Genomic DNA, 1,153,433 nt, shown 5'->3' on the forward strand with positions numbered 1-1,153,433 from the left:
TATGACAACTACACCATAAAAGAGCTGAATGATATAATGAAACTGAAGATCTTAAAATGATATCCAGCATAGAACAAAAGTCTCAACAAAAATGTAATCATTAATTATTAATAATTTTAGCAATACATGTACAAGAGGCAGTAAGGTGTGTAAAAAAACTCCTTATCTGTTGTGTTCTGTCCCCATCCCTGCTTAATTCATGTAACAGACAAATTAGGCAGTGTATGTAAAATATCCGTGTAAACCCTATCAGTAAGTAGCCTGTCATGTACAGAGGATCACTGATCAATACTTGAGTGGATTATTTCTCACAAAAAAGTTGTACAGTGTTATAGGTAGCTCTTGAATACACCTGCCCAGCATACAGATGGATTTTCTGTTGTCTTTGTGCCACTCTGCCTTAGTTTCCCAAACTACTGGAATTCAAACTGGCAGAAGTAACAAATGTCAGGTGAACTAAAACCCTTGCAGACACGCATTTCATTTTTTAGAATGAAAATAAGAATTCTTTATCATATTCCTTCAGGAAACTTAAATAATTAGGGGTAAAATTAAATTCTCATTAGTAAACATGATTTAATACCATGACTAAATGTAGCTTTCAGTTACACTACTGTGAAATCTGTGAGCTGGATGATTTTGTGAAAACGTAAGCATATGAAGGACCTGAAAAAAATCCCAATGTACTTCTTCTTTGATTTGGGTCTGGTTTTGTTTGTTTGGTTGGTTGTTGTTATGGAGAAGTGTGCTGTGAAACAGTAAACCCTTTATTATTTTGATCAAGCGCAGTATGGTAGAAAACATATCTTAATAAGAGCTATAAAGTTTTGTTATTTTGTGTGCCTTGACCTCAGACTTCTATTGAGCAGATAAGAAAACCCAGGCTCTGGGAACCTAAGAAATACACCCCAGAAATCCTAGCACTATGTGTTGATGGGGAGCTGAATGATGGGACTGACTCATTCTGCAGTGTTAGTTTTTTCTTTCCAGCTTGGCAGTTGAGAAAACAAAGGCTCAGAGGGGAAACTGATGGATCCAAGACTTCATTGCCAGGTCTAAGTTAAAAAAGAACCAGACCCCCAGGCCTCTTGAATTCTTGGTTTCTCTTCCCTTCTTTGTGTTGTGTTTTTAACACATCTCTCCCGTGGTGACTGTCATTGAATAAAAGTTCTCACAGGTTCCAAAGTAGAGCAGGTTTGTCCTGGTCTCAGGTTATTTTTCTTTGTTAATTATTCAGTTTACTTTCTTAATCTTAAAATTTAACAATTCTTTCATGCTTTGCCCCATCCATTTCAAATGTAGACATGATCTGCCTACACACAGGCTTCTTTTCTTGAAAACAGATGATATCACAACGTAAGGGAATCATAATAGTAATCGTAATCTATGCTGTCATGTCCATTGTATGATCTGGGCTTTAACACAGGCTCATGGAGAGATGGACTCGACTAGGAAGTAACACTCTCCCACTGCTTGGCACAAATCACAAGTTAACCAGGGATCTGATCCACTGAGAATCTTTGTACTGTCTTCACATGATGACATGATGCCTAAAAATTAACTGGAATGCAGAAGAATTAGTTTGGTGAATCCTTATCCCACAGTGGGAAAATCCCATTTGTAGAACCATGTAGAACTAGACTGAAGCCAACATTTGCTGCTTAATTGTTATGCTATTTAATGACTGATAGAAAGATTTTTTTAGGTTGACTGTGCAATCAGAATAATGATTGTTCATTCTGCATTTCATGATTAATCACCTAAGAGCAAAAATCTGCTAGACTAATGGTCAGGGCATTATATATATAATATTTAATATATATTAATAAATATATATTATAAATTGCATTATTTAATATATATAAATATATTGTGTAAAGTATGTATTATATATAACATATATCCTTATCAGAGAAAGAATATATATTCTATGTGTATAATTCTTACCTTCCATAATGCCCCTTCATGTAGCCACACTCTGGGCAGTGTTTCCTACAGCATGAGTCGAAAATGCTTCCTTGTGTTTCTACCTGAGGTTGATCATAAGATACACTTTGACAAGTGCAATAAGATAGACTGTGACATTACTCCAGTTTCTGGATGATGCTGTTTTTACTCTGGCTCTTCTGACTTCACTAAGAGGACATGGATAACCTTCCTAGTCTCAGGGCAAGAATGTGGAATGTGTGGAGTGGAACTGCTCTAGCAAAGCTTTTCTTACTCTGGAGCAGAAACTCTGCCACTCTCTTCCGCCATCAATTCATTAGCACATGAGTATTCCAGGCCAAGATGAACTGAGCCACCTAGACAAGCCTAGCTGCCATTAGCCAACTCCCAACAGCATGAGCCAAAATAAATGGTACTTATAAAGTTCTAAATGTTTTAAACCACAGAGGAGTGAGTTGGTTTATTATAGAGTAGTGGTTATCTGAGACATCCATAAGTACTCATTGTTACCTAATGACATCTTGTCTAATAAGATGTGAAATTGAAAAGCCGCAGTACATGAACCTGTGATGTATCAGTTTTGTCTTTTAATTGAGTTCTGGGTGCATCCATGAATAAGTTCATAGACACCCTATAATAGGCGATTGGATATTGTTTTCCTATAGATCACAGTTGAGCTCCATTCTCTGCTTTCTCTGATAAGGAATATTTTAGCTCCATTGCTTAGTAACTGGATTCTTCCCCTTGACTCAGACATAAAACGTTTCATCTTAGACATCCTAGCAGTGTGGCTTCTTACTTTAGTTGCTATAAGTCACTTGATACTCTGCTTTATGCTGACTGTGCCAAGGGCCCAATGTACCACATTGCAATTCTTAGCCCAAGCCCTGAGACAGGAGTTCAGAATTCTGATTTGTCAAGGAAGGGAGAAAGATCAGGAAGTATCCAGTATGATAGCAGCAAAAGTGACACTCCCATTATAATTCTGCTGGAACTGCTTGGCTAAAACATTTTGGTAAAGGCAAAAATAAGGCGATCTCTCATGTCAAGGTTCTCTTCTCAGACTAGTGATAGCTCACAATAGAATTCTAGAATCCTTCACTGACCAAAGAGGATCACGAGATTCATTTTTGAGTCTATAGATAACAGAAACAAAGGCCAACAAACATGAGTAAAATCATAAATCAAAAAACAAGTAGACACTTTAACCAAAGTAGTGACACAAAGAACTTAAGCCAAAAAGAAATAGACTCGTTAGGAAACCCAGGCTGTGTGGGAGTGAAATGATTTCTGCTAAGGGAAAAAATGGGACCAAAACTACTCATGGGGCTCCTGAGAGCTCACTTAGGGCCAATGTCACATGAGGACCCCAGTTGCACCTCTAGGGAGCCACCAAGTAACTGTAACTGTTTTCTAGAGCTGTTGTGAGTCTCATCCAACCATCTTGTGGTAAGTTGTCCCAAACATTTCTAAGTACAACAGAAATTGCTCCACACCAGCATGGCTTTTTCATTTTCTAGGATCTCATTGGGACAAAGAACTTCAGGTAACAGTGAAGAAAACTACTGTCTATATAAGAGAAAAAAAGCAGTTCTTACATGCTATGGACCATGTGAAATGTAACACAGAAGTGAAGGAAAAGGTGGGGGCACTTGACATTGAAGGACTCAATTTTCCATTGGGTTGAATTAATGAAGATCTAAGTAGTGATTGAATTCAGTTGCCTAGGAAATCCAAGCATCTTTCAATATGTGTATTGCATCTCCATCTGAAATGAGTGTGATACCATTAGAGATTCTTTTACTCTGTTAAAAATCATACCTTAAATATTGCTCCAAGAATATTCGAATACTGTGATCCTTGGAAGAGGTAAGACTCCACCTGCCACTTAAGCTTAACTTAGTGGCAATTAGCCTCATAGAAATCTACCAGGGAAAGGCAACACAGGACTAGGGTGGAATTTCACAGAACATCATAAGGCCCTGAGTGCTTGGCTGTAAAAATTATGATAGGTTAGGGACCAGAAGGCAAAAAAAAAGTGAGAAAACACAAAGAGTGAGAGAAAATTCACACACTTAATAATTAGTATGTTTGAAATAGGAAAGGAAAAAGGAAAACTAGGGTTGTAATATTAACTTCTCCCTCAGTGGACTGCTTGAGGTAACAGTGGAATAATGTCCATATGGCTACAATGGACAATGCTTGACACACAGGTAGTACTCACAAGGGATAACTGCTTCTTATGATCATAAGTGACACTCATTTCCTTAAGGAGATGCCTCTGTTTTGAAAGCAGAGACCAGTCATTGAGGGTTATAACCTAAATCTCTACAACCTCCCCTGGGCTCGTCAGTCTTCACTCTGCTATATCTTCCCAGGTACCAAGCCTATTGCCCATTTCCTATGTAAGTTGTCTTGACTCCTCACCTTCTATTTGAATATGCCACCTGGATCCATGAGGCTTCCTTACCTACACTCTTTTCCTTTCTCCCTTTGCTTTATTCAGTGCGGACATGAGCCTAGCACCATCGCTTCTCATGTGTGCGATTCCTCTGTGCAGGGTTTCTATCGTGAACTAACAAATACAACTTTACAGGAAGAAACTTGAACTTTGAGGAAATTTGGGTGTAAAACATACTGCTGTAAGACCAGGAGACATCCACTTCTACTCTTCCCAACTCATTTGTCTCACTTGTACGATGAGCATAAAAATATCTTACCCCTTCTATTCATGCAGCCAATAATCTATATTTGTTGCACGGTGTTGCAAGCAATAAATGTACTATTTTATATATATATAATATATAATATTATAATATAATATATAACATGTAAGCACAGTCCTTCTCAATGGTCAAACCATGAAATAATAAAGGTGACGTGAAGCTATTAGCTTAGCAGGTGCTATGAACATGGATACAGGGCACATGATAAAGAAATTTTACATATTTGTGATGTCAGTGAAGTTGTACTTCTCTGGAGGAAGTACAACTATAATATAAAGAAAAATGTGAGAAAACTGGACAAAAAGAAGGGCAGGAATAGCCTCATTAGCAAATGGATCATTATGCAAGCATCCATGGCTGTGAGAAACATACTGGCCCTTCTGATGTCCTTGAAAATTTTAGAAAAACACTTCTGCTTTATTGCCAACAGAAGAGTTTTGAAATTTTGGAAGAGCATGACCTTAACTAATGATCTCTTAAGTGTTGTGGAGAGCAAACCTGCAAAACACCAGAAGGTAGCTCAGATTAAGATATAAAAAATGTTTGTAGGGAGTGATGGGGAGACTAATACAAGGTACGTCACGAGTAAAACATGGTGGCTATGTAGAAGAACCTTGTCTATGTCCTGTAAGTTATATAAAGCTATAAGGTCAGGTCCACATTTTGTGAGCTGCTGTGGCTGCTGGAGGAGCAAAGGGTTAGAATAGAGGCTGAGGAAGATAAATTAGGAGGCATTAGAGTCATTCATTAAATGATGTGGGAGCTTAAGCTGGGATGGTAGGACATTAGAGAGATAATTAGACTAACCCATCTGCATTGGATTAGTTGGCAGGACTTGATGTTGGATATATGGAAAGGTAGGGAGATGAAGTTTTTTGAGAAAGGTCCCTGCCTACCTTGTGCTAGATTAGTTGGAGTTCCATTACTGTATGGCTGTGAAGAACATTAAATATCTGAAACTTAACCTGGCATGGAAGCTAACAAGCCATAGTTTCATGGATATTGACAGGGCGTCTGAATGGAATTGGAATCAAAGTACTCCATTACTGATGGTGTGGTCACCAGCCTCAGCTTTGTGGCTGCCTCACTTTCTCTTGCCCTCAAGTCCCCTTGGAATCCACAAAGTAGCTCAGGTGGGTTTTGAGCTCAGGTGGCTTTAGATCATAGCTGAAGAATTCGTGGCTTAGGAAATTCAAATTTTTTATAGCATGCTATCAACAGATATGCCCTTTGCTTACAAAGAAGGCATAATCTTTATAATACTAAACATTAAAGTATTCCACTCTTTGTTCTATAGGTTTGACATTCGCTGTAGAAATATCCTTAATAAGATAGCCCACCAGCATCAAAAGAGTGGCAGTGCTTCTATTTACAAAAGACACAGAGCATGGAAGATCCATGAAAAATTGTTCCACGATTTTTTGACAAAAACCACTTCTGAAATACTATGAAATATGGCTACAACAGAACACCATGTGTGCTAAACTGACTACTCTACCTTGACCTTTTTTTTAATTATATGAATTTTATTTTTATAATTTTTACATATTTGATTAGGGTGCAAAGGGTCAAGGGCTGGAGGAAAGTGGATGAGACCATTATTTTGGCATTCTCTTTTTCCTTGCTTTATTTGGAGGGAGATGAGACATAAGGGGAGAAGCCACACCCAACCTCTCATCCATCCCAGGGTCCCCAATATGGGGCATGTTCTGAGGGCACTTCTCAAGTGGTTTTGGTAGTTCAACAGTTTTGTATTGCTGCCAATCTTGCAACTCGAATCATAATAAAATCTTTCCAGACACCACTGACTAACATATTCCACCTTAGAATCTTCATTTGCCCAGGTATTCACTGCCAACTCTTTGCTGGGGTAGTTGATCAATTTGTTCTGTTCTTCATCCTCTGTTGTGGTGCAAGGTGTCCTCTGTAGGCTCCAATGTACTTTCGTATCTTCCATGTGTATTGGATATGCTGTCCACTGCTCTGTCTAAGCCACTGAGGAGGCCCATCCCTGACATAAGCATTCCACAGTCAGACCATGCACATTTGCAATCTCCTTCATGGCTGGAGTTCTGAGTCCAGTGGTTCAGCTGGGGGGATTCCAAAAAATACTTTGTGTGAAGTGATTCCAGACCTGATTCTTGTGTGTGCATACTAGTACAGGGTCCAGCACAGTCCATGGCTCAAATCGGCCTACGTGCACACTGTTAGTTGCAATTGTGAGGTCAGTTGTCTCTAGCCCTGTCTTCTACTTAAAATAATGGGTGTTGCAGTCCAACCCTATCCTCCCCACACAAACCAGTGGGAGCTGAACCCAAATCATAGTGACCTGCAATAACCCCCACCAGGTTTTCCTCCTGCCCTGGTTCTCATGCTTGCTAGTTTGTGCAACAGACTGGTTCTGTCTATCCCACATCCCATTCAGCTCTTACACATGTCAATGGACATTTAAGCCTAGTTCAGTGTCCCACTGTCTAGCCCACAAATGTGCTGGTGGTGCCCACTAACCAGCCTCACTATCCAGCCCACACATGTGCTGGTGAGTGCCACTCTCTGTCTAGCCATGCCAGTCCCAGTCCTGGTTCTCATGTTCACCAGTGGGAGTGGCACCCAAGAGGGAGGTGCCCACTGTTTCCCTGCTGGGGCCACTCCCACTCCTGGATCTTGCACTCTCCAGGTGGTACTGCAGTTTAGTTTGATGAAATTTTCATCATGCCAACATCTGCTAGCTGATGCTGCAGCAAAGTCCAGTAAACCATCATGCGCTCTGGCTTATGCATGCACCAGTGGTACAGTCCGCTCAGCCTGGCTTGTCCCAGATCCAGCTTCCATGCAGGCCAACAGTTGTTGTAGCCCTGCCCAACCTGGTCTACCCCTAATCCCAGCTCTCACACTCGGCACAGGTACCCCCAGCCACAGCCACATGGCTGTGAGATCCAGGCACCCGCACCGCTGCTCAGACTTACTTGGACTCTGCCCACTAACGTCTGCCGTGACCTTTTTAAAAGAAAGTTGAAGTGTGTGCTTCATGGGAAGGTCTACAATTTAAAAAGGAGGAAAGAGAATAGGAAGGGAATTAACACTAGCTAGGAGAATTTTTGGACCTTTCATACATGCCAGGTCAAATGCTAGAATATTTTATTTCATTTTTCATAATCACATTATGAAATTAACATTTCCATTCTGTGTATAATGAAACTGCTTGGGAGAGATTAATGAACTTTCTCAGGTTCACTCTTTAGATAAGTGGGGAACCAAGCATTCAGTTTCAGGTCTGTCTGATCCCAAAGTCAGTGTTCTTTTCTGCTGCATGACCCTGCAGCCCATTTTAGTCCTGTGAACTCTGAGAGTATTTGAAAATGTTTTATGGAAAAGCAAAATCAAAATACAGGCTTATTTGAGTGCCAACAATGATTGAAATTCATGCATATTTTTGTCAATATACATTTGCAAAGATTTTTTATCCTGTATATTTTCTTTTAATTTTGAATTTTGTGGTACAATTTTATAGGCTCCGGGATTCCCCCTTCACAAACCCCCAAGCACGATCAATTTTCCCCATATTATAATAGTATAGTCGTTCACAAGGAGTCATGATTCCATCAGTCTGTTATTTAAGTGTGTCCCTACATTGCTGGTATAGACAATGTCAGAGAGCCCAACAACCCGTTATCTGGATATGTCCAACAATTTCATTGAGAGTTCATCTTTGATTTGGAAGTAGGGGTGCATGTTGCATTGTATCTTATCATCTGGATATGGTAGTCTCTACTGAACAGTCACTATATTTTCCCTTAAATGAGAAACCACCAAACAAAGTCAACAACCGGTATAAAGTTAAAACACCAACACCACCAACAATAAAATTATAGCACCATGGAGTCAAAAAAGCATGCGACTGAATAACCAATGCATGGGTGATGAAAAGAAAACACAAAAGCCTCATGGGTAAAATGATGCCACTGTGCAATCCATGAGCCAGCCATGAATTCAACAAGATAAAAGAAACTATTGGGAAGAAATGAAAAGAAAATCAAAAACATCAAAACACATGGGATGCAGCAAAAGCAGTATGGAAAGGGTTATTGAAGTGACAGTTTGCATGGTGGCTTCCTTATATTAGAGAGAACATATGGTATTTGTCCTTTGGGATTGACTTATTTTACTAAGTATAATGATTTCTAATTGGGACCATCTAGCTGCAAATGGTATAGTTTCATTGTTTTAATGGCTGAGTGATATTCCATAGAGTAGGTGTATCACAGTTTCTTTAACCACTCTTCTTTGATTGTTTCCATGTCTTTGCTATTGTAGATTATGCTGCTGTAAATATAGGGTGACAGATCCCTTTCTCATATACAGTTTTCGTTTCCTTTAGATATATTTCTAGAAGGGGGATAGCTGGGCCATATGGTAGGTTCATTTGCAATTCTCTAAGCACTCTCCATACTGATTTTCACAGTGGTTGTATTAGCCTGAACCCCCACCAGCAGTGAAGGAGTTTTTTAATCCTCACATCCACACCAGCAGGTGTTGTTAGTAGACTTCTGAATGTAGGCCAGCCTCACTGGAGTTGGGTGGTACCTCAATGTGATTTTCGTTTGTATCTCCCTGATAGCTAGGGAGCCTCATCATCTTTTCATATGTCTGTTAGCCAGTTGAATCTGTTCTCTTGAAAAATATCTGTTTATTCCTTTGCCCATTTCTTCACAGGATTGTTTGTTTGTTTGTTTGTTTGTTTGTTTTTTACTGCCCTTGGGTTTCTGAAGCTCTGTGTAAATCCTGGATATTAATCTCCTTTCACTTGTGTAGTGTGCAAAGATTTTCTCCCATTCTGTTGGTTGCTTCTTCACTTTGTTAATTGTTTCCTTTGCTGTACAGAAGTTTTTTAGTTTGATATAGTCCCATTTGTTCATTTTGGCTTTGACTGCCTGTGCTTTTGGCATCTTTCCTAAGAAGTTTTTCCCCATTTCTATAATTGGAGAGTGTTTCCTATGTTTTCCTTTGATAGTTTGATGGTTTCAGTCCTTGAACCATTTAGAGCTGATTTTTGTACAATGTGGCTGGTGCAGGTCTTACTTCTTAATTCTTCAAGCTGCTATGCAGTTGTCCTAACAGTTTGTTGAATACACCAAGCTTTTTACCTAGAGTGTTTTCAGTTTTCTCATCAAAGATTAGTTGGCTATACATGTGTGAACTCCCTTCTGGTGTTTCTATTATGTCCATTGACCTTCTGTGTTTCTGTACCAGACTGTTTTGATGACCACTGCTCTGTAGTATGACTTGAGGTCTGGAATTGTGATTTCTGCAGCTTGACTTTGATTCTTCAGGTTAGCTTTGGCTATTCATGGTCTCTTATGTTTCCAAATGAATTTTGTATCATCTTTTCTATTTCTAAGAAGAATGTTGTTGGGATTTTAATTGGAATAGCTTTGAATCTGTATATTAATTTTGGTAATACAGACATTTTGATGATGTTGATCCTGCTGATGCAGGAACATGGTAAGATTTATTTTTTTGAAAGTCAGATTTACAGAGAGAAGGAGAGACAGAAAGATTTTCCATCTACTTGTTCACTCCCCAGTGGCAGCAACGACCAGAGTTGAGCCAAACTGACACCAAGAACCAGGAGCCTCTTCTGGGACTTCATGTGGCTGCAGGATCCCAAGGCTTTGGGCCGTCCTCAACTGCTTCCCCAGGCCACGAGCAGGGAGCTAGAAGAGAGAGCAGGCAGAACATGAAACTGTGCCCATATGGGATCTCAGCGCATGCAAGGCAAGGACTTTAGCCACTTGGCTAAGATGCCAGAGCCCTACATATTTCCTAAATTGCTTTGCCCCATATTACATCATACACATACAGGTTTTCTGATTAATTTACATGTTATAAGGAAAGAATATTCAAGTGGTATTTAAGTATTATATGAAATGGATTTTATATATTTTCACTATTTGTTTTACATAAAAACAAGTAACAAAGGTTAATTTTACAGTTGGATATGTGTGAATTCCAGGTTTACACTTCCTATCTGAGCCTTCTTATTAAAAAAAAAATTTAAAAAAACAGCAAGTACGTTTTTTCTTTGAAAGGCAGAGTTGGACATCTCCCATCTACTAGTTAATTCCTAAAGGGTCCACAATGACTAGTGCTGGTCAGGTGGAAGCTGGGAGCCCAGTCTTGTCTTAGAGCCTCCCACCTGGAGGAGGACACTCGGCTATGTGAACCATCACCTTCTGCCTGACAGGATGCACGTTGATACTATCCTGTAACTGGGAATGGAGCTGGGGCTTAAACCTAGGCAATTCAATCACCTCCACTAAACACTTGGCCCTGATTTTCAAATTATGGACCCAGTGTGCTACCCTAGTGGCTAAAGTCTTTGCTTTGCATGGGCCAGGATCCCACAGCACGGATCCCATATGGGCACCAGTTTGTGTCCCAACTGCTAAAATTCCCATCCAACTCCTTGCTTGTGGCCTGGGAAAGCATTCAAGGATGGTCCAAAGCCTTGGGACACTGCACCTGCATGAGAGACCCAGAGGAGGCTTCTGGCTCCTAGCTTCAGATCAGCTAGCTCTAATTGTTGAGACTATTTGGACAGTGAATCAGCAGATGGAAGATTTTTCTCTCTGTCTCTCCTTCTCTCTGTAAATCTGACTTTCCAATAAAATTTTTTTAAAGATTTATTCATTTTATTACAGCCAGATATACAGAGAGGAGGAGAGACAGAGAGGAAGATCTTCCCTCCGATGATTCACTCCCCAAGTGAGCCGCAACGGGCCGGTGCGCGCCGATCAGAAGCCGGGAACCAGGAACCTCTTCTGGGTCTCCCACGCAGGTGCAGGGTCCCAAAGCTTTGGGCCATGCTCAACTGCATTCCCAGGCCACAAGCAGGGAGCTGGATGGGAAGTAGAGCTTCCGGGATTAGAACCGGCGCCCATATGAGATCCCGGGGTGTTCAAGGCGAGGACTTTAGCCACTAGGCCACGCCGCCGGGCCCTCCAATAAAATTTTTTAAAAAAATTTTAAATGTTGAAATTACTCATTTATGACACCAATGCATGTATCTTACAGAAAAGCGAAATAAAGGTGGATATAAATAATCTCATAGGAACTCACTCTCTAAAAGAACTGTTACTTAGGTCATATTTAGATGGAAGGGGTATATAGACTAAAAGATATGGAGAGGCATTCTTATACCCTAAAAGTATCAGAGGGCATTTCCTTTTTTGAAATGCAGAAATCTAATAGGACTGTCTCTTTGCATTCCAGTGACTAGAATGCCAATAAATTCTGTGAGAAGTCATAACCAGGGCTGCCTGGGTTCAGCCAAAGGAGCAAAAGTGTCATGTACTGGTTCTTTTGGGACTCCCTTACTAATCGCAGCCCTAAGAGAGCTTTACGTTGAATCTTTTCAAAATGATACGTTCTGTGGTGTATCTTGGAAAGTCAGAACTTTTTACTATAATTAGTCATTGTGAATACCATGGATTAGACACTAGCTAAATAGATTATGGAATATGTGTGCTTTGAGGTAGCATGTCAGACATTTAAAAATAGATAAATATGTGCTAACATGAACTTAGCTCCCAGTGCCTTGAGATGAGATGAGCAAAAATGAATGAAACAGAATTAATGTTGCTGTTGTATACATTTTTGGGAGAAATACAAACAGAAACCTAAGTACCGGTGTGACACTATCTCTGAGTAGATGAGTAGCAGGGTCATATGCCTACACACCACACAAAGCACCCGTTAGCATAGCAGGAAATGAACATACAGGAAAAGAAGGGCAACAAGGAGGGCATATTCCTGGTCAGTCAGTGCCACAAAGGCACATTTCTATTTATTTTTGCCTGATGCACATTCAGACACTGTGCTTGAATTCTGCATGTGTGCAACTGCCTTGTAACATCGCCCATGGAAGCACTGTCATATAAAATATATTTTGTACTGCTTTTGAACCGCATTTCATCTTTCTCTATTAATCTGCTTTCCCTAAATCTTTCCCTAATTCTCCTCAAGGATTTCCCACCTGCTGTGCAGGATATACAACAGAGTGACTCTAATCATGTTGGGAATTATTTTTATCAATTTAATCCTGATTTGGCAGTTATTTTCATTCAGAAGTCTTAGACGTTTTAGGCTGTGTGCTGATCAGTGCCTCAGTGTTATATGACTTTGGCAACAGATAAGATACTAAATGGATAATTATCTTCTGAAAAATAATAGTGTGTCACATGAACTAAGCTAGCTTAGATCTATCTTCTGGTTATGTTTTAGGCATTCTTACTAGGGAAGTTCTCTACCAACTAAGAATATTTCCATTTTACCAGTCTCAAGTCAGGCTGTGTGTTTTTTAAAAAGTCATTCTCATGCAAGCGTGTGCTTGCATTCATTGTTTTTGCTAGTATATGAGCTCCCTTTGTTACACAACTCCCTTTTAGATTCTAAATAGAGAAAGGCCAAATGGTCCGAAAGTTGGGGTGCATTTCTCTAGATTTGACTGGCCCTCCATGTTGTGTTTGAACACCTGGGGGTCAATTGTTTCTGGAAATAACAAATCCTCTTGGCTATAGACATTCTGTTCCACCCTCTCACTCTGCTGGGATTCCTTGGCATGCCCGGCATAGTTCCTGAATTCCCGTGGACTGGCAGCCATTGAAAACATAGGGCTTCACTGAGCACTTGGACAGTACTGTGCAGTGTGTTGCTTGATTTTGTTTCCTTTTTAGCACTGTGGTGGCAGGGGTGGGAGCAGTGAAGTCCATGTGGCAGTTTAGATAGAAGTCCTGTGTTTTCGTAACCATCTCACCTGTGGTCTGTGTGGTCTTGACTCTGCCTGCATGGTCTCTGCCCAGTAATTCTGACGTTCATAAAATGGAAATCTCACTCCATAACCTTGTTCTCATAAAGTATTCCAAATCCTTACCACACCCTTCAACCCTGATTCTTCCCTTTTCATCCTTGTGATTTTGGAATGAGTCATTTAATCTCCCAAAGCCTCAGTTTCTTCATGCCTGAGAAATTAACTTCTATCATTTGATTATCACGAGAGTTAAATGTGGCAAAACTAATCTAACCTGAACCCACAGCTAATTCCGCACCTCTTATTGTGTGAATTGACAATGTCGTCCGTATCTTAAACATATCATCTACTGATTTGGTTACTTGCAATCAAAAGGATTCTGGTCAGTATACTTGATCTAGTGAGATTTATCCTGGAAGAGCATAGTTTGGACTCTCAGAATCATAATGTGGAAAAACAAACAAACATGGCTGTGCCTAGGCCTTCGTGCCTCTCTGTCCACATCTTGACAATTAACACCTGGAATAGTCTGAAACTTTGAAATTTTTCTTAAAAATCTTACGTATCAGGTCCTCAGTTCTTATTGTACATTCTCTTTAACTGTTTCCAGGAGACAACCACATGATTTTTTACCCTCAAAAGCGTTCTACCTGGAATGCAAATCCTGAGGTTCACCAAGGCTTCTCGTGTTTGTGCTTCAGATTTGACCCGAGGCCTAGGGTCTGCATTCATGATTTTCTCCACAAACAACTGCTGCGACTTTACTTACAAATCATGTCTCTACAAGAAGGGTTTAGCTTCTTGTTGCCAAATGCCACAGGTTCCCCACTCGACACGAGCAAGACATCATGAGGGGAAAAGGAAGCGAATCGTTCATCTCCTTTTCCGGTTTCTTTTTCCTGTACTCCTCTTTGCTCCACTTCTATGATAATGCAGTCACACTGATATACATGAAACATTTTGATGTAAGTTTGCCTGTAGTTCTAAGGCACTTTGTTGGATTTCTTCAAAATTTTCCACTCCTTGGTCATCACTTCACTTGACTGCAGAGTGTGTGACACAGCCTGTCTAACCCTGAAGCGCATACTCTCAACCATATTTAACTGGAGTAGAACTGTTTGCTGGCTGTTGCATAGATGAGTAGCTTTCTATTCCCTAATATGGTAGCTACTAATGTGAAATCCAATATAGCAAAATACAGTTAAAGATTAAGCTCTTCACTCACACTGAACACTTTGTCAGTGCACAAATCCACTTGTGCCGCTGCACAGTGGCCTTATCGGACCACACAGAATATAGAGCATCCTTGTCACCACAGAAAGTTCTACTGAGCAGCACTGCCCTGGATCATGTGGTATCAGATTTCAAAAGCAGAGTGTCAAAATTCCAGGTATGAAAGAGATGTTATTTTAAATTTGATGATGCTTTTGAATCCCAGGCTCATATCTGTTCATGTGACCTTGGGCTAGTCAGTTTAGTTCCTTGACTTGAGTTACCCTGAATCCATAAAATGGTACTGAAGTGTGTTATCCACTTTCCTGAGCTATTGTGTGTGAACATACTTACAAGTACAAAACTCACTGTGAGTGTAGTAGAGGTCATTACCATGAGTTCACTACCACGTGTTAAAATGGAGGTGACTATTTTAAACTAACCCTTACCACAGATGGGGGACGAGGGTGCGTCCACAGCTCTACCAGCCCCTGGTTTGGTCCTCATACTCTTTTTGGCAAATGTAGCATATCATCAGCATCCTTCCCCACTGAGCAAATGAGCGTACATTGATGGGCTATATTTCACACTTGTCTTCCAGGGCCACATTCCTAACCTGCAGTCTGACTCCTAAGATCTGAGCAGCACGGAGATACTGATTCTAGTCCTGGCTCATGGCCTTTTCAAGACCACACATAGACACCACACTCTTCTTTGGATGCAGGTGCAGAGGTCCCACCCTCATCCTGGGATCATGTTCTCATTGAGCATCACCAAGCTGCTTTTAAAGAATTGCATCACAAACAATATGTAAGCTGTTTGCAAAGTCCCACAATTTATGCCATTTTTTTCATGGAGGAAAGTAGAAACTCAGCCCCATTTCGTTATCCATCTGAGTAACTTTTTCAATTTTGAGCTTGCTGCCTAACCATAAGGACTGAATTATGACTAGATTCTTTCTCTCTGGTTCATGCTTTCTCCCTGCCTAGTGGAAACACTAAATAGATGGATAGAAATCAGCACAGAATAATTGTAGGTGCCATGGGAGAGTTGCCAAACTGGGCTGATCTCTGGCCTCTGAGGCCTCTGAGGCTTGTCTGTCTGGGACTTTTTTTGGCCCCTCATTATAGGGGATTCAATTATCTCCATGAGCACAGTGGAAGTTTGCATACACCAGCCCTGGGGCATGATTCATCACAGTGCATTTTGAGAGTGACAGAAAAAGAGGGAGATGTTTCTGGTTTTCCCTAAAGCTGCATTTTTTTTCCTTTGGAGACTTGGTCAGATTTTAGCAGTTTGTAAACCTCCACAAAATTCCCTCCTGAGGCATAAGCTATTGTAAGAATGTCCACATGCAAATATTCCTGTGTGAAAACTAGGCTTGTTGGCATCTGCCAGGGAGGGTCCTGCTCCAGAGCAGCCAAGCAAGCAGAAAAAAATTTAACCCTGGGAATCAGTCCTTCTCCCTGCAGGCTTTTGGGACCTTGAGATGACATTGGGGAAGGTTTCTACTGAGATACACAGCAAATCTGTAGGAATTTGATGACTGTTACCTGCAACATCTCCTAATATTTGCAATATCTACAGTTGAAGGCTTCCTGCAGGCGAGGCAGTACTCTGAGTTAATCCATTTGAGGTCTTAGAACTCCTTTAAGGGAAATAGCATAATTGCTTGCATTTTTGCAGAAATAAGCCTAGAGAATTCCTAAACTTCAGTCCACAGAGCAAATAAGTGATAGAGATGGGACTCAAAATCTAGACAGCCTGATGAAGAGCCTCTGCCTGTGGTTGCTGAACTGTCATGGCTCCTGTAGATCACATGTCATCCTTTCCCTTGCCTCTTGGTGGATTGGCCAAGCCCCAGTCTGCAGCTGTTCAATCCCTAGTGAAGGAGGCACATGTAATAAGAACTCCTTCAGGCTCCGCTTCTATTGTAAGTGGATCAATGCAAATGAAGGCCACACACTCTGCCCAATTATTTAAAAACTGTAAATCATGCATGAAAACTGTTTTTACAAAATCTGTCCTCCTGTTTTAAAAAATATGATCTTTGTAATATCTGGGAGGAATAGATGGGGTGTATATTTTCATGTTGCCATGAATTCTTCTCTAGAACTGGGTGGTGCAGAAGAACCAATTTCTGGGTCTAAGCCACCCCTACCTTTTTTTCCCACCCCTGGCACTATTCATCCCATAAGAGGGCACACTTACACACACTAGTATGGCTTTGCTCTTGTTTGTTTTAGCATAATGTGTACAACATAACTTCCCTGCAGGTAGCTGTCAGGACTCTGGGTGTATATACTGGCTCTGTCATTGGCCTTTAGATGGATATCCTAAGAGACCTAAAGGATCCCATTTAAGCAGGAAATGTAATTCCCATGTCCCCAATATTCATAGTCTTCTCAGAGGGCCACGGGACCAGGTGAGCACATCTCCTAGTTCCTATGATCCTATCCCACAGTAAAGGGTGTTAAGAGTATCCTCTTTTTTTTTTTTTTAATGCATCAATGAAATATATTTACCAGTGCTAAGCATTTTGGTTTAGTTTACATGATGGAAAGTAAATGGAACAGTCAAGAAGAGTCTATTTTAAATCCAAGTAATTTAAAAATCTTTCTATTGCTTAAGTTGAAATACTGACATATACGTTCATGAAGTGGTCTTTATTACATCTGTAATGAAAATCCTTTTTTGAATACATAGACATTTTAACTTTTCTTTTTTCAATTATTAATTATTTTTACTTCATTAATTACATTGTATTATGTGACACAGTTACATAGGTACTTGGGTTCTCCCCACCCCTCCCCAAACCCTCCCACCATGGTGGATTCCTCCACCTTGTTGCATAACAGGGCACAGCATAGTACATGGCTACTGCAAAGAGTTTCTGTAGAAATTTCTTCAAAGAAGATGTAAAGGTGGCTAGTAATATGCTAAGAATTTCTAGCCATTAGAAAAGGAAAATGAAAATCACTTCACACCCACTAGGATGTCTGGAATAAAAAATGGCCAAAAATTACAAAGGTTGGTGAAAGTATGGTGAAATGTGTGACCCTTTCACACTGCTGATGGAAAGGTAAGACAGTTGTTTTGGAATGGTGTGAAAATTGTCCCATTTGTTCAGTGCGAACTCACCATGAGACTCAGCCATTTCACTCCTAGATACACTGAAGGTCTTCACAGGGTTCATGGCAAACACACTGAATGGAACAGCTGTGGGTGGATTTCCAAATGTTTTACACCGATGTCATCTTATTTAATTCAGTTATTTCACAAATTTTCTCATGTTTCCTCCTCTGTGGAAGAAGAGTGAAAACATACATCCACACAAAAATGCCCACACGGCAGATTGCAGTGCTTGAGTTCTTGTTCATTCTCTGCTTCTGATATCCACCTTCTTTCCGGCTTTTCTTGAACCCTGAGCATTTACAAGCTCACTTTCAGGTTACCTAAGTGACTTCTGAAACCTGCTGCCTCTGTTCACTCCCATTTACTGAGTCCTCCACGCCAGGTGTCACTTCTTTGACATTAACCCAGTGGGGTTGATGGTCTCCTCTTTTGTGGCTAACAGCAGAGTTCAGCGCCATCACCCACATCCTCCTCAGAACACTTCTATCTCTGTGGTCATTCATTAGGCATCTTTTCTTGACTTTTGAATATAGCCATTTCAAAGTTCGTTCTTAGTTTTCCTTCTTACTGCATTTTTTCCCTATCTCTTCCCATCCTCACCATGAGCATTGCTGTCAGGTTGACCCAGGACATCACAACCTCTGTGTCTAACTCTATTCTCTGCTGTACACCTGAGATCCTTGTATCAAACTGCCTACAACCCCATTTGGATATTTCAAAAATCTCAGTCTGTCAAAAATTATCCCCTCCCCACAAGCCTTAAACTTTAGCAGTGCTTATCACACAATAGATAAGCCTCAGTTATCTTCTTCAGATCTTAGTTCAAATGGTACTTCAAGGAAAACATGTCCTGACCCTTTCTTTTGGCTCTGTGCTTTCCCTCATAGTGTTTATCACAACTTGTAATTACAATGCTGGCGTGAGTACTTGACCAGTACTGCTGTGGAATGTAACCACCACAGGAGCAGGGACCTGGGCTATTTTGTTCACAGTTAGCTCTGTCTCAGCTAGTACAGTGGCAGAAACTCTAAATACTGGTTTAATGTGTAACTGAAGTGGAATTATTTTTTCCTTACTGCTTTGTTAGGCTGATGTATTTCTGTCTGGATATAAGCAGATTTACCTTGCCTTCTGCAGACTGGTGCTGCTATGATTCTATCTTCATGTTTTGCTCTTTGTAAATTCCTTTAGAAATACACAGTGAATAAAGGTGCCTACAGTCATTTCTGCTTGAGTAAGGAATTATAGCTGAAGATCTCATTTCTAGCCTGAAACATTTCCCTGTTGTAGGTAATAGCAGAGTATTAGTGTTAGAACATGTTGAGGTATAAAATCTAATTACCTCACTTTACAGGAGATGCCCAGGAGAATGAGATGACATTCCCAAGGTAGTACAATGTGTTAGTTGCAATGATGAAGCCCTACTGCATGTTTTCTTGAATGCTATGCCATGATATGCCTTGTGTGACATGTAAATAATCTGTCCAGAGTCACCAGGCATATCAAGAAGGCAAAGTTATTAAGGATACATGTAGTTTGAGGTTTGGAGGAGCAGATAATCATGGGCCAGAGTGTCCTACATTGTAGCTGCAGTCTCTGCAAGAGGTTAGAGACACTACAGACACTAAGTCTGCCTCCAGAGAACGTTGGCCATTCACATTTAGCGTAGTGACCTATTTGGATGCAGGAATGCCTTTATCTATCCCTTTCTCAATCTTACTTTTACATAAGACCATGAATAAGTTTTACCTTAAACAACTCATCTGGATCATACTGGTGATCGACATATGTGTGTCTACCTCAAGGATTTTAGTCCTATTTAAATGCAGAGAAATCAGCACTTGGATACCAACATGCTGGAATTAGGATTCTTAGTTAGGGAACAGGAGAAGAAATACAAAATATCATTTGTCCTGTTCTCCACTCACCTGAGAAAGAGAATAAAAAGGCACTGCAGGTACTCAGGCTTCAAGGCTATTTTTTTTTCCAACATAAAGGGGGATGCATATTACTCTTGTACATGATTAAAAATAAAATTAGGCTAAAAGACATGGTGAGAAAACAGCATCACCCAAACCCAATGCTTTATATGTTCCTCTGCCTTGCTCCTCATATTTAGCCCTTTCAACTTGAAAGCATTTCTGCTGTTTGCCATAGTTTTCAAGATGTTCACCTAAATGGCACTTCTCATGTTTATTTTCTTCTTGGAATATATTATCTACCACCACCCTTTGCCCATTCCTTAGTTTCCTTTACTGACCACAATTTCTTTTTTTTTTTTTTAAAGATTTATTCATTTTATTACAGCCAGATATACACAGAGGAGAGACAGAGAGGAAGATCTTCCGTCCGATGATTCACTCCCCAAGTGAGCCGCAACGGGCCAGTGCGCGCCGATCAGAAGCCGGGAACCTGGAACCTCTTCCGGGTCTCCCACGCGGGTGCAGTGTCCCAATGCATTGGGCCGTCCTCGACTGCTTTCCCAGGCCACAAGCAGGGAGCTGGATGGGAAGTGGAGCTGCCGGGATTAGAACCGGCGCCCATATGGGATCCCGGGGCTTTCAAGGCGAGGACTTTAGCCGCTAGGCCACGGCGCGGGGCCCACTGACCACAATTTCTCTCAATTCCTTTAATGTATGTGTTAAAGATACAGCAACATTCTTCCCCACTGATTCGTACAAGCCACAGAATCTACCAGTTCTTTCCTTCTCCCTTTCTCCCCAGCAGACTTCCCTTCCTTGTGCTCCACCCTATAGCCACGGACTGGGCTGACTGCGCTATGACTGGCCCTGAGACATTGTTTTTCTTTATCCAAAATACTGTGGCTTCCTCATCTGTGGTGTTTAGCTTTTTACATCCTACATTCTAAAAATTTTTATTTTCCCTTCACACTTGATTGTTTAGCTGGGTATAAAATTTGGGATTAAAGGTAGATTTCCTTCAGGATCATGTGCCAGTCAGTGATACTTCGAAGAAATTTGGTTCCCTTGCAGTTTCCATTCCTTTGCCTATTAGGTACACTTTATCTTTTGAGGATTTTTCAAATTTTTTATCCACTAATTCTCAAATATATTGTGTTCTGGTATGAATCTCTTCTTTCCTAGAAAACTAAAATTTATTTAGTTATCATAATTTGAGTTTTGAATAGTTTTTTCTCATAGGGAAATTTTATTTTTATGTCATATATTCCTAATATTACTACCTCATAATGTCTTTACTTTTAAAATTTCGTACTTTCTATGTAGTGTTTCTTCCCCTGAATCCACTTATTTCTGAATGTTTTAACTTTTCTCTTTCAACTACCTAATGATTTTTGATGTTTAAGAGCAGGGCAAGCTTTCTGGTAAGATAGACATTGAAGATGTGTGCCAGACATCTGGAAGGCTGTTAAGATGAGATTTTCCAAATGACATTTTGTGAAAGTGTTTTCCTAGAGGTAGATGAAGATGCAGCTCAGTGTGTCCAGACATGGATCTTCCAGTTATCTTCCTGGAAGGGCAATGATGCCTGGCATCATGGGGACTGGCAAGGAATATGCAGATCCATCATTTGTTTGTGTGTTTTTAATTGATCTATTTTCCATCCTCCTGCCATGCTGTCATTTTCTTCTGTGATGAGAATCCTGGGGTTCAGAGCATTCCCAATCAATTTCTCTGGGTAATGATAAAATGAGAGAAGGATGCGTCCTTGCTGCTTCGCCCTGAGCCTCCCTCCTGTTTTCTGTGTGACTTTGAGTACCAGGAAACTCCCTGGTTCACTAGTCAGAAATCTCATTTCTTCAATGCATGTGGACTGTGACTTTCTTAGGTGTATTCAGTAGCAACTCCTGAATCTACATGCCCTTCTGTAAAAACATTTGAAAGTCTTTCTTGTGCACTAATCCTTTTTATTGCCTTCTTTCTTTGGTTCAGTGTCCTTATATTCCCATTATTAATACTTTCTTTTTGCAGAGTATGGATAAGTAAAGTGTAATGGGGGGATGTATTGGTTATCCATTGTCACCTAATAAGTTGTCTCAAAACGGTGGTTTAAAACAACAGTAATTTATTCTTGTGATGTTCCAATACATGGTTACTTCAAAAATTCTAACATTTTAAAAGATAAATTCATTATAGTGCAAAAGAAGCGGAAATCTATGCCTGTTTCATAAGGTCTGTTTTTAATAATGTTTCTAAGGACCTCTTATATGCATGAATTTCAAAAAGATTTGTACTAAAGTAACATTAAGACTGAATTCTGTTTTCCACTCATCTGTGGAAGTACTATTCGTTCCTCTCCCCCTCCGCTTTCTTCTTCTTCTTCTTCTTCTCATTCTTCTCCTCCTTTTCCTCCTCTTCCTCCTCTTCCTTCTCCTCCTTCTGCTTCTCCTGCTTTGGTGGTGTTTACATAGTTAATTAGGGCAGGAAGGATCGAGGGTCAGGGGAAAGTGGATAAAACCATTGTTTCCAAAATATATTTTTCTTCCTTCCCTTATCTGGAGAAAGGGGAGAGACAATGGACAAGCTGCACCCAGCCTCCCAATTGCCCCAGTACCCGGGGATGGGGAATGACCACCTGATGTCAACCCAGGGTCCCTGATGTGGAGAATGCTCCAAGGGATCTGTTTAAGTGGTTCTGAGATGCTGTTGATCTCGTGTAAAAGTACCATTCTGTGGCTGTTGGGGAAGAGAGTGTATCCATGCTAGGTTTTTCTTGTGCTCACTCACATAGCAGCATTCAGCTAACATGGACTGCGCTGGGAAATACAAATTATGCCTTTTCACATCTGCTGGTGGATGTTGGCTTGGGATGATTCCATTCCACAGCACTTCTTCACCCTCTAATAAGCAAGACTAACTTATTTAAAGAATGATGTTCAGGCATTTCTGCAGAAGGTTAAAGCCAACATTGGTGCACTGAATTCTGTCAGCCCAAGCAAACTCAAATTCAAGACTTACACTGTTGACTGGAGTAGAAAAGTCACATTAGAAAGGGTAATCTGTACAGGAAAAATCAAAATTGTTATACAAATAATTTCCCTGTGGAGAGATTGTGCTAGATTTTGGAACAGTGATTACAGCAACTGAAAAGTCCTAAAACAGCTTATCTTCAAGCTGTAAAGCCTTAAATATAGCAATAACTTGAGTTTAGTCTAAGTCTGAAGGCCTCAGAACTTGGAAAACTAATGATGTGACTTTCAATTCAAAGCTGAAAACCTGGGTTTGTAGTGAGGAGGCCACTGGTTGAAATTCTGGAGTGTAGGAAATTAGTGTACCCTGATTATCAGAATTGAGTGGTAGAACTTCAAGGTTAGTGCAAAGGATGTAGTGATCAATGAGAGAAGCATACATTGTGAGGCCCAGGAGTTCAGGCTATTCTGGATCTAAGCCTGCAGGTGCCATTAATCCATCTCTGGGATACTGAGGCAGCAATGCAGCATAGTAAAACTACGCCATCCACTGAGGATAGAGCAGCATAACACAGAGGTGTGGGGCCCCCAAGAAAATAACAAGTGGAGCTGACGCCAGATTTCATCTGCAATTACTATCAGATTGTTCCCATGTTGGCAGAACCTGATGAAAACATCAAGAACTTGTTGCTTATTTCTCTGCCATGACCAGATTCTATTAAGGAATCCTTTGAGACAGTGGGACAAGTAAGTTCAAAAATGAGTGGATGGATGCCTAAGTAGAAGCTTCTCCACTAAATAAATGTAGGGAGTGTGGAGGTGATATTATCAACTTGAAAATATGGGGAGAAAAAACTAGAAGAATTACAGGAGTATGGCAGAATGAGCTTGCAAAAAAGCATTCAATTCCTCCTCCAAACATATACAAGGCTGGGAATTATTTAATAACTATAATGAAAGTTACTGAAATGCATAACTGCCTCAATCAGGGCTCAAGCAGAGAGCAGAAATAGCCAAGAATGACAAGTGTAGGGGATTTATTATAAGAATCTGACCTTGGGTTTGGCACATAGCCTAGCAGCTAAGGTTCTCGCCTTGCATGCCCCGGGGTCCCATATGGGTGCCAGTTTGAATCCTGGTGACCCTGCTTCACATCCAGCTCCCTACCTGTGGCCTAGGTAAGCAGTAGGTAAGCCCAGTGCCTTGGGACCCTGTATCCACGTGGGAGCCCTGGAAGAGGGTCCTAGCTCTTGGCTTTGGATTGGCTCAGTTCTAGAGGTTGCGGTCGCTTTGGGAAGTGAACAGTGGATGTAGGATCTTCCTTTCTCTTTCCCTCTCTGTATATCTGACTTTCCAATAAAAATAAATTTAAAATCTTTAAAAAGGAAATAATCTGACCTCATATAATTGTTGGAGGCTTTGTGTCTGCTGCCTGAGCTTAGAGGAAGAAGGGTAGCCAATCAGGAAAAGAAAATAGACATGAAGTGGTTGAGAGTGAAGATGAACCAGAACTCATGAGAGTAGGCTGAGCTCAGCATGAACTCTTCCAGTAGTCAACTCCCAACTTCAATAATGCAAGTGTACTATATGATAAGGCAGTGCCCTTAGTGGCAGAGCTTAACAAACACCTGACCCAGGATTTGCAGAAGTTAAAGTCCACAATCTGAGTTGTTGCCCTGTATCATTCAGATGAAGACAAACATACAGCAGCCACAACAGCACCGGCTGCATCTGGTGTACCATGCTATGCTCTTGTGTTCGTTTCCTATTACAACTGTAACAGAGTATCATATGTTTAGTGGCTTAAAATAAATCAAGTTGAGCTGGTGTTGCAGTTTAGTAGATCATATTGTACCCCCCGCCCCATGACACCAGCTTCCTATATCAGAGCAAAGGTCTGAGACCTGACAGCTTTGCTTTCAATCTATCTCCCTATAAATGCACCTGGAGAAGCATCAGAAGATGGCCCAAACACTTAGACCCCTTCCACCCACTTGTGAAATTGGGATGAAATTATTATCTCCTGGCTCTGCCTTGCCCAGTCCAATCATTATGACCATTTGGGAAGTAAACCAGCAGATGGAAGATTTCTCTTTGTCCCTGACTCTGCCACTCAAATAAGTAAAAACTAAATCTTTCAAAAATCAACTCCGCTTGCTCTGGGTGCTACAGGGCTAACCTCATGCTGCCAGCAGGGCTGTGTTCCTCTGGCTATAGAGGAGAATTCATGTCTTTTGTCTTTTTCAATTTTCAGAGGCTATGAACATCCCTAGCTCCTAAACTTTGTCTCCACCTTCAAAGCCTGAAACGTGGAGCAGCAAGTCCTTCCTCCACTCGCTGTTCCTCTCTGGTCCTGTCTGTCCTATTTCACCTCTTCAGTTTTAAGGTCCCATACAATCAGGCCCAAGAGGATAATCTCAGGTCATCTTATTTTAAAATCAGTTGATTAGGAACATTAATTTCATCGGCAAAATTACCTCTTTTGTTGTATAAACTAACACATTTCATTATTCCAGAGTTTGGGAAATTATAATGTTAACATTTTTAAGGAGAGGAGAGTACTAGTCAATAACACCCCCACAGAAAGGATACAGAGACCCTTTTCCCATCCTAGATGATTTCATTCTTCTACCAGGGTCATATTCCCTATACAGTTTCCTATTATTCAAATACCAACCTAAGAGTATAACTGCTGTCAGCATATCATGTTATATGGTAGGGAATTTGGAAAAAAAAAGAAGACAAAATGTGGTTCATAAATGTACGTAATTCTTTTAAAACTAAAAAGCACTACTAAAATTCACTCCAGTCTTCATGTCTGTCTGCAGCTGGTCGGATGTTTGCAGATGGCCTTTGCAACTATTGTCTTGTACCCATTTTCCCCTGCCTTCATGCTCAGCAGGAGTGGTGGAACTTTGTGTTTCTTTGGTGGGAAGATCCAAGCCTTCATTCCTGCAGGGTTTCAATCACAGGGTGGGGATTTCTTACATTCTGGTTATAGTTCACTTTTCTTTCCTTGGGTTCCAGTAGCCTAACTTCATCCTTATTGTCAGACTTAATCATCCCTGTCGGGATAGTAACTCTTCTCTGTCTGGTGGTTCATAAGCTTAAGGACCCCACGATGGCCAGGTGGCAGTTCCAGCTCCCACTTTCACAGAACCACTCCTGTGCTTCCATGCTACAACATTAATTTGGAAAGAAGACAGAAATTGCACATCAATGGGCATAACATTCAACCATTTCCTCATGGGTTACTGGTGACAATACAAGCAGTAACAGAGGTCATTGTTGTTCCTACCACACAACATGATCATGTGAATCTGTGTGAGAGAAAGCCATCATATATTGGTTACTGATTCAAAGCATACACTCCCTCAAGAGGAGGTTGTCCCAGCTTTGCAAGCTTTCACTCCTCAACTTGCACTCTGTCTGCACTTTGTAAGTCAATAGTGCATTCTATCAAGCCAGCCACAATAGGGATGATATTGAAGCAAGGGAAGACCAGATACATAAGCCCATTTTTGCACTGCAATTTCTATTGAATAAGACCTGTGGCAAGATGCTACTTTGTTGATAATGAATAAGGCTTGATGGTGAATAAGGTGTTCACACATCAGTGAATGGTGATTAGGAATAATGCCTGCACAGTGGAAGGTCAGTGTGTATTCAGAGTATCTGTTTCATTGAGTCTGCTCCTTCCAAGGTAGGACTGCTCTAGTATAAACAGTTTACCAGCCTGACCGCTAGCTGTTCCTCTTTGGGAATGAGACTGAAGCAGGAGTTCAGCAGGTTGTTGGCAGACTGAACACTCTTCAGTGGCAGAAGCCAGGTTGGGCTTCATGAGTAGAAGGCCTGAGCATAAAATCCATCCATGTCGCCATGGCTACTGTGTCAACCTGCTGGACAAGGATAAAGCTGGATGAGGAAAGAGGCTTACTGATGTTCATTGCAAGAATCTTGTTTACCTGGTTATGTTTGTGATAATCTGTGGCATTCTGTCCTATTTGCACATCTTCTGCGTTGTTAAATAAGGTTGTGGCAAGGATCACCATGCTTATATCTTTCATGTGGATTGAGGATGTTACTGATCTTTATCACTTAGGACATGTGGCATTGTGTTTCTCTCACTTCTTTGACAGCTAAAAATGGTTTAAGTTGCTTCCATTCCAACTGTCATTCTATGGATCAAACAACTGTGTTTATTAGATTTCTATTTTGATTACGCATTCCAGGAAGAGCTGTATGACAAGGGTAGGTTTATAAACCCACCAGAACCACTGTGAGATGAACCAAAACCCCACTGGCCTAATGACATTCAGGTAACTCTGTGAGTGTTTGGCAATTGGACTCTGCATGACTAGTATCAACTCAGAGCAAGTATCAAATATTTCACAAATGTCCTATTTGTTCCTTATTCTCTATTTTACAGTAACCGGGGAAAATGTCCATGGGTTCTCTTGTAGATGCCAAATAAGATTTATACTACATATTTGTAGTTGTAAAACAGGGATTTGCCTCAGAAAAACATGAACTCCCCTTTGTTCACAGGATTCCCAGTCTGTGCCCTGGCTCTAGTCTGGGAATTTGTTGAGGAGCTATGGAAATCCACTGTGGTGATTTACTTCAGACTGCGCACCGGTATCAGGGGAACTTTTTTTTTCTCACGCAGATCACATAGGGCTCTAGTAGTTACCCATCCGTTTCCATTACAAGGACACCAGGAACATAGTTAGCAAACAACAAAGATCTCTACAGATCAGTCTGTCCTTGTGGTAACATAGACTCTACTGCTCATTCCAGCAGCCATCCTCGCCAAGTCCTTCAACTTCAGTGCCACTGTGTGTAGCCTGCCACCTTGAAATCTCATCATCTCCAGTGAATTCAGGAAGCCTGTCTTATGGGCAACAGCTCTTACTGCAAAAGAAAAAGCCACTGCAGCATTCTACTTCTCACAAGCACTTTGAGTATCTGCCTGTGTAGTATACCAAGGAAATGTGGTCGTTTGTACTTTATTTATTATTGGTCACACAGTAGCTGCAAAAGGTGTATACAGTGATTTGACAGGAAACAATAACAAAAACCAAAGAATTCATGAAAGATTCCTAGAAATACAAAGTAACCAGTAATTTTTAAGGCACTTTCTTGGAGATAAATGATGTTGCAACACAGAAGAATCAGAAGAATGAAAAAAAAAGATGAGAGCTTAGGATCAGTATCACATGATTTAATCTACTTGTAACTGAGATTCCAGAAGCAAAATTGAGGGATAATGGAACAGGAAAATATTCAAGGCCTGGCTGATGAATTAAACATTTTTCAAAATTGACAAAAGATACATTTTACATGTCCAAATTATTTTGTATACCAATACAAGACAGATTAAATCAAATCTAAACATACCATGTTCACTTAAGTATAATATACTACAGCAAAAGAAAATCTTTAAAATAGCCAAACTGAAAAATAGTCACATAACATGTGATAGAGTGGTCAATTAAATTGACTTCATTGTGGCTTTTCACTTGGGAAGAATTATAGTGTTTGAAGGTAAACTGAGATACATTAAAGAAGTGGTTTGAATCTCTAATACAACTAAAAATAATGATGTATGGAAAAAAATCAACTGAAAGAAAAGTGAAGTTCACTCAAAGAAAGAAAGGTATAGCAAGATTAAAAATGGGAAAGTAGACAAATGGAAAAAGAAATACGAAATGTCAGTTTTCACTCAACTTTATCAATGACTTTTTCAAAACACAAATACACCAAGTATTTTAATTAAAAAGTAGGAATTTGCATACTAAGTTGAAAGGCAAGGCCCAGCAATGTACTCTTTGTAAGTAATACAGTTTAAAATCAAACATATAGAATGCTTTGAAATAAAATGAAGAATACTAAGCATCAGTAAGCCGAAGTAGTAAATAGTAGTCGATACCGATATTATTATAAAAGATATAATTAGCAGAGGATCAAGTTGTCAAGAAAATATAAAGACCCTAAATTTGTTTACTACTAATAACTGTGATTAAAGTATGAAAAGAAAAAAATCAATGTGACTAAACCAAAAAATAAATAAATTCTTAATTATAGTGGAAGATTTTAGCATCCTTTCTCAGGAATAGTCAAGCAATCAGTAAGACTATATGAGATTTGACAGCAATAATAACCCAGTTGACCTAGCTGACATTAGTGCACTATATTATGAGAAAATGATGCATGCATTTCAATAATTTTGGTACCAAAATAAATATCTTTCAGTTCCATTTTTCCCTGAACTTTTGAAAGGACTCAAAAATACTCCAATAGCTGTCTAGTTACATATTTTTTATGTTGTACCACACAACATTTATATTTCAAAATATGTAAATCATGATATATGCTTTCTGACCATGAGTACTAAATTAAGAATTAATAATGAGGGATCAGAAATGTTCCAATATTTGGAATAAAGTAACATTTTTTTAAATATCCCATGGAAGGGCCATCATTTTGGAATAGCAGGTTAAAATGTTAACTTATGATCCTGGCATCACAATACGGATTCCATTTTAATCCTGGCTCTGCACTTGATTTCCAGCTCCCTGCCACCCATGTGGGAGACATGGATGAAGGTCCTGGCTCCAGGCTTTGGCCTGACCCAGCACTTCCTTTCACTCAGTAACACTGATTTTCAAATTAAATAAGTCTTTAAAAAAACCCCACAGTTTAAAGAAGAAAACACATTAACTATAAGTAAATTTTCTGATTTAAATATAATGAAAATATAAAAATATATTGCATGCCTAGAAAAATACCTATTTAAATGACTGTGTTACTAATAACAAATGACACAAAATAAATTATCTGTTTTTTTCTTATTAAGTCGTAATATGGACCTGTGTTTTAGAGCTGTGGGTTAAGCCACCACCTGTGACACCAGCATCATATGTAAGCACAAGTTCAAAATTTGGCTATTTCTCTTATCATCCAGCTCCTAGGGAATAGCAGAAGATGGCTCAAACACTTGGGCACTTGCTATCCATGTGAGATAAGGAAGGACAGCCAAGTTACTAGCTTCAATGTGGTCCAGTACAAAGTGTTGCCATTTGAAAGGTGAACCCATGATGGAATCTCTCTCTCTCTCTCCCTTTCAAATAAACAAACATATTTTAACCAAAAGAATTTAGAATATTAGAAGTATGAAAAACTCAAAACGCATGGAAGAAGGTAAATTAATATAGCAAACAAATTGTAGAGGAAATCTGGGCCCAGCACAGTAGCCTATTGGTGAAAGTCCTCGCCTTCAATGCACTGAGATCCCATATGGGCACCGATTCTAATCCCGGTGACTCCTCTTCCCATCCAGTTCCTTGCTCGTGGCCTGGGAAAGCAGTCGAGAACGACCCAAAGCTTTGGGACCCTGCACCCATGTGGGAGACCTGGAGGAAGTTCCTGGCTACTGGCTTCAGATCAGTGCAGCACTGGCTGTTGTGGTCACTTGGGGAGTGAATCCTTGAATGGAAGATCTTCCTCTCTGTCACCCTTCCTATCTGTATATCTGACTTTGTAATAAAAATAAATAAATCTTTAAAAAATTGTAGAGGAAATCAACAGTTAGAAGATAATCCTTAGACTTTCAAATGAATTCTCATGTATGTATTCATAAGAACCCCAAACTGGAAAAACTTGCATTTCCAGCAACAGGATAATGTACAACTTATCTGGAATAGACTATTGATATAACTGATATGTGCAGTAGTAGAAGTACACTTCAAAAACACTGTACTGAATGATAAAAGCCAGACAAAAAAAATGCTTCATGATTCGATTTGTATGAATTTTAGGATAGGTAAACTAGTCAGTGTTAGCATTAACCAGAAGACAAGGCAAAGGGGGCTTGGAGGAACAGGGGTACAGGGGAATTTTGGAGAGTTGAAGGAAATATTCTATATCATGAATGGTGTGACATCTTTTTCAACTGTACCTTGACAGTGGTTCTATTCATTTATGAACAGCTTTGTTGAAGTTGAATTACCATACAGTTCTCCCTCCAGTAACGGTGCAATCACAGCACTGGAAGAATTGAATTGCCCCAGATTCCCCCTTTTCTTTTTGTAATAGATCCCCACTTATATTCATAACGCTGAAATGATTACTATTCATTCACCCCACCCCCTGGAGTTCTTGCTCTTCTTTCCTCATTTTTAAAAATATTTATCTCAAAATAGTCTTAGATTTAAAAATAAAAACTGTGAAATAGTATATAAAGAGTTTCCATATGCCCTGTACCCAACTTCCCCTATCAACTTGGTACTCACATATTTATCAAAATCTACTAACCATAGCTGGCTTTTTGTATTGCGTACATCTCATGTCAGTGTGATTGTCATTTTTATGACTGACACCTGGCCTCCTCCATTTTTAAACTTATACTTTGTTGCAGGCACACTTTCCATTATCTGGCTATCAACATTCTGTGTACAAATTAAGGTGTTTTTTTAAGCTAGCATGTATGAGGTAAAGTATGTAGTATTTGTTTTTTGTGTATCTGGCTTATTTCATTCAACATGAATGTCCTCCAGTTCCACCCATTTTACACAAATGGAAAAATTCCATCCTTTTTGTAGTTGAATAGTATTCCTTTCTGTGTGTGTATCAAATTTTTTATCTACTCATCTGATGCCTGATGCCACAACTGATTCCATATTTTGACTATCGTGAAAACCACACAACAAATATGGATTTCATATATTTTGAATATATAAACAGTAGTGAGATTGCTGGATCCTATAGCAGTTCTCTTTCCAAAATTTTTAAGAAACCCCCAATTCTTTTCATCTCAAGTACTCTGTGCAAACCTTCCAGATTTAGGAAGACCTGGGAACTTGACAGGCAGGTGAGCCACGGCTCAGGCACATGGGCAAGCAGCAGGAGCACCCAGGAGGTTGGGGCTGTGTTGGTGGCAGGTGTCACCACAGGATCTGCTTTGAGAAATGTTATACAGGTTGACTTAGGAAGGCTGTATAACACATTGCTTCCTAAAAGGAACCAGAACTTTCAGCCACCATCATCTTTAAATTGTAGACCTTGGTCATCTTTACATTGTGGACTTAGTAGACTAAGGTTTTTTATTTAGGTGTTTGATCCACCTTGATTTGGCTTTTGCATATGGTGAGAAGTAAAAATATTTCATTTTTCTACATATCTTTGTCCAGTCTTACCAGTACCATTTGTAGAAAAGACTCTCCTTTTCCTTTGATGTTCTTGGAACCTTTGTATAAAATCAGTTGATGACGTGTACTTGGGCTAATTTCTGGATTCTCTGTTCTGTTCTATAGATTAGTGTGCTGATTTATATGCCAGTATCCTGATGTGTTAATATTACAGCTTTGTAATATGCCTCCAAATCAAGGATTCTTCAGATTAATTTTCTTCATTCAAGGGCACTTTGTCTGTTCTAAGTCATGTGGGTTTCTTATGAATTTTAGGATGATTTTTTCTCATGCTGTAAACAATGTCATTGGTAAATTGATCTGCATTTATTGAGTTTGTAGGTTCCTTTAGGTAGTATGGGCATTTTAAATGATATTAGTTTTTTCCTATGCATTAACAGACTATTTTCCATTTCTTTGTGATTTCATCAGTGTTTTATGATTTTCACAAAAGAGATTTAGTATTTTTTTAAATTATCTCTAAGTATTTGTTACTATTGGGAATAGGATTTTTGTATTGATTTTTATTTTCAAAATTATTACTGTATAGAAATGCTACTGGATTTTATATGCTGATCTTATATTCTGCAACTTTATTTATTTGAGTTATCAATTCAAACACTTCTGGTGGAGTGTTTAGATTTTTCTACATCCAAAATTCATGTCATCTGTGATTATAGATATTTTTAGCTCATCTTTTCTAATTTTGATATCCTTTATTTCTGTATCTTCTCTAATTGATCTAGTGCTTGCTATATTGAATTGAATAATTATGTTTAAAGTGTAATGCTTGTCTTGTTCCAGACCTAAAAGGAAATGCTTTCATCTTTTCAATGCTAGGCTTAATACTGACTGTGAATATGCCTTTTAGTTTATGTGGTTTATGGTATTTATTGATTCATAAATGTGGACCTCCTCTTACCTTCCAGTGATAGATCCCATTTGATTGGGCTGTATGATCTTTTTGATGTAACATGGGATTCAGTTTGCTAATAACATTTTCATCTAATATGTTATTCTGTAGTTTTATTTTTTCTTGTCTTGGTTTTGTCCCCAGAATAATGCTGGTCTCATTGAAAGACCTTGATGACTTTCATCCTCTGATCTATTATTATCCACTAGTTTGAAAAGTTAGGTTTAGATCCCCATACTGTTTTTAAATGTTTCATAATGTTCAGCTATAATACCATTAGGTCCTGGACTTGTTTATGGTTTTACAATTTGTTAAAATATAGATGTTCATGGTAATTTTTTATGGCTCTGGATTTCTGTGTTACCTGTTACAATGTCTGTTCCTCTATCTCCAATCTTATTTGATTTTTTCTCTTTTTTTGAGATCTCAAAATCATATAGGAATTAGTATTTAGTGTGATGATCTTCTGAGATATTTTTGGTTTGTTAATTTTTATTAATTAAAGGGATCAAATTGTGTGTATTTTATATGTACAATTTTAAGAACATAATTATATTTCCCAGTCTATTCCTTCTTTACTTCCCCCTTCCTTTATTGTTCTTTGTTTTAATATTTGCGGTTTGTTTATATAATCATAAGATTAATCCTTAACTAACTAAAGAACTCACCTATTAGTAATTAGAAAAACCAGTGTTCCTGATGAATATAGACAAGAATAATACCCAATAATTGAATTTCAAAATCTCAATTTTGCTCATATAAATTACAAATGTACTCAGTTTATATTTGTTGCCACAGATTCGGGAAAGTATGTAATATGTCATGTAGGTTTATCTCACTAAGCATAATGATATCTAGTTGCATCTATTTTGTTGCAAATGATAGAATTTTGTTCTTTTTTATGGCTGAGTATTATCTCAACATGTATTTATACCACAATTTCTTTATCTAGTCATCAGTTGATGGACATCTGGGTTGATTCTGTATCTTCACTATTGTAGGTTTTGTTGCTATGAATATGTGGGTATAGATAACTCTTCAGTGAGCCTATTTCATTTTGTTTGAGTCAATTCACAGGAGTGGGATGGCTTAATCATATGTTAGATGTATCTTCATAATTTTGAGAAATCTCCATGCTGTCTTCCATAATGTTGTACAGGTTTATATTCCCTTTAACAGCGGACTCAGATAACTTTTTCTCCACATCCTGGAGTGTGTTGTGTTTTTTTGTGTGTTTTTTGTTTTTTAATAATAACCATTCTAACTGGGTTGAGGTGAAATCTCATGAGGATTTGTAATTGCATTTCCCTGATGGCTGACGATCTTGAGCATCATTACATGTGTCTGCTGGTCATTTATATTTCATCCTCTGAAAATGCCAGTTCATATCTTTACATCATTTCTTAAGTAGATTTTTTGTTTTATTGCTGCTGAATTTCTTAGGATTATTATATATTCTTAATCTTTTATTAACTGTATAGCTTGCAAATACTTTCTCCCATTCTGACAGTTGCATCTTAACTTTGTTGAGTCCTGTTTTGCTATGAAGAAGTTCCCTAGCCTGATGTACTACTGTTTGTCCTGGTTTACCTTTATCTCTTGCGTGTTCCAAAAGTCCTTGCCTATGCCAGTGTTTTGGGATCTTGATTCATACTTCCACATATGCAGATTAAATTTTTCATTACATTTGTTGAAGAGATTATCCTTTTCCAGGAAGTGATTTTATTTATATATTTTTTATTTTTATTTTTATTGGAAAGTTAGATATACAAGGAGGAGGAGAGATAGAGAGGAAGATCTTCCGTCCGTTGATTCACTCCCCAAGTGAGCCGCAATGGCCAGAGCTGAGCCGATCATAAGCCAAGAGCCAGGAACTTCCTCCAGGTCTCCCATATGAGTGCAGGGTCCCAAGGCTTTGGGCCATTCTCGACTGCTTTCCCAGGCCACAAGCAGAGGGTGGGTGGCCACCAGGATTAGAACCAGCACCCATATGGGATCCCAGCACATGCAAAGTGAGCACTACAGCTGCTAGGCTACTGCTCTAGGCCCCAGGAAGTGATTTTAACTTGCTGGCCAAAGATGAGTAAATTGTAGATGTGTGCATTGATTTCTGAGGTCTCCAATCTATTGAATCTGTGTATATAGATATGATATTGATATAGATATAAATATAGATATAGATATGGATATATAGATACAGATATCTGTGCTATACCACACTGGTTTAGTTATAACTACCCTGCAATATGTCTTACCATCTGCCAGTAAATTAGAAAATGTAGAGGAAATAGATAGATTTTAGAACATGTACAATCGACAAACATTGCCGTAGGAAGATAAAGTAAAACTAAATAGACATGTAACCAAGGCAGAGATGGAATCAGTAATGAAGAACCATCTCAACAAAGGAAACCTCAGAACTAGATGTTTTCACTGCTGAATTCTACCAAACTTTTAATGAAATAATCCCAACTTTTCTATAAACTGTTTTATAAAACTGTAGCAGGGAATTCTCCCAAACCTCTTCTGTGAGGCCAGAATTGCCTTAATTCCCAAACCAGAAATAGTAAAGCAAATAGAGATAACTATAGGCTAATATCCCTGTCGAAAACAGATGGAAAAGTCCTCAAAGAAATACTACCTACTCAAATCAAGATGGACATCAATAAGATTATTCACCTAGAACAATTTGGATTTATCCCCAGGATGCAAGGATCATTCAACATACACAAATCAATAAATATCTAATTAGCAAATTGAAGGATAAAAACCATTTGGTTATGTCAATAGATTCAAAGAAAGTATTTGATAAAATATGAAATCCTTTCATGATAAAACCTTAGGCAAGATGGGTATAGACAGAACATACCTCAATACAGCAAAGGCAACATGCCAAACCTACTGTCGGCATATTGGATTAGGAAAAGCTGGAAACTTTCCCACCAAGATCTGGAGCCAAAAAAGGTTATCAATCCTTGCCATTGTTATTCAGGATAGTTCTGCAAGTTTAAGCCTCAGTCCTTAGACAAGAAAAGTCAAAGGCATACAAATAGATAAGGAGGAAAGCAAGTTATCCCTATTTGCCAAGGATATGATGGTATAGGTAGGGGAACCAAAATATTCCACTAAGGGATTATTGGAACTCATAAGAGACTTTGGCAAAGTTGCATGATATATAGCATCAACATCCCAAAATCAATAGTATTTGTCCACATAAATAATGTCGTGACTGAGACAGAACTTGTAAGATCAGTTCCATTCGCAATAGCTACAAAAATACCAAAGGGTAGTATTTTTGATGCTCATCCAAGTTGTCAAATATATCAATCAATCCTAACTATTGATTTCTCAATAGTATCCTGTTGTGTGGATATATCACATATTATTTGATTACTCACCCACTGATGAGCATTGGGATTTTGTGTGCTTTTAATTCATTTATTTATTTTCATTTTATTTTAAAGGGAGAGGGAGAAAAAAAGACGAGAAAGAAAAAGAGAAGCAGAAATACATTTTCCATCCTGTGATTCACTCCCCAAATACGCATAAAACCTGGAGCAGAAGTGTTTTGAAACCAGACTTAGAACACAACCAGGTCTTATACTTGGGTAGCAAGAGTCTAAGTCTTTCACTCTGACATTAGGACTGTTCCAGGTTTGGGATATTGTAAACAAGCTGCCATTATAGTCTGTGTGAAGGCTTTGTGGGTATTAATGGGCACAAACTTTCACTGACATTCAGAACTGCTACTTGGTAGCAGAATAGTCCTGAGAATGACATTGACTCTTTTTTCTCATCTACAGATAAAGGTTTCAATTCAAATATTTTATCAGTGTTACAATAATTAATCAAGACAATGTTTATAAGATACCTAGTAAAATTTAATAAGAAGAAGCTAAATAAAACATTGCTTAAGGTAGTAATGAAAATAGTAGAATGTCTTTAGGACTTTAGGACTAAGTAGGACCTAACAAGAACAGAGTCACCAGGCACCCATGCAGGCTGCACACCAGGTACACATGAATTGAAGTATCTGCCTCTGTTTACTTTAAATCTTCCCCACTTTCTGGAACCTCCCCTGACCTGTAGACAAACAGCTGCTGCAAATGCAGGTCATCAAGTAATGTTGACAAGAAACCAGAGGAAAATGAATAGCAAGGAAACAAAAACTCCATTAACTGGGGTTAGAGAAAAAAAAAACTGCCTGAGTAGCTCGAGACTCTAGAGAGTCTTACGTAAGAAAAAGAGAAGTAAAAATGTCAGGTGTTCTCAGCTAAGTCCATTTACTGTAAAAATTGTGCCTTTGTCCTTATTTTGTGCCTAGGAATAGGTTGTTGGGATCTCAAGGCATTTGAACGGACTGCAAGATTTCCCCAGCCTCAAGAAAATTCCATCCTGTTAAGAAAGTAACAGTGAAATCCATAGAAGCTAGCCATCAGCCTGTGCAGCACAAGATGTGATCCACTGCTCAGTTATGTGATTCAGCTCTACAGGAGGAAGAAATTTGTGTAGGACTGATGGAGACCTTCCTGAAGATGTGGAATTTGGGTTGTATGCCAAAGATTTCCTCTTTCAAAACAGACCATTTTAGTGAAGATTTAGAAAAAAAAAGAAATACAGAAATAGCAAATAGATATTTGGACCGCAAGAGGATAAAGATGGTTATCTGTGAAATTATCACTCGATTCATGTAAACCTTTTACTAGAAGGCATGGACTCATACCAGTATGGTCTCTTGAAATGAAATTAACACTCAGGTTAATAATGTTCACAAATCAAACAAGGATAGCTTTCTTCATGCTTTGAGGCTAGGTATCGAGGAAACAATAGAAAAAGTGGAAAAAAATTTACAATCAGGTACAGTTTAGTCCACACTGTATTACACTGTATAACAGGCACTTTAATTGATGAATGCAGTGTAAGAGTGTACCCTTAAAGACAAATATAAGCACATACAAAAACGAAAACTAACCTCAAAAACTAATTACAGGGCCTGGTACAGTAGCCTAGCAACTAAAGTTCTCTCCTTGAACATGCTGGGGTCCCATGTGTGCACCAGTTCTAATCACAGCAGCCCCACTTCCCATCCATCTCCCTGCTTGTGGCCTGCAAAAGCAGTCAAGGATGACCCAAAACCTTGAGGCACTGCACTTGTGTGGGAGACACAGGAGAGGCTCAGGGCTCCTGGCTTTGGATTGGCGCAGTTCCAGCCGCTGTGGCAGCTTGGGGAGTGAATCATCAGATGGAAGATCTTCCTCTCTGTCTCCCCTCCTCTCTGTATGTCTGACTTTCCAGTAAAATAAAATAAAATAATCACAAATGTGCTTCCTGCTTAGGGTAAAGTGCACTGAAGTCACAAATGGAGTTCTGCATTCTTGTAATGCTCCTAAAGCTTTCTTATCTTCTACTTACTTGAAAACCAGGTCACCAAGGGTCATGAGAAGTCTTAAGTTACTTCGGTTATTAAGCAGTTTGATTCAGAATTGTTCTGAATTCAGAGTACTGATTCAGAGATTGTTCTTAATTTTAACCTCTATTTAAATGTAAAAGCCCCCTTACCACTTTTCTTACTTGGCCCTTTGTAGACCAACTACCTGTCCTGGGTAAGGAGTATTATTTCTTAACCTAACTCTTTGGCTTCTTTGATTTTTCCACTTAGTTCTTATCTATAGCTTTGGAGAATGGAAAGGATAAGAATAAAAGTGTATGCTGAGGTTGTCATGAATGGATCTTGATATCTTGTGGTCCTGGCATGTATTTAAGTTTATTCTTTCTCACTGAGGGCATTCTTTTAAATATTTATTGATCCATTTGAGAGAGAGTGAAAGAAAGAAACAGACAAAGGGAGAGATATTTCATCTAGTGGTTCACTTCCTAAAATGACCACATTGGTTGGGTCTGTGCTGGGCTGAAGTCAGGGACCCAGAGCTTCCTCCAAGTTTCCCACACTGATGCAGAGTCTAAGCACTTTGTCCATCTTCCACTGGTTTCCCAGGCACGGTAGCAGGCAACTGTCTTGGAAGTGGTGCTGATGGAATGCAAACCAGCATCTGTATGGGATGTCAGCACTGTAGGCAGTGGTCTAACTAGCTGTACCACAACCTCAGTCCTCGGGAACAGTTTTTAAAGATTTGTTTATTTGAAAGGCAGAAGGGGACCTGGCACATGACTCATTTGCCTTACTCTGCCTCCAACGGTCAGGATCCCATATAGGTGCTGGTTCATATTCCAGCTGCTCCACTTCCTATCCAGTTCCTTGTTTGCAGCCTGGGAGGACAGTGGACAATGTCCAAATACTTGGAACCCTGTACTGTATGGAAGATCAGGATGAAGCTAATGGCTCCTGGCTCCTGGTTCCAGATCAGCTCCACTCCAGCCATTGCAAGCATTTGGGGGATGAACAAGTAGATGAAAGATCTTTCTCTCTTTATCTCCTCTCAATAAATCTGCCTTTTCAATAAAAAGAAACAACTTTTAAAACAAAGTAGAAGGGCTGCAAGAGAGGGAGAGAAGACAGAAATTCCATAGTAGCTTGAGTCAAACCAAAGGCAGAAGCCATGTCTTCCATATGCGTAGCCATGCTCTGCTGTTTTATCAGGTATTTCAGCAAGGAGCTTGACTGGAAGTTGAATAGCTGAAACTCAAAACTATTTTCCATTTGAGATCCAAGATTCACAGGCAGTGGTTTAACTCACGTGCTGTAGTACTGACCCTCAGACTAGAGCACTTTTATGAATTCTTGGATAGCTTCTATATCATCTTATGGCTGGGAATTTATCATTTGTAATTTTCTTGATATAAATATGAATTTTCTTGATGTAACTTTCTTCTAGCTTTTCATTGAGGATGCCATGTTAAGCCTCGTGAGCACTTGTCAGTACAGCATCAGTATGCTTGATTTCTATACTGTTTCAGGTCAGTTGTCCTGCAGGGAAAGAACCTGAAGTAACTGCTGAAAAGCTCTACCTAGCATGTGCCTCAAATTGGCCCACAAGAAACACAAAATCTTTTACTGCTGATATTAGTTGAACACCACTAAGGCTGCACTTCCAACTCACTTCCATCAACTATTTATCCCACTTCTTTATATTTTGGCCTTCCTGAATGGGTCAGATGCTTTCTGAGGACATATATGTACTCTAGGTGATCTCATGAACATCTCTTTCCTAGGCTTAAAAACCAGGGTAGAGGCCTGGTGCAGTAGCCTAGTGGTTAAAGTCCTTGCCTTGCATGTGCTGGGATCCAATGTGAGCACTGATTCTAATCTCAGCAGCTCCACTTCCCATCCATCTCCCTGCTTGTGGCCTGGGAAAGCAGTTAAGGATGGCCCAAAGCCTTGGGACTCTACAACCATGCAGGAGACATAGAAGAAGCTCCAGGTTCCTGTCTTTGGATTGGCTCAGCTCCGGCCATTGCAGCCACTTGAGGAGTGAACCAACGGATGGAAGATCTTCCTCTCTTTCTTTCTCTCTGTATATCTGACTTTCCAAAAATATGTAAATAAATCTTACAAAAAAAAAAAAAACGGGAAAGGGAGGGCATCTGGCCTAGTGATGAAGATACCGTATCCTATATTGAAGTGCTTGAGTTCAGATCTTAGCTCCTGATTTTAGCTTTCTTGTGAATGTGGAACCTGGGAGGCAATGGCAATTCCTCAGGTGGCTCAGTTCCTGCCATCCAAACAGAAAAATTAGATTGAGTTCCAGGTTCTTGAGTTTGACCTTGGCTCTGTCTCAGCCTCTCCCATCTTCTTCTTCCCCTGTCTTCCTGTTAAATATTTATATTTTATATTTTATTATATAATATATATAGTAGGAAGCAGAATATAGTTATGTGTGTGTGTTGTTAAACATAAAAATAATAGTTGGTGCCTCTAATGCATGAAATTTAGTAATTTGTAGTGGCAGAGACTAGATAGTTGCCCACTAACCATTTCTACTTTCTCCTGGATGCATAACTCTGCACTCTTCCCAAGCTTCCCTTCTTAATGTTCTCCCACAGGACTGTGATTCAGTTTTGGTTCACAGAATGTTTGTGGATGCTGCATATGCCTTTTGCAGGCTTGGCTTGTAAAAAATCACTGATATATTATTTTTCTAAAATCTTTCTCTCTTATCAGCTTGTGCAGGAGGATGAAACTCTCTTAAAAGCTGCCTGTGACTTTCTCATGGGGAAATGGGGGAGCCCTGAATCTTCATGAAGACTAATGCCTCCTCCTGGGGGGCAGCACTTAATGTCTTGGCCCATCGGGTAGCTTATACTGGGTAGTTCATATATGATAGAAAGTGAGTGTTTACAGTTGGAGGACAAGAAATCTGAGTTCAAGGTGTTCACAAATGGTATCTGAAAAGGACTTTATACACTTATCACATTGTCACCATCTCTCTGTCCTCAAGAGCACAAGGACACAAAAGGCAAACCTGCCCCCGAGACCTATTTTGCATGAACACCAGTCCGGCTACAAGGGGCTGTATCGTCAGGGCTTAGTCACCTCCATCATGGCTAGCCCACCTGTGAATAACAACATAGCAGGGAATAGATTCTGACACATAATTTCTGAAGGAATAAAAACCTTGAGAACATAGCACTTACATTAGGCTTTATGAGAGCAAGAGTGTCTATTGTAATGAGTCATTGAGAATTCGCTGTTCCAGTGGTTAGAATTACTCATACTAATGAATACCTTTTTCACATTGAGAAACCAGGTTTTGTAACAGATGTGTAAGAGTTCTGTATTATTACATAGATAGTAGTAAGTTGCAAGAGAACAAGGTGTCAGAAGAGGGTAAGGACATATTAAAGTGAACAGAGAAGGATTAGCAGAAGAGTAGCAAGAGAGAGCACTATCCTGGGAAATAGGAGTGGGCAGGCAGGCAGGCAGAGGTCACCTGGAGACTCGTGGACAGAGACAATGGAGCAGTCCTGTAGCAAACAGATACCCGGTGGTGATCAGAGCTCCACCAGTGGTCAGGTGGGGAGGGACAATCACTGGGAAAGCAGGAGGTGAATTAAGCGATATCAATTGTGAGCCCCACTGATTTTTTAATTTAATTTTTATTTTTAAGCCAATCATGAGCAGACACAGTGGTCCATTGGATGGGTGTGGGAATGGGGTCATTTCACCACCCAAACACCCACCAGTGCCACATCAGGCACCATTTTGAGTTCTGTGGCAAAGGCCCTGGGGAAACAGCAGTGAGCTACACATTTGCTAGGCCAGAGGAAAACTCAACTTCTGGCTCAACACATTACACTGGTCCCACTGGGAAAATAATACTGACTTAGAGCCCTATAGGTTCCATCCAAAATATGTCCAGACCGGATTGCTCCTAAACTAACTGCCAGTAATTCCGGAAAGAAAAGGAAGGGGAAAAAAATGTGCAATGGGCACCTCTGATAGCACTGAGATCTAGTTCAAAGTCACAGCTGATGCTCTCTAATCCTTGGTACTGCTGGAACCGTGGATGGGATAAAGGATGAACAGACAGTGTTGCACCCTCAGCATCGATCACAGTGGGTGGAGAGTGGTGACCCAGGAGCCCAGGACTGAAACTCACTGGAGGGAGTGGCATGAGTGGCACACATGGAGAAACAGATGCTAAATGGGATCAGTAAGACAACCTGTAGACCTGTGGATGACACAAATCAAAAGGAGTAACTGGAGAACATTTTAGTAAAATATCACCTAAAATCAAAGAATGTTAAAATGATAGGACTAGATTATTACATGCTGATACTAACCTGAAAGGATGGAAAAGGATATTCTAGACTAATAGAAAGGAAGAAAATGCTGATATACCCATTGTAATATCAGATAATATAGACTTGGATATGAAAAACATTAAAAGAGATGAAGGACACCACATAATGACTAAGGGATCCATTCAGCAAGGGGAAACCATAGTAAATTTGTGTTCACCAAATGCCAGGGCACTTTCTACTTACATTAATGGATTTAAAGAGAGAAATAGACTTTAATACAGTAATAACAGGGACCTTAATATCCCACTAATCCCAATGGACAGATCAGTGAGACAGAAACTCAGCAGGGAAATAACATAGCTCACCCAGGCAAGAGAATGGACTTAATTGATATCTACAGAATCTTTCATGCTGCAGACATAGAATGCACTTCTTTGCATCAATGCATGAAACTTTCTCTAGGATTAATCACATTATAAGCTACAAACAATCCTCAGCAACTAAAAAAAAATCAAAATCATACCACGTATCATTTCAGAATATTCTGACTTGAAACTAGAGGCCCGTAAGTCAAAATACCCCAGAAAATAATCAAATAATTGGAAGCTGAACAGTATGCTACTAATGTTATAGAAGAAATCAAAGAGAAAATTAAATTCCTTGAAATGAATGAAGGCACCAACACATGTCAAAACTTGTGGGGCACGCCCAAGCTGCTAAGAGGAAATCTTAGCACTGCCTGTGTCAAGAAACTAGAAAGGCACCAGGTAAATGGGCTAACCATATGTCTGAGGGAGCTAGAAAAAAATAACATAAAATAATCCCAAAGTTAACTGAAAAAATAAATAATTAAAATAAGGAATGAAATAAACCAAATAGAGACAAAAAGAACAATATGTAAGATCAATAAATTAAAGTGCTGGATCTCTGAGAAAACCAACAAAATAGATTCTCCACTAGCCCAAGTAATAAAAAAAAAAAATGGGCAAAGGAAACGAGCTGGCATTTTTCAAAAGGACAAATTCAAATGGCTAATAGGCACATGAAAAAATGCTCATGTTCCATATAGATATTATGGAAATACAAGTCGAAATCACACTGAGTTCTGCTTAACTCCAGTGAGATTGGCCTAGATTCAGAACTCTTCCTACTCGGTTATTGGTGGGAATTTAGGCTAGTACAAACACTATTGGAATCAGTATGGAGAGTGCTAAGACAATTGAAAATTATTCTGCTCTGTGACCTAGCTATCCCACTGCTGGGAATATATCCAAAGAAAGTAAAATTTGCATATGAGGAAGTGACCTGCAACTCTCTATTTATAGCAGAACATTCCACAATAGTAAATACATGGAAACAACCCAAATGTCTGTCAAAAGAGGAATGGATAAAGAATCTGTGGTACATCTACTCCATGGACTACTACTCAGCAATTTAAAAACATGAAATTCTACCATTTGTGACAAAATGGTCTCAACTGGAGATCATTATGCTCAGTGAAGTAACTTAATCCCAAAATAACAGATATCATATGTTCTCTTCGATATAAGGTAACATTCATGAAAAATATAAAACAGAGATGCATAGGTAAATATAAATATATTTTTTTTCATAAATAAACTGTGTAATGGAAACTAGCATATCTGGAAGTGAAGATACATTGCAGCTTTTCAATGAAAGCCTTGGCAGTAGGATACTAGATTTTCTATCATTGCCTGTACCTACAATGCCATGAAACACTTAAAAAGCAGAATGTTAGACTTATGAATGTTGCTGAAGGACTATACTATTGTATTAATATGGGGGGAAATAGTGTGGAGAGATATTGGGGAGGGACCAAAGGAGGTGAAGAGGGAGAATCCCTACACCTACAAAACCATATCATAGAAGATAATAATAACAATAAAAATACAAAAAAGATAGCCTACCATTGATATTATACAAAGATCACCAATTTGTAATCTGCATTTAAACATTGTTTTTATGACATTTTGAATTCCTGAAAAATCACTAAGTTTTACACACTGAAATCTGGTAATCATTGCTTCTATGGTTTGTACCTTTTGTCATTGTGTTGCAAAAAGGTATTTTGGAATGTTGATAATTATAAGTTAGTAATCTCTCTGCTGTTATACTAAGATTCCCAGCAACTAAATCTCTGGTTCGGAGGCTGCTCATCCAGAGAACCATGATGATCCTCAAATGGTTCATTTGAAGCTCACTTTGAGACACTGAGCAAAAGGACCCTTGACCAAAGGGGGAAAAGACTAATGTCATAGCTTCAAGAAAATATCCTGTCATGATTTACACAATTTGAACTCAAGAATTCAGGTAGTCTTTGTCTTCATCTGTGTCTCTGCCAGACACCTACCACTTCCTGCGCCTGGCTAGCTGGAAATAATCTTGTTATTCTTGGCTTCTTGAGCCATAATTGACACATCCAGGTTCTCTCCCACAAAAAGTCTGTTTTGCCTTTTAATTAATATATGCCAACGTTGCTTCTGTTCACTTACCTGTACTTCAACAGAAGCAGTAAAGAATGGGAAATTTTGTGCGACCTTGGGAAGCAGGGAGAGCTAAAGTCATCTTATCTCAGGCACTCTCACTTCATTTATGGGTAGTGGTGACCTTGAGTTAGACAGTGTTCAGTGTAGTTATGCAGCTTCTGATTTGATAAACCCATCAGTGATTTCAGTAGCCTAATTTCCAGCACAGTATTCTTGTTTGAATTGTCTTTACCCTCCCAAATGATTGCAGGAATTGAGTCACCATCATGAGGTATTATGGCAGAAACTCAACCAAGCTATATTATTTACAAGTGGGACCTTTGTGAGTTAACTGGGATTCAGTGAGGGCCTCGGGATGGTGACCCATTTCTTAATACTAGTGACTTTCACAAGAAGATAGAGGGGCACCAGAGAATGTACATGCATGCTCACTGTCTCTCACTGTTCCTGCTTACTGCCTAAAGTCTCTGTCAGCAGCAAGCCCATCACCAGATATGGCTCCTAAATATTCAACCACAACTTTGAACCCCAAGTCAACTTCTTTTTTTAGGAAGATACAGTCTGTGACATTATGTTATTTAATCATAGCAGATGGATGAAAACAGCCAATAAGCCAAGATTTCAGTAGAATGTGAAGTGTTACCCAGGAAAACTGCTGCATGTTGATCACATCTGCCTTCCCAGTGTAAACACAGTGCCTCAGGTGCAGATATGATTCAACACACATGCTAGGTGAGTGGAAATTTTTGCCATCATAGAGCCCACAAAATGAGTTGTCTTTTAGAAACAAGAGGATCCAGAGAAAAAAACTCATGCTATGGCAGTACTTCTATTTAGTGTCCAAAGTAGAAATCTGAAAAGGATACAAGCTCAGGGAAAGAGGATAGGAAAGAGTAAGGTCAAGGGTAAGACCAGGAAGGAGACTATGGAGCCTGATACAAGAACTAAAAAGGAAATGTACCAGCCTGAAGGACTCCCACCTGTGAGAAGATCCAAGAGAAACACAAATCTCATGGAATGGAAGCAAAGATTCCCATGAGCTCCACTGTCATTCCCTGGAAAACTGCAAGTTGTTCACGAGTCACAGGGCTTTGGGCACCCTCTGCACACCCTTAAGCTACCAGACACACACACTGTCCTCTCACTCACCCTTCAGAGAACTGTTTTCAGTTAGTCCTCCTGGTAATTTTGATACAAGCCAAAGACGGCCATCAGCGAAGAGCAGGTGTCCTAGAACAAAGGGAAACCAGGGCTCAGCCAGGCTCTGGAGATGCCCTTAAGTAATCACGGTGACTGACTACCTAAACAATTGCCAGGGGAAAATGAGGAACCACACATGGAATACCTGAGACCATTTTGTCCACTTCAAACTTCAGGCTCAAATGCAAGTCAAAGTATCCCACAGAATATTTCTATAGAATTTAACCTGGAAAAGAGAGTTGTTCTTAGGAAAACATCAATGATCCAGTGAAACTAAGCTGGAGCTCCAGCTTAAGGCTGAATCGGGTAGTTTATTGACCACTTTTCAGCTTTTATTTCCATATTTAGAAAATGGAAAATAAACATATCACAAGATTGTCCTGAAAATTCAGTAGGAGAGTGGCACGTGAAAGTTAACTGACAAAGGCCCTAGTATATAATAGATACTCAGTAAAGGTGGTGGGCAATGATGTGAGTTTTTGGCATTGCCGTTAAACTGAGCCACATGAAATAAATGTTGTGCAGCTGCAGTTGGCCCTCTACATGTAAATGTTTCTCATATCCAAATTTAACCAATGACAGATGCAAAGTGTTTGGAGTAAAAGACATCTGTATCAAACATGTACACACTTTTTTCTTGTCATTGTTCCCCAAATGATACAGTTATCAACATTGTATTAGGTAATTATTAATAACCTAGAAATGATTTTTTGTATATAGGAAACATGTGAATGCAAGTGACATGCCATTTTCTACTGGGTGCTTGAATATTCACAGATTTTCCTATCTGCAGGTCGTAGAATCCATGCCCTGTATATGCCATGAGATGGCTACATTCTTAATGTACAACGATAACTCATACGGTTGAGCCTACTGTGCCACATGCAAGCGTGGCAACACCCAGGGTATCACTCTTATGATTACATAATGAGCTCCTAAACAGAATTAGAAATAAGTGATTCAAATCTTAGCTTCGTGGCAGTATTGCATAATCTATAATCTAGCATCCTAGTTTACTTCATTTTACAAAAGAAGAGCCATGTCAAGTGATCTTAGAAATGCTATGACATAGCTGAATTCAAATCCTTGCAAGATGAGAGTAGGAGTCTGTCATGGACAGTTTCTCTTGATCTAACTTCTTCTAAGATCCATGTGATACCATAGATCTACCCAGGCAGCTTTTTTTTTTTAAATTTTGTCTCCCAGACTGCACAATTTACACAAGACTCACCTTGAATCTTGTGAAAATGCAGATTCTGGTTTGGTATGTCTGGGCTGCAGCGCTAAATTCTCTTCTGTAGCCAGCTTCCAGGTGATGCTGATGCAGCAGGATGCACTGCTGCACTTGGAAAAGGCTCCAGAGGAGATGCTAAAGATATGATGCTGAATTGGTTTTCTGATAGGTGGAAGGAGTTTCTGCTTAAAGAGGCAAAGAGCACCTGGAACTAGCTAAACACCGATGACAAATGGAAGCATAAAAAACAAATGAAGACGAGACTCTATTAGACTACACCAGGAATCAGAAAACTAGAGCCTTCCACCTGTTTTACAAATAAAGTTTTATTGGAACACAGCCATACTCACTCATTCATGAATTGCCTATGGTGTTTCCACCCTGGTCTGTCAAACTTGAGTAACCACAATGGAGAATGCAGGTTTCACAACGTCTAAAATGCTTACCAGTTGGCTCTTTTTATATATTGCAACACCTGAGCAAGAGATGTCCCCCGGCCACCACTCCCCTCTACTAGGGAATATCCTTTAATGCAAGCCCTTGCTTCCTCTTCAGAGGTCAGTCTTGCGGAGTCTCATAACTGAAACCAGAACCAGAGGCTACCAGGCCATGCACTGGATGATTTCCTCTGTTTTCATTGTATGCCCAGGTCCAAGTGAAGCTCTGTAGGGTATATAAGAAAACAGCATTATCTCTGTTTGAAAAGTTCAGTGTCTTTTTCAAGATATTTTTCTTTTTCCTTTTTATAATTTTTCCTCATGCGTTGTTTTTCCCTGAAACTCAAACACACCAAAACAACTGAGCAGTTAGTTGATCCCCAGGCATATTTGGAAAAACAATTACTCCATTATTTCATCATGTAAATTCATTTTGCCATCTGTATTTAAACTTTATTTTACTGCAACTATTTTAAAATTCATGGTAAAAATGTGTATACCATTTGATGACATAATCTGTTGACATGAATGTATCTCCAGGTTGCTTGGTAGCTTTCAGCTCTTATTCTTTAAATATTTATTTTAATTGCAAGACAGGAGCCCAGTGACAGAGAGTCAGACAAAGAGGGTCTTCCTATTTATTGATTCATTCTCCCAGCAACCTAGACTGGTCTAGGTTGAAGCCAAGAGCCAAAGACTCAATCCACAGGTGGCAGGGCCACAGGTACTTGGACTCTGATCTCTTCATAGTATCATTGTATAGATGAATGGACGGAAAGACTGGAAGATGGGTGGATGGATATTTGGGTGGAAGGAAGGGAGAGAGTGAAGGATAAAGGGAAGATGCTGGGTTGGAGGGAGAGAGAAAGGAGGGAGGGGAAAGAGAAAAAGAAGGAAGAGAGAAAAGGAAAGAAGGAAAGCAGGGTATGACCAAAATCTGGGCACTTCAGTATGAGAAGCAGGCAGCCCAAGCAGTGTCTTAATAGTTACATGAAATACCTACCCCCGTGTTCAAAATATTCACATGAAATTCAATCAAATAATATATACTTTATAAAATTTACTCAACTATTGATACATTATTGAATATGTACACATTCCCTAATTGTTTTAATAGTTTTAAATATTTGGCAAAGAAACAATATGTTTTCTACATTTTGGACTGTTTTCTTCAGACATTTTCACGGGAAAACTCTTTTGGTACCAAAACAAACACATACCTTAAGAGTTCTGTGTATTTAATGATTTCTTTCTAGAAAATTATATAAATTTACTTATCTATCAGCAATTGAAATAAGTATGCTGTTTGACCGCATGCTTCTAGAATAGGCTATCTGTGTTTTTGTTAGTTTGGAGCAAATACTAAAAGACAATTATGGGAGAAGTAAGTAGGTAATTTTATCCTCATCCCGAATAATAATCTTTATTCTGTTTTCATCCTTTGTACTCATAAGTAGAAAGTGAGTTGACATACCCAATTTCTTTCACTAAACTAACACCAAACACTAGAATCTTCTTACAACATTATTTGCTCAGGATTCAGAATGGATACATGCATAGAGACTCAACTCATAGAGTCAGAATCATGCTTGTCTGATTTGAATCGTATCTAAGATTTTAATGAATTTGGCTGTAAAAAGAAATCTCAATAACACCACTTAGAAGGTGATACCAAGGTATGATACCTGAAATTTTAAAACTTCAATATGAAAAAGGAAAAAAATAAGATAGAATATGCCACATTAAGTCTTCACAATCTTGTCATTATAGGAAACTTTGTACTCAACACTTTTGCATCTGTTACCTTGTTTATGCCTTCTCAAAACCTCTGTGAATAGAGTTAGTTCTGTTGTTATAAAGCTGAAACAGCTGCAGAAAACTAATCCTGAGGAGATCCTGGACTTGCTGAATGTCACAGAGACACCCATAGCTGAGACTGTTGAGTCTCTATGCATGTATCCATTCACTCATCCATCCCATCACGATTGAAATAAATACTTACTGAAGATGCTGTATTTCAATACAGTTGTGAGAATGGAGCACCGAGTAAAATAGAAATGGACCTTGCCTGCCAAGAGCCTGTGGTCAGACAGTAGGAAGCAAGAAAAGTTCTCAATTATATAGTAAATAAATCCATCAATTATATGAACTGTGGTAAATACTCCAGAGAGAAGGAAATAGGGAGACAATAACATAAAGTAGATCAGACAAAGGCTCTGTGGGGAAGTCATGCATAGCAGCAATCCAGTTGAGTAGGATTCAAGTGTTTGTGTGCATGCATGCGTGTGTGTATGTGTGGGGAGCGGTGAGGGGAGAGAGGGTGAGATGGGGAAAGAGAGAGAGAGAGAGATTCATGAAGAGCTAGATGCAGATAGATACTGCTGTCCAAAAGCCCCTGAGATGGAAAGATACTGACAAGTTTCAGTAGCTGAGGAGACAACAGTCTGACCGTGAAACCTGCAATAAATTATACCAGGTGACAAACCTCACCGCCCTCCTAGAGCTCACAAACTGCCTGTGCTAGCTATGTTTTATAACACAAATAAGCAAGAGGAGCAGCCCTTTCAGGAATATCTCTAAAATAAAAGAGATAGCAAAGACAACTTCTATAAAGACAGGTGAAAATTATAGAATGGTGAGATGATATTCATGAAACAAGGATCGGATGTTATGGAAACAGAATAGAGAATAAATAATTATTTTTATCTTAAAAAAGATTTATTTTTTAAAGGTTATTTTTATTGCAAAGGCAGATTTACAAAGAGAGGAGAGACAGGGAAAGATCCTCCATCTGCTGGTTCACCTCCTAAGTGTCCACAAAGGCCAGAGCTGAACTGACCCAATCCAGGAACTTCTTCCTGGTCTCCCATGTGAGTATTTATCCCAAGCACTTGGCCCACCCTCCGATGTTTTCCCAGGCCACAGCAAGGAGCTGGAAGGGAAGTGAAGCAGAAGGGACACAAACCAGCACCCAAATGTGATGCCATGTCTGGAGGTGAAGGATTAGCCAGCTGATCCATTTCACTGGCCCCAACTGATTGTTTTTGTTAAAATCTAACAATCAAATTTTTAAAAGTCAGTAAGAAGTTTGGCAGATAAGGGCCATCTCATAGACAATAGAATAGCAAGGGATACAGAATGAGGAAAAAGGATACTCTAAGATTGATGCAAGGATTCAAATTTCTAGACAACTTGATTTAAAAAAAAATATTGAAGCTAAAGGACACATGTCTCAAATTTAAACGAGATCATCAGTGTGCAGCAGTTAGTAAAAGAAGCTCTAAAATATTGTATATTCCACTCTGACGTTTCAGAACACAAAATTGGAAGATCCTGAAAGCTTTCTGACAGGGAGAAAATAACCACATAAAAGTAGAAAAATCAGTGTTGCATTGGACTTCTCAACAGTACCACTGAAAAATAGAAGAAAATAGAACACTGCTCCGAAATACTGAGTGTCCGTGGTTGTAAACCTAGAGTTGTATCTCTAGATAAATTATTAATCAAAAGAGTAAAAGATTAGTGCATTTATTTACATGATTATAGACAATCAAATGGATGTGCTTCCACAGCTACTGTAGGATGATCTACAGCAAAGCAAGGTTGTGATCCAAGAAAGGAAGGGACTTAGGAGAGACTTCGCTTGACACAAGAAAGTGGGGAAAGAAAATCCTGGGATGTGAGTTTGTAGGAAAGAGTTAAACTGCATAGAGGCAGAGGACAGAAGGCTATGGGAAGAGACTCCAGGAAAACAATGAAACTTAAGACAATCTGATAAATTTGTTGATTGGAGAATAACACCCTGGATTTTAAATAGTAGTATTTACCTATTTAATTCTAGGCCCTTACTTCTTTGAATCATTTTTCTTGAAGCAACGTAAGCTGATTGACTGAATGAGGTTGTTCCAGGAAACAGAAAAGCAGCTAAGACTGAGACCTGGAAATATTCTAATTTGGAGGTCAGATAAAGGAGAACTGGTATCACAGGATCAGTAGAAGCTGTTTACAAAAAGAGCAGTTGACTGAATCAGATGTTAAATAAGTTGAGGGCTGAATGTTTTCCATTTTATTTGCTGGCCGCAATGTCTTGGAAAACCTTGATATGCACACTTCCTATGAACCCTTTGAGGTCCAAGGAGACAAAGACTAGACTGCATGTGGTTAGAATGAGTTTGAAGCCACTTTGTAGACAACTCTAGGAGAACTTGGGCCATGAACTCAAGAAAAACAGTGGCGCATGAAAAGACAAGGGGTCAGTAGGGACTTTTGTTTGGGTAAGTGTGAAAAGTTAGAAAAGCATGTGTGTTTATTCGTGCAGCTGATCTGGTAGGAGAACCAACAACTAAGAACATAGCAAGAGGGAGTAACTGAAGCAGGACAGTATGTGAGTGGATGAGATCCAGAATATCCATGCAGGGACTGGACTTTGACAGGCTGAAGGGCAATCTTTCTGTTTTTACCCAGCACAAGAAGGAGGAAATGGATCCTGATGAAGATTGCAGGTTTGGTGAAGGGAAGATGATTTTTCAATTTTTATCCATGAAATGAGAAGTCATCATCTGAGAGTGGAGGAAGGGATGTGGGAGGTTTCAGAACAGAAGAGGAGATATAAAGTAGTCTTTCCAGGGAGCAGGAACATAAGCCAGCAGGAGGAAATAAAAGACCTCCTGGGCAGTTTCAAATGGCCATTTTAGGCTGGAGGTCATGAATTGAGGGGGAGTCAGACAGCTCCATTGTGTTTTCTCTATCTGCATGGTACAGTTCTGAAACAAGCTCAAAGGAGATGGTCTGAGCAAGATGGAAGAAAAAGGGAACAGAGCATTGTTTTCTGAAGGAAGAGCCTAGTAAGGAAATTTCTGAAATCCATACTGATCAGAGAGGAGAAATGCTGACCTACTGAAAAGAAGGATTAGGCAAGAAACTTCCCTTTCGCAAGACCTTGCAATCTCCATAGAAAGGGACCGTAAGTTATAGTTCAAACGTGATTCTTTTTGCTGGAACGGGGCTTAGTAGGATAAGATTGCATGTTTGTCAAGAGAACCTGTGTGGTTTTCCTTCAGGTTGGTGCTCCAGGGTAGTGCTCAAAGTGCCAGTTTGGGTTCCTTAGTTTTTCTTCAGAGTCCAATGGAAATAATTCATTTAAATGTAAAACCCCCCAGGTCTCTTCCAACTCTTTCTTTTGATAGGATAGAAGCAAATATTTAAGCTGTGTACATGCTGGTATCTCAAATCTTGAAGCTACAACTTCCTGAACTGTGAGGTCTCATGGAAGCAGAAGAATGTAAACTGGAAGGACACCCTTAGCACTTTGTGTGTGTCTCAATGACCTATTGCCCGTTTTGAATGGACAAAATGTATGTGTCCCATTAAAGAGAAGAGAAAAATCAGGCTTCACTACATCACATGAGAAGTGTTCAACTAGCCTTATTGCAAAGAACAATTAGTCTGAGATAGATTATTTTGTCACTGCAAGGCAGTTACTAACACGATGAGACATAATCATTCAGTTGTTTTCCACCTGTTCCTCTAACCAGCATGCTCCCTCCAGCCTAGGGTTTGCACGTATGTATCAGAGCTTCTCATTCTGCAGGCTTCTTTTGATTACTGCTCCCTGAAGCTACTTTCTTGTATTTCCATCCTCAACTCGACTGCCCTCATTCTTTCTTATAGGCACAATCTACATTATTTTCCTCCTAGAACTCAGTTTCTTGTCTAATTAATGTATTTATGTGTGTGTCATTTATCATTGTATTCCTTGTTTGGTGTCCAACAGGTAGAAGATACGAAATTGGTATTGAATGTTTGAAAAAAGTGAAGAGTTGTATTATCTGGGGCATGGAGACTTATTGTATATAATTGATTAGGTGGCTATGTGGTTACTCAGGTCTGCAGTCTTAGTTCTTGTCCCTTGTATAGGCATTGATCCCCTGATTGGATTCCCAATAGTACATATAGCATATGACAAGTGAACCATAATATACACTGGCTCTACATATGATGGCTGAATGTTTATTTGCTTCAAAAATAAATTTTCTGGTAAAAAATAACATAGCTAAAGATACGCATTTGATAAAGGCTTTGTTGAGATTTTGTTTCTGCCAAGAGAAAGATCCATGACAATGTTGATAGATAGATAGATAGATAGATAGATAGATAGATAGATAGATAGAACGAGCGATAGAGCCAAAACTGTATAATCTTTGGTATTTTATGGATGACTTATGGCCTCAGTCATTCAATTACCTGGATTCAGTAGAGTATTTCTGGGGGAGAATCCTGTTTTTTCTCAGAATATTTTCTGAAGCTCCACACAAATCTGAGGTGGTTTTTATTCAGGTTGTATTCTTGTTGTAAAAACTGTGTCCAGTCTTAGGTTAACTCATCTGTGACTCCGTTCAACCCAAACTCCATGCTGTTACACAGTCACTAACTCGTTGCTATTTAGCATCTTCAAACACTGAGCTTAGGAAAGTGAAACTGAGGGATAACAATAGAGAAGAAAGTTTGTTGAAGGACACACAGGCTTCCCCTTCCTCCAAATTATCTGAAATAAATTTCTGAACTAAACCAGAGCAGCTAAAGGATGTGTCCTGTGTGTTTGAGGAGGACTGCATTTCTGAACTGGGCTTGGTTTTGATACATCCACCTTCACAAAGGTCACTAAAAACCCAACTCCAAGAAAGCCCTCCTTGAAGCAATTATAAATAACTTTTGAGAAAGTTGTTCATGGCAGCACAGTGTTTCCCCTGTAGCAAAGGCCACAGGTGATATCTTTGCGTAATATAAATATGAAGAGTGGTTTTCTTTATTTGAAAAGTGTGTCTCATGCATCATGTAATCATTGTGAAATGGCAAACTGATTAGATTCCTTTATTGACTGCTGGAAAGTTGAGATGCATGTATAGTTGACAGACAAGCAAGTGTGCAACCCTTGCATGCTCAGAGTAATATTCAAAGTTTGCTGTACTCAGATTTTTCCTTTGGTGTCCCATATTTAAACTTGTGCCCTTTTGTCCTTTGTCAGGCAATCTTGCACATTGTTCAAAGATTACTTATCAATGAGAGTAGACTCACAACTAAAATTTCATAGTAATGAATTCTGGCTGAATTGCTTTAAGACTTATCTGTAAAATACACACACAACTTAAGATGTAAAAGGCATTCTATTAATGACACTGGTGCAGTATTACTTCTGCTGTGTGCACCCCTTGATTTCCACCTTGAATTTCCTTGCCCTACTAATCCAGTGCTGCCTGCAGCTTTAAATAGACCCTGGTTAGATTATTATTTTAGCTTCAACTCTCAGTTCTCCCACACAATTACCCTAATGGCACATACTAGATAACAGCTGGAGAGTATTAGGGATGTCATTCTGGTTTTTAATTTCATTAAAAGCTACTTGGGACTGCTTCACAGATCTGGTCACTAACTACTCAAAAAACAGGAAGTACAAAGTTCCAAAGAGGGATTCTATTCACAGCACAGTGAGCAAGACTCAGGTACAGGGAATCAGCCAGCATCTTGCTTCTCTATGTGTGACCAGCAAGCCAGCAGCAATAGTACTACCAGGACACCTGCTTCCCAGGCTCAACTCCACACCTACCGAATCAGAAGTTGCAAGTTGAACAAGAACCCCAGGGTATTTGTATGTGGACTAATGTTTGAGAAGCATTGAATAGAGCAAATTGTGAGAAAGGCAGTCCCAGTAGCCAGCATTCGATATGGGTGAAGCACCATGATGCCTGCCCAGCAGACAAAGCTTTGAGAAGACTGTGGGAAGTACCTATAGGTTGGCACCTAATGGAGGTGTCAGATCCTCACTCTGTTTCCTATGCAGTGTACATCCTTTGATACTTAATTTCACCTCTTGGAGACTCCATTTCTTCATTCATTAGGCATAAATAATAACACAGCATTACAGGGTAGCCACAGGGATGAAACAAGTACTCCATGGGAAGCTGCCTCTGAAAGGTAATAGGAAGGCGCAAGTATAGCATTTCCAAACAGTGCCTGGAAGGTGAATGGCTACAGTCTTCCCCTTCAGGAAATTGTATGTTATAGGGCACCTCTAGACCATAGCACCTGGTAGGTGAATACTCCCAGACTGGAGGTCAGAATTCACCAGGTACTGTGGAGGAAGTGGAGAACCCTCCAGATGGTGTACACCTGTCCTTCAAGTCTCCCAACAGCAGACAGCCAGGACTTCTTTGGTTCATTCTACGCTGGAAGAAACCTGGAAAAGAGTGACCCACCATGAAGAATAGAAATCAGGAATCGCATGTGATAAAGAAAAGGAATTGGGGCAGGCATTTGGCCTAGAGCTTAACCCCACAGTTGGGACACCCAGGTCATATATTGGAGTCCTTGGGCTTTCATCCTAGCTCTGTTCCTAACTCCAGCTTCTTGATCATGCACACCATGAGAGGCAATAGTCATGGCACATATGATCAGATATCTTTCCCCCATGTGGGAAATCTGGGTCTGAACTCTCAGCTTCTGGCTATACCATGGCTCAGCTCCAGCCATTTTAGGTATTTGGGAAGGGAAGTGGTAGATAGAAGCTCTTGTCCTCTTTGTCTTTCTGTCTTTCAAATGGAAGAAGAGAGAGAGAGAGAGAGACAGAAGAGACAGAGAGAAAGGCAAGGAGAGAGGAATTGATAGGCTCAGAAGCCACGCCTTTGGTGTTGGAAAACTGTTTATTGGTCAGATAACAATGGATACACTGATGAACACATTGTTGTAGCTGAGAGCTAGCCTAGATCCATCCTGGGTAGGGGACCCTCCTTCTTATGCCCATACATGGTACAACGTCCATTTGCTACAGGAGGAAACTATACACAGTTGTGCAAGTACAAACACCTTCTTGATGACCCCTCCCTTGAACTCCCTAGCTGTGGGAATTTCCATTGCTTTGGCAGCTCTGTTCTTGGTAGATGGGGTCTCATCTCTTACTCAATGGTGATTTTCCAGAAGGACAGTGACCATTGGCTTCCTACAGTCTACTTTTTTTGGAAGGAACTTGGTAATGTTTCACCCCTATCTTCCTTGGCTAAAAAAGAAAAAATCAACATTTCACATCAGGACCTTGATTTACTAACCATCTGCTCAGAAGTCTGTCGTCGACAGGGATGATTTCTTATGCGCTCCAGACTGCACAACTTTGCCAAGGTTCTAGTGAGTTGAGCCCTGACCTTGGAAGCAGGGCATACAGTACCTCATTCCTTAATTGGTTTAATTGTCTGCCTGGAACAGTAGGCAATGAGCGTTTGTGGGTTTTCTTGCCAAATTCCTTAAATATTGGAGAAGATACTTCAAGGCAGGCATATCTGGAGATCTCTGAGGAATTTGTTCTTGACTGAGGAAAACATCATTGTTAGAATACTTGATACAATGATCTTCGAGTTGGAAAGAATAGATTCACTCGGGTACCTTGGGAAGGAAGACTAAGTGATTTAATGAAGTGATCCATGTATATACTAGCCCACAAAAAACTGGAGAAGATAGCAGTAAAAGCATACACTGGGATGTCATTGGGAATGCTTTTCTCATGTATCCAAACTTTTTTTTAAGGTTTTTATTTATTTTTATTGTAAAGTCAGATATACAGAGAGAAGGAGGAGAGACAGAGAGAAAGATCTTCTGTCTGATGATTCACTCCCCAAGTGGCTGCAATGACCAGAACTGAGCTGATCCAAAACCATGAGCTTCTTCCAGGTCTCCCATGCAGGTTCAGGGTTCCAAATCTTTGGGTCATCCTCGACCACTTTCCCAGGTCATAGACAGGAAGCTGGATGGGAAGTGGGTCCACCAAGACACAAACTGGTACCCAAATGGGATCCCAGTGCATGCAAGGTGAGTACCTTAGTCACTAGGCTACCATGCCGGGCCCTCTTCTGTATATATCTTATAGGAGGACCTGCTTAGTTTTGTTTCTACTGTGATTAGCTGTCATTTCCTGCAAATTTCATTCCTCCCTCCCACCATGGGCGTCATTGTGACTGACAGATCACCAACTCCAAGAATTCTTCCCCACTCAGGTCTCACAAATGGGCAACAGCCTCTCAGTTTCCTAGTTTCAAAATGTGTTAAAGAGAAATCAGAATGACCCAGTTGAGTTGTGCAGGTCAGGTGTTATGTTGCCTTGGAATCAGGGTACACATCTTGGTCCAACCCAACTGTGAATCCCTTGTCTCCCCCCTTGCACAGAGACCCTCTGGAGATTGTTCGGACATGACATGAGCTTCTTATTCCAGGGCACATCCTTGTGATTCTGCAGAGGCAGAGCAAACATGCACAAAGCTATCCCAGGTGCAAAAACTGCCTTAAAGCGCCTCCATCCTAGTGACCTCAGAAGACCCAAACACAGCAACAGTGGACAGGTGATGTCCTGTGTTGAGGGAGGCTTCATCTCTTATAAACTTGCCTTGGCTGGTCATCTTGCCTTCTGTGTTGGATCCTCAGGGTGTGTCTTTCCTGGCTTCCACACTTGCCCTTTTGCTTCTGGCGTTTCCTGACATTTGATTCCACAGATCCATGCCCAGCATTCTGGGATACAGCATTTTGATCTACAGATCCTAGCTTCTGTTTTGCCTTTTTACATGGCTTCTCTCCATTTTCTTATTCTCATTCTGAAATCCAACCTGCAGATACTCAGTCTCTACCTAGGAAGTTCAGCACCCAACTAGTTAGTAGAGAGATGCTTATAAGAATAAAATGGACTTTGTTTTTAAAAATTGGGTGATTGTGACACCAATTTTATAGACTCTCATGTCACCATAGATACCAATAAAAAATTTATGTGATGAAAATTCTAACAGTATTAACTTAGTGATACAGTGTTATTCTTATACTAAGATCATTATTCTTATGCTGTTGTTAAAATAACATGGCTATTGCCATGTAACATATGAGATCTGTAGATTAGGAAAGAATAAGCTTAGACAGGATAAGCCTTATGATTTGACACTAGACTATTCACATTGAGGTTGTTTTAAAACTTCCTTGCCTTTTGAGTTTTTTTCTTGCATTTTGTTTGCAAATGAGTGAGAAAGATGGTGAGAAAGGTATAAGCTTCAAGAACCAGCAGTCAGAGGAAAAGGAAGTTCTTATAATGAGCCAGGCACAACAGGACCTGACCAGTGACCCCCACTTCCTCTCTCAAAACAGCAGCAAAAGCATTTCACAGTGCTTGGCCAAAAGCAATCAATAATTTTTTGTTCAAGTCTGCTTTGTCACACTAATGCTTTAAAGAATGGTTGGTACTAAGCAGAAGCACGAAAATGAAGTGGAGAGAGTAGCCTGCAGTGGGAGGTAGGGCTGGGCTTGAGGGTTGCCTGTAAACAACAGAAGCATCCTGGCCTATGTTGGCAAGAAGGGCCCACAGAAAAACACTGAATGGACTCCTTGGGTGATGCGTCTGAAGGTTACTGAGCTACCCAGAAATCATTGAGAACTGGGGTGGTGCTCTCAGCTGCTGGTAGGAGGACCAGGGATCTGAAGCTCTATAGCCTGTGTGTTAACGAACCAAGATTGCAGAGCCCAGATATCTCAGGGAGAGGAGGCAGGCAGGGCAATAATCACTTGGCCACCTAGCAGAGTAATTAAAGCTGACTGTACCAGCCAGGTACAGGGCAGGGGATGGTTGCCTTGGTCCCATGTTGGGAAACATCCCTCCACATCTGCTTTCCAGCAGGGTGTTGTGGCTTCCTTCGGTCTTGCTATACTGGTCCATAAAACAGGGAATGCAGAGAATGTGTGTGTTTTGATGCTGCATGCTAACTTGGTCTCTGTCATGTGTAAGATACCTTAGAGTTGGCTTTCCGTTAATGACAGTCATATCAAAATCCCAGAGAACGTGCCTATAGCACCATGGCTTCCCAGTGAATTCTGAGCTTCGAGAGTATCCCTTTTGCATTGGCAGCTAGAGAGGTGAGATACAGAGGCTACTGGATGAATGTGTTGGTATACCAGAGTAAGGTCGATTGCCCTGTGGAGGCGGACACAGAGGTAAAGCAGTATGTTAGATTAGGGCCAGACATTATCATATAATAGGTAAAAGTAACACCTGCCACACAAGCATCCCTTATGGGTGCCAGTTCAAGTCCTGGCTGCTCTGTTTTCAACACCCTGCTAATATGTCTGGGATAAGTAGCCAAGGGCAGCACAAATCCTTGGGCTCCTTGTACCCTCAGGAGAGACTCGGAGTAAGCGCCTGGCTTCAATCAAGCCTGGTACTGACTGCTGTGGCCTCTTTAGGAGTGAATTCTCTGTCTCACTGTCTATGTCTCCCCTTCTCTCCATAATTATCTCTTTCAAATAAATAGAATCAGTCTTCTAAGAGATGGCAGATTTGAGAAGATGTTCACTGAAGAGTACACAGGTTCTGTCCTCTCGCCGCCCTGCAGCTCAGCCCTGCACCCTCACGGAGGCACATGGCCTTTCAGGATCTGAGTTCTTCTATCATGGGGAACAGAACCATTTAGAATTTGTTTGAAGTTGTATTTCTTATTACCCAGTTCTACCCTATTACTGTAAACCAGTCACGATATTTCAGATTCCCCAGCTAGAACCCAATGGACATGAAGCCCTGGGTGCCAGTGCGAATCACAAACATTATCCTTAGTTGTTCCATCCTGTCAAGACTCACTTGGTAGCTGCTCACAGCTCACATCCTCTTGGCTCCTCCCATTTCATCCCTCATGAACCGTGATGAGCCAAGCCTCCTAGGGAACAGAAGATTTCAGTGTGCCCCTTCTCTGCACATTTTCCTCTTGGACTTGGCTTCCTCTGGACCCTCCCCCATGGCAGCCCAGCCCACCAATCCTTCCCTAACGGCACTTCCATTACATCTCCCATGCCCATCCATGAGAGCTGCAGACTCGGTACTTCATTTTTAATGAGTTTATTCAGAGCTTGCCCTTAATCGGAAATCATTGTCAGTCTCATGGAAGGTCTTGTCAGTCCAAGACAGGAATCGGGCCTTGTGTCTGCTTCTCTTACTGATTAAGAAATATTCCATTTAGTATTTCACAGCTGTACTAATATGGAGATTAACAAGATTTGTAAAATATGAACAGCAACAATAACAATTATCTGAGTAAACATTAGAATATTGTGTTTCAACATTCATTACATACAAAGCGAGCCTTAGGAAATATGAGAATATGCCCATAAACAAAATTATTTCCCCCCCAAAAAAACCTGGAAAATGCTGACCTATGCATTAAGCATATTTAAGTCTCTGAGAAGTCCTATGTTAAAGAAGTCTATTTATGTTAATTTCTGTTTATTTTAAAGTCAGTAAAAAAAAAAAAGGAAGACAGAGATCTGTTGGTTTACTTGTCAAATGCCTCTCACATCCACGGCAGACCAAAGCCAGGATCCCAATTGGGTGGGAGGAGCCCACTGCCTTCATCAACTGCTTCCTCCCAGAGTACGTGTTAGCAGGCAGCAGAGGCAGGACTTGAACCCAGGAAGTCTGAAATGATCATCAGTTGTCCAAAGCAGGGTCTTGACCACTATAACAAACACCTTTCCCCACAAGGAGCTTGTTTAAAGTTTCAACACTCAGTGTTGGCCATTAATTTGACCAAGAATCTGTTGTTTAGGGACAGTTGTTCAGATGGAGCAGGGCACTGGGGTTTCATGGAATTCATTTGGGAAGCACCACTTTAGAAAATTAAGACAGCTGCAGTATTCTATTTATCTCCATCTTTCAACATAATTATCATTGTGATTTAATAAATCTGAAAATGGCTCAGATTGTAGCATATGAGTGGTCAGAAAGCAAATTTTGTGTTTATATGTGGAGAGAGCCGCTTTTGCAGATGTAGTATGTCACTTAAAGATGACCTAATAGCTGCCCATAGGCATCAAGTGTTACAAATGTGATCTGTCACATGACATAATATAATTTGAAATTACTTTTCAAGCAATGTGTTAATACCTGACTATAGTAAAATATAGGTAAAAAAAATTGGTCAACATAAAGTAGAACTGATATTAGGAAACAAATGCAAGTATGAACAGAAAACAGTAGAAATTTTGGAAGCTGAAAAGCACTTGATCCAAGCATAAAAAAACTCAACAGATCCAATCAGACTTAATCTAAGCCCCCCAAAGAAGTTGCCTAAGACCCATGTGATTTCACTGAATCCTCATGATCAGGAACTGTACCCAACTTTTACCTTGAAGTCTTAAGAAGCACATAGTTTCTCAGGCCCCCTCCCTGTTTTGTAGCCCAGTAGCCCTCTTCACTCCCTTGTAATACTGCTTTACTCCGAAGGGTAAGACACCATTTCTGATTTTAAAGTGAACATAGCTGAGAATGGAGGTACTGTACAAAAAGTGAGGCTATTAAGCAAACATGGACATAGTCAATTCTGAGAACTCTGGTCTCCTCTACAATCTCACCCATCCTCTTCTAAGACAGTGGTAGGGCAACAGGGCAGGGCATATGTGATTGAAAACTATACAAGAGGAAATATCTAAATATAAAATCAAGAAGCTGGCTAAGATACAAGACTTCTACATAGCTAAACACCAAAACAAACAGAAATGAGCAACTCACAGGAAACCAAGACTAAACATAGATGGGAGAAAACCTCAAAACATCATCATCAATACCTTAAGATAAACTAGAAGATACTTTAAGAAAGTGGACAACACTGGATAGAGGAAGCTGCAACACAGGCAGAAGGCGAAAAGGAACCCCAAGAATAACATGGAGGAAATCCCAGACAACAGCTGTTTAGCAAGTATCTACTTGAGAGCAGATTAAGGTTCTCAGGTAGACCTTGAGACCTTCTGAAGCACAGAAAAATGTTCCTATAGAGATTTTAACAATACAGAGTAGGGCCTGGAGCTGTGACCTAGCGGCTAAAACCCTCACCTTGAATGTGCCAGCATCCCATATGGGCGCCGGTTCTAATCCACGGCAGCTCCGCTTCTCCATCCAGCTCCCTGCTTGTGGCCTGGGAAAGCAGTCGAGTACGGCCCAAAGCCTTAGGATCCTGCACCCGCGTGGGAGACCCAGAAGAGGATTTGGGCTTCTGGCTTCTGATTGGCTCAGCTCCAGCCGTTGCGCTGACTTGGGGAGTGACTCATCAGATGGAAGATATTCTTCTCTGTGTCTTCTCTCTCTCTCTCTCTCTCTCTCTCTCTCTCTCTCTCTCTATATATATATATATATATATATATATATATATATGGCTTTGCAATAAAAATAAGAAATCTTAAAAAAAAGAATACAGAGTTGGGGTAAATATTGTGGTGCAGTAAATAAGCCATCTGCTGGGACACCTATACTGAATTGCCAATTGAAGTCCTCTTCCAATTTAGCTTCCTGTTAATACGCTTGGGATGTAGCAGGTAATAGCCCAAGCATTTAATCTCTGCCATCCATATGGGAGATCCAGGTATTTGTTGGCTTCTTACTTTTGCCTAGTGCAGCCCTGGCTGTTATTTGGATAATGAACCAATAGATGGAAATCTCTCCCAGTCACTTATCTACTCTCCCTTTCACTTTCATTTCCTGTAGGTCTCCCCTTTTTTTCTTTTTGACTTTCATATAAATAAACAGATCTTTTTTTTTTCTGAAATGCAATATTTTCAGAATACCTATTGTATCTGAATTCCCTTTTTGGAAGATTTTAGAGAAAAATGTAAATTGAGGATTAAATTGTTTATAGAAATTGAGCAAGGCAAGGCCAGGCCAGGTGGGAGGGAGGGACAGATGGTAAGTGGGAGAGGGAAGAGAAGAAAGGAAGGAGAGAAAGAAAAATAAACATCAATATTGAAGAAGGAAAAGCAGTCATTTTTTTTGAGTGACCCTAATGTAGTTATACCAACCAACATTTGGACTCTGTTGGAAGGGTAGAGAGGTAGAAAGAAAAGTGTTTGTGTAGGAGCAAGGGGAGTAACATCCTTTGTATTGGAAAATGAATACTTATCACTGTAACTGCAATATCAAGGGCAACGAAAGATGAATTATTTAACTCTTTAAGGGTGTATATTCATACCTTTTATTTAAAATAAACTAAGCGGAAAATGAAACAAAGTTTTACAGCTCATTTTACAAGGCTATGATAACCTTGATATATATGAAAGTGAATATATAGAGCAGTGGCAATTATTAGTATAATACACAAATCACTATACACTATTAGCATATCTAATTTGTTATTCTGACACTCAAACATGTTTAATTTCAGAAATTAACAAATAAGCAAAAGATAATTTTATATAAGATATTGAGTTAAGAAATCAAAATGGAAACATGACGATTTTATTAGATTTAAGAAGATTATTTAATAAATTTAAGTGTTTATTCAGAAAATAGATGCTTAGCAAGCTAAATCTCAGAGACAGTTTCCTTAATTTGATGTCTATTCAAAGTCACAGGAATATATCACACATAAGGATAAACCAGAAGCAATTCTGTTAAATGGAGAAGTATAACAAGAATACTAATATTATCATTTCTAAGTGTCTAGTCACTGCATTAAGATAAAATTTCTCAAAAGTATAAAAATTGGAAATTTCTAGAGATTATATAAAAAGTTCAGCAGGGTTTATTTAAAAAGTCTTAATAAAGCTCAGCATGATAGCTGAATATCATCTTACCATGTTAAATTCAGCATTTTATGTGCATTAGCAACAGACTGTTTCCAAATGAAAGATACAAAAATTCCATTCATGATATCAACAAATCTGTAAAGTAAGTACTACAGTAATGAACAGATAAGATGTGATTTCTATGGAGAAAATTCAAAACGCTGAAGCACATGAGAAGTTATTCTGAATCAATAGGAAAGTATACCATGTTCATTGGTTGGGAAATGAATTATCATTGATCCATATATGTATGCATAATAGTTATCAACTTAAAGCACAAATACAAATATTTCTTACTGAAATCCTGGGAAAGTTTTCAGATTTTACATCCTAAGTTCAGGCAGAAGAGAAAAATAATCCCAAATTGCATTGATTGCAACATGATTGGTTGGAGGTAGTGCCTGCTCTGCCACATACTGAAAGGCTAAATAAGGAAGTGTAGCATCTACCATAAAAGCAGGACAATGGACCAAAGGGGCACACAGAGGGGTCTAACAATAAAGCTATCAAAAGTGGGAAAGCTGTTACATAATAGATTGCATTACGCATTACAAATCACAGAGGTATGGGCTGTTAAACTTGGAGACGATTGCCATCCCTGTGTCACCTCACATAGAAAAATCTTAGTGAATTAAAGACTTCAGTGTGAAGTAGTACAATATTTTAAATCTTCTGTAAGATCTGTAAGAACATCATCTTGAACTTATATAAGGAAAGGCCATATCAGTGACAACAGTGAACCCATAAAGGAGAAAATATTGATCAGTGCAGCTACACAGGACTCTGAATTTTAACAACAACAAAATAGACCCACTAATAAAAATAAAACATTCCCAGTCAGGAGGATATTATTTATGAGACACATAACTTACAAAGAGCTGATGTCCAGGAAATAGAAAAACTCTGGAAATGATAAAAACAAGCAATCCAAGCAATGACAAGGAAAATAACAAACATTCCAGAGAACAGGAATCCCAAATAAAAACAAGCAAATGTAACAATGTTTAGTCCTACTAGTAATCAGAGCCATCCAAACAAGAAAATTATATCCTAGATACTAACAACCAGTCTGGCCTGACAAAAGTCAGATGTCTGCAAAGACGTAGGTCAGTGCTGGTGAGCGTGCAAGTTGTTACTGCCCCCTGAGAGGGTGCTTGGAAACTCTCTGAAAAATGTGCATTCTTTAGAACAGAGGTCCACTTTTAGTATGAAACAAACAAAAATAACCAGTGTGCACAAAGTCAGACAGAAAATGTATATCCCAGTGTGATTTGCAATAGCAGACAGCTGAATGAACCAAAGCATCTCTCCTCTGGTAGAAACATGAATGCTATAACATGTCCTGCGTGGCTGCATCAGATACCACCACTGTAGCAGCCCTGGAGTCCTGTCAGTCATTTCACACCCACTCTCCTGTGAGCTCCAGGTCCCCTAGAAATCCCTCTTCCCATTCCACGCCCCAAAATCATATCATTGTTGAGAGCAGAGTTGGGGACACCTTAGCAGTGCCTGGTTTGAAGTGAGACTTTAACATGTTTCTGTGAAGACAAATGGGACATTTTGGATATGAGTCAGCAGAGATGGACAGCTGTGTTCATGACACATGTGTGAATTGGAATTATGCTTTTTGATTTTCTGTGTTTCTATTTGGTGAGAGCTACCAGGCCTCGAAGTGTCACTAGGTTTGGTAAAGATACATACAAGCACTTGCCTGATAGTGACTCCTCCAATCCTGTGCAGTGACGCATCTACTTTGAACACTTAGTACTTTTGGCGAGAACTACTGCTTGGACCAGGCAGCTGTGCTTTCCAGAGGCCCTGAACATCTGTCCAGATTGTGGCACAAAACTTGCCTGTCCCAAATTGACCTCATTACTCATTTATAAATATACAAATAGATGATGGGGAGGTGGGGGGCTTCATCCTCATGTTTCACAAGAGACTGCTCATTAGTGTCCCCATAAGCTCTGTTGGCTGCCTTGCCTTTCAGGGAGACCTGGCGAGCTTTTCAAAGAGCAGCCTTAACAAACACCACATTCCCGCTTTGGAAACAGTGAGGACACAACAAGCCTGGAAGCAAAGAACAGCCTTTGTGCCTCCTGTTCAGAGATGATTCATACATGTCACATGAACACATCGTCCAAGGAGCTCGTTCTTTGATGCTTGTTTCCTGTTTCCTCTTTTAATGAGCAGCCCAGGTTTCTCTGTGCGCTGTGGGCTTTGGGAGCCCCTAAATGGTTTCTAGGGAGCTTCCAGGAGCATTAGTTGGTTTGATAAAGCATTTGGACAATTGCCCAGTTTCCACTTCACCTTCAGATGAGAAGGAACCCAGTTGGAAGCCCTGATCAGACTCTGGCTTCCTGTAGCTCTTTTTTTTTTTTTTAAACAAAGCCCAAGGGCATCCCACGAAGAGTGAAATTTTTCTATTTGATTTTCAGAACAAATCCAAGTAACAGGAAATGAGTATTGCTTGCCACTAAGCATGCGTTCACATTTTGTTCAAATGATGCTCCATTTCTAAATTAGTTCTTCATCATTTTAAAGACAACATCAATTCATAGGCAAGTGTTAAAGACACGTAAAGATTACCTGGCATTGATTATTTGGCAACACACAATGCTCCACGGTTAGATGCATGGGTACCCTGTCTCTCCCACTGTTTTTGTGTGGCCTTGGGCAGTTCACAGACCTCTCTTAAGCCTCAGTTTTGTCATCTGTAAAGTGGAGGTCATATGGGTGGATGCTTCATAGGACTGCTGTGGAAAGTAAATGCGTTGCCATATGCAAAGTGCTTAGGATAGTGCCCAACACATGGCAATCTTGCCATAAATGTAGGGGAATAAGATGACTCAAAACTTTGCTGCATATTTGGGGACAAAACAAATTATGCCATACTATAGCCTCCCAGGTAGAAACCATGTAAGATAATTGGTGCACAAAACAGTTTCTTTGTCAGTAGCATACGCTGAGGTAAAGGTTTTGATTAAGTGATGCAGGCTACGAAGAAATAGGATCACATTTGTTGTGCAGTATTGACCCCACACAACAGTCCTCGAAGAGTGAATAGTAAGACTGCACCTGAAGAAAGCTTCAAGGACAAGGTAGAGCTAGAACTAGGCCTTATAGTTTCAGCTAAATAAGGTAGGGAGAAAAGACACAAGGAAAGACATTTCAGAAGAATCTTGTGAAGAGATAGATGGTATAACCTTGCATGCAAGAAGACAGGATGGCAACCCTTAAATAGGGTTTGGCCTTCTCTGACTCCCCAAAACATCACTTCTGGACTGTGCCCCTGCTATGACATTGCTCATTGTTTTCCAAACCAACCACACAGTTTCTGTCCAATGCTGCTACTTTTCCCTTTATGATTTTCTGTTAGCCAGCAGACCTGACACTTCTTCCAGCTGAGTGGATTTTGTAGGCTATTTTTTATTTTAAATGTGTATTTATTTATGTGAAAGAGTTACGGAGAGAAGGGAGAAACAGAGCCAGAGAGAGAGAGAAATTATTGTAGAATTATTGTAGAAACACTATGAAGACATTTCAAATTTAATCTGCTAAAATAAGCATGTCTTTTAATTCCTTTTGAAAATGATTTTCATTCTATTTGGAAGGCAGAGAGACAGAAATAGACAAAGCTCATACATCTACTGATTCACTCCCCAGCTAACTCCAACAGATAGGATGAGGCCATTCTAAAGCAAGAGCATTCAGTCTCAGATCAACACGGGTGGCAGCAATTGAACCACTGCTCCATCCGAAAGGATGCATTAGCAGGAAGCTGGACTCAAAAGGGAGTCTTGGATTCACTCTCAGGCACTGATGATATAAATGCAGGTGTTCCTAGTCAACCTAGCTAGGTGTTCCTAGCTTAACCTCTGCACCGAATACCTCCCCTTAATTTTTTTTCGATAAGCTTCCTTTTTAAAGTTCCATCTCAAACACATAGAAGGACAAAAGAAGTTCTAAGGCAGTTCCAAGGATGGGAAGACCTCATATTTTGGGAGGTCCTCAGAAAATTCTGCTGATTCTTTGAAGGATGCATCCATTAGATGCATAGATATGGATTAAAGAGTGTTCCAGGCACAAGAAACTGAGTTAGCTATGTCATGGAAGTTGAGAAGCTCTCATCTGTATGTGAACCCCTAAACCAGTTTTTGGGAAATGTGAGATTGGTGAAGAAAAGCAAGTCAAGCTTGTATAAGGTGCTGGTACTGAACTATGGGGACATTGATACAGTAAGGTGCTTGGAGAATTTGGGGGGAAATGAATGATTGCTAAATGAACAATGCTTGAGCTGGAATACAAGGCTGCATGGTAAAGGGCAGTGCGGTGAACACTGCTGGTGTTCTGACCAGCATCCACATGCTCTAAGATGCTTATTGCTGTCTCAGATTTGCTGTTTTCCCACTAACAGCTCACCCCTGTCACTTTCTTCCAATGCCTGTCCTTGGGCTAAAGGGTGCTTTGTTTGAAGGAGCACAGCACTGAAAGTGTTGGGAATTACATCCCTGGGGGCATCCTCTAACCAGTGATTGACAAGAGATAGAGAGGCCCAGATTCTTCATCTCCAGTTGATAAAAACTCTAAGGTCTCATTTATCCTCTGAAGCTCTCCCACGGGGTCAGAGTGAGCCTTAGAGTTCCCATGAAAAATCGTCTCTCCAAAATCCCTTCCCTTTTCTCATCTCAATTCCTGCACTTGCTCACCAGTTCATTTCTGAAGTATGTCCTTAACACAGTACCCTGCCTTTATCCACACTTCCACACATGGTACCAAACCTTACATATGATTTGTGTTGTCCTATCATACTTACCTACAATAGTTTCATTACAAATGAGGCACAGTAAAGACACTAACAGTAAATAACAGTAAATAAACAGTATAATATACTCTTTTTTATTATTTATTATTTTTAATTCATTAATTACATTGTATTATGTGAGACAGTTTCATAGGTACTTGGGTTCTCCCCACCCCTCCCCAAACCCTCCCTCCATGGTGGATTCCTCCACCTTGTTGCATAACCACAGTTCAAGTTCAGTTGAGATTCCCCCATTGCAAGCATATACCAAACATAGAGTCCAGCATAATATACTCTTTACAATGTTCTTAAAATGCTATGCGAGGATATAACATGTAGGTGATGGAATGAATTTTGGTGAATGATGTAGGCATCATGGCAAAGCACTGAGCTGCTATTGACTCTATCAGGCCCTACCATGTCATCCTGAATAGTGGATGAAGTCCCTTACCATTCTACTCTGTCACCTCAGGATATGCATGCAACACCTGTCCATTAGTCACTTTGGTAGTCATCTTGGCCATCAGATCAGCTGTCATGATGTCCCTATGCTGTGCTCAAGTAACCTTCAGAATAGCATGCAAATTTATGATTTGAGAATTGCGTGCTTTTTGAAAATTTCTGTTAGTATTTTAAAAAGTGCAGATGACCTTAGAGCAGTGAAGCCACAGAAAGCAAAGCCATCAATGAGGAGGGACAACTGAACCCTCCTTGCTTATGGGTCCTCATCTCAAAGTCTGCCTCTGAAGGACAGGAAGTTTGGAATGAGAAGATTGGTAAATTCACAACAGTTAGGACAGTGGCAATGAAACAAAGGCAAGCAAGAGGGAGGAAAAATATGAGGACACTTTAAAAGGTTCAAGAAAAATGAAATTAAATGTTGCATTTATTCTGTTGCCAAGAATTGTTGAAATTCATACACAGATTTTTTTTCTCACTGTATACATCTTAGGGAACTTTTTGGAGACCCTCATCCTCCCCATATTCCAGAAACTGAAAGTAGCTTTAGTATTGAAAGTAGAAGGAAGAAAGAATTAAAAGGGAGTACACAGTTTCAAGCCCAGGTAAGAAGAATCTGTTAAATGAGCAGGAAAAATGCTCAAAGAAAGTGTACGTGTGGGAGAGGAGAAAAATTCCATCTGGAGACAGAGGAGGATGCAGTGTGTGTGCTGAGCAGCTGGCAGAAAGTGTCAGCGCTGGAGATCTGATCTGGACAGATACAGCACTCAGCTATGCTCTTGACTCACTAAAGAGTAGAAACTTCAGAGAGAGTCCTTAGCTTTGAGTCTATGTATGAAGGCCCCCAAAGAGGAAAATCACCTATTCAGTTCTTGGTTTTGGAAATCCATTCCAAAACCAATGCCAGCAAGCAGTAAGACAAACTCAGGGGTGAATCTGAGCTCAATTCTGTATCCACACCTATGTTGTAAAACATGATCCATGAGCACAAGCCTAGAAGTTGATCTCTACTCTACAGACCCTTCCCTCAGAGAGTTGATCTGGTTTATATGGGACCATAAGCTGGGACAGTTCTTAAGGATGTTGACATTTATTTTGGAAAATCACCAGGGAAATATTTTATCTAACAGGGGGAAAGATCTTCTATCATCTCACTCACTCCACAGAAACCTTCAGTGGCCAGGCTGAACCAAGTTTGAAGCTGGGAGTCAGGAACTCATTGGAGGTCTCTAACAGAGAGGCAGCAACCACACTACTGGGGTGATCACCACCCCCAACCCACCAGGGTTTGCCTTAATAGGAAATTGGAGGCAGGAACAAAGTGAGGAATCAAATCCAGGTACATGTGACACAGGCATTCTAACCAGCATGTTAGCCATTAGTCCAAGCAGCTTCCCCATGTTTAATTTAACTTAAAAGCATTTTCACGGTTTTATAAGACTGGAAGAGATTTGAGAGGTTAGCTTGTTTGTTTCACAGATAAGAAAATGAGGCAAAGAGTTACATGGTCAGACATAGCTGGCTCATGACAAAATAACCCATGCTTCCTGTGTCCAGGGCTGGGCAATGCCCTACCTGAAGTGCTGCCCACCCTATTCCAGGCTCTCCATCCTTGTCGTAGACTGCATTTCATACCCTGACCACTGTGTGGGAGGCCCTAAGTCATTCTTCCAAATGATATGCTGAATTATAGTTACCCAAGAATCATTATGTGTCTCCGGACTGTTTTTAAGGATTTACTAAGATCAAGGAAGTGACATGATTTAATGTAATAGGATACTGTTCAAATTTACAACAGTGTCAAATGTCTCTACTTTATAGCTCAGTTCCTATGAGCTGATTGGAGATGTAAATTTTGCTGTCAGGATCCTGGAATAAAATGAAGTCGCTGTATCTAAGAGACTTAACAACCTTTAGCTTCATTCATATGGAACTCCAACCACCAGTCACTTGCCTTGTGTATCTGTAGCTGGAAAATCCTGTATAATTTCAAGCTCAAGGGTAATTAAGTTCATCCTGTGTCCCTGCTAACATCAAACCCGCAAACAGACTGGCCAATCTATATGGGCTAGGCCTTCTAGGACATTATAGAGTTAGATATATCCAAATTGTGTCTCAGCAAGTCCCAGTTGAGCAGGGGCAAACACTTGTAAAGAAACTAAAGTAATGCATGCTGTGATGGAGGTTTATGCAAAAGATATTAATGGCCATATGGGACTATATGTTCTCACTAAGGAAGGACTTGATTCCTAGTGAACTGGGCATCTGATACAGATCTTTAAGGCAGATAGGCAATGCTGGATATAAAGCACATCAACAACAACAATGAAATGTAAGGAGGTGGGTGGGACTTTGCTTCTTGCAAGAATGATAAGTGATTCAGTCTCATAGGCATATCTTTGCAAGTTAGTGAATAAAAGAAAGACCAAGCCACTGGTCAGCATGGAGCAATGCAGATAGAGTTGCAATGTGAGAAGGCAACTAAATGGCTAAAGCTGAACAACATACCCCAACAGTTTGCTGGCCCTTTCAGGCCAGTGATTCACAAAGTGCAGACTTTGGCCTGGCAGCAATGTCATCACCTGGGGGGATGTCAGAAATGCAAACCATCAGGACCTCATCAAGAGCTACCAAATCAAGAAATCTGGGAGTGGTACCCAGAAACTGAATTTTAACAATTTGCTGCTTCTAGTGGATGCTCAAGTTAGCAAATCACTGCTACAGGCAGCTGAGAGCAAGAAAAAGTTGAGTGATTCTTTTACAGGAGCAAAGAACAGCCTTCACTTACTGGGATGAAGAGAAAGAAGAATGTGTTGACTTCTCAGTACAAAAATGCCATATCAATCCTCCAGAAGTGCTCAGCCAGAGACATCTGGGGTCCTCGATTGGAGAAAGGAGCCCTCCCGTCTCATCAGGTAAGTAATCTTGTAGAAACAGCAGCTCATTACCCTCCATCAAATGAGCAGCAAGGAAGCACTTTTCATTTGAGAGTTGGATGACTGAAAAGATTCATCCAGGGCAATCGTGGTAGATGGCAGTGATTTAAGCTAAATTCAGTTCTGGAAGACAGCTGAGCTATGGGACAAGTTGTGTAAAGTTTAGACTGAGGTCTCAGCAGGAATGTTGAGCTGTGCACTCACGCCTGAAATGGTAGGAATTAGATTCATTCCGGGTCCTGTTTCAGACCAATTTATGTATTGAGGAAAAATGGAAGTCTGCACCTGGCTCCCCAACTGCGGGTGAAGTCTGATAGCCCATGACAGGGTTGACTGAGAAAGCAAACAGTCAATGGCCACTATCGCCCTCCCCTAACTAAGGAAAACACTAATGAAAGAAGATGGAAAAATCAGTACAGAAGCCAAATGATTCATAAAAATCAATTTAAAGCAGCATGAGATAAGCAGAAAGCTTACATTTTAAAAAAAAATGCAATGAGGGCATCAGACAATTCCAAATGAAAATAAATATCTTTAAACAAGATTCTGTATAACCTTGGGTAATTGTATTGGCAGGGTTTGACCACAGAAATCCATGGCTAAAATACAGAGAGATCTCCTTGGCTAGGGGGCATATTAACACAGCCCTTTAAAACAGTAAAAACAGCAATAAGAAAATCAGCAGTCTGGAATCAGGGCTTGGGGAAAGCGAAGGGAAGGGAAAGGTGCAGAAGCCACTTCTTTGTACGCGTCGGAAAACTTCCTCTTTCAGCATCACAGGAACTGCCCACTGCTCCCAATGCTGACAGCTGGAGCTGGTGTGGAAGCTGGCAGAGCACGCAGTCAGTAGGCAATTACAGTAATCAAATCTTGGAGGAAGTGACACAAGTATAAACAGCCTACTCCCAGTCGGCCTGCGATTAAGGTGACAACAACTTGGATGTGTTTCCCTCCATGCAGGCAGAGTGGCCAAGTCACCAGGAGTCAAACTGATAAAAGAGTATCCTCTTCAATCTGTTTTTCCCAGAGTTGCAGTGAGTGTTGGCTGCAGTGGAAACCTAGGAGGGAGAATAATAAGTGGGGTCTACTCCAAATGAGAGAAGTATGTGTTGGAAGTGCCACATATTTGCAAAAGGCCTCATATCTACATGAATTCACTTACTTCTGAAGTAGTATGAACCTTTTATGGATTTTTATTAATTTGTTTATATTGAAAAAATAGAAGAAAAAGAGAGAGGGGGTAGAAAGAGTTCTTTCAGAAACTAGTATTATGATGTATCAGATTATGCTGCCACCTGCAACACCAACGTCTGATATGGGAACCAGTGTAAGTCCTGGCTCCTCCACTTCTGTTCCAGTTTTCTACCTAGGAAAGTAGTAGATGACCCAAGTACTTGGGTCCATGCACAAATGTGGAAGATCTGGATGAAGCTCCTGGATCCTGGTTTTGTCCTGGTCCAGCCCTGATCATTATGGTTATCTAGGAATGGATCAGCAGATGAAAGATACTTCTCTACATGTCTCTCCTTTCTCTGCAGTTCTACCTTTCAAATAAATAAGTAAATCTATTTTTAAAGAAATAGTTGCTCTGGCTTCTGTTTCATTTCCCCAAAAGGACACAGAAGCCAGGGCTGCGTCAGGACAAAGCCAGGAACTAGTGATTCTATCCTTGCTCTCCACATTGGTGGCAGGGGCCCAAGTACTTGGGTTCTCCTCTGCTGCAGTACCAGGAAGCTGGAATAGGTGGGACTCAAACTGGTGCTCTGATATAGAATGTCAGCATTACACGCAGTAGTGTAACCCATTTTGCCACAATAGCCCCAGAATAGGCCCTATTTTATGATCCTTTTTCAAGGACATCAGTTCACTGTAGTGAAATGGTCTTTCCAAGCAACTGGGCTAGCAGCTTATAACCTTTAAACCCACAAATTTTCTGAACTTGAGTCCTAAGCTTTTCCAACCACAGCCAGAGTCAGATAATTAACAGGAATTTCAGAAGAGGCAAAGAAATACTAGGTGCGCAATTGCAGATCCAACCTTTGGCCCCCAAAGTCGCATCATTCTCACTCTCTGTAATTTCTGCTCAGGCAGGTGCTCAGAAAGGTGGGGATTTTGCAGATCTTGGGGGCCAATGGGCCTCTAGAAGGGGGAAAATGGAAATGACACCATTGGCATCCTTTTGGAATTTAGGAGACTATGACAACAAACCCAGATATAAAGAACATGAATGTAGAGCAAGGCTTGGAAGAATTAAATTGGAATGAGAGTCATTTATAATACATTCTAAGACTGACAGTCCTACCTTAAGATGTAAGCAGCAATAGGACTTTCCCGGGCTTTTAGTGAAACTGGTTTTGACTTACAACAGAAATGAGGAATGGTCATGCAAGTCCTCAGAGCACCAGATCAAGTAAGTTGGAATCAGAGTGCCCTGCCAGAAATGAGGGAGATGGAAAAGCAAACTTTCCTAAGGTGAAGAAGTAGCTTGGGAGATTGGAGCATCTCATCCTCTGGGTAATGGCTGAGGCAGCAGAGACAAAAGTCATGTATTGTTCTGCTGCAGGGCAAGAGGCACAGGGTGGGTGCTGACTCTGCTGGAGGGAGTGAACTGCTGCACAGTGTGGTGAAGCCTCCAGCTATGTGTTCAGCCATTCTGCAGCACTGTGATGCCAGACTCAGGTTCAGAGAGAGTGCAGGTCCAGGTTCATGGACATGGAGTAGGGACCACTCCTCACCGACAAGCAACTAAGTTCAGGGAGAAACTCAAAGAGATCTCAGAAGCAAGCAGGTGCAGAGCCATTAGGAGAAGGTAGGAGAGGCTGGGACTGTGTTTGGGGAGACCCAAATGTTACCATTTTTTGTTCATTTTGTTTCTGTTCTACCACTCACTTGAAGGGAGAGTCATAGAAAAATGTGCAGAGATGTAGGAGGCACTGACATTTCCCTAAACAACCCAATTTCATGGGGAAAGAAACAACAGCAATGAAGAGAAGCTGAGGGGTGGAGACACTGCAAAAAGCTGTTCATGCAGCTTGTAGGATGAGAACCAGAGGCAGGCTCAAGTCACAGCAAGGTAACTTTAGGCTGGGGAAGTTCAGGAAGGGGAGCTCCCCGCTGGAGCCCATTGATTTCCAAATGTCATAGCAAGGAAGCAAGAAGAAAGGCTAGGAAAGAGGCAAGTTACTCTGCATTCCTCAACATGAGAGAAGTTAAAATTGGGAGCAGTGGAGGTAGGATATCCAGTGACACCAGGGAACTCTAAAGTATCTATGCTGGGATTGAAAGAACATGGTCAAAAGAACCATGGTGGGTTAGGGGGAGGAATATGAGAAGAACAGTCACGTGGAAAGGATTCAAATAGTTGGTTGTGTGCTGCCATGTTGACTCCTCTCTGTGTCTGCTCTGCTACCATCTCCAGTTTCTCAATGCTATTAATGCTCTTCTCCACGTGAATGTTTGCTGGAGGCAGCAATGCTATAGGAAAGAAGCTGGATTCTGTGATTTGCATGAGTACAAAAGGGGTAATGTTTTGGGGGATGGCTACCCCATGTATTTTATATGGGTAGTCTCATTTAATGTTTTTAACAAATTTGTGGAATATATACTATCATCACTTTGAAAATGAGCTAGCCAAACCTTTAGAAAGTCTAGTCAAAAGTTTCACCAAAATCTTAGAAATACTAAGGCTCAACTTGTTCCACCTCTGCCTTGAAAGTTCTCTTGAGTGTGGTTTCCCTGGCTAGTGCCACCCCTTGGGAACTTGTTAGAGATTCAAATATGTATTCCCCATCCAGACTTAATGAACCAGAAACTCCAGGGGTAAGGCCCAGCATCTGTGCCTTAGCATGCCTTCCAGATGATTCTAAGGCACACTCAAGCTTGAGGACCATTGATCTACCCTGTGAAGCCTCCCAAAAGCCCACATAGCACTTTAGATTTGGTGACTCTGTAAGTTGTTGCCAGGGAGATGACGTGCCACTTGACAGCTTGAGGTGCCTATGTGAGCAAAATCTGCCAAGTCTCACAATTCAGTAACTGAGCTGAAACGTGAGCTACAACACAAAACCTCTAAGGAATGGATGTGATCTCCTAAGTGGGGCAGGGGCAGACCTGGTTCCAATACCAGCCTGCCTCCAAGCCATTTCATATTCTGTTATTAAACATGGTTATCTACTCCAAACTTTGGTTTACGATGCCAATAGATTATCTTGGAAGATGGAAAATTGCATCAGGCAGATTTATGTAGCTATCTGTATCTATTTATCTGGGTTTTTATATATACATATATATACATATATATATATATCTACATAGATATGTTGACATATCCATATAGGTATGTACTTATGTATTTGTGTGTGTATAAATATAAATATATATATATGTAAGTATATGTATGTGTTTGTACATGGAACACTAAACTTTGGGCTAAGCTATTGGATAAGCAGGCAGTAGAGAATAGCTCCCATCTATTGAATTCCAAATTCAGGTCTTATAGATACAGGATTTTAATCTCTGTAATCTGAGGCCACTCACACCCATACCTTTTAATGACTTCTGTTTCTGAGTCTGTCATGAAAACAGAAGCTAATGTATGGCACAGTCCTTTGTAAACTATAACATCGTGCATGATTTATCCAGTCTCCTATGTCCAAACTTGCAAAATTTCATGGTCCTTCAAAACACTTACGGGAGAATTGAATTACAAGATAGAAACATTTTGAAATTCACAAAGTTTTATCATAATATTCATTTCATGAACTTTGTAATAAGAAAACTATACATGGATATCAAAAGAATTTTCACCAAATTTATTTCAATTCCACTCCTCCATAGACTTGTTGACAATAGGTATTCATTGAATGAATGATTCCTTGTCTTCTCTTATCCCTCACAGGTAAATTAGTGCCTTTGCACAGAGCATGCTAGAGAATGCTGGAACAGTCAGAGATAGAAGGCACGCTGCAGTCCCGTGAGTCTTTTAGCCCGTTTTCCTGTACAATAGTCACACTGGTTTGGGGGTCAGGTGTGGTACTTGGAACTCACGGATCCATTCTTACCATCACTAAACCTCTTTATTTTTGGACGAAGAAAGAGAGCCTGAAAAGGGATGAGCTCAGTCCAAATAATCTGTTTCTTTGCTTGTAAGTCCTGACCTGGGGTGTCTTCCAGTAAGTAATGGCAGGAGACACTGGGAGAACAGCAGCTGCCAAAATAGCAGGAGGAGCCAACTTTGGAGGATGTGTTGGAGTGGACCGAGAGCACCTGTCATGGGCAGTAACATCAGAGCAGCCCCTCCCCTGAGTGCTGACACAGGCCATTCCTGGGCAGCATTTGTATGTGACTGAAACTAGCTGCTGGCCTCTAGTGTATTCTAATTACATTGTATTTAACGCGAGAGCCTACTGAATTGCAAGTCAATATGGAGGCTGTTTCAGTCCAGTACCGTTGCAATATCTTTACAAGCTCTGAAAGGGGCTTGGTAGTAGAATGCTAGCCTTCAGAAAAAAAATGAAGAAAGTTGAAACGTAAAGAGTGTGCATGGTAACACTTGAACCTCTTGGGTTCTTACCAAGCCTAACGTAAAACTGCTCAGTGTTTTCATGGATATATCATTTTGATCCTTCAAAGATTCCTGTGAAGTAAGAATGAACCTTAGCCTCATTTTAAAGATGAGAATATGGATGCTTACTTAGGTAGGGAAGGATGAGGTAGTTGACTGGTCCAAGGCCAAGGGACCTTGATATGAACCGAGATAGGGTCTAGACTCCAGAATTTGAAACTACTTTTCTCACCGTTATGTTGAGTTCATAAAAGCTGAGTGACTTTGGGTAAATTAGTTTGCTTTCCCAAATATCATTTGAAGACTTCAAAGTAGTAGTGGTCCAGCAGGCCTCACAAGGACATTGTAAGGATGAAAAGAGAATATAGAAAGCACTGTTCACTTAGCAGACAGAAAAACTAGTGACTATTATTGTTTGTTCCCTTTTATTATAAAGAGTAAAGAACACATTTACTATAGAATAATTAAAATAGGGAGAAAGGATAATCTTAGAAGGCCTAAGATTAGATGAATCACCACAGTCTATGAGCAAATTCACTTGGCATCTTCCCTTAGGCAAGGCAAAAGGAGGTTCTAGTTTCCATAGCTCTCTTACTAGCTAAGAAGGAACAAGGCATTATCAGAAAAGACAAGGTGGTTTTTGTACTACATTTGAAGAAAAATTCATTATCCGGCTGCTTAACAAAGAATATTAACATGGTAGCAGTTGCTCATTGTGATGCTGTACAGAAATTTCCAGAAAGTTATTTTGAGTGGTCTCTTTTATAGGAATTGAAGTTTTTATTGTCATTTTTGGAAAGAGTTTCAATAAGTTAGAATAATTAATTGATGCTAAGTTAGAGAGTAAGTTAGTGGTAAATTTGGAAATAGTAAGTCACTGTATGAATAACATTTTGATAACAGTATAATTTTTTGAATAGATATATTTGTGGTTGACAACATGGAAAAATGTTGAAAGCATTTACCTTCAAGGATATAGACACCAAGTTTTCTAAGCCTATTCTGCTTTCTGTCTCCCTTTGTGCAAAAAAAAGATGGAATTCTCTAACATGATTGCCTTTTTCTAAGAGCAGTGCGCATCAGATTACATATCTAGGAAAGAGGTCTGTTCAATGAAGGCAAGTTTAATGCCAGCCAAGAGGCAGCCAAGACAGTGAATGTTAATGAGGTCGGGAAACATGAAAGGAAGAGGCAGTGGGAACTCAAGGGGCTATGTAGTGGTGAAAGGGACAGAATTGGTTTGTGAAGGCCCAAGGATCAGAACTAAGATGACCAAATGCACACTGCCATAAATCAATTGATTTTTTTTATCGCAGTGTAAGATACTGGTTATCCCACCCAGGATGACCTCTTAAAAAGTTCACTTGCTTCCTGACTTAAATGATTGTGACATCTCTAGGGCTATAGGTATGCTCTGGAAGAGGATATGGTTTGGATATTTTCTCCCCTTCTGCCTCTATGATGAGTATTTGGGAAGCCATGTAGCATAGTGCTGAGGGCATGAGCTATGCCAGTGAATTCCCTGGGTTCAAATCCAGCTGCTTCATTGATTGAGAATAATGGGAGTACTCGCGTGTTGGGGTTGGCACTGACTCTTCTATGGTTCATTTCCACCCATTGTCCTTAACACCCAGGAGCCTGAGGTTTATGAGCTGTATCACCTGGCTGTTCAGCCCTATCACTTCCACTGAGAATCCACCAACAGAAGGTAAGAATAGAGGAGTCAGGGCATTTATTAATTCCCCAGTAGGATGGTACTTTAAAATATTTATGGGAAATGACATTGTGGCACAACAGGTTAAGCCATCACTTGCAACACTATGTTCAAAACCAGGCAACTCCACTTCCAATCCAGCTTTCAGATAATGCACCTGGATCTGCAATAAATGATAGCTCAAGTACCTGAATCCATGCCCCACCCCCAACACATGTGAAAGATCGCATGGACTTCCTGGGTCCCGGGTTCATCCTGGTTCAGACGTGGCTGTTGTGGCCATTTGAGGAGTCTCTCTCTCTCTCTCTCTCTCTCTCTCTCTCTCTCTCTCTCTCTCTCCCCCTCCCTCCTCCTCCCCTCCTGCCTCTCCCTCTCCCTTTCCTCCCTCTCTTCCTCTTCTGTTCTTCTCTCTTCTCCTCCTCGCCCTCACTTATCGTTCCCTCTATCAATTATACTATGTACTACCTTCAAATAACTATTTTTGAAGTTTCTAGAGGAAAATCAAATTAAAATTTTAATTTGGTTTGGTGCAAAACAGGTTAGAAATTCATGCATGTATTTTTTTCATAATATGCCTTTTTGTGAGCTTTCTGAAAACTCTTGGGACCACCACGCACTCTATAAGTGGTAGATTGGAAAGTGAGTGAGATCTTCTACAGGCAAAGCACCTGTAGCAGAAGGTGACTTCCCTTCTACAACCACAGCTCACTCTGAATTCTGAGAATGCTGTTTCCCTGCCATTTCCTAGTGCTGTAATGGTAGCGGGGATTCCATTGTTGGTGGTCTAAAGGTGCCGCACCAGGGGGACAGGAGGAAGCTTGTATCCCAACCCTCAGGACTCCCAAAGCCTCACCAAGGACTATCAGTATGACCACCGAGGACTACATCCCTACTGCCAAGGAGACTACTGGGGAAAAGGAGTGCCTTCAGAGGCCAAGAACTTTGAGGTCACTCACCCCCATTTGGACCTACAATGTGGGATGGAAGAAGCCCAATTCCTGCCTTGAAGGATCCAGGGTCATCGGAACGACAACCAGGATCCCTGAGCGGTCCGCAGAAACAGAAGAACAGTAAACTTCCTTCAGGACGAGGGAGAGGAGCTTTCTCTGGTCCTTGTCTGCTTGCAACTTTGGGTCCCCACCCTCTTTTGTAAGGACCATCAGGATTGCTCCAGAAATCCCTCACAACAAACAAACATGAACAAACAAATTAGAATAGATAGACAGAGAACAACTAGGAAAGTTTAGAAACAGACAGGAAGCGGCCAGCTGGGATGCACTTATAACTCACTGGGTGGGACACAAAGATCAGTTACTCCTCTCTGGGGTGTTGAAGATTTCTCTGCACACCGCTCCCAAAAACGTTCACCTAAACTGTTGACATTTGTCCTGTTAAAGTTATAGAGTTAGACTACCCGAAAAACAACCAGGTTCAGCAAAATCATGCTTCAATGCTATAAAATGCTAAATACTAACATTGAAATAGACAAGAGACAGCTGAATAGCAATATATAGCCATTTTAAGGTATATAGAACATGGTTAAATATAAACCAAAATTGAAATGTCCATGAGGAAGTCACAGGTTGTGGCCGAGAACATGCATTTCTGTAGTAACATATTGGTTAATCAGTACCATGCCAATTAATGCCATAATGTTGTAAATGGCTGTAAATATTATGTTGGGTTTTTTACTTGATTGGGATGATACTCTGTTGGTTCTACCTTCAGACCAGAGATGGTCTCACCAAGAAAACTTACCAGGACAATAAGATGCTGGACTTTATGATTGGTCAAAACCTCCAATGAAAGAATCTCAACTGAATTTGAACTATGGAAATGCAACAAGGTGGAGCAATCCACCGTGGGGAGAGGGTGTGGGGAGGGTTTGGGGAGGGGCGGGGGGAATTCCAGTGCATAAAAACAAATGTGTCACATTATGCAATGAAATTAATAATAATAAAAATAAATAAATAAATAAATAAATAAATAAATAAATAAATAAATAAAAAAAAATAAAGGTGCTGCACCGTTTCTAGCAGGGCTTCTTAATCCTGAGTAAATGCAACTTCTTTATTAAACTCTTTTCAATTCCACAAAAAAAATACTGAATATGCTATCTATTTTCTGGTAAGAACCCTGATAGATATGATGGTTAAGGAAGCTACTGTTTGTATACAGTACCAGGCCAATAATCAGTGCTCCTTGGACAGGGAAGACGGGTATGACCAGCAGCAGCACCAGTAAGTATAGTATTAGCACCAAGAGGAATAATTGAGCATCTCCTTATGTCTATTTTTGTAGCCATCCCAGGGCAATCTAGTTGATGAACCACTGAGTGCCCTTATGATACCAAATAAGCTGAAAATACTTGTTTGCTTGGAAAGGATGAACCTAAAGGGAAAAAATAAAGCAATGCGAGTGGGAAGACTCCAGAGCCACAAATGCACACAGTGACATGGAGTGCACTGGTGATGTGAGGCCCAGCAGAGCTGAAACCAGAGGACGGGGAAAGATTACTGCAGTGGAGCCCTGGGACAGTGGATGCTGGAGCAGAGCCATCCCAGATCCAGGAAGGAAGGTTTGGTGGAGCTCGAATTGGACTGCTGCTGCTTCAGTGATTGTATGAACATACATCTCTACCCCAAATGCCATAAATCATTTTTTCAGTGCTTAGTTAGAGAGAGATGAGCTCAAGCAATTTGCAATTTGAAATGAACTGGCTGTATCATTGTATGCCATGCACAGAATCCAGGGAAGATGATAACTCTTGGGAAACAACTTCTGAGAGCATAAATTGATTAGAGATAAACTATCATGGAGACTGACACTGTGATATAGTGTGTGAAGCCCCCATTTGCAATGCCGGCATCTCCTATGGGAACACCACTTCAGAAGTCCCATCTGATCTACTTCTTTAAGATTTTTGGGGCCCGGCGGCGTGGCCTAGCAGCTAAAGTCCTTGCCTGAAACGCCCCAGGATCCCATATGGGCGCCAGTTGTAATCCTGGCAGCTCCACTTCCCATCCATCTTCCTGCTTGTGGCCTGGGAAAGCAGTTGAGGACGGCGCAAAGCTTTGGGACTCTGCACCCATGTGGGAGACCTGGAAGAGGTTCCTGGTTCCCGGCTTCGGATTGGCACAGAACCAGCCGTTGCAGTCACTTGGGGAGTGAATCATCAGACAGAAGATCTTCCTCTCTGTCTCTCCTCCTCTCTGTATATCTGACTTTGTAATAAAATAAACAAATCTTTAAAAAAAAAGATTTTTGTTTGGGTTGACAAAAACTTCTTAGAAAAAAAATACCAAAAGCAAAAGAAGTCAATACCAAAATAAACAAATGGGACTACATTAAGCAAAGAAGTTTCTGCACAGCAAAGGAGACAATCAACAAAATAAATAAGAAACCAAGAGAATGGGAGAAAATTTTTGCGCACTACACAGAAGACAAAGGGTTAATTTGCAGAATATACAGAGAGCTCCAGAACAACAATAACATCAAAACAAACCAGTCAAGAAATGGGCACCAGAAATGGACACTTTACAAAGGAGCAAATTCAAATGGCTAACACACATGGAAAAATGCTCAAGCTCTCTGGCAATAAGGGAAATTCAAATAAAAACAACACTGAGGTTCCACCTAACACCTGAAAGAATTGCCCATATACAAAAACCTACCAACAAAACCTGCTGGCGAGGCTGTAGAGAAAGGGGAACTCTACTTCACTGCTGGTGGGAATGCAGGCTAGTGCAACCACTAGGGAAGTCAGTATGGAGAACACTTAGGCAATTAAAAATTCACCTACTATACAACCCAGCAATACACTTCTAGGAATATACCCAAAAGACTTGTTATATGATAAAGCAACATGCACCCCAATGTTTACTGCAGCACAATCAACAATCGCAAGAACTTGGAAGCAACCTAAATGCCCATCAACAGAGAACTGGATAAAGAAACTGTGTTTCATCTACACTATGGAATACTACTTGCCAATTAAAAAAATGAAATGTATTACTTTGTGGCCAAATGAGCCAAACTAGAGACCATAATGCTAAGGAAAATGAGCCAATCCCAAAAGGTCAGATATCATATGTTTGCTCTAATATAATATAATATGATGTCAAATCTAGTGATACCAAATGTGAATTTTACTCTGTGTTAATCAATGTTACCTCATACTTATACCTAATGCAACAAGAACTTGTGATGTAATTCATTAATTAAGCACCCATAAGAGGTGGATTGTTTATAACCACCTGTGATTGCCAATGTCTACATATAACTGTTAACAGTATGGCCCATAGGCAATTAAGGCCTAATCCTCACTGTACCTATATTAGGACCCCAGGATACAAGAATTAACCTACAATGAAAAGTTATTCTCCTGCATGGCTGAGAGATACTCCAGTGTAAGCATGATGGACTTGGGAAAATTCATGATGGACACACATTATGATTCTAGAAAGGAAAACAGGGGGAAGGGAGGAAATTTGGGGGGGGGGAAGAAAACCCCACTGCCAACTAGATTATATCAAAAAACAATAAAAATTTTATATATATATATATATATATATATATATATATATATATATATATATATGTGTGTGTGTGTGTGTGTGTGTGTGTGTGTATATATATAGTTTTGCCTGGTGCAATAGCCTGGTGGCTAAAGTCCTCACCTTGCAACCACTAGGATACCATATGGGTGTCAGTCCAGGCTGCTACACTTCCCATCTAGCTCCCTGCTGTAGCCTGGGAAAGCAGTAGAGGATGGCGCAAAGCCTTGGGACTCTGTGCCCATGTGGAAGACCAGAAAGAAGCTTCTAGCTCCTGACTTTGTACTGACTCAGCTCTGGCCATTGTGGCTATTTGGGGAGTGAACCAGCAGATGGAAAATCTCTCTGTCTTTCCTTCTCTCTGTAAATCTGTCTTTCCTATGAAAATAACTAAAAACTTTTAAATAATTTATTTTGAAATAAAAATGTTTTTTTAAAAAAAAGCTTTTTTTAAATTTGTATTTGAGAGGCAAATTTGCAGAAAGAACAGGAGACAGAAAGAGAGGTCTTCCATCTGCTGGTTTACTCCCCAAATGGCTACAACAGCCGGAGCTGAACTGATTCAAAGCCAGAAACAGGAGCTTCTTCCATGTTTTCACACAGGTACAGGGTTCTAAGGCCTTGGGCCATCCTCTACTGCTTTCCTAGGCCACAGCAGGAAGCTAGATCAGAAATGGAGATGGAGTAGCCAGGAAATAAACCAGTGCTCATATGGAATGCAGGTGCAGCAGGGCAGGGGATCAGCTTGCTGTGCCACCATGTTGCACCCTCCCCCGTCCCAAGTCTAAGTCTTACCCAACTGCCTACTAATGTATCTGGGAAAGCGGCAGAAAATTTTCTAAGTCCCTGGGCCCCTGCTACTCATATGGGAGATCCTACCCAAGTTCTCGGCTCCTGGCTTTAGCCTGGGCCAGCCCAGCCATTGCAGCCATTTGGAAAGTGACCAAGCAGATAGAAAAATATTTATGTGTGTCTCTTGACTCTGCCTTTATAATATGCAAGTCTTTAAAAAAAAAAGGATAAACTGCAAGTGAGATGATTCTCCATCACTGCAAGTGTTTCATTTTATAAAGCCCCACTTTGGAAGAAGGTCCTCTCAGTCTGGACCCTGGAAGAAGGTGAGGGGTAGTGGAATGGGTTGTCAGTGCGGCACTGAATGAAGAGGCTGTTGGCCCAGGTATGTGCAGGTTGTGGACAAGCAGGAGTGCTGAGGCAGCCACAGCACCCCGAGGTATCTACTGTTCTTGTCCCTTCCTAGCCCTATCTGAATGACGTCATGTCGGTAGCTTGTAATCAAACATGGTGGAATTACAACCTGGAAAACAGTAAACACTATAAATCTGGATTTTGCTTGTTTTCTTCCATTTTATGTTTGTGGTTTTTTTTTTAAGAGTTGATGTACAAGGTCATCATTTAGAGATGCATCCCGGGGCTTTAGGAACTGTGAAGGGTGTGGAAGGAACTAGAGGGGGCAGTAGCCTACAGAACTCCAGGCAGAGAGCCATCCAAGCAAGGCCTCCCTGCAGAAGCTGAGATCTTTGTTAGAGATGACATAAATGCCTTGTAACCCAAGAGGGAAGGAACCAAGAACTGGAGAAATGTTTACTGAGCTCATTCTGCTCCCTCCTGCAGTGTCTCACACTGGCCAGACCCCAGGAGAAGTGGAAGGACACAGAGCACACGTGTAAGACTCACGCATGTCAGCTTCCTGCGCTGGGAAAGCAAACACGGCAGAACAGAGCTGGATAGCAAGCTGCCTTCATGCGGTTCCTGTGCTGTGGGAAAGTCAAGGTAGGGTTCACCCCTAAAGTCTGTGTGCAGGTGTTTCCAAGGCCTCGTGGGCCAGACAAGTGCTTAGATGTTTGAGGTGAAGGACTGGGTACCTTGGTAGGCTCAGAAGAGAAGCCAACCGCGTGGGGATCCATTGGCCAGCCCTAGTCTGCTGCAGCCCAGCCCCCATGTGGAATTTTCCGATGTCCACCCTCCTCCAGCTCAGGAAATGCAGCCCTTTAGCCCTTGGAATTTGTAATGAATCCCTTTTCTTTGGCTTCTGTTATTTAGCACATTTCAGCCTAGAAAAGAAACATAAACATTTCCATGCCACATCTAATACAATTATAAGGTCATTACATATTGTGCAGCATGAAACAGCTGTTTCAAAAACCCTTATTAGAATCTAACAGAGTTTTGTTTGTTTGAGGCCAAAAAAAAAAACCCAGTCTTTTAAATTATGACTTAATGAGACTATTAAATGTTTGTCAAGAAGCAGTCACTTACCAAACCTGTATAGAGCTTGGTTGTTTTGGGTTCCTAAGAGGTTAACTGAACATTTTTCTCCTCCCAATGCCACTTTTATATACATGGGCATAGGAACAGATCCACATAGTTTGATCCAAACCATCATTTCACTCAGATTATAGCCTACCCTTTCAAAGACAAGCTTCCTAAATCTAAATAGATCTGAACTCCAAATTTCTGTGGTTCAGTTGGCTTTGACGTCAAATTCATGAAGAGTCTATGTAAAAATACCTTGGCTTCTGAAAAATCTTCTTCCCAGCAACTTTGAAGAGGAATATGCTTGTGTTGCAGTTTACCACATGAAAAACAAAATCAGTGTCTAGGTTCGGTCTTTGGGTTTTGTGTAGATTCTGTGGGGTTTTATGTCATTTCTCAATGAGTTGAGAAACATGTACTCAAGCCCATTTTCTGGGATGAGGCTTGGAGGTAGAGAACGAGGAAGGATTTTTTTTCCTGGTGACCCACCAGTGATCTAATACAGGTGTGTCATTTTGCCAGCCTGCCATATCGTGGCAGCTAATCCCTAAGCATTTATCATAATTGCTGTATCCTGCGGAAGCCTACTGTGACACAAATGTATCCCTGGAATTCATAAGTAGGTTGTTTAAATGCAAAATAATTATTAAGCACTCATTCTTGGAATCCATCCTGAGATAAGTAGCCCTTAAGAAAATGTCTAATACAAAATGACACTTGGGTTTTAGAATGTATAACCTTTTGTATTAATGGTATCCCAAGGTGTTTTACATAGTAATTGGATGGTAGTGTGGTAAGTATTTCAGTAAGTGAAATGGCTCTTGGGACTGAAGTAGAGGTTTAGCTATTCTTGGATTTCAGGTTGGATTTCATTGATTATGGGAAGGTAAGGTGAATGCCATGCTGTTTAAAAGTTGCTCAAGGCCTTCTTGTAACTTTACTGAAAATGTCCAGAGGCAGAGAGAGTCACATAGGTGAAGAAAAAAAAAAATCCCTTGGTGGTCGTTGAAGAAGCCAGGTGCACAGGTGATTGTGGGGCCACATAAACCTGCAGACCAAGGTCTCCACACAAGAGGTCCTGACATGCATTAGTTCAGGGTTCAGTCTGCTCTACCAGGTGGTAGATGGTTTTTTTGGGAGCAAGTGACTTAAAACTGCATTGCTTCCATTTTTATGTCTGCAAAATGCGAAATATTTGCTAAGGTTGGGTAGAGAATAAAAATAATGCAGCAAGTATACTTCCTGGAAGAGAGTAGATATTTTTCATAAATGGCAATTATCATAAATACCACAAATCTTCCCTGTCTGAATGTTTTCAGTATCTATTTGTATCACTTGCCATAGTAATGCTATTGTGCTTTACAATTATAAGTTATAATTAGGCAAATATGACTCATCTGACTTTCCATGTCCAATTTGAACACTGTAACAGCACATCAAGAAACAAATCAAAATGCAATTAGATGCTGACTCAATGCTAAATAAAAAGTTTATAATTGATTGTCTCATTGAGGATCATATTGTGAAAGTGAATTGATCTCTTGTCAGTCATGGGAGGGTTGGGATTGGGTCTGTGGCAAGTATGAAGATGATGAATGGAGATTCTAATTTGACATGTTTGGTGGGAGAATGTGCTAAATTACAATGGATGGGTTTTTAAAAAGAGTACAACCACGCAACAACAGGTGGAGAGAGACATTGCCCAGTACATTTGAACATATCTTATGTGTTGTTTTGAATATTAAAATATGCATGCATATTTTATATAGGCCACACCACTCAGTTTATGTAGGTAGCAGTTCCTATTTAACCCCTCCAGAAATTTATAATCATTAATTTTACCCGAAGAGTCAAAACCACAGGATTCTTTGAAATGCGTCTCCCTAGTGTGAGTAAAGTATGATTTGACTCATTTTAAAATCAATTTACAAGTAAAATGTTCAGGAACACATCTGCTAGGTAAAGCATATTCTGCCAGTATCCTGCAATAAAAAGTGACAGTGATATGTTCAGTTTTTATAATAGATAAAATTGTAGGAGCAGAGAGCATAATTATGTATTTTAGAAAGAGCATAATAGTACTTAAAACATAAATTTTAAAATCACATTTTAAACTCCTGAATCAGTTTATCAAATCACTTCATAGTTACATGTTTCTCCAGGTCAGCAGTCCTCGAGACTAAAAGTAGGGCCACTCCACAAATTTGCAAAAGCTTGTGACAGCCGCCTCCATGAAGTAGCTGGAGAACTTGCTAAGTGTTTGTGCCCTTGGAACCTGGCTTAATTCGCCCCCCCCCAACCCAACTCTGGTCTGTGAATCAATCTTCCCATTCTACTGATGAGGAAATTAAGACTCAAGAAATGAAGGATTCCAAGGCTCAAATTCTGGGCTAATTTCCTGTATATGTGTTGAAGGGAACCATTGCTTCCTTCTCCTGTTGCCCTGGCTCAGCATGACAACATCTCCCACATCAACAGTTGCCAACAACTTCCTCTTCCTGCCTTTGTCTCTGAACTTACTCCAGTCTACATTTCAGTAGTTTTCCCGTCTGCTTCTGTGGCTTCTCATTCACAACAGGCCAAGTTCAAACTCCTCAGTGTGTACCTGAGATCACTACACATCTCCACGTGCATCTTCACTCTCCTCAGCTTTGCAGGCTGAAATTCCAGCCATGCAGACTGGATGTCAGTACCTGTAAATGCCACCTCTACCCTATGGCTCCTGTTGTCTCTCTTCTTTCAAATGCCTTTCCTCTTCTTTCCCTCTCTGATCCTACGGACCCTCAAGACCCCATTGCAGTGTAACTTCCAGAGATTCTTTCCCACCTCCCTTCAGCTACCTTTGCTATACCTTTCAACGGCATTCCTAATCTTCCATGGTCATCCTTTATGCCTTATTGGATAGAAATTGGCTGATCAGCCACCACTTTGTGATACATTGGGACACTTCTTTGTCTCCTCAGGACCTAACTCAGAGCCAGATCTGTGTTGAGTGTTCCACAAGCGTTTGCTAAGTGAATAAATGTATCAGTGATAAAACATAACCCAGGGTTATTTCATTTTTTTAGTCTAATTGTCTTTTTACTGCACCAGTGCTAACTAACCAAAGATAACAAGTTCCCCAGTCTCCCTGGGTGATTCACAACACTCAGAGACTCTGTGAGCCTGGGACATAAAACCCAGAGCTACAGAAAACAGCACCAAAGGGTGATATGGTCGTTTTTTGGGGGACTACTTGCAGCACTGCTGTCTGTGAAAGATCTAAGGAAGATGCCTACCTTCTCTCTCTCTGACTTCCAATGGATCCTCAAGGTTCTTGATGTTCCTTGATCCATAGCTACACTTGATCTTAGCCAAAAAGACTGAGAAACAATCCCTGGTTCATAGCTATCTCATTCCTGTACCTGCCTCACCCAGGCTCTTTCTTCCCATGAGTCTTCACATGGCCTTTTTGTAAGGGTACTGAACATTGTATAGAGCCATCCTCATCTGGTATGACATCAACTTAAATAATTACATCTGCAAAGGTGCTATTTCCATATAAGGTCACTTTATGATATCACAGCAGATATGAATCTGGGGGGTAACAGTTAGGCCAGTACAGATAGTATCAGAAAGTCATTTCTGTGGTGATACAATTTACAAAGTAGCTAGCAAGACCCATCTTGATTTTCTTCCTAGGGGTCACTAGCTGGTAAAACTGCCATCTGCAATGCCTGCATCCCATATAGATACTGGTTTGTATTCTGGCTGTTCCAGCTCTCATCCAACTCCCTGCTAATGGCATGGGAGAGCAGCACAAGATGGCCCAAGTGTTTGGGCCCCTGCACCCATGAGGAAGAGTTGGCAGAAGCTCCTGACTCCTGGCTTTTGCCTAGTCCAGCCTCAGCCATTGTGACCATCTAGAGGATGAACCAATGCATGGAAGATCTCACACTCTCTTTCTCTCTTTCTCTGGGTGTGTATGTATGTATGGGTGTGTCTCTCTGTCTTTCTCTCTAAAGAAAGAAAAAATAACATAAGTAAAAGTGTGCATTTCCTCCTGAGTCCTTGATGGAATGTCTACAGAAGTTAGCTGGACTACATGATGTCCTTACTATCCAGTTTCCCCAGTTTCCCATGACCAGGACCCAATAACCTATGCTCGATGACTATGACATGAATCCTCCTGTCTCCAGTTGCATGTCTACCCCTTCCTGTTGGGGGGAACTCATCTTACTGTGGACTTCTGTCCAATGGAACTTTGCATCCTCCCACTGTTTGTCTCACAAGCTGACTCCCACATTCAGCACAATCTTCAGACTCACATCTCTGCATGTGTCCTTCCCCAGCCTTGCTGTGGCCCCCATACAGCAGTACCTAGCCCTGCCCAATCCAGCATCAGCTGGATTTCTAACCCTGACCCTCACAAAGGCATGACTGGAACAAAGCAAAACTATTTTTCTGCAGTAGTTTGTCTCTTGCTGAAGCCCCCCGGAGCTGTTGTAGCTATCATTTATAAACCAAAGTAGTCTGCATGACAAGCTCGAAATGTACTAACACTCCAACATCATAACCCATTAGAAGGATAAACATTCTTGGTGATGTTCCTCTCCTGAAGATGTGTTATGTTGATCGGTCTGCCTGCTTCCCTCTAGGGCACCTCTCTGAAATGCCTGCAAAGGCAAAGGCAGAGAACTAGGCTGTATTTGTACCATCATTGCTGGCATGCTGCATGGGAGATGGATGTATAGTACCTATGATATTTTTAAAATGAACTTGCTTGGAGATGTGAGGTATGAAATCCATTGAAATATCCTCTTCACCTTAAAAGAGAAAGCAGAAAATTTCACACTGATAACTTCCTCCTGTATCAGGCCATGAGGTGAGATGAGGTTTTGACAAAAATGGTACTTATTACATAACACTCCCGCCATTGACAAAATGTGTGTACAGCTTTAAAATAGAAACTGGAAAACTGCATATTGTCTGCGAAACAAACTATCTGAAGGCAGATAGACGAAATTCCTATGGCCCACACATAGGAAATTAACAATTGAAATAGGGAAGAGGCAGATCCCCTGCTGGGCATCTTAGGGAAATCTCTGAACAACAATGGCAGGCAGTTCATTGGGTAGGGTTGTAGAGGGTACCTGCAGGGACCAGCTCCTTTGAAGCCTACAGGATTGGTCCTTGTACCCACAAGATGGGTGAATCATACCACCTACAGAAAGGATTCAGTCATAACATTCTGCTGGACTAAATGAACTCTTTTCTGTAAGTTCAGATCCACTTAAAGCTATGAATGGTGTTCCCTAGAAGTTCATATTTGCCTGACCTATGAATTGTGTCCCCTTAAAGTTCATATCCACTTGAAACTTCAGAATGTGGGGCCCTTGCAGGTGTAATTATTTAAGATGTGGTCATGCTACATTAGGGTAGGCCTAACCCCAATCACAAGTGTCCTTGGAAGAAGTCTTCTATGTGAAGATTTACAGAAAAAAAAATTAATAAGGTAGTGGGGACTGGGACTGGAGCAATATGTAGCAAGAATCCATGGAACACGAGGGTGCCTGACAACTACCAAAAACTTGAAGGAATGACAGGGTTCCTTCCCTCAGAGCTCAGGGGAAGAATAGCCTTGCCAACACCTTAATTTGAGACAATAGATACTTCTTTTAAATTCTGCTTTTTTGAGTTTTATTAATTTTAATTACAGAGTGAGAGCAAAAGGCAGGGAGTGACATGGGAAAGAAGGATCTTCTATTCACTGCCATTCTCCAAATGCCCACAATAGCCTCAGTGGAGCCTGACTGAAGCCAGGAACCAGGAACTCCATCCAGGTCTCCTATATGGGTGATAGGGTATAAGAACTTGGATATTAGCAGAAAGCTAGATTGAAAGCAAAATAAGCAGAATTTGGACTGGTACTCTGATATGGGCCACAGATCTCCCAACCATCAGTTTAATCTGTTCTACCACAAATGCCCACTCCATCACACCTGTTTGAGCCATCTTATTTGGAATAATTTATTACAGTGGTCTTGGGAATCTAATAACCTATGTAATCCATTTGTATAACCTGGGAAAACTGGGCTTTCTGGTTGTTACAGGTCTAGGTCACATGAATTCACTCTCAGAATGCTCTCATCTTCCAACTCTGCTTTATTCTCTGGCTCTGCCATTTTTCTTTGCCCACCACCAAGGAGCATTCTTTCAATGCCCTAGCTTTCAGAAGGCCATCAGTGTCCCAGGCTGTCCTCCACTCCTCCATTAATGATATAAACCCATTCTTGGGGCCCATACCACCTTCTTCCATGTCAGGTTCTTCGCTTTCCTCCATATGCCACCAGTTCTTGCAGCCCTTGGGAGGCCCTGAACAAACACATAATACTTGCTGGATTTGTGTTAAGTAAGTGTTCACTCCTAATATGTCAATAGCCCAACAACAACACAAAAAAATAGTAACTGTTTCTATAGCTTTCAGTAGCTTGCTCTGAGGCTGGAATGAAGACCCTCACAATGCTGGGAACACACCATAGTCTCAAAAGGTGGTTTGGCCCAATAAAAAGACAAGTCACCTTTAAGACCTCAGATGAACTTTAAAAGCCATTGCTATGGAAGGGGAGTTGTTAAATGAATTAGGGATGTTGGAAGGCCAGTAATTTCTTCCCTCATTGGTGATTTCTAACTGGATGCACATCCCTGTGTCCAGATCCCTGTTCGATTGTTCACTCTTTTTTCCCCTAAATTTCTTTAGATTTATCTTTTGTTTATTTGAAAGAGTTACAGAGAGAGGAGGAAGAAGGGAGAGAAAGAATCTTTAACCCACTGGTTCACTCCCCAAATGGCCACAATGACTAGAGATGGGCCAGGCTAGAGGGAGAAGCCACTAGCTTCTTCTGGGTCTGGAACATGGCTGCAGGGGCCCAAACACCTGGGCCATCTTTCACAGCTTTGCCAGTTGCAGAAATAGTTAGCTGGATGAGAAGTGGAGCAGCCAAGACTCAAACCAGTACTGACATGGGATTTGAGCACTGCAGGTAGAGGCTTAGCTTTCAGCACCACAGTGCTGTACACTATCCTGTGTACATTAACTGCTTAGGCAAGAAGAGTGGGTAGGATATGCTACTGAGGCTCACATTCCAGATTAGGATCTTGACAACATTTTAATGGGACAGCAACACATCCCTGGAAATGGAACCTCTGTGAGTTGGGGAGCTAAGAGTTTTCTGCCTGCGATGAAGTCCTATTTCTTTCTGATCCAAGCCCTGCTCTCCATTCTCATCCACTGCTGCCTATAGAGATAGACTAGAATATGTAAAGGCAGTAGCACAACTGCCCCCATGATCAACCTGTCCTCCCTTCTGGCCTCCTGCTTCTGGCACCCACCTCTCCCAGATGTGCAACATTCTTAACAGCACTTCAAAACCTTCAGCCAGGAGTGGTACCCTCCACGGTTGTCTTCTTCAAATTGAATCCTGCTGTTTTGCTCAGATATTTCTATCATTTCTTCTAGTCCATCAGAACTCCCCATCTTATTTTTCAGTGTTGCTTCTGTTTTTGAAAAAAAGAAGTTTCATTTTATTTCTTGGGATTTATATCAGGAAGGGGAATCCTGATGTATCCATCCCACCATTACTGAACTAGAGGGCCCATGAAAATGGCTTAGTTTCTCTAGACCTTGCTACTTATGAGGATTTTTTTTTTACTTATTTGAAAGGCAGAGTGACAGAGAAAGTTAGAAAAGAGGGATTTTCCATCCACTGGCTCTCTCCCTAAATGACCACAACAGCAAAGGCTGTTGCCAGGCCAAATCAAGGAGCCAGGAACTCTATCCTGGTCCCCAGGCTGGAATATAAATACTTGGACCCCAAGCAAATGAGCAGAGAGCTGGATGGGGAATGGAGCAGATAGGCCTAAGCAGGACTCCAGTGCGGGGTGTAGGCACCCCTACTACAGCCTTAACTAGATATGCCACAATCCCAATAGACCTTGTTATTTTTAGTCATTAAAAGTAGAAAAGTAATGCTTATCTATCTTAGATAGTTGCAACATGGGATAAATGAAGTAACATATAGAAAGGTACTTCAGCAACAAATTGTCTGCATGTTGAGCACGGATGTGGATCTATTCATGCAGAGACTTTAATAAGTCGCCTTGCTTCTTTGAGATTCAGGTTCCTCCTCTGCAAAGACATGACAATGACTTCATGTCCTCATTTTGTCTTCCTCCATTTCTTTTTTCCCCTGAGAAGCCCATGATCTAACCACAGATTCTGTGGTGTTCCCCAAGCAGTCCATTCATTGCCAGGCATTTATCATTATACTGATGATTCTCTGTGCTTGAATCGTCACACTGTGCTCATGTGTCTCTGCCTAGAGAGGTCCTTCTCCTCTCATGAGGCTTACTCAAGCTTAGCAGTCGTTGGGAAATCTTCCCATCAATAAAGGCAGAGATTACAATTGACTGTTAGTAGATCAAGACGTATTTATTGACCATCCCTCAGTGCCAGAAGCTTGTACTCTAGCAGCAAACCTCCACTCTTACAGTGCTTTCTTTTTTAAAATATTTATTTACTTACTTGAAAGTCAGTGTTACAAAGAGACAGATAGACATAGAAATCTTCCATCCACTGGTTCACTTCCCAAATGGCCTCAACACCTAGGGTTGGGCCAGGAGGTAAGAGCTCACATGGGTGCAGAGGCAGTTGAAGTATCCCCTGATGCTTTTTGCAGGTCTTAAGCAGGGAGCTGGATCAGGAGTGGAACACCCACTACACAAACTGGTGTGCATAGAGGATGCCAGTGTCACAGGTGGCAGCTCTATCCACTCGCTCACAGTGCTACCCCTGTGGAGCTTTCTTTTCAAGAACAAAATGCATTTTATCCTTTAATTTAGGTTCACAGAGAAATTTAGTGCAAGATACAAAGAGATCCCATATATCTCCTACACCCACACAGACTTGGCCTCCCTCATTGTAAGATAGACACATTTTTTTTTTACAATTGATAAGCCTACATTGATGTGTCGATGATATTCTTCATCATATTCCAAGGTCTGTAGTTTACCATAAGGTTCATTCTCACTGTTGTTTGTGGGTTTTAACAGACATATAATGACAAGTATCCACTCTGACAGTATAGAACAAAATACTTCACTGAGCTAAATTGTACTCCAATTATTTGTCTCTCCCTTCACCCTGGGCCCTAGCAACTGCTGGTATTTTCATATACCCTGTCTATAGACATTTCAGATGGGCTTCTCTCACACTTAACAATATTCATTTAAGACTCGTCTCTGTCTTTTCATGGATTGGTAACTCATTTCCTTGCAGTGCTGAATAATACTCTGTTGTGTGGACACACCCCAATTGTTATGTATTCATCTACTAAAAGGTAGCTCCCAAGTTTTCCAATGATGAATAAAGTTACTATACATATCTGCATGCCAGTTTCTGTAGGGACATCATAAGTTTCAACTCTTCTGTCATAGGTAAAGGTATGTTTAGTTTTACAACAAACAGCCAAACAGTTCTGCAAAGTTTCTGCATTGTTGTGCATTCCCACGAGCAGTAAGCTGAAAGTCCTGTGGCTCCACAGCCTCCTCAGCGCTGGGTGGTATCTATGTTCTAATGGCTGGCTATTCTGATGGGTGTATAATGGTATCTCAGTGCTGTGTTTATTTGCATTGTCCAGTGCCTTGTGAAGTTAGGAGACCTTTTCATTGGAGCTGAATGCTTAAGCCTGATGGTCGAGTTCTCTCTGTAGTCAGAGATCACTTGACACAGCCTTCAGCAGGAACATGCTGTGTCTCACGGGCTGGGGGTTGGAGGTGGGACTGGGAAGGTAGTATTGAAACAGGACCCTTCACATTGTTTTTCTAAATCCCAGAACATTTGACACGCGATAAACACTCAATACATGTATGTGAGACATTTGCACATCAAACACAAACCTAAGCAGTCCCATGGCAGAGAGAAACCATGGCCATGAGCAAGGGTACAGAAACCCGCAGCAAGCACCTGGCATGTTCTGTCCGTGTCAAGATAACTGCCGCTCCCAAAATTGCACCCTGACTTCTGGCTAGAGCCCTCCTGGAATTTTCCCCATTCTGCAAGCACAGCTCTTTCCTCTGCTTGACAAGGCAATGTACTGAGCACTCCCAGATGGGCTTTTCCCCAGGCAGGGCCCACTGGGGCCTGAATGAGTCAAGCTAAAGCAGAGCAAGCAGAGTCAGCAATGAGACGGAGACTTAGCTGTCTCAAGATCAAAACCTCCCTGAAACAAGCATTATGGGAATCAGGAGTTCTTCTTGGGTCACTGTCCAAGGGAAGGGCTGGGTCATTCCTTTGCTGATGCCAGCCTTTTCCATGTGTGCCTGTGTGGTGCAGTCAGGGTTGATTCTTGGTCTACTGTGCAAAATTAGTCCCAAGGGAATGGTGGCAAAAATCAGATCCACTGTGACAGAACACAGGTTCTAGCCCTAGGTCCACCCCAGACCATTCAAACAACCTTGAACAGCTAGTCTTCCTGTGCCTCTGTTTCCAAATCAAATAAAATGAAATGTAATGAAAACTGCCTTCTGGCCAGGCAATGCTGAATAGTGTCAGTAAATATGAAGTGTTTTGATTAATTATAAAGTGTCCTGCAGAAGCAAAGGATTCATGTGTTCTTCTGAGATCCTCTTCTCTGTCTCTGTCTTCTGCACTCAAACCACAGAAGGAGAAGGGTAGAGAATGCAGAAGTGAGGGAGCCAACAGCCTTCAACGAAGTAATGGAATGAGAATAAGGATGATGAAGGCACCAGCCATACAACACAAAGGAACCAAACAGCAGGCTTCCTAAGGGTGTCTTGCATTATCCAAAGGGCATTGATTCCAGTCACAATAGCTAGTGTTGTCTTTCCAAACTGGATAGACATCCTGTTCCCCTTTGGAAAGGATGAACAAACTGAGACTTCAAGAAAGTCAGTGCCACGTGAGAAGTTAATAGAAGTTCAGAGTAGAACCAGGACTAGAATAAACATCTCCTGGATCCCAGCCTAGGGCTTTTTCTAGTCTAGTGTGCCATACAGAGATAAGACAAGAGGAATGCACTTTGGTACTATGGTCCATGAATCAGAAATTATCCCAAGAGAGAAAGTTTGAGCTTCATGACTCTGCAGAGATGGTTTTAAAAGCTGTTGAAGATCAGATCTCTCAACAATTTTACACACAACATTTGGATGTCTGCTTGAAACTGTCAATCAGTCTGGAGTTGAGAGTCTCCTAGTGTATGTGGGAAGCATATTCTAAGCTCGTAAGTCAAACATTACTGTTTCATAAAGGAGCAGTAAGGGAACATAAGGAAATCATTGTGGCTTTTTCCACATACAGTACTTCTGACAGGGTGTTTCAAAATTGAACTGAGGGTGAAAAACAGGAAAATAGAAATCAGACTTCAATCCAAAGATACTGTTCCTAGGACTAACAAAAACTTGAGAGGTGCAAAGCCAATTTTAAAGGACTTCAGAATATATTTCACGGGTCATTAATTTGAGATTGATGATATTAATGAATTTCTACTATCATCATAATTCCAGCAACTTTATTCCTACTTTCTTCTCAACCTAAGTTTTTTCATAAGTAAAACTAAATAAATAATACTAGATAAGGATTCTAAAAACAAAAAAAATTAATAGTTTAAAAGTTCAACTACTAACAGGAATGGTTCCATCTCCTGTTTGTGACTTGAAACCATGACACATGTGGAATGGATTATAGTCATGGTTTCCTTTCAGGATATATAAGTCTCAATATTCATTCCCTTAAAAATATAATTTTTTTAATTTATTGGTATCTACTTGAAAAAAGGAAACAGAGACACACAGAGAGATACTTTCCAGTCCCAGGCTGGGACAGAAGGAAGCCTAAAGCTCTGAGCTCCATTCAACCTCCAAGCTCTGGCCTCCCATTTGGATGGCTGAGCCTAATCCTACAGCCAACATCTGCTATGTCACGAAAAGCATTAGCAGAAAGCTGAGAAGTTGGAGCTGCAGTCAACACCGCTGGTATGGGATGTGGGCATGGTCATCTGTGGCTTATCCCATTGCTCCACAACACCAACCCCTCCATTAAGCCTTTGACTTCAAACATTCCTGAACCTTCCTTTTTAAGATTTAGCTATTTTTTTATTGGAAAGTCAGATATACAGAGAGAGGAGAAACAGAGAGGAAGATCTTCCATCTGATGATTCACTCTCCAAGTGACCACAATGGCCAGAGGTGAGCTGATCCGAAGCCAGGAGCCCAGAGCCTCTTCCAGGTCTCCTATGTGGGTGCAGGGTACCAAGGCTTTGGGCCATTGTCAACTGCTTTCCCAGGCCACAAGCAGGAAGCTGGGTGAGAAGTGGAGCTGCTGGGATTAGAACTGGCACCCATGTGAGATCCTGGCATGTGCACGACAGGGACTTTAGCCACTAGGCTACCACACTGGGACCTTCTGAACCATTTTTAAAGCCATATACAACAGTTAAGTACAAAACTTTGGAACTGTACCTATGGAATATACAAAATCTGGCTCCATGATGTTAGAACACCATAATCAAAGACACAAAGTAAAGAAATGTTTCTTTACTAATCAAAAATTCCTAACAATTTACATATTGTCATGAGTCATATAAAGATATTTTAGTGCATTTGGGTCCAGAAATATATCAGTGATCTGTGAAATTTTATTATATGCGAAGTTGGTTGCCTCAGTTATTTTGTTATAGGAACAAAAGCTGACAAATACAGATGGCATTCCATATGATTGCATTTATGTAACATCCTCAAAATAACACCGGTTTGGCACTGGAGATCATATTAGTGGCTGTCAGGTAGTATAGATGATGAGGGAGTGGTAAGTGGGGATGTGCCTCCATGGACTAGTCTCTGTGGAGTTGCTGTGCATCTTGATTGACCTGTTGGGCACAAGAATCCACATGTGACAAAATCACAGAACTATGCACACATGTTGCAAAGTCCATTTTCTGGTTGGATATTGTGCTGCACTTACCTACATTGTAAACTTTGGGAGAAACTGGCTGAGAGATATATGGGGCCTCTTTGAAACTCGGTTTAAATCAATAATGATATCAAAACTAAAAGTTGCTAAATAGATGAAATTAATTTAAGAAGCAGTCTGAGCATCTCTGGCAAACAAAATGTGATCACACACTCCCTATGGCTCTCGGGGGTGGAGTAGTCTACCTAATAGGACGCTCTTGTCATCACACCACCTCCCTCGGGACCCCATCCCTGCATCCCCTGGCTCTCAGAATTCCCTCCATTTCTGTTTTCAGCCTTCTTGATGCATTAGGAGTGTTTCTCGTTTAAAAAGAACATGTTTATTTTTCTTGATAGAATTCTAGAATTTGTGCATATGAAGTTGTAAGTCTGAGCCATTTACACTACCTATCAGTACAGTTTTAACCCAAAGATAGAGAACCAGTAGGAGCTATATATTTCAGGGAGTTAGTATAAGAACTTGGACCACAGATGGGCTGGATCAGGGAATGCTGGCTAGGCAAGTCTGAAATTCTAAGGCAGGCTGTCAGAAAGGAAAGGTTCTTTTGGGTGGGCTGAATTTGTAATCCACACATTACATGCCCCTTCCTGAAGGAAGCTTTGGTCTGTTCTTAAGGTCTTTCAACTGGCTGTCCCTGGCCCTCTCAAGTTATCCCATCAATCTCCTTAAAGTCAAGTGAGTGTGGACTTTAATCATATGGACAGAATATTTTGTCAACAATATCTAAGTTAGCATTTGAATAACTGGGGACTGTGACCTAAAACGGATAAATAAGACACCATCAGGAATAGCATACTGTTACATGAACACACTTAGGTTTATGTCAACATCTCATTTCAATTTTCTGTTGATTATTTTACATGTTGTCAACCACTTCCATCCCCTTCTCCTTTACTTCCTTCCTTCTCAATTTACAATGTTCCATTGAAATGAGAGCTTTTCAGTTACCTTAAAGTTGCTTGCTATTTTACAAATTATACATTTCTCCTTTATTCTTTACATGTTTAATCTTGAGCTTTTAAAGTCCAATGTCTGACTTGGTGTTTTTCTAACAAAGTCTAAATTTAACATTCCTTTTCACCCCACCAACATAGGGAAAATAATTTTTCTACATCTGTCTGAACTACTCCCACAAACAACATAATTTATGTTTCGTGAAATCTGATTTAAACTATTATATTGTTACTTTTCTTATCATAATTATTTTTTAAATTTTGGATGTGCTTGCTACTATTTTTGTTTACTGTGCCACTAGGATTATCTTCCACCCATCTAGATTCTATTCCTCTCAACAGAAAGCTGTTTTGATTTTCATAAGCTCTCATTGTGTATCTTAAAATATCTTCACTTGATCTTCATTCTTGAGTAATATTTAGGTAACTGTAGGATTCTGGATTGGCTGTTACGTTTTCCTCTTTGACACAATGTCATATTCTTTTTGTTTTTTCCAGGTTAGCTTTCGGCTGATAACAAGTCCATTGTCAATGTGAATTTTGATCCTAATCGGTTGTCTATTCCTTCAGGTTAAAGATTTCTCTGTTATATCTGATGTGGTGCAATTTCTCCGTCATTCATCTTTGCACTCAGTTTCTATTGCTTTCTTCTGACTGGGACTTGGTGCGTGACTTTTCAATCCAAGAACTCAACATCTAAATAGAAAATTTCTTTGACCTAGAACTATTTGCATACAACTTTGTTCCACTCTTTCTTCCTCCTCCTCTCTTCTCTTCTGGACTCTTGCAAACACATACACTGGAGTTTCCTAGTTTGTCCTTCACTTCTCTCAGTGACTCCCTTATGATGCATCTTTTCAGGTTTCCAAGTTTCATTTCTAGATTTATTTTCAGGCTGATTAACTAGTTTTGATCTTCTTTGACAATATTCTGTCAAGTGTTACAATAGCGATGTTTTGTTTTTCATTTCTAAAATATACTCACATGTTTATTCTCAAGCCTGCTTTTTCTGTTTCCACATGCTTTTCCTTTTAACACGTGAGATCAGTTGATTTCTTTTTCCTTTGAAGTTTTTAATCAGGCTTGTTTAGAAGTCCCTTGGAAACAACTCCTCTGTTTCTCAACTTGGAATTCTTTGTTTTATCTCCTGCATCTGTCTTATGGGAAGCAGTTTTGTGAGGTGCTTTGTATCATTTTTTCTTAGCTGATTTCCAGCTGTTGTCTTCCACTGTAGTTTTGCAGGAGTGCCATGAGGGTACAGGTGATCTCATCCGAAGTTCAGCACCTGCTTCTACCAGACCCCTTCAGATTTGCCAGTTCTGGAACATGCAAAAATTGTTTTCTAGTGAAATGTTTCAGACGTGCTAAAAGGTATAAAGAATAGTAAAATGGATCCCCATGAAGCCACCATCCAGGTTAAGAAATAAAATATCACCAGTCTCAGCCCTCTCCCACTTCTGGAGAGAAACACCAACCTGAATGTGGTGGGGTTTGCTTTCTTACTTGGCCATATGTGTCCAAACAAACAGTATGTGTATTACCTGAAAGAGTTTTAAGCATGTTTTTATCACACAGCTTCTATTGCTACTTTCAGATAAAATGTATGTACCATACTGCTACATAAATCTGTAGTTTATTTAAATTCTATATTGTAGTCTGTATCATGAATATTCTACAGTAATTCATTTTGGGGGTTTCTGTGTATTTGGGTTTTACTAAATTTTTACAGTTACTAAAAATTACGTTTTCAGCTGTCCTCCACCTACCAGCTTGTACACCTGCACAAGAATTCCTCCAGAGAAAATAACTAAGGAAGAAATTGTTGGATAATAGGAATCTCTGTTGTCAGTGTAATAGATTTTATTAAACTGCTCTCCCAAGTTACCCATAATTCATCCTCCCACCAAGGGGCCATCTCCCTCTTCATCTTCATCACTTCCTGAGATCATCAACATTTTAATATTCACTGTTCTGATGGGTTTGGAATTATTTCTCCTGGAAATTTCCCTCTATGTCTTAGTTCTCTACTCTCCAGTAAGATGTAGCAATCTTTTTATGCTTTTAATGCTCTTGCCATTGTTAATAAAATCAAATTGCTTTATTTGCAAGGAGTTGGAATTCTTGTAGATTTCTTCTTTTTTATCTTTTTATTAGAAACATTTGTACATACTGATGAAGCGCAATGCAACATTTCAATACATGCATACAAATGTTTGCAAATCAAACCACAGTAGTTCCTGTTTGTCGTTTCTTTTGTGATTGGACTCTTGGAGTTCCTCAGTCACTGCCTCTCATTGTCTTCTTTATTGAATCTCTTTCTCTTAATTTGTGAGATGCCAGAAAATCATCAGAATGCTCCTTAATTCTAATAGTATGCACTGAAAATGTCTTCTCTCAGTTTGGTCTTATCTTTCCTTTTTTGTTGGTGGTGGTGGTGGTGACTTTTAAGTTGTAGAAATGTACATATTATTACACTCTTAAGTTCTGAATCTATTACTTTAACATTTATGGTTGTTTGCCTGTTTTTTTTTTCTTTTTATTGATTGCATTGCATTATGTGACACAGTTTTATAGGCACTGGGATTCCCCCCACCCCTCCCCAAACTCTCCCCCCATGTTGGATTCCTCTACCTTGTTGTATTACCACAGTTCAAATTCAGTTGAGAGTCTTTCATTGCAAGCATTTATCAAGCATAAAGTCCAGCATCTTATTGTCCAGATAAGTTCAATGGTTTCTTGGAGAGACCACCTCTGGTCTGAAGGTAGAGCCGGCAGAGTATCATCCCGATCAATTAAAAACCCCGACATAACATCAGTAACAGTTTATAACGTTATGGAATTAATTGACATGGTATTGAGTAACCAATATGTTATAAAAAAAAAAAAAGAATGCAAGTTCTGAACCACATCCTGTGACTTCTTCCTTGACATTTCAATTATTAGTTTATATACAACCAAGTTCTATACACCTTAAAATGGCTATAGATTACTATTCAGCTGTCTCATGTCTATTTTAATTTTAGTATTTAGCAGTTATAGCATTGAGGCATGATTTTGCTGAACCTGGCTGTTTTTCGGGTAGTCTAACTCTCTAACTCTAACAAGACATATGTCTACAGTTTAGGTGAACAGTTTTAGGAGGGGTGTACAGAGAAATCTTCAATACCCTAGTGAGGGGTAACTAATCTTTGTGTCCCACCCAGTGAGATATAAGTGCATCCCCGCTGACCGTTTCCTGTCTGATTCTAAGCTTTCTTTGTTGTTTTCTGTCTATCTATTCTAGATTGTTTGTTTGTTTGTTTGTTTGTTTTGAGGGGTTTTTGGAGCGATCCTGATGGTCATTGCAAGACAGGGTGGGGACCCAAAGTCAGAACCAGGCAAGGACCCGAGAAAGCTCCCCTCCCTAGTCCCAAAGGAAATTTACTGTTCTTCTGTTTCTGCGGACCACTCAGGGCTCCTGGTTGTCATTCCAATGACCTTGGATCCTGCAAGGCAGGATTTGGACTTCTTCCATCCCATGTGGTAGATCCATATGGGGGTGGGTGACCTCAGAGTTCTCGGCCTCAGAAGGCACTCCAATTCCCCATGTTCTTCTTGGCAGTTGGGATGTAGTCCTTGGTGCTCATACTGATAGTCCTTGGTGAGGATCTGGGAGTCTTCAGAGTTGGGATACAAGCCTCCCCCGTCCACCTGCTCTGCTCTGGGGTCCTCCCCCCCTCCACTCCACGCGCATGACCACCTGTTAAGAGGTTGTCAGGATCGCTGCTGATTCCCCCCATATGCCTTTGTAGTTTTACTATTGTTTGATGCTGATTCAAGTCTGTTGTCTATGAGTTATCAGTTATGATCCTGATAGGTTATACTTCACGTCTTCCTCACACATTCTAGGGTGATGGAAGATTTCTCTGCTCTCCCTCCCCATTACGGAATAACATAGGGTATTAAAAGTATATTAGGTTTGGTGGGGGGAATCCCAGTACCTATGAAACTGTGTCACATAATGCAATGTAATTAATAAAAATAAATAAATAAATCTTTAAAAATAGTATATTAGGTTTTACAGTTCTTTGATGTAGATCATAAGCAGTCTGACTCACATTGTTGATTCATAGATTGGTTGTTTGCCTGTTTAAGCAATCTTGTTGGGGTCAAGCATTATGGAACAACATTGTGCTTGCAATGCCAGCACCCCAGATGGGAATTATGTAATCATGGCTGCTCCACTTCTGACCAAGATCCCTGTTAGTGCACTGGGGAAGGAAGCAGAGCATGGCCCTGACTTCCAGGCACTGGGCTTTGACATGGCCCAGCCTCAGCCGCTGTAGCCTTTCAATAAATGAACCAACAGAGAGATCTCACTCTGTCTCTCCTTCTCTCCCTATAATAATAAATAATAATGAATCCTTAATAAACCAGTAATAATATTATAAAAATATTATTTACACTATGAAAAGATTTTAAAATATAAATAATAATATAATAATATGATAATGCTAAATCTTCAAAAAGTCTTTATCTAAAGAAAAAAATTTTCCATACTTTGGATCATAAAAATATTATTTTTTTGAAAGATTTAGTGGTAGTTTGGCCCATGCATGGTCACTTTTATTGAATGCTGGACATTGCATATAACAATAACGTTTGTGAGAGCTCAGATAAGACTTGTTTTGTTTTCTGGCAAGTGGATAGGGCACAGACAGAGCACCTTGATCCAATTGAGTTTGAATTTTGAATTTGGGTAGAGGAGAGGTGTTTCTCCTTGCAATTTACTTTTTGGTACAGCTCTGATTTTTAGAGTATATCCTTCAAGGATCTCACTCACCCGGAGAGGATGCTACAGAGCCCCACCAGACAGGAACCAAACTCCCTCACCAAAACCTCCATTCCACCTCTTCAGCCTCAAAGGAGCTATGTTCTATTTAGTTTTGGGGTGTCTTGTGCACACACAGCTTAGCAGTCAACAAATAGCTCTAAGGAAAACTGCCTGTTCCAGCTCCTTTATCTTTGAGCTCTGGGTTCTCTAGTCTTGCCAACCTGCTGTCTCTCCAACTCCAACTTCAGCTTCTAGCCTCTGCAAGATCTGACCTCTGCCTCTCTAGTTCAATGCCAGCCACAGTGACATGCTACCGATGTGCTTACCTTTGCTTCAAGCTCTTAGGCTCCCCAAACCTGTCTTGGTCGATCTTTAATGTCAGCAAGCAGTTTTCTCATCAGGACTTTACCGAACTTAAGTAGTTATTTCTAGTGATAGCATAGTGTTACATAATCTTTCTTTTTTTTGAGGTTAATTTTTTATTTTATATATATATATATATATTAATTATTTTGCATTATGTGACAGTTTCATAGGCTCTGGGAATTCTCCCCTCCCTCCCCCTCCCCTCCCCCCTGGTGGATTCCTCCACCTTGATGCAGTATTACAGTTCAAATTCAATCAAGATTCTTTCCTTGCAAACATATACCAAGCATAGAGTCCAGCTACTTATTGTCCAGATGGGTTGAACAGTTTCTTGGGGAGACCATTTCTGGTCCGAAGAATGACCATCGGGATCACTTCGAAAACCCCTCTCTGCAAACAAACAATCATACAAACTAAAAAAAAAAACCTAAAATAAATAGACGAACAACAGAAAGTAGAGCTTGAAATCTGACAGGAAAGAGCTGGCGTGGATTGGCTCATGCCTCGCTGGGTGGGACACATAATCTTTCCATTATAGACAAGAGCACAAGTCATTTTATAAAATATTTTACTTAATTTTTTAAAAATTTTGGAAGGGGATACTTGGGTCATCATTTTTCATTTTTTTTCCTAATAGTAATGTTAAAATGTAGAGTTCTTGTGTTTATGTCTCTGTAGCTGTACCTTTCTCTCTCTTTTTCTCTCTCTCTGTCTATATATATAGAGAGATAATGTTTCTGTTAGTATTGGATCCTAAATATTTTCAGTTGTCCACTATGACTTTTTTAACTCACAAATTATTTTAAATAGTGTAAGTTTCATAGTATGTGCTGTTGTTTTTTCTTTTTCTTAATGTTTTCTAAGTTACTTGTAATCTGGAACTATAAGCTATTTCATGGCAATAGAAGGTGAGGTTAGGTAAGTTATACTTTTTTAAGATCTTTTTATTTGAAAGAGCAACAGAATGAGGAGAACACACACACACACACACACACACACACACACACACACACGCCTTCCATTCACTGTATCAAATATCCACAACAGCCTGTAGGGTCAGGCCAAAACAGGAGCCTAGAGATAGATCTGGGTCTCCCACAGGAGTGGCATGGGCTCAGGAACTTGGGTCCTTTTTTGCTTTCTCCTGTTTGTATTAAGAGGGAATCTGATCAGAAGTAACTGGCACTCAAATATGGGTGCCAGCTTGCAGGTAGTGGCTTAACCAGCTGTGTCACAGTATTATTCCCTAAACTGTTTTATCATTACAGTCAGTGACACATCAGTATCTCCATTCACATTTTATTCTCTTCATGGAATCCTGCCAATTATTGTTTTTTTGTTTTTGGTGTTCAAATTTAGAGTTGTTATGATTTTCTAGTGAGTTGCATGTTTTATTATTGTGTAGACAGTATATTTTGTTCTTAAAAATCTCTTCTGTCAGTTTTTTTTTAATTTTACTTCTTTTTATATTATTGTCATTTTGTTATACACTTCCATAGGCCCTGGGATTTCCTTTATCCCCTCCCCAGTGCCCTCCCCCTTCACTGAGATCCTCTGCATCATTACTATAGTGTAGTGTCAGTTTTTAATAGAGCTCTTAGCTTTGATTTCATTAGTATTTGCTTAAGTTACACAAGCGTGTATTTATCTGCAAAAATGAAAACATATTTATATTTAATTATAATTAATTAACTGTTCATGTTTAATCTGTTATGCTTATATTTTATGTTTGTGAAACATATCTCCATTGTATTATTTATCTTTTTAAAATTTTTTTTCTTCATGGTCTGTGTTCTTTTTAATCAATGATGGTTTTTTTTTCTTTTCTTTACTGATTGTAGAAGTATATGTTCTTTATGCTTCCATTCTGTTAAAAATGCAGCGATGCAAATTTCTTAAAGAGAAATTTGTTTGTTTAAAAGGCACAATGACAGAGAGGAAGAGTTTTGGAGAGAACAAAGTTTTCCACCCACTGGTTCACTGATTAAGTGGCTGTGGTACCTGGGATTGTGCCAGATTGAAGCCAGAAGCCAGAAATTTCACCCCAGTCTCCCACATGGGTGTCAGGGGCCCTAGTACTTGGGATCCCTTCTTTTGCCTTACCAAGTGTGTTTAGGATGGAGCTGCAGTGGCAGTGGAGTAGCCAGGACTTGAACTGGCATTCCAAAATGAAACGCTGGTATCACAACTGTTGTCTTAACCTACAGCACCACAATGCCAGACTCACAGTGGGACATTTTAATTAGATTCTGGGATGATGCCTCCTCAAGTTATCTTCAAGTTAGGTCCCTGTGTCTCTCAACAAGTGTAAATTTGGTCCCCACACACCATATGATGCATGGCATCTAAAACTGCATTGCACTTTCTGGGCAAATGCTTTATCATTCTCAGCCACCACTTAAGGCACTAATCTGAGGTTTTTAGAATAGTAGCTAGCTTCCCAATCCCTGCAGCCTGCACTCCAGAATCCCTCCTCATCAGACATTCCATCCCTGGTCTGGAACCTCTAGCAGGTACTCAAAGCCCACGCCTCTCTATCTTCTCATGACTTTAATTTCTAATTCTTTACTCATTTCTAGTTGTCATTACTTCTGCTGTCATCATTAATGCCTGAGGTATCTAGTTCTATCAACATTTGATATTAGGTTAATATTTGTACTTCAAGGGCGGGTGTTGCCAACATAAGGTTCAGCCCCTTCTTGGGACGCCTGCAGCCTCTATTAGATTGTTTGGGTTTCAGTTCCCCACTCCACTTCCAGTCCAACTTCCTGCTGTTGCACATCATGGGAGGCAGCAGGTGATGTGTCAGGTACTTAGGTTCCCACAACCCATGTGGGAAACTCAGCCAATATTCTTGGCTCCTCATTTCAGCCTGTTCAACATCTGGCTACTGTAGGCTTTTAGTGGGTAGACCAATGGGTCAGACGTGCATTCTTGCTCACTCTCCTTCCCCCTCACTTGTCGCTCTTCCTCTCAAAGAGAAAAGAAGGAAAGAAAAGAAGGAGGGAAAGATGGTTTTTTTAAAAAAAATTACATTACAACTACATTACAGTTTCTAGCATAGTGCCTCAAACAGATCATTCACATAAAAATTATGCATGGATCATTACACAGCAGGGAATTCATAACGAAATTTATAGACTACATTTTTTATATGTGTTGGAAAGTTCGTTCATTTTGTTTTAGATCCTGTGCCCTAATTTGAGATATTTGGTCAGGAAATATTATCTGCGAATTGCTCCCTAGAGTAAAATTCAAGCAAATACAAACATTTTCAGTTATTGGTAGACACTTAAGCTTTTAATAATGGGTGTAAAAATCTTACTCGGAATGAATGATTGCCTAGATGGCGGAAGTGTAGTAAAGCTTAAATAATACATTAACTGATTGCTTCTTCTCTCTCATGTTTGCTGCTAATGGGTTTTTAATTGTAACATTTGAATTTCAATTCATTTGCCCCCAGAAACTAGAAAACAGGAAAGGTAACCTTGGTGAATACTACCTACCCACTCCAGGAGCTAGTGAGGTCACTTCATATTTCACCTATTTGGATGATATAAATTGAATTCTCTGCATGAGACTGTCAGACACGTTCTTTGCGATGGAGACGCAGTGTGAGAAAGTTGATTGCAGTAGCTAACCTGGGAAGTCTCTGAATGAGCTGTTGCCCAGTGTTGCCAAAAATGTACGTATCTTGGTGTAGATTTTGGTCCCAAGGGATTATCATAGGCCACCAACCTAAGTGTCCTTTGGCCCAAGAATGAATAAAGAGGATGTAGTATATATGACAGATACCTTTAAAATCCTGCCATTTGCACAAATGTGTATAAACCTGAAATATATCTTGCTATGTAAAATAATCTAGGCACAGAAAGACAAATGCTGTATGATCTGACTTATGCATAGAAGTAAAAAAAAAGGTAATCTAACAGAAACAGTATAATGAATGTTGCATGATTTTCTAAATTTTAGATGTACCCTCATATAATTACAGTTTGAGAGGAGGAATATAAGATTAAAAGTATACACAGTAAGTAAACACATAAGGACAGAAAGGAGATAAATGAATGCAGGGGACCCCGGGCAGAGAGGAGAGGACAGACATAGGAAAGGGGAAAAATGGGCAGTAACTCCTAACGTTTTTGCTGATGAAAAATGCTTCAAAGTTGATTGTGATGTTAGCTTCACAATCCTGAACAAACTAAACTATGAGTTGAACATGTTAAATGGATAAATTATCTGACATGTGAATTATATTTCAAGAAAATAAGAAGATCTTGAAGTTCATATCCATGTTGTATTTTTGTTTATAATCCAACAGCGATGTGTGGTGGATTCTAAAGAAATAAGAAATCATCACAATGCTAGTGTCTCTGAACAAATTGTCCGTTACATGACCCCTTTGATGATGATTCAGAGCAGTGAAAGACCAAAGTAAGACAATATAATAATGTTTACTAAGGCAAGAAGTAATATGACCATACTTCAAGGAGTATTCATTGGTTCTACAATTATTTTTTTCTCATTTACAGCTGTATTGGATGAAAAAAGACAGAGGTGATATTATGATTTAAAAATTTTTAAATAATTTGTGTGGTGGGTGATTCAATTCACATTGAAAATCTACTGTTTTTCCAAAGCTTGTTCAAGTCCCATCTTCTGCATCCCATCCCGATGAGTCTTCTCAGTGTTTATTAATCTTGTTGGTTTTAGATAAAAGATAAAAGCTTGTCAGCATGGTATTTTCAAAACCTGAGAAACATAACCTTTCCAATATGAAAAAAATCCATATCTCTCTTGTGTTAATTCAGTCTTATGATTTTAAAATATGCAAACATAAAACATACATCCTTTAGTTTTATTTTCTGTAAGAAGTTAAACATTAAATAAATCTAAACCTCACAGTCAAAATTAAGAACACACCATGTCACAGACTATCATTGGGTTGAGGTTAATGATAGCAGATGATGCATCACCAACAAAAATGTGAATGTGGTTCCAGCCCATAGTGTAATTTCTTCTGAGTTTGGCCAGTCTGTTGCCTATTAGTTGTATGAATTTGTGGCTAAGCTGAGACTCAGTCTCCTCATCTATAAAAATATATCAGCAGCTGCATCATAAAGTTATCATGAGACTTACATCTGAAAGGTTTTAAAGTTTAAGACAGTTGGAATATTCCACATGGGGGGAGGTGGGGGGCGGGGTGGGGTGATTCCCAGTTTCAACGAAACTGTATCACATAATACAATGTAATCAATGAATAAAAAAAATAAAATAAATTAAAAAAAGACAGTTGTGAGGAATCAAATTAAACATATATGCAAAGTATTCTACATAGATTCTAGAAAGGGGTAGAAGCCCAGAGCTGTTACCTACTGTATCATTAGCACGATTATACCATTATTTTAATTTTATAATAAGATAAGTAATTGAGTCTTCATCAACTAACTGTCCATGGCTTGACACAGAGCTCTCGATATCAAAACACTTTGGTTAGAGCCTGCAGCATTGAGAAGCGATGCCATGAATTTAGTTAGGCCTCTTTCTGCTTACGGATTGACTCAACCTGAACAATATTCTAAATACTAAAGAGTATAATATTGGTGTTACAGGGTTATCTCATTAATTAACTTAGCCAACCAAAAGGATTTGAGGCAGCTATCAGGTATGCAATGCAAAAATATAAAACAAACCAAAGAAAAATGAAGTATGAAGTTAGAAGTATCAGTTAAGCCTACCACATGTTTCAGTAGAGTCCCTGAAAGTAATGTTAAGGTTGCTGATTTCATATTTGTGCTGTTGTCACCTAAGGTATAACCACAGGGGAGAATTGGAGGATGGGTATATGGGACCTCTCTGTACAGCCTTTACAACTTGCTATCCATCTATCATTATTTCAAAATTAAAAATCAGGGCCTGGTAGTTAGACCCCCCCAGTGGCTGGGGTCTCTGCCTTGCACAGGCCAGGATCCCATATGGGTGCCGATTTGTGTCCCGGCTGCTCCACTTCTCTTACGGCTCTATGCTTGTGGTCTGGGAGGGCAGTGGAAGAAGGACCAAGGCCTTGGGACCCTGTGTTCACATGGGAAATTCAGAAGAAGCTCCTGGCTCCTGGCTTCAGATTGGCTCAGCTTCGATCACTGTGGTCACTTGGGGAATGAACCAGCAGATTGGGAATCTTTCTTTCTGTCTCTCCTTCTTTTTCTGAATCTGACTTTCCAGTAAAAATAAATCTGAAAAAGAAAATCAGAAAATCCAATGTTTCAGTCTGGAAGTGGTCTGAACTTTTAGCGAGTGATATATAAGGGACTTTTTTTCTATGGATTCTCCAACAGAATAGAGAAGCAGTGGTGGCTCTGCTTCCCTGATTGGAACAACTTGTTTCGTCCTGTGCAAGCCATAGATTGAGTTACTCAAAGTCTACATGTGTTCTTAACTGGTCATTTATCCTGCAGTTGAGACCACCATGAAAAATATCTTTCACCTGGGGCCTTGATCAATGCTGAATCCCAGACACTTTTGATTGATCAAGATAAAAATTGCTGTCTTTAGGATAACACTCTATGGTCAAATCATCAAATGCTTTGCGTCCTCTATCTCTAATGCTGGCAAATACTACTAAAGTCTTATTTCGTTTCTGGCAAGTTCTATGTGGTATTATAGCCATTCATTTTAGCCTACTGTCATTCTATCTCACATTCAGGAAACCAAGGCATACAAGGTCATTTAGCTTGCCTAAGGTCACAGGGCTAACTTGCAGCGAAGTTCAGAGTCTAACCCAGATGGACCATAAAGCCCACGTTCTTAACCACTAGGTCATATTGTACAGAGCCCCAGTTCATCTTTATGCTGCTGGGAAACGACACAGGACAGGGCCTGACTTTGACTCACTGAACAGTGCAGTCACACTGTGTATTATATGCCCGTGGGTATTTATTGTAGTAGTGGTACTGTGTACCAGTGTATTTTAAGTTCAGTGTCTCACAAAAATCTGTTAATCTAAAAATTAATAGGGAGATATCAGTGCTGTCATTCCCATTTTATAGATGAAGAAATTGTGTGTTAGTAAGATTAGCTCACTTGCCCAGACTCACAGGGGTGGTGGTGCCAGAATTTGAAAACTGAGGCTTGTGTTTGTCATTGGTCCTATCATACTGCGTAGGGGGAAAGAGAAAATATTGTCATAGTTTATCTTTAGACAACCCATGTCACATGGTCATGCAACTGTGAGTTCTCAGACAATACTGGTTGATTAACTAATATACAGGGAAGTAACATATTATAGATACAATGATGTCAAAAGAAAGAAACAGATCATTCCTAATCCCAAAATCCAGAATACTCCAAAATCTGAAAGTTTTTGAGAGCCAACATGACGCCACAGGTAGAACAGTCCACAGTCAAAAAACAGGTGCATCAAAAATATTGTATAATATTACCAACAGCCTATGGGATAACTCTGAAATATAATAATGAATTCCAGGTTTAGACATCAGTCCCTTTCCCAGGATATCTCATTATGTATATGCAAATGTCCAGACTCTGAAATCAGAAACACCCCAATTCTCACGCAGTTCAGATGAGAGATATTCAGCCTTCAGAAGGGATAGATAGATTGTTAGTATAATATCAACTCAAGTACTTTATCTTCAGGGATAACGTATTTAGAAAATCTGACCATCATAATTACTGGTCACTTTGCCGAAAACAGTGTGCTCTGTGGTGAGGGTAAAAGTACATAGATTTTATGTCAGGAATTTTGAGTTGGGAATTTTTCCTTTCCCTGAACAATCCAGATTTTCATGTATTTTTAAAATGAGGTCATAGGGGAGAAAAATTACATTTGACATTTAATTCATCGAGAAATTAGTCCTTTTTCTCCACTTCTCTTCATAAGGCTAGACCTGGCCAAGTTGTCCTCAAACATCCTCTCCCAACCCCTGAATGCCAGCCAAACTCCAGGGCAGAAGGTAACAGATTTCTGGAACGAAACATGTTTGCACCAGCAGCCAATCATGTGGGAATGCAGAAGAAGGGCTCTCTCCTACAACTGAAACCACAAAGGAGTTCGAACAGGAGGCAAGATAATTACCTACCTGGAGGACAGCCAGGGAAGCAGCCCGGGCCTCTTGTGAAAAATGCCATGGGAAATGTAATGACCACATGTGGTCAGGAGGACCAGGGTTTCCTACCTCATCTGATAAGCAAGGTCAAGGCAGGACACTAATTCCAGAGACAGAAGGGAACTGGTATTTATTATTTATCCACTGCTTGCAGGCAGACAGGCTTTGCAGGAGGCAGCCGTGGGTCTGGGCACCTACCTCAGGGCTCACCGTTTGTTCTCTAAGGATCTTGGATGCTCGAGTCCTCACATTCCCCATTGCCTGCTACTCACTGTGGAAGTTGAGAGGGTCTTCTGTGAGCTGCAGGCACGGGGCAGCTTACATTGGCTATCCACCCCACATCCTCACACGTGTGTTTCCTTAGGTTTCTCTTTCCTGATACCTACCTCCCTGGCTCATTCTTCAAGCTTCATCTTCCATATCTTCTCCTGATAACCCCAGAATGGATGGAAATATATATGATATTTTTTGCCATACACTGCAAAGATCATCACTTCACTGAACTCTAAACTGGTTTTGTCCTAGAATGGAAGTTTGTTCCATCTGAGACAGACTCATGTATTATACAAACGTTTTAGCCCCCAGTTTGTTCAGTTTTTGGATAACACAGAGTGTTTGTAATATAAATGATTCTTATGTATGATTCACAAATAGGGCCAGGATCCCATTATAATGCAGAAGTCTCATTAGTTTATAGTCAATTTGGAAATTTCTAACACTCTGAAGATTCCTCACACCAAACAGCAGCCGATAAAAATGAACACGATTGACACCAGCAAGCTGTGAAAGAATATTGAACCAACTTTGTCCACCATCAGATCCCATAGGATCTATGTGTGGTTTCTCAGGCTGCATATCTACCCTACCCACTTGTACAAGATTCCAGAGTATGTCATCTTGCACATCTTTCTAAGCATATTTTTAGGCCGCCAGGAGGCACTGCTTGGCCTGGGCATACAGCAAGAATTACTAAGGAGCCAGGAACTCCTTCCTGGTCTCCCATGGAAGTGCAGGGTCCCAAGGCTTTGGTCCATTCTCTATTGCTTCTCCAGGCCACAAGCAGGGAGCTGAATCCAAGTGGAACAATGGGATAGGAGCTGGCACCCAAATGGGATACTGGCATATGCAAGCTGGGGATTTTAGCCACTAAGCTGTCACGCCAGGCCCTGGTTAATTTTTAAGTGTGTAATTTTTGTAGAATGTGAAGTTTGATAGAAAATGTGTATATTACATTACTACTATTACTGTATGTAGTAGAGTAGCTGACATACATTGATTAGTAAATACATGGTGAACAAATGAATGGCTGAATGAACACGCTCATTATCCCACTTATACTTCGAAGAAGCCACAATTTTCTGTGTGACAGAACCTTCCATATCCAATCCATATCCATATCCAGACAGAACCTTCCATATCCAACTCACGCACAATGCCTGTAGCCTTCAGAATTATCTGCACTTTTTTATTACAATGATTGCCTGGATTATTGGATATAGTTATGTAACTTGCAGGTATTGAAAGAAAATTTTAAAGTATGAGGCAGAAGCATAGCCAAATAAAAACATCCCTTCTTGAATCTGAATATGTGTGTTACATTATCTCTAATTACATAGGAATTTCCACAGAAGTAACACAACCTATAAATTGGATGGCAGCTCTTTTGCTGTCTACATGTAGGTTGTCTTATTCCTGCTATTTCTACATTTCAAAAATCATTACACCGACCACATGCTATTATAGAGTACACTCAGTTTATACAATTTAAATAAGTGTATTTCAGCCAACAAGATGGAAATGGTCCACTTAACTCCATAGAGCCGTCAATTAATCAGCATGTGTGGAATTGATTAAACATATTTTAGGTAGAAGGCACTGTGTTGTGAATGCTGGGACCATGTACAAAAAGAATGATGGTATTATTTTTGCTGAGTTGGCCTTCAACCTCCTGTGACCAGAAATACACGACCCCCATTTTGGGATGTAGATGATGTAACAACCTGATTAGTCCTTATTTTCTGTGATTTCCTGGGGAAAGACAGACACGTGGGAAGGATGAGCTGAAATAACAGTTCCAGTGGCACAGGTCAGCATCCTCTTCTTAGCTGTGTTCCCTGGATGTCCTACAGGATCTGGGGGAGAAGGGAAAAGGGCTGAGTTTGAGGCATAGTGGAGGCCTCACAGCTCTACCTCTCTTGGATGAGATTTCAGTCTTTCGATAAGAGGAGGAAAGTTTAGAATTTTAAGCAGAATCCATAACAAAAGATTGTCCAAAAGAGCTGTGGCTAGAGATTCCTGTGAGACAGGGCAGTGTGGGAATGCTTCTGGGAGAAAAGGAGGAGACAGAGTCTGAGTTGGCATGGAGGGAGCGCTGAAATGAAGACAAATGATGGAGAGGGCAGATGTTAGGCTTATAAAGTGGCCCATTATCAGAGATAGACAAGAATGGAAAGTTGAAGCCATTTTAAATTTTATTGCTCACATATTTTGATAGACATGTAATATGGAAACATTTTTATGGGGTACATATCCACAACACATACCCACAGAGTTCATCCATTGTGCCAGACAACCTACTTTTCTGTGCACCCACTCCCCCCCCAAAAAATTTGTTGCTTAAAATGCCTATGTATCAGAAACAAGGTCTGCTCAACTTAAACTTCCAGAGAGGTAAATCTTTTTTTTTATTTCATTTTGGTAACAGTAATAACTTATTTCAAGAATAAAAACCATGTGAGGTTGGACTGCTGCATTTGAAATATGTCTCTCAAGACATTAGTTTCCACATTTTGAAAATGCAGAAAACTACCTAATGCATGTTAGAATTATGTGTATGAAAGGCATAACCCGTTTAACACTATCTCCTTATTCAACAGGCTTGAAAATAACTAAGTATGACATAGCTAAGTTTCATGTTTGTGAATATCTGGTGTCTCACTGGTATTTAGCTCCTGCCGGATAAGAGCAGTGTGTGCCTTGTTGCTCCCTATGTAGGGCAGGAGAAAATCTATGCAAAAAATAAATGTAGTAAAGAGGATAGTAATTAGGCTGTATGTGACAGAGGATCAAGCAAGTGTCTGATTTTTTTAAGAGAGAGACTACTGTGGTGCTTTGGGTATGGGTACATTTTGTTAATTTATTTGAGAGAGGAAAAGAGAAGAGGGGAGAAGGAGAAGAGGAGGGGAAGAAGAGAGAGAGAGAGAGAGAGAGAGAGAGATTTCCTGTCCCCAAACTTACTCCTCAAATGCATGCAACAGCTAGGATTGGAGTAAATCCTTGAGCCAGGAGTTCAGGTCAGGCCTCCTTTGTGGCTGCCAGGGCCCCAGCTGCAGTGGTTATTACCTTCTTTCTCCTAGGATCAGCTTTAGCAGGAATCAGTAGTGAAGTCAGGACACAGGAATCTTAACCATTAGATCAAATGCCCAACCTTTTAAAAATTGATTAATTAATTAATTAACTTAAATGATATTGTACATATTGTGATATGTAATAGAATTCTATGGGATAGAGTGTCATTTTGAAATATTACACTGTAGCTTATTAAAAATTGCAAGTAGTAATGTCAACCAAAAAAACTCCAAGAATGTAAAAAGCAGTTACTATAATAATGTCAAGGACTATACTTAACTGTTTGCTCTTGTCCACTTACACAGGGCTTCCCCCAAACCAACATGCATATGAATCATCTGCAAATTATTTTTACAGATTTATCTATTTTTTTGGAAAGATATATAGGGAGGAGGAGAGATAGAGAGGAAGATCTTTTATCTGATGATTCACTCCCCAAGTGGTCGCAGCAGCTGGAGCTAAGCCGATCTGTAGCCAGGAGTCAGGAACTTCCTACTTGTCTCCCACATGGGTACAGGATCCCAAGGTTTTGGGTCATCCTTGACTAATTTCCCAGGCCACAAGCAGGGAGCTGGATGGGAAGAGGGAGTGTTGGGATTAGAACTGGTGCCCATATGGGATCCTGGCACGTGCAAGGCGAGGACTTTAGCCATTAGGCTACTGCACCAGGCCCATCATTTCCAAGTTTATCAGAATGCAGATTCTGAGTCCACGGTCTAGAGTGGGACCTGAGATGCTGCAGTACCAACAAAGCCCCCCACGTGATTCGAACGTTGCTGCTTTGTAAAAAGAGCAGCTATTCATTTCCAGTCTTCATTCCCTATCCCTGGAATTTTCTTTCAAAAAAGCCTGTTTGAGAGCTAATATTGTGAGATGCCAGGTAAAGCCACTGTCTGCAATGGCAGAACCCCGTGTGGGCACTCCCAGTTCAAGTCCAAGCTGATCCATTTTTGAACTCTATAAAAATGGCCCACAAAAGTGATTGAAGTTTGGGTTCCTGCCACTCACATGGCAGACCTAGAAGCTCCTGCATCTTGGCTTCAGCCTGGCCCAGTGCTGGCTGTTGCAGCCACTTGGTAAGTAAACTAGTTTATGGAAGAGATATTCCTCTCCCCTGTTCCCATAATTCTAAAGTTAAAGTGAAATAAATACATGTTTAAAGGAGAGAGAGACAGAATGAAATAAAGTTAGTTTCTAACTCTAGCACTGGTTCAAGATTTGGTAAAGTGGTAAGTCAACAAAACCATCAGGCAAGTCTCTCACCATCAGATCTACCACATAAAATGTAGGATTGCCAGTTAAATTAGAACCTCAGATGAATAACACACACACAAATACTTAGAACATTGCAGAGGATACACTTGCACCAAAAAAAAAAAAAAATCCCTTGCTCTTTGCTATTCACATTTAGCTTGATGGCCTGTAGTTGTGCTTGTGGACTCTGCCAGCCCATCTCGCTGACTGTGGATGGTGCTCCATTCTCAGCACATGCCTGCTCGCACAGCAGCCACTGCCTCCTGCCGCCATGTTCATGAGAGCATGGGAACTCAGCCCTAACTCCAGCTTGTCACCAGGCTCCCAGAGAAGAGCTCACTGTTGATTCCAGATCTGTTTCCCAACTCCAGTGGGATCTCCTCAAGGGGCTAAGGGCATTTGTACTGTGCCCCTCTCCCACCCACCGTTTCTAGCAGAGAGAAGAAATGCAATCAAAATTTGCCCCAACTGCTGAATTATCTCAGTTCTTGAATCAGCTGCTTTGGTTGATGATATGAAATTGCACAAACTAGAGGCTGGAAAATCTGGAGGCCTTGAGCCCAGGAGCTGGAATGGTTTCATAAAAGAATATTTTAATCTCTTTAGCAGAAATGTTTCCTCTGGGGAAAAAAAAAGTTGATTAATCCAATCGAACAGCATCTGTCTACATATTAGCACCAAGGATAGGCCTCTTTCTATATCAACTGCTTCACTATGCCCAAATAGTGTCCCTGTCTCTTCCTTTGTAGTTCATCATCTGTTTTTCTCTTCATTTTCCCAAAGACTAAAATCTCATACACTTATATGTGTGTTATGTGATACTAATTTTTTTTCCCTTTGTGATTTACAATGAAGATGAAGAGTTTTCTTTTTTTATAACCGATTTCTTCTTTACCTGATTCATTCCCTAAATGGGTGCAATGGCCTGAACTGAGCTAGTCTGAAGCCAGGAGTCAGGAGCTTCCATTGGACCTCCCATGTGATCTCAGAGGCCCACGCACTTGGACCCACCTCCACAGCATTCCCAGGAGCTTTTGCAGAGAGCTGGTTCTGAAGTGGAGTAGCCTGGACTCAATCAGGATGCTTACCACAGTGGCAGCCAGAATTGGGGGGTTTTTTACAAAATAAAATCAAATATACAGGGCAAATGTTGTGGTATAGCAGTTTAAGCCGCCTCATGTGATGGCAGCATCCCATATTGGTCCCATTGGAGTTCTGGCTGCTCTGTTTCTGCTACAGCTCCTTGATAATGCACTGCAGAGGGGAGCTGAAGATGGCCAGTGCTTAGGCTTTTATCACCCTCATGGGAGACATGGATGGGGTCCAGACTCTTGGCTTCAACTAGCCCCATCCCCTGGGCTTCAGCCAGCTTCAGCCCCAACCAGTGCAGCTATTTGGGGAGTGGGCAAGCAGATAGAAGACCTATCTCTCTCTTCACTGCCTCTCTCTCTCTTTCTCTCTCTCTCTGTCTCTCTCTTTCTCTGTGTGTGTCTTTCTGATGGATGTTAGCCAATGCTTTTTACGAATCCCTTCCCAAAAGTGTGTTTGAAAGTTTCTTTGCTAATTACTAAGCAAGCCTTTGAGTATGTCCTCTATGATGTAACTGTTTCTCATATATGGTGTTAATATTCAATGACTGTGCCTCAAATATTTGAGTGTGATGCCCCCACCCCAAAGCAACTTTTCAGGAGAGTTGCTGGTGGCCAAGTCAGAATTTGGACAGCCCAAATTGGCAGGAAGTGGCAGCTTGTCAGGGGATACCCATGCTTTTCTGCCACACTGCCTTCATTTCCCAGCTGCATGGAACTGTGATCAGACTTGCTCTGTCACAACCCCGACCTGCTCCTTCATGGCACTAACACAAGGAACTGTTGCCTGCAAAACCACAGTAAGTTGTGGAAGGCCTGTCACAAGCAGCAATTTCATTTTAATTCATTATTCAACATTTGCACAAGCGTAGGCTTCATTTAGTATATGTAATAGCTCACAAGTCCAAGTTTCTTTTATGAAAACGGAGTATCCAAACACAGAGTAATTACTCTGTGCAGGGAAAAACCACCGTTGGTCAAATAGTGCCTCTCTAAATATTGACACTGTGGTCTTTCTGCTCCTGGTTAACCATTCAGATCCCTCTAACCTCCCCATATAATGCTGCTTTTGGGAGAAAAGATCTGCATGCGGAGGAGGAGGACAGAAGGTACAGGAAACTCAGAGGGGAGAGGCTGGAAGCCTGTGTGGCAGTGAAGGAAGCAGGAATGAAGGGGTCGGTAAGATGAGAGGGAAGCACAAGAAAATAGACCGCAGGTATTACGACCAACATGCCCCACTCCCTTCCAATATTCAGCCCCTGTGCCAGGTGCTTTATTTTCTCTTATTTACTGTTCACACAGAAGTCTGTAGGGGAAGTGAGATGAGGCCGATGTTGCCCCATCTACCTGAGACCTCCATGAGCCACCAGTAACAGCAGAGCTCCTCCTGTCACAGGAAATCAACTTTCAACCCCTCCTCATGTTGGCATCTCTGTCATCCTGGTACTCAGGAGGAATCTGTTCACATCTGCTTTGAAGAATCTTTTTCCCCAAGAATGGCTGACCCTGAGTACCTTTTCGTGTGAGAACTCTGGCCCTCTGGCTGAGCCCAGGATGCAGCACAGCATGGCTATCCCCAAGGCTTTTCCGACCCTACAGAAGTGATGACTTGGTGTGTAATAGTCACATCATTTTAAAAAATCAATTATGGTTTTCTTGTGTTAAGAAATCAAACTCAAAAAGAGAAATCCCCCAAAATTTATTCTAAGCAAGAACTTGGAAGTCACAGATCCCATTGCCTTGTTGTACCAGGGAGGAAAATTTCAGAGATGTGACCAAGCATGTCCACAGTCAGGGAGCCAATAGCCTTAAACCTAACCTGTGTCCTTTTCGTCTCCCCAGTCAGCTAACTGGCTCAGGTGGTGAGGCCACAAGTACCTGGAGTGAAAATCTGTTTTGAGTCTTGGAAGCCCAATCACTACTTATTAGAGCCTTATCATGAGTGACAGTCTAAGATTATGAATTCTCAATACTCACTGCTACAAAGATGTGAAAAATGCAAAGAATGTATTCAGAGACTGAGTGCCATGTGCTAACTGCTCTTCCCCCTCCTGAGGTCTGCGAGCGCCAGAGTGACCTTCCTCATTGAAACAAGGGTTCTCATGCTTCCAGTATAGCCACAGTTTCTATCTAATAAGAAGAAAAGGAAAATGAAATAGATACCCTAAACTGCCATGACCCAGAAGTAATCACTGTTGGTATTTTGTCTCTCTTCCGTGCGATTTTTCTATGGAGGTATGTGTGTATATATGTATATATATATATGTCTCAATATTTGAGTATATTTCCCTTACAGAAAGAAGGTATTATTGTATTTTTACTAGGGTTTTTTGGTACAATTAAAGAAAATTTGTGTGTTATATAGCAGGTTAAAGCTGCTGGTCATTATACCAGCATACCATATGGGTGTCATTTCTGGTCCTGGCTGCTCCATTTGCAATCCAGCTCCTTGTTAATGGCCTAGGAAAACAGCAGAAGATGGGCCAAGTCCTTGAGCCCCTGCACCCATGTGAGAGACCCAGAAGAAGCTAATGGCTCCTGGCTTCCATGGGTCCCACTCTAGCTGGAGCCACCATTTGGGAGGTAAATCAACTGATGGATATGGATCTCCCTCTCTAACTCTGCCTTTCAAATAAATGCAATAAATCATGTGTCTTTTAAAAATTAAAATAAATGTGTTGCTAAGACAGGTTATCTGTCCATGTCTGAAGTTGCTGCTTCTGACTTCAGCTTGCTGTTAACGCAGACCACACAGGGCAGCAAAATATGGTTACATGATTAGAATCCTGCCCCCCATCTGAGACACCTAGATTGGATTCCTTGTTGCCAGTTTGTTTTGGCCTGCTGTGCCATTCTGCCATCTCTCTCTCTCTCTCTCTCTCTCTCTCTCTCTCTCTCTCTCTCTCTCTCTCTCTCACATACACACACACACACACACACACACACTCACTCATACATTCACTCATAAATAAATAAATCAGAACACTCACAATTGAAGGTGTGATACAATTAAAAAGCCATTTAATAGATGCATAGTGCTTTATGGTTGTGCATTCAGTTGCAGAAGCAGGAGTGCTGGTTTCTGAGTGTTTCCTTTGCCCCTGAGTACTAGGCTGGCACCAGGGCTACAGGGGCAAATAGAGCAATCAGCACCCCGGTAATGGAGTCTCACGAGCTTAGCATCACTCCATCACTCCTCAGGCAACTTCCCAACACATTCTGAAAATGGAACCCTTAAACCTTTCTGAAACTGGCACACACAAGGCTGTGATGGCAGCCCAGGGATACAGTTGCAAAACCAAGAGGAGCTTTAGAATTCGTTTCCAAAGAATATGACATTCTCATGTCTCCCGTACTCTTACCTTCTGTTCTTAACATAGAGTCTGGTATATATTAATTGCACAATGAACTTTTATAGATCTTTTCAATCTGATATAGGGATTTATTTTTATTTATTTATGTTTTCGAATAGTCCCATTTTTCTATATTTTATTTATTTTAATATTTCATGATACAGGTCCTTGGGCTTAGGGATAACACCTTTCACCCTTCCTCCACTATTTTCCCCTATATTGTAAAAATAGTATAGTCCTTCAAAAACAGTCACAAGTCTGTCATTCTGCTGTTGAGGCCTATCCTGATGTTGTAGGTATAGACAATGTTAAATGGTATATTTAACAGTTTCATTGGGGTCCATCTTTTATTCAGAAGTAGGGTTGCATGCTGTGACGTTTCTCCGGTTCACGTTATACTTACCTACGTTATACAAAGAACTTGTTTTTAATGATGCATGATAAAACAATTTACTCCTCAGTCTTTTAAGATTAGCATGTAGATAATATTGCACAGGGGTTGTCTTGCTGTACATTGCACTGTACCACACTAATCAATACCTAATAAAGTATGACTCGTCTTTTCTTTGTAATACCACACTATGCTCTTTAGAACTGTGCTGGACTGTCATTGCTAATGGGTGAACAGTTTGCCATCTGATTACAATGTTTTGTCCTTGCAATGAGCCTACCCAAAAGCAGATCCTTTTTTCAGGCACTGCATTTGGGAGTGTGGTAGTGCTGCTGTCACTCCAAGTATGGAGAAAGTGGAGCTCAGAAATGTGAGGGAACCTATTGCACATCCTTCAGCAGGAGCTGTGGGAACCCAGGAGAGAGTGCAGTCACACTCAAGTGGAGGAAAAGATGACAACACACTTCTTTTAATCCAACGGGGAGGACAGAAAACCAAGAAAGAGTTTGAGAATCGCAAGAGATTTGTTCAGATATCAGCTCCTGCACCTGCAAATCCTATTCCCTCAGCAGCTTTCTCAAATTCTGGAACTCAGTTTCCTCATCTTTCAGGAGAGATTTGCATAGTTTTGTCAAATATTACAGAAAAGCCATAGGGAAGTGCATTTGTGTAGGCTTGATTAAGCCTTGTTCACTGAGGTGATGTTGGTGCTGGTAGCGTCATCTTCACCATTACTACTGTTAGTCTCTCCTCCAGAGGCCTCTGCTTCCCTAACTCCTTCGTTTAGAAGCTGGAGAAGTTCTGTGCTGCACATGTGCCATGGGACAGTGTTTACATCTTGAATTACTCAAATGAATGTAAAAGCAGTTCCATGACGTCTTAAAGTGTTCATTACTTTAATTCACATAGCACACAGTTCCCCTACAAATAAATGACTCTGTCCATCTGTTTATTTCCCTGTGCTAAACTGATTTCATGATTTTCTCAGATGGAAGGCAACACTTGAAAGACAGCTGATGTAACAGAAGCAGGGCTGTCTGCAGTCTGCATCCTTGGACTCTCCAGGGGCTGAGGCAGCCAGAGAGGACCTGACAGCAGGTGCCTGTGAGGGTGCCAGTGGTCCTCAGGCACGGCACTCTGCTCCATTGCACGAAACAATTCATTTGGATGATAGGTGGTTTTTTTTTTTTTCATTAATTCCATTTGTATTTTTGCTTTAAAATATGCTCAGATTTTATATGATTGAATGTAGCTTGCTTTTGATCCTTCAGGTCACTGCTGTCATAGAATATAATTTAAATATAATTTTTGAGAAATCGGGGAAAAGACCCCCCCAATACCTTCAGTGATTAAACTTAGTTGTTCAGTAACAAACTTGATACTTTTTTATTTTCAGTCATGTAAAGCCATCAATTTTCACATATTTTTAAATTCTGTCATGTTTGTCAAAACATGTTTGATTTATCTGCTGATGAGACAACTGATGGATGCCTCTTAGTATTTAGATGTATTGTCTGTGGGCCTCCATTCATAACTTGCTCCAGGTCTACCCAGTGTAGGAGCAGTTATGTGTCTGGTACTTGGTGATCACAGAGAGACCATGACTCCGGTTGTCTGAAGGGGCACATGTCAGAGTGGCCAGGAAGACTGGGCTGATAGGACAGATTAGTGATTCTGCACAGATTTTCCCATAGAGTCAGCAATGCTGTTCTTAATTGTGAATCTCAGCTCTGCCGTCCAATGTTTTCATATGGCTCAATTCTTAAGCAATACAGTGTTCTGTGTGAAACTTAGGCAGCCTTATACCTGGTATCAGCCTGCTAATCCTTGAACACATGTATAACATGTGGACCGACCTAATTAAATTAGAAAAATATTTACCTAAAATCTTGCCATTTCCATTAGTCACTTTTTATTTTTCATGCACCACTCTGCCCATTATATTGTTATTACTCAAAATAGTAGTCCATTTTAGTGCTAAACCAGTTTGAATGTTTATATTCTATTTTTTTCCACTTAGCATTGCTGTGCATGTGACTTTGGTGCCAAGAATCAACACACATAATCACTGATAGACCCTGTTCTATATGATCATTTCTTTAAGGCAAGTTCAAGTTGTTCCCAATTCTTACAAAATGTTGCTAGGTATTATTCTCTCTCTCCCCCTTGACTCTATTTTGGAACTAGCAGTGATGGTGGTAGTAGAAGACATATGCCACAATCCATTATCTGGAACCCTCAGACCAGTTAAATTTTGGATTCAAATTCATTTGGGCTTTAGAATGGCCATATGGTTGAGTATATTGTTATTGCATAAAGTTCTCAGCCATGTCTAAAGCAACACCTCATATAATCAATCCCACTGATATTTTAGTAGTGAAATGTATGAATATTCACTTCGACTAGTAGGAATGGAGACTAGAAATAGCCTCTTCTCCATTTGGGTCCGATTTTACTACCAAATGAGTACAATTCAGTTCAGGTAGTGCCGCCAGATAAGTTATGGAGAAGAGAAACTTTGAGGTTTAGAATTGAAAATATGAAATTGAGGAATAAGGGCAACTATAATTAAACTAGCTATCATGAATTTAGAAGTTATTATTACGGTCTCAGCAACTATCTGAAGTTCTTTCCAAATCATCTCTCCTTGTGAAGCTAAGTTGGTAACCTTTACCCTCATTACATAGATAAGGAAACTCAAGAAATAGAAATTCAGTAATATCATCAATTCCCACAACTAAGAAGTTGTAAAGCACAAACCCAAGTTTATGCTTTATCTAATCGAAAGCTCTTCTTTTTAACCACAGCATTACAGTGACCACAGTACTAAGTTGACATTGTATTAGCATGGTCATCGTGATGGATGAGAATGGTTTTCCCTTCTTTGGTAGCTGCACAAATGGCCCTGACTCTTTGTTCCTCTTTGAAAATAGGGAAGGCCTGTCATCTTGCCATGATGGCCTCATCATCCCATCTCTTCACATGAATTATCACATCTTCATAATGTGAAAATTACTTCATGTAGCATGCTCTAGTACTTTATTAAACTCTAGTTCTCTCTACCAGATATTACATAAAGTAATTCAGTTGCCTCTTAAAATATTTACATTGTAAAATGGAATTTTCTTAATGAAATAATCATTAAATAGAAAGTGAATAATTAAGTGGTGAGGAAACAAAAGAAAAACAAGTACTGGCCTGGCGCGATAGCGTAGTGGTTAAAGTCCTCGCCTTGACTGTGCCTGGATCCCATATGGGCGCCGGTTCTAATCCCGACAGCCCTGTTTCCCATCCAGCGCCCTGCTTGTGGTGTGGAAGAACAGTCAAAGACGCCCCAAAGCTTTAGGATCTATACCTGCATGGGAGACCTGCGGGAGGCTCCTGGCTCCTGGCTTCAGATTGGCTCAGCTCCAGCTGTTGCAGCTGCTTGGGGAGTGAAACATCGGACTGAAGATTTCCTCTCTGTCTCTCCTCCTCCCTGTATATCTGATTTTGTAATAAAAAAGTAATAAATCCATAAAAAATTAAAAGAAACGAGTACCAAAAGAACTCTTATCCTCCTAAATGGATTCTATACTCATTTATATAGAATCCAAAGTTTAAGGGAAAAATTCAAAGTCAAATTTCAGCACTGGTGTGAAGACTGTAAAATCTATTCTTTACAAGTGCTGGTGATTTGGCCTGGTGCAGTAGCCTAGTGGCTAAAGCCCTTGTCTTGCGCATGCCGGGATCCCATATGGGTGCCGGTTTTAATCGCAGCCATTCAGCTTCCCATCTTGTGACCTGGGAAAGCGGTTGAGGATGGCCCAAAGCCTTGGGACCCTGTGCCTGCGTGGATGGGACTCCACGCTCCTGGTTTCAGATTTTCACAGCTCCGGCTGTTTCGGCCACTTGAGGAGTGGATCAACGGATGGAAGATCTTCCTCTGTGTCTCATACTACTAAAAGTAAAAGACATTCTTGCTTTGCTATTAACCTCTATAGTATTTCTTTTCAGCTTTCCCAATGATGCAAGGTGCTGACTTTATTACTGAGAATTTAAAATATATATGTTTAGGAGCCACCCACTCATTTATATTTTCTCGAAAATTTGTATTAGGTGGGGTACTGAATTGTAAAAATCCTATGGGGGTAATTACATGGTTTTTCTCCATAGGTATAATTATGGTGAGTTCTATTAATACATTGAACCACCCTTGCATTCCTGGGATAGAAGCATTAGTATGATGTCTTATTTTCTTAATGTGGGAGTCTGCACTTATTTTATACAAGGTTTTTATTTTAAACGATGTTAACAAGTGATGTTGTCTGTAAGTATTTCCTTTCTCACAGGCATCAGTGTTGTATTGGCTTCATAAAAATTACTTAAAAGTATTATTCAGTGACTATAACCAAAAATGATCTGTAAAGGTCTCATAGATTTCCCTGTAAAAATATATGTGCTTCATTCATGTTTCAGGGTGGTCCTTGATAGCTTTTATTTTCTCTTCCATAGAAATGCATCTTTTTGTTCTTCCTGTGACAACTGGGGGTCAGCTGGTTAAACTGTACTTGCTCAACGTGAGTGTACTTCTCAGGTTTTGTGGAAAAAGGAGATGAAAAGATGTTGACTTTCATTTCCAAATATATTGAAATCTATGCACAATGTCTTCATAATTCTAATTTTCCATGAACTTTTTCAAGGGCCCACATATGCTTGGATGTGAATTTTTGGCACCAAAAGTAATGGATCATTTAATTGTATTTTCCATGAACTTTCCAAAATACTCTCTTATTTATGTTTTTCCTCTAGCTTTTCACATTTGCTGTTGTGTAGGTATTCAGAACATCCATAGAGGTTTTTTAATGAGTGTTGTTTTAAGGATTGATTGATTGATTGATTGATTGATTGGAAAAGCAGATTTGCAGAGAAAAGAAGAGACATAGAGAAAGATCTTCCATCTGTTGGTTCACACCCTAAGTGACTGAGGCAGTCTGAAGCCAGGAGCCAGGAGCTTCTCCCAGTCTCTCATGCGGGTACAGAGTCAGGCTTTGGGCCATCCTCCACTGTTTTCCCAGGCCACAAGCAGGGAACTGGATGGGAAGTGGAGCAGCCCAGACACGAACCAGAGTTCACATGGATCCCAGCATGTGCAAGGTGAGGATTTAGCCACTGGGCCATCACATTGGGCCCACATCCTCAGGTTTTAAAATTTTCTGTTATTAACAGAATTAAAATCATAGTATCATTTCTTATTTTGTATGTTTATCTCTTCTCCTTTCATCCTTTGATCAATAATTTTTCTGTTTGTTTGACTTTTTTCTCCAAAAGAACCAGATTTTTAATATGTGAATTTTTTTTTAAAGATTTATTTATTTTATTACAGTCAGATATACAGAGAGGAGGAGAGACAGAGAGGAAGATCTTCCATCCGATGATTCACTCCCCAAGTGAGCCGCAACGGCCGGTGCTGTGCCAATCCGAAGCCGGAAACCAGGAACCTCTTCCAGGTCTCCCACGCGGGTGCAGGGTCCCAATGCATTGGGCCGTCCTCGACTGCTTTCCCAGGCCACAAGCAGGGAGCTGGATGGGAAGTGGAGCTGCCGGGATTAGAACCTGCGCCCATCTGGGATCCCGGTGCATTCAAGGCGAGGACTTTAGCCACTAGGCCACGCCGCCGGGCCCTAATATGTGAATTTGACTTCATTTTCTGTTTGCCATCTTATAAATAACTACTTTTAACGCTGTTATTTTCTCCCTCATCCTTTCTCTTGGTTTTTGTGCTGTGCTTCTCTTCTAGCTCTTCAGAGCTGGATAGTGAATGCACTTCTTGCATCCTCTCACTTTCACATTAACATGGCTGCCTAAGGTCATGAATTTTTCTGTTTCAGCTATGCCAAGGGTATCCTACACTCAAATGTAATGCTTTCAGTGTCATAATTTTCCACCATGTCTGTGATTTCTCATTTTAAGAAACCTACTTTGTGCCGTAGTATATAATTGTTGGTGAGGTTTTCAGATACCCTTGGGACAAAAGCATATTCTTCTTGTGGGGTTTCCCAGGTGAATGGCAGGGACACAGTCTCTTGGGCAGTTTCCACTGCTTTCCCAGGCCATTGGCAGGAAGCTGGATAGGAAGTGGAGCAGCTGAAACATGAACCTGCACCCGTATGGAAAGCTGGAATCAGGGGCAGTGGTTTTAACTTGCTGCACCACAACTCCAGACCTCCCATGAATTGTGTGCTCACAATCTATGATATTAGCTACATCGCATAGACACTTTCTGTTCTTGCCTCTCTGCATCCTCTTCACCTATCTTTATACGGAACCTACTATTTTAAATTCTTTACTTATTAGTACATTTCTCATTGCATTCCTATGTATTTTGTGATAACAAAGTAGATTTGCAAACTGGTTATACTGTGGAATATGGCTTTAACATTATAGTATCTGGGCCTGGCACGATAGCATAGTGGTTAAGGTCCTCATCTTGCATGTGCCGGGATCCCTTATGGGTGCCAGTTCTAATCTTGGCAGTCCCACTTCCCATCCAGCTCCCTGCTTGTGGCCTGGGAAAGCTGTTCTCAACAGCCCAAAGCCTTGGGACCCTGCACCCACGTGGGAGACCTGGAAAAGCTCCTGGCTACTGGCTTCAGATTGGCTCAGCTCCAGCTGTTTATTCTCCTTTCCAACAAAAATAAATAAATCTTTTTAAAAATCATTATAGTATCTACTAGTATCAAGGTAACAACTCCTGGTATCTTATTGTTGCATTGTCTGATAAGGATTTGTCTCTCCCATTGAACCTCTTCATTTTAAGAGTGTATCTTGTAAAAGCTATTGAGCTGATTTTATTTTTAATGCAAATCTTACAACGTTAATCTTTTAGCGAGAGAAAGACCCCCATTCTTATTTATTAATATGAATGGGTTTTTGTGGTCTTAATTCTGTCATGTCATCTTGTTTTGTAATTATTGGTTGTATTAAGTTGTATTTATTGAGTTTCTGTATCTATTTGAAGCAGTTTTCAAAAATATTGATTTTTAGTACTCCAGAGGACTTGTATTTTGAGTGTAATGGTTATATTTATATTAGTATTTTATCTTCATTTTAATTACTTCTTTAACTTCTTAAACTCTTCTTTAGCTTAAGTGGTACCGATTGACTCCTAATTATCTGCCTAACACTCAAATATCTTATTATGTGTTTTCCCTTTTCTCTTCCCTTTTATCATTTTTAATTGCTTGCTTTCTGCTCTTTCTCAATGTAGGTGGGCTGATATTCAATGTTGTGGTTTAGAAACCACTCAGGATGTTCACCCTCATGTTGGAGGGCCTGAGTTGGACTCCTGCCTCACCTCTTATTCCACTTTCCTGCTCACGTACAGGCAGGCAGGCAGCAGGTGATGGCTCAGATGTTGGGCCCTACCACCTGCATGGGAGACCTGAACTGCATTGCAGGCTTCTGGCTTCTACCTAATTCAGCCCTGATTGTTGTAGAGGAGGGAGCCAGGCAGTGTCACTCTCTCTCACTCTTGCTCTTGCTCTCACTGTCTCTCTCTTTTTCTCTTTGGCTTTCAGATACAAACAAGCAAAAATAACCAAATAAATAAATGTGTAACAAGAACATATGCTGTTTGCACATTAATCTTCAAAACATGGCACATTCTTGGTGTAGTTTTAGATCTGTAGTTAAATATATGAAACAGGAGCCCAGCACAGTAGCCTCGTGGCTGAAGTCCTCACTTTGCACACGCTGGGATCCCATATGGGTGCCAGTTCTAATCCCAACACCCTGCTTCCCATCCAGCTCCCTGCTTGTGGCCTGGGAAAGCAGTCAAGGGCTGCCCAGAGCCTTGGGACCCTGCACCCATGTGGGAGACCCAGAAGTTCCTGGCTTCAGATTGTCTTAGCTCCAGCCATTGTGACCACTTGAGGAGTGAATCATCCGACAGAAGATCTTCCTCTCTGTCTCTCATCCTCTCTATATTCTAGTAAAAATAAAATAAATCTTAAAAAAAAAAAAAAAAAATATATATATATATATATATATATATATATATATATATATATATATAATGAAACAGTTACCATCAGTCCTTTTGTAGAGTTTTGTCTTTTATCCTTTGGTGGCATGATTGATATAAATTATCCCGTTTAATCCCCTAATAATCTTATGGGGAATTTACTGTGGTTATTACCATCTCATAGATAAGGAAATGGATACTTAGAGAATAAAAAGTCTAACCAGAGAAATTACAGAGTTAATTAGAAACTAAATAGAATGAAAAAGACAGAAAGGTTAAAAAGAAACATTTTGGGATTGGCATTGTGACATTTTGGGATTGACATTGTGACATTTTGGGATTGACATTGTGGCAGTTAAGTTAGGCTGCGCTTAGCTTAACTTGCACCTTGTGAGTACAAGTCTCAGCTGCTCTGCTTCTGACTGAACTCAGTTCCCTTCTAGTCAGCCTAGGAAGACAGTGGAAGATGGTCCCAGAGCAGGGGATTCTGACACCCACAGGCAAGTCCTGGGTGGAGCTGCAGGCTCTGGCTTCAGCCTGGCCGAGCTTTGGTTGTAGGCATTTGGGGAGTGAGCCATTGGATGGAAGATATGCTCTTTGCTTCCCTTCTTTTTCTCCTTCTCTCTCCCTCCCTTGCTCTCTCTATGTGTGACTCTTGTGTTTCAAACAAATAAATCTTTAAGAAAAGAAATGTTTTTAATCACCTGTACTTCCATTCTCTTGAGGTTATGAATATCAATAATTTTCTATACTCTCCATAAATATGAGTATACAAGAGAACATACTGAATTATTTCATAAATTGTTTTTCACTTAACATTTAGTAAAAAGTTATCCTTGTCAAAATATGTCTATATAATCATATTTAATCATGATAACAGATGTCTCATGTGCATGTAGCATAAGATATTTAATTTCTTCTTTATTTCTGATAAGTTAGATGACTTCTTTTTGTTTATAAATGATACTGTGATGAATTTCCCAAAGAAAAAATGTTCACGCGTGCCTTGATTATCTCCTTTGGTGGTAAGCATGTGGCACAATGGTGAAGTCTCCATGTGAGAGTCTATGACCCACTTAGGAGTGATCGGTTTGACCCCAGCTACTCTGCTTTCTTTCTAGCTTCGGGGGGGGGGGGGCGGCTGGGAAGCAACAGATCACAGCTGACATACCAGAGTCATTCCACCAAGGAGACACATACTGAGCTCTGGGTTCCTGACTTAGGCCTGGCTATTGCAGGCATTTGGGGAGTGAACTGGCAGGTGGACAAACCTCTCTGCATTTCTCTCTCTCTCTTTCTCTCTTCTCCCTCTTTCTCTTTCTACCCCACTCTCTCTCTTTCCTAAAAAAGATATAATAAAAATAAAACTGAGTAACTTCCTTTGGATTTAACCTAAAAGTGAACTTTTTGTTTCTAGCTATGCATCTTTTGGAGCTCCAAACGTAAGCATATTTAAAAATATTTAATAAACATTACATTTCCATGAATCTAGCCCATTGCAGATCTTTTAAAAATGCCCCCTTTATATCCCAGTTTAGCTTTCACTCAATGCACTGTGATATGTGATCACAGAACTCTAAACATAGACACACATTCACTCCTATTCCAAGTGGAAAGCAACATTTAATAAAACATTACTATTAAACTAACTCTTAAAAATTTTGTCACTGAAAAGTTAGCCAGCATTTCTGTACACTAGAAACATTCAAAGGTAAATGGAAGCTGAAATATTGGTCGTGTTGGACTTCTGGAATAGGAGTAGAAAAGGGAGCCCAGAGTTAGCTCCTGAGAAGAAGGCTCACAACATTGGGACCAACATTGTGGTTCAACAGGTAAACCTACTACCTGTGATGCCGGCATTCCGTGTGGGTGCTGGTTCAAGTCTCAGCCATTCTTCCAGTCCAGCTCCCTATTAATGTGCCTGTGAAAGTAGCAGGCCATTGTCAAAGTGCTTGAGCCCCTGCATCCATATAGCAGACCTGGATGAAGCTCCTGGCTTCTGGCTTGTGCATTTGAGTATTGAATCAGCCAACAGAAGATTCTCTCTCTTCCTCTTTCTCTTTCTCTGTCTCTCTCCCTCTCTCTCTCTTTCTCTTTCTATTCCCACTCCATCTCCGTAACTCTGTCTTTCAAATAAATAAATACACAAAAATGATGGTTTATGATTTTTTTACAAAGGCACCCAACATGGGGTGCCATCTATCATGGGGATAAATCATGTTTGGACTCTCATTGTGTGCAATTTTGTAGGATAAGGCTGTCCCAGTGGATTATACCAAGAAAAAAGTTTAAACTGCTGCCTGCATCCACAGATGGTATCAAACTAAATGGCTGGTGGGTTAAAAACAGGGTTTCATAACACAAGAGCACAGGGCCCAAAACATGAGACCTTCCTCTGAAGTGTGGACCCTGCAGTGGGAGCTCTGTTGAAGGCTACCGAAAAGCAGATGGATAGAGAAGGTTGAATGCAAGCAGCAAAGCAGAGCTCTCACATAGAGTATGCCTGAATGCAAAATGAGATGCATGAGGAAAGCCAAGGTATGGACCATCATTCCTTGACCAAGAGTTACAATTCTGAAGAAAGAGATTTTATTTTTTTTTTTTAAAATTGTTTATTTAAAATGCAGAATTACAGAGAGAAGAGAGGCAGATCTTTAGTCTTTCGGTTGACTCCCCCAAATGGCTGCAATGGCCAGGGCATGGCTGACCCAGAGCCAGAAGTCTGGAACCTCCTCTGGGTCTCCTCTATGGGTGCAGAGGCTGGGGGGCTTGATCCTTCTTCTGTTTTCTCAGGCCCATTAGCAGGGAGCTGGATTGGAAGTGAAGCAGCTGGGATTTGAACCAGCATCAATATGAGCTCTTAGTCCTCTTAGATCATGGCTTAACTTGCTGTGCCACAGCACCGGTCCCCAGGACTTAACAGGGGATTCTGGAAAAAAGATTTTGTAGGGTTTTTTTTAAGAAGTAATTTTTTATTGTCAGTCAATGATTCAAAAAGAGAGGAGCAGGGGTGGAAAAGAAGGAAAGTAGGGGCAGGAAAGGCGAGAGAGAGATAGAGTGTGTGTGTGTGTGTGTGTGTGTGTGTGTGTGTGTGTGTGTGTGTGTGTGTTTCTACTCACTGATTTGTTCTCTCAGATGACTGCAATATCCAGGAGTGCCGGGCCACAGTCAGGAGCTAGGAGCTTCATATAGGTCAACCATATGAATACCAGGAGCCATATTCCACTGCTTTTTTCAGGGCATTAACACAAGGCTTGCCCCTCAAAAAATTTTAGAGAAACATATTTAAGGTATTTTAAAATGGAAGGGAGCAACAACTATCATAAAATAGCATAAGTAAGTTATAGAAAATTATTAAGGGACTAATTAGTTAAATTAAATTTAACTATATAGAAACACTCGGGATTAAACATCAGACTGATTGATACAGTTGAAAAGAGAATTAATGACTAGAAAGATAATACTGAGGAATTTACCCAGATTGCAAAAATGGAGAAATTACAGAAAGAAAAATAGGAGAGAGAATGTAGTGTTGCAGTAACAGATTGGCATATATATACTCACATTTTTCTGTGAATATTTCAGGAAGTGAAGAATAGATAGAATGGCAGAAAAGTGGTGTGGAAGAGATGTTATCAGATTTTACAAAGGAGAAAGATTTCAGTTATCAGGAAAAAATCCTACTGAATTGCACTCAAGATAAATATAAATAAAATAACCTATGAACATATCAAAATGAAACTTATTGTCACTGATTTTTCTAGCAAGGAGTATTGGCAAGATCACATGCTTTTAATCTTAACAATTTAGTGACTAGCAATGGTCTCAATTTCTTTTGAAGCGATTATGCAATATGCATGGCTGAATTATGGGAAAATATCTTGCTATAGGACATGATAGCTTCTAAGATAGATTTTTTTTAAGACTTATTTATTTTTATTGGAAAGGCAGAGAAGGAGAGACAAAGATTTCCCATCTGGTAGTTCACTTCCCAAGCGGCTGTAGTGGCCAGAGCTGAGCCAATCTGAAGTTAAGAGCCAGGAGCTTCTTTGAAGTTTCCCACACAAGTGCAGGGTCCCAGGGCTTGGGCCATCCTCCACTGCATTCCCAGCCTACAAGCAGGGAGCTGGAAGGGAAGTAGAGCTGCTAGGACAGGAACCAGTGCCCATATGGAATCCTGATGTGTGCAAGGCAAGGATTTGGTCACTGAGCCATCGTGCTGGGCCCAAGACACAGATTTTTTTCTTTCACATGAAAGAGCTTTTGTATTTATCATCTTATCTCCAACTTTTAGCCACCAAACACCTCCTAAAGGCTATTCTTCATACATGATGATAGCCTATTTGGAGTTAAGCTTTTAAGTATTTATCAAAACCTTTATGCCACATTTGTGTTGATTGTCCATATGTTTGTATCAGCTCCACTATGAGGATCATAGCTGTGTTGTCACATACTCAGCCCCTAACCAAGTTTGTGTTGCATGGCTACATATTGGTTGCATAACCTTGCATTCCCAAGCTTACGAAGCCTATCTGCTACTGTCAAGCTCCTAGCTAACAGGTCCATCCGTGTGCTGGCAGGTGGCAGGGAAAGGGCTCTACAGCTATGTACTGAACCCCTAGGGATGTTAGCCTCTCCAGTGCTGGGGCTTGGATAGGCTGGACAGAGAGCTGTCAGCCCTTCCCAAGAGCTTCCAACTGTAGAAGAAGAGGAGCCAGAGGATAATCTGTCAACTTTTCTCCCATTTCCAGGCCTCTTTTCACCCCACCCCCTGCCTGCAGAATTACTGTGAAGCATTTAACATATGGTCTCGATAGTATGGTGTCTCTGAAAATACACACCTAACTGTATTAGGCAAGGGATTTGGCCGTCTTAGTCATGCACACCCTTCTGTTTGATCTCTCTCTTCCCTTTAATCAATTCCCCTTTTTCCCTCTTTGTTAATTCCCTGGGATTATGGGCCCCCACGAAGTGTTAACAGAAAATCTTCTGCCTTAGGCTCTGTTTTCTAGGGAACCCAGGTTAAAACTATATTAATATCTGACAGATAACTTGAGCCATAGGCCATGTTGCCTATCTAATCAATTTCTTTATTTTTTTATATTCACTATATTATAGAATCCAAATTTACAGTCACAGAATGTCAGGCATGGCAGTAAGTTTTTGGTGGCTTTGACAAATGGTTCTGGATTGAATGTGGACATTGAAATTATGAAGAGATTTTCCACTGAAGACTGCTTTCATCATTCAGTCAGATGCTAAATCAATGAGCATATCCCATTCAAAAGCCAGAAGGTTGAATATTTCAACTTGAGAGATGGCAGCAAATGGATTCCCGATTTTGCTCTTACTGCATTTGATTTTGGAAAGTATTTCTGCATGTCCTTATGGTTCTCGTTCTCAGATCAGTGTGGAAAATCAAGTGATGGAAAGTGTCAGATTCTTGAGGATTATGTTTTTTTCACCATATTTTGGTCTTTATAAAACATCCTGACACTTTATCCTCAACATTAAAAAACACTTTTAAAAATGGGATAGACTTATTTCATGCAAAAGACATATACTTTACCAAGAAATATCACATAATTAGACACCTAGAATCATGGAAATGATCTATGTAAGTATCAAGAAACTTGTGGTTTTCTTTCTTTTTATCAGATTTTTGTTTCTCAGTGTTCTATTATGAATATTTTTAACTATACAGGAAAGTTGAAATAATTATATTGTGAACACTCATATAATCCTTTTGTTCTATAATTAACATTTTATTGCATTTGCTTTATCTGTTGTTTCTCTACTCAGCTGTACTTCAAGCCATCAATTCATCTCACTTTTTATATAACATGTTTCAAAACTTTGCATAATTCCAGATTAAAAATGAAATGTAAAGGGATGATAATTTGGTGCAGTGATTAAGGTAACACTTGGGAAGTCTGCATTCTGTATTGGAGTGCCTGAGATGAAGTCCCAGTAGTACTTCCTATTCCAGCTTCCTGCTAATGCATATCCCAGGAGGCAGCAGATGGTAGCTCAAGAATGTGGGCTCCCGTTGTTTGCCTGGTAGACCTGGATTGAGTTAGTGGATCGTGGCTTTGGGCCAGCCCAGCCACAGCTACTGAACCAAAGTGGTGGATGGAAGATCACTGTCTGTGTGCTTTCCTCTATTTCTCTGCCTTACAAGTCAGTGAAAATCAATCAATAGATTAAAACATGCAATGAATGATTGAATATTAAGCTATTATTTCTGCGGGTTTGGTAATGTAAATATTTGTGTTACCTAAATTTGTACTGCTGCATAAAAAACTACGGACAACCAGGAAGCTCCTTCCTGCATAGCTATTCCCATGAAATCCCCCATGGATACCCACAGACAATCTTGTCCTGACATTTTCATTGTGGATTAATCTTGCCTGTTCTGGAGCTTCTTGAAAGTGTAGCAAGATAGAATATACTATTCTTGTAAGGTCTTTCTTCTTATAATTGTAAAATGCTTTTTTGATGTTATGACTTTTAGAGTGTAGATTTAACTCTGTAAAATTACCATTTTTCTTTATTAATTTTTTGTTTGTATCAGGTAAACAAATTTCATGTATTTCATGTATACAGATTTAAGAGCATAATAATATTTACCATTCTATCCTAACTTCTGCCCACGTTCCCACCCTCCTTCCTTTCTTATTCATTCTTTTAATTTTTATGTCATACATCCAGTTTATAATCACAGGTTTACCCCGCTACCAAAAGAAGAATTTAGCAATTAGTAAGAAGAAAAACCATTGTTCCCCAAGAGTTAATGCAAGAGCTTTAAAATATAATCAAATTTCAATGTCAACTTTACTCATATACATTATATTTTGGGGCTCTGTATATTAATTACCATAAATCAGGAAGAGCACATGGTATTTGTCTTTTAGGGACTGGCTTATTTTATTAAATGTATGGTTTCATTGTATACATTCTTTTGCAAAAGACAGTCTTTTCATGAATTAGTGGTATTCCATAGCGTATATACACCACATTTTCTTGATGCATTCATCAGTTGATGGACTCTGGATTGAGTCCATATATTAACTATTATGAATTGGGCCACAATTAACATGGGGGTATCAATAACTCATATGATGATGATTTTGTTTTCTTTTGATAAATTCCCAGAAGTGGGATGGCTGGGTCATATGATATATCCATGTTCAGAGATCTGAGGAGTCTCTATGCAGTCTTCCATAATTGTTGTACTGATTTAACATCCCAGAAACAATGAATTAGGGTATCATTTGCCCCACATCATCACTAGCATTGTTATTTATTTTTTTGGGTAACAGCCATTGTAACTGGGATAAGATGAAACCTTACTGTGGTTTCTATTTGCATTTACTTTATAACTACCCAAGCTGAGAATTTATTCATATGTCTGTTGGCCATTTGTATTTCATCCTTTGAAAATTGCCTGTTCATATCTTTTACCTGTTTCCTGATTGGATTGTTTCTTTGGTTGTTGTTGAGTTTCTTGAGCTCTTTCTGGATTTGGGGATTCTAGATCAGTCACATAGTCTGCAAATCTTTTGTATCTTCTGTTGGTTGCCTCTTCACTTTGTTGTGTCTCCTTTGCACCACAGAATCTTATTAACTTGATGTCATCTCATTTGTCTAGTTCTGCTTTTTGCCTGTGTTTATGAGGTTTTTTCCAAAAATCTTGGCCTATGCCAATATTTTAGAGAATTTCTCGATGTTCCTCTAATAATTGGATCGTGTCAGGTCATGAATTTAGATCCTTGATCCTGTTAAAGTCTGTTTTGTATAAGGTGCAAGGCAGGGGTCTTGCTTCACAGTTCTGCGTGGTAAAATCTAATTTCCCCAACACTAGTTGTTGAACAGATTATCCTTCCTCCAGGGATTGATTTTATTTTATTTATTGAAGATTAGTTGGCTATAGATGTGTGGATTAACTTCTGGGTTCTTCATGTCTATTTTGGTGTAGCATGAGGTTGTCTTGTTGTAACTGCCCTGTTGTGTGTTTGAAAATATGGTATTGGGATTCCTTTGGATTTTTTTTAAGGTTGCTCTAGCTGATCAGGATCTCTTGTGCTTCTATATATTCTGCTATCATATTGTTTTTTCTGTGTCTTTGAAAAATGCCATTGGTATTTTGATGGGGTTGGCACTGAATATGTTTTTGCTTTCCATAGTATGGATATTTTAATGATATTAATTCTTCCAGTTCACCAACATGGAAGATTTTCCCGTTCTTTTTGTGTCTTTTATTTCTTTCTTTAATGTTTCACAATTTTCATTGGAGAGATCTTTCATATCTTTGGTTAAATTGCTTCCAAGGTATCTAAATGTTTTGTGGCTATTGTAAATGACACTGATATTGCAAGTTCTTTCTCAGTGATGGCATTATTTGTACATACAAATGCTGCTGATTCTTGTGTGTTGCTTTTATATTCTGTAACTTCATTAAACTCTGTTACAATTTCTGGTAGTCACTTAGTGGAGTCTTTTGGTTTCCCTGTATATGGGATCATTTCATATGAAAAACAAAGATAATTTGATATCTTCTTTTCCAATGTGTATGCTTTTAATTTCTTTAGCTTACCTAGTGTCTCAGGCTAAAATTCTTCTGTATCTATATTGAATAGCGGCAATGAGTGTCTGCAACCATGTGTGAATCTGGAAATATTTTCAGATTTTCCCCATTCAGTATGATGTAGGCTGTGGTTTTGTCATATATTTCCATGATTCTGTTGAGGAATGTATTTCCATACCTATTTAAGTTTTTCACAGTGAAGGGATGTTGAATTTTATCAAATGTTTTCTCTGTACCTTTTGAGATAATCATATTTTTAAAGATTTATTTCTTTTTATTGCAAAGTCAGATATACAGAGAGGAGAAGAGACAGAGAGGACGATCTTCTGTCTGATGATTGACTCCCCAAACGGCCACAACAGCCAGAACTGCACCAATCCAAAGCCAGGAGCCAGGAACTTCCTCCAGGTCTCCCACACGGGTGCAGGATTCCAAGGTTTTGGGCGTTTCCCAGGCCACAGGCAGGGAGCTGGATGGGAAGCAGGGCTGCCAGGATTAGAACCAGCACCCATACGGATGCTGACGCGTTCAAGGAGAGGACGTTAGCCACTAGGCCATCACGCCGGGCCCAAACATGAGTTTTATTTTTCCATTTGTTATCAGCATACTTTTAAAACATTAGGAGTACGTAAGGATTTTATTTGTTTTACCTCCTTGCCAACACTGGTGTACACAATTTAGAAGATGATTTAACTGTTTTAGTGGCTCCTGTTTATTTTAGCTTTTTCTTCTTGTATCTCTGTATGATTTTGGTATCAAGCCATGGTAGGCTTGTAGAATAGATTTAGAAGTGCCCCCTCCCCTTCAGTTGTTTATTTAGCTTGATATTATGTGTTTAAAGTTTTTCCTTAAATTTTTTTAGAGTTTAGCCCTGAAGCCATGTATTACTGGACGTTTCCTTTTCTGAAGACTTTTGAATACTGATCAATGTCATTACTCTTTATTGGTCTGTTCCAAGTTTCATGTCTTCCTGGTTCGATTTTGATATATGCTTCATGAAATGTATCCATTTCTTCCTAGTTTGCAATATTTTGGCATACTGTTGTTCGTAACAGTCCCAAGCAATGTTTTATGCTTTAGTAGTATGAGTTGTAATATTTCATTTTTCACTTCTGGTTTCATTTATTTGAATATTCTTTTTTAGATTAGTTAAAGGTGTATTGTTTATTTTTTAAAAAACTTTATTTCACTGATTCCTTGTGTTTTTTTGTTTCCCTTATTTTTGTTTTGATCTCTAATATTTGTTTTTAATTTAACTGATCTTGAGTTTGTTTGTCCTTGTTTTTCTAAGTCCTGGAGATGCTTTTGTTGGGTTGTTTATTTGATATCATTGTCTCTTTTTCTTGATGTAAGCCTCTTTCTTAGTACAACTTCTTACTCCATCTTATAACTTTTGGTATGTTTATTTCAATTTTTATTAGTACCAGTGAATTTTTTTTTTGTTGTTTCTCTTGCTTTCTTCATTGGCTCAGTGTTAAGAGCTTGTCTTTCCATTTGCATGTATGGGATAATTGCTACAACTTCTTTTATGCCTAATTTCTAGTTCCCTTCCATTACTTTCAGGAAGTATGTGGTATGATTTCAGTTCCTTTGGAGCTATTGAGGTATTGTGTTTTCTCTATGATGTTGCATCTGCTGATGGGAAGAACATGTAATCTTCAGTTATGGATGGATTATTCTGTACATGTTGGATGGAGTTAGTCTGCTGTGTAGTTCAACTCTGATGTTTCTTCATTGATTTTAAATATTTCAGCTAAATGGTCTCTACTAATGAATGTAGAATATTGAGATTCCCCTGGTTATTGCTTTGGAGCTTGCCTCCCTTTAAATCTAATAATGTTTGTTTTATAAAATGAGATGCACACTCATAATCATCCTGTATTCTTATTGAATTGATCTCTTGATCATTGTAGTAGCAGTGTTCTTTGTCTCTTTTTACAGTTTTTGTCTTCTAGCCTGTTTTGTCTGAGCTAAATATAGTTATTCTTGCTTAGACTTGCCCTCCATTTATGTGGAATGTGTTTTTCCATCTTCTCATATTTAATCTGTGTATGAGTTTCTACTAGTAAAATTAGTTTCTTGCAGGAAACATTTTTATCTATATAATGTGCTATATTGAAGTTTTTTTTCTAATCATGTATAGTTATAGTCACGTGGGCCTTCTATTCCTGATTTCAGATTAGGGAGGTTTTCAACTACCACATCACCAAATAGGATATTATTTTACCCTCTACTCACCTCTTTGCCCTTGGAAAAACCCAAAATTCAAATATTTCTTTATTTGATGCTTCCCCAAAGATGTCAAAGCTATCCTCATTCTCTCTTATCTGCCTCCCATCCTCTTGGAGATATTTCAGAACTGTCTTTAATTTCAGTTGCTTTTTCTTCCCCTTAATCCGATCTATTGCTGAAACTTTCAGCCATATTTTTGTTTGGCTTATTGAACTTTTTGTTTCAAAGATTTCTGTATGGCCTTTTTTTTTGTAAAGATCTCTATCTCTTGGCAACATTTCTTAATCATATCCTGTGTTGTTTTCCTGATCATTCAAGTATCTGTCCGTATTCTTATCTTTGGGCATCCTTATCACCATTTTTTGAATGCTGTTTCATGCATTTAATCAGTCTCTCTTCTTTTTAAAAAGCCGTTGTTGTTCCTTTGGGGGCATTGCATTGCTTTCCACTTTTACATACTTTCTCTGTTCCTACATTGATATTTGAGAATCAAACAAATGAAAGGTTTCTATTACTTTTAATTAGTGGCTTTCATCTTAAAAATGGTTTTCTAATAGGTATGTCTTCAAGTATTGAGTTGGCAGGCCATTTTGACCTCACTTTCAGTTCATTGCTGTTTTATAGTCTCGCTGTATCTTCCCACACAATAATTAATGACATAGGTGGTAAGGGCATGAGATACTCTGTTCAGTCCTGGATGGGGTGCCTGGGTCTTAGTCATATCTGGGTGCAAGATTCAGAGTGAAGGAAACACCAGCCTTCACTCTACTATGCCCTGAAATGAGACATTGTCAACCTAATTACCTTCAGGGGATTATCGGGGCCCCCAGATGAAGCAGGGATCCACAATTCTCCATAGTCTCAGACCCAAATTTCTATATTTTGTCTTGGTACCCAATTGCCTTTACTCCTTCAAAGCAGTCAGCTACTCTCTCCATGTTATACAACCTGAACTCTAAGGAGGGATAAAGTCAATAGGCACTTACTCTGCTATGCTAGAACACACCTGAAGTTCAAGCCCCAGCAAGACCAGCACAGCACAGCATAGGACCAAAGCTGGATTTACAGCCTGAGGATGCTGCAGTTGATGCTGGCCTTGACCTACATCGAATTGACTGGGACCATAGGTCTCCCTGGAGACCAGAGCATGTCCATGGGCTCTGTCCACAAGCAGTAAGCTGGAGGCAAGGACCATCTGTAATAAGGGATGGTAGCTGCCAGCTTCAAAATGCAACCCTATATCCAGTAGCTGCAATCTTATTTCTTGCTGTCTGCCCATGCTTGTGAGTGGGTGGTAAAGGTGGTCCCTTTGCTGCCAAGACTAACATTAAGCTAAGTTTCACTTGAATTGCATAGGTACAGGATCCCACTTGGTCTTGCCAAAGTATGCCAAACCCATGAGAGGTTAGGGTTGATGGCAGCTGAAACATTCATCCATTTAACCAAAGCACAGGTGTCCACCTAGCAGTGGGGATGGTCTGGACATTCTGATTATAAGGAGTGGTTTGGGAAGAAGGGGTTTCTGGTCACTGTCTGAAGCTGGGTCTCATTACAGCTGAATTGGCATTGAACATCAAACCAAAACCTGGAGCTCACTGTCCTATGAATCCCCTAGAAGCTGGAGTGTTACTCATGGCTATCTGTGCAAAACTGTGGGAGAAACAGCCTATTGGCTGGCCAGGCTGACCCTAAGCATTGTGGCACCTGTCAACATAGCCAAGCTCTGTGCAGTCTCAGGGTGTGTGCTAGAGCTGCAGAATGCTGGCAAGAGTACAGGCTAAAACAAGTCTTTTCTACCAGTGTGAGGGTCACTTCCTGATGGCAAAGGCTAATCTCCGAGACTGTGTCTGTGAGCACCAGCCTGGGGAGAGAGGCCTCTGGGCTCCCTCAGCTCTGAGTTTCCCCCAAATGTCATAAATTCACTTCCGTAACCTGATCTTCTGTGGCTGGAGTCCTATTCTGCTCTACTATGTTGTAAGATGGAAGCTGCCCCAAGTGGCTGAAAAAATCCCAATGGCTCAGTCTGCATAGCCTGGCTTGAGGGTAGAAGCTATAGGGACGATCTGAATCTAGCTTTCCCCGTAGCAGTCCTGATAAGGGTTGCATTCAATTCCCTTCCCCATCCTCAACAGAGGCATTTCTCTTCATGCTGTGCCCCTGGAGCTGGGGGGAGATGACTTCTTCAATATCTTTCTTATTATCACATTAAAATCAGACCCTGTGGTCTCTCACCTGGATTCCCTTGGCTTTTGCAAAGGTGGCTTGATCCATGAACAGCTGTTCAAATGGATGCCCATGGTGTGAGTTCTGCCAGAGTGTCTTACACCCCCACCATCCTGTCCCCGCCCAAGAGTGCTATGATCCCATTTAGTTTCTTAACCTCTTTTGAGGAACAGAAGTTTTTGACTGTGAGCAGGTCTGATACAGCATTGTTTTTCTCTTGGAAAGTGTTGCTAACTCTCAAATTCACACACAAAAAAAATTGTTTTCTACTATATGGTGGAAGGCTTTATCTTTTACATTAGTCTTATGAATTATGGATTAACTTTTGTGTGTAGTGCAAGGGAGAGATGGAAGTTCGCTTTTTCTCATGAGCATCTACTTGTTCCACATTGTTGAAATGATTTGGCTTTCTCCATCGGATTGCTTTGTTGCCTGTTAGAAATGGATAGAACATCAATACAACATCCCAACTAGGAGCAGCAAAACACACCTTTTGCTCTAGTTGCTCAAGGAACTTTTTAAAATGATTGCTTGCTTATTAGATTACAAAAAATAATCTTGATGATTGAAAATTATTGGAGTCATGCAAGTATGTCAGCCAACCACAATGCAATGAATACAGCCATCAGAAGAGAAAATTTTGAGAATTCACAAATATGTAGAAAGTAAGCAACAATAGTTCTAAATAACCAATTTGTCACAGGAAAACACACACAAACACACAAGAAAAATCAGAAAGTATTTTGAGATAGTTACAAACAAGAAGAGTTTCTATGAATCTATAAGATGCAGAAAAGTCAGCACCCAGAGAGAAATTTATAGCTACACATGTCTACATTAAAAAGAGGGGGACAAGGTTGTGGTACAGTGGATCAAACCATGCCTTAAAATGCCAACATCCTATGCTGAAGTGCTGGTGTGTGTCCCTGCTTCTCCATGTCAGACCAAGCTCCCTAACTGGAAAAGCAATGGACAATGGACAATGGACAATGGACAATGGACAATGGCCTGGTCGCTTCAGTGTCAGCCACCCCTGTGGGAGACCAGGATGGAGTTCCTTGGATTTGACCTGATCTAGGACTAGTTACTAAAGCCATTCTGGAGGTGAACTGGCTTTCTGTAAACTCCTTTCTCCCACTGTTCCTGTCACTTTGCTTTTCAAATAAGTAGGTAAATTTTTTTGAACAGATCGCACTCTTGGAGCCAGTGCAGTGGCAAAGCAGCCTAATCCTCCATCTATAGAACCCACATACCATATGGGCTCTAATTCATTTCCCTGCCACTCAACTTCTGATCCAGTTCCCTTACTTGTGGACTGGAAAAGCAGTGGAGGGTGGCCTAAGAGTTTGTGCACCCGCTTAGGAGAGCTGGAAGAATTTCCTGGTTTCCAGCATCAGAGCAACTAGAACCAGCCATCTGGGGAGTGAACCAGTTTATGCAGCGTATCTCTATCTCTCTCTTTCTCTATAACTCTTTCAAGTAAAATAGCAATTCTTTAAAAACAATAACTCTCTGTTTCTCCTGTCATTTTGCTTTTCAAATAATTTCTAAAGAAATAGTTTTAAAAGACATCAATGATTAAGCCTGTTACTCTACAGAGGTAGAAGAAGAAGAGCCAGCTAAACCATAAGCAAGACAAAGTACTAAAGATTAGAAATGGATAAAGAAATCAAGTAGAGAAAATCAACCAAGACAGAGTTTACTTGGCAAAAAAGCACCCATAAAGATACTCAACACCATTAGCCTCTAGAAAAATTCATGTAGAAACCACAGCACAATGCTGCTATTAATGCACTAAGGTTGCAACAATATTTTTTTATGAAAAATAACTGTTGGCCAGAATTTGAAGAAATTAGCATTCATATCTATTGCTACCAGGATTATAAAATGGTACAGTTGCTATGGAACAGAGTTTAGTAGCTAAAGTTACCATATGACCCACCAGTTTGTTTTCTATTTATGCATCGAAAAGAACTGAAAAGGGTATGTTTACATGAAAATGTGCTTACAAATATTCATGGCCTTGTTATTCATAATACTCAAACAATGGTGTCTACCCAAACTTCCTTTATTGGTTCAATGAATAAACAAAATGTTGTGTAGCAATACAATGAAATAATAGCTGTGAGAAAGGACTGAAGGAGCTTTGATACATGTACTACACGGATTAACCTTGGAGACATACTTAGTGAAAGAAGGCAGGCACAGAAGTCCACATAGTGTATGAGTCTATAGATACCAAATGAAAAGAATGGGAAAATCCACAGAGATTGGTCGAAGTTAGATTAGTGTTTGCCAGGAACCTGGGGGACACATGAATGGAAGAGTGACTGCTAAGCTATTCCTTTTTTTTAGTCTTGTTTATTTATTTGAAAAATGGTTTAAGTAGTAAGCAAAAGAGAGTAAAAAAAAAAAAATCACACCAACTCTGAAACTCCAGAAATGACAACAGCAAGGTCTCTGACAGGCTGAAGTCAGGAGCCTGAAACTTTATCCTAGTCTCGCTTGTGGGTGGTTAGAGGCCCAAGCACTTGCACCATTGTGTTCTGTCTTAGGCACATGAGCAGGAAGCAAGATCAGAAGCAGAGTAGCTAGGGCTTGAACCAGCACTCAAGCTGAGATGCTGGCAGTGGCTTAACCCACTAACACTACAAAGGGTTTCTTTATGGTGTGTTAGAAATGTTCTGGATTAGATAATGGTAATGGTTATACCACCAGGCCAATACATTTGAAAACTGTGTCCTTTATAAAATTGTGCACCACATAATGGCAAAATTTATATTGTCTGCATTTTATCTCGATGCAGATAAGGTACTTAGGTAAATCTGGTTCTATGTCTGGGCTTTGTAGCCTGCCCCTCTGAACAGTTTCTGCTTCACCCCAAACCACAGTATCTTGCTTTCCAAAGCTTTACTGCAAGCTGTGAAGTCAAGTCAGACTGATGCAGTATTCTTTTCCAGCATTGCTTTGATATTTTGAGTCACATGTCTTGCTTTTAAAAACTTTTGTGCATACCTTTTAACTTTGACAACAAGTATGCATCAGCCTAGAAATAAGCATTCGGCTTGCTTCCTTCTTGGCATAAGAAATTGAAAAAACGCACACATGTTGTAATTTGCTGGTGTTCACAGCAGTCAATATTTCCTTCAGCATTAAGTCAAGATCAGAAGGAACATTGTTTGCTCTGAATTACCCTCTTTGACTCAAGCAGCCAGGGAATATGTGTTCAGATAAAACCTCATATGCATGTGGCAGTGCCTTTTCTTGCTGCCCACATCACTGGTGCGGCATTCCCAGGTCTCACTACACACCTTTTTAAACTTTCTGATTGGCTCGCAAAATGTCATGACCTGAATTTCTGGGAATGCATTGTTCCATGCTCAACAACCAGAAGCTCCTCAGCATTTTTCCCCTATGCATGTTGCAAAATTCTGGGACCTGATGTGCTTGCTTACATACCAGTTGGGTCTTTTCGCACCATAAGCCTATAGAGGAGAGGGAGATTGTGCTTTTCCATGGCGTGACACCCTCTGTCTCACGTCATAAAGGAATTTCACCAGTAGCGTCTCTCTGGGTGTAATATTTGTTATTGGCGATGGTGGTGTTTGATATGTGTTTCTTTTTATGCTCTAAAGAGTGTGACTTTGAAGGATGCCACTGTAGTTTTGGTCTCTGCCTTTAGCAACAATGTTCATTGATTTCATGCTGGGAAACATTGGGTTTTTTTGTGCTTATTATGGCAAATATAAATTTATTTACTGGAGTAGTGGCTGTGTTTAAAGAGAATGTTTTTAATGTAGTGGTTTCATATCGCTATTTGGAAGTTTCATTTCAGACATTATGCTTAAAATTGAGAGTGAGTGACTGGCCGACTCAATCAAAACTAATTTACAGACTCATCCTGATTCTTCCTACTTGCTTTTTCTCTTTTGTATGTGAGTAAAAACTCATTATACTTGCAAATACATATGTCCCAACTTGCATGAAACTCACATTATCCATTTACACTGATACGGCTCACTGCACATTTTACACATTATTTAAACTGTTATTGTATCAATACTCACACACTTTACTCAGTGACATATGAACTATTGATCCTTTGGGTTCACTGATAACAATATAGTGACAACAATAAGTACAAACTATACAAATAAAAATTAAAACACACAGGGCCAGTGTTGTGGCACAGCACATTACGCCACCACCTACAACACCAGCATACCATATGTGTGCTGGTTCAAGTCCTATTTCACTTTCAATCCAGTTCCCTATTGATAAGCCTAGGAAAACAGCAGAAGAACTTGAATACCTGGGCTCTTACTACCCATTGGCAGATCAGAATGGGTTTCCTGACCCAGAGATAGCCTTTTGCAGCCTTTTGGGTAGTGGACCAGCAAATGGAAGATCTGTGTGTAGTGTGTATGTGTGTGTCTATCTGTCTCTTCTCTGTGTCTCTGTCTGTCTCTCCCTGTCCCTTTCTGTAACTCTGTCTTCCAAATAAATAAAACAAAGCACAAAATTCAATGATTATGTACAGGAAATGTCAAATGTTTTAGCCAATCTTAACCACACTGATTATCCAAAATTAGCCAAGACAGAATAACTAATAAAATTCTAGTAGTGCATAACCAACATTTAGAATATAATGATTATTAACAGCATAAGTAAATCCCTGGGAAATCATAATTAAGCTCATATGACAAACACGTAAAGACAAAATTGCTTTAACCTTCTCCCTCTGAAATTATGTAAATATCTGGAGAACATCTGATACTGCCCAGGACCACCGAGATCCCCCATGACCTATTGAGAAATACTAATTAACAGGCCCACATCTCTATTGAGACGCATAATCAAAAATATTTAACTATGGCTTCCAGCAATTCTGTCTTGTGGAAATGCTTCACTAAGTTGTTACCCAACTCTGCCAGCAATCTGTCCCCTTGCCTGGTGAACAAGCTACAGTTCTCAAACACCTCCCAGGCTGTTGAACTTCACGCATTGCCAAATTACCATCAAGAAAGATTTTCACAATTTCTACTTCCCACCAGCTGTGAGTGAGAAAGTCTGTCTCCCTAATTCCTCACCAGCTCTGAGATGTTGGATTTCACGTGACGTTTAGCTTGTAAAGATAGCATTTAGCGCAAAAATTCAGAGGTGTTGCAGAGAACTCTGTAAGATTCTTTACATTGTCAGAGAGGTACAAGAGACAGGGAATAATGCCTCGCCTCTTGTCTCAGGCACTGTCTAGAACTTAAGCTCAATGAGTGGACTTGCAGACAGAAAAACCCAGCTATTTCCATTGTGATTTTTTTCTCTCCAGTTTTTATTTTATTCTTACTTATTTATTCGAGAGTTGGAGAGTGACAGAAATCTGCTGGATGACAGCCTAAATGCCTGCAATGGCTAGGACTGAGCCAGGATGAAGCCAAAACCCAGGGGCTCCATCCAGGCTTCTCAGGTGTGTCATAGGGACTATTGCTTGAAGCATACCCTGTCTTCCCAGGGTCCCCATTAGCAGGAACTTGGAAAATCGACAGCTGAGAATCAAACACAGGCACTCCAATATCTGACATGGTTGCCTTATTGCTAGCTCAAATACCCACTTCTTTTCTCTCTGTTTGTTTTTACCTAAATTATGTCTGAACTCATGTAGATTAAATGTAATTGCTTTGTAAATTATTTTTGTCATTTTTCAATTTACAGTGTTCATCTTTTTCTTGCCTTAAGGGAATTGTAACTCTTTTATTATACCAGAGTATTTCAAAAAGTTCATGGAAAGTGGAACTAAAAGTGATGTTTATTTGGGCACAGGATTTTTTTTTAAGATTTATTTATTTTTATTGGAAAGTCATATATACAGAGAGGAGGAGAGACGGAGAGGAAGATCTTCTACCCAATAATTCACTCTCCAAGTGGCCACAATGGCCGGAGCTGAGCCAATCTGAAACCAGGAGCCCGGAGCTTCTTCTAAGTTTCCCACACAGGTTCAGGGTCCCAAGGCCTTAGGCCGTCCTCAACTGTTTTCCTAGGCCAAAAGCAGGGAAATGGAAGGGAAGTGCAGCATCTGGGATTAGAACTGGTGCCACAGGGACATCAGCGTGTGCAAGGTGATGACCTTAGCCATTAGGGTATTGCGCTAGGCCCAGGCTTGTTTTTTTAAATTTGTGCATTTGAGAGGTCTTCCAAAAGTCCACAGAAAATATATATAATTAAAAGTATGCATGGGTTTAAAAAAAAATCACTACAGCAGAAAAAAAATATGTAAATATCTATCTTTTAATTCACTTTCCATGGATGTTTGGAAATACTCTCATAACTTCATACTTTTGAATGTTTCCTAAGATACTATCTCTTTATACAATGTTGTGTGTTTGTTTATTGTGTATGTGATCTGTTTATGTCCCCCCACTAAATTAAATATGTAATATCCTGAATTAAAATGCAGAATATTTTGAAGTTGTCATATTTCAGGATTTTTTAAAAATCTTTGTGGGATTTTTTCATGTAACATACAGCATAAGATAAACATCTAAGTGTGTTTTTCCTCAAGACATTCAGCAATTATATCCTGGACGGACATCCTTAAAATTCCTCTGATATTTTTATATTTTCCTGTTCTGGTTTTCATGCAAGACTTTCCACTGCTATTAATTTGGATGATAGGAAAACAATCAAGACAAATTTTCCCTGTTGTCACATGCGCGCCCAGAGCTTTGTCTCCCTCTTGGAGGAGAATGGTACGACTTTAGTGATTTGATTATAAGTAACACAGTGGAGAGAAGAAGGGAAGCCAGCTGTTTAATCCTGTGGCAAAGCTGTTAATTATCCTCAGTATCAGTTCTTGCCTTCCTAATTCTTAGCTGAGTCCATGACCACCTCAAAGAAAGGCTGTGTAGCATCTTAGCGGTCCTTGAAGCTGAGAAGTATCCGAATATTAGGAATCACACTTCAACGAAGGAAACATAGTACTTCTTCCCCTTCCTCTTCTGTTGCTTCCAGGATGTGGATGTGGTGGCTTGGACCAAGGCAGCCAGATTGGATTGTGTAGCCTGAGTCCCTGACTTCATAACTTCAGGCTCTGGGTTACTTGTTCCTCTCCTCCTTTGACCAAAAAAACAGAATGAAATCTTCAGTAGTGGAAAACAGTGCTATCTTGGGTTGAATTTCCATTATATGTAAGTGAATCTAATTCTGAATCGCACATAGTCACAAGGAAGGTGGAGGCTTTCGTTTTATAGTCACAGGACTTGACACCAAAGCTCTAGCTTCGGTAAATACCCAAGAGCTATTTGTAGAAGGCCCATAGTTACATTTGCAGGAAAAGATGGCAGTAATTCTGAAAAGTTCAACGAAGTGGATACATTGGCACATCCCTTGTCATGTCTTTTGGGTTTGGACCCATGACTTTGAAATCCTCAAGGAAGCAATATACCATCTCATCTCTATTTTCTGATGTTGTCTCCCTTCCTAGACAGGCATTGAAAGTGACCCCTTTTGTTTGGCTTTCATTTTTTTTTTTCAGAATGAATGAAGCCAAGATTGCTTACCCCCACTGAGACTCACTTTCCCTCATAGCACACTGTGCATGGGGGCCAGTGCACACTCCAGAATACATCTCTGCCAAGTGCTGGCACCGCCTTGACAGCTCTCTGCAAGGTTTATGCACCTATTTAATTGCAGTTACATCCTTCTCCATTCCCTGGGGGACCATCTTTGTGGAGGAACAGGCAGTTGGCTGAGGATATTGGAATTGAACATTCCCTGCTAATTATTTAATTTTCATCTGGCACAAGCTAAAGTCTCTTAAGTTTAGTGGGAGCTATAAGTCAATTACCTTCCTTTGCTACCAAAGAGTGTTCCACTTACAGTAAACACACAGCTCTACTCTACTGCCCTGGTCCTTGCTCCTGACCAGGGAAACTGTGTTCCATTTGGACTTGCTCTTCATGAAGTCATGACAGTGTCTCATATTTCCCTATGTCCAACTGAGGCAGAGGTAAAAATATAGGGTGGAAGACAGAATTCTGATTTATTAGATTTCTGTTGCTTGTACAGATTCAAGCCTGTTTGTATTCTGTTATTTTTTATTTTAGTATTATTTTTTGTCCACCATTGACCACATACTGGCTTGGAATAAAACATTTATAATGCCCCAGCAAAGACAATGAAGAAATTGAGGACTGGAAAAAAGGAAATTCTTCACCAGTGATTACACAGCTAACAAGTAGCACAGAGAGAGTTTGATTGTGGTCTAGACACAGTGGGAACATTCCCCAGTGGCTTCGTGCATTGAGTTGTTCCTCATGGTGAAGGATCCAGAGGGTGGAAACTTACTTTGACTCTGGTACTTAATGGTAGGGTCTTTGGGAAGTTATTTGCACTAGAGAAGATCATAGGTGGCACTACCCTTCGCTCTTGATTGAATGCCAGTGGCTCCCTGAGAATGAGGGATGAGATAACATATGTGTGTGCTCTCTGTCCCTTGGCTGAGATGCTCTGTACCGACACTAACTCCCTAGACCTACACCTCCAGAATTATGAACAGAGCCTCTTTCTTTGTAAGCACCCTGCCTTCAGTATTTGTTGTAGCCACAAAAGCTAGACTTACATAGTTTGAGCTCAGCAGTGCCCGGATCCTGACTTTGAACCCAGCCCACGGATGTAAGACCTTTGCCGTGGAAGTTTCTAACCTCCTTTGCTTAACTCGGGCTTTCCTTTCAAATCACAGTGCAGGAGCCCTGAGTGAGGCCCCCTCTGGGCCATCTCTGACAATCTGCATCTTCATTCCAATGCCATGGCTTTTCAAACACTGTGTTTGTTATGTGCTGTAAATGTTTCACATGGATTATCTCCTTTAATTCTCTCCAGCCCTGGGAAGGAGGCCTCAATGGTTATGTGCAATCCATAAAGAGGGCAATTCAGTAGGTGGAATCAGCAATGCAAATTCAGTTCTTTTAGGTTCTAAAACCTACACAATTCACCCTGATGTTCTACCACAGTATAGTGAACGTATTTATTAATTTTATTATCTCCCTTATAGGCTCTAAGTTCTTTGAGACCAAGTATAGTCTCATGTTTATTTTTATACTCTAAACATGCAGTATAGGATCTGAAAGATGAAAAACATTAGCTCATTTGAATTTAATTTTCCACTCCCTTGATTGTTCTGAAACAGGTTACTTCTACCTGAGATGGACACTTTAATTTTTTGGAATGGCTTTAGCTCCCACAAAGTACACATACTGTTGAAAATATAGCACCATTGATTCATCTTCCTATGGTATTTACCCACTCACACCGTCACTGAACTCTTCTCTAGGTATTTCTAGGTATATGATAAAAAATAGCTTTCAAAGAATTTCCCACTCAGGATTGTTCCTTGATTGACGCAGAGAATGTGCTGACTTACCAGGTATCACCTGCACTTCCTATGGGGAACATGTTACCATTTCCCTTCGCAGCCTCCTAAGTTAGGTGTGTCCAGTAGAGTCTCTTTGACTCATGCACTATGAACAGGAATGGTAAGTGTCATTTCTGCAAGGAAGCTGGGAGAGCCCATATGTGATTTCCTACTGGTCTAGTGACTAACAGAGTTTGTAATAGGACTGTGAAGGGCAGAGCAGATCTGCTGGGACAATTCATGAGGTAAGCACACACACAAACCTTCATGGCTGCTGGACTTAAAGTATCTGCAGCTGACAGTGCAGTTCCCAGAGGGGTAATGGTGATGGTTCAAGTGCTTGAATTCCTGCAGCGTTTGTGGAAGACCTAGAATGCATGCCAAGCTCCTGCCTCCAGCTCCAGCTCCAGCTGGGGCTTTTGAAGGAACCTAGAGAGTGAACCAGTTCTCTGTTTTTCTCTCTCCCTCCTTCTCTCTCTCCAGCAGATGGGAATTCTTTCTGCCTGCCTGCCTGCCTCTATCTTGCCTTCTCTCTATCAGATCAAAGCTTTCTCTATTTCTCTCTCCCTCATATTCTCTTTGTCTCTCTCTCTTTCTCCCCAACCCAAAGTGTATGATAATGTAATTCTTGGCATATACATTCTACACTGAGGAGTGAGAAGGAGAGTTGTTCAACTGGACTGCACCCCTAAACCTTGAGAGCCACTAGAAGTTCCATGACTCTCATCAAGCTCAAGGTGATTTTGAGTCAAAAGGTGCAGTGGATCATCTGTTCCTCATCTCTACAGGCCCCTGAGAGGGTAGAAATGAGCTCAAGTTATCACTTGGGTCATGTAAGTTAGCTGGGCAGAATTATCCTGAAGGTCAAAGAGTAGGATGTCATCCTGGTGCACCACTGAAATCACCAGAAAAGAACACCGACCTGAGACTGTGTGGTGAACACGTGCTGGGAAAAGGGATGAACTTGCTGTTGCCAGGGAGTGCCTTCTAGCTTTATGATTTTATGATACCTTCCATCTTGCCTGGTTATAAGATTCGTTTATTCATTTAACCAGATTTTCCCAGGATGCAACTATCCCCCAGAGACAAATTAAACACTTTTAGGAATACAATCTGTCTGGGAGGCCACCAGGGTACCATTCACTGCTTTGAAAGCAGCAATTAACCAAACGGTCCCCTGGTGAGTTAGAGTGCACATCTACAAAAAGCCTCCCTCCACGTTGAGGGTTGCATGCTCAGATTTCTCCCACTGATGCATGGACAGCCAAGAGTGGCAAATAGGGGGAGAATGGTCCCCGGCATGCTCTGAAGTTCTCATCCCACCGACTGGACTGCTGTGTCAGTAGAAGAAAAGCCAAGGTTAGTGAATGAGAGAGAACTGGAGCCCTGGAGTGTGTCCCATTTCCCTTTGCTTAGAATCAGCTCCCGGGGGAACTTTCTGTAGGAGGCCTACAAGGTGTTATCCCAGGATCCCCAAGTGACTACATCTTTCCCTGGTTGACCATATCTTTAGGAAACTGGGTCATGCATAACACTGCCCTGTCTCTCTTAAGTCACCAACATTACAACATTATTTTTCCTTCTTATAGTATCTTTCATTCATTCACCCATCAACAAACCGCTAGCAACCACTGGTTATATTCGTGATAGTTTTAGTTAATGGCACAGGTCTTGATTTACATAAATCTCAGTTTGAAGCTTAGCTTCACAGTTTATTGACCCTCTGCCTCTAGCCTCACTTTATCTATCTGAAAAGTAGGAGGGATCACAAGATTTCTTTTGGAGGGGTGTCACATAAAAGGTTAAAGGAAATGATCAATGGAAAAAGCGAAGTGCACATCATAGTATCAGTATTGCCTGCTATTGTTACTTTTCTCCTGTGTGCACCAGGCACTGAAGTGCTGCACATGTAAATGAGACGTCATTCTAACCCAAGAAACTGCGTCAAGAGCAGTGGTTCTCCAAGTGGGCCCTGGCCCTCCTGCAGCCACACCAGCGCCAACACCAGCACCATTTTAGACCAAAGAATTGTCACACTGCACTTGAGCTAGTGAATGAGAAGCTCTGCCAGCCAGCAATGTGTTTTTACAAGCCTGCTCTCTATGTGACACCTGAGGCTCTGAGCCTTCCTCAGTTGGAGAACCTCTTCTTTACATATATAGAGGGATAAGGGTTCCTTACATCTCCCCATGGTTTAAATTACACAAAATTTTGCAACTTGATTTCAATGCTCACAGCAATTCCACAAAGCAGGAAGGGTTCCCTGCCCGTTTACAGGTCAACACTGTTTCTTTTTTTTTAAATTTATGTATTTTTATTGGAAAGGCAGATACACAGAGAGGAGGAAAGACAGAGAGAAAGATTCACTCTCCAAGCAGATGCAATGACTGGAGCTGAGCCAATCCGAAGCCAGGAGCCAGAGCCTCTTCCAGGTCTCCCACACAGGTGCAGGGTCCCAAAGCCATCCTCAACTGCTTTCCCAGGCCACAAGCAGGGGGGACACGGGGATTAGAACCGGCGCCCATATGGGATCCAGGTGCGTTCAAGGGAGGACCTTAACTGTTAGCACTATCTTGCTGGGCCCAAGGCTGAGTTTCTAACAGAGATACATTTCTGCTTTGGATCCCGGAGAAAATGACTCTCCAGTTGTTTAGGAATAGATCTCCATGAGCTCAAGTTAACCCTTTGTAACTAGTTGGTTCAGGGCTTGTGACTATGTTTTTGTGGAAAGACACAAATTGAAACCTGTTAGCAGTTCTAAAAGTTGATTTATCTCTTAAAAATAAATCTGCTAGGGCCCAGTGCAATAGCATAGTGGTTAAAGTCCTCACCTTGAACCTGCCGGGATCCCATATGGGCACCGGTTCTAATCCCAGTGGCCCTGCTTCCCATCCAGCTCCCTGCCTGTGGCCTGGGAAAGCAGCCAAGCACGGCCCAAAGCTTTGGGACCCTGCACCTATGTGGGAGACCTGAAAGAAGCTCTGGGCTCCTAGCTTTGAATTGGCTCAGCTCCAGTTGTTGCAGCCGCTTGGGGAGTGAACCATCGGATAGAAGATCTTCCTCTCTGTCTCTCCTCCTCTCTGTATGTCTGCCTTTCCAATAAAAATAAATAAATCTTAAAAAAAAATAAATCTGCTGGGGGAGGTGGCTTATCCAAGAAATCAAAACTGCTGTAACAGGTGCACTGAGTATTCACAGGTAGGCTTGGTGTCAGCCTGAAACTGGAAGTGGGAGCAAGTTGTCCCATGTCAGTCATGCCACCACAGGTGATGTGATCTTGGTCACACTTGCTCACCTTTTTCCCTGCAGTCCATCCAGCAACCATGATGAGAGTGTGATACCAATAGCTGCGCCATGGCATGGCCTTGTGGAAACATGTATCAAATACAGGAAATAAGTTAAAACATATGAAGGGCAAATGTGCAGCGTTAAGGGTTAGTGCATGATAAGGATGAGATCAAGAAGAAACTGGGCATAGGTTTCCAAAAATCTGTCCTTTCCCCAGCCTCCTTTATTGCCCCTTTATTTTTGCATACCCTGAAATTTTAATCCCGTTTTTAGTTTTCATTGTGTTATTGCTTGCATTTGAGAAAAAGAGTATTATAGAAAGATCATGGGCATTGGAATTAGACCTGGACATGAGCCTTTGTTTGCTTAATATTAACTCTGGAGGGGCCTGGTGTAGTATCCTAGTAGCTAAAGTCCTTACCTTGCATGCTCTGGGATCTCATATGGTGCTGGTTCTAATCCCAGTAGCCCCACTTCCCATCCAGCTCCCTGAATGTCTTCTGAGAAAGCAGTTGAGCATGGGCCAAAGTCTTGGGACTCTGCACCCATGAGGGAGACCCAGAAGAAACTCCTGGCTCCTGGCTTCAGGTTGGCTCAGCTTTGGCCATTGTGGCCGCTTGGGGAGTGAATCATTGGACAGAAGATCTTCCTCTCTGTCTCTCCTCCTGACTTTCCAGTAAAAATAAATAAATCATTAAAAAATATTAACTCTAGAGCTTCAGTGAAATCCCTTAATATACTAGGGCCGTGTCTTCATAAAGCAAGTACGTCATCCCTCAGGTCCCAGCCTTGAGCAGCATACCTGGTGATGTTGCAGCCACAGTGTGCTCAAGATGTGGTGGTATCTCCCTCTGGTTACTCTGTCTCACAATGAACCTGGGTCCACATTCACAAAGAAAGGAGGCTGGTAACAACATGTTGCTGGCTGGCAGAGTTTCTCATTCAATAGGTCAAGTGCAGTCAGAATTCTTCACTGACCTCGCTGGTTCCCTTGTATCACTTAAGGGCCATGGCTGTCCTTTCTGGTTCACAATATCTGTTTCTGTCTAATGAACTCTTCCATCCTGAGCCTCTGCTTGAGTGCACCTCTTGCAACACAATTCCCTCTAACACAGCATCCTCCATAATGCCCTGTGTGCTTTGGGCCATTAGATGTTCTTTCAGAAAGGTTTCAGAAGTCATCTAATTCATCAAATGAAAGCACTGAAACCCAGAGATGTTCTGCAACTTCTGAGGAGTCACACGGCTTTTTGGAAGCAGTCCTGGGATGCTTGTCTTCAGCCCTCTGAAGACTAAAAGTGTGGTGGGTATCTGATGATGCCTCCTAGTTTGGTCATGTCACCCTGGAAAAAAAAATCACTAGGAGGGAACACAGCTGTGTGGACCCAAGTCTTGATTTTCTTTCTTGTGACAACATGTCTCCTGGAAGAAAATATTTGTGGATCTAACTTTTGGATGTGAAGTAAGTGTCAAAGTGAAATGTTACTGACTCTATACTGCTTCCTGCTCTGATAAATGTATCCAATATGTTCCCAGTGACTCATGCACAGAGCCAATGTCTTCTTCCTTCTTTCTTCTCTGATATTTTTGTTGCTCTACACAGAGTTCTCCCACCCCCAGAATTGTGCATAAGCATTAATACTTAGCCACAGGCATGTCATCTAAAATTTAATCATCTGATTGGTTGTTCAGAATCTCAGGAACCATGAAAGCTGTCAGTCAGCATGGGGGAACATAATATGCAAGCTGGTGATGTATTTTTTTGTTTTTCCCAACCCATGCACTTGTCTATGACACAGGCAACATGTTGGGAAATTTTGGGGAGGATGTCTTGCTTGATCACTGTATCTAGAAGATTCCTGGGAGATAGGAAGAATTTTTCTGTATCATGGGGTGGTCCTTAAAATACTGTTTGTCTTTTTCCCACACACACACACAAATTTTTTAAGGTATTATTATGCAATAGTTTTTATTTTCTTTGTTCTAAAGAAGCTTAAAAAGATCCCAGACTTAAAATTGTGAAATAAAATTGGCAGTGAAATGAATGACATGAGAGTTTTAAGACCAAACATATCCTCAAGTGGCAAAAATTCCAGTGGGAAGAGGCCTGGCTTACTAAGGAGAAGGACACCAATTTTAATCAGCCCGACATCCTGTGTTCAAAATGTGCAGCAAAACACTCCCTTTCAAAGAGATCTTTATAAGGGCCTCAAAAGAGTTGTAAGGTCCTTTGTAACTTTCATGTATTCATACAACCTTGAACGCCAGAAGGTACCAAAATAAAAGGGAAAAAAATTGGCTCAGTGTACATACTTAGGGAAAATATCAAACTAAATGAAACTTATTATCTGTGCAGGTGCCCCACGTCTGGAGAAAGGAGATCTTTTCATAATGTAGCAGGATTCTTTTCTCCAGAAAGGTAGTTAGCAATTAACACCCACATCGGTGTTTTCACTGTAATGATAGATAAGTAACAAACAGAACCACCAGTGATTCTTAAAAATCCAACACTCAGAAAAATCTCTCCTGATTCCCTTTTATTACTGTGACCCAAGGCTCATAGAAGGTAACCAAATTTGCATCTGATACACTTTCCTGCTTTCATTGTTAAAGGTCTGGAAAGATGAGAACTCCTTTCCAAAGTAGAGATCAAAACTGTGTAAGCTGAATCTGTTGCTCTGGGTTTAACACCAGGGGTTTTCAGATTTGACTGCTCCTTAGAATCACCTGGGTGGCTTCCAGTACCACCCTCTCCCTCTCCTTCCAGTCTGGGCAGCATCCCAAACCAATGAAACCACTGGTTTTTCAAGAGTCCCCTGGTGATTATTATAGGTGGCCAAACTTGAGAACCTCTGATCTAGAAATAAACCATCCCAGATAGCTGAATTATTGGCTTCATTTACTTATTCCCCTGTAGTGGTACAACACTTTCACACCTTGGTCATGGATTCTTGGGAGGCAGAAGATCCTTTCCCTCCTCTTGACTTACAGTTTCACTGTGTGATTTGTTCTTGCCCATGGGATGCTAGGAATGGGCTGGGAACAAAGGTCTGACACATGGATGCATAAACTTAATTTCTTATGTACTTGTTCAGCACAGTAAGAAGAATGTTTCTGTTACCTGCTGTCCTAGGAACAGAAGATGCATAGAACAGAACTCAACCCATATCCCTGGGCCAGAGTCAAGGCCACATCAACCTTAGACTGCCTACGGACTGCTGCTCTTTGTTATCAGTCACTCAGTTTTGAGGGTGATTTGTTAGATAGCATTTTTGTTTAAGAGGTAACTGGCAAACCTAAAATAGAAAAAAAATATTGAGTGAGATGGGCAGCTACAGTGTGGCAAGTGAGCCTTTCTTTTAGCATGTCAGAAGGCCACGTTTGACCCAGAACATCTACCATGATGTAGCTTTTTGGAACACTGCTACCGTCTTTGTCACCCTTCTGATCTGTTAAGCAAAAAATATTTCTTGCTGATTTCTTACTCAGTTTCACACAGGGCCTCTATCTAAATATCTGTCTTCACCAGGGCAGAACTGGCATTCTGAATCATCAGTGCCTCAGGCTACTTTGGCAGCATTAAAAAAAATTCAAATTTAAGCTCTGCGCAAATTTCTGTGGAAGAACAGGGAAAAAGAGCTTCTCTATGTAACTACCACACAAATGGTGAGACACGCAGAGCCTCCATTGTGGTGGGGTGCCTTACCCAGTGCTGGAAGTCTGAGAGCATGCCGTGTCTCAAGTCAAAAAGCTTGTTAGGTGCACCAAGCATGGCTCTTCCCTCCCCAGAGAGTCCTCATTTAACGTCCACAGTTTCCACATTGTGTATTTATGAATCAAGTAGTGTTGGATGTAGAAGGGGGAGTTTTATATTTCAGCATGCATCACTTTCTACCACACAGAGAGCTGGACATACCTTCAGACACTCTAAATCAGACTTTAGCTGAGACCTGGGAATCTGCAGTTCTAGTAAGTCCCCAGATGACACTGACATTGGTGCTGCTCTCACAGCCACAGTTTGAGACCCATAGATGACAAGGAATATATGTGTGAGATGTGTTCCATCTGGGATATGGCCTGGCACAGGACACATTCTTCTGTATTTCTTTAGTGGAAAAATGTTTGTGTGTGACCATCTGGACAAAACAAATGGAGTCAGACACTTCAGCTCTCTTAGTGAAAGACTCATAACCACTTTCCAAGTTAGTATCTTCAATCCTGGTTCCAGTTCAGGAAACATTGCTGGTGAAGGAAGCCTGCATGGATTTCTCCTGCAGGACTCACTGACTCCTCCTCACCTAGTCCTTGCTCTGAACCTGTTCTATGGCATTTGCTATTTCATCTCTTAAACACACAATCACATAAACTACCTTACTCCTCCCAGGAGACACATGCTGTACCTGATTCACTCACAATTCCCTGCAGAATCTTTGGTGGAATCCAACATCTATGAGTGAATGTCCATACCCAGGAGACTCAGAAGTTCAAAAGAATATGCTTTTTATTAATCAGTTTGCACTGTTAAGTAATGACCATTGGCTAGATAGAGCTTAGTAACACCATGTTAGCTAAAGTTAAAGAAAAAAAAATTTTTAAATACAATTTCAAGAAATGGGAATGAAGACAGTGTAGAATTTATAAAAGAACAGAGAATTAGATCAGTGGAACCAAATATCTCAGAAATATATATATATATAGCGCCAAGTATAGGTAATATAATAGAGAAAAGAGTAAAGGTAATGCATTAGATAACAGGTTATTCTTCCAACAAATGGTACATGAACAGCTGGAACTTCATTTAAAAAATTAAATACAGACTTTATAAAAGTTCATTGACTAAAGTTCATTCAAAATGAATTGCATACCTAAGTATAAAATGCAAAACTATCAAACTCTTATAGCATAACTGGACCCAGACGCTAAATCCTTTACTTGCATGTTCCAGGATCCCATATTGGCACTGGTTCATGTCCCAGCTGCTCCACTTTACATCCTGGCCTGGGAAGGCCTAGGAAGGCCTGGGAAGCAGTAGAGGATGGTCCAAAGCCTTGGGACCCTGCGCCCACGTGGGAGACCTGGAAGAAGCTCCTGGTTCCTGGCTTCAGATCAGGTCAGCTCTGGTCATTGGGCCTATTTGGAGAGGGAACCAGCACACAGAAGGTCTTTCTGTCTCTCCTTCTCGATCTACCTTTCCAATGAAGATAAATCTAAAGAAAAAAAAATTGTAAGATAGGGGAGATGCCTTAGCCTGCACTGGTTTATTCAATACACCAAAGGTACAGTACATGAAAGAAAAACATTGGTAAGTTGATCATCATGAAAGTTAAAAATTGCTCAGTGACAGACAATGTCAAGAGAATGAGAGAACCACCCATTACTGACAGGAAATATTGGCAGAGATTCATCTGTTCAAGGACTGATAAACAAAATATACAAAGAACTCAAACTCAGCAAACAAATGTACAGATACATTTTTTAAAATTACCAAATGTGGCAAGTACATAGGAAAATGTGCATTAAGGTATAATAACATATGCACATTAAAATGAAAACGAGGCCACTAACCTGCCTGTAAGAATGGCCCAAATCCAGAACTGTAACCCTGGGTGCTGATGAGGACATGGAGCAACGAGGGTTCTGATTGTTGCCAGTGGAATGTAAAATGGTACAGCCGCCTAAGAGGACAATTGGCCCATTTTCTACAAAACTAAACATTTTCTTACCAGTGCAATTCGGCAATCACACTTCTTGGTATTTGCCCAAAGAAGTTGGAAACTTGTGTCTACATAAACACCCACACACCATGCTTATAGCAGCTTTATTCATTATTGCCAAAACTTGGAAGCAACCAAGATGGCCTTCAGTAAGGGAATGGAAAAATAGTGTCGTTCACTGAGACAGTGGAGTATTATTTAGCACTCAATGAAATGAGCTATCAAGCCATGAATACACAGAGAAGAATCATAAATTCCCATTATTAACTGAAAGAGCCAATCTGAAAATGTTATGTATTATATGATTCCAACTATATGGCATTCTAAAAAAAAAAAAAGAGGCAGGGGGGCAGAAGTATTAAGACAGCAGAAAGATTAGTTGGTGACCAGGGTTTGTGGAGATAAACAGTTGGAGCAAAAAGGATTTTTAGGGCAGACAAATATTCTGTAAGTTGCGGTAGTGGTGGGCATGTGTCATACATCTATGAAAACCCAGAGAAGAAAGACTATGAGGAGTGAACCCTAGCATTAACTCTCTGCTTTGTCTGCTAATGGCATGTCACTGCAAGTTCACCCATTATAACACGTATACCTCTCTGACGCAAGATGTTGACAGTGAGAGAGGCTGGGCATTGTGGGACTTGTGATAGAAAAGAGACTTCAAAATTCATGGAAAAATAAAATTAAAAGATAATATGCATTCTCCATTGAGGTTTTGATAACCTCTCCTATGGGATGTCTCTGCATTTTCCACTTAATTTTGTTAACAGTAAGAGCTAATTTAAAAATAGTGTACTTAAAAGGGTGAAAAGCTAGTTCCTTCATTACATTAATCATATCTTTATGGCTCAATGATCACACATGGGTGTTGGCAATCACAAGTACAGTACATACATAGTTCTATTGGAGACAGTATTCTGGACTTTCCAAATCGCTTTAAAAAAAATGGTTGTGTCTTGCCATCACTAACTCTACTGATGTTATTGGCCAAACAAAAGGCTACCATGTCCATTTTATGGGTGGAAAATGGAACCTTAGAAAAGTAAATTACTTTGTGGCAAAGTGCAGGCACTTAGTGTATAAAGTAAGTATGAGGCATGAGAAAGGAGCTAGAATCTAACATATTTAGCAAGTGGCATATTATTGGAGGATGTAATTAGTTTACACTCATGAAGTCAATCAGCATGGCATTTATCATGTGTTAGACCCAGTACTTGGCACTAGGGATGCAGGAAAGGCCCTTTGCTCAATGAGCTTACCGTGTGGCCTTTATTACCTTGTGTTTTTCAAAGCTAGTTGAGAAGGCTAGTGAACTCATTGGCAGGCTCCTGTGGCCCACACAGTATCACTGTGCCCCACCCACATGAAGTTCAGATGAAGCTGTCCTGAATCCCAGGCCACAAAAGACCTGTTACTTGGTATTTATGTGTTTGTAGCTGCCTTTCTTCCACAGAGGTGCTCAGCCTGAGTCCCAGAAGCTCCCAGGGGGAACATCAGCAGCCAGGATGGAACTCTTCCTGTCCACATGCTGAAATAAAGACACCTAGTTGCTTTGTGGAGGTCTCCATGGCAGTTAAAGCCTCATCTCTCAATGATTTTAAAAGGTGTATGTAATTTTGTTTAGCTGTGGTGTGCACATCTTACTCTCCATACAAGAGCTTTCTGTTTTCCTTACCATCCAGCAAAATACCCTGAAATAGCAGCAGCACAATTAAGATTTTGTGAAGTGACAAAACGGTTGTTACCTGGCCCAGGATTGCCTTTAGTGGAGCCCTTAGTGATGACTAATACTGAACTGCTGGAATACCCACTGTGTGCCCCAACTCAACTCTCTATTATTCTTGTCCAAAATCCCTGTAATGCAAACCACACAGAAGTTCCAAATTTTCTAGTAGCCAGATTTCAGAAAGTTGAAAATGAAGAAATTAACTTGAATAATGTATTCTGCTTAACCTGAAACATACAAACATCCAATATAAGACTACTAATTAGCCATTTTACATTTTTATAGTAAATCTTAAGAAATACATGTGAATTTCAATTTCAGTTTGGACTAGCTGCATTTTAAGCAATCAACAGCACCTTGTAGCTAATGACTATGGTGCTGGTCAGTGCAGTATTCACTATGTCCTGTAAGGTGCAAAAGAATGCTGGTAAAATTTGAGAGGTCAAGCAGTTCAGAAAATTTCCCTTCATCTAATTGCCCCCACTAGCCCTCACCCTTGTTGAGGAGGAAACACAGGTATAGTAACCGCTAATGAACTTCCCTCAACCACACAAATCATGTCAGAAAGTGTAAGGTCTTGAATTTGGACAGCTCCAAAGCTGTCGCATTGTGCCACTCATCATCTCTCTCCTGCATTGGTTTCCTCGCTGAATAATAGGAGAGGAATGGATCATCCAGGCAGGATGAGGTGCACGTCAACCTCTGGTTTTATTTCCAGTGTCTGCCAAGTCTGGATCTCCTGTCCTGGCCCAGAAGGGGCTCAGGTTTGTCCATGCCTCTGTGATTTGGATGCAGAGCTCTTCTTCTTCTTCTTTTTTTTTAAAGATTTATTTTTATTACAAAGTCAGATATACAGAGAGGAGGAGAGACAGAGAGGAAGATCTTCCGTCCGATGAGTCACTCCCCAAGTGAGCCTCAACGGGCCGGTGCGCGCCGATCCAAAGCCGGGAACCAGGAACCTCTTCTAGGTCTCCCACACAGGATGCAGAGTTCTTCTTACACTTGACATGCCTGGCTGAGGCTCACGCTGAGGAAAGCTGGAGTCCCTATTGGGTCCCGGAGCTGGCCTACACCTGCTTCTAAGCTCCTTCTATCTTCACCCTATGGCCTAGCTTTAGCTTCCTAATGGTTTCTTGAAAGACCCTGGTTGGGTGGGCATTCAGGTTTAATTTTCTGTCTTCTTTGTTCTTAACGACTGTAGAAAACTCCACACTTCCTGGGAAATTCTGCTATATATTTCTATCATTTTCCTTCCCTCTATCACTTCAAGAAATGCAAGAAAATAACTGTCAACTTTTTTGCATATATAAATTTTAACAGCCTCTACATGTCAACTAATGTTTTATCCCAGAAGGAAAGGCTTATTTCAAGTGATTGAAAGTCGAAATGTTCCCATTTCCATTCTGTTTGTGCCATAGCATCACTGCGTAGACAGGCTGCTTTATGATTTGCACATCAACTCTGTTCCCCAAATCTACCAACTCTAACAAGCACCTACTGTGTGCAAGCCCTTGTGATCTAGAAATGGAACTTTTGCCAAAGGCAACAAAACAAATGTGCAATCATTGCACAGAATGGAGTGCCTTAAGAGGGGTATGCTACAGTAGGAAGCCAAATATTTGGTTTGGAGTCAACCAGAGAAGGTTCATTAGAGGGGTTGTCACTGAGAATGGGCAAGAAAGGCAGATTTCAGCAAATAGAGAAGGCATTTGGAGAAAAGAGGCAGGCAACAATGAGTATCCTGAACTCAAAGAAGGAGACGGCAAGAGCAGCATGTGGCATGGCCTGAGGGACAACACGTGGATCGTGGGGCTTATGTAAGGATAGAAGACAGTTGGCTGACTCCTGGTCTGCATTTTATACTCCCTAGGTTCCACCCATGAGAGGCAGCCTTAATCAATCACAGCCCACTCCTCTCCAACCAACTTCAGGAGTTCATCCATGAGATGAAATCAACCTGCCATCCTTAGCGTGGGAGTGCAGCCATAAGTGGGGAAGAGGCTTGGATACTGTGTTGACTAGTTAGTAGTTAATTGGATAGGCAAGAGGGAGCCATTAAAGTCTTGTAAGCAGGGGAGTGACACGGTGGGAAATGAGAGCTGTAGTTCAGGGTAATTAACTTGGCAGTGCTAGCAGGAATGGATTAGACGAATGAAGGCCAGATATTTGGGAGGGTTGGGGAATAGAAGTTGATCAGTGAGGTTTGGCACTGGATGGATGGCAGCTGAATGGAGGGTCACATGTCAAGGAGGTACAGTTGCTAGCCCTTGGCTAATTTGAGAGAATATGAGGAACTGGGAATACGAGCCAAAAACTAGAATCAAAAGTAACTCTGTGATTCCCAGAAATCATCTTAAAGGAGGAAACGTACAAACAAAAATTAGTGCTGCTGCCATGAGAGGAACTTAGGACCGGCAAGGACAATATGGTAGGTCCTTGCGTGGATGAGGAGAGAAAGACAACACTGAGTGGTGGAGGGTTGGGGGCTCGATTTATGCTCACGTCTTGTACCAAACGTAGCCTTCTTGTATCTCTGTCAGAGAACCGAGCAAAATAAAAAGATCATCTTCAAGCAGACACTGTTGGCCTCTGTCAACCAGCAGAGTCTAAAGGAGGCTCCCTGCTCTGCAAATGTTTGGGAAATTGGAAAGCCTTAATTAGTCATCTGGAAAGGGGCAGGAGGAAAGGAAAGAAATATAAATCTAATCATCAGGCTTTTCAAGTTTCAAATGCTTCCCCAATCCTGGTAATTTACGCTTTAGTAAGGATGATTGACAGTCAAGGAACGTAGCTAACTCACTTTTATTTTTCCCTTGGGGAAAGCACTTGCGTTCTGGATTGTTTTAAATTGCAGAAGCAGTAATTGTCTTCCACTGTTAGGAGAAAAGGTGTTTGCAAGCCAGGCTCCCTCTATGAAGGGAATATAAAATTGATCTTCACTGATTAAGGTCACTAGGGTCATTTTCTGGAATGATGACCACATTTCACCTTGGCTAGAGAAGGAAGAGTGAAAGAGTCAAGTGAAGGCCCAGGGGAACACACCCAACCACAAACCACAAACAGGTTGTTAGCCTATCCAAAGCATGTCAGGGATTTTATTTTAAGCCCCTTGGATCCCATATAGTATTATAGGTGAAATACAAAAAAAGTATTTTTCAAAATCTGGCACAATATATACAGTGCAGTTTATATATCTTAGGATGCTTGTGGTCCCACAGGAAGTTGTTTATTAAACTGTGTGCTAGTGATATATCTGTGGACTTGGAAAAGTCAAGTGTGACAAACAAGGCCAGTTGCATCAAGAACATGATTAACAGGCTCACCAAATGGTAAAGGATGTGAAGGTTGCTCCTGAAGACTGTGGCTGGGTGCTCAGGGAAACCCGTTTACATCTGATTTGGGGTGGAGGACATAATCGTGGCATTGTTTGTAGGCGCCGACAAACAGGTTGAAGTCAGGGTTCCTTGCAGAGCCTGCATTAAGGTATCAGAGCTGTTCACATCTGATTTACATCACTCGGAAAAGTGGGCAACAGGTTTTGCTCACTATCACGGAGAATTGTGTATTTGCAATCAGATCAAGGTCTGTGACAGTCATACCACCCAAGTGAGAGTCGGCAAACATACAAGTTGCTCTTGAACTAGTATCTAACTAGGCATTTTCCTTCTTTCGTTAAAAGAAAAAAAAAAGCATTTTTGCAGACTAGGAAATTGGTGGAAGCAAAGTGTTCTCCAGTTCCCTTCCCTCACCCCACCCTCTTCAAGACAGGTGTTTATGCCACCTTCTGGCACATAATAATACTGTTTATTGTCAAAAGTTGGAGCCTTTTGAAAGGAAGGTGGGGAACATATGTTAAAAACTAGGACTGATTAGGGTCCTTTGCAGGTGAGAAGAAACGATGGATTCACTTCCGAGGAAGACCAAGGGGGCTACCTTCAGTGGAGTTTTTCCCATAAAGTTGGTATTGTTGCTCCAGTGCTCAGCTCAAGGTAGCCTCTACAAGGTTCGGCTTTCCTTGGATTTCAGGAAGCACTCCTTAGCCGATGGGTCTCCATTAGAGGAGGGAGCAGAAGTGATGTGACTTCTTAGGAATTGTTAATGATCTGAATTCTATCCTCAGACATTATTCAGTCCTCTCCAGTCCATCTTTTATGGATGAGACCGTCCATTTAATAGGAAACGGACCAGTGCGGGTTGACAATTAGCAGCTACCCAGGAGATAAGATGCCTCACAGCTGATTTCATCCACCCTGCATGGCAAGGACAAGTCAGGCCAAACTTGACTTGTAGAAAGTGCCCTGACAAATGGATTCTGGATTCTTCGCGGAGGAAAGGGCACGGGAGTTGGAAGGCATTTCCTGCAACCCCACCAAAAGACTGGTTGTCCACTGCGAGTGTAGACTCCACAAAATCTACCAAGACTTGTCTAACCGAGATGGGAAACCTTTTCATCCCAAACCAGAAAGTACCACCTCCTCCCAGCCTCCCCTCTCCCTGGGGGCGGTCCGGCCAGTTCTAACTCCTTTCTTAGTTTCTCTACAGTCCTGGGCAGGGTCGGCCACAAGCTACCTACCAAGCCTGAGTGCGGATAATCGGATTTGTCTCGTCTCTGGCTGGCTTCGGAGAGCGACAGTCTCAGAAGCAGGCGCACAATCAGCTCTCTGGTGTCAATTTCTGTTCCTGGGCTGGGACGAGGGAGAGGACTGGGGCACCCAGGACGCTCCCCCCACCTCCTTCTTCTCCTCCCCTCTCTCCCCCACCTCCCCAAAATTGGCAACCAGTGCGCGGCTCTCGGTCTGGGGTCTGGAGGGTGGGGAGTGCGTGTGTGGGGGCCGGCCGGGGCGGCTTTCGCTCGCGCTGCCTGTGGCCGGCGCCGCCTCCCCGCGCCTCTCGGCGCACACACGCGTCCACCCCGCCACTCCGCGCGCTCGCTCGCGCTCTCGCCGCCGCCGCCTGCTCTCTTTCTCCTGCTTTCGCCCGGTCTCCTTCTCCTTTTTTTTTTTTTTTTTTTTTTTTGGTACCATAGAGTTGCTCTGAAAACAGAAGATAGAGGGAGTCTCGGAGCTCGCCATCTCCAGCGATCTCTACATTGGGAAAAAACATGGAGTCAGCTCCGGCAGCCCCCGACCCCGCCGCCAGCGAACCGGGCAGCAGCGGCGCGGACGCGGCCGCCGGCTCCAGGGAGACCCCGTTGAACCCGGAATCCGCCCGCAAGAGCGAGCCGCCCGCCGCGGTGCGCAGGCAGAGCTATTCGAGCACCAGCAGAGGTAAGACGGCTGCGAGCGAGGCTGGGGAGGGGGACAGCGGGAGCCCCCCGGGGCGGGGCGGGGGGCGACCGGGCGCGGGGCGCCCCATGGGCACAGGGTCCAGCGGTGCGCGCGAGCCTGCGGTGGAACCCGGAGCCCGCGGCGCCCCGCGCCCCTCCCCCCTCCGCCCTCCGGCAATGTTGCAAACTTTTGCAGCGGGTTTCTGGGCTTGCGGGAGCACGAGGGGGCGGGGGCGGCGACTGGAGGCTTGACAGCCGGCGGACGGAGCCCTGGCTTTGATTTTCCTGCAAAGACGCCAGGGACAGCAGCGTGGCCGGGTGGGAACGCGATCCCTCCCCACTAAAATAAGGACCCGCCACGGAGTGGGGGGCCCTGGAAAGAAACTTTTAAAGCGCCAGTGTCCTTTTAAGATGGGGAGGTGGGTGGGCGGGGTGGGAAATCAGTGTTGGGCCACTCTTCTGCCTTTACCTTTTTTCCTCCGGACAATTTGGGCACCCCCTGCTGCCCCTGTCCTGGGTGATGCATTTTCAGTATCCCGCTGAGCCGGGGGTTGAGGGGGCAGATTGGGAGAGGGGGAGAAGGTACATTCTAGGGTTGCAGTGGGGGCGCCCCGGGGTCTGGGAGCTGTCTTCTGAGCACCTGGTGAGGTGAAGAAAGCTAGGTGCGAGCGCGCCAGGTGCTGGCCAGGTTGGGTGGACGCAGCGAGGGCGGATGCGCAAGTTTGTAGTCCCGGGTTCGGAGCCCCATACTGGGGTTGACGGAGTGGGGTGAGGAGCTACGTGTGCGCCTAGGAGTGCCGGCATTCCGGACCTATCACTCCGGGCACCCAAACTTACTCCTGCCCTGGGAACCCTGCCCTCTCTCGCAGGTGGCAAGCTTTCCATGAGCGAGCGTCTGGGCTGGCTGGTTGCTGGTTGGCTGCGGAGCCAGGGAGGCTTGGTTTTGGTGTTGGGAGCGCTCATGTGGCTGTGGGAGGGGGCTCTGTGACCCCCTGCTCTGTTTCTTCCTAATAAGTAGGCTGTAGAGGGAAGCCTAAAGGTGGCAGTGGCCTGATTGTGGGTCCTCCCAGCCCCCCCTGCTGCCCCGCCTCACTCCGCTCTGGGGCGGGGTAGGGGCTATTTATTTGAATGCGTCTGGAGTTTGCTGGAGGAAACCACAGCTTTCATTCCTGTTGTAAATAATGCATAAATCACGCCTGTCACTCCGGAGGAAGCGGCTTGTGCGAGCTGCCCCGGGCAGGGGAGCCAGCAGAGTCTCCTCCAGCCCAGCTTGGGCTCTGGCCTGGCAGGTCCCCTCCTCTACCGTATAGGTTTCGGTTTCTGGGGGAGCCTTGGGGAGGGCTGGGAGGAGGCGACTGAGGGCCCATGGGGCCGCTGCCTGCCCCTAAATGTCAAGAGTTGGAGGCAGGAATATGGCTGATCATGTGCTGGCTGTTTTACAGTATCCCCCCTCCCCTAAGCCACACCCCCTGTCCAGCGATTCCCCATTCATGGAATTCGAGTACAGTATAAGCCATCCTGATGACACATGCGAAAAACATTTAATTAAAGGCGATTTCTGAAGAGTGCCCGCGCTGATGCTCGGTTTGCGCGGGAGGGCCAGGGAGGATGGGTGGGCTGGCGACTGGGGCCAGGAGGAAAGGAAAAGGGGGCAGGAGGGTTGGGGGCTGGACCTGCCGCCGGCGTGGTGAGTTTGTGTGCAGAGAGCTTTTGGCTGCAAAGAGTATATTTAGACCCTGAGACGGTGGATTTGGAATGCGAGCGGGTTATGTAACAGGGTTAATCAGAAACACTGGAGAAAATCCCCTTCATGTGTTTCTGAAGCTTGCTTTTTTTTTCTTTCTTTCTTTTCTTTTCTTTTGTTTTTTTTTTTTTTAATGGTGATGACAGAGGGGCAGGGGCATGATCCAAGGGGAATTGTATTCTTTACTGGTTGGACCTTCCACCAACCCCCCCCACACACACACACACTTGTGTTATTAACATCTTCAGGTGTCATTCTTGCCAGAAGGTGTTCTTGCACAGAGATCAGGGTGGCAGGCTGCAGAACCAACGAGCAAATCCGTAACTTGCTGTTCTTGCAAATTATGTAACTCTGGGGCATCCAGTACCACTGGCCCCCTAGGCTCCACCAAAAGGGGAAGAGGGAGGGAGTAGGTGCCTAATACATCTTGCACAGCTGACCTGCTGACCTATATCCCCTCCATCACCCTCCCCCGAAGGGCCACCTCCTCCTACATTGTTTGCACAACCCCCTGCCTGTCCATCCTTGTTAGGAGCTTTTAATGGGAGGAGGGAGGTGAGGCCCAAACACTCCACTCACATCCTGCACGCAGGCACTAGGTTATGTAACAGTCTGAGTGGAAAAAGGAAGGTCAGGGATGGAGGCAGTCTTTCGCTAACACAGCAGTAGTAATAGCTTCCAGAAATTATGTGCACGTGCAGACTGTAACCTCAGATGTGACGTCTGCTCCTCAGGGATATCAGGCTTTCTGTGTATGCAGGCGTGTGTGTGTAAGAGCCAGGTAGAAAAATAAAGTGTACGTGTGCCTGGTAGTTGAGAGGGATTTGAAAATGGGAAATGTTTGGGTTTTCAGATGATGTAATGGAGTTGGCAGGATATGCAAGTCGGCTCCCACAGTGTAAGCAGTAAGAAAATTGGAGCTGGCACCCAGTATTAATGTTGCATAAATTACAATATCGGAAAGAAATTAACCTACACACTAGGTGATTACGCCTTTTAAATACTTAAAATCTCGCTGCACGTGACTTGAAAGGAAAAAGCAAACATCATCACCGTCTCATTTGCATTTCAACCTCAGGGAGTTCAGAGCAGGACTTGGCATCCAGGGAAATGGGAAGTATTCTGATGATTTCCAAAGAGGGTGGTGGGGTTCACCTCTGGCCAGACAACCCTGCAAGTCTACAGAGGTTTGGGTCTGGAATCTCATGACGTTGAGGTGACCTCCAGAGACGGTTCCTGGGTAGACTTGGAGAGGTTGCTGAATTGTTACCTCTGGGGAATACAGGTGTGAAAGGGCTGTGTACTTTTCATGCCTGCCATTCCTGAATCTGATGTGTGACTCTATCATCTGAAACACCATTCGCTTCATCCTTACAGCTGTGCGGGGCCTGTTAACAGTTTTAATGAAACTCTTCCGCTGTCTCCCTGGTAGGTATTAAGGATGTCTGGTGTCGTTCAAATCCCATCGGTACAACCCAGCAACAGGGAGAGAAAGAAAGGCAAGAGGCGACAGGGGAAGAAAGAATGAGGCGGAAACAAACCCACAGCGAATCTGTAATTTAACAAGGCTTTCAGGGACTATAGGGAGCCATGAGTGCTGTAACATAACTGTTGTGAAAAACGCGTTTTGCAGAATCTTGTTATTGGCTGTGTGCCGGAAGCTGACATATTATGTGTTGTCTTCGCCGTAGCCGGGTGGGGCATGCAGTCCTTGGGAACACCAGCACAGCCCGATCCAGAAACACTGAAACCGAAAGATGGGATTCACTTGGAAAAGCGCACGGTTGGATTGACATGGCACCTTCTAGAAGCTCAGTGTAGGCTGAGTTCACATGAGTCCCCAGGGTCTGCAGTGAATTTGAACCCCTGTGAACTTCCCAAATCTCGTTGCATCTTTGCTTTGCAAAGTGTGGTCTCCTACCCTCCTGCAATCCTGGGCTCCACAGCAGGTGCTTCACCTTCCCTTAGGCACAGAGATGAGTTCTCGGATCAACTCAGTGCTGCTGAGGTGGACATTCCTGTGCTGTGGTTGGCATAAGCTGCTGGCTAGGAGAAAAATGATTTGCCAGAGAGATGAAATAATTATTTTTTAAACCTAGGGACTTTAATTTTCCAGTAAATTGCTCATAAAAACATTTATAATTATACCCTTTAAAAATGTAATAGAATGCTTTTAGAAAATGCATATGATGATGGTTATGATAACCTTTTTCTGTTGCTTCTCCTTTATTTCTTAAAAAGAATTGAATTATTAATCTAGCATTCAAGTACTGAGTGCTGAAAACATTTACAGCAGACACTTGGCATGTTAGTCACCTGCTGGAATTTTCCAGAACCTGTGTGGCTTGAGAAAATGTCTATTTCTGCAACCAAAGCACACAGCCTGCCCTGAAGTCCTCCTGTGGCTGAGGTGCTTCAGCTTGTATGTTCGCAGTAGCAGGGGTAAGAGCACATCATGCACTCTGGGTTGCACACCCAGGGGACGCTGGGAATGTTAATGGCAGGAATTGTGCCTCCAGATGAAAATGTTCCAAGGAGTTTGGGTGACAGCTGAATCACTTTTGGAAGCAAACCGGCCTGTGTCCGGAACTAACCTTCCCTAGTCCCAGTCAGATCAGCTGCTGGCGGGTTCTTTTCCTCTGGCCATCCTCCTGTGACTGCAGTTTTCCCCCAGCGTCCCCCATGTTTGCTTTTAGGGACTTGGTGACGTGGTGATGGGACTGTGGGGTGTCAATGCACATTCCGCTGGAGTGGCTGCTTAGTGCAGATCGTACTTTTTTTGGTCCTGTGCTCTTCCTTCACAGGCTGCTTGAAGAACTCTGCTTCCTAAGCTTATTCAAAGTACACTTCTCTGTTCCTGGAGCCAAAACTCAACCACAGACCAGGGGTTGGGGGATAGAGTTGTAATGTGACCACTCTGTGTGTAAAGTAACAGAAGTATGTGGGGATTTGGCCTTTTCCTAACGTGAAACATCCCACCACTCACCCTCTGCACCTTCCCGGAGCCAGTGGTGTGCAGGGTGTTTGTTGAGGTAGTGGCGGGCACCCCCTACACACTCCCTCCTGGACTCCTGACCCATTCCATCCCAGCTTCCTGATAAATTCTCCCAGACAGAGCAGGGGAACACTTTGTAAAAGCCTTCAGATGCTGTCAACACTAACTGGAGTGTGAGATAGTTTTGTCAACGTAGAGACTATCTTAGAGCTTCTGTCTTCTCTGATTTTTAACTTTTTGTTGTTGTTATCTGTAATCCATAATAGAAGCTTTCATTTGGAAATATCCTGGTAAATTTGTCACTTGACTTTTTAGATTATATGCTTTACAAGATGTATCATTTTTAAATTTATGATCTAAAAAAAATTTCCTGATAGGTCGAATACTGATTAATTTACAGCACATCATAATTTTTATTTCCTCCAAGGGTACCCAGAGCTTACCAATGAATCGGTTGCTCTAACAATGGTCTTTTGCTTGTCGAGTCTGTTTTCAAAATGTGTGTTTCCCCTTTCCCACCCAAGAAAGAACACTGAGAATGTAATTGAATCTTTCTTCGAGGTTAGAGGGTCTTATAGTACCATGGGGGTACTGGTCTGAGTATCAATTCTGAATGTATATTATAGAACTGTAAATGGAGACAGTATCCAAAGCTGGACCAAATCTGTTTTGATCCCAGCCTGCAAATTGTTTTCCTTTTTCTTGTTAAATCCACAGCCCCTGTGTCTTCTGGTATTTGCCTCTCTTGTTATGGAGGTTTATTTTCCTGATGGAAGCATTTCTACCAGAGCTGGGAAACAGGAATGGGGAATTTTAATTTTTCCTGCTAGAGGCCATTTGGGTATTTAGAACATTGTTTGCAGGCCACTTGAAATTATCAGCTTAAAAAATGAACGTGCTCTAGATTTATTGCATGTTGGGTCCCACCTGAGCTTGCTTTGGCGGGGCTGGGGCATGTGGCTTTGCAGGCCTGATGAGTTCCCCACAGCCAGTCCTGAGCCTTGCCTTTTTTCTTTTGAGTATTGAGGATGCACAAGTGACCTTAGAATAAGAGTCGAGAAACCATTACATTTACAACTCAGCTCTGTGTTTTCTATATTATCACAGTGCACTGTGATTTCTCCCTAGTGTGGTGGTAGACAGGAACTCCAGCTAGTTTTGCCACCTCTTTCTATGTGCTGAAGGGATTATCTTTGGCAGGGGGCCTTATAGATTCACAAAATGCAAAATCTCTGTGGTGAGGAGGAAAAACTTTCTAGCAATATCTATAAAGAACATTTTGAGTTCTCTAGCAGAGATGCTGCTCTGCCCCTGGGTCTTTCTTCGCTGGTTCAGGATACCCAGTATCGCTGGAGCCACATGGTCAGGGGCTGGCTGTGTCCTGGCTCTCCCTCCTACCTTAATGATGGTATGCAGTTACCTGGTAGTAGCTTCCATGTTGTGTTGCAGATTTAGCTGGAAAGTCTTGGTGTTATGTTGTGACAGCCCGATTATTATTATTACTGTGATGATGATTGTTATTTGTCTTTTGGAATAAAGACCTGAAGGAGTTTGCCTGAAGAAGTCTTTAGAAGAGGGAGGTGGGGCATGGTGAGGGTGATGTACCACACCTCATGATTTGGGTGGATGGGTTGCTCTGACATGTGAACGCTAAGAAGAATTACAGAGAAGCAATTTTCTGGTATTGCTGGGAGAACATTTTTTTTTCCCTAACAGATTATAATGGCCTTCACCGACATACTATTTTTGCAGACTCTATCCCATGACATGCACTGGCATATTAGCAATGGCATTGGCACTGTGGGTTCCTAGAGGTCAGAGAACCAGGGTCCTGTTGGCCTCCTCGGAGTTGCCACTGGTAGCTGAGAGTGCAAGTTTTACACATTCATGAAGGCTCTGGGAGGTTCCAGGGAAACTGAAGTAGAGGTTTTACATCAGAGGTATTTTCCCTGAAATGCCGTCAGAAATTTGGGATGAGTAGGAAATGTTATGGGATAAATGAGGGGTTTTGTAATCTGCCAGTTTTGCATCATCTCAATGATATTACTGGGTGTCTGCCTCATGATCATGAGCTGCCATGAAGCTTCCTGAAGTAATTAGGACTTTTCCGCATTCCTGCACAGATCCTCATGGCTGAGCCCTTCCAGGGTGCAAAGAAGGGGGCCACTTAGGAACAACTCCTGCAGCCCGTGAAAGAGGCAGCACACTGTTAAAAATACCTAGCTTACTTCGGGGGAGGATTTGGCTGAATACTGATGAAGTTTATGAAATATGAATGTAGTGAAGTTGCTGTACGTAAGTGGTAGGCGTGTGTGAACGAAGTAAGAAGAAATAAAATTGTGTATAAATGACACTCGGAAACTTGATGGAACCGTGCACGTGACAAGAATGGTGACGTCTTGAATCTGTGCTTAATGGGGGGAAAGAAACAGCCTGGAATCTGTCAAACTCGACGAGGGACTAAAAAATGCAGAATATAAAGTCACTGAACTCATTTTGTAAGTAAAGAATGCTACCAAGGATGAACAGGCAAGTTGCAAAGAATAGAGGTGAGATAGAAAAGGAGAAAAAAGAAAGAAAGAAAGAGGGACCAGTGTTTGAATCTGTAATGAGGAATGGTAATCGCTGCTTTACGTCTGCCAGACTGTCAACTACCGTGCGGTTAGGGAGGGAATTAGTTACAGCCAAACAGAAGGCATAAATACGAGTGTAGGTTATGTGGGAGAGATCTTCTCGGTCCCCCAGACATCAAGGTAAGACCTGAGAAGTCAGGCGGCACAGCACCGGATGTCTTCTGTCTTCTGATTAATTGGCAGCCAGCTGTAGGCTGCTTTCCCAAAGGTGACTTTACAATCTCTAGACTCAGATATTTCTCCCCCAAGTGGAGGGACGGAAGGAGAACCACAAGCTCAAGTGGGTTTTGTCAGGTGAAGTATTTGAAGGGGAAAGATCAGAATAGTGAAGCCAGACAAGGGAGTGGTGCCCGTGGAGATGAAGGTTGCTGGTTTGGGACTGGGGCGTGGGGCTGCAGGTGCAAGAAGGGAAGCTCCTGGGGGGAGCAGAGACCTCTGCATGAAAGCAAAATGAACTTAGCCTTGACGGTGCAGCGGCTGGCAATGTGACTTTCTAATTTTAAATTATCTTTAACAAGGGCAAGGCAAAGAGGAAGTTGATACTTTGAGAAGTTATGATGAACTTGTTGCGCATGCCAATTGACTAAGGCAGGTAAGGTAATACTCAAACCCAGCCAGAGCAGGTGTGAAGGGTGTGGCAGTGTGCTTGCCTGGTGTGGGGAGGGAACTGATGGACATGTTGGCCAACTCCTCTGGTGGCGTAAAGAAGCCTGAAGGAGTGAGCAAAAATCTAGGAGAGGCTAGTGCACGCGGGCCTGCCTTTCCAGAATCTGTGAGGTGTCTGCCATCCCACGTGACACATGACAGCCCGAGAGAAGAGAGACTGTGGAAACTAGTGAATGGCTGCAGCCAGTGACAGAGGAAACGTCTGTACCTTGACCACGTCCTAAGCCTCCTAAGTAAATGGCACTGCTGTTTGTTTTCCCTTTCCTGGTCCATTTCCTGAATGCCAGCATCGGCTGGGCTAGGGCTGAAGCTGGAATCTGTTAGCTGAATCCAAGGCTTCCATAGGAGTGGCCTGGAGCCAGTGGTTGGAGTCGCTACCTCATGTCTCATGCATGTGCGTTAGTGGGAAGGCCAGGGATTCAACTCAGGTACTACCGTGTGGGACAAAAGCATCTTTCCCAGTGTCCTTACCACTGGGCTAAATGCCCAAGAAGAAGCCTTGAGAATCATCTTGCCCAGTTCGTGCTCCCAGTCCTGCCTCATTTAAACTGATGCTCAGAGAAATCTACTGATGTATCTGATATGGTGTTTCCAATGGAAAACAAGGCGATGACTAGAACCCAATTTTTCTGCTTTCTTATCTAATGTTGCCTGTACATGTATGTGTTCAGAAGTCCCAGTGCAATTCAAAATCAAGTTCTTGCTCTTCAGGAAAACTCCATTGAGGACACTGAGATATGTACCCCAGTTAATCCTATACAAGATATACATAGGTATAAAAGTAAATGTTCAGTTATAATGATCAGTCATCAGTAGTAGAGTATTGTAGTCGTCATTACCTTTTTAATCCCACTGAACATTTTAAAATTGTTTGTTAAAATTCAGCCAGTGAGGCCATTCTAAAGCTTGGGAAAAGAATGTCTAGGCCTATGTTCTGATTTAGCAAGAAGGGAAATCCAGGATGTAGAGTGGAGTTTGTTACAGCTAGTGCTTGCTGGAGCCGGGCGCAGTCGGGCAGCGTGGTGGGGGTGTGTTTCTCTGCAGCAGTCCTCTTTCCTCAAAGCAAAGGTGTGGTCTGTGTCTTTCCTAGAAGAGCTCAAGAGAAAACCCCACTGGAATACTACATAGCCATTAAAAATCAAACTGCAATAGAAAAATATTTTTTTAACATGGAGAGATGCTTATGATTTCTTGCCAGATAAAACATTGACAGCTTTCTTAATAGTGTACAGAGGACAACATTTTTTGTAAAAAAAAAGAATGATAGTGTGCACATGTGGACCTATGAAATGTACTTATATGAATAAATTCAGTTAGATCCATAAGTATAACAAAATTATAATGATAAGGTGGTAATCTGAATGATGGAGTCTGTGTGGGTTTCTTCTTGTATATATTTTTCCAAGATTTTTGTCCCATATGTGTATTGCTTTTGTAATTTGAAAAAAAGCATCTCTGTTTTTTTCCTCCCAGAAAGGTTGTTTGTGTCTTACTAAACTGGGCAGCGCTGAAAGAACGTGTTATGTGACACAGGATTTCTTGGTGTTCTAAAATGGGCCAAGTTTACTGGCCCATAGAACAGTACCTTTTGACAGTCACATTCAGCCAGGAAAACAAGGGTCATTCAGCTTGAATCTAAGAAGGAATTCAAGATTGGAACATCATGCCCCTCCGAAGTGATATTTTGAAACCTTTATACTACCACATGTAATGAGAAAAACATCATATTGTGAGCCACCATGCATACACAGAAAAAAATAAACTTTTGTGTAAAATCTTTACATTTCCATGATTGATGTATGCACTGCTCTTTGGAGTTAGGAAGGCCCTCTCCCAGGCATGAGGTAGAAGCAAGCTTTTGGGGGCTGTGGGAGGTTCTCATGGGTGTTGCCCAGTAACAGGGTGTAGGACTGGAGGTGTTACTCCATTCTCTGAAAGAGGAAAGGTACAGAAAGCAATGCATATGTACTGAATATGTACTATTTATAAACATGGGACATCTCTGGGCACTTTTAGCATGTGTTTGCTAGTGGCCTATTGGATATATGCGTTCATCTGTCTAGATTGACTTAAACTATGAATTCTGGGGTTCCTCCTATGCCTGAGTTGATAGCGCTCTGGAGATGGCCTTCGTTCACTGCACAGATGGTACTGAGGCGTTTCTGTGTGCCACGCACTATGCTAGGCCCCTGGGAATACACCTGCAGATGAGGGGCATCCAATTCCAGCCTTCCTGCATCCTGTGTTCTAGTGGTTTTGCAATGTGGCACACTGTTGGGTCATCTTGGACCAGGTGGCTCTCCTTTATGTGTGTTTTGAACTTGACTTTTTCCCCCTCTGTATTTTATATGCTGTCACTCTCCCCTCCTGCTTACAACCCAATCCTCATCTGTATCTCTGTCTCTCTTTGCTTATATGAATCCTCGCATCGTTTTAATCTCAGGTAAGATCCACCTTTCCCTCCTGAAGGTCCCAAGACCCTGTCATTTATAGTAGGCAGTCATGTGAGCTTTATCATTCCACAAGCACAGACCTCCTTCCTCTGCCAGTTCCTGTCATGCTATTTTGGGGTGTTATTGGCTAGGTGAGAGCCTCCTCTCCCCAAGGCCAGTGCTATGGCTATGCCTTTGCCCATGCGCACTGCCTTGCATGAAGTCCACACTTGTTCACTGTGCTGACAGTCTCACCTCCATTGCTCCACAACCTGAGCTTCCAGGAGACCAGCTCAGCGCTTCCTCTTCTATAAGCATATCTGTCTGCTCATCCTTCTGCCTGAGCCTCAAGTTTGGACCCTGCCATCCTCATTCATCACATCCTTAGACCTGTTGTAGTCTTGAGCATCTCAGACTCAGGCTGGCTGCATTGGACAACATAATACAGGGACATGGTAGTTCTGAGTCAGGGGGAAGTGGGACATACCTGGGACAGGGCCCAGGTGGACAGTGAGCTAGCTAGTGTGACCTTCAGTCCATTTATTAAACACTCTCCATCATCCTCCAAACTTGGCCTAAGGGTGCAGGCCTTGCAAGGTGGTGGGGAGACCCATGTGTGATTGTGGTTGCTTGGCATCCAGGAAATATCTCTCCAGTGACATTGGTGATGAAGGGGCACATGCAGAGGTGGGAGTGTCCTTGTGCCACTTCTCCCCCTTCTTCTGCCTTCAGGTCCCACTGTTTGGAGCGTTCCTCCCAGGTTCTGGTGGCTGCTTTGTGAAATAAGAATCTCAGGGCACAGGCAGAGGCCCTGACGCCTTGCCTTTTACTGCCAGTTCCTGTTCTGGGACTGGCTCCAGCCTCAATTCCTCAGCTCAGCTACCACGGGCTGAATCCTGCCAAAGGAGGATAAGTCACTTTAGTTCATCGTCATCAGCCACTTGTTGGGCCTCTCTGGTGTTTCTTCCCGTACCTTGAGCTGCACCTGAGCTGAGCCCATGTCTGGCTGCTGCCTTCCTTCCCAGGTGCCCCTGCTGTTCCTGTGGTTCCTACTGGCTGCCCTGCTGCAGCACTGTAGGCTGGGGGAGCTCCCTGCCTCCCACTGTGCATAGGCGTTCACTCATGCCGCAGTACTCATCAACCCATCAAGACCCTCACCTCACATTCCCTTCTTCCTGACTTGCGTCTTCCTCCTTGCAAAAAAAAAAAAAAAAAATCATGTTGGAGAAGCTTGCCTGCAAGGGTTCCATTCAGCTTGTTCTACGTTAATGCTCCACTATAGTCACACACTGCTGAGTCTTTCACTTGAAAATAATCTAATAATTTACATGCACTTTGCAAGCAGTATTCCCAGAGACTCATAACCTGTTTGGAATTGCTATGCTGTTACAGGGTTGGAATGATGAGAGTGTAGCCTGAAAAAGTAGCTACGGTTGCCACTACAATGGGACTGGAACAACCTGGGCAAAGGATGTTAGCATAAGGCGAGAGCGAGCTGACGGAATCTAATATCCTTTCCTAGAGAATCAATTAAATGTGTTGAGGGTCTTTTATTGATCTGAACTTATAATTGGGCTTGTATGAGTTGAAGTATAGAAGGGGTAGAGACATAGCAAGCTAGAAGTGAACTGAGACTGGAATCCTGCCTTTCTGTGCTGTGAACATGTGTTGGTTTTGATATACTACATGACTTTTACAGAATTAATTGGCGCTGTGATTAGGTGGTTTTATTTCTTCACTCAAACTTGTTGGAAGCCGAGTATAATATGCAGCGGTAATGAAAATAGAGTAATGCTGTAATAATAGTGCCATTGTCAAGTGAATTAGCCCATTAAGCATCTATTTTGTGTAATTTGTATTGTGATCGTGTGGGTGATACACACACATACAGAATTGGAATAGTTGGTGTTTAAGAAACAGTCTAGCTAGGGAGAAGCCCCCACCCCCATCTTTCAGTAGTCAGTAGCCACAGAATGAAGATAATCCATTAATTTTTCATGGAAAGTGAATTCATGTGTTTATATATACATGCATATATAGGCATATGCATGCATACATACATAAACTGTCATGGAGATCAAGAAGCGTGGGCCTGAATTTGGCATACAAATGCTTGTTTTTATTGCTTTTTAACAAGGTGCCTAGCCTGAAGGGGGTCCGATCTCAGTTACACTAGCTCAAGTAAGCAATTGTATTAAGACGAGGGTCTGAACACAAGGCTTTGTGTGTTTATGTCAGCCTCATCACCCTCGGTAGTATGTACAAGAACTGAGATTTCTGAAACTGTGGAAGAAACATTGAGTGTTCAGGAATGTTGGTAATTTTATTTTGCCATTTTTCTCCTGAGGAAAGACAGATGAAATGGCTCCTCCACAGCAGAAAGATTTTTTTTTTACAATGGTTCATTTCTTTTTATTTGAATAGCAGAATGATAGAGAAAGAGAGAGAGCGAGAGTGAGAGCAAGAGAGATCATCCATCTACTGGTTCCCTCCCCAAATGGCCAGTGTGGGTTCAGTCTGAAACCAGGAGCCAGTAGCTTCCTCTGAGTTTCCCAAGTGGGTGAAGGGGGCCAAGGACTTGGCCCTTCTCTGCTGCCTTCCTAGACCATTTATCAAGGAGTGGAATTGGAAGAACAGATGACAGTACTTTAACCAGTGCCCATAAGGGATGCTGGCACTGCAAGTGGAGGATTAGCTTGCTATGCAATGGTATTGGACCCAAGGCTTGTTTTTTTATGCATTAACTCAGAACCCAAAGCATCCTGTGGCTGCCCTCTGCAAGGATTATAATTGAATAGAATCGCCATTGCATGTATATATTATATGCTGTGCCCGTAGGGCCTGCTTTGGGGGTGTTTTGGCAGCTAGTGGCCATGAGTTTCCAACCATTAACATGCTGCCTCCAGGGAGGTCCTGAAAACTGTCCTGGTGCAAACAGCTTTTGGGTTGCCGCCTCTAAAAACATTCTACTGTTAGCCTCCCATCTCTCATCTGCCCCCACTCCACAATTATGCTGCTCTGACATTGTCAACACTGTCACAGGCTCATCTGGATCCTCAGAAAGATCCTGTCCCAAGAATTGAGGCTCTGTGTCATTTAGGTGATTAAATTTCCTACACGAAATCATCTTCCAGAAGTTTGTGGAAGACACCTATTATGAAAAAAAACTATGTATGGATTTTAAATTTGTTTGCAGCAATGTAAGCTTATGTTTTAATTCCATGTTTCCACCACATTTTCAAAGAACCCTCACATATAGTGCTTGCTCTGAAGACCAAGGTATTGGAAGCAAATTTACTTTATGAGTGCCTTGGCACTCGTTGGATCTGCAGTCACTGCTGCCGACTTTGAACTCCACAAGGTGTAAGAGGAGAGTAGGCAGCATCAAAGCCTGTCGTTTGGATTAGGACTATATTTAGTGGAGCAATTTTATTGTAATTTCTCAATAAAAAAATATCAGTAGCATAGCGTGCTTCCTAAAACATTCTAGTGCACGTTACTATGACATTTGCCAACATCCTCTTCCTAACTGGTCTTTTCTGTTATTACTGGTGGCAGGCGCCTGCCGGTTGTGTCAGTCATTGCTGTAGTCCTTACTGGATTGATACATTGCTGCGGTAGCTGTGTTTCTCTCCTCAGTGGTCTTGGTTCCTTGGGGGAAAGCCTTAGAGGTTGCCTTCAACCTTCTGTCTTCTTGCTCTCTGTCTTTTACTTGGGCACCCAGTGAATGCCCTCAGCTTGCTTTAGCATCAAATGCAAAAGACAAAGCTACCAAGGGAAAAGTGGGGCGAAGCACGATAACTTCATATTCTGCAGGATCTTTGAATATTTAGAGGAGGTGAGGTCTACCATTCTCTTGCATGGCCTCAAGTATTTATTGAGCCATTACTGTAGGCCAGCTCCCACGCTGGTCAGTGGAAGGACAAAATTGAAGTCAGGAAAGACATATAAACCAGTGAAGAAAATACGTGGAGTGTTGGAAGCAAGGTATTTTTATGTAACACTGAAGAGGGAGCAAATGCTTCAAGAGGACTTAGAGCTCAGTGGAGTGATTTTTGTTTGCTGAGGTTTTAGAAAAATGAGGGCATTCTCTAGGCATGAGGTTCCGGGTTGAGGCACATAGGTGAATGTTTACGGCACATTCACATCATGGATATGAACCATGGCATGGAGTGAACATGGAGTTGGGGTAGGTTGGCGAGGAGTGGAAGATGAGATTGGAGAAAACAGGCAGGGGCCAGGCTGAGGATTTTGGACCTTTTCATGTAACCACATTTTGAACAAATTGCGCAAGTTGGATTTCTTTTTGAGAAGGTGTTGAGGGAGAAATACATGAAAATGAGAGTAGGAGAGTGGCAGCGTGTACAGGAGCCCCGTGTGGAGATCTTCATGATGGAACTGGATACAGACAGATTGCTGGCTGGAATTCAGTGGCAGGTTGGTGGTAGCCTCTGTCCTAGAGGTCCTCAGGAGGCAGAATTGAATGTGCATAATGGAAGGCAACTGCCAAGTCACACTCAGGGAGTTTGAAGTGATGGTGGTGGACAATGAGTCTAAGACTCCGGTGGGTGGGATAAGGATTTGAAGGAGATGGATTGATGCAATGCATACAAGCAAGTCTGAAAGAAAACCGGAATGAGACCTTTAGATCTGATGTCTCCTTAGGAGTCAAAAACATTTGCAAACCTGGGAGTCGGGTTCTGATCCACTCTGCTGCGTGGACCTGCATTTGGATTTTATCTGCTTTGGTGGTGATATCCTTCTCCCCGCGTGGTGATATGCTTCTCCCTACATGATTGATGATTGAGAAGTTGCTGCCTTTTCTTTCTTTTTTGTGAGCTTTCTACATGGCCCAGCATTGATTTATCCTGTCTCTAAAGGGAATCTGCCTCACACTTGGCAGAGCCTCAAGGCTGGGAGAAACGCAATGAATAGCAGCTGTGGGAAGGTCTCCGCTAGTGGCCCTGGGAGACAAAATTGAAAAGGGGTACTTGACAAAGGGTGTGAGATCTTCAAAGGCTGGATCTGACCATGGGAAATGTAATGGAAAAATTTTTTTTCATATTGAGCAGGAGGAGAACAGGAATGCTCAATGTTTGTTGGTGAGGAAGATGCTGTGGGTTATGGTATCAGAGAGATGGCCATGGCTGCGTGTTTACGGCTCCTGCTGTTTCTATGCAAGGGACTATTTCATATGCAGCGGCCTGGGGGAGGCCAGGAAGGAATTGTTGATAATTCAGGCAGTGGAGGCGCTAGAGAAAGATTGTGTGGTCCACAGAGACCTGATGACTTTCAACAACCTAGATCCTCCCTGTCCATCCTTCTTGTCAACTCCAGCTGTGTGCTGAAGTTTGGGGAACCATTCTGTCCCCCTTGTGGGGTGGCAGCTGAGCGCTCTTGTTGTTGTCAGTGAGCGCCAACTAAATGCTCTCGTTGCCCTTAAGATTGTGCCAGTATGGCCCGTGAATGATTTGTGTTATCTCCGGGCTGTGAAATTAGAGGCCTGCGCCCACAGTGTGGTAAGTAGATTAAAGCGAAAGCCTGTTTGGTATGGTGTGGGGAGACCAGGCCCACGTATCAGGGCTGTGGTTTGAGTGTGTTTGATCTGACAGAGGGGAGGCCTTCGGATGCCAGTGTGGCCTAATACCTGAACGCGGAGTAGCGGCTGGAGTTTTCTTCAAAGAGGTTTATGTTTTATCTCTCGGCAAGGGATGCTGGGAGTGGGTGATGCTGCAAGGATTCTTTTCTTGCTGCTGTTTTCTTCTCTTTTTTAGCTTTACCGACAGCTCTTCCAGACCCTGTTTGGGACAACGGTGGCCAAACAGGCCTCTTTTGTTAAGCACACGTCCTATTTTTGTTTCTCTTGAAAGGTGCCCTTCAGGACAGCAGAACCTTTCTGTGGGCTGTGTATAATCTGCCCCGAAGAAACTGACACAGAAATGATTCTCAGCCCACGCCAAGTGCCTCCTTGGCCTGGCGCGGCAGAGCTGACCCGACACAAGATGAAATCTAACCAGCAGGTTACCTGAGAACCACCTTGGGGAGTCTGCAGCCCCACCTGCCTTCCTTGGCCACCATCCCAAGAGCCAGGCAAGCTCAGGGTCAAGACCTTTCTCTGGAGAGAAGGAAGGAGCAAGCTAGGGTTCTTGGTGGAGAAGGTTGGGTCGGGTTGTTTTCTGGGGCTCTGTGTCACCCTGCAGAATGCTCGGAGCTATAGGCATCCCAGAGAAAATACCTGTAATTGTTGGCATTTAAGGCAAGCTTTTCTTCTTGATTTCCTGTTCAGTAAGTTTCTTATTTTTTTTAAATTTATTTTGTTTTATTTGAAAGGCAGAGTTGCAGATGAAAGGACAGAGAGGTTTTTCCATTTGTTAGTTGGCTCCCCAAATAGCCGTAATGGCTGGAGCTGAGCCAATATGAAGTAGGGAAGCCAGGTGCTTCTTCCAAGTGTCCCATGTGGGAGTAGGGGCCCAAGGACTTGAGCCATCCTCCACTGCTTTTCCAGGCCATAATCAGGGAGCTGGGTGGGAAGTGGTGCAGTCAGAACATGAACCAGCACCCATATGGGATGTCGGTGCTGCAAGTGGAGACTTAACCCATCATGCCATGGCATTGGCCCTTCAATAAGTTCCTTTTATTACACACACATACACACACACACACACACACACACACACGCGAGTATGTATTTAAATTCTTTTTCTTTTTAAGATAAAGATATTCTCAGCTTTAGTTCATCTTGGAAGCACTACTGTCATTTCTGTCTGCCCCTTTTTCTTCTACAAATGAGATAAGCTGAGTCATTTGAGGACCTTGTGGTGTAAGTGGGACTTATTTTGCAGTTTGAGACTATTTTGTTCTGTTGTTACAGGTACAGGCTTTACCTCTATGATCTGAAACAGAGTCTTTGCTTCCGGTCTAGAAATCCATTGGTTTAGAGCTGCTACAGTGCCTCACTGCCTGCAAGAACTGCTTGCTTCAGTGGTGGCATTTTCCCACTTTAGGTATCAGCTCAAGGGTCATTTAAGGTCATTTGGGTGGAATAGGGAAATTGTGCTGGGCTTTGTCAGAGCAAGAAAGACCAGCTAGAAAGTTCAGATCTCTAGGGACCGGTGGGCTCTTACTTTCCTGAAGTATGAGGTTGCCGATATATTGAAATTTGGAGCTTTCACATGCACCGCTCAGTGGAGCTGTGCCCTTGGTAACTGCCTGTGTTTTCCTGTGCTCCTGGAAGGCGAGCCCCTGCCTGCTGGGGCCACTGCAGCATCAGGGGACTTCTCAGCCCAGCCCCCAACACAGACAACTGAAGGGTTTCCGGGATAGGCCTCCTTTAAAGGCTCAAATACATTTTAGAATGTTAGGGGCTGATGCTATGACAGGGAAGTTGAGCTAAATCTGTACTTCTATTTTAATTTTTACTTTGTGCCAAGGCGAAAGTACTGGGAAATAAGAGTGGAAACGTATAAGTAAGGCATTGCAAGAATAGCCCCTTGCAAAGGCCCATTTAGAGAGGCTGCATGTTTTGTCACAGACTTGAACGCACGTGGATAGCTCAGCCCTGGTCGACTTCCCGCCTAAGCAGTGTTGTGCAACTGCTTAACCTTGATGGCTGCCATGTGTTCTACGAGGGTCTTCTCAAAAGTGAAGCAAGGTTTTTGGTTGCCCTCGTTGATGCTGGCTGCTATGATAGAACTTCATCGGTTGGGAGTCCGATGAGTTTTGTTAACGAGTTAATGTGTTTTGTTGCAGTTCTGGGGGTTGGGAAGTCAGCAGCCAGGTGGTGGCAGATGGACCTGTTGAGGGTCCCCTTCCTAGCAGAGAGCCACCTTCTCCCCAGGATCCTTAGCTGATGGAAATTGGAAGCTCTGGTGTGTCTTCCTCTTCTTAGAAGGGTACTCCTCTGATCATGCCCTTCCACCCTATGATGTCACCCAAACATCATTGCCTTCGGTGGCTCTGCCTCCTTGTTCCATTGCACTGGAGGTTAGTGTTTCCATGGGGATGCGGCGCACAAACGTTGAGTCCATAATGTGAGTTTGCTGCTTGTAGCATAGCCGTAACTTCCAGGTGTTGCTTTGTCTCCACAAAGTTCTTAAGAATTCTTTTCTGGCTCATTTGTTTGAGGAAGCAAAACCTTATTTTTCTGTGTCTGTTTTCTCATCCTATTGCTGTACTGTTTGAAATCCACAGTAGGAAAGCCCTAGGTAATTAAGGCTATGGTAACATTGTTTTAAATTAGAATGTGTGATTTTTTTTTTTGGTACTTCAACAACAAGTTCTTCATATTCAACATAATTGGATCACATTTTAATTTTGTGGCAAATAAAGATCTATTTTACATTTCTATTAGAAAGGCAAGCCCCTGTGGCTAGGTCTGAATTAGGATGTTTGCTGTTGGATGCTGAGGCAGGGAGTTGATTCAGATGCTTAGTAAACAAAAAATAAAAAACAAAACAAAACAAAAAACCCGAGCAGGCTCCTCTATGAATCTTTAGGGTACAGAAAGAATTTCCAGTCTAATCTCATAAGCAGACACAGATTTCACCTAAAAACAAAGATTGAGAATTCAAGAGGATGGAATTATGCAAACACTAATGCAAGCAGAGAATCACAAAATTGTGTTACCCATTATATCTATTTTTTAAAAACATTGATTTTTGATTGAAGCACATCTGTTTGGGAATATATTTTATCATCTGCATGGTTAATGCCCTGGGTATCCTCATGATGTGAAATAATCAAGACAAACTGAAGAGTGTGCTGGATGAGCAGTGGGGGAGGGGAGGAATTGTGCTGATACTGCTTGGCCACTAATTATGTACGTGGTGCTGAGCAAATCAGTGCCTTCTGCCCCAGGACCTTGCTTCTCTATGCTCTGGAGAAACACAGGTGAATGCTCTGGGGCAACCCCACCATTTTCTTACCTCTGTTGAGATTCAGAGTGTTTCAGGAAGCAAACACATGAACACTGAGCTTATTAAACTCACCCATTCCTTTTTTTAAAGATTTATTATTATTTTTTTTTTTTGGAAAGTCAGATATACAAACAGAAGAGACAGAGAGGAAGATCTTCCATCTGCTGATTCACTCCCTACATGGCTTCTATGGCTGGAGCTGTGCTGGTCCTGAGCAAGGAGCCAGGACTCTCTTCTGGATCTCCTACACTGGTGCAGAGTCCCAAGGCTTTGCACCATCCTCAACTGCTTTCCCAGGCCACAGGCACGGAGCTGGGTGGGAAGTGGGATTGCTGGGATTAGAACCAGCACCCATATGGGATCCTGGCATGTTCAAGGTGAGGACTTTAGCTGGTCCCTAAACTCACCCAGTTCCGATGCTCTTGAGCACACTCAGGGCCTTGTGCATCCCACTACCACAATGTAATTGGGCATTCCCATCACCCTCAAAAGGTCCCATAGGCCTGTGTGACTATCATGCAGCCTCTATGCCCTCAAATCAGAAATGACCAATAATCAACCATCTCTCCATGTATATGTTGCTTTTCTGAATGTTTTCTTGCAATGGAATCGCATACTGTGTGGTCTTCTGTGTCTGGCATAGTGGTTTCAGGTTCTGTGGTATACTCCTATCAGCACCTTGGTCCTTCGTATTGCCATTCTGTTGTATAGATGTGCCACATTTTGTTTATCTGCTTGTTAGTCTCTAATTCCTTTTTTTTCTCTGTCTTGTAAAATACTGAGTCACACCTTAGCCTGTTCCATACTTGGGAAAAGAAATCTCTCTCAGAGAAATGTAGGATCTTTCTCTTAGCTCTTCCTTTGCAAAAGCAGGCTAGAATAGTGGGTTTTTTGTTTGTTTAAGATTTATTTTTACTGGAAAGATAGGTTTACAGAAAGATCTCCCATCTGCTGGTAAACTCCCTAATTGGCTAAAGCAGCTGGAGCTCAACCCATCTGAAAGCAGGAACCAGGAGCATTTTCTGGGTCTCCCATGTGGTTGTGGGGTCCCCTTGTTTATTTCCCAGGCCATAAGCAGGGAGCTGTATTAGAAGTAGAGAAGCCAGGACACAAACCTTTGCCCAGTTGGGATACTGGCGCTTGGAGGTGCAGGATTAGCCAGTTGAGCCAACACACTGGTCCCTAGAGTAGTGGCTTATTCATCAGCTTCAGTCATATCACTTAAAACTTTTTTCTCTGAAAACACAGCAGAATTTTCTGAAACAGCAGCCCATCTGAAGAAGGAGATAGTTTCAGGCTTTGCTAGACAGCTGGAAATCACAACTGCTAAAAGGTAAATGGAGGTAGATGAGGACTGAGTGAAGTGTGGGGCTGCCGATGGCTTTGAAGGGAAGCCTGGACAACCCTCATGTGGTCATGGTTGGCGCTCCTTTCACATTATGCAAGAAGACAGGATGTGTATTTCCACGTGGCAGGCTCCTGCTAAGAGGATGCTCCTGAGATAGCTCATTCGTGTAGACTTTCGCTCTGGTTAAAGCTTAAGCATGGTTAAGCTGTGATGTGTTTCCATCTTCAGCCTCTCACGGGGCCATCTCATTTCCTGGAGCCCATCCTTGGCTCGTATGTCACGTATGATGAAGGGCAATGGGACTCCCTTGCCCGTCTCATCTGCATGCAGTCGGTGTGTTCTGTAGTCATCCTCTGTTCTAATTTCAGAAAGGTTGGGCCCAGGAGGTAATATGCGTGCAAGTAACACACACACACACACACACGCACACACATCCTTATTCTTCCGCCTGCATACCAGGATTAGGCCTGTGCAAGTCAGCAGCTTGCTCGGGTTTTATTTAGCATGCTAATTATAAACAGTATCAGTAATATCTTTTGGAATTTAGAAGTTAGACTGTTTACTATTCCCAGTGCAGCAGTGATGTTTAGAGCATCACACCCTGCCTCTTGGGTCCTGGGAAAGCTTTGCCTTGTTTGGATCCATATGGTCGGGTTATTGTAGGGAGAGATAAGCCGGGACATTCCTCAGCAAGCATCCGACCTTCCCTGTGCGGAGCCCGAGCCTGGTAGCTAAGGGCAGAGGAGGCTGCGAACTGCCAGGCCTGCCTGGGAATGGACAGGATGCATTCGGGCAGGAAAACATTTTTCTTTCCCTCTTGCAGCCTGTAAGAGGGGGCATTTCACATTGCTACATCAGGAAGGAGTCAGATTTAAAACTGGTGTTCTTCGACTGTGAACCTCGGGAGTCTGGGATAGTGACAAGTTCTGTTTTAACCTGTCTTATTTGAGCCTGTGCTGCAGGCTTAGGACAGCTGACTGTCCTCAGGAAGTTTATCATAGGAGTCCCCAAGCTGTGAGATCGGAGAGGGCAGGGATGCCACGGAGTTCCCGCATGTTTCCCAGGGACCCTGCCTCTGTGCTTTGTCTGCAGCAGGTACTCAGCTCTGGTTTAGTGGGTAACTGAGAAGCGTGTATGTATCCATTCTGCAGTAGACAGTATTTGCAGTTAGGCTGGTGTTCAAAGTAGAGAAATTGAAAGTCCCTGGCTCCTTCTCTCCCTCCTCACCCCCATTGCAACCTTCCTCTCCCTTCCTCCCTCCTGTAGTCAGATATTCCATTCTTAATGCTCACCAGGCATTGCTGGGGTGGTGGGAGGGTATGGCTCTGAAGTCACAAAGATGATACAAAGTATTATCTTCAGCGGGTTGTGTTTGTGAGTTAACAGGTGTTAGTCATCATTCTCCCACTTCCTGATCACTTACACACCTTTCCAGGGCCTGCATACACTGAGTGCACTCCATAAGGTGCTGCCTGTGTTCCTCTGGGCAAGAATTAGCATCCCGTTTGTAGAGAAGAAGACTGAGGCCTGGGGACTTGGTTCTGCATGTCCAGCACAGGGCTTAAAAGCATGGCACCATCTCCCCCAGCTCCCGGTAGCCTCCTCCTGCCTGTGTTAGATGTGTGTGTGCAGTATCCGCAGGGCCCTGTGTTTCCTTTCTGTCTCTGTACCTCCTCCACCTGCATTGGAGTTGTGTAGCGTTCAGCCCCGTCAGCCAGACACTCGAGACTGTTTTTCTACTTTCTCTTGCCCTTTGGCTGTTCCTGTGGCAGCTTCTTCACCCTTCCAGATTGCAGGTTTTCATTTCATGCCTTAAGTATCTTGTTGCTCTTCCCCAGGCCTGTGCTACTGCTGCGGCTGACTTCTGGCTGACTGGACACAGTGAAACTCCCATCTTGCTGGAGGAATTCCTGCATGCCTTTCTGATGAATGCCTTTCAGTGATGGTTGAGCACACCTGTGATGGTGGCAGAGCAGGTGCATGTGCGACTCACTATGAATATTAAAGCGGCAGCGTTGATGACATGAAAACAGTGCATTCCCGTAACCTCTCACTCCTCTGGTCCCCTTACAGCCGCAGCAGGAGCTACTACAGAGCTTGGCATTGACTGCAGCATAGCTTGGAGGCATGCTGTCCCTTTCTGGAAGGCCGTGATGATGACCATGGGCCTTTCTCTGGTTCACTTGCTTTTGCAAATAGGGAAAACCTTCAAAGTGCATGGAAGTGAAGTCAGCCTTCTCTGGGTCCACACGTGACATGTTGATATTTTGGGGTAGGATTTGGCCCGGTGTAGGCCAAACACAAGAACAGCAGTGGTGGTGACCAGCATGCTGAAGTTTTTAGATAGAAGAGCCTGAACAGAATGTTCAGCTGGAGCTGAGGACGTATTCCTTTCCTATTTTATCTCTGCCATAAGCCTTGGGCCTGATTGGAAAACACACCCACTGCAGGATTTGACAGCCGGGATATTGTGTTTATTTCTCAGATTTCTCAGACTTGTACGTGCACAGTCTCTCTCCCTCTGTCTCTCTCTGTCTCTGTGTTTTGTGGGAGTTTAGAAGCTATAGTCCCTATTACTGGAAAGGAGACATTCCCCTCCCCGAATAATGCAGATCTCTGCAGTATTAGGACCTAAGTGACATCTTCAAAATGCACATGTGTCATGTCACTGCCTGACTTAAAACTCCACACTGGATTCCAGTTCCTTTTAGAATCTGATCCAAATCCTGCAACATGGCCTCAGTTAGCCGCTGACTCGCCATCCAGCTGTCTCCCATTGTCCTCAGCCACGCTGAACACTGGATCTCAAACATGTCTGGTGTTTCACTCCATGAGCTTGTCCTGACATGATTGTTCTTGCCGCATCCTGGATTTATCCACTTTCTCATGCTCTTCAGTAAGTCCTTCTGCAGCACCTCTTAACTGCCAGGCACTGTTCTGAATCCTGGAGATACAGTCGCGTTCAGGTGCACAGAGGCCACCATCTCATATAGTCTCTAGGTCTTATTTGCGAATTTGCACCTATGAGAAGAATCTCAGCTTGGATGTGCTTCCTCTGGGAAGCGTCCCCTCACTTCTCCTCTTTGGGGTTCCTTTGCCTGCTGGAGTACAGTGTTCACAGCACCAGCCACTCATCTGAATCCAGGGTTTAAGCTCTTTGAGACCAGAGAAGTCCTATACCCAGGCTGGCCCATAGTTGGATATTCAGTAAAACCCCAGTGTAGAATTGAATGAAGGATGCCTTTGTTGCTGAGTGCCTTAGTCACAAAAATATGTTCTCTCTGCAGTCATTTTGCACAAAATTCATGCTCTCTGTGTTTAGTGGTTTGGCAATGCCCCTTGACTGACAGGTAGCATCTAGTGTGGTAAGTTCGCTGTCATTCAGATCATTGTGGTTTTATGGATAATTTTGTTTCTTGTTGCTTTTAAGTTTTTTCTCTTTCTTTGGAGTCATGCAGGGCCACTATGATATGTTTTAGGCATGGATTTATTTCTATATCTGCTCTGAACTTGATGTGCTTTTTCATTCTGATAACTCATGTTTCTCTTTAACATTTTTTTTTCTTAATCTCTTTTTCTGAAGCTCCTGTTGGTATGTAGGATGAGCATTCTGTCTTGTTTCATGTCTCCTTCATACCTTGTATCTGCATGGAGCTGTGGGAAACCTTGGTACTTTAAGTTTTTGCATTCCCTTGGTCTCTTGTGGCCTTGGTAAACTGCCCATTGAATTTGTGAGTGATGATTTCAAGTACATCCAACGAGTGATGATGATTTTACATATAAACATTCTCGTATAACCATTGCCTGTGTCAATGTGAGAACGTTTCCACCTACCTGTAAATCTCAGCCCAGGCCCCTGCTCCTGGAGCCAGCTGTTCCCCTCACTTCCATTCTCAGGGATTTTGTGTCAGTGGAAGCATGCCAAATATGATCTCTTGTGCCACTTCTTTTGAGTTTTTCACTTTCAATGATTGTCATTTCTAGAATTTTTTTTCCTAATTTCTGTATTTTATGGTCATCTTCTTGTATTTACTACATTGTATTTTCCATTTTTTTTTCTTTTTTAAAATCTCTTCAGAAACTTAGGGTTGCTGCTTTCAGAGAATCACGCTTGGCCTTCTGTTGGACTTGTACCCCACACATTGACGTGTGGCTCAGTGAAAGCGCATGTCTGTGATAGTGAGATGATATCGATGAGTGACCTCACGGGCCTCTTCGCTTGTGACATTGTGCTTCGTGGTGTTCCTGCAGTGATGCAGTCACCTAAGATTGCGTTTCTCAGACTTGTTCCTGGCACTATGTCAAGTTGTTGTGGTGCTAGGTTTGGTTGTTTATATTTTGTGTATAGTGAATCTTTTGATTTTTCAATCATAAGGACTGTTTTTAAGTTTTAGAAATTTACTTGAGAGAGATAGGGAGAGCCAGAGAACTGTTACCTGCTAACTCCCCCTCAGATGCCTGTGACAGCCAGGGCTGGGCCAGCCTGAAGCTGGGCACTCACTCCAGATCTCCCAGGTGGGTGGCAGGCCCCCAGTTATTTGACTCATTACCTGCTTCCTCCTAGGGTCTGCATTGGCAGGAAACAGGAGGCAGTAGCTGGTGCTGGGAATTGAACTCTGATACTCTGCATTGGGACACAGCAGTCTTAACTGACTAGGCCAAATGCCTACCTGTCATTGTAGTTGCCTATTTCATGGCTTTAGGATTTCAACTTCTGAAAGCTTATGTCGGTTTTCCCCAGCTGGAAGTTCAGGTAGGTGACAGGTCCCCGTTTTACTCCCCTGAGTAGAATCATCAAAAGCTAGAGCTTTTTCAAAAAGAAAAAAACTGTCCTGAAATCCCAAGGGAGACTATGAGAAAATGAGCTGTAGTAGCACAGTGAGTAAGCCTCTGCTTGCACCACTGGCTTTCCATATCAGAGTGCTGGTTCTAGTACTGGCTGTTCCACTTCTGATTCAGCTCCCTGCTAATGCTCCTGGAAAACCAGGGGAAGATGGACCAAGTATTTGGGCCTGTGCTACGCATGTGGGAGACCTGGAGGGAATTCTTGATTCCTGACTTAAGCCTGACCAGGCCTTGACTGTTGAGACCATTTGGGGATTGAATCAGCAGATAGAAGACTCTCTCCCCTACCCCGTCACTGTCTTTCAAATAAAATTTTTTTAAAAATAAAAATAAAAATAAAGCTAGAGCTTTTCTAGCTTATATTTCACGAAAGAGGCTGTTGCCCATAGACCATGCTTTACTAGGCCTCTTGGTTCTGGCTTCTGTCCCAACATGAATGAAAGTCCCATCTCCTATACCTGTGAGCGTGTTAGCACTCCAGGCTATCCTTCCCTGCCTGCACACGCACACCACCCCAGGGTGGGTATAGAAAGAGATGAATTCCTTCTATCCCAAGCTGTCATTACATCACCTATTGATTTTTTTTCTGATTCTTTTTGCTATTCTTTTTCTTTGCGTTTTCCACGAGGTTTGGGCCTCCAGTAAGGAAGGAATAGATTTAGTGAGGCCCAACCCAGCCTAGTTAATTTAAATCTCCAGAAGAAGGACTTAAAGATCCTGTTTTAATTAAATAAATGCTCCAGGTGACTATTAAGAGCAGGCAAGGTTGAGAAATATTACATATTTGAGAGATGGGAAGACTGCATTATGTACATAAATATTACATAGAAACTAATAGTGGTTTTATTTAGTCTGTGTTGAATTAAGGACCTAGTGATTCTCCATTACTGTCCATCTTCCTTTATCTTATGTCTAACATCATGTCCCTGCAGAAATAGGCATTGAAATATCTAATCTGGATATCCAGGCAGAAATGAGTTAGTCTCATTCTATTTTGAGTTAAATTAATCTTTGCTGACCCACGGTTGAGCAAGGCCCTGTGAGACAGTGTTCATTGATGTCTTGGCTCTGCGTCTCATCAGAAATACGGTGAGAACCAAGAGGTGTGTGAACTGCTGGAGAGCAACAGCAAAGAAATTACTAAACACTTTAGTTAATTCAGAAATATTTCCTGGAAAATTCTGAGTTGATGTGTAGTGTTTGGAAAACCTAGTGCGGTTAAGTGCCCACGAGACTGACTCTGACTCCAGGCAAATCAGCCAATTACTGGCAGGGAATGAAATCATGTTTACAGAGAAACGCTCCGAAGCCCCTCCTGTTTCATTTCTTGACCTCTTTTTGCTTGCAGCGCAATTGCATTGCTTTGGGGGCCTGGTTGTAGATTTATCTTTCACTGGATTATTTGACCTTGCCCCCTTTGCATCTTGCCTTTTCCCAAATGTGACTGCCACAGGATGTCCTACACTGCCTATAATTCTTTCTTTGTATTTTCAGTAGGGAGCAAGTTCAGGATGTGCCAACCAGTGGCTTTTCACAATCCCATCGTTTAGTAAGACTGATCAACCCGATGTGGCCTCACCTGGGCCTCTGGATCTGTCAAGTCGCTGCCTGTCCTTTGTGGGTACTGAGTGGTGCTTCCAAGAACTTTCCCAACAAAAAACTGAAAATAGTGAGGAGAGTGGAACGGACGATGATGATGGTTGTGAAGTTTGATTTAGGGAAATCATGTATTGTATAAGTAGTCTGCATTTGTTAAAAACAAGTTGACTTTGGGCCTGGTGCGGTAGCCTGGTGACTAAATCCTCATCTTGCATGCACAAGGATCCCATATGGGTTCCAGTTTGTGTCCTGGCTGCTCCACTTCCCTTCCGGCTCCCTGCATGTAGCCTGGGAAAGCAGGAGAGGATGGCCTAAAGCCTTGGGACCCTGCACCCATGTGGGAGACCTAGAAGAGGCTCTGGGCTCCTGGCTTCAGATCAACGCAGCTTTGGTTGTTGTGGCCGCTTGAGGAGGATGGAGGATCTTCCTCTCTGTCTCTCCTCCTCTCTTGTGTATCTGACTTTTCAATAACAATAAAATAAATCTTTAAAAAAAACAAGTTGACTTTTTTTTTCTGGTCTCAGAACACACTTAGCATTTTTTTCCCATTGGGATTGTCAGTTTAATTCAGAAATGATATAATTATGAGGAAGTGAATCTAGTCCTGTGGATGGTGAGTGTTTACTGCCCTGGGAGAAGCCCTGGCAGATGGTCAGTTCCGAGTGAATTTACCTGGGGATTGGGGCTTTAAACTGACAGCTTTTTTCACTCAATTAAGTGCAACCACTGCCAAAAAGGACAGCCTTGAACCTGATGCAAATCACCACTGTTGCTGACACTGATGAAGCTGGACCCCAAATCAGCCAAACCTGTGAGGATGTGTGGTGAAGAAAAAGCAAAGCTGTGAGGCGCACAGCAGCCTGGGAGGGCCCTCCCGTACCACGTGAGCATTGATTTCCTTTTCCAGGTTACCGGCTTTATTTAGGACCTCTGTTGTGGCATCTTCCTGCAGTTTGCTTTGCTTTTGCTCAGAGTCCCATGCATCCTACAGTGACTCGGCATTCCAGAAGATTAATTAACTGCCCTTTCATTTGATGTCCAGCGTGACCCCACTCCGCATGCCATAGCGTGATGGCCTCTGCAGCACCCCATCTTCTGACTCCCCCTCCCCGCGAGAAGGTCTGTCTGAAAGGGAGACAGACCTTTCTGGCGTGTCTGCACTTCCACCCTAGAGAAGCCCTTTGTAGCTTTCTAGGCCATTCCTCAGCAACTCTCTGGCCCCTGTGACTGGGGGTAGGGGGAGGAAGGGGAGGCCCAGCAGCCTCCAGTCCTCCCCCACAGTGCCCAGTGTTGACTTCTAAGTGCCTTCCTCTCCTCTCCAGAGCATCTCTTTCTCTCACCTGCATCTTTCTGCTTTGTCTGTGGCATCCAAGGTCAGGCCATATGCACATGCTTTCAGGGTCCTGCAGAATAAGGGCTTAGAAGAGAGCCTTCCGTCAGAGCTACTTGGTTTCACAGGCTCCAAGCCTCGTTCACCCTGCACACTTGGCCCAAGCACCACACAACTCGTTCTCTGTTGTGATTTCTGTCTTACAAGCCTGGGGCTTCTGAGCCTGAGATTCCTCAGTCAGGTACCTTCCGTTGTCAGCCTGCTATCAGCTTCTTGATTTACTGTGTAAGCAGTTTTGATAATCCCTGTCATATGTGATTACATTCCCCTCCTTGCCATAACATCACAGTGTAATTGGTTTGATAAACTCGACCTCAGTCCAGTAGCTTGCTTGGAATATACTTTCGCCTTCTATTTGTGTGACTGAGATGGTTGCGAATTGCTTCGCTTGGAGAAAATCAGGCTGGGAGCCCCAGGTCCAGCAGTGCAGGAGTCAGCCATGCCAGGCAGGCACCATGAGCCAGGTGGGAGGGCTGGGGTTCCAACTGAGCCTGAGAATCAAGATGGGGGTGGAAGGGTTGTGCCTCTCCTGCTCAGGCCAAAAGTAGCATGTCTCTACATGTGTGATATTTCTGCTGGATTTGAATCCTGGAGCCATGATAGTGACTTCCTGTCCATCTAAGGTTAGCTCTGTTTGCTCTTATTTGTTGGACACCTGCTTCCCAGGGGGAATTGGTAAGGAAATTGAGTGAGTTTTTTTTTTTTCCATATTTTTAATTTTCTTTCCCAAGTGGTGCTGCTCCCCAGGGTGGAAAAAGGATCCTCAGTCAACTCTGACAATGGGGAATTTGGGGTCAGTCATATGTTTTGGTTACTTTGGAGTTAAACAGAAATGGCAAGGGTCATATGGAACTCTCCTTGGCTGCCTTTAATTTGTCCAATTATTTAACACCCAACACAGCTCCAGGGATTCATGAAGGAGGCAGTTACAAGCTGGAAGGAGGAATGACAAATGAGCAGAGGAAAGCCAGTTGGGTCAGAGGAGAGAAGGATTTTCTAGTTTTTAATAGAACAGCCCCAGGATTGGCAGGGAGACTGGACAGCCCAGGAATGGAGCAGGGCCAGGCCTGGTCGCAAGTGGGCAGGAGGAAGGGGAACCCCAGGACATGGAGTCCAGGGTGAGGCTCTTGCTGGGTGGGGCTTTGGAGTGTGGGTTTCCATTCGTAGGCCATCAGGAGCCATAGAAGGCTTTTGAGCTGGGGCTATCGTCTTCAGGACTGTACTTTCAGGAAGTAAGTGCTTAGCAGTCTGTAGAGTCCTCTGTCCTTTTTGGAGGAGAATATCTTGCAGGTCAAAATTTTCTCCTTCAAATACTCCTTATTTTAAGGAAATTATCATTTGAGAATCCAATTTTCCTGTGGTTATCCTTGAAATGTTCAGGGCCCTGGCTGCCTAGTTAACTGCCAGGTCCCCTTAACTGCTGTTCTCTTTGTTTAAGAGTTGACCATCTTGTTCTTCAGGATATATATATTTTAAATATTGCACTAGATATTATTTATCTCCATTGCTTATTTTTCTGCAGCCCCTTAAATTTTTTTGTCTAAGTTGAGTGCCTTGCTGGTTTCCTTTGAGTCCAGCCCTGTTGCATTTACAAAACAGACTGGAAAAATGTTTGCAGTGCTGTAAGTCATTGGAGCATCTCTTGAAAACTGGTTGCAGCTATATGAAACATCATGCACACAAATGAGACAGTAAGCAAACCAAGAAGCTCTTGGGGCTCCGTGGGGCTCATGACAGGTGTCTGCTCTTAGAATATACCACCTTGAGCTCTTCTTGGGGTGTTCCCATTAATGGCAGGTTTTGAGATTTGGGTCAGGAAGAAGCCCTTGCCCTGCCTGCCTTCACTAAGCCATTTGTTTGGTGCCCAGGGTAAACCTGCATCAAAGGGAAGAGTGTTGGAAACATGGTCCACTGGGTTGATGTCTTGTGACATCTTGACAGTTGCCTGCACACAGCCTCCTCCCAGCCTCACCGATCGAGCCTGCTATGGCGTGAGAGGTGACCTGCTGAGGTATTCCTTGCCTGTAATGGTTGTAGATCTGCTGGGGAAACCACAGGGAGGAGGGATAGGTTTGGGAGGCTGCTGCAGAGTTTGTCTTTGTCCTTGCTGGTTTTGCATTTGATAACCCCAAGGCGAACGGAGGTGACTGGACCCTGGAGCTGCGTGGCTGGCAATGTCAGGAGCTCAGGCCACTGTTGTCTTCCCCATGCTATGGGTGCTGTGGGTGCTGTGGAACCCTCACCTATAGTTGGGGATCCACTTTGCTCACCCTGGAAAGCAACCTGATAGGAAAGCCTCCCCTGATCCTTGACCTCAGCCCTGTCTCCTGTGAACTGCGTCAGGCCCCCATAAGGGCCTTGATTGCCCAGTAGAGAGAGGGGACGCAGACAGCTTTGTAATTGAACAACCATGCTCTTGTCAGTATTCATTGCTTTCAAACTGGCTATTACGTGGGACTAATGCTCCTGGCCTGACTGTACCTTGCCGCTGGAACAGCTCAGCAGCCGCTTCCCCCTGTGGTCCAGGGGGCCAGTATGTCTTTAAATTTTTGTTGTTATCTCAGTTCTGCTTTGGCAAGCCAGCTCTGCCTTAAACCTGCGGAGTTAAATTTACCCAGACTGACAACTGTATATGCAGGGTTTAGTTACATAACAGCAGTTGCTGCTTTTTACATGGTGCTAATCCAAACACGGTGCTCAGAGAGACCAGGAAAAAAAAAGCCGCCTTCCCCCTCGGTGCACTGCACGGGTGACTGGATTATATGTCTTTAAGAGCTTTAAATTTTTTTAATAATTATCCCATTATGCTGACTTCAGTGCCATTAGGTGACTTTTTTAATATCTTAATTACTAGGTTAGCAGATGCTGTGTGCACATGTGCAGTTTGTTAATTTATGCTATTTGAAAGGAAATCCAGTTGTTTGCGGCACATTTCATAATATTATGGCTTACAGAATCGTAGTGCTGCTGGAATCACCAAGCTGCTTGCAGGGAAAAGGTGTGTGTTAGCCAGCAGGTCCCCTTGGGTAATCACCATGAGAGTGGCTTGGGTGCCTTCTCGGTGGCTTCCACCTCCCTGGTTTCCATCTGAGCAGATCATTAAACCTTGGTGGCCTGCCGTCAGCTGGCAAGGCTGGGAATAGACCCTTCAGAGCAGCTGGGCTTCTGGGGAAGGCTTTCCTTTGTGAAGGAGCTCAGGCTTGCTGGCTGGACCACTGATCTGCTGAACTCTTACATGGAGAGACTCAGGGACTGAAGGCCTGACTGGTGGGGCGTGCTGCTTGTTGGATCTGAATAGCAGTTATTCAGCAGCAGAAGGTAGGTGTTCCTGAGCTGTACAAGTAACAGGAGCTGGTGCATACACCTTTCAGTAGATGTGATGTCATGGGGCAGGCATCATGACCTTTGGGCTCACATCTGGATTCAGATTGTGGTGTTTGGTTCACTGGTGGTGCTGCCTTGCTCTGTAAGTCATTTTTTTTAAGTCTTCATAACAATATCTGTCCAATGAAATGACTGATGGGGCTGTTGGAGGGATCTCTGTTGTGTACAGGAGGACGCACAACATGAAGTTCATGCAGGATAGGCATCCTGGTGCAGTAAATGGAGCTGCTGCTATGGATGCTCACGTTCCATTCGGGAGTGCCTGGGATCCAGTCCTGCCTCTGCCTCCCATCCCGTTTTCTGCTAATGTGCTTAGGAAGCAGCAGGAAGCCTGAGTACTTGGGTGCCTACCACCTACGAGGGAGGCCTGGGAGGAGTTCCTGCTTCTTGGCTTGGACCTGGCCCATCCCTGCTTGTTATTGGATGTTGGAGGAGTAAACCAGTAAATCCCACAACTTTGTCTCTCTCTCTTTTTTCTGTATCTGTATCATCAGATTAAAAGATAAATATGCTTTGGTACAAAAAAATCTTTTGAATCTGTGAATAGCTTTTTGATAACATGCTTTTTTTTCATGAAGTTTTAAAAAATTTGAAAGAGAGAGAAGATCTGCCATTCATTGGGTGACTTTCCAGATGATTACAGCGGCCAGAACTAGGCCAGGCAGAAACCAGAAGCCAGGAGTTTTGCTTGGGTCTCCTGTATAGGGTACCAGGGGCCCAAGCACCTGGACTGTGTTCCATTGCTTTCCGAGGGCCATTATATACGAGCTGCCAGCATTGCAGGCAGCAGCTTAATCAGCCACACCACAGCATCAGCCCCTCCCTGAACCTTTTGAAAGCCGTTTGTATGTTAGGTGCTCAGTGATTGCTCAGATGTTCCTTTTCTTCCTTTTGTGGGATGAAAAGACATATGTGCCATTAGGAGATTACTCTGTTTGGAAAAGTAAAATATCAATGGGTGATAAATTAAAAAGGTGGAAAGGAGTCATACAAGAAAGGCCATAGACAATCTGTGATGTATTGGCCTACCAGTGGTATAGATTGCAGACTCTGAGAATTTGAAGAGAAAGCTAAGTTGTGAAAGAGCTGGATCTTGAGCCTTCTTTGAAGGTTGAATAAGAACTTTGGTAGCTGGAAAAACCTTGTTTTTTTTTTTTAATGTGTGTGTGTGTTTATGGGGGGTTAGGGGGAGTGGGAGGCAGTGGTGATCGATGTGCCATATCGTTAGTATGAAGACATAGAGGTGTAGAGGCTTATGGCCCATTTGGGAATCAATGATAGGATGGGTTTGTTTGGGAATGATGTGTATGATGAATGGTGGAATAGAAAGTTAGAAATGTAGGTTGGAACTGCACTGTGGAGAACTGCAAATGCCAGGTAGAGGAAATCCTGAAATAATCTGGTGTGGTTTAGTTTGTTCAAACATTTGTACGCTGGGTTAGAGCTGCTGGCTTGCCAGAAACCCAACCTGGTAGCAAACCCATGGATGAAGGAGTAGCCCTCTAGTGGCTAAGGGAGTTACTGCAACACTTGACAGTAGGACGTGCGTAAGGCCAGACTCTCAAAGGCTTGGCTATCTTGCAAATTGGACGAAGAATGTAAATAATGAGCAGGCTGATGACAGTAATGGGTGTCTGCCTAAGATCTTACAGAACCAAAAGAACTACAGAAAGTATTCAAAATACTTGGAACTCAGAAGGGTGTAATGAGGATCATGAATGAGGACCACTGCCTTCCCCCCACCCAACCCCCAGCACCGCCATAGGGCCCAAACTATCAGATCCTCACAAAGACATGCTGACTGATGATGTTGAAATAACAACATTAACAGTATTTTTATTATCACTCTCATTATTGATAACAACAAAGGGACTCCTATCTTTTGCCTGGCCCTATGCTAATCATTGTTGTTTCTTTAATTTTTATAGTGTTTGAATAAGAATGGTACTGCTCTTAGCTTTAGCTCTTACACTGTCACAGAAGTCAGCAGTGTAGCTTAGAGAGGTTAAGTCACCTGCTCCCAGTTACAGAGTTGAAAACTTGGGTAACTAGAAGATAAACTCTGTGATTTAACAATCGTGCTCATACTACCTGCCAGCTTTCAATACTTAGGTCACAATGAAATGATGTTCCGGAAATCCTTTTTGGATTGATTTTTACTGATTTAAAAGGCACAGAGATAGAGACAGATGATATCTGTAGCAGGTGTGGCTAGACTTGGCTGAAGCCAGGAGCCTGAAACTCAGTGAGGCCCTTCCGAGTGCATGGCAGAGACCAACCCAGTGGGCCCGTTACCTGCTGCCTTCAAGGATGTGTGTCTCCAGGAAGCTGGAATCCAGTGAAGCTGAGGCTTGACCCCTGGTGCTCAAACAAGGGTGGACAATACTAAGCAGTGTCTTAACTTCTGGGCCAAATGCCACCTCAGAAAACCCTTTTCATGATACACTGAAATCTACAGTGTCACATCCAGACACACTAACTGTAACAAAATAAAAAGGTGTTTCCATTGTGTGTGAAATTGATAGGGAATAAGCCTTCTTCAACAGATAAATACAGGATGGCTGCCCCCATCTCCCACCCGCTAGTGTGTGCTTTCTCTTTCTCCTCTGGGAACTCGCGCATCTCTGAAAGCCATTCAGTTTACCATTTGCTCTAGAACCGGAAGCAATTTCGTTAGTGCTTTCATTGATTCTCATTGGACACGGCACATGTCCCGGTGGCCGTTCATTATCCTAGTCTTGGCCTGGCTGCAAGAGCCAGTGAAGGACAGCTGCAGATATGGTGTGTTGGCGCTGAACTGGGTGGTGGGAGATTCCTGCGGAGCTGCTTCCAAGGAAAGCGCGTCTTGAAAAGCGGCCGTTGGGAGATCAAGGACCGTTTGCACTTGCCCACAGAACCATCCGCTAAGGCTGAGATCTCAGGCTGGCATATGGTGGAAATGGAGCATAAACGTGGGAGTCGTGACACTTGACACTCACTGCTAGGGTGGCTGTGTCTGTGACCTTAGGTCACAGCTGTGGGGCTCAGTTTCCAGCACTGTAGAAGTGGAGGATTTAAAGTTGTAATGCATAACAAGCAGTTTATGTAATGAGTGTTCACACTCAGGTGGAGCTGCTATTGTTTCGTTTTTGGGCACTGGTTTTTTGTTGTTGTTATTATTGTTGTTTGTTTTTGAGAAAAACCAGAACGAAACTGTCCTAAGCCAAAGTAAGCAAAAGAGGACTCATTCTACTCCTGTAGCTGGAATGTTGAAGGGAAAGACGAAAATTTGAAGAACAGTAAGGATTCAAGGGATTTATCAGTGGGTCTTTTGTGCTCTGTGCACAAGCAAAAACATCCCACCAGCAAAACATTCAAGTGCAACTTTATCGATAGGAATCCTTAAAGGCATGCTCATTGGCTCAGACTGAATCATGTGACATATGTCCTCTCTCCACCCTCCCACACTTACTATCTTGGAAGGGTTAGTTGCAGTGTTCCCATTGGTCAGCCTCAGGGGTGTGTTCTTGTGGAACACGTGGCAGATTCAAAAAGCACATTACTGCATTGTGAATGCAGGAGCTTTAGATAGGCTGAGCTGAGGTGGAAGAGGGAAATATTTGAGAATAATACAAATTAAAATAGAAAGGATTAGACTGTGTCCAGGGCTTCATGAAATGGTTGGCATTTACAGTTCCAATGGGGAAGTAGGAAGAGAGGAAGTGAGGGCTGGAGAGAGCCTGGAGTGCCTGGCTGGTGGCTGTGTGCCAGATAACACGGAGCTGTGGAGAGTTACAATAGTGGTAGCAATACCTGCCACTTACAGCCCCTGTTCCGTCTCCAGCCACTGCCGTTGGCCCCTGGGCCGTGGGACTCCAGCCAACCCCTGTGTCGCAGCTGTTTGCTTTCTTCTACAGGTTTGAATATGAAGACTGTGCGGAGTTAAGAGACATTCTTGAGCTCTTGCTCAACCAGTCACATAGAGCTGCTGGGACATGGGGCTTGAGACTGTGCTCCCTAAACCGCATCCTCTGTGGGAGGAACATGGTAACTTGGGATGTGGCAACAGCACGTGGCAATCTCACACATATCCTGTGAATCCTTATAGAAGGAATAATTATCCTACTAAGGAAAAACAGTAGACTGACTTCTTCACTGCCTGAGTGGCCTTAGGTTGCAGGGAAGTGCACTGTGGCAGGCCCCTGTAATGGGGGTGTTTCCAGGTAGATGAAGCTGGGTCCAGTACTGAGCTGCAGAGAAGTCCCCAATTACTGAGCACTGGACACCTTATGTTGTAGCAGATGTGCCTTTGTTGGTAAATGGTGTGTCTGGGGGGTGGGGGGTGGGTCTCAGATAGGGAAATAAATACTGTTATCGGATGCTGATTGAAATTCATTTCTGCTAACTCAAGTAGAGAGTATGCTGGAGCCCTTGAAAACTGAGGAAGAATCATGACAGAGTTATGCCCCCTTAAGCACAGCTGGTATCACATGTCACTTTAGGAATCAAACACGTTAATTTGCAGACTGAGTATTTTATGGTGAAGAGAGGCCTGTCTAAATGAGAGGAATTAAAGGCCAGTGGTCAAGTCCTCTGTATTATTCACATCATCCTCCTCAATAAATCATGATTGCTGGAACTGCAGGTAGCACTTATTTAAATCTCAATGTGTTGGTTAAGGGTGATGTGCGCTGACATGGCCTCTGGCTGGTGGCATACAGCGTGTTCAGTGGAGGGCTACCCCCAAAAGCTGCACAGACCCCTTAACTATCAGATACCTCGTGTGCTAATTATTACGGAAGGTTTAGGTTCAGCCTGGGCTGCAGTTGTAATTTCATTCCAGGCAGTCTTTTCCGAGAGAAATGAAGCTTGAATGGCAGTAGTATTTGGCATTCAGACCTGGAACATTCTGCAGATCTGATGTTTAAATATTTTTGTTCCCACCAGATTTTCAGGACAGATGCAAGATTATAGAGCATGAGGGAGCAGAGTCCTGGGTGAGCCCGGTGGCACCCTGGGCCTTGGAGTGCTGCCTTGATGGGCACAGCTAGACTTTGGGTTTTCGGGGGAGTCTCTGTTAATGAGTATGGCCTCTTCGTGGGGACCAGATAGCTGGTCACTGTCTCGATCCCATTGATTGGAAGAAAGGATTTTTTTCTTTTAAACTTGACAGTGTTCTGATCTGCAAAGCACTGGCCTTGTCTAAACTGCATTGGATCCAACCTGAGAAATATAATACCCAACCCTGTCGTGTCCTGGGATGCATCTCAGTGAATGAGAAAGGGGTTGGCCTGGAGGTGGTGTCATCTTTCCATTGTACTTTTTGCTCTCAACCATTGGGTGTAGCCTAATTCAGAACCAAATTCAATTTTTATCTATTTTTTTGCTACATGGAAAGAGATAGTAGCCTGGGTGTGCTTTCCTTTAAAAAAAATACTAGCTTGCAAAATAATAATACAGGTAGCAGTTCCTGAGTGCGCTGGGAGAGCCTCATGAGAGGCTCCACGCATCATGTTTCCATCCTTTGTGGGGATCATGCAAGGAGAGTCTGCTCAGCCTATTTTTAGACAAGGAAACAGGTTCAGAGCTTTGCCCAGAGCCACAGCAGGGGAGCCAGCCTTTCAGCAAAGGTCCCTTCCACTCTGAAGACTGTGTTATTTCCACTACGCAACACTGCCTCCCACATGAAAACCCAAATGTACAAACTATCTCTCTGATGTGCCGTTGTCTTTGTTTATTAGATCATTCATTTCTCAGTTTCAAGGCTCTGAGTCTTAGCTTATGAGCTATTAAAAATCAGGTGTTTTGGATTTTTTTTTAAAAGGGAAGCTAGTGGGAAAAGAAGATTGATCTATACAAACATAAGTCATTATAGTTTATAAAAATTCTATATGGAAGTGTACGCATACACAGGCACACACACACATGCTCGCATGCGGGGATTCTGTGCTATGCCCCTTGGGTTTTATGTTGGTTCTCACTTGAATTCCTTGTGTAACTGACTCTTGTGACTTTCTGTGCTGGGAAAGGATGCTGAAGAGTAGGCCTCATCTTACACAGGTGATGTTTTTGTAAAGTTCCTGAGTTTGGTTCCTACTGAGCCTCATCTTTTCTCTGTACCATGGAAAGAACTATGTTTTATGAAAATCCTTGGTGTCCTTTTAATGAATGAGAAAATGCCCTATGTGAAGTGAGGCATTATGCCTGCCTTTGTGTGTATTTCTTGATTGTGTGTTTCTTGGTGTTAAGTCTGGGCATACCGAAAATCCCAGAGCCAGACCCTCTGGAGTGTGTGTGTGTGTGTGTGTGTGTGTGTGCATGCTCTACTCATTGATGGATTAAACTTGTTTGTATTGGAAAAGTGTTGGCTACAACAGACTTTTGAAGTTGAAGGAGCAGATGAACTGAAATGTGTTATCATGAGTTGTACTTCAATGTACAAACGTCTGAGTTACTCTTGTTATTAAGCATTACAAAGTTGTGTGTAGTGTTGAGACTCACCAATTTATTCATCCCTGTTGATGAGTATGTAGATGGTTTGAGGTTTCTTACTGAGTCTTCTGTTAGAGATACTGCTCGCGCCACTATGGGCCCATTTTCTAGTTTCCATGGGATCTCTTTGAGGCCGCAGGCCTTCTTGCTGTTGACACTGTGCTGGCCTGACATGGTTCCTTCTCCCACCATCCTTTGAATTGTGTGCGGCAGAGCTGCTCAGGGCTGGACACTGATGGGTGGACTGGAGGAAACCCTCCCTCCGGCACAAACCAACAGGTGTTGAGCAGGAATGCCAGTAGGAGACCTGCCTCTGGTGCCCCTGGCTGTTGCTCATGACTTCCCCTCCCATCTGCTCCATTAATGTACCATCAAGAGTAGGAAGGCACCTGCCATCTCATATTCATCTTAAATCTCATAGAGATTCTAGCCTGGTTATGGAAAATGGTTGCCAAGACATCTAAGGACTGTGTTGAACCCTGAAGGGTTGAAGATGAAGATGTGCGTTACACAGACTTAGTGCATCGCCTCTGATGACCCCACAGGGCGATGGAAGAAGCGAGGTCTCCTTGCTCTTGCTTTGTCTTTGTTCTTGTTTTCTTTCCCCAGTGCCCATGCACTGTTTCCTCTTGTTCTAGGAAATCTGAGATTGCACGGGTGGTGCCTTTGGTTCATAAACCTTTTTCTTTGCCAGTGAGCACTCACAGCCTTGTTAGTACCTATGTTGAGAATGAGGGTGAGGCTTTTTTCACGCTACTTGGGTCACTCATGTGTTAGGAGAGAATGTCCTGAGATAAAGGGTTTGGAGGTGCTTGAGGAGAGCTCCCAGGGAAACACCCAAGCCAGGTGCCTTGGAGCCCTCTTGTTTCTGTCAGTGGTGGGCAGAGTGCAGTGAGGTCATTGTTATTACCTGTCCTCTCTCTGCGTTCGTGACCACCTGGTTCAGAAGATTTTGATCATCTCCCTGTATAGATGAGTGATGATTTCCCAGTTTTTCTTTCTCAGATGAGTTGAGGTAAGTATGGGTTCTAGCCAAGAGATTTTGCTTACTGAATGTAAACCTGGTGAAGACAGGTACACTTTCACTACCAGGATGTTTGGCAAGCTCTACCCAACTTTACAAAACTTACCCTTGTCTAGATTTCTGGATTGGGTGCTGTGCTGTGGCGTAAGGTCAGCCAACTGCAGCCTATAGGCCAAATCCAGCTCACCCATCATCTGCTTTAGTAAAAAAAAAAAAAGTGTGTGTATATATATATATATATATATATATATATAGTAATGCAGACACACCCATGCTTCTGTCTTGCCACAGATACTGATTGGCCTGCAAAGATGGATGTATTTACCTCTGGTCTATTATGGAAAACATTTCCCCAGCCTCCTCTGTAATCTAGAACATAGTTCTAAACTGTACACAGGCAGCTTGCACTTGGGTTATGGGATATTTGTGGGGAGACCAGAAGGAACAGAGGAAGGTCATTTACAAACTTGATGAATAGGAGTTGATGTTGTGGCACAAAAGATTAAGCTATTGCATGCTACACACATGCTTATCAGATGGCTGGCTCCTGTCCTGACCAGTCTGCTTCCCCTCCAGCTCCCTGCTAATGTGACTGGGAAGGCAGCAGATGTGACCAGGTGCTTGAGAATCTGCTACCCACATGGGAGACCCAGATGAAGTTCCTGGCTCTTGGCTTTGGCCTGACTCAACTCTGGCTGTTACAGCCATCTGGGGAGTGAACCAACATATATAAGACTTCTGTTTCTCTGGTGTTCTGCCTTTTAAATAACCAAGTCCTTAAAGCAATTCATTGATAATCAAAAGATGTTTATTTTGGTTCAAACAAATCTTGAGGGTGGTTATTTGTCATAGCAGTTAAAAGACCACTGGCACGCCTCTGTTCCTATATGAGAGTGCCTTATTTTTGAGTCCCTGTTCCACTTCCAACATAGCTTCCTGCTGAGAGGTGGCAGATGATGGCTGAAATACTCGGTTCCCTGCTACCCACATGGGAGAATGGGATTTAGTTCTAGACTCCTGGCTTTTACCTGGCCTAACCCTGGCTTTTGAGGTCATTTGGTGAACGCACCGGCAGGTGGGAGATCTGTCTGCCTACTTGCCTGTCAATCACTGCTTTTGTAATAAATAAAAGAAATAACTAGAAAAGATAGCTTGCATATCAAAATTCATTAAGCTGCTTCATGTGCATGGATTTCAAAATTTCTCTACTCTCAAATAACTTATTTAATTTCATTTCCACAAAAAATGTTCTGAAGTTCCTTATAGGAGAGCTGCTTCAAGAAAAAGGCGTGGGGAGAAAGATGGTGCTGAGAGCCAGCCTGGCTCCTTGGTCCTGTGCGGAAGGGGAGGGATTTGGGGGGTGGGGGGCGCGGTGGGCCTGGGGCTAGGACTGGAGTGGTTTCTTAGCGGAGGGTTGGGGGAGGCTGGAGGGCCTTCCCATGAGCACCTATGGTAGGACCAGCGCAAGGGCAGGGACGCAGGGCAACTCTGTCCTCCCCCTTACAGAATGTTCTCCAGAGCCCCCCAGGGTGCTTCTGGGGGAAGCGACCAGATAAACAGCAGCTCCTGCCAACAGTGCAGGCTTGTAAACTTTTTTTCCCTTCCTTTTTATGCCTGTGGTGATAAACATATGCTTTGAAGCATGAGATTTGATTATCCTGTCTTAGCGCTTATAAATACAAATGTGATTAATGGTCATAAAAAACAGGTTGACAGTGGAAGACTAATTCTCAGAGAAGCAGCCCTGTGCCATTCTCTGTGGCACTGGCTGCTTCCTGCTGGGCCCTGCGAGCAGTGCTGGGGGGCTGGGCCCCTTCCCACACCTACCAGAAGCCTCCCTCCTGTTCTCATGGCTTGTGCCTGACCTCCCCAGCTTCCCCTTAGGGATCCTGTGTCCTGGATCACCGAGCTCCATGCACCTGCCCCTGGAGAGCTACCTGGGGTAGTCTCCACCGAGTGTCTTTGTTGAGCAGTGAACAGTCTGCAACTGTACAGCACGGCACTTGGCTGCCTCCCCTGCTCCCCACTTGGGCCTGGCGGGCCGCCTGTGCGTGTTGGGGAACAGCACAACCTAAATCTGGACAATTTGTATTTCACTGGTGACGGGGATATTCTCTTGCTCCCTATGTCATTTTGCATTAAGGACCTGCCACTAATAAAACTAATTAATAACTGCTGGCTCGATGTGCGATCACTGGACTTCTTAGACCTGGCAGGCTGCCACCACCACTTTTGAAAGAGGCACTTCATCTCTGTCATGGACAGGATGAATATTTCTCCACACTTCTAATTGGACAAAGTGCCTTTCAAACTCGCTGGCATTTCAGAGGGAGCAGATAAGCAGGCTGTGTGCTCTCCGGATACAATCTCCTTTCTACTGCCTGCCCCAGTGGGGAGCCAGTTCCCAGGAGACACCAGCCCAGAGGACTCCCATCTCTCTCTCTCTCTCTCTCTCTCTCTCTCTCTTTCTCTCTCTCTCTCTCATTCTTCTTTCTTTAGCGGGACTGTTTCAAACTTCACTTATGACCTATGAGCCCAGGAGGAGGGAGCTGAGAGGAGCTGTTCAACCTGCAGGGTAAAGTGTGGGAAATGGCGTGGTAAACGGGCAGGAGAGGGAGCCAGGGGGAAAACATTGATTGTTCTAGGACCTGACCCAGTCTTCCTGAGTCAGATTCTGCAGAAAGACATCCAGGGCATCTGGGTTTCTGTGAAGCTTGCCAGCTGCTTCGGGTGCACACCAGGATTTAAGGATCACAGGAGTAATCCCATACCTTGCTGTTCTGGTGCAGCCTGATTTTTCCTCTTGAATCACCCAACCAGCACATCTTTTCAGGCAGACTCTTCTGCAAAGTGTTACGCTAAGAGACACCAGTTGGGAGGAGGAATGTGCAGCGTGTCAGAGACGTGGCAGCTAGGCCCACAATAGCTTAAGTGATAGTAGTGAAATGACAGTATAGTAAACAAGTTGTGTTCCACAGACAAAATGGCATGGGTTAGCCCCAGAGGGAGATCCACTATTGGGTACTAAATAATGCAGTGTGTGTCATCCCGGGGTGAAAGTTGACCAGTGTGGCTTTAACAGCGGGGTGGGGAGTAGTGTGTAGGAATTTCTGGGGTGGAGAGAGAGGGGATGGAGCATTCCAGGAAGGAGGAATAGTCCCAAGGCACGTATCTGTCTAGACATGGCAAGGTGCTCCTGTTGAAGGAGCTGCTTGGGAGATCAGGGTAGTCCCAGAGAAGAGTTGAGATTACTTTGGACCACAGGTGCACATAGGAAGAGCCTGGTGTTAGGGAAGCAAGCCAAGTCCTTATTGTGCTCTGGGCAGGAGATGGTGCAGGTTGGAAGTTGAGCCCTGCCACAGAATGGAGAGTAGCCAATTGCCATATTTCACCCACTGGTCTAGTGCATGATCTGTAATTGGCCAATCTTAAGAGATTTTTCACTTGTACATGAGACTGAGAGAGAGATGAGTCAACAGCTGATGAGTCTGCAGTTTCTAGTTTGAAGGAACCAAAGAGAAGGCAATGTGTTTTTCCAAAAGTTGAGGAGCCACACTTGGCATGATCAATGTGAGGGGCAGCCACGGCATAACACTGTGGGCAAAGGGTCTGCAGAGGTGAAGTTTCTGATGCGAACATGCTGTGAATAGTCTGTGTCATATGAAAATAATCAGAATGTCCCTAGAGATTCTTCTGCTGTCGTTACCAAAATGTATTTCCTGCCCCTCTCATTGAGTATTAATCTGCATGGGGGAAAATGAATTGAAGCCACAGGTTGGAGGCTAAATACCATTTAGTTTCCTGCAGAGACACGTGACATCTGTCAGCAGATAAGCCCGTCATACTTCACCAGATGTTTGCCAAGGCTTCAGTAACAGAGAAAAACATACAGACCTATGGGCTCCCTCAGGACAGTAGTGCAGAGGCCCTGGGGAACAGCCTTTCAGTCTGCATGCCTTTGCTCTAGGTAACTCCTGCCTGTCCTGTGTATCTGCCACCTTGGTAAGTTCTTGGGCGATAGGTGCCAGAACATGGACATAAGCACCCTTGGACTCAGCCAGTGTTTCCGGTGTGACTGACTGAGTGCCAAGTGTTCTCCTAGATGCTAAGGATGTACAGTGACTAGAGCCAAATTGCTGTTCTCAGGGAACTCCTGTTAGGCTTGGGGAGGTGGATTGTGCATTTAGATCATTAAAATTGAGTGCTGTGAGTCCTGAAACAATCACTTACCCGTAGATTGTACCACAAAGCAGTATGGGATTTATCCTAAGGAGGAGTCTTGTCTAAGAGGAAGATTGAGTGGTATCCAGAGGAGGCTTCCTGAAGGTGACATAGAATTTGCAGTTCAGTGTTTGAGCTGAGAAGGGATACCAGGGCTGTCTACAAGAAAGGTGTAGAGGGGCTCAGCAGCATGGCCTAGTGGCTAAGGTCCTCGCCTTGATCCCATATGGCTGCTGGTTCTAATCCTGGCAGCTCCACTTCCTCTCTCTCTCTCCTCTTCTCAGTATATCTGACTTTGTAATAAAAATAAAATAAATCTTTAAAAAAAAAAAAAAGAAAGGTGTAGAGGCTTTCGATTAGCCTTTGCTTCCAAGTAGTTAATACATGAGGGTCATGAGCTTTGTTTTGTGCTTTGAAGAGATACACATGCAAACGTAAACACAGTTTAAATGTTTTAACTTCTGGAATGGAGGACATGGGGCAAAGTGTTGGAATGCGGCAGAATGCATATGACTCAATTAGAGGAGCCATCCACTGTTCAGAGGGGCGTTTGTAAATTCTGTAGCTGTGGAAACTGCCTGTGACAGGAGGTTGCTCTGTGTCATTTCAACCCCCAGGTTATGACAGGCTTGTGGGAGCAGCAAAACCCTCCTTCCCCTAAATCCCCGTGACTGTGACATGATCGCAGGGAGGAGAGAGGTGCACAATGGGACAAGACTATGGAGTGGAGTGCATTCCTTCATTTAGCAGAGGGTTTCATTGACCATCTGCTTTGTGAAAACAAAACAGTGGTCAAGATTTCACTGTGGTCTCTGCCATTACAATGTTGCTATTTAAAAAGATAGACTCATCATGAGAATAAATGAGAAAAAAAAAAGATTGTCAATTGCTTGCAAGAGAAAAGGAGTGAGTGAATCATTTTTAATAAGCGCTGAAGAGAAGCAGTCCTATGTCCTATCTCCTGCTCCTTGTTGGTCCATGGTAGTTCATTTTTACTCTGAAGTTTGCAATGGTTTGTGACTTACACAACAGTTTTAGGGATGGTGCACTTGCACACGTCATCCAACTTCCCTCCCAGTTGCCATCCCTCTAACCCTGGTCCAGCTCTCCCTGGTAAGAAGCCGACATTGCCACAGTGCCCCTCCCTGAACTGCAGCCCTTGTTTCGATTCCATCCATCTCTCCACCAGGGGCTTTTTTCTGTCCCAGAGTCCCATCTCAGATTCTGCCTTGCACATGATGGTGGCCTTGTCTACCCTGGATAGCTGCTTGGCTTTCCAAGGTCTTAACTTGTGAAGAGCGCTCATTTGGCTTCTAGATGGGTTTTCTTTTGGTCAGACGGAGACCGTGGGTACTGGGAAGAACTTTTCTGAGCTAATATGCCTTTCATAGTGCATTGTGTCACAGTGCCAATAGATTCCATTTATAGTGATTCCCCGGCGCAGGTGATATCTCCTGCCTTCGCTTTTCTTTTTCTTTTTTGACAAATGTCTTGTTAGAGTCACAAGCCAGTCTAGATTATCCTAAAATCTGCCAAGATCAGCAAAATTATACTTCAACACAACAAATGGCTAAATACTAAAATGAAATAGACACGAGACAGCTGAATGGTACCTTATAGCCATTTTAAGGTATATAGCAGCTGGTCTGGTCCTGTATATAAACTAAAATTGAGATATCAATGAGCTAATTATAGGTTGTGGTTAGGACTTGCTTTTTTTTTTTTTTTAACATACTGGTTACTCAAAACCATGTCAATTCCATAATATTGCAAATTGCTGTTGATGTTATATTGGGACTCTTAATTGACTGTGATGATATTCTACCAGCTCTAACTTCGGACCAGAAATGGTCTCCCCAAGAAACTGTTCAACCCATCTGGACAATAAGTAGCTGGACTCCATGCTTGGTATATGTTTGCAAGGAAAGAATCTTGATTGAATTTGAACTGTAATACTGCATCAAGGTGGAGGAATCCACCGGGGGGAGGGGAGGGGGAGGGGTGGGGGGATTCCCAGAGCCTATGAAACTGTCACATAATGCAAAATAATTAATGAAAAAAAAATATATATATATATAAAAGATTTATTCATTTTATTACAGCCAGATATACACAGAGGAGGAGAGACAGAGAGGAAGATCTTCCATCCGATGATTCACTCCCCAAGTGAGCCACAACGGGCCGATGCGCGCCAATCTGATGCCGGGAACCTGGAACCTCTTCCAGGTCTCCCACGCGGGTGCAGGGTCCCAATGCGTTGGGCCGTCCTCAACTGCTTTCCCAGGCCACAAGCAGGGAGCTGTATGGGAAGTGGAGCTGCCGGGATTAGAACCGGCGCCCATATGGGATCCCGGGGCTTTCAAGGGGAGACTTTAGCCGCTAGGCCACGCCGCCAGGCCCTGCCTTCCCTTTTCTGATGTCACTACTTTAGCCCTGGTAATCAGCAGCTGCTTTGGGAGACATGTGGAGGCTGGGATAACCAACCCACTTGTCTTTTCGTTTGGGCAGGGCCTGCTTTCTAAGCTTTCTAAGCCTGACCCTGCCTCCCCCTGACACAACACTTCTGCTTCATCACAATGCTCTCTCTTCTGTCTTCCCATGGTTGGCTTAGGGAAACACACACACGCGCGCACACACTCCAATGGACCGTCTGTACTTCTTTGCCTTGGTGTGGTGCAAACAGCAGGCAGCTGGGGGCAGGGAGGCCTGAGGACTGGACTGCTCCTGGGGTTCAGTTTGTCCAAAGTGAGTGAGGTTAGATGAGTCAATTCCTGGGGTGGCTTTCAGTGCCGACGTTCTTTGGTTCCATGGTGAGGTGTCCCCCTAGGAAAAGACTCTGTGCCTAATGAGGAAGACTGAGTGACAATAGGGTAAAAAATGTAGGGATGGGCCCGGCGGCGTGGCCTAGAGGCTAAAGTCCTCGCCTTGAATGCCCCAGGATCCCACATGGGCGCTGGTTCTTATCCCGGCAGCTGCACTTACCATCCAGCTCCCTGCTTTTGGCCTGGGAAAGCAGACGAGGATGGCCCAAAGCTTTGGGACCCTGCACCCGCATGGGAGACCTGGAAGAGGTTCCAGGTTCCCGGCTTCGGTCTCTTGGGGAGTAACTCATACGGACGGAAGATCTTCCTCTCTGAAAAAAAAAAAAATGCAGGGATGAAGGGTTGTCTGAGTGTTAGCTGACCTTGGAGTCTCTGGTAATTAAGACATGATAAGGGTGATTTGGAATCAGTCTAATGAATGAGAAATAAATTGCTATTTTCAAAGGCTAACAAAAAGGTACACTTCCAATTATATTGGATAGTTGCAAGAATAGACAAGCCTTTTATGCTTCAAGATCTTTTCTCTGTTACTTGTAACATTCAATTGACATTAGTCACTCCATCTTCACTTGAGCGCTGTTGGTGCATCTCTTTCCTTGGGTATATGTTGACATTTCTCCCATTAGCTTCTGGGAAGCATCTTCATTCTTACCAGATGTTCATATTCTTAAAGTTAAACACGAAAGTTACCCTCTTTACTCATTCCTTTGACAAAGCTCACGCTAGGCATTCAGATTCTTTTTCTGCATACTAATGAAAATGCTCACTCTTAGCATTTTCTCTCAAGGTGGGGACCAAGTCTGATTGATTTTGGAGCTTGTATTTCCAACCCTCTCTGATATCCTGTAAAAATTCCAGATGGTCGTGCTTGCCCCCTCCCCTGATCTGTCTCTGCTCGTTGAGTCTTTTTTGCATAGTAGTACTTTTGGCTGTGTTGAGTTTTGATCTTGGCATTCATTTGTCATTTGAAATACGTGCCTAGGCTGTTGGCACTTTGCGTTCTCTCCAAAAGATGAAAGGATCTACCCACACTTCCAGGAGCCATGTGTTCAGGAAAGAACTCACTGTAAGTGAGCAGCGCTTGTTCTCAAACGTGGCAAGCTGAAGCCAATCCCACTAAGGCACGCATGCTCTATTTCTACCTGGGCTGGAAACCAATGGAATGTCATGGATCCCCTTAGGCTGTTTTTCATATTGGTTTAATTCTGATGATAGTCTCTAGCACCTGAAAAATGATGGCAGTGGGTTTTGGAAGTGTCTGCCATGGTAGGGCTCTGCAGTGGGTCTTTTCGGCCATATGAACAGGCCCTCCTCTCAGGCCACTCATGGTCCAGTGGCAGTGATGGTGAAAATACAGAATGTCAGTGGAAAGCACCACCTGATGCTGCAGGCTTGTGTGTGGCACATGGATGTAAGGCAGAGAAGGGAATTTCTGATCTTCTATGGAAAAGAAAAATTCAAGGAAAACATTTTGGAGATGATGTCCAGAGTAGCTTTTGCAAGGTGATTAAGACATAACGAGCAAGGAAATTGAGAGAAGGGTATGCACACTGTGGCCGTGGAACACAACAAGCCAGCTAATTGGTTCACAGAAATGACCCCGTGACCTGTGGGGTTATATGCAGTGAACTGTGTAGGATGTTGTATAGTTTAATTAGCTGGTGTGTTAAATCTCTTGAAACCCTTTAAGCATGATGTCTGAATTCATGCAAGATACGTTTTGCTGAAATGAGAAGTAAGCAGTGTTAAGGTAGAAAAAGGAAGTGGGAAAATCAGAGCCTGTGCACCAGTATCTATCTGGAGAGCCCCACTACTTGTGTTTAAAGCATAGGAACCCAGCATCTACGATGCAGCAAGGGTGTGCTCTGGTTTTGTCTTCTACCATATTCTTTTATCATGTGTGAGCAGGTATACAGGCCATAGAGTCTTCAGTGGCTGTAATCATTTATTGAATTCAGAAGTCTCTATCACATTGTGCAATAGTCTTCAAAGTTCTTTATGCAAACAGGTTGTATCTTTGCTACCTGTATATTTCAGGTCTGTTATGATGTGTATCAGGAATTATTCTGTATCACTGGTTGTCAAACTTTGTGGTCCCAGAACCCCTTGATATTCAAATGTTGAGCATCTAAAAGTTTTCACTGGCATGTCATGTATCTATTGATATTTGCCACCCTGGAACTGAAAACAGAGAAATTTTTAAAACCGTGTTTATATTAAAATAATAAATCCAGTGTACCCTAATACAAATAACATTATAATAAAAAATAAGTATTTCACAAAACAAAAAGAGAGGAGTGGTGATCTTTTTATGTTTGCAAATATCTTCTTATGTCAGGCTTAACAGAAGACATCTGGACCCTGAGTCAGCTTCTGCGTTCAATCAGCTGTAATCTCACACATCATTTAGCCTTTGGAAAATTCTAGTGCATGTGATAAATATTGTTCATAAAATCATTTTGACCTCATGGGTTCCCTTGAAAGGGTTTGGGAATTCCGAGGGGACTGTGGTCCATGTTTGTAGGAGCCGCTGTGCAGAATGGAGCAGGGCCCTGGAGCCTGCAGAGGGCTTAAGGTGACAGAGTAGCATTGGGCTGACCTGCGGGATGCATCACCTGCTAACAGATCAGCTGAGATAACTCATAGGACTTAGAGATTGGGGTTTGATTCCATATGACAGAAGACTGCGAGTTCGGGGGATTTTTTTGTGTGTATGTGTGCTAAAGGCAAAAAGCATGTAGATGAGGGAGGGCCATGTAAATATATATATATATATATATATATATATATATATATATATATATAAAATTAGGTATTCCCAACTGTTTTCATTCCCTCCAAAGTTTTCAAAGTTGTCTGAGTCTCAGTAGTTGGTCACTCAAGGATTGGGCCGTTGATATAATTCTTCTGTCTGAGTGTGCTTTAACAGGTGTCTGTCACCATGTAGGTTTCTGTTTGTGTAGGTAAGCTTATTTTCTGTTGTAACTAATTCACAAACTCGCTTTTTTTAAAATTGGTTTTCTGCTTATATGTTGAAAAAAAATGGCTGCACCATGTTAGTTTTTTCAAGTAGTGTTATCTTTTTATTTTTAAGAAGCTTTGTGGAATCTTAACTCATTTTAGAGTTAACTTAATAAAATTATGTAAAAAAAAAACTTTTCCTGAGAAACATTTTGCTAGATTCAGCACCACCAAAATTTTCTAGTGTGCAAGCAAGAAATGGGTATGAGTATTCTAGATAAAATGGAGACATTGATCATTACTCTTACGCTCATAAAAGAAAGTTCGATCACTTTGGGTTTATATTTTGAAACATGGAGGGCTGTAGTTTTCAGTTTCAAAAATTAACTAGAAAGAAAAAAGATATTTAGTTTCCTTGTATCTAAACCATTCAAATTTAAAGCTTCTATATTCACTTTTCCTTGCAATAGAAAGTTGGTTTATTTGGGATTTTTCTCGGATTAGGACTGAGCATTTCCTATCATTTTAGGAAACTCAGGATATATCTAGATTGTAGTTGAGTGGATTGAGAACAAAAGGACTCCAAAATACACACTTTGTGTTCATTGCAAAATGTTTCTCATTTATAGTGAATCAGAGTGTCTCAATATACTTTGCATTGGATCCTTGGAGTCTTTTTTTTAAGGCTGAAATTAAGAAAATGGAAGGAAGATTTCCGCCCCCCTTCTTATTCCCTCCTTTTCCTCTATCTTTCCTTTATTCTGTTCCTTGCTTTTTTGTTTTATTTTGAAAATTTCTTTAACTTTCTGCTCCCAGGATCTGCGGCACTGGGAAGACCATTAAAATGCAAAAGCAGTGATGTGATGGCAGTGGGGCCCAGTGCTGACAATGGTATTTTTCATTTGTTTGTGAGCATGTGGGCAACCGCAAATTAGTCTTTGTTTCAATTATTGGTAGTAATAGCACAGTGATTTATAAAATTTCCCTTTCAAAACAAATTAAAAACATGTTCAAAGATATAAAAGTCAAGCATGAAAAACACGGGCCCCTCAGTGTTTTTCAAAAATGATTTCAGGAAACATGTATCTTCAAACATGTGTTTCTCCAGTTGTATTTTCTTTGATGTCCCCTGTGCTCCCCCTGATTTTCAACTTTAGCTCAGCGCAGCAACTCTGCCAGAAGTAACATTGGTGGATAGTAGAAAGTTCTCAATTTCAATAGCAAACCTCATTCCATCATCATACACACTCAGTGGCCTGTAAGAGTTTAATCTTTGAAAATCTTTGAAATCTTTGATATCTCCAACCACCATTACCCACCTAAGGCCGGCCAACTCAGCACCCTTCTTTGCCAGTCTTCCTCATCCCATCTGGGGAATTGGATGTTCAGTAATTGTTGGATGACAAATGCGGTTGAAGCAGGTAGCTCATTCATAGGAGCTCATGATATATAAAGCACAGGGATCTTTGGTGCCCATTTTGGTAGTATATGATACCAATCATTTCTCAGTAACGATAGTAATACATCTGGAAACACAAGAGACCACAAATAGCCAAAGTTATCCTGAAGATTAAAAATAAAGTGGGAGGAATCACAATTCCAAAATAAACAAATGGCACCACATCAAACTAAGAAGCTGCTGTACAGCAAAGGAAATGATCAACAAAGTGAAGAAGCACCCCATAGAAAGGAAGAAAAGCTTTGCACACTATACTATCGATTGGGGACTAATATATCCAGGATTTGCAAAGAGCTTCAGAAACTCAAATACAGCCAAACAAACAATCCTGTTAAGTGTGAGTGAAGGAAATGAGCAGGCATTTTTCAAAGGCACAAATTCAAATGGCTAATAGACATATGAAAAAACGCTCAGGCTCCTTAGCTATTGAGAAAATACAAATAAAATCACAATGAAGTTCTGCCTAACTCTAGTGAGATTGGTCTCCATTTGGAACTCTGATAACACCTGCTGGAGTGGATGTGGAGAGAAAGGTAACTCTACTCCACTGTTGGTAGAAGCGTAGGCTATTGTAGCCACTATGGAAGTTGGCATGGAGTGTGCTAAGACAATTGAAAATTAATCTACTGTATGACTCAACTGTCCTACGCCTGGGAATGATTCTAAGTGAAGTGAAATCTGTACATGAGAAAATGACCTGTAACTCTATTTTTGAAGCAGCACAATACACAATAACAAAGACATGGAAACAACCCAGATGCCAGTCCAAAGAGAAATGGATAAAGAAACTACGTTGTATCTACTCCATAGAATACTATTCAGCCATCCTAAAAAGAATGAAATTCTACCATTTGCAAAGAAATGGTTCCAACTGGAGACCATTATGCTCAGTCAAATAAACCAATCCCAAACAGGCGAATATATATTCTCTCATGCAACCTTTATGCAAAATATAAGATAAATAGATACATACATGTATACAAATATAAATGCAAAAACAAGGTAAATATATATACATGTACATATGTATATACACATATACATATACATAAATATATGCAAAATATAAAATAGTTATATATGTTCATGTGTGTATATATTCCCATAGATGAAATGTAGAGTGGAGACTAGCATGCTGGAAAGTTGAGATACATTGCAGTATGCATCTCTATTCCCAAGTAAAAGGAGGACTCTCAATGAAAACTGTTAACTGTACCTTAACAATAGGATATTAGATTTTTCTACTGTTGCCTATCCCTACAATCCATGATACACTTAAATTGCAGAATGTTGGACTTGTGACTATTGCTGAAGGACTATCTTTTGTAATAATATGGGGGGAAATGGGGAGAATTGAGAGGATGGCAAAGTGAAAGGGGGTATGTATATATCCAAAACTGTATCATGGAAAATAATAAAAAAGAATATAAAAAAGAAGTTTATGCCATGATATCTTTATATATCAGAAACTTATGCTTGGTGATATGAAGGGAGTGAATGCAGTATTGTAATAATTTGGGGAACTAAAACCAAATGAAACCAAATGTGTGTAGGGGCAGATGGGGAAGATGGAGGGACCTCTATGCTTTTAAATTTGTATCATGAAAAATGTGAAAGCTACTCATTTTATATAAATAAAAAGAAAAAAGCAATAGTAATATCAGTTATTGCTTATTAAGTGCTTTTAATGTGTCAAACATAATGTTAGGCACTTTATCCCACTTTATACCAAAATAAGCTTGTCTTTGAATCCAATTTTCCATGAACTTTTTTGAAGTATCCCTTTCATTTAATTAATCATTTTTCTTAATTATGAGTTCACAGGTAAACAAGGTAAAAACTTGTTTTCCCATTTTGCCCACAAGGAAGCGTGTGACTTGTCTAAAATTATACCAGTTAATGAGCAGATTTTGTTTAGAGAATTGTTCAGGATATTTCAGTTTCGCATATTGGCCAAAAGGAACTAATCAGGTGGTATTCAGTCAGTGGAACTGCCTGAAACCCAGTGATGTCCTAGCCACTCCCATTTAGGAGGCCAGATTTAACTTTTGATCCACATTAAACTAAATGAGTTAAGCTACATGGCAAGGTTCATTGCTTCCATGCCAGCCACACCCAGCAGTTTGTCTACAGGGCGTTGGAACACATGTGGCTAAGGTGTGTTAGGAAGCACTTAATAGAACTGGATCTAGCTACCTGAGAATGCCTGCCACACGAATCATATGCTAAATTTCAAAATCAGTACTGTTTGCCTGTGTTCCGGTTTTGTTAAAGATTATCCTGCATACATTTGGTTGTGGGTATGTGGATGAATTTAGGAGATAGTCTGATCATTTGACGCTGATGACTTCTCCTAGGCCAGAATCTCAGGTTAGAGTAGCATGAAAGAGACTTTTTTCCCCCAATGTTTGTTTATTTTCATTAAATGAGATGGAGAAGAGAGAGGGAGAGAGAGAGAAGCAATGAGAGCCTCCATCTACTGCTTTATGAGGCTGGACCAGGCTGAAGCCAGGAGCCTGGAATTCCATCTCTGTCTCCATGTGTGTGGCGAGGACCTGAGTGATGAGCCGTCATCTGCTGTCTACAAGGGTATGTGTTAGCAGGAAGCTGGATCAGGAGTGGAACAGCCAGGACTTGAACCAGGGACTCTGGCAAGTTTAAGCAGTCATTTAACATGCTATGCCAAGTGTCCACCCCAGGCAGAGACCTCTTGTTCCTGTTCCTTTTGTATATTCCCTTAATGTTTCACTGCTCCAAGGGATCCTTTCCTCTCCTATGATTAGAAAATGAAAATGAAGGATGGGGGCAATCTCAGCCTCCAGGTGAAAATCAGAAGCGGGACGATGAGGTTTTCCGTGGCCTGGGCGGGTGGGGTCAGGCTCAGGAGTGGTTTGCTCATCTCAGGTTTGAGAGGAATGATAATGATGACAAATGCAAATCTGAGAGCTTTTTGTCAGAGTGTGTGACAGGGAGTTTTTATCACCGTGATGTACTGGTTCCAGGGAACGTTGGTGCGTTATTAATCCTGCATCGTGTTTTTAAGTGGGGGTGGGGGAGGAAGCATCCTCTCTTTCATTTTTTGCTTTCTTTAATTTGTGTCTGTAAGCCACTCCCCTCCCTTTCTCCTCACTTCCCTCATTGTTGCCAGTGGCATAAGCAGCTGGAGAGGAGAGAAATCTGTTTCCGGGACAGTGATGACTGCTGGTCCCCAGTGACAAATTAAATCTGCTAATCCTTATTAAGAAGCTTGTGTGCCCAGCGCCCTGGCCAAGAACCAGACGAACAAGGGTTGGTGAGCACCAGGCCTGCCCCTGAAGGGGTCACTGGGTGAGATTTGGCTGCAGCTTCCCCTTCACTTCCACTGCAGGGGAAGTGAAGGGGAAGCTGCGTGCCCTGGGAGCAGGTGGAACAAGCACTTTCTAACAGAAGACAACATGTATGGCTTCCCAGAGGAGCGCTTCAAGCCAGGACTAGAAAGAAAGCATGCGACATGCATTTCGGGCTGTAGAATGGACACGAAACAATGACACAAAGATTAGAGATTAGGTGACGTGCCTTGGAAATGGTGAGGGAATTGAACAGGACAGAAATGTTTTCCGAACTTCCTGCCAATAATACTCTCTGGGGAAGCCAGCTAAGCCTGGATTCTCAGACCCTCACCTCTGGACTCAGGCTCAGTGTTTGTCATGTAAATGTCACCCAGCATCCACACTCTTTTGATATCGTAGTTGTGATAATCCAGTTGTTTTTATGTTGTCAGGGGTGGGGAACCTCTTCTACTCAGGGCTCTTGGGCTATTTAGAACATCATGCACAGCTCCTATAAAGTTACCCACTTAAAAGAGCGCATATTGGTTGAATTTTGAGTCTCACATACAATAGGGCCAGGCCAAATGATTTAGCAGGCCTCAAACAGATGGTGGCGTGGGTGTCGCTGATCTTGTTAGAACATCCACATTGCAAATCATGTCATAGGTCCATGGCTCCTTAAATGAGAGCTAAGGTAGCCAAAGGTGCATGAACCTGAAAGGGAAGAGTGCTATTTTAGGTGTCTTGATAAGTCTATTGCAAATGATACATTCACCTGTTCTAAGTTGTCAACTAGTGAAACTACTTTCTTTCTTCTGCTGCTGTATTAACACAATGTGGTGACATTGATGAGCCCAGGCAGCACTTGGCTGAAAGCATGGCTGTTGGAGGCTTATCTGAGTTTTTATTTGTTTATTTGAAAGGAAGAGAGGGAGAAGAGAGAGATCTCCCATCAGTTACATAGTCTTCACTGCTACAACAGCTGAAGCCAGGAGCCTAGAACCCAATTTGGGTCTCCTGCATGGGAACAGTGTCTGTTCAACTTTGTGAGCCATTACCTGTTGCCTCCCAGAATGTCATGAGGAGGAAGCTGGAATTAGAAGTAGAGCTAGGATTTGAACTCTAGGCCTCTGGTACAGTATGTGGGATTCCCAAGCAGCTCCTTAACTCCCCTGCCAGCCACATACCCTGAATTTTAGATCCCTCCACTTCTATCCAGCTGCCAGATGTTGAGCGAGTTACTTCTCTGTGATCCTGTTGCTTCTGTGTAAAGCAGTGGTCTGTAAAATCCATGTAGAGGTGCTGGTATAATGAGTTAAAATATTAGTATGCAGTTAGCTCAGGGAAAAATCACTCCATGTAACTCTAAGTGATTTTTGCTTCAAGGTAACACTCGGTGTTGGCATCCCAACATGGAGGTTGGAAGGTGGAAAGTTTGCAAGGGCTTCTCTGAGGACTTGTTGGGGCACAGCATGGAGGACAGAAAGCAGGGATGAGCCTGGTCTTTGCTCCCCACAGAAGTGTGCTCCTTAGAGCACCTTTGAACTTGTAACATCTGCCTTGAAGCATGAACTTAGTCTGCAAGTGGTTCTAAGAGAAAAGAGAAGAAAATTCCTTGCTAGGAGAAGAAGAGTCAAATGAGAGTGTGTGTTTCATCTGGGCTGGTTTCTCATTGCTCTGGGTTACCTTGCCAGGGAATTAAAAATCGTTATGATAAACACCCTGTAAATAGGTCCCTTTTGGGATGCAAGGGTCAACCAGAAGTAGGATTGTTCCCCCCGGGTCTCTGTGAACTCGTTGGGGGCTCCTCTTGGAGCTCCTACTGGCAGCTCTCCTGCTGTCTTCTCATCTTCCATATTTCACTTCTGTCTTATCAATTCCTCAGGATTGGTCTTGACAGTCTGGGGTAGAGCAACGGGTTTCACATGCCCTCATGCTTTAAGTATGCTATTTATAACCACTAATTTATATTTTCATGATCCCCAATGCAGCAGCTGGTCTTTGTGCCTCTGTAAGTTGGGGGAGTGGAGTATGTGGTGTTTATATGGGTGGATGTGGTGTTGGGCATCCTGTACGGAGACTGCTCTGAAAAACTGCCACGACTGCAGAAGGGCGTCATATCGGGAAGGGTATTTTTTTTCTTTTTTGAAGCCCCAGGATATTAAATATTCATCTGCTGAGTCAGAACGTGATCCCATATTTTTGTTTCCTTCATGCTGATTTTCTCATGGAAATATATTGAGATATCTGCCCTGCATTTTGTTCTCATGGAGCATTCCTCACTACAATTGATCCCCGGAGTGAAATTGAACATCTTTGTTGACACCTGTTCTAGGATGTGCCGGAGACTTGCCATGCCCTTTAGCCTGTGGGGTCATACCAGAGCACATGTGAGAACTTGAACTGTGGCAAGCTTGTGGCTCAGATGGAGTCGTGGGCTAGGTGGGTCTGATGAGTCTCTGTCCTCTCACAGCGCTGGCTTCTCCACCTGCTGTCTCATTTTCAGAGACACCATTTTATGTCATGTGTTGTGTTCCATTGTCTGGCTTGCCTTGAAGGACCTTGTAGAGGTGCAGTCGGGAAAGCCAGCCTCACCCACCAGGCCCACCTCCAGGAGCTGTGCAGGCATGCACAGGAGGTTGTGTGGAGAATGTGGCCCTCTCCCTGTTGATGAGCAACGGAGAGTCCATTGGTACCGGGAGCTGTGTGGGAATCAGAGGGAGGAAAGGTGGTTGGGGACCATTGAGCTTTGCAACTGTGGCCTCTCCTCCAGTGAGCTTGCTTCTAGAACAGTAGTTCTCTAAGCATGGCCTTGCAGCCGCCGAATCACCTGCGTGCTGCCAAGTTCAGCCCTACTCAACTCTTTGCTGATACAAGTACAGGGAGAGAGTCATTGTTCTAGAAGTACTGCCCCTTCCTTGGGCTGCCATAATCCTTGCAACATAACGAGGAAGACACCATCGCACACCTCCCACGTGCCTGTGGGTGAGCATATGACAGCAGAGGGTGTTACAGAAGCATGCACTTGCTTCCTGGCCGGACAGTCTGCCCTGGCTCAGGGCACAGCAGGCCTGGTAAAATCCAGAGGGTCAGGGTGCATGCCAGGTGGTACATGGCCAAGACCTTGTCCCTCAGAAGACCATAGAATCAGATAGAAGAGACCTTTGCTGGTCACTCGTTGAATAAGCTGAGCAAATTCTGGAAGCTACACTGGCCTATCTTGGGCAATCAGAGCCTATGTTAAATAGAACTCTTGGGAAGAAGGAAAAATACCAGTCATTAGTGGCTGCCAAGTAAACATTAATTTTTGAAAGATTTTTGTTTATACTTGAACAAATTAAAAAGAGGGAGAGAGAGAGAGGGAAGAGGGAGATATTTTACTTTTTCTTTTGCTCCCTCAGTGGTCATTACAAGCAGGGCTGTGTCAGGCTGAAACCAGGAGTCTGGAACTCCGTCCTGCATGAAGCACAGGGGCCAGTCACTCAGGGCATCTTCTGCCTCCTTTGCAGGTGTATTAGCAGGGAGCTGAGTCAGAAGCAGAGTGGCTGGGACTTGGGCTGGAGCTCTGATCTGGGAGGCTAGCATTGCAAACTGCAGCTTAACCTGTTAGACTGCAACACTGGGTCCTGGCAGGGGGCTTTGTACATGTGATTTGAACAGGTCCATGAACTCAGATAGGGTCCAGGATGATGTGATGAACACATTGTCATCTAGCACTTTGCAGGAGGGAGCCAGTAGGTTCCGAGTGGGAGGAGCTGATTTTATGACAACAGCAGAGGATACACACACGCAAGGGGTGGGAGAGGAGAAATTTGGAGATGCTGTACTACTTCAAAGATGAAAGAGCCAAGGTATGCAGGTGGCTTCTGGACCCTGGGAAAGGCATGCCCCCAACCCCCCGCCCCAATCTTGGTATCCCCACACTCACACCAAGCCTCTGGAAGGGGAACTGGCTGTCAACTCCTGAAGTGAAACTCCCCTTCTCGCCAGTTCAGGAAGAAGACAAGTTTGTGCTGATTTCAGCCACCATGTAATCTGGGGCTGTGGCTGTAAGTGGCAAGGACAGGGAGTCCTATGCTAACCTTTTGAAGATGAGAAAACCAAGGGATTAGATCAGAACAGCAGAGTCGCTACCTGGGGGCATGTGGTTTGCTCAGCAGCCATGGCCAACAGGGACTAACACCCATGTCGGATCCCCTGAACCCCCACGGAGGATACTTGGGATGAATGCTGCCCTGCGGGAGTCCCATGTTGGGGTGTCCTTCTGGGTGCTGTTTCTGGTGCTGCCAGCAGGGTGCAGCGTGGGGAGCCCCGGGGCTTTGTGAAAGCAGGAGATGACTGCTCTTGCCAGTTGCTCAGTGGTTTTGAAGGATAAGTAGGAAGTAGCTACTGTGTCCAGTAGCAATCACTCAGCTGAAAGGCCAGCAGAGGAATGTATTTTTTTTAAATGAACATGGACAAGAATTCCAACAGCAACTGGAAAGAAACAGGGAAGGCCAGGGAAGGCTTCTGAGGGATTGCTAGAGCCTCAGTGTGGTCTGCAACTCATTTCTTAGGTGAGGAAGGGCCAGGCACTGGCAGTGTGGAAAGAGGACCTGTGGCTCCACCTCTACGTTTGCACAGATCACAGAGGGGGAACCACTGGGACCGGAGCTTCCAGGGGTGAGGGGAAGGATGCCTGGCACAGAGGCCTCATCAGGACCCCAACGCACTAAGTTCCAAACTGGATGTTTTTGAACATCAAAGTGAAGGCAGGACCTGGAAGGAACCCAGACTGCCTTTGAAGCCTTCTACAGAGCTGCAAGAGCAAGGAGGCAGGCATGGTGAAGGCGAGGGCCAAGGGTTAGGCTTGACACTGAATTCATTTCAGCAGCGGCTGAGGCAACATCCACCCGTGGGAGGCCCAGCTTGTGCTAGGAGCTGCTGGGTGAGAGGCGGATGTCAGGCCAGTCCTGCCCTCGTGGTCAGGAATCATGCAGTTCCTCTAAGGTGAGGTTGGGTGGGAGGGCACAGATGGGGGTATACAGCGTCATGGCAGGGAGTTGGGGGATGATGGTAGGAGACAGCCATCTCAGCGTCCATGAGGAAAGCGATGATGTCTTTATTGTGCAGTCACTCCGATGTGGCTCCAGTTGTGTCCAGATTGGACACAGTTGCCTTGATTGTCTTCTGGAAGTGTCCAACATTCAGATGCATCTCAATGCTACTCATTGCCCAGCCAGAGGCCCAGAAAATTGCCCAAACACAGTTGGGACCTTCCAAGTTCGTGGTTGAGACTCCGGATTGGTCTGAGTCTGGTGTCCTTATGACCACCCTGAACTGATTCCTGGGGAAAAGGGATGGGAGTGGGGGGCATCATCAAACACCTCACCTGTTATTTAATGATGTGCAGAAATGTTCCCGCAATCCGACTGAGTGGATAGGGCTGATGGTGTGATCCAGCCCTAGGAGCACACACACTTATTTATGCCAGAAATCCCAAGATCGATGTAGCCCACACAGCTGCACCATGAGGTCGCCACCTCTGAGTGTGCAAGTTGGGGACATTTTTATATTTAACCATTTTCTACAGGAAACAGCACTTCATGTGTTTACAAATGGCAGAGAACTCTGGGTTTTAAAACCTCTCTAGGTGGTGTTTGGTCTAAGTGGCAATTTGAATGCATATCACAGCAGTGCCCAAGAGGATGGGCGGACATCGGGGATATCCGGGAATCTCTGACAAGCGAGAATAAACGTGCAGAAGCAGGAAATGCTAGGACTATTTTTGTGACTGTGTCAATGTGCAGGAAATGTGGGTTCAGCATGGCTGGGACCTGAGGACTGTGTCGGAGAGCTAGGTTGCAGAATGTGTTAAGTGTGGGTGCTGCCAAGAGAGGGCCCTGAATGCCAGGTTAAAAATGGGGCCTAACCCAGAGGGGCTGGCTTGAGGCTGGATGAGGAGTATTGCGGTGCTATAGGGGATTAAGTGAGAGGTTGTCTTTGAGATTGTGAGAGTGAAGAATCCTAGCCTGGTTGGTCCTAGGTTGTGGCATACTGTCACCACCTGGTGGTCACCTAGCCAAATTGCAGGGCTCATGGACTTCCACAGAAACAGTGAATTTCTCCATCAAAAAAAACAAATCGTAGGTGAGGCTATCTGCATTCTGTAATAATTCTAGAAGCTTATAAATATTTAGCTGCAGGTACAGGCATTTAGCATGGACCTAGGCATTCCTAATGATGGAGACACTTCTTAGAACACTTCAAAATTGTTCACAGCCAGCAGGGAAAGAGCATTGAAATTTCTGTGTAGAATGCATAAATCTCTGGGTCTAGTCAGAAGCTGAGAAGACTCGGACACTTTGGGACTTGTAATGAGGTGGAGGGGAAAGCTTTCTTAATAATTCCTTGGGGGTTGACATTTACGGGACTTAACTGTGAGTACCAACTGAAAAATGCTGTCTTTTTCTTTTCTTTTCTTTTCTTTTCTTTTCTTTTCTTTTCTTTTCTTTTCTTTTCCTTTTACTTTCCTTTCTTTTCTTTTCTTTTCTTTCTTTTCACAGAAGTTCTTGTTCTGCCTGGTTCTGCAGCCTACTGCACCGTCCCTGCAAAACGGGACAAACCTGGAAACTGAAGAGCTATTGGGGTGCAGCCGATTCTGTGATGTGTGTGGGCACCACTGCAGCCAATTGGAGTCCTTGCCTGGCAACTGCTGCTCCTTGGCCATTCTTTGCTGTACTTGTAGGAGAGGGATGGTCTGATTTGAAGGCAGGTGGAGCCGGGGAACCAGAGATTGTTGGTGAAGGAGAGTGTAGGCATGAGGCTGAAGACAGTACATTTGATTGTGGAGATAGAAGAGGGAAAAGAGTGTCACCCTCTTGGCCATTGGTAGGAGGAGTCCTTGGAGGTGCCACACTAACACACAAAGGTCTCTTCCGTCTCACACTTTGTTCCTGCATGGTGGGAGTCCCTGAAATGGGGAGGGGACCTAATGACACACAGCCACTCTCCAGCTGTGCACAGCAGACAGGGAGTGCCTGCGGATTCCATGCAGTACCCACAATCCACTGCTCAAATGACAGCATCTCCTTAGCTGTGAGCTGACCAGGGTCCATGGAGACAGTTGTTGTGTGGGCACAGGGAGGCTGAGCTTGCTGCAGCCTGCAAATGCCCATATTTCACCCTTACAGCCATTGGTTCCTTGGAAAGAAACTGGACAAGGCCCCTTAGCAGGAGCTTTTTTTTTTTTTTAATTTTATGGTACAATCCCATAGAGTTTGGGATTCCCCCTGAAACTCCCACCCCCTGACTGATTTTCCCCATATTATTACAATAGTATAGTCCTCTATAAGGAGTCATGATTTCATCAGCCTGCTATTTATGTGTGCCCTGACATTCCTGGTACAGGAACATCAGACAGCCCAGCATCCCGTTGTCTACATATGTCCAACAGTTGTTCTCTACCAAAACCAAAGGCAAAGGTGGAGAACATCCCAGTAAAAGACCAACAGAAGACTAAATCAAGGAATAACCCACTGCAAAAAATGACAGGACCAAACTACCACCTATCCATATTAACACTGAATGAAAATGGTTTTTAGCAGGAACTTTGCAGTGAAGACTGCCAGTCTTGGAGTGGGGAGGTGGGGAAGGTGGCTCCCAGTCTGCCTTAGAGTAGAGCCTAATGCTGTGGCCAGCAGGATGCTTTGTTATGGAAACTGACCCCTAGGAATCACTGGTATTGCTGGGGTGTCTTGCAGCAATACAGTATTCCTTAGTGTTTAGGGGCACCTGAGTGGGCAGGCTCCTGGCAGGCACTTTAAGATGACCTTTCTGTTACACCTGCTCCTCTGCCTTTACTTTCTAAACATAGTCTTTTTTGTGCCAGAGTTCCTTTAGTACTTCCCAGGATCTAAGTAATCTACAGACCTGGTATAGAAGTGTTAATTTAGGCCTTAATGGCTCAGAATCTGATCAGAGTATCAGAGATTGAGAGAGTGGAACAAATACTGTGTGTGTTTCAAGTGTGTGTTCCAAGTACATGGGGATAAAGGGTCCCCAATATTTAAGAGCATGTAGAACAACTTCCTGACTGCAACCCCCCTTGCCTTTTCATTAAAGTGAGATCCCTATAAGGTGATGCTTGCATGATTTGGTTTGCCTTAACCTTGGTTTTTAAAAATAATGCCTGCATGGGGAAACAAATTTCTTTTCTCTCTTTTTGAAACATTGCTGGTTTATCTTAGAGGCAGAGTGGCACACAGGACAGAGGGAAAGAGACCTTCCTGTACTGGTTTACTTCCAAAATGCCTGCAACAGCTGGGGTTAAACTGAGTTAGAATCAGGGTCCAAGGACTGTATCCACATCTCCCACAAGGGCAGCAGGATCTTAGGTTCCTAGGCCATCATCTGCTGCCCCCCTAATGTGTTAGTAGGAAGCAGGATTATAGAAGCAGAGGAGTTGGGACTTGAACCAGGCACTCGGGGAGGTTGGAGCCCCAAGCAGTGACTTAACCCTCTGTGCCACATGCCCGCCCATTTCTTTTCTTCCTGTGTGCTTATGCACCTTATTCAGCGCGAGGCAGAATGGTGTGTCTTGTGTGTCCGTGGATGAGAACTGTCAGCTTGCCAACCGTTGCTGCTAATTTAAAGAATGACAGAAACATCGAGAATATGGATGGCACCTCTGTAGTTCTGATGAAACCTTACACTCAGAACCAGGAAAAGCACTTGTTAATACATAATTGGACTGCAGTGACTTGAGAAAAGGCATGAAATGGTGGCCTGACTGACTGGCAGTTCTGTTGTTACTGAGCCGGCTAACTCCCTTGAGGAAGGGAATTTGTAGTTGCAAATCTTGTGGTTTGGGGGATTTTGTTTTCCTGGTTGCCTAAATATTGACTTTCATTTGGCATTTATTGAAGCCCAGTGATGCTAGGACACAATCCTGTGTCACATACCTGCTCTGTTCCCTTGGGAAGGTCATTTTGTCTCGACCAAGCCTCAGTTTCCCCAGGTGTGACCTGGAGGTGCCAGCCCCGTTAACGAGAAGATAAGGCCACGTGGACGTGTCGGCATGGTTGCTTGAGTTCAGAATGCTCTCAAGGAGTGGTCAGCGGGATTGCCCTTGAGCTGCAGGATGGATTTGGGATAAGAAGGCAACTCCAGGCGTCCTGTGACAATCTCGCAGTACCTTGTCCCTGAGCTGACCAGCAGCTGTGTTATCTCCTTAACCAGCAGCTGTGTGTCTCCTGCTGCCAAGTTCTGCACACATCTGTTCTCAAGCTCTGATCTCCTATCTCAGTCCTACCCCAGGAAGAAGTGTACATATCAGACTGCTTGTGTTTGAAGATTAAACTGTGTGTGTGTTGTGTGCTGGTGGCATTCTCTTTTGTATCTTTCTAGGACCTTCTCTATGTCCAGCCCTCCGGGGCCTTCCCTGCTCCTGGAGGCAAAGGCTTCAGGAAGCTCAATTACCTCTGAACAGAGAGGCATAGGTGCCCTGTCCATCATGACCTGGGTACTGGAATTCCATGGCTCTGATAACCTTGTGTCCACCAAGCACTACTCCTCTTAGCTTTTCCTCTGGGTCCAGGCCCTTTGCCTGTTGGATTCCTAAGGAGCTTTCCTGTCCTTGATGTTAAAACAGGTCAGGTACACATACAACCCACAAGTAAACAGAGGAGTAGTTAATTGGGAAAACAGTCAATCAAGTTTTCGTAAAGCCCCGCCAAAGAAGGTAGAAGGAGAACATGAGGAATAACTGCTCAAGGTGTGTGTGTCACCACTAGAGGCACTGGCATGGAGCTATTCATTTCCCAACTTACCACACCACGTGAGTCAGATCCATGTGTCTTCTGAGCGTCAATCCTGTGTGCAGTGAGTGGGTATGTGGTCAAGAAGACTAGCTCTGGCTCTATGAAGTGGAGCGTACAATGCATCTGTGTTCTTCCAGATCTTCAATAATGTTGGCTTATTTTTAGTTTGGTGTTGAAGACATGTAGGTAGCTGGAAAGTAGTGGAAGAAAGCTCATTCACTGGCCAAATGGCTTGCAGGGCAGCAAAGGAGGGCTGAGCTGTATGTGTGTGGAGGACTCATTTATTGTTTCAGCTCTTTAGCTAACTCACTGTGGGGCTGTGAATGAAACGTCGAATGATGTCCTACTCAAGTTTCTTTAGCCATAAAAGGAGGCAGAGCTTGAGATAAGCCCGGTCTAAAATGCTGCTTTTTATAAAATCTAAATTTTTAATACCAGGGCTGAAAGAGAGTGCCGTACCTGGCTGAGCCCTCATCCCTCTCATGACTCCAAGTTGGCGGATTCTCTTGCCGAGGCCACTGTCCATGTGTCTAGTGCTGTGGGGAACCCTTAGGATGTGTGCACTGCGCATGTCCGCACCGATGACGTCACCTTCAGGATCCTCGCAGCTCTTGTGGCTGGTGCTGTGTGGGTGTGTGACCTGACAACACTAGTTTCTGTTAAGAATGCAGAGGAACTTAAATATTTCTTCTTTTGCTTTTTAAATGTTACTGGTTTTTACAAAATCAGCTGCTGGAAGCCATCCGCAGTATGATGACCTGGGACTCACAGTGACCCGAGGCACTTGCACGTGTGCGTGTCATAGCCTACAAGCTACGCAGGACGTGCTGCTGTCAAGGAAGTTGGCAAAAGTGTGTGGGAGCTGCATCGTTTTTATAATGTGGAATATTTAAGGGCATCTTTCTTATCAAAGATACAATATATGCTCCTATTGGAACAGAAAACAATAACAATAAATGATCCTGGAAACATGCACGGTTAACATCTATGCATGTTAATAGAAGTGTTAATGCGCTTCTATTTTTATACATTTGCGTCTGGCTTTCACTTTCGCTGTTTCTGCCTCGTGCAATTTCCATAGGATTAAAATGGCCCATGACCATCCTTTTCAGCAACCACATGTCCAGTCCATCATGATAATGCCATAATTTACTTAATTGTTGCCACAATATATAACTGTATTTATTTTTATTCAGACCTCATGAATTTACATTCGGAGGCGGCAAGACAGATATGTCTTCAGATAATAAATTTGAAGTTCATATTGACTGTGGGAAGAAATTGCCTGTCATTAGCGTCTTCAGATTTTTTATTCTGTCCATAATCTAAGTTGCTTCATGTTGAAAGATTCAAATAACACATAAGGACTTTTGGGGGGAGGTTCTATTTTTATACTTGTGCATGCCCAAGCCCAATAGTCGAGATAAGAGCCATCAAAACAATAAAACATTAGGAAGAGATAGGCAAGGAGTAAAAGTGACATTTATGGAGCGCATACTCTGGCCACACATGCACATACATTATCTCGTTAAGTTCTCACAGCAGGGCTTTGTGGTAAACATTCCTTCACCTTGCTTCACAGATGACAGAACTTGAGCTCAGCGAATTTCTGTACTTGGGCAAGGCCTGTGGATGTGGAAAATGGCCGAGCCGGCCTTGAAACCCTGGTGTGGCAGATGCAGAATCTGAGTTCTTCCCGTCTTGTTCCCCACTGCCCCTCCACAATGAAGCCCTGCATGGAAGGATCCACACAGCTCTCAGCATCCTTCAGTGGAGAGTCTAAACCCGAGATCTCCTGCTCCAGGGAACCCCTCGGGAACTTGGCCACGAGCAGGTGGATGCAGGTCTGTGCTCCCTGGAGCCTCAGCATCCTTTCTCCTCCCCCCGCCTCACCCAGAGCAGTGCTGCTCTTTGCTGCTTCACATACTGGGCTCTGGGCAGCAATTTGTCCTCTATTGCCCTCACCCCTTCTGCCACATGTACTGAAACCACCACCTAACAAGCTTCCCCAGGACGCAGCTGACTTTCTATGAGAATTCGGCTCCAGGGACATAATAAGGACCTGGGTGTGCTGTGGGCTGCCAGGTACTCACTCCTGCACCCTGCTTCCCAGAGCTGCAGTGGTCTTATGCATTAATTGGGCAGGTTTATTGCTGGGACCTTGGTGAACAAATAGAAAGAATTTTCTAATTATTAACTGCATATTGTGACTTAAAAAAAGAACAACCCTCTTATTAAAATACACTATATATAGCAAGAAATGCTCATATGTATACAGATATAAATATGATTTTTTGTCATCTGACCATGTTCATGACCAACAGGCAAATTGAGAACAAAGAATTATTAATATTCCAATATGCCTCAGTATTCTCCCCCTCCATTTTTTGTTAACGTGTGAAATATTGTTGGGGCTAGCACAGTGGCATGCTAGCTTAAACCTCTATCTGCAGGGCTGACATTCCATTTAGGCAACAATTTGAGTCCCAGCTGTTCCTTATCTTTTTTTTAAGATTAATTTATTTTTATTAGAAAGTCGGTTATACAAAGAGGAGAGACAAGGATCTCCCCAAGTGGCCACAATGGCCAAAGCTGAGTCCATCTGAAGCCAGGAGCCAGGAGCTTTTTCTGGGTCTCCCACGTGGGTGCAGGGTCCCAACGCTTTGGGCTGTCCTCCACTGCTTTCCTAGACCATAAGCAGGGAGCTGGGTGGGAAATGGAAAGCAGGGATATGAACGGGCACCTATATAGGATTCCGGCACATGCAAGGTGAGGACTTTCGCAGCTAGGCTACCATGCTGGACCCAAGCGACTCCATTTCTGATCCAGCTCCCTGCTAATGGGCCTGGGAAAGCAGTGAAGGATAGCCGAAATCCTTGGGTCCCTGCAACCACATGGGAGAACAGCCTTGCTTCCTCCATTGCAGACGTTTGGGGAGTGAACCAGCCGATGGAACATACTCTCGCTCTCTTTCTCTGTAAACATGCCTTTCACATAAATATAAATTGTATAAATAGAGAACATCTTGTCATTTATATGGTTGATGCATAGAAGCCCTATTTGTGACTATATACTGGACGGTATGACATGTATGCAGTTTTTATACTCTGTCATTAGATATCACAAATAAGAGAAAACATGCTGTATTTCTCCTTTTGGAGTCTGGCTTATTTCACTTAGCCTTGTAACTTTTATCAAGACAGTTCTCTTCATGACCCCCTAAGATTTCCCACTCAGAATTCCCCATATTTTGTATGATCAATTATGACAATTCTTGAGTCGTTTGCAATTCTCTGAGTCTCCACTCACTGCTGTGTCCCTTACCTCTTCTTTGCCCATCTGTGTATTCATCAAGCAGGTACTGAGCTGCCCACAGATGCTGAACGCCAGCAAGAGAAGCAGGCCAGCTTTGAGCCCTTACTTCATTCTCTGCCATGAGCCTTTGTCCACCTGTGTCTTGTGCCCCACATTCGCAGAGTGCTGGTTTTAAGGGGGTGTTTACATTTACATGGCATGCTCATAAGAATAAACTCATTGACTGAATAATTAAGCTATTACAGTGTGACATGTGGTTCAACGGTAAAACAACAGTGCTGTGGAAAATGTGTCGTGTGATATGAGCTTGTAAATTATGAAATCGTTATCCTTCTCACCTCATAGTTATTTGTCATCTATTCTGTTAGGCTGGACACCTAGCAAGCTAAGATCTGTAAACAGTGAACAGCTTCCTTCGCGCCGGTGCTATTGGAAGCAGATTTGTGCAACTTCGCTGTGGTTCTCCACTCACTTGGATGGGGTCTTGTCTTGGATTGGAGGTCACTTGTCAGGAACAAGAGTGCTGATGTGTTGAGCTGATGTAAGATGGTGCAACAGTCCCACATCCCTTCTCTCATCCTTTCTGGCAGTCTTGTGATTTGGTGTGTTATGACTATTCCCCTTTCACAGACAAGGGAGGTGAAGTCACAGAGTTGGTGACCATGGGTAATGGACTGGAGCAGATCCTCTTTTGCTTTGGGGTTCACTCTGTGACAGTGTGATTCTCAGACTACTGCAGGGATTGTGTCTTGTACCATCTGATGTACCTATCTTTGAATCCTCACAAGATGAAACTTCTCAGCAGTTTTACATATTCCTGCTTGAACAAAACAGCGCCTTTCCCTCCCAGTGGAAAAGGAAACCTCAGTAGTAGCATGGATTTGGTCATGTCGCATCCCTGTGCCTGGGTGGCTGCCCAAGCTGAGCACACCTCATGGCCGGTGTACGTTCAGAACACAGTGTGATGGTCGCCAGACTGCGCCGCTGCCCGTGCGTGGTGTCATGCACGCGCATGGGTGTGGTGGTGCAGGGTGGAATTTTTGGAAGGTGATGTTAGGTTTCCTGATTGGAAAATGTTCTGGAACTAAAATATCCTCTGTGACAAGCTTTTTTTTTTGTGGTTATAAAAAAAGATCAGCATTGCACAGGTTACGTGAGATTCTAATTACTTAGTATTCCAACCAGGTATTGGTGGTGAAATTAACATACATTACCCTCTGGTTTTTGACAAGGCTTCTGATGGAAGAAAGGGACGGCGGTAGGTGATAAACTGGTAGGGGAAAAAAAGGTGAGCAGTGTATTGCCAAGGCTCAGTTTTTTCTTCTAGGTTGAATGAAAGCTTAATGTTTTCCTGGTTTGCCATAAGGATAGATGATAAACAGGGTAAGAAAGATGGTGCTACTTCTTTGTGGGGAGAAAGATGTCTTCAAAGGGGTAACTTTGCCTGGTACCTAGAATTTCTGATGTGAGTTGTTACCCTCTGCATGCCATGTAGTGTATGGTTGTTTTCACCCTTTAACAAAGGGTGAGAAGTTTTTGTTAAACTGGAAGCCTTGGTTTATCTGTATCTCTGTTTAGGTGTATGAGTACATAACTGTATGTTGTAGGGTACAGCATGCATATGTTTGACTGAGGTCTAACCCTAAAATGACTAAGGTTAGATACGAGGAAAATTGCCACTGCGTCTCCAGCTTGTATGCATCCAATATCCTCTGTCCTTGGTAAAAGGTGTGATATGCATGGGAATGCCAAAGCTTTGGCCTTACAGCTCTCCCTACTCCATCATTCCTCTAGCCTTTAAAAAGATTGTTTATATAGTTAACTGTTTCAAAGAGAGAGCAAGTGCGAAAGAGGGAAACGGAGATTTTCCACCTGCTGGTTTACCTCTCAGTGTGCACCACAGCCAGGGCTGGGCCTGGGCTGGGCTACAACTTGAGAATGGAATCCATGTCTCACTTGGAGCCATCACTGCTGCTTTCTGGGCTCTGCATTAGTGGGAAGCTGGAGTTAGGATCCAGAGCCTGGATTTGAACTCGGGCACTACCGTGTAGGAGGCAGGCTATTTGACTACTAAGCTATATACCCGCTGCCACTGCCTTTTTCCTTGAAATGGCACAGAGAGAACTTCAGAATGACTCACTGTTGGAAAGGAATGGAGTCCTTCCATTTTCCAAAGAGCACCGTCTCTCGCCAAATATTGTTTCAGCTGACATTCAGCTGCCAGAACAATCCAAACTATGGACTATTCCTTGTCCTTCTTTGGTCTCTGTCACCACATCCTCAATCTGGGAAGAATGGTAGTATCTATGACCAAGGCCTGGATGAGGGATAAGTAAGAAGATGTTTGTGAAGAACTTAAGAGAGTGGTTGATGGCTAGTAAGTTGTCCAAAATCATTAAATAAGGACAGAGCTTGCCGCCTACCCTGGAAAGAATGAGCTCCACAGCCATGGAGACACAAACAAGAGTTTTTAAAGATGTGTTTGGCCTATACGAGCTACCAAAGGAGAGGACTGGGTGGGAAATGTCCAGTGAATCCCTTCCAGTTCTAGAAAGTTCAGCACTCGGACCTTGTGGAAATGTCCTGGTTGATCTCCAGGACAGATGACAGTTGCAGGGGACAGGGGATGTCAGACCATCACGTACTTGCCTGCTGCATGGAGGAGTGGAAAACTGCATGCTGTCACTTCCAGCACTCTGGGAGCACATCTGTCAGGATGGAATTGCATGACCCACGCACTGTGGACGAGGACTTGGCGTCCAAGCGTGACATGTGATCAGCACTCCGTTTGGGAAAATGGTCACAGCAAACTCTTCTGGAAGGGAGTTTTGTGAATTTTCCTACAAGTCAGTGTGCAGCTGGGGCTGGGCTTTGGCGTGTCTCCCTTGGAATCGAACTGTGGCTTTCCGAGCTCTCTAGGGTTTGGGATTTGGCTCCAACCAAGGAACAGACACATACCTCAGAGGCCTGACGCCGTTGCCTCTTTAGTTCCTCAGATCATGGAATTTTACTGATCCAGGCCTGAAGCATGGGGAGGTTACTCTATGCTGCATTGGTGCTCATGCATCCATCCCACCACCATGCATGTGCCTATCATAAGCACCTGATGGCAGTCCATTAAGCTGTGGCTGCTCACTAGGATTGAGGGAGAGAGCCAAATAATGTGTGAAACATCTACAGTTTTCCCTTGGTGGGAGATGGGCATGGTTACCAAAAAACTTATGTACTCAAGTCTTATGTATTAATCTGTTTACTTCTCTCTTATGTGAAAGTCACAAAGACATAGACAGAGAGGCAGATCTTCTGTCTGTTGGTTCTCTTCCCCAGACGGCTGCGACAGCTGGGGTTAGACCAAGCTGAAGACGTGTGCAAGTCTCCTGCACCGTGACAGGGAACAGGTGCTGGAGCCTTCACCTGCTGCCTCCCAGGGCGTGCATTAACAGCAGGCTGGAATCTAAAGTGGAGCTGTTATATAAGATGGTGTCATATTTGCTCATCACCTGTACACATCCTCTGGTATATTTTAAATCATCTTTGGAATACCTAATGCAGTGTAAGTTTCTTATGGGTAGTGTTAGATCTCCTTGTACAGGGAATCATGACAAGGGAAATATCTGCATTTGTTTGGTGATTATTTGATGTAGGACCTGAGGATACAGAGGCACGCAAGAAGGAGAGCTCTGGGTGCAGTCGCACAAGGCGTTTTCTTTTTGCTCTCTGGGCATGAACAGTACCTTTTCTAGTGCCTACCATGCAGGAGGTAGGGTGTCCCTGAAATCTCTTTTGGAGGTCCATGTGACATTACAGACAAGCTCATTATGGAGTGCCGTCACGTAGTACATTTGTGTAGCACAAATATCTAGTTATGTCCAACATTGTAACTTGGTAATTTAGTTTCTAGTTTAGCATAATATTTAGTTTACACAAATAATGTGTTGAAATTGAAGAATCTTCTCTCATTTCATTTATAGATGAATTGCAAAGGTGTCAGCTTGTCTCCCCAGCACAGCTCTTGGGTTTCCACGCCCAATGCAGAATTTCTTCCTAGGCTGATGTCCCCTTGGAACTCCACCCACATTTATGCCAAAGAGGTTGTTGTGATTGTCCTCAAAGGTTTCTTTTTTTTTTTTTTTTAAGATTTATTCATTTTTATTACAGCCAGATATACAGAGAGGAGGAGAGACAGAGAGGAAGATCTTCCATCTGATGTTTCACTCCCCAAGTGAGCCGCAACGGGCCGATGCGCGCCGATCCGATGCCAGGAACCTGGAACCTCTTCCAGGTCTCCCACAAGGGTGCAGTGTCCCAAAGCTTTGGGCCGTCCTCAACTGCTTTCCCAGGCCACAAGCAGGGAGCTGGATGGGAAGTGGAGCTGCCGGGATTAGAACCGGAGCCCATATGGGATCCCGGGGCGTTCAAGGTGAGGACTTTAGCCGCTAGGCCACGCCGCCGGGCCCTGTCCTCAAAGGTTTCTAACCCAATGTTTTAGATGTTACCATCTGCTCATTTTTGGCCAGAACACTCTGACATTTCTTTATCCGATAAAGACTGAACATCTACAGTATGTGAGTAGGATGTCTTGATTATATGTTCTTCTTCAAATGAAGTACATGTGGCTCGGGAGCTTTGGAGGCCTGTTGAATCTCGGAGAAGGATGAATTAGGCCCTACCTTGAAAATGCATTGACAGTCTGGTCACTTAAGTGATGTAGAAGAATGCTGCGACACTGGTGTTACCCAAGTCGTCCTCCATACACTTCCTCCTCATTATGCCTTGCAAATGATAAATGGTGTTGTGCTGAGTGTGCACTGGCCATATTTCACATCCTGCAAAATCTTTATAGAAATCAAATCCTTGACTGGGGCCAGTGCTAGACCACACAAGTGTGATCTTGACAGATGTCGTCAGCCCTTTTCACCTCAGATATGAGGTGAGGGGATGTGGAGGAGTTGATGCTGAAGGATCTTGGTGGTCCCAAGTCCCCCTACCCTACATGGTGGCTTTGAAGATGCCATTGCTACCAACATTTCCCTCCTTCCCAGGCTGCCTATGCCTGCTAAGGTCCCTGGCTTCCTGTTTGCTTTTCCCTCCCACAGATTCCTCCTGCTGGGCTGTTCTCTGGCGCCATCTCCCCAGTCTCTGGGGAAGATAATAGAGGAAGCTGAGAGGGCTGGTGGAGATGGCTTTTCCCCAACTAGCTGATGACTCAAGTACTGTAGGGGGTGTTGGCCTCTGGCGAGAAAGGATACATCCCCTAGTTTCTTCCTTTGTGTTAACTCAGAGAACCCAGGATCTCAAACATCTGCATGTGTGCATGTACACACACACACACACACACACACACACACGATGGACCCTGTACAACACTTTTGAAACACAACACTCTAAAAGTGGTAACAGGAAGAGATTTTTAGATAATGCATCTGATGGTTCCCTTCTCTTTTTTTTCTTCCTTTCCTTTTATTCTGCTTTCCACTCTTCAAAAGAAAAAGAAATGACCCTCAAATGTGACTTTGGCTTTTGAGCCACTTATGAGATTTTTTTTTTTCTTCTGCAGAAGTTGCAGGCAACTTCTTCCAGAACAGTCCTGGTTGAGGAGTGTAAACAGTTGCAGCTGGACTAACACTCTGGCAGTTGGGTTCAATTGTCATCTTTTCTTTCTGCAGTGGGTCCCCTTTTCCATAGCATAGAGGCTGAAATGCAGGCATGCCTGATGCTGCCCATGACTTGCTGCCAATTTCAGGGTCTGCCCCTGCCTTCAATGTAGGGCACAGAAAGAGCTGCTCTTCCGAGGTGTCTAGATCCTTGGACCCAGGCCCGGTGACTCACCACATTCGCTGTTTCTAAACACATCATCCGCCTTTGTCAAGTTTCTGCTGTGGCTGGATAATTAATGTTATTGGAGGAAACGATGCATTTTTTTCCCCTCACAGCTGAAGATGAGACAATTTGTCAGGCATCACACAAGTGTGTTTTGCTCAATCTTTCCCATTTAAACAGTGTCTCTTGCCCAGATAGCCCATGAGTTCTTCCAAAGAGCTTCCCATGGCTAAGGCCGCAACTCTCCAAACCATGATGACTTCAAGAGGGGAACAACACCGTTCTCCTAGCATTGCTCCTTAACTTTCTCTTTTTTCTCACTTTTCCTTCTAGATGTAGAAACATTTTGGTGGCGTCTTCTGAGTTGAATTTGGCTACTTTTAAGGCTCAGCTTGCAGGCCTAAAGAAGTTTCATTTCTTCCAGCATCTTGAATTGGGGGACTGGTTGTGTGTACATCACTGATGTGCCAAGGATTTCACACCTGCATTCTTGCCCAGACTTCTTTCACAGTGCCAAAAGCAGAACCATTTCTCCCCGCACCTCATATTCAGCCCTTTTTCTACTCGAGGCAGCCAAAATTTTCAGCCTGTATTTTCATTTTGTTTGAAAATTGTCAACTTTTTTTTTATTTGAAAGGCAGAGAGACAGAGAAATCTTCCATCTGCTGGTTCACTTTCCAGATGCCCAAGCAGCTGAATCTGAGGGTGAAGCTGAGAGCCTGGAACATTACCTGTGTGTCAGGTATCCCCCATTGTTGGCAGGGACCCAAACACTTGAACCATCACCTACTGTTGCCTGGAGTGTGCATTAGCAGATAGCTAGAGTCAGAAGCAGAGGTGGGACTCAAACCTAGGCGCTCTGACATGGGATGCTGACATCCCAAGTGATGTTTTAACCACTGTACCAAATGCTCACCTTCGTCATGTGTTTTCTGCTAAGGCCAACCTACACACCAACATTTGTGTGCAGGACACACCTGCATACTGAGGAGTAGACATCCTTGTAAGGGTGCCCTAACTTGTGTGCCTCTGTGTTCTTTCTCACTAAAGAAAACATACCAAAGCAGGGCTGTGTGAGGCTTTGGAGTCTGACAGTACCACCCAAGCTGTGGTTTGGTATGTGATGTATAAATACCAGGTCAGCTTGTCTTGGGTCCTCACTGACTTGGCCTTTCCTTTGTATCCATTTCCATCTCGTTAATGGAATGGGTGAAAGGGAAGAACGTCTTGTAGAGACCCTCAGAGTCATCATGCGCACAGGGATGAGTGCCTCCAAAATGAGTGTTGGGCAGGAGGAAGAATGGACTGGACTTGAGAAAAGGAGTATGTTATACCTCAATGTTTGTGTTGCATAGGGAGTGTAGATATGATATAAGCATTGGAGTTCCACTAATCAGACAGTGCCACCTGCTTCATGCCAGTATGATGTCTGAGCTTCTTGCAGGCCAGAAGTCTGAGTGGCTAGAAGTGGGTCATCTTTCCAAAATTTTTTCCCTGTGAAGAGATCAATAAATGCTGGCTAGCCTGAATGACAATGGCTGTGTCCCACTCCAGCCTGGGCTTCTATGTCATTGTGTGCCCTTGCGTGACACTTTGTTCCTGAGGGTTCTTAGCAATTGAAGGGGAGCCCATGCATGAAACCCACAATCCAGAATGTACAAGGTCATTACTAATGCATGTAGCTATAGAGAAGAGTCATGGCACTTTAGAGCCAGCAGAAAATTTAGCGCATGTCATGCCCAAATCCCCTCATGCAAATCAATTAACTAAAATTATATAGCCAAACATTCAAATGGATGCCCTGTAATTAGTAACTGGAGCTTGAGGTACACAACAAGGTAATAAAGCCCATTAACAGCCATCAGCCCCACGGAGTCTCTCTGGCAACGCCAGTGGATTAGCAGCTGCTCACGGATGGACGTAGTTGAAAGGAATAAAATACTCCCTGGGTTTGTTGGGCTCCCTCCAGTCTGTTGCAGTCACACCATCTCCTTTCCTGATAATAGTGAACACAAGTTCCCTTACTTGTCTGCAAGTTGGAAGGGGATTAAGACATGGAGAAACAAGTCATTCTCCTCCACTTTAGGGGTACATTATGTAAGCTTTTTTTTTTTTTTGAGCGGGAAATGGATTCATCATGGATCCCTGGAGCAAGGAGAGTCTCCTGGGCAGAGCTTTGAGGCTCAGCCCCTGGCAGCCTCTGCCTGCCATTTTGGAACTCTCCAGGGACTCCTGTGGCTCTCCCAGCCTTCACTGCTCCATCAGGACTCTTATTCGGACCTTTCTGCATCAGGATCCCTTTTCTCCCTTGGTGTGCTTGACTCACACACAGCCTTCCCAGGCCAGCTTAGCTGTGACTTCTTCATTCCCTTCAACCTGAGCAACATGGACTACCAACTGCCCATGAGGCTTTGTCTCTACTGCCATAGTTCCATTTTGAGTTACTTATTTATCTGAAAGAACCAGGCTCTTATATCCTTATAAGAGCTTATTGTAGCTCTTGGCATGAAATAGTTACTGATAAACGCTTTTGGATTGATGGACGGAAGTGGGCATGCAGTTCTAGGAAACTGCTTTCCTTGTTTTACCCTTATGAAAATGTAAGCTCTATAAAACCAGAGATGCGATTTTTATTCATTAAATGCCCTGGCTTCTGCAATAGTATTTAGCACACAAGTTTTAGTCAATGTGTGTCCCATGAATGAATGAAGCACAGTAAAAAGATGTTTTTTAAAGTTTTAACTTAGCTAAATAGAAAAAAAGTTTTTATTAAACAGATAATGATTCTTTTTCCACTGTTGTTTGGTAGGTTTCTCATTTTCCTTGGGACTTCCTGGTGCTACTTTCTTCTAGTAGCTGCTTATTATTAATAATTGGGAAGCTCAGCTGTTTCTCCAACTGGGGAATTGAGGAAACATGAAACGAATGTGTAGTTTAGGTGTTGACTTCAGAAAAATGTCCACTTTATTATTTGTTTATAACATTTCCTTATCTCTCATTTCCCTTCTGGGATTATAGGACTCCACCAGGATGGTTGGCTAGGGGGAGGTGCAACAATTTTTTTTCTTAAATTTTATTTTTAGTTTGCACATGGATGGGGGATGTTGTTATGCTACTGAGTGAAATACTCACAGCACTGCGATATTTTTTCTGAAACTGCTCTGCTGGTGTGATGGAAAAACACAAATAACTCCTTCCCCCAACCTGAAAGTCAGGTGGGCCTGCTGTATAAAATGCATATGGAGAGTGGGTGGCAAGACAGACTCCATGCTAGTGAGCAGAGAAACTGGAGGGTGGAATCCAGAATCTTTGTTTTGTTTGTGGTTTTGACCTTGAACTTGTAACTGTGCCTTGCTTATAGTGTTCATCTACAATAAGCCGCAAAATTTGAAGTAAATTTGATAAGCTTTATCTTCGAATAGGGTGTTTGTGATCAGAGTTTGAAAATTTTCATTTCTCTGATGGTGACAATGGTGCCCGGCAATGGGAACTTTTGCTTTATAATGTCACAGATCCTTGGAACAACATCATAGACTGTGAGATTTTACATGTGAGATGTCTGGAATCATGGGAATCAAGAGATGTGTTATCATGGGGTCCTCTGCCATTTTTGAAACAACTTTAGACTTACTGTATTTTTTAGAGTTATTTTTAATTGAAAGGTTGATTGACAGAGATAAGGAAAAACAAAGAGAAAGATCTTCCATCCACTGGTTCACTCAAGTGACCATAGAGGCCTAGCAGAGCTGATCTGAAGCCAGGAGCTTCTTCTGGGTCTCCCATGTGGGTGCAGGGTCCCAAGGCTTTGGGTCATCCTCTACTGCTTTCCCAGGTCACTAGCAGGGAGCTGGATGGGAAGTGGAATAGCTAGGATATGAACTGCTACCTAGATGGGATCCTGGCACATCCAAGGTGAGGATTTAGCCACCGAGCCATTGCACTGGGCCCTAGAGTTTCAGAATTTTTTTATTTACTATTTAAACTCCATTTAATACCTAGATATTATGACTTGACAGCTTTGGTCCAAACAAATCTTCACAAAAGAAATGGAGGAGGCACTAGAAATTAGAAGACAAAAATTCAAGTATTCACTGACCTCTTTTGCTTATTAAGTGTACAGCAGCGCCTTTAATGTTTCGTTGAAGAACAGTGGATAGAGTTTGGGGCTCAGGAGTTAGCCTAGTCCCTATTGCTTAGCTACTGTGTGTCTTATCCTGCTTGAGATTTTGTGTCCTAGGTAAACTTTAGGCTTGGAGGGTATTCCAGAATACAAAAAGTTTCCGTCTCATGTGTGACCTGTTGGTATCAACTGTTCACAGTACTGTGTTGAATAGAAATCCTATGGCCATGGGTTTTAAAAAATGCTATTCATGTGATCTGTTATGATGTCTGATATGTACATACATAGAGAGTTACCTCAAGTGTACAAGTTGACAGCCATTCTGAACTAGATACATCATGAAGTTCTAGTGCCTGTATTCTGCTACCCAATACACAGGAGTCTGCCTTCTAAGAACCGAAAACTTATGCAGACATGCATAGTTCTTTGTAATTTAATTCTTAAAAATGAAAGCCACAAAGGGAAATAAGGCTAGGTACAGATTACCAAAGTCTTTAGGTAAGGAGAAAAGTGACAGTTTTCCTGCAAATGCTTATTTTGCTTTTGTTTTGTTTTCAGACCATTGGTCTTCAAAAGAACAAAAGAAAGGTGTAGCTTCTCAGGGTCAAATTAGCCTCCATATGTTTCATGAAGAGTTTTGAAACAAGTCCAAATCCACTGGTAGGATTCTGAGTAACTCTAGCTGAAATGAAATGCAGTCATCTCTGCCTGATTTCAGCGAAAACCTTGGATCTTTAAATAAGTCACATGAAGTTTAAAAATATAAGCAAGAGCCTTTTTATACGTTTTGGTCTAGGAGACAAATTTAACTTGAATTTAAAATTGTGGTTCATTAGGGATGTTTTCTTTTGACTACAGGTTTAAATCGAAGTTGTTGTACTGTCATAAGGGGGGCCTAAAGAGGTCATTCCATACAGACCTATTTATGAGACGTCTCTGTGTCTGCATTATCTGTGAATGTTTGCCTCTGTGCAAATGGAGGCTCTACAGTAATTATTTCTAAATTGCACACCTCATTTTCAAGAATGGCATTTGATGGAGAACTTCCCAGGGTCAAAGAGAGTCAACCAGCTGAGGCCAGTAATAATTCTTGTGTGATTTGTCTAATGATGTGCTGCTTCTGCTTCTAGGAAACACAATATAATGCCCCTTATCAGGTGTGGTTGACCACTACACAGAGCCCTGGATGGCTAAGTCATTTTTCTCCAAAAAATAAAAAATAAATCAAAGAATAACTTCCTACTGTATAAGATTAAGAGTTCATTGATAGGATGTTGTCAGCTCTGTCACTCCACATACGAAAGAGCTGAGTGTGACTTTTGTAAGCTCTTTAAAAATGGTTGATATTTATGTTCAAAATCATAGTACATTAGAGTTAGAAGGGCTGCGTTCAGGAAGGCCTCCTGTGTCGCTGGATAGATGAGAATGTCTGAGAACCCCTAGCTAGCTCAGTATCAGGCCAGGAATCCTCGATCCCCCAGTCCAGCGGTTGTTCTTTCTACGAATTTGTTAAGATGATGCCAAGTGAGGGCCTCTGGATGTGGAAGAGAAGCAATGGGAACTCTGAACCAGCAGTTTGTCCTTACCAAGTCCACATCTGGATCACTGCTCTGAGACTCTGCCCCTTGGGAATATTGGTGCGTTTGGTCACTTCTGTCACTCACAAGCAGGTTGTTGCTCCTTAAGAGTTCTGTCCCTTTGGTTGTGGCTGCCTGCGAGTTCCTGGCTAGTGTTCACAGGAAGTTTCTGTAGCTTTATTAGTCACTGTGTGGTGAGTACACTCACTTCCTCCTTTTGCCAGAACTGATTTACGGTGTATCTGCCTTTTGTTGTAAGCTTCCTCAATCTTCTTTTTGGGGAGGTATGAGAGGCCATGAATAAATGACCGGGAAGTGATTTAGAGAGAGTGGTGTCTTCTTAGCAGCTGGAGGAACTGTGTGTTTGTATTGGCGCTGCAGCGCTGTCGGTGGAAAGCTTTTCTGATGGATGCCTGGTAGCAGACAAGGAGGCCACTTGGGTGTGCAGGTTTCGGGGTGAGGTTTCTCTGTGGGTGAAGAGGAACCAGAGGGACCACACATGGGGTTGCTGATTTAAGAGCGATATGGAAGAAACTAATGGACACATCTCCCCCAAGGCCCTACAGAGCTTTGGGAACATGGACAATGATGAGCCAGAGTGTTGAATTTCTCTAGTAAGTTGGTGTTGAGATGGCCTTAGCTCTAATTGATAGTGTGGGAACAGAGTCAGCCTGCTGGGTGAAGTTCCTAACACAAGTTCTGTTGGCTTATGTAAATTCACCTCAGCATTTGGAATCCCTGGATGTAGCTTCTGTTTATTTTCTCGAAGCAAGGGGAACAAAGCTAGTTGCTTGATGGGCAGTCCCAATAGGGAGCCCCCATCGTGGGTATTTGTGGAAGCTGTTGTCCTCTCCTCTGCTGTTGTCCTCTCCTGTGCCTGGCCCCTTTGTTGAGTCAGCTTGTTAAGAGTGTCAGCTGGCTATATTTTTGCTCTTTTAAAGACCATCTCAGGGCAAGTGTTTGGCACACAGGTTAAGACACTGTTTGGTCACCTGCATCTTTTCTCAGGTTACTTGGGTCCGAATCCCAGCTCATCTCTGATTCTAGCCCCTTGCTAGTGCACACTCTGGAGGCTAACGCAGGTGATGGCTGAAGTAGCTGAGTCCTGCCATACATGTTGGAGACCTAGATTGAGTTCCAGGTTCTTGGCTTCAGCCTGGTTCCGCCCTGGCCTTTGTATTTGGGGCGAGAATTAGAAGATGGGAGTTCCCTCTCTGCATTTCAAAATAAACAAATAATAAATCATTTAAAGATAAATATCATCTAAGCCGTTTTTGCACTTAGAGTAGGCAATCTACATGATCCTGTTATGATCCTGTTTCAAGTTAATTGTTGAGGAGTTTTCAAAGCCCTTCCTAATTATGTTGCATTTGATTATCTGCTCTGCTTTCAAACTTTAGTGAATTAACTATGACAATTGGTCATGAGTACATGAATATCGTTAAACAATTTCTCCCCACTTTATTTTTGGGAGGGAAGGGAGGAGAAGTTAATTTATTAAATAAGGCTTTATTATTACTCGGTAAGAGTGACTCCATTGTGTTCCATGTTTTGGTCAGGGTAGAGGGGATGAGACTTCTGCTAATGAGTAAGGTAATGCTGTGACCCAAGTAAAAGATCACCCATTTGTAGTTCAGGGAATCATTTAATATATAAGAAAATGAAATTACAACCAGCAGTCTAGTGCTGGATTTTGAACACCTTTGTTTGGATACGATTTAGGCACCTGTTCCCCAACCTCCAATGCAAAGCTGACCTATGGCTTCCACACTCCTTTCCCACCCTGAAACTTCCAGTCCACTGCCCTTCTTTCTCTTTTTACCTAAATCTTAGAAACCAGCATCTCTTCCTATTGGGTGCTCCGGCCTAACTCAGACCCTACTGCCTCTCCCTTGCCTACTCCTTCAGCATTGACTGACTGACATGACAGCCTCCTCATGGGTCCCTCTCCCCTTTCATACCTTGTCCACCTTGCTGCCAGAATGACCACTCCAGAAAACAAGTCAGATCCTATCTCCGATGTTTCAAAAAGGTCCTGATTAGGTCTCCATATCCTTCCTGATAAAGAGTATTTCTGAGGTGACTCTGTCAGAACTGTCCCTCTGCCCTGCCATATCTTTGTGTATTTCGTCCACATGATAGCCAGACTGTGAGCAGCTCCAGTTTATACAAAAGAACAGACAGGTCAGGAACCTAAAGATTGGATACATGTAGACATACACATGCATGTGCGCGCACACACACACACACACACGTACACAAATGCCAAAGGACCTAGAACTCATATATTAGGGTTGATAAATAATGGGTTGCCTTCTCTTTGCATGCTTGAGCCTAGGAATGTAAGAAGAGTGTTAGATAGTCAAGGGAAGCCTGATTTTTGTGCTTGTTTGCCTGTAGCTCTTTCTAGCACAAGTTACCATTTCCTCAATTTCACCATTTTTCTGCCTCCAGTCTGGAATGGGTGGAAACAGAATTGCCTGAGCTAAACTCAGAGAATCCCTATGAGTAACTGGAAACCGTACCCTCCTCTGTAATACTGGTTGAGTTACTCCAATAGCTCCCTGGAGGGTTTGGGAACCTGAGTGGAACTTGCTGTGCCCAAGCAGCTTGGCTTCCAGCAGGGACTGAAAGGGCCATGCTTAAGTGGGATAGGCAATGCACCACAGAGAACCTAAGTCATAGCTGCCCAGCATGAGAACCCCTTCTCTACCCCTCCTGGTCCTCATGGTTCCTTCTCTTGGGCAATGAAAATACCCATGGTTCTGTGTTATTCCAGCATGGCCGTGACTCACTCATGTGAATATTCTGGAGACTAAAGGCGGTATGACAGTGGCCAGAATGCAAGTGGCTTCGGTCAGAATTAGACCTATTGTGATGTTTGGCCTGCATGGTGCTCTCCAAGCAAGTGCCCAGGGGTGGTAAAGGAAATGGAATCCATTTAGCTCCCCTGTGACTGTCCCCCACCATGAATAGCCTGGAGAGGGTTTGCTTATGGAAGCGTCTGCTTCAACCTTCTGTTTCTGTGCTGTTTTATTATCTACCCCCCTTCTCTGCTGCTATTTCGCTGCCTCCACCCTGACAAAGCACCGGGTTTATTCTCTCGCTCTGTGTGTTTGCTCGCTTGGGTGTCTAACCAATGTATCAGCCTCAGCTAATACATTAGAATTTGAATAAATGTATAACAGCAGGTAGCAAGTGACTGGTGACAGGGTGACATATTGACTTAATATCTGGTGTAATGTGATATGAAGGATGTGTCTTTTGGTGTGTATTTTCGTTTTAATTATTTTCTGTTGCTTTTCTTAGGCAGGCACTTGTAGGCAGTTTTGAGTAATTGTCTGAAATCATTAACATGTTTATTAAATAAGGAAGCAGAGTGCATTATCTAGCGAATCAATTATGTAAATGCACAAAAGGCATAAGAAATTAGTCTTTAACTGTTGCTGCCCTGCATCCCTTTCCTAAATTATGGATGGAAGTTGCCCTGTGCGTGTGCGTGTGCGTGTGTGTGTGTGTGTGTGTGTTGGGAGGAGGGGGATAGATTTAGATTCATTATACTTTCTCTAAGTTTGAAAGTAGCAACAATTAACCTGCGGTTTTCTTTCGGGGGCATTTTGGAGGGGCAACAACTAGGAGAGATTTATATAGGTCCTTCAAGTGGCTGATGACAGATGGTCGGTCAACAATGAGAAACAGAAATCTCTCTTCAAGGGTCTAAGTAAAGTGATAAGTGGTGTCAGTGAAGAACAAGTAGCACTGTGCCTCTGGATGCCAACCACATCAGATAAAAAAGTCTGGATGGGTATTTTTTTAAACCTACCTATTATCCATTTTGATGACTTACGATTAGATATTTTCAGAAACAGATGGTTGCCATTGGCATGAGTCTGATTTTCAGTAGCACTAGCTTTTTTTTTTTTCTAAGATTTATTTATTTTTGTTTGCAAGGCGGATTTTGCAGTGAGAGAAGGAGAGATAGAGAGAGAAGGTCTTCCATTAACTGGTTCACTGTCCAGGTGGGCACAACGATCAGAACTGAACTGATTTGAAGCTTAGAGCCAGGAACTTCTGGGTCTTCCCACATAGGTGCGGGGTCCTAAAGACTTTGACCATGCTTTGCTGCTTTCTTAGGCCATAAGCAAAGACTTGGATCGAACGGGTGTCCATAAGGGATGCCAGCACCACAGGGTGGAGGATTAGTCATTGCACCACCTCATCAGCCCCCTAATGGCTGTTATCATTTGAGAGGCAGTTGCATGAGATTGAGATATTCAGAAACACAGTCAAAGTACATGCTACCTTGTGATTCATTAGTTCAAGACAGTATCATGACATCTGAGAAAAGCATTGTTTGCTTTATCTCACTGTTGCTTCTGTGTTTTGAAATTTGGTGGCACTTTCTATAGTTTCAAATAGCTGACTCAATAATCAGTTTCCATCATGTGGTCTTTAGTCTAATGAATGAAAGAAACACAAGGGTTTTGGTCTCCAGCCCTCTTTTCTTGCTGAATGTTGATGCTTCTGATTGTACCTGAAGCAGACTGGGGAGGAGGTCCCACTTGCTTTGAATTCTCACTTAATGATAAGGTTATTATAATTAAATTGTACCCAGAAGAGGTGCTAGGAGGATGAAGGTATGTGAGACTGTAAATTTCTAGAGAGACATTGCCTATTGCCATTTCTTTCTTTTATAAAAAGGAGTGGAAATCATACTATTTGTTTTGGGTTACCTTATATGAGAATACTCTAGGAGTAAGGGCGGGAGGACATTGCACAAACAGGTCGATCATCTAGCTCCTGTCTAGATGCAGCCACTGTGAGTTATTTATGTTTCTGAGAATTGCTGAGTTCACCTTTGTGCCCTCTTGTGTGCCATTTGACTTGAGTATGACTGTGAGGATTAAATTAGAGATTACATTCTAGACTCCATTCGCCAAATAGGCATGTAGCTATAGCTTAGTAGTGTTTTCTTTCTAAAAGTGCTTAGGACACTAGCATTTCAAAAAGGTTGGTTAGTGTGTACTGTAGAAGATAAAAGCATCTAGGTACTTCTGCATAGATTCCCTGTGCACGGGAGTAAGTTAATGATCTTGAGTGTGAAAGTATACAGAAACAACTCTTACAACACTCAGCATAATGTAGAAAGGTAGGCAATGATACATAACTGCTCTACCCACTTTGTGCTTCCAGATACACTTTCTCGTTCCTACCAGAAGACACCCTGGGGCAAAGGTTACGTGTACTTACAAGTTAGAAACATGAACCAACTTGTCCTCCAAGGGGTCATAGGCCCCTCACACTCACTCTGTTGGCACTTATGAACATCTGTACTAACACCTGTGTTGGTCCAGTTGTATCTTGGCTCATCTAATGTGACACATGATACCCATTGTTGTTTTAATTTGCATTTTCTTGGTTGGGACTCAAGTGGAGCGCATGCTTGTGCTTACTAGCCACTTGCTTTTCCTTTTCTAGAACTATCTCTTACTCACAGTCCTGGAAGCTAAGCTCAGCTGGCAAAATCTCTTTTGAGAACTGAGCACTCATTCCCTCAACTGCTGAACCTTTGCTTGTGGTCAGCAGAAGGAATCAGATGTCAGCCCCTTACCCTAGCAAAGTCCCACCCTCTGCCAGTCAGTGGAAGACTGTGAAGGTGCATCCCTATGGCTTGCAGCCTGTCCTATCTCTGAGTGGTCCTTCCAGGTCCAGAGCTGCCCACAGAGCCAGCTGAAGTCTTTATTGTGAGTTCCTCGCTGAGCAGTGCTGGTTTCCTTCCCTCCCCACTGGGTGTGGATTCCAAGCACTGACCCCAAAACCCTGAGCATCCTTCATCATTGCTACATCTGTTACCCCCAAGAACTTGACACAAGACACAAACACCACCCATTTTTACACAGGACCCTTGTTCTTTTCCTCATAGTTTGAATGTATTTGGTTTAGGAGATATTAGCCTTATCTTACTGAATACAAAAACTTAAAAGTATGTTTGCCCACTTCTCAGTGTTCTTTTGTCTTTGTTGTTTGTTATCCCTTACCTCACAAAGGTCTCAAGTGCTGATGTAAGATCTGTTAGATTTTTCTTTTTTATTTTCTTTACTAATTTATGGTGTTTGGTCTTTTTCCATTACTCAGTAGAGTCTTCTTTATGCTAAGACTCTTGTTTTTTAAGGCCCCCCTCCTTTTTAAGATTTATTTATTTTTATTAGACAATCAGATATACAGAGAGGAGGAGAGACGGAGAGAAGATCTTCCATTTGATGATTCACTCCCCAAGTGGCCGCAATAGCCGGAGCGGAGTTGATCCAAAGCCAGGAGCCAGAAGCCTTTTCTGGGTCTCCCATGCCGGTGCAGGGACCCAAGGCTTTGGGCTGTCCTCCAGTGCTTTCTTAGGTAACAAGCAGGGAGCTAGATGGGAAGTGAAGCAGGTGGAACATTAACCGGCACCCATATGTGATCACAGCGCATGCAAGGTGAGGACTTTAGCCACTAGGCTACTGAGCTGGTCCCCACCCTTTTCTTTTAAGAATTGTGTTTTCTCCCTAGCAACTAGCCCCGTCAACATATTCACTGGATAATCCAGTATTTTTCACTTTAGCATATTGAAGTGTCCACTTTATGATATACATTTCTGAGTGCATTACACCTGTTTCTGACCAGTATTTGCCTCACTTTTTGTTGTTTTGCCAAAAACAAACTGTTCTGTTTCGTACTTAGAACAGTTTTACTCTCCTGTGGGGATAACCTCATATTTGAGAGGTAATTTTCACATGTTAGTTTTTCATAAGAATTTAGAATTAATTTTCAGAGCATCACAATGCTCTTGTTGGCATTTTTGTTGCTATCATGTTAAGTTTATAGAACAATTTAGGAAGAAATAATATCTTTACATTGAGTATTTCCTTTGAAGAACAAAGGATGTCTTTTCAGATATTTATTTGCTGTGTTTTATATGTCTCTGTAGGATTTAAGTTTCTCTCTAGTTAAAATACTTGTAATTTCTGTGTGTGCCTCTTTTTGTAAATTATTATGTCTTCTGTATATTTAAATACTTCAGTTTGAACAGGGAAAGATGTTTTTGTAGACTAGTTTTGTTATCATCTACCTTACTTGTGATAATTCCATTTATCTCCAGTTATTTTCCATGATTTTCTAGGCATATATGCCTATCATCTGTAAATGTAATTATTTGGGTCCTCTCCTTTTTTGTTTGTTTTGTTTTCAGTATTTATGACTTTTTTCATCACTGCATTGGCCAGTTCTACTTGGAAAGGGTAGAATTGTAGAGTGTGGGGGTAAACTTTCTTGTCTTAACAGAAATGCTTCTTCTGTGTCAACCTAAAGTTCGTTTTGAGCTTATGCAGACAAGATTTGTTTGTATTTCTCATTTCTATGTTGTAAAACATTCATGGATTCCTGTTTGATCAGGGACTTGATCCTGATCATCTGACTTTGTCAGTTGTGTTTTTAGTGTATGTGGAGATGATAGTGTGATCTTTCTCTTTAGTTCATTGATCCTGTTAATTATGGAAGCAACATTCTGTTCAAGTGTAGTTCAGGTACCCCCAGAATTAGCCGTGTCTGTGAAGCGTGCTGCTCTATTATGATGCTGGTAGATTCTCTTTGCTGATGTTTTAGTTAATATTTTTACATCATTATTTGTAAGTTACTTTGATCTGAGTTCTTTTTTCCTTGGGTAATGTTTATTGGGTTGTAAATTAATGCTATGGTTGTTTTCACAAAGTAACTTGGAAGTTTTCTTTCCTGAATGCATAATTAAATATTTTATTGTAAATCTGCATGAAGTGGCGTATTGTTTGTGGCTTTGCTGTTTTTCATGAAGCATGCTTTTTAGAGGAAATCTGTGATGAGTTACAGCTAATAACTGTCAAGACTGGACCTGTCCTATTCAAAGAGAAAAAGAAGAGAGGATCTTACTGACACATGAGGGGAGATTAAAAATTCACAGAAAAATGGAATTAGAAGGTGATTTTTGGGGGGGGTGCCACAATAGGGACAATGTGTACTTTCTGTCTCCATCTGACTTGGTGTGATGGACTCCATTTGTTTATTCATTTGATTGCAAATGACAGGATTTCATTCTTTTTAAAGGAATGTATAAGATTCCATTTTGCATATTCACTGCCATTTCATTGTCCACACATCTGATGATGGACACCTTGATTGATTCCACAACCTGGCTAATTGTGAGCAGTGCTGCAATGAATATGGTATGGCAAGTATCTCTATCACACAGTGACTTCCTGTCTTTTGGAGATGTATTCCCGCTTGTGAGATGGCTGGATGACTTGGCACTTGTCACAGCACAGCAGGGTGACTGTAGTTCACCATTACCTAGCATGCATTTTAAGAAGAGATAGAAGAAAGGCGCTCCAGGCCTCTGGTCATAAAGTAATGTCAGAGAAGGGGAACTATTTGATAAGAACCCTGACATGATAAGAACACTTTGTATACATATATTGAAACAACACAAAGTAGCTCTTGTATATGTACAGCTGTTAATCAAAAGTTTAAAAAAAAACAGAAATAAAAGATACTTGTTTTGTTGCAAAATCCATGCATATGAGGCATGTTCAAAAAAGCCATACAAGATATAGATTATATATCTCAAAATTGTGTGTACTAAAATATTTTTATTTAATTTATTTTTTATTTTATTTTTTATTTTTAATACATTTTATTATTATTATTACTATTTTATAGTACAGTTTCATATTCCCTTATTCCCTCCCCAGTTCCCTCCCCCCCCCCAGATCTTCTATATCATTACTAACATACAGTTCTTCATACTCAGTCATATGTCCATCATTGCGGGCCTGGACAATGGCAGAGAGTCCAGGATCCTATTGTCAAGATACAGTAAACAGTTTCATTGTAAGTCCATTTTTGTCTGGAAGCAGAAATGCATACCACACTACATCCTCACATCTGGATGTTAGTCTCCATTTCTACTGTACATCCCCTTAAATGAAAAGTCATAATACAAAATCAACAATAGAAAGAAAAGAGGAAATTTACAATGCCATGAAGTTAAATGACATGTTACTAGATATGACAGTCTCCATTACACAACTACTGTACATCCCCTTACATGAAAAGTCATGATACAAAATCAACAAATAGAAATTTACAATGCCTGAAGTTAAATGACATGTTACTAGATATGACAGTCTCCATTACACAGCTACTATACATCCCCTTAAGTGAAGAGCCACAAAACAAAATCAACAACAGGAAGAAAAAAGAAATTTACCACACCAAGAAGTTAAATAACATGCTATTAAATGACTAATGTGTAGCTGAAGAAATGAAAATCAAGAACCTTCTTGAAGAAAATGATGCTGTCGTATGATCTACGAGTCTCTCTAATCCTGGGACCTGCTCCAACCGGAAGTGGGAGAAAGGTTGCAGAGACAACAGTGCAGCCTCACCACAGTATCACAGGAGGTGGTGAGTGGTGAGCCAAGAGCTGGGGCTGTGGAGACCACAGTGGAAATCTGACATAAGAACCCAGACCTGGAACTTGCTGGAGGTTGTGGCACAGATGGCTGCAAGAAAAGTTGTGTACCAACCACAATAAGTAAAATCGCATTGTAGACCTGTGGGTGACACAGCTTAGAAACCTACCCCAAGGAGAAGACTCTGCTAACCAGAAGTACAATGATCAAGAGCAAAAGAAGAGACAAAGGCACAATGAATATTGCTGAAAACTCTCCTGCAAGGGAACAAAACCCTATGCCAGTCTCAGAGTTAACTGAGGAACACATCGACAAAATGGGGCACACAGAATCCATAAGACTCATTTTCAAGATTCTGATCAACAATGAGAAGCTCATGCAAGAGTTCAAAGAATTTAAGGAAGCAATAAAGCAAATCAAGGCTGGTATATCAGAAATTAAGAACACAGTAGAGAAAATCAAGAGTACAGTGGAGAGTCTCCAAAATAGAATGAAGCAAGCAGAAGAAAGAATCTCAGAATTGGAAGGTATTTCCTGTCATCAGGGGGAAGCAAACAAAAAGCTGGAAGCCGAGCTGGATCAGGCCAAAAAAAGTATTCAAGAATTGAAAGACACTATAAAGAGGCCAAATCTAAGAGTTATGGGAGTCCCAGAAGGTACAGAAAGAGAAGCTGAGTTTGCAAATGTATTTAATGAAATAATAAAGGAAAATTTCCCTAATCTAGAGGAAGAATTGGGAAACAAGTTCCAGGAGGGGCACAGAACTCCCAACAGGCTTGACCAAAAGCGATCTTCACCACGACATATGATAATCAAGCTCTCTTTAATTGAACATAAGGAAAAGATCCAGGGCTCGGCAGCGTGGCCTAGTGGCTAAGGTCCTTGCCTTGATCCCATATGGCCGCTGGTTCTAATCCCGGCAGCTCCACTTCCTCTCTGTCTCTCCTCCTCTCAGTATATCTGACTTTGTAATAAAAATAAAATAAATCTTTAAAAAAAAAGATCCTTAAATGTGCACGTGAAAAAAATCAATTGATATATAAAGGAAAGCCAATTAAACTCACAGGAGATCTCTCCCAGGAAACTCTACAGGCAAGAAGAGAATGGAGTGACATATTCCAGATTCTAAAAGAAAAAAATTGTCGGCCCAGGATAACATATCCAGCAAAGCTTTCTTTTGTCTTTGAAAATGAAATAAAATTCTTCCACAGTAAAGAAAAGCTAAAAGAATTTGCCTCTTCCAAACCTGCCCTACAAATGATACTTCAAGATGTTCTCTTGACAGAGAAGAGGAATAGCACCTACCAAAAACAAAGGCAAACGGGAAGAACATCCCAGTAAAATGACAACAGAAGACTAAACAAATGAACAACCCATTCCTAAAATGACAGGACCAACATAACACCCATGTATATTAAACTCTGAATGTAGATGGCTTACGCTTAATCAAACATCATAGAGTAGTACACTTGATTAAAAACAAAACCCATCTGCTTATTGTCTGGAGGAGACACACTTCAACAAAGATTAGCAGAAACTACATCACATGGGTTTTGTTATTCTCTGTTAGTTTCATCTCTTCAAAACACTTCCTTCGGATTAAATCATTCAAAATATTTTTATTTAATTTAAAGGCAGAGTCAGGGACAATGAGAAAGAGAAAAAAAATGCTGGCTTAACTCAATGCTGTTAATATCCACCCCTAAACTTGGCTTTTGATTATGTTTTCTGTGACAATTTTTGAATATCCTTGCATCCCTGAATTGTTGGGAGATACCAGAAGGAATGGGAAATGTGCCTGCATATGCCAAAAGAAGGTTTGGAGCTAAGATATTTGGCCAAAACCTCTGGGAATTTACAGAAAAAAAATCTTGAACGTAACTTTAAGACAGCAATGTTATATGTGTGTGTGTGTATATATATGTATATATATATGAAATTTGTGTATATATGTATATGTATGTATATACACACATATACATTTGTTTTAGCAATGGAAAATTTGTGTTTTACTTCGCTCCTCTTTGTTCCTGATTCGGACCTCCACCTCGTATTTAGCCTCTTGTTCCCACCTCTTCGCATTCTCCCGGCAGCTGCCTGGCAGCCCTGCTGGTTCAGACTTCTGGATTCCTACTGCACATAAGAACCTCCCTATTGGTGGCAGCTGCCTGTGAAGGACTTGATGTTAGTCTAGTCCAGGAATAAGAGAAGGCTGTTGCTGTGCCTCCTGCAGGTAACATGCTTGTGTTTTGCTGAAAAATTTCGTGGTCCTTAAACCCCAAGCAGTAGGTGGTAGCCTTTGGCAGGTTTGAGGGGCCTTTCTGTGCACCTGCTGGAGCCTCGCTCCAGCTCTGCTGCCATGGGCAGGTCAGCTAGTCTGTGTGGAATCAAGCTGCGGCACCATTGCTTTTAGCCTGTTTTCTTCCCTCTCAGAAGGTGTTGACTCCTCCTAAAGTCTTTCTGAGATTTCTGTTCCAGTACGTTTCTAAAACTTTGAAACATTGCATTTCTCTGCTTTTTTTTTTCTTGTTATCATGCTGGATAAAGGGATAAAATTGGATCATTTTGCCACTTCTGAAAAAAAGATTTTTTTAGTGCTACCCAAGTCCCTCTGCTAGTTCAGAATGATTGTTTCGGACTTTCTAACAGGCAAAAGATTACATAATAGCATGTGTATTGACTCAAATTGCAGCAGACATTGCCCTGATAAATTCTTCATTCCAAAACCTGCATTTCTCCTACACTTAAACTGATCATTGAAAAAAAAAACACTTACTTACAGTATCATAGGTTGAAGAATATAGTATATGATATATAAGATGACTCAAGGAAGCATACATGGAGCTTAGCAGTCATTATGACACGCTTTGATAAAGTCTGCAAGCTTATTTCAAACATAGGAATTCAGTGTTTTGAAATGTAGACAGCACTTTTTCATCAATCTTTGACTTTGAAAATAGAGAGGATTATTTTGGGGGGTGCCCAATTTACATTTTTCCATTGTGATCCAACCAGGTAAAAGTTCTACAAATAGAAGAGAAGTTGCTAAGATTTAGAGTTCTGAAAGGAGGTTACTTGCGTGAGAAACAGCTTTTCTTGACAAGCTGCTTCTCAAGGGTTTCAGCAGCCTCTATCTTTTCATTTATTTATTGGGTTTTGGGAAGTTACGAAGGTGTTTGGTGTATTTTGTGCTGGCAGCTCACATGTCAAAAACACAAGACTAAAAATAGTCCCAAAATATGAATATACAGTAGTTTCTTCTCCTTTCCCCACCAGGGGACCAGTGTTAAAACCCAGAGGAGAGGGTGATCTCTGTAGGACTGCTATGGGTAAGCCCTTGCACCTTTACTCGCTAAGATTTTACCCCTCACCCCCATTACCTGTCCCATTGGTTGGATCATTCCTCAACTCTCCTGTCCCTCATTGGAATATGTCTTTCCTAATGTTCTGTTTTAAGACATTTGGGAGTTCAAGCAGACCAAGGGAGCGGTCACATCTCACTGGGTGTGTTATAGAATTTTTGTTGAAGAGGTGGCATTTACATTGAGTCATTAAGGATAAGTTTTTTGGTTTTGTTTGTTTGTTTTGAGAGACAGATATCTCCCGTCTATTGTTTAACTTCCTAAATACCCAGAAGAATCAGGGCTGGACCAGGCTGACCCTGGAGCTGCAAACCCAATCTTTGTCTCTGGGTAATAGGGACACACATATTTGAGCCCTCACTGCTGCTTCTGAGGGTCTGCATTAGCAGGAAGTCAGAATCTAGAGCCAGAATCATATGCAGCCCAGGGACTCTGTTGGAGGATACGGCATCCCCACTGGTGGCTGCACCATGAGGTCAAGTACAGCCTTACTAGGAGGATGCTAATCAGGCACACCTATGACTGCTGCTGTGTTCCGTCCCTCTACATCCTTAGCCTGCTTTAAAATCACTCATACCCATGGAACTTAAATGGGCTGTGGAATGGTGTTTGTCATGCCTAAACATAAAGCAAGCAAGATCAGAACCCACATTCCTTTCTCTGTGCATTTGTAGAAGTGGACAGACATTATGAAGAGAAAATTGTCTTTCCAGGGAAAGTTTGACATTGTGTGTGCAGGCTGCTGTGAATGCATGTGCATAGCAGGGATTGCATTTATGTCAATGTGAGAACATGCAAGTGGCAGCTGAGAGGTGCCAAATGGTGTCTTCCAGCAACCTCTAGAGCTTTGATGGTGTGAGAGCAGCTTCCAATCAGGAAGTATAGCTATGCTTTTAATTTTGTTTAATTGCAAAGTCAGATTTAGAGAAGAGAGACAGAGAAAAAGATCTTTCATCAGCTGGTTCACTCCCCAAGTGGCTGCAATGGCCGGCGCTGAGCCAATCTGAAGCTAGGAGGGTCTCCCTTTGGATGCAAGGTCCCAAGGCTTTGGGCCATCCTCTATTGAATTCCCAGGCCACAAGCAGGGAGCTGGAACAGAAGAGGAGCAGCTGGGATACAAACCAGCGCCATATGGAATTCTGGCACACGCAAGGAGAGAACTTTAGCCACCAGGCTACTGTTCTCTACAAATAGAATAGCTATGTTTTCAAAGCAGCTAGAATTTTGGAAAAGCAAAACTAAAAACTTGTGGGTGATATCTCTTTATTTACCATGGGATTTATTTTCTACATCTTTTCTCCTATCAGATCTGAGGTTTTTTTGTGTCCCATCTGTACAGGTGCCAGCCACTGAGGCAGGACAGCAGATGGTTAGCTGTTATGTGGTTGAGTTGCTGGATGAGGTTGGTGAATGGGGAGTTCACCTGAGAGTTTCCCTGTAGAATGTGGTCGATCGGATCCTGTAAACTACTCAGACTTCCACCTTCCCCACACTTCATCCTAGCAGCAGGAATAGAGCTGCAGACCTGGACCCTCAGGCTGCCAGCTAAGTGGCCTCTGGTTTGACGTGGTTACATGTTCTTGTCTGCCCATTGAAAAGCTTTCTAGGAACTTCTCCAGGAGTTGACATGTTAAGATCTTCTGCCTTTTGTCCCAGTCTGATTTATGTTGGTTAAATACTTCTTGTTTTTTTATTTCTTTATGGGTTTGTCTTTGTCTTCCAAAAGAAGCAAGCAATGGATATTTGGGAATATGCACTGATTTTTCTTTGGTAGATATTTGGGAAAATGTAATGATTTTTCTGTAGAATTATATAAATGTTTTCCAAACCATGCTGTGTGGAACACTGGTGATTGATTGGGTTGTTGTATTTGTTCCGTGGAAGGTATTTCCATGCCCTATTTAGTTTGCTGCATTTCCCCACACTTGGTGCTTCTCAGTACATATTATTAGCACATTAAAGAGGGAGACTTTCGCAGTTAAAACAAATTTTTCAATTATTTATTCATTTATTTGCAAAGAGAAGAAAAAAGAGCCGTGTATATATGCATGGTGGTGGTGTTCTGCACCCCAGGGGGACCATGCCAGCCAGCCTTAAGCAATTAAGTTTTCAGATTACTGTAAACCCAAACGTTTACAGTAGCCAGAGTTAGTCCAGACTGGAGCCAGGAGCTCAGAGCTCATCCCCAGTCTTCACTCAGGAGACAGACTCAAGTACTTGAACCATCCCATGCTGCATCCCAGGGTGCACATCGGAAGGAACTTGGAGTCGTGAGAGGAAATGTGTCTCAAACCCAGGTACTTTTGGTAAGGGATGTGGTATCCCAACAGAGGTCTTCACCAGGGAGTTCAGATACCTGCCCCTAAAAAAAATCAGTCATTATGTTTGTTCAGTCCTGCCTTTGTGAAGCATTTTCCATCCGCAGAATACTTTCTCCCCCTCAGAGCACCTCCTTCTATGCCAAGGGACATGAGTGTTCTACCAAGTGCAGATCAGCCTACAGAGCAAGACCCTCTATGTGTCATCCATGGTCTTGCCTATCCGTGTCTTACAGGCTGTGTGCTGGTGGAAGCCTGTGTGCTGGAAGCATGAAGGGAGCTTGGGTTTCTTGCTGTATAAAAGTGCACATATGTTCTGTCAAACAGCTTCCAAAGATCTGTGTTTGAGACTGGCAGGCATTGCAACTGGAGCCTTTTCAGAGTGGTGTTCTGCACCCCAGGGGGACCATGCCAGCCAGCCTGAAGCAGTTAAGTTTTCAGATTGCATCAAGTCTGCTCCCTGAATATTTTTATTCAGACATCATTCAGCACACACCAAACCAGCTAGCTCCATCCCACGTCTACATGAGTCATTTTTTTAAGTACTTCTTTTTAAAAAAAGTGTTTCATGCACATAGATAATTAGAGAAAGAAGGGGAAAAAACAAGTAAAAATAAATCATATTGTTTAATTTAAAAACCCAAATGAATCTTAAGAACCAAATACATATGTTTCTCATTTTCTTGGATTACTGAGCACTTCCACCTTTGCTCTAGTCCTATTCCAGGCGTGTGAGTTAGCATTTTTTTTCTTACCATAAAGCTAACAGATAGGGAAACAGCATGTCAAATTAGGGCTGATGTTATATGAAATTTTCCCAAACGACTCCATATAAAGTACAGCACGAGAGAGGTCTGCTATGACCATATGCTACAGATTAACAGTCCCCTGTCTGCCTCTTTCTGGAGTAATGATGGTGTCTGATGAACCTTAGTTTCCCAGTTGATATGCTCCTCTTTTAAGATTACTGCCCAGAAAATGGAATGCGTCAAGTTATTCATTATTGCTGAGTGGGTTTACCGATTGAGGGATATTTATGTCAGAATGGGTACGCTGTTATTACCTATTATTTCATCATTAAGTTTAATACATGAAATGTGTAATTTTATAGCTGTCCATTACGATGTTAATTTAATGCAAATTGATTGTTCAGCAAGAGTGGCACTTTTCTGCACACATTTTAACTATGAAAATGCTAAAACAGGTTGTGTCTGTTGTGTTCTGAGGTTTCGCTTTTCATTTAGATTGAGAAATGTTGGCTGTGAATATTTTGTTCTGGAAGGTAAACATCCTTCCTTCACCTAGTCGTTTTTGTGATTGTCAGCTTTCATCTCTGTTCAGTAGCTCCTGTAAGACCACCGCTTTTTGGAGTGAGTGGACGCCAACGTGGCAGATTCTAAGTCTTACCTTATGCAGAGATGAGACCGGCTTAACTTGGAACTGAAAATAAAGGTGATATTCATGAGGCCTATTTTAAGATAAGAGACTTTGGAAAGAGATGGCATCCTTGTTTGACAAGCCTGTGAACAGCATTCCAAGTGCTTTAATGACGGCAGTGTCTGTAATTGACAGAACCGTACAGTCAGCATCCATGTCCCAGTCTTGGGTTCAGCACCAGTCCTGCTGCCTCCGAACTGTACTGGTTGACAGCACCCTAGTAACTATTTTGGACTTGTGCCTACTTCCCTTGTGTTTAGGTGAAATCATCTCTCTTTGCTTTTTCAGTTCCATCTTGTGGTGACAATGTCCTCATGCATTTATCTACTAGAGTATATTGCATGCCTTTTTTTCTTTCGTGAACAACAAAACAATGACCTTAATTTGCTTTCTTTTCTTTAAAAAGTGGATTAAATGATTTTGTTTGAATTGTTGGTAGTAATTGCGAATGGGAACCCCAACAGTTGATACCAGCTTCAAATTTACTCACCTGTCAACTTGACTACCACTAAAATGGACTCAAGTGCAAACCTCCAATATTAAAACTAACTTCTCAACACCCATTAGCATTACATAACGATGTGTGGCAGAAAATGGGGGAAAAAGTTAGGATAACAATTTAGGTTGCGGAAGTATGAGTTCTGAGAATGATTTTGTGGATTAATCATTCTCATTGGGGGCACAGGAGTTGGATGTCCAATAGGAGACAGAGGGCTTCTGTGCTTGTGTGGGTGGGAATAATCTGCACCCTTTGAAGAACAGTGGGCACTGGATCCTGGACATAACACGCCAGAGTGAACTCACAGTCCGCCCCAGGAAAGGAAGAGAGGCAGTAAACAAAGATGTCAAAGCAAATACCACATAGGCCTTTTAATAACTTTGCTCTCTTGCACTTGGAATGAGCCACATTTTCATGGGTCTTTTTTTTTTTTCCTTTCCATTTTCTCACCCCAGTCTTGTTGTACTAACATGTGTCAGTTTTATTGGAGATTCACAAGTAGCAAAGATGGCCAGTTGGGTTGCGGTTGTAGTGTGCGTGTTCGTGATTGTCTCTGATTAGAGCTGAGATGAGGTGTCCCTTGGATCTTGTAATGCAAGAGCTCATGGCCTTCAGCTGTCTGCGCCTCACCAGCCATGGTTCTGATAGGTCTGCTCGCCAAGCAGAAACGACTGTGCCCAGAGCTAGAGATGCACTGGAATTCTTCAGCTGCCTGGTTTGAGGATTGGATGGTAGCTGTCTGCTTTTTTTTCCTTAAATGAGGAAATGCAAGTTGTTGACGTTACCAATGTGAGAAGAACTTCCAAGTGTGAGAAAAACTCTCTCACTTAGATTTTTTTTTTTTATTCTCACACCATGGGGAACAAAATAGGCTATATTGTAGGTTGTATCTGTACTTGCTGGGAGCGGGATATATCATATTATTCCTTCCAAGTTGTGATGAAAACAGATGACAATGCAGACATTTTACAGGAGTCAATTCTTAACTGGAACAATTTGCTGGGAACAAAACAAGATAGAGATGAAAGTGAACTTGTAACTGTTAGGCAAAAAGAGAAGTAGAGGGTACTTCGGTGATACATAAGGATTTGTACCTTCATTCTCAGGAGTGGCCTTACCCTCAAGAAATATACAGCAAAATTGAGCTCGTCTGCCACTGAAGCAATGCAAGTCGAGGTCCCAGGCAGAGTCTGACTGCACTTAGAAGCCATTGCCTTTGATCAAGGTGCTCTTGATCTACTTCATTTCAGCCTCGAAAAGGATGAAGATAACAGCTTTTTTTTTTCTTAATGATTTTTTTTTCAAACTTACAAGTAGGCAGGCTAAGCTCATGTCACAAATAGATGCCTTCAGTACTACCAGGGGCTCATAAAAAATGTGTATTTTGAAAATGCTATTTATGAGTTTTAAGAAAGTTTTGCATAATAATAAATCTACCTTTGAATCTCATTTTCCCCAAAACTTTTTGAAGTCCTTTTGTATTTGATGAATTAATTAAAAAGCAAGCAAGGCAGGCTGTTTGTGTCCTGGTCTGTAAACAATTTCTGGTGTCCTTTGTTTGACTTCTGTTCCTAAGAAGGGTTTCTGTCTTTAAAAGAAAGCTGATTTCTAACCAGAAACGTCAAATTTCCTGTGCACCCTGGCAAAACAAAGGAGAGAATCAAATAATTGTGTAAAGATTCATTAAAAGAATAGAAACATGTTTGCCATTGATTAAACAATTAAGACCAAATACAGAAGAATCTTGAAAATATGTATTCCCTGACAGGCTAAATATTTGTTTAAATTTTCTTCTTGACTGTCCTAGGACAAAGCCTTATGCTGTGAATATACTTGAAATCTCATACGACAGAGTTTGGCTGGAAAGATGTCCTTGCTTCTACAGGCAGTGATCTGATCAGTAGAGGATTGGGGGCCAGGAGAGTGAAGTGCAGATGAAGGAACTGCCTGTTCTTCTGGAAGCCTGTACAACTCCAAAAATTCTCAAGGTGTGCTCACACCTGCCATGCACTTGAGTGTGTCCTATTTTGGCTTGGGGACAATCAGCAGTAGGTCTAAGGTTTGAAAATTGTGGGTGTGCATTTAAATCATCTAAGGTGGGAAGTTACTAACAGTTTTGTAAACCGAACTTGGGCTGCCAAAGAGTTAAGTATTATTTTTTTCCCCAAAGCATTGAAATTAGGATGCTTTTCTCAATTGCTTATGGGTTCATAATCAAGGTTAACACATACACGGTACCTGGTCTCTTCCTAGCGCCTTGCAATAATCGTTTTTGCCCCACCTGCATTAGTGTGTACGTAGGAAAGAAGCTAGCCTCACAACTAAACCAATCACCATGTAGTATTGCCTGTCAGTACTAACAGATGGCCAGTATGCCTGAGATTCCTGCAGACCCACAGGTTCAAGCATGGCTGCACTTTGGAAGGGTCTTGAAGGGGGCCAGTCAATCCAAGTGCACACTGAGGGTCTAAAATAAAAAAGTTGTGATGCTCAAGTAAAGGAATCCTAGACAGCTCACCGTGCACTGTAGTTCCTGAGACTGTGAGCCACCTGCTGAGCTTGCCAGAAAAGAAACAAGGCACTGGCTTCAGCAGGCCAGTGTGGCGTCTCCTTGGAGTTGCATTGAGTTGTTGATAAGACTTTGCCCTCCTGTGGGAGAAATTTCAGTGTACTTTGCTACAGTTAAGTTTCTTTTTATTGCACCTGACCATGCAGTGGGTAGAAGCATAGCTGGTCATGAAGGTTAGCAGGCAGCAGTGAAGCACGCATTTCCAGATTCCTGGGGCTGAAACAACACTGTACATATGATGCCACGGTGAGCAGTCAGTGTCAACACGTGGCTGGTGTTCTTCAGGTTGAAGGGGAGCAGAGGTGATGAGTTTACGGAGTGACCGGATCTGTGTATACAGCCAGGGCCCGAGTGGACCTCTGCTGGAGCCAGTGAGCCTTTTGTCTGTGCTCTCCTGCTGGTGACTCATGCTTTCCCCTGGGCTTGCCTTGCCTGATGGAGTCTGCTGACTTCCTCTGATCAGTTAGCTGTCAGCTCGCTGGGTTTCTTCATCCACATACACGCTTCTCCAGATTCTTGTTGCTTGGAGTCATTGCTGGTGGAGTTGGCTTTGTTTTCCCTATAAGCTGGTTATGTAAACCTGCTCGAATCATAATGCTTAGTCTTAAGAGAGTGATGTCATACAGTTTGTAGGTATACTGTAGTTATAAAGTTCGGAAGGATGTTGAAACTGCCGTCTCAGTATGCAGAGCATTAGAAGTTGCCCTGCAGAACCCCACAGAAGGGACTGTGGAAGGGGACAGTGTGGCACCACAGGTGGAGTGGCAGCTTGGGACTCCCATGTGGGCTACCACAGGCTTCTGATCTGCCCTCCTATTCATGCCTCTAGTAGGGAACAGCAAATGGCTCAAGTACTTGAGTTCCTGCCACACATGTTGGAGACCTAGATTGAGTTATTAGCTCCTGATTTTGATTTGGCCCAACCTGAGAATTTGGGGGCAGTTACAGAGTAATTATAAACAGATAGGAGAGTTCTTTCTGTGTCTTTCTGTGTCTTTATCTCTCTCTAACACTCTGCCTTTCAAATACATATATACATACACACATACATAAATACACATACATACATACATACATTTTATATGTTTGTGGAAAATAGAATTGAAAGGTAAGTTTTTTTGGATGCCAACACTTTGGCAAGGCATGCAATTATTTTTCATAATTTGTATTTTCTACCCACCCTTTTGAAGAGTCCTTATACGCTTGGATTTCAAATTTTACAAGATAAACTTATCTTTTAATCTATTTTCTCATATGCATTCTGAAGTATCCACATAGATTGTATGATTGATATTCCCTCATGTATACATTCATAATTTGGAAAGTGCTTCCTTTTTATGTATGTTTGGGGATATTGAACTAAGTGGGGTTTTTTTCCTAGTGTTTACAATTTCAGTTGTAGAGAATTTATCTTCTGGAACATGCTTAGCTGTTCCCATAGTTGGGTGAATATAATAAAAAAAAAAAAATCAGGCTGTTTTCATTAGCTGCCAGATTTTACAAGAGTAAAGTGCTCCATTTTGATGCAAAGAGATATACAGCAAGGTTTATTCAGGGAGTTCTTTATAAAAGTGTCAACAGAGAAAATAGCACACTTTTATACAGGTCAGTCATACAGATGCGCTAAGTGAATGCTGAAGCTTAACTGTCAGGCTACATTTCCCGCCAGCAGCCTGGTTCGACCTTATTTATAGAACAGCAGGTAAAGTCCTGTTTGTTCTTCCAGCTGTTTACTTTTCTAACAACAGTACTGTTACAGCAGACTTAGAACATCTCAGGAAGCCAGAGAAATTTGATTTATGCTTATAATTGCTAAAGAACAGCCTTGAATTATGATCTTTTATTTTGTTTTAGAATTGTAATTATAGAACACTGAATTTAGTGCATTCATCTTTTGACATTATTTATTAGACTATCATGAGATTACTAATTAAACATAACATCAGAGGGCTGGTGTTGTGGTACACTGGGTTGAGCTTCCAAGGCCAGCATCTCATTTTAAAGTAGAGTAGAGCTCTGGCTGCTCTGTTTCTGATTCATCTCCCTGACAGTGCACCCGGTAAAGCAGCAGGTGTTTGGGCCCCTGATACCCGCTGGGATAATCCAATGGAGTTTTTGGTTCCCAGCCTCAGCCCATCTCAATCCTAGCCATTTAGTCATATGGTAAATGAGCCAAGAGATGGAAGATATCTCTCTGTCTCCCTATCTTGTTGTTTTGCCTTTCAAACACTTAATTAAATAGCTCTTTAAAAAATAGAATTTGAACACCCAGAACAGTGGTTTAAGGCTAACTCCTAAACTTACATCCTCTGGGATTCCTTATGGGTTCGTGTCCCAGCTGCTCCACTTCCCTTCCAGCTCCTTGCTTGTGTTTGGGAAAAGCAGTTGAGGATGGCCCAAGGCCTTGGAACCCTGTACACACGTGGGAGACCCTGGAGAAACTCCTGGATCTTGGCTTTCGATTGGCTCAGCTCCTGCCATTGTGGTCACAAGGGGAGTGAACCAGTGGATGGAAGATCTGTTTCTCTGTCTTTCCTTCTCTCTGCAAATCTGCCTTTCTAATCAACAATAAAGAAATTGGAAGGAGGAAAATGATTCTGATGTTAGATATTCAGTCCCCAGAAACTGGTGACAAAGGTGAATTTACTTTGTTCACTTTGAAGAGTCAAATCTTAAGATGGCAACAACAATTTAACCTGGACAACTTTGCTGAATTATCTGTGTTGCCATGATAGAGGTCATGGCTTATTGATCATTCACAGATTTATAAAGTTATAAGCAATTAGCAATTTTCCTGTGGATTTGTATATATGCTAGCATTTAATATGAGTATCCTTTGAGAAATTAAGATGAATTAATGTATTTTTCTGAAATTTCATGCTTTCTATAAACCCCTCTGTATTTCAGTGAATTCCCATTTCCATTTTATACCAAAAATAGATTAGGGAACAAATTTCCTGTTTCTTAAAGACTGAATGGGAATCTGATTTCTATTTTAAAAAAAGAGTAGGAGGGAGGACATGGCGCATGCCCGGCGGGGCGTGGATTCGCACAGCGTGACACCTACCCAGTGGACAGGTCTGTAGCATCTATTCCCAGCTCCAGGGCAGTGTCAGTCTCCAAAGAAAATGTTGCTGAGGGCTCGGCAGCGTGGCCTAGTGGCTAAGGTCCTCGCCTTGATCCCATATGGCCGCTGGTTCTAATCCCGGCAGCTCCACTTCCTCTCTATCTCTCCTCTTCTCAGTATATCTGACTTTGTAATAAAAATAAAATAAACCTTTAAAAAAAAAAGAAAATGTTGCTGAATTTCCAGAGATGGACTGTTTCAAAAATGGAGAAATGACTTGGCTGGAATTATAAATATTTTGGTGGAGAATTTCTATTCTTTCCTTTTTCCTTCCTTCCTTCCTTCCTTCCTTCCTTCCTTCCTTCCTTCCTTCCTTCCTTCCTTCCATTCTGTCTCTCTTCCTTCCTTCCTTCCTTTCTTTTTGCTTAATTTATTTTGTTTAGAAGGTATGTGTGTGCACACACAAACACATAGAGAGAGGGCGGGAGAGACAGAAAAACAGAGAAATCTATCATGTGCAGGTTCACTTTCTAATGCCAATATATGATGCAGTTGGAAACCTACAAGTAAACCCTGCTTTCCACATGAGTAACAGGGAATCGGGTACTTGAGCCCTCATCTGGTGCCTTCCTGGGTCTACAATATTAGGCAACTGGAATCAGAATGGAGCCACAACTTGAATCCACACACTCTGTTACAGGATATGGGAGTGCTAGGTTTTCCCAGTGGTATAGTGAAAGCCCAATATCCAACCTGGAATGTCTGCTCAGGATTTTTCTACTGTATGGATTTTGGTGTATCTACTTTCATTACATGGTTAATAAGTGAGTATATTAATTGTGTTTACAACACTAGCAGTGAGTAGTGTCATGTTTGCCATTGGTGATACTCAAACTTCTGTGGCATGAGTCATCAGAACTGAGTTTTTTGAGCTTTGCAGTGATGACCCAAGCCCCCTAATAACCTCCCTCGGTCCTCCTCCAATAGTCTTCATTCGTCACCCCACTTAGCACAGGATTAGTAACCAAAAAGACAGCCTCTGGATACCCGATGAAGATGCTAGTGTCAACCTACCTGGCAAAGTGCTGTCTAAATCAGCCAGAACTCTCTTTGATCAAAGGTTCCGGATTTATTTTCTGTACACACTCTGAAACTCTTAGCTTCCATAGTTTTATACAGAAATGTGGAGACGTTTTTGCTGTGGCATTAGTTGCAGCTAGCCACCTGAATAGTTACTGATATTGGCCTTGGTGGGACAGTCAGGAATGTTAGCGCGTGTAGGTGCCCAGCTACCATTCAGAGTGGCGTGGTCCAGAGCCCCACACCTTTCCTCTCTAGGGTGACATTAGGCTCTCTATATGTTGCTGACCCCTTCGTCTTTCTTCCTTTCAGTTTTTAATGACCTTTATAGCTAGATGCACTTGTCTCCATGTTATGGATGAAGAAGTCAAGGCTGGAATAGATTCAGGGACTTACCTCAAGTGCTTTTCACTACTACATGATAAAGCACTATTTGACCCCCCATGTGTTAATGCTTGCTGACTTTGAGCACTTAGCCACTCACCCCACTTCCAAGACACTGCATGTGGCTGACAACAGGGTATCCACGTAGGACTGGCTTCATTCTTCCATTTCCACGGAATCCACCACTCCCAAGCCACCAGGAAATGTAGTCTTTTCAGATACTGACCTCGCTGGGTCTCTCCTTTTGGCACCTGCGAAGGGAGAGGGCTGTTGCCAGTTTCAGAGCCCCTGCTGCTTCTGAGACTGGGTAACACTAACTGCTATCCTCAGTGAGCAGATGTGCCCCTCCATGTCATTCTTTCCAGAACAAATGTGAGTTCACTCCCTTTGGTGGATGACGTAAGCAGCAGGTTGTTATACCAGTGTTGTTCTCCCTGGTGTTAACACACCTCTGCAGAGCTGTGGAAAGCTGTGCCTTCGACCCACACCAGTTCCAGGAGGCCTCTGTAGCTATTACCCTCTCGCTTCTCCTGCTTCCCGCCCCCCCATTTCTTCTTGGTGAAAAGAGAAACATGATCAGAGCATTTTGGAGTTTGGCAATAGTAATCTTACTCATCTTCAACTTCCTGTTGTTTGAAAATTCGCTTAGCAAAAGGGATGCCTTGGAAAGCTTCCTCACCATCTGTGGTTTGGTTACTTCCTTAGCTGAACTTTCTCTGTGAGCACTGTGACCTTGTCACTCTCTTCTTGGACCAACATTCCTTTCAGTTGCAACACTCTCTGAAGAGTGTGCATGGCCAGATGGGTATGGGTACCGTCACCCTCCTCATCACCCCGAGGTCTGCTAACCAGGAGCCACCTTCTGTCTCCATACTTGGGTTCACGTATGCATGCATCTGCCCCTGTAGGATCGGTGCAATAGGAGCCATCCAGTGGTAACTGTCCAACAGGAGCCATCCAATAGAAACCATCCAATAGGAGCTGTCCAGTAGGTGGCCCTCAGTGACTGTTTTTTTTTTTTAGCTAACTATTTTTTAATACTCAGTCATTTTACTGGTTTTTCCCCTCTTTTTACCCTCCGATCACAAATGTTACCCAGTATCTTTGCTTCGTGGAATACCTGCTGTAACACAGAGGAGGAACGTAGCTCCGCAGTGTAGAAGGTATCTGGAAACAGAGGATGAAGTAAAGAGTAGACATATTTCCATAATGACTTGTAAAACCGCCAAATGCAGATTTTTATTTTCTGCCCAGCTGGAAAGTCATTTCGTGTTAACGAGACATGTGAGTTTTTAATTATTCATTTAAAAAATTTGTTTTCAGCTGTTTTAACTCGTGACACTAAGTCATTGTTTCCTAAAGGGTTAGGGGCTCCCGAGGAAGGCTGACAGCCATCAGGCCCCTGCTTGGCTGCTGGTGCTTCTTGTGGAGGGCTGCTGCAATGAACGTGCAGGACCAGGTAGCGGGTTCTCCTGTCCAGGCTATGGTGTGTGCAGGCTGGTTGACGTCACCTGAACTTGGCGTGCTTTCCTCTCGGGAGGCCTTGCTGAGGATGCCCTGAGAGAACAGCTCTCTTGTGATCTGCATTGACTCCCCTGGAGAACATTTAGAAATAGCTCTGTCTCCTTCCCCGACAGCTATCACAGCATGTATGTGCATCCCTGACAGCTGAGAACTGGAGAAAGAATATTTCAACCCTTCCCTAATGCTGGGAAGACCAAGGGAGTATATGTGGCAAAAACGAATCGCACACCCCAGGATTGCTGTCTCCCTCCAGCCCCTGAGATATCTGTCCTAATCACCAGCCTCCCAGGTCTTGCTCATGGTATCTGTAATTATATTCATTTGTATGGATGCCAAGGGAATTCTAGTGACTGGCCCTGTAAGTGGTTAACTGCAAATAGGAGCCAACTGGAAATTACAGCATTGTTTTGTTTCTTGCACATTTCATTTGATTAATCTTAAACTTACGCACTATTTGGATTTATTTATTTGCTTGCATTTTTGATGTTTAAAAAAAAACAAAGAGAAGCTAATAATTCTCAGGTCTACTGACTCACTTTATTAACACTTTTAAAAATATGTTACTGGGGGCCCAGCGCGATACATAGTGGTTAAAGTCCTCATCTTTTATGCGCTGGGATCCCATATAGGCGCTGATTCTAGTCACCGCGGCTCTGCTTCCCATGCAGCTCCCTGCTTGTGGCCTGGGAAAGCAGTAAAGGATGGTCCAAGGCCTTGGGACCCTCTACCCACATGGGAGACCCAGAAGAACTGGCTCCTGGCTTTGGATTGGCTCAGTTCCAGCCATTGTGGCCGCTTGGGGAGTGAACCATCAGACAGAAGATCTTCCTTTCTGTCTCTCCTCCTCTCTGAATATCCACCTTTCCAATAAAAATTAAAAAAAAAAGTTACTGTAGGGAAATGGCCCATCCCCCATACACACACACACACACACACACACACCCCTGTGATATAGAAGAAATGCATGCATCAGTGCAATGAAAGTAGAAATAATGCATCAGCTGACTTATTTTTTTAAAAAGATTTATTTTTATTAGACAGTCAAATACACAGAGGATGAAAGATAGGAAGATCTTTCCTCTGATGATTCACTCTCCAAGTGGCTGCAACAGCTGGGTCTGAACCTATCCGATGCCAGGAGCCAGGAGCCTGTTCTGGGTCTCCCATGCAGGTGCAGGGTTCCAAGGCTTTGGGCCATCTTCTGCTGCTTTCCCAGGCCACAAACAGGCAGCTCGATAGGAACCGGGGCTGCCAGGATTAGATCTGCCACCCATATGAGATCCCGGCGCATATAAGGCAAGGGCTTTAGCCACCAGACTACTGCGCCAGGCCCAGCTGACTTTTTAAAAAATTGTGTTTATTTTTATTGGAAAGGCAGATTTACAAAGAGACAGAGATAAAGAAAGAAAGATCTTTCATTTGCTAGTTCTCTCCCCAAATGGCCACAATGGCCAGAGCTGAGCTAATCTGAAGCCTGGAGCCTGTTACGTGTCTCCCATGCAGGTACAAGACCCCAAGGCTTTGGGAATCCTCGACGGCTTTCCCAGGCTGTAAGCAGGGATTGAAAGCGGAGCAGCCAGGACATGAACTAGCACCCATGTGGGATGCAATTGCTTGTAGGCGATGGATTAGTCAGTTGAGCTATCGTGCTGGCCACAGCTAACTTATAAAGTTGAGTTTGCACTTGAAACCAAAAGCATTTCCCATATTTCTTTTCTCAGTTTTTTTTCCCCCTCCAGGCTTCAAATCCTGTGGGTAAACCTCTTCTACTGACTGCATAATTAGGTAGATTAATTAGCACTTGTCCGGTGGCTGGAGGAAGGAGTTGATGCATACAGAGTGGACTCATCGTCTCTGCCAGACCACTTAAGAAGAAACTGGGGCGGGGGCGTTCCATGGGTGGCCATCCGACATTTTCACACATAAAAACCTCGTGAGCCAGCACAAGTGCAGTAGCTTCAGTGGGCGCTAAACTGTTGATTGCGCCCATGTTGGGTGATCTGGGTGGATGGCCTGTATTAATGATTGCAAATGAATCTGAGGACAACTGTTAGGAAATATGGGAACTAGGGAGACTGTAGTGGGAGTGTCGAAGGAAAGAAAAGTAACTGAATATCAACTGGCCAACTTTTTTAGGAGGGCAACTCAAAGAAAATTCCTGGATCGTCGCCAATGTTGCACAGTTCGTATTGCCGTTATCTTAGTGGCTGACTCCTATGGTAGGAAACCCTTGGCAAGGGGGAAAGGACGGCACTTTTCTTTTGTAGGAATCAGGTCCACATTTCAAGTCATGGAAATCACTTGTCTGAACAAAGGACCTCAGGGGTGTGAAGGCCACGCTTGGACCAATTTTTTTTATGACTCACACAGATCCCATCCGTTGAACATTCCCAGTTTCTTAATTTGTTTAATACTCGAAATGAGGAAGATCTAATAATCCTTACAAGTCATCCTCTAGAGTCAATTGGTCGTAATATTATTAAAGGTACTCCGTCATGAGCCCTCTGTTGAGCCCTTTCCTGCTCAGATAGAGGCTGGTGAGCATTGTTTACTGCATGCTCGAGGTCAGAGGGCACAGTCAGAAGCCCGTGCGGAAGCCGTTGGAAGGCTGCGGCACTCCGCCTTCAGACAAAGTCCCCTGCTGGCTGGTTCCTGGGTAGGTGTCTAATCTAGTAATATATTTATAATTGGATTTTAATTGCAATCTGATTTTAGTGTATTGCTTCAGTTTGCCACTACCAGAAGGACAATGCTCCAAATGAAATTATACAGTACCTCTCCCAAGGCAATTTGTTCTCCGCCAAAAAAATATATTGGAAGAATAAAATGCATGCAGTGCTGTTTACTTTCGTGTGTTGACTTAACAACCTAAGTGGCTGCCTTCTTTGGTGTTCAGTCTTGCTTCCTGGTTCCACCTCAGCAGTGTGGATCCCTGAAGAGACAAGGCTTGGCTCCTGTCATGGTGCTGGGTTTCTGTGCCAGTTCCTTACTAGCTGGAATGTTTGTTCCCTTCTGTAGAATGGGCAGAGCTGTATCCATCAGGTGTAAGAGGGCACTATGAAAATGAGACATGAAAAGAATCTGGCATCTAGAATAGGAGGTGAAAAGGTCATCACATGTTCATTGTAATTGTTTGAGTCCTGTTCATTTATTGCCCCTGTATGTTAGTCATTTGGAAAAAGGCAACAGAAGAAGAGATTCTGGCCACGGAGAGCATAGTTCCAGGTAGCATGAAAATGTTCTGGATGGCTGTTGTAGACCATGCTTGCTATTGTTGCTCATAATGTACTACGACATTGAAAATAGCTCACAGTAGATAGAATATTCTCGCTCCCCTCCCCAGGAAAGGTACATGTCAGTGAACCTGATTTAATCATTTTGCTGTGTGTGAAGGTATAAAGGATCGTGTAAGACATGGCTAACATATAATTTTGAGATACCATATATTCTTTTCTTTATTAAAGCTTATATTTGTTTTTATTGGAAAGGCAGATATATGGAGAGAAGGAGAGACAGAGAGGAAGGTAGTTCATCTGCTGCTTCACTCCCCAAGTGGCCACAACAGCTGGAGCTGAGCTGATCCATAGCCAGGAACCTAGAGCTTCTTCTGGGTCTCCCATGTGAGTGCAGGGCCAAGGCTTAGGGCTGTCCTCAGCTGCCTTCCCAGGCCATAAGCAGGGAGCTGGATGGGAAGTGGGACTGCTGGGATTAGTACCAGCAACCATATGGGCTCCCAGCATGTGCAAGGTGAGGACTTTAGCCACAAGACTATCACACCAGGCCTCCAAATATTCTTTAATAAAGCTGAGGCGTCATTTGGAGACCTGTTCTGGTAGAACATACCATATCCAGGTCTTTCTAGTGACTGTGGGAGGTAATGTGAGGCCAGTTTAATTCTTTATTATTATTACTATTGTTATTAAAAGAGATCATGCATGTGCCAGTTCACTCCCCAAATGCTTGAATTTACCGGGGCTAGGCCTGGGCTGGAGCTAGAGGCCAGAAGTCCAGTCTAGGTCTCCCACGTAGTGAGAGGAATCCATCTATTGGAGCTATCACGGGTGATCTGCCAGTGTGCACAGCAGCTGGAAACTGAGCCATGAATCCAGACACACTGTTAAGAGACCCAGGGTATTTTACCTGCTGGGCCAAACACCTTCCCCCACCTCCCCAACCCCTATCCCTAGCTAATTCTTTTATAGCCACAGATAAAGGTTTTCTAAAGAACAGTGTCTAAAAATCATGTCAGCACTCATTATCCAATTGTACAAGCCTAATTTAATGTCATATGAGATTTGAAAGATATCCCAACATTAATAGTCCTGTCAGCTGGTATTATAGTAGTTTTGCCTGTCTGGACCTGGTGCCACGGTTCCTGTGGCTATTATAATATTGCTTGCAGTAAATGTGCTGGTGTTTTACTGCCTTTTAGCTAATTGATTTTTTAAAATGGACTGGTGGAACTGATTTTTTTCCCCCAAGATGAAAAGCATTTGATATCAGGGTAGTAATGGGAAAGCAGGAATTTTAGGTTCATTCTGGGTAGCCCTTCTGATAAAAAGCTTGGTGGGGGTGGCGGAGAAAGGACTGGAAAAGTAGTGGAATGATAACAGCATATGCTAAAGAAAAGAATCCAAAGCATTTTCAGTTTGAAAAGGGTGCTCATTCATAGAAATTCCACTGAACTAGGGTAATAGTGAGGCATTTATCATCTAATTCTTCCAAGAGGAAATATTTGGGATCAAATGATCTCACAGCATGCTTACTGTGATCTAACAGTCAGCATGGTTTGATGTATCATTGGAATACGCACAAATTCAACAAAATTAGATTCTCTCTGCCATTTATTTGAGCACCATTGTGCTGTTTGTATTAGCAAGTAGTGTAGCCGAATTTTGAAACCTAGCAGCATCAATAAAGGAGCTAACTGCTGTGTAAATAAACCAATAGCAACCTTCTCCCAATTTTGTGGTTTGATGAAACCCCTCTACCAAAATACCAAGAACCACAAAACACCATGTGGTTACAGAAACATGTACTGTTTTTATTGTTGGGTGTTGTCTCATTCTTAGCCCTTTTCATATGAACAAAATATGCTTTTTGCAATAATGTGATAATTGTTTTTTGACACAAATCGTGTTAATAAATATGAAAGATGATATTCAGTAGATGAAAAGATAGTTTTGTATTTTATAACCAATTTATTCTCATCACTGCCAATGCTCCAAATATTGGAATGGTTGGCAGTGATTTATAATGTTTAAAATTTTCAGTTGTTAATCCTCACTCCCATAACACTAATGATTTCCTTTCATTTCACTCACTCACTCACGCACTCACAGGATGTGCAGGAATGAGGGGTATATGGGAAGATAATGCCAATGCCTGCCACAGAGTAGAAACTGTCAAAAATGTGCAGTAATTCCAAGGGAGTAAAAATGATCACAGTCGTGGAACAGAAGGCTCCCAGTTGTCCTGTGAAGTGTGTGTCATCTCTTTATCAGATGGAGAGACAGGTGTAAGCAGGGGCTCCCGTGCAGCCAAACCTGGGTTAGGACAGAGATGGCATTACTGCCAGGCTGGAGTTAGAAAAGAAAGGAATGAGGGGAAAGTTAGGCAGAGAAGAAACAAAAGGCAAGTTAAAAGTGATGGAATAAACACCATCCAGGCATGGCTTGGAAAAAAATGCCTATTAGCAGAAACTGTATTTTACTCAGTTTATTCTTGAGATTCTCAGGTTAGACACCCATGTCCGAGTTCAGCCTTCTTCTGCTCTGGGTCTGTTGGAGTTCTCTTCTGAGAAGTCTGCCTCTCAAGGCCAACCCCACTGTCTGCACTGCCACAGGACACTGCATCAGCATGAACAGTGCTCAGGCCAGGCTGCCTGCTGCCTCCTAGGTCATCCATTTGGTTCCTGCCTGGAGGTAGACTACAGTTAGGACTCCAGCATGCAGGAAACAAAACCGACCAGCATGAATTATTATCAGCCGCCCCACACTAGAATATAAAAATAGTATTTTCCTGGTGTTTGCATTATCTTGGAGTCTTGATAAGGGAAATGCTCCAAGGAACAGATGCTGATACCTAAATGGCAGGGGGGCTGCTGCATAAAAGGCTGAGAGGCAGGAGGCTGCTGGCCCAGAGGAGGGAGGAGCGGTGAGCCAGATCTGCTTTCAAGGGAATCAGCATTGCTGGCCTGGTGCTGGGTGCTGGCAGCTAGGAAGGGTCACTGGGCCAGCAAGGGTTGGTACCCAGCACTCTGGGAGTGGACATATGGTGACCCTGTCCCCTCTTCCCTTGCAAACATAAGCATAGAGAGCCAGAGGACGTTTCCGGTTCAGGGCATGCTGGGTAGTCTGACCGAGGTCTGAGCTCCAGCTGTGTGTTATCTGGGCAGGCAGAGCAGGAGCAGCCTGAAATCCTAGTACGCATACACTATGCATCACACAAATCCCCCCACGGTTTCTGAAAGAGGCGGGAGGTTGAGCATCAGTGTTCTTTATGATTGCCTAGCAGAGCTGGGGAACCTGTTTTCTGCCAAGGGCTGTTCAGATATTTTATAACATAGTTCATGGGCTATATAGAATGGTGAGCTTCAAAATGAGCCTGCTATAGATTTATTGCATTTCAGATCTCACCTGCAGTTGTCTTGGCAGGGTCAGAACACATGATTTCACAGTCCTTCTGTGGCCTAAGAACCAGACATGCTTCATCTCTGTAACGGGCTTTTCAGCACAGTTGTAGAACCAGTGGCCTGGGTCGGTTTCAATCTGCAAACAGTTTTATCTAAGGTATTTGATGAGTGAGGAAGATAAGTTGTCTTTGGTCCCAGGAAACTCTCTAGAGGGTTTCCATTGTACACTAGGGTGGATGAGACCCCTTCCTGGTGTAGCACAGGAGAGGAAGAGGAGGTTAGCCGTGATTGTGGGAACCCTTGCCTTGTTATTATTTCATTATCCTGCAGTAATTTGCAGGGATTGTCTGCTATGCTTTGACATACATTGGTCTTCAAATCAATGAAAGCTCTATTTCCCTTCCCTCCTCTTTCTCCCTTTGTCAGTTAATCCAGCCTTTGGGGTATTAAGAGAATTCCTCACCATCCATGGAGGGTGTGCCATCCCTCCCCCCCCAGTGGAGGGCAGAGCCGAGACAGGAGAGTGAAGCCTGGGGAAAGAAGTTGCATCAAGAGTCGATTAAAACCCCAGCCTTCTGACCTCCAATCATAAGTTCCTGGCCCTGGGAAATAGCTCTTTAATGGGCTTTAGGCCATAAAGCAACAAGGTTGAAATTGAGGTTACATTAAAGCCTAATTTTCTTGGGAGGAAAAATGTGCAAATGAATATGAAAGTGATGTACCTTTGTAATATAGCTTCTCTTCCATACCCAAACATCCTTAGCCTTTTGTCTCCATTTTCTCATTGCAACATGTGCCCAAAGCTGCCTGCATATATTTTTGCTCTGTATTGCATGGGCCACACACCTTATCTGGGACATGCGTGGGTTGGGAGTTGTGGGGGTCAGTCAGGACTAATAAAACCTGGTGCAGGTGAGGGCGTTTGCCTGCTAGCTGCACATCTGACACAGGCTGTTTTCTGGGTATCAGAGGCATTTTAAGACACCTATTTGAAGATCTGTCCCTTACTGATTACGTGAGTATAGCAGGAAAACTGGGAAAGCCACTGATTCTGCCAGCCTCGATGCTTTCATTGGATCAAAAGCCCTTTTATGAGCTCATAGCCTGGAGAGGCCTTGAACTGTTAGCGAGCCATGTATGTAACAGGCTTTGTCTTTCTGCCGTGAAGCCAGAGGAACTTAGAGCAAATCGTTTCACCACCCCGAATCCTGGTGTCCCCATTTGCAAAATCTGGAATTGGCCTCTTCCTGTTTTCTTGCTGGACTTTGTACTTTAGTGTGTTGAACAGCTTCTGTAGCAGGCTCTGAATTCAGCCTGACAGTAATATACATAATAAGACTGTTATCTAAAAAAGTCATGAATATGAAAAACATTTGCAACCAGGAGTCAACTGTTTCAGGTACGTTCTGTCCTGCAATTCTTGTGTCTGGATTTGAAGGCGAGGCAGTGGATATGCAGTTTTCCAAAGTTACCCTCCTTTAAAATGTTGCTGTTTCATCCCTGGTTCCTGGCCCCGATACAGGAGCATCCTCTCTCATCCTCATTGTGAGGTTTTACAGGGTGGGGAGAGAAGTAGGATGCCTTTCCTGAATTTTCAGCTCCAGTGGCAAAGCCTGGCTTAGGAAAGGAAGGAGTTCGGTGAGAACTGCTAAGAAGCCTTTTGGAAGCACAGTCGTCTCCATTGCAAGCAGCCACAGAAATGATCCAGAAACATCTAGTGAATATCTTTCCTTTTACATGCAGTTCTTATTTCCCTGGTGTTTCCAGGCAGATTACCCTTTATGCTTAAGCAGCTCTTATTGTATTGTCCAGCATGGCTTGTGTGCATGTGCACATGTGTGTGTGCGCACACACACACAGGATGGCGTTATGCTGTTATCACTTCTAATGGCACAGCTGTTTTCATAACCTGCAGTATGTATATGGGTGTGTATAATCGCTTCGGCTTGGACCACTTTTTATAAGGAGTCATCTTTTTCTTTGGCAGCTACGTTGCAGAGGGCTTTGAGGATTTCTGTAATGTTGTCACTCCACGGATATGTGTTGGGAATTGTCATTTTCTGCTTTTGTACACTTTCTCTTGTTCCTTTGAGCTTCACCACTTGCTCATGAAGAATGGGACTCTTGGCAAGTCTGGGTTGCAGGCAGCCCCAGCAATGCCAAGAGTCTTGTTAGGAGGGCATTTCTTCTTGCCCTCGGTGTGACAGATTGGAGATTCGGGCGCAGACTGAAGCTGAAACGAATTGCTGATATGAGACCCCCACAGCCCAAGACACATACAAGTGGCTAAGGGTTTCCAGGGGGGCAATTTAATCATTGCTGACTCCAGGCTGGCGGGTTGCAAAAACCATTCCTGTAGGGACCAGAGCTCCCGTCTTGAGGAGTCAGTAAACCTTGAGTTGGGAATAAGTGAGCTGCCACAGTCATTGTATGTTGTGCAGTAATTAATTCCCTTCAGAAAGGATGCTCTCCTCTCTCAGGAGAAATAGGGCAGCTCTACACTGCGTCCAGCTGCAGCTCTGCCTCCTGCCGTGAGCCCTGGAGGAGAGAGAATAACCTCTCTGAACCTTGGTATCTTTATCTCTACAAGAGGATCTTTAGAACTCAAGTTTGTTGTCCCTGGTGGTGTTAAGGTTATGAGGTAATGCTTGTTTAGGAATCTCTAATGCATCGTAGTTACTGATGTGGGTGCCTCCATAGCAGAGTAGATTAGAAGACTTTGAGTTCTATGAACAAGGTGTATGGCCAGGGTGAGTGTTTAAAGCAGTGGTTTAGATGTCACTTGGGATGTTCACATCCTGTTTGGAATTTGGCTCTGCTTCCAATTCCAGCTTCCTGCTAATGTGCACCCTGGGAGGTGCTAGGGGATGGCTCCAGTAGCTGGATCCCTGCCACCCTGGTGAGAGACCCACATGAGGTTCCTGGCTTTGATGTAGCCTCACCCCAGATTTTTATGGGCACTTGAAGCATGAACCAGATCATTTCCTCCCTCTCTCCCTCCCTCCTTTCCCTGCTTTTTCCTTGCCGTCTTTCAAATAAATTAATTAAAAACTTGAAGAATATTTTAAAAATTGGAAGAATTTTAAACACGGCTTTTTTTCTTCTTTTCCATGATTTGTTTTATCAGGAAAACAAACAGAAAAGTCCCTCCTCATCCCATTCTTGGCAGGGATAGGGTCACCCTAGAATGGAGTATGTTGGAAAGAAAAAGCTGTCTCCCCATCCTTTCCCTGCCAACCCCCTGTTCCTCAGTTGATTCCCTTGACCTCTGGCTCAAGTCCTGTGTCCCCTTGTAGATTCCTCTGTAACGCTCTGGGCCGTGTGCCTAAACGTCCTTGTCTGTGAATAAAGATATATAGTCCTTGGGTTGTATGTCCATGATAGATGTATGTAAGATCAAGATCAGCTGTTGACAGAATTTTGAAAAAACTCTTTTCCAAAGTATATGAGACTGTTCTCCTTAATAACCAGAGGTGCAGCAGAGCTCCCTCTGGATGCTGTAGTTTTCCATCTCTCACCACGGGAGCTCTGCCCAGGCTGATTCTTTTGTGCTGCAATGCATGGAACCCTTTCCCAGGCTTCACCTCAGCTGCCCTGTAATGTCCCCCCACCCTCTGCCTTTTTTTTTTTCAAGAAACAAAATATTTATTAATTTTCAATACAAAATGAAAGAGACAGTTCCCCCCACTGGTTCATTCCCCACTGGTTCATTCTCCTAAAGCCAAGAGGTAAGAACTCAATCTGAGTTTCCTCCATCCCCAAGGATAGTAGGAACCTGGAGCCATCCCCCGCTGCCTCCTGGCTGCACATTGGGAAGAAGCTGGGTCAGAAACGGAGCTGGTATGTGAACCCAGGGATTACAACATGGAATATGGGAGTCGTCAGTGGTGACTTCACTGATGTGCTGAATGTGCATCACAGGGCAGGTCTGTGACCCAATAGAGGAAACTGGAAACTCTCAACCACCCCGCTTTCAATCCTGATACCATTTGCATGTCTTCATGGTGTGACCACCATAATCAAGGCCTGTCCGACTGAATGTCTTTTTCTCCCCTTACATAGAGACAATATTGTAGCGTTTTTCTATTACTGAAGTTTAGTACAGAACCTTGCTTCCTATGCTTTGTTTTGCAAGAGAATGAACAATAAAAAAGAATGAAGTTATAGAGGCAAGCAATTTAAAGGCATTTCACCTACTAGTTTAGAATGTTTTTCAAGCACTCTTATAGTGGGTTTCTTTTATGGGTGACATCTTTTTTTAGGATAGCATTGTTTGTGGTTGGTGTCTTTTACAACACAAACATGAAGAATGAATTGCTTTGATACTTCAAAATAGAAAATTTGGAATATCAGATGTCTCAGTAGAGTAGCTAAAGTGAAATTATTCATTCATTTTCTTTTGTTAGGGAATCATTTTTGGGAGATTCAAGTACATACCAAACACAGCTCTTCAATATCTGAGAGAGAAATCCTCAAACATGCTTAGCAGTCAAAACATTTCTTCACAGTAGGGAAGATGAGGTGATGGTATTTCTCTTTCAAATTAAAGCTTGCATTTTCTATAAATAAGAAAGGGTGGACTAATGGATGGCACATTTTTTTTAGTAGAATTTCCTTTCTCAGGTTCTTGGCATATTGTATTATATTAATATTGGTCTGCAACAAATTCAGCCCTGAACAGGCATGGCGAGATCATGAGTTAAGGTCAAGAACTGTGTGTTAAAATAGAGAACAATCTGCAAATGTGAACTTAACCAAATCGTGGTGGATAAACAATGAGGAAAATGCAGTCTTCAGATGGTTTCATTTTGGGTTTGCTCACTGCTATTAACAGAATCTTATTGCCTGCAATCCAGTGGAGTTTCGTTTTATCTTAATCGGATTTGTTGGCTCACACAATTATGTGTGTGTGTGTGTGTGTGTGTGTGTGTATATATATATATATATGCAACCAGCTGCTTTTTGAGAATTGCCCATCTATGAAAAAAAAAGTGGCACCATTAACATTTATGAGAAACAGACTTAACATTATCATAAATTATACAGTAAACTATCTTGGCCTCAGATTGAAAGGTGTATGTTTGTCTTTGAAGCTGATATATTTTGACAGCACACCAGGAGGCAGCTCACTCTGAATAATGGGCAAGATGAGAGCCTGGGAGGAAAGAAATCACTCCCTTAAGTGAGCATAAACCAGATAGGGGGTAAATGAACTTCCCCACCTGGACACATTGCAATTTTAGAAACATTGATCATGGGGGAAGTTAGTGCTAGCAGCGACCAAGAAGCCAGCTGGGCATATGTTTGCTATTCACAAATGCAGAAGCTGGGACCCAGAGGAAAAAATCTCTATCCTTTTCATCCACTGTTTCAAGGATGGGAATCGGAGCAGGACTCCCCCAAGGGCCCAGGGCTAGCTTCTAGAGACTGGAAACCTGCAGTTAGGCCTCCAACCTTTGTTTCACCTACAGTAGAAGAAGAACCATGTTTGAGCATTCTGTCCTTTCCCAGTTAAAAAATCTATTGTGTCCATGAGATTTGTACTCCCTCTGGGAAGTTCCTCTTTTTGATGAGCTCACCTCAGTGAAATGGCTGCTTGATCCAGGAACTGCTGATGAAGAAGAGGAAAACAGGACGCCCTTCAACGACTACTCTTTTCCTTTGGCTGTCAATAAGGGTGCATCCATCCGGGGATTCTCAGAGTCAAGGTCTCCACTGTCGTATCTACAATGGGGATTCCAATAGTGAGGCCACAATGGAACAGTGGGTCTGATGGCTTGTCCAGGAGTCACCTCTTGGTGATGCCAGTTTACTGACATCCCCACATCTCCTAGCCCTGAAGAATGACCCTATAATTACAGCTCATCTTACCTACCCTTATTGATGTGCTTATTCTCCATTCAGGACAGCAAGGTGTGTGTGTGTGTGTGTGTGTGTGTGTGTCTGTCTGTCTGTCTGTCTGTGTTTGTGTGTGTGTGTGTGTGTGAGAGAGAGAGAGAGAGAGAGAGAGAGAGAGAGAGAACCGAAGAGGGTGGGCATTTCATGTAGCTACTGAGATGCTGCTGGGAACATCCATATCCCATGTCAGAGGGCCAGCCTGGATTCCTGGATCTGCTTCTAATTCCAGCTTGCAGCTAATGTAAATTCCAGGAGGCAGCAGATCACATCTCAGGTGCTTTGGTCTCTATCACCGTTGTTGGAGATGCAAATTGAGGTTCAAGCAATTGCCTTTGGCCTGCCCCAGCCCTGACCTGTGAAGGCATTTGGAGGGAGGAGTGAACAAGCAGACAGATAGGATATTGCTGTGTTTGTTTCTTTTTGTCTTTCAGATAAATAAACCACAGTGGGTTCCTCTGAGTCACCTCCAGTGCCTCCCCTACCAAGGTGCTTTTACTAATGGGGGCCTCTGACATCAAGCCACCCATCTAGTTTATTTTGCTCCCTCTAAGGGGCTCAGCTTTTTCCATTCTTACCCATGAAGCATTCCTCTCTACCAGTGCCAACAGCAGCTCAGAACTCCATTCATTGTGCTTGCTGGGACCCAGCCCCCCCGCCCCCGCCTGGTCGTTTTCCAGTTTTTCAGCTCCTGGGGAGCTTCCTTGGAGGATAATGGCTGGATCCTTCCCTTCCCCTGCCCACCTTGTCACAGGCTTTTGGCTTTAGAATACAATTTGCTGCTGACATTGTGTTTTCCTAGACAATCTGGGTCCAGCTTGAGTCTCTCAAGGCCTTTGGCCTTCTGACCAAGAAGGCATTTCCTTCCTGAAGCCCTTCTGGAGGAAGATGGGCTCCCAGAGACTGGGGCTATAGGCAGGGAAAGGAGCTTGTTTTATCAGGCCATCTCTCTAATAGAGAGAAACCTCACTTCACTCTGAAGCCACAAAAATGTGCTCTTGGCCTTCTCTGAGGGAGTCTGCTTTGGAAATTCCACAGTCAGAATCAGCAGAGCTGTGGCAGGCAGTCTGTGTGGTGTGGCATGGTCAGGATTGAGTGTCCCGTCTTTCAAGTCCACCAGGCCCCCTTGAAAGGCAGTGGTTTTTGCCCAGAGATCTACTGTGGGTTTTCACTCTAAATGGTGCCCTTGAATGTGGCTTTTATTTGCATTTCATTGAAATATCCGTTACAGAGCCTTCACAGTGGAGCACCTCCCAGGAGAAAGAGCCAGAAGAAGGGATTGGAAAGCCAGCTCCCTCATGCAATCTTGAGATATGAAAGACAGCAGTGTCCTCATTGTATCAGATCCAGGATCCCCAAGACTAGGGCTGCTGGGTCCCCAAAACTGTTTGAGTTCCTCTGGAGTTACGGGAAGCCTTAGACTTCCCTGTCCCCAACCTTGCCTATGTACTGGACATGTATCTTGTTCTTTTTTCAAATCAATGTACATGTTTGGATTTATCAATAAGTAATTTAGAGCATTGCTAAATAGTTTTAAGATAATGGACTAAAATCCTAACTTTAACGAGGTGTGGGGGTTTTGATGTCATGAAAGGCTTGCCATAACTGTCTGGGGAAAATAGTTACCATGTGAAGACCCTGGAGCTTATGCCTGCCATGTCTTTGTGGGTATACACTGGCCAGGGCTGTAAATCAGAAGCAGTGAGCTTGCTTGGAATGACTAATGTGACAAAAATAAGATAGAGAATTATCTGTGCTGAGCAGCCATTAAATGCAAGTAACCGGTTTTATTCCAGGGGCATGGAGCCCAATATCACATTCTCGTACTCTATGTCTCTTATTTTCTCTGTCTTTCAAACAACAACAACAACAACAACAAATTTACCCAAATAAAGTGGACATTTGGCCCAGTGAATAAGTCACCACTTGAGATGCCCGCATTCCACATTGGAGTGCCTGGTTTGGGTCCCAACATGGCTCCCAATTCCTGCTTCCTGCTGATACGCTCCAAGGTACACTGTAGGTGTGATTCCAGTACTTGGATACCTGCCAGGTATCCTGGAATGAGTTCCAGGATGCTGTCCTTGACCCTGTCCAATCCTGGCTGTTACAGGCATTTGGGATGGTGGACTAGTGGCTGGTTGATCTCTACTCATCTGTCCCTTTGTGCAAGTGTAGTCTTCATCAATGAAATTTCTTCATCAAGGAACCCCCTGGCTCTCTAGTTTCACTGAACAGTGGGGAAGGATGTGTTCATGTCCACTTTTCTTGGGCTCAGTACACATTTTAGTAAGTCTGGATATGGTAAAAAAGAGATGTGTGTGAGGAAGCAGGCCTTCCCACAGTGCATTTTTCTGGAACGGATGCCAGTAGGGTAAGTTTCTGGTCTTTTCTCCAGCACGCTTTTTAGAGTCAAGTCTTACCTGAGTGCCAGTGATTGTGGAAGTGTGTGCCAGCCGAGGGAAAAAGCTGACATTTCAACCCTTTGTCACATTCACTTGGGTTTTGGCGAGAGGCAGGAGGTGACATTGGATAGCCAAAGTAGTGACATCACTTTCTTGGCATTAAAAAAAAAAGTCTCTTGGATTGCCTTTGTGGTGAGCCAAATTTTCAGTTTCGCAGCAAAGTCTAAACTGAAGCCCTGTTGGCTGCCACAGGACCTTGCAGAGTGACTGGTGTTGTGAGGGCTCCTGTTGAGCTCATGTTGCTGGTGTAGGAATTCAGCTTCTTGGGGCAGGACACAGTTTCAAGGCTCCAGTGAGTAACATTCCCCCACTGCAGATGGAAAAACACTGGAAATCATGATGTTGACCCACAAAGAAAACGGCTGCTCTTGGCTGCCACGGACAACTCTGTGTCTAGTTTTGCTCTGGCAGTGAAGGCCAGCTCGCTAGAATTGCAGGGGCTTTGATTGGATAGCACTTGATACATAGAAAGTTGCTGCAGTTCTGCACACATCGGTAGGCAGACCAGACCACATGAAGGTTCTAACGTAAAAATGGAGGTGCATATATGTGGGTATGTGTATACTTTTTGTACGGAGTGAGGAACTCCCTAAGTGGCATTCTATCTGGAAAATGTGGACTTGGGGATGTACGTAGGCTTTACAGACAACTGATTTGGAAAGAGCTGGCCATCTTATTTTAATCTATTTTTTTTCTCTGCATCCAAAAAAAACCTTGAGCTGAGGCCATACAGGTCTCTTTCTTCATTTGCTGCAGTCTGGTCCTGCTGAGCTATGTATCGTTGTTTGCAGAAATATAGAACCTCATGTGTGCTTTCTGTCCCTCCTTCTGCCTCCCACCTGTCTTTCAGAACCAAAGTCAACACCCTCACACTGGCCCTCAGAGCCTGTGTCTGTCTCTTGGTCACTATTGACTGTTCTAGTCTCACCGCCTAAGCTCCATCCGTGTGACTACAGTGACTGGACAGCACATGCAGAATTCCCTGTTCTAACCAGGAGGTGTGGAAGACATGCAGAATGAGATTAACAGCTGTATTTCATTACCCCGAGGTGCAAAGTCTTAGCCTGTTTCAGAGACCACTCGGAGCAGGAGCTGGCCAGTACAGCCCAGTGCAACTCTCCCCCGGGTTGCTGAAGACACATATGTGGCCCAGCAGGGTCTCCGCTGCAACTCTGTAGCCAGTAGGTGCTTGCTGTTCACTCACACATGCCTCCTGGGCTCTTTTGCTATCCCAGAAGAAGTTGCAGGGCATATCTGTGCCTATTGTTTAAAAAGAACGAGGTACTGACCCACTTCATCTAGGAGGAGAGGAAAAAGAGAGCCAGTGGCCTCTGTTCTTCCTTCCTGTGTACGTAAAACCATTCTCAGAGCACCCTCACCTGCTCTGTAATATGCTTCACCTCTTGGGGAGTCATCTGCCCAGGTCACTGTCCTTGCAGATCCCTGGAGAAAGGAAATGAGAGACTCACCTAGCTCGCAGTAAGGGTTCAGGAAATGTAAGCTACTGTGACTGTCGGTTGCACTTGGCTTCCCTTTACCTTACACGGGCTTACTTATGCATATCCCCCTGAACAGCTACTTTCCTTCCTGTTCTCAACCTTCCTCATTGTCTCAAAAAAATCCTTTCTCCTGACACTGACCTCAAAACTTTCTGGAAAACCAGGTTGAGTTTGCTCAAATGCTGCTTCCTCCAGGAGACCTTTTCTGATAGTTCCTCCTTCTTGGCTGAAAACAGGAAGTGCTCATGCTGCCTGTCTCCTTCCACCATGCCCTTTTATCCCTCCCAGAGCAAGGCTTCTCAGACTTCCTGTGGTCAAGAACCAGGTTCCAGAACCAGTGCTGTGGCACGTTCAGTTAAGCCTCTGTCTGCAGTGTCAGCATCTTATATAGACTCCGGTTAGGTTCAAGTCCTGGTTGTTCCACTTCTGAATCAGCTCCCTGCTAATGGCCTGGGAAAACAGCAGAGACTGGCCCACGTTCTGGCCCTTCCACCCACGTGAGAGCCCTGGAACAATTTCCTTGCTCCTAGCTTCGGCCTGGCTTAGTACTCGCCAATGGACCATTGGGGATTGAACCAGTGAATGGAGGATCTCTCTCCATTTCTCTCTAATCCTGTCTTTGAGATAATGAAGTAAATCTTTAAAAATAAAAAAAGAAAGAAAAATAGTTCCGCTCACCTATAAGCCATCACTTCTAGGAAATACAATTAAAGGAAAAAAAAAAAAAGACCATTTAAGCCCATGTTCAGTTTTCTATCATGAGAGTTAATAACATGAGATCATGTTGTCCGATGCATGTAAAAGGTTTTAAGGGTTTCTTCGTAGTTTCTCTACGACTCCTGCCCTGACTGGCCGTGACCAGCTGTAGCAGCGGCAGAAGCAGGCCCTGGGGCACCCCCTGAGCAGGCTGGGGCACCCCCTGAGCAGGCCAGGGCCCGTCCTTCTTGTGTAGATGGGCATGGTTTCTCAGGTGAGCACCTTCTTCCTCATCTGCATCTGCCAGGAGACTTTCACAAAGAGGAAGCTTGGCAGCTCAGCTGAATGGAATGAATGAATGCACAATAAATAGTGCTTGAGTGAATGAATAAATGATTGTGGAGAGCATATTTAAATTTTACAATCTTCAGGATGAATTTTCTTAATGAGGAAGATGCCAAAGGGATTATAAACTTTTATCTTTACCTTTTATAAAATTCACTCATTTGCATTGCATATTAAGGCCAATTATTTTTCCTTTTTTTTGTTTGCCATCTCTGATAGCAACATGGAGATAAGGTTCATGTTTTTCTATCAGAATATGGGCATACTTGATAATATCCTGAGAAACTAGACCAAGAAGAGAATCGTTAGAGAATGCATACCTTATGCACCTTGAATTAAATGAGTGCTAACTAGGGAGCTGAGAAGAGATGATAAACTTCTTTGTATATAACTTGACAAGAATGCACTATTGCTACCAGTCAGGAACCATATTAGCATTAACAGAAGTAGACATTTATTTTCTAGGAGTGCCTTCAATCACCAAATCACTATTAAATGGAAAAGAGAATCTCTCTCCCCTGGTTGCCTGACTTCTTGTTGAAAGCACTTTGCTCATTCTCATCCATGCAGGGAGAAACCTGTGCAATGGAAAGTGTGGATACTTCCCAGTAGCTTCTGCTTCTACCTGGCCAGAGAGAGAGCCTGGCTCAGCCCCCTCCATAACTGTGAAGCTTTGAGGTTTGAAAATAGCTGTCTACATTTTTCTGTAGACATCATTGTGGTGGTTTCTTCTTCATTGCCTGCAGCCCCAGTAGCATTCCGTATCCTTCTCTTAACTCTTCCATTGCCTCTGGACTCATCTCCCTGCAGACTATTCAAACACGCAGTCAGATCTGCTTCTTCCAGGTCGTATACTGTCTAGCCATTTTTCAGGGAGGTTATCTGTATGTGAAACACTATTTCAGAAGAAAGCAAGACACAGAGAAACATACAACCGCCCATATGTGGTGATGGGTCTCTAGCCCAAGGAAGCACATCTGTGACTCCTGTGTGGACAGGGAAGTACAGGGTGCCAGTAGTCTGTGGCTTGTAAGGTGGATCTTGTCCCAGTCTGAAGATGGAGAGAGTTCAGGAAGATTGTGTCTTGAAAGTGACCTTGGAGTTCAAGTTTGAAGGGTGAGTGGAGAGTAGCTGAGGAAGTATTGGGGGAAGAGTGCTGTAGGACTTAGAGTGACTGTTGTTCTGTTGTCAGGTCTCAGGTGCTCAGGGCTTTGATCTGCCAGTGGATGGGCTTATAAAACATGATACTACGTCAGGTGAGCATTTGTGCTTTCCCAATTATCAAAGTCAATTGTATAATAAATGACTTGTGGGTTCACAAGCATAGATCAGGGCTTACTATCATGTTACCAGGTGACCCTACATATAACACTCACAGTTGGGGAAATTGAGGTACTGGGAAGTTCAATAACTTGCCCAAGGTCACATAGCAAGGGAGTGATGGAATAGGAATTTAATCAGTGGGCCATCTTTCAGAGTCCATGCTTTCAACAAGTATTTGTTTCCACATGTGCTAAAAGCAGAAAACATCTTACTCTTTGTTTAGGGGTAGAGCTTTTAAGTATGTCCACCCTGAGGAAATGCTTACCATTTAAACAGGTTGGATTTAGTTAACCCTTGCCAGTAGGGCTTTGTTTAATAGAAAACAACGTGGGCTTGAAGAGGGCTCCTTGGTTGAACCACATATTAAGAGAAGCTCTGGTCTGTTAAGACATTGGAAATACCTTGTGTCAAATTGCTGCTTGCCTCATTGTCTAATATTGGATAGATTGTGTGGCTTTTGTGAGAACTTTCCTGAATCCATTAGTAATATTTACTGGATAATGGCAGTGTTTTGGCCACTGTTTTGGGCTCCAAGAGTTGAACACTGAAGCAATCTATATAGCTTTATGTTGTACAATCTGATGCGTAGCATGCCTAGCACTGGGCCTTTGGTCTCTCTTGATTTTATTATTTATATACATATATTTTTTCAATTATTTGGCTTGATAAGCATAAATAGAGTAAAAAGAGAGAGAAAAAGAAAGAGAGAAATCTCCTGTCCTCTGGTCTACTCTCTCCAACAACTGGGCTGGTTCAGGGTTGAAGCCTGGGGCCAAGAATTAAGTTTGGGTCTTCCGTGTGAGTGCTAGGGACCCAACTACTTGAGCCATTGTCTTCACTTTACATGTTAGCAGGAAGCTGGAAGTGAGCAGAGCTGAGATTTGAACCCTGGCGTTCTAAGCAACATCTTAGCCTGCCTCTGATTTTATTTCTACACAGTGCTGCTGTTTGGTATATTTTACACACAGTACTGATGCATCCCTAATGTTTGGTGGAGTGTGTCAAATGGGATGGCGAAACAGGATTTGTAAGTAGTGGGACAAATTGAATCATGCAATGAGGTAGTTATTTCTCTTCCAAGGCCTTTATAATGACCACTGTTGAATTCATCATACAGTTTCAGTTTTTAAGATGGCTAAACTTTTCTCTTGGGGCCCAAGGTTAGTATTTTCCATGTGGTGCATTTTCATGGTACTGTTTTGATAGTGACAAAGGTCTCCAAACTTTTTCTGCATATGTGCACTTAGTAGATACTTCAACTTTTATAGGCTGGCTAGGGTTTGCTACTTTTTCTCAGCTTTGCTTGTTGTAGCAAGAAAGTAATGATAGTATGTTCACAAATGTGCATATCTGTATTTCAGTAAAACTCTATTATCAAAGCGGGCATATGGCTCACTGGCCAGAGTTTGATAACTTAGGTTCATGAAAAAAAAAGGGGCGGGGGGGGAATCTGTTGGCACTTGGAATCAACTTTTGAGAGAACAGGAAGTATGAGCTATTACAGTCCGTTCTTTCAGAGAAAAGAGAGCATGGACTAATGTAACAGCATAACTTTGGTCCACTTGAAACTCACAATAGGTTCCTTAGATACTTTTAGAAGTTTGGATTTGAGTCTTGATGCTGTCAGTTTCTTTCTTTCTTTTTTTTTTTTTTTTCATGACCTTCCCTGATTGGTTCGAAATCAGACTGAAAGAAGGGCTCATTGAAGAAGGATGTTGTAAGAAGTCGGGACGAGGTTATCTTTCCTGGAATAGAGTCTGGGAGATAAACTGTCTTATGGGAATTCATGTTGGGTACAAAGGAGATAGTCCAGTAGTGTGAGTTTTGTAGCATGGAAATAAATTACAAGAAAGGCTATTCCTAGAAAGGAATCTCTGTCTCTCAAATTTTAAATTTTAAATTTAAGGGGATCCCACTTGGTCAACAGATGATTGTTAATCACTAATGATTTAAGGTCCAACGTTTGGAGCTGGCGTTTGGCACAGTGGTTGAGATGCTGCTTGGGAGCTGCGCTTTATGGAGAGGGTTAAGCTGCCTGTTGGGACACCCACGTCTGAGTGCCGCTGTTCTATTTCTAGCTGCAGCTCCTGACTGGAGCATCCTGCGAATGTGCACCGTGGAGGCAGCAGAGCACACACCAAGTTCTTGGTTTACCATCACCCTTGTGGGGGATCCAAATAGGCTCCTAGCTTTGGCTGGGTTCATTTTGGGCTGTTAGGGGGCATTTAGGGAGTGAACCAGTGGTAAAAGATCTCTATTTCTCTCTGGTTGTGTCTGTGTGTGTCTCACTCTGACTTTAAAAATATGTGTCTTCATTTGGAACACATGCATCCCGTATCAAAATGTCTGAGTTCCGGTTCCGGTCCGACTCCCGATTCCAGCTTCCTGCAAATGCATATCCTGGGAACACATAGGATTTTTTTTTTTTTCAAACATGTCAGAGACCCGGATTAAGATCCTGGCCTCGGATTTCCCAGCCAAAGCTGTTGCAGGCCCTTTGGGAGTGAATCAGCGGAAGGAAGGAAGATCTCCGTCTCTCCCTCTGTCTCTCTGTTTTTCAGATAGAAAGAAACCAGAACAACAACCATTCTGACTTTTTGTGGTTCCTTTCTGATCTGGTGGGTGGATGGGATGAACTATATATATTTTCTCTGGGACATGGTGACCAGTTTTGTGACATTGCCAAGTCCGAGTGAAGTCTCACTCAACTTGCAGCCAGGGAGAGGACGCCAAGCTGAAATAGAGCAAAGAAAGCTTTTTCTGATGTCTTTCCAAAAAATGACATTTTATGCAGAGGACCAAAGTGCCACAGGGCAATGGGACCAGACCAGCAAACACCTATTCTAGATAAAAGTAAATGTTAATTAACATATCAATAGTTTGTAGATCTTAGGTGCTTCTAAAGTGCTTGAGGGTGTTTGACAACTTTTTCTTCCCTTAAGCTCTTTTGCTTCTCTTTGAAGAGCTATTTTAAGCAAAGAGAACCCCTGTTCCAATCTATTTTGATCTCAAGGATGTCTGATTTAATGTAATTTTCTCACGTTCCTACCAACTTGCCCAAGGTGAGGAATAATTTACTTTGTTAGAGCAAAAGAACAAAGAACTTTTTGACAAAATGGAAAGTAGTGGACTTTCCTTAAGAAAGACTACTGTAGTTTTTGTACATATTGGCAAAACTGCCACTTATCATTTTGAAACCTTTGCTTTCTCTTGTGGTCTTCCTTGTTTCCTGAGGTCTCGTGAATTTGTTCATAGGAAACCATGCCAAAAGAGCCTGGGCTTTCCTTCATTCCTGTCCTGTGTGTTGCTGCTTTGTTGATGAATATATTAGGATCGAGCACCTGGGGCGATTCCAGCCCATTGGATGCAGCTGGTGGATTGCCTCACTGATTCTGGAGATGGGTAAATAGGCAGTTGTTCAAGCAAGGAACAAGGACAGCCAGGCCAAGATGGGCAGGTGCCGGCTGCCTCATGGCCATACTCAGGAAGAAGCAGGTAGAAGCAGGCAGGGGCTTGCAGGGAGACTAAGCAGCTTTTTGTAGGATGGTCAGGCTTGAAAGGGGCGTAAGGGGAGTGCCCTGCATCTTGCAACATGTGCCATATATGCTGCTTTCCATTCTTATCCTTTCTTTATGCTTTAAGGTGGAAAGAACTACCTTAATTCAAATAAAAACACAGTCTGCATAAGATTCAAGGGCCTTGGCATTTTAGTGATTATAAATAGATGGAGAGATGCATATACTTGAGAAAGAGGTGACATGAGGGTTATGCAATCAAAGAAGACTGCGGTCGACAGTACAGGTAGTGCAACTATGGAGTGAATGTCTTTTCAAGTTGGTAATGGGTGTCAGTAGATTGGTCCTGAGTGGGTCAGGAAGGCTTCCCTGGGGAGATGGATGGTGCCAATTGAGCATGTCCTTTGTGAGTGACTAGGTTTGATATGGATGAGAGGATCACAGGTTCCTCAGAAAACTAATCTGTTTTTAAAATCATTGTCTTTTTGATAGACGCTTCATAGGTGTTTATTCAATCCATAGTTCACGGTATTATTATTTTTTTCTCCTCTGAATTCAGTCCATAGCCCTCAATTTAAAACAATAGTTCTGTACTGTTTCCCAGTATTGAGACAGTTCTCTTCTCTTGCTGTCCTGTTAGTCCTTTGTGGGAGGGGTGTATTTTTAATATTTTTAAAGATTTGTTTATTTGCATGTAAAGATGAGGAAAGAGAGAGAGACATCTTCCATCAACTGGATCACAGCCCAGGTAGCTGTAAAGGCACAGACTGGGCCAAGCTGAAGCCACGAGCCTGGAACTCCACCCAAATCTCCTACGTAGGTGCAGGGACCCAAGCTCTGCTGCTTTCCTGAGCACATTAGTAGAGGGCTGGATCCAAAGTGGTGCAGCCAGTACTCAAGCTGGTATTCATGTGGCATCAGCATCATTGCAGGTGGCAGCTTACTGTGCTGCACCACAGTGCATTAAGCACTATCCCCATGTCTCCCCTACAATAATAACTGGAATGCTTGGGCACATAGCAGGTGCTGCCCAGACATGCCTCCTTATTGAACAAGATGGTTGAGGACATAGCTTTGATGGAAACTGGTACTCTATTGGGCACTTCAGAAAGCAGTCTTTTGAGACTTGGGTCGCTTTGCTTCTCCCATTTCAAGGGTCTGATTGACCTCAGTGGGAATGAACCTATATACCTGTTACAAGGGTCTCCTTGTAGAAGAGGAAAAGAAGATAACCCTTGCTTTACCTGTAAGCTAATTTGGTACATAAACTTAGCTTATGGTGCTTCTACTTATGTCAGCTCTTATATGTAGATATGGTGGGTGATGTTTGCCTGGAAGACTGGGAGTGGAGCTGTTACCCAGTAATAGCCATGTCCCAGAAGTGTGTTCATATGTTCAGTGCTTTAGAAAGTGTCATTTAACTTTCAGAATATCCTTACAGAGTGTTTTTTGTTGGTGGTGGTGGTGGTGGTGGTGGTTCCCCCCCCCCCCCCCCCATTTTATAAGAACCTCAGAACACTGAAGTACATTGATCACTGTCCCCATACAAACTAGTGAAGACTGAATTTGGACCTGGGACCTTGACCCTGTTCTTTACCCCCACTGGACTAGGTGGCATTGTCTTCTCATACCACACCTCTGTGGGTGTTTATACTGAAACAGGCAGAGGGGACCTAAGTGGCTGTTCCAGATTAGGGGCAATGATTGAGGTACCATCTTAGGCAGTAACTTCAGCAGAAGAGAAAAGCACTTTCATGGACCTAATAAGAAATTAAGAAATAATTTTTTTAATTTTTATTATTTTTTTAAAGATGTATTTATCTGAAAGTTCTGGGCCAGGAAGCAGTCAGGAATCAGGAGCTTTTTCTACATTTCCCATGAGAGTACAGAAGCCCAAACTCTTGAGCCATCTTCTGCTGCTTTCCCAGGTGCATTAGCAGGGAGCTGGGTCAAAAGTAGAGCAGTCGACTTGAACTTGTGTCACTATGTGTCACTACAGGCAGAGACTTCAACCACAGTGCTAGAACTCTGGCCCCAAAGAAATAAACCAATATTCTGATTGAGTGGCTTACACTGGGTCGTGGAAGTCTTCAAGTGTTATAAAATGTCACTCCTGAGAATTGCTGAGAGGAATGACTGATACAGTTATTAATTGGTTAGGTAATTACAGGCACTTAGTGAGCATATATTATATACTACATGCTGTGGTAAAGTGAATTGCACATTGTTCCTGCTCTCATCAAGCTTGTACTGTAGTGGGCATGCAAACCTTAGTTCAGTATTCTTGTAAGTATTGTGTTAAGTATCCACTGTGGCACTTTTTTTAAAAAAAAAAGATTTATTTCTATTGGAAAGGCAGATCAGATTTCTGTAGAGAAGGAGAGATAGAAAAATCCTTCATCTGCTGGCTCACTCCTCAAATGGCTGCAAGGCCCTGAACTGAGCTGATTTGAAGCCAAGGAGCCAGGAGCTTTTTCTGGGTCTCCCACATGGCTGCAGGGTGCCAAGCCTTTAGTCCGTCCTTTGCTGCTTTCCCAGGCCACAGCAGGGAGCTTAAAGGAAGCAGCCTGGACGCGTACCAGCGCCCATAAGAGATCTTGTCTACTTGCAAGGTCAGGATTTAGCCATTGAGCCTTCCCCTCCTCCCCTGCCTTTCCATGGTATTTGACTCAGAAGAAATGCATAACAGCTGTGAGGGGGTAATTACAGGCTCCTCGCTCTCTGGTGTAAGGGAGGGACTTCTGAGTTGAGGCCCAATGGGATGAACAAATGTTAACTAGGAGAGGCGAGGAGAGGGGAGGGGAGGGGAGGGGGAAGGGGAGGGGAGGGGAGGGGGAAGGGAGGGGAGGGGAGGGGGAAGGGGAGGAGAGGGGAGGGGGAAGGGGAGGAGAGGGGAGGGGGAAGGGGAAGGGAGGGGGAAGGGGAGGGGAGGGGAGAGCTCAAAGCAGAGCACGGCAAGGCCTGGTGGCAGGAGGTACTTGACTTGTCTGAAGAATCTTCAGTGGGACTGAGGAGGATGAAGGGGTGATGAGGGTAAGAAATGCAACGAGGAGCATGGGACTGTAGAAGAGCTTAGATGCGTCAGGAGCCTACAAACCGTCGACAGGTGTGGGTCTTTATCCAGTCATGTGGTTGAATGCGCTTCAGGTGGCGGCAGGTGATGAGCCGAGCCACGAAGATAAATGAGAACGCTGCCTGCCCGCTGAACCCGCACGCACCCGCCATTTCAGAAGCCAAGGTGGGAACTCGTGGACGCCATCTCCTGTTGTGTTCACAAGCTGTCGACACAAGCTGGACGGCGCTTGGAGTTTTCTGTGGACTTGTCAGAGTTTGTGTTCTCTGGGCACTGACGGAGCCCACTGACGGAGCCCACAGGCGGAGGGGCTGGTTTTAATGGACAGAACCTGGGTGGGGTTTTTCATTTCTTCGGATGACCTGTCCGTGTAGCGTGAAGGTGCTTGCCTGCGACTGGGAGAACAGAAGGCTATTTTGTGCATAGCTGCCCGTGAGAGGAGCGCTGGTTGTGGCATGAGGACGCCCAGGAAGATGGCGGGTGAGTCTGCGCAAGGGGGAGGCCAGGACGCGCCTCTCTGACTCTTGTACTTCCCCAAATGCAGATTTATTTCGTCCAGATGCATTTTTCTACTACCCTTGATGAATTGCTGTTGTTCATTGTTCACTAGGAAGTGGAACGAGTTGGTGTGTCATTTTCTGGTGGACATGGTGTGAACATTAGGGGAGGACAGGGGTGCTCCTCCCCCATTCCTTGCCTCAGTTTCCTGGAGTTGGTTGTCTGTTCCCTGAAACTGGTGATGAGAGCCGAGGAGGGCTTCCGGGTCTAAGCCACAGAGTACGCTCTACTCTGTCAATAGATGGGGCGGCCAGTGTGGCCTGTTCCCTGCATGCCAATGATCCTGGCGTGGCCCCTTTGTAGCATTCTTTGTCCTCCTGTGGCTGTGTCTGGGATCCCAGTCTGCGGTTGAGTTGCCAGGACAGTGCGCACTCCTTTGCCATGCAAATGGAACTCTGCACCGGCCTCACAAGCTGCCGCGGTGTCCCTGAATCTCTCCCCAGTGTTGGGGCAGGCTGTGTCGCCAGGGCCACATGCTGAGGAAGGGCAGCTTGGCTGGAGTGGACGGTGTTTGCCTTGCACAGTCAGCTCCTTGTGGTGGGGTTGGTGGTGTGTGTGTGGCAGAGTGTTCTGCTCTGCTGTGCTTTTCCCGTCTGCCTCGGGAGGCCTTGGAGAAAGCTCTGCACTTGTGGTTGACCTCTGAAAGTGGGTTTCATTCCATTCTCAGCCCTCAGTTTACCAGGGTCAAGGAGTGGCACCAGAGTAAGCCTTATCCAATTCACTTGTAATGATCTCGGCTGATTTACCTGTGGGGTTGTAGCAACAACTCTCCATTTACCTAAAGCTTCTCAATTGCCCAGTTCTTCAACCACCTGTGCCGTCTTCGTGGCCAGTCTACTTGCTGCCTACTCCTCTTCACAATCTGGAATACAGGGCTCCAAGTTCCACCTGTAACCACTGGATTCAGGCAGTGAAGGCAACCGGAGGGTGTTGAACAAAGATATCTACTACACAGAGGCTGCTTTCCTGAGCATGTGGAAGTATTTGGTCATTTTTGTCTAGTTCTAACCTTGTGGGACGTTGAAAAGTAGCAGGTATTCATATTCAGAGGACAGAATGGTTTATACATTGAGGAAATGGGTCTCTTGCTAGTGGTTGGCCTCCAATCCATTAACACAGAGAAGTCTGATTTTGTAAAATACTGCCACATGGGGCAGTGAGTGGCTAGGAGACGAAAGGTGAGCGGAATGGATAGACCAGAAGACGAAAAAGTCCAAGTGTCCCTCAGCGTTGAGGGCTTTACAGGAAATGAGCAGGTCGGGCACTTGTGGGGATGAAGTACACCAGTAGGTTATCTGCAAACAGAACCTGGGAGTCCTGCATGACAGCCCAGTTCTCCAGCAAGAAAACATGAAAATGTGCTGTTGACAGTGGGGGACTTGGAAGAGGGAAATCGGATATCAAAGGATGTTTTAAGAAGAGCTTTGGATGTCAGGAGACTGGGGCGGAGGGCATACAGAGCAAAAATGCAAAGCTTGGGAGGCTGGAGTCCTCAGCTGTGCCTCTGACAGTGGGGGCAGCCAAGGCCAGCACTCACAATGGGGAGCAGAGCTTTTATTCTGTTATTGTAAAGGAAGTATGTTTACAGGCAAGAGTGGAGAGGTCCGATTTCACTCTCTGTGTGGCGTTTCATCGTGGAGTCCTGTGCAACCCTGAGTGGATCAGGTTTGTAGAGTCGAAGAGGGGCTTCTCATACACGCAGAAACCCCAAGGATGGAAGCCTGCACCCTGGTTGCCCATGTTGACAAAGACAGGTACAAGGATGCTCCAACATCCACCTGCTCCAAGGGAGCCAGGATGTGGATCAGGGTGCGGGCCATTTTGCTGGGGGGCTAGTGAAAATAGATGAGATATGGGTGGCTTTGAAGCTTGGGCTAGAATAGCATCTGTTGGACTTGTATGGATGTACCCTGAGCTCCTGCCTTAGGTGTATGCCTGTGGGTGAGCCTGCCCCCTCTGCTGCCTCTTCTCCGGGCTGGCTTTGAGCGTGCACACAGCCGCAGCCACACCTCATATCCCTGCCTTTTCCTGTATCAGGTTGTTACTGAGGTTCCAGCCATGCAGAGCAAACACCTCCAGTGTTCCCACGAGATCCAGTGGTGGCCAGGGCTGGTGTCTCACACTTGTTCTTCCTCCGCATTTTTCTCTCCAGCGCCATTCGTCAGGGAGGAGAGGGGCACTTTGGGAAATACAGATCTGTCGTTTCTCATGCCTTGGAAGACTGTACTTTATCATGGGGACAGATTCAAAACCTCTTCACCAGCTTGACAAAGCTTTTATGTCTTTCATTTTTGAGGTGGGAAAAGGGTTCTGGAGGCTGTTGAGGGAAGAGGAAAGATGAGGCTATGGGGGGATCAGGTTTCCATCATTCCTGCTCCCCCTAGCAGCCTGGCTCATTTTTAACTGCACTGATAATCTAGCAAAGTCTATGCTGCCTCAGGGCCTTTGATTGTGCTGTTTCCGGTTCCCAGAAATGTTGACTTTCTCTGCTCCTTGATTTCTCTATTCTTAGAATAAAACAGCCCTTCAGTCTGTCCTGGATGCTTCATTGACTTTGTTATGTTTGGGAATTGGCTATTCATTCATATGTCTAGTCCTCAGTGCCTGTCCTTTCCTGAGAGCAGGAATCATTAGTTCATCATGATGTCTTCAGTGTGCATTAACTATCTGTTGAAGACGAGAAGGAATGGCCGAGTCAACCATGGTAGCACCTTGCTATGACACTGTGCTTCCACAAAGAATTTACACAATTGCTCCCGAGTTACTTCATTTATTCTGCTGTTATCTAATGAATGGTGAGTATGGATGAGCCAAGAATCAACCATACTTCCTATCCCCAAGAAGTTTCTGGTGAAACGGACAGTCTTGTAAGCTGTTTGGCACGGTAGAGTGTCATTGTAGGGTTACTCACGAAGTGGACCGGGTCTGTTTCAGGTGGCTTATTAAGGAGCATGTTGTGACATTAAATCTGATAAAAACTAATAACAAAGTGCTGTGATCAGAATTAACCTTTCCTAAATCTACTCGGGCATTAGCCTGAAGTGTAAAGCGTGTCAGAGAAACCCTAATGTAGGTAATTTTGACTTGAGGATGGGTATTGGTGATGGATCGTGTGGTGGCTGCTCAGAGGTGTGGAAAACCAGAACAGAGAGCAGGAATGTGCCTGGAGATTCCATTCTGAATCCTAGACCCCGCTGTCTCGCTGCAGGGAGCCTGATGAGGGTGGGTCAGAGTCCGCAGCAGCTTTCCTGGGGCGCTGCAGTTCTAAAGCTTTTCCACATTCTGTGATCCTTTAAGAGACTATTTAAAGAACACAGGCACGCTGTACTAGGTGGTGGGTCTCGAATTCTACTCTGATAATGTAAGGTCATTGACTGCTTTGATAGATCTAGTGTCAAACTTGTTTGCTTTTTTCATAACAGACAGATAAAATTGATACCTGATTATGAAGTACTGTATGACGTTTCAACACCTGCATATATTTTGCAATGTTCAATGCAGAGTCAACACAGCATTTCTTCTTAAATCGTGGATGGCAATGGGAGGTGGTAAAGGCAAGTTGAATGTTCCCAGAATCCTCTTCAGACACTAGAAAGATGACCTTTAGGTAGTTACTCCAAGAGTGTCCTGCTATTGAGTTTCAGTCACCTAAGGGGAGAAGGATCTGAACTTTATTTCCTGACTTGATGAGTATTTCATAATAAACCGGTTCTGGCCCATTAGCTTCATTTCTCAAAACACAGGTTTTAAAAGAGCATTTCCCCTAGGAGTTGCTGCCGAGACTGGAATGAATCCAAGTTGCTGGGAATAAAAATGATCCACAATTGAGCATGGGACACAAAGCTGAAAACACGTTTTTGTTGTGGGTGGTGGGTGTGCACGAGTGCTGCTTTTGGAGTCATGAAGAGGCACCATGTATCTGATCAGCAGCCTAATGCCCAGTAAGGATTGTGCACGCTTATCAAGCACAAGCCTGCCTTCCGGTGCTGCTGGTATCTTTCCTTTTTGGCCTACTGTGTGCTGGGCACTGGGCAGGTGATTGTTAAGCACCAGGTGCCTGCCCTGACAGAGCAGAGGGAGCTGTGGCACTCTGCAGGCCCACTACGTGCAATGATGGGAGGGAGGGGGGGGTGTGTGAACAGAGGAGAGAGTATTCCAGGAAAAGTCTGTTAGGACATGGAGGACCCAGTATCCTTGGAATGCACACCTCCAGTGGCTTTGGAAGTGGTCAGTGGAGCCAGGTGAACTTGCTCAAGCCTTGCTCTGGGAAGCACCTGCCTGAATGCCTTACACGGGACTGTGCTCTCCTCCCAGGGAAGTCTACAATTCCCATTTCAATTGGAGTAAACAGGCAGATGTGAGCAGCCACCGGGGTAAACCATAATTAGGCATGTTGTGGAGGGTTTTTTTCAAGTGATTCTTTCATACCTTTGTAAAACCGACAGTACGTGAATGGTAAAACGTCCCCACAGATAGTGTTTCAGCTAATTGCTCCTTCTAGGTAAAGAATGGCCCCATTTCTTGGTCTGTCTGATGATGACTTTTCATTTTCTGCTATAAACGAACCTAATTTGCAAATGAAAAAATTTCACTGAAGCATACGTTGCCTGTGAGGGAATTACAGCCTTGAACCTCTGAAAGTGTTGAGCAGAACACTCAACTGTATTTTAAACAAAAGACTTATGATCCTAATTCACAGTTAAAATAACAATTGCTCCTAAGTAGTACTTATTACTTTAAAAAGTTTAGACATTTCAATAACAGTAATCAAATGCAGTTAAGTTGGCTTTTAAGCAAAACAAATGAGGAGTAATTGTCAAAACTTACTTAGTATTTCCTGTTTGGAGGGTGAGGCTTTTCTTAAGTCTTCCCACATCCCTGTTTTGATGCATGAAACCCTTCGTAATGTACTGTCAAGACTGGGAATAGCGATGTTGTTCCAGCCATGAAGGATTAGGGAGAAGACCTGGGTTGCAGTCCTGCTGCTTGCAGCTGGGAACTCGGTGACTCCCAGGACCGTTCTTGGCTTTGAGTGGCAATTTTTCTGAACTGCGCAGTAGAAATTAAAACCCCAAGGCTTTGTACGCAGACTGAAGGGCTCCTGTGTTCACAAGTGGCAGCCGTTGTTGCGTGTGACTGCGGTGTACCGGTGGTGGAGATTTAATATTGTCTATAGTGTCTGTGATTGAAGCAGGTAAAGTGATTTCTTGGGCAGAGAGCTGTATTTTAAAGTGTCAACACATCTCAGTAATGTATCCAAGAGGGGATCCCATGTTTTTTTTCTTCTGTTTTAATTGACCAATTGATCTGTTTATTCCAAGGTTGCTAATTGAGCTGTGGCACTCTGCAGGCCCACTAGGTGCAAGGATGGGAGGGAAGGGCGGGTGGGATTCTGACATCAGAGGAAGTCCCAAGGCTGGACAGCATCTTTTGGTGAGGGTTTTAATTCCTTTTTCAGGCAGTAATTTCTTTTATGGACTTGGCTTGCAGATTAACTGTTAAAGAGTTCCATATTCATTGCTACCCATGTGTGTCAGAAGCGGGTGAGCCGTGTCTGCTTTCACTCCTTGCCTTGGCTGCTCAGTCTCACTTGTCTGTCCTGACACTTGTGTTCTGACACTGGCTGCCAACCCCCCATCATCCCATCCAGACCTGTGCCCTGATCTTGTTAGTGTTTTCCCTCTGATGGGACGTCCCAAGTTCTGGCTTCCTGTTAGATTTCTTGTGTTGGTCTCCGATGGTAGACCAGGAGGCTGAGGCCTTATGTTGCTGACCTGGATGTTGTTGGTTTGCTTGTGTTTTGTATTCATTGCTATGTTTATGTGTTAGTAAATATTTGTTATGTTGTAATGACCCAGCTCTGGGTATGAGGTTAGCAGAGTTTTCTGAAGCACTGTACCAGAAAAAAAAAAAAAAACAGCTGATCAAAGAGGTCAACAGGAAGTGTTTGACCAGCATCCACAACTTTTGCCTTTACTTGTCAAGGTATCGCATGGGTCCCTTGGATTAAATAATCTAATAGATTTGATTGTGAGGATTGTGAATTAATATTTTCTTTGTAGGGAGGAGGGAGCAAAAGAAAGAAAGAGGGAGAGGAAAGAGCAGAGCTTATTTCCTGATGTAGTCCCTGAATTTCTATAACTAGTGCTGGGCAAGGTTGAAGCTAGGAGACAGGAACTCAATCCAGGTCTCCCATGTGGGTGACCTAGACTCCAGTGCTTGAGCCATCAGCTGCTACCTCTCTGATGCAAGAACAGGAAGTTGTATCTGAAGGTAGGGACAGAACTTGAACCCAGGAACTTCCATGTACAAGGTGGGTATCCAGGCCAAGTATCCTCCCCTTCATGTGTCTGTCACTTTGCCTTCCTAGTTGACCACATAGATTGGGTCCTGCCATGGTTCTCAGGGAACTCATAGCCTGGAAGTAGCAGTTTGGCTCCAACATGTAGTTATGTAGAATGAATGCGAACTAGGCGAGAAGAATCTACAAGGTTTCCTGGTCACCTGGAGGGAGATTAATCAGGTAAGCTGGTGTGCACTGAGCAAAGTTGTGCAAAGGAGCATCTAGGTGTTGAAAGAGGGAAGGGAATTGGAGAAGGTACTCAGAGACTGATAGGAGCACCATGTGTGGTGTGGCTGCAGTCTGGGATGTTGGGGAAGGTTAGAAAAGCTAAGATTAAGATGGTAGGCCAGCACAGAATCACAAAATGTCTTTTTGAAAACAGCCTTTGGATAAGACAGAGCTTGGAGTTTCGTAAGAGCTTTTATCTCACTCCACTGCATTTTATGCAAATATGCAAAAGATTGCTGCATATTCAAATTGACATCATAATGAGCTGTTTTAGAAAATAGTTTCCTGCTATTTCAAAGAAATCTTGCTAATAGGCAGCTTCAGAGGGGAATTGGCAGAGCTTTCCAACAGGGCAGACCAGACCGTGCCTCTGGGTAACTGGGTACCTGGGTGCACATTGTCCTTGTGAGCGCCCGATGTCCAGCCCCCTCTCTGCACAGCCAAGCATGTGTCTTAGATTCTGCATATAACTGGATAGGCCTGGTCCCCAAGGATGGCAGTCTGGGAACCTGGAGAGTATAAAATCCATTTCAGATGGAACCAGGGGAAGAAAATCAGAAAGAATGAGCACAACTGCTTAGGCGGATGGTTTCTGCAGTTGGTAGCTTTCAGCTATATTTCCCGGAAATGGTTGGTGAGAAAGTTACATTTTCCTGTGGGGTACCTGTAGAGGCAAACCACAAGCCAGGCCATTGCTCCTGGGACTGCACAGCAACTCCGTGTTCTGTTCCATAGGTCAGCCTCTCGTCGTGGCTCCCCAGCACTCAGTTATCCAGTTGTCTGTTTGGGATAGAGCAAGAAGGATTTGCCGTCACACTGAACCACCTTCCCTAGGCAGATACTGCGAGTTGCTAATGCTGGGGCCTTTGTGTGAGCCCCAAGTCTGTGAGAAGGAGCCAGTTTCACCTCCTCTTGCTCTTCCTCTGTTTCTGAAATGGACTTCTAGCCTCTTTCCCAGGAATTTAATTGTAACAGGCACTTGTGTGCAACCATTTTATTAAGCAAAACAAGTGATTTATGATATTAAAATATGTGTGTTGACAACAGCTTCCAGTGCTGTTTGACTGCCTTTGCCTGCATTTCACTGTCTGTGAGTTCGTGCGTTCTAGCATTTCTTTATGTACTGTGAGTCCTGGCTCCAAAGTGAGCTGTCAATCTCTGCTGCCCCATAGTGCTGTGGGATTTACCCCATACAGCTCAGCTTTGTTCTTTTGTCCTGGAGCCCTGGATGTTCCCGATTGTTCTGGAAAAGGCTCCCAGAGCCTACACACTGGCCCTGCCATATAGGCTCCCGTCGTGGGTTGGGTTCTGACAAGGGGCAGCCCCCAGGGGCTCCTGCTTTCTTCAACTGCAGAACCTCAGCTGTGGGATTCACTAACAGGAGCTGATCTTAGGACACTGACTTGCGGACTTGTGTTTGCCACCCTGCCTGGGATTGTAGGTGAAGCAGTGGAAAGCACTTTGGGGGGACATTTTACCATATTGAGGGCCTCACAAGCTCTTGGGTGTGAGAGATGGGCCAGTGTGGAAGTCTTCTTGACTTGTAGAAGGTAGTTTGTGCTCTTAAGAGCCTGACGACATGTTCAGTGAAACATGGAAGAGCCAGAGAGTCATGATCACTGCAGTCCCCACGCTGCCAGCCCCCCAGCTCCAACAGGCGCTCTTATTCTCTCTCCCAGTCACATACTATTTCACATAAGATTTTAAGCAAAGTGTTCTGTTTTAAAGTGTTTAAAACCTTCCTTTTCTGTGCTGATAGATTATCTATCTTTGTACAACCTTGGCATTGTCTTATCTCCTTCTTGGTGAAATTGGAAAAATGTATTAGCCACCAGTGTCCACCCCCAGACACAACTGAAATCTGCCAGGTAGCCAGCATGCTTCAGTGGCTCACCACTGACCTTGTTCGCTTGTGGGCAGTTTATTACTGGCTTTGTATGTAGCTTCCTTAATAATTATTAGCACATTATTCAGCACGTTATTCAAAACTCTGTCTAGGAAATAGGCTTTTCTTATGATTGTGTAATATAATAACACTATTGCATTTTTAAATAAATGTTTAAAAACTTGAGGGGGGAAATAAATTCCTGTTAGAAATATCTCCAATTTCTCTGAAAACTGCTTTTGAAGATACCCTCCGTACTGCTTGTCTTTGATGTTCTGAAGACAAGCAGCCTCCTCCCTGGGAATTCGAGCCTGTCCTGCAGACGCCAGCTCCTTCCCACTCTCCAGGCCACCTGAGAGAGCTTTCCAGGTGGAGGATCTGACCCCCAAAGGATACCCGCTCCATGCATGCCCTGAGTTCATGGATTTGTCGGGTTCTGGTGTGTGATTGTCCCTATTTCAAGCCCTGTCCCAGGCAGTGAAGCAACAAGGTCTGGCCTATAAGGAGGTGTTGTACCTCCTCACTGGCTTCGCTCATCTTCTCTTGTGGTGGGAGGCGAACTCATCACTCACGCCCCTCGTGGATGCTTTGCTCAAGCAGCAGTGTGCCTCTCTTGTGGCTACGGTGTTTTGCACATGCGTCTCCTCCTCTTCTACCTTAAGATGATTGGAGTCAGTTGTGCACTGAATGAGGGATGCCTGGAGAGCAGGAGCAGGTATTCCCCAGGCCTTCATGCCCAGCATGTGAGCAAAGAATATTTCTGGTTTCTTCCTTGATACTTGCCGTGTACACTAGAAATCACCTGTGCATCCTCTTGTGGCATGCCTGTATTGCCTGTATTTCCGCTCTCAGTGCATTGTTATTTCTGTCTTCTCTTTACTATAAGCTCCTGGACTATAAGCTCATCGAGGACAGGTCTTGTGTCTGATTCATCTTCTTCACAGAGCCGTGAAGCATGAAGGCTTGGAACACTTTGTGGGTCTCACCACATTTTGTATGAGAGCTGGCATCATTGTGGAGGAGGTTTCTTGCCTTGGTTTGAGTATCACCTAATGATGTATGGACAAGAAAAGAAGGTGGGCTCTCTACTGGTGTTTTAACAACCAGAAATCCCTTCTACATGGATCCCTGCTACTACTAATGGTGCCCTGTGGTCCTATCTATTACCTAGCGTGGCAGAGGGAAGATGTCATACAAAGGTTAGTTTACTAATCTTCCTCCCTGTAATTGGAGAGCAAATCTCTGCCCTCTGGAGGTCTATGGACAAGTGTCTTCAATGCTGTGAAATTTCCAGTGTGAATTTCCAGAGCACATGGCTCCAAAACCTCAGATGCTGTCTGTTGACTGGAGGGGAACAAGGTTTGCCTGTGGTTAGCACTCGCCATTCCTTGCGTAATGCAGGCACCACCCACGACAGTTTGTAACATTTTCATTTCCTCCAGAAATGTGCTTTTATTTCACTTTGTAGTATGTGAGCCCATCAGATTGTAGAGATTTCAATGGGGAATGCTGTTCAAATGGAATCTCATGGAAGACACACCCCAGCAATCATTTTCATTCATATTTTCCCATTTCTTTTGGCAGCAGTAATACAGTCTTTCCATTTTTCATTTTTTATGTAGTATTACGGGGCATATTCTTCGTGGGTTTAGATTCCCAAGTAGTGTATCTGATTTATACTTGATAAAGCTGTGTTTGCCAAGTCATTTTGCTGAAAAGCAGCCACTTAGACAGAAAGGGAAGAAGCTACTATAAAAGGAATAGAATCTACTATGGAGCTGAAATACGGCTCTTTGAGAACAAGAAACAATGGCTTTCCAGTGTGCTTGGGAAGTGTTTGAATTAGTGAACTTCATTTGTATTTTACATTTTGACAGTGTGCTAGCCTTTAAGCTAAAAGAGTTTCAGATTTGCTGATCACCAAGGGGCTTGGGTTTCTTGCCTATAGGAATAATCAAACCAAGCCCAAGCTAAACAACATAGGTGACTGTGCATTTATTATAATCATGGAAACCATTGTTGATTTATCGCACATTCTTTTTTGGGGCAACACAATGCCTTATTTGTGATCCAAAGTTTTCAGGAGGACTGGCTTTTACTGTATCATACAGAACAACTTTTTTTTTTAAATGCAACTTGGATTGTTTCGTTTGACTATGGTGTTGGCTCTTAACACAAAGCCAATTTAGGCATCATTATCAAGTGTTTGATAATGATTTTTAGAAGTGTTTTATTTATTTAAAGATTTTTTTTTTTATTACAAAGTCAGATATACAGAGAGGAGGAGAGACAGAGAGGAAGATCTTCCATCCGATGATTCACTCCCCAAGTGAGCCGTAATGGGCCGGTGCGCGCCAATCCGATGCCGGGAACCAGGAACCTCTTCCGGGTCTCCCACGTGGGTGCAGGGTCCCAAAGCCTTGGGCCATCCTCAACTGCTTTCCCAGGCCACAAGCAGGGAGCTGGATGGGAAGTGGAGCTGCCGGGATTAGAACCGTTGCCCATATGGGATCCTGGGGCGTTCAAGGCGAGGACTTTAGCCGTTAGGCCATGCCGCCGGGCCCTATAAGTGTTTTAAAAGATGCCCAGGACTGTGGCCTAGCTGATGAGACTGCTGCCTGCAGCACCACTATCCCTTGTGGGCACTGGTTTGAGCCCAAGCTGCTCTACTTCCCATCTAGCTCTCTGCTAATGTGCCTGGAACGTAGTTGAGGATGGCCCAAGTGCTTGGTATTCTGGATCATCATGTGAGACTGAGAATGAGCTCCTGGCTGTAAACTGGCTCAGCCATTCCATTTCAGCCATTTGGGGAGTGAACCAGCAGATGGAATATCTCTGCCTTTGTCTCTTCTTCTGTGAACTCTGCCTTTCCAATAAAATTAAAACTTTGAAGAATAGTATTTCTCAAAGGTCATTTTTCCCCCAGTTGTTTTTGAAGAAAAAGAAATCCCTTCTACATGGATCCGTACTACCTGTGGTCATGGCTTGTTCAACCCTTAAATGCCCTCTATAGCTGATGCATGGGCAGACTGAATCTGGGAGTCTGAAACTCCTTCTGGGTGTCATATTGGTGACAGGGACCCAAGTTCTTGGCCATCACCTGCTGCATGCTAGAGTATGTGATAAAGGGGAGCTGTACTCAGCACCCACCCTGACATGGGGTTTGGGGGTCCCAAGTAGTACTTAACTGTGGCATCAAACACCCACCTATCAAAGATATTTTCCACGTAAACATCATAGGAGAGATGATGAAACTATCGGAACTTCCTTCATCATTTCTATCAGTTAGGAGTGTTTGGAAGCGCTTCTTCTATTTCTGATAATAGAGGGATCTGAAAAATTACCGAGTAGTCCTGGGCACTGCTGGACCTCAGCCATAATGTGATGGCTCTCCCTTTCCTGGGTCAGTTCTAGCAAGGTGTACCTGGTTGTGGATCAGAGAACATCACACCAGTGCTTACTCTGGCTCATGGATTCAGGCTGTCGGATTGAAAAAGCTGGGACAAGTTCTGCAGTTCCAGGCACCACTCCCAGAGGGCTCTTGGTGTCTTTTTTTTTTTTTTTGACTGCTCCATAGCTGGGTGCAACCCCAGGAGGTAGGAGATTGTGTGTGCCAAGCCCTGGAGCGCCATGGGTTTCCTCCACTAAGTGAGTGCTGAAATGAGGTTCCAGCAGTGGCACCAGAGCAAAGCTTGCGGATGCCCCATTTGGATGGCAGTTGGCAGGGAGTCAAACTTTGGCCCTCGAGCAGAGGTGGTGCAATTAGACAGCTGAGAGGCCTTCTTCCAACACATACTTTTAATTGATTTCAGCTTGTTCGGCTCACAAAGATAGAGCTGTGACACACAGCGGCCTTCTTCAAGGGGCTTATTTTTACTTTTCCTTTATTCAGCAGCGTGATTCAACAGCGGCAGAGGCAACAATAACGCCAAACGCTAAAGAGCGCGTATTTGGCATGGGCTTGGATACAAAAAGAATTATTAAGAGCTAATGAGTGAGATAGTTAGATGTTAACCGGAAAAGCATTAATGAGCAAGAGAATTCTGGTATTAACATCTGCTTCTGAAGCAGATGTTACCTTGGAAATCTGCTGAGGAAATGCCTGTGGAAATGGGGCAGGGGGCTGCTTTAGGTAATGGTGAGGTCAGGCTGAAGGGGTAAGGTTTTCAGCTCTTTTGAGACTCAGCTGTGACTGTGGTGTGGCAGGGCATTTTTAGGGGAATTGGGGGAGTATCAGAAGGCACGGAGCAAGGGTGGACAGTAGCCAGATCATGCGGCCTTCTATGTAAGCCATGGTAGCTGCTGGTTCTCAGAGAGAGAGCTGCGATTCCCTTGCCGTAACTGACTGGTCTCTGGTCTCTTGTTGTCTGACACTCCAGAATAACAAAGTATCTTTGGACCATGGCTGCTCTCATCTTCCTGGACCTGATCTGGCCTGACAATTCCCTACCCTTTGGCTGACTTCTTACAGCATTAACTTTATGTAGATGACTCAGTGGCTGGTGATGAGTTAATGATCACATTCTCCCAGATGACACAAACCATTTCAGCAGCTTTGAAGTGATGCAAGAATCATTAGGTGGCAAGAGTCTCGGGGATATGCAATGGAGGCACTGGGCATTTTATTATTTATTCATTTATTTATTTTGGAGTCTTCAAATGACTGTGTTAGCGACAGCCTCGTTCATGTTGCGTGACAGACATCTTGTTTTTGGTGGATTTTTACATAGTGTCATAGAACAAACATAGAACTGGGAGGAAGTTCTATGATCAGAGAGTTGCCCCAGAACCCTAAGTGACAGATTAAAAAGGACAGGCCCTGAATGTCATCTACTTAAAGTGACTCAGAAGGCCACGGCTCTCGGCACTGCACCACATGTTAGGGCCGAACTTACTCATCCTTTCACCTACTAAAGCTCAGGAATACAGAGCCCTCACCCTGGGAGAATACCCATGTAGCACGTGGAAATGAGAGGTAGGAACTAGAGACAGAGTGAGTTCTAGCTGCCGAGCCATGTAGATTAGGGTTGCTCTTTCTCCTCCCATTGGCCCAATTGTATTCACATTGAGATTGGTTGTTCGCATGGTGCTTGGGGGAATTTTACCCTGTGATTGTGAAAAGCTGTGTTGGGGACAGCAGCAGCTTCTGTGTCAGGCTTGCAACCGGCTGCCTGTTGTTGGTGGTTGGACTGTGGAGGAACCTGGCATGCAAGTCCCAGTGACCATAAGCCTACCGTGCTGGTTTCCATTATCGTGAGCTGAGTCTTTCCTGGAACACACATACACATACACAAGCAACTTTGAAACATTTTAAGATTTTATTTGTTTTTATTGGAAAGGTGAATATACAGAGAGGAGGAGACAGGAAAATCTTCCATTGATTCACTCCCCAAGCGGCCGCAAAAACTGGAGTTGAGCCAATCCAAAGCCAGGAGCCAGGAGCTTGCTCCAGGTCTCCCATGCGGGTGCAGGGTCCCAAGGCTTTGGTCTGTTGTCGACTGCATTCCGAGGCCACAGGCAGGGAGCCGGATTTGAAGCCTTTAAAGAAGAATTTCTTGAATAGGGTTGGGGCGGAGGAGTAGGAGGATATCTTCCCCATTGGGAGTTCTACCAGAATTGTATTGTTGGGTCCCAAGGGACTGCCACATAGAAGCTATTCCTGAAGAGCTCTGTGAGGATGGACTGGGGATCCAATGACATGCATCCTTTCTGTACAGAGATTCTGAAAGAAGCAGGTCTCGAACAGACAGACACAATAATCCCCTTTGCTCTGTGTCTGTGTGCATATATGCGTGTAAGTATGCATGCTGTTCATGCCAGAAAAAGCAGTGAGCACAGCCACAATTGCGAGCATCAGGGTGATTTCCCAGTTGAGTGAGGCCTGTATGTTTCTGTGGAACTTGCTCTCATGCAGAATTAAAGCAGGCCTGAATGAAGGGTGGCCTTTAAGCCTTTGGTTTCTTCCAGGAGCATCAATGACTTACTATTTCCCACCCCCTACTTCCCACCCAGGAGAAACTGAAAAAGCTCCTGTTACGAAAAACTCTGGGTTCTTGCCTTTTGTTGTGCTTTTGAGGTGCTGGTGCTGGTTCTTTGCTCTTGAAAGAACCTCTCTGTGCACTGTGTAGTATGATGTATGCAAAGTGGGGTATGTGCAGCTTTGTGCTGCTTCAGAGGAGGGTGCCTCATGCCCCCTCAGTGGTGTTGAGGATACAGGGAGCAAACAGACCTTGTATGGGGCTCCAACACTGGGAAGGATGCCCAGGGCCAACCTCTTGAACAGAGAAGATTGTCTTAGTGATTCACTGTGTCTCTTTCCCCTGGCTTTCACCTGCAAGATGATGGTACAGGGAAAATGGGATATGTGAAAGGTTTTGTTGTGCCTTTACGTTTCTACTGCTACTGGGAGATAGAGCAGGGACTTGAGCCCAGATCTGTTTCTCTTCCAAGTTGATACTTTCTGTGTGGCATGATTGAATGTATGAATGTCTCACTTCCTTGCACTCGGATTTCTTATGCTTCATGTGTACTTTCTGGAACATATCATCCTGTTTGCCGGTTGTGGCTTTATTCATGAATTTTCTTGCCTGAACAATAGAGGAACTCACCTACAGATGTAGACACAAGGCAATACAGAGACACACATGTGACTTTGTGGATGTTTCTTGTCCTGCCCTTCTTGTCACGACATGGACTCCCACAAGCAGGCTTGCCCTTATCTCCAATGCTTCTGGTTTCTAGTTTTGTTTGTTTTATAGTGTTAACCCTGTCATACCATGTACATGGACTGCCCTTCTGTTCTAGGGCCTCATTTCGGGCCAGAACCTTGACCATCCGGGATCTGATAATTGACTACAGGTTGATGGTAGGATCTCAAACATGGGTGGCATCGGCGATGCAGACAACTCCCGACTATGGGAGCAGACTCAGGCTGTATCCACTAGTGGATCCAGAAATGACTTGCTCACAGAAGACATCTGTGTCATACCACTTTCCAAGCACTGTGACAATTTCTACAAGCAAAAGGTTTGAAGAACTATAACATTTATGGCTCCCTGGCCATAAATTCACTGCAGAACACATGAAAAATGTCATTCCCACAGGGTGATGGCAGAGATTCAGTATTACAAACATCTGCATATGAGCAGTAAAGCTAACCTCTGGTGTGCAGCGCTCGACTGTTCGTGACATATATTAACATTAGTGACAATTGAATGTGACTCTCTAAGATGGCATTTTATCTGCCAACTGTAGACGGATGGCTTCTAAAGACCCCATTTACGCCCTTTCTCATATGTTGTTTTCTCGTATGACTCACATCACATTTAGAAAAAATGTGATTAGTAGGCTCTGCTTTTATTTCTTGGTGGATACTGGGTATGTATAAATTTTCTGTGCTTAAATTGATTTTAGCACTTTGGATAAAATAGCTCTCAAAAGTTTGCTGAACAGCTGAGTGAATTTCCAACGTTATCATTTTATATCTGAAGCCACTGCTGAGAGCCGGGGAAAAGGAATCCATTTTGACATTGGCTAATGGCATTTTCAGCCGGCAGATTTGTAATTAATTTACGTGATGATTGGTTGGGGTATGCATGATATACATCACATCTTCAGGTTTAAAGTGCTGTTATTCTTTGTATTACTTCAACCTGACTTGAGCAGTCTCTGAAAAAGGCTGGGTGGTAAACCTCTTAGATTTTGTAAATGATACGCTTACTGTTTTGTCCAATCCCACATTTTTGTCCCTGAAGCAGGAAGTGCCATAGACAATGTGGAAACAAATGGGAGTGGCTGTATTCCAATTAAACTTTATTGGTAGAAAGGTAGCCTGATGTAGTTTACTAACTGTCTGCAAACAAATGCAGCAGCTTCAGATGCTGCTGGGAAATCTAGGAAATGTTTTATTTAGAACTTCTGGAAATGGACCCTTTCATTTGGCAATCCCTAAAGTAGCCAGATCAAAACTCAAGTTGAAGTGAAAATCTCAAATCACAATTGTGGTCTGTATTCTAATACAATGGTTCTTACTATTGATTGAGTTTAAGTAAATGTGATATGTAGAAGGCATTCACAGAAATGGTGACTCAGGACAGCAAAACAAAATCAATTCTCAAAAGGCATAGAGCTGAGTTTTACTCTTTACATCTATTTTCTTGGTTTGTTTTTAAAAATGCATCTTAGCACAAGTTCCTGCATTCAAATAAGTAGAATTTCTAATGTACAGGAATATTTAGCCCCTCAAAAGCAAAAGCTTAGGATCCCTTCTCAGACATCCCTAGCCTAGTGCTCTGTGTTTTCCACACAGGGCCGTAGACCCCTGTGAGAAGGAACCTGTGCAGGAATTCGCAAATATTTGATGAATGATCCTCAGATTGCCAAATATCCAAAAGGTTTCTGGTTTCATAGTTTGAAAAGGATTATAGAGCTAGGAGCAAGGGAAATATCAGAGGGTGTACATGATAATATTTCTGTTACTTTGGAGTTATTTTTATGCATCTTTAAACAGTGCCTGAGACTACCATATTTACAGTGCACTGTTCCAGGTCACCTAGGCAGTTGGCAAACTACAACCCAGGTTGGCAGCCATATAATTTATTCTTACTCCTACTTTTCTATTTCAAGTTATTTCTGTCTTGTGATTTTAAGTGCCCCACAGATATATCATCTGTGGACAACTAAAAGTTAAGCCAACTAAAAGTTAAGTATGCCTTAGCTGAGTGGTTTTGCAAATGAGTGAGCAGTTGGTGGCAAGAGAACTGTGTATGGGAAAGCCTTGGCCTTTTGTAGCCTACTATGAAACTTTTAATAGGGTAAGGGCTAAGTCTTAGGGTTCCTGGCCCACCCACACTGTCAGGCCCACCCGGAAGAGACAGTGGTGGCATGTCACAAGTGAAGGAGCTTCAGTCCCCTGAATTGAGTGTGGTCACACACCCATGGAGTCAGAAGGATTATGTTACAAATGCATATTTTTAGGCCCTTTGGCTACCTTGTCTCCTAGATCAGAACCTTTTCACCTGGGCCCAGGAATCTGTCTTAACTACATCTTTATTATATGAAGATTGGGAAATATTGCTTGATTCCTTACCTGGTCATATTTGTCCAGGGAGCTTTCATGAGCGTGAATGTTGAAGGTAAGAAAAGGCCGGTGATCTGCACACCATTGGATTCCTAGCTAGGGGCAGGGACCTGACATTCTGATGCCCACCCCAGAGCAGGCCTTGACTTTGGAAGAATGACTACTTGGGACAGCCACACATGTTGAAGTCGGGGGAGAAAGGGAGGAGTTTGTGGATTCAGAGCTTTCCTTCTATCTGGGCAGCCTCTCTGTTGAAAAGCCTGGAGACCCTGCTGTGGAAACTTCCTCTTGGAAATGAGCAACTCCCTAGAGCATCCTTTGCTGTGCTTAGCAACAAGGGAGGAGGCAAAGAGGCGGGGAGGGAGGAGTTTGGGCTCCCCTGTTATCATGTCAGTGCAATCACGGGGAATTACAGTTGAGGATTAAGAGTCACTTGGGGATAATTCAGTCAGGCTAAAGAGGGAAGTACACACACACACACACACACACACACACACACACAAACACACAAAACATAAACAGATTGCTTAAAAACCCATGGCAGAAAACAAACAGCAGGGGGTGGGGGAAAGATGGATAGAATTGAGAGGGCCTGCATTTTGAATAGGTGCTAAAGGTTCCAGAATGATCTGTTTCCTAAACACTTTGAGTGAAGTTGTATACACAGTGACTCTAGTCGAGCAGCTGCTCCCCTACTCTGTGCACAGCTCTTTTTCAGAATTCATAGCCTCCCTCTCTTCCAGGCATCTGTTACTGAGAACACTTTAAGTTCTGCCAAGAGAACTCAGACTGGCAGTGGAACACTTGAAATACAGAAACACACACACACACACACACACACACAAACGTATTCCTCTGCTTCTCAGGAAATACAGGAAGAAGTCCTGAAGGTATGTTGACCCATTCCCTATCCAATACTCGGGCATCTTTGAAAATAGTCAAGTGAATGATCCATCTCTTTGGCATTGTCCTTGGACTCACACGGGAGACGTCACTGGTTAGTCCTTGATTTTTTTTTTCCTGGAAGAAGAGTGAAATCGGTTCTCCCTTTTTGAACATTGAGTCAGTCTGGTTAAATTCCAGCTTTGTTCCCAGTGTGTTCAGTGAATGTCAAAGGCAGACATGCTTCTGACAGCACAGTCAATGGGGTCCATAAGAATCCTGTGTTTTCTCCCTGAGCCCGGAGAAAACAGAATAGACCAGAGCACCCTGAAGTGGAGAGGGGTGGAGCAGGCATTCAGGGTGCTGGTTCCTTTGCTGCTTGAGACACCTGTATTCCGTATGTGAGCATTCCAAGTAGCTGGGTTCACATCCTGGCTACTAATCTGATCCCAGCCGCCTGCTGATGTGTATCTCAAACAGAAGGCAGCCAGGATGGCTCAATGTCTTCGGTCTCTGCTGTCCACATGGGAGACCTGGGTGGAGTTCTGGTTTCCTGGCTTCAGGGGCCTTAGCTCTTGTGGGCATTGGGAGAGTGAATCAGCAGATGGAACATGTCTATCTCTCTGCATTTTCAAATAAAGTTTAATGAATTTTTTTTTAAAAGGAAGTGATGTGTGGTACAAGAAGCTTGGGAAAAATTTGCAGAGAAGAGTGCCACATACATCTTCTCATGGGGCCAATCCGAGATGAGAGACACTTCCTCCCTGCATGCCTGTCATTTCACATGGGCTGCAAGAGAGTGACTCCTGTGGTGCAGCACCTCCTGCTCCCTCTGTCCAGCTCAGTCCTGGCACTTCAACTCTGGGTTTAAACTCAGAAGAGGTGAACATGGAGCACCAGGTTGTCCATGCAGAAGGGGTCATGGTGTATGCACATGTGAGTAGTAGTCTGCAGCAGAGCAGTAATCATTTCTGCATTATTCCTTGTTTTCCTATTTCTCCCTTTGTTTTCCTTCATGTTTTTAGTCTTGATAAACAGAAGTCTTTATATTCCTGCCTTCTATCCGTCTTGCCTGATGAGGCTGGTTGGGTCTTACTTCCTTGGGGAGCTCACTGTCCCTAAGGGAGTAGGTGCCTGGAGGAGTGAGTGGGAGTGGGAGCTGAGGGATGTCTTTCCTCTGCCTGTTTCCCTAACTCATGCTGGAGAACTGCAGACTCCTTGGTCTCATGAGCACGCTCAGTGACAGATGTGCTGTGGGCAGCAGAGTGTTCGAGGGTTACTTGGGCTTTTCCTGAGCCAGAGGATTTTGTAAAATATGTTTGGCTTTTGAGCATGGTGCAATTTACAGCCTCAGATTTGGAGGGGCTCAGGAATTAATTACCCCATTCCAGAAAGACTGTGGGTGGGGAGGCTTTGAATCACACAAATACCACCTTATGCTCAAATAATCCCAGGGAATGAAATCTATGCGCTCAAACCTTCCAGAATCCAGCATTTCCTAATCTTCGGTGTCTGCCTGGCATGTTAACTGCCTGTGAGTGAAGCCCACATGACCTGCTCGGGAGCTCTCGGGGAACGGGGAGGACAGCCTTGGTCGGCTTCAGCCAGAGAGTCTTGGTGTGAGTGGTCAGGTGCAGCCCTGCGAGCCACAGCTTTCAGAGCAGTTGCACACCTTCTGGAGAGGGATGCCTTTGAGGTGTCAGATGCAAGCTTCTTGAGAATCCCTGCAAGGAGGGTTTGTCTAGTATGGCGCACGGAAGGAGGAGGAAGGGACCTTGCATCTCAGTTGACTGCTGGTGCTCTCCAGGTCCAGCCGCTATCCACCTGCCTTTCCTCACCACTCCGGTGAGTGGGTTGGATGAAAATCAGATGATTTCTGAGCTGCTGCTAGGCACATCGTTTTCTAATTCTTGGGCTCACTGTTAAACTGACTAAATATATTATTCAGGTTTTGTCTCTTTTCTAGAATTTTAGACTGTGCTAGCCCAAAGAAACTTAAAGAAATGAGTACAGATTTATTTGTAAACATGATTTATGTTTTAGAAGAACGTTGATGCAAGGACTGGTCTGGCGGCTGGGATGTGCCATGGGATATTGGCATCTGTGCTAGCGTGCGTGGGTTTGGCTCCTTCCTCTGCTGCTTGTCCCAACATCTTGCTAATGTGCACTGTAGAAAGCAGCAGGTGGTGGTGGGATGATCTCCTCTATAGTTTTTCTGTCTTTCTGCCTTTGAAATCAGTAAAAAAAAAATAACTAAAAATGGAAATACTAATTTAACTTATTCTCTGAAAGAGCGACCCTTTGACATTTGCCCCTCAATCCTGATGAGGAAATAGGTTATAGTTAGACATGTTTCAGTTGACAAAACTGTTTTGCCTAGCATTGTCACAGCTGTTTTTTGATGTGACCCTGTCGTCTCCTCATGTTTGGAAAGGAGTAAGTAGTGAATGCTGAAACTGAACCCTTCTGTCTCCTGGCATTATTGATATCTGGTTCTTTTCTCTATGTTTATTCTAAATCAACGATTGCAGATGTTGGTTGATCAAATAATCCAGTCAGCTTGTTGAGTGCCTGCTATAGGTTTGACTTGGCTTTCTTTGAAAAGTCTAAAGATCACCTACAAAAGTTATAATATGGACTTGGAAACAGTGACACGAATAAGACCAGCTCATGTTTAACCATCTCTATATAGACATAGATTACATGCAAGCTTGTAAACAATTCTAAAAATGACTCACCCTGTTGCCTTTTTATAAGCTGTATCTAGTTCATTTCCCTCTTCCAAATATAAATCCCTAAAGGTTAAGCCTACTCTTATTTTTAAAGCCATAAGGAACAGACAGTTAGCCTTTTCAGGTATTTTCATGTCGTCAGGGACGCTTTCCAAAGAATGAGGATAAAATGGCCCAGTGCCCTTGGGCCTTTAGCAAACATCTCATGGGGGTCAATGCTTTGATGCCCAGCGGTGCAGGAGGTAACAGATGTGAGGCCCTCCACGGTGCTTACCAGAAATATGTATGTACTGTGCGCTAGAACTAGGCGCTTTGAAGATGGGCAAATTTGCCAGCCCTGTGACTGCTGACTTTATTGCTTTCTTCCCATATAAACTGTCTGCAGACCTAGGGGGAGAGACACCTGCCAGACAGCGAGTCAAATGATAAGTTGACAAAATGGTTGTAATTCTAGAAGCTGCAGTCCCAGTCCCATCCCTCTGTGCAGTGGTGGGGACAGAGCCAAGATCTGGAGCAGCACCCTGTAGTGCCAAGAAGATACTTTTACTCCTGATGAGACTGACCCGAATTCTTTCTGTGTTTATTTATGCCAGGTCTTGGTATAAACACTGGAAATGCACCCACATTCACACTCCTGTGTAGCAACAGTGGTCTTCCTAAAAGGCAGCCAAGCCATGTCATGTAATGTGCACCTGTGGTGAGCAGGACAAGTAGTGATGTTGTGATAGAGAGGTCTCAAAGTGACACGGCAGCCATCCTGATTTCTTACTCAGAGATGTGATGACCAGACATTACATGGGACAGCAGAATTTGATGCCGTAGTTGAGCCTTGCCCTTTGGTTCAGGGCAGATTTATGCAGGTTTGGACATGGTGTCTTCATGAGTTCATCCATTCGTCTTCTGAGCAAATGGTACTTGAGCACCTGCTACTGCCCATTTGTACACTCGGTGCTGAGAACACGGCCCTGATGCATGGTGCTGTCTTCAAGTTTGTCACAGTTCGGCAGTAGCTGTAGGCCAGGAAACAGGGTCCCTCAAAGGTCCCACATGATAGCAGTTGTCAAGATGGGGGTCAGTTTAGATACTCCTGGGATCGTATGAGGAATTTGCAGGAAGAAATCATGGAGGGGAAGATTAGACTGAGGGAGGAATGAAAATCAACAAGGTGACATGTACAGGAATTTGGCTGATAGGGAAGTAAGGGCTGGAACCAAGTGAAGAAGGCAAAAAGGCCCGAGTAAGCAAGATGGAAACTAAGTCACGGCATTCTTAACTGCCTGCAAAGTGACTCCTGTAATACTGCCCCCTCTGCCCAGCTTTGTGCTGCGTCCTTGACTCTAATAATCCTTTCCATACGCTGAGTACATGCAGATCTTTCTTACTCCATCCCAACCTGTAAAAAAGAAAAAAAAATTGTCTATATTTACAAATGCAGGAACTGTCTCCAAGTGTTTCTGTGACTTGTTCATGGTTGCACAGTAAATAAACATCGCCAGACATCAAACAAGGTCTAATTCAATATAAGGATTCTTCCCTTTCCCCATCCAGAAATGCTCAGGACAGCAAGATTCAGGCTGGTAGATGCTGACAGTCAGTGTCTTGGCTGAGAGCTCGGAGTCTCCCTTTGCCAGCTCCCCTACCAGCTCTGTGAGGCCCGGGGCATTGCTGCTGGGATTCTAGTACCTCCGACAGAGCAGGGTACATTCTACCTTTTTCATAAATATTTGCTGACTTAAGCTCTATGATACTTCTTTTTCAATTTTAAAAACTTCCTGCAGGAGTTAAGAAGGAAATAACAGTAAAATTGGACTTGTGTTTGTTGTACATAGTTCTTTTGATAAGGGGGAGGTTACTCCATAGATGATCTAGTTCACACAGCTGCTGTAAAGAGACCCTTAAAATTCTTGTATGCAACTTGGTGCTGCACGTGGGATTGTGATTGCTCAAGGAGAGAGCCTATCCTGCCACTAGGGAGATAAAGTTAGGCTTATGTCATGGCAAACTAGTAATGAACTAGAGGAATAAATATATGAACAAATCTAACAATATGAAAAAATATAGAACTCCATCTAAGCTGGCAGTGGAGTGACTTCGGAGTTATTAATTTCTCTCTTAATATGACCATTCATAAGTTTCAGTTGTAATGTTTTTATAGGGAATATCGTGTATGTGAAAATTTAATGGCCCTGGGTAATGCAGTATTTTTATACTGAAGAGAAGAATGATAATAAATCTGCAAGTTGTTAATAAAGTGATATTGGGCAAGTGGTATCAAAGATGGAGTGGAACACATGTGGGCTCTGATTGGATCACTTTTACCTAACCCGTAGGAAAATCTAGGAATGACATTTAGTCATGTGAACTGTTTTCTTGTCTGTTAAGTGAGGAAACAAGACTTGACCTTGTCAAGTTCTAATAATTTAAGAAATAGCACATGAAGACCAATCATGTTGTTGCCAGACTAATGAACATTTGAAACATGACTATGTGAGATGGGTGGCTGGCTGGCTGGCTGGGTGAATGGATAGATGGATAAATGAGTGGATGGGTATTGGTTCTGAGTGAGAAAATTTGTTTGAAGCCCTAGCTGTGGATCCAGCGTTTAGTAATCACTCAACAGATGCTAATTGTTCAGCTTCTCACCCTCCCTTAACTATCTCGTGGTTGTTTTACCAAGAAGTATCAGACTTTTCCCAGTCCAGAAGAGCCTGTTGTCTTTACAGAAGCTTACTGTACGGACATGAAAGTCAGTCTGGCAGGATAGCGGAAAATGATCTTGGTCCCCCTCTCCCCCAGCCCAGCATAGTACATATAGAACAGTCACATAGCAGTGCAGGTGTGTGTGAGTACAGAAGCGGAAGTATGCAGAAGCACTGATGGGAAGAGATTGTTCTGGGTGGAGTAAGATTGCACGTTTAGGCAAGTCCTGAACATTCAGTTGAATTTCTTGGACCTAACAGTTCTGAGAAGTAAAAAGGCCACATTTTTCAAAAGTAAACTCTTCTCAGAAAGCCTGCCTGTTCCTTAGGTAGATGCAAAGAGCAATATTTACAAAAGGCTTGTCATTGATATTTGCCGTCACAGTGGCAGACGTTGCTTTTCTAGTTGCAGTGTTTCCTCTATAGAGATGGCCATGATGTTGGATGGAATGGCTAACAAATGGGGCAGTGTGAGCCAACGAACCAATTCTGACTCTGTTAACATAGCCCCTTCTAGGTACACAGTCAGGAACAGAGGGCCTTTTCAGGATTCCTAAGATAGGATAGCTTATCCAGATGTAACTTCTTACATGGAGGTAGGTAAATGGCTGGTAACTACATCTAGGTTTCTGTGGCCTTCTGCAACAGAGTTCTCTTTAGGAACCTGAATCTGCTAGGGCAGCACTGATGGAACTTATATTTCTGCCAAGGGCCGTTTGGATATTTATAACATGATTTGCAAGCCATACAAAAATGATCAACATAAGCATTAGTCGGCTGTAGATTGAATTTGAGTCCCACCTGCAGATGTCTCAGTAGGGCCAGACTGAGTGATTTCCTGGAATTTATGTACCCTAACCCTGTTCTAGAACATTCATAATACGCCATCTTACTAAAATAATGTCTTTGCTTTCCCCCTTCTTTCTTTCCCTGCTATCTGCCTCTGTCCCATCCATGAAATACTATGCCCTTATTTATCACACCTTGTATCAGCTGCAATTAAAGATTACCCCAACTGCTGACAATACCCTAAGCTGTGCTTTAGGAAGATACCATCCGCTTAACAGTGCCCTGTGCCTGCTGATCCCACTGCAGTATTCTCTCTGTTGAAGATGTTGCTTCAACAAAATCTGTTCTATTTTCTTTGCTTCTCTGCTGAAATAAAGTCACCCGTCAACAGCCCACTTGGGTGTAGTTCAAGAAGCAATTAAAGGCTTTTTTTTTTTTTGCTTTGAACAAGTGAGGGAGGGGGTAGGGTGGAGAAATGAGCATGATTCTGATGATTCCTCTGCTTAGCTGAACAGTTCCCAGATCTTTGATACTATGAGTCACCCCCATTTAAAACCGTTTCTGTAACTGCCTTCTGCAGCCCCACCTGCCTGTCATAGCCACTGGATGGCAGTTTCCGGCTTGCAAGCCATTGGGTCAGAGTAGCTCGAGCTGACTTCAGAAGTGTGATTAAATACGGTTGGAACGTTTGTACAGTAATGCCATCGCGGATAACGAACTAGTGCAGGTTTGGGACAGCTCATGAGCAATTGCACTGTCTCTGTCATGAGACTCTTGTTTAAGTATGCGGGATTTAGAATCATCCCAATATGGTAGCCACATCCTACTATGTGCATCTCCATCAGTGATGTCTGTCTTTAGCTCACGTATCCCCAAAGGGTGGCAACTTTTGTCTAACTGATATCACTGGGTCTGCAACAGATGAGAGGAGCTGCTTGCATGTTTCTGTTAAGATCAAAGGATGTCCTTCTCAATGTTTGCTCAGTCGATATACCTGCTCTGTGCAGAGCAAAAAGCAAAGCCCTAGGAAGGGACAGGTCACTAGAAGTTAGTCAGTCTGCAGGTGTGGGTTCTGATCCAGCATCCTCAGCATTATCTGGGGGGTGTGTTGGAAATGTAGATTCTTTGGCCCTTCTCTCAGCAGATCAGGTCCTGAAAAACTGTGGGGTGGAGGCCTGACAGGGTTTCTGATAAATCCTCAGGGTAGAGAATTACTTCTCTACATCCCTGCAAGCCCCTTGGAGACTTCCCCAGCTTTGTCTGCAAAGAGAAAGGAGACCTAAGGCAATAACAGGACTAGACAGTGGGGACAGCTTTAGGGGTGAAGGCAAGATTTGGCACAGCTGCTCAACGTCCTGGGCAGTGTGACCATATGGTTACTTCTTTCGCTGAGTGAAGACCACCTAGCAGCTCTAGGAGCTAAGTTAATTCTGCTGGACCAGGTGGATGTGTGTGACTTGGACAGTTGATGCCTTGAAGGGGATGTCTCCTTCGTTCCCCACTGAGGATTCTGCTGAGGCTGAGGGTAGATTGGGTTTGTGCTTAGAATGAAAGCAGCTGCAAAGCCAGGAGAGGTTTAGATGTGGAGGTCTCAGGTCAAGGCAATGCTCTGCCCCAGTAGCTTGGGGACTCTGGGAAAACCCATTAACCTCATTAAACTCAGATGGGCCTGAGTGTTTCCAGCTCAGAGATAATTATATCTGTCCTGTCTGTTTCATAGGACGTTCTGCTCAATTGAGATAGGGATTGGGATAGGATATTGCCCAAACGCCAACCTTCACTTTTCCACTCAGGTTCCTGGTTGAAGGTGCCCTACCAACAAGAACCATAGCCAAATCAGAGCATAGTACAAGGAATGATAGAACAAAGGCCAAGTCACATCAACGTACATGAGGCCTTGCATTTACAGACTGGAGAAACTGAATCTCCAATTACCCATCCAGCTAATACACAAGAGGCAGGAAGTGCAAGAATGAAGAAGACCATGGGGTGATGACTACACATAGGAAAATCTCAAGAGTTGGACCACAGTAAGAGAGGGAGTTGAGCTTAAAAATCTGCATTAGAGACTAGCAGTCCTGCCGGTTGTGATCATGGCTGAGGGATGGTCAGGCTCCAGTGTTGCATCTGAACCCATCCTCTCTCATGGCGAGGACCTGGCAGGGAATGGAGAGGTAAATCTACAGTCCACAGATGACTCTCCTCTCATAGGACAGTACTTAAGTGGGGGTGTGGGTAGAAAGTCTCCATCTACACAGTGCTACTATGAGAAGTTAGGAGAAGTTTGCCGCTTTGATAGTTTAGACATCACTGTAAAAATGCTAACCAAAATGCTCATTTGTGTGAGTGTGTGATTTTGTAGCATTTAAGTATTTCTGCTGTTTAGTTTCTGAGTGCTTTGTCCAGTAGAAGGTCTTCATGGGCAACGTTGGCTCTTTCCTGACTTTTGGGCAAGGATAGCGCTCAGCAACAGACAAAACAGCAGGCTCACTGGGCTTGCTAATGCCAATGGTGCTGAGGCAAGCTGGAGGGAATGAGAAGAATAGAAGGTAGAGTGAGAAGGCTGAGATGAATGGGGCAGTATGAATGGGAGTCATCAAATTGGAGAAGGCGTGCATTGGAAGGATGTGGGAGGAGGTTAGAGCAAATGCATCAAGGGTGACTGGTGTGCGACACTTAGGAATCAGTTGGGGCCTGTGGAGGGGATGGGTTCGCTGGATTTAAAATCTCAGACGTTTGAGCCTCTCCTGGGAACAAATCAATAGTTCTAGTCTCAGCAGTAGCAGGACTTGAAGTGTGTCCTCGTGCTTCCTATTCCCTTCCCCAGCCTATAAACTACAGTAGCTGAACACAGTGTGTACTCCTGGTTTTCCTTCCTGCCCTTCGACCTAAGCTGTGATGATCTGCCACCAACCGAGACCTATCCTACACCGTAATTTGCTTGAGCAAGATCCTGAAACGCCTCTTCCATGGTGGCCAGAGTCTGGTCTGCTCTGTTCTTGTTGCTTGACTCTGCGTTTCCACTTACACGAAGGTACAATGCTAACACCCACCCCGTGTTGGCTGAATCTACCCATTGTTGTGATATATTTGTCAGAGGAAACCCTAAGATCCGGCACTGGGCAGGTGCGAGGGCTGTGTGGGCTGCTCACTGGTCCAGCTGACGAGATGGCACAGTTCAGTGGTCTGCTTTTCCAGCATGCAAACATACATGGATGCCTTGAGTGATGTGGATGACACCTAAATTTGTCATCCTCATTTGCATTTGGATTGACAAATGTAACTTGTTTCTACCCCGTGCAAATATTTGCTTTGGAGATAAAAATGAGAAAAGATTTGCTCCAGACTGATTGCATTTTTAAGGCAACTAAGTTTAAATGGACGTATTTTCACTGACAGGGGTGGGGCAGGCATTGTGGCTCAGCAGATTAAGTCCCAACTTCTGACATTGGCATCTCATAATAGTGCCAGTTCAGGGCCTGGCAGCTCTATTTCTTTTTTAAGATTTCGTTTTTATTGGCAAGTCAGATATAAAGAGGGGAGGAGAGTCAGAGAGGATGATCTTCCATTCACTGATCAACTCCCCAAGCAGCAGTTGCAGTGGCCAGAGCTGAGCTAATCCGAAGCCAGGAGCCTCCTCCGGGCCCCCCAACACAGGTGCAGGGTCCCAAGGCTTTGGGCCATCCTTCGCTTTCCCAGGCCACTAGCAGGGAGCTGGATGGAAAACGGGGCCACCAGGACATGAATAGGTGCCTGTATGGGATCCCAGAATATGCAAGGCAAGGACTCTAGCCACTAGGCTACCGTGCTGGGCCCATTCTAAAAATTTTATTTATTTATTTATTTTCTAAAAAATGTATTTATTTGAAAAGTCACATTAGAAAGAGGGAGGGAGAGAAAGCAAGAGAGATCTTTTATCCATTTATTCAGTACCCAGATAGCTGCAATATCCAGAAGCTGGGATGTTCTGAAGCCAGGTCGTGGGAGTTGCCTCCTAGTCTCCTACTTGGCTTAGGGGCCCAAGGACTTGGGCTGTGTTCCACTGTTTTTCCCAGGACATTATCAGGGAGATGAATATGAACTGGAGCAACCAGGACTTGAACTAGCACGCAAATGGAAACCTGATGCTGTAGGCAGAGGCTTAGCATACTATGTCACAATGCCAGTTCCTGTTGTATTTCTTATCTAGGCCCCTTCTGTTCTGTCTGGGAAGGCATTGGAAGATGGCCCAGAGAACACTGCGCCCCACCTCGAGGCTCAGATGGGGGTCTCCATCTTGTTTCTCATGGCTTCCTCTGGGCTTACCTCCAGCTGTCAGGGCTATTTGAAGAGTTAGCCAACCAATAGAATATTGTTTTCTTGTTGTTTCTTCATCTCTTTCTGTAACTTTGCCTTTCAAATAGTCTTTTTAAAAGTGAAACTTGATTAAAAAAAAAAACAAGATACTAATAGCCATCATAATCCCCCAAGACATACAGCTGCTAGCCATTATTTCTGGGCACGTATGCTGTGTTACATACATACACTGATAAGAAAAATCTTAGGACTTCTAACACTAATTCATTGAGAACATCTCTGCCTCCTAAATCTCAAGGGATGTGTTATGATGACAATATTTCGTAAGTCTCAGCAGGTCTCTTCCTGTGACCTTTCTGGTCAGGGACCGTCTTTAGCCTGCTGCTCCAGGACCTTGAGATGTGGCAGTGACAGCCTCCTTCTGAATTCTTCAAGCTCACAGACTTGCTCAGTACATGCCATCATGTCAAACAGACCTTTTAGTACTCCCTGTAGACCTAAAGAAATATTGACCAGTTATATTTATTGTTACCTAGTTTTAAAGAACTTAGTAGTATTCTTTGCTGAATCTGGAAGATAAATGCTTCCTGGCTTTTCCATGGATTCATTGTAACCCATGACTCATGACCTTAAACTCACTGGAGGCAATGAAGATGGAGCTAGAGCAGTGAAAAACATTTCCAATAGTCCTAGAGCACTTTAGTTAGATGATAAAAATGTTTGCTCATTTCCTTTTTAAGACAGGTTTATTATTTATGAATATAAAATGAATGAGTTTTATGAAGTTTATAGATACAATTCTAACAATATGGTGATAGTTCCTCCTTTTCTTTCATCATCTCTATTCCTACCTCTCTTTTTTTTTTTTTGGTAAAGGTTTTCTTGAAAGTCAGAATCACAGAGTGGGCAATAGTAAAAGGGAGAGATCTCGTGATCTTTCTTCCATCTGCTGCTGGTTCATTCTCCAAATGGCTTCAGTCGTCAGGACTACACCAGGTTAAATCCAAGAGCTTCATCTGGGTGACCCACGTGTGTGCAGAGATTCAAGCACTTGGGTGGTTTTCTCAAACCATTAATTGGGAGCGGGATAAGAATTGGAGCAGGTAGGACACAACTACGACTCGTATGAGATGCTGGCACTGCAGGGAGCGGCTTCTTGTGATACGTCACAATGCTGGCCCCTGGATTTTTTTGTGTGTGTGGTACTAATTTAATTTTTAATTTACGTGACAGTCATAGGCTTATTGTTCAACTAAATAAAGAGTTCAGGGCCCAGCATGATGAACGAGTGACTAAAGTCCTTGTCTTGCATGTGCCAGCATCCCATAAAGACATCAACTCATATCCCAGCTGCTCCACTTCTCTTCCAGCTCTCTGCTTGTGGCCTGGGAAAGCACTGAAGGGTGGCCCAAAACCTTGGGACCCTGCACCCATGTGGGAGGCCAGTTGCACAGTGAACCAGCAGATGGAAGATCTTTCTCTCTATATATCCTTTTTATGAATCTGGCTTTGAGATAAATCTTTTAGAAAAAGTGGAAAGACCACTGATGAGCAGGGATACGGATATAGGCTATAAACAATCAAATCCCAATGCATCAATTTTACTCACATACATTAAATTATTAGCTATCACAGGTCAGAGGAAACATGTGATACCTGAAGGAATGTTGCAAAAGAGGTTGAAGGAGAGAGAGATCTTCCACCTGCTGATGCACTTCCCAAATAAGTACAACAGCTAGTTTGTGCCAGGAAAAGCCAGTAGCCAGGAACTCTGCCACACGTCAGTGGCAGGGACCCAAACCCTTGAGTTGATTCCACTGTCTTAGGTACATTATTAGCAAGGGTGGATTGGAAGCAGAGTAGCTGTAACTTGAACCGGCTCTCTGATATGGGATGTGGCCCCTGAAAACATCAGCTTAGTGTAGTTAATGCCCACAACATATGCCCCGGGGTAATTCTTTCTAGAGACATGAAGGTGATTTTGATACATTGTAAGGGATTGTCAGACATGATGTTTTCTTACCAGTACTTCAATAACAGGCCCAAAGCCAGAACTTCTGGCAAAGGATCTCTTGAAATCTATTTGCAGTGTGCTTCCTGTGTTTTAGCGAAGACAGTGGCCACTCTGCGTTCGTGGCAATTGCCCAAATCCCACTTCTGGCTCTGCATCATCTTCCTCATTGGACTTTGGATTGGGTTGTATCTGGGGAGGAGCAGGCGCTCACTGTTTCCAAATTACACCACTCTTGTAGAGGTGGATTATGGATCTTTTTAATCCCATCAGTGGCTTTTCCCGTGTCTGCTTCTCCTGTCAACCTTCGTTATTCTTTTAGGCTTGCAAAGCAGCATGAATGTACCCAGCATTGCAGCTACACCTGCATTGTAAGTCACAGGCGTGTCCACTCAAGAGTTCTCAAGGAGAAGTGAGATTAAAGAGGGCCCTGACGAGGCCATGGAGGTTGTGGTAGAGTCCTCTCATGCCTCAGGACAGAGGAGCAAGGACCCTGTGCGGGTTTGTATGAGGCTTCATTCTGTGCTTGTCTTTGTTCTTGAGTGGGATGTATTGGATCCTTGTTACTATTTGTTTTTGGTAAGCTCAGTTCTGTACCATAAAATTCTGCCTGTGTTCATTGAAGTGGACTGCTGAATATTCTGGAAAACCAACACTAGGGAAAGCCTTTTAAACTTGATCAGCGAAACTGGCAATGCTTGGCACTTGCATTGAGAATACATGGTGAGGGACGTAAGTTATTTCCAAAAAAACCCTTGCGTGTTTTGGAAAGTAGATGTTCTGTGTGACTGGCTAACTGTGATCTAAATTTTTTGAAGCCTAATCACATCTGTGTAGAAATTAGCTTGGGATGGCAAGGTGTCCATTCCTATTTAAGATTTCCCTTGCTTTGGGAACAGATACCTGACACACTGAAAAGGTAATTTCAGCTCTAGGATTTTCTCAACTTGGCACAAGTCTGATTCTCATTATCCTTTGGGCCAGTGTCATTGGAGTTCCCCTGGGCTGAAGCAAGGCGTAGCCCTGCAGTGTAAGCTGTGACAATGTTGCTAGGCAGTTCGTGCTCTTTGCAAATCTGAGCCACTGAACAGTGATAGTGGACAGTGAACAGGGCCTGCTAACGTCCTGTGTCCACCCCACCTTGAGAGAGTCGGTGCATTTGACTATTAAGGAGCTTACATAATTATCAAGGGTGTTGATTTTATATGGAGCAGGAGTGGTAAGGAAGCCGGTGGTGGCATGATGGTCCATCTGTGCCCTGGCGTGCATGAACCTTGCGGTGAGAAGCTGCTCAGGACAGCCACTCACAGCACAGAAGCAAGAGGAGAGGCCGTGCCCAACGCAGGGACACTTGGGTATAGCAGCAGTCAAACACACTTACTGTTCCTTCAGCTGCTTTTCTGCCATGAAAGAATAAAAGATGCTTTGGATGGTGTTGAGAAAGGAGTAGAGAACCATCCTTCGCACATTTTTCTTTGACTACAAAACTACTTTGGGTTGACCCAGACCTAAATTCCTGGAATTCAGTTTTCCTGGAACTCCAGTGGAATGGAAATACTCTTAAGCCGCTAGTATCATTTGGGCGTTTTAATGACGGCCATGGCCTGTGCTGCATTCTTTAGCTGGGCTTGATTCAATCCTCAAAACCATATCAGAGCTGTGTCTATAACCCCAACCTTTCAGGCCTCCCTGGGTGTATATGGGAATGTCAGCTATGTATTTTGACAGTCATGAGTTCAGAAAATATCTTTCTTGGAATAGGACTAGACTTTATCAAAGTTATTTCTAATAAGAAAGCAATAGATCTTACAGTTAGCTTTTTTTTTTTTTTGATAGTATGTTTTATGGCAACCAGAGCACACTCTAATTTTCAGCTATACTTCTTTTTTTTTTAATTACATTGTATTATGTGACAAAGTTACATAGGTACTTGGGTTCTCCCCACCCCTCCCCAAATACAGTTAGCTTTTAATCAAAAGGTAAAGAGGGAAGGCTTCAGTATAGACAAAACATTTGAATTTCCATTTTGGATTCCTATTTTGTTTTATTTTGTTTTTTGTTTTTAAAGATTTATTTTTATTACAAAGTCAGATATACAGAGAGGAGAGACAGAGAGGAAGGTCTTCCATCCGATGATTCACTCCCCAAGTGACCTCAATGGCCAGTGCTGTGCTGATCTGAAGCAGGGTACCAGGAACTTCTTTCCAGGTCTCCCACGCGGGTGCAGAGTCCCAAAGCTTTGGGCCATCCTCAACTGCTTTCCCAGGCCACAAGCAGGGAGCTGGATGGGAAGTGGAGCTGCCGGGATTAGAACCAGTGCCCATATGGGATCCTGGCGCGTTCAAGGTGAGGACTTTAGCTGCTAGGCCACGGTGCTGGGCCCTAGTTCTGTTTTTTGAAGTGTAAATGATTTAGAATAGATTTGAAAGTTGTAGAAATGCATGGTTCTGGGGACAGATTTCTCTATTCAATATTTAGCTTTTAACTTTGGCACTGACAATGAGTTTGGAGCATTTTCAGTGTGATTTGTTTCTGTTCTTCTGCATGTTATCCCATGTTCTAAAACTAAGTACAATTATAGACCCTTACTGTTGTCCTCTTTCTGGCTTCACAGTGTCATTGTCCTTTGAGGGGATCAAGAGAAGCAAGGTGATAGAGGTGATGGTATCCGTTCATGGAAAGGAATGGCACTGTTCTGGATTCCCTTCAGTAATGTGCAATTTGTAATGTTCCTCCCCTCATTTACAATCCTGTCCATGTATAAACAGTAATTTGCTCTTCTAAGCACATAGTGTAGTTAGAGTGCTGTTGGGAGCAATTGGTGCTCTTTATCTGTGACATCATGAGCACTTAAACAATAATTATAAATATCCTCCAGGGTAAAAAAAACAGTGGAAAGGAAGAACTGGAGAATTTGTGTGGAGAATTCAGTCATTTCTTATTGCTCTGTCTTTGAATATCATGCCCTCTCTCCCACTTCTATATTTTTAACTAGCTCCCTTCCACCACCATCACACACACACACACACACACACACACACACACACACACACACACACACACACACACACACACACACACACACACACACACACACACACACACCCCCCCACAGCCTTCACAGCTGAATGCAGATGGCAGGTACTTCAGAGCTCCCCAGAAGCCACTAGTCCCTGATGACTGTATTGAGTAACATTCTGTCTTCAGATCTATGTTAACTTTACTCTTCCAGTGCTAAAGTCTGGAGAAGAAACCTGAATGTCTGAGTGACAGTGTGAATTGTGGGACACGTTTCATTTCTTCCATTTTTAATCAGATTGTACATACTTATGGAATACTGTGGAATATATTAATTCCTTTATGTGTGGTTTGTTTCCTTTTTTCTCTTCCAAATCTAAGAGTGAACCAAGGAAAGAATTTTGTGATTTTCCAGTGGTGTGAGTTACAGTTTTGTAATATTGCTTGGCACCATGAAAATGGGCATGCAGATATGGAAGAAAAGAGTCAGTATAATAACTTCAGTTCATAAAATTTGGAGTACCAGAGTAAAGTGTCAACAGAGAGGATGATTGGATACTGACAGTCTTTATAGAGGAGAGAGTGGAATGGATTATGCATTTATAAAAGTAAAATGAAAAGTAGATGGGCCTGGTGCAGTATCCTAGTAGCTAAAGTCCTTACCTTGCATGTGACTTAATCCCATAAGGGGACTGATTCCTGTCCCTGCTGCTCCAGTCCCCACTCCGCTCCCTGCTTGTGGTCTGGGAAAGTAGTGGAGGTTGGCTCAAAGCCTTGGGATCTTGCACCGGCGTGGGAGACCCAGAAGAAGCTGCTGGCTTCAGATTGGCTCAGCTCCAGCTGTTGCAGCCACTTGAGGACTGAACCAATAGATAGATCTTTCTATGCTCTCCTCTGTGGAAATTGGCATTTCCAATCAATCAGTATTTAAAAAGTAGAATTGATTCTGGACATTTAAAATGTTTATGTTCTTAAGGTCTCATTTACACTAATGTAAAGTGACAGGATGCATTTGGTGGTAGAAACTGCGTTTTTCCTGCTTTGGGATTCCCTACTTGGTCTAGGAAAGCTAGTATTAAGAATAATGTAGATATACACTCTGGGGCAAAGGATACAAGACTAAGTGTCGGGTAGTCCTGGAGCCGAGTGCCCAGTAACTCAGCCCTGGACAGATCCCTAATCCTCCTTGAGCATCAGTTTACTCAATTGCAAAATATAGTATGTGAAACTGTTTCATAAATAAACAGTTCTTAGCCAAATGACTGAGAGAGAACTGGCATTCAGTCAGTGTTCAATGAATGAGCAGATGAGCAAGCATTTGTTGGACTTCCAGTGGGGTGCCGAGGAGCAAGTGGGGAGAACCAAGTCTGGCCAGAGATCCTAAGGCTCCTGTAACATGTGCTGCCTCACAGTGCTGCGTGCAGGCCAGGATCCACAGATCCTGAGACTACTTAAAAAGGCTGCCAGGGCTGCTGTTTTGGGGTGGCAGCCTCCTCTCCAGCACGGGATGGCTGGGTTTCTAGCTGCGGGAGCTCCAGAGGCAAGGCAAGGCTTTTTGGCATGAGTTCTGTCATCTGCAGATCAGAGGTTTTGCTGCGGGGCATAGGGTGTATGGGATTCCACAGGGACCAACGGGTATGGGAACCCTTCCGCAGGCCCCTGGGAAGGTAATTCTGCACATCAAAGGCGTATGGTGGGCATCTGTGTGCTTGACTCAGGCCCCGTCAGATGCTTGCTGATCCAGGACTCTGTGAATACTTCTGCCTCTGGGAAATAGAGCACAAGGTATAAAGATGACTTTATTAGAAAATATATGAAATTGAGTAGATTTTTATTGGCCCAAAGGGAGCTGATTAGTACATTTAAAATAACGAAAAGGGGGAAAAATAAACATACTTTTCAAAGAAAATCATGGCGGTGTTCCCAGAAGGGAGCCAGAAAGACACAAGGTATGTCAGATCTGGAGGCAGTTCTATCTGACTTTGGCAGTGGACTTTGCGTTTATTTTACCGTGACCCCTGCTTTTCTAATTATAGTCACTTGTATTCAAAACAGAGGCAGGGTGGAGGCGTTTGAGATCACTCTTGTATTTCAAGAGGCTTACCTTCTGAAACTCCCTTACATTTCAAGAGTGGCTTTTCTTCCTCCTCCTCTTCCTCTTTCTTTAAGCAATTGCTGGTTTTTGAGCTCCAAAGGCTGACAGCTGTTCCAGTTTTGCTTGGGGACTTTTTCACAATGTGGATTAATCAATGTTATGAACTGGGTCCGTGGGGTTTTGGGAATGTAATTGGTTTCAGATGACACTTTGCTAGCCAATCTGTGAAACAGCCGCATGTTGACACAGCTGACCAATTCCAGCTGTTTGCACTCACCCCTACCTCGTTCCCTGCACCCTGCATCCTTTCCTTTATTTTGTCTGCCCTCTCTCATTGTGACTTTGCTAAACTAAGTTGCTATCTTTTCTGAAATTCCTTTTTTTTTGTTTTTGCTTTTCTATCCTTTGGGATATGCTATGCCTCCCTGTTTATCTACCACCCAATTTTATTGTGCAAAATTTTTGTCTTGGCTAGTACAACTCATAAGGAAGTAATTTTACCTAAGTTATTTTTAAAAATTTGTGATAATCATGTAGTTTATTAAGGGCGCATAGGTTTCAATTCAGGTTCTACCCAAGTGTTTGCATTCTGTGACTATGACTATTTTTGTTTCACAACTGATTAATCTTTTTATTATTATTATCACAAATGCACCATTGAATGAATAGTACAAGCCATTAGTTTCATTCAGTGCATCGCCAATTTGGCACTTGGATAGCCTTCGAAAACAGTGAGAAAAAAGAGATGAGGTGTCAGTTTTGCCGCTACAAAGGTGGGAGATTAGAAGGAAGAAATCAAAAGCAGACCGACCCAGACTTATTTGCATTGCAGTAAGAGTTTATATACTGTCCAGGGAATGGTTCATAAATTGCTTTCAGTGGTTCTTCATTATTAGACTAATTTCTCTGTTTTTTTCAAGAGTCCTTGTTTCAGCATCTTAACCAGTGGAAGGGTGACTTTAACTGCTTGTGTGCCCACTCGGGCTTGTGCTGTTTTATTGGTTGACAGTTGCAGATCCTGAGCTCAATGAGCTAAACTAAAGAATGTGGCTTCCATATATTTGTGCTATAAAAATTAGGGGAAGCATTGTATTACAGCGGATAAAGCCACTGTGTATGATGCTGGCATCGCATCTGGGCGCTGGTTTTGTGTCCAGGCTATTCAACTTCCAATCCAGTTCCATACTGATAGGCTGAGAAGAACAGCAGAGGATGACTCAAGTGCTTGGGACCCTGCCAACCACGTGGGAGACCTGGAGGAAGCTCCTGGCTTCCACCTGGCCCAGCTCTGGCTGTTGTAGCCATGTGAGGAAAGAACAAGCAGGTGGAAGACCTCTGTCTTTGCAGCTTTTTATGACTCTGCCTTTCAAGTAAGTAAATCTTAAAACACAGGGGCCCTGCATGGTAGCCTAGTGGCTGAAGTCCTCACCTTGCATGCGCCTGGATCCCATATGGGTGCAGGTTCTAATCCCAGCAGCTCCACTTCCCATCCAGCTCCCTGCTTGTGGCCTGGGAAAGCAGTCGAGGACGGCCCAAAGCCTTGGGACCCTGCATCTGTGTGGGAGACTGGGAAGAAGCTCTTGCTTTGGATTGGCTCAGCTTTGGCTCTTGCGGCCACTTGGGGAGTGAACCAACAGATGTCTCTCATTCTCTCTGTAAATCTGACATTCCAATAAAAACAAACAAAAAAAAAATGTTCATGGAAAAGTGAGATTAAAATTGTTTATTTGTGGAAAAATTTTGAAATACTTGCAGTATTTTCATTCTTCAAAAGACTTGTTTTTTAGTAGATTCAACATAATTCATAGGTAATATCCTAAAATATCACATTCCTTCCTCTGTCTTTTTCACCCCCTTCCTGTCCCTTTTAATGAGCAACTTAAAAGCCAGCTTGATTTTTTTTTTCCATCTTTCATTTTTCTTTGAAAGACTTCTCCCATCCTCTGGTTCATTCCACAAATGCCAGGAATAGATGGGGCCAAGTCAAAGCCTGGAGCTTGGAACTCAATCCAGGGCTTCTACATCAGCCGGTGGCAGGAACTGAACGACTTGTACTGTCACCTGCTGCCTCCCAGACTGGGGGTTAATAGGAATCTGGCATTAGAAATAGAGCTAGAATTCAAGCCCAGGCACTGTGATACATCATGGGAATGCCCGAAGTGATATCTCCTATACCAAATGCCAGACACTCCATGAAATTCTTAAGGATGTCTTATATAGGGTAAGTGTGGTCATCCCCAGTATCTGGGGCTTCACATGGGATGCTATATCTCTGCTTCTTAAAGTTTATTTTATGTTTTTATTGGAAAGCCGGATATATAGAGAGGAGGAGAGACAGAAAGAATGAAGCCAGGAGGCAGGAGTTGCTTCTACTGGGTGTACTGACAGGTACAGGGTCCCAAGTCTTTGGGCCATCCTTTACTGGTTTCCCTGGCCACAACCAGGGAGGTGGATGGGAAGTGGAGCAGCCAGGACATGAACTGATGCCCATACAGAATCCCAGTGTATGTAAGGATAGTATTTAACCACTAGGGTATTATGCCAGGCCGATGTACATCTTCTTGGAGAAATGTACCGTCATCCACTGAATGGCTCTTATTTGTAGGACAACTGTGCAGCCACCCCCTACTCCTCGCTTGTGTGGACCAGGATGCACAAATATTTAAATATTTTAAAGGCAAGTTTATATGTCATAGAACTGGGTACAGTTGTACTGTTACGAAAGTTTGATGAATAAATGCAGTTGGCCCAGAGGGTTTCCAGATATTTCCTCCCCCTAAAACTTGCTAATGGACATCGTATCAGAGGAAACACTCTCATGGGTGGAGACTGTCTTAGGGGGCAGGAAACAATGGTTAGATATACAATGTTATTTCTCTATAAACAGTGCAGATCTGTAGGCTTTGGTTAGGGCTGACCTAGCTTAATGCTGCATGTCATTCTTTGTATGGTGAAATTTCCAAAGCTCTCTCACAGTGAAGTACTAAGTGATCATGGGCCAAGCGAGCTTAAGAGGAAAGAGCATCTCTATGAAAGAAAGCCTATGAAAGGAAGAATCATTCAAATGTGCAGTTCAAGATGTGCAGGCAGAATTACAGCTGATAACCCAGTAAGCAGGTGCAGACATTTCCCCAAGGACTTAGAACAAAGTGTGATTTTGGTCAGAAAGGGAGACCAAATACTGGATATAACCTTGGAAGGAAGTGGAATCAAAGCCAGAGAGGCCCAGGAGCTAGCATTGTGGCACTGTGTGTTAATCAGCTACCTGTGAGATTTGCATCTTGTCTGAGTGTCAGTTCCTACCATGTCTGTTTGAGCTCCCTGCTAATTTGCCTGACAGAACAGGGAAAGATACGCCAAGTGCTTAGGCCCCTGTCACAATGTGGGAGATTTTTTAGACTTCTATAATCTTGACTTTGGCCTGGCCCAGGCCCAGTCATGGCGGCCGTTAGGGGAGCAAACCAGTGGATAAAAAAATCTTTCTCTTACTCTCCTTATACATTTTTCTAATAAATATTTAAAAAAACCAAAAGCGTGTGTCTGGCCACTCTTAATATGGTAATCTACAAATAGACCAGCGTTGCTAAGGAACAACTTGACAGGACTTGATAGTGATGTTGAAAGATGGACCGGAGATTTGAGATAGTATCACATGATCGCCAACTTTGTATTTAGTGTGCTTTGTTTAGAAATAAATGATGGAGGGTAGAACAGTCTCAGCCTAGACTTACTCCCCAAACCCAGCAGCAGTGTGTGTATCTGTGTGTTGGTGGTGGCATGTAGTTGGCTGGCCAAGAGCACACGTTCTTTCATTGGTTTGTCTGGCCATAGGCATTTTACTACTCCAATTCTTGACTTTTTTTTTAATCTGAAAATTGTGGAAATAACTTCAGAATTATTGAGGCATGTACATGTGTGCAACACCCTCTTGATATTTACTTCAGTATTTTGTGCTACAGTATCATTGTCACAGTTTGTTAGTTAAGTGAAGAATGATAGGGATACTTGTGAAAGTATACAGCTGATAAATGACAGGGAGTTTACTCATTGTGACTAACACATAAATGTTATGTCAGCAATGGTTACCTACAGAGAGTTGAGGCATGTGGGATATGTCTTTAGCCTTTGACACTGAATTCATTCCTTTCCACAGTTGTCTTTCACGTGATTGCCAAAAACAACAGTGCGTAAGTGGGCCAAGCCACTGGCTTAGGCATTCACTTCTTCTTTTATGACCTATGGATCTGGAAGAAGGAAGATTTGGAGTTTTCAGACCGTGAAACCCTGTTTTCCTATACTTAGTTGTAAGGAGAACTTACAACTTTGTTGCTTGAGCAAATGTTCCACTTCCTTGAACATAATGTCATCTCTTCCCACTGTGGTACACATCATTGATGATTTAGAGCGTTATCATTTACTCCTCAGAAAAATTTCACTTGGTAAAACAGATTCCAAGGTAAATGCTTAACATTCCCCAGTGTTTACTGAATTGTTATTACTGGTGAACACACTGCCCAGTGCCATCCACTTTGGTTTCCACAGTGCCAAACTACTGTGCAGGGTTAACACATTTATTAAAAGTTGATGGGTGATAGATGAAATTGGGCTGCACATGTTATCCTGGGAGTATGGAAGAGTGTCAGTAAGCCCCTGCAAAGTGTTTACTTACAACAATAACAAATGTGTGAGTAAACTTTTCCAGACAAGTAAACAGAGGAAAAAGTTTGCTTCAGAAACTTTGCTTCGGAAGAGGAGCTTGGAGCATGGGATTCAGTTGTTGGCTTTTCACTGTGATACTTCAGCCAACCCTCGAGTAACATCCCTGAAAACAGCCATCATGGTCAGGAACACCCCCTCCTTTGGCAAGGGTTGGGTGGTGGGGGGCAGAATGGAAAAGTCATTGGAGAATACAAAGCACAGTGAGAGAAGAACTAGGAGTTCAGTGTGATGTGTGGTGGAAATCGAGCGTTGCTGCCATTGTTGTGTTTTCAAAGGTCCCAGTGTTGTAGTCAAATTGTGTAAGCACAAGCTCTGGGCTTGCTTTTTTGAGGGCAAGGGCCAGAAGCAACCAAGGTCAAACAGCCCCTCAGAGTTATCATGCTTTAGGTGTCCAAGGTCACTCCATGTCTCTACTCATCATCGTCTCCAATAATGGCGTTCTTGACCTTAGAGTCCATTTGTTTCAGAGGGGTTTGAGAACTTCCTTTGTGCTCCTCCTTACTGCTGTTCCGATGGAGCCCCCTCCTAGGGGCCAGTGACATCAGTTAACCAATCACTAAAGTAGTCCAACATGGGAAATATGCACAAGTGTCACTCCAGTGCTGCAGAAGAAAGAAGTGGCATCATGAGTATCAACAGGAAGAAGGTTGACTTGGCTCAGGAAAGGCTGTCTTGGGGAAGTGGCGCTTCAGCCCAAATCAGTGTGTTGACCAGACAAGGCAGAGCATTGCTGAGGACATGGAGTTGGTGCAGATGCAGACCCCACCCGCAGGAGCCACAGTTGACATGAAACCATCTCTGTGATTGACAGTGGTTGTTACCTGTGTTGAAGGTGTGCACAGGCATTGGTGTTACTAATCCAGGAGGACAATCTCAAATACATTACATTAGGCAGACACTGTCTTGCAGGGAGGTTTCCTGTTTTATCAAGTGCCATTTGAGCTGAGTTCTGAACACTAAAACTACTGCGAACTACCTTGAGTCTTAAATACGTTTTCTTTTCTTGATTGCTTTAGACTCCAGTTCTCTATGCTTAATGCCCTGTTAGTGCTAAGTGATTGTTGTTAGATCTCTGTTGAAAGGATGAGGACAACTGAGTAACTACCCCAGGTCAAGCAGAGGGACAGCACTGGGTTTGAGTGTCCAGGGTGAGCCTGTGGAGCTTGGGGAAGGCTGATAGCTCTTAAGTTGGCTTACCCATAGAATTTCTGAAATTCCATTTCTGTGCCAGGAAAGGGGGTGGCCTGGAAGGTCTCTGTTCAGGTAATGGTGGTCCCTCGGCCACCTGTAGGGTCTCTGCTAAACCTGTTCAGGATGAGTCTGAAAGTGCTTTTCTCTTCCAATGGCCCACTGATATCAGGATTAGGGGGAGGCTGCTAAAAGTAGCACACTCCTCCGTTTCACTGTAGAGCCACAGAATCAATGTGGAGGAGAAAAGGAGAGTCTGCCTTCTTAGCAAGCATTCTGCGTCATGCACAGGCGCGCTCTGACAGCCCCGGAGTTCCAGGCTACATGGGATAGCCAAGGCACTGCAGAGGTATTAGAGATGTAGCTCTGTAGTCCAATGTAAAATCAGTATAAATGGGCTCCATGCAGGCACCTGAGTGTTGCAAGGTCTTGCAGAAATAAAGGGCTATTCAAATACCTGGCACTTCTGAAGGCCCAGACGGAAATTATGCGGACAACCTTCACTGGGTGGAAAGTGACCCAAGTGCAGCAGGGTTGTTCTTCTCAAAGAGGTGATGTGTGTCGGTGCCTTTCCTTTCCAAGTAGGGTTATATAATTGCACAGAGGCACACCCTCCCTGGAGGCACTGGGCTAATTACATAACACGGCCAATAAGCCCTGATCACTCTGTCCTCTAATTGTGGTTTATAAAATGAACTGCCTTGACTTTCGCCATCTCAACTGCCCCATAGGTTGACTCCTCAACCATATGGGTGGAGGACCCTTAGACATGGCCTAACAACTCTCGAGTGCTTGATTCTGCAGTAAGACCTGACAAGATGAAGTGCATGTCCAAACTACACAGAAACATAGTTCAGGACCAAAACCAAAACTTGGCTTTACTAGCATTTATTTTTTTTGCCATTTTCAATAGCTAAGCCAAGCAGGCTGTTTCTGTATTTCATAGCACTGGCTCACTTTTTTTTAACCCACTGAAATCTGATGTGCAATTTTTAAGTTGGAAAGCTGTCATTTAGCGTTCTTACATAGTAACAAAGGTTAATATTTAATGAGCACAAACTCTGTACCTGGTCATGCATGCAGCACTTGAGCCTCAAAGGGTTCTTATTCTCTCAGCCTTAGGGAGGGAAATCAGCCCCATTTTAAAGATGAGGGAACTGAGGCTTTTGAAACTTTCAAGGGTGTTTGCCAGGATACAGGAGAAAATAGGAGACCCAGTTATTCCTGCCAGGCTAGATTATCTTGTTCTGCCAGGCTAGATTTTCTTACAGTTATTTCTGATACTGAGATTATCTTGTTTTGATTTCACTGTTACGGTGGTGGCAAAAATTCCTTTAGGGTAGCTGTGAAATGTAGTCATCTCACCTGAATTTTCAAATAGAATGTATTGGGCATTGACACCAGGTTTTGGAGAATGTTTGGTATCATCAGGCTAGCGTTTGAAACTCTGGCAGGTTCTCCCTGGGCTCTGCTTGTCTTCCCACTGCCTTCTTCCCTTACTCTCACAGGCTGGCTTTGTATAAAATGAGATAACACAGCCTGCAGAGAAATCCATGTTTCCTGTGCAGCCTGGAATTGTAGTTGGGAGCATCAGCAGCTCCACAGAGCAAAGGATCAGGCCTTGGTCTCGAGAGAGGCTGGGTTCCTGGTGACCCCATTCTGCGGTGTGTTGGGATATTTGGGCTTCACAAGGCCAGCTTGGTGCTGCCAGCTGCATCCTGCCAGTGACAGGGCGTGTGGATGAGGGCATTTAGTCTGTAAGACCCTTCTGTTACAACTTTTATTTGTGCTGTTGATCTCCGTCTCAAGCAAGTGACTCAAACTGGATTCATGATGTCATTTTCAGATCATCGTCTTTAATTAACCAATAAGGGACAATTGACCTAGTAGTTAAAATGCCTCCTTTCTCTATGGGGGAACCTGGGGTCGATTCCTAGCTTCAGCTCCCAACTGCAGCTTCCTGCTAATGGACTGCAGCAGGTGATAGCTCTATTAATTTTATTTGTGCCATTCACATTTAAGATCTGAATTGAATTCTTAGATCTTAGCTTTTGCCCAGCACCGTCCTGGCCATTGCAGGCATTTGCGGAGTGAACCCCTGGGAGGGAGAATTCTTGCTGTGTCCCCCTGCCTCTTAAATAAATAAAGGAATACATAAGTACATATTTTTTAAAAAGTTAAATCAGTAAGTATGGGAAAAAGAGCTCATCTGAAGCTGGATGCCTCAGTCTAGTGTGTATTTCACCATAGGCGGAGTGTGGCCAAATGTGAGTGCATAAACAGCCACGCTCAGTGATGCAGTCTACTTTCTGCTTAGATGCGGGGTCTTGCTGCTTCCCACACACTTAAGACATAAAGAGGACATTACACTGGGCACTCCACATAGGAAGACCATGTATTTGCTAAGTATGTAAATCAATATGCACATGATATGCCAATGCCGTAAGCACTTCTTGACGCCAGTTACTTGAGGAGCAGTTGTCAAGCTGTTCTGCAACATCCCTGCCCTACTCTGCTCTGTGTTTATTCCACCTGTTTTTCAACACCCCCGTAAAGACCCTTCCTCCAAGGCCACCTCCCTGATTCTATCTAGTTCTGTGGTTTGGTCCAAACAGGACAGCAAAAGCCCTGTGTGTGGATTCATGCCTTGTCCCTGTGGAAGGCATCGTTTGCTTTTCAGAGCCAAGCAGACATGGGAAAGAGCGGCAGTGTCCCTTGAATCTAGGTGCTGGCTCTGCTATCATATTTGGATTCAGCTGATGAACATCTATTGAGCACTTGCTGTATGCCAGGTGCCCATGCTGTGATACTTCTTAGTGTCTTGTCTCTAATGTACAGCAGATAAAGCAGTAGTTTGCATTTCGTTCTAACTCTTGCAATTAGAGATAATGCAGATCTGAATTATTTTGAATATATTTAGGAGTGAATAAACCATAAAGGGCTTTAGGCTGACACTATAGGAACTGTTTGAGGTTGAGAATTACACATTAGGGTGAGGGATGAAGCCAGGGGCTTGGCCATCCTGCTCCCACCCCCTGCGATCTGTGCCTTGTGCCAGCCCCCACAAATATCCCTGCCACCTGCTCCAGCACTAGCTCAGTGTCAGCACTGCCTGCCGTGTCCTCTCATGCCACATTCCAGTGGATGAGCCAAGAACGACAAGTCTACCTTTGTAAGGACTTTGGGAATGCCTGTTTATAGACTCAGGCTAAACATTTTATGTTGTCTTGGACACTAAATTCTAATCATCTTTTTCTCTTCTTAGGATAAGGATAGCATGGCTTGCTGCTTTCCCCACATGCTTTTTGGCATGAGAAAGCAGGCACTCCAGTGAAGGGGTCCACAGTCCCACACAAGCTGCTCATGGCAGTCTGAGACTACTTGGGGTTGGGGTCCCTTGCTTCCTTCCGTGCTGTGGGTCGCAGGGTGACCCCACTGCCTCCTGCTCTCAGGTGTGCTGAGGAAGACGGGTGTGTGTGCTCTGTGGGGGCGTTGTCATGGCAACCACCGGGGACCAGGCCAGGGTGAAGCTAGCTCCTGCGGTGCTTTGACTTGAGCTGGAGCAGAATGAGGAGGGAGAGGATGCGAGCCAAGAGCAGCATGTGTAACGCGGGTCTGGATGCCAGACAACCGAGGACAAGTTTGCAGCAGGTGCTGGCTTCTGCACAGCAGGAGGCCAGGTATGAGGGAGGAGCCGGAGAAATGTGAAATCATGGTCTCTCTGTGCAGGGTTCATCTGCAATCTACTCACTCAGCAAGTAGCTTCTGAGATCCGGAGCCATGCCCTGCATCAGCTATGAGGGGGAATCAACCCCGTGGACTCTCCACCTCCATGCAGCAACAACAGTTGGGTGGCACTTGTCATGAAAGCTTTTATTTATTTATTTTAAGTATAGAGCTATGGCGTTGCGATCCACTTCTGTGTCTTAGGAGTTGTTGTCAAAAATAACCAAATTCCCTTTTCTTGATTAGAGCCAGTGGTTGCTGGAACTAGAGCTTTGAATACACTTTAATTTTTCTCCTTGATTCCATCTGTCCTTGTTACAGCTCTCAGGCTCATCTCTGTTAAGGATAGGTCAGGTAAAGAAAGTTGAGAAAGAAAGAACTGGGCTCTGATTTCCTGGTACGAGGAAAGATCCTATTGATGTAAGGTGCAATGGTGTATCTCCAAGCATATTTTATATAGATTTATAAGATTTATAGATTTACAAGATTTATATAGATTTATTAGATTTATACATTCATAAGAAAGATTGCTACAGACCTCTATCCCTCCAGAGGCTTCGGTCCTTGCTCATGTGGTAGTCTTACAATCGGTAGGTCCTTTGAATAATTCTTGGGTAGGTGGGGAACACAAAATGAATTCTCTCAAAGAATCCTGATTAAATACTAGCTACAGTTGGATAAACTGAAGGGACAAATCACTTGAAGGGACACAGTGAACATCTGAGATCATGTGTAGGTAGCCCATATGGCCCACAGGTAGTTCTTCTTGTCCTGTTTAAATGACTGTGAATTGCATATTTCCCCTTCATTCTGCTGTCCAGCTGGTTGCATTCCCTGGCTTTCTCATCTCTCTGACTCACTCAGGGAGAGACTTCATCCTCAGAGCTGAAGCATACATCTGCCCACTGGAAGAGAAAGGATGCAACTCAGAGTAGGAGGCAAGATGCCAGATTCATTGCGTATTTCTCAAGAGGTGGTGGTGGTGGTTGGCAGCTAAGGAAGAGGTCAAAGATAACCCCGCACTCCTAAACATCACCACTAACCCTGCCCGTGAGAATGCTGCAGCACCTCCCTTGCACTTTTTTTTTTTTTTTTGTACAACAGATACTGATACACTGTTTTGTGTTAGGCATTCTGTTTGGATTTCACAGCAGCAAATATGATGCCGATTTTGTTATTGCCCAGTTCCTGGCAGAGCAGATAGGTCCAACAAACATAGTGGGTTTTCTCTGGTTAAAAATTCGAAGTCCCAGGTCCAAGAAGTAGGGACAAAACTCCCCAGCTCCCCCAAGCCCCTATTCTGTTCATGCTTTTCCCATTTTTTGGTCATCTCATTGCAGAAACGTGGGTTTAAGCAATTCTGTCCTCTCTTCCCCAGCTCAGTGCTGTGATACTCAAGAGTGTCACTTTGCTGACCTTCTTCACCTCGCCTCCCTTGCTTTCCTCCAGGAACTTCCTGTTATCTGCCTGTATGATTGTCCTTGGTTTCTGGGCTGATTTCTGGGCCCGTCAGCTGACAGCTCTGTCCTATACCCTATAGGAAGGTGAATGCTTGCCAAATCACCTCCTTCCTCCTGAGTGCTTATACCCTGAGCATGCGCCCATTCAACACCTGCCTAAGCACCGGGCAGTCACTTAGAGGCTCTTTATGGCTTTCCGGCTGAGCTGTTAGATCTCTAACCTTCTCCAGTTTGGCAGACTCTTCCCTCCTGTCCTGTTTCTCCCTGATCTAAATGTGACGTGCTTGCTGTTGTTTCCTATTCATAGTCACACAACCTGCCTCACACATCCTTGTCTTCTCCTCTGCGCTGCTGTGTCACCTGCCAGAACATCCAAAAACCCCATCATGGTCAGAAAGAAGCTTCTCCCCACCTCTGTGCACCTGCCTGGAGATGGCAACCCTGAGTGGCTACATCTGAGCACCAGTTACACCCTCTTCAGTCAGCACAGACCCCGGTCCTGTAAGAAGGAACTACGAAACTCCAATCTTGCTGAACTTTAGAGGTCTTAGACAGCTTTCAGATCTAAATGCCTAGTCATCACGTTTCTCCTTCTTTAGTGATCTATTCCCAGGAGGGTCTTTTGTTACTGTTGGTTTTTTTTTTGTAAACATGAAATCCTGAATAGAGAGGGAGATGTTAAGAGCTCTAGGGTTCCAAGGTGTGTGCTTGGCTCAGTCATGGTTTTTTCATCCGTCTGCAGGAGATGCTCCAGGGTGTGTGATCATGCAGGTGACCTTCTACAAGGGCTGAGATTTTGGTGTAGTTTCTCTCTGCCTGTTTCCCTGTTCTGAGCAGAAATGGAAGAGACAGAAATCAAACAGAAAATCAGTGCAGTGACCAGAGGTCCCCAGTAGACATCAAGGATGACGGTGCAAGAAAGGAAGTGCCTTGGAGAAGAGCTGGAATGTTTGTTGGTCCTCTCATGACTGTATGACAGCATCGTGAGCTGACTCCTAGTTGCCTGTGCTCTCAGCTTAAAAATGTTTCCTGACATCTAGGGAAATGCTGAAGGCACCTACCGTCCCAACAGAAAAGCCTCCACATGGTCGCTGGGAGAAACACTGGCAGAATGATCACGTGGAGAGTATAGGGCAGAAAGCCAAGCATTCAGAAACTTTTGCATTGGAAGGTTTGACATTCAGAAGTAACATGCTCTGGCATTCTGTGTTTCTCTTCCATACTTGAATATTCAACAGCCAGGTGTGATGAAGTGCACAGGATATTGCAGTGCCTTCATTTTCTGTGGAATACCCAGTGAACCAGCTCATGATTCCTTCCTCTCCCCTCTTTGCCTGTGCGGTCTCAGGGAATGTGGCAGCCCAGCATACCTTGGGTGTTCAGGCAGATAGTTGAAGGCAGACACCATTGATGTGCTCACCTACCAAAAATGTCACATCACCACCCCTTCTCTTGTTTCACACTGGATGAGAAAGACTCACTAAAAGGTTAATTTCAGATCAAACATAGTTAAAAGCTTGCCTTTATGTGCCACGCTAAACTTAAAAGGTCTGGGGTCAACAGGAAAGGCAGAGACAAAGATTGCTTCTGCCAAATGCTGCCAGAAGCCCTATGGACAATCACATCAGGATGATTTGTTTGTTTGTTTGTTTGTTTTTTAGTTGCCAGTCACTACTACTTATGTATGCTATTAGCAGAGGGAATTTGGAAGGGGTGTGCTCCTTTGTAATGTTGGCATTGGATATGCTAAGACCGGTTTCTATAACTGTTTTTCATCCATCACCTCACTTCTCCAGTGGAGATTGCCCATATTTTTAAAAAATGGTTTTTGTTTCTATTTGTTTTGGTTTCTACTACTGTGTTTAGATGAACAAAACACCAGATTGGAAGATGGTCCATCTGCTATCGTTGGCTTTCAGCAAAGCCAGTTTGAATCACATCATGGTTGATCCAATGACTGGAAAATACATATTTACCCCAAATAGAGTTAATGCTGTGTCTCTGGATAAGACAAGGCACATTTGTCATCATGGGTTGGTCAGACTTGTTCAGTTTCTCCCCATTTTCCATGTGTATGGCTCGTGGAATTTCCGCACATCCTGATAGGAATTTGTTTTTCCACTCGAGAATTTGCCTTCGGATAGCTTTGTTTTGCTAAGCCTCAATTTTTGCTTTGTTATAACAATGTTAATCCCAAATTCATTCAGTTTAGTACAGGGCTAGAATGGAAAGCCCATGAAAGAAATACCTCACATGGGAGCACAGAATTGACAACATTCACCCCCAAACTGGTGTTGACTATTGACACTGTCATTCCTTAGTTTCTTCTTTTAATAGTACTTTTAAAACCTGTTTTTCACTCTTTGTAAAAAGATTTATTTATTGATTTTCATTTGAAAGGCAGAATCTCTCTCACACATATACACACATACGGAGAGGGAGAGAAAGAGGAAGAAGAAAAGGGAGAGAGCTTCTATTGATTTATTCCTTAAAAATTCACAGCAGGCTGAGGGCAGGAGCCTGGAACTCCATCCAGGTCTGCCACAGCAGTAGCAGAAACACCGACACTTGGGCCATTACCCACTGCCTTTCTGTGCATTAGTGGAAAGCTGAATCAGAAGCACAGAGTAGTTCGAATTTGAGCCAACTACTCTTCTGTGCTCTGCAGTCATCCCAAGCAATGGCTTGGGACATTGTGCCCATAATACCTGTGCCTGCTTTCACACTTGGCTTAATACTTACTTTTGTCAAAGCTAGAAGTAATACATAGATCTTTTTTTAAGATTTATTTTTATTGGAAAGACAGATTTACAGAGAAGGAGTGACAAAGACATTCCATTTGCTGGTTCACTGTCCAGTTGGCAACAACAGCTGGAGCTGAACTGATCTGAAACCAGGAGCCAGGAGCTTCTGCCAAGTCTCTCACACAGGTGCAGGGTCCCAAGGCATTGGGCCATTCTCCACTGCTTTCTCAGGCTATAAGCAGGGAGTTGGAAGGGAAGTGGAGCAGCCAGGACGCAAACCAGTGTCCATATAGGATCCAGGCTCTTTCAGGAGACAGATTAGCCAATTGAGCAATCATGTTAATTCCCTCTCACCACTTTTTAAAATCTTTTTTTTTTTAACACTTGAGTTGATGATTGAATAGTTAAAAAGCTATTGCTTCCAAAACAGAATGGTTTTCTAAACTGCACATTTAATTAAGGTGTACTTTTCAACAGTACAGTTACCTTGAACAAACCTGAGTTATAGCCTCATTTAATGGAATATCACCTGTCAAGAGACATTTATTCTACTGTACAAAAACTGAGGCAGAACGCTGTGATGTTAATTATTTAAAGCCACTTTTTCTGAAAGCGACTCTCCAGTCTTAATGATTCTGTTTGTTGCCTGTAGACATTAGCAGGGCCCTTCTATCCTTTCATTGAGATGATTCTAAAAATGTAAGGAAGGAAATTTTGATGTGTGATAAAAGTTCAGGAGGATCAAATTTTTCTGCCCATGTCCTTTTTCTAAATATTGCTTTCAAACGCTAGCTGGGATATTTGAAGTAGCTTCTTTATTTCTAAAATTATTTGGCAGGGTGGGCCTAATAATGGCCTCGCAGATGACCCAACATCTAAAACACCTTAAACTAAAACACCTGCAGGGTGTCAACTGTGAGGTGTTAAGAGAAACTAGGCAAGGGTGTCTCACTGGGGAAAGAGGTGATTTTCTGCTGAACAACTTGAGGTGCTCTGTCGCCATTAGCCACAAAATAAATATTCATTCTAAAACAAGAGCTTAAAAAAAATATTTTCCCCGGTCACTTGCTTGGACAAGTCAGGCTTATTTCATGAACTGATGTAATGAAGGGTCAAGAAAAATCCAAACAAAAACCAGCTCATAAGCACATGAAAACCTTCAACTTAAGTACAGAAAGGGTGAGTTTGGACTTGCTGGTAAGGAATGAGAACTAGGGAAAGGCAAAGGAGTCAAAGAAGGGCAAGGAGCATCCTTGCAAAACAGTGCATGACTCTGTTTTTCGGCATGGAAGTAAAGAGGAGAGCCATCCATTACTTCATTCTGCAGCCCAAGGATGTGGCCTTTTTCTGCAAATCAGGGCCTTGTTTGACAGTGTCTTTCACTTGGGCTGTTCAGGTGCCCGCAGCTCCTCATGGACTACCAGGGTGTTGAAAAGAACACCCTTTGTGATAGGAAACTGAACCAGGGCATAGTTTGGGTCCAGAAGCAGAGACCTGGTGTGTCGTATGCCTCAGTGAGGATGTGGAATGCGGGAGTTCTGCAGCCATTCCTGACACGGAGCTCCAGCCTCCCATCTCCTCATCTAAGAGAAGCTGCTCGGGTTTCCTCCTCTTGAAGACCCAGATGTCCTCCCCAGCATTTCAGAAATGGAGAGTAGGCCGAGCTCACTGCTGAAGTCTACTGCAAGCTGCAAGAGGCATTTATTTGCAAAATCCAGTTCTTTTCCAGCGTGGAGCTTCTTGCTGCATTCTCCCTGTTCTTCATGTTACCACACATTTCCTCCTGTGTTCAGGGGAAGTTGCCCACATTCTGCCTGAACTTCCTGAAATTCCCTTGAATGTGGGCATGGAAACGATGACGATGTCCGAGGATGAGGCCTCCATCCGCTGGGAACCTTTCCACTGCTCATCAGCATTCTTTTCACAGCAGTCCCCGCCCCCCATTCAACCCAAATATATTGAAGATAGAAGTGTGATTATCCATGTCACACCTACTTCCTAGCAGCTTTGGGCTGAGTGTCCTGTGAGTCCATTTCACTTTGAGTAGATTCCCTTTCAAGGAATAACTTCAGAGAAAAGCAAAGGTAACCAAACTAGATTGTGTCCCATTCCACCATTTCCCTGCATATTGAATTCCCTGCAAGAAGCCTTTACTGAATTCTGTCTCCTGTACACACACACACACACACACACACACACACACACACACACACAAGTATCTCATAGTGGTTTTTTCTTAAATGGCATTGAAGGATGTTTGGATGCAAAACATTTTTTAATCCACAAGTATTTTTACATAGCATGTTTGCCATGATGTCTGTGAAGCCTCCCTGTAGTCCTCTGTGGGAATGCTAAAGGAAGAGATGAGGTTGCAGCACCCTTTGTGCTGTATAGATTCTTTTAAGAACCATACTTGCCTAAACCTATACCCACCTCTTACACTGCTTGCTATCGGACTTAAAAATTAAACGTCAGCTGAGCTGGTTCCCCAAGGTCCCTTAAAAAGGGAAAAGCAGGAATTTTGTTTTCTAGAGGATTGGCAAAGACTGCACCTCCTCAGCTGTTGGCTGGGGACTCCATCTCTCTCCCCAGGCCTCTGCTTTTCCCTGGACACCAAGTGCAGAGCCAACAGAGTGCGGGGACATGAGGAGAGTCATCCCACTGGTGGCCGCCCACTTTGGTTGGAACTGCATGGTGACCATTGTGGAGCTGTGCTCAGAGCAAAGAGGCCTTGCATGGCACTTTCCCTGCTGCCCAAGGAGGTCCTAAGGGCTGGTCACATCTGGACAGCAATGAGGGACAGAGTGAAAGCAGGACCTTTGTCCTTTCTGGAGGTCTGAGTCAGCAGGCCACCTTGGCTTCTCAGGGGAAGGATGAAGGGGGAAAAAGGGGTGTTTCTGAGTTGAAATACAGTGTTTTCACAGCTGACAGCTGTAATGCAGAGCCGTGCTACATTGCAATGAGTATCTTAAAGTATGGGGAATCAAGTCTGTTGGCTGTGGGTGAGAAGCAAGTGAATCAATGCTCAGAGATTTCATGTGTTGTGGATGCGAAAGCAGCAATGAGCTGTTAGGCTAAATCTTCTATCGTGAAAATAAATGGAGGTTTGTGAGTATTGGAATTCCTTTCCCTTGAGAACCCCTTAATTCTATCATGCCAAAATTTAGTGCTGCAGTTGCAGTTAGTGAAATAGAGAAAGGTGTCACTCCCATTATCCTCTAACAGGCACTGTCTGTGTACATGGGTATGGGCTGGACATTTTTCACCAGGATACAACTCCATCAGCTACCCATGGCATGCTGCCTGAAGTTCCTATCCTCCCTCTCCCTCCCCCCCCCCCTTTCCCTGCCTCCCTCTCCCCGGTTCTTTTGTAACCTCTTTGGTTTGAGTCTTACTGAGGAACTGTAAATAGATGATCCAGACTGTGTGGCAAATACACAATGACTTACAGTAGGAGTGCTCTGGGGGAGACCCCTCTCCCCAATCTCAAATGCACACTGAGAATGTCTGGAAAGCTTCCCCCAGAACTGATGATGAGGTGTAGACACAGGCAGTCTCTGATCTAAGGAGGCAGATCCATTTACCAAAACTACAATCTAATAAGTGTCATGCACCCTCCATTTCTCTTCCGGATTGATGTTTTCTTTTCTTTCCTGTAAGCACGTGGTTGTTGCTCGTAAGATTAGCATCAGATGTGACTGGAAGCGCAGGTTGAGAGCAGTCTGGCTGTAGTTGGGAGGATGAAAAGCATTATGCATGAGGTCTGCCGCTCAGACTTCGAGATGCTAACTGTGCAGGAGGCTCCTCATAAGGAATCCAAAAGGAAAAACAAAACAAAACAAAACAAAAAAACCCAAAAGCATTTCTCCTGAGCCTGAATGGAACTTAAAAGGCCCTTCTTGGTGCTGCTGTGTTTGATGGAATGGGAGTTTCATTCAATGAAAATGCTACTCTTTCTCCAGGTACATGGGCTGCATCACTTGCCATGCTTGTACTTGGCACCCCTCACTCCAGCCAGTCTGGTGGACAGCTTTCTGCTGAGCTTTGCGTGCGCTTTCTGTTTCCCACTGCAGACGATGGTATTTTTGTTGAGTTCAGAAAGCTAACATCACGGGTTGTCTGTAAAACTCACAGGCTGTGCAAGAAAGAAACCAGTTTCCCTCCATCAGAGTGAGCTGTGGGAGAAGGTACACCTGCCATGTGTGCTGGAAGACAGGATGCAGCAGGGAGCCACCTGGATAGTCGTGTGACTTAGTTCTACAGAGTTGGGCTGCTTCTTGCCCCCCACTTCCTGTCAGGAAGTCACTCATGTCCTCCAGGTTCCTAGGGAACACTCACCAAGAATGTCACAAAAGCGAGACTTTCAAATGTTCTGTACATGGAAGTGTTAGCCAGAAATAGCTAGTTCCAGGTCTCCGTGTAGACTCTCCCACGCGCTCAGGGATACAACAGTACATTCAGACATCACTAGGTGGCATAGCTGCCCTGGTGTATTAATCTAATGGAGCCACAGTTGTAAATGCTACAGGAGGCTTTGATAGGATTCCTGTCCAGAGGTTCTTCTGACAGGTCATTTGGGTCAAGTGCAGGATTGTGTTGAGAGCAAATGGCTGGGTTGTCTCCAGAAGAGGGAGAAGCCGTGTTCTATGGGCACCCGTGTGGCACAGTTCATCCTGCTCTGCCTGCTGCTGCATGGATCAGTATCGCCCTCACAACTTCTTTTCTGCTTTTCCACTCCTGCATTCTCCCTGGCCAAGTTTATACATATATACACAGAAGAGGGGACTTGCAAATGTTTGTGCAAAAGTGGAATTTAAAGATAAGTTCATTTTTCTACAGAAAACATTCAGTCCAGCTATCGTTCTTGTTCATTGTATGCCTTTTGATTGTGAGGGTTTCAAGAATATCTCATGCTAAGAAGTGTGACACAGCAGGTAAAACACTGCTTGGGGTCCCCGCATGCCTGCATCCTGTATTATAGTGTTTAGATTGAGTTCCCATTCTGCTTGCAATGCCTGATTTCTGCACATGCGTACATTAGGAGGCAGCAGGTAATGACTCAAGCCTGTGGGGTTTTTCCATACTCATGTGAGACCCCAGATTAAGTTCTAGACTCCTTGGTTCAGTCTGGCACATGTCTGGTTGTTTCAGGCATTTGGAGGAGTGAACCAGCTTGTCTAAGATGTTGGTCTTTATCTCTGTGCCTTATTTATAAAGTGAAATAACAGTTTTTTTTTTTAAGTAAAAAGGAACATTTTTTGCATCAAAACAAAATGCAGCTTTGAATTTCTCTTCCCTGTCCATGAACCGTTTGCATGTATAACTATAAACTCTTTCCCAGTTGGAGGATGTGGCTGTACCCCTTTGTATAGACCCAGGATACCTTCCCCCTCTCTCCTCTGTGTCATCTTTGGTACCCAGTTCAGAGGTTGACTTCTGTGTGAGCCATGGGGCCCACAGTCATCTCTGCCCCATCAAGACCCTCCATATGTCATTGAGTAGTCGCTCTGTGAACACATCTGGGCTAGACATCTGAGCTGAGAGAGCATGTCCTTCTGTTCTCTGTCTGAGATGGCTGTGTTGTGATGTCCCACCATCTCTAGGGAAATGCATCAATGAAAGATATCCCTGAGAATGAACCACAGTGCCGTACTGGTGACTACCCCACAAGCTTGTTTTGGTCCTCACCTGACCTTTGCCAGACATGTGCTATTTTGGATAGGTTCATCAACCAAGATTTAGTGGGTAATAACCAAATCTATTTCATTATGAGAGTTACAAAAAAAATTTGTCCTCTAAAATGATTGCAGCGGTGCCTAGCACACGGTAAGTGCTCAATAGAAGTATGTTTCTGTTCCTGGGGGAGAAAGAATCACAGCCAAGAGCCATCCTCAGGTCTTGCAGCTCTGGAGCCCATCTTTGACTTCTGCAGATTCTAGCTTCCTTCTAGGCCATATGGCATCCTCTTGCTGTTGGGAGCATCTGTTGGTACTCAGGTATTTTTCATGTCTCCCATATGTGCCTTGGGTGCAAACTTGGGAAGTTCCCTGCAGATTGTGACTGTATACAGGTGCAGTGTCATTTTACTGGATTGCTATGATGCTCTAAGAGACTGAACTAAGCAAATCCTAGTCACCTTGGAAAGTTTTTCAATGTGGACTCTGTGTCTTAGAAACATGTCAGAAGCACTGACGCCAGCAATGAAATAAATGTCCCAAAGAGCACTGTGGAGGACAAGGGTCGGCTCATGTTTCCTGTAAGAAATCAGAGTCAATCTTTGCAGGCTTGGTGAGCCACGTGGTGTGGGTGTCAACACTCAGCCCTGAGGATGAGGTGTGGAAATGATTCTCAGCCCTGTGTGAAGGCAGGAGCTGGGCTGGATGCCAGGCACACTTCATTTACAGCAGTGGAGACCTCCTGGCCGTTGGTTTTCTGACCCAGCTATAGGTGTTGATATGAAGTAGATGTCAATGAAATGGGGTTTCATGGTCCAATGAAAAGGGTTGGCTGCACAGTGATGTGACTCTTGTGACTTCACAGTATCCATTACCATAATAAGAGCTCTGAGAAGTCCTGCAGTTAGGGGGACCACTGGCTCTGAGTAACCTGCAATTTCTTGCTTCTGTGAGCAGCGAATGTGTTGCTCATTGCCTATCACCCTGTGGCCAGTGTTCTTGCTGTTACCACTTAGGAACACTGGAGGTGCAGGTACGCACTCACTATCAAGCCCATCGTGTTGTTTCTCTGGGGGATCCTGGCATTATGAACTGTGCTTTTTGGGACCTAGACTGGATTGGTGATGGACCTGCACAGTTTGATGCTCACCATCTCAAAGAATTCTGCACTTCATTGAAGGATCCTCATATGTTGAGTCCACCTGTGTGGCTGGAGCAAGGGCTGCCTGTGGAGTTCCCATCTGAGTGGGAGTTCTTAGAAGTTGGGTGGCTTAAAACGTCTGTCTGTTGGGCTGCTGTGCCCAGTTTTTATGATGGTGCTTTACATCATGTGAAATGTATAATTGCCTTTGATGACAACATGGGAATTGTGGCAGGAGAACACTCAGTGGTGCCTGACACTGAGCTACCAGTGGAGGTGGTATGGGAACTTGAGGGTGTTGTTGACCCAATGTTGCTCAGGCTGGCTACCTTAGGTGGCACTGGAATGAAAGTAAGGGCTGGAGATCGTTCCTAGAGAAAGGCCTGACTGAAACCGAAGTGAAGGAAGAAGGGCACGGTGATCCTTACCTGTGTCTGAGACCCAGGTAGGTCTCCATGTTGCTTCTGTGTCAGCAGATGGTGCATGCCCAATGAGCTGAGTCCCAAGTTGAAGAGATTGTAAAGTCCAGAGCACAAACCTCATGCTCCTACCCAAACCAGAGTCATTCAAGGGGACTGGATGAGTCCTGCTGGAATTGACGTCAAATCTTCCTTGAGTCCTGAGCTTGGGAGATTGCGAAAATTGCACCTGCCAGCAGATGGTCCCTGTCAAGCAGAATAATCTGCAGACTGCTGGAGCTTTGGTGCCCACTGAGCTTGAGGGCTTAGGGCCCCAGGATGAGGTGTGGGGAGTGGGGTAAGTGAATACCCCTTCCTTCTAGGGGACTCTGCACACAGGGCAGGCACACTGCATCAAGACCCCCAGTCTGTCCCTCGCTCAAGTCTATGGCTTTGGTGAGTTCCTGCAGTCTCGGGGGTTTGGCTAACCAGAAAGAAGAAACCAGGACACAGTGTTCAGCTCTCATTTCCTGGGATGAAATAGGCACTTAGATTGCTGAAATTGGATAACCTGGGAACAAGGTATTAAAGGCTTGCAGATGAGAGCAGTGTGGGTGAATCTGCATACTATTTAATCCATAACCCTGACAGTATCTCAATTTTAAGTGTAATTCATACAGAAGGAGGCATAGAAGATGCTGATTTGAAAAACACACATGTGAGAAGGTGGAGATGGGTGTGATTTTGAACGCTCAGGTTAGACACTTTATTAGGAAGCTGGTAGCGTATTGCAGACATGCCTTGTATGATTTGTAGCCAAAGCTATATACCTGGTCCTGTTAACATGTGAATCCGTTCGGTTCCTGGGCCATTGGAAAGCTGCTGATTTCATGAGGATGATTCTAGCCCAGGAAATGGGTTTGCAAGACATGCGAGCTGAGTGACTGACTTTCCATATCCCTTTGGATAACTGGGAAAACCAAGGTAAAAGACTGAGACCAGAGAACCATGGTTCTCTGCTTTTCTTTGCAAGATCTATTTGTTTCTTTGAAAGGCTGAAAGAGGTGTGGAGGGAAAAAGGGGTGTAGAAATCTTCCATCTAATAGTTGATATTTTTTTTCAAACGCCTGTAGCAGTAAGGCTGAACTCGACTGACTGAAGCCAAGAACTTCAGTCAGGTGTCCCATGTGACTGACAGGAAACCAAGTACTTATTTCGTCATATAGTACCTGCTAGGTGCATTAGCAGGAAGCTGGATTGGAAGTTGCAGAGTAGCCCGGTCCTGTACCAGGCAGTTGGCCCTGGGAGACTGCATTCCACGTGGCAGCTGAATGTGCTACACCACAATACTTTTCTTCCTCTTTTTGTAATGCTTTTTTGGGAAGGCAGAGTTAAACTGAGGAGGAGAGACGTATCTTCCATCTGCTGATTTATTCTCCATATGACCGCAACAGCTAGGACTAAGCTGATCTGAAACTGGGCCTGGGAGCAGCTTCTGGATTTCTCATGTGGGCTCAGGGGCCCAAGGACTTGAGCCATCCTCTGCTGCTTCCACAGGCCATCATCAAGGAGCTGGATCAGAAGATGAACAGCTGGAACTAGAACCAGCACCTGTATGGGATGCTTGAGCCACAGTTGGAGGCTTAGCATACTATGCTGTGATACTGGTCCCTGCAGTTTTTATCCCTGATCTCTTTAGACATCCAGCAGTTCTGGGGCAGAAAATGACCAGAGTATTTCCTGCATTATGGGATGCAAAAACAAGGAAATGTAAAGATTCATTTATTGGTTTGAAATGCAGAGTTTGAGAGACAGGGAAATGGAGGTTTTCTACCCACTGATCAACTCCCCAAGTGGCTGCAATGGGCACAGCTGGGCCAGACTGAAGCCAGGAGCCTAAAACTCCATCCTCATTCCCCATGTGGCTGCAAGGGCCCCAGGCCTTGGGCTATCTCCCCCTGCTTTTGCTTGCACATTAGGAAGGAACTGGAGTGGACGTGGAGCACCAGGACTCAAACCCATGCCTACACAGGATACCAGCATTGCAGATGGTTGCTTTACCTGTTATGCCGCAGTACCAGCCCTACAAATAAAACATTCAGCACATATTTTTGCAAGGAAAATGAACAAAGAGGGATGCCTCTGATTTTTCAGTGAATTTTTATTGATCCCTCTCATCTCTACTCCCATCCTGATGTCTTTCTCGAGAACAAGGTGAGAGACACTCTAAGGAGACGTTCCATTTGCCCTTTTGAGAGGGAGAGCGTGCACGGAGGCTGCTATTACCAAGCCCTCTAGAGGCACTTCTGAGGCCTTAATGCATTTGATTCCTTCCTACTTGCAAAAACCCAAGCCCTGTTATTTTCCTCTTCAGGGCAGATGTGGGTATAGATTGAGGGAAGCGCTCTTCTTTCAGAAATCCTTCAAAGTTAACGGGACAAATCCGTGGCTTGGTAAACCTGCCTGGTTTTCTAATCTTGAATAGAAAAGGTTTTTGCTGGTGGACCCAGGCCATGAGCCAGCTGACTTGAAGAGAAGGCGTTCAAGTCTGGTTGCAGTTTAATCATTGCCGCTAAGCAGAGTCCTCTGCTAGGGCCAGACACTACTTCTAGAATGGCAGGAGAGGGTCCCTAAGGCCTTCACACCTGTCTATAACATGCCTGATGGTTGAGGTTAGAATTAAGGACTTCAAAGAGCTGCTTCCAAGGAGCACTTCCAGGGTGGTTGTTGGGTTTAGGACGCTGGTGTCCTACATTGTGGTACTTAACACTGGGTTCATGTCTTTGGTTCTGCTTTCAATATTGGCTTCCTGTTTAGGTGTACCCTGGAAGGCCGCAGGTAATGGCTCAAGTACTTGAATCCTGCTACCTATGAGAGACCTGGATTGAGCACCAGGCTGCTGGCTGCAACCTTGGATCAGCCCCATTTATCACAGGCATTTGGGGACGGATCTACCCATCCATCTATGTATATCTAAAAATATGTCAGTAACACATCAGGCTGCTCCAGTGGCCGAAAACCCCAAGGTGGACATATTGGGTAGAGGATACTTCTATGTAAGAGCCTTGGGCATATCAATAATGAGTCCCCTCTGAGAAAGGGTGCTGTTTTGCAGGAAACTGACTCCCAGTGCCCCACCCCCAGTCCTTGTTTGGTCTGAGAGCAACCTTGATGGCTCAAGAGCCCAACTTGGAGTTTACACTGGAAAAGGCTGCTCCAGGCTTCCTGGAATGTATCCAGTAGTGGTCTTGACTCCCTTTGTCCAGCACTGGGTCCTGCTCTGTAAACTCCACCCCGTCCAGCTGGGGTTTGTTGATTTTCTTGAAAAAAGTATTGAGCAACAGCTGGCAAAGGAGCTCCACTGCTTATTAAAGGGGCCTGGGGAGCACTGTGCGTTGCACACGAATGCGTTTATTGGGGTCTCCGTCTTCCCTCTGGTCCTGTCTGTTGGAAACCCAAGCTGCTCCACCTGGCCCAGGCAGGGTGACTGACAGTTCCACGTGTGCATGGCTACCTTCCCTGTTCTAACAGGCATGTAAATTAACAGACACCAGCAGGATGCATCCCCATGATCCCTCGCACAGACAATGGTCAGAGCAGAGAAAGGGCTCCCCGTGTTGTAACAGAATGGGGTAGAAGAATCAGCTTGTACCAGAGCCATTGTTGTTCAGGGTACTCCTTATCTAATCCAAAAGGAAGTGCTTTTAAGATACACTTATTCTCCCACTCTATTCTGCTGCCTCTGCCAGGCAGACACAGTTCTGCTGGGCCTTCCAAGGCTTGGCCCTTTCCCTGCTGTTCCCTCTCTCAGCCCAACTCTTTCCCCTGGACACTGATTGCTCTGTGTCTGCTGTCTTTTCTCCCTACGTTCCACCAGCCTCTGACCCTCTCTTGTTCTGGTCTGTGGTTGGCCCAGAGAAGGCTGCAGATGGCCGCAAAGCAGCGCCAGGAGACAGGGACAGTAGTGGTGGCCGCTCTTCTCTGAGTATTAAGGCATCTTTTCCTTGAGCAGTTGCTTCTGATTTAGGACAAAAAATTACTTGTATATTTTTGTAGATAAATTACAAATTCCTTTTGTGTTGAGGGTTTCACATGTGGGAAAGATTGAGCAGGAGGGTTGGGAGACAGACCTATCTATGCCCAGGCACATGTGTCATGGACCACATCACAGTGTGCCTTGGCGCACCACCTGACTTCTAGCCCCAGCCTGGGTCTCTTCTCTGCTTCATCTGTCCTTCTCTGAAGTAATATTCTCCCTTTCTCTCCCAGGTGCTTTGTTCCTTGTGACCCTGGCAGAAGCAGGTCTGCCCAGCTTGGGCTCCACCTCCCTCTGTCTTTCCTGGCCTCAGCCTTTTTGCTTCTGTAAAGCAATTGAGAGATCATATGCTGACATCACAGCTGCTTAGTCCACTAAGGCCACTTGGCAGTGTGTATAGCCTGTACTCTGCATTCTGCATCAGGAAGTCTCAGGATGAACCCAGGATTCTGTTTTTGAAGGTGTTATCGGGATATTCATTCTGCTGGTCTACATACACTGTGTTCTCTCAGGAGCCCTTTTCTCTCACCCTGTAAGCACAGGGTGATATGTTTGAAGACCATGTCAATATTAACGCTGTTTTGATAATTCCAGGGGTATGCCTAACCCTTTCCAGGTCTTGGTGCAGCAGCTTTCTAGTCACCACTCACTCACTCACTCTACATATGTTTCACAGATGGCTCCTATGTACCAAACAATACATTTAGCATCCGGGGCAGTGCCTCGCAAATTCTGTGTGTGTGTGTGTGTGTGTGTGTGTAGACTGCCTGAGGATCCTATTCCGATGCAGCTTCTGATTCCGGAGGTCTGGGGCTGGGACTAAGGTTATGCATTTCTAGCTGACTCTCCATCGACACTCACTGCTGGACCATGGAGTGTATCCTGGCAAATGAGAACATAGCCTGGTACTGTCCAGTGGGTATATGGATTTGCTATAGACCATAGCCACAATACAGTTTTCTGTAGGCTATGTTAGGAACAAATAAGGCAAAAGAAACAGATGGAATAAATTTGAAGATAGGCTTTATTTTAGTTGATAGAGTGAAAATATTTCCACTTCCATATGGATTGTATATAAAATTTATTGAGATGCTTACATTATCTTCCAAATCAGCAATGGACTTTTACCATTGGCACATTGCAGCTTGGATTAGCTGCCTTCCAGATGCTTAGTGGCCACTGTGTCAGGCAGCACAAGTCAGGTGATTTAATCATTGTGGACCACTCAAAGTGAGGTGCCACCAACAGGCCTGTCACTCCAGTTAGGAAGTAGTGAATCTTAGGTAAACTCACTTGCCACCCTCTCAGGAAAAAGTTGCATCAAAAAAATCTCAGGAATAGTTTCTTCGGTCAGAGGTTGTGAACGGATTCTGTGTTAGCCTGGCCTTTTGCTTCTATTCTGCTTCATTACCATGCAGTTTGTTTGCCACTCTCCCTGCCCCCAGTGGATGTAAGTGAGTGGGAGGAGCCTGGGGTCCATTTGCATGGCTCATTTCTTGATGTCCAATCGTTTGAGCACAGTGTGGACCCCTACAAACCCAGCTCTGTCTTGTGCACCACTGCAAAAGCATCCCAGGAAAGTTGGTGTGGTTGGGAGGTGAGCACTGTGTGCCTGGTTCCTGGGTTCACCACCTGTACCTGCTGCATCTGCCAGTTAGAAAAAAAGACCCAAATAGAAGCCCAGGGGACCTTGGAAAGCATAAAATCCTTTTGTGTCCTTGCCTCCTCCTTTTTTCTCTCTTCTCATCCCTGTCCTGGGTGCTTTTCTAAGTACAGTCACTTCTCTATGTGGGCTGGCTCTCCTTCCAAAATGTGCTTGACTCGATGTGTACAGAATGTCATTCTTACTATCCAAGCACATGGCATAACTATTACTTCATAGCTTTTTTGTTGTATTCACTACTAGAAATAGCCTAGTAATAGGAGGACCATATAGATTCCTCACTGTAGTATACCACTGTTTATAAAGAATATGAACCTCAGAGGCATTTAGTATCCCCAGGGGTCCTCAGACCAATCCCCTGTGGATCCCAAGAGACAGAAACACTTCAGAAGGTTTTTCCTTCTTGTTGAAACTGCATTGGAAGGTGGCAAATGCCGCTATCTATGAAACTGTGAGGTTTATGACAGGTGTAAACCTAGGCCATTAGGCACTTCCATGGTCAGGCAGAATTTGCCCCAATACTGCCGTGTGTCCAAGTATTGAATTGCTCTATTAGAGTAAAATACATTCTGAGATAGAATTTAAATGCTGGTGTAGTGAGAGCAGTTAACATTTATATAGTAGTGCTTGGTTTATATAGTTTTTGACCTCCTCTCATTTCGGTTTTCCCAAGTTCTTGACAGGTAAGTATTTTCAGGAGGAAACACTGGGCTGGAGTCCTCATCTGTGAGATGGGGATGTGGGTGGCACGGGTCTCCCCAGTCTCATTAGTCTCATTGTCTGTCATTGAGGTTGATCTGTATGTTTGAATTCCCAGATGTTGTTAGGAGTGTTGGCTCTGGAGACAAACCACCTACATGTCTCTCTCTGTTTTAGTTTCATTATCTCTAAAATGGGAATACTAATTGCCCACACCCCCTGCAATCGAGAGTGCATTCAATCAGATCATCAGTGTAAAGCACTTTGTAGCTTCTGGGAAGTAGATTCATCAAAATCACCAGATCGTCATCATGAACCCCGCCACTGCCACTGCAACCCGCATCACCACCGCTTTGGTCTTTCAGTAATCAGCAGTGTCATCAGGATAAAGGATCCAGCTAACCTTGCTTGGCCTCCCTTCTAGTTATGCACCCTGATCTCTGCACTGTTTCAGGGTGGGACAGTCTGTGTCTCTTTGCTACCATGTCCATTTCCAAAGGGATAATGACTCAGGAGGAAACTTGGAAACACTGAAATTTCACTTCCTGCAGACTGGCAATTCCCAGGGTAGCAGCTTGAGGAAGGGTGATGCTGAGTGTGGAAAGCAAGGCCCTTTCATTGTCGGTCCACACATGGGCACTATCCACTATGGAGTTATCATGCGTCTGCTCAGCCAGCTAAGTACAAATTAATCTCTTGTGCCTGAGCAATTTTGCATAGTCCTTTTGGGGGAAAAAACAAATTAAGAGAAATGTGTTAGGTAAAGAAAGGGCTAGCCGTTGTTGTGGTGGGAAGAGATGGGCTTTTGAAGTGTCGGAAGGCATGGACCTTCACCGCTGTAGTCAGCTGATACCCTCAGAATGTGTCAACTCGTGTGTGTGAGTGCATGTGATGCATAGTCATTAGGACCAGGGAAGCCAGGCGTCCTTGCCTTCCTGCAGCAGTCCTCAGGTTACAGCTCTCATCCCCAGGCAGTGACTCCCAAGTGAATCTCAGTTTGGACAATAAATTCCATGGCCACCTTATTAATAACCACATAGCATGTCTGTATGCATAAGAGAAAACACGTGAATTGTGGTGCTAGAGAGAGTGTCTGATGGAGTGTTATTGCAGTATGCCTTTTTCCTTTCAAACTGTACTGGGCCTTTGAGAAAAGGCTAACTTAGACCCTGTTAAAGAGAATGGTTGGATCTGGTAGGGAAGAGAGAGCATCCTAAATTCATTGCTACTTAGAAGCTGTGACTCCTTGGGTGAGTTACTTAACCTCTCTGTGTTTGCTCTATGATTTTACAGAACAGCATGGAGAGGTACCTGTCTCATGAGTTTGAAATGAGAACCTGCCAAATTAATAGTTCACACATATATAGCCTTAACTGGCATTAAGCCCTTATGTGAATATTTGCTGTCACTTTTGTTCCAGCCTTTTTGTTCTTTAGCTTTTGTGCCCTCAGTCCGTCATCTGTAACATCAACACCTTCATTTCTCCCTACTAAGATAGCCAGCCGTGAGTGGGATAGCGTCTGTCAAGATGAGCACCTGCTTGTCGATGGATGCTTCCAACCTTCTTGCCTTACTGGCTTCCCTACTCTCCCTCGTCTCCAACAGGACAGGAAGCCTCTCTGACAGCTCATTGGACTTAACTCTCCCCTTGGGTTTCCTGGGACATTTAGTGTTGTTTTTAATGATGTCACTGAAGGAGACTGCGGAAATCGCTAATGAGAGAAGGGGTTGCTGTTCTCTGAATACAACAGGAAGTTTTTAAGTCTGGGACCCCCTGTTGTGATAACGGCCAAGAGTTCTGGAGAAACCATGGGATGGCACTGGTGTAGCAGTTCAGACATCGCTTAGGGGGCTCACGTGGCATACCAGGGTGTCCAGGGTTGAGTCCTGGTTCTGCTCCCATTTCCAGCCTCCTGGCAGGTAGCAGGTGGTTCAGTGTCTGACACTCAGGTGGAAGACTCAGTTGAGTTCCTGGCTCCTGGTTACAACTGAACCAGCCCCGTCTGTTGTGATGCTTTGAGAAGTGACTTGGTGGATGGAAAATCTCTCTCTCTGCCTGTTAGAAACACAGTAAATAAAAATTGAATTGGTGGAAAGATGTAATGGTATGACAGCCTTCCAGAGTTTGCTGCTAAATTCCATGGTGAGATTTTTTTTTTAAGTTAATCTTCTCTCTTTTCCCAGTCCATGGCCTCCTTTTTCCCTGCCCATTATCTGTAAATTACTTTGGCTTCCAGTAACATGTCCACTTCAATCATTACAAAAAAATGAAATGAGGCAAAGAAGAATTTGTGTGTTAGATGATATTATAAAGAGAAGCATATTTAAAATATTTGCATTTGATTTCTGTGTAATAAACAACACATAACCAAGAGTTTTTAAAAAAAAAACTTGTGGAAATGAGTGGGCAATGTTAAACACTGAAAATACACTGTGGATCTTTGCAGCTAGATTTATTCATATTGGTATCTGCAAGGTAGTAGTTTTATTCCTTTTCTGTCATCTGGCCATCCTCTTACTCATCCTATGCATTGAATAATTTATTTAATGGTATTTGAAAGAAATGCATCTCCCAACTGTTGGTTAATTACCAAAATGTCTAAAACAGCCATGACTTTGCCAGGGTGAGCCAGAAGCCTTTCAAAGGACTTCATCTGCATCGCCTGTATGGACCACAAGCAATCAGCTACTTGAGTTATCACCTAGGGTCTCCTAGGATGTGCATTTATGGAGAGCTCGGTTGAGAGTCATATAGGCAACACTTGAACCAGGTTACACCAGTATGGCATGTGGTCTTCTAAGTGCCAACTTAACCACTCTGCCTATTGTCCACTCTCATTCATGTTACTTGTTTCACAAATGTGCATTGAATAGCAAACATCCCAGCTGTTTGGGAGGTGAACTAGTGGGTGGAAGATTGATCTCTCTCTTCTCTCTCTGTCCCTACCCATTTTCTGTAACTCCATCTTCAAATAATTTTACTTCTCAAATATATAAGCTTCTCTTTTAGCTCCATTTTTGCAGGAGCTTCATGAAGTTCTCATCCTTTGGTTGGCCTCTCTGTTCACTGCCTGTGTGTGAACAGTGCATTTCTGTGCCTGTGGCATCTTAGCAGCAAAGAGGAGCCCGTTTCGATTTGATCGTGTTGCTTCTGGATGTCAAAACATTCTCATCGGACCATGCCACGGAGGAAGTTTGCTGAGAGTGTGACTGACTGACATGATGACTGATTGGCTGATAACGGTGGCTGACAGTGACTGATTGAGTATAAAATTATCTGCTCTCATTACTTCTGAAAATTGAATTCAGATAGGTTCTATTGGAGTGTTTCCATGGAGACCATAACCTGCTGTAGCAGGTGTTGGTGGGTGCAGTGGTTATAGTGATCAATACCTGTTTCCTGTGCTGGTCTGGAGAAATTTTTAGTGATTGTAGTCAGGTAGAAAGAGGCAGCCACATAGAAGAGAATGGAGCAAATCTCCCATTTTGTCGTCTTGTTCTGTGGACCTTATTAGAACTCTGTTTTGGCCAACAAGCCTGGGATACATTCAGTAAATAGCCTTTCCTATTTTATTGTTGACTTGGAGGATTTGCCTTTGGGGAAAAAAAAACTGAAAAAGATGAGAAGAGTTAACCAACATTCACATTTGTAAAAGTGTGCTGGAATCCAGTCACAGCAACCATTTAATCAAATCCTAAGCACACCCATGTTAATGCAGAGAACTGGATGGTCCTGCGGGCTTTTTCTGGATTGTTGCCATGAATGAAAAAGTCATTAAGCGATTTCCCAGGCTTGCCTTATTGATCACACACAGTGGCTTGCTCTGTCTGCTCTTCAGAGAAGTCTTTACCAGCCGCCCCCATCGGAGTTAATGTCTATGGTCTCTGTGCCCACCTGGCCTCCTTCCAGCTTGCAGTGTGTGTTCATCTGAGGTGTGAGGCTTTCCAGTCACTGCTCTCTCTCTCTCTCTAGATTGTGACCTCCTCGAGGACTGGATCATTTTTACGTTTCTCTTTCAATCATCCTCCGCATCTCCTGGGGTCCCTGATAGAACAGGAAGTGGTGGCCAAATGGAATGAACTGGATTGATATTGCAAGGTCACCTCTTCACAGATGTGTTTAATGGAGTTCCCATGAAGTGAGGCAGCAGAGCATGTGTATGCTGGTTCAGTAGTTATGTCTCCTGCCCTGTGGCTCTTTGTGTACCCAAGCGGGCTGTAGGGAAATACTGTGCTGTGGAAAGTTCATATTGTCTAGGATGTCTGAACAGCTTCAGGACTAGTGCTGACCATACTGAAATGGTGATGAGAAGCTACTTAATGAGGAGCTTCTTTTATGCTGTGCTGCATTCACTGGTTCCATTGGAATCTTCTTCAGCTTACCTTCTCTTCCCAAATATGGCTCATTTAGTTCAAAGAACCTTAGAATGAATCTACCATGAATGGTTGTTCACATTTTTTGAGCACTTATCACATGCCTGACCTGCATACTAAATTCTTGACATACTTTTTCATTTCTTAATATTGCTACAACTATCCCATATGGAGGATAAAGAAACTGAAGCACTGAGTGGCTAGGTCATTTTTTTATGGCTGCCGAGCTAGGAAATAGGAAGACTTTAATTTTAACCCCTGTCATCTGGCTCCAAACCCTACGTTTAAACTCTTTGCCATGTTGCTTCCTAACCAAAATGTCTTCAAAATCACCTCCTGGAACCCAAAGCCATATGCATCAAAATCACCTGGAGTGTTAACATTGCAGCTCCCCCAAGACTTACTCTGCTTCAGACCCCTGGAGCTGAGACCAACCAATTTTCCGCAAGATCTTTTGTTCTGTATTTTGCACCAAGGAACTTTGTGGTGGATTGGTTTTCTTGTTCAGAGACTAGAAGGAACAAGTGATTTCAATATTACCACTTTCTAAATCTCTGGAGTTGGACCTACTCCTTGTAGCTCCCTAATTAAAGGCAGTAAGCCTTTAGTGAAACATCCAAGAGAATCCTCAAAGATGCTCACGAAGAGGCAGAACCCTGCAGCAAGGAGGGGCCCAGTCATTGCCATTGATTGTGAAAGGATTGTTCCAGAAGCACAGGCCAGAGGACTCCCACACCAAGGACAAGGGATTATCCAGCTGTCTGTGCATGAACCTCATGACCCTGCCGTGGAGCTTCTGGAAGAACATAGCCTGCTCTGAGTGTTCCTCACCATCATGAGTGCAAACCAATGGAGATCAGAGGCAGTTTAGTAGCCCCCACATCAAACCTCTCCTTCCTGCGCTGAAACTCAGTTCTCCCAGCTCCATCTTGCTGAGGCTCTCCTGCAGCCCTGCCATAGCTGTCTCCATGCCTTTCTGTAGCTGGACTTTGATGGTCCCGAGTGTCTCCTGCAGGAGGCATCCCCGGTCAGTGCATGCCCCAAACAGCAACTACCACCTGGGAGTTTTTCCAAGGCCCTCGCCTCTGGGGCCATTCTGTCCTCACCCCCCTTGACTTTATATTCCTGGCTCTCCTTCTGTAGCTTTTGTCCCAAATGAATTTAAAGGGCAAAGACCATTGCTTTTTTTTTTTTTAAGGTTTATTTATTTTTATTGGAAAGTCAGATATACAGAGAGGAGGAGAGACAGAGAGGAAGGTCTTCCGTCCAATGGTTCACTCCCCAAGCTGCCACAACAACTAGAGCCAAGTCAATCCGAAGCCAGTAGCCAGGAGCTTCTTCTGGGTCTCCCACACAGTTGCAGGGTCTCAAAGCTTTGGTCCATCCTCGACTGCTTTCCCAGGCCACAAGCAGGGAGCTGGATGGGAAGCGGGACTGCTGGGATTAGAACCGATGCCCATATGGGATCCTGCTGCTTGCCAGGTGAGGACTTTAACCACTACACTATCGCACCGGGCCCAAAGGCCAGTGCTTTTTATGAGTTCCTTTGGGCCAGCGACAGCCACACTGTCGTCTACATGCCATGACTGCTAGTGTCTTGTAGCATGTATTTGCATGTCATGCTTCTGTTGGCTTATTTTCAGCTTCCTGTCATTCAATTATTTGTAGAGTAGATTAATGTGTATGCATGGATTTTCTCCATTTCCACTTCCCACCTTTTTCGTTCTTTCCCCAGTCTCTTAGCAATGCTCGTGTTCTTATAAATACTCTATCTTCTATGGAAAGAAAGTCATGATCCTGGAAATGGAGTTTGGCATGTAGCACAAGTGCTATGCAAAATGACCATTTATAGTGGTGAACCACTTGTCACTCTATTTAACTGCTGGAGCCTTTGTGGGAGAAGAGAAGGCCTCTGTTTGTGCTTGAAGTTCATAACTGTTCAGTTGTCTCCAGGTGGTGTGCCCAAGTGCTTTGCAACATCCATGAAGTCTAGGAATATTTTTTGAGTCCCTAGAAGTTTCATTTGGGTATGACTCATAGGACTGTATGCTGCAGTGGGACAGAAAGTTGCCTAAGATGAAATATATTCAACTGTTGCTGGGTTCTTATAATACTCTTTGGATTAGAAACTTTTCTGACAGGAGGTAGGTGAATATAAAATCTTTTTATTTCTCTGTGTTGTTGTTTTTTTTTTTTTTTTTAAGAAAAATCTGGGCATTGTCAAAATATTTGCCTAATCTTGCAGCTTTGGGAAGTTGTATAGCCTCCGTCTCTGAGACACCAGAACAATGGTCATTAAATGAGAAGCAGATGCAATAAAGTATGCAATAAAGCCTTCTATTACAGGCTGTGAGGGGGAAAAAATTAGTTGTTAACAGAACACAGTAAGCGTTATGGAATAAATCAGAACAAAATCATTCCCAATTACTGTACAAAGATAATTAAAGTCTACAATGCTAATTAAGGTTTGTTTATGTCTATTTCTGTTTGTGTACAAACATGCACACAGTTAAACATTTTCTATTGTTTTTTATGCAATGCTAACTTCATAGTTGAATTTTTCTGCATTTAACTTTTGTTTTCATATCACCAGGAAGTTCATTCTCTAGAAACTGAAAACCCCAGCTTTTCCTCCTTGATTTTACTTTGCTTTTCTTGGCAAACTTCAGAAAATTCTTCAAGAATGTCACACTCCTTCCCTAAGTGTATTTTTGCAGGGTGAATGTCTGATGTTTTTAATGGGATCAACTGGGGTTTCTTCCCATATCTTAAAAAGGACTTTTTTTCCTTGATTTGACTATTGCGCCCAGTTGTATCACACATTAGAGTTCCAGAGGGTAAGAAAAAAATGTCCTTTGGATATGAGTCCTTAGTAAATTCATACTTGAAGAATGAGAAATTGATAAATAATCCTCCCTACTGGCAATTCCCCAGGGTTTTCTTCACAGACTATAAATATCACATAAATATTCCCTGAACTGTAAGTTCTAATTTTTGGATGGATGTCAGTGGTTTTTCAAGAGGAAACAACAATGAGCTATAATTATCGTTCAGAAGTGATCAGCTAAACAATTGGAAAGGCAGTCGCTTTCAACCAAGGTCCTGGAATGGCCTCTGTGTATGGTGCACTTGACTCAGCCTTGTGAAATGGGAAGCAACTGAACTCTAACTTGCTGTTGACGTTCTTTTGCAAATCACTTCATGCCAAACAAATCATGAATGACTTTTTGAAAAGAAAATGCATAATACTTTTTTTTCTTTTTCTCCATACTTTTTTTTTCTTTTTCTCTTTCGACCCTGCCTGCTTTCTCTGTTTTACCCTTTAGTCTCAGTCCCGCAAGGATTTAACATTGACACAATTTTAGTACAACTGTTTCTTGGTTTAAACTAAAACAAAACAAAAAGATCCTTTTGACAGCTTTTTTTTCCTTACTATTTAAGAGACAGACATGGGGAACAAGTAAAAGGAAGAGGCAGATAGTTTCACAAAGAGTTATTGTCTACTGGTTTGCTTCCCAAATATCCTGCAACATCTGAGGCCTGGCCATGCTGAAGCTGGGGTGTAGGAACTCAATCAGATCTCCTACTTTGGAGAGGGGGCAGTGGCAGACAGGGACCCAATTACTGGAGCTATCACCCACTGCGTCTCTAGAGCTGAAGAAGTAGGAAGCTGAAATTGGAAGCTCTAGCCCAGAATTGAACTCAGGTACCCTGATACGGGGTGCAGCCAATTTAGCCTACACCAAACATGTAACCCCTTTAGCAGTCTTTAAATGGCATGAGCATGCCTTCATTTCCATCATTGTCCTATAGAACTAGAATGCATGTGGCATATGTAATTTTCACTTACTGCAGTTATCAAATTTTAACCAGAAAAAAGAAATGGGGTAAGTTAACCCGATTTCAATATGTTATTTAACCTTATAGATCTAAACTATTTTCATTTCCTCATGTTGGTGCTTTTTCTTTGACATCTTCACAACCTGGTGCTCATGTTACTGTTCACAGCACATCTTAATTTAGACTGGCCACAAGTCACGCTTGACAGCCACGGCTGTTGCTGGTGAGCAGACGGGATGAGCAGACTGGCGAGCAGAGTGAGGAACTAATAGTTGCAGGAAACCTTGTGTTCAGTGAACAAAGTCTAGAGGCTCAAGTGTCCCGTTTATAAGGAGGAACTATCGAGGTTGATTTTGATCTGGGGATTAAGGAAGAATCGCCCTGTGTCTCACTTGGTTGCAACAGATTTGGAAAAAGAGAATGGTAGACAACCTTACAAAGGTGAAGCATCCGGGTGAGGGTATAACCTAGATTTCTCTGCATAAAGTTATGCATGAGTTCTTGAATTTTACTTGTGAGCAGGCAGTGAGCTAGAAGCATTGTGGGAGAAGACTTAGCTCTCTCTGAACAATCTCAGTACAGAAGCAGCAGTGGGGCCAACAGAGAACTCTATGTGGTTCTCCCTTGCCAGCCCGAGGCGGCTCCTCCCTCGTGTCAGCCTTGTGTGGCGTCTGCTGACTTGTGCTGTGCCCATATGCTGGAGCCCAGATTCCCGTGGCGTTCGGTGATGGACAGGCACAGCCTCCTGTGGGTGGAGCCAAGCGAGCATGGGCTCTGAGAATAGCTGGATGAGTGGAAGCCAAGTGCAGATGTGAATCGGTCTCCTCCTCCATGCAGCAGGGCAGATCTGCCATCCTCATAGCAAGTGTACAGGCTTAAGACACCGGATTACGGCTCAGGCCAGAAATAACAGATGTTATCATAAGGACCTTATGAATGTATAATAAAGAACCCTAACTGATAAGAAATTTCTTATTATTGTTCCCAAACTGCTGCCATGTACCTACACAGAAGGAATCCTTTGTACTACACAATTTGTCCATGAACAGGAACTCTAGTTTCCTAGTTTACGTTCTTGAATTGACAGTAATCCTTGGTGACACTGAGGCAGGAATAGGTAGATATCTGGGCTGTGTTAAGGAAGCGCCAAGTCTGGGGGCCAGCATGGCAATGACGAATAAGCCACTGCTTGTTAATGCTGCCATCTGTTGTTGGCCCATCAGTTCATGTCCTAGCTGTTCCTCTTCCCCAGCTCCATGCTAATATACCTGGCAAGTCAGCCAGGGATGACCTGCGTTCTTGAGTCCCTGCAACCCCTAGGGCAGACATGACTGGCTGCCTCTGGGTCTCTGCTGTCTGTTGCCGCCTTTTGTGGAGTAAACCAGCAGATAAAATACCTTTCTCTCTCTGTGTTGCTACCTTTCTTTCAAATAAATGTTTCAAAAAGAAAACCACTAAATGTCTGTGACCTTTTTCCTCTTTTCTTTTGCAGAATGACTAGCTGTATATACAAAATGTCTTTCATTTTTAAAAATTTATTTTAATTGTACATATTCATAGGGTATATTGGAGTAATTCAATATGTGTATTGATTATGTGATTAACAAGTCAGGATAGTTAACATTCTGGTCTCCTACGAGCTGAAAAATTTAACTTTTAATAATTGTTTGTTCTTATGGGGCTTAGCAGGAAACTTCAGTAAATGTAAAAAATGTATACCGATACATCGTGGTCATTTATATTCCCTGTCTTTATTGTTACTTTATGTTGGGAGACTTTGAGCTTCTCTATTCTATTTATTCATAAAACATGTGCTAGGCTGTTGTGGGCTAATGTCGTCCATGCCCACTGAGATTTTATTCCTTACAGCTCACTGGGTGTAGATCCCATAATCTAACCTCCATTTCTTCCTCTTTCCCTGACCCCTTTCCTTACAAGCCATCTTGGCTATCGTACACTTCAGATGGGCTTCTACAAAGGTGCCTCACACAGCCACACTTGGTCCAGTCTGGGTGCGTTTCTCACAGGGGACTGTGATGAAATTCAGCGAGTAGGTGAAGCAGGGGCATAAGCAGGTCCCTTGTGTTCATGAAGTGCAGACATTTTGTGGTTTTTACTGCTTAGGGACTTGAAATTTTCTTGAAAACCAACGTTTTTGTTCTTTGAATGCTTTAATTTTCAAGGATACCAGTTTATTCCAGTCTCACATTGATTCCTTCACATGCCCAGAGAGGAACTAAGGCACAATTTGCATGATTCTGTTTGGTTTCAGGAAGGCAGCTGTGTTCTTTGATCTCACACTTTTTGCTTTAGATTGTGTTTGGGTGACGTCGTGCAGTGTGTTTTATGATCCACAAAAACAAACAGCCACAATTGGCTAAATGTGATGTGAGCTACTGGGAAGGGTTTCCTTTGTCAATCTGTACCATTCCAAGCACTCGGCGTGTAATGTTGCCAACTGGCCAGTTCACTGAAGTGTTTGTACTTCATGGGTAAAGCAAGCGCTCGATTTGACATACACACTTTAAGTGAAATGGGTGCTTCTGCCATGACACCAAAAGACACTGTTTTAAAGACAAGCATTGTCAGGTAGTCAGTGACAGTTCTTGTTAGGACAAACAGGAGGATTTCTCTGCCAGCTCTGCAGAGAGGAAATGAGTACTGTTGAGGATAAAATTAGGAAGATCTTTATATAATGTCATAAACAGTTGGATATAGTATTGCACCTAAGAAGGGTCTCCATCCACTTACAGGTTGCTGTCTTCTCACTCCCCATATCATTGTGCAAAAATTAACAGTAGACTTAGCTTCTCGATTTATTTATTTTTATTACATAGTCAGATATACAGGGAGGAGGAGAGACAGAGAGGAAGATCTTCTGTCCGATGATTCACTCCCCAAGTGAGCCGCAACGGCCGGTGCTGCGCCAATCTGAAGCCGGGAACCAGGAACCTCTTCCAGGTCTCCCACGTGGGTGCAGGGTCCCAAAGCTTTGGGCCGTCCTCGACTGCTTTCCCAAGCCACAAGCAGGGAGCTGGATGGGAAGTGGAGCTGCCAGGATTAGAACCGGCGCCCATATGGGATCCCGGTGCGTTTGAGGCGAGGACTTCAGCTGCTAGGCCACGCCGCCGGGCCCAGCCTCTCGAGTTTTTATACTTGCTAATACTGATGTGTGCATGCATAGAAATGCATAGAGGGTTTCCTTTTGTTTGGGGGCAGAGACAAAACCGTACTGCCTGTATTTTAATTTTTTTCTTTAAGCAGTGTATCATGAATACCTTTAGGAATTAGTGGACAGCAGTTCTAACCCTGTCCTCCCTTTCCTTTAATTTACTGAGATCTTTGCTTCAAACATAGAAGACTGTAGAATACATAACCACATTTTATTTCAAGACTTCAGTAACAATACACATAAAGTTGGTTGCTTGCTGAGCTAAGTCAAGTGTCAGTTAAAGTACATGTCTCAGCTAAAACGAGACTGAAAAGGCATTCCCATTTGATGTAAACCAGAGAAGAAATCGCTCAAACTGGAGACAGCATCTCTTGTCTCTTGTGAGTCTTATAGATCCTAGATGAAGTTATACAAAGTAAACGCATCCTTCACCTGGAGAGCTGAAAAAGAATCTAAATTACACTTTTATCAATGTGTTATTGCTTGGCAGTGATTTTCAAAAGAATTTTCTTTATATAATTCAATTCTGCTAGCTAATCATACTATTCACCTACTGTATGCAGTATTACATACTATATGTGTGTGTGTGTGTGTGTGTGTGTGTATATATATTTACATATGCAGAGGGAAAGAGTGAACACTCACATCTACTGGTTTACTCCCTAAATTTCTGGAGTGCCCAGAGACCAAATCTGGGAGCTCAGGATCCAATCATGGTCTCCTATGTGGGCGACAGAATCCTAATCTCACTCTAGATTTATTTGTTTTTATTTGAGAGGAATATTTACAGAGAGAAAGAATCTTCTATTAGTATACTCCCCAAATGGCAACAACAGCCCAAGCTGAGATGATGTGAAGCCAGGAGCCAAGAGCTTATTCTGAGTCTCCCTCATGGGTACAGGGATCCAAGGACTTGAGCCATCCTCCACTGCCTTCCCGGGCTACAAGCAAGAAGCTAGATGGGAAGAGGAACAGTCAGGCCTAGAACCAGTGTGTTTATGACATGCTGGTTCTGCAAAAGGGAGGATTGGCCCATTGAGCCATGGCACCAGCCCTGCCTGGCCCTAATATATTGAGTCATCATCCCTGCCTCCATGGTCTATATCAATAGGAAATCGAATTCAGGAGGCAGATTCCTAAATCCCAACCAGACCCAACCAGGCGTGTTAACCGACCAAACACCCAACTCAAATTTTGCATGTTCTGGTCTCAAACATTCTTAGTAAGAACTGCTGGGCCCCATCTTTCAGTGTGCACATATATATTTCATTTTAATGTCAAAGAGTGGCGAAATGTTGTCATTCAAGTGTTTCATTAGTTTCATGTCATGTGGTTGGTTGCTCAGTGTTCCCTGGACTTTCTTGACATTGATCCAGAAGGTGAGTATAGGCCATTGTTTCATAGAATGCCTCTCAGTTTTTTTTCCTTATGAATACCGTGTATAGCCATGCAGTCTCAAGTTGTGAGTACCAAAGTTTTACAGAGCTTTAGTCCAGCCCCTCTTGTCTTCTCATAGAGGAAATTCTGAAACAGCCGTTTCCACCAACTTCTGGATTCACAAGCTCATTTCTTGAACTCATGCCTCTTAAGTGATCTTTGGAATCATGGAACCAAATGTGCCCCAGAACCTCCCCTGAGATACCAAAAGTTCATGCTCCGCATGTTCACACCCAGACTGGTGTGGCAACTCTTACAGTGGCCCCTTACCTGTGATTGCACCTGCCAAGCCTTCCTGTTAGGAAAAACAAAAAAGCAAGAAAGCAAATCAGAATCCATTCTTCAGCTCTACTTAAGGTCTAGACAATTTCCTTGTCCTGTTGAGGTGACACCTTAAGGGTCTTTGCCCTCTATCTTCTGTCCATCATTGTCACCTACACTGCTGTTCTGCATTGCCAAAGCTCTTCAACTGGCTTGTACAAACAAACGCTGCCCTCCCCTCAGCTATTGTCTTTATGTGACCAGAAATGATCTTGGCACAATGTAAATTGATGCGGTCATTTCCTCCCCTCCAGTGACCTCCTTTTGCACTTAGATGAACATAACTTTATCATGGCCCGCCAGGGCCCTGTGGGGACTGGTCCCTGCCTTTCTCAACTTGATCTCACACTGGACCATCTTTTAATCTTTTCCCTCCTGTCTTCCTGTGTTTACAGGTTTTCTCCGGCTCCTGGCCGTAGCTGAATTCATCATGTCCCAGTCCCCCAGTTTGTTTAAATAGATTCAATGAGATAGAATAGATTTACAGCCTCCAATGTTTTTATTCACAGAACTGTGCAACTGTCACTACTTTCTCAATTCAGAAGTTTTCCATCACCTCAGGAGACAACCTTGTGCCCAACAACACTCATTACTCATTTGAATCCATTAGAAGCCACTTTCGAAACACCTGCCCAGCTGTAGGTCAGCATTAATCTCTGTTCTGCCTCAATAGGTGTTCTTCCTTGGGTTGTTCTCGATAAATGGAATCATGTCGTGTGTGGTATCTTTCACTGAGCATAATGATTTTCAGTTCCTCCATGTCACAGTACGAGTCAGCACATCGGTCATTTTGTAGTTGTGTAATATTGCATTGCAATGATGTACCAAGTTACGCTTGGGCCAGCTTTGGAATCTTGAATCCAGCTTCCTTTCCTCATATAACATCCCCAACCTGTAACTGACTTGTACCCTGCTTTCCTTGCACTTGTTCTCCTTGCTGGCACTTTCCATGAATTTGATTTCACTCTGGCTATGTGATTGTTAGTTTACCTAAAAGTTAGTCTTTTCTGCTAATCTATAAACCAAAGGAAGCAGAGACTCTTCTATTACAATATCCCCATACCTACCAGAGGCCTGTATACAGTAGGAGCTCTGCAGATACCCGCTGAGTGAATGAATGATTGTCCTTGGCAGTCCTGATAGCTGAACCATTTGTGTATAAATTACCTTGGCATAGCCTCTGTAGGGCAGTGAATTGGAAGTGCCCTCCATACACTATTCAAAATTCCCCTTGCCTTCACCCTGCCTTTACCCATCAGCTTTTCTCAACAGAGTCCATCATTCATCAGATTCAGACAGAATGAGGTAGAAGTGACTGGGTGAGGCAAAGCAGAATGTGCTGCTGCTCAGACATTGCAGATCGGCAATAGAGCTGCCAAGGCCTGGGTTATTGTCTGAGGTGAAGAAAAACAGGATTCCTGGAGCCAGCATCCTTGAATAGTGAAGAAAAAAAACTGAAAAAAAGCAAGCTTCTTTTTGTTATTAAAACGAACAATTTGTGGTCGGACATTTGTGTTTGAAAAGTGATTAGCTGGAGTGACAATTGTTGCCCCGTTGGTGTGCCATTGTGAGTTAGGGACAATTCTGTATGCTCTAGGTTATAAAACTGGCTTTGCTTGTTACTGTTTTATGAATGAGTGAAAACTGAGACTTTGAGAGAATAAGTAAAGTGGCCTTTATCACAGCTTTTCTAAATATGTGGAGGGAAAAGGGGGAAAGGCAGAGGTGATTCCCCTATGCATGGAAGTCTGTATCCAGGGAAAAGACACAGCTCTGTGTGTGTGGGGGTATAGTGTGTATATTATGTATATAAATATTTTTAAGTTACCTGTTTATAATAGTTTCAGGTACAACTTGTTCATTTTTGGCAAGGCTAGAGTATTTTCATAACTGCAAGTTTAGAGAATTAAAGTATTACGGAGGAAGTCTATTTTCTTAAATCATTGCATATACATATCTTCTCATTGGTGGACTATGTAATGGAGACTAACATAATGGGAACTGAGGATATGTTGCAGTATATATCTCTACTCACAAATAGGAGGAGGACTCCAAATGAAACTGTTAACTATGCCTTGATACTGTGATACTAGGCTTTCTACGATTACTTACACTTGCAATGCCATGATACTCTTCAGAGGAATGTTGGACTTGTGACTGTTGCTGAAGGACTATACTATTGTAATAATATGGGGGAAATTAATGTGGGTAGGGGGAGAATGGAGAGGAAGGAAGGGGAGATGGAAGGGGGAATCCGTTTACTTCTAGAACTCTATTGTGGAAAATCATACTAACAATCAAAAATATCCTCCCCAAAAGAAGTCTCAAAAAAATAAGGAAAAGAAAGGACTCCTGGGGCATGGGTACCTGACTTGATGGTCAAGACGATACAGACTCCACCAGTGTCTGGACCATTGAGTTCCATAACAGAGTACCTGCTGCTCATATAGATTGCGTTCCTACTTACACACGTCCTGGGAGGCAGCAAATGATGGCTTGGGACTCCATAGCCCATGTGGGAGGTCCAGGAGGAAGCTTTGGTTCCTGATTTTGATCCGGTTCCACACAATTGCTGCAGACAATTGGGAAGTGAACTGGCAGCAGAAGATCCTGTCTCCCTCTCCCTTCCCTTTCTTTCCCTGCCTTTTAAATAAGTGAAAATTAAATAACCTGTTTTTAAAATCATTCTTAAACAGAACAGAGGAGATAGCTCAGGCATGGGATCTGGCTGCATTTGGATTCTGCCTTGTCTTAGTGGAGTACATTTTTTCGTTTCTCCATGCCACAGTTTCCTAATTTTAAAAACAAAATAATTACGTCAATTTCAGTAGTAGACTTAAAGATCCATCGAAACAAAATCAGTCTAATTCTTGACACAACGTAGATGCTATAAAAAGGTAAAATACCTCCTCCAATTCCCTCTGCATTTTCCAAATTCAATTTTGAATAAATAGTTTCAGTATCAATTTTCCAATAGCTCTGCCAGTTAATGCTTTTAGGCCAAAGCTACAGATAATCTGGATAGCAACATATTAAAATACTTGTTTGAAATAAAAATGTGTATAAAATGGGTATTTAGCTTAACAGCTGGAATGCCTGCATCCCACATTGGAATGCCTTGGTTAGATTTCCTGCCCTGACTCCTGGCTGCCAACTTCCTGCCAGTGCAGACCGTGGCAAGCAGAACTAGTGGTTCAGGTAATGTTTTTTTCCTACCCGTGTGAGAGACCTGGTTTATTCCTGGTGCCAACCCCAACCTAGCCCAATACTTGTGTTTGTCAGCCTAAGAGAAGAAGATTGGTTAATGGGAGCTCTTTCCTCTCTCTCTCTCTCTCTCGTGTGTGTGTGTGAGTGAGTGTGACAGAGAAAGGTGTGTCTGTATTGCCTCTTAAATGAAGAAGTAAAGGTTTAAATCATGAAAAAAAAAAGGGTGGGGAGCCAGTGCTATGATGTAGTGCCTTAAGCTGCCTTACATAGAGGTACTGGTTCAAGTACTGGTTGCTACTCTTTCAATCCAACTCCATGCTAATTCTCTCGGGGAGGCAGAAGATGGCCCTGGTTTTTGCTACCCATGTGGGAGAGATGGAGGAAGCTCCTATCACCTGGCTTCAGCCTGGTCTGGCCTAATCACTGTAGCTATTTGTGAAATGAAACCAGAAGATAAAGGACCTCTCTCTCTTTCTCATTTCTCCTTTTTTTTTTCTGTTTCTGTAACTCTGCCTTTCAAATAAATAAATAAATCAGATATATATGTATATATACACACACACACAAACTTTAGCTGAATGTTCTCTTCATTTCAGCTAATAGTATTGGGACATAGAAATGAATGATAGTGAAGGATGCTTGCTCACATTGGGCTTCTATTCCAGAAAGCACAAATACAAACCTGCCTTGGCCATTCAGGCAAGTACAGCTCACTTTCGATAAATGCCTTTGAAACTGCTTACCAGTTTCTGCTGTCCAGAAGACTTTCTAAACAAATTCTCAATACAGTTAATATTCAAGGCTGTTGGAAGCCAATGGAAAATCCTTACTTTTGACTTATATAGCAGTTTGAAGACAAAAAATTCTAAATACATTTTTGAGGCCAGTTCTCCCATTGTGTGTTCAAGATACCATTTAAATGTGCCACTTAGCACCTTGTCTCAGAAAAAAAGCTCATTTGTCATGGATGCTTCCTGCATCTTGCTTTTCAAAAACAAAGCAAGAATTGAGAATGGACATGTGGGTTAGCCCAGTATAGAAGCTTAATTCTGTTGATAAATATTTCTCATGTTTTTGCTATTAAATAGAATCTGTGAGACCAACAAGTGGCTCATGTCACTGTTTATGAGGCAAACATATTAAATATGACATAGTCCAACTGGAACTGTGGATAGGATTTCATGTACTAGTGTCAAACACTGGGGATGAGAACAATAGGGGAATGTAGTATACTTGCTGTTCAGTACCCAAACACCGAAAGTGTAACCATATTTTTCATGATTTCTTTGCACAGAATGCACAGAATGGCTGCTATTGTAATTCTGCTGCTTCCAGCAATTCACTAGCAAAATACATCCTGAAATAGCAGATACACAATGCAACATATGCCTTGGTGAATCTAATAATCTCAAACTCTTTTGCTATAAGGCTCATCATCTCCATAGCTCTACCAGTGAACTTTAGAAAATTTGGAGCCTCATGAATCAGAAGGGGGGGGGGAGGGGGGAGTGGAACCAAAGTGGACAGGTCTAACCATGATGGATGAGTTGCTAGGGAGTAGAATTAAATGGTTGATAATAATGGTGGTAGCTCACAAAGACTGATGTTATTTACAAAAGCTCCCTTTTGCATGTAATCAAATGTCTATTCCCCTGAGCCGGGTCATAATTCATATTCCACTTTAATGTTCGTGGAAAATGTGCTTCTCTCTGTGTCTGTATTATTTTTAGGATGTTATGTTTCCTTGGTGCATACACAATGAGCTTGAAATCCTTTAGGAATGTGTTTAATTTGAAAGTTTTCTCCGCTGGGTCTGGCTAATTCAAATCTACGGGTAGGAGCATTACTGTGGGGCCAAAAGAACAGGCGTGGCATGTAACAAACGTGAAGGCGGTCCCAGCTGCTGTGGCCAACCCTGATCTGGCTGAAGGGTTCAGGAAGGATTTCCCCTCCCCCCCATCCAATTTTTTTGTTGTTCTCCCTGTCTAATTTTTTGGCGTGGGTTCTCCCCCTTCAATGCTTGATTTGCATTGGAAACTGATATCCTCAGCTTCATAATTCCAAACCATAGCTAGTGGCGCTCCTGGGTTACATTGGTCAGCCTTGTTTTGACTTCAGTCCCATAGGGCTAGAATGGTCTGTCTTCTTCCTTAAGGTCACTCTTGTCATTGGTCACACAGTTTGAGCTGCACTTTCATATACAGAAGTGCAGAAAGGTCTGGAAAGTGTGAGGTAATGACTCACAAACCACAGCCCTCAGAACTTAGCAGGGCTGCCCCGCTGCCTCAGAGATGCTGCTGAGTGGTGTCATCGAAGCACAGCTGGGGCTGGGCAGTTGCATCTGGCAGCTCTTCAAAGGGTGAGTAACTGCCTAGGTTCTGAGAGACCTGTCCTAGGCGCATGTACATGGCGCTTTGTGACAAAGTAGCCTTAGCATGGACAGGGACATGGCTTAGTACTGCAGGAGTAGTGAAGTCCCCTCCAGGTGTGCGGTGCAGTGCCAGAGGAATGCCTGGAATGTTGCGGAGTGCCCAGAACCAACACACAGGCTAGTCCCTCGTGCTCCCTGAGGGTGTGTAGGCCTCCAGACTGAGTGACCTCTTAGACCTGTGCTCTGGGCCAGCATGGAGATTTTGGAGTTCTTCACCACCAAAAAGACATTTGTTGCTGCTGTTTATTGTTTTTGTCTTTGCCATCCTCTAACCTTGTAACACCAGGGAAAAAAGACAATTAAATTAGAAAGTGGTTGTAGAGAGATGACATTTCTGTTTTTCTGTGATATTATTTCCGAGTTTTTTAAAAATAAAAAATATATTCATTTGAAAAAATGACAGAAGGGAAGAGAGAAAGATGGACACATACACGAAAAAAAAATTTCTTTTATCTGCTGGTTCATTCCCCCAGATGGTCACAACAGATGGGACTAGGCCAGCTGAAACCAGGAGCCAGGAACACCATTCAGGTCTCTGTCCCCTGGGTGATGGGGACTCCAGGACTGCCATCGGCTACCTGCCTGAGTACATTAGCAGGAAGGTGCCTTGGAATCAGAGGGACTGGGGCTGGGAACAGCACTTCAGCATGGGATAAGGGCATCCCAAGTGGTGGCTTAACCTGCAGAGCCATGCTCACCCCTGTGATTATTTAACAAAGCCAATTTATTTGCTGCTCCCAAATTTTAACTTAAGCCCCTGCTGTGCTGGGGTTCTCAGCTCCAGTTTTGTGTAGAACCACCTTTCTTACCCGGGAGTTTTGCATGTTAAAGAAGAGGTGTGCTATGCCTAGCCCCAAGCATATAGTCAACTCCCAGCATTGACTCATCTTTCTTTTCATGGCTTCTCTCTCTCTCTCTCGTGTGTGTGTGTGTGTGTGTGTGTGTGTGTGTGTGTGTGAGAGAGAGAGAGAGAGAGAGAGAGAGAGAGAGATTGATTGATTTATAGACTCTGGAGATCAGTTTAATGGGTCCCAATGCATTATCATTGGGCATTGCGAACTGAGACTTATCAAAGAAGGGAGGAGAGAGTACCATAGTTATATGTATCAGTGTACACAAATCATGTCATTTTTTTCTTAAGTCATAGGAATTTAATCTTCATGAATGACATGATGGGATCTCTCTTCCCATGTAAAATCACAAAGAAGACAACTCCAGCTTGGAGGCTGAATAAAGATACATGACTAGGAAAGCATCTGCATAAAAAACTCATTTGTTTCAGTCTTCATCCAGTTTGGCTTTAACACAAGTATCTAAAGCTCTTCATTGCCATGTAGTAAGAGCAGGTTTGCAGTCTAAAGGGTTTGTAACCATGGCTAAGATAGTCCATGGTCCTGTAGACATTGAGCATCTAGGTTTGTCATTTATTAAACTGTGCATCTCTTTCTCCAATGAGCCAAAGCAAAGATGTAAACTTGACGTCTGGTGTGGTGGTGTATAAAGCTAATCCTCTGCCTGTAGTGGCAGCATCCTGTATGGGTACTCATTGGTGTCCTAGCTGCTTCACTTCTGATCCAGTCCCCTGATGGTGGCCCGGGACAGCAGCAGGAGGATGGCCCTGCACTCATTTGGGAGGCCGAAAGGAAGCTCCTGGCTCCTGGCTTTGGACCAACTCCACTCTGGCTCCTGGCTTTGGACCAACTCCACTCTGGTCATTGTGGCCATTTGGGCAGTGAACCAGTGGATGGAAGATCTCCACCATGTGGAACTCTCCATGGCAGGTGTGCATCACCCATGTGTAGTCCCTTTCCTCACAACCCCATTGCATTAGTAAAATGGCATGTGATGTGTACATAGGCACTCTAATGGAGGTTAAAACCACAGGAAGGAGGTCCATGCTTTCTGGTTTGCTCGAGACAATCTTTTCCTGGTGTAATTATCAACTATGCCTCTGATCACTCTTATAGTCCTGCTTGGGATGATACTGTTGCCCTGGTGATGGAAAAGGTACATCAGGAACTTTTAGAGAGGAAAAGCTACATCTCTGATCCTGAGAATCTCTTGCAAGATCGTCTTCATCGAATAGGTTGTGCTGAAGCTGTTCTGGGTAATGCAAAGTTACATTGTGCCTAGGAGTGAAGGATTCAGAGTCAGACTCCTGTATTTGAACCTCTCTCAGCCTTGGTATCCCTACTTGTAGGCTTCTGTAATGAGATTCTTTGCTCATCGTTGCTGTAAAGATCTATAGTTAATACTTGAAAGTGATGTGAATACTGACTGATCTATAGTAAATACTTAACTAAGTGTGTTGGTTCTAGCTTTGTGGACATGCAATGGGAAGGAAAGAGGTCTTTAGTTTCCTAGGTGTGATTCTAGGGTATTTAGGGAATGCTAGTGGATGATGACTCGAAACCATCCACAAAGCTTTTGTTGCTTCTCTCTTGTCTCTTATTATAAATGGCTAAAGAAAATAGATCACATGCATTTTTATATTCTCGCTGGAAGATGTGTGACCACAATGTGGCCCATGTGACAAGAGGGATCCCTTGAGGAGGACCTTTCTGTGTAAAATGCGAGACTAAGTGTGGACATTATGCTGACAGCAGGTTCTGCCATCCTTATTCCACCTTGAGAGAAACAGCCTTGACCTGTACAACTGCTAAAGCAGTGTGCAGGACCTTCTGGCTCCAGACTTCATGTTTTGTTAAAATAATAGTAATCGCAGTCTCCCATCAAATCACTATATTTAGTCATTTCTGCCATTGTCCATTGAGTTTCTGATACTTAAAGTAACGTTCATCATAAATGATATGAGAGCCAGGAGAAGGGGAAGCCAGAGACAAATTAGGCCATTTCAAACTACAACAGGGATCACCCACTGGATTTCAGAGGGAGGGCGCCGTGTTGAGAGCTGATTTTACTGATGCTCTACAAAGGGATACCTGTAGAGAATAACCTAATTCAGCATGGTAGTTCGTTAGCATTTGGGAAGTACCGAAGGTAGGTAAGGGAGCCTAACGTGTTCCCATAAAATTATAAGGGGACCTTGAAGGTTTCATAGCTTGGGGAAAAAAATGTGATTTCTGTTATATTCTAAGAATGGAATTCTCTTAGCAAGTTCTATGATGCATTGGAGCAAAGTCCCAAAAATCTAATTAACAGGCTAAAAAATTTTCCCAAATAGATATGTAAGGCTTTTGTCAATATTTTTTTTTTTTTTTTATGTATAATCCATTTTATTGTATTGTTGTTGACAATCTTTACATAGTTAACTATAGTTGAAGGAAAATCAAGAAAGAGAAGGAAAAAAAAAAAAAAGGTTCAGGGGGATAGGGAGGTGGGCAATGCTATTATGTCCATATTGTTTCCATCATGTATCTGAGGTAAAAGGGGATATTGAGGGAGAAGCCCCACCCGGTTTCCCGCCCACCCCAAGTCCCATATGTGGGGCATGCTCTGAGATATGTGCTCAAGTGGAGTTAATAGTTCTCCAGTTATGAGTCACTGCCAGTTTCGCTCGATGAGGTGGTCCACTGATTGATATGGTCCATCATGAAGTCTCCATTTGTCCCATATTTCACTGCCAACATGTAGCTGAGATGAATGATTGTCCTATTCTGTCTTCTGTCTTTTCTTGGTTAGAATTCTGAGTCCAGCAGTTCAAGTGGGGAGATCTCCAAAGATACTTTGAGGTATTCCCAGACCAGATTCTTGTATGTTCTAGCAAGCACAGGGCCCGGCACAGTCCATCACCCTGATCAGCTGGTGGTTGCAATTGCTGTGTTGGTTCTGTTTTCAGTCCCGAGTTGCACTGGAACCAATGGGTGTTGCAGTCCAGTCTGGTTCGGCCCTTACATCAACCAGTGGGAGCTGCAGCCTAGTCGGGGCGACCCACAATAACCCCCACCAAGCCTGCCCCCTACCCTGGTTTGCCAATTTGTGTAGCAGAAGACCAGTCTGTCCCCCATCCCATTTGGCTCTGGTACTTGTCAATGGGTATTAAAGCTTAGTTCTATCTAATCGACTCAACCATCCAGCCCTCACAGATGTTGTTGAGTGCCTCTGTCTAGCCATCCCAGCCCCCGTCCTAGTTTTCATGCCCTCCCACGGGAATAGTGACCCAAGAAGGGGGAACCCACTTTTTCCCTCCCAGGTCTCTCTGTCCCGGTTTATGCACTCTTTAGGTGGTCCTGTGATTTGACTCGACAGAATTAGTCCCCAGTGCCAGCTTCTGCCAGCTGATGCTGTGGCCCTGATCTTGTCCACATGCAGCGCACAGGTGTTGTAGCCTTGCTTAGTCGTGTCTGTCTCTATCCCAGCCAACACTCTCCAGTGGGAGTGGTTGTCCAGCGAGGGGACCAGCCCCTTAACCCCCCCGCCAGCTCTGCCCCTCCCTTCCTGGATCTCACGTGTGCTGGATGGGTGTTGCATTCATATCCAGTACAGGCAACCACGCCCTGGCGTTCCAGAATGTGTACTGGTTTTGTCGCAACCAAACCCGGCCCATTCCACACTCTGTTCTGGTGATCGGATTTGCCAGAGGATGACATGAACTGATTCAGCCTGGCCTGCTCCTGACCCATGCCGAATGCATGCCAGTGGGAAACTTTCCATGGCCTATTCTGGGCTGTTTCCAATCATGCTTCTCGCGCTTACCTGTAGGGACTGTGTCCTGCCAGAGGAGTTGCCCAGGCTCCTCCATCAGAACCCCTCCCAATGCCAGATTTTGCGCTTGCCAGGGGGTTCTTGAGCCAACCCTACTCAGTTCACCTCCTGTCCTAGCAGGAACAGTGGCTTTTCCTGGCTGGCTTTCACCCCATTCTGACTCTTGTTGTTGGATGTTTCAGCCCAGCCATGGCTCGTCCATACCCACATACAGCTCACACATGGCTCAGAAGGGGATTGAGACCCAGCCTAGTCAGTCCCACATCTACCCTGTTTCTCCATAACACCAGATGGTGCTGGGATCTGAACCGGCCTGGTGCATCCAATCCCAGCCCACACTAGTGCCTCGGGTGACTGCAACTGTTTCCTAGATAGAACGCAGCCCCCATTACAGCACATACACCCCTTGGTGGGAACCTCATCCCAGCTGTGGCTTCCCAGATTGGGACCGTTCCTAGCTGTAAATCACACACCTGCACGTGGTTGCTCCGAGGACCATTAGGTGCCAGCCTGCTACACAAGCCAGAGCTTATCTTTTACTTGATAGGTGTTCAAAGCTCAGCATTGTTAAGGGATTGGAAGTTCTTCAAAGGAAGAGTTACTAGCATTGGGAATCTTTAGGATTGACTCAGATCCCAGAAACAGTGGGGTCACTCTAGAGCTATCTCAGCAGCGATTCAGATGTCCAATACCCCAGAGCTCCCCGGCTGGGCGGCCAGTAGGCACAGCCTGGCGCCAAATGGCGCACTGGCCGCCCTGGCCCAGCCCGCCATGAGCCATAGGCACATGGCGGACTGGGTTCGGGATCCGAGCTAGACGTCCTCTCCCGCAGCCCTCGGCTCGCCTCTGGCAGCCGGAAGTTAAATCCTGCAGGCCCGAGGTTGCGCCCCTCCCCAATCCCGTTCACTCACCACCCAATGAGGGTGTTGGGTGGGTCCCGGACATGCCCAGTCACGGAGGCCTCCCCCCTCGGCGTACTCACCCCAGAAGGAAGCAGGCCGCACCCAGGCATGTCCGGGCCCAGCCCGCCATGAGCCATGGGCACATGGCGGACTGGGTTCGGGATCCGAGCTAGACGTCCTCTCCCGCAGCCCTCGGCTCGCCTCTGGCAGCCGGAAGTTAAATCCTGCAGGCCCGAGGTTGCGCCCCTCCCCAATCCCGTTCACCCACCACCCAATGAGGGTGTTGGGTGGGTCCCGGACATGCCCAGTCACGGAGGCCTCCCCCCTCGGCGTACTCACCCCAGAAGGAAGCAGGCCGCACCCAGGCATGTCCGGGCCCAGCCCGCCATGAGCCATGGGCACATGGCGGACTGGGTTCGGGATCCGAGCTAGACGTCCTCTCCCGCAGCCCTCGGCTCGCCTCTGGCAGCCGGAAGTTAAATCCTGCAGGCCCGAGGTTGCGCCCCTCCCCAATCCCGTTCACCCACCACCCAATGAGGGTGTTGGGTGGGTCCCGGACATGCCCAGTCACGGAGGCCTCCCCCCTCGGCGTACTCACCCCAGAAGGAAGCAGGCCGCACCCAGGCATGTCCGGGCCCAGCCCGCCATGAGCCATGGGCACATGGCGGACTGGGTTCGGGATCCGAGCTAGACGTCCTCTCCCGCAGCCCTCGGCTCGCCTCTGGCAGCCGGAAGTTAAATCCTGCAGGCCCGAGGTTGCGCCCCTCCCCAATCCCGTTCACCCACCACCCAATGAGGGTGTTGGGTGGGTCCCGGACATGCCCAGTCACGGAGGCCTCCCCCCTCGGCGTACTCACCCCAGAAGGAAGCAGGCCGCACCCAGGCATGTCCGGGCCCAGCCCGCCATGAGCCATGGGCACATGGCGGACTGGGTTCGGGATCCGAGCTAGACGTCCTCTCCCGCAGCCCTCTTGTCAATATTTTGAGTCAGTATCTCCTAGGGTAAAGATTTTTGGAGCTTCCCATGGGAAGAGGGAGATGTTGAATGAATGCACAAACAGCTAGATGTCAGTATTTTCAATAACTGATAAGAAAGGCATCTCCTTCACATTTTGGAGGTGGGAACTTAGGGGTCAAAAGGGATTAAATAGGTGCCCAACTGATGAAGAAGCGCCAGTTCTGGTGGGTCATCTACCACCAGGGTGTGTGTGCTGTCTGATACTAAGATTCTATCCCTGAGACAAGAACCTTCACCTGGATTCCAGGAAAAAAGGTGGAAATGTGGGCGAGGAGAGATGATGAAGTGTACCACACAGATCCACGAAGCTATGTGGACTTCATCCTGGAAGCTGACCTAATGTGGGTCTCAAAGAAGGGAAACAAAAAGACACAGAAGAGATATTTCAAACTTGAACTCTGACATTAATAATTCACTGGGATTTGGAGAGAAGAAGTAGGCTTTAGAGCTAGTGATGGCCAACATTACTTGGAAGTTTGCAAATGGGACTTCTTAGAGAAAGAGGCAATTCCGTCCATAGCTAATGTGCATCACTGGTAATGAAAAGTGTAAAGAGAAAAGAGAGGAGTAAATTGGATATGAAGGATAGTTGCACTTGGTGAAGTGGCAAAGGATCCCTGAATGAGCCATGTAATGGGTATGAATGGAACGTGTGCTGGTGCAAGGCAATGGGCAAGCTGTTGGAGAATGGTCAAGCAACCATCAACGATATCTTTTGTGGTACAGTTTTAATCAGAACACTGGGAAAGAGCAGAAGAAAGAGGCATGAGGTTGCACAGGGGATTGTGATGGACTTAAAGTAGATGGACAGTTTAAGTTTTGGGAGGTGTGCCAGAAAATGCCAGGATAGAGCAAGAGGAAGGGCTGCTGATATCCATCTCTTGAGTGACCAACCAAGTCCAGAATGCCTGCTCCTTTGTCTTACCATCCACTGTAGCATCTGAACCAGGCTCCTTTGCCCTGAGACTGAGTCCTCCTTGATGATTTGGGGTCTCTTCCCATCTCATCCATTCCAAGTGAGTAGGAGAGAAGTGTTTACTAAATACTTGATCATTGACTGACAAATAGCAGTGGGAAGAACCCAAGGGAAGATGTTTCTTCCTCTTTCAAGAAAGGACACGATGAAGGACAGACATTGGGGATATTCTGCCACTTGCAAGTGTAGGAAGCAGAGCCTGAGAACAAATGGTGTTATTGTGACCATGTTAGAATTGGTGGTGAGTGATGCTGGCGGGATCAGTTTCAGAGGCGTTGCGTGCGGGGGCCATGCGTCCTGTATTCCACTGGGCATGTTCCGTGGAGCTGTGAAGCTGGTGTGGATATCATGCCTTGCTGCAACTGGGTCCTTTTATATTAGAGAACTTTCGAGATGTTAAGAGCATTTGGGGATCTTAGCAGATGTGGAAAAGATCTCTTTCAGATGGTATCTGAATTAAGATGGAAGGAAACTCAGAGGGAAATGGAGCTGACAGAGCTTTTCTTTGTCTTGAGTCCTCCAGCCTGGCCACAGAATTCTGGATTTTTTCTGTGACCATTCTGTCCCAAAAGGGAACAGATGAATTGGCTCAAGTTATCTGCATGCTTACTGTGTGTATTGGTGTATACATGGTTGATGCACACACACACTGCATTAAATGGTTATTTAAAGGAGAGGAGTTCAGCAAGTTCATAAAAAATTGAATTGCAGGCATGTTTATTTTGGTGCAAAAAGTCTAATCTTGTTTATGGAAAGAATCTTGAGCATATTCATGGAAGATGTATATTATGAGAAAAATGACACAGCCATTGCAAAAATATTTGTTCCAGAATAAATTTACCTTTCAATTTCATTCTCTGAACTTTTGAAGTACTCTCATGTATAAGAAGTGTGTATGCTTAATGTAAGGTCAGTGTATTTACATGTATTTATCCATGGGCGCCTGTACCTGTATCCATATGTTGTAGGAACTCATTGTATATTTGCATGCAGATGGATATGCACATGTAATTATTCCTAAGTGCAAATATACGTATGTGTGTTCATGTGATCTGAATGTTACCCTACACGCACCACACACCACCACACCACACAACCCTATAGTTTGGAGGCATGATCTGTATTTTTCTTTTTGTTTCTTCCTGCTCCACCCCCACCCTGTCCCTCCTTTGGATTTCCAAGGCAGTCCTGCATGGGAACCAGGAAGAAAAGCCCTTAAACACAGCAGGAAATTAGTCTACTAAGACTCAATCTCTGAGATACCCAAATCCACAGGCCAGATTACAACCAGAGCTCAACAGAGGCCCCAGGGATTCAGGAATTTCCACCCGGTACCCTATGCTGAGGATCACCAGGCAAGGATCCTGACCCTCGGACCCACGGAAAACCTGGGTTATGGGTGATGACATGAACGTTCAACCAGATCACTTTTCTACTATGGAGCATAAAAATAGGAAAACATGCATAAGAGTGTCCGTTTGGAAGCTCTATTATAAGTAGAGAAGGCGGTTAATGGTCTTAACTATCTGCTGTGTGAACAACTCTTCTAAGTGCTTCAAAGGGCTTCTTCTTCCCTTATGTCGGCGGAGTGTGTATGCTGCAGTACTACTTCTGATATTTATTTGCTCTGTCAATCTTGTTGCCCCTCGATAAGGGAAAACTTCCACTCCGCTCCTGTCAGAGTGATCAAATGGAGAATTAGTGGGCCTGGAATTCATAAGGTTTTCCTGTAACAGCAATTAGGAAGGAATGCACATGTGTTTGTCTCCAGGAAGGTTAGAAATGGAAATAAATGCAGAAATATGCTTTTTGGCAAGTCATCGTTTTTAAGACAAAGACGGAAAGCATAAGACGGCTTTGTTTTGCCTTTTTTGGAGGCTTGTGGCTTTTTAAATTTATTTTTATTTTTATTATAATTTTTTTACTTGCTTGCTTCCTAGATTTTACTAGAAAGAAGCTTGTTCATTTCCCACCTGCTCTGCACCCCTCCCCCAAACTGAAATATCTGTCCGTGAGCATCCTTTCAAGTGCTCAGTCTTAGAAAAGGGAGAGGAAAAGGAACTGTGCTTTAAAATATATATGTACATCTTTTTTTAAGCTTGCAAACTGGGATTTCTCGACTCAATTTGTGTTCTTGAGACATTGGAGTCAAGTTTATATATAGTTTTTGATGTAGGACCTAATTAGGCTCTCAGCATATCTTAATATTTTCTGCTACATCTGCATTAAAGATAACATTGCATATATTTGCATTCCATTTACATAAAGTTAGCCATGCTGTATGTAACAATCACTTTTACCAAGATCCGTTGACAGCAAATATTTTGAATAAGCATGTGAAAATCCATGTCACACAAAACCTGCCCTGGGTCTTGACACATCTCTCACAATCAGAACTCGTTTGTGGGTAACGTGCTTACAGCAATGGAGCCCTCAAGGTTAAACTGACAAATAAGGTTGTAGAATTGGACAGAATCTCATTTAAGGGCTATATATTCAACTTGGGAGAAAAAAGCTCAATGGAAATTCCTCGTTTTGCTGTTTGTGATTTTAACAAGAATGGTAATCTGGGCTGGGGGGATAATGATGGTGGGGTGTTTATGATATGTTTCACAGGAAAGATGATAACCCTTGAACCAGAGTGTTCATTCATTTTTCTTTATTCATTCATGGGTACTTGGATGCATCTATATGGGACAGCTTTATTAACAGGTCTTGCTTAATGAATCTCGGCTTTATCTGGGCCATTTACTTTAAAAGTCAACTTTCACCAGGGGACTCCTCTGTTGGTTTCTTCAGAATGAACTGCTTCTGCTCTGTGCTCTATGTCTACCAGGCACACTCCCAGTGACCTGCCATACTCCTCTTCAAACCAAAGGAATCCTGTAACCTCCGGTCAGACTCTCTAGAGATGTTTTACAGATATCCGACAAGGATAGACAGAGCCTGTGTCCTGTAGCCCCTTCTGTGGGCATGCCAACCAATGTCTGTTCTGTAGAACACACTTCATTCAAGGAACGTTCCAATGATCCTAAACGCATGTGAGTTTGTTACATATTTCCTCTTAGAGAACTCCCAATGCATAGAGTAGAAATCGTGCTTCACTTTCTCTAAGTTGATATCTACCAAACTTTGGAGACTCTGAAAGTTTGTTGGTGTGTCACCTTCTTACCCTGGAAGATCAGCTCTTTGTAGTGGTTTTGGAAATAGCCATCCTATTTAAAGAAGTGCAGGGACGACAGTAACAGCTGAAATTTGCTAAGAGCTGCTCCAGGGCCGTGTCTGATGACTAGTATATGAATTTTATTTGTATCACCTCATCTCACCTCGTCTCATTTCCTTAAGAACCAGATGAAATTAAATGCCATTGTTGGTGCCATCTGACAGACAAGACGACTGAAACCTGAAGAGGTTAAAAACCTCATTCTGTGTTGTGGCACAATTGAAGACACAAGATCAACCTTGGATCTCTCAAAGTCTGGTATTGTATTTCTGGACTATCGCTACTAGTTCCTACACTCATTGCTTAGATGTTGTAACACAAGTTCCCTCCTCATCTTGACTACTTTTCCCTTGTTTTTATTAATACTTCACATACACTGTATTCATTGTTCTGGAAATGAGCCAGGCATAGGGTACAAGATCATTAACCCTTTGGTCTGGACCTTGTGCCTCAGTTAACGCAGAGTAAGACCTGTGGCTTTTTACATTGGTATTCACATTTTGTATCATTTGTACAGTGTTCTTTCCCATATGTGGTGGAATTCTTTTTAACAGATTTGTGACCTGTAGTAAGTCACTCAGCTTCCTTAAGTCTTCATGTTCTAGTGAGCAAGATGGAGGTTAAAAATAGTACTTATTGCAACATTTTGTATGTAGTACCTCAAAAGGTGTGAAATAGAATGACTGTGATATTAATGGAAAATTGAGTTGCGTGACAGCAGGCATTTCACTTAGTGGTAAGATGCTTGTCCCACATTGGAGCACCTGGGCTTGGTTCGTGGTTACAGCTTCCAGCTAGTCCAGGTCTGGGAAGCGGTGATGGTGGCTGAAGTCATCAGGTTCCTAAAGCACATCAGGGACCTTGATGGAGTCCCTGGCTCTTGACTTTGGTCCAGCTAAGTTTTGCCTTTTGTGGGTACTGAGTGAGCCAGCCAGAGGAGGGGAGCATCACTTTCTTTCTTTGGACTCTCTGCCTGCTTCTCAAATAATTAGAGAGAGAGAGATTCCAGTCAAGTAAAAAGCCCGTTTCCCAACATTTTCTGTGCATTTCAATGTAATTAATTTTTCTTGGCTTAAAATTTTTCAAATTTCTCAACTTATAAGAGCAGCTTTGTCAGTACATTTTAAATGATCTCCACAGTGCTGATTTAGGCATTTTACATTTTGATGTGCATTTTGAGTTGGTTTTCAAAGTTGCAAGACTCTAAGGAAAAAAGAAAAACTAATCCTTGGTTGGCAGGAAAGTCCCTCCCCAAATCCTTGGATTAAAATAGAATCTGCCGCCAGGGCGGTTCCCTGTCTTCTATGATTGAGATCTGTCTCAGGCGGGAAGGCATCAGATACCTGTGCATGGCAAGTTCATTCTTCAGAGATGGAATTTGCAACTTTAATATTTATCGATAGGCACGGTAATTCTCTTGATGATGGTAATTAATGAGGTTTTTATATCTTATTTTGCAGCAGTTTAATGAGCTTCAGGCTGGTGGTGAGGGGGGAGATGCAATGCTGGCTTATAAATTCTGAGAATCAAAGATCCTGCAGGAAAATGCAGAAAATGGAATAGAAACAATATGAGGTTTTAGTAGATAAAATGTTCCAGATTAAAACAGTCTCAAACAAACCTTGGTGAAGCAGAGGTGGTGAAAAACCCAGACAGCTTTCTGAGGAGAAAAGTTCTTTGTTTTCCATTCTTTTTGTCCTAACTGTGCTGTTAATTTTGAACACCCATTTGTCTTTCTACCCCTTTGGCCTGGTCGATGTTAGCACTGGTAAGGGAAAAGTTGATAGGAAAATACATTTCACTCGTAAAGTGGAGATAGCTACAGCCAAAACATTCTGTCCTATTGAGTTTTGAATAATTGTGCCGAATCTACACTTAATTTTGCCTGAGACAGGTAGCCTTATGACCCTAGTTAACCTGTGTTTTCTCTTGCTCTTTTACCCTTTGGAAATGAGGTCCACAGAATACAAATTGGGAAAGGCATAAATTCTTACTCCTTAGAAGACAGGAATAGAAGTCAAAGTGACCTCAATAAATCAAAAGCAAGTTGGAGTTCAATGGGGACACATGTGAGGTAGGACATTTATGTTCAACAAATGGACCTGCAGATTTAAAGTTGTCCAGACATTATTCAGATTGGGAAATCTGTTGGTCAACAGTGTTAGGAAGTTACATCCATGGTCTTACTAGGCACCTGCTAACTACCTGCCATTATGCATAAATTAACTTACTTATCAATAGCCTCTTACAATCCCTGTTACAATAACTCACTTTATAGATGTACAAACTAAGTGTTCAAGTGTTCATAGCTAGTTGATGATTTAGCTGGTTTTGTGCCGTACTCTTTCTGCTTAACCAGGAATATTTCATTTCGGGATTGTTATTTAAAAACCAACTTTGTTCTTGGCTGTAGTAACTCAGATTTTACTTGAGAACAGGATAATAACCTTTGCAGTGTATTACACATTAATTACCATTTCAAAGAAAAAATGAATGGGAGAAATTGAAGCAAGTTCAGAAGTATCCCACCTATCAATGAAAGTAGCGGAAGAAAGGGAAAATTGTCCTAATAGGAAAGGGCACAGGTATTTGGGCATTCTTCCCTCGAAAGTATGTGACTGTGGGGATAACTGACACACCAGCTGCCTGTAAACATCTAAAATCCAATCAGCAAGATTCACATTTTGTATAAATACTTGCATTTAATGAAACTCTTTTTGATCCATCATGTTACTGGTTTCTTACAAGAATTTCATGGTGCAGGTGTCAGCACATCCTTTTTATGCAAAGGGCTAGATAGTTAAATATGTCTGGCTTTGTAGACCATATGGTCTCTGTCACAGCTACTCAAATGTGCTGGTACAGCACACAAACACAGCCATAGGCAGCTGGAAAACCAGTGGGCATGCCTGTGAGCCAATAAAACTTTATTTACAAAAAAAAGAGATGGTGGGCAGGCTTTGGCTCACAGGCTGTAGTAATGTGAATCCGTATTACAGTTTGCATGATACTAAGGGACAGACTGAGGCTGAGAAGAAAGAAAAAAAAACCAGCAACTCAATAAAGAAGCAATGGCCCTAGTTTCTGTGGTTCATAGTTAGTGTTTGATGCATTAAATTGGAGATACTATTCCAAGAAAGATTTCAAGGACGTTGGTCATCGCTACATTCCATTTTTTGATCATGGCAAGTAAAATTGGGAGCAGATGAATCAAGATGTTAGTTGAAAAGCTGATGTAATAAAATATTGTTAGCTATGCACTTGGGAAGGGACGTCTGGTACAAAAGCGTCTCTGCTAAACTGAACAGCCCATGATTTGGGGGTTACTTAAGTGTCTTTATTGAGATGTAGGAATTTCACTGGAATTAAGCATTCTATGACTGGAAGAGACAATACATTAGAAGGCTTACAAATGTGTGTGTCAGTTATCTTGTTGGAAGTAATACCCAACTAGCAAAAGGTAGGACTGAAAGGATATACAGGAGGAATAAGTTAGTGTGTATGTGGAGGGGAACTGGGAGGAAGGTTGTGAGCCAAGATTATTGGACCCATGTAGGTGTCCTATGGGAACACGTGGAGATGACATTAATATCACCAACTAAATGCATTGCCTCCAAACATTTCATTGCTGTGACTGAATTAAATCATTTACGCCAACCAGTCTGGTGAGGTGGGTACTGTTATTTTCCTTTTTAGAGATAGAAACACCGAGGCAGAAAGATTTGTGAAAAATTGGCGGAGGTGGTGCTGCAGAACCGTGTTTCCTGTGATGATCTGGTGAGAGCCTGCACTCCCTTCCGGGAGCTCTAAGGGTAGTGGGAGCTCAGTGCATTGTTAGGACTCTGTTCCCCTGGGTTCCAGGAAAGAGGCTGTACTGGCTGACCTCCCAACTCTGTTTCCGTGATTGAGATATCAATTGAGAAGAGCTCTAGAGAAGCAGAGGGCCTCCTCTGGAACTGAATACATCGTCCCTGGCAGGGCTCAGTGGCATGAACTGTTTCTGAAAAATGTTTCCTCTTGTTTGCTGAGAGAATTCTTAAGTGGGCAGTTGGAGGAGGCTTGGTTAAACCTACCCTACCAAGGGTGAAGCCCTCATAAATCAGAATAGCTCAAGTGACCCGAGGAAATGCCAGGTACCCAGCAACGTCTTAAGTAATGCTGTCTGCTGTGGAAGTGTCAAGTAGCTAATAGTTCTTTTTGATAGTATATTTTATGTCTAGGAAAGCTTTTACAGATATGCTTTTAGCAGATTTTCCCAATATCTCCTTTGAGAGAATAAAAAGAAATGCCACTTCATTTCCTCTCTGGATTAAAGTTTTATTTCAAGCTATTAATCATTTCTTAAACTGCATACAAAATATAGTTAAAAATAAGCAATGATTGCAAACCTTGTGTCATTAGGTATTAGTTTTAGCATCTTTAGTTTTAGGGTATTATTTAAAACTCCTTCCCAATTTCCTTCACTTCAGATTTCAGGACCTTTAGTATCTATTTGGTGGGAATAAACATATTAAGTATTGATGTAAGAACTCACTGGAAAAGAATAAAAGATGAAAGATATAAATGGTAGAGCAGGAAAGCAGCAAAACGTATAGACAGGAGTGTGCAGTGGGATGAGGGGGGTGGGAAAAGCTGTCCTTGGAATCAGCAGGTCTGAAATTGCCTACATGATCATTGACTTCTGACTTGATCTTCACCCCCGTTCCTTTTACATCCTGCAGGAATACCCACATAAGCCTTGCACGGTACGTCCATGACAGGATGTGCATGAAGGTGCTTGGCTTGGTCGGTCAATGCGTGTGGAACCTCATTGTCACAGCTGAACAGAACTGAGAACCAGGCTCAGTCATGGAAGTAGGAAGAGAAAGGGAAGCTCTCAGGGAGTGAATTCACTTGGAGGTTCCCAGGCGACAGGTGTCACCTGTAGGCTCTGAGGTCACAGAGCACTCCTGCTGTCCACTACCTGTGATGCAGCAGCAAGTTCTTTTCTCGCCAGGTTACTAGCTTCTGCAGAACATTTTAAGCCCAGATTCGGGCCAAGAATGTGTGCAGGTGGACAGTGAAAGGCATAATTTTGGTGCTTGAAGGACTTTCTGGACGGGACACAAAGAAAACTCTCCATGAAGCAGAGCCTCTTTCTGATGGTGTCAGATTGAGGTTCCAAGTGTGTCCTGAAGTATCTCTTTGGAAACAAATCCCAAATTGTCTCTAGTAGAATTTCCTCCCAAAGCTAGAGAAGTTTATAAACTAGATTTGCAGTTAATCCTCTCCATGTCTTTTCTTTTGAATCCATCATCTGAAAGAGAATAGTGTATAACCCTAAGCATATAAGCTAAGCTTGGTCCACTCTGCTTAAATGAGTTTAATAAAAAAAATGGAAGTGAAACATACGTTAGGAATAAAGTAGTTCAGTTGGGTGTAAAGATGAAAAAGGGGCACAATGGTTTATTAGGTGTGTTTTTCAGTTTCATGTTCAGAGAATTTGAATTTTGTTCTGGCCAGCTGTGCATCCAAGTCCACACAGTTAACATACCGGGTTTTGGCCCCTATTTCTCACAGATAAGCCCTAGATTGACATGGTGGAAGCCTGTGTCTAATGCAGACTAGTGAATTTGTAGGATCCGTTCAAAGTGTCTATTGTCCAAGTTAATAAAGCCTCATCCAGTACAGAGTTTTGGCCTTGCCTACAGACATAAGTTTCATTGTTAGGTGATCTTGGCTGCCTGAATCAGAATTCAAGATTTGTAAGTCTTAACATAGGACATATTCAGCAGTTTCCATCTCTCCTTTTTAACAACTGTGTCAAAGCCATCTGTGTAACTTAATCAGTGATCAGTCTTGACTGTGTAGGTACACACTGGCCCTCTGTTTTGACTGCTATTCTTTGCTTTGTCAGCAGATTGAATCAGAATGTAGACATCTTTCATGTCATAACTGTCAACACCAAGCCAAACCTAGTTGCTTAAGAAAACTGTGCCTACAGCTGCAGCTGTTTCTTTCATTGTAGTGAAACCTAGGTTGCCACTCTAAGGTTTCCCTGAAATGTACATTCTACAATGTTAGTAACATGGGGAGTGATTCTCTATCCTCATTCTTTACTGTAGGTAGGCTGGTATCTGGGGAAGAGAGGTGGCATCAGCATGGAGGATGGGGTGAAAACACCTGGTGTTGGCATTTTAATAGAAGGCCGAGTCACTAGTGGCATACTAGTTTATTCAGAGCCATGTTCTGGTTTGCTGCTCACCGTCGTCTTGTGAAGGAATAGACAAACTGCTTTGTAGGGACTCCACTGTAAAGCTAAGGAGATGAAAAGGCTGAGAGGAGGAGGCTTGGTGCGGAGCTGGCAGGCTGCAGGGCCAGGTTCTGTCTGCAGATTGTGCTTCTGCCTGCACTGAGGGGGCAGTGTCTGTGGCTGGATTTGCCCTTCTTCCTGCCTCTTGTGTTCTTGGTTACCTATCTCACTAGAGATGTAGCCTACACCTGCTTCTGGGTGTGATGTAGCCACATCTTTAGAGATTAAATCAAACATATTTTTATGTCCCTTTAAGCCCAGTGAAATCATCGTCATTACTTTGGGTCTCAAGGAGTGAAAAGAATAGCAAAGAATGGTAATTTGGGGCCAGTGTGTCACACAGTGGGTAAAACTGCCCTCTGCAATGCCAGATCCCATGTGGAGACTGATTCAGGGCTCCTTGCTAATACCTTGGGAAAAGCAGACGGTCACCCAAGTGTGTGGGCACCTCTTACCAACCTGGGAGACTCTTGGCTTCAGCCTGGCCATTGCAGCCACTTGGGATGTGAACTGATGACAGTGTTCCGTCTCTCCCTCACTGTAGCTCTTTCAAATAATAAACAAATATTTTTAAGAGAGAAAGGAGTTCAGTACAGAGTACATCTCCATCTTTTTGTCGACTTTCTTCCCTCTAAAATTTTATTAGAAATTCTCTATACCACTTTATACCTGTTTATCTAAAATTTGACATTTAAATGTATTCACAAGTTTAAAAATTTTAATAGCAAAGGATGTAATAGCTGTCCTAAATGCTGACATTTAAATGTAAAACTCTTCCATCACCTTTGAAATGTATTCAGTGAAATCTAAATACTATTTTGAGTGAATATTTGCGTCATTCCTTTTTTTAAAGATGCATAAATAAACTCTGCTTTAGCACTCAATAATTTTGGGTTTTCTTTTCCTTTCACTTGTATGTTAGTTGCATTTGCCCTATGGAATTTAATCCTAATTTAATTTTATGCTTAAAAGTCTATTGTTGGCATAATATTCTACTCATTTACAATGAAAATACATGTGAAAAATTTAAAATTTCAAAGTCTTGTTATGATAAATCTCCAAATAAAAAAAATACTTTCCAGATTGATTAATCACTACAATAACTTGTAATGAGCACGTTATCAAAACATTACAAATGTATTTAAGATTCTATCAGTTTATCTGAGGTGTGTTTCTAAATGGTGAGACAGTGACACTCAACAGAGTTTTGGTACAACAATGTCATGTATGTATTCAAAATTATGTTCGTGTAATGGACCAACCAACCAATCAGCAGCAGTAAGATTTAGTGACCTCTAGAATGGCAACATTCTTAGATTTTCCCTTATTTTTTGTAGCAGGGGAAGAATTGGAGATTAAGTGTTAACCATTCATTAGGATCACCTTCTTTGTACAGCTATACCAAAAATATAACCAACTCTACTGAGAGACAGAAATACAGGTAGTCTTATACCTGGTGACATGCTGTTTTACCTGCTCTACTTAAAAAATGTTGGGTCAGTGTCAGACCATTTTTGTATGATTCAGGTAAAAAAAAAACAATGCTTTTATCTCGCCCTTTAAATACATATTCATCAAACCTTGGATCTTAAGATGTAGCTCGTTTAAGGTATAGAAAAATATACTCATTATGTAATCAACCAGCCAGGTCGGATTTGTTTTATGGCAGAAAGTTTGACTTCAGTTTTCAATGAATGCATTTTTCAGCATTTTAATGTGCATTCCGCTGACAACCATAAACCACTGGTTTAAATTTTAACACAGAATTAAACTAAAATGTAGTTATAGGAGAGCTAGAGCTTTCTGGGTTCTGATTTTTTTTTTTTATGTAAAGGTGAATGAATTGCTCAGCAAATATTTGGGGGCGGGGGCAGTAAGAACCAACTACTGTGTCCTGCATATACTAAGGCTTCACAGACAGGAAAGCAAAGATCATTAAGCCATTGGCCCCATTGTCTCACTCCACATATCCACATCTTAAAATAGGCAGAAAATACCTTATTTCTATCTCTTCATAGGAGACCAAAAGCCACCTTCCACAGGAAGCTTACTTTGAACCCATGCGTCAGTTTGGCCTTTTCTGGGATATTCCCCTGTTGTCCCAGTCCTAGCTATATATCACCACAGACTGGCCATGAGAGAGAGTTCCATCTTTCTGCTGTAAAGTAGAAGGGTGATGGGCGGGCAAGTTTGCTGGCATGGCCTCTTGGCCACGGGTATGTTCTTAAACAAATTCAGGCTGGAGTCTTGGAGAGATTGAGATTCTGGAAATGAGTTCTCTATCTTAGCAGGCTCAAAGACTGGGATGTAATAAACCTTGTAGAGACAGACTGATTGACAGATCCAACTCTTAGGTTTTGTTTTTACATTAGCAGCACTTCCTTAATATTTCATTAGTTATGTATTGCTCTCGGTATGGCTTTAAATCACATTATATGGATGTAAAAAAAAAATCTTCATAGTTGGTTGTTGGACAACTCATTGTTTCCTAGAGTTTGATAATTTATACTGTGATGAACATCCGCCTGAATATGGTTTGTACAGTTAGCTGTAAGTGGAATTCTGCCACTAGAAGCCATGTATACAATGCATCTGCAATGTGTTGCCTAATTTAACTTCCAAAGACTCTTCTAATTTAGATTCTAACTGAATAGACATGAGTGCCTGTTTGCACGAACCTTCATCAACATTGGCATTATCTTTATTTTTCATCTTTGTTAATTGGATAAGTTTTGAAAAATGTAACACATTTTAGTTTGCATTCCTTTGATTAGAAGTGAGGTTTGACATTCTTATTTCTTTAGACTTAAAAAAAAATCGTAACAGTAAGATGTGCAGGTGTTTGTTCTTCTGTTGCTTAGTGTTATTTACTCCCAGTCCCATGTCTGTATTCATCTCGTTACTGTAGGAAGCATAAAATTAAATTTCAGCTTTCCTAGAGCCAGTGTGTATGCAGAAGATGTTTAATCAATAACTGACAGAAGAACTGGGGGTTCTGAATGGCCTCCTAGGTCTCTGTGGATTCTTCTCTTTGAATTTGGCTGCTGCTTCTCTGACAGGTGTACTCCTTAGCTCGGGAGACCTGGTCCAGACAGCCCTCAGCCCTTACTCGGCCCGCTGTGCCTTGGGACTCCGAACGTCGCAAAAATACATATGGCCTGGAGAATGCAAAAGGTCACTGGCTTATTTTTAGATGGTGAAAGTGAGACTGAAGTTTAAGCATAAAGAATCCGATAATAGGGTGCTCTTTCTCAAAGTTGTTTTTTCGTATTCTAGGTATTAGTCTCTCGCTCTTGCTTCCTGGAAAATGATACTTTCTTATAGCAAAATGTAAATAGTCAATAAAGGAAGCAATGCATAACAAGGAAAGCAAATAACGGAAGAAAATGCCACAAACCTAGGAAATCTTGTCTTCTGGTGAGGATTTTGCTCCCTTTACCGAGACTGGAAAGACTCCTCTTGTCTAAGTTCCTTTCACTCTAGCATGTCAAATTCGTAACACAAGCTCCCTTTTGCTTGTCTTCTGACTGAGTTAGCATTTTTATTTTGTTTTTCAAACTAGTTTTCCCATGAACAATAACATCTGAGAAAAAGAGAGGTAGTTTAGATGCATCTTTAACTCTGACCAGTTTTCCCAGCTCCCAGCTCCCCACTGTGCAGGGCAGCACCATTGCTGGAGTGCAGAAGAGGCTCATTTCAGCTGTTCCTTCTTGAGGCAGCCTAAAGAAAATTTCTTCTTGAAAGCTGGTTCTGTGTACACCATGCCTGGCTTTGTTTTGCATCTTTTAATTGAAAGTATACAAAAGAAAGTTTGAAGCCATACTTGGTTAAGTGTTCACAGGCCTCACATCCACAAGGCCACACAGTCAGTAGGCGCACAATACACGTAGGAAGGCACCAAACACTAATCTAGTTTGTCTTTGGATTTCAAAAGTTTGCCTCTCCCAGCTGGAATCCTCAAGTGGGCCTGCATTCATATACATTCAAGACAAGCATAAATGGGATCCTAATTAATGAGTCAGTTAATTCTTCTTGCCAGCTGGGGACAAAAACTATTGTTTGCTCTGTAGCCATTGTATGTGTGTGAGAGAAAGAATTTTGAATCCCCAATATGCAGATTACTTGATCAGCAGATTATATAGTCTCTTCTATCCCTCTTTCTCTGTTACACACACACACACACACACCTTACCATGGCTAATAAGCAGGAGTGCACTATTTTAAAGTTTTTGTGTTATGGAGCATGTCATAATGGATTCATAGATTGACAGGTGTATACGTAGTTACATCCATGTTTCTTTTGTAACTTGTGTTAAATTGTTTTATGACCCTTGGTAAGGAGTTATTTAGATTTCTGATTTGGTAGATGTAATGATACCTTTCCAAATTGGAACATCAGTTCTCTGAGAGGAAAACTTTGTGGAGTTTAGACCCTGAAGTGACACCATTTATAAGAATGATTAGTTTGCCGAGATTAGTGGATTTTGTTCCCTGACTAGGTGATGGTTTGGATGAAGTACGAAATGGGCTGAATAGCTCCTAAAGTAGAGGGAGGCTACCTTCAGAATCACAGGTTTTTTTCAATATGTTGCAAACCCTTTAATCTCTCTGTCTGGTATTCTTTGAGCACCGAGCAAAGCTCTGCAAAGGCCAAGATTAAATTAGGAGAAATCCCCCTGCTGCTTCTATTGAATTGAGTTAATATAATGAGTTTATTGTTAAATTAAACAAAATGAAACTTGCCATGTGGAAGAAATACGGCTTGTTTCACAGTGGGATGTTGAGTTTTCCTTTCTACCTTGCTTCTGAGTTATTCCTTGGTGGCTTCTTGACTAAGACGCTGCAACTCCCAGTGCCCTGACTTCCTGTCCCTGGGGAGATGGAAGCTGACACATAAGGCTGGTTCAAAAACCTTTCTGGGTGATTGGGTAGAGTAGCCAGCCTCCTTGTGGCTAGCTCCTCCGCTGTTGATGCAGGAGCTGGTATCACGTGGATGTCACTTCTGTTTTCCAACCATTGCTTTTCATTGCAGATGAGGATCAAGCCAGTTGATTCATGGTCACAGCTCAGATGCCCTCCTGTCTGCCAGTGTCTCTGCAGGTCATCTTCTGTTTGAAATTAGCTGTCCACACTTTGTCACCCAAGCATTTTTCCTCTTGCCTGTGTGATCTGACACATGTCGAGATCTTTGTGTGGCTGGGTCTTGCTTGTTCTTCTCTCCTTGGTTTGGATGTCATCTCCTTAGAGACCTCTAAGCCACTCCCTTCAGTCAACTATTTGTTGTATTCCTTCTTGTTACGTTTATCACACTCATATACAACCAGATACTTTGTTGTCATCAGCTCGTGTTTTACAGTTGCTGACACCTTTCCTAGAGAATGAACTCTGTCCTGACAGGTCCCTTGCGGGCTCCTCTCCCTGGATCCCACAATGTATAGAACACAGTAAGAACTCCATGGATGCCTGTGAAGAATAACTCCTCTTTCTACCAAATGACCTCGGACAGGCTCCTTCACTTCTTGTAGCTGTAGATTGTTCACTCAGGACAGTGGAGATGATGACGGCCCTTGATCTAAGTGCATTGCGAATACTTAAACGCATTACAAGTAAACTAGCACCGTACAGCATCAGTTTCCTTCTTTGGACTCTACACATTCAGCCTGAAATGCCTTGTCTGCCTCTTGGGGTGCATACGTCACCCAGCCAGGAAGCATATTGTTGTGTGGCTGATGTTTCCAAATGGGAAGCTGAGCTTAGTTAGTAATGACTTTTCTATAGCACACTTCCTCTCCCACAGAGATTTATAATTCATTTTTCAAAAGCATCATTTCCTCCAACAGACCATGAGTGGTAAGTGTCATCTGTACCCCAGTCATGTAGATAGAGCAATAAGTTTGCAATTGCAAGAAAGCAGGTCAGAGTCCGAATGTTAAGTGGACCCTGAGAAACTATTGGGGTATAGACATTTGTTATTAAGGGACTCTAAGGTGAGCAGCCATCTATGTGATACTTTTATTAACTTCAGTTGAGTTTTTACACCTTTTTTCGTTTCTTTGTTAATTTGAAGGTCTTCTTGAGTTGGAGCGATCTCAGAAATTGTTTGCTGCAACCTTCCCACTTTGCAGATGAGCGAACTGAGGCCCAAGGAGGGTGAACTCTTCTCCCACGTGTCTCCACCTTTTAGTGACCAAGAGGGTCCACCCGGGGCTCTTGGTGCCCTGTAGGATCACTTCCTTCCCAGCTAGTAAGCAAGTTGCCCAGTCTGTGTTTCTCTGAAGTCAACGCCGCCCAAATTACATGAATACTTCCTTTGCAGATCTGTTTTGTACTATGTTGACAGCACTGTTCCTCCTCAGTTGGATGCATCAGCCAGATTGCCTCCATTTGCTGTCCTAAACATCCTCCCTACACAAGGTGGTCTTGCCTTTGAGCCCCTGATCCTGGATGACCAGGGTTGTCAGTTACCTCAGCAATGTGAATCACTATCCACTCGGGTTGTAGAATACTCACGTAGCATCTGGTGTTATTTCCACTCTTGGGTCTTCTCATCTTTTATATCTGTTGGCCAGTCAATCAGTAGGACATTCTGCTCCCAGACCTTCAACTGTGTATGTCTGGTGCCTTAAAATGTCCAGTAGATCTTAGGTAAACCCATAGAAGCCATATGTTAAGCTGATTAAAATAGCATTTAGTCAAATGAACAGTTTCATTCAGTGTCAGGAACATTTTAAAAATTCTTGCTATCATCATCAAGAAGTACTAACCATCACATGTATTTTCCAAAAAGATCTTCTTTAGCTAATAATTTTAAAAAACCTCAATGCTAAGTATATCCTATAATTTTACATCTGTTAAGTGATTTGAACTGTGAAAAACGTTAACACTAAAAAAAGTTTGCCTTTCCAGCTGTTGATATGCTCTCAACATTTCATGTTGCACTGTGCAGGAAGTGCAAGACTCCCTGGCAGTCTTGAAAGAGCTCTGTTAGGAGGTATCATTGAGTGTTTTACTTACTTGTTTATTTTTTTTAAGCATGCACCGTCTGTTTAGGATTTACCCCTAGACTCTGATCCACATCTAAATAACCCCAGGCCAGCATTCCTCACCGTCCGTTCCAACAGAGTGGAGTCCACTTTGAAGCTGGAAGAAGCAAACAAGAACCTGGCAGTAGAGTGCTCGCCTTTCCTTGTATTTGCGCACTGTCCGTGGGGCCCCAGCTTGCACAGACAGATGCGCAGGAGGTCTTGAAAAGGATGCAGCAGGGGGCAGAGGTGATTTAAACTTGAATATGTGCGTGGGGTAGAAGAGTGCATACACAGCCCACCATAGGATGACAGCCATGTTCAAAACACACTGTGCCTCCTCATCTTGAATATATGAACACCTGCCTGTGTGAATGGGGCATGTTGGTTATCTTATTTAGCCCTGAACACCAGCCAGCACCCGTGAATGTGAGCTACCAGGGACTTCGGGTACAGGTGGGGAATAAATGTGCTCAGAGTCCAGGCTGCCCTGTGGTGAACTGAGCCTCCATGTCCTTGTCATGTACTCTGGAAGCCTACGACAGCACTGTGCCAGGGCCCTGTATGGATCTTCTCATGATGGAGTGAGGAAGTGTACCTGCTCAGCAGCCCCATTCCTCCATTTTTAATGATCCCCTATGTCAGGGGTCCACAGAGGATTTAATTTCAAAAGGATTTCCATTGCTTTGAGAGAAAAAAATCTGCTCACCACCACTGTTGATAATGTTTAAGTTGTCAGCAAGCTCTGGCTTGCTGTGATAATAGCAGAACCCACTGTGTCACTGAGTCTCGTGTTCTGGGTCCCCCAGTCCTTGTTAACTCTTTCTCCTTCAGTTCCAGAGAAGTTGACCTGCCTCTGGATGAGTTGGTGGCAGGTCTTGGGCTGCATGCATAGGTCCTTGCCGTGGGTCTCAACATGTAGAGTGAACATGGGGTATCAGGATGAGGTGTGTGTGTGTGTGCGTGCGCACGCGTGCAGAGACACTGGAGCTGTGGTTGGGGTGGACCCTGCCCAAACTCAGATACACAGGAGCTGCCAAGAGCGTCAGAGCCATCAGGCTTATGGAGAGGCTTTCACACACATCCATAATGAAGAGAGCAGATACAACAGAGTCAAGGCCTGTGGAGTTAGGAGCCTTCCTCCAGGATTCTGAAGCTGCATTGGAGCCACATGGCTCTGCTCTCTAGAGGAGTCGAGTTGTACTGTGAACACTGAATCACTTATCTTCCGTGTGGCCAGTGGGATGCCCATGTCCTTGCATGTCTGTGCAGCATTCTTCACTCAGTCCTGAGCAGTTTGTAAAGGACAGAAGCAAGAGTATTTTTTGTAATTAAACATAATCAGTTTCTATGAGATCATCCTCCTGTTATATTATCCCTGGGAATTCTGAAAGCTATAGAGACAAGCAAGACTTGCCCACTTGCTGAAGCAACATGAAAGGAAACATTGAGTTTCTTGAAATGGGAGAGATTGTGAGTTGGTACTGAAATAAACTCTGGTCTCTTCCAGGGATAGGCAGGTAGGATAAGAGCAAACAGGAATTAGAGGGCTTATGACTTAGATTTGTTGATGTGGAGAGGCGCATCAACATGAATAGGCCATTTCTTCAACTTCCCAAATACCCATGAGGGCCAGGGCTGGGGGAGGCTGACACCAGGAGTCAAGAATTCAGGGCAGGTCTCGCATGTGGGTGGCGGGGATCCATTGCTGCCTACTTCCCCGAGGGTGCACTGGGAGGGCACTAGGATCAGAAGCTGAGCCAGGACTCGGGCACTCCGACACATTCTGGGCAGTGTCTTGACTGTTGGGTCACATGCCCAGCCCAGGAATGACTTTGCTTAAAGTCTTAACTATTCATTAAAGAGGTCTGTGAGTGCCTTGTAAGAAGATAAACACGAGTGCTTGAGTATAACACAAGACTGTCTTAATTTTTTAAAACACACTTTGAGAAACAGCCATTCTCAGAGGAGAAACATTTTCCTCAAGTTGTTTTGAATATTGATAAACCGTTGCTTTCTAGAAAGTTGGTGACAGAAATAGCACATTTGCTTTCAAATCTTGATAGAATATGTCATTTGCAGTGAGCGTAATGAGAAACCTGGAGGAAGCAGAGCAGTCATACTTGATCGAAACCGACTGTGTATCTGGGGGAGAAATCTCTCAGAGCCTTTACTGTCCACATCAGAGCGATCAGACCCGGACTCTAGAGACCAAGGTCTTCTCACCTCCAAAGTGCCTCCCTTCTCTTCCTGACCAGTGTTCTTCTTTTATTTGCAAATCATTTCAAACAAAGTCCCCTCTCCTCTGCAGTGCTCCCAGCTGGTACTTCCCACATCCAGTTATTCGGGAACAATTGACTTAAGCCACTAACATATTTTACTTTTGGATGATAAGAATAGCAGTAATGACTCATCTTCTATCATCTCCTTGTCCAAAACTAAACAGAAAAAGAAAGCCCTTTTGGACCCACCCAGGCTGGACTTTCACAAACCTACTGTGTCGTTGAGACTGGCTAGGAATGATTTGGGAGTCTTTGATAGACATTCTGTGACTGATGATGTGATGCAATGTGTCCACCTCTTGGGCATTATGGATGAACCTCACACAGTGCTAGTGGAACATAGGCCCTGTTTGCGTGTAGCAGAATGCACAGAATGAAGCATTCGGTTGAAGGAGGGTGGGAACGTCTATGTACCCATTTGACAGTAGTTCGAAAAGTTCATGCACAAGTGGAATTAAATATAAGTTTACAGACCATTGTCATGGCACAGTGGGTTAAGCCACTACCTGCAGTGCCAGCGATCCATAAGTTATCCTGTTTGAGTCCCAGCCCTTCCACCTCTGATCCAGCTCTCTGCAAAGACACCTAGGAAAGCACTAAAAGATGGCTCACATGTTTTGGTACCCATAAGGGAGACTCGGGTGGATTTTCTGTCTCTTGGTTTCAGACTTCAAATCCTAATTCTGCTTTGGATTCTAGCTTCCTGCTGATGTGTGGCCTGGGAGGTAGCATTGATGACTCGCGGGGTGGAGTCGCTGCCACCCTTGGGTGAGACTTGGGTTGGCCGTCTGGCTCCCATCTTCACCCTCTGTATGCCCTTGTCTGTTACAGGTGTTTGCAAAGTGATCCAGTGGATCAGCGCGTGCTCTCTGTCTCTTCCTCTCTCTGCCTCTCATATAGAGACTTGCAAAGTTTTAAAAGCTAAGTGTATCTTGGTGCAAAAATACTTCCTGATAGATAAAATTCTCTTGACTTGGAACTTTTCTCACCGCATTAATTAGTTAACTGGAACTGAATGTCCAGATGTATGCTTTTGTGTGTACGTATGTGTGTGTTCAAATAATGTGTGGACACAACAGCATGTTAGCAAATCTGTGTGTATACTAGTTGGTGTTAGTGAAGACATAAAAAGATGACTTCACTGCCTTGTGGGCAGAAAACCTCAGGTTCATCTGCCAGGAGGTTAAAACTCTGGTTTTGCGTGGTGACTGGAGGAGGAATATGCATCAGAATGCTCGGGGGTGGAGGCAGAGTGTTGTTTCGGGCCATCAATACACTCAGACTGGACAGGAGTCCTGGTGTGATGGGCTTTTCAGTGAGTGAGTAGGGGAAGCCCCACTCGTTTGAAGGAAGAAGAATTTGGGGATGAGGGGCTGTGCATGGAGACAGGCTCTTCCAAGGTCACCTCCAGCAGAACCTTGAACCAGGGAGCAGAAGGTAAGCTGGTGAGCTCCTGAAGCCCTTGTGGCCACCTGAGGCCTGACACTCTCTGGAACACAGGGGACGCTCAGCCGCCACACCTGAGGCAGCCCCTCGTGGATCTGCGCCTCTGTCCCCGGCTGCTGACAACCAGCTTAAATTGGCTGATTCTTCCACATTTGTCAGGGAGCCAGCTGCACTGGTTCAGCTGAGCATCTGCAGAGAGGAAAGCAGAAAACCAGGGGAAAAAAAAGCTTTCAAGTCATTATTCTTATTCATTTCCCTATTCTCTGCCCCACCCCTCGCAGTCTCCACTGCCTTGCTTCTTTCTTTTTCTTCTTTTTACAAAAAAAAAAAAAAATCTTTTTATAACCATCTTTTCCTTTATGTGGCGAGAGCCCTTGGCATCAGTCCACGACCTGTCTGTGGTGAGATCCTCCTCCCTTGTAACTGGGCCTTTGTCACTCCACTTCCTGATTTTCCTCTCTCTGTTTTCCCTTTTCAAGCTGCTGGCCCTTGACACCCCAGGGCCTCAGTGGAATAACCACACTTGTCCAAACAAAGGGTGTTCAAAAGGGTGGCCAACTTGGCTTCCTCCAGGAGGCCTGTGGTTACAATGGAGAGGGCGTGGAAGGACCCAAAATAAGACATGCATTGAGCTATCTTCATTCTGGTCACCACCTCACCTGCACTGTGCTCCCAGCATCCTCTTCCATATGCTCAAACTGCCTCATTTCTGGATCATTGTTGCTACCTTCCACCATTTCTCACCGTCATCCTGTAGGCTTCTGGGCAGGAGAGTGAGGTTTCTTTCCCTATACTCTGGACAGGACAGAAGGAACCAGATTGAACTCAAAGGGAGCAGAGATGGAGACAAGACAGGCTGGTGGACCCAGACCAACATCTCATGATCTATTGGATGCTTGGTTAGGGGAAGGTTTCCCAAGGGATCTGATCCAGAAAATAAGGACCAGACATGCAGCAAGTCCAGTGGGAGGAAAGCACTAAAGAACAAAGCGGAAATACACACCCCAAGGGCAGGATGTGGGTGGGTGATCTCTGCAGTGTCCTGGAGCTAACGTCAATATTTTTAATTAAATTTTTTTCAGCCTGTAGTAGGAGGGTCCTTTGTCATGTTCAGGAAGGGTCTTGGTTCCAGCAATTGCAGTTAAAATAACATACTCTGTCATTGTATATTTCACAGCTAGAGTTACTACTCTATCAAAGCAAAGGCTGCTCAGTGATCAAGGTCACATTCCATTTGGTAAACATGGTTTGCTTATTTATACAGTATTGGCAGGCAGCTGGGATCTGGCTGCCTAATTTACTGATCATAAGTGTCAGTGGAGACCCTTTCTTAATGTGGTCACCTTCCCTGGCCACTGCTTTCCCTGTCCAGTCTACAAAGCCAGCCATCTCACTGTCTTGCCTCAGTAGGGTTCATGAAATGGTAGTGTGAGGATCCAAGATGGATCTTGTTTAAGTTGGAAAAAGGGATGTCATTCTGATACTTAGCCCAAACCATTGGTTATGTTCCATTTAGTCTTCTCTGGTTCCATTTATGTAATTCCGCTTCTATGTTGCTTAAAGAATGTGTGTTGGAAACTTGATTCTTAATCACATCACAGAGGCTCTCACTGTGTGGAAGATTCATTCCATCATCATTGTAGTGATTTCTTTAATTTTTTCATGATTGTGTTGAAAGTTGCAGTTAATCGGAAAGAGAGAGATTCTCCATCTCCTGGCTCACTCCCCAGGAGTGAACATGACCAGTAAAAGGCAAGCCAAAGTGAGAAGCCAGGAGCTTCTTTTGCATCTCCCACATGAGTAGCTGGGACTCAAATACATTGGCCATCTTCCTTTACTTTTCCAGACAGTGAGCAGGGAGCTGGATCATAAGTGGAGCAGCAGGACTCAAAGTAATGCTCATATGGGATGTCCATTTCAGGCAGCAGCTTTATATGTTATGCCAAAATTCTGGCCCCGCAGTGGATTCTTGATGAAAAGGTGAGTTTGACCTCCTTCCTCATGCCTTCTCTCGGCCATGTGATTCCTTCTGCCAGGTTATAACCTCAATAGCAAAAAGGCCCTTAACAGGTACTACCTGTTGATCTTAGACTTCAAACCTCTGGAACCACAAGCCAAATGCTGCTTATCATTCCCCCAGGCTGTGGCCTTCTATTCCAGCAGCACCACACAGACTAGGATACAGTGCTTTTCCTAAAATTGGTAATGGGATATCCACCGTGAGAGTGGCCACATTGGAGAACACTCAAGATGTAAGCCTATAAGCACTGCAATCAGATGATTTTGGAATATAAAGAACAACTGATGAAGAACCTTCAGCCATCTTCAGCCAGATAAGTGCTGTTGAGTTCTATTTCCTTTGCTTTAGAATCTATAGACATAAGTAAATGCCTTATGTGTTAGGTAATCCTTCCTAGTGTCCTCTCTATCTGTAAGGTGGATTCAAGAAATGAATCAGTTTCTCCAGTCCACATTTGGACAAAACATTGAATTTTCATTTATTCTTGGAGTGACTTTCTCATTAACCTGAAGTATTACAAAGTGGCTTGGGTTGAGGGTGGGAAGTTCCATCAGACAAGGGTCACACTAAGGTTTTTCGCTTTTTTTATGGGCTTAGGGTATCTGGACACAGAATGTATTTTGTTTACTTTTGAACGTTGTATGTCTATACAGGTTTTAAATTAAAATGACCTCTTATTTTTTTCTCTTGCAATATAAGGATTGATTCCTTCCACTGTTCATAGACATAGCCACTAGTCGCACTGCTTGCAAGTGTCTACTTAAAAATATCAAAGTGTTCTTCCTTGTGGTTTAAGAGATTGAAAATGAGTTTGCTTGGACAAAGGGGTTTGAGTCTATTGAATGAGAATTAAGCAGGCTGCTAATTTGAATGACGTGTCTACAGGACTGAAACTATATTCTCTGCATGTAACCTGCTTTGCAAGCTACTGAGCTGTTCTGCAAAAGAGCAAGCATTAATACCGTCTTCACGGTAGCACTGTGAAGATGTATGAGTTTCTGAATAAGAAGTGCCTGATAGAACCATTGGCATATGATACGTACTACAAGGATGCTCAGACTTGACCATTTTTCAGAGACCGGCAGTGTGTGTATCTGAAAAAGCTGCCACTGTCAAGGTAAAGCCTGAACTTATCACAGTAAAGGTATTGTAGGTAGACAACCACAGTCTACCTGGTTAGGTGATAGTGCCAAGGGGAATAGTGTTGCAACATTCTTGCTAAGTCTCAAAGTTGTGAAAAACAAGGTGAACTTTAGAACCTGTCTTAAAAGAAAAAAAGAATTAAGGAGACATGAATGACAGATGCAATTAGGAATTCTGGGGCTATCCTAGGAAGAAAGATTTTCATGGAAAAAAAAAAACAATGTCATCTGAATGAATCATTGAGTTAATGCTACTGTGTCAGTAGTATTGTATTCATCTTTCCAATTCACTATGCTTAGGGGTGGTGTTAACGTTAGGGCAAGTGGAGTGGATGGTTTATGAACTCTACTGTCATTACAGTTATTCTGCAGCTCTAAAGGTATTGCACATGACAGAGATGTTTTCAAACTGGATTGGATATACCTTAGTGACCTTGTGAATATCACCTTCCTTTAGCGTCTTGTGGGAACAGGGAACTCTTTTCCTTGCATGCTAAACTGTCTGAGAGCATTTAAATGAGTTATGAAAGTACTGTGCTTGTCTCTCCCAGCACTGCAGGGGCCACCAATGCTGCAGTGGTTTTAAATCTGTCCTGGACTCTCTGCTGTGAGCAGAGAAGGTGTTTTGCCGAGTGTTCCAGGAAGTCATGTGTGCTGACTGATTGCTCACCCTGGGGCCTCTGGGATGGATTGGTGGAAATGAGGAGAGGTCATTATGAGAGTGGACATTCGAAAAGGAGGCTGCTGAAGGGTGTCTAATCAGAGTATCCAATTGTTCTAGAAAATAAAGCTGTGCCCTGCTTCCCCAGTTCATGGTTTAGGCTACAGTTTGACCACTGTAAGCGCAAATGAAATTGGGGATGTGGGAATTGCTTTGCTACCAAAGAGGTTTCTCCACACCCTCAGCTTGCAAGTATGGGGTTGACCAGTTTGTTCTGGAATATGTGACTTCTGATCGGGTTTTCTGTTCAAGCTCTATTTGCACGCATTTGGACTCAGGCTAATAAGTGGGTTTGTTCTCTTTCTCCATTTTCTGGGGTTGCCTTGCGTTTTCCTACAGAGCAATGCATAGTAAATTATAAATCCTCAGTCTGTAAGGACATAATCTTTCTGATTTCTGGCTGGAAGCTGAGATGTTCAGAGACGCTCCCTGCAACAGAAGATGTAAGTCTTGCAATGGGCACCTCTGAAGAAGCTTTGATTAACTTCCTGGAAGCTTCGTTGTTTGAAAAAAGAAAAAACACTTATTTTTTTTCAAAATCAGGGTTATAGGGACAGAAGAAAAAAGGAATACAGAGGTGAATTGTGGTCTACTATCCACTGGTTTATCCATTGGACCACGCTGAAGCCAGGAGCTTCATCTGGGTTTCCTGCATGAATGACAGGGGTTCAAACTCTGGGGCCATCTTCTGTTGCTTTCCCAGGCACATTTGCAAGGAGGTGGATTGGAAATGGTGCAGCCAGAACTGAAAACTGGCGCTCCTGTGACTTGCTGACCTGGCATTCAGTGGCTTTACATACTATGCCACAGTTCTGTCCCAGGCGGCTCAATTCCTAGTCACTCCTGATGACTCTGAATTCCATCCAAATCCTCATTTTATCCTCCCAATCATCCAAACCTATGTGCCATCTCTGTGCATTTTTCCTGCAACAGGAATCCCCTATTTCCTGATTAGAAACCAGTGTTTATTTACGCAGTAATACTTACGTCGATATAGTCTAACATTTACCGTGCTCTCGCAAGTGTTGTTTTTTTCATTTAACACTATTTCCCATCTGCTTTTCAGGTTCAAAACTTGATTGTATTTATTCACCTTAGTGTCATTTTCTTTCTTCATTAGACACTTAGCTTGTTTCAGAGTTTTTCCAGATTCAAGTGTTATTTCAAAAGCCTTATTACCGATTTATTTTTCATTGTCTGAAATCTTTTTCTTACGAAAAACTTAGATATAATGTTGCTGGGGTGCAAAAACACTTATTGCTGTTAGGTCTTTGCATATGTTATTTGTCAATTTAATTGTCACATGGGCGAGATGGCCTAGGAGTGCTCTGCTTTCCTTACGAAGCCATGCCTGTCAATTCCTTGAAAGACCCGCCCTGAAGCTCCTCCTCCTCCGCCCATGGTTTCCAGGCACGCGTTACCGTCTTGGATCTGTCTGCGGTGCTTACTTCATCCATCCAGCACTTTGCACATGCTTTTTTGGTACATGTTCTTTGGTTTGGGGGCTGGGAGTTGATGCAACAGGGTTTGCTGTCTCACCTGCACCTGAGCAAGGTGAGGTGTTGCTGTCTCCGGGTGGATCCATACCTGTTCAACAAGGATTGGTTTTCTGTTCGTTTCAACATGTTTACTTTTATCGGGAGCATCTTAGATTGGTAAAATTAATGAAAATGAGTGAGAGTCTGCTCTTGTTAGCTCCTGCTGTTCAGACAGTTGCTAGCTGTCTGAATAAAGACAGCAATAGGGTTAGGATTTCCTGGGGTTGGGTGACAGAGAACTGTTTCACTTCATATTTGATAAATGTTATCTAAATAGATCCAAGTTTTATCCTTTGACTTTCAATCATATCGTATTTGAAAATTTTGTTTATTTTGCTGCTTTATAACATCTGGTGCCCAGAACCCTCATGTACTGGGTAAGTATGTTTTAAAACAATGGCCAGGTAGTTTTGGTTTTGAAGGAGCCTGGAAATTTTCCTCACCTTATACAGGTACAGGTGTTTGGATGCAGGTGTGTGTGTGTGCAGCACCCTTAAACAGGTGTGTGAAGCAATAAGCTTCTAATTATATACAGATATGTATCACACACTTGAAATTCAGAAAACTGAAGTTATTCCAGAATTAACCATCTTATCCATTTATATTTTGGTCAGGATAAAAATACTATTTGTTAGGCATTTCTTATCTTGGAATTAATTAGTTTGGAAGGAATTACATTAATTTTTTTTAACAGTGTAGAGGGTGCCCAGTTATATTTCACTTCTTATTTCACAATTCACTTTAAAAAGCACAGCAATTGAAATTTACCCATTTTGAATCTCTGGAAGTTTAAGTTACAACCCAATCACATTGTGAGACTAGTACAATTATATCTTAAAACAATGGCTAGCAAAACACCCACACATGAGCCTTCCTAATGCCACGATATCCTAACACTTACATACTATTCATACTATTAATTGCCAAATTAAAATTTCATTTATTATCTCATTAAGCCCTCCGAGTATATAAACTCTGCATTGGGGTGTTATTGGAGCTTTTAAAAATAAAAGTTATACTTGATGTAATGAAATAAAGCCTGTTGTATTGATTTGCTTGGGAAACAAAAAGCTCAGCTCTCAGCATGAGCCAAATGAAACTACTGGATCCATGAGTTCAAATTAGTACAATTAATCATATGACCTCAGGGTGTTTGAGCTGAGGTTCAGAGTTAGTAATCTTTTACAAAAAAATAAATATTCAGTGCATTTTCAGCAGAAGAAATTCAGTGCTAGGGGTTGACTATGGGGCTTGGGGTTGGCCTGTGCGTTCAGTCACTTCCAATTCTGGCTGCATCACTAATGAGTTAATAGACTCTGGGAAGCATACTACCCTGTCTGATTTCCCAACTTAAAGAAGGCTTAAATCCTTTCTGTTCTTGTGCATATACCCAAGAGCAAGAAAGAGCAAGTTCACACAGAACGTTGAATATTAATGCTTACAGCAGCACTGCTTGTTATGCCCACCAGAAGGAACAATCTGTCCATCAATTGATGAATCAATACATAAATTGTGGTTTGTACGGACAATGAAATATCATTCAGCCATAAAAAGGCAATGGAGTCCTGATACGTGCTACCACTTGGCTAAATCTAGAAAGCACTATGCTTAGTGGAAGAGTATATACAAGAAAGTTCACACAGTGTGCGATTTCTTTCATGTGATAACTGCAGGGTAGGCAAATCCATGGTGATGGAAAGCAGATTAATGGTTACCTGGAGGTGGTGGGGAACAGGAAGCAGAGAGGGAACCTTTACTAACCCTAGGGTGGTTTTCTGGGGTGGTATAGCTGTTTTGAAACAAGAATGAGATGAGGATTACAGAACATAGCAAATATGCTAAAAGTCACACAACTCTGCATTTTCAAATGGTTGAAGGTTTTTTTTTCTTTTTCTAAGATGTGTTTATTTTTATTGGAAAGGCGGATATACAGAGAGGAGGAGAGATGGAGAGGAAGATCTTCTGTCCAGTGGTTCACTCCCCAAGTGACTGCAACAGCTGGAGCTGAGCCAATCCGAAGTCAGGAGCCAGGAGCTCTTCTGGGTCTCCCATGTGGGTGCAGGGTCTCAATTCTCTGGGTCATCCTCAACTGCTTTCCCAAGCTACAAGCAGGGAGCTGGATGGGAAGCAGGGCCACCCGGTTTAGAACCAGTGCCCATATGGGATCCTATCGTGTGTAAGGCGAGGACTTTAACCACTACGCTACTGCGCCAGGCCTGATTGAGAGTTTTGAATTTAATTTCAGTAAAACCAAAATAACTCGGCAGGTTACTAGGATTAAGTTAGGATGATGTATAAGTAGTTGGTGCTCAAAAAATGACCCACCACCTACTTCTACTTCTTCCTCACCTTTGTTATTTCCATCTTTTCTCAACTATAAAATCAAAGGGTGAGATTATCATATTTTCAGCTGGAAATGAGCATGGGGTGCAAGGGCCAACCTTGATGCACCTGGGGAAGATATATTTTGATCAGCTTTTTACCTGATTTGTGTCTGTTAAACCATGTTGTGTGTCTTGCGCCTCGTGTTTCAGGAGGCCTTTAAACATCCCAGAGTTTTTGGAGACATGGGAACAAACAGAGCCAAATGCAGCACGCTGCACACTTCATCTTGGGCAGGCTTCTTCCAGGGAAGTGCCGAGTCCCAGTTCTAATAGTTCAGCAATGGAAGATTTGCCATGGTCGATTGGCTGTTTGTCAGCAAGGCAAGTGTTCTGCCTTTGGCAATGACTGCTATATATTCTTCCCACTGGAGGTAGAACAAGAGAATAGTAAAATCCCCAAATGGCACACCCACTGGTTGAAAAATAGGTATTTCCTAAATGGAATGCAGGTAATTGCCTTCTGACCTCGGAGGTGATCAGTTCATTTCCAGAAGCATCACTTGTGACTCCCCTGCCATTAGCATGCTATGACGGATGGGCACCGTGTGCTTCTGATTTGCCACCCCAAGGGGAAGTGATATTTCTACCTGCTTCTAGAAATCAGTAATCTATCATTTGACCTCCAATGTCTTCTCAGCCCTCCTCAGAGCCTGCCAGACCTGCCATGATGGTTTTCTGTGCTACCTTGTTCTTACACTCATCCCTGAATTGCTGCATGAAATATGACCTGTTTGCTGCCTGGGCCCTTAGAAGCATATGGCAATGGGTTGATGCTTAACAAAATGGTAAGAACGAAAGCAGAGTGTGTGTGTGTGTGTGTATCAGAGTAGCAAGAGGATGTTGGATAAAAATGTCTTAAAGAGGACTGGAATTCTGGTTTAAGCCACCAGCTACAATTCCTGTTGAAGTCCTAAGTGCTATGCTTTTGACCAAGCTCCAAAATGAGCCCAGTGCTTGGACCCCTGCTACCCGTGGGGATACCCAGGTGGAGGTCTATGAGCCAGCAGATAGAAGATCTCTCTGTTTGTGTCTTTCTTTCTGAGTATCCCTGTTTCTCCTTTTCAAATCAGTGAAATCAATCCAAAATTGATAAAAGTAAGCCCTAAAAAGTATACCATGAATACAAGGATGACTGACTGAGAATACTAGTAGAATTACTTTCCTCACTTAACCTGTCATATATGTGTACCTACTATATAGAGAGTGCTTGCTGGTAGAGAAGACTGGGTGGGGTCAGTGTCAGGATGGATGTCGCTTATTACCTGCATGGCCTTGGCAGCTACCAGTAGTTCTTGGCATCCATATGCTTATCTGTAAATGGGATAAAAATTTGTGCTCAAGGCTCCTAAAAGAAATAAATGAAGGTGGTCCAGCACTTAATCATAAAACCAGTAGACAGCATGCTTAGACTCTCACCTTCGATGTGGGATGCCTGTAACACTTCATAAAACATGTGTGTAACCTCTGAAATACTGTCCAAATAAGTACTAATGGCTATCATGCTAAGTCTTTTTTTTTTTTTTTCTTTTTTGCTGTCTGTTGGAGCAGGGCTTTGCCAGGTGGTTGCCACAATGAACATTATAATACCTGCCTTTTAAAAAGACTTATTTATTTTTATTAGAAAGTCAGATATTCAGAGAGGAAGAGAGACAGAGGAGGATCTTCTGTTAATTCATTCATTCCCCATGTGGCTGCAACAGCCAGAGCTGCGCTGATCTGAAGCTAGGAGCCACGAGCCTCTTCCAGGTCTCCCATGCAGATACAGGGTCCCAAGGCTTTGGGCCGTCCTTGACAGCTTTCCCAGGCCACAAGCAGGGAGCTGGATGGGAAGCAGGGTTGTGTTTGTTCACCCCCTACACTGAGACAGGACCAATGTTTCAGGAAAACTTGAATTTGGTCTGTGCTTTTCCAACACTGGGCTCTTCTAACCTCTGTGCCGCAAGCAATGAGAGAATCCTCCTGTAGTTGGACGCAGAGGTCAATCGCAGCAGCTGCTGCAGTGGGAGAGACTCTTTCTGATCTGAACACTGGCAGAACTTGGCGAAGGCATCAGAGTTGATGTGGTTGGCTGATGCAAGCTTGCACAGAAGCCTCCACCTGTGTCGTAACCTACACACTGAAGATGCAGCAGCCAGGGACAGACACTCTGCTGACCCAGCCAGGACCCACCTCTGCTCTCAGCTCAGTTGATGAGGAGGTACCTTCAGGTTATTAAGATATTTCAAAGACTAGTGCCTGAGGACTGATCCTATGCCATTTTTAACTCTTAATAGGAAACTGCCAGCTAAGGATATTGGATTAGCAATCATGTGTCAAAACTGTCTTTTCTCCCTCTTCACGGTGCCATGTCCTAGTCCCCCATTTGGATGTCTTGACGTGGGACCACTGGGAAGTCTTACTTGTAAGGGCCTGGGTCTCTTCTTCAATATTCTAAAGTTACCGCCTTGGATTAGTCATGACACTTTTTTGTTCTCACATCCTTCTGAGTACTGAGACCTTCATTTGAAGATTTATGGTAAACTTGATTTAGAGGATGGTTTGCTTTAAGTAAAAAACCATGATGAGCTCCTGGCCTCAGCACAAGATTAGTTTGTCATGAATGACGAAAATGTTCCTTTATCCATTTCCAGCCAGCATTTGGCTTTAGATAATACAGGCAGCAAGGGTGGCATTGTAGCAGAGTAGACTGAGCTGCTACTTGCAGTGCTAGCATCCCTTATCGGGGCACCAATTGATATCCTAGCTACTCCACATCTTACCCTGTTCCCTGCTAATATGCCGAGGAAGTCTCTGAATTATGGCACAAACTGTTGTTTGCCTGTTTGTCTGCTTTTAAGATTTATTTTTATTGGACAAGCAGACTTACAGAGAGAAGCAGAGATAGAGAGAGAGAGAGAGAGAAAGAGAGAATCTTCAATCCTCTGGTTAACTCCCCAAATGGCTACAATGGCTAGAACTGAGCCAATCCAAAACCAAAAGCTAGGAGCCTCCTTTGGGTGTAAGAACTCAAGGACTTGAGCCATTCTCCACTGCTTTCCCATAATCAGAGTGCTGTAATGAAAGAGGAGCAGCCAGGAAATGAACTGGCACCCGTATAGGATGCCAGCACTTGCAGGTGGGGAATTAGCCTGTTGAGCTGCTGTGCTGGCCCCTGGGCTCCTGGTTTTGACATGGCCCAGTCCTGGCTGCTGTGGGCATTTGAGGAGTGTGTCAGTGCACGTAAATATTCTCTCACCCTCTCTCTAATGCGCTATCTTGCTTTCTCTCTGTCTTCCCAACTTCTTCTTCTACTCCCACACTCCTTCCTTTTCTCTCTGACATTCTGTCTTTCAAGTAAATAAATATACCTTGAAACACACACAGGTAGCAAAATTGAATTCCCTGTTTCTCCTTTGTATCAGATATTCATTGCTCATTGCCAACCTATATATTTTTTTTCCTTTTCACTTTCTCTTAGAGGGGGAAGGCTTTCTCCTCTGTTTTAAAAGTGGGAGGACAATGGACATTTTCTGCTTCACTCAAATAAACAAGCTACCACACTGCTTAACATGTAAATCCCTTCTGTAAGGACCTCTAAGGCCAAGGAGGAAATGAGCAGATTTTAATCCATTTCCTCTTTACACCCATCATAATGAAAGGAGATCTTGGGATTCAGACAAGAGAGTAGCAAACCTTATCAAAATTTACACAGGTCTTACTTCAAACTGCAGGAAATGTGATCCTGATTTGTTTTTCCTGCTCATCACCTTTAATAAGTAACAGTGGGAAATCTCAGTTGTTCCATAGATGCTGTTCAAACCATTCTTGCCCATAGTGACTTCTTTGCTTCCAAGTCCAACAGTCCTCACTCCCTGAACCTTTTGTTTCCTACAGAAAGCATGGATTGTCTCAACAGCGCTTCCCACACTTACCTATTCCCGGAGAACCAGTGCATTCCCCCACCCTGCTCCCTGTTTATTGCAGAACAGAACCTTTGTTAGAAAGTCAGGAGGCTGATGTTGGCACGCAGCAGGAAACCCGCACCTACAGCAGGAGCGTTTCAGGTGGTGCTGGTTTGAGGCCCAACTGTTCCACTTCTGATCCAGCTCTCTGCCAACATATCTCAAAAAGCGGTGGAAGTTGTTTCCTGCCACCCACATGGAAGACCAGGCTGCAGGATGACGTTCCAAGCTGCTGGCTTCTACCTGTTCTCAGTACCAGCTGTTAGGGTTATTTGGGGAAAGAATCAGCAGATGAAAGAGCCGTCTAACTCTGTCTTTTTAATAAATAGCAAAATTGTTTTTAAAAAAAGTCAAATTGAATTTTTAGAAATATATGAAGAAAACAAAGACATACACAGTAGAAACCCAGAGTTGTTGAAGTACACTGCCAAAACTTTTCGTTTTGGAGGGCATGTACTATTGCCGGAGTGTTCTGGTTTTCTGAATGCTTGGTTTCTGTGCTCCTCTCCTACTGGCAAAAGCAGGCTTGTTGGTCAGCTCCAGCTCCTGGATTCGGCACGGATTGTCACATGAAGAATCTGATGATTTTTGAATGTGTGACTTCTTATATTGTGTATAATAAGACTCATGGACAGACGTTGGGTAGTAGGTATTTTTCTAACCACACCACCCCTTACTCTTCCAGTAAGATTTGTAAGTAGGTAACTGTCAGTTGCAATTAGAATAATGATGATGATACTAATTTTTAAAAATAATTATTAAGATAATTAGCATCAGTAACAGTGATGAATTGCTATAGCAGTATTACTACTATTCTTTTTGAAAACAAACATGTCTAGTAGTCACCCTTTTCAACCTTTCTTTGTTAATATGATGTCCAAGATACTGTATCACTTAAATCTGGTTTTTAAGGGAAGTGTAATTTTTTTTAAATCTTAAAAAAAAATCTAAGCAATATTAATTATTGTAACTCGGTCAACATGCTGCGTTTTCTTATAAAGTGATTCAGGCAAGTGTTAAATGCCTTATTGATTGCAGGTATTAAAGGAAGTGGTTTTGAATATTAGCTGGCCACTAAGCTGACCGGGCAGGATTAAGTGGCTGCACATAGTAAAGACTGGAGTTTACAGACCCACTGCTGAGAAAAGTCCACAAACTGTAACTGCAATGTGTACCAAACTTAGGAAACCTGGGGAGGAATGGAGAATCAGGTTTCCAAGGGTTTCACATACTATTCAAAAAGTCCAGATTACAGCAATAAAAAATGAGTCCTATGAACAAATGCATGTGTGGCCCAGCCCAGGCAAACAGAAAGACGGTAGTAACTATTTCTGGCTTCTGTTGAAATATTGGACTTAGATTAGAAACAAAAAGAAGTTAAATTAACTGTCTTAAGTACAGTCATCCTTCATTATTTGTGGGTTGATACTGAGACCTCCACAGATACCAAAATCCACACTCAGACTATGTGTAAATTCATAGTATTTGCACACAACCTATGCGTGTCCTGTTATATTCTTTAGATCATTTCTATATTATTTGTAATACCTAATGTAAGATTCTACATAAGGAGTTCTTTTTTTATTCTTAGTAACTTGAAAGGCAGCTGGGAGAAGAGGAAGAGAGCTCTTCCATCTGCTGGCTCACTCTGCCAGGCTGTAGCTACGAGCTCAGAGCTGCTTCTGGGTCTCCCACATGAGTGCGGTGGCCCAAGAACTAGGCCACTTCCTTCTGCTTCCCAGGCACCTTGGCAGGGAGCTGAACAAGAAACGGAGTAACCGGGTCTTGAATCACTGTGACTATGGGATAAAGGCATCGTTTGAGGTGGCTTTATTTGCTTCACCACAACCACATTTTTCTTTTTGTAAATACTTCTTTTATTGTTAACAAAATATGTTATATATCAAGTTCAGATATTTTTGTGGTATTTTTATCCATAGCTAAATGCAAGGATGCAGAAACTACAAAGAGGAGTGAATGCAGATTCAAAAAGCTCAAATAAGCCATTTCAAAAGAATTAAAATAGGAGAGTGCTATCTCCAGCAAATAAGGAATATCAGTAAAGGGAAATTACAAAAAAAAAAAAAAGAATACTGAGTAGAAATTCTGGAATTAGAAATACAGTAACTGAACAAACTGTTAGGAAAAAGTTAGTACTTGATACCAACTAAATTGATGATAATGATGATAATGAAGGTGATGAAATAATTAGAGTAGCTATGGAGTAATTGATATTTTCACACATTGCTGGTAGAAAGGCAAAATAGCCTTTGTGGGCAATAATTAGGTATCAGCTAAAAAAGTCCAACATTAATGTTAACATTTGACCCAGCAATTGTGTTCCCAAGTATATAGCCAAAAGCATTTAAAATAGATATTCACACAAAAAAACTTTGATCTGTACAACAATATTGATACCACCATTAGTTGTATTAGCAACATTTGGAACAAACCAAATGTTCATCAGTTGAAGTATGGGTATGCAATAGCTGGCTGGTTCATGCAGTGGACACTGATAAAACCAAGTAATCCACATTACCTAAGGGATGAACATTGTGTGTATTATGCTAGAAGGAAGGCAGACATGTAGTGACAATGCTGCATAGTCTCCGACATTTTTATAATCTCAGAAGAGGCGAAAATGTAAGAACAGAACATATCTTCCAGGAGATGGGAAAGTAGGAAAATCAAAAAACACTATGCTGTCAGATTTTGGGTTATGTTCTGAAATTCCATTTTCTTCATAAACATGCATTGATGGCCAGAAATTAGCATGGACATTTCTTGATAGGCATGGAAAGCTGTGCATATAGTAACAACTATTATATTGTTTACTTTGAAATAAATTTTTAAAAGTGAACTTTACCTCCAACTTAAAAGTAAGAAAATCGGGCCCAGTGTGATAGCCTAATGGCTAAAGTCCTCACCTTACACATGCCAGGATCCCATTTAGGTGCTGATTCTAATCCCAGCAGCCCCACTTCCCATCCAGCTCCCTGCGTGTGGCCTGGGAAAGCAGTCGAGGGCGGCCCAAAGCCTTAGGATCCTGCATCCTACATGGGAGACCTGGAAGAAGCTCCTCGCTCCTGGCCTCAGATTGGCTCAGCTCCAGGCATTGCAACCATTTTGGGAGTGAATCATTCAATGGGAGATCTTCCTCTCTGTCTCGTCACCGCCTCTGTATATCTGACTTTCCAATTAAAAAAAAAAAAACTTAAATAAGAAAACATTGTCATAGTAAACTATTTAAAAGTGAGTATGAATTCACAACATACTGGCTGTAACATTCTGTCATTAAATAGAGGGTACTTTGTTAAATGGATGACTGGTATGTTTTTAAGGCTTCAGAATAGCTTTCTTACTATAAAATCTTACAGTACTAAATGCCTATCCTCCTACCAGCTGCACCTTTAACTAAATGGCACACCTTCCAGTTGTGGTGAACTTGAACAACATAATCTTTCCATTAAATCATGAGGGTTTTTGTAAGTTTGTGGGGGAGTTTTGTTTTTGTTTTACCTTCCCTCCAACCAGCTTTGAAAATTCTGGTAGAAAGAAGTTAACCGTGTAACTTATGACCTTTGCAGTGCAGTTTCTGGCTTGCAAGTGATGCCTATCACATGGCATGCCCACGCAACAAGGCATAAGCCAGACTTTCCTGGGCAATCCAGTATGTATGTTGGTCCCAAGCAGAGAAGTCATTTATTTCCAGGCACAGACTCACAGCTGGGTACTCAATATGAAAAATATCTAGAGTGGCTGCTCTTATAAGAGAGGGTGGTGTGGTGTGCTGAGCCATGCCCACCCTTCTAGAGTGGAAGGATTGGCTGCAAGAAATGTCTCCAAGATCATCTCTCACCACAGCCAGGATTTTTGGGAGGCACAAGAGGGTGAGGATTTTCTTGAGGCTTGCTTGAACCCACTGGGGCCATCTCTGGGGGTGAGCCCTACCTCTTATGTTTTGTATCTAAGAACCATAGTGTTGAACAGGGCTTCTTGGCTGGTGAGTAGCTTTTCTTTGTCTACTGGCAAAACTACATGGTTATATACTTTGGCTGATACTGGTGGACTCCGGGCTTGCCAGACACAACTGGAGGGAATGGGTATCAGAGAATCCATCTTCTCTATTTCCTTTTCCCACCTACATTTGCCTGAAACATTTTGAAATTGTACTTGTGATGTATAATTACCAAAATTATAAAACTATATAAAAATATCATGGAAAAGTGAAATGAAAAGATAAGTTTGTTTTGCTGTAAAAATGTTTTGAGTCCATCCATAGTTTTTTTTTTCTAAAATGTATGTCTCCATAATTTTTTCCTGAATAACGTAGAGGCATGGATCTTAAACTGCAGTAAAATTAAGCTCTCTTGATTCAGTTTTGCCTGTGAGCTTTTTGATACACTTTTTTGTCTGAAAGGAAGAAATTCCCTTATTTTTTAAAAGACTTATTTGAAAGGAAGATTTACAGAGAAGAAGAAACAGAAAGATCTTCCATCCACTAGTTCACGGCCCAAATGGCTTCAGTAGTCAGAGCTCTGCTTACCTGAAGCCAGGAGCTTGTTTCAGATCTCCAACATGGATACAGGGTCCCAAACCTGAGCCATCCTCTGCCTCCTTCCCAGGCACATTAACAGGAAACTACATTGAAAGTAGAGCAGCCAGGACTGGAACCAGCGCCCATCTGGAATGCTGGCACCTCAAGTGAGAATCAGCCTGTGGAGCCACCATGTGGACTCCTTGATGCACTTTTTTACCTAATCCACTTCTTTCATTTGTAAAACAAGAAACTTGAAGCCCTTAAAGGATAAGGTTGCGTCCATTTAATGCCCCCTTCTACTGGTACAAAAATGGTTCCGTGTGTGTGTGTGTATTCTGTCTATTTAGCTTTCATTTTACTTCAGTGAAAGGACAGGGCCCTGTTTCAGAAATGGCTTTGCAGAAGTTCTGGATAAAAATCTGATGGGGGGAAGGCATTGGGTCTCAGAACTGGTTTGCTGCACTGCAGGCTCAGGTAGTTGAGGGTTCTTCTACCCCTGCTCCCAACGTTGGATGCCCCACCCTCCCACCTAATCCACATACCCAGCCTTTGGTTAGGCCACCTCATCAGTGAAATGATGGCCTGCTGTCTCCCCCCTTCACTGGGTTGCAAGTTAATTGGCCAACCTCCAGAAACATACCTTCAAGAAGGAGCTGTGACCACTTCTAGGACAAAAGTCCCAGAAGCGGATACCAGTACCCACAGCATATCCTGCTGATGAGTGGGGAGAAGAGATGAGCGCAGTAGGACCCAGGATCTGTCACCTCAAAAGACTTGATGGACAGCAGACTATGTTCCCAGCCTTGAAGCTGGAATGAGCATGTGCAGACACATACGCACATGAATATGTGGTTACTGAAGACAAAGAAGTGCCACAGGTCAGGTTGTCGGATCAGGGAACCTCACTGCTGTCCAGCCTGGCTCTGTGTCCATCTGTGTCCATCTGGTGTCTCTTTCTGGTCAGTCTTTGATGCTCCAGTTCCTCACCAGGTGCCTTCTCAGTCCCAGTGACTACTACCAACTACATGAACTCTACTACAGAATCAGCATAGTCTAGCAGGGCAACGAGTTCCCATTTGGTGGCCCAGAATGAAAAAGCCCTGAGCCCACTCCTGTGATTTCATTTCTATTCTCTTCCTGGAGACTGTTCTGTCTTTTAAATCTGAAAAAAACTGGCAGTAAGTTTATTCCAAGAGCTTTGGGGCAGCCTCCAGCTCTGCTGGACAAATGCAAGGAGATGACTTGATAGTGCAGGACTGAAAGGATCTAAGAGGAACTAGGCATGCCCCACGTGACCTGGGGAGCAGGAACCCAGGGTGTGGGCCACTTGCTCTCTTTTTCCAGACTTTGCTTTGCAAGTTGCTGCTTTCCTCACCCTTTATATTGTGCTGGGTTATAACTATTTTGGCTCCTGTTGCTCCCTGCCCAGTTGACTCACTTGCCCAGCCTTGTTTTATGCAAGAATTCTAAGGACATCTAGCAGCTGGGTTCACCTTGCCCTGACCCCTTTCTCCCTCTGCTGCCTCAGCGGTGGCACCTTTGTAAGAGGTGTGACTCATCACTCACCTCCATTTGCTGAGCTCCTAGTGCCCTCCCCACTCCCTCAGCTGGCCACAGTCCTGGGACTGTCCTGTACCTGGACTTGAGCCCTCTGTCGTCTGCTCCTGTCTTATGTTTGGGGACCTCCATCTTGGAATTCCTGCCATATTTGTCAACTAAAGAAAACTAGGCCAACTGCTTGCACTTCCCTAATGTGCTGATTATTCCCCATTTTTTAAATTCTTTCCTACTTTCTTCTTTATTATCTTCTTTGTTTTGTAGGTGTAGGGATTCCCCCTCCACCTCTCCATCCTCGCTCTGCATTCTCTCCTCCACGACTGTTGTCTTCTATATTATTACAATAGTGTAATCCTCAGTAATAGTCACAAACAACATTCTGAGACTGTAGTGTATCATGGCAATGGTAGAAAATCTAGTATCCTATTGTCACAGTGTATTTAACAGTTTCATTGGGAGTCTTCATTTGGAAATGGAGATGCACATTTCAGTGTATCTTCACTTTCCAGTATTCTAGTCTCCATTATACAGTTCATCTATGAGAATATATGTATATGCATGTTTACCTATATATCTAATGATTTTGTACTTTGCATGAAGGTTGCTGTATATCAAAGAGAATATATGGTATTTGCCCTTTGGGGATTGGCTTATTTCATTGAGCATAATGGTCACCAGTTAGAACTATTTTGTTGCAAATGGTAGGATTGCATTCTTCTTAATGACTAAATAGTATTCCATGCAGTAGACATACGACAGTTTCTTTATTTCTCTTTCAGTCAGTAATCAGGGATTGTGCTGCTATAGATAGGGTTGCAGGTCATGTTTTCATATGCAAACTTCACTTCCTTGGAATATATTCCTAGGAGTGGGATAGCTGGGTCATAGGATAGATCAATTTTCACTTAGTACTCTACATACTGACTTCCCTACTGGCTGCATTAGCCTATACTCCTACCATCAGTGGAGTGGGGTACCATTCTCTTCACATCCATGCCAGCAGGTAGTCTTAGTAGAATTACAAATGTAAACCAGTCTCACTAGAGTTAGGTGGAACCTCAATGTAGTTTTTACTTGTATTTCTCTGATAGCTAGGGAACCTGAACATTTTTTTCGTATGTCTATTAGCCATTTGAATTTGTTACTTTGAAAAATGTTCATTTCTTTTCCCATGTCTTCACAGGGTTGTTTGTTTTGCTGTGAATAAATTTGAGTCTCTTTGTAAATCTTGGATATTAGTTCCTTAACAGTTGGTGTAGTGTGCAAAGATTTTCTTCCATTCCGTTGGTTGCTTTTTCACTTTGTTGATTGTTTGCTTTGCTGTACAGAGGTTTCTTAGTTTGATGTTGTCACATTTGTTTATCTTGGCTTTCACTGCCTGTGCTTTGGGTGACTTTTCAAAGAAGTCTTTGCCTATGCCTTTATCTTGTAGAGTGCTTCCTATGTTTTCTTCTAATAGTTTGATGCTGCCTGGGTGCAGATTTAGGTCCTTGATCTACTTAGAGCTGATTTTTGTGTAAGGTGACAGTTTAAGTCTTGATTCTTACTTTTGCAGGCTGTTACCCAATTGTCCCAAAAGCATTTGTTAAATAAACCAACCTTTTTCCCTGCATTATTTTTAGTTCTCTTGTTGAAGATTAATTGGCTGTACATGTGTGGGCTCACTTTGGGAGTTTGTATTCTGTTCCATTGATCTTCTTTGTTTCTGCACCAGTACCAGGCTGTTTTTGATGACCACTGCCCTGTAGTATAGAAAGGGAGAAAATTCTTCCAAACTTTCTATGAAACAAACATCATCACCTTAATACCAAAGCCAGATAGAGACACAACAGAGAAAGAAAACTACAGCTCAATATCCCTGATGAACATAGACATAAAAATCCTCAACAAAATAGTAACCAACAGGATCCAACAACACATCAGATAGATCATTCACTCAGACTGAGTGGGATTTCTCCCTGGCATGCAGGGGTGGTTTAAAGTGCAGGAATCGGTAAAAAAAGATGCATAGCATATCAATAACTGTATCAACAAGTTCAAGAATAAAAATCATACTATAATCTCAATTGAAACAGGGAAGACATTTGATAAATCCAACACCACTTCATGCTGAAAACTCCAAACAAGGTAGGCATAGAAGGAACAATCTGCAGCACAATGAGGGCAGTCAATGAAATACCAAATACCAGCATTATGCTGAACGGGAGAAAGACTGGAAGCCTCCCACTAAGATTCAGAACTAGACAAGGATGTCCGCTTGGACGACTGCTATTCAACACAGTATTCAAAGTCCTTGCTAGAGCTATTGGAATTTTTCCTATTCTGATTTCAACACTGGCTGAATTGGTGCAAATCTGAAAACAGCCATCAGTCCCCACCTTAAAGAAACAAAACAAAGCGAACAAAACCCCTGCTTGATGCCTTGATTCTCTCACCCTGAGCAAGGATGTGGAGAATGTCTTAGGATGAATCTATGGGCTTTGAAATTGCCCTGTGCGCACTGACTGTGGGCTCCTGGAGGCTGTGCTGCAATTTCTCTATATCCATCCCCTTACTCACAGTTTGACACATGGAGAAGGCCCCTTGTCTATGGAGTGAATCAATCTCCAGAGTGTATTCTTGGTACAGGATGTCTCCCTCAGGCCCTCATGACCCAGGAGCTACGTAGGAAAGAGCTTCTGTTCTAATCTCAAGTTTCTTGACAGGCCTCAGTAGGACTCTCAGGGTAACTGTATGAAAGGTAGAGTGAGTGAGGCAGGGATTTTCCCAGAAGTGTGTAAGTCTGGAAGCCTTAGAGGTGAACTGGCAGAGGTGGAGTGAGCCAGCAAAGCGCTGCTGATACAGGCGGCTGCTTTGGGATTTGGATCCAGATGGTCTCTGTACTTTTTTTTCCCTTACGTGTTGTATGTGTTTGATGAAGTGTAAGGGGAGACACAGATATTTCACCTAGTCATTCACCATACCTTTCCCCCTGAAACGGCTACAAAGCCCAAGCAGAACAATGCTGGAACCAAAACCCAGGGACTCTATCTGGCTCTCGCGCATGAGTGGTAAGGGCACAAGTACTTGAGCCATCTTCCTGCCACTCTCCTAGGTGCATTAGCAGGAGCAGGATTGGATGCAAAGCAGTACGACTCCCCCAGTGCTTTGATGGGGGATGCTGATAAGCCTGGTGGCCCCAGCCGCTATGCTACCATAGTACCTTAATAACAGGCTGACAGCATGTGAACTAACGTAGGCTTATTTAGGGGATTCATGGAAGATGGCTGGAATTAAGGTCCTGGAAGAATTGATGGCCCTTCATCTGGGGGTCAGACTGGGCATGGGAGTGTCCATTCTCCTTTGTGGACCAGGGACCTTCTCCAAGTTAGCTCTCAGCTAACAACCCCCCAAGACTGTATATCAAGAGCACGGCGTCCAGGAATGAAGTCAATTAAAGCGGCTTGAAATGCAGCATCCCGCAACTCAGCTGTGTTTTGGGTTTTGACCCAAGCAAAAAGGTGACAATGTGCTAAAAATAAGCCCCCATCTAACATGACCCTCCATGGACTAATTGCATAGAGGGATTCCAGGTGTGGGGCTGCAAGCATGTGCATGGGTCTAATTGGCCCATTCCAAGGCAGCGTCTCATGTCTCCAGCACACAGTTACAGAAGGGAGTGATGGCGGGAAGCCTGATTGAGCCACCGGCGGTTCCCAGGCCCTCGGTACCAAGGTGACTTTTGTCTTTGTTGTGCATGAAGCTGGGCTCTGACAGCTTCACCCCCTCCCTGCAATTGGCTACAAGGGTCTTGAGGGCAACTTCTGTTGTAAGCCGAATAATGTGAACAGCTGGGACGTGACGCCTGCCAGAGGTCACGGCTCCTACACGTTTCCCAGTGAACATTTTCAGTAGGAGGTGAGACAGCAGAACTACTGCAGGCTACGCTTTGAGGCTGCAGACTTGAAAACCCAGAGCATATGCACAGCAGTGGGATAAGGCTGCCCGCCACCCTGCTTGACCTTCGCAAGCCCTTGAAGCTCAGACAGATCCTGCTGCGGGCCAGGGAAATTGGCCGGGGGGGTGGGGGGGGACAGGAAGAAGTCACTGGCCCCTGAATCAGGAGACAGAGCTTGAATCTTGTTGTCCAGCTAGGGGCTGTGGCAGTGGAGGTGGCTCATTTCACATCCCTGGGTTCAGCCAGTATGGATCAGTGGGAGGGCTCTCGCAGATTTCAATGTTTTGTTGGCCAGAAACCTGTGCTTCTCAGAGTTGCTCGTGTTGCCACATTGTCTCTGTTATTTTGTGGGACCCTCTCTACCTCTTACAGTCTGCACTCACCCAAGATGCAGGAGGTGTGATTTAATTGTAAACTGCATCTGCTTTTTGTCTTAACCACGGATCTTCCTTAAGGGTCATTGCATTAACTCCTGAAACTGCTTAATTTTTTAAAATGCTCCTTAGTCTATTAGTCTATTAAATGGACCCTTTTTTCCTATAAATTTATTTTGAAAATTAGAATTAGAGAAAAACAGGGGCAAAGACTGAGAGATTTTTCAAGCACTGGTCGCCATGGCCATTTAGGTTGGACCAGGCCAAGGTCAAGAGCTTCATCCAGTTTTTCATGTGAGTAGCAGGGTCCCAGACATAGGAGTCATCTTCTGCTTTTCCAATCCAGTAGGAGGGAGCTGGATTGGAAGAACAGCCAGGATTCAAAGCAGCATCCACTTGAGATGTCGGCATTACAGGCAGCAGCTTTACGTGCTATACCACAACATGGGCTCCTAAAGGGAACAAACAGGGGCTCTTGAATGTCCAGTGGTCAAGCCCTTGGACGCTGATAATAATAGCAGTGGTAGTAATCACCAGAGCAATGAATACTAAGAGAACATACTTTGGGTCTGGAGCCCAGTGGTCAGGGCATCATATGCTTCAACCACATTTCCATCTCCCTAAAAGACCTACAATGTAAGTAAAGGGCTTCCTATTTACAGATGATGAAACTGAATTCAGAGAGGTGAGTTGATTCTCCACAAGTCACACAGCCAGTTTGAGGTATTAAGGCAGCGTTTGATCCCAGAGGGTGAGGCAATTTTTTCCTCCCAGGATTAATGAGAGAAATTCTAGGTTTTGATTTTAAAGCAGTGCCTTAAACACACACACACACACACCATACTCACAAGCAAGAGGAAGATTTACACACGTGAGTTTCGAAGTTCAGTGCCATCACATGGAAGGTCAGTTTATGTCCCTGTCCCAGCAATGTCATGCATGCTTAGTCAGGAGTGTGCTTTGTGGACCACACACTCACACACAGTGTTTTCACATCAGAGCAAACCTCTGCTTTGTATTCAGTTATTGTCATCATTTGGCTATCCAGTGGTGTGCCCAGTTCTGCTTCTCATGTTATCTTCTTATCTAGCTTGACTTCAAGTGGTTTTTGGCTGTTGCCAACATGCAAATGAGGCCTAAAAGGAAGGATTTTTGCCACCATTCAGCTGCTCCGACTTCATGTTTTTTATCCCACAACCCTAGTGGCTTGCAACATATTTTCAAAGTGGAAACGTGTAGAAAAGTCTAATTTGTAAGGCAAAGGAAAGTCTAGCTTCTCCTCAGATGGGTGAATGGGAGGCTTGACCTGTGTGCTCTGTTCTGTTTGGCCTTCTTGTTCCGTGCCTTGGCTCAGTGGTGGGGAGAGCCAAGGCAGCTTTGGTTTCAGGGGACAGAGCTTGCAAGTCACTTGCTCTGGCCCAGGCTGCCCAGTGGTGGGAGGGCTGGTGTCAGAGCCTCTGTGCTCATTCTTCGGGCCAGCATAAGAAAGTTCTGCCTGGGAATTGATCTCTGAACATTCTTACTGGCCATGTGCGTGGAGATTGTGACTTCTTGGGGAACATCTCCTTGGGTGCTTTAATCCACTATTCCTGTCGGGAGGGGAGTTTTGAGAGATTTGCAGAAATGCTTCAGGAAGGAAGAAGAGAGAGCTTAGGGGCTAGAGGGAGAAAGGCTAGTCCGAGTCCAGGCGTGATGGGGTTCTGGGGAGATGAGAGAAAAAAACATTAAAGGAATGCCATGGTGTGAGGAAGAGAATTGCAAAGCCAAATAAAGGGAGTCATACGGAGCGGGAGTTTCTGGGAGAAGGGGATGAGCGGATCCTGGGCTGAATGGTGGCCACCTGCTGGATCTTCTTGCAGTTACCGGCACCATGCAGGAGTGGGAGGCGGTGGTGTGCACCTGCTTCATGCCAAGCCCCAAGGGACAGCAGCAAGCCCACATGGGACAGGAACACCTCTCCGAAACAACTCACTCTCTCGTGGGAGTCACAGTGAAAACTCCAAATCAAAGCGAAGATCTAGAAAAGTGGCAGAGGAGATAGAAATGGAGGAATAAGGGAGATCAGAAGATGGCCTCTTCTTTGAAAGTATCCTCCAAAGCTAGGCTGCTTCTAACACCCAGCACGGGGTCCCTTTCAGTGCCAAAATAGGGACTCGGGGTGAAATGTTGGACTCCTCACGTTTTATCTTGCCAAACTCCTCTTGACTTTAAAAAGGAAGACATCCTGTCCCTGTTTGTACCCTAACGGAGGCGTAAGATTAGGACTGTGCTTTTTTTCCCCCCAGCCTGAAACAGTGGAGCCTTCCCTTTAAGCTGTGATTGCATGCGGCTCAGGAAGTTTTCTGTCCCCCTGCTGTCTGAACTTGGCTGAAGCATGGGAAGCCACACCTATTTTTGCTTAATTACTTTGAAGTTCCTTTCACTTTAGAATGTCATTCTCTAGTATGTGACACCAATGCAAATGGGGAAAAAAAGTCTGACAATCAAGGGAAAATAAGTATGTCCTTATTAGTTTGGAGGGTCTGAGCTAGTTATGGTCACTAGGGCTCAGATGTTACCACCCTAGGTATCATCAAGCCATGGAAGCGTATGGTGGATTTAGCGGCCTAATCCTGTGTTTTACCCATTTTCTCCACAACTCAATGCTGGGAAACAGGTTCTAAACAAAGCGCCATTTCCCCTTGTGAATCAGTCCCTTCGTTACAAATGGAATCAGGAACAGGTTCAGTAAAGCCAAGTAACAACATCTTCCCACTTGGCTTTGTACTTCAAGCTATGCTTTGTGGAGTTCTGGATCTCCAGGGCCTAGCACAGAGGCTGATGTGTTAGGGGAATCTTGCTCAGTGAATGGTTGTGGAATGGAACTAGAGATTCATAATAGCAGAGGAGTGGGGATGGGAGGGGATGTTGAGGACAAGTCAGAGAAGGAGCTGCCCCGATGAAACATTTGCTGAGATCCAGCTACCATGTTGCGTGCTTTGTTTCCTTCTGATGTAGAATACATCCATCAAACCTGCAGGATTTCTTTTATAGTTAGGTCAGGTAAGTAATATCTTAGGCTGCTTGGAGTGCCATAACAGTGTAACCCATACAGGTTGGCTTTAACAACCTTTTATTTCTCATAGTTCTTTTTTTTAACAATTTTTTTTTAAAGATTTATTCATTTTATTACAGCCAGATATACAGAGAAGGAAAGACAGAGAGGAAAATCTTCCGTCCAATGATTCACTCCCCAAGTGAGCCGCAACGGGCCAGTGCGCGCCGATCCGATGCCGGGAACCAGGAACCTCTTCCGGGTCTCCCACGCGGGTGCAGTGTCCCAATGCATTGGGCTGTCCTCAACTGCTTTCCCAGGCCACAAGCAGGGAGCTAGATGGGAAGTGGAGCTGCCGGGATTAGAACCGGCACCCATATGGGATCCCGGGGCTTTCAAGGCGAGGACTTTAGCCGCTAGGGCACGCCGCCGGGCCCTCTCATAGTTCTTAAGGCGAGGTCAAGGTGCCAAAAAGGTAGGCTTTATCCTAATGCCTCTTGTCTTGACCTGGGGGCAGTATCCCTGGGTTGTGTATACCCATGGCCTCTTCTTCATGCATTCATGGAGAGAGAGAGAGACAGAGACAGACAGAAAAACCAGTCCTGTTGGATCAAGGCTGTCCCTTAAGATCTTCTTGAAACTTCATTGCTTCATTAGGGGACCTGTGACCAAATTTACCCACACTGGCATTAGGGCCGCAGCATAAGCCTTTGAAGGAGACCACGGGTGTTCAGCCGCATAACCAGAAACTAGCACAAAGTTACTGAGCTAAGAAGCATCAGTGCGGCCACTCAAATCACCTTACTCTAAAAAGGGTTCTCAATCATGAGGCAGTACTGCCATGACATGTGGAGTTGCAGCCTAGCATACAGGAAGGCTAGGACATTTCCACGGTGGATTATGTGAGGAAATCGCCTGGTCTGCTATGATCCCTAAGGACTGAACCTCTCACCGTCCCCCCTCCAGCCTTGCAGTTCCTCAGGCCTTTTGCATCTTGTCTCTGCTGCTTTGAGTCTGCTGCTTTGCCAGATCTAGAGAGGTATGTTTTCACCCTTGACTGCCTGTTGGAATCAACTGCAAAGCTTTCAAAAGTGAGAGAGCCAGATGCAAAGGCCCCTACTAGCCTCCACCAACAATGATAACACCAGGCCACAACCTGCTGATCAAAATAAGAAACCATGAGTTCAGGTTGAAAAAGACTCCCAATTGAAAAAAAATAAAAATTTGATGGCTGTAGGATGTTTACAGAATTTCCATATACCCTTCTCTCACAAAGAGCTTATTAATACCAAGAAGGCAACGAGTCACTTTTGAGTGGATAGACGTGGCACTACCTTAATAAAGTGAACAGAGTGGGTATTCTCACTAATGGGAGCAAGAGGAACCGTGGGCCACAGGACACAGTGAGAAGACTCTGCATCACCGCTGTGATGTCTTGTCCTGGATCTAATTAGGAGGCAATGTCAAACAAATCCAAACTGAGGGTCATATTTTAATGTAGCAGTCCTATCATGTTAACAAGCTTTTAAGGTTATGAAAGTCAATCGGGCCTTGAGGAACTGTTTTATGTTGAAAACTTACAGACTTGACAACTACAGGCAGCTTGTAATTTTCAACTACATCATTTTGCTATTAAAAGAGTATATGGGTGTATTTGGCAAAACCTGAATGATCATAATATACTTATGTGAGCTTTCCTGATTTTAATGTCTGTGTTTTAGTGATATGGAAGAATGTTCTCGTTTTAGAAAAATTATGTACTACAAAGAAACGAACGAGGCATCAAATCAACAAATTACTCTCCTATTGTGCAGTTTAAAAATGTTTTTTCTGTGCTTGCAGCTTTGCTCACAGTTTGATTTTAAAAATACAAACAGAATCCATGATGTCCAGTTTTCACACAAAACCCATCAAGCCACCATTTCCACAGAGCCGCAAGGAAGGCTCCGTAGCTGTAGAAAGCTTCCAAGTGATTCCACAGGGAGCCTGGATTGGCACCACTCACCTGTTTTGCAAATAAGATCCCCCAACCAACCAAATTAGAATCAGTGATCCTGTTAGAAATGCAAATTCCTTAGTCCACCCCAGATCTCCTGAATCAGAAACTTCTGTCTATAGATCCCAGGAATCTGTATTTTAGCAAACTCTCCAACATGTTTGGGTACATGCTTAAGAGCCATTGGTCTAGAACATTGCTCACTGCTGTTCCATCAGTGCTTGCTCTCAGTTGCCTCTCCAGAGTAAGCTCAGACACTCCCCAGGCTCCAGAGTGTGGCTGCCTTACTCTCTTGCCTGGCATCTCAGGATTTCGAAATTGCTGTTTTTCTTGTCTTGACCACCAGGGTTGGTCCAAGTGGGTACCAGTGTGGATTTCCTTAACTGATGATTTGCAAGTGAATTGAGAGGCTTAGCGAAGATCCTCTCCCATGCTTCGTTTACTTCCATGCCCTTAGGAGGCAGGAGCTGATGTCAAGCCCCTGCTGCATCCTGTCTCTGGGTGCCTGGGATCAAGGCGCCTTTGTTTTTGATCCAGCTTCCAGTTCTCACACCTGGGACCTAGCAGATGATGGCTCAAATGCTTGGGGCCCTGCTGCCTTGTAGGAGACCCAGATGGAGTTACTATCTCTTGGGTTTGGGGTGGCCCAGCTTCAACTGTTGCAGGATTTCAATGAGAGAACTAGTGGAAAGAAAATCAATTTCTCATTGCCTCTGTCACTCTGCCTTTCAAATAAATAAATGAATGAATTTTTGAAAAAAATAAAACACTGATGTGTCTCAGATTTGCTCTGAGAATTGAATCGGGTAGCGCTTTGGAGGCAAGGGAGATGACAAATGTTTGGAACTACAGGCAGAAGTTCCCCTGCCTTTATTAGCACCAGTTTTGAGGCTTTCACTGAAAGGTGCCTTGGAGCTACTGGGCTTTCTAATTAAACCAGATGGACTGGATGATAGCTGATTAGATTCCTGACTTACCGTTCCTCCTCCTATTTACTCACATAAATACGTTGATGAGCCAGAAGCCATCTCATTCAGGAAAAGCACCTCACTGAATATTTTTAGAAAATTAAACTTTTATGGATGACCCGGTCTGCAAGCAGCTAAAATGCCAAAGTCTGTTTCCTACAGCACTTGGATGGCTGAGCTTTCAGCAGGGGGGCTGTAAAGGAGCTTGTTTCTGCAGATGGGTGCCAAAACAACAGCCACAACAAATTACAGGCCATCAGTCATTTTGGATGGTGTGAGGAGCACATGATAATGATAGACACAGCCAGGGACGTGGGCATTTCTCTGCTGTAGCTGCCTCATCGCTCCTACCTCCGTTGACGGTGCCATGTTTTGCAAATGCTGACTCCCAATTCACTTTACTCTCCCGATTGCTCGTTTTGAAGGCAGAGGTGATGTAGAAACACATGATATGTCAAGATGTGTTTGCATGCACAGGCATGTAAAAACAGCCACATATGTCCATGCATAAAGACACAGTGATGCGACACACCCTAGGTTGTGGTCAACAATAGATTGCATGGTAGATGCAATCGGTAGTTATGGTGATGCCCCTGTAAGATCCTAATGAAGCTGGAGACTGCCTGTCACTCAGTGACACTGTAGCTGTCAGAGCACTGTAGTGTAATACATTACTCATGTATTTGTCATCATGCCAGTGTCAACAAACCTGCAGTGCCAACATAAAAATAGAGCACATCCAATTATGCACAATGTATAATAGTTGATAATGATATTAAACAGCTTTGATAGTTTCTACATTTACTATATGTTGTGGTTGTTTTAGAAAGCAATGCTTTTACTCACTAAAAAAGAAATTTTGCTGTCAAACAGTGTGCATTGTTACTCCAACATCAACATCTCATGCTTACAACGTGTCTTGGCTGCCTCCCCTTCCCTGAAGCTTGGTTTAATCTCCTGTGGTTTTGTTTGTGATGGTCTCTAAGCATACAAAATCCACTGCTAAAGTGGCCAGGAAGAGGCGTTGTTGAATGATGGGCCTAGAAATGAAATTACAGGTGAGTAAGAACCACAGAGGTGGGAAATGGTGATGGTTGTTGCTTGCCCATTAGGCCTATCTCCCAATCTTGAAGAGCAGGAGCAAAATGGCAGAAACTGCTAAAGGATCTGCTTCATGGCAGGCAGAAAACTCAGATCTGTAAGAAGGACTTATAACATGAGACACTTCTCAGGGCGTGGATTGAAGACGAGATGCAGAAGTGGCGCCTTCTCGGTGCTCCACAGTGCTTGTACAAGGAAGAAGTCGCCTCGTGATGCATTTCCCAGAACCTATCCCTGTTGTTAAGCAATGCCTGATTGAATATATATTAATATCAAGCATTCCATGTCATAGTCTTTTTAAAACCTCAGTCAAGATATAGATGCTCAGATAACAAGGACCTCAAGTAATGATGTGTCTTGAGATTCTAATGCTCAAGTAGTCATTAGAGACCGTATCCACACCATGCATGAGGTGGAGCGGACCAGAGTTGGATCCTTGGACGTTTCTGTTACAGGATGCATTGCTTAAGGATACCTGCAGGACAGTTGTGTAGAGAAGACAAGTGATTGGAATGTCCTAAAGGCATGGTGTGGGATTCATAGCCCAGCAGCAACATTGTGACAGCCCAAAGTTCAAGCCCCAGTACCAAATTGCTCAGATCAGCTTTGATGTGATAACAGACATGAGCTGGACTAACTTCCTAGGCTAAATTGTGGAGAGAGGATCCTAGTCAACTACGTTGAGTGAGTATTTCTCTCCCAGTATGTGTTTACTTCTGTGGATTATTCAACATTTAGAATGTATCAGATTTACCAGAAACACAGAAACATTACCTCTTACAGGGAAATCCAAGATGATGATGTTTTTGAAAAGCAAGCACATTTCTGAGAGGTCACAGGGAGGCAATCCAAGCGTAGGTGGTCGCTTCTCCCTCTAGTACTTAGGATAATCATGCCAATACATCTGTGTGGCATGCTAGCGTGTAGTCAGGGAGTGAACAAGCTTATGGGGCAGGGTTTGTAGCAGGGATAAAAGTGGGAGATGGGGTGACAAATCAGGTTTACAGTGGAGAGGTAAGATAGCATGATCACTGTTTTGGGGAGGGGGGGAAGAAACCAGGGCTTAAAAGGGTGGTGGTGGGGAAATAAACATTGCTAGCAAACAGAGATGTCAAGGTGCAGACCTCTGTATCTTTGTAACTTCCTCAGCATGAAATGATTTCTGCCCACTCCACAGGGCTTATTCCCCTTGAGGTGGCACTTGTTGGATTGTCTTGTCATGTTGGGCTGTTTCTTTCCTTGGCTCTGATGCACTGAGTTCTTTTAATGTCAGACCTTCTTCCCAGCTCATTAGATTCTTGGGCATTTCTTTAATGCTGGGATTTAGGGCTCGAAGCCTGTTGGGCAAAGACCATTGCTAATTCTACAGCTGGATGTGTGCCCTGTGATGATGCTTAGGACAACAGCAGGACACAAACTAGGTGGTGAAAACAGCAAACTGAGAGGAGGGTGCTGGTTTGCCATTCCTGTTCTGTTGCTGGGGTGTGTTGTGACAGGCACTGAGAAATGCAGCTGGGAAGCAAAGGTATGCCATGAACTCAGAAGTCATTGTAAACACTTACGGCATGACATGCTCCTTCCATGGTGCTCCTGTCACATAAAATTGCCACAGGGTTGGGAAAGTCATGTTGGTGGAGGGCATCTGGCATCCTTTTGATGGGTCGGGTTACTTTCATCATTTATTTAGAAATCCATGGCTCCTTTTCCTACAGTTCTGTAGTTCCCATCCCCTCATGTCTTGAACTCGTGCCATTATCTAGGTCATGTTCTTTCTGCTGATGGCCAAGAGGACCTGCCCAGAGATGAGAGGAGGTGCACATGGACCTTGGAAGGAGTGGATGCTAAGGACCCACTCATCCCTTCCTTTCCTGTGTGATCTGCCAGTTGCTTATCTGCTTCTCCTCACATGAGTAACGCTCACAGTGAGGGGGCCACCCATCGTGCCCTCGGTAACCCTTGAACCTAGGCTGTCCCCAGATCATGGTTGGCTCCCAGCTTTCTCTTATCTGAGGAACACCCTATGGCATCATTGATCTGGTATGATTGAGAGTCACTTATTGAACTTTCAGATTCTCTCCTAACTTCTTTGCCCAGAAGGTTGAGTTGAGAGTACATCTGAAGCCATTTTTTTCAGTGCTATAAGGGCCACCATCTCCTTTTCTTCCTTGTGCTCTGCTGCTGGGGCTGCAGAAGCTGCCTGGAGGCAGAGACCACTGTCCTCCCATAGAGTCTCCTGGTTTACTCGGAAGCTGGCCTGGCCACCTGCTTGGGCCACTATGCTCCATGCCTGCAGGATGCCTCCCCCAAGTCCTGCTGGCAGCACTCAGCTCCTCATGCCCAGGCAGCCCTGCCTTCTCTGTGCTCTCCAGGGCCCAGGAGGTTGTATTACCTCTTTCATTCCAGGTTCCCTCGTCAGGGCTTGACAAGGAAGGCAAAGGGAATGGAAGAGAATCACGTTCTCAATATGATCCTCTTCTCTCCCTCACCCTGCTCTCGCACTGAGCCTCAAGGTTCATTCACTTATGATGGAGTACTCAGAAGAGACTTCACATGAAGCTGAGAAGGGAGCCATAGCAGAGTCAGCTGGGTAGGGAGGGAGAAGGGTGTGTGTGGTGGGAACTGGAGGAACGTAATGAGTCAGTAGAAACTTTTTCCAGCAGAACTCCCATGGATGTTCAGGGGTCCCAAAATCTAAGTGGTACTAGATTCCTTTGTACTATCACCCCAAAATGGCTAATTGCTCTAGGTCTGCAGGAAGTGATCACAAACCACCTTCAGTTCTCTCCCAGCTTGGCCATTTTCAGGCAACCATTCTCCAATATCCCTGCTATTCATGTGCAGTATAGGTTACAGCTTCCACCTTTTGGAGCACTTGAGAACACAGGCATTAGAAGCAGAGCTGATTGTAACCGTTGGTTATCCAGTTGAGGCCCAACCTTGACTTTCTGGGTACTTCACTTTCTTCTATGTGTAAAGGAGATGGTCCTGTCTGCCTCACGCATTTGAGAACTTAAGTGAGATGATACATCTAGAATGCATCGGTGTTTCACTTGGAGTTACTTGAGCTACTACGTTTGGTAGGATTACTCTAATCTCTCCTTTTGATCCATGTTAATTACTTCCATATTATCTTTCCAGTTTCCTGCAAGCTTCTGTTTGGCCCTGAACTCAGGTCTCCTTGCTTTGTGTCATTTCCTTGGCCTTTATCTCTTGCTGCCAATTCTTCTGGGCAAGTCCTACATTATTCTGGCTTGACTGTAGATCCTTTGAGCCCATGATCCTTTTAGTATGCGCTATAGTCCATGGTGGGCTTTGATTATCAGTGACAACATTCCTGGGTAAGCAGGTGAACTTGTTAAGGCTAGCAAAGTGTTCATTTCATGGTGTCTAAAGTAGTATATGGAAGTGTCAAGAACAACTGAAACAGCTGGGATGAAGCACTGCTATTGGAGGAATAGCTTAACCTCAGCTAAAATTCCTACGCCATGTTGAAAGACATTCCACTGGGGCCCAGCTGATCAGCATTTTAGATGGGCTAGGGCTTTTCTATGTTGCATGAGAGAGACACATTTGAGAACTTTCATAGTATTTGGTCCTGAGAGCAGATGCCAAAACAGAAATAAATATTTCCATCCATCTACATTGATCTCTTGTTTCTCTAGCAGTTAGGAGCCAGTGAGGATGGATTAAAGAAAAAAATACTAAGGAGTCAGTTTCTGCTCCTTGCTGCCAGGTCATTTTCTAGTCAGGACAGGAAATGCCAAACTTCTGTACCCACTGGGCAGAGGTGCCAGGAATCTCATCATTTGAACTGTGATAATTGAAGGCATTAAAGAAGAAAGCCTAACTGAAAACCTTCCAGAAAAGCAGAGGCATTCGGAATTCAAAGCAGCCAGCTCTCCCTCACCCACCTCAAGACCACAGGCAGAGGAACGCGGTGCTTGGTCTGGAGCAGGGTGTGTTCCCCCATCCCAACAGAAGCTCCCCATCTGGAGCTGGGATCCGTGCCAGCATCTTGCACATTTTTATTTGCAGACATTCTATGTTTGCATGTATAAAGCAGACCATGTGGGACCTGTACCAGTTACTGCTTTCAGACGGGGACTCCAGGGAGCCTAAACCTGATGAGGGCTTTGGACCTACCTTCAGTTATACAATCTGTGTCTTGTTTCACCGCCCATCAGCTTAGCATGTGCTTGTGTTGGCTTGAGTTGGCAGTTCTCGGTGTTCCTGGAGGCTGGCCAGCTTGACAACATATATCCACAGATTAAACCATTAAAAGCCATAATGCCTTCTCCCCCTCCTCCTACCTCCTTTCCTTTGGCCCATTCATAGCCTGGAAACTTTCTCAAAAGGGAGGAGGCTCCTACTCATTCACAGTGCAAGCCAGAACTGAAGTAGCAGCTGACATGCTTTATGGCAACACAAACAAGGTTGCTTCATGTGATCTGCTCTTGACTTTTAAGTCCATGCCATGTACACATTGAGAGATAAGCATTTTTTCCTTGTTAATTTGTTTTTCTTTGTTGTAGATCTTGGCTTCAAGGCCCAGGTGTGTCTGCCTCTCAGGTGTTGGATGGTTGAGGCTGGCCCAAGCCTGCTTCTGGCCCTAGAAAGCTCATCTCTGAACAAGTTTCCCAATGAATGGGATATACTTTGTACTTTTTTCTATACAGGGAATGGCAGCAAAAATACACATAGTGGCTGAGTGTCCCTTATCGAGAATATTTGGGATCATAAACATTGGACATTTCAAAATATTTTCCAATTGTGTCTTAGGCATGGGACCCAAGTCTGGACACAAATCCACATTTATTTCATATACATCTTATGCACACAGCCTGAAGGTAGTTTTCTACAGTATTTTTAGTCCATTTGTACTTTGATTGTAACCCATCACATGATAGCAGCTATGGGCTTTGCCTCATGCATTATCAGGTTGGTGCTTAAAAGCTGCTGATTCCGAAGCATTTGGGATTTTCAGGTTAAGAAAAGTTCAACGTGTAATCTGTGTGGTCTTTAACTTCAGTTGTCTCATCATCCAATTGGAATCCATGAACACAAAAATGAGCATGATACAACAGGAAGAGAGAAGTCGTGTGTAAGGAAGCATGAGACTGGGAGGAGATGAAGGCACTGAGAGCTTAAAGAATGTGTTTCTTGAAGAAGATGGGGTTAGCTCTTGACCTTGGTGGAATGGTGAGATTAGGGGAAGAAGATGAATGGCATGTCTGTCAGCTGGTGCTTAAGAGTGAGGAAGCTGGAGACATATGGCCTTGGCTGAGATCCCAGCTTTCCTTCTTTCTAGCCCTGTGACCTTGGGCACATTATTAACCTCTCTGTCTTATATTTTCTCCAGTCATAAAATGGAGATGATCTTACTTGTGTTTGTCCCAGGACGTGTTTGGGGACGTTTTCAAGCCATACCACAGCCAATAGGCAGTAATGATGGTGCGGTACCAGGAGTGTCAAAAACAAAGCCAGCTGCAGTGAGGGGAAAGTGATGAGAATCGGAGGGATCACATGGAGCCAGGATCTGGGAGGCCAGAGAAGTCAGTCTGAGAAGATGTTTCTAGAAAAATTTTTGTGCACCGAGGTGTGGCATAAAAGAAACCACTGGTAATCGCTCCTCAGCCTTTTGGTAAAGATCAAGTGAAGAGACCACTGGTATGTCACCAGTTCATCATCTCTGATCATTTATATCGCTGTTCTCTGCCCCACTCATCATTTGGCAAACTGGGCTAATTGATAGAGCTCCAGTCTCTCCTACTCATTGTATCAGATGGTTCAGATGACGGAGGCTGGACCGGAGCCTCCAGGTCGCCATTTATTTGTTTATTTTTATTTGAAAGCAAAGTTGGAGAGGCAGACAGATAGATGACAAACAACAGATAGAAATCTTCATCTGCTGGGTCAATGGCCAGAGGTGGTCCAAACCCAGAAGCCAAGAATTTCTTCCAAGTCTCCCATGTGGGGGTGCCAGAACCCAGGCAATTTGACCCTCCTCCACTGCTTTCCCAGGCTATTATCTGGGAGCTGGATTGGAACTGGTGCCCATGTGAGATCCAGCAGCACAGGTGGCAGCTTTATCCACCACGCCATAGCACTGACTCTGTGGCCATTCATTTTTTGATCTGGTGGGTAAATATGTGACCTAAATGGGTAAATACTTTAGGTATAACTCTTAACACTTACTTCCTAAGTTTGGGGTTAGTCATAAGACAAGTAAAAATGACGAGTTCATTTGGCCCAACTGGCGTCTCCAACCACAACAATGTCATATGAGCAGCATTTTTTGTATCTTTACAATAGAATGCTGGACTCTCTGCCATTGCCCATTGCTGCAATGCCAGGATATACACTTACATAGCAAAATGTTGAACTTACAACTATTGTGAAGGACTATACTATTGTAATGATATGGTGGAAATCAATGGGGGATGGGTTTTGGGGAAGTGGTAAGGACAGTCCCAGAGCCTATGGCATTGTATCATGGAATAATAAATAAATAAATTTTTAAAAGATACAAGAAATCCAGAAATACATATATGAACTACATTCTTGATTGGGCACCAGCCTTGAGCTAATGTTTTTATGAAAAAGGCAAAGATTTTTCTTTAACATGTCCATGGAAGTGTGCAGTTTTAGAGTGGCCCGAAATAGAAAATCCAGTCTAGTCATGGTAGAAACGAGAGTAAGATAAAGCCAGAAGACTCTGTAAACTGGGAGGAAATATCCAGAACTTCATAGCCTAGTGTCAGACAGAATTTTCCTTGTGTCAAACAAAGTCTCTCCTCCACTTATTTTGGACATTTCTGAGGAAAATTTTTTTCTGTCAAATTACCGTGGGCAGGAATGCATAAAGGGTGCCTCTCGTAGCAGACACCTCCACCCTTGCTTCAAGGTCAGCCAAGGGAGATAAGGGACAAATCCTAAGTGCTGGGTTGGTGTGGGGGGATGGGAATGTGAGAGAGAGTTCACAGGCGTGACTTGACCATAATCCTGTATAGTGAGTATCCCAGGATTCATCAGCACAAGGAACTTTGGGACCATTGAACTGGGACTTTCATAGACCGTGCTTGTTCAGTTTCCTGAGATGTCTGAAGATGCTGCATTTCATGGTCCACTGTCTTTGGAAATGATTAATTGAAGGACACTCATGGCTCCCTTTGCCTCGGGACTTGCAACTTCTGTGTGTCTGTTCTTGGTGCTGTGACTCTTTGAGGAACAGTTGTAAACAGTTCAGGAACTTATGAGGTTGCTATTGTGTAGCATCCTGCTTTTGCAAAGAAATCCTTTATGTTGAGGCTACTGGCAGCATCTTCTAACATGTGGGTTCTGTGGACTCTCAGAACACTCTGACTATTTCATGGTGTCTTAGTTTAAAAATGAGGAGCTTCTGACAAAGCCACCATCGGGTTTATGGTTGAAGTAGCTAGAACCCTTGCTAAGATTTCCTAGCCCTTTGCTTCAGAGCTACAGAATTCAAAGTGGGCAGGCTAAGATGCTCTTTAATTACAGTTATCTTGATATGTTAGGGAAATGGCCTTTAGAGAAATGTTTTATTGGATTTCTGGAGGTCACTAAGTTTGTTACAGAGGTAAGCCACCATGGTGTATCTAATAAGGTAATCCCTTTTTCAGTAGACATAAAGAGGAAGAAAAGAAGCTCCATTTCTGTACCTTCTTCACAGAAGTACCCAGTAACAATGGCTATATTGATTGGTTTTTGAGATTTGTTAACTCCTGCACACAGTGGACCTTGCAATAGGTGCATCAGGATCTATGAGCAGGTGCAGCTGGAGTGAATGCGTCTGTTTGCTCACTTTGGTTGTGTGAGTAGAGTGTTGATGTTCTGGTTTTGTTGGGGAAGAGCCAGGAGCCTGGGACTTGTACCCTTCTGATCTAGAAGGTCAAGGCCTTGCAAGATTGTCTTTGCTAGTTACTTAAGACTGAATCCCAACCAAGTTGCTTGGCAGATTTTTTCAATGGAATCCTGATTTGTATCATATCTTGATCAGCTATGTGGAACCCTTCTTCCCACAGTGCGCTTTTCCAATCATGCATTATATGGACCTTGGACAGATTTTCTTAATGGCAGTGGTGGGCCTTTATTGCTTACTTCTCAGTCACCAAATGAGGCATCTACATAAATTTTATCTCACTTATTCCTGACAACAGCCATTGCTGAGTTCTGACCTTGAATAAGGCATCTCATTGCTCTGGTCTTGCATTTCCTTACCTATGGAATTGGGATGAAGTTCCTGCCTCCCAGAGTAGCTAGGAAGATGGATCAAATGAATGTTCATCTTTGCTTGTCGCAAATACTAAGCAATGAATGTCATTCACTTTGGTCGGGAGTGCAACACTTCTGACCTGTGGGATATTGTAAAATCCCATTCTCTCTCCTGCTCTAGCCAAGCCATTGAGGCCGTAAATCAGATTTCAGGCAGTCATTTGTTGTGGTGAGGAATTACCAGGCACATTAGCCTGCTGAATCCAGAACCTCTCTCCAGGGAAGATTCTTATCACGATGAAGTGGAATTTGATTCTGCATGCCTGTGAAGACTCAGGTAATTTGAGTCTGGTGTTTAATCGGACCAGAACATTCTTTGTATGAAATGTCTGTCATCGTCATTTTAGGAAAGTTAATATTGAGATCAAACATCTCTGTAATGAGATAGGAACCTTGGCCCACTGAAATTCTAGCTCTCATTTGAGATTTGTATGTTTCCATAGTCAAGTTTCTGAATAATTGATTTAGCCAATCAGAGAAATAGAGTAGGTTTTTAAAGGAGAATTTGAATCAAAGCAGACTGCTAGTTTTCCCTTTTAGAGTTTCCTGGATTGGGTGAGAATATGAGGGAGCGGGGCAGGATAAAGACTCTAAAATCAAACATGCCCCCATAGATCATTTTAAACATTTATATTTATGTTTACAAAGTGCCTGATGCAATAAACCACAGAAAGTAGGGGATGCAGTATGATTATATTTGGGGACCAGATAATGTTATTTGACAGGGGGGTACTGCAGTCTCTAGGAGGGTTAGTCAACTCTTCCTAGATAGTCTCTACCTGCCTTGTGCTCTAACCTCTTTTGTCATGCCCCTCCCATCATTTCCTCTCTACCTCTTACCTTCTAAGTCTAGGAACAGGAGCCGACCCCTCCAGGGAACCTTCTTTGACCCCTCTAGGGTCTTTCTCCACTTTAACCTTGAGCCTCTTTGCCTAGCTGTGTTTCAACCATGAGCACCTCTTTCTGGAAAAATTAGTGTGTGAATGTATGCTCTGAGCTGCTGCCTCTTCATTATTCTTGTGCTGTGTTCCAGGCACAGTAACCATCAGCTGGCAGGTCATCAGTCAGCATCTTCAGAAAGGAATGAACATGTATCTTGGGATTCTGGGCATCTTCTTCCCTCCTGCCTCCCTCCCCACCCCCGACTTCTGTCCCAACAAAGCACTGTGTTGGGGCTTTGGGGAGGGACATTTGATAGAACCTGTGGAAGAGTAGCTAAGAGGAAGAAAATGTGATAACCACAATGGAGTCCTCACCTGTCTTTCTGGATAAAGCTCCTTAAGTGTGCTTGAAGAAAGCAGTTGTTTCTCTGCAGCGAGAATATGGGCTGAGTTCCTGTTTCTAAAGCTAAGCTTCCACATGCATACTTCAGTCATCACCATGTCATAATAATGTCTCTTGAGTCCATCCCATAGTACAGCTGCTTGCCATCAGACATGCCTGTATCCCTCCTGCTCCTGACTCAGTTTTGAACCACCTCTGTTGAACAAAGTGCCTGGCTGTTAGGAGGCATGCCACCAACAGGCAATGAAGGAAGGCATCAGTGAATGAATGAATGCAAGCACTCCTCAGTGCATTCCTTCAGCTCTCACTTGGTGGATTCCATTCAGCAACTCTGTGTGACTGCTAGGGACTAGGGCAGTTATCCATTTTGCAGATGCAGACTTGCCTTGGAAAGAGGTGTAAACTTTGTCATTATCTCCTAGCCATTACCGGGTGGAACCAGCATGTGTGCTCTGTTCTGTGTTCTGTGTTCTTAATTCACCAAGTCTGTATTTGAAGATTGAAGGGATAGGATACGTGTTGAAGTACTTTTCTCGAGAGAGAAAGAGCGAGCAATCAGCAGAAACATTGTTGACTCCTATGAACTGGGATCTTTAGATGGGTACTAAATACATGTCAAGCATTGTTTGCAAGTCGTCCTAACCAACACACTGTCCCACCAGATAGCTAGAGTTGTTACTTTTATTTCAGACACAAGAATATTTCTTTTATTTATTACTTGTGTTTCAGACACACAGATGTTTCTGTGACTTTGTGACTTCAGCATAGTTATGGAGCTGCAATTATAGGACCATGATTTGCTCCCAGCTATTTCAAGTTCAGATGTCCCACTCTGAGAGTTAGACTTTCTTCCCTGAAAGATTAGTGCTCTTGTAAATCATCATTGGTTCCCAACAGGCCAATGCTTTGTGAGCGTTGGGTGGATTATCTGACTTACCTGGGCCTCTGTGTCTGATTTATAAAATGAAGAAATTAATATCTACTTTTTTGGAATTGCTTGGAGAATTAAATGGTAATACCTGAAGAATGTGCTTTGTAAGCTATAAAATATTATACAAATGAAAGTTATTGTTGCCCAGCGGGGGGAAAAAAGCCACAACTATTATAATAATAATTCGATTGAACAAGTGTTTATCGAGTTTAGAGTGTGAGCCAGCCATGATCAAAATAAGAGAAATAATTCTATTTATCATTGAACATAATGCTATTAAAGTTCCAACAGGAGAAGCTGCTTGCCCTGCTTCTTTCTGTTACAAATCTGCTGGTGAAATTACTAAACAAGAAAGGAAACACAGCCAGGTAAAGCAATCTTGGTCAAGTTGTGCCTGTGATTACAATATTGTTTATTATTTCCTTGCTGTTTTCAATAATGCACCATCTTGCTGGAAAGCTTTGGCTACCATTATTTCAATTTTTCAGACGTCATCTGACCTCTTTGCAGAGTCTCCGTCTAAATTGTCCTTTTCTATGTGCAGTAAACAAAATGGCTAAAGTAAAAAAAAAGCTAGGAAGCTGCAAAAAGAACTAGGAATGTGTTGGGGCTGTGAGGAGCGGAAGTTAGAAGTTGGGGTTGGATCTGATCTCTCCTTTGTGGGTCCATCTTGACTGTGACCTTCAGGAAGGCAGTCCTGGGGTCTGCTTCTCCATTTCTTGTCCAGTGAAAATAAGCAGTGGCAACTTGGTTAAGAAAAAAAAAAGCAAAACACAACAAAATCTCATGCTGTATATGTAAGTTCTCATTATGTTGAATTCCCAAGAATGGTTAATATATTTGGAAGTATTTGTACTGCTGTTAGAGCTAAGAATTGTAAAGGCACAAGGTCAGTGGGTGGATAAGCACATGCTTGACAAATAGTTGACATGTGTCGAGGGAGATACTATGAAATAACTACTATGAAATAACGAACATGGGGTTGCCTTATTTAGTGATTCTCATTATTAGGTAGGCTTAAAAAGATTCCCACCACATGGAATAATGCCTGTACTTTAAGATAGTATTGACATAGATGTAAATTCCATCTACATGTAAAAAGTGAAAGCAAGAGATAATTGGATTAAAATTATTTTATAGCTTACAAAGCACATTCTTCAGGTATTACCATTTAATTCTCCAATTCTCATTATTATGTCATGAAGCCTGCCATCACTGAATTCCTGCAGATTGGAAATAAAGCACACCCCTCCCCTCAGGCAGCTTGCCATCCATTCAGAATATGGTAAGAGCCAAGTAAGCCTCAAGGAGTCCTACCTGGTGTGTCATGGAAGGAATTCAACTAGAGGTTACCATTCCATCTAAAGGTGAATGTCTAGTAGGATTTCCGCTTGAGTGTTTGCAGCAGCAGGTGCCTGTCACGTTAGAAACCCCACAGAGGTGAATAGATGATGGACAGCAGCTCCGGGAGTGCGTAGAGGGGAGGCTCAAGCGGGATCTCCCTCCCAGATGTATCTGCTCCAAGCCAAAACTGTCAGAGTCTGTTGCCAGGGAGGACGGGAGTCCTGTCCTGCCATGGATGTGCAGTTCCCCCTGGAATATGTCTGGGGGCTTCCCAAGTGAAGATCTGGCTTCTAGCCTTCAGGCTTGGATTCTGGAAGTGTCAGTTTCCTTAGAAGATGCTTCCCATCCCTTGTGCAAAACTGGTGTTTGTGTCACACAGCAGATGGCATGAAATGGAAGCTGTATCAGTTGGTTTCACTTATAAATCAAGTACAGATAAAGATAGGAAGAGGTGCAGATTGGAGACTGCACTGCTGACGATGTGTGGGAGTGTGACAGTGCAGCTGCTCACTCTCCACCTTGGGGGTCTGTGCAAGGCGCAAGAAGACACCAGTCAACAAGATGAGGGCATCAGCACATCCCTCATCCACTGTCCATGTCCTGCCCTGGAGGGTCCAGATGCCCAGTGCAGATCGAGCAGGAGAAGGCAGGACTGAGAGTCTCTGTGGCATGCGCAGAGCAGCCATGCTAATGAACATGTGTCTGCGGCGGCCTGGCATTCTCCCTGTGTCTCAGTCCTGGGCCCAGAGTGGAGCTGCAAGAAAGCATTTATTTGGGCAGTTTATTTTTACATGTTGAGTGCCCCCCCCCCCCCATTAGCTGTGTGTTGAGAGGATTTTATCTCTGGGAGGCAGAGTTTACAGACAGCCTGACTTCAGAAACTAAGGAAGATTTGGGCTGGCAACTTTTAACATTTTCATAGTGGGCAGCAGGCGACAGTTTAGCTGGCCTGGAAGTCATGTGAGATGCAGCCCCTTGACTTTCCAAGGCAGGAAGCCTGTCTTGGATGAATGTGTGCTCCTGTGCCTGGCACAGGGCCTGGCATGTGGCTGACACTTTGTAGAGATGAGGGTGAAAAAAGAGAGTGAATCAATGAATGATATCTTCATGCTATATTCCATCTAAGTGGTGCAACATGGAAGGCAGCTCATCTTGTGCCTTCCTTCTCGTTCTTCAGTGCTAAGGCCATTCTTCACCTCTACTCTGCCAGTTCAACTCCACACATCCCACCTTCTCTGGAACAATCACAGCCTTCACTGAGATCTCTCCTACCTCAATGATGCTGCCACTCTATCTCCCAGCCATCCTTGGGAAGTAGAAGCTACTCCAAGCAGCTCCTGTTTTTCTCATTATGACATGGAGTTGAGCGTGATGATTTGTTGAACATGGAGAATAGGACCATACCCTGTTATTCCCCTGAGGGTACCACAAAAGCAGATGGAAAGAATCTTTGGCCAGAATGGCAAGCTCCAGCTATAGACCTTGAACACTTGTGTGGCCTTGGCCAAACCACAGAACTTGTCTGAGTCTGTTGTCCCATCTTTATACTAGGAAGAGACAGTGATCCTAACCGCAGTCTGATAAGTTGTGAGTTGCTTATGTGAAAGTGTCAAATGCTCACCAAAGCTGCTGAATCCTTGTTGTTGATATTTATTTCTGATGGGTGCTAGCACTAGGTTGGAAACTTCATCTATTTTTAGTTATTGTGTGTTGGAGTGACTGAAGAAATGAACCATGGAGCGTGTTCTGCCTTCTACAAGTGACTCTCATAACTCATTTTTAAATGTTGGCATTTTAGGGTAGGAGGGAAAAATGAATTTGTTTCTCTTAAATAGATGGCACCATTTTCTTAGCTTTGTAAGAAAAAGCAGGGAGTTTTTTTCTCCATGTAATCTGATTTTTTTTCTTTAACACCTGTGACATGTATTTCTTGGGTAATGTTGGCCTGGGAGTTAAAAGCTGAGATTGCCTGATAGTTTAGTCTTGAAACTTATGCTTTCCCCATGAGCCTTTTAAGCTGTCTGGACATCAAAAGGCATTACTAGGGTGACCCATCTTGGCCGCCTTCCTGTATCTAGGACTCCCGGTAGGAATCTTCAGCGGCCGCAGATGCCCAAATCAGCTCCGTCATGATGGCCAAGAAAACCGATGTCTACAGTAAGAGATAGCTGTCAGGGGCCTTGGGGATGGGACTGTGTATAAGCACTGAGGCCACTTTTAAAATTCATTTATTAAAGATTTATTTAATTTTTATTGGAAAGTCAGATTTACAGAAAGAGAGACAAAGCGAAAGATCTTCCGTCTACTCTTTCATTCCCCAAGTGGCCACGATGGCCAGAGCTGAGCTGACCTGAATCCAGGAGCCTCATCCAGGTCTCCCACGTGGGTGCAGAGTCCCAAGGCTTTGGGCCATCCTCGATTGCTTTCCCAGGCCACAAGCAGGGAGCTGGATGGGAAGCAGAGCGACCAGGATATAAACTGGTACCAATATGGGATCCCAGCACTTGCAAGGTGAGGATTTAGCCACTAGGCTACTGCGCCTGGCCTAGCTACGTCATTTTTAACAAGTGCCTGGCATTCTTGAAAGGCAGAGACAGAGACATCTTCCATCTGCTGGTTCACTCCCCAATTGTCCACAACAACTAGGCTGCGCTGGGCCAAACTGAGGAACCAGGAATTCCATCTGTCTCCCACATGCTTAACAGGGACCCATGAACTTGTGTTATCATCTGTTGCCTACCAGGAAGCATTGCCAGAAAGCTGGGGACACCAATCCTGATACATCTGGGGATCTGCCTCAGAGACCCTGCAACCCAAACCCTACCCTGGAAGCTGCTCTCTCGGCTACAATTCCTGCCAAGACCTTTACTTGGGCACCCACTGCTGCTGCTGCTGAGGAGATGGGTGGCAAAGCGGTATAGACCTCACCTTGCGCTTACCTGTGGGTTTGAAGCAATGGCTCTTTGTTTCCGTTTCCTCTTTGCTGATTTATCCAGCTGTGGCTGCCCTCTCATAGGACACAAGTGACTGAGAGTAAGGGATGCTCTGTAACTCTTAGAATCTCCCAATCCTAGTCCCAGGCCATTCTCTGTGATTCAGAAAGTGTATTTGACTTCTCTCTCCCCTTGGAATGAGTTTTCTTCATGGTGTCTCCTTGGTTTCTCTTCCATGAGACTCATTCTCAGAGCTGCAAATCCCCTAGACCCACCTGAAGCTTCAAGCAAGTCCTACTTGAGCTCAGAGTGGGGATAGGGCCCGGGTCCAGGGTAAAGTAGGTTCAACTTCTGCCTGGAGCCCCAGTATCCCAAATGAACTCCAGTTTGTGTCCCGGCTTCTTCACTTCTGATGGCCTTGGAAAAAGCTAAGGATGGCCTACGTGCTTGGGCCACTGCTACCCATGTGGGAGACATAGAAGTTCCCGGATCCTGGTTTTGGACCAGCCTTACTCTAGCCATTGTGGCCATTTAAGATGTGAAACAGCAGATGCAAGATGCATTCTCTCTCGCTCTCCTCCTCTTCCTCTTCTCACTGTAATTGTGCCTTTCAAATAAAAATGTTTTACAGAAGAATGGTGAGTGCTGCTTTGTCCTGACTCTGCCAAATGTCTAGGTTTGGAGAGCCTACGGCCACCACCACCCGGGTGGAAAGAAAAAAATGAAGGAAGCCAATTCCTTTGGTCTTATGATTGACAATCAGGAGAATGGGCTCTTCTGGCCAGTCAGGTAACTTTAAATGACCCATGCTTTCCCAACCAACACGGGAGCCCAGAGGTTTCAAGGCTCATCGTTTGTCCTGGCATGGGTAAGCCAGTGCACCACAGGTGTTGCCTGGAGTTTGTCAAGGAGATGCCCCTGGCTGGGACCTATTCTGTTCCTTTCTCCAAAAAACAGTCCTGTCTGTATTCCCGTATTTCAGATTCCACTTCTTGGTGAAATGTATTGTGTGTGTGAGGGGAGGGGGGATTGAATGGAAGCAATTTGGAGAAGGAGCCTTTGTTTTCTGAACAGTGTGGCAGCTTATTTGCTCTCTTAAGCACTGTTCTTAGTAGATGGAGCCTGGAGAGCCTTATCCTTCGTTTCACCTTCTTGGGGGCAGCATCCACGCTGTAACATTTCCCTTGAGAGGAGCTCTGACAAGCCACTGTGTGCTGGCTGAGAGCCAAGGCGAGGTGTTGGCCCGTTGGCACCACCCGCCTGGATGCAAGAAACCAGCACTGTGCTCTGTCCCCAGAGATGTCAGCTTGGCAAAGCCTCGCTTTTTTCCAAAAGAACCTTGCAATACATGTTTTCCCTTTAAAAAAAAAAAAAGAGGAGAATTTGTATTTTCCCCCATGACATATCCCTTTTACGTGATCATGGGTTTGGGTTTTCCGAGAGAGAGAGAGAGGGTAAGGAGAAAAGTGATATTTAGTAGGTTGTCTCTCTACCTGCAGCCCCAAATGGCTGGATTTACAGGGCATATTCAGCTCTTGCCGTCCTCCTCCCTGCACATAACCCAGTCAGCTATAGACCTTTTTCTATTCCCAAACCCAAATAGTTGTTTGGTTTTGTTGTTGTTGTTTGATTCTATCCATTTCGCTCATAGCGGGCATCTAATCCGTCTCTGAGTTGTGGATGCTGTATGTACCCTGTTGCTAAGTGAGTGGATGTTTCCCTTCACAATAATGGGCAACTGACTGACTATGGCAAGGCCTTGGTTTTCTGCTCTGTTTCATGATGTATTCATGGTCAGGTTACAGCCCCTCTTGGCCATTCACCTTTGAATTAGGTACTTGCAGTGGGGAGACAGCTGACTGGGGGTAGAGATGCTGGGTTTGGAGACCACAATTATGTGTAACTGAGCCGTCAGCTTTGTTAGTGCAGATCCCTAAAACCATGTGAGATCCTACTCTTGGGAAGCTCTCCTCTGAGAACTCTGATCAAGAAAAAAAATCCCCTTTTAAGTATGATCTGGATTAAGGCAAAGAATCCAATGCCTTAGAAGAATAAATGCAGGAGCCAAAGCAAGAAGGACTAGAGTCAGAAGGACTATTTAAAGTAACCTTAAATGTTGGGGATGGAAAGGTTAAGAGAGAAAAGAGAAATACAAATCTGCCCATGTGGTTTTTAAATGTCCGGCAGAGAAGCAGGTGTTTGATGCCATGCTGAAGATGGCTCTCAGGGCAGCCACATGCCTTATGGAAGGGCTGGGATTTGAGAAGCCTGCTGCACTCTCGATTCCAGCTTCCTGTGGCTCACTATGACTGCAGGGAAACAGGTGATGGCTCGAGGGCTTGGATTCCTGCTCCTTAAATGGGACTCTCAGATTGAGTTCCAGGTTCCTGGCTTTGGCCTGACCTAACCCCAAATGTTGAAAGAATTTGGGAGTAAAACAGTATTTGAAAGATATTGCTTTCTCTTACTGTGCCTTTCTCTTGATGCCTTTTAGATAAATTAATAATTTTTATCTGCAGACCTGCCAGATTTTAAAAATTAATCAGTACAGAAAAAAAATGTCTTGAAAAAACCTCAGGGCTTCCTCAGCAGCCTAGTTTGGCCTCAACACTGTAGTCGAGTCATTTTTCTGTGTAAACCACTAGTTGAGGCCCAAGTCAGCATACAGAATGCTGCTGTGCATAGCTACATGGAGTTGATTTGGAATACGATTCCAACAGGGCTGGATCCAGGCATCTGTGTCCAGCTTTGTTGTTTGGGTTTTAGAGAGTACCATGCTAAAGATAGAGAGTTGTTATTTAACCATTCTACAAAGGTGGAGAAGAAAATCTAATATATCTGACCTTCAGTGAGCTGCCGTTTAAGCTCTTACCAGAGCTCTGTGGGTCCAGTGGTGTTTGCTGCCAAAGGGGTGAGGACAGTAAGTGGCAGCCTTGGAGAAGCATCTTACTCTCCGCGGTTATGCTCGGCTTCCTCCCTCCTCCCCAGGACCATCCCAAGGTGTGTCTCTTACCCTGTTTGCACGTTAACCTCAAGGTGAAACATGGTGCATATTTTGAAACTGGATAAGGAAATCCAGCATAAAAAGAAGACACAGGTGCTTTGTCTGTACTTGTGCATACCATACACATAGCATTCTAATAGCTGATCTCTGCGGCTCATCAATAAGAAGAGAATTCTTTGAAATGATAATCTTACAACCTGATGGCAGGTCAGTGTTCACATGAGTGCATACCCAATGCTCCATCCTTACTGTGACATGAAGTACAAGACGGGAGAAACTGAAATGGGTACTTTTTTTTTATCCATGGACAAATAATTACAGAACACCTTGCTCAACACACATAATTAGCCTTGTGACTGGAAATGTAAACAGAAGGCTGATTCCTGAATGTGACGATAAGCTGCAGAGAGGGTAGCAGAGCGTTGGGATTGGATCTGACACTAGCACAGGTGCCTATTGCCCCTCTGCTGCTTATAGGCAGGGTGAATTTGACCTTGAGAAATGAGCCCAGTAAACTCCATTTCCACGTTTAATTGTAATGTCTGGAAAACCTACTGTATACAGAATGCATGAACATCACTTGGGGACTCCAGAAACAGTTCCTTGTACAATTAGCTGTGAATTTTGCTAATACTTTAGTGTTTTTCCAGATCCATCAGCTGGGAGGGAAAATGGCATTTAATTTTATTTTATCTTATTTCAGAAAAAAAAGAGAGGAGTCTTGCCATAAGATTATGAATTATGTTTTCGTTTAGTCTTTTAGAAAGACAGGGTTCACAGAAAAGACTTAGCAGCTTTATGCCAAGGAGATGTATCCGCTCACACTAATGAACTTTGTAGAAATCCTGTTTTTTGGAAACTGTTTCTTGGGAATAGTGGCAGGGCTAGTCACCAGGATCCAGTTTTCACATCTTCACTTTTCAAGGCCAGACCTTTAAGAGATGAGAAAGATAGATCGGGAATGAAATGGAGGTCTTGGATTGCTAACGCGAGTGTGTGGAATGACTCATAATTGCATAAAAAAGCAACATCCAAAATTCCTCATCTTGAGATCTGAACGTTGTCTTGGAATACAAAGTGAACACTCACCGAGGAGCTAAAAATAAAAGAGAAGTCACTGGAGGGCTTCCAAGAACGCCACTGGAGGGGAGCCTGAGGGAATCCGGCTACTGTTTCCGGGCGAGGAAATCAGTCTCAGAGGGCTCATTGCCAGGGTCCCCAGTGGATCCATCCCTGGCAGTGCTGCTTTCATGCATCTCCACCACTTCCTCCACTGCTACACATCATGCTCATGGGACCAGCCAGGTTGGGCTTGGGAACCAAAGGCTAAGTGGAATCCTTAGACAGAACTTAGAGAGAGCGAGGAGTGGCACTGTTGGATCATTTAGAAAGCTTTAACAGCCACTCCATCCAGGCCCTCCATTTTCAGGAAGAGGAACCCAAAGTCTGAGCAGGTGAAATGTCTTGCTTGGGATTCCACCGTCACGTCCTATCTCTCTTGTCTCAGCCCGAGTTCATCACAAGTTTGAACTGAAGTTGACACAGAGGTGTCAGCTACCTAGTAGCTCTCCCCCTACCATAGAGATGGTGCTGGGTTTGGCCTCTGCATCCTTAGCCTCATGAAGTTAGCTCATTTGTTTCTATCTAGTGAAGGTAACTGTGAAATAATGACTTTGTCTTGTAGGACTTTGTCTCATAGGACGTCTGTCACGTGGAGGGAGCGTCAAGGCTTTTTCCCTGAACTCCAGGGTATTGTTGTTGTTCAGCTTGTGTTTATTAAATCTTATCTGTACACCATCATATGCACCAATTGCAGTACAATTTGATGAGTTTTGGTGGTGGTATGAAATCATCTAAGCACCATATGCATCAACATGCAAAATAGTTCCCTCACCCCAGCACCTCCCTCGGAGCCCTTCTGCTCTCACTTCCCTCTACCCACCCTGTGGCATTTGGCAACTGAGAGTCTCTGTATGTTTGCCACTTCTAGAATTTTATATGAGTGGGATATCTTCGGTAATCCATGTCTTGACTTAATATGTTTCCAAGATTCACCCATGTTGATGGGTGCGTTAGTGTGTCTATCCCTTTGGTTGCGGGTGTAGCATTCCCCAGCATGGAAATATGACGGGTTTATCCACTCAGTGATTTATGGCACTTGTGTGGCTTCCAGTTTGGCGCTCCCCAGAAACATCTGAGCCAATGGTGTTATCTTTGATTTCTCTCAACCTCTAATCCCTGGATTCAGCCTCTATTTTTTATGGTCATAGATCGTTTGCCATCATTATTATGATGATTTTACATAGTTGTGTGTATTTTCTAAAAATATCGTTGATTGGCCATATCAGCCTATGGCCCTCCCAACTATGAATGTGGAGGTGGTCTCCCACTCACCTCCAAGTAGCAAAGCCAAGTTCATTGTTGAAATGGTAGTGTGTTTAGTGTGCTCTAATGTAATTTACCATCACGATAGGCCTTCGAGGAAATGACAGAATGCAGCAAAACAGTCTGCAACATTTGTAGTAAATAGAGTGGCATGGTTTTTATTTTTTTTATCCTGACTTATAGAAATATGCACCCACACTGATTTCCAGCCATTCTCGGTGCTGGGGAGAGGGAGGAGAGGGCAGGCAGCCAGATGACACTGTCCTGCATTTGTACATTATGTGGACATGGGCTAGTGCAGTGGGCTTGAACAATTTGGGAAGGACTAGTACTCAGAGGTAACAGGAGAGCCTCTCCTGAAAAATGTGCTGTCCCCTGTTATAATTCACTGTAATGAACGGGGAACAAAAGGTTGCGCGGGAAAGCAGTGACGGATGGCTGCCATGGCTGTCCTGGGCTGTGGCTGGCACAGCTCCTGTTGGCAAAAGGCATAATATATTATTACTTCAGGTCCTATAGTGGTAAATGAACACTTAAGGCCACTCTGGCAACTTGGATGGATTATCATGGCTATCCCAGGACTGGGCCTGGCCTGGTGTTACGAGTGCACACATGCTTTCCATGTGCTTCCCTCAGAAGAGGACCTCACAGGCATTTGGTCCCAGATGAAGTCATTGATGACAGAAAGGCCTTCGTTGCCATCCCCCTTCATCCAGCCTGGCCAGGGAGAGTGAGTCTTTCAGACCAGATAGGCAGGGCTGTCTGTTCAAAATGTGCGCGTTTAGAAGAGTGACTGCAGAAGCCTCATGGAAATTGCATATTATGCAAAAAAAAAAGCATGGGTTTCCAAAGTTTTCTGCACCAGAATATGTTTTAGTTCTGTTGTTTCCATGAACTTTGTGAAGTACCTTGGCATTTAGTGCCTACAATAAAATCAATGAATGAGTGAAGGCATGAAGGAAATGAATGATCCTGTCTATGGAATGTCATTCTCTGAGAGTGTGTTCAGTGAGGTCAGAGTGGCAAGTGAAGGTGAGGAGGTGGCCAGGGCAGAGCTGCAAGAGCTTCACTGGGCAAGAATGTGAGACAGAATGGAATGTGATTCAGTTGTTTAAAATGAAATTATATCCCTGGCACCGAGATGGTTGGAAGTAGAAGATACCAGATTAAGTGAAATAATACAGATGCCAAAAGATAAATACTGCTTGTTCTCCAGTATGTTGGGAGATTAAGTAGAAAGAAAAAAAATCCCCAGGTGTATCAGTGTTGTTGCAAATACAGTGTTTTGTCTGACTTGAACTCTTTGTCTAACAAATTGATGGGAATTATGTTCTATTATAATGCTCGTGATTTTGTGACTTAACATTTAGGTTACAGGGGTGAAGTAGACCGTCTTTTCAATTCATCACCATTTAAAACCATGGCTGTTTTCCTGCTGAACTGTGACTCTTACGTTATTTCTTTATTTACCTCTTTGTCTAATACAGCCAGTGAACTTTTGACTATCATGTAAATGAAAATGATATCATTCCCTCCAAAAAGAAACATGAATTTGAGGGAGCAGATGAATGCAGACGGTCTCAAATTGAAATAAATTAATGCACATTGGTTGGAGCCAGTAACTGATTGAGCCACCACCAGTGTCTGGACGTTTATGTATTTCCGGAAACATGTTGCTTCAAAAATTGGGCTCGATTAAGACGTGGGGCATAGGCTAGCATGCTTTTGTTTCATCCCCAGATGCTGGTTGGCATTTACACATAAGTCTGCGATTACTTTCTTTTTCATTTTAAAAAGTTACTGATTCTTGTGAAAGATTGAATTACCAACCAAAAGAAAGGGACTAATGGAGAGAGGGTGAGATCATCCATGCTGTGGTTTACACAATGGCCAGGGCTGTTCCACGCTGAAGCCAGGAGCTTGGAACTCTTCTGGGGTCTCCTTTGTGGATTTAGGGACTCAAGCACCTGGGACATCATCTGCTGCTTTCCCAGGTGCATAAGCAGGGAGCTGGATGGAAAGCGGACAACAGGACTAGCACCAGCACTCCCATGGGATCCTGGCATTACTGGCTGTGCCATGACAGCCATTTTAATAATTTTCAATAGACACAGAAAAAAAGTTGGTAAAGGTGGGCAGATTTATATTGCCAGTCTAAGGGCACCAGGGTTATGTTAATGGCTCCCAGTATTTAATTTAAATGTTTAATGTGAGGTTTTTTTTTCTAGTTCCAAGTTAGTATAAAGTGAACTAAATCTGATCCTGGGTCCAGGGTTGAGAATGGGTAGCCTCATTGGTTGATGTCTTCCCTGGCTATTTTGATTTGCACTAAACTTGCCCTTTGGAATTTAGATGTAAAGATGTTCAAAGTCTTTGCACTTCAGCTTTATACCATCTACAGTGGCCACTAAGGTGGCTCCCATTCCCTCTGGGACTATTTTGAATACAGCAGACAATCTTGCATTGTAAAAAGTCTTTATTAGTGATGGGAAATGAATGATGCAATGAAAGTGAATCAGTATTTCTCAAATTTGCTTTCATCCCTGCTTCTTAAGGAGCCTTTTTTTTTTACACAATGTTCTTCCTAATCTCCCTCTCCCTAAAATTTTGACATCACAGATACTCTGTGTATCTGAATATGTAATGTATATGTGTTTTATACATACAAAAAGTAGCAATGTTTTCAAGGATCAGTTTTCATACCCTTGAGGGTGATATCTGCCATGTTGGGAATGCATGAACTGGAAAAACATAGGTACAAACTCTGCTCACTCACTCACTCCCCATCCTCCTCATTTTCCTATACCCCATCTGCTAATGGAAAGAACAAAAGTTATACCATGGTGTTCCTGCAATCAAGAACTGTTATTTGTTATCCCTGTCACTGTTTCACACCTGGTATCTTCTTTGTTCTTATGGTGGCACACCTTATAGCTTTATACAGTATTATTACAAGTATCACCCTACCTACTTGACTAACAGTATTGCAGATGGTCAAGAGTGCTGCCTCATTTACTCCAGATCATGTGCACAGTGATACTGATTTGGAGATGAGACTGGAACACAAATGGTTGGGTTCAGAAGTCTTTCTATAGCAGCTACTACCATGTTGGGCAGACCACCACTGGAGTTTGGAGAACTGGATCCACCCGTAAGTCTGAGCTCTAAAAAGTGGTGAGATTAAGCTGGCGTAGTAGCCTAGCAGTTAATTTTCATCTTGGATGCATCTTGATCCCATATGGGTGCTAGTTGCTCCACTTCCCATCCAGCTCCCTGTTTGTGGCCTGGGAAAGCAGTTGAGGACGGCCCAATGCTTTGGGACCCTGCACCCACGTGGGAAACCCAGTGGAAGCTCCTGGCTCCCGGATTTGGATCGGTGCAGCTTTGGCCATTGAGGCCACTTGAGGAGTGAATGAGCAGACAGAGGATCTTTCTGTCTCTCCTCCTCTTTGTATGCCTGACTTTCCAATAATAAATAAATAAATAAATCTTTTTTGAAAAAGATGTGATGAGAGCACTTATCACTCACGTGTCTTCTCCTAGTTCCTAGAAGACAGCATCATCAAGGCTTTGAACTGAATCGTCGCAACCCGTGTCAGGATGTCTGTGAAAATCTTTCCCTGCGTTGCTTGGTAGTGCATGGTCTGATGAGGTCAGAGTTCCCCGAAGTTGGGAGACCTTGACCTTCTAACTGGCTGAGGATCATTGCTTTTTCACCAAGAAATAGGCCTTACAAAATCAATGATAGGAGTCAGTTGGAGAAGAAATGCATTTTAGCCTCACCTCTGTTGCAATTCTGTGCTGACAAGCTAGAAGAATCCATAGAGCCCCTACGCGGACCCATGTTCTCACAGAGGTGTCAGAAAGGGCCCATCAGGGCTTCTGCTTTCAGACTTTATGGATTCAAATTCCAGGTTTGCCTGCTGTGTTCCTCACTTTTCCTCGTCTGTTACATGATTTGTAATGATATCTTTCTCGTGAAGTTCTAAGGAAGAAATGAAGTAATGTGTTGGTATCTGTTACGGTATGTGTGGCACAGAGCATGGCGTCAATAACTCCTTTCTGGAAACAAAGCTGACATCCAGAATCCCTTTGCACTTGTGGCCATGATTTTGTTCTAGTGTTTTCAGAAAAACAGTTCTTGGCTTCTGACCCTTTTTGCCGTGTCCTCTGCCTCACGAGAATGCGTGATTAGTCATTGCCCATATTTCTAACTCAGCGCTAATGCATTCTCTGCATCGTGAAGAGGCCCAGGATTGGCTCTCGAGAGCTACCGGTGTGAGGAAGTGGGCAGTGACCTGTGGCATAAGCAGAGTGGTCCTTGTTGGTCACTATGTCGTGGCTCTCAGGAGAGGATCAAGCCGTTACAGTCTGTGTCAGAGCGGCAAGGTGGTGGCGCTGGTGTCAATCTCATGCCAGTTTCTCACTTCTGTGACAGATGTGTGCAGAGAAGGTGATGCCTCTTTGGTGGAGGCGGGCAGCTGACATGAGTTGGAGTACCCTCTACTTCTCTATGCAGGCAGTTTCTGGAGACACCACTGTGTTACTTATTACAACAAATCACTCCATCAGAGCCATGCTGCAGGTGGCCTAGCCCAGGATAAGGAGTAACTGCTCTGGTCTGGCTACAAGAGAAATGTCTGTGAATATCCAGCAGAAGAACTGGAAGGGGCAAGAGGAACAATCACTGTTCCACATCTTCAGTTTACTCGAGGATTCGCTAGGGCCATACATATGACAGGAACATCTAATAACCTCAGGTTCTGGTAAAGATTTTTTTTTCCTGCTGGAACTTTGTACAGAGATTCTGATGGTGTCACGGGCAGATGTGCCCATGGTGAATCTTGGCACTGAACAGCAAGATGCACTCACTGCACAGGAAACATTTGCAGGTGACCCAGAAATCTGAGCTGGTGACAAGTTCAAAAACATCATTCTGTTTACCCAACCCAAACATGCTCTACAGTTATTGTCCTACCCACAGCAAACAAGAACATTTCTCTAGAGAAGACCAACCTAGGTACCCTGTGGGAAGAACATGCTTCTTGGGGTGGATCTGTCTGCTCTAATCTCAAAGGGTGGCATCTTGCTGATCGTTTATTTGTGCAGCAGCTAGCTTGTGAAGTCCGACCCGCTAACGCAGTGAAGGATGAAGCTACCAGTTTAGAGTCTGATGTTTTATTTATCTGTACTGGTAACTCTGTGCTTGGTGTGTTTTTCTGTTTGGGCCTCAAGGCTGGTTCAGCAAAAGATGGGAAACATAAATAAGTAATAGAGAGAGTTGTCCATTTATAGACTCTCAAAGATGACCTGGTTTTCTGTTCCAGGGTAAGCATCAGAGTAGTATGTGTCTGTGGATGTGTTTGCTGGTGCATTTGTTGGTGATGATCAGGAGCGACATATTCATGTTCTATTTTCATGATAGAAATGAAGAAATCTCAGCCTGCACCAGGGACCCCAATGGGCAGGGTGAGTGCCATGAACTTGAGCAGCCCATTCTCCACAGATGATATGGGATCGCTGCGTTCCTTGCTGCTGTCCTCCAGTTTCTGGTTATTATTAAACACCCTTTGTGAGGGATTCATTCTGGCTTTCCTCCCAGGAAGGAGGCATCTATGCAAAGCCAGAACACCCAGCCAATTGCTGGCAAATGGATTATTTGGTGTAGCATGGGAACAAACAACTGGATGGTGAGCCAATGCCTCACTTTTTGACTGCTGCCCTTGGCATGGAGACAACCTTCTCTAGTACATGGTGAAAATGCTTGTAAACATCGCTTTCTTCATTCATTCAGAAAACATTTCCTGAGGGTCCCCTGTGGGAGTCATTATTTCTGTAATGCACCTACTACATCGAGTTATGTGGATTCAGTGAGCTAATCATATGTAAAGGATTTAGAACAGTACCTGGCACACAGTTAGGGCTTCGCCAATATGAGCTTGGCTGTGGAGTCTGGCTTTTATTTGGAAGCAAGGAACAGGCAGTGGAAACAATGGCATAGGCAGAAAGGTGATGGCTATGACAAAGCCAGGGACGTATTGTCATAGAGTAGAGCCTAGAGGCAGAGAGTGTGACCGAAATCGCCTGTCTGTACTCAGATGACATTTACTTGCCTTTCTTGGAGGGGCCCCATACTGTCATTCTCAAAGTGTGGTCTCCAGACCAGCCAAGTCAGCATCACTAGGAAATGTGTTAGAAAAGCAAAATCTTGGTCCTTCTCCAAGAACTCAGACTCAGTTCTCTGAGGTTTTGATCAGGCAACTTATGTCTTAAGAAGCCCTCTGAGAGACTCTGCTCTTGGCTTAAAATTTAGGAATGCTAGTCTAGTCTCCTGAAGGAAATGGGGAAGGAGAGCTTTAGCAATAGCTTTCTCCTTTCACCTGTTCATGTGTCTAGGCGTTTAGTGGGCTGACATGGGGCAGGCATACAGGCTGTAAGTAGGGTCTCCCCACACAGGGCAGGCAGCAATTTTTGTTAGCTAGTCACTCCGAAGCAGGAGCCTTGTTAACACACAGCAGGACTGCCTGTTGAGCCCAACAAAACCAAACCTCATGTCTCCTGGCTTACTGCCAAAAGGGCACTGTGCCCTACCCCACTGGTGCATATGGTATGGGGCTGAGGCTGGGGCTATGCTAAGTAGGTGTTTCTTTACCAGAAAAACTGTCAGCTGCAAGATGTCTTACGCCTCTTGTTGCATTGAGAAATAAGGCAGTCCAGCCTCTCTGGGCCCTTGGAAAAGCAGAGGTTGGATCTGGTTGGTGGGAGTACGCGCATGCTCATACACACAGATAAATACAGATATCCAGTGATCAACAGAATGGATCATACCAATGCCTGTACCTGTTTCTGTATGAAAAGCTTTGTGGTTGGGCTGGTTTTTATTATTGGTGTGTAGCTGCCTCTGGGATGAAAAACCACAGCTGTACATAATTTCAGAATATCCATCTAGATTTTCTCTGTACGTGCATTTGTTCCCTAGTACAAGTATGTAAACCTTGGCATGATGGCAATAAAAACAGAATGAAACATCCATCCCCTCTTCCTAAAGAATATGTCCCCCAGCAGAAGAGGAAAGTCATGAATGCACCTGCCTGCAATTCGGAGCAGGATCTGTCCAGCAGTAGGAAAGTTCTAATGAAGTATGTCCTACAGGATCAAAGGGACTTCTCAGCAGATGAGCTGAGGTTGCTGCTTGGAGGAGGAGATAGCATTTGATCTGACCTTGGATGGGTAGGCAGAGAGGTGCATGGGGTGGGAAATGTCCCAAGTATTGAGAGAAACATGAGTGATTAGTTCCATTTTTCCCAGAACATAAGGTATAAGGAGAATAATAGGGGAAGCAGAGGCTTAACAGCTGAACTGGAGTTGGAGTACCAGGCTACAATGTTAGGGCACAATTCCATGGCCTGGAAAGGAGATGGGGTGTTGGGGTTAGGAGGCGGGTAGGATCAGTGTGATCCTAGAGATGAATGGACTGTTGTTGAAGTTGGAATGGGTGGTACTTGATGCCTGCACTAGGAGACTTGCCCTGGGTCACAGCCCTACTAAGCAGCAGAATCAAAGCTAAAACTACATGTTCTGTGTCCACAAGTTCATGACTGTGGGAGGCCCATGGAAGCTCTTGGGTAAAGAGGAGGAAGCTTTTAAACTGAAGGTTACCTATTATAAAAAGCCAGCAAAACTCTCCAGGGATTGCAAGCCTAGCCAGATGAGCCACTGAGTGAATTCAACTACTTTTCTACTCTGCACTCCTTGATCACTTATCAGAAAGAACCTTCATCCCTTTACAGGTGAACACCAGAGGTCCCCAGTATCACATTCCAGTCAGACCCGGAGCATCTCAGCAACGCCAGGGAGTCTTGGCACAGGGCTGGGCCGTAGGCTTGGTTCTGACTCAGACGAGTTGGAACCACCTAGTGAGTCATTTGCAGGAGCTGTGATTTCCTGGGAGGTTTCCCAACCAGTTACCCACCCCAACAAATGGCTGGTGGCACGCAAGATCTGAAGGGAGCCGCACATTTCTCCGTGCCATAGCTTCAGGCAGATGCAAGTTTCATATATCTGGCTGTTGCATGGAAATTGTTTCCTTACTCTGCATGGAGAAACTCAACACTGGGCGGTAACATATTAACAGAAACTTTTTTAATGTAGCTGTTAATTGTTTTATCTTAGACCTTAGTTTCCCTCACTATTAGTGAAAGATTGTGAGTGGATGACTCTCTCTCTCTTTCTCTCTCTCTTTTTTCCTTTAGGAAAGCACATAATGAATGAACTTTCAGCTCATTTGCAAAGGTGATCTTGAGGCTCTGCCTTCCCATGCTTACCAATGGCCCTGGGGTCTTGGTAGGAATGCAACTTGACCTGAACCTGCTAATGGCACACCCATGTTTCTTACTCTTTGCCTGTTGTTGCCTCTCAAGCAATCTTGCCTTTTCAACTCTATTACATTTCCTCCATTATTAGTAAATCTTGGGAATTTCAGAAGCCAGGAAGTCTTTCCACTTAAAGTTTGCTTTTCAGGGTGAATTCTAACACATTGATACTGTTTTGGTATTTGAAATAGAAATTTCCTGTTCCTCCCTGACCACTGAATCTTTGATTTCTGGAGAGTAACTCCTTGCGATTACACTTGTCTAGAGGTCAGTTTGAGAATTCAGGATTAAACTAGGTCCCACTGATCAGTTCCACATTCTAACTTTTGTGCTTTAGTTTGTGTTAGACTGGGATGTCTAACCAATGCAGTGACTTTACATGGCTCTGTGACATTACATTCACCTTGAGGAGATGTATGCTGAGCCAGAACTCAACCAGTAGTTTTGCTTCAGACCTGTTAGAAAAACTGAAGGGGAAAACTGAGATCTTCTACTTGGGTATGAGGTCCTTCCAGTGGCTAGACCTGTCGGGATTTCTCCTGGAGGATGAAGTGTACAGGAAGGGGCGCTTGGGGCCAGCACATGGCTCAATGGGTCTAATCCCCCACTTTCCAGCACCAGCGTCCACTGTGGGTGCAGATTTGTGTCCTGGCTGTTCCACTTCTGATCCAGCTCCCTGCTTGTGGCCTGGGAACACAGTGAAGGATGGCCCCAAGTCCTTGGGACCCTGAACCTGTGTGGGAGACCAGAAAGGAGCTCTTGGCTTTGGATTGGCTCAACTGTAGCCATTGGAGACATTTGGGGAGTGAACCAGTGGATGGAAGATTTTCCTGTTTGTCTCTCATTCTCTCCTTAAGTCTGCCTTTCCAACAAAATTAAATCTTTTAAAAAAATAAAATAAAATGAAGCACACTTTTGACCCAGTGTAACATGCCTTAGATTTAAGTCCTGGCATGAGGCACACAACTTTGCATGCTTGTTTATTTACTTATTTATTTATTTATTTTCTGGAGGCAAAATAAGGCTGCTTTATGTGAAGGAAGACATGTGTCTCCTCACGGGCCCCACTGGCCCTGTGGGCTGCCAGGTGAGCAAGTGATGACTATTCCCACATGCCAAGTGTGATCCCAGGCAGAGGTAGTGAGGAGCCTCCCTCAGATGCTTCAGCAGAGGAATTTGGGAATCTATGTTATCAGTGTTGATTGAGTGCAGAACCACTAGGCTGTCTTTGTTAATCCACAAATGAGAGAATGCCTCCTATCTGGAAGTACACCAGTTAGCTTGGGGTGTTGAGGACGGGCTTCTGGAACCTGGCTTCTATCAGTGGGCCACCTGTGTTGGATCACCTATGTATTAGGATCCTCCCTACCCCATTTTGGGTGCTAAGAAATCTGGTGTTGAATTTGCCAGGCTAGCATCTTACCCTCGGAGACGCTCCTCACTGCCCCACATAGAAGGCACTTGAGGAAATGAATCTCTCCCACCACTTGCATAAACCTTAGGAATGGCATGGGGAGGATATGCCACTCCCACCTCTTATTTACAAATGACTAGATAGGATACACCCCAGGGGCTTGCAGTGTTTATTAACTGACAAAAGAAAGGGGAATTGGAGGAGCCTGGGATATCAGGTCTCCACTCTAGATTGCCCTTGATGTCCAGAATTCAAATATGCCAAGCTTTGGCCAAGAACTACATTGTCAACTATGGTAGCTGCTAGTCACATGGCTACATCATTTTGGAGAAATTAAATAAAATTAAGAAACAGTTTCCCTTTCACATTAACCATATTTTAAGTGCTTGGTAGCCATCAGTAATGGTTGCTGTGCTGGACAGGGCAGACCAAGAAACCTGTCCATTATGGCAGGGCATTCAAATGGTTGGGCTGAAGATGTCAAGCAGCTAGTCTCTGTGTATGAGTGCTCAGCCACCTGTGTGCCTCTGGATTTGCAAGGCTAGAGGAGAGCTTGTCAAAACACAAGCCTTTGGGTTCTGCTTTAGACCCATTATTCCAGATGAGAGAGTCTCTGGGAAATAGGAGGAAGGGGTGGGAGGCCCGGGAATCTGCATTTGAACCAGCCACACCCCCCCCCCCCCAGGCAGACATTATGCTAAAATCAGTGGTTCCAAAGGAGCTGGAGTTTGGATACGAAGGCTGAAAAATCTGATGCAACAGTTTCAACCATCTCGGAGGATGTCTCATATGCCTTTCTCCTCCAGTGTGAGGTGTTCTAGTTGAACATTGCCAAGAGAAGGGACGAGAGCTTCCGTACTGGCAGCTAAGGGCACCGTCTCTGAAAAATCCTGGCTGTTCTTCCACCAAGTAGTAAATAATGAAGAAAGAGGCTGTCCTGGCACTATCTCCTTCTCTCTTTTTTGTCGAACCAGGACGAAGGAAATAACCTCATTGCTCCCCTTGAGTATGCTTGAATCACAAGTACCTTCCCTCTAAAATAAATTTATTTCCCACTGCCTTCATCCCAACAAAGACCGGCCAGTGATGAATACCAGACTTCATAGCTTATTTGTCAAAGCAGTGCACCTGTGAGGATTCCGGTAGAAGATAAATTTTGTTCTGGGGGAGGGGGCACCTGCAGGAGTAGGGACCTGGCCAGGAATAAATCTTCACATGTTGCACCAGACTGTGAATGAGCGTTCGCCTCACAAGGCTCGCCCTCCTGACAAGGTATGATAAATTACCCCCTTTGTTGACACCTTCATTGGGTTATTTATGGCTCATTAATTGAACCAAAAAGGGACCTTGTAGACCCAGCAGGGGCACCATACAAGGGGCACCATACAATGCACCTCTAGTGGCCCAGCTCCAAGACAACAAAGGAGGGAAAGAGGGGGAGGAGGGCACTTCCCTCCTTGACTTGAGACACTCTTCACCTGACAATTCAAAACTGAAAGAAAACACACACACACACACACACACAAAGCAACTTTGGAAACTCAGGTAGACCTCTCTGGGGGTCATGAGCTGTGAGTGTACCTCACAGCCCAGTCTGCGTGCTGTCTGGCACTTTCTAGAAGAACCTGTGCCTGTTCTGTGCGTTGTTGCCAGTACTGCTGTCATCCTGACTGGAAAGACAGAATGGCTCAGTGGAAGCCACCAGAAGCCCCAGGCACAGTCTAAGCTCACCTGTAAACTTACTGTGTGACATTGGATAGACCAAGTGTCAGATTCCTCCCTTGCGAAATCAGTTGGTGGGATCAGATGATACCGGAGTCTTTTCTTCAGTTCTAACAGGTCTGAGAAGAACAGAGATCCATTTTGCTTCCTTTCCCAATGTATTAGCACCTCCATTTCTGGAAATCAGTTTATTTGCCAATTATCAGTTTCTGAACTTTTGCTTCCTAGGGGAAGTGTAGGCATACTCAGTATGCCAGCTTTTGTTGTTGACTTTCTTGAGCTTCCACTTCAGAATTTTAACTGTTTTCAAGAGCTGATTGTTTCAGTAACTCTAGGACTGAGTTGATTCTTCAGTTAAGTGCTTATAGGCTGCCCCTTGGTACTGTATACTTCTTGGCAATAAGAGAACATGCAGTAGAACCAGCTGCTGTGCAAACATCTCTTTCTTTAGCAAGTCATTGTGGTCTGTGCAAAGACTCTCAGAAAGTGTCAGGTGTTTCCTCTGTTGTGGCTTTCTGGAAGGTTCCATCCTATGAAAAGAAAATCATGAATAAAAGGTATGAGAGCCCATTCATTTATCTATCCAGTCATCCATTTCGTCACTCTTTTGTCAACGAATTTGACCCTCATTTTTGCATCAAGAAGTGTTTGCAAAATGAATGGGACAGAACTCAGCCACTAAATTGCACACTGGTGTTTCTATGTGTAGCAGCCAGAGTTTTCATTCATTTATCCACTACTCATTTATTCAGCAGATATACTCTTTACAGACAGTGTACTGGGGGCCAAGCAAAACACAAGAATGAACCAGAACTTGCATGTTTGTGGGTTTTTGTAGAAAGATGCATCTTGGGATTCACTGGGCCATGCTCCTGATGAGAAAGCTGAAGATGAGGACCCGAGAGGCCAAGTGCTCTGCCTGGGATGGCCAGTCCACTGGCCACTCTGGATGTTAAGTATGGAGCATTTTTTTCTGGGTGTGGAGCCACTGGAAACAAATTCCGTAAGAGCTCGCTCTGCAGACAACCGGTCTGTAGCAACCAGAGTGTGTATGGGCCATTCAGTGTGTTGTTAGCTGGTTGGTCCCAGAGAAGAGCAGGGACACAGAGCAGTGCTTTGTTGACCCGCACGGTGTGAGTAACTTGACACCCCTTGACTGGCCTCCTGGTCCAACCTGTCCTCCTTAGTTGTGAATGTGGGAACATTTCAAGTGTCCCCTTGAGTGTTAAACCTATCCAGTACAGATGGGTGATCTAAAGGTGACAATTTTTGAGCTGGTGGATGTTTCAACTTGAGAAACTGACAGCTTTCAAATAATGCCATCCAAAGAGGTTGCTTTTGCTGTGGCTGTAGCCAGAATACAATCCAGAAAGCAATGTGCAAGAGCTTTCTCAGTTGTTAGGTGTGTCCTGTCTGTGGCTGTTCCTTGGATCTCTACAATCATGATGGCGTACAGATTATTTTCAGCACGTAATCTAGTTGCTTCCTTGTGCCCACTTCTATATTATCACTTCACTAATTTTACTGTGTATCTGTTTATTATTAATTAATGAGGCACTTGAGGTTGGAGAGGTTGAGTAACTTGTCAGAACCCTGAGCAGGTAACAGACTGGACTTTCTTACATAAACTTTAATTTTTTTCTTCATACCTGCCTTTTGTATGAAAGGCATCTGTATGCTGATATGTCATTGACTGGCACCTGAAAATTTCTGAGGATAAAGTGACTTATCTATCTGGAGGTTTGAAGATGGGCCAGGAAAGACAGTTTGCCTTAACAATGTGTTCTATCACCAAACACTCATTCCTTTGTATCTTAGAAGCGTTCTATATCTAAGAATTTCCTCTCAAAATCCAGCTCTATACTTGAGCAAACCAAAAAAGTACAGTCATACAATAGAATTATATGCATTCTAGTCCATCAGAGTAGAAAATAATGGAATTCCTGTTGCATTAAAAAGGAATAGAAAAAGAATAGAATTCCATTAAATCAGATGGTGGGAGTAAAACCATGGACATTTTAGAAACATGCCTGCTGATAAATACATGAATGATGCTCATCCCAGCTGTGTGCTTCATCCTAAGTGGCTGAAAGAAGACCGAATAAATATAACTCAGCACCTCCCATCCAATCTCTCAGCATCCATATTGGTCACAGTGTAAGCCTCAGGAAAGTCATCAGCGAACACCTTCAGGAGATGAGCTGTCAACAAGCCGAAACCCAGAGTTCCTGTCTGGCATGAGATAGCACGCAGGGGGTGTAGGATGGATGACAGGAAACAGAAGGAGCAGGTGCCAAGATCAGTTTCACACACATGGTAAGTTTTTGTAGGCCAACCTCTACCTGGGTTCACCTCTTGAAGCACAGGGCTCTTTGTTGGGCAGTGACCGAAGTCCATCACCATAGCTGTGTTTACAGCAGCAAGAGGCATAACAGGGAAGGAGAAGCCTTCTGAACCCATGCTGTCCCCAGCCCCCAATGCCATATATTTGGCTCACATCTAGCACCAATTGTTCTTGCCATTGGGGTCTACAGTGGGGACATGATAGAGCTGGATGTTACGGGGTAAACATCGTGTTATTGCTGTGGGTGGTTGTAAAAAGCAGCAGGTTTTTGCTTAGCAGTTACTCTCTAGGTGTTAAACACAAGAGTCAGTATAGCAGAGTAAGAAATCTACAGATATATATGCCGAAGTGGTGATTTCTTTTTGAAGAGTTAGCAGAGATCCTTGAGGTCATTGGTTGACCTGTAGGAGGCAGTGGCTGCAGTCATCCAAGTTGCAGGGCCAAGAGATGCCAAGATCACGGCTCTCCAAATCCCACTAATTTCAGACTCATTTGTTTGGGATCTTCTGTTTGCCAGGTGCTGTGCTGGGATGGGGAATATGCAAATGCGTGAAATGAACACTCTTCGCCATGGGAATCCAGGTTGGGGAGAAAAAAAATCACTGTTTTTAAATAAAGTTCAGAAAAATACCTCCTTGAGAGGAAAAACTGTGAGATGCATATAGTCCAGAAGACCATCTTTTTTTTTTTTTTTTAAGGAATTAATATGAAGGAAACACTGCTTGGGTATCTGAGCCTGCCTGTGTCTACATTTTTGGTGGACAGCATGCAGTGTGCAAGAGGAAGAGGAGAGCTTTGGGGGAGCTGAAGGAACAGAGGGAGAAATCACGGAGCACAAAACCTGGGTCCCTTACTGTTGCATTAGTTTGGGCAGTAGATGTGTCTGACAGGCTTCAAACACTTGGCTCAAGCAAACGGTTGATAGCAGACATCATTCCTTGTCTATCTTCCTGGTAATGCCCTTTCCAGAATTTCTTCTGCATATTGTACAACAGTCAGAGCTCCTTTCCTGTTTGCTGTCGTATGCTAAAGGGTCTGCCCTGTATTGCGTTAGATCTAGTTGTCATGCTGGGCCCACCCGCCCATGCTGAATTCAGAAAACAGCTCTGAGTGGAAGCTCTGGATGTTTCAGAAACCTTCCTGATACTTAGCTTTTTGCCTTATCCAGAAAGAATTCTGTAGATGGTGGGCAGGTGTCGTGATTAGACTCCCCAGCCATTTTCCTTATAGTTTGTTAAGAAGTTGCAGGATTTAAGATGAAAAACATTTATACCAACCATATCTTGTTTCAGCTATGGTTTCAGCCAAGAAGTTGTTAAAAGACAGTTTTGAGTGAATCAGAATAAATTGATAAATAGTTCTTCATGATGGTAGTGCTGCTTTTTTTTAGTTGACATTTTTTTTTTGAGCCATTAAAGGCACATGGACAAATCTGCACACAGAGCCTCCCTCCCTGTCAGCACCTGTCAGCAGGGCAGGACCTTGTGATAATCAATGGACCTCATGCTGACGCATCCCAGTCACTCCAAGCCCATGGTTCCCATGAGGGCTCACTCCTGCTGTTCTCCATCCTTTGTGTGTGGAACAAGTGTGTAACGACATGTGTCCATTATTAGGCAATCATTGAGAGTAGGACTGCTGCTCTTTGTTGTCTGTGTTTCACTGTTCATCCCACCCTGCCCCTCACCCCTGGAAACTGCTGATTTTTTTATGGTTTTTTTTTTTTAAAGATTTATTCATTTTATTACAGCCAGATATACACAGAGGAGGAGAGACAGAGAGGAAGATCTTCCGTCCGATGTTTCACTCCCCAAGTGAGCCGCAACGGGCCGGTGCGCGACCGATCCGATGCCGGGAACCAGGAACCTCTTCCTGGTCTCCCACGCGGGTTCAGGGTCCCAAGGCTCTGGGCCATCCTCAACTGCTTTCCCAGGCCACAAGCAGGGAGCTAGATGGGAAGTGGAGCTGCCGGGATTAGAACCGGCACCCATATAGGATCCCGGGGCTTTCAAGGCGAGGACTTTAGCCGCTAGGCCACACTGCTGGGCCCTATGGTTGTTTCTAAGTTATTTCTTAGACAAGGATAGAAGCTACTGATTTTTTATGATTGTTTCTAAGGTTTTTTCTTAGATGGATGCAATTTATATTACATGGATAGAAGTATCTATCTTCAAAGTATGCATTAATTATTTAATGATGGGGGCACAAAGGTAAAGTAAAATTGACCATAGTGTAAAGCTGGGTGATGAGCCATGGCAATCTTTTTTCTGTTCTCTTCCGTTTGGGACAATTTTAATAATTACCATTAGATTTAAGGCATAGAAAGTAGATTAAGCAACTACCCTGTGGTAGGTTCTAAGCTGGGTCTTTTCATTCAGCATTTCTTTTGATCTTCACAATTACCCTAGGAGGAGGCTGTGTTGCTCCAGGAACCAGGAGCTTCCTCTGGGTTTCCCACATGGATGCAGGCTCCCAAGTCTTTGGGCCATCCTTGACTGCTTTCCCAGGCCACAAGCAGGGACCTGGATGAGAAGTGGAGAAGCCTAGACATGAACCGGCATCCATATGGGATCCCAGTGAATGCAAGGCAAGGATTTAGCCACTAGGCTATCACTCCAGGCCCTATTGAAAATGTTTGATTAAAAATATAGCCAATAAAAAATACCCCAGGATGTGTGTAAGTCATACTCAGGCAGCTCAATGCATTTTTATTTGAATCCATTATGTATCCTCTAGCTGTATCAGGAAACGGTGCCTATGCAACCCAAACGTCACCTCATCACCTTATGTCACTGTCCTTAGAGGTAAGCATGATCTTGACTTGTAGGGCCGTGCATGAGTTTCATGGGGTTTGAACTTCATGGAAAGAAATGTATGTGATATGTAGTCTTTTATGTAAAAGTTCTCATTTTGCTTAATACTCTGTGAAATTCATTCATGGTCTTTCCTTTTCGTTGATCTGCATATTATCTTGATTGAAGTACGCCATGCTTTACCTGTTCTATTTTGATTAAATTGAAAAACTTCCTTTTTGAGGTTGTTGTGAGTAGTGGCTCTGTGAACAATCTTATTATATGATTTTGGGTGATGTGAGCATGGATGTCTGAGGCATGTTTCTCTGTGAGAGGAATTGCAGGCCTGCAGGCTAGGTGTAAGTGGTCCAGGATTTTGAGTTTTCATGTTTCTTCTCTGTTACCTCTTTCTTGGTCACAGATATTAGAAAGTTAAGTACATTGTGTGATTGAGTTCATGCAGTTGAGGAATTACATAGGGTCTAGAAGGTACTGAGTAATACCCAGGTTGTAATTTAGGCCTGTATAGTCTTTGTTTTTTAAAGATTTATTTTACTAACTTGAAAGAGTTACAGATAGAGAAGGAGACACAGACATTCTATTACTCCCTCAATAGCTACAACTAGCCCAAACTGGGCTGGTCCAAAGCCAGGTACTTCTTCTGGGTTTCCCAAGTGGTTTTAAGGGCCCAAGCACTTGGACCATCCTCTGCTGCTTTCTCAGGGACATTGGCAGAGAGATGGATTGCAAAGAGAGCACCTGGGGCTCAAATTGCTGCCCATATGGAATGCCAGTGCTGCAGGTGGTGGCTTAGCCTGTTAGGCTACAGTGCTGGCTCCTAGGACTGTACATTGTAATGCAAAGCTGATAAACCTCAAGACTCAAGAGCATCAAGACTTTATGAATATTTCTTGAAATAAATTTAAGAAAATCATTACTAGGATGGATATTTAGCACAACAGTTAAGCCACCGCTTGGGACTTCCTGGGAAACAACAGGTGGTGGCAAGGGTGCTTGGATCTCTGCTACCCATGTAGGAACTGGATTGAGTTTTGTGCTCTTGGCTTGAGCCTTACACAGTGCTGGTTCATTTGGGGAGTGAACAAGCAGATGGAAGATTGTGTGTGTATGTGTGCGCGCGCGTATGTATGCTTCTCTGCTGCCTTTCAAATAAATATCTACCAGTCAACCAATAGTTTTTTTTTTATAAAAGGAAAAGCATTCCTTTGAGGTTCCCTGCATCCATGGTTTTACAGTTGTTCTGGGATTCCAAAAACCATATTACAGAGGAACAATTATGCTTTGTCTCCATCATTGTAAAAGAACAATAACAACAAAAAAGATGTCATAGAAATTTCCATCTTGCCTTTGGAGTACTTGAAAATTTGTCAGTATTCCCATGATGGCATCATTGTACTTTAATCTTGTAAGAAAGAAAACGGCAATGATAATAACACTCTTAGCTACAAACCCTAGCTTCAGAGAGTCGCTGTAGCCCCCACACTGTCCTTTCTGGGAGCTAGAAAAAGACACGAGTGCTAGCAAAGCATGGTGACCTTAAGCCCGAGAAAGACCTCAAATGGGTGCCTACTAATGACAGATCCAGGTGGCAGTGATAAAGTGGTTGAGATTCTACGTGAAATGGTAGGGAGAGTATGTGGGCTTCATCCACAGATGGCCATGTGCTCAAATCCTTGCCCATTCAAAGATATTACCTTGAAAGTATTACTTACTCTGAATCTCTGCCTCTTTCTGTGTATGAGTCAGGCAGATTACGGAACATGTTGGCTAGAATGATAATGGAGATGGAGGGAAAATGACAAATGTGTGGTTGTGTTCATAATGCGGAGCAAACAGCAGCCACCCAGGGAGTTTCAGTTGCTCTTCTTTGTGTAGGGTCCGATGTGTTCTGGGTTGTTTGTCTTCTCCTCTCCTAGTTGCTCGGTGCCACCATCTTTGAAATTCTTTTTCCTGTCTTGCAGTCTTCTGAATGTTCTGTTTTTGCTTTTGTTTGTTTTATTTTAAAGGCAGGGAAACAGAGACAGAGGGAGTGAAATCTTCCTTCTGTCAGTCCCCTTTCCAGATGCCCACAATAGGGAGAGTTGACCAGGCCCAATCCAGGAGCCTGAAACTCAATCAGGGTCTCTCACATGGATGGCATGGACCCGACTCAGGAACCAACATCGAGGAGAGCAAGACAGTGTGGCTGTGGCAGCATTGATCAAGGGGTTTCTGCCTACTCTTCGATGTCTGTACAACATGGGAGGTAGTGCAAGCAACCGGGCCCCTGGAACCTACTTGGCTATCCCAGATTAGAGTTCTGGGTTTCTGACTTCAGCCCTGCCCAGCCCACGTGTACATTTACATTTGAGATGTAAACCAGTGGATGGAGTAGCTCCCTTTGCTGTTTGCTCTTTACTTTCCCTTTTGGACAACATGAAAACAAATAAAAAAGAAATAGGTATCTATTTAATTCATAAAATCTTCATCCCAAATTAGCTTCTGTAATAGATGCAGAGACACTCCCCATATAGTTATTATTTATATTGACCTCATCTCAATTTTGGGGCGTCGACAACTCCTCCCTCCCAAAGGGCTTGCATTATGGAAAACCACTTGGGGGTGGCTGGCTCACGTGGGTCCTGAGCTGGTTCAGCCATGGATCAGCTGTGTGACTTTGGACCACACATGCACCCCTTGAGGGCCCTGGGATGCTGCCCTGTTTAAGGAGCACGCTGTGCAGTTCTGGCAGCCAGTCATTCCCCTCCTCTCCATGCTTGGAGCAGCCTGTCGTGTGGGTTGCCCACCCCGTGCCTGCTGATGTGTAGCAGAAGTCATCTCTTTGGAAAACAGCTCACTCTAGGGGATGAGGAATAATGACAAGGAGGAGACCATTGTTGAGAATAGCTGCCTTGAAGTTGTTTTACCTCTGCTTTTTTGGGGGGCAAGGGAAGATGGGGGAAAGTCAGCAGGGCTGGTGCCTGCCCAGCCTTACTTTCCCTAGCACTCTCAATATTCGGAATCCCTCCTGTGTTCTGCCTCTTGCCTCCACTCTGCAGCCCATGCTGTCCTGGCCCAGCCCCCACCCATAGCAGAGGCTCAAGTGATCACTCAGCACCTTGTTCAGTACCCCTCAGCACAAGCTCAGACTTCTGAGCGTCTTCGCCGTCAGCCCAGCACATGTGGAGACGAGCCTGGTGCAGCTCAGGACCTGCGCCCTGGGCAGAAGCTCACGCAGCTTTCCCATCCCCCTTTCCTGGCACCCAGGCACCCTTGGCATGCCCAGGAACAAGACAAACTTGCACAACCACATCTTCAGTTGCTGGAAGATGAAAAAACCAAAGTTCTGGCTATCTACAAGGTTGTGCTTTCCTGTCAGTTGGGAATCAAAAAACTCAAATCCCTTACTGTTCCTGCAGGCCCACAATGAATCATGTCATCAATGATGTTTTCAGGGTAGTAGCTGGTCATGCATCACCAAAGTGCCTGGTTTCCACATGGCAATTCCAGTCGTAATTACCACGAAATTATCCACCTGCAAATTATCCTGTCGTGTGAGTGCTGTAAATAAATATTTGCCTGCTCTGTGACATTGAATTTGAATGGCATGACTGGATAATGAGCAGCCACTGGAAATTCACCAGCAGGTCACCAAACCAGTAACTTTCTCTTAAAGAAGGAAGACAATGGTCAGAATTTGGTTGGGTCAGTTCCATCAAGACCTTGCTGAAGGCATTGATGTTGCCTATTCTTTCTTTTCTCTTGCTCTCAGCTGGTTGAATTTGAATGATGAGGTTTGGCTCAGTCAGTACCCAGTGCTCCCTGGGAGGAAAACAAAAATGTTGAATGTCACCCACTGGTGCTTGTGTGACTATAGGACAGTCATTCTCCTGAGCCTCAGTGTCCTTGTCTGTGAAATGGGAGTGATGTGGGGTGATGGTGCTGTACCCTTCCAGACGTTGTTGGGAGGATGAGAAGACACTTTCTGGGAAACAGTGTCCACTCTCCCAGATCAGCCATCATTAGCTGATAATACGAGGCAAGCCCAGCTGCTCGGGTCACGTGACTCTTGCATTCTCAGGGCTGGAGCTGATTCATTTGGGTGTGAGGCATTGTCAGAGCAGTGACACTGGCTAGTTTTGTCACTTGAGGGTGGCAGACTGAATCCAGCAATGACCTTTTGCACTTTCCAAAGGAAGATTAAATCTGCTCCCCAACCCCATTTCATCCCATCCCACCTCACCCCCACTCCATCCCTCCCACCACCCAGAAATAAGGGGTGGCACTGCGGATGCCTGAGTGGAAGGGAGTGTACCAAAGGAAACTTTGCTCCCAAGAGAGCAGGCCCTCAATTGTCATCCTTTCCTGGCAAATCAATCAGCCAAGAGTACTGACCAGGAAAACATCCAGCATGCAGCTGCAGGGAGGGAGAGGGTAGGGGCTGTTCCATAGTTTACTCGTATCGCTTTCTTCCAGGGGTTAGCTTCTTGCAAGTGCCTTACTCTAACAGGAAAAATCCACACAGAGAGTGGAGTTCCCAAGAAGGTCTAGATGAGGCTCTGAGAATTTGCACATTCCATCAGACCCAGAAAGGTTGCTCTTCTAACTATGGAGAACAACTGCCACTCCCCAACTTGCTGTTGGATGCATGTCAGGGCTGCACCTTAACAGAGAGCTCCCTTTTGAGATGATAGATTTATATTCCGAAGTGCTACTCAACTTGTAACCATACTAACAAACAAAGCTATTACATAAAAAAGACTTAGCCATGTGAAAGCAATAATTATATTAACCAGATGGGAGGAAAAAAGAGAAGGAAGTCTGATCAATGTAGAAGACACCAGTAAATTGGATTGAAAATGCATGATCTTCCTCAGTTACATCTATTTGGGGGAGGGGGTGGGAACCAAGGATGAAGTTGGGACGAGGCCCCACCAGGTGGCAGCATGCAGAAGTTGTCCAAACAACTCCCTTGCGCAGGGCGTCCGGCTCCAGAAGGAAGCCTGCTGAAAACTCCTTCCAGCCTAGATCTGAAAGTATGCCCTCCCACCCTCTCCCCACCCCATCCCGTCCCCAGCTCAATGGGGAACTTCCCTGTCAACACTAACAATGTGGCACTGGCCCAAGTTAGATTTTATTACAGAGAATGTTGATTGAGAAATATTCTAGTCCTGGTAAGCAATGTGTGCAGAGTGAAACATCAGCGTGATCTGCTTAGGGTTCGAGTGTCTGATTGAGATCAGGGCCCACCGGCGCTTAACTCCTGAGCTTCTGCTCACAGTTGCCCAGTGGACCTTTGGTTTTTTTATATCAGTTGTTTACTGGAGTCACTTTGGCAGAGGGGGAAGGCTGTAAAAGTTGCTGGTGCCTGGAGTATAGCCGCACCATGCCTACTTCTACTGTATGTGACACAGCCTGAGCAATTGATTCAAACTAATTCTATGCGGGTTGATGGATAGGAAACTGTTGATGAAGGCGAAGCTGACACTAGTTATTCAGAGTGGGCTTATTGAGAGGCATAGAGGGGCAGGGACTGAATATCCCATCATCTGCTTTCATCTTTAGTCTCATGGATTAAAAAAAAAAAAAACTCTGCCTAATTCTCACAGCTCAAAAAATAGCAGCTACATAGTGTCACAAGTGTTGTCCTGTCCATGCATTTGTCGTAGAATATTAAGGACCCTTTTCTTTCTCTCAGTGGTGATGTCTCCTGTACAATCGCTGGCCAAGAGTCCAATCCTGTTCATGTACAAGGCTGGGGGGATTACCCAACACAGCTACAGCTGAGAGAATCTGAGTATCTAGCCAGATCTTGTGTAATTTGGACTAATCATTCAAACCTACAGGGCCAGCCCTGGGAAAAATGTTAAGCAAGCAGAACTGCCTTTCTCCGGTGTTCGTGCTCGCCTCCCTACAGAGCTTTACCTAGTGGGTGCTAAACCTCTTTTTCCATCAACTTGATTTAGTTTGTATTTGAAGGTCAGAAAGACAGTTGTCTCTCACTTGCTAGTTCACTCCCCAAAAGACCTGCAGCTTCTGCGGATGGGCCCAACTGAAGGAAGGGAACGAGAACTCAACCCAGGTCTTCACATGGATGGCAGGGTCGCAGCAACTTTGCCATCACTGTCACAGCCCAGGGTATGCATTAGCAAGAAGATGGAATTGAGAACACAAATGGAACTCTAGCCCAGGGACTCCGACATGGGATGTGGGTGTCACAGCCACCAATTTAACTGCTACACCAAACTCAATTTTTGTGTAACCTGTTAGTAACAGAAATGATGGGTTAGTCAGAGAGAAACTCCTGCATTCTGGCACTTGTATAAAAACCTTCATGTATACATTCCACGTTATGAGATTGGCAATGTCTTCACTGCCTTGTTTATGTGAATTTTCACTGCAAGCTTATGTAGAAGCCATTGTGATCTCTGTTTTCTAGAGGATGAAACTGAGACTTGAGATTAAATAACCCGGACTTGGATTTAGAACTAAGGTTATTGGCTGCTATGGTTTAAGAACTGAATTTTTAATTCAGTGCAACTTTAATTAATTTCTGTTGAAGTGGCCACACCTAGCTGGTGCCCACCCACTGTATGGAACAGGGCAGAAGTAGAGTATGTACACTGTCCTAGCATGCTCTTCCATGCTAAGAAGCTATCTGTCAGATGTTCTCAGTTCATAGGAGCAGAACAGAGGCCCGGGGGAAAACATGATTTGCCTAAGACCTACTTCCTGGGGAAACAGGAGCCTCCAGATGGTCACCCCCTGTGCCTTCACACTGGGACAATCCTGCCACTCACAGTATTCCTGAAGATTGTCTGAGGGCAACCCAGAAAGGGGATGTCTGCTCTGGATAACCTGGGATGGAGACTAACTGACTTCCAGCTCTAAGAGGTGCTGTTGTAGCCCCTGAAGGTTATTGCTGCCAGGGTTGAGTGTAGCCCTCTGTGGTGGCTAGCTGATATACAGATCACTTAATGGTAAAGAAAGTCCAGCATCTGTGATCCAGAATGTGGCTCAGGAAACACTGGCCTCAGACAGGTATTTTGTTCATTTTTTTTATTTATTATTTTTTTCATTAATTACATTGTATTATGTGACACAATTTCATAGGTACTTGGATTCTCCCCACCCCTCCCCAAACCCTCCCACCATGGTGGATTCCTCCACCTTTCAGACAGGTATTTTGACACAATGGTTGAAGCGACCCCTTGGGACCCCTGCATCAGAGTGCCTAGTTTGAATGCCTTCACCTCTCCTTCCAATCCAGCTTCCTGTTAATGCATCTGGGGAGGCAGCAGAACATGACTCAAGTGCTTGGGTCCTTATCACACCATGTGGGAGACCCAGATGGAGTTTGGGGCTTCTGTCTTTGATCTGGACCAACTCTGGCTATTGAGGACTCTTGGTAAGAAAACCAGCAGTTGGAAAATCTCTCTGTGCCCTGAAACTTGTCTTCACCCTACTAAGAAAGAATCAGAGAGATGTTAGTGGGTCAGTTGCATGCTACACTGGAGAGAGCTTTGTCTTTGGACTCAGATCTGTGTTCAAGTTCCTGTGTGTCCACTTCAAGCTAAATGGACTTGAAGTCCACAAACTGTTAGTTCCCTTTATCCCCCTCTGCACGAGCCTGCATGGCCCACAAGCCCATAGAGTCCTCCAACATTGTCATATTCCCTCAGGAGATGAGCAGTCATTGTCAGATGCCTATGCTGTCGGCTCGAAATGGTAGAAGTCCCAGGCCTGGTTTCCCATGGAATTGCTGTCCATTCATTAATCATGTCCACAGATTACTTCCTTGTCCAGTGAAAGGCTCAGTGGAAATGCATTCCAGAACGTTTGTTTTTAGAGCATGAGAAAAGAGACACAGATTTTATGGGGAAAAAGTCAGCTGGAGCATGAAATATTCACTTAAATATGAATTCTTTGTGTGTACCAAATACATGCTAAGTGTAAGCATTGGACAGGCTAGACCAAGCTGTAGTTATGGCAGTAACTCCATAAACCAAAATCGAAGCACACCTTTGTGTCTCTTCTGGATACAGATCCGACTATAGATGTGTGTAAGGAGGAGCTCTTGTTTTATTCACATAAAATGTGGTTTTTGGGTTACTAAGTTTATTCTCTCTAGCTGGAGCCCACATCCCCCCAACCCTTCTTTATGGATGAGTATTCTAAAAAAGACATGTTCCAACTCTGTTTCATGCAAGCCAGCATTGCAGCATGACATTGGATGATTCCTGAATCCAAAAACAATTTCTTCATTCAGCAAATGATCACAGATTGTTCCCTGGTCTGGTAAAGGTCAACAAATTACTGGGGCTCAAGAAGGACACATGTGTTCTGAATGAGGACCCCTGTTTATTCAGCTGGCAGCAGAACATCTGTTGTGTATCCTTTCTGTATCCAACACCATGTTAGGCCCAAGGGTGACAAGACATAGTCTCTCCTATAAATTCAGAGTGTTGGTTGGGGGGTAGCAGACAACAGAGGCAACTGATCCAACTGCCTGCATCCTGTTGGAAGGAGTGGTACGGGAAAAGATGCATGGGAAAATTTGTCTGGATTTGGGGAGTTGTAAGACGGAAGGATGAGAAGGGGAAAGAGAATTCTCAAAAGAGAATGGCTTATGTGTCAAGACCTATCTTTTGTTCACACCTCCTTTGATAGACTCTAAGTCCACAAGTTACTTTGACCCTAAACAGTCAATCCATAATGTTTGAGCAGGTTCTATGCTCGACTAAATATTTGCTCTTAACCATTCCTCACACGCGTCTGCCGCTAATAAATGTCAGCAAAGCACAGGAGAGTCTTTGTTCTAGCAGTTGCGTTAAAATACGGCCACCTTTATGTTTTCTACCTGCCTTGCAGTGAGACAGAAAGACCTGTAATGAACTAAGTCAGTTGGCTCCCTGAGATAAAGGAGAGCTCAGCCAGTCACGTGATGGGCAGAGGGAAATTGAGCTCTCTGTCTAAGAGGTACACAAACAGTCCAGGACTTGTTGACCAGAATGGAATGCCCGGATGCTGGCCAATTTCCTTCGGGCTTTGTGAGGCACTGTGGGTGTAGGAGCCTGGGGTGAAGGGGCCATCAGTGCTTGCTTGACTGCCTCTAGATACTGGAGGTGTGACCAGGAGCTCTCTGTATCTTTCCCAGCAGTGAGCGCCAGGCTCTGGGGAATGGCAGTGGACTTGCCTGCAATGCCAGGGGCTCCACCCTGAAGCTGAGTGTCGGGGGGCTGCACTCTGACCTCACTCTCAAAGTCCAGTCTGCTGGTGCTCAGGAGTCAGGCTCTGGAGATGATGGAGCAGGGTCAGCCAGCCTTTTAGCTACCCAGGGCAATTTGGATATTTTATAACACCAATTGTGGGTCTGATAAAATGGCCAACTTAAAAATTAGCCAGCTGTAGATTTCTTGAGTTTTGAAATCCACCTGAGGTTGCTTTGGCAGGGCCAGACAAAATGACTCTGGGGACCTTCAGCTGGCCTAGGTGGGCCGACATTGGGCACCCTTGAAAGGCTGCCCTTGACCGGTGTCATTGTGGAGCTTCCTTTAGACATAGAAATTCCTTTAGCTAGAATAATTTCTAGGTAGTGCTGGGGTGGATATGCTGTCCATGATTTCAATGTATTATTTCCTCAACTTGCACCTGTTTCTCAATTTCTATTGTGATCATAGTTGCACTATGTAAATTGAACTGAAAATTATTTAATTATATGCCTATAATATGTGGATTTTGTGGTATGTAAATTATGTTTCAATAAAGTTCCTCTAAAAATAATTTCAGATCAGTGTTCTCTGTGCACCGTCAGATGTTTAGAGTCTGGTGGGTCTGACAGAGAATTACCTTAAGCACAATAATGAACTGACTTTGGGGACTTCTGATAAGCTGTCCTGCCTCTTTCCCCATCACTGTGAGCTTCCCCCAAATCAGGCATCTGGCCCCTTCCCTGTTTTCTGCGAGTCCCTTTTACTTCCAAAAAAAAATTGCTTAGTGTTTTCCTGACTCATCTGTGAATGAGTCTGTTGCCCTGAATTGATTTTTTTAATATACTTGCATGTTAAACCTGTCCCACATTCTAGAATGAGTTTTAAAATCCCCATTCACGGGATTAAAAATCCTCGAGGGAGGGACTAGAAGAGGATTGAAGAAAAGAGGGGCTTTCCCCCTAAGAACCTAGAAATCACAACAGGAAGGCAACCATCTGCTTTCGTCTGCCAGCCAAGCCACGCTATCGAACATGAGGAAGGATGGGCTTGCTTGGATGTTGGCAGACACGGCCGTGTCAATGGCCTTGGGAGCAGGGAGTGTGCTGCAAGACAGGTCCAGTCATTTCATCCATGCAACAGCGAATGAATCACACACAGCTGGGAACTTCCGCCACCGAGGGGGTGGCTGCAGTCATAAAGACTGGCGGAGACTCCTAACCATGGCTTATGTCCGTGGACTCTGATGTGCTGATGGGACTGATGGCATGGGGATAGATTTAATTAGCCCTCAAAGTGTCACTCTTTAACCTGAAAAGGCAAGTTGCATGTACTCAGCTCGAAGCCAGGTGGTTGCACAGAGACAACCGGAAGCAGAGTGAGCCAGGTGCTGTGTGTCCCTTCCCTGTAACTTGCTAGCTAGGTGGATGCAGATGAGTCTGTTATACTCTGAGAGCCTCTACCTTCTCATCTCTAAAATGGGACTGAAACCTCCAACTTCACCAAAGTTCAAACTAGGTTTTACATACCTGTTTCCAGAGACTGCAGAGAGCAATTAAGGCTGCAAATGAGATAGGATTTTTTAGAAGTCAGAAGTTTTACCGTGGCATTCTTATTGACTCACTTTTCCTGATGACTTTCTGCGAAAGATAATGCAAGTGGTTTGCTTTCCAGTCTCCCTCGAGGGCAGAGAAGAGCACCAGTAGCTGAGGAATTGACCCAGGAGGAATATTGGCATCTCTTGTTAAGAACTTGGAGCATTCAAGAAGCCTAGCATCTTTAAGTTCAGGGTCAGTTTCACTGTGGCTGATGGAATCCAGACTGGAAACAGGAGCATTGATGATTCCAAACCCTGCCCTTTAGTCTCAAGAGTTCTTGTATCTCTCTCTGTTCAATACACCCTGGAGTGTAATCATTTGTTGCTAATAACCTCACCCTTGTTTAGCCTCATGGATCTGACTCCGAACCTGGCCATCCTATGGACTAAAACACCACTTGCTTTTTATTGGCATGTTGGGCAGAAGGGCTCCACACAGTTAGGAAACAATTTTATTTTTCCTCTTTGCAACTCAATTATGAGGCTGAAGGGCATGTATAGATTTTCCCACAGGAAGCAAAGGGCTTTCAGGCTGTACTTGATCGGTGGATTTCTGCATCCCCCTCCTTGTCTAAGGGTTTGGCGCTTTTAAGAAGGAGAAACGCTTAGATGGAAATAAAGAAGGGGAAAAAAGAAAGCAATGATTCATTCCAATTCGCCTTGTAAAAAGCAAGGAGGCTTTCTGCATCTCACCCTTTCACTGCTTCCCCCCTGTGGTCCTTTCTTTCTTTCCAGGGGTTCCAGGCATCAGACAAACCACAAAGGGACCAGGTGATGGTGAGATCTCTATGGAGCAGCGGCAGTGCAGGGCACTGTCCCCACATGTGATGCCTGCTGAACAGAGTCCCTGGCCACAGAACTTTGTCCTGTCTCCTCTCCTGGTTTCTTCTCTGGGCTGGCTGTTTTATTACACCTCTTTTTGAATACTCTGTGACTCTGTTTTCTGTAGGCTTTTCTTCTTGGTACATCTGTTTCCATGCATTTCTGTGTGTGAGGAGTCGATATTTCAACAAATACTGCATTTGTGAGCTGCTTGTACTTCAAGGGACTTCTCAAGACAAGGTTCAAGCTGTCTGGATGTCGGTGCGGACTAGCCCCTGAGACTGTGAAACAATGGCAAGGAGGTTGACTAAGTGAGGAAAGAAACCAGGCCTGGCCAGCACAGCAGGCTACAGGGATGCTGGAACTCCTGGGTGTCAGTTGCACCCTCTGTCTTAAGAATGGAGTCATTCGTGTACCATAACCTGACAACTCCATTAAATAAATAATCAGTCCCTTTCTTTAGGCCACCAAGCTGCAGGCAGGTCATAGTCGCTGCCATTCTTGGTATTTGGTAACCTATGTGGTTGGTACAGACGTGCTTTCTGGGTGGGTAAGCAGCTCAGGGTTCAGCCTGCGATGTGGGGGCAGTGGCAAGGAGAAGGGACCAAATCCAGAAGAGACCTCCACGGAGATGGCTGTTGAATCCTGAGTATTATTGTTGGCCTCTCTAGAGAAAATGGCTCCTGCACATACAGGATTTTTAGTACAGTTTAAAAAAGAAATGACTCTTCTGGTTTTTCCATTTATTGTAACTTCCCAAGGCTTATTTTTAGTAGCGCTAATAGTGCCGCCTACCCCTGTACTCATTTTCTACAGATTTTAAAATTTGGTATTATCCTGTCTCTCCCGAGGTGCCTTCTATTTCTAAAACATTAGTGCTGTGCAGGGGGAAAAAGGGCATTTTCAGAAAGAAAGGAGCCTTGTATATTTGCGTGCCAGCTTGATTAGTATTTGGCGGGGTGGGGGTGGCTTAGTTCATTCTGAATCGAGGGAAAACATAATAAAACAGGGAGGCGTGATGTCAAGGACCTCTGGATGCTAAAGTGACCCACAATGATGGTCATCTTAGACATGGAGCTGAATGTCCCTGCTCGCCTCAGCCACTGAGTCTGGGACGAGTTTCATAAACCTCCGTAAGATCTGACTTCAACTGCCAAAGACACCCTGTGTCCTGGTTGAGCTATAGGAAGAAGCCATGAGAACCCAACCACACAAGGCCGTTGCAGTTCTGGGTGCAGCTGGAGAGTCCTAGACATTGGGGCAGAGCCCATATGTGGATTCAGGGGCCAGAACCAGACGTCTGAGTCTAGAGTCCTATCACGGAACGACCCTCCGTGTTAACTGTGCACCCGGGAGCAAGGTTTCCAATTGCAGAGTGTATGGATCAAGAACTGGTGCTGGAGGCCTCGGAGGCTTCACGCAGCCTTGTGCCCAGCTAGAAAGAGCTGTTTCACCACGTTCAGTGGCACTGTGCTGAGAGCAGCTGAGGTTCTCCATAGCTGCTCCCTCCAGAAGTGTGTGAATTCCTGAAAGGATGCCTGATGCAGACACTCTCAACCCAGCCCCAGTCTTTTTTGTTTTTTAATCAAGAGAAGGTTTTAAGTAAAACTGCCACCTGCAGTGCCCACATGCTATATGAACATCACTTCCATTCCAGGCTGCTCCACTTGGATCCAGTTTCCTGCTAACGCACCTGGGAAAGCCGCAGAAGTCGGCCCAGGTTCTTGGGCCTTGCTGCCAATGTGGGAGACCCAGATGGAGTTTCTCAGCTCTTGGCTTCAACCTAGCCCAGGCCTAGCCGTTGATGCCACCTGGGGAGTGAACCAGCAGATGGAAGTCCACCCTCTGCCACTGTGAATTTGAAATAAATACATGAATCAGAGAGAGAGATCTGGATTCCAACAGGAGTATCACAGGCTAAATCTTCAGAAAAGGATGCAGCCTTAGATTTCCATGCATGACCTCTTCTGATACAAAAATGTCACACTTTAAGAGCCTAAAATCTAAGGGCTGGAAGGGAAGTTGTGAGCTCTGCTCCCCTAAGCCACTGTTATGTAGTTGAGAACAGGAATGTCTCCGTCTCACACATCCAGGCTCATCTCAGGCTGATATGCCGCATTGTTGCTTTTGCTTGGAGCCTTGAAGATGATAGAAGGGCACCAGCTAGGAGGTGCCTGCAGAGATGGAAATTTCACTGACTCTTCTGTCAGCTTCTGCCTGATTCTAACCTAGTGCGCAGCTCTGAGCCAGGGCTTGACTCCTCTGTGCCTGGTCTACTTGTGGGCTTTTGTGTGAAATGTTGATGATGTAAATACCGATGGCCCTTCTGCTGATGCCTCGCTGTCATTGATGCCTGGTCTGGAACAGGCTTCGAAGTTTAAAAACTGGGTTTGTATCCCAGTGCTTCTCCCTCCCGCTAGCTGCGTGCTGCATTTGGAGTCAGTTGTTCACTGTGAGCCTCAGTTTTACCGTAAGGGCAATAGGGGCACATGTTGTGTGACGCAATAGGTTAAGCCATCTCTTGGGATTCTCACAGCCCATATGGGAGTACTTACATTTCTTTCTCTGTTGTTGATCCAGCTTCCTGCTAATGTGCCTTGTGAGACAACTGATGATGGTTGAAGCTCTTGATTTATTTTTAGACGTATTTAGTTTTCTTGGAAAGGCAGATTTACAGAGAGAAGAGACAGAAAGATCTTCCATCCACTGGCTCACTCCCCAAGTAGCCACTCAGCTGGAACTGAGCTGGTTCAAAGCCAGGATCCCCCTCTGGGCCTCACGTGCTGGTGCAGGGTCCCAAGGCTTTGCACCATCCTCTACTGCTTTCCCAGTCCACAAACAGAGAGCTGGAAGGGAAATGGAGCAGCTGAAATATGAACTGGCACCCATATGGGGACCTGGTGCATATGAGACAAGGATTTAACCTCCAGCCATCACACTGGACCCAAGCACTTGAGTTTTTTTTTTCACTCATGTGGAAGACCCCAATGGAGTTTTGGGGTCCTGGCTTTGGCATGACCAAGACCTGATTGTTCTGGCCATTTGGGGAAAAAAATCAGCAAATGTAAGATCTCCCTCTCCCTGTGTCACATTGTCTTTCAAGTACCTGTTAAATAAGAATTTAAAAAAGTAGAGATTTTAATTCTAACATGTGAATTTGTGAGGATAAACTGATAAAATCTTTAAAGCTATTAGCCCAAGTCCTTAATACATGGTCCCTGCTGTTGCTATAATTGACCATGGTAATAATAAGTTAGAAAAATGTAGGAGCATGTCCTTAAAACGCCTAGTATGCAGTAGAAATTATGAACTAAAATGATCCCAGTGTACATCCCAAACTTGTGTTAAGACCCATTCCTATTGAGGAACTAGACTGACCACACTCACTGCTAGATTTGCTTGAAACAATATCCTAAACAGCTTGTTTGCCTCTGATCCTGTCTGGCTCTTTCTGACACAGCCAACGGGACCACAGAGGGCAAGAAGCTGTGGAAGAAGATTTCCAAGCGGCAAGAGATTTCCTGTAATGGTTGGGACCACCCCCTGCCAGTTTGATTTCCTGCGCAGATGTGTGCGTTGAAAAGATTGATACGAGCCTGACCTTCAGCCCCTTTTTGAAAATTACACATCCAAATGGCCCTTTGATGGCACATGTGCAGGTTGGGGAGAGGGGGAGCTTGCGTTAATTACATTTGAATGGAGAGATGGTGATAATTCACCGGCTCAGTCCCTAGTAGTTAATTTTGTTACATCCGGGGGAAAATTCTGTTGTGGTCTATGAGTAGCTATGGTGCAATTAGGTGGCAAGAAGGCTTTTGTCAGTATAGTTGCTATTGATTAGTATTTACTTTCAAAAGAGTAAAAGCTGCTCCCTCGTGCCAGAGCTGCCTAATCTGTCCTAGGTGAGGCTCCGTGCTGCAGAGACACAGAACAGGCATGTTTCGTGTAGTATGAAACCATCCCCCCCCACACACACACAAATCCCACACACACAGAGTCTGGGATGGAAATCTTCCCAACTGGTTTTCACGATGCTCAAATAAAAGGCAGAGAGCACAGCCAAGATCTCATTAAAACAGAGAAGTCTTTTTGTAGATTTGCTTATTTATTTATGAAATGCCTCTAAAATATTTATAAACGCTTCCCTGATATTTATCTGAAAATACATTTTAGGGCTTCTTTGGTGTGAGAGAGAGGGAGATGAAAAATAGGAGAATGTGCTTACAGATGGAAGAAGGAGCAGAAGTGGACGCTGCTTCTGTCTATGGCAGTGAAAGGGAAGTGCCAGGGTAACAAATGTGTCACTAGGGGGTGCCCCAAGAACCAGGCAGCCGCTCATCTGCACCGCACAGGTGACCCAACTTGCTGGGATCTGTTAAGCAGAAGCCATGGCAATCACAAGTGCTCTGTTTAATTTTCCTGACAGAACCGGGCCAGATGCAGATGCTCCGGAGGCCCTGATCACTTCCGACACTTTTAGAGCTATTTATTAATTGAAATAATAGTTATGCTACCCCTTGCCTCAGACCTACTTTCATCTGTTTAGCAACTGCTTTCTACAAAACACAAAAGAGCTCTGCGGTGACAGTCTTGTCTTAATTAACCATTGAATACCTTATAGAGCAGCTGTCACAACTCTTGTCACTTGAAGGCACAGTGGTCCCTGCTTTAAAAAAAATAAAACACATAAGGGATGGGGGCAGGGGGAGAAAGTTGATCTAATGAGTCGTCTTTGACATGTCTTAAGAATTACATTTTTTATCATCCTCTGCACTCACATGGCAATGCAAATTGGGGACTCTCTGGCTGCTTAGGAGAAAACCCAAGAATTTACATCTCTTGTTACTTTTGAGAAAAAGTCATTGGTTGCCCAGTGGCTCGGGGAAATAGTCCAACATCAGAAATAATGACAGCACTAAGACTGTCAGTTAAACAGAAGAGGAGGGGCTCAGAGGAGCTTAGATAACCAAAATCTTTCCAAGTCTTTCCATCCCTGGGGTATGAATGGGTCTTATTAACATGAAAGACTGAGCTGGAGGGAGTGGGGATGCTTCCTCCCCTGCTGGCGCAGGACAGTCAACCTCAACCTCAGCCTGCCTGAGTGCTCAGGAGGTGGAGGTGTTCTGTGAGTGTCGAGGACGTAACATGGACTTCCCTCATCATCAACCTGGGCCTCATCCACCCTTACTCACATCATGCCTGTTGTTCCTGACTATCTCTCTTGGACATCTGCTTCTTCTCATGGTTGGTGGGAAGCCCTTGCCTACCAGCCCTCTCTCATTTTTCCTTGCTTTGCCAGAATAGCAGCCCAGGTTGAGATGGTGAAAAGCTTTTGGGCTCTGTATTCACTTAGGGCCATGTCTTACAGAGTATGCTTCAAGCCTCAGAATGTTCTAGAATTAGTGCAAAATGTGAACTCACAACTTCATAATTTCTTCCTGAAGGTATGCATGGAGAGCAGAGAGGGCCAAACACCAGTTGCCATCTTGAAGAGCATCCACCCTTCTGAACAGCTCCCCATGTGACTGTTAGAACTGTAGCAGGGTCTCCAGGCCCTGCTGGATGCTCCCTCATGGTAGCCCTTGTTTTCCAGTCCTGTCTTGAGACTTCATCTACATTTTCCCGCTCCAGCCATCCTGCTTGTCTTTGCATGTTTAAATTCCCACTGTTGATGCAGGTCAAATCTATTCCCCAGTGGGGAGGCTGTTAGCCCACATGAAAATCAATACTTAAGAAAGATCCTGGAATTACATACTGTGTTTGTATGTGTGGAGTTCTAGTCTGTTGTAATGAAGATGCCTTTATCATAAAGGTAAACCGTGCAAACAAGGTCTGTAGGAAAACCCAGGAAGTATCTTGGAGAGGACTGATGTACAAATGGCAAGTTGCTGGCTTGTTTCAAATATTTCACTGCAGTTAGATGATACAGGGGGGTGTTGTATAGAACATCAGTGCCTGCTAATTAGATGCCTACTAATCTGTTTAGTCTGCACATTCTTCCAGGTCCAACAAATGCTGTTTTCAACACTGAGTCTATGGTCCCACATTCGTGGGCACTTGATGGGAATGTGGTAACCTGAAGTCTGCCTTTATTGACTTTTGGGATTTCTTAGCAAGCCAGACACTTCAAAATCTTTATCTATATATCATCTATATCAATCTAAGTGCAAAACTTATCCCACCCAAGCTTATCAAATCAATGAAACAGCCAAATATTTTGTAGCAGAAGTTTGCCAGGAGAACTTAGCATGTTAAAAGGGATCACACTCATTATTAATACCATATTTAAATCACTGTTGGGTAAACTTTCAGAGCTGGGCCTTCTTTTTTGGAATAATTCCAAATTTGTGGCGTCCAGGAAGTTATTCACCCCTGTAATAACTGTTGTGATTCCGCTTATTGCAAACAAGGTGTTCCCTCATCAGTGAATGCATGTTGAGGTTGCATGGTGTGTTGGGAATGGTCAGCCTCACTATTTGCCACCTTGCATTGCAATCTATTTGGGGAAATCTTGGGTAGGATATTGCACGTTTGCCTGTTGAATTACAAAATAAAACAGAGCCTTGAAGACTGGCACCACATCAGATGCTTAGGGCTGAGGAAGCCTGTGCAAAGTGATCAGAAGCTGGGCTCTTGAGACTCCCTGACTCACCCAGGATGCTTCCGGAAGACAGTTCCTATAAAGCTTCTTGCCAAATTGGCCAGTAGGGCCCATAAATGCATCCAGCAATAGAAACAGCAGATCCTGCTTGGCTCTGCCAAGGGTACCCCTGGGAAGGCAGTTGCTGGTACTTGATCAGCTCTAAAGTCACAGTAACAAGAACCTAGGCCTGGCTTTTGTTGCCACCGGTCTGAGTGGCCCACTGTCCTTCAGCATGTTGTCTCTTCCTGAAGACAGAGTCTGTACTTGTTCTCTTCTGATACAATTGATATAAACACTAGGCCTGTTGCAGTGCCTGATGCTCACCCAGCATCTGCACTTGGCCATGGGCCGCTTCTGAACACGTGGCTCAGCCCAAAAGTCAGGAGAGTGCCCTGTCCACAGAGAAGACACAACCTGTCCTCTGCATAAAATGATTGGCTTCCTTCCTCCTTAGCACTCTTGCCACCACCCCTGACCCCACCCCGACTCGCCAATTATATTTATTGTGTCTGAAAGTTACCCTCAATGAGGAGCTAATGAACTGGAGCATTTGCACATCTGCCTTTTAGCAGAGCGTGTGTCCCTGCTTTCACAGGTCTCTACAAGCAGCCTTGCAGGAAGACGAAGCCTTCTGGTGACTGGTGGGTGGGCCAGCTCCCAAGACCTGATGATGTGCTTCTCTCCCCAGCTCTCAAGGAGTGGCCTTGTTGAGCCGTGGTAGGGGTCACTCTCACAGAGAAATGGGCAAATGCCATGCATCAGGTGTTTGCCTTTCTGTTGTTTTTAAACCCTGGCCAGCAATTTCTCTGGTCCCACCTTCCCCCTTCTTGCCAGTCATCTTTAAAAGGTTGAAACCATCTCTAGGGAAGACACATAAGGGCTGAGGGTGAATAGGAGCAGGGGAAATCCCTGTTGCCTATCTAGGCCTGGTTTCTACCTGCAGCATGGCAAGTGTGCTGTATTCCTAGGTGCTGAGCTAGTCTCATGGGTCCAGGAAGACTTTTCTGTGTCTGAAATGAACCTACAGGAAGTTGGTCTATAGCTCACAACTTCCTATTAATGATATGGATGGCCTAGTAAATTCGAGTTATTTGAGGAAATTTGGTGAAGTCAAAACATTGAGATTAGGAGGCCTCTGAATCCTGCAAACCTTCTATAAGGAGTTGACATGGTCAACTTTTGAGAAGTAGAGCTTTTGGGGTGAGCCTATGGCACATCAGTCAAGACATGGCCTGGGCTGTGTGCATCCCCTATAGGAGTCCCTGGCTTGGAATCCCAGCTCCTCTGTCAACTCCTATTTCCCATTACAAACCATTGGAGGCAACAGGTCATGAGTTAGGAAATTACTTGGGCCTGTGCCACGCACATGGAAGACCAAGATTGAGTTGTAATATTGGGCCTGGCCCTACCCTAGCAGTAGTGGGCTTTTGAAGAACGAATCAGCAGTTGAAAGATCTCTTTCTTTGTCTCTCACTCAGCCTTTCGAATTAAAACAAATTAAAAACGTTTTTACAGAGTAAAATGTCCAAGGCTGAGAAGCAGGATAGAAATGGAAGACTGCTGAAGAACTGCATTACAACAAGTCTTGTTGTGATTCAGATTTCATCGTGATGTTTTCCAGGTTGTGTTTCTGTTAAACAATAGCATACAACACAATTCTGATTTGAGGTGGCTCATGGATGCTTGTGCCAGGAAGTCTTTTAAATACTGGAGAGAAACACAGCAAGTCTTGACATCTCTCAAACACCGTGTGAACTGCTAGCTCAAAGTTTCATTATTGGAATGCATAACATTCTTTCAATGATGTCAGCATAGTGAGGCTAGGTTATTGCCAGTTGTTCTCTAGATAATCAATACCACTTGAAAATCGACATGGAGCAGGAAATGGGGTTGGGGGTTTCCAATCTGAGGTCGAGGTTTGAGAAGTCCAAAGGCAAATATATCTCATCAGTACTCATAAGTACTTGTGATTTGATTTCACACGACTTGTGATGTCACAACTTTTTCTTTTACCCTCTGTGTATTTTCATTTTTTAAAAAGATTTCTTTTACATGAAACTCAGTTACAGAGAGAAGGACCTTTTATCTGCTGTTTTACTCCCCCATATAAGCACAACAGCCAGAGTTGGGCTAAGCAGAGCTTCTTCTGGCTCTCCCACATGTGTGCAGCGTCCAAGATCTTGGGCCTGTTTCCCAGGCCATTAACAGGAAATTGAATCAGAAGTTGAACAGCCAAGCCTCAAACCAGCACCAATAGGGGACCATGGTTCCACAGCCTGATATGCTGTTGCACCAGCTTCTGTGTGCTATCTTTTCAAAAACCTATTAATTTGAGGGAGCATACATGCTTGTTCATTTATTTAGATCTGATTCATCAGTAAACAGGTGTGTTGTGAACAATTGCTGAGGTATTAAGGATGTCATGAATCAAAAATGTTGGAGAACTTCAGAGTTACACAGCATGAGAAGGTAAATAGTCAGTGTTGGTTACTGAATAAATGACAAGAAGTGTTTACTGTGTGCGTGCCTGCTTAGATAGAAGCATAGTTTCAGTACAAAAGATACACACACACATACAAACATACGTGGGAGGTTTGTCTCATCTAACAGGAGAAAAGAAGTGTATCCTGGGCCAGATGTTTTACTTGTCATTTTATTTTGTCTATGCAGAACTTGCAAGGCAGATCGTATGTGCCCCCCTTTCCATAGCTTCAGAAAGAAAATACTTGCCCTCCAACTGTTTAGTATGTCAGTGGTACGTGAATGGGCCAGTGTTTGCCCAGCTCTGCCTGACTCATTTTCGGCCTTGTGCTACCAATGTACAGAACTCCTAGGACAACACTATTTGTTCAGGAGCTGTTGTATTTCCACAGAGATCTAGAAGATTCGATTTTCAGGTGTGACAGTCCCCAACAGCCATGAGCCCTTGGCCACTCTAGGCTATCGTTGACTGCTGTTGGTTGTTTAGGTTGGCTACGTCATTCTGTCTGTGCACATGCCTTTTCATTGCTTCTTTTTTATGCCCTAATTATGTGATGAAAGCATTTAGCTTTGAAACTTGCCATGAGGTTGACCATAAAAGCCCCCCTCCCCCAGCCTTTTAATCTTGAACTTTGTCATTTGTGCTGCACAACGTTAAAAAAAGAGTCTAGTGATACCGGTTGTGTTGGTGGTTGTGAGGATGTATGAGATTCAAGTTTACCTCAAAGCCATTACGGCAACTCCAAGAAGGAGCTTTTTGTTCAAACTCAATGACAACAGACTGTCTCGTTCTTTGTAGGAAGGAACTAAAATTATTCTGAAAATCTGCTTTGCTGGTTGCTGCGTGTGGACAAGCAGGCTCTTGGGTGGAAGCTAGCAGGACTCGGAGCTTCCCTCCCTCTCCTATCTCGGCTGGATTAGCAAGTCCTTAACAGCATCTCAAAAAAGAGTGTGCCTTTGTGGTCTGACATTTGTAGAATGGATATTCTGTACACACATTCCACAGATTTTGTTGATTCAGAGATTACTCAAACCCCGTCCTGTTAAAGCTCTGTTTAATCTGGGTTTACTTAGTCGTTTGTTTAGTTTGAAGTGTGGGGAGTTGTTTGGGAAAGTAGGCTGCTGCTTGCACCGAACAGGCTTGCTGCTGATGTCCCTACCTGGCAAAATGGTAAGAGGTGGTTTCATCAGATGGCCAAGCCTTGGGTCCATTGTCTGGCCAGCCAAACGCCATGAAAGCAGCGTGGCTAGAAACTGCCGGGTTATGCTTGCTCAGGAAACTCCCTGTCTGGGTTACTTACCTTTTATTACTAACTTTTCACCCAGTCCCTTTGCTGGAGTTCCCCTTTTTCCTCTCAGAAACTTAGTCAACGTGTCGTTTCCAATCCATATATATGCATTGAATCAGATAAGAGCTGAGGAGGCACCATGTCCATATGAGGACATAGATGTTGGCTTATTGCATCTCACTTCCTTTTGACATACCCAGTGATTGCACAGTTCTTTGTGTCCTGTGTTGAGGCTTTGCGGAAAGTGGCGTGTTCACATTTACTTCTTAGAGGCTTTGCCAAATAGATAGCAATGAAGGACAGAAGAGGAGGTTGCAGCATGATTTGTGGAATGTGTGTGCATATAGGCTGCCTGGTCAAGGTTAAGTCATGGTTTCTGTTCCACTGTGACCAATCTGGGTGGCATAGAAATGAAGTGTTTTTCCTTGTCCTTTCTAAGTAGGGTGTGGACCACCACTAGTTTACAGTAGTATGAACATCAATTCCTGCCCTTGGTTCATTACTTGTGAACGCTTTCTGGAAGTTCCAGGGAATGTCTACCCTGGTCTCATACATATCAGTAAGTCTGAGAGCATGACTTTTCCCCACCTAGCAGCTCCCTGGAAACTATATGCTGGTCAGAATCTCTACGTAGTTATGAACTGTTGCTCTAGAAGCACCTCATCATCCAATCCTATGTGATATCTTCGAAAGAAAAAAATGAACCAGAAGCCTTGCCTTGTCTTCTGCTACCTTCTGCCCTGTATCTGTTTCAGCCCTGGGGGAACAAAGCCCTACATGGAGATCTGTCAGTTCTGTTGACTTCTGTTCCAGAATCCCAGACCTGAGCTCCCTTCCAGCTCCACTCCTTGTAGGCTTCAGAATCGACAGACCTTGGTTTGTGTCTTAGTTCTGTCACTTACTCATACGCATTTGGACAAAGCTGAACCTTTGCTTCTTTGGCCTTTAATGTGGCAAAAATAATCCTACTTCCTTCCACTTCTACATCATCTAGGTATATCAAAGGCCTAGTCTGTAGTAGGTGATGAAGAAATGCAACTTTCTTTCCTAATCTTACACTGCTCAATAGGCTTTGTTCTCATTACTCCAGGATAAGGATAGAAAGAGGAAGGGGACAAAGTAAAAAAAACCTTAAAAAAACCTCAATATGACCCTTATTTTCCTTTTGGCGGGGTTTCTTCCTCTATACTGTGGGTTAAGTTTTGCTTTGTTCTCTTGTGTAACTTGTGCTTAGCAGGAAGCTCAAGACTGAAGTGAATGAATGAAGATGCGCTGCTAATGCTTGTCAACTCTTCACAGAATAAGCTCATCAGGGAGTGGACTTAGCTTCTTCCTTGTGTCACCGTGATCTGGGGCACACATTGTGCATTTTCCAGGTTTCATTTAGGCTGCATGCCTTTGGAGGATGTACCATTTCATGAGAACTTCCGTATCAATGAATTCATTCAACAGTTGGAAATTCAAATACCTAACATTACTGTTCAAAACTAGATTTTCAGCTGTAGTTCATCTACCTGGTAGGTGTGGAACACAGAAGCAAGCGTTCTTCCCCAAGCAGTGGTAAAGCAGACTGAAGGAAACTTTTATCTTCACCCCTAACTAGGCATTACTGGTCTCTGGACCCATCACCAATGGAATCAGTTCCCATTAGCTTTTACCTATTCATCCAGGATGTCTACTCCTCGCTCTGCAAGAAAAGGCTTGGAGACGTTTGTCTACCTTAGTGAAGTGTGGGGATTTATGTGGCCTGTACTGATGACTGCCTCATCACATGTGAAAGAGCATGAGATGTCCTTTAAGACACAATACCTACATGTAAGGTCCTGATAGGAATTGAGATGGGGCAGAGCGGGAGTGACACAAGTAGTGCAACTCTGGGTGATCCTAGACTTCAGCAGGTGCATGAAGTACACAGCAGACTGCTCTTACCAGCCTCTTGTGGGTGCTGGCTGCTTTTCAGTCCTTGGTCTAATTGACCAGGATTCCTCTTGTCCCTCTGGCTGCCCTCAATAAAACACACACATATAGTCCTGGTGAGTGTTACCCAAAGTACCCTTCCCTGGGTAACTTTTCTTTCTTTTTTTTTTTTTAAAACATGTCACATGAATTGAGCTGATTTCACTGATTTCACTTTTCTAAAGATTTATTTATTTTTACTTGACAGGCAGAATTATATATATATATTTGTGTATTGTTTTTATATATATGTGTGTGTATATATATATATATAATTTATATATATAATTTATATATATATATATATATATATAAATGAAAGAATGAAGAGAGAGAGAGAGTGAGACAGGCATACAGAGAGATCTTCCATCTACCGATTTTCTCCTCACTGGCCACAACGGCCAGGGCTGAGCCAGTCCAAAGCTGAAATCAGGAGCTTCTCCTGGATCTCCCATGTGGGTTCTGGGACCCAAGAACTCGGGCCATCCTCCACCACTTTCCCAAGGTTTCTTAGCAAGAAGATGGATTAGAAGTAGAGCAATCAGTTCTGAATCAGCAACCACATGGGATGCCAGCATCGCAGGTAGAGCCTTAATATGCCTTCTTCCCTACTCCTTACCCTACCCCTGTATAGCTCTGATCTCTTCTGGACCTGAGGGTAAGGATCTCATTGTCTTCACTCTGACATGCCAGCCCATGAGAAAGGGGACTTGCCCAGCTGGCTGACCCCAGACAGTGCCCAATTCCTGTTTATTTGTTTGACTCACAGCCAAGGATTGCTATTCTCTTTCAAAATCGATAAAGCTGATCCTCTTAGTGGTTGACTTGTGTAAGTTCCCACTGCTAGGAACTGACAGTCCTTGAATACCAACATGGGTCTATGTGATCCCAACCCAAAATCTCTTGGCTGCACTACCAAAATAAAAGATCCGCTGAATTCTCTCAAGCCTTGCTAATTAAACAGGCTTAATGGGTTGCCTCTCGGAATAGTTTAATATTCAAAGGGTATTCCTAGGCTCACAGGGGCTGAAGGATTTTTCAGTGGTGAGATTTGAGGCCCATGATAGATTGGGGAAAGGTTGGTTTGCGCATTGGGATTTGCAGCCCCTCACTCATGCTCCTGTATAGAAATGCCTCAAAGCAGGCTTGGGACTAAGACTTGCCACTGCCTGGGTAGCAGCAGAAATATTGGTATCTGTTTTCAAATGACTGTTTTTGTGTGGTCTAATGGAAGAAATGGAAAACTGGGTAACAGCATCTGTATCTAAAGGGTGAGATCAGTCCTCAGCCATGGATGGAGACTTGCAAGCATGTTCATGTCCTACTGATTGAGACTGATAATGACCAAGATGCGTTAGCTTTGAGTCCTGATAGGAGCTTGGAAGGACTGGAGTGTGACCATCTGGGAGGCAGATGTGAAAATGACCCATCCGATCAACCTCTCTTGTGGAGATCAAACAGCAGTGTGATTCTAAGTGCTTGTCTGGAGGTTGGGTCTCATGGAGAGCAGAGACAGAGCTCCCCAGTCCCACAGTTCAGCACTCCTGAGCCTGCTCAGCAAGGCAACCCAGAGTCCAGTGGCAACTTCCAAATGATCGGAAAGACGACTCTTCAAATTCACATGTGGGCTCTTTGGACCAGCACTGTGAGGTAGTGCAGTAAGCCTCACCTGCAGTGCTGGCATCTCGTATCAGTGCCATTTCAAGAACCGGCTGTCCCGTTTCCCATCCAGATCTCTGCTAATATGCCTGAGCCCCTCCCTGTACCCACATGGGAGACCTAGAAGAAGCTTCTGGCTTCACACTGGCCCAGCTCTGGCCGATTATAGCTGTTTGGGGAGTGAATCAGATGATGGGAAATTCTATTTCTCTCTCTCTCTGTGGATATGCCTTTCAAATAAAAATAAATCTTTAAAAGAGAAAAAAAAGGGCATAGGGAATGAAAATTACCAGATGTCCCATATTATCAGCATTGTTTTTTCCTGTTTAAAAAAATTAATCACCCACCCACTAATAAGGATCCTGTTTTAAACTTTCATCCTGTCTGAATGCACACGTAAATCAGTTAAACCTTAAGGAAAGAGGCCAGGACAGAAGAGATACTGAAAAAAAAGAACTGAACAAAGTGTAGCTTGTAACTGTTGCATATTCATTATCAACAAGATTGTCGATGGAAAGGAGGATTCTGTTTGTGTGTTTGATGTACAGGCAAGCCTCTGACGCACCTGCTAGGTGCTGTCTCCATGTGGTTGCAGGTCCTGACTTAGCTGTGAGTGACGCTTCAGTTTTTTTGTTAAAGATGAATCCTCTGACTGGGGATTCCACCCAGGGCTCCCAGCCGTTGCAAGAGCCACACAGGGGTGGGGGTGACAGGAGTATATTTTGTAAGATTTTTTGATACTAAAACCTATTTACGACTGTGGAGCAAAAATCTCTCTGCCGGAGGATTTAGCTCTCACTAATCCTTAAGTGACTTGTTTTGACAAAGCCTTTATAGGAGATTTTCTCTGAAACTTTGGTTTACTCTAAAGGAGCAATTACCAGTTTGTCCTCCAGCATCTTCTGGCTTTTTTCACCCCATTTTTTAATGTTTGCTAGTTAATGAACTTCATATATGTTCCAAAATGGCAAATGAACATGCTCAGAACTGTTTACCGTAAAAATTTGGGAACATTTGGATTTTCTGGGATCTTCCATTCTCTCTTGCCTCCAGGCATCAAGGACCTGGATTTCATTTCTTGTGTCATATGGCCTTCTCAGCAGATTCTTTGACGTGAGCTTGTGGCAGGCGAGCCCAACTTTCTATTTACACTGCACTTTCTCTGCGTAAAGACATTTTCTCCCGTCTGAAGAACCAGCATAAGGACCCTGGGTTTTTTAAGCCTCCATCTGTTTGCTTTTGCTCACCTAGGCAGTATCTGTTTAGAGATGCCTGGAGCTGCTGGCATATGCTGCTCACCTCTCTGGGGAAGGGACCACTCGCTGCTGTTACCCCGGGACCCTCCTGTCTATGTGGTTTTAGTTCCCAGCCCGCCTGCTGTGCCTGTGAAAGGATTTTTCGATTCCATCCCAAATCCTGTGTTCACATTTTAGCAGCAGAGGTCTGATGGTGTCTTCCCAGCCCCCAGGCACAAATGCCATGGCGGCAGCAGCAGCAGCTGCCCAGCTGCCTGGAAACTTTTCTGAAATGTTCATTCTCAGGCCCAGTCCCACAGCGAAAGGGACCCAGCAAGCTGCAACAAACTCTGCAGGTGATTGAGATGCACACAGATGCCAGGGAAGCATCCTTGTCTGGTCCCTTGACCGTCATCCAGGAAGATGGCAAAGGAGCTATTCAGTGAGACCAACACTGCTTCCTGCCACCCCCCTACTGCCCCATCTCTACACATGTGTGATGCCACACCTGGTTTGGATTTGCAACTGTAAGAGCCACATTTGTACAAGCTCATGTCTGATCCTCATGTGTGAGGCCTCAGTTCGTGGTTCCCAACCCAGCCAGGTGGGGGTGACTGTGAGGATGTGCAGAAAATATGTGTGACTTCTCATGACAGTATTGGAAAAGCTTTCTCCAACTGCCTTCTGCATTATTCTTGGCCTGGTTTGAAAGCTCCCCACTTTAATCCTCTTGTCAGGGAAATGCAGCTTTTAAAAAGTGACCACTGGGGCGGCTGTGCTGATGTGACACAAAAGAGGGACTTGGTCACTGTACCCATGTGACTGGTAGGAGAGTTTGTAGGGAAAGTGGGCAACCATGACATTGGTACTGAAGAGGGACATGCAGTGGGAATGCACTTGGGGTGACTGTGGCATCATCCTGTGTGGCCTTCAGTGTCATACATCTCCTGGGGTGTGGTGGGGTGCAACCATTGTGGCCAGTGGAGCAGGTGCATGATGCTAGGGACCCTGCAGAATCAAGCCTGGACACCAGTTTTCTCTTTGCAAATCCCGTGGCCTTGGGCAGACCTGTTAGGGTTCCCTCATTTATAAATTGCAAGAGGTTATAGCAGGTGACCTCCACAGATGCATTCAGCTTTCAGATGGATTGTTCTGGGATTCATTCTCCCTCCTGACTTTCTACACCCTCTTTCCCCATGCACAGGAAACAGCCAAATTTATTGACCCCCTCAGAGGCTGTTGTCACCTGCTTCCTCCATCTTTTGTGCCTTCTCCACTGTCCACGTAGGGGCCTTTCTCTTCATTACAATTGCAAAAACAAATAAAAACTAAATAAAACCCGATAGAGGCAAAGCACTCTTCTTGTAAGAAGTCTGGAATTTCAGCAACAAATTACCATTTTGAATTCTTTGTAGTGGGAAAAGGTACATACCCTCAAACAAAAGATACTCAAAGGTTAGGGTGGCTGGGGCTGGGGAGTGGGTTATCCAGAAACCCTTTGAGAAATTGAAAGAAGAATGTCGAATGCCTTTTCCTGCAGAAAACCAGGCCTCCCAGCCTTGTGGCATTCCCTCTCGTCCTCTGAAGAAACCAAGCTGCTAAAAACGCAGTGGAGGTGAGACAAAGGACAGGGCTGCTAATTGCTCTTGAGCATCCTGGGATGGGGGGTGTAAGGAAGGTCCTATCATCTCGTGTTTGCTTCCAGTTCTGGGAATTTGCACGTCCTGGGTTAGAACCATGTCCTTGGGTAACCTGGGGAAGCAGGTTATTTGATGTGGAAGCACATCATAGCAGACACCCTGGTGACTTTCCTTAGCCCCGTTTGCAAAATGAAGTTTAAGGGTCAGTTGACCCTTGGCAAGCTGCGGCTTTGCTAGGAAAATTCATCTCGACTCTCAAACTCTCCTGGAGATAGGAGGCAATAGGGGAAGGGATGGACAGGCCAGTGTTGTGTATTTTACACCACTTAATGGTGCAAAAAAAAGTATATTATAAAATGTTAGAAGATGCGCCAGCTAAATTTATACACTAGTCATGTGACAGCTTCTTTTCAGACTGGGAGCATGCCAGCTTTCCTTCCCTTATACCTTCTAACCTCCCGACACTGGAACCTACTGGAAAATTCTTTCCACAGTGAGACAGGGAAAGAGTTTATCTAATGAAACCATTCTCCGTGTATTTCTGTCTCAGGGTTTCAGCTTTCCAGGGTGAAGAAGACTGAAAGATGAGGTGGAGATCAGTGCTGTAACCTCCTCTCCCCTTCTTCCTGGTACATAGAGGCGTGCCTTCGTTTTGATGGCATGTTTGTGATATTGGGAGAATCAGCTAGGAATCCATCCTGTTCACTGGGTTGGCAGGAGCTGGTGAGGATTGCCGGGCTGGTGTAAGAAAGCCTGAAGGCAAGAACTTTGGGGAATTGGGCCAAGAAAAGCCGACTTGGGGAACTCAGTGTGTGGATTTCCCAAGCCCTTAGTTTCTCCTCACTGGGTCCAACACTGGATGATAGTCCTGCCCCTGGAAATAGTCAACACTGTGATAAGATAGTCAAGGTCTGGTCTTAGAATTTGGGGATGTCTTATTTTAAAGAAACACCTGGATCACAAGACCTGGAATTCCTAATGTAATTCTATCCTTAGCCAGCCTTGGAATCTGCATAGGTTATTTGCCATCTTTCACCCCCCAGGTTCCACATCTGTCTAATGAAGATGCTGGTTTAGATCCAGAATGGCACAATTGTGGCTCATACCTTGAAGTGGCAGTTCTCCTTGTCAACTGAATCATTTCTTTCCAACTAACTCTAGACAAAACCTCAGAGTTATTCTCAACATCATGCCCCAGACATCTGGGACCCTTTCAGAGTATCAACTTCACCACTGACATGAAACTTCTGCCACCTTCAAAGAAGGAAGCTTGGAAATGGTGTGGATAGAATGTTAGAAGATGTGCCAGCTAAATTGATGTAGTGAAGGCACTGAGCCCAATCTGAAAGGGTGGGGAGTAAGGTGGGCTTCCCAGGAGGCAAGGACTATGCAGCCAAATCTTGAAAAAGCAGCAATATTTTTCGAAGGGTGAAAGGATTTTTCTGAGCAGTAGATAGCAAGAACAAAGACTAGAAGGAACTAGAAAGAACAAAGAAATCAGAAAACAGCATCTTTTAAAATATATATACATATATTAAGCTGGATTTTTAAGGTAATGTCAAATTCAGTGTCCATATGGGGAGTGAAAGGAGAAGGGTCTGAGAGGACAGCACAGGGGCCTGGAGGCCAGGCTTTGGAGCTGTGGTTGCTCCCAGCTAACCCTGCAGACTTGCCACCTACCTGCTCTCTCATGGCTTCTGTTTGGGTTCACCTCTGCCTCTGCTTCCTGTTGCCTTTTTCTGCTCCTTGATAGTTCCTAGCTTCTGCACTTGCTGGGGCTAACCTTGTTCCTCCTGTTACCTCCATTTATGCAACCTGCCAGGGTGCTGAGTCCTGACCTTGGGCTCTCGGTGGATGCTGGCCTGTTCTTCCACACTGAGCGGCCCAATCCCAGGTCTTAACTCTGGGAATGTATCGTCTCCTTCACTGATCCCTCTTCCCGCCCCCGCCCACACACACACGTGTGTGTGTGTGTGTGTGTGCACATGCACAACCCTGGATCTGAAGCTGACATCAAAGGTGCTTGGAAAATATTACATAATGCCACTTTTCCTTCAGATAAAGTTTGGGCCGCTGAGAAAAAGAAAAGTGGGCTCATTTGCAGGATTGTATTGGCTCACGCATGGCTCAGGGTCTTTTTAAGGCTCTAATGGGCAGGCAGCTGATTCTGACAGCAGAATTCTGGGTCCTTGATCTTCCCGAGACATCTCCCCCCTGTTTTGAACATTAGCTATGGTGTGGGTCCTTCCCACGGAGAGCTGTGAATTCTATTCAGCTGCCTCCTTGTGATTTGGACGCGAACAGGGAGCTTTCTCTGTCTACTTAATTCCCTTTGAAAGCTTTCTCGTCCCACTATTGGGCACTTCAGAGAGAGCACTGCATTAATATCTTCTGCTCTGGTTTCAACTTGGTATGGTTTTGTGATCTTAAAATAGATGGAATTACCACGGCCAGCATTGTTCTGCCTTGAACTTAAAGTCTCAAGAGCCAAGGACTTCTAAAAAAGTTAATCCTTTTCTTATTTGCAAGGATTCTGGACCATAGTTTACGAAGGTATATGCTAAATTATTTATAATCAAGGATTGCTGCAGTACCCAAGATTTTCTTGCCTCACATCTCCGTATCCCTAAAATGGCACCAACCAAAGAGCATTCGACCACACCTTTGCACCGCTGCTGACTTCAGGCCTGAAAAGGGGCCCAGGGCACGGTGTGGCTTGTGGGTGTTCTGACCACAAGTGCACAAGACCCCCTGCCAACCTCACCCTGTGTGTCTTGTGTGCTCACCACAGAGCTGCTGGGAGTTCTCGAGTCAGACAAAACTGCAGTGGTGAGGGTGCCTCTGGCAAGTGTGACATGTTGTTCCTCCTTAAGAGCAGTGCCCTCACACCTGCGGAGGGGAGCTGGGTATGGTTTAGAGTGAGAAACGCATCCAATGAGATGTGATTAAAATGCATGGGGTTCCAGGTGCAGGTCTCCCCTGAACTTTGAGAAGATTCGTTGAGCTCTTTGTTCCCCCATCAGAACCTGAAGACATCAGAATACATGGTCACATAGTGTGTCACTCTTGTATCAACCAGAAAAATCTACTCTGGGAATGGGAGTGCCTTTAGCACAGACCTTTGTGTGACTTCTCTTGGAAAGTAGATCTCAGGAATCTGGCACTGTGGCATAAAGCTTAAGCTGCTGCCTTGCAGTGCTGACATCCCAAATGGGCACCAGTTTGTGTCCCTGCAGCTCCACTTCTGATCAAGCTGCTTGCTAGTGTACTTGGTAAAGCAGCAGAGGGTGGCCCAAGTGCTTGGGTCATTACTCTCGGGCTAGCAGACCAGAAAGAAGTTCCTGGCTCCCTGCAGCCTGGCCAAGCTCTGGCAGTTGAAGCCATTAAGGGAGTCCATCAGAGGATGACCTGTCTTTTTCTCTTCTCCTCTTTCCCTCCTTCTCTGCCTATAGCTCTGCCTTTCAAAAGAATGATACAATGATATGTAGAACATTTTGGTTTGAGGAACTTCAGTTTCATCCTGGTAAGGGTCCTCTATAATTCTGAGAATTCTGAAATCTTTGTGAAAATCCTATGTGGTTGCCTTTTATCAGGAAACAGGTAGGCATCCCAGTGACAGCATGACAAGAGCATGGCTTTCCAACTGCCCAAGTCCTGGATCCCTCCAGGCCACGAGATGTTGCACATCTCATGTACTTTACATCTTTGTTAAAAAGATGATAGGCATCAGAAAAGCACTTGAAACCATTGTGTCTAATTCCAGCTTGTTCACTCTCTATCTCCCTCTCTCTCTCATCTTTGGCAAAGTAAAGTATCTTGCTGACAAAGAAGCCACTTTCTTCTGACCTATCTTGGTTTTCATTTGTGATAATCTGACAAAGAGCAAATCACCTCCAGAAGCCATAAAATCCATCAGGGAAGACAGTTCCCTCCAGGGAGCTCCAGCGAGGGTGCTGCAAACAATGTTGTTCTCATGGCCTGCTGGGTTTCAGTGCAATAACCACGAGTCTGTGGCTGGTCTTTTCACATGGCAAGGATGTTCAAGGTCTCAGCTTTCTTCCAAGACTAGGCCACAGACACTTAGTAGGTGTGCCAAGCCATTGCAAAGTGAGACCTGGTTGTCTAGGCAGAGGTTGTGGTGACAAAATGAGCTCACTGCAAAACCTGGAGAAGATATGATCATTTTCACAATGCTTTCAGTTCTTATAACAGTTTTCATTCTCCTTGGAATTGGGTATTCAGGAAAAGTTCCTTCCTCCCTCCCCCCATCCTGTTAGACCCACGACTGATGGAGAGCAAAGCTGTCTGTATTGACTAGGCAAGGGAGTTGAAAGATTTTGCAAGAGGAGTTGAAAGCCATGGCTGAACTGGGTGGCCCTTGGCAAGCCAACACTATAAGGAATTTAACGTTAGTGAGTGTGAGGGAAGGGCCTGTGGCAACCACTCGGGCATGCAATGTGGGCCTTTCATGTGGGCTTTGTCTGCAACAGATAGTGCCTCACATTTCCCCCTGGGCCTAGTTATGGCCTCAGCTCTCTGAGGTATAGAATAAGCAGATGCAGCAATGTAGGCAAGAGGGTGCCCTCCTGTCCATCTTGCTCCAGTCACTCAACTAACATTCCAGATTAAACCTTCCTTGTTCTTTTCTCAATTCTTAGAGCCCTCTCTTCATCTTTCCTTTTTATGTCTGTGTAATGGATATGCTGATTGCCCGCTTCCTATCAGACCACACTGTCTTGCTGTTTGTCGGAGAAATGTGATCTCCTCCTAGAGCAAGGTCTTCCCCCTCTTTCCCTTTAAGCACATTTAGGTTACCAGATGGGGTACTTCAGATGCTTTCTCTCTGCTGAAGTTCCAAAAGTGGGCCAGCAGAGGTACTGACAAGATGACCATTTAGGCAAAGGATCTATGAGGAAAGTCAGAGTGATTTGGGAACAAGGCAGCAGAGAAGGAAGAGGAACTAGAGGCTAGGGTGGGCCAGGTGCTGCAGGCGGTACAGGTGTGAAACCCTTTGGCCATGAACCAGGTGCCCTTCTTGATGTTTCCCATTTGCCTTTGCAGAGATCCATCACAGCCACTCTTTCCGATAGTGTTTGTATCCATGTTTTATAGATGAGGAAGTTGTTGCTCGAAGAGGTTAATTATTTGCCTGAGTTCTACTACCAAGAAAATGACAATGCTAATATTTGAGTCAAGACGGATAGCATCCCCCATGCCTCCTATTCTGTAAAGAGTACAGGCTGTGCTTTCTCTCTCCTGTCATTCTGCAGCAAAACAATGTTGAAAGTGGACCAACATTGTTACCTTCTTGCCTGAACTGGAATGCCTCTGGCTATATAAAACTTTGCAGCTAAAAACACAACCATTTGATGATGTCTCACAAGATTTTATGGGTCGGGTCCGGCGGTGTGGCCTAACGGCTAAAGTCCTCGCCTTGAAAGCCCCGGGATCCCATATGGGCGCCGGTTCTAATCCCGGCGGCTCCACTTCCCATCCAGCTCCCTGCTTGTGGCCTGGGGAAGCAGTCAAGGACGGCACAAAGCTTTGGGACCCTGCACCCGTGTGGGAGACCCGGAAGAGGTTCCAGGTCCCGGCATCGGATCGGCGTGCACCGGCCCATTGCGGCTCACTTGGGGAGTGAAACATTGGATGGAAGATCTTCCTCTCAGTCTCTCCTCTCTGTATATCTGGCTTTCCAATAATAATAAAATCTTTTAAAAAAAAGATTTTATGGATCAGGCACTAGGCTGGGAGAATCTTCCTTGCCATATAACATCAACTAGTCACATGGTATTTAACTGCAGTAGGCCAGTCTGGTCTAAAATGAATGAATGAATGAATAAAACCCAAGTAGGCTTTTTCGTATGTCCTAGCTGGAAGTCTGGGACTGAACTGGATCTACCTTCCTTTTCACATCCCCTTGGTTTGTCTTCTCAGCATGCTTGGCTGTTGGTAGTTCAGAGCTCTAAGAGAGCATAGTGAAGGTTGCCAGAGCTCTTCAAGTCTTAGTTCCAAATGACCCCAGCATCACTTCTGCTGTCTTCCGTGGGCTAAAGCTCACAGTTACGCCAAAAAGCATAGAGCAGGGAATCAACCATGGTTCTTCCTGGAAGGAGTGTCAGAGATTTCACGGGCATCTTCAGTTCTTAACAATTGCATAGGCTGTTTGCAGAGAATCAAATGAAAGGACAAATTGTAGACAGGGATTGCTCAGTGGTCCAGACAACAGGGAAAGCTAGCTTCAGGTAGTCTACTATCCCATCGGTGACTCCCAATTATCCTTTCTCGGTGTCCAAAACCTGTATTCCAGAAAGATGAGATACCCATGAGTCACATACCCTTTTGAGCCATATTTATCTTGAAAAATGTTCATCACCTCTCAGGGCAGAGACCAATCCATTCCATAGGCTATAAGGCAACTTTAGGTGGGACTCAAAGTTCCATTAACCTATAGCAGGTGACTTTTGAGTTCATCCTATATTGCTCATAGATCATGTTAAAACACCCAAATGGCCCTTGCCAGAAGTGTTCCCCAGCCATTCACACCCAGCAAGGGCAAATGGATTTTTCTCTTATTAAAGAAACACAGTGCTCCTCTATGTTGGAGTAGAGAGAAAAGGCACAAAGGATTGGTTTGGGCAGAAGGCCTTTGATGGAGCTGAGAAACTCCAGATCACGCTAGTAACTGCAAATTCTGCCCCAGGACAGCTGCAGCTAAGCCATTCTGTTTTACAAGCTGCCCACTCTCTCCTGTCCCTCTCTGTCTATATTCTGCTTTCTCTCCTTCACTCTGAGTCTGACTTCCCTGCCATACACACACATGTGGATACATATATTTGATTGGTTTATTTCTTCCATCGCCTTGCCAGAATGACCACAAGTAGACAAATACAGAAAATCACCACTTTTTTTTTTTCTACATTGGTGACATAAGGATTAAGCCATTCCAGGCAAGGGACAGACGATGTTTTTCAGGGTTGCAATCCCAAAGAAGCATTTGTGAAAAAGAAAAAATATCTATATTATTTTTTCAGATATATATATATATGTATATATATATACGCGTACATACATACACACACGCATACAAAAAGGATGTGAGAACCATATTCACAGATCTGGGTTAGCATGGCTCTTTTAGGTTGGTCCAGAAGCTAGCCAACCTCTTGCATCTGTGTCATTTTTCTCTTTGTCTCTTGCAGTCTCTTTCCATCTCGCCTTCCCTCTCCTTCTCCCGCCTTCCTCTCTCCCTTCCTCTCTTTTCTGTTCTATTTTGAGCATCACAGCATAGATCTTTTATTTCGTTTATCAGCCTCAGATGCACCTCCAATTGAAAAGCACCACCTAATTTCTGGTGCCACCAAATGCCTGCGATGCCACTGAAGCCGTGGGCCACATGAGTCTGTTGGTTTGTGGCTTCTCTATTGTTTTAGCTTTGGGTGTATGAAGAAAGAATGCTGAAAGTAAACCAGTTGCAACTGAAGGCTGCTGCCTGATTCCCATGTCTTAGATAAAATTCTTCTATTTTGAATCTATGGTGGCTGCACCACAGTAGTCTTTAGTTAAACACCATGGAATGGGCTTTCTGCATACCAAGTGCTCATTCCTACTGCCTTTTCCATTCCTCGTATTTCCATTCTACACTGTCCTACGTTCTTAACAGCAAAATAGTCTGCACGCTTTCTACTTACAAAAGCAACTCACGCTCATTGGAGAATCTTTGAAATATAAGCATGGGAAAATAAATGTAGACACATAAGCAGAAAAGAATGATCTAAAGCATCATCATTCATTTGTAACCATATTCATTCATCTTATTCTGGAACAATAGTCATTACATGCATACTGTATGCAGTGCATCTACTAGCAAGGATAGACACCAGAAAATCAAAAGGCATAGTCCCTGGTCTCATGGACTTTAGTTGAAGGATGAGACTAAGCAAAATAATGACATAATTAAAGATGTGTGCTATTCCATTATTTGCACATATTTTGGCTAGGTAAGCACTTTTTTTTTACACACTGTATTTTATTACATGAAAGTGTAATTTGCTAAGCTAATCATATTATTAGGTAGATTATTTTCAGTGTTACATTATTATCAATGATATTTCACATTTTTACTCATGTATCTTTGACACACTTTCTTTACTGGGGATAAATTTCTTTGAGGGTCATTGTGAGATCCATGACTGAACTCAATATATGCTGTTCATTTGTTTCTAGAAAATCTTCAATTTGTAGCACTTTACCACATGCCTTGGTAATGTTGGTCTTGTCATAGTCTTGCCAGCAATAGTTATTAATGAGTCAGGCTACATTTTATTACAACTTCTGCAGTTTTTCAAGACAAAAATAGTTTCTCATTCTTCCTAAAAACAGTGAATGCCTGCTTACAGTAGAAGGAAAGCAGAAATAGCAAACCATAGAAGTCCAATCTGGGCCTATCAGAAAAAGAAAAATCAGTGTGTTCCTTTTTTACTCAGCAATAACCGTAGATTACAATTGGGTATATGTTCTTTTACATTTATTTTCTTTAATACAACAACAAAAAAAAACATTCTGTATTTTTTCTATTTGAAAGGCAGTGTGACAGACAAAAGAGATCTTCTGTTTGCTGTTTTACTCTTTTAAAGACTGCAACAGCAAGGGCTGGGCCAAGTCAAAGCAAGGAGCTTGGAACTGTCTGGGACCCTACATGGGTGCAAGGACATAAAGATTTGGGTCATTCTTCCTGCCTTCCCAGGCACATCAGCAAGGAGAAACAGCAGGCGAGACCCTAAACGGTGCTCTTATGGGGGATGTGGGATCACAGATAGCAACTTAAGCCATTGAACCACAGCACCTAGACTTTCTCTCCTGCAATTAAACCGAAGCTAAAGAGTAAGTTCTTTGGGACTGAACATACTCTGTCTGTGGAAAACAACAGACCCTGTGTGTTACCCTTGGCCCCACCACCACTCAGCTGAGCAGTTTTTGATGAATCTTCCCTAGGCTTTCACCTAACACGTCTTTCTACCTTTATTTCTTTTAGGCCGGATTTTCTCAATCTCAGTACAACTGACATCTTGATCTGAAAAGTTCTTTATTTGGAGGAATTATGTTTTGTGTTTCAGCAGCCTCTCTGAGGTCCATCCATGGGAAATCGGCATCAGCAGCCCCCATTTCCTAGTTGTGATCATCCAAAATGTCCTCAAACACCACCAAATCAATCCAGACAGGCAAAAATAGCCCCTGATTGAGGAGCACTGTTCCAGCCTGGGACTTCCAGGTATAGCGAATGTTAGTAGTCACAACTAAACAAAACTTTGGGTACTGACCAGCATGCTTTGTGTCGAGAGATGTTAAAGATTACAGGTGCAGGAGCAGCAAGCAGAGCTGATCACGTAGGAGATCCTGCCAGAGTTAATGAGCCCAGAAAGTGTGCTGGGGGAACTTCCTGGAACATGTGTGCAGGAAGACAGTGCCGTGTGCCATCACGAAGTCCATTCATGGTCAGTGGGTAGGAAAACACATTTCTTTTGGAGACATTGTATTGTAAGCCAACAAGGTGATGAATTATTGAATGGCTTCTTTTTGTATAAACATATTTGTCATCTTTCTTTTTCATCAATCCTGTGGTGAACAAGGGGGAGCATAAGCAAGGGGACTGGTTTGGTGTTTTTTTTTTCTTTTTCCTGCAAACAGCTTCAAATGTGAACTCCCTGTGGTGAATAGCCCCCTGGCCCGAGGCGTTATTCATTTCTTGAGTGGTCTCTGCCTCAAGGACACTTTTTTAATGTAGTTATTGTTCCCAACAATAGCCCAATTTCTAACCCTTTCTTTTCCACTCCCTTTTATTTTGTGTTAAAAAAGAAAGAAAAATAAAGCCTAGCCCTTTATTAAAAATGAGAGGTTGGTGGTGGCATGGCCATTTTGCGTTGTGAAAAGTGCTTTGAGCCTTAGCAGCAAGGCCAGCCTGGAAGTAGAAGCTGTGTTCTGATTGTCTAAGTTACGGTGCTCAACTGAATACTAGATGGTGTTCCATCCAGCAGGTGGGTAGGGGCCTCTGGAAGGTGAATATGTTTGCAAATTCTTTAGGAGTAAGGATGGCTTTATGGAAGGGCTGGTCGGCAGGGTGTGTTGGGGTTCCTGGCATGGGGACAAGCTGTTTACTTACAGGCCTGTTTGAGGCCTGATGCTCCAGGATTGTCAGGACAGCTAAGGCCCAGGAGGCTGTGGAGGGAGGCGTAGGACAGTCAAGAATCTGAGGCTGGGTACCAGTGCAGAGGCCCTGGGATCCGAAAGTCACCATCCAGTTCAGACTCTGGAGTAGTCAGTGTAGGAAAGGTAGGACGCAGAGCTTTCCCCAAGTCTCTCCTCATCAATGTTTCTTGAACTCAGAGGTCTTTTAATGGTTAAACAGCCTCCCAGGATGTCTATGGAGTGGTTTTTTAGACTAAAACAGGTGGGAGATAGAAACAGAGTTGAATGGGAGAATGAGCGCCAAATTTTGTTTTGGAGATTAGAACCTATGTCATGTTTAAAGAAAGGAGTACTCTTCAAGGAAGTTACACCCCTTGCCATATTTTTACATCTGCGGTTTCCTTCAAACAGATATGTATTAAACTTAATCATTTTGCCATATTTTCAGTATCTAAAAATGCAGCCACTTTTATACAAACTATTTTGTCACTTTTTCTGGAAACATGGAGCTGGCTTATAACTCTGTAAACTAACAACAGTGAAGAAAATAAAGGTTGGACCAAATTAAGTTTCAGAAATTCAAGGATTTTTGACCTATAGAAATGATAGTAGATCTAACTTACTGAAAATCTTGTTTAGAGACTAAGACCAAGGATCAGTCAGAGTGAAGAGAAGGATGTCGAACCAATGCCGGGGGATGAGATAGGATGGGAAATAAAAGTACATGAACCCCAGGCCCACTTGGCCTAGTGGTTCAGGTCCCTTATTCTCATGTTCAGGTGCCTGATCTGAGGCCTGCCTCTGGCTCTACATTCCACATTTCTGCTAATATAGACCCTGGAGACAGTGCTGATTGTTCAAGCAGGTGGACATCCTCCCATCTTCTGCCTGGCCCAGCCCCCAGCCACTGTGGGCATTTGGGGAGTGAACCAGTACATGTGGTAGTATATGTTCTCTCTCTGTTTCTCTCTGTTCCTCCATCACTCCCTCCCCTCACCATTTCTGGCTCTGAAAAATAAGTTTTAAAATGTATGTGTGTGTGCGCGCGCGCGCGCACACACACACACACACACACACACACAGAGTCTCAAAGACCTGTGGGGTAGCTAGTAGCTGGTGGACCATAATGGCTTCTGGAAACTAAGAGAACAGTGAGATAAGATTGACAGGGGAAAAAAAGAAACTCAATGCGAGGGAAGCAGATCTGCTTTTCACCCTGACCCTCCATAGGACCCTTCTCATAGGACCCAGGAATGATAGAATAGATTATAACTTCAAAACATGGTTACAAGAATTGTGGTTGGAGAATTCATAAAGCTCACTTTACGCGTGACCCAGATCACAGTGTCACATTCCGAAGAATGGCCCATGTGTTTATTTTTATGGAAACATTGTTCTAAAATGACGCCAAGAGGTGCATCTTCTTAGACAAATGGTGGAAATTATTTGCTTCTGTTAAATAGCATTTAAAAGCATTTCCTTTAAGTAGAGAGGAATTTCCCACACCATGACCCTAAACCTCAATTCTATCATTCTGCTACAGATCAATTTTACTGATCTCTGAGTGTGTCTAATCTCAACTGATGTCACTTCATGGCCTCTTAAAGTGAGCCCTCACAATTTGTTCCTGGGTCCTAAATTATGAATGTGGAATCTGAGTGCTCTATTTGGGGAAAATGCTTCAGATCATTTAAATGGTACAGTTACATGATGAGCAAATCACATGCAAAACTAGGTGGTTGGTATGTTATCTTACTGACTTTTGATGACTACTTGTTTTTTCCTTCCTAAATAGCATGAACTGCTAATTTTCACTATACACCTGGCTCTCTCCTCTCTCCTAATGGCTTTGTTTTTCAAAGTATTCACTTATTCGAGAGACAGAGAAAAGAGAACTCTCATCGTTGATTTATTTCCCAAACGCTTCCACTGGCTGGCACCAAAGCTGGGAGTTAGAAACTCAATCCAGGTTTTTTAAGCTGCCAGGGGAAGGGCTGAATTGGATTTTGACAGGTAGATATCCTGTGGGTCTGGGAGTCTGGAGTCCTGGGGCTCAAATTAAGAAATGGAAAAGTAACGATTATAGAGCAAGACACCACTTTTGGGTGCCTAGAAGGAGGGCTATACAGCAGGAATTAGTCTTTAACAGACTCACTGCAATAACTCAGCGACAAAGATGTTAGCTCCAAGCCCGTTTTCCTTCATCTGGGAAAGTGAGCACCGCAGGTCACTATGGTAACCTTACTTCTGATAGTTGCCTTTCTAGGGGTTCGGGGTTTCCAACAGAGGACTAAGCCGTCACAGAAAGTTTGAGATTCAGCCAGAATGACTCGGGTTAGAATGTTAGCAAAGGAGCAAGGTATCCTTACAAGCAAAGCTTCCAGGGACCCAAGCTGACCTCAGAGAATGGCCAGGGGTTGGCTACTAGAGGGCAAACAGGCAGACTGGCCAAGATCAAGGCATTCTCAACGCATCTTTGGTCTCTGAGCTCTGATTTTTCCCCCCTTCAGAGTCACACCTCTGCCACCCGCTGTGTCCCAAGGTGTGAAAGGCCAGGGACAGGAAAGTCGCTCTGTCCACCGAGCACTGGATAATTCTATTAATTTAGGCTCCACACTGGATTTGTCTCACTTGAGCAGGATCTGTTTTTAAACTTGGTGTACCATGATGAGACATCTGAAGTAGGGCATTTTATACGTTTAGCTTGCCTTGAATAGAAATGAGTCCACATCAGGTCTCTTCAGAGCCCTGCTGGTGTGTTAGGCAATTTTACCATCACCTGGGAAGTGAAGAAATCATGAGTACATTCAGACATAATTCTATCACATAAAAGCAAACTCTCCCTTATATTGCTTTGACTGTGGGTTATGTTTGTTTTATTTGTGTTTCTGAAGTAGTAAATAACAGATTCCATGCAGATGTCTTTGAACTCTCAATGAACTTGGAATGGGATTCATGATTTTTAGCGGGAGAGGGTGGACCTTGGATGCTTTTGTAAAAAAATCCTTGGCAATTTTTGGAGTTGAGATCGTAGAGTAGATTTTTGAGAATAATTATAAATATTTATTGAATTATACACAAGGCCAAGGTGGGCAAGACACCAGACAGAACATGGAATATATTCTCTGGTGAAGTTGCCTGGAGCTGAAATAGCCAAAGAGAGACCCAATCACCAGTCATCGCGTAAAGTCTTCAGATATGAAGCCACTGCTCAGCACTACTCACTGCTATGAGGGCAAATTTGACAATGTCTTTCTGCTTGAGATGCAATCCACACAGCATAAAACTCACCTTTTTGAAGCTGGACCTTCTCGGGTGGCCATTTGACATAGATGTTAAGATGCTAATAGGGATGCTAGCATCCCAGACCTGAGCCCTGGGCAACAGCAGTGACGGCTCAAGGAGTTGGATTCCTGACACCCACATGGGGACCTGGATCAAGTTCCAGGTTTCTGACCCAGCTGTGACCATTGTGGGCATTAGTGGGGAGTGACCCAAAAGAAGATAGTCATTTCTTTGTCTCTGTCTCTTAGTAATTCACAGTTCAAGCTCAAGTGGTATGTTCATAGAATGTACAGCCATCATCAGTATCAAATTCCAAAACATTGTCAGCACCCCCAAAAGAAACCCCACATCCATTAACAATCAATCGTTCTTTCTCTCACCCTCCAGCAACCACTAATCTACTTTCTGTCACTGTAGATGTTACTGTTCTGGACATTTCATATCAATGGAATCAGGCAGTAAGTGGTATTTTGCAACTAACTCCTTCATGTAAAATATTTCTGAGGTTCATTCATGTTATCACAGTGTTGGTCTCTCAATCCTTCTTGTTGCTGGGTAAGAGTTCGTCACGTGGCTACACCCCATTTTGTTTATTCATTGCTTGATGGGAATCTGAATTTTTTCCAGTTTTGTCAGTTATAAACATTGCTCTTTTACACATAAGAATCTGAATAGAAATGTGGTTTTGGCTTTCTTGAATGCCTACTTAGGTGTAGAATTGCTGGGCCACATGGTGACTCTATGTTTAACTTCTTGAGGTGCTGCCAGACTGTTTTCCAAAGTGACAGCACCATTTCAAAATCTCACCAGCAGTATATGAGGTGTCCAGTTTCTCAGCATGCTAGCCGACATGTGATATTGTCTATCATTTTTATTTTAGTTAGTCCTGGTAGATGTGAAGTGGTATTTCATTGTGGTTTTCAGTTGCGTGATTACTAATGATAGCAAGCATCTTGCTATGTACTTATTGGCCTTTTAAGTATGTTCCTGGAGGTAGGTCAGTTTAATTCCTTTGCCCATTCTTGTTTTATCTTTAAATTGGCTAATTTTAGGAATTCCATATGGCTTCCTTGATACAGGTAACATCATCTGTAAAACTTCTCCAGTTCTTTCACCTGTTTGCATCTTTAGAAGCACAGAAAGTTTTCATTTCCATTAAGTATAACTTACTCAGATTTTCTTTTGTAAAATAGAAATCTAAAAGACCATTGCAAAAGCCAAAGTTGCAATGATTTGTTCATTTATTCCTGTTTCCTTTTAAGAGTTTATACTTGTTGTTTATTTTTAGTTAATATTTAGGTTCTTCTTTTATAATTCATTTTGAGGTATTGTTTACACTGTGAGCTAGCAATCCAGCTTCATTCTTCTCTGCATGTAGATAACCAATTGTTCCAAAATCATTTGTTGAAAAGATTATTCTTTTTCCATTAAATTTCCTTGGAATCTTTTCTAAATCTTCATTGTTTGTATTCACCTGTTAAATCAACAAAGTAACTTAGCATCAAATCAAAATAGTCCTAATCCCTTCCATCAGAGAATAAAGTGAATTAATAAAGTCATTAAAATATTCATTCACTCAAGTAGCATTGTTATGTATTTCTACACTGTATTTCTACAGTGGATCAGGCACTAAGCTAGGTTTTAGGGAGACAGCCATATATAAGAAATACAGTAATGCACACCAGGCAGGTGAAAGAAACACACATTTGCACTTTTTAATAAGACAACGTTAGTTTAAGAGAGCCTAGACTATTTGTGTTTCATCCTTGCTCAACCTGGTAAATACTTCCTGTTTCCTTTTCTCAATAAAACACGTCTGCTTCTTGGATTGAGAGGTTCTTTCTTCCTAAGAACCCCACCATCAGTATCTGCAGAGTTGTAAACAGCATTTACCTGGTGGAATTCTAACTGGACAGTTCTGTATTCCACTCATCTTAAAGGAAAGCACCATGTGCCCATGGCTTCATGCACCTGATGCCATGAATAATTGAATCATGAGTGCAGGAAGACTTCCAACGCTCCAAATGATTTCAGAAGTGCAAATTAACAAGCGTCTCACCAAGTGGGATACCTGGTGTTACAAGTGGACTAATGCCACAATTATGTTGCCTTGATCTATAACAAAAGTTAGGCGGGGGGAGAGAGGAGCATGAAAGGGGATGATGTGTAAGGGGACTAGTACAACGATGTTCAGGGCTTCCAAAGGAAACATTGTCTTTGGCCTAGGCAAAAAGACTTCAAAATCAAATTTAAGCCCAACATGACCCAGATGTCTGAATTCAACAAAACATTTGTCTAGAGAATTCTTCTCCTAGTGCAGTGGTCTTCTAGCGTCCTGTTAGGACCCAAGAATGGTAGATTCCCAGGAAGCACCAGCCGCCAATAAAAACACATGTGGCCAGGGAAGAGACCAGCTTTAGAAAATGAATTCTCTGCACTCTGTCATATTCACCATGAATTAGCTGAAAGCTTCTTGAGAGAACATTTATTCTGTTGTGGCTAGTTTTACTTGAAGCAGAAATGTGTGTGCCTTCACAAGGGTGTGGTGGTATAAAACCCTTGGCTCTCACAGTTCTGGTTTTACTCTTTCCCTGAGGATAACTTACATTAAATACACTAGTCATCAAAGGACTTTGTGCAGAACCTGATCCTTAAGTGAAACAAACAAAAGGTCAAAAATAATTACCATGAAAAGTAATATTTCGTAGAACTCCTTGGGTGGTCTGTTGAGGCATGCCAGTAGGCGGAAGAAGCCCAAATGTTTAACCTCATCCAGAAATTCTGGTTTTCAGTGAATCTGATGAAGGCTTGGCTTCATGCATGCCTACAGACTTGGCTGTCTTATTCACCTGGGAATTCTGTTACATAGTTTATCCTCTGAACAACCATTTTCTTCTCTTGAATAATTTCCATTGATCACTTCACTGCGGATCATATTAAAAGGACAACAGTGTGATTTAAGATGTATTTAAAATGGACCTGCTTATCCATACAAGGGGACTTCAAAATGTTGGAGGGAAGTGAAAAGAAGAAAATTGTAAAATCCATGCATACAAAAGAGATTCAAAAAGTTCATGAAAATACACCCTATTTTTAAAAAATCATATGAATTCCAATTGTTTTTCACCAAACTACACTTATGCTTTACTTTGACTTTTCCATGAACTTCTAAAGCGCCCTCATACACCACCAATCAGGCAGACCCTGAAGTTTTTTGAATATCAGAACTTAGTTGAGTACATCCGCCAGTGGTAGACATGCCCAGTGTTTATTTCTCACAGTTCATGTGATTTATTAAAACCTGGAAAGAAATTTTGGAAGCCCAGTGTCTGCATTCCCATTGTGTCGCAGCTGTTCACTAGCTGTAGGACCTTCAAGTCCTGTCACCTGTCTGCACAACGTTTATGTTGATACCATCACTGCTGCTGCTGATGTTGTTTTCCTGATCAATCATTAGAATTTGTTGCGTCCCCAGCAAATACTTTTGTGATTTATACTGAGGCATAAGCATTCTCTTCCTCCTCCTGGTGAGGAGTTTGAGGAACAGATGATAAGGCTCAGTGGGTTAATTTGCCTCTTGGGGCATCAGCATCCCATATCTGAACACAAGTTGAAGTCCTTGCTGCTCTGTTTCCATGGTAGCTCCCTACTAACATGTCTGGGAAGGCAGTGAGTGAAAGCCCAGGTGTTTTGGTCCTAGTTGGAATTCCTGGCTCCTGCTTTGGACTGACCTAGCCCTGGCTCTTGTAGGCATTAGGAGAGTGATGCAGTGGATAGAAGATTCTCTTTCCTTCAGATAAATAAACTAAGTAAATCTTTAGAGGGGGAAAAATGGACTTACAAAGGCAAAATAACTTTCTCCAAATTACCTTTGGTAGGTACGAAGAGCAAGATTTAAGCTCTGGTAGGCTGAGCCCAAAGGACACGTTCTTCAACCATGATACTACTTTGTGGGGAATAAATAAGGTTAGAGTAAGTCAATATCCTCTTCCAGTTCCAAATTTCAGTATTTATGCAAGATAGCCCATAAACTCCATGATATCCCTACGTAGCGTCAGGGATTGGTAAGATGTCTCATGAGCTAGAAAAGGAGTTGACACACTGGGACCTGCAGGTCAAATCTGACCCTAGGCCTATTTCTATTAATAAAGTATTTCTGGACTAGAACCAATCATTCTTAAAGTATTGTCTGTGGCTACTTTTGTACAGCACGAGGGCTGAGTATTGCAAAAGACAGTCTAGGCAGAAGGCCAAAAATATTTACTCTCCTGACGCTTCACAGAAATCCATTGTCCCTCAAGCTAAAATGCAAGTCTGTAAACTTGAAAACTTTATTCTGGCTACTGCTACATTCCCAGTGTCTATAGCATTGCTAACACATGGTGAGTGCTTAGATTTGCTGACGAAAAATCAATAAGGTAAAATTTTTGGCTTGTAACTACTTCTATGCTCTAATGTACCCACTGTCAGCCTCCAGAAAAGTAAGCAGATTTTAATATATCCTGCCATCCTCCCAAAAAACAATTTTAAGTACAAAAATGTTGTGAGCAGTAAAGTTGTAAAATGGAATGTTTATCCGTTTTCTCAAGTGTTTACCAAAGAGGTGGCTGATGTGTGTAAGATAAACAGTTGTTTGAGGTTTTGCTCTGTTTTACCTGCTTCAGAATGGGGTGTCTTTACTTGATATGATTATTGCTGATCCTGAAAACTAGGTTAGTCTCAAATATACTGTGTCCTGTAAGGCTGATCAGCTAGCACCTAGGCAGACTGTCCTCTTTATTCCCACTTCCCCTTTGTTTGTGATGATTGTGTAAAAGAAAAAAAAACTGATGTTTTACACCTGTTACCTACAAAATTTAGTTTTTCGTTCAAGAATGCGTTGTTTGTGGGTGTCTAAGACAGCAGCTGCGTATCTTAAGTTTTTGTATCCGAATTTAATACAGCTAATACAGCTAATTGGGGGTGGGAGTTGTTCAGCAAAAGGTACTTTGTATTCCAGAACAAGCCTAGAACCATAATAGCTATGGCTGCTTTTCTCCCCCTGCCTCAAGTTCTTATAGCCATTTATCTTAGTGAATTAATTAATTTTCTCTCATTATCTAGCACTTAGTCATGGAATGTTTCCATTTTCATTATGTCATTCTACAAAAGTCTGTGAATGATGTACACAGCACTGAACTCTGAGCTTACTACTGGTTGTATGAATGTGGTTGGAGTTTATTCTCGTAGGATGAACATTTTACATTTAGTAACAGATGTTCCTGTCCTTTTAGAAATGCACGTGTACTTCTGAAATAGATCTAATGGTGTGACCACTTAGTCTTTTATTTGTTAATTAAAAAAAAAAAACTACCTTGTACTAAATACTTGACCCAGTGATTAGAATACCAGTTAGCACAGGCACATGAACACACAGGCCTTCACCCCCAAATAAATCCATTGTGGTGTAGAGGATATTATGAAGACAACTGGACTGTGAGTTGAGAGCTTCAGTCATGCATGAGGGGCAGCTCTTGGGCACTGAGAAAGGTACAGGCTGTGACGGGGGAACAGCCAAAGAGCAGGGCTGGGTCTTTAAAGACTTGGTGCTTTATGTAAACCTGAAAAACAAAGCAAAAAGGGAAAGCAAAGAAGATACAGATATGAAGAATAAAGGAATTAGGGAAAACAGAAAAGATGAATAGGAATTACCCTCTGGGAAGGGATATGGAAGGGGCTCAGGGAGAGGAAGAAGAGAAAGTGAAAAGCACCTAGCGTTCAACAACATTTCCCTGTAGGAAGCTGAATTAAGGAAGCATGGCTGAGTGTGAGGCGGAGAGAGTACAGGAGAATGAGCACAGGTGGGCAGAGGTGCAGGAAGCTGGGTGGTAGTTGATGGAGCTGAATTTGATAGTGTTGAAACTGGAAAACCATGGAAGTATGAACAACGTTCTGTGCTAGGAAGGAGCTAATGAAAAGGAGAGGGAAAACTTCTCAGGATGCGTAAATCCACTCTGTATGAGATCAGATGATAATGCACTGTGCACACTTGGGTCTCAGGCCTGTCAGATGACTACCTCCTCTGCTATGCCACATTGTTCGCTAATAGATTTTCCCTTATCACTGCCAATGAGCTACACTCCAAAACATAGTTCACCCGTAAAATTTGTTATATTCTTGATTTGAGGGGGTGGGGAGAATCAATTATATAGAGCTGAAATGATGGTACTGAGAATTCTCCAACACCCTTCATCATTTTTCTCTCAGTGTAGTACCTCACTATAAATTGTTTGTCAGAAATTAGCTTTGGCATGTAACTAGATTCCAGGGATTATTTAGATTTTCCAGTTTTCTACATTAATATCACTTTTCTGTTCCAGGATCCAACCCAGGGTAACACAAGCTAAGGATGCCTTTGGCGTACTTGAAGTTTTTAATTACAGGTGATAATGGCATGCAGAAGCCAGCTATTACACCCAGTTGGCTTTGTATCTGGTGAGACTGGAAGAGAGGGAGTCATGCCTACCAAAGGGAATGTCTTCAAGATGCAAGAAAAAGTCATTTCCCTCATCCAGTTTCTTAGCATGAATGGTTTCAGCCAAGAATGGAATCAAAGTCTGAGTTGATACTGATTTAATGAGTGTAATGACAGGTAGTCTGGCTTTAGTTCTTGAAGCAGGTAGAGCACATGACATAGATTAGGCCTCATGTAGATGAAGCCTAGAGTCCCATAAGGAATGCCCTTTGCTAAGACAGGAACTCAATGAAAGTGATTCTTTGCTGCAACTGAGACTTGTAAGCTGAGCTCCAAATTTTACAGAAAAAGTTACCAAATACTTCTTAAGTACACGTAAAGACTTTGGCCTACACGTAAGTGCTTTGGTGTGGTTTGAGAAGGGAGGGAAATCCCCAAACTTTGATGTCCAGCAGGAATGTACTTTAGGAAAGTGAACAAAACTTCTGTTGTCTGCATCTCTCTAGTTCATCTCCTTTTTACAGTTTGACCTGTTGTGCGCTAGGTCTGTTCTCACTTCTGCACCTCATGCTTGTTCCAATACAGCCGAGGAAGCCGTGTCCCGACATTCTCTCACTTGGAGAAAAGAGGCTCTGGTTGTGTGTGCCTAGAGTGGCGTGGCTCTTCCCACCATGATCTTCCAGGAAACCAGTCGGCTAGAGTGTGTCTTCAGAGCAGGTCTAGTAGACCAATGATGGAGTTAGTTATTACTTTTGAAAAAAAAATACTTTTCAGAAACCACATTAGTTCTCCTAATGGAAAAAGACAATATGATTAGAACTTGACTCACACTAAAGTGAGAGGCAGGCATATTCTGTGAATGGAGATAAAGAATTCACCATAGAAATAACCTGTGTGTAAATAGTCACTGTATTAATGGAACAGTGTATAATGCCTGTGACTACTGAGAACCAGAATGTGGAATGGGAAGGAAATTCAGGTTTATTGTCCCACGGGACCTCAGACTTTTTTTTTTTTGACACTACATAGTTTTGAGAGCAAATGCATCTGGGCATCATCATGCAGTTATAAACTGCTGATAGCAAAGTGTCTCCTTCATTGTCAGGATGCAGGGGCATCTGCTGGCCGGAGACGACCCTCCGCTCTGCTCTATCCTTGCTGCCATTGTCACTGCACCTCCACCATCTTCTCAGATCCAGGCTCCTGTTTCCCATCAACCAGCACTCCCATCAAAGACACCATTGTCTTCTCTAAAATCCCAGTAATCTCTGCTTAGAGCACATACATGCCTTTGTCACACTTGGGTTATATAAGTAGGTGTCTAATTTCCTGTCATTTCAAACATTTGATTTGTGTACAGGTTTTATGTTTAATTTGCCTGTATGTTGCTCCACTGTGCTTAACATGTTGCTTGACAGTTAAAGAGGTTAAATGAATAGGGCACTAAATAGCCCCAGGGTTCTGTAACCAGTGACAGAATAACCCTAAACCTTGCTCATTACCTTGTAAGTGAAATCATGCCTAACAAGAAAGCCTGGCAGGAGGGGCTGGTTGCATTCTAATACCATTGTTATAAAGACCACCTCATGGAGATCTCTTCTTTGTCCTGGTCAACCTTGATAAGCTTTCATCAATGAGGGAGAAACATAGGCAAGCTGCTGAGGAAGATGGCGAACTGTGAAGTCACTTTTTTGTTGTTGTTTTGGTTTCCCTAACATTGCTGTGAATTCAGAGTCATGCATTTTATCCTGGTCTATTGATCTCCTTCCCCTGGGAGATAGCTGTGCAGGACAAAGCAAGAAAACACACTGAAAGGCCAGAGTAGAGCAAGAGGAAGATGATCTGAGTGTGGGACCCAGAATCCCCTACAGGGCCAGCATCACTCACACGGTTTCTTGTCCATTTAATGGCTTTCTGAGGCAAGAGAGAGAGCTCTCATTGCCCACTTGCCCTTTTTTATTTCTTCTCCAAATCAGAGGAGTCTCCTTTATAACGTCTTTATCAAAGCCGTAACCTAGGATCAGATGAGGCAACTTGAAACTTTGAATAAGTATCTGTATCATCTGTTCTGTGGCCAGCCACATGCTGGACATTGCATGCCACTAGATGTGACCACTTGCCTTTCAAGATACAAGCAGGAAGAGATTGTTGAGATTGGTCAGCTGTGTTTCTAACCAAAGGCGAGATGGGCTGAACCACAGAATAGTTATGATGTTTATTAAGACTGTCATTTTTTTCTCCTGTTACATACACATGCACTCTACATCGTAGGCTGCCCTGGGTGACACTGCTAGTCGTGACCTCTGTAACCAAGACACCTCTCAAGATGTTCATGGAAAAGACAAAATGATCTTTAAAATCAAGAAAACAGGGGCCTGGGTAATAGCTTGTTGTTCCAGCTGCTCCAATTCCCATCCAGCTCCCTGCTTGTATCCTGGAAAAGCAGTAGAGGATGGCCCAAAGCCTTAGGACCCTGCACCTGTGTGGGAGACCTGGAACAGGCTGTGGCTCTTGACTTTGGATCAGCTCAGCTCTGGCCTTTGAGGCCACTTGGGGAGTGAACCAATGGAAAGGAAGATCTTTATATCTCCTTCTCTGTATATCTGCCTTTCCAATTAAAAAAATAGCAATTAAAAATAATTTGAAAGTCTGCTTAACTGTAGTAGGACTTAGGGTTCAGCATATGCTTTTGGTGGGGGTGGTGTAACACATTTCTAATACAGCATATTTGAAACCAAAGCATCGTGAACTTTGGGATTGGAAGGAAGCCCAAAGTTGACCACATCTGTGGTTGGAATATCCCTCCTAGTAGCCACACGAGCAGGTTTGATCTATGACTCCAAGTCTCTGATTCTTTTGGTTGCTAAGTACTGGCAAACCCAATAGAATGGTCAGGTGTGATTTGAACTTAAGCTAATAAAACAATTTTCAAAGAAAGAATGCGCTTGAATAATGGTAGTCCCTTTTTTTCTGAATGTTCGCTTCATGTGTCACTGTGCTCAGAGTGCAATCATGTGACGTATATCGACGCTATGCACGGTATCTTCAAAGGGAGATTCTGTTGTGGCCATTTCACAGTTCAAGAAGTCAAGGCTGAAGTAAATTGGCAAAGTGCTTTTCTAGTCTGTTCAGACAGACTGTGAGGGAAGAGGCCACAGAACTCTTCTAAAACAGTCTCAGAGATTGTTTTTTTACTGGGTGGCCTGTGTCTCCATGCTGACTTCCAGGCACTGCAGTAGATGCCTCAGGTTCAAAAAAAATTAGTTTAGTTTGTGCATGTCTTCATGCATCACATTATGTTAAGAGATATTGGAAGTAAATAAGGGAAACTCCTTATGCAAAATAATGGCAAAAATATAAGGCTAGAGAAAAAGATCAGAGAAAGTGTTTACAAACCTGAAAACTATCTGATCAATTTATGAAGTTTATATGCAACGGGAGTTGATCAATTCATGTCATTTTTTTAAGATTTATTTTGTTTATTTGAAAAGGCAGTTACAGAGAGCAAGAGGGGGAGAGAGATATCTTCCATGCACTAGTTTACTCCCCAGATGTCTGCAGTAGCTGGGACTGAAACTGGGCAGATGAAAGCCCAGAGCTAATAGTCTTCTCTGGGTCTCCCACATGGGTGCAGGGCCATCTTCTGCTTTCCCTGGCACATTAGCAGAAAACTGGGTTGCAAATAGAGCAGCTGAGACTTGAAGAAGCAGCTTAACCCACTATACCACAGTGCCAGTTTCATTTATTTCATGTTTGACCCAAGCTTCCTCGTAGCCCAAGTAAAATGAGAGACACTGCCAATTTAATGATTCTTATTGATAAAATGATCATCCCAAATGAGAGATCTACTTTCTTGGAATTGATTGTGAGAGAAATCTGTTGAACCCAAGTAAGTTGGTACAGTACTAAAGTGAAATTGATTAACAGGGCAATATAGGTCATATATGTATCCTGTGGCCACCCTCTTTATCCACAAGAGAAAAGAACTCTGTTCTCTACTAGGCTTCTTAATACTTTACTCCTGATAGCACATGTTTGGTTTTTGACTTTTACAGCTTGGTCCCACAAGATTTCTTCCAGTTCAGACACCAAATCAAGGCCCAGGGTGTGTGTCACCTGTACTTCTGATTGTCACACTGTTAATGTGACCTCCCCAGGAGTCCCTCTTCATGTTCAGTTGTTGACTAGAACAGCACAGAGAATTGATTTATTTCCTACATGATTCATTTTGTTAGAAAAGGTTACAGTGGAGGATCAGCCAGATAGAAGGGAGGCCATAAGGCAAGTTATGGGAGAAGGGGTTTAGTGTTGTCATGCCAACACCCCTACATATCCGGTAACCTGGAAATTCCCTTCATCCCATCCTTTTGGTTTATCATGTAGGCAGAGTTAGGCTGTCAGACCCTGGTGACTGACTGAGCTTCCAGCCCTTCTCCCCAGCCTCACACCTCTCATCCAGCCACTATCCTCATGCTTGTAAATGTTACTTTATTCTAATGTTATTCACAGACACTTGGGTGCAGTTGCAGTTGGTTTGTTAGAATAACAGAAGGAACTTCTTTGACCATCTTTGTTATCACATATCCCAAGGGCTCTAGGAGCTCAGTGCCTGAATTGGATGATGACAAGATATGTGTTTCTTACTATAAATCACACACACACACACACACACACACACACACACACGTGCACACCCAGAGAACAAAATGTTGCCCCTGGCACAATGGGTCATTCTTGCAGCTCCCAGATACTGAGACACACAGATGTACGTGAGTCCTAGACTATAAATGGTAGAGAGTGTATAGAGCAAGAACTCTCATGTAGCTCAGAGGACCAACTCACTGTGAGCCAAACCTTGAAAAAGCTGTACGAAGGTTGGCCTTTGAACCCCACTGGACTGAAAAAGCGTCAAGAAAAGGGTGGATGAAAGATAAGCCAGCTCAACATGACTGATACAATTTATTCCTTTCACTTAAACTGTGTTGTACCTCAGTTCCTGGCATCGGTAGAGGACACTCATCGTTGGCACCAGCTGGAAAATGTAAGTGCAAGGGATTTGCCAGTTCTGGCCAAGGAGCTATCAGCAGTTCCATTACCAGTGCTTACAGTGAGTCTCTTAAGACAGATTTGGCTCCAAGCAAAACCACAGTTCTATTTTCCTAAACTAATTTCTCTTGTTTGCCCCAGTTAATAGTAAAAAGCCTAGGGCTGTATGCTAATACCAGAGCGCAAAGGTAATAGAATAATGGAATATTCAAGCTGAAATGGACCTTGGAGATCTTGTAGTCCAGCCTTTGCATTTGGTGGCGGAGCCAACAGAGGGGAATCAGGTTGCAGACAGTTGGGCTTGCAGACTAAGCTGGTGCTTGGGCTCTCCTGGCTAGCCCTTTCCTGGTCCATCAGATCTATCATCTCACATCTTCATTTTGTGCCTTATCTCTAAGGACTGAAAATGGTGGCAAGAACGTTGGAACAAACAGTAGGACAACTAAAATGTAAATCTTGCCTTCCTTAATTTTATTTCAGATTTCTTTACCCTCTTAATTCCTCTTCAGAACATCGACTTGATTGGGCATATGAATGCCTGATACAGTTCTCAGATGAAAATGCAAGATGAAGTCTGTTAATACTAGCAACACAGTGGTCCGTTTAAGTTGGCATAAACTGAGAACAAATCCTAGAAGTGATGTTACTTGGTGCTCTGTAGCTTTGAACAGATCTTCTAACCTCATCAAACACAAGGCTTACTAGAACGTAGAATTACTAAGAGGGTAAACACACACACACACACACACACAGTGTATCATACAAGTTCCCAGCAAGAGGCCCAACACTAAGATGGTCACAATATATCCATTCCCTATGTTACATTTCTACCTTCTTCCTTCCTGATGAATGACGTGTAAGTCCAGGTGTATCCCTAAGGGACATAAATCACCCAGAATGGGGAGTGATAGGATGTTCCTAAGTTACTTGTCTTCATCGATTAAGTCAGCCTGTGGAACTCATTTCCATTTCTTTTCAACTAGCCAAACATACATTTTCACCTACATGGAACCTTCTACTGGCCTGGGGACAAATAAATCACATTTCAAGTAGTCCCAGGACAATTAGGCTTTAAAGAAAAAAAAATGATGGTGGCATGAAGGACATTTGCTGTGTGGGCTGTCACTAGGTACCTACCACAACCATGAAAAATTATGGCCAATAAAATAACATTTTTCAAAATGTGACACTACCCTTAAATTTATCTTGGGCAATAAATGGGTTTTGAAAAGAGTATTTGAGGGCAATTCATTCTTCAAGCACTCAATAACATATCATAAATAAATTGCATTATTAATTTATAATAGAATAATTGTTTTGTCTCAACAGTCATTTTCATAAGCTCTGGCATTAATTTTCTGCTTCTTTTTAATCATTGCAAAATATTAGCACTTTTACCACTCCAGCATGCCACCCAGACCTCCCTACCACCTCCTCCAAGATATAAGCCTGGTTCTGGTTGGTTGGCATGCAGAGGCTTCTGGGCATCCTTTGCATTGATGAAAAGAAGAACAAAAGCAACCAGTGTTGATTGAGGTCATCTCTCTGCAAATAGTGTCCTAGGAAGTTTAACTGATTATTTCACTTAATCTTTTTGCCTGTCTGTAAGAGAGGTACCATTATTATGCCTATGTAACTGAGACATCAGAGATCACTGTCTAACAAGAAAAACAAACAAACCAAAAGCACCCTAACGGTTTATTGGGTTTCCTGAGCACAGGTGTTTCTGGCCTAGGTTTGTTTAAATCGGGGTATGTTTGGGTGCTGTTCCTTTTATACAACACTAAATGTAAATACTGTCTTTACCCACGTTTAAGCAGTGGAGGACAGTGAAAAGTTAAGTGAGACACTGAGTGAAAGTACAAAATCTGTCTTCGTGAAAGAATTCTCCCTCCCGTCTTCCCTCCTTCCCTTCTGATTCTTTCCCTCTCTGCTTTCTCCCTCCCTTCCTCCATTCCTTCCTTCCCTCCCTTCCTTGCTTCCTCTTTACCCTACTCTCCCTTCTTTCTTCCCTCCAGTTTGGCTACTGATACACATTCCATGTTGGAATATACTTACTATGACATGCACTGGCTGATAGCCCCAATTCTGTCATCCATCAGGGCCATGTTGCGTAGGTCACTTTGTCTTTCTGAATCTTAGTGTTCTAAGTTGCTAAAGGCTGACCCTAGGATTCCAACTTTATAACAGGGTATGTTGCCCACTAGTCAGATGCATGGAACCGTTCACATACAGATCTTTAACATAGGGGGAAACAGCTTCTCTGGAATGCTCAGTGTTTGACATGTGGAAACTCAGTCTTACATTTCAGGCTGTCCAGAGGGAGAGCCATGTAACTGGAGAGCAAAGAAGAAAGAACTTGGATGAAAGCTTAATAATAACAATAACCAAAAAAGGCTGTCTTGAAACATGATGACACTAAAAGCTCATTAAGATCTTTGGTCCCAGCTCTTACACTCCTAATTGAACAGTTACACAAATAGACACACAATACAATCGTGACTCTAATTAAGGCTCCGACCTCAGAATCTAGTAAAAGCTCGTACGGTTCTCGAGCATCCTCTCAATAGCTCTTCTGAGCAAACTCTGTCCTGTATGACTTCACTGAAATAACATGAAAACTTGTACAAGAGCTTCTTTTTCTTTGCTAAATACCCCTCCCATTCTCCACTTCTTTCCATTAACTTCTGGAAACATGGTCCTTTGAGAGGGCAGTGGCGTCTGCTGCCCTGCTCTCAACACTGCCCTCCGTCAGAACCTCAGTCCACAATGTTGTGGCTCTAAGATCTCCTTTCCTATTTTTAAGCCTTGCTAAGTCGTCGTTCTCTTCCTCTTGTTCACCTTTGCTTGCCCCTGTATATATACATCTATGTTAGTCATTTTATCCAGTAAGTAGATCTGCATGTCTCTGAGATTTTTGCTCTTTCCCCCTGCCCTGACCTTCAGAGAGAAAAGGGTTGTCTCCACCCGTGAGAAACGGTCTGGAAGGAAGGCTACAAATCAATCTAGAGCTCCCTTCAAACAAATTTAAGGTAGAAATAGGTGGCTTGTGCATCACTGATATTCATATTACCCATTTCCTATCGCCCTGAGCAACTTGCCATAGATACTAATGTAAGTTTAGATGTTCATCACCAGAAGCCCAGGCAAATCCTAGCGTCGTGACAGTTTTGGATTGAAAGTTGACCACCTCCATGATCATGGTCCTTTCAAACTGTTGCGAGCATAACTGTCTATACCTGCTGAGGATGTCCCAGTGACCTGGGATACTGTTAGATTCTTCTGCCTCCCTTCCATCTGAGGCAGTGATCTTCTGCAGGGCCATGTCATGGAGGGCAATCTCAGTCTCCTGGGTGATTGAGGCTGGGAAAGTGTCCTATTACGTAAAGAAGGCAGTTGAGAGGGCTGGCTCATCTCTGCATATTTTAGAAAAATCCAACACTTTGGAAGTAAATAGTTTCCCTCTGTTGGGCTGAGAGCATGATAAAGAGGGTTCTCACATCCTACCCATGTCACATGCTGCTAAGCCTCCAGGGGTCCTAGGGTTATGCTGGGCTGACATTTATGAAGAAGCTCTGGGGACTGAGAGGGCCCTTCCAGTGCTAGGTAGTTGAGTGTCCAAATACAACCAGCTTCTCTAATGATCTTATTTATATCAATCATGAGGTATACTTTTTTTTCTGAGGTAGGTGATCAGTAGTTAATCACCTCTACTATGGCATTTAGCCTGATGGATATACTTTATCAACCATGATCTACATATGATTTCCTTGTGCAGTTTTTAGTTCCAGTAAGTATATAGCTTTGTGAAAGGTTTCTTTAGGATAGTTTGGTTGTTGACATCTTTTGTAGCAACCAAAATGTCTTTTTCAGATTGAAGCATGATTGTTAAATGTATGCCTAACACTTTACGCATGTAATTACCAAATCATTTTCCTCATCATGGTTTTGACTAATTTATCTGTCACTCCTGGCAGGGAGACACAGGGCAGAAGTTTAGCATGATTTCTGGAACTCAATAGATAGTTATGGGTCGTTTGAACGGAGGTAGATAGCGGAACAAAATGAAAGTGACTTTCATGTGGAATCATTAATATCTAAAACATTCCCTAGCATATGGTGAGAGACCAGGAGGTGTAGGTTGAGTTCATGATCTTTTATATCTGTAACAGATTTTTATAGAATTTAATACATAGGTCATACCACTCACCACTGATCTGTGTTTACCCTGTCACAGTTGAGGGTATTCAATGGGTCAGGCGGAAGACTTGCTCTTCATTTCTTTAATCTCCAAAACCTATTCACACTTTTGCTAAGTCCTGGCTATGGATTTGTTATTTCTTGCACCCATAGTTGAGTCTCTGGGACAGAAAGCTTTGCTTAGGTTGTTGTTTGCCTTAGTAATCTAGCAAAACGTTTTCTGTAAGTCATCATTGTACTTGCCTGTTGATGCTGGACATTGGGTCAAATACCCTTTATTTCCCTGAGAAGGTTTAACTGAGAGTCTCTATGATTGGAAGCCTAAGGTTTGGCACAGTCTCAAGAGTGTTAAGTTTCTTGCAACTTTTGACCTTAGCATGCACATTTAGGTTTTCCACTGGTGAGCAAATTATTCATCTGCTATTAGAGAAATGACTATTCTCTCTTGAATTGGGTTCTATTGCAAACTGAACCAATGATCAACACATTTAGAATGGTTTGAGAACAGAGATTTGGTTTCAGTTCTCATCTAAAGGTTTGGATAGTTATCTGAACTTGACTCATCTGATCTCATTCCGGACCATTGAATCTGTAACACAAAGTTGGAAACCTCAAAAGGGAATACACATGACATTTCTGGTACTGCCAACTTCCCATCAGACCAGCCACATTTCAATGAAATGTCCTCAGGCAGCTTGGCAAGTCCAGTTCTCTTCCACGTCCAGGTTGTGGTTTCTTTTAAAGTAGAAGGTATAGGTGGTAGGTGAATGAGTACAGACCACTGAACTCTGAGGTGGTCATGTCAGAGATCCACTACGCAGCAAGCAAGGAGGGTTGCAGTGCTTGCATTTCTCAGCCTTTTTTTTTTTGGTCCTCCTGGAGGAGAAGTAAGTCTGGATTGAAGATCTGGACTCCTCATGAGATGAGTGCCAACAGCATTGATTAGATGTTCCTACTTTACGCTGTGCCAGTGAGCTAGGTGACCATGAACCTCCTGGAAGTCCCATTAAACCAATAAATCAGACCTAGCCAACAAGGGGTTGAGCCTGAGTGTGCAGACTTTTCTCAGGCTCTCAGGTGCTCCTGCATGCCATCAACCCTAATTTGAGTAGTGAGACCCAGATACAAAGCATCATGCCAAGTGCAAGGAACATAGAGTTGATCAGGTGAAAACAGAAGCCACTACATTTCAGGAATCTTCTCTTCCATGAGGAGATAGATAAATAGCATCCTTTCCACAGGTGCCCAAGGCAAGGACTGAGGTGTTCCTAGCATGGGAGTTCTTAGAGGTGAGGATGAGACAAGCTGGTAAGTCAGGAAACAGTATTTCAGGCAGAGGCAACAACCCAGATAAAAACAAACATAGGGCTCGGCGGCGTGGCCTAGTGGCTAAGGTCCTCGCCTTGATCCCATATGGCCGCTGGTTCTAATCCCGGCGCTCCACTTCCTCTCTATCTCTCCTCCTCTCAGTATATCTGACTTTGTAATAAAAATAAAATAAATCTTTAAAAAAAAACAAAACAAACATAGCTCATCTTTCTGTGCAAGATATCCAGTTCAATTCCAAACTGCAAAGAAGCAAAATGAAGCCTCGGAAAGTATAGGAGATGTAAAGCACCTCTTAACTCCAAGGGCATCATCCCTTCTTCCTCTTTGTTTTTAAAGATTATTTATTTATTTAAAGGCAGAGTCTCAGAGAGAGGGAAATTTTTGTCTACTGTTTCACTCCCCAAATAGCAATAATTGCTAAGGCCAGGCCAAAGGCTAGGAGCCTGGAATGCCATCCAAGTCCTTGAGCCATCTGCTGCTGCTTTCCTAGATGCATTAACAGGGAGCTAGATTGCAAGTGGAGCAACTGAGACTCGAGCTAACACTCATATGAAATGCTAGCATCCTAGGTGGTAGCTCAACCCACTGTGCCACAGTGCCAGGGCACAGGCCTTCCTTTCATACCACAATATAATTAGAGCTCTAATATAATCAGTGCAGTTGGGAAAAGCTCTGAGGTGAGGATCTCCTGAGCCCACTGAAGGCATGGAGTCTACCCTTCCCATACTCAGCATTTCTGGCCAAGCCTTGTCTTGCATTCCTTATGGATGGACTGAACTGGGGTTAGACTTTTTACTCTGCTTCTGTGTGTCTTCTCTCATTCTCTCCTTTTCATATTTCTGAAAATTTAGAGTGAAGTCCCGACAGATGTTTCTGTTACCTCAGGTATTGCCTCTCCTTCCCTGTGTCCCACTCTTGTTTCATTTCAATTTCACCATCCCTTCTCTTCTGAGTAAGACGTTTTGACCTTCAGGGTACCACACTTCCCATGCCAGAGCTGCTCCCTGACCCATCATACTTGGCAGTCCAGACCGAGAGAATCTGAACATTGCAGCCCACCTGCTACCCGGGAGACTGCTTCACTGATCTTTCTCTTTCTCTTTGCCTGTGCCTTCTCTGAGTCCTGAACTAACCAACAGTACATGAATAAAAACATAAACTTCTTTAGATATCTAGCATAGTTCTTGCCCTCAAGCTTTCCATCTGTCCTGACAAGGAGGTAGGACAAGTTCTAATGGTTTTGTCTGTCCCTAGTTTACCAGTGGAAAAACTGAGGTTCAGGGTTCCTTCACAGTGAGGTGGTAACAGGAAGCCAATGCTGCAACCTTCCAGAGGAGCGTTCTGCACTGGCCATCAGTGGCCCTCCTGTGATCTTCAAGTAGTTCTCGACAACATTCCAGCCCTCACGGAGGACACTGAGACTTAGCGAGGCCAGTGAAATCCAAACTTTGGGTGGAAGCCCCTGTTTCCCTGATGGCAGAGTCCTCCTCCTTACCCTGATGGCCATACAGCTTGTTACAACATACTGTCTGTGCGTCACCTCTCCTGGCCCTTCTCTTCCTCTTTGTGGAATGCAAACATCTCTGATCTCGAAGACCCCTTCCCAGCTCTGATATCCTAGGATCCTGTAATTTTGTCTCAGAAACCAAAGTTCTTCATTAACAGCTCCTATTCAATACCAGTCATTTTGGTTAATTATGTTGAACTCCAAGTGTGTTTTACAGCACTTGTCAACACACTTCAGTTTGTTGATAGCTGGATGATAACACCTGTGTACTATTCTGCAGGCTGTGTGCGGCAGCTGAGCAGACATTGTACTTGGCCACATGCTACCGTGTTGTGTCCTGATGCCAGCTTAGTTCCACTGTTTGTACTGGAAAGGAAAAGACATACCTTGCACTGTCAATGCCAGGAAAGCAACAATGGTTAGCTTTGGCTGAATGGAAACTGCTGATTGTGTTCCAACCTGGTACCTTCAGATGTGCCAGTGTGTGTCCAAAGGGAATAGTACAGAGACCCACAAACAATCTGTTTGCAATTGTTACTCAGTATCTGCAGGGCAGTTTGTTCCAGGACCCAAAATCTATGTATTCTCAAGCCCCTTGTAGGAAATGGAACATGGTGTCTTCATGTAATCCTCCTGTATTTCCTCTCTTTTAGATGCCTAATGCAGTATAAATGCTATGTAAATAATGATTAGATGTAAGGAATAATGACAGGAAAAGACACTCATCCATGTTCAGTATACATCCTTTTTTTTTCTATCCATGGCTGTTTGAATCCTAGGATGCAGAACCCAGTGATGGAGAAGGCCAACGTGGCATCCATGTTGGGTGCCTGAGCAAAGGTGATTTCAGTCTCAGGCTTTCTCCGTGGGAGCTTCAGCTCCTGAATGGCTGTACTTCGGGGTCCGATCTCTGCTCACTGCTTCCCTTCCAGGAAGGCACCTTGTTATCTAGAAGGCTTTCCAGGGCAAACTGTGTCTCCCCCATGACTCTACACCCATGGCCCCCTGAATATTTCTCCCTCATAGCTTTTGTCCCAGCATTATGACAAAGTCTCATTATTTCTCTGGCTGGTCCAGAAATTCATCAGTACCCCATGGTTGCAAATGGTGTATAACTGAATAAAGAAATAATAGCATCATTCATCCTTTCATTGTCTGTGTACAAATAAGGAATGAGATTTTGGACACACTTGCTAAGAGTTTGTCTAATCGCCAATGTCTCCTCTGAGCTTTCTTCCAAGCTAATATATATCCAAAGAAGTACCCCTTTTCCTTCCCTGCTCTTCTTTCCTAATTCTCCTATAATGGACCAGGTTCTAGCTCAGAAATGATCTCTAAAATATTACTCATTAAAGAAGTATTCCCTAATCAGGAAAGAGGCACCACTTTCTCCCCTATTTCTCTTGTTCTAGTTGAGGTAAACGTGCAGTTTCCAAGGCTCATCTGTGTTTATATCCTGCAAGATATGTGTGTTACATGTCAATCCATACATGGGGTAATACTTTATATATTTTCTTCAGGTTGTGAAAATGCTAGTTCATTTGCACCAAATGCGTTTTCTAAAGTATGGCTTGCTAATATTTTGGTTTTGGCAATTGATATAAGAATCAGTCTGATTCTTAAAACATCTGCAGGTCTATCCATCATTAATGGAGATCTCACCTTCAAGAGACACTGTTTAGGAGGTATGCTGTCAAACCTCTGATTGTTGCATACATTGAATGACATTATTGGGGAGAGGGCTGGGGGGGGGAATAATCTGCTGAGAGGTGGGAAGCATCAGGCTGGCTTCCTTCTTAAGCAACAGCCTCTAGTAGGCAAGGCACTTGATAGTAGCTTCAAGCAGGCCCACAAGGTTCCCTGCCCTGAGCTTTCCTCATTGTCTCCCAAGGTCTCCTCCAGTTGATCTTTTTAACCAGTTACTGATGATCACCCCTGAGCCTGATCCGCACTGTGGCTGGTGAGGAGGGATCAGCCTGGCTACATTTCATGTGGCTGGGTTGAAGGACCCTAGGACCCTGTTAGAAGTTGAGAGTTCCAGATCCTTTGTGCTCATCCCTGATTCAGAGTTGGCCCCCAAATCTGCAGGTAATTGATTTAATTTTAGTCATTTTGTAACTCTTAAAGCAAGAAAGTATTGCAGAAGGTGAAACGGTAAAGTTGAAGACATCACACATCTGCCCCAGGAAAGAGTCAAATTGTACCTAAAGTGTGGAAGACTCATGGCAAGGTAAACTTAAACACCATAGCTTCGATGTCTACCATGGTCACCATGATTGTGTGGATAACTGTATCATGAAAAAATGATTTTTAAAAAGACACTGATAGGGCCCGGCGGCATGGCCTAGCATCTAAAGTCCTCGCCTTGAAAGCCCCGGGATCCCATATGGGTGCCGGTTCTAGTCCCGGCAGCTGCACTTCCCATCCAGCTCCCTGCTTGTGGCCTGGGAAAGCAGTCGAGGACGGCCCAATGCATTGGGACACTGCACCCGCGTGGGAGACCCGGAAGAGGTTCCTGGTTCCCGGCATCGGATGGGCGCGCACTGGCCCGTTGCGGCTCACTTGGGGAGTGAATCATCAGACGGAAGATCTTCCTCTCTGTCTCTCCTCCTCTCTGTATATCTGGCTGTAATAAAAAATGAATAAATCTTGACACTGATAACTGTCCACCACTCTCAATACATAAATACAAATCTGACCCATTCCACTAGATTCAGTTCTTAAATTTGTGGATTCAGTTGTGGAAGGAAAGAGGGAGAGAGTGGCCAAGACCTCTTTTGAGAATCTAGTGAAAGCACAAAGACCTTAAGCCATTACATAGATTCTACTGGGAATGGAGATGGGCTCATTGGTGGCGACAACAAGCCTGGCACATGGTAAAGACTGCTTATCTCCACACCCTGGCTCCTGTGGTTGCAGGAAGACAGGACCTGGGGAATGAGTCAGACCTTACGCAGGTACCTATGTGAGCTGTCTTGTGGTTTCCATATTACTCTAACCTCCATCCCCAGCATCCGTGGCTCTGATAAACTATGTCTCTCTCTCTCTCTAGTTTGCAACATGAAAGGCCAGGAAACAGCCTGTTCCTTTGACACTCAGTGCTCCAGGAAACTTTAAAATAGAGTTCTCCCACATCATACCAAATAGCTGTGCCTATCCATGCATTCTGTGCACAATAATAAAGCAGCCAATGACCAGAGCATCATCCGTGGGGTCAACCACACACACAGATATGATCTTAGCTCCACCCCAGCCTCTGTGCCTGAGTCAGCCACGTTGTGTAGGGACCATGGTGCTCTTAACTATTACCAGTATCCTCTGGAACTTTTTCCCAAGGGAGAACCCAGAAAAAGGAAAACCCTTCCTCACTGCTGGGTAGGTCTCAGCTTTGGAGTATTTCTGATGCTTCATTTGCTTCCTTCTGGAAAGGAAGGAGGCAAATATTTTGAATTCCCAAGGTACCGTTCCAGGCTCCTTTTCTGCATTCAGCAGATTGAAACCTCAAGTTTCCCATTACCCAAATAATTGAGAAATGCCAAATGCCAATAGCTAGGATACACTTGGAGGAGCCAGTACCTCATCCTAATGATGCGGGTGCTTTTAGCAGGAGCTGTCACATGTATTCCTTATGTATGTGTTTCTGTTGCTAAGAAGCCTGAGTGTTACCAGTTGCTTAGTTTGATACCCACCAAAGGCCATGTTCAGCCATATGCTAGTGCATGTGTTGTGTGCATTGGTTTATTTCCTTCCAGTGTTTTGTGTCTCACCCCACCTAAGTAGGTGTGTGTGTGGCATTTTGAAGATTCTGTTTATCCTCAACAACGCAAACTCTTCCTCCTCTGAAGGTCTAATACAGAAAAGTAGCATTGCCCAACCAGCAGATAGAAATTGCACTCTTGGAGTAGGTATTACTGCTACCTAATAATAATAGCTATTAGAGCTTGTATTTGTGTTGTGCCTGATCATTTATAAAGGATGTTTCCACCTTTTTTCTTGTTTTAGCTTCACTAGGACCTAGTCTGGTAGATTTTAAAAACATTACATTTCCGGATGAGAAAATTGTAGAATCACAGTGTGAAAATGGGAAGAGACTATACCATCGTGCCCATCAAATAGGGGCAACTGAGACTTGAATGCAAGCATATCTGACTCCAAGTCCAGTATCTTCCAGTTCTTCGGATGTTTCACTTGTTCTGAAATTCCATCTGTTGGATGCTAGGGTGATTGCTGAGGCTCAGCTGCAGTTTTCAGAACACTCGTGGTACCACATGACTAACTCCCTGCACTTCAGTACCGAGGCCAGTCCAGATGTGTTGTGAGCCAGTTTCCAAATTCAAGATGATGTTATGAGATGTTTTAATCACTGCTTTCTCCTTCTTTGATGTCTTCTTGTTGGCAATGGTTATAGCCATTTGTTATGTGCCCAATTAAGTCAACACTCTTGTAGTCTTTTGTAGAATGTGGAAACTTCTCGTTTTATGCCTTGTGATTCTGCTTCACGGAGCCGACAAGAGAGATGGCGGAAAAGGTTACAGTCACTCTATTTCTCTATTATCATCCTCTGCTGAGAGCTGATCACTAATTTTAGTGTCAAAGCAACAGTCATTTTGAGGGCTTATGAAAGCCTACATACTCCCCAGCTAGGCAGACAGCACCCCTGACCTTTGCAGCTGGAGATAATGGCCAAGGCTGTGGCACGGTGACCTTTAGGCCAAGAGTGGGTGGCAGCACTTTCTTTTCTGTGACATTCATTTTGCTTTGCCTCTATTTTTAATTGGAAGTGTATATAGCATGAATGTGCCTGATTCTCCCCCGACCCCTCAATTCCCACCCTGAATATTATGTCTGGCTGGTTCATGTCACTGAGAAGTGCTCTCATTGCTAAATGGGGTGGGGGCTTGTTTCTAATTGCTGTGGTCACAGAGACAGAGGATATTCCTGGCAACCTTTCAGGGAAGACACTGTTCATAGAAGCAAGGTGTAGCCCCACCTTGCCCAAGGATGCATCCGGCACTTGCATGTGTGTTTTCCAAACAGCTGCTTTATTGCCCCTAAACTCTCCGTATCCGAGGGGAACCTTAGCCACATAAGACATTTCTTCTCCCTCCATCTCAGCTTGTGTCTTCCATGGTGCCATTAGGTTTTTGGAATGATATTTTCTAAAGTTTATCCAGCAGAATACAAAGATCTTACTTAAACAATTAGGTCCTAGTGATTTCCGTAAAGGCTGGCTTGTGAGAAGGATATTCAATACTGTGCAAAACAAGAAAAAATAATGATGCTGTTTATTGCAGTATCCTGTCAGCATCAGCAAGCTATGCGGCATCTTCAGCTTGCAGCAGAGAGGCTGGTACTGGGTGGAACAAGCAGAGTATCATCTCGACCACCACACCTAAGCTGTGGCTACTGGCGGACCGACTTAAAGACCTTGGCTTGATTGTTTTGATATCCAATGACAAAAGCTTGGCTGCGCCAGGTCAAAGGTGCCTTCCACGAGAGCCTTGGGACTCTTACAGCATCAAATTTTCAGTGGGTGTAATTAGTGTTCCTGCAGTGTGGAACCATCTGTGTCTGCCATCCAGAAGGGGGCCTCCCTGTGATCACACATTAGCATGCATCTTTCCTTGATACATTTTCTTGAATGGCAAGGACATAATAGCTCAGGGGAGGAATAGCTTTGACACTGCAACCTGTTGCTTTGACACTGAGCAGTGATCTTTGCAAATAGCCCATGGACAAATACAGATCCAGTACCTGTGGAGTACACTCTTTGCCTAGGAGGACACAATAGTGCACAAGGTCCTGACTTTACAGAAGTTAAAGATCCAGCTGCAAAAAAATGAATTCTGCACTGGTAGATAATAGTCTGTAGCACCAAAGTGATTCTTCAAGTCACACTGTGGCCTGGGAGTGAATAACCTAAATTCCGGCCGTATCTTGGCCACTTAATAGTGCAGGTGACTCCAGCTTAGTTATCATCTATCAGGAACACTGAAAACTCAATTCCTTAGGATAAGTGAGTTCACCTCTTTGGACCTTGGAATCCAGTTTTAGAAAGTGCGATAGTTTAGATAGGTGATGTTGGTGGCAGTGAGGTATAACTCTTTCCTAATTATGCCGAGTCTTTAATGTGAATAAATTCAAATATTTCTACAGCAGCCTTAAGTAGGAGGTGAGCATTATTCAATCCCTATTTACTGATGAGCAAGCTGAGGTTTAGCTGAAATGACTTACTCCAAATCAAAGAGCATTGACTAATGTCAAAGCTGAGATTCGATAGCCAGTTTTTGTAAAGTCTGGGCTCAGTGCCTCCCAGGAGGCCCATCCCAGCTGTTCTGCTGCACAGTTCTGAGAACCTTGAAGAATCCTCAGGAGATTGCTCAGACAATGAGACAGGTGGAGACTGGTGGGGGGAACTACGTTGAGATAAAATATAAATGAAGTCTAAACAGAAAGGAATACTGCATTGTCTATGGCTCGGGGAATTCAGAACCTGACTCTATTTGAATACCAGGATTCTCAAAGCCAGTCTGTGTTTCTGGGATACACTGATCCATCAGTGCTGGCCACAAGCCTTTGCAAAGCAGGCAGAGCCGCAGCAAAAAGACTTCAAGGCTGCTGCATGCCAATGAGTCTCACCTTTTCAACCTTTCCATTTTCTGCCAGTGGCAGTCACAAGTAGGGGAGCTGTGAATTTCACGTTAGCCTGTTTAGTGAAGACACACACCAAAACACACACACAACTTCACTTTGAGACTGAGTGGGTTTGGTTGCCTTCATTTGCACAATGGGGCCTGGGACACTGTGTGGATGGCTCATTGGCCACAAACCGTTTCCTTCTATGTAGTCCAGTTGCCTTGGTTTCCTGCAGATGCTCTTGAGCAGATTGTTCATCTCCTTATCTCGGAGAATTGTCTCCCCCAATGTAGCCCTGGAGCCAATAGCTTTGATACCATCGAGGCAAGGAGGCATTAAACCATCCTCTCCGTAATTGTCTTATTCGTCCTTTTTCATGTCTGTTTCATGAAAAGATAATGTGGTTAGATTTCAGCAGGGCCCTGCTGAGGGTGTCATTTATGCCTGGGGTTACCCACATCATCACGTGGCTCTCCTTCCTCACTGCATAGTGATGTTATCTTCTTTTGCTTGTGCTTGGCCATAGAGCAACTAACTCCTTCCAGCTTTCGTGTGTGTGCACACATGACAAGTGTGCCTTTGGCTTATGCAGAGGGTGGCTTCTGGCAGCGGCTTGTAAAACGACTTCCTATCATGGAAAATGGTTGGGGGGCCTTTGCCACACTTTTAGGAGGAAAACGGCCTTCATTGGCTTTTTGTCTCAGAAATTTGAAGCTAAGTTCTTACTCAGCAAATGCATTTGTTTAGTTCAAGATGGTTATTCTTCATTCCTCCTATGTAACAGGTACTAAGTTACAAACTCAGGGTTCAAAGTTGAGTATGACTGAGCACCTGTCTTAGTATAACTCTAGAGAGAAAATATGCTGACAAATTAACTGGAATTGAACTCAGAAAGGTCCAAGGAAGTACTTGGAACAAAGCGCTCTGAAACAACAGATGAGGCAGGACTCCGAGTGAAGAGGTAGGGAAGGTTGTGCAAAATGAGCAGGCATTTAAGCTTCATCATCACAGTCAAACACAAGTTTATCAGTTTAAAAGAGGGGAAATATTCCCAGCAGAGAAAAATCAAAGAGACATGCAGGCATATGTGAGAATGTGGTTGTGTTTAGTACATCTTGAGCAAGGCAGGTGTATCAGGGTGAGGCTGTAGGAACATGGTTAGACCCAGCCAGGAAAGGACTGGACGCATAACCCTGATATAGTTTGCACTTTATATGTATCTTTTAAGGTTTAAGGCAACAGGTGCGCCCAGGATTCTGAGAAAATCAAGAATTGAACTTCACAGATCAGGCCAAAATGAAGAACTTAGCCTTTGTGGTCAGACAGGGCTGTGTCTGCCAGTCCGTTCCTACATCTGAGCTCTATTAGTCCCCAGCTAACCTTGTCCAGGTGCGAACTTGGACTCCTGCTGGCAATTAGAAGGTCACCAATTCTCGTGTATCACCTGGCCCCTGGGAAGAATGTGTGTACTTAGCCATGACACGTAGGACAGACACAGTTGGTTTGTGTGGCTGCCACTGCCACATTGCAGATGGAAAAGAACAGCTGGATGTCTGGGAGGCATGGGTCCTGTGGGCCTGCCTACCACAGCAGACTTCTCCATGCTCATCCTGAGTGACTTGGTGCAGTTATTTCTCCCTGATTGCTTTTAAGCTTCTTCTGATTCTGCCTTACCCCTTTAAGCTTCTAAAAGTCAGAGTGCAAGAGACTGATCAGGAGGTGTGTCACCTTAACTGGGAATGAGTGGGAAATGGGGGCAAGAAGTGGTGGTGGGCTTTGAATTGTTTTTGTCCTGGAGCAAGATGGTCTTTTCTCAGGGTGTTTCCCCTGCCCCTGTCTCTTTGCAGCAAAATAGTAGGAGAGGGAGGGAGACAGAATCCATGTTTCTGGCTAAGACATCCTTGGGTTTGCATGGTTGCAGATCACACCTGTAGAGCTTTGTGAGGGATGCAGTGGCAAGAAGAGGAGAGTGCACAGAGCAAGCAACTGCTACAGGATGCAGCAAAGAGACGCACAGCCAACTGAAGAGCCTCCTCCCAATACCCTACACTGCCACACCCCTGGGAGCTTTCCAATCTGGTTGTCTACTTTATTTTTAAATTTGAAAGCTGAGAATTTCAACTAATAAGCATTAATGTTTCTCAGGTACCAGATTGAGTTTGGGAGGAGTGATTGAGCAACGTCCAAGAACTGCTCCAAGGACAAGGGTAGTGGTGCTACGGACACAGCTCCAAACACCTGTTCATCTTAAAGAAGTGGCCAAGGGCATGAGCTTTGATATCATGAGACCTGGGTTCATATTCTTATCCCTGACCACTGACTCACTGTCATCTTTCACAGCTGCTTCATTTCTGCAGGCTTCATTTTCTCTTCTGTAAAGTGCAAGTCATGGGACTTTCTAGGACTCATGTGAGAACCAGCTAAGATAAAGTGCCTGGTGGGTAGCAAGTGCCCCATAAACAGTACCTTCAAGCATTTCTCTGATTGTTAGTTTCTAGAAAAGTACATCAGGGTCAGACAGTAGAAGCTCTTGTCTGCCAGGGAAAGGGATTTGGACTTTGTCCTGAAGCTCATGAACAATCAGAATGATGATTTTCCAGCAGGAAGTGATATGAAAGAAAAGAGTGTTTGGGGAAGTCTTCCCTTGTCATCAGCTTGAGGAGCACTGCAAGAAGGAATGTGTAAGTGTGCCAGCACAGTGGCCTTGGGCCCAGGGAGGCAGTGGAGGGAACTGATAGGAAAAACGAACAGATTCCTAAACTTGAGGAAGGAAACTGGCTAAGGGCTGTCCAGTGGGAGCTCAGCTCACCAGCAGATGGGGGTTAACATGTTTTGAGGATGCATCAGAAATAGCATTGACCCCAACTAAAGAATGAGGGGAGGAAGGACAATGCTGTCCTCTCTCCTGGATCACTTGGCCCAGGTCTTTCAACCCAAGAACACAGCTTGGCATGTGGATTGTTTCGTACATTTGTCTCCTGCTTTTTCCAGAAGGGGTTTGAGATGGTTTTACAACCAATACCTAGGGAGAGCTAAAATAGGGGTGACCAAAAAATGAAGACATAGAGGTTAGAACAAAACCTATGATAGAGCCTGGGGATCAAGGACAGAAAATGGACTGACAAAGGGTGTGGTTAGTCTTAATCACTCACTTGTGGCTTTGCACTTATCCTGCCATTTCTCATCCACTCCCTCTCTGGGGTCAGAGTCTCCTAGACAAAACAGTGGGGCCTGCTCATTTCACCCCTTTTCGTATATCCAGAGTCACAGTTGGGTCTCATTTCAATAGTATTTTTTTCATCATCTTTGTCTCTTACTCTTAGGAAGCAATGGCAAGTGCCGCCTCATCTAGAACCAGGACAACAAGGAGAGGGCAGGAGGACAGGTGAAAGCAAGAAAGAGGGGCAGAAAGACACGCGTGGGCAGCAGACACTGCCTGGTGGCCCGTGCTTGGATGCCGATGGTGGCGGCAGCTGCCACAGAGCAATCCAGTTGTGGTTTTGCTTCCTCTTTCTTGCTCTGTAGCGGCACAGAATCACTCAGCCCTCAGGTCTGAGGGGTGGGTGAGGGCACCTTAAAATGTCATAGGTCCCCTCCCCAGCTGGATCTGTGCTTTGGCGGCACAGAGAGGAAGCGAGCCAAAGCTGTTGGCCTCAGCTCTCTTCTGGAAAATGCGAACGGAGAGCCACTCAGCGCTTGGTAAGTGTGTTGAATGTTTTTACTTTCGGTGCCTCAGTGTCTCTGGCTTCCGTAAGCTATTGTTGTCGAGGAAGAAGGGTGGCAGCATGGTTCCCACCCTGCCTGAGCGGGTGACAGAGCAGAGATGCTTATCTCTACACCCAACTCAGTGTTGCCGTTTTGGGGTAATAGCTTTCGAAAAAACCATTGACTGAGGCTGCAACTGGCCAGGCTTGGGTGGCAGTTATCCCAGCCTCAGAAAGTCAGCTTTGTCAGCTTCTAAGAGAGCATTGCTACATCTTTTCCTCATCATAAACCAGAATCTGAACTCACTCTCTTGAGGGCGTGCAGGGAGAGAGGCTGGGACAGAAGTCACACTCATGAACCCACAACTCATTCACCTGCTCAGCAGCGGCCAGACATGCACTTCCCTGCAGTTCAGCTCACATCTTACTCACTCGATCTTTTTCCACATGGCAACTCTGAGGCTCCAGGTGCTGAACCAGCTTTGTCCCAGTGCCAAGCCACTGCAGGTGAGAGCTACACCAGGACTTCCGGTGTTGTGGCTACAAATCTGGGATGCAGGGATTTCCTGGTTAAGGGCAGAGAAGCTTGCGTCACAGCCCATCAGACCAGGGTCCTGTCCTGCCTAGGAATATGTGAGAGTCGCCTCCTCCAGCGCCATGCTGAGCTCTCAGCCCTGACCTGGCCTACTCCAGAGCCCCCTGGGACAGATACACAGGTCACTGAAAAGACACCTGGGGATGCATCACCTTAGTGTTGCCCTGTGACGAGCAGGCCCTCCCAGACTCCAACAGACCACCCTAGAACTCTGCATTCAAACCAGAAGCGTTGGTTCACCCAGGGGCAGTTCTCTTGGTGCTGTTGACCCAGGCCTCCCACTGCCTGCTGCCTGCACTCACTCAGGGAGTCATAGCTTATGTCCCATGGGGGGCCACCCTCTGCGAATACAGCTCCATCCACACTCGTCCCAGCCTGCTCACCACAAAGGGGCCTAACTCTTAGTAGTTGATCTTCCTCCATTCTAAAAATCCATGTTCTCCATTTACCACTTAAAACACATGTGGTTTATGAGGCAACCAGCAAAAATGTGAGAGCACTTTCTAGAGGCAAAGCCTCCATAACAGGTGTTACTGGTGACACCGCAATGGACGTAGCTATTGCTGTAAGGAATGTTCTTCCATCCTCTACTTCTAGTGCCTGTCAGTGAACCCAGACAGGGTCACAGGACTCAGAACTTCACAGGGGACCTTCATCTTGTATCCTAAAGAGCAGGGACCATGCAAATGCCAGTCTAATGGAACACAACGGATGGTGTTTCCAGGAATTCTAAGCTTACTCTACAAGGTCCAGTCAGCCACTAGTTCCATGTAGATGTGTGGTGATATCAGGGTGGTCTCTAACTTCAGCAAACCAGCAGTCAAGTTCAGTTGGCACTGTGTGGTCTTGGGTGATTTACCTTGTCTCCAGACTTCTTAGGAGATAAGAATTGTATTTATGTTTAGGGTACTTTGACAAATTAAGTGAAAAGTACAGGGGACTTCCATGAGGTACATGAAGAGTCCGTGTGTGTTTTCAGTGGTCATCATGACCCTCATTAATAATTATTCTTTAGTGTCATTGTTATCATGTTTGCCCATTATGTTGCTAACCCCATGATACCTGGCATGTAAGCACTTAGCAAATCTTTTGAAGGATGACCAAGTGAGAAAACAAATCTTCTGTTGCAAGAAAAAAAAATAGAAGAAACATGGAGTAGCTGAGTTAATGCAGAAGATGCTGAGTTTTGTCATGCAGTTTTGGTTACATCATGTTCCCTGGGAACCAAGAGCATGATAAGCCCAGCCCTACTATGACACCTGTCAGAATGAGGCCCTGGTGTGTGGTGTGAGTGGATTCAGTATAAACAGATCGCTGTGTTTCCCTACTTCTTTCCTAAATAAAACTTCTGGACGGAGGACCTTTATGTCTGAGGTTCTAAGTCAACTTACACAGTGCACAGAGATAGGGTGCAGCCCTCCAGCCCAGGGTTCTGGTTCCGTGGTCAATACCAGGTACAAGTGTGCTGGGCTCTGGAACGTGCCACCTTTGTGCCTGAGCAATGCACCCTGACCCCTAGGGCAAGTGGCAGTGTTCCTTCTCTGGGCAAGACATCTTGGTGTATGCAAACAGCTAAAGAGCTTTTCTTCCGTGATCTACCAAATGTTTGATGCTTTGCACATGCAACTAAAGCAAAATTGGGAGCCCAGGTTGTGTCTGCCCGCACTGTTTCTAGTGAGGAAAGCCAGAGGAGGATCCAACCCTCAAGCCTCAGCAAGCAGAGGTCAGACTCAAACTAGCAGATCAGGATCAGGCTTGGTGCTGATAAATATAATACCTCATTTCTAGATTCACTGGGAGATGAAGCAGCTTTTGGAGCCTCATGCTGGAGGAGCAGTGTGCTAAGATAGTAGGGATAAGGGAGACCATAGGGTGAAATATAACAGGCAACTTTCCAAATTCCCATTTTTTACTTACCTGTGGTGGCTCTTGTGCGTGTCAGATAGGCACAGAATAAGGACAGAAACTCCACACAGGGAAGCATTTGAAGGCAAACCCTGATGAACTATAATCCACCGTGCCCTGCCTCACAATATGTGAGCCAAGTTATTTGTTTATAGATTGCTTCTCAGCTCTTATGCTAGGCAATAGAGTCACAAAAATGAAGGAGACAACTTCCGTCTTCTAGGCAGTGCCTGAATGTCCAGTTAACTGAGTGCTACAGAGCACTGAGTTCAGTCATTTCCAGAAACTTCCAAGCAACCTGGTATTTTGGCATTGTGAAAAGCCAGTCAGGTGCCATCTTGCTTGGTTTGAAACCTTTGTGATTTCAGAATGGATGGCAACACGAAGGACTGGCCCCTAGCTAGCTCCTTTGAGGAGTAAATGATATGCCACCATGGTGACCAGCAGAAAACTCAAGAGCAAGGCTGTGGGCCTCCTGGAGCTGTGCGTCTCTGGACCTGACACAATGGCTCAATGGCTAAACCCTCAAGTTGCAAGGACTTGGAACTCATATGTGTGCTGGTTCATGTTCCAGCTGCTCCATTTTCATCCAACTCAGACTTATGGCCTGAGAAACCAATAGAGGATGGCCCAAAGTCTTGGGCCCTTGCACCCAAGTGGGAGACCATTAAGAAGCTCCTGGTTTTGAATCAGTTCAACTTCAACTGTTGTGATCCTTTGGGGAGTGAACCAGTGGATGGAAGATTTTTCTCTCTGTCTCTCCTTTTCTCTGTCTGTATGGATCTGCCTTTCCAATAAAAATAAAATAAATCTTAGAAGAAAAAAGTGGGTGCGTCTCTGTACTCTGGATGGCTTCTCCTTGTGAGGCAGGGGAGGTGGCTCTCTTCTGCCTTTTTGTTTTTCCCATGTCAAACTTGTAGTACCTGCTACCAAACCTGTATTGACGTGTGTGAGGAGGGGTGAGGTTGGTGGCATGGAGCACCCAATGATTGATATATGTGCATCCTCACCACTCTGTAATTATCACAGCCCCACCTGGGGAGGAGCGCCCTTGTGTTCCCCAAGCTTCATCCCACATCTGGATTCCAATAGGCTTCAGGTTTTTCCTTGTTGGCTTTCTTACCTATTACTATATGTTATTGACAGCAAACCCCCCCAAAAGTAGGAAATGTGGGGTAGCCAAAGAATCAGAAAGAATTAGTTTCCGCAAAGGTATTTCAGGTGAAAGGCAAGAATGGTGGGCACTGGCCCAGGATCTACCACTCCCACATTTCCTTCTGTGCTCTGTTCTCCATTCAGAGAGCAAGAGGGAAAGGTGAAAGATGTAGTCAGAGACACAGCATGAGACGCCTCTATAGAGATTTGGAATGTGAACTTGACAAGAAGAAGCCATTGAAGGGTTTCTCAACAGAGGGAGGCACTGGTCAGTTTTCCAGTTTAGAAAGATCACTGGCTACAGTGCTGTAGTCTAGACCTGGTTAGGGGGTCTGGGGATGTTTTAGTTGATAAACTGTTGAGGAATCAATGACTCATTCTTTCCCTGTGGCAAGGGGAAGAATGGTCAGATACAAGATGCAACCCATTAACTCACTCAAGGTGCGGCTTGCCGAGTAGAAACCATTTCTTTTATAGTGTAAAATATATCTGGTTCAAGAAATGTCTCTCTGTTCTGTCACTATGTGTGTTTAAGAATCAGCATCCAGATTGAGCTTGCCCTTTTTTTTTGTCGTCTCTGTCAGCCTACACATAATGTTTAGGGAGGCTCCTTGCCCATGGGCTGGCATTTATATGAGCATCAGGTAGCAAAACTAGAGTGACACCTTTATACCATGTAGGCTATTTGAGGCTGACTGCCTTCTATTTTTTTTTAATGTAAGCCAGTTTTGCTTATCAACTGCTAGTGACCAAAGCTTAAACATTCAAAATATACCCATCATTAGACAGACTAGAAGAGATCAGTGTAATGAGAATATCAGAGAACTTTTTAAAAAGTTCATGAAAACATATATTTTGAGAAAATTGTAAGCCCTAAATGTCAAAGGCTTTTTGCACAGAAACAAACTTATCTTTTAGTCCTATCTTGCTTGTGCTTTTTGAAATCCCTTCATCTATGAGCAACACTGTAGCTGTTGAGTTTTCTCTTTTTTTGAGATTTATTTTTATTTGAAAGGCAGGTTTACAGAGAAAAAGAGACACAGAAAGAGAAATGACCCATCTGCTGGTTCACTCTCCAGATGGCTGCAGCCCATCCTAAGCCAGGAGGTTCTTCCAGATCTCCCACCAGGGTGTAGGGTCCCAAGGATGAGTCATACTCCACTACTTTCCTTGTCCATAGCAAAAAGCTGGACTAGCAGTGGAGCAGCCAGGACTCAAACCAGCACCTACATGAAATGTTGGTGCTGCAGGTGGAATAACAACTTGCCATGCCACTGCACTGGTCCTGACCTGTATTTTCAAGGCCACCAATCTTGAGTCTTTCCAACAAAAGAAAATAAAAACCAGGGAGACCTTTGCTTTAAAATTGTTGATACATTTTAGAAATCAGAAAGGATTCGTTATTTTTCCTACCATTTGCAAATGGGTCAAAAAACACAGGCCTGCCATCTAGTTGATTGTGTCTGAGGATAAGTAACCAAACATGGTTAAACATATGGAGTTTCAAATGGATAGGTATACATATGAGAAATTAATGGATTGAGGTAAGAGCTAATAGACCTAGGACTGAGCCCTACCCACCACCCTCAGCCTCACCTGTTAAATGGGAACAACACTAGACGAACATACTGGTTGTCATGACAATAAAGTCTGATGGAAATTACCTTTTGATGTGAACTGGTTGGTTGCAGGTTTTGCTGTTAGGCAGCACTACACTATCGGTTATGGCTTGTGTCCTGGAAGGCCCACCCCATGATTCTACAGGTTGAGGTTTCCTTGGACTCACAGTTTTCACATACCCTCTCTACTTGACTAACATCAGCAAGATGATATGATTGACTGAGAGAACAGCAGCCAACCAGTACCACGGCCCAGGGGCTATCCTTTCCATTTTTATTAAAATTCTTATTAACAGCCCAAGAGCTTCTAAGCCAAGCCTGATCTCATTTAGGGCCCCTTGATTTGATCAGAGCAACTTGTGTGCAGTGTTCTGATCTCACTTCCCATGAAGTGAAGATAGCAACGCAGCAATGTGATCCTAAGGTTACTGTGGTCTATCTCCCTCCAGAGTCACCATCGCCCAGATCCTGGCCGCAGGAACACTTTTGAGCTCCGCTAGTACATGCCCACTTCTTGCATTGAAGACTCCCACTCCCTTGAAACTAAATATTTCTAGGAAAAGTAACCACCGTCTATTTATAGTTCAGTAGTGCTGAACTTTTTGACTTCTGTCCTAAGAATAGATAGGGCTCTTGTTGGAGGCAGGGAGGAATCTGCAAAGATGAGGGTCCTGAGAGAGATTGTCAGGGGAACAGGGAGCAAGAAATGGCAACTTAAGTCATTAGCCCTGGTTTGGACCCATCTGAGAAGCTCTGTCTCACTTTGGTGTGAACAAAACACTTTGCCTCCACAAACACCATGTGCTCTGCATCTGTGGAGGAGATCAGGGCGGGGCCTTGTCTGGGCTGTTGAATCAATTTATATCTCTCCTCTTCCATGGCCTCTATGGTGATTTTTTTTTTAATCCTTCAATTGCTTAAGTGTCCCTCCCGAATAACTCACTTTTTTTGTTCCATTAATAGGCAGTCTTAAGGTTAATGTCATCACCTTGGTAATCTGCTAAACTGTAGAGCGCCTGAAAATAGCAGCGCGCTCTGCAGCTTGCTGAGGAGAAGCCATTTCTTTCCTGACATAAAATATATCTGGAGCCTTATTGATTTGTGTTCATGCTCATGTCAAGGTACGGGAACATGCAGAGTTGAGGCTGAGGAGGGTGGTACACCACTCGTAGGAACTAACCTTGTCCCTGGACCGTTACCGCCTTAAATTTTATTGTCGTGCCTTAGTTGGTGGTTTAGCTCTTGAAACCACTCATAAATGCTAACTTGGGTTTGAGGCCTCAGTTTGACAGATGCCAACTCTTTTGTGCTTTTTTGAATTTTAAAGATATCCAGGCAGAGCTTTATATGCAATTTTATCCTATTTGAGAAACTTTTTCTTTTTGGTTTGTTAATCCTATGAGGATTCTTGGGGCTGTAGTTCTCTGGGTCTCTGGGAGAGTCGGGGACTGTCTTAAGTGTGACAGTGCTGTCTGGTGGGAAATGAGGCAGGGTGGACTCTCAGGGTTAGGTAGCATGGCCACGGGTCTTGATGACTGGTGACACATACTCAGGGTGTTTAGTTCTCATGCAACATAGTACCATGGGAGAGAGAGATGCTGCTTACTGCCCTTTTGCAAATAAGGAAGCAGAAGCTCAAATAGCAAAGGACCACTGAAATGGCAAAGTTTGGGTTTCTGATCTGAGTCTAGATCTTAATTCCTAACTCCTGTTCTCCCAGCCGATCTGTCTCCATAGAACTTAGACTCTTCCCAGAGACATAAGACATACAGTAAATATAGCAAGCAGGGGTCTATGATGAACTGTCAAGTGCATGCAGATTTTCCAGATCCCAGAAAAGAACAACATTGTGGTAACCTATTATGGATAAAGGAGATAGGGCTTGGCGGGTTTGGTTAGTTAAAGGGAAAATAAAAGAGACGTTTAAAGAAGACCACCAGATGAGAAATGGGACCAGCAGGCTGCAGTCAGGCTAGCAAGATGGCCATGTTGGATGGAATGGAAGGTTGAATGGCAAGAGCTGCAGCACAGACAAAAAGAAAAAAGTGGGCTTGGCAGCGTGGTCTAGTGGCTAAGGTCCTTGCCTTGATCCCATATGGCCGCTGGTTCTAATCCTGGCAGCTCCACTTCCTCTCTATCTCTCCTCCTCTCAGTATATCTGACTTTGTAATAAAAATAAAACAAATTAAAAAAAAAAAAAGAAAAGAAAAAAGCAATAATAAGGAGTGGGACTGGGGGAAGGTAGGGGAGAAATACCAGGAAAAGACTTGGACTTGATTCTGTTCAGTGTCCTTTTCCTTCAGTAGAATGTGATAGATGCTGACCTTCACCATGACACATGCCCTCTGCCTGTTTGCATTTTGATGAATCCACAGCCACCCTCAATTCTCATTTAACTATCTGGTTAGCATCCTGAGCAGTTTCTGGAAAAAGAGCTGTTGTATGCCCTGTTCTGTGTGAAGTAATGTCAACCTTCAAGCCCTGTGAGCAGAACATGAGCTAATGAACAGCAGTGTGACCATGACCAACTCTGCTGTGCCATCTAGTCTTGGTCTTGGGTATGCTGTAGTGATGTAACTCCACTGTGTCCATAGGGGCTCCAACCCATCCTACCAAACGTTCTGGTTTCAAGGCAAAGAGTGGGTTGGAATAGGATGGGACTTAGGGAGTCAAAGAGAACACGGCTACATTTCTCATTTGTGTACCCATTGTTCATTGGAATACAGCCCAAAGTATAAGCACACAGCCGTATGTTTACTTGGAGTTGTTGTTTCTCTCTTCCACGTAGGTATGTGTGCAAGTGAGCACTCGCTTTTTTTAAGCAATATATATATGCAATATATGCAATATATATTTTTAAGCAATATATATATATATATATATGAGTCAGGGAAATGATGGACAAATTCAGTTTCACTCTTAAGAATTTAGGTGTACTGTTTCTTCTAATAGTACTGTATTTACATTTATAGTAATTATATATGATATATAATATAACATACATAATATATAATGTATAATTACTATAAATGTGTATATATACATTATATATAGATATAGATATAATTACTGCTGTGCTCAATGGAAGTGTGGGCTGTCATGCCCAAGTAGATGTCGACTTTTGTGAGTCAACAAGACACTGGCCATGTGTTTCCCGTCATCTTCTGTGCCTGTTTTCTTGTGTACCCTGGAGCTTCCAACTTGAAGAGAATAAACATTCCAAAGGCATTACTGTACTCGTATGAATTAAGCCGAAGATGAGATCCAGCCACACTTGTGACAGCTTGACTTGCCTGGAAGTGTCTGTTGTTTTGTAAAGGCTTTCAGTCTGCATCAACCACCAAGACAGTTCAAGAGGCCTAGGAACAATCTGGGTCATGCAGTGAATCAGGCAATTATTGGAGACAGTAAATCTGCATTAGTTAGGAATTGAAGAGCTGTAATATAATAGTATGCAGCCATTATGTGTAATGCTTTATAAGAATGTTTAATGATATGGTAGAATGCTCATGATACAATGTGAAGTGGAAAAAGCAAGATCTGAAACTGCATATACAGCATGATTCAAGTGTTGCAAATTTGTGTACATAGAAAACAGAGTGAAAGGAAGTTCGCCAGAATGTTACTACGAGTCAGGGAAATGATGGACAAATTCAGTTTCACTCTTAAGGATTTAGGTGTGCTGTTTCTTCTAATAGTACTGTAATAGTACTAGCAGATATTTTCAGCAGAAAGTCTGAGACAAGGAAAGTGACCTTTCACCGTCTAACACAAAATCGTCTGCTCCGTGGGATATCTTTCGATGTGTTTGCCTAGTCATTTATTTGTTCATTCATTCATTCAAAAGCTGACTCTCAGCTTCCCCCTGGATGCCAGGCAAATGGTGAACTGTGGAAGGTATAGGTCCCAACTTTGGGAAGCCTGTAATAATAGACATCTGTTACTCTGGCAGTGTGACCTTGCCACTTAGTGGTGTGAATGATGTGTGTGTGTGCCAAATGCATGACTGACAGGTGAATGAACCCAAGAGCACTCACAGTTCTGGCCAGCACTGGTTGTTCTGAAATCTGCTGGGGCTCTATGTCTCCCACCTCCTGGTAGGACCCTTTGGTGTCTGGGCCCTACCATTGTGACTGATTGCTGGAAAATTTGCACAATTTAAGAGACAAGTGGTTCTGGCTGGAGATCCTGGGTGTGGAATGTTTCTCTCTGGGTAATACAGAACTCCTGTGGTTATCAAGGGGAAGATGTGGCCAGACCCCTACTTTTGGCATACTTCTGCCACATGGAGGTAGAAATTGATGCAACTGCACCTCAGTAAGTATTTGAAGATGGATTGTTTCCAAGGCCGTCACTAACCACACTCAGTCCCAGATTCTTACATGATCAAGTCCTTTTTATCTGTGCTATAGTACTTGTGTATATTTGCATATATAACCTATACATACCCTCCCATATACTTCACATCGTCTCTAGGTTGCTTATTATGCTTGATGGAGGAGCTGGTGTTGTGGCATTAGTTTATAAAGCTGCCACCTGAGATGCAGGCATTGCATATAGGTGCCAGTTTGGATCCCAAATGCTCCACTTTGATCCACCTCCCTGCTAATGACCTGGGAAAAGCAGCAGAAGATGAACCAGGTATTTAGGCTCCCCCACCCACCCACATGGGAGACTGGAATTAATCTGCTGGCTCTTGCCTTTTTGACTGGTCCAGCCCTGGCCATTGTGGCCATCTAGAAGGTGAACAAGAAGCTAGAAGAGCCTCTGTGTGTGTGTGTGTGTGTGTGTGTGTGTGTGTGTTAACTCTGATGTCACAATAAAGAAGTAAATCTTTCCCAAGAAACTACTTACTACAATCTAGATGCCTTTTAAACAGTTGCTCTACTGCATTCTTTAGAGAATCATAACCAAAAAAAAAAAAAACCTGTTTAGTATAGACACACATGGCAGAGACCTCAGTGCACGTAAGACAATGCAGAGGTCCAGGGCCTGCTGTACCAGCCGGCTGTGGTTGTAAGGGTCCTGAAAAGGCCTCTCCAGCACCCCTAGTATGTGCCACTGCCCTCCTGCTCCTGGAGACAGTAACTGGGAACAATCTTCCACTGCAGGGAGATATTGAGCTTAACAGGCCTGTGCCCCAGGGAGCAGTGACCCAGTGAATTTTATTAGCGCAAAGGTCTAAGTAATGCCAGAGGGGATGAAGACTTCCTGATGCGAAAGTCCCTAGGGCATCCGGCTCTAGCCTGGCAGTTATCCAGGTGAGGGAAGAAGAGGTCTGACCCAGGTTGGACCAGAGGCAGGCCATCACCCCCCAACCCCATCCTACCCCAAGGTTCTCACCAAATGCCCCATCTGACTAGCAGGTTCCACTTCCCTGTTGTGGGATGTGCAGTCCTTCTGGAAGTCTTGTGGGGGAGGTGGGGAGAGGCACTGCCTCATGTCATCTTTGCAGGACTCCTGGAAAGCCCTAAATGATCTAAGCAAATGAGCGACTCTTTGGATATTGCAAGATGAAAGTAAATGAGTTGCCCTGAGACTCTAATGAATGCAAATGAATTCCGCACCTTTGCACAGGTCTGAGAAAAACTAGAGGAGCTACTGATGGCGAGCCTTGTCTGAACATGAGAGAGAATCAGAATCAATGGAAATCAGCAAGAAGAGGGGGAAGGAGAAATGTCGCAGTCCTTAGAGAAGCCATTAGCCAAGACTTGGCTCTTCCTAAGACTGGGAAAAAAAAGTTATCCAGGATGCATTTTGCCTGTCTCCTGGGGAGTTGTGTCTTTGAGGCTCTGGGCCATGAGGGGCGAGGTGTCCATTTGCACTGCAGAGTTTACAAACAGTGTGTCCACTCCAACCCCCAGGGAATACTTCATCATCGGTGGTCTGGAGACCCTGGAAGCGAGTAGACCTCCCTGGACACCAGACTCTGCAGACCCAGCACAGGGCCACTCCTTCCTCTTCCCCTCCTCGGCTGTCCTCCTCTTAGCTTCTCTTTCCCTCTGGCAGCCTCTTGTTGCCTTCTGGGACCCCCTCAAGTCAAGACTTCCTTTACCTGCAGTTGATCACGTGTGTGGCAGGACCACCTTCCTCACCAACTACCTCTCTTTACCTGCCTGTTCCAGGCTGAGGTCTGCAATCAAGTCAGGGAGGGAAAGGAAAGGTAGTGCCTCATGGAACCCTGAATCTTCCACCTGCAGTACTTCCTGCCCCATTCTCCTTGTTGCTTCTTCCTATCTAAGGCTCCCTGCTCACATCTCAGCTCTCTTCCCTTCTCTTCCTTCTTCAGAAAGCCTCTTCCTTTGCTCCAACCACTTGCTTGCCCATTCTTACCCTAGTCACCTCCCATAATAAAATACCCAACATAATTGATGTTACAATTCTGAAAATGGCTCTAACCTGTACAGGAATCTTTCTTAGCTCATCCAGTACTAATTGCACACATCATACATGCCAGGCACTGTCCCAGGGGTTCCAGCGTGAACAACAGGTTCAATCTGGCTGACAGTTATATTAGATTTCTGTGATAAAGGAGACTTCAAGAATCCTAAATGGAAGGAGGCAGCAATAATGAACAGCCAGGATCCTCTGACTGTTAGATCTGGCTCATTCACAAGTGGAAATGACCTGTTGCCAGGGACCCGCCCGGGCAGGAACTCACCTGACTCGGGTTCCCCCAAGATCCCATTCTCCCAGGAAGCATTTCACATCCCCCATATTATCAAGTAGGGAGATAGAGGGCCTGACTCCTGAGCTGGCTGTTTGAACATGGTTTCTTCTGAACATCTGGCTACATAGGATATTTTAGGAATCTCATTAGGTTCATACTCCAAGGATGTTATGATTCAAACATCTTACCAGACTGTTCTTTGGGTGTAACTGTCCTTCATAACTTTTTGGATGTTATAACTATTAGGTATTTTCTTGACAGGTCTAAACCCTTGCAGACTACCATGCTGGAAGATTTTATTTCTATGAATTAACTCATCTTTTAAAATTATTTAAATCAAAGTAGTATCAGGTTAATATATATTGCTTTCATCAGTAATGTACAAGGGGTTTTGAAAATATATGTATTATCAAAAGGCTACACATAGATTCCAAATTGTTTGCACCAAAATAAACCTATTTTTTTACTTCATTTCCAATTACCTTTTTGAAATACCATTCTATTTGTATTTTAAGAGATTCTACTGATACACAAATGTTGTAACACTAAAAGACAAAAAAAAAGGAATTTTCTCATAGCTGTCCATGAGGACATCTTAAATAGATATTAAAGTAAGCCAATAGTATAAATATTGGAAAGAGGGAATTGGAACACTCTGAAATCATGGGCAAGTCTGGCACTTAATAGTGTGTGGCACTAATATTGTGTTCTCAATGAACTTAATATTATGCTCTTGTAGGAGTACAGTTCTATAAAGTACTTGGCATTCTATTTGCATGGTCCAGGCACTCTGCTATACCCAATTAGAGGCCTCTAATTCTGATGCATAATTGAAGAATGGGCAGTTTCTAAATGAAGATTGCGTATCTTTGCCCTTCTATGGTTGCAGTAAGGAGCTACAACGAAAGACAATGTCTTAAGTTTGAAATTTGATGCCAAGAAAAAAAAAGAGTAGGCCTTTTAAAAAATGAGAGAGTGCGAGCAAGAGAGAGAGTGTGTGTGCAGGTAGAATAATGTCCCCAGGCCAGGAAAGTACCAGTCATTTTCAGATAAATTATACCCTCCTCCTCCTCCATGGGAAAAAAAAAAATCATACTCAGACTTAACTGTCCCTTTGGCACTTTTGTCAAATGAGTTTTAGTAGCAGGAGCTGCTAAAAATATAAGCCAATTTCTTTCTTCATTTAAATCAAGTGCTTAAAAAAAGTGTCGGGCCCAGAACTGGTGCAGTGCTGAGGTTCGCAGCAGCCCGAGCTGCCTCAGTTCCCAGAGAATCCTCAGGGACAGCCCGGTGCCCTCTCAGGGTGAAGGGGCATCAGCGGCCAGGCTGGGATTGCTCCCAAGAGCAAAGGTTGTTTTTGACACCTGGAGAACATAAGGTCAAAAGGTGCCCTTGGGTGCATTCTGGCTAGGCCAAATATAGTATATATCTGAGTCCTTTCCTGTCCGTCCATTCATTAAAGCTTCCTTTCTTCTTTTATTTTTTCCTTCCTTCTTAATAAAAGTGTGTTGAGTATCAAGCATGTGCCAACATTTGCAGAAGGACAGGATCAATGGCCATGATGGAGACATCATCAGTGGCAGAGTAAGACTCATCTCATGCCATTCAACATTCCATTTCCATTTGGCCCTGCAGATAAGGGTGACAGTTAGGACCCCCATTGCTTTTAGAGTTTCTTTTTGAAAGATTTATTTATTTTTTTTGCAAAGTCAGATATACAGAGAGGAGGAGAGACAGAAAGATCTTGCGTGCAGTGATTCACTTCCCAAGTCACAGTCGGAGCTGAGCTGATCCGAAGCCAGGAGCCTGGAGCTTTTTCTGGGTCTCCCACGTGGGTGCAGGGTCACAAGGCTTTGGGCCGTCCTCGACTGCTTTCCCAGGCCACAAACAGGGAGCTGGATGGGAAGCGGAGCTGCCGGGATTAGAACCAGTGCCCATATGGAATCCCAGTGCTTGCAACGTGAGAACTTTAGCCAGTGGGCTACCACGCCGGGCCTGTAAAGTTACTTACCTTTTTAATAGAAGACTCTTAAGAGTGTAAAGCTTTTGAAGCCTAAAGAATGGATGCATTGAATGGTAAAATTCCAAGAACTGTCAGAGAGAGGGGGAGACTTTTTATTTTTTTGTCAAGGAGACACCTGAAGTTTTCCTGTGTGTCCAACACCCAGGTATCACTTAAATGACCATTACGCCTATTAAAGAAAATCTTATTTTCACATATGAAAGATGGAAAAGATTAGAAATGACTTAATCTGGGCCCAGCACAGTAGCCTAGTGATTAAATTCCTCACCTTGTATGTGCCGGAATCCCATATGGATGCCGCTTCCAATCCTGGCATCCCTGCTTCCCATCCAGCTCCCTGCTTGTGGCCTGAGAAAGCAGTCAGGGACGGCCTAAAGCGTTGGGACTCTGCACCCGTGTGGAAGACCTGGAAGAAGCTTCGGGCTCCTGGCTTCGGATTGGCTTAGTTCTGGTTGTTGCGGCCACTTTGTGAGGGAATCACTGGATGGAAGATCTTCCTCTCTGTCTGCTCCTCTCTGAATATCTGGCTTTCCAATGAAGCTAACATAATAATAAAAAGAAATTAATTAATCCAATGCCCAGATATTTACAGATGAGAAAATTCTGGGAAGCTTGGGCTGCTTGGATGCCACCCGTTTTCTGCCTGTTGCACTGGAGGACAGCAGTGTACCAATTGAAGATAGAACTCCAAGACAGGAAGCAACCTACTTGAGGCTGGCTGTGGATTAGGCTAGGATTTCACTGTCAGGCCTTTGGTTCCTGGCCTTCACACTTACACATGAATCCAACCCCCTGTGGAAATTTATTGATTCAAACCAACCTCCTGAATGAGACTCAGAAATAGCTTTCCCATAGTTCAACTTCTAGTCTCTAAAGGATAGTGAACAAAGTTATTAATGTCACAGTAACTTCCACAGAATAACCACATTGCCTGTAGAATCTGACTTTCCTATAGAATAATTACATTAGTGCCTTTTCTGTGTGTGCATGGTTGGCTATCGAAGACTCAACATATGCTCAGAGGCCTGATTCTAGACAGAGATAGCTTGCAGAAAGCCATCCGCATTGGATCATCCTGTCCTTTAGCAAGCTGTTGTCCCATCCCTTGGCAGAGTCAAAGTTGATTCCAGCCGATTCTGTGAACAGATGAGGTGTTGTGTTTAAATAATGATTGCTAGCCCTTCTGCAGTGTTTCTTGGGATGTTTTCCATAAACTGTTAGTGGGAACAGTCATCTGAGTAAGGTTTTGTAAAAAGCTCCATTTAGCAGACGGGGAAACTGAGGCAGGTGGCAGTTGTGTAGTGAGTTTCAGTGAAACAGAAGATGAGATTTGAATCCAGTTGGCCTGGCTTAGTCACTGTAACCCATGACCACTAACATGCTCACTTTTGAAACATGGATTTTATTATTATTATTATGGAACATAACACCCCAGTTGCTGGCACCTCAGGACTCCTTCATAGGAAATGATGTCTGTGAGAAGAGGCTGTTGGCCTTTGTCAGCAATGCTGTATTTATAGCTCACCGACAATTGTGTCTCCTCATTTGAACTCCCGAATCACTTCCAAGAGTAAAGTTTGTCTTGACTTCATAGACGAGGCCTGTTCTCCGCACAAGGGCTAACAAAGATGTTGACTGTGTTCGCTTCCAGAAGCCTAGTCAAGCCCTCGGTGTTTCCACATCCCAAGTTTCCTGTTCCACAGATGTAATCTACACTCTGTGGGCATCTTCCTGTGTTGCCCTAAGCCTAAATCAAGACACTGGATCTGCCCAACACACATGCAAGGGTACCTTGAAAAATGCATAAAAACTGATGGAAACCAGACATAAATAAATGTTGAAGTCCATGCATAGTGTTTTTTTTCTTTATCATGCACATTTCCCATGAACTTTTTGAAGTCCCCTCACACATGTCAACAGTCCGCAGACCCACCTAGCACAGAGAACTGCTCGGTGCCTACAAGCCAATGCTAGTCTTTTCAGAAATTTCTGCATCACTAAGCTTCGTTTTCCCAGCGAATTCAAAGGCCGTGGCCCAGGTCTCCAGCTTCATTACTTCTCCCCTCACCAAGAGCTTCTCAATATACTAGCTGCTCCTGGGCTCCATTGAATAAACATCCACAACCACGACCTAAAGAAACCAGAGTGTTTCGGGCAGAATCATTCTTGCGGCCAAAATTTTCACCCTTGATGTTTTTTCCTCTTCCTCTATCTGTTGTTATTACAGTTTTTTCCTTTTCTTGTTTCTGTTGTCAAAAAATCCTAACTACCTACTGTATTGAGTTTAACCCTTTAATTCCGGGACTAGGTAAAACACGTATGACATACTAAAACTCGCACATTCTTGAGCAATGGAGACTGGCAGGCTAATGTAGGGGCCAGCTTTGTGCAGTGGTCACTTGAAGCTACTGCCTCTGGTATCCACAGCCCTAATCACAGTGCTCATTGAAGTGCTGGTCTATGATGCCGCTTCCTGCCAATGCTCCCAGGAAAGCAGCCAAAGATGGCCTGCTGCCCCAGGAGGGTCCTGGATGGAATTCTTGGCTCCTGACTTCAGGCTGGCCCAGTTCTGGTTCCTCTGGTCCTTTGGGGAGTGAGCCAGTGCATCGGAGACTTCTCTCTGAATCTCCTCTGTTGTTCTGCCTTCCAAAGAAAGAAATCTTTTTTTAAAAAAAAGATAAATTTTTGATGAAAAAGTGTTAAAGTTCATTCCTGGTTTTTTTTTTTTTCCACATAATACATATTTACATGAACTTTTTGAAGTTCAAATTTTTTTATGTCAAAATAAGCATACCTCTTAATTTTCCACAATCCTTTTGAAGTACCCTTCTGTGTGTGCATTTTGTCCCTAAGAGACCACAGTCATGAATTCTGACACAGAAAATTCAATAATGTAATCATCTTCTCTCTACATAGCTAACATCCACTTAGCCCCCTGTGCTTGGCACAGTATATACACTCAGTCCTGTGAAGAGACATGGTTTCCATTCACGAAGACCTTATCTAAGGGGTGGGAGGGGTTCAGCGAGTACCTTATAATTGTGCATGTTGTTCACTGTTCTTAGAGTTGTCAGTGGAGTGCTATGAGAGAAATGAGCAGAGGATTCCTCATATAAAACTTAACTTTACATCAAGTTCCCAGGTGATGCCGCTAGTTTAGGGAGAGAACCTTTCTTCACCTACCTTATAGGTTAGCTGCGTCTGTCCATTAGATTTGGCAGAGGGTGGTAGTGGACGTTGTGTGGGAGAGTGCTCCCGTGTACTGATTCATTCCCCTGAAGTAGGGGCTGAGACTGGGTCAGCTGGATGCTAAGAGCCAGAAACCCAATCCAGGAGCCCAACTGCCTGAGCTATCAGGACTGTTTCCCAGGGTCTGCAATTCCTGAGATTCTTTTCAAGGAAAGAAGGCTTGCTACCTGTTGTCTGCTGCCCTGCCCCCAGGGATTCTGTTAGTTTGTCCAGCTGGTGCTCTGAATGAATGCTAGCTTTTTTTTTTTTCCCAAGGTATCTACTGTGCCTGGAAGATAAGAAACTTAGGTGGTATTGTGGAATTTGGGTGTAAATTGCTGAGCACTGGATGGTGTATTGATATTCCGGTGTTTGCATCCCAAATGCTGATTCACAAGTCCCGCCCTCCGGTTACAGTGTGTTTCTGTAATTCTACCCACTTGTCCTATGACAGACCTGGATCTTGATGGACTTGTTACCTTCAATTTGAGCTTCAGCGTGGAACATTTCTACTAACCATTTCTCATGCATAGCTGGAGTGCTAAGGCTTGGGACCAGAGGATGAGTAATGGGACAGTGAGTAGTGTAGCTGGAGTGTAGACCTCTCCCCCATCCCCTGATTATACAGTCTCTGCCGCCACCTCTTTCCCTGCTCTGACCTCCTTTTTCTGCAGCAGTATAACCTGAGTTTGGACTGAATGGTTTCTAGGCTTATTTTAGCTCCACAACGACTACCTGCCAATCACCTGCTCATCCGTCCTTTGTTACTCCTGCAAACCTTGCCTGAGTTCTTGGTCCCAGGCTCGGGAGTCCAGCCACATGGATTCCAGTGCTAACTCTGTGACTTTCTTCAAGTTGCCTGAACTCTTTGGCCTTCCTGACCTCATTCATTCAAATAGTGTTAGTAGTGGTGTGAACCCTTGGGGGTTATGGTGGGAATAAAGCAACCTAGTGTGTATTGCAAAAGGAACATGAGGCACCAGTGCCTGCCTGGTAATCAACATGCAGTCCATGTTTTGTACTAATGTCAGCAGGCTCCACGGTAGTTGTCAGGGCTGCAAAGCTTGGCATCGCAGAGCTTACAGCCTAGGCAGGAGAGGAGAGATGGATGGCAATCAGTAGCAGTGTGTTCCAAGACTTTGGGGATTGTAGGATAGTTGATCAAAGAAGTGAGTTTCCAGGCATGGAGAAGCCTTTGAGGGGCTCTGGATGACGACCGGAAGTGAAGGGCCAACTCCTTTAAGGGGAGCTCCACATTTGGGGCCCACAACACCATGATAATGCAGCCAGTACATGGGCCAGACACAGTGTGGAACCAGAGGGCAGGGGCCCCTGATCCAGACAGCCCCCTGGAAGCCACAGTCAGCCTTGGAAAGGATGGGCAAGGCAGCAGGGAGTCACAAAGGTGCTGGCACAGAGGAAACATGGGTGGGAGTTGAGCAGGCACCACTGCCAATGATCAGTGAGCTTGGGGGTATTAAGAGGCACCTTCGGTGGAGGGTGGTTCCCTTTTGCAGCCAGCTGGCCCAGTTGAATGGGTGGGAGGAGCCCATCTCGGCCTTGGCCGATGTCCTAGGCCCTGCAGCTGGAATAGATAATGGCTGGCACCTGGCAAAGGTGAGGCATACCCTGGCAATGGGACAGCCCCAAATCCTCATGGTGCTCCTCTTAGAGAAGCTGGATCAGAGAATAGCAGAACTGGGCTGGGGTGAGTGTAAGGATCAGCCTTTCGCCACCTGCTTTTCAGATGCCTGGTTAGTGGTGGGTGACGACCCTGAGATTCCTTCACAGCAGAGCTGAGACTCTGCATTGTCACCTGCTCCTTTGGTCCTTCCAGCGTCTAGCCTGTGACTGTCGGTGAGGGACACTGTGGTAGATGGAACCCAGTAGCAAAAACACTGAGACCTACATGTTTGGTAAGTAAGTCGGGACCTCCAGTTTAGGGGAAATCTGTGTTGTTTTCCTTCAGGTTTCCTGTAAGACCCAAACACCTGCCCCCTCCACCTCCACGCTCAGACTGCCTTCTCAGTGTGAAAGCTGCAGGCCAAAGGGGAACATTCAGCTTCAAACTAGTTTTACAGGAAAGGAATACAGCTTTCTGAGCTCACATCTCACCTGCCTTTCACACAGTCAAGCCTCCTTCTCCCAGCTCCTTTCCCCTGTGTGAAGTGCACAGTCAAGGTCCATCTACTTTCTGTAGACCTTGTAGCATGCTGACAGCTGGAGCTGAGGGTAGAGGCTCCTGCCCCTTCCTTCCTCTCAATCCTGCAAGCTACTCCCTCATTCTGTCCAGTGTTTTTAAGACTTGAAGGAACTAGTATTTAGCTCTGATAAGTAGCATTTCCCTATCTCTCTCTCTCTTCTCTCTCTCCTCTCTCTCTTCTCTCTCTCCTTCTCTCTCTCTCTCTCTCTCTCTCTCTCTCTCTCTCTCTCTCTCTCTCTTTTTAAGTTTGTAAGCACAGGCCAGAACCTGTACTAAGCAAAGAGAAACTCTGTAAATGCTGTGAACCACCCTTGGGTTGCTGGGAGGCATAGCTGAGCGTCCTGACTTGCAGTATCACTTGTTAGCTTGTCCCCAGATGCTCTGTTTCCCAACCACAAGGAGTCAGGCAGTCAGTCCTTCAAGCTCCTGTGATCCAGGGGATTGAACACACTTGTGTGCAAATGCATATTCCTGTGGTTTGGGATGTCAAGGAGGAGAGCAGTCCAATAGGAGAGGATCTTAGGTGTGGGATCGCTTGCCCCACATGCAAACAGGATCTTTCAGAATTCCTTTTCCTTGGGGCATTTGCCTAGGGGTTCTGCCTCTGAGACAAGCTGACCCCCTCAGCTTCACTGGTGGAAAAGCAGCCCCTGTGTGTATGTGCCTGGGCACATTTGACTCCCATCCTGGAATAAACGGTCTCTGATACAGAAAAGTGCAGTGCATTCTTTCCTCGACTTAGTGTAGAAATAGAGAGCCAGGAATGGGTCACAGAGAGGTTTTATTTGCAAAGTGATCAGGTGAACATGGAAGGAAGAGGGAAGGGGGAAAGCACCTCCCTGGAGAGAACTGGGTGGTGGGGTGCTTCCTGAAAGGAGAAAGGGGAGACACCAAAGGTTTTCGGAAGGGTCTTGGGATTTTAAGCATTCCCTGACCCCTCCTTGTCTGGACAGGAACCTGCTCGGAAGATGTTCATCATTGGTGGTCTTTCAACCAGTTAGGAAATGGCTGGGCAATTCTTGTGCCATCTACTCGAAGGTGAAGGCCAAGATTTTAGGGGGGCTTGGATGGTCTCAGTCCAGGATTGCTTAGTGGAGTTGAGCCATGCATCCAGCAGCTCGGGGCTCCAGGGAGTAAAGCAGGAACTTGATTCATGCTCTTTCACCCCTCCAACAAGTCCAGCCTCTGGAGGGTGCTGGCGACATCCAAGATGCTGTGGAAATTTCTCTAGGGAAATCTCGCAAGCCTGTAAGAAACTTGATCTCATTTGCATTTTCTGATTGAATCACAGATAGTTTTGTGTGTGTGTGTGTGTGTTTAAGTTCTCTGCCTTGCCCTTAACAAAGATAGGCCCAGGAATAAAGAAAAGAGACTCAGTGATGGAGCACTTTCAGGAGACATGCGCCTTCTTCCCGACTGTCAACATGATGTGTCCCTCCTGCACATCGTGTTCCCAAGCCTTGACTGATCCTTTGCGATGTGTGTCTGTCTCGCGTTATTTTAAAATATGTCTTCCCTTCTTGTACATTCGGGCTTCATGAAAAGTTCAACAGCATCAGAACGCACTCCTGAAGGATTTATTAGTTAACGGAGTCTTCGTCCTCATTACGGAGGTGATGGAATTGCTTTCAAGGACTTCGGTTCCAGTAATGGTATAAATCAAAGACAAGACTGTTGCTTGCGCTGCTCGAGATCTTGTTTTTAATCTCATGCCCCAAAGGGAGGGGGAAATTTAGATATAGAAAGCAAGAAAGTGAGAGCGATTTCTTTAGATGTCAGTGGTGATCTGGGCTGCTGGAGTCCATTTGTGGCTGTGCAAGGCAGAGGGTGGTGTGGAGTCTGCTCCTCAGCCGTGCCTGGGCTAGACTTACAGACATCCCCAGCACAGCTCTGTCTCCGTGGCCCAGATGAGCCACTTTGGGGCTGAGCCTGACTACAGAACATCAAGGCATGAAACCAAGAGCCAAAGAGAATCAATGCAATTCATTTTCCTTCTGATGAGAGGAAGCAGGAATCTTTTTTTTTCTTCAATGTAAGAATGAAAAACCACACTTCATAGTACAGGCAGGCAGTTATGCCACCTCTTAACAGGTGCTTAAGTTCTCTTTCTTCTTCATGATTGGTCACCCTCTTTGTCTTCCTCATCTGCAAGGGAGGGGTCCTGAGAGGATTCTGACATCCGAGGGAAAGGATGTCCCAACAGTGGAATAGGCAGTCTATGCTGCTAAGTGGGCGAGCTTATACTCACGCACATTCAGGCTCTGTGTTTGGCATTGCCTCTTAGCTGTGTGACCCTGGACAAAGTGCTGCATCTCTCTGGGCTCCAGCATCTTCCTTACTTAGGTGCAGCTTGAATTCCTGCCTATTGAACTGTGAGAAAATCATCCTTAAAAAAAAAATCTGGGCAGATTTCTTCTTCCCTCCCTCTCCTCTTATATGGAAAATTCCTGAAAAAAGAGCAATGTGAGAATGGCTTAATCTTCAGTATATTAACATACTAGTATCCCTGTCTCTGTTGCCCGATATTATTGCACATCCTCCCCTCTGATAGTATAATTTTTGCTAGCCCTGGGCAGAGCTACCTGGGCACACCTGGAAGTAAACAGATGAGTGCTAGGTGCTTTGGTGCAAGAGTCAAGCACAGGCTGTTGTGAGTGTATCCAGCAGGGTTTCATGGGCTATGGCACAGTGTGGCTGCTACTGTGCAGTAGTCATGTACAGTGGCCCCACACATACCTCCCAGGTCCTCAGTTTCCCTTTCTGTAGGTTCAGGCTTCAGCTACCCATTGTCAAGCATATTCTGTCAACTCTAGAAATAAACACTCCTGAAGTTTTAAATCATCTGCCATTGTGACACACCTGATGGAAGCCTGCCTCCCTGCTCCATCCTGCCCAGGGTGTGAGTCATCGTTTAAATCAGCATGTCCACACCATATATACTCTTGGCTTGTTTAGCGCACAGTGGCTTTCTCAGTTACCAGATGGACTGCTGTAGTGTCCCGGGGCTTGTACTACCTTTACCCTGATTTTCCTTATTAGTGGCTTCAGATTGCAGGAGTAGTGAATGCTGGTGATTCAGCCATGCCAAAAAAAAAAAAAAACCTAGACAGTTTTCCTTTAAGTAAGAAAGGAAAAGTTCACAACTTCAGAAGACAAAAAGATAATCTGCTGAGGTTTGCTAAGATGTACAGTATGGACAGATCTGTCGGTGAAATGACGGAGGACAAAGACCAGTGTGCTAGTTTTGCTTTGGCCCCTCCTACTGCCGAAGCACCTGCCACCAGGAATGATCCGTATTGCTTGATAAGGGAAACAGCTTTACATTTATACATGCATTTATGGAGGGGTGGGATGGGGACCTATTGTGGATATGGGGTACTGTTCTGGGGGTCCACTGGGGTCTTGGAACGTACCCCTCTTGGATAGGGAGCAGTATCAGCTTTGTATACTTTTACAACATTGCTAAAAGAGTTCTTTGAAAGGTTTTCCCCCATGAAGACATAGTGATTTCAGTGAACTGGGAGACAGGATTGTTTCACAGCATAAACATGGGTCTTAGGATCCAATCATAAATGTACTCATAAATGTACTCATTTGTCAATTAAAGTTCTTAAAAGCAATCAGGAAAGAGGCACAGGGTGTGAGGGGAAGGGTGTGGAGAGATGAGCTGGGGACAGTCAGGGTGGGACTCTTTAAGACTTTGCATGCCTCAGGGAGGGGTTTAGATGTAGCTTTGTACAGGTGGGATTAATGAGAGGGAGCATCTGGCCATCAAATCTGTGATAGGGACATCCTGCTCTGGTTGTGGGCAGGAGACAAGCCAGGTCTGCTTATCTGTTGTCTGTGCCTATCTTTTCATGTTGGTAGGCTGGGTCCTCACCATGGCCAAGTCCTTGGCCTTGAAAACAAGCTGCTTTGCTCAAGTTAAGTGCTTTCAGTGGCCTAACCAATGGAGATCAAAAGAGGTCCCCATTGGCCAGGCGCCATTTTAAGGACTCTGGTGAGAGTTTAAACAGACTGGTTTTGAAATGTACGACAAACTGTAATCACTACGCAATGCTTGCTTGTTTTGCCCGGGAGAGACATTTATAGGTATTAAACTAGTTCCAGAAGGCCTCTAATACAGTTCCTTAAATGCAGTAATAACACAGAATTATTAAGGGAAACTATTATTATTATTCCTAGTAATAACATAATTTTGTGCCCATGGAGGATATCCAAAGTGTGAGAGAAATGAGCACTGGTTAATTAAGCCTCACCACTCCTCCATGAGTTAGGCGAAGCATCATTAGACGCCTTTTTTATAGATGAGTGGACCAACATGCTGTTGGGTTAGTTGAGTCCCTTGAGATCAAACCGTGGGAAAAGACACTGGGGACTTTGGCTTCATACTCATTCCCTTGGCCTCATGGGTCCCACTCACACACATGGACACAGATTTGCCTGTTGCTTAAGCAAAGTATGAACCTCTAGGGTGGGAGGCACCTCAAGGTCAGGGACTTGAAGCAGAGCTGAGGCACCCAGAACCAAAACTAATAAACATGCCCCTACTGCCACACGCAGTCATTGACCTTCACTTAAAACTAATTTCATAGTACTCCTAAAAAGAGAGCCTTCGGGAAAATCCCAACCCTCGTGGGAAGTGGCCAGCTGAGTCAGCTAGCTGGTGTGGAGGATGGTAGAGGCGCCACTGTTGTCAGGGACTTCCTGTTCTGATGGTAGGAATGCGATGGTCATTCAAAACACCTCTGAAAAGTGGACTGCAAAGAGAAGTGTATTTGGTCTAAAATGTTTTTGAAAGCCGTGTGTAAATTTTTCATCATGCGTGTTTTCCATGGAATTTTTGAAGCTCTCTTCTATGAAATCAGGAAATTCTTAAACATCTCGTGGAGCAACCCCTTGTGTCCTGCCATTTGGTTTCTTTAGCCACGATCATCTGTCTCCAAAATCTCAGAATGCAAGCTTAGGGAAGATACTTCAGGGACTGCACTGGGGTGTCTTAGGAATGTGAGACCTCTCTTTCAGGTCATTCAAAGGAGCTTTAACTTCTGCCAGGAACTGCTCTGGACAGTGGATACACAGAGCACAGTAAGGCTTGATTCCTGTCCTCAGGAATCTCCAACCTAGAGGAGATGTGTCTGATGATCATTCCATTCTGCCCACATCCACCAAAAATCAGCGTCCTTAGCATCCGACAGGTGCTCCAAACATGAGAGTCATGTGCAGGATGCCTTAGAGAATGGAGGCTGACTCATTCTACCTGAAAAACTTGAGAAGACTTTGAGCAGGAGGAAGCATCTGTGTCAGTTGTACAAAGATGCAAGGATTGGCATGAGCCCATCCAAGGGCATGGGGACATGTGGAGGTATATGCATGGTGCTGTACCAAGTTTGAGGACCATTTCAAAAGTTAGGTCTTCATTACATGGAATTGCCCCTTAGAGATTGACAAAGCTATGTCAATCCCTAATTATATATTATCTTATAGTCTTCATGATGTGTTTTATAAAATGTGGTACACCTCTTCATCCAAATAAATGATATGTTCCTGATTTCTAAGACCTTGTTTTCTCCCGTAGCATGTGACCAGACAGTACTGAATAACCAGCACTTACCTGAAAGACATAAAGCAGAATTCAGATGCACATTCAAAGACCTCAGCTAGAGAGTCACCGCTGCCTTTGTCTGAGTGACTGTGATGCTTCTATTTTCTCAGCATTGATGCTCTCTCATGGTGAAATCATAATCATTATACTTTGTTTCAATGATAAAATAAGGGAATAAAAGGCCAAAGGATATAGCAAACTGTATTGTATGAGGAATTGTTATTAGGTATTATCAGATATGTAGTTGTAATTAAGGTGTAATATTCTGTAGTCATTTCTATGCTTTCAACTTTGGCCCATGAACATCTCGAAGTTCAGCCACAAGACATGCTAGGGTTTCAGTAGCACCTGGTAATAAGATGGACAGGGTTTGTAATGGAGTGGAAGTCATGTTAAAGGCTAGAATCCAGTCAGTAGATTATAGACCCACTCGCCACTGCTGATGGAGCCACTTGCTGGCCAGAGTAGAATCCTTAAAATTGTGGGATAATTGTGAATAATATGAGCGTCTGTGGAACTCTGTATGACAGTCACTACTGTCAATTTTCATAAGAGCCCTGTGGGACAAGGTACGGATGTTGTTTTCATTTTCATTTGGGGAAGTTAAGTCACAGGGAGATTAGGCAAATGTTCCAATCAAGCAGTTTATCTCGTCTAGCAGGTCTAGTCAGACTTGACAACGTGCTGGGCTTCACCACAGAATACACAATTCTTCAACACTCAAGAATGCTATTCTCTGATTCAACTGAAGGTTTCTGACACAATTAGAAGAATGTATCATTTCAGTATTAAAATAGTGAACATGGAAATGATTCAACTTTCATAAATAACCTGTGATGGAAATTGGTTAGCCACCCAAGAGACAGTACATGAAATTAAAATTTTGGTCTTTGGCTAGCTTCATATATGACTCAATGGGAATTAAAGTTCAGATAGATGTGTGAAAAGTGCAGATGATAAATTCACGGGGCAGGATAGGGGTCTACAGAAGTGTCCCAGACAGAAAATAAAAATGAGATGTGAGCAGTAATGAAGAACATAATGAAACTCAGTTGTCTAGGGGATTAAGATTTCACACAGTGTTTTTACATTGTTTAGCCCAAGTATATTTGATTATTTTACTGTGTCAAACAGTAAGTAGATAGCCAATTAAATGCACATATGTAATGTCATTGTTTCCTCTGAATCCACCAAATGTTTGTAAACATAGACTTTTTAATGGATAACTGATGAGAGAATTTATCAGCAACAATATTTTGCAAGTTGGAAAGCCAGTAGAATAGACAGACTCACTCAGTATGGAAATGCTGAACCTCAAGGCAGCAACAAGGAAACTCTGTAATATGCCACAACTCAATGTCCATGAAGATCCAACAATGGATGACACCAGTTTATGAATTTCTGGAATTTTTGTATCTAAACTTCCTTCCAATTACATGTGAGTTTAGAATAGAATCCTTTTCAAATGGGTGAGGTGAACCAAATTTTGCTAGCACTCTCCTTCTCAGGAGACTACTGAGGGATGTGCCAGCAAAAATAAGGAGATAAACCAAAGAAGACCAGAGGAAGCCAAGAAAATGGAAAGTTCCCATGAGAAACAGCCTGGAAGTCCAGAGAGAAACTTTTTCATTGGAGCACATCAGAAGGCTCCTGGGGAAATGTGCCAAACAGCTGAAACTGGTGGAACACCTGTTGTGTTGAAGTATTGAAATTTAAATCAGACAGGAGTTTGGGATTGAACAGGTATTAGACAAAGCGTTAGCCAAAAATGAATTATTAACTCCAGGAAAAACATGAGGTACAGCACAATCCAGCTATGAATGGCGTTCACGTGGTCGTCAAACAAGAATGTCATCCTGACTAGAATTATGAGTGCAGCGCTGGCAGGATGGGGCACAGGAAACGTGCGTGTGTGTGGTGAGGGTAGGAGTTCTTGAAAGAAAGCAGAAACCTCATCTTCCGTAGTGGAAGGTCAATAGATAAAGCCTAAAACAGCAAAGTTGAGAAGTAGTTACATAAACCTGTTACTTGGAGATAGGGAGGTAAATATGAAAAGAATCTGCTACAGGAGTTGAACGTGGTTGCCCACAGGGGCAGGAGAAACACAGGAGGAGCTCTTGGTTTTTCTACAAAGCTTTGTGGAATGATTGTCTTTTTAAATAATGGATACTTGAACATTTTTAAAAGTGAATTCTAGGGGCTGGCCGTAGACCAGTCTGGCCCAGGCAGGAGCCTAGAACTCAATCCAGATCTCCCACAGGTACATCAGGGACCCCTATACTTGAGCTGTCCAGCACCTGCCAGTTCCCAGGGTACGCATTCTTCAGAAGCTGGAATGGGAAGCAGAGCCTGGGATTCAACCCAGACACTGCAGTTTCAGATGCAGGCATCTCAAGCTGTATCTTAACTTCTGTTCCAGTTGCCTGCTCTGCTGCTGGTGCTTAAACTCACAAAGAGCGGTGGTTATTTTCTCATCTGTGAAATGGGAATGATGATACCTAGGTTGCATGCTTTGCAGTATTGCTGTCAAGATCAAAGGGGAAGAGGATAAGCAACTATTTTATGAAATGCTAAAGCCTTCCAGGGGCGAAGAGATGCTATTATTCTCATTACCAGTGTAGCTCCTTGGGGAAGATGACAGTAAAGGCATCTAAGTTCTCATTATTTGTAGTGGGAGTTGCTGTGTTGTATTAACAGCATGGTATTCCAAGCAGCCTGGTAAAAAGATCCTTGAGCTGCTCCTTTCTGGTCTGACCTAGATTTAGGGTGCACTCTGCTGCCCGGGGTTGGGGTGTAGGGGAGTGGGTGAAGGTATAGACACCTTCACGCAGAGGTAAACCTGAAAGGTGCGCCATTGTGAGGGTGCATTCCACTCAGGCATGAAGGCCAGGGGACCACTAGAACTTTCTCTGCCCTGGATGTTTTTGCATTCTTTCCCTCTTATTTTCTTACCAAGCAATCAAAAGCAGAAGAGTAAGACTCCTTCTGACAGTTCTGACTTTCCTTCTGAAAGAAGAAATGTCAAAGCCACTCACCACTGCCTAAAATGCTTATTAAAGAAGCAGCAAAATGAACCGCAGCACTCCGAAGGGCCCTTAGCCGCAGTTTCCAGGCACTATGGCCTTCTGCTTCACTCTGTGTGTTCCCTGCAGAGAGAGGACTCAGAGCCCCACAGAAAGGGCTCCTGAACACCTAAAGTGTAAGCTTTGTCACTCATGCTCACAGTTCGGTATTGAGCAGTGGCTAAAGGCAGATGTGTCATGATGGAACCTTCTTAGGGACTCTTGGAAGGCATCTGTTTGCACTCCATGGAATTCTGCACCAAGGAATGAGATTTGACTCGTCTGGGCTAGGGGCAGAAACAGGACCAGCACTCTTCCTGAAGTCCCCAGCATGCCAGTCGGGGTGGGAACTAGTGAACTCCAAAATGCTCACTAATTACAAGGAGGGCGGTCCTACTGTCTTGTGTCAGTAACACAATATGATATCTCGTGCCATGAAGTGAGGCCTTACTCATATTAAGTGTCTTGTATAAACACTGAGCATCTTGTATCAGCCCTAAATAACTTGGACCCTGATATCCCTCTATCCCACAAGTCCAAAAACAGGACTGGTGAGACTGTTACTTTCCCAAGCTTGCATGGCTGCCCAGTAAGTGCTAGGCACAAATCCTGTCCCTGCTGACACCTTACTCTCGGCTCTTACTGCCCTGTCTCCTTACATTTCCTAAGTCAAGCTCTTGGTGCCTGGCATTTCATCACCTATGGCAACAGCCCTCTTCTCTGCATCTCTGTACCCTTTGCTGTGGCTTTGTTCCCCCGCCCTTTGCTGGATTGTTGTTTATGGTTTATATGACATGGTTTTATTTGCACTGCTGTCAGAGTGATTGGATAGAGTGAAGTCACCCTTCTGGCAGGTGTCGCCTTGCCTGTCAGAATAGAGTGGCGTCATGGTGAGAGGGGTTGGCTTCAAATGGCAGGGCAGGGGGTGGGGAATTGGTGTTTGGGACAAGTTGAACTGCAAGTTGGGGAAGAAGTGACTTGTGGAGGCGGTGAGTGATTCAGACCCTTGGATCCACTGAATTCTCACAGTTTTCATGACCTAAACCAAATGGGTACCTTTAAAAACTGTGGCTGGGAAGTTGTTTTTTCCCAGACTTATTTAAGCAAGGAGGAAATAATTTTTAACACTACACGTATAAAGAGGTCAATGACTGCGTTAAAAAAATGACAAATGAGTAAATCTGGGTTTTTGGTTTCTGGTCCTTTCTATTGAAAGAGAGCCCATTTTAATTTAAGAGCTATCACTATAGGTTTATAAAGTGGTACTGACTGGGCAGGGATCTCAGGATTTATAATTCAAAAACAGAAAGCCTGGCTAAAAAGCACTGAGACTAATTTTTTGTGTGTGTGTGCATGGCTCTTGAAATCAGTCATTTAATCTCATATATATGTGATTTTCTGGTCACACCCCTCATTTATGGAAATTTAAAAATATTTGTTGTCCTTCTTGGATACCATTGATCTCAATCACCAGTAAGGTGTAAGCAATCACTCAGAGCCATATTGCAATGACTGTGATTCATGAACTTGCTCACTTCAGCACTCTGGGCACAGCACTTGTCTGAGAGTCAGGAGACCCACTGTTCAGGTGCAGGTTTTTGCTGTTTGCAATGCGTTCCCCATCTAGGTCTCTTTGTATGTTCCCAATGCAGGGTTAATGTCGAGTTCCTTCTAGGGGTGGTTTGCAGCCTTCCATGAGATCATTTTCCTGAAGTTTGTAACACACAGATTAATACAAATACATGTTGACTGTTCATGAATAACCCTAGCATTGGACGACGTTTATCTGTTCTTAATGTGTAGAATAGTGGAACATACAGAAAGGAGAAAAAGATAGGCAACAATGACAAAAAACAGTGGAGATAGGAGACGTTAGACTTCTCTTCTGCTCCCTATCACCAGTTTGTATAAATTCCAGTTCTCCACACTGTCACATCTGTAAATGGAAAATGTCCTTACACAATGAGATGTGGATAATCATAAAGCCACCACTTTTCCTCTTGATTTAGAGCCATGGGATGTCAGAGAAAGATCATAGAGAATTTTCATTTTCTTGTTAGGAAAAATGAGGTCCCAAAAGATGATGTGACCTGACCAAAGTGACATGTGGCTGGCAGGGAATCTGTGGCTACAACTCGGCACAACCAATCTGGCACCCCAGCTTCTCTGAGATGCTGCCTGCTGGCTCCACGACTCCTCCGTCCCACTGTCACTCAGCTCCCACCTTCCCTGGGAGAGGCACATGTCATGTTGCAATGCCTCCTCTGCCAGTTGGACTTGTCAAGCATTTCCTAATAGGAAGCATTCTTGAACAGTGAACATGAAGAGACCGGACAGGAGAACTAGACGAGACCATGAGGCCCACACTTCCTTCCTAAACCCTTCTCCCACTTATCCCATGAGAGTAAAGAATTGCTTGGTTTTTCCCAGCCCTGGTCCATGCCCAGTGGGTCCTGAGGAGTTGCAGCAAAGATATAAAGAGGAAAAGGATGATTTCAGCCAACTGGAGTTCTGATTTGAGGCATAAATTAATGCACACCTGAACAGGTGACATTATCCAAATGATAAATTGCTATAGGCACAGGCCATTGTGTTCATAAGGGTGATTTATGGCTCAGGTTTGGAAATGAACAGAGGAAGAAATATTTAAATGTAGCCATTTAAAAACCAAGCTGTTAGGTTTCATAAGAGCTGTCTTTAAAAAATTGAGGTGTCTTTCCTTTGTTGGACTTGTCCATATTAATCAAAACAGAATGGTGTGGCTTACAAAAAAAGCATTTTTTAAAAAAAGCACTTGAGTTTTAAGTGAGAGATGGTTTATGGCTTCCTATTTTCTTTTTTCTAAAACAAAGAGCTCAGAATGAAGGTTGAGAATGTGGACTCTGTCCACACCTCTTTCACATAGGCCTTCTCTCAGCTTCTTGTCTTTTGAGGCTAAGCAGAAAATGAAAACCTCAGTTGATTTCCTGCCTTATTAAATCTGGACAAAGATTTTCATCTGTATAGATGTAGAAATATTTGAGAAAGACAAAGATGGCTTGCAAACAGGTGAATATTGTTTCAAAACTTAGGAGGAGTGGAAGCCAATAGCTACCTGTGTAATCTTGTGTGTGCATGCACATACAAGCACACATACTATTTCTTAACTGCTTTTCCTTCTGAACATGGAAACCAGATATTTGAGTAATTTGTCATTTACCATAAGTCACCACAAGGGACATGAGATGGGACCGACAGCCATCTGGAAAAGTAAAAAGAATACTGAAATACTGTTAGTTACCACATGTTGGGTTCTTCCTAAGTACGGTAAGTGGCACTTCCCTCATCACTCGAGGCCATATCAGCCGACGAGTGAGGCATTTTTATTCACACTCTCAGACGAGGGCATTGACTAGAAGGGTAGTAGTTGGCCCATGGTTATATGACCTGCTCTTGGGAAGGCACAGGTTTGGAACTGGAGTTAGAAACACCGGCACGAGCGCTCTTACCTCCTCTCCGCTTTGTGGGGTGACCCTCGTTACCCAAGTCCACCCCAGGTCTCGCTCCCACCAGATAACTTAGGGTCTCTCTCAATTCCAAGGCCAGGCCAGCCATGGCTTCATGGTTAGACCTGAAGCCAGCCCCAGCTTCCAGCTTCCTCAGCCCTCATCGCCTGCCTCCATCTCCCTGGGGACTCATGACCTGTTAGCGAAGATGACTGCTGTGTCAAATAAAGCAAGATGAAATGCAGGTGAAGACAGCTGTTTGTGCTGAGACATATCAGCATCCTCATCATAAATATCGTGGTGTAGTGTGCAGTTAAGGCAGTTCCCGCACAGATCTGTTGGTATTCTTCTTGCAGGCTCCTGTCAGGTCCCCAACTTGCAAACAGCTAAGAAGCTTATTTGAAAGGGTGCAATGTCCTTGAGGGGGTCTCCTCACCCAGGCTGCTGGGCAGCCGAATCGGGGGGCATTTGAGGCCAGAGACCTTCATGTCTGTCTAACATCATGCATTCAACTCATCTGTAAAATGAAAAGCCATTCCAGCTAGCCCTTATGTTTTTCGTTTTTTCATCTTGGCACAAGGACGCACAGCAATTTTCCAGAATGTTTTAAATAGGAAAACACGGTCGTTCCCAAGACAGCCGCTCTGTATTCTGGAGCTCTGGGTCATGTTCACATTCAGAGACATCTAAGCCACTCAAGTCTGTGTGTCTTTAAATGAGCTGTTTCTTCTATGAAAAACAAATGCAAGCAGCCTTCATCCTTATGTAACATCCTTACCTGTAAGCCCTATGGGCAGGGAAGGCAGCTACGCTGGAATAAAGCCGGGAGGAGGCCCCAACTAAGAAGTATGATTTCTGCAGTTCCTAATTGGACCTTTTTGCAGAAGTCCTCCAGGAGGTTCGCCCATTTGGCCTAGTGGCCAGGTGACTCAAGGCTCTAATAAGGTCTGCGCCAGGTAAGGGCTGTCCCTATGTGCTGGCAGTCACCTGCCACTGTATTCTGTGGTCTGGCTGTACGTGTTACACAGGCATATGCATTAACTCTTTTAATGCCCCTTCCTGCCCTGTTTTGACTGGTTCATTTGAATAAACGTGCCACAATCAATAGCTGTGTGCCCAGCAATGAGAGAACTTGAGTAACCCCGGTGATGGTGTGGCTCTTATACTTGAAAGGGTCACAGGGTGACAAGGGACTGACCAGATGAATCGGAGTTGACTGCAGGGAGCATCTTTGTTTTGCAGTAGGTTAAGCCAACCCCTATGATGCCGTGTGTCATATGAGCCCCCAGTGAAGCTCTCTGCTCATTAGCGGAAGATGCCTGATTTCATGCTTGGGACTCTGCCACCCACGTGGGAGACCCAGAAAGCTAGGCTCCTGGCTTTTTTCCTGGTAGAGTAAGACTATTGTGGCCATTTAGGATGTAAACCAGTAGATGAAAGAGGTCTTTGTCTTTCAAATTAATAAATACATCTTTATTTTTAAAAAAATCAACTACAGCCACCACATAAATAAATGAGTCAGTCTCAAGAATCTTGTGCTGTGGAACCTGTATGCTGGCAGAGTAAGTCCACTGCTTTAAGAGAGAGAGAGAAGGGGGGAACAGGGGAGGGATTGTAAAAGCAACAGAGAATGGAGGCATGAAGACTGGGCCATGAAGGATGAATAGAAGCTTGGGGACCATCAGAGACCGAAGGTAGGCAGAGCTGAACTCACAGATGAGCCTGCTGTATGTGCCTGCCTGCTGCTAGCCTGGCATCCTCACAGGTCTGACCCAGCAGTCGAAGATGCTTCTCTTTTTAGCATCAAAAGCAGTAATAAGTGATGTAAAATGTTCACCTTTTCTTTGTGGGTTTGTCAGGTTGATACTTTCCACTGGCGCTGAGTCAGAGATAGTCTTACAAAAAGAAATGTTGGTTTATATGAGTCGTCCTGCCATTTCCTTCTCTTGCCTCATAACTAAGTCCCAGGGCTGTTCATCCTATTGCTGAGATGTTACAGGGGCCTGACCATGATCAGGGCCAGTGAGGTGTTGAATATGGTTGAATGAAGTGTGATGTCTCCTCCTTCCTTCTGTTTACTTGGCAAATACTTACAGTGTACTTAGGATCAGTTATTGTGCTGGGGAGTGTTTAACCATAGGTTCCATGAAAGAAGAAAGAGAAACGCCCTCGTGTGTAGGGTTTGCAAAGTCCTGTGGCTCAGTGCTCAGTTTCAGGCAACAGTGTGAATGTTGTTGAATGGAAGCTTAGGAGGATGGGCATGCATTTGGTGCAGGCCACATCCTGGCAGACCCTGGCCCAGGTGTGTGTCTCCTCTGTGAGGAAGCAGAACCCCCTGACTGGGTCGTTAGCCAAAGGAATATGGATTGTATTTTCTATCTGAGCCTAGCCGTGTGTGTGTGTGTGTGTGTGTGTGTGTGTGTGTGTGTGTGTGTATTTTAAGAAGAGTACCGGAAATAGAAGCACTAAGAACTGAAAGCTAGAATGCTGGGCAAGAGAGTGAGACAGTCCAGTATGCCTGTCTTGATCAATTCTGAAGTGCTGCAGCTGTGTGTCTCTGTGAGCCTGCCTCTTCGTCTACCTGTCTGCGATTGCAGTTCCCGGCCTGGTGTTGAGAAGAGCACCAGGGACACACGTGTGGCATGGCAGTTAGGATGCTTCCGAGGACATCACATCAGAGTGTCCAGCTCAAGTCCTGGCCTATCTGCTTCCAGTCTAGCTTCCTGCCAGTGCATCACCTGGGAGGCAGCCAGCCACCCACGGGAGGGACCTGAATGTAGTTCCAAACTCCTGGCTGCAACCTGGCCCAACCCTGGCTGTTGCAGGCATTCAGGGAGTGAATCAGCTAATAGCAAGTTTCTGTCTCTCTCTCTCTCTCTCTCTCTCTGCCTTTCAAATAAAATGATTGTTAAGTCGATAAAATTTTACCAGACTACGTGAGGAAATGAGGAAAGGCAAACCGGTGGCTGCTTCTCTGTTGATCTTAGCACTGACATAAAGATCTGTTTGTATTTGTATGAGACAATCTTTACTGGTATCTAAACCTGTTTGCTTTAGTGATAACACACCTCCCCAGTGGTTTAGGAGTAGTGCAGACCTTGGCTAAGTGAGAGAACTGAATGCGGCCCCATCAGAAGGGGAGTTGCCATGCATCAGCCGACCTTGACCCTCCAGGCTCCTGGGTGCCTTTGCAGTGCTTCCCTTGAGCCAAAAAGGAGATGTTGCTCACAGGCTCCTCTTCCCCCAAGCCAACTCCTCATCTACCTATCCCTTTCACTGAGTTGTCACTCCTGGTTTATAGCAACTCCCTTGCTGAAACCCACACAAACTTTGTTTTACTGTTATCAAGCCCTGACACAAGTTAGATGGACCAGTTGATCTGATAGCTTCTAGAAGAGGCTGCTGAAAGGAGAGGTTCCAAGGAGGTGGGAGAGAGAGAGAGCGTGCGAGCAAGCAGCAGGGCATGAAGACCAATGGTACCGGGACCCTAGGAGCCAGAGCCGGATGCGGAGTCTTGTTGGAGGGAGTTGTCCCCCAACACACACCTTGTCACTGAGAACACACTGTTTGTGAACCCTCTCTGGATGACTCAAGATTTTCCCTGTGAATGTGAATCACCAGCCCATGTCCTATGGTCGTAAAGAACAGGTGCACTGCCGACATGACCTCCTCCTGGTAACCGTGGATGGCAGATAAACTTACCCTTACTTTAAATTTGGGTTGCGTTGTTCCTTTGTAGAAGGAAATGAGGACTCAGAGAGGGGAAATGGCTTGCCCAGTATTGCATAGCCAGTAAGGAACAATGCTAGGCTTCTGTACTTGTGTCTGTCCGACTTCTAAACCTGTGGAGCCCCCGACTGCCAGGCTGCCTCTCGGGATGGATACAGTGTGCTGATTCTTGCTATACCTCCAGGCTCTCCTCTTGTGGATGACTGATGTGGCTGCATTCAGGGCATCTTGCCTGTGGCGTGGTGCTCCCTGCCTGCTCCTAGTGAGTTCAGTGTACCAATCAGATGATGAAGTACATTCTTTCCATTTATAAATTAAGGCTTCATGGGATTCTGGGACTTGATACTTAGCTTCAGCAGCTTTAGAAATGTGTTTTCTAATGCTTTGCTCATTTCTTAGTAAATGCTGACATTTTATTCTCTGTACACTTAGATTTTTGTAGGTATATACACATAAACTAGGTAATATATATATAATACATGTATGTATATACACATATCCATGCACACAGATATCTATGTCAATACTTCAAAAAGTTTATGTAAATGTAAATTACTTTCTGCTTCCCCCTAAACTGAAGTCCCCTTATATGTATGGGAGTTGGGGAAGAAAGAGAGGGGTAAACTAAAAGGAGTTACTGTGCTCCATTCATTGTTCGGGACTTGTACATTCCATTATTTTCTCCGTGTACAGCCATTGGCATGGTGACTGTCAGCAGGCAAAAGCTTTTGAAACCTGTATGTTTTTAATGCCAATGTTCTAGCTCAGTTGATGAGACCCGTCATTCTGCAGATGGGGCTCTGCAGGGCTGTGCTCTATCCATCCTAGTGTTTCCAAAGGTGCTTAAGTGAATGGGAAGCCTTCAGCCCAGCTCACCAAGAAATCAGCCTAGTTCCTGGAAACAGATTACAGCTTTGAGTCCAGCCACTTGGCCTAGGTGAAACCCTGTGCCTCGGCACCTGTTGGAAAAGCTAAGGGGAATTCCACATGCTCCTGTAGTCGAGGAAGGCGGATCTAGTGATTGCTCCATGGCCCCGTCCACTTCCAGGTTTCTACTGCTTCCTATCACTGTGTGCTAACCGAGCTGGAAAGCAAGAGGGTGTGGCCCACCCCGTAAAAGACACCCGGGACTTTGCCTGGGCCAGGAGGAGTTAACATCCCTTCATTGGAGTGCAACAAGTCTTATATAATTCATTCAGACTCAGTATGATGGGTGTTTTTCTGCAAACTCTGCCAGAACTAATTTCATGGTTTTAAAACAACTCATGGTATTGAAAGAATGTGCAGTGAGCTGCTATGAGATAGCATTGCTTTCCATGTGTAAGAGGACAACCTGTAGCTCTCTGGGACTTGCTAGGAATCATTCCTCAATTAAACCAAGACCCCAGGTCTTTGAAAGGCACACCCAGCACAGACAGGCTCTGTGGAAGGTTGTTTTCCACATTGCTTTGGTTCCAGAACTTTTGCTTCCAACTGCCCATTCCTGTCGTGGTCTGCCCATCTTGGCTTTTTTGTTGTTGTTCTCCTGCTCTAGTACATGTGGCATAAAATTCACCATTTTGAAGCAAAACAGTTCATAGAATTCATTATGCTTATTAAGTTATAAGACCATTATGGCTATCTAGTGATATGGCTCATTAAGTTATAAGACCATTTTGGCTATCTAGTTCCAGAATGTTTTCATCACCCCAAAAGAAATCCATAGATATATGGAGACATGCCTCCTTTCCAAACCCCTCTACAGCTGCTAGCGAGATGTTGGTCTATGTGTTTTTTACCTGTTCTATATCATAACTTTATGTTTATTTATGGAGGAACTGCCACTTGAAAAGAAAAAGGATTTATATGTTTGGAAGACAGAGAGAAAGAAAAAGGGACAGAGAGAGAGGGAGAGAGAGTTACCATCTACTGGCTCACACTTCCAATGACTGCCATGCCAGGATTGGGTCAGGAGCATGGAACACCATCCAGGTTTCCTGGATAGGTGGCAGCAGTTCAAGCACATGGGCCACTTTCTGCTGCTTTCCCAGGTGAATTAGCAGGGGGGAGCAAGTAAGAAACAGGAAGCCAGATTCAAACAAGCGCTTCTAGGGGATTCTAGCATCACAGTCCGCAGCTTAACCTGCTGTGTGACAGTACCAGCCAGTATTTTGCCAGTACTGACAGTCCTGTTTTTCATTCCAAGCAGCAGTGTAGGAGGGTTTCTGCTTCTGTGTATTTCTGCCAGCTGTTTTTACTTTCATGGCTTTGCAAATAGTCCTCCTTGTGGGTGCAAAGGGAGCATGTGACTGGCTTTCTTGGGTGGCAGTTTCATTTCCTAGTTGAAAGATTCTCAGAGGGAGCAAGCCTCTGTGGACCAAGTCATTGCTGTGGCCCATCACAGCCTGCTGTGTAGAGTCACATCACATCTTCAAGTTCAGAATCAGGCTCGTGCTTCTGGGATATCCATCCCCAGACATGCATTGTCATCAGAGTCAACCGGAGCACTCCTAGCACTCCATGCATGTGGCTTGAGCTGGAAAGCCAGCCTGGGGACATCCAGAGAGGTGCAGAGAGCAGGGCAGCTTTTGGGCAGCACCTGAATGACAGCACAGGCAGACCCCAGTCTGCTCCAACCCAAGGCTCCTTCAAATTATCTGCAGAACTATATGACTTTACTCTCTCCTGAGCAGGACTTGCTGACTCGAGCTGTCACACATCTCATGAGTGGGACTCGGAGCAGCTGATCTCACCATGGGATCTGCATACCAAAATGGTGTTAGACTGTAGATGCCAATGCTTGCCGTGGTGTTTGGAGGAGGCTTTTGTGTGGCTGGCAAGGCATGGGAAGGGTGTCACGTGATAGAAGTGATTTGTTTTTAGACAAATCTACCTGAGAGAAGTCTCTTGTCGCCACCCTTTCCTTTGCCCAGGTTTGCTTAAAAGAAAGACCGAGAGAGAAAAGGCACAGCTTTAGGTCTACATTGCCTTTGAGCAGTGAACTCCAGGTTATGGTGAGATGGGCCAGATCCGAACAGAAAGCAGGGAATGGGAACCAGGTGCTTTTCACTCTGGCTCTAATTAGATGATGATTTTTGCATTGTAAGAATGGAAGGGCAGTTGTTTAACAACCCAGAAGCCAATAACCTGGAGGTTTTGGGTTGCCGTTTTGAAATGTGTGGGATTTTGCTGTCAGAGATGCACAGGGAACTCATAGGGACATTGGTGACTCTGTTGCCTCTGATATCCACAGAGGTGTGTCAGTCAAGCCAGGTTTTGTATCACTCACAAGGCACCCCGGGCTTGGTAGTGGTTTGATCCCTATCACAGCAGGTGCAAAGGTCCTGAGGTGGCAGTATTCACATGCGCCTACAAGCCATACAGAAGCACAAGTGATGTGTACACTGCATTGTGTACTCGATGTTGGAACGCTGAAGCTAATTAACAAAGGAAAATTGCACCTGGAGTGGTGTGTGTAGGAGGGAGAAAAAAATTCGTCCAGAATGCTGTGGGAATAGGTGGAAAATGTTTCAGCGTTTTGTGTCTTTAGTTACTAAAGCAATGGTGTTTAACTTTGACGTTTCCTGTCGGGGGCAGGCCTTTGTTCCATTTCAGCCAATGTTTGTAAATAATAACACTAACGTCACGTTGGAAGGAGGCCTGTTTCCACACAGCATGCTGTTCCGCAGTGGCTCTGTGGGAGAGCTGTACAGCAGCTGTTTGGGAGCTGGTGTGTTTGCCTGCCTTTCCCCCTGCTCACGCGCCAAGGCAGCTGGGACCCTGATCCTCCTGGAGGCCGTTGCACAGTGTGCTAGGTCCAGAACTACCTCGTGCCTGCTTCCTCTAGCAAAGTCCCAAAGGCAGTGAGGCAGGAGGAGAGTCTACACAGCTCAAATGTCACAGAGCATCAGAACTGAGTGAGACTACCCCAGGGCACTCTCTCCCTAACCATCAGTGGCCCTTGAGCCTTGGAGTCAAGCCTAACTGGAGTCTAACTGTATGGCAGATCACCAGAAAGCTCTTCGAATGTTCCACTAAGCTCTCCCTTCCCAGTGAAGCATGGACACACTGAGTGTCTAATTAACTGTTCCCAGGCCTTGAGGGGACGCGGCTTCCCTGCTCTCGCTTCTCACACAGGCAGCACTTGCGCAGTGAACTTTCACACTTGGTTAAGCACATCCTGATGTGGTTTAATGTAGTTCCTCAGTGTTTGAGGCGACTGAGAGACTGGCACCCGGCATCCATCCAGTACAAATATGGAAGGACATCCAATAAGTGGGATTGTAAAACCACCTTACCTCTCACTCGACCTTTCAGTTCTAGCTACTGTAACTTGGTTCGTTTCCCCGATTTGAGATGTGTAAGTGAAGGCACTTCAGAAAGTTCAGAAAAAAAGTCATGTGAGGCAGCAAGTCTGTTTTGGTGCACCAGAAATAAACTTGGTGCCACAGTTTTTGTTTTTAAAGGTTTATTTTATTTTTATCAGAAAGGCGGATATACAGAGAGGAGGAGAGACAGACAGGAAGATCTTCCGTCCGATGGTTCACTCCCCAAGCGGCCGCAATGGCTGGAGCTGAGCCAGTCCGAAGCCAGGAGCCAGGAGCTCTTCTGGATCTCCCACACGGGTACAAGGTCCCAAGGCTTTGGGCCATTCTCGACTGCTTTCCCAGGCCACAAGAAGATAGCTGGATGGGAAGCAGGGCCGCTGGGATTAGAACCGGTGACCATATGGGATCCCAGTGTGTGCAAGGCAAGGACTTTAACCACTACGCTATTGCACTGGGCCCGGTGCCATAGTTTTGTCAGAAAATACATTTTCTATATACTTGTTCAAGGCCCCCTTCTAGCTCTGCATAGTTTTGAATGCTTAAGCATAAAAGTATATGGTGGCTATGTGACAGCACTCTGGCTCTTTAATTCTTGCTTGGTTTTCTTTTAATTGTTATTTATTTTCAACTTCTCAGATGGAAAGAGAGGTGAATAGAAGAACAGACAGAGTTATTCCAATGGCTGGTTCACAACTCCTTCACGCCCATTCCAAATTCCCACAAAAGCCTGGACTGGGGCATCTCAAAGCCAGAAGCCAGGAAATCACTCTGAGTCTCCCATGTGAAAGACTTGCTGCCTCCCAGGTACACAGCAGGAGGGAGCCTGATGTGAAATAAAGCAACTGGGACTTGAAATAGCCCTGTGATGTGAGATGCGGGCATCCCAAGCTAACCCTAACCACTGGGCCAAACATCTGCCCCATTCTTAGGTGAATTTCTCAGTTACCTTGGCCTTAAATGTGTTAAATTACCTTAACTACAATCATGAAAATCTAGAACATAGTAGTGCAAATTAAATGAAGAGTACTGTTAATCTGTTGCTCCAGTTTAGTCATAGAACTGATATATTCAAGCCAAAAGGAACTATGGGATTGTTTAGTCTACCTATTTTCATTTTCTAAATGGAGGACCGAAAGCACAGGTGAGTTAACTTCTTGTCAGTGGTGACACAGCTAGATGCTAAAACTCTGTTTTCTCCGTCTTTTGGGGATGACATGGAAGAGGGAAGCAGGAGGGAGCATATTGATCGCATTGAGCTCTATGACAAAGAGGCTATTTGTCATTAGTGTACAATCAAGTATAATTGTGTGGTGTAAATCTGCTACTCGGTGGAAAAATTAGTAATTGCTGCTTTCAAAAAGGTTTCCTGTCATTCGCATTTTCCTCCAAAGATCAGACTCTCCTGTTTGGAATTATTTCCCTCCAGACTGAGGAACTTCCTGTCCCACTTCTGTTAGTGGAGTTCGCTTGGCAAGGAAACCCCCAGGCTTAGGTTTATCTCAATCTGTTTATACTTGGCCTTGGTCCCTGTGGATAGTGTTGTGGGTTTTTCTTTCTGTACTTTAAGGTGTCATTGCATTCTCTTCTGGCTTTTACTGGGTTTTGGTTTTGTTTTAACCTGACTGCCATTCATATTGTTGTATCTCTTAAATTGCAGGAATGTGGTATTTGTTTCCTCTGGCTGAAGTTAGGATTTTCACTTTGGAGTTCAGATAATTGGCTATGATGTGCTTAAGTATGGTGATTTTACAAAAAAAAAAATATATTTCTTTCATTGAAAAGGGAGAATTATACAGAAAGAAGAAAGAGTGAGCGAAGAAAGAGATTCTTTTTTTACCTGCTGGTTCACTTCCCAAATGGCTGCGGTAACTGGGGCTTGGCCTAGCTAAATCCAGGATCCTGCAACTCCATTTGGGTTCCTTGTGCAGATTCAAGGGCCCAAGGACCTGGGCCGCTTTCCTCTGCTTTCCTAGGCACATTAACAGAGAGCTGGTTTGGAAGGAGGGTAGCCAGGATTCGACCCAGCACCCAAAGGAGATACCAGGATCCCTGGTGGGACTTAATCTGCTATATCGCAATGCTGATCCCCAGGTAGGGTGACAAGAGAAACTTGTTGTGATTTTTGTTTTTCACTTCTGCAGCTTAGGCTGTGTTGAGCTTCTTCAGTGTGTACGTTGATGCTTTTCACCACATTTAGAAAGTTCTCAGCCACTCCTTCAGCTGTGTTTTCTTCCCCATTATCTCTCTCCCTTGTCCTTTTGTTACTTCTCACTTAAATATGTTGGACTGGCTCTGTTCATTTTTCATCCTAATTTTTCTTCCTTGTTCCTCAGATTAGATGTTTTTCCTTGTTCCATTTTCAATCTGTTTGTGTTCCCTTGCCATCTTCAACATGCTGATACGTTGGCACACTATTGTTTTGTTCATTGAATTCACTTTTCTAGGTTAATTTCTAGGATTAATTTTTGGTACATTTTTATAATTCCTGTTTTTCATTGAGGTCCCACATCCATCTATTAGCAAATATTCCCTTCAGCTCCTTGAAATATTCACCTGCGAAATGGATTATCGGAATGGTTTGGGTGGTAGTTTCTGTAGACTCCTTGCTTTTGGTTGAGCATGGGTTGGATTTTACTCTCTTTGCATGTCTGGTGACTTGAATGGATAGCAAGAAATATAAGTGAGTATTGTGGAGACTCTGTAGTCTATTGTGTTACCTTAGAAGAGGATTTATGTTTAAGCAACCAATTAACATGGCTGGACTCTGATTCTAGCTCTGTTGTCGCCATGATCTTTTTGTGTAAAAACAGATCTTCCATTTGCTGCTTTTATGTTTAGCACTCTACACGTCTCCCTCGTGAGTATATAGCTTAGCAGTCATCCAAGGACCGAGCAGAGTTCCTGCACAGCTTTTTTGACGTAATGCCTCTGCAGCTCTCATCCTTCCAGAATGTCTTCTCTATCATGTTCATCTCCCAACCATGACTTTTTCCTCTGACAGCTAGAGCTAATCAGAACTAGTGACCAATTAGGGCATGCCTCCTAGGCAAAAAAAGAAAAAAAAAAAAAAGAAAAAGGCAAATTCACAAATTTTACATGGAGGCTCTCTCTTTCAGGATACAAAATTTCCTTGAGTTTGTTTTGATTGCGTTTCATTGCTTTGAAATAGTTTTGTAAAGGTATCATGTCACATCTGTGAGAAGCAATACTAGTGTTTTAATTCCATATTACAGATGAGGGTCGGGAGAAAGCAAAGCATGAATGTTCCATGATTTTCCTGAGTTCACACTTTTGTTGTGGTAAAGCAGACCTGTACTTAGGGCCCATAATTTTAACTTGGGCTTAATCCCACAAATACGTCTATACATGTTTGATTCTCAGTAAGCAAGACTTTACTGATACCAGGGCTGTTGCGATCACTGTCTACTAGTGACCACTAAGCAAGCCAAAGCCCAGCAAGCAAGCAGGCAGAATCCTAGCTTTTGGAACTTGGTGGAAGGTCTGAGCCTTCTGCGGGTCACAGATATCCCTGAGAAGAGAAAATATGCTCTTCTGGCATTGCAAGTGAAATACCTGTGGTTACCCTGGGACTATCTGATATACCAGCCTGGGCCTGCGTGACTGTGGAAGGGTAGCTGGCCCAGAATTTGCTTGCATGGACAGCCATGTACAAACAGAACATGACTGGCTGGGTGTTGTGCATTACCTAACCAGGGTCTGCCTACTGAAATTCTTAGAAGAGAAGACAATGGGCATTGGCTCCTGTAGTTGACATCTTCTCCTTCTCTCTTGGAGGACCCAGTGGAAAATGTCTGAAAGTTGAAAGTCTCAGGCGGGAGGCTTATTAGATGCTGACAAGTCTGCCTTCAGCTTTCTTAATCTCCAAGTTCTGAATGTATGTTTTTCCCCTAACACTGAGCCTTCCTTCAACCATAGTGCCACATTGTGTTAAAGACACACCCAACTTCCTGAGGGAACTATGGCTTTCCATTATCCTTCTCATCAGCTCCCACTGCTTTGCACCAAACCACCCACTTTCAACATGAGCGTTGGTCTTTCAGTATTCAAGTGTGGTCTTACAAAACCCATGGCAAGCTCGTAAGTGGGCGTAATTGTTTAATATGCAGATTCCCAGTCTCCAGTCTATAGTTACATGGTAAGAATCTCAGCTTTACGGGCCAGGCAATGTACCGTGAAACACGTCATCTTGGTGAGTCATGCTCACCAAAGTGGAAAGGACCACTCGTCTGGGCAGAATCATGAACGCTAAGAGCTCTCAGGTTGAGAGACTGACCAGCATGAGTTGTCCATCTTTTTGGTTTACACATCTATTTTGCTTCTACCACATATCAGTTCTATTATCTAGGCTGCTGTGATACATGGAGACAAACATTGCCCGAGAACTTTGGCTATGCCTGCCACAGACTGTGGCCCCCAAAGCAGTTCAATGTCTGCTTTCTGTGTTTTTCAAAAGCCTGAAGCTGTACTCAGGAGGTCAGCCGTGGACATGCCTCAAAGCAGACGAAACTTAAATTTCAGGACCCCTCATTTGCTTCGGTTCTTCCCAGGCCTGGCAGCACTCCTAGTAATGCATACTCATGGTTTTAAGATTTTGTAATGTTTGCGGAAATTCAGTGTTTTAAAACTCTTCCTTTTTTTTCTTAAAGTCTTTTAACGCAGTCTTTTAGTTGCATCCAGTCCAAATCCCCTCCCAGCCATTGGAAGAGAGACACATTGCATGTATTATTAAGACACAGTGTACATCGTATGTGTATGTCCTAAGCACTCAGAACACAAACTTAGGGGGGAGGAAGATGATCAGGGAAAATTCCTGGAGGAGGGGATGCTTGACGTTGATCATGAAATAAGGTACTATAGGCTCTTCTAGAGAAAAGCAAAATTATAGAAAGGAGATGTGTCAGAGAGAGAGAGAGGAGAGAGAGAGAGAGATTGAAATCATAGCTATTATCATGGAAGAGCATTTTTCCATTAGATTTGGGCAGCCTCCAATGGCAGGATGAAGCATTTCCGTATCAGAGAACCCTGTGACCCATGGGAGATGGGGTCCTGGAAAGCACCTGATCCTCGGCAAGCTGGACGCCAGCTGACTGCTCCACTTGGCATTTGGCAGAGCCTGGGCACCCTCATCCATAATGACTCTTCAAGGGAAGATCATCCTTTCCTCCTTACATCTCCTCGCACACCCCTCCACCGCTTCCTTGCTGTCAGCCTGGCAAATCAATATTTCATTCTGAAGAGCCTTGTTTGATGCCAGTTCTGCTTATTTGCTTCACAGCCACTGTGGGTAACGCTTTGTAGGTCTGTCAGTATGTAAATTAAACCAAGCATAGATAGCTTTGTGTTGCTTAATGTTCGGCTGATAAAAATTAATGTGGTGTGAAATGAGCATTTTATCTGACTGCAGATACAGTGACGGAGTTAATTAGACAGGCAGAGGGAAAATGTTATTAAGAGGAATGGGGGTTTTCTCATGGAAGGGGGCTGTGACCCTCAACCTAAAGGTTTGGATGGTGCTAGTGTGGCCGGCGGACCTAGGCTGAGGCAGGGAGGGCGCCCTGTTTAAGCCATCAGCCCTATGATGCTGAAAGATGTGTGGCTGCTGCCTGGGGAGAACGGGGAGGGAGGCATAGGCCAAGCCAGGCCAGCCACTTCCAGCTCAATGCAAAAATGTTCGCGTCAGCATTTGCCAGGGCGGCTTCTGCTTGGTGCAACATCTCTGCCATTGTAGAGCGTAGGGTTTCCTTCTTAAGCAAGGAAAAGTAAGACAGTAGCTCGAGCACCTCGCCCTGTCCCACAGCAGTCAATCCGGGGGAGCCAGAGCTCTGCTCTCCTGGCCTTTGCATATGCTGTTTCCTCTTCAGGGAAAGACAGCCATCTCCTTCCCCACACGTAGCTGTGAATGCAGCACATCTACTTCTTCAACTCTGCACCTGTCCACTAGTCTGCCTGCTCCTTAAGGTCAGTCATGGGCCTTGAGCCTACTTGGAAACCGGAGCGCTCAGCAGTCAGCCGACACATGGTCCTTCACATTGTCAGTGCAATGAATGCATGTAGCAGATGATCCCCCTCCATCCCGCCGTCTCTGCCTGCCCTCTCCTTCAGCCTCTGGGCCTGGTCCACTGCTGAACATCCATCCATTTAGTCTCAGCTCAAATGTCAACACCTCACCCAGCTCCTTTTGCCTCCCAAGACCGAATTAGCTGCCCACAGACTTTCACAGCCCTCTGTAAACTTGCAGTTAATTCTGTTTGTTCCTCCTACCTCCCACTACTCTGTGACCTCCACAAGGGTAGGGACTCAGCTGTTCTGCCCTCCACTGTTGTCTTCTGCAGCTGGTAGAGTGCCCAGCACACTCAGAGCCTCATAGTATTTGGTGGACATTAATGAATGAATCATTAGTCTTTCTGATGCCTGACAAACCCCTAGTCTTTTATCAATACTGTGTTTCCCGGGAGCTGACTGGGCTGTCCAGATGGGCATTCTTTGCTTTGGAGTTCCCATGCCACCTTGATTTTTTGCAGCACCAGACTTGCTGAAGGGCAGCTGTACCTTTTGGTTCATGTGTCCTTCTGGCCATTCAGAAAACAGAGCCTGGGATGCAGTGAAGGTCATCAGGGGCATTTTGCATGATGGTTGTGACGTCACATGGGCTCTCTACATCCTGTATCAGAGTGCCTGGGTTGGAGTCTAGGCTCCACTTCCAATTCAGCTTCCTGCCAGTGTGCATCCTTGGAGGCTGCAGGGGATGGCTCAGGTAGGTGGGTTTCTGCTGTCCTTATGAGAGAACCAAACTAACTTTGAAGCTCCAAACTCAGCATGGTTCAGCTCCGGCTGTTGCAGCCATTGGAGTGGTGATCCAGAGGAAAGGAATATCTTGCCTTTAACAGAAATTAAATAAGTACAGAAGTACACAATCAAGGTGTCAGGCATTCTCAGTGTTTTGCACTGGACTTCACCATTCTAAGTGTTCAATGTGAGCTGCAGAATTAGTAACAACAATTGCATGTATCCAATGGCTAGTTAAGCAGTTTCCTGATAGGCATGCAAATTGTTGTTTTGAAAGAGTTATTTGTTTATGTGAAAGGCACTGACTGGTTCACTCCCAAATAACCTCAGTGATCAGGCCTGAGCCAGGTAAAAGTCAGTAGCTAGGAACTCTGTTCGGATCTCCCATATGGATAATAGGAATCCAGTGACATGGGCCATCTTCCATTGTTTTCCCAGGCACATTAGCAGGGAGCTGAATTGGAACTGGAGCAGCTGGGACTTGAACTGGCACTCACAGAGGATGAAAGCGTTACAAGCAAGGATTTTACCTGCTCTGCCTCCATAAAGGACCCAGAACAGAAATTCTTAGTTCACGAATGCAGGCCGTCCCCATTCTACCTTTCTCAAAGAACATTCAGTAAAGATGGCTGTCCATAGTCAGCCTTCCTCAGTCTTGACCACAGATGAAGTGGGAAAGCCAGTTAGTAGCTGCTGCATGATCCCTTTTAGCATTTGGTGCAGATCTAACCTTTGCAAACACATGAGACAGGGACTTGTGGCTTGTTAACCCTGTCACTACCACATCTGTCTCAGCTGGGCTCTTGTCCCTGAGCTCCCGGCCTCAGCAGTGGCTGCGTGAGCAGTAATAGGCCCTCCGTTCTGAGAACCCCACGTGGTTTCCCGCATTTCTCCTGAGATTTCCAGTTAGAACTCATTTGATGAACCTCTACCTTCACAGCATTAAATGACTTGCTGTAGATTTGCTTATTAACCTCTCTGCTCCTCATTTGTAAGATGAGATGGCCTTGCATTTTTAGAGCTGCCGATGGAAGGTCTCGCATATCCTCACAGAGCACCCAGGAGGCTCGGCTCACACCCCACTCAGTGGTGCTTGAGTCACCCATCCCGAAAAAGACCTGCTTCTCACTCTCTGATCATTACATGCTCTGCAACTCTCTGTTGAGAATGTGATCACGAACAGAGACGCCAAGAAAGCTTAACCTAACTGGCACAGCAGCTGCCAACAAGGGCTGGAGCCAGTCAGGTGAGTGGGATGGCTTCTTATATGTTTGTGCATCTGCAGAAAACAAGATCCAGGTGAACAGACCCCAGGAATCATCCAAAAAGCAACAGAACTTAAGGCAGGTGGGCAGTTGACATTAGAAGTTGCCCCCTTGTCCATGCCACAGCTGCTCAGGATTCCCATGTTAGGGCGACCCTCTAATACCCATCCTCCCTGACTGACCCAAGTGGAAAGAGGCTGGTCTTCCCGTATCTACCTTCCCACCTGCCACTGGACTGTGTCCCCAGCTTGGCCCAAGCTTGCTCTTACTTTGTGAGCTGCTTCTCATCAGAGGCTGCTCCCGTCATGTTTTGCTAGGAAACATCAAGACTCGAATTGCTAAGGAGGTTTGTGGTTGGTGGGAAAGAAGTATGAACAGTATTCACCATTTTAAGGCATTTTTGTTTCTGTTACCTATCTTTCCAGCTAAGCAAAAGCCAAAGGACACACTTAAATCATTGCTTTTGATCAATGGGGAAATGGAGAGATAGAAAGATGTATTATCTTGTTCCAGGTCAACCAACCTTCTAGAATACACTTGGATCCATGGAGGCCATGTGCAGCCTGAGTGTCAGCCTTAGTGATGGGGTGTGTGTATGTGTGTGTGTATGTGTGTGAAAATGACATCTCTAACCAACAAAACCTTCAGGCATGAAACCATAGCCTTGCATATATTCCACCAGGTACCTTGCAACCTTGAGTCATGGGACAGGTTTAGTGAAGCAATTTCTCAGGGACCTATTTCCCCCATTCACTTAGGACTTTGGAAGTAGTTACTGAACACCTATATGAGGTGCAGGTGACAGAGTGGAGAGCAAACAGACCACAGACTCTGCTCTGTGGGAACAGTCTTGCTGAGGTAGAGTTTGTCATATTGTCACCAAATAGAAAATGACAACAGCAGCAAGCATGGTGAAAGAGAAGTCTTTTGAACACTGGTAAGCTGTGGTATGGAAGGGAAGAAACACGAGTGGGAGTGAACCCAGCCGAAGAAATGTACTTTGTAAGAGTCCTGCAAGAGAGCTTCAGAGTTCCATGTTGGAGGGACCAGATGAAGGCTACTGAAGGAGAGCCCAGCAACAAAGGAAGCAGAAGTGTTAGACATAGCTAGAGAGGTGGCTGGGTGGCCCTATTGGAGCAGTCTAAGCAACAATAGCAGAATGCCTGGCATTTCTTTATTTCTTTTCTTTTTTCGGTAAGGTTTATTTGTTTTTATTGGAAAGGCAGATTTGCAGTGAGAAAGAGACAGAAAGATCTTCCACTTACTGGTTCACTTCCCAATTGGCTGCAATGGCCAGAACTGAACTGTTCTGAAACCAGGAGCCAGGAACTTCTTCTAGGTCTCCCTCATGAGTTGCAGGGTCCCAAGGCTTTGGGCTGTCCTCAACTGCTTTCCCAGGCCACAAGCATGGAGCTGGATGGTAAGTGGAGCAGCTGAGACATAAACCAGTGCCCTTGTGAGATACCGCCACTTGGAGTTAGAGGATTAGCCAGTTGAGCCAATACACCAGCCCCTGATGTTTCTTCATGGCACATTGGATAGCACTTGCCAAGAAATCTGTTCAAAAGAATACATGGGGTTATCCTGGCAGTTAGAATTCTCTTTGCCTCTTCAACACCTCGTTTCCTAGCAAGGAACATTCAAATCCCCACTATTCTTTCCTGTTCCCTTACATAAAATGTTTATCACTACAAAGGGGCATATGAAAGTTCCTCCTTGTCTGTGATATCCATGACCTTGGGAAGACAGCACAGGAGTCTCCAAGCTACACACACATGTGGGGCCTGCCTGATCCTCCAGAGTACGGAGCAAGCCTGCTGCAAGGATGCTCGCCAGTGCTTACCTTTCAAACCTATGAAACCAGGCACAGAAACTGTTCATTGCAAATGCCTGTGTTCCAGCAGACAAAAGGAAATCATTCCAGAAGCTCTGTAATGAGTGTACAAGTGGGCACAGGTTGTCTTGTCAAATACAAATGCAAACAGACACAGCTTTTTTTGTGTGTTTAACTTTGTCTTTACGTGAAACAAGCTGGCAGCTGTCCTTGGTCCCCTGCTTCAGCCTTTGGCTTGATAATCCCCTGTTGGCCAGCCCTAGGATTGGGATGAAATACAGTTCGGGGATGCACCCATGCAGGGTAGGAGGTGGCGAGAATTGAGGAGCAGGCATATCCACGTGGTCGCTTGCACGGGATCTGGCACACAAGGATACAAATGCGCTAGGATACCCAGGCAAAGCGAAGAGGCTGGTATTTCTACTTGACAGGAGGGAGGGCAAGTTTATATTGGATAGATTGGAAGTTGAAACAGGACAGGGTGAGTTCTCCAGTCACACAGCTATTAAGGGACAGAGCCAGGAGGACAAACAGGTCTTCTGCCCTAGCTGAGAGCATCTGCTCGGTTTCAGGGCTGTTCTTAGGATTTCACCCACAATAGCTGTCCAGCCACAGAGCACAGGCCAGCAGCAGTGAGGATACTGCTCTTAGATTTAGCCCAGCCCAGTCTTGGCTGTTGTGTTCATGTGGGAAATAAACAGATATCTTTCTTTCATAGTCACTATGCCTTCCAAATAAATAATCTTGAAAAAAATTAAAAATGTTGATGTACATTCCAATACTCTGGTGATGCCAGATGCTCAATGTGTGCCCCTCTACCCCTTGACTTTGGGAGTTTAATGGTTGTGTAATATTCCATTGTCAATATTGGGGAACAACGGGCTGCTTCAAGCATCTTGCATGCATGTGTGAGCTTAAATTTGATCATTCCAGATAGCGCTACAGTTTGTGTGGCTTTTTGCTTCTGTCAGATGATTTCCTTAGAATAAATCCCCAGGAGAAGGAATACTGGGTCAGAGTAAGCACATCTTTATGATTCTTGTTACAAATTGCCATATTTCTTTCGAGAAGAATTATGCTGATTTAACTCAATGCCTGTAGCATTGGAGTCTGCCTGTTTCAGTGCAGCCTGACCAGCACTGGGATATTATTTCCCAAGACTCAAATGTTACCTTTTCAAAGTTGCTTTAATTTGCATTTTTTATTACTAGCAGGGATGAATATTTTCTTACATTATCTGGTACGAGTCATTAAAAATGTTTTAGGACCTCATTTAGGGGAGGGCTTTTAGATAGGAGATTTGTCATGGCTGGAAGGGCAGATGCTAGCTGGGAGTGAGTCTTTGTGAATAAAACTCCAGTTGATTCTGTGATACAAAGTGATTGCATACCAAGTGCTTCACTTGGGGTAAAAACAACAGATGATTATAATCTTGGGGCTGAAGGAAGCATACTTTCCTAAAATAAAGTGGTGATATGGCCACCTTATGGTCCTTATGGACATCTGCCAACCCCATGTCTTTTGGCCTTTGCAGCAGTGCACAGTAAGCATCTAGCAATGAGAGAGTGGTTGCAAATGCATGGATGCTGTCTTGCCTGGGTGTACAGGGTACATCGGAAAACTCATGAAAAATGAAATTAGGTTGAGTGGCAGATGTTTGGCCTAGTGGATGAGTTACCTCTTCGGATACCCACATCTTATGTTGAAGTACCTGGCTTTGGCACCTACTTCTGGCTCCTGAACCAGCTTCTTGCCAAGGCACATTCCAGGAAGCAGCAAATGGTGGCTCCAACAGTTGGGTCTCTACCTCGCACCTAGACCTGGATTTGGTTTTGGATGGTAGCTTTGGCCCTGCCATGTCTTGCATGTTGTAGGCATTTGGAGAAGGGAATCCACACATGGAAGTTCTCTCTCTCGTCTCTCTCTCTCTCTCTAGCTTTCTGTGTCACTGAAATCAAAACAGAAAGTTAAATGTAGTTGGGCGCCAAAAAAAGAATGTTGAAATCCATGCATAATTTTTCATAATATAGCCCATTTCCATGAACTTTTTGAAGGCTCTGCCTGTTGCCGCAGTACTTTTCCCATGCTCCCAACCATCCATCTTCTGGAAACGGTCATACAGAAGGGCACAACCCAGGACTACATAAAGTGACTGCCTGGAAAAAAAATGAGCTCATTCATCCTGCAGCTTCCCCACCCACAGCCAAGCAGACTCAAACAGGCCGACTCTGAAGCTTGTAGAATCCAACAGGAAACAAACTAAAGCAGAAGCGAAGGGCTCCGATCTCCCAAGGCCCTGGAAGGGACCACTGTCTGTTTTCTTAACATTCGGCTGAGCGGGCCTTCCTTTCCTGCTCCGCTCCAGGGAGGCACTCGGCCAGGGGTTATGTAACTGTGACTTGACTCGCTGAGCTGTGGCAAAGCATGCGTTTTCCTGCCCTGCACTGGCAGCCGAGGCGCTCAAAGGGAGGATAATGAGATGACTCCTGGTTACAGATCAGATGCACTAAGTGCCATGGGCTGGCAGAGCCTCTGCCGTGTTGCGGGAACAGTGGGGCACAGGCTAGACGAAGTGCAGCCTGGGGACCTGAGAGGTCTGAGGTGCCACATGGAGCCCCAGCGTTGAATTTCCTGGCTCTGGGCTGGTTGAATTCTCTCCTTGGCCTCCTCTGCATGATCCCCTCACCCTGACCTCAGCAACCCCACCTTCCCCACCTCCCTACCTCAAGGGCGTGCCCTCAAGGCTACTTGAGTGAACAAGTTCAAGGGCAGGGGATCCCTCAACACCAATCTCGAAAGTCACAGGCACCGAAGAACCTGAGTTTGCTCTTTCCTGGAGCAGGAGAGTGCTCTTATCCCCCCACTGCACCCTGACACAGCCAGCCACGCTGAGCCCTTCTCACGTCAGGCCTCCCAGCCTCCGCACACCGGGTATGCACTTCACATGGGGCATGAGGAGTCCACGTTGTGGTGCAGCAGGTTAAGCCAGCACCCATGATGCTTAAATCCCATATCTGAGTACTAGTTCAATTCCCAGCTGCTCCACTTTGTATCCAGCTCCCTGTTGATGGCCTGGGAAAGCAGCAGAGGATGGCCCAAGTCTTTAGGTCCCTGTACTCATAGAGGAGACCAAGACAGAGTTCCTGGCTCCTGGCTTCAGCCCGTCTGAACTCTGGCTGTTGTGGCCATTTGGGAAGTGAACCCATACCTGGGAGATCTCTCCTCCCTACCCAATGTCTCTCTGCATTTCAAATAAACAGAATAAATACTAAATGGACCCCATCATGTGGGATATAGATTTAACCTGCAGACCCCAACAGAGTCAACTTTAACCTTACGGAATCTATGATCTTAAGAAATGACTTTAAGAACTAAAATTAATACTGAGATAATAATTGAAGGAGAGTGTAAGACTCCCTGTTACCAGCCTATTGTATGTTATTTTCTAGTTTTCTTTGAAATAAAATCACTGATTTTTTAGCTGCATATTTGAATACCTTCTTTAATATGTGCATGTCAATACGGATGTGTATCTGTTCTAGAATTAGAGAAATAAAATATATGTACTTAAAAAAAAAGAAATGACTTTAGTCTGCTAAACCTCAGCTTCCCCATCTTTGAAATGGGGTCAATAAGAACTGACCTAATGAGATTGTTATAACAATAGAGTGAAATAGGAAGCAAAAAAGCAGTTGGAAGACTGCATGACCTGTGATGGGAGGTGTACATCAAATTCAGCTTTAATTGCAGAGTTTCTCCCTGGTTCTTATCGCCCCTCTCGCTTGCCTGAGTAATCCTCACATGTGGGCACATACTCCCTTTGTCCCAGCATTCTCTGATCACACACAGTTCCCGAAAGACAGTAGACCCTTGGGAAGTCTGGCGACCATGTGGTCGCTTGGATGTAGATCACCAACTGAGCGGTGTGGCTAGGGATCCGCTGTATCATAACGCGTCTATTCATCAGCAGTGACTTTGGGATTTGTGGCATCCCTGTTTCTGCTGATCCGTTGAGCCAGTTGTCTGCTCTGCTTCCATGTAAACATCCTTATTTTTATAAGGATGAAATTCTCATTTAAAACAACCCCTCACGCGAGATCTTGCATAAATGCACAGGGTTGTGAACTGTGATGCTAACTGCAGATGGTTACCCAGGGGAAACCTTGCCTGCTTGTCTCAGAAGGGACAGTGCTTTTGCTTGTACCCGGACAGGTAAGACCTCACACATGTGAATGCTCAGCCTCTGTACTGTGCTCCCTGATCGATCCTCGTGTTTCTCAAGCCTACCCGCGTATCACACCAACATGTGGAACTTTAAAAACATTATTCCCCCACCCCCAGGCCTATTTTTGTAGAAGTAGTTCCTGTAGGACTGACCAGGCCTGCAAAGTCTCAACAGATCTCCAGATGATTCTTAGAAGCCCCTGGGGCCTGAAACCCACCCACTGGGTTAAATACTTGCACTCCCAGGATAGCAAGCGAACACCTAACAGACATGCTTGACATGCATTCTGAAGAGTGTGTACTGTCACTTCTGAGCTTCATGAGCCTTGGAGAGCTTTGCTGAGTCAGGTGCCCTGGACTACACAAGTCCGTATGTTTTGGAGGAAGAAAGGCTAAAGTCTTATTCAAACTCAGACTCACCTCCTTAGTACCTTTAATTCAGAAAGATTGTCTCTCCCAAGTATCATTTAACTGGCCTGTGATGGTACATCTCTGGGGAGTCTGTCAGTGCTTACCTGTTGTAGGCCGTTCCTGGGTAGCTCCAGTTGCAGGGCATTGGAGTGCCATGGTTAGGACCCTGGTCTTGAGAAAATCCTTGTGCAATTTCCCACCAATCGATCCCTTGGCTTTTGTGAGACAAGTGTGGGTTAGGGAACTGAACCTGCAGTTCTCTAAGAGGAAAATTGCCAGCTGTGTTGGCCTTTCCACCCATCTGTGTGTCTATTCGAATCAAGCAGCATCCTACCTCCTAGGGCCCTGCACACTCTGTTAGTTCTTCTGTGGCTACAGGTGCAGAGAGCAGCCTGGAATGCAGGTGAATTCCTTAGGTGGACGAGACCATAGGGAACCTAAAGAGAGAGAGAGAGAGAGAGAGTGAGTGAGTTAGACCCACCAGTGAGCCTCTAAGCTCCTGTTGGCTGTGTTAGGGAGAGGTGATTCCTTCATGTCGGGCAACCCAGGATACAAAGAGGTAGTAAGAGGGCCAGACTGGCCAGACTCCCACCAGGGAGGTAGCAAGGCTTAGGATCATGGTCCTAGGAAAGGGCTTTTGTCAATCTTTGTGCAAGGTCAGAGCAGCCCTCCCTGTGCCTGGGGATTCGAAATTGCTCCTGCTTTTTCATCTGCTGACGTCTCTCCAAGCTTGAAACAAGTCAGATGTTCTCCTCATCCAAGTGTTCTCATCTATAAAATGGGGCTAATTCATACCTCACACAGTGTTGGAAGGGGGCATTGATTAATTAATGTTTACAATATGCTTTGAACTTGAAAAGGATTCCCTCGAAGTTGTTATTAAGGCTATATCATTTTTACTTTGAGTCCTGGGTGTGTCTAATCCTGAACCTCAAAAGAAACCTTCCTAGTTCATCTCACCCCCAGGAAGGGGAGGTAAAATGTAGCAGGATGAATGTACATTCCCTGACACCTGTGACCCTGCAAGCAGGAGAGAGTGCTTTTCAGCAGATGAACATGGGATGCTAAACCCTTAGTAGCAGAAGAGGAGTGGTGTGCCCTGGGGGGGATGAAGGAGGCAGTTCTCCAACTGAGAAGGGAGCCAGGGTAGCAGGATTCTCTTCTTGGCCAAGAAGACCCATCCATTTCCAGAGCCGACTGCTCAGCTTTCATTAAGTCCCCAAAGACTTCAGAGAGTACGCCAGGCAGAGGGGTTTGTGCAAAGGCTTGAAAGCATATTCCAGATAACTCAGTTCCCATTCTGCCTGTTTTATCCAGTTGTCCCTGCACCGAAGACCTGTCCAGTCTAGGCAGTTGTCTGCAACTGGCTTCCTGGGTGGTGCTACTAGGTTGGGTGTTAAACATATAACCCAAGGTAATACCTGGCAGGGAATGCAGAAAGGGGTTTCCCGGAGCTGATGGAGCAGGGAAAGTTGCAGTTTTTAGCAATGGGAAAAGTCACAATGGCTTCATCTAAAGATAAACTTACTCCCCTCTGCAGTCGGCCCAGGCACAATTATTAACCACATGGATCTCTGAGCACTGACCATTCTCACCAAAAAGAATTTGGGATAATTGTTTCTTCCTGAAAAAAAAAAAAAAAAACAACCTGTGATGTGTATCAATACCAGACCTGTGTAGATGCATTATATTTTTCTTGCTGGAGGCAAGGGCTTGAGTTTGAAGTCAATTTGAGGCTATGCAATAGTCACTGATATTGACTATTGGATTAAACAGCGCATCAGTTTCCTTTCCTAGATTCAATATTCAAAGATGCAAGAGAGCATAGAGAACCTCCAGATGTGCTTTTGTGAGGCGATGGTAACCCACTTTCTCTGTTGCAATGCTGTTTAAACCATTGGAAATAGCATTTGCACACCCAGCTCAGCAGTTCAGGCTGCACCTTCACTATCGGTATTTTACTCATTGCTTGTGCCGGCAAGATTGCTGCCTGGGTCTCGATTCTTCGAAGTGGTTATTAGAGGGGAGCACCTGGACTCTCCCCACCTCACCTCGTGGAGTCAATGCCTGCTCTGCTGAATCAGGCTGTTCAGAGGAAGGGGCAGGTCCACCCAGGGACTACCGCCCACAGTGACAGGGGGCAGGATGTGTAGTTTGAATCTTTCTCCCGTAAATGATCAGATTGAGGTAATAGGCTCTTTTTTGTTTCTTAATGTCAAGTGGAGCAAGGTAGGGTTGTGCCATTTTCAAGCTGGAAGTGATGAAGTGGGCACTCGTTGAATATTTGAAATGAATCAAGCTAAACTTTCCAGGAAAACTGAGGCCCAGAGTCAGGTTAATTTGTCTCATGGCACACAGATGGCTTGTGCTGAGCTGGGATTTCAGCTAGAGTCTCATTATACAGGGTTTGGAGAACTTTCCGTGATACTGTGAGGCTTCTCCTTACAATTTCTGCACATCTGTGCTTCTTTGTGAGCTAATGTTCTGAGTTATTTCATTTTTTTTCCCCCAGCTTTTCACTAAGCTAATTGGATTGCACTTGGTTTGAGAGGACTGCACTTTGCGGAGTCTTCTGCTTTGCTTTTTCTGTTGCAGTTTTGGTTTGATTTGGTTATAATCTTAAAGATTCCCGAGCATTTTAGGATGTGGGGATTATTTGTAAGAACTGGTAACATTCACCTTTTTACTCCTGAAGCATTTATTCAGCACTTGCTTTTAACTAGGAACTCCTTGATTCTTGGAATAGATCAGCAAAGATAACCAGATACATAGCCACCTCTCTGCAGAGTAGGGAAAAAAAAAACTATTATCCATGAACACTGGAAATGAGGAAACTAAATAGTGGGAATAGACAGTGGTTAAGTGCTAGGGAGAAAAAGGAAAGTAGGACAGGGTAGGAAGAGGCAGGTTGCAGGTTTGAGTGGAGCTAGCAGGAGAGGGCTGCATGAGTCCAAGGACGGTAATTGCACTGTTAATGATGCTGTGTCTAGACAGTGGTCGGTACAGATGAAGGTGCAAGGACTCTATAGTAACTCTACTGCTTCAGCCAGATGTGGGCTGCACAAGCCTGGAGACACCAAACCTCACCTCTGCCTTTTACACCCATGGTTCAGGCAAGCTCCTCACCGGCTTGGCTGGGGGATCTAGGCTGTGCTGTGCCTGACTCAGTTGGGTTCGCAAGTAGAAGAGCACAAGTCCTTTAGGCAAGGCTGTTGTTGGTGCAGTCTTTGATGTACCTTGCTCTTTTTTTTTCTCCCCTGCACACAGCTCTCTGAGCTTCCAGGTTTCCTAGCTCCTCCTGCTCCACCGGGCAGCCCTACACTGCTGTTATTTCTGGTGGGGTTCATTTGTATGCATATAACAATCATGACAGGTCTCAACATTCTTCTCATTTTCATTCACGTAAGACTTAGGGAAACCACATGAGAAAGATGCTGTTATTATCTTCATCTTAACAGTTAGTGGACTGAGGCACAAAACATCTTAGAGTGGCGGAACTGGGTTTCAAATCCCAGTCATCTAAGCTTCTACAGTGCATAACTAGAATTCAACTCCCATCTCAACTACCTTTGGTAGATGGGGTCTGCCCAAGTGCTGGGATAAGGAAGATTTGGGGGACATATCTGTATGAATTGGGAGAGAGTTGTGCGATTGTGTAGCAGTATCCACTATGCGTCTAGCATGAAGGAAGTGTCAAGTGTAGAATATGGCCAGTGAGGGAAATACTTGGGGACGAGTCCTTCTGAACTCCTATAGAGTAGACTGCCTCATTTATCTCAGCTGCTTCAGTTCTTAGACTCCTGTTTTGGGGGTGGTGTTTTGTTTGTTTGTTTTCCTGCAGAGGTGGTAAGAGTTCATTCTGGAGCACAGATCTGAAGTGGTTCCCATGAATATCACATAAAGAGAAGAGGGTGGGCATTGCTGGGTGGCAGACTGGCTCCCTTCTGCTGGTCCTGAGTCCCTTCACGCCCTACTGGTTGGTTATCACAGTGTTCTAGGTGCTGTCTAAATTCAGTTCTGCCTGAGCCAGCATAATACCTTCCCCTTCAACGGTTTCAGGTTCCCATCGATAAAGGCTAAGCCACAATATTTGAGGTTAAACTGGTTCACACACAGGCAGTGCTGACATCTGCAGATCTAGTGCCTCCTTGGACCCTCAGGGATGGAGGAGATGGAGTTAAAGGGCAAGAAGGAGTTGAGGATCCTTGGAGAGGACTGTGCTCTCCCCCACTGCCTCAGCGATGCCAGAATGAGCCAGCTCAGAAAGGATGGGGTGCTTCGTGAGGCAGTTCCTCTGTGTCAGTCATTGTCAACCTAAAGAGATTTGATGTCCCATAAGCATATTCATCTTTCCATGTTTATTAAATTAAGCCCTCCATGAATTTGCAACAACATACTGCTCATTAATAGGAAAAGAGACCCTGGGTGTCCCCCAGGGAGTACTGCAGCACAGATGTGCTCCAAGGTAGGCGTCAGTGAATTGTGCATGTGCGTGCATCACCTTGAGTAAAGGGGTACAGGAAGGGGTGCGATACAAGGCAAGAAAGGAGAGAGGGGTTCTTCAAGTTGTAGGCCAGAAATGGCCAAGTGGGATTTTGATCAGAACTAAATGTAAGTGCTCCTGGCAGAGTGCCTAGCTGGATATTAGTTTTTGGTAAGGAGAAAGAGGCATGTGTAATTGTAGTGTCTCCATAGGAAGAAAACTGCAGAGCTGTTCAGGAGAAGCCCCACGCAAATTTGAAAACAGCTTACATATAGGAAAATCAGTTTTTTCCCTTCTAGCAACATTAACATAGTCAAACAACTGAGGAGAGAATTCTATTAACGAAGTCAGTCCCATCAAGTTAAAGCCTAGTAATACCGCTATCAGGGCTCGGTGGGGAACCTCATCATTTGCAGCTTGGGCCAGAATAACGTGGAAATGCCATCCGTTTAGAGTTGTGCTACAACTAATGCTGAAGGCAAATCCAGGAAGCCCAATACATGTGTGGAGGACTTCAAAAGGAAGGGTTGGAAAAAGGGGGTTGAAAAGATTTCGGGAGCCTTGTGAATCAGCGGTGAAAAACCCTAGAGCTGTAGAGTGTGTTAGTTCCCACTCTTTGCTTGTTTCAGGGCAACACACTTTGCTTCAGAGAAGGTTACAGTAATAAACTCAAAATATCAGTCACAAAGGAAGTTGAGGAAATGTGTTGAGTAATCATGAATTGATACCATAATTACCCTAAATTTCCAAGTTTCCAGTTAAGGCCAATGGTTGTTTTGTAATCAAATCTAAGGAACATGGTTATAATGTGGGTTCAACCCAGAGAAGAGCTTTTGTCCTCAATTCTTATGTGCTACTTTAGGGCGAAAAATAAGGTTCCTTAGGAGGGGATTGATGAAGCTTCGGCAAAGGACTTCCGCCCATTCAAAAACACCAGTGACCAATAGGACCTGTCTCTGGCTTTGATGTGAAGAAAGAAGACTCTGAGATACTGCAGTGAGCTAAATATGGATTCCTCTGTTGAGACTCACATGCTACTGAGCCTAACAGTTGCTGAGGGCAGTAAGTAAGGCAGGGCAGCAGAAAGAGACTTTTTTCTTGGAGTAAACTCTATTTGTAGATGCAGGGAGGAAGTTGTTAGGGAGGAATGTGTAGGGGCAAAAGATTGGGAATTTGTCATCCTGTTGAGGCCTCTGTTGTTGACCCCTGGGGACGAAGCAATGTCTAGTGATGGCTCTTGAATTGGGGCTCAGGGTCATCACAGAACAGGTCAGCACATGTGATGAGGTATATTTAAGATTGACCTTGACTTCTGTAAGCTCTGCGCAGGCTCATCTGACCAAAGTTCATCCAACCAGAGCCATAGGGTTAGGTTCCCTTGGAGTATAAAGCAGGGGAATAACCTGTTAGAGATTTCCGGAAGACCTAGTGATGGCATCAGCTCACCTTCAACCTCTGAGCTAGGCCCAGGACACATACTTCTACCAAAGGGCTTTGTAGCTGTGCCCCACCTTGGTACTCTTCACGTTGCCCTTGAAAGATGCTGATTGATGCTGCCCCAAATGGCCACACGATATTTCATCAACAATTAGAATCTTGTGCCAGGAGGGAAGATGTGTTTTACTAATATAGTTACAACTGTCACCAGGCATTTATTACTCATCACAGAAATGCTAAGCATATCCTTCACCCGACAGAACTCCAGACCGCTGTACAGTGGAGGTTTCCACACTCAGATAGGGCAGTGTCGACTCTGTTTAGTCAGGGAACTCTCAGTGTTCTGAAAAAATGCTCAGCGCATCTTCCTCAAGTCCTTCTCTGTCCGTGCAATGGCCAGCTGTTAGCCTGGAGGTCCTGGGTTGCTCTGAACTGGGCTGCCCTGCTGTGACCTCCATCAAGGATTTCTCCTCCCTGGGCTGCATTGCTGTGCGTCTAAGGTGGAGAGTTCCCTTGCTCTGGATCCCAGCCTCCCTTTGGGGCCATGATCTCCACAGGCACCCAGGTTAGTATTTACTGGAGTAGATTTCTAAAGGGAATCAGTATTGGTGGCACAGATCAAAGTATTTACCAATGTGAATTTATCAAGTTGATACCAAGAGTTATGTAAGACAATATCCCTAGGACCATGCTGTATATATCTTAGCCTCAGAGGGTTCAGAAAACAAATTATGAAGGTGCTTTAAATAGTTCTTGGAAAATGGAATTAGAAGCTAAGTTTATGGGGCTGGCTTTGGGGCACGGCAGGTTAGGCCGCCACCTGTGATGCCGGCATCACAATTTGAGTCCCAGCTGCTGCCTCCTGATGAATTTAGGGAGGCAGCGAAAGATGGTCCAATGCTATTACCCTTGCCACCCTTATGGGAGACTAGGGTAGAATTTTGAGCTCCTGACAAGCTTGGCCCCACCCTGGCTACTGTAGCCATTTGGGGAGTGAGCAATCAGATAGAAGGTCTCTTCTGGTCTCTGTTGTTTGTCATTATAACTCTGCCTTTCAAATTGAAAAGTACAAGATACAACATATGTACTGCAGTCATTAAAAAAAAAAATGGGGCCATTGCTATACATAGCAGTTTAAGCTGCTGCCTGAACTGTCAACATTCAGTGTGGCCAGTTGTTGGGGTCCCAGCTGCTCTACTTCTGATCCAACTTCCTGCTAACACCTGGAAAAGCAGCAGAAAGCATCCCAAGTGCTTGGGATCCACATGGGAAATTCAAAAGAGGCTCTGGGCTCCTGGCTTTGACCTGGCCCATCTATAAAAAACAAAACAAAACAAAACAAAACAAACTGTAGCCTTTAGTTCTTTCCGCCATTTGGAGAGTGAACCAGCAAACAGAAAATCTCTGTGTGTGTGTCTTTCTCTGTCTCTCCTTCTCTCTGTTTAACTCTTTCTTTGAAATAAATAAATCTTTCCAAAAAAAAAAAAAAAAGAAAGAAAGAAAAAAGACACCTAAGTTTAGTTTAATGCAAGCATTTTTGAAACCTGTGCACAATTATGTATTTTCCATGGCCTTTGTGAAGCCCTTTCACTTACAAAGATTTCAAAAAGGATTATCTCAAATGAATTTACCTTTTAATTCTATTTTCCACGGATTTTTTTTTTTAGGTATCCTCATATGCATATCCATACCTCCAAGGGAAAAATATTTTTTAAAAGAAAATCTCTGAATAAATAAACATGATGAATACTAAAGCCAATGCCACGTATATCCATAGTCGTTTTCTCAGGCCCAAGTTCCACAGGGAGAACCTGCCGAGAAAGTCTGGGACTCTGTGTTTCAGCTTTGCTAGACTTGTCACTAGGGCTGGAGGCCTTAGCCCCCACCGTACCCCTGCCCCCCATCCAACCTGCAGGTGCCAATGAGCTGGGGGGAGCTTGACAAAGGGCAGTAAAAGAGCCCCATTCTTAGGCGCTCCCTGAGTTAAATCTCCCTTTTTAGTCAAAGGAAGTGAAATGGAACTTGCAGCCCCAAATATGTAATGAATCACCCCCAAGGCCATAAGGCAGCCCTGGAAAACTCCCTGGAGGGATTAATCTTAATCGGCAATTAAGATAAAGTCTAGGCACATGCTAATCCAGGGCTTAATCAGAGACATTTTAATGTGCTGCTGTGGTGGTGTGGATATAAGACTGGGATTCCACTAATTGAGCCTGGATTGTGAGTGTGAGGAGGAGGGCTTCCAGGGCCTCCATGCACTGTAGATCCAGCAGAAGGAATTTTAGGAGTACTGGGAAACCTTGACCCTAGGGATCCCTGGCATGGCTGACCCAACTGTGTAGGCACATAGCTCCATGAACGCCCCACCATCTTTCCGGCAATTCAGCAGGAACAGGAAGGAAAAGCATGTCCCTTTGCCAGGGGTATAGCCAACTGTTTGCTGCCCTAGCCTATTGGGAACGCCCTGGTCTAGTGCTTGGCCACTCACACAGGTGTGGGGACACTTGCGAGGAAAAGCAGAATCGTTAAAAAAAGAAAATACTCAGTTTCCAAAGGAAAGTAAAGGTCTCATTTGCACTTTTATTTTCCTTTAGGAAATTCTTTTTCTACATATAATAGAGATAGACAGATTTTGCATCTGCTGGTTCACTCTCTAAATGCTTTTGTTAGCTAGGACTCGGCTAGGCCAAAGCCAGGAACCCAGAACTCCATCCATATCTTCCACGTGGGAGGCCAGAGTACAGGTACTCAAGGCATCATCTGCTACCTCCTCTGGTTTGTACCAAAAGGACGTTGGATTGCAAGGAGAGCAAGAACTTGAACACAAGCATTCTGATGTGGGATGCTGGCATCCCAAGTGGTGAATTGACCGCTGTGCCGCAGCACCCAGGTCCAGCCAGGGGATGGTGCGTGGCACATCAGGTTAAGCCACCACTTGGAATATCAATATCCCATATGAGCACCAATTTGTGTCCCAACTACTCCACTTCCAATGCAGCTCCCTGCTAATGCACCCGGGAAAGCAGTGGAAGATCACCCCAGTATGTGGACCCCTGCCATCTTCATGAGGGAGTTCTAAGGTGAAGCACTTGCCTCTGCCTTCAGCCTGGCCAGACATGGTCATTGTTTCATTTGGAGAATGAATGCTGAAAAGTCTTTCTGTTTTTCCCTCATATCTATAAGTCTACCTTCCAAGTAAATAAAATAGATCTTCATCAAAAAAGAGGGGACATCAATTGTTTCTCCTTCTCTCCAAATAATTTTTTTTTTTTGAAGATTGAAAAAACCAATCCAGTCCATCATGGCCATGACTTAGTAGCCTGCATTAAGTGAGAGAATCCTGTGCCCTATTCCACAGCTTGTTTTGTCCCTAATTGTGTCATTTTGTAAGTCCCACCTTGTCAGTCATGGTTTGCAGGTGTACTGTTTGCATTAACCCTGAAATTGTCATTTAGAAACCCAACTAAGGAGTGTCAGCACTCCCTACTTTAGAGACGTGTGTGTTATGTTGTCCTCATTGGTAGAAGTTCTCATCAGTAAATGCACATGACCCTTGTGCTAGCTATGTTTTCCCAAAAGCACCTGTATCATCCAACAGGCTAGAGCTTTCTCCCAGACAAAGCAGGTGAACTTGAGAGAAGTTAAGTCTCTTGCTCATAGACCGTGGGGTGCCCATCATCAGTGAACCTCTCAAACTTTTAATAAGCCATGCGGCTGAGTACAGGTACGTGGGTTTCCCCTTGCTCACGTGGTAGATGCAACAACAATGCATCTTTCTTCCCTTAATGCAAGAAAAATACCTCTGAGAAGGCCAAAGCTGCAGAGGAAAGCTTGCTAACAATAGTAGGTGTAAGGCCTCATGGTGTCTCATGAACACCAACACAACCTCCCACCAGCTTGCAGTCTCTTGGAAAGATGATGATCCTCAGGCAGGTGAGATGAACACAGAAGGTCCCAGATGGTACCTCAATGTCCAAGACCTCCGTAACCCAAGAGATTACTATTTGGGCGGGCATTCAGGGAAGGCTTCACTGAGGAGGCAACTTTGAGTATTCAAGAAAGAGAATAAAGAAAAGGAAGCTTTTGAGAGAGGAAAATGGGCCCAAATTCAGCAGAGGGTGGGGAGCATGATGGAGGGATGGATCCAATAGCTAAAAGGAAGGCTGAAAATAAAAGGTTCCAGTCAGTCAAGACAGGGCCCATAAGTCTGTCCGCTCAGGCACTGTGGATAGAGATGCCAGATTTAGCAAATTAAAATGCAGGATGCATTAGACGTCATCTTCAGATAAACAAGCAACGTTTGATACACTTCCTGGAGTTACTTCAAAGTGTTCATGGAGACATGGAACTTGAAAATAAGTGGGGTTGGGCTCGGCAGCGTGGCCTAGTGGCTAAGGTTCTCGCCTTGATCCCATATGGCCGCTGGTTCTAATCCTGGCAGCTCCACTTCCTCTCTGTCTCTCTTCCTCTCAGTGTATCTGACTTTGTAATAAAGATGGGATAAATCTTAAAAAAGAAAAGAAAAGAAAAGAAGTGGGGTTTTTTTTTGGTGACAAAAAATTGCAATTTTTCATAATGCATATTTCCTCCTCAAATTTTTGAAGACCGCTTTATGTCCAAAAATCTCATTGGACCTATTTGCACAAAATATTCTTAAGTCTTGGGGCATGCCGTGTTGGTTTTAACCTGGCAACCCATGTGAAGGAGAAACCCTTTCATAAAGGAACCTGAGAATCATTTATCAGCAGCTGTGCAAATCCCAGGCCCCATCCAAGGAGTTCTTTGTCACCAAAATGTGTGAATTACCTGGTTGTTAGCTGTGAGCCTAGCATGACCCAAAAGTTCAACCATGTCAAAGATAGTCATTGGCTCTAGAAAGCCCAATTAGAGTACATACAGCTCTCCTTTGAAAACATCATTTCTTCCCCATTTCTGACTTGCAGGATGTCTAAACCTGCATATGCTGGTCAGTTTAGAAACACACACACACACAAATCATATGGAAGAGAGATACACCATAAAAATCCTATTAGGAAAATTACATGAGACACCTATAATTTTCATTAAAATCTTTTATTTTTCCCTGGGAAGAAACAAAAAGAGTAATGGATGTTGGGAACATTTACAGTTTTCAGAATTTAAACGGGCAGCATTCAGAAACAAAAAGCCCTTTAACGAAGGTGTAAATTGTGCCTTTCTCAAATGACTTTTCTTCCCTACTCTGGTACCCACAGTAATGAACACTCCTACCCAATCAAAATATGAAAACAAAATTGGAGCTGTGTCAGCATGTTGGCTGCAAATAAAACTCAAAACAGGTTATAGCACATGGTAGGAATACAAAATCAGGTTGGAAATAATGCTTCAGCTGTGAGTTCTCCGGGCGGTGGAAATAATAGAGCATAATTTAGTAGAAGAGGAGCTGGGGAATCAGCAGACACAGGAAAATATGAAAGAAGCAAGAAAAATGCAAGGGATAGGAAACAGGATTGGAAGACACTTGAGCAGGACAATGGGTGTCTAATCATCACAGGAGAAGGCAGGCCCAGGAGCTTAGAGCTTTGCTTGATTAAATTTTATATAAATGACTCATAAGACGGAGTGTTTGGGATGACTCCAAATGGACATCAGACATCAGAGAGGCAGGCCTGTAGCGTTAAGAGTTTGCCACATCGATTTCTGACTCTCGACAAGGCCAGAAAGAAGGAAACCACTGAGAACTAAGCAGTCTTTTGTTACTCGATGACTAGAGCATTCCAGAGTGGTTTATTTTATTAGTCTAAGATTATCCACCTAAACCCTAACTAAATTTGTGAATCTGCTCTGTAATTATCTTGGCTTACAGGTGCAGATGTCAGTCCTCAATGTTTAAACAAATGGATTGTTTTTTTCATATTGTAGCTTCATCAGGATATTGCTAGTCTGTATTCCTCCCACCTTGTACAAGCAGCAGCTCTGGTGAATAAAGACATTTCAAAAAAAAAAAAAATAGGTTTTCGGCTTCCTATGATATTTTCAAGAGACTTATCAAGGCAGTTATCTCAAATAGCAATGTGCACCTTTCCTTTCCTTGTAACTCAATTAAGAAGTATTTTTTCTTAAATATTTATCGTGGAAGTTAATTTCCCTTTGTATTTGACTTCCTGGGGCTAACAGTTAAGAGCCTGTGATTAAGGGAAAAGGGGTGGCCTGCCTTTTCTCTCTGTTCACACCAGGAAAAAGAAATGAAAAGCGTGATCTCCACCATCCACAGATCCTGAATAGAGCGTCCATTGCCTGATTGTGATGCCGACCAAAGTTTCACAGGCTGTGTTCTCTGTTCACGTTTTAGAAATAGCCATGCATGCAGTGCGCATTCAGTGAGGATTTGTTAGGGATGAGAAATGGAAACATGTCGATTGAAACTCCCCTAAATGTATTTCAGCCTCAACTCTATATCATCTCTTGAAAAAATCATTTTGTAAAAAGACACATTTCTCGCCTTTATTAATTCATGGCTAAAGTCAACTCCTCCCTCCCACCTGGTCAGTTCTTTCTCATTGTCTGCATGTGATGAGTTCATTAGAAAGAATAAAAATCCGTTTTGGTAGGCCAGCCTTCAGCTCAGTCTGTCACAGCACCTGCTCATAGTTTTAACACTTGCGATTCAGTTCTGAGATGGCTTTTAAGCTTTGGGTTCTGGTTTGGTTTGTTCCATGCTTCTACTGCTCCACATTTTTAAATGAGGTCTTTGACTGTAGAGGAAATTATTCTACATTTTCAAAAAAATAATATGGGGGTGGAGAATAAAAACTGAAAGTTCAGCTGAGGCCCAGTCGAGGATTTGCTAGGATGTCGGTTTCCCATACCACTCGTGAGAGAGCTGTGCAGTCAGTCCAGGGTTCCCAGCAGCCAAGCCTGAGCATCCTTTGAAGCAGGCTCACAGTTCCTCATGACCCATTCTGGGCCCAGCAAGTTTCTGATGGTTTCACATTTTCAGTCACTTGACAAACTTTTCAGAGTGAGGCCATTGCCGCCTGGTAACAGCATGAGTGGCAGAGGCGTGTTAAGCAGTACGTGGGGAGGAAGACACAGGAGCAGAAGGTATTCACTGGTTGCCTTTCCATTTCAATCTCACTTCCCCAGGGAGACCTGAACAAGTGTATGATCCAGGCCCCCTTGGCCCATTTAGCCTATCATGTACCTAGTATTTCCTCCATGTCAGGCACCTGTGCTGGACAAGGAGTTCCAGGAGTCAGTGCAGTACGCAATATAGCCCTGGCCTTAGTAACAGACGCTCAGATGAGAGGACAGTGGAAAAGCTTTTTTGTTTGTTTTTACTTTGGGATACTTGTGTGTGAATGGAGGCTCCATTCAACAGTTCTGAGGTCAGAAGACTTAAGGGTCATGAAATTTTTTTTGAAGGAGTAGACAGGGAGGCTGTGTCTTGCTAGATGAGAGTGAGGAGCAGGCACCCAAGATAGAAGCAATATAAAATGCAGGTGCAAGTCTTGTGGATGTGTTGGGAAGATTGCCATATTGGGGTACTTCAGGAAGTTCATGGGAAAGTAGCATTAATTTAAAATATATATATATCTACGGGACAGGTGTTGAGCCTAGCAGTTAACCTGGATTTCAAATCGGAGAGTCTACATTCGATACTGTGCTATAGCTCCTGGCTCTAGCTTCCTGCTGTATGCAGACCCTGGGAGGCACCAGGACATGGCTCGAGTAACTGTGTTCCTGCCACCTGCCTGGAAGACCTGCAGTGTGTTCTGAGCTGTTGGCTTTGGTCCAGCTCCATCCTGGCCATGGCCAGCATTTGTAGAGTAAAGAAGTCACTGGAAGCTCTCATGGAATGATAGCCATCTCCAATAAATACATTTATTATGCTTTCAAAAAAATTGGAGATAATGCATGTTAAGAGAATCTCAAAGTTTCTGAAAAATGTGTATCATCAAAACTGGCATAATAGCCTAATGGCAAAAGCTTCACCTTGCATCCACTGAGATTCCATATGAGCACCAGTTCATGTCCTGGCTACTCTACTTCCCATCCAGCTGTCTGCCTGTGGCCTGAGAAAGCAGTAGAGGATGATGACCCACAGCCCTGGGACCCTGCACCTATGTAAGAAACCTGGAAGAACCTCCTGGCTTCAGACAGGCTCAGCTCTGGCTGTTACAGCCAGTTTGGGGGTGAACCAGTGGCCAGAAGATCTTTCTCTGTCTCTCCTTTTCTCTGTAAATATAAATTTCCAATAAAACTTTAAAAAACAAATCTCCCTGAAAAAAACCTATGCATGTCTTTTAGAATGGTTGTGCATTAAAATGAACATCTTTGAATTCCATTTTCCCATGACTTTTCAGAAGTTTAAAGTATTGGCTTGTATTTCCCATATATGCAGGTTATGATTGTTTGCCTCTGTGTGTGTGTGTGTGTGTGTGTGTGTGTGTGTGTGTGTGTGTCCATGTGGTGAATCCCCAACTCAAAAAGCCACTTGCCCAGCTGGTTACATGAAAGACATCAAGGGAACTGAGTTGAAGAAGCTTAATGATATCTGCCATACAACCTTGGCTGAGAAAGAACAGATGACCCGTCTGAAACAGGCTCCACACAGGCAGGAAGCCTTGCACAATCACACCTTCCAATTTTGCAGGAGAAGCTGGAAGTACAGGTTTCTAAGTGCAATTCCCTCTCTTGTCTGTGTTGGCTGCTCATCTGAATTTAATACAGTGCAGGCAAAACAGAGCACATCTGTGGGCTGTGTGCGACCTGTGGGTTGCCAGTGGCTGGCCTTTGATCTCTAGCTGCTCTCCCATCACAGTGCAGGCTCCTACAGGGCCAGGGCTGTGGTTGTTAATGATTCCTATCAGGGCCTGGCTCCTGGTGGATGCTTCATGGTTGGAGGGCACTGACTTTAGCCACATACAGACATCGACACCGGGGGCGAGGAAAAGCAAGCCAACAAGTGAGGTGTTCAAAAGTGCAGAATTCAAAGAGTGACCTGGTGCCTTCACACAAGCCCAGGAATGAAAACTTTTCAAACTCGGCCCCAGCAAGAAGCTCCTGAGAGAGGAGCAGATCCTTGGGACAAAAAAAAAAAAAAAAAGTGCAGTCGGTGAAGGGCAAAGTTTGGCAATCTATTAAACAGCAAGTTACAATAGGCGAGTGCCGAGATCACAGAGGCAGGGATTAATGTACACACATCTATCCAGGGAACTTTGATGCTTTCAAATGCCTCCTCGCCATCTGAAAACCAGGCAGCAGGCATCGCCTACATATTTCACAGCAGTCTACCTGTCTAGGTGTTTGGGCTTGACAGCAGGAAGCACGTTGAAAGGCAGCTGAAGCATTTCAAACAATTCTGCTTCAACATCCAGTTTGTATATTCTGCGGATGCCTTTTAAAATTGTCTTCATTTTATTGTTCTAACTAACTTTGGAGTCTCCTATTAGGTCAAGAGTCTGCCAGAGAGCAAATTACAAAGCTAAGATGCTTTTGGACTATCTCGTGTGAAGAATATATACACAGCCTTGCACACAATCCTGTGTCACAAGGACTGGCCAGAACTCTTTTCAGCAGCCATCCAGTGAAAAGTGCCAAAGGTTTGAACCATTTGACTCCCGCCCAGATAAGTTCCTAATGGTTTAGCAAGGACTGTTTATGGCTTTCTATCAGCAATACATAATTTAGAAGCCATTCATTAAAACCTTCCAAATTATAGACACTGCAGGCAAATTCCTTCTTTTAAGAGGGAAAAGATGACCTAAAAATTGGTCCCCAGTCTATTGCCTTCTTTTCTTTGAATCTGTACTTATTTTTCTTAACAGTGAAATGAGTGAGGTGCTAGATCTGCAGTGCAAGAAAAGCAAAGTTGGCTTCCACTGGCCAGGTGAAATCTGAAGACGTTCAGTTTCATTCCTCAGGTCTACAGGCACCTTAGTTCATCCTTCTCCGCTCAGTTTGGAAAGCAGGTGCCAACGCACTGGCAATGAGACCCAGAATGGGAGGTATTTGCACGGAGGGAGGTTCTGTGACTCATGTTTTCTAAGCTGCCTCTTAGAAGGCACAAAACATGATCCTCGTCCGAGTCATGATGGAGGTGTGGTAACTTGGCTATCTCTTCTAACACCACATTGCAAAGCCTTGCTTGTGGGGTGTGGGCATCTTACACAAGATCTAACCAAGCCAGAGAGGATTAGCTTTAATTTCATTCAAAAACTCTAAGTAGGAGAAAAGGTTGGCAGTACCCTAAGGCAATACTTACGAACTGGTAGGAGCAAGTGTGATGCTTGGGGAGTGACAGTCAGGCTACGTATTTCACTTGATCTCTGCAGGTCAGACTCGGTGGGCACATATGGAACTAATTCTCTTTCAGTTGGGCAGAGTGTCTTGGGGACAAGTTGAGTGCTCAACTGACTTTGCAGACAAAAGAAGCCAACTGTTGACTTGGGTCTAAGTTTCCCCCTTTTACAAATAACCTGTATGAGAATGGGAGAAAGAGAGAGAGAAAATTAACATGTCCTAGGTTCTATGATTTTCCCCATGTAAAGCCGTCTACCCTGGAGGGAGTTATTTCTCACTATCATGGCTTTTTCACTTGTATGGACGTTTGCCATCATCATTCCAATGCAATGCAATTTGAAGGAACACGTGACACTCTGGAGTGGTCCCCTTCTGCAGGCTGTCTCTTTGGCTGGAAGAACGACACTAAGAAGACATGCTTCTGGCACCAGGCATAGGAGCCATCTCCAGCTAAATGATGAACATATTTCTTAAGATGTCCTTTTTCTGGTGTCTTAAATGACAAGATATTTTAACACATCATGATAAAGGGGCACAATCGTAAAGTCCTGTGGATGGAGAGAAAGGTGCTTTATATAAGTAGTTGTGTCAAAGCAGAGCTTTATCAATGAGTTGGAATTTTCTGTAAGTAGAAAGATAAATGAATTAGTAATTCAGAGTAATCTTAAAAAAATACATATCCAGATGAAAGCTCGGATAAGCTTGATCCCTTTTAGCCAATGAAGTATGATGTCTAATTAGGTTTCCACGCAGACGGTGCAGCCTTGGAGTACATTTCTGAATCTAGTTGACCTTTTCAGCTGGAGAAGCCAAATGATTTCCATCCCGTGCTCTTTAATTCTGGAGGAATTTGTAATTTGTTGCCAGAGATTAAAAAAAAAAAAAAGAAAGAAACTCCAAACAAAAAAAAAATCTTATGTAGTCCAGAATCCCATTTGTGGAATATTAAAAACTTGAGATCTGAACGAACCCTTGGAAATCATTTGATAATGCCCCCTTATTTTACCAATAAAGAAACTAAGAATCAGAGAAAATCAGGCTAGTTCAGGGTCATTCAGGGACTGGGGACTCAGGACTAGAACCCACAGCTCCCGCTTCCCACCCCAGACTCTTCTACTTGGCTGGTTTCTCATTTGCCTGTCATGTCATCCTTATGTTGTGGAATCCAAGATCCTTCATTGGCTCCTGCCTACAGACCTGCTTTAGGGAAACTTGCATGGGCCAACACCTACCCCCTTGCCTTTCTTAATTTCTTTTGGAAATTCTCTATTCTCTCACCTTATTAATGTTAAAACAAAACGGGTTCTTTTATTGCCACCGGCAGCAGGAAAGTGAAGTTTTTGAAGGAGGCAAGTGTCTTCCCTAGTGAGAGCCAGTAAATTAGTTCTGAGGTCCTCTCACTCACTGCAAGTATAATGAGAGAGACACCAGCCCTTCTTCATTAATGAGATGCCAGTCACAGAGGGAGCATCCTCAGAGAGCCTTTGGGAGGGGGTGGCAAGGGGAGAGCGGTGATTGGCACCGCAGCAAGGAGGGAGAGAGCAGAAAATAAAATCCTCCGGAGGTTGAAAAACACATATGGATGCTCTCTGATCAGAAGGGCAGGTCCCATGGGGGCTTGTGGTGTTTCTGAATGGGACAGTCAGTGTGGTTTATGGAAAGCATCTTTGAGCATGAGGGTTAGGGAGCTGCTCTTTGGCTCATTCTCCCATCCAAACAAGGCAAAATAGTGTTCATGCAGTGTGTGTCCCACATGGGAACTTATCGAATTGGTGACAGTTGTGCTTGGCTAATGACTGGGGACTTCTGGAGGGTTGACAGCAGTGTGTCTCATCTCTCCTCTGCCTTGGATCTTGTCAAGAGTTTAATATGCTGTGTAACCCTTTAGGCTTCGGAAGGGCAATGTTCTAAAACAAAGTGAAGGAGAGATGGTTTGATGCTGTGGAGTCTTGTGCTTGCCTGAAATCATTTCCCTGGTAGAAGACAGTGGTCTTAAACTTGCCCAGGGACCAGTTAACCCAGAGAGTGTTTCCAAGGCAATGAAAACATCTAAGTCGTCTTTGTTCAGCAATTCCTATCAAAAGTGGCTGGGGATTAAGTCCTGCCCCTGGCAAGAGGGTGCTCGCCGCCGTCTTTCTCTCTCAGCTACCCAAGTAGTATTTAGAGCATTGTCAAGAAGGTTTTAGGAAAGTAACTGTGTGATTTCCCTAAATCAGTCTGCAACACTTGCAGCCTGTCTTTGTTTCAATAGGTTGAGAAAAATCTGTGCATTTTGGAAATGAATAGAATCTTCATTTGGAATTAAATGCCTCTTTCCCCAGTTGTTTTTTTTTTCCCTGAAAACATTTATTTTTTACGAATATAGGTCTCTATGAAGGTTAAGAGACTTTCAGCACTCAAAACAACTTAATAAAATGTCTGAGCACACAATTAGGCGTGCTTATGTCCTTCAAGAATCAGGTAGCGGAAGTTCTAATTGGCAAAGCAGTGACTTGAATGTCATTTTCTAAACCCATTAGACCATGTCTAACAGAGAAAGAAGAGAAGCGGTGGTTTGTGAAATACCAATAGTGTTCCTCTTGGAGACGTAATTTTTAGAGTAGTAGTTAGAAGGCATTGAGCTTGTAACAGAATGTAGCTGTAAAATGACATTCCTAAAGATGCTGTCGGCCTCACCTGGGCATGGTGGGAGACAATATGTGTGCTCCTGGAGAAGTGCCTTCAGAGTGTGTGTGTGTGTGTGTGTGTGTGCGCGTGTGTGTGTGTGTGTGTGTGTTGTGCTTTTTAAAAGATAAAAGTAGCAGCCACTGCTGTGAGAATACAGTTTCCTTTCTCTGAATCCTTGGTGACCTTTCTCCATAGATCGGACAAGGATCAAACCTTTGGTAGAACAGGAAGACAGCACACCTGTCATGCATTCAAGCCTGATACCAAAGCCTCCTGTCTGGCTGCTGTGGGCTTACCACTATCAACATTTAAATGAAGCAGAATCAGAAGTTGAGCCTCTCAGAGATTTTAGCTTGCCTAGAATCCCCTGGTTCAGTTTATCTCTACTTTCAAAAAAAAATCTGGAAAGACTCACCTAGGAATTATGTTCTTGGTTGAAGGCCAAAAGGAAGATTCACCACGGGAAATAGAGACCATGAAGCCAACTGTGCTTGATGTTGCATGTTTTCTTTCTGCTCAAAACCTGTTTTTCAAACACTTGATTGACAAAGCCTCCTATATATGTGTGTTTCCCCTTATGTTTTAGACACCTGGGTTTCTAATGATAAAGTTGTTGCAGATGTTGGGGATTAATTTCTTTGCAGAAGTGCTCAACTAGTTGATTTGCAAGGACTTGATTTTTCCTGCGTTACTAATGGCCACAGCTTGCAGGAAAGGAACAACTCTGTATTTGGAGTAAGTGTGATACAGTCAGACTCCTGGTTTAGCAGAGCACTGCATCCTACTGAAAGCACAGGGGTACCACCTCACTCACGATTTCTAAGAAAATAATTTTGTCGACTTTGTCAGAATGAACTTCTCACACAGTGATCTCAGTTGGTTAGGAAGGACAGAAATCTTCCAAAAGTGGCTCATAGGAAAAAAGAAAACTGCATTTTTACACACTGAGACATACTATAGAAGAGGTATTTATCCAAGCTGAAAAATGAGCCATTTTTGCAAAGAATACAAGTAACTTTCTGGACAAGAGCTTGAGAAAAGCAAAGACCTGGGAAAAACCCTTATTTATATGTGTATGTATATGTACATGAAAAGAGGGTTGCCTAGGCTATTCTCAACTAGTGATTCCAACAAACTAGGTCTTTTACAAATTCACCATAAAATAATTGGTGTTGATAATACTGACCCTAAGGTACTTCACAATCTCGAAGATCCTTCTGAGTCATCAAAGAATAATTTGCTGCATCTTGTTGGTTTTCTTGGGGCATGTACTTAATTGTATACTAATCCCTTTGAAAATTGGCACTACCACTCTGCTGGGTACCAAAGATTTGAGATCAGAAGCACAGAGTAGTGCAATTACCGCAGTTGGTGAGTTGAGTGTGTCTACGATGCCCGGGCCAACTGCCACCTTCAAAACCTCCATCCCCCTGCCTCAGAAAACCTGAGTCTCTGTATATTTCCTTCAATTTCCCCCTTCTTCCTCCCTTTCTTTATTCCTTCCATTCTTCTTCATCAGGCTAGTTGAAGCTCACCTGGAAATACCAATTCCAGGTTCCACTTTTCCCTGTTCCCCAAAGGAGAAGGGCCAGAAATATGCAATGACAGTAATTGGGTTAAGCCATATGAAAATTCTGGGGTGTGCACTTCTATAGTCTACAAATGCAGCAATTTCCTGTGGCCCATTTCAAGACTTACCAAAATCAGGCACCTCCTGCATGTGTGTGTGTGGGGTGTGTGTGTGTGTGTGTGTGTGGACATGCTCTTAACCATGCAATTACAGAGAAGACTTGATTAACAAGAACATGAAGCCTGCACCACACCTCATAGTTTGCCGCGCCGTCTGGTTTGTTAAGCAAATGACTTCCTTCTTTGCTATTCTTTCCTTAGCTCTTACCCAGGAATGGAGCTCAGTGTTTTCACAGAACTGCCATGAATTAGGTGAAAATGGCCCTGCTATTTCCTGGTAGGCTCTGTTTATATTTTAATGCTGTTTACAGGTAGACTATTTCATCCATATTCATGCAGTGCCCGTACAAAGGGAGGACTGTAGAGAGCTTCTTCCTCACTTGCTCCTTTATGGAAGGGGGACCATGGCAGACAGGGTTATCGTCCAGCCCCCTAAAGGTCTTGCACAGAACTGAACTAGCTTCTTTACTCATAATGGTGGGGTGACCTGGGATTTAGCAGCTACATTCACAGCAAGAAAGTGTCAGCTCATGAATTATTCCAAGTAAATGAACAGACCAAGGGAATCCTTTCGCAGTCCCCTATCAGTGCTCCTTTCATTAACAAATATTCTTAATGTGACTGAAAAATCAGCTGGGGGCCAGTGAATGTCTAGCCTACATCCAGCCCCTCTGCCTTAGGAACATTTTTTAAAAATGCTAAAGATCGTTTTTAATGGCATCAATTGAAACCGTTTTTAAACAAACACAAATTGAATTTTGTTTGATGTTCAGAGACTTTTTAAAAATATCGCAATGTTATCTTTTTTTGCAGATGTAGATCACTGAGTTACTGAATGATTACTAAGTCCAAAATTCTATCAGACTGATCTATATGCCAAGAGGATCAATGCGGTCAGTTCTTTCATGACTTCTTGATGAGGGAGGAATAGCAAACAAATGGTGCTCTCCCCTCTGCGCGTGAAAGCCAGAGAAGCAGGCCTTGCTTTTCTGCCAGGTCATCTTGACTGGCAAGTCTAACATTTAGGAAAAGAGTGGCAAGAAGGAAACATGAGGCTGGCAGCCACGGAGATGCACGGGGCACCATTTGGAAGGCACTTCTTTGAGGCCTCCCCAGGAGTGGTTAATCAGAGCAGGGTCGATGTCAGATTACATTAGAGGGAGAGTTCTGTGTGCTTATGGGCAGAGCTGAGACGGCCAGTCTTTCAGGTCTGCAGCTGCGGTTGCACGCAAAATGTGATCCTGGAAATGAAATACCAGTATTTCATCCTTCCAACTACTCAGCTGCCTTGTTTTTCCCTTGTGGGAATTGTGGTTACTCTTGACTCAAAGTTACTCCTCGCTCCGCACCAGCTCGGTGACGTATTAATTGGTAGAGGTGACCCCATGTTCAACATCAACCTGGGTTTCAGATTCTATAGTGAGAATTCAGCTGATGTCAGGATACAATCTAGCAACAAGAATCAGTACAGTGCTGCATATGTGTTGATGTGTGATATAATGTTTACTTCCAGACCTGCTCCAAGCTGCCCTCTGGGGGGAGCAGGACTCTCCAAGCATTCTGTCAGGCTTTCCTTGGGGCCTAGTTCTTAGCAGAGTACATTTTTGTTACATGAGACCATAATATGCGGCCACTGAATCAACCATTTTGACGTCAGTTAGTTCTTTCCAGTGGCCTTAATGACTGTTCATTGAGCATTTGATTGGGTTACTATGGGTCGGTGGAATTTAAGTGAATCAAGGTATAGCAAGAAGAAAAAAGTGTTCTTGTAAATCTGCAGTAATATTTCTGTCTCCATCCCGTTACTAATTTGTTACCTGACATTCAACTCTCCTAACCATTTTCAACCTCAGTTTCTTTTTATATAAAATGAGTGTCTCACTGGCCTCTCTTATCAAATTCCCCCAATTTTTAATGGTGAATAAATGACTTGGGGGTGGGAAGTTTTTTAATCCATTTGTGTTATCAGCTGGAACTTTGGAGCATCAGTGTAGTGCTACAAAAGAAAATTTGAAAATGACTTCGCAGGCACTTCTGTCAATTAGGAAGCATTCATCTATTATGTACCACAGCAGTAGGAAAATGAGAGAGAAACGAGATTGGTTGGAACTACTTGCTTGTTACCACTTTTGATGTGCACAAAAAAACAGAGGCGTGCAAATCTTTTGCATTCATGCTGTTACCATAGAGTTGAATAAGAAAATTCCCACTCCTCAGTCGTATTTGAAAACAGAGACATCCAAACCCTTGGAACAAGTTGTAGTGAATGGACAGATTGTCCTAGAATGACACTGTAGGTGTAAATAAATCACTGGAACTGATGGCATCCGCCCAAGAGGTTTAAAGGAACTCAAGGGTGAAATAGCGGAGCTGTTGGCCAAAATGTGTAACTTGTTACAAACGGGTACTGTGCTTGAGCCCTGGAAATTTGCCACCACAACGCCACAAAGAAGGGAAGTACAAATAGGTGAGTCTCACTTTTCTACTTGGCAGGCTGGTAACGGCTAGCTGAGTGGGCTGTGTCACCAAACACATGCTTATCATTGCACAGAGCATTTGTTGAGCTGGGCCCTGGGCTAGATGGTAGAAGTGAACAAATAAGTGTCTAGCAGGCAGTTTGAAAAAGCACTCTGAAAACCCCAGTGCTGCAAACCTGTCTGCAGAGAGTCCTTGACATGAGAGGCAAGCAAGGCTTTCAGCTGGAGGGCCAGCTCCATCAGTTGGCAGACCCTTCCTACAGCACCATCAACAGCAAGAAACAGCCTATCTCAAAAAGAGAGATCCACTAGCAATGTCTGCCCTGAGTGAGACCAGGGTCTGTGTTTGCCCTCTCCACATGCATGGGTGTAGCATTCTGAGATAACCAGGGAGAGTGTGGAAAAGGTGAGGTCAAAAGGTTGATTTTTGTAAAACAAGCATTTCAAGAAGGAATGGGATTAAAAAGCAAAGGAGGCTGAAACTGTTTATTGTTCTTTCTGTGTTCATTTATTCAACAAATAAGTCTGGAGCGCTTTCTATGTGTGAGGTCCCTTTTTATACCGCAGAGTCACGTTCAGGGAGTCGACAGTGGTCTGTCTTGGTGCAAGAATTATGTGAGGGTGAAGTGGTAGAGAGGGCACTTTAGCATAGTTGGTCAGCTGAGGTGCAAATGGCAGGCTCCAGCCAGCTACGCAAAGAGCTAAGAGAAGAGCATTCCAGGGAGAAGCAGCAAGTTCAAAGATCCTGAGGTACAGGGATTGGCAAAAGAGAACATTCTTGTCCGAAGTGTGACTGGGTGAGGTGGCTGTCTGAGAGCAAGCCAGAGCTGAAGAGGGGCTTGCCTGATGCTGCTTGCAGCTCGGAGGGTGGCTGTTTGGAGGCAGAGACACCTGATCATGTGTGGCATTGAGGAGAAAATGGAAGAGGAAAGATTGACAATATAGGGAAGAGGCAGGATGATCCGTGGTGTTGAGAAGGCTGTCTGTCTTGGAGGAGAAGTACTGGGGCAGGCAGAGTTTGGAGTAGCATCTCTTTGTTTTTAAACTGGGGAACTCAAAGTAATATATATTATTTGGCATTTTTTAAAAAATCACCTCATTTTGTATCAAAAGCAAAATGAAGAAGCTTAATGTCCTAAAATAAGTGTCATTTGAGATAAGTATATATTAAAGACTTTATTACAAAATTAATTGAATATAGTATTTACTGAAATTCATGGGTTATAATAATAAATTCTGAATACGTTCCATCGAACAAGTGATGCACATGGTTTAATTTACTTTAATTATGTAAGAAATAACAATTTATAAAAACATATTAAAATGATTCTAATAGCATTCTCACTTTAGAAACCAAAGAAATATTAAACTGTTGATTTAAGTTTAGCTATGTATTATACTTGTAGTGTAAAAAGTAGGCAGAAACAGCCCCCCAAAACTGTTTTCGCAACTATTGATAGGAAGCTGTGAGTTTGGGGTTTTAAAAGCTGGTTTTATTCTTTGTTCTGAAGGGTGAAATAAAAAAGGACGCCTGACCACTGTTAGTAATCACTTCTCTGCAAACAATTGAAAGTCCGCTTGGATGTCAACAACACCAAACTCTGTTATTGTCATTGGTTTTCAGCATAGTGGAGAGGGATGAGCATTTGATTCAGCAATTAAGTCGTTGATTGGGATGGCAGTATCCCAAATCACAGAGCCTGGTTCAAGTCCTGGCTCTCTGCCTTCAATCCAGCTTCTTTTAATGCACAGTGTAGGAGGCGTTACGTGGTGATTCCAGTACCTGTGTCCCTGACATCCACCTGGATGGATCAAGCCCTGCCTGTCTTAGGCATTTGGGGAGTGAATTAGTGGATGGAAAAAAAAAATCTCTGTTTTGATTTTCAACTGAAATGAAAATGATGTTTAAAAAAGAAAGTATGGAGAGATTTCAATGAATTGTATGAGAGGTACTTGTAGATACAATTCTGAATGTCATAGAGAACACCTTGAAGTGTATCTGCAGAATTATTCTCACACCTCTCAGTGAACTTTCCAGGTTTTGATACAGAATTCTTGTACGATTTGCCTTTATCAAAAATCCATTGTGGGTAAAAATTAGACAACTGGTTAAGCAATGAACAAAAAAATAAATGTTTTAAATCGGATGATTGTGTAATGTCCAGTAATCACAATGACTGTTCATTTTTAGCTCCTTACCCAAAAGCCAAGAGTGAGCGGGTTACAGGCACAGGTATCTGAGGCTAAATGCTGCTCTCCTGTCAGACTGGGGAGATCATATTTCTATGAGTTATTTGAGATTAAATTATAGGCATTGTCACCTTTAATGGTGGAAATGTACCAGAAATTCTTGTCAAACCCTGGGATTCCCTCACTTTGATATTGCTGTTTAGAAGGTCAAGGTAGAGACGTTGAGGAATGGTAAGCTCCAGAAGGTTGGGTTTGCTGTTGTACATGGCTCCAACAGTAGGTGATTGCCCGACACAGAAATTATCCTGAGCAGCTATTTGCTAAATAGGAGAATCAGCAGGTGAATGAATATAGGGTAAGTAGAAGGCTAAATCCCCAGTAGAGATGTGGAATGAAACGGAGGACAGATCTAAGGTTAAAAGAGAAACTAGTATAGGAACAAGATAGGAAGCTAATGGAATGCGTTAGTTAGTAATCTTCAGTTGGAAAGATAGTTTCTGGAAAGACAATTATGTATTCCCAGACTGGTTTGTTTATTTGTTTGTTTGTTTGTTTGAGAGGCCAGAACGTAGATCTTCTACTAAATTGTTCACTCCTAAAGTCCCCATTGCACTTGGGCACAGTTCAAAGCCAGGAGCAGGAACTCAATCTGGATGTCCCCCATGGGTGACAGAGACCCTATCATGGTTGGGTAGGACTTCAGGCATTACCAACTGCCTGTCAGAGCGCACATTAGCAGAATGCTGGAATCAGATGCAGAGCCCAAACTGCAATCCAGGTACTTGAACATGGGATGCAAGCATCTCAAGTGTCTGAACTACCTCATCAAACGCCCCATTCCCCAAGGAAAACTGTTCTTTGAACTTCAATGCATTTGGCTTCTCAAAGATGCTGTGAGAAATCAGAGGTGAAAACAAACTGTCTCTCACTGTCAAGTAACTCACTGAGTCTGTTAGGTCGGAGCTGTAGAAGTTGGAGACCAAGCATTTCAGGCAGGGCTGTAAGGGTAAAATGATACAAGGCATTTTTGATGTTCATTTTATATAAAGATTAAGAGAGGTATGAAGAAGTGTAGTGAGGCGGCATGTGGTGCTCTAGTTGGCATTAGCACAAGCCTGCTTGTTGTAATGTTGATGGATTATTGCTTATACATAAGAGATGAGGAGTCACAGTTATCTGATTGGAGGATGTCTAACTTTGGAAACTCCATATAATGACCTGCAGGGCAGTTTGGTAAAAGAGCCAAGTTAGGGAATGTATGGGAAAAGCTCCATGTTAGTGAAGATGATAGCAACAAAAGATGACGGGGAAATGAGACAGATTGTCCTAAGGGAGAAAAGCAGCAGCATCCCAGGCTATATTTCAAACGTGGATTTTTCCAAATAGGGGAATGTCATTAGTACCCAAACACTAAAATAATACAGGCCTCCAGAAATCTAATGAAGCCAAAGTGGAGAACATTGACTTTCTCTTTTCCAGAACTGGGAAGCTGAGAAGCAAGTGAGTGGCTGCTTCCCATTGTTCCTGTTCTAGATGGGGAGACTTGCTTAACTTGCTTAGGCTACTCGCTTAATGCTGGTCTCTTCATCTGCCCAAGTGGAATGTCAAGACATCCATGGATCCAGTGCTGTTACAAGAGTCAAATGAAATAGCATGAGAGGATTTGCATAAGTCCTGGAACAAGGCAATAAAACTTGTGCATTTGGGATGCCTGTCTAGTACATGAACAGCTTGTACAAACACACTTAAAATGACGCCTTGTATTTGCAAAGTGCTTCAGAGTTCATCAGGTTCCACAGAACATAAAGGATCCAGCCCAGCTTGAAATCCAGAATACGTGAGTTGAAGTTCCAAATCTTGCCCCACACTAATATGATCTGACATTGAGTAATTTGAGGTATGTGTGTTTAATTTTCTTTATGGGTAAAATGGAGATAGTTCAAGCCTAGGGCTTACAGGGTACTTGAGGTAATGTGGGTGAAAGATGCCGAGATTTGTGCAGGACGCACAGCCGCTGTTTTGGTTTCTCCCTTACACTGAGACATGGGTTGGTTGACACCACAGCGGCCGGTGTTCCCAGGGGCTAGCCAGCACAGTGCCTGAAACAATAAGTATTTGCTGAGCGGATGGATGAGTGGAATGAGTAGATGCGTGCACATCAACCCTATAATAGAGATGACAGATGGCAATATCAGCTTTCCCTAAGGAAGAAAACCAAGGCTCCGTCTGCTTAAATGACTGACCAAGGTTAGTGTCAAAACAGACTGTAAGCAGGGCTCATGTCTGAGGCCCCTGTCCCACACCATGCCCATGCCGGCCTCGGCTACCGACCTCTCTCTGAGCTACTATTGTCAGATCTTTCAGAAAAGCAGAAGGAGTGCATTTGCCTTTGACTTTTTTTTCCCTTCTTTTGAATTTTTCATCTGTATTCATACAATAAAAATTTCAAATCCATTTTCAAAATGGTTTTTTGGCCCAAAGGCCAAAAAGAACAGAAAAAAAGAAAAGCAAACGAAACTTAAAGTATCTTTGGTTGTGGCAGTGCTTGGTGAGCTACAGACAACACCAGAAAATTAGTCTGCTTTTTCCAGAAATGGTCGCTTCAGGAAATAAAGGTGCATTAGGGAGGCGGGTCTGCCATGGCCCCTGCCCCGGCCTGCGAGGCATGCGGTTCAGTGTTTGCTCTGTTTCTCTTTGGTTTACAAGGTCAGAGTCGATGTTTTGGTTGTTTTCCCAGCAGTGCTCCACTGACCGACTTCACTCAAATCCCTTGATGTCACTTAAATAAACTCGAGGCGGGTGGGGGAGGGGGAGCGAGCCGCCAGCTCCAATGAGTTCCTACCGCTGTTGTTCTCGGCGGCAAATTAATTTGATGCTGTTATGTAAGTGTAATCATCCTCTCTAATCACATCACAGGATTGGGAACTGCCAGAAATAACAGAAGGGAACGTTCGAGATATCAAAGGGGAGCCACGAAAATAGATTGTTTATTTAGGTACCAAATTGAAACGCTATTATTGGGAGATGGAAAACAACCCTCGCCGCGCTTGCCGTTCACACGTCCCTGCGCTTTACATACTGTATTTGTCAGGGTGCATCATCCAGAAGCAAAGGGAGAGATGAACTCACAGCTTCCAATTGTGGCGAGGGGAGGGGACTGCGGGCCAGTCAGAGGTGTCTGGACAGCAGTGGGCTTTTGTCTGTGCCTAGAAAAGTTAGCTGTGTTTGTGCTGTTCTCAGAGGTTAGGTTCCCAGCTATGCCCCATATCCTTTCTTTGAGGGCTGTTTCACTGGCTTCCTCATTCTCCCCGACACTGCCCCACTGCTTCTCCCCCTCTGTCTCCCCGCCCCCCCAGCAAGGCAAAAAACTCTCAGCCTAGCTCCAACTCCTTCTTGACACCCGCTCTCTCTGACAGTAGGGTCTGGGGTTCTAGGAAACAGGGCTAAAGTGTGCAGTCTGTTTTCTAGCACACATTTCCAATCCTCTTCTCTCTTCACAAACTCTTCCTGTATTTCCCTGGACAAGGAGAAGGGAAGTCCCACCTTCCTTCTCAGAATGTGACACAGCTTGATCTGTAGAGTGATGGTGGAAGCTCTGGTTTTGAACTTCAGGTCCGACCTCCTCACTGGGAGCAGATTTTTTCTTGTTATATCATTTCTGAGCTTTGTTGATTACACGAAGGAAAGCAGCACCCAGCTCGGTCCGCTGCTGTGAGGCGGCAGGAAGGGCATGCAGGTCCATGTCTTGCCCATCCATGGTTGTGAAGAACGCAGGCTCCGAGGGTAGGCTCTGCTCCTGACTGGTGGGCTGGGAAGCTGGGATGCAGTCATCCTACATCAGAGAGCCTCATTTCGGTTCTCACCTCTGGTTCTTAACTCCTGCTCCCTGCTAGTGCCCATGCTCAGAGGCGGTGGTGATAACTTAAGCCGAGGGATTCCTGCCACTCCTGTGAGAGACCTGGATTGAATTCCCAGATCCAGGCGAGGGTTGCTGTGAGCATCTCGGGAATGAACCAGTAAAGACGAGTTGTGTCTCTGTGTCTCACTCTCCATACTTCGCAAATAAATACATTTTTTTAAAAGAATGCACACTCTGGAGTCAGAATCTGTAGTAAGTTTGGGATCCCAGCACTGCCAGTCACCTACCCTCTAACGTTGGTCAAGGTGACCTGTTTCTACGTCAGTGCCTTCATCAGTAAATGAGCTCATGATGATACGGAATACCAGATTGTTCTAAAGGTTAAATAGTACTGCATGGTTTTAACACTCACCCTCATGCCTGCTATACTCCATGTTGGTTTATCATCATTAACATTTCATTCAATAACAACAATGATGATGACTATCCACTTCCTGCTCAGACCACTTTTTATTCCTACCATTTACCTTGACAAGCTCCTAATTGCCCCTGGTGTTATTTGTCAGAAACAGTCTGTCACTGATCTCAGCACTGAGGTCACTGCCAAAGGGGGTGAATGAAACACGCTGGGGAGGGATGCTCCGCTTGGAGGAGGGCGCAGTATTAAGTTGGAGGATCTTAGATTTTCTGCTTGAAGCTGGTGCCCCATGCCTTCTTTCTGCTGTTCAAACTCCTCTGCCCTGTCCTGTCTTCTATCCTCACCTAGCTTTCTTCTCTGCTCTGATCTCTGCCAGCTTTGAAATGTTTCCACCCACGAAGTCTTCACGTGGGAATCAAATTATCCCTCTCTCAAAGGACAGCAAGAGTAGCACCCAACTTGGAGACCAGAAGGCTCCTTCCTGCCCTTTGCCCCCTGAATGACTCCTTTTATGAGTCCCAGTGGCTTCATCTGTGTGACATAGGCCATAGGGGCCCAGGCAACCTAGAAGGGCAGTCAATTCTCTCTGTGTGAGTCAACTCTTATGATAATGAATGCTACTTTTCCTTGCCCTCTTCAAAAGAGATATAGATGTTTCTTATGTCAATAAGAAGGGAAGTAGTTAATATCCCCCACCCCTTTTATTTTTCCCAGACCTAATCTTAGTATGATGTCTTTGGTCCCTAAAGATTAGATACAAGGTGAGTGACTGTCATGATTAGGCTGCCCAAAGCAGTGATTGTACCCAAGCAAAATGCTCCAAGAAAGCTGAGCTCAGTGGCAATCAGACCAAAAATATTTGCTGAAATACGCTCAGTGAAATTTAGAAAAAGTTCTTTTTTTTTTTTTTTTTTTTTTTTTACTAAAGATAATTATCTGGACAGTTATTCTCTCTGCACCATTTCATTCAATATGAATGCTTCAGGCTACAAATTTTCGCTAGCTAGTTGATGCCTGAAACCGAGAAACCACAGGTTGAAGAGACCATCGGCTGTACAGAAAGCTGAGTCCTTTGTCAGCTCTGGTTGCTGCATGGATCTGCTGCACTTTGGAGTCAGATTTAACTGGGCCCCGCTTCTAGCTGTGTGGCTTTGGGCAAGTTGTTTAACCTTTCTGAACCTCAGCGTCCTTATGTGTAAACTGGAGTTGACATTAGTATTCATCCATAGGCATGTGATAAACATAATGTGCAAAACTGTAAAGTACTTGGCCTATAGAAAGGCCAGCAGTATTATTAGCTGTCGCTGTTGTTACTAACAGTTTCCTCCTAGATGCCTGAGGTCATAGAAAACAATTTTCTGTCTATCATATTCCCTAGTAGAAACATGCACCATCCAACCTAACTAACACATGCTCTGAAGCGTTTATCTTCCCCATTCTGGTTCACATTGACTTTGTCCTGCACAACAGTCCATTAAGGCAAGAGTTATTTAAATTGATCATCAGCTCCATTCTCTCTCCTAGCTGGTATAAAAATAGCCTTTAAATTAATCTCCTGAAACTGTTCAATATTTGACTGTATATCATAACTCAGCACCATAGACTATTTGTTAGAAAACACACACATTTACAGAAATCTCATTAATTTGCATTTCATTCCTGCTTAGAGCAATTTGCCATAATTCAGTCTGGATCAGGCTACGTTAACTTTTACATCTCTGTTTTATAGAAATAATTTGCTCAAAGAATTAATGGTGCAAGCAAAATTATAAGGGACATACTAAACTTTTTAAAGGCAGCAAATATTTTTATAACAATAATGATGTGTATGAACATAAATTTGTAATTCCTATGTGGGTGTTATTCAGTGCATCTTAAATTCCATCGAAGAAAGGAAATCAGGAACAGAGAAAGTTCAGGAATCCTCAATTATACTCCACGATTCCTGAGTCAGGATCCCGGGCTGCGCTTTAGGCATGTGCACTGTAGGACTTCTTGAGTGATTCTGAAATTACTGAAGTTTAAGAAGAGCTCTCTTAGGGAGTATTGACATTCACCTCTGTCTTGAGTAAAGAATCCCAGGGAACTTGTGAGAATTTAACTAGATGTTGTCTGTGTCCCCAGAACACTGAACTTCCTCTCGGTAACATGTTATATAGCTCTGATATTTCCACGACTGCAGATCGGTCTTGGCCTATGTCAGGGAGGAGTGCTGCAACATACCCCAAGTTCGCATTGTAAACATCATTCTTCCTTCATGCTAACCCTCTTAGGGTGGTGAGGCTGTGATTCAGGAGGTTTGGGGGGAAAAGGAAAGGAGCCAGTTGGTACTTGAGGAGGGCCAGGAAGAAAAGCCAGAGGAAAACCAAACAGACTTGGTTCCTAGACAGGCATGATCAGAGCGGCAGGTCAGGAGCCCAGTTCAAGTTGAAATGAAGCACAAGTTGAAAGAGAACCACTCATTCAGAGCCACTACCTAATTCACCTTGAGAGGATGTGCAAGCCAGACAGAAATTAAAAAGCAGCTATTCAATATCTAAGACGCACACAAGGAAAGTCTCAGTACTTTATTTGCATGTGACCTTTTGAATGTAGATGGCTTTTTTTTTTTTTTTTACCTTCTTGAACCATCCTCTTGTTAATAATGTAATCCCTAATGTCTGGAGGTGCCAGTGTATATCTTGTTCTGTTTTACTTGCTAATTGTACTAATATTGGATTAGGACTGTTTTGTGTAGCAGATATCATATACATGTGCCTGCACACACACATACATATTTCTGACCAGTATGCATGCATATATTCATTCAAGCTTGCCTTTGACTTAAAAATCACTTCTTTTAATGTATAATAGTTGAGCACGTGCAGCCAACACATTGCTGAACCAGAGATTCATTTATGCCACTGTTTGCCACAGATTAAGACCATGGGGTGAGCAAGTTTGCTTGTAACTAAAGCTCAGACTCTTGGCTATTTGCAACATTTTAAACTTTAACAAGTGGGCGATGCAATATAAATGATGCTTTAAACATTTATGCATTGTGGTGGGAATCTATATTAATTATAAAACAAAGGGCCAAGTCCTAGAAACAAAGAAGCATTATTTTTTTTTCTTCCTGAGCTGCTTTCCTAAGAATTAGATCCCTAAAGGAATGGCATAGAAACAAGAAAGGGTCTGCCTGCTTGATTTCTGGCTTTCCTGAGAGCCCTGGACAGTTCATGCAAGAGCTCATCATGGCCTATTGCTACATTCTAGTCTGTCCTGCTTGTGTCCTCCGGCAGTCACTTACTGGGTGTCTCAAGAGCTCCCCTGCTGATGCCCATAGTCACTCTTGTGGTCCTCCGGGTTCAACCTGAGATCGCTGAGCCAAATCCTTGTAGAAGATTTGTAAAAAGTATCTATAGGAGGGGACGGGGCAAGTCAGCATTTTTTGCTTCTATATAGGAACATTTCTATGCATCCTTCTTTAACAGGCCAAGGTTAACTAAAAGATGTCAGGAATTCTTTGATCTTTGTGAGGCAAGCATTTCATGAAAAGTTGAAATCAAAGGTAGACTTACTTTGCTACAGAGTTTCCCCAATCTGTGCATCCAGTGGATCTTCACCAAGTTCACAGAAGGATCTATTATGATAGCTATGCATGGATTTCTGTCTTGTTGCACCAACATAAACTCCAACATCCATCTTTTTATAAGTTGGTGGAAGGTTTGTTACGTACTGTCGTTTGGTCCAAACAACATAGAAGTCAAGTTCATTCTGCCGCTTCTGTCTCCCCAGAAGCTGGAGCATGAGAAAGACTGAACACGATCCTCTCGCTCACCAACTTGCAAGGACTGCGTTTAGTTGTATGCTTCTCCTCAGGGGATTAAAACCTCACCATTATCCAAGAAGTGGGGCTGTCCTGAGCTGTTTCCACCTGAGCAGAAACCACTTTGTTGGTTTCTTAGGGAAGAGGAGTCACAGGTATTAGATTGAGCAACAGACTATTCCCTGGTGTGGTAGCTGCTACGCTTTAATGGATGTCTCTACCTTGGGGGAGGAGGGCAAGCAGGAGTGCGAAGGAACCAACCGGAGAACAAATGCTACCCAGTTCACAGTTCAGACTGAAGCTGACACTGACAAGAGTGGATCTGCACGTTGGTGCCCTCTATTTTATTCAGAGTAATCTGATCTGGAATTCAACGCATCCTTACTGGAAATCAAATCCCTCGTTCCTGAAGTTTAATTGAAGAGGGCAACCGATGGCATGACATGGAAATAACCATCTGGATTTTAAAAAAAAGCCCAAGGGAAGAATATTTTTTTGATCACTTACTACAGAGGGTTTATGATGATTTACATGTCCTGTTCCTTGTGGCACCCTCCATTTTGCCATGTCTGACCACACATAGACTTAACAAGAAATTGTCATTGGGCCGTGAACCCAGGCCTGGAATGCTTCCCTCTTCTGCCACGTCAGGAGAAGCCTCTGTCTCCTTGAGTTTCCCTTTCACAAGGTTTCAGTTTTCTCTCGGGATGGGCTAGCAGGAGTCCGGATCATCAATCATGGGTAGTTTAAGGTCAGAATGATGTTTTTTTTTTTTTTCTCGCGCACATGTTCTCTTTCCAATTTTTAACTATGTTTGTACAGGGAGTTCTGAAGTCGAGAATTTATGAATCTTGGTACGCATACACTTCTCTCCACCCACTGTGGAGTTGTAAGCTGTAACCATCCACTTCTCCTGGGATACCTGGCCTGTGAAACATCTGAAAGCTATGACCAGGCAGCAAGCTGGCAAGTCAAACCTGCATTCATAGCAAAAAATAATACTAATATGAATTCAGAGGCTTGTGGTCCTCAACCCCTGTCAGCTGGCAGCCTCTGTTTTTCCAGCTGGGTTTTAACTTAACACCTTTCACGATGCCTTCTTCCAAGAGGATGTATTTGTGCTCTTCAGATTTGACTTTTAGATTCATAAAGTGGAGCCCAGAGACTGAGTTGGACACATACTTAAAAAAAATCCATAAAGGCTTAGCCGACAGAAGCCACAGGAAATACTATGATATTTTGGAAAAGGTCGAGTTTCATAGATTCTGTAAGGCACTCAGCAGGTTATAATTATTTCTTTTATTTAAAAGCCTACTAGAAATTTTTTTTTTCCAGAGGGTCTGTAGTTGAGGGTAGTAGACATTGTTTTCATACTGTACATTCTTCTTGTCTGAGTCCTGGAAATACACAGGAAATCAAGTGGCTTTGGAAGGCCTAGTGGAGGACGGGCCCAAGGCATGAAGTCACTGAAACAGAATGGGAAATCGCCAAACCAACAGCCTCAGTTTTGTTTTGGCTGCCTTTGTCCCCTTTCCATGTGCAGGAAGGCAAACAGTAAAGCAGGTGAACTCACCGATGTGTTGAAACAGAAACCAAATGTCCCTGGGTCCGTAGGCCTGGCTTAGCAGCTGGAATTGCTCAAGAGGTTTAGACACAGGCCAACAAGACAGATGTATTGAGGCAGCCAGGAAAATGGAATGAGTTGCCTATGTCTTAATTCAAGGTCCTGGTGCTGCTTTAGGGCCTGCTTTCTGCAGGTCTGGCTCAGGGGGAAGGCAGGACTGGCCGTGCTTGGGCCAAGGAAAACAGTCCGTTCTGGGCTGCCTCATAGGAAAATCAGTGGTGAGCCCTTTTGCCTTGGACCAAAGAGAGAATTGGCTAGGGTTTGGTCATAGCTCCTGCAAACAAGAAATGAAGGCTCTCCGTCTATGACAGCAGGTAGACATCTGTCTGACTTCCTTTTCTCAGAAATCCATAGCTCCTGGGAGGGACAAGGGCAACTAGGGGAATCTTTCACAGGGAGTAGACCTTGGCTCTGGCCTCATAGTGGTCTCTGCTCTTGAATGGGATTCTGTTGCGGGAATCTTGGAAATCCGAGCACAGTGCCCTGGGAGCAAATTTGGAGTGGGTGAGGCCGCCAACGCTTTGGGCTGGGCAGGGTTAATGTTGGGCAAGGAGGCAAGAACTTCCGCCAAAAGCCACGAAGCTCTCCCAGAGACAAGTCACAAAATGGTGTTTCAGAAAACATAGTCCATTGAGGTGGGAGCCAGCGGGTGAAGTCACAGCATAGGGCGCGGTGGCTGGGCCCAGGCTGAGTTCTGCAGGCTCCTGGCCCCAGCCCATCACACCGTGCAGCATTTCCACTGCCTCAGTGGTGGAGGCCTCTGGTGAAGAGGTGGTGCAAACCGCCCAGTACTGAGGAGGTTTCCTAGCACTAGGCTGATGCTCCCCTGGCTCCTGACCCAGAGCAGGTACCAGGAGGGCCTCTGGGGTCTGTAAGCCTTCACCAGGAACGGTGCCAGGGCCATCCCAGTCGTCCACTTGGTCGCCAGTGACAGCGAGAGACCGAACGTCATGCGAAGCAAGCAGCTGTGCTGGGGAAGTCTTTGTTTTCATTTTACATAGCGCTGACCCTATTGATTCTTGCACAAATTCCAGCTGCCAGCAGAGGTCACATGACTCATTGACCCACTTGGGAGAGCACTGAGCTCAGGGAGACTAAGCGACAAGCCCTGGGCCACACAGCAAGTTAGATGCAGAGCCAGGACTGGAATTCAGGTCTTCACAGAAATGGATCCCTGTTGCCTTGTGGCAAACTGGCCAGTGCTGACCTGTAATGGGAATAAAGTGGAGCTGCCCCATGGTCTCCCAAAAGAAACTTAAAAAACAATCAGCACCTTGCTGACAACATTTCAGGCAATGCTGAAGGAAGGGTACCATCTAGAGCTCATAGCAAGCGTCTGAAAAATCTCTTGAGGCATCAATATCCTTGAAACCCCCCACTCTAAAGCTACCCTAATCACCCCCCTCCATCACAAAAAAAAGTCTTCCTGAATATTTTCTCAAACTCTGATTCTTCTTCTCTTTTCTTTCCCTTATCTTCACATCTAGTATTTCCTCTTCCATGATTCTGGTTTTTGCATTGAAACCAATCAGATTGTTATGTTCTCAAGTCCCAATCCATTACTCTGATTGGAATAAGACTCAGGATCTAATGGGTCTGAAGCTGCCTTCTCTCCAGGGCACAGAAAGGAAAAAAAAAAGGTGCAACACTGGCTTTTCTTGGTCATGCAATCATATGACATAGGCAGTGGCCTCAGCCCTTCAAATCAAGGCCAGTCAGAGAGATGCTTCGCAGAGCCTCTCACTAAATTTGGGCTGAGAGTCCAAATCATACTGTCTGGAAATGGGCAGGGGGTAGGCAGTTTCATTCATGTCTTATTTATCCTATTTTTTTGTCGATTTCATTCACTCTGACTCAAGCTAAGGCATCACTCTTAGACTCATCAGTGTCTAAAGCAAAGTGATAATGGGATTGAATTTCTCTCATCTTCAAGTTCAGTTGAGGCACTGCTGCCATTCACTTTCCCCGTGAGAGTCCAACGTTGTAAGTGTAAAAAATTATCCTTTTGGGCCTGACATAGAAGCCTAGTGGCTGAAGTCCTCACCTTGAATGTGCCTGGATCCCTTATGGCTGCCAGTTTGCATCCTGTGTGCTCCACTTTCCATCCAACTCCCTGGTTGTGAACTGGGGAAGCGGTAGAGGACATCCTAAACCCTTGGGACCCTGCACCCATGTGGGAATCCCAGAAGAATCTCCTGTCTTCAGATCAGCTCAGCTCTGGCTGTTGAGGCCACTTGGGGAGTGAACCAGTGGATGGAAGATCTTTGTCTCTCTTTGTCTCTCCTTGTCTCTGTATATCTGCCTTTCCAATAAGAATAAGTAAATTTTTTTAAAAAAATCCTTTCACACTAGCTATGTAAACTGACCCAATTAATGAGTAGCCACACAATGGAAATCTATCTTGAGTTAATTTTGGCTGGGTTCTACAGTCCTTATCAGTCAAGAGTCGATGCATTTATATAAGGAAGTAGATCATCTATATATTCTCTCTGTACCTGTACTCATGCATTCAGTACAGCACTATCACAGTGGCTAAGAGATGGCATCCACCCAAGTGTCCATTGGTAGATGAATGAACAAACAGGACTTGGCATGGGTACACAGCTCAGCCTTTAAGAGGAAAAAAGCTTATCATTTGCAACCACAGCACTGAAATTGGATGACATTAGGTTAAGTAAAATAGGCCAGGCACAAAAAGACAAATACTGAACGATCTCATTTAGCCACATAATCTAAGAGTTGCACTCATCGGAGTGGAGAGGTAGATGGTGTTACTAGGGGCTAGGGGCAGCATGGGAGAGAGTAGATGTAGGGTAAAGGACACAAAATCCCCCCTGAATGGCAGGAGGATGCTCAAGAGATGTGTTGTACGTCACCATGACCATGACCACAGTTGATACTATTATAAACTTGAAAAGTGCTGAGAGAATAGATTTGAAGTATTCTCACCACAAAAATAAAGTATGTGACATAATGCATAGGTTAAATAGTTTGATTTAGCTATGCCATTATGTTTATGTAAATGAGAACATTAGATTGTATGCCATCCATATATACACTTATTGCTTGTCATTTTCAAATAACTGAAAAAGTCTGGTGTAAGAGTAATTAGCTATGAATCCCTGTGCTACTTGCACATACTTTTCAGGGCAGGTTCCTGTGCTGGCACACCCAACCATTTCTTGTGAGCATGCGACATTTTTACCATCAGGCAAACACAAACGCTCCCTTCACTTTTTGTCAGAGTGACAGCATTCACTGTGGGTGGCAGAGAGCAGACACCAGGAAACTTGGTAAGTGCTGGAGACAGTTATAACTCCTAGAATGGGGTGGATGTGGATGTGCCTGCAGCTGAGTCATGGGCTTCCTTGGCCTTTCTCTAGTGATTCCCAAAGGACTTCCTGGAGGAGGGTGGACTGCCGAAGTTATGTAACTGCTGTGAGAGACAGCTTTGTTTGGCGAGGAGTGAAGAAAGTCGCAGGCACTGTCATGAGGAAGCTTGGCAAAAAAGAGGGCTTGTCGGTTACCAAGGAGATGGCACAGTCGGCCTGAAACAGGTGGAGGGGTCAGTTGTGGCCATGCCGGAAGTGGGGCAAGAAGACAAGGTAGCTGGGCCTCTCACTTGAATATGGAAGATGTCAGGGCAGTGAGGAGCTCCCTGAGGTCAAGGGTGCCAGTTATCTCCCCTCGTCCGCCCCCTCCCCACTCCCCCAGCCAACTTCCTGGAGTTCATTAGAGCAGTAAAGCTGTGATTCCCAATTTTGTACAGCTAGCCTGGGATACCGAATCTGCTATAGTAAACTATAGGACATCTGTGTGGTGCTGTAGGAAGAAATCTCCACATCTTCCAGAAAACAAGAAAGAGGCAACGGCATCCTTGGTCTAGGCTGGTGATGATTCCAGTTGCTCTGACTCTATCCTCCCCTTAATTCTGTTTTTGGGGAGCTGCCACCATGAGAGCATTTAGTCATCCATTTTGCCCTGACCTTAGTTCCTATGGTATAGCCTGTGGCTTATTGAATCCCTGTGTTATCAGAGCTCATATGAGGAGAGTCCACAGGGACACGGAGAAGCCTGGCAGGGCAGGCAGCTCCTCCAGGATACAGAAAACCTCAAGGTCATGTTCAGCAGAAGCCACTTGTCCGTAAGACCCTCTCCTCTTAGCAGCAGGAAGTTTCTGGCTGGCAATGGAGTTTGAGTCATTGCTACACTTTCTCTTCCTGTCACATTATTTGCTGATGATCAGCATTGTGTGTGAGTCATCAGTTGGGGCATTGAAGGAGGGTTTGGGGCTACCTCAAGCAGTGTATCATAGATTGACCTGGGATGCAAAATGCCAGTCATTGCAAACCACACCGTTTCTACCACCCAAGCAGAATGCTTAAGGCTTGCATTTTGTAGTTGCTGAATCTCATGTAGGAAATGTAGGCAAACTGAGTGTGCAACCTCGAAAAGATCACAGCTTCTTTTGCAGTTTGGGTTTGCTCAATCTGAGTCTGGGAGGTAAAGCAACTCACCTTTCATTGGAAGCAGAGTGCAATTAGCAGAATTCTCCTAGCTCCATCCACATGTTCAGGAGACCACCAGGGCAGTGATATCGGGGCTTTGTTAAAAATACAACTGTTGGGAATGGGCATTGTGGCATAGTGGATTAAGCCACTGCTAGAGTTACCTGCCTCCTCTATTGCAGTGCTACTTCAAGTCTCAGCTGCTCCACTTCTGATCTTACTTCTACTCATACATTCTGGATGACAACAGATAAGTGTTTGGACTCCTGCTATGCACATACAAGACTCAGAATTCTGGGCTCCTGCCTTTGACCTGACCCAGCTCTGGATTTGGTGGGCATTTGGGGAGTGGACCAATGCATGGACAACCTCTCTTGTCTTTCAAGTAGATGAAGATAAATAAATCAGACGAATTCTAGACTATAGACCCTTTTTAAAAAGAAATCAAACTGTGGAAAGAAATACGTTGTTTTGTCCTGCAGATACACCTGGCAACGCTATTATTTTTAATATAACAGAAACCTGAGAGGTTTACGCCTCAAATTACTACTGCCATGATCTGATCATAATTTGTGCTTTGAATAAGTCTTCCGGGAGTGATTCAACACACCTGTACGTACACACCAAGCTCTTCATTTCAGACATGTACACCCTCAAAACAATGCATGTTATTTATCTCTGCTCCCTTGGGGGACCAGTGTCACTGAGACAGGTCAACTTCAGACTCAGCCTCACTGGCATTGTCACTGGTGCCCTCCATGATGTCTTAGGTACTTTCGTTCACATTCAGGACTGTGAATGGTTTTGCCTGAACCAAATTGTGTATGTGTAAGAATGAGCTGGAATTGTGAAATTTAAATGGACAGGCTAATTCATGTACTGTTTCAATTCTCACTTCTTGGGCCCCTCTCATGGTGCTGCCGTGTGTGTGTGTGTGAGTGTGTGTGTGTGTGTTCATTCATTCTGAATCGGGGGGCGGCTATAACGTGGAGGCAGGCAGGTAGGCCTGCCCATTGGTTGCGTTTATGGAATCTTTGGGGAATGAAACGACTGAGCCAGAGACTGAGGAAGAATTTGAAGGCCTTTGTTGCAAGGACTGATAGTAACTCTGAAAAACTGAAGCAAGAAAAGGGAGTGCTAATCTCTGATGTACTTTCCTGTTTCCCTTGCTTGCTCTCTCTTCCAATACAGGAAAGGAGACAAGTGAAAAGAAGGCAGTGTCCCGGAAAATAGCAAACCTCTTTCTTTAGAGGAACCCTCTCTTTCGTCCCCTTCTTGTTTTGGATCCACAGTCCAAAGACCTAGGGGCAAGTTGACAGTTGCTTCCATGAGAAGGAAGCCAGTGATCGTAAGGAACCCTGTGTTCCTTGTCTCAGAATTCAAATTGGAAGCAAGAGGAGTGGTCTCCTTCCTCAGTGCCTCAAAGAGCTCAGCTCCAAAAGACACCCAAAGGATGAAGAGCTTGGGAAGACGGAAGGACTTTGGAGGACCCTGGTCAGCACTGAGGTTCTTGCTGGAGCCACAGGAAGTGAGGCATTGAGTGAATCTGCTTTTGCCCAGATGGAGAAGAAGGTCTGAGTCCTAAAGAACTTGCTTTAGAGACCACGCAGAAAATGTATTCCTCTTTCTCCCTGACCTAGGTCTTCACCCATGTCCAGTGCTGCTGCAGATCCCAGACCTGCATGTGGCCCTGAGCATTCTACAGGAAGCCTTGCTCAGGTGACTGCTCAACCAGACACAGTGCCGTGGCCCCTGATTGGGGGGTAGAACTGAGTTGCCCTCCCCTAAATTCATGGGCTGCAATCGTAATCTTCAGTGCCATCAGAATGGGCCTTTAGTTGGAAAGGAGGCCATTCTGTGTAATATTAAAATGAGGTCCTACTTGAATTGGATGGATCTCTAATCCATTATGACTCATGGCCTTTTATAAAGGGGAAATATAAAGACAGCCATGAACTCAGGGAGAATGCCCATTCCGATAGAGACCCACAGGAGGCTGGGACAGAGGCCTGACATAAATCAATCTCTGGCACCTTAAGACAAAGCAGGGCACTGCCCACAGCTTGAGCTTGAGCTTTCAGCTTGCAAATGTGTCAGATAATAAATCTCTACTGTTTCCCCCACCTAGTTTATGCTATGACTGCAGCCCATTTTACTTCCAGGGACTCACTAAGCTCTTTCAGCTTCTTTTTAAAGCCACAAGAAATGTAAACATAAAAAAGAATTAAATCTAGCCTGAATTATATATGTGTGTGTGTACCAATGCAATCATAAAATGTACTTTTTTTTTAATGGAAGAAGAAGAGCATAGTGCAAAAGATGCAAGGCAGCGTACAGATCCTGAATTGATGTGCAATATATTAGAGGCCTCCGGACCAGATGGCCAGCCCTGGGTTTTATAGTAGGGGCAGAAGTTAGTGCAAGAACCTAAGAAGCAATGAAGTGCCCAATAGTTTAACTGTATCCCGGGATATTCTCTGAGCTGATATGGGCTCTTCTTTTTTCCGACTGACTTACTGAGAGGCTGTTTTTGTTTCTAGTGTTGGTCAGAGGAGGACAGGCTAGAGATTGTCGAGGTTCAGATGTAGCTGAAGCACACAGCCAGCAAGCTGTGTCACAGCCTGGGCTTATCCCTGGTGGAACTGCCTGCTTCACGAAAATGAGAAAAGAAAGCTTGAGATTGTGCCTGGGCTCCCCTAGGTCTCTCTTTTCAACCATTACTCCCATTCACTTTCAAAAGCTGTATTACTTATTTATGACCCAATCCAGTAGAAATAATATGCACTTAACTTGCACTTGTAACTGTTATCTTATTAATTACTCAGTTAAAATCCATAAAAATGGACGACTGTCACCGAAGGCTCTGCTAAAATCTTACCAAAGGGAACAGCTCTTGACAAATTCATTTGTTAGGATCTTGTATGTAGTTCTTCAGATTGAAATAGCCTGTGCTCCAAGGAGTCCAGTGGCCTGCGAAGATTGTGTCCTGATTTCCCCCACTGACAGCTCTGACAAATTATGGAAAGTGAGTGAATTTGCAGCCTGCTGAGCAGCAACACACTAGGAAACCTAGGCCAAACCAACCAGTGGTTCTAAGTCGTCAACCAACATACATATGGTAGATATCCTTAACAGCCCCTGCTCGGTAGACTTGTCCCTCTCAAAGTACGGTGAGCTTCACAATCCCATGCATTTGGACTTGCCATTTGGACACCCATGCCCCACATCAGAGTAACTAGGTTTCGTTCCCAGCTCCAGCTCCTGCTCTCAGCTTCCTGCTAATGCAGACTGTAGGAGGCATTTGGGGAATGAATCAGTAGACAGGAATTCTTGGTCTCCCTGCCTCTCAAGGAAATTTAGAAAAGCTCAAAAAATTTTCATCACCTGGAGGGCTTGTTAAAGGTGTACTTCTGTGGTTACCCCTGAATTTTCTATTCAGGCTCAAAGATGGGGTTCCGGAGTTTGCATTTCTAGCTGATTCCCAGGTACTGCTAATATTCCTAGGTACTGCAGTGCCCGTACTCTGAGAAGTACAAGTGTGTAGACATTAACTTTCAGTGTACCTTTACATCTAGCAGGTGGGAGAGAGCATGATGCTGTCATTCTTAGGGGACACAACCAATTTTAAACATAGCAGCTAAACCTCTTAATTACAATCTTCTTTTCTTCAAGTTGGCAGGTATATGCACTATCACTTTTCCAGAAAGACTGTGTGTAGTTGAACTGCAAGAGCTTGCTGCCGTCATGACATTATAACTGACCTACTTGTACCCTACTCCCACTCCACAGAACTTACCCTTCCTAGATAACCCCTTGGGCATATTACTGGTGCTGTGTCTGTGTGAAATTGTTGTAGCAGACTGGAAAAAGCAAAGGATACTGAGGAAGTTCAGGTTTGAAAGAATATTTGAGTGCTGGGGTGCTTAGGAACACTACACACACAGGCTCCAACAATAGGTACTACTGGTAGGAGAGGGACAGGTTAGCAAAGAAAGCTCAGTCTTCTGTCTTCTAAGTACTGGAAATTTGGAAAGAAACTGATTTTTTCCCAACTATGTTCCTTAAAGGTTTCTTTGTTTGTTGAACACTTCCCTCATGCAAGAGTTTATGCTGGGCAGGGTTTTAAGATTTTGAGAATGCCAAGGGGATTCAACCAGAGAAGCTGATGCTTTGGTGGGGAGAAGTGAGACAGTTCCATAAATCACACTAATATCTAGTAAACAAGGCCTCAAAAGCAGGCTTGCAATTCCTCAAAGATCTCTGGAAATCACCATATCTGCAATGCAATTATCTTTCAGGAGGGAGAAACAGAATATCAGATCAGAGCTTGTTCAAATCGCAGAATATCAAATCACAGTCCGTGAACTGGGAAACGGAAGCCAAAAGTCTTCAACTGAACGCTAGTGTCTGCAAAGCTTTTCCTGTGGGTGCTCGAATCCCTTTTTTAATATTACCAAATGCGTATGCACACTTCTGAGTGTTGCTCTCAGGAGGAGAGCGACAGAGCTGCTGTGTTGGAAAATGTTTTTGTTACTAACTCTGACCTGTGATGCTACTAGGACCTGTGCCATCTGCTCTAGGCCCCTGCATCGGCACAGATGGCTGGAATAAAAGATTGAAGCCCAAACAGAAAGTACTGCAGACTGAGTATTGATGTCACAATCCAAATGCTCCAAAAATCTAAATCTTTCTTGTTTATCTTCTCAAAAAAACAGCTTTTTGATTCATTGATTTTGTGTATAGTTTTTTTTTATTTCTATCTGATTAATTTCTTCCCTTGTTTTGATGATTTGTTGTTTCCTATTGTGTGTGGGGCTCTTCTGCTGTTGTTTTTCCAATTCCTGGAGGTGTGTGTTTAGTTCCTGTATTTGGCGCCTCTCTTGGACCTTGACATGAGCTCCAATTGCGATGAGTTTACCCCATAGCACTGCTTTGGCAGTGTCCCACAAATTTTGGAATGTTGTGTCAGAGTTTTCTTTGGTTTCCATAAATTTTTTTATCTCATCTTTAATTTCTTCTCTGATCCATTGTTCGTTTAATAGCATATTGTTCAGCCTCCAAGAGTTTCTGTATTTCCTGGGGCATTTTGAATTGCTGATTTCCAATTTCATTCCGTGGTGGTCTGAGAGGGTACATGGTATGATTCCTATCTTTTTGAAGTTATTTAGATTTGCTTTGTGTCCTATCATGTGGTCGATCCTGGAGAATATGCCATGCACTGCTGAAAAAAATGTATAATCTGTGGCCTTAGGATAAAAAATTCTATAAATGTCTACCAAGTCCAGTTGTTCAAAAATCTAAATCTTACCAGCCATGGATTTTGTGGTTGTGGCAGGGGTTAGCCCAGTCACAAAACTGTTAACTGTTAACTGTGTTGTGAGATAGTCAAACTTTTTACAAGAGAGAAATGCCATCCGTATTCTAGTGTGATGGGTAACAAAATGCAGGCGCCCTAAATCACTATAGAAAATTATTTTTGCAGTAATGTGTATAACATGCATATGAAATGTCATTGAATTTGCTGTTTATATTTGGGTCTTATCCCCAAAGGTAGCTCATTAGACATACACAAATATTACTGCAAAATCTGAAACACTTCTGGTCTCAAGTATTTTGGGTAACAGATACTCAACTTTTATATTCTAGGGCACTTTGGGACTGGGGGTGGCAAAAGTGGGGGGGCAGAAGATTGAATGTGAGTCCCATACTTGGCCAGCTGCTGTCCCTATTCATAATCTCCAAACCCCAAAACTTATGCATCTCTTCTCCCAAATTCAATCCCTGCTCCTGATGGCATCGTCTTAATCCCAAGGGGTGACAGATGAGCAGCATTCTTAGAACAGGTGACAATTAGAATGTAACCCCATGCCCTGAAGAAGGCAGATGCAGGTGGTCTACCGTGTGTTTAGAACAGGGAATGGGGCAGTAGTTGGGATGGAGGGTCAGGACATGCAGCTCCAGTGGTGAATCAACCTTTGGGTTTCATCACAAGTGGAAGAGGGAGCTTGACATCTATCTTCAAATCCCCAAGCCTTGAATCTTTCCTGCTGCTTTGAGTGTGTTTCCTGACCTACTGCTTTGGGGAATTTTACCCACTAAGAAAAGTGCCTGTATTCTTTAAAGGAATATTCTGATGCATTGCACATGGACTTCTGTAAACACAAACATTTTTCTACTATGCTTCTGTTTACCTGTCCCTTCTGGAACCCAAAATGTTACACATTGAGTTGGTTTAGTTGGTTTGCGTTTCTTTTTTCTTCCCACCTATGAATGCTTAAAACTGAAAACTGTAAGCGCTGGGTAATGTGACTGATGTTATTTTAATTGAGTAACATTTTTGTTCTACCCCTTGGTAGCAAGTTAGATAGATTAGGATTTAGTTGTCATATACTTTCCTGGGCACGGATTGGAATGATGCCTGCCACAGATTTAATAACACTTGCTGGTCTCTCTCTCTTCTTAAAAGAGCTACAGAAATAGTGTTTGACAATATTATATAAAAACAACCTTTTGTAAAGCTAGCTATGTTTAGTTAGAGGTCAAATGATGCTTTGTTCAGTATGTCTTGTCACAGATGTCTTTTATCATAGCAACAAATCTTTCTGTGTTGGTGAACATCTCTGAGGCAGATGTCCTATGACCCAGGGTGCAGGTTTGGTCTTTGTTCTGGGATATATTTGCCTTCTCTTGAATTGCAGTCTCAGTGACTCAGCTTCTTTCTCACCTGTAAAGAGAAGTGACTGTTGTTTTGCTCTCTGATGCTTTGTACCTCACAGAGATTTGCTTTTGTAAACTACATGGCAAAGGTGCACACCTTAAATAACACTATGAAATAATCTCTTTTATACCCAACTGTGCTGCCCACAGTTGTGTACAAGTCAACTAAGTGTGCAGAGCAGAGAAAATGAAACAATAAAAGCAGGACTGAAACAGAAGCCAGTCTGATGCACTGGTATTACAAGCATACACTGGTGAGCCTAGCATTTGCTAAAAGTATCACAGAGATTTCCAGTCCCCTTTGTCACCTCAGAGTGACAGAATAATTGCCATGACAGTGCCTGCCATGCTGAGTGATCTTTTGGAAGTAGGTAAAGGACCTGTTAGCAGCATGTTCCTATGTTTACAACTATCTCCTAGATGAGGAAATCCATTCCTCTTAAGGCTCTGAAAGTGGAGAAGGTTCTACCTCGCCCAGCACTTAGAAAGGACAGTTCATGTTCCAGCTGCTCCACTCCCAATACAGCTTCCTACAAGTGGCCTGGGAAAGGTAGCAGAAGCTGGCCTAAGAAGGTAGGACCCTGACACCCTGTGGGAGGACTGGAGATGGCTCCGCTCCTGGCCTCACCTTGGCCCAATCCTGGCTGTTGTGGTTGTGGGTGAAGGAGGTACTAGCAGATGTAGCTCTGACTTTCAGATAGATAAATATCTTTTAAAAAAGAAAATAGGGTAGAGCGCCAGAGTTTGCCTTTGTAAGAAGATTCCAGGTGATGCTGAGGCTCTGGCTCCAAAGAATGTAACTGCAGAATTACAGTGCAGGGGTTGTGTTGATGAGCAGTGTCTGTGGGTGAACATTGCACGTAGTGCTGAACAAAGAGAGGTCCTAGTTCTTGGAAAAAGGAGCTGTGGCTGATGAGAAGAACAAGACACCGGCATCTTCTGTCTTCATTCCACTCTGCCTTGAGGTTTTCCACTCTCTTCTTCCCTTCCTCATTCCCATCCCAATCTTCTTTCCCCATTTTTCCCCTCTGCCTGCCTCTTACCTCTATGCAGAAGTACACGTACATTTAGGTAACTCAACTTGAGTGGGTCCTTGGTCTGGAAATTCCCTGGAAGAATATTACCTGTGTGAGGGCCCAGCATGATAGCATAGTGATTAAAGTTCTCACCTTGAGCACACCGGGATCCCATATGGGCACCGGTTCTAATCCCAGCAGCCCTGCTTCCCATCAAACTCCCTGCCTGTGGCCTGGGAATGCAGTCAAGGATGGACCAAAGTTTTGGGACCCTGCACCCGTGTGGGAGACCTGGAAGAAGCTCTGGGCTCCTGGCTTCAGATTGGCTCAGCTCTAGCCATTGCAGCCTCGTGGGGAGTGAATCATCAGACAGAGATCTTCCTCTCTGTCTCTCCTTTTCTCTGTATATTTACCTTTCCAATAAAAATAAATAAATCTTTAAGGAAAAAAGAATATTACCTGTTTGTCCCTTTCTCTCTCTCTCTCTCTCTTCCTCTCTCCCTCTCTCCCTCTCTCCCTCTCTCCCTCTCTCCAACTCCCACGCTCCCTGCCTCTCTGCTTCCACGACCAAAGGATTTGAACCTGGGTACTCTGAAATATGATCTCAAGCCCAGGTATTCCAAAATGGGATCCAGGAGCTTTGAACTCAGGTACTCTGAAATGAGATGCCTTCAGCAGATTCCAGTAAAATGTGTTTTTTATCCCATAAGGCTCTCTAAGGTGACTGCTTTTCTTTGCCATCACATTTAATGTGAGATTGTACCATTTAACTTTTAAAATCATGGTCTTCATCCTTGGCACTCACTCATTTAATTTTTTTATTTCTCTGAATTTGGGAGAAAGCGGGTGTGGAAAAAGAAATCAATAGAGTGAACCCCCCTTTTACTGGTTCATCCCACATTGCTTATAACAGCTAGAGCTAGGTTGGACTGAAGCCAGGAGCCAAGACCTCAATCCAGTTTTCCCTTATGTGTAGCAGAGACCCAGCCATTTGAATTACTACCTGTTGCCTCCAGGCATGATAGCAGGAAGCTTGAGTAGAAAACCGACCCAGGATTTGAACCTGGGTACTCTGAAATATGATCTCAAGTCCAGGTATTCCAAAATGGGATCCAGGAGCTTTGAACTCAGGTACTCTGAAATGAGATGCCTTTGTCCCAGAAGTTAAGATCCTGCTAAGACAAAGGCTCATCCTTAGGATTCAGCTTCTGTAACTTTCAAGTATTGCCAATTCTCATAACTGCATCTTAGTTCAGGTCTCAAGGTCTGTATGGCCACATGCTCTCTTCTTGGAATCTCGGCACTCAGTCTTCAAGAGAGGGCAGCACTAAGCGAGTTGGTGTAGTGTGTGCAAGGACACTTTATTGCCTGTGGAGCCTTCACCATGTACTGTTCACACCCAGAGTAGCTAAGTCTGTATCTTGTTTCTTCTCTTGCGCTTCTCAGCCTAATGTAACACTCTGGTTATGATTGCTGCAGTTGGAAATTTTACTAATTCAAAGAAATCACTGCAAGGAAGCAAGGGGGCAAAAAATTGAGAAATGTGTAGGGGAGGAGGTTGAGAAGGACATTGACTAATGCATTTCCTTATTTAGCTTCATTTCCAAATTTAGGGAACTCATAAGAAACATAATTGAGTCTCCTACTTATAAAAGTTCTGAGCAGGATCCCTCCAGAGGAACAGGCTAATCCTATCGCAGCAGTAAAGGGGCCGGCCGCAAAGCAGGTGCATGCTTATATCTCACACGGTCCCCAGGGCTTGCTGTTCATGAGAGCGTCCCTTCCAAAGGGAAAAATGTCGATCAAATGAGGGTAATGTTTGTGCCAAGGGAAGAATCACAGGAGGGAGGAGGGGGCAACGTTTGATTCTGTTTCTCTGTGAGGCAACGAGAGGACAGGTTGTGTTTGTGTGCGTGGGTACACCAAGGGATTTGAGAAAGTGTGCAGAAAGTGGAGTTGAGAGAGAGGTTTATTTCAGTGCAATAAAAAGAGGTAAACACTGTATGTATGGGGGGTTTTCAGAAAGTCTATGACAAATGCATGGTATGGAAAAAACAATGCATGAATTTCCAAATCTTTTTGCACTGAAATCATCCTCTTTTAATTTAGTTGCTCATGATCTTTCTGATGTAACTGCTTATGTGTGTACTGGGTATGTAAATGTGTGTTTAGGTGGAAATATATGTAGAAGTGTATTTGAATGTGAATATGTAATTTGTGGGTGTGTATATTTTCCTAAGTATAGGTAGGTGGTGGAGTGTGTGTGTGTGTGTGTGTGTGTGAGAGAGAGAGAGAGAGAGAGAGAGAGAGAGAGAGAGAGAGAGAGATCACATCTCAGAGAGGCTTGGAGGCCTTGCACAGCCTGACCCTGACACGGTTGAATTAAGCTGACTAAATCAGGTGAAGGGGTTTTATTTTTATTTAGCTTTCTTGGCAAAGACAACTTTAAGAAAAATTCTAATTCATTTATTTTCTTTTGAAAAGAAGAGAGACGCATGTGTGCACACACTCTCACACACACACACACACACACAGCAGAGATAGAGAGATGATCTTCTCACATGCCCACGATTGCTGGCATTAGTCAAAACTGAAGCCAAGACCCATGAACTTAATCAAGGTCTGCCACATAAAGTGGTAGGATCTAGTATTTGAGTCATTCTTGGATGCATGTTAGCAGAAAACTGGAACCACGAGTTGAGGAGGGACTCAAACCAAGACCCCCCAATACAAGATGTGGATATGCCACGTGGTGGCTGAATTACTGTACCACATGCTCACCATAATGGGGACACCTTCTCCAGTGAAAGTTTAAAGCTTCCTGAAGTGTAAGTTCCTTCATGCGCCCTGGGCTTAACCAGCTGCCTGGTTGCTGAACTTGACTCCAGGGAGAAGGACTCTGGCCTGACATTTGCTCAGGCGCTCTGACTCTGCTGCTTCAGGAATCTGATAGGTGCTGGGCTCCTCGCTTGCCCTCTACCTTACATAACCCAGCATCATTGCACTCACATCTACTTCCTGTTAGATGTCCCTGTGTTTTTCTGGATAGTTACTGTATTTTAAGTCACATTTTATTTTTAGATAGCAACTTGTTTAATTTGGAATTATATGTGCAGAATGTTGTGCTACCCAAACAAGATGTCTCAAGGCAAGTGTCTTGTTAGATACTTGGGTGCTCTATATACTGAGTGCAACACACAGAGCCTGTTCCATTGTATACCTCAGTTAGGTGATCCTGCAGCTCGATGTCTACTCTAAGTTGGTTGCTCTGTTGGCCTCTAGGGAAGGAGAACTTTTCCAGTCTAGGGTGTGGAAGGATCCTAATTTATTGGTGAAAACAGACCTTTCATTTTCGGTAGAACATGTCCGCCTCTACAGATGCTTAGCTGAAAAAGAACCCTAACAGCAGGTTTCGGCTCATGCAAATCGCATCTGCTTGTGAGATTCCAACTCGTGGTTTGTAATCATGGAGACGATGACTCCCAGAACTGATGCACTGGATTTCGTTGTAAGCAGCAACGACCGTCAAGTGGTAGTGGTGGCCTGTGGTGCTGCACTTAGGAGAATGTGAAGCCAAGTTTTGGTTCAGGGGGAAAGAATGTGCCACCATTAGTGTGAGTCTGCCTGCTCTGCTTGCCTCCTCTGTTCCGAGTCACAGAAGGAACTTGCTGTAAATGTCCATTTTATTCAGCGAAACTGAACTTTTGCCCTTAGCATTAGGGTCATCTCAAGACAGGTGGTTGATGCTTCAGCCTATTTGGAACCCTGGCAGTTTCTTTCTTTCTTTCTTTCTTTCTTCCTTCCTTCCTTCCTTCCTTCCTTCCTTCTTTTCTTTTCTTTTCTTTTCTTTTCTTTTCTTTTCTTTTCTTTCTTTTCTTTCTTTTCTTTTCTTTCTTCTTCAAGCACATCTCCTCTATCTTATATCTCCTGCTCCCCAGTTTAGAATCCTCTCCCACCAGAAACACTAAGTGTTCTCAGCGTGAATCACACTTTTTGGCAAGGAAAGAACACCATAAACTAATATGTTGCTAATTCTTAAAATATAGGTATGTTTGATGAGAAGGATTAGTGTTGTCCATGTGTGGACAAAAGGAATAAACTTATGTGTTTGTTTACTTTAAAAGCAGGAAGAAGAAGGAAAGGGAGAGAGGGAGAGTGCTTGTATTTGTTGGTTGATTCCCAAAACGCCACAGTAGCTAGGAATGGACCAGGCCAAAGCCAGGAGCCAGAGTATCCGAGTCATCTCGCTGCCACTTACTTACCTTGTGCACATTCACAAGATGCTGAATTAGAACCAGAACTGAGACTCCAACCCAGGGGCTCCAATAAGGGATGTGTATAACTCGGTGATGACATAGCCACTACTCTGAATTCCTTCCCCAGGGAGGAATCTCTATAGCTGAAGTTTAGTATTTAGAGGTTTGGTGCATGACCCTTTTCATGGCACATGCTCAAATGACTAGATTCACCATTGGTAGTGGTTTATTTCATGTGGCTTTTCATGCTTCTAAACCTTCTGTGTTAAAAATACCAGGCCGCTCCCTTGCTAGCTGTGTGAGTTTCAATATATGCCAGATTATTGTCAGGAAACAATGAAAGTGATGGGTGTTGTTGTGTAGCAGGTAAGATGTCCATTGGGATGCCATAACCCATATCTGAGTGCCAACATCCACTTCCAATCACACTTCCTGGTAATACACACTCTGGGAGGTGGCAGATGATGCTTCAAGTACTTGGGTCCCTGCCACCCACATGGGAGACGCAGTTGGAGTTCTTAGCCTCTGGCTTCAGTAGCCTGGCCCATTCCCGTCTATTGTAAGTGTTTGCAAAATGAATCCCAAAATGAGAAAACTCTCTTTTTCCTTCTCTCCAATTAAAATTTTAAGAAGAAACTGTTCTTAAAGCGCTATTCTTTCCATCAAAATAAGCATCCCTTTTCTATATAAGAGCAGCTCTCTGGTATTTAGTTGCAACTTTAAAAATATAGATATTCATATTGTAATACTTCTTTGTTTTCTACTATATGATACTATAGAGCATAGCAATTGGAAAGTAACGCAAATGTAGATGTGAGGGTACTTCAGAATGTTCAGAAGTATTTCCGATGAAATTAAAAAGTATGTTTTGGCATAACTTTTCATAAGTTTCTGTAAACTTTTGAAGATCTCACAAGTATTAACTTGGAAACTGACCCATGATCTATCATCAAAAAAGCAGAATTATATGCAAAGAAAAATACACATGAACACATACACAAGTGATCATACTTCCAAATGTTTGTACAAATTAAAATTAAATGACAATTTTATTTCAGTGCCCCAAAATTTTGAAATCCAGGCATAGTTATTGTTCTTTCATAACACATCTTTTCCATGACCTCATTGAAGGCCCTTTGTGTATTTGAGCATGTAGTTTCTAGGTACATCAAGTAGCCTAGAAAAAGTTACATTGAACAATTTTATCTCTGGACAGAGGCTAGGGATTAGGGGAGATGGGGGCAGTGGAAGGAGTCTTGCTTTTGATTCTACATAATACTGCATATTTTACCTTTTCCAGTTAGCACGTGATTTATGGTATTTCTGTAATTTAAGGCAAGATAGTTTCAGTGAGTTGAAAGGTGACAGCATCAGACAGGGTCAGTTACTCGGAGAGGAGGGGCACTTGCTGTCGTGATTGATGGTCCTGCAGTTTCGACTCCAGGGGTCTTGTGTCCACTGTGGAGTGTGCAAAGAGAGGTCTGTCTTTCTTGGGGGTGGCAGCAGCACTCCCAGCACCATCTCAGGCTGCCTCCTACACACAGCGGAAGGAAGATAAGACATTTGGCCTACTGTGCACCTGCTGGCTTTTGACGAGGGATACCAAGGACTACTTTGATTAGGACATGAGCAAAACAGTAAGAAGGACAAAACACAAGAACCACTTTGGTTCTGTGTCGTTCGTGTTGCTATTTCCAGGGATTGAACCAGCAAAGAGGGTGTTTTCATGCTGAAACTAAATCTGTTTTCAGCAGCTACAGTTAGAGAGAAGAAAGATGCTAGATAGTAAATACTATCCTTAGCCCTGACTATATAGAGTGTCAATTGAGTTCAACTGTGCATTTTAGTTTGGATGTGTAGGTGGAAGAGCAAATCAACTAGTGACTACAGAAGCAATTACAAGCCAATTAAGATGGAACAGATGCCATTCATTGACACACTCTCAGTCAGGACAAATGTGCCCTTGCCAAGATTCCTGGGCAAGGTTCCCCTCAAAAGATCACCAGAACCTCACTGAACTTGCCCCTTTTGAACGTATGGAAGTGTATTCTAAACCCATGATAGCTTTGCACAGCGTGTTCCATGTGACCTTCGGAGTCTGCTCTTGCTGAATTTAACGGAAGTAAGTGGATGCTGAACTACATAAACACATCTCTCCGAGGTCACAGTAGAGAATGATAAGCTGGGCCTGGAATCCATGACATCCAGTGTTCTCACCTCATTTGGAGTGACGCTGGGCACAGCACCCCTCCGGAGAAGCCTCTGTGTGCACACCAAAGTGTGTCGTTGGAGACTGGAGTAAGGAAAGTGGTCAAGGAGGGTGAGCCGTTCTCATCCATATGCTGTTGTCCTTTGCTATGCCGTGTCGGGGCTCTTTCATCATGAAGTCTGGCTGGAATCAGAGGAACAAGACTCCTAGGCTGTGGTGTGGGGAAGGGGACCAGGGAGGAGCTGCATCTCACATCAAGGCTAAGGGTGATCAGACCTAGAACAAAACCACCACAGTGAGTTGTCAATGTCCCAAATAGAGGAGTAGAATATCAGATCTCTGAGGGCACTGCCAGGTCTGATGGATCACCATCTTTTCATTTCATGCTCTTTTTTTAATCTGCCCCTCTCTTGTCATGCTTTCCGTACTCTGACTTGCAGCTTAGCTGTGTGTCAATGTGGTTAGCTCCCCTCCCAGATGCTTGAGTGTTTGGCAGGTAGGTTCTGTGCCTGGTCCACCTTTAGAGAGTGAGACCCGGAGTAGGCTCACAGCATATGCGTGTTGCACTCATGGATGGAACATGGATGTGGACACAGTTCTTTGGAGTTCCCTGCCATGTACTATACACCTGCAATAATCACATGGTATTAGCAAAGTTTAGAAAACAAGAGAATTATATCCTAGTCTTCATTTTTAACCTGTGGTCTCCACTTGGAGTATGTTGTGTGTTTGCGGGCAAAAAGAATGATGACTTGTTTAGCAGTGATCATTTAAAACAGAAATGATTGTCCTACCTTTGGTTCTGTTAGTGGACTCTAATTTGCCATTGAAACAGTTAGATAATGAACTAACTTCCACAAATTCCTCACCCAAGGAAAGACCATATAATCCCCACTCTACACTGCCTGGGTCTGGGATGAACTAGCATTAGCTTCTCCTTAGTTAATAATTGTAAGAATACTTATCAGTTATGGCTTCTGGTTTACCAAGCAATAAAGAAAGCATCTTCATATCTTGTTAACTTACACATAAAACATAAACACCCAAATGGGAAGTGAAGATAGGATTTTATTGCCAATAGTATGCAAGAGAAAATCGGAACATTCGTTTGGCATTTGTTCCGGTGGCAAACAGGGAAAACAATGCAAAGAGAAAACACTGGGCTCAGTGTGTTGCAAAGCTTGGTTTTCCAGTGTCTGTGTTCCGGCGGGAATGTGGTCCTTGTGAGTAGGCCTACCTTTGCGATACCTCGGCTATGTGTTTGTAGGGAGGTGAAGCCAGGTCCAGGAGTGCATTCAGAGGGTCGGAATGCCTTCAGAGCATTGTGTGAATGTCCCAAGTGCCCATGAAGATCGGCTAGGGTTACACTTGGCAGGCAGGCGCCCCATTGAAACCATCTCTCTGGCGATCTCGTGGGATCCGAGATCCCGCTCCTTGTCTTACTGGGTGGGTTGAGAGCAGGGGCCAGTTCACGTCAGGACACAGACAGATTGTTTTCAGTGTGGAGTCCTGAAAACAGAAGTTCCCAAACAACCTGTCCCCAACAGGCCCTTCCCCCTCGCACCTTGGGGCCCAGTGGTCTCACATTAGCATCTTTCTTTTCTTCCAGAGCTCCAGACACCTGAAGACTAGAGCTATCTACTTTTTTCTCCCTGTTCTGCTTTTTTTTTTTTTTTGCTCCTGAAGTTTCCTAGTAGACAAATGTGCATCTTGGGTTCATAAGGGATCAGCTGTCAGCAAGAGGAATGTGAGGTTCTTATTTTGGATGGGATTTGAGCAGAGTCTGTCTGAGTCCTTGCTTTTGTCTGGAAATGTGAAGAACTATTACAGCGTTGTGTGCCCAGTGGCCTAAGAACATAGGTAGGTAGTTGGGGGGTCTGTTCACTCTGGAAGCTATGTTGGGAATTCTGGTGGTTTTGCAACCATCCAATCTTCCCAGCCATATTAAAGGCAAAAATAAATAAATAATCCAGCATAGGGAAGCAATTACAAAGAAGAGAAAGGAGGCACAGGAGTAGTGGAGTTTGGAAGCTATTCTTGCCAAGGGGGGAAAAAAACAGCCAGTGTGAGCTGAGATCACCCGAGCAGTGCAGTTTAGCTGAGGGCAGAAGTAGTTCTTGTTGTTGAGAGTGTAATCTCCAAGCTCGCTAGGGAAGGAAACTAGCCAACCTGTGAGAGCTACTGTTTGTGAGGCATTCGCAATCCAAACGATTGTGAATGTGAAAGTTATTACTGCTCAAAAAACACTTTGTATCAGGGTTAATTATAAGGAGATTCTGCAGTATAATTAGTGTTCTTCCTACGGAGGATTAAGGGGCTCTCCTAAATGGCCTTTCTGATTGCCTTCTTCCCTTTTTTAATTTCCTCCTTGTCCTCTTTGATTATCTACCCCACGACCCTCAGGGCTCCTCAATGTAATACAATTAAAATAACATTTTTGTGTTAGAGGGTTTTATTTTATGAGCTATTAACCCCCTGCTTGCCTGAAGTCTGGATTTGTCTCCCTGCACACCTGCTGGCCCCTAGACATGTTGGCGTCTTCCCCCGGGCATGTGGGAGGCTTTGGGCTGGGCTCTGGGCAGTGCTGGGCTCAGGACTGTCTGGGTCTGATCTCTACAGACATAATTGGACAATCCCAGGAAGAAAGTAAGGAGATGAGCACTGCTGGCTTTCCCGAAAGTTGGATGTTGGTATTATAATCTCCTCCCCATTCAACCTGTGTACACGGTAGGTGCTCAAAACTGATCAATAATGAGCCACTTAGAACCATTGGCTTTGGTCATTCCTTGCAGTCCCAAGACAACCTGTGCATTTCAGCTTTGCTTCCTCCCACCGCCAGGTCCTGCACGCATTTAATTATGAATCTTTCCGTATTGACTTCTCATTCATTGATTTCCTTCATTCTGGACCTGAAAAGGACAGCAGGAGGGATGCTGGCCAGTGCATGTGAAAATAACTGCGGAAAAGTATATAGGAGGAACAGAATAATTTTGGAGTCAGATAAACTTGGAGTCCCCTCCCAGCCCTATCAAGGAGCAGTTGTGTGACCTTCACTGAGTTTGCAAATTCTGTGAGCCTCATTTTAATCACAGGTAGCAGGGAAAGAAAAGTATGACAACTTCTGATGGTGGTGATAATTACAAAGCAAATAAATATTTAACCTGGTGCATAAAATGGGTGGCTATTCAAGAAAGTGTGCATCACACACACACACACCACTCATTGACACCCATGTCCCCTTACCCTTGCCTTTCTTGCCATCCCCACTGGATCATAGCTTCCACAGCTCTGCCAGGCAACTGTCTTGTCGTCTCCTCCACTTCATTGACGACTGAAGTGGGGAGGCCACTTACACTAGGTTTATTTGAGAACTGTAACCTTTGGGGAAGTGCATCGCCTTTTCCAAACCACCATGAGTGACTAGATTCTCTGAAGACTCCCAAGAAACATGAGTCACAATGGTCTCTTGCCAAGGAATTTCCATGAAGGCAAACAAGGAGACCATAAATTTAACATTGCAAGAGCTAGGTAACCATTGGGCACAGTGACACTAAATTACACATGAGGGAGAGCTGTTGGGTACAATGATTAAGATTCCACATGCCATGCCTGCATACTGTGTCCCTGTGAGGAAGCAGATGATGGCTGAAAAACTTGGGTGGGTCTCTGTCATTCCTGTAGGAGACCTGGATGGAATTGTGGACTCTCCATTTCAGCCCATTCCCGTCCTGGCTGCTCTAGGCATTTGGGGAATGAACCATCACATGGAAGATATCTGTCTGTCTCTGCCAACCACTTTTTGACTCTGCCTGTTGAATAATTTTTTGAAAGAATGAATAGTAAATATGATTGATTTGCTAAGTGCCCAAGTAATAGTAATAGTATACAGAAACTAGAAGAGAGAGCGTGTCAGAACAGAGAGGAGAAGCAAGTATTTGGGTGGCTATGTGATTCTGTGCTGAGTTGTGGGGGGGAAAGAAGATGTTGTAATGCCTGGACTCCTGAGATAATTAGAAGTGTCCATTCCTGTGTTCAGTATGATACTCCTGGATATAACAAATAAAATCAAAATCAAGTCAGTGTTATTGTCACTAACCAGGAAGACCTCTCCTTATTGTGAAAGGTACTTTGTTTCTCTGTGTTAAAACAAATGCCTGGTGTTTACAGTGCACATAACTGTTTAGTTTTAGAGGCATCTGCTAGTCAGGTGGGACCCTGCAGAAACTTCATGAAGAAACCTGGATTGCCTGTCTGGGAGGGTGGCCAAGGGACTTCCATACGCAGTGGAAGAGTGATGGGGCCATGTTTTTTTTCAGTCAACCTGAACCAACCTTTAGTAAGCATCCACTGTGGCTTATGTATGCTTTCAGGCACTGACAGCTTGTTTTGAGAAAGATTTAAGAAGTTCCTGCTCCAGATTCAGAGTAGTCCGATGCAGACACTCCTAGCAACCCAGACCCAGGGTCAGGGAAAGCTCACAGAGAAGATGGGGGGCAGTTTTGAAGGAAGGTCCCTGAGACCAAGTTGGACACACCCAGAGTGCTTAAAGTCAAACACTATGGAAAGCTTACACAGTCAGCAGGAAAACAAGGGCTGCTTGCCCACCAAGAAGCCATGGAGTTGAAGCACCTGTCTGAAGCCCCAGGAGCTCTCCTTGGGCGGAATGCAAATGCAAATCCAGGCTCTTCCACTTACTGGTGTGCAGCTGCTTCATTCTCCTCATCCAAGATGGGGATGATAACTGGGGAGAGCAAATGAGGAAGTATTTGTAAAGTGCTTGGAAGAGCGAGCCCTTCATGGAAGTTGTCTGTGATAATGAGTGTTATCCTGACCATGTGATCGGCAGGAGACATTTTTATTCTTTAGGATTTTGACCATTGTTTTCTAAGAGGATGTGAGGTGGGCTTCCGATAATGAGGAGAGCACATCTGATGAAAATTTACTGCACAAATCAGGGTGGAAGGAAAGCGAGGGTAGGAATAAGGGAATACAGGAAGAGGTCAAGTGACTGTGAAAGTTGCCAACTGTCAGATCTGGCACATTTGTTAAATTTGAAAAGAACAGTACTTTGGCCTGAAGGACACAGTCACTCCAGGACAGGGTTGATGATTGCGCACACGGGATTGTGATGTGTGAATACATGTGGTGCACAGTCCTCTGTACACCTGCTCACACTCCAGACTTTCTGCTGCTTTGTCTACTTCTTATGGACTCATTTTAGCCCTTCTGTAGCCATCAAGCCTGGAGATCAAAAACTCACACAGAGCAAAGACTCCATCAACACTGTGGATTGGTTATTTCAATGGATGGATAGGAGGCATGGATGGAAAACTGATGGATGAGTTGTCACTGTAACCCTGACCTTGTCGCATGAGCATCTCCTGTATTGACTTTGGTGTGAAAACCACCAACAAGAATTTTTTGGTTGAGAATTTGTCATTGACTTTTTTTTTTTAAAGATTTATTCACTTTATTACAGCCAGACATACACAGAGAGGAGAGACAGAGAGGAAGATCTTCCATCCGATGTTTCACTCCCCAAGTGAGCCGCAATGGGCCGGTGCGCGCCCATCCGAAGCCGGGAACCTGGAACCCCCTCAGGGTCTCCCACACGGGTGCAGTGTCCCAATGCATTGGGCCGTCCTTGACTGCCCCCCCAGGCCACAAGCAGGGAGCTGGATGGGAAGTGGAGCTGCCGGGACTAGAACCGGCGCCCATATGGGATCCCGGGGCTTTCAAGGTGAGGACTTTAGCCGCTAGGCCACGCCGCCGGGCCCATGTCATTGACTTTCTTGAGGGAGATGCAGTTTACCAAATCATTTCACTGAGAAAGTACTCAACTCACATGACTGCTCCTTTGCCTGGACTCCTCCTCAGCTGACCTGAGAGTGAGGAAGAAGAATTTCAGCAAAATGGGATTTCCCACACTTTTTTTTTTTTAAAGAGAGAAACAGGCATTTTGCATGTGTGTGAAAATGGTTTGATGAGGTCACTTTTGCCTTACAACCAGTTTGGGGGTAATAACTGGAATTAACAAAAATTTTTTTGAAAGGCAAATTTACAGGGAGAGAAGGAGAGACGGTGAGGGTTTCCATATGCTGGTTCACTCCCCAAATGGCCCAACAGTCAGAGCTAGGCCAGTCTGAAGCTAGAAGCTTGGAGCTTCTTCTAGGTTTCCCATGTGCATAGAGGGACCCTAACACTTGGGCCATCTTCTTCTGCTTTCCCAGGCATATTATTAGGGACCTGGATCATAAGTAGAACAACCAGGACTTGAACCAAGCCATATGGGATACCAGAACTGCAGGCTGAGGCTTAACATACCGTGCCACAGCATCAGTCCCAACAAATGGTCTTTGAACCGCAAGGCTCATCTAGACTAAGGAAAACCACAATTACTGAAATGAAACTTCACCTATGAAGCAATTCAGTTATGTATAATTATTAGTTTGGGTTTTTGTTTTGTTCTGGGCTTCCTTGCTTGGATAAAAGAGCTGTGTCCTATGAAAAGTAATGTTCAGTCCTCTGTCTGCTCTCAAAGCTCCCAGCAGCCCAAGGACTGAGGGTGCCAAGAGTTCAGGGCTTCTGGCCAGCTGCTTCTCTTCTGCCTTTGCAGGGAGACCTGGGAGGAAAGCACGCTCAACTCAGTGGGCAGCACCCAGCTGTCATCCTGTGTCTGTATGTGGCATGGCTCTGGCTGCGATCTCACTGTATCCTGATCACTGCTCTGGGAAATGTTCTTGTGATCTGTGAGCCTGGGAGAGGGAAAGATGAGAATTGGGGAGGAGGGAGACTCTTGGATCTGCTGTCGGAAGTGTTGGTCCAAGTCAAGAGGACTGCACTGGCCGAAGGTGTGGTCCTCCTTTGCAACATTCTTCTTGAGTGACTGCAGGACAAGACTGGCCAACAATGACCAGAGTGCAGCCCTACGGGATCTGGCAAGTCGCTCAGCTGCAGGCCAAAAAGGAAAGTTGAGTCCAGGGGAAGTTAGCTGAGCCAGAGAGGAGCCTGGGGAGATGATAGCCTAGGTGGGCAGGGTCTAGCATCCAGGAGGTCAGGAGGTGACAAAATCAGCAGGAGGGAGACAAGAACTCTGATTGTTCAGAAAAGCAGCATTCTGCTTGTCTCGTCAGCCTAGTGCCTGTGGGTGACCCAGGTCCCTAGGGAGCTGATCAGCGCCAGAATGTCACAGAGCTGCAGGTGAGTCCGCTGCATGAGTAAGGCAACATAGAAACCGTGTGTGTGTGTGTGTGTGTGTGTGTGTGAAGATGTAAATTCTGTAATATAGTGTGATAGGTGATGAAATGGACTGCTGTCTTAGCTGTGCCTACATTTATTTGCTGGATTATTTTTGCAATTTTGTTTCCTCAATTTTGTTCACTGCAGTGCAAGCCCAGTTCTTTAATAGCAGGGAGCTAATTTCATGCATGTATTGTAATGATGTATCATATGTGGAAAACACCATAGCTTTCTTGGAATTCAAAACTTAAAGAAATAGCATGTAACAAACTAAAGGGGGAGGAGAATCGAGCCAATGGGAGAGAAGGGCATTGCTAAAATAATGATAACTTGAGCTCGTGTTATTTCTCTGATAGGGTTTCAGAAAAAAAAAAGTGTTGGGACAGTGTTCCTCATTGTGATTTTGTAGTGTAGCTGGACAAAACCTACAACCAAATGATGAGTTCAACACATGGTTATGGGTATACTTTGAACAACTGATGTGTTTCTCGGGAGTTCACTGTCCACCTTCTAGAATGAATCCTTCAATGAAATGAATTATGGGCTGAAGAAGGAACCTCTGTCCGGGTAGCAAGTGCTTCTCAATGCATATGGCCCTTTGCAGAAACATCTGCTCAAATTGCAAAAGGCTTTGCCTTTTGCTTCTACAAAGAGCATGCATCCTTGATTTTCTGTGCTTTAGAAATTCTTCATCTGTTAATTTTCCTATTTCTGGTTTGCTTAAAATAGTCTTATACAAGTAGTGAGAGTGAAAGTAAGATTTGCAGCAATTACTTTTTCCTGCAAGCATAAAAGAACTATCTGTTTACCAGATTCTTCCTGAGGATCCCCGTGTCTGCCTCCTCCGTGGCCTTCGATACTATGGATTCCACATAGTGGTACCCAACAAATATGATCCCTACGAGCAAATCAGTGTGGCCTTCACTGTCAGTGTGCCGAAGTATATGTTAAGTAAGAACATGATTGCCATGGAAGCACAGCCTCTCAGCTCAGAGAGGTGCTTGGCTCTTGTGGTTTCAGTTTCCTCTTATCTGTTTGTGATCAGAGTTTACATCTGGTACGTTTATTTGTCTAGCTCTTGAGACCTAGATAAACGAGCAAAGCTAGGTTTTGATCAACTTGTTGTTAATTTGGACTGTCCTCCTCTTGGCAATTAGTCCAGGTTAATGAGGTCATTTTTCAGAGAGTTAGATCTTTCTCCTCTCTGCCCGAGATACAAGTCGAAGGACCAGTGTGGCTTCTGCTCTCCCCTGCCCCTGACTCATTCTGTGACCTTCAAAACGGAGGCAGCACTACCCCAAGCAAGGTGGTTGTATTGATTGCAGTTGAGAACTGAGGTTTCTGGGTTTCGCTGTTTGTTTGATTGATGGTGTATGATGCAGGGAAAGCAGTGCAGGTGTGGGGGCGGGAGGTAGTAAGTTCAAGAGTACCACAGACTTCTCCCAGCTCAACCGAGAGCTGGCCGGGGGTTTTGGTTCAATCGTGTTTGAAAGCCCTAGCAAGTCCCCAGACAAAATATGGCATGTTCAAATGCAAGGAAAGCTGTAGAAGTCATACCCACAAACTCTGGGAAATTACAGTCGACGGTTATTAGTCATCCTTACGGGCAAACGAGAGTGCTGTTTTTTTTAAAAAAAAAAAATTCAAATCTGATGCTGCGAGGACAGAGGTGTTCTTTCCTGGACCAGATCAAAATATTGCCAAGATCAGTTTGAGCAATGAATAGGAGACCTTGCTCTGAGCTGTCTGCAAGCTTTGTTTCTTCTCAAGTTCAGCTTGTGTACAGGTGTTCTTGAGTTTGTACATAGAATCCCAAGAAACTCCCCCGTTGAGGAGTGAACAGGCAAGCAGAGGCAGCTGCCAAGGCAGGTGGCTGAATCTGCCGTTCAAGGGTGACAGTTCAGCCAGGTATTCCTCATGGAGAGTGGATTTTTTTTCAATTGTCAACTTAGCTTCTGTTGGCTGTCTTCTGCTTCCTTGGTGTTTACAACATTGAACTGGGCTCCTCTATGGCACTGAACTCTGAGAGAAGAAATGTGGCAGTGGGGTGCCCATGACCACAGACAGTTAGGGTGTCCGTGGCCTCAGTCTGGCTCTTGTAACACCCATGCACTCAGGCACACTGGGCTAGAAGGGTTTCCAGAGACCTTCATGGCCATGAAACATTGTCCTTTATGTCACAGAAAAAGTACCGAAGGCAGAGTCGTTGGACAACAGTTTACACTGATATACTAAGAAAACTAAGTGTTTGGTCTGCTTCCTGTTCAGTGCTCCTTGGCCTTACTGCATTCCCTTCATGCTCTTTCCGTCATGAAAATGCTGCCTCCTTTTATCTTTCTTTTTTTTTTTTTTTAACAAGACCGGAAGCGGGACCATAAATGTTTCTGTTCTTACAAGGTGGGCTTGATCACGTTGCAGAACCATGCTTCCCCAGGGAGCCATGTCCAACTCCGTCGGAGCCGGCCTCCTTGCTCCTGCTACAGTCTGTACCACTTGGCCTTCATCTGTGAGTCCCCACCTGCACCCCCAAATCACTTCTCAGTACCCAAGCACCACCAACCAATCCTTAAAGTCAGAGTCGGCCTGGTGGATTTCCTAACAAGCTGACTTTTCAAAGGTTTTCCATCTCTCAAAAACATGAAAGCTGTGTTTAAAAATTGAAGGGGCTGATATGTACCAGTTCTGCAGAGCAGCAGCAGGACACGGCTTTGCTCAGCACCATGCCGCCTCAAACCCTAGCTCTTTAAATTGAGATGTTGATGACAGCTGCCCGTGCTAATGGCAGGCACACGGGACTGTCCATTAATTATTCCTCCAGGTCTCTGTACCTATTGGCCACGGCCCAGTGCGAAAGTTGGGATTGTACTGCCTTTTAAAGAAACTCTGTTTATTTGGAGTTGGATTTTAATTTTTACTGAGAAAATTTCCGGAAATGTTCACAAGTGGAATGAAAACATAATCCTATGGCCCCATCCTTGTTACTTGCCCTAGTTGCTTTATCAACCTCTTTGAACACACACATTTTGAAATTTTCTTAGAGTGTTTTCTTTTTATTGAAAACCTGACATTATGCCAACTTGGCACCGAATCCTTCAGGGTACATCCTTTTAAATACATCTGTAGAACCATATTGCTCTTATCAAACTGAAACAAAACTAATTCTTTAAGGTATTATACACCATTCAGCCTATTTTAAAATTGATAGTAGATTCGGACAAATAAAAATCGAAGTAAGAGAAACTTTGAGTCTTAACAGTTTTCTTGAGGTCTCTGTGCAGTTATTAGACATCAGCCAAAATCACAGTGGATTTTTCTTTAAGTTCTGGAAAGATCAGTATATAAATCTTGACCTCTGCCTTTAACTCTGAGAATGCGTCTGTGACCCTCTGCTCAGACCTGTTGCTTCAGTGATGATACAGGATCCTGTGACTATTCTGGAAATTCTTCAAGACAGAACTTACTGTTTTCTCGTGGTCAGTCTGTGTGCAATTCTTTCTGGTTTTCTTCCCTGAAAGGCGCCAGTCCTGGTGTGCTTTTGGGAAGTCCCTGCCCAACATACTGATGGTTTCCTCCTGTGCTTGCTGCCAAGGTTTGCACTTGAGATAAGAAGGGGGGGTCCAGACTTGGATGCAGAGAATTCTCTGCTCCCAGAGCTCTGTGCGTTCAGATCTCACCATTCCACTCTGGCTCTTTCTCAAAGGCTGGTATTTGCAACATGGTGACTGTTTTGGCAGCAAAGCTGAGGTTAGCAAACTACTTTTATTCATTTGCATGTGATTAAAGCATGATCAGTTATCTGCCATTAACATTCACCAGAAAACCTTCTGCTTAAATGGTTTCTCCTATTCCACTTGTACATGTATGTTCTTTCTATTTATTAGATCAGCTTTTCAAAGCACAAACATTCGCCTTTCTCCAGGTCAATGTCTTTACTTCTCTGCCTTCACAGTCACCTTGAATTCCGCAGCAAGAAAAAAAAATTCCTTTAGGAAGTTGTCAGTTACTGAAATTGCATCTCAATGGAGCATCAGGAAGGATGTGAGAAACTTTAGTATTCTAGAAAGAATCCTTTGCTCTGTGACTGGTGGATGGACAAAAAAAATAAAAACTGTCTACAGATATCCAGCCCAACCTTTATTTTTCCTGTAAAGTTGAACTGATTTTCATGTAGAATCTGTCATGTTGATAGCACTTGGCTGATAGAAAGACCAAATATCCATTTTTAAATGTGACATGTGATCAATTATCCAGAATCATTTATACCTAAAATCTAGATCATATAGAAACGGGTTGCATTGGGAGATTTTGTCTGGATGCTGCCTGTATAGAATTGACAATTAGTGAATTAACTCATTAACAGTTAACTAATATACAATTAGTTAATGAATTGACAATGCTGATACAAGTTTAGGGATGAGGACAGATGACATACAAACAAGAAAAAGGTTTTATAGAGTATTGTAAAGAGAAGATATTCCCCTACCTTCCAACTTCCCATGTCATAGGAAAACTTGTATTAAAATGCTTTGGGTGCTGTAAACCCAGTCCGCTCCTCAAGTCTGTGCTGCTGAGGCCAATCATGAAAACTCTGATTTGGGGCACGATGCCTTAAAGCAAGGAAGAGAGCTGGTATTTGTTGGACTGTTATGGACAAAGCATGGTGCTGCGTGCTGCAAATTCTCTTTTATCTAAAATAAGCTCCTGAGTGGGTTTCTTAGTGCCACGTCACAGATGCAACCTGGATTGAAAATCACCTAACCAGTAAGTGGAATTGCTAACATGCAAACCCGTTTGGATACTATGCCCGTGCAGTAGGCTGCCCCCTTTAGGTTAGTAGCTGCAGGTGCATTCAGAAGAGAACAAAGGAGGACAGCCCAGGGAGGTACCCAAGCCGGGGAAGATTCCTAAAGAGTATCATGGTTACAACCCCAACCCTAATTATCTTTGGCCCAGTTCTTGCCCTGGAGAGAACAATGTTAAATGAACTTGGTGTAGAATCTTGCTGCTCAAAAGTTAGTCCGAGGACTGGACAGTTTGGCATCACCTGGAAAGTTGCGCAAAGTGTAGAGTCTCAGGGTCCACTTCAGCCCCACTGAATCAGAGTTGACAATGAATGTGCAATTCATTGCACATTCAACTTTTAGAAGCACTGACCCAGAGGCTTGTGGGAAATGGTAATTAAAGATGCTGACTGAGGAGTTCTAGCGTAACGTAAGATCATTTCTGGGTAAAAGCAATTCTACATTAGCTAGAGAGGAAGAATCATTATTTTTTTATTAAAAAATGTGTAACACTTTCTACCAACTGCAAATTTTAAGACTGGAGGCTTGAGTGAGGACATAGGTCTTTTTATCCTCCAACATCTGTGATTGCTTTTTGATGTCTAAACCAGGAGTTTGTGGATGAGTACACGATTGATGAAGATGTGTCTCAGATGACCGTTTGCATGTGATAAACCAAATTGTGAACATAATTGGGGAAATAAGGTAGCTAGTCTATGACTTTATTAGAAACCACTGCTGGGCACTGTGGAGAAGGTTACAGGAACCTTATTGTGTTTTCATTATATTTCTCTTCTATAAATACAGTTTCATTTTTTTCAACATGCAGAATGATTTGCACAATTTATGTGGATGCAAACAAAAAGGAGTGGATGGAGGTGTGGTTTGTATAACCTCCCTTGCCTGGACTTCTGTTTTCTGTAGACAATCTCCAAGGAAGCTCTTCTCAGTCTGCTGGGAGACACTTGGTGAAGGTCTTTGAGAAAAACTCTGAGCATTTACCACCTGGCTATTGCAGTGGAGCTGGACAAGAAAGTGAGAAAACATGGAGCTTTGACTCCCTCTCCAACTCACTTGTGCCAAACCATGTTGTTGATAGAAGTTCCTCGGTCTGTGCTTCCACTGAAATTTTCTGCGCTTATGATTCTTCCTTAGAAAGAATGATTAGACATTGGGAGTTTAGCCAGGAACCTGCATCACGGAACCTGCTAGAAAAGGCGTACACTAGTTTTATAGTTGTAGAAACTGTTTCCAACAGGAACAAAAGAATTGGAGAGTCCTGGAAGGTTCAGTGGTTTGCAGTAGCCACAGTCAATCCACACAGCTGCCAAAGATACCTTGGTGAAATGCAAAAGTCATTGAAAGAGAATTCAAAAGGCTTCAATTCTTATCTCACCCCATACCCATATCTTCCCTCAACTCTGAAGAGCTGGGTAACACTTCTAGGGGCAGAGGCCCTCCTGCAGCCTCTTCTGCCCTTCTGATGCAAGAAATTCATTTTATCTATAAAAGAATGAGAAAACATTTCAAGTACAGGGATGTTCTCATTAAGCAGGCTCCCTTTCTACCTGGACACCTGTTACAACAATGTACTATCAGATGGAAAATGTAGAAATCCACTGGAATATCTCAAATTTCAGATTTCGCCACAAACACATTTTGTGTATGTGTGTGTGTAAGCAAAAAAAAAAAAAAAACAACTTTAAAAGATGGACTTCATTTGATCGCTAGATTTCTGTTTGCCCAGTGAGAACACCTCCCTCCCTGGAAGGCTGTAGAATTTTCTTCCCTTCCCTATGAAATCTTAGCAGAATGCAGCTATTATTTTTGCAGTTTCAATTTTGCTATATGGCTTGCCTCTTGGAAATGGGGTGCTTTCCTTTAAAGTAAAATAGTGGTAATAGCAACTCCTGAGTCCTGTGGCATGTGCTAGGGTGGGGATCTGTCGCTCATCTTATCATGCTGTTGTAGAGGCTGTGAGGTGGAGCTGTGCACAGACTGACCCAAGTCCTCTCAGCTGGTTCAGGTGACTCGAGATTTGCAAGCAGTCTGAGGAGTTGATCCTCGCTCCTATGGGAATAGTATTTAAAACTAAATATAACTCGGTTGGGGAGGAGAGACGAGTGAGAAGCCTGGAGTGTTTGAGGGAGTACATTCTAGAATGTTCTGTTCGCTTTGGAGCTCTCCTTACTCTTTGCCACTGCTTAACTCAGTTTCACAAAATCCTTCAAATATCCACCCCATGTTCCCTGAGGACTAGGAGTGGTGTCACTAGGATCTAAGAATTTTGAGTGTGTGCAAAATTAAACATTCCCCTTGTCATTTTGCCAAACTGATTTTTAAAAATGCCGTTGGTTTTCACAGTGGGCAAAAGCAGTGGGGAGGGCGGGGGACTCAGCCTCTTCCTCAAGCAGATAATCTCCTAGCCTCTTGCAGGGAGGGAAGGACGGGCCTGAAGCTGCCAGCTGGCCAGAACCTTTGCACTACTAAAGGGTGAAGTTCCTGTGCCTGCAGCCCCCGCCCTGGCATGGACAGCTTGCTTGATCATAATTGCTTTTCTGTACAAAATGGCATAGTAATAACTGCCTTATACAATTACTACACATCCTACAAAATTTGGAACAATCAAGCATGATCTTTCCTTGTAGAAAGGCCCTGGCCATTGTCTGAAAAAAGGAGGGGAGGGGGCAAGCAATGGAAAAAAAAGTCTATTTTCCTTGCTGATTGATGCCACCTGGGCTTTTTGTTTTTCCCCTTGCCCAACCCAAGTGCATAGTATCCACACTGACTGTTGGGTAGAGTGTGGATCCAACAGCCGTGGAGAAGAAGGATTCAGACTTTCCAGTTTAATAGGCAGGACTTTCATCTTTGAGATCCCCCCCCCGCCCCAGACAGGAGAGAAATCTGTTCTAAATGAAAGGACTGAAGAGCAATGTGAATTTTACTTTCTGAATGGTGCATCCTTCACCCTGGGTGCTGTGGAGTTCAGGAAAAGAGCTGGACACTAACCATCCTGAAAAGCTTCCTGGGAGCGGTAGGAGTGGAGCCACATTGGTGCGCTTTCGAACGAAGGCTAGACTTGCAGCCTCCAAAGAACTGCCAGTTTCAATGGGGCCTGGTCCATGATCTACTGCTTTGTAGTACACTGGTGTCCTTCAGTGCAAATGACAACAAAGGTTAGGTGGCTACCTTCACCAGCCTGGATATCCCTAAAAAAATGAGCTCAAACAAATTGAACCATCAAGTGATGCTACTGGTAGATTGTAATTGATATATGGCCTCATTGCACTAGACAGGGGACAGTACAAGTGTGTGTGGATTATGTGAACTGGGGTCTGTGTGTCCAGGCTAAAGATGGTGCCTGTCTAATGTGACCAAGTTGAATTGTCTGATGCAGAAACATAGGCCTGTGTTGCCATATTTTCTATAGGCAGAAATATTCTTAAAGGAAACATCTAGATGTTTAGATGTTTAATTTTTTAGAAGTCCTAGACAACTGTAATCCAAAAGGGCTGTGTTGGGAACCACCAGGCATCCCTTCTGGAATAAATCTTCATCTCTCAGCACAATAATTTCAGCATGTCCCATTTTAGGAATGAATTCCATTGGAAAATATCAGCCATTCTTTTCTAAGATAACAAACATCATTTCAAATATTCATAAAAGAAAAATAGGCTGTCTTTCACACATCAGATTTCACTTACAAGATAGCGGTGTCTTGTTAGAAAATTTAGCACAAAATATTTTTATTGTACAATTGCAGAAAAAAAAGAAGAGAACTGTTATTATAATTCATGGCATCTTGAAAATTACCATAGTGGCCTAAGGAATTTACTGTTTAATTTTCATTAGCTTATTTCAGTAAAAAAAGTTTTCAATTTTTTATCTTTCTAGTAAGTCATAGAGACAAAAGTGTGTTGTCAAAGGCTAATATAAAACCTGGAGAACTTAACAGAGACTAAGCCTTTTGTCTGAAAGCCAGTGTCCTCTCCCTAAAGTCCTTGAGTTAGAGTAGTACAACCAAAGGAGACAGTTGGGTGAAAGAACAGGGGGTGGCTGGCACAGAATTAGTCACTCACCCTTAGAAGACACTTTGCACAAGGCAGGTGATCCTTGTTTGCGATCCTTGTTTAGCCTCTTGTTTGACTGTAGAGCAGCTCCCTGAAGATCAACCTGCTTCATGATATGTGTACGTGAACGTGGGAGCACAACAAGAGGGAAGAAGAGTCACAGGAAGGTGCCTGTTATTGCAGTTGGCTTCTAATTAACTGTTGCCTAAAACTGTCCGTCTTCTTCAGTACTGCTGGCAACTTTTGGACATTTATTCATTATGCATTCATTTATTTAATAAATATGTATTGATTACCCGCTCTGTGCTGGCAGCTATTTGAGCAAAAAGTGGTTGGTTGTTAAGAAAGATGTCTTGTCCTGGGCCTGCGGAAGTATGCAGGAGCGAAGATGTCCACCAGCGCTGTGTTTCAGGTGAAATAACAGATGCACCTGACGTTGACAGCATGGAGATTATCAGAAGCTGCACCATGAAAAGAGGAGTGGGGCCCGGCGGCGTGGCCTAGCGGCTAAAGTCCTCTCCTTGAACATACCGGGATCCCATATGGGCGCCGGTTCTAATCCCGGCAGCTCCACTTCCCATCCAGCTCCCTGCTTGTGGCCTGGGAAAGCAGTGGAGGACGGCCCAATGCATTGGGACACTGCACCCATGTGGGAGACCCAGAAGAGGTTCCAGGTTCCCGGCTTCGGATCGGCGCGCACCGGCCCGTTGCGGCTCACTTGGGGAGTGAATCAGCGCATGGAGGATCTTCCTCTCTGTCTCTCCTCCTCTCTGTACATCTGGCTTTGTAATAAAATAAATAAATCTTTAAAAAAAAAAAAAAGAAAAGATAGGAGTGACCCAGCTTTAGGAGGCTTTACAGAGGCGAAGCCTGCTGTGGGATAATTTTGCCCAAACTGGGTTGTGGGAAACTCCAGTGCCTAGAAACTCAGGCACTGTTAAGCAAAAGGAAGCCCCTAGAATTTTCATCTTGCACACTGTGTCCAGCATGAAGGAAGGAACTAGGGTTCACATGGCCTTGGCTTCCCACTTCAATGTGATGACATCAGAGGGATCTCTGAGACGCCTTTCTTCTGGTTGTATAGTAGAACCTAGAAGGTTGGATGTTTGCCTGGAACTCTTGGTGCAAAGCCCTCCCTTCCTCCTTCCTTCTTCTCTGGCCTGGGGCCAGTCCAGGAGGAAGTGCTCTGCTTTTCAGAGAATCCACAGGAGCTATTCGGAAGGATCATCACTGTCTCCCTGCTGCTCATGGAAGAAACTGTGCTTCAACCATGAGAACATGCATACATGCCCTGAAGGCCAACTCCCAGTCTCACAGTTCTTACCTTGGTAGAGACTTGAACATCTCCTGTGGTACATCCTAGAGGGTTATTTATCAGTGGTCTCCTTGAACACTGAAATAGGAGGGTTCTCTGCTCTATCTTTCCAATTCTAAGCATTGGCAAGATATAGGGCTTTGTCCAAGTGAAGAAGCCCAGATTAGAATTTGGCTTCTGTCCTACAAGGCCTCCAGTCTGAAATGTCCCTGAGACTGTAAAAACATCAAGGTAAAAGCTTTGGACTGACCACATCATGGATTTTTAAATTGCCACTTTCCTCCCCACCATCACTCTCAGCCCCTGCCTGCTGTGTTCACCCCTACCTTCATATGCAGTGTGCAGAGGCAACGTAGACAGTGGGAAAGTGATGGATTTTGAAGTCCAATAAATTTTGACTTCTCTTTTAATGCCCCATGCTTTACTTAATGGCTGTGAGATTTTGCCAGACTGAGTCGCTCCATCAGCGAGCGTCATTCTAACAGTGTCTCAGTGCTGTTGTGGAATTCGCTGAAATCTATATATGAAATACCCAGTGCATAGCAAACACTCAATGAATGATAGTAGTGGCTAATGACTGCTGCATCGGGGGAAAAAAATCATCAAGTATAGTTAGTTTAAAGATGAATTTGCAGAAGTTCTTCAACTCAGAGTAGGAAATAGTAACTTGTGTGACATTGCAGATTCCTACAGTTGATGATGGTATCATCTTTGAGGTGGGTAGGCCGGGAGAAGGGGACAGAAGCTCAGGGATATCTTGAAAAGCTCTGTGCTTCCTTCTTGTGCCCGTGGGCTTTCCAGAATTGCCCTGAAGTAATCTGCCACCTGCTCACACACTCGTTGCGCACTGCGCGTGTCCCATCAAGGCCTTGTCCCCGCATGGCCTGTGGTGGTGGAGGTTCAGAGCGAAGCTGCCTGTGTAGCAGGAGGTTTAACCTTATCATCAGTACTTGTTTTCAGTCTGACCCCTGGGTGCCCTGAGAGGGGATAGATCTCCTGATTCACTTCCTTCTCAGAATTCTGCTGCATAAACAAGCCTGAGCTCTAAGATATAAATAATTCTAATACCAAACAGACTTAGCCGCACTATTGCTGCTATACTCTGGGAACAGGCAGGCTGCAAGTATAGGGAATGCAGAGCGCCTGGAAAGGAGGGGGAGGTATCAGAATTTCTATGGAGAGTCTGGGGAGTTAAGTGAAAGAATTTTTGCGCAAATATTATGGAAAATTCCTTCCTAGTCCTTTTACACAATGGAAGCTATTTTGAGTGTTTCTCCCACCCACCTTGGGACACACACAGGCATAAAATGACAAGGAAGCTTAGCGAAGGCACAGCTGAATGCTACTTGGATAGGAAGTGGTTGATGCTTTGTTTTTAAAAAGAAGAGAGGTGGTTAGGATAGTACCAGTGAAGAAGTTAACCACCAGCAATACAGAAGAAGATTCCTCCATGGTCAGAATGCTGGAATGTGTGTGGGGGGTGGGTGGGGAGAAATGGAGGTCCACTGAATCCCATAGACAAGCTCTCTGTGCCCTCAAGAAACTTAACACTAATTGCAAGGATCCAGGAGTTTGTTTGGAAGGATTAAGCTAAGATTGCAGTCCCAACTATGTATGTGAAAAGGTAATAAGTGAAGTCATAAATGAATGTGGTTAGTTCTGTGTATCCTATAAATCCACAGGGCTGCTGAGATGATCCAAATACTGACAGATGTGCAAGTCATTCGTGTTAAAGAAGAGGAGAGGCAAAACTTGGAGAATGGGGCGATGATGCAGGTTAGGGAATGGCCATTGTATAAACGAAAAACTGATTACAAACTGGAGCTTCATAGAAGAAACAATTGTGAGTAAGGCAGGCACCAAGGAAAGTCCTGAAGGATTTGTAGCTGGGTATGTGAGAGTGAGAATAGGAGTGGCCTTGGCGAGCAACTGGGTGGCTTCCAGAAGGTGAAGAATGTGCAAGCTTACAGGGAATTAATTATTCTTGTTTGTGTGAATGGTAAGCTAGAGTCAGAGAGCAGGTTAAAGCTAATTAAGGCATTTGCATGAGAGCTGTCTTCCCTTTGCCACAGCCAGGGTAGATCAGTCTACCACTCTGAAGAGCCTCAGTAGGTTCTCAGGGCCAGGTGTTTTGGTACATACATGACCCATATGCTAGTGTAGGTTTGAATCCTGGCTTCTCCACTTCCCATCTAGTTCCCTTCTACTGCACCTGGGAAAGCAGCAGAGGATGGTCTAAGTGCTTGAACTCATGCTGTCCATGTGGAAGATCAGGATGGAGTTCCTGGCTCCTACATTGATCTGGACCAGCCCTTGTTGTTGTAGCCATTTAGGGAATGAACTAGCAGATAGAGAATCAATCTCTCCCTCTCTCCTGCTCCTTCTCCTTCCTTCCTTCCCTCCCTCCCCTCCAACTTCCTCCCTCCCTCCCTCCCCTCTCTCCCTCCATCTCTCTCTACCCCCTCCTTCCCCTTCTCCCTCTGTCCCCCCTTCCTTCCCTCCATCTCCCTCTCTCTCTCTCTCTCTCCCCTTCTCCCTCTTCTCCCTATGTCTTTATGTGTGTTTGTTTCCTTCTCTTTCTGCCTTTAAAGTAAAATAAGTATTAAAAATAAAAATAGATGAGGCTAACATTTAAGACACCATCTGCAATGAGGGCATGCTATGTGACTTTCAGTTTGTGACCCAGATGTTCCAATTCTGATCCAGCTCCCTGCCAATGGCCTGGAAAAGCAGTGGAAGGTGTTCTAAGTTACTTAGACCCCAATCACCCATGTGAAGAACCCAAATGCAGCCCCTGGCTCTGTTGTGACCATGTAGGAAATGAAAGAACACATGGATAATCCGTCTGTTTCTCACACTCTCTCTCTGCAACTCTGACTTACAAACTAGAAGAAAATGCTCAGTTTTCCAGTTGAAAAACTCCAATGACCAACCAAGGACCATTGGGTTAGAGCTATGAACTTCCTACACTGAGGATACTGGCATCTTCCTCAGAAAACACCATGCAGCTCCGTTGCCTAAACAAATGCTATTACGAGTGTCTTAGGGGAAAAAATAGCAAAAACAAATGGCACCTTCTCCTGAGCCAAATAAGTAAGAATCAGAAAGTATTTATTATTATAGTGTGTCCAAAAAATGTAGTTCACATCAGAGGCAACTAGTTTATTAATTTGACTGAATTTTCTCTAGGACTTTTTTTTCTTCCTTCTTGGGAAGTGATTTCAGCTGAGCCCTAGTTCCCAAGGGAGCTTGGCACTAGAAGAGTTAGAAGCTTATGAAATGCTACTTCAGCTTTTCTTTTAAGGCTCGCTCAGTCTTCGCCAAAGCTCCGGCTTCTTGTTCATCAGTTATTGATCAAGACGCTGGTAGAGGTGTCTGTCTCCAGAGAGGGCGTGCAACAATGGCAAGCTGAGTGGTGCCCAGGCATTGTTGAAAAAGGAAAGGGGCCACCTTAAAAGCAGCAGGACAAACATGTCCTTCCAGGTCCACATCTTTCTAGACACACAAAGCTGTGATGTGTTTCATATCAGAGGCCTTTAAAATATTCACAGCAAGTGTATATTTATATGAAAAATTGCTAGACATCAATTTCAAAGAAATGTCCCAAAATAAATGTGTGTTTCCATTTCATATTCCCATGAACTTGTGGAAGTATCCTTGTTTACTGTGTTGTTAGAGAGGAGTTATCAAAACAGAGTATTCAAGAGTCGTGTCCCTGCAGCCCCCTTTTTCCACCCCACTATTTCTGCCCCCAACCAGCAATAATGCAAAAAATAAAAACAATACAACCACATAAACTCACATTGTAGGAGGCGGTGGGCAGACTCAGTAAACCAACTTAAAAAGGAGAAATAAGCCCTTGCCCCATCCATGGCTGGTGTTCTGTTGGAGGGTTCGGGTCAAGCAGCAAAGGGCAACTTTGAGTTCTTGGTCGCATGGTTGCTAGGTGTGCTTTCTGCCGACTTCTCCAGGCTGAACATTAGTAGCCATGGGCCTTCTCTTTGGCATGCCCAGTAAATCCCATGACACAGGAGCCCAAATGTCTTGAACGTGAGTCTTCCTTTCAATGAGTGAAGTTCTTGGAGGACATGCAGACCTAGCCCAGCTAACCAGACTTTACACTATGGCTTTTATAGCTCCATTTTCTTGTCTGAGACACGGGGAAGGCAGTGAGGAGCTTTCATACACCCTGGCACCTCCCTTGCACCTGGGAACCCTAGGAGGAATAATTTGATCATGTTTATAATATACTTTGTGCTCCTTGGAGAAAACTTTTACATAAAAGCAAAGTATTATTATTTCTAAGAGAAATGATACTTATTAGTTCCTTGTAGAATCATTACACGAACAGATTATGCTTCCCTTCAGAGAAATAATCTTCCAGTTTTCCTAGTTCTTACAGTCTGGGAGCAGAATATACACTTAAATTTTTTTTAATAATTAAAAATAAAAGACAGGTTGGTTGGCAAGAGAATGGAATGGGTTTCTAATCCTCATTGTAATTCCAGAATCCCACTCCTAAAGACTTAGTTACCGAAGAAAATAGGCTGTTGCTATCACCTCTTCTCTGATTTTATAGAATGCCCTTGTCCCCCTTACAGTAATTACATGTTAAGGATAGTTCTGCATTACTGAGTTCATTCATTTCATGGCCTTTTGCCCCTACAATTGTGGAATCACTTGATCAAATCACATCACAGTTAAGTAGCTGTTCAGAAATCACCGAGTCATCATTATCCACGTACTTGTGGTGATATTTGACAAATTGATCATGTTAGAGCCAAGTGGAAAATTCTAAATCCAGCCCACAGATATTTCAGGAAAAATAAAAACCTGAAGGCAGTATTCACTTTATGTTTGCCTTGTTTTGCAGATTGTGTCTAAATATTTGGCATTCAGGACAAATCTAGTCTTCACATGAAACCAGTAGGGCATGCTCTGTGCTTTGAATGATTTAATCCAGTGCCTAGGTTTCTTCTTTGCGTGGGTAGAAAGCTGTTTGCTTTTTTTGCCTTTTTCCCCCTAGCATTAAAAAAAAAAAGCCACCAAAATGAGAACAACAGTCTTGCTAGAAGGAAAGCAAAACAGAATACCCAGCAGAAGTAAAAAAAATGCAAGGTCTAAAAATGGCTCTTGAGTGGATTTTAGGGAGGAAAGCCCAGACCTACTGTCTGTCTGCCCCCTTGCAGTCACCTGTGGATGCCATGTGAATCAGATCTGGATCCATGAAGCTCACTCACAGTTTATGAAGTGTGGGTCAACGAGGAGTGTGAGGGGATGCCGTGTGCAAGCTTGTCCATCCTCCAGAGTGAAATGAGTCAGGGGCTCATGTGCAGGGGTCATGATGCAATGCTAAGAGATTCCTGCGACCTCCAACCAATATAGCCTAGAGGCAGTGTCTTTAGGATGGACTTAGATGAACTGTGTCCGTGCAACCCAATTCATCTCTTTAAAGCACCATAGCTTCCATCTTCTCATCCCTCCCCTGGCACCCTTGGTCATCCTTGGCAAGATTCTTCGCTTTCTTTTATTTTACAAGAAGGTTAGCCTACTCCTGGAGGGATTAAAGAAGAATCCAACCTGCATGCGTAGCAGGGGCCAGAAGGAAGATGACAACACAAAGCTTGGCCAGGAGGGCCCTGTGATTGTTTTTATCTTTGTGCATTGCAGCCTCCCAGCCCCACCCTCAAAGATGTGTGTCCAACATCTTTGGGGAGCCACCCAGGCAGTGTGACAGCCAGGCTTGTGGGTTGTGTTTGCTCTTAGGATGGGTGTGATGAAAAGGGTGGCAACACCCTTCTTTCCTCGCAACCACATGCTGATAAGGCCCCTCCCACAACACACCTCCAACCCCAAACCATGAAAAAGTGCCAGAAAAGAGCCAGAATGTAAACATCTTTGAGAAAAAAAAAAATAAGCCACTGAAATTCTCTGTTGTAGCCACTTAAGCTCAGGGTCACCACCGAGTTGCCAAGTGATGAATGTCATCTAGGGTGGTGACACTTGTTAAAGTTTATTACCTTGGAGTTGTTTTTTTGTTTGTTGGTGTTTTGTTTTGTTTTGTTTTTGAGGAGCAAGGGTTCCATATAGGCCTGAAATCAAACTTGCATTATTGTACTCACTATAAAAGTGAGACATACCCGCTATGCAAAATTTGGAAAAGATGACAAACAGAAAGAAGGAATCACAATCAATGTTCATAGGATCACTATGGAAATATAGCTACTTCTTTCCTTTTCTTCTGCTTTTTTCCTTCCCTTCAAATGCTCACATTTTCCTTAAGGCCCAGCTTGAGTGTTTCGTGGTGCCAACAGGTGATTTTTATCAGAACACAGGGCTGTGTAAAATGTACCAAGTTATCCTGTGGATGGCTCCTCATTCACATCCTCAGAAGGGCTGTGTGGTGCAAGCTCACATGTCCATGGTCCCTGAAGCAACTGCAGAAAATGTTAGGGTGGTGGCAACCTAATCGCCAGTAAGCAGATTAAGCCTCCTAGCTTTAGTGGTAAAACCTGCCTGGGACTCTCCCCGTCTAAGCCGCACCCCCCCACACACACCACCCCCATCTCATGTCTGCTGCTGATTAATTGTGAATTTTTCCGCTTTCAGCAGAGGGATGTATGCTGTGGCCCTCTGGTGCGCTTGGTATGTTCTCTGTTCAGGGGAAGAAAGTAGAGCCAAGTGGGAGTGAAGCCAGCAGCGCAGCGGGGCTCTCGGAGACGCATGCTTCTCTACCACAGCTCAGTGCTATATTTGTCAATGGACTTAGGCCTCAGAGAACTTTCCAAGGTGAAAACCTAACATCACTTCCATGGACATGGAGGGTAAAGCCCTTTGCCCTGAGACTTAATGAGAACAAAATTAAGTGCTTCTTTAAGCAGCTTAGATTTATCTTGTCAATATAAGTGATGGGAGGTTTCTTTGTGTGCTGCAGAAGAGAAATTGTGTGTGTGTGTGTGTGTGTGTGTGTAATGTGTGCGTGTGGTAATCTGAGGCGTCATCTCCTTGCTTCATTATGTCACCATCCACGCTGCTCCTTTATGATAGACAGGGTTCATCTATTCCCTTGCTCTAAACTTAATTACTTTGCAATTAATTCTTTGTTGAAAATAGCAAGGCTCCTCAACTCAGAACATCTCATTGTGAGGAAGGCTGTTTATGGGTAGAGGTCAAGAGGACGTACTGGAATATTCCGCTGTTCTGCCACAGAGATTTTGAATGAACAGGGCAAGAAGAGAAAAGTCCCATTCCCAACAGGGTGGGCAAAGTGGGAGAGGACCACCTCCAAACAAACAGGGTGAAGGTCAGCCTTCAAGAAGGAACTTTAAACAGGGCTTTTTCCAAAAAATCCTATCCCGGCCACCTGAATGATATCCCTAGTACCACCACTCAGGTGTGCATTGTTTTAGTTAATCGTTATAAAATCTGGCCAGATAGGTCTTATTTATATTGTTATAGATGATGGGACCACTTAAGAGTAAACATGTACCCCAAAAGGGGTGCATGCCACATTGCTCACTGCTAAGTGGCTTGCATACTTGAGATTGTCAAATCCAAAGTGCAACCGCATGAGAAGGATATCTTCCTTTTCTAGTTCCACAGAAGCAAAAATTGAGCCTTGGGTGTGGGGGCACCTTACCCAGTGGTTCTAGCTGGAAAACACTGCTGATGGCCTCGGGTTCCACATTTCCCCATGCCCTCAGCTACAGTCCTAGACCTCCTCCCTCCCTCACATCCATCCTATCCTTGTCCTCTACCAATCTGTGAAGACAGTCTTTCTTGCATGTTAGCTGTTCTGTGAAACACCCAGCTGGGAGGGACACAGGGGGCATCACTTTCATGAGATGCTGCTATTGTCTTCCAGCATTCTGGGGCCTTTGAGGAATCAGAGGTGGGATAGTCCCTGCCAGCCTAACAGCCCTTTGTAAATGCATGCATATCAGTCTTGCATCCAGATTTTTTTCCCTTTTGAAACAGTCAGGGGGAGAAAGGTAGTGTTCCAATCCATTGGTTTATTTCCCAATGTCTGCCCAAATCAGCATTGAGCTAAGGTCAGAGTAGGGAACTAGAACTCAATCCAGGTCTCCCACATGGATGACAGGAGGCCAGTTACTCAAGCTAGCACTGAGACCTTCTTTGGTCTGCATTAGCAGGAAGCTGGAGTTGGAAGTCAAACCCAGGCCCTCCGAGTTTTAACACTAAGCATCTTAACCAGCATCCTAAGTGCTAGGCCAGACACCCAAATGCCACCCCAATTCCCATCCCTTTCCGACTTGGGATGTTACAGATGAACATGTCCACCAACAGGAGGAAAAGCTACTTTAAAAAAAGAAAGAAAGAAAAATATGTGGGCACAGAAGAACAAAACTAGAAGAAACAAGAATGCGCCTTTAGGGATAGGCCACTCCCCAGCACTGTGGAGGCGGGCCAGGCACTGTCAGAACTTTGCGTGAGGGAGGAGTATTTATTTGCTGAGTAGTGAGTGAGTGTGGGAACATTGACTCTCATGAGGGGGGAACAGAGGCAGGATATTGGTGGGTTCTTTGCTCATTTCACCTATATTTATAGGCACTGAGTCTTTAGTTAGAACTCCCCTGGTGATAATCAATTAGATCCACCATGAAACTTGTCCCAGCTTCTTTGGCCCTCTCCAGTCCAGGGAGATTGGAAGTCCTGTTACAGTGTTTGCGAGAAGGGCCAGGAAGGCTGTTTCTGTCCAATAGGGCTGTACATTTCTTGAAGGCACTTTTGATTCGTTCGGCAAACATTCAAGAGATACTTTTTTTTTTTTTTACATGATACAATACATACATTTTATTTATTTTTTTTTATTTTGCATTATGTGACAGTTTCATAGGCTCTGGGGTTCCCCCCCATCCCTCCACATGCCCCTCCCCCACGGTGGACCCCCCCCCACCCCGTTGCATCGTTACAGTTCAAATTCAATCAAGATTCTTCCCCTGCAAACAGATGCCAAGCATATAGTCCAGCTGCTCATTGTCAAGAGATACTTTCTAAGGAGCTACCAACGTGCCAGGCTCAGAGGCAGGGACTTAGGATCCAGGGATAAACTTTCTCTTACTAAAAACTGTATTTTTCAAAGAAGTTAGGGAAACATGCCCAGGTTTACTCAGTGAGAACAAATTTTTGAAGTGGGTGCTCCAAATATCAATGTTTGGCCTCATATTTTTTTTCCTAAGGAAAGGGTGAGTTGACTTTAATTCTGTATGTAAACGGTTTGGGCTAGGATTTGGCTCTAAGCCTTTTTAGTATTCCTGGGTTTCTCTGACAAGACAGACACGGTGACATCTCTCTCTTGAGAGGTGAACGAAGAAAGTTGTAAGACAGTTGGTGTATTGTTTCGACTCACATCTCAAGAGGTGGAGTGGAATAATTTATTCACAAGCTAAGACAGAGAAAAAAGATGAAAGTATGTCTAGATAGATTCTATTTGAGTTTTTAAATACTATGTGAAAAATATTTGTAATTGTTTTAATATAGGTGAATGTGTTTTTGCAAAAGTTTTTTATAGCCACATAAGTGAAGACAGAAAGTAGAAATCAAAGACTGCTAGATTAGGTCCCACCACTGACATATTTTTAATTTGCATGCATGAAAAGCAATCTAAGCAAAATGTAAAAGGAAAACTGGAGAAAAAATAAACTATGACTAACTGCAGCATTCTTACAACTTGGCAAGTAAGGAACTAATACTACAATACAAAAATGAGCAAAGATTGTGAACAGGCACTTAAAAGAGAAATGTGAAAGCCAGAAAATTAACAAAACAACCTCATAAGTAAACAAAGAATGTAGTTGTTTTTTTTTAAGATTTGTTGTTGGTTTTTTTTTTTTTTTTCTTGGAAAGTCAGATATACTGAGAAGAGGAGAGACAGAGAGGAAGATCTTCCTTCTGGTGAATCACTCCCCAAGTGGCCATTCAAAGCTGAGCTGATCCGAAGCCAGGAGCCAGGAGCCAGGAGCTCTTTCCAGGTCTCCCACATAGTGCAGGGTCCCAAAAGTTTGGGCTGTCCTTGACTGCTTTCCCAAGCAGGGAGCTAGATGGGAAGCAGGGCTGCTGGGACACAAACCGGCACCCATATGGGATCCTGGCACATGCAAGGTGAGGACTTTAGCTGCTAGGTTACCGCACCAGGCCAAGAAATGTAAATTTTTAAAAGAATACCTTTTTAGCCAGTTACATATTTAGAAATTACTTCTCATGGTAATGCGCAGTGTTGATAAGGGTATGTGGCACTCCAAGAATTATAAATGGATAAATGCTTTCTACCAAACACTTTGGTGATGCATATTTGATTCTTTGTATTGAAAATACACTTTTAAAAACATTGCAGATGCCAAAACAATGTGTATGAAGTCTTATATTCAGTACCTAAAAAAGGTAAAAGTGATATAAAGGGCTGTGATTCTTTAAGTGACTGTCTTAAAGTGAACTTTAACTGTTTCCCCAATACATTTGAAATATTTCGTCTGGACATTCTACAATTGAGAATGATTACCTTCTTTACTAAAATAATGTAACCTTCTAAGGAAGATATTGAAATGCTTGCCCCATGGCAGATCTCCTGGCAGGATCGGGGAAGGGACATCCATGAGAGTTGTCCCTTGAGAGTGGGGCTGTTCTGTCACTGAGTGCTCACAATTGTCAACACATAGCAATAAGCAAAAACAAACTAATTCTTAGTATGATTCTGTATCATTCTTAAACTACTGCCTGCAATAAGGGCAATGAAGCCAGCAGCATCGGCCCCTCTTGCAATTTGTCCATGACTGCTGACACACATGGGAAGAAAAGAGGAGGCAGCAACATCTCAACTTATGTATCAGGTGCATAAAACTCACCCCAAACTCACCCAGTGTCTATGGTAAAGCACGCCATCCCTTCATAGCACCACACAAGAAAACATTTCTTCCAGCTTTCCTGGATGCTCCAGCCTCAGGGTTGGTGTGTCATCATTTCTACTTTGTAGACATTTATTTTTTACATGTGTAGGGGACCCCATAGGAGCCTCATTCGTCGTCTTGGTAAGGTATATCACAGGTAGGAGTGTTGTTGGCTGATGGAGAGGGCTAACTCCATGCTCTGTCCCCCAGGAGCTGCGAATAGGATACCATAGAATATGAATGCAGATGCCCTAGGCATCCTATAAATGTATAATAAAGCCCTGGTTTTGAAATAGCAAAAATAACTTTGGAAATTTGGGAAAAGTGTAAAAATCAGAGTTGTAGGTGTCTGCAGGGCCACAGCTGCTGCTTGGTAACAGGTCCCCCTTCAGATAGGCCAGCATAGGCCTGACAGCATCCAGAGCAGGGAGAAGGCCTGCAGGGCGAGAGCTGCCAGGGAGTGCCTGATGTTTGAATGCCATCAGGGAGATCGAAGTTGCCCAGCTTTTCTGGAAGGAAACAGCCAAGGTGGACAATTCTTCAGATGAAGGCAGGCAGAGCGACTGTTCATGTCCACTTTGTAAACAGTAATCTCTAGAAAGACCATGTTTAAAATGTGGGCTACACTTGGAGATGGGGGGATGTAGACTCTGTGCTCCTTATTCAAGATGGCTTGACTATTTCCCAGCATCCTTGGCATTTGTTATCATCTTAAGGATGAGAAATTTGTTTTTTTTTTTTAATCATTTAGTATTTATTTGGAAGGTAGAGGGACAAAGAGTTTCTATCTGCTGGTTCGCTCCTCTAACAGTCTCAATGGCTAGTGTGGCCATAGATTGGAGCCAGGAGCTCCACAAAGGCCTCCCAAATGGGTGATAGGGGCTCAAGCACTTGGGTCATACTCTGCTGCTCTCCAAGGTACATCAGCAGGGAGCTGGATCAGAAGAGGAGCAACTGGAACTTGTGTCCCAAGAAGTGACTTAACCCACTGTACCATAATGCCAGCCCTGAGAAATAAGTCAAAATCATATGAAAAGCAAACTGTATCCATGCATGTTCCTTGATGGTTCATTAGAGCTGGACAGTCTCTCTGGCTGGTCCTCTCCTCCTCATCCCACCGCACCCCACCCCACCCCAGGGTAAGAGAAACACAGAGAGTCTCCTCCTGAAATCAGGCCCTTCCTTTGGAGACTGCCTTCCAAACCCTTGTGAGATCCAGAAAACAGCCTATTGTGGTTGCCCAACTTAAAAGTGAGGAATATTTACCTATTGTATTTGTTTCATGAGAGGGCCTTCTCACACTCATTAAGCTGATTTGAAAGATGATCAGAAGAAGCAGGGATGGGTCCTTGGAGAATAAAAATGCCTCCAGGGCTCTATCCATTTTAGGAAAACCAGGTCTTTTACCTTTGCTCCTGCTTCACCTCAGTGTTTTCTTCTGCAGCAGAAATAATGCATTGAGTCCTTTTCAAACAGCGCCGTAATACATTCCAAATTGCAGCTGCTGTCTCTGGGGTTTGGGCTGTGCGAGTGTTAGCAGGTGCATGGGTGAAAGGCAGCAAGCACAAGTGATGGAAAGCGGGTATTTGATGGAGCCAGGTTGCACGGCAGTGTAAGCTGAAGCACCCCCAAAATGCAAACAGATGAGAATCATGAGTTATTTGGACCATCCAAAGCACTTATGGCTGTGTGTTGTCAGGCTGAGAGGAGGGGAAAGGGGAGTGCTAGGGGGTTAAGACATAAAGAAATCAGAGAAAATGCCTTTTGTTTCTTTGCTTCTGGAATCTGGGGGGAGCTGTTATATAATCCAAGTCAGCAGTTTGAGGGAGATTTGGCTAATAGTTAACTTAATTTTTCTGGAATGTCCTTTTTTTTTTTTTTCTCCTGTAAGTCAGCCTGAGTGGAAAGAAAGTAGAACTCTGCTCAATGAATCAAATGCAGGAGGGGGGCCAGCTGGGAGAACTGATTCCCTCTGGATCCTGTTCATATTACTCGGCTCCCGGACTGTACTTCCCGGGTAGGTTAAATGAATTGTTCCCATTAGCGAGCTGATAGGACGGCAGGCTCCGAGACCAAGGAGACTCTGTACTTTGAATGTCACCGTGAGGAAAAGGGAGTGTTCATAGCCAAGTTGACAGTGCCACTTGTGGTGGTTTTTTACTGTCTTTGGTAAAACCATGTACAATGATGACTTCCAGTAAGGCTCAGAGTTTCAGCTACATATATAATAATAATCAGACTGCTGTCAGGTTACATGGGATATAGGAATTCTAGGTGGCTGGGTGGTTTATATGCAGCCTGGTGGTTGAGGAAGCAGCCTTGGGTGTTCTTGCTGCCTAAAGCTGACTCACTCTGATGAGTCACTCTTGCCTTCATTTGTTGGAACTAAAATCCTGCAAGTTTCCTTGTTTCATCTGTGTACCTTTCAGAGCCCTATTTAAAGCACCCTCCGGTAAGTGACATGAAGTATGACTCTTAGGGGAAAACATCAAAGTCAGGGGGATGTTGAACTGAGTGTTTCCTGATGTCTGGGTTCAAAGATGTCTGACCTTTCTGGCCAACTGGGAGATGAAGTTATTTCTTCTATTATCCTGGAAACTGAGGCACAGGTTTCAGTTGTGTACAGGAAGAAGAATAGGATCCGTTGTCTTCATCAGATAGCAGTTCTGCAAATCATTCGGAATAGTTAGATCACAAAGCAACATCTTTTAAAATGTGAATTTAAAAGACAAAAAAAATCAAGATATTTTCCCTGGTTGCCTAATGACCAGGATTATTCTGAGAGCTTCATATTTGGTTTCATTGTTGGATGAAGATGTAGAGGTAGAGATATCAGTCACTAGCCCTTCGGATGCAACCAATAGCTCTAGTCAATGTGAAATGTGCAAGTGAACTTGTAAGCCCCAACTGCTGCAAGCTGCTACATAGCAGCTTTTACAGAAAAACCTTGCTATAGGTACAGTGTGTGCACTCTAAAGTAGTAATACCAAGTACAGACTAGTGAATTCATGAAGCAGTAACACACTTGTGTATTATCATTACCAAGTATTAGGTGTTGTACGTAACAGGAAGTGCTGAAGGTTTGTTCACATCAGCATCATCAAGACAAGTGCCCCTTGTGTGAGTCACTATGCCATAGAAATGTTTCAGCTCTGTTGTAATCTTATAGGGTCCCTATGATCCATCATTGACTGGAATGTCACCATATGGAAGAGGTCCCTGTTGCACACATACTTTGATCAATATTGTCAGGAAAAAAAAAGTCATTACTGCATCAAGTGTCCAAAGATGAAAAGGGAACAACTTCCTGATTTCAGCTTCCTGCTACTGCAGACCCCAGGAGGCAGCAACTGCTGATTCAGGTAATTCGATTCTTAGACCTATGTGAAAGATCTGGGTGAAGTTCCTGACTGCCAGCTTTGGCTGCCCCGGCCCCAGCCACATTTTGAGCATTTGAAGGTCGAACCAATACATGAGATTGGTTTCTTGCTATCTTTCTCTCTCTTTCCCTCTCAAATAGTATATTTCTAAAATGCGTGGACAGAGTGGAATTTGGTCAGCCATAGAAGAGAGTTTAACTGAGATTTGTATACTGTAGGCTTTTTCTCCTAAGCTGTGTGAGTGCAGGAATCATTGCTACCTTGTTTGCTATCGTACCCCATCATCTAAACTAGTGCCTGGTTGTGACATGGAGTGGACAGAACACTTGTGTATGTTTCCAGGAGCCATAGAAATGTCTGAGTTTATTAATATGAGCCAGTTCCACTTTGTATTGGACTGTCAAATTGCCCATACATTATCCATTCGTGAAATGGTCACACAGGTTCAAGCTTCTCTTTGGTTCTACAGAGCCAAAAGACTTTGAGTGAAAAAGATCCTGGCACCAAAGAATGAAAAGGTTGTGGACCAAACTATTGTAAGCAATAGTTTAACCCCCTGCTGTATGAGACCCATAGACTTGCCTGGTGGTCCAAGCAAGTATGAGTTATTTTATATTCAAGAAGAGTAACTTAAATGTCAGATAATGATAATAAACTAAGAATTATAAGTTGGGAATATACACATATTAAACAATGCTATGTAAAAAAAAAAAGACTTAGAAAAAAGGTTTGGCAAAGAGAATTTTGCCAGTCTGCAGTTTCTGCCCTAATTCAATGGCAGTGGTATGTTGACACTTATTTTAAATCACTTTGAGTAGATAGAACATTGGTAAACTCGAGTTAAGCACTAAACTGTTACATCTAAAGCTCCGACTACTGACATTATTGTGAACAGAAATAGTTGTCTTTATCTCAGAAATGGGAGAATTAAGGTCTTGGATTTGCCTGAGTTAGGAAATTAGGCAGGTCATGCGTCTGCCTAATGCATATGGTTAAGTGGAAATTTTTCTGTAGGTTCTTTATTATCCCAGAGCCAGTATGAGATTAGCTTTACAAGTTGGGTTATAACCTTTACAGCTTCTGTTTTGAGGATCCATTAACAAGATCATAAAGATCTTTCCAGCAGATGAAGCATGCCTGCCCTGTGTTCAGCTCTGGTAATGACCAAATCGATTTTATCAGAAGGGCTTCACAGTGGCATTTCAACTTTTCTATTGATTGTCTCACCTTTGCTTTTGGGCCTGGGGTTGCTGTGAGTTCCCTCCTGCTCCCTCTGCATGTAGTCGGCCAGATTCTCTTCTCTGTGCAAGCCTTTCCTTACCCATCCCAGGCTGCCTCATTTAGCTCCTGTCTCACTGTCTGCATGTTCTCTGCACACTTCCAGAGGTTCACAGTCATCATGGAGTACACTAAACTATGTCTTTCAGGAAACTATCTTCACTCATTCTTTGGGTACATGTTTAAGCTCATTCAGTCATTCAATAACATTTTTTAAAGCTACCGTGTGTCACACACCATCCTAAAAGTCCTGCAATCAAAGGAATCCACCAAGAAGCACAAAGTCTCTGCTTCAAGAATTGACAATGTGTGGATGACATCCAATGACTGTATAAAGGAATGGCAGAAGGGGAGAAATAAGCAAAGCAAAGTAAGCTGAGAATGTGACGGGGGTTGCAGCTCTCGGTAAGCTAATGGGGAAGTTTTGTGGAAACAGTGTCTGTGGAGCAGAAGTTTTAATAGGTGAGAGAAGATCTGCAGGAAAGTGGGAATAGCAAGAACCACCAGCAGAAAGAACACAGGCCAGAGTGGGGGCGGGGAGGGCATGGGCTGGGGTGGGGGCAATCCCAAGGCCTATGGAACTGCATCATAAAGTGAGGATGATAATAATAATAAATAAGTAAATATTTTTTAAAAAAAGATTTAGAGAAATCTCAAAAAGTCTGGGATGGCAGGGTGAGATGGGTGACGCGCAGAGGAAAAGGCTGGCTGGGACATGCAGGACTTTAATCTAGATCCTGGAAGGCATGTGAGCAGGGGACTGACATGATGGGGATGACATGAAGCTTCCAGGCGATGCGGTGAGGCCTAGGGGAGGTGTCCTGCGTAACAGAAAGACTGAAAGACGCCAGGCTTCAGAGCATGTAGAACTGATTGCTACTCCCTTCTTTGCCTGCTAGTTCCCCAGGTGACTTAGAACTAGTCACCTGATCCCCTCAAGTCCCTGCTCTCTGCCTTGTTTCAGGGATAGGTACATTTCTTCAAGCCTTTTATATGTCAAACACATTCGATGGTTCTAGTCTGTGAATTACAGTTGTTTCTTATTTGCTAAGATTAAAGCTCACCACTGCTAAGCAAAGCAACTTGAGGACAGTCACTTATTGGAGCCACACATTTATTTCACTCTTCTCTGGTGTTTGAGCCAGAAAATTTCTGTGCACATGGTTGTTCAGGATGCTGCATCCTGGATACTTCACTCTAGCTCCAGTCCATGAGAAGGGCAAATGAGAAGGTCAGACAAGCACTTTTCTCTTAAGTGACATGGAAGCATTTCACCTCTCTTCTGCTTATGTTTCTTACTGAGAACCTGGCCACACCACGCTCTAAAGGACTCTGGGAAGTTGTTGCAGCTAGGTGGTTGTATGCCCACCTAAAACTTGACTGCCACAGAGGAATAAGGGTGTGAATTTGGAGGGGCAACAGGAAATCTCACGGTGGTCTTGAAAGATTGAGTTGGTTGCCAGATGCAGCAGACTCGTAACATTTTCTAGACCTATTACTTTCATGTAGATTCTATAACAATCTGGGTTGCTTAAAGCAGAAGTGTTCTCTTACAGTTGTGGATGCTGGAAGTCACAAGTCAGGCTCTATGGAAGGACTTCTAGAAGCTTCTCATAGCTTCTTGCAGCTGCTAGCCATCCTGGGTGTATAGGGTTTGTCACTGAGCCACAGAGATCTCTGTGTCCATCTCCACATAGTCTTCTTCTCTGCATATCCTTGTGTGCTGTTATGTCTCCAGATTCATATTTCTCTCTGCTTCCTCTTTTATTTAAAGGGTTATTCTTACTGGACAATCAGATATGCAGAGAGGAGGAGAGAGAGAAGATCTTCCATCCAATGAGTCACTCCTAAAGTGGCCTCAATGGCTGGAGCTGAGCCGATCCAAAGCAGGATCCAGGAGCCTCTTCTGGGTCTCCTACATGGGTGCAGGGTCCCAAGGCTTTGGGCCGTCCCTGACTGCTTTTTCAGGCCACAAGCAGGGAGCTGGATGGGAAGCAAAGCTGCCAGGATTAGAACCATCACCCACATGGGATCCCGGTGCGATATGGGATCCAAGGCAAGGACTTTAGCTGATAGGTTATCGCACCGGGCCCTCTCTTCTTCCTCTTTAGGAACGGCAGTCATTGGACTTGAGGCCCATTCTAGTCTAGGATCACCTCATCATCTTTACCTCTAATAAGATATGACTGCCAAATAAGATCATACTCAAAAGCATCAGGATTGAGGACCTGAAGAGATTTTAGGGTAGAAAGGACGCAGTTCAAACCATGACAATCTTTGTAACATGAGGAAAGGTGCTGGTGTTGTGGTGTAGTGGGTAAAGTCATCACTGACATCCCACATGTGCATGGATTCCCAGCTGTTCCATGTGCAATCCAGCTCCCTGACAATGTACCTGGGAAAGAAGTTGGGAAATGTACAAAGTGCTTGGACTCCTGCCACCCATGTGGGAGACCAAGACAAGGCTCCTGGCTCCAGGCTGCAGCCTGGCCCAGCCCTGTGTGGCCGTTTATGGGATGAATCAGCAGATGGAAGATCTCTGCCTCTGTCTCTACTTCTCTCTGTAGCTCTGCCTTTTAGATAAATTAAAATAGAACATTTTAAAGGGAGAAAATATAAAAGGATGTTTTAAATGAGATAAACTACACAAGTGGAATCAAACAGATGATGAAGTGGTATATTAATCTTTTGAAGCTCTGTGCTACCTACATGACCCAACCCAAGGTTATCTGGGCCTTCTCACTTCCTCTTTCTTTGGAGCATGGCAGTGAGTAGCTATGAAATGCATTGCTTTTAAATAATTTGGGCAAGTGATAGAATTCAGTGATGGAGGACAGCTTTCCGCTTTTCACTGTCTGCAGCAATTTATGATCACAACCAACACATGAAAGAAATATTCTTACTTGCATTTGAAACTGAGACTTGGGCCATGTCAATCAGCTGGAATGAAATGGCAACTTGGTGGTGAACTTGAGCTGGAGACCTGTGTCTTTCTGGCTCCTGAGATCCTGCCATTTCCATGGCATGGTGCAAGTCCCAGGGATTTTCCAAGGGGGTGCTGACAAAAGGCTCCACTCTTGACCTCAGGAATTCGCGATCCATCCCCCCAGGCTGCACCTGCTCTGTGCAGGTCTGTTTTGCTGGCTTTATTGTAGTTCTATTGTTGACAATACAAGAGGTCCTCAGAAAGGCCAAGGAAAATGTATAGTATGGAAAACAGTGTGCCTGGATTTTCATATCTTTGTGCCTAAGCAAGCTTTTCATTCCACTTTCCAGGAATTCATTGACATTCTCTTGTACGGTCATAGGCTCCACAGTCATCAGCTTCTATTTGGTTGATAAAGGAGGATCATTTTCCCGAGAGTCAAAAGGTGTTTCCCATCAGCATACGGATCTAGAGCATTAGATAAAATTCAATGAAGTGGGCAAAGCTAATTTATTAGGCCTTCACCAGCAAATTGATTATGATGACTCTTTTATAAAATGTTTATCGGGTTGTCCATCGCCATCATTAGGGCCCTCCCAAATTTAGCCAGCCATGCCATCACATTTTAACTTCAGACTTCACATAAGGTGCCCTAGGGGTCAAATGCAATTAGTAATTGCCACAGGAGGCTAGGCCTCCTAAGGGGCACAAAGAGATATTGGCAATAATGGAAGTCAGCTTTAACCATTTGGTGTTTCATCTTCTCCTCACATTAATCCTCTGAGGGAGGCATTTTAAGATGAACTTTTCTTTCCTATGAAAATATTATTTACAAGTTTTTAAAATTTTACGAAATATAGACAGAAAACCTCTTTCATAGTAATTCCCCTTACACATAACCACTCTGATTAATTAGGTATGTATATTTTCAGCATCCAGTCTGTATACACATGGTCCCTCCCTTGGATTTCCTTTGTTTCCATTTTTACAATAACATACTTTTGAGTTGCTCTATACACACAAGTTTACTCCTTCACTAAATAAAGAAATCAACAAGTAGAAAAGCCTCCGTTCTTCAGGTGTATAGACAAAAGCCATAAACAATAATGAAGTCTCAAAATGTCAGTTTTACCCATGTTTTGCTTTTTTCTTTTTTAAGCATAATGCTATCGTACTTTGCCTTAGGGCTCTGAATGTTTTTATTTCTCTTGATACAACCAGCACACCTTTCTCTGTGATTCATTTTGATGTCAATAGAGTGTTCCACCACACAGACCTGTCCTGGTTTTCTGCAGTCCTTTACCACTGTTGGCATCTGGGTGGCCCCTACCCCCACGCTAGCACCAGCACTCGTATTTGAGTGATATACACATGCCATGATGAAACACTGTGCATGTTCACTGTCGTCAGGTCCTAGAAGAATTTTAGAATGAGCCAAGGAAACTGTTTCTCTTTTGGAGATGAGAAACACTGAGGCTCAGAGAAATGATTTCATCCAAAAATGACACAGCTGGTGCATGGCGCGGCTGGACATACCATCCAGGCTTTCTGGGACTGAATCCCGTGTGCAAAAGTCGCTTCTCTATTTGTTCTGACCACAGTCATCTTTTTGATCAGCTTTGTGGATGAAAAAATATATATCCTGATGGCTACTGTCTTTTTCTTGAGGTATTACACAATCATAGCCAATCCAGACAAACTGCTTAAAATTCTGTAATAAGAGGTGAGTGGAGAGGCTCTCGAAAGTATTAATCCATAACTTAATGATTGATAATTGCCACCTTTTTCTATCTTCGAGATGATTGATGATGAAAATGTTGGCATTTTAAGAAATCTTTTATTACCCCCCCCATGAATTCCCATAAGTTTGGGGGCTAACTGAAGTAGCTTGACTAGTTCCAAATGTCAGTTTACCATCCCTGTGGGTCCTGGGCTGTAACCTTCCTCTGCTCTGATAGTGGAACTCATTTCCTCTAAATCTAGAGCCAGACTCCCACTATTTCCACCTTGGCAGATTCCCTCGCCATTGCAGTGATTTGGGATATGTGTCAAACTCTGGGACCTTCGCCATCCCTACAGATACCATTGGTCCATCCAGGCGTTTGCCACTGGTCGAGATTTATCTTGGGGAGGAGGCTTTAATCTTTACTTGCTTCGACTTGGTATGCTAACCAGTATCCATATCCATGAGGTATGAGTCAGATTGCTTATGTAAGGGCATAATATATGTAAAATGATCATAGCGTCTGACCTGCTGTGAAGCCTGAAACTCCATAATCTTTGGGTCACCCTCATCCAACCTGTTCTGGTAGCTTCAGCTTTGAGGATTGTAGCTATCACTGTGTATTTGATAACATCCAGCTGAGTCACCTACAGATAATACAAGTCCCTGCCTGCTTCTATGAGTGGCAAGGAGAAACAGTTTCAACAGATCTCAGGGTACATAATGAAAGCATTTCCTGGAAAAGCATGCTGATTTTTACCTGAGTTAATTTATTCAATTCTAAGATAAAATTGCTCCATTCCAAAAAGCTAAGCTGTGAATATTGTTCACACCTGCCCTGATCACTGAGCTCAAACTTGTATCAAGCAAGAAATGTCTGATAGGTAGCTCCATGTATATACTGAGGCTGACTGAAAAGAAATTATTAGAGGCGCCTGGCACAATAGTGGTTAAATCCTCAGCTTGCACTCCCAGAATCCCATACGGGTGCTTGTTCATGTTCTGGCTGCTCCACTTCCCACCCAGCTCGCTGCTTGTGGCCTGGGAAAGCAGTAGAGGATGGGCCAAAGCTTGGGATCTTGCACCTGCATGGGAGATTCAGCAGAAGCTGCTGGCTCCTGGCTTCAGATCAGCTCTGCTCTGGCCATTATGGCCACTTGGGGAGTGAACCAGAGGATAGATCTCTGTCTCCTTCTGCCTGTAAATCTGACTTTCCAATAAAAATAAATCTTTAAAAGAAAAGGAATAAATTATGGGAAGAGAATAAGGTATCTTCTGGTTCTAGTTGTACACCTCTGGTACTGGTCATGCATTTGGCCCCAGCAGCTGATGGTGGAAGCGCCCTTCCGTAGGAGTGGACTTTCCACAGTGCACTGATTTGCAGTGTCTGAGAGCTCATCAAGTGTTGTCTCAGGATGCCTCTTTCAGATAGATGGAGGGTCCTTCTGGGTTGCCTTTGCTGAGGCACCCAGAAGGAGGCTTTGCCCTTGAAACTGCGTTGTTAGAGATAAAGGCAGGACTTGAAAGTCCGCCTGTCCAAAATTAAAAGACCTTTCTGGGCACAAACGTCAGGAAATATGACCTAAACAGGGAGGGCAATCACACACACACACACACACACACACACACACACACACACACATTTTTATTTCAAAAAACAGGAAAAAATTCCTCTTATTCATGCCCATAAGTAAAATGAATTTAAAGTGAAATGAATTTTTTTTTCATAATGTCAAAAGCACCTTGGTTAGTGAAAGGGCTGAAATATGATTACTGAAACAACTTAGTCTAGGCTCAGTTCTACTAGAAAAGAAACCTCACATTAAAGTATTATTAACATTCATAATTAGTATTTCTAAATTATTTTTAAAGGCTTTTTATGCAATTACAAAATGTTTGATTGTCGTAACATTGCTCATGCTTGGATGCCTTCTGCATGCTGTCCTTGGTCCCCGCAACCCTGGCCCGTAATTTATTTCTCTTTTGAGTGAACTCTAAGCATTAGTGTCCATTAAGAATTTTTGAAACAAAGTCCAGAGATTACTTGGAGCACTTTCAGTAATATGTACTGATTATCATTAATAGTTCTTTTGTCCTAGACAAGGACATTGTTTTGTAACATCATTTTGTTTGGCAAGGCCTTTCAGAGGCTGTGTTCCTGATCCGCCTCCTGCATAAATTGTTCTCCTTGACTGGTGTAGACTGGAGCAAGCTCAGGGGCTAAGTCGGGATGGAGGAGGGGGACCCAAGGCCGGCACCGAGTGGTCTCTTTTTTCAGTTATGAAACAATTGTTAGCCATTCAAAAACAAAAAGTAAGAATTCCTCCTTGCTAGACCTGATTCTTAGCTAGTGCTCATGTGCCACATAAAAATTACTGTTTTAACTGGAAGCTCCTTGCAATGAGGAAGTTAAAGAGAAGTAAGTAGGAGGCACAGTGGCCCCTGGAGACCACACACAGCCTTTGCACTGTCTCTGCTACAGATAGCATAGCAAGGAGAAGGGTAAATGTTGCGATTTTATTCTGAAAATTTCTTACCTGAGAGCTTTCAAGCACCATCTTCCCAGATGATCCATTTACAGCCATCCTCTGTCTACTGCAAGGTGGAGGAAATCAGAAACATCTTTAGCAGGAAAGAAGCACCCTGCCCTGTGTCCCACCTGAATTGTCTTCAAGTCTTAGCCATAAACCTAGCCTTGAGCCATTGTGTCCTGATTTGTGCAGAAAGTTGAGCCTCTTGTCTGAGACCACACAATTTGAATGCTGGCCATCGAAGCACCCTAGGATAGGGAAGAGCCCTTCTTTTCAAGGAATTACAGGGTTGGTGTACAAGCTGAGTGGAGAGTTGTGAATTGGGCCAATTAAAGGCTGTTGGTTATTCCTCAGCGTTTTCCTGTACTTGAAATATAGACAGACGTGTTTAAAAAACTAAAAGAAAAGCTTCACTGCCCTTTTAAGGTACTCTTACGGTAGTTTTTGGTTTGGTTTTAGTAATAACAGATTTTATCCATGTTTGTGATCTGTCTGTCTCCACAGTTGTTCTGTCATTGTGAAAGAGGGTGAGAGGCGTCCAGGCTGGATCCCAGAACAAGTGGCAAAGGGGCATCTTCATTGCTGGAGACTTGTCCAGAATGCAGGGCCTCTGGAAAGGCTAGTTTAGTAATTGCTTCATCTGGGGAGGAGGAAAGATGCTATCTCTTATAAAAGAAAAAAAAGTTAAAATTAACTTGGTACCCAGACAATTGCCTGGAAACCAGGAGACAATAAGAAGTCCGTCAGGAAAGTTAATTGGTCCAAGATTTGGCACTGATTGGAAATATCAGATTACGTTCCTAAAGTGCTCTGCTCTTCAATGAGTATAGCTCTGAAACTTTTCCCTGCTGATAACCATGACAGTGATAAATTTGTGGTATTTTCATGACATTTCCTTTGCTTTCTTTTGAAGCATGGTCAGCTAAATAGAGTCAGGCAATCTGACTGTATTAGGAGCCTTGCCCTGCTTTGAGTAGAGCATTTATAGGGATTTTCCCCTGCTAGTTGTAGGGGTATTGATTGGCAATTTAAAAGTGCTGTTTTATTGGTAAGTTAGAAGTTGTTCTAAAGCCTAAAAATTTTACCGTGTGTGTATGTGTGTGCGCGCATGCCTGGTGAAACATTAGGAATGTCGCAACTTTATCAAAAGGTTCCATTTTCCTCTAGCCCAGATAATTCTAAAAGATCACCCAAGAGAAGTGTGTCTTTTACTTATATAACCTTTTATGAGTACGGCTTTCTTTATTCCTGGATTTTTGAAGGCAAGAAGAAAAAGTTTCAGGGGGTTACCTTTGATTATGAGGTACATCAAATTTGTGTGTGTGAGAAATAGATCTGGCAGCCTGTTGCTTTGACAAGAGGTAGGTTTGTCAGATTAGAAGCAGAGCTATAAACTACTGATGGATGAACTAGAAGGAAAACTAAGCAATCATGCAATCCAACCGTTTCATAGTTCAGATAAGAAAACCAAGGCCTGGAGAGGTTCGATGATTTGCCCGTGTTGTCATGGAATTCACTGTGGCCTCAGTGCGCAGGCGTATTTTCTGCTTAGACACTTGGTTCTGCTGCATCACTCTTATCTATCCCTATATCTGGCAAATTGCTGGAAGGGAATCAAGATCTGCACAACAGCTAGACAGAGTTCCACACCCTTTGGTAAGGGAAATAAAAGTCCATTGCCTTTTTCTTTTAGCAGCCCAATTAGATACTATAGATTCTTGCTAGGAGAGAAGTGTCTTCTCTCTGACCAGTATCAAAATGGAGTTTGGGATATAGAGCTCCAGTCTCATGCACTCTTCATCAAGCCTCACCCATTTATCTCTCAACCAGAGTCCTGGGCCATGAGTCAGTGAGCAATCCAGGGCCACTATGAGTAGCAGTGGTGGCGCTTTCAGTGGCATGGGTAGTTAGTTCCATTGTGCTAACATGATGTGACATGGGTTGCTCATCCTTCTACCAAAGTAATTCCCTCTTGCATCCTGTCCCCTTCTTGGCCAAGCTCCTCATACATCTGTATTTCACTTTAATCTTTACAGCTGTCTTTTGACTATGTAGTGATTTTGTATACATTTAAAGACTGAGAAATTCTGGGCCAGAAACATTACGCAATTTGCCCAACATCTCTTAGCCAGGAGGCGGGGAAGGGAATGGGCTAAGGATGCAAGCTTGGGTCGGTTCAACTCCAAATCCAGTTATCTCAAGAGCTGCCTTTGAAAGATTTCTTCTTTCCTGAACCTCAATAGAATGAGTGTAGTTTGCCTGCTTCCTGTTCACCATTTGTCTCTGGAAGACTGGATTCTACAGAAATTCTTGATGCTGAACTGCTTCTGCTTGCTGCTGGTAGCACAGAATCTAGAAAACATTCTTCTCCTGCCAGGACAGAGACTGGCATTGCGTGAATGCTGTGATCTCGACCTGAATGAGCTCTCAGCCTGCTGGGGAAAGATAGGTTGTTTGCAACTTCTGAGAAAATGAGGAGAAAAGGGACAGGGAAGATCATGTTCTACTTCCAGATGAGAAAATGATACTGGAGGCAAAGCAGGGCACACCTGCTTACTGTGAGTGAAGACTCTGGTGCAAAAAATTCAGGCAGTTGGATTCCTAGCAGAATGTGTGCTGTGGAATGTTCTGAAATATTTTAGATACAACCCAATAAATGCTCTTCTGATTGGAGGAGCTGTGATTTGTATGTATGTGCTGCAGTATCTAAGTATTTGTGTCACCCAGGCTGTGGATGTGCACAGACCCTCAGAAGTTCCAATTATTGACAAAGATGGTGGCTGAAGGGTTTGCACCAAGGATAACATCTTCTTGAATTTTCTCTTTTGAGAAGCATTGCCTGTACCAGAGCTTCCAAAGACATGTGAGGGGCACATTTCTCATCCAATACCAAATTTCCACAGAGAACCCCTGTCGGATGCTCATTAAGTACTTCCCCCACCCCTGCCGGCCACCAACCTCAGTGTCCCCACCTCTGAGATGCAAAGGCTGCCACTTCATGGCAAAGTGGCAGAGACGGCACTGGAGAAGTGCTCCAGTGAGTAACCCTGGAGAAAGGAGTGGCCCACATTCCAGCCACTAGTGTTATTAGAGTTGTTGGCTGTCTGGGTAGGAGAATAGAGAGACTTCTAGTACATTTGTGGATTGTCCCATTAAATTTGTCTCTCTGAATCTGCATTGTTTTTGTTCACTTTTCCTAGGGAAATAGCATTCTGTCTTGATAATAGCTAGCAAGTACAAAAAAATTAATATGCTGAGTTATTATAATTAAGAGTTATAATGCACTTTAAAAAATACTGATTTCATTCCATAACATGTGTTTATTAGTTTATTGGGGTAGCTTCATAGTAAGTGACAGTTGTCATTTATATCATGTAAAAACATTAAAGTAGAGTAGGGCTTTCAGATAAAATATAGGATACCCAGTTAAGTTTTCATGTAACGTAAAGGATAAAGTTGACCGGACATCCTATATTGCACCTGCTCAATCTGGCAACCCCAGGACAAGTGTATCTCTCCAGTACTGTACGCTGACCATTGATTGGCAATTAAGCCAAACCAAAGGACCGAGAGCTTCTACTCTGGCTGATGCCAGGCTTGCTCTGTTTATCCGAGCGTGTTACTGTGACCTCCAAGCACAGGCAGCTTCCCTGGAAAGATTTTCAAAATCTATTATCAGTGTAATCAACATGAAAATATTTGATGAGAACACTGCCTCTCACTGTGTAATAAACTTAAGTAGAAAAGCCAAAGCAGTGGTATTTTCATCAGGTCTTTGGATGTCAGGAGAAAAGAGTTCCACACTCAGCGAATATAGATAGGTCTGTTTGGGGCTGTGTGAAATCCAATTGTGTGGAGGTTTGGAATAATCAGGAGTGACAGTCTAAGCACTTTCTCTTCAAAGTGATTTTACAGAAAGCATCATTTCCTAGGGAAAGGACACACGGAGCTCTCATAATGCTGAAAGAGCACCCATGTATCAATTTATTGGTGCCGGTTTCATGAGCCAGAGTTACAAATTGTATTCAGATTTTCAACTTTACTCTCTGTAGCTGTTAGGCGGAAGTTCCCTCCAGGTGATAAAAAATGATTGCAAAAAAAAAAAATTCTCTAATACTTTTGTAGTTCCCACATAATGTCTTCAAGGATCTGTGCAGAAGTTTCTAATGTTGCTTTGTGAAGCTGGCTCCCGCATGAAGAAAAACAATAGTTTAGTTTTCCTCAATTAAAAAAAAAAAAGAATTTGAGTTGGGCTATGTAATTTCAGCTTCCCTAAATGAGGCCTTTGGAAAATTGTGGGGTGGCAAGTGTGTGATTTTGGTCTTGGCGCACAACTTTGGAGCTAATTTTTTTTTTGTAATAGCTACCAATGGTTGTCTTAACAGATTTCGCCTCTGAACAGCATGTTGCATAGCTAAGTAATAGGCCTAATGGCAGGGCCACATTCAATAACTTTTATTTTCTGAAGAAGGGTTAATAACTGAAAGAAAAAAAAAAGATGTCAAGGTTGACCACGGTTCTTAGTCACAGGATGAAAAATGTGTCCAACAGTATTTTTACTTTGAGCTTTCATCCTGAGAATATCTCCCAAGAAGAAGGAATCAAGGGCTCAACACAAACTTTTTCCCAAACAGTAGATCCTAGCATTGACCTTGAAGTATATCATCCTTATTAGCTCTTAGTTGCCAACGATGACAGATGCGTTCAGTGCCATCTGTGAACCATCCTGGGAACAGTAAGGGTGCATGAATTCTTTGTGGTGCTGGTTCCATACGTGATGGTGCCATTGAGAGAGATGCAGTAGTAGTCCTTTGTGCTGATTTAACAAGTAGAAATACATAGGTGCTTGGGTGGTGTATTTGCCTTTGCTATTAAAAGTGATGCTCCAGATGAACAAAAGGGTTGTTTTCATCTAAAAGTCAATACAGACTCAATGGCCATAACAAATTAATTGCCCTGGTGCTTGGCTTAGTCTTGTCTGAGTAGGTTGGCATTACTCTCTTGTGTTTTAAATCTTTCCCACTTGGCCTATAAACATAATCATCTCACCTACTTAAGATTAAAAAAATAATAATAGGAGAAACCTTCTCTCACCCTCTTTAACCCTGGTTAATGACTGTTTTGTTGCCAGAGATTTCTTTTCTGATGTTGTCTCTGTTGTTCGTGGTTGCGTGGCTTTGAGATGGGTCTAGTGACACTGCCACACACAAGATTAAACCTAAACTCCTCTATCGCCTCCCCCTCCCCACGGCCACTGTGAATGCTGTACCATCAAGGAAATAGATGCAGGACGCCATGTGACCTTTGCTATTTCTTCTCTTCTAGGTATCTCAGTAACAAAGAAGACGCATACATGTAAGTAAAGCATTTTTTCTGTTCCAAGTTTTTTGAAGAGTTGGAATTGACATATGTCTGGCTGCTGTGACCCTCTGAGTATAAAGTAGTGTTTCAGCTGTGATCCGTGGTTAGCCGAGGTCATACTTTTCAACCTGTAGTGGTCGGAAGTGGCACATCTCCACCTGTTTGTACTGACTGTGTGTTGAAGAGAGAGGCTAGACCGATTCTGATGAACTCTAGTGTCTCAAGCAGGAAGTCTTTAGGGAAACCATGAACTCTAGCCAGGAAGATCAGTTTGCTGCTGATCACCCTTAACTTGGCATCCTTCTGGAAGAGTCGGTATGTTTCTAGGACATATCCCCTTGATTCTTTTCTGTGTTGGTTTCCTTCTCCTTACCCTTAATTCACAAATTAGGCTGTTCTGTACTGATGTCTGTGGAGCAAAGATACTGTTTGGGAAGATGGTACTGTCTCTCACCCAAGGGCATGACCTGCAGAGGCCCTGGTGAAGGGCATTGGTAGTCTGATGTGAAATGTGTGCTGGATTTATGCTCTGTATTCATCCCACTTCTCAGGCTCAACCACTTTCATCAATTGCCTTCATTCAAACTACACCGTAACTTTACAGACCCACATCAATGTAAGATGTTGTGATTGGTGAGCTGAACAATCATGTCTGACTGTGCCTTGAATCTCACAGCATTGATGCAGGCAGTTAACTTTCACTGTTCTTGACCAGCATTTTATTTAGGCATTGCATTCATGGTATCATGAGAATATGATGACTATTTTGGACCACAGATAGGTGCTTCCTATAAGACGTGTTTGGACATCCTTCTAAAGCAAGCAGTAGAAACATCTGTGGCACAACCCAGGGACAACAGGGATGTATCCCCCCAAATTTTCCTAATTATATTTTTACAATTTTTTATTTCTTGTGAAATGTTTGGGAGAAGAAAAAGTATTTGTGTCGTATCAAAGTAGTTTAGCCAATGACTCAGTTGATTCTTGAAATCTGCTCTTTGGTTTGTCTGTCTGTCTATCTGTATTTGTAGAAAACTAAAATGAAAAAAAAAGGAGAAATACCAAACAGAAATTTAAAAAAAAAAAAAACATCCAATTTGATGAATCGTTGCCTGACTTTTAGGGCCCAGTCCTGTAGTCTGTCCACATGGCTCTCTCATGGGCATCCATGCAATGTTTGTTCAAGGAACAATGACAAGCTCTGGCCCACACTACATACCCGATCAGGATGGCACCTGCATCTCTCACTGCACAGTTCCAGTTGGCTGTCCCTCCATGAGGGTAGTGTGTGACCTGTAGCTTTTTGGGGGTTGTTTTGTCATCGTCGTTGTTGTTCTTGCTGTTGTCGGTGCATAATTGAGCTCATGATGACTGAGAGATTGACAGTGCAGGAGACTGAAGTCCTCTGTATATCCGCAGGGCAGGCATGGTACAGAGCGCTTCCTTGCACAGCCTTGCCCATGAGCTCGTCCCTGGCCTGGAGGGACCCACTCTAGAGGTGGTAAGTAATTCAGTCTTTCTGCTAGCTCAGTCCTGGGCCGCTCCCAAACAGGGGCTGATGATAATGCCTGCTGTGTATGGTGCTTTGGGGTATGGACTCCTGGCCACTTGGTGATACACAGAAAGCTACTGACTGTTTGCATATGACTTGGCTCTTGGAGCAGTGAACAAAACCATGAGTTCAATTCCTTGGGACATGAAGAGTACATCTCAGCTAATAAGCTACTGTAAGACAAAGGCTGTAGACAAGAATAATGCGCAAGAGCCCATGACAAAGATATCTGAGGCATTGTCATCCCTGAGAATGGTGTCATTGGCCTATTGGAGAAACAATTAACCTGTGGTTGAATTCAATCCATGGGAGGATTGAGGTGACAGCATGAGAGTGGTGGCTAGTGAGGACGAATGGGTGTTCCGATAACAAGTGGCTTCACCACAGGGGCCTTTCATCAAAGGCTAAGATAGTTTCATCAGCTACACCTGCTTTGAAACAAAACCGAGGTAGCTGGAGTAGACTGTGCCTGTGTAACTAGGAAAATCAGCAGGAAAATGTTTCAATATTAAGCATAAAGTGAAGGTAGACTTGGAGTTTTATGTCATTGGCAGATTTAGATGAGAAATCATGTTGGGTCTTTTTTGGTTGATATTTACTTTACTGATTTCAGGGAGAGGACCCCCCCCCAAATAGCTCCATGACAAGTTGGAAAGAATCATACCTGAATAGAAGTTTGGCACAAGGAGACATTAGATTGTTCAAGGGCATGTTAGTGGAAGACCTCCATTCCGCTTACACTGGGAGATTGTTTTTGTCACCCAGCTCAGCAGATAGCCCATTGTATTTTTGATCTTAGCATCTCTATAGAGCCCACAGCTCATGACAAGAAAGAAAATCAATTGGATCTCTCTAATCCTGTTCACCCAAATGACTTTTGTAGCATCTGTTGGATTTTTCCTGAAAACTGAACTGTCCTAACTTGCTCATTAGTTGTTTTAAGGTGTTAACGTCCAGTTACTCTTAAATCATCTTGACATCTGTTCTTCAAGAAGTTTCACTCTCAGTGAAATGTATGAATTCATTTTTGTACTGTCTCGAAATTTCCATTTTAGCCCAGGTTCTGGAAACCATGGTCAGGACCTGACTACATGATCATGGACAGGTGAAGTCACCCCACATTAGCAATTTCAAATTCAGTATCCTAACTGCCCTCACAGAGAGATTGTTCAACTTACAAATTAATATGTACAGCTGCAGAATATATTATCAGACCAGAGTGTCAGCTCACAGGCACACCAGTCAGCAGAGCAAGAACCATAAAATGAACCTGAATAGTTGTGACATCTGATAATATTTTAGGATACCTTATTATTTGGAAAGCATGAACATTGCTTCTTTTTTTTTTTTTAAAAAGTGTTTTTAGTGAGTTCAGCCAGAAGTTCTTGTTAATAGGAATTGTGATTGTTAGTTGTAGAGGAACAGATGTATGTTGTCTTTGGAGCTATCAGGATCTCTGAGTTCCTGAGAAGGGTACTTCAAGAGTCTGTTTTTTTTTTTGTTTGTTTTTTTTTTTAACTGTGATGGGCCAATGGGAGAAGGCAGTTTGGGGGTAAACACAAAGGCATCCCAAATTGGTCAAGGAGTACTTCCCAGAGTGACGTCCTGCGATTGTTGATAGGAAATGGTGCCATTGGTTTTGGTATGTGCATAAAAGAGAGTTCTTGGTATTTGTGGAATAAGGATGCCTTTGATCAGTTTTATACTGTGGTGTAGAAGTTCAGCTTAATTTCCATGGTGATTACACAGCACATGTATTTGGTTGGACACTTTCGAGATTGCCTTTGCTTTGGTGTTTTGCAAGTTTGTTCTGGTCTCTTTTCTGCTGAAATAGTACTGTGTGGATAAGTATCTTTTCTTGGAATCAGCTACTGCGTTGATTTTTTGTTATTTGCCAAGGGCAACTGGTCATCCCCTGACTTCTTAAATCTAAGTGTGTTGGATCACTCTGTATTCGCTACTCTGTAAAAAGAAGACAAATAAGGAGGTGAAAAAAAAAAGTGACATCATCCTACTAGTTCCAACTGCTGGAAAGTTGGGCATCAGTTATAAAGATAGGGGATCTATCAGGTGGCCACACAACACAGCCCACAAGAGACTGGCAGGCCCCGTGTTGCTTCCGGAAGCATCAGACCATTGTCACTGCCTCCTGTTTTCACTTCTGTTTATGTTCTTGCCTTCCCTGCTTGCTTTATTCCACACACGAGACCTCATACATGTTCAAAAAGTATGAGTTCCACAGAAGTAAGGAGTCAGAAAAAATAAACATGTCCGTTAAATCCCAACTGAAATTGTGAATTTCCCTCAAAAAATCCAGAAATAAAATGTGCTTCTGTACCTCCCAGACCATTTGGAGTGTAACATGAATAGCCATTAAAATGTGATTGAGTGTATGTCCCAACATTTGGTGGTAGCAAGCTGATACCTAAAAATCTAAACTTAAAGCATTATATTCTTTATGAAGAGATTTTCATTTTCAGTAGTAAAAGTATTTTAGCACACTTCAGAACATTTCTTGGTGTCATAATCTTTTAAATCTTTTTTTAAAAAGTGCTTATTGCAACCGTCTAAAGTAGAGTAAGTAAACATATTCACTTTTCACTCCAGAAAGTTGGCTTTGAATTTGACTTAAAAGAAAATTAGTTTGGAGGCCTCCACCTTGTCTCCTTAGGCATTTGTTGATATCCCAAGATGAGTGCAACAGTTTGTCACAATTGTTGCCATTTACTCAGGGGGTCCACGAGACAGAACCACCTCCTTTTCTCCTTTTCTTTTCGTTTCCTCAGGGCCCTTCTTTTTGATTGTAGAATTTTCTCAACCTCAACTTTAGGGTTCACCCACACTATTTTTGCAGTCCAGGAAAACATGGGAACCATTCTTGGCAATGCAAATGGAAGGTGCTTTGGTGATAGGGTTAATAGATTGCTATGACAACTCATGTGACTCACAGTGTGACTCACAGAAATTTTATTTTGGTTGCTGGCGAAGTGTTCCATTAAGACGAATGGACATGAGAAGAAGCCACACCAAAGTTCTTTCAATAGAACTTCATCCAGCTCTTGTGTATCCATTGACAGACAAGGCGAGAAAAGAGCTAACCTAGCACTGCCATGGGAACTGCAAAGACTGTGGTTGAGCTTAGTAAAACTGCTGGAAAGCCCAGAAGACATTAAGCTTGCTGACAATGAGACCAAAATATAGGTGTTGGCATCTTAGAGATCTCATTAATAGACAACTATTGAGGACCTATTCTGTTTCTCTGTCTCTCTGTAACTCTGCCTTTTAAATAAATAAACTTTTTTTTTAAAGATTTTTATTTATTTTTTATTACAGCCAGATATACAGAGAGGAGGAGAGACAGAGAGGAAGATCTTCCGTCCGATGATTCACTCCCCAAGTGAGCCGCAACGGGCCGATGCGCGCCGATCCGAAGCCGGGAACCTGGAACCTCCTCCGGGTCTCCCACGCGGATGCAGTGTCCCAATGCATTGGGCCGTCCTCAACTGCCTTCCCAGGCCACAAGCAGGGAGCTGGATGGGAAGTGGAGCTGCCGGGATTAGAACCGGCGCCCATATGGGATCCCGGTGCGTTCAAGGCGAGGACTTTAGCCGCTAGGCCACGCCGCCGGGCCCTAAATAAATAAACTTTTAAAAAAAAGAATTAGGGGGCTTGGCAGCGTGGCCTAGTGGCTAAGGTCTTCGCCTTGATCCCATATGGCCGCTGGTTCTAATCCCGGCAGCTCCACTTCCTCTCTATCTTTCCTCCTCTCAGTATATCTGACTTTGTAATAAAAATAAAAATAAATCAAAAAAAATTTTAAAAAAAAATCAAATCTTTAAAAAAAAAAAAAAAAAAAAAAAAGAGAATTAGGGAAAATATCCAGGCTTCTGATATTGTGTATGCAACAATAAGACAAAACGTAGAGTTTTAGCCCTGGTTGCTTAGGGAAAAAAAACAAAAAAACTATTCCCACTGATCTTCTCTGCCTGTTCTCACCCTAAGTAATTTCTATTCTGTCTCTTCAAGATCAACCAGTCTGAAGAAATAAGCATCCCTTTGTGCTATCTGGAAACATTTGCTTTGTTTAGATACAGCCTGTGCAGCCAGGGCCAAGTGGTCCTAAGCTGAACAGGATTTCTCTGTCTGTTCATATCAGAAACGGATAGACTGCAACTTGGCCCTGCCAGGCAGTTCTTCCAAGGTAGGAGTGTTTCATGGTCTTAAACCCACAGCTCATGCTGAGGAACTGTGCACCCCATAGAAAACCAGTGTTGAGCTAAATGTTTCCATTCGGTGATTGAAGTGAGTTAGTAGACCACAGATTTGTGAATAGAATTTGAAGGAATAGTAATCATGTTCCCATAAGTTCCAAAAGATGTGTTGAAATAGTGTTTGGCTCCATAAAATATATGGTCACTACTATGGAGCAAATGAAACTGCCTAGCCTACCAGTACTGGTGTGTGATTGATAGATTTATTAAGTATTTGATAAACTCTGAGAGACATGATTAGGTGCATCTTTCAAGAAGGGCTAACTCAGTAATGACAGTCACACTAGTTATAGTAGAATTACCAGTCATTGCAGTAGCAGCAGCTACTCCCATTCTATTGTGTGCATCACGTTTAATGTGTTACGCTCATCATCTCATTTAACCTCATAAGCACCATGACTATATTTTTTACTACTTGCATCCACATTTTAGATAAGATAAACTTGCTAATTCACCCAGCTAGCAATGGGCCGAGTCTGTACTCAAAAGACAATATAGTCCTTCTTTATGTGCACAGCAGTGCTGCACTGTCATCTCCAGTATCAGCATTAGCTAGTGCTAGTAAAAATCTTAGAGTCGGGTGCTTTTCTAAGCATTTGAGAAGTACTGGTCTGTCTGGTGTTTATTGCACCTTGATGAGCTAGGCCTTGTTAATACCACAGCCTACAGTTGGAAACTGAGGCCCGGGGTCCTAAAACTAACTAAGTATTTGGTGGAGCCAGGTTAAGGGCAAGTGACAAGGACCTTCATTCTTTACATCCAGATACAACATAGTATGCCTAGTATGAATGTGTTTCCTTTTTTTTTTAATATTGGCTAAATGAAATCTTGGAGTATTATTTTTGAAGATCAATTTGTTTTGACTTGAAAGGCAGGGTTACAGAAGCAGAGAGAGGAACAACAGAGGTCTTCCATCTGCTGCTTGACTCCCCAAATGGATGGAGCTAGACTAAGTCAGAAGCCAGGAATCCAGAGCTTCTTCCAAATCTCCCACATGGGTACAGGCACCCAAGGACGTGGACCATCCTCCACTGCTGTCCCAGGCCACTAGCAGGGAGCTGGATGGGAAGTGGAGCATCCAGGACATATATCGGTGCCCATATGAGATCCTGCTGTCACAGGCCAGTGGCTCTACCTGCTGACACCACAGCACCAGCCCAGATCAGGTATCTTTTACATACAATTATTTTAGCTATGTAGAGCTTGAAGAACTAATCAGCTGTAAGAAAGGGAACAGTTATCTCCACTATATTAAAAGAATTCATTTAAGTAAGGAATTCTGCTGGAAGCTACACAACCTCTTGCAATAAAATGATTATTTGCTTTCTAACAATCTTACCTAATTTATTAGATAAGTGGCATCCATTTAGTGTTTCTATTCCTACCACACAAATGATTTTGTGATTAAAAACAACTCTTCAGAGTGATTACTTAGGTTTCTAGGAATGCTGTGTTCCCCAAAGTAATAGTAATAGCTTATTTCTTATGGCAGAAACCCATCTTTCACTGAAGCAAAGCCTTTAGTGGATATTAATGACACTTACAATAACCTTGTCCATGCTGGCAAACCATATTGACAAATCATATATAACTCATTGCCACAAAGACATGGCATGATTCAGGATCCTGTGGTTTCCTTGAAACCTGACCAAAAGCAAACAAAACCCAGAAAGCTAAAAGAATGCCGAACGAGTTCAAATAGATACATGGGAGGGATAAATATGAATTAAAGAATTAAACAACTAGATTTTGAAGATATCTGACAATATCCATATTTAGAATTGTGTTTATAATTTTATCAGCTTCTGTCTTGGCTGGAATCTGCAGGCAAAAGAATAAAAACGGGCCTGGCGGCGTGACCTAGTGACTAAAGTCCTCGCCTTGAACATACCGGGATCCCATATGGCTGCTGGTTCTAATCCCGGCAACTCTGCTTCCCATCCAGCTCCCTGCTTGGGGCCTGGGAAAGCAATCGAGGACGGCCCAAAGCTTTGGGACCCTGCACCCGTGTGGGAGACCCGGAGGAGGTTCCTTGTTCCCGGCTTCGGATCGGCACAACACCGGCCATTGCGGCTCACTTAGGGAATGAATCATTGGACGGAAGATCTTCCTCTCTGTCTCTCCTCTCTGTATATCTGACTTTGTAATAAAATCTTTAAAAAAAAAAAAAGAATAAACACGGGGAGCTGAGATGACAATGTTTTTGAAACATGAAAAAAGATACTGCTTTACATTAACTTCATTACATGAAATGTTTTGGCTAATGTCTTTACCAGTTGTGTGGCCAGGAAGTTAATATACTTGTAGTTATATAGCCTTTAATGCTGAGATTTTTTTTTTTTTTTTTAGATTTAAGTGACTAAGGTTTTCATTTTCAAGATACTCAATCTCTTTCCTTCACCTGCCCAGGACCTCTCATGATGGAATGTTCTCCAACACCTTATCTCCACCTGTGGATGAATGTATCCAGAGGTGATATATGTTTCTGTATTTTCTTTTGTTACCACATAAACATCAGGCTGCAGTTCCCCATGTTTTATATAGTTACCAGCTACATGTGATGATTAGAAAGCTGAAAGCATGTTAATTAAGCAGCAGAAAATTCTAGAATTGCTGATTATGTTTTTGGGTTCAGTAAGAGAAGCCTAATCCATTCACCTTTTATGCTTGCTTTTTGGAAGAAAAATGCATATATGGTAGATAATACACACAGCTACATTACCTGGGAAGCAGAGAACAGCCCATTTACAGAGAAAAGTAGGGCTGGGAGTCAGGCCAACCTGACTTAGTATTTTTAACCCCTACTGCATGCCAGGAACTGAATGAGGCATGATGTATCATAGAAAATTTAAACTATTTTCCTTACTCTGTCCTGAGAAGAAAGAAAACGCCCACATGAGGAACTTTCAGTAGGAATTATCAGGCCCTAGTGAAAGAGTCTCTCTTTAATTACTGCATGGTTAGTGACACAGTTGGTGAGCTGAACTTCTTCTGTTAGGGTAGCAAGATCAGGTGTGATCAGGAGGTCACTAGATGGCTGAGGCCAGGAGGGTGTGGACCTGTTGGTCTGGAGCAAGGAATTAATGAGAAGAAACCAACCCTCTTTGCTTGGGTTGTTTGCTTGGTCACTTGCTGAGAATGCCTGCCTGGCCACTGGGAGCGCCGTTTCCCATGACCACGACTACATATAAGAGATGGTCCTTTCTGTTTGTCCCTGTGCTGATCATGAAGACATCAGGTCTAGCTCTGCTGTCTTAAGTAGCTAACAGCTAACTGTAATACTGGAATGCATATTCAGGGCAAAAAATCCTAGTATGTGCCAGATGAAGGTTTGGACTTAGCCAAGGGAACTTAATGCATCTTTCTGGTTTGGTTTTGGCTTTCTCCCGTAACTGGTGGGGCGGCATGGACGGTCCAGAGGCCTGTAAACAGTGTTGCTGTCACTTGGTTCATGTGAATTGGTTGTTCCTTCAGTCTCTTCTCTGACCCCGGATAAAATTCTTATTTGTAGATCTACTTCTTTGGGTATTCCTGTGACCCACCATGTAAAAGGAAAAAAGAAGAATTTTTATGGGGCAAGAAAGATCTACTCCAAAAAGGGAAGGCTGTTCTGATTATGAAAGAAGAGTGTTTCACTTTTTTTCTCTGTCGTTCTGGTTTTCAAGTCTAATTGTAGGATCAGTTTTTGCCATTCCATTAAAACCAGAGGCATGGAATGAACAGAGAAACGTGAAAAATGTATAGGCACCTTGAATTGAAAAATGTATATGCACTTTGAATTTTGTGGCTCATGGTTCTGCTTGCTTTCTTTCCTTCATGCTACTAATTGGCTAGAGGCTATGGTAACACTGGAAGCTGGTGCCTTTCCAACCTTTCAAAGCCCAGTGACATGCAGCCTTATAAAAATTTGAGCCACCAGTTTCAAATCCTGCTCAGACTTTAGATAGGTCAAACACACTACATCAAATATGATGTCTTCATCAACAGCAAGAATTAGTTCCGTCGCATAGCTGGAGTAGAATGATATGCCCTTTTTCTCATTGTGGGTCTGTCTTAATTTCTTTAGAGTTAGGGCTGTTCAGCTTGAAGAAAACCAAAGGCCAGAGGAGGCATTCACATTGGCTGCTCGTTCTTAAACATCTTCACTATAATGAGCATGTTGAGTTCATTTACCTGTCTCTTACACCATGCCTTTGTGTGTCGACAAAACTGAAAATCCACTTTGCCTCACCAAGTTGGGGTGTCGGGATAATTGATTGTTACCAGTCTCTGCTGTTAGTAGACAGGATAACACCAGTACCTCCAGAGAACTAAAACTGTGTCCCCTGAGGCCAGTGAAATAGCTGTTTGGTCCCCTGTGTGAAACTTCCTAATAACTTAACTGGGCAGCCTCTGGGTCCCTGGAGGCTTTCTCCACAAGAGTATTCCCTCTCTTTGTTAAGATTGCTTATTAAAAATGATTTTATAATGAAGTTGCCTCAAATAGCAGCTCTTTTCCTGGTTGTCCTTGAAGCTCTGGTGAAGAATCTTAAAGACAACTGTCTAGGGTTTTCCTCCTTATTAAAAAACTTCTCTCTAACCACTGGTACTCTTTATTTTTAAGGCGACAAAGTCTGACTGACACTGGTCGCTCTCTGGTTGATTATGTCGCTTAAACCGCGGTGCCAGACATGATCGGCAGTTGAGCTTGTCATCTGAGCTCAGGAGTCGAATTGATCTCCATGGACTGAAGACATTGAAGTCTGCAGAGGAAACAGCCTTACAGGCTTGCTTGGGTGAGCAGCAGGTAGGGGATGCTGCTGCTGCTAGTTTCTGTCCCTGACTCCATCAAAAACATTGATTGCCAATTATTTTAGCTCTTTGGTCCTAGCTGCCTCATATCTGTAAACAAACCACTTTCCAGCACAAGGGACTGTCATAAAGAGAAATCAAATAATAAAAAAAGGAGCATCATATCTTAGGCTACCCATATACTGTCTACATACAAAGACTTCTAATAAAAATAGACAATCAGGAGAAAAGTCCATGGTTTTGTGTCCATGGCATTAGTCTCAGGGGCTGAGAAAGGCTGGTGTAGCTCCCATAAAGAAGGAGCAGGCTATTTATTGTCAGTAAGGCTTAGCATCAGAAATGTCTCTTCCAAGACTGGCCCTGCCAGTGGCCAGCCAGGCATTCTCAACAGGCCACACAGCAGAAGCACCCATGGTGTAAAGTTGCTAGTGACAGATCCACCTGGAGTTTTCTGACTGCTACACTTGTCAGGCAGTACATCTGCACCGCAGAGGGCTCGAGATGTGGCTTGACACTCAGTTTGCTTTGCAGCGTGAGGCCGGTCAGACCCTCATGATGAGAGGGATCATTGCATGGATAGGAGTCTTGTTTGGTGTGTGTGAAGGTTGCACTGAGAGTAGCAACGTGAGATGACAGGTGTGTTCATCTGTTCCACCATAACAACAACTTTATTATCTCTGTCTCCCAGAGCATCAAGTTGTAAACCTCAAATGTACACAATAACGTTTAGAAAATGTCAACTTCCCATTCAGTGATTCCCTTCACTTCCCCATTTCCCACACGAAAAAAAGAAGCATGGCCTTGCCTGGAATTCCACTGTCAGTGGGATCTTCATCATCTCCTTTAATAAACTTCTAGGGCTTTCGATTGCCTGAGCAGTGTATAAATGCCCCTGTTAGACATCCAAGACCTTTCACAGTCTGACCTTAATGTTTCCAGGGTTCTTGTCCTGGCTTCTTTTGTGCAAGCAGTTTTTGGCATCCTCAGGGATCAGTTTCTAGAAGGTTCTTCTGCATGGGCATATCATGCCTGGTGCCATTGTGTCTGCTGTATCTTGTTTGTCCAGGAGTATCCTTCGTGAGTTTCTGTACCTGTAGAAGTCTTAACTGGGCCTCCAGCAGTCAACACAATTAACACTTGCCATGTGAAACTTTTCCAACTTCACCTTATTAATGAACTACAACAGCTCCTCTGCCCCCCGCAGTACATTGTTAAGGCAACCATACAGAAATAAACCGTAGATGGTTTGTGTGTATGTAGCTAATAAGATTCTTTAATGATCTTTGTACCTTTTCTCGGGTTTCCTTGCTACCTACAGTATGTTCAAATAGTATCTTCAGCTTGAAATGTGTGTGTGTGTGTGTGTGTGTGTGTGTGCGCGCGCGCGCGTGTGTGTGTAGTTTATATGCAGATGCAATTTTATGACCAGGTACTGTTCTCACACATTTGACTGGAGGAAATGAACTAATATTAAAGTTCCCTTCAGTCGTTTGTAAGATGTAAATCAGAATCTCATCCAGGGGAAGCGTTTAGCCTCACAGTTAAGACATCAGTGCCTCATTTATCAGAGACCATGGGTTTGATTCCTGATTCTAGCTTTCTGCAAATACACATCCCAGGAGGCAATAAAAGATAGCTCAAGTAATTGTGTTCCCATCACCCACATCAGGAATCTAGATTGAGTTCCCAGCTCCCAGCTTCAGTCCAGCTTAGGCCACTGCACACACCTGGCAAATAAAGCAATGGACAGGAGTCTGTGTCTCTATCACCCTCCTACTCTCTCACCTTCTCAACTCTTCTACCCATTAAATAAATCCATCAAGATGGATCTTTAAAAACATTCTAACCTAAAGGCTGAAAAATACTTGCATTTCTTCCATTCAGTTTATCACCTGCTGCGTCCCAAGGTACACATTAACAAGAAAGTAGAATTGGGAGTGGAGCTCAGACTCAAGGCCTGGCACCACAGTATACAGTAGGACCATCTTTTTTTTTCTTAAAGACTTTATTTATTTTTATTGCAAAGTCAGATATACAGAGAAGAGAAGAGACAGAGAGGAAGATATTCCATCCAGTGATTCACTCCCCAAGAGACTGCTAGGCTGGAGCTACAGCAATCTGAAGCCAGGTCTCCCACGCAGGTGCAGGGTCCCCAGGCTTTGGGCCCATCCTTGACTGCTTTCCCAGGCCACAAGCAGGGAGTTTTATGGGAAGTGGGGCCACCAGGATTAGAATCAGCACCTATATGGGATCCCGGTGCGTTCAAGGTGAGGACTTTCACCACTAGGCCACGCCATCAGGCCCACAGTAGGAGCATCTTAGCCACTTTATCACTGTCTAAGATGTACTGTCTTTCTCAGTGGACTCTTAAGCACCATTTACATTGTCTGGACAAACTCGGTCTAAATCAGATGTTCAAATTGATAGAGTAAAAGGGAAAGGGACATTTTTTAGGTTTCTGTGACATCTATGTACATGCAAAGTTGAAAACTGGAAGAGAGAATTGTCTGCCCTGCCCAGGAGTAGAAGACATGGTCTTCTGTCAATGGCAGGGTTGTGTGTCTCCATTCTCTAAAGGAAGAAGTGATCCTAACCCATTCAACAGCTTTTGAAGCAGAGGCAGCAGACGATGGCATTCCATACTGATCCTGAAGGTAAATCCTGCACACATGTGACCTTTGTTCCAGATCAGAGCACCTGATGTCCCTGTGCGTGCATCTGGTCCGGAATGTGAGGATGTTTCCGGAACTGACCAGTGACTGATTTCAAAATGACTGTCCACCTCCTGGCTACACCCGACTCTCATTTCCATGCCACTTGCCTTGAAATTCTTTGAAAAATGCCATTTAAGCTTCTTTTACAGCTTGTCTTTGTAACTTTTTCTTGAGCCAAAACAAAAAGAGCAAAGTGATCCCTTGCAGTATCAATTCCTTGAGAGGAAACCTTGCTTATAAATGAGAAGATGAGATGTGACCCAATAAAAGAATCTATTTTAATTTTAATTTATTTCCTGGTGGCCTTTTCTGCCTCCTTAGGCGATGACCTAACCAACTCTATCTTAACGTTGATTTTTTTTTTTCCCTTCCAAGGTCAAAAAGCACTGTGGAATTATTGCAAGGGCAGAATAAATGTTCTTGGCCTGTACCATAAGGTCTAGCTCTGTATGAAATTTGAATCCAAGTTTTCTCAGAGTCACGCTGATTTTTTTTCTCCTTGGGCAAGTTCTGTGAGCCTAGAGAGAAGATAAAGTTGAAGATGTTGGGGGCCTCTGACAATGTTCATTGTAGAAACACTGTTGCTCATGGCCTCCTTCTCCCGTTCCCTGTCTTAGATGAAGGCTTCCACTGATAGAGCCTCAAGAGTTTTCTTCCCCGGGCTGGCAGTGTCACACAGCCAGGCACAAAGCAGAGCCTTTCTACAGGCAGCCCAGCCTACAGTGTCCAGGTTGGAGAAGGTAAAACTGTTAGACCACCCCACACATAACCACACCACCTCTTCGTTTCCTCACCACCTCTTCCCCACAAAAACAGAGTTCTGGCTGAAGCCTGTCAAAGAACTTTCTGTGGCCTGATCTGTAGAAATTCCCTACCTATGTGTGTAAGTTTAGGGTGAGTCAAAATAGAGGAGGGGCTTCTCATTTGGCTATGGCAGCCAAACTGGGTCAATATCGTTTAGGATGTTATGTGGCTGTGCGACTCCGAGCTTGGATTTCTGATGAACAAAGGAATCCATGAGGGTCTCATTGTCACCAATTCTCTTATTATTTAAGCTCCTCTCCGATGGTAGTGAATTCTTCCTCATCCTAACCTTTGGAGACAACTTGCCCATGATTTGATGACTGCCCTGCTGAAACACAGAGGGAGCAGCTCCTCATATTCTGGCCAAAACTGTGCATCCTGTGCTAAAGTCCTTCCAAAAGTTCACAGAGAATGGGATTCAAAGATAAATTCGTTTTGGTGGAAAAAATATTTTGAAATCCTGGCATAGCTTGTTTTCATTTTTTGTTTGAATATTTGCAAGGAATGGACAGACAGGGATCTCCTATCAGCTATTTCCGTTCCTGAATGACCACAGCAGCCAGAGCTTAGTCAGGCCGGAGTCAGGGTACTAGAAGTCAATCCCAGTCTTTGTGGATGGCAGGGATCCAACTATGTAAGCCATCACTGTTTTCCAGTATGTACATTGGCTGCAAGCTTGAATCAGAAGAGCTGGGACCCAAACTCAGGCACTCTGAGATGAGCTGTGGGTATCATAAAGGGTATCACGCCTGCTAGGCCAGATTCCCACCCTTCATGCATAGTTTTCTCATAATGTGCATTTTGCATAAACTTTTTGAAGACCACCATTCATGCATGCTTCATGTCTATTAAGAGTAAAAAAGAATGAAGTTTCTCTTGTGGTCTCATCTGCATTCAATGAGATCACCTTGCATTGGCATACTTAGAAATCTTCTGGAGCCAACACCTTTGGCATAAAGCTGGGTTCGCTCTACACTGCGTGAAGTAAAGCTCTACTATGTTCTCATCTAAAATGCATCCTCAATCCCACTGAGTCACTGTGCTAAGATACCCTTACATAAATGTATGTGTCTTAGAACGGACCATGAGACTCTGAAGCTGGTAGACAGAGAGCATACTGGGAAGAGCTCCAAGGAGCAACATTTACACGGAGTAGAGGAAGTTGGACGGAGCAGGACAAGTTGAATAACCATGCAGTTGCAGCCAGGGCTTCAGCAGGTGCCACAGGCAGATCAAAGTGGGCAGGACCCTTCAGTGCTATCTCAGATTGAGACAAGAGGTTGCATTTTTCTGCTGCACCTACCAGCTGTTGGGTGCCAGCTGTACCAAAGAGGGGCAAAACCTTGGGCAAGGCAGCTGCCCTTTGCCGAGGAAAGATCCCAGGGCACAGTCTAGCCATTGCAGACACTACCTGAGTAGGAATGAGGGCCCCAATCCTGAAGCCTGGAATCTTGGGTGCCACATTTCAGTGTCCATGAATATGAAATATAAATTTCAAAAAATCCATATTGTCTTTATTTAAAATGGCACACATTTTATTGCTTAGCCAGAATTTAATAAAATATATGCTTGGCATCAGCATTGCAGTTGTACCAGGACTGCAAATGCTGTAGAAAAAAATGTTTGTTTTTTTTTTCTGTTGAATAAAGTTCTTCGTTAGGATTTCTGGCTGTGTGCATTATAAATCATATGTGTGTGTTATTTCACATAATGTTTGTGTTTTTTTCCACACATGGCCATTTCAGACTGTTAACACATTTTTCTCAATTATAAAAATAAATAACACATTTCCAAATTATTTGGACTGATGTAAAATGTATTCACAGAAGAATTAAGAAAATGCCTGCCGAAAACTCATTGTTTTTTTCTTCTGTGTTACCATTTGACAGTCTGCTCCTGTCTTATAGTTGACGTATTAGTGTCTGAAATATTATTGCGAGGCCTACTCATACACCTAGTAAAGTCTGTCATCTCCATGGTTTTGGAACCTCCACCCACTTTTTGCCTGTTAGCAACTACTTGCAAAGGAGGCCAGAATTAAGATTAGTGGTGGCTGGGAACCCTGGGAACCCTTATGAACTGGCAATCCCATCCCCCAAGTGTTATCATAAAAGACAAAAGCCAGTGATAATTAGTGATAAAGCACAGAATGAGGCTTAGTTGTGGTCCTTCCCTCTCAACAGAGCTTAGGATTTAGTGAGGTTCAAGTTCACTGTTATCTCTAAAATGGAGATCCCAATATGAGAAAATAAACCCAAACTGATTTCATGGAGTGTTTATTAGCTATGGAGGAAAGAGCTAATTATTACCACTCTTACCATCTGGGCTCAAAATGCATTCTCCCCTCCCCACTCTATACGAATCCCAGAATTGTTAAGCCCCCAAGTTTTCCTTCACGTAGTTCTGTGATCTTTCTTCCCCTCTATTCAAAACACCTCTATTCTCCCCAGGACTATGCAACTCTGGAGAAGGGCGTCTAGTTTCAGGGGTGCTGAGGTTTTACACAAAAGTCTGAACCTCTAGGGTGGAGATGGAATCAGGGTTTATCTCAATGGAATGATATCTTGCATAGCTCTCCAGCGTTTGGTTTCTGCAGCTCTGCCTCCGCAAAGAGGGGCCTTTCTCCTATTCAAAGAGAATTAATAGGTTAGAGAAACCCTTTACCCTGCCTAAAAGCCTCCTGGGTTCCAGCAGCTTCCACCTGGGAAAATATGCAGCCGTTCTATGGGAGATGCCTGTGTTTGAGGCCTTGTGAAAAGAATTCTGAAATTACCACTGCCCTGGACATCAATGGCAGTTTGGTCCATCTGCTTTAGCCATTACCATAAGAATGACAAGGTCCCAGGCAGGGAGTAGCTTTGCAGGTGACAAAATGTCTGGTTGGAGAATCCTATAGTTCACTCTAGGAGTGGAAGAATCCTACGTATGCTCTATCGAGTCACCCATCTCAGTTCACCCGCCCCAACCCATCCGATTGCAAGCATTGTGCAACTGCGCCCCTTAACATGCTCATAGTGCAAATGACCAGGATGTTTTTGATACATAAAGTTAGCTAATAAGCTGTGAGGTAAAGTCATCACCGTTTTCAATGGGCAGAATGCATCCACTCCTTCATTTTTTTCCTATAGAAAATAAATCACTTTTTTTTGGTCAGAATTCCGGTGAGTAATTCACATGACTGTCAATTCCACGCCCTTACGGATTATAACCACTAGGCAGCTGGCCAGGAAAACACAAGTCTGAAAATGCTCCTGTTTTAAGAAAATTAAATTCATCGTTGCTCCTCCTGTGGGCACAGGCAGCAGGCAGGAAGCCTGGACATTCTCGCCCAGGAAAGGGATACGGTTTTGCTGAGCTTATCAGGAGTCAATAACCTACCTGGCATCTCAAGATCTTGATACCCAGATGCAGTGCTTGGTTTGGGTTTCCACATGGTCTTTGTTGTTTTGGTTTGTTGGCTTTTTTTTTTTTCCTTTCAGTGTGTGTTACAAAACACAGGCTGAGGTTATAAAACAGCCTTTCTCCCCGTGAGTCACAGCGTCGTGGAGGCTGAATGCGAAACTTCCTCTCATTCCAGCCCAAGAGCTGGAGTTGCAAACAGCTTAGGGCACTGAGCTGGATTAGCCAGAGATGGCCTTGCTGCCGCCACAGTCCATCAGCTTGCCTCTCCTACGTGCAGGGGAAGCTGCCACTCACTGCAAGAGCCTCCTCTGGCTGTTGGGCTACTCTGAGGCCTAAGAAATGCGGCTTATAGAAAGGCAGAATAAATGCTGCGGGAATTGGCCACGTGTATTCCTCCTGGAAATGTTATAAAGCTGAGCAAAGTATCTTTAAAACACTTAGTTCAGCTTGCCCAAGTCACTATCACATTTGGGAAAACGATGAGAACCACTTGATATTTTTCCAATGATGAGCCTTTCTCTTCGTTTCGATCTGCTGGATAGGAACAGAGCTTTCCCATAATGAAATATTTAGTAGCCTTCCAGCCACATTGTGCCCAAGATATGGTCACACCCCTAGGAGAAATACTTAAAATGACAGAGATTAAGGACTGGGTGATTTCAGTCTCAGCTTTCCCATTTGTTTAGAGGCTGATTCAAGCCGAAAACCGGAAAAAATATAAATGGTGACTGATGAAATTAGAGAATGGACTGGTGTTTTTGGAAGCAGGAAAAATGTGTTGTCAATTGTAATAGTGCCATGGATGTTGTCATTTTATTCTTTGTCAGGTGATGAGTGAAGTGGTTACAGTGAAGTGACGAGAGAGCTGAGGTTTGCTCGCTGGGAGCAGGTGAAGGCAGACTGGCAAGATGTTGCTTTAGCTGGATCTTGGGAACACAGGAGGGGATTGCAATTTTCAGTTCTTATCTGAGCTTGAAATGTTTTGAATAAGGTAATTCTTTCACATCTTTGTTGTCTGTGATTTATAAGATGATTATCTGCATGCCTGGGGTTTGGCCACTTTAGATAATTAGTATTTTGCGATAGAAACGTACTTAGGATGAACATATCAAATATAGAAACTTGACAGTGATTTCTTAAATGGGGAAAATTTATGCATCACTCTGTAAGGTATGCACTGATCGTTAACATACTAGAAAAAGTGTACCTTGTGTATTAATTACCTGAACTTCATTTCAGCTAGCAAAAAGACATCGGCATGAACTGCTCTTGTGTCTAAATCTTAAAGAGTGTTAGTGTGGTCACAAAGGATTAAATTTTAGGATCGCAGAGGTGGGAGAGCTACCCTGGTGGTCGTCCCCTCCCAGTTAGAAACAAGCATGCCCTCTGCACGAGGTGTCAGCTGTGTGGTTTGGTCGGCTTCACTTGCTTACTGAAGGGGCAGCGAGACTGGAACCCTTCGAAGGCAGTACCCTTTTCCACTCTATCTTGCCACCTCTATCTCGTCCTTAAAAACACTCATTAACAGGCTGCTCTCTAGAGATCAAAGTAGTTTGCTAAATCCAGACCGTCAACCATGTGTCAGATGTTCACTTTGAGTCGTGTGGCCCCAAATTATCTTTTCTTTTATTGAACGCCATTTCCAAGTTGCGCGATAAGTCCCAGAAGTGATGCTTTTAATTCTGTTCTTGTTAATGCTCCGCAGTGGATGTGCAGCCACTCCTGTCCTCCTCTGGTTTTTCATGAACTTTCTATCAGGCATATGAATTCCATGTACTTACTCAAAAAATAACGGAGGCTGCAAGGAAGAAAAAATGTGACCTAGGGACTCCAAAGGACTCCTGGCCGCTTCTGTGATGCCTTGCTCAATGGTCCTTTGTAATTTAAGCTGAAATCTCAGGCATTACTATTGAAGTAGGATGCTTTCCTTCACCAGAAAAACTGGATCCCGTTGAGCATGTAAGGCCCAAACTCCTTATTAAGCACAAACTTACCTGTTAAAATGGCATCTTTGTATTTTATAGCAGCTCACCAAGATAAAGTAGAGGATCAAGGTGACATTTATAAAATAATGTATATGATGAAAAAATCTTTTTCATGGTGACCATTTGCTGCAGTGGTTTAAGATCCTGTTTAGGGTGCGCACATTCCATGTCAAGAGTCCCTGAGTTCAAGTTCCAGATCCTTTTTAGACCCCGATCTCCTACTGTTGCTCCTCCTGAGAGGCAGCGGGGAATGACTCAGGTACCTAGGTCACTGCTACCTCTGTAAGAGACCTGAACTGAGGCCCCAGCTCCTGGCTTTGGCCTAACCCAGCCCTGGCTGTTGCGCACATTTGGGAGGTAAAACCAGTTAGATGATGATGATGATGATATGTGTGTGCCAGCCTTTCAAAGAAAGGAAAGTGAATGATTTTTAAAATGTGTTTCAAGTGTTCTACAAAGAGCAATCCTCTAACTCTAACTCATGGCTGAACAAAAGAAGAGACAATGGAGGGACATATAGAAGAGCCCTGCCCCACTGGTGTGGTCTGCGGGAGCCACAACCACAGAACTCGGCTCTCTCCTCTCTTCCATTGCTCTGTGGTTTTGGCTCTCCTTTCTGTTGGCTGCTCAAGAAATACAGATTTTCTTCATTTAGGAGTCTTCCTCATCTTACTGACTTCCTAATGGGTACAAAGTACCAAGGAGCAGAAAGGGAAGATGTAATCTCTCTATCCTGGCCCCCATTGAATTCTTTTTAAATGAGAAAACAGGAATATAGAGCCAGCAGGGTCCACAGTGTGTGAAAGCTTTGACTACAGATGCTAAAAAACATGAGGAATGATGACACAGCACCTGTCCCCAGTTGGGGACCCCTGAAAATTACGGTGGATGAACAGATGATTCAGTAATATTTCAGAGTGTAGCGAGGTACAGGCAGGGCTGAGAGCATTCTAATCAAAGGTAGACGGAAATGTAGTATAAACGGGCAGTTGGCTGGCTGGCTGTGTCCATGGTCAACTTAATCCTGAGGATTTAAAAGTGAAGTCCTCTTACACTATTTTTTTTTTTTTTAATTAAGCCTTTAAGTGATATCCATTTTTTTTTAAGATTTTATTATTATTGGAAAGCCAGATATACAGAGAGGAGGAGAGAGAGAGGAAGATCTTCCATCTGATGATTCACTCCCCAAGTGAGCTGCAACGGGCCGGTGCGCGCCGATCTGATGCCAGGAACCAGGAACCTCTTCCGGGTCTCCCACGCGGGTGCAGGGTCCCAATGCATTGGACCGTCCTCGACTGCTTTCCCAGGCCACAAGCAGGGAGCTGGATGGGAAGTGGAGCTGCCGGGATTAGAACCGGCGCCCATATGGGATCCCGGTATGTTCAAGGCGAGGACTTTAGCCGCTAGGCCACGGTGCCGGACCCAAGTGATATCCGTTTAACTTACCTCCAGCTCAAGATAACCCTGGAGAGGAGTCCATTACTGGACAGATGGAAACATGAAATATTTGCTTTCTACTTCGTATTCCCAAAGAGAATCCCATTCCAGTTTAGCTTTCCCAGAATTGATTTGGTTGTCTATATGCAAAGATTCATTCCCATCCCCAATTTCCCAAAGGCAGCAGAAGCCAACTGGGGAAGAACCTCTTTCATCCTGCAGCAGCAAGGCTCTGCTTGCCTTGGTTGGACTCGTAACAATATGGTCCATCCCATTGTTTGGAGCTGCTTGTCGGTTCCTGATTGGCAATTGTCATGGACAGGGCCTGTTCCCTCTGAGAGTTTGGCAAAAGAATCCGAAGCTATGATTAGGCCTGCTAAGACGCCCTTATCCATGATGAAAGGGAAGGAAGGGGCAGGTGGGCAGCAGGAGGAGGAGGGAAGGAAGGGGCAGAGGCAGGAGGAGGAGGGAAGGAAGGGGCAGAGGCAGGAGGAGGAGGAAGCGTGTCTGTACCTTTGGAACTCAACCAAGGGCCTCTTTCCTGAACCAACCTTCAACCTGGCAATCCAGAAACATTGCCTTTTACTTTGTGCAGGAAGCCCTGGAGATTTGTGGTTTCTAATATTCACAGTGCTATGTGCCAACCCACAAAGCCAAATCTGTAAGCAACTAGCACTGCAGACACATAACTCATATTTCTCACAAATCTCACTATTCAATGGTTTTTCTATTCTTCTCATTATACCAAGAAAGCAGTCTCTAGTGAGTAATAATCTCTCTTTGCTAGCACTTTGTACTTGGATTGCAAACCAAGGGCTTTCCTCTGCCACAGCTCGTGTGTGGTATTTTTATTGTAACGGAAGGGCTGGCTATTGGAGAGGGGAGAGGCTCTTGGCTTCCTGGGGTGGTGGGATCCAGCCATTACTTTTCTTGCTTTTTGTTTTGGTCTGTCACTTGGTTTGGCTTGCCTGGGGCAGACAGGGAGGTACCTGCCCTGCATATCCCATCAGATGTACAAGATGTGGTCTGGCTCTGTTTGTTTTCAAACTGAATCCTCAAATAGTGCTTGTTGTGCAATCCTTAAGTCAGTTATGTTCCTCAGTTTCGAGGAATCTTGAAAAGAGAAGGAAGTTCAGTCTTTCACAAGTTTGATTACTACTGCTTTACACAAAAAGGATGGGGTGGTGAGAGTGTGGGAGAGAGGTCAACATTTGGCACGGTGGGGAAGACAACACTAGGATACCTGTGTTCCCCGTGGGAGTTCCTGCGTGTAAGTGCCAGCTCTGTTTCCAATTCTAGCTTCCTGCTAATGCGGAGTGGTGGCTCAAGGGGTTGGGATCTTGCCCCCCACATGGGAGACCCCATTCAAGTTCCTGGCTGCTTAATACAGCTTGACCTAGCCCCATCTCTTGCAAGCATTTGTGGAATGAGTCGGTGGATGAAATATCAGTCTCTATCTCTTTGTGTGTGTGTCTCTCAGCCGTTCAAATAAAACAAATACTTTTTAATTAAAAATAGCTTTAGAGGGCAGTGACTTAAAGGCTACTTTTTAAAATCTACACCTCTTTGTGCAGTGTATCTCACAATTTTTTGTTTCACAACTGTTCCTATACCTGTCAGCACCCCCTGCTAAATTGTAAACACCTGGAGGCAAGCTTAGCGTGTGTGTGTGTGTGTGTGTGTGTGTGTGTGTGTGTGTGTTCAAACTCCTGTCCTCTCATCCAGTAGATGAAGCCAATGGGTCTGCAAATGGCACTGGGGACCCAGAAGACCTGAGCCTGCCTCTCCCTGGTTGAATGAACTGGGCAACCCCCAGCTGAGCCTGTTGTCTTAATCTGTGAAGAGAAGAAGTGAGGCCTCATGATCCCCAGGACTCTTCTTCCTAAATTCCTACTCCCGGAGTTGGAAGTGGAGTTGGGAGAACTAGGGTGACTTCCATGCTTACCAGTAAATTTTCTCTGTTCCTGTATCTCAACAATGGGTCCTGTAAGCTTTCTCCAGTTTGGTAGAAGGTATTGATTTTATCTCTTTATGACCTCTAAAAGAACCCCATATGAGAAGGTGCGGTAAATCAGTAATGTGGCTGCTAAACACTGGGCTTCTTTTTTTTAATATTTATATATTTATGTTGGAAAGACAGATATACAGAGAGAAGGAGATAGAGAAAGATCTTCTGTTTGATGGTTCACTGCCCAAATGGCTTCAACAGCCAGAGCTGAGCCAATCCAAAGCCATGAACTTCCTCCAGGTCTCCCATGCAGGTATAGGGTGCCAAGGCTTTGGGCCATCCTCAGCTGTTTTCCCAGGCCACAAGCAGGGAGCTGGATGGAAAGTAGAGCAGGCAGGAACGAATCAGTGCCTGTATGGGATCCAGGCATGTGCAAGACGAGGACCTTTAGACACTAGACTATCATGCCAGGCCCAAACGTTGGGTTTCTTAGGGAAAGAATTCTTCAATCAGCTAGGATGGCTCAATCTATTCTTTATAAAAGGCTTGCCAGAAAAATTGAACAACTGAAAGGCCCCCCAGAACAGGTGAAGTGTGTTAGTGTGAACTGTCATCATGGACTTTGGGGAGTAAAATCAGATTGACATTAGCATCCAGGATCCAGATTTGGTAAAGATGGTCGGAGACTGATGTCTAGGTGCAAAGCTGTAGTGGAGAAGAGGTCATACAGATGTACTTGTTTTGAATGCCATTTATTCTGTCATTTGCTTAGGGAGTGCTGACTCTGTACAGATGATCTTCAAGGTGCAGTGTTTACCTGCTAGTTACATTCTGCAGTGCTGACCCTGTCTTCCCTGTCTCCTGGGAGCTGAGAGATGATTGAAGTACTACCTGAGTATTCTTTTTTTTTTTTTTTTTTACCTGAGTATTCTTAAAGCAATTGGCCTCTAAGGGCTGTTTATCATGCCCTGTGGTTTTCTCCCATCGTTCCCACAAAGGAGCTTTCGAGGCCCCAAAACCTCATACAAAGCTGCCTAAATGCAGGGCTTTCCCATGCCTGTCTGGCTGAACTGTCTGAGCCTTAGAGACAGGGAATTTATTAAACCAGAAGACCGTTGCTGTGGATTTGCTACATTTCCTTCTCATGATTTCATTCCTTTACTTTTTCAGTTTATTCAATGAATATTGACTTATGAGTCTGCATTCCATGCCTGGCACTATACCAGGCGCAAGAAGCTTCTCTAATGAATTACCGTAAGCGTGGGGCTTAAAACAACACAAAACTTATTCCTTGTGTCCAATATCAATTTCAATAGACTAAAGCCAAGGTATTGGCAGTGTTAGTTCCTGCTGGAGATTCCAGGGGAAGACCTACCTGGTGACTCAGTTTTAGAGACCACTTTTTTTCCTTGCCATGTGGCCCTCTTCTTCAATTTTCAAAACCAGCAGTATATCACCATCCAATTTCTTTCTGTTCCTTAGTTTGCATAATCATGTCACTTTCCATGTCTCTCACTCTCTTCCCTGCCACATATTATAAGAACCGTGTGGTTACAATCAACACCCACAAATTATCCTAAATAGTATCCCTGTGTCAAGATCCTAAACTTAATCACATCTGCCACATCCCTTTTGCCTAAAATAGCATATTTACAGCTTTCGAAAATCAGTATATAGTCATGTATATAGGCATATTTGGGATTAGGAGACAGGTTGGCACCAGCCTACATCTTACATACAGACAGTGATTCCAACCCCAGCAAGCCTAGGTTCTAGCAGCACAGCAAGGAAAAAAATAGGGTAGGCTTTGATTTATTTATTTGGTTGCTTGGGTGGTCACCTGCCTGCTTGTTTTTGATGCTTTACTGCAGTCCTTTAGTTTTTGGTGAACATAAATTTGTGCTACAAAATATGGAGAAAATGTCTATAAAATTCAAGTTGTGCCAAGGTTAAAAATAAATCCACTTCTTACAAAACTCAACCTTGAAAAGAGAAAGTTAACTGCACCAGCCAACATTTTAGGATCCAATTCTAAACGATTGTATTATCCTCATGTCAGGATGTTAAGATTGGAATCTTTATTTGCAACAGGGAGATGTAAGACTTTTTGGTCCATAGACTGTGAGAGAATCCTTGGTCAACACCGTTTATTCAGCAGTTGCTTAGACTGAAATGATAGCCCATTCTAAATCCCAACTAACCAGAGAGACAGCTTCCGTAGGAGAAGCTACTTTGTCTGAAGGGTTGGCTGCAAGGGTCAGCTTCTTTTGGTAGAACTCAAGCTGTCTGGGAGATTTTCATGTTTTTTATACTTTCATTTGAGAAACAGAGATACAGAGAGAGAGAGAGAGAGCTCCTGCCTGCTTCTTCATTTCTCAAATGCCTGAAACAGCAGGGGCTGGGCCAGAGATGAAGCCAGGAGCTGGAAAATCTATCCAGATCTGTCTGGATCTCCCATCTGGGTGGCAGGGACCCAAGAACTGTAGCGTTCGCCTGCTGCCTCCAAGAATGCACGTCAAGGGAAGCTGGATCACAAGCAGAGCTGGGACAGAGACCCAAGGACTCTGAGCCATCTCAAGCGGATGGCAAGAGCCCAGTTGCTTGAGCCATCACTGCTGCCTCCCAGGGCCTCCATGAGCAGCAAGTTGGAGTTAGGAGCCAGAGCCGTGAATCAAGCCCAAGCATTGTAATCTTGGACTTCAGCATCTTAACCACTCAGCTAAATATCTGTTCCCTTTGGCTGAGATTTTAATTATCCCTAAAGCCCTTTATAGTTTTGAAAATTCAAAAGTGAAAAACATGATATCCTAAGATCTCTGGAACATAAATTATAACATGAAGGAAATATGAGAACCAACCTGATGGGGAAGAATCTGATCACAAGCACCAGGAAATACGATATTAGAGGCAATACCTGAGAAAGACTGCCTGAATCGGGGTCTGAGGGACATATACACTCAGACTCGATTGGAAAGGTCACCAATACAGCACAGTCCTGTGACAAGTCCAGAGCTGAGGTGAATGTTTGGTTCACTGATACTACTTTGGGTGCCTACATCCCATATCGGGGTCCTTGCATCTGAGTCCCAGCTCTGCTTGGGATCCAACTCCCTGCCAGTGTGTACCCTGGGAGACAGCAGGTGTTAACTGCACTTCTTGGGTCCTTGTCAGTCGTGTGGGAGACTCCGACTGAATTCTGGACATCTCCCTTTGGCTGACCCAATCCCAATTGTGGCAGACCTATAAGGAGTAGATGAGTGGATATAAGAGCTCTCTTTCTCTCTCTCTCTCTCTCTCTCTCTCTTTCACTCTCTGTGTCTATAACTTTTAAGTAAGTTTAAAAATGTTAAAGACCCAGAGGTGTCAGAGGAATTATTAGGGGTTCAACTTCTACCTCTGCCACCTAAAATGAACGATCCATGGGCTGGTCATTGCACCATTTTGAACTTCATCCTTAAGTTAGGGATTCTCGTCCCTGGCTGAATAGTAAAGATCAGGTTGGTGTTCAGTGCCCGGTGCATTTGCATGCAGTCAGAATGACAATCACTCCACAGTAAAGTCAAGAACAGCATCCCTAGCCTCAACCTTCCTCTCATTCTCTGTGCTATGATAATCCTCCATCTTATGTGGCCCTTCTGCTGTTCATCCTGCCCTTGGCATCCATTTGGCCAACTAGAACACAGTACTTCTGATTTGCTTTGTGATCTAAATTTGTTCAAACACACAAACGCATACGCATGCACGTGCACACACACAGATGCATGAACGCGCTCTCTCCCAGTAGTTGACCTTTATCTGTGGCCTATACATGATGGATAATTTTCTCAAGCTAATTCAAGCACTTTAACAAGAGTTTGGGCTTTAGCCAATCCGTTGAGACGCGTGTGCAGGCTTATAGGTCGTTTCCCCTAGCAAGCTATAAAATCTGCTTTCAAAGTAGTTCACAACCTGTAAAAACGAAAAGCTCACAGTGTCATATCTCAGGTGAAAAAAAAAAGTGTCACTCGGATCAGGCTTGCTGGCTGAACTCTGGTGATTATGAAGTGAACTCTGTTGTTGGAAACCTGTGTGAGAATCAAAGTCTGTCATCACTTTTATTGGCAGGTGCCATGGGCTCAGACAGCAAGAGGGCAGGATAGGAAAGTACCACTGAGTGAGTCAAGCAGAACAACAATGGAGAGGAGGAGAGTGAGCGGCAGCAAAGAGCATTTTGATTTTGCTAAAAAATGGACCTATTTGTGTGGTGGGAAGTAATTAAAATGTGGGACCATGTGGTTTGTATTAAATATGTCCTGTGTGCTGCATGGAGACGTGATTGTCTACCAGCTTATGGGAGGGGTAGGAAAAATATGAAAGGGATTAGTTTTTTAGAAAGAAAATGGAGAAAATATAATGCATTTTTCTCTTCTTCTCCAAAGGAGGTTTTGTGGAGATTTGTCTCGTCTTTTCTAGGACATATATGTAAATCGTGCGACCGTGGCATTTCAAGGTTAGCAGGGAACCATGCGGGGGCCATTCTTACATCCTGGCTCCGTCATCATGCGCCCTGCTTGTTCGGAGTCTGCGGTCAAGGGTTTTGATTTCTTTGTCTCTCTTTTTCTTTTTTCTATTTTCATTCTACCATTTCAGCCAGTCTGGCTTTCAGAAAGTTCTGTCTGCTAAGTAAGCTATCTCTCCCCCTGTCCTTCCTATCTATTGGTCCTGGTTATATCTTTCTTATACAATTAGTGAGCTTTAACAATTTTAAAGTTGAAAAAAACTCAGATGGGTTAAAGTTGTGCTTTGTTCCGTAACAACTAAGAGGCAGTCCGTGTCTTGTCTTCTTTGCTGTATGTCACCAATCTTTCACTCTGGGGGAGAAGGAGGTGGCCTGCTGTCTAGCACAGGGTACAGGCTAAAGCAAGCTAACAAGGAGTGAAGGAGACAGGTGAGTTCAGAGAAGGGAGGGGCGCACGGGAGAGGAGAGCAATGGAGCGAAGTAAAAGGACTCCCCTCTCTGATCATTGCTCTACTTTCTTAAGCCCAGCTGACCGTGGCTATCTCAGTGTAGCTAACATCCAACTATTGACAGCTCTCCACCTGGTGACATGCTTAATGGCTCATGAAATTCTAGCCCTCAGGGCTCAAGCCTGATATTTATGGTCCCCCACATAAACCTAAAGTGGATTGTAAATTTATCTGTCTCTGATTTATGTGACTAAAATGGCTGTTCAGAACTCTGAAAGGCAGAGTAGACTATGTGGACATGTTGTACCAACTTTGACAAAGATGATGCTGGGAGGAGGATGTGGAACACTGCTGCTGGTTGTGGCAATGCTCCCAGAAGCACCTCCTCATGCTCTTGAGGGTCTTGATATACTAACAGGGAAAGAGGGCTGTGTAGATGGAGGCCGACCGATTTTGTGCCATCGAATGGTTTTATATTTTGTAAGTAAAATACCACCCCATGGGTAACTAAAATTTGATATATATTAATGGGGAAAGGATGAAGGTTTGTGAATGATCTGTAGATGGAAATTGTTCATCATAAGTGGGGAATTTCTCAGCTTGAGCATAAACCAAATAAATGTGTGATCACTAGGCAAGGGTGTAGTGAGTATAGAAATATTCAACTTGAAGTCAAATTGTTTTTGTTGATATGTGACCACATATTGAGGCCCCCTCCCTCTCTGGAGGCAAAGCAGTGCATGGTATTTGGATAAAATTAGGGGTTTACATTCCTGCAGATGTAACACATCTGGAATTAGCAGCTTTCCCACTGCCAGCCTGAGATGACCTAGTACCACGTGCAAGTTCCAACAAGTTCTGATGTGTATGTTTGACAGCAAAGTTCTGTACATTTGCAAGAAAAGTCAAAGACATCCTAACAACAACCATGGTGATAACATTTCTTCTGCCGCATATTGGTTCCCCAATCAAAGCTCTTCATTGTTCTGTTCTCCAAGTGTCGCTCACTGCCCACTCCTGACTAGGAGCTGTTAACAAAGAAGCAGAAAGACAGTATGGCCTGTTGGGAAGAAAGACCCGGGTTGGAATCTTAGCTTCTCTAGCTATGTGTTGTGTTACTCTGACATGTCATTGAATCACAAAGCCTTTAATTACCTAATCCATCAAATAGGGATTTTAAAAATACTAACCAAAACATTGTTATGAGTTTGTCTGACATTAAGCTTCGAAAAGTCAATAGATCTATAAAACAAGCATCTTATTTGCAAGGGACAGACATAGTTCTTCCTTTATTCTGGAAGATAATTTGGTTGAAAAGTCAATCTGTGCCAAATTCTCCTTCCCAGGCATGAAGAGAAAATTGCAAACTCCTTCTGAGGGCTCCACACAACGGCTTACTCTCGCCTTGGTAAAGACAGTCTCCCCAGTAAGATGCTCACCCTATGAGAGAGCTTTCTCACTCTTGCCCTAAGGAATGTCTCTCCCTAATTCTTGGAATATGGCTCCCACACAGCCATTGTGGTGTGAATACTGTTTGGAAATGAATTCAAGCCTTAGTGTACCGCTGGCCCCCATCCCTCCCAGGGGTAAGGTTTTTCAGACCTCGTTTTCTGAAGCTTTTTGGTTGGGAACCTGTAGCTGCAATGCCATCCTGGGGTGGTTGCACAAAAGGCAGCAGCTTCCGAGGGAACTGAGGCTGAAGGAAGCATCGCGGTTCTCTAACACCTTCAGTGCAGAGAGATGTGTTTGATCCTCTCTAAGCTTCCTAAACTGAGCTGCGTATTTGTTTTGTGGTAGCTCAATTTTTTTTTTCAGGCCTTGTAGTGCATGACTGTTGGTTTCTCTGGGTGAGGGCAAAATGCCTTTTCTCAGCGAGGATGTTGGCAGTCTTCAAGTCGGCTTCACTCTGAGAACCTAGAGAAAGGATGTGGCTGGTTACCCGGGCTCACTTCCCGGGGTGGCATTTGGTGTGAATACCTATAAAATATATGAACCAAATGTTTCTAGATTCATCTTTGTTTATGAATTTGGCCCTACAGTGTTGGGTGGGCTGAGTGACTGTCAGAAAAAATGACTGTCAGAAAGACAAAGCAGTATTTTGTGTTTTCTGTTACTAATGATACCAAGGTTATTTTGCTATGCTATTGCTTACTGAGGGACCTATTGGAAGTTAGCTCTATTGCCTTTTTTTTTTTTAAAGATTTTTATGTATTTATTTAAAATGAGATTTCTTTTAGAGAGAGGGGGAAAGAGAGACAGAGAAATCTTCCATTTGTTGGTTCACACCCCAAATGGCCACACTGTCCAGAGCTGAGCCAATCCAAAACCTGGAGCCAGGAGCCAGGAGCTTCCTCTGGATCTCCCATGTGGGTGCAGGAGCCCAAAACCTTGAGCCATCTTCTGCTGCTTTCCTAGGTTATAAGTAGGGAACTGGATGGGAGTGGAACAGCTGAGACTCAAACCGACACTCCTGTGGGATGCTGGCACCGAAGACAGAGGCTGTGGCATATTATGTCACAGTGCCAGCCCCAGCATTATTGTTTATTATTTTAGTATTCATGAGATTCTGCCATTTAACCAACTCCTAGATGCCTTATCCAAATTAGACACCCAAGAACAGCACAGGAAGAAAATGCCTAAGACAAAGCAAGGTGCTGAGGGTTGCAATAGAGAGTAACAGAGATGAATCCTTGTTTCTGGCCTGCCTTCTGGTCAATGTGGACCAACACGCCACGATAAAAGCAGCATCTGACGTGGGATTGATATACAACTCCTGAAACAGAATGTTCTGAAGTGGAAGAGTCAGAATTGGCATGTCAGGGCTAAGATGCTTGGCAGAGTTTTCAGATACACAAAGAACGTCTTTCTAGACTTTGTCTCCCACACAGTAATGTCCCTAGGTGTCCGTTGTGTCCAAGTGCCTCAAAGTGTGGGAGATGTCACTGAAGGCCAAGTTTGTATTAGTTGGAGCTTTTCTATATAGACTGTGAATGTGGGGGAAAGTGCCAAGTGTCAGGATAAAGAACCTTATATGCCATGGAGGTGGTGTGTGTGTGTGTTTTTCCTGGAAGCAACTGGAAACCAACTTAGTGACACTTAAGTCCTTCACCTGCTGCATGACTGTAGCCAATGTGTATGAGTCAATGTGGAGCAGTGCCCTCATCTGAATAGCCCCAAGAATTATGGGTTCTGGCCCGGACTGGGAATGTCCTTCTGTGTTCAGAGTCATAGCAACTTGAACTTGGCAGCTGTGTCTGCTTCTGAGATGACAGATGCCTCACGGTCCAGTGCACCTGTGTTGAGAGTTGACCTCAGAGTGGGATGCAGATTGGGAAACCTCTGTGTCATAGCTAACAATTTATTTGAGCTTCTTTAACAGCTGAGATGGTTAGGTAGCCATTGAAGTATTGGTGTTACCCAGCAGTCTGTTCCTATCCTCTGTACACTCAAAATAAAACACACCACAAATAGCTGAAAACATCCTTTTCCCTTGCCCTGAGAAGGGTGGGGAGTGCTCAGAATTACGAGCCTGTTTCCATACTGTCTTTTGTTTCCATCATTACAGTGAATACAGTTAACCCCATTGGAAGCCAAGAACGCTCCACGAGGTATTACAATGATAGGTTCTCCTTTTAAAGAGTGTAATTTTTCAAGGGATGTTTAAGATCAGATTTCAGGATCAACATGTTTCAACATATTTGTACTGCTCAGAACATGCCAAAGTGACTTTCCCGTGTTGTGATTAGCTGGTTTCTATATTTGATCTGCAGCATGTGGCATTTTTCTGTAGTAGTACCGCTATAGAAAATTTCACCCCAGGCATGCAGGAGACCAGTTAAAATGCTTTGATGGGAACAAAAAAAAAAAAAGAGAGAGAGAGAGAAATCTCACATTTCCAATAGTCATTTTCCCAAGAAAATATATGGGCATCCAAGGTAAAAGTTCTAAAATCAATTTTATGTTTTCATGGAGCGATTATCTTTACTGTTTTTTAACTGTCACATGATGTTAGTACATATGTATGGGTCACAGTATGCTAATCTGATAATATACACAATGCATAATGAGCAAATCAGGGTAATTAACATTTCCATCTCCTCAATGTCATTTTTGAATGCTGGGAACCTTCATACTCTTCAGGTTATTTTGAAATAGGAAATAAATTCTGTGCTACAATTATCCAGTTGTACTAAAAGACACTAGAACTCATTCCTCATATCTAATCATATTTTAAGAAATTTTTGAATGAAGTTGAAAAATGGCACAGGTAGAGCATCCTTAATCCAAAACTCCAAAATCCTCCAAAATCTGAAATGTTTTAATTATCATTGGGATTACACAAACAGAAAATTCCACAACTCAGCTCATATGACAGATCAGAATCCAGAGATATACTAAGAGCACTATATCAAATTACCTTCTCGTGATAGGCATAAGGTGTATATGAAATTTAAATGAATTTCATGATGAGAGTTGAGTTCTATACTTACGATATCTCCTTAGTATATACAATATCTCACTAGTGTACTTCAAAAGTTTATGGAAAATAAAGTTAAAAGATAAGTGTATTGCACAAAAATTTTTGAAAATCATGCTTACTTGAGGACTTCAAAAAGTTTGTGGAAAATGCTTATTAGATAAGAATTTCCTAACGTTTTGCAGGAAAATTCCTTTTTAATTCCCTTTTCCATGAATTTTGAAGTGCCCAAGTATATGCAAACATTTGAAAATCTGAACAAAAATTCCAAACTCTGAAATACTTCTGTTCCTAAGGAATACCCATCCTGTGCTAACACTACGTACCATATAGGTGCAACTAGGCTTTGTGCCATATTCTACTAACACCAGTGTACTACATTTGAATATTCTTGAAACAGTATGTGGTTTATTACCCATCACATTTTCCATTCATCCACACCTTCTTCAGGATCACATTTAGAAGGCACCACCATGATGACTTACACAGCAATGAGACACAGTCCTGCTCTCCTCCTCCTTCCTTTATCTGCTTGTCAAGTTAGCCAATCCAAGTCAACAGAAGCTTCTCCCCTTTGGCCTGTGTTCTCCATCCTCCTTATATCAATAAGCTTTGGTAGCCTCATACCTTGCCATTGCCACCTGACCCAGCAACCTGCAATAACTGCCTCTCTCTTCCTCCTCCTCACCTGATATCTGGGGCTGACCTGGCCACTTGTGGGATGAAAATCCTGCAGATACTACAGCAGGTTAAAGGCCATCTCCTGCCTGTTCCCACTGAGGGTCCAGGGGAAGCGCTGTTTAAATCACAGGAGTCCCCTGCTTGTATTTCTGCCTCATCACAAACAACATTTGCTGACATTTTGAATGCCTCCTGGGTATAAGGCGTGGGGCTGTTTGATCTTTCTGCACAGTGTTGGTTCTTGAATATTCCTAGTGCAAGAATAGTGTCTGTGATTGAAAAACCAGAATGTGTGATAGTAATAATAGTGCTTTCCAAGGCAGGGACTCAAGCCACCATTTTGATTTGTTTTTCTCTCTCTCTTGTCCTCACTCTTGTGTCAGGACCAATGGTCTTTTTGCTTGATTGATTCAACAATCAACAGTAAGGTGGTAGGCTGTTGCAGTATTAGGAATAGTGGAAAATCTGCCAAGGTCATCTGAAGAGCCCAGAAGAGGGGTGGGGACCCTCAGAGCTGGGTATAGTTGAGTGTTAGGTGTTGGCTACGTGGGACCTCACAAGCCCCTGGCCTCTGGCTCAGGAGACCACATTAGGGGTTTACTCACAGGCCAGTGTGCCTTTTTCTGACCAGAAGTCTGGGTATAGTTTGAGGAGACAAGGACTGAGATAAAAGCTGAAGCCATCACCGTGAATCTGAAAATTAAGGTACCATTGGGAAGTCCCTAAAGGAAACTAAAGCCTGGAGTTAGCAACCTCTACAAAGAAAGTCAACACCAAGGGCTCCAGAATACAGTAGAACAAAGAAAATCACTGATATAGACATTTGGCACCATGGTTGGACAAACCCTGAGGTCACCTACTGCCCATGTTAGAGTCCTCGGGTTCAAGTATTGGCTCAGCTCCCAATTCCAACTTCCTGCTGATGCCTTGGTAAGCCATAGTTTAAGTGCCTATATACCTGCCAACCTTGTGGAAGACTTCTTGGATTCCAGGGTCCTGAATTTGGCTTCACTCAGTCCTGCCTTTTGGTGGCATTTGAACCAGCAGATGTCTGTCTGTCTCTCCCAATTAACTAATTTTTAACATGAGACTAGGCATATAGTATTAGATAGTAATAAAATAAATGAATGAATGAGTAACTGGAGATGCATTTCCCAACCAATACCAAGTGATCATTTTGGAAAGAGAATAGCTTAGTTAGTATTTATCGTAAGCCTCTTCTTCTAGGTCAGAAACACTTCTAACCACAGTTTACTGAGGCCACAAGTCAATATGGGAAGAAAATACTTACGTGTCTGAGCACTTGATATTTTCTGCCTCCTGCTCAATCCTTAATTAAGCTCTGCAGCCACCCTGTGAAGCCAGTCATTACCACTGGGTGAGGAAACAGAATCCCCCAGGAGCTATGTGACTTGCCCAAGCATACGAGCCAGACAGGCTAGGCAGGGTGAGACTTTCCAGTTTCTGAGGCCCACGCCCCATGTGCAATCTAGCCCCATCACCCAGAGTCTTGGCCCAGGGAGTCAATGAACCAACAAAGAGACGTTACATTGCTTTTACTTACGGGGAGCAATGGGTTCTTATTCAAATAGGGACAAGGGGTAAAACCAATGGCAAGAGGTAATAAAATTGTGGGGAAATGGTGGTGCCCCATTTGGGGTCTTGGAGGTCTGCTCTTTTCTGAAGCAGTGCACTCATTTCTACATGTCTTTATTTTGATCAGGTGTCTATTTCAGATTTTATTTAGCAAAGATGATTGCTAGGCATGGGGAATTCAGACACTGAGGTCTACCTTACTGTGTTAAGGTTTAACACCATATTATCTGTATATATGTTACAGAAATTGATGTTGAGATGACAGTGGCCCTCTCTGAAGGATCAGGGAAGGGCTCTATAGGCACCTATAGACACTTAAGTAGACACCTATGTAGAATCTAAAAAAGATGAAGTCTGTTCGTTAGAAACAAACATTCAGGCAAGTATGGGAGAAGTATTATAAGTAATAACTTCAGAATCCACACCTAGTTCAAATCATATTCTTTAAAATCTACAAGATAAAAGTGGCAAATGAACCACACAGCTCTTTGCTCTAGCGCCCATAAGGCTTCCTGTGCCCTTTGAGACGCCCCTTAAGGCACGTTCTGCATGCCACGTGGAAGCCCAAGATCTCACTAGAATTTCTGAGAATCCCTAGCTTTAGGAGTTAAAAAGGGAAGTGCCCAGGGCTGTGTTTCCATGGTCACCTTAGGTGCTACGTTTGTGCTTTCGACTGAATGATTTGTTCCATATAATCAGATATCATCTATAGTTAAGTGACATCTGTCTACATATAACTGTATATGCATGTATGTTTGGATGCGTGTGTTGATGTGTATATTTTTGTGTATATACATACACAGGAATATCAGTATCTTTGCGGAAAATAGAATTAAAAGGTAGGCTTCTTGGGGTGCAAAACACTGAAAAGCATATGTAGGTTTTCCCTAATTTGTACCTTTCATGATCTTGTTGAAGACCTGTTGTCAGTGCACAAAGGAATTACATGGACATGAAATCACCCCCTTGATTTTTAAGAAAACTGTTTTTACTGGATGTTGTGCTGGAATGGAGGAAAGGAGATCCTTATTTGGTAACAAACAGTGGGTTTCTTTTATAGACACACAGACTGTCTTCAATAGATCTGTAGCGCCTTGATTAGTAGATCCCTCCAGCCACTGTTGATTTTCCCCTGTGGCCACTTTGGCCTGTGCACTTCTGCCTTCCTTCTTTGTGCTCTTACCCAGCCCCACTTCACCTCTCCTCTGCACCCTAAATCTTCAGTTATTTCACTCTTCTCCCCTCTCCCCCCAGTTCTGTTCCATTGTCTGTTGATCCCTACCATCTGTATCCGTAAGGTCACAGCTTACCAAGGAATTCAGGAAAACTAAATAAAGGTTCATTTTTTCCTCTAAAACGAGTTTCGGTGTTAGAGTGGTTCCATTAGTGTTTTGGTTGGTGTTCATTACCACTTGTCTCTAACTTACCGTTGCTCAGTATTTAGCGTAATCGCTGGCAGTCAGGGGAAAGTCAATATTCTTTGGGTTCTGGATTAGTTGATTAGTTAAATTGCGTTTGAGCAACCTTTTCATAATGTTCTGTCCTAACTTTGGATCTGAACCTTCACTACCTTTCTAAATCGGGCCTTATGTCTGCCCTGCTCCATGGTGATGCCCAGCAGGTAGAGAAAAGTTTCCCCACTTCTGGTCAGATCATAGTAACAGCTTCAGAATAAGGACGTGCACTTACCAAGAATGTTTTGTTTATGTATTTCCTATTTTGTAATCTGAAGGAGAGTCCAAAATGGTAGGAAAAAAAAAAAAACTATCAAGGATGCCAGTGGCAAATGACTAGGTCCACTTAACAAGGAGACATTTCAAACTAGGATGCCCTTTGGCATCCTATGTCTGGGGATGCTCTGACTTCTCCCACCCCACGCCAATGCCCCACTGCAGTGTGCCCACTCATGGGAGCCAGATCCGAAGAGTTCACGAGCTGAAAACTGAGGTTGGGCCAGAAACCTTTGTCCATTCAAGTCTTTGAGGCCTTTGTCCTGTACGGGGAATGTGACAAAGCGCTTTCAGGAATTTTCTCAAACTTGTTCCCTCCCCATGTCTTTGTCCAGGCAACGTGGAAATAGTATTGCAAAATAAAGCACTTTAAAAAATATTAAGAAGCCAGTGGCTTCCCCAGCCATTAGAGGAACTTCCTGAGAAGCCGAGAGGAACAGGCCTTTCCCCCGTGCCTTTTGGTTACTAGGAAGCTGTCCTGTCCAAGTCGCCATACACTGTCCTGAGCCTCCCTTCTCCCTTGTTTTATTTATTTTTTTCCCCCATTCTAGAACAGCCAGCAAATGATTTCACACCTTTTTGTTTAGCTGCTAACAGCAACACAATAACTCTCCTCAGGCCTGCCTCTGTGGGTTCCAAAAATAAAATGGGCTCATTTTCATGCTAAGCATTCAGGGGCTCAGAGGAATTCTAATGAAAGGCAGAGGAAGGGAAAGAGAAAACTGCACTCAGGTTATGGAGGGCCCAGAGTTCCTGGCCCCTGCTGAGAAGAGGGATTGGAAGAAAGTGACACAGCTCCTGAGCCACAGGGAGGTGAGCTCCTCTAGCACCCTGGCTTTCTCCCCCATCATCCAGCTGAGAAATTCCTGAAACTTGCTTCGAAATCCATACTTTTTTTTTAATGCATCAGATCTATGAGATTCAGGAAACTTAGTTTCCTGGGCCTAAGGACGACGACGAAGAATGTGAGGTGGTGCCAATCACGTAATGCTATTCCCTGCGAGCCAGTCTCCAATGTGCCACAAGTTTCCAGATAGAGCTTGCCGGAAGTGTACCAGGAGTGTATGCACTACCCACCTCCTCTAAGAAGAACCCTCAGGAGAGGCATTGCTGCCTGGAGGTGAACCTCTAGTGCAAAATGTAAAATCCCATTATGTTTCCAAGCATGACTTTACTCCTATGCAAGGCCAATTGGTTGGAAATTCACCTTGGTTCCGGAGCCGAAAGCTGCCTGTCCGTAACTTCCATTGGCTGCCTCTCTGTTTATCCCATAGAACAGCCCAGAACCTGTCTTATCAGGAAAACCCTTTGGATACCTGTAACTCTCACGTTTTGCCTTCTCCTCCCCTTTATGTTAAACACTGCAGTTTCTTTCCCTTCTTTTTCCTAACACTATTTCCAGTTCTTTCCCTGGGTGTGATGCAGTTTGCACAGTGTCCCTCTGACGGCACCACCCCTGGAGCCATTCAGCACACGCAGAGCTGAGCAGCTCATTGTCCACATAGGCTTAGCTTACGGTGGCTGGTTCTTGTGATCTGGGATCTGTTGTGGAATCACTTCCCTTCTCAAGGTCTGTGAAGGGAGGGCCTGCTAAACTGCAGATTGGACCACTCAGCAAATGTAAATGCTGCTAAAAGAAGGAAAGCATTTAGGTGGTTTAAAATATTCCCTTTACATACGAATATTACAGGGCAAATGACGTCTCCATCCTTTTTCATATGAAAGCGCATACTCAGTGTAGGCCTTGGCTTGATACGTTGAACATAATTACAACATTGTTGAGCATTTGAGAATGTTTTTCTTCGGTGGTCCTGGGATTCCACCTTTCTGTTCAGGAAGTCATTGAATCTTCAACTGTGGAAAGAACCTGGGAAGATTTTCAAGTTCAGTCCCGGGCTTTGAGGAAGAGATCACTGTCCCATTTGACGTATTTATTTCCAAATTCATTCACGGACTGTCTTCTGAACCCCCACTGTTCGCCAGGCATTGTTGAAAAACAAAGTCCCTTTGCTCTGTGGAGCTTACAACCCCACAGGCAAAGCAAAATACCCGGAGTAGTAAAATGTAAGAGGATTTCATGTTGTGACAATTGCTCCGGAGAACACAAACAGGGACGGAGAGATAGAGCGATTAGACCAGGAAAGTTTTAGGCAGAAGCACTCCATGCCATACTCTCCAGAAATTTTTAGCCATGGGAGAATCTGGGAGAAGTGTCAGGCCATGCCAACAGCAGATGAAAAGGCCCTGGGGTAGAAATAAATAAGGTGTGCTCTTAGGGCTCAGAGAAAACCCGGACAACTAGGGAACATCAAAAAATGGAAACAAACAATGGCAGGTGAAATCAAAGGGGAAGAGGGACTACACTGCATGTAACCTTGAAGGCTGTGCTGAGAAGTGTGGATTTTATTCTACATTTGACATGAAACCATCGCGAGGTTTTAAGCAACGAAATGCTATAACAAGTATGCTTTTAAAGGTCTCTGTCCTGTGGTGTGGAAATGGATTGCGCAGAGTTCATAGAAGGAGGGGAACAGGTGAAGAAGATACTGCAGTAGCTGAGGCGAGAGAAAACAGTGACGTGGCATCTGGGGGCAGAGAAATCGATCAATTTTGGATGTATTCCAGAGATGGGACCAATGGGACTTGCTGAAAGAAACACATTTGGAGTCCCAGTGATTTCCATGATTTACATTGAGAGAGAAGGGAAAGATATCAAGCAAAGCAGAACACCTGCCAGGGGTGTGTACACAGATCTCACATGAATCCTAAGAATACAGTGAGAGTAACTTTATCCCAGCTGCCTTTTACACATAAGGACCCTTTGGTTCAGTAACGATAAGTAGCTAACTCCAAATTAAACATGGGGTAAATGATTAAGCTGGGCTGCACACCCAGGGCTCTGGCTGCCTTTCTTACAGTCACGATCCACTATACCATATGTACCTTGTGGTTTCCCAAGGTACTGATAAATGTGGGACCCTGAGCATAAACCTCAGGGTAGGGCCCCTGCCACAAGGGTGCTCCCCAAAGCTGATGGAATGAAAAGATAAGCTTATTACGAGGTGCCAAAAAAAAAAAAAAAAAACCTTTGAAATCCATGCATGGTTGTTTTCAGAATATGTGTTGTCCATGACCTTTCTGAAGTCTCCTTCTATGCATGGTTTTCAAAATGTTTGCCCTAAAATCAGTTTATCTTTCCATTCCATTTTCCATGAACTCTTTGAAGCACCATTTTGCAAGTTATTGATGCTCAATGAGATTATAAGTGCCATCATCCACAACAGCTCACTCCCCACACTGCCATTGCAACTACAAGCTAAACCTCCTGTCTCTACCCTTCCATCCTGCTCCCGTGCACCCCATAGCCCCCTGGGGCCAGCTCAGCTCAGCTCCCTGCACTTTAACTACCAAACAGATGAGGCTCTGTGCCCACCTCCCTTCCTGAGAAACTGTAGCTGGAAATTGCTTGTGCAGCCCGATGACAACTCTTCTATATTTAGCAGAAAAAGTGGTGGCAAGGATCTGTCCAGCTCAATTTTTTTTACAGTTTCAATGTTCAAAATCTCACAGCCAATCTCCTGAAAGGCACATTGGCCTTGACAGTATCTGAGTGAAAGGAAATTTCTCCCCATCTCACAGAGTTATCTGTGGGAAGGCTTGTTCCAAATAAATTACATGGACATTGGTGTCGAGCAGAAAAGTTAACATGGCGGATTCTTCCCTGGCTCCACACTTAACTCCCCCTCCTAAAGGAAGAGATGCTGGTCTCCTTGGCACTGTGGTAGCTTTTAAGTGTTATTCTAAGAAAAGGAAAACAAGCGTGAAAGATTTAAGGGGGAAATGGACTATCACTTGGTTGTTTAGTCGTTTAATTGACACCTACGGGCACTTGGTTTTTATTTCTTTTCAATGCAGCATGGAGAAGAAATATAAAGGGTTGTTTGTGGTTGACAAGCAAAGAAACACTTGCCATGAAAAAAATGGCAGCAGGTATTCACCAGTGCTGCCCGTCACTCACACTGAAAGTCACCAAGGAGGAGATGGGACACTGTTGAGCTTTTCTCAGGCCAGAAAAATAAAAGTAGCTCCAGTATATTATCCATGACTTTGACCCTCAGTGCTAGGGGCCAGCCAGAGAGAACTGTCTACTGATGAAAAGCAAACAACTAAAAGAGTAAGCAAAGAGGAAAATAGAGAGCAAGGGAGGGAAACAAGAGTCTTCGGGGCAGTAAAATACCGCCAGATGTATCCATCCCAGAAAGGGAGGGAATTAAAGGGGGGAAAATGATTTCCTGTGAGTACTTACTTGTTGCCCTCTACTTTTTAACATGCAGGACATTTGCATCCTTGGTTGTCAAGGAAAAATAGCCATTGCAGGAACATTCCCATTTAGTTTTAGAAATAGAGATTTTTAAGAGGTAGTTTTTTTTCATACTTTCTTCCAGTCCCCAGCCTTATTTTAGGTTAAATCTTACTCAGAAGAAAACCACTTGGTTTGGAAATGTCTTATTTCATTTTCATAAAATCTCTTCTAATGAGATGAGTTTTCGTGTTGCTGTTTCTATAAAGGTAACAGGTGAAGAAATAGAAAATCTACTTTTTGTAACATTGCACCTCTTGGGAATAAAGCTATCCATATTGCATTCTAAAAGGTAATTAAAAGTTCGTGATCAAGAGAAAAATATTTCCATAATATTTTGGGACGGAAGGGATGAAAATGCAGTAAAATAAAACAAGAAAAAAAAATCCATGACCCCATCCTCTTAAAGCAGCTGTTACCAAGCCTTATGGACAGGACAAACCAGGGGCCCCCGCCAGGACCACTGGAATTCAGGCCCTCATCTTTTATTCTGTGATGGTTTCTGGCGGTTTGCTACAGATTCCTGCGTTGTTATCTTCATTGGTGTCCCAGAAACAGAGGCAGCAGGGATCTTTTCACATTGAAGGTCTCAATCTCTACACTGGAAATTTTCTTACAATGAACCCAAAGCTCCTTAGTTCTCCTTCTCCGTGTTCCTACTGTTCCTTCAAATGTCAAGAAACCAAGAAAGTCCTTTCTGATTTTCTGTGTCATGGCATGAACCCCACCCTTCCTAAACACCAGAACTGATACTCGCGCCTGTCTACCTGCGACCTACAACTTTAAAGGCTATGATTCTCTTTCTCCACTCATTGTAGGCAGCCTTCTGGCATGTCATCCTGGCCACCTTTCAAGTTGAAAGGAGCCAATATAAGAATAGCCAGAAGAACTTACATTTAAAAGAAGAAAGAAAAGGCTGAGGAATGGAGAAACTATTAGTTAAAAAATAGGTAGGCAAAGAGATCAGTTAAATATTGAAAGAAAACCCTGAAACACACTCCTGCGTGTGTGAAGAGGGCCAGGCATATGCATAAATAGAGCCAAAGGCACTTCCACACAGTATAGAAAATGGAAGCCAAAGATGAATTTATTTTGATGAAAAAAATGTAAAACTCAGAAAAAATGTAAAACTCAGAGAAGTATATCTATATATTGGAAAACGTACACATGGGGTTCAAGAGATTTGGGAAACTAGTACAAACTCTCATTTTTAAAAAATTATGTATTTTCAAGGCAGAACAACAGAGAGACAAGGAGAGGAATGCAGAGAGCTCTCACATCTGCGTTTTCATTCCCTAAGTGCCCCCAACATCCAGAGCTGAACCAAGCAGCAGCCGGGGCCCATAGCTCAATCTGGGTCTCTCGTGGGTTGCAGGGACCAGGGTACTTGAGTCATCATCCACTGTCTTGCCAGAAAGCAGTAGCAAGAGGAGAGATACCTGGACTCAAACCCACTCCCCCAGGGCAGGATGTGGGCCTCCCCACCATTGGCCCAACCTGCTGTATGCTCTGCCCATGCCTAGTAGTATATTTTTGAACAAAAATACTGTACAAATCTGTACAGAAACTGCATTTGATTGAGTGCTATTTTAAATCACTAAAATTCTAAAACCCTAAATAGCCAGTATTAGAAAACTTATTCATAAATTACAGGTCAGCAAAGTGATAGAAAGTTATACTGACATAAAAATAATAAAAAATTTAATGCATGAGGTAATCTGTTTTGATGAGATGAACTAAAAATAGTATAAGAAAGTCTGTATACAGAGTGATTATGTTAAGATAAACTGTAGAAAAAAGTTTAAAGAAACAACAAAAGACATCAACCCTGGACATTAATAGTGACTGCCTTTGGCTAAGATAATATGATTGGGTGAGGTTTTGTTTGCTTTAATTTCTTTCAGAATTCCCTGTTTTCTACTAAAATATGTGTATAATTTTTAGAACCTGTTGAAAGGAAAGAAAACTTGAACTGTTAGCACAATAAGAAGCAGACCTAGGCTTCCTTTGCTTCAGCAATCCTGGCTTATTTCTGACTTGATCGCAGGAGAGTAACTGGAGAAGTTGAACACAGAGAAGTGCCACAGCTCTCAGTTCTTAACTCCAAAGGGTAGATTGCATGGTGATCTGGGTGTGTAGTAGCTGCTTTCCCTTCTCCTCTAACTCAAGGTTGGGTTTCCCTGCCTGTCTTCTTCCTCTCTCCTACATCTGACCCAAGGAAAATATGGGGGAATGTGAGACCAGGCACCTACCATCTTTAAGAGTGACCAGATGGGATGGTCCCACCCATCCCTCCAAGTCTGAGAAGTCTGATCTGCAGAGGAGAGCAGCTCAGACTTCCTGTGCAGGAGGAAGGGCGCTGGCTGAGCTGCTGGCACTCCCCTTCTTGTAGCACAAAGTTTCTGGCATGAGCAGAAGTCACTTCCTCAGGTTCAGCTGACAGACCGACTAAGGCAATGTTTAATCTCAGGATAGATACTGTGTTTTAAAACAGTGACTCTGTGACAGGAGACTGCCTACCCTCTACCGTCAGAGAGAGGCAGATCTGCAAAGATGAGAACTCAACATTTACCCATATCCAGAGCCCACCTGGGCAGACACCAGCACACAGATGGGTCCAAGGTATTCCTCCAGCCAAGACCAGGGTGCAGTTGTGTGTCTGTGTGTATGTAGTGTGTATCTGTGTATTTTAGTAGAAAGGAAATGCAGACTTTATTTTGTGAAATTTCTTTACCCTAATAATTTCTCCTGTGCCTGTCCCTAAGGGTGTGGAGTGTTCAACTCTCCAATTGTACTGTCCTGCCACATAGCTTCCAGGTATGGAGGCTGACATGCGTTCACAAAACCTCTGTTTGTGTTCATTCTCCTTTAAACCTCACAGCTCCATTCTGATAGTCTAAATTATGACTGAACTCAATAAATGGAAATGCAATTAAAATTTTAGTATACCAATTTTAAATATGTCTGTCAAGAAACACTTTATTGGACATTACAACTTCCTACAGTTTAATTAGTATATTATTAATCATGGCTTTTTAAAAAAAAATGTATATGTAGAACCCAGGAACTAGGAAAAGTAAGCTTTCTAAATCTAGTTTTCTTTGAATTCTAGACACTCCTTTCTCCATTCTCGCTGCCCCACAGTCTGATTTATTCTAGCCAGCCAAAATATGCATGGCGGCAAGAAGCTACCATTACCATATGATTTAATGTTCTTTCCACTAAATAAATAAATAAAAACAGCACCTTATACTTATATTTGGTGATTCAGATAGAACTATATGGGAAGGGCATCACCTAACAGCTGTCCTTGAATTGCAATTTGAGTGCCACTGTCATTTGCATTCTCCAGCTTGCCCTGGGACAACATAGCGAAGTGCGGAGTCACCATGGTGGCAGTGTAGCCCAAGTGACAGCAGCTGTTAAAGGGAGGCAGAGGGGGCCCGGCATAGTAGCCTAGTGGCTAAAAGTCCTTGCCTTGCACATGCTGGGATCCTATATGGGTGCCACTTCATGTCCCTATGCCCCCGCTTCCCATCCAGCTCCCTGCTTGTGGGCTGGGAAAGTTGTTAAGCAGTCGAGGACGGCCCAAAGCCTTGGGACCCTGCACCCGCGTGGGAGACCTGGAGGAGGCTCCTGGCTCCTGGCTTCAGATCCGCTCAGCTCTGGCCATTGCAGCCACTTGGGGTGTGAATAAACGGCTCTTCCTCTCTCTCTCCTTTCTGTATATCTGACTTTGAAATTTAAAAAAGGAAGAAGAAAGGAGAGGCAGAGGGGCATGTTGTGTTTCCCTGGAGTTTTAAGCTTGTTATGTGGGAGGGAGATAGTGTCTATGTGGCTGTGGACTTGCTAACCAAGACGTTCATCACCTAAAACAGTAGGAATGAGTGAGGTATTGATTAAGAACCTGGAATGAAAGTTGATTTTCTGGAAACATCACTCTGGAATCATACCCAAAATCTCTCTCCTGTTCAGTTGACCCTGAAAAGAAACCACATTGAGATGTGTGAATGTGAACAGTCAAGGGAAGTGACAACAAGCTGAGTGTTCGTGGGGTTGGGGTGTTGGTGCATGGGAAGGCTACACCTAAGCTTCAGTAATTACAGAAGACCTGGGATTCCGACAGGTTAGAAGGGGGCAAAACTAATATCGCCACTTTTTTCAGAAAGAAATATAGCAGGCACAGAAAACTGATACTGAATTTTTCAGGTCATGGAGGGTGAACTGGAGAAAAAGACTACATGAGGGTGTAAGTGCTAGGTGACAACATTACAAGGTCTCCCCAAACTCCAGGTGAAAGTGTTTGTTTTTTTAAATCTGGAGACATGCACTTACACACACACACACACACACACACACAGAGTTCCCATCAGTTTGTTTACTTCCCAAGTGCCCTCAAGGAGAACCGACTAATTGGAATCCAGAAGCTCAAAATTAGGGACTCCATCCAGGTTGCTTATGTGGGTTACAGAAACTCAGTTGAGCTATTACTACCACTTCCTGGGAAGCTAGATTCAGGAGCCGGAGCCAAGAATTGAACCCAAGCATCTTACATGGAAAGGTTGTCTTACATGTGAGGCTAAAGCCTGCCTTTAGAAATGATGATTGCATCTCCATGAATCACGTCCCCATTAAAGGATACAATAGCAGAGCCTTCAGAATAGTTTGTGGAGATGCCAGCATTGTGGTCCAGTGGTTAAGCCTGCCATGCCAAACCAGCATTCATGGCAACTGCTCCACTTCCAACCCGGCTGTCTGCTAATGCTCCCAGGAAAGCAGCAGAAGGGGACCCAAGTGCTGAGCTCCTGCCACCTAGTGGGAAGCCCAGATGGACTTCCTGGCTCCTGGCATCGGCCTGGCCCAGTCCCAGCTGTTGTGACCATTTGCGGAATACACTAGTGGATGAAGGATCACTGCTAGTTTCTCTCTCTCTCTTTCTCTCCCTGTTTGTTTCTCTTTCTGTCACTTTTTCAATTCTATAAATCTTTTTTTAGAAGTTTGTGGAAACTGGAATTAAAGATACATTTATGCTTGTACAAAAATAATTCTGTCATCCAACATAGGTTTTTCATAATATACATTTCCCGTGAACTTTCTGACAACTCCTCTATGTAAGAATTTGTAAATTTTTGCACTAAAATAAATTTATAATTTAACTTCATTTTCACCAACCTTTTGAAGTACTTAATTTTTCTGCTTTTTGGCTTACTCTGAAAGTAATAATCAGTTACAATTATTTTAGAACTCCGTAATTGCAGAAAAACAGTATGAAAAGACTCTCCCATTGCCCTAAAAAGACTTTATCACTGTGAGCAACTGGGGGATAGTGTTTATATTTTTAAAGTAAATATTATACTTAAAGAATACACTGTATTTTGCTTTGTGTGAGAATTAATGTTAATTCCTGGTTTCAAATACCCTGGAGGGACAGACATTTGATGCAGAACCTAAGACACATCTTTGAACACATCTGAGAAAATGGGTTTGCATCCCAGCTGTGCTCCCAACTCCAGCTTCTTGGTTCCTGCACACCCTGGGAGGCAGGAATGAGGGCTCAAGCAGCTAGGTCCCAGCCACTCAAGTGGGAGACCTGGTTTGAGTTCTGGATTCCTGACTTCAGCCTAGCCAGTAGTGTGGGCGATTTTGGCAGGCGGGGTGGCAGGAGGTGGGGAGAAGGTGACGCAGGAGATGGAAGGTCTGTCTGTCTCTCAGATAAATAAAATTAATTTTTCAAAATGATGTAACCCTGAAGAGCCTTTACAGAGCACACTCACTGTTCCACTTCACAGCCAAAGTGAAAAGGACAGAGTATTTGGGAAACATTGGTAAACAGTGTTTTGGGTGTCTTTACACCATAGAAACAGAATTTCAGTGCTTTTTAAAAGAGTTTCTTTGGCTTGAAAATATGTCTATAGAAAAGAATAGAATGAAACTACATGTAAAACTTGAACCTGGTGGTGGGTCTGGATTTGTTAGTTACTCCACCGTTTCCTGCTCTTTTCCACCTTCATACCATAGTCTTCCCTGGTGTCAAGCAGGAAGGGTGAGAGGAAATTTAAACGTGGGTATTTGGTCTCCAAGTGCTGCTACCAACTTCTACTTGCCTCTTGGCGAATATCCAGCTCTCCTCATCTAAGGTCACGCATCCTGCCAAGCTTGCAGGAGCCAGGAGACTTAATTACCTGTACTTTCAAAGACCTCTGAACTCTCTGAGGAAGGGGGCTATTTAAGTTCAGTGTCATTTTCTTCCGATCTTGAAGCCTTCATCTTACAGAGATAGGAAGAGTTCAGAGATGGGCTGTGTTCCAAAGAAGTGCTGAGAAAGGTCTTCCGTGCATGTTACGTGGAGGAAACGTGCCTCATGGTCTGAGAAAAGGCACATGGTATGTGAACACAAATAATATGCATCTCAAAGATAAAATGCCTACATTAGATCTAAATCTAGGCAAACAAACTTGGAAGTTCCTGGTGTTCTTCTCCCACTTTCCCTACAGTGCCTCGCACTAATCTTGGAATGTTTAGTATTCTTACTGTCATTTTATAGGTGTTACACCTAGCTGGAGTGTTCCCACATCCCCAAACCAGCCCCACACAGTGGGAAAACTTTTCACAAAAATGAGGTAAGACATTGTAAGGTTGCCAGGTTTATGGAGGAAGTGTTGTTTCTTCTAAAAGTGGGGCCTCCCTAGTTTGAGATCATTGAAATATTATTTTCCTTTGGTGGATTTGTGATCATTTAAGATGGTAGCTGTGGGCTGTTTGAAAATCCTTAGTTGATCTGGTTTACGCTTCGCAACAATTTATGGACCTTCCCGCAGTTTCACAATTTCTCTTGCCTCCTTTGCACATTTTACTAGTCTGTGAAAGCCCACCTCTGAAGAACATCACCCTGTGGTTAATTCTGTCTGTATAGCAACAGGGATAAAGCAGATAATCACTGCTTGGGCCCCAAAGGATCAAATGCCCCACCTACCAGAATGTGTGTCTGAACTTATGATAAGTAGGACACCCAGTGCATTTGATTTCCACCCTCTTACTCTCCAACAGGGTTCCTGAAAGCCAGAGAAGAAGGAATCTAATTGACTCAATGAACTTGATATTCATGACCCATCAATACAGTTATGTTCTATACCATATTTGGAACATGGTAAAAAATAATTTTTTTCTTATTTAAAATCCTGCATTGTTTCCGGAAAAAATCCTTTCCCTATGACTAGGTGGTCCTTTAGAACAACACATAGGCAAGAAAACATGAGCCAAAGTAGCTCCTGTGTATGAATGGCTATAAACAAAATACACATTAATGAAGAACTCTTAGTGGCTTTTGTACGTCCTCACTTTCTTCTCTGAATGGGAGTGATCCCTGTTGTCAGGTTCCTCTAAAAGTGTAGCAGCCTTCCACTGAACCCTGAGTGGGAGGCAAGGAAGTCGACTTGCCTCCAATTGGCTCACCTTGGAGAGGAGCTGATAACCCAGAGTTCTCTGCAAACCCTGCCAGGTCACCTCGGATGCCCGCCACCAAGCCAGCTGTGCAGAGGAGTCACTTCACCCCACACCAAATTTCAGGATCAAATCTGTGGGTGAGACATGTGGAGGAGAGCCAGGATGCGGAGAAGTGCCCTTGGCCACACTCGGCTTGTGGCCAGCACGCTTGCTCTCGGCTTTGTTTTCCCCTCTGACATTCAGCCTCAGGTGAAATTGAAAGCTCTCTGTGTTTTCACCAGGGTGCCTGGAAAATGGAGAGTTGCCTACCTGAGCTTGAAACCAAAGTCATAATGAACCTGTCAAGTGGCGCTAGTCTGCTCTCTGGTAGTATTTATAGGAGGATGACTCCCATCTGTAAGGGGGACACCTGTCTTACCTTGTGGGATTGTGTTGACAGAAACTGGAGGTAGCATGGAAGTAGGAGTATGGGTCAGATACCTGATGTGCTCGTCATTAAATTACATATGAATGTGCCTGGAATTTTGGGGTTCTCTTTGATGACCCTAAGGTTAACACAGAAATAATGCAGGCATGGATAGGAAGCTAGTGGAGAGTACTCTGGGGCTTAGACATTCAAATAAATAAATATGACGGAAAAGGAAAATGTAGCATCAGGAGTAGCTTGGGTGTTGCTTGGGATGCCCACATCCCATTTTGGAGAACAAATTCAAGTCTGTCCTCTGCTTCTGATTCAGCTTTCTGCTAATGTGCTCTGGGAGGTACCAAGTGCCTGGGCCCCTGCCACCCACCTGGGAGGCCTGGATGGAGCTCCAAGCTCCTGGATTTGTCCTGGCCTAGCCCTGGCTGTTGTGCTCATTTGAGGGAATGAACCAGCAGATTAAATCTCTGCTCCCCTCTTTCCCTCTCGCTGTTGCTCTACCTTTCAAGTAAATGGAAAGAAACTGTTTTTTTTCTAATGTGGCATCAGAGCCAGAATTGGTGATTGGTCACTTTGCCATATTCTCATGGCGTGCTTGAAGCTGGGTCAGAAGTCCTATCCTGGCTCTAACACCATCTACTGGGGCGACTTGGGGCCTGCCGTGTTGCCCTTGGTTGAGGTCAATCTCTGCTCTTTGTAAATGAAAGGATTCTTCTGAGCAATCACTGTTGTCCTTAAAGCCTCAGTGGAGGGACAGTGGAGAGCAGGAATTCCAAAGTCACACGTACATCTAGAGAAGAGGCCTCAGCCACGCACTGGCTGTAGGTTCAGTGGCTACAGACTGAACATAGCGGAGAAACTCCTGGATCCTCTGTTGCAACTTGTGCATGCACAAGTGCAGCTGTTCTTTATGCTCCCTGCCACCCATCTCCTACCTTGTCAGAGGAAGGTCAGTCAGATCATGTACTCGGTCCTCACAGGAGCCTGCACAATTCTCTTGCCCACAGTCTCTCTGGATCCCAGGTGGTACCGGTCACTGCTACCTTTCTTTTTCAAAGCTGTTACTTCAGTTGGATGAAAAAATCAGCAGAGCTCAACCATCGTAATTATTTATCTGGGTTTACAAAGACAAGGCTGCCGATGTTTTGCTTACTGAAGCACACTCTGAGCTCTTGAATGAGAAGATATTTACATCCCAAGGTAGACAGTGCATACCCTGGTTCTGTCCTTTGAGATCACATAGAAGACTTCATGAAAAGGATCAAAGGTTTCTATGAGCTCCTTTCCATCCTGGGATCAGAAAACCCAAGTTTCAGAAAACCCAAGTTTCAGAAAACCCATGTGTCCTTCTGCTTCTGAAGATGGACTCCTTGTCTAGTTTGAAGTCTTGCAGCAAAATCACAGATCTTCCAGCTTATCTTTCCTATTTAAACATATTCATCAGTGTGCCCTTTTTCTTCTTGGATTTATGACAACATTAAAGAAGTTAGACTGGCTACAGTCCTTGTCTCCTTGGGCCCTTTGTGTTATTTCCATTCCTGGGAGGTTTTTGTTTATTTGTTTGTTTTGGTCAACATTCATTTACACAAACAATCCCATGGCCCCTTGCCACTCCATGGTGCCCATTATTCCTGATGCCCCCATTCTTTGACCGATGAACCCCTGTCAGTGTTCCCAGAGATGGAAAAGTACTGGATGGCCTCTAACTCCGTGTGGCCCACACCTCCTACATTACTGGCCTTTGCCCAAATCATGCCACCCTGTTTGGGATGACCTGACTACATTGTGATCAGTCGGATGACCTGTCAGCATTGCATCTGCCTACCCAGTTCACTCTTGCTCCATTTCAGTGCCTCTTAGGGCTGTTGCTGTTCTTGTCACTGTCTCATTGCTTATTACTTTAGTCCAGCATCAACCTATTCATTGGTTCTGCAAGGCAGTTTGAGCACTGCTCTGTACTCTGCCCAAAGTAGAAGAAAAAAAAAAAAAGCACAACACTTTTCCTCAAAAAGCTTGGACTCTGATGAGGACAAAATAACAAGGCAATAAGCAATGGATCTCAATGGATCTTCACAAATGTTGGCAATAACTAGGAAGACATAGTACCGTGACGGAGAGCGTGACGAATGGAGCCTATGTGAAATAATGTGAATTTGCAGTGGGTACATTCCAGCCAAGGCCTCAAGGATGAGAGGGAGGCAGTCACCTCCTTCAGACATTAGGCCTAGCATGTAAACAGACCAAGTGAGGCAAACTGTGGTGTACATGAGAATCAGAAAAAAGCCTCTCTGAATCCTCCCCACTTTCCAGTCCTACGTTAGTATTGTTAACTTCAGCTGCTCGTGCTGATTAATTAATCTCCTGAGCTGCCACAGGTCATTCTCTCCATCGTTTGTATTTGACACTTGCTTGCCTACTGTCGCTGTATGGGAGATCTTCACAAACATATGTCCCATCCTTCGCCTTTCCAAAGCTATCAGCCAGGGTTCCGTTTATATTGGAGCCATATACAGGGACAATCTTGAATTCTATTCAGTTCAACAAACATTAATCAAATACCAATACCTTGACACTATGTAATATCCACTATGTGTTTAGCTTCATGCTATTTTTTTCTCCTTTTATTTTATTATTTTTTTACATTTTTTTATTATTGCTATCATTTTATGATACAGCTCCATATTCCCTTATTCCCTCCCCACCTAGTTCCTCTATATCATTACTAACATATAGTTCTTCATACTCAGTCATATGTCCATCATTGCGGGCCTAGACAATGGCAGAGAGTCCAGAATCCTATTGTCAAGATACAGTAAACAGTTTCATTGTAAGTCCATCTTTGTCTGGAAGCAGAAATGCATACCACACTGCATCCTCACATCTGGATGTTAGTCTCCATTTCACAGCTACCATGAAGAAAACACCAGAAAAAAAGCCCAGATTGAGGATCGTTCAACAAACTGACCGGTAAATAGTCAAGGTCATCACAAACAAGGGAAGTTTGAGAAACTGTCACCATCCAGAGGGGGCTAAGGAGATCTCACAGATATATGTAGTATGGGCCCTGAAACAGGGAGAAGGCAGTCGATAAGAAGTACTGACATTCAAAAAACTGTGAAGCTTGGTTAATAGCTGCATGCTAAAGTCAATTTTTTATTTGTAACAGCCGTGTATAGTAAAGCACGATGTTAAGCATACAGTAAAGGACACGGGAACTCTGTTTTTTGCAATATTCTATACTCTAAAGCCATCCCTCAATAGCTTACACTAAAGAATAGATAAATAAGACACACCCTGCCCTCTGTGAGCTTGCATTCCAATAGTGGAAACACATCTAAGCAAATATTTGCAGTATGGTATAAAGGCAGCAGCAGAAATGTACAGAGCAAACTCGCTGATCTCCGTTTTACAGGAGCACTCACTGAGGAGACCAGTGCCTAGAAAAAGGTTCGGAAAGATTATTAGGAACTTCAAGGAAGTAGAAAAGCAGCCTAGAAAAAAATGAGTTTGGATCTAGGCAAGAGCATTTGAAAGCCACGGACCGTTTTCAAGCAGTTTGACATTCAAATGTGGAAAGAGGGAATGGTGTGGCGGGGACAGCACATGTAGCTGCCGCCTCTGGCGCCGAGCCCCCAGCCCGGTCAGCACAGCTTTGGGGAGTGAACCAGTGGATGGAAGAGCTCTCCCCAACTCCCTCTCCCTACCAGCCTGCGACTCCGCCTTTTAAATAAATAAAAATCACCTTGAAAGGAAAAAGAAGGGAAGATAGGAAAGAAAGGAGGAGAGCGCAGGTTGGACATCGTCACTCCCATCTTTCTGCCGCGTGTCTTCAGTGCTGTTTTCACAAGCGTCAGCATCATTCCTTTTGCTGTTTTGCTTTGGATATTAGCAAACGATTCTGAGGAACTAGTTAGAACCCTCAATCATCTGTGTCTGTTTTCTGTGGCCCACTGACCATAAGCCTGTGAGCATTATCCACCAGGATTCTCTTCTATGTCTCTGTGTTTTGTTTTGTTTTGTTTTGTTTTGTTTTGTTTTGTTTTGTTTTGTTTTCTTACAGGACACAGGTATCAGATACACCACTCAAATGGCACAAAGGGGTATAGAGTTGAGTTTCTCCTGATCACAGTTGCCAACTTGTTACGCAGTCTTCTAAAAAGCCATTGTATAAATACGCAAGCATGATGAATTCAAACTATAAGCTTATGCAACAATGTTTTTGTATGTTTTTACTCACTGGTCTTCATCTTAATTTTTTTCAATTTATGTATTTAGATAATAATGTCTTAGGTAATCCTGTATCCATTTGCATAGAACAGTTTTTTTTATGAGTATTTTTATTTGAAAGACACAAAAAGAGACAGACAGGCAGATGGAGTCTTTCCTCTTCTGGCTGTCTCCCCTAACGCCCACAGGAGCTGGGGCAGAGCCAGGCCAAAGCCAGGAGCCAGGAGCTCCAGCTGGATCTCCCACATGAGGAGCCAGGGACTCAACTTCTCCTGCCATGTCCTGAGGCTTCTCAGGCACATTAGCAGGAGACTGAAATAGAAGCAGAGCCGAGATTCAACCCAAGCCCTCTCCTATGGGATGCTAGGTGTCCCAAGTGGCCCCCTTGTCCCTCAGCTCAATGCTCATCCCACCTCTTAGTTGTTAAAATTTTATTTTAAATTATGTGAAAGGCAAAGTGACACAGACGGGAGAGACCGTGAGAGCCAGAAATCTCCCATCTGCTTGTTTTTCTCCCTGTATGGCTCCAGTTTACTCAGGACGGGGCCAGGCCAAAGCCAGGAGCCTGGCGCTTCATGCTGGTCTTCCATGCAGATACCTGGGGCCATGGTTCACTGCCTTCTCAGGTGCAATAGAAAGGAGCTGGATTGGAAGAAGAGCAGCCAGGACTCCAGCCAGTGTTCATACTGATGGGAGTGGGAAGCAATGCCTTAATGTGCTGTACCACAACGCCAGCCCTCCACTTTGTTCTTTTCAGCAGCCATGATATTTGCCAACTATAATATTCCATTTTATTGATCCCCTGAAGTTACTTAGTCCTCTACCAAAGCACTTTTCTTTAAAAGAAAAAAAAAAAACATTTATTTGAGAGGCAGACTTACAAGGGCGGGATGGATGGTATGAGCGAGGGAGATAGAAATCTTCCATCTGCTTTCGTTCCCCAAATGGCAGCAACAAGCTGGACCAGACTGGAGCCAGGAGCCAGGAGCCTCTTTCAGGTCTCCCGCATGGGTGAGAGCACTTCAGCAAATTTGTGCCACTTTCCCAGGTGCATTATTAGGGAACAGGACCCGAAGTAGCTGAGACTTGAACTGGTGTCCATGTGAGACTCTGCCTCACAGGCAGTGGTTTAACCTGCTGTGCCACATTCTGGCCCCCTCATCAAAGTCTTTTTTATTTTTTGTAAGGTTTGCTTATTTTTATTGGAAGCTCAGATTTACAGAGAGAAGGAGAGACAGAATGATCTTCCATCGGCTGGTTCACTCCTCAATGGCCGCAACAGCCAAAGCCAAACCAGTCTGAACTCAGGAGCTTCTTCTGAGTCTCCCATGTAGGTACAGTGTCGCAAGACTTTGGGCCGTCCTCACTGCTTTCCCAGGTCACAAGCAGGGAGCTGGATGGGAAGTGGAGCAGCCGGGATATGAATGACACACATATGGGATCCCAGCAAGGTGAGGATTTAGCCACTAGGCTATTGCACTAGGTACCCCCTAATCAACTTCTGAGTTGTCATCAAAGATTCGTTAATACAAACAGCTGCAGTGTAGGCCTTTAGATACACACTGTTTCACCTATATGCCGATATGTGTCTAGGCTGGGTGCAGAAAGGCTAGGACAGTGGGTGAGTGCAGCTGTTATGTCCCTGGGTGGTAGAAAGTGGCCCTCTGCAGAGACTTTGTCGGCTTCCATGCCCACCAATAATACACATAAGTCATTTTGCCTAGATACTCAGCAGATTTTCTACTTCAAGAAAAGGATTTGGCTTTCAGCAAGTAAAAAAACATGTTCTCTTCAGCCTCCCTCTATCTCTGTGTGTCTGTGCCCCGTCTCTTCTCAGAGGTCTCACACACACACACACACACACACACACACTCACACACACACACTCTCACACACGACCTCTTGCCCTCTCTCCATTGAAGCTGAGTTTTAAAAGCTTCAGTGTATTTCTTTTCCATCCTGCAACAGGTTTCAGTCTCTGGTGATTTGAATTTGCAAAAGAAAAGCGGTTCTTGGATGAGTGTTTTCGCTGGACCCTGCCTTTCCCAAAGCAAGAGATACCTTAATCTTTCTAGAAGCAATTGCTGCCATCAGTATGCCAGAACCCATTTTTCGGTTAGTTTTTCCAAAGCCCTGATAATACTAAGGGAGAATAATATTAACACCAATAATACTCAGTAATTCTCAGTATTTTCAGAGCTCCTTTGTCTGAGATCTCAAAGCACTTGACAGCATTAAATCCTTGTTCCCTTGACTCTCTGAAATGCATCTTTGAGCAGGGATGGATGGTACCCAGGAATGAAAGCCCTGCTTTCTATCCAGATGGTCTGCAAGGTGACACAGAAGCGAACACCCATTGCCCAGCACAACGCCTAGCTACGTTACAGGTCCCCTTGGTACTCCATGCTGTTCGACCTCTTGTCGATGTGTTTTCGCCGACGACTCGTCTGTGTATTTATGGCAGTAAGTAGCCAAGGAGCTTCCTGTGCCAGTGGGAAAGGGATGAATGGCATCAGCGCTTGCATCCCTGGATGCAAAGGAAGGTGTGCCAGGCCTTCAGACTCCTTTGCTTTCCTTTGATGTGAGTCACTGCCCGCTTTTTCTGTTGGAGAAAAAGTCTAAATAAGACCAAGCACCATTTCTCCAGTGACCCTCAGAAGGGAAGGAAGAAAGTGGGAAAGAAGGAAGCGAACTGCTATTTCCTTCTGATAGTGAACAGTATGTTGAGAGTAAGCAGCCCCGCCGGCTGTGTGCGAGGCTCTTCCCAGCAGGATGTGTCCTCCTGGAGTGTTGTCTGCCCTCCCCATCCCTTCCTTTCCGCAGTCTATACATGATGTGTATGTGTACTCACCTTAGGAATTCAACTGCCAAGCAAGCATTTTGGTGGGAAAATGTTGGGAAATATTGTCTCCTATTTCAAATACTGAAAGCAAAGCTCAGAGAAGCCATCCTCTGTGTAATAGCAAAGATTCTGTGTGTGGCACACGTGTCTCCAGTTCCATCTGTTGAGTCCAGAATGATTGCCAGTAGATGTGGTTTTTTTTTTTTTTTTTTTTGAAGCCCTGTGCAAATGATAGCGAACAGCCAAATGAAGGATACAGTCCGCCACCCCAACTCCTCACAGTGCTTCATCCTAAATCTTCTCTGTTGTCCACAGGCACATTTAGGAACCCCTAAGTAGGACAGTCTGCCATTGTGAACAAGAGCCCAAGATCAGGAATAAGGCTGCCAGTGCTTGTATCCAATTCCACCATTGACTAGGTAGGCTTTAGTTCCCTCATCTGTAAACTGGAAATACTAACAGCACCCATCTCCTCAAGCTGTTGAGGAGTGATCTGTGAGTTGTCCCTGTTAAGTAGTAGACAAAGTGCTTAGACAATGTTAAGCACTTGGAAAATATTTGTGGCTACCTGTAGGTTTCCTGGGACTGGCGCAGTAGCCTAGTGGCTTAACTCCTTACCTTTCATGTACTGGGATCCCATATGGATACTGATTCATGTCCTGGCAGCTCTACTTCCCATCCAGCTCCCTGCTTGTGACCTGGGGGAACACAGTAGATTATAGCCCAAAGCCTTGGGACCCTACACCCACATGGTAGACCCAGAAGAAGCTCCTGGTTCCTGGCTTCGGATCAGCTCAGCTCTGGCCGTTGCAGCCACTTAGGGAATAAACCAACGGATGGAAGATCTTCCTCTCTGTCTCTCCTTTTCTCTGTAATTCTGACTTTACAATTAAAATAAACAAGCCTCTTTTAACAAAAGTAGGCCCCTGCTCTTTCGATTTTGTCCTAAGCAAGGACAATAGATTTGTCTGATAGATTCCCAAATCCTCCCTAAGCTGTGGGACCACCTCCTCTAGATGGCTAAAGGTCCGTCCAGTTTAGGGAGAAGGGGTGGGGCAAGCAACATCATTGGGCCCCTTCCCTTTGTGTGTGGCAGATCACACCTGCTAAGGGTGCACTGCTCTGCTGACCCTCTCACCCACCAAACCTCAGGGTGTGGGACATAAAGAAAGTGACAGGGACGAAAAGAGGCAAGTGGGCAGTTGCATCTCTGTGGCCACTGCTGATGCCTTCAGAATGCAGGCATTGGCAGCTTAGTGATTTTTTTAAATGACGGCATGATTTGGGTTTTTTTTTTAATTTCTGTTAGCTTTTTCATCAACGTCATTTTAAACTTCTAGAAAAATTGCAAAGAGAGTACAAATAACTTCCCCATATCCTTTATCAGGATCCAATTCTGATCTCTCACTCTTGCTTCCACCTTCCCCTGTAAGTTATGTCCTGTTAGAAACAGCAAGCCGAAGATGGATACCTTAAGAAAGGACATTCTTTGCCCCTTTCCACTATAGTTGCCCTAAGAATGTGGTCTTTCTCTTCCATAACTGCAGCACGGTGCTCACATTCAAGGATCACACGCAACGTCGTCCCTGGCCGCACCACCATCCTATTCTCCAGCTCCAATCCGGTTTTGTATTTTGAAAGGCTCTCTTGAAAAGCAGGTGTGGGACAAAGATGAGAAATGCACATCACAGCCTAATTAGGCCACTTGTTCACCTGCTGACCTCCTCCCAGGAGTCATTCTTCAAAGCTCAGCTCTAACAAGACCCCCCACAAGCCTTGGCGCGCTGCCCTCCCCACCTGGCCGAAATAATGCCCAGCGCCGCAGCTCTCTGCATGGGCCCCATCACAATCTTTTATGTCATGGAGCAACAATTTACAATCTGTCTGCACACCGGCTCTGGGGTTCTAGAGGTTTCCAGGGCCAAATAGATAATTGGTGCTCAGGAGATGTTTGTTTAAAAAAAAAATGAATGAATAAATGGAGCAAATGGAAGGCTCTGCTGAGTTGAACTTGATAAAAAGATCTTTTTTAAATCTATTAGATGAAAGTTTCGAGATGCACAATTTAGTGAGTGAAATTAGCCATTGGTTTTTTTTTTTTTTTTTTTTTTTTTTTTAGGAACGTCTCTTGGCCACTCCCTCTAACTTTTTTCTCCTGACTCTGTCCCAGAATATGGCAACTGCTGGAAGAATACAGTTATGCTTACGGAACGTGTGCAGACTCGACTCTGGGAAAGAGCTGGGCCTGGGAGTCTTAAAAGACTAGCAGCCCCGAGCTCTGGGAGCTTGGCAGCCGGGGCGTCCGCGTCCGGTGGTTCTGCCACGTTAGCACGCAGTAACTTTCCGTGCAGGCTGGGGCGGCCAGGCGGAGGCGGAGCTGGGGACTGTCCCCTTGCCGCAGCCACCCCGCGGCCCGGCGCCAGGGTGCCCAGCAACCGCTCCCCCGCGGGCTAACCCGAGAAGCCACACGTCCCAGCCCTGGGAGAGCTCCAGCTGAACTGAGTTTGTGGCAGGACCTGGTAACTCTCTGGGCCTTGGGACAGGAGTGTGGAGCCTTGCTGTGTCCCCAAGCCCCTCTCGTTCTGGAAGGCGCTGTTACCAGCAAGTCTGCCTAGGTCCTGGATGGGGCTGCAAGCATCATAAAATAAAATCACTAGTGGTTGAATTCTGCCTGTAACTGATTCCCCGCTTACTGGACTGGGCAGGTACTATGGTGGATTTGTGCGTTCCTGTGTTATTTAATGTTTGTTTTCATTTTTAGATACGTCAGTAGCATTTTGCTGTGTGCCTGGCATTGTGGGACCATCCTTACAAATATGAGCTCATTTAATCTCTCACAACTGCCTATGAAACTGGTTCTATTATTTCTGTGATTCGGGTAAGAAAACTGAAGCTCACAGAGCTACCCCACCACAGTCCCTTTTCTCAGCTGTTTTCTGTGTTAGCTTCACTTGCTTTCGCATTTGAATGTGCTCTCGTCAACAATATTATTTGGATCCATCTGTAATTATGCATGGATAATTCCCATACACTGATACCTTAGGGAATTCAAACTCACCTTAAACATGTTGACTTGGATTGGGGGGAATGGAGGATAAATTATACATGCTTTACCAGGAAACGAGATAGAGTTGTTGACCTTGGGAATTGGGGGAGTTTAAAGGAAGGAGAGAGTCATGAATGTTTGGGGGAAGGGCTCAGAGAAGGAAGATGGAGCTCTTGGAAAACCAAATCAGCCTTGGCTAAATCAACAGCCAAGAAATTAGCCGTCCTTTCCCTGGAGATGCTGATGCTCCCCCTGTACAAAGCGCCTCCAGCAGTGCCTGTGGTTCCCAATCCTAAAGGCAGAAAGCCCTGCAACCTGGGGTAGCTGAGTTGTTCTGCCAACTCCTGAGCTACAGTGACGTGGTCCTGATGGAGTGTGCTACAGTTCGTTACGGTTCATTAGGATGAAGTCAGGCTGCGGGAAAGTGTGGGGGCCGCTTTGGACGCAGGACTTCAGCTGGAAGACCTTTGCAGGCATAAGAGACCCACGAAGAAGGGAGGCAGCTCATGTGTTGATTCCAGACTCACTGATGAGTTTCTCAGTCGCCTTACATGTTACAGTAGTCTCCTAAACAAACAAAAAGTAAAATTTTGACAAACAAGAATCCCCTAGCTATGCTGATTAGGAATGGATCCAAAAGGCATCTGCAAATAACCCCAGGATATTTTGTCCCAACATTGATCAAATGAAGCCACGATGGCTACTGACAATGCATAAAACCAAATTCAGTTCTCTGTAACAGAGGGGCCTAAACTTATCTTCAAAGAAAGATGTCTATTGAGGAACGTGTGTCAGTTTTTATATTTGTTTTATTACCATGCCCCTGCTTTAAATCAAAGAATCCATTACTGTGTATTGAATTCTGGAGTGCACTTTTCATTATGGGACATTACAGTAAGCTGCTTATGTCCAACATGATTGCAATTAGAGTGTAGTGAACCACAAGAAGAAACAATCTGTGTAGGATGCATTAAGGCAACCGTGTCTGCCAGGAAAAAGTTTTAACCTTTTGTACAGCCGCCAAAAGGAAGGTTCCGATATTCCCTGTGAGAATGCCTGGCAGATTTGCCCTGGAATGGGGAACACCTAGTTGAATTTTCAGAGACCACTCCCTGTTTAAGCTGTGCACCTTTGGACATGTATCAGCAGGAGATACTGGGACAGATATGGGTGGAGGAGGAGTATATGAACTTCAAAACCAGCAGGTTGGCAAGATTTGGGCAAATAGCAAAACAGGGGGGAAAAAATCCCATGATATTGTCCCTTCCCATAACATACAAAAGTTAACAAGTGACATTTAAGAGTTGTCTTGAGACGTGAGAAAGGGATTATCTTGAAAAGGTAAAAGTCACAGGAAAGACGAGACTCTGCTATCTTGAAATGAGAAAATAAATGATTTTTTCTTTTTGTCACCCAAACACAGAGAATGTATTACCTGTTTATCCGACTCTCTGAAGCCTCCTAGAGAACAGAATAGTGTTAAATTGCTATATATACATTTTTTTAAAGATTTCTCTATTTTCATTGGAAAGGCAGATTTACAGAAAGAAGGAAAGACAGAGAAAATGTTCTTCCATCCTCTAGCTCGCTCCCCAAATAACCACAACAGCCAGAGCTCAGCCTATCTGAAGCCAGCAGCCAGGAGATTCTTCTGGGCCTCCTGCATGGGTACAGGGTCCCAAGGCTTTGGGTCATTCTCGACTGCTTTCCCAGGCCACAAGCAGGGAGCTGGATGGGAAGTGGAACAACCAGGACCTGAACAAGCACTCCTATAGGGTCCCAGAGCTTACAAGGGGAGGATTAGCCAATTGAACCATTATGCCAGGCCCTATGTGCACATATTTTTTGGCATGCAGTCATTCAACAGTTGGCATATTTATTGGGCACTGTTGTGTGCCAGGTGCCTTACTAAGCAGAAAGGACAAATTTGACGTTGTGTGTGTGTTTGTATAGGTGCTCTGTGTCACCAGGTTCTGTGGGTGACTGCGTGAGAATAACGTTGTCTCGTGGTCTTGGTCTAAATTAACAGTTTTAGATATGTGACCCAAGTAGTGCTCTGCTCCCATTTCTGGTGGTGGTGTTGCTTTCAGATTCACAGTCTGAAACTGTCTCTTCCTCACATTCAGGAACACAAGCAGAGGGCAAACCAGCCAGGCTACGTGTTAATGGCCAATAGCAGAAAGATTAATATAACCAGAAGAATGTGTGGTTAACAGCCCATCTGTGACCCATCATATAGGCCTAATCTTATGTGGTAATTAAAAATTGCCCTCCAACACAAACCCCATGTCTTTCTCATGTTAAGAACCAGTGTTTGGGGCCCGGCAGCGTGGCCTAGCGGCTAAAGTCCTCGCCTTGAACGCACCGGGATCCCATATGGGCTCCGGTTCTAATCCCGGCAGCTCCACTTCCCATCCAGCTCCCTGCTTGTGGCCTGGGAAAGCAGTTGAGGACGGCACAAGACTTTGGGACCCTGCACCCGCGTGGGAGACCCGGAAGAGGTTCCAGGTTCCCGGCATTGGATTGGCGCGCATCGGCCCGTTGCGGCTCACTTGGGGAGTGAATCATCGGACGGAAGATCTTCCTCTCTGTCTCTCCTCCTCTCTGTATATCCGGCTGTAATAAAATGAATAAATCTTTTAAAAAAAAAAAAGAACCAGTGTTTGGCTTACTGTTAAAGCCCTTGAGAAAAGAAAAAATTTTTCTTCAGCATCTCTCATTGCTAGCCACCTCCTTGTCTGTCCCCTGTACTGTTGGGGACACCCCAGTCCCTAACACAGCCAGACCCTGCCTCTGGAATATCTTAGCCCAATTTGGAGTCACTGTTTTCAAGGATGCTTCCTGCCTACCGTGGACCAAATTGGCCCATAACTGGGTTTTCAGGTTTTTAATGAAGACTGTTTTGAGAGGAATCTCCCAATTTTAAGGTCTTCTATTGTACGTGTTATCTGTCCTTGTTTCTGTCTGTCCACCCATCTATTTGTGATTTGTTCTTGCGTCCTTGTTGATGACTGTAGCTCATCATCTCTGTGCTTTGAGGCTGATGGGCATCAAAATTGGCCTATAATAGTGGTGCAGGAAGTGCCCCTGAGGTGCCAGTGGATACGATATTCTATGAGAAAGCTTCTTGCTGTCACATTTGAACTTGCCCAGGCCTTACTGCCTTTCCACAAGTAGGACACAGCTCACCTTTGACTCTTGTGCTTCTGGGTAAGACTGAAGATTCTAACTTGCATTCTTTGCCTGAATTTAATGGAAAAGTGCTTGCTGATGACTTGTGGTACTGCTTACCTTGCCTATTTATTCACTGAAGAACTATAAGCATCTTTCTGCGAGGGTAACAAGAGCGAAGTTGCAACAAAACAGTAGCTTAATTTGCCCACATTGTATTTCTGCTTCATAATGTTTCCTTTGGCCTGAAATGTGCTAAGTTGCCTACAAGTTTGAAGCATGATTCAGCAAACAGTGGCAAGGCAGAGCCACCAGAAACATACACCTGATTTTCACGACAAATATGATATTATTATATTAGCTGATGGAGTCTCATTCTGTATTGCTGTGTGGAGATAGACAGTAGCATAGATTGGAATAGAATGGAACCTGTCTCCTGTTGGCAGTCACCCCAAAGGAGTGCAGAGATCAGGCATCATCCCAGCTGGTGTAATCCTGAATTGTTTCACGCCAACTCATAAATGGTGCCAAGTAAAAGCACTGAACTAGTTAAAATACTACATTCTTGAACAAGTAAAATACATTTGAAACCTTCAAAAAAAAACTGTAAGCAACAAAACAGCTCCTACTGTATGCAAGGCACTGTAGAGGACTGATAGTGTCCCCCTGAGCCCGACAGATGGTACATGCCTTGACCTAAGAGGCCCTTGGCAAAGACGATATAGAGCCTCTGGCTGCCTTGAGTAAGAGATGCTAGTATAGAATGGAGAAAAGGCATGGGGAGATGAATGTGTGTGTGTGTGTGTGTGTGTTGTGAGCACACACATGCATCTTTGTTTTTGGAAAAAAATCTATATTGTGAAGGTCTTCCCCCAAATTATTGCCTGAAGACTGGCGTTAATAATAATGCATTGTTTTTAGGAGTTTTGCTCCAGCAGTAGATGACGGCTGCTCTTGCCAATAGCGGGGGAAATAAGAAACTGTGATGTGTTAGGATATGTTCATTTGTTCCAACATAATAGCCATTGCACACTCTCCATGTCGCTTCATGGTTTTTTTCTTTAGGTACATGTGACAAAATTTTCTTTTTTAAAAAATGTATTGATTTGTTTTTATGGAGCTTGTCTGTCCTGGAAAAAGCATGTCTATCATGCCTTCTCAAGTCATTTTTCTGGGGATCCCATCGGTTGCTTAGAGAGGTGCAAGTGGCACTGCTCTGAGAACAAGGAGTGTCCTGCTACCTTGCAGCTCACTCAGCAAATCCCAAGTTAGGCTGAAACTGCAGTTCCTTTGCCATAGGACACAGTATTGTCATTCTGATTTGTGAAATTGCAAGATTATGTGGGGAAAATTATGTTTCTCTTTTTCTTTTCTTTTTTCTTCTTTCTTTTTTACTTTTTCTAGATGTACTTTCTTTTCCCAAGCTTGTCCCAAGACAAGTAGCCCTTACATACCTGAGATCTGTTTTGGTTGCAAAATCAAAATGCCTTCAGCCCTGTGCCCACTGGAATGTTCCTCACCACCACCTGCTCCCAAAAATGCCCCTTTGCTAGCCACCCAAGTACTTCATTTGGAGGAAGGGAGGATCTTTATAAGGGCAACAAGGGATAGCTTCTAACTTTTCACTATCAAGAGGTATCAGTAAAACAAAAAACAAAAGTCAAAATGCGTCAATCCCTGCTAACCAGGGATTGCTCTCATGCAACTGGGAGGGTGCTTGGCAAGTGTAGGAGAAAAAGATTTTAATAGGCCACAAGGCGAGAAAGATGAGAGCTGGTGCATGCGCTAGCAGTTTAGTCTCACAGGCTGAGGACACAGCAGAGCTCCACCCTGGAGAGGCACACACCCTCTCAGAGCTTGATCCAAACTTTCATGGAATCATTTCACATATTCAGTATACATATTTTCTCACTTACTTCACTTACCTTGACACCCAAACCACACGTGTGTGTGTGTGTGTGTGTGTGTATGTTTTGTGTGTTTAAGAACATTATATGGATTTTCCAATAGTCTGCATAGTAAATCTTACAGGAATCGAGGGTTGCTGTGTTGTCTGCCCTGGAGTGCGGACAGCCATGGCAGGAAAGCACTTTCACCAATGAGACCTCCTCATCACAGTGTAGCGTTGGGATGCCCCCACGGGTACAAGTGGAAATGTGTGGGCAGATGGAGAGTGAGAGCAGACTGCTTTCCACAGCAGGCTCTTAACCTCACCCACAAAACTTCAAGCAGGTAGGGGTGTTCAGGTTGCAGAGCCTCGGCAGAGTCATCCCTTGCTGGCTTATGAACAAAAGACCTTGTCACCTGGAGAACTGGTTGCTGCGTGTTGATTGTTGGAAGTTCAGGACAAACAGGTTCCAGCCACGCACAAGGGCTTTTTTGGCCAACAGAAAACATAAACAATTTCCTTATGCGCTGGGCTGGCCTGGAGCAGCTTCCCTGGACCTTGGCTGTTTGGTGCTCGCATTCTTCCCCCACCTACCAGAGATTGTTTGTCTTGGGTTTAGCCTGGTAAACTTAAATTCCATGATGAGCTGCCTCCTCCTACTCTTCCTCCTTCTCCTCCTCCTTTTCTTTCTCCTCTTCTTCTGTTTGTCCTCCTCCACAGCTGCTGCCAGTGCGTAGTCACCTGCTGTGCAACTGCCCATGAGTCCTCAAGCCCCCTTCCTGTGCAATTTGGGGGACAGCTGTCCATCCCTTTTTTATTTTACTCCTGTTGCAAGGTGAAGGTTAGGAGATATGAATTTGGATGCTTGGGGGTCTTTCTTAGTTTTTATCAGGTTCCCTGGTGAGATAGGTCAACCTGCAGAATTTAGAGATAGTCTCAAGGCTCAGGAGAGAACACAAACCACCCTCTGCCCCTTTTTCTGTATCCCCTGACCTAAAGCATGGTGACCATGGGGTATTAGAGGATTCAGGATGCAGGAATTGAGCCATCAGCTCAACTGAGAGCTGTAAGACCAAGAAACACAAGGGAGCATGAAGACACGCAGCCGTGAGTGATGGCAGGCCATCTGCCTCCACATCCTAAGGTGCAGAGGGAAGCTGTGGGTGGTACTGCTGTGTTGTCCCCGGTAGTCCCAGAGCACCTTAAAGCTATTCTGTTCTGTCAGTGGGTATAGGCCCATTGTGAACGGATCAGTCTCTAACTCCAGTCCTGTCTTCTTACTTTAGAGGGATCTCCTTCCTGCTCCCTGCAGTGAGAATAAGTACCTTATTCGAAAGCTTGCTGTGTCCGGGCACTTTACATGTTTGTAAATGTGTGATCTCACTTAAACCTTATGACTACTAGGAATATTAAGTTTCCTATTTCTTTGCCCATCCCCAACCCCTGAGGCAGAGAGGAGACAAGGTGTGCTGGTTCACTCCACAAGTGCCTGAAACAACTTGGGCTGGTACTGAACTGAACTGAACACCAGAAATGTAATCCAGGTCTCCCATGTGAATAGCAGAGACCCAGTTCCTCAAGCTATCTTTGCTAGCTTGTATTGCCTTTCAAGGTTTGCATTAACAAGAAGCTAGAGTCAGGAGACAGAGATGAGCATCAAAGCCAGGAAGCCAGACAAGGGATGTAGGCATTCCATTCTAACAGCTACGTCGAATTCTTTTCCCTGTGTCCTACTGTTTTACTTGAGAAAGCTGACTTTCAATGTTAAGCACGTCTCCCTATATGCATGGCTAGTTGGTGGCAGAGATGAGATTCAAGTTTATTCTATCCATCCTCAAAGACCTTGTCCATACTGCTGTGCCTGTTGGCCCCCACTCTCCATGGAGTTCCATAGAGAAATCCATGGCAGGAGTCTTGTCTTTTAAGCCAGATTGCCAAGAGCTGCGTTTCAAACTCTTGAATGCTATGCTTGGGTCTATATCAACATTACACCCTATGGATGCCTTCTTCCTTCCGAAGATATGGGCAGACCCTAAAAGAATCGAGCTCTATGCAGCCAAAGCCTTTCAGACTTGAATCTGTTTCCTCGCCTTTCCTCCACCTGTCCTCATTTCCGTATGTTCCACCCTCCCCCACCCTTTGCCTCCTGTCCAGAGCCCATGCTGCAGACTGCTTCCCTCTGCTGGAGGCCCATCCCGTCCTCGCCCCTGACCGTCACCACCCGCAGACCCTCTGTGCTACTAGGTGGAAGGTGTCCCGTGAAGCCAGACTATATTTAGCATTCACTCCTAAAATAGGTTGCCTTTTGAACCAAGAAGCCCATCAACCTGAAAGGATGAATTTCTAATCACAGAATTCCCTGTTATCCACCCACATGTCCCAACCACATTCTAAGAATGAGACAGAATATTATCCAGCAGAAAAATGTGACAGTTGTCCCCTTAAAAAATATTTCCAGGTTTATTTTTTCATCTTTGATCATTTACATATATCACTTTTATGGTTTTACAGTTGAAGTATAAATTCAATACTGTCTTCGCTAATTCTCTATTAGCATAATTTCCTTGTGTCTGATTGGAAGAAAAACTACAGAGATTCCTGCCACCAGTGTATTGTCCCATGATAACATTCTGTCAGCTCTGAGATTCTGAGGATTACCCTTCACCCAAAGCAAAGATAACGTGTCCTGTCTCAGATGCCTTTGTGACTTTAACCCTAACCCCCAAACGAAGTACATACCTGCAAGTTTACGACTGTTACCCTCTCTGACATAGCGAACGTTTGTAGGATTTTCAAAAGAGATTGGGAAGGGATGATCATGTAGCACCCTGTGCCTTGACACGCAGGTGGGCATTTTGCAGTGTGTTGTCATATTTGGACGCGACAGCAGGCTTGTGGGGAGGGTTCTGTTACCTGTCACCTTCATTTGTAGGTGACAATGCTGACACGAAGGTGGTGCTCCCTACCCAGGTGACAAGTGAGGGAATGGGATTCAAAGCCATGTCTTCGTGTTCGATGTGCCACTTCACTTTGTGTCCTCTTAGAAAACACTTGAGTCTGCGTGTCATTTCCAAGGCATGTGAGAGAAAACGTAACGAAGGGCAGGACATACAGAAGTTTTATCATCAGTGAGAAACAAAGTTGTCATGGGTTCACAGAGAGATGATGCAAATTTAAATATACACAAATATTTTCAAAGAAGAGATTGTCATGATGCGTACTAACAGGAGACCTCTTATTCATAATTGATTTTACTAATATTTGAGCATCTGACCTGTTTCTCTTATTAATTGAGCTGAAATGACTTATGCAACACATTTGTTTTACTGACTTTGCTAACGTATAATCACCTTCACCCACACTTTTGTTTTGAAAACAGAATTTTTAAAAAAATTTTTGGACAGTGACCATAAAGTAAAATTGGAGCTTTCATCCCTTGAAAATGCCTAGAAAATTACAATTACTCTATGTTTATATAGATAGATAGATAGATAGATAGATAGATAGATAGATAGATAAGGATTATAAAGATATGGCTTTTGACACAATAGTCTGTGAGATCACCCAGAATGAAGATAAAATAGTCCATTACATCCTTGCCAGAGATCACAGATTGAGTCAGTCAAGAGAGTTCTAGAGAACTATTCTGCTCTGTTTAACCCAGTTAGAATTAGCCACGGCAAAGCCCTTAAAATATAAACTAATTTCATGTTTGAAGGAATTAGTTTACCACTGGGGACAGGGCAAGGCAGACAGAGATTCTTACAGATGTGGAGCTGTCTGTCCATTCGACTTGCTCTGATAAATCACAGAGAAGAGCAGCATGCTGGGTTTGCTGGTGCCTGACTGGCAGTACACAAAGGTGACAATTCATGCCAGAGGATTGTTCACTAAAGAAGGTAAAAACTCTGACTCTCCCCCCAGGCCTCCACTGGGCATCCATCCACCAGTTTCTGCCCCAGGTTAGCTGAGGCTTGGAGGAACACGCCAACATAAGGGGAGGTTCCCGTTCTTTCCACTTGGCAGGTCTCATCTTGGAAAGGAATCAGCATCGGTGTACCAGATTAGTGGATTATAAAATGTGTAGGCATTGGGTGAGAGCAGACTGGGGAAACACGAGCAAACAGAAAGAAAAGCTTCTTTTTTAAGATCGTGCAAGAAACCAGACTTGCTGGCCCTTCGTGGCTCTAGGATGACATCTGTTGTATGTTAGCTTCAAATATGTATGCTCCTTAACAAGTGAGCTCAGGCCTTCAGGGATAGCCTCCAAGGGAAAACGAGAGAGTGAGCTTGAGGAAGTGAGTTTCTGGGTTCCTTCTCCCTGTGCCCAACAGGGAAAGAGCTGAGAGAAGCCCTCCCTGCCTAGTCTAACTTGAGGCCACCCATTGGCTGGTAGGAGTAGGATGAAACATGAGCACCTTTAATGTGGGGTTGAAAAACGGAATGCCAGGAAGTTAAAAGGACTTAGGGGAAAATGTCCTTTGGCCTTCCGCTGCGTGACAGGATTCTGAAGTGGCAGCTAGTGAGCAGAGCAGACTCAGTCAGTCCAGTCAGAGGAAAAAAGCAGCAAAACCAGAGGACCAACATCAGTAATATCTTTGAGTGTAGTGATGAAAGAGGGAGGGAGGATGGCTGTGCCAGAAAGGCGGGTCTCTTCATCGGGCTTCGCAAAGCAGCCCGTGGCTCCGGCCAGCTTGCTGGAGGACTCTAGCCCCCTGCCTCTTGGCTGGGATACATTGAGCACCTACTAAGTGTCCAGAGTGCTTAGCATCCTTGCTTTCAAGTAGACTCCATCCTTCTTCTTCTTCTTTGTGACCAGATTAGAGATGGCTGGAAATAGAGAAAGACTATGATTTCTGTCTTGTACCAGGACCAAGGAAAAGCAAAGAGGGCAGCTGTGGGGAAAAAAAAAAAAGCATCACTCTTCAGATTGGGAGGGACCCAGCAGTGTCCAGATCCAGAAGACTTTGTGGATGGTCACAGCTATGACAAGTTCAACTCGTATCTTGCCATACTATCGCTTGCTGGTACCTATGGATCATGGAAGCTTAGGGGAGGTACAAGTGAGAGTTGGAGACAGGAGAAATCCAAACGAAGCTGTACTCTTCATTCCTGCTGTGGTGACTGCCTTGGAGGTCTGTGAGATCAAGCCCATGCAGGAGAATAGAACTGTCCATTCCCCTCTGCCAGTGCCCAAGCCCATCCCCTCTGCCAGTGCCCAAGCCAGCAGAGTAAGGGTGAGCTCGTAGAAAGGGACTTTATATATTGGACCTTCCAATGCTGATTCCTCCCAAGTCCCTATCCACACATGCCTCCTTCTTCCATTTCACCGGAAACGAGGCTAAAGGTTATCACAGGAAAGACCACCTGTACACTCTAGGTGACATTGGCTTCTTGGTTTTATCTACTGTAAACTTGTGGGTGGTCATCTGACTTTCTCCGCTTGGCATGAACCGACACATTACCAAACCCTGAGGTGTTAGCCACAGTTACCTGCATGAAATGGAGTGATTTGGGAACATGTCTCCATTTTCTCTCCACCAGCCACTTTATCCACCTGTCCTGGAGTGAAATTCATAGTTTTTATTCAAATGCATGCCCTGAATGGGACACAGTCCTAAAGAGCCCTTCTGATCCTGTAATATTTTTCTCTTTCTTTCTGAGCGCTATTGCTTGATTGTGTTGTTTCTGTCACTGTCTACTTAGAGACAGCTTTGGGAAGGGAGCCTTAAAACTGATAACCAATCTCATATTGTACATATTATATGTGTAATAAAAATTATATAATTACATTTATAATAAAATTGATGTAAGTATATATATGTATTTGATTTAAGCACACACACACACACATATATATATATAAATTCTGTGGGTCTTGTAAAACCCTGCCAGTCATGTATTTCATCTTTTCTTGTTGTGATCAGTCCTACATTTTTCACCTCCTTACCATGATGTTCTTTGTGTGATGGTTGCTAGCCACGGCCTGCTTCCTGCTGAATTTAACTGCAACCCAGACAAAACCAAAGAGCATCTCTCTCCCGAAGTTCATGCAGAAGGTCACCCCTGGTGAGATGGACATTGCAGATGTGCTAGGAAGATTAGAGGCTTCTTTGATGAAACTTGCATCTATTCTTTGCTGCTGGTCCTCAGGGTGGAAGATCGGCTGGATCGCCATTGCCTGGCGTGATTTAAGACCTTTGATGAACACCTCCTGTCAAAACTCCCCACAGACCCTGGCCGGGGTGCATGTGCGTGTGTGTGTGTGTGTGTGTGTGTGTGTGTGTGCGCGCACGCACGCTTGTGACCTGGCACTTCAGAATGCTTGAGACAATCAAAAGCACGTTGCAAGTGAACGCTTTGCAGGGCTCTCGCGTGCCTTTTGCCTCCCCTCCTTAAGGTCTCTTGGTGGCCCTTCTGTTCTGTTTGATGGCGATTTCTCTTCATTCCAGATTGTATGACATCTCTTTAGCAGCTTCAAACAGCTTGCTCGAGCTGCAGTTTTCGCATTTGGGTGCTGATCACATCGGTCCCAGGACTTTTGTGATTGCTCACCCCTTTGATGGCTTTCCTCCATTGCTCTGTCGTGGGCTGTCCTTTCATCTGCACCGTGTGTTCTGCAATGGTGTTATCTATTCATCCCACAGAGTCCAGGCTTTCGGGCCTCTGAAGAACAGACCATTCCCCCACAGCTCTGGCCCAGCTGCCCCAGCAGGGGGTCCGTGATTTGCACCTTTCATCAGGCAACTGTAGAGACCTTTCTTTTGGGTAACTACTTTGGTGATAGGATAAGGCTGAGTGTCTCATGATTTCGTTTTCATCAACCTCTTCTGCGTCTTCCATTTTGGGTTGGGGTTCAGCAGTCTCTGTTGTAGCCAGGTATTTTTATAAATGGCTTCATCTTGGGCTTGTTGCTAATGATGAAAGGTGAGTCACCTCATTTCCATCCTATGGACTTGCAACAGACAGATGTATTTATTCTCTCTTCTGAAGAGTGAGGCCACTGATCAGAGCATTGAGGAAGAGGGAGAGACCTGGAGGATTTTATTTCTGGGTTTGTCTTTGTCTCCACCTGGTATTTGAAAGTCATTTAAACCAAAACTGCCACCTTTTGGTTCTCTCTGAAAACTCTGCCAAAAAATGTTGCATGCTACTTTGCCTAATAAGTATTGCAAGTGTTGGATTTCAATAGCCCTAGTACCAAGTAGCGTATTTTTAAACATAAGGCCACATGTTACAGTTGTTCCCCTGTCATTCAATGTTTCCTAACAAGCAGAAGTTGTTAGGAGCAAAGGTCTGCGAAGCTGAGATGTCCAGGGAGCCTCCAGGGAATGCCTGGATGGTGGAAGGAAGCTTTCTGTGGACTCTCACAGGATGCCTTCTTGGTAATCAGTCACAGGCCACACAGCTACTTGGACCTGCCCCTGACTCTCATCTGAATGCATCACATGTTAAGAAATCTGAGAAAGGTTTGGGGCCCACCCAGCACAGTAGCCTTGCAGCTTAAGTCATTGCCTTGCATTTGCCAGGATCCCTTATGGGCACAGATTCTAATCCCAGTGGCCCCACTTCCCATCCAGCTCCCTGCTTGTGGCTTGGGAAAGCAGTAGAGGGCAGCCCAATGCAGGAGACCCGGAAGAGGCTCCTGGCTCCTGGCTTTGTGTTGGCGCAGCTCCAGCCGTTGCGGTCACTTGGAGAATGAATCAATGAGCAGAAGATCTTCCTTTCTGTGTCTCCTCCAATAAAAATAAAATAAATCTTTAAAAAAGAAAGAGGTCTAAGAAAAAGAGCAGCAGCCTTTAGGGTGCTGTTATTAAGGTGCCATGGGGACACCTGCATCCCATAGGAGAGTGCTTGAGTTCAAGCCTTACTCCATTCCTGGTTCCAGTTTCCTGCTTGTATTAGTAGCAGGCTGCAGCTCAAGGCTCGGGGTCCCTGCCACCCATGAGAAAGACTTGGGTTGTGTTGCAGGCTCCTGACTTGGGCTGGCCCAGCTCCAGCCAGTGTGGATACTTAGGGAGTAAAGCAGTAGATTGGAGAGGATGTGCATGTTCCTGTGTGTGTCCCTCTGCTTTTCAAATAAAATCCCATTTTTAAGACTTCAAAAAAAAAAATAAGGCCAAAATACAGAGAATCTTTGAGAAGTTCATGAAAAATACGCATGAATATATTCTTAACTGATATATTCTGAACTTCTGAGGTTTTGATGAACACCAGGACTTTTGGATCCACCCTCCAACCCCTGCCCTGCCAGCCACCATGCGTCCCTCTGGCACATTGACAGGACTCTAAAAACACAGTGACTGTCCTCTGACCACACATGGTCTGTGCCCCACTGACATGGGCTGGTGCTCTGCAAGTTGATGTGAGGCCCTATTGATAGCAACTTGCTTGGTAATAGGTTAATGATGCAAAGGACCTTGGAAGCAATCATTTGCAACAGAAAAGCAGAGCTAGTATAAAAAATACATGAACTGAATTAATAATTGGTTCATTATTAAGTATTATTAATCAATTCCTATGTGGTGTATTTATTATTACAAGTATATGAATATGTAATATTATTTACTGATTCATAATTAGTTCACTAATGCATAAGCCAATGAGTGACAATGAGACTTCTGAAAGAAGATGCCAGCCTGGCATCTCCCTTTCATGCAGCTTCCTGGGGGAAGCTTGCCTTGCATCGTTAAGGAACCAGAAGTCGGGCTCAGTGCTTAGCGTGTGGCAAAACATCAGGAGCTCTAAAGCGAGCATCAGAAGTGGAGGTTCAAGTCCCCGCTCATCCCGACTAACCAGGAAGCCTCTCTGGACTTCATCGACCCCTTCTGTGTGCGGAAATGATTTCTCCCTGTTCCTTCCCTGGCATCCCTCTCGCCCAAATTCTCATTACTGACAACAACAGCATTTATGATAATAATAACAGCAGTATGGATGTGGGCCTGGTAATGTTAGTAGAAACTTCGGGAACTACATGGAAAATAGAATTTTGAAAGAAGCTCATTTGGGAGCAAAGCAATTCTGAAACACATGCCTACAAGGAGGTCTTCAGAAATTCATGGAAAATGTGTATTAAGGAGAAAAAAAAAGCACATGGGTCTCAAATATTGTTGCGCCCAAATACTTTCATCCTAACTCCATTTTTAATGATCTTTTTAAAGTCCCCTGATACAAAGGCAGCGTTGTGGAGCAGTGACACTGCTGGGGGTCAGAGAGGTAGAAATCCCAAAGGCTCAGAACTCCTGGGGAGTAGCTTTGGCTCATCCCTCTCCGCAGGAGCCAGGAACAGTGTGTCTCAAGACCTTGGGCTCATGTACTCCCGTTTTTGTGGAGTCTGAATTGTAGAGCTCAGTCTGACAGGTGGGAAGGCAACAGTTTCCATGCCTCCGACCAATTAGTTTTTACGGGTGTTTTGCAGCTGCCCTGGAAACAGGCTAACAGTTTTGAGAAAGAATTGTTGCAGCTGTGGAGAAGGTATCGGTGTTGTGTTTGTGCATGTATGAAGCATACTTTTAAAAACCCATGACTTCACCTGCTCTGAATGGTGGCAAGGCTCAGTTGTGCCTGTTTTTCTCTTCTGTTCCCCCTGTCCCCATCAAACCGACTTGAACTGCCTGCCAACCCTCCTTCTCCAGCAGGTTCAACTGTATTACATGAATAGCAACTGCAACAAATAGCTTAATATTATGATACATAGTTCAAGCTGAGCCCTGAACACTCATCATTCATTTACAAAATGGCCTAGCTTTAGAGAGAGGGGAGGTGTTTGAACAACTTTTGCTTTGTTGATATTTGGCTAGTATTAGAATTGAAGGCAATGCATGTGTAGACAATCTGTGTTCTAGGGAAGTTCCAGAGCACTGGTGACTAGAACTAGAGGAACTAAGTACTTGATTGTAAGGCTCCAAATCATTGCAGTTTCTGTGTGAGATATATCTACCATCGCAGCCCTCACAGGCATTACACATAACTTGTATTATATATGTAAATAATGTAATGTAGAAAGATGAATTCACTCATCGTGTCTCTGTGACTGAATTATTTCCCTGTGTTGGTGGGGAGGTGTGCGTTGATTTCAAAGTGTTGTGTAAGTTCCTGCCTTAGAGTTCATGGATTAATCTCTGCCTAATGATTCCTAGTCATTGTGAACAGTCCTTAGGATGGTGTGTACACTGTGCTGTAACACAGAGGGCCTGAGAGGCTCTGCAGGTGCACTTGCTTGCTTTTCCCTGTGCTAAATGGCCTGGTGCTGAAACACTCTCTGAGTTCCTGTTGTGGTTCATGTTTTATCCCCTTTATCTTTTCTGCTGATATTTATTCTTTCACTTGCACTCAGGAGCAGAACTCCCTATTCTTTTTATTGTGCTTTAAAAAAAATGTGTTCTGTATAGTTGAAATCCAGATATCGAGGTTTCCAGAACTGTGTTTTACGTAAGAGGACATCACCTCTGAGTGACTGTTGTGTGCTTTTGAAAGCACATATATGAATTTCAGTGGTGTATTTGTTGAGATCTTCCTTTTCATTTCTCTTGCTTTTTCACTTTTTTCTTTTGATTTTCTCCCATGTTCTTAAGGGGTTCAAGTGAGAGATCTCTCATTATGAAAAATGTTATGATGATCTATACTTCTGTCTGATAAAGGTTCCATTTTAGTATTACTTTAGATAACCACTTGACCTGCCTGTAGATGTAACAGAAACTGTATATCTTCTACTAGTCAGAGTGCGTTTATGTATGAGAAAAGCAGGGTAACAGAGGCAGGAAACACAAGCAAAGAGAGAGCTTCTGTCCACTGCTTCGTTTCCCCAGTGGTCACAGCATCCCAAACTAAACCAGGCCAAAGCCCAGGAACTCCATCTGGGCTTCCCATATGGACAACAGGGGTCAGGTACTGGAGCCATCGCCTGTTGCTTTCACAGGAACATGAGTGGGTAACTGGCTCAAGAGCAAAGCAACCAGGACTCAAACTGGCACTTCAATGTGCAATGCCAGTGTCCCAAGCAATGGGTGAACTTGCTGTGCTGTCATGCTGATCCCTCCACTAGCCTTAATTATTGTTTTTGGTACATAAATGTAAGGATTTTTTTTTTGGCTTCTGTTTTCTAACATCTCATACAGTACCATAACTATCTACTCCCAGGAACTGATTAAGATTTTAAAATAATCATCATATACAAGCTGCATACAAATGAAACTTGCCAGGAACTGTATTTGTCTTTCACACTCTAGAGCATGCTCCTGTGCTTTTCACACCTCAATTTTTAAAATTATCAAGAAGGCAAACTTAGACATAAATGATCAAAAAAAAAAAAAAAAACAGAAAGGGGTCAAAAATGGAACTGTTGTTTGATAGAAGGTCCAAGTACATAGTGTCTTTCCTCTGGATTACTTTTCAGTGGGGGATATTGTCACTCATCATCAAGGACCCTTTCATTCACTCGTTCCAAAGGCAGCATTGACTGAATGCCTGCTAGAGCCACCAGAGATGCCCGGCACGTTGGTGTGCTCAATCTCAGGAACAGACATTTTGGGCAGAACTGGAAGTGTGCTGTGAGTCAGACGCAGGTGCCACATTCTCCTAGTGCAAACTTAGTGCAGCCTGCTTTGCTGTTTCAAACTCGCCTCGATTCTGTTAGAACGATCCCAAATAGCTCGTGTTCTGGGAAGAGGTCTGGAGAAGTGGTGTCATAATGTTTTCCTGGTTGCTGACAGGTCACTCAGTAGCGCTGTCCAGGACCATTTAAAATAGTCTGGAAATAATGGCAAGTGATGTGTGTCTGTGGAAAACACTTGGAGGATTCCTGTCAACGAAGGATGCTTGACTCCCCGGGTGTCGTTTAGACCTGTTGTTAGGTTCCCTTTGAGAATTCCTAGGTTTCCAAAAATGTCTTCTCTCGGAAAGTTAGTATCAGTGCAAGTCAGGAAACAAGGAAATTTCATGTGAAATAATTGTAATGCACCCTGTGGTTTTCCTAATCCTGCTTTGATTTCAAACATACCGACTTATCTTTCCTTCTCTACCTTTGGCTTCCTTTCTCAAGGATTCGTCACATTTTACATCTACTCAAGCCCATTAATCTTATTCTCACTGACTTCTAACTCATCATCATCACCATCTATTTTATTTTTGATGATTTATTGATTTATCTGAGGGGCTGGTGTAGTTGTGTCTTGTATTTGAAAAGCAAACTTCTATGGAAAGATATTTTCCATTTGCTAGTTCACTCCCCAAATCCAAAATCAGGAGCCTGGAACTCCATTTAGGTCTCCCACGCGGGTGACAGGGGTACGAGTAGTTGGACAAAAATCTGCTACTTTCCCAGGAATAAGGGTAGGGAGCTAGATTGAAAGGGGAGCAGCCCGTACTTGATTGCATGTTTATGCAGAGTGCCTGTGTCGCAAGCAGTGGCTTGGTCCATTGTGCCTTAAGGACAGTTCTGGTGTGCATTTTGACTGAAGGAACCATTGCCTTGTTCGCACAGCTTCTATTCCATCATATTTTAGCATTTAGATAGTTTTGTTAGGCTTTGTTCCCAATGGGAAGATTGAGATAGTTTTATAGAAATAACTGATTTTTACAGCCTTGACATCTTAAGAGACAAACAGACCTTTGTAAGAAAGTGTCTCAGGCACAGTCATCCTAGGTGTCCTAATTAAATTTGATTTTTGTTTAAAATAGAATTTGAGAGAGAAAAAAAACCCTGCTTATTTGCAGAGACAGAAAACTTTCTCTATGTTGTTGAAGGATCACACGGCCAGATGAGCACGAAGCGGCACATTGCACGCGGCCGGCGTCTATGCAGGCCAAATGATTGGAAAGGAGTTAAATAAACCATCAGTTTTTAGGATGCATTTGTAGTGTGTGAATATAACTCAGGATTCCTTCAGAGTATAGCTAAATTGATGAAACAACAAAAATCTACTTTTTAAAAAAGATTTATTTATTTTTATTGAAAAGCCAGATTCACAGAGAGAGAGACAGAGAGAAAGATCTTCCTTCTGCTGGTTCACTCCACAAGTGGCCACAATCTGCAGCCAGTCTGAAGTTGAACCAATTTGAAGCCAGAAATCAAGAGCTGCTTCCAGGTCTCCCACATGAATGCAGGGTCCCAAGGCTTTGGACCATCCTACACTGCTTTCCCAGGTCACAAGCAAGGAGCTAGATGGGAAGTGGAGCAGCCGGCATACAAAATGGCTCCCATGTGGGATCCTTGGTGTGCAGGTGAGGATTTAGCCACTAGGCTATCATGCTGGATCCCAAAAATCTACTTCTACCAATGAAAAGTTCTCTTATTATTTGGGGCCTCTGAGTGCATAATACCAGTGATACTGCAAGCTGGTGCTACCTGGACAGCTAAATTAATTGGCATCTCATTCTACTAATCAGAATATTTTGTCAGTATATATTTGGAGCTGGTAAACAAGCCTAGCTAATGATTATTTGAAATCAATATTATGCCAGATGTGAAAGTTTCTCATGTTTATCACCTGACTTTTCAAATGTCAAAAGAAAACTTAAAAAATAGAGACCATTTTTCCAGCTTCCAAGGGAGGAATCCAGTTGAAGAAATGCTAGTAACTTGTCACCAATCACTTTAGCCATGAAGTGTTAGGAGAAGAATGAGAAACAAAATATTTCCAAATTCAATTTCAATGTTTTTCGACCGGGTATGTTGTCTTAAAGGAAGTATTCATTTGTTCAAGAAGAACTAACCCAACATCTATGTGGGTCAAGCACTAGGGCAACACTTATTGTTACAAGAGGCAGGGGGGTGAACTTGATGGCTGCACTTCCTACCTAGAGTCTAGAGTCAAGTGAAGAAGACAGAGTTTATAAATGACCAAAACAAACAAACAAACAAAAAACCAGGATGAAGAGTCAGCTCTGTAGAAAGGGAAGAACAAGATGTCAGTGGGAGCCCAAAGCCCACCTGATGGACTGAGTTTGGCCCAAGACTTCCTGAAGACAGTGACATTTAAAATACTGTTGTTGGGTGGCAAAACAAACAGGGATTTTTCCATTCTCATTATTAGATGTAAATAAATGATTGCCTATGTCAATAAATGATCACTAGTATTTGCTAATTTGCATGTTTACTAAAACTTAATGTGTATCTCCAAAGTCAGTCTGGTTGTGCTGTCTCTGGCAACATGTGCTCAGAGCAACCCAGAACACGTTTCCTGTTCACATGCATCAAGACCCACACTTCCTTCTTCTCTCACTGTGAATGAGAATTCCACGTCGAAGTCTTCTTAATGACTCCTTTCCATAATTGTCATGCTTTCTGTTATTGACGCCCCTGTTTAAGATGACCCTCACAGATCGTACTTGTTGGAGAGCTGTCTTGTGGACTTGAGTCTTATGCCTTCTGGAGAAATCACAGTATATTCGATAAGCTTCCCTCACCCATGAGTCATAGCTCTGTTAGCCGTGAGTCAACAATGCATATTAAATAAGGTGTCTTTAAACAGAAATATACACAAAGCAAGGGTGTATGTGGATCACTAGACAAAAATGCTATGCGCATAAGATGGCAGAAACCTAACCCTGTATTTCCTCTAGAACAATAATTTGCTAATTCTGTGTTTCTGATGACTTTATAGAACTTATCTACTCTAGGTAACCAAAATTGGCAGCAGATACGTAAATATCTGACAGCACCAACTGCCAGTGAGGACATGGAGACACTGGAACTCCCCTGCATTGCTGATAGGAAGGCAAAATATCATAACCACTCTGCATGTCTTATCATTCAATGGCTACATCCATGCTACAGGTTCCAATTCCTAGTTGCTTATCCATGTAGATTAAAAACAGTTGTACATACAACGAGCTATAATGAATGTTCATAGCAGTTTTATTTGTGATTGTCTAAAAATAGGAAACAGCCTGACTCCTTCATTTGGACCATAAATAACCATCATGTGGAATAAAATATTATTTAACATAAAATGAAGCATGATTGGTATACTCAACCACATGGGATGAATCTCAGATGCTAAGTGGAAGGAACCAAAGGCAAAAAGCTACATAAGGTGTTTTTAAAAAACATTTATTTATTTTTATTGGAAAGTCTGATTTACAGAGAGAAGGAAAGAAAGAGAAAGATCTTCCATCCGCTGGTTCACTCCCCAAGTGGCTGCAACAGCCGGAGCTGAATCAATCCGAAGCCAGGAGTCAGGAGCCTCTTCCAGGTCTCCCACATGGGTGCAGCATCCCAAGGCTTTGGACCATCCTCAACTGCTTTCCCAGACCACAAGCAGGGAGCTGGATGGGAAGTGGAGAAGCCAGGATACAAACCAGTGCCCATAGGGGATCCCAGCATGTGTAAGGCAAAGATTCAGCCACTAAGCCATTGTGCCAGGTCTCATGATGTATTATTCTATGGGAAAAAACACTTAAAGGGAAAACAGAAGGGATTAAAAAAATAGGTCTCTGGTTTCTACGTTTTACATGGAAGAATGGGTTAAGCACAGCGATAGGTTAGGCACAAGGTCACAGAGGAATATTGGAGAACGGGGCTAGATCTCTGTCTCATTGTCTTGATAGCTGTAACAGTCCAATACTGTACCAAAACTCAGCTTCACACTGCCAAGAGTGACTTTCACTGCATGTGCAGTGTATTTTAATATGAAATATTCAAGTTCTGAAGGATGAACTGAAGTACAGTCCTTTGAGTTTACTATAATGACATCTGAAAATACCCTTCAGAGAGTACCCTATGGGTTTTACTGTAATTCTAGTTGATAAAATACTGTTAGTGTAAAATAAACACCAGGTAATAATTTACTGTGTGAATTGAACAGTGATTGCTCTGAACACACAAAACATGTTTCTTCTCTCTTGTTCAGCCTGAAACTAACATGGTAAAAGGAAACAGTGTTTTGTGTTTTGTGTTTTTTTTTTTTTGACAAGTGCTGAAATCTGCAAACTATACTGTAATTGTAATATATGCATTATTCATGAGAGGGCAAAACTTTTGTTTAAATTACTCAGTTAAATGGCAGTTTGACCTTGGGATAATAGAACAGAAAACAAAACAACTGAGCAAATATGGTAATATCACTTATCTTGCTTTTGGATGTCTGTTTAATAACAGGCAAGCATCAGACGTGGACAGCTTCGTGGCTCATGCCCTGAGAGGCAGGGAGACCCAGCTCACAATCTATTTTGAGTCTCTTCCCATTCTGAGAGCCCCTTTGTTCCGCATCCTTGTTTATCACGTTTGCCACGTTAACTGTGGTATTGCAAGGAGCAGAGATGCTGTAAATCGAATCACCATCGCATTCTGGCTTATGAAAGTCAATTCTAACAGACAACGTGTGCCTGGCCCTTGGAGTAAGCGATGAGTTGGCCTTTCTGAAACTGCTTTTGTACTCGAGACTTTAGAACAAGTCCAAAGCGCATGTTTCTCCATAATGCATACGGCAGCCTACACAGCCAGGGCACTCGTTCCCACCTGTATTATGACATTTAAAAATTACTTTATCTGTATTTTACTTAAGACATGATGTCAAAACATCTCGAGGCTATATGTGTTCTATGTTTCTGTACAAATAACAAGCCCATGCATCACTGCCGTCACTTAATAAGTATAGACAACAGTTCCTTCAGAGTGCATTGAAAATCAAATGGGTCTGCTTAAGATCATTATGCTATCAAAGCCGTTTGTGGGGCGATTCAAGTAGGTGAACAAAGCACTACATTATGTGACATATGTTGCAAAAACTATTTATGATGGAGCAGCAGTGCTATGATTTGGAAAAGTAAAAACAGTAACTATCTTTATCTTGTGCTTTTCTGTGGAATAGCATGAACTATGAAACTGTTATTTTTTTACATTTTTAGCATATCTGTGCTTTTGTTTGGAATCTTTTAGAAATGCCAGCACTGTCTTTTTTTTTTTTTTTCCTAATAAGGCAGAAAGAGGTCTCTCATGTGCAATTTCACTCCCTCGATGCCCACAGCAGTCAGGGCGAGGTAGACCAGGCTGGTTCTAGGGGTCAAGAATTCCCTCTAGGCCCCCTATACAGATGGCTGGGATCCAGATACAAGGTGTACCTTGGCGGAAAGCTAGAAACCACAGCAGAGCCAGGTCTCAAATCCAGGTACACCATTATGGAATGTGGGTGTCCCAAGTGTAACTTAATCTCTATGCCAAATAGCCACCTCGACTTTTGTCATTTTTGTTTTCCTTGCAATCCTATCAAACAATCCAATACCAATTTCTAGAATCATTCTGTATTCTACAATTTAAAAAAAAATTCCCCTCAAGAGTTAAAGTATCGTGTCTTTTAAATGTACAAATAGCTGCATTGTTTGCAAACAGGATAATTATACGCATGTACAGTATGGTTCTTCATTAGTTGTAATTAAATAATTTACTAAATTATGCAATAATTCGTAATAACATGTGCTAACCCTGCTCAATTACAGGAGTTAGTGATAAAAGAATGTCTTGCACACATACCTAGATGTTATTCAAGTGGTACTTGGTGACTCCTGGGGAAGTCAGCTTGCTGTTTTGTAAAATTCTGAGTAGTGCTGAATTCAATGAAAAGTTCTAAAAGTGCTGAGAGTGATAGCACAATGGTTAGGAGTCAACACCTTGGAACCGATTTACCTAGGTTTTTCTAACCATTCAACCAGTTACTAGCCGTGTGATCTTGGAAGAGTTACTTAATGTCTCTGTGCCCTAATGACCACTGTAAAATTAAGGTGATAAAATTCAGAATGCTTTGAGTGAATGGAATGATTTTTTTTTAGATGAGAGGACCGTATTGTGATACAACAGGTTAAGCCTCAGCCTGCGACTCTGGCGTCCAGTATTGGAGCTCTGGTTCCATAGCCACTGCTCTGTTTGTGACCCAGGTCCCTGATGTTGCACCTGCGAAAGCAGCAGATGTTCCGACTGCTTGTGCCCCTGCATCCATTTGGCAGATGCAAATGGAATTCTGGTCTCCTGGCTTCAGCCTGAACCAGCCCTGGGCATTGTGGTAACAGATAGAAGATCTGTTTCTTTATCTCTCAAATAAATAGAATTTTTTTCTAATGATAAAAGAGCAGAAAATAATTGCTTGCCCACAGAGGAACTCCCAGGGAGTGGAAAACTGGTAGGCAGGGCAGTGGTAGCAACAACAGCAATGTCAGAACTATTGTAAAGCCATTTTAACTTCAGAAGATTACCTGTGGTAATTCTGGACAACCAGAATCAAATGTGAATTTTGGAGCCTCTGAATGGAATGTCTAACTTGCACCATCTCCATCTTACAACAGATAGAGATAGCTCCTGATTCAAGAGTGGCGATTATTTTTTTAAACATGGATTTGAAATATTTACAAGGATTTAAGATTTCTTATTAAAACAAAAATGCATCCTCAAGTCTGTGCTTGTCTGCATGCGCACAACAGACCTGCACATCAATAATGGATGCCCTTCTGAGAAAACAGGGGGCTTCTGACCAGACCTTGTCAGGCCAGATGAGTCCTGTCCTACACACCAGAGCTCAGACATGAGCATCAAAACCACTATTGACATGTGGCACAACTGTCTGAAATGTCAATAGTTATAAAATGAGTATTTCATAATGCAGAATAATTGATTACTTTGCTTGACTGAACAGGGACATATTTTTTCTCTGCAAAAGCAAAATAATGCAGGCATTTGCTCACAGAGCGCTGCTAGCTGGGAGATCTGGATTTCCCAGCGAAGTCCTCATTACCCCCAGGTCCTTGATCATGTATGACAACCACAGGGAGAACCATCTGTAACGGCTCATCTTTTGTCCGTTATTTGAAAGAATGTTTTTAACATAGTTGCTTTTAAAAAATGTACTATGGCCTGTAGATGAGGCCTCTGTATTAATAGAACTGTCTCAGATGATTTTCGGGACTGAAACGGATGAGCTACAAAATCAAATAACATTCAATTTATCTTGTTCATCCTAAAACGTTCTGCATAGCTTTTTCACTGTGATGAAATAACACCCATTTCCAGCTTTATTCTTCCTCCGTGTGCTGTGATGTGGAACTCTTTTGCTTTATGTGTTTTATTAAGTATAATTTAACTTTATGACTATCAAACCAACTATTAATCCTTACAATAAGACTATGAAATAGGCAAGCTGCAAAGAGATTTATTTTCTCACGCACAATTCCCTTTGTCTGCCCTCAATTACTTTTTCAGAAGTCAGTCTCTGAATAGGTGTCATTTGAAGAACTCTGCCCTAGGTGCCTCGAGGAACAGCAGAGGACCTGGATCAGCCCAACATGGGCCTCTCTGCCTTCATTGTCTAGAGGCATTTCATGCTACTAGGAGCCCTCGCTAGGTGATCCTTAATGGCAAAATGCATTGCCTGACTCGGTACTTGTACCTCTATTCTGCCCTACTTCTAAGCAACCCTTTTTGTTTGCAGAAGATTTGAGTTGATCTCCAAGATCTCTCTCTCTTTCTCTCTCTCTCCCTCTCTCTCTCTCTCTCTCTGGTGGTGGCTCATCCAGATTCCTTTCTTCTTTTCCTAAAGTTTAGGATGACCCCTGTACAAAGTCACCTCTCTTCCTCTTGACTTAGCGTTGTGCTTTGCTTCTGCAACAGAGTGTCACTTACTCTGCCTTACATGATAAACATTGCATTAGTTTTTCTAGCACACTGCCAGATCCTTGAAGGTCAGCCTGACGTCTTGATCTTTTCCCTTCCCTCTGCGTGTCTTCACACAGTGTGATGCCCACAGAAGGTGTTAAGTCATGGTTTCTTGGCTAGGAGCTCATTCTCTGTTAGAAAAATAAGATGGCTAAAAACCTACCCAGCCTCGGGATCTCTTAAGCCAAACGAAATTATCTTATTTCTCTCTTTGTATTACCAACAGTTAACAAATGGTTAATATTTGTTTTACACACACACATGCACACACGCACCATTTCAGAATTACAGAGAACTTAGCAAAATTGCATTGTGATAGTCATTTCAGTAAATCTTTATTAAGGGTCAATATTTTATGCCAGGCATAGATTCTATCTACATAAAATTATAGTAAGTGATGGAGGGTGGTGATGGCATTTCTCCAGTAAGCCCTACTGAGGAGATCATTGTTCTGGGACAAGTGTTTGGGGCAGTAGTTAAGATATATCTCTGCCTACCCGACGCTGTATCAGAGTGTTTGAGTTGGAGATCAAGCTCTGCTCTGGATACCAACTACTCCCTCATAAGGTAGCCTGGGACCACCCGCGGAAGTGGCCGGGTGCCTGCCACTCACCTGGTGAGCGAAGCTCTGTGCCCAGCTCCTGATTCTGGCTTCCGGCAGGAGCTGATGATAGGCAGTAAACCAAGAAATGGTTCTCTTCCCACCTCCCTCTGCATCCCTTCCACATCCTCTGCCTCTCAAATGAATGAAATGAATAAATAATTTTAAGAAGAAATAACCTCTCTGTTCTTTGTGTTTGCCTTCCTCGTGGCCCTATGAGGCTCTGCTTATGTTTATTTCACATATGATGAAACAAAGGTTTGCTCAAGAACCCTCAGCTAGTTGAGTGGGATGAAGGTTAGTTTCAAGCCTAATTTTCTTTTCTTGTGCCAAAGCTTGTTCTACCATACCATGAAGGTCAATGAAACAAAGCAGGCTGTTTGGAGAAGTGAGTATACAGAGTGCAGCGGAGAGAAAGGGAGAAAGTATTCCTAACCATTGGGTGGGAGATCATCCTGAACACCATCGTGAAATGTTTGAGTTGTAGGAGCCCTTAGAGGTCTGGGTTCTCTTTGTGCAGATGAGGGGCCTCATGCCTGAGTGGTGACATGACTTGTCAGGGGTGACAAAGAAAGTAAGTGACAGGTGTGAAACAAGAGCGCTATATCCCAAACCCTGAGCTCACTTGTATGTCCTGTATTTCTTTAACGAGAAAAAAAACTTGTTTCCTGACTGGCCTGTCCTATCACCAGCTCCACAAGGAGAGTGGTGAGACCCCATGGGAAAAGACAGACAAGGAGAAGCATCTCTTTCCTTAGCAGGTGTGTACACAGAGAGCCACCTGCTACCTACCTACTCTGTGGAAGTTGCTCAGTTGTTTGCTTCTCCATGAACTTTACCTTCTTCCCCATTGTGATGGTTACAAAACATACACCAGTTCTCCAAATTTCCTAATAGGTGCATGAACCACATGGTTCCAGAAGTCCTGCACCAGGGTTTCCATCCAACGAAATCTTTCACCTCCAACATCCCAATACCTTCTTTGACCACACTCATAAGTTGCTGCCTGTATCAACCGTGAGAGTTACAGTGCCATGCAAACATCTTTTCCATGGTCAGCAAGAAGCTGGCTCTGGCTTCATTCCTTCAGGGATGTTCAGCCTCACTCAGGAAGCTTACTTCAGTGGCGTTTTCAGAGTAAACGTGAGCTGATTTGTGAGCTTCTAAAGGTCTGGCTCGTATCCTATTTCAGTATGATCCTCCAGCACAGGGCCAGTAACGTATTACAGATTTATTAAGTATGGTGAAGTATGAGAAAGGTGTGTGTGTGTGTGTGTGTGTGTGTGTGTGTGTGTGTAAAACTGGAGATTTCTCTTTATTGCCAAAGTATTTTTTTCCACCATGCTTCATGGGCTCCACATAAGCACATGCACACACATACATATGCATTGAAATCTGCATCCTATGTGTTTTAGAATAGAACTAAGACAAGACATATTAATCCTCTCTCTCCCCTGCCCCTTACCCTTGTGGACAGGAACGCTCCTGCACTTAACCTCTGCTTTGTGGGGGTCACTCGTATTAGTCTCCTATTACTCTTTTATGAGACACAGCCTCCTTCTGGACTCCAGAAGTAGCAAGGTTGTGACCTACTAGAAGGATCTGTGCCTTCTTCCATGCACTTTGCATAGATCTCTTGGGATTTAGTCTTGCTGGGTCTACAGGAAACCTGCTGTCCTGACTCTGGTCACCCAGGATTTCCCAACTCGAGAAGATCACCATGTAGAGGTGGTTAGGATTCAGCTGACACAGACTGCCTAGGACCACATTAACCTTTCACTGATCCCTTTCTTGTTCAGCTAGAAAGAAATTAATTGAATTAGCAAGCTGCCACACACTGGAGAGACAGATGCAGGGCCTGAGCGAGATAGAATAAAAATGCTGTCCCATCTGTATCACAAACTTGAAAATCATCTCTCCTTTTTTTTTTTCCCCTGGGAGCCACTTGCAAACTTAGAATACAATTGCTGGTCCATTGATTTTTCATTCTTCACAATACCATTATATGTGTGATTCAGGGTGGGCTGGACTATCATGACATCAGACGCTGTGTCTGATACACAACCAGGTATACCACTACAAGGTCAAGGTTCATTTCTTTAGTAAAAGATAGGCACCAATTCACTCATTATACTCCGATGTAGATGCCTGAGAAAACGCACCAGGCTCTCCTGGGAGTTGCTTGGGAACAGCCTGGCACCACAAGTCTCTCTCCCTTCCCTTGAGGGCTGGTGTGAGATCCAGCATGTAGGGACACCGGAGACTCAGAGATGTGCTTCTGGTGGGTTGTGTGCCTCCTCCACTATTAGCCAACAGAAACAGGTCAGTCAAGAACTCACATAGAACTTACTCTTTTATTGTAAAGCGTTCCCATTCTATTTGATGATTTTCATGGAAGCAATATTATTTTTTATTCATTTTCTGGGACACTGATTTAAAAAAGTATTGAAAGGCTATACTGGCTGGTGCTGTTCACTCCCTTACAGGTACTACATAGTTCTGGTTTAATGGAACCCAACTAATTATTCCCTTCTATTCATTGTATTTTAACATTTGGTTGTGCTGCTCTGTTGATGTATCCTGTAGTTAAAAGTTAATAAGAAAATGTGTCATTTGTGGCTCCAATTTGGTATTATAGGAGGAAGATTTAGATCTTAGAATTACTGGTTGATTTATTTGACTAGGGACTTCAGATTCTATAGAAATTTTTGAAGAAAAAAGAATAGCCTCACATTTCTACTTTTAGAGTTGTATGAGAGCTTTGTGTTAATATATAGAACAGTAATATACCCTGGGTTAAAAGCTGAAGCCATTTAATAAAGGCATGCATTACAAATAGCATCTAGCCGCACAGGAAGGTTAGGAATTAATATCTAAAATTCTGTTGCTCATTAGTTGTACGATGCATGTGAAATACATTTCTAAAGGGCAAGGTCAGTATCACATTATCCTGGAAATGTCTTTGTTGAATAAATGTGTAAATACTTGGAATAAGTATTATGAGATTCTCTTTCTACTGGGGCCATCGCGATAGAATGATTCACTCCTTGTAATTGCAGGAGCACATGTCACATTACATGTCATTCCCCATTACTGATTTCATTTGAAATGGTCTGGAAATAAACACCGATTACTAGTCATGTAAGACTCTTTACCTTGGAGTCAGAAGTCTGACAGGCAGGCTACAGCTAATGGATTTGGTTATTTTCCAAGCATTATTTTTAAAGGAGGATATTAGTTTAAGGTAACAGTGCACATTTTCAGAGTTGTATATCTGGATTCATTTGCATTGAAGATGGTGGATCATCTCTATAAGCATGCAGCCTGAAGGATTTCAATCCTTTCACAATAGTTCAAGGAAAAAAAAAAGTCCCTGGGACCTACCTGCAGGATGGGGTGGCGTCACCCTTCCTTCTTACAGGTATTGTTGACCACAAGGGAAATCAAGAACCACATTTGCATGATGGTGTCAGTGTAACTGTTGCTTCACGAGCAGACAGAGTTGCATCACAGGAACATGGTGTGATTGAATTTCATAATTGTAAACACTACCATGAGTATGGTTGATTCATTTGAAACTCTTGGCCACTTCGCTATGGCTGGACAGCTGAATTAACATGGGTAGGTCTTGGCTTCATGCTTTTATCATTTCTTGCTTTTGTGGTTTCATGTAAAGAAAAATCTAAAGGGAACACTGAATTAGGATGAATGTATCTAAAGTCAAGTTTTATAAAGCCACAGCTTGACAATGAACTTTTTCAACCTTCTTAAATCAAAGGACCTTGTAAATGTTTGGGAGACTTGATTTTGCCTGGAAAAGAGGCCAAGAGGTGGAAAGGGTGGGACTCTGCTTTCTGCAAGACTGATAGGCTGCAGATGCTTTCAAAGAATAGCCCGACAGAAGGCGAACTCAGATACATGGAAAAACAGACGCTAGAACTTTGCCTGTTTAGGTGTTTGTAGCAACTAACATCTAGTACTTTTACATTGTCAGTGAAAACACAGGCCAACAGAAAAGAGAGAATTGAAGGTTGTTTAAGGAACAGGGGAAAGATAAGCAAACTGAGGATTTTTTGTTAATGTGCAATACTATAAGACACAGGTGTCAGTTTTTAATAATGCAGTTTCTTAATGAGTATCACCTGAAATTCATAGAAAAGTGGCTTCATCGCTAAATTAGCATCAGGATGATTTACCTTTCCATGGGCCGAGCAAAAAACTAAACTTAATTGTGGGGGTGAAGTTCTTATTGCAAGTTAAAATTCACATATAGAGCACTTTGATTTATTATTTTTCTTTCCAATCTAAAATGCCAGTGTCTCGTTTTTGCGCATGTCAACTATTGTTTTTCCCACTTGCAGGTGGGTTTTTTTGGAGAAAACATTGGATTGTGGATGGCAGAGGTTCGAACTGGCTGCCAAGCAGAGTTCATTTAGGCCATTCGGAGCTTCCCGCCCTCCTGGCAGATATCAGTGGTCCTGGACACAGAGTGTGAGGGAAGGGTGTTAAGAGGACCCCAGATGGTGTTTGGGGGCTTTTGCTGAAGGTTGAGGGTGTGATGTGCCCCTCGCCTGACCGGGCCACTTCCAGGATCAGTCTCACCTGGAGGTAGGGGCTGCAGCTCCCCAGCTCAGATCTCCTCAATCACCTGAATATTTAATAGGGTCCCCTATCCCAGAGCCCAGGGCTCCGGGAAGGGCGCGGGAGTGGTGTCCGGCTGCACGTCTGTGGCTTAAACCAGGTTGGGCACAAAGTGGTCAGGTGCACGTTCCACAGGGCGCTGCGTGCTGGAAGCGTCTGGGCGGCCACAGGTGATTTGGGAAACTAGAAGGCTGGGAGGAGGGGAGAAGGTCCCGGCACGGTCCGGGGGGCACGAGAGAGTAGCGCCAGGCCGGGGTGGGTCGGCCCCGTGGCCGCTGCTCACCTGCCCGCGGGGGCGGGGCGCGGCGCGGCGCCGAGACGCGCCTGCCTCCCGCCGCCTCTCGCCTCCCCGCCTCCCGCCTCCCGCCTCCCGCCCTGGGAGGAAGCGGAGGGGCGCGGTGTAAACAGAGCGGCGGCCGTGATGTCAGCCGGTCACATGGAGCCTCTTATGGCTCGAGATGGCTCTCGGCGGGCGGGCAGCTGCGGCAGCTGCTGCTGTGGCTCAGGCGGCGGCGGCGCGGCGGCGGCAGAGGGGGCTCCGGGGTCGGACCATCCGCTCTCCCTGCGCTCTCCGCACCGCGGTTTAAATGATGTATTTTGTGATCGCAGCGATGAAAGGTGAGCCGGGCGCCCCGCCGGGGCTGGGTGGGTTGGCAGCTCTGGGGGGCGGGGAGGAGGGTGCGCAGGGGGAGGGGTGGGCGCGCCTGCCGGAGCGCACGTACTGCCCCGGGCTGAGCGCCTGAGCCCCACCGGGGCCTGCGGGGGCCACTGCAGCCGTGCCACCGGAGTGGAGCCGCGGGATTGCACGGTCTCCTGCTAGGGGCAGAGGCACACGGGCTGAGCCCCCTCCCCACCCCCAACCCCCGCATTTGGCTGCTGTCAGTCGCTTGGGTCCGTCTGGTACCTGGCAGGGCTCCCCAAAGAAAGTTTGCTGGGAGGAGTCGCGCTCTGGGAATGGGGGAAAACAAGGACGGGAACGTGGAGGAAGTCAGGGGCGCCGGCCGTCGGGCTCCAGGGCCCGCACCCCGGACAGCTCCGGCCTAGTTGTAGGGGGGAGGGGGGCACCGCCACAGGGCCGGGCCGTGAGTGCGCACGGGTTCGGTGTCATCCCCGGGGGCTGGTTAGCGTCGCAGGCCTGGCTCCCTTTCTTCCCGCTGGCCAGGCGGGTCCCGAGCGGCTATCTGCAGGAGAAGTGCGACCGTCGGCTCTGGTCCCGCCGTGGCCACTTCCGAAAGCGCGCGGGCCGGGAAGAAACGGGCTCCGGGAGCGTGCCAGAGAGCCCTCGGCGGCCGCCCAGCTTGCTGTTGTGCCTTGTGTCGGTGGTGGGGAGAGAACTCGTGGTCCCTTTTCTCCCCCCTCACCCCTCTCCCCTCGCTCAGAGTCGTGGGCAGAGGCGGAGGTTCGCCCGTGGCAGGGCCGGCCGGCGCGCACTGGGCTGGTGGCAGCCAAGACTGTCTCCCTGGTCCGGACTCGAGCCCGGCTGGAGAGAGGGGTAGCCCGGGAGACCGTGGCCAAAGACCTGGGAAGTTGCGGGTGGGAAAAGCGAAGTTTGGAGGTGGCGCAGGAAGTCGCCCGTGCAGCCCAGGGACACCAAGACGCGCTCGCAGGACTGTTGCAAACCGCCCCGGGTAAACTCAGCACGCAGCCCTCGGCGGGCGCGCCTGGCGCGTCCTTGCGGCGGATCATCTACCCCAGCGGCTTCGCAGGCCCGGCTGCCGGGCTCGGGGATTTAGAAGCCCATCTGTTACCGGCGGGCACGGCTTCCTGAAGGCGCAGAGTGTGGCGGCCCTGTGGGTCCGACCCACCCGGGCGCGTGCCAAGCGCCCCGGCCCCCTTCTTCTAGGTTGGGGTTTTGTTGCAGTGACGGATGGAGGACCGCGGTTCAGTGTCTGCGATGGGTTGGCTTTCGGATCACCCAGCTTTGCCTTTCCTTGCTGGAGATTGGGTGGCATCTGCAGCGTTAATTATTAACAGGCCGGAACGCGCTGGTCGCAGCTCGCAGGTGAAATGGTGCTACGTGATGTGCCCCCCGCCAGTATTCTGTCTTTGGCCCCGCGGCTTGCAGGAAATGGGATTTAATAATTTTTAGAACGTGCAATATCTTGGACAGGAAACCTTGCCATAGGATCCATGCACTTAAAAATCACTGGCGAAGAAAAACAGTTTTTAGGGTTTCTTTCCGCTTAAAGTGGTTTTACTGTTCTCTTAAAAAAAAACATATTATTTCTGCTTTTCATAAATCCTGTTCATTGCTAAATGACTCCTCTGCAGCTAAGATGTTGCCTTTCATCCCCCCCGCCCCACTAAATTATAAAATAGACTGTGTTATGTGGGAGGTGTCAGTGCCAGCCCTTATCCATTTAATGTAATTTGTGTTGATTGGGGAAAGAGATAAGAGGCTGAGACATCTTAAAATGCTTTTTCCCTAATGAACAGTAACCGTCAAATCGTAAGGAAAGCATGTTTTCGTATTTGAATTTCTTTTTGATGTGCACTGATACACAGGCTTTTGCTTTTGTAGTTTCAGTACAAAGTTCTAGTATCACTGTGTCTCCTGCTTATAACCCCCTCCAGAAGCTCACACAGTCGCCCCCCCAGAGCTGTAGTCCACACATGTGTCTTGGGGTGACCTCTGGCTGCCAGTGTAATAGAGTCATAACAGGGTTGTGCTTTGGGAAAAGTAGCTCGCATGTCCTGGCACAGCCATTTCTCTGTCAGCTCATTCGCCTGAGAGAGAGAAGACATCTGAACAATTAGTATATTTCATTCCCAGCATCATAACATCCTGTGCTTTAATGCGATTATCTTGCCCTGGTGCAAATTCAAGCTGAAGAAAAATAGTTTGTGGGAAAATGAGGAATGCTGTAAAATGTTTCCATATCAGATTTAAGGGGAAGAAGTTGGCCCTGCATCGTATTAAATACTTCCCGGTTGCCTCTCGGTTATAATAGCTAAATTGGTTCCATGTGTAAGAGTTTGTCTAATTAGATTTTTTTTTATGCAAAACTGAAACCATCTTTACAGTGCAGCTTTTTGGGGACGCAAATGCCTGTGGACAGGCGGGGAGAGAGCAAACCACCGTGAAAGAGAAGCAGTCTCTGCTGGCTGATTGACTCTTGTTTTGTCAATCAGTAAATCAGGCCTTTTGAACTTAGCGAAGAGAAAACTCTTCCCCTGCATTAGTTGTCAAGTAAGTTTAGGCTGAAAGTGGTTTCCTGCTTAGAAGCCATAAATCTTCATTTCAGCAACTCTGGTCTCATCATTTAGTTTTAGTTGTGTTTAACAACAGAATTCCGGTACCAGTTATGCTGGGTTCTTGGCAGAGGGAGGCAGGTAGTGATAGTAACATGGATGTTCTTACTGCACGAACAGAAAAGGGCATTGGGCAGATGGCAGGCGGTTCGCAAATGCCGAAAGGAAATGCAAGCGCACGGTCAGTTTCGGTGGACTCAACACCCCTGGGCTTCGTGTAAGTGCCCGGCTGTGTCCTCGGCTGTGGAGCTGTGAGGGACAAAAAGTGGGCTTTGCAGGGAACACCTGTCTCCTCATAGATGGCTTCCTCCTGCTAATGCTGGGACCGATACAAGGCATCTAGCAGTAGTTTCAACCCCAGTAAATAGGATTTCCTATGGTGAGAGAATGGGACTTTTTTTTTTTTTTCTAAATCAAGTAAAATTTGAAGTGTTGTGTCTGTATTATCCGTATTATCCCTTCCTGGGTTTTCTTCCCCATACTTGTGATGGGTAGGGTTGGCAGAGGGTCAAGGCTGGATCTTGACCCCCTACTGAACAGAATGCTCCATGGCAGAAAGAGGCCGGCCCCTCCACCAAGGGCGGATGGGAGAGCTGGGCCATCCATGAAGCTGAGAGGACTTTGTCAAGCATCCTCTCTGTGGGCCGTTGCTTGAAGTTGAAGAAATGAGGGCCATGTGATTTCATTAATCCTGTCCCCTGAAGAAAATAATTTCCAAGCAGAAACGATCCTTTTTATACAGTATGTACATGAAATGCTTGTCACAATGCCAGGAAGATGGACTTGTAAATGTATTTGTAGTTCTCACCAGACTTGGTTTGTTTGTTTTTTTTTTCTTTCCCATCTTTCCATCCTAGGCAAGCAAATCACAATTTAAAAAAAAAATACCCAACATGAGCCAGAAGGGAATTGTAAATCACCTGCAATCGCACCCAGACAGTTTGTCGTTTGTCTGGGCTGCCTGGGAAAATAGTCTTTATAAATGCCCATGTACTGGGCAGAAAGTAGATGGGTGGAGGGAGAGGTGAGAAGAGCCCAGGCAGATCAAGAGTTGAGTTTTCTTAAAATCCTCTTAAGTTATATAAAAAGATTAAAACAAATCTTCTCAGCATGCTTTGCCATAGAAATGTTTTCTGGGTGCCTTTTTAAAATATTCACAGTGTTTATTCATAAAAAGTCAAGGTTGCCGTAATCCATGTATTTAATATGTGGTCATTTAGAAAAACAATTAGGCACTCAGAACCAGAAGCTGTACTTGGGGTGTGTGCGTGTGTGTGTGCGCATGGAGAGAGCCACCAGGGATAATCAGTTGTAAATTGATGTTGGATATTTTCCCCCACCCAAGGCCCTGCTGGACCCTCTGTGAAAGAATTTACAAATTCCTGCCCCCCTTGCCACCCCTGCCCCACATCTCACTACCTTCCCTTCCTTCCAGTGCAAACTTCTGGCTGGTGAGCTAAAAGACAGAACAGAGCTTTTTCTGGATCTATCAGGCTTGCGTGTGACATGATAGAACATGTTTTTTTCTGTAAGTTGTTGAAATGCCACGTCCAGAGATAAGATGCCTATATAGACATGAGCGTACACACGAACGGATGAACAAAACGCAAAAGAGCAATGGAGAAAAATCCAGGGTTTCTGGATTTTTTTTTAAGTGGAATTGACTAACCCTCACCATAGTCTAACGAGATACTATACTTTGAAACCCTGGCTATCATGGGTATAAAAAGTAAGTCAAGTTTATTCCCGAGACTGCCAGGTTTCGGTTGTGCTGTTGGGTTGCATTGCCTCTGAAGCTGGTAGGCATTTCATAAAGAAACAGGAGGGGGATGCCCATCTATGTTGTGCTGTATGATTTACAAATGCTCTTACTGAAGCCTCACTGGAAAGGCTCGCATAGTCTCCTCCTCCTTATGGTGAGATCTGGGCTCTTGGTGGTCCCGCGCTGCGGCCCAGCCAGTCCTAGATTGCTGATGACTGCTGGCCTTATGCCTTCCCTGGAGGGAGCTGTGAAAACATCCTGGATCTGACTTTGCTTCTAGTTAGTCTAAAAGACAACTCTGGCATTTGTAAGGGGGGAGTGGGGAGATGCGGATTCAATTATGTAATGCTTTGCTGAGCCTAATATCTTGCAATGACTATTTAATAAAATCAGTTTGGTACAAATGGGGTTATTCTTACTTGCTTATCGCTAGGTCTCTTCGTCCGTGATTTTCATTAAGTCCGTTTGTTGTGAGAGGACCCTGGTGAAAGGTAAAACAATACGCTTTCCAAGCAGGGCAGAACCCCAGGAAGTGCCCAACGCCTGACTGACCATCCCTGCTTGCGCGGAGCCTAGCTACAGAGGGAGCCAGCCCAGCCAAGTGGGGCGTTCCCCAACGCAAGTCTTCTCGCGTTCATTTGCATATCTGTGGTGGAAAACTCCAGTGTCCCGAGCTTCCCAATGCAGCCCTTGGTGGTTTTAGAGACCGTTGATGGGGCTAGGAGAGAGGACAACAACAGTAGACGCCCTCTGGAGAAATCTGTTGTCTCTTTGGAAATCACCCCACGCATCAGTTTTCCGGGGAAGCTGCAGCAGCTTGTTCTCCATTTTTTGACTGCCCCTGGGCTGTGGTGCGTTTGTCAGTAAATGAGCATCATGTCATTGAGTCTTGGGAGCCGAAAGTACTTTCTTACAAGTCAGATACGTGTCTCCTCGTGTTTGGATCCTCTCTGCAGTTGTCTTCCCGAATGGGCCGGGGGAACGCACCTTCTCCCCAGGTAGCTCACTGTGTATGGAGTTACATCTCTCCGGGGGAGTTTGAATCTCTTGGTTCAGATGCTTGCTCTTAGGGGGCTGTTCAGGACACGTTTAACCCATATTTCTCAAACAGAAGACAGGCAGTGGATTTGAAGATGAGCAGCACAGAACACAGCCCTGTGTCTTTGCTGTCATTTCCCCATCCATTTCTCTCCACTTTCATGGTTCAGTTCACGATCTTGGTCAGTTGCTTCCTCAAAGACATTCAGTTGGTCAAAAATTGCTTCAGATGTTGATGCCAGAAATGGGAACCAGGTGGTAGTTGTGGTCTGATTGATTTGGAATTTTGCACATAGGGAGGAGGGGAAAAAAAGACAATTTTTTCCTAAATTTTTAAAAACAAAAAAGTTTAGGATATGTAAGCTAGGCTGTTTCTTTCATGTCTCAAAATAAATTTCTGTAATGGTTTGGCAGTGTGCATAACTGGCCGTTTGAACTGCTCTAGAAAACTTTTATCTCTACTGAAGTGTATTAAATATCTAGGAAAATTAAAAATATAGCAAAAATTGTTGAATGGGCATTAAAAGCATTTAGGAGACACTGCCTGCAATGTGTCAGAGCTGAGATAAGCCTGCCCTCTAGTGGTCACGTACTCACAGACTGCTAAACTGTCTTGGTGCCAATGAATTTCCCATCAGGCTCGTGGAGAAGGTCAAAGGTTGGAATTATTTTCTCAAGTCCTAGGGGAATTCTGCATCAGACTCAAAGTGTAATTTGTCATTTCATGTGGTTATTAGAAATGTAACTATGGAGGAGATAGTGAATTTTAGAAGTTTACTTGGAAGGAAGCAAAGGACAGTAAAGGGAAAACTGAGACTATAGAAAAGAGGATCTATCAAATTCTGTCTTAAGATTGTGTACGGGAAAATATTTGGACATTTATTTTTTTTAAAAAAATTTAAAATTGTAACCTCCATCTTATTCCCCTGAACTTGAATTTGTTTTTTTTTTTTTCACAAAAAAACCGTCATTTCAGTCAGTGAGGTAGTCTTTCCTTTTTATTTTAACTTAGAGTCTTTAACGGGGGGGAGGGAGAGAATTAATCTTTTATAGAGAAGTAAACTACATTAACTCTGTTGGCAGTAAAACAGTTCAAAACAAAAATACAAAAGTGATTCACTCCTTTGTTGCTAGAGATGTGGCTAGGTGATTTGGTTTATTTAAAAATGCATGGTTTGCCTTAAATATGAAAGGGTGTTTGCTACAGAGGGGTGTCTTTGAGCATGATAGAGTTTAGGCTTTGCAGTGCCGGGTGGGATATTGATAAGTGCTGTTTTGTGTAAGTTCGAGGCTAGCCAGGTCGTACAGGTGCAGTGTGAGTTCAGGCTTCAGAGCCGTGTCAGATGTCAGACCACCTGAGTCCTGAAGTATCGTTCTTCTCTGGTACGGCTCGAAGACCAGGGAATTCATACTCACACACTTGCTGCCTTGCTCCGAAAACCGAGGTTGCTTCTCTCAGCCAGAGTCAGGGGAAGGGAAACGCGAGATAATCATCTGATGGTAAAGCATGGCCATAAGATGAAATGGAATCTTTCCATTAAAAAAAAAAAAAAAACAGAAAAACCTCAGCAGGAAAGCCTACTGCTCACGGACAGGAGGCAGTGGTCAGCAGTGAGGACTGGTGGTTCCGTGCACAGCGCCACCCAGAAGTGTGACTGCTCCCCACCTGGACAGGGTTCTTTCTCACAGAATGTTGTCCTCATATTTCAGTGGTTGGTATTTGTGTGTCTCGCCGCGCATCTTCTGTAGGACAGTGGGTAAGCATGCTTGGATGTGTCGTAGAGAATCACTCAGGGCCTCTCCCGTGTGCCAGGGAGTTCCGGTGCCACCTGCCCATCAAGGTGTCCTAAGGCGTGATGTGGCGTGTGAAAATTGCCCCGAGAAACTGGCAGTCACACTTTGCCAGGGAAGGCTGTTTCGTGGCCATTGGCGGCTGGGTGTGTCATTTCGGTGAGCTGTGTGCCATGGAAAACAAAGGAGATTTTCTGACTTGCGACGCAGTCTTGTTGATGCAAGCGGAGAAAGCCAGCCCTTATACTTTGGTGTGAACAGGCTTAGCTTCCCCGAAAGTCACAAGTTAGCTTCCAAATCCTACCTGAAAGAGTGGCTTTGACTCTAGAGTCAGAGTCCTGGCTCCCACCTAGGGTTGGCACTCCCACTGTGGTCTAACCTTTTCTCCTCTGGTCAAGCCTTCTCCTCTTACAAAGACATGAAGTCCTGGAAGGTAAATGGTGCCAAGCACAGGCTGCCCTTGACTTCCCTGAGCCGTCTCACCCGTAGAAGAGGTGCCCCATGTGACTGATTTATGCCATCATTTGGATGTTGTGAGCACACAGAAAACAGTTCTCTGGTGACCTGATTATTGTCAGCCACTGTGTGGGGGGCAGGAGTAGGCAGACTGTTACGCCAAACAAAAGGAGACCCTGAGGTGGTTGGTTGCTGGCTGCTTGGGCAGCTGGGCAAGCTTCCTAGGGGCTGAAGTATTTGGCAGCATAGAACCTTGTCCGTAAGCTCTGGCTTATATGGGTGGTAGAATGCAGCCTTCTGTGTGTGTGTGTGTGCGCGCGCGCGTCCGTCCATCCATCCGTCCCAGTTAAGTGAGTGGGTCCGATCAGGTACCCTTTCCTAAGAGTCAAGGCCAGATCCAGTGGGAATAGCAATAGCTTGTCTATGTTGCTTTTTCCAGCAACAAAGTAAAGGTTTCCAGTGCCTTCCAAGCTCCTTTGGGCTTCCTGTTGACAAGATGTCCTTTCTCCAGCAGGAGACACAGAGCCTGTGTCCCAGCTCAAGTGCTAGAGAAATTGAAAGGAGGCAGACAGAAAGCCGTCTTGGCAGTCTGGTGTTGGGGCGGGGAGGAGGGGGCAAGCCTTCCGCTCCTCACACCCAGCGCAGCTCCATGCCCCTCCCGCACTGCCCTGTGGTGGACAGCCACCCTGCATACAGTAACAAGTGATGCTGAGTGCTCTGGGGACCACAGTGACCCCCTCCCCCAACTCAGTGATAGCTGTCGTGATGGGAAGAGAGTGGCAGGCCCTAGGTAAACAGAGAAACTAGATAGACAAGCAGTGAGGCCAACAGAAAACCAGGCAGTGGCTTCGAAACACTTCTTGACCTCACTGTGGAACTTTTGTAGAGGACTGAATCGAGGAGCTTCCCCTCCCCCACCTTGACCATACACACTCCACTGATGGTGAGTGTTCCGCAGTAGACACAGAGGAAGGCTTAGAGGTCTCCTGGTCTCTGCATCTTGGACCAGGGTGCTTCTAACACGGGGCATCAGCCCACACTTGTGCTTCCAGCGATACTGATTTTGCTGGTCTGAGATGGGAAGCAAGTCTGGGTAATTTTTGAAGCAACCTGGATCTCTGAGACTGATTTGCCTATGAGGAGCCACATACAGGTCACTTAGCCACCAGGGTAGCAAAAGAGCATGGGGTAGTGGAAAACCCCTAGGCGGGAAGAGGGGGAGGTACACATGTGAGCTCCCATCCCATAGGGGCTACACTTTCATTGCCAGGTCTCCTTCACTATTCGCTTTTCCCAGTTATACAATTACAGGGTTGGGCCACAAAGCCCTCCAGATCTTTCCAGACCATTCTCTGAAACATCCTTCCATTAAGAAACAGCAGCTGTCTGGCTTTTCATCCCAGACCTGGACGAAGCCGACAGATGTCCCTCTGGTTCCTGTTCGTTGTCCTTGCCCTTCACAGCTCTAGGTGCTGTGGTCAGCTGATTGGTTCTTTGGGGAAGCTAAAATACAAGGTGGCAGGAGGAGGAGGTCATGACTTGATGCCCATTATTTAAATCAATTAACAAGATTTTTTCTAATGTTAATAAATTTACCCCGACTTGGTTCTGGTAAATTATAGTCATCCTTTATTTACCAAATTCTAGCCCAAAGCTTTTTCCATTTTTGATGGTTGAGTTGAAACCAAGATGGTAGGGAGTTGCTTTCAAAAATGGAAACCCTGGAAAACCTTAACCATTGCACACCGCAATGTGCAATTTTATTGCTTAGCAAATATTCTAAGCCAGAAAGCCGAAGAAAGTAGGTCTCCTCTGATGCATTGTTAGCAGTTTATTAGCAAGCAGTAACAGTGTATCTCCTGTTTTGCCAGCTTGTAAGAAGAAACTAACAGAACTGAGCTCTTGCATGAAAAATATCCTTTTACTTCCTCACTTGAGACTTGATATCTCTAAGAACTTGGGTTTCATTGAAACATTTATTCAGAAAGATAACAGCTCATTATAAATCAGCATGGTGTGATGTAAGCACCTTAACTTTATTTCCATTTTGTGTGGAATTTCCCAGTGGGCTTTGATGATATTCAACTTCACAAGTGATAAAGGAGTTTGAATAGAGAATCTGATGGGAACTGGTAAAGGAAGTTAGAGCTGCATTTGTTTGCAACAGAGATTTCTGGAAGGTGAACCAACTGCCTCTTTTGCCTATGGATAAGTATTTAAATAAGAAATGTACACACTTCATAGATACATCTATGTGTTTGCCTTAGATGTCAGATAATTGAAACTTATCGACTTCAGTTGTATTCGTCCTAGCAAACAGCACCTGAAATTACTGTTTAATAAGACAGACAGTTTGTTTGAAATCTGATGCTGTTTAACAATGGGATTGGCAGTAATCTGATTTTTTTTAAACAATGCAATTGGTTTGGTATAAATCTTTGCAGACTTTCAAAGTAATGGTTCTTTACATGCAGGATCATGCAGAATACGAGGGTTTTGTTTCCACTCCTGGAGGGACAAAATTATTTAAGGTGAGTTAAGATGTCTCCAAGTTTTGGCACACTTCCTAAGCCCCCTGCTGCTGCTGCCTTCAGAATCTCTTTTGAAGTGGCTTGCAAGTTTCTAAGTAATTTCAGAGGTTACTTGGAAGAAGCACTAGCCACACTGAACATGGTGACTGTGAAGGTGGCTTGAGCATTTACCGAGTGTTTTTTGTTTGCTGAAAAGTTCAGTTTGCTTCCCTTGTAGAAGAAGGTTGGGTACCAACCACCTGAGGATGCCTCCAGGTGTTGACAGGAAATGTGGGTGCCGTGGTCCTCCCCCAGCCCAGATAGTGTGGTAATCAGCAGGAGTGGGAAAACAGGCATTTAAGGATTGATGCTTATAAAAGAGGTGCTGTAAAGAAACACGGTTGTTCAGAAGTAAGACGTGACTGACAGCTCTCCTTGTAGGCATGCTAGTAACAATAAAGTCTAGAAGTTCAACATCAAAGCGATCACAGCTTACTCCACCAGTGACTTGCACATCAAAGACGGAGCACAAGACAAAGGAAGTGCACCGAGGTATGTGTCTGCCTCATAGCCAGATCCTCAGGGGGAGCTCCCAGAGCTCTTTTCATGAATGCAAAGTGATTTTTGCAGATCAGCGTCTTTATTTCATAAATGACCGGGAATAGAAAAGCAGGGCAGAACAGGGCTGTAATTGCTCCCCATCACTTTAAGTTTGGTGAGGAAAGCATTCATCACAGGAGAGCTTGGTCTCTCCGGTTTCCTTCAGTAGTGAATTCTGTACTCGTGTGGGCAGCCCCGACTTCACCTAATGCAGTGCAGAGAATTGTTCACAAAATAGGAGAGTACAAATTGGATTCGTGGCAACTTCGTTGAGAACATAAAATGACCTAATTCTGTGGAGTTGTGTCTCTCTCTTTCTCTCCGCGCCCCCATCAGCATCCCCCTTTCTTCCTTTCTTTTTAATTTTTTTTTAAATTAACTTTGTGGGTGGATATTTGCTGAGTCAGATGCACATTACTTAACAGGTATGTGTGTGTGTGTGATAATGAAACCTAGACCTGTTAAACCAGCTCTTAATTAATCGCCAGATCTGTACCTTGGTTCTGTAACTCCAGTGGTGTGTACTCCAAAATGCCGAAAGTAGAACAGGAAGAGAAGTGTGCATTTGACTGTTTTTTTTTTTTAGTCACCCACCCTCCTCTTGATATTCAATTGAAAATAAAATTAGCCATGAAAGAATTATAGGTGGTTTGAAATAATGTGCTCTTTTTTTTTTTGGCTTGCCTTTGAAATTTGAAGTTCTTTTATAGTTTATCTTCAGTAATTTACTCATTTTTAAATGCTCTTGAAAAATAGTAGTGCTCTGTGTAGTCATTAATACATACAAAGCAGCTCTCTCGAGGCTCTGGGGAGACCTAATAAACACACTGTGTTACTAATTGATGCTATACTGAGCTGACAAAAGTAGTGCATCGGTAAACAGAAGTTAGAAAGCAAGAAGTTAAAGAACTATAGGGGATTAAGTAGACATCAAGGGTTGGAAATTATAATAAGGCCTCTTTAGGGGAGCATTAATTTGCATGTGGCTGAATTAGGACACCCAATTATTTTGAGGACACTACTAAGAACTCATCCAACGTACCTCCGAAGTGAAAGGTCTGGGAGGGTTGGGAGTTTGATGGGACAGACTGGGGGACTGAATATGTCATATTTCCCATATCTCATGATAGATGGCTAGTGATCTCAAGCATCTTAGAGCAGCTTTCTTTGTTAGGGAGAAAATGGCTGATGAAATCAGAAGTAGTGCAATGCCTTTGTTGTAGGGCAGGAAAGTCTAGACAGAAATAAACCTTTTAAGGTTTCTTTGCATGACCCCCACAAGGACGCAAGCAGTGAGATTAGAGTGTGTTTGGATTTTAATAGTTCCTACGCAGCGTGGTCCTGTGTGTGTGAGCTGGAAGGTCCCCCTGTCAAGGCCTTCAAGAAATGAAATCTGCTTGCCTGAGAGTCCAGAGTCGCTACTCACCCTCCTAACCGTGTTGGCCATTTGCATTAATGGTGGACATGGCATCAGCGAGCACAGAGACCGCCGGGCCCTCGGTGTAGGAATCAGAGTTCCTGAGGATCATGCACTTGAGATTGAACACAACCAGGCCCATTTCATGGAAGAGCGTCCTGGATAGAGCAGAAGCGATGGTTGAGTTTGTGTAAGTGTGACCCTTGAGATATTCTTTATGACAAGATGGGAAACATTTTTGCACTGTGCCGAAGCCCCGCGGTGGTCTTCAGGGGAGGACACCTGTGTCAGTGTGGAGGAGGTGAACTGGCTGCGCTCTGCGTTAGACTGGTTATTCAGACTGGGACGTGTGTCACATGTTTTCTCAACAGCGTTCAAAATGAAACTGTCATTTCAAGAGCAACAGTTGAAAGAATTTGTTGCCAATACGTTCAGTCTTTGAGGCAAAAACTAGAATTTTTGGAAACTGAACATCTAACCCAGGAACTTCACTGTTTCCCAATAGTTACAGACTTTTCTGAAGATGTAGGTGGCGATATTAATCATTGTGCTCTGTGATACAATCAGTTCTGATACGGAAATGTACGAGCAGCCAGAAGAGCAAACAAAATTGGGTGAACCAGTAGTTTCCAAGTAGCTGATGTGTGATTGTTGATTCCAAATACAAAATAGACCAATGTGTTTTAACTTAACAGAATGTAAAAGTCACTGGCGGGGTTGGGGTTCCATATTGCAACTAAGCTTTACGGAACTTTGCCTGGTTGAGTTTGGGTATAGCATCAGAGAACATGCAAAATGCTTTGAAAATGCTATGACAGTGCCCGTCACTTTTCCAGCTGCATTTCTGTGTGAAGCCATCCTGTCTTCATATGTTGGTGCTAAATGACCGTCACAGGACACAGTGCAAAACCATGAGATCCACTGCCCTCTATTAAGCCAAACATGAAGCAATTTCAAAAAATGTAAAATGATAGCCATTTTCTTAAAAAGGTCTTATTGTTGTCTGGTTAGTTTTGGAAAATATACTGGCCTTCTGCTGGTTGGCAGCAAGTTTATCACTAATATTTTTAAATGAATGATAAGCCAACATTTTTAAGTATTCCAAGTTTCTGCCTCTAATGGTAATTAATTGACTTGTGACCCACATAGACAAAAGATTTGGGGATTTTAAATGCGTGAAAGGACACGTATTGAAGTCTGAGAGCTGCCTCCCTGCAACTTATTGTAGGAGACTTGGGATATGCGATGACAGAGCATGTTAGAAGGGACTCTTTATTGAGACGGATTTACCAGGTTAACTGTAAATGATATATTAAATGCAGCATTTCCAAAAGAGATTCAAGCACAAACATCTTAACCCTCATTTCCTGCATCGTATCTTTTGAAGACCCAAGTTACTGCTGATGTTACATTTTCCAACTTTTTGTTGCTCTCTTTATCAGTGTGGCAGAGATGTGACATAAAATTGGTTATATGCAGACTTCACAGTTTATCTGCAATCATCTATGACCCAGGTTTGCAAAAACATACCCGTGAGTTACTGCTGTTTTTCCTGTGTGCTGTGGCTTTGCACAGAGGAAAAAGCATTTCGTGGAATTAGTACCACTTGCCGAGCTATGGCATCTCCTGACATGGGAAGAGACTTTAGTCACTCCCTGGAGCCCTTCAGAGGATTGATTCTGTCACTGGGTGTAGTGGTGGAAAACCCTGGTAGGTCCTGCCTTCTCCCCGCTCTGAGGGGCACCTTCACACCAGGTGCTTCATTCATGTTCTCTCCGACCTTCTCCAGGAGGGAAGAGCGCTGTCCGGAGATCTCTTGGCATCTGCAGTGTGGTGAGAGGCGGAGCCCTCTGCTGACTTCAGATGCACTTGGCAGTGTTGCTTCCATTATACTAATTAAATGAATGAGTGCCCAACCTTCCCTAAGATTTCTCATGAAAACTAATGTGCAGTTAGGAAACGGTGCCCAAAGACTTGTTCTTAATTTTATAATCACTTTGTTGGCATCTAACAGGAACACATTGACATTGCCCCTTGTAGCTGGGCCACCCAGCTCTTTGTTATTATCAAATGGAGGGCACACAGGTCTCGTCTCCCATTCGGTTTCCTGTCAGGATGCTGTCAGCGGAGTGGGAGCAAATGCGATTCGGCATGTTCTGAATTTCCAGGGTCTTGCTCTAGACTGTTAGAAGAAAGAGAGGGATCGGTAGCCCTGGAGCCAGATCAGCCTTAGAAGATTGGGATACCTACCTTGCTGCTGGCGTGGTTTTATTAGTCCATTAAAGGTAGAGGCTTAAGCACAGTTGCTGTAAACAGAGGCTGTTCAATGGCCTACAGCGAGGCTGGCTGCAAGAAAAAGCATTCCCTTGCTTCTCCAGGTCTGCCCAGCATCAGGAGGGCTGAAAAGGAGATGGCCTCTGTTTCAGAACAGCACATAGTGATCCAGTGGAAGAATGGTGGATATGGCAAGGAAGGAAGTCAGAACCAGCCTGTGTGCCTGAAAGAGGCTGTTTGGAAGGCAGGGTTAAGGACCCCTCGCTGCTTCTGGGGTCGGAGGACCAGCTCTATGGCTGCTCCTACATGGCAGACGAACCACACCTGCAGCTTCACAACTTGCAAATAAAATTCCAAGAGAATTGTCCTCTAATAAGTGGGAAAAAATTGGGGGGGGGTGGTATTGTTGTTTTTAACATTGGATTTTACTAACTTTTAGCATTTTCCTGCTCTCTGAACTTAGAATAATAAATTTTTTAAACACTCAATGTCACATGATTCATTGGGTCTTCACCTGGGTGTAGATATAGTTAAACTGAAGAGGATTTTTGTCTTGCTCTGGGAGTATTTGTTCTGAAAATTCCTCTCCCTCATCTTGATGACTTACACCTATGTCTGTAAGTGTGCGTTGCACCTCAGTACACAGTCTGGTAGGAGGCAGCGAGCAGTCTAGCCAGCATATTATGAACAAGATACTCTTGGTATGGAAAATGTCCTCTAGACTTGACTTTGGAATCTGTCATTGTCACTTGAAACCCTTCTCAGTTCCTTTACCACCACTTCACAAAGAGAAATCTGTATCTGCTGGCTCAGACGAGGGAAGCTAAGGCATCAGTGTGCTTTAGACGTGCACAGAGCTGTCACTCTTAGCCGATACCAACCTTTATAGCTTCTTTTCCTTAAGTCACTGGCTTTTGAGTGACCTCAGAGGGAGGCAGAGGGTACAGGGGCAGATGGCCTGGAGGATGCCATATTGTAGAAGGGGTAGGAATGTCTACTGAAGCCTGATGTTTTCTGGGTCCCTGCTAGTTCGTGTCTGCAAATTCTGGCCCCTGGTGAGGCCAGCCTTAGGCAAACTGGGGTTCCTATTCAGAGTCTGTCTTTCTTGGGGCTCTCTGGGCTCTTCTAGCATAGCTGAGGGCAGATTTCCCCCATGGCTACTTCAAGATGCAATGATACCATCTCCAGATTCAGGCCTTTCTCCTCCGCTCGCTTAGTGGCCTAGCCCTCTGAGTCTTCTGAATGACAGAAGATAAATGAGTAAGAGGGGCCCCTCATAAACATGGCACAGGAATGGCATTATGGATTTGGAGATGTTTTTGACATCAGAAGGTTAAGTCCCAGCAATGCTACCTACCACATCTTTCGTCAATCATAGAACTTCTCTACACTTGTTTGATCATCTGTAAAAACCAACATGGTGGCTGCCCCATAGGGATTTGGGAACGGAAGGAAGGGATGCTTGGACGACACCAAATACAGTGTCTCCTGTGTAGCAGGCACACCGCATATAGTAGATGCTGAATAATTGCTGAAGTTAATGCTGGTACCCTCTGTACAAGTAAGCGCCACTGTTAAGGTAGGATTTTGCTGAGTCTCATCTCAGCTGGCTCACTTTGCACCTGAAGAGTGAACTACATGCCCTGCCTGGATGGGGCTGGCTATTCCCCATCAGGAAACCTCAGACACCTCTAACTCGGCATGACCCAAGCCCTGCTTTCGTAACCAGTAATACACGTTCTGAGCCCATGCTTTGAAAGCGCTTCCTCTGTGCCAAGCACTGTGAGATGGATGACCACATTTAACACTGACGTTAGCCTTTCATCCGCCGTCTTACAAAGGAGGAAGCTGGAACCCAGAGAGGCAGAGCAACCTGTTCAGGATCACAGGGCTTAGCATGGCAGTCATGGCAGTAAGAATGCGAGTCTGTCTGACCCCCAGGACTGTGCCGACACCCCCCACCTGCCGCAAACAACCAGCACCACCACACCTCCCCAACCCATGAAAATCTCACAAAAATCTGTGGTTCCAACCATGACAGCCAGCTGTTCATGTGTGTCATGTGTAGTGGAGACACCCACAACACAGGCATGCAGTGAGCATCGGATGTGTGCCAGGCACTGTACAAAGTGCTAGAACCAAGGAGACAAAAAGACATCTGTGCCGCAAGGGGTTCCCAGGCCAGCGGGGAAGACTCGGGGTGGAAATAAAGCCACAACTCGAGAAAAATGGCAGGAGACGGTAATGCAAGATGTGGAAACCCGAAAGAGTAGCGGTGATTGGACTTGGAGGGGGGAATGGGAGGGAGAGGGGCGGACAGCAGTTTTTTGGAAGAGCTGCTAACTTAGATGGGCTTTGAAGTAAAGGAAGGTTATTCCCCCCACAAAACAGCAGAGCTTGTGAAAATGCTCAAAGGCTGTAGACGGCAAGCACGGAGAGTTTAGGAACAGGCAGTAGTTCCGTGTGGCCTGCAGGGACTGCAGGAAATGAGGCATCTAGAGAAAGCCTGTGGGGTTCAGACCATGAAAAACCCTCAGTGCTGTTCTCACAGAGTTGTGTTTTATCCCAACGGTGATGGGAGGCCTCCGAGGGAGGTGGCCAAATATTTTCAAGGCATGCGCGATCATTAGGAACAGTCAGATGTTCTCAGTCTCTTCCTCTCTCTTCATCATTTCGGGGCGGGAGGGAGAGGCCTGTTGGATGAAGCAGAGGGCCCTGGTGTGGCGTGAGCTGGCGTCTGTGCACATGCTTTGCTGCTCGTGTGCTGTTGAGAGAGGCTCATGAAAGGCACCTGCTACAAGACTCCTTCAATGGTGGTGGTTTTTTTTTTTTTTTCACTTTGCTTGTTATAAATTGATTCAGGGACTTCATTATGATGTTGCCGAGATGAATGGGGCAGGAGTGTTGTGGCTTGCGCTGCCAGGAGGAGGGAAAAACAAGCGTCTGTGTGCCGCACGCAGTTCAATCACGCTGCTTACAGAAGCAGGGCCATGAAAGGACGGAGGAGGGTGTCTTTGATACTGGAAACCCTGTAGCCCTGTTGGTGCTACAAGCGAATGCTTAAATTAAAGGTTGGAGCTGGCTTTCAAGTATTGACTATCGAGCAAAAAGCTCAGCCCACACTCCTGCACTTACTCAGGCTCGTTAAAATGGAAACACACTCTGGGCCAAGCTTGTGTCACAGCTGGGATAATGATGGCATTGAAGATGGTCGTTTGACTTGCACTTGTGTGGCACACGTTTAGGTAAAGATCTGCGTGGTAATTGCACACACCGTAGCTGGGACTCAGGGCCACATGGAAACAGAAAAAAAAGCATTGCTGGCTGCCTCAGAGCTTGTTTTTCCTTCAGGGAGGCGAGATGAGCACTTGGGACTTGACAGATGAACCCACAATAGAGGCAATTTGACTTCCTTGACATCAAGCCAGTGGCTTAATTCATTGAGCCCTCGTCTCCACCAAGGATAATGATGGCATCGACCCCACTGGATTATTTTGAGGATTAGAGGATACATTTGAAGTGGTTGACTCATTGGGAGGTGCTTCATGAGTGGAGTCGCATTATTGATATTTTTAATAGAAATTCTTTTTTGAGGTGGTCGGGAACAGGGGTGAAAGGAAAAAGCCACTTTGCGTCTTGCGCCCCATGGTCACAGCAGGTGCTCCAGTGCTGGACAATCTCCCTGGGTTTCTGAGAGCCTTCGGGTTCTGTTCCCTCCTTTCACAGAGTAGTCAACTTGTTAGGAAGGTTGAGCATTAGGCTGCTTTTGTGATTGGTTTCCTGTGTCCGTCTCCGCCGCTACCCCACGCCCCAGCCTCTGCCAGCATACACATTTCTGAATGATTCTACCTTTCTTGCCCCTTGCTGGCCCTGTGAAAGGGAGAGTACTTTCTCCAACAAGAGAATCCACATGACACCCACTTGTGGAGCTGTGTTCTGCATTTAAGGTTTCCTGTGTGTTGCTATGTAATTTAAGGGCAACACCCCCATCATCGCAACACCCCCATCGTCGCAACACTCAGTTAAGCCTGTGGATCAGGGTGTCCCTGGAGTCTGATGCACAGAACTTAGTCCTCAGGCCCTCTCTCCCCTTCATGGTCTGCTGGGATTCATGCACTCCTGTGTGTTCTCCAGGATGTCCTGGTAGGTTTACACCCAGATGTTTTCCTGTTCGTCTCAGCTGGTGTCAGATCCAGATCTTCTGCCTGGATTCTTGGTTTTCACATCAGTTGACAGAAAGATAATGTGTGCTTGTCTAGATGCGGGCATCATGACGAGAGTGAGTTTTGATGACCACTACCACTACCAGTTGGGAACAAAAATTTCACCATAAAAGCTGACAATTGGGCACTTTAGAGATTATTAGCCATCCCACTTTCACCCCCCGAGACCTCGGAAGTCATACTGTCCACTGTGTTTATAGGCAAGGTCGCGGGAAGATCCAAAGCCATGTCCAGAATGACTTGGTGGCAGCTTAAAGACCAAAACCATTCTCTGCCACAGGATTTCCTAAGCTCATATTTCATCTAAGTGTACTAGAATGTGGGTAGAATGTTACTTTGTCAAAAAAGGGCCAGAAGTGACTTCATAGATCCACTCAACCCTTTAGTAGGTAGGTCATGCATTCTGACCAGAAGGTCACTCCAAGGTCTCTATCATTCTTTGCATTTTCATAGGCAAGGAGAAAAAATAATCACAAGTAAGACCACAAAAGAAGGCCCTTGTACACCCCCTTTAATTTTGTCTTTCAAGGCACAGGAAACCACTTCAAGTACGGCATGTTTGAATTCAGAGCGTGCGGGAAAGCCAGCACAGCAGCGTCTTCCTGCTGAGCCTGTGACCCTGTCTCCTTGGTGGTGGTTGAGGCCTTCCGGTGGGAGACACGTGGAAATTCCTCCCCGCTCCTGTCCCAGAAAAACAAATAGCAGGAATAGTAAATAACAACCTTCGGATAATACAGATGGGTAAATTATTTCCAGAATTGATTATAGAAAGGACTGTTGACAAGTCACTAGCAGGAAAAATGAGAAGAGAGAGAGAGAGGAAGGAGGAAGGAGGGAAAAAAACCTTTTGTCTGCCACTCAACAGAGGGGTGCAAGGCAGGGTAGAGACGTGGTGAAATACATGATTAATATGGTAATGTGCCCGTGAGGGATCCGTAGATGACCCAGAGAATGATCTAATGTAAGATACTCCTTTACTCCTGAGGAAACCCAAACTCTCATAGGTTAAGTGGCTGGCCCAGCACCACACATGTAGCAGCAAAGCCAATTTTGGAATCCAGGTCTCCAGACGCTAGGTCCGCTGCTCCTGCTACCATACCATGACCCTCTAATTGAATCTGTGACAGCACCTGCGTCAGTGGTACACTCTGAAGCTCATGGGAATTTCCCTGGAAGAATGGCCGCTGTAAAATCCTCATTAGGAGTGGGCGTTAGGAACAGCAGTTGTGACACCTACATCCCACATCAGAGTGTCTCGGTTCGATTCCCACACTCCACTTCCTGACTGCAGCTTCCCACTGATGCAGACCCTGGGCCGCTGCAGGCCTGGGCTCACGTGATTGGGTCCCTTCCACCAAGTGAGAGAGTGGGAGTGAATTCCCAGCTCTTGCCTCCATCTGCTGCCACCTCCACCAGCCAAGCCAAGCCCGGTTCAGCCCAATCCAGCTCAGCCACAGTCTTTGCAGGCCTTCTGGAGAGCAAATTAAGATATACATATATACCTAAAATCTTTAAAATTGCACGTAAACTTGCTAATATGAGCTGTATAGAATTCCAATTCATCTTCATATCCAGAAAGGAGGGAATTTCCCATGTACATTTAGGTATCCAGCAAATATGTAAAGTAGCCACGCAGTCAACGCGTTATCGCTAGGTCCAGTAATCAGGTGCGTTGTCGGATGTGTCCCCATCACCTCCCTGCTAAGAAGCTCTGGGTCACATCACCTTACTGTTCTCTAACCTTCCCTATCCTTTTAATCTGGTCTTTAAATGTCAGTCTCTGTTCTCCTCTCCTGTGGTAGCCAGTGTAGGTTTCCCGTGTTTATCTTGCTGACGTATTTGCATCTCTTAGCCACGGTTAATATCTGCTCCATCAAACCGTATTGGCTTGAATAGCTTCCATTGACTTGTGGAATAAAAGGATGCCTCATCTGCCTGGCCCTGCTCTTGGGATGTTCTTTGTGGCCAAGAGGCTTAACTTACTCAAAACCTTCCTTGTCTCCATCCTTCTTTTTCCCAGGCATTGTCCTGTCTTGCCTGTGTTTGGGCCAGTTCAGCCTTTTGCGCTGTCTAGCCTGTAAATGCAATCTCTGATGTGGAGATGTGTGCTGTCCATTGGCTCAGTGCTTAGTGAATGGGAACACCAGTTGTTGTCTTTCTTTACTATTGTCCTGTTTTCCTCCCCCTAACTCGGGGGGCCCAGCATCATTGCTGTCGTATTGAGCACCTGGAGCCACTTCCCCTATTGAGTAAGCGTCCCTCAGAGGACCTGAAGTTGCTTAAAGAAAAAAAAAGCCTTGGGTTTCTTTTGAGAAGGGGTACAAAATGAACAAGCCACTTTCGTTGATTAATATAATTCAACCCGCTTTCTCTGCTTCATCCCACTTACCACAGAGAAATGATGAGATTGTTAATGGCAGAGGAAAGAGGTGTGAAAAGACAGAGACCACAAAAAGGCCTTGTTGTAAATTAAATCATCGGCCTCTTTCACCCTTGAAAGCCAAAATCTTGAAATTCTTTTTTTTCTTTTTTAAGTGAAAAACAATCCAAACAGAAATCCATGTGAAAACATCAGAACATTTACTTTGATTTATCGTTCAGCCATGGCTTCCTCCTCCCTCTCAAACAGTCCCCTCCTTTTTTTTTTTATTACTTTTTTGGACATGTGTGTGAAAAACAAACAGAACCACACTGACAGGGTGATAAGGTGAGTGGGATCTATGTCAAGGGCCTTACAGGTGGAGGACAGAAGATGTGGCACTTGGTCTGGTACAGTCCCAGAGTTGGGGCCTGACTGGCTTCTTGTGCCCCAGCAACTACCTCTGTGTCCCCAGGGAGTCCTGCATTAGGTCCCTTCCTCCCGCCATGACCTTGCTGTAAAGGACAGGTCTCCTTGCTTGCTTGAATGGGTCTTGAAAGTAGACTGTGCAAGACCTGCTTTGGTGCCTAGGACTGTGTGAGCCATCAATAGTACACTGGGGAGCCTTCACTGCATTGCTACCTTGTGAGGGTGTTGAAACTTCTTGCAGGTGGAGGGACCTTTGGGTCCATTTTGGCATCCCTTGCTGAGACTGCCTGGCTGTTGCAGCTCCCAAGGTCACGAGTAACCTTTGGTTCTGGCATTACAGATACATGCATAGAGCACAAGTGACAGCCAGGGATGCCAGCTGACTCTTCTCCCACCCAGAGCATTTGTCCCTGGAAACGCTCTCAACGGGGGGTGGGAAGATGGAGGAATTGTTGTTGCCCAGAGAACACTTGTCAGCATCTCAAGACATTCTTGATCACACCTGGGGCATACCATTAGCATCTCGTGGTACAGGCTAGCCAGGAATCCTGCCAGCCATCCTGCAGTGTCTTGGACAACTCCCTGCTGCAGCACACATGCTAAAGAACTATCTGGCACCAAATGCAGCAGTAGTCTTGAGGTTAGAACTTCAGCCCAGGTGTATGCTTTTTTATGTTTATAGTTATTTTTATTTTTGATGATTTTTACATAGTTGATTGGAGTTGATAAGGGTCGAGGGCTGCAGGAGGGTAGGTGAGACCATTATTTCCACATTCTATTTTTTCCTTCCTGTATCTGGGGGTGGGGAGGTGATAAGGAGAGAAGCAAGGCCCAGCCTCCCAACCGCCTCTGCACCCTAGGATGGAGGACAGCCACCCACCACTATTCCAGGGTTCCCGATGTGGGGCGTGCTCTGAGAGTCCTGCTCAAGAAGTTTTGATAGTTTAACATTTCTGAATTATTGTCGATCTTGCCACTCCAAGCACGATGAAATATCTCCAGAACCCACTGGCTGACCTAGTCCACAAGTATATGCTTTTTTGCCTTTAAATGCATCACAGCTCCTTGTGCATGACTTCTGCATTTTCAGATCAAGTAAATTTTAAGTACTTACCTTCTCTTTTGAGTAAAGGAATAACTGGGAAACCTTACTGATATGAGGGGCTATTAAAAAAGAGAGAGGTGGAGGGGGCAAAGAATGTCCTAACAAGGAAGCCACATCAGCACTTATTCAGTCACGTGCATGTAGTGGTAGACTGATGCTTGCTGGGAAGACATAACATCTGTCTAAAAAAGAAGGCAGAGACCCAAATATTCACTGTGCCTAGGTAACCGGTGTGAGTGTGTCTGACCAAGGAGGAGGCACCTGGACCACCACCCACTGCTCAGGGGAGGAAGTCATCTCCCTGGGCTCTGTCCCACTGTTGCCATGGTAGAGATGGTAGAGAAGTGCTCATGGTTTGTTGTTGTTTAACAGAATCTGTTAGCAGGATTCAGACTTAGGATAGATGTTCAGTGCTGTGTTTTCATTCCCTCCTGTTCAAAATAGGATTGCTTCTTCAATGTGTCGATTGGCTGTATCCCTGTAGGAGACAGGTTTGCTTGAACTCCTATATGTTGGGGGAAAGAAAAAAATCTAAGCTTGGATGTGAAATTCCTTGGCTTTTAATTATTAGAAACAAACTTATATGAAAAAATTTGTCAGTTACTTTCCTTTTGAGAGAGAGAGAGAGAGAGTTTTCAGCCACTGCTGGTTCCTACTGCAAATGCCCCCAAGAGCAGAATCTGGGCCAAACCAATGGCAGGAGCCAGGAACTCTGTCTCCCACGTGGGTGGCAGGGACCTAAGCACTAGAGCCAACAGCTCTTACTTTCCTCGAATGTGCATTGTTTGGGGAACTAACATGGAAACAGAACTCAGTCCAAGGGACTCTGCGAAGGGATATGGATAGGTCTCAAGTGGGGGGAACCATCACGATACTCACCCACCCAGGAAGCTGGTTATGGTGACAGGTTGATGGTTGTGCCTCATTCATCTTCATTTGCTATGTCCTTGCTGTTACTGAGATTGTGTGGTGGGACACTGAACAGATCATATAAAATGTTAGCACTCACACATGTGTCCGAACAGGCATTTCCCTGTTCAAAATCTTCAAGTGGCTCAAAGTCCAAATTTCTTAGCATAATGTTCATGGTTTTAGGTTTAACTCTTGTTAACCCTGCTGCCTGCTCCCCTTCCTCCTGTAGAGCCATTGGCTGTTCTCCACTCCTGTGAGACACAGTGAGCTCTCTGAACACACCATGCATGTTCATGCTGGGTCCACTGCTTGCCTTTCCTGCACTTTCATGATCTGGGGAACTGTGCTATTCATTCTCCATGGCCCAGATCAGTGACAGATGATCTTCCTGAACCCTCAAAGGAATGTGACTTGTCATTGTGATCTGGGCAAAAAAGCTAGATATTTTCATCTCCTCCTGTGCCTAACCCCAAGTAATGTGGAAAACTTGGATGCTAGGAATCCAACTTGATCACTCCCTTTTTCATATAAATTAAGCTAACAGGAGGTGTCAATTACCTTATCCTTAACCATGCATCCACAAGGCAGCCTCTGTATGGAGCATTAAATGTTCCCTCTTTCCTTCCTGTGACCAACTTTTAAAAAATTAATTAAAATCATGTTATTAATAGCAATAAGGGAATCAGGGTTTTTGCTTTCTCTAAGATCTTTTATTTTTAGGGATTTATTAGTATGTGAAAGGCAGAATTCCCAAGAGAGACAGACAGACAGAGAGAGATCGCCCACCTATCGTTCATTCCTCAAATAGCCTCAATGGCCAGAGCTCGTAGGTCCAAAGCTAGGAGCCTGAAGCTTCTTCTGGGTCTCTCACATGAGTACAGGGGCCAAAGGATGTGGGCCTTCTGCTGCTGCTTTCCAGAGGCACGTTAGCAGGGAGCTGGACCGGAAGTGGAGTAGCCAGGACTCAGTGACCACACTGGGACGACAGTGTTCATATGGGATGCAGCACCACAGGTGTAGGCTTTACCCCCTATGCCATGATACTGGCATTAACATGAAAATAGTATTTTAACATGGTTAAATATTTGCGTCTATACTTAGATGTATAAATTACTGTTCTTTGAACTTGAAGTGGATTTTGAACTGTGCTCTCCATAATTATAATAATCATACATTTTCCTTATATATAGTTGGGCTGTATAGACATTACCCAATTAATTCTTGATCACTTCCCTTAATAGGAAGACTTTCCTTGATACCCTATTTTTAGAGTACACATATGAGTGTGTGTTAATTATAGCCCTCTGTTATTAACTCTGCATCCCATTACCTGAATGCTTACCCAACAATTTACCAACATCAAGGGGGCAGGTGGGCAAGGACCTGGTATCAAAACGAACCTCTTGTTTCAAGCCTGGAGGTGAGTGAAATTTATACATCCATCAAATACCTGGCCTGAGTCCAAGGACAATTCATTTTCCTTAAGTGTTTGAGTGGTTTATTTGTGGGGGTGTGTTGACTGTCTCAATTCAAGCTACATCATAATTAGCTAATTAAAAAAAAAGGATGATACCTATTTAAGGTATCTTCAAAAGATTCCCCCCAAAATGGAATTACAAGATTATTTGGATTTCCCTCACCTTTTACCATTCTACTCATCTGTGTTTGAGCCAAGTGGAGTCTTGCTATAATCCTGGCTCTTTGTAGGTGCTGTGGCAGATAATTAAGTTGTCCCCATCAAGTTTTGCTTTGTCTGCTGCCTATCCCATTATAAATGAAAACTATCTTTATCACTCATGGGAACATAAAATATAGCCATCTGGAGAAAATGTATTATAAATGAGACAGAGCTGGCTATTGGCTAATGCTGGTTTAGGCTCAAGGCTGAATATAAATGTGATATGGATGGAAAGAGATTGGACAAATGTAATGTGTTTCGTTATTCACCAGTGAGGTGTTCCAAATGCCTCCATTAATGAATACGTGAAAGTGGATGACATATAAGGTGTACCCCGTGAGTTGAGTTTGCTCAGATATCTCCCTCCCCCAGCACTGTCTGAAATCAATACCAAGCGGCAGCAGTGCTCAAGCTTCTAAAGCCGCTTTTTAAACTAAAAAATGTGAAAGTGTCACATCTGTGAAACTTACCTTTATCAAAAAAGTCTTAAGAATACACCAGCGTCATGTAAACGCAACTATGTTGTCCTGGTAAACCTCTATCGTCCCTTGAAATCAACCCACACCGAAAGAAGACAATGTTCTCCCTTAATTCCCTATGGACAGAGACTGCAGGCTCAGCACAGCCTATCTTTGTGCTGAGACACTGAGAGGACACCGTAGAGCATGCCCACGGGGCTCATGGGGAGGTCACTGCTGGCCGGCTGTGAGCAGTGAGTGGTGACACTGAGCTCTCGGCTGTGGGTGTTGAGCACAGTGGGGGAAACGCTGGTCGGCATGCCCACTTCCCACATTCCTGGCTCCGTCTCCTGATCCCAGCTACCTACCAGTGCAGAACTGAGAGACATCAGGAAGGGCTCAAATGAGTAACCGCATCCTCACAGCCAGGGTGGGAAGCCCAGATTGAGTACCTAGCTACGAATTTCCCCCTCAGCACAGTACTGGCTTCTTTGGAGTGAGTCAGCAGGAGGGAGTCAATTCATTCTTTCATCGTGTGTGTGTGTGTCTTTCCCTCTCTCCCTCCCTCCCTCTCCACCTTCCTCTGCCTTCCTGCCTCCCTCTCTTTCAAAAAGTAAAGCTCCAAAGATTACAATAAAAATGTGTAATGATGCTGGTATTACACTGTCTTTAGGGGGGTTCCGTTGAATGGTTATTAGGTCTCCAGTGATCTATATATCATTCCTCGTATGCACTCGCATGATTTTCTTAGAATAATCGTTATTTTACATTGAAGAGATACTGTAAATCTAGCTCCCTCATCCCCCAAATATATCTAAACAGTAAACCTTTTGGAAGCTATGCAAGCCGGCGCTGCCGGGCTCCCATGAACTGCAGCCTGCCCAGTCCCGAGCCTTTGCTGGTTAGGGGACTGTCCTCATGAGGCCTGAAGATCAGGGTTCACAGAGCTCAGCAGGCTGAGAACACAGGAAAGCAGTGTTTCCTGGCTCTGCGCTGCTCCCCTAACCCCAGCCACCCCTCTCATAAGCAGAGCATCTAGATGAGAGTAAGTGCATGATTCCTCTCCAGATTATCAGCATTACCAGGGAAAAAAAATACCATAAGAGAAAGTCAATAAAGAACATCACAAGCTGACCTTGATTGCATTTTTCTATATATGCCAGACACAGAGCCAAACACTGGACGGTGCTGGTCCCTCTCTGCTTTCACAGGATCTGTTGTTATTCCATGCTGTAGAGGAGACACCCTGGGGGATGGAAGGTTTGCACAGGATCAGACAGAAGTGTGAACTCTCATGGAAAGTTAGGTGTGTCTGACCCTGTCTCCACAGCCTTGCTGTCTGCCAGGGGTCAGCACACATACTTCTCTGTTAGATTCAGTGTCCAGATAGAACAATTTCAGACTGAAGGGAAGATGAACATAGACTCTGGCTAGCAAGCTGCAGTCACGAGGCCTAGAGAGGACACTGGAGGACAAAGAGAAAGCTGGACCCAGGCCCGTGGACCATTGTGTTCTATGCACTGCTGAAGGCCTGCTGTGCTCAAAAGCATTGCATGGAAACAACCATGTGGGCCATCACTCTATGTGTGTGTGTGTGAGTGTGTGTTCTCATTTGTTGGAACAAACTTCCCAGTGACCACCAAGAATGAACTGCAGCAAACCAGAACATGTGTCTTCTGATAGACGGTGTCTGTGATGTGACCAGGTCACAGGAAGAGCTAGCATGTGAACCTCCAGGCAGCCCGTCTGCTAATAGATCCTGGGGCATCACAGAAAAAGCTGCTGTTGAGTAACAGCCACCTGTGCCCCTAAACAGGACACCCTGAGGTGTGCTGGGGTGGTAAGATCCCTGAATTATGTGACAGATGAGGACATTGAGGCTCAAAGAAGTTCCCATTAGATTGACTTACCTAAGTGGCAGAATGAGGACCCTTGGTCCCTCTAATGACTGAGCTTGTTGAAAAGATGCACCAGGACCCAGTCTCACGAGGTCCTCTCATGCAGTGCATATGGCAGACTGTGTTTCCAGGAAAATGGAGACAAACCCCAATTCAAAGTTCTGTGCCATTGTCTCCCTCCAAGTTCATTAGAATGAATGTACACTGAGGCCAAAATCCAAGTGGGATTCCAGGTAGAAAACTACAAGTGCGTCTCTAGGCAAAGAGGCACAAAGGACTGCATGGCTATCTGGCACACCTGGTATTTGCACCATTGGAGTTTTACAAATACTTGGGGTTTATGCCTCTAACAAGGAGTTTTTGTCTAAGCTTGTCTATAGTCATTTTGATTTTGCTTTGGGAGTTTCACTCTTGTGTGCACTGGAAGATTTTTGACTGATAGGGATGTAGTTTTGCATTGCTATTTGTTTTCTCTCTGTACTTTGTTAAGATTTTTTCTTGACAAGCAGAGTGAAAGAAAGGGAAGGATCAAGAAGGAGATCTTCTACTCACCAGTTCACTCTCCAGATGGCCGCACTAGTCGTTGCTGGGCCAGGCTGTAGCCAGGGGCCAGGAATTTCATCTGGGTGTCCTGCATTAGTGGCACAGATGCAAGTATGTGGGCCGTCTTCCCTTCTCCTTTCACGAGCAGGAAGCTGGATCAGAAGCAACACTCCAAAATGGGATGTGGACATTCCTGAAGTGATGGTTTAACTCATGATGCATGTCCCCTCTACTTTTGAGCCTTTTAAAAAGTGTATTGCACAGCCAGCATGTGGCACAGTACATTAAGCCACCTCCTGCAACGCTGTCATCCCATATGGGTGCCAGTTTGAGTCCTTGCTGCTTTGCCTCTGACCCTGCTCCCTGCTAATGAGCCTGGGAAAGCAGAAGATACAGCCCGAGTGCTTGGGCCCCTGCGTCCACATGGGAAACCTGGGTGAAGATCCTGGCTCGGTTCTGGCTACTGCAGCTGTTTGGAGAGTGAACCAGCAGATGGAAAATATCTCTGTACCCACCCCCAGCTCTTCCACTCTCTGTAACTCTGTCAAATAACTTTTGTTTTTAAAAAAGCATTTTAAATGCAGAATCTATGACTCGCAAAAGTGTTCAGTAACTTTGGGATCCACCTTGTAGTTGAAGTCTCTCCCTCAAGCTTTCCTGAATCTACAAAAATCAATGGCATTGTTAAATTTCACTACTTCCTTGTCATCACAGTTATGGTTGCTTCATTTATTATTAACTTGTATTTTCTAATATTTAAAAAACAAATTAAAAATTACCCAGGCATAAACATTTTTCATATTTCAAAAATGTGTTTTTCCACTGACCCATTCCCTAAAATATTTACCTTTTAAAATATCACTACTATTAAAAAAAAAACTTGGACAAAAACACACAAAAGCCGCTACCACTCACACATGTGGGACAGGTGGGATACACTTGCACATCTGTAAAGCCTAGGCTATCTCCAGAAATGAAGACAGTGCAGGAACATAATTTATACTTTTCTGTATTCTCTAAATCTGCCTGCATAAGCAACTCTTAAATAGAAAAAATGCAGTCTAAACATTAGTTAAATATTAGCAGCTGTTGAAACAGGAAGATGGACCAATTGCCCAAGTGGACACATTAGAAAAGCGTTGTTTGAATCTATTTACTCTCTATAAGCGTAACAGAAAGGGCATGGCAGCTCTGTGCCTGCATTTATAGAAGACTAAGGGTGTGCCTAGGCTAACTGACCCCAGTTCTGACACGTGATCTGAATTCTCTTAAAAACAAATAAAAAACAAAAACAAAGAAAAGCCAGTTAGACATTGTGAAAGCACTCAGTGTGTTGATGCACAACACAACTGCAATGTAGTTTCTCAGATCTCCCTTAACAGCTGAGTCCAAATGTTTAACAATACCTCAATGTAATGCAGTCTCACAAAGAACACAGGAAGGAGCTGTACTGATTAAGTTTTGGCTTTGTCAGATATGGGAGGCACGTAATTGATTGATATGGTCCAAGAATTAACGAAAATGAGAAATCTAAAGTATTCACAGACTTGTGGCTGTGCCAGCAGCCTCCTTAGAAGCAACCATATCAATTCTGGACTCTGTGTGGTGAATTAAAAGCAGGGTGGGAAGGGCAGCAGTGGCCACTTTTACAGTTATGTGTGTATGGCTCTGGGAGAGGTTTTCTTAAAAGATTCCATTTCCGTTTGCTTCCAGCATACCTAAGCATGGGCTCTGGGTGCAGCAGTTTCGACGCCTCTTGTGATGCCTGTTGCACTCATCCACTGTTCTAGGTTGAGTTTCAGGTTCCACTTCTGATCCAGAGTCCTGTTGACACACACCCTGGGCGGCAGCAGACCATGGCTCAACTGCCTGGGGCTCTGCTACCCATGTGTGAGACCTGGGTTGAATTGCAGGCTCTGGCTTCAGCCTGGCTCAAGCCTGGTGGTTTCACACATTTGGTTAGTGAACTAGCAGATGGAAGTGCTCTTACTCAAGGGCAAGCTCATGCTCTCTTGCTGTGTGTGTGTGTGTGTGTGTGTGTGCGCGCCTTTCACATAATATATCTGAAATCAGAGATCCAGAAGCTGTCTTAACACTGAATGAGCTTATGGTGGTTTTCATGCCACAATGGAGATAACAGAAGATCATTGTCATACTCCATGTGCCACTTTTTGAAAAAGATTTATCCATTTTTTATTGGAAAGTTAGATGTATAGAAAGGAGGAGAGGCGAAGAACTTCCGCCTGATGATTCACTCCTCAAGTGGCCGCAAAGGCCAGAGATGAGCTCATCTGGAGCCAGGAGCTTTTTCTGGGTCTCCCACGTGGGTGCAGGGTCCCAAGGCTTTGGGCCATCCTCTACTGCTTTCCCAGGGCACAAACAGGGAGCTGAATGGGAAGCAGGGCCACCCATATGGGGTCTCAGCACTTGCAAGGTAAGAATGTTAGCCACTAGGCTATCGTGCCAGGCCCTATATGCCACTTTCTCTTGGCCGTTTGAAGACTACAGTCCTTCAGTTACCTTTTCTCATCTTCTTCCTACAGCAGCCCCTCACCTATGAATAATTTTTCCTCTTGCCTTCCCTTCTTGGGGGGTCCATCTGAGAATGGAGGAAATAGAAGATAAACATTGCTATGTTTATACTTCCTTCTCAGTTTGTAACAGTCAACTTGAGTGATTTAAATTCAACAAGTCCTAAGTGTGTTTTTTCATTACTTAACAGTATAACTTTGACAAAAGGCAGTGTTCACTGCCCGACTTCCCTTGTGTATGGCTTCTACCTCCGTGACTCTTGCTGCTTCTAAATGAAGGTCAGACTTTGTCTTAGGCTTCTCCTGTGGTACCCAAAAGCTCTGCTCTTTCATTCAGTAACTTTAATACTTGTGTGTATTTTTCAGAACTTATTTAAGAAAAGGCAGGGAGGGGATGGGTAGACATTTAACCCAGCGATTAAGATGCCTATAGGGACCCCTGAATGCCATGTTTAGACCAACTGGGTTCAACTCTGGCTCTGGCTCCTAAGGTAGACCCTGGGAGGCTGTAGCGGGGACTGCAGCAGTTTGGTTCCTGCCAGCCACCTGGGAGTCTTGGAATAGAGATTCAGGCTTCTGGCATTTGGCCTGGCTCAGCTCTATCTATTGTGGGCAACTGAACCAGAGGATGGGAGCTCCTTGTTCCAATGATTTTTTTTTTTTAAGTTTAAGAAAGTAGGTGAATTTTAGGTATGATTTTAGAGGGATAATGTGCATTCTCTCACAGCAAGTTGAAGTTTAGCTTTCTCATAATCAAAGTCCTAGGCAGAAAGCATAAAGGTGGCAGAAAATCATCCCTGCCAGGAGATAGCGGAAATAGTAGATTTTTTAGAAAAAGAAAGAGGGAGGGGAACCGACATACCAAGTGACCACAGGGCAAGTCAGGCATAGAGTTGGCCCTTTAAATGGTATATATGGGGTACTGATGATTGCAATTCAAGCATTTGGAGAGGTGCTATGTAGAAGTGTATGCTTAAGAGAGCCATTCCTTGTCATTTATCATTGAATTGGGGCAGAAAGTGTTCCTGGAGGGACAATGTCAAGACCACAAAGTCACCAAAGGCAGATGAGGATACACAAATTGAAGGTGTGAGTGAAGCCGAAGCATGCAAATGTCTTCATGTTTAGAAGGCTTTCAGGACGAGGTGACGTTTGAATCAATGATCGGGCCTCCAGCAGAACCTAAAATAATGAAGAAGAGTGAGGGAGCTGTGAATGCCCAGGCCTTGGGAACCTCATTCTTGGCCCATCGATTTGTGGGACGGGGTGCACGTTTCTCGCATCAGAAGAGATACAGGCTTTGGGTGACAATTGGATTCTCAGGCATGTCCATCCTCTATGCTTTCTTAGAAATGCGAGGTACAGTCCCTGGTAATATCTTCACCTACAAAGTGAGCTCAGGGACTGAGAAAAGTCCAAACACTCAGAACAGGAATGGCATTCTCCTACGTTTTTCGATAAATAACACAACTCTGAGATCACCGCCTTCACTCTCTGACATGATGTGTCCTCCAAAGAGACAAGGTGGCCATGAAGGGAGCTGAGATTATGGGGTTTAAACTTGGGAGCCGTCAGTCCACATTTTTTGTCCCTGTTCCTGTTCAGACAAGTCTTGACGGCACGTTCAATCGTGAGGGTAGATTTCAAGTGTGTGTCCTCACTTGGGGACAGATGGTGAGCACCTAGGCCCTCGTCTGCGTGGTGGTGGGGCCAGAAGGAGAAGGGCTGAAGTGGAAGACACTTCAGGTGAACCTGCCACTCACCCGGAAGGCCAGCCATTGCAAAAGCATCCCCTGGACAGAGAAGGTGAAATCTCTGCACAGTTTGTGCTTTGTTGTAAAGCATGAGGACCAGCATGCCTTCGAGGGGAAGATTTGTGTAACAGGAAGGGTGGGCTGAAAGTAGGTCAACAGAGTCAAGTTGGCCACTACTCAGACAAGTGCCAAGATGAATAAGGCCAGGTCCCACAGTCGCGCCCCGGATGCTCTTACAGGAGTTAATATTCCCTTACAGGAGTTCATTTCTGGATGGGGAAGAAATAGAAACTAACGATCCTTCTTGAATCAAGTAACCATGAAAGCATTTTATTGAAAGTTTCCTTGAAGGCACGTGGCCCAACAGATGATACTCTTTCTTAGAAAAGGACCAAAAACTTTCTTAAACTGTGTGAACGTTGTTTTTGCCACTATCTTCCTTTTTCTGCCCACTTGGGAATGTGTAACAATTCCCTTCAACTTTATTGGTTCCCTTCTGCTGATACTGCATATCTTGCAATCTCTTCTTGTCTCAAGCAATAATCTAATACCAAAACTCAGTTTTTAACTTAGCGACTCATTCTTTTGAACAAGGCTGTGCTGGCAATTAGGAGCCAGGGTAGACGTTGGCAAGTGCTTTCAGAATAATTATAGGGTTCCTTGAGTAGTGTAGTATAAATAATTGCCAGTTTAAAAGCGTTATTGTGAGCAGCAATTTATACTAAAATTTTATATTTGCTCCCTGAAACCCATAGACGTCAAGAATGCCTCCCTCCCACCCCCACCTCCCTACCTTGAGATCGCCAGGACTTTGGAACGCTCCTTGGTTCGGTGACACTTTTAACTTAGCTTGTCTACTCCCAGGCGGTCTGGGCTGTAGAGGGTTGGAGTGATGCACTTAATAAGCAGGTATGAATGAAGTCATGAGGCTTCCAGCTCCAGCCACCTGGTGTGCTCCCCGCATACTGACGTGCGGAGAGGCTAATTTGGCCCAGAGAGAAAGTCAGAACTGCAGTGGTATCACTTTTTGGCTGGCAAGTAGGGCACACTGAAGATTATTATCACCTCCTCTTTGGCTTTTGATGGTATAGATGCATAGGGCCAAGACACAGACAACTCAGAGATAAGAGCTCTGAAATAGCCACAAACTTACTAAGAGATATCTGCTGCCCTCAGTAGAAATGTTCATTTGAGGCGATGGCACATTAGAGATGGGTAGATGCCTCTGAAAAGCAGGGAGTGAGCCGGGGGTAAGGAGAGCCTCGCAGATGAGGACACAGTGTTTGTTGAGGGCTCTCCTCCCTGGGTGAATGTTGAATAGAGGTCCTTCTTTCCCCACCAGGTGACTGTGTATTTCATCTTCTCATCTTTCTGCTCAGCCCCATGGCTTCTCTTACCCAGGATGAAAACTCCCCCGGGAGTCACACATTCTGAACGTTTCTCACCAAAGGAGCGAGTGGTCTAAGATAATGTGTGTTTTGTTTCCTCTGCTGCTCCTGGTTTCTGCTCTGTAGGGCCTTTTTACTCCAGATTTGCCATGATTGTTCTGTACTGACTTTGGTGTTTAAATAAGCTTTTCAATGAGTCATTAGCCCTGTAATTAATTCCAGTTATTTTTAAAAGATGTCTTGGCTATTAAGGAGACGCCATCTTCACAACAGTCTTGTCTTTCTGGGAGAATCACCGAATGTTGGCTGATTTAGTGCCAAAAATAATTATGATTTTGTTGTCATTGCAAATATGTTCTTCATGGAGAGGACAAGTCAAGGTTTTTGAATGATAGAAAATATGTAATGCTTAGACTTCTGTTTCAGTTGCCTTGCGATTTTGTTCTCCTTTCAATGTGTGTCAACAGATATTCATCCTACATCCCAGACTCTGTTATATACATTATACTTACATTTTAGTAACGAATGGTAGCATTTGAACAAGACATGGTTTTATTGAGTAGAAGTGACTAAATCAAAATCACCCACTATTAGGGAAGAAAAAAAACAAATGTCTTCCTCTGTGGCTTGTTCAGTTTCTGGTACCCTGAAAAACTGACAAAATACAAATTTATTGAAAGAAACGTCACAAAAATAAATTATACATTCTGCAAGAGACCATCAGGCTTTAGAGGCATACATGGGAGTATTTTGAAAAAAGAAAATTAAAAGTTACTTTGGTTCAAAATATTTAAAAACCTAGCATAATTTTTTCATAATATATATTTTTTCATTAACTTTTTAAAGATCCCTGCATATACCATTTTAACAGAGGATGATAAACTTATGGATAAGGGGCAAGGGGAAGGCAAATGGTTTGGGGCTGCTAGGGGCAGCCAATGGTGGGAAGGCAAATCTATGGGTAACTAATGGAAAAGAACAATTATTTTAGTGGGATTTGATTTTTGCAGATGGAAGTCCCTGCCTACTTCTAGTGATAAGAGTTATCTTCTCTTCTGTTACAGGATTGGAAAAGCAGGGTACCTTTGTCCTTTGTGACAAAGGGAAATTTATGCCCTGCCATTAGGCAGATGGGGAAGTAAAGTGACAATTTACTGCATTTACTATTTTCCATTTGTCTTTAGCTCAAAATAATCCTTATGGCAAAGTGGCATATTTTGTGGTGATCTGTTTTAATCTCCTTGACCAGTTAGTTACAGAGCTAGAATTATAACCCAGACCACCTGACTCTGCCTAGTCTTCTCAATTCTGTATGCTTTGCTACACAATATTAAAATAGCTATTGATCTCTCTGGTGCTGTAGGGGACTTGCTCATTCTAATATTAGAACCAATAAGCCTAGCCCCACAACCACTGGCAGGCATCACAGTCAGTGGATCTCAACCAGCATCTCAGAACCCACTGGAAATCCATCTGACTTGAAACACAGGCTGAAATCCACTTGCCATGTTGACCTTACAGTAATCGCAGGATAAAACAGTAATTCCTGGTTCAGAAAAGCAGATGGAGATTAACTTTGATTATTACATATTATCTGAGATCAGATAAAAATATCAACGGCTCATATAGTAATATGTCAAGCATTGAACTGGTTACATATGTGTGTGTGTGTGTGTGTGTGTGTGTGTGTGTGTATACACACACACACCACTTATAATTCAGCCCTAGATGTCAGGAGAGTAGCTACTCTTTGCTGCCTTTGTTTTTTCAGTCCTATGAATTCCCTTGGCACCTTGTGCTGTAGGCTCACAAGTAGTTCAGAAGAGACTGCCTGGCCCAGCTGATTATTTTGTTGATGTTGTTTCATTGTATAACTACATTAGGAGCTCTTTTAATTTGTTTTGTTTTTTTCCATTTAGTTTCCATGCCAGAAGGGAGTGTCTGAGGCTGTCCTCGGACATCATTAATAACCCTTTCATTCTGCTCTAGAGCAATCAAGTGTATGTGCTAGAAGCAGGTGGCAGGATTCTCTAATTTATTCCTTCCTTTGGAACATTTGCTGTCTGTCAGACACTGAACTGAGTCCACCGAATATAAGGTAGAAGACAGGTCCCTAGGTACACATCTTATGCATTCTAAATGCATGGAGACAGCTAAGGAATGCATAGTATTGCAGGTTGCGATAAGTTCTATGAAGAATGGACCCAGGTTGTCCCAGCAGGTGACTTGGGAAGAGGGCTAGGAATGCTGCCTCTGGGTTTTTATTTTGTGTGAACCCTGGGGCAGATATCCAAAAAGACTCTTAAAAGCAAGTTAAGCTTCTGTATCTGTAGACACGCCAGCTGTGCACATATTTCCTGGACTAAGACAAAACACACAAACACAGCTTAATTTTAATATAATCATCTTCTCTCTTCTGCTAGACTTCTGGAGACCCTCTGTCCCTGGTAAATCATCCATCTCCACCTGCCTAGCTTTCTGCCTGTGGTGCCAAAACTCACCATCTCTTCTTGATGTCACTTTGATACCCTGGGAACCAGCCTGCATTTCTTGTCCTCAAGCCCAGGCCCTCTGTGACTGCCAAGCTTGGCATGCCACCTCTGTTCACCTCTCCAGCAGGAGTTACTCCTGTTGACCATCCTGCTGTTTTTCCATCTGTGAAATGGGGAAGTTAGGAGAATGGGTGGGTGTAGGTAGTGTTGTCACCCTGTCTCAGCCCAGCTTGGGAACCTTGGGACCATTCCCTTAACCATTGTGAACTTCTAATCGGCTTGGCTGAAGAGTAAAGGATTTGATTGGGTAATCCCAGAGATCTTTATGGGTTGAGAACTGAATGATTTGAAAGGTTTAGGTTAGCACTTGAGAACACACTAAACAGAACAAAAACCATGATTCATGATTGACCAGAGGCAGTGCCCCTGCCTTTATTGTGTAACCCAGACAAGGTAAGAGGATGGAGTGGGTTGTCCTTGTTGGGGCAGTCAAAGAAATTGTTCAAAGTCTTTTACCATCCTTTACTGAAGACAGTGTGGGCAGTGACCTCCTGGTGAGGTCATTAATGAGAAGAGAAATGGGTCTCCATACACCCCAACTGTGTTTGATTTTTAAACCTTAGAAAGAGTGGGCTTTGTATAATCAACCATATTTGTTAGCCAAGTTATGGGAACTGAGCAGGGACCAAAATGAGTGTGAAACTCATTTTGTAGAAATGACTGGTTGCTGCTTGTTTATCTGTCACTGTATTCGAGGTCAGAGTGGTAGACCTATTAGACAGTACACACTTCCTTTTACTTAAAAGACATGAGATAACCAAGAGGACAGGCCAATACACCGGCCTGAATCACTCAATCTTTTCACCAGTAATTTCCAAATGCTGAAAAGAACTACACATAAATATACCCTACATGGAAACATTAACTTGTTCATATCGCCTAAGTAGCGAGGAAAATTCTAATTGATTTTACTGATTGAATCCTGTGGCATCACCTGACACAAGTCTGAAAAGATAACTCCTTCATCCATAGCGGTTTGTGTTCTTCTCAAGGTGTTGGTTTCATGTGATGGAGGGCCACTGGTTCCCACAAACTCAGTTAGCCGGAGGAGTCACAAGAATGGCAAGGTTCTGCAAAGTGCTTCTTGTGTTTTCTGTAAGTGGCGATAATCATTTCACACCATTTGAGAATGCACTGTGTTAGGTGCAGTTGTGAGGTGTGAACTCAGCCATTCATGGATTGAGCTTTTATTATTTCAGGATTAGCATGGTGTTATTTACATTCTTTCAGCTTTTCTTTTGGGAGTCATCTACATGATAATATGTACCTCTGTTAACATCTTTCCTAAGTGCCCTTGAGGAGAACATAGAATGTAAAAAAAAAAATTATTTTCTGATGAGAAGTGATCCCTCTGAATGCTGACAGTGATTTTAATCTCACTAATATCCAAGTGAGGAAGATTGAGAATAGATAATACTTCGGTTGCTATTTTCCAGATGGGATGGAACAAAAAGAATTTGGGGAATTGGACATGACTTACAAATTCTGGGTCCTTACATGTTATTTCTCTTGAGGAATGTGTTTTGGGGTTGAGTATGAATAGCTCACATTGTTAAGATCCCCGCCACCAGCGGCAGGCAGTTGGCCTAGCAGGGAAGATATCGGTGGAGAGTTCTACCTTCCAAGTTGGAGCTTTGAGTTCTGAGGGCAGTCCTGCTGAAGCAGCTGCTGGCAGGTAGCAGGGAAGACTCCCGCGGCTGGGTTCCTGGTTAGGACCCAGCCTAGTCCCTGCCAATGTAGGACTGTATTCTCTGTCTCTCAAAATACATTTTTTTTGTATTCTCATGTAAATTTCAAGACTTAGATGTTCCTATACTTTGGCCTGGATTGAGTTCCCCCCACCTTCATTCATGGCTGCTATCTCAGCCATTAAGCTGTTTTGGGGAAATGAATCAGTGAATGGGGGTGTGTGTGTGTGTGTGATGTGTTACTGATGGATGGGAGGATATGTCTACCTCTTAAATAAAACAAAAGATTTAAAAAATAATTTCCAAAACATTAACAGTTCAGAGACAACAGCTTTGAGAGAAGAATTGTTGGTCTTCCTGTTCTGTTGGAGCTATACTCTGGCAGATCGCGGAGTTTCAGCTTGTTCTTCCATAAAAAAGGAATGAAGAAAAAAAAATCATTATTGTTCTAGGAATTAAATAGAAAAAAATAAAAATGTAACAGTTTGGTGAAAAAAGATTAACAGTTCATATACGAGCATTTACATCTTTGTAATATGTTGACCTTATCATTTAATTATTGACCTTTGTTAAATTATGTAGGAAAATCAAACAAAACCACTTACAAAACTACGAGCATCCTGTGAATGGCTATTTTACAACAATAAAACAGGGATTTTTCATGTGTGTTGCTGACTGTGTGTTGGAGACAGGGGTGGTGACACTGCCGTTTGAATTTATAATTTGAAAACGCAGAAAAGAAGATTATTGTGTGAGTGTCATCACATGGCCCCACCTACCCAAAAGCTGTTCTTCTGAGGGAATTGACCCTGGTATTTCTCAATTAGTGAAATAAAAAGATTATTTATTTGTAAATTCTCACTTAAGCAGTTTGAAAACTGTGGCATCCTGAGACATTAAAAATTATTTTCATCCAAAGTTCCTACAATGTTTGAAATAAAAAATACAACACATATCACTTTATATTTAGCCTATTCCCTGAAGCCTTGTTTATTTTCTTAGATTAATTCCCGGGCAATATATAGGAAAGAAATAACATACCTTCAGAAATATGTACCTTATTGATTGGACAGTAAACATTTCTCAATTCTCTTCCAATTTCATTCTCTTCCCAACTTCATTGCACTGAGCAAGAATGTACATGACGACTCTGTTTGCAGTGTAGGCCATCAGTTCCACCAAGAACAAGCATCCTGACCCCTCATAACTTTGGGATGAAGTGTGGTATTCTGTTGCTTGTTTAGGTAGTCAGGCAACCAACACAGAACATAGAAGGTGTTACATATCCTCTAAATATCCAGAATGCTAGAGATGTTCCCTACTAATTTTATCCAAAGCATATTGCTAAGCTGTGTCTATCAAGAGATTCCAGAAGAGCAATGAAAGTACCATCAGTAGGATAGCTTTATGCATCACATTCTTTGGAACCAGCACTATGGACCTCGAGGTGGGGCGTGCTGAATGTCCTGCTTCCCAGGACTAGTGGATTGCATCTCTAAGTCAAAGTGTCTGTTGGAAAGAAGCAGATGCTCCCATGGGAATGCTTGGCTGCCTCTAGCCAGTTCAGGCCACCTCTTCATTTCACAAGGGCTGTGTGAATTTGATTGCCTAGAACAGATTGACCGAAAGTTTCTCTTGGCAAAGAACTAGCACAATGCCCAAAATGCCAGAGAGTGGAAAATCGTGGTCTCAGCAGGCAAATGACGGCAGCATGCGTGGAGACTGCGTTTCCGCATGGCTGACATTAATGACAGCCCAATGCTGTGCCTTCACTGAGTGTTTTCATTTCAGAAGAGCATCAAAACCACCAAGGCCTTTCAAGTCGTCTTCTTTTACTGCGAAACCAGAAACCATCCCAATGAGCACTTTCAGTAATAACCTGTGTCTCGGCTGCAGGCTGTATTAAACTCCTTGTCATATAATTTTCTAATTTGTGTGTAGGTAGTTAGTTGGAGCAAACAACTTCGTTTATTTCAGAGCATGACATCAGGAGGCATATTTTAATGCAGCAGTGATGAGCGGTGAAATCAGAATTTCCACCAAGTCTATCCTAATGGAACGATACTGTCAGGAGTGGAGAAATCTGAGATTTGGAGGAATGAGGCCGACTGTAACTGAACAGATGTACCAGGAGGTATAGTTGCACATGGACAATGCCCCTTCAGAGCAGTCACCTGGGAAGGTTGAACATCTGTGCCAATGAAACTGGCCCTGCCAAAAGCTAAACTGTAACTCCTCTTCTTCTGGGAGTCCCTGCAAGCAGTTTTAGCGTTCTCAATAGTGGCCGTGGTTCTCCTGGAAAAGTAAATGGTATCTGAAAATGTCATACAAATGAGGTACTAACAGTGGTGAAGAAGGCCGGTCCAGGTCACTTGCCTTTGTAACAAGACAGAAACAAGGGCTTTAGAATGACATGAGTGTCTTTCTCATCTCATTGGCACAGAGGTAGTTTGTAGAGGAAGTAGTTCAGAGTAGCCTGGGGTGATGACAACATCATTACTTGGAAGATCAGTCCTCCTTTTGGCACACAGCTGGTGCCCATGGCGGTTGGAGGGAAACATCAGCAAGTAGTTGAATCAAGTAGTCGGTGATGGTGATGTTGATCATGATGGTGGTGGTGATGATGACAGACATTCAAAGGCTGACCTCCGTCTACGTCTGCAGAGACTGTTGACATGACCAGATTACCCCCATCTTGACAGTGTGCACTGTCAAATGGTATTGGAGTTATCGGCTCCAGAGCAGCAGATTTGCCCGGCAGGAGGTTAGTGTGCACAGCACAATGGAGGGAGAACAAAAGGCAAACTCTTGGTCCAGAGGAGCAGGGAATGGTGACTGTCATGGTCATGAGCTAAGAGTAACCCAGGAGGATTATGACTCCAGCCACCAGGTCCCAAATCCCTAAGAGGCAGCAGCAGTTGGCCCTGGGCACCTTAGCATTCACTGCAGTTAACGCAGAATTCTCTGCTGTCGAGCTGCACAAACCTCAAGTTAGACAGCTGCAAGGTCAAGGTCAGAGTGCACTGCGGAATTCACTATAAATCTTCGTCTTGCCATTGAAGCTGTCCCCAGGAGAAGATCTTTGGAACCATGGTTGTTTTATTCTATTTCACTGTTAGGTTTGTTTAGAGGTATAGAAATTCCTTTCTTTTTCTTTTTGTAATTATATGTTGGCAACGCCCGCGTTGCCACGTACCCCGAGCCGAGCGGAGGGACTAGGGTTACAAAAAGACAACACACAAGACAACACAAGACAACACGCAGTGGGTCACTCTTGTAAACAGAATGCCATTTATTTGGGGTCAGCCTGCATCTTTTAGTCTGCCTAGTCCCTCCCAGTATTATCTCAATGTTCAAGCAACTCCTAAGCTCCCCTGGGGGGCATCTTAACAAAGGGGAAGCAGGGAAGAGGAACTTGCAGTCAAGCCAGGGGCTAAATGTATCAGGCCAAGATTGCCCATTCTGTTACCCCTTAGAAACAAGGTAAGCTGTGGAGTTAACCCTTGGGAGACCGGGGCCTACAATTATAAATGTGAAAGGCAGAGTGAAAGTGAGTGAGTTAGAGAGAGAGTGAGAGATCTTCATCTACTGTTTCACTCCTCAAATGGCCACAGTGGCCTGGCCTAGGCTAGGTGGGCACTGTTCATGTCCCAGGTGCTCCACTTCTGATCCAGCTCCATGCTAATGTGCTTGGGAAAGCATCAGAGGAATGCTTGGGTCCCTGCACCCCCATGGGAGACCCAAGGGAAGCTCTTGGTTGTGGCCTGGCTCAGTCTCAGCAATTGCAGCCACTTGGGTAGTGAACAAGTAGATGAACGATCTCTCTTTTCTCTTTTTCTCTGAAAATCTGACTTTCAAATCACTAAATACTTAACAAAACAGAAACACACTGTTTGGACTGGGCTGATGTGTCTCTGGTAGCATCACCTGGTGAAGGTAATGGTAATAGGCTCATCCAATTGAAGTACTTGTTCAGAAAACTGATTCCAAGAACAGAAAATTGGCTTCCCTAGACAATATTATTTTTTATTCTGGAGCCTGGGTATGCGTAAGGATCAGCCAGGCTTTCCCTTATGACACACATTCAAAGACGTTTTAAGTGATTACAATTCTTCTTCAGATGCTACCCATTCTTGCCATTGGTGATGGTGTTTAAGGCATGACTGATATTTTAAAAAATGAACCAAAGGTTACACATCCCCCAAATCCTGTCCAATACTGAATTTCAAAGTCATTGTAAGTCTACACACATATTTGAATGAGTGAAATTTTTTTGTTGGTGGTGGTGGTGGTGGTATTTTTGGGTTTTGTTTATTTGGGTTTTATTGTTATTGTTTTGCTATGCATCAATTCTTGGTTTTGAACTCCATTTCTTGGAATTATTTTCACTGACTGCTTTGAGTTGGAGTAACTCTAAAGGCAAAATTAAGGCAGGTCCTAGGCAGTAATTGGATTGGTTTTCCTGGAACCCTGGGCTGACCCCAGCCTCCACACTGGTCATTGCTTTTTCTGCATGTGGCAGGGAAGACCCTTGTGGGAGGAACACACTTTGATAGTGCAGTTCAGGTTGATTTCCACAGTAGCTTCTCTGTCTCCTGGTGGTCTTTGACCGAGGCTCAGTCCTTAACATCCAATAGAGCAGCTGTAGGGGAACACTGTAACTTTTGAGGTCCTACAATGCTTTGTGTTGGAAAACATCTTGTTTACAAAAATGAACAACAGTGGCAAACAGATTTGAATTGCTGCTGCTGTTCGCCTAGGCATTGTCTCTATTGATTGAAAGGAAAAGGGGACAATCAGTGGTCTTCAGAAGAGAGGAAATTAACAGCCCACTTCTGTCACAGCTGAAACTGAAATTGTTTCCCCTAAGGGGAAAAAATATGTTACGTTCCATCAACAACACCTTGCTGGTATTGTGTGGTCCTATCTGTTCCACAATGGCAGGGTGTGATATCAAGAGGGGTTCTTGTTCATTATTAACAATGAACATTATTTTTTAAAACAAGTGAAAAAGGGAGAGGTGAATGTCTAGGAAGAGTGTTCAGTGGATACTCTGCAGAATTTTGACTTTGGGCCATGAAGAGAATATCTTGGGCATGTATGAAATGAGCTATTTCTCCATCTTTGAATAACTACATGTTATGGGATATGTGAGTTTTGTGATAATAATGGCTGATATCAGTGGACCACCGACTGTGCTAGGCAATGGCTCTGTGGGTAGGGATCATTTAAAAAATGAAGAGACAGAAGCCTGGAGAGATGGAGAAGGCACCCAAGTTCACGCAGCTGGTAAGTGACAGGGCAGGGATTCAAGCCCAGGCTGAAGCGTTTGCTCAGTGGATGCCTTGTTTGAACCCAGTTCTCTGCTTCCTTTTCTTCTTACTCTCTTTGCAGTGAAGCTAGTGGTACAAGACCACGTAGTCCAACAAGTTGTATGCATCCTCTGCATGTGTGCGGTGCCTCATCTTGTAAATTCTTAGCAAGAAGTGGTAGGACTTGGGCCCGGCGGCGTGGCCTAGCGGCTAAAGTCCTCGCCTTGAACGCCCCGGGATCCCATATGGGCGCCGGTTCTAATCCCGGCAGCTCCACTTCCCATCCAGCTCCCTGCTTGTGGCCTGGGAAAGCAGTCGAGGACGGCCCAAAGATTTGGGACCCTGCACCTGTGTGGGAGACCTGGAAGAGGTTCCAGGTTCCCGGCATCGGATTGGCGAGCACCGGCCCGTTGCGGCTCACTTGGGGAGTGACACATCGGATGGAAGATCTTCCTCTCTGTCTCTCATCCTCTCTGTATATCCAGCTTTCCAATAATAATAAAATCTTTTAAAAAAAAAAAGAAGAAGTGGTAGGAGTTTCCGCTGGATGAACATTTTGTATGTGTATGTGTGTGTGTGTGTGTGTGTGTGTGTGTGTGAGAATGTTTATGTGTGTATGATGTACAAAAGTGATAGTTAAGGCTACTTCAAAAAATTAATGGTAGATGGAAATAAAAGATTGTTTTTGTACCAGACTATTTGAAATCCATTGATAGGGCTCTTCAAAAAACTCAGCGAAAATACCCAGTCGGAGAAAACTATATACAGATTTCAAAAACATTTGGGGGACTGCTCCACAATTGGCTAATCCTCTACCTGCAAGTGCATGGCATCCCACATGTGCCTGTTTGTGTCCTGGCTGCTCCAATTCCCACCCAGCTCCCTGCTTATGGCCTGGGAAAGCAGCAGAGAAGGCCTAAGACCTTGGGACCCTGCACCCCACATGGGAGACCTGGAAGAAACTCCTGGCTCCTGGCTTCGGATTGGCTCATCTCTGGCCATTGCACCCATTTGGGGATGAACCAGTGAATGGAAGATCTTTATCTGTCTTGCCTTTCTGTAAATCTTTCCCACAAAAATAAATAAATTTTTAAACCTATCTTTAATTTAATTTTAATAAACATTTTGAAGTGCCATAGTACTTGTGTGCAGGTGCACTATGGGGTATATGTATGTGTATAATGCATGCGTGTGTTGTGAGTCAGGATAGCAGCAGCCATTGACATTAAAAATGACCTACTATTCTGAGCTTAGGCTCGGGCAGTAAGAGGTGCGCGTTGCAGCTGTTAGCAATCAATGTGTGTTTCCATCTAATGTGAAATGCACTGCCAACATTTAGGAAATGGATTTCAAACCCTTGCTGTACTGAACAAAAGTGTGTCAATGGTCCACTTTGAGCATTTACTCCACCTACTCCAGTGACAGAGTCACACTCGCTCATTTTCAGTGTCTGAAGTGACAGAAACACACAGGGCAGTTATAGAAGGCCATCTGAAATGTTCGTGAGGAAAGCAGCGGCTTGGACTGCCAAGAGCAGAAACTGGAAACAGAATAGGAAGGATAGTACTGCGCCCCCCTGTGGCTACTCTTCTTAACCTCACCTCCAGTGTGTGACTTAAGTGAGAAAACACTGAAGATACCCATTGCCTTCAAGGGAGGGAACAAATGACTTTTAGCAGGTGGTGTTGGGGTTCATGTGTGTCCTGATGCTCCGACGTTAGATCTGACAATCTCTTAGCTTTATCCAGGGCATTCCTTCTCCTCATGTCTCACAACTCTTTGGTATCCCCTAGCTGTGCTGCCGCCTTTTCCCTCTGTCCATTTCCTACTAAGAAGTAGCTCCAAGCTCCAGCTGTTCCTCTTTGGGAACAAGTACTGAAGCAACTGTGTGCCCCAGGTATCCACAAATACTATTATTCATTCTCTGGCTGAGCCTATATAATTAAGAATGGAACAGTTTCTTTGATCAACAGCTTGAAAGAGCACATGGTTTGTGTGGTCCATTCTGTGTGTGGCTGAACTGGCTGTCTTAGAAATGCATTATGAAAGAGAATTTTTAAAATACCAGTGAGCTACAGAAAAGAAATACATCTGTGATCTACTTGAAGACTTAGAACTCATCGTACTGATTGTATGTTATTGGCTGTCTCTTGGAAACTGATGGTTAAGAAAACAGTTTGTCTTCTAGGAGTTGGTTGCTCATCCTTCCAGATCTTACTATCTTAAAGTGATTAATAGGACAGCACGACACTTGTGCTGCTGGTCAGCCTAAATTGCTTGTGACGCTTAATGCAATTCCATGGCCTCTCATCCAACGTTCTAGTCTTTCAATGCATTCTAGGTAGTACTTTTTTGAAATGGAAGACAGCACTGAGATGGAATAAGGCTGTGGGACAAGCCTCTATCGTCCATACCCACTAAAGTCACCTGTGCACCAACAACATTTTGGTGCCACGATTCTGTGATCCTGAGACTGGGACTGTGTTGTCTTCTGTGTCTTCTGGGACTTCATCTAGAGGGATATAAATGTGTTTTCAAGGTTTAAAGTTTCAAGATTTTCCTGTGTTTTTTTTTCCATGATTCCAAAGTTTGTTTTGTTGGGGAATATTTCTTAAATAACATACTATTCAGTGAGCAGTAACTGATCTTCAAAAAACCACCCTGGCTAATGGAAAGAAGCAATGGGTTCGTTTGCCTGGTAAGCTGTTATGACATAACCTGGATTCCTGTTTCTTTGATCCACTTCTGTGCATCTCGATTCATCCAGCTTTTTGCAATGGAAAAAAAAAGTGGGGGGAGTCATGGATGTGTAATTTGGAAACAGCAGTCAACGGTTTGACTTTTTAGGCAGGAGACTTTGGCCATTTCAATAGTGTTCTGAGGCAGAAGGAATTTTTGTTTGATTTGCTCACTGAACTATGATGCCATATGCCAAAGACAAAATGGACCAAACTCATGAAGCTATTGAAAAAGTAGATGTAAACAAACATCCTACTTGTTAAAGGAACCATTGTGCATAATAGATTTTTCTGTTAGGATTTATAGTTACATCTCCAGAAACGTTCACTTTTGTATAATGATATATGCCCATTTAAAAGAATTGAAAAGTTTCTACTCTGAAATACCAACATTGCAAAAGGGAAATAGCTTGAGGTCTGTATAGGCAGTTACAAAGTCCTAGATGGCAAATGAAAGAGTTGTATGGTCAGCTTTGGGGGCAAAAATGTCTAGGTACTTGTGTAAGGTAGGATTGGCTCACAAAGTGCAGTAGGGTAACCCTGATCATTTGGGTTGCGCAGCATCTAGATAAGATCTCTAGATCTGGTTTGGTTTTAAAGACGTTTTCTGTTGTGCAAAACAACTTTAATGACAACCAATAGCTGACCCCATTGCAAGCACTAAATGCGGTATCATTGTTCTTGCTAAGTGGGGGGAAAAGGGATTGGTATCTAGAGTGAGGTTGATGGCTAGAAAAGATTAGATGTGGTTCTTTTTTGAGTCAGAAGGTTTTTTTTTTAATATACATTATTCAGAATTGTTTAAGAGTCACCCTTGGGAAAAAGATGGTATTAGGAATCTCCCTGGAGCACGACCTAACCACTTAGTAAAATTAAGTGGATTCTTTTTCCTGGTCATATGAAATGACATTTAACCTGCACAATAAATAATGCCAGAGAAGGGTTTTAGGTAGTCCTAGAAAATATCTGAAGACTATAGACTGAGAAACTGGGGTTAATCCTAGAGTCTTACAAGTACTGCATTCCAACTGAGAAAAGCTGTCTCTGTGGTCCTTGTGTTGGTCTTTGATTTCCCATAATCCCACAAGTTCTTAGCCAGTATGTTCTACTGTTTACACCAAATACAGAGATTAGATTTGGAGAAATAAAAAGAGAAGAGGATTTGCATTGCTGATCTTAGTGGCATCACCTTCGATTAGGTAAGAATTTATTCTATATTTGAGCAGGATGGAGTCTGAGGAGGCTTCTTACCTTTCTAGTGTGTTCTCGTGGTTTGGTTAGCAACAATATAGTTATGAAAAGTCAAAATGCCTTGAATGTGGGCCTTTTGTGCACTACTGGGTATCGGGAGAATTCTAGGGAGAACTGGGTCTAAAAATCAAAGTCATCATGGTTTTCTGTGTGGAAATTGTGTTTTCTCTGTGATCTGACAGAATCACCTTGTCTGGGGACAAACTTGTTCATCTGCATTTGACTTTCAGCACAGTGACGTGTTTATCAGGGCAAGCTTCTTGTGGCAGGGATGGAAACACATTACAAAGGATTAATATTCAGTTCCCACTGTCAGAACTGCCTTGCATATTCACAGAAAGCCACATGAGACGAGGCATCCTGCATCTGTCGGCTTCATACGCAGCTCAGCCTTTTCACAATGCAAGTGGCGCATTTTCATCCGGGGTTTCTCTTGTCGCAGGCCTGTCTGTCTGATAGAGCTAAAAACTGAAGGGAAAATGGTCAGTGTTCCAAATCCTGACATGTGTTGAGCTTTCAACTTGATTGGCAAATGCATGATCTCTTAATTGTTTGAAGTACAGCTCTACAGTTGGTAGGCCTATACCTGCGTTACTCGTTTGAGAAAGGATTTTTAGAAAAGCCTGGCAGTCCTTGTCAGAAATCAGAATCATATTTTTCAGAAGTTGTGTCAGCAGTAGGTAAGGTGTATGTTATTTGGGGTAAGGGGAGCCCAGTCATGTACAGGACTTTTATTTTTCAATGGCTACCATGACATGGGTGATTTGGGTCAAATGCCAAGGTAATCCCATGTTCTGGGCTGTCAGAAGGTGCCATGCATGTTTGCTGTGTTGTGAAAATTATGCCATTGGCCTGGTGTTCCTGTAAGGGACTCTATACCTGACAACTGTCAGAGAGAGGTGATTGTTCCATTTGAGAAACATCTAGACCTGCAGTCTCTCTAGGGACATTTTGTAAGCTAGCCATTAAAAAAAGAAAAAATACCAAGTCCAGCTAACCTAGGAGAATGACAGTCCAATGCATTTCTTACTCTCTTTGTGGCAAAGTGTGTTGTGGGTAGTAAGGGTACCGCGTCCTGGGCCTTGCCAAGAATGATACAGCAAGGCTTCTCAAAGCTTCCCTTTTATATAGGTTTTTCATCTTCAAAGAGCTTTGGAAGCAGTCATTTACCACCAGCTGCCTGGGAGGTAAGAATTACTCCCATTTTATAGGTAGAGGAAGTGGAGGTGTAAGTGACTTGCCAGAGGCCACCCAGGGAGTCAGCTGTGGGAGGGAGATGGAATTGGGCCCCAGCTGGATAACATAAATCCAGAGGCATAAACTAATCCTGATTAGATTGAGGGATGGAAGTGGGAGGTTGTGGCTGTGTAGAAATAGACGAAACAGCATTCAACCTTCCTATGACTTAACTTTTACATCTGTAACATGGGGCTAATAATTCCCACCTGCCTCCTTCAGGGATGTTGTGAGCACCAAAGTCAAAACACGCTAATGAGGATAGGAACCCTTTAAAGTGTGGAGAATTCTGCAGGCATCAGGCACTGACCCTGTTGCCAGAAGTGACTATGAGACTACTTAGCAAATGGGGGGAGGGCTCTTCTAATTAGACGTCTGCCTGGGTGATTTTCAGCAAGAATTAAATACTGTCATGCAAGAACCCAGAATCAAGGGAAGAACTGATATTCCTTGCAATGGATCCCCTTTTGCTCCTCCCCGCCCCCCTCCCAAAAAAAATTACTGGGCAAAAAAGTGAAAATTAGATTTTATGGTGTACAGCTTGAACCTTATGGCTCCCTGCCCCAGGGCTGTTGCACATGCCTAGGGTAGGGAAGATCCACACAGGGTTCCAGTGTCGGGGAGGAAGTTGTCCTGGACTTCCCCATGGCAGCCAAGATCGAGGGGAGAGAAGTGTTGCACCTTTGCACCTTGTAGAGGGATGTGCTGCACTCCCACCACCCAAGGGTGGACTGACCAGTGGGAAGGCTACGCCCCTCCCCCTAAGCTGCCAGAGGAAATTTCAGTACCTACTTTGGCCTGCTCTGCTCTGTGCCCTTGGACAGTGTAAAACCCACACAACTGTCTTGGAGGGCCTGGGAACTAGGGGGTAACCAGGCACAGAGGGGCTACAAACCCCTCGGAGGCCCCTCCAGGGGATGAGGATTCGGCAGCTGTGTGCCAGCCAGCCTTGACATGCCGCAGGCTGGGCCGGCGTTCAGGCAGCTGCCGAAGCCTTTAATTCCCCAGCAGTGCAGAACTGGGGATAAAATGCAATGACTAATCCATAAAGGACTCAAGCCATTTTACTGAAAATAAAATCAAATGCCTTGGGGTTTTTCTTTTTAATCTTTATTGGTTTTCTGCTTACAAAAGTAATACATGCTGGTTGTAAAAAAAAAAAAATTCAAGCATTAAAGAAATATGTAACATGGCAAGAGAAAAGCCCTCCATTTTCCCAGACCTTTAGGGGACGAAAAAAAAAAAAACCCACTGGCAACAGATTCATGTACAAGAGTGTAGGTTTTTTTTTCCTTGACCACTTTTTGTGCCCACTGGTCCTCTGCCAGGAAACCAGCAGTCACCCCACCCTATTCAGTCCAATTCCAGGGCCTGCCTGTTTGTGCAGGTGAGCTAAAGTACGAGATATTATTGGAGTAAACTTAGTGCCCAATTAGTTTATTTTTACATTCACCAGTTTGGAAAAAAGAATGAATGATTTTTTTCTGTTGTTAGTAACATGCTCCATGTTGCAGGCAGTTCACCACCACCGTGGCCAAGGGCTGCTATAGCAGCCGGTCCAAACTGCCTGTCACAGTTTTTGCAAGATCAGCAACTTTGTTCTATTCCCCAGTTGGGAAAGAGCTTGAAGAATGGAGAAAAGAATATTATTTCATCCAAAGGTGGGATTTCTTATCAACAGCAGCAATAATAATAACTAGTATTTACTGAGCACCAGTTGCTTCTCTCTCCATGAAATACCTGTAGAGAAAATATAACGATCCTATCTATGCTGTCACATGACTTGTCATTGAGTGGAAAAGGAGGATTGGGATGGCTCAACAGTGTATCCAGGCGGCCTTCATAGTGGTAAAGCTTTGGTGTTGGTCACTTGGAGGACAGAAATGCTACTGAGGATCTTGTAAACATGAGAAGGACGGCCTAGCATATTGTTGATGTTCAGTCAGAAACCAGGCAGATCAGTCCCAGCCCAGGATCTTGACATTGGTCCCTGCATGGTGTATTCCTGTAACCAGATCACTCAGAGACTGTCTTTTGATCCTTGGTTAATGATTACATGCTGAGGGCAGTGTGATATTTGTTACTGGGTCAATTTAGCCCAGCAGTAAAAGTAGGATGAGAAGTTACCAGGAGAGGAAAAAAAAAATAATAAAAACACCACCACCTCCACCCTTGAGCTAACAAAACCCATGCCCAGACCAGCCTTACCTTTCCCAGCTTTCTGACAAGCTGCTAAGCCTCTCTGAGCTTTCGTTTTGCCAGTGAAAAAAATACAGAAGTTAATGATGATGACAGTAATGGGAACACCTACCCCGGAGGGATGTTGGATGGTATGAATGAGATGATGCCTGACACATTATAAGCACAAATGTTAGGGAACTACACAAAGCTCACACAGAATGTGCAGGACGATGGTTTCCCATCATGCATTTCAACTTTTCAGCGTCTATATAAACTTCATCTTCTAATGTTGTGCTCCTACTGACCTTCTGAAGCACCTGTTACCTGTTAGATGTTCATCATTAGGAATGCATTCGATTCTGAGCAAAGGATCACGACTGAACAGAAATGACAGGTTATGTGTATGATGCCAGTGCTCATGCAGTCAGTCCCCTCTTAGAACAGAAAGTGCACTTTGTTTGAAGATGTATTTATCTGAAAGGCAGAGTCAGAGACAGACAGAAGTCTTCTGTGTAATGCTTCACTCTCCTAAGGGCCACAACAGTCAGGGCTGGGCCAGTCCAAATCCAGGAGCCTGGAGTTTCATCTAGCTCTCTCATGGATTTGGGGACCAAGGTATTCGGACCATCCTGCACTACTTTCCTGGACTGGAGGTAGGGCAGCTGTAACTCAAACCAACACACATACAGGAGGCCAGCATTGTAGGTGGCAGCTTTCCCCACTATGCCACAGTGTCACTCCCAGAAAACACACTGACAGCCAAGGCCAGTGAGCTCTGGGCTTATTAGCACCCTTGCTCTGGGGACCTTCTCGGTGCCCTGCAGCCACCTGTTGTCAACTGTGCAGTAGAGAGAGAGCCCACCTGAACTGATGAGGGGGCAGGAGAAAGTGCAAATGATTCAGGAAGACACAGCTGAGAATGCGGGCAAATGAGAATTTTTCATAGCAAGATTGTTCATTGTGAAGCCAATTCATGATGAGACGTGTGCGTCTTGCCGCACATATTCCACTACACAATAAACCTCTCTGCTGGGATGAATATGGATGGGAGCTAATTTAATCAATATGCTTGTGAGCGTTGACAGTTGTGGTGTCTGACAGAACTCAGCCTTTGAAATGCTGGCTGCGTGAATGTGTGCACTGGGTATATGGGCCAAAACTCATAATTTGTGTTCAAAGCAGCTTATTTTGAGAAGACACAACACTGTCTGGTAGAAAATGGAAAAGCCCGTGGGATGAAACAGCACAGGGATTTTTGTCCTTCTCCTTCTCTTTGGACTGAAAACTCAAATTTCTGGGACTCAACTGCCTTTCTGTTAAGTGTGCAAGGCATTTACTGCATCGTGTTTTCCTCTCTCCTCTGTGGTTCATTCGAACGCTGTAAATGGACTAAAGCGAGGGGGGAGGGATTATTGTTCATTGTTGGATTAAAGTGAGGGCTCAGTGCCCTGCTCCAGTCTGCAGATGTTTGCTTTCGAGGAATGTCAATACATGTGACCAGCTCGCCTGCAGAGGGTTTGCTTTAGGAGCAGGTTGATTTTAGTCATTTCCTGAAGAGCACCTGCACCTGAAATTGTCTTCCGAGATAAGAGAGGCATGCTGGGCTGATACTGCTAGTGTGGTTGCATCTGACCAATCAGACTCCCTGAACGTGCTGTGGAGAAACATTTCCAGCCCCCTTGCTGTGTAATGTCTATCCAATTCTGATTTTTTTCCAGCCAGTGTTGCCCCACCCCCGGGAGCTAACCACAGACAGTGGGGACAGAGGTCCAGGAGAGTGGCCAGTTGGTTGGACATGCTTATCTTTCGGTAGCAAGTCCATTCATTCTTAGCTTCTGGGCTCTCGTAAATCTTATGACACCTGCTCAGCTAAGGGGTTCTCTCCAGGTCTCAAAGACCCTGGGCGCTGAAACAAGGCTGAAGACCAAAGGTGTAGGAGCCTGACTCAGGCTAGTAGTGGTCTTATGTCATAGCAGCATCAAAACGAGGTCTGTGCCACAACTACTCCCTGCCTGTATCCCCATTGTCCCCTGCGCCTCACCGCAAGTCCTTCTAAGGGCACAAGTGCTGAGCCAGGATGGTCTTCCCAAGGCCACCTCCATCGTGAGCAGACCTCATCATGGATAGGATTATTTGCAGGCACCTTCAGAGCACTGTTTATTGGTAATCCAATCATAGTCTTTCAGCAGCAATCGCTCATTGTCAGGCCTATCCACACACAGCTTTACGAAACATTGCCTGAATGGCCCACACAGACCCTTCCTGTCTTCATAAAGGAATACATGGATATGTTTTATTCTCTGCATTTTTAAAGATGGAATGAGCATAACTCTTGAAAGGCCTGGGTTTAGCCTTCGTGTGACTTTATTGCCTTTGGATGGTTTTGTTATTGACTTAAGTTACAGGATATTAAGACGTTTCACTGGAATGAGGCAGCAACAGAAGCTGTACTGTGTTCGGTTTTATTTCAAATGTGAATTCTGTTTAAGAGCCTTTCCCAGCACCTTGTGTTGCCTGTTGCTCCGTTTCTAAACATCAAAGTGGGGGAGGCGGCTTCTCATGCCAGACCAGGTAATGAGCATGGGGAAAATGAGGCAAGAACTCTCCACCACCGTCACCTTTTGGAAATTCTCTAGCCCCACTAGCGTTCAGGAGTTTCTGAAAAACATTGAGCCCAACTCTGTTTGCAGTTAGGCCCCAAATCTTTGCCTTCCGATGAAGCAATGCTATTTTTCATTATTTCCTAGGGAATTTTTCTTAAAGCTGTCAGGCTGAGCAGTAACACTGAGGAGGCAGAGCTGCAAATGACAGCCTTTTTTCAATGCCAGCTCAAGCGTATGAAGTCGCATAACTCAGACTACACCAGACATTGTTGGGGTATTAAAAAGCCTCCAGGTATGGGAAATACACCGGATGTGAGGTTGCAAACAATTTCTAAATCTGGAAATGCAAAAAAAACCCTCAGTGTTTCAACAAGAAAAATGATAGGAAAAAGACCCTCCTTCTAAAAAAGCTGGTACTCCCAGAAAAGTCACCAAAGTACTTGAACCCACCAAAATGAGTTGGCACTACACAGGTTTGACTATGGAGTTAAATCCAGTAGTTTGCGTGTGTTCTTGGATAAGGGATACAACATTGCATGAAACCCCAAATCAGTGCAAATTGTCCTGGCATACAGATTACATTGGAACAAAGTATGGGCGGGGGCATGGCTTTCTGTAAGGTACGAGGAGCTATATGAAAATGAACAGCTGCCATTGTGTGTGTTGTGTACGAAGTAGATTATCTGACATGATATGTAGTAGTGAAGACTATGGAAAATCATAAATTTGGTGCAATGGAATATTGAACGTTGCCTTCCTTATCACATCTCGGTTTTAATCGTCTTCATTTAACATCACATTGATTTGCATAAATGATCTGGGTACCTTGGCCTGTTTAGTGTGTATATCCTGACTTTGGCTTGAACTCTACTTGAGATGCAATGTTTTGCTTAGAAATGTGCTTTGTGGTGTTTGAGAATGCTGGTGTCACATGGTAATGACTTGGTTAGTCTTCCAGCCAGATTTCAGTAATCAGGTGGCAACAGACACTTGCATGCCGAGCCAGAAAATTTGTTTCCAAAATCCAAGAGCTCAGGAACAACATATCCCATTTGTCAGATCATAACTAAATACAGAAAGGATATTAATGTTAGAGTTGAAAGATCTGGATCATTCACAAATGGATTAAATTTTTAACACATGGCAACAATATTAATTTTTAAGAAAAAGATGAGAAATTGTTAAGCTCATCTGTAACTTATTAATGTTTTCAGTTGAATCCTTTCCTAAGGAGACCTTTTTGGAGTCTTTTCCTCTCCACCAGTTGAGCTACAGTGCTCAGGCAAGACAGATCTATGACCTTTTAGAAATAATGATGGGAAATGAGATCGGAGGAAACATCTTAGGATCTGCTTTGCTCTGAGGCCTAAACTGCGAACTCTCCAGTTCTGGAAGGCTTTGAAATGCTGATTCCAGTCTTCCTGTGGGTTCTGAAACACCTTCTCAAATGACCCATTTTAATAACCCGAAAGCCATTATATAACGAGCAGCCATAATTTAGTCCAGGGCTCAAGGGGGACCCTCACAGTTCAGCAATGAATAGTTAATGCAGTATAATGTTTAGCAGGTTATTAGTTTCCACTATACAAATGCTGATCAGGGAACAGTTTTATAAGGTGTTTAAAAGAAAATGTAATTAACTGGTTGCGTGCTTCTGTTGCAGCTCAAATTGAAATTATTCCATGCAAGATCTGTGGAGACAAGTCATCAGGAATCCATTACGGTGTCATTACATGTGAAGGCTGCAAGGTAAGCCTTTTTAATTATTGTTGTTGTTTCTATTCATGTTAGGATGTATCTTGGATTGCTATTTTTTTGCTTTTATGCTGTCTCAAAATTCAGCTCCTTAGAATTATGAGTGATGAGAAATGACAGGAGAAATATTATAATTAAGGAAGGCTATATACATTTTCGTTCCTTCCTTCAGAATAACAGGAGTCTGAGAAGAAGGCAAATGAGCTTTGCTCACCTGTGTTCCTTCTAGTCTCAGAACTGGTTGAATGGATGAGCTTTAAAATACGACTCTTGACTTCAGTGGTGCTCCCTATCTAAGCCGTTATTTTTGAGGAGATAACTTCCGTAGGTTTAACTAGAAGGAGATTGAGTCTTGCTGCTGGTGCCCAGATGTTAAGCCATCTGGCCCACTTATGGGAGGGCTGAAAGGAAAAACTGAGTTCCAGTCCTGGCACCACCACCTAGCTCTATCATTCTGATGTCTAAGTCTTGTAGTGATTCAGTCTCCTTTGCTGTAAGGGGAGCATAGCACCTGTTCTTCCACCCTTTTAGGAACGATTCCAAGAATGGCCTGGGGAAAGAGTAAATAAAAGTCCTGAAGCATGAAAAAAAAATGCCCTTGACATATTACTATGTCAATAGTCACTATTTCTATTATCAATGACCTTGATCTTACAGCAATGTGTATAGCCCAGACATCACGGGAGAATGGAAATAGAGATGTTTCTCCTAATAATTCAAGACCCCCTCTCCTAAGCCCCCATGATCTCTGTTATTCAAATTTCAATTGATTAAGATTTAAATCCTCCTGCTTGTATTGGAAAGGCCCAGAGACAGCTTATGGGATAAAAGCAGTGCAAAATAAATAGGAGAGGAGCTATTTAAATAGGCAGGAGGCCTCTGAGACAGCTGAGTGCTGCAGCCAGGCCTGAATAAGCCTTAAGGCTTTTGGAGACTGAAGCAGAAAAAAAAGGGGGATTCCATGGGTTGGGTTAGCTTTCCTGCAGTGAAACTGGAAAATACTATGTCATAAAGTACAACATTACCTACAGACACAAATAATTACTGAAAGACTTTGGGGAAATCATTTATTTAATTCTTCATTTTATCATTCATCATTGTAACATTTGCTCGTTTGTACATATGCAAATCCTGCCTGTTGATCTCAGTGAAGCTTGAGATTTCCTACATCCCACCACAGTTAAGTTGAGAGAGAGAGAGAGACTACTTGCTTTTTAGGCTACTTTAAAGGGGCTTCTGACCTTACTCATCTCAATGGTGACCCTTAAAGCCAAGAACAAAATAAGTGAGGCTTTTTTATTTCCTTGATCAGCCCTCTTTACAGTCAATGAACTCATTAAATAAAACAAAGTGAAATAAACTGCCTGGCCATGCCACGCCAGGATGGCAGAGGGATCCGCCCACTGCAGCTGTCACTCCATTGACTTCTGCCAGTTGGTTTGTGTGACAGGGCTGCCTAGCTGCCGTCCTTCCCCTGGTACAAGTGTCTTTTTCCATGAACGTCCTTACAGAGAGTGAAGGGCTTGCCCCCTGGCAGTTCCCAGCAGACATGAGTTCTGTGCACTGAGCATCACGTATGTGTTATCTTCAATGCATTTTGAACAGCAGTTTGCTCCTTTCTTCCCAAGGTGCTCCTCCCCCCGCTGGGTCACGTGTGTGGACTGGTATACCTGGAGTACGAGTCAGGGAGAGAGCTGGATGGGGTGATGGCCACTTTCGCTGTGTATCTCAGCAATGGGAAGACCACGGAACAGGATATTCTGTAGAAACAAAAACAATCTCAGGGCTATTGTGTTTGCAGAACAAAATGTGCTTTTTTTTTCACTGCCCCAAAATTAAAAGTACCAACAAAAAGGGCAACTATGAGTCCACAGTTGTCATTTTTGAAGATATCTTCCTAGACCCTGCCGTACACAAACTCAAGGTCAAAATGAGTTTCAGTGATCTGCCATTGTCTTCCTCTGCTCTTAATTCTATACAGGGAACCCCACTAAACACAATTAAAAAGTTATTTCCTTAACAGATTGGGTGAGAGTGTGCCCACGTGGGACTTGTACAGTGTGCTGGGTTTATTCTTGAAGCATAGAATGTTTTATATAATGTCTTTTTTGGGGACATTTATAATCCTAGTTATGGGGAAGAGACTTCTGCCATTGTTGTTAATTATGTATCTTCAAAGTAGGTAAAGGTGGTTATATCATGACCAATTGTCAAGCATTTATCTCTGTGATAGTATATTTAAAAATGGAGAAAATGTCTAAATAGATCCAACATGTATCTCAAGCTTGAGAAGCTCTTTGTGTTTTCCACTATCCAGCTCATCTTCATCTCACGCCCTGTGCCACCGCAGGACAGCTTATGCATGCTTGTGCCATGGGCTGGCTGGAGAACTTGGGTACCTCAACTACTCTGTGTCTCACCTTGCCCATCTGTAAAAGAGGCTGGTAATTGGGTTTTGGGGTTTTTTTTTTTTGAATATTTGTTTATTTATTGGAAAGTCATATATACAGAGAAGAGGAAAGACAGAGTAAGATCTTCTGTCTGATGATTTACTCCCCAAGTGGCCACAATGGCCAGAGCTGAGCCCATCCAAAGCCAGGAGCCTCCTCTGGGTCTCTCACACAGGTGCAGGGTCCCAAGGCTTTGGGCCGTCCTTAACTGCTTCCCCAGGTCACAAGCAGGGAGCTGGATAGGAAGCGGGCCGCCGGGATTAGAACCGGTGCCCACATGGGATCCCAGCACATGCAAGGCGAGGACTTTAGTCACTAGGCTACTGTGCTGGCCCAATAATTATTACTTTGTGTAGGATTGTCCTGTGCATCCAGGTAAAGCTTTGAGAAGAGTTTTGGGTAAGGAATAAGCAAGCGGTGAGTGTAGGCTGTTCTGCTCATGGTGAGCCAAGTCTCAGTGCCTTGGTAATGCACCGGATGAGGGCACCCCAAAACGTTGGTATGAAGAGGGTAAGTTTAGCAGGTGTAAGAACAATTTTGAAAAGTCATGCATATGAGAAGTGTTCCCTAAAATCCCCAGCAGTCCAAGCATTAGCCTCTAGCTACATCAGAGGGCTGCAGTGTCCTGCTATTGCAGACCCTGGGGAAGCAGTGGTGAGGGCTTAGGTGACCGGATGCTTTCCACCCATGTGTAGGGAGGATCTGGAGCGAGGTCAGCCCAGCCTGGCACGGCTAGGCCAGGCCCGGCCTTGGCGGACTTTGAGAGTGCAAACAAATAGTTGGGAATTCTCTCTTTCTCTCTCTCAGTGTTTAAAGTTCATGGGAAATGTGAATTATGAAGTCAACTGTGCTCTTTTTTATTTTTTAACAATTATCTCTTATCTCCACTTTTCCATGAACTGTTCGAGGGACCCACATAGAGTCAGATGCTATTCCGAGGATATCCAGGGCTCCAGTCTTGATTTTTATGACAAATTAATTATGCAGAAGTCGCCACTTAAAATAATATGCGCCCTGCCCTGAAGCCAGGCACTCTGTAAATGCTGGAAGGGATGCAAAGACATGGTAGAACTAACCCTTCCATCAAGCAGTTCATAGTTAACTGGAAGAGAAGAAGGTTGCCTAGGAAAACTAAATAGTTTTGTTAGCGCTAAATGATAGAGGAAGCTGGTGGGGGTGAGGGAACAGTGGCTGAACACAGTTTCCGGGCCAGTGCAGAGGCAGTGAGAATGGCAGAGACAAACATCCAGAGACAGAAAAGTCTGGGCTCCGTTTAGGAGACTGGAGCCAAGTGTAGCAGAAGGGCGAAGCAGGCAGGGATGTCGCCCCTGTGTTGAACAGGAATGGTGATTGCTTTCCAAACAGTGACAGGATAGTGTCCCCATGATTGAGCCCTGCATCCTGCACTGCACGAGGATATTGTGTTACAATCTAGGTCTGCCTGCTCCTGGCCAGAGAGAACCCGGGAGAAGGCCTGAGATCACCCCCACCGGAGGCAGTTGTCAGGATTAGGGTGCCGTCTCCAAAGTTGAGGAAAATGTGAATTCTTTCGAGACAAGTAATCATTCTTTTGAGAAACTGTCCTTTTTGTCTTTCAACTTCGGTCCCTGGCTTCATCCTGAGGTACAATGGCTACCAGGTGTATGTGCTGATAACCACACGTGACCATCCATAGCCTTCAAGGCTCCATGGTTTTAACTGTTTTATAATAATGGTAATGACAGACTGTGCAGTCCTGTGACTACTGATTTGGTCTCTGTCTGTATTGAAGACTCTACTTTTGGTAAGTCTTAGAACACAGTTGCACTTACTCATCAATTAATGTGTTTCAGATCCTATTCCAGGCAAAGCTTTCTGTTCTACCTAGTAAAGAATTTACAGCAACTCACAGTAATAAATAATTAAACCTTCAAAAATATATTTATTTGAAAGAGAGGGATGGCTTCTATCTGCCGATTCCCCTCCAAGTGGCCTGAACTGGGCTGAAGCCGGGAGTTTGAGCCTGGTCTCCCATGTGGGTGGAGGGCCCCAAGCACAAGAGGCAGCTCTTGCTGCGTTCTCACGTGCTTTAGCAGAGAACTGGATCAGGACAGCATCCATGTCTCATGTAAGATGCTGGCACTGCAGGGAGCAGCTTAAGAAGCTACACCTCGGGCCCCGCGCCGTGGCCTAGCAGCTAAAAGTCCTCACCTTGAACGCCCCGGGATCCCATATGGCCGCCGGTTCTAATCCCGGCAGCTCCACTTCCCATCCAGCTCCCTGCTTGTGGCCTGGGAAAGCAGTTGAGGACGGCCCAAAGCTTTGGGACCCTGCACCCGTGTCGAGACCCGGAAGAGGTTCCTGGTTCCCGGCTTCGGATCAGCCGTTGCGGCTCACTTGGGGAGTGACACATCGGATGGAAGATCTTCCTCTCTGTCTCTCCTCCTCTCTGTATATCTGACTTTGTAATGAAAATAAATAACTCTTTAAAAAAAAAAAAAAAGAAGCTACACCTCAACACTGGCCCCAAGAAATTTATTTTTAACAACTAAAAAGGGACAAATATGGTAGCACATGAGATTAAGCCACTAATTGCAAAGCCAGTATCTTATCTCAGCACCAGTGTGCATTCTAGCTGCTCCAACGCCAGCTCCCTGCTATGGTCCCTGGGCTCCTGCCACTTACGTGGGGGACCCAGAGGGAGTGAACCAGCACATGGAAGATCTGTCACTCGCTCTGTCGTCCTTTCAGGTGAATAAGTAAATCATCCATGTATACAACGGATCCTTTTATTTTTCTTGAAATATTTTCTGGACTTTCTACACAGGTAGCTAAGTAGGAATTGCCATGAACATTCATTTTCAACCCACATTGTCTTTTAGGGGAGTCTAAGGTCCATCTTTCAATTGTGAAGTATCACCAGGCCCGAGCCAATGTTGTCTGTCCACTTTTCAATAGTGACACATTCGTGCTCCACATTTTCATGTCAGTACTTCCCAGGACTGAGCGGGCCACTGGAAATGAACATCAGACTTGGGGGAGGATAAGCTGTTACCGCGTATTCTGTGACATCAAAGCAACAGTTCTGGTATATATGGCTGATAGGCAGAATATCTGCATCCTCCAGCCCTGTGGTGAGGCAAGTAAGTGTCAAACCCCAATCTGCATCTAGATCATTCCGAGTTTCATTTTCTGTTTCTCCTTTGTATGAGTCTTTACCATTGCCCTTGGTCAGCTCCTAGCACACAGCAAGCGCAGGGTGTACCCTCACATGCTTGCTTAGGAACTATGGTGGCTGAGTGTGTTCGCTGGACTTGGTTCTGAATATAGGAAGGCACAGGCAGTAGCGGACAGCTAGATTTTACCTATTGTCTATTTGAAAAGACAGCTCTCCCATATACAGGTTCACTCCTCAAATGGCCTTTGCGGCCAGGGTTGGGCTAGGCTAAAGCCAGCAGCCCAAACCTCCAAGTTCATCTCCCAGTGTGGCTGCCAGGGTCTCAAAGACTTGAGCCCTCAGTGCTGCTCCCAGCATGTGAATTAACAGGACACTCAAATCGGAAAAGCGAAGCTGGAACGCGAACCCAGGTACTTCCATATGGAATGCCCATGCCCCAAGCACTGCCTTCAACTGCTGTGCTAAACACCTGTCCTCAGAGCACACATCTAAACTTAGCAGGCATGTTGCATGAGGCCAGCTCTAAGCAGATTATCTGCACATAGGATTCCAGGGGGAGAGATGTTATTACTGGATAGGAAAGTAGTTCTGGAGATCTGAATGTGCACAATGCAACGCTGCAGGGCGCACAAACTCAGGCGTCGTACGTGCTGGCTTTTCAGAGTGAGGCTGCCACCACCTCTTATTAGAACACGTTTCCTTCCTCGCTGCCTGTTTTTCCTAGCTCCCACCCAGTTGGATCACTTCCTGTGTCTCTCCCATTCCCTGATCTTCAGCTGTACACGCCCTCTCTTTACCCACCGGTACAATGGACAATTATCCTCTTTTCCCCCTTATCTCTGCCTGCCTGCTGGCATTTCTCCAGTGCTTTTGCTTTCTCGTCTGTGTTTCTGAGCATTCTCAATACAGAGTTCCAAAGTAGGCACAATTGAGAGGCCAGGGTACTCTCTAGTCTTCTCAGCCTCAGGAGCAGACTCAAAGCTGGGCACAAGCCCTTGTCCACAGCCCTCCAGAGTCCCGAGTTTGAGCTGTGCTAGGACATAACAATAGTTGGGACAGGTATCTGAGCATTTACAATAAATCATAGTTATGAATAAATCTCGCTCGTCAAAAGCAAATGTGTCGCCGTTCCAAAACGTCTGCCATTGGAATTCAGCGAGGCAGCTGTCAGCTGTTTTCTTGTAATTAAACAGCCAATGAGCAGCTAATTAAGACATATGTGTATACAGAAGTGGAAGTGGGTATGTTAATGAACTGTAGGAATCAATTCATTAAGTGAGAATTATCAAAAGACCAAACATCAGATCAGCCTCTTAGTCTGTGCCTCACTGAGGAGGAGCCCCCTGAGCCCAGAGGGACCCCCGGGATAAGCACCCGAGCCCCCTACCCCAAGCAGGACACCCCCCAGGTCAGCACCCAGCCAGCCCGCCCTCCGAGCCATGACCAACCATGACCATAACTGGCACTGCCCTATAGACATCGCACCTTTTTCCTGGGAGTGTTTCCCTGCCCTGGCGGTGTTTATGCCCCTTAAAATGCTACCTCCTTCGTCTGCGCTACTAGAGGAGTCCCTGACTACAGAGTGGAAAAGTTTCATGGTTATCTCTGTTGGGGAGCGAGAGAAGTCCTGTTTTCCCCACATGTTTGTTTAGGTGTGTAGTTGGCATTTTCCAGATACATACCCTCAGAAAAGTGACCATGTCTTTGGAATATGATGCACCTGGGATTCAGGAATCCAGTTCCTGGCTCCGGCCACTAACCTGCTGTGTGTGGACTTTGGATGCACAGCTTAGCCGCTGCCCTGTAATTCTCCCATTTGTCCAACAGACACAAACCTGCCTTTCAAATTGCGGGTTACTGCAAATGGCAAAATATTCTAGTATAGATTGAAGTACTCGACCTGTAACAGTCACCACGGTTTTTTAATCACTACCATTGTTTTCTTCTGTAGTGATACATTCAACAGCAAGTATCTGTTGACTTTTTTTTTTTAAGAACTGGGTTAGCTACTACAGATAAAGACCCAAGGGAGCCCAGTAACTAACACAGCAAGGTCCGGGCTGTTGACTGTGAGAGTATGCAAGGTAAGAGCGAAATCAGGGGAGCTCCAAGGAAAAGGAGTATCACCGTGAATGCTGAAGGCAAGCAGGGACTGCCTGGGCAGCGTCGGAGCCAGGGGCCCGAGACAACGGGGGCCCAGGTCTTGAGGCCTAGCCTGGGTGGAGCTTTGAGAAGTTACTGGGCAGGTGTTCAGCACCTGGCCAACAGTAGGGAACCACTGAGGGCTGACAGGGGCTGGAGGGGCAGTGACTTGACCAGTGCACTGGATTCTAGAAGGAACTCTCTAGTGATTGTGAAAGGAAAGGAGGACTAGCAAGTGGGAGGCTGTGCAGTGGCCATTGCAGGAAAAGACAGACTTGGAAGTACAAGGATACTGTGGAGAAGAAGCAGGGGGTGGATCTGAGAAATCAGAAAGGTGACCAAGAGCAGCTTCAGGAGGTGATAACTCGCAGGCAGGTGAGCAGCAGGCCATCTCTTTGCCTCAAGGACACAAGGTCTGCAATAGGAAGGGGGTCAGATTTATCCTGCTCTGGGCAGAAACACACAGCCAGTTGGGAGGACTCGGGCAGCTGGGAGAAGAGGTGATGTGGGCCCTAGAAGGCCAACCCATAAGTGTGGGTAAAAGCCTATCCAAAATGGGGTACAGCTGGAAACATGCTGGTGTGTTTGTAACAACGGGCTGCCCCGGAAAAAGAAAAATCAACATCTGGATGTGCATAGCTTTGGTGCCACAAGTAACCTTTAATCAATCTACACACAGTCCCGTATCTTTCCTGTCAGTTTAACTTAGACCCAGGACTCTCAGTACATCCTTTTCCGCTCTTTTCCTGTATCTGTCTCTGTGACTGCAGTTGACCAAAGCCTATATAGTTCCAATGTGACTGTGGATTGGCATTTTATTTGCATGAATGCAGAAGACAGTGAAGCAACAGATACCCGTTTTGAAACTTCACTTACTCGTCAGTGCTGACGCGAGCAAGGCCTCTGTTCTGGATCAGATAATGCTGCTTTTCCAACGCTGCAAGGGTTTTTCCCTCATTGTCTGTGTGCCACTCATACTGTTATGGCACTTCTCATCTGCGTTACCACTTAACGCTAGACAAGAAGCAAAACCATAAATCAAGCCCTGATTTTTATAGCATTTGCCAGTTTGTGTGGTGTGAAGCTTCAGCCACACAGTGCTTGTCAAGCCAGACCCAGTGCCCTGCAGCTGATACTGAATAGCAAAGAGGTGCAGCCCACACAGACTGCCTTTGCGCCATCTACATACTGTTGGGGTTTTTTGGCACTGATTCGGAGATTTCATAATCATTAGATTTAACAGCCAGCTTCACTGAAATCTTAACGTTCTACTGTATACCTTAGTTCATGCGTCTCCTACTCAACACCACTTACTTCCCTCCCAGTTCTGAGGAGCTCCACTCTTAGTGAGGCTTACAGCCATACTTTTTTTTTTTAAGTATATGGCAGCAGGTGTAAGGACTCAAATTGGTTCAATTATAAATTTGCATCCTGTATCAGAGTGCCAGCTTGAGTCCCCCCCACCCCCGGATGCTTTGCTTCTGGTCCAGCTCCATGCTCCTGTTCCAGGAAAGCAGGAGACGCTGTGTTAAATACTTGGGTTCCTGTCATATGTGTGGGAGACCAGGATGGAGTTCATGGCTCCTAAGCCAGTCTAGGCTGTTACAGTCATCTGGGGAGTGAACCGACAGCTAGATGATAGCTTTCTCTCTGCCTTTTAAATAAATACATCTTTTAAAAAAAATTCTTGGGCCCGGCGGCGTGGCCTAGCAGCTAAAGTCCTCGCCTTGAACGCCCCGGGATCCCATGTGGACGCCAGTTCTAATCCCGGCAGCTCCACTTCCCATCCAGCTCCCTGCCTGTGGTCACATAGGTATGGGGTCCCAAGGCTTTGCACCATCTTTTGCTGCTTTCCCAGGCCATAAGCAGGGAGCTGGATGGGAAGTGCAGCAGCTGGGATACAAACTAGTGCATATGGGATGCTGCAGCTGCAAGGGAAGGCTCACCCTAAGCCACGGCACCAGCCCCTAACACGTCTGGCTATTAGTAAGAAGGCAGACTCTAAAGGGAGTTTTGTTTAAATATTTACCACACATTAGTCCTTTCGATTTGCAAATAGACTACATCCCCAAAGTTTCTGCTTCGGTGGATTGAAAGAGTATTCTTGAAGTCTCCACGGGTGCCTCTGATGCACCATCACTTGAGATCTACCATCCTGCTCCCTTGCTGGCAATTCTCTATTTTGTTTGCAGCAACTGCATGTTAGCAGATGGCCACAAGGTGGTGGTAGTATGCCATAGTCACACTAAGCATCTACTGTGCAAAATTCATCATGGCAGCTCAAGCCCATCATATCTTGTGTAACATCCACTACAAAATGAACTTTAGTACCACACAAAGGAGTCATTCACTGGCTTACTTTTAAATAGCCAGCCCACTCACAGCCTCAGCGCTTTCTTGTTTAAACAGAACCTCACCCAAACCTCCATGGACTGGCTTGCACTGCCCCACGCTCTCCATTCGGATCCCGATTCCCAAGTTTTGATGCATATGTCCCAGCAGGAACCCCTCTGGGACTGCTGCCCAATCCCCCTGAATCCTGCTGTCACACTTCCAACTGCAGGGAGCTACCTACAGACTCTCACTTGTGAAGATTCTCGCTTTTATATGTTCTATGGTGTCTCAGAGTTGATTAGTTTAACCTTCCAAGCCCTTAAATCTGAGAAACCCTAAAGCATGCTGTTGTAAATGCCCGCTTTGGTCCTGCAGGCTTACCCTTGTCCTCCCGTCACAGCTCCCACCTCATCACCTGAATTGCCACCACTACAGTTTCGGGCTGACTGGGCTCTACAGGTAGGCACACACATCCGCGCCAAGAGGAAACGCGAGGAGCTGAGCAGCGTGCTGGCCGCCATGCGCAAGGCCGCCGCCAAGGACTGAGCCCGCACCCCGGAAATAAAACCATAGAACTCGCTCGTGGCACTCGTTATTCTCTCGCCGGCTGGGATGGGGCTCCACGGGGGGAACCTGACCCTGCGGGGTCAGCCAGGGCTGACGGACGGTCATGGAGGATCTCTTATTTTTTTTTTATTAAATAAAGCAAACATTTATTAAATTGTGATAAAAACATTCCATCAAATTACAAAACCTGAGTAAGAAAAACAAACAGCACATGCTTAACTGTAGTTGACATTCAAATAAAATTTGCATTCCCAAAATATTATACAGTAATTAGAAAATACCAGCCAAAGTAATATTAGGATACTTTTACGTGCGATCTCAACAAATTTGAACAGAAGCAAATTTTAACAAAGGTAAATTTTACAGTGAAACATAGCAGTAGATTAAGGATCTTAACATGTTTATTTTACTGCTATTTGACACTATGATACAAAAATAAGAGGATTTACTTGACATTTTTAATAAATATCTCATGGGCTGTTGAGTGCCTTACTGGTGAAAAGATTTAACTGGCTAATCTCATCAATCCATTTTGTACATTTAGTAAGCATCAACTCTGCCCTACATAACTCTTAATGCAATTCACAGCACACAAATGGTTATCATATTAAATACATAATCAACTCAGACTTCTCAACAATGAGGAAACCATCAAATGGACTGTTACCATACACTTTCCTCATAACTAAATAACACAAAAAAATCAAAATAATATTTGTCATCACTCTAAACTATTGCCAGCAACTGACGGAAACTGCCAACTCTTATTTTTTAATCTTTGTTTACAAACTCAGAGGGAGGCTTTTATTTTACTCTTTATTTGGTTACAAAGTCAGGAAGGAGATTCCATCAGATGGAAGGAGGAGAGAGATTCCATCAGATGGAAGGAGGAGAGAGATTCCATCAGATGGAAGGAGGAGAGAGATTCCATCAGATGGAGACTCCGATGGAGACTCCCCAGTCCTCGGCCGGTGCTGTGCACCAACCAGGAGCCAGGAGTTTCTCCAGGTCTCCCATGAGAGTGCAGGATCTCAAAGCATTGGGCCGTTCTCTGCTGCCTTCCTTCCCAGACCACAAGTAGAAAGAGCACACTGGGAAGTGGAGCAGCCGGGATTAGAACCGGCGCCCTTTGGGATTCCAGCACGGCCGAGGCGAGGCCTTTAGCCGCTAGGCCACGCCGCCGGCCCTTCAGTCATGGGGAATCTTAACCCCATGTAGCTCTGCCTGAGTAACCCCAACCACCTGGGCCCAGGGAGGCTGCTGCCCAGCCAAGGCACCTGCTCCCTGCCCTGAGGGGTCAGAGGACTGCGCCTAGAGACGGACCCCTGCAGGTCAGAGACCACCCCTGCAGCACTGCCAGGGACCAGCTCCCTATTTTGTGGACCTCAGGGGGTACAGTCCCCCCTCCACACCCCAGGGCTGCGGTGGGGCTGGCTTGTGCTCCTGGGATGAAAGGAAAGGCAGACACAGGAGAAACAGGTGTGCTTCACCCCCAGGTGGCCACACCGGCCTAGGCAGAGCTGATCAGGAGCCAGGAGCTTCCTCCAGGTCTCCCGCACGGGTCAGGGTCCTAAGGCTTTGGGCCGTCCTGCTTTGGGCCCAGCTGATTCCTGCTATGCAAAGGCGGGTGTTTTCTTACAAATCCTTAACCCCAAGACACACGGGAGAGCACAGACATTTTCCAAGTTGATGGCTCGGAAGCCAGGACCCCGGTTCCAGCCTCAGGGGCCAGTCCTCAAAGCTCAGGGTGGCCCTGCCTTGTAAATCGTGACAACTGTGAACCTTCCATGAGTGACTCATTCTGTTATATGAAGTGAGAGAAACTGAGGGAATCATGCGATGGCTTTTCCTAACCCATACTGTTGCGGGGTGCTAGTGAGATCACACCAGACATGGGTAAGGTTTATTAAGGAGTCTTTATTAATCAAGCTTGAAGACAACAGAGCACAATAGCAAATCTCAAGTCCATACAGCAATCCAACCAATCATAATCCAGTGAATCATAATCTGAAAAGAAACAAATGGTCATTATCCTTAAGTCCATCCATTAAGCTGAAAACCTATGTCCCAGCTTCCCCAACAATGTAAGTTATCCTAAGAGACATGCAACGAATAACCTGGACACACTCACAAAGAACCTGGACACACTTACAAAGCTGCAAACATTCACCTTTCTCTGGCTTTTCTGCCCACATTCTACTACTGCTTGGCTTCACCCCTCCTGGAATCCCTGATAGTAAATAAACTAGAAACAACATTATTATAACCATTGTCTCATCTAAGCAGAAAACAGGGACTATGCTCAGGGGATTACCTGTCCTGGGTTAGCCAAGAGTCGAGGTGCTAGCGTAATGGCAGCACCTGGCCAGAGAGTGAGAGCCCCTGCTGCATGGGCCTTTTAAAGAGGCTCATGAGGGGCGTGGTTACACGACAATGCAATACCGTCCCCTCTCAGTTGATAGGTGAGTCACAGGTGGGCAGGAGCGAATACCTAAGTGTTGTAGGCTAAAGAGTTGATTAGTGCTCGTTAGGATGGCAGGAACAGGAACTGGGCTGTAGCTAAAACACCTAGACTAATTGGACTTCTAATATCCTGGCTAATTTAGGAAGTGGGAGAAGTGGTTGAGGATGGAATCATCATTCCATTGTACCTTTAGGACAGAGGTTGGGGGACCCAGCCAAATTTCATTTGCCCACTGCCAATGGGTGCTGGCTATCACAGGCTGCACCTCATAACATTCCCCACTCCTTTTCTAACACCTGAGTCAAATCATTGACTCAGTCACGTGTTGTCCAGAACACTGGCACGGTCCTGGAGTTTAAATTCTTAATGCCTGTATCCTAGAATTCCCATTCATAAGCATCATGACAAAACCACAGAGTCTTATCTTGAAGGGTATACCAGTATGTTGAACAGTCCATCTTTCTTCCGGGTCAGATGTGGCCGCCTTTTGCTGGGAATGATGAATATAGGGGTTGATTTTAGCCACCTTCACGGCCATAAGAGTGTTCAGGACACTAGGTAAGATCCTTTCCAGCAAGGTTCCAGGGTTTGTGGGTGATTTCTTGTAACCCACACGATGTCTCTGGGTGGGGGTTCCATCAGTATCCACTGCTGGCTGAGGGAGTGACTTCCAAGCTCATGACTTTGAACTAGCTGCCTACGTTACATTCTTCCTTAGAGACTTCCCAAGCCCTTAATTCTAAGGGTTGCTGAGGGACGCAGAATCATATCTTCTGTAGCTGCTTCCTGCTGATTAGGGGTGTAGGCCCTGCCTTTCTGGGGTTTGGAAGTCTCTTCCTATCTCATCTAGTTCATGGATTCATCTCATGAGCAGTCACTACTGATGGCTAGGCCCCCACATGGTCTGCATTCTCACAAATAGTTGCTGGATTCTGAAATATACACAATTTCAATCAGTATGAGCAAAACTGGAAACATTTCAAGGCCAGCTAGTTATCCATGATTGTTTAGACAGAGTATCCAGATTTCAGTGTTTGCTAGAAAAGCTGACTCCTTTTTCCTAATTGTTGGAGTCTATGTAAAGCAGTGAACTTCAGCCTGAGCTTTCATAGTACACTTGACCTGTTTTTCTGTGCAATCCGTCAACCGTCTTATAAAGTCAGCATAAGATTCTCTGGCTATTAAAATACCAGTTTTGAAATACACATGCATATATGTAGGATTAAGTTTAAACAAGTTTGATCCGTTACACCATTTCTGGATTCATACATCCAAGAGGCCACACCTTACACTAGGAAGCTGAATTTTTGAGTGGTAAAATGAACTGAAGGAATTTTAAGTGAATCACATGGCTCCTATACTCTAAATTTTAGGATGCTTACCCTGTGGTGTCCAAGGACCATGGCGTTAGGAAGTTCTGCCACCATGTAATTCTAGCAACTCACAGGGGACACCAGAAAATGAAGATCAGATTCCAGACAGGCATTTTTCATGATCTTCTGAGCACTTTAAGCTGTTAGGGGCCATCTTTGCCTCTCCTCAGGGAATCCGAAGTGGTGCAGCCCCACTCCTAGAACTGCTCCCAGGTGACAACCAGACTAACACTAAAATTAATAAATTATAAACAATAAGGATGGCTACCACAATAACCAGAGGGAGGCAGAGTTTACCTTCAACCAAGCCTGGAACAGATGACAGAGCTCCGTTGGGCCTCTCAGGCTGTGAAATCACCATTGCACCAGTGAGGGGCACAAACCCATAAAGACTCTTCCCAATTTCTTCTGCACTCCTTAACTTTACGTCCATCTTTTTGCTGCATGGGGAAGGGAAGCCTGTAACCATGATTCTCTGAAATAAAAGCTATCTAAATTCTTTATATATTTGGCTGAGTTATTCTTTCCCTGATGGTCGGCAATTCTAACAGGTAATACTGCTGACCAGATATGCAGTACTGTGGATTTCCTTACTTCTCAAAGTTCTGGAACTTCCTATCTAGTCACCAGTCTTAAAGCTGTCAGAAATCTGTATTCAGGAATAAACATTTCAGAAAATACAAAACTGAATGTCAAGACACTTTCTTAAACTCAGCCCACATAGCATTCTGAAAGCACCCTGATGATTTTATAAAACTTGTCTCTCTAGCAAAATAACCATCATGACTGATAATAACAGGACTATTATATTTTCCAATCTTTAAGAACATTTGTGTCACAGAATAATATGGCATAACTTCATACCTTTGCAATACTTTGCACACAATCTAAACAGCCAAATTAGTCATTACCTTTACAGACAGTTTTCTGACTTTTATTATTCTCACTTTGAGAATTCCAGGGGCCCATCTGGATATCCCAAAGTCACAGGAACCAAATCATTCAAATATGCTAAGAGACCTTAAAAATATTCAGTCAGAATAAGATTCCCAGTCATCACAAAAGTATCTATCCATTTAGTCAGGTTACAGATTACACTTACAGTGTACAGATCAGATTTCCACGCTCATACCCCTGTACAATCAGAACAAGTCCCAAGCTTTTATTTTACCGTACACTCTGAAGGGGCACAATTGAAGATGGATATCCCAATAGCCTGGCACCTGGAGGAAGCTGGCAGAGGCCGAGCATGTGTGGAGGAGGGAAGCTGACAGAGTGCACCTAACCTGACTGACAGAACCCAAATGCTTATAGAAGTAGCTTCCAGGCACACATGCTCATGGGCCACGGACTAGGCCCACCTCTCAGATGCCAGTCATTGGATTAAGTCTTCACTCTTAATCCTTTTAAAGTTAACATAAACCTTTAGAGATTGAAATCTCTGCAAACTCTTTCCAGTTCATAATTCCATACTTTGCTTTCCAAACCCACGCCCTTCTCACAGGTCACATAGCATCAGTCCATACCCGAAGGGGATAACATCATAACTGAGCCCCCAACACTACTTTACAAGCCCAGCATCCGGGCCTCAACTGTGCCTTGTGCACACTCAAAGTATATACCCAAAAGCATCATTACACTTTCAATCTCAGCTCTTCCCAAGTAGAACTTGACTATTTAATGTTATTACTTTTCACATAGGATACATAGTTCCCATGACCTTTCTACAGAACCCATAAATTGTTTCCACACCCTTGTTTGAAACTCTCCTTTCTTTTGTATATCTCACCCAGTGTTTGTCAAATGATATCCAATCAGCCATTCTCTCACACATGTCCAATCAGTTGTACAAATGGCATCTAATTAGTGGTTCTCACACAAATGTTATAACAATGAGAACTTAAAGAGACAGAGAACAAAGATTACCTTAACAATTTAACAAACCTAGAAGTGGGGAAAAGAACAAACTTACTGGAGCTGGTTGGGAAGTCAACAGCCACCAATTAAACAGAACCTTGCCAATACAAAACTCCTGAATAATTACCTCAAAGCAAAGGAGTGAAGGGAGACATTTTTAACTTTTGCTTTTTCTAACAGATTTACTATTTTCAGATATTTACTACCACACCTACATATTAATATTCTAAAGAACCTTTTTACAAACAGATTTCAAATAACACTTTAACCAGTTCAGATATTAGCATATCAGTAAAACTTATTTCTCAAATTTTCTGGATTTTCCCAACTTTCTATTCCAGGGTAATAAACATTCTCCTGCAGAAAAAGTGTTTAAAAGTCCCAACATTTTTTAGAACTCCTTAACCACTAGTGAATCATATTCCATCTGCGAATATCTTTGATTTACAATTGAAACAATCCTTTTTTTTAAGATTTATTTATTTTTTATTGGAAAGGCAGATATACAGAGAGGAGGAGAGACAGAGAGGAAGATCTTCCATCCGATGATTCACTCCCCAAGTGAGCCGCAATGGACCGGTGCGCGCCGATCCGAAGCCGGGAACCAGGAACCTCTTCCGGGTCTCCCACGCGGGTGCAGGGTCCCAAATCTTTGGGCCATCCTCGACTGCTTTCCCAGGCCACAAGCAGGGAGCTGGATGGGAAGTGGAGCTGCCGAGATTAGAACTGGTGCCCATATGGGATCCCGGGGCATTCAAGGCGAGGACTTTAGCCGCTAGGCCATGCCGCCGGGCCCGAAACAATCCTTTTAAATAAAATATGCCAAATTTATTTTAAACAGATGCAAATAGTCTTTTACCTTTACCTAATTTATACTAACTGTACGAAGATGACCCAGGAACCATACATAATTCTGCTATAGAAAACTCCAAAACCTAGTTTGCAGCAATCAAAAGGTTTAACACTCTCCAATCATCAAACACAGACAGCCCACATGCTAAATATTTCAAGATTTTCCTAAAGCAACTTTAGCTGGAAAAAGAGCTACAAAATTGAGATTACAAGTTTATTCCACCTTCAGTTTCAAAGAGCTGCAAGGCTAGGTGCTGTTACTGCAAAACAAAATCTTTCCTTCCACAAAACACACATACACTTAACAAAAGGACAGACAAGACAGACATGTGGCCACACAATCCAGAAACCAGACGTTGAGAACTCCAAAAATTGGAACTCCCAAACCAGATGGCCTGTACAACGTCTTGTACGGTCCGGACTCAGAAGTTAAGCTGCGTTCAGCCTTTGTTACGAGTCCCATTATGAGTACTCCCAGAAACAGAATCAGATCAGAACAGAAGGTGAGCCCCACTTATGGGCAAGAACTCACCAGTGACCGGTCATACAGAAGTGACTCCTCCTAAGGGTCAGTGTGAATTCCGTGAGCCAAAAAGCCAGGATCAGGTGCTGGGGCCGTGTTAACCATCACGGTGGCCTCCCCAAAATACTGAGCCTGGTTCCAGAGGCTGCAGGATGGCCACTGCCCTCTGACCAGGATTCTCTTATCTCGCTGGGGCCTCCAAATGCTGCGGGGTGCTAGTGAGATCACACCAGACATGGGTAAGGTTTATTAAGGAGTCTTTATTAATCAAGCTTGAAGACAACAGAGCACAACAGCAAATCTCAAGTCCATACAGCAATCCAACCAATCATAATCCAGTGAATCATAATCTGAAAAGAAACAAATGGTCATTATCCTTAAGTCCATCCATTAAGCTGAAAACCTATGTCCCAGCTTCCCCAACAATATAAGTTATCCTAAGAGACATGCAACAAATAACCTGGACACACTTACAAAGCTGCAAACATTCACCTTTCTCTGGCTTTTCTGCCCACATTCTACTACTGCTTGGCTTCACCCCTCCTGGAATCCCTGATAGTAAATAAACTAGAAACAACATTATTATAACCATTGTCTCATCTAAGCAGAAAACAGGGACTATGCTCAGGGGATTACCTGTCCTGGGTTAGCCAAGAGTCGAGGTGTTAGCGTAATGGCAGCACCTGGCCAGAGAGTGAGAGCCCCTGCTGCATGGGCCTTTTAAAGGGGCTCATGAGGGGCGTGGTTACACGACAATGCAATACCGTCCCCTCTCAGTTGATAGGTGAGTCACAGGTGGGCAGGAGCGAATACCTAAGTGTTGTAGGCTAAAGAGTTGATTAGTGCTCGTTAGGATGGCAGGAACAGGAACTGGGCTGTAGCTAAAACACCTAGACTAATTGGACTTCTAATATCCTGGCTAATTTAGGAAGTGGGAGAAGTGGTTGAGGATGGAATCATCATTCCATTGTACCTTTAGGACAGAGGTTGGGAGACACAGCCAAATTTCATTTGCCCACTGCCAATGGGTGCTGGCTATCACAGGCTGCACCTCATAACACAGACCACCACTAGGCAGCTGAAGAAAGGGAATTTGGCAGGATGGCCAAGCACCGGGTGCAGCCCTAGAAGGGCCAGTTCGAAGGAACCTAGATGTGTTTCAGAATGGCTCAGCCTCATCCCGTAATTCCGGGCACCCAGATCCCACAAACCACCTGCATGGCACACCACACACAGGAGCCAGGCTAGAGGCAGAGAGCAGGACAGAGAGAACCATGGCCAGGAGCCTCGACTGTGCTGGCTTATTTATTTTGAAGGCAAAACTGGATCTTTCATCTGCTGGTTCACCCCCGAAACAGCCAGGGCCAGGCTGGAGCCTGGTCTCCCATGTGGGTGGAACGGGTCATCATCTGCTACCTCCCCAGGCATATTAGCAGGGAGCTTGGTCAGAAATAGAGACTGCAGGACTCAACACATGACTGCATCACTGGCAGCAAACTAAGCCACTATGTCCTAAGGCCGGCCTCATTTAATGTGGTTCTCTTTATATATATAGAATTTAATGTTGTATGAAATGATCATTTTTCTGGGGATTATCTGCCTGAATTACCATGTTTCCCTGAACTCTCTCCATGAAGTCCTCAGAAAAGCCTTGCTTCTCCTCACTTTCCTTTCACGGGGAAAAGTATACGCAATCCCCAACAACACAGCCATTCCAAAGTCACGGCCAGAGAGGCCGCTTCATAAGGAGACCACACTGCAGGATGCAGATGGCAAAAGCGATGAGGACACTGTGCAAGGCAAGGTCCCGACCCAGTCTTGCCTGAAAGCGAGATGTCGGGATCCTGTACTCCTGCTCCCAGCACGATGTGTAGCAAGCAGTGAAGACCAGGTACTAGGGCCACACCCATCCCGTATGGTGAGTTGGTCCACAAGACCTCCACCAAAACCAGACAGAGAACATGGCCTCGATGGTTTTCCCCAAGTAACTCGCCACCCCTTGCACCTGTCAGGAAGCCCCAACGAGAAGAGAATGTTAAGTACTCATGATCCCACCAGCCAAGGCCAATAATTCCTTCCATCTGTGGGTACCGTTTTCGAGAGTTTCTCCCATGTTAAACATGTGGGTTCTCCCCCACCCGAAGCTCTTTCTCTGCTGTTTACTCAGCAGTATGTTTGTCTTCTCCATCATATATTTTGAAATATCAACCTGAAGAGCTGCTAGATTCCACTGCCTGGATGTCCCCACCTGCAGGACAGGACACTCAAATCCTGAGGGTGGACTGGGAATGCCGGGCTGCTAGCCCCCAGGCTGCTGGCCCAAGAAACACACGAACACTCGTACTTGGTGGAAAAGAGTGCCTCTCTCTCTATTTTTACTCCTCATATATATGTATACCTTCTTCTCTAGGGGAGGGGGAGAAAGGGAGGGGTTTCCTGGGAGTAATTATCTTAATTGAAGCAGGGAAGGAACTAATCAGCTATATTGAAACAGGGGAGGAACTCATTATTTGAACAGGAGCAAGGGTGGAGGTTCTATTCTGCTTGCTCTACAGAGGATGTTTTGGCCTAATATCCTGCTTGCTGTGGCCCTGCTTGCCCAAGGCAGGCTTTGCAATGCAACAGGTTGTCAGGTAGGCCAAGCCTAAGGCCCGTAAGTCTGTGGCTCCTAACAGTTCCCCCTTCTATTTTTTCTATGATACACTAAGAGTACGGCTCGGTGACTGTGCCTGTCTTAGGTCATTTGACCTCCCGTCAGGTCCTTACCCGTTTTGGGAAGCTTAGGCAGATGGAGAAGCCTAACTCCTGTCTTAGGTTGGTACCTGACTGGGTCAGAGATTGCCTGTCTTTGACTACCAGCCCCGGCTACTGTATAGGTGAGAGCCAGAATTGAGGGTCTTGCACAGGCTTGTCTTATGGCCATAACCTGAGCCTGTGCTTGCTGTTTTTGCTGCTAAAGCTGAAGGCACAGCAAAAGGAGGCCTATGCATAAGAGTCATCCTAGCAGGGCCCGGCGGCATGGCCTAGCAGCTAAAAGTCCTCGCCTTGAATGCCCCGGGATCCCATATGGGCGCCGGTTCTAATCCCGGTAGCTCCACTTCCCATCCAGCTCCCTGCTTGTGGCCTGGGAAAGCAGTTGAGGACGGCCCAATGCATTGGGACCCTGCACCCGTGTGGGAGACCCGGAAGAGGTTCCAGGTTCCCAGCTTCGGATCGGTGCACACCGGCCATTGCAGCTCACTTGGGGAGTGAATCATCGGATGGAAGATCTCCTCTCTGTCTCTCCTCCTCTCTGTATATCTGACTTTGCAATAAAAATAAATAAATCTTAAAAAAAAAAAAAGAGTCATCCTAGTAGCAACTCCCACTCAGTTCCTGAACAAATGGAACCCCTGGGCTATAATATCTACAAGAGAATTCCAGGAAATGGGATCAACATAGGTGGAATAAATGACAAAGATGTGATGTCAAAGCGTGCTGGTCAAACCTTCAAAGTCTGCATTCCAGGAACCATTCAACCTGTAAGAGAGCTCACGAGAGAGATTAGCAAGTGTAGAGACACATTCCAACTTTACCAAGGTGACACATACTGCATTGAACCTGAGTAATAAGTCAACTCAGCATTAATATTCCTGAAAAAGCTTCAGGAGGACTCTCGTTGTGGGTCCCAATGGCAGTGGAGGTGGGATCACTCTCATTATTCCCAGTGTATCTCCGTTTTTCTGGGTGGTGGGTTCCATAGGAGTAGAAGTAGTGAGACTGGGAGAATGGTGTTTAACCAGCCTTTCGGGAACCCATCTGGGGCTGTCTTCATCCTGTGGGAAAACACAAACACTTCCTCTTCCCCAAGTAAGAACAGGGTCTGGCCCTTGCCATTGTCCAGTCAAACCATTTTTCCAAAAGACACTGGGTTTCTTCCCTGAGCGTGGGTTCCAATGACGATCTTCTGCAGTTACCCTCATGATCAATATTTTAAAAGTTAAGGGTAAAAAGGGCTAAATGTAATTGTTCCTGAGGTGAGAAGAACTCTCCCCCTTTTTAATTTGGAAAACATGTTTTTAAGGGTGTGGTTGGCACGTTCAATAATGGCTTGGCCTTGAGGATTAGAAGGAATTCCAGTAACATGGGCAATGGAAAACTGGGCACAAAAGGATTTGAAAGAGGAAGAAGTATATGCAGGGCCATTGTCAGTTTTTAGTAGACGAGATTGGAGAGTATTCTAAAGGACTTTTTCCCTTTCTTTTGACTGGGCACTCACGCTGGAAATGTCCTGGCTGTCTACAGTGGTAGCAAACCAGATTAGAACTGTTTGATTTAGTAAGATCACGGACAGCCTTAGCTATGACTGCGCCCATAATTGTAGGTCCCGAAATATCACTACAAAGTCTGATCCACTTATCTAATGGTTCTTTTCTGTGTGAATGGATGGCATCTTTACAGACAGAGTTCGCATTTTCATAGGCTAATTGCCATATGAAAGGAATAGCCAGCTGTGTGTCAGGGAACACTTGGGTAGCCGCCTCCATCAGGCGATTGACAAAACTGGAGTAAGGTTCTTCTCCCTTTTGAATGATTTTGGTTAGGTCTGCCTGACTCCCTCCCTTTTGAGGGAGGAGGTGCCATGCTCTCATGGCGGCGACGTTGATCTGAGCATAAACTCCTAGGTCATAATCTACTTACTGAGTACCTTGACTGTATTGACCTTCTCCCATCAGCATGTCAACATTACGGTCGGGGTGGCCTGCCTCAGCATTACAGCGAGCCGTGTCTAAGCAATTGTCTCGAAAGACAGCCACAAAATGTAATCACCTCCTTGCAATACTGCCTTAACTGAGGACTTCCAATCATCTGGGGTCATACAAGTACGGGAGAAGGTCTCTAACACGCTGATGGTGTAAGGCGACTGGGTACTGTAGCTATCAATGGCCTCCTTTAGCGCTTTTATGTCTGCGAAGGCAAGCGGCTGATGCACCTGTTCTCTTTGCCCGCCCTCCTCTTGAGGTTCATGCTCATAAACCGGGAAGGCATGAGTCCAGCGATAGGGAGGAGGGTGCTGTGGGACCTCAACTGAACATTTTTCTGACCCCACTGTTTTTGTTGATTGCTGCTCTATTAAGACCTTTTGTAATAGTTTTTCCAGGTTGGTAATCGTTTGTTGTAAGACCTGACTGATTGACGCCGGCAACGGCGGGTTGTCCAAAGGTGGTGGATCTGGACTGTTATTTTCCACTCTTAATGTGGAGAGGCTAGGATAGAGACGCCTCTTCGGTCGCGCACCTAACTCCTCGTCCTCTTTAGGAGGTACTGTTTGTTCGGAATCAGAGTCCTCACCAGAAGAGGACGATGTCTTAGAGGAGTTAGAGTCGACAACACTTTCTTGCTGGGACTCCCTTTCTTTTATTTCATCTAAAACTTCCTGACATTCAGCTACACATTTCTGAAGGGAGCTGCGGGAGGAAAACAGACACTCCTTTATCAGCTGCCATAGGGGTCCGACTCCATTCAGGAGGGGACCATTTTTCCGCTCCCATCTACAAAGGTCCTTTTTGTGGTGTTCCCATATTAATCTTTCCTTCTTCTAAAAACTAAGGGCTAACTTGTTGCATAAAAGACACATAATTGCTAGCAGTACTTTGTTTTATACTGGTACCAATATATTTTAGTAATTTCTAATTCTAAGCTTGCCTCCGGATTTCCCAGGTCCCTCAGATTATCCCTCGTGCCCCAAGACAGGGAGAAGGTCTGGGGATGAAATCAACCATGCCCCTCCTGAGTTCCAGGGGTCCCTCAGATTATCCTTCATGGCCCAGGACAGGGAGAGGGTCTGGGGATTAAATCACTTATGCCCATGCAAAATTTTTCTTAGAAATGTCTGAGTCAATTATCGACTCACCTTTTTTGCCTCGCACCCCAAATGCTTCAGCCGAAGTCTTCACCGTGAGGTTCTTCAGTAGCTCCACCGTATCAGGGTCCCCGTTCGGGCCACCAATTTGTCCCCACCTGCAGGACATGACACTCAAACCCTGAGGGTGGACTGGGAATGCCGGGCTGCTAGCCCCCAGACTGCTGGCCCAAGAAACACACGGACACTCGTACTTGGTGGAAAAGAGTGCCTCTCTCTTTATTTTTACTTCTCATATATATACCTCTAGGGGAGGGGGAGAAAAGGAGGGGTTTCCTGGGAGTAATTATCTTAATTGAAGCAGGGAAGGAACTAATCAGCTATATTGAAACAGGGGAGGAACTCATTATTTGAACAGGAGCAAGGGTGGAGGTTCTATTCTGCTTGCTCTACAGAGGATGTTTTGGCCTAATATCCTGCTTGCTGTGGCCCTGCTTGCCCAAGGCAGGCTTTGCAATGCAACAGGTTGTCAGGTAGGCCAAGCCTAAGGCCCATAAGTCTGTGGCTCCTAACATCTGGAGATACACACTAATGTTCCACATGGAGGAGCCTTCTGAGTTTGCATTACAGATGGAGCACTGCAGACCGCCCTGATGGAGAAATCTCTATAACATTCACTTATACTGCTTCAAAGATAATACCGAGGCAGTAGGCACGCGAGTCTTAGCACTTGCTGTAGCATGGCAGAGCTGTCCTTCACCAAGCTGTTTTGATGAGGTTGAACCCGACTGATCTGTGAGATGTCGCCTCTCCCCATGCCCCTCCACTCAGGCTGCCTGTGTTGGGGTCAGCTGTCTTCGCCTTCCAAGAGTCCAACTGGAGTCCAGTGACTCTAGGTGGCTGATTTTTCTTCTGCATTCATCCCTAACTTCAAACTACTGAGAGCAAAGTCAGCAACAGAGCCAAACTTCCCCCACATACAACAAAACCTAATATGCTTCTAAGTAACCACACTTAAAGAAACAATCTATTGAAAATCGGATTGTGTTTTCAGCTGGACAATTTGGAGGGGTGGGGAATGACTCTAAAAATTAATGATCTAAAAATACAGCTTAGGAATTAGGGAAAACCAGCAATAATAAGGTTAGTAGCTCCTGCAGCATTTCTGTGTACACTGTCTTCTCCACAAGCAGTGCTTGGCACAATGCTTGGTACGTATTCAGTCTTAGAGGCTATGACTCTTAAACATGGTGATTCCAGCCTCATCGATCTGCCACAGTAAGCCACCAGGCGTGATCAACCTCCTTGAAAGCGATTTCGCTTGGGAGCATAGGGGATGCCTGCTGGGCCATGGGTTCCAGTGGCCTGCCAGAGAGAATTACAGTGTGTCTCCTAGTTTCCTTCAGTTTGGATTGCAGGAAGTTGTTTAGGGATGATTTATACAAACATTTTGGAAAGGAAGTGTCAAGGTAAGTTCCTCTGTATCATTCAATCTTACACACAGGGACCTGCTCCTGTGCTTTTACACAGACAACTGTCTGTTGAAGGTTAAAAAGTTTTGCATGAGTAAGGGATGAGGATTAGGCTCCAGGGATCCATTGGACTTGAGGAAAAAGCAGTGACTGTAATTTCATTAATGGTCTCCTGGATGATTCGGCTATAAGTTTTAATTCTCCATTAAATATTAATGCCGCACAGTGCCTCGTATCCTGCCTTGAGTCTCACACCGCTCCAGACACTAACTTGTTCTATATTTTATAACTGAACCACAGGGCTTTTTCAGGAGGAGTCAGCAAAGCAATGCCACCTACTCCTGTCCTCGCCAGAAGAACTGTCTGATTGATCGAACTAGTAGAAACCGCTGCCAGCACTGCCGACTACAGAAATGCCTTGCCGTGGGCATGTCGCGGGACGGTGAGCTCCAGCGCCCCCTCCTGCCCTGTCTTCCTGTCCCCAAGGCTGCTCCCCCTGGCATCTTCTGAAGGACATTACAGCAGTTCCTTCTGTCTCATAATCAATTAGGATCAACTGATTGGTTGGTGCAGAGGAAGGCACAGTGGAAAACTGTCTTAACGCTTGCTCTCGGCCAAAGGGCCAAGAAACAATGTAAAGCTGTGTTATGATCAGAAAAACTTTCTAGTTTTTGAGATTTCAGACATTATGGGTGGATGAGTGATGGAGGGCCTCTGTAAACCTCCCCAGGCCTTTCCTCCCGTGAGGAGCGCAAGCCAGCCAGAACTCACTGCTCCTTGCTGCATACTCCGTCCGATACGTTTATTCGTTAGTGTCTGTGCTAACTGTATCTTTGGACTCATGTGCGAAGGGTTTGAAAATAGTGGCACGTGAGGTCATTTTAGGGAGGATCTCCCATTCGGGGCCAGCACCTCTCACAATCTTCCTAGAAGATAAACCTTAAGGGCCATGAACAATTACAGGCTTCAAGACAGTTCCTCCTCTGCGGAGACTGGGTAGAAGGGAGAGGCAGTGCCTTTTAAGGACTTTGCCACTGATGCCCGCTGGCTCTCTTAAGAGAGTCTTTTGAAGGCAATGTCTCCTCTTGTAGGAAAACCTGCCTAGCCCAACGATGAGATAGATGTTCCTGGGACCTGCCACCTCACCCAGGCGTAAGACCCCTTTTGTCCTTTGGATTCTAAAAGGCCACCCCTTATACCACTATAAAGTGATGTTTTGTCATTCAAAGCCATGGAAGCACTTCAAAAACTCTGGGAGAAATGCAATCAAACGATTATTTTGGGGGGCCCAAAAAATAAACTTTTTGAAGTCTATATGTACAGTGGGTCTGCAAAAATTTGTGAAAGACACATATCATGGAAAAAAAAGTGCATGGATTTCAATGTTTTTGCATACCAAAATGCAACTCCTTGTTTTAATTCCTTTTTTTCCCATGCACCTTTCCAGTCCCTCTACCGTAGTCACTGAACTTAGGCTGCCACGTTCTCCCAGAGGCCCACGGCACACAGCTGTGTACGCTGCACCTTCTGGGGGCCCCACACTAACCAAGTTGGCATCTCTCCTAGGAATTTAGAATCCCAAGCTGCGAGAGTTGGTCCATCTATTCCATCCCAGGGTGATAGGGCCTCTGCTGCCCCTGGGAAGGCAGAAGCCAAATGGAACAAGTCCTGCCTTGGGTGTACTACAGACCATTCTTTTCCAAAAGAAAGCACACATGAACACACCCCTTTACTGTAACTCCTGACAATTATTCACATGAGAAACAGAGTGAACTTGGGAGCTTCTCAGATTATGGGCCCAACGTTTAGAGCTGCTGTTCCATCTAGTCATGTTTGTTATCTGAGTCACAGACACTGAAAATGGACCAGAGCGTCCACTCATTTGCTTCCTCTGGGTAAAAAAGGCACCGTGCCCTCCTTGGCATGGAATCCGCCAGCTGGCCAGCATGGCAGCCCTGATTCCAAACCTCTTTCTGTCCTGTCCCGGATTCACACAGCTAGGATGATCAAAGAGACGTGCTCACGTTCCCTGTCGGCTGTAAACTCAACCACCACCAATTAGGAGAACGAAATCTCTCCCGCAGAGCTGCTACCTGCCCCTTCAGAGATGAAGCGAGCAATAAATGCCTTAGTAGAAGAAAACAGGCCAGGATATTATAGGGTCCCCCAGGCCCCCAGAGACTGTGTGTTGCAGCAGAAATCATTAGCCATTGGGAATTGGAAAGGTACTCTCTGCTCCCCCTCAAACAGAGGGACACACCCCACGAAGAAACACTGCCAACACAAATTCCCCCAGCAGGGATCTGGCCCTTTCCAAATCCTAGATGCTCTCCTGGTCAATGTTAACGGCAGGAAGCGCCCTCTGGTGGCAGGTTCTTGGGTTGCACAGAGGTCCACTCAGTTGAGGGCCTTAGCAGGCGGCCCTTGTCCAGTAGGCTTGGGCCTCTACCTGAAGCCCCCCAGGTTTGGGCTGCTGCTTGGGAAAGACCTTCATTCACACATGGACAGAACCCAGAAACCTGAATGCAAGTTGAGGTTGGGCCGCTGCTGTCTGGCGGAGGAGGAGGAAGAGGGCTTGCCCTTCCATGCAAGTGGACCCAGGCAAGCATACGCACTGCCTCCCACCTAGTCAGTCCCAGCAAGCCCAGGCAGGTGAGACAGCACGAACACACTCTCCTCTGCCTGTCCTGGGGCTGCGTCTGAAACACCCACGTTCCTAGCCTGTGTGGGGTGGGGCTCTGGTCACCTCTGCATGCGGTCCTCCTCCTGTGGTTTCTGATGGAGACCGCACCCTAACAGCTGGAAGGGAAGCCCTTAGGGCCCATAGATCGGGGCTGCACAGGCAGGCTCCTCATCCTTGGCGTGCCCTGGCTTTCTGTTTTGTTCCAGCTGTAAAATTTGGCCGCATGTCGAAAAAGCAGAGGGACAGCTTGTACGCAGAAGTGCAGAAGCACCGGCTGCAGCAGCAGCAACGTGACCACCCGCAGCAGCCCGGAGAGGCCGAGCCGCTGACGCCCACCTACAACATCTCGGCCAACGGGCTCACGGAGCTGCACGACGACCTCAGCAGCTACATGGACGGGCACACCCCCGAGGGCAGCAAGGCCGACTCGGCGGTGAGCAGCTTCTACCTGGACATCCAGCCCTCCCCCGACCAGTCCGGTCTGGACATCAACGGCATCAAACCGGAACCCATCTGTGACTACACACCAGCATCCGGCTTCTTCCCCTACTGTTCCTTCACCAACGGGGAGACGTCCCCGACCGTGTCCATGGCAGAATTAGGTAACGGCGCGCGTGCTTCCGGTCGAGCCCCTTAAACGTGCAAGGGACTAACAAGTTGCATCATTAAAACCATGTGGTGACACCCTACCATCATGAAGCCTTCCTCGCTTTCCACTGCCTTGCGTTTTATTTCAGCATCTAAAAGTGACCCAGAGTGAGGGTTGGAACTTTCCCCATTAGGTTCAGGGCACAGCCCTGTTAGCTTCATGAGATACTTAATTTGGATATCAAACAGGACCCTTGGGTATAACTTAAGCCCTACCCATAGGCACAGTTTGGGGACCAGTGCATGGCCTTTTAAATGTCTTGAATCAGTTGCTGCAATTTTACAATTTTTTCTTTGGTTTTAATGGACTGTTAATAATCTCACATATTTATGCACTGCACTGTGGTGCATTTAAATTTTTGTTTAGTCATTTCAATAACTGTTTGCTCTGAAAATCAGAGTCACAGAGCGCTAAAGAGAGAGATCAGCCAACCACTGAATGAGGGGAACCAGCAGCTAGGAGTTTTCATCCAGGTCTCCCCGTAGGTGACATGGGCCAAAGCACTTGGGACCTCTTCCACTGCTTTTCCCAGGTGTATCAGCAGGAATGTGGGTTAGAAGGAGGGAAGCCCAGGACAAGAACTGGTATCCCCTCGGGGATGCCAACACACAGGTAGTAAGCTTAACGTGCTACACCACCACACCAGTCCCCACAGTGTACCGCTTCAGAGCACTTAGCATAGCCATAGCTCCACACCATGTCCTTGTCCAGAAGAACCTTCCAAATCCTCTCATCTAGCTCTCTGGGACAACGGAAAGTAACACTGTCACCTGTGGTGTCCCCCCCTTTGCAGCGGGACACCAGGACTCGGGGCCCTCTGCCCGTGTCTTTGCTCTAACCTTGGACAGTCAGACTGAAAAGTTCCGACTGTTTCTCATGGGAAAGGCGGGGCATGCAGGGCTCGCCTTTGTGAGCGTCAGCAAGGGCCCGGCAGCAGCAGTCAGGTGGGCCACGCGGCCCGGCTTGTTCCCATCATCTGCTCAGCCCTGTAAGCGTCTGAGTTTTACAACTTGGATGGATAGCACCCACGGTCCAGAGAGCTCAGCGTCCAGTCTGGCCAAAACCCTTTGCTGAACACGCACCACATTAGTGTATTTCACGTAAGGCTCATCCCACTCACCCCCATGCCCCCCCAAAAAAACACCCCTACATCATTTCCTTGTTGCAGGGACATGCCTGCTTTTTTGGAAACGTGACCCAGAAATGCTGAGAGCAGACAATGGCCGGTATCCCATTTTAAGGAAGTGGCATTACTCTCCTCCACTATATTTAATCTATTTTTTTTCAGGAGGGTGCTATTATTAGAGAGGCTTTGATGAGGGCCTTTGCCGCTTCGGGATATAGACTTGTTCCTCCTGGTGATCCCTCACCCGGGGTTACTATACTTCTGGGAGATTTCAATTAGCAGCCACGGAGGGGACTGAGGGCTCGCACGGCAAGGCTGGAGGCTTCAGACGGCAAAGCACCAGCAGGTTCCGACTTGAGCACCGAACTGCTCAGTTCCCGGGAATAATGGCCGCGTTCTTTACAGGGTTTCTCCGCCCCACTGCCCCCATGAAACATCTTTTAAGTGAAAATTTATATTTTCAGTTAAAAAAAAAATCTTTCTCCAAATAGAACAAATTGAATGTTCTCGACAGTTTTTTACACAAGCATCTCTTTATGGGTCTAAATTTAAATCCTCAAGACCCAGGGACATTTTCAGCCTGGTTTCCACTGAACGGCATTAAAGGTGGATTGCAGCTCTTTTGATTAACACAGAAACCTCTGAACTAGAAGCCAAACAGAGTAGAGGGTAGGTTTGATATATATATACTTTTTTTTTTTTCTTAAACTAGAACAAAAACTTTTCCATTCCTGTCATGAAATCTTGGATGGCTGAAATCTGAAGCCAAACCGTCATGAAAGTGAACATTTCAGAACCAAGGCAGAGTTTGATGGAAAGCTGACATGGGACCACAGAAAACGACCTGACTCATTTCCAGCTGCCTTCCACCTTACTAGAAGTACTAGGGCTTCGGCCTGTTTGCTCGTCTGTAGGGCTTAACCAGAAAGTTGCCCTTTGAATGTGGCATTGTGGCTAACCAGGCTGCAAGACCTTCTCCGGGAGAAGATGGGCGTCCTCCTCCCCATCCAGCACCATCTAGCACTGTCCCCTCCAGATCCCGCATCCTCACTCTTCGCTCGATAAAACGACGGATTGTTCTCAGGGTCACTGGCATTTTTTTTTTCTGGGATGATTTAAATTCAGTCATCCACCAGGAGTCCCAAATCTAAAGCTTACACTGGACATTTCTGGCAAGCACGTCACCAGGCTCCCATCCACCCACCTGCCCCACTTTCTTCACATACAGGGTAATCAGGGGCACCCATGGATGGGACCCACAACTTGTCTGACATTCCCTGACAGTTCCTTTCAGGCCGTAAGTCCTCTGTCTCTCGGACAAGACCACTGATGTCACCTCAGCCTTAACTTTGTCTTCGATGAAAATTAGGGAAGAAATTACAGATGATCCCCTCCTAAGACCACATCTGTCTTATCAGCACCAGACCCACACCCCACCACTCTGAGAAGCCTACCTCCACCCCTAGGAAAATCTGCCCTTCATGGACAGTTCCCAAATGACACACTTCAGGGAGATAGCCTTCATTCATTTTTTTTAAAAAAGGCACTAGCTGTGTTTCTTCGCGTAACAGACATAAACCTCAGGGCAGGAGCTGGGCAGGGCGGCCTTTAAGGGTCACGAGGTCAGACACTGTAGGCCGTTGCCTTAGTCCGACTTGAAGTCATACATGCGACGCAGGATGAATCAAGTCAGCTGCAAGCAGCAGTCACCCTCCCCGCAGGTGGGGGTTCACGGCTGACACCTGGGAGAAGGCACTTGCTCTCACTGGGGCTCAGTTGTGCCATCTGTAAAAGGATGCCCGCCCCTTTCCTGGCCCCTGGGGTTGTCACGCGCATTAAGCAGGAGACAGAAATCACGAGGGCCTAACAGAGAACCTGCTCCATGTGTGTTAGTGTTGTCCGTTATTAATGCCAGCACCAGCAAGAGGAGGAACTTTCGCACCAAATGCTGTTTCTAAAGTGCACAACTTTAGAAACCTTGGAAGCCAGCGTTTCCCGCCTGTGGCGCCCAGGCAGTGGCTGTGTGGAGAAGTGCAGGCTTGCCCAGTCCCAGATAGAGATGGAAGTCCACTGACCTTAGACCAGAAAGTAGTTTTGCTAACTTCTGGCCTTGAGGTAGTCCACTCTTCCAGACGGGGCTCCCTCAGAAACCGCCTGACTTCTCAGCTTTTATGCCATCTGAAACCACATTCTCCCGTCCTCAACTACAGATTTAAAAATAGCCAGGTGTCTGCAATCCCCACAAGTTGCCCCATCTGCCGGGATTTGGGATCAGAGAGCCAACCATTGGTGCGAAGGCAGCCACTGCCCTCTACTGGTGAATCATGGGAATTGCCTCGTTCTGTATTTCTTGCTGTTGTAAAAGCTGGATTCAGGAGGACAAGTGGGCAAGCTTTTTAGCAGACAGTGAAACAAGATGCTGACCATCTTAACTGGTAAGGAAGCATAAGCTGGAAGGCAAAGATGGGGGCTTCTTCCCGGTGCTCGCCTTACAAGATTCCCGTTTCCCTATGAACACTTCAGGGTCACTTTTTTTTAACATCTGAAAAAAAAAATATATATATATATATATATATATATACCTACCATTCCAGAAATTACCTTACATAGGGAGGGTTCTTGGGAGATAGTTCACTAGCATATTTACACATCCACTGTCTTGTTTCTGACTTGTAATTGTTGCTTGTATTTCCTTTTCACAAGCAACACTGACATAATTTACTAGCTGCTTTCAGTTTCTTTCCTTCCAGTATATGTTTCTAAATTTTTCTTTTTCATTTGAAAGACAAAATGAGCGAGTGAGGGCCCTCTCGCTTGCTGCTTCGCCCCCCAAATGCCTGTGACAAGCCAGCGCTGTGGGCCAGGCTGCTGTTGGCAGTTGGGAACTTAACCCAGGTCTCCCATGTGGGTGGCGAGAACCCAGTCATGAGAGCTGCACAGCTGCCTCGTGGTTCCTGTGTGGGGGAGAAGCTGGAGGCAGGGGCCCGAGGTGGGAATCAGACAAATGCTCTCCCAGGACACAAGAGTCTGCACAGCTAGCCTGAGTACCCCCGGCACTTCATACTCTCGTGTCCTGGTGCCTCTGTGTCGCCGAGCAGGGCCAGTGAGGTCCACGAGGTCGAGGTTTTACTGTGGAGAGGTTCTCATTTCAGACTTCATCTAGGCAAGCCTGCCCTGTTTTCAAGCAAGTCTGGCTGTGTGGAAGGAAAGCAGTAAGACCCCAAACAACACTCTCTTACTGGCACTGGCGAGCTGGCATTCCATACCGTGCCCTCGTGTGTCTGGCCCTGTCCTACGCCCCAGACCAGAGGAAGGAGACCAGTCGGGTGTGGTTTCTTCGTCTCTGAATCGGCTTGATTTCTCTTGCCAAATGCTGCTCTGGAGCGGTGGACACTTGCGCATAGTGGTAACGTTATCGGGTGGGACACCAGTATGCTTTATGAGAGTGCCCACCCAAGTTCAAAACCCAGCTTCCCTCGTGACCCTGCCCTCCCACTCACGAACAACCCTGGGAGTCTGCAGGTGAGGGCTGCTGCAGTGGGCCTCGGGCATAGCTGATGACCAACCTGCTCAGAGCTGTCCACAGCTCCCACCTGGGCTCTCGGAGCCTCTCCTTTGCTCTTCCTGCCTCGCCTCTCTGTGTTCCAGTGCACCCTGCATGAAACCACTGTCTGCTTGCGCTCTGTCCCCAAGGGCAGTTTTCGGAATGTCGGCTGGCCCTTAACAGCCATGCTGCACCTGCTGTCAGCGGAAGTGCAACTGCACTTGGGCTTCAGGTGCTTCAGCACTTGGAAGCTTCCCTGCCTTTTCCATGCACCATTCCCCTCTCACATCTCCATGTCCCCCACCACTGTCATCAGTGCTCCTTGGCCCACCATGCCTTCTACATGGAGCTAACCACCGCCCGGCACCACTGGCCTCTGCCCACCTAACCTACCCAGCCTTTAGGGCCCAATCCAATTGCTCCTTTTCTCGCTGGACACATCCCCTTAAACCCCTGTCAGCCAGCAGTCATCTCTCCCTTTGCGGATGGCACCTAATGGTACTATCCTTGTCATCATCATGCTTTACTATCAAATGAGCTGAACTGTCCTTGGAATTTCTCATGGAAAACTTTGTTGACTGCTGTTCTGTTTTTATTTAACCCCCCCTCACTCAAACACACACACACACAGAGTACAATAATATTTACACAGCACATGCTGTATAACCCTCCCTGTTCTAAGACCTCAACTCACTATCACAGCTGACTCCATGACGTAGGAAATGCAAAAGAAGGAAATTACAAATAAGGCAACAAAAGCAGAGACAGAAATGTTTAGTACATCCACAGGATAACACAGTGAGAAAACGGCAAAGCTAAGCCTCACTCCCCAATCAAACTCCAGAGTCTTCTACCAACTACACCTGATATATTCAGGTCCTCAGGAATGCCTGTTCTGTGTACAAGAATAGCAAAATACATTCAGAGGTCATATCATACAAGGTTATCAGTTTTCCAAGAATGTCCCTTCCCAGCTGTGACAACCAATTCATCCTCATAAAAATGCCAAGAAGAGGTCATGGCCACCATTTCCCATTGCCACGTAGGTCTAGGTTTGCTCACTCCCAGGCATTGGTATCCCAAGCCACAGGAGGAGGGTAAGATCTGGGAAGTTGAAGTCGGCAAGCCCTGTGTTACAGTGTCGGCTTGGGGAAGCCCTCGCCCCTCATTCTCACATTCCCCAGGAGAGAAGGGTTCCAGAATGCCTGCTTCAGGTGTGTGGCGATAACCGCACTGGTTGGGCATGTTGCTGTATGCCTCTTCCTCTTTTGAGCAGAACTAAGTAGAGGAGCTCCTGTGAAAGTCAAGAAGTAGCTGGCTTTTCATGTCTGTAATCTCCTGTTTTCTCCTTAGAGCACCTGGCACAGAATATATCCAAGTCTCATCTGGAGACCTGTCAGTACTTGAGAGAAGAGCTCCAGCAGATCACGTGGCAGACCTTTCTGCAGGAGGAGATCGAGAACTATCAAAACAAGGTAGGGGTCTGGGAGAGCTGGCTGAGGCCACACAGACCAGGGGAGGAATGCCTTGCAGCAGATAGCAGGTTTCTGCTTAAAGACCTCTCCTCCAGGGCTTACCGTGTGCTCGAGGCGCCATCATCTTACTGAGATGCCATCATGTGGAATTTCAGCGACTCTGTTGTCCTATGTTATAAACATACACATATCCCCGTGTCCCCTCTCCCCCCTTCCACTTGTTAGCAGGGAGACCAGAGGTTAAAAGAAAGGAATGTAAACTGTGTGTGTGTGTATGTGTGTGTGTGTGTACAGGCATGGACAAGCACACATATAAATATAAAACGGGGGTTAGGAGCCATGACCACACTCCAGTCGTCAAGCCCGCACTGTGATGCTAGGTCAGGCTGCGACGCACCTTTCTTTGTATAGCACTGTGATCAACAGAGCCACTCAAAAGGGCAAACAAACTGGACAGAGGCAATATGTGACTCTCCATGTCACCAGCTGTAAAGCAAAGGCTGTGGTGCTTGTCAACCATCATACAAAACTCCAGGCTGGGAAAGGACCCAGGAGACTGCCAGGCCCGTCGTCTCCATCTTAGATGAGAAAACCAGCATGACCACCTGAGACCTTGGGCTCTGAATTCGGTTTCTCCCACCCCATCTTATTGGGGAGAAGAGTCTTAAACTTTAGATTATGGAAACAGGTGAGCAATGCAAGAGGCACAAGGCACGCTGAGCTACACCACAGAAGGAGCACGCAAAAGGAACGTCTCAGCAAAGGTTGCAGAACAAGCAGCACTTCAGTTGGCTTGTTGAGATGGCAGGTGATGACAGAGGAGGAAGCATCCAGAAACACTAGCAGAGGAAATGGGATTGAAGAGTTGGAGATGGTGACATTTCACCCCACCAACTGTGGAAGCTCTTGTGAGTTTTTGGTGGCTATTTCTGGAAAATTGATTTTTTTAATGTTCATTTCAAAATTAAAGAAGACAAGGATATCATAAAAACATTGTGCTTCTAGTAGGCACACAGATCACTGAATGGATTCTGTTTGCTTCCCACTATCTCATAAAGTATACTACATTTCCCAAAGCAAAATATGTTTTAAAACCTTTGCTGGGAGCCCGGCAGCATGGCCTAGCGGCTAAAGTCCTCGCCTTGAAAGCCCCGGGATCCCATATGGGCGCCGGTTCTAATCCCGGCAGCTCCACTTCCCATCCAGCTCCCTGCTTGTGGCCTGGGAAAGCAGTCGAGGACGGCCCAAAGATTTGGGACCCTGCACCCGCGTGGGAGACCTGGAAAGAAGTTCCTGGTCCCGGCATCGGATTGGCGCGTACCGGCCCGTTGCGGCTCACTTGGGGAGTGAATCATCGGATGGAAGATCTTCCTCTCTGTCTCTGCTCCTCTCTGTATATCTGGCTTTCCAATAATAATTAAATCTTTAAAAAAAAAAAAAAAAGAAAAAAACCTTTGCTGGGCCTGGCGGCATGACCTAGCAGCTAAAGTCCTCACCTTGAACAAGCCGGGATCCCATATGGGCACCGGTTCTAATCCCGGCAGCTCCACTTCCCATCCAGCTCCCTGCTTGTGGCCTGGGAAAGCAGTTGAGGACGGCCCAGAGCATTGGAACCCTGCACCCTTGTGGGAGACCTGCAGGAAGTTCCTGGCTCCTGGCTTTGGATTAGCACAGCACCGACCGTTGAGCTCACTTGGGGAGTGAATCATCAGATGGAAGATCTTCCTCTCTCTCTCTCCTCCTCTCTATATATCTGACTTTATAATAAAGATAAATAAATCTTTAAAAGAAACCTTTGCTGCCCTCCATGTCCCAGCGCTAAAGGCAGTGATGTGTATGCGTGCCTAGACTCTGCATCCCTTCCTCTGTGTCACCCCATCTCCCGCACTAAAAAGTCAGAGAGGAATCGTATTAGAGAGGAGAAAGAGCATGAAACCCATCTTTATAACCCAAGAACCGGGCAACTACTTATGTATTTATTTGTTAACCCTTGAGGCTTCTTCAATCCATCTCCCAATCTGACCACATAGGGTCAGCCAGCCCAGTGGTGCCAAGGGTATTGGATAACCGCACGGGTTCACGCACGTCTCTCTTTCACAGCAGCGAGAGGTGATGTGGCAGTTGTGTGCCATCAAGATTACAGAAGCTATCCAGTACGTGGTGGAGTTTGCCAAACGCATTGATGGATTTATGGAGCTGTGTCAAAACGATCAAATTGTGCTTCTAAAAGCAGGTATGTGCTTTGCAAGTGAATTTTGAGGTCTCTTCCTAACCTGCTTTTCACCTGCTTATTACAGAAATGCTGGCTACGGAAGGTGTCGCGAACAGTTTTGCTCCAATGACAATAGCTCGGATTTTTCTTAGCAGAGAAGGAGTTCTTTTTATAAAGAATTTTTTTTCTTTTTTTTTTTTTTTTTTTTAGCTGTGTTCAGGAGGCATTCCCTCCATTTTGCTACTCCTCTAGGTGAAAAGATGAACAGAAACCTGCCTTCCTAAATTTTACCCTCACCCAGGCTTGGTTCCCACTGCAGATCGCCTGGGCTTTTACAATCAGTTGTTAGGGGAAAGATTGTAGACTTCAAACTCCTGTTTTTAATGGTTTCTTTCAATAAACAGGAGTCGATGTTTTTGCAGCCATTTGGAGACTTTCCTTTTTGGAAGGCAGAAACCACGCTCTCCACCTTTTTTCTCCACAGCCTTTGGGCCCACCACAATGCCCCGGCTGCCTGCAGACAGCTGCCCTTTGGGTCCACCACAATGCCCCGGCTGCCTGCAGACAGCTGCCCTTTGGGTCCACCACAATGCCCCGGCTGCCTGCAGACAGCTGCCCTTTGGGTCCACCACAATGCCCCGGCTGCCTGTAGACAGCTGCCCTTTGGCACCGATGGCTGAGGTCGCCGAGGGCCCACGAGCTCAGCCGCACTGGACACTCACACAGGGCTCCACACAGGAATACTCTATAGACATCCTCCCTGACACTGAATGGCCCCAACAATTTCTGTCTCTGTCTGTTCAGGCTCTCTGGAGGTGGTGTTCATCAGAATGTGTCGTGCCTTTGACTCGCAAAACAACTCCGTGTACTTTGATGGGAAGTATGCTAGCCCCGAAGTCTTCAAATCCTTAGGTAAGGAGCTCTCCAAGGGCCTGCCTCTCCATCAGGGGAAAGATGCGGGGCTGGGTGAAAGCTCTGACAAAATGCAAAGTGGTTATACACGGGAAACAAAAATTACCCGGCATGTTTAAAAGGTCACCTGCCTCAAACACATTTTGTCTGTATTTACATTTAAATATCTAGACTTTTACTTTACATAGTTGTTAATCGAAAACATTTACATTATGGTTCCCTTCCATATTTTTCAAAAACCCAGATTTGCCAGGGATGCATAATGCAGATCGCTCACAGGATGTGATTAGTTCCCCACCAAGTGCTGGTTCACTCCCCAGATGGCTGCAACAGTTAGCAAGGAAAGAAAGTGCCAGGGCCCAGCGTGATGGGGTACAGATTTTCAGTGGCTAAATGCTCACCTTGCACACACCAGGATCCCACATAGGCACCAGTTCATGTATCAGCTGCTCTACTTCCCATCCAGCTTCTTGCTTGTGGCCTGGGAAAGCAGTAGACGATGGCCCAAAGCCTTGGGACCCTGCACCTGCATGGGAGACCCAGAAGAAGTTCCTGGTTTCAGATTGGCTCAGCTCTAGGCCATTGTGGCCACTTCTGGAGTAAACTAGCAGACAGAAGATCTTTCTCCCTGTCCTTCTCTCTGTAAATCTGCCTTTCCAATAAAAAGAAAATAAATCTATTTTTTAAAGAGGAGGGTGCCAAACCCAGGATGCAGGAATTCAATCTTGTTCTCCTGTGTGGGAGGCAGGGCCCAGGATATGCATCCGCAGGAAGCTAGACTCAAATAGAGTTGGGCTTTGAACCCAGGCACTCTTGTATGTGACTGAAGCAATCCAAGCGGTGTGCTAACTATTGCACCAGATACCCACCCAGAGATTGTGATTGAATTCATACAAATCAAGCAGAGGGCAAAAAGTCTGCCCTTCTAATCCCTCATCAGCAGCCATTAGTGAGAGTGAAATGCAAATATCAAAAAGCAACAAAGGGGCCCGGCGCAGTAATCTAGCAGCTGAAGTCCTAGCCTTGAACACTCCAGGATCCCATATGGGCACCGGTTCATATCTCAGCTGTTCCACTTCCCTTCCAGCTCTCTTCTTGTAGACTCGGAAAGCAGTTGAGGACAGCCCAAAGCCTTGGTATCCTGCACCCAAGTGGGAGACCAGGAAGAGGCTCCTGGCTCCTGCTTTCCAGTCGGCTCAGTTCTAGCCATTGCAGCTACTTGGGGAGTGAATAAGCAGATGGAAGATCTTCCTCTCTGTCTCTCCTCCTCTTTGTATATCTGACTTTACAATTAAAAATAAATAAATCTTTTTTAAAAATCACTTTAAAAAAGTACAGCAAAGTGAAACCATGACATATGGTTTATAAATTATGTTGGATTTATCTCTCTCTTTTTTAAAAAAGATTTATTTTTATTACAAAGTCAGATATACAGAGAGGAGAGACAGAGAGGAAGATCCTCCGTCCGATGATTCACTCCCCAGGTGAGTGCAACGGCCAGCACTGTGCCGATCCGATGCCAGGAACCTGGACCCTCCTCCAGGCCTCCCACGTGGGTGCAGGGTCCCAAATCTTTGGGCCGTCCTCGACTGCTTTCCCAGGCCATAAGCAGGGAGCAGGATGGGAAGTGGAGCTGCCGGGACTAGAACCGGCACCCATATGGGATCCCGGCGTGTCCAAGGCGAGGACTTTGGCCGCTAGGCCATGCCGCCGGGATTTATCTTTTTTTAAAAAGTGGAATATGGTCATTAACAATCGTGGGAGGCAGAGCAAGCATTTGGAGCAATAGTTATGTCTCTGGTTGGGGTGCCCATCTCCAAGTCCCGGTTCAACCTCTAACGCTAGCTATTTGCTAACAGACACCCTGACAGGCACCAGGGAGGGGCAGGGGAGGAAGGGGCCTCATGCAGGAGACACAGCTTGGGTTTTAGACTCCTGGCTTCAACCTGGCTCAGGGAGGCATTGGGGGAATGAATCAGCAGATGAAAAATCTCTTCATCTGGCAGCTGTCTTTGTTGGCATTTCAAATAAAAATTTTTTCAATTAAAGTTTAATTTTCTTTAAGAAAGAAAAATTTGAGGCCAAGATACATTAAATGTTAGCTTTAAAGTGACATGATACATGACATGTGCAGTTAAGAGTAGTGAGGCCCCGTGCCATTTATACATATGCACATACATACATGATCCTTAAATCTGAAAGTAGACATAAAATTTAACCAGGCTTTAGTAGATCGAATCATTATTATTTCAGGGAACTAGTATAGTCTTGGTTTTCAGTCAAAATAGTTTTTACCACCAGAATGTGTTACCTGTTAACATTTTAAGGGTGTTTTTGATCATTTATCAGGAGTCCTGTCAAAGTTAAAAGGGAAATGGTAGGGAAGTAGACTGTGATGATGGCAAGAGATGTTAGCTACACAGACTTAAACATTTCAGACCAAGAAACCATGGCAGCATGAATGCCAGCCGCTCTGGTCTTCAGCCAGTGGGTTTCTCTTCACTTCATTCCACCTTTTGCTCTGCAGATAACTGTCATTATCATAAACTGTTTCTATTTTCATTTTGGCAGGGTGCGAAGACTTTATTAGCTTTGTATTTGAATTTGGAAAGAGTTTATGTTCTATGCACCTGACTGAAGATGAAATTGCATTATTTTCTGCATTTGTACTTATGTCAGCAGGTAAGAGAACCAAATAAAACGGCTTAAAATAGTTTAAGTAAAGAAATTCTTTAAGTTGAATAACTTGTATCAGCTTGCAGAATATTTGAGGGGGAGCTGCCAAGAGTGGTTACAACCTTTATGAACTCTAACTCTGTTTCCCATAGAGAACCCTCCCTCATACACACACACACACACACACACACACACACACACTTTCTTATGAGAAGACTTCATCCCTTTCTGACAATATCTTAAGAAATGAGAATTGAATAAAACCAACAGAAACGCTGGGGTGAGGTCAGATCAGCCTGCTTCCTAGCAGCCTCCAGGACAAGGTCGTGGACATCCTGCTGCTCCCTGGGGGTCATCCACAAGTTTGTCTGCGTGTACTGTAGGTTTTCAGTCAGTTCTATCTCTAGGGATAATGACTTTTCCAACTGTGCTATCTTCTATTTGCAATTCATACGCACACACACACACACTTTACCCTGGATTAACACTCCTAAATCATTCACCCTTCCACGGACAATTTTCAGTTGTTCTGGAGTATCAGACAATATTCCATCTTGCCAAAAGGCTAGAGGGATTGAGATGAAGATTTCATTCACAAATGTAATTATTAGAAAGGCTTGAGGGGCCGTGTTACTTCACTGGCACTCAGACTTGTATGGCCTTCGTGCAAAGGACTGTCCTGTAGACGAGGAGGGTCCTCCCTTCCTGGAAGCGGCATAAAGATGGAAACTCCTCGCCTGGGTTTATCGCTGCCTCAGATCACTCCTTTGGGCGTACCATTTGGAAGAGGAGTGAAATATGCCTTAATATGCTCTCTGCCCTAATAACCCCACACCTGAGCCTCAAGAGGAATGGGGCACTCTGCCACCTGTTGGAGGAATATAACTTTTTTTTTTGCTCTTTAGATCGCTCATGGCTGCAGGAAAAGGTAAAAATTGAAAAACTGCAACAGAAAATTCAGCTAGCACTTCAGCACGTCCTACAGAAGAACCACCGAGAAGATGGGATATTAACCAAGGTGAGAGAGCCAGGCATTTATGAGAGACCTGGCCAAGATCAGCCCTTACAAAGATAGACCACACTGGCAGCATGCCCCAAAGTCATGTGACCAGTGCCCGTGGAGTGTCAGCAAGCCACAGATTACCAACAGAAAGACACAGCCATGCAGATGAGTCCTGGTGGGTCAAAACCCACCGTTGATGTCAAATTCTATGCATGATCAATAATTATAAAATATCCTGCAGTAATGGAGAAATTTCAACATCATATCCATCATGGTAATCCTCCTCCTATTCCATCAAAATTGGCCTAGAACAGAGTTAACACCCTGCAGGTGTATAAATTTTACGAATCTTTGAATTTGGAAAACCAGACTTAAAAAGGAATCAAAGAGTTAAGCAGGACAACTATCTGTATGAATAGTTCTTTCCTCATTCAGTGACTTTCATGCTTGCTTTCTGCATTTTCCATTACTCCCCTGCATTCAAAGCACAAGGTTTCACCTTTGCTAGTTATTGTCTTTCACAACAGAACGCATAATTAGGATGTCAATCTAAGATGTGCTAGTGTCCTTCAGTTCTAATGCTAATAGTATGTATCTGGTCTTGGCCAAGAAAAAAAAATAGTGCCTTGTTCCTTCTCAGATTATTTAGTATGTTTTACTGTGTAAGAGAATGATATTGAATGTCTTTGGATTAGGTTTCCTGTTTGTTTTCTTTTTTCCTCACCGCTATGTTAGATCAGAAGGAGGAAACCAGGGGTAGACTGCTGAGGTGTTTTTGGTCTTGTTCAATGAATAGCCAGCACAAGGATGGACAACAGAAGGGAGAGGAGCATCCCTAGCTTTGCTGTCTTCTGGCCCAATGCAGAGTACCGCTAGGGCCTTTCGGAGTTGATCAGCGTTAGTTCTGCATAGAGGACATGGGGGATGCCATCATCTCTCTGTGAGCCTGTCACTACCTGTCTCCATCACTCGCCCCTCTACTTTCCATGAATGGTAGAGGGTCAGGTGAGGAAGCGTCAGGCAGTAGCCATCTCAGAAGAGCAGGAGGCAGCAGGAGCCTTAAGTTCTTGACTCTGCCACTGACCACTTGGACCTTGTGCTTCTGAACACTTTTGGGATTCTTAAGTTATTCAACTTCAGAATGACACCTAGGACTGGCTTATTGAGCATAATGGTCTCCAGTTAGAACCATTTTATTTCCTTCTGTTTATGGCTGTGGAATACTCCATAAAGTAGATATACCAACTTCTTTATCCTTTCTACTTTCAGTGGGCATCTGGTATTGTTTCCAAGTCTTAGCTGTTGTAGAATGTGCTGATAATGGGAGAACCGGTAGGAAGGAGGGAGAAATCCCTATATCTATAAAACTGTATCATGGAAAACAACAACAAAAATAAGCAATTTGAAAAAAAAAATCATATGTGGTACAGGCCTGGCGTTCAAGACACGCTTATCTCATCAGTGATTATTACCAATCCCCTAGCCCTTGGTCTTTACGTAGTCTCAATTGTCTTTCATAACTAAAGACAGTACGGCCTCCTCAAGTTGTTTATTCTCATTCTTGTTGCCTCCTGACATCATGTCCTATCTTCCACTTACAGCTAATATGCAAGGTGTCTACATTAAGAGCCTTATGTGGACGACATACAGAAAAGCTAATGGCATTCAAAGCAATATACCCAGACATTGTGCGACTTCATTTTCCTCCATTATACAAGGAATTGTTCACTTCAGAATTTGAGCCAGCAATGCAGATCGATGGGTAAATGTATCACCTAAGCACTTCTAGAATGTCTGAAGTACAAACCTGAACACAAACAAACAAACTTAACCAAGACACTTTCTATGGCCCTGCAACAGCCCTGGAGCGCCAACACACTGCACATCTTTTGGTGATCGGGGGTCAGGCAAAGGAGGGGAAACAATGAAAACAAATAAAAGTTGAACTTGTTTTTCTCATGCATATGATTTCCATTATGCCTACAGATATGGACCCTTTTTCTGTCTAGACTTCTTGACCCTGATGGTTGACCTCTGCTGACAGCAGCAGGAGGGTACTAAAGTCGGATGATTTCCTTGTCTTTGAGCTCACTGCTCAGACAGAGACTTTCTGAAGAGTCACCCGTCTGTCAGTGACAACAGAGAGTCCAGCAATAATCGGTGACTGCTGTGCATAGCGGAGGTTGCAGCATTACTTTGCACAACTTGCTCCTTGTTTCATGAAGGAAGTTTTTATTATTATTTTTTCCCCACCGATTATTGCCAGTCAGCAGGATGGCATGAAAAGGGTCCATGGCACTAGCAACAATAGCATTATAATATATTACAGGGAAATGGGCATGAAGACTATATATAGCTCAAAAAGATATTGTTTATATATTGTTTTAATTAATATAAAAATGTAGTTACTGGTGTAGCTTTTCCTGTTGAATTGATAAGGCACTTTCATTTTGCACCTTTTTCTTTAAATTAAATGCTAGCGTGTTCACTGTTGTGTCGCATGTGCACCAGAAACACAAGTTAAACTGAGAAGGCTCGGAAGGTACGGCGGGAGGGATTTATGCTGCTGTTTACAGAATTACTTTTAAAAGCCTGGCTGGTCATATCTAGAAATTGCCATGTTGGCTTTTTTTTTCCCACCTGTAAATTTGGAATTAGAACATGAACTCTTCCCCTATATGGTACCGTACTTTTGAAGGGGGCACTTTCAGGAGAGACGCGTTTATGCTTCATACAAAGTTAAACGATTGCTTGGTGCTGGGGTCTTAGAGCCTCATGTAAATGGGTTGTTTTTTGTTTGTTTGTTTGTCTTTGTTTTTAAAAAGCTCTTTAAAATGCCACGTTCCAGAAGCAGTAGAGGGAAAGGCTTGTTTTATACAATTCAGTGGTTATTAAGGACACAGTCTCAAATTGGAATTCTCAACACTTTGAGCTCAGTAAACAGAATATGTATTGGAAGCCAATACAAGAAGAACCCAGAGATTCTCTGTGGAGTGAGTGGACACTCCCTGTCTGAGGACGTGAGGCATTTCTGTGAATGCTCATATTCTCGGGATCATCACGGAACCTTAAGAATGATCTCAGAGGGAGCTAGACCCAGGCGAGCTGTTTCTGACTGCTACTGTTCTCAAAGATTGCTCTCCATCTTGGATAGACAGTGAATGGGGAGGGAGGGAGGGAGGCATACAATACTGCTCCAGTTTCTTATTTAAATATTAGGTATTTTCCGCCTTTAAAGTGAAGTAGAGGCTAACCATTGACTTGTATGTATCTTCATTGGAAAACTGTGGACTCTAATTTATTCTATTAATTATGTAGAAGTTTGCTGGGCTTGTGTTCTGGGGAGAAACATTGCATTGTGTTGTTTATTTTTGTGTGTTTGGGGGCAGGAGGCAGGAACAGCCTGATCCACATGTGTGCTTATTTGTAAAAGCAAGGGACTTTTGGGGAACACAGGCTTTGAAGATGATTGCAGTCACCTTCAGGGTGGGATTCCAACTACTGGTCTGACATCAGAGAGCTTGCTTCTGATTGGGAAGGGCATCTTGCCCAGGCGATCCTTTTTTTCTAAGAAAGGGCTTCCTCTCCCACAAGGGCCCTTCCAGAACTGTCCACAGGAATCTGTGACTTCCCAGAGCATCTCACTCTGTTTTCATCTCCACCTACTTTCTGGCTTGTTTCCTTGCGGGACTTGGGAAAGGGCAAGCAATTACACAGACGTGTGTATGAAGCCTAAAAGGGGTACACAAACTTTTTTTTTTCAAAAATATAGTAAGGGTTTAATCCTAAAGAGAAAACGTGAGTAATATTTACTTAAAATTCTTACAGGCGTATAAAATTTTGTGTGTTTGTATAGAGAGTTTATCTGTCAGCATATAGTATTTATATTTGGGCAAGAAAGGTTAAATCAGTTTTTTAATTTAATTAAGCATAGTTTTCCTTTAAAGATCAATAGTATTTATACTCAGAAAAAGAGTCCCAAGTTTAGTTGGGTTATTTATTTGTCCACTTTTTCTCCTATTGTCTCTCCTCTGGGGGAAGACAATAGGTTGTTATTGTTTTATGTTTTGTTCCTTTGGTCATTCAGCTTCACTAAATTTGGGGGTGGTTTTATTAAAGTTTATTACCTTCTTTTTAACCAAAGCTTTCTGAATATGACCAGCCTCAGGTGCTAGTGCATTAAAGAGCAACTAAACCCAATATCAGTGTCCACTCATGAAACCAGAGGAGCTAACTGAACTTCTCTAAGGGTGAGAGAGAACATCCGAGGAACTTAGAAAGTCCTTTTCTGGAAAGGATTTTGCATGGACCTAATGAAAAACAAACAAAACCAGTGAGGCTCTTATCTCAAGAACAGTCATGCCATAGTGACTTTGCTGTGATGGCAACTCAAGGTAGAGCAACATGATACTGCCTCTCTATAGATCTGAAAGAAAAGCAGGTGGACTTCAAGAGGAACTGAAGCATAGACACAGAGATGTACTCAGCGAGGCAAGGGAATAATTGACTATTATTTGGATCCAAGCTGGGATCTGAAGTTAAAAACTAAAGTTCAGTTGAACAACAGCAAAAATTGGGAGTTTCAAAAAAGATGTGGAAAAAAAAAGTTTGCAAATTTAGTTTGTTACTATGAAGACACCTGTGTGGTGATGCAAAAATAATTAGTGGTACCGGAACAAGCATTCTCAATAGTTCTTGGACTCACATGATCATCAACCCAGCTGCTAGAATGCCTCTCTACAATTTTTTTCTCTTATAGAGTAATAAGGCTTTTTGTACAAAGCCCCAATAACCTTCTGTTGTAATGGTATCCAGGCGGTTGTATTATTTTGTGAGAAAAACTGGCCTTGGTCACAATGAAAACAAAAGTGCAGATGAAAGTGCTTTTTGGACAGTTTACAAATTGTGTTAAAACTATGTTTTTTTTTTTTAAGTGTACTGCTTCCTAATTTGTGTTAAAGCTATGGATTTTTTTAAAAAAGTCTTCAGCATCCTGATTCACCTTACCTAAGTTAAGGAAAACATGACTTAAGACACTGCTTTTATGTATGGTGGAGATACTAGATGTCTGCGAGTGTATGGGGTGAGCTTAAGGGTCATGTGAGGAAGGCGAGTGAGTGTCCTTATGAGTGTGTGATGTGTGTGTGTGCGTGCGTGTGTGTGACCGCTTCTAGGCTACTAAGTGTCAATGGAAAAGAAAATGTATTCAAAATACTTAAATCAAAACTAGAAGATGGGGGAAAAAAGATTTATTCTATACAAAGCCTTGTCTGGACCACTTTAGAGAGACTTCTATTTTTTTAACCCTTCTATAAATATTTGATGGCACTTGAAATATTCCTGCAATAAAATGTGATTTGTGTAAAGAAAAAAAAAAAGATTTTGTAATGTGAAACAAAGAAAGAAAGTAATGTAATTTTCTAAAAAAAAAATACAAACAAACAAACTTTGTATTATTTTCTTGATGGAATTTGTCTATCTGTCTTTGGAAAACTTTTTATTTCATTGAATGTGCCATAGTAGAAATACGTGTTTTTAGTTTTAGACTAAGGAATAGCTAGTCGTTTGTGTTCCGACATTCCAAACTGCAAAACAACCTAGTAGAATCCTTCATGAAGAGGTTTCAGTAGTACGTAAGCTTCTCCTTGTTGCTTTTTTGCACATGTTCTTCATTCCTCTCTAGTGCAATATGTACATAGAGCACTTGCGGGTGTACCTTGATCCCTCAGGGAAAAATACATATTTGTACAGTTTTTTTGTTTTTTTTTTTGTTTTTTGGGGGGGTTGCGCCTTTTGTTTTTGGCTAAGGAATGTCGATCGAATCACTTGTTGTTGTTGAGGGGCAGCCAGATAATACTCCTAAAGCCACTGTTTCAAACATTGATTGTTTAAATCATGTGTCCTTCCAATGCTATTATTTTAAGATAATAATAAAAAGTTATTTTCTGACAGTTCTTTGTGCTGACTGGTGAAAGAGCAGGGTAAATAAGCACCTTGTGATTGACTTACTGTGAATGACAATCCATCTTGGTGACCACAGAAGCCCTTTCCTTTGGGGGTTGGGATTAAGAGTCAGAAAAAGATGTGCTCAGGGATCTCCTAAAGCTCTTCAAAGCAGGGTGGCCAGTGCTGCTGGGGCGAATGTGTGCTTCACTCCCATTAACAATGACGACAATATTATCCCTCAAAAGCACAAGTGAACTGTATAGAACTCTGTGTGTGTGTGTGTGTGTGTGTGTGTGTGAACTCTTCACTATTATCTCATTTTGTTGCATTTAAAAAACTTAATGTGCTCTTCTGTCTTGCGTGCTTCAATACACTAACTCCTTCCAAAGCAGTGCAGTGTTGTGCTGGTGTGTTCCAAAGATTACAGGTAACATCACAGCAAAGAGCCATGTTCCAAGGCAGCCCTCGCTCATTCCCTTTGCCATTTCTCAAGTAATTAATGTGCTCATGATAAACACATAACAACACAGGCTGAGAATTGTTTCAAATTCTACCTACTTGTGAATATTTTAAAAACCAGTGATGAGAAACCTGCCCTATGAAGTGGGGAAAAGATGAAACATGCCTTTTACAAACATTACTGTCATTTTCACTACGTCCTCCTCAAAAAGCAAACCAAAAACACCATTATGTAAAACCATCCTTCCTTCCATATTTGCGCTTTTATTCCTTGAAGAACTGAGGTGAGGGCTAAAGCTTAAAGCCAAAACAAAACCTGCCTGTGTGAAAGCAGCTGGGGCCAGCTCTTAGGCTTGCATGTGACACTACTAGAGTTTTGTTCTCCTAGTCCCATACATTGCCTTCCAAAAAGTCAGAATCGACTTCACTGTTGGCTCAGTCTTCCAGAATGTATCTTCAGAGTAAGATTTACATATTTCTCATCTTAGAGAAGTATAAATTTGGAAAAATTAATGATAAATTTCACTTTATTGTTTCAGATAAGGAAAAGGGTAGAAATCTTCCCCTCTTCCCCACAAGTACATGAGAGTACTTCGAAGAGGTCATGAAAAATGGAACTAAAATTTGAGTTGATTTTGGTGCAAAAAGGTTTTTGAAATCCATGCATAGTTTTTGCATAATATGCATTTTCCATATATATTATGAAAAACATTTTGGCATCAATAATTTTGGTGCAAATTCATACTTTTAATTTCATTCCCCCCAAAAATTACAAGATACTCTTACATGAGTATATACACATATACATGTTATTTACATTATTTCATGTTATGACATGCAACTGCTATGTCTTCCTTATAAAATTATGGTACAGAACTCTATAAAAACAACTTTTTATTACAGATCTGTGTGCCCGGAAATGTAATTGCATCAGCAGATCTCCAATTGATTTCTTTTGGTCTATAATGCAGGTCCTCATTCCAGCTCTGAACACTATTATCATGAGGAGATCCCACCACATTGCATCCGAGACCTTTGCACTGCTGCTCATTTGAAAGAGATGAGGAGGTTGACTAGCAGTGTCTCCACAGAGCAATTCATTTCATTTCTGGGTCTGCTTGCTTGTTTATCTGTGTGAGTGAATGAGATCATTTTGGTCAGGCTCTCAGAATAATGCAAAAAAGATACTCCAGAAGCCTGGCTTCAGACCAAGGAAGCAGGGTAAACGAGGGCATCTCCATGTCCAGTCAGACCCTCGGAACTTAACAGCAATAAGTACATCCCATCATTTATTGATTTATAAATGAGTGAGAATATTCAGCCATGTGACATGGAGTCTTGTGTAGAGAGAGTGTATAGGAGTATTTCAAATAGAAGCTGAGGGAAGCCACGCTTGCCACTTACTTGAAGTGTGCTTTGCTACAGTAGCACTTCACCTTTTCTTCTTCTAAGAACTAATGCCAGGTAGCTTGCTATCAGCTTTGACATGCTGCCCATGCCGTTAGGTCCTTTTCTAGGGGCTAGGAATTCTCTCCCGTGTACATGTGTGATTCCTTTTTCACTCATTATTCCTTTAATGTGGATGAGTACTATTTCTAGGAATTTGATTATCATTGAACAGACTGCGTATGTAAATGCAGATCATTCTGGAGCAATATAGTGAAAATGATTTCACAAAAAACAATCCGTATGTACTGTACACATTTTCCTGAATCCAAAATGCTTTTCTTATCCGCAGTGGTCTGAAATCTCATGATCAAACAGTGGTAACATTTCTGAACGTTAGGACATTAGCTGGCTGCTTCTTTAAATGTACCTGTATTGTCTGCCTGCTCCTTTTCTGGAGATGTGTTTTTGTATTGGATGTTTGGGCCGATGGGAGGCTTCAAGCTACAACATATTTTCCCAGTTTAAATATATTTAACATATGACAAACCCCAGACAAGGCTTTTATTATGTATAAAGAACTGCAGTGTTAGGTGGTTTATTTGCAAACCGTTTTCAATGTTGTCCATTTTTATGGCACCTTTAACAATATTGTTTCCAAAGTACAAAAAAAAATAGGTTAAATAATCTAGCCATAACTGAATGTCAAGCAATAAAACAAATGATTTTTGTGTATAGACTTAAACAAAATACCAATTTTAGACATCTGCATGTAAATGCAATCTCTTGTTTACTGCTTTCTTCAACTTGAGCAATTGATTCCTTATTTACTATTAACTTAAGAACTTGTAATGGCCTGTAAACATTTTCTCTCTTACTCTTCTTTCAAATTTACCTTCGTCCCTGCTTTTGAGTCATAATATTTAATGTTGTTCTGCACATCTCTATACAGTTAACTTTTTGGCTTTCATCCTGTATAGATAAGAAAATGTTATATTATAAACAGCCTACTCAGTGCAAATATTTATCTGTTTATCAAATCCACAATATGCTGTATAATACTGGTTTTACTATATAATCTATTTTAGACATAGCTGTTTAGAACTAGAGTGTGCTATTTTTGTGTTTTTCTGATGTGTGGTGCTAGATAAGTTACTTTTGTGAACAAGAACAACAAAAAAACCCTTTTATTCCTAGACAATACCACCTTTGGGTCTTGTTAATTTCACTGAGTTTAACTATATATTTGTATATATATATACATATACATATATATATCTACCTGTACCCAACTGGCAGCTGTATCAGAGTGCTGGATTTGGGACATGCTTTTCTCTTTAAATACATAATATCATATAAATTATTCTAGAGTATATTTAATTAGGATAAAACTACTTCCTTAGTATAGACATTTGACATCCGAAGGTTCAATTTGTTTATAAACCTGGATATATGAAGACGTATCAGCATTTCTCTTTCCTGCTTGGCTTTATAACTGCTTTTGTAATTCCTAAACTGAAAAATAACTTTTGCCAGGCCTTCAAGATCCTCAAGAAGACACTCCTGACTGAGTCATATGTGTTTTTTTTCTTACTAAGGAATTTTGGTTTTGTCACCTGACAGTGTTGCATACCTAACTATGATTTTTTTAAAAAGCATTTACACGTGCCATGGTGGCTTGATGGCAAAGAAACATAGTCTTTCATCATCTGAGTCACGAGAAGAGTGGGCTCGGCTCTGGCACAACATGGGCCATGATGCACAGGTGACAAGGGATGTGTGTTTCTATGTGACTTCATCCAGTTCCATGAACTGAGTGAAGGGACTTTTCTTTTTAAAAGCACCTAACAATGAGCTTTGATAACTATTTCACTTATACTCCCCAAATCTATTGGCTCTGCTAAAAATCAAAGTATATCAAATATCTAACTAAGGATGTAGTTAGCCTTATTAAATATTGATTAGAATTGTTCTGTAATATTACTGAATTTGTAAGATCTTTAGCAAAGATTTTTGAGCAATTTATAAATATAGAGCAAATGTTTCTGTTTACTGCACTTTTTATAATTGAAGGTGATACATTCTCAAGCCATGATCACTGGCTTCCATGCATTGCATACCTACCCACAATTCTAGACATTTTCCATTTTTATGGAAAAGGTTTTTTCTGTTACCTTAATTATAAATGCAATTGTGTGGTTAATGAGAGCTAATGTTAATGTTAACCTTATAACATGAATTCAGAGGGCTATGGTTCAGAGGGGAGTCTCAATAACAATCACATCATTCCTTTACTGTCTCACTTGGAAAGAGATTGAAACCATTTTTTTTTCCAAGCATGATTTAAACATCCCAAGATTCCCCAGGTTAGAGATGGCATCTCTGCACCTGCATAGTGGCCAGCACATGTCAGCGTCTGATAACTATCAAATGACAACAAATGTGCCCAATTTGAACTTTTTTTTTCCTGGGTTATTTTGGTAAATAAAGTATGCCAAGCCTTAGGGTTAACATTTTCTTCTACAACTGAGTATTAAAATGGCATTTTAAAAGATCACATGAAATGCTAACTACTTGTGTGTAGGTCTTCAGGATTAAGCACACAAATTTCACAAAACTCTGTGAGTAACAGACTCAGCCTTCTGTAAATATACATACAAGTTTGGAAACAGTAATACTGTCCCTATAAATATTTGCCGTCTGTTTGGTGTACAGTATGTAAAAACTCCTTTTCTGCCACACTAAAAATCCAAGCCATTTATGGGAATCCTAAAAATAGTATTGATCTAATAAACCTTTGCTAATGATCTTTATTTACAGGATCATCCAAACTTATCACTTACATTGGGTTTTCTTTTCATTTCACTCTGACAGTAGTCTGCTTATTTCCAGCTGTTTATTTTATTAAGTCCTGGATTTAAAAAAAAGATATTTTGATTCATTTTGTAAATACAAGCTGTAAAGAGAGATTTAATGTTGTCTTTTAAATACTCTGATTTTCATTCTAATATGAATGTTGTTATATTGTACTTAGAAACTGTACCTTTAATATTACATTACCTTTATTAAAGTGCATTGAACACATCCATTTTAGATGTGCTTTATGTACTGTTATCCTATAATAAAACTTCAGCTTCTAATGGAACATTTGCCTTGGTTTTCTTTCTTTTTGCTTGTTTACTGAGTTGCTTGTCATAATTTTCTAGCTTACATCTTGTCTCTAATGAATGGTCCAGTATAAACATTATAGTTCAAGTGTGCCGCACAGACCCATAGCAACAGCACCACCTGTGACCTTTCTGGAAATGCAGAAACCCAAACATCACTCCCTACCTGGTCAATCAGCACTTTCCTAAGATCCCACTGGATCAGTATACCTATGAAGCTGGAGAACCATTGGTTTGTGCTATAGGACATTTAAAAAAATTCACTTCCATTTTATATGGGGAAAAATGTATATAAGGATGAAGCTTCCTTTTTGATCAAAGTACTGAATCATAAGAAAATGTCCATTCTCTATGCTTGGTATATGCTTGCAGTGAAGGAATCTCAACTGAACTTGAACTGTGGTTATGCAACAAGGTGGAGGAATCCACCATGGGGGGAGGGTTTGGGGAGGGGTGAGGGGAATCCTATAAAACTGTGTCACATAATACAATGTAATTAATAAATAAATTTAAAAAAAAAAAAGAAAATGTCCATTGATGGGTAGTTGCAGTTAGGAATGCACACCTGGTTTGGGGGCTTCTTCCTGTCTCAAGGGAGGACAGTGCCATGCTGGATGAGTGATGTGTTGTTCCCCGAGTGTAGGAGGAAATCATGCATGCATACTGCACACGGTTACCTTTGCTTGAGAAATGACTTTAATGGAATGGAAGAAATCATGCCAAAGACTACAGAAACCTGACTTTATCTGCAATTTCTGGCCCCCACCTCCATGCCTTCTCCTGACTGGATTACTTAGCTGATTTAAATATGTGATTCTCCCTAAGTATCATGCTGTTTCAACAGCACAGAAACCTCATCATGAATTATTTTACCAGGAATCTCAAGCACATACAAATTTTAAAGTGTTCTGAAGGCAGAATAAAGGTAACTGGTTTGGCATTTACACACACACACACACACACACACAGTGCAATACATGTGGTCTCTAACCTCAGTAGACATTAAGAATTTGAACTGATCCCAAAAGTTTCTGCCCACAGCAGTACTCCCTGAATCTATGTTTATTCCCAGGTACCTTTCAGAAGAAATATGAGGTGATGTCTCTGTAGGATTTCCAATTTCTAGTTTACCCTAGCCCCATCCCAGCTTCTGTAGCCATTTAGGGAGTGGATTACTGAGTGGGAGATTGATAAATCTTCCCCTCTCCATCCCTACAAAAAAGTAATAAAATCCTAAAAATATTTTAAGAATGAAATTTTTTCAAGCAAACCCTCTTGGATCCCAGAAGAACTGCACTTCTGGCTCCCCTCCACCCTATTACTGACTTTTAAAACACGCCTAGATTCCCAAGAGCAGAGCCCTATTCTCTAGCAGGAACCCTCTCCCTTCCTTACACAACTGGGAGCTGCAAAACAAAACAAAACAAAACAAACAAAAAAAAAACCAGTGATGCTGGAAAGGGATCAGAAAATATGACTACGTTTTAAATTAATTTCTACTTGGGAAAGATACAGACTGACTCCAGTTTCATATAGTCATCCCTCAGCAATGCATTTCATTTCTTGCTTCTGCACCTGATGGAACGTTCATACAATACTGTAAATGAGGGTGGCATTCCTTCTGTGGAAGAGAAGCTGATGCATCCATCAGTTGTTCTGTACCTAATCAACTAAAATAACTTTAGTATTGGCTTCAGTAAAAGCTAATTTGGAGAGGGACCCCATCATAGGTCCTGTACCCATTCTCTGCCTCTCAAAATGTACACTGTATTTCAAAGACAGATACAAATTTGTAAATTATTCTGCGTGGAATTATCTCTGCCATTGTCAATCAATTCATTCTCTCTCATTCATTCATTCATATTCTCTTTCTTTCTCCTTCCTATAAAAGTCCAACATTCAGGTGAACAGTTCATTCAGAGGTCTTTCAAGCTAAGCATCATGTAATTACACAACATTTATTTTAGAGGCCTGCATTGTAGTGCAACAGATTAAAATGCTACTTCTGATACCAGCATCCCATCCTGGAGCACTGATTTGAGTTTCTATTGCCCTGCTTCAGATCCAGCTTCCTGCTAATGTGTTAGGGAGACAATAAATGAGGGTCCATGTACTTGGGTCTCTAGCACCCATGTGAGAGACAGACTTCTCCTGGTCCAACCCTGGATGCTAATAAATGAACCAGTGGATGGAAGGTGTCTCTTCTGGCTATGTCTTTCTCCCCATCGCTATGCTTTTCAAAAAATACACACAAGAAAATATATTTTGAGTAGAGAAATTTGAAAACTTGGTCATTTTGTTCTGACAGCATATCCTAAGCCTGAGTATTTGGCTGGTTTTCAGGACCTGTGATGACTTTCTTTCCCTTTGAAATACCATTTATTACTGGAAAGCCTAATTTAAACCAAAGGCTACCCAATACTTTGAGTCAATCGCTAGATGGAACATCTTTGCTAGAGAGCAGCTCTGAATTCTCATTCTGAAAATACCTTTCCAGTGATTGTAAATCCAGGAACCAATTCTCTGTGAAGTAGTTACCAAGTCACCAACTTTACCATAATCAAGCAAAAAATGCCAAGTCGTAATATGCAAAAGAACAAAATTCAAGCATCTTATACATTTCTCTTTCTTGATTTAGTCCAGAAGAAGAATACACACCTAATAAAAATATAATTTCACTTAGCTGGCATTTGCAATTCTGAAATTTGCTATGATGAAGCATTATAAACTCCTAGGAACTACACATCATTATAAATTCTGCAAAAACTTAATGGGTTCTCAATCAACTTCTGGATTGGGCAGAATGGAAAACCCACTCTTTCTTCTGCTTAATACTCCACAGTCTGGCTATACCATCACTTTGGGAAATGATTTACCAATTTCTTTAAAAATTACATGTAAATTCATCATACAACTTAACAGTTCCACTCCTAGATATCTACTCAAGAGAAATAAGCACATAGACTTGAATACGTGTGTTCATAATATTACTCATGATAGCCAAAAAGTGGAAACCAAATCCTCATCAAACACTGACTAGATCAGTGCTTTGGGCTCATTCACACATGAGCTACCACCACTTAGCAAGATAAAGTACATGCATCAGTAACACGTCATGGCACGGAGGATCCTAAAACCACAGGCCGAATCCAGATGTAAAAGGTACATATTACATGATTTCATTTATATGAAATGTCCAGAAATGACAGATCTGTATACAGACTGGCTGGGATTGAGAAGTAGCACCGGCTACACACAGCACACAGGATTTTTCCGTAAAATGGAAATGTTCTAAAATCTAACAGTGCCAACGATTGCAAGACCCTGTACATTTGCCAAAAATCCCTTCATAACATTTCACTTCAAACAGAAACAGGTGGATTTTATGAAATATATATAACAGCTCAGTGAAAGTTGTTTATACACACTGTGGTTCCCCATAACCCAGAAAATAAGCCGCATCTCTCACATGAACAATAACTTTTCCTCTCCTCCGTACATAGAGAGCCAATTCACACTTCTGTGTGTTCTGCATATCTGAAAACACACAACCTGTGTTACCCTTGAACTCCTACTCATCAAGAAGAAATTGAAGTCCTTTGTCCGAAGCAGTCTCTATACTGTCTGCGTTAGATTGTTCCTTACTCGTTTGTGATCCCACAGAGTCTTCCGTGTGTGTACAGCCTATCTTCTCTGTTCAAACCTTTCTTTATTGTGCTATCTCTGCTCTTCGTACTTGTCTTTGATATTTTACATTTTTCTGAATATTCTGTGAGAAGAGACAGAGCATTCATCCATGGATTCACCAGAGCTGGGCCAGCTTAAAGGTAGGAGCCAGGAACTCAATCCTGGGCTCCTGGGTGAGTGGCAGGAATGCAACTGCAGGAACCATCCCTCCCAACGTGCATATTAAGAAACTCGAGTGAGGAGCATAGTCCGGACTCTGCCCAGGCACTCTGATGTGGTATGCAGTTATCTTACCTGCTCAACAAGACACTATCTCCATCTTTGATTCTATTTTGAAGGAAAAGTACATACCATAAAACTGTTACTGGTTGCACCTTTAATCCAATCCTCTTAACATTCACGGAGGTGAAGTGTTACTGTCTCCATCATTCGGGTGAGGGAAAAGACTCCAGAAACACAATGACTCCACTCTCAGCAACAGGAAAACTGACACCTGCTAACTCCCAAAAACCCAGTCTTTCAACTAAGATGCTTGTGGCTTCATGGTAGAGTATAAAAAAGGAAGCTGCATATGTTTAATCTACTTCACTTTTTTTTCTTGTAGTACTGTTATTTTATGATACATTTCCATAGGCCCTGGAATTTTTCTTATCCCCTCTCCAAGTCCCTCCTCTCCTGTTTAACCTACTTTAACAGGTGTTACTCTCCTCAGGCTGCTGTAACAATACCAAACACTGTAGCTGAAACAAACATATTCTACAGTTCTGCATACTGCCAAGAAAAAAAAAAAGACTAAGGTGCCAGCCAGTCAGCCATTTCCTGGTGAGGGTCCTGTTCTGGCCACCTTCTTGCTGTGCCCTCATGTGGCAAAGAAATTAACCTCTGCTCTCTCTTCTTACAAAGATATAAACCCAGGGCTGGTGCGACAGTTCAGTGACTCAAATCCTTGCTTTTCAAACACTTAGATCCCATATGGGCACCAGTTCATGTCCTGGCTGCTCCACTTCCCATCCAGCTCCCTGCTCATGGCCTGGGAAAGCAGTATAGGACAGCCTAAAGCCTTGGGGTCCTGCACCCATGTGGAAGACCCAGAAGAAGTTCCTAGTTCCTGGCTTTGGCTTGAGATATTATGGCCATTGGGGAATGAATGAGATGAAAGATCTCTGTCCCTCCTCTCTGTAAATCTGACCATCCTTTCCAATACAAATAAATCTTTTTTAAAAAATAGGGCCCGGCGGCATGGCCTAGCGGCTAAAGTCCTCGCCTTGAACACCCCGGGATCCCATACGGGCGCCAGTTCTTATCCCGGCAGCTCCACTTCCCATCCAGCTCCCTGCTTGTGGCCTGGGAAAGCAGTTGAGGACGGCCCAATGCATTGGGACCCTGCAGCCTTGTAGGAGACCTGGAAGAGGTTCCTGGTTCCCGGCTTCGGATTGGCACAGCACCGGCCCGTTGCGGCTCACTTGGGGAGTAAATCATCGGACAGAAGATCTTCCTCTCTGTCTCTCCTCCTCTCTGTATATCCGGCTTTCCAATAAAAAAAAATGAATAAATCTTTAAAAGAAATAAGATATATACCCAACACAGACACTCTACGCTCATGATTTAATCAAAACGTAATTAGCAGGACCGGCGCAGTAGCCTAGTGGCTAAAGTTGTAATCTAGTACACGCCAAGATCCCATATGGGCGCCAGTTCTAATCCCGGCAGCCCCGCTTCCCATCCAGCTCCCTGCTTGTGGCCTGGGAAAGCAGCAGAGGACAGCCCAAAGCATTGGAAGAAGTTCCTGGCTCCTGGCTTTGGGTTGGCTCAGCTCTGACTGTTGCAGCCACTTGGGGAGTGTACCAGCAGACAGAAGATCTCTCTGTCTCTCCTCTCTGTAAGTCTGACTTTCTAATAAAAACAAATAAATCTTTTTAAAAAAAATTCACAAATACCATCCCCTAACTAGCCTCCTCTTTCCAGTTCATTCAGTGTGCTGCCAGATAAACCTTACCAAGAACAGAAGCTCTGACTAGGTCTTTCCCCGCCTGTAAACTTTATTCCCACTTATCATTCCACTGCTTATGAAATCAAATTTCCTTAGTCTGACTTACAGCATCCTGTGTTCTAGCTCCAACCAATTTTTCCATCCCTTTCTCCTCTACTACCCTTAACAGTGCTTACATTGTAGGTAAAATAAACCATCTACAGGTGTCCACTGTTACCTTGCACCAATATCTTCAATCATTCCTAAGCTTACAATACTTTCCTCCTAGCACATAATCCAGAATCCGCTCATGTGATGCCTTGCTCTCGTCTTTCTAGAATGTTCCCTTTCTATCTGTGTTAGTGAGCTCTTCACCACCCAAGGAAATACCCGAGAAAAGCCCTCTTACGATGGAAAAGTTTATTTTAGCCTGTGGTTTTAGGAGTTCAAAACTGACCACTTGGTAGACTCCCAGGAAGGCAAGACATAGCAATGGTGAAGCACAGATGGAGGAGCTATCAGCAAGCACTCTGCGAGGAGGACAGCAGGAATGACAAAACACCTCAGACAGCCATCCCGCATCACTTGAACCCTTCCCTCTCATGGGCCGACCCAACATGGTGACCAGCTAGGTACATCCACGGCTCCTCATCACCTGAGCCTCACTTCCCATAATGTACCAGGCACCATGACACTTTCCTAGAGATCAAAACACGGCTGCAGCCCTGGCCGAAACTCTGCCTGCTTTCGATGGGTAGTTAGCCTAGTCCAGGACACTAACTCCTCCTCTGTAAAAGGACAATCCTGACCTTTGTCAGCTGTGGCTCATTCTCTTTCCCAATGGTGCCCATATTTCCAATTCAGTGTGTATCATTCCTGTAAATACATCCTGCTTTCCTGCACACCTCCACCAATGTCTCTTCTAACTTGGAACAAGAGCCCAGCCAGAAGGCATCTCCTGTATAACCAAATGATAACGCAGTGAGCTAGGTACCAGGGTAGGTAGCTTTTACACCCAAACTTCTCACAAGAACTATTTTCCAAAGACACCTTCCCTCCCATTAGGCCTATCTCCCATAAACAAATCAGATCCAGTTTGTACCCTGTCCCATCATGCCATCCTGGGGCCAAACACAGGCCTTTGAGGGTACACTGAAGCGAAAATTCAAACCACAGCATTCTTTGATCCTCAAAAGACAATGGGTCTCACAATGGAAAACATTCATGGGGCTGGCACAGTGGCTTAAGCTGCCCCCTGAAAACTTGGCAGCCCAGACAGTGCCGATTTGAGACTCTACTTCCAATCACGCTCCCTGCTAATGCACCTGGGAAGGCAGCTGAAGCTGGCCAGAGTAACTGGAGCCCTGCAGCCACATGGGAGACCTGGATGAAGTCCCTACCTTTAGCCCAGACCCAGCTGTTGCAGTTATCTGCGTAATAAATCAGCAGATCTCCATCTCTTTCTGTGTAATTCTGCCTATCAAATAAAATATTTTTAAAAATAGAGGAGCCATTGTCATGGCATAGCGCATTAAGCTTTGACACTGACATCCTAGATGTGTGTGGGTTCAATCCTAACTATGTACCTTCCACTCCAGCTCCCTGTTAATGTGCATTCTGATATGGGATGTCAGTATGCCAAGCAGGACCTTAGTTAAACACTAGCCTGAAAGCAAATATTAGTAGATCTAAAGGGAGAGAGAAGATTCCAAAATAGTAATAGTGGGAACTTTGCACACTCCCTTCAAAAAGGTACAGAGCAGCTGGTACACACTGCACCGTCGATCAAACGAACCTAACATCGCTGCACAACACTCTACCCAACAGGTACAGATTACCATGAAACGTCATCCAGGACAGACCATACAGCAGGTCACAAAACAAGTCTCAGCAAATCTTAGAAACAGGATTCAAGTCAAGGATGGTTTCAGATCACAATGACAAGAGGAACTTTGGAAGCAATATGAATACATGAAAACAAATTATTCTTGACTAACCAACAGATCAAGGAGGAAATTAAGAACGATTTTGAAAAATTCTTGAGACAATTTAAAATGGCAATACAACATACCAAAACCCACAGCAGTATTAAGTGGAAACACTTGAGCATTAATGCCCTTATCAAAGAACAAAGGTCTCAACCAACTTATTGCAATACCTGAAAGAACTAGAAACGCAAGAGCAATCAAACTCAAAATTAGGAAAATCCAAGAAATAATGAAACTCGGGACATGAATACATGACAGATTTTATGGCTGAGCATGCTAAACCTCAGCATCCCATAGAGACGCCAATTTGAATTTGTCAGCTCTACTTCCAATCCAGCTCCCTGCCATGGCATGATAAAGCAGCCAAGGAGGACCAATGCCCTTGCGCCCCTGCAACTATGTGTCAGATCCAGAGGAAGCTCCTGGCTTCAGACTGCCCCATAATTTATTGCAGCACTGCTCCAGTATTCCCAAATATAACTGTTTTTATTAAGGTCTCCTCCCCTCCCCTGCCCAGCTTCTTCTGTTCGAGGCTGACAATTTTGAGATCTGGGTGGACTCCTCCACGCCCTTACAATTCTGTTGGTATCCACTCCATGCGGTTACACTCTCAGGCTGGTGTCACATGGTGCCGCAGCCTGCCAAAGATCACGTGGTGGACTTATTGCAGCTTTTCCTAGCTGGTGCTCCATGTCGCCAGCAATTCCACCTCCCTGAGGCCTCACCACCACCTCCAGTTCCACCAGGCACGGCTTTCCTTTGAAACCTCGGGCGCCCCCTCGTGGCTCTCCCATTCGCTCATCCTGTGCACACCTGTGGAAGCCACCCTCCTGGAGCTCCCCAGGTGTAGCCACCAGCACAAGCCACACCTGAGTCCACTTCAACCACGACTGCAGCTCCTCCGGCCTTCACTAATCCGCTTTCATTTTACACGCACTCACGTCTTTACGGAGGGACTTGCCCCCCTCACTTTCCGGTCCCCAACAGGCTTGTTTGTCTTTCCTTCTGTCCTTCTTTCCTTCCTTCCTTCCTTCTCCAGCCAGGCTGTGATTTTCCTAAATCTCTTCATCCAGCTCCTGTTTCTCAGCGTAAAACCTTCACAAGCAGCAACTCATCTTGCAGCCCTAATTAGTTGTGGCCTTGAATTTTCCTCCACCAAACCAATTTATCACCTGTGAGTTCAGGCTCACGCACAGTTTCTGCACGAGAACACGAGAAAGCCAGCTACTTTGCAACAGTGTAACAAAGGCAGCCCCGCTCCCCAAACAATTCTCAATGCCATCTGCATCCTTACCAGGAGTCCCTTGACCCTGTTCTTCTCCACCAGCCCGCAACAGAACAACTTCTGAGGCACTACTGAGAACTTTGTCTCATCAATTCAGCCAGTCTCTTCCCATCTTTCCTAATAAACCAACCCCAAAGGCTGCTCCACATCTCCAGATGAAATCATACTCCAACATCTTGACACCAATTTTCTGTCTTAGCTTTTTGTCATTCTAACAAGACTTAGAAAGGAAGGACTCACGGTTTTGGAGAGTCACTGCTTGAGGTGGAGTTCAGGCCATCCCTTCAGTCACCTGCAGCGGTCAGCACACGGAAAATCCGGAAACCGAGAGAGTGGGTGGGCTTCCATGGCCAACCCCTTCCGGGGAACTATCCGGATATCCTACGGACCTTCCATTTAGCCCACCTCCTCTACAAGGTAATTGGGTTGTTTTCACTCTATTTGAATAGTGCATGGCCTTTGGAGAAGACAATGAAATATGTAAGCCTAGCACCATCAACACACAAGACCCAGCTCCTCGACTGAGCCCGCGTAGATATCTCATAACCCACAAAAGTATTCTGTGATGTCTTCAATCATTCAAACTTGCTTTTTGTCCCCTCACACTAGTTTTTCTCTCTTTCTCTCGTTATATATCACATTAATTTAATGCCAAAATCTTACACTCCCAGAGGAAGAAAGCTCTGGTAAAAACCAAATTCACATTGAGTCTACGTGTACCCATCGCCAAATACAACACTTAAGTGTTCAAAAGTTTTTGTTGGGCCGGCATGAGGGCTTGGTATGCTAATCCCCCACATACAGTGCTGGAATCCCGTATGGCTGCTGGTTCGTACCCCGATTCCTCCACTTGTGCTCCAGCTCCCTGCTAATGTGCCTCACAGGGCAGCGGAGGATGGTCCAAGGACTCACGCCCCTGCACCCACTTGGGAGATCTGCAACAAGCTCCTGGCTCCCAGCTTCAGACTGGCTCAGCCACGGCCGTTGTGCCCATTTGGGGGGGCGAAGCAGCAGATGGGAGATTTCGCTCTGTCTCTTCTTAACTATAACCTTCAAGTAAAAAAAAAAAAAAATGAGGGGGTTGATGATTTTTAAAAAGTGGGAAAAGCAAAGTGGTCACTGGTGGAAGCTGGCATCTAAAATGGGGTGGGCAGTAGAGCGGAGGGGAACAAGTGCTTAATGAGGCGCTATTATGAGGCAGGTACACTGCTGAGCAGGGCTTCAGCCTATGTTTCATTCACTTCTTCACTCGGCAGTTAAGTACCAACCACATCATCTGCATTTTCCAGACAAGGAGTCGGGGATAAGCAAACGAAGAACCGCGCCTCAGGCCCTGCCACGCTCCTGGCTCCTCCCCACTCCTCTCCCACAAACAGCTCGCCCGGCGGCGGGGCGGCCCTTCGAGAAGCCGCCCGCGGCGCGTCTGCGACGTCATCACGCAGGGCCGGGCGGCGAGGCTTCGTCCTTTAAATGCCGCCTTGGCAGGACGCGCGCGACTGTGAGAGGAGTGGAGGAGCGTGTGTGGGCGTCGGGAGGGCGGCCGAGGTCTGAGGCGCCGGGGGCAGGAGGTGGGCCGAGAGGCTGCCTTGTCAGGGAGAGGCGGACGGGACGGCGCTGCCCGGTGGGCGGCGGGAGGCGGGAACATGGCGGCCCCCTGGGTCGGACGGGGACCCGCGGCCCCCTTTCCCGCTCCCAGTCCGCCTCGTACCTTGCTTGCTTGCAAAGTGTGGTTGTTCGTGTTTCATAGGCCGGTGTGGGGGCGGGGTGGACATGGAAAGACACGGAGAGGACATGCTGAGTGAGCCTGGCAGGTGCCACTGAAAGTTGCAAGGCCCTGCTTCCCCACAAATGTGACCCCGGGGTCTCTGAAAGGGCTAGCGTGCTGCCGCCTCACCGTGCTGTTTTGGAGACATGGAAACAAGATAGACTTGGGGTAAGGGTTTGGGGAGCAGCTGGGTTTAGATACCACGGGTTCTGGCCATGGGGCCAACGTCTTTTTGGGTCCTTAATCAGGTCTCCTAAAGAGTGACACACTGGCCGAAGTGGAAAAGAACTCCTACTAGATGCTCAGTTAAAAACAGCCTGCCAGTGTGTGTCTTTGAGAACAGCTGATAGGGAGAAGTTTCTCTACGCCTGGCCTAGCTAACCTCTTGTTTTTGGTCTTGAACCTTTGGTTTTTCCTCAGTGGAGTGTGTGTGGTTCCTGAGGGACCCTGTTTCTTGGCTGTTGACTGACGTGTGGGATACAAGCGAAGCTGAAATCTAGAAAGATGAGCTCCAGCATGGCCACAGGTGAACCAGTGCTGAACTGGTGAGTTGATCATCCTGGCAGTCCACCCGAGGCAGTGAAGTGGAGCCCGTGGCTGGCGCAGCAAAGAAAGGCTTCTGACCAGGAGAGATTTGCCAAAGATACAAATTCAGGGTCCCAGTGTTTATTCTCACTTACACATGCTGAATACTTTGCGAGTACTAACTAGTAGCTGCACTTTTTGTTTTTTGAAAGGCAGATTTCACAGAGAATGAAGGAGAGGTAAAGTGATCTTTGTTCTGCTGGTTCACGCCCCAAATGGCCACCATAGCTGTAGCTGACCTAATCCAAAACCAAGGGCTTTTCTCCGTGTCTCCCACATGTATGCAGGGGCCCAAGACCATGAGCCAGTCTCTGGTATCCCAGGTCATGGGCAGGGAGCTAGTTGGGAAGTGGAGAAACCAGGACACAAACTGGTGCCTATATGGAATATTGGCACTACAGGCAGAGGATTAGCGTGCCAAGCCGCCGTGCCGGCCCCTGCTGGCTACAGTTTGACTACTGAAATGCGGCTTTTCATTTGTGCTTAGGTTTAGAGGTGGTGGAACTTTGTTTTGTGTCCAAAACCCTTGCCCATTTCCAGAAAAGGGGTAACAAGCCCCCCCCCCACCTTAAGAAGAGATATATTTCTTTTTGTTATACCAGAAATTAGAACAAGTGAGAAGACTGTAGACTGTACTTTAGATGTACAGGAAAATGTCGCAAATGGAGAACCAGTTGAAGTAATGTGGTTTTGTAGACATCCAGCTAATATGTATTGAAACTGTAGATCATTTTAACACAACTTGAGCCAGCCAACAGGCATGCAAAAGTCACAAGATAACAAAGATTTTTAAAGTAATAGCTGACTCCATGTTCAATTGACATATTCAGTAAGTGCTTGTTTAATGCAAACAAGGCTCCCCTCTCCAAGATCCTCATGGTTGCAGGCTGCTGATTTTCTGTTTGTTGATAAACAGAAACCTTAAAATGTAAAGAGATGTCTCAGACGTGGTGCCATGACAAGGTGATAAACTCTCCACTGGCGCAGAGCAAACAGGAGATTGCAATTTTTCCATTAATATTGTAACCACAGGAGTTTTTTGGTTTGTTTTGTTTTTGACAAATGCCATTAAAAACAAGAAATGTGTTTAGAAAAGATATCTGAGAATTTACCACTTAGAGAATAGGACAACCAGACCCTGCTGCTTGTCTAGATTGTTCTTTTGTAGGTTTTAAGAGGTGTGTATATCTGTGTTCCATGCCAGTGCTATAAAGTGTGTTGAGAGGCAAGGCATTATGGAATCAAACACAATCTAGAATGTTTGCACAGAATCGTAGCCATTGAAACTATCCGTTTATTACAGTATCCAGCCTACCTTTGTCCTGTTTGGATTATTGGTTTTTATTTTTAATTTTTTAATTCCATTGTCAGCTAACAATGTTGGAATGTTTATGACATGGAAATTATTGACTATAATATGTTTGTCTCTAACCTCACTATGTTATGCAAAATCATGTATCACCTTGGAGGTATTTTGAATAAAGAGATGCGATTTATCTCCTTTGCCAAGTCAACAAAAACTAGATTTGGATAGTCAGTCTGTATATTGCCTTTTAGCCCGGCACAGTAGTGCGTGAACAAGAACATGGAGAAGCATTTTCTGTCCCGCAACCAGACATCTTACTGTGCTGCCTTGGAGCCAGTGATGAGCCGGGCCCCAAGAGATTCTTCACTGTACTTTAACTCTCAGATTTCTCTGACATTCTTTAATTGAATAAATTGTTATTTGTAGGGAAAGCGAAATTGATAGTAGCAACTGGAAAATTTCATAATGAGCCTGGGCTTCAAGTTATCAAAGTAAAACATCCAAGTTCCTAAGCCAGATGCTTGAGATTGTACGTATAAAGAGGAGAATTAAGAGGAAAAGGGCGTGGAGAGCATTAAGTTATGACACTGCTTAGTCTAGTGGAGATTTGCAGTTGTTAAATCTGCACTTTGTTTCCCAGGGATGATTCACCCAAAAACGGCCTTAAGACATTTTTCTCTCGGGAAAATTATAAAGAGCATTCGATGGCTCCAAGTTTGAAGGAACTGCGTGTTTTGTCTAGCAGGTAATGTGTGTATTTATTTGACTATCCCTTATTTAATTGCTGCTACCTTGATAGTTGTGGTTTTGTATTTATCTCCTGCCATTAAACATTGAAATTATACAAATGTAGAAATTAAAAAATAGAAAACAATTATTAAAGCTTTCCTATTTTTTTCATATTTTACACATGAGTATTTATACACAGAGTGGATCACTCTGTAAAACGTGTGTACTTTGCCTTTACAACAGAGTTTTGTGAGTGTCCTTTCTGCCTTCACGTGAAGCTCAGTCCTGGTGGTTGCCAGTGACTTCATTCTACAGCTGTGCTTGTAGTTCAGTTAGCTAGTTTTATGTGACAGAATATGTTCTGCATTGTTTTCATTGTATTTACAAACAATATGTTGGTGAATTTTTTTAAAAAGCTTTCTTTCTATTGCAAAGTCAGATATATCTAGAGGAGGAGGAGAGACAGAGAGGAAGACCTTCCGTCTGATGATCCACTCCCAAGTGGCTGCAATGGCCAGTGCTGAGCCAATCTGAAGCCAGGAGCTCTTCTGGGTCTCCCATGAGGATACAGGGTCCCAAGGCTTTGGGCTGTCCTCAACTGCTTTCCCAGGCCACAAGCAGGGAGCTGGATGGGAAGCAGGGTTGCCAGGGTTAGAACCGGTGCCTATATGGGATCCCAGTGCATTCAAGGCGAGGACTTTAGCCGCTAGGCCACCGTGCCAGACCCTGATTTTTTTTTTTTTTTTGCTGTAGAATCAGTTCATAGGAATCAATTCCCAAAGTACCAAAGGGATTTTTTTTGTATGAAAAACTGCTCTGTGAATATTTTCAATTCTTATTATTTACTTACTGCCACCTTTTCTTTCTGATTGACTGTTTCTGTTTTATTGTGGATGAATCCAAAACCAAGTAATTGAGTTTGTTGACAAGATATTTAAATGCACTGAATGAGGACCAACAGTCTCCCTGGGGAAGTCGATATTGACTTCCTTCTCTTTGCCTTCCTCCTCTCCTACCCTCTTACCATCCTGTTGTCAGTCACCCCCTGCTTACACCTTATTTCTAATCATCTGGAATAATATATAATTTCGCTCAAGTTTTTCCTGTTCATCTCATCTCTAGTCTCTATGTTCTTTCTCGGTTACTCTCTTATTCTCTTTATTTGTGCTTAGACTTCCTTAGACTTCCTTTGCTAAGTGAAAATTAGGAGCAGAACATTTACAAAGACCTATGGAAAATATAGAACAAGATAGCGCTAGTAAATTCTTCCTGCTAAATAATTGAAATATACATGGGTTAAACTGCCCAGTCAAAATGTGGATGAGGACCCAGCGTGGTAACCTAGTGACTAAAGTCTTCACCTTGCATGTGCCAGAATCCCATATGGGCGCCGGTTCTAATCCCGTCAGCCCTGCTTCCCATCCAGCTCTCTGCTTGTGGCCCAGGAAAGCAGTTGAGGATGGCCCAAAGCTTTGGGACCCTGCACCCGTGTTGGAGACCTGGAAGAGGCTCCTGGCTCCTGGCTTCGGATCGGCTCAGCTCTGGCTGTTGTGGCTGCTTGGGGGGTGAATCATCAAGTAGAAGATCTTCCTCTCTGATTTTCCAATAAAAAGTAAAATAAATATTTAAGAAGTGTGAATGAGCAGGATAGATTGTCGAGCCAGACCTTGAGTTCACTGCATGTCCACTGCACTTTCTTTTCCCTGGACATCCCACTCATGTTTCCCTGGCCTCCACCCACCAGCCTTCTAAAACTCTTCTCACTATCGTCATTAAGCTCCTGACTATGGAGCAGCACACTGTCCAAGGTTTCTGACTTCTGGGTTACTTCTTTAAACTTTCACATGCCATCATCCTCATGAGGCCTCCCCATAAGAGAGTAATTAATACCTTTTAAAAAATACTAATGACAATACTAATATTGTAGTCTCAACCCAGCCTTTTAAATCTGAATCTATAGAAACAAGAATATGAAACCAACTCAGGCTGGGGTAAAATCAGGATAGGCCTTCATATAAGTATATCCTGTCTTTCTGTCCATCATGTGTGCCAGTTGTAAATAGTAATCTGCATGCTGCTGCTTTCCAACTGTATTGGTGATGTCTCCATGTCAGTACATATAAATTCATATTTTTATGGTGGCATCTTGTTCTGTTGTTGGATGGATACCGTTTTTTAACCTTGATTCGTATTTAGCCTGCTTCTACTGCTTTGTTATGAACAGTGAGCAGTTTTTAATATTTGTGTTGCTAGAATAAGTTGAAGGGAATGCATATATGCATTTTGAAAGGTATTACCAGATTGTCATGAAAAACATTAATGAAACAAATGCTTTTTGATGTTATCAAGTGATTGAATAAATTCACAAAAAAGCAGCCAGTTGTACTAAAGAGATAATTTCAAAATTGAATGTTGTGGAGAATTTCAGAAGCACCTTTCTTCTTGGCAGAAATAGCTAGGGTATCCGCTAATGTCAGCTGGAGAATGTTACAGCAGTTAGACCGCCTCATGTATGTACATCTTTCGGTTTGTGCTTTAAATATTTCTTTTAAAAAAATTGTATTTCTTGGGGACAACTAATTTCTACAAACTTACCAGATAGATTAAAAATTACCTGTATCTATTTTAATCAAGGAATACCTACCATTTTTAATTATTTTTGTGTTTTGATAATATATATCAACTTAAAAAAAAAAAAGATGTGTTTTATTTACTTGAAAGGCAGAGTTGCAGAGAGAGAAACACATAGAAAAAGAGATCTTTCTGGTTTACTGGCTCACTCCCTAAATGTCTGTAGCGAATAGGGCTGACCTGGGCCTCAACCAGCAGCCTGATGGTAGGTGCAGGAACCCAGCCCTTACACTGTTCTTTGTTGTTTTCCCAAGCAGTGAGCAAAGTTTGATTGAAGTTGAGCAGCCGTGACTAGAATAGGCACCCCACATGGCAAGCCAGCTTTGAAATAGCTGCTTAGCCTACTGCACCACAGCACAAGCACCAATAACATGTATCTTAATCTTTCCAAAAAATTTTTTCACCATTTTTAACTTTTATCTCAGCCTTCATGTTTCAGACTAAAAAAAAAATTTTTTTAAATATTTGTTTATTTTTATTGGAAAGGCAGATTTAGAGAGAGAAAGATAGAGAAAAAGATCTCTCCAGTGACCACAATGGCTGGAGCTGAGCCAATCCAAAGCCAGGAGCCACAAGCTTCTTTCAGGTCTCCCAAGTGGGTGCAGGGTCCCAAGGACCTGGGCCACCCTTGACTGCTTTCCACGCCATAAGCAGGGACCTAGATGGGAAGTGAAGCAGCCAGAGCACAACTGGTACCCATAAGGAAGCCTGGCGCTTGCAGGTGGAGGATTTGCCAGCCCCAAAGGAAAATTTCTAATATTTTCTTTTTTCTAGCCTTCTTCTTAAAACCAAAAGTTTTTGATTCTCCCTGTTTTTCGTAGAAATTTTAAGTAAAAAGAGACTGGGTAGTTAACAAAATGAAGGCAGAAAACTTCAAACCATCTACTGAACTAAAACAGAATGCTGCAACTGTGGCTAGGGTGAGGCCCGTCAGGCTCTGCCTCTGCACCCTGATGAAGACTTTGACAGCACTGCACACGGAAATGATGTTGATGTACTGCCATTTCCCTCTGTGCAGAATGTAGCCAATTTAAACTGCTGGGGTTTCTTGACATTCCTACTCTGGCATATCTGAGTCAGCATCTTGTTGCTGCAGCAGCTTAATTAAATTTGCCAGTTTGTGCCACAAGGACAGACATGTTCTCATATTCAGAGAGACAGCTGTGAAGCAGTATTGTTACGAGTTGCAGTTTGAGTAGCTCTCAAGACATTGTCTAGTGAGAAATCAACTGGCTGTAATACATTTCTTCCAAGATCAGCAGTTAATATTCATTTTGTTAACCTAAAATGTGCTTATTTTTATACAGTTATTGGAGAAACTTTAGTAGCTAAGTATATCTTTTTGCCTACATTATTTTCAGAATCAGTCTAAGCATCCTTAATTTAAATTCATAAATTCTTTTCCTAATAACTAATCTGCTTACTTGATTAGTTTTTCATCCATAGCTTGGCTGTAAGAGTTATCTTTAATGTTTTGCTTTATTTGAGGTGCCTGAATCTTTTCTAAAATAGAAATTTTTATCATTTTCTATTATTATAAAGTTGATATGAAACAAAATGGGGCCTAATTCAATCTTTCTCTAGACATAGATCCAAAGCAGTAATTCTCAGCTTTACTAGGCTAAAGCCCTCCTGCCGTTTACAACAATTATTGAAAAAAAATCGCTTATTTTCTGCAATGAAATTAATATGTGTACTTAAAACTTTTAAAGGTAATGTAATACCTTAAATATGTAATGTTAAAAGGAAAAGCATTTGTAATGCATATTTTACTATGTAAGTACATAGGTACTACTGTGCTGGAAGATACAATATGGTTGTGAAAGATACCAGTTAAAATGGAAAGGTTTTTTTGGTCATTGTTTTTAATATTACATGAAAGACAGGAAGAGAGGGGGAGACAAGGAAAAGAAGAGCCAGAGAGAGACTAATTTTTTGTGTGAGTTCACACCTTAAGTGGCCACAACACCCAGGGCTGAGCCAGGCCCAAGGCAAAAGTAAGAAATTCCATTTGGGTCTCTCACAGAAATGACATGAACCCACATACGTGTGCCTCCATCTGCTGCATTGCAGGAGGATTAGTGGAAGCTTGATTGGAAATTGAGCATACCAGACTGTGACCTACACTCCAGTTAGAAAGTGGGTGTCCCAAGAGGCAAGTAACACTGCACCACGAGGCCCAGCCCAATCAAGTTACGTTTATGGGAACTAAGATAAACAATCAGAGGCAACACTGAATAAAAGGTACTGTTATGGTGAGCAGTGACAGGGCAGATTTGCTTATGTATGAGTAGAGAAACTTCCGGAGACCTTTAAGAGTTGTATAGAGGGCCCAGCGGCAGCGTGGCCTAGCGGCTAAAGTCCTCGCCTTAAACACCCCGGGATCCCATATGGCCGCTGGTTCTAATCCCGGCAGCTCCACTTCCCATCCAGCTCCCTGCTTGTGGCCTGGGAAAGCAGTCGAGGATGGCCCAAAGCTTTGGGACCCTGCACCCAGGGAGACCTGGAGGAAATTCCTGGCTCCTAGCTCCGGTTCGGCACAGCACCGACCGTTGTGGCTCACTTGGGGAGTGAATCATCGGATGGAAGATCTTCCTCTTTGTCTCTCCTCCTCTCTGTATATCTGATTTTGTAATAAAATAAATAAATCTTTTTTTTTTTTTTTAAGAGTTGTATAAAATAGTGCCACACATTACAGACTGCTGGTCTTAACCTGTACCTACTTCAGCCTCCTTCACTGCTTTCCTCCTCTTTTGTGACAACCCAGATGCACTGAGCTTCCAGAATACCCCAAGCACACAAGTTCACCATTGGTAATTAAGAGCTTCCGCTCTGGTGTTTCCCCACCCTTTGCTTTCTCCCTGCTCCTGCCTGGTCCTGGTGTCCTCAGGGTTCTGCTCACTCACCTTGGTATGTTTGGTTTGGACACCTAAGATCTCCGCTGTTCTCTTCTCCAATCACTTGGCCAATCCTTTTGAACTTTAAAGTCCTGGAAAGCTGAAATTTTCTTGTGCCAGTGTGGATTGTGTTTAATATGTAGCTAGAGCATGGTCATCACCTACATGATTGAATAGAGGAGTAACGAATGAACCAATGGTGTCCATCTTCCTCATTACTTTTACTCCCTGTGTGAATTTTTGTTTAATGTGGAGCCAAGTCATAGGAGCAGCTGCTGTCGTAGAACTTTAACTTACAGTGGATTTAAAAAATGTAGTTTCTTAGTGGTCTTCTAAATCGTGTTACTGAAAATGGGGTTTACAATAACTAAATAGCAGGGATGGACAAATGATTCTACAAGACAAGAAATGTGTAGCCTTCTATTGATTTGGAGTGGTGAGGTGACTTTTTTAAACAACGACTAGCATTTCACAGACATAAAGTAACATTCTTTTAGTGTATTTCATTATAAATTTGTCAGGGTTTCTCTTTTGTATCTATGAAAAACATGAAGGCTTAGTCACATGTGAATGCTAGAGGATTGTGTTACTTTGCTATAGCTACCATTTACGCCATTAAATGACATATAGTGTTGGAATTTTCTTTTTAATTTTTAAGGTTCATCAAGGGGACCAGAAAATTTTGAACTGTAACCCCTTTATGTTCTATTACTGACTTTTGTTCATGATATTAACTGATATCTTACTGAAGAATATAATTATTTTAAAAAACTGACATTGTAATGTAAAAGCAAAATACCTGTGTGTATAATGGGCAAAAATATTTTCCTCTTCAGTAAATGGAATAAAGTTCCAAACTGCATAATTAGTCTAACAGGTATGTCTCTTCCTCCTCATCAAGTAATTGAAGGTAAGCTCACAATGTGATCCTGCCTTGCAGAATACATCTACACTAAATGCTTGAACATCAAAATGCAGGTGGCAGAGTTAGGGAATAAACCAAAATACACTGTGTTAATCACATGTATTCTCCTTGGTGATTGGGAATCGTGAAGTTCCATGATAGTAATCTTCATGTGAAAAGCACATATTTGTAAACTGTATTTCTTTTTCCAGACGTGTAGGAGAAAATTTGAATGCCTCAGCAAGTTCTGTAGAAAATGAGCCGGCAGTTAGTTCAGCAACTCAAGCAAAGGAAAAAGTTAAAACCACAGTTGGAATGGTTCTTCTTCCAAAACCAAGAGTGCCTTATCCTCGTTTCTCTCGTTTCTCACAGAGAGAGCAGAGGACTTATGTGGACTTGTTGGTTAAATACGCAAATATTCCAAATTCTAAAGCTGTTGGAATAAATAAAAGTGACTACTTGCAGTACTTGGTATGTATCCTAACCCTCTAGTGTTACTAAAAATAAATAAATAAAAATTAGCCAGGAGCTGTTCTTGTTAAATTTACATTTATTTTGTGTTTCCATGTTTATAAAAATGGAAAATGTAAGGCATTTATTTGACAAAACATTGATTCTTTCAGTTTCTCAGAGATTGAGTTACAAAGCAGTTGTTTTGCTGTTCCTGTTATCTGAGATGTGACTAGTAGGTCAGATGGCCACATCACAGGCTGCCTATGTTTAGAGCTTTGATCTGGGCCTACAAATGAGTCAATTATTTTGCACAAAGTTTTAATCAAAATTTTGTGAGACTATCCTCAGTAAAACTGAACATTATGGGTTTTGTCTTTTAATTTAACTTGGAAAAAGTGATGATTTGCCTTAATTTACATTGATTATTAATGTAAGTAAGTATTTTCCATGTGTTTATGAGCTATTTTTTTTTCTTTTACACTTGCCTGTCCATATCATTTAATCAGTTGTCTAATGATATTTTTTAAAATGTTAACAGTGCTATATAAAATAAGCTTTTTAATTCCTAAGTATGTTATCCAATTTTAGTCATTTGCTTTTCTATTTTTGTGTTTTTAATAAGGGATTTACCATTCTGATAGAATTTTAGTGAACTTTTTATCTGTGATTTCTCCTTTGAATTTGGTGGGTTAATTATTCCTTGCTTCCAAATTATTAAAGCAGTGATTGAGAATTGCTGTTACTTAACCAAACTTTTTATTCCAAGACATGTCTACTTTTTTGAAAATCAGGATATGAAAAAACATGTGAATGAAGAAGTTACTGAATTCCTAAAGTTTTTGCAGAATTCCGCAAAGAAGTGTGCCCAAGATTATAACATGCTTTCTGATGATGCGCGCCACTTTACTGAGGTGAGAAAAAGTCACATTTATGTAGTGTCCGAACTGATAGGCAGTAGTAACATTGCAAAATATTTGCTGATTTGGCCACCAGTTTATGGAACTCAAAACTGTTTAGAAAACAAGTGTACCTTTACTCATTGATGTCTTAGATTGACCAAAAGCATTACTGCTTCATTAATCTGTCATGCTTAGTAATCTTCATAGAAATCCAAACTTACTCTGATCACACATGTAACTTTATGGCAGTAAATGGTATTGAAGTTTTCATATGAATCTATTTCTTTGTGCATTTTTAAAATAGCATGGAATGTCTAATAGGACTGCTAATTTTAGTATTAAATATCAGTATTTTAAGAAATATGTTAAAAATTACTAAGGAAGATGAAAAATTAAAGCACATAATTATATGTAGACCTAGAAACTTGATTAATAAAATGAGGCTAGTTTTTGCAGTGAATGGTTATTTTCTTATAACTGCAATATTTTTGTTGCATTATTTCAATGGTTTATTGTAAATGAATTTTTCTTAATTATTATCCTCTATCAATTTTTTCCCTAGCAAATTTTAAGAGCTTGTATTGAACAAGTGAAAAAGTATCCGGAGTTTTACACCCTTTATGAAGTCACCAGCTTGATGGGATTCTTCCCATTCAGTACAGAGATGGGCTTGAAGTTAGAAAAAACTCTACTTGTGTTGGTAAGGTTTATTATATAAAAAGATACACTTTTTTTTGTCTGAAATATTGTCTATATTTTATGTAGATTTTGTTTTATGTGAGAGCTGAGCTGATCTGAAGCTAGAAGCCCAGAGTTTCTTTGGGGTCCCCTATGTGGTTACAGGGGCCCAAGAATTTGGGCCATCTTTTACTGCTTTCCCAGGAGCATTGGCAGGAGCTGGATCCGAAGTGGAGGAGCTTGGGCTCCAACTGGTGCTCAGTGGGATGCTGGTGTTGGGATGCTAGTTCCGCCTGCTACACCACAATGTCAGCCACTCTAAAAATATTGTTGTTTTTTCAAAAAAATAATACTATTTCTTTGCTTCTTGTCTTCTTCAGTACTGCTGAATACAAGAAAGTCCTTTTTCTTTTAAGGGAATTTATGGGCAAGTATTAAAAATAGGTGTGGAAAAGAGTTTCTATTTACAATTACTATATTTTATTTTTAGTAAAAGGGGAGAATAGAATTTGAAGTGCAGGGGGAATTCCATGAAGGCTGTCATAGATCCTTTCTTCCAATAAACTTTGGTCTTTATCAAACAAAGCATCACTGTCTTAAAGAGTTTCTAAATGTTTCATTTGTATTTGCTCATGTGATGAGTTTCAAGTTAAAAGTTTCCTATGATGAAAAGAAAAATATCAGGATGCTTCCAATAAATATTTGCTTCTTATCTAGGGCAATGTAAAATTTGTGAAAACAGTATTTCCTTCAATGCCTGCAAAGTTGCAACTCTCAAAAGATGATCCTACAATTGAAACACCAGAAAAAACAGCGGAAGCTATGCATTATGTAAGTACCAACATGGCTTTGAGACTTACTGTGTGATCTGTCCCTCACAAAATGTATAAAATCTGATTCTCTAAAATCATCTTTATGACTGTCTTCCTTTTCATTCAGGTATAACCATGTAACATTTACATGTTTTTCAGGATATCAGTAATGATCCAAATGCAGAGAAACTTGTCGCAAGATACCAACCTCATATAGCTCTAACAAGTCAATCATTGTTTACTTTATTAAATAATCATGGACCAGACTACAAGGAGCAGTGGGAAATTCCAGTGTGTATTCAACTAATACCTGTTGCAGGTTTGTGCTGTGCTCTTCAATAATGCTGTCAAAAGGGGTTGAACTATTCCATTTTAAGTGTCTGAATTTCAATGGCCACTTGTCAGGCATAAAATCTAAGGTTTGAGTAAATTCTAAGTTTGGCATTTACCCTCCGCAGAGTTTTTTATTATATAAAGCTGCTATAGAATTGACACTTTTTGGATCTGTAGTAATGTTGGAGGATGGAGAAATTACTAGGACTTAAGAGTGGCTGCGATTACAGGAAGTGGCCAGGTTCTTCTTGTGCCCAAATGAAGGACATTCCAGGACTTTATTGGACAGCCTCAGGTGGATGTGTTTCTGGGACTCAGCTTACTTGCCTGTTACTGGAATTGAGAATTAACAGAGTCCTATACTTAAAAACCCTGGGATTATCTCTATATAACATTAGACGTTAATTCCTCCGTGTAAAATACCCCCCTACTGTTTTGGTTTGTATTTAGAGATTTTTTTCATCTGCCAGAGTTAGTATTTTTGTAACAAATAAATGAAAGATAATGTCTAATGTAACAGAACTACAAGTTAAATATATTACCTGTTGTAACAGTTTCATAATTTTTGCAAGTTGATTTAACAACTGTGTAATAATAGTCAGAATACAAAAGTGAAATCTGAGAAACATTAAGTCTTGTTAGAAAGTGAACAGATTTCTGTTAGCAGTTGGATTTTCTTGCCCTTGGATCTCCAAGGGACATTAAAACCTTTTCGCCTCTGAGGTGATAGATACGAGATGTGCTACTGTTATTGATCTCCTTGTTTTGTGATGCTTCTGTCTTAAATTCTGTTTTATTTTTGTAGTGAAATTGTAGGTACTGATCACCCACACTCTGTTTCTGTTTTAAGGGTCAAAACCTGTTAAAATAATTTATATCAATTCACCACTTCCCCGGAAAAAAATGACAATGAGAGAGAGAAATCAAATGTTCCATGAAGTTCCATTAAAATGCATGATGGCCAAAGCCACATCTGTTCCAGTCTCTGCAGTGTTTATGGACAGACCTGAAGAGAGTGCATCTGAAATAGACGTATGTAATCATTGTTTTCTCTTCAGGGAAATGGTGCTTGCTTATTCTTGAAAGCCCAGTTGCATTTCAAGTTTTCAGACCTAGTAGTTAAAAATGAAGGATTCAGTTGCATTTCAGAGGGCAGGTGTGTTTGGCTTAGCAATTGAGATAATTGTGTTCCATGTCAGAATGACAGAATGTGAGTCCCTACTCTGTTCCTCATTTCAGTTTTCTATTCATACATAAATTTGGGAGGCAGAAAACATAAGTTGAGTGGTTGTATCCCTGCCACCTATAAGGGAGACATTGATTGAGTTCCTACCCAATTTTGTTGTGGTCCAGTCCCAGCACTTGCAGGTATTTAGGAGAATGAACCCAGCACTTGCAGGTATTTAGGAGGGAGCTTTCTTAAGAGTCTCTGCCTCTCAATTAAAAAAAAAATAAAAATAAATGGAATTCTAAATCTACCTAGACTTTAAGCAACTAATTTAACTTTCCTAAGCCTAGTTTTCTCTTTTTATTAAAAAAAAAGTGTGACCATTATTGTACAGTAGGTTAAGCTATTACATGATAATATCGCACTCCATATCTGACAGTCACATCAAGTCTCAATTGCTTTGCTTGCAATCCATGTCCTCAGCTGATGTGCCTGGGAAGGTGGACAAAGATGGCCAAGTGCTTGGGGCCCTGCTGCCCACAAGGGAGACCTAGATAGAGTTTCGGAGATTTTGTTTCAACCTGGCCTAGCCATACCACCAGCTGTTACAGACAGCAGACAGAAGATAATTTGCTTTTCCTCTCAATCTCTGTATGTATCTGTGTGTCACTCTGCCTCTCAAATAAATAAATGTTGAAAAATCAAATGGAGATCAGCATCTGGTACTGCGTACTAGGCCACTCTCTGCAGTGCTGGAATCTCATATGGGTACCAGTTGAAATCCCAACTGCCCAACTTCCCATCCAGCTCCTGTTAAAGTACCTGGAAAAGCAGTAGAAGATGGCCCAGGTGCTTGGTGTACTCACTTGAGAGACCCAGAAGAGGCTCCAAATTCCTGGCTTCAGCCTTCAAAATTTAGGAATGAATAAAAGCAGTCTTCTCTGAGCTTGGGTTGGTGGCCAAGGGTGTGGATGCTAATAAAATAACCTCAGAAATGTGAGAGCTTGGAGGTGCTATTGGGAAAATAAAGTAAATGAAGCGGAAGTAGATGTGTGAATATGGATGTTTTCTATTGAGGATTAGTAAGGTCTTTCAGGATTGGAAAAATGAACAGATTTTAAGTAAGGCAGAAAACATTTAGAAAGTTTTATTTAGGAGTGCATGTAATTTTAAACATGCCAACCTTATTGTCTGTACAGCTTGTTTTTTTTCTGCCATTTGCATCTTAATATTTTTATAACATGTCATAAGCATACTTCCAACTTATGTTTTGTTTTACAATCTGTTTTGATCTACTAAAAACTAGTGTGGCGAGGCCAATGTTGGAAACCAACAAGAATATGAAGTAGGGGTGAGAGTGGTAATAGGTGATAAGAGCGGCTTCTTTCCGTAATGGTAGGCCTCAGCTTATGAACTATCCTCGTGGTGACAGCTACAATGCTGGATTAAGTATAAAAACTTTCTGACAGATATCAGAGATCAAACAGGATAGTGAGGTCCTGGAGAAGACGGAAATCCAGAAGGAGGGACCGTCATTCACAGGCCACTGAGAAAATGATCTGTGTAGTTTTGACAGCATCCTGAGACTAAAAGGACAAAGGACAAAGGTCAGATTTCCATCAAGGACTTGGACTGCAGGGTACTAAGTGGCAGGAGATAGTGTCACCTTACACCTCAGGTTACATACTCTTGATTTCCAGTGATTGATATTCTGATTTCTGTTTCTATATATTCTGTATTTATCATTTTGAGTTTTTTATTTACTGATTTTCAAGTGCTTAGTACATTGTTTTAAATCTCAAAACTTTATAATTTTATTTATTCCTAGAATGCCAAATAAGACTTTAGCAGTTCCTGTTTTGTACTTGAAATTTACTTTGTATATGAAGTTATAGTCTGTTTTTGCCAGTGCTCCTTATAATCTTGGGAGGGAAGAGAGATATTTGACTTAAAAACTAAAGTGTGTTTTAGTGAATAGTTTTTTTAACTGTTAATTTGCATTTATTTAATATTGTTCGTGCTTTGTATATCCCTGTTTGTTTTTGCTTACTTAGAGACCTTGTATTATTGACCAGGTAAAATTATCAGATTCCCTTGTTATTTTTCCTGTGTATATGTGTATGTTTTCCTTAGAGAGTACTCCCATCCCTTGGTTCACTCCCCACACACCCCCTGTGCCTTCCCCCTAACCAAGACTGAATCTGGGGCTTGGGACCTTATTCCTAGTCTCCCCTGTGGGCACAGGACCCCAGTGACTTTAGCCATCCCATTACTTCCCAGGGTGCTGGAATCAGAAGGGAGATTCCAGAGTCACCCTAAGTTTCTCTGTGGGGCACAAGTGTTATCCTAACTTCTAGGCCAGACATCTGCCCCAACTCAGTTTGTGACCTTGTGCATTCATCATCAATTTCATGTTTTTTTGGTTTTTTTTTTTTTCAGTAGAACACTCTTTTTTGACCAAAATCTCTTGGGTGATTTCCACTTTGTCTAACACTGATATTACTCTTCTTGCTGTCAATGATGTCAAATCCAGATGTTTTGTTTCAAAAAGGGCAAGGCACTGTGCCAGAAGAATGTCTAAACACAATGTCTCATCTGATCTTTAGAACAAGTCCGACATAACCATACAATTTCTGTTTTAGAACTGGAGAAATTGAAACTCATGGTGGTTAAGGAATTTATATACCTTGATCTTTCTTACTCAGTACGTAACTGTTGGTAGCATGTTTCTTGCAGAGTCTAAACTGTAAGGCTAGTGGTTGTATATATATAGTCCTTAAAAACATTTCCATGGCATTTATCTTAAGTGTTCCACCAGACTGAGGAGATATCTTCTGGTTCTATGTATTTGGAGAGGTGATAGTTTATTATTGAATAAATAAATTAAGCTGTCTGTAGTTCATACTTTACTAAAACAAAAACAGTACAGTACATAAAAATCTATACCCTTAGTGACTTTTGTCCCCAAAAAACAATAAACCTTTTCTGAATCACTGGATTCATTTGTGTCCCCTTACATTTCCTTGCCCCCCCCAATACCAACTAAGGGATTATTTACTTAAAGGGGGAGAAAAAGCTTAAATTCACTGGCACCCCGAATGACTTCAGTGGCCAGGGATTTGGGCTCAGGGGCTGGGGGAAAGAAATGGACAAGCGCCCAAAATTCTATCCTAGACTCCTAGATGGGAGGCACAAGCCCAAGTACTCGGGCTGTGTCCTGTTGCCATTCCAGGGACGGTTAGCAGGCGGCAGGATTAAAGGTGGAACAGTAAGGACTGGAACCAGCCCTGCAATATGGAATGTCAGTGTCACAATCCCTGCTCAGATGGGGACAGAAAGTCATTGGTGGCAGGAATACGCCCGATGCTGATGGCATTTCACAGGCTGCTGGGGAAAGCAGCTTTCTGTGGAAAGACTTTGTTCTTGGTCAGTTGAGCACAGATCTTTGCATGAAAACTAACTGGAGTAGGAAAAATGAAAGTCCACTTGCCTTCTATTTGACTTTACATTTCTTTTTTGTAGTCATTTATTCTATGATTAACAGGCTGTAGTAATTTATGAGTTATTTCATTTCCTGTGCTGAGTTGGCCAATTTATTTATGTGTGCATTTCAATAGGAAAGTGGTTAATTACTAGCAGTTTGTTGTCTTCTTGAGCATGAACTTTTAAAGTCTTTGGACTTGCTACCTTTTAAAAAACTGCCATCTGCTGATACCCTCCCCACATGCCGTAATGACCAGGCTGAAGCTCAGAGCCAGGAATTCAGTCTAGGTCCAATACCCAGAACTATCATCTGCCTCCCAAGGTCTGAAAGTGAGAGGAGACTGAGGATGCAAACTTAGTCACTCCCATATAGGATGCAGACCAAACTTTCTAGGCTTTCTGCTTTTAAAGAATGTGAACTATGTATTTGGAGGATAGATAAGTGAAGAGTGATCTGAAACTTTGACTAATAATTTGCTGATATGTTCTCTTAAGATGTCCAGTGAAGTTAATGATTGCCGGAAAATTGAGTCTCTTGAAAATTTGGATCTGGGTTTTGATGATGATGTTACAGAACTTGAAACTTTTGGAGTAACCACCAGCAAATCATCCAAATCACCAAGTCCAGCAAATAATTCTACAGAGCTCAACAGGTCAGATACTCCCGCAGCCCCCAAAGTAGCAGCCACACCTGTGACGCCAACTGTACCAGATGTCGCAGCTAATTCCAGAAGTTTGTCTCAGATTCTGATGGAACAACTGCAGAAGGAGAAACAGCTGGTCACTGGTGTGCATGAGGGCCCAGAGGAATGCAGAAGTAAAGATGATCTGGAATTGGCAGCATGTGGTAAAAATATATCAAAGTCTGACAGGTCTTTGATGAAAGAGAGTGACTTGAAAACATCTGAAGCTGTGCAACTGGAATGTCTTAAGGAAACTGAAAGCTCTAATAAAAATGATGCAGCTAGAGATGAGATGCATGCTGACAGCAAGAAACTACATGTTCAGCAGAGTGCAGATGCTTTAAAGGATAAGACATCAGAGGCAGACAAAACTGGAAGTGAAAATCTGTCCAGTAGTGATACCGATGAGGACTGCTTAATCATTGATACAGAGTGTGAGAATACCAGCACTGGAAAGATGGCAGCTGCGGATTCTAATTTAAGTACCAGACCAGCTAGCCCAAATTCTTCCTCAGTACCAGCTGCTGTGGCATGCCAGACTAGTACTACCTGTGCTCCTGAGGAGTCCTGTATTTTGAAAAAGCCCATCAAACGGGTATATAAAAAATTTGATCCAGTTGGAGAGATTTTAAAAATGCAGGATGAGCTCTTAAAGCCAATTTCTAAAAAGGTACCTGAGATGCCGTTAATGAATTTAGAAAATTCTAAACAGTTTGTTCCTGAGCAATCTTCAGCTCCTCTAGATGCCTGTAGTTGGCCAAAATCTGGGTGGACTTCTGCGTTTCAGAAACCAAAAGGACGTAAGTAAATATTTGCCAAAAAAACTTCCACTGTTCCTTTTCCTCGAATTTTTCTTCCTCATTTTTTCACTTTTTTATGCCCTGTTTTATAATCTTTACTTATTAATGTTTTAAGTTTTCAATCTGTTGGTCAGTATTTCAGCTTCCAAATTGTCCTTTGCAGATAAATATCCAAAGGTGTATGGATTTTATGTTTATTCAACACCTGGAGTGGCTGCTAAGTTTTAGGTAAAATGGTTTGCCAACCTGATGTAGGGGAAATGTATCAGGAATAATTATAAGTGTTAGTCATTCCAACGTGTATTTATATTTGGTATTGGACTATAGTTTGGTATACTTTATTTTTGTAAGATAAATATAGATTAGCTATTCAGTCCTACATAGATTAGAAATATTGGACCAGCACTGTTAGCCCTGTTGCCTCGGCATCCTTCATGGGTGCTGGTTCATGCCCTGGCTATTGCTCCACTTCTGATCCAACTCTCTGTTTAAGCCTGGGAAAGCAGTTCAAGATGGTGCAGGTCCTTGGGCCCCTGCACCCACATGGAAGACCAAGAAGGTCTCGGCTCCCAGTTTTGTAGCAGCTCAACTTTGCCTGTTGCGGCCATGTGGGAGCTGAACCAGCAGAGGGAAGACCTTCTATCTCTGTCCTTCTCTTTCTGTAAACCTACCTTCCAAGTAAAAATACATCTTTAAAAAAAATTGGCTTTTAGATATCTTTTAAATGAGATTCTTCCTCCTTATTAATTTAGATTTATTTATGTGTTTGAAAAGAAGAGTGACAAGGAGAGACAGACATATCTTTCACCTGCTGGTTCACTCCCAAAATGGCCAGAATTGCCAGGAATGGGCAGGCTGGGTTGTTGAGTTAGGCTGAAACTAGGAACCTGAAATTCCATCCAGATTTCCCACATAGGTGGCAAGTGCCAGACACTTGGGCCATCTGCTACTTGAGCAGGATCTGAGCCTACCGTTGAACATCTGTAACTCAAGGTGATGCTCATATGCCTGGTTGCAGGTGTTGCACCATAATGACCCCATGTCTCAGTAATTTATGTTTTGCCTAGAGTTATCAACGTTTACAGTTAAAATAGGGCCTAAAAGATTTGATTTCAGCTCTTGCTGCAATTCTAGTAGAAAGCAAACTGATACAGTAAAATTATGAGAGCAACCTAAGGCAAAAAGTACAAATTTGAAGTTGATGGAAATTTAAAGATGGTTGGATTGTTTTATTCTGAATCATGGTAAGAATTAACAAAATAAATATGACAAATTATTTTTAAAGGGTTGCCATATGAACTTCAGGACTATGTTGAAGATACGTCGGAATATACGGCTCCCCAGGAAGGAAATTTTGTTTATAAGTTATTTAGTCTGCAAGACCTGTTATTACTCGTGCGTTGCAGTGTCCAGAGGATAGAGACAAGACCACGTTCTAAAAAATGGAAGAAAATCAGAAGAGTAAGTTGTTTTTTTGCGGGGTTAGAATGTGATAGCATAAGTAGATGATTAGCAATTTAACATGCTAATTTTGTTTTATTTTTAAATTGGTGATTACTCTTATGATATTACTAGATTGAACTTTGTAGTAAAATTATGAGGTCAGTTTTAAAAACAGAAAGTTAGTATGTATATATTCATAAATGCCTATAACATTCATATGTGGAAATTACTTTATGAAAACTATACCATCATCGGTTTGATCTAGATTGCCACGTACATTCCTGGTTTTCCATGTGAATTTGAACATTTGTTATGAGAAGTGAGTGTGTGTCATTTTAGAAGTCCAGGTACTTTCAAAGATGGACTTTCACATGCATTTAAAATATTTCCATGAGTATTAGAAAACCACATTTCATTTTTCTCCATTTTGGGGAGGAGGGGTTGATATGACTATTTTCCTCAATAAAGCATTTTGCAGTGCAATTTGAGTAACTATTTCAGTGGGTTTTGTATAACTAATATTAGAAATTCTCTTTTCAAATTAGTTTTTCTTTTTTGTGTGTTTAGCCAATTCCTGTAATTAAGATACTTTCTTATAATTAATGATGTGAGAACTACTAAAGTGTCTTTCTCTATGTTTCTCTTAGAATTGATTTCTGTTGTGTACATTTATCATTATACCCCATTTTGTCTTTTTAATTTTTGGTGTCTGTTTCTTGACCATTTTATATTTTGGAGTGGATAGGGATTAGGTGAATTGTGTATATGGGGATGATCCTACCTTGGTCCTGATTGAGTGTTCCCTCTATTTTATCAGTGCTTACTTTTCCACACCAGTTAGCACACCATGTACAAGGTAGAGCCGCGCAGACCCTAGGATGTATATTCTGTCTGTCAGAATCCAGTGAACTTGGTGGAACTTTCATTTGATAATATTTTATTCTTTAACTGCAAGGAAGATTGTGATGAAACTATTTTAAATTATTTTAAATTCCAAGTTAGTTTTCATTGTTAGGTTTAAGCAGAGAATTTTGTGAGTTTCTTTTTAATAAATTGAGAGCGAGGGAGAGAAATTAAATTTTCTACCTGACTGACTCCAGAAATGCCTGCAGCAGGTCAGAAATGAGCCAGGTCAAGGCCAGGAACTCAGAATAGCAAGGACCTAACATCTTAAGTCATCACCTGTTTTCTCCTGGTACAGGAACCAATGTCAGGCTTAGAACCAAGACACTCCAGTGTGGTATGTAGATGTCCCACCTGGTAGCTTAACTACTGCATCAGGTGCCTACCTCCAAATGGAAAATCCTGCAAAACAGATGGCTTTGAATTAAATGATAAGCAAGTGCTTTTTATAGGAAAGTCATGAATCATAAAATATTACAGGTTTAATGTTAATCTCCATTTTCGTAAATGTAAGTGTCCTGTGAATTAAAAGATTTTAATTGGCTATTTTCCCTCTCTCATCTATATTTAACTGTAATAAATTTAACAGTTCTAAGGTTGAATATCTGAAGTGCCTGTCGTGTCAGTGTTGCAGATAGTATTTTCAAGTTTGTTTTATTTCTTATTTACTGTCTTTCTGGTTTATTTCAGACTAACTCATTTCACTTCCTATCCAGTAAGCCTATACCAATTTGAGTTTGTCTTTCACTCTATAGTACTTAGAAATTGTTGATAGCCAGTATCTCTTAAGTAAGAATAGCCTTGGGAAATTTGGGATCCTCATTTAATTCTTGAACAGGACAGTTTGGTAAGGACATTGTCATTCGCTTGACTAAAGTGAAATTAGTAACTGTCAAGACATTACCTGTAGTAGAGAATTAATTTTTCATTGCGAAGTCAGGACAATTTAACCCAGAGGATGTCTGAGAAGTCTTATTATTTTGGTTGTGTCAAACCCAAGAGTAAAACTTGAAATTTCCACTGAGTAACTATTACATTGTACCTATCGTTATTTGTGATGTTTCAGTGCACGGGGCTTAAATCCCTTAGAAGAATTCTGCCCCATCCAATCATTTCTTAGGCATGTGTCTCCAAGAGGTTTTATACCAGAAAAACTCAACAAATAAGTGCCAAATAAATGAGAGACCTGAAGAGTGGCGGCGGGTGGAGGATTGGCAGTTATTGTTAAAGATTTTTGGAAGTGGTGTTATTTAGTCAAATAAGAATGCATCCTCAATATTTCCTGCCTAAAACCCAACTTGAAATCTGTTTAACTTTTTTTTTTTTAAGGAAAGGGTTGGCTTCTTTTTTTTTTTTTGGAAGATTTATTTATTTTTATTGGAAAGTCAGATATACAGAGAGGAGGAGAGACAGAGAGGAAGATCTTTCGTCTGATGATTCACTCCCCAAGTGAGCACAACGGCCGGTACGGGGCCGATCCGATGCCGGGAACCAGAAACCTCTTCCAGGTCTCCCACACGGGTGCAGGATCCCAAAGCTTTAGGCCGTCCTCAACTGCTTTCCCAGGCCACAGGCAGGGAGCTGGATGGGAAGTGGAGCTGCCAGGATTAGAACTGGCGCCCATATGGGATTCTGATGCGTTCAAGGTGAGGACTTTAGCCGTTAGGCCACGCCACCGGGCCCTTAACTTTTGATGTTTAGGAACTTCATCTCCTCCAGTTTTCCTTAATTCTGCGTTTCTAAGTTATTGTAGCTGAGATTTTAGTTTCCAGTATCATTTACACTTCCTCATCAGAACTGTGTTTAAGAGCTGCATTTCAGAGGAGAGCTTAAAACAGCAGCCATTTTCAAAAGATGGTACGAATTTAAGAGGCTAATTTGAACTGTATCACAAAGCTGGAATTTACCCAATTTTAAGCATAATTATCAAATCCAGTCCAAGTAACTTCAGATGATTTGATATTATCTGTTATTGTCTATTTCAGCTAGCCAGATATTCTAAGTGCTATATTTTTAAATGCTCAAGAAATGAGATGCAATTATTTTAAAATTTTAGTTGGCATTCTAGAACCAGAGAAGAGATTTTGATCTAGATGTTAGGAAAAAAAGAAGGAATTGTAAGGGATTGATGAGAGAATACCAACCAGTTGATACAACTTTAGGAATATATCTGAAAGTCTGAAATGAGGAAAAACTTATATAAAAAAGTAGAAGACAGAAAACCAAGAGAAACTTTGAAGAAAAATAGAAGCCATCTATTGGGGGCAAAAAATAGTGAATTTAATTTTGCATTATGAAAATTTTGGTTGTAAATTTGAATGCAAAGACAAAAATTTCTTTCCCTTAGCTTCCTGGAGATGGCAGTAGAACACATACAGAGATTAGAGCCAGATTTAGAACTTAGGTGTTTAGATGGGACAGTGTTATCAAAGAAAATCCACCTGAGTATATACTTCTAAATAAACTTTTCAGAATAGTATATATTTTACTTATTCAACCTGAATACACTCTGAATAGATAATTTCTCAGATCTTTAGTGTCTTCCTGTTACAAAGATGCCATCCAGTGGCATTGATGTTAATGCTCACTGGTTGAATGAAAATGAGTGCTCAGAACATGAGTCTGAGACAGTGTGACTAAGGACCCACAGGAACTAAAATCTAGCCATTTTTATTTTTGCTTGCTTGTTTGTTTCTTTTATAGTTACTGCTTCCCAGAATGTAGCTTTGAACTGTTGGGCAGTTTTATAAGACAGCCTCTGTTCTAAGGATCCTAGTACATTCCCTGACAGAAATAAAATGTATGCATGTATGAGGAGATACTGGTTCTGGGTGGGGCTGGCAGTGGCTGTGCGAGATTTCTTATCCGTTTACCTCTTGCCTGTATCTGCCAAGGATTCATTCTCTCTCTCTCTTTTTTAAAGATTTATTTATTTGTAATGGAAACGCAGGTAGACAGAGAGGAGGAGAGAAAGAGAGTAAGATCTTCCAGCTGATGGTTCACTCCCCAAGCAGCCGCTAACGGCTGGAGCTGAGCAATCCGAAGCCAAGAGCCTCTTCCAGGTCTCCCACGCGGGTGCAGGGTCTGAAGGCTTTGGGCCGTCCTCGACTGCTTTCCCAGGCCACAGGCAGGGAGTTGGATGGGAAATGGGGCCTCCAGGATTAGAACCGGTGCCCATATGGGATCCCGGTGCATTCAAGGCGAGGACTTTAACCACTATACCATCACGCCGGGCCCAAGGATTCTCTTTATGAGACTGAAATATATTCATCTTTTTGTCTGAATCTGTTCCAATTGAAAGAGTGAAGAAGTGGCTATGCTGTATAGACAAATATACTTTCTGTTAATGGCAAATTAATGGATCTTTGAATGCATATTCTTGCATTGCAGCAATCTCCAGTTTATGTGCTCCCAAAGGTAGAATATCAAGGTTGTTATGGAGTTGAAGCTCTGACTGAAAGTGAACTTTGTCGCTTATGGACTGAAAGTTTATTGCATTCAAACAGCTCATTTTACGTTGGTAAGTTGCATAAACGTCTTTGTTCTTTTTAATTCCCTTGTACACTCATATTTTTTATAAGAGATTCAGTTGTAAACGTTTTCATTCTATACTTTTTAAATGTTGTAATTATGTTAATGTTTTCACCTACTTGTGTTTTCTGAAAGAACTATTTGTACATATGTATGTGTGTTTTTAAAATTGTGGCATGATCTGCAGGGGTTTGATTGGCATTTGCTGGATTTATGTACGCTTAGTATACCACGCATGACAGATTTTTTGTTGTTGATTTTTTTATTTCAAACATCTCAGTCCCTCCCATTTCATGCTTCTCTCTTCAGTCTCTCCTTGCTCTGATCTCTCAGTGCATTATCTTTAATTTCTCTTGATTTGCTGCTTCTTTATAATTTACTGTTGTTCCATCCATCCCTTTTCCAATTATAAGTAAGTAATTTTGAAGTCAGTATCTAAGGAAACCGTGTCCTCACAGTGCTTAGCACAGTGGCTGGTATATGAGAAGATTATTTGCTTGAAATGTTTTTATCCTTTTGGATAATCAGGCAATTTTTTGTTTTTACATTTTTTGAGAATGTTAATAAGATAATTAGCTCAGTCCTTCTACTTAACTGTCAAAGGAAGTGGATGGCTAATGGTACTGCTTGAACCCCCCACCCTGCCTCCCGCGTCCATACACACTGCGCACAGTGTTTTGCAGTAATTTTGATAATCAGAATTTTCACATTCCTCCAAAAGACCTCACATTAACAGTTTTCATGTAAACTGTTTGGAAGCCATTGCCAACACATCCATTTTAGGTAGGGCAGATAAAAACCTATCAGTAAACTATTTTAAAATACTGATAAAGAATGGAAATTCATGACTAAAACATTGAAAGTTTAAACTTTTTAATGGGTAATTTAATAGATCAAACTCCCATGCTGTTAAATATTCTTTTTGAAACTTCATTGAAAAACTGACATTAAAATAGGAAATAACTTGTATATCTTTTTTAAAAATCAGACAAAATTACATTATTCTAGTTTCACCCATGAGAAAACAAAAATCCAGAGTTTGTGAAGGTCACTAATGTTTTTCTAAAGGGACAGGCCTTTCCTTCCGGAGGCTGGCACAGCCTGGTTAAACAGCCTATACCGCGAACCACTGTCTGAGCATGGCTGAACAACTGTGCTGATTATGGAGCAACCTGGACATTTTGCACACCTAAAATAAGAGTTGGAGCTTTGAACTGTCTTCCTTTTTTGTTTCTTTCCCTCCTTCAAGGAGGGGTGTAGTAAGTCTGTAGCCAAGGCACGTTGGAGACTTGGCATGCCTGGGTGGCTCTGCTGTTCTTAAAATTCCTGCATGACGATTGCAGTTTGTGCTGGCCATCCTCTTTCATTCCTGGCCACCTTGGAGCCGTTCATCTTAGTAGTGGGAGATAATATCTTCGGTCTAGGTGAAACTGGTGAAAAATGTATGTATTACACTGTTTTAAATGGTCATTTGTTTTTTATTTCAGTGAAGGATGTATATGCAGTGTACATTACTGCCATCAATCTTCACTTCATCAAGCCTTTCCAGTGATTTTCCTGAGTGTCCTTCTTTAATTAAAAGAGGACTGTAACAACATTTAAAAAAATATATATATACACAATTGCTTTTAAAAGCCCCGTTACATGCCATACTAAATATATCCAAGACTTCATATTAAGGTACTTCTAGCCCCACGTTGTAGTGTTAAAAGTACAAAGGACATGATGTGGGAAGCTGGTAGGAGTACTGTGATTCGCTACCACAGAGATGGTGCTTGCTTTCTACCGTGAGTTGTGCAAGAAGGCAGCAGACACTGTTCTAACTGCTTCTGATAGCACCGAAGAAAAAACCTAGTTCTCAGCATTTTAATGTTTTAAATCATAATGTCCTAAATAAATAGTTTAATATTTTCCACTTCCCTTACATTTACATTTGGAATATTTGTAATGTTTTGACAGAAGGTGTAAAGGGGCAGAGCAACGATGATTTTTTCCCATAAATTATTCACTTTTCAAGTTTCTGTCTTATGATCATTTGTATGGTCTGTATACATACAGAGTACTGTCTGTATGAACTGGATGTGTGTTTGTTTGCATGTATCAAAAGGCTCTGTACTGCACAAAGCAGTGCTTCCCAACTTTGATGCATTCGGAACAGATTTGTGCAGTGCCCTGAAGTACAGAGATTGCTTCTGTCCAAGGCCAGAGCCTGGGGAACTTTGCCCTCTCCAACGTTGCTCAGCTTCCCGAAGCACTGAGGAAATGAATTTCTCAAGCATGTGTCTTAATCCCTTCAGGCCCACAGGTTAGAACGCTGCAGTGTGCAAAGTCGTGATCCTCTCAGAGAGGTGGGCGCCCAGAGCATTCACTAAGATATTTTCTCTGCAGTTATTTTTGATGTACCATATTTGGTGTATTACAGTAATATACCTTCTTTCATTGCATTGATCTTTATAAAGAGAAAGTCTGTGAGTTTCCTCAAAGAAGTATTTAGTGAAAAGCCAAATATTTTTATTGCATGTAATGTTCCTTTTTATAATTATTAAGCCATTAACATGTGTCTTTGTTATTAGAAATGTCATTGTATAATGAGTGTTAGAAATGCAGAGGTGAAATCAAAGCTTGGCATCAGAAATTACGAGTAGGAGTGGAAACTAATGGATTTGCTGTCTAGGAAGGAAGTCTTCTAGTAAGAATGCTTCAAATTAAATTTATTTGAGCATTATGCAAATGAAAGGGGCTGAATATTGAAATGGATGCTAAACTATGTGCATATTTCATTGTCCCAGTGATTGACATCAGCTTCCTAGGTAATTTGATTAAACAATGGGCATTTCAAATAAAATAAAAGAACAGAAATAGTGTTATTTTCAGCACCGTTGACTGCTTGTACCATGCTACAACAGCATGGTATTTATGTTGAAGTGATTGTATAACATGTAACTCAGGATTATTTTTCATATCACTCTTTTTTGGCTAGTTACACAACCTCAGTGTTGTGTCTCAACCTGTTTTAGAACATGCCTGGTGCTTTTTTAAAAATGCATGTTATCAAGAGAATCAAGATGGGGGAATAGAGTAAGGATACGTTTAAACAGACGAGAAACTTCAGCGAGTGTGAAGCAGAGAGAGCACATTCCAAGAAACAGAAGAGGACAGAAAAACAGCAGAGGGGTACCTAGAGACTGACAGACACAGGAAAGCAGTAGACACAATGGTGAGGTATTGCAGAGACAGATATCCCAGCAGCATTTTTCAAGTGGTAATCTGAATCGCACTGGCAGCCATAACTACATCAGCAACTGGGTGGGAAGGGACTTTGACCAGGATGCAGAAGGTGAACCCAGACAAAGAAGTGCTTGTCCTTCTGGTCTGTTTGATTTGACCAGGAGCAGAGACAGAGCAGCAGATCCCAAATGGACAGTGCAGGAACAGAGTGGATTTCACAACCCAGTCCACCCTCTAGAGCTGTGTCGGTTGTCATTTTGTTTAAGGAGGCAAGGGCTGTGGTCAGTACTGCTCATGCAATAAGTTGGAAGTGAATTCATTTTTGGCTCAGCAAACTGCAACAACATGGCATCCTTCAGGTTGCACCCAAGATAGGTCTGGGTGGCCATCAGACTTGATGGCCAGCAGATCAAGAACTCTAGTAGTGGCACATCAGGTGCAATTTCTTACAGTGTGGCAAAGAATTAAGACTGCAGGGGATAACAGTAAGCTGCAAATGCACTGAGCTTGGTGAGAACTCACTGAGCGCGTTGCATTGCACTGGTCCCACAGGAAAATACCGACTATGAAATTGTACTGGTCAAAATAGGTCTATATAACCCTCAGACCTAACAGCCAACAGGTTCTGGCTAAATCAGTACCACCAACAATGTAGCTATATAGGACACCTGGCGTCTCCCTAATCCTGGGACCTACTCCAACTAGAAGTGGAAGAAAGATTGTACAGATTCCAGATTCTAAAAAGCAAAGAATTGTCGGCCCAGGATAATGTACCCAGCAAAACTTTCCTCTGTCTTTGAAAATGAAATAAAATTCTTCCACAGTAAAGAAAAGTTAAAAGAATTTGCCTCTTCCAAAACTGCCCTATAAATGATACTTCAAGATGTTCTCTTGACAGAGAAAAGGAATAGCACCCACCAAAACCAAAGGCACATGAGAAGAACATTCCACTGACATAACAATAGAAGACTAAATCAATGAACAACCCATTGCTAAAATGGCAGGAACAAATTACCACCCGTTTATATTAACCCTGAATGCTAACAGCCTAAACTCATCAATCAAATGCCATAGATTAGTAGACAGGATTAAAAAATCTATTTGTTGCCTACAGGAGACACATTTCACCAACAAAGATCAGTGGAAACCGTATCTCGTGAATTTTGAATTTTTTTGTTAGTTTCATCTCTTCAGAACACTTTGTTCTGATTAATTTCTTCAGTGACTCATAGACCATACAGTAGCATCATTTTCTTCAAGAAGTTTCTTGATTTTCTTTTTCATTTTTTCAGCAACATATTAGTCATGCATAGCATGTTATTTAACTTCATGGTGTTGTTAATTTCTTTTTCTTCCTGTTGTTGATTATGTTTTGTGGCTTTTCATTTAAGGGGATGTACAGTAACTGTAATGGAGACTGTCATATCGAGCAGCATATTATTTAACTTCATTTCATCATAAATTTCTATTTTTCTTCCTTTTGCTGATTTTGTATTCTGGCTTTTCATTTAAGGGGATGTACAGTAACTGTGAAATGGAGACTATCATATCCAGATGTGAGGATACAATGCAATATACCCCTTCCAGATAAAGATGGCCTTACAATGAAACTGTTTATTATATTTTGACAGTAGGATGCTGGACTCTCTGCCATTGTCCATTAACTGTGTATGAAGAACTATACTATAGGAGTGATATAGGGAAACTGAGTCAGGGGGGAGGGAATTGGAGCTGGGATAAGGGAAATCCCAGGACCTATGGAACTATATCATAAAATGATAATAATAAAAAGAAGTAAAATGTTAAAAAAGAGCAGAGACAAAGCCAATTAACAGTTATCAAATGTTAACATTGTCAAAAAAAAAATGCATCTATCTTGGCCCAGTGTGTAGTAGTCTAGTGGCTAAATCCTTGCCTTACACATGCTGGGATCACGTATGGATGCCAGTTCATGTCCCAGCTGCTCCACTTCCTTTCCAGCTCCCCGTTTGTGGCCGGGGAAAGAGGTAGAGGCTGGGCCAAGGCCTTGGAACCCTGCCACCCCCGTGGGAGAGCTAGAGGAAGCTATTGGCTCTTGGCTTCAGATCGATTTAGTTCTAGCTGTTGCGGCCCTTGGAGAATGAACAAGCAGATGGAAAATTTTGTCTCTTTTCTGTGTATATCTGCCTTTCCAATAAAAATAAATAAAATCTTTTAAAAGATGCATGTTCTCTTGAGAATGAGCTATTTAGTTTTCTTAAATTCCAAAATTTATATAAAAAATTGTTTTAAATTTATTTATTTTTATTGGAAAGTCATATATACAGAGAGGAGGAGAGACAGGAAGATTTTCTGTCTGATGATTCACTCCCCAAGTGAGCACAACTGCCAGTGCTACACCAATCTGAAGCCAGGAGCCAGGAACTTCCTCCAGGTCTCCCACATGGGTGCAGGGTCCCAAATCTTTGGGCCATCCTCGACTGCTTTCCCAGGCCACAAGCAGGGAGCTGGATGGGAAGTGGAGCTGCCAGGATTAGAACTGGTGCCCACATGGGAACCCGGTGCATTCAAGGTGAGGACTTTAGCCTCTAGGCCACCGTGCTGGGCCTATATTTCAAAACTTTAATAAAGTAAAACTTCATGAAGACTGCTTTGATTTTTTTTTCTTTTTTTTAAGATTTTTATTCCAAAGTCAGATATACAGAGAGGAGGAGAAACAGAGAACAAGATCTGTCCGATGATTCACTCCCCAAGTGATCACCACAGCTGGAGCTGAGCCAATCCAAAGCCAAGAGCCAGGAACTTCTTCTGGGTCTACCATGCGGGTGCAGGGTCCCAAAGCTTTGGGCCATCCTCAACTGCTTTCCCAGGCCACCTTTAGGGAGATGGAAGGGAAGTGGGGCTGCCAAGATTTGAACCGGCGCCCATATCGGATCCCAGCTCATGCAAGGTGAGGACTTCAGCCGCTAGGCTGCTGCTCAGGCTAAAAGTCCTTGCCTTGCATGCACCAGGATCCCTTATGAGTATTGGTTCATGTTCCGGCTGCTTCACTTCCCATCCAGCTCCCTGCTTGTGGCCTGGAAAAGCAGTCGAGGACAGCCCAAAGCTTTGGGACCCTGCACCTGTGCAGGAGACCCAGAAGAGACTCCTTGCTTCTGCCTTCAGATCGGTTCAGGTCCTGCCATTGTGGCCGCTTGGGGAATGGACCATTGGAGGATGATCTTTCTGTCTCCTATCTGTACATCTGCCTTTTCATGAATACTAATAAATAAATTTTTTAATAAAATGGGAAACTTTTTGGTGTACTTTCATTCAAATAATGAGATCTTTATATCTAAATTTTTGTTACAAACCAGTTATGTCTTAGAGATGTGTGAAGGTACTTTAAAAGTTCATGGAAAAAATGGAATTAAAAGTAAGTTTATTGTGGTGCAAAGAAATTGAAATCCAGGCACAGATTTGTTTTCTGTGCTACATGTTTTCTGAAAATGTTTTGAGTTTCTCATTTGGAATTAGAAAAGTCAATATTTGAACAGTTACTAAATTGTAGGCTTAGAGATAATTTTATCTTTGCAGTCAGGTATAAATGTTCAGTAGTTTAGAATGAATACATATTTCCTTTTTAATCTGCATTTTACATTAGTTTTAAATATACTATTACTTGATCAACTTGCTAAAATATACCTTCCTTTTAGAATATAAACTTTCTTTAAAGTTACTAAAATTTTGTAAAAACATCTTCGAGGAGACAAGATGATTTGTTTTTTAAATGTTACTGTTGCTTGTTGCTAAAGTTGGTATTTTATTTTAGGACACATTGATGCATTTACTTCAAAACTTTTCCTGCTAGAAGAAATTTCCTCAGAAGAATTAAAAGAAAAGCTATCAGCACTCAAGTAAGAAAGCTTACTTGTGGTAGGAATTGAAAAACTTCTTAATATAGTGGCTCATTTTTCCTTACTTCCAGATATTGGTTAATTTTAGATGTTATTTTCAAGACTTTTGATCTTTATATATTGAGACTTCCCTGATCAAATTTTTTTTTTTTTAAAGATTTATTCATCTTATTACAGCCAGATATACACAGAGGAGGAGAGACAGAGAAGAAGATCTTCCGTCCGATGATTCACTCCCCAAGTGAGCAGCAACGGGCCGGTGTGCGCCGATCCGATGCCGGGAACCTGGAACCTCTTCCAGGTCTCCCATGCGGGTGCAGGGTCCCAATGCATTGGGCCGTCCTCAACTGCTTTCCCAGGCCACAGGCAGGGAGCTGGATGGGAAGTGGAGCTGCCGGGATTAGAACCGGCGCCCATATGGGATCCCGGGGCTTTCAAGGCGAGGACTTTAGCCACTGGGCCACGCCGCCGGGCCCTCCCTGATCAAATTTTGAGCCATCCATGTTAATCATCTCCATCTCTAAATTAAATGTGGTATCAGGCCCCAGTTTGATGGCATTGCACACTGATCCTCTGCTTGTGGAACCAGCAGCTCTTATGGGTGCTGGTTCTAGTCCTGGCTGTTCCACTTCCAATCCAGTTCCCTTGTTACAGACTGGGAAAGTAATAAAAGATAGCCTAAGTCCTAGGCACCTGCACCTGGGTGGGAGACCCAGAAAAAGCACCTGGTTCCCAGTTTCAGAACAACCTAGCTATGGCCATTACAGCCATTTTGGGAGTGAACTAGCAGATGAAAGATATGTCTGTCTTCCCCTCTCTGTGTATAACTGTGATTTTCACGTGAAATAAATAAATCTTTCCCCAAAAATTGGTATCAGCAGTAGCACTGTGTTTGCCTGAGATGCAAGACTACAGCTAGAGAGTAGGTGTTGTCTGGAAGCACATGCATGGGCAACAAGCTTTGGGCAGTCATAGTACGCTGTGTATATTGATTTTGAGACAAGTTTGTAAGTTTGCCCAACCATTATTACATCTCTAAGTGCAAAGGAAAATAGCACATGAATGTGACCTCATTTGTATCTCATGGCTTGCTAAGAAAGACTAATGGTAATTTTCTCTCCATTTCGAGTTATGAAACTAAGATTTAGAGTGCATTTCCACAGAGCATCGGCCTGAGCTAGTCAAATTCCTGGTAGTTAATGTTTGATTCACCACTTAGGATGAGAAATTGACCTGACATACACTGTCTGCGTAGTTCCAACTTTGGAGCCTGACACAGATTTTCACATTTCCCAGATTTAAACTTAAACTTCTGCTTAAACTTCAGTACACTCACTTATGTTAAAAGGATTGCTTCTCTTGAGCAGTAACTTTGTTACATTAGCAACTAGAAAAGCTTTTCTATGCCCTGTTTACTGTTTGCTCCTTTCAGTGAAAACCATTCTGTAAGGGAAAAAAAGGAAAAAGGAGGAGGAATAAGCTTAGGCCTAAAAATACTAAAGAAATACAGTGAGTTCTTGCATCACACAAAGCCAAAACATTTTATGACTACAGAGATAAATCAGGAAGTGTCAAAAATTAAATGTTTATTCAATATATAGGTAAATTTTGGTTCTCTTTGTTTTGCATTGTCTCATCTGTTTAAATATTGAGGAAATCTCTTTCTAGAGAGCTGAAATTGTTTTTTGGTTTTAAATTTGTTTTTAAATTTAGGATTGACATGTAATACTTGTATATTTCTAAAGGTTGCATTGAAATCTTTTGATATGTAGGGACAGCTTAAACCCACCTTGCCAGGAAGCCAGCCAGCCTGCTTTCTTCTCTTTCTGTCTGGAGTCTGCCTGCTCCTCTCTTCCAGTTCTGCATACAGAATACAGTGCATCATCAGGACTAGAGCCACCCCCACTGTGGACGGCAAAACCCCAGGACCTGTGACAGTCCCCCTGCTGTGTTTCACTGCCCTCTGTCCATCTTCTGAGCTGAGTATGAATTAACAGTAAGAATTTTATGGATTAATTTTACATGAATGTTTTCTGTTTAATAGGATTTCAAGTTTACTTAACATTCTGCAGCACATTCTGAAGAAATTAAGCAGGTACGTATTTTGGGGGCCTTTTACATTGATGTCTTTATTTTCTTCTTTGATGATATTTCTTAGATTCTTTGAGGATGTGCTATTAGAGATAGATAGAAAATAGCCCAGGAGGGCTCGGCAGCGTGGCCTAGTGGCTAAGGTCCTCACCTTGATCCCATATGGCCGCTGGTTCTAATCCCGGCAGCTCCACTTCCTCTTTATCTCTTCTCCTCTCAGTATATCTGACTTTGTAATAAAAATAAAATAAATCTTTAAAAAAAAAAAAGAAAAGAAAAGAAAATAGCCCAGGAATGTGTAAGGAATTTTTAAAGCAATTTTCTGAAACTCTTTTGTCAATAACCTTATTTTCAAATTTAAAAAGTTAAGAGAATCTAACTTATTAAGTTTGTAGACAGGCCCACATAATAGAAATATGATTAATCTTTACTGGAAATACTGTATTGTAGGGAAGAACTGCTGTTCTCCTTGGGCCCTTTGCTGCAGAGTGATGTGTAATCGCAGGAAAGCACAGTATTCTGATCATATCCATTTAGCTCTTCATGGTGATATATTGATTCCCTTGGAGTTTTCTAAGGAGAAAGAGAAAATGTGGGTTTGATGTTTGACTTGAGAGAATGGCTCATGATTTAGGAGATGTCCTGTGAAGTTTGCCTGCCTGCATGTGGACAGATTGCTTATCATCTCTGATTTGTTCACCTAGCTCTGATGTGGGGATAATAATTAGTATAATTTGCCTTGAAAGTTTTTGGGGATTTATTGAAAACATTAATGTGAGGTAGCATAGTAGCAGTTAGCTCATGATATTCTTTAGTTGCTAGCTGCTATTACTGTCCTCATTGAGTCTCACATTGATTTGTTATTATTTATCTGGCTGTTTCTAATACAACTGAGTATAGTAAACATGTTACATTTGACTTTGGTTTTTTCTTAAATATTTATTTATTTTTATTGGAAAGTCAGATTTACAGAGAGAAGGAGAGACAGAAAGATCTTCCATCTGCTGGTTCACTCCCCAAATGGTTGCAGTGGCCAGAACTGAGCTGATCTAAAGCTGGGAGCCTCCTCTGTGTCTCCCATGAAGGTGCAGGGTCCTCCCAGGCCACAGGCAGGGCGCTGGATGGGAAGTGGAGCAGTTGACTGGTACCTATATGGAATCCCAGTGCTTACAAGGGAAGGATTAGCCAGTTGAGCCATTGGGTGGGGCGCATTTCATTGACTTTATGTATCTATTCACCTACTTTTATGTACAAAAAAAGATACAATGTAACATGAATGAAAATACATACTAATGCTTATCAGTATCTGTTGTCCATGCATTAGAAATTTTTTTCAGTAATATTATTTTGAAAACTTACACATTGACTTAAATAATAGTTAAAAAGAAAAATCAGATACACTCAACTTTGGAATAAATGTTAATGACATGAAAGGTGTAGGAAATTAAAAAGATTTCTTAAGTTTTGTATTATGATAAAAATACTTTTGTAAAGGTTTTGTTCTATTCCTATTATAACTGTATGCAGTTTTATGATAGATCATGATTAAGAAAATGTTGTTGCACTTGATACCATGTGAGCCCAGCATTGAGTTTCAGTGTGTGGATTCAGCTTGCAGGAGGGTTCCTACTTGTTGTCGCATGCCGCAGAAGATTCTTCACTCCTGATCTACAAGGCTTCTGATGGAACATTTACAAGGACAGCATACAATTTGCATAAAACACATTGTGACCTCCCTGGTGTACCTTCCAGTCTCTCAGTTCCCTGGGTCCCGTTAGATCCCAGTCTCCTATTACCTTATCATATCCACCATGGAAGAATACCTTGTACCTTTCCACCTAAATCGCTGGGCCCCACCATGCCATCAAAGGTGAGATCTTTGTTTTTGAAATTGTGTTCTATTCGTTTTTTACTATTATTATTTTTTTCACTGATTGTTATAGCCTAATGTCCAGATTTACCATGTCGATTTCAGTTATATCCATAGGAAAAATAAAGTTGAATGCTCTGTCAAGTCCCATTTTGATGCTAGCAGAGCTTTTTGTAAGATTTGTAAATCAATTAAATACAATTCTGTCAGCTTGTTCAGTGGATGCATAAGTGAGACATCTGCCTAGTTACATTTCTGTGTTCCTGTGAAACGGCAGGTTAAATGTGTTTTGGTATATTTTATTTATGTGTATTTGATACCTGTTCATAAAACATTTGAAGCATTCAGCATTTAGTGCAATAATATTCCCAATCTATAATATTAAAAATTGATCAACAGGGTATAGAAAATAAAGCAGATATTACTAATTAGTGAATGAAATGTCTCATTAAAAACACAAATAAGGCATTAAGAACTAATTGTATTCTAAGTATTATATAGCTCAGTGTTTATTGAATTAGTGTTATTGTCATTATCAGATTAGCAGTTTAATGGTATTTCTCTATCTGAAACTCTTTGTGCAGGTCATTTGTATTATATACGGAATTCCAACTTTGGTTGTAGAAAAGCTTTGTTCCCTACAAATGAATCTAACATTCAGAGAGCAAAAACTGGATCTCTTTTTTCCCTGCTGCCAGAATTTTTTTTTTAATTTATTTATTTTAAAGATTTACATTTTTGTATTGTTTCGGCTTTTTGAAAGGCAGGGTTACAGAGAAAGGTAGAGACACAGAGAGACCATCTGCTAGTTCACTCCCCAGTTGGCTGCAATAGCTAGAGCTGAGCTGGGAATCTCCCACACAGGGGCAGGAGCCCAAGGACTTGAGCCATCCTTTGCTGCTTTCCCAGGCCATAAGCGGGGAGCTGGATGGGAAGTAGAGCAGCCAGGACAGGAATCGGCATCCATATGGAATCCTGGCACCAACAGGAAAGAGGTTAGTTTGTGGAGCCACTGCACCAGCCCCCCAAAATCTTCCAAGACAGAATTATTGTCTCTATTTTGTAATTTGAGTACAGTTGCCCCACAGCACCTCACTTCTATGTCCTTTGAATGTTCAATTCTTTTCTGTGTTTCACTGGATTAATCTGTAATTGGTGTTGAAGTCCTTTTGAAAGATACCGGGAATGCAGACACTGAGGATATTTTTAATAATTGACCCGGCTTGAGTGGCGTATGTATTGCAGATCTGCCTTCTGAGACTGCTTTGCAGAGAATCCTTGTGGAAAGGAGAATTCCTTGCTCATTTCTAGTTAACTGTGGTCAAGAAATCATGTGTTATATAAGTAGGAAAAGTAAAAGCATGGAGAAAGTTAATTTTTAAGCATTTTAAGCTAATTAATCCGTAGTTTGGTTTTTTTCCACTTTAGTTTTAATTAGACGTATTGGGTTTATTTTTTGTTGTTTTTCTTCTTTAAAGAATTACTTATTTTTATTGGAACGGCAGATTTATAGAGACAAAGCTCTTCCATCCACTGACTCACTCCCTAAGTGACCACAACGGCCAAAGCTAAGCCAGTCCAGAGCCAGGAGCCTCTTCTGGGTCTCCCATGCAGGAGCAGGGTCCGAAGGCTTTGGGCCGTCCTCCACTGCCTTTCCAGGATACTAGTAGGGAGCTGGATGGGAAGTGGAACAGCCAGGATACCAACCAGTGCCCATATAGGATCCTGGAAGATGCAAGGCAAGGATTTAGCCACTAGGCCATCTTGTTGGGCCCTAATTAGACATCTTTGTAAGCAAAGCAAAACTTTTCTTAAAAATAATAATTGAGGGGCCCAGCACGCCTTGAACACGCACCCAGGATCTCATATGGGTGCCGGTTCTAATTCCGGCAGCCCTGCTTCCCATCCAGCTCTCTGCTTGTGGCCTGGGAAAGCAGTCGAGGATGACCCAAAGCTTTGGGACCCTGCACCCACATGGGAGAACTGGAAGAAGCTCCTGGTTCCTGGCTTCGGATCGGCACAGCTCCAAGCCATTGCAGCTCCTTGGGGAGTGAACCATCAGATGGAAGATCTTCCTCTCTGTCTCTCCTCCTCTCTGTATATCTGCCTTTGTAATAAAAATAAATAAATCTTCCAAAAAAAAAAGGTGATAAATTATCAATAGACTGGCAAATAATGTCAGATACTTTATGCTTTGGAAATAAGGTTGTTTCATCTTTCTGAGGTCTAAAATGTGCTCTATCACAACTAGAAGATCATTTATTTTAGAAGAAATTGCACATATCCTGGTCTTGGCCACATAAAGTTTAGCAATTTAATTATGTGTCTCTTTGAGCACTTGTTAGTCTGTGTACTTTTTAAATTACTTCATGCATCCAGTCCAGGGGCAACTACTTGGCGAGTTTATCCAAGAGTAGATTGTTATACACCCTAGGATATGGTACAGTGAGCAGATAATTAACATTTGGTTTGATACATTTTTGAAAAACCAATGGAAAGTTTTCGAAATGGGCCCACCTGCATTCAGTCTAGGCCTCCAGTTAGAGGGAATCACCCCAACCTCTCTTTTTCCTGGCCAGGTCTTGGGGAATAGGCTTTGTAGTTCCAGCCCAGGTAAGTCTCAGAAGGGAGTCCGGCCTTAGCAGCAATTGGGAGGGATCAGCACTTTGGGGAAACTTGTTGAAATAAGAATGTGGGTTAAGCAGAAACCATCTGTTTATTTCTTAGTTTTTATCTGGTGCAATCCCATACTCCCTGTCAGCTCTCACCCTTGTCCAGTTCCTTGGTCATGCTCCCTGGGTGAGCTCTGTGTCCTGCGTCTGCTGCACCACACAGAGGCTGTTGAAGCAGGGAAGGGTCCCACCAGCTCCCTGTGCTGCCTGGGACTTGCACTTCCTGTCTTGTACGAGTACTCCAGACTGAGGCTTTTTTGTCCTTTTACAGCATCTGCAGTAAATATTGCACGCGTGAACAAGGACACACATATACAGGCTTTCAAAGGAAGTCTTCAGAAGGTTTGCTTTCCTTGAAGATACTGTAAATGTAATGTGCCTTTATAAGAAGCACCCAGCTGAATGGGGAGTAGTATAGATTACTCTTGTTAGAGTACTCATAGCAATTTTCTAATTACAGTGTTAGAAAATTCATCGGAATGAGCCTCAGAGAACAGACTGAAATGCTTAAGTTTATCCTTTCTAGCCATATAATTAGCATCTCAGAGTTGTCCCGTAAAGAGACAGTAGATTTTACGAATTAGAAGCAGGTGTCTGGTGCGTTGTTAGTGAGCCTGCAGCCCCCTAGAAGCAGTGGAAGCAGTGCCGGCAGCACTCCGGCTGGCCTAGGGATTTGCATGTGGTTAGAGCTGCCATATTACCTGTCATTGCCGAGGTGGGATTCCCTGGACAGGATGTGCAGAACAACCAGTGCGAGATAGTCAGGGAAGGTCGAGAGAGCTGTGCTGTGTTCTGTAGGAACTGTTCCAGGCCACGCACCTTGGTCCTTGTCTGCGAAGTGAAGCCTTTGCTACCCCTTTTAAACATTTTATGTGCTCTCAGTGATCCAAGGAGATGACAGCATTTCCAGTTCTCATCTTTAACCGCAAATAGCAAGGGATTGTGTCCAAGAAAAGTCCTCCTCTAGTCCGTAAGCTGAAAAGTGGGATATGGAGGTAGAACCAGCACCACCACAAAAGCATCCTCCCTCGCCTCTTCCCCTTCCGGGTCTTCTCTATCACCTTGCAGCTGTGCCTTCCCCTTTTCTTCTTTTGCCTGATTCTTCTGTGAAATGCCCTCTGTGTTTGCTATCTCCATGCCCCCTTCTGTCTTGTCTTTGTTTTCTCTCCTGATTTTTCTTTTCTCCTTCTTCCCCCTTTGGCTATTTTTTCTCCACACTCTTACCTTCCTTGTATTAACATCTGTTTTTCCTTTGGTCACATAATCTCTTCTCCCTCTTTCCGACTCCAAACTCCTCCTTTGTCCTTCCTTTTCCTCCATATGTGTTTCTCATTTCTACCTTGTTGTTGCCTTCAACCTGATTATTAAAACCACATCACTGAAAAGGCTTAGCATTTTCTAATTTATTGGCATTATAGTCTGCTCCACATATAACACAAATAGTATTTTTCCTGTTCACTTCTCTACCCTGTTCTGCCTTCTTCCTTAATTGTAGGAAAGTTGGGTAAAATAAAATTGTCAGATTAGAACAACCAGACAGCCAAGGATTAAGAATATATGCAGGAACTGGCACCATGGGATATTGCATATTAAGCCTCCACCTGCAGTGCTGACCATCCCATTTGGGCACCAGTTCAAGACCCAGCAATTCCATTTCTGACCCAGCTCTCTGCTGATGGCTTCAGAAAGCAACAGAAGATGGCCCACCTTCGTAGGAGACTTTTCCTGGCTTTACAGCAGTCCAACTCCAGCTGTTGTGGCCATTTGGGAAGTAAACCAACAGATTGGAGATCTCTCTCACCTCTCTGTAACCTTGCCTTTCAAATAAATAAAATCTTCAAACAAAAATAAATGCATGGAAGCATACAAAAGATGATTTGCAAGGTGATGAGTACATATGTAAGTAGCAGTGGACTTCATGTGGCTGTGATGGAAGTGCAGTAAGCCGTTCTGTTCTTTGCTGCATTTCTTAGATTGGAGTAACAAGAATGCCTTCCCGGGGCCGCAGGAATCCAGTTTCCATGGAAACCAAAAGCAGCTGTTTGCCTGCTCAGCAAATTGAAAGTGAAGGAGTGGCTCCCAGTAAAAGAAAAATAACTTGAGGATGAAGATGAAAATTTAAAAACCAGTTGTAACAATGCTTAATTTTGAAAAGTTTGAAAGGAAATAAACTTAAAAGATTGGTAAGCAGGAGGAAACTTTTCTTGTAATAACCTCAAGAGTTATTAAGAGTGCCTTGAAAAACTGCTGTCTACTTAAGGACTGTTTTGGAAGTACAGTGCTCTGCCCTCCATCCGTGCTGCTTGAGGAGAATCCAGTCCTGTGTCAACATGACCATGACAGAAATGTGTAAAGAAGGAAAATAGCTACCTGTTATCCGAAAAATGTAAATAAAATATTTTGCTTCTTTTAGGATATTTATCATTGTGTTTTATGTTTCTAATTCAAACTGTATTGCCAATGTTCAGATGGGTTCAAAGGGTTAGATATTGCAATATGAGAGATAATTATGAGCTTTGTCAATATTACTTCTGAAACCATTTGAGCAATTTTTGTATGTTACTTTGAAGTAATTATCACAGGCTAATAAAATTAATACTTTAAATGTCTTGGTGAGACTTTTAAGCAAAAAAATAAGCCTTTTGGCCTCTGAAACCACAAGTTAGAATTTTCCTTGTTGGGCAGCAACCATTTGCTTAAAATAAGGAAACCAGGGCCCAGCGTGGTAGCCTAGTGGTTGAAGTCCTCACCTTAAACGCACCCAGGATCCCATATAGGTGCTGGTTCTAGTCCTGGCGGCCCTGCTTCCCATCCAGCTCCCTGCTTGTGGCCTGGGAAAGCAGTAGAGCATGGCCCAAAGCCTTTGGACCCTGCACCCACATGGGAGACCTGGAAGAGGCGCCTGGCTTCAGATCGGCTCAGCTCCAGCCGTTGTGGCCACTTGGGAAGTGAACCATCAGACGAAAGATCTTATTCGCTCTCTCCTACTCTCTGTATATCTGACTTTCTGATAAAAATGAATAAATCTTTTTTAAAAAAAAGAAAAGAAAAGAAAAAGAAAGCCAGTTCTCTGATATAATGGATTTGATGAGAAGAGCTTCTGTTTCAGGCAGAAATGGGTGTGTTTTCCAGAGCGTATGGAATTGCTGCAACTGACCCGGTTAACATGTTCAGGCATGCACTGGTTTTCCTCATCCATACTGGTGAGTTGACATTCTCCAGGGCCACAGAGCAAAAAGGTATAATGAGGGGACAGGACCGTGGCATAGTACTCTAAACATTCGCCTGCAGTGTGGGTGCCAGTGTATGTCCCTGCTCCACTTCCAACCCAGCTTCCTGTTTGTGGCCTGGGAAAGTAGTTCAGAATGGCTCAAACCCTTGGACTGCTACACTGATGTGAAGAGACCCAGAGGAAGTTCCTGGCATTGGATCGGCTGAGCCAGTGTGGCCATTTAGGAAGTGAACCACTGGATAAAAGATCTTTGTTTCTCTTCTAACTCTGGCTTTCCAATAAAATAATAATCTTTTTAAAAGGGGGAGGGAGCAACATTAGCCAATTTTAATTATAGCCAATTTGTGCTTAAGAGATAAACCTGCTTAATTTTTATATTTCTGTTATTCAGTATGCACTAAAATTTTCAGGAAATATGTCATTTATAAAACATAGTCACAGTAAATATTTGCCTTTTGGGGGGTGTTTTCTGTGTTTTTGTTACAAGAAATCAGGCTGAAAATTATCAGATGTTTTAAGTAATAGTTGAAATTTTATAACTACCAAGTTATATCTATGTTTTAATTTGAGAGTTTGTGAAAATTTTTTAATTTCAAATGCATATAGCTATCTTCCACCCACTTGGGGAGTGAACCAGCAGATGGAAGATCTTGCTGTGTGTCTCCTTTCCTTCTCCGTAAATTTGCCTTTCCATTAAAAAAAAAAAAAATTCAGGCATTCAGTTCTCCCCAGGTGGCATCTCAACCACTGTCTCAAGTAACCAGTAACCTTTCCTTAAAATAGTTCTAAATAATAAGTCGTTGTCAGTACAAGTTGTCTTGGGTATTTTAATATATCACTTCCTCATTGAGCCATTTCCTTTCTTTAAAGTATTGAGCTATTTTTTAACTTTAAGTCATATCTGCATAATCCAGAAATGTTTCAGTTATGAATCATTTGGTCATGAGCCAAGGGAGAGGCTGAGGATGCCCTTGGCATTACGAGAGGGATGGACAGCGATTGCTTCAGGTTTCTCAGGGCCAGAGATGGGACTTTCTTTTTTTTTTTTAAACAGCTTTTTATGTTATACAGTGAAGTGTGTTCTTACATGTGACTGTTTTGAGTTAGCCAGACGTTAAATAGCTCTGATGATATATATAAAGCTAGCCTTCTGTTGGTGCTTAATGAAACCTTTATATATAATGTATTTCTGATTATGCCTAATTTTTCCTGATTTTTAGTAACAAGGACTTATAGTCAAGAATCTTTAATTGGCAGGCCTGGCACAATAGATTCGTGGTTAAATCCTTCCCTTGCACATGCCAGGATCCCATATGGGTACCGGTTTGTGTCTCAGCTGTTCCATTTCCTATCCAGCTCCCTGCCAGGGGCCTGGAAAGCAGTCGAGGACAGCCCAAAACTTGGAACCCTGCACCCACAAGGGAAACCCAGAAGAGTCTCCTGGCTTTGGATTGGCTCAGCTCTGGCTGTTGCGGCCACTTGAGGAGTAAACCAGCAGACAGAAGGTCTCTCTTTCTCTCCTCTCTATAAATCTAATTTGCCTTTCCAGTAAAAATAAATGTTTAAAAAAAATTTCTAAATGGCATTAACAATAGAAACAAAGGCATTTATTTAAAAATGTTACACATCAGGATGTTTACCTCAGTGGTAAATATTTAGTGTATAGATTACCTGGAGAGCAATTTAATTCAGTAAGCATAATGTATAGATTACCTGGAGAGCAATTTAATTCAGTAAGCATGTCGGTGTAACTGTGTTCCAGGCAATCAAAAGTAGCTGTCCACTGTTGCTCTCTCTTTTTTTTTTTTTTTTTTAGCTCTAACAATATTTGACTTACACAATGGATAAGGGCTTGTTTTTTTTCACCATTATCTAAATAGCAGATGCCTGATACAATGCCAGTTTGCAGTTTTTCCATAGCTACAAGTTGCAGACTATCAAGGATAGATTCTTTTTCTTTGGTGAGCTCATTTTGGTAGAGAACTCAATACTGATTCTTGGAGTATGGGTTTGTATGCTGTGTTTGTTATCTGTAATTTTCTGAGTAGTGAATTACCCAGGACTTGGCTACTTGAAATAAGTGTGCCATAGTTTCTGGGAGTTGGGAATCCATGTGGCACTCATCTAAGGCCCTCATCCAGCTGAAAGCTCCCAAAGATGCAATCTCAACGACTGAATGGCTGAAACAGCTGCTTCCGCACAGGTCCTCTCGTAGTGCAAGTAGGAGGCCTCTGTTACTGGCTGGCTGTGTTGGCAAGTCTCGGGGCTTTCCCTGCATTCCTCGCCATAGACCTGCTTGTGTGTCCTCAGAACAAGGCAGCTGGCCTACCTCAGTAGTCCAAGAGCAAGGAGGAAGCCATCAGGGCTTCTGAGTCTAGTCATGGAAACCAGACTTCGCTAGTTAGATGTGAGCCACTAAATTCACGCTCTGAATCAAGGAGTGTGAGAATTGTTGACACATTCTAAATCATCACCTAGGTTGTGAACATTTTCAATTTTAAAAAGGTTTTTTCTTGTCCTTTTTATTTGAAAGACAGTTACAGAGAGAGGAGGAGATACCAAGATCTTCTGTCCTCCGGTTCATTCCCTAAGTGGTTGCAATGGCAGCCAGGACCAGGAGTTTATTCCAGGTCTCCCATGTGAGTGCAGCAGGCCAAGCACTTGGATCATCTGCTGCTGCTTTCACAGACATTAGCCAGGGAGATGGATCAGAAGTGGAGCAGACAAGTGTCAAACCTGTTCTCATCACAGGTAGAGTGATGTAAAAGAATTGGGTTTAGAGTGGAGAGAAAAGAAAGGGTACCTTAAAATGTGTTCCTGGCAACTTGTTAAATCTAAGGCAGAGTTAGCTGTTTGTGTCCAAAGTAATGGAGCACTGCTAAGAGTCCTTGTTTTATCTGTAATGATTGAAATGAGAGCAAAGGAGGAGATGACTCAGAAGAAAATGAGTGAAATAAGGAAAGAGCCATGAATAGAGCCCTAGGAAAAGACTGTTATTAAAGTGGCTAACATGGAAGTCAGGCTTAGAAACTAAGTCTGGAATGTGTGATGGAAGCTGTGAAATTCCTCCCTGCCAGCTCATCAACACAACTTGCCTAAAAGAAATTAACCTGTTGATTTCCAGTTCTGCTTGGGTCCTGGGTTTGAATACCATGAACACTTTAGAGCTATAATAAAGCAGTATAATAAAGCAGGAACAGAGTGGAAAGAAGGGTGAGAAGACCATTTCTTTTTTTTTTTTTTAATATTACCTACATGTAAAATCTGTCCCTAATGGACACAAAGTAAAGGTATTTGCTGGGTTGCCCTTGCACATATATGGTACTATTGAATTTTCAGTTGAGATGTAGATACTAAGGGAGATGCATATCAATGACCCTTCCGCCTGTGGCTGATGTCCAAACTACTCACTGGTGTATCATGGCAGATACACAAATCATCTCTAGGATACAACTTCCTGAAGGAATCCAGGCCTGCTCCTGGTTTCTGGGATGGGTCACAAGATTGCTTCTCCAACATTCTCTCAGGGGTTTGCCTTAGATGTTTGCCTTCAGTATATGAGCTATTTAAAACTAATTATGCTGGGGAGCTGCAGGAGGGTTTTGTTTCTTTTTTTTTTTTTTTTTTTTAATGTTTTGTTTTGTTTTTGTTGGAAAGGCAAAGTTACAGAGGGAAGAAGAGATCTTCCATCCACTGGTTCACTCCCCAAATGGCCACAACAGCCAGAGTTGGGCCAGGCCGAAGCCAGAAGCCAGGATCATCTTCTAAGTCTCCCCTGTGGATGCAGGGGCCCAAGCACTTGGGCTGTCTTCTGCTACTTTCCCAGTTGAATTAACTGGGAGACAGGTCAGAAATGGAGCAGCCAAACTTCAAAGCACATGTATGGGACATCAATATTGCAGGAGGAGGCTTAACTTGCAACGCCAAATCATTAGCCCCCAAGGATTGTTTTTAATGGCTCTATTTTCATGATATAACCTGGTTGATGTTACAAGCAGAGTGGTCTTGCCAGAGCCTGAATACAAGTTGATTGTGTGTATGTGTGTTGTTAAGCAGGTTAGGGAAAGAAATCTTTCCTACACTCTATCCTAGCTTGTGCTTATGCAAAATTTATGGCTTAGCATATCCACGTTCATCTTAAGAATCAGGCATTGTGACATAGTGGAAAAGCTGCTGCCTGCAGCAATGACATTCCATATGGGTATCAATTGTAAATCCCAGCTGCCCCACTTCCAATCCTGCTAATGGCCTGGGAAAAGCAGCAGAAAATAATCCAAGTGTTCGGCCGCTATCACCTCCAAGCTGGAGACCAGGATGAAGCGCCTGACTTTGGCCTGGCCATTGCAGCCATCAGGGTAGTGAACCAGCAGTTGAAAAATCTTTCTCATTCTCTCACTGTATCACGCTCTCTCCTTCTCTCTCTAACTCTTTCAAATAAATAAATAAACGCTAAAAAAAAAAAAAAAAGGCCACTCGAGTAGGACAAAGCCACAGGCCACAGCAGAGCTGTGGGCTTCCATTCATGCAGTGTCCCAGCAGACTTTATAATCATACAACATGGCTCTCCTTACATGACTCTGCATGTGAGACTACATCTGCCAAAATGCATTATTACCCATCAAAACCTCGCCTGTTCTGTGCTGGATTGAGATATATTTTTGAGTGTCTATTGGGTGTTCTGCGTTATACTAATCTCAAGGAATTTAAAATTTAAATAAGGTTGGTTTCTACCTTAAGGATATTTCCTAATCTAGTCAGGAACGAAGTATGCATAATGAGCTGCAGTGCATACAGAATGTTCAAGTGACACAACACAAAGGTGTAAGCAGAGGGGACACCTGAATAGAAAGGCCTGGTAGAAGCAGCCTCTGATCTACTTGAAAGACAAGCAACACAGAGCATGAGCGCAAAGGAAGCAGACCATCACAGAGAAAGGGAAGAGTCAACCAGAAGGTGCTGATGTTCAGGTGGAGCGCTTATGCTGATGTAGAAGACATCAGGGTGGAAGGCAGCAGAGGATGGTTGAAGTTGAAAAGACAAGTTGGAGCTCAGGAGCCGAAAGCATAGAATGTCACCTTCAGTCCCATTTGATTCCAAAGGCAAGGAGACTTTGAGGGTTTTCTGAATCGATCTCATTCAGATGGAAATAGAATCAATCTCATGAAGGCTATAAGTTACAGAATTATTTAAAGAGGAGACCAACGGACGGCAAGGAGGTGTTAACTGCACGAACAGAAGGTGGATGGGAAAGGTTTAGATTGGCACTGCACAGAAAAGCGGGCTGTGTCAGATGTGACCATCCCCTTTAGGAATACTTCTCCCTGCATCACTGCCTCACACGTGGGTGAGAGACAATGTGCTGGCTATCGGCAATACAAAGATGAATTAAAAGATCTAATTTTCAAGTGTTTCAAGACTCATCATGGGAGGAGCCAGTCCTGTAAGCAAGTACCAAAAAAAAAAACCAACCATTTTATTGGAATTAGCTTATGTCACAAGTAATTTTCATGAGACAAGAGTTGCAGAAAGCATCTCATCAGTTGGTTGAAACTTGAGCAAAAAACCATAAGACAAATGGATACAGCAAGTGATTGCAGTGACAACTGAAGTGTTTAGCTTAAGTATGTCACTGATTTATACTGTTTAAAGTAGGAATTGCATGAAAACATAATATGTTAATGGAAAAATCAAGTGGATGTTCTATGAAATACTGAAATATATGAGCCTACAACTTAGGAGAGAGAAGTCTAGAAGTCTAGTTAGTACAGTAGGAAAAGTAGGATCGGTATGTCTAAGACCAAACCTTTCTTCCTCACTGTGTGTCAGATGTATCCCCATTCAAAATTCCTATGTTGGAGACTATCCCTGTTGCAACATTGTCGAAGTTATAGCCTCCCAAAGGTGTTCACGTCATGAAGTGGTTTGTTGGAGTGGATTTTTCCTCTCCTGCCCTTTCTTTGCAGCCCTTTCTTTTGCCCTCCTGACTGCTACAGTGTGAGGAAACAGTAGTAAGGCTCACTCCAGATGTTAGTACTTGATTTTGAACTTCACGGCCCACAACTCTGAGGGCTACATTTGCATCCTTCGTAAATCACCAATGTGTGGTATTCTGTTACATTAGTACAAAAGGACTATTACCCTCCTCTCCCCTGCAGTGGCTGCCAAGGCCTTGGGAATTTAGTTAAATCCCAGTTAGTTGAGCAAATGGATACACTGAAAATAGGGGGAATAAGGAAAACAATACACTGTGTTATTGGATTAGAACTGGAAGCATCAGAATAAAGCGATGATATTCAGAGTACACATGGAGAAAGAGATGGAGAGATGCCTGTCTGTTTGATACTTGCCGACAAGGCCTAGAACCAGTGACACTTGTTAGCAATGAACACACGTAGATGACAAATCTTGGTTTTCTAATTCCCATTCCTTACTCATAGGAACCAGAACTTCTACAGAAAACAACGACAAAATAAGTGACTAAGAGAAAATATGAAATGTACCTGGAACATCATGTTAAGCCAGAGAATTATGGGGATGTATCAGGGAATGATGGGAACGTATCAGAACACAGCAACTAGAATCAAGAAGGGCCCAGATCTGAGGAAAGTGAGGCATTGAAGGATGACAGTAAGGTGCTGTAATTTTTGAGTAAAGTAAGACGCCACGGCCATGAAGAATAAATGAATCCATGAGGAAGAAGGAAGCATTCCATTCTGCAGTAGAACACTGACTGGTAGTCAGGTGAAGTAAGAAAAATCATCACTTCACCTGACTACCAGTCAGTGTTCTACTGCAGAATGGAATGCTTCCTTCTTCCTTCAATGCCTCACTATAATTCTATAATTCTGTCCTTCAAACAAACAAAAGACAAGGAGAGAAGAGGAGAAGACACAAGGGAAGGACAAAATAGCAATCAAGGCCAATGTGATGGTGCAGCCAGGTAAACCCTGCCTGCAGCACCAACATCCCATATGGACACTGTTCTAGTCCCAGCTGCTCTACTTCCAATCGGTGCCCTGTTAATGGCCTGAGAAAACAGTGGAGGATGGCCCAAGTCCTTGGGTTTCTATACCCATGTGGGAGACCTGGAAAAAGCTCCTGGCTGTTTGCTTCTTTGGACCTCCTCAGCTCTGGCCTTTGGGGCCATTTGGGGAGTAAATCAGAGGATGGAAGATCTTTATCTTTCCATTTCCCTCTTTGATACTCTGAATTTCAAGTAAAATAAATCTTTAAAAAAAAGAAAAACAAAGAAGGAAAAACAATTGATAAGAGCCAGCATTCCCCTATGAGTGCCTGTTGAAGTTGTAGCTGCTTCTCTTCCAATCCAGCTCCCTGTTAATGCAGCTGAAAAAAGCACCAGCAAATGCCCAGATATTTCCATTTCTGCCATCCACTTGGAAGGCCCAGATGGAGGTCCAGATTACTGGCTTGCAACCAGATGAAATACCTGTCTCTGTGTCTCTCTCACTGTCACTCTGCCTTCCAAATAAATGAAAAATAAACCTTAAAAAGGATAAAACTTAGAGTTTGTAGATTAGTTGATAGTGATATAGCAGTGTTCATTTCCTGTGTGTGATTTGATGTGTCTGCACAATGTTCTATGTTTAGGAAAGACACACCAAAGCATACACTGGTTATAGGACATTATATTTGTAAAAACATAATTCTCACAATTTCATGTAAGACGATGCCCATATGTGATCCTGGCACTTGCGAAGGGAGGATTAGGCAATGGAGCCATTGCACCGGGCCAAACAAATGGATCTTAATCACTTGGTCATTTTTTCTGGACCTATGTTTCATTATCTGTTGAAAACATCCGAGTGGGACCCAGCACAGCAGCCTAGTGACTAAAGACCTTGCCTTGCAGGTGCTGGGATCCCATATAGGCACCAGTTTGTGTCCTGGCTTTACCACTTCCTTTCGGCTCCATGCTTGTGGCCTGGGAACGCAGTAGAAGATGGCTGAAAGCCTTGGGACCCTGAACCTGCATGTGAGTTCTGGAGGAAACTCCTGGTTCCTGGCTTCGGATCGACTCAGTTCTGACTGTTGGCAGCCATTTGGATAGTGAACCAGCAGAAGAGGATATTTCTATCTCTCATTCTCCCTTTAAATCTGACTTTTTAATGAAAATAAATACATCTTTAAATAAAAAGAAAATGGAATTTAAAAAGAGAGTAGCAGATGCAGTACAAATTCAGCTCAGTTTTAAAAGCTGGGATGATTGTTATTTCAAAACCTCAAGCATTCTATGAAGCACCCCAAACCTGCCTAGACCTGAAGACATGGTCTGGGCTTCTCCCTGGGGCAGTGCCAACACTCAGCTAAAGCTTATCTCTTATCAAAGCAAGAGTCCTGTGTCCAATCACTGGCGTGCTGCTCTTTTATTTGCCTCACTATCTGCAGGGAATGTTCCCTCGTGCCAGGTAAACATAAGTCAACTGCAGCTTGGCAAACCGGTCTTGCAACACGCCTCAGTCCGACTTCAACTTAGTGAAGCTATTAGGGGCCTGAGCGTCTCAATTTTCATTCCAAATTCTTGGCCCCCACATAGATCAGAATTCAACACAGATGTCAAAAGGGAACACACACAAGTGAGAACTTGATTTATTTAAGAGAGACTGAGTGAATACACAGGCATGCAAGAGTGTGAGCAATCCCACACTGAGAGATGTCCATCATGGATGGGTCAGCAAGGGAGGAGTCCAGAGATGGATCCAGAAGCCAGAAAGCAGAAGGGTGCTGTACTGTGCTATCAGTTCCTTTTATGAGGTAGGGGTGGTTCCATACTTGAATTTCCCAACACAGTGGAGATGAGTGTGTGTGCTGTGGACCTTAACTTCCACATGGCCATCGTGTGTCTCCTCCCTCCAGGTCCCTGAGGAGACACGGTTGCATCATGGGAAAATGGGCACTCTGGATTGCCGGGGAAGGAGGTGGAATTCCAATTGCAGGAACTTTACAGAAATCATGAAAAACAGCTGACACAGGTATTCCTGCCTAATCTTCTGCCTACTCCCCCCCCCCCCAAGCATAACTGAAACTCTAATATGTTTTTCATTTAACCTGCTGGATGAAACTGCAAATAAATAAAGAGAACACTGTGTCCAGGAGCAGTGTCGATGACTACACAGTCCTTGCTAAGGTAATAGTCACATTCACTCCGAAGTTTTCTTTCTTTTTTTTTGTAAGATTATTTTTTGACTCAGATATACAGAGAGGAGGAGAGACAGAGAATAAGATCTTCCATCTGATGATCCACTCCCCAAGTGGCCACAATGGCTAATCTGAAACCAAGAACCTGGAGCTTCCTCCAGGTCTCCCACGTGGGTGCAGGGTCCCAAGGATTTGGGCTGTCCTCAACTGCTTTCCCAGGCCACAAGCACGGAGCTAGGTGAGAAGTGGATTAGAACTGGTGCCTATATGAGATCCCAGCACGTGCAAAGCAAGGTCTTTAGTCACTAGGCTACTGTGCTGGGTTCCACTCGGTTTTCAACAGATAATGAGACATAAGTCCAGGAAAAAAAAAAAAAAAAAGACCAAGTAATTAAGATCCATTTGTTTGGCCCAGTGCAATGGCTCCATTGCCTAATCCTCCCTTCGCAAGTGCCAGGATCACATATGGGCATTGGTTTGTGTCCCGGCTGATCCACTTCTCTTCCAGCTCCCTGCCTGTGGCCTGGGAAAGTAGTGGAGGATGGCCCAAAGCTTTGGGACCCTGCCCGCGTAGGAGACCAGGAGGAAGTTCCTGGCTCCTGGCTTTGGATTGCTTAGCTCCAGCCATTGTGGCTGCTTAGGGAGTAAACCAGTAGATGAAAGATCTTTCTCTCTGTCTCTGTGTATATCTGTCTTTCCTATAAAACTAAATAAGTCTTTTAAAAAATCCATTTGTTTCATTGAAGGAGAAAATTAATAGTTTTGTATAAAAAGAAATAGAGTGCTTTCTGTGTCCACTGTATAATTCACGGAATTAGTGTTTTACTATTAATTATTTAGTCATGGGTTGTAGCAAAAGGCAAATAGCACTTTCACTATTTTGAAAAACACGTTTCTTGCAAATCGAATGGCTTCCCTCTACCTCACCAAAAATGATGTGATTAGGATTCCCAAGTGCAACAAGGGCCAGAAGCTTCTGTCCAGCTCCAGTCTGCAGCCTTATAGAGTTGCATGCTTGGAAATCAGAAGGGATACAGTGAGAGAAATTGTAAACTCCAGGATGTTAGACGTGATTGTCTCTGGATGGATGTGAATGTTGGGAGGCTAATAAAGTGGTAGGTCAGGCCCTAATTCAGTCTGGCTTTTTGTAATGCTCTACTGCAGTGCCTGAAAACTTTTACCATTCAGGAGCAAGGGCACAGTACCTCAGTAAGTGCCTAAGGCCAAAATGTCATTTTGCATACAAAGAAGTGCTGAAGCTTTCTGTCAGCCAAGCCAGAGCCAGGAGCAGGCATGGCCTCCCAGGAGGCCAGCGCTAGAGTTGCTTCACATCCAGCAGTGGGGAAGTCTTTTGGAACACAATAGTCAGCTGCCGCGTGGAGAGGAAGAGCAGTGTGGGGAGGTTGACTCTAGACAAGAGAAGTGTGAAGGGGTTTGAGTGGCAGATGTCGTGGGCCCAGGGCTGGAGTTTGTTGGAACAGACCGTGAACAGAGGAAGAGAACAGAGGCAGTCTCAACTCCACCATTTGCTAAGGCTGCGTGCCTCCCCTCTTTAAGCTTTTGGTCTTTCATCTGTGAAACCTGGATGTGAATGTACGGTCAGTAATGCATAGAAAAGCTCTTTTTAAGTGTCTAGTCACCGAATCAATGTGAAATATTTGCGGAGCGAATCAGTGAGAGCTGTCATTTGAGCTAAAACTTGAAAGGAGCTTGCCAGACTGGACAGGCAGTGTCAAGCTGAGCAACAAGGTCTCTTCAGTGTTGCTGAGGTCATCCGGGGAGGCTAAGGTCTGGCCATGGAGCCTGTGGGAAATGGGACCAACACCGGAGAAGACTTGGGACTGAAAATTCCTGCATGCGTTGGTGAGGACTGTGGGTGCCACCCTGAGATGCAATGCTCTGAAGCACATTAGGATGAGGTGGGATATAGGATGAGCAGTAGCACTCCCACCAAGGACAGCATGGCTGTAATAAGGTAGAACTGAGGGCGAGGCAAGATGCAGACTGGAGAGGTCCGTGGACGCTGTTGCTCCACTTCATCTTCAGGTGACCCTGTTCTAGTGTCCTTGGTGAGCATTTCACCACCCAGGCTTCCGTGATACCGAGTATGCCCGCCATGTTCGTGAGAACTCGGCTGGCCGCTGCAGCGAGATGGAAGATGCCAATCCTAAAAGTGGACTGAAGTGAGCAGGAGAATAACAGTGTGGTGCCTACTGCAGACCCTGGAATTAGGAGAAAGGTCATAATCGCCCAAGAAAGTTGCTTAGAAAATAATAAATGTTTGATATTCTATTTTTTGCCTAGTTGGCACCTCTCCTAAGTGTTTTGAAACCCGGGCTCTGGGGTACAGGAAAGAAGAACAAAGGGAACCTGGCAGGTGAACTCAGGTGCTTGAATGAAAACCCAGGGGTCCTGCAATGGGCTGTGATGGGACCTCCTTCCTAGGTTGTTTTCACATGTATGCTGGTTTTAGGTTGATATTTAAATATTCAAAATAGATGCTGCAGCCTTGAAAGAAACGATTGAACTACACTAACTGGAACTAGATAGTAATATGGTGGTCTGTATTGCCAGCCCAAGGGAATCCCAGGCCATGCCACCCCGCCCCTTCTCAGCTTGATATTAAGAATATGAAGCTGTGCCTGGCATTGTGGTGCAGTAGACTAAGCTACCACTTAACACACTGGCATCTCATATGAGGGTACTGGCTTGAGTCCCAACTTTGCCACTTGTAATCCAGCATCTCTGATGCTACAACTAATATGATGATGACCCCAGTGCTCATGCTTCTGCCACCCATCTGGGAGATCTGGATGGAGTTCCAGGCTCCTGGCTCAGCATGGTCCAGCTGTGGCTGTTGTGGCCATTTGAGAAATGAACCAGCAGATGGAAGATCTGTCTTTTTCTCACTATATATGTATTTGTGTGTATGTGTGTGTGTATACGTTTTATATACTGCAAATACATGTTCTAATATATAAATAAACATAAAAATTCCCAATCCATAAAAACAAAGAAATATTTTAAAAAGGGCATGAAGTCTTCATGTAATCTTTTTAGCAATAATGGACAGATCACTTCATTATGTACTTAATTTATTGCCAGGCTAGGTTAAAGGAAGACTAACAGAAGCGCTATGAACTATCTGAAAACATCATTTCTACTTGTGAAAGAAGAGTAGCCACAGCCCCATGAGAATGACTGCCCTTAGTGGGCGTGATGATGGAGGGCAGGCAGAGGGGGTCTCTCACCTAAGCCACAGCCACTAGCTCTGCATCTTCTCCTCTTCAGAAGTCCACATTTGCTCCAGCCATCCAGAATGCCTACCAGCATACTACTGACTCCGAAAGAGTAAGGAGGTGAATGGTGGTAACTCATTGCCATCCCAAACCCACACGGTGCTGAGGTCATTCAGTGAAAACTGTCACACATTTGGCCTGCTCCCTGGCTCAGAGCAGCACTGGGTCTTGCACCTTCTTTTTCGACATGTCAGTGTGTTAATTATTCAGAGAAGTATCATCATCCAAAAAAAATTGAATTTCTGACCACCATATGTTTGGACATTTTGATTCCCCTCGCCTGAGCTGGTATTACAGGAGTTAGTATTTACTTTCTCAGGAACTATAAAATCCAGATGAGACTGATACCTGCTTCATCTCAGAATGAACTAATTTCCCGTAAGACCAGAAAACGGGATCCTGCTGGCGTTATGGAATGACGTTGTCAAATGAGAGCCTGGTTACGGCAGTGTGTGTTTTCAACTCCAGTCCTGCGGTAGTTTCCTAATCTATGCCCACCTTGCCACCAGCCACGGCTCCCAGTGCCGCCAGGTACTCCTCCAACTCTCAGCTGGGATTAGCCTTTGACTTTGAGAGAAATAGTAAAGAGGAGTTCCCAAGATACTCTCACAGGGCCAGTCATAGAGCCATCGTTGATCTTTTTTTTTTTTTTTAAAGATTTATTCATTTTATTACAGCCAGATATACAGAGAAGGAAAGACAGAGAGGAAAATCTTCCGTCCGATGGTTCACTCCCCAAGTGAGCCGCAACAGGCCGATGCGCACCAATCCGAAGCCGGGAACCAGGAACCTCTTCCAGGTCTCCCACGCAGGTGCAGTGTCCCAATGCATTGGGCCATCCTCCACTTCTTTCCCAGGCCACAAGCAGGGAGCTGGATGGGAAGTGGAGCTGCCGGGATTAGAACCGGCACCCATATGGGATCCCGGGACTTTCAAGGCGAGGACTTTAGCCGCTAGGCCACGCCGCTGGGCCCAAGCCATCGTTGATCTTATCACCAGTCACATACCTTCTCCGGTGAGTGCCCAATCCTGTACGTCAGTTGTTATACCAGATGGCTTCTTTAAAAAGACAGCACACCTCTGAGCATTGCTGTTTCCTGCCAATGTAGACTGCACTGTTGTACATTGCATTTCCCCTTTTATAGCTATGAAATGACTTCAAACAAATATGACTAACTATGGATGGACTGGCCTAGTGGACTGGCTTCCTTTCTTTGTCTAATGGTTAACTACTCAGGCAGGATTAGTCATTCTCACAGTGCTTGCTTGGCACTTTGATTTCATCTCTGATATGCCTGTCAAATTAATAATTACTTATTGACTTCCAGTACACCATGAGGACTAGTTACTCTTTCTTATTCCCCACCATAACTGGTATACAGTCCTCCCCTCATGTCTGGCATTGAGTGGATGCTTTGATGCTTGTTAAATTGAATGACTTTTGTTTTAAGAGTTCCTGGATTGGGCCCGGCGGCGTAGCCTAGTGGCTAAAGTCCTTGCCTTGAAAGTCCCGGGATCCCATATGGGCGCCGGTTCTAATCCCGGCAGCTCCACTTCCCATCCAGTTCCCTGGCCTGGGAAAGCAGTAGAGGACGGCCAAATGCATTGGGACCCTGCACCCGCGTGGGAGACCCAGAGGAGGTTCCAGGTTCCCGGCTTTGGATCGGCGCGCACCAGCCCATTGCGGCTCACTTGGGGAGTGAATCATCGGACGGAAGATCTTCCTCTCTGTCTCTCTTCCTCTCTGTATATCTGGCTGTAATAAAATGAATAAATCTTTAAAAAAAAATTGTTCCTGGATTGGCGTATTTCAGTTAGTTTCTGGCAGCTTTTTTTTCTAGGTGATCAAAACCAACTAGGTTTCCATCTGTGCTAAAATAAGAACTTCTTTACCAATGTCACAGAAAAATGCTTATAAAATGTGAAATGACTGGCATTGTGGCACAGTAAGTTAAGCTGCCCTCTACAGTGTTGAATTCTATATTGAGTGCCAGTTCAAGTCCCAGCTACTCTGCTTCAGATCCAATTTTCTGCTCATGTGTTCAATAGAGGAAGCTGATCCAAGTTGTGGGGCTCCTACCGCCCACATGCGGGAACCATGTGGATTCTAGATTCTTGGCTTCTGCTTGATCTAGTCCTGGCCATTGTGGCCATTTGAGGAGTGAACCAGCGGATGGAAGATTATCCACCCCCACCCCGTCACTCCTGTCCCTGTCATTCTGCCTTTCAAATAAACACACAAATAAATAAACCCTTAAACAAGTCATACATGAAGAAGTTCAGGCCATTGAAAACTGCACAAGAGAAATGGGTGCAAATAGTTGTAGTTTTAGGTTAGAAGGAGGCTGGATGACTTTTTACCATCCTCCTACAATCCTGATGGTTTTTCCCAGACTCCCTCCCCTTCCTTTCATCTACAATATCATAGAATACTGGAATTGTTTTTTGTTTTTTTTTCACCCCACCCTAGTTGCTATAGCAGATGAATCATGGAAACCAGGGAAGGGAAAGACCCATGACATCAGTTGGTTCATCTCCAAATTAAGGAATAGAGCACCAGGAGTTGGGGAAGACCAACCACTCATTTTCAATGATGGAAGAAAAAGTCGCAGTGGTATCTGATGAGAGCTGCTCAGCATCGCCTTGTGCTTCCAACGGTGTCCCACACTAGGATGAAGAGCAACCAGCATGCTTACCAACAACCCCAGGGAAACCAGATGCCACAGGACCTGGAGTTGAACTAAAAATCAACCGCTTGAGTCATAAACTTGCATCATGAAACTTTTACTGATGTTCTTAATTGAATTTTGCAGAATTCTGTTTTAGCAAAATCTTAACAATTGGTTTTTTAAAAAAGATATGTTATGCATTTGAAAGACAGCAAATGTTACATAGAAAGGGAGAGAGACCTTCCACTCACTTGTTCACTCCCTACATCACCACAGCAGCAAGGTGGAACTGGGTAAGATCAAAGCCGGGGCTTGGAATACCATCCAGGTCTCTCACGTGGGTGTCAGGGGTCCATGCCAGTGTTGGGACCATCTTCTGAAGGTTCATTAACAGGAAGCTATGTTGGCAGTGGAACAGCTAGGAGTCAAAGTAGCACTCAGGGGATGCTTGCCTTGGAGGCAACAGCTCAACCTGCTGTGCTGCACTGCCTACCCCGGAGTCTTACTCATTTATGAGCTAGCAAAGAACTAACAGATGATCTGGACCAAACTGTGCGGTCTCCTGGATGCTAAGATTGAGGCGGTAAGAAATGCCAGGTATGCTTAGGTACTGCCCTCCCATCTAATTCTGGTCTCTATGGTAACCACAGCATTGCCCCTTCCCAGCACTCTCCTCCACTGTCATGTTCTTCTCTTGTCTTCCTATTCTTTTCACATTTGCACTGTTATTTAGAGCAATGGCAGAGATAATGTCTTATCCATGCAAGCTATCACTCTAGTAGCAAGCCTGACCCTTCTGCCCCTAGGAACTGCACAGTCAAGTTCATGCAGTGGTAATGCCAATCTTCCTCGCTTCCCGCCTGCTTGTTTGTCTTCTGGCTACGGAGCCTCGGTGTTCTGTCCTGTCCAGAGTTCACTGTTGTCTATTAGACTTTTTAACAGCTCCCAGTGTCCTTGGCTCCTCTCCGGGTTAGCCTTACTCAAGCTCTCCCACAGCCACTCCCTTTGTGCCGGTTCTGGCCTCTTAGTCGCAATTCTGTCTCCCTGCTTTGCCAATGCTCTTCAGCAGAATGGGGAAGAATGTTGCAGCCTGTGAATAGGAAGAGCATAAGGGTTTTCCCATGCATCTCTCTTCTTGGAGACTCCCGTCTGTTGCCTTATGTAGTTTTCTAAAAATCTTAGCCCAAGTTCATTTGATTAGAAATCTAGGGGCCGGCATTGTGGTGCTGCAAATTGAGGAATTGCCTGTGTCACCAACACCCTATGTGAGCACAAGTTTGAGTTGTGGTGGTTCCATTTCTGATCTAGCTAATGTTAACACACCTGTGGTAAAAAAAAAAAAAATATATATATGTAGTTTTATGACTCATACTTCATTTAGAAATCCTCTTGTTCCTTCCCTGGGAATAGATAAAATTTGCTTTAGTTTAGCACTAACCATGTGCAGGTTCCAGCTCCCTGCCTGTGGCCTGAGAAAGTAGCAGAGGAGGCCCCATAGCCTTGGGACTCTGCACCTGTGTGGGAGATCTAGAGAAAGCTCCTGGCTGCTGGCTTTGGATCAGCTCAGCAGCCACTGTTGTGGCTATCTGGAGAGTGAACCAGTGGATGGAAGATCTGTCTCTCCTTCTCCCTGTAAATGTGCCTTTCCAATAAAAGTAAATAAATCTTAAACAAAGCCAAAACAAACAAAGGAAAAACCTCATAGTTTTGAGATGAACAACCGAACTAGAGAGCTTGGGTGATTTGTCCAAGCACACCCGATCTGTACAGGAGCTGGACCGGGAAGCCCTGTTTCCTGAGTTCTGTGGTGCTTAGCAGGGTATCCAGCAGCAGAGTCCAATTCCACAAAGCCAGATCATAAATGTGGGGGGCCTGTGCAAGGGAGCCCCACACAGTGCAAGGCCCAGGAAGCCAAGGAACATGGAACTCGTGGTGTGATGGCGCCACTTGACACATAAACTGTCAGTGCCCTGTGAGATAAAAGATGAAGTCGAACAGTTCAAAGGTTGTTTGCATAAGGAATTGTACTCCTCGCTTCCTGTAAACCTTTTTCCACAAGTTCTCTTCTTTGTTATATTCATTTGCTTAGCAAACATTTTATTCTTTTTATGTTCTAGGAAATATGTGAGCATTAGCCTTGCTCAATCATAGGTTATGATTAGAAAAGTCAAAATCAAATTTTCCTCATTTATAGATGCTTTATTACCATATTTCCCTAAATACACATAGAAAATATGACAACAAAGATTTAAGTTTTTCCCAAAGCCTGGAGCAGGACGTCAGAATCTTAAAATGCCAAAAAGTAAACATTTTCACTAGCTCTGTGTCTTCATTCCTCTTTTTTTTAAAATAAAGATTATTTTTTACTTGAAAGTCAGAGTTATAGAAAGAGGGAAAGATAGCAAGCTCTTCCATCCACTGCTTCACTCCCCAAATGAGCACAGTGGCTGGAGCTGGATTGGTTTAAAGCCAGGAGCTAGCAGCTCCTTTTGGGTCTCCGACATAGGTAGCAGGGCGCAAGCACTTGGTGGATCTTCCACTGCCTTCCCAGGTGCATTATCAGGGAGCTGGCTCAGACGTACAGCAGCAGGGACTCATCTGATATGGGATATCAATGATGTGAGTGGAGGCATAGCTCAGCCACTGCACCAGCCCTTCCTGTTTGAGAGCAGATATTCTGTACCAAAGTATTTGTATATAAAATGTACAAAATGGAGTGGCTGGCTGGTTAATTCAGTTGGTTAGAGCATGGTGCTGATAAAATGTACAAAATGGAGCAGAAAATGTGACTTGAAGAATAATAAGAGCTGATAAAATTTGAAATAGTCCTCCTCTAACTAGTCAACCTAGAAAATCACTATACAATGAAATAAGAACCAAAATGCTTATAAGAGATGAGTGATTGGGCCCTGTGCAGTAGCATAGTGACTAAAGTCCTTGCCTTGTATGTGCCGAGATCCCATATAAATGCTGATTCTGTTCCTAGCAGCTCCACCTCCCATCCAGCTCCCTGCTTGTGACCTGGGAAAGCAGTTGAGGACAGCCCAAAGCCTTGGGACCCTGCACCCATGTGGGAGACCTGGAAGAAGCTCCTGGCTCCTGGCTTTGGCTCAGCTCCGGCCGTTGCGGCCACTTGGGGAGTGAACCAGCAAACAGAAGATCTTTCTTTCAATATATCTTCTTTTCCAATAAAAATAAGTCTAAAAGAAAAAAAAAAGAACTGAGTGATCTTGATGGGGAGAACATTTGTACCCTAATCAGTCTCCTTAAGATTTTAGGCTCATTCTTGTAACATAGTGTGCCACAGCTCAGGAGTCAGGTTCTTTTCTACTTGCTGTTTGACTCATTGGTATATTTTAGAAATATGACCATGCCGGAGCATATTGATCTGACATGCTTTTCAGTAGCTTTAGCCCACAGTACAAATCTCTCATAAATAATTAAATTTAGCTTCAATGATGGATACTTGGGATGTCCCACCCTTAAAAAGCTGCAATAAATGTCTTTATACACATGCAGCTGTGGTCAGATAGCACTGTCTTCAGGATGGCTTTCTAAAGCAATATCACTCAGTCAAAGGCCATGAGCATTTTTAAAAAATGGTTTTATTTATTTATTTGAAAGGCAAAGTTACAGAGACAGAGGAGAGAGATCTTCAGTCTGCTTGCTTACTCTTCGAATAGCTGTAACAGCTGGAGTTGGGCCAGGCCCAAGCCAGGAACTTCTTCCAGCTTCTCCATGTGGGTACAGGGATCCAGAGTCCTCCCCTGCTTTTCTGGGCCATTAGCAGGGAGCTGAATTGGAAGTGGAGCATCCTGGACTTAAATTGATGTCTATATAGGATATTGGCACCACAACAATTAGCCTGCTGGCCCCATGTGAGCATTTTAAATAGGAATAAATACTGTCTTCCCAGCAATAATGTATGAGAAGTCCCATTTTGCTCATTCCCACCATGCTGGGATCTAGCCACCTTTTAAATTTTCTCCCAGATGAGCCGAGTGTGAGCAAAAGGCAAGATGATACATGTGTGGAGAGAAATCAATAAGAGAAGATACAGGGTTAGATAATGCCAACCCAGGGAGAGACAAGCCAACGACTGTCCTTGGGAGCTGCTGCCTGGGTGCCAGGACCAACAAATACAAACAAGGCAAAGTGGCCGGCACAAAAGGAAATCTGAGAAATGCTGCGAGAAGCAGATCAGAACCATGTCTGCCCGAAGGGTTTGGGTAAGGCTTACCTTTAGGAGAAAATAATATTTGCCGAAATGGAGGTGATGCTCAACACTGGAAAGCAGGACAGGGCATTCCAGCAGGGAGGGAACGGCTTGGGGATGCCATGTGTTTGGCCTGTCTAAGCTGAGGCCCACAGTGGAGCGAAGGCAAAGATGGGAATAAGGCAGTCAGGCAGCTCAGCACCCTACGAGGAACGCTTTTGAGAGCAATCATATAACCAGAATTACATCTTAGAGAGATCATTCTGGCTGCCTCGCAGAGAATGAATTGACACCAGAAATATCTGTGACAGCTGAGAAAGAGCCATTGGAGTCACTGCAGCTGTTTTCCTGAAAATATCTCAAAACAAAGCCGAAATCACAGCTTGTCCACATCCAGAGTGCTCTGCGTGCTTCGGGGTGTGACACCTGAGTGCCGCAAGCTGTGGATCAGGTCTCCTCGCAAGTCTCGCGGGGTCAGGTGATGAGGTGATTTCTGGGAAATGAGCACCGGTTTTTCAGCATCTACAGCATGCCAGGCACTTGCATAACTTTTCTAATCTTATAAAAGCTGAGCAGTTCAGAAAACTGATTTTCTTTCAAAGGTTTCATGTTTCTAAATTCCCATGTATCTCCAAGAATGTTTCCCCATCCAATGTGTGTATTTAATTTTTTAATGTACTTATTTCCATTTTCTTTCTTTCTTTCTTTCTTTTTTTGAAAGGCAGACACACACATGGAGAGATCTTTCATCCACTGGTTCACTTCCTAAATGCTTGCGCCAGCCAAGGCTGGGCCGGGCCAAACCCTGAAGCCCAGAACTCTACCTGTGTCTCTCACGTGCGGCAGGGCAGGGCCCTAGGCACTTGAGTCATCGACTCCTGCCTCCTAGGATGTGCATCAGTAGGAAACAGGGTAGCTGGGAGTTGAACCAGGAACTCCAGTACCATATGTGTGTGTTCCAAGGCACAGCGCAAGCTGTCGTACCAAGCATCTGCCCAGGTATTCTTGTTTATTCTGTTTAAACCGTTAAATGTGATGCCGTGGATTCCTATCAGCATTCAATTTGATGCTCAAAGTTAGTCCCAGTTTTTCCCAGTAACAGCAGATCCCAACTGGCTTTTGTATTCTGACAACATGTTACTCTCAGTTGTTTAGCAAAATGTTCACCTTGTATTTCTCTGCCCCGATCCTGGAATCGGCCTTCTCCAAGGAATCCTGGCTCCTCTGACTGAGGGAGACTACTTAGAAACTAAAGTCTAAGTATTGAGACTGTCATTCTTTTTTTCTGATCTTTCATGTATCATCTGTCGTATCTTTCTGGAATTTTCTGCCCACCCCTGCCCAATATTCTGAAATTTCATGATAGCATATTTTTAATTTGCTTATTCTTCCATTCTTTGTGGCTTTTTGACAAACTTGTAGCCTAAAGTTTTAGAAAACTGTTTTTGGATATTCATTTCATTGTTTTCCCCTCCATTGTACCTATTACTTAAAGTCTCTCTCTCTTTTTTTAAAGATTTATTTATATTTATTGTAAAGGCAGGTTTACAGAGAAGGAGATACAGAGAGAAAGATCTTTCATCTGCTCGTTCACTCCCCAAGTGGCTGCAACAGTGTAAGCTGACCCGATCTGAAGCCAGGAGCCAGAAGCTTCTTCTGGGTCTCCCATGCTGGTGCAGGGTCCCAAGGCTTTGGATCATCCTCCACTGCTTTTCCCAGGCCACAAACAGAGATCTGGAAGGGAAGAGGAGCAGCTGGGACACGAACCAGTGCTCATATGTGTCAGGAGCCATGTACTAAAGCCACACTGAAGCCATTTTGAATATAGACCTATGGGACAGTGGAAAACCCCCGGTTGGCTAGATGCTTGGGAAAGAGGTTATGAAACCAATCACATGCTTAGCTTCAATTGTTTCTAGCAACTGTTTTAGAATGTGATTTATGCTGTACTTACCGACATCTTGTTACTGATTACCTATACTATTGTTGATATGTTGGTAACTATTGTTGATATGGTGGCTGCTCAAGAACAATCGGTCTTGAGACCATGGCCTGCGTCCCAGTTTCTCTTTCCCTGAGCCTTAGTTACTGAAGAATATAAAAACCCTCAGTTGAAATCAATAAACTGACAGCTTGATCAGACTTACTGTCTTGCTGTCCATTCTTTGTGTCTCTTGTCCAGTCATTCTCTCCTAGGTGGTTGCGACCCCCGTTGACTGTCCTGCTGGACGGGACACATATGGGATCTCGGCATGTGCAAGGCGAGGACTCCAGCCACTAGGCTACCATGCTAGGCCCACTAAAACTCTTCTGCTAGCCTAAAGTGGCAGCACTTTGGTGCAGTGGGTTAAGCTGCTGCCTGAGACACTGGCATCCCGTATGGGTGCCAGTTCTGAATCCTGGCTGTGTCACTTTCAATCCAGATTCCTGCTAATGGCTTAGGAAAAGCAGCAGGGCATGGCCATGGTGCTTGGGTCCCTGGTACCCACGTGGGAAACCTGGATAAAGTTCTTGTCTCCTGGCCACGGCTGTTGTGTCCCTTGGAGTGAATCAACAGATGGAAGATCCCTCTCCCTCTCTGTCACTCTGATTTTTAAAAATTATATACATTTTATTTTTTATAATTTTTATATATTTGAGTAGGGTATGAAGGGTCAAGGGCTAGAGGAAAATAGGTGAGACTCTTGTTTTGACATTCTCTTTTTTCCTTCCTATATCTGGGCAGAGGGGAGAGATAAGGAGAGAAGCCACACCTAGCCTCCCAACCATCCCAGGGTCCTCGATGTGGAGCGTGCTCTAAGAGTCCTGCTTTGATAGTTCAACAGTTCTGTATTGCTTCTGTATTCTCAATAAAGCAGTGTAAAGGGCCTAGGATCTGCCTGGATCTTAGCAGACAAGCTGGAGATAAGGCAGCATATGTCACAGGGTGGCAAGAGGTTTTACATTGCTGTGCCTGTGGTGACATGAATGATGGGACGTGTGCCTTGCCAACAGTGACTTCAGCCAAGGAGATTTCCAGGCAGGATGCTGAAAATGCCAATGGGCTTTTAAAAATATGGAAAGAGCTGTTTGATTCCCAAGCAGAATTCTAGACAAATTTGAGAAGAAATGGCTTCAGACTAAAGATAAATCTTGCGTGCAGCTCTAAACACATTTTTATGTTGTTGTGTTTGTTATTGTTAAGATTCCTAAAAGATTCACATGATGCTTTGGGAACCACTTGGGCCTTAAAATCGTAGACTCATAAGCACAATATCTCCTGCAGCCCAATATGTCCAAGGTGGAAAGAGATCTGATAAAATAATGAATATGAATCTTGCTGCATGGAATTCACCCCAATACAATTTACATACGTGCTATAAGGTTTCTGAGAAAAGTGTATTAGGTATGGGTTTTGAAGCATGAAGTGATACTAATAAGACTTAGAGAAAATCCACATGGATTTTAAGATACTTGTGTGAATGGAAGAACCGTAAACGTGGACACAGAAACAGTTCCAGATGGAGAGAGGTTTCTGAATGCCTTTGGATTTCTACAGGAATGAAATAGATTAAAATTGTTCTGAGCTGCAAATATGAGCCATTCTTAAGGAACAAGAAAAGCATCTCAGACGGTGGAGCTCAGATGCCAGATGGCAAAGCCAGAAACCGTGCAGAGCAAGGGATTAAAGCAAGGATCAGCAAACTAGACGCAACATCTCCCATCACCTGTTTTTGCACAGCTGTTGAGCTACCAGCACTGGAAATTTCAGCTGTTGCTTCTACAAAGCCAGTTGCTATTACTATCTTGGTGTAGAGTGGGGAGGCCCGAGAGGATGAAAGACCAGAGGCAAGACAGGCTAAGCCTACCCGCTATCCTTCTAGCAACCCAGGCAAATCCACTGATGGGCAAAGCCACTCATCATCCTCTGATTCCAACCAGACTAACTAACCCAATAGCATTTGGAAAAGACTTCAGCCATTTCCACCGACCCTACCCCAGTTGCAGAATCATTAGCAAATGAATGGCTGTATATGCTTTCCAAGGTATCTGACTACACTGCAATACGTACTGGATACAAGGACTTTGGATATACTATTGAGTCCTGGGATTGGCTGGGAGATAAAGTACACTTCCATTTCTTTATAGAAAAAGTGAATCCCTAAGGCCCCTCCTTGCTGTAACCTTCCATTATTCTGTGACTAATTCTTCTTTATCATTCCGTAACATTTCTGGAGAGCCTAGCATTGCTAAGTAGGCATTCTTAGCAGTGTTGAGGCTCAGCAGATGAAGTGTGGGCAGAACAAAGGCAACGAGTAAGAGGACAAAATGCATAGCAGCAGATATTAATCTGAGGTCTGTTGGAGCAATACCTGCCAAGCCATGAGAGCAGGGCTGGGGGAATAAGTAAGTGGATTAAGATTCAAAAGTTGGGGCCAGAGGGTAGTGGGTAAAGCTACTGCCTGCAGTATCCCAGCTGCTCTGCTTCTAGTCTAGCTCCCCACTAATGTACCTGGGAAAGCAATGAAGGATGGCTTGAGTACTTGGGCCCCTGCGTCCACGTGGGAGACCTGGTGAGAAGCTCCTGGCTCCTGGTTTCAGACCAGTCCACTTCTGGTCATTGTGACCATTTGGAGAGTTAACCAGCAGGTGGAAGGTCTCTCTCTCTCTCTCCTTTCCCTCTCTCCCTCTTTCTGTAACTCTACCTTTCAAATAAAAATAAATAGGTATTTTGAAAAGATTTATTATATGTATTTAATTTGAAAGAGTTACAGAGAGGAGAAGACAGAGAGAGAAAATCTTCCATTCTCTGGTTCACTCTCCACAGCGGCCAGAACTGCACTGATTCAAAGCCAGGAGTCAGGAACCCAGTGCCAGCAGCTTCCTCTGGGTCTCTTATGTGGTGCAGGGACCCAAGGACTTGAGCCGTCCTCTCCTGCTTTCCCAGGCCACAAGCAAGGAGCTGGATGGGAAACGAAGCAGCCAGAACACAAAGCAGTGCCCCAAGGGGATGCCAATGCCACAAACAGGCCTCCCCCACAATAAATAAATCTGTTAAAAAAGAAGATTTAAAAATTCTTTTTACTGGCAGAACTGTCCTTACATTCCTCTGAAACAAGCAGCTGTGACTTTACAGCTTTATTTGTATGATACTATCATGGTGATATTTTATTTAGCATGAAGAAAAGCCTGCTTATTGCACAGATCTATATAAGTTTGGATTTGCCAGATGCCCAAGATAAGCAAAACATTCTATCAGCTATTTGGTGGCTTTCCTAAACACTGCACATGGTTTCAGTTAGACTGCGGCCTCTGCGGAGGGCTTGCCACGGCTCAGCCCAGGAGTGAGAGAAGGACCTGGGAAAGGGAGGCCATCTCCAGTCCACCGTTGTCAGGGCCTGCCTACCTCCCATTCTTCCTGAACATACTCACGGAGGAAGCCAATCCTCGTGGCGTCTACCTTTAAAACTTTCATTCTGAATTGAAGGTTTATAAAGCATACACCAGAAATTATATATAAAAAAGTGCAGCTGCTAGGGCAGGAGTTGTGGTGCAGTGGGGTAAGCCTCCACTTGAGACACCTGCAGCCCATACTGCAGCACCTATGTTTGATTCCTGCCTCCGCTTCCAACCCACCTTCCTCTTACTGCATCTGGGAGTCAGCAGAGGCTGGCTCAAATGCCTGGGTCCTTGTGACCCACGACAGAGGCCAGATGAGGTCCTGAAGACTAGCTTCTGCCTAATCCAGCCCAGCTGTTGTGGGCATTGTGGGCAAATACCTCAAAGGACAGAAAATCCATATTCCTCTCTCTTTCTCTCCCTCTCCCCATAGTTGTCTGTAGCTCTGCCTTCCAAATGAAAAATGAGTACATTTAAAAAGAAGTGCTATTTTCTTCTGGTCCTTCTGAGAGTGCCCGTCACGTGTAACTCCTAGAGAAAGCACTCGGGCTGAGAACTAGGAAACCCTGTCTGGGTACGTGACGCTGAGCACAGCAACTAGTGTCTGGCAGCCTTGCTGTCGCGGGACGATTCTCAGCTGCAAGCAAACATGGACATTAAGACAGATGGAAAACCCAAACACGGCAGCAGCAGGACCAGGAGAAGCTGAGCGCGTAAGGAGGCAGTCCACAGGGTTCTCAGCCAAGGACTTCTCTTAGGCCGAGGTTCGCAGATAGCATTAGCTCAGTCACACATGTTGCTAGTGGCACTTGTAGGAGTAGAGCGGCTAGAAGAAAAGAACGATATTATTCTATTTTAAACCAGGTGGTCCCAACTAGAAATCATTATGCTCAGTGAAATGAGTCAATCACAAAAGAATAAATACCATATATTCTCTCTCATATAAGGAAGCCAACATGGAAAGGGTAACTCCAATAGTCCAATCTATACTTTTTTTTTTTTGAGCGTCTGTTGGCTGTTTTGGCTGTGTCTCAGATGTTTTGATGTTTTTATGTCGGTTTATTTGCTTCCAAATAATTTCTTTTCTCTAGCGGAGTTCATTAAGTGCCCATGGAGTATGCAATGGTTCCTAAGAGACTTCTGTGTTTCCTTTTAGTTAAGCATGTGCTGCCTACTCAGTGGCACATTACTTAATCAAGGTGCTACAATTTGTTGTTGACGTTGTTGCTGTTGTTATTCATGCTGTGATTGATGTGGCTGTTGTGAAATGATGTCAATCCCAAAAACTAGTTAAAAAAATGTTCTAGATATGAGAAAAAAATGTCTTTGGTATTTTGAGATCGCAATAAGCTTGTAAATTGCTTTAAGTACGATGGGTATTTTGATGATATTAATACTTTCAATATATAGGAGTTTGATTTTAACAGATAATTTTGTACTATGAATGTTTACTGTTAGTACCAGGTGTGAAATATGGCTTTTTGTTATTGTTATACTTTTGTTTTCAAAAGATTAATTTTTCTGGCCGAAAGTCTTAATTATCTTAGAGGTAATCTGTGACTACTTTGCCATGTGTATGTTTTTCCTTTCTTCCTGCGTGTTCCATGAGGAAGATATTCTGACTTTGTAGATGAAACATGCTTATGCTTTATTGTACAAGAAGTCTTATGTTTTTAAAGCAAATAAAGGTGTTTAAAAAAAAAAACCGAGGTGGCTTCTTCGGGACAAAAGAAAAACAAAGTGCCCCACCCAGCCGCGGCCCTCCTGCCAAAGAGGCCACGCAGAGCTGGTGGACACTGCGGGTCCCACGCGCGGAGGGGCGCGGGAACAGGGCGCCTCCTGGCACGCTCAGCCGGCGCGGTGGGCCAGGCTTGGCCGGGCAGGAGGGGGCGAATCGCCTTCTGGTTCTCCTTCTGGGAACAGGCAGCCAGAGGTTAAGCTTATATGTTTGTAGAGAGGTAATGCGGGGCTGGATGCCAAAAGTTTCAGCTAGATTTATGCTTCTTGGAGCAATTCTTTCTCCACTGCCTGGCGCCTGGAATAAAAAAAGAAGAAGAAGAAAATAGGGACTTCACCCAGTCACAATCCCCCAAACGGCTAATGAACCCAGGCCCAGGCTGGGAACTCGACGTGGCCCTCACTCAAGACGTAGACTCAGGAAGGGAAGGAGAGAGCCTCACCGGTGCCTCGGGGAAGTCTCGGCGGGGCCGCGGGTGCGGGGCGGTTCCAGGGCGCGGCTGCCCGCGCGGCTCTGCGGCCCGGGTAGCGTGAGTCACCCCAGTCGGGGTGGGGCGGGCAGGGCAGGGTAGGCGGGGTGGGCCTGGCCGAGAGGATGTGGCGGGTATAAAAGCCCCACCCAAGCCAGCCAGCTCTGCTCGGCAACTGGGGAGACTCGCAGCACTCGGCGCCCGGCCCAGGTAAGCGGGACGTGCCACGCCCGCCGCCCGCCAGCCCGCTATGGCCCCGGGCCGCCGCTCTAGCGGGGCGCGCTGAGGCCAGGAGAGGGGATGCGAGTGGCAGGGCTGGGGTCTAAGGAAACAGCGCGCATTCGGGGTTCTGCGGACGCGGGGCGCAAGGCCAGGTGTCCGGGATGGGACGAGTGGGGGCGTTCGTGTCCCGGCCTAAAGAGTGCAGGATAGGGTCCTGCATTCCTCTGCAGGTCCCGCGGGGTCGCGTGGAGATCCTACAAGCTGAGGGGAGCGCAGGGGGCCCACATTCCAAAGGTACCGGCGCGGGCAGGGGCACAGGGCGTGGCGCGGCCCAGCGCCCACGGGCGGCTGCGCGCTCCACGGTGAGCCAAAGTTCCACCTCCCCCTGCAAAGTAGCCAATCTGTGTACTTCAGGGTTACTTTTACGCAAACCAGACGCCTGTCTGTGACGCTTGAGCCGACCCCGGAGAGGGGAAGACGTGACAAGTGGGGGTGGGAGTTTGGAATAGTTGGCCCCCACCCAACAAAGCAGAAACCTCGGTTCCTGGCTCCTTCGGGGCGATTATCTTGGAGGACAGCAGTTTCTGATTGTGGTCAGTCTGGGCAAGTTTTCCGTTTGGTGGAGTATATTTGCATGGAGAAGGAAGTGTCTTCTGGTTTCTCGGTAGGGCGGGCTGGCCGGCCTGTTAGTCGCGGCGACGCGGCAGTGAGTCAGGGGCTTGAGGTGCCGAGAAGGGCGTGGCCGGGCCGCTCCCTGCAGCCTGGAATGCCGCTGGACTCAGAGCTGGTGAGGAGGACCTGGGCCCTGGAGAAGGAGTGTAACCTCTGTAGTTTCCTTAACTGTAAAGTGACTATAGGACCCCTTTGCCACAAGGGGACTACTACTGACAGTTTCATAAAGCCTGTTTGTTCAAAAATAACTATGAAACGCCAATATTAGCAGGAAGGCCAGGGGTCACTTGTGACCGTTAAAGCTGCTGGTTGTTTGGAATTTGGGTGTGAAATAGCAATGGTCTCATAGGTGCACGTTGGGCCATTACCTAGCACCACAAACTGTTGAAGTCCCAGGGCCTGGGTCTCCAATGCCTCCTGCCCGCAAGTTGGTAATCTACAAAGTGGAACGTATTTCCCCAGGAAAACAGTGTTGTTCAAAGTTCTCAGGTTCCCAGGCAAGCCTAGAAAGACCTATTTGCCATGTTAAGTGTTGTCTAATTTGGGAGGGTAGAACTGGTGAAAGAATAGGAAGAAAAAAAATCCCTGAACTATTTCTTCTGGAAATTTGCAAGTTGATCTTGATTAAATTATTTTCATGCTTGAGTCTCCCCTCGGCTTTCTTTTCTCCACTTTTCTCTTGCCTCCTCAGAGACCTTCTCTCCTGGTTGTGCTATCATTGCGCTAGGGGCTTGTCCAGTTCTACAGCATTCCCTACTCTCCTCCTGCCCCGGGTGTCGCTGACTCCCAGCGAGTCACCAGCAAATGCAATCAATGCATTTGGGGATGGATGGAGGTTTTAAGGCTCCCAGCAGCCCAGAGCGGTGGTGTAGTGATTTAAGGAGCAACAAAGAAAAATGCCTGGTAGCTTCAACAGAGCGGGACATGATAGAATTTGAGGTTAGGAAGTCGAGGAGGAGTAGTAGCTGGGCCACGTGAAGGAAGATTTCAGATGAGACCAGGAGCTTGTGCCAGCCTCCTACCGACTTCAAAATCTACGGCCCAGGAGTTTCAGGGGGATATTGCAGCAGGAGGGTGTGACTGCCAGTGTGCGGTTTTTCCGTTGGATTGCCTGGTTTCAGCTGAAGCCCAGGAAATATGTGCTGACTCACTAACTTTGAGGAGACTCCAGTCTTGGGCTGGAGTCTCAATATTTAACATCCCCCGTCTTGGAGCTATTCAAGGACTGTATTGATTGATATTAGAGTTGTGGCCATTCGTTTCCTAGTTCATTTAGTGATGGAAGTAGTTTTCCTGGCAAAGCAGGCCTTCTGTAATTGTTATCGATTTGGAGGGCTGGAGCCTCTTCCTGCACCTGCGAACCTAGAATCTGGCAATGATGCGTTGTGGTGAGCCTTGGTTATCTCTCTATGTAGGACGTGGCACATTGGAGACCTTAATCATTGCAGAGAAAGTAAGCGTGCCCTGGGTTGCCTTAGATGTGACTTAATTCCACAAACTATCAAAGCACCTACTATGTCCCAATCATAGCTGTAGCCCCTAGGGACACAACAGTGAGTAACACACACACACACACACACACACACACACACACCTGGCTCTGTAGACCTGAAACCTAGCTGTGAATTGTATGTTGGTCATCAGAAGTTTACATTTTCCCTAATCAATGTTAGATTCTAAACTTCACTGGGACTCATTTTCCCTTGAATCCACCTAAGTCACAGAGCTGGGCATCTTCCTTAGCCCATTTTGGAAACTTGTTGCTGAAAGCTGTGACAGTTTCCACCTTGGATTGTGAGAATTGGGGGAAATTGAGTGTTCCTCTATTTTTGTGTGTGGGAATTAGCTTCCTTCTTTTCCCTGGTGCCACACCCTAAGAGAGTTGTTGGCCATACTGGGAGGAAATTCCAGTCCTAAAAAAATAAAATAAAATAAAATAAATCCCACAACTCTTTCCACTCATTGAATGCCTAGTGTGTATTTTTCCATGGTGTTTAGGGCCTAGGTCAGGAGGGGTGAGATGCCCACACCGGAGCTTCTGATGGAGCCCACTGAGATGACATGCTTGTGTAAGTCATCTGAGCTCCACACTGTTAGAGATCAAACCAGTGGCAGCCCAGTGGTCTGAGTTCTAAACCCAGGCTTGGTGTGAAATGTTCCAGGGAGTGTCTGAGCTTTGGAACCCTAGACCACACCCAAGCTACCCAGGAAGTACATCCTGTCTGCTTACTGCCTGCTTGCTTGCTTTATGCCCAGAGGAGATGTGGTCAGGCCTAGGATCCTGGCTGATTGCCCTGACAGTGCAGAGGTAGAGGTGGGGCCTGGGTCACTACAAGTACCCTCTGGGCTTTGCGAAGGTCTGCAGAGGCTGGGAGTCAACACCTTCCATGCCAGCTGTGTGGACTTGGAACTGCATTGTTCACTTTATGGGAGAGAGAGAAAAACGGGGAAGGAGAATATGTTGGAAAAGTAGCAAGAAAAAAGACCAGATATGCGCATACCAACCCACAACACAATCCAGTGCCCCCTGTGTGCCATTGAGTGTGCTCCCATGTGCGAGGACATGGGAGTGACGTCAGAGACCCTGGGGACAGGCAGTGTGGATGGTGACCTGCACCCACACACAGCACACAGGTTTCACAGAGTAACCATCTTAAAGTCTATTTGGGTGCCAGCTGAACCAGATCTTAAATGGTGTGTTCAGGCTTTATTTTTCCGCTGTTGATTTCTGGGTCCTGTGGAAAGCACAAAATGTGGGGCATAAGACACAGAAATTGAGTTGAAGCTGGCAAGGTCTGCATTTCCTAACCCTGACCTTGGTCCACGCCAAATGATGTCATCCTGCCTGCCTGACTCTTCTGCCCACTCTGGTCCCGTAGCAGGAGAGACTGGCAGAGTGACTGTGAGAGCAAGGAGCTGGAGTGTGTGTGTGAACCAGCAGACAAGGACTGATTCAGCCCAGAGGGAGAAAGGGACAAGCTGGAGCAAGTGTTCTTGGGGTCCCTCCCGCTGGCGGTGTTCTCAGCCACAGGGCAGAATTCCAGGAATTCCGGGGAATGACTTGGCTGTATGACTCAGCCATTAATCAAGACCATAAAACCAACCAGAAAAGTATGTGCTTTCAAGAGGTTTTGTTAAATAAAAATGATTTAGGAGGTGGGTAGGTGGAGCCCTGCGGGAACTCCCCTGTCCCCCACATTCATACCTGCTTTGAGTTATGACTTAAGTGCCATCTGCAGGTGGTCATGTGCCTGACCAGCCCTTGTACAATCAGGGCATGGGTGGGGAATCCCAGCCCTTCACACTCCCACCCTCCCCAGTTTTGCTTTAAAACCCTCATTTATGCCTCTGGCCCTTGCAGCTTTCCTCTTGGTTACTAAGGATCTGTTTTGTGGTAACAAATCAACACAGTCTAAGCTTCGAAAGTGGGTGGGTGTGTCTGCGGAAATGCTGAGTTGGACTGTGATCTGTGTGTGGGGCAGTCGTGCTGTAGCACGTTTTGTCTGTTCCATATCTGGACTTTCTGGGGCTGGTTCATCCCAATTCAGTTCAATGGAACTTATTTTTTCTTTTTTTTTTTTTTTTAACTTTCTTTCACTTTTCTCTTTGAAGGACTAGCTGTTTTGTGTGTACTTTATTACTGTTGTAAATTTTTGTGCATGTGTTTTGGAGTGAAACACTACAACACAATAAAAACTTCTGAAGGGTTTTGAGAAAGGACAATCTCTAGGGAGCTCTAGCAATATGAGTGTACTTAAAGTTTGTAGAAAAAACAAAATTAAATGAAAAGTTGATTGTGGTGCAACAAACTTTGAGATCTATGCATGTCATTTTCCAAAACACATTTTCCATGGGCTTTTGAAAGATCTCTCATCTCTGTGGATTTAAAACTGTTTTGGCAGGAAAATACACTCATGCTTTAATTCCACCTTCCATGAGCTTTTTTGAAGTTTCTTCCTGGCTCTTCTGTTACGTGTAAATGCCTTTGCTTTTCAACAGCTGCCTATATTTCATTACTATCTATCTTGAAATCTAAGACCTTCTCTAGTCCAGGCTCTGAAGAGCCTTGATTTACTAATCTTTAATCTTTTGAAGGCCAGAGAAAGTCCTGTGTTCCCTTGGTCAGGGCAGAGCTGGGTGAGGCTGTGTTCTCTCCCCACTGGGGCATTGTTGCAAACCAGATTGAGGTGGGTGTGGCGCTTTCAGTAAGGCTCCCTGCACCACTCCAGTTTATTTCCTCCAGCAAAAGAGCTGTTTTCATGGTGTGCTCTGCAAGCCCACTCATTCCCCAGGAATGCTACGTCAGCAGCCGCTTCAATCGATCGAATTTTTTTCTTGTTTGCAAGTTGCAGCCAGTTAAGTGACCAGGTGAGGTAGAGGTTGCGTGGAGGGATTCAGGTTTGGGAGCAAGTGATTGATGCCTGCGCTGCGCTCTCCTTGTGTTTATGCCTCCTGAACTGGGACAAGGGTTCAGTACAGCCAGAGAGGTCTCATGCAGCAGGTGGATTTCATTTGGAATCTCATCCGTGACAAACAATGGAGACAGAGCCTTTGGTTTCAGTAAAAAAGTGAGGGCTCCCGATGTTTTGGGTCAGCACAAGTATCTGGTCTTCTCTTTGGCCTTCAGCCTTCCAGGATCTCCACGGTTGGGTTTAACTTGACTCCGCTGAGCCCCACAGGCACTACACCTGCCAGTTCATTTTCAACCCTGTTCTTTCGACACCGTGGGCTTAAACTCCTGCTCCATTTGGCTGCAACTTTCCTTGGTGATTCATCCTTCTGGACCCAGGCCTCACTGATTAGCCTTGAGCTAATCTCCCGGAATTCCTTGGCTTTCTCTCTGGATCTCAATCGCTTGGGAAGAAGAGACGAGGTGGTGAAGTCTAAAGGGCAAAGGCCCACAAGTCAGGAGCCCTGGGCTGTGGCCTTGGCCGTGCCACTCCCTCACGGGTGTGTTACAGAAGGTTCTGGTGTGTTACAGAGAGCTGGGACTCTGTTTCGGGAAGGGTAGGCCAGTGTGTGCTTGTTATAGGTTGCCGGAGTTTGTCACACAGTCAAAGCTGTTTGTGCTTTGACAGTGGCAGCACAGTGACATGTCAGTCAAAGATACTGTATTAGGCCAGTGTTTTTACAAACATTTGGGGTGGCAGTCTTATTCCTATCGACTTCACATGCATGACTGGGGAATTGGATGGAGTGAAGAAGCAAGGGCCTATGTTGTTTGTAAGGTTCACAACATGCCTTGGTAACCCTGTATGAATTGAGGTTTTTGAATGGCTATAGCCATTTGCCTGGAGTTGGATATTTCTCTAGAATTGTGACTTTTTTATTTTAAAGCATAAGATTTATTTTACTTATTTGAAAGGCAGAAAGGGACACACACACACACAGACTAGGGGCAGAAGAGAGAATTTTTCCTCTGCTGGTTCATTAATCAAATAACTACATCAGCTGGGGCCGGCCCAGGTTGAAGCCAGGAGCCAGTAACTCCAGGGGTTTCTTAGACTGGTGGCAGGGCCCCAGCCAAGTACTTGGCTTTCATCTGCTGCTTACCCAGGCAGATTAATCCAGGGAGCTGGGTTGTAAACAGACTCAATCCAGCACTGGTATGGGATGTGGGTTGACATGCTGTGCCACACCATCGGTCCCAGTCATTGTAACTCCATGGTTATTGCAGCATTTTTTTTTTCCTTTGGCAGAATGATGATAAATCTAAATGTTACTTACATACAGCAGCAAGTTGTTTTCAAAATTCCTTTAACACCTAGCCTGTGCTAAGACACTCTTCTGTTCATGGGGTAGCTGGCATTCTGTAGAGCAGGGGAGATACAAACAGTCTCTAGTTCTTGAAACTGTACTTGCCACTATTTGCCGCATGAATCCGTGGCCCATGGAAGACACGCAGCAGCCTCTGCTGAATAGATCTCAAAAAGGGCTGCTGGCGCTGAGGGCCAGAGAGCTCTGTAGAATGGGGGCCCCTGAGGGCCTTTTGGAGCCAAAGCTCAAATACTGGTGACTTGAGCAAGGGTCTTTAGAAGGTGAGAGTGCCGCGAGGTGGGTGGAAACATGAACCAAGAGCTCCAGATGAAAGGCTGTCTGTGTGTTTGAGAGGCAGGTAACCGTTTGTCTCTGTCTCTGTTAGTGAGAAATGGGGGAGGGGGAGGCTTCCGGTATGCAGGCAGGTGAGAACGGATTTTTTTTTTTTTTTAAAGAGGGTGAGGCAAACAAACAGAATGAGCTCATCTAACTGGTTAACCCTCCTAATGCCTGCAATAGCCAGAGCTGGGAGCAAGAAGTAACCAGGAAGTTAACTCAGGCCCCCTAAGCAGGTGACAGGAACTCCGCTACTGGAGCCATCACTGCTGCCTGCCGGGGTCTGCATGAGCAGAGAGTCACAGCCGGGAGCTAGAGACTGTAGGACGTGGGCTTCACAGCTGATAGACTCCGTGTCCACTCTGGCGGCTGGCTTCTTACGCTCCGCTTTGAAGCTTCTGAACCCTGCTGGAGCAACAGGACGCCACGAGGGATGGATTCTGAGCTGTTTCGAAAAAAACAATTGGAATTCATCAACAGCAGCACGTAGGGCTGGTTGGATGGAAGGGTAGCACAGTTATGAATGTGGAAGGCAAAATTTGGGAGGCTCTGAGGAAGCCTGGTTGTTTCTCTCTTCCAGGCGCAGGGTCTGTGAGAGAAGAGCAGGTTGTATCTGATCCGTGCAGTGTGGGGGTCCGGGGTGGGAGAGAGAGACGGATCTTCCATTTGTTGGTTCACAGCCCACAGCAGCTGTGGCTGGGCTAGGCTGAAGTCAGGTGCCCACAGTTCAGTGCAGGTTTCCTATGGGAGTAGCTCGGATGTGAATACATGAAGCGCCATCTGTTCCTCTCAGAATGTATGCTTGCAGCAAGCTGAAACAGAGCTGAAGCTCTGATATGGGGTGCTAGGTTCCACATTGCTTCTTCTATTTTTTTTTTTAAGATTTATTTTCCTTTATTGCAAAAGGCAGATACACAGAGAAAAGGAGCTACAGAGAGAAATATCCTCCGTCTGCTGGCCCACCCCTGAAGTGGCCGCAATGGCCAAAGATGAGCCCATCCAAAGTCAGGAGCCAGGAGCCTCCTCCAGGTCCCCCACATGGGTACAGGGTCCCAAGGCTTTGGACCATCCTCTTATGCTTTCCCAGGTCATAAGCAGGGAGCTGGATGGGAAGCAACGCAGCCAGGACACCAACTGGCACCCATAGGGGATCCCAGCACTTGTAAAGGGATAATTAACCAACTGAGCCATTGCACCAGGACCCTTTTGTTTTTTAATTAAAAATTAAAAAATAAAATCCACAATAGTGCTGCTTATATTCTGTCTCTACTGTGCAGTGCTGTTCTGGAGGATTCCAGAGAGTCATAGTTCAGCCTTAATCCCAAGTCCTCCATCTCACAGCCTGGTCAGGTGGCACCTAGGTGTGAGATAGCTTACAAAGATGGGCCGTTTGGAGTCTTAACCCAAGCACAAGTGAATTTTCCAGGGCATCAAACAACCAAACCTCTTGGCTTTGGATTGGCTTAGCTCCAGCTATTGTGGCCATTTGAGGAGTGAACCTGCATGTGGAAGATCTTTCTGTTTCTCCTTTCTTCTGTAAATCTGCATTTCTAATAAAAATAAATAAATCTTTTAAAAAATGTATTTATTTGAAATTCAGAATTTCAAATAGAGAGGGAGAGACAGAAAAAACCTTCCCCCTGCTGGTTCATTCCCCAAATGCCTGCAGTAGCCAGAGCCAGGCCGGGTTGAAGCCAGGAGCTTCTGCCTGGTTTCTCACGTGGGTGCAGGGGCCCAAGCACTTTGGCCATACTCTGCTGCTTTCCCAGATGAATTAGCAGGGAGCTAGATAGGAAATGGAGCAGCCCAGACTGGAACTAGTGCCCAACTAGTGCCCATATGGCATGCTAGTGCCGGAGGTGGTTGCTTTACCCCACCATACTATCATAGAACCTCCAGCAATTGTAAACTTTCTAGAAGTCACATTTAAGAAAGAAAGGAAGAAAGAAAGAAAGAAAGAAAGAGTAAAAGAAACAGTTGAAATTATATTTAGGTAATATTTTTTCTTTAACTTAATATACCCAACATGTCATAATTATGATAAGTAATCAGTAGAAAATTAGTGATGAGAATTTATATTCTTTTTTCCTCTTTCCATAAGTCTTCAGAATACAGTATGTGCTGGAATCTTGCAGCAAATCTATTTGGGCTGCTTACAGTTCAGGTGGTTAATCGCTATATCCATGGGTGGCTATTCTATTAGCTTAGCAATGAGTGAGATGTTTTTCAAAATGCACTCTTTTTTAAAAAAAATCATTTTTTATTGGAAAGTCATATTTATAGGGAGAAGGAAAGACAGAGAGAAAGATCTTCCATCCCCTAGTTTACCCCCAAAGTGGCTGCAACCACTGGAACTGAACCAATCTGAAACCAGGAGTCAGGAGTTTCTTCAGGGTCTCCCATGCAGGTGCAGGGTCCCAAAGCTTTGGGCCATCCTCGACTGCTTTTTCAGGCCACAAGCAAGGAGCTGGAAGGGAAGCAGAACAACTGGGATATGAACTGGTACCTGTATAGGATCCTGGCACACCACTAGGCTACCGCACCAGGAGCTGAACTGGTACCTGTATAGGATCCTGGCACACCACTAGGCTACCACACCAGGATCTGAACTGTATTTTTGAGGGCAGTTTTGAGCTCATGGAGAAGTAGGAGATAGAGTTTACATACACTCCTCAGTTATGTCACTGTTCGCAACATGCTCAGTTTCCTTCACCAGAGTGTGTTAAATTGAAAGCAGTGGGACACAACGGTGCCACTCCACATCCACCCTGACGTAAGTTAGGGTCACTTGCATGCTCTGTCTTCTGCGTTTTGACAAATGTGCGTGGGCATTGTTCCACTGTACAGTATCATACTGGATACTTTCCTTAAAAACTCTCTAGCCTTCTACCTTTTTCTTTTCTATTTGAAAAGGCAGAGATAAGGACTTTTTTTTTTTTCCTCTTGGACTTCCTTTTTTGCCTTGCTTATACGACTTCTATGAGCCTCAGGATGAGGGCGGTGGTCTAGGAGAGAATCCAGGATGAAAATCTCACAGCAACACATCCCTGGTAACAAATAGAGGCCAATCCTCTTCTCTCCCTCGTCCCCACCTCTCACCTCACCTAGGGCCTGGAATCTGCTCAGTCCAAAACTTTCCTCTAAATTGGCCAGGGTCCATGTCAAATACTCTCTCACAGCCCAGTTTTATGAAAATATTTAGACTAAGCAACAAGAGCAGCAGGCTAAATCCTTATGTGCACACGTTTATGGGTCAAAGACCACGCTGCAGAAAGGTTGGGCAGCCAGCTGTTGCTCTCGACTATTTCAGGGCCCACCTCGGCTTGTTTTCCTTTATTTTGGGGTGACCTGTCTGCAGCCAGAAGAACACTCCTTTATTGGCAGGGCCTGGGTCTGTGTGACCCAGGAACTGTGTGGTGGCAGAACTGAAAGCAAATTCCTCAGCCTGTTGTGTCGCTTGCCCGACGGTCAGCAGCTGCAGGGTGACTTCAGCCACTTTGAATCTTCAGGACAAGAAATTCAGTCTTTTACGGAGGGAGTTAATATTCAGAAATATTCATTGTCTGTCTCGTAAACAGTTTAATGTGTTCTAAGCATCATTAGACTAAGGAAATGATTATGGACACTGATGCGGGACCCATTAAGAAATGGGCCAGCATGAAAATGCCATTCATTTCCTACTTTCTCGGCGTCGGAAGCTACATGAAGGACAGAAAACAGTAAAGACTAGCTGGACTGGTTATCACTGTTCACAAGAAGTGAAAGATACAGTCCTTTGTATTTTGTTAGAACAAGCGGGCAGCGTTCTGGCTTCTCATTCGCAAATTGTCTTTCCAGCCCCTGTTAAAATAGAGCAACAGGGAAGACTGGCTAATTTAATCCCAAACCTAAGGCAAACCATCGCTCAGCTTCCATCTTCCCAGTTGTGAGAGGGGAATTGCATTTATTTGCAAAACTTACTCTAATATCCTCAGATGAAACGGTCCAAGAAGTAGAAATTAGTGTAATGAATCACTGTGTTTCAGGGAAACAGAGCTTCTTCCTAAAGCCTTTTTGGTGTATTTTTTTTTTCAGCTTCTTTCAAAATGTCTACCGTTCATGAAATCCTGTGCAAGCTGAGCTTGGAGGGTGACGTAAGTATATAATTTTCATTCTATATGATTTTTGCGAATTGGACATTTCTCTCTGGCTAACTTACCTAGCTGAGAAAAATGGGGGCAAAATTCAGATGGTCATTGCTTGTTTTCCCCTTCTCCTTCATAACTTATGCATTCCTGGTAGTTCAATTTAGAGGATATGCCATGCCTCAAAAAACTCTCTTGGCATTATGTTAAAACTGAACAGAGTAACACAGGGATGCCATCCTTAACATGTCACCGGTAACAATGGTTACAGTTGTTTTTAGGGCACGACCTGGGTGTTTTATTCATGTGTGGTGTAAGTTATAGTCTTGATAAGATTCTTGGAGTGGATGATAGGTTTACAGTTGAAATGTTGGTTAAGATGCCATGTCCTATGTTGGAGTACCTGGGTTTAATACCCTGGTCAGGTTCCTGCCTCCAGCTTCCTGCTAATGCTTATGCAGGCCCTGAAAGTGTACAAGAAGTTATTCCAGACAAGGACTAACTTTTTGTTTTTAAATTAGTACTTGGTTTCTTTCTGCATTAAGAGCTGGGGTGTTTCTTTGTTGTTGTTGTTGTTTAAAAAGAAATATGAAATGACTACAGTTTATGTTTCCTTTTTCTGCATTGGTTATCGAGAAGGTCAGAATTTAATTTGTCTTTCATAGGAAATACGTGGACCTGAAAATGCTAATGCATTTGCTTCTCCCTTTTATAGTTAAAAACTAAGACTGTGTGGTAGTCATTAAAGATACTTTCAGATTCAAGCAACAGATACATTAAAAGTATGCAAAATATTTTTTTAAAAATTCAGTTATTTGAGGGCCTGGTGCAGTGGCCTAGCAGCTTAAGTCCTCGCCTTGCACGGGCCAGGGTCCCATATGGGCACCAGTTCTAATCCCAGCAGCCCTACTTCCCATTCAGCTCCCTGCTTGTGACCTGGGAAAGCAGTCGAGGATGGCCCAAGGCTTAGGACCCTGCACCTGTGTGGGAGACCTGGAGGAAGTTCCTGGCTCCTGGCTTCAGATCGGCATAGCACCGGCCGTTGCGGTCACCTGGGGAGTGAATCATCAGATGGAAGATTTTCCTCTCTGCCTCTCCTCCTCTCTGTATATCTGACTTTGCAATAAAAATAAACCTTTAAAAAATTAATTTATTTGAAAGGGCAGTAGAGAGAGAAATAGAGAGATGGGAACAGACAGATCTTCCATCCAGGGATTCACTGCCCCAAGTGACTGCAACAGCCAGGGCTGGGCCAAGCCAAACTGGGGAGCCTGGAAGCCTTCCCAGTCCCCTACATGGCAACAGGGACTCAAGCCCTTGGACCATTTTCTGCTGTCTTCCCGACATGTCAACAGGAAGTTGGAATGAAAATCAAGAGCCAGAACTCCAAATGGTTCTACAGTATGAAGTGCCAGTGTTGCAGGTCGTGGCTTAACCTTCCACACCCACATAGCACCCGAGTATGTCAAGTATTTCCTGACTGCATACTTCCAGCCATCAGGGCAGACATGGCTTTTACAGGTCCTCAACACTGACAGTAGTTATAGCCCTATCCCTTAGATATTACAAAATATGATGTCTTCAAAAAGTTCAAGGACTTCAAAAAAGTTCATGGAAGATAGGAATTGTCTTTTTAAACAGTTTTCATTTGAGAGGCAGCCAGAAAGAGCTTCTATCCACTGTTCACACTCCACATATGCACACGGTTGGGGTTGGACCAGTGCCAGAGCCAGGAGCTCAATGCAGATCTCCCACGTGGGTGGCAGAGCCCAGTTCCTTCAGCCATCAGAGTCTGCGTCCGCAGGAAGCGCAACGTGTGACATGTGCATCCTAACTAGCACCTCGGCCACCGGGCGGAACACCTGCCACTGCATGGTTTGTTAGTACATTTTGGAGGACCCTCACATGTGCTCTTAGGAATTTAAATGCACTCAACAGGAGATTGAGGCAACTTGGTCGTGGTGCAAAAAGCTCTGTATTGTCTATGGCTTTTGTTTTCCAAATGTGCAAATGCAAGGGCAAGCTTGGGCAGAGAGCCTGCACTTAAAGCCTGTGTAGTTTTCTGAAAACTTTCCTTTTCGCCCTTGTGTCTGCTCTTGTTGGCAGCAGTACAAGCTGCATGTGGAAGTCCAGACAGGTCCAGGTGTCAAATAATTTGTTTCTCTAGTGCATTTGACTACTTGTTTTTAGTTTAGTATCAATTTTCTAGAGGGGGTTTTCACATAACCTTTGAAATTAAACTGTGACACATTTCTCTGTGTGGAGAGGTAAGCCTGAAATAGAAGATGTCACATTTTCTCCCCATCTCAAGAAAAGATCACTTTTGCCTTAATAATTTGATTTTAAGACAAGTGGATTTCATAGGTAATGGGGCCAGCTATTCCTTTAATTTTGTTTCCAGGCACAATATAAAATTACATGAAGCTCTCTGTTTGCTGTCGATTTTGGAATGTGTTCCTAAATGAAGCCATATGGGACATGGCTCAATGGCCAGATTGCCTGCTATTGCAAATAAATAACTGATGGTGCTGTTAAAAAATGGAAAAATATTTTTCCTTAGATTCCCACCCATGTTTCATAGCTACAATAGCAAACACAGCTGAGTATTTCCAAAAAGCACTTGGCCTTTCCATTGTCTTGCCCGGGTGCTCCTGCTTGACTAACAGGGAAGCTGAGCAAGTGAGGTTAAGTAGAACATACCTGGATGCTCCAGCTGCGCTTCAAAGTTACATGAACTGGGTCTCTGTTTGGCTGAGGTGGTCCTCAGAATTGCACATGTCTGACCCTGGACTTGGATTACTGCTGTGTCCCAGGAGACATCTGAGAGGGAAGCTTTTGTGCCTACCCAAGCAACCCTGCTGCTCACACGAGATCAGTGTCAGGTGCTGGGCTGCCCGTGGGCAGAGTTAGGTTAGGGCACCTCAGTCACTGCACTCTTCAGAGGAATTGTGCCAAGGCCAAGTCATCACATTGTGCAGGCGTCAGGTACTGGGGGCAGAAAGCACTGCCAGGGGGCAACCTTGACATTGAGGGTGGAGCAGTGGCCATTAATTCACCTAACCCATGGCGTCCTTCCTGTTTGCCTGCCTTTTGCTTTGGGACTGGGTAGCGGGAGTGGCAGTGGGGCCGCACTGGAAGAGCCTTTGCAAGAAGGAAGGAAGTTGCCTAAGTTGCCTAAGTTGCCGTTAGGGAAAAGGAGAGTTGGTACCGTTGTTCTCACCTCTGTCTGGGTGCTGGGGAGACCCTGTTCATCAGATCTGGAAGGGATCTTGGGAACGGAAGAGGGGATGATTGAAAGGCGATAAGAAAAGACAAAGGTTGGGGAGAACGGTAGGCCCGGGAATGGGTGGTTATGAAGGTAGAGGAAGAACATGAAGAAGAGAGGGAAGAGCAAAGACTTGGCAAACTCTACCCATGGGCCTTGGGCCATCTGGCCCTCCAGCTTGGGCTGCTGCTGTTGCCAGGGTGGGGGAAGGAGCAGAGAAAGATGTGGTTTTGACTGTGTGGCAGCAAACCTTTACCCTTTGCTTTGGAAAGAACTGGGAGTTCAGTGATAGAGACCCAGTGTAGCAAAAACTTGGCTCCACACCCTTGTCATGCAGGCATTTCCACATTTGCAGCTTCTGGCTGGCAGCCCAGTTTCATGGTGTTCAGCACCTTCCAGAACAAATGCTGGTTTAGTACCCCCTCCCTTTCCCGCCCATCCTCCAAGTTTGTCATTGTCTACATTTGACCTCTTGCTAAGAGGTAAGAAGTGGAAATATACGCAGTGTATCCTTCACTAGCTGAGTTTTTTTTTTTTAATTATTTGGTTTTATTGGAAAGGCAAATCAGATTTACGGAGAGAAGGAGAGACAGAAAGCTCTTTCATCTGCTATTTCTCCCCACAAATGGCTGCAGCGGCTGGAGCTGAGCTGATCTGAAGCCAGGAGCCAGGAGCCTCTTCCAGATCTCCCATGCAGGTGCAGGGTCCCAAAGCTTTGGACTGTCCACCACTGCACTTTCCCAGGCCACAAGCAGGGAGCTGGATGGGAAGTGGAGCAGCCAGGACACAAACCGGCACCCATGTGGGATCCCGGTGCTTGCGAGGTGATTTAGTCATTGAGCCATCGTGCCAGGCCTTCTAGCTGAGCCTTTCAAGAATGCTCATTTAAGCAAAAGAACTCTCTTCTGGGATGTGTGAGGACAGGTTAGCACTTCTCCGGTCACCTAGGCCAACTAGCGTCAGAATGATTTGCGTGCTAGAAAGAAACAATAGGGAAATGTTGATTTTTTTTTTTTTGCACTTGTCATTTTAACAAGAGGATTGTCAGGGTGAGTCACGGGAGCTTGTTTGTCTTTGAACTTCAGCAATCTACACCTCCAAGTGCATATGGATCCGTCAAAGCCTACACCAACTTTGACGCTGAACGGGACGCTCTGAATATTGAGACGGCCATCAAGACCAAAGGTAGGTGACATTTTGCCCACCTTCCACTTGGGTCTTCAGGAGGCATCTTTGGTCAACTTTCCCTCTCCTGCACATCCATACACACGGCTCATTTAGAATTACCTTCCAGCTGCAGTGGAGTATGTCCAGCTGAGTATCCTCCGCTCCCTGCTTCCCCTCTCCACTCCGTCACCTCTGAGTGGAGAGAAGATCTGAAGTGTGAGGATTAGGAAAGGAAGCAGGCTGAGAGTGTGGTGAGCCGAGGGCCAGGGGGTGTGCTTCTGGGCTCAGCCCTTCACTCCGTTCCAGCGGTCCCTCTACGAAGAAGTTGGTCTTCGGGGAATCTCTGGGGCCAGTTCTAATTTGGAACACCCTTGGCTTTCATTACATTTGTTGGAAAGATTATGGGAAATTTTTGCTGTGTTGCTCTTGGATGTAATGAGTGAAAAATTTTAAAAAAATTTTTAACCCTCTTAACTTATGATCCTCCGTGGCTTGAGAGCTCAAATTAGAAGAGCTGTGAGAACAAGTGTTTCCTCAATTTCCAGGGTAAGTAAAGGAGGAACAGGAAACATGAAAACATTTCTTTCAAAATAAAGCTTTTAATTGGTCAGAGTTGGGCAAGAACTTGTTGGGGTCATCGTGTTTTGTGGATTTACCTAAATGGATATTCAAACCTTTAAAAAAAAAAGATTTATTTATTTTTATTGGAAAGTCAGATTTACAGAGAGAAAGATCTGCCATCCGCTGGTTCATTCCCCAGCTGTCCGCAACAACCAGAGCTGAGCTGATCTGAAGCCAGGAGCCAGGTCTCCCATGCAGGTGCAGGATCCCAAGGCTTTGGTTCGTCCTCAACTGCTTTCCCAGGTGACAAGCAGGGAGCTGGAAGGGAAGTGGAGTAGCTGGGACATATACTGGTGCCCACATGGGATCCTGGCGCATGTAAGGCGAGGACTTTAGCCACTAGGCTACTGTGCCAGGCCCTAAACTTTTTTGGTTTAGCTAAATGAAGCTGTCTTTGAGGCTAACCCATCCCACAATTCCTAGGGGCTGTGTGATGATTGTGGTGACTCTTGGGTTTCTCCACTTATCCTTCCTTCGTCTTAAACTGTTGTAAGGCTTGATTATTACGATTGTTACTATTTGAGAGACTGAGTTCTCATTCACTTGTTCACTCTCCATATGTCCACCGTGGCAGAGGACAGTCAGGTCAAATCCAGGAGCTGGAAACTCAGTTTAGGTCTCCTACATGGGTAACAGGAGGCCAATTCCGTGGGCCATCACCTGCTTCCCAGGGCGCACAGCAGCAGGAAGCAGGAGTTGGAAGCGGAAGCCAGAACTCGATGCAGGCACTCTAGATGGGATGCAGACCCCTTTACCTGGTATCTGAATTGCTCCACCAAACGTCTACCTGGTACCCATGTTTGAATGAGGCTCTTCGTTCTACCATGAAGCTGGATGGAGACGCACAGGGGAGCCAGCAGTTAGAATGCTGTTCTCTGCTCTTGCTGAAGAACCTGTGGTGGTTTGCTTCTCCCAAGCAGCAAGAACAATCCACGTGTTGACATTTGTGTGTGATTTGTGGGCAGTTCACTGAAGGCTGGAATATGTTGGGGAACCTGACACTCAAGGGGATGTAGATACAGGTTCATGTCTGCATATTTGCACATAGTGTTCCATGTGGTCTTGATTTGGAGGATAAATTACACAGCCACTTGGGGCAATGGGTGGCTTTTTGTCCAGAGACCAGGAGAGTGGCATGTTCTACCGATCTCCTATGATTCTCACAGGACACAGGGTTGCCCTCATGTCCCATGGGAACACTGTAGCTACCCCCACAGTGGTTGCTAAGGTAGCTGGAGGAAGGCTCAGTAAATATCAGAATTAAACCTGTAAATAACTTTTTGTTGTTGCTGTTGGATGACCATTCTTGTCAAAAGTCATTGATTAGGAGACTAAACTACAATCTACAGGGCTTATGTCTCTATAGTCAGTTTTGGTCAGGGGGAGAGCTGGCAGGATCCTGGGTGTACAACTTGGCTCTGTGAGGCACTTGCCAGAGATCTGACTATGGAAAAGCACTGGATTTTGCTAATACTCTATTTTCATATCTGTAAAGTGGGGCTAACCAGAGTTCCTATCCCCAAGGGTCGTTGTGAAGCAGGAAGCACTGAGCATGGTGCTTGGTGCAGACATTAGACATTGCCCAAGATGTCTCTCATGCTCTTGGCTTTCCTAAAATGCACCCTCTTTCACTGTTGGGGTGCACCTGGATTCTTGCGGTTTCCCAACACACCCTTGTGGAAACTCCCTCAAAGTTTACCAGTTTACTCACCTAGCAAAGACTGTGCCTGCACAAGCTTGGGACAAAGGCTGCTTCTGTGCTTGCATGAGAAAGCTTTTAGCACTGGAATGTAACGATTGGTCACAGCCGAAATTCTCATGAGAGTAAGAATACCTCAGGGCCCTTTCAGAGCTGCTAGAAGGAAAAAAAAAAAACCCACAAAACTTCAGTTTCCAAGGAGAAGTGGCTGGAGGGCTGAGCTCTGGAGTCAGCCACACAGCTGGGTCCAAAGCAGCTGAAGTTACCGTGAACCTGGTGGTTCCCTGTTGAATGTTCTTTATGGGTGATGGGGCAGCAAACACTCGAGTCACAGCCGTGCAGGTACTCTTTGTGAACTCTGCTGTAGTGGTTTTTTTTTAAGATTTATTTATTTTTATTACAAAGTCAGATATACGGAGAGGAGAGACAGAGAGGGAGATCTTCCGTCCGATGATTCACTCCCCAAGTGAGCTCAACGGCCGATGCTGTGCCGATCTGAAGCCGGGAACCAGGAACCTTTTCCGGGTCTCCCACATGGGTGCAGGGTCCCAAAGCTTTGGGCCGTCCTCGACCGCTCTCCCAGGCCACAAGCAGGGAGCTGGGTGGGAAGTGAAGCTGCTGGGATTAGAACCGGTGCCCATATGGGATCCTGGGACGTTCAAGGTGAGGACTTTAGCCGCTAGGCCACGCCGCCGGGCCCTGCTGTAGTGTTTTTTTCATCCCTGACTTTGTTGAGAATTCACATACTCCAGGTTGCTTGGCTTTGATTCCAAGTGGGATTGATTTGAACATCGCTCCAACCAACCCTGGTCTGCATTACTTTAAAAAAAAAAAACATATATATATATATATATATAAAATTTTTATTTATTTATTCGAAAGCCAGAGTTAGAGAGAAAGAGAGACCTTAAGCCTGAATTAGAGACTGTTGGGAAGAAAGAGTATAATATCTGGAAGAGTTCAGTGTTCTAAAGATGTTAATACCAGCATTGCTCATGGTTATGAAAAACCAGCTATATCTTCTATGGGGAAAAGCTTACATGATTAAGTAAAACTCTGTTACATTGCAAATACATAACTCCCTGTATTGCATAGAGTGTCTCTGCTGCTTTCCTAGGCCATAAGCAGAGAGCTGGATTGGAAATGAAACAACAGAGACACAAACTGGCACCCAAATGGGATGTCAGTGAATGTGAGAAAGTTTATGAACCATTTAATATCTTTACTGAGGTATAATTCACATGCCATAAAAACAACCTATTTAAAATGTACACTTCAATATTTTTAGTGTATTCAGAGTTGTGTAACCATCACAGTCAATTTTGCAACTCATTTGGTCATCTGTTCACCTGAAACTTGTCAGTCTCATGGAAGAATGGCTATAAAATGCTGTATACTGTATACAGCACAAGAGGATGGTCACTTTTGAGATTTAAGAAGAACCAAAAGGGTTTTTAACTAATGTATGGAATTATGGGTAATTGGTTCTTTTCCTTGTGTTTTTAGCATATTTTCTATTTTTAATTTTTAATTTTTAAGATTTATTCATTTTTATTACAGCCAGATATACAGAGAGGAGGAGAGACAGAGAGAAAGATCTTCCTTCCGATGATTCACTCCCCAAGTGAGCTGCAATGGGCTGATGCGCGCCGATCCGAAGCCGGGAACCTGCAACCTCTTCCGGGTCTCCCACGCGGGTGCAGGGTCCCAATGCATTGGGCCGTCCTCGACTGCTTTCCCAGGCCACAAGCAGGGAGCTGGATGGGAAGCGGAGCTGCCGGGATTAGAACCGGCGCCCATATGGGATCCCGGGGCGTTCAAGGCGAGGACTTTAGCCGCGAGGCCATGCCGCCGGGCCCATATTTTCTATTTTTAAAAATTTTAATTTTTATGTGAAAGGCAGGGAGAAGTAGAGACCTTCTGTCTGCTGGTTCACTCCCCAAGTGGCCACAACAGCCAAAGCTGAAATGATTCAAAGCCGGAAGCCAGAAACTAGGAGCTTCCTTTTGGGTCTCCCATGTGGGAACAGGGACCTAGGGTCTTGAGCCATCCTCTGCTGCTTTCCTAGGCCATAAGCAGAGAGATGGATTGGAAATGAAACAACAGAGACACAAACTGGCACTCAAATGGGATGTCAGTGCTAAAGATGGATGGTTATCCTACCGTGTATGACAGCACCAGCCCCAATTTTCCTTTTCTATAATTTATTTAATTTTATTTGAATGGCAGAGTTGCAGAGACAGGAATATAGAGATACAGTAGTGTCTTCCATCTGATGGTAAACTCCCCAAATGACTGAAGCCAGGAGCCTGAGCGGGTGCCAAAGTATTTGGACCATCCTCCCACTGCTTTCCCAGGTGCATTAGCAGGGAGCTGGATCCGAAGTGGAGCATCCGGGACTTTGAATCAGAGCTTATATGGATGTGATGCCAGCATTGCCAGTCACAGTTTACCTGTTGTCTTGGCTCAGGGTCAAGATGAAGGCCCCCAGATTATTTTATGATGACAGGCACCTTCACAGTGGAAGACAGAAAACTTAATTAAAAACACAAATGAAGTCATTAGTTGGGGGAAGGTAACTGCCCCGTTGTTCCTTTCTCCTTCCCCTTGCTATTTTTAGGTAGCTCACACCACTTAGAAAATGAGCTCATTAAGTTCTTGCTGTCCTTTGTAAAGCCAGTCTGCCTTCTGTGTAATTAAGACACTTATGCCACACCTTGCCCTCACTGCTACCTCAAAGCCCTTATCGGAACACAGCGCCTTCTGGTTGGTGTTTCCTTGACATGAAAGGAAACAAAGTGTAGCTCTGAACTGTTGATGCCAGCAGAAGCCTGAGGGCCACGGGAGAACTCTCTGTGCCAGCCAGTGGAAGAGTAGCCCCTGGTGGGCAGCTGCTGCTGGTGCGTGCAGGGGCGGAGCAGGAAACGGCTGCATCCGAGTGTTCTCAGGAAGAGAACCGGGCGGGGGGGCTGCAGGCTCCTCCCTTGCCACCCCTCACTTGCATCAGAGTTTTAAGGGAACATCTTGCCTCATTGTTCCGGATGCTGCTTGGAGCTTGGTCTCCGGCTCTTGGGTGGCTTTTGCAGAATGCAGCTTTGTTTGTCTCTGCCAAACTCCATCTCCCATCTCCCATCTCCATCACCCTGGCAGTTTGCCCTCATCCCAGCAGGTGCTGGCCCACAGCCTCCTCTCCAAGCTTCCTTTGATGAGAAACAATGCCTGCTTGGTCTGTGTGTTCATACGTGGCCGACTCACAGCTCCTGTCACCTGGCATCCTTTTTTCCCTTTTCTGCTGATGGTAAACCCTGGGAGGCAATGGGGAGTTGAGTTGTTGAGTTCCTGCCATCCACATGGAATATGGGAATTTGAGGTCCATGATCTGGTCGCGGTGCAGTCCAGCCATTGTTGGCATTTGGAGAGTAAACCAGTGGGTGGAAGCTCCCTGTTCTCTCTCCTCAAGCAAATACATTAGGAATTTTATTTGAATATTTTTATTTGAAAGGCAGATTTTATATATGGAGATGGAGAGACAGAAAAAGAGGTTTCTCTTTGCTGACTCACTCCCCAAATGGCCACCATGGCCAGAGCTGAGCTGATCTGAAGCAGGGATCCTGGAGCTTCTTCCCTGTCTCCTACATGGGAGCAGGGTTCCAGGGACCTGAGCTATCCACTACTGCTTTTCCAGACCATAAGCAGAGAGCTGGATTAGAAGTGGAGCAGCTGGGACCGAACTGGCACCCATATAGGATGTAAGGCCCAGCAAGGGTGAGTGAAGAGCGGCCTAAGAGGAAGCTGAGAAGGGTGGCTGATGAGGCCGCACAGGAGAAGGCAGCTTCCTCCTCGGCCAGCAGTGATGTGCGAATCTACCAAGGTCTAAGGGAGCCTATGATGCTCTAGAAGGCACATTTTTTTGTCCCCCAACCCTCACCTCCCCTAATAAAGCAAAACCTTAAGTCCCCTGGGTACGACTTCCCTGGCCCGCTGTATGTACCAGACCAGTGAACCTCACCCAGGAGCACTCCCAATAAAGCTCCTTTTGAGCTGAATTCTATTCTGGGCCTGATACAGTAGCCTATAAGTTAAAGTCCTTGCCTTGCACACATCAGGATCCCATATGGGCTCTGGTTCTAATCCCGGCAGCCCTGCTTCCCATCCAGCTCCCTGCTTGTGCTTAGGGAGAGCATTGGAGGATGGCTCAAAGCCTTGGGACCCTATACCCTTGTGGGAGACCTGGAAGAGGCTCCTGGCTCCTGGCTTCGGATCGGCTCAGCTCCAGCTATTGAGGCCACTTGTGGAGTGAATCATCGAATGGAAGATCTTCCTTTCTGTCTCTCCTCCTCTCTGTATATCTGACTTTCCAATAAAAAAAATCTTAAAAAAATCTTTAAAAAATACATTTAGCTGGATGATATGTTTTTTTAAAAAGTGACAATAAGCTGGATTCTATTCTATGTGGACTTCTGGCTGGATTCTATTCTGTGTGGACTTCCGGCTGGATTCTATTCTGTGTGGACTTCTGGCTCTGAACATGACCTCCAGCCTTACATATGATGCTAGCTCTTGCAGGTGGGTAGTTAGCCTGTTTTACCTCCGTGCCTACCCGTAAGACTTTCATTTTTTAAGCTAGAAGGGATGCAGCTATTAGGAGCACACAGGTGAGTCCTCCCGAGGCAGCAAAATGTGGGTGCTTTCCAGCCTGGAGAGCTGTGTGCTGGGGAGAGCTGATCTGATAGTCAGTAACTTCAACTCACTCTCCTTGCTGAGTCGCGGTAAGTCTTGAGTGTGTCCCCTAAGCCAAAAGCCCGATTTTGGCTTCTGTCACTCAAGCTTGAGGTAGACTCTGCAATTACTTACCTTAATTTATTATCTAGTTAGAAACTAAGTCAAGCCAAACCAAAGTAATCATATTGCTTAATTAACCCGAGCTTTCTGAGGCTTAATCTGCAGGAGTCACTTGGTCTAGATTGGCCTTGGGTTAAATATATGCTGCGGCGTGTACAACACAGCTGCGAATGGCTTCCCATATGGGTCCGAATAACTAGAAAGGAAAGTCAGCTAAATTAGAAAAGGATGAATGTAGACTACATAAAATAGATTGTAATTAGCAGCAGCACAACCCGAGTTAGTGTCAGTGCCAAAGAACTGGTGTGGCTTTGGTCCCTCTCTGGAAGGGGTGGTTAATGAGCTGCTGCATTATTATTGCCGGCATTGATTTTTAGCAGCATTTGTGTTCTCCGGAAGAAAGGCAAAAGCAGATGATTTTTCCCTCCCTTCTCAGAAGCACAAGTATAGAAGCATAACTGCAGCAAGTTTTTGCACTTCTTTTTCTTACACTTTGAAAATAGAAGCGCTTAAGATTTTCTGCTCGGCTGGAAGACTCTACATGCCTCCCCGCTCTGGAAAGCAAGCCAGGACAGGTGTTTGGGTTTCACTTGCACACCTTCAGCTGAGCACAGCGGAGTCAACATTGTGGTCTCTTAAGGGCACCGGGAGGCAAAAGCGGCCTCTGTCTGGGGAGAGCTGGCGAACAGCCTGGTGAGAAAGGGCGTGACTCAAGGCCCTGGGGCCCTTCTCACCCTCTCCCGCTGCACACAGGAGGGAGCAGGCGCTTCCCGGTGGCCCAGGCTTTTCTCTTTGTGTTCCAGTTATGTTCCACTCCAGTGCTGGGTGGGAAGAGACTTGAGCTGTGCCACAGCTGATTGGCCCTGCGCACGGCTGTTGGCACCTACACCAGGGGCTTCTCTAACATGCCAGACGTGGTCCCCGGGCCCTTCCTAGTGGTAGGCATCAGCTTTCAAGGCCTGCATCCGCTTTTTTCATAAAGAACGGTTACCACTTTACCCTAAGGTTAGCGAAATACCAGTTCCACCTGAGGATAGCGAAAGGAATCAGGTCCTTGTCTGATGTGAACAACTCCAGGCTGGGTTGAGAAGAGCAGTTTTGTTGATTTTATTTCTCTCCTAAGACTGATAGAATCAGTATTAACTAGTACATGCATTTTAAACAAGTGCCTTCACTGGAAATTATATTTGCATCTTGCGTGGACTGCTTTGTGTCTTGTTGCTGGTCCTGCAGAGTAGTCTAGGAAGATAAGCATTTGGGGCTGGTGTTGTGGCATGGCTAGTTAAGCCATCACCTGCAAAGCCGGTATCCCATATGGGTGCCAGTTCAGGTGGTGGCTGCTCGGCTTCCAATTGAACTCCCTGCAAGTACGTCTGGGAAGGCAGAGTGAAAGATGTCCTGTGTACTTGCGTCCTTGCCACCTACACCCGAGACCTGGAAGAAGCTCCTGGCTTTGGCCTGGCACAGCCATGTAGTTGCAGCCGTTGGGGAGCAAACCATTGGCTGGAAGATAACTTTCTCTTTTTTGGGTCTTTTCCTCTCTCCACAACTCTTCCTTTCAAATAAGTAAATAAATTTTAAATAATATACATTAATGCATATTCATATATACTACATTTTATATTATAAATAATGCATAGAAAGTGGCCAGGTTCTAGATCATTAAAGTATCCAGTTACCCAACAGATGAGATCTGAAATCCCATCTGAGGAACTCGGATGAGGTGAGATGGGAACAAAATGAGGAAAAATGTGCTTCTAGACCAAAGCTGTTTCTGCTGCCTCTTTAAAGCTTCGTCTCCAGGCTTTGCCAGACTTGGACCAGGTCCTGAGGAACCCAGGCACCTCCCCCACCTGGGCTGTGCTCGTTTTCTCTCTGGTCTCAGGCAGCTGCCAGGGTGTATCATGTCACTGGAGTGCTAACTTAATGTGTGCTCCTGGCAAAAATGAGTCTGTCTTCCCTGGCATCTGCATAGACCAAAGTCAATGGTGGGCGGGGGCAGGGGACACATCCTGGTATAAAAGAAATCTGTCATCATCTCTGTGAATCAGGCTGAGACACTCAGGTCAGGAGGGCATGGAGCTGAGCCCCCTCTGCAGTGTACAAATCGAATTCAAGAGCATGCCGCTGAAGAATGTGTTCACAGCTGGCTGTCAGAGACACATCTTGGGAAGATAACTTATCTTCCTGTTGTTTACAGGTTATGAGTTTTCTCTGTCTTTTTAAGAGAAAGTTATTTATTTATCTGTTTACTTATTTGTCAGGAAAAATGACAGGAGACAGGGTGTGAAGGGGATCTGAGAAGAGGTCTTCCAGCTACTGGTTAACTTCCCAACTATGAGCAATAGCCAGGGCAAGATTAGGCTGAGGCCAGGAGTCAGGGACTATCCGGTCTCCCACTTGCGTGGCCAGGGTCCAAGTGCTTGGGCCTTAGCAGGAAGCTGGATCAGACACAGAGCAGCTGGAACTCCAGTGGTGTTCTGATTTGGGAAGTGGGCACACCAAGAGGCAGCTGAACGCGCTGAGGCCTGGGGCAGTGTCTATAACAGAAGGCAGGGTTGCCAGCTGTCAAGAACCAGATTCTTCAACCCTGGTAAGAATCTCAGCCCTGTAAGTGACTTGCTGGCGCGGCCTTGGCTGCAGCCCTGCCCTCCATGGGCACTGACTTTCTCACTGGTACAACAGGCATGACGGCTTCACCCGCCTGGCATGGGTGTGGTGCAGGTGAAGGAAGCAGCTGGTAGATTGCCTGGCATGCAGGAGGTTCCCGAAGTAGAAGGCTGTTGTTACTAAAACGAGCAGGATGTGTCCACACCTGCACACCCGTGGGTCTGTGGCTATGCCCTCCTTGTATGCCATGGAGCTTGTTGCAAAGGTGATTTCTTCGAAGCTTTGACACTGGTGTGAGTGAGTGCCCTGAGTAAGGAGAGGATTTAGGCTGTTGTCCTCGACTTTTCACCAAGACACCCGCTGCCCCCACCTCGTCCTGGGTACCTGCCAGCTCTTCAAACACGGATGAAATCCATTTTCTTGGTGCAGCCAGTGTGTCTCGGCAGATTTGAGTCAGCATCCTGTTCCAAACGGCTGTTGGGCCCTTGCCAGGGTCAATAAAGTCGCACATTTTCCGTGGAGTGCCAGACACTGGAGCTCCCAGTGGGTGGCTTCTACCTACAGTGGGAAGGTGGGGACTCCAGGAGGTTGACTTTATGGTTTTGAATTAAGCCATCAATTGAGACTTGACTGTTTTTTAGGCATCATAGAGGTGAGGTGGATGGCTTGAGGGATCCAGGACCCTAAAGTTTCTGCGGGAGCCCTGCTGTCAGTGGCACCTGGGGTGGCATTCACCTATCAGGGCTATGACTTCAAGTTGGTTGGCACTTGGAGCAGGAATGGTCCTTTGAGTAAAATGTTACGGGCAAGCACTATTGCCGGCTGACTCCGCCTTTGACTTCTGCATCCCATGATAGAATGCCAATTTTTAAAAATTTATTTATTTTTATTTGAAAGCCAGATTTACAAAGAGAAGGAGAGGAAGAGAGATTCCATCTGCTGGTTCACTTCCCAATGGCTGCAACAGCCAAAGCTGAACCTGTCTGAAGCCAGGATCCAGGAGTTTCTTATAGTCTCCCACATGTGTGCAGGTGCTCAAGGACTTAAACCATCCTTTGCTGCTTTCCCAGTTGTCAAACAGGAAGCTTGGTTGGAACTGGAGCAGCCGGTATTAGAACTGGTACCCATATGGGATGCTGGTGCTGCAGGTGGATAGCCTGTTGAGCCATTGCACTGTTCACAAGAACCCCAGTTTGAGTCCTGGCTGCTTTGTATTTGATTCAGCTTCCTGCTAACATGACTAGCAAAGCAGTGAAAGTGGTTGGGCCACTGCAACCCACCTGGGAATGTCAGATGGGGTCCCAGGTTCCTGGCTTTGACCTAGTGCTGGCAGTTGCAGCCATTTGGGACATGGACCAGCAGAAGAAAGTTCTATCTCTCTTTGTCTTGCTGTCTCTAACTCCCTGCCTTTCAAATAAATAAAATAATGTTTCTTTAAAAAGGAGTAAATATTTATAAAACTGCTAGTGGTGTATCTATGAACACATGTATTGCGTTTGGGTCCCCAGTCTGTGATACCTTAATTTCTATTGGTTTTGAAAATGAATTTAAAAATATATATATATTTTTAAGAAATATTTTTTATTTTTATTGGAAAGTCAGATATACAGAGAGGAGGAGAGACAGAGAGGAAGATTTTCTGTCTGATGATTCACTCCCCAAGTGGCCGCAACGGCTGGAGCTGAGCTGATCTGAAGCCAGGAGCCTGGAGCCTGGAGCTTCTTCCAGGTCTCCCACGCGGGTGCAGGGTCCCAAGGCTTTGGGCTGTCCTCAACTGCTTTTCCACTCTGCAAGCAGGGAGCTGGATGGGAAATGGGGCCTCCAGGACATGAACTGGCACCCACATGGGATCCCAGCACTGGCAAAGCAAGGACTTTAGCCACTAGGCTACAGTTCTGGGCCCCTTAAAATATATTTTTTAAAGATATACTAATTTTTTTATTGGAAAGCGAGATTTACATAGAGAAGGAGAGACAGACAGAAAGATCTTTCATCTGCTGTTTCACTCTCCAAGTAGCTGCAGCAGCCAGAGCTGAGCCAGTCTGAAACCAGAAGCCAGAAGCTTCCTCTGGGTCTCCCACGTGGTCGCAGGGTCCCAAAGCTTTGGGCTGTCCTTGACTGCTTTCCCAGGACACAGACAGGGAGCTGGAAGGGAAGTAGAGTAGTTGGGATATGAACTGGCACCCATATGGGATACCGGCACATACAAGGCAAGGACTTTAGCTACTGGACTATCGAGCTGGGCCCTGAAAATAAATTTTTAGTTTTAAAATTTAAATCTATTTGAAAGACAGAGAGAGGGAGGGAGGGAGAGAAAGAGAGAGAGAGAGATTGGAAGCTCCCATCTGCTGATTGACTTCCCAACTTCCTGTTTTGACTGGGCTAGGGCTGCACCCAGGCCAGAACCTGAGACTCAGCCTAGGTCTTCCAGTGGGTAGCAGGGCCCCTAGCACGTGAGCCATCCTCTCTGCCTCCCAGGAGGACACTGGCGAAAAGCAGAGCTGGGACTTGAACCTGACTCCAGTGCTCTGATATGGGAAGCCAGTGTGCTAACTGACATTTTAGCCACAGACCCACCTCTGAAAAGAGAAAGTTACAGGTCTGCTTGGATCACCCCTCAGCCACAGCACTGCTCCCCAGAGTGAACTTTTGCTGAGGTTTCTTCGGGATTGCTTGCTGCCTCTTCTCGGGGCTTCTGCCCCACTCCTCAGGTTCTTTTAGACCCTGGGTCCTCTGCCCAGCAAACCAGCCCCCGGGGTGCTGGAGCCGGAGTGGTCAGAAAAGTCTGAGGAGGCAGAGCCACCTTTCCCGGGCCCCTGGAGCCACATTCCTTGGGAAGCTTTCCTCACGTTCCGGCTGAGCACAGCTGGGAGATTGTGCTGACTTCAGTGGCTGAGTATTGTACCCGCACCCCTCAGCTGCATCCTGGGATGGCGGAAGACAGTAACTTGCCGACCCCTATTTCCGTAGGAATCCCCAGCCTTGCCAGTTATGGCAGCAGGTGGGGAGGAGGCAAGCTGTTCAGGTGATAAGTGGGAGCTGTCCCACAGGCAGACCGAGCTGGATATGCTGGTGTCACAACAGACGGCTTGCTGTAAGTGGCTTTCCTTAGACAGTTGGTCCTGGGCTTCTGGTATGAGAGGAATAGCTGATGCAGGTGAGGTTTAGGGGTATGTGCAGCGGGGTGGAGGAGTTTTCAGCCTACAGAAATAGCCACTCTTTAGTTTCCTTGTAGTTACTGGCATTGGCATGTGTGTAATGCGTTAGATGGTTCACTTGTCAAGAGCCCCAGCATGTTAGGCACTGCAGCTCAGCAGGCTGTTTGCTTGGTAAATAATTTAGGTAAAATGCATTAGATTCCTTCAGACTCTAGTTGTAGCTGCCTTCTAGGTGAGAGGCAGGTTAAAGCACTCAAGCTCTTTACGGGGATTTCCAATAATTGGATTGCTTTCCCACTCTGCTGGCTGGACACTTATCTGCTACAAAAAGGAGGGGGAAGAAAAGAATGGTTTTATCGACTCCTAGCAAGGGGCTGTTTCACGGTTTGTGGAATAAACTCCTTTAGGTGTTATTTCTTACTTGGGTTGTTTGATCAGCAGCAAACTGGCTAGGATGCCCATGGGCCTCATAGAGTATTTGGGGTCAGTCCTGGCTCCCAGTTTCCTGATAATGCAGATCCTGTGAGATAGTGGTGATGGCTCAAATGACTGGGTTCCTGCCACCCACGTGGAAGGCCTGAATGGAGTCTTTGGTGGCTAGCTTTAGCTTCCCTATTTCCTTATAGGTTGTTGGGGCCCTTTAGGGAATGAGTCAGTATATAGTGGATGCTCTCTGTCTTTCTCTTGCTCTCTCTGCCTCTCAAATAAAGGAATAGTGTATATCCCCACCCATGATCATCTGTTTCTGTGGGTGACAGGGAGCTGACTGCAATGCTGCTTCCGGGGTGCAACACCCTAGAGTCATAATCAGCAGATATCCAGGGGTAACTGGGGTTCAGGGGACTAGATTTTTAATGAATGCTGCTTGCGATATCAGCAGTACAGGTGGGTTAGGGACCCCATTGTGATATAAAATATTAACTTTACATTTGTTTCCAAGGGAGAATGATTTTTTTAAAAAAAGATTTATTTCTTAATTTTATTTGAAACACAGAGTTGCAGAGAGAGGAAAGAGGGAGAAAAGAGAGATCTTTCGTTTGCTGGGTCACTTTCCAAATGGCCTCAATGGCTGCTCTGAAGCTAGGAACCAGGAGCTTCACCCAGATCTCTCAAGGGTGGGTGTGCAGGAGCCCAAGCACTTGAATCATCTGCTGCTGCTTTCCCAGGTGTACTAGCAGGGAGTTGGACTGGAAATGGAGCAGCCGGGACTCAAACCAGTGCCTGTATCAGATGCCAACAGTTACCTCGTTAGTGGCCCTTGAGAGAATGATTTTTTAGTTCTTAATTCGTGTTCAGGTTAGTGGCCTTTCGGTTTATTTCAGGAAATCATAGAATTGAGGTTAGAGGATAGAATTGTATTGTGTTTTGGTTCTTTTGCATTTTCAGATGTGGGTAGTAAAGTTAAGTGTAAGGGAGAGTAAGTGAATAAACAAGTGGTTTTCTCATAAAGTTAGGGCCATAGGCTTTTTGAGATTATCTATCTATCTATCATCTATCATCTATCATCTATCATCTATCCATCCATCCGTCCATCCATCCATCGAAAGAAGACGGGAGGGGGGAGGAAGGGAGGGAGGGGGGAAGGAGGAAGGAAAGTATGTGTGTGCGTGTGCGTGTGCATGCATGCTTAAGTCCCAGTACAGACCAGTCAGGTATTCCCGTAGCCTTAACAGGTTCTGAGGGAAATGTTGTAGATGTTCAAGTCACTTTGGAAGTGACTGCGTGTTATCGCACTGGAGGGACGAAGAGACATTTGATCAGTCTCTTACTGGACATAGTTCACCCCGTTAGTTTATGATATTGTGCAGTGCTGAAATGAGCGTCTCTGAAGCCCTTGCACTCAGCATTTGGGTTTCTGTGTTTATGCTGGCCACTCTAAACTGAGAGCTACAATCATAGATGATGCAGATATGGTAATTACTATATTGGTTAGAACTCAATTGGAGATTTTTAAAAATTTATTTTTATACCCAGAAAATCTAACTGTATTTTTTCATCTCACCCTGTTAAGACTTCATAGTTCCTCCAGTGTCAGCCTGCTTGCTGTTGCTTGCGTTCTGTTCTGTGTCTGGGACTCCCCTGAGTGGCTCTAGCCCTGGCTGTTCATGGTTTGCAGGGGTCCTCGTGTGCTTAGAGTCTGCTGTCTCCCCCACAAATTATCTATCCCATTAAGCCAAAGATTTCCTTTTATTAAACAAAGTTCATAATTGGTGAGGATAGAGACCTTTCACATTTCCAAGTTCTTAAAATTATGCTTTCTTAAGTTAAACAGCATGTTCGGGGTTCTTCTGATATGAAATTGGAAACTCTCAGATGCCAGAATGCATTGCTTATCTTTGTAAATACACATGTTCCAATTAAAATAGGTACTAAAATATTTCGGTGGCACTTCAAACCTCCCAATTTAGATTTAATTTAGATTAAAACACTTACTCTTTTTAATAAAGTTGTAAAATTGATTATTAAAATTGCCTATTGAAGATTAAAGGCAGTGGAACGTTTGTTTTCCTTACAAAACAATTTAGTCTTCAATAAATATGATTGTATTAATCAATTATGCTATTAAAATACAACTGCCATATTAAATCTGACTCATTTGTCATGACGGTTTCTATAATTATAGAAATTATACCTAGCTGCTTCTATAGCCATAATCCTGCAATAAATATAAATAATTGTCTCTATTAATTCAGTCTGCAGTTACTGTCTATTAAATCTCCAGTTAAGTGGCAATTTGGGGACCTTCATTTAAAATTCTCCTAAATCTTGTTGTTCTATCTGACTGCTAAATCCTCACAAATGCACCTGCTACTATTGATGCTAGAAACCAATTTATGAATAAAATAGCTTTTAAAAAAATATGTAATTTAAAAGGTCCACTTAGGTTCAAGGCTGTCAAGATAAAAAGAGGAAGAGGGAGTTCAGGTTGGGCAGAGGACACTGACAACAGAGAAGGAACAAATCTCGGGGTACTGATTCTTCAGTTTGGAAAACAGATCATAGATTTCAGTTTGCAAAATACTGCTCTGGGGCTGGCACTGTGCACCACAGCAGGCTGGGTTGCCACCTGCAGTGTTGGCATCTCATATGAGTGCTGGTTGGAGTCCAGGCTGCTCTACTTCCAATCTAGCTCCCTGCTAATGTGCCTGGGAAAGCAGTGGAGGATGACCCAGGTACTTGGGCCCCTGCTCCCACTTGGGAGCCCTGGATGAAGCTGCTGATTCCTGGCTTCGGCCCGGCCCAGCTGTTGTAGCCATTTTGGTGGCAAACCAGTGAATGGAAGATATCTCTGCTTGTGTCTCCTCTCTGTAACTCTTTCAAATGATAATAAAACCGTATTATTAAAAAAAAACCAAGAACACTGCTTTAAATCTTCTGTGTTAGCCTGCAGTACTGGAGAGCATGTCTGTTAAGTGTCCACAACTTGTGTTTCTGTAGGTGTGGATGAGGTCACCATCGTCAACATTTTGACCAACCGCAGCAATGCCCAGAGACAGGACATTGCCTTCGCCTACCAGAGGAGGACCAAAAAGGTACAGGCACTCTCGAGGACCGAGGGCATGGATTGGAACAACCGATTGCCTCAAACATGCCTTTCCCTGTTCTCCAATTGTATGTGGCTCTCACCAGCAAGAATCTTCCGGATGGAACCCCTGGGGACCCTTCTGCCCTGGCAAGAGTTACACTCCGGTCTACATAGCCTCTGCTGTGGTTAGAGTGCAAGGACAACACCCTCCTGTAACCCAGCCGGTGTGGAGGGGGCTGTCGGCCTCTGGGAACAGACTTCAGAAAGGCTAGGGAATATGAACAGCAGCAATCACAGGCACCATGTGTGCAGAGTTTGCTTTGCGCCACACCCTGCCCTCAGACATCCACATGCAGCAACTCATTGGTCTTTGGCCGCCTTCTGCTTGCTCTTGATGAGTTGTTTTGAATCTAATCTTAGGACAGTAGCCCCCACTGGGTATCACGCTGAACATACTCACTTCCTTCTAAAACCTCCCCCACAAGACCCCCAAACAAACAAACAAACAAAACCCACTCTGGGATTCTTGGGAGTTTTGCCAGGCATGAGCTTGGCGAGCACTTGCCTGGTTTCGCAGGCTATCTTCAGCCGGCCATGGTCTCACTATTTCCAGGGTCTTTGTGTGCTTTTTCCTTTGCTTGTCCACTCACGGTTAAGGACCAGCAAGCACTTGCTCATCCTATATTTTGTCACAGTGTTAGGAAATTTTATTTTTAAAGATGTACTGCTTTATTTTTAACAGTTTGCTATTAAAAGCCTTTGATTTATTCTTGGACTGTGCACTAAAAGTGGTTGGCTCCCTGCAGCTCCTGTCTGACTTATGACTTTCTTGCCTAGCCACAGTGGAGGCAAGGCTGGCCGTGTTCTCAGAGGGAGATTTCTGTCCTTGGGATTGACGGGACCCCCCAGGGGCTTGGGAGTCTCAGGTCAAGCCTGGCTGGAGTTCCCATTTCCAAACCCCCTCCCCACACACAAAGCAGTTGGAAAGAACATAAATAGGAAAGCATCTGGTGTCTTTCATCTCAAGTGCATTGAAATTCTTGTTCCACTAGACGTGTATTAATCTTCCACAATGAGACACAAAGGCTCCAAAAGGGCTCCTCTGAACTGGGAGAGGCTAGTTCCTCTTGAGGCAAGGAGGCCCACTTCTTGGGACAGTAGATAAATCATTGTTCATTGAGCTGTCACCTTAGCAAGTGTGGCCTGGGAACACTTGGGTGTGTACACACATGCAAACACAAAACAAAAGAAAACCACCTTGGATCTCAGATTCCGATTAGATAGATGGAGAGCAAAGCTTTCACAGGCCCTGACGGTGGGAGAACTTACCAGAATCCCAATGGGGTTCAGCACCTGTCTGCACAGCTTTGTTCTGTGCCAGGGACCTTTCAGTGTCCTACTGTTCTTAATGACATTGGGTAAGGAAGAACTGTCTTTTACAGAAAGGTCTCTGAACAACTTGAGACCATTCCTGAAAGAAATTGAAGAGGTCCTTTATCATTGCTAATAAGTTTTTGCAGAGCACATGGGGAATGTGGGCCCCGGGGCTGAGCTTAAAGAACTAGCAGACATGGAGAGGATCTGGGAGGAAGGCCTTATTGTTTGGTTGTCTTCATGTTCAACCGGATACAAGGCTCCCCCTTACACAGAATGATGTTTTCTTTTGTTTTCAATCTATTAATCATTTCAGAAGTTTTTAAGTGCAAAGCTGGTCATTGTGAGAAACAGGAAGCTGAACACCCATAAAAAGTTAAGAATAGAAGTGAATGAAGTCAGCAGGTGCCCAAATGCTATTTGAGGTTTGAACAGAGAGCAGGTAGAGGGGTCTAGAGCAGGCTAAGTTTGGAATGACCTAACCTCAAGGTTCCAAATTGGAAAACTGGTAGTATAATTGGGAGGTGTTGCTTCAAATGCCCTTTCCTAAGTGCTATGGGTACATGGGGCGCCAGGAAGCCAGAGAAAGTCTGTAGTGAGAGAATTGGGCCCGATGATTGCTAAGAACCGTGTCAATTTTAATGTTCCCTTCTCTGATTTGAGATGATTCTCTCTCAAGCCAGCTGCAAATCACCGTTTCCAACCCATAGATATCTCGAGGGAAAAACCTAAATGTGGCAGGTGCCATGGGTGCCATTGGAAAGCAGGGGTGGGGGGAAGAAAAAAGGGGAGAGAAGCTGAGCAGAAACGTGAGAAGGCAGATGGAAATAATTATGGTGGGAGAGTTTAGCCGTCCTCCAATGCCCGTCATTGGCAGGAATTCTAACCCAGGAGAAAGCATTGTTCATAGCCGTGTTGATGTGCTCTGATTCAGACCGCTGTATTGAAGTCTCGTGTATTCGGGAGGACCATGGAACCTTTAAAAAGTAACAGGCAGCAGGGATCTCTCCCCATCAACACCAAGTTAACGGGGTGTGGACAGACCGAGGTCGTGTTATTATGTGTTGAAGTATTTTACATAGCAAAACCTTTTAAGTCTTCTTCCAGTTAGGTGTTCTGGTTCATTACGAACACTTGGAGGGGTCACCCCTAGCACAGACCTGTTTTCAGCACATCAGCAGCCACAGGGATTTTTCTCTCCATCTCAGTCTCGCCCGGGACCTGACTCCAGAATGTGCCCTGCCTTGCAATGGATGGTCAAGGCCTTGAGGTCCTTGCCCTTGAGAAAGTTTATGCTACCCTAGTCTCCTTATGATTGCAGAATGTGAGCTCGGAGCTTAAGGGATTTCATCGCCACAAAGCCTGCACTTTCGGGTGCTGACCTCTGGCTGTCATGCAGGAAGTGCTCCAGAGGGACTTGGACGCAAGTCCAGAGCGGGCAAAGGCTGCCGATGCCTGTGGGTTTAACTGGGTGCGTGGTAAGGGGATGTGCGAGTTACTGTTTGCCGTGTTTGCTTGAAGGAACTTGCCGCGGCCTTGAAGTCAGCCTTGTCGGGCCACCTGGAGACAGTGATTTTGGGCCTATTGAAGACACCTGCTCAGTATGATGCCTCCGAACTGAAGGCCTCCATGAAGGTAAGCACGTGCGGGGTGTCGGCTCCGTCAGATCTGCCGTGAAGACGGGTGAATTGCAACTTGCAGAGTGTAATTAGGTGATTGCTGGTTTTGTTGAGTTCTCATTTGGAGCCATTTTTTTGTTTTTTTTGAATGAACTGAAGCTACAAGTTTCAGGATTTGTACCAAAAATATTTCAATTACTGTTTTTGAAACGAAAGACATTTTACGACGCTGAAAAGTCAGTCCGCTCCCAGCTGCTACTATTCGGCACCTGGGCAATCGGAATACCATTTGGGAAAACGATTTCCTTGATTACACTTCCTCCATGAAAGGGACGCCTTGTGAGATTAAGGAAAAGAACAGCTCAGCTTTTGTTTGGCAAAGCTTGCGGATTCTGCCGGTGGCGTTTCTTCCTCTGCCCTCCCCTTGGTTAGTCCTGGCATTGGTTTCAGGAGCAGGCAGTCCGTGTGTGCAGACCCTCCTGGCGCGCGCAAGGGCTGATTTCAGGCTGATACCTGTCATTTAGTTCCGGCTCTGGTAGCTCCTGTTTCTTTATGTCCAAAGTCATGTTGAACATAACATTCAAGGTGAAGTAGCATAGTAGCCATTCTGGTTGCAAATTGTCTGAATTAGGTGTGTGGGGAGACAGCAAGGATGATGTGCCGTTAAAGAGGTGCACAAACATTCAGTGTGTGTGCGGGGGAGAAGACGGGTGGGCCCTTCGCTGCCGGTGCCTGCCGGTTTTCATGATCCGAGGCTGCCCTCTGCTGCTCCAACTGGGGAAAAGCTTCCACCGCAGAGGGCAGTCATTCTATGGGATTTTTTTTTTTTTTAATTCTGTGTTTCCTCTGCCGCTCCTGTCCCTGAATTTATGAACAGACCTCGCATCGCTATAAGCCTGTCCCCAGAGCTACTGTCACAGTGCGGTGGCCAGCCATTCCTCAGGGAGCCCCCTGGCCTCAGCATACACACTGGGCATGGTCCAGGGTAGTTCAGGGCTGTGGAAATGTTTGTTGTTCAGCCTCCTTCCTTCATTTGTTCAGCTTTTTTGGCCCACGCTGAGCTCGGTTTATCTGAGCAGTCTTGCGTGAAGTCTGCCTTAGGAGGATCGAGTAAAAGGAAGGTGTCATTAGGAATCTACTGTCAACAGCATTTAATGATCCTGCTTAATCAAGAGCTCCCGGAGCCGAGCGCCTGAACTGGCCTCCCTCGCCTTCCACCTCAGACAAGTTGGCAGGAATCCATTGAGTTCATGCGACTCTCCCGGTACCTGTTCCCGGATGTTACTGATAGGAAACAGCCCCCGATTTGAGTGTGCATCATTGTTGTCATCCATGTAACAGAGCCCACCACAAGGAACTTGAACTGCTACATCTTTGACCTTTTGCCTCGGCTGAATACCCCTCCGAAATCCATAAAGCTGGAAGTGACATGAACTGAACTATGCTTAAAAAAAAAAAAAACCCAAAAAACAAAACAAACAAGCAAAAAAACCAGTCTGTTCTGACTTCTGGCAACACCAGTGGCAGTGTCCGCCGTATGTCACAGTAGAAGTTTGCCTCGTATTAGGAACTGTGGACAGCCTGTGCAAAGCTGGGGCCAAGGCCTGGAGACGGCCAAGGTCGCCCTCCACTGTAGAGATGAAAAGCATTGTTCGAGCTTTCTCAGACATTAACACTGGCCTCCGTCAGTGGTGGAAGCCCGTGAATCGTAGAGATGTTGCCACAGCTGCCTTGTGTGTCTCCAGGCTCAGGGTACAGAGCTTCTCCCAGGGGATGGGTTATTTTCAGGCTCTGGTTCTTTTACCCTGAAGGTTGAAATGCTGTCCCTCCCTCAAACGCTCAAGGTCAGGTCTGTCATTATCTCATGACATTTGTTACAGAATGTTGCCTGGACCTTTGGCTACCCAGGGAAGCCTGTCTGGCCCCTGGGGACCTCTACAGATGATGATTAAAAACTGTGCCAGAAGAGCTAGGGACTCCAAGATGAGCCAAAGAATAAAAGTCAAAATTAACCACTAACCTGAGGCTTAGCTCATATTACACAAGCCACTTTTTGGAAGGACGTATAAACTGTAATAAGTTTAATTAATAGCCGACACACTTTTCATGTGGATAAGTAAGTTTCTTATTGTATTAACACCTTATAATTGATTTACATTTTAAACAGTTGTAATTCTCCTCAGTTCAAAGTATCATTTCCGTATTCGGGAAGATGAGTCTTAGAGAATCCTGATGATTAAATCTGGACTTTGATCATGAAACCAGCTTTGAAATGCACATTTCATTGAGTTCTTTTCAAGCTGTCTGGCCCGCTCTAAAGTGTATGTATTAAATTTGAATACATCACCCATCAACTTCTGACTCCCTAATAAAGTGATGGTGTCTAGGTTTATTTGGCACTTCATTATTTCCTTTTGCTTCCCTAAAATGCCCAAAGAGTGCATAATCATCAGTGAAAATAGAGGCACAAGAATGAAAATTTTAACATTCACCCAATTTTACATTTCAAAGAAGTGAAGCTAAAATTTTGATCTTGACTGTTCCTCTCCGTGCTAAAATGAGTTACTCTCCACCTAATGAACTGCCTGCAACCAGTAACAGACGTTTTCAGCTACCTGTATTTGAACTGAGTGGGAAGCACTGTTGAATGAACAACGTTATTTCCCATCTTTTTTAAAAAGAGTGGGGCCCAGTGCAGTAGCCTAGTGGCTGAAGTCCTCGCCTTGGCATGGTCAGGATCCCATATGGGTTCTGGTTCTAATCCTTGCAGCCCCGCTTCCTATCCAGCTTCCTGCTTGTGGCCTGGGAAAGCAGTTGAGGACGGCCCAAAGCTTTGGGACCCTGCACCCGTGTGGGAGATCTGGAAGAGGCTCCTGGCTTTGGATCAGCTCAGTTCTGGTTTTGTGGCCACTTGGGGAGTGAATCAATGGATGGAATATCTTCCTTTCTGTCTCTCTTCTCTGTGTATCTGACTTTTCAATAAAAACAGATTTTTTAAAAAGTGAGTGGTTATTATAGACATTGAGAAACAGGAGGAGGAGGTGGTTCCATTTTGGACATTTTGGCACATTCTGTCTCTGCCCGTTTCACTGTTTCTTTTTGAAATCATAGTTGAACTCAAACATGTTGTTTTCACCGTCCTGGGCTCTAGACTAGAAAACACCATGCAGTTGTGCTGAAGAGTACATCCCTGGCAACGTAAGGAAAGACCAAGCCGTTGCCCCCGGGCCAGGCTTGCTGTCCAGCTGGCAGAGTGGTCACAGGCATGTGTTCATGGCAGTGAAGGCTTCTCCACCTGATGTTGGGGCTTCTTCCTTCGCAGGGCCTGGGAACTGACGAGGACTCCCTCATTGAGATCATCTGCTCAAGGACCAACCAGGAGCTGCAGGAAATCAACAGAGTTTACAAGGAAAGTGAGTAGCCCATTTCTCTGCCCTGGGAAATGTTTGGGATAGGATGCCCGGGAGACCGGATGTGCAGAAATGCCTGCCATCCCGAGGCAAGGTTATCCAGGGGCCTCTCCTCCACCTCTGTATGGGCTGCATTTTTAAAAACACAGAATCATTCATTTGCTCGAGAGGCAGGAAAGAGGCGAACAGACTTCCCATGTGCTAATCCACTCCCCAGATGCCCACAATGGCCAGCATTGGGCCAGACTCAAGTGGAAACAAACAAGGGGCTCAGGCCAGGTGTTTGTGTGGGTGGCAAGGACCCAACTCCTGACCATCACCTGACTCCCAGCATGCATCTGAGCGGGAAGCTGGGCTTGGAAATGGAGCCAAAGGGCTCAGGTACCCCAGCCTGGAGTTTACTCATTAGACTGAGCACCCACCTTGCCTGCATTTTTGTTTCTTCCTTTTTTTTTTAAATAAAGATTTATTTATTTATGTGAAAGGCATAGATGCAGATTCACTCTCCCAAATGGCTACAATAGCCAGGGCTGGGCCGGAGCAAAGCCAGGAGCCAGGAGCTTCAGCCACTCTCCTGTGTGGGGGCAGGGGCCCCAGGATCTGGCTATCTTCCATTGCTTTTCCAGGTGCATTTGCAGCCGGTTGAATCTGAAATTGGGCAGCCAGTACTCAAATCGGTGCCCATTTGGGGTGCTGGCATTGCAGACAGAGGCTTAACGTGCTACACTGTAGCACGGGGCCCACCTACATTTTCATCATTTTGTTCCACTAGCACTACTGCCAAAGGGTAGAAAGAAGTGAAAGAAAAAAAGAATAACCTATTTTGAAGAAGTATTTATTGAGAAGGAGAAAGTATCCTAGATAGATCCCATGTACTGAGGGTTTTTTAGTTTCTGATTGTGAAGATCCCAACCCTGAACTGTGCATGATGAAGCATTATGGGCAAGACACCCGTGGGTCCTGCACCAGGCAGTGCAGAAGGCTGTGGGTGAAACAGATCGCGCAGCTGCTGCTGCTACTGCATCTCTGCGTAGATGCTCTGCTAAATAGTAAACTCCACGCCTTCATCCCAAAGTCGCATGAATTCTTCCTGGCTCCTGTCATAGTGTGTTTTCTCAACCAGCAGCTGATAAAGCACAACTCTGTGTGCGTTCAGCTTTGACAATTTTGTGATTCTCAGAATGAGTAGTGACTGTTGAACAGTGCCCCTAAGGAGCCCCGTGTGTCTTTAAGATCTGATCATGACCAGCTCGCATCTCACCCAGAGGAGCCACTCTCGGACTGTGTTGCGAGCGTGGATGCTTCTGTGCTGACACAGCTGTCTGAACTTTCCTGAGTCTTTGTGGGGAAGGGGGTGATGGGGGGCAGGTGGGGAGCTGGGTGTGTGGAAAGGAGCCGTAAAACCGGATATGCTGTTTTCCTAGTGTACAAGACTGACCTGGAGAAGGACATCGTCTCCGACACCTCTGGGGACTTCCGCAAGCTGATGGTGGCTCTTGCCAAGGTTGGCTTCTCTCTTTCTTTGCCCTCACTTCCTCTCAAGGCAAGCCACATACCTCATTTTATCCTTGGGAGCGAATTAACTAAATCCCTGGTGCCTGACTCCGAAATTCAGCTGCATTTCTGACACTTTCTTGCACTGTCACTGCGGAGTTGTCAGTTTTGGATAATAGGATTTCTTATCCTGCAAAACCGCATGGACAAGTGGACTTCGGGAGCCAGCGGAGGGATGGGCAGCTCTCAAGTTCTGGCCTGGATTTATGGGGCAGCCTTCCCCTTGTGACTTTGGGAAGGTCATTTTGCTTCTATCACAGCAGGAAGTGATTTTTTTAAAAACAGGATTTGTTTATTTGAACAAGTCAGAGGGATAAACAGTAAGAGACAAAAAGATTTCCATCTGCTGGCTTGCTCCCAAAGTGGCTGCAATAACCAGAGCAGAGCCAGGCTGAAGCCAGGAGCTGGGAGTTATAACTGGGTCTCCCACACGGCTGGCAAGGGTCCAAGCACTTGGACCATCCTCTGCTGCTCTCCCAGGCTGCAGTTAGCAGGGAGATGGATGGAATGTGGAGCAGTCGGGACCCAACCCAATGCCCATGTGGGATGCCAGAGTTCTAGGTGGCCAGAGCTTTGGCTATACCACAGCGCAGGCTCCGTGGAAGTGACCCTCTCGTTTCCTCCGTCTGCTCTCCCTGCTTGAAGAGAATTTTTGCTCCTGTGGTCCGTTGTCTGAAGTGGGGTCTTTGCAGAGCTAGTGTGAACATATGAACACAGCATGGGGAGGTGCTTCCTCCACGAGTCTCGAGTTAAAACCAAGTGTGAAATGTCATGCCTTACGTGCTGGAGAAGGAGGAGGGACTGCTTTGTCCAGGAAGCCTGGTGACAAGTGAGTGCCGTGTGTACTGTATGCTGGCCCACTCACTTCTCCATTTTGACAGCAACTCCCACACTCTTCACTCTGTTTGCTTTCTTCCTCTGCCAGCCATTTTGTGTCCAACCATGCATGCTTTCACCCTTCTATAACCTGATCAAAATCCATTTCTGCTGCGGGAAATCCCGACTCCCAGCCGCCTTTACTGTGAGCCTCCCTCCCTGCCTCCTCCCCTCCCTTGCTCCTTCCCTCCCTCCTTCCTGCCCTACACTACCCTGCTCTGCTGGCCAGGACCTTGCTACCTGAGCATGTGCCCGCCTCCACCTGGACTGTCCTGTGTCATGGACCCTCGTCCCCTCCTCTCCATGAGCCTCCGCCAACCCAGACATCCGGGTTCAGTTTGCAGTTTTTTTACCATCTGTTCTGTGCCCATTTCTCCATGTGGAGTGAGCTCGATGAACTCAGTAGTGAGCTCTGTGCCTCGACCAGAACTGGGTGCCAAGGTGAGGAGGTTGGTGGTGGTAAGGCACAGCCCCCACTCACTGCCTCCACTAATTTGCCATTCCCTGGCTTTGTGTAGCCCTTAAAGGGAAAGAAAATTTTAAGCGGGTATGTGCTTGGGGTATTAAGTCATGGCTTCCAGTGGGTTGGGAAGGAAGCATTTTCAGTTTTAAAATACAGAAATAGATTTGATGTTTTATTTTTTTTAAGATTTATTTATTTTTATTACAAAGTCAGATATACAGAGAGGAGGAGAGAGAGAGAGGAAGATCTTCCGTCCGATTATTCACTCCCCAAGTGAGCACAACGGCCGGTGCTGTGCCAATCTGGAGCCAGGAGCCAGGAACTTTCTCCAGGTCTCCCACACGGGTGCAGGGTCCCAAAGCATTGGGCTGTCCTCAACTGCTTTCCCAGGCCACAAACAGGGAGCTGTATGGGAAGTGGAGCTGCCGGGATTAGAACCAGTGCCCACATGGGATCCCGGTGCGTTCAAGGCGAGGACTTTAGCCGCTAGGCCATGCCGCCGGGCTCAGACTTGATGTTTTAATTCTTTCCCCTGTAGGGTAGAAGAGCAGAGGATGGCTCCGTAATTGATTATGAGCTGATTGATCAAGATGCCCGGGTAAGTGCCAGTCGGCTTGGTTTGGGCTTCGGCTTTTCAGTGAATCTCTGGATGGGATCCTCTGTTTAGGAATCCAATCCTGGGTAGCAAAACCCCAACCCTAGTGGCTTAAGACAGCATGCATTTATCTCAGTCTGCATAAATCAAGTATTGGGGAATAGTTTAGCGTGGAGGTTCTGGGTCAGGGTCCCTGATGAGGTTGCAGACAAAGTGTTGGCCAGTGTTGTAGGCACCTGAGGGGTTTCCTGGGTCAGGGGGGTCTACCCCCAGGAAGGTGCTCCTGTGCACCTGCTGGTAGAAGACCCTAGAATCCACATGGACCTCCCTCTGGGGCCATCTGAGTGTCTTTGCTGTGTGGCAGGTGGCTTCTCTTATGTCCTACTCCAGGGAGTCACACCTCATCACTGCTGTCCTCCCCTATCTGTTAGAGTCACAGAGTCTGTCCACAATCTGTGGCAGGGGAAGTTGTCTCCACCCTTGCCTGGGGTTCTGTGCACCGATTTGAAACCCGTGTCTGGCTGAGGGTGGTAATTCCGTTCCTGCTTTCCAGGAGCAGTATTCATGAGAGCCCATTGTCTTAGGATGCTGGTGTTCATGATGGGATCAGTAATCTGGCTCACACTCACTGTTCAGCACGAGTTCTGCGGGGTGTGTGTTGCTGGGCACATGCGGTTGCTTGCACTTGAACAGAGCATCATGGGGAGTGCCAGAGGAGGGTACAAGTGCAAGAGGGGCAGGACAGCCTTCTGCTGTGCTTGCATTTGGGCTGAGGAGAACCGTTGCCAGTTCTAGTTCCACCATCCATCATTCCCGAGGACCGTTTGTTAAGTTCTTCCAGGCTGCTTCGGACTATAATGATAGCCCTTACCAGAGGGCCAGCAGAGGACTCCAAGCCGGTCCTAAATGTTGCAGAAAAAAGACAACTTAAATTCATTTTGGCTTCAAAATTTATCATATCCTACACAGTGATCTTAGCAGGAGGCAGCAAAGGGATTCAACCAAGTCATGGAGGTTGGGGTTTTGCAACTCTTAGTGGGAGATCGCTGAGCTAATAGGTACCCTGCATCTCTCTCCCCTCATGCTTCTTGCTAGTCTTCGTATTCTCTGTGGTCGCTGAATTTTCTGGTAACTGGAAATGAGGTTGGACTGGCTCCTCTTCCAGGAACATCATGTCTGGAGTCTCTGCACAGCTCTCCGTGTGGGGAGCTGATGCCTAGCTGTCTTCAGTAGATTATCTGTAGCTTGTCTGCCATGGAACCTGCTAGAAGGGAGGCAGCCTGCTCAGCCCTTCCTTTGCCATTCAAGGAGGGAAATTTGCACAGTACCAACCTCATGAATAGTTTACAGCTTGACTTTGTTTGATCTGTCTGTACCTAAGGAAGACTGCTGGAGATTAAGACTTTCTGTTCAGCCAGCCCATCTTTTATTATTATTATTATTATTATTTGCCCCAGTGCAGGTGAGCTTTCCCCTTCCAGGTCTGGAGTGTGTGACTTCCCCACTCTTTTGCATGACATTTCCTGTATCCTTCTTCTGCATCCTGTAGTCAACCTCGTGGCTGGCTTTCTTTGTAGGATCTCTATGATGCTGGAGTGAAGAGAAAAGGAACTGATGTCCCCAAATGGATCAGCATCATGACCGAGCGCAGCGTGTCCCACCTCCAGAAAGGTGGGTACTGTGTCAAGGAGGACTTGGGCCTGGGGGCTCCTGGGAAGGCGAGCTGTGTATCTGCACTGGGGCTCGCATCTGCCAGAAGGTGATTTTTTTTTCCACCAGGCACTCCTCCAGGCATCCCCATCTTCCTTCAAACAAGTCCATTCATCCCCTCCTCCCATGCTGGGTCCTTCACTCCCCCAGAGGCTTTCCATGTCTTGTGCTTTAGCTTACTACTGCTTCTGGTTGGAGGGCCATTTTATCTCAGCCTGGTTGTTGAAGGAGTGAACTTGGCTGATTTACTCTGGACTGGATTTTGTGGCTTCCAGAAAACACTGGTTCTATCTAGAGGAGATGGAGAAGGTCCAGTTCTGTGGCCTGTGCAATGTCCTTCAGAACAGGTGCATGGTCTGGCTGGTGTGATGTCAGCTCTGGGTCACCATGGCAACTTCTGTGCTCTCAGGATGCTGTGTTCCTCCTCATTTTTATTCTATCTGTTTATTTGTATCACCCTGGGGCGTTACTGTGGGGATGATCATGGCAGCTCTGGCTTGTGAGTTTGACATCATTATTGGTCATGTTTCCTCAGTGTTTGATAGATACAAGAACTACAGCCCATATGACATGCCAGAGAGCATCAAGAAAGAGGTCAAAGGAGATCTGGAGAATGCTTTCTTGAACCTAGGTAAGCAAGGTGTCTCCCCTGCCACCCTCTGCCTCTATCCCTAGTATACAGGGGGCAATTTTAGAATCTTTTTGATAATTATTGTATATATTTTAAGGACCTGCATTGCAAAGAAAGCTTAATTTATAGAATAGATGGCTGCCAGGGAAGTGTAAGACAACGAGAAAAGGATGGCCTGGGTTGTGGCAGTCACTGTGCCTTTGGGTTTCGATAGCCCTCAGAGTCCCATGGTTGGAACCCGCAGGGCAGAAGCCAGGTCCTAGCCCAGCAGGGATTACTTCACCAGCAAAAGCTGGGCAGGACCGGGCAGGACCCGAGTTTGCCTTAGATAGTCTTACTTTTCCTTTTGCATCCTGCCTGGTGCCCCAGCATCGGGGTATCGTCTGCCCTCTGGTGGACGCTGTGGCCATGGGCTCCTGATACGCTCCCTTCTCTCCGCAGTGCACTGCATTCAGAACAAGCCCCTGTATTTTGCCGATCGGCTGTATGACTCCATGAAGGTAAGGGCGGTGGGCTGACAGGCCTGTGTGTGCTGTGTGTTCACACTGAGCTTCATTTCTTCTGTGCCCCACACCAGTTCCCCTTGTTCCTGTTGGGATGCCAGAGCCCACTGCTCCACTGTGGCTTCCTTGGATGGGCGAGAAAGCCTGCGAGTCCATCTACTCCCTCTGTGCTGCTTGCACACGTGCTTGCACGTCGGCGGAGAGCCGTGGCTGGGACACTGTGCTGGAGAGTGCTGCAGCTGGGACGCTGTGCTCTGTGGACAGCCCTGCCTCGTTCCTGCTCAGGTTTCCCAGAGGGCTGCTCCTCTGGAGGAAGGGCATGCCAGACATGCCAGCACCTGATGTGGTGGGCGTCATGCAGTTCAATGATCAGATCAAAACCGTGTCATGAGTCTTATATGACCCCTAGGCTGGATGTTCCCCATCCCTACAAAACCTTTGCAGGAAGCCTGGGACTTCCTCTATGGGGGAGGCGAGCAGAGCCCAGGCAGTCTCAGCCTGCTTGGGGCCACACGGCCAGATCGTACATTTGCATCTGTGCTTCTGCCCAGCCCGCCCCACTCCTCTCCCGTAAAGGAACTGTTCCTCTCTTTCCACAAATCCATCCCATCTTCCAGGCTGTGCCTTCCTCCTGGAGCACCTGTCTTGTCCGTGCTGCCTCCCACCTCCTTGGTTGCATGTCAGATGGCATCCTTTCCTCAGGCTTCTGGCTTAAGGCTCTAAGACTGAACCCAGTGGCCTGACTGTTCCTACTGTTCAAAATGGTACAGAGCTCTCTGCTCTCTGTGTCATACTTCTTCTGTAAGCCCATGAGCATCAAACTTATTTTATTAAACAAATAAATTTGTGTACTTCTTACTTTGAGCTTTGCAACAGTCGGTGCTCAGTAAATATTTATTTTTCCCACATGGAGTAACTATTGTTTAAATATTTATTTGTTTCCTTGAAAGGCAGAGTATCAGCAAGATACGGAGAAAGAGAAAAAGAGAGAATTTTCCATCCACTAGTTCATTCCCTGAATGCCTGCAATAGCTAGGGCTCAGCCGAGCCAAAGCCAGGGCTGGGAACGCCGTCTGGGCTTCCCATATGGGTAGCAAAGGGCCAAACACTGAGACTGTCTTCTGTTCCCTTGCCAGGTACATAAGCAAGGAGCTAGACCAGAAATAGAGTGGGTAGGACTTGAACCAACACTCTGAGATGAAGTGTTGGCATTGTAAGCTGCTACTTCGCCGGCTGCACAACAGTGCTGGCCCCTTACAAAATGTGTATTAAATGCACAGGGTAGGAGGTGTGTGTGTTAGATGCTGGAGTGTTTGGAATGCTCCAGTGCTCCTTACTTTCATAAGGGAGTTGTTTCACTGTTGGGTTTGCAATATTTGAAGAGCTCAAACATCAGGAAATGTGCAGTCCCACATGAAAGAGAACTTCCTGGGCTGTTTTGGGTGGCAGTATTCTCAGAAAATTAAACTGGGAACATGACTTTCTCTTTCAGGGCAAGGGGACCCGCGACAAAGTCCTCATCAGAATCATGGTCTCCCGCAGTGAAGTGGACATGCTGAAAATCAGGTCTGAATTCAAGAAGAAGTACGGCAAGTCCCTGTACTCCTACATCCAGGTATGGCCCCGGGTGCTGCCCCCCTGAGTCCCTGGGCAGGTGGCCTGAGAGAATGGTGTTGGGATCATGATTTTCTGGTTTTTCATTCTCTGGGGGAAGAGATACTGGTTGTGAGAGATCAGGGACTTATTTTGAAAGCACTGTTTATGACTTTTCCTAGAGTCTTATAGAATCAGGCAAAAAAAAAAATCTTATCCCTTCCCTCTGTCCCTCTGTAACGATGTTTTGTGTTCATGTTGGTGATTGCAGACAACCTTAGGACACTCCGACACTCATTGCCATTTTGTCTGCGTTGTGCATCTGTCTTTGCACAGCCTCTGGTGGCTGGTCTGACACCCTGGGGTTGCTCATGTTCCTGTCTGTGCCTTCAGTTGAGTGTCCATCTGTGCAGGAAGGACTCTGTTCACAGTGGGACCAGCGTGGTAGTTCAGACCAACTCTGCCATGTGTGTCTGTTCTAAATGACCTGGAAATTTCCAAGGATGAAGCTAGAGTGGGGAAGGGACACCCAAGTTACTATAGGCAGAGTTCAACTGGAGGAATCATCTCTTAGGAGAGCCTTCCTCACCTCCTCAGCTTATTTCCACATGGCCTTGGGAATCCACAAACCAGAGGAAGGCAGGAAAATGCCCTAGTTTTGTGTAGAGGATACAGGGTGAGGAAGAAGGGGAGGCGGCCTGCAGGAAGAGTTTTCTGGTCGCCTCCCCATGCTGTCCCTTAGGAGCCAGCCCTGCAGTATGGTGGGACTCAGATGTGTCCCCAGCACCTGTTCCAGTGGCACAGAGGGATGGTTGAGCTGATGGTGTTGGATGTGACTTGCCTTGCTGATGGTTTTGGGTGTGGCTGGCTGTGTGTATTGGGGGGCACGTGTGGCTGGCTGTGCATACTGGGGTGCGGGTATGGTGAGCTGTTTGTTTTGAGGTGCGGGTGTGGTTGGCTGTGTGTTTTGAGGTACAGGTGTGTTTGGATATGTGTGTTGGGGTGCGGGTGTGGTGGGCTGTGTGTGTGTTGGGGTGCGGGTATGGCTGGCTGTTTTTGAGGTGCGGGTGTGTTTTGATGTATGTGTTGGGGTACGGGTGTGTTTGGATTGTTAAAGTCCAGGCCAAAGCCCCCGGACGTCAGGGTGCGAGCTAGTCAACCCGCGGAGAACGACAAAGAGTCTCACTGGTAATGCAAACAGAGTTTATTGCGCCAGCGTGCTGGGGTCAGACTACACTTGGGGCACGCAGGCCAGCCAAGCCGGGTGGTCGGACCCCGAACAAGCCCAAGACAGAAGCTTATATAGGCCCTTTTGGGCTGGAAAATACATCAAAAGTAGCAACCTTAGACATATGGCCTTCAGGCACAGGCAGCCTGTTCTGTTCCCATACCCATTATCTGTATGGCTCATCCCATTCTCACACCCTTATCTTCCTCCTGTTCCTGGGACCAGAGAAGAATTGCGCCTTTGCCTTCACAAAGTTGCAAGGCAGCAAAGAACAGATTTATTGCTAAAGCGGAATCCTCCCAAAGTCCAGGCGCCTCCTGGCCTAGCAAAGTAGCAGTTGTTCAGTACAAAGGAATTTCACTCTGCCCGACAATAACATTTTACCCACACTCTAACAGGTTGTGTGTTTTGAGGTGCAGGTGTGTTTGGATGTGTGTTTTGGGATACAGGTGTGTTTGGATGTGTGTTGGGGTGCAGATGTGGTGGGCTTTGTGTGTTGGGAGGTGGGTGTGTTTGGATGTGTGTGTTGGGGTGCGGGTGTGGTGGACTTTGTGTGTTGGGAGGTAGGTGTGTTTGGATGTGTGTGTTGGGGTGTGGGTGTGGTGGGCTTTGTGTGTTGGGAGGTGGGTGTGCTTGGATGTGTGTGTTGGAGTGCGGGTATGGCGGGCTGTGTGTGTTGGGGCGTGTGTGTGTTGGGCTGTGTGTGTTGGGGTGCGGGTGCGGGTGTGGTGGCTGTGTGTGTTGGGGTGCGGGTGTGGTGACTGTGTGTGTTGGGAAGCAGGTATGGTGGCTGTGTGTGTTGGGAGGTGGGTGTGTTTGGATGTGAGTATTGGGGTGCGGCTGTGTGTGTTGGGGTACAGGTGTGTTGGGATGGTTTTTTCTTTGTCCTGATCCCTTCTTCCTTATCTCTCCTTGGCCATGTGCAGCAAGACACCAAGGGCGACTACCAGAAAGCGCTGCTGTACCTGTGTGGGGGAGATGACTGAAGCCCTGCCTGTGACCTGAGCAGCCATCCATGGTGCTCCACGTGCTTCCCGCTAACAGTTCTAGAAAACCAGCTTGCACTAACAGACCCTGTACCTATCTCTGTGAAAATGGTGGCAGCCTGGCCCGCCACCCCCAATTGTATTTCAGTTGCCTAAAGCATTATTGCCCAACTTTCACATCTAGTCTCTCCATTAAACCAAAGAAACAAACATTCCCAGGAGTTGGGAGTGAAGTCCATGATGTGAAACACTTTGCCTCTTGGGTACTGTGTCAAGAATAAACTGAATTTTTACTTTAGAAGTCAGTCTTGTGTTGGCCTTGCTTTCCCTAGAATGGTGCAAAAATCAGACATGCTTAGGATTGCGTGTTTGATGGCTCAGGCTGTCCCTGGGGGAGGAAGTTCTGCAACTGAGCCATCTGGTATGGGGGGCACTATCCAGGTGAGCCTCTTCAAACTTGAGTTGAATTTAAATTAATTTAAGTGTTCTGGCCTTCAGTCTTGCTACCCACATTTCAAATGCTATAGAGCCAGTGGCCATTGACTCTGTTGGGTGGAGAATGTATTGGGCAATGTGGGTAGAGGTCATTTCCATGGTCATAGAAAGTCCTGTTGGATGGGGCTGGCACCCTGGTGTAGTAGGCCAAGCCTCTGCTTGCAGCACTGACATACCATATGGATGCTGGTCCATGTCTCAGCTGCTCCATGTCCAATCAAGCTCCCTACTGTGGACTTGGAAAGCAGTAGAGGATGGCCCAAGGCCTTGGAACCCTGTACCCATATGGGAGACCCAGAGGCAGCTCCTGGCTTTTGGCTTTGGATCAGCTTAGCTCCAGCTGATTTGGAGTATGGACCAACAGATGGATGATTTCTCTCTGTGACTTTCCTTCTCTCTGAGTAACTGTGCTTTTCAAATAAAGAAGTTATTTCTATCTTTAAAATTCATACATATATACATAATTTTTTTCACCTATTTACAAAGCACACTGACAGATACGTACATAGATATGTACACACACACACACAGTCACACACAGAACGCTCTACATCTGCTGGGTCGTTCCCCCTCAGCCTGCATAGTCAGAACTGAGCTGGGATGCAGCCAGGAATTCAGAATTCCATCTGACTCTCCCATGCATATGGCAGGAACCCAAGCACCTGAGCCCTCTGCTGTCTCCCAGGCACATTAGCTGGAAGTTGGGTGGGAAGTGGAGCAAGTGGGACTCGGAATTGTACTCTGAAATGGAATGTGGGCATCCTAAGGGACAACTTCACCCCCTGTGCCACAACACCCACCCCAGGACACAGGCGTGTTGGTCACAGGTCAAATAGTTGCTCCCAGGCTGCAGGGCTCTTGTGTAAAGCAGAGCTAACCGAAGTGGATGGGGAATGCAGAGAAGAAAATGATTGTCTCTGTCTGACTGGGGACCTTGGGGGAGATGATCAAGAGAAGGGTGCATGTGTGCTGTGCCCTAAACTCTACCTGGAAGGAAGCTCCCTACATGGATTGCTGGGTTCTGGTCATGAATAATGCATCACTCCTACCACTGCACTCCATGCAAAGAGAAGGCCAAGGGCACCAGGTGGAACCAAACACTGGGTAAGTTTGGACCTGAGGAGTGAAAGGTAATAACCACACCGCGTGGCCACAGAGACTTACTGCATGTGATCTGTGAACAAGGACAGGACTGCCTTCCTGCGTGGCCTGCATGGTGGAGCTTAAGCTGTCACATTGCACCACTCTGGACAGCACTCATTCCGTGGAAGTGCGTATGAATGCCTTCACCCTTGAAGTTGTGCAGTGTATAACCTGGGCAGCCTTACATGATGGTCCCAGAACATGATTCCTCGGCATGTGCTGAACAGCCTAGAAAGGACACAGATGATTAGCACACAAAACTTCCTTGCAAACCAATGGACAAATCCCTCAAGTTCTCTCCTTTTCCACAGCCTCTGGATCTTTGGGCCTATTTTACTAAGTCGTACACAAACAGCACACGCGTATATCTTCCGCAGTAGCTGAAGTTTCCTTGGTATAAATTATTAGTAAAGATGGCGAAAGCAGGGGTAACCAGGCTTCTAAAGCGGCTGCATTTAGCAAGAAAAAATGATTTGAAGACGGAAATCTTTTAAATCAATTTTTCGTCTTCAAAATGACTCCAGTCTCCGGGCCTCTCCCTGCATTCTGACAAATGGCTTTGGCGTCTCATCCACATCCGTTTATTTGACCTCCTTTTTCCATCAACTACCAAAATGAAAACTCCACTGCCGCCGCTGCAAGCAAGAGAGAGAGGGAGCAATTTTAAACATCCCTTAGCAATGAGGCAGAACATGCTAGAGCCATCAAGTTCTCGTTGTTCATTCTATTTATTGAAAAGAGCCTGTAGCCTGATTTCTTTTATGCGAGTACATTTGAGCAAGCAAAGTTTATAGAGATGACTTATCTCATTACATTAGAAGAGTGATTTGCTACCTCAGCATCTATAAGCAATTTTAACAGACATTTCTGGATGAAGAAAAGCTTTTGTAAATATATGCGAAAGAAACGATTTCATCAAGCATTAAATTGGAGGTGCCCTGAAAAAATATTACATTTGTGCATTCAATTAGCTTGATTGTGGCTGAATTTTGCCCATCCAAAGCAGCATTTCTGCAGAAAAACAGAAGCATTCCCTATGTCAGCAAGTTTCCTGAAACAGAAAATCTGGCTTCCTCCCTCGCCGGTCCTCTTGCATTTGTGCCATGCCCGGCTATGCGTCCGTCCGCAGTCAGGCTTCCCCAAGGTGGAAGACAAGGGGACAGCGTACCTTCATTCAGGCCGCAACAGAAGCCAAACATGACGGCAGCCAGGCAGCCACTCTGCAGTTTAAAAGCTTGTGAGTTTTCTAGGCAAAAATAAATCACAGTCTAGGTCAGACGCAAATCTTGCAAACTTTTCTTTGGGGAGGGGCGGGTCTCTGCTTTCAGCACCTGGGGGCTGCCGATTCACCCATGGCATGGCTGTCGAAACTACGTTCCTTTTGTGAGAGGGCTTCACAGAATCCAACTTACCTTCTAGAATCAAAGCAGTGCCCTCTTAGTCCAGGAAAGAGAGCAGTGAGTGAGGAAAGGCAGACCAGGTGGGGTCTTAGAAGGCCTTCTGGGACCCCTCAAATCACAGGAAGAGAAGATCTAAGTAGTATCAGGGTACTTCCCAAAGACCATGGAAAACGGAATTTTGATATGTTTGTTCTGGGGCCAAAAGCATTTGAAAGCCAAGCATAGCTTTTCCCTTAGGTTTGTGAAGAGCCTTTTGATTCCATCATCACCAGCTCTCCTCCAGCCAAGCCCCTTCCAACCTTCTGATCTGGAATTGAACCATCAGCCTCCTCACGAGAAACAAAGCATGGGAAGACCAATTAGGTCACTGGAGCTTGCCTGCCGGGGTGCTGTGACTTTGAACCAGGAGGTAAGGATTGCTGTAACCCATCATAGCTCAAGGCTACCATTTGAAGCCAATCTCTAAGGATGAATTAATCTCGAAAGATGGATCACTGTGTGGTGCAGCCAGTTGAACTGCCGCTTGTACCACAGGCACACAATATCCAGTACAGAGTGACTGTTCGGGGTCCTAGGTACTCCACGTTTGTTCCAGCTCTCTGCTAATGCACCTGGGAAAGTAGCAGGTGATGACCCAAGTCCTTGGGTCCTTGCCACCCCTGTGGGAGACCTGGATGGAGTTCCAAGCTCCTGGCTTACATCTGGCCTGCTAGGAGCTCTAAGAGTCATTTGAGGAGTGAACCAATGGATGGGAGATTTCCCTCTCTTTTTCTGACTCTGTCTGTCAAATACATTTTTTAAATCCTTTGAAAAATAAGACTGTTTAATGAGCTCAGGGGATAACAAGGCATTTGGATCAAGAATAGAGAGATACTAAAAACAAGTTTTAGGTTGCTGTATCAGTGACATTGCAAGATTTTGTTTCATCACAGCTTCTTGATTTTGGAGACTTATCTTGGCCTTATTATTTGAAAGTGTCGGGAGCACTGCACGTGTGCCCTAAGATGGCGCTGAGACCTCTCCTCCCCCCGGAGCTTGGCGGTACACAGGTTTCAGGAAGTGCCTTCTGATTGGCCCGTAGCTGCATGCTTAGCATGTGTGCTATGCGTGATCAGAGCCACGATTGGCGTGCCTGCCACGTGCATCGGTGACCTTTAAGCTGATTGGACTAGGATTGTATTTAGTGGTGGGGGTTTCAGGAAGGGGCCAGGACAGGAAGACGGAGACGGAGACGGACGGACGGACTGAGACGGAGGACAGAGTACGACTGGGACGGATGGATGGACGGACAGAAGAAGACTAGGGGCAACGAGGAGACTGGGAAAGGAAGCAGAGAGAAGCGGAAGAAAAATGGGAGGTAGTAGAAGTCCAGTCGACCGGCTGGGAAACGGACTGGTTGGAAGAATAAAGTGCCTCAAGATATAGAGCCTGGAGTGTCGGGTGAATTCTTCTGCAGGACGGAAGACCCCGACAGAAAGGGAAAGAAAGAAGAAGGGGAAAGAGCGAGAGAGAGAGATCCCATTTTCAGATTCATTCTCCAAATAGCTGCTATAGCTGTAGCTGAAGCAACGAGCCAAGAACACAATCAGGTCTCCCACATGGGTGTCAGGGACCCAAGTTCTTCAACCATCACCTGCTACCTTCCAGGGTCTACATTAGCAGGAAGCTGGACCAGAAGCAAAGCTGGGACTCCAACCCAGGCGTTCTGACATGGGGTGCAGGAATTCCAAGTGGTGTCTTTCTCACTGTATCACTTATTCCCCCATTTTGGTCTTACTGGAGGAATTACCTTTGTCCTAACAGATAAGTATTTATATGTGATTAGGATGATTTTTAAAAAAGATTTATCTATTTTCATTGGAAAGGCAGATTTACAGAGAGAAGGAGAGACAGAAAGATCTTCCATTTGCTGGTTCATTCCCCAAGTGGCTGCAATAGCTGAAGCTGAGCTGATCTGAAACCAGGAGTTAGGAGTTTCTTCCGGGTCTCTCATGTGAATGCAGGGTTCCATCCTCTACTGCTTTCCCAGGCCACAAGCAAGGAGCTGGATAGGAAGTAAAGTAGCTGCCTATATGGGATGCCCATATGGGATCCTGGTGCTTGCAAGGCAAGGATTTAGCCACTGAGCCATTGTGCTGAGCCTGACTAGGATGATTTTTAAAGCCTGAAGTTAATAAAGGAACTATTTGGTCTTATCTGTTTATTCGTCGATTGACCTGTTCATTTATTGAATCGACATACCTGCTGTGGGCTAGTCACAGAACAAAGCCTTGGGAACGTGGAGATAAGGCACAGTAAGAACCCGGGATGTGAATAAAGCAACTGCAGGTGCTTGCAAGCCTGGAATCACTGATCCTCGTCTGGCACAAGGCACCCGTGAGGTGTCTAGGGCATCAGTCCTTAAAACAGGATGATTTTTGTTCTAAGAGGGATGTGGCATCACTAAAGAAAGTTGGAAAAGACAGAAAAGCATGAAGAAGACAATGGAAGTCATCTGTGAGCCCAAGTGGTATGAGTCAAAGTGAATACAACTGGCTGGGTGTCCTGCTGGCCAATGAGCTCGCTTCCTTGATGACAACCAGGGATGAGAGAGGCAGTTTTCCCCTCCTGTCTCAGCAGGACAGGTGAGTGTCGAGCAGCGAAAGCTCGACGTCCTTTGCCCCTTGGAAGAGGTAAAGTGGTTTTTGGTTTTTCAAAGTCTGGTTCCAGAGAAGGTAGGCTTGGATCATCTCATGGTAGGAAGGTGCCAGGGTGAAAGGAAGGAGCAAGTTGCCTATCTCAGGGGGAACAGGAGGCACCCAGTTATAGGGGAATGGCACAGCTGGGCCTTTGCACACCACCTGTAGCATCCTCTCCTCTGGCGGGGATGTTGGAGAGGCTCAGTAACCAATCACAGCTATGTAGGGTACACCCTCAGACTCCTAGTGACTGAGCATGGAGTGTGGAGTATGAGGTCCTGCCCAAGCAGCAGACCTCTTTCCACACCTCCACCTGCCTCACACCTCTCCTCCCTCACTCCCTAGAGGAAGGAACAGCCCCTAGGCACCAAGGGAAAATGAAAAGGCAATGTTCTATTTTTTTTTAAAGATTTATTTATTTCATTACAAAGTCAGATATACAGAGAGAGGAGCAGAGACAGAGAGGAAGATCTTCTGTCCGATGTTTCACTCCCCAAGTGAGCCGCAACGGGCCGGTGCGCGCCGATCCGAAGCCGGGAACCAGGAACCTCTTCCGGGTCTCCCACGCGGGTGTAGGGTCCCAATGCATTGGGCCATCCTCAACTGCTTTCCCAGGCCACAAGCAGGGAGCTGGATGGGAAGTGGAGCTGCCGGGATTAGAACCGGCGCCCATATGGGATCCCGGGGCTTTCAAGGCGAGGACTTTAGCCGCTAGGCCACACCGCTGGGCCCCAATGTTCTATTTTTTAAAAATTTATGTATTTCATCAGAAGAGAGAGAGAGAGAGAGAGAGAGACATTGAGACATTTTCCATCTGTTTACAGCCTAAAATGCTGCTTAAGTTGGGGCTGGACCAAGAAGAAACCAGAAGCCAGAAACTCCATCCAGGTCTCCCATGTTGGTGAAAGGGAGCCAAGTACTTGGGCCATCTCCTGTTGGTTTCCCGGCTGTATTAGCAAGGACCTAGATGGGAAGTGGAGTAGCTGTGGCTCGAACTGGCACCCATATGTGATACTGGCACTTGCACATAGAGTCTATTGAGCCTCCATGCAGGCCCCCTTTTTGACATTTTTTTTTAAAAGGAATTATTTATTTTTATTTAAAATTTAGATTTATGGAGAGACACACACAGAGAAAGTCTTCTATCTGCTGCTTCACTCCCCAAGTGGCTGCAAAAGCCAGAGCTGAACCGATCTGCAGCTGGGAACCAGGAGCTTTTTCCAGGTCTCGCGTGTGGTTTCAGGTTCCCAAGGACATGAGCCATCATCTGCTGCTTTCCCAGGCCATTAGCAGGTGGCTGGATCAGAGCTGGAGCAGCTGGGACATGAGCTGGCACCTGACTGGGATGCCGACACCACAGGCAGAGGATTAAGCTTGCAGTACCACTGTGCCAACCTCCTTTTTTTGACATTTAATGATTCCCAATACCTAGGCCAGGTAAAGCACAGTAAACATAATATCGATCTCACTCTGTGTTGAAGAGCCTAAGTTAATTAAATGTCATTTGTCAGTAAGGAAACAGGTTCCTATTAGGAGCACACTAGAGCGAAGAGTGCAGGATGCATTTGGGAGATTGTGCCCAAGTTTTTGGGAAAGCAGAGAAGCCGCAGATAATGATAGCAGGGAATCAAACCTTCAGCTTTTCAGTGGGGTCATTGCCAATACTTTTTTAGTGGGGTGGTTTCCAAGTATTGTCAATGGCAGCTGAGAGTAACAGATCCGTAGCAGGGTCAGGTGTGTCAACTTTGTTCCTGGTCTCGGTGGCAGCTGTAATGCCCATGGCTGTGTGGCTTTGCTGTGGACTTGGTTGGGGGTTATGAGTCGGAAACTTGCTGGGTTGGGGTCACAACCTGAAGAAGTGGTCCTAGCCCCTCACCCTGGCTCCCTGTCCTGTCATACGCTTTCTCTTCTCTCCTTCACACCCTTCTGCACAAAGTGATGCAGCCAACCATTCTCTTCCCAGAGTTGGCGGACTTCACACTCTGTAGGCATTTGGCCTCCAGAGACAGTGAGCTGGGGCAACTTCTCTTCTCTGTGCATTCTCAGCTTCCGACTTGCCTTTCGGTACAGGCAAATGGACTACACAGGCCTTGAACCCGCACCACAGATTCAGCCTTGCCTGTACCCCAGGTTCAGAGCTCTGCTGACATGATTGTGGGGGATCTTTCTATTCAACTGCACCTCAGGTTGCTTTTGAGGCTCTGTTGGCTTTCCTTACCCCTCTGGGAAGGAAGGCCTGGGGCTCACAGTTTGTCCCCATTCTGGCAGCCCTGGCTCTGCAGGGATGGAGCTTGCCATAACTTGTCTTCTGCTGCCATCTCCCCCCCCACTCTGAGGTTCTGTCTTTGCATGCCCGATTCTCCAGGCCCCGGAGCCCTTCTTGCAAAAGTCTGCCCTGCTCTGCTCAGTTCCGTCCTGGATAGGCTTCCACATCACAGGAGCAGCAGTCCCTGGGTGGCAGACTCTGCCTAGCACTTGGGGTAGCCAGCCACTTTATCCAGGGGCCTCGCTATCTCTGTCCCACTGGTGATGCTGGGACTCCACCTTGCTTAGCTCACCTGGCAATTTCTTGGTTGGTGACACAGGATATTTCTTCAGCACAGAGAGTGTGCGACCTGAGTACAGAGACCAGACCACTCCCCTTGTCCTGCTGCACCCCCATTTACCTGCCTTTCAACCGGAAATGCCTCCCTTGACATCAGCCTTCGCATTAAGGCTTGTCTCCAGGCATAAATACTAACTGCCTCCTCATGGCTCTGCCAGCATATTTAATGTTATATTTATCATCTCATCAATAGAGGAGATGGTTTTCAGGAGGAGGGTGTGGGATGGAGGTTTTCAACCGGGGGATGAGGGAAGCTCAGAATGCAGCACAATTACACGTTTCATTCACAACTAAAATATAAATAAAACACTGCTCTGAAAGAACCAGGTGTGTGGGCTGTCTGGATGCTACAGGCATTGTACTGGAAGCATCTGAGCCCTCACCCTCAGAGATGAGGAAATCAGTCATTTCCCATCCTCACCAAGGCTGAGGGCACCCAGTGGTTAGTCAGCTGGAATGGATGTGTCTGAGCCCAGTTTTGGGGAGAGGCCATGGACTGGTTGGAATGATCATGTTGGGGCTGCAGGGTTTACCCCAGCACGAGCCTGTTTCCCTCGAACCTCTGTGTGAGGCTGGACATACTCTGAAGTGGAGTCCTTTCCCTGGAGTCTGCCCAGCTGGTGTGCGTCTGCTGGGAAGAGGCGGAGCTCACAGAGCCTACGTGAGGATTGAATGAGACAATGCCTGCAGCCCTGGGGCCTCGTGCTTGCTATCAAGAAGCATTTAGAGGCGGATGTCTGCTGCAGCAATTAACTCGCTTGAGTTCTGTTCTGGCCCTGCTTCCAGCTCCAGCTTCTGCAGAGCAGTAGGTCATGGCTCAAGTATTTGGGTTCGTGTGGGAGACCTGGATTAAGTCCCTGGCTCCATGCTGCAGCCCAACCCAGCCCAGGTCATTGTAGACATTTGGGGAGTGAACCACTATAGTGTCCTTTCTCCCCATCTCTTTAAATAAAATAAGTAATAAAAGGTAAACACTTCTACTTAAAAAAAAAAAAAAAAGAAATAATAGGGCCGGGCAAGGTAGCCTAGTGGTTAAAGTTTTTGCCTTGCGTGCACTGGGATCCCATATGGGTGCCAGTTTGTGTCTTGGATGCTCCACTTCCCATCCAGCTCCTTGCTTGCGGCCTAGGAAAGCAGGTGAGGATGACCCAAAGCCTTGGGACCCTGCACCCGTGTGAGAGACCTAGAAGAAGCTCCTGGTTCCTGGCTTCAGATCAACTCAGCTCTGGCCGTTGTGTCCACTTGGGGAGTGACCCAGCATGCAGAAGATCTTTCTCTCTGTAAATCTGCCTTTCCAAGCAAAATAAATAAATCTTCAAACTAAAAAAAAGGCAATAAATAAATAAGTATGAATATATAATCACAGCTAGAAAATACATGAATTAACAAATACCAGACAATGTTGGTAGCGAGCTGGCCCTCACGGCCCTGGACGACTTCCCACTCTGTGGTGTTTGTCCTTGACGTCGGGACATCGTTCCAGGCTTCCCTCGTGGCTTGTCCTCCTTGCACGGCCTGTTTCCATTTAGGGATTTGGCCTCTTGGCCCCTGACTTTGCTCTTGTCCAATAGGCTCCGATGTGCTTCCTGCCTCCTTCCTCCCTGTCACAAGACCCAAGTCTGTGAGCCATCAGGGACGCGTGCAGAGGGCTTGGCTCCTGGTCAGGTGGTGTGTGTGGGGCGGGTGTCCTTGGGTTTCCAAGATAGCAACATCATTTGTCTTCTTAGCAGGGAGAGAGGCACCTTTTTTTTTTTTTTTGTCTTTCAAGAAGTTTCTGTCAGCTTTGGGCTTGATCATGCTAATGACTGGAAACAGATGGGTGAAGTGCAGGAGATACAATATCACGAGAGCCACTGCTCTCTGTTCCTGACAACCATTTTATTCGCTTCCTGACCCAGGCCAGGTCCTGGAGAGAAAGAATTTAAGGAATCATCTGGGGGAGCCACCCAACTAGGAGGCTGAAAACCAAAGGCTGTGGTAGGATTGTGAGAGACACTGAGTCGATTAGTCCCGCGAGGTCAGAAAACCATGAGAAAGCGAAGAAACCAGGGCCGTGTTTCCAGGCAGATCTTTGGCTTATTCCTGGGGCATTCCTGAGAATTATCCAGAATAACGCTGCATCTTACATTGATTACATAACCCATGAGCGTTTTAGCAAGGGGAAAATTTTTGCATGCCTTCCTCCCCAGAAAATTCCAAAAAGTCCTTCTGGGAGATGACCCACACCGTGATGGCATTTTCTCCCTCCGTGACCCTGTCCCCACCTCCTGTGCTGGACTGTGGTTTGGATGAGGTCAGGAAGTGGCAGCAGAACTGCGGCTGAAGGCCAGGTTGGCACAGGGAGCCTGGATGCTCGCCCAGCAGTCCTGCTTGGAACGTTAACCTCTTCCTGGTAGGGGGCTTGACGGACTTCGGGGTTCTCCATGTTCTCTTCTGTTCTCAGGAGCAGAGATTGCATGCTCTAGCAGTGTCACAGGAGAGGCAGGCAGGGGATTTGGGGGGAGGGGCCTGGCCTAGGGAAGCTACAAACTCACGTCAGAGTGAAGCAAAGCATAAATGCAAGAGTGGAGAGAAATGAGGTGACCTAGGGCACACAGAGCCAGGTCTCGGGGAACCCTCCTGCATGAGCTGGGCCCTGAGTGATGTTGAACAGAGTAGTGAAGAGATCCCCCCCTCCCACAAAGCCCTCCCAGCAGAGAGGTTTTTCTGAAGTGTGGCTACATTGCTTGGGCCTGCAGTCAGTAACTGTTGGGATATTTTTTTCTGGAGCTGATTTTGGAACTTGATGGATGGAGAAGAAAAATTGCTCATCCTCTTGTCCACAAGAAAGGACAGAGTTCCAAATTAAAACATCAATGAGGTACCACCTAACGCCAGTAAGACTGGCCCACATGAAGAAAAGCACCAACAACACTTGTTGGCGAGGTTGCGGGGAAAAGGGAACCCTACTCCACTGCTGGTGGGGCTGCAGGCTGGTACAGCCTCTATGGCAATCAGTATGGAGAACATTCAAACAACTCAAATTCAACATACCGTATGATCCAGCAATAGCACTCCTAGGAATATATCCAGAACACTTGTTTTATGAGAAACCAACATGCTCTCCTATGCTCATAGCAGCACAATCAGTAATTGCAAAAACATGGAAGCAACCAAAATGCCCATCAACAGAGGATTGGATAAGAAAGCTATGGTTCATCTACTCCATGGAATACTACTCAGCTATTAAAAAAAACAAAATGCAGTTCTTTGTGGCCAAATGAGCCAAACTGGAAACCATAATGCTAAGGGAAATGAGCCAATCCCAAAAGGTTAAATACCACATGTTTGCCTTAATTTAAGATGATATGATGTTATGTATAACATGCTATGTTGAATGTTATATGTTGTGTATAAACTAAAATTGAAGTATAGGTGAGGTGGTCACAGAAAGTGGCTAGGAACTCGCATTTACTTTTAACATATTGGTTACTCATTACTATGTCAATTAATTCCATAATGATGTAAATTTTTGCTGATGGTATGTTGGAGCTTTCAATTGACTGGGATGATACTCTGCTGGCTCTGTCTTCAGACCAGAGAGGGTATACCTAAGAAGCCGTTGAACTTGACTGGACAATAAGATGCTGGACTCTATGTTTGGTATACGCTTGCAATGGGGGAATCTCAACTGAACTTGAGCTGTGGTAATGCAACAAGGTGGAGGAATCCACCATGGTGGGAGGGTTTGGGGAGGGGTGGGGAGAAGCCAAGTATCTATGTAACTGTGTCACCTAATACAATGTAATTACTGAAGTTAAATAATAAATAATTAAAAAAAAAAAGGACAGAGTGCAGGGATTTGGTACCTTTTGAGTTTTTCTGTTTACATCTGTTTATTATCCAGCCACCTAGTCACCCAGTCCACATAGGCTATCAAAAAGAACCCCATTTGGGGGCTTGCTGTGTGCCCAGCAGTACTAGGAGCTGGCATGGAGAACGAGGTTGAACTCCCATGGCACGCACAGGAAGCAGCTGTATGAGCCTGTCCGATGGGTGGGAGACCTCAGAGACCACAAGGATAAGCGAGTTTCCCAGAGGAGGCCTGGGGGTAAGAGGTAGACCCAAATGTTCTCCTCCATTTGTTTCGTGTGTGAACACATCACAGAGAGATTAACATCCTTGTACAAGCTTTCAGTTGGGGTCAGCATTGTGGTATGGCAAATAAAGCCACCATTTGCAATGTGGGTACCATTCGGAGTCCCACCTACTCCACTTCTGATGCAGTTCCCTGCTAAGGCACCTGGGAAAGCAATAAAGGATGGCCCGAGTGCCTGCGTCTTTGCACCCATGTTGGAGACTTGGATGGAGTTCCTGGTTCCTGGTTTTATTCTGATTTGGCTTGTCCATGGTAACCATCTGGAGCGTGAACCAGTGGATAGAAGATCTCTCTCTTTATCTGTCTTTCCCTCTCTCTCTGCCTTTCAAATGGATATAATTAATTTAAAAACAAACAAACAAACAAGCAAAAACCAAAAAAACCTAATAGTCCCTGTGTGAAGGTGCCACACCTTAACAATTGCCCAGTTGGAAGGCATGTGGGCTGTGAGAGCTTTGGGTGGTTGTGGATGAAACTGTTTGCAATGGGCCTGGTGCGGTGCCCTAGCGGCTAAACTCTGCGCCTTGAACATGCTGGGATCTCATGCGAGTGTCGGTTCTAGTCCCGGTCTAGTCCCGGCAGCTCCACTTCCCATCCAGCTCCCTGCTTGTGGCCTGGGAAAGCAGTCGAGGACGGCCCAAAGCTTTGGGACCCTGCACCCGCATGGGAGACCCGGAAGAGGTTCCTGGTTCCTGGCTTCGGATCGGCTCAGCTCAAGCCATTGCAGTCATTTGGGGAGTGAATCATTAGATGGAGAATCTTCGTCTCTATATATCTGACTTTGCAATAAAAATAAATCTTAAAACAAATAAAAAACAAGCTGTTTGCAACATTCCTGTGGGTGTGTTCTTGAGGACATAGTTCTGCTTTCTTTGGGTAAATCCCTAGGCATGGAGCTGTTAGGTCTCCTGGTAAGATTGTGCGAGCTCTGGGAGGCAAGGTCACCCTGTCCTCCCAGGGAACGGTCCTGTCTTGTGGATAAGAGATGTTGCTGTGCCCGCAGTTGACATTTGCAGGCCCTTGGTTGTGGCCACTCTCATGGATGTAATGCTCTGTCTCTCCTTGGGTCCGTTTGCAGGTTTCTGACAATGACGTTGAACACATTTGCATATGCTTATCCTCCGTATGAACCTGGTCTTTGTCTATATCTTCTTTGTCAAGGTGCCTGTTCAAATCTTTGATCTGCCTTTGAAAAAATCTGCTATAGTCCTTGTTTTTAATTGTTACGCTTTAAGAATTGGACTCCCATCCTTTACCAGACATGTGCCCTGAAAACATATTTTTTTCTCAGTCTGTACCTCATCTTTTCTTTCCCTGAACATTGTGTTTCCCAGAACAGAAGGTTTTGATTCTAATGAGGTCCACCCACTCAATGCTTGCTTCAAAGGCTGTGCTGTTGGTATTGTATTTAAAAATTCATCAGGGCCCAATGTGGTAGCCTAGTGCCTAAAGTCTTCACCTTGAACACACCGGTATCCCATATGGGTGCCAGTTCTAATCCCAGTGACCCCACTTCCCATCCAGCTCCCTGCTTGTGGCCTGGGAAAACAGTCCAAGACGGCCTAAAGCCTTGGGATCCTGCACCCGCTTGGGAGACCCAGACAAAGCCCCTGGCTCCTGGCTTCAGACCAGCTCAGTTCTGGCTGTTGCAGCCACTTGGGGAGCGAATCAACGGATGGAAGATCTTCCTCTCTGTCTCTCTTCCTCTCTGTATATCTGACTTTGCAATAAAAATAAATAAATCTTTAAAAAGAAAACTCATCACCACGCCTAAGATCATGTAAAAAATGTTTTTTAGGTTTATTTATTTTTATTTAAAAGGCAGAATTACAGAGAGAAGGAGAGATAGAGAAGGACCTTCCATTTGTTGGTTCACTCCCCAAATGGCCACGATAGCTGGAGCTGAACTGATCTAAAGTCAAGAGCCAGGAACCTCTTCTGGATCTCCCCTGCCCCCCCCCCGGGGGGGGGGGGAGTTCAAGATCCCAAGGCTTTGGGCCGTCCTCGAGTGCCTTCCCAGGCCACAGACAGAGAGCTGGAAGGGAAGTGGAGCAGCTGGGATGCGAACTGGTGCTCCAGGATCAACTTCAGTGACATCTGTGAGCATGTGAGAACACGGGGCAGGATCTGTGTTGTAATCCTGCGCTTACTAGCCTCCAGATCCAACCATATTGCTGCCAGAAAGGCCTTTTCACGGCTGACTAATGCCCCACACTGGGTTTCCACCCGTTTTCTAGCCCGGTTCCCCTGCCCAGGCTCATGCTTTGGCTGTTGGGCACAGTACTGCAGTGAGTATACGTATCTGTAAACACGTAAGACCTGAGGTCTCTGTCCCGCTCCCCCTCTGCGCACCCCCCCCCCTTTGCACACAGACATCCAATTGCTCAGCCCTGTTTGCTGAGCATCCGACTTTGACTCCCGCCCTTCTCCCCGGGAGTTACCTCTGTCCCACATGCGGAAAGCGAGTATGTAGAATCCAGCGGTGAGAGCTTCAGTGACATCAGGAGGAGGTCTTATCTGTGCACCCCCTTTCTGTGTACCCCCTTTCTGCCCTGTCAGGTGTCGTCTGCAACCTAGCATTGCCAATGACTAAGGGAGGCCCGCTGCAGCGGCAGGCAGGGGACACGGAGGAGTCCAGGGTGGAGGGGAGAACGCGAGGGAGGTGCTGTGCTGGCAGCGCTTTGGATGCCCGAGAGCCTGATGAACAGACTTCAGAGACTGGATTTGTGTTTTTGCAAGCACAAAATCACTCACTCACTCACTCACTCACTCACTCACGCTTTCCCAGAGCCTGCTGTTTCCCTGGATCCCCATTCCAAGCGGATGAATTGAAGCCGAGGAGGAGCGCCATCTTGTGGGGACACTGTGACTAGGACGGTCAGGTCAGAACCAGCTGGAGGTCCATGCCTGCCGAGAAGGGTGGCTGGGAGAGCCGGCTGCAGGTGAAGCATCGCGGAAGACGTTCAGGCCTTTAATCAAAGTTTGCTTTTGTGGCAGTGAATACTTCTGTAGGCGTTTATTTTTCACGAATGACTAAAAGGTATTTCTTAATAACTTCCAGTCACAGAGGGATCCGAAAATGGGCATTTATAATAATGATAATAAACCAAAAATAATAAAGCAGATTTTTGGTTCCTGAGATTCCAATTCCATTTTGGACTTTCGGTCAACAAGCTCATGAGACATGAGCACCTACAGAGGGCGCTGTAGCCTAGTAGCTGAAGTCCTCGCCTTGCAGGTGCTGGGGTCCCATATGGGGGCTGGTTTGTATCCGGTTGCTCCACTTCCCATCCAGCTCCCTGCTTGTGGCCTGGGAAAGCAGTAGAGGATGGCCCAAGGCCTGGGACCCTGCACCCGCGTGGGAGACCCAGAAAAAGCTTCTGGCTTTTGGCTTGGACCGGCTCAGCACCAGCTGTTGTGACCACTTGTGGAGTGAACCAGCGGATGGAATATTGTTTCCTCTGTCTTTCTTCCTCTCTGTAAATCTAATTTTCCAATAATAATAAGTGAATGGATCTTTAAAAAAAATAATAAGAAGGCAAAGTCCAGACACTTCTGGGGTAGGATGCTTTCTATGGCGGAGTTGTTAGTGGTTTTCCAATGCTGAGTGTCTAGTAGGAAATAATACGGTGTTCATTTGTGTATGGTGATGGGCAAAGAGCCGGGACACAGCAGCAGAGCAGAAGTATTGGTGTGCTTATGGGGGCAACCGAGCCAGATTTGGGACCACAGGCCCGTGTGGACAACTGGGTGCCGGCAGTGCCTAAATGGGATGCAGCTGAGGAGGCCGGCACACTCCCTGTCCTTGGACTCTGTGTTTGTAAATATCTGTGATCTGCAGAGTCCCTTTAAGGCCTGAAATGTTAGGTGACGAAGAGAGAGCCTCCTTTCTCAATCCTTTATGCAACGTTTCAGACTAAGGCACGAAGTCCCAATAGGAGACTTTGTCTTGGTGAAGCTAGTCTTGTAAAGCCATGAGATGATCTGTGTATTGTTTCTGATTTTGTCTAAGTGTACACACACACACACACACACACACACACAGAGGGGGACACAGCTGCACTCCCCAGGTGCCTACAGCAGCCCTCTTGGCCCGCCCTTGTCACTCCCCCAGAGTCACTGAGTCTGGAAATCTGGCAGCTCGAGCTGTCAGCAGCCTCTGCCTGAACAGGAAGCTGAAGCTGGAGGTCAGAACTGCACACTGAACATAGTATTCCTTTTCCTTTTTTTTTTTTAAAGAGTTATTTATTTTTATTGGGAAGTCAGATATACAGAGAGAAAGCTCTTCTATCTGTTGATTCACTCCCCAAGTGGCTGCAATGGCTTGAGCTGAGCTGATCTGAAGCCAGGAGCCAGGGGCTTTTTCTGGGTCTCCCATATGGTTGCAGGGTCCCAAAGCTTTGGGTTGTTCTCAACTGCTTTCCCAGGCCACAAGCAGGGAGCTGGATGGGAAGCAGGGCTGCCAGGATTAGAGCCAGCGCCCATATGGGATCCTGGCACATGCAAAGTGAGGACTTTAGCTACTAGGCTACTGTACCAGGCCTGAACCCAAGTACTCCTAACCCACGTAGGTTGAATACCCATTCTGAGATATATATATATATATATAAAGGAAGGACAGAGAGAGAGAGAGAGAGAGAGAGAATCTTCCATCTGCTGGTTCATTCCCCAAATGGACACAATGGCCAGAGCTGAACTGATCTGAAGCCAGGAACCAGGAACTTCTTCTGGGTCTCCCATGTGGATGCAGGGTCCCAAGGCTTTGGGTCACCCTCTACTGCTTTACTGAGCCAGAAGCATGGAGCTGGATGGGAAGTGGAACAGCCAGGACATGAACCAGTGGCCGTATGAGAATCTGGGGCTGTAGGCAGAGGCCTGGCTCAGTCCCATTTTATATTTTATGCAGGTAACAGTCTGTGGAGATAATTAGACAGAATGGCTCCTTTCATGATTTTTGTCTCACTGTGAATTCACCAGCTCTGTTGGAGAAGTAGCAGAGGAAAGCTACGCTCATTTCCACCCGGGGGCTGAGTGGCCTGGGCTCTCACCCTCTTAGTGGCTATGAGGGTGTTTCAAAAAGTTTGTGGACACTAGGTGAAAACGTTGGTATGGAAAACCTTTGCAATTAGTGTCTAGGAAGGGTCTTCAGAGCGTTTATGGGAAACACATAATAAAAAAAACCCCTTCCGCATGGATTTCAATTTTTTTTGCATCAAAACCTTCTTATCCTTTTATTTTGCATTTCCGCACCAGCTTGTTAAGGCCTCCTGAGGTGTATGGTCCTTGCAGACAAGTGCACCCAGCACTCCCTCACGCCTCATGAGTTGTCAGCCCAGCCTGTAGCTCCTCAGCGTGACCTCATGGTGCCTGTTTCTCAGCGGTGCTGATGCTGGGGAGAAGCCAGTCCTCCAATGACAGCTGGCAATTCAGATCAGGTATTGCCTCCCCAGGGAGATGTTCTGCATGCCCAAATTGCTAAGGACCTTGTTTTGCATTTATGCGTTATCATTTTGCATGTATGTGTTTTCAGAATTTTTATATGCTTAAAGACACACTCTTGTTTGCTTCAGTGAATTCATTTTAACGCAATTTCAGAGGAGAATTTCCAAAACCTAGTAGAGCATCAGACAGCTCAATCTTGATTTGGGAGTTGGTCCAAATGGTGTTACATTTTGTCCAATGTATCCTTTTGAAAAGAAACGGCACCAAAGTTGTGTTGATAGCTTTTAGCCACTAGAGGGCGCTCCAACAAAGCATCTCAGGGAATGAAAAGAAAAAGTATATATATGATAACAAATTTGCTTAGCAAACATTTACATGCAGCAATTTCCAGCTGATCTTATGGTTGAAACTTTCATCTTGCAACGACTGTTTCAAACTTTGTGAAAAGTTCTTTAGGAGATCGGAGCCTGAGCAAAAGTTAAACTTGATTGGAGTACGTCTGTTTCCAAATAGTGGGGCATGAGTTTTCAGACTTTTTTCGTTGAGTGGCCGAACCAAACATCACCATCTCAAAGCATATTAAGAACAGTTCTGGTGCTAACCTAGGGCTCTCCCTGACTCTCTTCCTATGTGTGGAACCATGCTAGGAACCCCGTTCTGGAGCCTGCACAGGCCCATGGCAGGAAACCTGGGCACATTTCCTAGTCAGGCCCAGAAGGAAGGCCACATGCCCAGCCTCATCTCCCCAGAAGCCAGCTAACCCTTAAGGGAGCAACTGCCATAGTGACCACCCTTTACATGAAAGCACTTTCTCCAGAGAACCCAATAATTAGCATACTTTATGTGCCCCCCCCATACTATTACCAACCTGACTTTGCTTAAAAGTGATTCAGCTGGGCCCGGCAGCGTGGCCCGGCAGCGTGGCCTAGCGGCTAAAAGTCCTCGCCTTGTATGCCCCGGGATCCCATATGGGCGCCGGTTCTAATCCCGGCAGCTCCACTTCTCATCCAGCTCCCTGCTTGTGGCCTGGGAGAGCAGTCAAGGATGGCCCAAAGCCTTGGGACCCTGTACCCATGTGGGAGACCCAGAAGAGGTTCTGGTTCCCGGCTTCGGATCGGCGCGCACTGGCCCGTTGCAGCTCACTTGGGGAGTGAATCATCAGATGGAAGATCTACCTCTCTGTCTCTCCTCCTCTCTGTATATCTGATTTTGTAAATAAAAAAAATAAATCTTTTTTTTTTAAAAAAAGTGATTCAGCTGGTTATTCAGGGACCTGAAGACGGTCCCTCAACCCCCAACATGCCCACCTTCCCCGTGACATGTCAGTGCCTAGGCTGTGCCTCTAAATTTTGAATAGAGGAAGAGATTCCATTTAATTAGGTGGAGTGGCTTGTTTATGTGCAGGTTATACATGTACAAGTTCTAATGAATGGAAAATACCCAACAAACAGCCTTTGAAGTTGTGCTGGTTTAAGAATCTTTTGTAAATCCAGCTGCTCAGTGATCCAGGAGATTTGAGAGGCAAGGGAGTTAAATCCAGGTAAAGTAATTGTGCAAATTGCATGTCGATCAGTGTTCAAAGGTTTTTTTCCCCCTCCTGTCAAATCAAAAGCTTTCCATCTTCCCTTGAAACATGGAAACTGGGTTATAGGGGAAAAAATATTATGATGTGACAAGATTTTTTCTTTCTTAAAATTCCACCATTTACATTTACGTAGAAATCAACCTTGCTCCATTCTTTCTATTCTGTATAGCTGATTTTACCTGGGCACAAATGAGCATAAACATGCTACTGTTACCACAGCATTTTTTTTTTACTCCAGTTCATAAATCCTTCCTGAAAATGAGAAATTCATTTTGTCTTCAACTCTGACCCCAGGTTAAAAAAATTCCAAATATTTGCCTGCTTTGGCTGTATAGCAAAAAAAAAAAAAGCTAAATTAATGAGGTTTCTTTTATGGGTGTGCAGAAATGAATTACAAAGCTTAAGAAGTCAAAGAGATTGCTGGTGATCTGGGAAGCAGTAAATGATGGCATGGAATGAGATATCCAGCTTTTAGGGAGGCGAGAGGATTAGTGTGGAGTTCCAGAAAGCTGCTGTACTTCATGGGCGTCGGCAGGATAGAAATGAAACTCTGAGGAGGGTTAGTTTGGAAAGCAGTGTGCTGGAGCAGGTCTGTTTCCTATCATCTTTTCTAAGTTTCTGTCCAGAAAGCTGGCACGACACTACACTCCCACTGAGGTTCTGGGAGCAGACAGAATGGGTTAAAGGAAATGCTACATGCCGATTCCTGACCACAGGTTCCTCCCTATAGCATCACTGCTGAGGCCGTAGTCAGTGTGGAACTCCTTTGGCCAAGGAGGGACGCAGAAAAACCAGACCCCAGCACGTGAAGGAAAGCAAGCTACCCGTCATGGAAAAGCAGCATCTGAACCATATTTGTGCAGAGCAAGCTCTGTGGTGCTGCCTAGCAAGGAGAGTAGAGGGCCTAAATGGATAAGATACCACTGTATTTGGCCACATGGAAGGTTCTGGAATGTTTTGGTAGTGGCACATCCAGTTTCCTTTTCCTTGGTGTGCTTGTCTGCCTTATTTTCCTAAGAAAGCACTGCTCCCCATGGCCAGCCTAGCATTATGTAGCTGCACTCCTGGATGGTGTGGTCTTAATATCAAACAAGACTCGACAACAGGGGGATTTGCTTGCTTATTGATGTAATGGCTTCGGTCCCACTGGCAAGCTTGGCACTAATGGGAGGAGGGGTGTGGGCTGGTGGGCATTAGGGCCATGGCAGCTCTTCTGGGAATGCTCCTGGCCTGGGGCCCTGCCTCCACGTGGCTCAAAGGTGGGGCTCGGGGGTGGGTCCCTGGTTTGCTGAAGAAAAGAGCGTTCTGCTGGATGCTGGAGAGGGGAAGACGGGAAATGAGTGATACTTGGCTGGGTGGTTTTGTGGTTTTTCGCTCCTTCGTTTCATTTTCGGTTCAGCTGGTGGGCCAGTGTGCTGGGACAGAGCTGACCAGCATAGGAGGATCTGAGGTAATTCGTGAAACAAAAGCCTCCGCACTTTGTGGAAGATGCTGAAAAGGAAGGCAGGGCATCAGCGGTCCAGGAGAAAGGCAAGGCGTTGGGTATTTTGCAAACAAAACAAAACAAAACAAAATGCACTCTCGAGTAAGAATTCAGCCCCCGTATTGTTCAAAAGGAACAAACTGGGGAACTAGTTTTGCAAACTAATCTGCCAGTACAAGAGAGGGATGGGGACAAAGATGGTGTGTGTGTGTGTGTGTGTGTGTGTGGTTGTTCTGCCCAGTTGTTCCACAACGACTGGCACTCCTCAGCCCCTCTGGTCTTCCGCTTGGTGTAGCTCAACTAGAAGGCATGGCTGTTTGAATTCCCCCAGGGCGGCCGATCAAGGGTCCGATTCTTGGCAGCAGCAGAACGTGGTGTTTCCGCACCGCAGCTCTTCCGGGGAGCCCCGCGGCAGGTGCTGCCTCCCCAGGGAGCTCTGCCCCCGCTGCTGGTGGTGCTGCAGAAACTCCCCGACAGCAGGGAGTCGCCCTGACAAGCGCAATGCCATCGGGATGCCTGGCCAGGGATTTACAGGTGCCATATTGCTGTCACTTCCTCCTGCCTTGCTCCTCTCCACCGGGGTGGGAGGAATCAGCCCAGCTCCTTGTTCGACTTGTTGGCTTTATGCGACGAGCAAGCGGCGTGGGTGTGAGGTGGGCATGCTCCTTCGGCTGGCACGGACAGCGTGGGGGCCTCCTTTCCTTCAGAGTGCACTGGAGGAACGGAGTCCTGAGGGAGGAACGGAAGAGACAGCCAACACTGCCCTGGGGAGCGGGCTTGTAGGAGGCATCGAAGATGGCAAGGAACTTGAAGACTGTGAGGTTGAGCAGGGCAGAAGTGACTCCATCACCCTGCCGAAATCAAGCCGACACTCCCTTCCAGCAGTGTCTGGAACAGTGCAATCACCCGGGCCTTCCTAGACACAGTGTCACCGCCACCATGATGAGCAGACCCCGCATGCGCTAAGTATTTCACGCATGCGCAGACCGAGCGGCCGCCTCCCACCCCCCGCAGCCATTTTCCTCACACTCCCTGTGGAAGTGGCCGCGGGCTGTGTCCTGTCAGAGGCTCGGCTGTCAGACTCTCCTCTGATGAGTAAAACCCTTTATCTGAACTGAAAGTGTCTCTCAATCACCTCGAGACCCGAGAAAGCAAAGGCCCGCTGTGTAGCTCAGCCCAGGCAACGGGCAGAATACCTGGTGCTCTTCAGGGCTCCTGTGAGGAGCACGGGAGGAGGCCGGGGGGACTGCGCCGTGCCCCTGGCTCCTGCACGGGTGGGCCCGGCAGCCCCAAGACCCCCGGAGCTCCGGGGGAACGCTGCGGTGGCCTTGCAGCCCGGGCCTCCCGCAGCCTGCGCTCCTGCCGGACTCGCAGAAGTCTGAGACGCACAGATGCCCCCCAAACCAAACCACAGCTTGGCCAAAGCTCGAAACTGCCACAACCACTGCGACAGACGCTCTTGTCAGCAACATCTTTAGCTGAGGTGGGTGCAGTAACATTTAAACGTAAGTGCAGGGGCCAGCGCTGGTGGTGTGTGGCGTCAGCATCCGGTCCAGCTGGCTCCCTGCTGGCCTGCCTGAGAGGTCAGTGGAGGAGGCCCTGGGGCCTGGGAACACTGCCTCCACCCGGGAGGCTGGGAGGAGGCTTCTGGCTTTGCATGGCCCTGCTCCGGCCGTTGGGGGATAGCTCTCTGTCTCTCCCTCTCTCTCTGTAACTTTCTTTCTCCCTCTATTCCTTCCTCTCTTTTCCTTCTTCCTTTTTTCCCTTTTTTAAAGATCTGTTTATTTCTATTGGAAAGGCAGAATTACGAAGAGAAAGGAGAGACACAGAGAGCAAGATTTTCCATCTGTTGGTTCACTGTCCAAATGGCTGCAGTGGCTGTAGCTGAACCCATCTGAAGCCAGGAGCCGGGAGTTTCTTCTAGGTCTCCAACATGGGCGCAGGGGCCAATGTGGGCCATCCTCTACTGCCTTCGCAGGCCACAAGCAGGGAGCTGGATCAGAATGGGAACAGCCAGGACCTGAACCAGTGCACATATAGGATGCCAGTGCTTGTAGGCAGAGGATTAGCCTGTTGAGATACCACACCAGCCTGTGTAACCCTACCTTTCAAATAATTAAATAAATCTTAAAAAAAAAAAAAAAGTAAGGGGCTGATGCAGTAGCATAGTGGGTTAAGTCACTACACGTAGCCTGACATCCCATATGGGCTTTGGTTCAAGTCTCAGCTGCTCCACTTCTGATCTGGTTCCCTGTGAATGGGCTTGGAAAAACAGTGGAGGATCACACAAGTGTTTGGGCTCCTCCACCCACGTGGGATATGTGGAAGGAGTTGCTGGCTCCTTACTTCAGTCTGGACCAGCCCTAGCCACTGTGGCCATTTGGGGAGTGAAGCAGTAGATGAACGATTCCTCTCTCTCACTCTCTGGGTGTAATCTGACTTTCAAATAAACAGATCTTTAAAAATACTAAAAACGTGTACAATGCCAAGAATAGGGAGCATGATGCTAGTCCATGAAGGTGAAGTTGAGGGGAGATGGTGCTATTTAATTGCTTTCCTCAATCTGGAGGGAGATTTGCTGATGGATAGTAAAGCCTTGCACATACACAAGCTTTGAAGCAACAGTCTCACTTGCAGGATGTAATATGGCAGAAATAATTGGACCAGGTGGAGAAGATGTGTGAATAACACTGTCTTAGTATGGGTGGCTGTTGGTTGTTTTGGGTGATTTGAGATGCCAGCATCTGACATTGGAATGCCTGAGTGTAGGTCTCATTGCTGCTGTCTAGCCCAGCTTCTTGGTAACGCAGACTCTGGGAGGCAGTAACTCAGGCACTAGCGCCCTGTCACTCATCTGGGAGACCTAGATTGAGTTCCTTGCTCCTGGTTTTGGCCTGGCCAAGCCCTGGCTGTTGTAGGTGTTTGATGAGAGAGGCAGCCAGGAACCTGAAATGCCATCTGGGTCACCCATGTGGGTGTTAGGGAACCAAGCATGGAGCCTGCCCTGCTGATTTCCCAGGTGAATTAGTAGGAGCTGAATGGGAAACAGAGCAGTTGCGACTTGAACCAGCACTCAGGTATGGAATGGTGGAGACTTAACGTGCTGTGCCACAATACCAGCTGGTTATGCCACTTCCATCCAACACCCTGAGAGAGAATTTGAAGATGGCCCAAGTGTTTGATTCCCTGGCATCTATTGGGGAGGCTGGCGTGGAGTCATGGGGTCCAGGCTTCCGTTTTGTCCAGTCTCAGCTGCTGTGGCCACGTGGGGGCTAAACCAGTAGATGGATGACCTCTGTGTTGTGTGTCCTCTCTTCCTCCTTGCCACCATTACTCTTTCAAATGCAAAAATAAGAATCTCTAAAGACAAAACAAGGAAATCAAAGTTTTTCAGGTTTTTTTTTAAAGATTTATTTTTTTTTATTGGAAAGTCAGATTTACAGAGAGAAGGAGAGACAGATCTTCCGTCTGCTCATTCACTCCCAAAGTGGTCACAATGCCAGAGCTAAGTGAAAGCAAAAAAACCAGAAACCAGGAGCTTCTTCTGGGTCCCCCACGTGGGCGCAGGGTCCCAAGGCTTTGGATCACCTTCGCCTGCTTTCCTAGGCCATGTTGGTGTATGTAGCAGGTGAAGCTGCCGCTTGTGCTCTTCATATCCTGTGTGGGTGTCAGTTCAAGTCATTAGGAAAAGCAGATGGCCTGAGTGTTTGGGTCAGGATCTCTGGGCTTTGGCCTGGCCTTGCCGGTGTGGCCATCTGAGGATCGGATCAGCAGATGAGAGATCTCACCTCTCTCTCTTCTATTTTCCCCCTTTTCTCTCCATACCTCTTTCTCTTTCAAATAAAAATTTAAAAAATCTTTAACAAAGTTATTTATGATGTTTGGAAATAGTCCTGAGGGGAAAGAACACGGGTTGTACATCATACTTAGGGATAAACCCCAACTTACTCTTGGCAGCCATTCAAAATCCTTGGAAAATCCATGGAAGGTTTATTGGGTGCATCTGACTGGATACAGATTATTTCTTGGGATATCTGTTTGTATGTCTGAAAATGTTAGCCATGTGAAAGAAAGATTTCTATTCTACAAAATTGGGGAAAACATTTCTGATATGAAGTGCTTAAATTATGAATATTTGTCACAGATTTCCTTGCCTTTTTGCTCTATGGAATTTGCTTGGGAACACATTGGAAAAATAGTAGAAGAAGGGTCCTGGCTTGGCTGAAATTATTGCTCTAACAGGTTCCAAAATTTAAAAAAAAATTATACATTTTTCTGGATTTTTCTCTGACTCCCCATCCACATGGGTTATCTTCATTATTCCAGTTTGTAACTTACATGTATATTCTGTGATTTTGTGATGAATGTGTGTCTCAGCACGAGTTACACATCTGTTTTACTAGTGGTTCTATTTGTCTTGTTTAGTGAATGACATTGTATCATGGCACATTGCTGCATTTGCAGCAACAACAGCGGCAATGAATAAAAATGCTAACTAACACTTGTTGAGTCTTTACTATATGGCAAGTATTGCTCTAAATGCTTTGTATTTACTAAGTCACTTAAAGTAAACTTTTGAAAAATATTGGTCAGATGGGTTTTTTGGCAAATGGATGATGCCTTTTGAGTTAATGCATCTCTTAACTCTTGGTATAAATTTGGGAGACTGTTTATAATGAACCCTGAAGACTTCAAATGCCTAGTGATTCTGCAAAGTGTAAGGTTTTTTTGTACCTGATTAATATTAAATTTTAACCTTTTATGTTATTTTAAACATTTATAGAAATGTATATTATGAGAGCATGACAGTGAGGAGGGAAGGAAAGAGAGAGAGAGAGAGAGAGAGAATGAAAGAATGAAAGGGTATCACTCTCCTTTCTGTGGGTTCACTCAGAATGGCCGCAGTGATGGGCCTGGCCCAAACAAAGCCAGGAGCCAGGAACTTCTTTTAGGTCTTCCACTAGGGTGCAGGGTCCCAAGGCTGTCCTTCACTGCTTTCCCAGGTTATAAGCAGGGAGCTGAAAGGGAGGTGGAGCTAGGAAATGGACTGGTGGTGCCCATATGGGATCCTGGCGTATACAAGGTGAGAATTTAGCAACTAGGCAATTGCACCAAGCCTCATAATTTTCTTCTTAAAGACTAAAAGAAAAAAGTAACAAAAGACAAGATAGGAGGCTACTGAAAGAAACAGAACGGCAATGCCACTTTAAAATCGGGTTATAGTTTCTCCCTCTGATGGTGGAAGTTGTCTTTTTAGAAAGTTTTAAGCTGACATTTATCTATGCTGAGGTTGTGGTAACTTTGCCTTCATTTACTGCCCTTTATGAGAATATAACCTGTGGAAGCTTTTTTTTTTTTACATGTTTTATTGGCCATTACAGAAAAAATATGAAGTAAGTGGAAATAAAACAGTGTTCTGTTAGGTCGGGAGATGGATTTATGCTGTAAGTAACTGAAAGAATCATCAGAGGCCCATAAAGATGAGAGTATCTGCCTCCTCTCTCCCCTTTTTATGTGTGCATTCAGCCAACTTCTCTTTGTGGCAGTCAGACCCACGGGAGCTCCCCGTGCGTAGGGCCCCCTTTGTCCCAGGGTATTAACCCAGTGCTTCGGGTCCAGCCTTCCAGGAGGCTTCTGTTGCAACATTAAGCAATTGGGATAAGTCTAAATGAATCAGATACTTGACATGTGCAAATGGGATGTTTATTCACAGGGACTGCAGGGCTACATTGTGTCTTGAATGAACAGGCAAAAACAAAGTGTGGGAGTTAAATTGAATTTTACAGAAAACACACAAAGAGATCCTTGGTCTTTGGGAATTTCCAGTGAGTGAGGATGGTGTAGGGGAAGCTGCCTAACTCTCCCTTCAATGTACCCTCAGGAGGAAAAAATAAAAAGGAAAGAAAAGATGTTAAATTTCAAAGCAACTTAGTTTGGTAATCCTGTCTAGTGGTTCTCAACTTTTAGCACAGGATTAGAATCACCTGGCAGGCTAGTTTGCCCTTCCCCCAATGCCGAGTTTCGGATTCAGCCAGCGTAGTTGCCTGGGCTTTCAGGCTTTGTGGCTCTACCATGGCCACTGCTGACTTGAGCCCTGTGCTGAGCCCTGTTGCTTTGGATCCTGGCTTGTCACCAGTGCAACTGTGTGGCCTCAAGGCATTGTAGGAGCCCAAGGTGACATCCCTACTTCTTATCAGGGTGGGACTGGGTGAGTCTGGAGAGCTCCGTGTGTGTGTGTGTCTCATGGAAAAGTGACCCAGTGCCTGTCCTAATATATTATGGCTTTCATCTTAGGAACTCCCCATTTGAAATTAAGTTGAGGTCTCCAATAGGCAAGTTCATTTTGATATAAGTCTCCTTTTGGATTCCTGGGGCTTGGTCCCAGGGTAACCTGCTTGCACAGATGTGGTCATGTACTAGACATGGGACACAGGATCCCACACAAGATTTGCGGGACTCAGGGCACAGCGACAGCGCTGGGCTCCTTGTTCCCACAGGGTTGTGAAGGGTAGGTAGGTGGTGACAGTGGAGACTCAGCTCCTGGTGTGAGGAGTAAAATCTGCATTGAAAACAGTAAGTTGAAAGCACTCAATCTAGCTTAAATGAAGGGTTTCCTTCCTCTGTATGTCTATGAAAATTTCTACACTCTTGCCTTTTAAAAAGAAGCATGAAATTCAGATCATACTTCTCTGTATAGTTTGATGATGTCATGAAAAATCACTTGGTTCTCAGCCAATGAGAGCCCAATTTTCTTTGGAATCGCGGAGACTGGGGCTACTTCTAAGGCTACCCTATGAGCTGGCTGACATAGATGCTGTTTCCAGACACCATCTTGGAGCTCCTCCATTGAGATTTTGTCTCTTGCCGCATGGCACAGAAAGAGACAAATCAGCTGGGATTTTTGTGTTTAATTTTTCTTCTATTTTGGGCTTAGGCTGATGAGTATGAGAAGGCCAGAAGCAGCTGCACAATGTCAGTGCTACGTTAGGTATGACCTTGGGCTCATCTTTCTGCTTCCCTACCCACCCCAATACCAGCACCCCTGCTTCTCCTTTTGCATGAATTTGTTATCTGTCTTCTAATTCCTCATCCAAGCAAGAATCCTTTCATTTATTATTTTTTTAGACTTGAAATGCACAGTGATGGACAAGGAACTTCCATCCTATGGTTCACTTCCCCAAATGGCCGCAACTTCTGGGAATGGTCCAGGCTGAAGCCATGAGGATAGAGCTCCATCTGGGTCTCCTACAGGGGTGGCAGGGGCCCAAGTACATCAGGCATCTTCTGCTGTTTTCCCAGGTGCGTTAGGAGGGAGCTGGTGGGAAATGGAGTAGCTGAGACTTGAACCAGTGCTCCAATATGGAATGCTGATGTCGAAGACAGAAGCTTGACATACTGTGCCACAGTGCCTTCCTCAAAGTGAGACTCTTTGAGGTCATCCAGCTACTCCTTGGATATCATTGAGTAGACCTAAAGTCTCTGTAGCCACTCTGCCTTGTTCCCACAGTCCCTGCCATGGTTCTGGCAGTGACATGTGGTCTCCATCTGTTCTGGCCTCCGCTTGTACCATCACCCTTGGCCAGAATACTTAGAAGGGGCCAAGTACAGTTATGATGGGTAAATTTCTCAGAATCATGCCCAAATTCCTTTTTACAAGAAATAACCTATTTATTTCCCCTGGCTTACTTCTCTAGTTCTGTCTTTCTACCAGTCTCTTGAGACAAGTTGGGACACATTTTCCACCCTGTGTTCTGTAGTGATTGTATTTTTCCTAAATTGACATATACTATTCCAGCTTATTTATGGAGTAATGAATTATAATTTGAAACATTGATCCAAAATGTGATGATGAGTAATAATTTTATCTCTTCCAATATTGTTGTTTCTCTGTGTTGGAATCCTTTAAGTTCTTCTCCCCTAGTTATCTTAGAAAGTGAATGTAGTTGTTGGGGACTCTAGTTGCTATACTGTATTATTGATGTCAGAACTACTCTCCTCCAGCCCCACTCCCCTGATGCCAAGCTGTGTTTTGGCGACCATTGTCCACCCTCTTGCTCTCCCTGGCTCCCTTGCTAGCCCTGTATGAACTCTGCTCTGTATTTATGTGTGATTAGTTTTTTAGCTTTATACATGGTGTGTGTGTGTGTGTGTGTGTGTCTTTTGGTAGAATGCATAAGTTTCCCAAATGTGACTTATTTTCATAATGTTCTGGGCATTTTTTGTGGCCTGTGTCCATGCTCCTTTCATTCTGCTCTGTCTGGATAACTCTTTCAGCTCAGAGGTCATTGCTTCCTTGAAGACTTTACCACTTACTCAGGCAGAGTTGACTATTCCATTCAACTTCATACATAAACATATTCTGACACAGGTCACGTACTATTACAGTTTTTTATTGCTTTGAGAGAGAGAGAGAGGGAGGGAGGGAGAGAGAGAGAGAGAAAGAGAGAGAGAGAGAGATTTGGCGTGCCACCACTGGTTCCCTCCTGCAAACCCTGCAGAGGTTTCCAGACAGGACTGAGTCTGAGAACCAAGAACTCAGTCTGGGTCTGCCACATGGGTGCCGGGATCCCAATCTCAGGAGCCATCATGACTGCCTCTCCATATCTGTCTTACTAGGGAACTGGAGTCTGTTGAGCTGGGTATTGAACTCACATACTCTGATATGAGATCCCAATGTCTGTCCCTACCAGTGTGTTAACCACTAGACCAAATGCCTTTTCCTGCAACTATTTTCAGTGTTTGGAGGCAAACAGCCCATCTTACTTTGTTAAGGTTGCAGTAGTGTTATTTGAACTTTCATCATACAGCATTTTAGCATGATTTTCATTAACTACGATATGCACACCAAGTATTGTTTAAGGGTCTTTATGTCCCCACCCCACTGCTGCATGGTGGGCAGGGGTTGGGGAGCACAACTGCATATATCACCAGGTAAGGGCTGTGTAGGGTTGACAACCATTTCGCTCACCCCTGCCACTTTGGCTGTGCACTAAACTAGGGACAGGTTGGAGGCAGGACACTGAGGGATACTTGAGGTATATAAAATAGTTGGTTGCTAGGGACTTCCACAGAACAGGCCACTGCACACACACATCAGCAAGAGAGTGGATTGGGCCAGGATGAAGCACCCACTGGTGCAAGCAAAAGTCAGATCAGCAAGTCAGCTTGATAGGGATTTTAGAAGTCACTCGGTCTAGGTATCTGCTGGTGAGTGCAAGAATTGGGTCTGGGATCACTGTACCCGTTCGTATAAGTCAAAGTTGGGGCAGGGGAGGAGGCAGGGGAGTAGGCCAGGTCACTGTTACAACTGCTGCACATAAGGTCTGGGACTGGCCAAGTAGGGGTCCACAACTAGGCAGCTGCACTTGTTGGCAAATATGAGGGCCAAGACTGGGGGGCAGGTTGGAGCAAGCTGCAGCACCCACTGATGCTCATGAGAGCTGGGTTTGGGGAAGAGCCTAGCAGGGGTTCTAGGGGTTTCCTTGACTGGGCCACTGTTCTGTTTGGTGTGTGTGAAAGCTGGAGCTGGGCCTGGATCAGATCACCACACTCAGCAGTACTCACAGGAGTAGCCTACTCGTAATTGCTGACTTCAGACAAAGAACATACCCAGATACACATGAAAAACAAGACAGCCAGATCCTCTAATCCAACAGAATACCTCAACTACCTCTTCAAGGGGTAGAAAAAAGCAGGTGGCTTGAGGCAAGTTCTACTGAAAGCACCTAGCCTTGTGGACGCTGAGATAGGCATGGACAACCAACAGGCCTTCAATTTTATATGGAGAGAACAATGTAAGCCCCTGTGAGGATAGATGGGATATGTCACCTCTTACACAATGACCAGTCAACACTGCCAGGATATTCTCTGAGAACCCTCAGGGTGCATCAGTAAACCATCTCCATCCCAGTCACCAGTGCTGTCTGACACTAAGGAGTGAGTGTACCCTCTTATCCCCTTCCTCCCACTTCAGACTCATCTTCCTCACCACTCCTTCCCTCCCTGACCATCTCCATCCCTACCAGAAGCCTTCCTGGGTCTGCAGTCCCATCACAGCACCTCTGTAAGGATCACTGAAAAATAAACAGTTAAAACAAATAAATAATACCAATGTTAATGTGCCGTGAACAACCACTACAAAATAAAGTACCTGTGTCTGTCCCCCAGATGTTAGAAACATGGGACTTTGCTAATCTTCTCTAAATCCCACGTATCACTCTCTGATCTGTTGTGCTTCTCTCCTTAGAATGTGTAAGTTGTCCTGAAAATGGTGCTAATTATTAACTCGTGTTTCTTTAGATTTTTTTTTAAATTCTTACATATGTATCTATAGGGATATATTGTTTAATTTGGTCTTATTTTGAGTATTATATAAGTGGAACTTGAACTGATTTTGACTGGCTTTCTCATCATCGTGTTTATGCGACTCTGTTGGTACGTGCTGCTCCAATTCATTCATTTTCCCACTTGGAGAGTATATCTTCTTTTATTAATTGAATCTTTTGTCCATGGCTTCTTTCTTATATAATTACCATTATGCAGAAGATTTGTGTACATTCCTATCCGTCTCCTCTGGTATACATACAAAATTGGCATCAAGATAGCTGTGGCTAGTAAGAGGACATCATGGTGAGTGTAATTTTCTTTACTAGGAATTTTCAGGCATTTGCTCAAGTTGTGCTAGGAACTCTATTTTTCTGTCTCAGTGTCTCTTAGGATTCCAGGATAGTGAATGGCCAAACAAAGTTGTTGAGTATATACCCAGTGAGTAAAAGTTGACCTACAAAGTATATGCTGTCACAGGCCTTACCCATGAATAGTAAACAATTCTTGTGCCCTAACTTTAACCTGCAGAGTGGGCCTGTTGGCTGGTATAGGAAAATGTATTATAAGAGTAATGTAATTCTAATTTAAAATTTTTTATTGAAATGAAGACAATAGGCTTCATGTGTTTCATGGGTACAGTTCTAAGAAGATGACCTCCTTTCCCCTTTCTCTCCCTCAATTCTCCTCCTCTTCTTTTTTTTCTCTATTTTTTACAAATACATAATTTCAGTCTCTTATATTTATAGATTTAATTCAATACTAAGCATAATATTCAGCAAGTAAAAAGTAGGAAAACCACAATTCCAGAAAAGTATAAGTGCCCAAAACAATGATCACATTGGAAGAGTCTATTTTGTTCCTATATATTTTTGTGTGTTCTATATAAACTACCACAAATCACAGATAATATATGGTATTTATCTTTTGGGGACTGTCTTATTTTACAAAGTGTAATTTTTTCCAGTTACATCTATTTTTTTGCAAAAAATGGTGTTTCATTCTTTTGAATGGCTGAGTAGCATTCAATCATTTTCTTTATTCATCAGTTGGTGTACATCTGTATTGATTTTTTTATAGTTTTAAAGATTTGTTTATTTGTTATTGAAAAGACAGACTTAAGAGAGAAGGAGAAACAGAGATGTTTCATCTGCTGGTTTACTCCCTAAGTAGCTGCAGTGGCTGGAGCTGAGCTGATCCAAAGCCAGAAGCCAGGAGCTTCTTCCAGGTCTGCCACATGGGTGCAAGTTCCCAAGGCTTTGGGCCGTCCTCAACTGCTTTCCCAGGCCACAAACAGGGAACTGGAAGGGACGTGGAGCAGCCGGGACATGAACCAATGTCCATATGTGATCCTGTTGTGTGTAAGGCGAGGACTTTTAGCCAACAGGCTACTGCATCGGACCCTAGATTGATCCTTTACCTTAGGTATTATGAATTGAGCTGCAATAAACATGAGGGTTCTCTTTCATATATTGATTTTGTTTCCTTTGGGTAAATTCCCAGGAGTGAGATGGGTGGGTTGTAAGGAAGATCTATTTTCAAATTTCTGAGGAATCTCCGTATTGTCTTCCATAATTACTGTAGTGATAGTTTACATTTCCACCAGCAGTATATTAGGGAACCCCTTTCCCTACATCCTTGCCAACACTTATTGTTTTTTGAATTAGTCATTCTAAGTGGGGTGAGGAGAAACTTCATTGGATTTTTATTTGCATTACCCTGATGGCTAGTGATCCTGAGTATATTTTTATATATGCATTGGTATTTGTATTTTATCATCTGGAAAATGCTTGTTCATATCCTTTACCCATTTCTTAACTGGATTGTTTGTTTTGTTGTTGAGTTTCTCCAACTCTTTATAGATCCTGGATTTTAGTCTTTTATCAGTTGCACTGTTTGAAAATATTTCCTCCCATTCTGTCAGTTGCTTCTTCACTTTGTTGAGTGTTTGCTTTGCAGGGCAGAAGCTTCTTATCTTAATCTGCTCCTATCTGTATATTTTTTACTTTAATTAACTGAATTTCTGGGACATTTTCCAAGAAATATTTGCCCATGGCAATGTCTTAGAGTTTTCCTGTAGCAATTTGGTGGTAAAAAGTTGTAGATTTAGAACCTGGGTCCATTTAGCATTTATTTTTGTATCAGGTGTAAGGTAGGGTGTTTTTTTTTTTTTTTTCCCATAGGTCCAGTTTTCCCTAACGTCATTTGTTGAAGAGACTGTTCTTTCTCCAGGGATTTATTTTAGCTTGTTTGTTAAAGATTAGTTGGCTGTAGATGTGTGCATTAATTTCTGGGATTTCTATTCTGTTCTCTTGGTCTATATTTCTACTTTTGTGCCAGAATCAGGTTGTTTTAATTTAACTGTAGCATGTCTTGAAATCTGGTATTGTAATGCCTCTGGCTCTGTTTTTGTTGTATAATATTGCATTAGCTATTTGAAATATCTTGAGGTTTCTATAGCAATTTTGTCATCCTTCTTGTCTAGCTCTGAGAAGAATTCTTTGGTATTTTGCTTGGAATCACATTGAATCTGTAAATTGCTTTGGGTAATGTGGATATTTTGGTATTAATTGTTCTAGTCCACCAACATGGAATATTTTTTGATTTTTTTGTGCCCTCTTCTATTTCTTTGTTTGATGTTTTGTGATATTCATTATAGAGGTCTACTATGCCCTTGATTAAATCTATTCTAAGATATTTATTTCTTTTGTAGCTATTGTGAATGGTATTAATCTTACACATTCTTTCTCAGCCATAACATTTTTTTAATACAAAGGCTGTTGATTTTTATTTGTTGGTTTTATATCCTACAACCTTATCAAACACTCCTATGAATTCACATAGTCTCTTAGTGGAGTCTTTTTTGAGCTTATATATATATATATATATACACACACACACATATATATATATATATATATACACACACACATATATATATATATACACACATATATATATATATATACACACATATACATATTAATTTAGATATACACACTCCACGTATATATTTTGCAGCTTCACTAATACAGCAGCCACTACCCACATGTGGTATTAAGGCAGTTGAAATGTGGCTGTTTCCTCAGTGTATCTGAGGACCTGAGTTTTACAATTACTGAATTTAAGTTTATACAGCTAAAGTGTCTGGTGTTTTGGACAATACAGGGTTAAATTATTTCTTCCCCATCCAGAAACAGCTGAATGGTGATCTCTCTCTCAACACAAAAGGAAATTTTGAGGTTTATATTCTGAACTAAGGGATTCCAGGCATATGTCAAAGTGGGGGAAACATACTGAGAAGGTAGAGATGACTTAGACTTAGAACACTTGCATTTCAGATGATCCATGTTTGTTTTTCCATTTATCTCCCCAGATAGTGGAAGCCAGCCTCTACTTCTATACATTGGGAACTCTGTGTCTGACTAATCTAATTGTTCCAAGAGAACAGATCTAAATAAGTTAGCATTGGAAGTTGCCAGTGAAATCATGCAGCTAGGTTACTTGGTGGGTCAACCCTAGTGTAAGGACTAGTATTGAATTGATACCAACTCAAGTACCAGAGCTTTCAGTCAGCTTCCATGCTACAATCCTGAGTGTGAACAGCTAGAGCTCAGCATTTCTCTGAAGATGTCTCTCCTCTAAAAGTAAAGACAAGCTTTTTTTTTTCCTTAAGATTCTGCTTCTTTCTCACCATGTTAGTAGGGAGCTGGTTTGGAAGTGGGGCAGTAGGGTCTAGAACAGCTGCCCAGATGGAATGTTCGCATTGCAGGTAGAGTCCTAACTTGCTGTACCACCACAGTGCCAGCCCTTAAAGAAAAAAAGTTTGCACATACCCACATATACACTCACACACACCGGAAAACAGATTTGAGGAAATGGAAATTTTAAGGGTGAAGACAGATAAAAAAGCCAGATAAGAGATGATTTTGTATTTACAACACCAGAATAGAATGCTATAAGAAAGGAATAATTAGAAGAACAAAAATAGGGTTTTCAAGGAAAAATAAGCTCCCTTTATATAATAGCTGGAAAATGAGGCTCAGGAATTCTTTCAGGAGCAAGAAAAAAGTTAGAGGGCATAGAAATGTAAAAAGGGGGCCTGCTGTTGTGACATAGTGCATAAGGCTGCCATCTGCAGTACTGGCACCCCTGGTGGGCGCTGATTTGAGACCTTGCTGCCTCATTTCCAATCTAGCTCTCTCCTAATATGCCTAGGAAAGTGGCAGAGGACAACCCAAGTGTGTGGGCTCCTGTATACACACAGGAGATCTGGAAAAAGCTCCAGACTCCTGGCTTCAGCCTGGCCCAACCCTGACTCTTGTGGCCATTTGGAGAGTGAATCAGTGGATGGGAGACCTCTCTTTCTCTGTCTCTTCTTCTCTCTATGTAACTCTTTCAAATGAATGAATGAATGAACGTTAAAAGAAATACAAAATAGGAGAAGAAAAAGGAAAATTAAATCTGAATAGGTCTAAACATCTACATAGTAGAAATCCCAGAAACAGAAAACTGAGTAAATGAAAGTGAGGAAATTGTCAGATAAGTAACTCGAACTTTCTGGATCTGGAGGACTTGTATTTTCATAATGAAAACAGTGTTGAGTGCCCAATGGGAGAACAGAAAAGTTCCTAGAGACACTTTTCCAGAAAAGTGTCTGGATAACTGAAGGGGGAGGGTTATGTACAAAATATCAGGAACTTGAGCAGTTTTGAAGATTGCATGTGCTTATCCATTTAGAATTCTACATACAGCCAAGATGTCAAGGGTGTGGTTTGAATAAGCACATTTTCCAGACTTGTATGGTAATAAACATCTTCCCTGCGCTGTAGCTTTTTCCCTCATAACACAACCAAAATAAATGTTCTTCAAAAAAAAAAAATGAAGAAAACGTGGGAATCAGGAAAAAGGGGATTTAATATTTGAAGAGATAAAGATGATTTTCCAGATGATGCTACAGGGATATTCCCAGTTGAATCCTTGCAAATGACTGAGAGACCAACCAGAAGGTTGGGGATGCTAAAATGGGTAGTGTTTGTGTTGTAAGAAGAGTAGTTGGAGAGTCTGAGATGAAATAGTGAGAGTGCCTTAAAACCTAAGAAAATCAGAAAACAAAGCAAAACCAAAAAACAGCTAAGTATTTAGAGGAAACAAAGCATGAGTGAAAGAAAAAATAATTATAATAATAAATATAACATCAACCTGTAAGGCTAAGCAGTGAGTAACATTCACATAATTATAATGTAAACAATGAATAATGATCAAAACAAAATTATGCTAACAGTATGTTCGGAGCACAGGGGCATGGAATGCATGCTAGTGTGTGGCTTTCAGTGGAAAGGGTGCAGACAAAAAGCTAAATGCCTATTTTTTTAATGCCTATTTCTGATAGAAGTTAATTGGTGCTGCTTAAAAATTAAAAGCAGAAGAGTTTCTATTAGAGATTAAGGAAGTAAAAGCTGAGATGTGGAGGCAAATAAAAAATAAAGAGGTAAAAGTACTTTACTGGAGTAGAGGAAAGAATGTGGGGGATCAGCTTTCCCTAATAGACAACCTTTGTCAAACTGCTGGCTTTTCAACTTTTTCACATATAACTTCACTGAAAGGCAAAAAGAAATCACATGGAGCTAGTGTGGTAGGCTAATTCTCCATCAGCAGTGCCAACAACCCATCTGGACAACAGTTCAAGTCCCAACTGCTCCACTTCAGAGCCAGCTCCCTGCTTGTGACCTGAGAAAGCAGTGGAGAGTAACTCAAGTTCTTGGGTCCCCTGAACCAATATGGGGAATCCAGAAGAAGCTCCTGGATTCAGATTGGCTCAGCTCTGGCCACTGTGGTCATTTGGGGAGTGAACCAACAGAAGGAAAATCTCTGTCTCTCTCCTTCTGTCTGTAAAATTTTCCTTTCAAAGGAAACTAAATAGATCTTAAAAAAAAAAAAAAAACAACTTGCCAACATTAGAAACCATTAGAAATTAGGTAGTTTTAGCTGAAGAGTTGAAACAACCTATAGCAGGTTGTTCAGGGAAAGACTGAAAATGATATTTGGAGACAAATTCTTGTCTTCACTTATCTAAGACTACAGAAATAAACTTGTTTGCTGCTACAAATTCCTGAAATAATTACATAGCTTGAATAGCTTTCTTTTATCCCTGATATAACAGGGGATATGTGTTTCCTTTGTCCAGGACTTTTTCCTGTATTCTCCTTAGAAAACTAAGGTCTTAGGCCACCATTGTACCTTAGCATGTTAGGCATGGATAATCCCAGATGTGTGCTAGTTCAAGTCCTGGCTGCTTCACTTCTGACCTAGTGGCTCCTTGCACCTGGGAAAGCAGCAGAAGATGGCCCAAGTCCTTGAGTACCTACAGACATAGGAGAGACATGATTGAAGCTCTTGGCTTCTGCCTGACCCATCCTTGGCTGCTGCAGCCAAATGGGGAGTGAATCAGAGGATGGAAGATTGATCTTTCTGTAACTCTACCTTTCCAATAAATGAAAGAAGTCTTTAAAAAGCCCTTAAACCCCTTGTCTTTGGGAAATAGTTTTATTTTAACTTCAGCCAATACTGGTAGATATTTTTCCTAGCTTCTGAGTGTGAGTCAGCCATAATTTACTCTGCCTCTGGTCAGATGACTGACCCAGGAATGAATACATGCCTTACATTAGGGCTGCTAAGATCTTTTTTTTTTTTTTTTTTCAGCACATCTGTTGGAAAGAAGGCAGGTTTCTCCTAGACCCATGGCTTGTTCATGTGGCTGTAGGGACATATACCTAGACTGTGTGGTCCTATATGTGTATTGTGTAGGGTTAATTGTCCAGAGACATGGAGAAAGATATAGGTGAAGGATGGCAGGAGGGAGTGTATGAAGGTGAGAATGATCCCCCTGAGTCTCTGGATCAAGCTGACCCAGAGTGTTGTGTGTCCCTGCCCTTTCCCTAGTTTGTGTATGGAAGCCAACTTATCACCCCTTCTTGCTTGGCCTTTTTTTGTTATAACTAGAGTTGGGATATATGTATCTGATATTCAGCAGAGCTCAGGGCAATATTAGTAGGTAGCCTGCTTTATATTATTAGGCAAGAAAAGGTTTCCTTAATTAAACAAGAGAATATACAGATGTGTTCATTTTTTTTTTAAAGATTTATTTATTTTTATTACAAAATCAGACATACAGAGAGGAGGAGAGACAGAGAGGAAGATCCTCTGTCCGATGATTCACTCCCCAAGTGAGCGCAGCAGCCGGTTCTGTGCCAATCCAGAACCAGGAACCTCTTCTGGGTCTCCCACGCAGGTGCAGGGTCCTAAGACTTTGGGCCATCCTTGACTGCTTTCCCAGGCCACAAGCAGGGAGCTGGATGGGAAGTGGAGCAGCCAGGATTAGAACTGGTGCCCATATGAGATCCCAGCGTGTTCAAGGCGAGGACTTTAGCCGCTAGGCCATGCCGCCGGGCCCAGATGTGTTCATTATTTATCACATTTCAACAATGTGAAAAAAGTAATTTGGATTCTATTATTTACTGGAAAGTGCCCTCAGATGGGATAGAAAAAGGAATCAGATGATTTGAAAGTTAAGACATGGAGCAGTTCTGTGTCAACTCTGGCAGCGACAAGGTTTAGTTTTTGCTGATTGTGCTGAGATAAATTTGATCTATTCAAAATGTCATGCTACACATTTTATATTCAGTAAACAAGTAACTTTTAGGAATTGAAAACCATAGTTAGAGTTTAAAGTTAGTTTGCAGTTTGGAGAATTAAGTTAGTGCATAGAGCATGCTCACATGTTGCTTAAAATCAGGGAAGAGTGATTGTAGGCTTGTGTGCAACGTATTAGTGTGGCAGCGTAAGCTCTGTGGGCACTCACTGTAAGAGAAGTGAGCCATTCTCTGGATTCAGTTTCTGGCCAGTTATCTAGAACTTGCTTGGACATCTCTGCCCTATATGATCTGACCGTTTCCCCTCCTCTTCCCTTTTCTTTTCTCACTACCTGCACTTGAACTCAGGCATGGGCAGTGTGTAGGAATAGAGCAGCAAGTCTGCCTTTTGTAGTTAACGTGTCAGTCAGCTATCTTGGTAGAAACATGGAGGTGGAAGAACTTTGTTGCTTTGTTAAGAAGAAAGTGAAAGCTCAGCTCTTGCATGGGCCAGAAGAGCTGAGCCTGCAGGATCTGCAACAGAATGTAGAAACAGCTTCGCCATGGCCTGACTCCTCCAGGATGGCCCCACTCTCATCAGCTGCTTTCCCCGTTCCTCCAGGCAGGCATCGCTCAGGGCAGGAGGGAATGGCAAGGTGCCAACCGTAAATAATGAATGGTGCCCTCATTTACATTCTTTTTTAGTGGTGCTTCTTTGCTTCTTTACACACAGCATCACAAGAACCTGGAGCCCCAGGAAATACAACTTGGAGCTGGCTCAGGCTCCTTCCCTCCAGTGTGCCTAGCTCAGGAAAAGGCGAGAGCACTTCCTGGCAGACCATCTGGCTCTCCTGAACATGCTTATTAGTGACAGCGGAGGTGGATCTGTTAGCCTGGGACGGCATGGCGGAGACAGATGCTGGGTTGATGTGTAAAATATGGCTTCCGGCCAAAGCACTAATCATGATCGCCTCTGAAGTGGTTCCAGTCGTCTGGATGAGAGGGCTCTGGCTCTTATGTTGTTTGTACAAGCTGGTAGTTAGAGGTGTTGTGTACAAGATATTTGTAGTCATAATTTCTCCAAACAGGTTAAGGCAAACATTATGAGAATCAGCATATTAATGTGCTGTGTTTCAAATTAGAATTATAAACACACTTTCCTCATTGGAGGCCTAATCTGCTAAGAAGAAGCCAGATGTTTAATGATGAAACCATTATTCAGGAGGACCTATCAAAGGAAAAACAAATTATTGTTGTGGAACCTGCTTCCTGTAGGGGAACTTGGAAAAGCTGCTTCACGAGGAGGCTTGCTGGTTAAATTTTTACATCTTTTGCTGCTGCTGGAGAAAGAGTGTTTCTTCTAGAAACTTCATTCTGCTCTCGTGGGATGCAACTCCAGGCTAGGACAGTGCCAGTTACTGTGCAAGCATGGTGGCTGATGTGTTGGGGCAGTGGCTTTTCAATGTTGATTTGACATTAACTCCTCTTTTTCCTTGGTGTTGTTTCTGAAGAAAGGTCAGGAAGAAATGTTTGGTGATAACTGACATTTCTGTCCTTCAGTTTTCTTCTGGGTTTTATCATGTAGAACTGGTTCTTGGGTACTGTCATTTAGCAAAATCATTCCATCACTTCCTTATTACCTTTTGTTTGAGAAACTTTTTTGAGAAACAGAAAGACACACACACACGCAGGTAAACCAAACCCAGACACATCAGTATGGAATGCAGGTGTCGTAACTGCCAGGCCAAACACCGGTCCCATGACTTTATTACTTTAAAGGGGCCCCAGCCCACAGTTTCTGCATTGTCTGTGAATGTAACTTTCTGTTCTTTTTCTTCTTTTTCCTCTGTATTCCATTCCACTTTCCCATCTTCTCCTTCCCTCCTTGCCTTCTCTTTCCCTCTTTCTGTTCGAGAAGACATCTTTATACATCCAGTAGCTCCTTTAGACTAAAGAGCAGACACAAACTAGGAAGAGGTCCAAAGACAGACACTGGAGATGGTTTTGGAAAATTGACACAATCATGTATATCATCTCAAAAGTTCAGAATGCTCCCATTATTAATACTTTTCCTGAAAGATTTATTTATTTGAAAGGCGTAGTTACAGAGTGGGAAGGAAAGAGTGAGACTTCTTCCATCTGCTGGTTCAATTCCCAAAATGGCCACAATAGCTGGTCCTGGGCCAGGTCAGAGCTGAGATCCTAGAACTCCCTACAGGTTTCCCACGTGGGTGCCAGGGACTAAAGCATTCTGATCATTTTCTGATGTTTGCCCAAGCACATTGGCTGGGAGCTGGATTAGAACTGGGCAGCTGGATACCAATGGAACACTGATACAAGATGTTGGCATTAAAGGTGGTGGCTTAACATGCTACACCAGCATGCTGACCCCTCTCACTATCATTTTTAAGGGTTCTAATTTGTATTTCTAAAGCTTTCCTTGCTGCTGGTAGGTTTTTTGGACCAAGTCCCTTTCTAGAACATGGGGCAAATTAATTGAGGTCATTTTGGCATATATACATATTTAGTAATTAGAACAGTGAAAGGAAGAGCAGCTTAAAGTGGTTAGAAGCCCTGGAGCTGTGGAAGGTTACCCTCTGAGTTCTGGAATTGAGGAGCTGTCCAGTTCTGAAAGAATCCAGAGAAGCCACATTTTGCTTGGAGTTTTCCCACAGAGCCAGGAGTCTGCTCTACTACCCTTATTTTATAGGCACCAAATGATACCATTCTCTAGAGATGAGAATTCATCCTGTTATGAAGAATGTCTTTATTTCTATTAATGAATTTTTTTTCTTGAAATAATTTTTTTTTTAGATTTATTTTTCTTTATTGCAAAGTTAGATACACAGAGAGGAGGAGAGACAGAGAGGAGGAGAGACAGAGAGGAAGATCTTCCATCCAATGATTCATTCCCCAACCTGCAGTAATGGCTGGAGCTGCATTTATCTGAAGCTAGGAGCCAGGAGCCAGTTCTGGGTCTCCCACGTGGAAGAAGAGTCCCAAGGCTTTGGGCTGTCTTCTCCTGATTTCCCAGGCCACAATCAGGGAGTTGGAAGGAAAGTGGGGTAGCTGGGATTAGAACCGGTGCCCATATGAGATCCCAGCGCTTGCAAGGTAAGGATATTAGCTGCTAGGCTAACGCGCCAGGCCTGAAATAAGTTTTAATTTCCCTTTACATGTCCCGTGTTTTGTGTTTTCGAGTTTCAAAAAGCATCTATTAGCTCTATGTGCCTTCTACTTTCCTTTTCTATTTTAGAAAGTCATAGAAGGGACTTTCAGATGTGAATTGCCTAGGGCTTTTCTGCATGGAACTGCTCATATCCAGTGACTGGACACTCTACATCTTCTAATACAGTCTATCTCACCTTTGATTCTGAATGTGGCAAGGTGACTTTAAAACTTTCTTGCTAGTGACCACACATTAGTACTAGGATTGTGCTAGTTCATTGGGATGATGAATCTAGTGTGTTTGCGTGGAAGAAGAACACAACATAGGACAATTGCTTTTGCTGTTATTTTGGATGCTAGCCCTATTCCTTAGGGTTGTGTCCCAATAACCACTTGTACATGGAAGGCTCTTGTATAATTGAAAACTGAAATTGCTTCTCCTGGATCCTGAGTCCCTTCCCCAATATTTTTGTAAAGATTTATTTTTTTAACTGGAAAGTCAGATATACAGAGAAGAGGAGAGACAGAGAGGAAGATCTTCTATCCAATGACCCCCAAACAGACACAACGGCTGAAGCTAAGCCGATACGAAGCCAGTAGCCTCTTCCTGCTCTCCCACGCGGGTGCAGAGTCTCAAGTTCTTGGGCTGTCCTCGACTGCTTTCCCAGGCCACAAACAGGGGGCTGATGGGAAATGGGGCCACTGGGACACCAACTGGAGCCCAAGTGGGATCCTGGCGAATTCAAGGCAAGGATCTTAGCCACTAGGCTACTGTGTTGGGCCCCTTTTCCCAACATTTTAAACAAAATATTCTCATTAGCTTGAGTCATTCCTTATGTGACAGGGCATTAGGCTCTTCACTATTGTGTCACTTGCTCTAAACAAGTTACAGCTTATTCTTCCAGGTATTGCTTATAAGTAAAAGCAACATTTGTGTAGGGCATGAATATGGATGGATTTTCATTTGTGTTAAGTGTGGTAGCTGTTAGTGGAGCCTGAGTCACATTATTTTATTTTCAAATATCTATTCATTTACTTGCAAAGCAGAATTAGAGAGAGAAAGAGAGAGAGAGAGAGAGAAATTTTTTGTCAGCTGGTACACTTCCTCCTTCCCTCTCCCCTCCACCCCTGATGGCCACAACAGATGGAGCTGAATTGGTCCAAAGCCAGGAGCCAGGGACCAGGGGTCAAGAGCTTCTTTTGGTCTCCCACATGGGTGCATGGGTCCAGGCACCTAGGCTTTTCTCTGCTACTTTCCATGGTGCAACATCAGGGAGCTAGATAGATAGTGGAGCAGCCAGGACTCCAGGCAGAGTCCACATGGGATGTGGCACTGCAGGCAGTAGCCTTAACTGCTATGCCACAGCTCTGGCCCCACGTTATTTCTGGCAGCTGCATTACACAGGATATTCACATGGGATTTACTAAAGCTCTCCTTTTTAAATTGGATACATTGAATCTACTTTTTTCTTCCCACCAAGGTTTGGACACTTGTGTTTCTCATAGTTGAATGACATCTTTTAAAAATACCTACAGCTTGTTATCCCAGCTTTTGAAGACTCCTCTTGGCACCACCCACTTTGCGATTTGTTTTGGGATCACAGAAATAGCTTTCTGTGTTTCATGATTTGCACTTTTCTTCTTGGAGACCTCTAGATGAGAGACTGATGGAAAGAGATGAGAATCTGGGTTAGCACAACTGTTCAGTTGTGACAGAGTTACTTCCAATGTAACCAGACAGTGAAATGAAAGCAGAGGGCTAGGCAAACACAACAGACAGAGTCAGTGTGACCATTAATTTGTACGTATCATGAACACTTGAGAAAACCTAGTTATTCCTGTGGAATGATTGCAGTTACCAGCCCTGAATTTAAATTACCAAGCAACAGAGCATTGGTATAGGAACTGAAAACTCTCCCTGAAGGGACTGTTAGAGGATCAAATGACACTGTACGTGGGGAAAGCTTAGCATGGAGCTAGAAACATAGTAGGGAATAAAAATTTGCACGCTTGCTTTCTCTTTGTCCCGTTCTTAACTCTGGGCTCAGTTCTTCATCTTTTTCCTCTATATTCTTGTTGCTGATAGCTGCATGTAGCCCATTAGCTTTTTTTTTTTTTATAACTTCTGTCCTTCCCCACTTCTAGTTGGTTGTATTGTGGACAAACCTGTATAGCCTTTGATCATTGTGCCTCTTCTCCATCTTCCCAGGCTAAAGGGGCTAAGAATTGAGCCCACCTTGCCAGACCTGTGAGCCCTAGGGGCAGGGCTTGGGCGGGGCCTGGATTGCCTGGCCTGGGTCCTAGGGCCTGTCTGTGCAGTGGGTGCCAAGTCTGTGAGCTCCGGGGATGGGGAACTGGGGGGTTTGGGTCGCCTGGCCTGGGTGCTTAGGCCCATCTATGAGAACGGGTCCTCCTCAGTGTAAAGGATGGAGTGATGGACAGTAGGCCTTGGTGCACATAGAGGATATGGTAGCCCATTAGGGCCTACAGAGGACATGTGGTACCATAGCAGAGAGTGGAGAATGGAACATATTGGACAACTATCCCAGCCAAGTGATGACAGCAAGTATTTGGGTGAATGAAGACACTAAGGTCTACTGTGTCACTTAATGTATGTTGGAAGAGTTACCTCATCCATAGATTGGTGAGATCAACAGTATTTCAGAACTACCCTTGGAGTATGTACCACATCAGGACCCTGGGTTGATATCAGATGGCTGTTCCCCATCCTCAGATACTGAGGTGTTTGGGAAGCTGTGTGTGACTTCTCCCCTTATCTCCCCTTCCCCCTAGCAATAGGAAGAAGAAATAGAAAGTTTGGAAATAATGATCACATCTGCTTCCCTGATCAACTAGGTAAACATCATCTAAAATAATAATAAAAAGAACTGAGCCTACCAAACTCTACATCTTGTCCTACACTTCATTTGCCTTTCTCAGGATTTTTTTCCTAGATCTCTGCTTTCTTGAAGACGGACTTCTTGTTCAGTGTGGCAAATTTCCCCTGCTGACCTTTCCTGGCCTTCTGCATATGAGACTTAGTCTCCTCATCTGTGAAGCAGTGCTTGAAAGCCAGTAGTACCACAAGAGGATGTGATGAGCTTGGCATGAGCTGGTGGGCATCAGCGGTCTCAAGCAGTGTGTCTCCAGGAGAAGCCACTTAAGGATGTCAGGAGAAAAATGACCACTTTCTTAATTAGGTCTCTTTTTACAGTTAGACCAAAGGGCAGTTTGCATGTGATATGAAAGCCTTTCTTAAAACTTATACTGTAGATTTCTGATGAGGAATGGTTTTTCTGACTGCTAGTAGGTTAATTCATTTTAGTTCCATAGTAACCTGAGTTTGTCACTTGTGTGAAGAAGTGTGAAAGAGGAAGCCCAAAAGTGTTCCCTCTGTTTCACTTTCCTGCAAACATGTTGGTGGTTGACAGTTGTCAGGAGCAGGATGTATGGTTGTGTCATAAACTTTATAGAAGCATACCTCTTAGTTACCTGTGATGCCACCTGCAGTAAGAAGAGGGATGATCATGATGATGATGGTGAGATGATAACTTCAATTATTGAATCACCTACTATATTGTATTAGTTACTAGAGATAAAAAAAATGAACAAGACCATCATAGATTAGAAACAGCCTACATCAAATTCTGGCCTCAGTGCCTGGCATGTAGTAGATGCCCATTAAATCTCCGAAGGAGAAAAACAGTGAGCAGGAGCATGTAACTGACTTCTAAGAAGATCCATTTGACTCTTGCCTTTAGGAGACACCCTTCTCTTTCGCTCTCTGCTAACTAGTAACAAACACGTTTCAATTGCTAAACAAATTAGATTGCTTTGAAAATAGCAATGTCAGGTGACAAATCAGTCTTGGAGCTCTTTTTTTTTTCTGTTGCATAAAGTAATCTTTTTTAAAAATTATTTTTATTTTTTATTTTTTATTTTTTTATTAATTATTTTGCATTATGTGACAGTTTCATAGGCTCTGGGAATCCCCCCACCCCTCCCCACGCCCCTCCCCCCTGGTGGATTCCTCCACCTTGATGCAGTATTACAGTTCAAATTCAATCAAGATTCTTTCCTTGCAAACACATACTAAGCATAGAGTCCAGCTACTTATTGTCCAGATGGGTTGAACAGTTTCTTGGCGAGACCATTTCTGGTCCGAAGTTAGGGCTGGTAGAATATCATCCCAGTCAATTAAGAGTCCCAATATAACATCAACAGCAATTTGCAATATTATGGAATTGACATGGTTTTGAGTAACCAGTATATTAAAAAAAAAAAAAGCAAGTTCTAACCACAACCTCTGATTACCTCATTGACATTTCAATTTTAGTTTATATACAGGACTGGCTGCTATATACCTTAAAATGGCTGTAAGGTACCATTCAGCTGTCTCGTGTCTGTTTCATTTTAGTATTTAGCCATTTGTTGTGTTGAAGTATAATTTTGCTGATCTTGGCAGATTTTAGGATAATCTAGACTGGCTTGTAACTCTAACAAGACATTTGTCAACATTTAAGGTGCAGAACACATTTTTTTGGGGGGGGGGTGTGCAGGAAAATCCTCAACACCATGGTGAGGAGTGAGTAATCTTTGTGTCCCACCCAGCGAGGCATGAGCCAATCCACGCCAGCTCTTTCCTGTCAGATTCCAAACTCTACTTTCTGTTGTTTGTCTATTTATTTTAGGTTTGTTTTTAGTTTGTATGATTGTTTGTTTGCTGTGAGGGGTTTCCGGAGCAATCCCGATGGTCATTGCGAGGGAGGGCGGGGGTCCAGAGGTGGAGCCAGGCTCGGACCAGAGAAAGCTCTCCTCCCTGGTCCTGAAGGACGTTTATTGTTCTTCTGTTTCTGCGGACCGCTCAGGGCTTCTGGTTGTCTTTCCGATGATGTTGGTTTCTGCACGGTAGTGTTTGGACTTCTTTCATCCCCTGCGGAAGCTCCGGTTGGGGTGGGTGACCTCAGAGTACTCGGCCTCCAAGGGCATCCAATTCCCTGTGGCCTCCTTGGCAGTTGGGATATAGTCCTTGTTGCTCGTATTAATAGTTTGTGGTGAAGGTCTGAGAGTCTTCATGGTTGGGATCCAAGCTTCCTCCTTACCACCTGCTTGGAGCTCTTTTTGTTGGAACACAGCACATCTAGCGCTGGAACCATGGTTGTGTATTTTATGCAAAATACCGTAAAATTAGTAAACACTCTTGATTAGCTTAATTCATACTTAAGCACTTTTCTGTGGCTTTAATTTCAGTGTTGAATGACATGGGTGGCAAATATCTTAGTGACATGAACCCTTTCTACCTCTTGGAATCTGTTTGTTAGATTGCCTATTAACACTATGCAGGGTGGCTTGTGGTTCCTGCTGAAGTTAATGCTTCCATTGAAAGTGAGCAACTTCCTGAGCCTTCCACATTAGAAGGATCAGCCCCAATTTTTTTGAATTACTTAAGGATGTGAAAAATATCTTTATTTTCTATTTGATGACACTTCTAGGTAATGTGAGGGAATTATAGAATAATACCTTAGCTTGGAAAGGATTTTACTCCAAAATAAAAATCAAGTCAGATACTCAGCTGTTGCCTGTTAAGTGCCAGTTGGCCATTCGAAATGATCTTAACTTAGTAATTTGCAGAATCCCACACTAGCAGCTATAACTGTCATCCACTCAAAAACCGTTTGGCCATGACTGATGAAGAAGCTCATTTTGTTCGGGAGGATTGAATTGGAGCGACTGGGATGAAAACCTAAGACTGAATGATGAGTATCCGCTTTGTGACTTCAAGATTCAAACCTGTGTTCGCATTAAGTAAACACTCTCCATTCCATTCCTCCTTTTGTAGGAAATTTAGGACAGAGGAAAACAAACTCAAGTGAGGAAATGGCAGAAGTCAGATTTATAACTGTCTTTTGGTTTTAGGAGGTGGCGACCTGTATTGTCATCCACGGGGTGCTGGAATTGGGCCCTGCTCTACCCTTCAGGGTGGTACAAATTTGGGTAAGTTGCTCAAAATTTCTTGGACTCAGTATCGTTAATGATGACATGAACCTGGAAACAGTGTCTTTTCTAGATGGCCAGTGTGATGACCAGGGTGGCTGCCTTGTGTCATAGGTTCAGCAGGAAAACACCTGTAAGAGATAGAAGGTGCCACTTGGGAAAGCTGTGAACCGAATTCTGAGTCACTTGCACATAACTCTTTCATCTCCTTTGGTACCTATGTTTGCAATTCATTGTTATTGTGTTCTCCTGACCAAGGCTTTCCATATTGTGTTCTTTCCTAAAGTCTAGCTTCTCCCTTGTCAAGCCCTCCTGATAAGGTTGTTCCCATTATGCCTTCTTTGGTACTGACTTTAGAATTTGTCATTGTAAAGACTGTTAAAAAATAAGACATTGTTTTTACAGCATCAGAATGATGTATGTTTTGATAGAGCTTTCTCAGACAGGAATTATCTCAAGGGAGAATTAATTTGTCTCCACACATATATTAAACAATGAATTTATTTCTGCCAAGGAAAGCAAGAGGGTGGAAGCTTCCTTGATGAGATTTAATTATTTGAAGGCTGCTTCACTGATGAATAGCACCTGGTGTGAGAGCAAAACATGCACAGGAATGAGATAACATGGCACTCATTGCTTCTATTCTTAACACAGTTATGTGAACATTTCATTGGTGAGCCTTTTTTTATTATAGTCAGATCTGGAAAAGACATACCAATTGAGGCAGAGGGAAAGATCTCTGGACAGAAGTGTCTAAGAGGCTTGGGGGGGAATTCTGAAAGAAACATGGCGTGCAACAGCAGCTATTTTTTCCAACTGTAAGCAGAAAAGAGGAGGTCAGTTAATGAGGCATTAATAGAACAAAGCTTTCTCTTACAAGCACAGCTTGTTTCAAGAGAGGCATTCTTTTAAGGAGACACAGACACCATTAGGAGTTGAGTAAGACTTGTCTCCACAAAACTGGTGGAAAATGGTTAAACTCTCTTAACATTAATGGTTGATGACCTGAAATGTGATCAAATTAAGACAAGAAGCATTAAGGGTCGATCTAATCATGGCAGCTGCAAGATGGTCAGGTGTCAGATGTTTGGGTCCTTAGGAGCCTGCCTCAGGAGGTAGTTTGGCATGAAATGTGGTTATTTTGAGGTTGAGTTTGGCCTAGTTTCTCCGCCTTGCATCTCACCTTGGAATCATTGCTGCACACTTGCCATGACCAGCTTGCACCTGACACTGGACTGCTGGGCCACTGATCTGCTGGACTGCTGACCTGACACTAGACTGCTGATCCTCCAAACTGGATGCTGAAATCTACCTTTTCTTTTCCAAGAAGCCCCTTTTGGATGTTTTAGTTAAAGTAAAGAAAACTAATCGGTGTGCGTGTTTTGACTGTCTCAGTTAATTGGGGGCAGGTGGTTTGAGCTTCTGGGGCTAAGTGATATACAAGACTGAACAGCATGTAAGGGAGACAAGAAGAAAACAGCATGATTTCTCTCAGCCTCCAAAACTGATTTTGGGCAAAGAAAGATGATAAAGCAAAGATTTTAGTTGGGCCAGGGGCTAAGCTGAATAGCTTTACAACTGAATACCATCAGAAAGGAGCCAAAAGGGCCCAGTGAGCAGCAGTGGAGAAAATCCCTTGGGAAGCCTGACTAGAGAAAGGCCCAAAGCAGGGCTTGACTAGGATGGAGGGAGAATTGATGGTGGCCCCATCCTCCAGGCTGTGAGCCTGTATCAAAGAAAGGCATCTTCATGATAATGGATTACATTAATTGAGAATTCAGTACATGTTCTAGTGCTTTGTGATTCCCTCTTGAGTGATTCATACTCATTTCATTTATTAGTTACTTAGTGTTATTGGTTTATTAACCCACTGTATATGTTTTATTAGTGATGGTAAATACTGTGACTCTTTTTTTTAATGGGTGCATATCATCCACATGTGCCCTAAAGTAAGAGGGGTTTCTGCTGAAGGTATACTAAGAATTCTTTGGTAATCATGAACTCTGAGAAACGCTGAAGTAAAATTCTTGGGAGAAACGCCTGATGATTTTACTGGTATTGCAGGTGTTGGAAATAGATGCTGTAACCTGTAGTAGAGATACACTGGCTCCTTGTTGGCTATAGTAGAAAATAACTTTAGACTTTTGCTGCGTTTTCAGTTCCCCCATTGTTTATTTAAAGCATACAATGTTGGGTTGGATTATGTATTGCAAAATGTAAGAACAGATGATACACATACTTTCCTTGCCCTACATTCAATGATCGCATCTTTTTTTTCCCCCCTTGGAATGGACCATGATGGGAACTGGAGATCATGACTCTCCCCATGCTCAGAGTTCATGGTGAAATGTTTTCTTGCGCAGCAGAGTACTGTGCTGCACACTATAGAGGAGTCAAGTGCGAATGAGATAATTCTCAGCTGTAAAGAGCTTATTTGGTAGAAGGAATTGGTGACAATGGTGGTGATGGTAGTAATGATGACAATAACACCTATTGATCACTTACCCTACTCTCAGAGAGCCTCACTGGTATCAGATCACTTCATTGTGATAGACACTATTGTAGGACACTGTGGTATTGCTATTTTTTGTAGGAGGAAACAGGCTCAGAAGGGTTAAGCAACTTGCTGAGTGTTCAACTGCTGAATGGAGAAGTTGGCAGTCTGATTAAACGTGTTTTTGGGAGCTCAAGGAGTCTGGTGATGAACGTGGGGTGATTTAGACTCCAGTAGGAGTGGTAGCAGTGAGGAAGGCTGTGTTGGAGAACAGAGGCAGACATGCAGGGGATACAGGGCATGTGTTCAATCAGGTGAGTCACATGCTTTGGCTGCGTTAGTGGAGCTGAGGTGGAAATGAAGCTGCCAGTGTGGACTGGCCACGTTGGGGATGAGGGTGGTGCTGGACGCCAGGCCAAGTTTTTATTTGGTGTCTTTTCAATGTACCTGTTAAGCTGAGGTAAACCAGCCCAGACTGTATCCCAGTGATTGAAAATACAGGGTGCTTACTGTCCCTACCAATGAGATAATACTGCATTGCATTTTATGCTATCTAGCTGATCTTTTCAACTCTAAGGGATCTGAAGGACGTTCCTGCACATGGCTGATGGAGGTCATTGCATTCTCCTTCTGCCATCATCTCATAGCTTTAATGTGACTCAAAGGCCATGTGTCTTGGGCTGGTAGCTGGGTTTATGCATTCCCCCAAGATGAAGCAAGTCTTTGGCATACAGGTCCCTAATTGCTGGAGTCTGTTTTGTCCTGGTGGTCTGTGTTGGTTACAGTTGGTGCTGTTCAATGGAATCAGAAAATGGCTAGACTTTAAATTCCTTAGAGACAAGAACTAACTTCTGGCTTTTCATTGTTATCTACCCTGATATCTGGCAGTTTTGACAAATGGTGGACTCTCATTAAATATTATATGACATGAACATTGTAGTCTCTTCAAGTTGCACGGATTGTACTCTCAAAAGGCCAATGGCCGTGCTTTGGAATTTTTAATCATTAATAATTTGCTTAAGAATTTAAGAAAAGAACCAAGATTTCTCATTCGTTTATGTATTTGTGGGGTTTATTCCTAGATGGGTGACTTTTATCTGTTCCGTTGTTAGATAATGCAGACTTGGAAAGGTTTTGAAAATCCCTTTGTTCCAACACTGAGTGTCACTGCCATCCCTCCATCTGGTCAGGTTTGGGGAACACATCCTGTTGGGTCACCCCCTCACCCTTCCCTGGCTCTTATCTTGATTGATGATTGGCTTTCTCCATTCCTCAGAGTCCATGTGGCTCTGTCCTCTGGATTTGCTTTCAGAGAAGTTTGGCTCTCGTGCCTCCTTGAGGCCACACTGTCCTTGCCATTCATCTAGCAGGTGGCTGAATTCTGTCCAAAGTTGGGTGAATGACCAAATCAGTGAATGTGTGGACTCCTCTGTGATTAAATGTTATCTTGGCTTCAGCTGTTTCAACTTATTATAACAGACCTATATGGTTAAGCAGTACCCTATTTATAAACTGCTTGATTAAGGGAATTGGTGTTTTGGTCTCACCATTGCTATCTGTCACATAGTTGTCAATAGGCAGCAAAGACAGGCTGTTTGTAATTCATATGAAATCACAAAAACCACTGGAGAATGTGCTGTATTTATTTTGATAATATTTACATAGTTGATTAGGACACAAAGAGTCAAGAGCTACAGGAAAGAGAACATGCTTTAACATGCCCTAATTTGGGGTTCCTTTTCAAGTGGCAACAAGGTGCAAATGTGCCAATCTGTGTGATACATCCAGACTGATTAGTACTAAAGGAGTGTGTTGCTCATTGCTGTTCTAGTTAAAGGACATGGCACAATCCCATCCATATCATCTATTGTACATTATTTTAAAAACTATGTTCTATTTGTGAAGGACAGAGGAGGAAAGGATTCACTCTGTTTTCTAGCTCACTCACCAGATGCCTCCAACAGCCAGTTCTAAAGAGCTGGGGACTCAGACCAGATCTCCCCCATGGCTAGCGAAGAACTCCATTACTTGAGCCATCACTACTGCATCCAAGGCTCTGCATGGGCAGGAGTCAGATAAGGAACTCAGGTACTCTGATGTGTGACATGGGTTTTTTAATCACTAGGCTAACTGTTCCTTTGTGCTATACATTTTACCATCCTCCCAAGTTCTGGGAGGAACCTTCTAATACATGATTTTTTCTGCCTGCTACATGCTCTGAGAATATGCCATAGGTCACCAAAATTCTGCATTTGACCATATGGCTTATTGGATTCCTGTTCCTCTATAGTGTTTTTTTTTTTAAAGATTCATTTTTTTTAAAGTGGAAAGGCAGATTTACAGGGAGAAGGAGAGACAAAGATATTCCATCTGCTGGTTCACTCCCCAAGTGGCCTCAATGGCTGGAGCTGAGCCAATCCACATGGGATCTCCCACAAGGATGCAAAGTCTCAAGGCTTTGGGCCATTCTCTACTGCTTTCCCAGGCCACAAGCAGGGAGATGGAAGGGAAATGGCATAGCCAGGACACTAACCAGTGCCCATATGGGGTGCTGGTGCTTACAGGGTAAGAATTTAGCCACTGAACCATCATGATGAACCTGTGTTTCTTGTTTCTTGAGGAAAGATACTCACTAAAGGAGACATTGTGTTTTAAGTAGGAAGATCAATATGTATGCATTTTGGGAGACATTTGAGTCAAACAGCAACAGGAGTCAATAGCAACATTTTTATCTCTTATGACTGTTTATAACTGAAGCCATATTTGGAGAAAGGAGAGTGTGTTGGTTACACCTGAATTGGCAGCTGCATGAAGGGTGGAAAGTTCTGGAAATTAATTAGTTGTATCAGTTTAGAGGGAAATGTAATATTTTATCTTAAATATTTGTATTGTCAAGATTGACCCCTCTTTTACATTTTTATGTGTTCCCTAGTTCTACCATAGCTTGCTGTGCCAACAAACTCATGTTAATTATTTAATTGGCTTAATTTTGAAGCTTTCTGTCTTTCCCCTTTTCATATATCACCTTGTTAGACTAAATGGTCCTAAGGTTTTAGCCTAACAGATTCTCCTTCCTCTAATGACCCTCCTCAGTCTTTCTCTAGTGCTCTGCCTTTCTTGAAGTTTTTCTTGTTGGGATTTCCATGTAAAACCCTGGTTTCCTTGGTCATGTTGAGATGATTTTGAGCTATAAATGCAATATTTCATGTCCTAGTATCTTTATGTATCCCTGGAAAGAGATAGGGGACACACATTCTTGATTATCACATCTTTGAAGCAGAGGCTTTCATAAAATGATGTTAACAAACACCTCGTGTTCTTGTAGCTTCTAAATTTTAGGTCAGAAAAAAAAAGAACTTCAGGAAATGATTTTCTTCTAAGCTGTCAAGTTGAGAAAGATAGATGAAGGCTGTACTTGTCTAGACTCTACTCTTTAGTCATGCCTGAGCAAATCATTGGGAGGAGTTCTCTGTGTAACACCATGCTGTTCCTTGTGTATTTGCTGTAGGTTTGGACAAAGTCAGGGTTGCCTTGCTGCTTCATGGTGTCTTACTTTTCAGACAAGTAGTATGTATATATTTTCGTCTGAGGTAGCAGCTTGCTCTAGATTCTGGGGATGGATCAGAATGCTAGCTGAAAAAACATAAGACCTCTTCTGTATCCTCCAGTTCTCTTGGGCAACAGCAATGTGTCATCAGCAAGCACTTGGCTTGATGTGGGGTGGGGAGAGTTTAGTTTTTGCTTTGGGGTATTTAGTGTTATCTAATTCTTCTCTTTCCCTCAAGCTTCTTTCTTCCATTAATGTAAATACTTTAATGGCATATGATTTCCCTAATAGACAACACTTATAGTAACAGGGGTGGGCCCGGGTGTAATGGTTTCTGTAACGTGTTTAATTTCTGATGGTGCTGTTAAATGTGGAGGAAAATTAGCCACATTTAGAACCATCTGTTTCCAAAAGGGGTTAAATTGTGGATTGCCTCCTGCCTACCCATTTATCACTGATGATAATAGTTTTGGCATGAAATAATTTTTTTATTCCCTTTCTTTGTTTTATGCTATAAACATTTTTTTTTTAGCTTCTAGAAAGTCAAATGATATCTTCTTTCAGATGCCTTAGCCATTGTGTTTATGTAATAATCTAAATTCTAACCCTCCTGTTGGATCTTAATTCAATATAGCTTATCTTCCATTTGGATACAGTTATAATGTAAAAATAACAGTTATGAAAATATATGAAATCTTCAGTCATTCTGAAAGATCAATAAAATACTGAAGAATGTGGATGGTTGGTGTTGGGGGAGTGAAAAAGGAAGGTAGCAGTAGAGACAGTTTCTTTAACTTATAAATGCCTTATATATGACTGTCCAAACCACTTAATAGTTCAAAGTCCTGGAAAGCAGTTCACCACAGAAATATGTTTAGTTATTTACATAATACTTTTCTTTAGGGAAAAAGAAGTCTTCCATTCTTGGTTGTGCATGTGTTACTTGATTTTTGAATGTCACATTACTCCCTGCTGGGTTTTTGCAGAAAAAAGTGAGACTCAGAATTTTTTCTTCAGTGGCTCTGGATATGCAAATCTGTCCTTCCAGAGATTCTATTGAAAACTTCTCTGCGGCATACATGGAAAGTAGGAAGCTTCATTTTCTGTTTTTCCAAGTCTGCTGTTTCTACTCCTTGATACAAGTTAGCAAACACACAAGTGTACGAAGATGGTGGGTGTTTGGCAGAACAGTAAAGACCTGGCTTGAGATCTTTTCATCTCATATTGAGTGCATGGGTTTGAGTCTTTGCTGTGCTCCCATTCCAGCTTCCTGCTGATGTGCCCCATCAGAGACACAAGGTGATGATTCAAGTGGTTGGGAGACCCAGTTTTGAGCTTCTGCTTTTGGCCTGGTCCAGCTAGATTTCTCTAGCTCTCTTTCTTTGTCCTCATTTCTCTGCCATTTCAAAATAAATACAATTTTTAAAAAAAAATAAAAACAAAATAGCTTTAAGTAAACAAGTTGAACAGAGAAATGAAAGAGAGGGCAGTCAGTTTGTCCATTGCGAAGACATTCAAAGCTTTTTTTGTCCCAAGAGTGAAAATAATCCAGATGTGAGATAAATTTGAAAACAGCTTGTCTTATAGGAAAACCTTAACTTCCAGAATGGAGATTTGGGCCTCGTCTCCACTGGAGCCTGATGAATAAGATCTGACACCTGCTGGTCTGTTTCTATGTTAGGGTAGTGTCATGGCTTACTCAACCTTCATAGGTATACTGCAGTGAAACCTTACAGGCAGGCTAAATGGATTACACAATGACAGCCAAGCAGCTTTCCTTGAGCCAGGAGGCTTATTGGGTTGGCATTGTCTGTGATGTGCAGCTTTGGGTGCTCAGTCTGTGGTCTGATCCTCTGTATGGTGGGATGAGTCTTGTCCCACTGTTCATGTCTGATGGGAGGGGAAGAACTGGTGATATTCTGGAATCATTTGATCAGTTGCTTAGGGGTAGAGGAGTGTTGAATAGTTGGCATTTTGGAAATTAAGAAATTTAGTTAATTGGTGAGGTCTTCCCACCTAATGTCTAGGATGGTGATGTGTTCTCGTCTAGTCCCCAGGAAATGAATTTTGAAGCGCACTGCTGACACGTGTGTGATGGTAATTTCTAACTGACATTTTTCTCCTATTAGGGCAGTGGAATGGATTGCTTGCAAAATCTCTAAATGCTAGCTTTTTATGGTGCAGTTTACAGTACAAACGTGAACTGAAGCACCTTAATTAAGCCACTGCAAAAATGAAATGGCCAGCACTTACATGATACGGAATCCCCAACGAAAGTTCAGCAGAGAGAATTTTTGATTTGCTGTAGTTGAGTGGAACGACAGGGTCAAATCACTCGCTGCCTGTGGAACTGGTCATAAAATGGGCAGGAGCTGCTTCAAAGAAAAAAGATGCAATTAGCTCTCCCTGGTTTCTCTCAGTGGACTCTGAGTTACCTCTGAAGCCTCTCACCACCTTCCTCCTGTTTGCGGCTAAGTCAGCCTCTGTACAGCAAATAGTTACCTTTGTTTTGTGCTTTTTACATTAAGTGTTTTTGCTTGGAATTTAAGAATACCTTTTCTGTAACTAATAAAATGAATAGAGAGAGGGGGAAGGTAGATATGGAGGGGGGAGGAAGGGAGGGAGAGAGAGAGAGGGAATGGAATGCTGTTCTTCCCTAGACCTTCTGCTGTGTACAAGGAAGATTTACATTGTAGGGGGAAATGAAACAATATTACTTTACTTTCATTGCTTTACCAGGGAATGAAACACCTGTGATGCAGGTGTCCTGGGGTATGTCATATTTCTTCCCTTCTGAATGATTTATTTATTTGAAAGGCAAAGTTACAAAGAGAGAGGAAGAGACAGAAAGAAATGTTCATCCTCTGGTTCACTCCCCCAAATGTTAACAATGGTTGAAGCTGGAGCCAGCATCTTCTTCCAGGTCTCCCATGTGGACCCATAGGCCCATGTACATGGGCCATCTTCCACTGCATTCCTAAGGCACCTTAACAGGGAGCTAGATTGAAATGGAGTATCCAGGACTTAAAACAGTGTTTCTATGGGATGTTGAACTGCAGGTGGCAACTTTACTGGCTATGCCACAGTAACTCATGTTTCACTGAATGACTATAATTCAGTTTAGTGATCCTCTTATTAATGAAGCATGAGGTTTTGATTTGTAACTGTTAAGAGCAGTTACTTCATGAACACCCTTATGCATATCTCTTGTGCTAACCTGCAAGATTTTTAACCGTGGTAAACAGTGTTGTGGTGTAACAAGTTAAACTGCCACCTTTGATGCCAAGATCCCATGTGGTGCTAGTTTGAGTCCTGGCCACTCCATTTCTGATAAAACTTTCCCCGATAATGTACTTGAGAAAGCAGCAGTGGATGGGCCCAATTCTTGGACCTCTGCACCCACGTTAGAGACGCTGATGAAGCTCCTGGCTTCCACTTGGCTTAGTCCTTGCCTTAGCAAAACCATTTGGGGAGTGAACAAGTACATGGAAGATCTCTCTCTGTATCTCTTTCTCTGCAATTCTGCATTTTAAATAAAAACACACATTTTTAAAATAAAAAAGATTTAAAAATTTAATTTTGATGATTTTTAAACATAGTTGATTAGGGCTCAAAGGGTCAAGGGCTATAGGAAAGTGAGTAAGATCATTATTTCCATATTCTCCTTTTTCCTTCCTGCATCTGGAGGAAGGGGAGAGACAAAGGGAGAAGCCATACCTACCCTCACAGCCATCCTAGGGTCCCCGATATGGGGCATGCTCCGAGGGCACTGCTCAAGTGGTTTTGATAGTTTAGCTGTTCTGAATTGCTGCCAGTCTTGCCATTCCAAGCATATCTCTGCAGAACCCAGTGGCTGACATAGTCCACTTAGCATCTCCACTTGTCCAGATTTTTACTGCCAACACTTGGCTGGGGTAGTTGACCAATTTGTTCTGTCCTTTCTTCTGGTGCCAGGTGTCCTATGCAGGCTTCAATTTACTACTGTATCCTCCATGTGCACCTGGATTTGCTATCCACTGCTCCATCTGAGCCACTGAGGAGGCTCAGCTTTGATACATGCACTACATGGTCGGACCATGAAACCTGCAGTTCTCTTCATGTTTGGATTTCTGAGTCCAGCAATTTGATTGCGGGGATCCCCAAAGAAACTTCATCTGAAGTGATTCCAGACCAGATTCTTATGTGTGCTTGCCATTACAGGGTCTGGCACAGACCGTTGTCCTAATCAGCTTACGCATATGTTGGTGGTTGCAGTTGCTGGGTCAGTTCTGTCTCCAGCCCTATCTTCTACACAAAGAATGAGTGTTGCAGCCCAGCCCTATCCTGCCCACCACACACTCGACCTTCACACAAACCAGTGGGAGCTGCAGCCTAGTTTAAACGACCCACAATAATCCCCATCAAGTCCTCCCCCTGCCCTGATTCCCATGCTTGCCAGTTTGTACGGCAGATTCGACTAGTCTGTCCCACATCCCATTCAGCTCTCGTACATGTCAATGGGCATTGAAGTCTAGTTCAACACAATCAGCCTCACTATTCACACATTCTGCTGGGTGCCATTCTGTCTAGCCACACCTGCCCTGGTCCTGGTTTTCATGCTCTCAGTGGGAATGGTAACCCAAGAGGGAGGTGCCCACTATTTCCCTACTAGACCCACTCCCACTCCTGGATCATGCACTCTCCAGGTGGGTCTGCTGTATAACTTGACAGATTTAGTCCCCAGTGTCAGCATCTGCTAGCTGATGCTGCAGCAAAGCCCAACCAACCCTCACCCACTCTGAGTTATGCTTGCACCAGTAGGAGCATTCAGCCTGGCCTGGCTTTTTCCTGATTTAGTTCATTTGAGGCTCACAGGTGTTGTAGCCCTGCCTAGTCTAGTCTGCCCAACTCATGCTCTCCAGTGGGAGTGGTGGTCCAGCAGGGGAGCCCTCCACATTCCCCCTACCAGCTTTGCCCTTACCCCCCCTGGTTCTCACATGTGCTGGTTGGGTGCTGCGGCACAGTCTGGCATGACCCTCTTCAACTTGGCATTTGCCAGTGGTGCTGTAGCCTGGCCCGGCCCAACCCACCCCACCCCCAATTCCAGGTCACACTGGTTGGGGTTACAGCCTACATTTTAAACTTAGCGTATGGTATTTGCTGTTAGGAGTGATTGAGATATTTTAGTGTAGTCAAGTCTATTCAGTTTTGGTTGCCCCTTTATGATTTTGCTCGTTGGATTTTGTTTCAGAAATACTGCTACAGGTTAGAAATGTGAGAAGAGAAAATGAAAATGTAAAATATGAAGTTAAAGGTTTAGAGTATAGATTTAAACTTCGGAAAATGTGTGCAGTAAACTTGAAAGCAAGTTGATAGAACTCAGACAAAATCATGGAGAAAAAACAAGGATATGAGAGATAGGAAATGAAATGAAATGTGTCTAATTAAAGCTTTAAGAAAAACAAGAAAGATAATGGAACAGAACCAATATATATTTTTTTTATTTAAAGATTCATTATTATTGGAAAACCGGATATACAGAGAGGAGGAGAGACAGAGAGGAAAATCTTCCATCCGATGTTTCACTCCCCAAGTGAGCCGCAACGGGCCGGTGCTTGCCAATCCGATGCCGGGAACCAGGAACCTCTTCCAGGTCTCCCGCACGGGTGCAGGGTCCCAAAGCTTTGGGCCATCCTTGACTGCTTTCCCAGGCCACAAGCAGGGAGCTGGATGGGAAGTGGAGCTGCCGGCATTAGAACCGGCGCCCATATGGGATCCCGGTGCGTTCAAGGCGAGGACTTTAGCCGCTAGGCTACGGCGCCGGGCCCCAGAACCAATATTTTGAGAGGTATTAATTAAGAGTTTCCAAAAATGAGGAAAACAATCAGTTGAAATTTAAATTTTTACAAACCCTAATTAGAACGAATTCAAAAATAATCAATTGATAGATTTCTCTAGATAAAACCAAAAAAAAAATCTTAAAAGTCATCTGAAAATGAGAAAAAAATTTATTATCTGTTAAATTGACATACAGCCAACTTCTCATCAGGATGATGGATGTCATGAATTAATAAGACAATGCCTTTAAAATGATGAGAAGTGATTACAGGCTAGATTATTTTTCAAACAGCAATAAAAGAAATGACTATTAAGTTATTAAAACACAGGCATATTGTTAAGTAAAATAGGATAATCTTAAAAGTGTACATACTATATGATTGTGTGGTGTGGCAATGTGTAAGAAGTAAAGCACAATGTTTTTCAGTCACTTTAAGTGGAGAGGTGGCAGAGGAGGAGGGACAAATAGAAGGGAACTTAAGGATGTGAGAGCTGTTGTGTTATGATACTGCAGTGGTGGACACATGACATTATGCATTTGTCAAAAGCTGTAATGCTTTGCAACACAATGAGTTAACCCTAAACAGTGCACTTAATTAATTAGCAAAGTCATCAGGTGTTTCCTTGGATTGATGTCATATATTGAAATGACTCCTATGGTGTCTGTGTGCATACACACACATACACACACACATATACACACATCAATTTATTGGCAGTGGAGATAGGATGAATTAAAATCAGGAGAAACATAGAGTAAGCCATTGGTTATGTAAAGAATATCCATCAGGTTGAAACTTCTCTTCTGCTTCAAATGGTTTTGTGTATAGTTGCTCCGGCCAGCAGAGCCAGTAACTTGGACACGGAGAGGGTCTGGGGATGAAGCAGCAACAGGAGACCAGTGATGGTAGAAGTCTCTGCAAAGTCTCCCTTTATTGCTCCTTCACCTCTCCTTATATACTCTTCCCCCCACATCCTCATTTAGCAGGATATTGGAGACAGATGAGTCCAGTTAGTCTAGGTGTTTTTAGCCACAAGCCCAGATCCTGTTCCTGCCCAGGCCAGTGAGCGCTAATCAACTCCTTAGCCCACAACATGTAGTGACTTAAGCCAAATGGTACATATTTATTGACTTGGTCAGGTTAGATTACCAGCTGATACTTTCTTTTTTAAAAAAGAAATACTTATTTATTTATTTAAGTCATGGTTACAAAGAGGGTTGGGGGTAGAGAGAGATCGCATCAAAATTTGATTCACTTTCCAAATGGCTGCAAGGGCTAGAGATGAGCCAGGCCAAAGCCAGGAGCTTTTCCCAAGCCTCCCACTTGGGTGCAGGGGACCAAGCACTTGGACCATCTTCTTTTGCTTTCCAAGGTGCATTAACAGGGAACTAGATTGGAAGCAGAGCAGTAAGATCTCTTGAACAAGTGCCATATGAGATTTTGGTGTTGCAGGTGGTGGCTTTTATCTTGTATGTCACAATGCCAGCACCATCAACTGATATCTTTTGAAACAGCCTGATATTTCAGAAATCTTAATTTATCTTGAGCATTGGTGATTTAAGGCAGTAAATATTCCCTGGCTGATTTACCTAATATAACTTTGAATTTTGGGATCTTTCATGTTTATTTCATCTGTAAACTTTCTGTCTCTATTTTGATCTTTTCTCATTTCCAGAGATAAATTAGATTTACAAAACAAGGCAATTGTGCTTCCTGATAGGAGCCCTGGGAAAGGCCAAGGAGGGTGTGAAAACATTTGCAATGGTATTTAGCCATGGGTGCAGTTAGAATTTCCTGCGGAGCTCTTAAACCCTGCCTGTTCAGAGCTCTACTCCAATGAGTTACATATGTTGCTATGAGAGGAGACCCAGCCTTTTGTTTTCCTGAATGTATCATGGATGGCTTTTAAATGCATTGAGGGTTGAGAACAATTGCACTGAAGTCTTAATCCTGAATTTCAAGATTCTCTTTTAGTCCTGTTTTATTATTGTTAAAGGTATTCAAAAAAAGATTTTGTGAGTGTTTAAGGAAGTCTACCTTCAGAGTTAGAACAGGGATTATAATCCTGTCTGCACCATTGGTTAGTAGTTATTGGTAAGTTGCCCCTTTTAGCCAGTTTTTTACCCCAAATAGGAAGGATAATTATTTCTTGTTGTGGAAATTACATGAAATGACATGCAACGGGAATGGTGGTTCCGAAATATTAAATGTGATTAACAAGTCCACCTTTGGTTTTGATTTTCCATCTTTTGAATTAACGGCATTTATTTCTCCAGAGGGATAGCATGAAGGAACATTTTGACTTCCACCTTAATCTTTTCAGTGCCTGGAGAAGTAGAATTTCTAGAGCAAAAAAATAATCTGTAATTTCTAAAATTGAGTTTCAAGAACTACATCTCAAAAATTTCTATAATAGAATTTTTTATCAGGAGCCATAATGCAGAGAAGTAAAGGGAGATCCTACCAATCATAAAGGGTTTTCCTATAAATGGAACTGAAGAAAATAGAGGCAGAGTGGGGGGGAGGAAGTAATGCAGGAGACTGGAGGGGAAGGGATGCCATGGCTTTCCCTCTGGAATAATGTGGGTTAGGGCACAGGGTTTGGATTCTGCTTCTTAAAAAGCATGCGTGAAAAAAAAATATAACCTATTCATCAGGTCTCGCATCCAGCAAGCCCTCTAATGATCAGATGTCATTCAACTTAGCAATAGTGAAGGGAAGTGCCTGAACAGACATTTCCAAGTTGGTGGCGCATCTTCCTGGACCTGCACATGGCATGCAAGGGAATCCTCAGATTCCCTCTGGGATGCTGAGAGGGCTCTGAAAGAGCTGGAAGCCCCAAGAAGTAGAGATGTGAAGATAAGGGAACCGTTTTGTGAGAAGTTCTGGAAGAGCCATGGATATTCCTGACCAGTTCTAACCTGAAACACACATGAGTCAGCAGACTCCATCCAGCAAGAGATCCCTGGAGACCAAATTGGAGTTGCCACCTTGTGTCAGGAGCACCTGGAAGCCAGCAGATCTGGTTAGAACTTGCTCCCATTCTCACCACAGCTGAACACTGCTTGGCAAGGAGGATGGGAGCAAAGTTCCTGAGAGGAAATGAACTCCTTCAGTAGATATTTGAGCTTAAATTTGACTTGAATGGTTACTCTAGGAATGCTAGTTTCAAGTCTAACTAAGCCAAGTAAAACTTTTTTGGAGAGAAATACACACATACACACATACACACACACGGCAGGGGAGATGAAAGGAGGGAGGGAGAGATGAAGAACCTTTTATGGGGTGCAGCTAGTGATAGCCAGCACGCATTGACAGTGGGCAAATGAAATTTGGCTGTGTCCCCATCCTCTGTCCTGAAGATGGGTCCTAACAGTAATGGAATGATAATTCCATCCTCAACCACTTCCCCACGTCCTAATTTAGCCAGGATATTGGATGCAGACAAGTCCAATTAGTCTAGGCATTTTTAGCTACAATCCCAGTTTCTGTTCCTGCCCATCCCAACGAGCACTAATCAGCTCTTTAGCCAGCAATACTTAGGTATTCGCTCCTGCCCACCTGTGACTCACCTATCAACTGAAGGGACAGTATTGCATTGTCATGTAACCACTCCCCCTCACAAGCCCCTTTAAAAGGCCCGTGAAGCAGGGGCTATCGCTCTCCTTCTGGCCAGGTGCATCTATTACTCTGGCACCTCAACTCTTGGCTGACCCAGGAGAGGTAATCCCCTGAGCATGGTCCCTGTGTACTGCTTAGATGGGGCAATGGTTATAATAATGTTGTTTCTGGTTTGTGTGCTGTCAGGAGATCCAGGAGGGGTGAGGCCTAGCAGTAGTGGATTGTGGGCAGAGAAGCCAGGAAAAGGTGAATGTTTGCAGCTTTGTAAGTGTGTCCAGGTTCTTTGTGAGTGTGTCCAGGTTCTTTGTTGCATGTCTCTTAGGATAACTTATATTGTTTGGGAAGCTGGGACAAGGGTCTTCAGCTTAATGGATGGATTTAAGGATAATGACCATTTGTTGCTTTTGGGATTATGATTGGTTGGATTGCTGTATGGACTTGTGATTTGTTCTTGTGCTCTGTTATCACCAAGCTTGGTTAATAAAGACTCCTTAATAAACCTTAGACATATCTGGTGTGATCTCGCTTGCACCCCGCAACAAACCATTCCTGCTTTATTCCCTAAATGCCAGGGCTGAAGCAGGAAGCTGGGAATGTAATTCAGATCTCCCATATGTGTATTATGAATTCAGTTGCTTGACCTATCATTGCTGCCTCCTATGGTCTGCATGGGAGGCAGGAAGCTGAATCAGGAACTGAAGCTGGAAATTCAACGCAAATAATCTGAAACAGTTTGTAGTTGTCTTGGTCACTAGGCTAAATGTCCACTCTAGAAGTTATTAAATTTTTTCTTAGTCATTAATGGACATGACTGATAAACTCCAGTTGTGGGAAGTAAAGACAAATTATTTTGCATGCATGAATCATAGTATCTATGTTTTGATCCATGGCATTTCCTGAACTATATTTCATGGTACAAATGAACTCTTGGTATCTTGGTGTAGTTTCTTCTATTTTGTTTTTAAAGAATTCCTTTTACAAAGATGAGGTTGTATGATTTTTGTGTTCTGTTTTTAAAAGTTGGTAGTATAAGACATTTCTCATTATGACATAATTTGAATAAATATAACCTTTGATACCAGTGTAATAGCCCAGTATATTAAAGTATGATATATATTTTAGTTAACTTTTTTTTCTGTTGTTAGACAAATGGTAGGCATCTCCTGTCCTCCTTTCCCCATCCCTTTTTGCTACTGTTATCAATAATACTGAAAAGAATGAATACCCCATGAATCAGCAGGTCACCCTTTTTTAGGACTTATGATGTGAATTTTGGAGTCTGGACTCCAGGACTTAACTTTGGATGTGCTAAATGTGTTCAGTGAACACAGGAGGCCAGGGCAGGGCATGAAAGAAGATGAAGTTCAGATCCAAGTTCTAAGTTGCATTCTGCCTTGAAGGTTGTGAAAATAAAACAACAACAACAACAAAAATTTTTCTAGAATCAGTAGAAAAAGGAAATAATGTCAGTAAGTTAATGTTCTTTCTTTTCATGGGTGGAAGCAGAATACACTTAATGATTCAGAGGCAGAGTACTGGGGTGAGAAAGCTCAAGTTCAGCTCTCACTGCCACTGCTTATTAGCTGTGTGACCTTGGCCAAGGCACCTCAGGGTTGTCCTTGTAAAAAGAGGATAGAACAGTGTGTGTGCCTCACAATACCGTTGTTAGGATTATTTGAACTTGAAATGGTTTAATGTAGTGTACTTTCTAAGCCCTCCAGAAAGATTTGTTATTTTTTTGGTTGCTTGTAATAGATTGGGAATAAATAGTGTCAGAGGCATTATGAAAGTCAAATATAACTTTTAAGATATTAGAAGCCACACTTGAGCTTAAGTTGGTTTCTGAGTGCCACATTTCCCTGCAAAAACACAAGATCATAAACCCAGATTTCACATTCTGCTTGATTATGTAAACTAAATCATATTTACATGTTTAAAGATTAAGAGTTCAGTATAAAATGAAATTTGATATTCAGTAATGACTGGGATTCTTATAATTTTGTATTCATCTCATAAATAGATTTTTCCCCTTAAGTGTAATGTATCTGCCCCTTTACATATTTTATTATCTATGTTTTTCCAGAACTCTTCAACTACTTATAGATAAGTCTCAGCAATGTTTAGCAGACATCTGAAAATCAGTGACAGAAATGTCAATAGCTATGGAAAGTTTTGATTAGTGAAGTAAGTAGTTTATGAGAGGCCTTTAAGAAATTCATGGAAAGTACATATTAATCAAAAAGCTATGTATGGATTTCAATTTTTTTTGTACAGAATATACCTAGATTTTAATTCTGTTCTTCTAGGGACTTTTTGAAGGCTCTTCATGCATTTTATACTCCCTGAGTACCCCCTTTTATTCACTGCCTGTTATGACTTCTGTGGCACTATTGAAGTTATTTAGCGTAAGACAGGTCACGGTGATCACAACTGCCGCATCAGTCAAACTTTGTGGATGCTTGTCTTATGTGATAGCCTCAAAGGATTAGGATCAGTAGATCAGTGTTGGTTGAGTACTTAGTCAAGGTTTGGAATTATGTTGGTTATTTTAATTATTAAGAAGAAGCATAGGGGATGGAATTGGGGCATAGTTGGTCAAACTGCTGCCGGCAATGCCAGCATTCCATATTGAAATGCTGGTTTGAGTCCTGAGCTGTGTTTCTGAGTCAGCTCCTTGCCATGGTGTCTGGGAAAGCAGCAGGTGATGCTTCAAGTACTTAGGACCCTGCTACCATGTGGGAGATGCAAATGGAGTTTCTGGCTCCTAATTTTAGCCTAGCTCAGTGTTGTGACCATTTGGGGAGTGAAAAAGTGATAGAAAATCTCCTCTCCCCCTCATGTCACTCTGTCTTTCAAATAAATATAATTAAATTTTAAAAAAGTGTTAAGTCTGTATCTCCAAAGAGTCTGTTACCTTATTAGAGAAAGGATTCAAACTGATAACATATTTGTGAAACATCTAGGAGGTACACAACTACATTGTGCAGTCTGGTACAGACTTTGGAAATGTTACAAAAGATTTGTTTATTTGAGAGAGTGAGAGAGCGAGAGAGACACAGAGAGATATCCCTTCCTAGAGGGACACAGTGGCTTGACTGAAGTCAGGAACCAGGAGCTTCCTCTGGATCTTCAGTATAGGTAACAGGAGACCAAAAGCTTGGGCTGTCCTCCACAGGCAGCAGGATAGGAAGTAGAGCAACTAGGACTTGAAACAGTGCTTATGTGAAATGCTAGCATTGCAAGGGGCAGTTTTACCTGCTGTGTCATAAAGCTACCCCCTCAAACTGTCGACTTTGGGAAGAGAATGAGATCTGCTGAATGCTGAGGCTGGGTGTTCCGTTAAGGTGGTATGCAGAGGTTTGACTTCACTTAGACCTTAGGATAGTGCGAGTTTCTTTGGAAGAGGGATTGAGAGATGAAGTAACAGGCAGTATGAAAATGCCACTTATTGCATGAAAGACCTGTGCAGGTTGCTCAAACTGAGCTGCAGTTTCTTCATCTTAAAATTCTTGTTAGACTTGTTAATAATATGGTGGTTATATTAATTAGTTTTTAAAAAAAGATTTATTTATTTTACTTTGAAAGTCAGAATTACAGAGAGAGAAAGGGAGAACCAGAGAGAGAGAGAGAGAGAGAGAGAGAGAGAGAGAGAGAGAGAGAGAGAGAGACCTTCTGTCCACTGGTTTAATTCCCAGTGGCTACAATGTCTAGAGCTGGGCTGGCCTAAAGCCAGGAGCCAGGACCTTCTTTCAGGTCTCTTGGGAACAGAGGTTCAAGGACTTGGACCATCCTCCACTGCTTTCCCAGGATACAAGAAGGAAGCTGGATTAGAAGTGGAGCAGCTGGGACATGAACTGATGCCAGTATGGGATGCTAGCACAGTTAGGCGAAGGATTAACTTATTCTACCACCACACTGGCTCCCATTAATTAGGTTTTGAATGTGTAACTAGCCTTACATCCTTGGAATAAATCTGAGCATAATATAAAATTATTTGTAAACATTGCTCAGTTCTATTTGTGAATATTTTGTTTAGGATTTTTCTGTTTATATTCAAGAAGGTGATTGGTCTTATAATTTGCCTTGGTTCGGCATAAGGTTACTTTTGACTTGGTAGAATAAATTAAGAAATATTTCATTTTAAAAAAAGATTTATTAATTTTAATTTGGAAATCAGAGAGAGAGAGAGAGGAAGAGAGAGAAAGAGAGAGAGAGAGAGAGAGAGAGAGAGAGAGAGAGAGAGAGAGAGAGAAAGGGAGAGAAAGAGCAAGAGCAAACAAACTTCCATTTGCTGCTTCACGCCGCAAATGCCTACAACAGCCAGGGCTGTGTCAGGCTGAAGCTAGGACCAGGGAGCTCAGTCTGGGTCTCCTGTGTGAGTGACAGAGACTCAAGTACTTGAACCATCACCTACTGCCTCCTGGGGTATACATCTGCGGGAATATGGGATTGGTGCTGGAGCTGGAGACCAAGCCCTGGCACTTGATATGGGATGTGGATATCCCAAGTGGGCATCTGAGTCACTGTGCCAAGTGCCTGCTCCTCTTTAATAAAATCTTCTCAAAGGTTTCACAAGGGAGGTAGAGTTATTATGTGCTTTTTTTACACTTGAGGAGAGTGGAAAGGAACAAGTTGGTCATAGAAGTGGGGAGCCCCAATGCCAGGATCCAGGGAGCCACCCTGGGCCTTTTGCTCCCGCATGAAGTGCCTGAGTGTTTCTGAGAGCTTCTGCTTTGGTTTCCTCATTGTCTGATGGAACCAGAGGTGAGGGCCTCCTCCTGCCTCTGCACAGTTTAAAATCATGAGACCACTCTCCAGAGCAGAGTTTAACAACATTATGCTCCCATGAAAGTCTTCAAAACCCCTCAGTGTTTTAGTCAGGGGGGATAAAACAGCTGTTCACCACAAATGGCTTAGGCTGAAATGTAAATGAACAAGGGCATAAAAGAGAGAGAGAGAGAGAGAGAGAGAGAGAGAGAGAGAGAGAGAGAGAAAAGAAAATAGATTTAAGTTCTTGCCTTTTAAAATTTTTATCATTTCTCATCCAAGCTTACTGTTTTTGTTTAATCTTGCCATTCCTTTTCTTCTTCCTGTATGCTCTTTTTCTTAGGGATATGCAAACTTTATTAGTCAGCTCCTCTTTCAAGCTCTGTGTGCTTTTGTGTTTGAGAATTGGGAATCAGGTACTTTTACTGTTAGCCCCAGGGTGGATCTGAGCAGGAGGAAGCTTTATGAATAATCAGGGTTGACATCTCCAGCGTTGTTCCTTCATTATAAATATTGTTAAAGGAGCTGTGACCACCATGGGCTCCCACTGAACAGAGTGTGTTGCGGAGGCAGAGATAGCCTTTGATTTCAGCTCTGTCCTGGTTCTCTCTTCACTGATGACCCTGGTGTTGACAGGTCCCTTAGATTTGGCTTTTTTTTTTTTTTTCAGAAAGTTTCTCTTCTATTAGCATAAGTGTTTGGTCTGCAGGAATCCAGGTTCATCTCTGCAACTCCGAAGGCTAAGAACCATAGTTAATATTAGTGCTTGTGTGTTGCCTTTACCTGAATTGCTAATGAATGCTCAGGCTGCACAGTGACTTTAACCATTTTGATTCCATTTGGATGTGTTACAGCATCATGGTGTTTTTCCAAGAAGAGGACACATCACGGTGTTTCTCCTTACCAGTTGAGGGAGCCCAGGCTTTCACACAGGTCTGAAAACGTCTAGTCTTCCCTGTGTCTCTATGTGTTTTCCTGACCGCTACCCCATGAATCCCACCAGTAGTATTAATGAAGTGTTCTTGGGAATATTCAGTATTTTGATGTTGTTTCCATTTTCAAAATGGAGGAGTCCTGCAGGCTTGAATTCATATCCTATGAGTATGGCTCATTTCAAAGTGCCTCAAATTACTTCCATCTCTGTCTTGCTCCAGCTGCATTGTCTTATGTTTATCCCTGAAAGATTCACCAAATAGTGTTATAGAACTGATAATTAACTCTGATGGGTATCTCCTCGTTTTATCATCTCATAATCCCTATGAAGAAGATGGTGAACTTTTACAACTTGCTTGAAAGATAGACTAACCCAGGCTTGGATTTACCTGAGACATATGATTGGTCAGGATTGGAAACTGGACTAACATCTAGACCTGTGATTCTACCATCTGCTGTTCCACTTACTCTTACATCTAGACCCTTCTTATTTGTCTTTCATTCTTTCTTCTAATATGAGTGAGCATTTGTGTTGTATCTCGCACTTGAATTACACAGATAACCAGGACAGAGTTAGTAGGAGCTCATATCCTGGTAGAAGAGAAAATCCCGTTGACTGATGGTGAGAGTACTAAGTATTCATGATGAAACTATCAAAACAGGAAAGTTTATTTACATCAACACATAAAATTGAACATTTGTGAGATGCACCATATGGCATTTTAATACCTATTCACAGTATGTGATAATCACATTAGGGTAATTGGCTTATCTGTTGTACCAAACATGTATCATTTCTCTGCATTGGGAACTCCAAATGCTCTTGACTATCTGAGTACATTGAGTTCTTCTGAGACAGTATGGGGACAACTGAGAGCCGGATGCACACTGAGCAACTCTGTGCCTTACTGAGGAAAAATAACTACACATAGGCAAAGGAGATCCGAAGAAGTTGAGAGGCAAGATGTCATTTATGGATTCTTTGTGCAGACTTGCTGGGAAGCACCTGGATGCTTCTGTCAACTTCTCAGGCTTTTCCAAGTAGTGCTCAGAGAGGTAAAAGACTATGTCTGTTTAAAGAGAAGGGAAAATGTGAAGACATTGTGAAGGTGGACAAGATTCAGTGTGAAAGAAAAATGAAAACCTAGATCCCTTCTGGAAAAGAGACAAAAGAGAAGTACAAGGATTTCAGTGCACCCCAAGGGCTTCTTCAGTCTTTGTCTTGCTCTGTTCTGAGTGTTGTCCCCAAATCAGAGGAGAACTTACTGGCCTAGCCATTGGTGATGTTGCAAAGACAGGGAGAGATGTGGACTAGCTCTGCTGAAGACCACAAGCAACCTGATGGAAAGAAGAGTGCTAAGCCGAAGGAAAAGTATCAAAAGGATATTGCTGCATCAAGCCAAGCCTGATGTGGCCAAAAAGGGTTGTCAAGGCTGAAAGAGCAAGAAAAAGAAAGAAGAGGAGGAGGATGAAGATGATGAGGAAGAGGGAGATAAAGATGATGATGAATAAGTTGGTTCTAGTGCAGTTTTTTCTTGTCAATAAAGCATTAAACTCCCCTGTACACAACTCACTCCTTTTAAATGACAAAAATTGAAATGTAAGGCTGTGTAAGATTTGTTATTAAACTGTACAATGATTTTTTTCTGTATAGTTAACACACTACTGAATGTGTCTCTAGATAGCCCTGTCCTGGTTGTGTTTTCAATAGCTGTTAACCCTAACTGGTACAGCAGAGGGTTGTAAATTGGCATGGGAAATGAAAAGCGGGTACTTGTTGGTACACAGCACAAATTAGCTCTTTATAGGGACAGTAATTTTTCATCCTCAGTTATCCTTGATGCAGTTTATATGAAATAATTGTTCTGCTAACTGAATATCACTCTGTAATTGCAAAAAAAAAAAAAAAAAAAAACAAACCCTTACAGCTATTTTTGACATTCTGAGTGCTTTAAGTAAATACATTTTAATTTAAAAAATCCTCTTTAGTATTAGTTTTATCTTTTACTAGGTGTTTTGTGATGTTTAACAAATTGTTTGCAACTGTAGTTACTGTGCTATATAGCAGAAAAGATTATTCCTTCTATGAGGTAGAAAACTTAGGGGAAGTGGGGGACAGACATCTAACTTGCTCTCAAGGGCTCAGAAAAGGTTTCTTGGAGGGAATGAAATAAGAGGATGAGAAGGTGAAATTTCATGGAGCAAAAAGGGGCAAGAGATTCCTTCTTTGTAAAACACTTCAAATACTAGAGTAAGTCTGCAAAGTCTTTAGTGTTTTTGCATCTACATATGTGTGCCTGGGTTCAAAAATTCACATTACCAAGGCTAGTGTGGCACAATGAGTCAAGCCATTTCTTTAGACACCAGCATCCCATACTGGAACACTGTTTTAAGTCCTGACTGCTCTCCCTGTGGTCCAGCTGGCTGCTAATGCACCTGGGAAAGCTACTGCTGATGGTTCTAATGCTTAGAACCCTGATCCTCAATGTTGGAGAACTGTATGGAGTTCTTTGTCCTTAGTTTTCCCCGTCAAAGCCCTAGCTGTTGTTCCATGTATGGACTGAACCAGGGGATGGAAGTTCTCTGTCTCTTCCTGTCTCTGTCACTCTGACTTTCAAATAAATGAGTAAGCCCTTTTAGAAAACCACATTGTCAAATCTTGGGCACAATCATATATGCACATAGGGAGGACAAGAGGGACAGCAGAGTTGGGGGGAGAAGACCTATGAGCTTGGTTTTGGGTGTAGTGAGTTGAGATATTTGCAAGAAGTTTGAGTGAAGCTGTATTAAAGGCATTTGAGTTAAGATGGGTGGTACTTGTCTAGTGTTCAGGAATGAAACTGGAGTGGGAATGTAAATAACAACTAACATGCAAGAAACAGAAGGTCACAGCTGGGGATCCAGTAGTACCATTCCATTAAAAAACCTCTGCCTTGTCTTCCCACCAAAATGAATGTTACTAATTCAGTTGAGCCTGTGGGAAAAAGTGAAAGATTACTGACCTATAGTTCCAAGTATGTTCCTCTCTTGGAGGAGTTGAAGAGGTGAAGGAATAGCTGGTGTGTGAGAAACAGAGGAAATATAACAAAGATGGCATCCACTGAGCTCTGAGGATGGTCATTTTGTGTCAGTAGATTGACAAATGTTTCTGAATATGGCTGGAGTAGCAGCTTCCCTCGCTTGAAGAGAACAGGCTGTTAAATTGGGCAGAAGAGGGTGTGGTGGGAGAAATGGGTTAGCAGTTGCCCTCTCCTATACATTTGGAGAGGTGCTACCTTATCTGTGTTGTCATTAGAGGAAGTAGGATATGGTCCAGTCTGCACCAGAATGGGGATTTTTCAGGGTGCAGTTTTTCAAGAAGAGAATTCAATTTGTTGCTCAGGGCTGGGTAAGTCTGAAAAACAAGTTCCCACACTCATATCCTGCAGGAGATAGACACCCAAGCTAAAGTGATTGATGGGTTGATTGGTAGTGAGAGAGTGTAGCTGGTCTCAGCCCTGCACACCAGGCACAACCTCCTTGACATGTGTACACTCAGGAGATGGTGTCAAAGGTCAGAAGATTGCTGGGTGACTCCCAAGTTGAAATAGAGGAGGGAGTTCCCTATTCTGGAGTGATTATTTGAAGAATTGCCTTCCAGTGTCATGGGAGTCAGCCTGATTCTGTCGACCCAGAGTAACAATCTTTTGAACAACCATTTTACTGTAAACTACCACAGATTAACAGAAGCAATGTCATTCCATTTCTTTGAGATAATATGTTGTTATAAATGATTATCAAATGATTGCTTATGTTTGGACTGATACATTCACAGAACACATTCGGAGACACACTAATCATCTTGAATTGCATGTAGTGTGCCAGGATGATTTTTACAGATAGCCAGTGCAGTAGTTTTGCATTGACTTTTATTAATTTCAGTTTCTTAGAATATTGTCATCTTTCCTGGCCTTGTGGTTCTGGGTAAATCCTATATTTGGGACATGACAACTTCATGCTTTCAGTACAGTTAGGGCAAATAGAAGAAAGGCAATGAATTCACATTACTAAGTACTGAGCTAGAAATTCCAAGCTGCCCAATAAGGTAGAAGAACTCCATTTTACACTTTAAGAAGTTGAAGTCAGAAAAGACACATGACTGAGTAGAGGACCTGTAAGTCCAGCATAGTACCACATGTAAAGGAAGCACTGTGGGCATTCACAGTTGAATGCTGCCCAATAAAGGGTTTTATCTGCAAGGGGATTTCAGCCCGGCTATGAAGGGCAAGACCGTGAATGGAACAGGAGGCAGTTTTCAGTTAATGAACAAATCAGCAGTGCCTTGGCTAATCTAGCTCTTACTTTTTGAATACAATTCTGGCTACTATAATTTCAGGTGATATAGACAAACTGGGGCACATTTTATGAAATGGTTCTAAGCCTTTAATCCACCATGGATTATATAGTTGATTATATTCACAGAGCAAGATAGTCACCTAGGAACTTTATACTTCTTCTCAGGCAGTGACGTGAAATAATGTAGAAGGTAAGTTATTCTTAATTCTAGATGTAGTTGTGGCAGTAATTTATCCTTTCTTTTGTTATTGGAGCATGTTAAAGGACCATGACTGATATCTACTACTGAAAGATCAGAGACCAGGATATGGTAGAAGTAAAAAAGTAAAAAAAAACTTTTAAATGATTTCAGGTACTGGGTAGTCAGGATAGGCTAGGATATTTGAATATTTGGAAGACTGTCATGTAAAGGGACTGCATTTGTTCTGTGAAACCCCAAAGGGGGGTAACAACTTAAGGTAATTAGCTAAAAAAAACTGATTAGGGTAAGGAAAACTAGAGTGATGTGGAGAGACCTTATGATTGTTTTAAGAAGTTTGTAAGCTCCCCATTACTGGGACTGCTTGGGCAGACTAGAGAGCTACTTGTTACAGGTGTTGGTGAGGAGACTCTAGCTCTGGACAGGGGCTGCATCAACTGTATTTTCAAATCTATTTTCAACTCTGAATTTGTAAAGTTAGTATTTTTAAGAACTGTATTGACTTTCCATAATATGTCAAACATCAGACAGATTGTTAATGTGTTGAATCATCAAAATCAAAATGTTAAAGCTGTTGGCCTACAGGAATCCAGCGAAGCATTTTTATCTCCAAAACTGCAAAGTCAAAAAGGCCTGTATTCTGTATTTCTAAAGAGATTACAGAGTTGATTGTAGATTATTGATTGTGTATGAAAAGGTAGCCTTGAGAAGGAGAGTTTTTCAGGAGCCAGAATTAGAATAAAGGAGTCCTTGACAATAAAGGGGAGTTAAGAATAAAGGAGTCCTTGATATTTGTCAAGACTTTCTTTCTCCTCCCTCCAATCCCAAGCTTATGATAAATAATTATTAAAGAAAGTTTGTCACCTATTGGATGTCAAAGGCTTTAAATATAAAATCCACAGGACTGTGTGAAAATTACTTTTAGGAAGAATTTAGGGAAATAAGAGGCCAAGTCATACAAAGTTTTTCTGCTATTTATCTCTGACATTCCTTGTTAATGTGTAACTGAGCATTTATATTAAATCTGCCTGTATTTGTTTTTTTTTTTTCCAAAAGTAAATTTTTTTATTACTTTTCCACAGCTACTACCCTTGACAGGGGTAGCTTCACACAGATTCTGTGCCTAACAGTCTTGGCAGCAAGTTTGCTTCAGGACTGGGTGTGACCATGCCCTGCTTTGGTGAACACAGTTACCGTTCCCCTGATTCTTCCGCTTTTGTCTTTGCTTGTCCGTGAAAGCACATCTCTTACCCAAATACTAGAACTCCATTTTAGCTTGAACATCCACACCTCTATTTTAAGGAGAGCTGTATGCTCCCTTTGGTTCTGGAGACCTCAGGGACAGCCAGCCAATATGTCCTCGCACCATGGTCTTTCTGATGCTGTTGTTGTTAATGAATCCTGGACTCCACAGCGAGGAGGGCTGCATTTTCTTCAAGTGATCTTTGGCCTGTAAAAATTCAGAGAGCACTGTCAACTCCAGGTAGTATAATATACACCATAGTAAATAAATTTTGATCACTTGGATTTCTCTTTAAGTCCTATAGAAATCATTTTACTCATTCAGATTATTCTTGGGAATCAGTGTTGAGGTTTTTTGTTGTAGAAAGCAAATTCTCGTTAAATATTGGGGTTAAAATGGTAACAACAGGTAAGGTTATTGAATGCTGATGGCCAATGACTGGTGAGAAAATTGCTAAGCAGTCTACACAACTTCTGTAATTTGAACTTCTAGAATTTGAAATGACTCTTTAGGAAAAGGAAAGGAAAAACAAGATATGCATTGCTTCTGTTTCTGAGGCCATGTCTGTGACTGAAAAGTGGAATTTTCTGTCATCATCAAGATGTTAAATATTTAGGTTGCCTAATCATCCATATGACTGATATCTGTTCCCTTTGCATTGATGGACTGCTTTGGCCTAGGGTGGACACAGCCCGAGTCTTAAGTTGCAGTTCTTGTTAGTCGTTGGTGGCATTTTCATGTGCAACTGGCTTGACTTATGTTGGTCACATCAGGCACAAGCATAAATCATGACAGTCCAGTAATTGGTACTTGGGTCTTTTCTGACTGCAATGATTTCTTGGCCATTCTGGTGGTTAGTGACACTGAATACTTAATGATTGAATAGCCTGCCCAACTGATGAAAGAGATTTTCTTCCCTGAACAGCTCTTAAAATGGATGGAATATAGAATCGGCCAGTGGATGAAGTTCATATAAATGAGCACAGTTCTAGAATGTAGATGGAGAGCCACTCACTGTCCACTAGGAAAAGCTGGGCAAAGTTGGCCTACAATGGGACACAAATAATACAGTTTTTAGGTTTCTAGCTGTGAGAGACAGGCTTTAAGTGGAGCCTGGGATATCTTTCCCTTGGTGTTCACACCTTTGTGTTTTGCCTCCTCTCGTGGGTGAACAAGACCTGTAGCTTGTTATTTGCTCACCATTTTTCTTTGCTTGCCTTTTGATGGTTTCCTCATGTGTGGTATATATTGATGTTGAGCATGGCTGCATGATCTGCCTTTGCCAGTGGAAAGCTGTGTGGTTATTAGTATGCCAATTGCTAACTGAATTTTAAGTGATTTGGCAATGGGCTGAAGGCAGTTTTGTGGCCACTCTGAGGTAACCACTGCTTTTTAGCTTGGATTCCTGACTAAGAACTCTGTGAATACCCCCTAGTCTGATCTTCTGGAAGCCAAGCTGTCTCAGATATCCCAGACCCTTGATTAAGAAACAAACATAGGGCTGGTGTGGTGGCACAGTGCTTCAGCTGCCTGTGATGCTGGCATCCCATACAAGTGTCTGCTGGAGTTCTCGTGCCTGCTCTTCAAACCCAGCTTCCTGCTGATATGCCTGGGAAAGCAGTGCAAATTGACCCTAGTAGTTAGGTCCTGCCTCTTAAATAGGAGACCTGGATGGAGCCCAGTCTGGCCTAGTGCCAGCTGTTGGGGAAATTGAAGAGTGAACCTGTGGATGAACAATCTGTCTCTTCTTTCTCTGTAACTCTCCCTTAAAAAAAAAAAACAAAACTCGGGTTCGGGCCTTGGGATTCGGGGACAACTGCCGCTCCTCACAGTGTGGCGGCTGTGGGGGGTGCCCCTGCCGGGTCGGACCCAATACTGGGGGCTCACGCCAAAGACACTGCCGCAAGGCAGTGAACGAGTCCTCGGCCTCATCCAGGACCCAAGAGAGCTCATTCCTCAGGGTAAGTGCGCCATGAGGGAACTTGGGAACTGGCTTAAAATTCCTAGCTCCACCCAGCTGCTAATATCTGGCAGCTAGGTGAGTTTGGGAGGGGTTTGGGCCTTGGGATTCGGGGGCAACTGCCGCTCCTCACAGTGTGGCGGCTGTGGGGGGTGCCCCTGCCGGGTCGGACCCAATACTGGGGGCTCAGCCAAAGACACTGCCGCAAGGCAGTGAACAAGTCCTCGGCCTCATCCAGGGCGGCCAGTGCACCATGTGGTGCCAGGCTTTGCCTGCTGGCCGCCTGGCCGGGAAGCTCTGGGGTAATGGATGTCCGAATTGCTGCTCAGATAGCTCTAGGGTGACCCCACTGTTTCTGGGTTCTGAGTCAATCCTAAAGATTCCCAACGCCAGTAACTCTTCTTTTGGAAAACTTCTAATCACTCAATAATGCTGAGCTTTGAACACCTATAATGCAAAAGATAAGCCCCGGATTGTCTAGCAGGATATTTTTTTGCCTGACATGATGTTGGTTCAGGAGACTGGTCACATTAGGCAGGTCCATAATTTTAACTAGCACTCTAGAACCTTATCCTGGGGTGGACTCTGTGCAGGATGTGTGGGCCGCACCCTGTAGAAAGTTTGGCCCCACTGGTAAACCTAAATTTTAGGTGGTTATGGACTAAGCTAGGTGTGACCAAGGAGCCTGCCATCAATCACAGGTAAAGGGATCCGCCATAGAGTGGACTGGGCAAGGCAGCAGCACCCAAATGTGCATCCTGAATAGGCTGTGGGGTGGGCCGGGCTGCAACATTCACCAGCTCATACAAGGCCAAATGGGAGGCCAGAGTACACTGGGCACTGGCCTAAAAACCAATGGCATGTATGTAAACTGGGTTTGGGAGTGGATCAAGTGGAGGTACTTGGGAAGCTCCCCTGGTGAGTCATAGCTCTCGCTGGTGAACACGCCGTCCAGATCTGGGGGTCGGACTAGCAGGGCATAGTAGCTCCAAAATGTGTAAATTGGTAATGGAACGTAATGGACTGGGCAGGACTGAGCAAACCTTTGTTTACAAGCAAAACTAGAAACCAGCATGGAACACAGGTCATACCGAGCTAGGCTCTTGCACCTACTGGTCCTCAGAGCAACCACGGGCAGGTGCATGATTTACAGCTAGGAACAAGCCCAATCGGGGAGGTAACGGGACACCCTAACTAGGTTGAGGTTCCCACCAAGGGGCGTATGTGCTAGAATTGGAGCTGCGTTCTATCTAGGAAACAGTTGCAGTCACCCGAGGCACTAGTGTGGGCCGGGATTGGATGCACCAGGCCAGTTGAGACCCCAACACCATCTGGTGTCATTGAGAACCAGAGGGTAGATGTGGGACTGACTAGGCTGGGTCTCAACCCCCTACTGAGCCATGCGTGAGCTGTATGTGGGTATGGACGAGCCATGGCCGGGCTGAAACATCCAACAACAAGAACCAGAATGGGGTGAAAGCCAGCCAGGAAAAGCCACTGTTCCTGCTAGGACAGGAGGTGAACTGAGTAGGGTTGGCTCAAGGACCCCCTGGCATGTGCAAAACCTGCCATTGGGAGGGGTTCTGATGGAGGAGCCTGGGCAACTCCTCTGGCAGGACACAGTCCCTGCAGGTAAGCGCAAGAAGCATGATAGGAAACAGTCCAGAATAGGCCATGGAAAGTTTCCCACTGGCACACATTCAGCATGGGTCAGGAGCAGACCAGGCTGAATCAGTCCATATCACCCACTGGCAAATCCGATCACCAGATCAGAGTGTGGGATGAGCCGGGTTTGGTCGCGACAAAACCAGTACACATTATGGAATGCCAGGGCGTGGTTGCCTGTACTAGATATGAATGCAGCACCCAACCAGCACACGTGAGATCCAGGAAGGAAGGGAGGGGCAGAACTGGCGGGGGGATTAAGGGGCTGGTTCCCTCGCCGGACAGCTACTCCCAGTGGAGAGCGTGGGCTGGGATAGAGACAGACACGACTATGCAAGGCTACAACACCTGTGCGCTGCATGTGGACTAGATCAGGGAAAAGCCAGGCTGGGCTGATTATTCCTGCTGGTGCAAGCATAGATTAGAGTGGGTGAGGGATGTTTGGGCATAGCCGCAGAAGCTGGCACTGGGGACTAATTCTGTCAAGTCAAATCACAGAACCACCTAAAGAGTGCATAAACCGGGACAGAGAGAACTGGGAGGGAAAACGTGGGTTCCCCCTTCTTGGGTCACTATTCCCGTGGGAGGGCATGAAAACTAGGACAGGGGCTGGGATGGCTAGATAGAGAGGCACTCAACAACACCTGTGAGGGCTGGATGGTTGAGTTGGTTAGATAGAACTAAGCTTTAATACCCATTGACAAGTACAAGAGCCAAATGGGATGGGGGACAGACTGGACTAGTCTGCTACACATACTGGCAAACCAGGGTAGGGGGCAGGCCTGGTGTGGGTTATCGTGGGTCGCCCCGACTAGGCTGCAGCTCCCACTGGTTAGTGTGAGGACCGAGTACGTGCTGGGCAGAACCAGACTGGACTGCAACACCCATTGGTTCCAGTGGAAGTCGGGACTGAAACCAGAACCAACCCAGCAATTGCAACCACCAGCTGATAGGGGTGATGGACTGTGCCGGGCCCTGTGCTTGCTAGAACATGCAAGAATCTGTTCTGGGAATACCTCAAAGTTTCTTTGGAGATCTCCCCAATCGAACCGCTGGACTCAGAACTCTAATCAAGAAAAGACAGAAGACAGAGCAGATCAATCATTCATCTCAGCTATATGTTGGCAGCGAAAAATGGGGCGAACGGAGATTTTATGATGGACCATATCAATCAGTGGACGACCTCATCGAGCGAAACTGGCAGCGATTCATAACTGGAGAACTATTAACACCGCTCGAGCACATATCTCAGAGCATGCCCCACATCCGGGACTCGGGGTGGGCGGGAAACCGGGTGGGGCTTCTCCCTCAATATCCCCCTTTACCTCAGATACAAGATGGAAACAATATGGACATAATAGTATTACCCACTTCCCTATCCCCCTGAACCTTTTTTTTTCTTTCTTTAACTGTAATTAACTATGTAAAGATTGTCAACAACAACACAATAAAATAGATTATAAAACAAACAAACAAACAAAAAAAAACTAATCTTCAAAACAAAAAGAAAAAAAAATACTGGGAGGAAAAAAAAGGGATAGAAATAAGGAGATTGTCATGTAAACCTGTTGCAATCATAGCTAACCAATACAGAATTCCAGACATATTGAGTCAGTTAATTCTTTCATAGAAGTGAAGCCAACAAAGGTTTTTTTCCCCTGGTATAAGTAACTAAATTTATTCATCGTTCTTCTCTCTTGCCATAATTCATTTGATCTGCATTTGAACAAGACCTGTTGGAGTGGTGCTTCCCAATCCTGTTCTGTTGAGTACCAGTGTTATTCAGTATATTCAGATATTTTTTGAAATGAAGATTTTATATTCATGTCAGTTGAAAGAAGACTAAAATGTTCGTTAGCTATGAGAAGTTCTGCACTGAAAAAAATGGACTGTTACTATGGGATTTAGCCTTATTTTTTTACAATCTTATTTGACCATGGACTACCCCTCCCTTTTTACTTTTTTTTTTTTTCAGTTTGAGTTTATCTCTTGTTCTTCTGAAACCTCTTCATTCTGCTGTGCAGAGGCTTTGTGTTTTTCCTGCCCTTCACTGCCAGCAAATGCTGGACAATAAAAATTTGGAATAGTAGCTTTGAAATTGTAAAGCAGTTAGGCAGAAGCCACAAAAGTGTAATTATGAGTGTTTATCTACATAAGATATCAGAAAGTCTGGATAAGGTTCTGGTAGGTGTCAGAGAAAGGCCAAGTCCACGCAGAGCCCTGGAATCATCAGTTGTTCAAGAGTCATCTCCTGGGAAGTCAGACAGTGAGTCAGGGTCATGGGGTCATCAGCCCCACTTGTCCAAGTTTTAACCAGAGTTCTGGTATCCCATTGACAACTGGTTCAAAGCTGATATAGAATTGCTGTGTGTCTGGTCTAAATCGATTCCACGCAGCTGGCTTGAAAGTCTGGCGTGTCTGTGAGTCCACAGAATCACTCACTACAGGCACCCATATGCAGCACATGCTCTGAGGCCTGGGGTTAGTATCATTTCCTGTTATTGCTGTATTTGCTGGAGAGTGAATAATCATGATTTGTGGTTTGAAATGAGGATTGTTACTGCTTACAAGTATGTCAAAAAAAGAAGAACAGGTACATTACAACATTTAAAACATTCTGCCTGATTTGATGATGAGAAGAGCTTTTTGGAACTCCTTCAAGGCTGTATCTGCAAACTCCATTTGATAATTTGTGTTACTCTAATAGCTGTATTTTGACACCACCCAATTCTTGTGAACAAGAGTTTCAGTTATTTCAGTTCAGTTGTTTGGGAACTAGATCTGTGCATTCAGATGAGCATAGCAAGGTGGTCTGAGGGTAGGTGGTGTGGTGGTGGCTAGAGAAGCAGAGATGATTGCCTTAAAAAATGGTTTTGGTGGAAGAATGGGATTAACATATTAATTAAAGTTCTCACATCCCATATGATCTCATTTGCCTATATAAACAGATGACTACAGCATTGGGGGAAATGTCATAAGCTCCTTTCTTTTGGCATATGACAATTTTGGTATAAGGTAGGAATCGCTACTGGAGAGCTCAGGAAGTTCAAGTCAGATCTTTCATCTCCAGTCCCTGCACTTATTTTCAGGGGTTGGTCCTCCCTTGTTTGTTCACTTTTCCTCATCTGTAAAACAGGGAACTGTGACCGGAGGACTGGTTATAATGTTTCTTGATAAACCTTCCTAAAGCAATGTGCTGTTGCGAGTAATGGGCTCCATTCATTATTAGCCCAGTTGATTTTCATTTACACTTGGCTCTAACAATTAGCTTGAGCAGGTGTGAAGGTGATGGAGGGGCTGGGACACCCAGAGGTCAGCTTTGGCTGGATGTGATAAATTAACCATTATTATCAGCAGTGAAAGTGGTTCTTTACGCTTGTCAGCAGCAAAGGGACAACATATCTCACATAAATTCACTGTTCAGAGCTGGGTTTGCTGAAGGACCACTTTCCTTCTGGACACATGGGAGGGAGGCAAAGCAACCACATACATGGAGGTGGGGGCGCCTGGAGGGGAAGTCTCGGCTGATGGCGTGCTATGTGGATGTCTCAGTCTGGGTGGTGGTACAACATTCACCATTTTTAATAGAAGCTACAATGGGAGCTTCACATGAACTTAAGAATTATTAGGGAGTACAGAGTTTGCACATCAACAAAACAAGTACAGCTTTAATTCAAGGTACTGATGCATGCACACTGCCGCGTCCCAAGTCAATAAATTTTTTGCGCAGTATCTTATATCTGAACACATTTACGTTCGATGAGAAGAAAAATGTTATCAACATCCCTCAGATACTTCATCAATGACAGTTTTACAAGATGTTAATCAGCTTAAAACTCAAAGTGTACTAGAGTGCATAGAAGGCACAACTAGATCCTGTCTACTGCGGACCCAGTGGGTCTAAGCATTCTGCTTCTTAAAGAGGAACCATGATTCCACTTGACACAGAAGTTACTGAGCACATCCAGAGGTGCAATTGGCAGACAGGGAAAGAGATGATGGTTTATAATTACCATTTATAGATATAGCTGAAATTACATAGGTAAATTACTGAATATTTAACCCAAAGTTCAGATAGTAATTCTGACCAAAGTGACTGTGTTTTAGAAAAGAGGCCAATGGGAAAATAATTAGAGTTACATGAGGTCAACCCAACAGGATACAGTCCTTACAAGAAAAGATATCCAAGCCTTCCACTCATTCTCCCCATATATTCACCTGTCCTCCTTTTCTTCCTTTTTCACTCTCCAACCTGTGCAAGCATAAAAGATGGGCCCTGGGAGTACACAGTGAGCTGCTGACCATCTGCTAGCTAGAAAGAACCAAATTCAGAAACCAGGTTTTCTAGCACCTGCATAGATTTCCCAGGCTGCAGAACTATGAGCAAGCAACAATGGGCTAAGCCATCCAATGGTCAAGGCTAAGGTTGGGTCTCAGTTTTGCCTGTTCTTTGTATGTTGCAACTGGTACATCCAGCATGAACTTTATCTAGTTGTGTTCATTTCAAACAACCTTGGATTTATCTTCAATAGATAAAAACTTTCAACACTCCATCAGAATTAGGTTGTTTCACAGCATGGGTCTATTTCTTAAATAACCTTTAAACAAACATAAGGACACTTATGGGACAGCAGTAATGGAGGTGGAGGGGAAATTAGCTTAATGTTGGAAGGAGACTCTAGGAACCCAGTTCAGCTTATAGACAGGACATGGGGCTAAATAAAGAACACAGCAGTGCTACTTGAAACTCCTTGAGAAAAGAAATTTGAGTCAGTTGATCTGTTTTTCAAATGTGTAAGTTGAGCAGGCTGTAAACCAAGGAATATTACATACCTTGGACACAAAATTTCGCATGTCAAGCATCTTAGGTGGGTGTTTGGTATTGTGGTAAAGTCGCCAATTAACATACCGAAGCATTCAGGGCCTTATGCAGTAAGTAGCCTAGTGGCTAAAGTCCTTGCCTTGGCCACACCAGGATCCCATATGGGCACCAATTCTAAACCCGGCAGCTCTGCTTCCCATCCAGCTCCCTGCTTATGGCCTTGGATGGCAGTTGAGGATGACCCAAACTTTGGGACTCTGCACCCACGTGGGAGACCAGGTAGAGTCTCTGGGCTCCTGGCTTTGAATCAGCTTAGTTCCAGTCTTTGTGGCTGCGTAGGGAGTGAATTAGCAGATGGAAGATCTTTCTCTCTGTCTCTCCTCCTCTCTGTATATCTGACTTTCCAATAAAAATAAATAAATCCTTAAAAAAACGATGCTTACATTTCATGTCTGAGTCCTAGGTTCAAGTTCCACTTCCACTCTTGGTTCCTGCTGATGTACAATCCAGGAGGTAGTAAGGGATGACTTCAGTGGTTAGGGCTTTGACAGACACATGGGAGATTTGGATTCAGTTCCTGACCGCATCTGACCTGGTCCCAGCTCTTGTGAGTCTTTGGGAAATGAACTAGTGATTGGAAGATATCTGTCTTTCTGTTTCTGTTTGCCTCCCAAGTAAGTAAGGAAGTCAATAATAACTTTTTGAAAAGAATAGCATTTAGTTTAGTATTAAAATAATTTAAAGTCAATGATCCTAAATCCACAATTACAACGCAATTTTAAATGAAACTACAGTCATTATAATTTTTAAAGATCTATTTTTATTTTTATTGGAAAGTCAGGTAACAGAGAGAAGGAGAGACAGAGAGAAAGACTTTCCATTCGCTGGTTCACTCCCCAATTGGCCACAGTGACCAGAGCTGAGCTGATCTGAAGCCAGGAGCCCAGAACTTCCATCGGATCCCCCATGTGGGTGCAGGGTCCAAAGCTTTGGGGCATCCTCGAACACCTTCCCAGGCCACAAGCAGAGAACTTGATGGGAAGTGGGGTAGCTGGGATTAGAACTGGCGCTCACATGGAATCCCGACTCATGCAAGGCGAGGGCTTTAGCCACTAAGGCATTGTTTCATTTCTTCTACTCAGTCTGTTATGACTTGATACAGTTCTGTTTCGTAAGGAAACTGTTGGAAGAGAAACAAGTCAATCAGGATCTAAGTAGGCTGGCACCAGGGAAAGAACCAGAGAGAGCACTGAATATATGTATTATTTTTCCCCCATGCAAACTAGGATCTAAAGTTCATTTTGGTGCAAAAAGTCTGAAATCCATGAGTAGTCCTTCTTTCAGGATATGCACATTCCAGAAACTTTTTTTGGTTTTTTTTTTGCATCTTTTTGCATCTCTTTTAAAAATTATTATTATTGCATAGCCTCTGGGATTCCCCCTTGCTAAATCCCCTTTCTCCGCTGATTGTCCATATATTATTAACAATACTATAATCCTTCATAAACAGTAGTAAATCTATCATTCTGTTATTTAAGCATATCCTGACAGTGTAGGTGTGGATAGTGGCAGATAGGCCACCATGCTAATGTGAAGTTTAAACTTAACAGTTTCTTTGGGAGTCCATCTTTGGTTTCGAAGTAGTGATGCATACTGCATGTATCTTCGCATCGTGATATGAGAGTCTCTATTACACGGTTACTATACACCCCTTAAATGAAAAGCCACAAAACAAAATCAACAACAAGAAGAAAAATAGAATATTTACAACAACAAAAATGGAAAATTTACATTAAATTATATGCTACTGAATTACCAATGTGTCACTGCAGAAATGAAAAAGAAAATAACTTTCTTAAAGAAAATGGTGCTATTTAATGACCTACGTATCACTGAGGAAATTAATAGGAAAAAAATAACTTTTTTGAAGAAATGAAAATAAAAACAAAAATACCAAAATCCATGAGATGTAGCAAAAACATTATGGAGAGAAACGTTTACAACATCAGGTCCTTACAACAAATTGAAATATCTCAAACAAATGATCTAATAATGCATCCTCAGTACTTACTAAAAAGGAAAAATGAGCAGGAAGCAAGAAATGATAAAAATCACAGCAAAAATAGATGACATTGAAATTAAAAACTACAAATTACAACAAGAGCCATTTTTTAAGATGATGAGCAAAACAAAATTTTAGACAGACTAAAGAAAATCAAGAAAAACAAAGTAAAATTTTAAATGAAAAATAAAACATTATAGAAACTAGTAAGGTGATTTCTTCTTGCTAAGTGGATCTTTTGATCATCATGTGGTATCCTTCTTCATCTTTTTTTAATATTTTTCACATCAAAGTCTATAAAATGTGATAAAAGAATGGCTAGACCAGCTCATTTATCCTTTGGATTCCCCTACAATATCTTTTTCCAACCTTTTACTTTAAGTTTCTGCATATCTTTGTTGGTGAGATGTGTCTCCTGTAGGCAACAGATAGGTGGGTTTTGTTTTTCTTTGATCCAGTGTGCTAATCCATGATGCTTGATTGGAGTTTAATCTATTTACATTCAGGTTTAATATTGATAGGTAATAATTTGGTCCTGTGATTGTAGCATGGGTTGTTCATTGTTTGATTTAGTCTTTTGCTGTTTTATTGGGATGTTCTCCACATTTGCCTTTGGTTTTGGTAGGTGCTATTTCTTTTCTCTGTAATAGAACATCTTTAAGTATCACTCGTAGAGCAGGTCTGAAAGAGATGAATTGTTTGAGCTTTTCTTTACTCTGGCAGAATTCTATTTCATTTTCAAAGACAAAGGAAAGCTTTGGTGGGTAAGGTATTCCTTTTAGAATCGGGACTATGTCATTCCCATTCTCTTCTGGCCTGTAGAGCTTCCTCTAAACAATCAGCAATGAATGTGATTGGGGTTCCTCTCTATGTTAATTGATTATTTTCATGTGCCTAGTTAAGGTTCTTTTCCCTGTGTTCAACTGAACAGAGCTTGATTATTCCATGTTGTAGTGAAGATTGCTTTTGGTCAACCCGTTTGGGAGTTCTGTGCTCTTCCTGTGTTTGTTTGTTTGTTTGTTTGTTTCTTTCTTTCTTTCTTTTGTCACATTAGGAAAGTTTAACTTTATTAGTTCATTGAATACATTTTAAAATCCAGCTGCTCTTTCTGTGCCTTCTGGAACTCCCATAACCCTTGTATCTGGCCTTTTAATAGCGTCCCTTAATTCCTGAATACTTTTCTTAGTTTGACTCATTCCCTCTTCCAGCGTTTTTTGTTTTCCCTCCATTGTTGAAGAAAATGTCTTTCAATTCTGAGAATCTTCCTTCTGCCTTACTCATTCTATTATTGAGGCTTTCCACTGAATTTACTTTTCTCCATTATGTCCTTCATTTCTAATAATCTTGCTTGATTTTGTTTCAGTGTTGCTATTTCCTGTGTGACATACTGTTTAAATTTCCTGTATGTACTTCTCATTGTTGTTAAGAAGCTTTATGACAAGTTTTTAAAATTCTTTATCCTTGTTTCCTCAGTGTCTTCCCCTGTTAACTCTGAGGTTGATGGAGGCTTTTGCTCCTTTGCAGGGGAAGCAGCAGTAATATTCATAGTGCTTCTGTTTTCTTTTGCTCTTGGTCATTGCTGTTCTGGTAAGCAGATTCCTCTCCTTAGGGCTGGTTTCTAAGTTGTGTTGCCCATTGGTCAACAGGTCCGTTTTACTGATTGTGTTTGGTTCCTGGTTCTTTGTTTGCAAACAGTTGTGCCACTCCCTGCAGTGAGTTTCAGTCCCAGGCTCTTGTGCTAGGCTCTGGCATGGTGTTTGCAATTCCAGCTTCAGGCTCACCCTGTGATGTTTTGCTGTGGCCACACTATTACCCGCATGGCTTTTCTCCCACTTGTGGATGGAGCTCTGCCCGTGATTAGGGTTCACAATCTGTGGGTTGTCAGCAGTGCTGGTTTTGCTGGAACCTCCTGTCCGGTAAGTCTAAGTACTGCCTGGATCTGCTTTGGTTAGAACCCATAGAATGACAAGCTGATACTATTTTCACTGAGACCTATGCAACATGTTGAGTTGGAAGTGAGTTATCTCCTGACTCAGCGCCCGAACAATCATTGTTGTTTCTAAGCCCCACCTTTTTTCTCAGTACACACACACACACACACACACAAAATTGTGCCTAGTATGCCTACACTGGTGGGTGTCTGGGCTCATGGCCATTTGGTCTGGGGTCTACCTTGACCTGTCTTCGGTTGTACCTGTAGGAGGCCAAGTCCGTACTGTTTTCATATGGGACTAATGCAATGTTTTGAGCTGGAAATGTGCTTACTGTTGTTTTGGTATATGTGCAGCTTACTGTTGTTCCTCCAGTCTCATAATCTTTTCCTCATTATACAGAATGGTGCATGATGTTGCATTGGTGGGGTTATGAACCATGAAATCTACCCTGTTCTTGTATCTGCCTGCTTGGACCCTGTATTCTGCTTCTGCTTGTGGTCGAATCAAGCAAATCAGAGGATGGGCTATTCTATGCTTCAGTTCCCTCCTGAGCTCCAGTTGAACTTCCCTTCCCACCTGGCAACTGGTAGTGCTCCCATTGCCAACTACCGCTGTGTTGTCTGGTCAATGTAACATCACTCCACCATCTCTGTTGCTTCCCTGTGTCCATGGGTCTTCAGGTATGCCTCTGCCATTGGCCTATTCTGCCCTGTTTCCTTGGTTCACACCCTCTGCCTCACTTTGGCTAAAGATTATCCGTTTGTTTAAGTGTGTTCTGACTCTATTCCACCACTGAATATGTTTAACAGTATAATTAAGAGTGAAGCAAATACTGGGTTGGAAGGACAGTAAAAATATAAATATATCCTCCCTCCTAGTTAAATTCTTTATTAGGCAAAAATTAGGTTAAAGAGAAAGTTGATTCTGGAATGTGTAAAAAATAACAACATAGGCCCTAGATGTCAGAGCCTATGAGATAAAAATAAGATAATTCTAAGGAGAATATATATATATATATATGTTTATATGTGTGTGTCTGTGTATAAATACAATAAAATGGAAATAAAAGCTATAAGCGTCCAATTTTAAAATGGAAGACAAAACAACTTAAAGGCACTAATAAATATATTAATGGAAGTAATCGAGTTAAGACTAAAATATTAAACATTTACTTATTTATTCATTGAGAAAAGCAAGAAGAAAGAAATTAGTCCTTCAGAATTTTTGTTGTACTTTTGGAACAAATACGAGAGGTCATTAAAAAGTTTATGGGAATACTAAGGTTTTCCTAATAGAAGTTTTAGGAAAAAATTGTCTTTCAAACATTTTTTGAACCAAAATCAATTTACCTTTTTTTTGTTTTAAAAAAAAGATTTATTTATTCTTATTGGAAAGACAGATGTACAGAGGAGAAGAGACAGAGAGGAAGATCTTCTGCCCGATGGTTCACTTCCCAAGTGACCGCAACGGTTGAAGCTGAGCCAATCTGAACCCGGAAGAGCCAGGAGCTGTTCCTGGTCTCCCATGCAGGTACAGGGTCCCAAGGCTTTGGGCCATCCTCAACTGCTTTCCCAGGCCACAAGCAGGGAGCTGGATGGGAAGCAGGGCCGCCGGGATTAGAACGGGCACCCATATGAGATCCTTGCACGTGCAAGGCAAGGACTTTAACCACTATGCTATTGCTCCAGGCCCTCAACTTACCTTTTAATTTTACTTTTTCCACGAACTTTTTGGAGCATCTATGTATGTGCAATAATAAATATCAATGTGAAATTTAGTCATTAAGTGCCATTTCAAACTGCAGTGACTGGACCACTGGATTTTAAATGCCATGCTGCATGGTTTATGGTGATACTTAATAATATCTGGCTTCATAAGATTTAGACCTTATGGAAGTATTTTTTGAGAGTTTATTCTTTATTTTATTTGAAAGACAGAGAGAGAACAAGAGAGACAGTGAGTTTTCTAGCTGCTGGTCTACTGCTTAAATGCCTAGGAGTAGGCCAGGCTGAAGTCAGGATCCCAGAGCCCTGTCAGATCTTCCTTGGCAGTTGTTCAGGAACCCTGTGCATTAGTAGGAAGTTGGAGCTGGAAGCTAAGCTGGTACTTGAACTCAGGCACTCTGATATGGCAAATTCCTGTCCTGAGATACTTGGAAAATTAACAGTCACAATTTTGCTCCCTTATCTCAAGTTTCTATAAAAGTGTTTTTCTTTTATTGTCTTAGCTATGCTCAGGGTGTTTTGCTGGGTTGACTGACTGACTGATTTCATCAAATAAACTTGAATTAATGGATTTGTGTTGACCAGGGTATAGGCTAAAAAAAAAAAATACACCATCCAAAAATATCTTACTGGCTTTTTAGTTTATTTAAAAATATAATGAGGAAATCTAATCCATTTCCTACTATAACATTTTCACTTCAAAGTAGTAAATGTATATTGTACAAAATTTAGAAAATTCTGATAAGAGAAAAGGAGAAAATAGAAAACCACCATACAGAACCATCCCTGCCAGCCTTTTGATGTGTTTCTCCAGTCTGTGTGTATTTCAGAAAGACAAAAATCAGTCTTAATGTCAGGACTATTTATTCATATGATTTTACATAATACCATTTCTTTTTTTAAAAAGACTTTTTTATTTTTATTTGAAAGGTTATCTGACAGAGAGAAGGAGAGGCAGAGAGATTTTCTATCCACTGGTTCATGTCCCAAATTGCTGCAACAGCCAGGGCTATGCTAGACCAAAGCTGGGAGCTTGGTACACTTGGATCATCTGTTGCTGCTTTGCTAGGCATATTATTTGGGAGCTGGATAGGGAGTAGAGCAGCTGGGTCTCAAACCAGTACCCATATGGGATGCTGGTGCTTCAGGTGGAGGCTTAGCTTGATATACCTCAGTGCTCGCCCCTACATAATAGCTTTTCTCATTTATTACATTGTAGAGCATAATTTTCAGTGACACTTGTGTATTCTATTGCGTGGATTGCTATAATTTAGTTAGCTAATTTTGTAGTCTTGAACATGTATGGACAAGGTATTGCTGAAGCATGTTGTTTAAATGGAATTTTCCTCTATCTTAACAATGGATTTGGTTTCCTTTTCTCTCAAGTACTCTGTTGAATTTTCATACTGGCTGACTGGGAAGGATGTGATTCCTGGTCTCATTCTAAGGTGGACCCAGTCTCAAAGGCTAGACTTTAAATGTGCCTGCTGGCATTCTAAGACTGTCCATCTTTGGGTGGAATGTAACCCCCGTAGTTGCTGGAAACAGTGGTTCTTCTGGAAAGGATTTTTTTAGTACTGTTTTAACTGTAGGATCAGGCCAAGGCTGTCAAAATTTTGGCATGGTGAGAAATTCTGAACTGGCCAATGTGAGTAAGCAATGTTTAAAGTCCTATGACATTGGGTGGTTATTCAAAAATCATCCTTTACATTGGCTTTCCAGTTTTTCTTTCTTTTTTCCCCCCATATATTTATTTGTTTCCATACTAATATCATCATTTTTTCCCCTGTGTCGGGTCAGGGGAGAAACAAAGGGAGAAGCCCCACCCAGCCTCCCACCCATCTCAGGTCCCCGATGTGGGGCATGGTCTGACGGTCCTGCTCAAGCAGTTTTGATAGTTCAAGAGTTCTGAATTGCTGCCAATCTCACTGTTCCAATCACAATGAAATCTCTTCAGAATCCACTGGCTGACATAGTCTCTTCATGCTTGGGGTTCAGAGATCAGCAGTTCAGTTGGAGGGATCTCCAAAGAAACTTCATCTGAGGTGATCCCAGACCTGACTATTGTGTGTGCTTGCCAGTACAGGGGTCCAATATTTCTTTGTTAAACAGTTTATTGTATGAATTCTGACCTTCACCTAAGAAAATGGCCACTTGAATTATGGTATGGAAGACTTAATCAGTTTTAATATAGTTATTTTTATTATAACTAGGGAAAGTTATGGACCATATTTAAGTTTTTTGGGAGGTGAATCTTTTTTTTTTTTTCATTGATACAACCAGCAGCGGCTGCTGTTATGGCAGAGTGTATTAGGCCTCTGCTTGTGACATGGGAATCCCGTATTGGAGTGCTGGTATAAGTTCCTGCTGCACTTCCTTCAATTCAGCTCCTTGCTAAAGCTCTGGGGAAAATAGAAGATGGCCCAAGTGGCCCCTGTCACCCTAAGGGGGAGACCCAGATGGAGTTGGAAATTTCTGACTTTGCTTCACCCATCCCCAGCTGTTGTGACCATTTGAGGAATGATGTAGTAGATGGAAGGTTTCTCTCTTTGTTACAGTATGATCTATGAGTCGTTGAAGAATTTGTGTTGAAGAAAAAAGTGTTTTGAAGAGATGAAACTAACAAAAAAAATCAAAATACGTGAGATACAGTTTCCGCTGATCTTTGTTGGTGAAATATGTCTCCTGTAGGCAACAAATAGATGAGTTTTGTTTTTTTAATCCAGTCGTTGATGAGGTTAAGCCGTTTACATTCAGGGTTAATACAAATAGGTGGCAGTTGGTCCTATCATTTTAGCAATGGGTTGTTCATTGATTTAGTCTTCTGTTGTTATTTTACTGGAATGTTCTTTGCATTTGCCTTTGGTTTTGGTGATTTCTAGTCTGTTCTGATGTTCAAATATTGACATTTAAACAAGACTGTGAACTTTTAAAATAGACCATTGTTTTGTTGCTAAAAAATCTAAATTCACCTACCTGAGGCAGGCATTGTGGTGTAGCAAGTTAAGCTGCCACTTGAAAACCTGCCACATGGTTCTAGTCCTGTTTCCTCTGCTTCTGCACTCTAGAAGGCAGCAGGTTGTACCTCAAGTGCTTGAACCTGTGCCACTTACATGAGAGACCTGGATGGAGTTCTGGCTCAGCCATGGCTGTTACAAGTATTTGGGGAATGAACCAACAAACAGAAGTCTTGTGTCTGTCACTCTGCCCTTCAAGTAGGTGAAAATAAAAATTTAAGAAGAAGAATTAGGCAGAAATAAGGACAAAGGCCTTGTCTCTCTGGCTCAGGCTTACCCAGCTTCAGGAGGATAAGGAACTTTTTAAAAAAAGATGTATTTTATTTATTTTTTATCGCAAAGTCAGATATACGGAGAGAGAGAGAAAGAGAGAGAGAGACAGAGAGGAAGATCTTACATCTGATGATTTACTCCCCAAGTAAATCCGAAGCCAATCCGAAGCCAGGAGCCAGGAGCTTCTTCCGGGTCTCCCACACAGGTGCAGGGTCCTAAGACTTTGGGCCATCCTCTACTGTTTTCCCAGGCCATGAGCAGGGAGCTGAATGGGAAGAATGGCTGCCGGGATTAGAACCAGTGCCCATATGGGATCCCAGCATGTTCGAGGTGAGGACTTTAGCCGCTAGGCCATTGTGCTGGGCCCTGGTAAGGAACTTTTGAGTTCAACCTGGAACACTGCCCACCCACGGTCACTGTGGGAACGAGTTAAGCCCACAAGCCAACAAACAGTAACAACAAAGTCTAATGACCATCACAGAGAGCATGAGAATTCCCTGGGTGAGAATTCCTGAACATGAGAATTCCAGCATTGAGACTGACAGGGCTGCTGACAGTTGGGTAGATAAAGCACCTTGTCATACAGCTTGTGCCCAAGGCACTGCTGTGTCTCAGGCTCGTCAGAGCATATCTGATATCATCTTTTCCATGTAGCTGGAATGTTCTCTTGGGGAGAGAAGCAGCCTTTCCTTCTCGCTGCTTCTCCCCACCTGTAATGGACGGGAATGTGTGGAGGAAATAGCATCAGCTGTAATGAAGAACCTAAAAATTTCCTCCAATGCCAAGTGACTGTAGGCTGAGTTGGTGGTTACATTATAAAGACTTTTGGAACTGATGTTGTGAACTGGCTAACTCCCTCCATCCTAAAACCAAAAAAGGAGGGTCCTCTTTTTTTCTTTTCTTGGCTAATTTCAGTCTTGGATTAACAGCATTCACTAACTCTGTAGTGTCATTTTCCTGTGGGAGGGGTATGCTGATAATGTTATCCAAGGCTGACATTGAGTGGTATGGATTGGAAATACACAGACACCCGTCATCCTCATTTTGAGGGCATAAGATTCATTCTGGGAGAAATGAAATACATTACAGGAGAAATCTATGACTTCATTGTGAAGCCAGTATATTAAGTTAGGATGACAATAAATAGCTTTTGAAGAAATACAATGAAAAATAAAGGCAGATCATTGCTCTGTTAGGTTCTTGATGCTTTTAAAGTTATGTTGAGAAAATGAAAAGTTGTAACAGCTTGTAGCAGGGAATCAGGGAGAACATGGGGCTTAAAATATGCCACTGCTACATAATTCTGTACTAAAACTTGGAAAAAATCTGACAATGGCTAGCTTTATTTTTTAAGTACCTCACTTAGGAATTATTCCTTTGCAGTGGGTATCAGAGATTGGTTTGTTAGATTAACAAGTGAGATTTGAGTATGGAGAATGAAGAAGTCATGAGGGTGTGCTAACTAGAAGTTGAAAGACCAAGGCAGACAATGAAATTTTAATTGATAGTCATGACAGATAGCTGCCCAACAGAAGCCATTTACTTGAACTGTTTTCATTCCATTTCTGGGAAATGGACTGAAAGCTTTCTTGCTGAGCACAGGTTGATTTGAGACCTTACGATGGTCAGGGTCAGCAGAGAATTTATCACTTGTGGGGAACATGGACATCTCCAGTTGTGTGATGTTAGAGGAAGAAGCTAATTGGTTCGTTCCCCAAAGAAACAGTGACCTTGGCAAATGAACTGATGATTCCTGGACTCATGTACCACTGTTCCTTTAGACCTCTTGAAATCCAGTTCATTAATGGGAAGAGGGAAGAGGAGGAAGAGGCTTGGATGAACAACTTCTATTGCAATTACTGATAACTATAGTCCACTTCAAATGACAGCACCTTCTCAGTAGATCATTTGTTAACCACATCAGTGCAACTGTCAAAGGGATTTAATCCTGCCAACAGGGGCTTTGAAATTCCTTGATTTGAAGCTTTTTTTCATACCATCTTGAAACAACATAGGTCTTTGTCATTAGGCCTTTCTGGAAAAGCCCAGAATAACACAAGACTAGACTGCAGTGGAAGAATGTAAAGATAATATCCAATTGTGATGCTGTCATTATTGCCATACTTCAATTGCATTCATCTCTGAAAACTTTCACCTGCACAGCTCACATTTAGATACTAGAGAGGAGTAAAATTCAGGAAACAATTCACTGTGGAATTTACACATGCCGAAATGATCACTGTGATTCTGTTTCTAAATGACTTCTTTCAAAAGCATGAATTTCTCTATTTGTATGAAAGCACTTGATGAATATTACCTAACTGTATGTTGGTGTCAGAAGACTTCCAAGGACTACTTAACATTGGGTTGAAATAACTGTTTTTGGTGTGGACAGTTCAGTCACCTGCAAAGTTTCATTGTTAGGCAGCATATTTTAATCCTGGTAAGCCTTAAAACTGTCTGTTGTTTGGCTTCTGCACAATTTGATCACATTTATGCCCCACACTCTTCAGCTTAATTGTATAGTGACTGATATTTGCCAATGGATTCAGGAATGTTCATCTGCCTAAGATTGCTTTTCCATATTCTTAAAGCAGATGCCAAATCTTACACTTTTGTTTGCCTTGTGGTTGCTAGTTAATTACTTTGGTGTTGAAGATCCCTACAAGTTGAAAGTTGTGTGTGTGTACATGCATGCACATATACACATACATATTTGTCCGTATGTATGCAATATGCATGTATGTATAAGTGTCTATCTATGTACAACTTTTACCTTTTATGGAGCTGCATATATGACTTTTTGAATGTGTATATATGCATTTATAAATTTTCATATAAGCACATATTTATATACACATGTGTTTATCTGTGCATATACACAGGTATGTGTACACACACACATATATTCAGAAAGTTTACAAATAGGGCCCAGTGTGATAGCCTAGGAGCTAAATCCTCACCTTTTGTCTGCCAGGATCCCATATAGGTGCCAATTTGTGTCCCAGCTTCTCTACTTCCCATCCAGGAACCTGCTTGTGGCCTAGGAAAGCAGCAGAGGATGGCCCAAAGCCTTGGGGTTCTGCACCCACATGGGAGAACCGAAAGAAGTTCCTGATCCTTGTAGGATCAGCTCAGCTCTGACCGTTGTGACCACTTGGGGAGTGAACCAGCAGATGGAAGCTCTTTGTTTCTGTGTCTCTTTCTGTATATCTGCCTTCTGAATAAAAATAAACAGATATATATAAAAGCTTATACATAAATACAGAAATCCACAAAATCTTCATCAAGGACAATGTGACACAACATTGTAACGAAGTGCATTCAGATGCTGATTGGGATGCCAGCATCCTTTTTCCGAGTGCGTGGAGTTGTGTTCTGTCCCTGCTTTCAATATGGCTTCCTGCTAATGCACATCCTGAGAAACATCAGTTAATGACTCAAGTATTTGTTTCCCTGCCACCCATATGGGAGACCTGGCTGGATCTTTAGCCTACTCTGGCCTGACTCTTGTGGACATTTATGGAGTAAAGCAGCGGATAAATGATCTTTCTCTCTCCCCCTTGCAATATCTGAAAGATATTGTGGAGATTTCTTATTTATATACAGTGAAACGCAGTTGGCCAGTAAACATGCTTCATTTTGTAAAAACTTAATTGAATATATATTACCATCAGTTTTAGATTTTTCATTTAGTATTTTTCCTCCTGGATTCCAGCATATTATTGGACTCCTGCAAAAATCCAAAGCTCTGAACTCTATGTTTATGAATCCAATAGATGAAAGTTGGAACTTGAGAATGTAGTAAGTTTATCTAGCCATTCCCTGGAGCCAGGCTGGAGTCAGCATTTTGGTATGTTTTAGGTTCCTCTCACACATCTAATTGGTGATGTGGGCTGGGGTTCTTTTGCCATGCTATTCTTTATTTTTAGGTCAGTACTTCCTGGAGGTGTGGGATGTCATTTATCATTTAAAGACTTTTTTGGGGGTACATGTTTTGTCTCCTGCCTACTCTGTAAATAAAGACCCTTTTGGTCTCTGGAGGTGCATTGAACTTAGGGGATTAGGTGGAGGGAAAAACAAAACTCCCTTATAGTCCCTGAAAAATCTACTTACTCAAATTCTTTGAGGAGCTGAGCTGTTAACGGAGGTAGTGAGGGGATTTCTGACTCAGAATCCATGCCTCGCAGAATGAACCTTGATGGGCTGCTGCTGTGGGAAGAGCCCCTTCGAATCATATAGGATTTCAAAAGGCACTAGGTACTTTATCAACCACTCTTGCCTGTGAGATTCATGACAGCTCCAGGAGGATGCTGAGTCAGATACAGGTTTTCTTTCTACAGATAAGGAAGCAGGATCAGAATAGGAGAATGACTGATGTGAATTCCTAGAACAGGTGAATGGTGAAGACAAGCCCCCAAATCCATGTCCTAGCCATTCCTTCTGCGTAATTGGGAACAGGTCTTTTATTCCACTAGTCAAATAAATAAACAAGAATTTTAGAAGAAAGTTGATGAACCAAGCAATGATGTTGTTGCTTCCAAAAATGCTTCAACCCTACTTGAGGTGACAGGCGAATCATTTTGACCTTCTATTCTCCCTTCTGTTGTAGGGTTGGGAATGATCATTAGTGTCCTGCTTGACTTCTGCAGTAATTGCAAGTATCAAGTGAAGTTTTATATGGGCAGTTGCTTTGTATGATTCTAACAATTGCAACTTAAAATATATTTATTTATTTTTATTTAAAAAGTAGAACTAGAGAGAGAGGAGAGATGGACAGAGAGAGTTTTCCTCTACTGGTTTACTCCCCAAATGGCCACAGTGGCAGAAGCTGGGCCAGTCTGAAGATAGGAGCCAGAAGCTTCTGTATTCCCCATATAGTTGCAGGGACCCAAGCAATTGGGCCATCTTCTGATGCTTTCCCAGACACATTAGCAGGGAACTGGGTTGGAAGTGGAACATCTGGAATTGGAACCAACACTCATTTAGGATGTTGGTAGTGAAGGCAGCAGGCAGAGGTTTAACTTGCTATGCCATAGTGGCAGCTCTATAATTGCTACTTTTCAGCTTAAGTGTAGTCAACTGCACAGGAACTGGTCTATGCTAACCAGAGTATCTTAGCTGATTTTTCTGTTGCTGTAAGTGAATACCCAAAAAATAAGTAATTTATAAAAAGTGGAGATTGGTTTGGCTTGCAGATATGGAAGGTGTGAAGTCTGGGAGCTTGGCAGCTGCATCTGCTCAGCATAAAATGAAGGTCTTTGTGCTGCATGGTAACATGACAGAGGGCGCCACTTGGTGAGACACAGCGTGTGTGCTGAATAGCTTCTCTATTCTTTTTTTTAAAAAAATTATTTATTTTTATTTGAAAGGGAGAGATTTTGCAGAGAGGAAGAGAGACAGATCTTTCACCTGTTACTGCCACCTCCTCCCCCTAAATGGCTGCAATGGCCAGAGCTGAGCTGATTTGAAACCAAGAGGTAGGAGCCTGTTTCAGATTTCCCATGTTAATGCAGGGGTACAAGGACTTGAGCCATCTCCCCAGGGCATAAGTAGGGAGCTGGATCAGAAGTGGAACAGCTGAGACTAGACCCAGTGCCCATATAGTATGTAAGAGGATTAGCATGCTTTACTACAGCACTGGCCCCTCCATTTTTATAAAGCCACTAATGCCAGCAGAGGAGACCCATAACCTCATCTAGTCCCAGTGAGCTCTCAAAGACCTCCAGACATCTATAACATACAAGTTAGGGTATTCAGCTTGGCTGTCTGAAGTTTCCTTCCTCAAGCCTTTGGGAGATGTTATTGTGATGCACGTAGACCTGCTTGTATTTATGTAACTTAAGTTTATTCATTTAAGATAGTTCACTGGCTACAATGGCCAGGACTGTGCTAGAGCTGGGAGCCTTGAATTCAAGTCATATCTCCCAAGTGGATGGTGGGGACCTAAGTGCTTGAGCCTTCATGTGCTGCCTCCCAGAGTGTATGTTAGCAGGAAGCTGTTATCAAGACAAGAATCAGGACTCAAACTCAGGCACTCTGAATATGGCTTGTAGGAATCTTAGCAGCCCTCTGAACTGCCAGACCTAATGTCTGCCATTACTTTTCTTTAGTTGAGCCCTTACTTGTCAGATGTTCTGGTAGATTCGTTGTAGACGTGAGGTCACTGAAACTCTTTACCGTTTTCCTAGGACGTGTATGTTAGCAATTTTGCTTTTCAGTTGAGAAAACTGAGGTCTTAGTTACCTGGCAAATATCGCCTTAGGTAGTCAGTGGAGGAGGAATCAGCAGCAGCTGATGGGGTTAACCTGGAGCACTTCTTGGATGAAGCTTGTTTGAAATGTCTTTTTAAAGAAAAGGAAGGGCAAGGGATAGTCATAATGTTTTTTTTTTTTTAATTTTTATTGGAAATGCAGATATAGAGAGGAGACAGGAAGATCTGCCCGATGGTTCACTCTCCAAGTGACCGCCATGGCTGGAGCTGAGCCAATCCGAAACTAGGAGCCAGGAGCTTCTTCTGGGTCTCCCACATGGGTGCAGGGTGCCAAGTCTTTGGGCCGTCCTCAACTGCTTTCCCAAGCCACAGGCAGGGAGCTGGATGGGAAGTGGGGCTGCTGGGGTACAAACCAGTGGCCATATGGGATCCCGGTGTGTGCAAGGCGAGGACTTTAACCACTATGCTATCGCGCCAGGCCCAGTCATAATGTTTTGACTGTAGGATCTAGCAGGTACACCTAGCTTCCTGCTGTTAGGCATCTCTCATATTCTCTGGGTCCTTTCTGCCCTCTGACTGGGCTTCGTTTGTTCCCTCAGAAGGATGTGCTGCTTGTGCACACATGCTGAGTAGCCCTGTCATGTATTCCATTTCCCATAGGGCTTATGTACCCCATGAGCTAAGGAAGTACAATTCTTTTTCATCTTTTTTCTTTTAAAAACTTTCTCTGTTCTTTTTCTCTTATGATATCAAAATTTTGCTCTGAATTTCTGCCTTTAACATCTCTCAGTTACTGGGCTATGCAGAAGTAGACATGTTACCCTATGGCCAAATACTAACACAAAGCGGGATTGGGGGTGTCTTCCTTTGTTACTGTGCCCGTGCAGGGAAGTGCCCAATTCCATGGATTGGGCTCTTTCTTGCCTTGTTAATTGCTAATTGATTTAATCGTCCTTAGCTTCTGTAACCTCTGGGTCATCGTCAAGCCCAAGATCACAGCATATATCTCATTCCAAACTCAATTCTTCCCTGAATGACATGGGGGACTTTGTCAACAGGTTGAGTTGTGAGAGCCATTTATATTCATTAGTACTAATTATTATGCACATTCAGCCAGAGGCTGAAACACATCTTTTATAAATGGGAAAAGTGCATAAATAGATAGCTGTTTCTGCACATTGTGTTGAACATGGTTTCTGTTTTTCTTCCATTTATTTCTCAGTTAGCTGTGATTCTAAAGACCCTTCCCCCATATCAAGAAATTTGTTCAGTATTTTCTTTCCCTTTTTTTTGAAGATTTATTTTACTTTTATTGGAAAGTCAGATATACAGAGAGGGGGAGAGAGAGAGGAAGATCTTCCGTCTGTTGATTCACTCCCCAGGCAACTGCAGTGGCTGGAGCTGCACCGATCTGAAGCTAGGAGCCAGGAACCACTTCTGATTCTCCCATGTGGGTGCAGGGTCCCAATGCTTTCGGTTGTCCTCGACTGCTTTCCCAGGCCACAAGCAGGGAGCTGGATGGGAAGGGAAGTGGGCCGCCAGATTAGAACCAGGGTCAATATGGTATCCCGGCACATGCAAGGATAATTAGTTGCTGAGCAACTGCCCCAGACCCCAGTATTTTCCTTGTCTGATTCTCACCCTTACCCCCTCCCCTGGTAGAAGGGAATGGAGGTGTAGGATATAATTAGTCGTTTCTCGAGTCTCCTGTCTATTAGCCTTTTCCCCTTTCTTTGGACATCATTTTATTCTACCAAATACCTCCTGTGTTGTTAGAAGAGCCTTCAAGAATCCTGCTCTTCTGATCAGTGATTTCAGGGTAGTGTGGATGAGCCTGTTTCAGCATGTGTGTTCACAACTGCCTGCCAGCACCACGAGGGTCAGCAGGAGCTTTCCACTTGATGATCAGCGGATGGAGCTGTGGCCTCTTCTACAAGGCCGGGATGTAGTAAGTAAGGACACAGCTTGCCGGAAGTGCAGGATCAGCTCCTACGCATAGTCTATGGAAAGGTTGCTGATCCCTGAACTCACTACTCTGTCCTCTTTCTGAAGTCCTGGGAGCTCTAAGGGTTTTTTGTCTGTCTCCCTGGAGATTGATCTTCACCCATGGAGTTGCCCTTATTTCTGCTTGCACACCTTGGATATTTTGTTTTTAAATTTTATTTATTTTTTACAAAAAATTTTCCCATGGTATAGATATCCATATGTGGGGGATTGTTCTTCCCCTTCCTTCTGCCCGTCTACCCTCCCTAAATCTGCCTCGTATTATTTGTCTCCGAGTTATTACAATGGCATAACTCATTTCACCATTACATGCTTAGCTTTCTGATATAGAAATGTATCATGACATCATAAAGTGTAGAAAGAGGAGGAATATAAAGTAACATAATGTAAAAGTATAATTAAAAATAATGCAAATCTTACTATTATTTGGTAGTAAAGACACATGTTGTATAAACTTCATTATTTCCCAGTATGCTAATCTCCCTTGTAGTTATAGTTTGTGTGTGTTGTTTATTAGCTGTTGCATATCAGAGTGATCATATGATATTTGTCTTTTGGGAACTGGGCTTAATCTTACTAAGCATAATGGTTTCTAGCTGGGTCCATTTTGTTGCAGACAGTAAGATTTCATTCTTTTTATGGCTGAGTAGTATTTCATGGAGTAAATGTGCCACATTTTCTTTATCCATCCATCTGTTAATGGGCATCTGGATTGTTTGCATGTCTTAGCTATTATGAATTACAGCGCTATAAACATGGGTTGCAGGTACCTCTCTTGTACGCAGATTTATTTTCATTTGGATGTATTCCCAGGAGTGGGTTGGCTGGAACATATGATAGGTCTGTTTTCACTTGTCAGAGGAATCTCCATACCGATTTTCAAAGTCGTTGTACTAATTTGCATACCCACCAGCACTGGGTTAAAGAACCCCCACATCCTCCCCTATAATTACTGTTTGTTGATTTCTGTATGTAGGTGTTTCTGATCTGAGTTAGGTGATGTCTCACTGTAGTTTTTACTTGTATTTCCCTGGTTGCTAGAGAACCTGGGCATTTTTTCATGTGTCTATTAGCCCCCCCTTTTAAAGATTTATTTTATTTTTATTGGAAAGTCAGATATACAGAGAGGGGGAGATACACAGAGGAAGATCTTCGATCTGATGATTTACTTCCCAAGCAGCTGCAATGGCTGGAGCTGTGCCGATCTGAAACCAGGAGCCTGGAGCCTCTTCTGGGACTGCCATGCATGTGCATGGTCTCAAGGCTTTGGGCCATCTTTTACTGATTTCCCAGGCCACAAGCAGGGAGCTGGATGGGAAGCAGAGTGCCAGGATTAGAACTGGTTGCACATATGGTATCCCAGAGCATGCAAAGTGAGGGCTTTAGCCATCAGGTTACCATGCCAGGCCCCTATTTGCCCTTTTAATTTCATCATTGAAAATACCTGTTCATGTCCTTTGCTTGTTTTTTTAAAAAGGCTTATTTATTATTATTATTATGTTTTATTGGAAAGGCAGATTTATGGAGAGGAGAGACAGAAAGATCTATCTACCAGTTTACTCTCCACATGGCTGCAAAGGCTGGAGCTGAGCCAATCCAAAGCCCGCAGCCAGGAGCTTCTTCTAGGTCTTCCACGTGGATGCAGTGTCCCAAAGCTTTGGGTGATTCTCGGCTGTTTTCCCAGGCCACAAATAGGGAGCTGGATGGGAAGTGGAGCAGCAGGGATAGTAACTGGTGCCCATATGGGCTGCCAGCACTGGCAAGCAGAGGATTTACCATTTGAGTTGTCATGCCAGCTTCTTTGCCCACTTATTAAGTGAGTAGTTTGTTGTGCTGTTGTTAAGTTTCTGGAGTTCTTTATAATTTCTGGATATTAGTCCTCTATATGTTTTGTAATTTGTTAATGTTTTCTCCCATTCTGTTGTAATTTTTATTTATTTTTATTTATAGCTGTAATTTTTATTTATTTTTAAGGTTTATTTATTTGTATTTGAAAGCAGAGTTACAGAGAAAGGAGAGACAGAGAAAGAGAGAGAGAGAGAGAGAAAGAGAGAGAGAGAGAGAGAGAGAGAAAGGATCTTTCATCTACTGGTTCATTCCCTAAATGACTGCAGTAGCTGGAGTCAGGCCCATATGAAGCCAGCAGCCAAAATCTTCTTTTGGGTCTCCCATATGAATGCTGGGGTCCAAGAACTTGAGCCATTCTATGCTATTTTCCTAGGGACATTAGTCGGGAGCTGGATCAGAAGTGGAGCAGCCAGTGTATGAACTGCTGCCCATAAGGGATGCTGGCAGGACAGGCAAGACTTCACTTGTTCTGCCATTGCACCAGCTCCATAAAACTTTTACTGAATTTTTTTTTTTAATTTAAGGGAGTGGTGCTATGATACATTGAATTAAACCGCTGCCTATAATAACACTGGCATCAATTGAGCCTCGGTTGAGTCCTAGCTGCTGCATTTCTGACCCAGATCCTTGCTAATGTACCTTGGAAAGTAGCAGAAGATGAAGTTGCAAAGCTGCTGGCTTTGGCCTGGCCCAGACCAGGCCAATGTGGCCACTTGTAGAATGAACCAGCAGATGGAAGACCTTTTTCTGTCTGTAAATCTGCCTTTCAAACAGATAAATCTTTTAAAAAGTTATTTGAAAGAGAGACAGTGGCAGACAAAGATCTTCTGTCTGTTGGTTCAATTCCAAAATGCCAACAACAATTGGCACTGGGCTAAGTTGCAGCTAGAACCTTGGAACTCAATCCTGGTTTCGCACATGGGGGACAAAGATCCAAGTACTGGAGCTATGATTGGCTGCCTCTCAGGCACACATTAGCGGCAGATGGAATAGAATTCAAAGTGGGACCTGAACTGAAATGTGGGAACTCTGATATAGGATGCAGGCAGCTCAAGGGACATCTTTAACTGATGGGCCAGATGCCTACTTCGGTTGGCTCTTTGAAAACAGAAGTCTCATGTATTCCTTTTGACGTGTGGATATTATGTATACTCACTAAGTATAAGATGTGTGAGTCAATTATTAAAGTGTATCCCGCCTCCCTTTCCCGAATGTAAAAGTCATTAAGTAATAGCATCCATTTATGATCTCAAAATTGAAAGAAGATCCATTTCCCCCGTAGAAGAACCACTTACTTCAACTTTGTGTCTTCACCTGTGGAAACTTGGAGCTTTTATGGCATCTGCATGGCTGGGGTACTCTGGTATATCACATAAATGAACCAGACAGAAAATGGGAGGTTCTCAGCTAATTCTTCTCAAGAAACAAACAAAAAACCAGTATCTGTGCAATTTAAAATGGTAAAATCAATAGAGCAAAAACGTATCTAGGGATCATTTAAAACACAGATGAGTTTTAAAACAGTGATTAAAAAGTACTTAATTGTATCTTTTAAAGTTTATTTATTTTTATGAAGAACGATTTTTCAATTAATACACATTGGTTTAATTCATTGAACTTGTCAGCTGAGGTGAGGGATGATTGATCCTCCTCCTTCCTTTCAGTGCCTGTCTTTGCACATGCAAGCATTCATTTAAGAAGTTTATGATTTGGAGAAGATAGATAAGTCGATCTGGGCAGAAAGCCAAGCCCAGGCCAAATGAAATGTGTCAAGACCAGGACGGAAACAGAGCCTGCAAATGGGAGCTACCATAGCAGGAGTGATCTAAACCACAGACCGGTGGCTTAAGGATGTGGGCAGGCAGCTTGGGGTCACAGCAGACTGTTAGTATATAGGTACTTGGGAAGGAAGACTGGGTTTAGCTTGGTCTTTTTTTTTTTTAAGATTTATTTATTTTTATTGAAAGGCGGATATACAGAGAGGAGGAGAGACAGAGAGGAAGATCTTCCGTCGATGGTTCACTCCCCAAGTGAGCGCAAATGGCTGGAGCTGAGCCAATCCGAAACCAGGAGCCAGGAGCTCTTCCAGGTCTCCCACGTGGGTGCAGGGTGCCAAGTCTTTGGGCCGTCCTCAACTGCTTTCCCAAGCCACAAACAGGGAGCTGGATGGGAAGTGGAGCTGCTGGGATTAGAACCGGCGACCAGATGGGATCCCAGGGATGCAAGGCCCGAGGACTTTAACCACTATGCTATCACGCTGGACCCTAGCTTGGTCTTTGACCAACTGTGAGGGTTTGGGCAAGGACCTCAGCTTCTCCAGCCTCAAGCTGTTCCTGTGCACTGCAGGAAAAACAAAGTCTGCCCTGTGGCAATTGACAAAGGCCAGGAGACCCAGCAACAAAATTTGCTTTGAGTTTCAGTGCCTGATAATAGCTGGGGCAGACTTTGATTTGACCCTCTTGTCAAAGCAGCAGCAGCCTTAGTAACATTTTGGAGTTTGAGATGTGCAATAAGTAACTAACAGACTGTAGGTAATATAGACCTATTATAGCAATAATATTTGAATTCAAGTGTTAACAAGCATAAATCATTTGGCAGTAGAAGTGATGGGGTTTGTTGGAATATCAGGGATCCATTCTTTACCATGTCATGGAAATAAAATCAAGCAAGTAAATTGAGACTAACGAAAACCGCTTTATTTTCACTGCTTGCCAATTTCCTTGTTTTAAAAACTGGTGTCAAAGAGGTCATCAATTCCAGATCTTTCCAGGTCAGGCTGAACACTGTATGCTGTACCTTGTTTTTAGGACATTTACCAGTGAATGCAAGTTTTGTGAAATGTGCAATGGGCTGGAGAAGTTGCATTCTCCCTTTTTATCTTTGTAGCTTCCAAGTTCCTGCCAGTGCTCCTAAGGCACTGAATCTTGAGACCATCATGGTTCCTTTCCCCAGCAGCCAGTTTTAATTTCTTTCCTTTGTCCAAATTCCACTGAAAGTCCAACAGATGTTCCAAAGAAATGCTGTGTTGCGAATAAAGCCATTTATATGGCTATATTCAAGTAGCTGTTTCAAGTTGGCTAACACTAGCACTGAATAAACACATATTGATATTACAGAACAAAATAATATATTAGGGCATTGCTCATTTGTGCTCCGATAGTCACCCTGATACTATCCATCTTGTGGGTAGTGACAAACACAATTACACCAAGTGCTAATAGAGTGGAAGGGCAAAACTGCCTGACCTCGGCATCCGGGGTCGATTTAAATGTTTGATGTCTCATTGAATTAGTATCACAGTGTGAAAGACAAAGCTCAAACTAATGGAAATGAGCCTGGACATGCAATACTGCTGATTGGGCTGACATAATTAGAATAATATTCCACGCAGAGCTAATAACAAGCAGAAGAAATAAATAACCAAGAGATAACCTAATTGCCGCATGCTAAAATGTTCTTTTGAATATGCTAAGGCTAGCATTTTCTATTTACTTAGAGAGCACACTCGTGGGCTTAGCACGTAGTAAGCCTGGCAGAAGAGACACTGAGCTGCATTACCCTGGGAAGGGCCCAGTCTCAGCCCCTCTGTCATGCCAAGTGATTATTTCAGCAACTGCCAAAAAGGTTTCTGTAGACCTACTTTGTGGCAGCCATAAGGCTGTGCATGTGAGAGAGGGACATTGGAACAGTGTATTCCAGATAGAAACTTTGCTGCCTTTCAGTTTTGTGGGAGTCAAGTGACACCTGTAAAAGTAGCACAGTCATGGCTGTTTGGTATAGGCGTTAAGATGCTGCTTGGGAATCGTTCGTCACATATTGGGCTTGCTGGGGTTGAATCTTGGCTCCCTTCCCAGTTCCAGCTTCCTGCCGGTGCATGCTGCAGGAGGCAGCAGGTAATGGCCCAAGTGCTCAGGTCCCTGTGTGAGACCTAGATTGAATTTTCAACCCCTGGCTTTGACCTTGCTCAACCACAGCTGCTGCAGGCCTTTGGGGAGTAAACTAGCAGAGCTTTCGTCCTGCGTTTCTTCTGCCCTCTCCTTGTCTCTCAAAATCTGTTAAAAGAAATATTTTAAAAATCAACCAACCAACATGGATTGGTAAGAGGTAAGTGTGAGAAGGTAGATGCAAAAAAGGTTAGGAAAAAAAGCACTGGAGATTGAAAATAGGAGGTGTAAATACTCCCCTGGGGGTAATATTTGGACTTCTTAGTGAGATACTGGAGGTAGATTGCAATGCATCACAGAATCCAACATCCCAAAGCAGGAAAGCTGCTGAGGATATGGGTGTGGCAAACCTTTCTGACCCTTGAGGAGCAGCAATCAAACCTCTTCCACTTGCTTAGCTTTTGCAGGTTCTGCAGTAGTTTTCACTTGGGTAATTGTGCCAGGCTCTAAGGTGAAGAGACACACTCTGTCACCAAGAATAAGGTATTCTTGTAAATATCCTAAAAGGAGTAAGGAAGTGCAAGGAAGCTCTCGGAAGGGGGCAGCCAGGATTTGTCAAGAGCAAGAGAGTTCACAGTTCTTTTGGTTGACTGCTGTAATGCTGAATGCTAACAAGTGCAAATAGGTGTTCAATAAATATGTGAGTGAATGGTTATGTGCTTTACTGCAGTTATCTTGGTTAAATCTCACAGCAACTGAGAGAGGGAAGCTCATGCCCATCCCATTGGACATGCTAGGAAATCCAGACTTGCTGAGCGCAAAGCACTTGCCCCAGGTGGCACAGCCAAGGATCAGTGGGACTACTCCTGATCCACAGCCTGTGGAAGCTATGAGTAAAGATTTCTCTTCAGTATTTGGTTATGAAAGTCAGAAAGGAAAACCAGGCAACAGATTCAGGAGGATATTGGGGCTTAAAGCTGTGATCAGATTTCTTTTTTCTTTATCAACATTTATTTATTTTTATTGGAAAGGCAGATCAGATTTACAGAGAGAAGGAGAGACAGAAAAATCTTCTGTCTGCTGGTTCATTCTCCAGATGACCTGAGCTAAGCTGATCTAAAGCCAGGAGACAGGTCTCCCACATAGGTAAAGGGTCCCAAGGCTTTGGGTCATCCTCTACTGCTTTCCCAGGCCATACGTAGGGAGCTTGGTGGGAAGTGGAGCAGCCAGGACATGAGCTGGCACTCATATGGGTTCCCAGCGCTTGCTAGGTGAGGATGTAGCTGCTGAGCCATCAAGCTGGGTCCTGTGAACACATTTCTAAGCACAGAGGATGCAACTATGGAGAAGCTTCCAAGGTTCCTGGACAGTGAAAAGTGACCAGTGTAGCTGCTGCCTTTCATGGACAGACAAGCTGAGTTTGGAAGAACTCACCATCTCATGAGGCTCTGGAAAGTTAAGAGTGAACACTAAGGATTTTTTGGTGAACCATCCCAGCTTGAGTTACTTATCTGTGACATAGAGATGATTCAAGTTGTATTTTAGTAATATTTTCACATAAATTGAACAGACAGCATTCAGAGTGCAAAAAGTACAGACTATAGTCACATGTGCTGATTACAGCTTCTACACTGACCGGAGATATATACCTTTTCATTAAAAATGTTTAATTTGTTCAATTTTAAAATGCATCTGAATGGCAAAGAAAGACTTTCCACTTGCTGAATGACTCTCCAAAAGTTATAGCACTAGCTTGGGCCAGGGGAAAATCAGGAACCCAGAGTTCCCCTGGGGTCCTCCATGTGAGTGACAGGGACCCAACTACTTGAGATGCCATCTGCTGCTGCCCAGGGTGTGCATTAGCCGGAAGCTGGATGGGAACCTGGGGCAGGACTCACTCCTAGTCCTAAGTGCTTGCTTAACCTTCTGTGCCAAAAGGCCTGTTCTAACTTCCTTCTCATTCCCAAGGTACTCTCTTCCAGCTGTGAAATCCTAGTGACTATGGAATATTTTGGATTATCTGCTATATATAATGACCCCACAGTCCAACTCCTGAATATTATAAAGCTTGTTAAGAGTCATTCTTGTAAGGACTATCAGTACGAGCACCAAGGACTACATCCCAACTGCCAAAGAGACCACGGGGATTGGAGTGCCTTCGGAGGCCGAGAACTCTGAGGTCAGCCGCCCCCATCTGGATCTACCACATGGGATGGAAGAAATCCAAATCCTGCCTTGCAGGATCCAAGGTCATTGGAACGACAACCAGGAGCACTGAGTGGTCCGCAGAAACAGAAGAACAGTAAACTTCCTTCGGGACTAGGGAGGGGAGCTCTCTCTGGTCCTTGCCTGGTTCCGACTTTGGGTTCCCACCCTCTCTAGCAATGACCATCAGGGTCGCTCCAGAAGCCTCTCAAAACAAACAAACAAAAAATCTAGAATAGATAGAGAACAAAAAGGAAAGCTTAGAATCAGACAGGAAACGGTCAGCATGTATGCACTTATACCTCACCAGGTGGGACACAAAGATTAGTTACTCCTCACTAGGGTATTGAAGATTTCTCTGCACACCCCTCCTAAAATTGTTCTGCAGCTAAACTGTTGACATATGTCTTGTTAGAGTTATAAGCCAGTCTAGACTACCCGAAAAAAAGCAGGTCCAGCAAAATCATGCTTCAATGCTATAAACTGCTAAATACTAAAATTAAAATAGACACAAGACAGCTGAATAGTAATCTATAGCCATTTTAAGGTGAATAGAATCTGGTTGTATATAAACTAATACTTGAAATGTCAATGAAGAAGTCACAGGATGTGGTTTGGAAGTTGCATTCTTTTTTTTTTTTTAACATATTGGTTACTCAATACCATGTCAATTAATTCTATAACGTTATAAATTGTTACTGATGTAATGTTGGGGCTTTTAATTGATTGGGATGATACCCTGCCGGGCCTACCTTCAGACCAGAGATGGTCTCCCCAAGAAACCGTTGAATGTATCTGGACAATAAGATGCTGGACTCTATGCTTGGTATATGCTTGCAATGAAAGAATCTCAACTGAATTTGAATTATAATACTGCAACAAGGTGTAGGAATCCACCATGGGGGGAGTGTTTGGGGAGGGGTGGGGGAATCCCAGAGCCTATAAAACTATGTCACATAATGCAATGTAATCAATAAAAAAAAAAAGAGTGATTCTTGTGTGAAGTTCCTTAGCTGGGATTTTCAAGCTGTTTTGGTCAATGAATCTCCATCAGCAGAATTAGCTTTAACACTGTCTTCATAGCAAGATGTCTCATAAGAGGGCTTGCCAAAGAAAAGAGGCCCAGCGGCATCAACTTTCATCTGAATGTGGTAGGATGATATGTAGGCTTATGAAATATTCAGTGATAATTGTCCATGCCCAACTCTAAATTATTCACTGATTAAAAAGAAAAAAAACTTACCCTTTTGAGTGTCTACTATGGGGCAGGTGTGATGTCACCTGTTTACTCAGATTTGCTAAGACATCTGCCAGCCTGTTTGTTCCAGTAAGTTATAGATGTGAGCTGTAGTCTAAGGTGAGATGTGGTAGAGTTGTTTTAATTCCAGTGGTGGATAGTATTGAATGTAGAAGAGGAAGTTGATGATGACAAAGGGAGATTTTTAAAAATAAAATTGTTTTAATATTTATTTATTTGGAGAGCGAAGTTATAGAGAGAAAGAGAAGGAGAGAAAGAGCGATTCACTTCTCAAATGGCCAAAAAAGCTAATCTGAAGTGAAGATCAAGGAAGCTTGTTTTGGGTCTCCCACATGAGTGCATGGTCCAAACACTTGGGTTATCCTTTGCAGCTTTCCCAGGTGCATTAGCAGGGAGCCTATCAGAAGTGGAGCAGCCCAGACTGGAACTGTAACCCTCATGGGATGCTTGTTTCCAATGCCGTAGTGTCAGCTGGAATAAAAAAAAAAACATGGATCTTAATGTTTTGGTAAACTGAACCTTTCATTAGACAATGAATGAATCCTGGTACAAAGAAACTTGAAGTAGGAGCTTGTGGCCCTTATTGTGGCATACCATGTAAGGTCACTGGTGAGTACCTGCTCATGTCCTGGGTGCTCCATGTCCCATCCAGTTCTCCCTGCCTATAGCCAAGGAAAAGCAGAGGAAGATGGCATAGATGTTTGGGCATCTGCCACCTATGTGGGGGACCCAACTGAATTTCCTGGCTTTAGCCTGGCTCAGTCCTATCCATAAGGGCCATCTTGGGGAGTCAGTCAGCAGATAGAGGATCTCTGTTTTTCTCTGTCATCCTTCCTTGCTTCCCTGTAACTGTCAAATAAATAAATATAGCAACTAAAAGAAGGAAGTGGTGATCTCATCAATGTTTGTTTTCAAGGAATGGCACTACACTTTGGAGATTAATGGAGGGTGGACAGACAATAATCAAGTGTCCTAAAAATTCTTTGTGGGTGCCATATTTAGACATTGATGAAATCAGTATCCAAATGTTCCCAGCAGAGTATTTTATCAAATGCCAGTGATTACTGACATTCTATTAGTTTAGACTCTAATCACTGCTCACTTTGAATTGTGCTCAGAGCTTTCTCGCCAGTCTCTCTTTGTGGCACTTGATTGCCATGGGCTGCCTAGCCTATTTCTGAAAGGGAGAACCATGTAAGGCAGACAGTACCTTGACTTCACATCATTTAGATTCTTACCATTGTTCTCAGCATGTAATCTAGGGTTTTTTTTTTTCTTTTTGAAAGAGTACACAAGGCAGCAGGAGCAAGCTACCTTCATTCACCAATTCACCCTCCAAATGGCTGCAACAACTGGGTCTGGAATCCAATTTGGGTCCCCCATGTGAGTGGCAGGGATTAAGTCACTTGAGTCATCACCCTCTGCCTCCCAGGAACTCCATTAGTGTAAAGCTAGAATCAGCAGAGCAAGAACTCCAGCACTGGTGCTCCATGATCACATTCAGTGTCCTATCTGGAAACTTAATGGCTGTTCCAAATGCTTGCCTCCAATCTAACTCTAGAAGAGCAATTGTATCGCATCATGGACTACCTTGGGAACCCATTAGTGCTGTCTCTTTGTCTTTCCCATTTAGCATCATTTATGATAACTTTATAGAATTAAGATCCCCAAATAAGATGTTCTCTCTGTATCTCCTCACTTCCCTTCTCCAGCCCCTGGTCCTCAGGTCTGCATCTGCACTGTTCTCCGTTAGGAAAGCTTTTGTCTTCTCTCCCCATCTTATTTCTTCTGGCCTTTCAAGACAACCCAGCAGCCACTTCCCCCAGGAGAGTAAGAAGTTCTCAGGTATTCCTTCTGTGGCCCTCTTTAAAGGAATCTGACATTGGTTTGGGCACTTGAGCATGTCTTTCTCACAGGGAGGATGTATAAATAGAAAGTTTGGCTACCAGTCAGTCTGCATTGGTTGTTCAACCCCTTCACTTTCCAATTCTTTCCTTAGGTAAATTACTGAATCACTCTGTGCTGTATTTTCCTGATGGTTACAGCAAGGATAAAAATGGTACCCAGGTCCCAGGAGTGCTATGGGGATGGAATGTGTAAAACCCTTGAAAAAAAAGTTTGAAATATACTATATGCTGTACTAGACTTGGCTATTACTATTAGAGCATATAGTGATAGTAATAAATGTAAAATAATTTATAACAATGTTTGACATAAAGTAACTGTTAGATAAATGTTAATTTATTGTTATTGCTAGCTCCATAGGGCGAGGTTGGGTCAAAAACCTTTCAGTAACAATAAGAATGCAGAGGGTTGAGGGACTCTGGGCAAAGTCACCAGGAGGTAGTGTCTCCTGAGCTAAAAATAAGAGTTATTTCCCACTTTCTTGCCTCAGTGGCTGGAGGCTGAGCTCAGAATGGCTAACATGGCTTTGTTCTCACCCTGGAGATGCTTTTTGGCAAGCAGCAGAGTTCGAGGTCTGTATAAGATGGCAGCAACAAATGTGGTTCACGGCTGACTGCTTGGTCTTGGCAGTGACTGAGAAAGTCAATATTTGAAGAGCCGTTTTTTTTTTTTCTCCCCTGGCGAGAAATGATGTCAGTGTCAGGAGGAGGGGATGTGGAAGACTGGAAAGAACTTGTCTCTGATATGTAATATGTTCGTGATGTAAAATTGCTCAGTGAGTCCAAACCTGGCACTGCTCTGAAACCCATTAACATTCCTGGAACTTGGAATACCTAAGCATGTGACCTTTGGATATGGGAAAGCCTTTGCCCTGTAATGGAATTGTTTTTAAGTCTGCTCAGGTCAAGTTGTCTTTCTTATAATTGCCTAAAGGATAGTGATAAATAACATCTCTATGTGTGGGCTTAATATGCTCCTTTCTAGAGCCTGTAGCTCCTCTTAGGTCTTTAGAGAAAAACACACTATTTAATTTCATTAGGAGTTACAGCTTTTGCTCAGTTTATTATCAGCTGATACTGTGAGAACTATGCTAAGCCAGCAATGTCAGTAAGTGTTCTGAGTAAGGGTGTTGCTTTGCCTGTGGTTTGCTGATCAATTACTCATATAGGTGTACTCGAAAGAGTTACTAGAAACTCTGGAGCGGGAAATGCAAGAGCCAGATGCCAATTACAATCAATTGTATTGAGTGCTGGGAAAAAGAAAATCCACGCTATGTTCTGTACATAGTCCTTCAGTAATATTGGTCAGATACTTCACATAATTGTAGGGGAGGTCACTGTGCCTGGTGGCCAAGGGTACAGGAGACACTGCCCATTTGCTGATAAGCCACTCAATGGCCTGGAACATTCTTGCTGAGAGTTAATGCGTAGAGATTTTTAAAATTCAAAGCATATTCACACATGTTGAGATAAACTAAATACACATGCAGGTTTATAATTGATTCTGGTCACGACAATCAGACTAAACAAAGCATTGAATGGATTAGATTCCTCATGTGACCTAGGAGCCTAAAACCTTTACTCTGGAGACTGCAGATAGAGGAATCCAATTGCTGTGGCAGGAATTCAACTTTCTGAGACATAACGTGTTGTCTCCCTATGCCTGCATTAGCAGGAAGCTAGAATCTGAAGTGAAGCCAGAGCTTAAACCTCCATTTTTTAACATGAGATGTAGGAATTCCAACTGGACATCTTAGCTACTAGGTCAAACGCCCATCCCTGATTCTGATGTTCTGATTTAATGTTAATTCTTACAGAACTTTCAACAAACACAAGAGAAGTTTCACCTCTACTCCATTCAGCCTGAGAAGTATCATTTTAGTGCTTGCTGCTTTTATTGTATCATCCACTATCTTTTTCTTTGGTGTACTTGTAAGGAGCTTCTGGTGTGCAGAACATTTAATTGCTGTGAATGTGTAAGAGAAGATAATATGCACAACATGCATGATTCGTGTAACCTTGTTGGTTACAGTTGACTCCTTGTTGGGCATCCTGATCGTTTTCTGTCTTCATATTCTTTCTTAATTGGGACAGCCTGGGAGGGCAGTAGACCTCTGTTACAGTTTAATCTGTTGTGCAGTGTTAGCAAATACATCAAGAGGTTTATGTGGAGGCAGGAAAAAAATTGAAATCTCTTGGTAAAACCCATTTGCACTAATTGCTATTAAGAAACTACGGGTAGAACAACAGCATATAATTTGGGGGTCAGGGATGTATTTTGGGATTGGAACACCTGAAATGGCATTATTATCCCATGTTCAACAAAGCTCTTAAATTTTGCATACCCAAGCCTGGTTTCCTATCTTTCTCAGAATCTTCTAGTAGGTGGCAGTTACAGATGATGAAGAACCAAGTCACAAGGAATACTACTCAACCATGAAAGAATGAAATCCTGTCTTTTGCAATAAAATATACAACTGGAAATCATTATGCCTAAATAAGTCAGTCCCCAATAGGCAATTATCATAAGTTTTCTCTGATATGTAGTAGTTAGTACAGAATGCAATAAAACGTGGTTTGATTGTTGTTTTAACCCTTTTTTATACTGTTGTGGAACTGTAATCTTCCAACAGTTACTTTTGAATATTATGGTTTGTGGTGCTTAAGCCAGTGGTTAGAATGGACTGAAATTGTATTTTTGTGAAAATTAAAAGAAAGAAAAAGAAGGAAGGCGAATGATTGAGGGAGATGGGAAAGGAGGGTACTATAGTTACTTTCTTAGACCTGTGTCTGTGACACACATAAAATTAATATTTTTTTAAAAAAAGAGCGAAGTCACATTAAAATAGCACTGACTATTGTCAAAGATTTGAGTCATCTGAGAGATTGTCTTCTCTATATAGTGGTGAATTCAGCTTTGTTGAATGATTAGGGAATGGAATTATCATTACCTTGATTCATGAGGAAGAATGAGATTGTGACAAGCTATACTTTAGGAAATTCTGTTTAGGTTAGGCATATCAGAATTTTACAAGGCGTGAGGCTGTCATAACATAGATTCTGATAAATTCAGAAATATATTTTAGAAGTTTCCACTGTTAGAATAGAAGATAAATTATATCTTACTATTATGAATAGAAATTCTCCATTGCCCATATACACTAGTGTTATGAAATAAAACAAGAGGAATGTAACTCTAGTGTTGTTGCCTTTTCTATTTATGGACAGCTGAACATATCCCCACTGTGTACTGTATCTTTAGCTTGGATTGTGACTCAGCTTTTAAAGCAGTCAAACAGGTGTGATGTGGTAAGCAATGCTGTGAATTTTACAAGCGTTGTCCTGTGGAATTTTCTCCTAAGGCAGGAATCGTTGCTGTTTTCATTTTCCCAAGGAGAATGGAGACTCAGAAAGATTAAGTTAGATAGTAAGTGACAGAACAAACTTTAAATTCAGGCGCTTCTCTTGGATCCCAACCATGAAGACTCTCAGACCTTCACCACAAACTATTAATACGAGCAACAAGGACTATATCCCAACTGCCAAGGAGGCCACAGGGAATTGGATGCCCTCGGAGGCCGAGTACTCTGAGGTCACCCACCCCAACCGGAGCTTCCGCAGGGGATGGAAGAAGTCCAAACACTACCGTGCAGAAACCAACATCATCGGAAAGACAACCAGAAGTCCTGAGCGGTCCGCAGAAACAGAAGAACAATAAAGGTCCTTCAGGACCAGGGAGGAGAGCTTTCTCTGGTCCAAGCCTGGCTCCACCTCTGGACCCCTACTCTCCCTCGCAATGACCATCGGGATCGCTCCGAAAACCCCTCATAGCAAACAAACAATCATACAAACTAAAAAAACCTAAAATAAATAGACAAACAACAGAAAGTAGAGTTTGGAATCTGACAGGAAAGAGCTGGCATGGATTGGCTCATGCCTCGCTGGGTGGGACACAAAGATTAGTCACTCCTCACCATGGTGTTGAGGATTTTCCTGCACACCCCCCCCCCAAAAAAAAATGTGTTCTGCACATTAAATGTTGACAAATGTCTTGTTAGAGTTACAAGCCAGTCTAGATTATCCTAAAATCTGCCAAGATCAGCAAAATTATACTTCAACACAACAAATGGCTAAATACTAAAATGAAATAGACATGAGACAGCTGAATGGTACCTTATAGCCATTTTAAGGTATATAGCAGCTGGTCCTGTATAGAAACTAAAATTGAAATGTCAATGAACTAATCAGAGGTTGTGGTTAAGAACTTGCTTTTTTTTTTTTAACATACTGGTTACTCAAAACCATGTCAATTTCATAATGTTGCAAATTGCTGTTGATGTTATATTGGGACTCTTAATTGACTGGGATGATATTCTATCAGCCCTAACTTCGGACCAGAAATGGTCTCCCCAAGAAACTGTTCAACCCATCTGGACAATAAGTAGCTGGACTCTATGCTTGGTATGTGTTTGCAAGGAAAGAATCTTGATTGAATTTGAACTGTAATACTGCATCAAGGTGGAGGAATCCACCAGCGGGGAGGGGAGTGGTGGGGAGGGGTGGGGGGATTCCCAGAGCCTATGAAGCTGTCACATAATACAAAATAATTAATAAAAAAGGTAAATTAATCCTGTGATTAAAGAGTTTATTTAATTAAAAAAAATTCAGGTGCTTCTGTGTCCCTAAATGACTGTTTTGGCTTCAACACTGAACAGAGGTGAGAGGAATTCTACGCAAGGACCAAGGTGTGCTAACATTTCTAGTATGTTCCATGGTCAATGTGAGCAGACACATTATTGACCAGAGGCTATTTTCACAGATGAGCAGTTTACCGAAATAAATATGCCCTGACTGCACACTCATTCTGTTCCCATACTTGCAGTTCTTTGTCACCTTCTGACCCAAACTCTAGGGACAGTCATAGGCTAATGACTCTAGCTCAGTTCCCCACCAGCCAGTATTGCATTGGCCTGGGTGAATCTCATTCCTGAGGCCTCACTTTGTCCCACAGGTTTGAAAGATGAGCATCTTTTTGGTGATGGGGTTCTATTACATGCCCAGGACATTTCCTTAAGCCATTGCTGAACTTTCCTGCCCTGGCTGTCTGTTGTTGTTGTCTGCCAGCTGTTCTTTCTCTCACAAGTGCTTACTAGACTTGTCTGTTGACTACAATCATCCTCTTACTCCAGTTTCAGCTTTTGTTTTATTATAATATTTATTTTTAAATTTATATTTGAAAGACAGATTTAGAGAAGGAGAGAGAGTGAATCTTGCTTCTGCTGATTCACTTCCCAAATGATCGCAACAGCTGGAATTGGGCTGATCCAAAGCCAAGCGCCAGGAGCTACTTCTGGGTGTTCCATGTGGTTGCAGCTCCAGTCTACAAGTGGGAAGCTGGATCAGAAGTGGAGCAGCTGGTACCTGAACTGGTACCAGTATAGGATACCAGCACCAAAGGTGGAAGCCCAGCCTACTATGCCACTGCCCTGGTCCCCAATTGCTACCTCTCTAGTGTACTGATTCCTGTGTGTTTCACTTCCTAGAATGTGTTCATGAACACTGCCAATTTTGAACATGAGCTTTTTTACTATCCACTAATTCTCTGTAGCATATTCTGTTTGGGGTCATGCTACCAAGCAGCACAGGTCATGCATGTTAATAATGCTGTACTCCCACATTGTTTCCTTTACCAAGCTCAGAATCTGGTGCTTAGTCAGTACTTACTACATGATCCATGAATGGCTGAATTTGCATATATGAGAGTTTTATACAGATTTCTTGACTTTATTTCATGTTTAGTTGAAGTATAGTTTATATATCTCGAAGCACATCACTCCTAAATGTTCAATCTGGTGAACTTTGTTTCCTGTGTAGCCAACACTGTAGTTAAGATATGGAAAACTTGTATCATACTGGAAATATTCCTTGATATTCTGCCTTGTTGGTCCTTGAATTCTGCCTAGGTATAATTTCAGTTCCAGTTTCCCTAGGCACAGAATATTTTTGCCTACTACTGAATTCCACGTAGGTGGAACCCTACAGGCTACTCTCTGTAGAGCCTGGCTTCTTGATTAAAGATTATGCCAATGTGCTCCGATGCAGTAGCCTAGTGGCTAAATTCTCAATGCACTGGGATCCCATGTGGGTACTGGGTCATGTCCTGGCTGTTCCACTTCTGATCCAGCTCCCTGCTTGTGGCCTAGGAAAGCAGTCAGGGATGGCCCAAAACCTTGAGACCCTGCACTCACAAGGGGGACCCAGAAGAAGCTCCTGGCTTCAGATCATTCAGCTCAACTCCGCTCCGGCTGTTGCAGGGCTGCCAGGATTAGAACCAGTGCTCATATGGGATCCCAGCATGTTTAAGACAAAGATTTTAGCCAGTGGGCCACCATACTAGGCCTGATTTGCTATTTCTATTATGCCTGTTATCACCAAGCTTGGTTAATAAAGACTCCTTAACAAACCTTTTAAAAAAGATTTATTTATTGGAAAGGCAGTTCAGATTTGTGGGCAGAAGGAGAAACAGAGAAAAATTTCTATTGGCTGGTTTGTTCCCCCAAGTAGCCATGACATCTGGAAGTAAGAGCCAGGAGTTTCTTCTGGATCTCCCATATGGGTACAGAGTCCTAAGGATTTGGGCCGTCCTCTACTGCTTTCCCAGGTCACAAGCAGGGAGCTGGAGGGGAAGTGGAGTAGTCAGGACACGAGCCAGAACCTATAAAGGATCTCAATATTTGCCAAGTAAGGATTTAGCCATTGAACCATCACACTGTTCCCAGGAGTTGGTCTAGAGTCTGCCAGAGTGCAGATGTGTTAAGGTGCCATGCCCTTTGTGCTCATCCTCTCTAATCTCCACTAAAAGCGGGGATCATGAGTTCCATTTTGTAAAATAAGAAACTGAATCATGGAGGGCTGGTGACTATCCCACTGTTATCCAGCTTTTGGAGGGCGTGGGTTGTGCAGAGCCAAATATATTGTGCAAAGGGAACTGGGTGTTGGTTTATGGTAAGGCGGGTTAGGGTCTGTTCCAGTGTTCAGGAAAAGCAATTATCCCTAACTATGCAATTTAAATTAACTACAGCGTGTAACATATGTGTCATCACATTTCACACCTGGTAGGTCTTCCATGATTAATGGTCATGACTGTTAGGCAGCTCATTTTTGGGAAGCATAGTGGTGAAAGAGGACATTGGGAAAGTTGATGGCTACCATCAAGGGGATTGTAACCACTGTCAACATAGAGGACTTCAGGAAGGAGGAATGTTTTAAGCAGATTCCTAGTGGACAAGGGTGCAAAGACTAGCATGAACTTCATTTTGGATATAGGAGAAGAGGGTTAGATGTAATAGTTTGTGATGGAGGAGAGCCCACATTGTGGTGCAGTGGGTAAAGCTAAAGCTTGGGATACCTACATCCCCTGTTGGGACACTGGTTCAAGTCCCCAGCTGTACTGCTCCTGATCCAGTTCCCTGTTGATGCTCCTGTGAAGCAACTCAAATGCTAGAGTTCTTGTCACTCACATGGGATATCTGAATGGAATTCCTGGTTACTGGCTTTCGCTTTTTCTTTTATTTATTTATTTATTATTTTTAATTCATTAATTACATTGTATTATGTGACACAGTTTCATAGGTACTTGGATTCTCCCCACCCCTCCCCAAACCCTCCCACCATGGTGGATTCCTCCACCTTGTTGCATAACCACAGTTCAAGTTCAGTTGAGATTCCCCCATTGCAAGCATATACCAAACATAGAGTCCAGCATCTTATTGTCCAGTCAAGTTCAACGGCTTCTTAGGTATACCCTCTCTGGGCTTTCGCTTATTCCATCCCCAGCTGCTACAGTCAGCAGATAGAGAGAAGATATCTCTCTCTAATGTAATATTCCATCTTTCTAAAAGTGGTAGGAAGTAAATGAAAGTATTATTTGAATAAACTTTTTTGCTTATGTGTAGCAATTTAAATCGTAAATGGATGAGCTGTTTGAAGTATAAAGAATGTGATATAATAGGTCTGGCATGATAGCTCAAGGACTAAATCCTTACCTTGCAACTTCTGGGATCCCCTATGACCATCAGTTTGTGTTCCAGCTCCCTACTTCCCATCCAGCTCCCTGCTTGTGTCCTGGGAAAGCAGTTGAGGATGGCCCAAAACTTTGGGACCCTGCACCTTTGTGGGAAACCCAGAAGAAGCTCCTGAATTTGGATCAGTGTAGCTTAGGTCATTGTGGCCATTTGGAGAGTAAACCAGTGGATGGAAGATCTTTCTTTCTGTGTTTCCTTCTCTCCATAAATCGTATCTGCCTTTCCAATTAAAAATAAATAGATCTTTAAAAAACCAAAAAAAGTATGTGTAATAAGGTGCATGAGAGTGCATTTGGGTTGTGGAAAGTCATGGAGAATGTGAATAATGTGAATTTGTATGTATAAGAGGCAAGATAGTGGCAATGTCTCTGAACATTGATGCTGTGGAGCAGACCCTGATAGTTCAAATAACGATGCTGCCTCTTTCTAATAGCATTCAATAATTGCTCCAGAACAGGTAAAGAAAGTAAGATAAATCTCATATTTAACGTATGTGGAAATATTATGAATAGTTGCAGACTCAATTTGCTTTGATACTGTCAGACAAACTGATAATTTTTGCGAAGATGTCCTTAAAATGCTGTTTCATGCAAAGTTCAACTTTCCTCCCTTGTTTAAAAAGCACATGGCATCATTAATTTGCAGGCCTGTCTAGTAATTTTGCTGAGAGCACCGCTTATTTTTCTTTCCTTCCACTTTGTTTAAAGTCAGTTGTTGACAACTCTCAAGTGTGTCAAACTCTCATCGCTAATAATTGCTTAAGGACCCCTAACTTCTACAAATGTTGGTTCCAGCTACAAACCCCATGCTAGCCCTGGAAGAAAAAAAAAAAAACCAAGAGGGGGGAAGAAAGAACTTCTTCTGATGAATTTTTGATTTTCCTTCTTAACAAAGAAATGTGTGAGATTCAAAGCAATAGCTTAAAGTGATATTATAAAATAGAATACGGAGTGCACTGTTCTGAATGACTCTTTGCTTTTAATGTGGGGCTGAAAAATTGTCAGTGCCTTTTTTGATTAGATGGGATTTTTTTTTGTTCTTGATCTGAGAATTGAGGAGAAAAACATGCTACTTGCATTTGAATATGGCATGAGCAGAGCTGTAATGTAGTGGAGATAAAGTAATCGCAGCAATGCCTTAAGGCAGCACCTGTATCTCCGGGTCACTGCCATCTCTCTTTAGATCGCTGCTGTGCCACACTTTTTGCAGCGCCTTTATTAGGCCTAATTAGGTGGGCTGTCACTTTTATTGGTGATGGGTAAGGAAGATAAGTAGATCACTTGTGTCATCTATTTCTATCTGGACGTGTCTAAAAAGTCTAAAGTGATTGCTGTAGGCCACAAATACAGAGCCACAAGAGGGAGAGGGAGCTAACAACAACAACAACAACAACAACAAAATGACCCAAAAAGCCTAAAAAACAAAAAACACTCTTAGCTGTAATAATAATGATAAAACCCCATGGAAATACCTTACTTTTGGCACTGCTGTGTGTGTAATTTCTAACCCCCAGAGAAGAGCATGTGACACATCCCCAAGGCCCTTTGTTCCTGGGGAGGAGGGATCTGATAAAGTTGGTGATATCAGAAGGAGACTGGTTTCCTGCTCTGCCCCCCAGAAGTAGGTTCTCAAGGAAAAGTTGATCCTAGTTGAAATAAAAACTCCATGTATGGTGTGCCTGAGCAATAGGGTCAGACTGATTAAGGAGAATCCCAGGGGTATGATTAAAAAAAAGTGTTGATCATGATTGCATAGTGGCAGACAGACATTTTCTAAAAGTTTTAATAGCCAGATACTAAAGGAAAACTATTGAAAAATTTATTTTAGTTATTTGAGGGACAAAATTTACAGAGAGGTATCCTTCTTCTGCTGGTTTAGACCCTAAATGACTGCTGTGGCCAAGGCTGAGTCAAGCTGAAACCAAGAATCAGGAGCTGCTTCCACGTCTCCCATGTGGGTGCAGGGGTTCAAATACTTGGCCATTTTTTCTGTTGATCTCCTAGGTGCATTAGCAGGAAGCTGGATTAGAAGTAGAGCAACTGGCATGATGACCTAGTGTTTAAATTCTTACCTTGGATATGTCAGGATCCCATATGAGTGCTGCTTCATGTCCTGGATACTCCACTTCCCATCCAGCTCCCTGCTTGTGGCATGGGAAAGTAGTAGAAGATGGCCCAAATCCTTGGGACGTTGCACCTGTGTGGGAGACCCAGAAGAATCTGCTGACTCCTAGCTTTGGATTGGCTCAGCTCTGGCTGATCTTTCTCTTTCTGTCCTTCTCTGTAAATCTGCCTTTCAATAAAAATAAATAAATCTTACAGATAAAAAAAGTGGAGCAACTGGGACTTATACCAGCACCCATGTGAAATGTGGGCATTAGAGGAGGTGGCTTAACTTGCTGTGCCACGGCACTGGTCCAGGGAAACAAACCCTGTCAAAAAGCTGTATAATGAGCACCAGTGAAGAGAAATGACTCTGTGCTCATTGGTGATATTGTCTTCAGTCGTAGCTAATTGCCAGAGGCTGTTGGAAATGGCTCTTTCTCTTCTCTAAAGGACTCTTTACCTAACCCAATATTTCTCATAACTAAACTACCTAGTTCTTTGCAAGTTAGCTTGCTCTCTCTCACCCATCTTGTTGGTGTGTCCACACCAATTACACAGTATTAATTATGGCATTTGAGGAAATCTCTTTGCTCAATTTCATCTCCTTAGTAAAAATATACATGTTATACATAGCTCACAGTCTATACTTGTCTCCTGTGCATGCTGTATATGCACAGAGACCTTGAAAAATCAGTTTCATTAGTTTCTTCATTGCTGGACTTTGCAGTGAAAAGTGAGAATTTCGATTTATTGCATTAAGCAGAAAATGATCCCTGTAAGATGATCTTTTAAACAAGAATGAAGCACTTCTCACAGATGAAGACACAACATTGAGATGTTTGGATCAGCCCAGTTCAAATTTGCTCATGACTTTGCTGTTTGTTAGAGACATTGTCAAAGGGAATACATTGACCCAGAGCAGTATCATTTGTATCTTCTTTCTGAGGAAAGAGGTAGTTGAGATGTAGAGGCAAGATTGTGCTGCTGATGCTAGGGCATGTGTTAGTAAATTCTATCACGTTGAAAGTAAAAATGTAGCATTTACTATGTGCCAGACTCTTTGTTCAATACTTTGTGTTCATTTGCTTTGGCCCAAACCCTTTGAATATTAAGGTTTAACATACCCAAATTACAGATCAGAAAACTGAGGCTGTGGGAGATTTGTTACCTTTCCTGAATCTACCTAGCAAGGAGAGGGCAGATGATTCCACACCACCCGTCCTCACCCCTGTCACACTGTCTGCTATTTGTGTCCTGCTCAAGAGAATGGTTTGCTTCTTTGAAGAAACAGAACAAAACAACAAGATTCATCAATTCACAGACTCATGGAATTTTAGCATTGGAGAAGCATCATCACTGATTTTGTGGAGTTGAATGTGTTGCCTTAGGGTATGACAGTTGGACTTGGGAACAATTTGTCTTGATCTCTGATTTTGAACATAGAACCGCAGTGAAAATAATATGGATTTCTTTTTGTCTAAAATGAAATGTGCAGAAATAAGATTATAGAAACATTTTCCACCTGATGCAGAAATACTGTCTCTCAGTATAGCCACCACGCTCTGTGTAACAATAGGACCCTTCCCTTCATCCATTTAGTTTAAATAAAAATAGTAAAGCATTTCTGGAATGCTTGCTACATGCCAGGTGCTTCCATTTGTTACTTAATCTTTTAAACTGTTCTGAAATTGGAGTGTTATCTCTTTTTTTGAAAAGTGAGGGATAGAAATCCAGTCCCATTCTTTCTACTCTTCCTTTCTGCTTTTCAGCTTAACGGCCTGGGATGGAGCATAACTGAAATGTTATGTGGCCTGAATGTTCAGGGGGAATGTCGTGGTGGGTGGTACACTTGACAATGGCAGGGGTACCCTAGTACTGCAGTCATTTGGAAAGCAGACCCTTGTGTTTGGAAGGAGTGAAATGGTAAGTGAAGGTAGGAGGCTTCCTTGCCGTCTCGCTGGTACCCACTTTGAGTTAGTCCTGTGATATGGCTTTTTGTATCCATTTGTTGGATCCAAACACATCAATTTTCTGGTTCAGTCTGTTTATAATGAGTTACCATCTTCTAGTGCAGAAGTGGCAAACACACACACACACACACACACACACACACACACACAACTCTTATCTTCTCTGCTTTCCTTGATGTCATGGCAAACATTGCCAACTTGTCACAGAATCCAGCTTTCTAAGGGCAGACTAAAAAAATCAGAACTTCAACATAGTACTTTAGGTGGTTGGTACCAATGCACCTGGCATACAACAGGGCCTGTTTGTCTTACCTGGTTTGTCAAGGCTAGCCCCAACCCCTCCATGTCCCAGTGTCTGTGGGAATTCAAGCAGGCATTAGTTTGAGTCTCAACCAACATCTGTGAAGACAAAGTACTACCATCCACAACCATGTGCCAAATGTGTATGAGTACAAAATGAGAGTTAACATCAGTAAAACTAAGATGCTTCAGTTTTAGTCATTTCCATTGTGAAGATATCTTTCTCTTTGAAATTGGTTATTTCAGCCACATAATAGTTCACTGATCCTCCCAACTGTGGTAGACTCATCACTGGTGGCACTCTTGTCCTCACTGTTGTGTCTCCAACCAGCCTCCTGGTCCTGTTGGCTTTGCCTTCTCTGTACCTCTTGAATCTTCTTTTCTCTCCGAGTTCACTGGTATGGATGCCATGACTATCTTCCAGGATAGCTAACTGGCCTCTTTGTCATGAGTGACTGAAGTTTGTGTGTCTTCCACTACTCTGTGACCTGTGAAGACAGGCCATGTCCTCTCTCAGCTTTACACCCTTCATCATGCTCCCCTGCTTTCTGTTACAAAGTCTGAACAACTCACTGTGACCTCTATCTCTGTGTACTTTGTGCTTTGCTTATCATTATTGTTATGTCCTGAGCTGTTTCTCATATTGTATCCTCACATTCCCCCACCTGGGGCTCAAGTCAGTGTTGCTTGCTTGGGCCTCAGACGGACTGTAGTAAGAAGACGTGTCTTGTGCTTAAGGCAGACCATGCCAGGAAGGAGTGAGTGCAGGTGACAAAATGACTCAAGGTTGGAGGCAGGTGGTGTGGTTTCCCTAAGCGAAGGTGACAAAGCTCAGCAGAATCTGTAGTGCCTGTGAGGAAGATGGAAGCTAACCATACGAAATGTTGCTAGTTACTTTGGTTTAAGTATTTACAAAGTCATCATCTGCCTCATTCAACTGGAAACATCCTCATGCACGCTTGCACACCTGAGACTGGGAGCAAGCCAGCACTTCCACCTGCAAGCACTGCCCAAGTAAGTGGTAGAGAAACTTTCTTCTTTTCTCTCCCATTACTTCTCTATCCTCTTCCTTTTCCTCATGCTTATTTGTAATTAGGACACCCTTCCAATTTTCAAGACTCTTTTTCATATGTTGCATCATATTATTTTCACAACCACCATGATACTCTGTCTTATTATTATATCTCAGCTTTGTAGGTGAGTCACCTGAGGCCCAGGGAAGCGCATTGATTTCATTCAGAGTCATGTACCATAGTTGCTAGTTCATCAATTTGGAATTTCAACCCAAGGATTTTCAACTATAAATCTCAGAATTTTATTCTTTGTTTTTGCAGTTATGACACTGATGTTTAGTTTGGAGATGTTTGAATTTGTAGCATGCTCTTTAGTATTAAAAGATTCTGTTTTAAACTGTTAAACCAACTTGCTTTTGTTGATTAGATTGAAAAGTCTATGTGCCTGTTACAAATCCTGTATCATAACTTAGAGAATCATTATATTTTCCATACCACCTGACAGGTCTGTCATACATCTCAGGTTCCAGTACACAGTCCTGGTGCAAAACAATGGCTGTGTAATGAATGAACTGTTGGTAATAAAAACCAACAGTTGTAAGTGCTTGATAGTACTGCTGTTTTACTTTTGATATCAGTCAACTTACTTCATTTTAGTTTTTTTTTTTGCCACAAAAAGCATATAAAGCACAAACTATTACAATTTCTGCTTGGCAGCTTAGAAGAATAAAATGCAGGCTAATATTCAATAACTTGCCAAAGTTTGACTGACAACCACGAATTCTAGTCCCAAAGCCCAGACACCTACCCTTGAGGTTCTCCTGCAGTTCTGGTGGATGAGTAATATCTGTGCCAAGGGACGTGGTAGAAGAAAGGTGCTTTGGCAGCTGAAGACCTGAGTCTCAACCCAACCCTGCACCTGTCAGTATGTTATGAATGGTCTCTTAGCTGCTTTTTCTGTGAAAGCAGTGATAATATACATTCCTGGTTGGTTATGAAGATCAAACCCTATGATGAGTAAGAGCCTTTGTGATTCTGCAGAATTCTCTAGGTTTTTTGATTAATGATGTTCCTACGGTGATTGTCATATTGATGACAACAGACCCTGCCTGGGAGCCCTGGCCTCCTGTGTGTCCTCTTTGGTGCCCGCTCCATGAGGGGGTTTCCCACATTAGGTTGAGCCTCGCAGGGAGCCAGTGCCACTGGACTCATCACTTAGCTGGGAAGGGATGTTTGTCATTATTCTGTATCCTTGGGGCTAACACACTTCATCTTTATGTTCTCAAAGAAAAAAAATCTCTTTTGACCTTTTCTTGAACCAGTCTAAATTCTTGACATATTTTGCCTTGTGCAGTTAAAGTAGCTAATCCACAGCCTTTGCTCTAATTCTTCAACCCCTTTCTGTAGTTTTGTTCCTTTTTGTTGTTCTGATAAGCAGCACAGAGCAGGGAGGAGAAGCTTGGATAGCAATGTGAGAATCCAGTCTTTTCTGAACCACCTTTTCTGTTTCTTCTTGGGACTTGGGACTTTGTTGGCTTCTTACATAGTGTGAAGATTAAGCCTTTGAGCTTGGGGTCAGACTTGCCTGGATTCAAATCCCAGCTCTACAAGTTAACTATTGTGTAGAATGTGGTAAGCTACTTAGTTCCTCTTAAGCTTCAGTTTCTACGTGTATAAAAATGAAGTAACAATGATGCCTATTTCATAGGGGTTTTTAAATATCTAAAAGGGTTAATGCAAGCAGAGCTTTTAGTGCTATGCATAAGTCATAAATATGCAAAAAAGTTATTTATTTGAAAGATAATATCTGTACTTTAAATTCTGTTATGTGGACAGATCTAAACTGCCCGTCATGATATAGAATGCTTTGACAGAATCACCAGAAACAATAAAATGTCAATAGGCTAATGTTTATATGATACCAAAACCTCTGACTATATAGGTTACGTGATGTAAGGAAGAAATCTACCTTTAATATTAGCTAGCATGTAGAAATAGTTCTGAGGCATCGATTAGTGTATGGATTTCACATCCAGGTTCTCTTTTTACAAAATAATTTATTTGGAAGGGGGGAGAGAAAAATAAAGAGGGAGAGGAAGAGGAGAGGAAAGAAGAGGAGAGGAGAGGAGAAGAGAGGAGAAAAGATAGGAGAGGAACAATCTACTGGTTCACTGCCCAAATGTGTGCAACAGCGAAGACTGAGCTAGGCTGAAGCCATGAATCAGGAACTTGATCTGGACTTCCTGTCTCAGACTTGAGCTATCATCTGACACCTCCCAGAGTGTTACCGCCAGGAAGCTGAAATTGACAGCCAAGCTAGACCTCAGTCAGACCCAGGTCCTCCATTCAGGATGTATGTATTCTAAGAAGCATCTTGATGACTAGGCCAAATGCCCACCCTATATCCAGGTTCTTCAGGCTAGCATTACTACCTCTGAGTGTGATGTGCTTATTTGTGAGCTTAGTCACAAAAGATGTATCATTATTTACGAAGTACACAGTGCTGTAGAGATTTTAAAGAACTGTATTGCTTTTACAAGTTAGAGCAAATCTGAGATTTTCTAGTTGATGATAGTTTCTTAAATCTTTTGTGGCCTGGAGGTCTCTTGAGTAGGTAAGGTAGGTTGAGCTATCATTAGTAACTGGAGACCTGCAAGTAGTCTTTTGTATGTGTTTTATTTTTAAAAAAGCTTTCTTGAGATCTGATGGACATACAAATGTACACATAGTGAATGTGTATATTTTTATATGTTTGGACATGTGCTATAACCTGTGTTATCATTACCACAGTCAAGGTATGAAACAGTCCTGTCACCATGCATTCCTTTGAGTTCTTTTCTTCCTTGATACAAATGTTACGCATCTGAGAACTGTTCTGATATTTTAGAGTGCAAAATGCAGCTGATTGCTCATAGGTTCAATGTGTACAGCAGATCTCTACAATCTACTCATTTTGTTACAGGGTGCAAGTGAGATCACACCAGACATGTCTCTTTACGAATCCCATTATGAGTACTCCCAGAAACAGAATCAGATCAGATCAGATGGTGAGCCTCATTTATGGGTAAAAACTTACCAGTGACCAGTCATGCAGAACTAAATGACTCCTTCTAAGGGCTAGTGTGAATCCCGTGAGCCAAAAAGCGAGGATCAGGTGCTGGGGCCGTGTTAACCATCATGGTGGCCTCCCCAGACTACTGAGCCTGGTTCCAGAGCACAGGATGGCCATTACCCTCTGACCA

General features: G+C 43.7%; 3 protein-coding genes and 1 pseudogene across 9 annotated transcripts; all 4 read left to right on the forward strand.

Moving 5' to 3' along the window:
- Window positions 1-79,901: 79,901 nt before the first annotated feature.
- Window positions 79,902-888,538, forward strand: RORA (RAR related orphan receptor A). 3 transcript variants are annotated; one of them, XM_058665752.1, is made up of 13 exons: window positions 79,902-79,982; window positions 86,177-86,335; window positions 169,745-169,985; window positions 700,861-700,890; window positions 845,113-845,198; window positions 870,598-870,739; window positions 873,187-873,582; window positions 879,653-879,774; window positions 881,875-882,007; window positions 882,791-882,898; window positions 885,470-885,580; window positions 886,480-886,592; window positions 888,179-888,538. In XM_058665752.1, exons 3-13 carry the CDS (start codon window positions 169,820-169,822, stop codon window positions 888,341-888,343), a joined length of 1,572 nt encoding a protein of 523 aa, XP_058521735.1. In that variant the 5' UTR covers window positions 79,902-79,982; window positions 86,177-86,335; window positions 169,745-169,819; the 3' UTR covers window positions 888,344-888,538. The 3 variants fall into 3 exon arrangements, with proteins under 3 accessions (XP_058521735.1, XP_058521737.1, XP_058521736.1); XM_058665754.1 differs by lacking the exons at window positions 79,902-79,982; window positions 86,177-86,335; window positions 169,745-169,985; window positions 700,861-700,890 and adding an exon at window positions 702,316-702,397; XM_058665753.1 differs by lacking the exons at window positions 79,902-79,982; window positions 86,177-86,335; window positions 169,745-169,985; window positions 700,861-700,890 and adding an exon at window positions 789,858-790,128.
- Window positions 762,973-763,234, forward strand: LOC105941925 (cytochrome c oxidase subunit 7B, mitochondrial-like; annotated as a pseudogene).
- A 19,365-nt stretch (window positions 888,539-907,903) lies between the features above and the next one.
- ICE2 (interactor of little elongation complex ELL subunit 2) lies at window positions 907,904-958,420 on the forward strand. Of its 4 annotated transcripts, none has more exons than XM_058665757.1 (16): window positions 907,904-908,009; window positions 908,650-908,774; window positions 910,761-910,865; window positions 917,494-917,752; window positions 918,526-918,645; window positions 919,196-919,333; window positions 920,029-920,142; window positions 920,283-920,442; window positions 921,307-921,488; window positions 925,603-926,590; window positions 927,876-928,051; window positions 932,327-932,456; window positions 939,486-939,570; window positions 941,615-941,665; window positions 943,273-943,531; window positions 958,310-958,420. In XM_058665757.1, exons 2-16 carry the CDS (start codon window positions 908,734-908,736, stop codon window positions 958,418-958,420), a joined length of 2,919 nt encoding a protein of 972 aa, XP_058521740.1. In that variant the 5' UTR covers window positions 907,904-908,009; window positions 908,650-908,733. The 4 variants fall into 4 exon arrangements, with proteins under 4 accessions (XP_058521740.1, XP_058521739.1, XP_058521738.1 ...); XM_058665756.1 differs by lacking the exon at window positions 958,310-958,420 and adding an exon at window positions 948,191-948,358 and having other exon boundaries at window positions 943,273-943,542; XM_058665755.1 differs by lacking the exon at window positions 958,310-958,420 and adding an exon at window positions 948,177-948,358 and having other exon boundaries at window positions 907,950-908,085.
- Window positions 958,405-1,025,203, forward strand: ANXA2 (annexin A2). 2 transcript variants are annotated; one of them, XM_058665758.1, is made up of 13 exons: window positions 958,405-958,425; window positions 987,423-987,481; window positions 991,823-991,922; window positions 1,008,273-1,008,367; window positions 1,011,256-1,011,369; window positions 1,014,676-1,014,766; window positions 1,016,188-1,016,267; window positions 1,018,195-1,018,254; window positions 1,019,829-1,019,922; window positions 1,020,497-1,020,592; window positions 1,021,034-1,021,092; window positions 1,022,588-1,022,710; window positions 1,024,843-1,025,203. In XM_058665758.1, the coding sequence occupies exons 2-13, from the start codon at window positions 987,434-987,436 to the stop codon at window positions 1,024,900-1,024,902; spliced, it is 1,020 nt and encodes a 339-aa protein (XP_058521741.1). In that variant the 5' UTR covers window positions 958,405-958,425; window positions 987,423-987,433; the 3' UTR covers window positions 1,024,903-1,025,203. The 2 variants fall into 2 exon arrangements, with proteins under 2 accessions (XP_058521741.1, XP_004578086.1); XM_004578029.4 differs by lacking the exon at window positions 958,405-958,425 and adding an exon at window positions 976,527-976,571.
- Window positions 1,025,204-1,153,433: the final 128,230 nt, after the last annotated feature.

Source organism: Ochotona princeps, chromosome 6 (genome assembly GCF_030435755.1).
Source record: "Ochotona princeps isolate mOchPri1 chromosome 6, mOchPri1.hap1, whole genome shotgun sequence".
NCBI classification, from domain to species: Eukaryota; Metazoa; Chordata; class Mammalia; order Lagomorpha; family Ochotonidae; genus Ochotona; species Ochotona princeps.

Coding starts and splice junctions, on each gene's coding strand:
- RORA (XM_058665752.1), top strand. CDS start 169,820: ATGGAGTCAGCTCCGGCAGCCCCCGACCCCGCCGCCAGCGAACCGGGC. Junction 700,891..845,112: donor AACAAAGAAGACGCATACAT/GTAAGTAAAGCA, acceptor CTTCTGTTGCAG/CTCAAATTGAAATTATTCCA. Junction 886,593..888,178: donor AAGATGGGATATTAACCAAG/GTGAGAGAGCCA, acceptor TTCCACTTACAG/CTAATATGCAAGGTGTCTAC.
- ICE2 (XM_058665755.1), top strand. CDS start 908,734: ATGAGCTCCAGCATGGCCACAGGTGAACCAGTGCTGAACTG. Junction 917,753..918,525: donor GTGACTACTTGCAGTACTTG/GTATGTATCCTA, acceptor TTTGAAAATCAG/GATATGAAAAAACATGTGAA. Junction 918,646..919,195: donor ATGCGCGCCACTTTACTGAG/GTGAGAAAAAGT, acceptor TTTTTTCCCTAG/CAAATTTTAAGAGCTTGTAT.
- ANXA2 (XM_058665758.1), top strand. CDS start 987,434: ATGTCTACCGTTCATGAAATCCTGTGCAAGCTGAGCTTGGAGGGTGAC. Junction 1,014,767..1,016,187: donor CAACAGAGTTTACAAGGAAA/GTGAGTAGCCCA, acceptor CTGTTTTCCTAG/TGTACAAGACTGACCTGGAG. Junction 1,022,711..1,024,842: donor CCCTGTACTCCTACATCCAG/GTATGGCCCCGG, acceptor GGCCATGTGCAG/CAAGACACCAAGGGCGACTA.